The sequence below is a fragment of the Miniopterus schreibersii genome, assembly GCF_964146895.1.
Source record: "Miniopterus schreibersii genome assembly, chromosome: 1".
Lineage (NCBI taxonomy): Eukaryota > Metazoa > Chordata > Mammalia > Chiroptera > Miniopteridae > Miniopterus > Miniopterus schreibersii.
In genome coordinates, this window is record NC_138101.1 from 33,715,593 (window position 1) to 34,869,025 (window position 1,153,433).

At 37.2% G+C, this 1,153,433-nt stretch overlaps 1 protein-coding gene across 11 annotated transcripts; it reads left to right on the plus strand.

Moving 5' to 3' along the window:
• Positions 1 to 134,857: 134,857 nt before the first annotated feature.
• ADGRL3 (adhesion G protein-coupled receptor L3) lies at positions 134,858 to 832,993 on the plus strand. 11 transcript variants are annotated; one of them, XM_081145463.1, is made up of 25 exons: positions 134,858 to 135,345; positions 296,534 to 296,602; positions 384,793 to 385,025; positions 404,562 to 404,747; positions 466,829 to 467,042; positions 535,055 to 535,164; positions 583,042 to 583,842; positions 630,228 to 630,308; positions 702,234 to 702,536; positions 704,793 to 704,896; positions 711,471 to 711,656; positions 714,665 to 714,703; positions 737,428 to 737,611; positions 738,520 to 738,642; positions 740,948 to 741,156; positions 742,085 to 742,261; positions 759,386 to 759,595; positions 762,431 to 762,651; positions 776,153 to 776,219; positions 777,822 to 777,913; positions 796,577 to 796,745; positions 802,690 to 802,815; positions 804,767 to 804,863; positions 807,480 to 807,521; positions 830,710 to 832,993. In XM_081145463.1, exons 3-25 carry the CDS (start codon positions 384,971 to 384,973, stop codon positions 831,522 to 831,524), a joined length of 4,611 nt encoding a protein of 1,536 aa, XP_081001589.1. In that variant the 5' UTR covers positions 134,858 to 135,345; positions 296,534 to 296,602; positions 384,793 to 384,970; the 3' UTR covers positions 831,525 to 832,993. The 11 variants fall into 11 exon arrangements, with proteins under 11 accessions (XP_081001589.1, XP_081001592.1, XP_081001593.1 ...); XM_081145466.1 differs by lacking the exon at positions 807,480 to 807,521 and having other exon boundaries at positions 134,859 to 135,345; XM_081145467.1 differs by lacking the exon at positions 807,480 to 807,521 and having other exon boundaries at positions 134,859 to 135,345; positions 702,249 to 702,536.
• The last annotated feature ends 320,440 nt before the right edge of the window (positions 832,994 to 1,153,433 follow it).

Sequence of the window (1,153,433 nt, forward strand, 5' to 3'; positions counted from 1 at the left end):
TTTCAAATTTCATGTAAGCAGGAAGAAGGAAGAAGGAATTCAAATAGACATGAGGACTGGGCCCTTGATGGTGACAGGAAAGAGAAGGTGTCTGAAGCTCCTGGTCCAGACAAAGCCTCCCTGAGATTTACCCTGGGATATTGTTCCCTTGGACCCCCTCCTCACAACTTAGCATCGCTTGCTGCTCTCTGCTCTGAGGAAGAAGCCCAGGCAAAGTGTCACAAACGTGTCACGTGTGCAGACTCAGGAGACACATTCCTCTGCCTTTTATTAGACATGGAACTGGGAAAAGTAACTGAACTCTTTTATGGCTCACTTTCTATTCTAAAATGGGGATAATACTATTTTACCTACCCCAGGGGGATGCTGAGAAGGAAGAATGAATGAATTTAAGACACTTAAAACAGGGCTTGACACTTATTTTTAGACTTAGAAATAAAAACAGAGCTTGTGGTAGCTTGTTGCTAAAAAACCAAAAAGGTAGGTCAACATTAAATGATCACAAGTTAGGCACTAGTTACTAACTATAAAAATAATTATGCATGCATTATATGAAGCGTATAATTACATGCATTATAATATGTGATAATGATATGTGTTATAATACATGTAATTATAAATATGCATATGTCTAGATGGATGGGTAGATAAAATTTTTCAGGCACCTTTCTAGAAAACAGCAAAGAATAAAACAGAGAAAGCGTTACTATGAAAGAGATTGCATTCTAGCATTTTAGTAGGGTTACAGAAACAAATAAATGATATACAATATTAGGTATATATAAGCACTATGAAAAAAAATAAAACAGCCTGGCCAGAGGGTGGCTCAGCTGTTGAGCATCTACCTATGGTCCAGGAGATCAAGGTTCAATTCCCGGTCAGGGCACATGCCCGGGTTGTGGGCTCGATCCGCAGCAGGGGGCGTGCAGGAGGCAGCCAATCACTGACTTTCTCATTGACTTTTCTATCTCTCTCTCTCCCTCTCCCATCCTTTCTGAAATCAATAAAAACATTTAAAAAAAATAATAATAAAACAACATAAGAAATAGAGGGTGACATTTGAGAAGCAACTAGAAAGAAATTAAGGAAAGTCATGATCACAGCTGGAGACAGAAAGATAGAGCCAAGGAAACAGCAACACAAAAGCCCGGGAGCATCATGACCTTGAGGTGTTCTTTAATGAACTGCAGGCAAACCAGTGTGGGTGGGATGGGCGGAGCAAGGTAAAGCCCATCGGAGAATGAAGTTTCAGAGATGGTCTTGGCCCAGCCATATAGAGCCCTGCAAGGTATGGCCAAGATTTCTAATTTTGCTTTAAAATAATTAGAAGACAGGCTTGTTTGAACAGGGAAGTTTCCTTAATCTGATAGTAGATTTTAAACAAAATCTATGTTAGCTGCTATGCAGTAAAATTACAGTGCTAGGTCAGGAGCACGGGTAGGGGGCTAGTATGAAGCTTTTGCATATGAACCTTTGAGTCCAGGCAAGAGCTATACTAGCTTGAACCAGGATGAAGGCAGTGCAAAGCGGTTATAAATAGAGAATAAACTAGGGTTTATGGATATGATTTATGAGAGTGTTTAGCCTGAATCATAGAACCAGATACTAAGATGTAAAGACCCACAATTCTGGCCTCCTTAAATTTATTTTTTTTAATATATTTTTTATTGATTTTTAGAGAGAGAGGAAGGGAGAGGGGTAGAGAGACAGAAATAGTGATGACAGAGAAACATCATCTATTGGCTGCCTCCCACACACCACCTACTGGGGATCAAGCCTACAGCCCAGGCATATGCCCTGACCAGGAATCAACCAGTGACCTCTTGGTTCATAGGTCGATGCTCAACCACTAAACCATACTGCTGGGCCTCACTAAATTTAAACTTCCCATGTGGAGGTTCTAAGGAGTTTGAATGCAAGTCTGTTGCCCAGAGGAGAAGTGTATGCTAAAGATATTAATCAGGCTTCACAACTGTATTTAAATCCATGATATCACCTAGGAAGTGTAGATGGAGGGGAAAAAATGCAATTAATTGGCAACCAACCAGTTATCTTAGTAAAGTATTTGTGCCCAGGCCTGGCTATTGGAGCCTATGACGACTTAATCCCCAAAAGCAATTCATAGATTTCCCAAATTCACATGTAGGAAAATGATTTCCAAAGTGGTATTGTCCACAGACAGGAATCACCCCAGTGTCCCTTTGAGGAGTCCTCAAGGAGGACACTGGGTGAGGCAGCTCCAGCCATTCTCACTTCAGGAAATAAGGCTGCTCCCTTGGAGAACTCACTCTGCCAGGGGGAAATAATTGAGTCACCATTACCTACTAGAATAAAAAACCTGCAATCTGGAGCTCCCACCATCACATACTGGCTTTCCATTTTTCCTGTTTCTAAAGGGAGATCTTATTGTGCTTGTCTTCCTGTTTTTACTTTGAAATGAGTATGCTGGGGTGGTTTCACTTACCATTTCTCCCATAAACAGTCAGATCATGAAGTGGTGCGTCCAGACCAGATTAAGGAAATTTAGCAGCATCCAGAAATTCTAAATTCAGTAACGGAACAAGATTTCACATGGTGTTCTGAGAGAAGAGAGTAAATGTGCTTTCAATTACATATGAACTAATTGCCTTATCTTAGATAAGGGCGTTGTTGCATGTTTATGTATTGGTAAAAGGGGGAAATACATCTATTTTTATTTTTACCAGTGTAGGAACTCCTCCCCTGCCCTTTTTGTCCTACCCTGCTTTCCCTTTGGGAACTACCCCTGTAATTCAAAGGAATGCAATAGCCCACCTTCCAGGTTTAAAAGGTGGGCATATGATCCAGGTTCTGGATTTATTTTGGCAATTCTCCCGTCCAGAGTGATAGGTCCAGGCCTATTATATAATCTACACAGTCCAAACAGATTTCTTTGCTGAGGTTTGTTTGTTTTCAAAACAAGAAGAAAAGTCCCACCACTTGAGGCCATGGAGTTTGAAGAATGTGAATTGGGGGCCACTGGCATTCACTGCCTTTCACTCCATATGGGAAAAACTGTCTGACGTAAGGGAAGACAAAGCAACACAGTGGCAATGCCAGATGAGAGGCCACTGGACAGCCCCGGCAGCATCAAGCCTCGGGTCCTGGGGTCTGACGTGCCCCGATTTCGCCAGCTGACAAATAGCCTTGCACAGGCAAGTTTGAGCTGTGTTTTCCTGGAATTTACAACCAAAAATTTTAACTGACACAGGTTAGTTATCATAATTATATATACCAGTCAATGCAACTAACCTTAATTCTAAATCGCTAAATCTATATGGATATTTATAAGGACATATTAATTGTAAAATAAAAATAAAAATTCTTGAATAAAATTAGTACAGGAACCTGCAGTGATCATATCCATGTTGGGAGCCCTTATATGAGGATGCTATGTAATTCACATGCCCATGGATCACAGGGACTGAGAGGTGGAATACATTACAGAGATAGAACGTGACCTTGATTTGGAATATAAGTACCTGATTTTATACTAACCTAGTATTTCCCAACTAGTAGTCCCAATATCAGTGGCTTAGGTGAGATTATAAAATGTGCTATCAGAAATTATTTATTGGTCATTTAAGTCTGAAAAACAAAGTTAAACAAAGTTTGAACAAAGAAATAATTTTTCCCCCGTAACATTTTTTCAAAGCTTCTAATTGCACTATAATTCTTTACTGTGGTGTAGAATGAATGCAGTCCCATACATTCAAAGAAAACCATATCGTTTGTTAACATCTCCACAGAACACAGTTTGGAAAATACTGGACCAGTCTTAGGTTGTAGATGGAGAAAACTGTCCTTAGGAAACTTATTCTTATCACATTTATTCTGATTTAAAGTCTTAGAAAGAGGGATGGAGCCAGAAGGAAAATGCCACTTTTCCTGTGTGCAAAACACTCCCAGGTAAAGACGCAAGCAAATCCTGCCTCGACGCCCAACACCCAGGTTGTTAAACTGAATCACAGAGAAGCAAAGCCCTAAGCCAAATAAATCTCTAGCGATGGAGCCATAGTGACTTTGAGAGGCAAATCTGGAAGTATTTACGAATGAAAGAAATGTCCTAGTTCTAAAAATGACTGATATGCCTAGATTTGGCAGTCCAGGGGTCCTAACTGATAAACATCAACACTCTGATAAATAGAAATATATTCAAGCTGTTTTAGGTGTTAAGGGTCTCCTGACTGCTATATAGTTATGAAATGATAGTGATTTTGAGAGAATTGCAGTATCTTTATCTTTTAGATGAATCCTAAAATATAAAGTAATCATTTTTAGTTTAAAGATAAACTAAAAAGAGATTAAATCGTAGGCTCTCAACCATTAGGTTTAATACTAGCCTGAATGCATAAAGATAGACTAACAGCCTTGAAAATCCTTGTGATCAGCCTTCTAAGATGAAATGCACTGGCATTTTGCTAGTGATTGATATTTAGGTCATATCTCTTTTTCAGCTCTGCCCCGTTTTTTAAAGGGATGGGTGGTATTTGAGAACGGGGAAAAAAATGAGTTGTACACTTAGAACTTGTAATTGAAGGAATTAAATGTGCTCTAAGATTCCAACAGTAAAATCCATACACAACAAATGTCAGTAGCCTTGGTGGAAATAAACCTAGAAATTGTCTATATATGACTGATGTGCATAGGAACATACAGGAAAAGTTCTTGTTGCATCAAGTTGACCTATGTGATACCTCAGAGTTGAATTGTAATTTTCAAGTTTAAAAAGTGGGAATCGAATAAAATATTTAGAAAAAAAACTGATAAAGAAAAATGTAATAGCAGAATATAGGAAAAATATTCCAAAACAAGACTCAAGTTTGCAGTGTTTAAAAGTGTCACGCAGGTAAATCCCAAAATTGGCTAGATATCACTCATCAGAGTTAACCATTGCCCAGAAGAAATATCTTCAAAACAATTTACTGTTGGTTGGGTCTATGCAGAATAAGTCATGTTTGGATTACCACAATGACTTCCCACATATCACAAGAGGTGCAGTAATCTGAATAGAAAATGAAAAGCAATCCAGTCAGGAAATGCCTGTTTTATAGGGTAACATAACACATTTCCCAGGCCCTCAAGTCCTGGGTATAAAATGAAGATGTATGAGCAGTAAATTTTATTTATTCTTGCAGTTTCTCCAATTCTTGACAGAATCTTTTCCAGTTATATTGGGAATGCCCCAGCTGTCTTTGTGTGCTCACAGCAATTTCCCTCAGGAACCATGTGACAGCACCATTTGTATGTTATTTGGTTTGGTTGGCCTCCAATCATGACTAGAGTTAACAGCTCCTTCCCTCCTGAAAAGCAGGAAGGCACCTTACCGCTCTCCTAAGTTGCCCTCCAAAGAAGCAGATCCTGAGTTGAAGATCCTTTTGAGTGGTGTTTTGGGAGAGTGCTTTTACTAGAAGTGGAATAAGAAAAACAGCATAGAGCATGAGGGAAAACCAAGCAAGGATGTGTCTCCACTGGAGACTAGCTGCCTTCTGATCCCACAGTGAAGTTCTGAAGTTTGAGTTGCACCCAGGTGTAGTCCTACCATAAGGCAAGAAGCTGCCCTTTTGAACACCCATGTCGAACAGTCACTGGCCAAGGTCTACTTGCAAGAGGTTGGGGAAGGTGGCTTCTGTTTGGACACTAATGATCCCTGTGAGGAAGGGGGGGCTATGGGTTATTAGTCAGCATTCAGAGCAGCAGCAAGATGGGTCCATATGTGACAGCAAAGGGAACCAGGTGAGGCACCAGTAAGACCCATTCCTTTTGTGGCTCGGATCTACTTGTTTGTCACATTAAACGTACTCCATCTGGGCATAGCTTCTCTAGGATTCTGGTTAGTCTAAGTTCCTGGGAAACCTTATAAGAGAAGGGTCAGTGGGATGAAGTGCCTCCCCTGCTGCTGCAGCTGGTCCTGAACCCATAACTGAATCATCTCACTCTCCCATCACCCTTTCTAGGCTCTCCTGCTTGTCACCATCTCTGGTTAGCCCTGTGATGGCCCTGCCTACCATCCCTGAAGGCTCTGAGACCTTTGGTTATTATGCCTGTTTCAGACAATGGTTACTTTACTTGCCCATTTTCAGTTACAGCTATAGAGATGCCCACGTTTAGAAGTAACCAGGCCTCCTCATGTTCAGTATCAATGATGCCTGCCGGGAGGTTATTTCATTTCTTTGTTTACTGATGTATTGGCTTGAGGTGTGCAAAGAGACCTAGTAGTATCTGTAGGTTTAAATTTGGTGGTAATCTTACTGTATCCTCTAGTGGAAGGGAGTCCTTCTGCAAGTCAGAATCTCAAGATATATAGAGCCTAAAACTGAAGTGATGAAAATCCCAAATCCCTAAATAAATCACCAGTAAAAAAAAAAGGTAGGCACTATTGTTTCCTAGAACCATGTATTTTAACCATTAGATACACAGTTCCACACATTAGACCTTAGTTTAAGATGTCCTAGAGAACAGCACCCAATCATCTCAAGAATTCATCTCCAAACCAAGTCTGTTAGGAAGGTGTGCTATGTGGATTCCATGGTTATGGTCCATTGCTATGACTTGCTTCTATAACATAAGCCCCTAGGTCTGAGTCAGTGTTCTACACAATCCCACATTGTTAGATCAAACACCATTGTGGACTGAGGCACTACAGGAAAGAAAAGCAAATCCATATCTGGATCATGCCAGTCCCAGTCAGAAACATTTCCCTTTCCAGGGTATGGAAGGTCTAATAGAAACCACTTGACACCAGTTCACTAGTTGGTCTCCTCAAGGAATGGTGCCATAACGGGGGCTCGGTGTTACCCTTTGCTGTGAGACAGGTTAAATATTCAGCCATCATGAGAGGGAGCCCATGCTATTAGGCCCACACATAGCCTCCTTCACTTCACTGCCACCATAGTATATATACAAGCACTGGCCTGGCCAAGAGCAGAGGCTGGCTGGTATCTACTAGCTGAGGCATTTTGTCCACTTGGTTCCTTAGTGCCTCTTCTGCAACAGACACTTTTTGATGGGCATTAGTATGTGATAGCAAGATGCTCACCCTTGGTACCTACTCATATGATTTTGTCCACATGCCTCTTCCCCAGACCTTTCTGTCCCTAATCTTCCAATCTTGCTGCTCCAAGCCACTGATCACAAGCTAAGCAACTGGAGACTGCTCAGGCGTCTGCGTATACATTTGCCTCATCACAAAAAGGGAATGGAGTGCTATCTTCAGAATCCAGTATGTACTTTCAACCAATGGCAGTTATGTGGTGATGTGTCCCTAGGAATTAGAAAACACTAGTCTGGGAACCAAGGGGTAGAAGTTGCAGTGACCCAAATGGGGAATTTGCTTCCAGCAAACAAAAGAAAGGAGTTACCATATGGACAATAATTGGCTGTGATTATGAGCTACTGCTCATCTGCAGCTGCATATTAGGAGTAATGAGGAATATGTTTGGCTGAGGGCAATTCTACAAGTAAGGGAGCATCTGTGAGTTGAAATCAGATAGCACTTAGCAACTGGGAGATGAATGTCCTAACCAGTAAACAACAGCATCTACTACCGGCCGCTTCTCACAGTTGGAGAAAAACTGGCTTGCACCTGTTTATCCACATCTGCCTCCTACACACTCTGGAACTAGGCGTTGTTAACTCTTTAAGTGCATAACACTGCCATGCTTCTTCTAAGTAGTGCTCCTGCCTCTGATATATCACCGCTTCCACAGACCACTGCCCCATACGTGATCACCTCCACCTCTCCCTCTGGATCCTATATAATCACCTCACCAAACACTACTGCCTCCTCATTATATACCATCAGTTTTTCAGGAGAACTGATTCTTCTGGCATGTATTGCTGCTCCCCCCTGCCTCCCAATAATGTTGCATGGGGGTCCTTGAGAAGCCAAAGCACTATCACAATCTTTGGCTGCAAGGGATGAGTCTCTTCCCCTTTTGTTTCACACTCTCTTAGAGGAGAATTTAAACAGCAAAGCCATGGTCCCCAATGTTTCGCATTACTGAATCAGAGCTCTCTTGGCTTAGGATTCAGACATGAGTTCATGGAAGGTAGGATGGGGGCTCATTTACATGACAGGTAGCATGTTTTTCTCAGGATCATTTTTCCTTTTGAGAACTTCATTTCTTAGGAGGTGTTCTTTCCTAAAAAGCTACTCTCTGCCTCATACAAACAGGTTTCTGGAAGCCCTGTCTGCACAGTCTCTGACTGAAATTTCCAGATGTATCTGAATCCCAAGAGAGAATATTGCTTAGGCTTAAACCAAAATGGTATATGCAATGCTTTGGCAGACATTGTTCATACTCCAGTGTCTTCTCAACCTCACTGTTTCATCTATCTCTCCAAGTCTGGTCAGAGGCCCAGTAAAGATTGTTTACATCCTGAACCTTCATGAATTCACCAAGGTGATGCCATCTCATGAGGCCTTCCTAGAGGAGACAATCAAGGTTTCTCCTCAAGGCATCCCAACTTTATTATTGTCTCATTTTCTTCCTTAACCATGTACATTTTTCACTCATTTTTTAAAATTTTCATTCTATTCCTATGAACCACATTTTTATCATTATTTGATTTTATAATAGATACAGATTATAAAGAGCAGCAATGATTCAGAAGCTCCTAAAAACAAAGCCAAAGGTTGTAAAACACGCTGCCAATGCTTTGTAAATATTTTCACTTCATAATTGTTTCTATGAAGATATGAAATGTTTGAAAATGCTTGAAGTTGACAGAATTCAATAGGCTCAAAATTATTTTTTGTTCTGCCTTTCAAATGTTAGATTTAACATTGCCTTATCTTTTTATGTATATAAGCATTAATAAAAATTAAAGCAATAAAGTAAATCAAGTAATAAATACAAACACTCATTGGATAAAAGATATCCTTCACTTTTAGATGACTCTAGAATAAGACTTCCAGTAATTTGTTTTCAAATGCAAAATAGTATACTTTAGTAATCAACAATAGAAGTATATTTTCTCCTCTCAAATCTTTGGTTTATAACCTCATGACATATAGTATTCTTGTGACCAAAAAATTATTACATTTATAAAAAGGAAAGAAAAGATTAAATGATTTGGACTCACATTTCATCTCTCAACAGTTTATTTTTAAGGCTCAAAATGTGGTTTTCTATAGAAGAATGTCTTGAAGATTGCTGTCTGCAAATAGATGAGAGGGCTCATGCTATTTTAGCATTTGTTTGAAGTCAGGAAACCTGAGTTCTATTTACAGCTCTGATTGACATTATCAGCTAAGACCAAACATTTCACCTATTCTTCCTGAAGTTTCTATATTTGTACTATCAAATAATAATTACTGTTGCATAGGGACAAATGATTACTAGAGTTGTGGTGATCACATCCAAAGGTATATAAAAGTTGAATCACTATGTTATACACCTGATAATAATACAATATTGTATGTCAACTATACGTTAATAAAAATTTTTGCAAACAATTACTTGCTTAATTAGAAGAGTACCTGAATGTTCTTGAAATAAGTTTGGTACTTTAGAAATGAAGCATGTTTCTAGAGACTCTGTACCATAGTGATATCAAAGGTACATTCTGCAGTCAGACTGCCTAATTTCAAATAACAGTACCCCTTGTAGAACTTTGAGTGAGTTGTTTCTCCTTTCTCTGCCTCAGTTTGTTCATCTATAAAATGGGATAATATTAGTACTCATCATAAAGAGTGGTTGTAAGGATTCAAGCTGGCAATACCCATAAACCTCTTACAATAGTAGTTGACACAGAGTAAGTATGTTTGTTAATGAATAGTATTCAGGTAACTATCACAAAATTTAAGATAGTTTCATCTGAATACATGTTGGGAGAGGGAGTCTAAGACAATAAACAAGTCACCACCTATTAAAACAATACATAAAATGACATTCAGCAATAGCAGAAACAAAATAGAAAAAATGTTCTGTTGTCAACTTGTAAGCCATCAAGTACAGTGTTTCTCTGTGTAGCAGAGTTTGTGACTTGCCTTAGATTTTAAAAAGATGGTTGAAATGATGAAGAGAAGAGAGAGAAACACCTATGTCAGAGAACATCTATTGGTTCCCTTCCATACTTGCCCTGACTGGGAATCAAACCCAAAACCTTTCAGTATACTGGATGCTGCTCCAACCAACTGAGCCACAGTGGCCAAGGTGAGTCCAGGTGATTTTTAGAGGGTGTTTATTAAAGCTGAGGACAGTGAAACAAGAAAGGGCTGGGGAAATGAGCCTAGGCTGACCTGCTTTGGCTCACTAAGAAGTCAGAGAAAAGGGGACCTCGGGGACAGGTTCTGGGGTTTAGCCCTGTTTGCAAGCCTTGTGAGGTCCCTTAGGGTTTAGGAGATGCATGCCTGTGAGAGAAGAAAAGGGAAAGAGGGAGGGAAAGGCACAGGGGTGCTCTCCGGAGGGAGAGCTTGCACTAGGATCATTGTTTTGAGGGATTTTTAAGGGTGGGAGTTGAGGGGAGATTTTAGAGGAAGATCTCAACAGAACATTCATTAATTTTATGCTGCTACGCCAGAATGAGATTTATTCCCTTAACTTCATCTGTCCTTGGGTGTGGTCGGCAAATGGCACTAATCGTATTTCTGCTATCAGGATTACCTCTTTCTAAGGAGGGTGATTTAAGCTATTTACCCTCTGGCTGGGGAGGAGAAGTGCAAACCATTTACTCTTAAGTGTCCTTGGTTTGGGGAAGATAGGATTTACTAGATGGCTGCAAACTGCTGTTTATCTTTCTCAGTTTCCCTATTCCACTAGCCAAGAAATTTTCCCAGCTTCCTACTGCCTCAAAGTTAACCAAATTCCCTGCTTTGGAATTTAGGGTGAAATCCAATGAGAAAATTTGTTTTTGTTCTATTTCTTCCTAGGGATGGGCAGCAGGACTTGATGTTCTGGGCTCCATGCTCATAAGGTCGTTTAATAACCTAGATGCCTCCTTTCCCCTCTGTAGCCTCAGAGTCCCACCAGGACTCTTTTTTTTTTTTAATATATCTTTATTGATTTCAGAGAGAGGAAGGGAGAGGGAGAGAGATTGAAACATCAATGATGAGAGTCATTGATCAGCTGCCTCCTGCGCCCCCGACTGGGGATCGAGCCGGCAACCCGGGCATGTGCCCTGACCGGGAATCACACTGCAACCTCCTGGATCCTAGGCCACTGAGCCACACCCAGCCGGGCCCCACCAGGACTCTTTACCTGAAGCTAATTAGTGTCCTGGCACCTAGTGAGCAGGGAGCGACTGATAATACTCATACACTAAAGACATTGCAGCCCCCTTTAGTCATAATAAATGGTCAAAAAGATTCCTTGTGGATGTCAATCTGTTATTTTTTAAAAAGCTAGTTTTAAAATACATATTTAGAGTGAAGATTTAAATAGTTCATAAGCAAGAAAGTTGAGAGCACTGTCTAATTTTCTTTTCTTTTTACATATTGCATAATAATTTGCCACCTAAGGGACAGATCTCAAAGAGCCAGTGATGATAACAAGTAGTTGTTTCTTAAATAACCAGAACTTGGCTGATTTTCTCCACTGAACAAGTTTCACTTTGGGTATGTGTTCCAGATAAATAATTTCCAAGACTGGTGTGGGAATTATAGGTCTAATCAAAATGACAAACAGTATCAGGTGAGAATATATGGAACAGCTATAGTTTGCCCATCCTCTAAAAACATTCATTTTAAATACTTCCAATACTGAGGACTCATTTGTAGTACAATTGGTCCATTCCTTATCAGAAACAATATTTCTTATCATTTCAGTGAGCAATAAACTAACCTCATGGGCTTCAGAAAAATCCATCCATGTATGGATCTTCTGTCACAGAGAAGACTGTTTTTGTGTTTTTTGCTAGAGAAAAAAAGTGTTTGAAAGACATGACAAAGGTCCTGCCTACTAGACACTCCATATTCATAGAACGAGGCTGAGTTAGCCACTCATGTTCATAATTCAGCTGGTTATATAAGCACTCATTGGGCTTAAGGGCGTGCAGAAGTAACCCATCCTGAGAAATAATCTGTAAAAGCGTGGGTCACACACTGGGGGACACTCAAAGTCTAATAAAAGTGGCCAGAAGATATTCTCCAGGGAAGATAACTAACCTCATTTCCATGTCTAAAGCTGAGAGAAGAAAGGTGTAGCCCCAGGGAGATGGCAGTTAAGAAAGGCCAACCCAAAGCAAGGAAAGTTGGCATATTTATGCAGTGCATCCCAGGGAGAAGGGAAACTAGATCTGACCAGAGAAAGGGTTCATTCTAGTCAACAAAATGCACCCTATTTTATGTAAAAGTCAGTACTTAAAGAGCTAGCAAGTTAATATTACTAAAATAAAGAGATGGGTGAGAGAAATGTGGTGTTTAATTTTATCCAAAGGCCACACCACTGCTTTGAATCACTACAGCTGAGAGAGTCACCCACATTAAAAGAAACTAAGAGCAAAGAAATTACTAGAAACTAAAAATACATTTGGCAGCAGGAGAGTGAGAAGTGTCCAACTGCAAAAGGCAGGAACTGAGGTAGAAAGTAGTATATTTTCTTTTTTCTTTCTTTTTCTTTTTTAAAACAAGCTCATACATTAGAAGGAAAATTAGGGGTGATGCATTTAGAGACATGAGGTGTTTTATTATTTTTTTTAATTTTAGAGAGAGGAAGACAGAAAAAAACATGAATGGGTTGCCTCCTGTACATGCCCCTACAGGGAATTAAACCCACAACTCAGGTATGTGCTTGTGCCCTGTATCCTCCCGGGAATCAAACCGGCCACCTTCTGGTGTACCCGATGACGCTCCCACCAACTGAGCCACTCCCACGCCAGCCAGGGTTAAAGTACATTTTATCAGCATCTGTCTTCACCAAGTCCTATTTCTATTACCTGGATGGGGATAGAGATGTAACCCAAAGGATTATGAAGAGTGTGTTTCGTATATAAGGGTGTCTCCTCACCCTCAAACATATTGGGTTCAAATCCAAGTATTAGACTATCAGGATGAGAGAGAGGAGGAGGGAGGGGAGGGAAGAGAGGGAGAGAGGTGGGGGAGGGGGGAGAGCACCCAGGGTAGAATTTTCCTGAAGAATATCTACTCATGCCTATCACGGAAATATATTACTACTTTAGCAGTTTCTCAAGTATTCTGATAGTGAGGAAGTGTGTGAGTATGGTGCTGTTTGGATCTCATCATAAATTTCTTAAATATCACATCAATTGATTAATGTTTCTTATGAGATTAGGTAGCATGGGACCCACACTAACTGGAAGTCACTAGAGGGCAAAATCTGAGTCTCATTCAATTTTCTGTTCCCCGCTGTGGTAGGCAGAATAATGGTTGGAATCTATGAATAAGTTATTTTACACAGCACTTCACAGATGTGATTATTGTGGATTAAGTAGGTGGGCTCAATTTAATTACATAAATCCTTAAAAATGGATAACCATTCCTGACTCAGAAAGCTGTGATAGAAGGAGATATTCAAACACAGGAAGCAGCCAGGGGCTGTGGGAGGACTCCAGAAGCTGAGAGCAGTCCTCAGCTGACAGCCATCAAGAAAATGGCAATCTCAGTCCCACAAGTACAAGGACTGAATTCTTCCAAAAACTGGAAGGAACAAGGGAACATTTTCCCCAAGAGCTCCTAGCAAGTAAGGCAACACTGTCAGCACCTCAATTTTAGTGTAGTGAGACCCATGTCAGGCTTCTGGACTACAGAACTGTATGATAATAAATTTTTGTGGCTTTTAACCTCTAAGTTTGTCATAATTTGTTACAACAGCAATAGAAAACTAATGCACTAGCATTTAACATTTTGTCTGGCATATGAGAAGCATACAAAACAAACTTTAATTAAATGAGTCATTCATTAAAAACATAAGAAAATCCACTCAAGTCCCTTTATCTCCTGAACTTAACAAATATTTACTAAAGTTGTCTTGTTCAGGAAGCCAATACCAACAAATATTTTGTGATGATGGGGGAGAATTATAAAATATATTGAGAGAGAAAATCCCCATTTGATGATTCATAGTTTACACTAGGATAGTAAAAACTCAAAGAAATCCTGCAAAAATAAACTTTATAAACTCTATTTGATTTCATGTTTCTCAAAATTATTTGAGCCCAGAAGCTTTTTTCCCCATGAAAAGTTGTTTTTTTTAATAGGCTCTGGAATAAAATAATGTATTATCATCTTAAGCAAAACACTATCATTTGTCTAGCTTAAGTCTCTTTTCTTCATACTGTAGAGAATCAGTAAACCTTCTTCATAGAAAGGATCATAAAAATGATCAACATATTCAGCAATTATAAAGGCCATATGGTTACTAATAATGCCAAAAGGACAGTGTTCTAAAGGAGCAGGCTAACATGGCAGGTCCATTTGTTCTTTTAAGAATAACAAACCACAAAACTATTTATCTTTAACCTTTCCTTGGTGACAATTTTCTATTTCTTGTTATATGTGCAGAAATATTATTATAATACCAATAGGTTAAACACTTATAAATATCCATGTCCTGATCTCATGATAATATTTTGTCACTAAAGTGTCTAATTCTAAAGGCTGAGAATTTTACATCTCAAATGATGATAATACTTAACCAAAAGCAACAGACAATATTTTTACATTTCTCCTATTTTCATCTTTTCCAACATACATGACAATTTATTTTAGGAAAGAAGAGTTAAATGATATAAATTTAAAATCTTACACTATTCATAATAATTAAAACTTCAGTTTGTTTTTACCCAAACATTCATTCAACAAGTGAAGTTTAATTTGAACTAAGTAAAACAATAAATCAATCTGGTCTATCCATTAGACTATTAAATGTTATTTTTAATTTATAAACTAACTTGAAGCCCAATGAATTGAACTGAAAATCATAAAAATAAAAGTCTATTCTATGATGTGCTTCTTTATAGTAGCCTTGCCTTCTCCTAAAGGAGATTAATATAATGGGAAAACAAAACTTCCAACTATAATTTCTTTCTGCCACTAGACTCATTTGTATTGGTTTTACTATTCTAGATTGCAAAACAAAAGACATTTATTGTTCCAAAATTCAAAAGTTCACTTTGACAAGTTTATTGTAAATGTTCTATAAAATATTAAAGTTTTATTAAAGTCATTATTGCCAAAATCCAAGAATTCTAGCATTTTAACACTATGTTAATAGCATTGAAAATAGCACCCCAAAAAAAACCCAAAAATACAATTTCAAATTAAAGACTAAACACACTCACACACACACACACGCATATAATACATTGTATTATATTCCAACAGAAATGTAAAAATAGGACAGGAAAAAAGTATTCATTTCTAAGTTGAAACTTTTCATTATGATTGCTTTAATTTTACCTTAGCCTGGAATGTCAGCCCCTCTTCTGTTCACATCATTTAAAGTCTTGTCTTTACATATGAAATATATGAATCGTGGCACAATCAATCCATTATTTCAGTCAGCATAACAGCCGATACCAACCACTGTTAGGCTGACGTAACCCACATCAATCATGACAAGGGCTAAAATGGATGGTTTTGCCAGGACATGGTGTCATGATCAGCAGCGACTGCAAGACATGGCTGACTGTGGAAACAAGTGATCTAAGTACTGATGCCTCCAGCCAGGTAGAAGCTACAATTAATTAAACTGTGGCTAGGAGTAAATTTGGGCTATTTTGAAGGACAGTTGTTTTAAACACCTCAACACATTCTCTAGGAGATTGCAATGAACTCATATGGAAACAATCTTTTTTACAGATAAGAGAATTATTAGTCTAAGAATCACCTTTAATTCTTATTTCGTATAATCTTGATAAAGATGATTTAAGGATATGGAAATATTATCAAGATGACCTTCTAAAAAAGAAACTTCTCCTCTCTCTTAGAAACTTCATATACCAAGCACACAAGTAATCTGAATCGCATATTTGCCTAAGTCATGACGAGCACTGAAGTTGAGGATGGCCCTTAGACTTGTCCTCCCATCTCCAAACCTTCTGCTCTGCCTAAGCAAGGCTGTGCTTCCACGTGACCCGGCTCAGTAACCTCAGACATTCTTTTCTGTTTTTCTTACTTCACGGTAAGGATTAAAGGGCTTGTTCAGCTTCAGGCAGGCCCCAGAGCCCCACGGAAACGGCTCTAGCTGAGCGCTGAAACCAGTCAACCCCAGTAGAACGAGGAGGGGGCCTGCCAGGAAACCGGCGCCCTCCCCAGCCCAGCACAGCTGAGACAGGATGTTCGAGCACACCCACGCCGCGGGCATCCAGAGAGGGGCTGGCGCGCCCACTCCAATGGCAGAACAGGGCTGAAAACCAGGGTCTGCCACGCGCTGATCGTGCACGCTGTGGGAGGGCCTGGCGACCTCCCCTAATCACGGTGTTCAATAGATACAAGCCCTCAAGTCAGACTCTGGCAATGACAGATCTGCTTTGTCCTTGGAGGTCACAGCCAACAGGAGGCCTCCGTGGCTCTGGTCTCTGTGGGTTTCCTCACAAAAACAGTTTCAAAAGGCCTGTTTTCCGCACGCTACCTCACCATTCACCTTGTTTGCCTGACTCGCCCTGACACCTGAAGGACCCTGAGCCCGTCTTGGTTTCTTGCAAACTGAAAGTGCACAACTTAGACGCTATCTTACATAGTTCACACAGAATGAAATTTCCTGACATTCTGGATGAAAACGCAGCTCCTGCCAACAAACCAAATATTGGCAACAAAGAAGAAAGAGCTTAAGATTTTACTGACAAAGTTTAATGTTAAGAACCTGAAATTTCTCTGGAGAAATGTTTAATATTTCATGTCTTTCACCAGAAAATGGTCTCTACCCTCTGCTACAGAGTAGGCAGCAAACCGATGTCGTCAAAAGAGCTCCGGGTTAGAATCCAATAGACATGGACTGTAGACAGGCTCTGAAAACGAGTCATCTGGGTTACCCGGAGCAAGTCACTTGCTCCTTCTGGAACTGTGGGAAGAGGCTCTGTAAAGAAAGCGGCACCTGACGTGGCAAATGAGAAGCACCTAGTCATCTGTGTTCTATGGCTTGGAACGCTGAGCCAGTAGAGAGCATATCTTAAACAGTCCTACATGGTCAAAGAGGGGTGCCCAAATGTTTGCATTTTGAAACACCTACCAATTCATAAATATAATGAAAACATTTATTTTACCATCAATGGCTTACTATCTATATATCTAGTGAATGAGAAAGCAGATAAGGATTATGTGATAACCTTCCCCTGATATATAGAATATATCCAGAAACTGCGCACAACAAGATTACTTTGGAATAAATAAAATCAGAACATTTTGAAAAGCATAAAGGCAAAAACACCACCAATAGTCACCACCTCTTCAATTATTACCTAACATGCTTCGAGAAAATATTTAGATGCAAAGAACTTTTGAAATGTGTTCATACAAAATGTAGTTCCCTATTAAGCTCATGTGCCATTTTGTGTTTCTAAAGAATTCAAAGGTGCTTTGTAAGACTACATCCATTCATTTCAAAGCTTTTATTGTCAATGAAGGAAGAAAGATATCCAGATATAAAATAGCTATGTTCATAAAAGACCTATTAATAAGTACCACCCAGAGACAGGATTTTCAGAATAAAACTCTGGAATACCTATCTTCCTTTGAGAATTTGTGTTCAACTTTTGGTTTTCTTTTGTTTTTCCACCTGCTCTTTGTTGGATTTTTTTTTTTTTTTTTTGCTTTAGAGAAGAATTCCCATCTTATTTATTTTCCAACTGCGTTAGAGTCCTTAGAAGTTAATGTTTTTAAGTTTCTTAATTAATAATAGCAAGTACTAAGTTGCTTTTGTTTTGTTTTAAATTAGAAGGTTTGTTTAGTTTTTTTAAATTATTTATGGGACTAATATTCTCACTAAAAAGTAGATTAGGACAGCTTGTTTTATTGACATTCTGGATTTCTTCATATTCTTTGTCTTTTTTTTTTTTTAAATCAAGAAGCTGGAGGGCGGAATGCAGACAATGGACGTGAGGATAGCCACCATGGGGCGAGAAGGGGGACGGGGCTGCATGTGAATATATGTGTGTTCTTGCAAGACCTCTGTAGCTGCTAGTTGTCATTTCCTTTCTCAGCCTTCCTCTCTCCAAATTCCATCTCTCTGCCAGTCCTGGCATGGTCACAGGTGTTTCACAGGCTGAGAAACATTGGGAAACAGTGGTACAGAGAAACACTAGTGTGAAGAAAAACAAAAACACACCCTGAGGAGGAGGACAACTCTCTTGTCTTGACAGGACGGTGGCAGCACAGATGGGTTCTGTGTACCTTAAAGAACAGTCCTATCAGTGTTCCAGAATGTGCTCTGTCTCTGCATGGCATTAGCATGGTATTTTCTGACAACTTCCAAGTTGGTCTTCCCATTCCGTAACTAAATCCACTACTTGGAGTTGTTGGGAGTTAATGTTTTTAAAGTTTCATGATTAACATTAACAAGCACTGAGTTGTTTTTGTTTTGTTTTAAATTAGAAGTTCTCTATTGGCTTACCAAATTATACAGTATTCCAAAAACTTACAAAACAGTGTGAAATATATTTTCGTATGTATTACACTGAGTAGCATCTCTCCAGTGTCTTGTTTTAATTAACTTTATGCCTTAATACAAGAGTGATCATTTTATATTTTTTTATCTTAACAGGAACAATATTTTTATCCTAGGAAGACAACTAAGAAATGAATCACACAGTCTTTTATTTTGGAAGATATGAAAATCATCCTAAATAACTAATTATGTACAAATAAGAGGTAAAGTTCTCAAAAAAAATTATTTCTTTAGAAGCCTTAATTACTAGGTGATAGATAAACAAATCCAATGTTTTAAAAAACCCAGAGTGGTTTCAGAACACAGTAATTTATTTAAACTGAGAGCCTCTTCTCCCTATTTTGTCTGGTCAACTCATTGGTTCATTATGAAAGATACTGAGCATATTTGTCTGTATAAAGAACTGTATTGGATGTCAAAAGTAAGAAACTGACTTTAGCTTTCAAAACTTTACAGTCTCCTAGGTAGAAAGACAATAACATGGACTACTATAACATAAGAGAAAATACAAATGCAGATGCATGTTTTTAAGTGATAGAGAAATCTACTCATTTTTCATGATTCACCCAAAATACATTCATTTGGGTAGGAACATGAAAAACTAACTGGAAATATTGATATAACTATGGTATCTACAGATAAATTACAGAAAGTATTCCAAACAGAGGACTGAGTGAGCAAAAGCTTGGAATAGTAAAGGGTCAAGCACACATATTCTACTGTGGGCCAGACACTAGACTTTGCCCTGGCAATAAAATGAGAAATATTAAGGAGATTCTACATGATAGAGTTCACAGTCTGATAAAAATCTCAGAAGAAAAAGTAGAGAAGTTTTGCCAACAAGACCAGTACCACCCAATGAAAAGGAAGTTACTTAATGAAATGCGGGGAGGGGGGGGGGGTGCATGTGTGTGTAAGAGTAAGTGCTTGCTCATAAGGGCACTTTAAGCAAGCGAGAGACATAATTATAGTTATGATTTAGAAAGATTAATTTGGTAGAAATAAGTAATGTGAAGTTGGTAGAAGGGAATTAATGAGGCCGGTAAGGAGTTTACTTCTGCATCTCAAGTTCACTCTTTTTTAAAAGTAAGGCCTTACATATTAACTCTCTCCTCTTTAATCTTCATTTTTTTGTTTTTTTGTTTTGTTTTGTTTTCTGTTCTTTGTTTTTTAATGGGAGATGGATGAAAGTGAAGACCGGCTCCGGCCTTTTCTTCACTTGCCACCTGCTTGGGTCTCTCTTATCATCTACCTTACATGAGCTGCCTGCTATGTCTCTCTGTTTATTCCTGATGCTTTGTTTTTACTGTAATCTGCTTTGTCCCTGATACCAATCCCCAGCATTCAAAAACTGGTTGAATATATTACTGCCCACTTTCAGACTCTGATCTTTAAGTTCTTATATGGATGTATGTTTCATTCTGGTTGGCAGTTCCATTTATAATAAGCAGAACTTATACTGACAGAATCATATATTCAGGTCTTTTCATTAAAAAGTATATATTTAAAAGAAAAAGAAAAGAGAAACTCTGGTGCCTCAGATAAAAGGGCTGCCCAATTACAAGGTGAAATAGGACCAGATGTATGAGTGTGGAGAAAAGGGATTAGGAATCATAGTAGATAAGATGACAATGGGTCACCAGTGTGGGACTGTAGTCAAGAAAGGGGAAATGATAGTGGGATACATGAGTAGGATCATAAAATGTAAGAACCATAAGGCACTCAGCATTAATCAGTCCCTACAGATCTGGGCTTAGCATCAAAAGAAGTGTGATGACAAGGCCTGCCTACGGCACAATTGCAAGGTACATGAACTTGGCTTCAGCAGCTGCTGACCAATCTTTTCCACACCCGGCTTATCCCCACAGATCCTACCCCTGCAGGTAGTTAGCACTCAGGACTGCCACATGTGGCCCACCACCCTGGCACCGTCCCACACCGCAATAAATACCATTCGGCTCTCTGTTAACTTTCCTCAGAATTTGAAGTTGGGATACCAGAACTCGGATAAACTACTTCAGAAAGAGAAAGAAATTGTGTTTTCAATGGAGAGCTTAAAATAATAAAACTTAAAACCCAATGCGATAACATTGCAATGGGGCAATTTCAGACAGTATCATACACAGGATAGAGATACACTGGGATGAGGAGATGTCCTAAGTAAAGCTTTATAGTTTCTTATTCTATAAAACATATTTAAACCCAAACTACATTATGTATATAACTATCTACCATAATACATAAATCTGGCATACAATATTTTAGAATGCTTTAGGCTACTAAATGGGTAAAAAGATAACATAATCCATTTAATCCTAAAATATATTGCTCTGTACATTTTATTGCTGACTTTCAATCTGTTTCTGACCAGTTCTTCAAGATAATAAAGAAATTTTAATATATATACACACACATATATAAATCTATATATTTAAAGTATATATATATGTTTAAATATATACAGGGTGGGACAAAAGTAGGTACACAGTTGAGAGTATGCAAAACAGTTTGTTCTTATATTATTATTTATTAGTTACTGTATTATTTTCTGTATGAATAACTATAAACCTACTTTGCCCCACCCTGTATATAAAAGTAAATAAATATAACTTAAATATATATATATATGTGTGTATATATATATATATATATATATATATATATATATGCATTCATATATTCTTCACGTTTAAATCTGGGTCATTCACTAAAATATTTTAAAACATTAAACCAAATTAGAGAGCAGTGGTCTCATTCCTTTTTTTATAGACTGCAAAATAGGACTGTATACATGGAAGCTCAAAGCCAAATCTCCCAAAACTTTTCTATCTCTGTAAGAATACATGGAAGTCTTCAGAACTATATTTTGGGAGTTTTAATCAATAGGATGATGTCCAGCCCACCAAAGGAAAACAACTGAGAATTCCTTCTAAGTCCATGATCGTTACAGGGGGTTCCATTTAAAGCTGAGCACCACAGTGTGCTTTCTATAGGGTTTCTCACTAGTCAGTCAGATCTGCCCTCCAAAGAGGCACTTCTCCACGTCCCTGATTAACGTTTTGTACGCCCCTGTAAACAAGGTCAACAAAGTCTCCCCTCTCAGAGGATTTAAATTCTACTTGTAGGGGAAAGAAGATGAACAGATGCAATAATAAATATCATACGAGGATGGGTGCTCCGAAGAACGTGAAACAGTGATGGGCCCATGGGTGGAGGAGGGGATGGCACAGGTAGGAGGCCGCTTGGAGGAGGTGGCCTTGCAGTGGGGACCTGGGGGTCTAGCCCTGGGTGGACCTGAAGGGGGAGCACTGCAGGCACCAGGAGCAGCAAATTCTGAGTCCTTCAAGCAGGACTAAGCCTAGAAGATCTGAAGAATGAAATGAAGGCTGACGTGTCCGTGGCATAGCGGCCCAGGAGGCAAGAGAAAGGGTGATCGGGGAGAGATAGGAATGTGCCAAATGCCATAAGGCTTTTAGGTCTTGGTAAAGCCCTCAGATTTGATTCTGAGTTAAGGCCAAAGCTAGTGCAGAGGGTTAAACTGGATGGTGAAGCGACCTTTTTTTCTTTTCCTAAGATGCTACCTTCTGAGTAAGGGATGGGCTGCAGGAGGACCGAGCATAGTAAGAGGCGGCAGAGGGAAGGCTGTTGCAGTTCTCAGGGAGAATGTCAAGGGGGGCAGACCAGGGCAGCAGGAACTGAACTGCGATAGAGAAAAATGAGAGCAATCAGGCTGCATTTTGGCGGCAGAGCAAACAGAACTGGCTTTGTATGGGATGGCAGAGGGCAAAGAATCAAGTTTAACTCTAAATCCCAGTTAGATAACGGGATTTATATATCTTGTGAAAAAAGTAACAAAATGTAAAAAAAATAAAACTAGACGCATGTTAAAGTCACTTATTTAACTAAACTTATTGGAAACAAAAACTTTTAATTTTAACACAATAACATTCAATTCAAAATATGTGTTCTGAGCCTACTATGTGCAAAGTACTTTGATAAGCCTTACCGATGACACAAAGATGTCATCTGTGCTCTCGGCAACCACCAAAAATAGGAGATATGTAATTAACTAGAGAACTAATTTTCAGATAACGCTTTCATATCAAGTAAAACATTTATCGAATGCCTACCGTGAGCACAGCTCTGCTAAGAATAAAAGGTGGTTACACTCAGATGAACAAAATGTGCCACTGGCAGCAAGGAATTTAACATCTAAATGAAAAAAACATAATTTCTCTTAGAATTAGCTACCAGAGATTATAACATATACATCTACCCATTCTATCTTTAATAAGTTGGAAATTGTCATTACATCACTTTTCAAGCCCACCTCTATCCTTGCCCAATGGTACCTAACAGTCACATTCCTTCCCTCTTTTATGCGATGGCTCAGCTTAACACGCTGCAGGGACCACAGCGATCGGCACATTGTTTTTCTTAGAGTCGTAGTTTGCTAGGTTCATGCTGTTTTAGGTAGAGAAGCTGCACTGCTAAATTAAAAGGCTATGTACTCACAGCAAGTGGATTCTGATGACCTAAATGATCGGAAAGAGAGTAATTTGCTCTGCCACCTGAACTCTGAGCGTGCGGAGCAGAGGCGTGTGTGGAGTGCAGCTCTGTGCTTTTCCATGCGTTCATGCGCCAGGATTTCCCATTCCACATAATTAGTCACTTTATATTAAAATAATTAATAAGGGTTTTAGTATCTTGCCTGTTGTTAATGGTGTGTTGCCACTAGCATAAAAATGCTTAGAATGTATCTATGGAATGTGAAAGTGTCTCAGCTCAGCATCCGGCATGTTCAGGTCTGGGAAAGGGAAGAGTGACAGAGGGTTTGGGTTTTTCACGGCTGAAATGACCTCATCTGTTACTTACAATTGTAGGTGTTAAATGCCAATAGTCTGTTTTCATTTTGAAGGGAAGTTTTGTATTATGTCAAAGCCCAAAGTATGTTTATATTCATGAGATTTATGGCAAAGGTTGGTAGAAGTGCTTAAGGAGGGTAATTTTTGCAGATGGAAGCAATTGAAGGGCAAAACAGAATCATATAGGACAAATCTACTTCCAGGGATTCTGAGTGCAGCTGAATTTCCTCTGAGTTCAGATGAGCACCTAGAGGCTGGATCTGGCCCTCGTAGTGATAAAAATAACATGTTCTCACACTTATGATGATAGACACCTGTTATTTAGACAATTTCTACCAACAGCAAAAAAACCCCAAAAAACCCAAAAGCAAATTTCTCATTGCCAGCATTTCCCTGCTCACAGCTGCTTCTTCGTACTAATCACAGCAAAGCAGACACGCATCTCAAAATTGACCAGAGAATGCAAATGGAAATTAAAATCTTCAATTACACATCTGAATATGATAACTGTCTGGCGACAGTGTTTAGGAAAAAAGGAAACATTTAAAAGATGAAAGCAAACTGAAATGAATCAGAAAAAAAGATAAAGTTTAACATAGTACAGATTGGTAAGTCTATATTCAGATTTAAGAGTCCTATGTGTGTTTAAAGGTAAAGATATCTGAGCAGATATGTCTGTTTATCTTTTTCAAGGTGACATTAATTTATTCACTTAACATTTAGAGAGTGCCTGCCTATCATGACAAAAGAGAAACTGTTTCTTCTCGTTAGATCGGAATGTGGAAATAATGGCATTTGTCCTGGGTCTTAAAGAGAGACCAACATCTTTGTGTAAGAGAAAGCTGGAAGGTGATAATGTTAAACTGACAGCCCTTTCCATCCCGTGGACAAGTAAAATCTATCCTATTTTGGTGACTGCCTCAACCATGCTTAGGGAAACTACCTTCTAGACTCAAGATTGGTCCTTTCTCCCAATAGAGCTGATCCTGACTTGCATTGGCCCATTTTCCAGCTGCACTTGCTTCTGAGTTACCTAGAGCTGTGTCGTACGCACTAGGATTTTGCAACTCAGAATTCCATCAACATTTTCTCATGCCTTTTCTGAAATTGCCCAATTGAACCTAGGACAAAGCAGGTGCTCAGACAGTCTGCTGTGCTCCACTTTTCACACATGCCTCCTCCAGAATATGAGAGTTATAAACAAGGTGGCTTCAGTGATCACAGACTGCCTGTTCTAAGACCATGTTGTTGTTTGCATTGATCTTGTCTTATCACTTGATATTCACCAAAGTATAAAGAATGTGGTGTCATGAAAACACAGATGGTGAGAGAAAATAATTTTTGTAAATGTTTTGCTTAATATGGAACTTACTAAATATCTGTAAAGGTAACTTGCAAACTAAAAAATATTATACAAATGTAAAAAAAGTAGTTGCAATACGTTAGTATGCTGTTGGATTTCCAAAAGATACACTTACCTTGAGTCAATTTTCTCTCTACTTTTCAGTGATAGCATCATTAGACAAGACATATATCTCTACCTGGTGTTCATATGACTTATACCTAAACGCTGCCAGCCAAGGGTGGAGTTTGGTTGCTGCCACTTCAAAACACATTTGACTCACTGAGAACTAATTTATTAAGGTTGTAGTTGATAATATCAGCATAGGTGCTCTCTTAACTGGACCTCCCTCTAAGGTCAGTGAAGGGAGAAAGAGCTACGTATTGATTTCCCTCACAAGATCACAGAATGTTGAAGGGACTTGAGAGACCACCTGGCTGGCTGGCAGGCCCCAACAAGGGACTACACACATTTCCTAAACAATTTGAGAGAAATTGGACTTTTTCCATAAATTAATACTACATATAGACACAGAAATAAGTTTCTTTGATTTTAATTATAATTACATGACTATGTGAAAGAAGAAAATAAAAAATATTTTTTGTGAATTGTGACTAATGATTAACTAATTTAATAATTGCTTTTTAAACAAATCAAGTTACTAATTTTTTTTTTAAATCTCCTACTCATCTCTTACTTGGCCTTGTTCCTAATCCATTCTCTATGCTGCTAACATTATGACATTTCTAAAAAACCAAAGCTGATCAAGAGTTTCCTTATTTATATATCCCATTAAAGATTATCATTTGCCTGAGGGACAAAGCCTGATACAAGACATTCAGTGTCCAAGTGCCAGCCTACCTTTTCAGCTACATTTCTCATCTAGCTTCTCATTTCCTTCCACCCACTCATCCACCTACTCTTCTCAATCTCAAACCATTAAAAAACTGCATGACTTGCAGTTCTTCAAAAATGCCAGGATACTTCATGCTGCTTTGCCTTTTCATACGCTGCTTCTTCTGCCAGGAGTGCTCGTTCCATATTTGTTTGCCAGGCAAACAAACACCTACTCATCTTTCAGAACTCAGCGCATGCATTATCTTTTCTATGAAGAGTTTCCAGACCCCTCCTTCCTGAACATCTACCCCAGTGGAATTATCTCTCTCCCATTTATGATGTACATGTTACATTTAGCACATGGCACACATCCCCATTTACAAGTCTTCTCTTATGCTCTCACTCCACTCTAACCCCCTTCCCACCACTGTCTCCACTGTTCTAAGGTCAGGAAATGTACGATAATTATCTTAGGATCCCCAGGACTAGCGCCATCCACTCAGTGCTTGTGGAAGGAAAGAAGGTAGAGAGAGAAAGAAAAGGAAGCAAAGGCAGAAAATCCTATTTACTCTACTCAAAAATATATTTCACACTAGACACATCTGGGCATCTCAGCTGCTAGGGCCCTCACCAGAGCCACGCTTATCCAGATTTCTGAAATAGCCTCTTTCTCTGGTCTTTTTGCTTCCATTTTTTGCCTCGCTTGGTCCATCCTACATACAGCTACCAGAATAATCTTTCTAAAAAACAAGATCATATTACTCCCATGCCAAAATTTTCCAAGACTTCATATTAAAAAATAAACAAAACAGATCTTCACATGCCATCTTACCTTTTCAATCTTATCTTGAATGGTATGTACTTCTCCTAACTCAGTACCATCCAGCCACACTGTTCTTGTTTCTTTCTCACCAAGACATCAAAGTTTCCCTGTTTCAGAGAGTTTGCACTTAATGTTTTAAGAATATTATTTTCCAGATCTTGATATGGCTGCTTCTTCACATGATTCAGACAAAAGTTCAAATATAACTCCCTAAAAGAAGTCCTTCCTGACCACTCTGGTATAGCCCCCATCCCACTCCAAATGCTGTAATTGTCTAAATGGAACTTAACACTATTTAAGGTTATCATTTATTGTTCACTTGTTTATTGCCTATGTGCCCCGCTGGTAGAATAAAAGGGGCTTTGTGTTGTACAACCCTCGATTCAAGTCTTAATAGCTATGTTTTCCAAAGCAATCAAGGCCTAAGTTCCAGTTGAAGAAAAAATATATATATTTCTGATTTATCCTAGTTACCCTTAGATGTACTTGAAAGTTATGGTACCAATAGACTATGGTATGAAGAGTGTTTTTAATGTCTAAGAAGATAAAAGATAGATGATCTATTGAGGTGCTGAGCCTAACAATTATCCTGAAACTTGACGAATTTGCAACAGCCACTGTTCATGAAGCCTAGGGCTTTCACTACAGAATAGTTAAAAGCTGCCCTTGATTTCTGCTATTAAATAAATGCAATAGAAGAATAGAACACTCCGGCTGAAGAGCCAGGCCATCATCGGGGCCAGTTTCCTGCACAGCTATTCAGGAGTGGAGCTCGAGCTGAGGGCACTGTCTTCCAATCAAAGGCTAGCCCTGTTGTCCTGCACTGCCTCTGCTTACGCGATGTATATCTTGACATGTCCAAACAGGGATCACAAACATGCCCTGTTGTTAGCTGACAAGAGCTTGTGTTTGTGTACAATGCAGCTGAGAAGAAACTGCACATTTTCTCCTGGGAAAAATAATATTATGCCTCTAGGTAAGCAAGCCGGTATAAGTGTATTTTATATAGAACTCAGTCAAATACAATATTAATAGTATCACAGCACCTAATCACCATTCATACAAGTACCACTGTGCAAAACAGTTCACAAGATTTTAATTCATTTCATTGAAAACACCTCAGCAACAGCTCTGTAAACAAACAAACAAAAACAAACCCAAAAGTTTCTGCTGTTTCTCCACATTGAAGGTACATCACATACAACATAGTCCCCATTGTGGAAAGTGCAGCATTTCCTGATAGTCTGGCAAATATGCTTCAATGGGTTTGCTGACGAAACATTATCACTGACATAATAATTATTTTCATACTTAAGGTTTTATAGTATTGTTAAAATATATGCCAAGGTCTCCTTAATCAGTAGTAGTGAGCGAGTAATACACTCATTCACTACGACTTCAGCTTTTGTATATATGGTAGGCAGAATCTTGCCCCCCAACCCCCATATGCCCTAGTCTTAATCCCTGGAACTTATGAATATGTTGCCTTACATGGCAAAAAAGATTTTGAAGAGGTGACTAAGATTAAGGACTTTGAGAAGAGAGATCATCTTGGATTACCCAAGTGGGCCCATTATTATCACATGAGTTCTTAAAAACTATGACCTATTCTGAGCTCTAGTCCGAGAAGGAGGCAAGGCTATGGAAATAGGGTCAGAAAGTTGAGATAGAAAAAGGACTCTACACACTGATGCTGGCTTTGAAGATGCTGGAAGGGGCCACCAGTCAAGGCATGTAGATGGCCTCTAAAAGCTCAAGAGGGCAAAAAACAAACTGTTCCCTAGAGCCACCAGACTTCTGACCTACAGAACTGTAAGACAATAAATTGTATTGCTTTAAGCCACTAAATGTGTGCTAATTTGTTATGGTAATGAGAGAAAACAAATACAATATTCATAAAATAAAAATATTTTTCTCGCTAACTATACACCAGATATCAACTGGGAATTCCCTGCCTCTTAAAATCAAGATCACAAACTCATATCCCCAGTCCACTGACTGTAGGAGCCAGCCTTTCCTAAGGGAGCTTCTCATGGTCATCCCCATCTATGCCTACTAAAACAGTTCAGCATAGGAACTATTTCATCATTTTGCTTATATGTTCTCATTTTATACATCGTAGACCCAAGCAGAATTTACTTCTTGTTCTATATTTCCAATAAAATATTTTTTATAACTGAAGACAGAAATTTTATGTTACAGAAACACAAACTAAATAAAATCAAATGTTTTTCAAAAATATTCCTTTATCTTTTCTTCAACTGAAATTTCAGAGTCTGTTCAAATCCTGTTCCAGAGCAGTGTGCTGCTTTGGGTCCTATTGAACCTTACAGGCCTCAGATTGGGGCTTTCTTATCCCCACTGAGGGGCTTATCAAGAGTTTTCTCTATAAAGTTTTCACGCAGCAAAAGAAACCATCAACAAAATGAAAAGACAACCCACTGAATGGGAGAACATATTTGCCAATGATACATCTGATAAGGGGCTAATATCTAAAATTTATAAAGAACTCATACAACTCAACACCAAAAAACAAACAATCCAATTAAAAAATGAGCAGAGGGCCCTGGCTGGTATGCCTCAGTTGGTTGGAGCATTGGTCCATACACTGAAAGGTTGTGGGTTCGATCCCTGGTCTGGGCACATACAGGAAGGCAACCTATCAATATCTCTTTCTCACATCAATGCTTCTCTCTCTCTCCCTCACACTTCCCTTCTCTCTGAAATCAGTAAGCATGTCCTCAGGTAAGGATTAAGAAAATAATAATTAAATAAACAAATAAATAAATAAAAATAAAAAATGAGCAGAGAACCTGCATAGACACTTCTCCAAACAGAACATAAAGATGATCAATATGAAAAGACACTCAATGTCACTAATCATCAGAGAGATGCAAATTAAAACCACAATGAAATATGACCTCACACCTGTCAGAATGGCTCCATCAATAAAACAAACAAGTGCTGACGAGGGTGTGGAGAAAGGGGACCCCTCATGCACTGCTGGTGGGAATGCAGACTGGTGCAGCCACTGTGGAAAACAGTATGGAGGTTTCTAAAAAAATTAAAAATGGAAATGTCTTATAACCCAGGGATTCCACTTCTGGGTATATATGCAAAGAAACCCAAAACACTAATTTGAAAGAATACATGCACCCCTATGTCCCTTGCAGTATTTACAATAGCCAAGCTATGGAAGCAACCCAGTGCCCATAAATAGAAGAGTGGATAAGAAAGCCGTGGTGCACATATACAATGGAATATTATTTGGCCATAAAAATGAATAAAATCTTACCATTTGTGACAGCATGGATGGATCTAGAGGGTATAATGCTAAGTGAAATGAGTCAAAGAAAGACAGATACCATATTATTTCACTTATATGTGGACTCTAACTAAAGAATAAATAAAATTGAAATAGGCTCATAGACACAGAAAACAGACTGATGGTTGCCAGAGGGGAGGAGGGTTGGGGAACTGGCTGAAAAAGGTGAAGGGATTAAAAAGTACAGATTGGTAGTTACAGAGCAGTCATGTGGATGTAAAGTACAGCATAGGAAATATAGTCAATAATTATAATAACTATGTACAGTGCCAGCTGGGTCTGGGAAGTATCAGGGGGAACACTTTGTAAGTATATGATTGTCTAACTACTATCCTGTGCACCTAAAACTAATACAAAATAATATTGAATGTGAACTGCAATTGCAAAAAATATTTTTTCAAGAAAAAATTATTTTAAAAGGTTATGTAACCGAAAAATAAAAGTTTTCTCTAACAAAACACTTCTTCCCCTAAGAACTGCAACTAATATAATTTATTTGTCACACTTCTATATAAATTTTGACTATTTACAACACCCCTTCTATAGTCTATCTAAGAAATATACCTCCTTCCCCAGTGTTCCCCACCTATGTGTGATAAGGCAAATGTTTTATGGACACAGATTAAACTAGGTAACCATTAAATTCTAATGATATCATGACAATCTTTCTCATGAAACAATGAAGAAATATGAAATGTTTAACTCTAAGTTTTTTATTAAATTGATTTCCTGTTGTTTTAACTTCGCATATCAAAAAATGTTATCCATGTTAATCCCCAATATAAAATTATACACCATTTGATCTATTAAGCAATTCATTAATGATTTACAGGAAAAAGAGGGAATTTTATTATTATCTATGTGCCAAGTTCTTTTCAGGAATCACCTAATGTAATGAACACAATGAATAAAAATTACCACATAGTATTTGATATCACAAGCCAGCACAGCGTCTTGTATTTTCTTTTTTACTAATTCAATTCATAAGGTCAATACTAATATCCTCATAATACAAATAAAGAATGTAAGGCATAGAAAGGTCAAGTCATTTTTCCAGTGGCAAAAAGTGATGAAGCCAAGATTCATGTAGTGGGATGCTTGACCCCAAAATAATCCTTCTATCCTGTAGACTATAATATTGTGCAGTCGAGTTACAGAAAAGCCAACTGAAGCTCCAAGAATTCAAACAGCTTTCCTAGAGCCCCACAGCTAACGGGCCAAGGACCAGCCTTGGGACTCGGTCCCCGCAGAACACCAAAGCCCACGCACCACTGACTGTCCCCACAGTCTGCACAGGCTGAGCGCCTGCCACCCCGGGCAGGCCAGTTGGACTGAAAGACACATCTTTTCCGCCTCAGTTTTGATGCTATGACATCTAAAACAAGCACGATATGTAAAATAATATTTTGGAGAGGCATAGTTTTATAGAAAGAGTGCAAGTGCAGTGAAAAAGACCCAGTGTCATAGTTAGCAGGTACATAGAGCATTTCAAGAAGGTACAGAAGAAAATAAAGAAGTTTTGAGTCGAAGAAAACAGAAGTGTGGCTGGGCGATTAGGGTATAAAAGGACACGTTTCACTCATCAGCTTATAGTTTTAGAATTTTCTATAACAGAAGCAATGTACTAGTTCCTGAAAAGGCTGGTTTTAAAGATCCACTTAATGTAAAGCACCTGGCATTGCTAGTGGCAGGAATCAGCCTTTCCCCTTTCTGCTCTCTTCTGTGACGCTGCTCGTTCCCCGTCACTCCAGTATCAACAGGATACAAAACTCCCGAGAAAGAATCGTTCTAGAGCCAAATAATGCCCTCTCTCTGCAGATGCTGCTGCTCAATAAAAGTTTGGTCTCCAATTGTTTTCTTCCCATACTTTTAAAAAGAGGCAATTTTTTTAGGAATAGAGGTAAAAATGTAAAAGATGCACTGATCTTTATTTAAGAAGCCAAACTAAAGTAAACACTAAAATAATAAACGGACAAAGATACAGGTTTAGTATGTCCAATTATCACTAGATTTTCCACACACACGTAATGAAAAATTGCTGTTGATGTCAGGACATTTATGAGATGTTTCCTGAGTTGCTTAGTTCTTAAAACAGATTTTCTCCAATCTGGTAGGAAAAAAATGGTGAAGGTAGAAAAACAGGGCAATAGGGTATTATTTAGCTCATTAAAAAGAAAAAGCACTGCTCTACTTAAAGTTGAGTTAGAGGTACTTTCAGAAAGAAAACTGAAAAGATAAAATATGCCTCTTTGAAAAAAATTTCAAAGACACTGCATGCTTATAGAGTCCTTGAAAAACTATAAAGAGCAGTAAAGAGTTTAATATTATTTAGTAGTCAGATAGCATGTGGCCAATCCCCTAATTGTTAAATAACAGATCCACGTTGATTCCTAACGCAACAGTACTTTCAAAGACTAGGCAGCTTCTAGTGTTTTTGCTTAGTCAACAAACGTTTATTGAATATTTTCTGAGTATAAGGTATTGCAATAAGTGCTTCGAGTGATAGCATAACACACCGTACCTAGTCCCTGAGCACAGTCACCAACAAAATCAGAAGAATAGGACAGTATTTCTGCTGAAATGCAACTTAAAATCTAGTGGGGCAGATAAGAGATGTAGTATCATAAAGGCAGTATTTGAAGGGGCTAATGACTGCAACAAATAGTCTTCAATAGATGCTCAAAAGAAAGATGGAGGTGAACAGAGAAAACTTAATGGAGACCAAGATATGAGGCAGAGTCACTCCTGCCATGAGCTTCATCGGCGTCCCCTCTCGTGACAGGACAGAAAACACTGGATTTCGGAGTATGATCTGGCCAGGTTTGAATGCAGGTTCCGTTACTACTTGTGCAAGTGGGTAAATTTCTTATCCTCTGGGAATCCAATTCCTTATTTGCAAAGTGTAGTTAAACAATATTCACGTGCCTTTTTCAAGTTTCTTGTAGGAACACAACCTTCCTCTCTGGATCATTTCCTAGCCCTTAGCGGTCTGGTTTCACCCCACTTTTTTTTTTCTTTCTGATGCATAACTTGTCATACTCTTTGTGCTTGTTTGTTTGTTTTGTTTTTTAATTTATCTTTATTTTTGAAAGTATCACAGATGTCCCCCTTTTTCCCCATTGCCCCCCTCCACCCAGTTCCTCCCTCATCCCAGGCCTTCCCCACACTATTGTCTGTGTCTATGGGTTATGCATATAAGCATATAAGTTCCTTGGTTAATGTCTCCCCACTCACCCACCCACCACCTTTCATTTCACTTTAAAAAAATTTAAATTGATTTTAGGTAAGGAAGAAGAGAGAGAGGGGTGGGGAGAGAAACATCAGTGTGGAGAGATACATGGATTGGTTGCCTCCTGAACATGCCCCAACTGGGGATCAAACCCAAAACCCAGGCATGTGCCCTGACAGGGAATGGAATCGACGACCTTCCAGTGCACCGGGTGACACTCCAGCCAACCAAGCCGCACCCACCAGGGCTGGTTTCACCCCGCTTTTGATCACTGGAATCAGCACTGCAATAGGCACCCCTCGATTACTACTTTATGACTCTTACATGCCTCTGAGGTCTTTCTACCATTATCCCTGCCTCCTTGACTCCCTCGATTAATCACTCCTGGAAACTCATTCATCACAGGTCTTAATGACACTACCCTTGCAGCTACTTTCCTCTGTAGAAGTATTTTTCAAACTACAAGTCAAGACTTACTCGTGAGCTCAATTAGCAGATCATCAACACAAATTTGTGGGTTTTTTAAATAAAATAGAATTGACTGAAAAACATCAGATGTGTCACACTAATTATAATAAGAATTGTTTGGTGACATATTTACTTCAGGTGTGTGTGTGTGTGTGTGTGTGTGTGTGTGTGTGTGTGTGTGCACATACGTGTGTGTATAGATGAGTTACTGTGTGTTTGTACATACCTGGCCAAAATATAAAATGTATTTCTCATCCCAAGTCATTGATGAAAATTCTGCAAGCCAGAGTTCTAGAGCTATTTGTTTTTAATCAATTTAATTTGCCAGTTCCTATTCTTACACCCACCTCTTCAATATTGATTTTCTCTGTCTCCTCGAACTATCTATAAACCCTAATTATCTCTTTGGCAGCTCTCTCTCCTGAACTTCACAAGCAACTTTTCAATACTGCCGCCTGGTTTTTGATAGATACCTAAACTCATTATATATTATTGATCACTTTAATCGAGTGACATGAGGAAAGTGATATGTTAGCATTCATCTGACCACAGTATGAAAGATAATTTGAAGAAGAGAGACTGGAAGCAGTGAGATGGGTTAGGAAATTAACACTGTGGTCCAGGTTAAAGTGATTAGAGAAAAATCTAATGACAAATCGATACCAAGTCTAAAGAATAGGAAGGTTTGATTATTTTTCAAAGTTTTCAATCTCAGGATGAAACCAATTTCAATCACAATAATCACCAGTGATAATGTCACTTTTTTAATGAACTTGGGCCACTCGTAGGATACCACACCTAAGCAGTTAAAAGGCTAAGACCTATCCAGAACTAAGTCCAGTCCATAACTTAGTCCCATACAAATTTTCATTTAATAAACACTATATACCTCTAGTTAGATGTAACTTTGCACAGAGTTAATAAAAATAAATACATATTCAGCAGAACTCCTCTGAAATTCTAGTGCTAGCTGAACCCTTAGATATATATTTGTATCATAATCAAATATATAAATAAATGGGTTGTAAGTTTTAAATTTTTCCAATAGTTCTCGACTCTATAAAAATTTGAGTAAAAAAAATGGAAAATTTAAAATATTACTTGGATTTTTAAGCTCTACACTTATGTGTAAAAAAATTTTTCCCAGTGGGATCCCCTTTAAATCACACGAAAATGCCTCTTGCTTTTTTCCAGAAATGGTTTAACTTTCAAATTATGTGTCAACAAAGAAATCTGTGGCAGTGTTATGTCAGATAATTAATTCCTCATTTCCTCCTCCTCCTCAGCTGAACTTCATAAAACGCCCTCCAGCCACACTGTAACAGGGCGATGACAATTTAATTAGATCAAGGCCTCAGCAAAGAAAAATCACGGTGGGATTGAAGACAGTTATGGATTACAGTTTGAGGTTCTGCTGCCATCCTTTAGTGAGTCCAGCAGCTACATAAAATGACTACCTAAAAAGCCACTGAGTGCTTATATATTCATGTTTTTACTTTCCCACCAATAAAAGAATGAAAGGGTAAAAACCCATCTATTAATGCACAATATCATTAAAAGAGAATTGGACTTTAAAAATCTGAGTTTGTCTTTTGTTAGTGATTGGGCCTTGGGGAAGTCACAACTCTCTGAAGCCTACTTTTTCTTTTCATTTGTTAAAAAGTTAATGTATTTATCAACCTAAAAAGCACGGACACACAAAGTACATAAATAACAATATTTCTCCATGTTTTCTGCTAAAATACTCTCTAAAACAAGTCAAAGGAATAGGAGAAAGACCAGCAGCAAAACCAACAGTTATTAAGAAAGAAGGTAATGTTCAGAGACGTTTACTTAAAAATGATACCTTGTGAGAAAGGCAGGGGGAACATAGTTCACACAATAGCTCAGGGTACCCAAGATCAATAAATAAGACAGGTTTCAAAAAAAAAGGAAGGAAAAAGAGAAATGGAGTTCCCACAAATTCTTGCTTTATAATAACAGGAAGCTGCATGCAAACGGGCATAACAAGCACATGACAATAGAACTGGTTTCACAAATAAGGGGTGCTACCAGTGGCATTGTTTCAATGTGAGTGTGTGAAACTATGTACCTTATTTAGAATCACTTAGGAAAAGCATGAAATTGTCAGTCAAAAAGTAGGTAGCCCAGCCAGTGTGGCTCAGCAGTTAAGCATCGACCTACGATCCAGGAGATTGTGGTTCGAGTCCCACATGCCCGGGTTATGGGCTCGTTCCCCAGTAGGGGGTGTGCAGGAGGCAGTCGATCAGTGACTCTCATTACTGATGTTTTTATCTCTCTCTCTCCCTCTACCTTCCTCTCTCTGAAATCAATAAAGATATATTAAAAAAAAAAAAAAGTAGGTAGGTATAAAGCAGAAATGCTGTTGTTATGTTTGTAACCAAGAAGAATGGCACTACAACAATGCAATGGAATATTATGAAAGACTTACAAATTTATGACTTGTTTTCTTATACTCCAGGTGTGTATTGGGAAATGCAGAGTGGAGAATGAGCTGGAGCACAAAACACTCCATTCTTAAGAAATCTTATATAGCCTGGCTGGTGTGGCTCAGTTGGGTGGAGCATCATCCCATACACCAGAAGGTGGCAGGTTCCATTCCAGTCAGGGCATGTACCCAGGTTGTGAGTTCAATCCCCAGTCAGGGTGTGTGCAGGAGGCAATTGATCAATGTTTCTCTCTCATCTCTCTCTCCCCCCCTTCCTCTCTCTAAAATCAATTTTTTTAAAAAGTACCTTTAAAAAAGAGAGAAATCTTATATAGCACAAAATAGCAAACTCTCAGGAAGGGTGTAAATACAAGGCTGCATCAGGCTCTCAAAGGTAGAAGTAATTGCCAGTACCACGTCCATCATTCTCCTGAAACACTAGTCTAGAGGGACAGATACTTTCTGGTTGGGTGGGTTCCTCAAGGAAATCTTTCTTTCCTGAATCTATATCACTAAACATCTCATTCTACAAATGATGTTATTGTCATAATTAGCTAGTTAATATTAATAAAAGGAAAAGAGCAAAGGGAAGTCAGACATCATAGGCATGGTCACCTGGGAAGCTTCACCAGGAAGCTACAGCTTCACACAGCATTGTTCCTCCAAGGGGATTAACATCCCTCCCTTACCCCATCCAGTGCTGGATTGTTGGGGGGAGAAGGGAGAGATAGGAACATGCGCAGAAGTTGGGGTGATGTAGGGAAGGTGCTTGTCAGTCTAGCCTGGGGAGCAATGGATTAGCTAGGGGATGGAGCCCATCAGAAGGGTGCAAAATCTTGAAAAGTTATTTGGTTAAGCTCCTGTTTAAAACCCCAGACAAAGGAGTTTTCGCTCTCTTGTTTGCTCTCTTGCTCTCTCTTGCTCCATGACCTGAACTTGCCCATGTGCTCACCTGTTCTCTATAGCCATGTGGCCTTAAGCAGCCTCATGGCCCATGGACATGCAGACCCCACACACAGTGGACTGCAGCTGGGAACACATGCTGGACCAGACTGGACTTTAATATGCAGCAGACACTATGGTCAGTGGCCTTTATTCAGGCCCTGATGAATATCAGATTAAACTTTTTCTATGTTGAGATGGACAGAGATGGGACTTTGGAGGGGAACCTCTTTAATTTTACATCATCAATAAAGCTTTCCAATGAAACCCCATCCTCCTTTGGCGGCCTAAGGAAGTTATTTTCTTTGCGGCACCCCAAGAACTCCACTTCCACCAATAATAATGTGAGGTTGCTAAACCCTGGGGAATTCTTACTGGAGATACATATATCCTTCCTATGGAACATATATCAAGAACACATATCCTTCCTATGGAACCAGATATCTTTTATCATGCATGGCATCTCTTGGAAACATAACTCAAAATTTATTTTAACTGCATGTTGAATGAACTTGTCATTAGGGCAAGCATTATGAACAAGACACATGGCCAATGAACAATAGGAAACAAAGAGTGTAAAAGAGAGAGAACTGAAAAGCAAAGACCACACGCAAAAACAAAAAGAAAACCTGACATTTCCTTAGGGCAGGGTTCTGAAAAGAGACCCACTGTACAAAGAATTGTGTCCAAAGAGGCCATGCATGGCTTGTATCAATAACCACCAAAGACTGAGGGACTCCAACCAGGCAAATGGGAACACAGCAATGGTTCAAAGAAGCAGGCAAGACTTGAAATCAGCTCTATACCAGGTTTCTGGTAGCAGGCTATCTAGCCATTCAAAAGATAACAAATGGATAATAGCTATACAAGGAACAAGATATAGCCTCTTATACTACAGCAGTGCCAAAAGCTAATCAAAGTTTTAGGGTTATTTTTAGGTAGGCATTTTGGGGCAAAACTTAACTCCAGGAGAAAATTAGTATTCACCAGTACATGGAGGCAGAATTGAGCCAACTGATGAAACTCCTATGGAAGATATTGACTGAGTAGGCAGGTAGATCCAAGAAATTCATTGTAGACATATAAAATCCTGAATGGATAATATAAAAATATTTCTAGACCCTACCACATTGGTGGAGTCAAAATAACAGATGTGTTCCTGTTACTCATCAGCATGAGTTCAGGACCTAAGCAAACCTTCATCTTCATATAAATAGCCAGGGAGAACATACCTGAGCAAGAATGGGAGAGGCAGAACTTGCCACGAGCCCACATATATAACAAAGCCTTCCCTCATTCTAGGTCAGGAGATCCTTCTTATCACATAAACCTACATCCAGAGGAAGAGAGAAAGTGATAGAAAAAGTGAAAAATAGAAAATTCAAGGTGTCCATCTTCTCTGCATTTTTTCCACTATAGATATTTTTCCTAGATGAGCTAAGTTTAGCCATTTAGTTTATGTCCCTGAATATATCAAGATTATTCCAGACTTTTACTAGTGATGTTTCTAAGCTAGATTGTTTCTATTTCTCTTGTTAACATACTGGTTTTTATTCAGAAATGTTTATAATCAACAATTTGGACATTCAATGATAAATTCACAGCATTCATACTAATCTTTAAAATACAAATGAATTAAATATTATCTTTATTTTGTGATTTAGCATGATAAATCATGAAAAATGTTAATAAATTTGGGACCATCTCTGACTCTTGAGCCCTTAACAATAGAACTTTAAGTTAGCTGGACCCACTTGTTCTCTAAAGGGGCATATCTGTTGTCAGTTGTCATCATCTTTCTGGATACTTCTCATTTTAATCCTGTTCCTCCCAATTCTTCATCTCTGCTCTCTTTTACTTCTACTACTTCATGTCTGCCCCTTGAAGTTTGTCATTTGGTCTCTACGTTTTGACCCTTTAAGGATTTTAACAAAGAATCTCACCCCATTCCTCTCTTCCATGGCTCACTAAAATGCGTTAGTTCATTCAATGATCTTATGGACTGAATGTGTGCCCTCAGCCCCCATAACTCATATGTTGAAGCCCTATGTCCAAGAATGGCTATATTTGAAGTAAAAAAGTATTTGAAGTTACATTAGGTCATAAGGATGGGGCCCTGATCCAACAGGATCAGTGTCCTTAAGAAGAGACAGGGGTGAGCTCTCTCTCTGCACACACAAAGAAGAAAGGACATTTAAAGACGAAGTGCCTGTCTTCAAGCCAGAAAGGGAGTTCTCATCAGAAGCTGACCCTGCCAGACCTTGGACTGGGACTTCTATCCTTCAGAACTATGAGAAAATTAATTCCTGGCATTTATTCCACCCAGTCTGAGGTATTTTTTTATGGCAGCCTGAGGCAACTAAGGCAGTCCTGGATTTGAAACACCACAGCTAGATTTCTCACTACCACACCACAGTTTGCCCAATATGGTCCTCTTAAGCAAAAGATGGGGGAGGGGGTGCTCACAGACAAAGCACAACTCATAATACCAGAAACCATTAAATTACAGCATTTTCTTTTTTTAGTTTATCTGGTTGCATGTATTTTCTTTATTATTAAAGGGTGCCAGATCTTTGGGAGAAAGCAATGTGAATATCTACAATTAAAAAGTGAGAGATTGCCCTCCTTCAACATTGCAATCAGGAGTTAGTGCTGTCAATAGTGTGATGTTTATCTTTCTAGGCATATTTTTGAAAGTCAAGAATTAAGAAGTCAAGTGAATTTTAATAGTTTTCTAATTTTTATATTTATAAGAATTATCAAAAATGCTATACATAGATGGTTACAATTCACCTTCAGAAATTCTAATTCAGTAGATTTGGGGTGTGACCTAAGAATCAGTATTTCAAGTTTCCAGTAGTTTTGATGATTGGCTCCAGTACCACATTTGGTCAAGCATTAATTGAACTATTCTAGCTATAGGTTCTGTGTTTTTATGAATATTGCTGCATGTCTTAATGTTGATCAGTAACTGCATTTTCACCATTTCTCAAAAATGTATTCATTTTATGAGTTTCATAATATATTATTTGTGTAACAGTCTCTAAACATTTATGATCCCCTTCAGAAAAACAGAAAATCATATTTTAATTGAGCTGCGGACTTGGATGCAGGCCTACTAGAACTCATAGGAAAAGGTGTTTCTCTGTTTTATTTTCCTTTTTATTAGTTTACAGTCACCAATTACCCATTTATTCCCACAGTTTATGGTCGAACTAATTTGATCCCATAATCTCAAGGCATTCATAAAGACAGAGAGATTAGGCAAATAAAAAACAACCAAATGTGCTTTTTTTCCCTCTGATGAAATTTAAACTAGAGCAACTGAAGTTTATTGTAAACTGCCAGTGCTAAAGAAAAAAAAGGACTAGAAATTTATTTTATTAAGGAGGAATAGATAAATAAAAAACACTCTGCTCCCCTGTAGTCACCATTAATACCTTTAAAGCAATTTAAAAATAGTCCATTAATGACTACAGGTGATTTGTAATGTGAGTTGAACATTGTTGTCATTGGGGTCAGTCAAGATAGATTTTCATTCAATTACCTATGCATCTTACCTCCCCAAGGAGAGTTGAAGGAGTCATCTGTACCAAACTCTTCAGTGATTTTTTTTTTTTACTCGAAGTTCATTAGCTCAATGGCACACTGATGTATTGCACTTAAATTACACTCAAATGTCATCTCTTTAAAAATCTACTAACACATCCTCACACTATGGAGTTAAATCCAATCATTCAATTTAGCTTTTGATTCTTTGGAGAAATTACTTTCCTTTATCAAATTCAAGCTCCAAGGCTGCCAGAAAAGGTGTTCATCATGTCATTTGCTACCATTAATGTAAGTTTTGTTTTTATCCAGTTCTCTGCCCTACTTCATTTTGCATCAATTTTTTTTTAGTAAGTCTTCCACTGTATAATTACTTCCGAAGAGTAACTTATGTGCATTAGGAAGCATATTAAACAATCAATAAATAAATAGTTATTGAATATCTACCATGTTCCTAAAAGAAGAAGACTGGGCCCTTCACTCGAAAAATGTATCATCTTATTGGCAAAATATGATTTACATACATGAAATGATTAAAGAGCCATAAAATAAAGCGTTAAATTATGTGGTCCAAAGAAATATACGCTACACAAGTTCAATGATATGAAGGACGTCAGAGGATTTAAGCTGGGCTCTAAAACACACGCAAGGTTTGGGAGAAAGAGCGGGAAAATGCAAAGCGTTACAAAAAGACTGAAAGTGGTCTGAGGGCAGAGCGGGGCTCGGAAGCAGGGTGTGTGGTCAATGGGACGCCAGGGAACCGCCGGCCTGCCCAGGCTAGAAGCTTCATGTCAGGAACGGTAGGAAAGCTGGACTGGCTAAAACAAGAATAACTTTTATTAGATAGACTGCCCTGCTGTAAAACAAATGGAAGATGAAACACTGCCTCTGAGCCCTAAAAGGGCACATTCCTTAGAGAAAGATAACATTCTAAGAAGGATATTCCACCCTTGCTTCTTCAAGACATTCACCTATAGATTTTTTTTTTCTGCGCTTAAATTTGATTCATATTCCACCATCACTTGATTGGCAAAGCACCGGAGAAGAATTTAAACTCAACTTTGTTTAAGCTTATCTCTCCTTTTTCTTTTTGGGGTAAGAAGTGACAGATTCAACTCAGTATAATCAATCACTGACTGGGCATAGTAATAGCCAGGCATTTGTGAAGGTCCAAATTCTGCATTGTTTTGAATATAGAATAACTGCCTGTGAAAACAGAACTGGGAATTCTAACAACGAGAAATTTAATTGAGAACATCTCACGCATACTTTAAATGAATTTACAGTGCAAAAAGTTTATTTTGTAATGTGGGATATTACCATCAATTCCTCCTTACCTAGAAGTTGGAAAATCTCTTCCTTCCCATTCTTTTTTCACTGTCCTCTTTTTTGAAAGTAAGAGCTGGTTTATTGTTCTTAGCTTCTCCGTTCCTCTATTTTCTTTCTTGGTGCCACGAAGGAGGTCTGCAGAGACCCTTGACAGTGATGCGCAGTCTAGTTGATCCTGACATTTGCTCTGTGACCTCCCTCAGAACCCCAGTCTCCCCCGTTCTCACACTCCTTCACACGCTCTCCTATGCTGTTCTCATTACGTGTATGTGTTAGGGAAAAGTGTTGGTTGCCAATTTAAACTATTTATTGTCTTCACTGCTTCAGCTGCTGCTGGATTTCTGAACTTAATCTGCCAATAACTTCCACGCAACACATGCTCACTGCCGTTTTCTCTCCGGTTGCCAGTCGCTGAACTCTTTGTACACATTCGCAATTCATTGTGTTCCCCCCTTCGTGCTGTTTCTGGCATCTGCCCTAACTGCTGGATTTTCCTGCATGGAGAGGTTCAGCAACTCTCTTTACAAACTCTCTGCCCAGTGGGAGGTGCTATTATTTTACTTTATTTGGGGAAATTGGCTATTCCCCCAGGAAATCAAACAAAACTCTTGTCTTTTATACTTCCTCATTTTCTCATTCTGACCAAAGTCAAAAGGTATTTCACCCAGGGGCTATGAGCATAGCAGGAACATTTTTTTGTTTATTTTATTTAAACTCCAGTCTTTCCACTAAATGTGGGTATAAAATCCAACTTCACGGAGTTTGGAGCAAGCTGATAGCTAGCTAACGTTGCCTGAGTACCTAAGTGCCAAATAATATGCTAATGGTTCACATGACTTATTTCAATTAATTCCCACAACAAACCTATGAAATAGGTGCTACTAGTCCCCTTATTTGGATAAGTAAAATAAAGTTTGAAAGGTTAAATAAATTTTCCCAAGTTAATAAAGCCTGACATTTAAATATAGGTAGGTATAGGTCATAGAGAATCTAACTGATGCCGATTTCTTTACTTCTGTCTTACACTGTCTCTCAGACCATCAACGGCACTGAGAGAAGAATCAATTTAGAATGAGATCATGACACCCCGTCCAGCACCACTGTTATTTTTTTAAAAACAGGCAACATTATGAATGCCTAGGACAAGAAAAAAAGTAATGTACTTTATATTATGCATATGTATTAATTAAAATTGGCAAAACTAGAACCAAGTTATTGTTGCAAACAGAACCAAGCTTAGTTCAAATATAGCAGAAGTCCATTAGTCACTCTCTTAGCAGTCGAGGGGGAAGTGTTTCAGTCAGCAGGGGAGATCTCCTCAATGCTGTCACTCAAACCCGCTCTGATAGGGCTCAGTCATTTATAGCACAGGGTTTTCAATGTCCCTCAAGTCACCTTGGATTACCACCATTTCATGACAAAGAAAAACAAAAAAGAACATGAGGGGCGTGCCAGGAAGTTTTTATAGCCAACCTTGGAAATGGCACACATTGCTTCTACTCATATAGAACCGTGGAAACACTGGAAGAGCAACGTCTCATAACTAAGCCTAAATGTAAGGACAGTTAGGAAACACTGGAAGCTGGCTGGCCATATGTCCAACCCTTCAGTTACAATGGAAGAAGGGAGCAGGTTCTCAGGGACAAATAGCCATCTCCACACAGTCTACCTCTCCGACAATCACATAACTATATCTAGATAAAATAGACTCATTCCCTACCCAAGGAGGCAATTCAAAGTCTTATCCATTTGCTGCATCCAGTCCAAAGTCCCATTCATATCTCTGGAATGTGAACTTTCTCCGCCAGGGCTATTTCCTCCCCACAGTACAGAAACCAAAATGAAGGTATTCTGCTTGAGCCCCAGTCATTATATGTTGATGGAGCTGGATAACCACAGTAAAAATTCCTGTGAAAAAGGGGAAGAAAGTGTGGAGAAAGAGAAACACTCTTTCATTACTAGCAGTAATGCAGAGTGGAAAAGCCATTTGGAAGACAGTTTTTTCAAAAGTAAACAAAATCCTTACCATAAGATCCAGCAAATGAGTTGGAAACTTACGTCTACATAAAAACTCCCACATGAATAATTCATAATTGCCAAAACCTGGAAGCAACCAAGATGTCCTTCAATAGGTGGATGAGTAACAAACTGTGGCACATCTATACGATGAAACATTATCCAGTGATTGTGAAAAAAAGAACTACACAGCCATGCAAAGACTTCTAAGTGAAAGAAGCGCAGATTGCTGAGTGAGAGAAGCCAATCTGAAAAGGCTACATGCTGTATGACTACAATATAGGATATTCTGGAAAAGGCAAAACTATGGTTACAGTAAAAAAATAGTGGTTACCAGGGGCTAGGGGAGGGCAGGAGGTTGGTGGAGGTTTGAGGAGGAAGGGAGACATGAATAAGTGGAGCACGGGGAATTTTTATTGCAATGAAACTATTCTGTATTATATCATAATGATGGATATATGTCATTATAAATTTGTCAAAACCCATAGAATGTATAACACAAAGAGCAAGCCCTAATGTAAAGTATGGAATCTAGTTAATAATGTATCTATATTGGTTCATCAATTGTAAAAAATGTACGACACTTATGGAAGATATTAATAATAGGGGAAACTGGGTTTCGGAGTTGGAGTGAGGGGGTATATGGGAACTCTCTGTACTTTGCACTCAATTTCTCTGTAAACCTAAAACTGACACAAAAAAAAAGAGAAACTATTTTATGTTAAAAGAGAGGACTGGCAAAAACACAGCAATTAAATGCTTTGAAATGATGCACCCCTGCTGAGTGCGCATTGTGTAAGACCCTGTCCTGGTATTAGAGGGGATCCCAGGTTGGCGTGGTCCTGATTTCAGGGAGAAGCTTCATTGCCCACCATATCAGAGGCTCCTGGATTTGCCCTCTGAGAGGGTCCCCCTTCGCTGCCATCCTCTAAAGCGCGTCTGTAATGAACACTGAGTGTATGCCCTTCATACAGGTCAAAGAGTCAAAAGCTTTCCCAGGTGAGGCTTATGGTTTCTTTGACAGTACAATTCCCTCAAAAACTAAGTAAGCATTTGGACTATTTATTCTGTCCCTTCCAAGTACCAGTGGTCACACTCAAAATAATTTCTTAGATATAATTCTTCAGTCTGCTCTTTTTTTAAGTACCCTGAAGAGTGTGCGTATGTGTGAGTGTGCATGTGTGTGTCTGTGTGTGTGCATGTGCATACACACACACCTGTATATAAAGTTAGCAACAGCAGCTACCTTGAGGACATCTAAAACGGTTGGGTGAAGGAGGTCAGATTTTTGCTGCAAGCTTAAGTACCTTACTTTAACCTACACATCTTGTTGGGCCTTTGCATTTGAAGACTTTTGAAGTCTCATTTCCTGTTTGAGTTTCAGAAGCGGTTAGCTTTTCCAGCCCCGTGAAGCCTGTGGATTCTCTCTCTCCCCTTCGATCTCTGTGCACAGACCAGCCAATTCTTGTAACATAGTACCTTACTTGAAGCGATGAATGGCAGCCAAAACGTATAAACATTCCAGCTCTTTTCCAACCACCGCACCTAAAACTATATGAGCATGTGCTCTGTATTCCAAGTTGTAGTTGGAGATAGTTTTAATAAATGTCCATGTTTTGCCATGATATCATGTATTTCTCCAACTTTTCAGCCTGACACCACTACCCAAACATTAATTTCTGGATAACTTACAACAGGCAAATTGGTTGAAACAAACACCAAAAATTCAATTTAAGAATATATCTTTCTCACTTAAAAGAGGTTCTGGGCCAACTCTGGCTTTTCTCCATGCAGCCATTCGGGCATTAATCTGATGGTGACTCTGCCATTTAAATCACGTGCGAGTTCCAAGATCTCTCTGGTTATTTTCATGCTAGTTAGGCAGGAGCATGGAGCATGGCACATGCTCAGGAGGCTTATAGGCTAGGCCTGGGAGTGGGACACATCACTTCTATTCGCATTCCATCAGAGATAACTCAGGCGTATGGCAACGCCTAACTGCAAACAATGCTGGGGAATGTAGCGTAGCTGGCCAACCACTTGCCCAACACTTCAATTTCAATGGAAAAGGGGAGAATGTATTTTAACAGGCAACGATATTGGCCAAATCATAATAGGTCTTAGCCCCACCCCAGCCTAATTGCAAATGCTAGTGACTGATTTATACCCCATCACCACACAAAAGGGTGCCAACCCACCCCTGCATCTTTGGTCAGAGCCAAAAAACACACAATTCCCCTTCCATTTCACTTAAAAGCTTGCCTTCAAATTCTCTGTCCCAGAATCTTCTACTCAAGGTAGTTATGGGTGGGAAGGCCAATTCAGGAAACAGGCAAACACATCAGAGCATAATAGTGCATATTACCATATCCATCATGTATAGGATGATTATGTGTAGAATCAACAGCCAATTCCATGTTGCAATTGCAGCCCTATACTTTATACATGGTCCTCCTGCAAGCAGCAAGGATCAGACTTGGATTTCTTTCTGCCATCTTCTTTCCAAACTACCCACATCTCCAGGAAGAACAAAAATCTATTAACTGGCACAGTGCTGTCTCAATCCAGACACAGAAATAAAATATTTATTTTTCAAAGCAGTGATTTTCCAGTATATTATCATCACTAATATTAAGTCACTTACTAGATGTGAGACGATTCAAAGAGGTTTATTTGTACTAGATTACTATAATCTTCCCAAATATTATTGTCCCCATTCTACTGAAGAGGAAACTGAGGTTAAGAGAGGATCGCTAAGCACAAGCTGGGACAAAACCATATGCTGGCAAAGAGTGCACTTAGCTTCACAGTCCAAAATGTATTCATTTGGATGAACAATTATATCACATTTTTCCTCCAAGAACAATGTATAATTCATAAGTGATTCTTATTTTACATTTGTGCAATTAAAGACCCATTCAGGAGGTTTTCCCAGAGTGAAGGAGCAGTCAGCTTCAAAGTAGTATTCAAGTTTTTACCCATTACAGAAGCTGCCTGTAGCTTTTACATGACTGTGTTTATAGCTCCTACCTACCCAGATTGCAGAACACACTGTTAGGAAACCTTTAGAGTTGCTCAGAAGCAATCTGAGCCTCACTCTACTTAATATTTGAGTCATCTAAAGCTACTTGTCCTAATTCCACACTTACCAAGCAACCTTCTGATTATGAATTGGCTCCCCATGTGGTTCTGCAACAGGGAAAAAATGTGGTGATCAAAAAGATTTAGAGTATTTACCTTTTCAGTGACAGTAGTTCCTTATGGCAAAATTAATAAGTAGCTTAGGTTATAGAATGACTTCCCATGCCAATTGCCAAGAGAGAAAACTGCTACAATTATGCAAACTCAGGTGTTCTCACCAAGTAATAATTAAATTTATCATTGAAAATTAATAACTGGATATTCTGGGACCTAGGAAAGAGGACTGATAGCAGAAACCAGAAGCCCTCACAGGCCATAGTGTTTTGGCTTAAAGATACAAGGCTAAGAACAAGATATAAAAAGACAGGGAAAGAAAAACAATGAAAAGACTGGAAATTAAGTTGTGCAAAATTCAAATTTCATTCAGCTATTGATAAGGAGGAACTGTAAGAGTTTAAGGAAGATGAGGACTTGGTCAGAGCAAGAAAGTATATTTTATAATTTTACACCATAAAAAGAAAACTTTTAGAAGATAATCCATAAAACATTAATTTGAAGTTTCCTGCATGATGTTATTCAGACTCAGGCTCTAAGAAGAATGAAGAAATTGAATTTCATTGAAATCAATGCAGGGGGAAGAACCTGAGGAGCAAAGGCTAATATGAGATTTCATGTTTGAAAGCTATGGAAAATGGGTATGCTTCCAACAGTGATAAAAATGTCAAGTGGGGGGGAAAAAGTTTTGTTTTCTGAAAAGATGGGTCTCCCTCTGTTCAGGTATGGATAGAACGAATTCTGACAGATGACTGATGAGCACCCATATAAGTCCAGTGATATACTAGGTGCTGGATAAAATATAAGAGAAAAGTTTAAATGGCTCCAGTCTACATGAAACTTTAAATATTATTGAATAAATACATAAATAGGTTCTCAACAAGGCTGTACAAATGTGTGATAAAAATTGCAAGCTCAGCTGCGTCTGGCTCCTGCTCTCGAGCCATTGCAGTACATTGAGTTCCACAGAGACAGCTCTGGGGCAAGTGCAAGCCAGCGGGCACTGGGGCACTCTGTGCTCACTGAGGAAATGTAATTAAAATGGGCAAAGGCGATCCTAAGACGCCAAGAGGCAAAATGTCATCATATGGCTTATTTGTGCTAACTCGCTGGGAGGAGCACAAGCAGCACCCAGATGCTTCAGTCAACTTCTCAGGGTTGGGCAAAAGTAGGCTCACAGCTGTATGTGATGCGAAACAGAGTTTCTTCTTCTTTTTTTAATCCTCACCTTAGCCTATTTTTTCCACTGCTTTTCAGAGAGTGAAAGGGGGAGAGAGAGACACACAGAGAGAGAGAGAGAGAGAGAGAGAGAGAGAGAGAGAGAGAGAGAGAGAGAGAGAGAGAGAGGGAAACATCAATTTGAGAGACACATCAATTGGTTGCCTCCCGCACATGCCCCAACTGGGGCCAGGGATCGATCCTGCAACCGAGGTACTTGCCCTTGACCAGGACTGAACCTGAAACCCTTCAGTTTGTGGGCTGATGCTCTAACCACTGAACAAAACTGGCCAGGGCCAGAGTTTATTCTTGTATTATTATTTATTAATTATTTATACTTTCCATATGAACAACTGTAAACCTGCTTTTGCCCCACCCTGTATATACTCTTATTTATGTGTATAGAAACTCTTGTCAAAATCATGGTGAATCAAAAAGTTCTATATCTAAAAAGTGGGGTAAGTGACTGGAGACTCCAATAGATATTCTCTGGTGACCATCAATTTTTAAAAGTTTGAGGATGGTTATACTGGGTGCCAAATTTGCTAAAACACACATGCACACACACATACACACACACACATACACACACACATGCACACACACACACATGCACACACACATACACACACACCTTGAGAAAATCAAATTAAAACCTAAAGCACAGGTGATACAGTGACGGTCCTCCTGGGCATATTTCAGTTGTCTGCCAAGATGAGCCCAACAGAATCATTTAACATTTTTAATTGGCTTCCAACATCTAAAAATCACAATGCATTAGCTAAAAATTCAGATTCCCAGCTTGCGTATTTTAAAAGATTTGAAAATCTGAAAACACTGTATCTGCATTCCCACATATAACCAATTTCTGCTTTCATTTATCAAGTATTCACAGAGCTCTGACTGTGAGCCAGGCACTGTTCTAGTTACTGGGAATCTATCGGAGAACAACAGGGATAAAAGAGAAGAAAGAAAAGTAAAGATTCCCTAATTTCACGGAGGCTGTTTCAGGAGCGTATGTCTACTTGAGCTAAGGGGCAGCTGCCCATTTCAAACAGAGAGGCAACCGCCAGGGCCCTACAACTTCCACGGCTTCTAATTGGAGGCGGAGAGACAGAGATTATATACAAAAGCAAACTTTAAAAAATTAACTCATGCCTTTAATTAGAAATACAATGAAATACTGAGATCCCCCCAAATACTACTTACACACAAGGTTGTGTCTCATGTTCTTGTGTTTACTGTTTTTGTTTGCTTTTCTTTGTTTTGCTTTATTTTGTTGTTGGGGTGGGAGGTACAGAAACTAAGTGTCACAGGTAGAGGTTACATGCCAGGACCCATGACCGTGACCTTGCAGCATCTCACTGATTCCTCTTTCCTTCTTTTGCTCTTCCTGCTTTTTCTGGGGCATCAAACAAACCCTTTATCTTCTTATTTGGGGAATAGTCACCCTCATTTCCTGCATTTCTCAGACTCCTGTTCTACTTGTAAATATTTACCTGTTTTTTCCCCAATTAAATATAGATTCTTTCCTAAGGGAGATTTGGATGCCAACTGTTAATTACTTTCCTCATTTTATCACAAATAGTAATTGCATAAATACAGAAGCAAACAAAAAATATACACAGCTTGAAGCTGGCACTAATTGTGAAATTCAGAAAAGATAGATTTTTAAGCTAGAAAACCTGATGGATGATGCAAGGGGAGGCCACCAAGTTAGATTTCAAAAACCTTTTTGATTCAAATAGCTTCTAAATGAAAATGAGTGGTAGAGTCAGGAATCAAATGGGAAAAGTACTTATTTGAACACTGACCACAAAGTAGAAAATAACTTAGTTCAGCCTTTCACTAGATAGAAAGGAAGCATATGCAAATGGCTGCCTGGTTGGAATTAAAAAGCAAACCAGCATTTCTGAGAGAAAAAAATAAAGAAAAGCCTGAAAAATACTATGCTGAGCTCATTGAATAAAGTCAGGCAATATAGGCCTAACTTACCAATTTCTCTCTCTTCAGTAGTTGTGCATGAACCTCAAGATTCTTCATATTGGGTTAAAAATAATAATTTGGTCCAGCTGGGCATGGCTCAGCGGATGAGCGTCAACCTAGGCTCCAGGAGATCGTGGTTGGATTCCCGGTCAGAGGACATGCCCAGGTTGCAGCTTGATCCCCAGTCTGGGCCACGCAGCAGGCAGTCGATGAATGACTCTCATCAGTAATGTTTCTTCTATCTCTCTCTCTCCCTCTCCTTTCCTCTCTCTGAAATCAATAAAGACATATTTTTAAATTAAAGAAAGAAAGAAAGAAAGAAACATATTTAAAAAGAGAGAGAGATGGCTAAGGAATCTTTTTCCTGAGTGCTATGATGCAGCCTATTTTTATTGGGGAGGGGTGGATATGGAGAAAAAGAGCTAATTTTAAAGATAAGACTCACCCACAGATGACAAGATCATTAAAAGGAGTACTATCTAAAATGCCATCTATTTGCTCTGAAAACACTTTTAATAATTACTTGACAAACAATAATTATGTCTAGCAGCCGTCTGAATTTCATTATGTGCATTAAAAATACAATAAAAAATAATGACTAAGATTTGCTTTCCACTTCTACAAAGATTCCAAGGCTCAGTTCAGATAAACAGCAATTACTTGATGAAAAAAATTAAGTCCCTGTGTGCCTGTACTGAACCACTTAATACAGGTTAAGGGTAAATTTGGAAACTCCCTAAGTATATCCTGCCTATGAATTTCTCATATATTATGCTAGTAATATGAGTACATTTTGAAAATTTGTCAAAACAAAATAATGTTAAAGACCACTCTTATAGAGCCTCCCAGGTCTGTTCCCATGAAAAGTACAGACGCCCAGTCCGTTCCAGGAGCCACATCTCAATGGCTGATAGGACCAGTAAACCAGCTACACAAGACAAAAGCTTGAGCTTTTGTGGACCTTTCTTTCCTTATCAAATCCCCCTCCACACTGGGTCAATTTACTTCCCGAGCAATCTATTCACTTCTCTCCATTTCCACAGCCACCACCCTTGCCCAAGCTGTTGTCATCTTCTACTTGAAATAGTGCAACAATTTTCTGATTTCTAATTTCCTCACCCATTAACTGCATCTCCATACAACTCAGGTCAACTTGTAAAATATCAATCTGATCACTTTAGCCCCTAATCAAAAATACTTAATGGCTTCCCAAGGCTATCATACTGAAGAGAAAATTTCTCAGTGGAGCCTACAAGACCTTGTGAGGTCTGTGTCCCAACTGTGACCCTGGCCATGTCTGAAATCACATTCTCCTTTGCTCACTCTCTGCAGCTACACTGAAGGTAAATTTCAGTTAGAAGAATATGCCATACAAACTCCAACCAGAGTGAGACACTGCTGATTCTAAAAGATCTCCTTTTTATGATCATCTTAATCGTGCTATTTACGAGTGCAGAAAATCCTCAACTTATAATAGTTCTGATCCATGTTCAATGATGCTTCTGGAATTAATTAGGTTTAAAGCATTTGTTCAAGACAGATTTATCTAACATATTAGAACTATTCCACGTTTATCTAAGGATAAAGAAGCCTAAAGTGAGTGGTACAAATCAAAATCACAGTATCTTATAATTTATCCCTTTTTGTTGATAGATTTTTATATCTGTAATAAATAAACTTAAACATATAACTTCAAGGTGATAAGAAATAGTAAAAAAGTCGTAAAATAGAGTAATTTACAGTACATTTGAAACCACTTTAAACTTCCATTTTCTTCAATTAAAAAGAAATATCATCAATGAAACTATATTAAGGTGTATAAAAATCTGAAAAATCTAAACACCTTAAAATATGTTCTAAAAATGCTAATATTCTAACTAGAAATGAAACCAAGGTTAAAACACAAAGCAAAACACAACCTGAGTGTTCTTGGGGAAAAATAAAATGCCTTTTGAAATTTGAATTTGCACGCTAAGGCCAGCAATCATATACAATATTGGAAAATCAAAGCTATCAAGCAAGAAAATAAGCTTTCCATTTGAAATAATGCTTCAGAATGTAACAGACTTTAAAAGAACACTTTCAAGGTTAGTTAGGCCATTTTTGTGTCTTCTCTAAAGAGCTGTTATATTGTGAGACTCTTTCCCAAAGAAATACAGATATTTTATTCCCAATTTATTCTTCCTCTAGTAGCAGAAGAAGAGAGAGGGAAGAAAAGTAAGACTGTCCTGCAATTTTTTCCAGAAACATGCCATTATACCTGTCCTCTAGTTCCTCTTTACAAAAGAAAGATCTAGCAGGTAAATTGCTATTCTTTTTAAATCTAAAGGTATCTTGAATGGTGGATCCTCACAACAAAATTGAATTAGATGAAGGAATGATCAGTGTACTTACAAAACTTAAAGAAATGTATTTATCAATGTTTGGGGACATTTTTTGTTCTAGGTAAATAACAAGACTACACATTACTATGTGTTAATAATAGATCAGATACATGAAATAAAGTGCAACACGTTAGGAAATAGGACATGAACAATGTAAGTTGAAGAAATAATGTGCTAGTAAATAATGACACATCTTCAGGCTTGCTTAGCCTAAAAATTGTTTGTACGATAGGAATAAAGAAGTAACATTTCTAATGGAGGTGTGCAGACTCAATTCAGAGTCAGAAACCACATCAGTGCTAGTCCTGGATCAAACCCTTACACCCTGCATCTCAGATGTCTAACCCCAAATATCGCAGACTCTGATGAAAATTATATGATAATATAATAATAATATTGTGTTAAGACCATTTTTATGGCGGCAAAGTCTTTAGATGTCTTAAAAACTAATTTAGGAAAACTGGAAATTGTTAAATATTTATAACTAAAAAGAGAACCTATTATATGGGAAAACTGCATAAAGGAATGTTTGAAGTGGTGTTTCTGACTCATCTGGAATAAAATATATGTATTTGAGGATAAACAAAATTGCTCTCTTGAATATCATAAAGATTTACACACAACACATGGTTTTATTTGTTTCATTTGTGTCTGTTTTTATTTTACTATAAACTTATTCAGCTATTCTGACAACAAACTAACTAGTTACATCTTTCTGTTTTAAGCTTCACCAGTAAAAATAGAGCTTTGTGGCCCTTACCACCCAGTTAATCTTGTCACTTAAATTTTTTTATTAATACATATAAATCAAAAAGTAATGTGGGTTTTTTTTTCTTAAAAATAATGAAGATATACCAAACAGTAGATACTATGTCCTGTAGTTCCAACAATTTTATATAAAATATTTCTCAACCATATGAATGTTTGACAATATTACATGTTTTTCACAGAGAGACAAATAGTTATTTTACAATGTGAAGATATCAGAGCTATATGTCATTCATTTAGACAGAGCAGCACAATCAATTCTTTGTGTGACCTGGACTGGTTTGGGATTGATGATTCCTTCTCTTTTTTCAGCAAAACAGTTTGGTTCAGTACACCAGCATAGAGCATCTTAAGACTAGGTCAAAATGGACAACCCGCAGATGTGAAAGGATCTCCAGCTCCTTTTAAAACCTTTCTACTTAACTGTGACAGTCAGCCTTCAAGATGACCCCAAAGGATCCCCACTTTCTGGTATTCATGTCCCTAACTCCCACCACACTGGATAGAGCTGATATATGTGCACAATACATATTAAGATAACCAAAAAAAAAGAATGTCAATGTCAAGACTACTAGCTGATAAAAGACATAATGGCTTCTGTCTTACACTCTTTCTTGGGTAGCTGACTGTGGGAAGCAAGCTGCCACGTTGTGAGGATACACGTGCACCCTATAAAAAGATATATATTGAAAACAGTGACATAACCTGTCAGTGGCCAGTAAGGAACTAAGATCATCACGCAACAGTTGTATGGAATGAACCATCCTGGAGGTGGATGATCCGGCCTTCAGATGACTACAACCCCAGCTGACAACTTTCTTGATTTGCAGCCTCCTGAGAGACCCATTGCCAGAGCCACACAACTAAACTACCCTAGATTCCTGACCCTCTGAACTCTAAGAGATAATAAATGTTTATAATTTTAATTAGCTAGTTTAAGGGATAATTTTCTCAGGCAGCAATAGATATCTAATGCAATACTAATAACCTTTGATCTTTTATTTATAAAAAAAGTATCTTGTCATTACTACCTCACCACACACACACACACACACACACACTCTCTCTCTCTCGCATACATTTGTACACATACAAATGGAAAACATATTTGAAAAATTATTTTCCTACTCCAAATGCACTCAGAAAATATTCACCTTCTCTAAATAATGTCCTCTTAATTACTTTCAATACTCATTAAAAATTGCTAAATTTTTAAGATATTTTAAAACTACTGCATTTTTTTAAAGACAGGAATTTATTTTACTATTTAAATATTTGTATATTATACCAAAATAAATTTAGCCTAATAGTTGGCAACAACTTACCAAGAATAATAAGCCTGAACTCTTTTACATAAATATATCATTAAAAAATAAAACATTTTCACTCTTTCAGACATTAAGTGTTCCCATGACTCAGAGAGTTTATGCTCCCAACAGAGACTTTCTTATTTTGACATCTATAAAGGTAGTCTCAGGAACCACACAAAACTTTGTGCCTGACATTAAACATGTAAGTAAGTTTGCCATCAACACATAATGCTTCTTGGGTAAGGCCTTTACATGGTACAAAAATAAATTTATCAGAGTGGGTTGTTTTTCCTGCTTCGGATGGTTTGCCTTCTTACCACAAAGAACTCCAAAGTGCAACATCTTGAAGACATTCCTTATATTTAACACCATAGGAGACCACTTTTGCACCTCCAATTTGTTGTAATTTTTTTGAAGTGAGGGCACTGCAGATTGGAAAAGAATGCAAGGGTTGTTTGTTTCCCACAAACTGTCCATCTTGCTGTGAACAGAGAGAAGCTCCCATCTCGAGCTTGTGCAGAAACGTACTGATTAGCACTCTGCGGACTTGATCTTGAGCACAGCCAGCAGAAGCCTGATTGTAATTAGTCTTGTTCCTGCTCTCTGTGTATGCATCAGGTGCAGCAGGGCTCTAAGGGAGGTGCTGTTTAGTATCAAAACCCAACAGAGTTGGAGAATTCCCCTCACTCATTCACTGGTAGGCAAGAAACACATTTAACATGGCTAAGCTGTTTGCAAGCCAAGTCAAACACAGCAGCGCTCATGATCGGAGCCTAGCCAAGTGCTCATAGTGGGTGGTCAAGGCACATTTGTCTAATTTAATTGAATGATCACAGAGTGCTTTAAACTAAACTGGAGCTTTTAAAAGTTTCCATTATAAGCGCCAGCTTTTAACACTAAAATATGGTGGCAGATTGTGATCACATTCTCAGAATGTGGCTACCACGGTCTTTCTGGAAACTTCCTGTGGTGTAGGCTGTAATTAGTGCATGTGACCAGTGTGGTCACACTGGGGGCTTCCCACCTCAGTGTGCTAGTCCTCCTAGACAGTTAATGAACTGTCCACTATCCTTTCAATAAATCCACTCTCTTTTTTCAATTATCCAGAGCTATTTCTGCTTCTTAGCAATGAGAAGTTTGACTGATACAGAGGTCCTTTTAAAAATACATTCCAGAATTTTAAGCTTTCAAGCCACTAAAAAAGAGAAAATAAAAATTTATAGAATCAATGTAGAGCTAGCAAACACATCATGATATTTAAACATGACATTTCAATGTAATATTATTTTATATGACATTATAATACTAAAAAGATAAAAAACAAAATTCTGAATTAGAAATTTCTTTACATTTATGATATTTAGCTTCATGGAAAAGATAACAATTTTTATGGTGAAAATAGTGCTCCACAAGCATTTGGGAAAAACTGCTCTAGAACATTCAGTCAAAAGTATATTCCTAACTATCCCTTCACATGGCACTTGTAAGCTACCATTTAGTTCATATTTTCCACCCCTCCCCCAACTTGTCTCTTTTCATTCCTATGTAATGAAATTATAATACACATTAAAAGCTTATCAGTCCATGAGATAAACTAGAAAACTAGGTTAGGAAAAATGACTTTAAAAGAAATAGATCTCAAAAGTGATCTATAGGGGCAATACAACTTGTATCACAACTCCACTGGCTTTTTTTTTTTTTTTTTGTAGAAATTGACAAGCTGATCCTAAAATTCAAAAGGAAAGGCAAGGAACCCAGAATAACAACAAAACAAATCTTTTGAAAGAGCAAGGTTGAAGCATTTCCACTTCTCAATTCCAAAGCTTGCTATAAAGCTACAGTAAACAATACTGTGTGCTACTAACATAAGTATATCCATATAGATTAATGAAATAAAATTGACAGAAAAGAAACAGACTCATATATTTGCGGTCAATTGATTTCAACAAGGCAATTCAATGAGAAAAGAATCATTTTTTTGTTTTTTCAATAAATGATACTGTGACAACTGCATAGACACATTAAAAAGAATGAATTTGAACACGTATCTCACACCATCTGCAAAAATTAACTCAAAATAGATCAAAGACCTAAAAGTAAGAGCTAAAACTATGAAACTTTTAGAGGAAAACATAAGTATAAATCTTTGTGACTTTGGATTAGACAATAATATTCTTAGGTATGACACCAAAACCAAAGAAAAAATAGATAAACTAAAATTCATCAAAACTTTCATGTTTCAAAGGATACTATCAAGAAAGTTAAAAGACAACACATAGAATGGGGAGGGAAATACCCTTGCAAATTATATATATTTCAATGGTCAATTATCCAGAATAAGAACTGACCAATATTCCATGGGTTATGCTTGTATTATTGCTTCCATTTTGAAAGCCTTTACAGTGCTATTTGCATCTGTCCTGTGTGTGTTCCACTTATTGGTCAGCCTGGGACTTGAGTGGGAGTCTCTTAGTTCAGTTTTCAAAGTCACTGGTATGCTATTTAAGATCAGACCCATGCATACACAGATCAGGGGCAATTCCAAAAGTTCATAACAAATTAACGTGGGTTGATTTTTCAAGCTCCTTTTTCTTCATGATTTCCCTGGTAGTTTCCAGTTCCCTAGAGTTCCCCTTTTCAATTCTCTATCCAGAAAGCTGGGGCTCTATTTACCTCACTCTGCCACACTTCCTGCAAATGGAGTAGATTCAAAGTAAGATGGGGAGAGACCCAAGCAGGGAGGAATTTCCCCCCCTCTCTTGAGAGCACAGTTCCTTTGATCAAAGAAAAAGTTTCCCATCCCTCTCAGTGTTAGGCATCAGTGGGCCCCTACTATCACCACCATTGCTACCAAATCTCTTTCTTGTTTATCAGCTGTGAAATAGGGTGCTTCCACATGCAACAGAAGATGGTGAACATTTTATTCTTTGTATCAATAAAGAATTATTTCATTCAAGGCTCATTCATCTCGTCATCCACATCAGTGATGAGGGAATGTCTAAGAGGAAATCCATATGTAGGTAGGAGAATATAAGAAATAACTGGACAGTCTTCTTTATGATTATTTTCTACCAGTATTTAAATCTACTCATAACAATTGTTGAAAACATACCCATTACTTTCCTTTCTTCTTCTTTTTTTTAAGACCATTAGCCTATGTTTAAAAATCCCAAACATTTGACTTGGAGCTATCTAACTTGACGCAACATTGTAAAACACCTAAGTTTTTACTAATAGCTTCTTTTCTCTTCTATTCAAACTAAGTTGCTGGGGGAAATTACTTTTTGTAGTTTCAAAAATTATTGCAAATGTCAACAATTGGCTCAGTAACTACTGGAATGATTGTTTGATTTAAATCTTAACTGTTTAATGTGTTCTATATGAATCCAGGATAGTAACAGTTTTATAAGAACAGAGATTTAAAAGATGATACTTCCACACTCTCTTGGCCTAAAAACCGTCCGAAGAACCCTCCAACTAAGGCGTGCTTCATCCTATAGCTATATGCCTCTTGCTATAAAGGAAAAAGTGAGTCACTGTAATATAAACAAAAGAGAAACATGTAATAAAACTTGAGTAATGTTTTAAAAAGGAAACTGCCCTTTAGAGATAATGGATCTATTCTCTGCTCCATGCATGAATGCAACTCTCATTAACACTAATGGAAGCTACGCACATGCATCAAGAAAATATACCTGGTATAACGATTTTCAAAATGGGTAATGGCTTCTAATCTGTGCCTGGCATGGTTGTGTCTTTAGGCAGCCAAACAAAAGTACACCTGAAATTTGGGGAAAGAGATAAGCCTATAAGTAAAGTATTTTAAAGTACTAAGAAAAACTCTGAGAACATGGCAGTATCTTTGCATTTTTCTTCCCTCTTAAAATACTCCTGCCAATCACTTTGATTACTTCTCTCCTGCCATTGCACAGATTTTAAGAGACTGGTTTCAAAGCAATTATATAACATAATCAATTAAATACGATAACCTATTACCACAATTCCTGACAGCTAGTGCTCAGAAAACTTAAGTTGTTTTCCCAATCTTAGTTGGATATTCTTTATAGAAAATCGTTATGATAGTAGCTGTCAATAATCCAGAAATCTTTTTTCTTTGAATACAAATGTTCCTGATTAGAAATTATCAGTTGGTGGTTTAGTAGTTTAAGTTAGCTGCCCGAAGCCTTTTTACTGTAGAATTTTTAAAAATCAGATAGTCAGATGTTCAAGCAAATGAAAATTTTTAATTAGAAAATTAGAGATATAATTTGTTTAATTTATTGAAAATAGTCCAGTTAGATATTAACATAAATTTCCAATAAACAATAAAACCTCTGTTTAATGGCAGTTGTGTTGCCCCTTCGCCTAAATATCACCCATGATTTCTATCACAGATGCGATGTCAGAGTTAAACATCAGTCCTAATGCTCAGAAACACTCCCAACAGCCTCCCTAGAGAGCTGGTCTGTTTCCAGCCATGTGACAGAAAATAACTAATTGTTTTGAAATAATTTACTTCACAGTTAATGACCCTGGGTTTTGTTTAAGTAATTAATTACTCAGTTTATCTATATGAGTTTTTATGCATTTCATGTTTTGATATCCCTGCTGAAATTAAGTCTCAGAAGCTTCCCAGTCACACTGCTTACATCTTGTTCAATAATGGGCGATGCTTCTGGTCAACATGTAGATCTCTCTCCCCTCTCTCTCTCTCCACCTCTCCACCTCCATCTTCACCTCTATCATCTCCATAATCTCCATTGCCATCTCCATCTTGCTCTCCATCTCCATCTCCATCTTCATCTCCATCTCTCTCCCTCTTCATCTCTCTCTCCATCTCTATCTTCATCTCCATCTCCATCTCCATCTCCATCTCCATCTCCATCTCCACCTCCATCTCCATCTCCACCTCCACCTCCATCTCCATCTTCATCTCCATCTCTCTCCCTCTTCATCTCTCTCTCCATCTCTATCTTCATCCTCTCCATCTCTCTCTCCATCTCCATCTCCATCTCCATCTCCATCTCCATCTCCATCTCCATCTCCATCTCCATCTCCATCTCCACCTCCATCTCCATCTCCACCTCCACCTCCATCTCCATCTCCATCTCCATCTCCATCTCCATCTCCATCTCCCTTTTGCCTTTTGCTTTCCTCCCTGTCAACTCTACATGTGGATTGAGCATTTCTCCTCCCCTTCTCCCATCTAACACAGTGGAACAAGTTCATTCTACTGAAGTTTTCAAGAATAATACACAAGATAGAAACCAAACTGGCTTAATGCTGACATAAATATCTTTATGTTTTCCATGAATATAAATATACTATTGAAATGTTTTGAGAAAGATTGAAGCTATGCCTTTTGGGATCAAAAATTTGAGGAAAAATAGAGATTCTGACAGGAAATCTAAACAGCAGAGATAAAACACATAGTGAATGAAGCTCACAAGAATAGAGCTAGCATGACTGAAAATTTCTTATATGCCTAACACTTTAAATATTAAGATTGACTGCCATACATTTAGTATTATCCAAAGAGACTGAAGCTCAGAGAGATTTAGTACATTTCCCTGAAGAAACACATGCTACAAATAGTACATTTATATACCACATGATGGGTGCACTAGAAATCAACACATCCTAATTTTCAGAGGTCTGCAGTGGCCAAATCATTTCATATTGCTTATTGCATGTACTGTATAGTGCTAATTCCAAATGCAATATACTTTCAAGAGCATGTTTTCCATTTTGATTCATAAAAACACTACTTGTTTCCTAATTTCTTCATGTAAAATGAAGATAAGCTGCCCTCCACTTGTACACAATTGTTGAAGGATAACATTTATGCAAAATAATCTCATTTGTTAATGTGAGCTATCTTGCAATCTTTCTGTTCTATGACCTAAAATAATGCTCTGTGCAAAATAATTCTAAATAAATATTGAATGGATGATCTTTGACCTCTTAGTTCCAAATACAGCTCCAAAAATAAACACCATATAAACCATTACCTATTGGGGGGGATAAGAGGAACCCCCATATGAACAGTAAGTAATTAAATTTGGTTATTGCCTCCTGCTAATTTGTCTCATGTCAATTTAATTCTTAGGCCAGTTAGAAGAACTACTAGGGGAAAGAAGGGAAAAAATGTCCTCCCCCACATATTATTATATTACAATTAAAAGAACCCATTTTTAGTGTTCTAAAGATTACATGCTTTAGGACAAGTAACTAACATTCTCTCCACCATTTTCTTTATTTACATTTGCTAATTTTGCACTTAAACAGGCAATGTGGCATAAAGAAAAAGCACAGGAAATCCCAAATAATACTTGTTCAAATCCATAAATGTAGTTGTTACGATGTTTGTGATCTTCATGAAAGATCAAATGACTTGTTTTGTTACAGCCTCCACAGCTGAAAAACTGGAGCTTGAATGTTTACCTCACTGATTTGTTAAGACAAAAAGGCACTGTACCTGTTACACATGATGCAGAAAATAAATTGCTACCTAATTATCATCACCACCACCAGTATTCTAATCAATAAAATGAAGTTAAAAAGAGTAACTTCATAATCTAACATTTATATGCACAATTTACTGAAATGCGTTTTTTAGTTTGTGACCAATACCCACTAACTGATGGGCATTGAATTAATTAGGATACGCAAAGCAGTAGTCGTCAGTAACCAAAAAGATTCCCTAGCACGATGGCCTCACGCAACAGAGAAGGACTGTGATGCCGTCTGTCACGCTGTAGTTCTATCAGCATGACCCTACGCTTGGCTTTCGCGAAACCTAAACTGATATGCCCAAGTGATAACTTTGTGCCTTGGAAGATAAACTAACCAAAAACTTTTCCCTGTCCTCTTTGCTTATTTCTTTTTCTCTTTTTTCTTCCCCCTTCATTTTTAAAATTCAATATTCCAAGAAAATAAAACAATGTACTGACTTTCTCCCCTTATTTGATTGTTTTTTCCCTTTTCCCAGAGATCTTTTTTTTTCAAGTCCCTTTACTTCCAAGGAAGGCTCAAAAACTCATCCATTCTAGAACATAAAATACAAAGGCCACCTAAGAATTCCAGAATTGTTTGTGGGAAGGAGAAAGGTGTTATTTTACATTAGTTTAAATCAGAGTACAAAGTCATCAAACAAGCATTTCAAGGGTAAAAATTTGGCCCCCCCTAAAAATGACCAACTCATGGGTGGCCCCTTTGCTGAATTTTCATAGCTGCATCTCAATCAAGTCCCAGAATATTGGCTGGAAGCTCAGAGGGCCCGGCTGGAGCGGCTCAGCTGGTGGAGCGCTGTCCTGTGCCCCGAAGGGCTGCCTCTCCACTCCGGGTCGGGCACACACCCGGGGTGCAGGTCCAGTCCCTGGTTGGGGCTTGTATGGAAGGCAACCAATTGATGTCTGTCTGTCTGTCTGCCTGTCTGTCTGTCTCTCGCCCCCTTCCTCTCTCTAAGCACATCCTAGGGTAAGGATTAAAAAAGACAAATTTAGAGAAAAAATATAACTGTCAGAAGCAAAATAGAAGCGCCAAGCACACAGGAAATCAGCTACGTAGCTTATAAAGTACACCTTCTGAATTTACCCTGAGCCTCTCATCAAGGTAGAGAGCACTGGCCCGGCCGCGCGTGGCTCAGCGGTTGAGCGTCGACCTAGGATCCAGGCAATCGGGGTTCGATTCCCGGTCAGGGCACAGGCCCGGGTTGTGGGCTCAATCAGTGACTCTCTCATCATTGATGTTTCTCTCTCTCTCTCTCTGCCTCTCCTTTCCTCTCTCTGAAATCAATAAAGATATATTTAAAAAAAAAAAAAAAAGGTAGAGAGCACTGAACACTTCTACACCTATTGAGTAACAGTGTAAAGACCCTAAATTCTATCCTGTGGAAAGGGCTATCGCAACCGTACCCAAGCATATTTATGTCCCCTCCCAGCATTTTTCCTTCGTTCATGTTGTACCTGTGTCCTCAGCTTAGGAGTCAGAATGAAAAACACTCATCTTTTCATCTCAGTCCATCGCTGTTAATGTATTAAACTTTCATATTTACTGTATCGAACAATATTCCAGTCAACACCTTAGCCCACCTTGAACCAGTGCGCCACAAGAATTTTTTTTTTTTAAATATATCTTTAGTGATTCCAGAGAGAGGAAAGGAGAGGGAGAGAGAGAGACAGAAACATCAATGATGAGAGAGTCATTGATCGGCTGCAGCCCGGAACCCGGGCATGTGCCCCGACTGGGAATCGAACCCTGATCGCCTGGATCCTAGGTCAATGCTTAACGGCTGAGCCACGCCCAACCGGGCAAGAATTTTTAAAACATGGAAAACCTAACCATTTAGTCAGGGGCAAGGACGTCTTCCCTTAGATTGTCAAATTAAAAAAATGACAACAGCCAACACAACAATAGCCAGCCAGTGTGAATGTCCTGTCTTGAACCATAAATATACAGGTCATATAACAGAGATGCATCTTATTGGTCACAATGCATAATAAGGTTGTGTCTTATTGGTTAATTCTTGGTACTAGAAAGCCTTGTATACAAATACAGGCACCTGATTTTTTTTTTTTTTTAAGTCACTTTGGAGCAAAAAGGGTAGGTAATTACTATTATTGTTATTTTGTAAATCAATAAAAATTAAAATTTTGTCAGAGCAGCAAAAAATATAATGTATTTTGTAGTGTGCCACAGAATCTTAGTAATTAGTTGATGTGAACCATGAGATGAAAAAGGTGGAAAATCGCAGCCTTAGCCACATGTCCCCCCACCTTTGATCAGTGTAATGGAATTCTGAGTAAGCCTTACAGAACTGCCTCCTGGTCTATTCTGAACCCACCTTGTACTAAGCCATGCTTCTACTCAGGTCTGAATAGCTAAATCTTGAATTTGATGGATTAAAGCAATGCTTTTTTTAATTAAAAACACATACTGAGAAAAATAAACTTAAGAATAAAGACTGACTCTGAAAATTGAACACATAAAGGTCTAAACACAAAAGAGAGTAGAGTTACATTAAAATAAGTATAATTTAAAAGTCAAATTTAAATATATGCAGAAAGCATATTGAAATCATGTGTATTTTAGCCATCAAGAACAGACAATATTATTTGCCTCAAAATTCTTAAGTTCCGTTAATGAAATAATATACTGTTTAAAATAGGGGGAAAACCACTGTAAAAACTGAGTCGTGTCACTATGGCAACAGAAAACCATTTAACTAGTCTTAGGCTATGAAAAGTGAAAATGGATTCTTGCTCTATAAGAAATTATATTAAAGAGGGATATGCGACATAGTAGTTACACTTCCATCTTCATAAATATTCTAGTAATATTTAAAAGCACATTTCTTAGAGAAACACTATGTTCTGAGTCTTTAGAATTAATTTTTTTAAAAACTGAAGAAATCATAGCTCAAATGCTGAAGACAAAATTGATGTTTCTTGGGGAAAAATGGTACATCAAAATTTTTTTTCAGTTTTTGCCTCATTTAACATATATTTATTAGCTTTCTACTATGCTTCAGTACTGTGACAGGTACTGTGAATAAAAAGTGAAGAAAAAATGCAATTCCTATTATCTTGGGAGGAAAAGTGAAGTAGGAAAAAGACACTAATCATTTAATCATATATATAATTACATATCACCATGAGATCTTTACATATATTGTTCCTGCTGGTGGATAGAAAGGATAGAAAAATAAAAATCCTGACACAGGGAGAAAGTATGGCAAATTCTAGAAACTGTTAACAACAAAAATCCAATAGGGGACCAAATGTACAGGATGTTGTAGGCAAGTGAAGACTCTAGTCTTTAGTCTAAAGGCAATAGAAACTATAGAAGTGCTAATTAGAGAAATTAAATGCTCATGTTTTCATCTCAGAGAAAATTAAATTTCCAAATGCATTGCTCAATTTTGTTGTGAAAACAAACATTAAAAGCTTATAGAACAACAAAAGGTTTGTATGTGAATGGCTGCTGGTCAGTTGAAACTTCTGCTCCCCAAGAGCTATTTTTTTTATTTTTAGATCAGGCTGAAGGAGCAGCTTCTATTTGGGACATGCTCTTCTCAGGCACATCAAAAATAGCTCCCAGCAACCCATCATCTTCTTAAAGCATCTGCGTGAAAGGAAACAGGATCTTTTTGGATCCAATTCCATTGGCTCCCATGAGGTCACACAGCCAAGAGGGGTCAAGTTTCAGCAAGTGTACTTGACCCAATGAGAGGTATGGCACGGAGCTAGGAGGGGCGATATATAATCTCTTCATTAGAGAAGGAAGAGAGTAGTTAGGAACAGTGAAACAATATGCCACAGAGAATTCTCTAATTTACCCATGTTTAAATACACTTTTGGGACTCTAATAAATCAAAGCATCAGGTTATATAGCAAGGTTATATTATTCTACAAATCATTACTTAGGTATGAGGACATAGGTGGTAGCTTTATCAAGAATTAAGTGTTTAGAAAAAGTGTTCAAGGATGATCTCTTCAAGCAACAGTTTAAAGCATGCTTCATGAAGTATGCGTCCTCCAATAAAAAGGGAAACAAAATTTTAAAAGTCTCAGAGAATAGATTTCAAAGCTTGCATTTTGAGTCATATGTACTTAAAATTTTATTTTGCCTACATCAAACAATTTAGTTTCAAATGTTTCATGGCCAGACTATTAGGGATTATCTCTAATTTTTTTTCCCATACATAGAAAAAAATATACACAGCACTAACTCATGTAAATAAGCATTAAAACTTAGCCAACCACTTCTAATAAAATAAATGTTGTTAATTCCTGAACACAGTGAGAGTAATCGTTTGGCACTTAAAATATGACTCATATTTTATTTGAGAATGTATAGTTTAACTTCATCAGAGATAGATAATAAAAATCTGTGTGCTGACTAAAGTAATTAATAACTTCTTCATCTGTGTACTTTTTAATGACGAGGGTATTTCTAAACCCATATACAATTATCCCTTGCCATTGAAAAATTTGTCTAGAGATCTGTCCTCCTGGGAACTTTACCAATCTGTCTAGAAATTTGAAAACCTTCTCCTTGATCAAAGTGTCCCAAGCACAGGAATTTTAATATTTCTAAAAATATATATTAACCATACTAACATTCTAATTTTTACAAGTTTATTCCATGAAAGTTTGTTTTCATGAAGTATGCCCTTTTAAAAACAGCCCATTTGTACTGTAATCACTTTCTATTGCTATATACCATATTACTACAAATTTAGCTATTTACAACATTATGTATTTATTGTCTCGAATTTTCCTTGGGTCAGGAATCTAAGTACAGGTTAGTTGGCACCTCTGCCAACTAGGTCAAAATTAAGCCAGTATTGCAATCTCATTTTAGGCACAGGGTCATTCCAGCTGTTGTTGGCAGAATTCAATCCCCTGAGGCTGTGGGGCCATTTTCTTGCAAGCTGTAGGTCATATCACTCTCAAGGCCAGAGGCTACCCTCAGGACTTTGCCAAATTCCCCCACCTCTTAGGCAGTTCACTACATTCTAGTTTGCTTCCTCAGGGACAGCAGGATAATCTACTGCTTGACTCTGGGACTTCTAAGGGCTCAACTGATTGTATTGGGCTCACTCAGAAAAATCTCTTTGAATAGTTCAAAGTCAACTGATTAGAAAACTTATTTATATCTGCGGAATCTCTTTTGCTATATAAGGTCACATAATCACAACACTGATATCCTGACACGTTCACAGGTCCTTCCCACACTCAAGGGGAGGGGACAATGTTTCAGGGCCATCTTAGAACTCTGCTTACCACAAAAGGTTACATTTTATTGTTTTTTTACAACTGGCCCTGCTGACTCACTTAACATTCTAAAAGCATAAAAACACAAATTCAACTCAACGCAATTAATTATAAGTGAAATTTGACAAATGATAATCCTGGAAGATCCTTGAGGGGGAAAATTCACAAAATATACCATACTGAGAAGCCATCTACAATGAAAAATTCAGTTCATATAAACATATATTCAAAAGAATTTTACTAGTGACAGTGAGTGAGCCAAAGAGGTCCAAGAGGGAAATAATACTGGTTCTTTGATCATTCCACTCCCACAAAGTCCTGCAATTCAGTCCTGTTCTTTCACTTACTACCTGTCTTTTAGAGATGACCTGCATGAACACCAGCACGAAAACTGTGAGCTAGATTTTCAACAAACAAGTAAACAGATCAATAAACGAGAGAGAGAGAGAGAATATTGGTTGGCAATCCTAATCTTACTCCAACCAATGTGAATCCTGGAATTTGTGTTTTACTCTGAATATTCAGCAAATTCCAAAGTTATATTTATTTTCCTTTGTTTTAAATTCTTCAGATAGCCTTATATATTCAAAAATATGTATATAGCTGAACCAGTGTTTTTTTTCTTTCATTAGGAGTTTGCAAAAAACTGAATATCTGAGGGTGAAAATTGATAAATGTTAAATGATGAAGAAAAACACTACCTTTTAACATAAGCAGAAAAGGTCTAAGGCTAATAAGAAATAAAAATCTAGATGCAGTTGGAGTTGCTATTTATGACTAAACAATCACCCAATTTCAGCATGGTCTAAATTACAGTATAAATATTTAATTGTTTATCAAAAGTATTCAAGGGAGAGACGGGCTTTTAGGTGCATTCTGCAGGCAGGCATGGAGAAGTGCTGAATTATCCAATTCAATTTGAACTTGAAAGCTGCACACTTGGAGATTCACTCCCCATGAGAGTGGATGGGCATTTCCTTATTTTTCTGTGATACTTTTTAACGTTTATAAGCTTCCTTCATTTTTATATAATTTGTTTCTAATATGAAATATATGAATCAGATTTTAAAGTATGGAGATATAGGGTATGAACGATAGTTTTACGAAGCTGAGTAAGATGAACCTGGGTATACAAGAATAGAGAAATTAATCAAAACATAACCTAAAAAATATTGAACATGCTACCCTCCATGGTGACAATAATATGAAAAATGGATGACAAAATACACTGAAATCTCACTATAATGCTTTAATCCTGAGAACTCCAGAAAAAAGTTCATCTTGTGTGTTACCAGAGAAGTTTGGAAGGTAAGGATAGAAAAAGAATCTGAATTATAAGGCGGTCTTTTGCTCTGATCCCTCAAGGCCTGTGTTACAGGAAGATTTCACAATAACCTTTCAATCACCAATAAAATGAACAGATACTTAAAGATTCGTGAATTTTTTCATACTTCTGAAAATATTTTATCAACTCTTTCTACAAATCATTTACACATTATTTTACCACTTAAAATAAGCATACAAATTACTTACTGTTAAAAGTCAAATCATCTTCTTAATACTTTTTTTTTTTTACTTTGCAAATTTACTTTAGGAATGTTAACCCTTTTTCTGGTGTTTATTTCAAGAAATTGTAACACGCATACAAATTGTGGTAACCAGCACAGCCGCCAGGGTTGAGAGCAGTCCCATCCCCCTCAAAAGCCTCCTTGGAGCTACCCTTTGTAGCTCTGCCCGACCCCTGGCTAACGCCCATTTGTGCTCACCACAGCTCTGTCTCTTTCAGAGTGTCACCCAAATGAAGTGCATGGTATATGACTTTGACACGCGCAGTATTGTATGTCAGTACAAACAAGAGTAACCAAAAAAACCACACAAAATAAACCTTAATATAATCATGTAGCATTCATTAAAGTAACTTTTTGGAAACATAGCTTAAATGTCTGCCCACAGGCTTGGAACTGAAGATACAACTCGTTCTATGATACACGAGGTCAGAATGAAAGGAGTGGTGCATCTGTCACCAGACTAAGACAGGAAAATGTAAAGCTGTCCCCAGATTCACCTCTCAGTAGGACATATCTTTTAGATATGTCCTACAACTTTAGAATTTATTTTGAATTGGCCATACCCATTTCCCCCTTTGGCATATGGGGCTGCACTATATCCACATGTTAGGGTCAATTAATTTGTGAAAGAGCTCCAACAGCTCTGAGCAAAAGCTCCTTTCCATTTATTAAGGCATCAGAGAGCTGTCATGTGTTAATTGCTAATCCATTTCTCACTTAGAACAGTGAGACAACAAAAAGGCACCCTTTATACAGCATATCAAATTATTGTTCTTTTTAAATATAAATGAATATTTCTGTAACAATTAGGATAAGCTTTCCCCCAGAATTTATCCCCTATTTGCGAATTTGTTTTCTCTAGTCTAGCTTTTGAAGAAAAAAAAAATATATGACAGAGGAAAAAAGGGCTTTCAAATGGTTTTTCATTCATCTTTAAAAATGGATCGAGCCCAGCCAGCATGGCTCAGAGGTTGAGCATCGACCTACAATCCAAGAGATGGCGGTTCGATTCCTGCTCAGGGCACATGCCCGGGTTGCGGGCTCCATCCCCAGTGGGGGGCGTGCAGGAGGCAGCCCATCAATCACTCATCATTGATGTTTCTATCTCTCTCTCTCCCTCTCCCTTCCTCTCTCTAAAATCAATAAAGACATATTTTTAAAAATGGATTAAAAATCATGGGTATAATAGTTTATAATATAGGACAACTCCATAAAATTAGTTTATGTTGGAAAAGGCATAACTTTATAGTAATTAAGAGACTCTCTTGTTAGCTTGTCCTTTCAGATAGTAAAGTGATGGAGTAGACAAACTAAATAAAATTATTGCAACTTGCTGGGGCTGTCACATCTAGAAAGTGATAAATAAGGTTTCATAGTCTCACTTGAATTTACATTATTTTATTGTTTGGATGCTTTGAATGACCACTTTGAATCTCTAACCATAAGAAATGTTAATGAGAAAACCTCCAAAGTGCTCGATGGCGACAAGGACCCTTATCAATTATAGATGTATGCTTTAAAAAACCAGGGGTTGGAAAAGGAACCAAAATTTCAATGTATGCTTCCTATTGTCTGTTTCCCTTTCCTAGTATAATGATATAAAACTTTAAAACCTATCAGTTAGTCACCCTAGTATTGACAAATTGGTGAGAATATACTTATCCACATATACTTCAGTACCCAAGAAGGTTGTGAAGCATTAACAATGAAAGTTGCTTTCATATATAATAGCTAAGCCTTGTCCTGAAACATTGTGTTTTGATCCTTGCAGATTAGAGAGCTGTCACACAAAATTTCAAAGGCTAAAATCTGGCCCACAATATGCAAGGCCTTGGAAAACAGCTATTTCCCAACTAAATCTCAAAATAATATTTTTATTTTGCTCTTGTGTGCTACATACTCATGCTACAGCTGGTCCATTTCTCCACTAAGGACAATTAGACAATTCATGTATTTTCCTCTGTTGGGTCTTCTATTCCATAAGCTACTTAAGTAGTCATCGACCTTGATTAGCAACAATAAACATTTACTGAGCCTCCTCAACGTGTCAGGTGCTTAATTAGTAAGACTTAAAAGAAGAGGGTCACTCCAAAGCAAACATATCCAGTTAGGTTCCCTACTTCCAATCCCTCTGAGGACTATATCTACCCAACCACTTGGAACGGTCATTCACAAGGAACTGAATCTGTACCTGCTCAGCTGGCGAGTTTTGTGCTGCTGTAAATAGGATACGGAACGATCAGCATTGCATCTGCAGAGCAATCAATGCTTAGTGAACTGGGTGGGCAACCAAAAGGAGGTCAGGAGTAAGGGCTCTGGCTAGGCGCTTACAGGCCAGTGGCATGGGAACACAGCAAAGGAGGACTGGATTTGATCCGGGGAGGACAGGGTCAATCCCACGCGAAAGCATCAAGTGGTGCATATAGTGTCTGCTACTCCTCGTTGCATTCTCTTTGGCTCCATGGAAACAATAGTTCCTTTCCACTTACTTCATATAACTAGCGTTTTCCTATCCGCCCACAAAGAAAATTTGTTCCTGAAAAGTATATAGCTTCCACCACTTGAAGGTGTAAAATAAAAATCTTCAAATTCTACCTCATTTGTCAAGCAAACGCCGGAGAAGAATCAGATGGAATCAGTGTGCTTTGTAAACAGCACCCTCTGACTCTGCCACCTCAGGTCTGACTGCCCTTGTTTAACCCAACTCGGCGGAGCATCCTGTTCTCCCCCAGGGGATCTGGAACCCTGGGCAGAGGAAATAAACAAGAGCCAGGGGAAAATAGGAGGGAGCACAATTTCAAACCTTTAATTATTCTTCTCTGGTGATTTCAATTTTATCCCTGACTTATTTTTGGTTTTTGGCCGCCCTATTAAGCTAACTTTGCATCAAGTCACTGTAAGCTCATAAAAGCAAATCACAGATGACAGCTGAGCAGTGATGCAGGCCCCGCACCCTCTCCAAGCCCACCTTCTAGCCTGCCTAATCTCACAACAGGCTCCTGGTTCCAAATTCTCGATTCCTGATAGGAATTTCAATACACTCCTTCAAACTTCACCCCTCTTGCTTTGGTTTGCTGATAAACTCCAGCCTTTGGGACCCTGGTGATTCTCGGCTGTTTTTGGAGTTACCTGTGAGCAGAAAAGGGTTAGCTCAGCAAGCCTAACAAATCAGATCTATGCCTAGGTTTGGGTTGTCTCACACAAATCCTTGCTGCCAACCCAACTTTGTGTCTTTCTTTACCTATAGAAGTTTGCTGTTGCGCAGCACCTGGGGCCATGCCTGTGTGCCTCTGATCATGCTACCGCCTGCGTTGGAAGATCCTTCCTCCTCTTCTTTATCTTTTGAAATTCATTACCTTTTGAATTTTATTTTTCCTTCAAAACTCAGTTCAAGTACAACTTTTTTGATGACACCCGTCATAATTCACCAGTCAGAATTACTTGTTCACTTAGTGCTGATTCAGGCATTCAGTGTACACTTTAGTTATGAATTCACAATCTTAGAGTTTGCTGTATGGATCTGTGCTATCCATCAGCAGATTAAAGAACAGGGAAAAAAGTGTTTTAATTATTTTTATATTTACTAATTTGTGGTAGTGACCATGAGTAGCCAGAATTGCAGCCCCTACCATAATTTTTCACTGCTACCCATTTGTACCCTCCTCAATTTATAATCTAAGCAAAAAGCATAATTGTTGTGCAAAAACAGTATCAAGACAAGGCTTCTCACCTCCCCTTCCCACTTGACTGCAACGAGTAAGCATAGCCCATGTGGATATTCTGGAATATAAATGAGCATGCCTCCTACATCGTCCTAGCTAAACTTTTCTCTACTGTTGTACAGTAATTAGAATTTCTAACTCTAGTGTTTTTGGTCATAATAAACATTAAATATTTGAATTGAATTTGATTGAAGTAAAAAGTTACCCAGTTTCCCTTAAAATATTCTCATTGACCTGCAACTAATCATCTTACTAGTTAGATGACTAGTTGAAAATGAGGGTTTTAAGTAACAAGAGTTTACTCAAGATTGTAAAATGAGAGTAAATGTAAGCATAGAAGTAGATTTAACTTGGATACATTATACAAAACACAGAATTATTTTATATGCATGTCAAAATAGCAGAAAGAATTACTTCTCATGAATAAAAGAATTATATATTATACACAAAGATAGGACAAAGGTCACTTTTCAAAAAACAGCATATTCATAATCAGCATAATTAGCTCTGTGACCGGTACCTATTGCTGTTTTTTTACATAACTATGATGACTGGATCACAACCAAATTTGTAAGCTGAATTCCAGCTGTGGAATTCATGTTTCTCATAACTGTATGAGAGGGAGGAGCTCAGCCTCATTTCTAAGCCATTGGTTGAGACCACAGTGTCAGCTGGAAAATGATTAACTTTAACCTTTAAATGAGTCCCTTTTATGTGGAAGAAATAAAAATAAAACTAGAGGAGGGAAGATGGCGGCGCCGTGAGAAGCAGCAGAGGCCCCGCCCCCAGCCATGGACTCGATTTCCTCCTAAAATCCTATGTAACCAGCTTGGAAAAACCAGAGAAACACACCTGAGTGGACGGAGGGCGAGTGGGGAGCACTGAGGAGACATCACGGAGTCCGGTAAGAGGGGGCGTAGGAAGGGGGAGTCCCCCTGAAGCCCATGCTGGGCGCCGAGCCCCGAGGCCTGGACGCTGCAAAGCTCCCCCCCTCGGGAGTGCGGACCGGCGGCCAAAGGCGGGGACCCCACACCCTGAGCTACGAGAGGGAAGGAGCACCCCGCACAGGGCAGAGGGACCAGGGGAGCGGCGAGTCCCAGAGGGGTCGGCACCTTCCTAGGAAACAGCCTCTAATGGTGGAGGACGCCTTCCTAGGAAACAGAGCCTCTCATGGCGGCCTGCGCCTTCCTAGGAAACAGCCTCTGGTGGCAGCCGGCACCTTCCTAGGAAACAGAGCCTCTAGGGGCAGCTGCGACCGGCATCTGATGCTCTGGGTGCCAACCATAGGGAAGGCTGTCCCAAAGTGTGTGGCACCAGAGTAGTGAGGGACCAGAGGACTGCGCTGGCCAGCCGCACACGGGGACCCTCTGCCTCCCTGTGGGGCACTGTGCTGAGCCCCAGAAAGCGCGGAATCTACAGGGTGCAGGGGAGGGGAGGAGCCCTCCCACCCTGAGCTCCCGCTGGGAGAGGCTGGGATCTGTGACCGGCCCTGAGGGGCACCGTGGTGGCCTGTGGAGCCGCCCCAGCTTTGCTGAGACCAGCGGTGTGGGGAGCTGCATGGAGCTGACTTTGGGTCCCCTCCCCTGGGTGCCTTGGTGCTGGGGCGGCGGGACCCTGCAGGGCGGACTCTCTGCCTGTGTGTTGCTTTGTGCGTTTGCCAGTTTGATTGTGGAACTGGCTCCCACCTTCCCGGCGTGCACTGACTGGGGACAGACCAGCGGAGGCTGGGAGTGGGGTCTGCGCAGTAGACGGTCTGAGGGGCGGGCCTGGTGCGACCAGCCAACCAGAGCTGGGCAGGGAGGGGCGGAGCCCGCCGGCCTCTCCTGCAGCCGGGAGCACCGCCCCCAACAGGAAAGGGGCGGGTCCCGCTCACTGAGGCCCCAGACACCCCGCAGGGCACAGTCCTGAGGGGAAGGGAGAGCAGCTCACAGGAGGACTCTGCAAGAATAAGACTCTCAGGGGCTGTTGTTTGGGAGCTGGAGGAAACGCTGAAAACCCCTGCTGGGGGCTGGGCGGCAAAGAGCTCACCAGAATATGTTTTTAATCGAACCCACTGAGCCCAGGCTGCTGAAACGGCCCAGAGAGAAAAGTCAACAGGCTGAAATCAATCTGAAGCTGCAGCAGGCCAGAGCCTGGAGAACTGGAATCAGAGGACAGGGTAGGGACTGAGGAGCTGGTGGTGGAGCAGAGACTAACTCCCGCAGAGTGAGCACCTGACAGCGACACCTCTAAGGGGAGTGATACCCTGAGCTACAGTAGCCACCCTGCACCCTAAAGACTCTACAGGAGACTCTGGAGCAAGACCAGGCAACTACAAGGTTGGAAAATAGCTGACAAGAGGAGGTGACCCACGGAGAACCTCAGATCAACCATCTACCTAAGGGCACCAGAGCCAAACTGAGACGGCTCCTCACATTGGCTGATACACAAGCACCTCCCAGGAGAACTGAAATCAGCACACAAAACAGTGACCCTCAGACAACATAGGCTGCCCAGAAGAAATTCACCTGAGTGACTGTCTTTTTTTCTTCTGTTTTTTTTGTTTTAGTTTTGTTTTGTTTTGTTTGTTTGTTTGTTGTTTGTTTGCTTTTTTTCTTTTTTCCCTTAGGAAGAAGAGAAAATTTGTTTCTTCTTCTCTTCTAAATTTTATAATAATTTTTTAAAACATCTTTAACTAAATTTTTCCCTCTTTTTTATAAAAGAATTTTGTCTTGCTTACCTTGTTTTTAGTTTTGTTTTGGTTATTTGCTTTGTTTTGTTTTATCCGTGTTCTACTATCAAGACTTTCTTGATATCCCTGCTTAACAACTGGGACTTTATCGTTATAACCAAGTTTACTGCTTTCCTCTATAGTTTCCACCAAAACTCTTACCAGACTCCCTCCCTGCCTGGGCTTTATCTCTCTCTCTCCTCTCGATCCATTGGCATAACTTTTTTCTTCTTTTTCTTTTCTCTTTTTCTTTTTTTCTTTTTTCTTTTGTTACCCCCCCTTCTGTCTTCCTGTCTTTTTGTTCGATTTTTAGTTTCTCTTATTCTCTTTATTGTATTTTTGTTTTCTCATTTTCAACTATTATCCTATTCCTATTCTCTCCCTTAATTTTTTGCTGGCCCTTCTTTCAGAATCTTTTCTCTGCTTCTGTTATCTCCCAATGGCTTCTCTATTTTTTACATTTTAGTTTATTATTATTTTCTAAATTTTCACCACTGTTAACAACAATATACATCTCCCTCTCTAAGCATTACTTTTCTTTCTTTCTTTTTTTTTTAGCTTTTTTTTTTGTGTGTGTGTACTCTCCCAGTTCTATTTTCACTTGGGTTGTCAAGATCTTTTGTAAGATACCTCTTGTTTCCTGGAAGTTTAGTTGGGTATTGTCCTGCCTTGCCAGCACCCACACAACAGCTTACACAATGAGGTTGGGGCTGAGACACAGTTAGCCAACCTGAGAGGAGGGTCCTCCCAAGGACTGATCAACGACAATCTAGACCCAACCACAACAGGAGAACATAAAGAAGCCACAAAAGGAGCACCCACAAGAGGGACATGCCTAGAGCAAAGAGCTCAGAAGTATAAGGAAAACACACCTCTGGGCTCCACTGGACCCACAAGACAAAATCCCATTCCTCAAGACTGGGAGACAGCAAATATATCTAATATATAGATACAAACAATAAGACCTACCAAAATGGGGAGACAAAGAACCCCCAAATTAAAGAAAAGGGAACATTGCCAAAAGAAGTCTTTGATGAGATGGAGTTAAGCAAGTTATCAGAAACACAGTTCAGAGTATCGATGATGAAGATGTTCAAGGAACTTAAAGAGAAAAACAAGGCAATAGAGGATCAGATCGAGGACTTTAGGGAAAACATGAAAAAAGAGATATATAACATAAACAAAAATCAGACAGAAATAAAGAATGCTGTATCTGATATCAAGAATGCAGTGGAAGGAATTAAAAGCAGGCTCAATGAAGCAGAGGATAGAATAAGTGACTTAGAAGACAAGGTAGAAAAATCAATCAGAGCAGCAAAAAGAAAAACACTTCAAAAGCATGAGGACAGTCTAAGAGAGCTTTGTGACAACATGAAGCAAAACAACATTCACATTATAGGAGTGCCAGAAGGGGAGGAAAGAGAGCAAGGGATAGAGAACTTGGTGGGGGAAATAATGATAGAAAACTTCCTTAGGATGGTGAGGGAGAAAGCCACACAAGTTCAGGGAGCAAGAGGGTTCCAAACAAGAGGGACCCAAAGAGACCCACTCCAAGACACATCATAATTAAAATGGCAAATGTCAAGGACAAAGAGAAAATATTAAGGGCTGCAAGAGAGAGACAAGCGGTGACCTACAAGGGAACCCCCATAAGGCTGACAGCTGATTTCTCAACAGAAACTCTTCAGGCCAGAAGAGAGTGGCATGAAGTTCTGCAAGTAATGAAAAGCAAGAACATGCAACCAAGATTGCTTCATCCGGCAAGGCTATCATTTAAAATTGAAGGTGAAATAAAGAGCTTCCCAGACAAAAAAAAAGGCTAAAGGAAATCAGTACCACCAAACCAGCATTGCAAGAAATGCTAAAAGGACTGCTTTAAGAAAAAGAAGGAATAGTGAGAGAAAGGTACATCAGCATAAAGGGGAAAAATGGCATTAAATAAGTTTATATCATTAGTAACCTTAAAGGTAAATGGAATAAATGGGACTTCAAAATATAGACCATAACAAGAGACAAAGATGTCACTACATAATACTAAAGGGATCAATCCAACAGGAGGAAATAACCCTTATAAACATTTATGCACCCAATAGAGGAGTACCTAAATATATAAAAAATTTCTTGGGGGACTTTAAAGGGGAGATTGACAGCAACAAAATCATAGTGGGGGACTTTAACACCCCACTGTCAGCATTGGACAGATCATCAAGACAAAAACTCAACAGGGAAACAGAGACCTTAAATCACTCAATAGACCTAATGGGTTTAATTGACATTTACAGAACATTTCACCCCAAAGCAGCAGAATACACGTTCTTCTCAAGTGCACATGGAACATTCTCAAAAACAGATCACATGTTAGAGCACAAGGCAAGTCTCTACAAATATAAGAAGATTGAAATCATATCAAGCATCTTCTCAGATCACAATGCCATGAAAGTAGAAGTCAACCACTATAACAAAACTCAAAAATATTCAAACACATGGAGGCTAAATAGCATGTTATTAAACAATGAATGAGTTACCAATGAGATCGAGGAAGAAATCAAACATTTCATGGAAAGTAACAAAAATGAACAGAAAACAACCCAAAAACTATGGGACACGGCAAAAACAGTCCCGAGAGGAAAATTCATAGCATTACAGGCCTATCTCAAGAAACAAGAAAAAGATCTAATGAACCATCTAACACAACAACTAAAAGAACTAGCATGAGAACAGCAAGAAAAGCCCTGAGGAAGTAGAAGGAAGGAAATAATAAAAATCAAAGTAGAAATTAATGACATAGAGACTAAAAAAACTACAAAAAAATCAATGAAACCAAGAGCTGGTTCTTTGAAAAGGTAAATAAGATTGATGCACCTTTAGCCAGACCCACTAAGAAACAAAGAGAGAGGACCCAAATAAGTAAAATCAGAAATGAAAGAGGTGATATAACAACTGACCCAAGATAAATACAAAGGATTGTAAGAAAATACTATGAGCAACTATACGCCAACAAATTGGACAACATGAGGGAAATGGAAAAATTCCTAGAAGCATACAACCTTCCAAAGCTGAATCAAGAAGAGGCAGAAAACCTGAATAGGCCGATAACAACTAATGAAATTGAAGCAGTAATCAAAAACTCCCAGCAAACAAAAGTCCTGGACCAGATGGATTTATAGGAGAGTTTTACCAAACATTCAAAGAAGAATGAACCCCTATTCTATTCAAACTATTCCAGAAAATTCAAGAGGAGGGAAAACTCCCAAACTCTTTCTATGAGGCCAGCATCATCCTAATCGCAAAACTAGATAAAGACATTACAAAGGAAGACAATTAAAGGCCAATATCCCTAATGAACATTGATGCTAAAATCCTCACTAAAATACTAGTAAACTGGATCCAGCAATACATTAAAAAGATCATACATCATGACCAAGTGGGATTTATTCCAGAGATGCAAGGCTGGTACAACATCAGCAAATCAATAAATATTATATACCACATAAACAAAGTAAAGGACAAAAATCATATGATCATATCAATAGATGCAGAAAAAGCATTCGACAAAATCCAGCACCCATTTCTGATAAAAACTCTCAGTAAAGTGGGAATAGAGGGATCATACCTCAACATAATAAAGGCCATATATGACAGACCTACAGCCAATATCATACTCAATGGGCAAAAACTAAAACCATTTCCATTAAAAACCAGAACAAGACAGGGATGTCCACTTTCACCACTCTTATTCAACATAGTACTGGAAGTCCTTGCCATAACGATCAACAGGAAGAAAACATAAAAGGTATCCAAATTGGAAAGGAGGAAGTAATACTGTCATTATTTGCAGATGACATGATATTTTACATAGAAAACCCTAAAGGCTCCATCAAAGTACTACTAGATTTGATAAAAGAATTTGGCAAGGTAGCTGGATACAAAATCAACATCTGGAAATCAATGGCATTGTTATACACCAAAAATGAACTTTCAGAGAGAGAAACTAAAAAAGCAATACCATTTACCACTGCGACTAAAAAAATAAGATACCTAGGAATAAACTTAACCAAGGATGTAAAAGACCTGTACTCAGAAAACTACGTGACACTGAAAAAAGAAATAGAGGAAGATTTAAACAAGTGGAAGAATATACCATGTTCATGGATTAGAAGAATTAATATCATTAAAATGTCCATACTACCCAAAGCAATTTATAAATTCAATGCAATTCCTATTAAAATACCAACAGCATATTTCACAGACCTAGAACAAACATTTTGAAAATTTATATGGAACCAAAAAAGACCTCGAATAGCTGCAAGCATCTTGAGAAAAAAGAACAGAGTGGGAGGGATCACTTTACTGGATTTCAAACTGTATTACAAAGCCACTGTAATCAAAATGGCCTGGTATTGGTACAACAGGCATATAGATCAATGGAACAGAACAGAGACCCCAGAAATAGACCCACTCCATTATGGTCAGTTAATATTTGACAAAGGAGGCAAGAGCATACAATGGAGTAAAGACAGTCCCTTCAATAAGTGGTGCTGGGAAAATTGGACAGATACATGCAAAGAAATGAAACTAGACCACCAACTTTCACCATATACAGAAATAAACTCAAAATGGATAAAAGACTTAAATGTAAGTCACGAAACCATAAAAATCCTGAAAGAAAACATAGGCAGTAAAGTCACAGACATCCCACATAGTGGAATTTTCACTGATACATCTCCTAAGGCAAGAGAAACAAAAGAAAAAATAAACATATGGGACTACATCAAACTAAAAAGCTTCTGCACAGCAAAAGAAAACAGCCTCAAAATACAAAGGAACCCCACGGTCTGGGAAAACATATTTGCCAAGGATGTATCTGATAAGGGGCTAATTTCCAAAGTGTACAAAGAACTCATACTACTCAGCAAGAGGAAGACAAACAACCCAATTAAGAAATGGGCAAAGGACCTGAATAGACACTTCTCCAAAGAGCACATGCAGATGGCCAAGAGACACATGAGAAAATGCTCAACATTGCTAATCATCAGAGATGCAAATTAAAACCACAATGAGGTGTCACTTCACACCTGTCAGAATGGCTCCATCAGCAAATCAACAAATGTCATGTGCTGCCAAGGATGTGGGGAAAGGGGAACCTAGTACACTGCTGGTGGGAATGCAGACTGGTGCAGCCACTATGGAAAACAGTATGGAGGTTCCTCAAAAAATTAAAAATGGGGCTGCCTTTTGACCCAGTGATTCTCTTCTAGGAATGTATCCTAAGAATCCTGAAACACTAATCAGAAAAAATATATGCACCCCTATGTTCATAGCAGCACAGTTTACAATAGTTAAGATCTGGAAGCAGCCCAAGTGCCCATCAGTAGATGAGTGGATGAAAAGCTGTGGGACATTCACACCATGGAATACTACGCAGCTGTAAAGAAGAAGAATCTTGTACCCTTTGGGACAGTATGGAAGGACCTGGAGAATATTATGCTAAGTGAAATAAGTCAGGCAGAGAAAGACAAACATCACATGATCTCACTTATACATGGAATCTAAAGAACTTAACAAACTGGTGAACAGAATAGATTCAATAACATGGAAGCATAGATCAGGCTGAGGAATGTCAGAGGGAGGGAACAGAGTGGGTGGGTGGAGGGGGAGAGAGTAACCAAAGAACTTACATGCATATATGCACAACCCAAGGACACGGATAATGGTGGGGAGAGGGACTGGGGAGGGGGATGAAACAGGGTGGAAGAGGTCATTGGGGAGAAAAAGGGGCATCTATAATATTTTAAACAAAAGTAAAATTTAAAAATTATTTTAAAAAATAAAAAAATAAATATAAAACTTGTGATAGTGTATTTTGTGATACATTTCAGATTTCAACCAAAGTTAGAAAGGGAACCTGTAATATAACACGAAACTTTTTCCTGCCTACCAATATGCATATAGCTGTCTAAAATAATCTCATTAGCCTGGCTGGGCGTGGCTCAGAGGTTGAGCACAAGACCTAGGATCCAGGAGATTGTGGTTCGATTCCTGGTCGGGGCTGTGCAGGAGGGAGCCGATCAATGATGACTCTCTCATCATTGATGTTTCTATCTCTCTCTCTCCCTCTCCCTTCCTCTCTCTGAAATCAATAAAGGTATATATAATAATAATAATAATCTCACTAGACTAATACATATTATAGTTACAGATTTTCATAACATAAATATTCAGTATAAAGCAAACAATTATCACATCAAAATTTTAAATTTAATTATTTAAATCATTTATTTTGCCTTTACTTTTATATATATTTTTCCAAAAGCTGAAATTTATCCTATGACATAGAAAAAAAATATTTTTTAATAAATATACAATGGAGATTTAATTTTATTTTTACTTTTAGGTTCAGTCCTAGAGCTGAGGACCTTATTTTGTGTTTTATATATTTGTTTATCTTTTATAAACCCTGACTTAAAAAAAATTAAACAATAATAATGTTTATTTAAGCATGTAGATGCAAAATATGTCATTTATGGTCTTCAGTGAGCATGCCCACTGTACCTTCCTAGCTAAGCTTTTCTCTACTGTTGTACAACAGGACAATTCAGTTACACTGACCTTCTCAGATTACTGAAGAGTCCAGTGACAATGTCTTTTGTCTATGCTCTAATGAAAATCAGCATATTAGAATGGCTCAGACATGCAAATATCTGAGTTCAAATACCAGACCAATCACTTAGTAGTTATGTAACCATGGCAATCTATTCAAACCTCTTTGTGCCTACTTTTCCTCTTGTATGATTTGGTGATAATAACAGTACTTAACTCACAGAGTTTTTATGAACATGAAATTAGTTAATCTATGAAAAGTGCTAAACAACTTGCAAGTGCTCAATAACTGTTAATTGGTGTTTTAGTCCTAGCTTTGTCACGAAATAATGTGCAACATCAGGCGAGTCATTTACTCTCCTTTGTCAATGGAAGATAATAGCATTGTTCTTAACTAGTTACTAAGGTTGCCGTTGTAACAGTGGGGAATTGTAACCCACTCCACCATTCTTTTGACATTGTTTCTGTAAAGGCTGACTCTTATGTAGATGTAGATAAACATGTTTGTATAAGAATCCTAGGAACTAACTTCAGAAGATACAGACTCTGATCTTCAGTCAGTCACCCCAGTTCTAGGAGAATTGCTGACCTTCAAATGTAAAAGCAGGATTGTGAAAACCAGAATGACACACACTAGACCATCACTTGACCAGTTTCAAGGTCCTTATCAGAATGGACTGTGCTGGACTGCATGTAGAGAACTTTTCAAACCCCTCCCCCTGAACTCTTTGTTCTGCTTCCCCTCTCCCTCCTTATAAAAACCTCTGCCCTGCCCTAGCTAGTTTCACTCAGTGGTTGGAGAGTCAGCCTGCAGACTGAAGGGTCTCGAGTTTGATTCTGATCAAAGGCATGTATCTTGGTTGCAAACTTGATCCCCAGGCCCAGTTGGTGTGTGTGTTGGAGACAACCAATCGATGTGTTTCTCTCACATTTATGTCTCTCTTTCTCTCTCTCTCTCTCTCTCTCTCTCTCCCTCTCTCCTTCCACTCTCTATGAAAAGCAATGGAAAAAATATCCTCAGGTGAGGATTAAAAAAAACAACAAAAAAACACCTCTGCCTGCACTGAGATGTTGAGATAGGCTTTGAACATGAGTCCCCCATCTTCTTAGGCAGCCAACACTTTCCTTTCCTTTTTCATCAGCTCCTGTCTCATGATTTTGGCTTTTGTGGCATCAGGCAGCTGAAACCTGGTTTCAGTTACACAATCAGTGTAAAGTTTAAAAATTTTAGTAATTTACATATTAAATTAAAAGGATCTTTTTAATATAAGTGATCAATCTTAAAGGAGATGGAGTTTAAAATGCTGCCCAGCTGTTGTTGCTCTGGTTGACTGTCAACCCATGAACCAAGAGGTCACTGGTTCCATTCTGGGTCAGAGTTGCAGGCTCAATCCCCAGTAGGGGGCGTGCAGGAGGCACCGATGGATGATGTTTCCCTCTCATTGATGTTTTTATCTCTCTATCCCTCTCCCTTCCGCTCTCCCTAAAAATCAATAAAAACATATTTTAAAAAATATGTTAAAAGTGGGTATAATAAAAAATGGAAAGTATGAGAAGACAAAAAAAAAAAGAGAGAAAAGACAATAAACCAAAACACTGTCTATTTCTAAGCCTGGAATTTTATAAACACTGAACACAATGTGTGACATGTACAGACCAAAACCAGTGTTAATAAAACACTGAAGCCTGAAAAATATTATAAACTTATGATAGAGCAGTTGTTTTAGAAATGCAACATGGTAAGTACTCAATAAATAGGCATTATTATGAATATATCTCTTCAGATCTTACAATGTGTTTATTTTTATCTCCAATTTACTACTTGGAAAACAGAAGTTCAGAAAATTTAAGGAAATTACCCAAGTTCCACAGCAGAACTAAAACAATGTTGAGCTGGGCTTTACACGCAGGTCCTCTACCAATAAAGCCTGGTTTTTTTCTAAGATAATAAACTGCCTCTCAGTTGTGACTACAGGCAATCGTTCGGGGCGCTGGGAGTCTCCCCCACTGGCCAAGATGGAGGCAGGGGGAGGCTCTTACACTGAGCCCACCAAAAGCTAGAAATATGAATGGACAGGACCGGAGCACCAGAAAGCTGGGAAGATGAATGGATAGGGCCCTGAGCATGGCAAAAATAAACAAGATAATCAGACAGAAAAAAGGCCGCCCCTTCCTATCCCCATAAGAACGGTGGTCTTGAGCAGGGGAGAGGGGATTGGCCTTTGAAATGGGAGTGCTCCATTCTCCCAGGTTGTGTGGCTCCTGAATAAAACCACTTTTCTTGTGCATCAGCACCTGTCTCAGGAGTTTGGCCTTCATTGAGGCAGGCAGCTGAACCTCCAATTTTTGTTTGGTTACGTCAGTAACTGTGATGCTATTTTGGGATGAAATCATATCACAATAGTATGTCTGAGGCAATGCTAGAAACCTAGGCTGAACTAGCCAACACATCTTGCCAAACACTTTAGAAAGACTGTTTCTTTTCCATTGAAAAGAAAGGGAACATAGGGTTCAGGTGGCCAGACAAATTTACGTGGTAATGGCTTCATCAATATCCTAAAGGAAGAAATTGAATAATAAATTGTCACTCACTAGAAACATATTAACAATGTAGGAGTGAGGAGAATTGACAAAATCTATAGGTTTGCATAAGGTCAACTATGTACACTATATTTTTTATTGTTTTGTGTTGTATATATCAAATGGCATAAGGAATTTTAAGGATAGTTTTGCCAGGTACAATTTTATAATCTCTCATAGTGGCTTTAAAACCCAACATTATACTTCCCATCCACCAGTGAGAAGCACATTTAATCTGTTCTCCCTGTGACACTGCTTCTTATATTCCCTATGTTTGTGAAAGTAGGCTAACTGCATAGTCACAAATGTCAACATTTCAGTAGCTGACCACAGTGAACATTTATTTCTCATTCAAAATGCCCCAAAAGGGTTTTCCCAATTAGTGGGTGGTTCTCCTTCAAGCGGTGACCCAGGGACCTAAGCCTCTTCCTTACTGTGAATGTGATTTTTATCACTTGGCTTCTTAGATCTGCGGAGCAGCTGCAACAAGGTGAACAGCAGGAAAAAACATCATAAATGGGAGATCTGACACACCTGACCTGGAAGTCTGCAGACTTTATAGCATTTCTACTGCATACACTCTGTACATTACATACATTGCAGTGTATATACAGTATACATCCCTTTGGCTAGAACTCAGTCACATGGTTACACCTATCTTCAAAGGAAGGTGAGAAAAGCAGAAGATCTGGGAACACACTCTCCAGCCTGAGACAGTATCTCTCTACCTGAAGATAACGTCTCATTCTCAAGTTCAATAGGTCCATGATTTGAGGGCTGTCCCAAGTGCAACCTTCCTAAGAAGCTTTCTGGGCTTCCCCAACACAGAAGTTATTTCTGCCATCTGTGAACCATTAAACCAATTTGTGGGGATTTTGTTTTGTTTTTTACATTTACCCTAAAGGCAAAATAGAGAGGTTAAGGATGTGATTCAGGAACCAAATCATAATTTCAAACTCCAACAGGTTTACTTATTAACTTCATGACCTTGGAATTTTACCTTAATTCTCTGTGACTTAGTTTCTTTATCCATAAAACAAAACCCAAATCAAAGTTTGGATAAAAAGTTCAGTTGGTGAGATACATGGGTACATCTTAGAAGAGTGCCTGGCACATGGTGAACATTCAATAAATGTTATCAATTACCTTAAACCTGCCATTTACTATCCACTTATTTATCTCACTAACTCTACTAAACTCTAAACCTCCCGAGGCCCATGATCATGCCTTACTCACTTTGGCATTTGGTATTATTCTTCCTATAACATAGAAATATTAGGCAAATATTTGTTGAATCAAACAATTTTTTTCTTAGTTTTTTTAATAAAAAATTATATGCACTGTCATTTTTACATGATGAAAAAGATAACACATCAGAACAAAATATATAATAATGCTTCATTTTGAATTGCAAAATATTAAAATATATTTATAATTTTCCTTATTACTTCACACAGCTTAGTACATAAATGTCCACCTAAATGTTTAGGTTAGTATTTATGATTGCGTTTTACCCTATGTGCCCTTTATATTAATGTAAACTCTTGAACAGTGACCAAAAATCATTACAGTTTGATGTCTTTTCCGCAGCCAGGATGAAATGAATTGGTCTCAGTCCAATTCCTAGTGGACAAGTGTCTAAATCAAAAAACACCACCACAATTAGCATTACTTTAGTTAATAGTTCTAACCACTGAGGTCAAGGATAAATGAATAATAAAACTTGAACTAACCTTGCAATGCAAGCTGTAACTCCTTCCAAAATAGTCACTGGATAGGCTTAAAGGGATGTCTGCTAGCTAGTTAATTTGCAGAATGAAGAGAAGACAGGAACTCCAATTACGCTGACTAGGAAGTTACGTGGGCTTATGAAAACTAATTTTCTATAATAATCATTTCTTTTTACAAACAGTCTTTAAAATTATCTTCAAGAAAAATTACAGTTCTGTTTGGGTACTGAAAATATCAGGGGGAACACTTTGTGAAGTGTATGATTGCCTAACCACTATGCTCTACACCTGAAACTAATATAAAATAATATTCAATATAAACTGTAATTGAAAAAAAAATTTTAAATTACTTTTAAATCTTTAATTTAAAAATCTATATAAAAAATAATTAAAGCTCTACCCAATCTAACAAGAATTTTCAACTTACTAATAATCTTGTGAATAAAGTTAAGAACTTAAATAGAAGCATACTTATTTTATTCTGAAGTCACCTTGTAGTAGACTCGCTGATAAATTTCTAAAAACTAAGACATACACAATATACCCTAGAGTCTTTACAGAAAAACAGAAGAAACTAAATGTCTGGATCCAAAGAACTTTATCAAAGGACTTCAAAGGAAAAAGGTTAAAAGCTTTTCTAGTAGCAAAAAGGTAAAACCTGAATATTCACCCTTTCGAAGAATGATGGGATTCTCTATATTTTAAGGGACATTTTATTTTACATATGGCACGATTAAGGTTCTTATAAATTGAATTGATTTACCCAATGTTACACACTGATTTCCACTCTTCATGTGTTACTTAGTATCTACCCTAAAAGATTATGCATGAACAAAAATTCTTATTTATGCATACATGTATCTATGTATGTGTTTAACATTGTCCAAAGAGCTGAGAAAAGCAGTAATGAACAAAATAGGCAAAACTCCCTGGCTTCATGAAGTTTACATTGGATGGGAGTGATGGGAGAAAGAAAATAAATAAGAAATATATTTAATAATACAATACCACAAGGTCAGGGAAATCAGTTTAGGGGGTGGCGTACACCAGTCATACTGGGTTAGGTCCCACCCTAATGATCTCATTTTAAATTAGTTGCCCTTTTGATGATCCTATCTCCAAAGACAGTCATGTTCTGAGATGCGAGGGGTCAGAACTCCAACATATAAATTTTGATGGGCTCACAATTCAGCCTGTAAAGTACTAATGGGATTTTAAATGGAATTATCAAGTTGGGGTTGAATGAAAAAGCAATGTTTGGGTGAAGGGTTGAAGGAGATAATTTACAAAACAAAACTACCTAGGTTCCAACTTTGTAATAAAAAACAAATTTGAAAATCATGAGAGCCAATTATAGCTAACTAAGGTGAGAGCAAAGTGAAATCTCAAAAGCCCAGGAAGGGGCCTTAGCTCAGCTCCTGGAAGGCCCTAAACTCGCAGCCCAGAAAGCCGCCAAGAACAGGGGCAGTGCTGTGCTGCCCACCCCTCCCCTCCGCCCCTCCCCGCTCCTCCGCCTTTTCTCTTCCGCAGACCAGACCGCTCTCCACAGAGTTGGCAAAGGCTCTCCAAGACTCACAGCGCATACCTACCCTATTTTCAGCTGTCTGTAGAGATTTACTAGCTGTTCCTGAGTGCTAATTCCAAATTCCCAGGAGAAAGAGTCCAGTTGGTCCAGCTGACCGTGGACAAAGACCTAGGATCATGCAGAACAGAGAGGATCCTTCCCTGTGGAAGAAAGACGAGGGTGTGACTTGTGGGCTGAGTGAAAGCTTCCAACATATTCTGTGGCACACAGGAAAGGTTTCTTCTTTCGTTGTTAGGTGGCACTTTTATTTTTATTTCTATTTCTTTTAAGTAACTTCTTTGTTTCAGTCCTTTCTCCCTTTCCCACTCTCACACTTCCATCATCAAAATTTGCCAGTCCTCTGTGGAATTACTCTGAGCATTTCTTCTCCGCTGTGGAAAGGTAGAAAGTGCACAGAAAGGGGAGTCATAGAATTAGGTGAAATCCTAGATTTCACACTATGTAGCCCGACGATCATGAGCATGCTACTTTAAATCTCTCATCTGGAAAAGGCATATATTTTCTCTCGTTGCAGTATAATTGCTTGTTTACTTGAACCCCCCACTACTTATTCAAAATTTATTAAAAATATATTAACTTTTTTAAAATTAAAAATGTTTATTACATATAAAATATATCTCTATAATATTTATAAGTTATAAGAAATAAAAAATAATTTACTAATTTCTCACCATGGGCCAGACACTCTGATAAGACAGAGTATCCAAAGGTGGGGAGTTGAACCTGACATGTTATCAGCCCTTAGGAAGTACAATAGGTTGAATGTTTGTATCCCCCCAAAATCCATAACCCCCAAGTAATGGTATTGGTAGGTGGAGCCTTTGAAAGGTGATTAGATCATGAGGGAAGAGCCCTCATAAATGCGATCAGTGGCCTTATGAAAGAAGCCAAGGATGCTCACCCCCTTCCATCACGTTAGGTTACAGTGAGAAGAGGGTTGTGAGGGAGGAAGGTGGGCCTCATCACACAATGCATCTGCCAGCACGCCGACCTTGGACTTCCCAGCCTCCAGAACCGGGAGAAATAAATGTTGTTTATAAGGCACCCAATTATGCTATTTTGTTATATCAGCTTGAATGGACTAAGGTGGGAATAATTAGTATTTGCAATTTAAAATTCCCATCTGCTTTATGAGAACCCTTACTTATTTCAGTAAAGTTTGCAGCAAGATCTGCCCATGAAGGTGAAACAAAGGAGGAGACTGAAACTGTAAGTTTCTAGAGTACAAGAACCCAATCTTGCTGCCTTAAATGCTCAGGATTTCATACATTGTCAAAAGACTAAATAGTGATGTTTTGTAGACCATGCACCCCATTCTCGTATCCTGCATTTATAAGCAACACAAGGAGGGGAAGTCTTGCTGGATGGATAACAGTGTGAGTCCCTGACAGACTAGTGAGGGATAAACCAACATGAAGACAGGAGTAGGAGATAACTGACTAAAAGCATTTTGCTTGTCACATACTACTCATATCATAACATTAAAATCTCAAAAGATGATCAATCTCCTTTCACCTCTACATGGATTACCAAAACTTCCACATATGGCGATGGTTTCATTTTATTTTACCACTTACTTCAGCCTTTAACCTCAACATTCCTATCTCCCAAATGTAAGCAGCCCATGAATAGCTCCATAATGTAGAGTTATTAATTAGAATAAAGTTGGCGTTTTGACTGCAGAGTTCAGCCTGTTTTCTTGTGATTCTTTAATGCAGTTGACTGCCTGCAAACATTTAAACGATTCCCCTGCCACTTATCTATGTATTTAAGCAAAGAGACTATTACAAGAACAAAGACCTACTTGGTTTTTCTAATTTGAGGAAGGATGAAAGGCTTTCGCAGCTTTGTTTTATTTCTAAACTCATTTAGCACCAAGTGCATATCCACTTTGCCTTTTTTGGGACAGGTTCATTATGAAAATGGTCTAATAACAAGTAGTTGGACCTAGATGCTTTAGCCATCCCTAAATGAGCCCAAGCTTGTTCCTCATCATTTCTTTCTTTCATAATTATGTTCTCTTTCAGCCTATTCTGTGGTCTCCATCTGAACATACCCTCTTCTGTACTGTGTTTACTTTGATTGTGAACATCTCATTAGAAGTAATCATTTCTGCTGTAGGTCTGACTATAAATTCATCAACTGATCTTTACCTAGAGATCTCTACTTTTCTTAAATAACCCATTGACAATTTATAATATATGTGCTTGTTCAAAATCTATTACTCGGATTCAGGAAATATAAGTAAATAAACCATTAAATTAAAGCAGAAAAGAAAATATAAATGTTTTATAACTCTGAGGTTGAGCTTTGACCAAGCCAAAGGCTTGCTTGCAGGTAGATGGTTGGGAATGTGACTCCAGGAAGCAGGTCAAGGGACAGGGACAGGGAAGCATGGAAGGAGGGAAAGTAATGTAAGATTGCAGATATTTAAAAACATGTCCTCCTCTACTTCTGTGTAAGTGGGACTCTTTTGTGGTGTCCTACCATTATCCTGTATGGGCTCTCAAGTGATGACTGCTAATTTAAAGAAATTTTGCAAATTGGTTTGCACGTCACTGGTAGTTTGAAATCGGCCATGGCAATCAGCAAACACTTCCCATGGGGCATTTATTTTGTCCCCTAGGAATACCACTTGCATATTTTGGTCTGCTCTCTCTGGATCCACAGACTACAGTGACATTTTTGTCAGTGAAGTTTTATTGGGACACAGCCACATTCATTTATGAGTTAACTTTTACTGCTTTCACACCACAAAGCCAGATTTGAGTAGCTGGGACACAAATTTTAAGACTGACAAACCCTAAAATATTTACACTAAGGTGTTTTACAGAACAAGTTTGTCAATCCCTGTGTTAAAACAAGCTAAGTGAATTTTCTGCCTTGATAATGCAAAACCCTACAGATTTCATTTACATCTTTGCATTGTTTATCTGTATGATAATTGAAGCTACCCTTGCTTGACTCCCCATTTCTTGGTTCCCTACATTTACCTGGCAGTTATAGAAGGATTTTAAATAGCAGCAGATATTAAGCTCCCAGACCCTGGTATAATTATATCCCAGAAAAACAGCATAATGCAATTGTCCATTTTGTGCATTTCACCTCTTTCCTCCCTCAGCACTACATTATACACACACACACACACACACACACACACACACATATATGTGTATGTATGTATGTATATATTACTCCCTTGTGTAGATGCTAGCCTAACCTATGTCTTCATCTTGGCCTTGTGTTTCACATGATCCAAGGTCCCCACTACTCTACCCATTGCCTTCAGTATGTCTCTGACCCCAGAGAACCATGAGGCAATTCTGCTTCTTTACTTGTTTTCTAGGCCTTTGTTGAACTCCATTTCACTTCTGTTTCTTATCTTCATTATTCCACCATGCAAATAAAATAGGCATAGCTCATACATACCTAAAGCAACATATAAAGCTTTTCCTTTATTCTTTGGCTTTTTCTACATTTCATAATTCTCAAGATTTTTTTTGAAATGTCATTTAGTTTCATATTTGCATAACTATATTTCTTATTAAAGTATCACTGCCCTTTTCCATATTTAACTGTTTCACTTATTAACTGCTAATCCCAATACTAATCCTAACAGCTGACCAGAATTTAATAAAATTCAACCACATGGGAAAACCCTTAAAGAATTAGATGCTGTGATTGAAATCTACTATAGCTTTTCAAATGTATTTTGAAATTGCATTGATACAAAATGCAGCCTTAGAGACCAAAGCTAAAAACACACATTTTAAAATATTTTCTTTTCTAAGGTTCTAAATAGAAGAGTGTGTCTTCCTTAAAATTAGTATGAAAAAGAGGTGAGTTAGTTCTGCTTTCATCATCAAAGCAGGTTTCAGGTATTACTGCTGTCAATAATCTTGCAATAAATAAAATCCAGTTTAAACTAAGTTAAACAAAGTGAAAATTGGTACAACACTGAAAGCTGAATATATTTGCCTAGATCCAGGAGTTTTTCTCTGTCTTTCTGTATCTCTATTTCCCTCTCTGTTTCTATTTCTTGTCTATGTTCCCCCCTCTGTTGGCTTTAATCTTAAGCAGATTCTCTACATGTAACAAAAATGACAACTGATAACAGCTTTAAGCTTACATATTGCCTGTTAAGCACCAAAGAGCAAAAGATCCTTTTTACCAGTAGCTCAAGAAAATGTGTCTTAGAGGGGTTTTGTCCCAGCAAAAATACATATGTGTCTTTTCCTGATCCAATCAATGTGACCATGGAAAATGCTGCATCGTGACTGGCCAGGGCTGGATCACATGCTCTTCCCTGTGGTATTTGAAAGAACACCACATATAACCCTCAAATGATAATGGATTCAGTTAAAAAGACATAAACAACAGAGGAAGGGAAATAAAGGTCATTGTACCTACCAACTTCTTCTAAATAATCTATAAAAAGCTGCTTGTTTCTAATGTGAAAATTCCCACTATGATGAAGATGTGCGAAGACATGAAATGTAACTAAAATGTGAGCACTGTTGCTTGTCTCTAGAAGGGCTTGCTGCATTTCTGATGAAAGAATAATAAAAAGTGAATGAATGAGTGAGTGATGAAGCATGATTCACCTTCTCTGTCTAGGGTAATTCCTACACTCGAGAACTTCGAGGTCAAACTGACCATGTGTCAATTTTTAAAAGAGGTCTAATCCACTGGGGGTTGAAGTCACCAGATGTCCAGTTCTGTATCAACACCCTGGAACAGGCCCAGACCCAGAGAAGCCAACAGAGACAGCTTGAGCCTCGGGACGTGGCCAAGTTTGAGCTCAACAGTGAAGTTCTCAAGAACATGAACTTTAAAGCCTTTCTTCAAATATCCCTTTAAAGAACAAGAAAGCTATCATCTGATTCATCTGATGGCTTCCTTGAAACTTGTGAATTCCTGGACTTTTTAAATTGTCTCACTTTTCAATGACTTAAAATTCCAATCATAATAGACTTTTAACAATAAAATTTCTTATTAATTAATTTGATCAGCACAAAACATTCAATCACTGAATCATTCATCCTTTTTTTTTTTTTTTTTTGCCATGTTATTTTAAGCAAGTCACGAGTCACCTTTTCAGAAATATTGTCCATTCTTCCTCCCAACACCTCACCCTTCTTCTTTCCTTTCTCCCCACCCCCTCCAAATTCCTTATGAAACACTTTGGACTGAATGAATCTATTTATTTGGTAAGCATCACACTTGATTTTAGCATTTATTTTTATTAATTTGCAATTATGTGTGTATGTGCATGCATTTCCTCTATTAGATGGTAAATATGTTGAGAACATATTCTCATTTATAATTATACCCCTAGTTCCAAGGCCAGTAGAAGACAAGAAATTATTCAGTAAAATAATTCTATTTCCAAATCTTCAAATAAAAGTGGCTGTATGTGGTGCTTCGCATAAAATCACTTTTAACTTAAAAGGAATAGGATGGTTTCACTTCATACAAATTCTAAGTGAGATTTCTTGGCATTTTCAAGGGCCCTAGAGATTATTTGCTATGATTTCAAATTCAGAATAGTAAGACTTTATTTTTATTGATATGGGTAAAAAACCATTTTCCCTTTCTTTTTGGCTAAAACATAAAGAGAAATAGTATAGTGGATAAGGGAAGAGTAGAAAATGAGGCAGAGGTATTCTTCATTTAATGGGTGTTTACACATTATCATTTTATAGTTGATTTGATTCCATAGAAGCAAAAAGAACATATATTGTTATCTTTACTTAAGAAATCAGAAACTGGAAAATTAGAAAGTTATGAGACTTAGGGCAAGTTCATGAATCAAGTTAATACATGAGTTTGGCCTGTGATATGGAGCAGGATTACAGTTACAGTAAAGTTTCCCAGCCTCCTTCACTTACCATTATATTACATGTGACCAGAAACATCACCCCTTTAAGCATTTTTTTTTTTCATTTTGAAGTAAAGATTAAATAGCACCCACCTATTAAAGCCATAGTGAGAAAAATGAAAGAATTCATGGAAAGCACTGCTCAATGCAAAGTGTTTGTTTAGTAGCCACCTGGGCAGCTCTCTCTGACTTCACCATGCCAACCTGCCTAATCTAAGAAAAAAATATTTGCCTAACATAGTAAGTGCTCAGTGAACAGCAGTTGTTAATTTTCATTTGAGCCAAATTCACATTGCACCCCTCTCTTTATGCAGATGTATGAGAGCCCTAGTTTGACCTGAAGGTCAATCTCACCTTACCATAGAGCTTTAGAAGTGTTGACTTAAAATAAGAATTTAATTTGGTGTACTTTGACATATAGTTGGTGGATTGGTTTGAAAACAAAATACTACATTGACTTCCTTTTCCTAAATTATTATATGTTTCTAGCAGGTTCACATAAATAAGCTGGGTGTCATATTGGTAGGCTAAGAACGGACAAACCAGCTTCAGACAACAATGAAGATTTTTCTACCCTATTGAAATATAAAATCAAAACAAACAGATTTGTAAACATCCCCATATTGGTTTTTGTTATCAGAAGTGAATGTTCAAAGGGACCACAAAAGCTGCTTTTCCAGCCTCTACTGGACCAGAGGCTTCTTTTGGGAAACCATTAGTTTCACCTTCTAATAAAAAACATTTGATACATTAAAATACTCACTTGAATGGGTGTTCTCTTAAAAAAAATGAAGCCAACATAGTCCTGTGGCTTCTATGAGCCTTAATCTCATCTATTATTATTGTATAGTATGGTAGGCATTTTTCTTCCCTTTAGATATTGACTGAGTTTTCAGTAATGTTTTCTGAACTCAGCCTAACTGATAGTATAGAAGTCAGTAATAAATTAATCCTCCTTACGCTCAAATACAGACAGACATCTCCCTGTCTCCCAGCTGTCCACCCATAGCCAGATTCAGTATGATATCAGAGCTGAGCTTGTGGCCATCCAGAACCACAATGATAGAATCCGTTTTTGTGGGGGGTGGCTATGGGGGTGTGGATTTCAAACAGTTATGGGTAGGTGTGCAAAAAATGTTAGCGCGGCAGGCCTGAGACTGCCATCCTCAGAAAGGCCTGTGTGCAGGGTTGGCCCTTGGCTGTCATCTAGAAGCTTGTATTTGTGGGGAGTATTCCCACCATTCCCTAACTGATGAGAGCGGCTCCCTGTTCTAAGGGTTTGTGCTGAGTACTTGTTTTCCTTCTGAGAGTCTGGAAATTTGGTTTTTGGTACATGGTAGACAAAGGGTGTCCATGTGACCAATCGCCAATAAAAACCATAGGCTGAGTTGCTAATGAGCTTTCCTTGTAGACAGCACTTTGCATGTGTTGTCCCAATTTGATGCTGGAGAAATTAAGTGCATCCTGTGTGATTTACTGGGCAGAGGACTTGGAAATATGCTCAGAGTTTCTTGTGGACTTTGCCCCATGCTCCTTCTCCCTTTGCTGATTTTGTTTTGTGTCCTTCATGGTGATAAATCTTAACTGTGGGTATGATTAAAAAAGAAAAAAGAAAATGCTTGCCTAGAAAAGGCAGAGTAAAAGTGGAAAATAACCATATGTTGAAATTGCTGAGATAGAAGAAGAAAAGCACCAGAAAATGCTGTCTGACAATTCAGCCCTCAGACCAACAAGAAGTGTTACTGGTTGGGAATGGATTGATCGTCACTGGAGAAATGGACTGGCGGCTGAGGACCGCGAAGCAGCCTCAGGGTGATGGTCAGGACGAGTATGTATGAACACCGAATGCCATTTCCCCTGGGGACACTTGCAAAGGGGATCATTGAAAAAGGAGCTAGGGCAGTACTGGTCAATACAGGGACATTTTTTCAGCCTCCTAAAATGTTTCTATACTGAAATGCTAGTTTTAGGGACTGAAACACTAAAGCACAGATTTTACAAAATAAAACTCTGGTGATATTAGTGCACTTTTAACATTCAAGTTGCTTGATATTTACAGATCTTTAATATTTGAAACCAAAATGTCACTGCAGACACTTGTAGTAGGTGTGAAGAGAAACTATAAACTGAGTTTTGTAAGGTCTGGGATCGCAATTTAGACAATTTTCAGAGTCCTTCAAGCTTATAAGTGTTACAACTTTCTATTTCATTTAATATTCAATGAATATTAACTTTAGATTCATCCTAGTTCTCATGACTTAACAATTCTTCCATTTTTTAAAAGAAAATACAGAAATGTTAATTGTTTCTCAGAGTTTATTCACATGATGTTCTTGCTGTAACTAGAAAAAATTTAATATCGTAAATAAAACAACACTCTAATGTCTATATTTTGATAGCAAGCAAACAAGTTAGTTACCTAAATAAGAGTATGTGTCTCTGAAGTGAGAAGTAAGAAGTAGTTACTCATAATGTTCCCTAAAATAAAAGATAGTCTTTTGGAAGAAAATATAATTGAAGAACAGAAACAGATATTTATGATCTGATATAATTAATAGAAAGTGTTTGAATTTTAGATTTTGTAATAAATTCTAAAATTAATAATATCTAAATGGTCCCAGCATCTTGCACACATCCAGTTCCCATCCAACACAAATAATGTTGCATAATTCAGCTCCCTTGAGCTCCAGACTCTCACGCTGTGTAGATGGAAGAAGAAAAACTTACCACAAAAGACCAAGTAGATACATACAGGATGTGGCAAAAGTAGGTTTACAGTGAGTATGTGAAACCCAGAGTCTATTCCATTATTATTTATTAATTATTATATTATTTTTCCATATGAACAACTAAACTTACTTCTGACCCACCCTGTATAATGAATCTGAAAAAAAAAAAGAGGAGAGAGGAGGGAAAATGTGACATGGGCTGGAGTAGCACAAAGGCAGGGGCTGTTTTTTAATGTTTGGTGGCAAAGGCAAGTAAAACCCAGAGTGAGAAGTGATTATGGCTACACATTGAGTTTTAATTAGAGAAAGCTTTATCATCCCAACACTGGAATTCTCTGGATACATGGGTCCAGGAATCAAAAGAGAGACTTTTAGAGGGCTCGTCCAGGATTTTGAGGTAATCCTGAGACAAAAATCAGAACTACTAGGGATTTAGAATGATGATATAATCAAGCTTCTCTCAATTTGAAAGTCACAGAATGATTGTGAAGGTGACGATACAATGAAGTCAGGGTACTGAGTTGAAAAAATATCTATTTAGAAGTAAATATGCCATCCATAGATCTAAACAAATACAGCCTTACATTGTCCACTACATTGAGGAAACTAAAAATATCCCATTAGGAAATTTTGAAATAGAATATAGTCTTTGCCTACCCATTGACACTCAAATCCACACATTCACTTTCTTAAGAAATTGGAGTCATAATTAAAAGACGAGTTCCAAGTCCACCTTTCATAGATAAATGGGTGGCTTCTCCCCATCCCTCTGTGGTCAAAATGAAATCTTTTGGGGAGGAGGAGGCGTTGGTGCTAACAGGGGACTTAGAATTAAAATAACTTTTTAGTTTTCTGTGCTAGTTATTTGCCAAAAGAACTTGGAAAATAGGCAAGAAATCATATTTTCCAAAGTGAATCAGACGCCAAACCATACCTGGAATATATCACAGACATCGAACAGAAGGGTATAGGATTACAAGTGGAGAAAAAACACTGTTTTTCATTAGTTTTCAGGTCTTGCATTGGGACTTAATGCTGTAAAGAATCATATTTCTATAAAAGCATTAACTCATTGCCATAGAATAGGAATAGGCAAACTATGGCCCAGGAGCCAAATCTGGCCCCTACATGTTCTCTTACCCCTTATAAGAATGGTTCTCATTTTTTTAAGTGGTTGGAAAACATATATTTTCAAAAAAAGAATTATATTTGGTGACATGTGAAAATTATATGAAATTCAAATTTCAGGGTCTGATGTCACCTTAACTGTGACATCGTTACACTCCTTCATTGATGTGTTGTCTGTGGCTGCTTCCACACTACAGGTCAGAGTTGAGAAGCCGGAACAGAGACCATTTATGGCCTGTAAAGCCTACAGAGTTTACTCTCCGGCCCTTTACAGAAAGAGTGTGCCAACCACAGCACTGGAACAAGAATATAACGGAACAGAAGGCCCCCTGCCTCTGTCGATGTCGTGGGCGTGCATTGAAACCAGGGGAAATGTGTTTGGGCTTACGGAGAGGCTGTGGAACTGGTGGGCAGCTCCCCAAGGGAGGGTCAGAAGTAAGTTAAAGGGAAGCAATTTGGGGCCCAGGATACACATGCTCAGCTGGAAGCCAGGGCTCGTTCAAAACCTCCCCGGTTCTCACTGCAGGTAAAATTGGAGCAGAAGGGGGTGAGAGCAAGTTAGAAGCTCTCAGGAAACCGAATCAACCGAAGAAATTCCAACTGAGATGCGGCATGAAGCTCATAAACCAAAAAGGGGCACAATTTGTCGTTGCCTTTAAAGGGTGAAATGTCCCTGAGGGCTGACACGAGCAGGCTCTGGCCTCAGTCTGTGCGCTCCTCTGGCTACAGGTCAGGGGCAGGCCAGAGACGCCTGCTCACGGGGCTGTCCATCCGAGCTCGGCCACAGCAGAAGTGGTTGCCAATTTGCTCTTGCTTGGCAAAGAAGAGCGTCTTTCTATGGTAGATAACTGTTAATATTGTAAATATTGTTATAAAGTAAATAGAAATTTCTTTGTCAAACTACAGCTCAGTGACACCTGGAAGTGACACCTGGCAGTGAGGGAAATAAGTGGTTAGCCCCTTCCCAGCCTAAAGTTAGAGGGATGGACCTGTGAGGACCCCATAAGGCTCTGCTGGCAGTGTTCCTGGAGATTTTCCAGATGAACGGAGCAGCACTGGCCAAGCCCTCCTCCCTCCCAGGCCCCAGGAAAAGGAAGGAAAGAGGGCTAGTCAGTGTGTGATAGTTTGTCAATAAAAGGGCCATCGGAAAGTCCCATTTAAATATTGGATTTGCCTGTGGAGGCATCTGTGAGACTGGCCAGGGTAAATCTGTTAAAAGGGCACACTTTTAACCATTAATCTCCCAGTCTTTTTGACCTCATTCAATAAAGAGAACGTGCTCCTTCCCTGTTTAGTGTCCTCCCTGCCATTTACTGTGTTACGAAGTACGTCTTTCCCGGAATATCATGATGCAGAATCACACAATAGGCAGGAAGAAGAAAGAAGTAGATAAAATAGGGGGAAATCTTTTCTGAAACACTAAGATTAACTACAAAAGTGATTAGAGATTGGAAAATGAAGAAAAAAATCTGCATTGATTGGGAGATATTGAAAAAGGGGAGTTATTATAATTTATTTGCGTTCAAATATATTTCAAGGCATTCATTTGAGCAGAAGACAGACTAATAAGCAATCTAGGGTAGAAGAGAATTGGAGAGATGAGAAAATGAGAAGAGTTCCCAAACTTAAATACTAGACATAATCATCACATTTAGGTGTCTGCATACCTATTTGAATACACTCATGAATAGGAAGGGATCTGGAGCTCTAGGATTCACAACGTTTACCCTTTACTTGGGATAGCACTTCATTCGCGGGACTGAGACTGATTCACAGCCTAGGTGCCTGTTCACAGAATTTTCTGCAGAGACCATCTGTGGCTGACCTCCTCTTAGCATGCCATCTCGAGCATCCCATTGTTTTCTATATCAATGTTGACAAATCAAACTATTTTTCTATAACTTTTCCCTCTAATTTGTAGGCAGGTAGCCATAAATCTTCATTTTTCAGGTGCTACAATGACTATTCACTTTTCTGGGGAGACAATAGAGTCGATTTTCTCTACTCCTGAGAATATCTTGACAGCATATTTGCCTCTTAGGCTCTAAAGGGATGGTAAGCATAATCAATGCAGAGTGAAATATTTATGTGCACAATTCCACTTCTAATGCATTATCAAAATATCTGTTAGCTCCACCTAAATAAAAGTTTTAAACATTGTGTTTCCCTGATCAGACAAAGAGTATGTCACAAAATCTTTAAAATGCCAAGGACTAGCACATTTGGGTGGCATTTTAATCCGCTGGTGCAGCACTCTGATGAATCACCTCCAAGTAGACCTCCCAAAGTGAGGAGACAATTTACACTGAAAGATAAAACCATTTTTTCCCCTCCAACCTGAAAAATACTGTTTCAAAAAAGTGTCTTTCAGAGGTAAGGGTTAATATAAGTGAACAGCAAACATATAAAACAGAATAACTTTTGATGACTGGCAATTACTCCTTCACTGAAGTATTACATGAAAGTCATTAAGCCAGGCTCTACATGCAGGCACTCAACTCAACAATCATTTATTGAGTATCTTCTTTATGAAAAGCAATGTTGTAAGGTGTTGGGGTTCAAAGATGAGAAAACCACAAGCTGATGTGAAATTAGCATGCTAGTTTCTCCACCACAATGCCAAATGTGCTATAAAGCGTATAGTGTGCTACTGGAGAGGGGATAATTTATGCTGACTGTGTAATTGAGGACAACTTTATGGTACATGTGGGTTTAAGCTGGGACTTTAAGAAATGTAACTGGTTGTAACATGGAGGAAAAGTAGAAAAAAAAAATTGAGCATAAGTAGAAAAGCTCACAGGGTAAGTGGTAGGGAGTATAGGTATGAATAGACTAGAGGAACTAATTTCAAAGATTCTTCCGAGATTGAATTAATAGAGCATATGACATCGTGGCATAAGATTTGGGTAACAGAGTCACTAAATCTTCCTGCAAAGTTATGTCCTGAAGTGATACAGAAAATTCAGAATAAAAGGCAGGTTTTCAGGATAAGGAAATCAATTCTTTTTGGACATATATTTGGGGTGACTAGTACATCCAACTGGAAATAGTCAGCAAGCAGTTTAAAATCCTAGTCTCTGGAGCACTTCAATCAATTATTCATTCATGAGTAGATATTGAGCACCTATAACATATCAAGGACTATCATGGAAACAGAAAGTATAAAAATTAATCAGCATGACCCCACTCTTTAGAGACTTTCAATCTAATGGTGGAATTAGAGCTGTAAACATACAACTGCAAATCAATGTGAAATGTGGTCTCCTACCAAAAAAAAGTTATCTACAAAAGGCAATGGGAAGAAAATGGGCAGCTCCACCTGAGAAGGGAAGGCTGGTTTCAGGAATAAGGCAGGGCTAACTCTAAAAAGATGATCCAGTCATCTCATTCTTTTTGGCCAGCAGCCCTCTTTATGGACCTGGTTACATCTGCTAAGAATTTGAATGGTGGTACCACTCCAAAGTAATGCTCCTACACTGACGGCATTCCTAGGACCATCCTTATCTGAACAGCTGTCCCTACCACTCGCAATGGAATGTTTTCTCATAAGACGAAGGTAGGTAACAGTATATTAAAGATTAAGATTATATATTATTTCAAATATAGGGTTTTCTGCCCTATATTGAACTCCAAACTTATAATTTTCCATTTATTATCTTTCCTTGGTTTCAAGCTCATAATATTCAAAACAATTTTGCTGATAAACCCTCCCCCCTCTCACCTTGCATAACCACTTGCTTCTCGAGATTCCTTATCTTGTTTCTCAAGATTCCTTCATTCTTCTGGTTGCTCAGCCAAAAAAAAAAAAAAAAAAAAGTTAAAATCTGATTTTCTCACATCCTCACGTCCTAATGGTCTCTCTGATCCCTCTCTGACTACCACGGCAAAAGAGTGATTTTTTTAAAAAAATCCAGTGTACTAGGTATTGAGGTGCAAAGATGAGAAAACTCCAATTTATTCTTTAGTTTTAGCTTCCCAACCCTATTAGAGTCAAAGCCAAAATCTCCACAACAATCTTGTGGTCCTAAAGACCTTTCTGATCTCTCTGTTGAATCACTCCAGGCAGACACTCACACTTCCCTGCTATATCTCAAATGCATTAAGCATATTCCTACCTCAGGGCCTTTGTACTTGCTGTTTTCTCTGCACTGAATGATCTTTCCCCAGATATCCCTATAGTTGCTCTCTCACTTCATTCAAGCTTTTACCAAAGTTTCTTGTTTTCAGAGAGCCTACTGAAGTCTTGCTGCCTGAATGTTTAATCTCCTTCCTCACACATGAAATACACTTTCTCTGCTTTTCTTTGTTTCATTTAACATTTTAATGCTCTCCACCAGAATGTAACTTCCATTAGGTCAAGGTTTTTGTTTATTTTTTTCACAAATATATCCTCTATGCCAGAAACATTGGAGGTGAACAATAAATATATCAAATTAATACATTAAAGCTGAATAAATTATAACCCTTGAATAATTGCTAAATATATTCCTTTCATAGGAAAGGAGGAAGGGAAAGAAGAAGAAAAAAGGGAAAGAACCAAGAGAGGGAAATAGGCATTGCATTACCAAGGCAATGCACAGGGCAGCCATGCTCGCATTAGGAGGGTTTTACCCTCAGATCTTCCTGCAGCGCTTAAACTAGATGTAGGACTGAAATATCAGGAATGTTGAAATTAAAGAGGAAATGCATATATGATTATATGAAGAAATCCAAGAGGCAAATTTTTCTCAAGATCAATTACTTCCTCCGTAACACTGGACTTTTCCCAATTACCAAATTAGAAGTAATCACTCCCTTCTCTGTGTTCCTAACATTATTTTCTATATAAGCTCCTTATAGTAGTTCTGGAGCCAGAATAACTGATTATATATTTTCAATTGTTTCTACCTGACTATTAAATAAAGAGGGCAATGATAGTGTCCCAATTCTCTTTTCTTCCCAATCTAGCATACTACCCATCACACAGTAATCCTCAATAAAGGTTTACTGAATTTAATTTCATAGAGACATGTAAAAAGCAACCTTAGAAGTACAAACATACTCAAATTTAACTTTAGTAGAAGCCTCTATCCCTCGTTCCCTGCCCTCTACTTTTGGTATGGTCAGATTTAAGTGAGTGATAAAATAAAAATATACATATATATGGTCTTTGTAATCACATCCTCAATTTCTCAGTCTTCTAAAAACAAGAGAGAGAGTTGGCCACCAAAAATTTATAGCTTCTATCCTTAGAGGGATTGAGAGTTCAGAAATTTCAGCATTCAGTCTCAAAACAATGTATTAAATAAGTTAATATAAGCAGGGCAATTAAAATTCTGGTTGTGCTAAGCACAGTGGGACTATCTCTAAGCAACCTCAGATATTCAGAAACTCATTCTGGTTCCTGGGATTATTGCAGTGAGATACCTAAAACAATTTATAAAAATAAATAAATTTTCTGAATACTATAAGGATCTATATCTAATTGTCCAATGAATAAACGGTGGTACTTTTAAATTTGAACCAACATTATTTCCCCAAAATGTCCATTTACCAAAATGGTAAGTCAGGCCATAATTGCTTGGGGTTATCTTTTGAAAGTGTGTGCGTTTAGCTTCGGCCCCTGCTTTACTGAAATGTATTTGAATGTTCACAGCCCTTTAAGTGGGTCTTATGCTCCTATTTTTACAAACGAGCACAGATGAAAAACAGATTCCATGACTTTGCAGTTCCTGCTCGCAGTCCACTATACTACTCTGCTCCAAAGACAGCGAATGTAATGAGCCATTGACTCTCCTGATCCTTTCAGTATTGAACATTCCCATGGAGTTAAGAATAACACAAAGCTGAGCTGAGGACAATCACTGCACCGCACATATGACTGTGACTATGAGACGTCTGTATTATCCACCAATATTTTCCTTGTCTTTGACATTGTGCCTATATCTATATTTAATAGGCAAACAAAAGCTAAGGTTTCTCCAAACTAGAGTTTGTTATCTGAATGATTTCTTGCCTATTCTTTCAAAACACATTGACAAATATGTTTTTACATTTACAAAACACAATATCTATACTTTATTCTCAAATAAATATAAAATAGAATCTGTACACATAAGAATAGTTCTTATGACAGTGTTGCTAAAAGCAAAGCCCCCCCTTATTTCTGCAAAGGTTTTGTGGAGGGCGGGGAAAAGAGGTGAGATAATTTGAAGGTTTTAACAATGGTCACCTACAGAGCTAAGATTAAGAACCTCTGTAAAATGAAATCCAAAATGAGGTTTTTCCGGAGATCTGAAACTAAGAAAATATCATTTGTCTTAAGAAGATATTGTCTAAAATACTTACCAGACTAGTATGTGCAGGTGGAGCTTAATAAATACTATTTTAATACCATGATTTGCAATGAACTTAAGTGAGGCTTGTTATAAAATATGGAAAATTTTATTTTTATTTTTTAATTTTTTAAAGATATTTTCAAATCCTAACAGTTGCTATGTGTGAATATGGTCTTATTTATTTTTAATTTTTTTATTATTTATTTATTTATTTATTTATTTATTTATTTATTTATTATTTTAAATGTACCCTTATTGATTTTAGAGAGAGGAAGGGAGAGAGAGAGAGAGATAGAAACATCAATGGTGAGAGTGAGAGAGTCACTGATCAGCTGCCTCCCTGCTGGGGATGGAGCCCACAACCCCGGGCATGTGCCCTGACCGGGAATTGAAGGGCGATCTCCTGGATCCTAGGTTGATGCTCAACCGCTGAGCCACGCCTGGCCAGGCAAAATATGGGAAATTTTATATCTGCTTATGGCATTGTCACTTAAATACCTTACTTTACAATTTATAAAACATGTTCATTTTTTTAAATTCTGCATAACTGTGTTTCTATAGTCTGTTCTCATGCCAACAGGATTGAATAATATATGGATTTTTATAATTGCCTACCGCGCATGTAGGCACTTGGCATATATTCCTATAAATAGTTAAACGTGGTATAAAAATCAGATATTTATATATAATGCACTTAATTCAACTGAGCTAAAAAAGAAATTTAATTTGTTAAATTACTTTTTTTCAATTTCCTCTCAAATTAATTGTATACATTTGGGGTGAAGTAATGTGGCTACTTGCTTAGGACTAATGACTTTAAAATAAGGCCAAAGGATCCTAATTTTCTACCTAATAAACCTTACAGGCTGCAGTAAGAAGTATGAAAGCTTCCTTCTACAAAACCTGGGGAAATGCAAGAAAAAATTAATATTTTCTTACTGTATTATAACCTCAGGATTTTGCACATTTCCTAAACGTATATTAATTATCCCACTGACTGAGTTTGTTGAGAGAATTCATTTATCCCAGTGTGTACTCATCTTTTAAAAATATTTGTCTGCTTTCTGGATACAATTGGAGGTATTTTTATTATTAATAGAGGCTTCAATTAATTTGTTGAAACTGAAAATTATTTTAAATCCCAAAGTCTCAAAATCCCAACATCATTTTATACATATGTATTTGTGATTATAAATATTCATTTTTTAAATTTTATAAATCTATATAAAAATAAATGCACTAAAGCCCAATACAACCATATCTGACAAAACCAGCATTTTGATATGATGAGTTATACAGAGCAAATTACCAAGCCAAGTAATCAAGAGATATCTTTGCAAAATCACTTGTGTAGTGAACTGTGAGAGCATGCATCACTGTTTACTAGTATCATTGTAATTAGAAATGTGTAACTCAAGGATTTAAAAAACTGAGTAGGAATGTCTGCTTTGAAGTGGAATGGAGGCGCTTTCAACAGACCAGTGCTCCACCTAGAACAGCCAAAAAAACTGGATAACATGGAAAGCTCAGAGAGCCGTTCAGGCATGAGAATCAGAGGGGCTAAGACTGCAGAAAGAGAAGCTTGAAAGGTAAGTTGACTTCAACGGCCATTTTAACTCTGGGCACTTGCCAATCCTGAATGTGGGAGGGACCTTGAATATGAGAGATATCACTCCTGTGGCTGGTTATTTATACGGCACAGATGACTTTAAGAAGGGGGAGATCCTTGACGGCCCCTACCTAACCATGTGAGCCTTGGGAAGGACGGGCTGCTCCTGGTGAGGGAATCCAGATGTGAAGGTAATGGAGAGTCTCCTTGGCTGTGCTTGTTGAGTCTCAGAGGGAAGGCAGGGGTGGGGGGTGGGCAGAGATTAACCAAAGAACTTACATGCTTATATGCATAACCTATGCACACAGACAATCATATTGGGAAGGCCTGGGGCTGAGGGATGCCGGGTGGAGGGGATCAATGGGGGGGAAAAGGGGACATCTGTAATACTTTCAACAATAAAGATAAAATTTTTAAAGAGTGGAGGGGCCAGCAGGCAGTCTCTAAGAACTAAGAGTAACTCCTGACCAACATACAGGGCAAAAAACGTTAGAGATCTCAGATCCACAACTGCAAGGAACTAGATTCTTCCAACAGCCTGAATGAGCATGAAAGCGGATCCTTCCTTAGCCCTCCAGATGAGCACAGTCCAGAGGACTCCTTGAAGTCGGCCTGGTGACACTGAGCAGAGAACCGTCATGCCATGCCCAGGCAACTGACTACAGAAATACAACCTAATAAGTGGTGCTGTTTTAAGCTGTTAAATTTGTGGTAATTTCTTATGCAGAAATTCTAAGCAACAACAGAAGGCTGAGAATCTGGTTATTTATACTGACAAAGGGCCACTGCACAGAGAAACCAAAAGAGCTTTTGGTGGAGACTTCCTAGATCTTTAAATGTGTAGCCAGCTTCTGTGTGGGATAGGATACTAAAAATTTAGTGGTAAGCCTCTGAAAAGCAGATAAGATATTTCAGCAGGTAAGTAAAACAGAGGTAAGGGCCAAGAAAACTAATTGGCTCTCAGTTGAAAATCCTGGACAGACAGGGGTAAGCCAGAAACAGACTGAGCCTTACCAGGGCTGCAATCCACTCTACTCAGTAAAACCCCTGATGAATTAAGGAACCACTTTCTTCAACTAATGGAAAGGGTAAACCACCTCCAGAGAAAGATAATATCATCTGGAATCTGCACAGTATCCAGCAATCAATCGAACATAACTAGTCACACCAAAACTCAGGAACACTTAGTGAAAACAACAGGAAAACAGTAGGCAATAAAATAAGATCCACCAGTGATACCGGTGGTAGCTAACAAAAAACCTTTAAAGTAACTGTTTTTAATATGTTCTAGAAAATAAATGAAAAAGATAAAGTGAAGGATTTTATGCAAAATTGAACTATGAAAAATATAGAAGTTTTGAACTTAAAAAATACAATAACTTCAATAAAGCATTATAGATGGTCTTCTATTATCTATGAGAAAATTCATGACAGAGCTCTCTAAAATGAATGAAAATGACCAAATAGCCATTTCTTAGCTTGACTATGTCACTTTTAATTAAAAAGTATAACATGATTTTACAAAATGCCTCCTAAGAAGCAATTTCCAATTCCTCACGTCAGGAAGATCAATAGTGGTTGTTAGTTATTTAAATGTTTACGACCAACTATATACACTTGGGAAAAGTTTACATTTTTGTTCTTCAAATCTGAAAAATAAAACACCAATTAACCAAGAGGATACCCAGCCCTTACCCCTGAAGTTACTGGAATTCTGGAGGCTCAAGAATTCACATATTGGTAAAGTATAGGAAGTCCCATAAGTTTAAACTAAGCTTTTTTGAGGACTTCCTATAAAAAAAATTAAAGATTCAATAGTAACCTTGAAAGATACTCCTAATAACTGTTTTTCAAATTCTTAGAGCCTGTCACAAGTGTCCTATTATGAAATATCTTTAATTTCATTTTCCTCAGAAATGTGAGAAACTAGTCCAAAGATTAAGCCTGGTCTTAAAGGAATTAAGAAAATGCTTAACAGTAAATAAGCAGCTCCATGAAAATCATATCCTACTTGGTCCAAGAAAACACAGATATCCATTTACCTACAAGGTACTGAATCCACTTATATATTAATTGTTTATGTTTTATTCTTAAATATAACATTGAAGTTTTGCTTGAACATGCTTACTAGTCAAACATTTCAAATGGAAATCACAAGAACACACGCACACTAAATTTTTCTTTCATTTCTACTTCAGACATTTTTATAAACCTAAAATGGTGTCAACTTCCTTTTGAAGTACTGGTTTTTATGAGTAAAAATCTACTTCTTGCAGGATTCTTGAGATAGTGTGCTAATAATGAATATTAACTACTACTATTATTATTGCACATTTCAAATTATCAATGCCCAAATAAAAATAAATTTGGGCAGAAATTTATTGACATTTAGTAATCAAAGGACGATAATTTGTTTTTCTCAAAAAACAAAATATTTGTATGATTATAGTCAACTATATTCCACAAAGTTTTAAAACATATTTTAGATAAAATAAAGTTGTGAAAGATATCACAATAATCAAGTTGAAATCAAATATGAAATCATAACAAACGTAGATTTATAGTAAATTGTTATGAAATAATTAGATCACAGACTCGTTCATCTATATGAATTATAAGCCTTTACCCTTAAGACAAGCCAATATTTTCTCTTTACAGCTATTATTGAATAGGAAGATAATTCTCTTGAAATGTGCTAACGTGAACTCTTTCTGCCAATGCTTCCTTTTCCAGTAGTCGTCACTCACATGAAAGAAACCTGCAAAACATTTAAGATCTGAGCTTTCGACATCACCATGAATTACCTTCTCTGAATTTTGAAACCTTTCTATAATTCAACACTTTGTATTTATTTCAAGCTTGGTCAGTGTTAAGTTTCACATTGGCATGTGAATGGTTTTTATTTCTGAATGAGATCTTAAACTGTGTACCACAGGTGTATGCTAAAAATGACTTGGCAAAACAAACAATACTGAGGTTTTCAGCTTCCCAGATTCTAATTGCCAGGTTGAAGAATGACTAATAAACGCTAGATAAATGAGAGAATATCCAAGAAACATATTACCCATATTTATCATGATTAAATATGGTTTATGGTTTATGTAACGCTTATGTCTGACATGCCTGGGGCTCGCACTCTATTTTCCAGTAGGCAAGGCGAAGAAAAAACTAACACTTTGGTTCGCCTGAGCCCCTTTCAACACTTAGGAAAAAAATATTTCCTTGGATTCAGCTTAATGCATATGACAGAAAATGAGCTTTGGAACTGACAGATCTTTGTTCCATTCCTGCTCCTGCCTCTTGTTAGCTTCTGGAAATTAAATAAGTTAATTTGTTTTAACCCAAAGATCTTTACTGGTGAAATGATATACATGTATGTATTCCTACCTGTATAGAAATAGATATAATATGTTTAAAGCTCTTGGCCCTTAGCAGGCATTCAATCGATGGTAGATATTCCTGGATGTCATGGCCCTCCACTGCCAAGTATTCTATTCAGTGGTTCAAAAGAGTTAATAAGCAGAAAACAACATTAACCAATGATAAAGCTGAGGTATGTGTAAAATGACTACACCTAAAAGTCACGGTATGCTCTGCCGCTCAGAATCAATCCCACAATGAACATTTCTCATCTTGCTCATGAATTTCTCAACAATCACTTTCATTGTGAGCCCTGCCAGGTCTTATCCTGGAAAGGACTCTTGCTTTTAGGCAACTCAAGACACTTTGCCTGGAGTGCATGTCAGCCTTAGACTAGGGAAGCCTCTCTTTTTCTCTAATATCATTGCTGGATACCTTTGTTTTCTCCTCCTTGCTCATAAAAATTAGAAAATGTGAAGCACACCTAAGTGTGTTTCTCCTTTCCGGTCTCTTCCATTACAAATGCCAGTCTTTACCTTCCCTTTCAAGGAAAATCATTTTTCCTGGGCACTTTTTTGGCATACTTTGACCTGTATGTTTATTTCTGTCGTGGTTTCTATCTCCTATTGGGAGTTCATTTTCCAGTCTCTGAGGATCCATACAAAAGAAGCACAAAATTCCTAGGGAATGTAATGAAGTTTCGAAAGTATGTAAGATATGTGTTATTGCTAAACCTGACTCACTGAGATTCAGTTGAAAGGTCAGCTCAAGCATAGGTTTCCATAATCAGCCAGGCCCTTCTCTGAGCTCCAATAGCAATTTATAACTTTCAGTGCATATCACACTTGGCCTCATAATATAGTTTTTTTATATATATAGCTTCAGGTTTGTTGTTGTTGCTGTTTTAAGTATATGGGAACAGCATGAGGGAGAAGAAAGACAGTGGACTTTGGATGTCACACAAACTCAAGTTGAATTCCAGCCTCATAGTTACTATGTGGCCTTAAAATAGTTACCTTAATCTTAATCTTGGCTCAGCTGCTCAGTTACTGTATGACACCTAACCTCTGGCTCCTGGTTTCCTCATCTATAAAATGGAGATAACAATTGTTTTAGCTGTTGTTGTTTTTTTAATATATAAGTGTTATGATGAATAAATCAGATTGTGTTTTAGAACAGTTACTCATACATGGTGAGTGCATAAAAATATTAGCTTTTATAGTAATAATAATTATTGTATTATAAAGGTGTCATTTAGCTCTCTAAATTTTAATTTTTACCATATATATGATGATACTTCTTTTCAGGGTTATTGTATTTGTTAAGTGTAATATTTTATAAAAAGAATATCATCCAGACTAGTTTCTGAAACTTAATGTGTATTTTGTAAATACTGGTCTATCTCCTAACCGAAACCCCAATTAAAATCTAATTTTCTTCAGACCAGATAGAATATGCTACTTATTTTTCAAATTCCCAAATCACTCTTGTACATAATGGTCTTTTTTATTTTTTTATGTGCCCCATTTAAAATTATATATTTATTCTTTTTTATCATAATGCTATTTTAATAAGTGTTTGTTGAATCACATTAAATCAAATAGAATTGAATTGAACAGCATTCTACCAAAAAAATTTTGTTGGTGAAGTTGGTTTTTCCCAGCAATCTTCAGCAATTTAGCATTTCAGATATTGAGAACTTGAAGATTATGAAAAAAAGTCCTAACATTCACTATCCTCTTCACATGACGAGGTCATCAAAGAGTATGAAGACAAAGGAAGGAAAAAAAGTAATATAGAGGTATGTTATACAGTTAATTAATAAAGATATTTTATTTTTTCTGGATTTATGATCCTTGTGGTATTTGTTATGATCTCTTTTCTCACTCTTAACATACATATTTTTTTAAATTTTTTTTTCAATTGCAGTTGACATTCAGTATTATTTTATATTAGTTTCAGGTGTACAGCATGGTGGTTACACATTTATATAATTTACAAAGTGATCCCCCAGATAAGCCTACTGCCCACCCGGCACCATATATAGTTAGTGCAATATTACTGACTGTATTTCCATGCTGTGCTCTATATCCCCATGACTGTACTGTAGCTACCAATTTGTACTTCTTAATCCTTTCACCTTTTCACCCAGCCCCCCAACACCCCTCCCCTCTGGAAACCATCAGTCTGTTCTCTGTATGTGTGAGTCTGTTTCTGTTTTGTTTTTTACTTATTTTGTTCTTTAGATTCCTCATATAAGTGAAATCATATGGTATGTTCATACACATAATTTTATATTCATTTTCTTAAGGAGCAAACGAAATTTTATAAGCTTCAGGATCTATAAAACCTGGATCAACCTCTGCCTGGTTTATATTAATTTCTAACCATAGAGCCATTTAAAAATGTGTATGTAACTATACATAAAAATAACTATATATAAAAATATGTGTGAATGTTAAAAATATTCAATTTTTAAAGGTAAGCCTGAGTGAGAGTCCAAAGAAATTTATAGCTCCGAGGACGAGAGCAGGCTCTACCATGGCCACGTATAAAAGGTCTGCTGTTTCATTCACAGACCTTTATTGAGCTCCTACTAAGTGCTGGATGAGATACAAACTGAACACCTCCCTGTTTTCATTTTCAAGAAGCAGAACATCTGAAGAGAGAACTGCTTTAAGACAAATGAATAAAAATGATGAAAGAAAAAGAGAGAGAAGGAGAGAGGGAGGGAGGAAGGAAAAGGAAAAGGAAAAGGAAAAGGAAAAGGAAAAGGAAAAGGAAAAGGAAAAGGAAAAGGAAAAGGAAAAGGGAGGGGAGGGGAGGGGAGGGGAGGGGAGGGGAGGGGAGGGGAGGGGAGGGGAGGGGAGGGGAGGGGAGGGGAGGGGAGGGGAGGGGAGGGGAGGGGAGGGGAGGGGAGGGGAGGGGAGGGGAGGGGAGGGGAGGGGAGGAACACGTTTACCTCACTTGTATACTTGAGACCTTGGATTTTAAAATACCTCTGTTACTTTCTGGTCATCCTCACGTCATCCCAATAGAAATTCATTGAGAACAGCAAGCAAGAGGCACTCACTATATAGTCCCACTTAATTACAATGCAGAATGTTTCCAGATATTATTAAGTCAAAAGAATGTTTCAGCAATGATGTATGACAGACACGCAAAAGAACGGCTCAGGAGAAAGCAGTGAAATGACAAAAATGGACAAAGTTATTTTCTGTTTTATGTAAGTGATGTCATCCTGGAAATTCAAAATCCAATTTTTATGAAATCACTGTGAGCTATTCCTCAATGTAATATAGAAACTCCCTCTTTAAAATGATAGCCAAGTGACCACAGTGGGAAATCAGACTGAGCACCTGGAAGCAAAGGGAGTCAATGATATAGAGCAGTAGAAAAGCTTGGGCGAATTAATATAAAGAAGTGAGAAGAACAGCCCAGGAATTGATTTTAACTTCTTAACCAGGTCTGTCACCAGTTAATGAGTTAAATAAAATCTTTCACACATATTCATTTCTCCCTCCCTCCCTCCCTCCCTCCCTCCCTCCCTCCCTCCCTCCCTCTCTCTCTCTCTCCTCCTCACCGGAGGATATTTTTCCCATTGCTTCTAGAGAGAGTGGAGGGGGGAGAGAGAAACACCAGCGAGAGAGAGGTACAGCGACTGGCTGCCTCCCTCCTGCACCCAAGGGCCGGGGAAGGAGCCGGGGCCCTTCAGTCCTTGGCTGACGCTCTGACCCCTGAGCCCAGCCAGCCAGGGCTCATCTTGTATTTCCATGGGCGTGTTAATTTGATGCCCTTAAAAACCATCCACCAAGATGCCCAACGGCTTCACGAGAAAGAGACGGGCGAAAAAGCCCTGCCTGACAGTGCACGCCCCATGGGTAGCCCCGACCCAGGCACATCTTTTCTTAACGCCCAGAGGTGAATCAAAGCATCAGCACAACTTTTCTACCCTCTGGCTCTTCTCTGCTAACTTTGTGTTTTATTTAATTTTTGGTTTGTTCAGAGGATAACTTACTACCCATTGAGGGCAGCAATGATTGAGAATTTGGTTTTATGGCTTGATCATCTCTGAAAATGGATTAATAGATTACAGAGATTTATTCTCTGTTGAGTGAGAGCTGACAGAGAATTGGGTTCATTTGTCTTCTCTTATTTGTTTGTCTATGCTGAGCTCAAATAAGCATTTCATGTCCACCAGAAAGATGACTCTGTATATGGGTATCTTAGGTGCTGTGTTTTGTGTTTCCCGTGTGTCTTTACCTGAAGTTAAAATTGTAGGTTTTGTGCTATAAAATGTTCTCTGACTGATTATGTGTCTGCAATTCAGAAATAGCTTTGTTTCTCTGTGAAATATTTTTCTATTTCAAGAGAATATAAATAACTAGATTATAAGTTACTTAAAGGAGCTTTGCTCTGATTGTTTCATAGAGATAAAAAAGTAACTATAAAAATGAAATATTCCTAAAATTCCTAAAGAATAGGAAAGTTTAACTTTGATATTGTGTGTTAAGACTTTAAAAACAAACAAAAAAAGATCTTCTTACAGAAACTAACTCATATAAATGTTTTAAGAATCCAAGTTCCTATACTAAGGTTTACTTAAGCATATGAACTTGGTAAACATAAGGTAAATCTCTGGCAAGCAAGACCAGTTTAATAATTTTGGTTTAATAACAACTATATCTTTTCTCTAACATAGTTGTCAAGTTTTCTGTTTTAAGTATAATGCAAGGATACATTTTATTCTGCTTGGGCTAGCTTTTCCTAATCAAATTTTACCTTTTTAAAACCTGATCAAATAAGCTAACTTTACTCCTACAAAATATTTAAGATTATTAAAATGTAAATTTGTTTTCAACTAAATTGAATTGTTATTCTGACACTTCTGATTTCAGCAGTATTTACATTTTATAGTATGTCAACTTGAAGATAGTTTCCAAAATTGTTTAAAGTAACTTAAACCTTAGGTCAATGTTAAATTAATTAAGAATATCCATTGGATACCTAATTAATTTGTAAGGTAGAGTACTGAAACATTCAAACCACTGATTAACACTCATAACTTAAAGTTTATATGTTTTACTTATTTTTTCTATGCTATAGAGAGTCTATGTCTTTGGGTGATGCTAACAAATATTCATTTTTGCTACTTTAGGAAAGTGTAAAAGGGATGTGTAACTATCAAAATCGTTATTATGAATTTATTTTCTCAAACTTTGCTAATGTGTTAGAATGTTTGTGCAGGACAGATGGTTCTCTATTACCCTCTCTCTGCTCCACCTAGTTTTCTCTGTGAAATAGAAGTTAGTTTCTTTTGTTCAAAGTTATAATTAATATGAGTAGTTAAGACAACACTACGATTGAAACTGAGAATTCAACTTTTTTGTTTTTAAAGAAAGAGTAATTTGTCCCAAAGCAGGGCTTTCTCAAACTTTTTGATCTTCAGATCCCTACACATTCTTAGGAATTATTAAGGACCCCCAAGAACTTGTATTTATGTGAGTTATAGTTACCAATATTTACCATATTAGAAATTAAAACTGATTATATTTAAAATATTTATTTTTACTTATTTGAATACAGTAATGATAAATACACTGTATCTTGACAAATATAAAATATTAATAAAGTTATGAAATTTGTTTTTAACTGGTGGATTCCCTAAGAATGGTCCTAAAGTAATGTGTCAGTTCTAGAGTATGATAAACATAATAAAGAACAAAACTTGGAAGGCAAACTTTATTTATCTTGAATTATAATACCTGAGTCTGAAAAGAAACTATGAAATATGTTAAAGTTTGACAGTTTGTTCAGTCCTGATTGGTTTGCTTCCTTGGTTTAGTGATAAATACCTTCACCTCAGTATGAAAGGTAACTCTTGACCTTCTGTGTAATCTACCTAATTGTAATATTCTACATTTTACCAGAATAGTTTTCTGTACTTCATATTAACTTTATCATATCCCTGACTATTTAAGGGGGAAAGAGAAGAAAACCAAAATTTCTCACTTATCAAAAGCTGTTGTTTATAATCCTGTTATCCTCTAAGATTTTTTTGATGAATTATTATCACTTTAACTAAATGGTTAATCATTTCTTCAAGTACCCATGATCCTATCTCAATCACATGTCCAAATCTCTCCTGATTTCTTTTTTTTTAACTTTGAAAAATCTGGTTCTACATATAAAAAAATAATATAAAACTTTATGGATCTTTTTACGCCTAAAACCACCATATTGGGCTTTAATCAGAGATTCCCTGGAAAATTAGAAACATTTGTTGTTTTACTCCTTAAAAAGAGAAGCTAGAAATATCTAATTAGGTTTGTTTGATGAGTTTCATGGAAACAGTTGCCAAATCAGAAGAGACAATAAGTCTTCTTTAAGTTAAACTGATATTGGTAAAATGTTATTAATGTAAATATTTTAGGAATATCATGCTCTATGGGGAGTCTCTGGGTATTGTTAATGCCCTTGCTTTCAATAATGTTTTAACCTCAGGGAAAACATTGATCAAAACTTTTAAGAAAGTTTTTACACATTTTCCTATATTTGTCAGAGTCCCGGTAGTGCTTTATCTAATAATATTGGTCAACAACAATATGATGTTATCAGTCATAGTTTTAGTTATTACTTAAAAGGTCCATAGGCCATCAGCACACTTCTTTAACTTGAATCTAGTATCTTTTAGGCCAGTGTTTCTCAAGAGTGATACACATTATACTAATGTATGGTGTTTTATAAAAATACAGATGTGTAGGTCCTACTGCAGAGTTTACTTGATATTTTTGGAATACTCTTGATATGTATGTTATGTTTAATGATTATTATATGTTAAATATCAAGATTTCTTTCTTTTATAAAACATATTCATCCATTTTTTTAAAAATCAGATAAGACAGTCACTGACTTCTTTAAAAACAAAAAAGGTCAGTCTCCTTAAACAAAGGATAGTCTCAGTGCTTGTGGAAAAGGGAGACTTGTGAAACAATCTGAAAGGTACCACAAAAATTACTAGGTCTATTCAATGGAAACCTATGTATCGTCTAGAGCACGCCCTTCTGAGTATCTGGCTCTATGGGGTTTCCACTTTTCAGAGTCTTTGACCTGCAGCGTTTAGCCCTGACAGGCAGCGGATGTTGTCTTAGCCTGTCCAAGCCTCCCACTGGCGGCCTGAAGCCTCAGGCAGTATCAACACTATACATACTATGCTTTTTTTCTATACATACACACATACCTATGCTAAAGTTTAATTTAAAAATTAGGCACAGTAAGAGGTTCATGATAATAGCTAATAAGACACTAGAACAATTATTGCACTGTGATAAAAGTTACGTGGATGCGGCCTCTGTCTCCCTCCAAGTCTCCTATAGTACTGTGCTCAGCTTTTCACTTCAAAGAAGCAACTTCCATCTTCTCCTGGCCATACCTGAACTGTCGCCGTCACTCCTCTTGCACTTTGAGGCCATTTTTAAGTAAAAGAAGGGCTACTTAAGCACAAACACTGCGAGGAAGAGGCGGATCTGATAAGCCTCTGACGCCCAGTGGAGGTGAAGTGCGCGGGGACCCTGGACAAAGGGAGGGTCCCAGAGTGGCCCGTGAGGACTGCGGGGAGGCTTCACCACGCTGCCGAGAATGGCTCACAGTTAAAACTGATGAAACGTTTCTTTCTGAAATGTTCCACTTTATCTTTTTGGGCTGTGGCCGACCACGGGTAACAAACCGAGAAAGTGAAAGTGCGGATAAGGCAGGGCAACTGTATTTTATAATTTTGTAAGTTGTAGAAAATCAAAATAATGAGAATGATTCTTGACCATGGATGGGGGAAAATTAATTAAATTTAGTGGAATGAAACTAATTATTGCTAAAACCGATTTTGCCAATTTTGCATCTATTAAGCTAATTTATTTGAACTTTCATTATGGGTTGCTCTTTGAATTCTCCTGCTAACTGGTCGTAACATCCTACTGGATCTCTCATTATTTAAATTATATAGCATTTTTCACATGTTTTCATTTAAAATATAAGTAGGTTATGATAAGTGGGATACTTGAATGAGTAGAAGAATAAACATGCTTCAATAAGCAGGCGGAGAGTGACTATACCCCCATAGGTTCAAGGTAAAGCATTGCAAATAAATGTAAAGATCAAATGTATATTTGTCTTCATTTTTACCTCACAAATGCTATGAGAGAAGCCATAAAAAAAAAAAAAAAAAAGGAGCTTATATTTTAAAGTTTTATGTCAGCACATTTTTTATATTTTTATTTTCTATAACACTGGTTGGCCTATCTCTCAGAAACTACTTTTATGAGCCCTGTTCACTCACATAGTTTTATTGATTTAAATTGGGTATAAGGCACTAGCGTGGCATTTGTGAAGTACTGCAAAAGTTCTGTCACCTGAAAAAAATGATATCTCTGAAATGAGAAAAACCCAACTCCATATATTGCATAGTGTACTCTTGAATAGACTTCTAAAAACTGACCATTTCTTTCAGCCCATAAAATTTCATATTCCTGCTCTTGCTTATCAGTGTCATGACATTAAGCGCCCAATGTAGAGACAGGCTATGGTCTCAAGGAAAGTCATGCTAACACACCATTTATCAAAGTAGTATGAGAAATACCCATTTTAAGGAATGTTGATAAATACTTCATGCAAAAAGAATTCAGTGTCAATTAAAATTGGGAAAGAAGATTCTCACTTTTCTTAGTTTCACAAAAACATATTCTTCTATTTTTCCTCCTACCTTTCTGATTCCCTGATTTCTGAATTATTTCTGAATTCCCTGATTTCTGAATTTCTGATTCTCAGTCTCTCTCTCTCTACTTTTTGCTCTCTCTCCAGACACTGTGGGGGAAGCAAGCTGCCATGCTGAAAAGGCCCTATGCAGAAATACAAATGGGTAGGAACTGATACTCCCAGGCAACAGTCAGCGAGGACCTGAGGTCTGCCAACAGCCCCATGAGTTGGAGGTGGGTCCAACTCCACTCAAACCTTCAGATGATCTCAGCTCCAGTTAATAACATTATTGCACCCACATGGCATAGCCTGAGTCAGAGGACCTGGATTAACAGCTCAGATCCCCAACTCACAGGAATTGGGAGATAACATGTGTTGTTTTAAACCTCTGTGGTTCGGGGTAATTTGTTATGCAGCCATAGATAAATAATAAAATATCTGATTGGTAAACAGCAAATACACCATCCTTTCCAGAACTAGTATTCTGATGTAAAATAATTCCCTTCTGGAAAAAGCAGCAGCAGAAAAGTTTTACTTGGATTTCTTTTCGTATTTTCCCTTTGGCTAAACTCACTTCCTGCCCTCCGAAAAGCAATGGACTGCTAAACCAGGAATTTTCCTGGCTTCTATTTTCCCCTCTAAGTTCTTAGACTATTTAAATTGTGCCTGACTGTCCCTCCATGATAATATATTTAATCTTTCCTAATTATCTTTACCATTAATGTTTAAAGGGACTTTCAATAATATTCTTACCATATAAGTAAAATTCATATTGATCATGGATAATTTAGAAAATGCAGATAGGTAAGAAAGGAAAATAAAACCACATGTAATTACATAACCCAGAGATCTAGCATTAACATTTTGATGTATATCCTTCAGGCAGCTATTTTATAATTACTTAGGTATTCTGGTTTTCAACAATTTAGGAATAATACATTGCTTTTAATCTGCCAAGTATTTTTCTAAACACTTCATATATATTAACTTATTTTATCATCACAAAGGCCCTCTTTTATTGTCCTTGTGTTACAGATAAGTAAACAGGCTTAATATATCTTACTTCACAAACATTGTTTCTTTCACTGAGCAAACCAATCTAAGAGTTACTACAGTACTAGTTTGAAACTTCTTAGCATATCATTAAGCATATCTCACTTGTTTACATTTTAACAAAACTCTTGTAGTGACACTTCATCACACTCATAGGTTTGGGTAAATGATATGAGAGAATAGTAGAAAGCTAGACAAATCCCTAATCACTGCTTTTAAAACACACTCACATTTCTTTCATCTGTGCCTGAAGCCAGTCCAGAGGTCAGCATTTCTCAGAAGTTACCCTGGGGCCCAGCTGCTGGGGACGATCTACGTTAACATCCTACCTACGGGGTGTGACCAGGACAAAAGAGGCCATTCTGAGGTATCCACCGACTCCTTCCTCCAATACCTTGGGTTACATTTCCTTATGCTTTATGAGATCTGGGAAACACATGGTCACAGTGTCCTTATTAAGTTCAGAGACTAACAGAGGAGCCAGAAAGTGATTTAAAACCGAGGACAAAGCATATGAGGAACTCTGGTATTTGTCTTGACTGCCAGACTCAAGAATCAGTGGAATGACAAATCCAGCAGCACTGAACACTAACAGGGACATCTCTGCGCTGAGTGAAATTGCCAAATGCACTTACTATATTCTTTTCTGTTCCTTTAGACAAAGCATTAAATATATATGATATATGTAACACTTCGTAATTATATCTTTGCCACCTTGATTCCTGGATGATGCAAGAAAACGTTCACTTTTTGAGGAACAACAAGATGGCGGCGTAGGTAACAGTGGCACCCGCCGCCTCCCGCAACCACATCAAAATTACAACTAAAATACAGAACCACCGTCACTCAGAGCCTCCTGAGATCCACCTGAGCAGAAGCCCCACAGCCAGGGAGCTGAAGAAGCACCGAGACCGGGAGGAGGGGCACAGACACGGGGGGATCAGGGCTGAATCACGGAGACATGCCTCAGGCCCACACCCGGTGCCTCAGTTGAAGCCCAGGAAGGCATCTTGGCGGAGGAAATTTCCAGGAGGAGGGAGGGGTCCCAGCCCCACAGCAGGCCCCCAGCCCAGGGCTCCAGGGCCGGGAAGAGACGTCCCCACACCTTCGGGCTGTGAAACCAGCGGGGACTGTCCCTGAGGGTCGCGGAGGCCGCGGGAGCCCCAGCAGCTCCTCTAAAGGGCCCGGCACGGACTCACTCGGACGCTCCCTCTGAGCCCAGCGCCGGGCAGCAGCCTGAAAGGACCCGGGACACTCGGGGAGGAACTAACCTGCCTGAGATCCGGGCGAGAGGCGGAGGGCGGCTTCCTCCCAGGCAGAAGGGCCGGCGGAGGCCATGGCTCCCTTGGCGAGTCCTCCCCGCACACAGCCCGCAGGCAGGCGCCATGTTTGAATCGCCAGCGCCTGACTCACACCTTTGGCCCCGCCCCGTGATTCCCGCAGGCCCCGCCCCTCCCCACCTGCAGCTCATCCAGGCCATTTCCAGGGGCTTTTCTGTGCAAGTGGCCTCTCCAGCCTCATGCTCAGGACTTTCCTAAAATCTCTCAAACAAGCAGCAGCGGGCCCCATACGGCTTGATAAGCGGCCCCAGGCCTGGCACTAGCGGCAGCTGCATTGGCTCAGAGCTTGGCCTCTCCTGAGCACCTCCAAGCCCAGCACAAGGAGCAGCCAACTGTGGTTTGCTGTGTAGCTCATGCTGGGTGGCCCTGGGCAAGGCACTGGCACAGGCTGACTTTGCACCTCCCGGGAGGCCCCAGAGACAGTGCACCTGGTGGTCAGACTCAACCACGCTGGATTACAACCCTACCACAGCCACGAGTGACACTCAAGGGGTGCACTTGGTGAACACCAAAGCCCCACTGACGTAAATCCTGCTCCATAGGGGTGTCTCCAGCACAGCGGCTCTCTGGCTGTAGTTGCAGCTGGTCCTCACAGCTGATTGGACTGGGGGTCAATTCCTCCCAGTGATGCCAACAACAACCAAGGCTCAACTACAACAGGACAGTGCCCACAGCCCACACCAGGGAGCACCTAGAAGGCCCAGCTCAGGGGACTGGGGAGGCTGAGCCACTGGGCCCTACAGGACACCTACTACACAAAGCCACTCTGCAAATTCCAGGAGACATAGCAGCTCTACCTAATACATAGAAACAAACACCTGGAAGCAGCCAAAATGTGGAGGCAAAGAAACGTGTCACAAAGGAAAGAACAGAAGAAATCTCTAGAAGAGGAACTAAATGAAATAAAACCAAGCAAACTAACAGATACAGAGTTCAGAATTTTGGTTATAAGGATGTTTGAGCAGACTGTTAGGGAAATAACTGAGAAAATCGATAACATAATAAAGTACCAATTTGAAATGAAGGCTATAGGAACTGAAATGAAGAATAATTTACAGGGAATCAACAGTAGAGTAGAGGATGCTGAGAATCAAATCAGCAATTTGGAACATGAGGAAACAAAAAACACCCAACCAGAAGAGCAAAAAGAAAAAAGAATCCAGAAATATGAAAATAGTATAAGGAGCCTCTGGGACTTCAAGAGGCCCACCATTCATATTATTGGGATGCCAGAAGGGGAAGAAAGAGACTAAGGAATTGAAAACCTATTTGAAAAAATAATGAGAGAAAACTTCCCCTACCTGGGGAAAGAAATAGAATTACAAGTCCAGGAAGCACAGAGGCGTCCAAACAACAGGAACCCAAAGAGGCCCACAGCAAGACACAGCATAATTAAAATGCCAAAGATTAAAGACAAAGAGAGAATCTTAAAAGCAGCAAGAGAAAAGCAGTTAGTTACCTACAAGGGGGCACCCATACGACTGTCAGCTGATTTCTCAACAGAAACCTTGCAGGCCAGAAGGGAGTGGCAAGAAATATTCAAAGTGATGAAAAACATGGAACTACAACCAAGATTGCTCTACCCAGCAAAGCTATCATTTAGAATTGAAGGTCAGATAAAGAGCTTCTCAGCCAAGGAAAAGCTAAAGGAGTTCATCACCACCAGACCAGCACTACAGGAAATGTTGAAAGGTCTTCTTTAAGAAGAAGCTAATGAACAAAAGAATCTGACAGACTAAATAGATCCAGAGACATTGACACATGTAACAGACAATCATATTTCAGAGGAAAGAGGGAAGGGGGGTGGAGGGTGGGAAGAGATTAACCAAAGAAGTTATATGTATAACCCATGGACACAGTTAATAACGGGGTGAAGGCCTGGGAAGGGGGTGAGAGGGAAGTGGAGGGGATCAACTGGGGGGGGGAGAAATGGTATACCTGTAATACTCTCAACAATAAAGATAAATTTAAAAAGTAAAAAAAAAAAAAATTAAAAATAAATAAATAAAACATTCACTTTTTATTACCTATAAACATAAACAAATATATAGAATATATTGAATTGAATTAAATGATCTCTCAAATACGCTATAATACTTAAATAAAAAATCACTATAATATACTCTATATTGCGTATGTAACTATATGTTACTATAGTTCAACCACTATGGCCTTCCTTTCAAATCTAATCTTCATGAAACAGAAACTTTTCTGTTTTGTATACCACTGTATCACCTAGAATAGCTTTGTGACAGGCACATACATTATATGTATTCATTCATTTAATAAATACATATGACTACATACAAGGGAATGAGTTACAGACAGGCTAAGAAAGTTATTCAGGTTCATATAGCCAGTACACATCAGTTTGAATTCAAGAGGATTCCTAAAACAATCCGCCACCCTCACTAAGTAGGAAGGAAAAAGTCACAGTGACAGCTAGTATCCGGGAACTCACACTAATCCCTAGGTCTGCCCGAGGAATGTGCCACTAGCAAACATTTCCAGTCACAGAACTTTAATCCTTGTTAGGACCCATATCTCTATCTGTTCATATTATAGATATTTTTGTCTCCAGCATAGATGTGACTCCAGAAAGAACAGACCATGTAGAATTCATACTTGCACGATGGAGCTAATATAGTGCCTTAGGCTCAGTAGAGACCCACTAAAGGTCTGATGACTTGAATCAGAGAAGGATAATATATTAGTTTCTAGGAACAAATATCCTTTTTACTGGACCAGGCAGAATGTAAATATGTACATATAAACATGTGTATGCCTGTACACACAGGTTCGTGCAATCTACTGTCAATATAGCATCAAACTCCAAACCAAAGGGCTATAAAGCAGTGTTTCTTTCTCACTTTCATAGTAATAAAATAATTTAAAACCAAACCAGATTATTTAACAACCAGAAGAATACCTGTTGTGGGGTAAAGCTCTCAGTGAGAGGCATGTAAAAGTAAAAGGCACCTTGTATGGAAAATAGTAAATAAAAGTCGACACGCTAAAATATGGAACAGGCAACAGAAACAGAGCAGATACTTGGTGAGCATCGGTATAAATACACACCAGCACCGCCTAACGGGCTTTGTAGGTCCCATTAATATTCACGTTTGTGAAAAAAGTGTGCACATGCGGGTGTGTGTTCATACATACAGCAATAGACAGTTGAACAGAGAGGCTACACATTAGAACTGGGGGTCTCTGCTCAGTGGTGGTAGGATCCCATAGGTAGGTCTGGCATTCAGAAGGACGGCTTCCATCCGGGAGGAACAGCAGCCGTGGAAGAGCGTGCCCATCGGAATGGTAGTTACCAGCGGGGAGGGGGGGAGGGGGGGTGAATTAGATGAAGCAGGCCAAGCACATGGCAACAAAGGAAACTAGGATTTGGGTGGTGAGCACACAATAGTTTTCCTGATTTTTTTGTTGTTGTTGTTACTTAGAAGAGATTTAAGCATTATGGTTTGTCTTAAAGTACCAGCAATTCTTTTTTCTTTTAAGGAAGTTTTTTAAATTAAAAAAAAATGTTCCCTTGCCGGTGTGACTCAGTTGGTTGGGCATCGTCCTGTGCACCAAAAGGTTGCCAGTTGGATTCCCAGTCAGGGCACATGCCAGGGTTTCGGGCAGTCAAATGATATTTCACTCTCATATTGATGTTTCTCTCTCTCTCTTCCTCTCTCTCTAAAAATCAATTTTTAAAAAAATCTTAAAATTTTTTAAATTAAAAAATGTTTTTCATAATATTTATACAGATATCAAATTATAATGTTTCACACCAGGAATTTATATAGTGTTATTAATCAGTGTTGCCTCAATAGATATAAATTTTTAAAGAAGTTTGTCACAATAAAGAAGTGCTTCTTCCCAGAGGAAATGAGATATAAAGACATGTTGTCAAGCACGAAGGAGCAAAGCAGCTGTCCCAGCTGCTCCAAGCTAGATACAGAGCAAGAACCTGTTCAATGAATCAAGATGGAAATCCTAAGGGTCAACTGAAGGAAACAGGGCAGAGCCAGTCTTGGAAAAAAAACTAATGAAATGGTTAATTTCCCCACTTCTTTCTTTCTCTTCCAGCAGGCTCCTTCTCACCTTTTTCTCTTTTTCTTGCTTACCTTCACTAGGAAAGGGGGGTGTAACATAAATTAAGGTCACACATAACAAAACCCTAACATCATTTAAACAATGACAACAGACAAGTAATGATGAGAGCAATAATCACCCAGACAATGAAGTCTAGAAAAACTATTTCTACTGAGCACAAAACCAAATGCTTATCTTTAAGGCATTCAAAGGAAAAGGGGAACATAATAGGACACGTTGCTCTCAATAGCTAATAAAGTAGATCACCAAATTATCAGCAAAGAGATATTTCCCTAGCTCTGAAGTCTGAGAAGAAACGGTGGGTCTACAATGGGACTTTTTTGGATCACACGGATAGTATTGTAATAAGGGCTTTTAGGAGAATCAAAAAAGAAAAAGAGAGAAGATATTTAAAAACTTTGGAGAAATAAAGAACTCATAGAAATAAGATAGAAAAAAATCACCAATGCAAGTGAAGATGAGGCTTCTAAGACTAAAGGAGACAGGTGAAAATAATCACAAAAGGCACAGAAACACAGAGAAGATAAAAGTGGTAGAATTATTTTCACAATCGACCTGGACATGACAAAATACAGATGTAAAAATGATGTAAAATCCCATGGACCACTATCTGTCACTGTAAATGTCTACATTTTCCCTAAAAATGTATCCATCATTTTCATATAGGTCTCTCTGGCAGGAATCATTATGGCTCAGAATTCTTGTTTTAATGTAGTGGTAACTGAATTAAAAATTTAAGCTATTTTATAAAAATTCATTATGTTATCTTTCAATATCTTGCTCCATCCCTAAATGTCATATTACTTTTCAGGGTTGATCTTTTGCTCATGTGAAGATGTAGGAGAAAGCAGGTAACTTTTGGAATTAGACAGATCTAAGTTTGAATTTAGCTCTTCAGCTTATAGGCTGTTTGACTTTCAGCGAGTTAGTCAGTCCTTGCTTTTTTATACTTATAATGTGGAATAAATAACTCATCTCTCTGCATTCTTGTCATTAAATGAGATCATGTAGTTAACATCCCCAGCAAATTTTTAGGCAAGTAGGTTAATAATAGGTCTATCTTCTACTCTGCTCTGATGGGGTTAGGACTCCATATCTTAAATAGGTAAATGAAATATGTACATATCAGTAATAAAAAAACAAAAAACTTCAAAAAAAAAAGAAAAAAGAATTTCCTAAATAGTTATACAGTGAAAACAACCTTAAGAAAATAACCCTATGTCTACAGTTCTTTAACTGTTTCACATTCAATAGCTCATTCATTGAATATCTACTCAACATGAAAAGCATCATGCCGGGTAATATATGTATTAAAATGAAGTGTACATGCTTCCCCAGCAGTCTAATGAAGGACAGACACATGGAACTAAATATTGAGTGTTAGTCAGGTTCAGGAAAACATGAGACAGTTGAAGGTAACCAATGGCAAATTTCACAGCAGTTTCAGGAAGGGTAAAAAAATAACCATGCAGTTTCCTGATCAGCGGTACATTTAAATAGTCTGCATATTATTAAATGTGTGCAGAATTATAATGATGTTTGCCTCCCACAAAGTTACATTTCCTTTCCAAAGGGTTTCAGTGGTCACATTTTTATCCTAAGACATTCTTAAGTACCATGATTCTTCAGTACAAAATAAGCAATATTTATACCCCTGCAAGTTTCATTTCAGTTTTCCCAAATCAAATAGCAGGTCTGATCGCTCCTTTTCTAATAAATACAAATCATATTTAGTCATTCTCTCATGCTTGCTCTACCACCTGAGACCCACCGGCTTTCACAGAGTTTTAAATTTTTTTCATTGAAACAAATCTCTGTAATGTGGAAAACGAACTAGTTTAGTTCCATAATATTATTTTAGGGTTTTTTTTTCTGAATTTATTTTATTAATTAGAAGATATTTCAATATTATGGTTTATTTCAAAGCACCAGCAAATTTTTTTCTTATAATTTGTTTAAGGAAGTTATTTTTTTAAATTATAAAACAATGTTTCTCATAATATTTGTAATAACTTCCTGCCCGAGCATAGTGCTCTCCAGTGGACCAAGGTGGGCTACAGAGAAGTCATTTCTCTAGCTCACTTTCCACACGTTTATTATAAGCTTGGGAACCATGGTTCCCAAGAATTGTGTGTGGCTAAAGCCCCGTGGTTAGTTCTAAGGTTGGTTAACCTGTTACAGAATTATTCTTGAAATTTTAAGTGTTGAAGTAGAAATAACAGAGCATTGTAGATTAGGCCACATAAACCTGTTTTACTAAGAGATGAAAAATGAATTCTAATGAAAAATCACAGTGATGTTTTAGTCACTCATATGTTCAGCAAGTGTTTATTGAACATGACTATCTGCCAGGACCTGCTTACTTGCTGGAGGAATTTCAGTGAGGAAATACAGAGGTCTTCATCGTCCAAGAGCCTGCATTCTGATGGGGGTCAGTTAGGAACCAGGGCCAACTAATCTACTACGTGCAAGGCGAAGGCCCACCCACGGTACTTCTAGGGGCCTACAAAAATGTTGCATTTTTAAAAGACCAGAACAAAAAATATGATTATTATAATAATGAATCCATCCTGGATTATATTTTTCTTTATGCCAATGCAGCCATAAAATATCATTTAAAATATATTTTTTTTAATGGAGGAAGAGGCCCATTAAGGCAAAAGTGCCTTGAAACCACAGAAGTCATATTGTAGATCTGTAATAAACACAATGAATAAGGAAATTATGTGGTATATTAGAAGGTGAGAAGTTCTGTGGAGGTAAAAAAAAAGGAAGTGTGATAGCATGTGGGATAAAGTAGATTGTAATTTTAAACAGTGTTACAGAAAGCATCGCTGAGAAGCAAACTTTGTGCAAAAAATGGAAGGAAGTTAGGTGAAGAGCTGTACAGGTCTCTAGGTGGAGAGCCTTCTAGGTGCAAAGAAAAGCAGATGCAAAGCCCTGCGGTGGGGGATTGCCTGGCGCGTGGAAGGAGCAACAAGGAGGCTATGACGGCTGCGGCAAAGTGATCTGGGGGAGACGAGCTGAAGCTCAGGCCGCGGAGGTGCCAGGGCCAGACTATGTAGCGCTTTGCTCACCACTTCTGGTTTACTCCGAGTGACACAGGAGCAACTGGAGGATTTGGGCAGGGTCACCATCATGAGTTGACTTGTGTCCTGCAGAAGTTACGTTGCTGTCCTAACCCCAGGCATCTGTAAATATGATCTTGTTTATAAATGGGGTCCTTGTAAATATAATCAAGTTAAGATGGGGTCCTTGGGGTGGGCCCTAATCCAATATGACTAGTGTCCTCCTAAGAAAAGGCGAACGCCATGTGAAGACAGACACACAAGGAGAACACGACGCTGTGCCAGAGGCTGAGCGTGGAGTGATGCAGCTGCACACTGAGGACTGACAGCCACCATCAGACACTAGGACGAGCCGAGCCAGGACTCGACTCAGAGTCTCAGCAGTGGCGTAACTCTGCTGGCATCTTGGTTTCCAACTTCCAGCAGAACGGTGAGAATATAGATCTCTGTTGCTTCAAGCCACCCAGTTCTTTGTGCTGTTCCCGTAGCTCTGGAAAAGGAACACAGTTAGTTTGTTCTACCAACAGCCTTCTGGCGGAGGGTTGAAATACACTACAACAAGGGCGCGGTAGCAAGCAGGAGGCTGCCTTAAGTCAAGTGTCCTGGGAAGCAGATCCTAAGACAGAGAATTGCAAACAGGAGGTTTATCCCAGAGCGCCCTCAGGAACCACACAGCTGGGCCCGGGGCGGGGGAAAGGAGGGACCCAGACTCGGGCAGAGGGAGAGTGAAACTGAGGTGCAGCCCTCGGGCAAGCCAGTGGGGGCTCGTGAGCCTAGGAAGGTCCTTCAGAGTCACCTAGAGGGAGGAAATGGGCCTACTGTAGGTACCCCTCGAAGGACAGTTATCAAATACGGGCCGAGAGGAAACATAACCTTGAGCAGACGTCTCCCTTGGGCAGATGGAGGGAAATACTTGAGGAGCTCCTCTCTGAGCAGCTCACATTGCTCAAGAGGTGGAAACGCACACTTCAGTCCTGGGGAGAAGGAATGTGTGAGGTGCTTCAGAGCATCCCTGAGAGAAGATGCGGTGTTTACAGAGAGATTCAGACAGCGTGGGGAAGCATGGGAGTTAGACTACAGCACATGGAATTCTCTGTGTGTAAATGGTGTAGTTGTGTGTGTGTGTGCATGTGTATCTTAACAAGGATCTTTCATTTGAATAGCACTCTAAATTTATAACATACTTAATTTGGCAGCCACAATAAACTTGTTATGTGGGTAGGAGAGATATTTGAATATGCAATTTTACTGATAGGGAAAGTAAAGACTAGAAATATCAAGTGACTTGCCCAAAACACAATGATTTAGGGTTAATGGCAAGACTGAAAATATGGCCCTCTGAATCCATGTGCTAAGCTCTTTGTGCCATGTCATAGAGCCTAAATACTATTTCATTTATGTGGCTGTGATTGGCCTACGCAGTTCTGCATATTCTTTTATACTGCATTATTTCCAAACCACCAAGAGAGCATGTGGCAAGAACTGCATAGTTGTTTGTCAAACTCACATCAGTTTCTTCCTGGACCCAAAGCTATACTGCATTGGCCAGCCTCCTTTACAGTTTGGTGTAGCCATATGACTGAATTCTTATGCATGGAATCTGATTGGAAGTGAGAAGGATCCTGCAGGCCCATAAATAAAATGCTAAGAAATCATCTCTGCTCCCCAGTACAACCTTGAAAGCGTGTGTTTTATAAAGATGGGGGATCTTTATTAGCCTGAAAGGAACAAAGACATGGATATACCAGCCCTCCCAGCTCCGGTTTAAAGTTCTGATCCTGGATTATCTTAATCATTAGAGAATTAGAGACACAGTCTGAATGCCTTAGCGTAAGGTGTGTAGTATAAAGTTGGAATTTTATTTCATGACATTTCACATACGTAAAACTAATATATCTTATTTAATCTAACATTGAATAACTTAAAGTAAGACTATACCAAGCTGTTGGCTTGGATGTGTTTAATCTTTTCACCATTTTGTGAGATGAATTGGGAGAAAATTATTATTCTCTGTTTCTATTTGTTAAACCCCCAAGAGACAGTTTGGAAATACATACACACACACATACTTCAGATTTACACCATTTCCACTTGAAAACACACCAGAAAAAGAGAGGAAATATCTATATTCCAGTGTTGATATAAAACTGCAGGGAAGGAGTCTGGATAGCCTGGCGTAAGCTATCTGGCATCAATAACAAATCACTCGGGTAAAGCTGGTTACTTACCATACAGGGTGCTCCCCCCCCAAAATGTATACGCACTTTAACAGCTGATAGCACAATTTTCAAAGTGTTTATTTTAGTAAACACTGCTTTTATAATTATTCAAAGTGTATGTATACATTTTTGTGGATGCCCTATAATTAATTTGGCCTCATCATTTCCCTTCCCTATGTGGGTTGGATACTACAAAGGATAGATCATTACAAAAGTGAAGAGGAAACGGTGACCCAATGACTAGGCATGCCTTTTCTACAGAAGGAGGTAGAAATAAATGACCGGACAACTCCCACTGAAAACTACTACACAAGTTGTACTGCCTTCCTCAAGAAGGAGAGTGTCCTGTAACACCAGGGCTGTTTTCCCAGAAATGCACTTGGATCTCAGGAAGGAAGTAGAGCCAGGGTCCAGAAAGCCATGCAAAATCTCTCTCTGCATTACATCGAGGCTCTTGTCTGTGCATGTGCTTTATGCTTCTTTCTTCAGATTAACATTCTGCTCACTTCTGCTGGGCAGCTAAAAGCAAGTTCTACCGATGATAGAATAGTTCATGTCTCCCATCAAGAGTGAACTACCTCTGATTCTTGAATTAATATAGCAGAGAGAAGAGTGCTACACCACAGCTTATTTGGGAGTTTAGGTATAGATGCAAAAAAATAATAATTTTCTGATTAAGGCTAGCAGTGTTATTAAAATCTGATTGCATTTTTCAGGAAACTATTGCACCAAGTCAGGTTTAGATAGCTGCATATAGCAGAAACTGTGTCTATGAATAGCTACTGAGTCTCTTCCACCATCAAGGATGTATGGAGATCCTTTGCATAGTCTAGTCTGAAAAATCCTGGGGAAGGATTCTGATTAGCAAAGCTTGGGTCAGCAGCCCTTGCCTGGACCCACCAACCACAGCCAAGGGCAAAACAGTATGAAGAAAGCGATCTTATACATTCTAGAGAAGGGGAAGAAATTATGAGTCAGGTATCTATCTACTGTTGGTATCTGGTATAGTCCTAAAGGAGCAATAATATTCCAACTTCATACTGCACGTCTTACGCTAAGGCATTCCTACCATGTTTCTGATTCTCTAATAATTAAGATAGTCTGCTTCCTTTCTTTGTAGGCCATGACAGTCATTCGTGACTATCTCTGACTGACCATGATATTTTCATTTGTAAAGAACAAGCATGTTTGCCTTTACAAGAGGAAGACCCTAAGAAAAGTGTTGGGTTTTTAAAAATATTTTCATATTTCTAGAGTCTAGAGTCTAGGCTCTGTGATGTGATGCTTTTATGTCCACTATGTGTGTGTGAGTGCCGAGTACTTCTGCAAAAACCAGTGTTCTATCACTAACATTTACAGCAAGTGGCTGAAAGCACTTGGTGTTGACCTCATCTGGAGTAGTAAACGGTAATGTAATTGTGGATCTTAGGCAAAGCTGGAAAAGTTGCAGAAAGAAGATGAAGCTTGTTGTTCCCTTCACAATCATCCAGAACTGGCAGGCACGTATGCAAACACTGGAGAAATTAGGATAAAGAGCTTAACGGAGACTCTCTCACTGGGAAGAAAAAGGTCAGGGTGTGAAAAACATTAACCACTTATTTAGGAGAAGCTGTTTTAAAAAAATATCTAGATCTAGATTCACCTTATGTAGATCAATAGATAAGCTTCCAGGAATTTAAGAATCCAGAACGCACAGATCCTCTTTTGGATTGACAAAGAGTAAGGGTGAATTACTTGAATCAAGGAGACAACAGGCAATACCGAGTTGGCAAGGGCGACACCTGGGTAAGATTTTCCAGTCCTTATAAATGGTTCTTTGATGTATATTCATTCCAGGGAACAGAGAGCACCTCTGGGTAATTCTTAGAAGCTCTTCCATAGGGAGGTGAAATACGTTCTGATAGTCCATTTAATCTATACTCGAGCCTTTATTCTAGGGAACCCAAGGCCCTTTAGGATTCTAATTACGCCAGGCCGCACTGGAATCTGAGTACTCTGCCATGCTGCCTGCTTTGCAGATGTGATTTAACTCTTATTTCCTTGATTTGTCAGTGTATCTAGGCCCCAAAACATTTATGATAAATCCTGTCTGCTGATACTTCATCGGGTATTAGGGAGTATTTGTCTTGATGGAAAAAGTTCAGTAATTATAAATCTCGTGAACATTTACGTCCGGTTGAAGGTCCCTTCATGAGAAGATGGCATTGTCCCGTGTCTGCATGAGCCGTTCAGTTGGTGACTGAAACTCTAATGCATGCAGGCTGGCCCAGGGTGGGACTGATGTTAAGTCATAGGCTGAGGAAGAGCTAACTCATGAGAGAAGTCCTCATTTTCTTTTGGACACATGGCTTCCTGGAACAGTCAACCTTTCTCATTAGCTCTGTAGCTAGTTGTTCCCACCTCAGTGTTGCTGAGGATGAAATGAAAGGTGAAACGGGATGTGCGACCTCAGGAAAATGTCCTTGGGTGTGAGTGTGGCTTTCTCTTGCTCTTTTGCTGCTTTGCTCCTGCAGTGCAGACAAGATTGCAGAACTGTGGCTGAGCAAGAAGATAAAGGAGGTGTCCGTTTCACTTTGCGAGGCTTTGGAGGGCCCTACAGCCCCGGCTCACCAACTGCTAGGCTTTCGCTTGGAAAAGAAACTTCTACCTTCTGTAGCTTGTCATTTTGTGTTTCTTTTGCTTGCAGCCAAAATAAATCCTAGTTCATACCGAATGTATGCATCACTTTAGAGAACATTTTTTGCCTTAACCAACTGTTTTTCTCATTAACTGAGTAACTATCAATTCCAATCAGATAAGGCTTTTACTGAGTAGGAAAACAGAAGATCACTCTGAATATCTACATACCTTACATACTCACTCCACTTACATAACAATTACGACTGAGATGTGTATCATTCTACAGAATCCTTGCCATACCTCTGTGTGTTTGTTGCTTTTTTTCTGTAGAAGTGATATCTGTAAATAGAAATACTGGATTAATGACATATATATTCTATAAGGCAGTTGATAAATATTATCAAATTTCTTTCCAGAGAGAATATGTCAATGTACATCAATCGCATGGTGGCATACCTGACTCAACATACTTTTGTTAGAGTTTAGTCCTAGGGCACTGTTACTTTTCACCTAATTTCATGGGTGAAACACAAAACATGATGAATCTGGTGATTGTATATCTTTTTAAGTATTGGATTTGTATAGGCAGAGCATATTTTCTTACTTTTATTGGCCACTTGTATTTCTTTTGTGAACAGATTATCCATGTTCTTTTTTCTAACTTTAATTCTGCTGGAGATTTTAGTGTATTTCTTTTAATATGAAAAGAACTCTTTGGTTAGGGAATTGATAGTTATTAAAATATTTTAATTTTGATATTCTATTTGGGATAGCTTTTTAAAAAATATTTTGGGAAGTTCTTTTACATTTGGTAAATATTATTTTTTTTCCCAATTTCAATGGAGTTAAAGTCAATAGTGAGATCTTTTTCAAAAACCACTCTAGCAAACAAAGCTACCATGTATAATAGCATCTCTACTCAAACATCTGTGATGCTATCTTGTCCCTGAGAAGAAGGTGTTAAATGTAGCTGTGTAGCAAAGAAGGTGCAGGACTTACTTGATTTTATTTTTGTGGAAGGTTCACCTTAAAAAAAATATTGGCAAGAGTAAAGAATTTATTGACAATAAAGTGAGATACTTTATATCTTAAATATGAAAGACTATGCTCATCAGGTTAAAAAAGACTTGAGATAGCTGCTGTAAAAATTGCTATCTTAACATTTCATTAAATCATATAAACAATTAACTTATTTTTTTTCTTTCCCTTCTGTTCTTTAACCATCAGTTATCTTTACTCACTTTTTTTTCTTTCCATTTTTGGTTCTCCCTCTTTATTTAAAATTTTTTTTTATTGCTTATTTGTGGTAAACTCCTCTTTGGTGAATCCTTTCAATTACTTATTTAACTTAAATGCTTACTTTTCAGTTAACATTTCATATTTATTTAACTTAATATGATTAGTTTTCAGTTAATATGTTACATATTTTGATAAATATATTAATTCCATTTTGAACATTCCTTTTCTATATTCTTCCAGATCTGTAAAGTTGTGATAAGGCTGATGCTAAAAACTGGCCCACAGGTGCTGTTCATATTTCAGCATGTAACACATTTAGTACCTATACAGCACCTTTCATTCTACATTCTGTCATTTTATATTTTTCTACGTATATCCATTTGGGAGATGAATTGAGTAGTTTCAATCTTGCCTTCTTTACAAATAAGAGCCTCTTGTCACAACTGGCTTGAGTCTCCTCTTTCCAAAATTATTTAAGTAACAAGTGACTCCAGCTGTCAGTTTGTATTTTCTTTAAGTACTGAGGGGAGTTCATGGATGCCCTCTATTAGGCAAATTCAAGTAGCCTAACTTGAGCCTGTGAAAATCTAGTTGGTCAGAATTAAGCAATATCATAAAACCCCCTTCTCAGGGGCTGTGGCTATAGAGTAATATGATGTTACACAGATGATTAAAATTTGGAAATTACATTCAAGGAAGATCCTATCGTCTAGGGAGGCCCAGAGACCAGCCACTATTTTAAAAGATCAAGGAAAAGGCAGAATGAAATAGGTGTCATTGCAGAGATACCACCAAAGTGCTCTGGGAATATAATGGCAGGGTGACTATTTTAATTGGGGCTGGTGAGAAATCCTGCTTGGAGCACTTGGCACTGGAACTGAGCTCTGGAGAATGAATGGGATTCTGATGGTCACTTGTTTCGTGTATGGTCGGTTCATTCTAATGAGGTCTTAGGTTCTTCAGGCATGCTGAAGTTGAAGTTCCCTCCCTAACAGCCCTGGACGGGTATTAGATCATTCTGAATACATATGTTCCAATACAATTTGGATATAATGCGCTTGTTAGATGCATATAAAAAAATCTCAGTTTCTCTCACAGTCGTAACTAGGATTGACTGATTCATGGAGTAACAACACCGCAGCCATTTCAAAAGGAAAAAGACCTTAGGGATCAGCTACTTAACCCTTTCAGTGACAAAGCAGGGACAAAGGGCTCAGTAATGGACCAAGGTCACTCCGTTAGCTCGCGCGGACTTCCTCCTATGGGAGGGCATCGCTGTGGAGCCGGCACCTTTCTACATCTATTACGATCATCTTTTTCTGGTATTGTGAAAGAAAAATCATGGAATCCCGCCATTGGGTTACCAGGGAAGAACGCTCTAGAGTCTGCAGTGAACTTGCACGTTGGGATAAGTTTGAAGGCACGTAAGGTGGACCGAGGGCGGAGAGCGCCGGACCCGGTGCCCGCGCCGGGAACTGTGCGGGAGTCTGCGGCGCGGCCGGGGCGCGGGCGGGGCCGCCCATCCCGCGGCCTCTGCTCACCTGGGGGGGCGGGGGGAGCGCGGGGGGAGCGGGGCGGGGGCCTCGGGGCCGCCGGCGGGGGGGGCCCCTTTGTTTGACGAACCCTGCGGGGGAGCCCGTGGAGCAGCCCGCGCGGTGCCTCCTCCGAGCGCTCGCCGAGCTCTAGGCGGAGCCCGAGCGCGCTCCAGATCCGGGTTTTCCGGGCTCCCGTCCCCGCGCCCCCTCCCCGCTCCCCGCGCCCGCCCGCCGCCGCTCATTCCGGCCTCGGCTCGGCCCGGCTGCACCCGCCGCGCAGGCTGTGCGGCCCCGACCGGCTCTCGCAGCGCCGCCCGCTCGCCGGCCCCGCTCGCCCTGCCCCGGGAGCGGGGATGCGGATGCTGCCGCCGGCCCCGGTGGAAGCTGCCGCGGCCGCCGGCTGCCCCGGGACGGCCCGTCGCCTCCGCCCCGCCAGCGGCCGCCGCTGCCGCCCGTGACTCGCCCCCTCTGTCTCCTCGCCTCCCGCCCGGCGGTGCGCGCGGGCTGCGCGGTCGCTCGGCCGGCTCCGCGGGCGTGCGCGGGAGAGCGCGCGGGGAGAGTGCGCGTCCGGGGCGCGCGAGCCGCCGCCGCTCGGCGAGTCGAGGAGAGAAAGAGCCGCGGCGGCGGCGCGGAGCGCGGGGCCGCGCCATGAAGCCCCCCCGCGCGCGCAGCTGTCCAGACCGGCCGGCGAGCTAAGCGGCCAGCCCGGGGCTCGGGGCTCCGCGCCCCGCCACGCAGCCCTCGGAGGCCGGGCGCCGCCGCTGAGCCCCCGGGAAGGAGTTTGCGGGGCCCGCGCTCCGGCTCCTGGCGCAGGTTGCGGGAGCGAAAGGAGACCCTCGGCGGGGAGCGAACCCCGAGCGGAGGAGGGGGGCGGTAGGCGGAGAAGCCACCCCGGCCTCGCGGCTCCCCCGCCCGTTCCCTCGCCGCCGCCCCCAGACCGAAGGGGGAGACGAGGAGGAGCAGGAGCGGGGCGCGGTGGGGGCGCCGGGCGCAGGGACCGGCTGGGGGATGGTGCGGGGCTTTCCGTGCCTCCGGCGGCGTCTTTCCCTGGGCGGCGGGAGCGGCGGCCCCGCGCTGCCTGCCGCAGGTTAGCCGCTGCCGCTCGGGCCCCTCGGCCGCGCTGGGGACGCGGCTCGACTCCGAAGTTGTGCAACTGCGGGCGGCGAGGGACACCGAACCCCTCTGTCTGGACTCGGGCCCCCCCTTGGCGTGTGCGAGGCCAGGAGGCGAGAAGGAGGACCGGCGTGTGGGGCCCCCCGCGGCCGCGTAGCCGGAGGAAGGGGACGGGAGAGACTTTCTGCGTTTCCCGGCCGGGTCTCCGCCCTCCCGCCGCCGCCTCTGCGCGCCGGGGACGGCTGCGGGCCGCGTGTGCGGCGCCTTCGCCGGCGCGGGCGGCCTCTTGCCCCGCGCTCCATGGCTGGATTGTGGACACGGCGCCCGGCTGCAGGTTGTTGAGCCACTGATGGGACGATCCCAGGGACCCGCGGCCACGAGAGGTAATTTATTCTTCCTACTTCCCAACTGTGCTGACCGGCGTCCGCGGGGCGGGCGGCCGGGGAGGGTGCGGGATTCACGCGCATCACCCCCACTCACTCCCGCACGCACACTCCTCCGGTCGCGATGCGGGCGGGAAGGGGGCCTCTTGGCTGCCGGGCGCTGGGGCTGCGCGGGTCTGAGGCTCTCCCAGCTCCCGGGCGATGGGGCGGCCGAGCGGGATGAGGGGAGCGCAGAGCAGGCTCCTTCGCAGCCCAGACCGCTGGGGAGCAGGACCGCTGCGCGCCCCGGGGGTTCTCCCTCCTCTCTCGCTCCGGTGCCCCCCTCGGGAGGGGGCTGAAAGCAGACCCGGGGGCGCCTGCTCTCCGCCTGCCCGGAGCCGGTGCCGCTGGAGGCGGGAGGACCGACAGACACCGCGTGAGGAGCTGGGCTTGGGGGTTACGGGGACTGCAGGGTGGCCCGCCCGCCGCGACCCTCCCTGGACACCTGCCTGGAGCATCCTTGGCCGCGTTTGCCCGTGTCGCGCCCCCGAGTCGCGCAGCCGAGCTGCGTCCCCGCACCCCGCCTGCTGCGTCCCCTTCACGGCGGTGTGGCTCAGACGCGCTCGCCAGGCTTTGTTAGGCGGCTTGGTTGGAGAAAGGTGCCACTTTCTTGGGTGGCCCGAGGCGGCGCGGTGTTGGGAGAGGGCACGGGTTGGGGGGGTGCTGTTGCAGGAACCCGGGTGGCGGGGGCGCTGGGGCGGGATGGGCAGAGTCCTGATGGCCGCGGTCCGCTGGGTTACAGGTAGGAGGGCAGGCGCCCCGGCGCTTCCCGCGGGAGAAGGGGAGGCTCCAGGCTGCCTCGGAGCGGGGTGCCCCGGCGCCCTGGCCGCTGGAGCTCAGGAGCTAAGCGAGCCCCCCCCCCGTCTCCCGGCAGTGTAGGTGGGTGGGCGTGTGTGTCGGGGGCCACCTCCAGGCAGGGGGTAGTTGGCGGCGGTGCCGCGTGTGCGTGTCTGTGTGTGCGTGTGCGTGTGCGTGCGCTCAGGGGATGGCAGAGCTGATGCTACTTGAGCTGAGCTTGCTTATCAGAATCGCCTGGGATCCGCTTAACTGGAAAATCTGGTTTGAGGAGGCCGCGGGGGCCCAGAGGTTCGCGGGGAAGCCTCGCGTGTCCCCTTCCCCCCCGGCGAGGAGCACCTCCGCGGGGCGCGCGAGTCCCTGGCGCAGCTCCCGGCGCGCCCCAGCTTGGCCCTGGGGAGGGCAGGGGCTAGTGTAGCCATCCCTCCGGTAGATCGGAATGACCGAGTGAAGCCGGCGTCACCCCCTGCTCCCCGGGATTCTCTGGCCACTTCCCTCGCCCAGAGAGAAACATGCGCTGCTTTATTTATGGGCAGAGATGCCCTGGCCGCTGGGCGATCTCGAGGCGAGCGAGCCGCCGGTGTCTCCGCCCCGCGCCGGTGTGCGATCCGCCCGCGGTGGCTCGAGCCCGGTAAACAACGGCGAGGGCGCCGCCGCCGCCTCCCCCAGGTCCCCCGCCGCCTGCTGCGCCGCTTTCCTGGGTGGATTACTCATTAGGAAGTGGAAGGCTTCTTGCGCCTCTGACTTCACACCCTTCCAGCCAGCTGCTGGGGAAATGAGGCGACGCGCAGACCCTGGCAGGAAGGGAAAACTGCCTCCTGCGTTCGGCGGTCTGCTAATTCAGTGTCATGTGGGCCAGCAAAACTAGTTAAAGAATGCCGGTTTAGCATCCACAGGCTCTCCTTTAGTAATTTTTCATTTGGAGACTGTTCTTTATTTCCCTATGAGATTAAACAGAATTTAGCCAGATTTCCCTGGTACATTTTTCAGTCTGCGATGGTACTAAATGACCTGGAGCTCCTAGCGCCCAGTTTGTCTGCAGGTGGATTACACACGGAATTGCCAGCTCTTCTATAGTATCACCCACAGAGGTTTTCACATAATTTGTGTAGAAGTTAAAAGGAAATTTGCCTTGAAATATCTTTCAGCTTTGTTTCACACTTTTTTTTTTTTTGGTAACCAGAGCAAGGGTTAACAGTGTACAAAGATAAACAGTTTTTAAAAAGTTGAAACTGCTTTTTTAGTTTCAATAATTAAAAGATTAAATTCCTTAGTTGTAGATTAGCTCTGACTGCTTTGTTGTTTGTTGCAAGTGGCTCTGTTCTGTTTTAAAAATGTAGTACTGTAAATGTAAAAGGGTACTTTGTTTCCAGATACCAGAATTTCTGCATTTTTTTCTTTTTAAGATCTTCACTTCTTGAAAAAACTTAGGTTTCAAAAAAAAAATAAAATAAAAAAAGGAATACAGAATCACTGATGCCTGATTTTCATTGTTGTATTTTTATGAGGTATTGCTAGTGGTGGTCATCTTAAAATAAAACTTAGAGAACTGTGATTCAATTCACAGAAATCTAACTTCATATATTTGTTTCATTTCTAGAGGGCATGTGTTAAAGTCTTTACACTTGCAGATATTTCTGCACATTAAAGAATACTTGTTCTCTCATTTTAGAAGATCTAATCGCCATGATTCCAAGTCCTTACATTAGAAGATTTGATCAGATCTGTTCTTTGTTTCCTAGCAGCATGTTTCCTAGCAGTCGTACATTCCACAGGTCCTGATGTCATTAGGACTGTGTCTGTCAGTGTACTGTGCTGTCCTTAGCTGAAGGTGAATGTGTCCGAGTGCTTGAATGCCATCCCATAGCACTTCTTTATCTCTAAATACCCAGTAACCTGCTCCATTGGTGTATATGGTTAACTGGACTATTTCTGTGAACTCCGGGTAAAAGGAATGATTAATACCACGGTTTATGTGAACTATTTAAATCTTTTAGATAGACATGTTAGGTCGCATCAGGCATCCCTGGCCTGAAGAGTGATAAGCCAACATGTGATTTGTCCGATGGGTAAATGCTTCTAATGTCTCATTTTAAGTTGTTTGTTCTGATTATCCTTCAGATTTGAGAGCTCTGCTCAAAATATGAATGGAGGGTCTTTTAGAAATGATTTTCTTTATAATGATCTTACATTTTGGAGATTTAACTATTCCTTTTCACTGGGACTGATGGTACGAGATTTACTGGCTCCAGCTACTGTGCCTGGCATTGTTTCTGGTAATTAGGAAAGGCACAGTTCTGATTCCTTGGTTAACTATAGCCAAGGAAATCCTAAGTAGAAAATTCAAAAAGCTTATACAGTCAAAAGGATTGAAGTTAGTCAAGTAATGCACACAATGCTGAACTGAATTGTTTTTCAGATTTCATTTGTACCGCTTTAATTGCTGGTTTAAACTGTCTTTGAAAAGGGCTTCCAAGTAGGAGTGACAGTTACTGCTAGAAGTGGGGCATTTTTGCCCAGAATTAGGAAAGCTGGTTGTGATTTTTGTATGTAAGAACAAAGAGTGATCTTGAGAAATGCTCTACAGCCTTAATTTCGCATGGTATGGCTAGAGCAGTGGGACTTAGAGGGAGATGCTCTTTCCTTAAATTTTGCAAATGGCTATTTTCCCTTTGCTTTCTTAGATTTGTATTACATTCAAAATAGGCACTAGCTCACACAGACAGAAGCCGTATTGTAATTCAGCATTTGTTTGCCTTCAAGGACATATTTATGCTTAGATTACTATTGCATTGATGCCTTTTTCTTTTATGCAAATACATTTCTTTATGGAATACACTATTTTATAATAAAATGCAGAACATTCAAATATGAGTAAGGTTCTTCTGACATTTCCCCTTTGTTATCGTGTGTGTGTGTGTGTGTGTGTGTGTGTGTGTGTGGTTAGGGAGCTGTTCATCAGCGGGGAGAGAGAATTTGTTCATTGTGATTTTGATATTGATCTTTATTAGCCAGTTTGAGAAAGTAGGTAAGTATGCCTCTTGCTATCAATTATGAGTCCTAAGATGTATGTATTTTCCCCAATCATTTAATGTCATTACCCTGGTCTGAGTGTCTATGTGGCCCAATTAAAAGAACCCTACTACTGCATAGACAGCCAGGTGCAATTTTTTTTTTAGGATTGTGAAGTGTGTTCATGTATTCATAAATACAAAATACATTAAATATTAGCTGTCCTACTCTGAATTAACAGCGAACTAACTTCACTGTTTTTAGGGAGTGGGTGAAAGGGTGAGAGTTCCTCCTATATTTGATCATGACAGATTCTGTTGATGTTAATAACTTATGTCTTGTTCATGTCTCGTTAACACTGAAAATAATTTAATATTAACAAATTTCTTCATAAGAGTGACTGCATGTATTAGAAGTTAACATTTGGTCCATATCATTCAAGAATTTAAATTGAATATTGTTAGTGATAATGTTATTTATTATGAAAATTATCTTTGGGATGGAAAAATAAATCACCCAACTGAATATTTATGTCTGGTAAAACTTCTGTGTCAGTTATTTTGTAGGGCAGACTACCTCCTCTTTTCAGTTTGTGTTCTGGGGAAACCTGTGAGTCCCTAAAACCTTCTCAGCTCTGTCAAGAGAAAACATTGTCATAGTAATGCTAAGATGTCATTTGCCTTTCCCTCTCATACTTTAATAAGTGTGCCGTGGAGTTTTCCAGAAGGTACATGATCTCCGATGACATCATCACTCTGATGGTATATGGCCTGTGTGCTTGTGTTGAAGATTTCCTCAGTTTAGCCCTGGCCGGTTTGGCTTGGTGGTTAGAGCATCAGCCTGTGGACCAGAGAGTCTTGGGTTCGATTCCTGGTCAAGGGCACATACCTGAGTTGCGGGTTTGATTCCGTGGCCCCAGTTGGGGCGGAGGCAACCATTCTGTGTGTCTCTGTCATATTGATGTTTCTCTCTCTCTCTCTCCTTCCCTTCCACTCTATCTAAAATAAATAAATAAATGAATTCCCCAGTTTAACTATTATGGATACATAAATATTGATAGTTATAACCAACACAATTCAGAGTTGTTTTGGGTCATCAATTTTTAAGCATGTAAGAGGGTGTTGGGACCAGAGAGCCTAAGAACCGCTGCTAATGACTTTTCCAAGGTCTGCCTCCTTGCTCTTATCAGTCTTACCCCATTTAACCATGTAAGAAGCCATCCAGGATGAGAAAACAAGTGGGTTTTTCAAGTTTTAAAAAGACAAAGCGGGTTGGAAATTTTATTACTTATCTGACATTTTCATTATTTTCTACCCAACATAGAAAGCTTGCCTTTAACTGTTTTGCTCCCCAGTTAGTGAAACTGAAACATTAAATCTGCCAGGTCTCCAGCCTGGTGTCCCAACAGTAGCACAGGAGCTACTGGGAAAATTTAAAACCTAGGCCCGGGTCTTGATATCCTGCTATCTGGAGAGACAGAATGCTGTGGTGGTGAAGAGATGGGGCGCCATGGTGTGCCCAGGTTTGATAAATTATTTGACTTTGGGCAACATACCAGATCTCTCTACTCCTCAGGTTCCTGATACGCTTTCATGCGTATAACAGTTGTACCTAATTCATAGGTGGTCGTGAAGATTATTCATAGGTTGTTGTGAAGATTTCATGGGAAAATATATGCAAAGCGCTCCAAACAGTTCTGGGCACGCAATACTTAGGCAGCTCTTTGCTGCTGTCATTATTATTATTATCATTATTATTATTTACTAGGTCTCATGAGGGCCCCAGGAAACATTAATCAATGCCCCATGTGAGTCAGATATGTAGTTACGTTTCAACTCGTTGCCTTAGTGCATGTCTTAAAAATGCTATTAAATTTGAAATTTTCATACAAAGGTAGTAATCTTGCCTTTCTTTTTACCCTCCCACTTTAAAACTGATGAAGTGTTGTTGGGATTTTTTTTTTTTTATACTATGAGTTAATAAAATACCTTTCTTAACTTGGGCTAAGTTTGCAGTTGGATAGAGTATGAATGCCCAATTAAAACTAGATTTCAAAGAACCTAATTGAATATTTATGTGTCTTGGGAATTATTAGGGAGGAAATCACTTTTCTGAAGTGATATCAAGACGACTCACTACACTCTTAGTCTGCTAATCACTGTCTACGCATCGCAACAGGCCGTTTTCAGGGAAGATCCATGAGGTAATTACACACTGCCGGTCAGTGTGTTTGTGAGCGGTAAGATGCCTGATGAGTAACGAGCTCCCACACACAGATTAGCTTCACTGGATACTCAAGTTTCAGTGTGAGCTGTATACTTCTGAGTGGGACTTTGGCATCTATTGGAAAACTTTAGAGATATCATTATAAGTTTTATGTATATATGGTGTCCCCCCCAAAATGTATACATACTTTAACAGCTGGTAACTTCCTTAATTTTCACTCCTTTTCAGTGTTAACAAACACTGACCTGGTAATCATTCTAAGTGTGTATACGTGTTTTTGGGACACCTTGTGTATGTGTATCCATGGCTGGCTACATATTTCCCTTTTACCCGCCGCAGTGACATTAGTATCGCAGCGCTTGTCTTTCACTGCGCTTTGGTGAATCCCGATTTACAGTTGTAGAAACAGAAGTGCACTCCTCAGATGGGCGTAGCTGGGTGCTGTCCCTAGTTATGAAGTTGTCAGGAATGGCCTCTGGAATGACAGACACTGGAATACAGTCCCAATTCCGTACCCCCTGGCTCTGTCGGCTCTGTCTGCACAGTGGAGGCCGTGACATCTGCGTTGCTGGTTTGGGGTGAGGAACCGGAGGTGAACAGGAATGTATGTACCTGACGGATTGAGCGCTTGATGAATGGTCCCTGTCGTTATTAGTCATCATATTATTAGAAATGTCCTTAACCACCGTTTTTGAGAACATTTAGCTAAATCAAATATTATTTTCTTACTTGAAGAGTTCTTGGTTAGTATGAAAGTCCATAGCGTTTTCTTAAGCAGCCGAGAAAGGTTTCACGTCTTTTTGTCTTTCCCATTTTCCTTTCCTCTCTTCTTTTTTAACCTTTTGTACAGTACCTGTTTCTGAGCTCTTAATCTTAAAAAATTATGCTCGGCTACTAATTCCCCACACAAATTAATAATCCTGACAGGAAAATATTTTTGACAGCCACCAAGTGCTGTGTCTGAAGACTGACTTTAAATCAGGTATAAAATGAAACTAGCAATTTAACTCAAGACATTTTAAATTAGACTCCTGATCGTCTTTTCACATGGCCTCAGCAGCTCTTTAAGTTTAAATGCATCAGAATTATATACAGTGTTGTCACCAAATCAAGCCATCATAAACTTTTTTTTTAAGATTTAAGGATTCTAATACCTTTAAAAGATTTATAATTCCAAAATTCATGTCTTCGTAAGAGTGCTATAAATGCAGATGGCCCCTTAAAATTCAGATCCCAGAGTTGCCTTCAAGACTACAAGTATGGGAAAGCTCATAAATAAGTCTAAATTTCAGAATTAACATCTGTGTTTCAGTGACAATAGCCAATAAGAGAAGTCCCTAGAATGTGTGACTTCTACCTATTGTTGGCCAGCATTTATGTTAAAATGGAAAGAGTGTACAGCATGGTAGGTGGGGAAAATGAATGCAAGAATAAGCTGCACATTGGACAGCTGACTTGCTAAATTGTACGCGACTTAAGTGTCTTGAAGTGTGATTCAGGAAACTGAAAGTCAAGTAGAAAGGCCCCCCCTTTGGTCCGAGTGTGCTGCTCCCGCCGCCAGCAGCCCGAGCCGGTGGGGATGGGACAGGCTCCAGCCCAGTTTTTGATGTTCCGCGTGGGTGGGTAACCTGAATACTAAACTGCGTTCCATTGACAGCTGACCCTGTAAGAGGGTTTTCAGCAGTCTCTGGTTTTGTTTCGGTTTCTTTCCTCTTTTCCTCTCCTCAAAACTCTTCTAAACGCTTTTGGGTGAGAGGAATTGGTCCCGATGGTCACCTTTTGCATGAGATTTTTATATCTGGCAAGAATGGCAGGGCTCAACTGGTTTGCATTTATCTCTCTTTGTTTTTTTTTTTCAAATTTTCAGTGTTTTTGATTTGTCAATGGCTGATGGTGGTTGTCTGAACCTTGACTCAGAATACTGATCATGACTTCAAGGAGTGGACAAAGAGTCTATTGAGAAATAGCTTTGTGTTAACATGAGGCATGTGTATATCTAGACTTCCTTTTTTATATTGACTTTAATCTGTCAAGTTTTGATCATATTAACTGTAGTGGACTTTAGAAGAAGACCTCAGGCAACCATTTTCTTTTAAAACAATACACAATCTTGCTTTCTTTTTTTAATTTTTGGTATTTTCAGTTAAATTTTACTATAATTTTTAATAATTTTTATGTAAGACAGTTGAATATTATTTTACTGTCATTCCAGAATGTTGCGACATCTCAGATGTCATATGGACTTAAATTCAATTTACAAGATTTGGTAGATTTGAGGTAATTTATTATTTCTTTTAACTGCAACTAGCTTTAGACCAAATGATTAATTTATAGCGAGGTTATTGTTTTTCTCACTTAAAGACTCTTGGTGAAGGATGGAGGTTTACCTAGGCATCAAAAAATAAATAAATAAAATAAAAATAAAAATAGCACCTGAGTACCGCTAGGATTCTGCTCCAGTTTCATGTCCGTACCCACTTTTCCTTCCCTCTGCCTACTGGATTCTTTCCCTTTCACCACAGTCTGAATCGGGTCCCAGTTTTAGATCTGCCTGTTATCACCAGCTTAGTGGAGTTGGTGAGGGAGGGGGTTGCAGTCCCCTGTGGATGGACAAATAGCTTGAACGAGGAAAGGCTCAATTAGGAGGGCCATCGTGAACAGAGAAGTAGGAAGAGGGGCTGATAAAACCTGCTTGTCCACCACAGTAATCCTTTGTTAACCAAGACAGATCAGGCATCAGAAGAATCGGTTAGGAAAACCATTACACATGGGTCTACTCTTTTCCTGTAAGCTGCCGAAGTGATCTTGGAAAATGTCTTCTTCCTCACTTGACCCAGAAATCCTAACAAAAGCACGCAAATCAAGGGATTCAACTCTTCAGTTTGAAAAATACCGATGCGACTCCCCAACTTATCAAAGAGGCTGTGCATATGTAAAAAGCCACCAAATATCTGAAATATGTCATTTGCGTAAGCAGCATGTGCCATTCCATCCCATGATGGTGGAGGTGCCACTGTACAATGAAGTACCAGACGGGCACTGGACACCGGGTTGGTGGCACACAGTGCTGAATTTTTGCTGCTTGTGCTTAAAAAAGCAGAGAGTAATTCTGATTTTTCAGGTTTAAATGTGGATTATTTAGGCATTGAGTACCTCCAGGTGAACAAAGCCCCTAAGATATATCATTGGTCATAGAGCTCTTGTTTGAATTGAATTGTGTGAGCTCCACCAGCCACATTACGATGGTGCTTATTGAAAGGAGAAAATTGTGGCTAAACCAGAAATGGAGGTTGCACAGAAAAAAAAAGTTATCCCAGAAGAAACTAAAGAAACAGAAACTTACTGAATAAGAATAAATGCAGCATAAAGAAAATGCAGATAGAAGTAAAAGCACACAAAATCGGCTTGGAGAGATGACTCCATCTATCTGAGATATATAATTATTGTACTTGTTATTTCATGCTACTAATGGGCATATGTGTTTATTCAAGTTAATCTTATGTTTAGAGGCAGAATTCTCAAAAGTACATCAAGTAGAAAATTTCAAATAAGTGACTATGGATAACTTTGTTAGCTGCCTAAGGATTCCAGTGAAAATATACTTCAGTCTGTCCAGTGATAGTGCTGTTCAAGTGGCAGACGTCTAATATGGATCCATTATTACAAAAACTAGAGTCTGGGTAGTATTTCATGCTGATGCTTGACCAGCCACGGTAAAATGGTGCGTTAGAGGCATTATTTGTATATGTTGGGAAACCTGAATTTATTGTCTTTATATTTTTCTTTGTTCACAAAATTGTGTTGACTTTTCATTTTTATTTTTAAGTACCAACCCAATATAAATAGTGATACATAAGATACTTTGGCATAATTTTAAAGGTTAGTAGAAACTTTAATTAGCAGTCCCATGTTCCTCTCTTATGGTTGCAAGTCCTGGAGAAAGAAAGAGCACCAAGAATTAGTGGGCTGTCAACATTGTATTTTTATGATTTGACATTATTAAGCAAACTTTGCGAGTATTTCTTTTTTTAGGTGCATTTGATTAAATGTGTGATCTTATCTTGGCGAAATAGCCTGCTGGGCTTCCGGCAGTAGTGTTCAGAAATGAAATTTGCTTAGAGCCTCTGAGCAGACATTTATGCAATGAGACCTTTCCTGAATAATGGATGATAGTGAGATTGCAGTGGTATGCATGTGTGTTTCCTTCCTTGAATATAGGGGTGTTGAGATAGAACAACAACAGAAAAGTAATGGGGTATGAAAGAAAACATTAGGTTTATAAATGAGAACTTAACCTACTTTATTACAAATGAATGTTCCGTCTGTGTGAGGGGCTCATAGCATCAGTGTCAGAGGACGGTATGCTAGTCCACCTGCTTTGTGTTAATAACCTTTCTGCATTACTTCCTTCCCTGCTACTCTCTCTCAGTTCGGTAGATACTGTCCTGGAATTTCTGCAGCTGTCCCAGTGTACATCACTTATGCATGCTTTTCTGATCCTACTTTAGTGCTACTAATAGCTGAACTTCGATTCCCATTCATTCTTCCCAATGCCTCTTGTTTTACATTTGAACAATCATAATTTAATAGTTTTATTTCTGATTATAGCATGTGCTCATGTTGAATAATTGTGAAATATAGAGATACACAGAGCCAAAAGAGAAATCATCCAATATAACATTATATAGTGGTACCTCACATTGCTCACAGAGAATATCTCACACGTATTTTTACCTTGGTTAGCCATGGATTTTGTTCATGTAATATCTCTGCTTTATGTATGCGTGTTTTGTTTTTGTGGAATTGAGGTTAAACTATATCTGTACATTTTTATAATTCTCTCCAATTTCCCAGTGGCATTATTTTTTGAAAGCATCCTTTTTAATATTGTAAAATATTTCATCATGTGGATATGCTATGGTTTATTTAAAATTTCTTTAATTCATGTAGGTTGTCATAGTTTGCAAGGATAAGCAATGTAAAGCTTGGCCTATCCTCTGGTGATTTCTGTAGCACAGATTCCTTGAAGTACAATTACTGGGACAAGAGTAAATAATTACTTTGACTTTAAGTACCAGCTGACAGTGATTCCCGAGCATCATTGTCCTCTGTGTATAACTGGTCCTCCTAACTTTTTGGAAATTTTTAAGAATGCTAACTCTCAGTCATGTATAGTTTGTAAAGACTAGTAACTTCATAATGGTTTGATAATTCTTAAGAATTACTAACTCATATATATCAATGTATAAAAGCCAAGATCAGTAAAATAGTAGTAAAAAATAAAATTTACTGCCTATTAACATTTAAATGGGACAGTGCCTAATGTCTTTGAATTTAACATAATATTAAAATAAAACTATACAATGAAACTGATTTATGAAGAGTTAAGAAGTCTGCCATCCACTTTACGCCCCCATAAACTTTCAGAGCAGTTTAGTTCTCTGCTCTGAATGAGCCTCTTACCTCCTGAGTTCATCTAAAACGTGGACTTAAAGTTCTTTACCAATCTCTTGTGGAACAAGAAAATTGGTGGGCTTTGTTCAGGCAATTCTAAATGTCTTTTTTTAAAAAAAATATATCTTTATTGATTTCAGAGAGAGCAAAGGAGAGGGAGAGAGAGAAAGAGAAACATCAATGATGAGAGAGTCATTGATGGAGCCCGCAACCCGGGCATGTGCCCTGACCGGGAATCGAACCCCGATCGCCTGGATCCTAGGTCGATGTTCAACCTCTGAGCCATGCCTGGCCGGGCAGGCAATTCTAAAATTTAACTATAAAAGTAGTAAATTGCCAATAAACACATTTATCATAATTGAAGGTACTCTATAGAAGGAGAGAGAGGTCAGTAAAGAAAAGTAGACTAAACAGAACATTGTGGCTCATAATTAGTGAGCGTGCACTCTGCTTTTGCTAAGTGTGAGTTCAGTTAGAGATCTGTCCCTAGACAGCAGGAGCGAGGTACAAAATACGAGCTGTTCAGTAGCTTATAAGTCAAATGGAAAAGGGAAACAGCAGGTATGTAATGTGACTTTTTTTGTTTTGTTTTCTTTAATCCGCACCCAAGGATATTTTTTCCATTGCTTTTAGGAGAGAGTGGAAGGGGGGGAGAGAGAGAGAGAGAGAAACATCAATGTGAGAGAGACACGTCGGTGGGTTGCTTCCCGCACCCACCCCAACCAGGGCCAGGGATTGAGCCTGCAACTGAGGTATGTGCCCTTGGCCAGAATCGAACCCGGGACCCTTCAGTCCACAGGCTGACGCTCTCTCACATCGATGTTTCTCTCTCTGACTCCCTTCCACTCTCTGAAAAGCAATGGAAAAAGTATCCTCCAGTGAGGATTAAAGAAAACAACAAAATGAATAAATAAAAAAAAACACAAAACATTTTTACAGTAATGCAGTACCTACTGCATTTGATTTCATTAGTTCATTCTCTTGCCAAAGAGACTAACGGTTCCATTTTAAACATCTTTGCAATGTCTGCTTTAAGGTATGCTTCCAGCACTCGGACAGGAAGCCTATTCTTACTTCCCTTTTTATAGTTTCTTTACATCTGCATCAGAACATATTTATAGAACAGGTTTAATGCTCGATTAATAAATGAGTGTCCAGGAGCATGAACGTACTTTATGGACCTAGAAGAAACAACTGGACGTGAACGCAGCTTTTGCAGTTACTGTTGCAGGATCAATTCAAGTGCCCTTGAAAACTGCTCCGTACCTGCCTGTGGAATAGTACAGGCATTGAAGGCATCTGAAAAGGCACACACTGGCACACTCATTTCTTCAAAAAACAATTTAAAATATTTTTAAGAATTTAAAAATTTCCCCATTTGCTAATCAAGAGATACAAATTTTCATTTATGCAAGATGGGTAATTTCTAGAAATGCTGCAAAATACTGTTCCTGTAGTTAACAGTATTGTATTGTACACTCATAAATCTGTTAAGAGGGTAGTCCTCATGTTAAGTGTTTTTACCACAATAAAAATAAAATAAAAATAAAATTAAGTTGTCAAGAATCGTGGTAACTTACCCAAAGGGACGTGGTTGGCTTATAGCTTCTGCTGCCTTCTTTCCAGGCATTTCTGACTTGCCCTGGCGGGTCCCCGTTTCTGATTTTAGGCCTGGCATTGTCACTAAGTAGCTGCATCACAGCGATCATGCAACTTTAGTTTCTTTTGTACCTAGGGGATAGGACTGGGATCTCTTTATCTGTAAAACAGCCCTGAGATAAAATGAAATGGTAAAGCTCGTTACAGTACATTACCTCTTCTTGCAAGTTAGACATTTTTGTGTGTAAAGGTTTAAAAAAGAAATTTACATGAAGTTATTTTACATTCTTTAAAAACATTGAGTTTCTAATGAGTGTCTTTCACATTTCTCTACATTATACAGGATGTCCCCCAAAAATGTATAAACACTTTTACAGCTGAGAGCTTAGTTTTGAAAGTGAAATGTATTTTAATAAACACTGCCTTTATAATTAATTATTCAAAGGGCGTGTATACACTTTTGGGACACCCTATATTTCTCTACTATTAAGGGTACTAATACTTTTAAAAAACACACACACAATAAATGATTATAGGAGTTTATATAGTTTCTTATATCAGCTTTCTTTTTCTTATGCTTAGAGATCAAGTAAATTCTATGCCCAGGGTTTTGGGTCCAGGGTATGGTTATCTTAGATAAAGGCAATTACAATATCTTGTTTATAAAGCAGAAGTGTATACATTGAATATCAAACACTCACTGCTCCCCTTTATTTAGTTACATAAAATTATTACCTATTAAGGTTTAAGGACTAACTTGCATTTAGTTCTACATTAAATGATTTTTACTGAAAGTAATAAACACACATGTCAAGAAGTACAACATGCAGAATAAAATGTATATTGCTGAGAAGTAAAAAGTAGAAAGAGAGCCTAAGCTTGAGAGTCAGAAATGCATGATTTCCAGCCCTATCTCTCTTTGACCCAGAAAAAGTGACTCAGCCTCTCCATGCCTCAGTTTCCTCATGTGTAAAACGGGAATAATAATCCTTACCCTTCAGAGTTATAGTGAGGATTATATGAGATAATGTACTTAAAACATATAGCACACTGATAGCTCTTATTGTTTGCGTTAATTTTTTTATCTGTTGTTGAAATTGGTATCTTCTCCTAAATGGGCCTCTAAATTGCTTTTTCTGCAGTTCTCTAAAAACCAGCTTTGTTAAGTCATTAATTTTTTCATTCACTGTGTGTATGTTAGCACCAAAGGTCTGCAGGATGCTGGGGATATGGAACATAGCATGACAGAAAGAGCTTCTGATTTTATAGCACTTGCAAAATCATGGGAATAAAGAGATATTAAGCAATGTAGCTATCATTAATTATTTAGGTAAAATTGTGGCAAGAGCTACAAAGGTCAAGCCCAGGATGCTGTGAGAGTTACAGCAGCAGGATCAGACCTTGTCTGAGCTGGAGTGAGAGGGACATGGAAATACATCCCAGATCAAATAACACTTGCACCGAGAGCAGAAGGTTGAGTAGGCAGCCCCAGAGAATGTGCTGGTTCACTGCTCCCTTCAAATTCTGTCATCGGAAGAGCTGATGCCAGCTCCAAGCATGTTCTCGTCAGGGAGGTTAATAGAGCTGAGTAAAGGGAAGAAAATTGAGCATAGTTGCCTTGATTTGGTGGTAAGGACAACACACCTTAGGTTTTCATTTTACAGAGGAAGTGAATTAACATAGGGAATGTTTTCATATTAGTTTCTTGCCTGTAGTATTCCATTTCAGCATGTCATAAAATAAACAATTTGTTGACCATGAAGAATGATCAGACACTGTAGATCTGAGATGAGAATTCTTAAAATCTATATAGACATAGAAACCAAGATTTCTTAGTTTAGCTTTGGAGATACATATCTTTGTGTTTGTGACTGGGAGGGAGTTTGAGTCCAGAAGGTTGGCTTCTATTCATTCATTTTTCTCTTTTTATTGTTCAAAATATTACAGATGTCCCTTTTTCCCCCATTGACTTCTTCCAGCACACATTCAACTCCCTGCCCAAGGCCTTCACCACACTGTTGTCTGTGTCCATGGGTTATGCATATAAGCATATAGATTCACTGGTTAATCTCTCCCTGCCCACCCGCCTGCCCTCCTCCCTTGCCTCTGAGATTCCTTAGTCTGATCCATGCTTCTGTGTCACTGAATCTATTTTGTTCATCAGTTTATTATGTTCTTTTAGATTCCACTTATAAGTGAGATCATGTGATGTTTGTCTTTCTCTGCCTGGCTTATTTCACTCAGCATAATTTTCCCCAGGTCCCTCCATGCTGTCCCAAAGGACACAAGATCCTTCTTCTTCACAGCTGCGTAGTATTCCATGGTGTGGATGTCCCACAGCTTTTTTATCCACTCACCTACTGATGGGCACTTGGGCTGTTTCCAGATCTTAGCTATTGTAAACTGCGCTGCTATGAACATCGGGGTGCATAAATTCTTTCTGATTAATGTTTCAGGATTCTTAGGATATATTCCTAGGAGTGGGATCACTGGGACAAAAGGCAGTTCCATTTTTAATTTTTTGAGGAACCCCCATACTGCTTTCCATAGTGGCTGCCCCAGTCTGCATTCCCACCAGCAGTGTACCAGGGTTCCCCTTTCCCCACATCCTCGCCAGCACATGTCATTTGTTGATTTGTTGATGGAGCCATTCTGACAGGTGTGAAGTGATACCTAATTGTGGTTTTAATTTGCATCTCTGATAATTAGCAACATTGACCATTTTCTCATGTGTCTCTTGGCCATCCGTATGTCCTCTTTGGAGAAGTGTCTATTCAGGTCCTTTGCCCATTTCTTAATTGGGTTGTTTGTCTTCCTCTTGCTGAGTAGTATGAGTTCTTTGTACACTTTGGAAATTAGCCCCTTATCAGATACATCCTTAGCAAATATGATTTCCCAGACTGTGGGGTTCCTTTGTATTTTGAGGCTGTTTTCTTTTTAGTTTGATGTAGTCCCATATGTTTATTTTTTCTTTTGTTTCTCTTGCCCTAGGAGATGTATCAGTGAAAATTCCACTACGTGGGATGTCTGTGACTTTACTGCCTATGTTTTCTTCCAGGATTTTTATGGTTTCATGACTTACGTTTAAATCTTTTATCCATTTTGAGTTTATTTTTATGTATGAAGTTGGTGATCTATTCTCATTTTTTTTGCATATACCTGTCCAATTTTCCCGACACCACTTATTGAAGAGACTGTCTTTACTCCATTGTATGTTCTTGCCTCCTTTGTCAAATATTAACTAACCATAATGGTGTGGGTGGGTCTGTTTCTGGGGTCTCTGTTCTGTTCCATTGATCTATATGCCTGTTGTACCAATACCAGGCTTTTTTGATTACAGTGGCTTCGTAGTATAGTTTGATACCCGGTAAAGTGATCGCTCCAACTCTATTCTTCTTTCTCAAGATGGTTGTGGCTATTTGGGGTCTTTTTTGGTTCCATATAAATTTTTGAAATATTTGTTCTAGATCTGTGAAATATGCTGTTGGTATTTTAATAGAAATTGCATTGAATCTGTAGATTACTTTGGGTAGTATGGACATTTTAATGATATTCTTCCAATCCATGAGCATGGTATATTCTTCCAATTGTTTATATCTTCCTCTATTTCTTTTTTCAGTGACCTGTAGTTTTCTGAGTACAGGTCTTTTACATCTTTGGTTAAGTTTATTCCAAAGTATCTTATTTTTTTAGTTGCAATGGTTAATGGTATTATTTTTTTTAGTTTCTCTTTCTGAGAGTTCATTGCTGGTGTATAAAACTGTCGTCGATTTTTGGATGTTAATTCTGTATCCAGCTACTTTGCCAAATTCATTTATCAAATCTAGTAGTCTCTTCATTCTTGTTCTAACTTCTCCCCATCCCCATTGACTTATTCAGTGTCTGGTGTCTTTTGCGCCTGAGGAACTGTAGAGATGGAGGAACTCTTTAGAAATAAAGGTGCTAAAGTTTGATAGTGCTATCGTTATGACTCTTTACTTGTCAAAAAACAGTAGTAAAATATCAATCTGGGCCCTGGCCCATTAGCTCAGTTGATTAGAGTGTCATCCTGATATGCAGAGCTTGTAGGTTCTATCTCCGGTCAGGGTACTTTTAAGAATCAACCAACGAATGCATAAATAAATGGAACAACAAATTGATATTTCTCTCTCTCTCTTTTCTTCTCTTCCTCTCTCCCTTTTTCTCTCTCTCTCTAAAATCAATAAATTAAAAAATAGCCCAGCTGGGCGTGGCTCAGCAGTTGAGCATCGACCTAGGATCCAGGCGTCTGGGGTTCGATTCCCGGTTAGGGCACATTCCCGGGTTGCGGGCTCGATCAATGACCCTCTCATCATTGATGTTTCTCTCTCTCTCTCTCTCTCTCTCCCCCTCTCCTTTCCTCTCTCTGAGATCAATAAAAGATATATTTAAAAAAAATACATATATATATATATATATATATCAATGTGGAAAATAATTGTTAAGAGAAGTGTGCTATTTTCATTTAGTAGAGACAGTAGACTATCATCTCTCCTCTGCTAAAATCAAGCTTATTATTTAAATTTTTGGGAGACTTTCCACAACATGTCATGATAAAGCTGATTTCATTATTATTTTGAATCATTTAAATTTAATAAAATAATGGTAAATTGTGTTCTAGAAAAGGGATGATATTACTTTAAGAGTTTGAGTAAAATTATAAGTAAGTGTGGTTTAAGAAAATTATCTTACCGGAATAAAATTTTTAATACAGTACAGGAAATATACTATAGTAAGAAGTTAGTGAATTTGGAATCTTTTTCATCCATTTATCAACAAATATTCATTGCATGCTTCTAATGTAAAAAAATGTACAACAATTGTGATAGGTATTAGAAAAGGGAAGCACTGAGTTTTATGACACCCTCTGACTCGGGGATCTCTGGCATTCCAGATGAGAGGTTTTCTCAGCCTGCCACGCCTTGGAGGATATGTAGGAATCAGCCAAGCAGACAGAGAAGGGAACCTCCTATTTCAAGGCCCAGAGTAAGAATGAGCTTGGCTCATGTGAGAAACTCCGAGAAGGTCCTAGTTGTTAGAATGAAAGGATTGAGAGAGGCAGTGACATGAAATCTGGCTAGGGAAGTCGATGGGAGTCCAGAATTTGTAGTGTTATTTTATGGTTAATTACTTTGGACTTTATCTTAGAACCGATGGGAAGTCATTATAGGTTTTAAGCAGGGCAATAATACGATCAGATTTTCATTTTACAAAGATCATGTTAGCTGTCCTGTGTAGATGTAATTGGAGGAGGCATCCGATGGGGTGAGGAGAGGCTGGTTAGGTGAGCGCCCAAGCCCAGCCCTGCCCCTCCTCAGCGGGGAGATGTAGGGAAGAGCCTGCCTCTTCCTGGCCTCAGTGGATTCATGTGTAAAAAGGGGTTTGTGTTAAATCACATCCTTTTCGACTCTGATATACTGTACCCTAATTTCATTAGAAGGACATGGAGGAGCTAAGGCATAGTGATCATTGTTTAAATGATCTTATCTGAACTTGTTATTTTTACTGATCTTCTGTTGATACACTGTTGTAATGCTGTATCCAGTTGTTTAACCAGATTTATTTTTAACCTGAACGTTAAAATCCATTCTTCGGAGACCTGTAATACATGCAACTAGAGTTTATTGTATGTTTGTACTTTATTTTATTTTTTATTTTTTTAACCTTCACTCGAAGATATGCTTTTATTGATTTTAGAGAGAGAGGAAGGGAGAGGGAGAGGGAGAAAGAGATACATCAGTGTGAGAGAGAAACATCAATCGGTTGTATATATTTGTATTTTAAATGCTGCATACAAATCGATGGTCAGATGTTAAAACTACATTTAATTTAGTTAACAGGGTTCACACTACAAAGTTCTTTCCTTTTGGTCAGAGTGACTTATGAATCATTTAAAGCGATTTCTATTTTAACAATATCTGAAAAGACAGTAGCACATGTTTCTTGAAACATTACAGTGGTCTTATAGTTTGAGAGACAAATGCAAAAAAAGTTGATTGTATGTTATTTAAGAAATTCTAAGACATTTTACCTTTATGTCTTTAGTAATTTAAATATTTCATTTTCCCCTTGTGTTCTGTCCTCTAATTCCTCGTAGCCCTTTGTTATATATTTTTAATGGAATTATGACATTCTGCCATGGCTCTTGATTATTTCTCTTCTTGTTTTATACCTCCATGGAAATATATATTCATTGAAGGCTGAAAATGCTTTTAGTCTTTTCATAACCTGGAGTACTTGATTATGTAAATGAGGTTTGTGGTTTATGTTGATAGGTTGTTTTTTTTGTTTTGTTTTTAAAGATGGGGTATAACATGTTAGATAAAGCATTATACATGAAATGCATTTTGTATGATTTAAAAAATTAATAGCACAGACTCTAATAACTTGGCTGTGTCAATGAGACTTTGTAACTTAGAATGTGAACTTTAGCATCAGATGAACTTGAACCTAAACCTTGGAACTATCGTGTAACATATATGTGACTCTCGGTCATTTTCAGAGCCTCAGTTTTACTCTCTGTATCATTGGGCTAATGCTCTCTGTTACATAGTGGGATTATGACATTCGAATTAGTTCCTGTAATACAGGGCGCTGCTATAGGTTTGGTTTTTATTTATGAGACTCAGATGGGGGAAGTAGGCGCTTTCAGCCTTGCTTCCGGTCGCAAGGAGTGGAGAGCAATGATTCAAGCCACTTCCTTTTTTCCTTTGCTCCCCAACGTTTTGTTAGATTGATCCCACATTTTATATCTGTGGCCTTCAATCTCCATGGCCTTCCATTTGGAATCATTTTGTCATGTTTCTTCATGTACACTGTACTATCTTTTTCATCTGTGACATATTCTGAAAGGAATGATTATCTAGCAATTTATGAGATACAAATGGAAGCCTGAACACTTACAGGCTCTGTCAGATAAGGCGGCCGGAAGAAATGCCTTTATTACTTATTTCTCATACATTCGGTAGGCATATACATAGACTATGAAATACAATTTGTATACTTGGTATTTCAGGTCAGACCTAGTCTTCCCTTTTCCCCAAGGTGTGCATTACCCCTTAATCAACTATTTTTAGGATTTGAAGAAAATTGCTTATTTTAAAAGAAAATTTAAGAAAATACTGTCACTATCACAAAAAAAAAGTATGCTATGGAGGACAGGGTATGAACTCAGAGTGCTTTATCTTGAGTAAATTTCTCTCATGTTGAACTTTAGTTTTATAGACATATATATAACACAATGGGGAATAATAATTAGTTATATTTAGCAAATGCTTTGCAGTTTTGAGAAAAAACAACAACATACCATTAATATGCATAATAAAGATAGTATAGTTTTCAAAACGATTTTGAAGCCAGGTGTGGTGAAAGCAATTTCAGATGTGTGTGTACTAAGACTTGGTGTCCTTTGTACTTGGCCTGTGAGGACTTGCTCTCCAAACATACTCTTGTAAAATGATGTCAATATTTGTGTGCTCTTGAAGAACTGCCGCTTCAATGTAAGATATTCTCTGTTCTCTAATTATGGTATGTAGAAGAGATACAATTTTAAACCTCTCTTGACAGCTGAAAGGACTTTTTGAAAGAACATAAAAACCCTTAAGTTATTGTTCTGGCTAACCAAACTTTACTTATAATCCTAACTTCTCTAAAAGTGAGTTAGTAATTTTTCCATGAATTTTTGAGTCTGTTATTGGAATTATCACTTCCATAATTGTTTTATTTTTATTTTTTCTGAATGTTGGATTAAAAAGAACTGTTTAAACACAGTATGACATAGTTAAACGTATTTAAAAAAACTCATTTTGAATAATTTTGGGTAATTGTAGCAAACCAGATGTTGCTAAGTTCATATTTAATTAGAGATAAAAAATATTCGCCATATAGTTTTGTCTAGCTGTCAGCTTAGATAAGCGAATCCATTTCAATCAGCATGCTCCTAGTGAAAAAAAGGGGATAGAATAACATTTTTCTAGCTACATTTGTTGAAAATAAATATTAATCTTCTATGTGGTTAATATCATGCTGTGCCAATTCCATCATAACCATAATTGCAGAGAAGCCTTTTAGATTTTTTATTTTCATGAATTTTGCTGCCTTTTATCGTTCTGGAGGCATTGAATTAGATTCTACTTTTCATTTAGATTATAGGTCCATGTAGGTTTGCGCCAATCTTACAGTATCTTGAAGCTACTTGTGAAAACACTTGCATATTTGTTCCCCAAACATCATGCTGTGCGTGGCCAATATTCTTTCCCCCCCCAAACCTAAACCTCTGTCTTTACCTTTCTTTTAAATCTGTTGTCATTCATGGGAGAAATTTAAATATTAATATTTTATGTATCCCCTGTTGTGTTTTGTTCTATAGCATTAGCTAAGACACACAGTTTCCAGAGCTGTGCTTACTTGTCAGAAAATGGTGCATAACGTAAAACACTGAAGGAAAACAAAACCCAGACTAGCAAAGCAAAATAAAATAACATATAAGGCCAAAATAATGTTAATTTCAAGCTCCATTAGCAGTGCCAGTGAGAAGAATGGCAGAAAATCATGATAGGTACAGGGACCAAATTGGTCAGGAATGCGTTTGCGATTTCTAGTCTTCTTACTGTGCAGGCCAGAGAGGTGGGAAGGAAAACTCACACTACAAAGTGAGTCATTTCCTTTAATATAGCATCAGCAACTTCACTTTTTTATACTAATAAGACCTTTGAATTTAAATTTATATTCTGCCTTAGGGCCCTCCAGTATTGTTATGTACAAGGGGTTGTCCTAAGGTGTTTGATATTATGGGTGTAATTTTATGTTTTTGTCTAGTGTATGGAAAGCTTGCAGGGAAAACCACGGTGAACTGTAATAATTACCAGAGCTAATTGATTGTTCCAGTTCATGTGGATGTTTGTCTAGGTTTTTTATCGAGGAAATATAAGAAATAAAGTTTGAAGTCAAAGTTTTACTTCCACCTTTCAGGATAATTAAGGATGAATCTCAGATTTTTTTTTTTTTTAAGTCAGATTCTCTCTTTCATCTTGGGTTTTTTTCACATCCTGTTCAGAAAGCAAGTTTTGAAAATGTTCTTAATTGGCGATACAAAAAATGGTTGGGAGCATTTCACGGAACCCTTTTTGGAGAGAAATTAGAATAATAAAGAAAAGGGGGAAAGTCATAGGTATAGTTTTGTCTCTTGCTTTTACTGTGGCGTTTGAGGGAAGCAGAGAGCATATTTGGTTGGCTGTCCCTGCCCTTTCGGATTCCTTGTACAACATGAACCACGAGAAAAGAGTGATACAGAGCTGTCCTTTCATGGATTTCTCATTGGCCTTCTTGCTTCAGCGACTTGATGAATTCAAAATAAAACAATACTCCTAGGTTCTCCTGGAACACAGGGTTTTGAATGTAGGTGTAGAACCAGACTGGCGAGCAGTGATGTCAGTCAAATGCACACTTGTGTTTAAGGTTTGGAGTCAGCACCGTGGGTGTTTTGCCTACACACTATGGGGTAACATGTATTTGAGTTTTATTTTTTTCTTAGTGTTGAGGGTGTGTGTCCTAGTGTTCGTGACTTAGTGATTATCTGTGCAGAAGAGGTAGATTGTTTTTGAGTTGCCTTGTCATTCTTATGTTGTCTGGTTTCCGTCTGCCTCCCTGTGCCTGTGTGAAAAAAGGTCAATTTAGAAAGAAAGCAGTTAGCTTCCAAGGGCAAAATGCTAACAGATCCCGGACTTTAAATGAATGGTTTGTGGAAGTGGCTGAATATTACATTCAGAAATGTGAGTTTAAAGACACTAGGTAAGTGTCTTTAAATTTGTTACCCTTTCATTTTGATTTCTTGATACATTGCTTACTTGGTCAGTACTTTTTCTACTCATAAAATCTCTATATTGCTGAGAACTTATTTTTGGAATAATTTTTTAAAAATTATGCCTTTAATTTTTATTTCTAAAACTAATCTTCGTGTATACTTGAGTAGGTGTCAAAGTCAGATTTGATGAAAATTTTATATTTAATAAACTGCTTTCTTCTTCTAGCTTTCAGAAAACTTTAAATGAATTTTCGATAGCTGTAATTTTTTTGGGTAGACATAAATATCTAAACTGTGCTTGTAAACCTTTATTTGGGTCTTTATGGACATTAAGATGTATGGTACATGAATGTGGGAGCCACTCTTTTTTCTTTTAAAACTTATTACAATATTGATATTATGGTAGTGGCCAGCAACTTTAAATGCGTGGGTTTATTTTGGTCCACAAATTAAAAGTTTCCAGATTACATATTTGTTGCTTCTTACTCTAAAGCATTGTGTTTCGAGGGTTTTTTTAACTGCAGGGGGAAAAAAATGGACTTAGTCTTTCAGATTCTCTCTGGAGGAAATAAAAGTTGTGTTATAAACCTTACATTTTTTAAGGCCAGAAAAAACTGTACGCCTAGGGATCAGAGGTGTTTAAAATGCATGAGTAGAGGTTAAACACTCACAGTGGTCTCTTGGAGGTGTAGAAATGAACACACAACTGCTCACTTGAGGGCACCTGCTTGACCTCTGCAGACCTGGTCCACGACCAGCAGCCTGGCTGACTCCTGTGCCACCCACCCTAGGCTCACAGTCATTTAGGAATCCCGACGGGGCACTTGAGTGGGGAATGGTGACTCCCAAGGGTCTGTAAGCACTCTCACTAGACAGTGACACTTAACCAGTTCTGATGCCTCCTGTAAGGCCAGTGAGCTGGAAACAGTCTGTACACTAAAAGGGGACTGTCCTCCTGTTCATTAAACTCCACCTTCTAGCCCTGGCCGCTGTGGCCCAGTTGATTGGAGCGGCGTCCAGTACACCAAAAGGTGGCAGGTTCGACTCGCTGTCAGCGCACACACCCAGGTTGCAGGTTTGATCCTGGTCGGGGACCTTGCGGGAGGTGGCCCATAGATGTTTCTCTGGCACATAGATGTCTCTCTCACTCTCTTTCTTCTTTCCTCTCTTAAACAAACAAGCAAGCAAACAAATGAACAAACTCCACCCTCTAAATGTGATGCCAGACACCCCTGTCTGCGTGGACCCCGAACAGTGTGGGGAATGGAAGAGGTCAAGGGCCTGTCTTCCATGCCACTTTCACTCTTCTCCAGACCTCTCACTTCTAGCTGGGAATCGGCTTTGTATTTATCCCTTGGCAAAAGGAAGAAAAACGATCAGTTTTCTCATTTCACCCTCAGGCTGTAACTCATCCCTAGAACTGAGCAGTTTGCACTCTGGTGCTTCCGCCTGGCTGAGTGGAAGGGCAGCCAATGATCCCAGGAGTGGGAACAGCCACATTCTTTTGGTGCCAGATTGTGACCTGACATGCTCAGGACTGTCCCCTGGGCTCGTCCACCTTCCTGGATGTGATAGCAACTGGGCCATCACCCTTTCCCTTTCTCACCTTCTTATTTCGATACTGATAAAGTCATTATTTTTCTCACCTTCCCCTCTTCCACCTCAGAGCTACCTGGGGGCATCAACGCAATATCATTTCACTATCAAGTGATATGATTCCTTTTGCAAGGTGTGTGAAAGCTAGCGCCAGTACCATAGGCACGATTTATCTGTGCAGGTAATACAAATCCCACATTGTTATTCAAGTTAGCAAAGTATTGATGACTGTATTCCAAATCCTCACTGCAGGATATTTTTTCCATTGCTTTTTAGAGAGTGGGAGGGCCGGGGGAGAGAGTGAGAGAGAGAGAGAAACATCCCCCTCTCTCTCTGGCTGCCTCCTGCACGAGCCCCATCCGGGCCGGGGATCAAACCTGCAACCCAGGTAGGTGCCCTTGACCGGGAATTGAACCCTAGACCCTTTGGTGCATGGGCCGACGCTCTGACCGCTCAGTGACACCAGCCAGGGCATGTAGATGACTGTATTTTAACAGGCTTTGTTTAATAGGCATCTCTGTTCTTACTTCCTCCTGCTCTTTCAGCGATGCCCAGTTTAATTCCAGAGCTAAGCTTACTTCAGTCCTAGAGAGGCAAGGTCACCAGTCAAAACTGTTCTTTCAGTGACTACCCCAGCGCATTGAGCTCTTTGGATTTGGTTCTGTTTTCTTTCCTGGCTCATGGCCAGAATGGAAATCCCATGACTATTTCCCTAGTCTCCCTTAATATCTTTTCCATCACTGCTTTTTAAAATTCTTGTTCTCTGAATTCTTTTCCTAAAAGCTCTCAAGTTCTCATTTTTCCATAACAGCTTCTCAGAGCTCTCTTCACCCCCAGCCCTGTCTCTCTAAGAATTAGCATCTAGAATTTATGAAGACTCTTTTTGGGTTAGGGGTGAGTTACTTTTGCCAAGCTTAGACTTAGTTTTCTATTGTTTTCAGTTTAAATATCAGCATAAACATTAACATTTCTAAACCCAATTACCATGATCCTGGTTCTCCCATCAGACATTAGCATAGCTATTCCGCCTAGTTTGGAGAGGTCTGTCTCGGAATCTATAAGTTACCCACGTGGCTGAGATTAATGACCGCTTTACAAGAAAACACCAGCTTATTTTAGCTATATAACTAGACAAGCTTTCAAATTTGTAAGAGCAAATAAATAATTTCATTGTGAAATGGTGGAGACAATAATTTTTTTTCTTCCAGTTGTCACCTTGCTTCCCACCGTGTCAGAAATCTTGTTTCTGTGCAGTGTGATTATTTTAACTTTCGGGTCCTTAAGAGCAGTGCTGAGATTTAATGAGTGTGTAGCAGCACATTCATTTTATGAGACTCTTTTCAGATTCTTGGCCTTAGATGAAGTAGGTGTAACACTGCTGAGGTGAACAATCTCTTAACTCTAAAACAGTATATTCGACTTTGTTTTCTGGCCTTCCTTTGTGGGAGGGTGAAGAGGTGAAAGCCCCGGGAGCCTCTACTTTCTACTTCAGATCGCCTGGCAGACTCCTTGAGGGGCAGCCTGCGTGGCAATGTGGCGTGAAGTTGCAACTTCACCCCACTCTGGAGATAGTTAGGTGTTAGTTGGAGACAAAAAAAAGAAACTAATGGAAAAACCCCAAACTACAAAACCCAGTCCTCTGCTAGCCCCAGAGTAAATAAAAGTATCTGAAAGTGGGACCTCATTAGCCTCATAAATTGAGGTGCATAAACTCTCAATGAAGGAGAAATGGAAAAGATATCCTACTGAGAAATCATATTTGACCTCTTTTAGATATTTAGAACTAGATTATTTTACTAACCTGTGTTTTAGGAGTAAGTTATCTATCTTAGTGACCATAAAATATGTTTAAATTTTTTTTCTGGAGCTTAACATGAATTCCAGTGTCTAGCACATAATACATGTTTCACAAATGCATGTAGCATGAACAAAGTTTTGCTGTCACAAAGATGTCTGCGTAAGATGACTTGGGAAATTTTTGCCATTTCCTACTGGCAACACATTTTCCCAGAAAGTGTTTCTTATCTCTCAGAATTATATTACAGTCATAATGGAAAAGAATGATCCATTTTTAATTCTTTCCTTGAATGCGCTGTGCTTTGGAGTTTTATAACTAATGAAATAGTGTTTCTCTTCTCAAGTTCAAATGTAGATTTTAATTTTTTATTCATGGATCTATCTTTGTAAAACTACTCTTTTGTCAAAAATCAAAGGTTAATAAGTCCTAATTGTGAAACACAGTCAGTAGAAGCTGTGATATGCTGATAGCCTAAAACTCTGAATATTTGAAATGGTCATCATTTGATGTTCTGTGACATCTGGACTGCTTAGCGCTCTAAAATTGTATGTTACAAGGTCTGGGTTTAAAATAAAGTTATTTTGAATCAAGTTCCAACTTAGAGAAAAAGAAAAATAGTAAAAAAATTTCCATATACCCCTTTATCAGCTTTGCCTAATGTTATTTACATAAGTGCTATGGTCTGAATGTGTCTCCCCAAAATTCATATGTTGAAATCCTAAGGCCCCTCGTGATGGTGTTGGGAGGCAGGGCCTTTGGAATGTGTTCAGATCTTGAGGGTGGAGCCCTCATGAATGGGATTTGTGCTCTTTCCCTCTGCCTTGCAAAGACGCTGAAAAGATAGGCAGTCCAAGCCCTATCAAACACCACATCTATGTCACCATGATCTTGGACTTGCAGCCTCCACAACTGTGAGAAAGACATTTCTATCATTTACAAGCTACCAGTTTCTGGTATTTTGCTATAGCAGCCTGAACAGACTAATAATAACTTTAATTCAGTGATCAAAATCTGAAAATTAACATCGATGCAACACCATTCGCTAAATTCTGAATTGCAGCCCTTGTTCGTAATTTGTTTTTTCACTGATGTACTAGGGAAGTTTTTAAACTTGGGGTGACTTACAGTTGGAGCTGCGTAAGATAATTTTGGAACATTATGTACTTTGTTAGAATAGTAATGACTGAACTTCAACAAGCCTTTTTTACTAACATGATGCTATGAGAATGGCATTCCATTTTTTCTTATTCTGAAGTACACATTTGGATGCTAGCATAGGAGAAAAGGAATATAATTAATATTTTAGGAAATTTTTAAATATTGCTGATACTAACAGTTTACTTATATTCTCATGAAATGATTTTTTCATAGCATCGTACATTCAGTATTTCCAAGTGGTTGTGGATATAGAGTCCAGTTAAATATTCTAGTTTGTTGTTTAGATCTGTAAGACTATGAAAGTTACATACTTCATTAATTTTAGCAATCATAATAACCACTATTCTTACAGTAGAAGACAGTAAGTGGTAAAAATGTAAATTTTCCAGAAATAAACAGGACCAAAAGGAACTTTATGCATCGTAAACCCTGATTGATGAAAATTTGGATTATTTTTAAAAGGTCTTCCTTGGTCCTTAACATGTTTAACAACCTATTTTGTGGAGAAATTGGTCTCTCGGCCTAAATGTATGCTGCAGCATAAATTAAATCCCTCTTATTTTGTCAACAGCACTTAATAGATTGTCAGTTCATTGAGGGAAGGTCCATTTGCTATTTATCTTTATATGCTGTAGCCAAGCGTGGTATCTGGCACAGGGACAGACACAATAAATGTCTGTTTACTCGAGGGCGATGGTGATGTAGAGGCCTGCTCTATTATCTTCTAGCCTGTAGACCCAGCTCCTGACCATATTTAGGTGATTTCTACTACATCTCTCACTTCTATCCAGTGATATTATACTTCCAGCTATGTGCCCAGTATGCTAAGCATTTCATGTGCTCATCAAAAACTAGTATACCTGTTTACAAATAATGAGCAGTTATGAAATGGCCTATGCTAAGTGAGTTGTATAGATAGTGAATTTTTGTTGTCAGTCTTTCAAATAGCTCTTAATAAGACAGAAGAATTACTTTGGTAGCCCTTTCTAGACATTATTAGCTTAATAATGTTATTTTGAGAAACCATGAATTTTTAGCTAGCAAGAATTTTATAGATTTGAATTTTAAATAATATGCTTCTTGATATTCAGATTAACCCTGGAAATATTGCTCTTTTTTTTTTTAACTTAAATCCCCCCCCCCAACCATATATGGAGTAGTTTTAATTTTGTAAATGTGTGGGGATAGAACAGGCTAGCATCAAATGGCTTTATGAATAAAATTATAGAATGTACTTTTAAAAACTTATTTCAGTGTCTGATCTTTAAGTGCTTATAACCACAGGGGCTTTATAATGTCTGGAAGTCAGTATGGCCTGACTTTATGTTTTGGTTATAGCAAATATTACCCGTGTGACATTGGCATGTTCCTGATTCTTTTGAAAATTGAGGACACTAATTAGTACTTCCATTAATAGTGTTAAGACTAACGAGATAACATATCTAAAGCTAATATAGCTATTAGCCAAAGAACATATATGCATATATGTGTTCAGTCCACAATAAGGGCTAAATAAGTATTAATTATTACAGTTCTTTAAAGAACACCTCATTTTAAGATTTTCAATAGCCATATACCATATGATAATATTTTGAAAGAATATTAAGAATAAGAAGTATTATTGCTGGGTAATTAGAAGTTACAGTATTAAAACTCATATTACTTAATTTTGGTATATGTTAATTTTCATTTTAAATAAAGAAGAGATTTGTTTATTTGCTTTTTAATGAATTTGGAGATTATCATAACATGTAGATGCTCACCTCACGTCTTCCAGAATGGCGACCATCAGTAAGTGAGCAAACAACAAGTGTTGGCAAGGATGCGGAGAAAAGGGAACCTCCGTGCACCATTGGTGGGGGTGCACACGGGTGCAGCCACCGTGGAAAGCTGTATGGAGTTTACTCAAAAAATTAAAAATGGAACTACCTTTTGACCTAGTGATTCCACTTCTGGGAATATATCCTAAGAATTCAAAACACCAATTCAAAAGAATATATGTACCCCTGTTCATAGTAGCATTATTTACAATAGCCAAGATCTGGAAACAGCCCAAGTGCCTGTCAGTAAATGAGTGGATAAAAAAGCCGTGGTATGTTTACACAGTGGAATACTACAAGGCTGTAAAAAAGAAGGAAATCTTACCTTTTGGGACAGTGTGGATGGACCTGGAGATTATTATGCTAAGTGAAATAACACAGTCAAAGACAAATACCATATGGTCTCACTTATATGTGGGATCTAATGAACAAAATAAACTGATAAACAAAATCGAAACAGAGGCGTGTATACATGGAACAGACTGATAGCTGTCAGAGGGCGGGGGAGAGGGGACTGGATGGAAGAAGGGGAGGGGGTTAGCCATGGAACATATATGCACAGCCCAGGGGCACAGACCACAGCGTGGTGATGGCTGGAGGGAAGGGTGGGCAGGGGCTGGGTGGAGGTGGGCAAAGGGGGGGAAATGGGCATATCTGAAATAGTGTCAACAATAAAAATAAACATTTAAAAAAAATTAAGAAAAAGAATGGGTAGGTAATCAGGTGATCACACCATTATCCGGAAGTAATAGGATATGTAGAGAGATGGGAATAAATTAGGAGTGTGATATGACAATAAGAAAAGACAAAGTGATAAAATGAGGGTCCCCTTATTACTATAGAAGTAAAAATACTACCATAGAGGCATTTTTATCATATTGGGCTCCTATAGAATAAGAATATCGCTAAATCCAATAAAGTAAAAATCCAAATAAGGTAATGTTTGCAAACGTCCCTAATAGAGCTTTAACTTTTTTCCTGCAGTAATGAGCCCAGAGGTGAGTAGGCCAGACTAGCTTAGCGGGTTCCTGACGAAAGTAAGAGTGGAAGCTCCGTATGTTTCTGGACCGTTAGCCTTTTCATGTCGCTCTCATGTTGTGTGTCCTGGTTGCCATGTGACTCTTCACTGTTCTAGGTGTTCTCCTCAGCCATGTGAGGGAGGGGAGAAAGTTGCTGGGAAAATTTTCCGAGGGCCACTCCTAGCTGCAAAGATGTCTGGGGAAGAAAGTAATTTTTAAAGAAGCACATTTCTACCACTGATCATAGTTAAGATTCTGTTACTTAGGAAAAGGGGAATGAGTGGTGACCGACTAGTGCTGTCTCTGGAAACGCAGCTTTTGACACCTGGTAAAGCCTCCAAATCTGGTTGCCTTAATATGTTGCATTTGAGTCCTTTTATATCACTAAGCATAGTCCCTGTTTGATTACAATGAAACAGTCCTTAGAACTCTCAAATGTTGTAAATATTCTAAATATTGTCGCCTTTCTTTACTATTTCTGAATTTGTAATGTGGAATTAATAGCTTAAGTTATTAAGAAATTGTAATGAAAGAGGTTTTTTCCAGTCTGTTTAAACCTTTTTCATCTGTGTGTTTGTTTTATTTGTATGTTATTATAAAAATGTGCATATTATTGTTTATCCCAACCACCAGTGATATATGTTTTATTTTTTTTTAATGTTTTTATTGATTTTAGAGAGAGAGGAAGGGAGAGGGGTAGATAGAAACATTGATGAGAGTAAGACATGAACCAGCTGCCTCCTGCACATCCCCCACTGGGGATCGAGCCCGCAACCCGGGCATGTGCCCTGACTGGGAATCGAACCGGTGACCTTCTGGTTCATGGGTTGATGCTCAACCACTGAGCCACACCAGCCAGGGCTATTTGTTTTATAGTAGTCTAGCTTTACTTATCTGTTCAATCAAATATTTATGTGCACTAATTTGAAGTTTGTAACCCGATATGCCTAATAATCTCTTGTGGCTTATCAAATTTGCAAATCAGCCTCAAAGATTTTAGTGTGAGATAAAAGAGCACAGCCTCCTGGGGGAAAGTTGCTGATAGAACTAGGCAGGCAGCTTGGGCCCAGGAAGGCCAGACCTCTGTCCATGCAGGCACCCAGTCCACACAGGTGTTTACTGTGCAAAGAAAGAAACCGAAGTGTGTGGACCCACCAGCACAACGCGGGTTGGTAGAAAGATGTCAATGAGGAGATGGTCACAGCAGCCCCCACGCCGGACCCAGGGAAGCCAAATGTGGGACGATAAAACTTAAGTCCAGGGGGTGGAAGCTGCTGATCTACTTGCTTTCTTCACTGGCAGTTGGGCGGGGCAGGAGCTGAAGCTGGAAGACACCCTGCGATTCCCGGTGAGAGAGCGTGAAGGGTGCAGAGGCCGACAGCTCACTACTGATTCGCAGGGGGAAGTAATGTACGGAGATCGTTGGGAGCAGGAGACACCACATACACTCTCCGTTTGGGGCCTTTATTCTTTCCTTCCTTCGGGAAGGCTGTGATTTCCTCCCATCTCACTTGTGCCTGTTTGCCTGGCTGTTCGAAGCTTGTCCTTGAGGTCTGAGGTGAGGCATTGCCTCCCCAGATCTGAATGCTCTTGTCTTTCTGTGTGATTCCTCAGCAGCTGCACTTTTCTTGCCACAGCACTTGTCGGGGCTTTTGTAACCACCCAGCTACTTATTTTATTTCCCAGAAACAGTATCTGTGGTCTTTTTATCCCCTGGGTCTAGCCCACTGCCTGGCACATGACAAATATAAATTAATCAACGGTATCCATCGTGTCATATACTCTTGATTGTAATGTATAGTACTCGGGTGGGACTCTATTTGAGTGTGTGGTACTGAGAAGGTTGGGAATAACTGTGCCAGCTATTACAATGCCAGAATGAGACCAGCAGCTTGGAATAAGGGAGTGCAGGGAACACCGTTTGGGAGAAGCATCGCTAGACAGATGAGGAAAATTTCAGAGATATGACCATGTACAGGTATTTAAAATCCCAGAGCCCCAGTTTCCTAATGTGAAAAGAGTGGAGCGAATGGTGGTATCTCCTACCTGAGATTGGTGTCAAGGTCAAATGTGATGATGTGAATGAAGCTCCCAGAATTATGCTTGTTATAGAGTAAGTGATCAAGTATATTTATACAAATTATATCACACGATATTACTTATTGTTATCTGGATTTAAAGAGATAGAATATTGATCCTAGAGCCTGTTTGCTTAGGTTTGAATTCCAATTCTATCAGTTACTAGCAGTGTCACTTTGGAAAATAAGTTTATTTATCTTTACATTTGGGTAGCCCGGCCGGGCGTGGCTCATCGGTTGAGCGTCGACCTAGGATCCAGGCGATTGGGGTTTGATTCCCGGTCAGGGCACATGCCTGGGTTGCGGGCTCCAGCCGATCAAAGACTCTCTCATCATTGATGTTTCTGTCTCTCCCTCTCCTTTCCTCTCTCTGAAATCAATAAAGATATATTTAAATAAATAAATAAATAAAAAATAAATAAATAAATAAATAAATTTAGGTTAATGACAGCACCTGCCTCACAGGGCTATTATAAGTATTACATTGCTTAATACATGTAAAGTTTAGTACAGGGCCTGGCACTTAGAAAATGTGCTGTAATGCCCAGCTGGGCGTGGCTCATCGGTTGAGCCTCAACCTAGGATCCAGGCGATCGGGGTTCGATTCCTGGTCAGGGCACATGCCCGGGTTGTGGGCTCAATCAATGACTCTCTCATCATTGATGTTTCTCTCTCTCTCTCCCTCTCCCTTCCTCTCTCTGAAATCAATAAAGATATATTTAAAACAAAAGAAAATGTGCTATAGAACACTTCGTTACTCTTCCAGGTAAACAATCAAAAATTTGTTAGTGACAGGCCCTCAGCACTCACCAGAATAGAGCCAAAGAGGCCATACTGTGGAGTGGAACCGTCTTGAGCACCACGACTCACTCAGAGTTGCCGTCAATCAGGATGACTGTTCCCTCCGCGCCAGCTTGGGTGCGATACCCACGATGCCTCAGTAGTTCTATAATATGGCTCTATTGCTGAATCCTGTGCTCGAGTATTTATTATACACCTTAAAACAGATTTATTTCAAAACTTATTTAATTAAATGAAAACATTTATTTAAAACTTATTTTATAATTAGTACTAAAATTCATCATGAGAAAAGCCATTATCTGGGTTACTTGAACACATTGATGACCAGGTAAATATCCCCTAATACTAATCATGTCTTATATTTAATTTATTAAACTTAGGTCTTATTTAAGTGCTTCCACGCACACTTTTATTTGGAACTGTGTCAACTATTGAGGCAGTTGTGAGTGATGGAAGGCAAGTGGGTTACATTCTTACAGTTCTTTTTCAAGGTAACCTCTCTTTTCTTTCTTTTAGTTCCCTGGGCGTCAGACCTCTCTCTCTTTCAGGCCATTTGCCTCCCCCACTCTTTATATGTCTACTACGTTTGTATGTTTTTCCGTCATCTCCTTAGTTGCGAGATGTGTTAGCTTTTCTTCCCAGGCTATACTGCTCAAATGTTACATTTGCCACTCAGATCCTTCATTTTGCAGACCAAGAAACTGACGTCATTGAGAGATTAAAACGACCTCTCAGAATTCGCACCGAGCAAGGAGCAGCAATAACACAGTTAACGTGAAAGGCGCTGCACCCCTGGCCCCGAGGGGCCCCCGTGGCGGGCGGGAGGCTGTGTAGACTGGAGCCCATGGACCCCGCAGGAGAGTGAGGAGAGGTCCGGGGTGGCCCAGACACTGTAGGAGAGGCCACAGTGAGGTGGCTGCCCTGGTGCTGACCATGGGGATGTTCCAGTATTGTAAGTGTCACATTCATCGATTCCTGTAATGCTGCTTCACCAGTGAGTGAGAAACAGGCGAACTTAAATTATGTAACCAACATGTAACAAATGCTACCAGCATGCTTGTCCGAAGCCAGGCATTGGTCCGGTTACCTAGGATCACAAATGCATCACAGGCAAAGACACTGTCCTCCTGGAGTGTTTCTCTGGGAGGGACATGTGTCCTTAGTGCTATGGAAAAAGCAGAGTCGGATAGGGAATTGGCGCGCTAGGTTGGGGGGACGGAAGGCAGGTTGTCATGTTTATAGGAGGTCAGCGTTAGCTTCATTGTGAAGGTCATATTCAAACAAAAGACTTTAGGATTTCAGAAGATATGAAGAAGTTTAATTTAGTTTTCTATACAGCTTTTAGTTGCACAGAAATCAGAAAATGGAAAAGGAAATGAGAATGTATTCTCATTATCTCCATTTTGGGACATTGTGACCCATAATCCATAGTTATATATATGACCCCTGCTCTATGGGTAAATAGTAGAATTTCAGGGACATTTGTTTGGGAAAACTTGAGTTTACTAATAAGGAGCAAAGTAACTTTTGCTGATAGAAAGAGAATGATAGATATAAGTGACCTGCCTAGATTAAGAATTTTACAGTCCCTTTGGGAAGAAAATATTTTTGTAAAATTAAATTTCCATTAGTTTTATAGTATACTTATTGTATCTTTAAATAATAGTTACTTTGTATAATAGTTACTGAATATATTTTCAATTGTATTTGCATCCAGTTTCATAGGAAAGTGTTCTTTGAGTGAATGCCAGGGGTTCAGCACCACATATAAACTGTTTCTTGACACTGGTAGTTATAAAATGCCAGAATGCTTTGTTCACAACTCCGAGCTATAAAGCCACATATTCTGTATTCCCACTTAAGTAACATTAACACCATGTTGTTAGTGTAGGAGTTCATTATTATGGTGAGCTACAACTGCTCAGGAATTAATTCAGAAGTCCTGGTATGGTAAAGGGTGAGCTCTGTTAATAGCAGTGGATGTTGATAGAAAAGCTCTTAATTTGTGACAGACGAATGTTGTCATACTACACTTTGTTCAGAATTCTGGTTGTGGTGGATGATGTGCTTTGGGAGTTGTTTTGCCATCTTAAACTGCCAAAGTGGGAATTATCTGTTGACACCTAACTGGGAAGAGAATTCTGCAATTTTATTTATTTATTTATTTATTTATTTATTAAAAATTTATCTTTATTGTTGAGAGTATTACAGGTGTCCCATTTTCCCCCCAATTGACCCCCTCCACCTCGCTCCTACCCCTCCCCAGGCTTTCACCCCATCACTGTCTGTGTCCATGGGTTATGCATATATTCAAATAACTTCTTTGGTTAATCTCTTCCCACCCTCCACCCCCCTTCCCTCTTTCCTCTGAAATATGATCGTCTCTTGCATGCATCAATGTCTCTGGATCTATTTAGTCTGTCAGATTCTTTTGTTCATTAGCTTCTTCTTAAAGACCTTTCAACATTTCCTGTAGTGCTGGTCTGGTGGTGATGAACTCCTTTAGCTTTTCCTTGGCTGAGAAGCTGTTTATCTGACCTTCAGTTCTAAATGATAGCTTTGCTGGGTAGAGCAGTCTTGGTTGTAGTTCCATGTTTTTCATCACTTTGAATATTTCTTGCCACTCCCTTCTGGCCTGCAAGGTTTCTGTTGAGAAATCAGCTGACAGTCGTATGGGTGCTCCCTTGTAGGTAACTAACTGCTTTTCTCTTGCAGCTTTTAAGATTCTGCCTTTGTCTTTAATCTTTGGCATTTTAATTATGCTGTGTCTTGCTGTGAGCCTCTTTGGGTTTCTCTTGTTTGGGACCTTCTGTGCTTCCTGGACTTGTAATTCTATTTCTTTCCCCAGGTAGGGGAAGTTTTCTGTCATTATTTTTTCAAATAGGTTTTCAATTCCTTGGTCTCTTTCTTCCCCTTCTGGCACCCCAATAACACAAATGTTGGGCCTCTTGAAGTTGTCCCACAGGCTCCTTATGCTATCTTCATATTTCTGGATTCTTTTTTCTTTTTGCTCTTCTGGTTGGGTGTTTTTTGTTTCCTCATGTTCCAAATTGCTGATTTGATTCTCAGCATCCTCTACTTTACTGCTGATTCCATGTAAATTATTCTTCATTTCAGTTCCTATAGCCTTCATTTCAGATTGGTACTTTATTATGTTATCGATTTTCTCAGTTATTTCCCTAATAGTCTGCTTAAACATCCTTATAACCATTATTCTGAACTCTGTATCTGTTAGCTTGCTTGGTTCTATTTCATTTAATTCCTTTTCTGGAGATTTCTTCTGTTTCCTTTGTGACATGTTTCTTTGCCTCCACATTTTGGCTGCTTCCAGGTGTTTGTTTCTATGTATTAGGTAGAGCTGCTGTGTCTCCTGGAATTGGTAGAGTGGCTTTGTGTAGTAGGTGTCCTGTAGGGCCCAGTGGCTCAGCCTCCCCAGTCCCCTGAGCTGGGCCTTCCAGGTGCTTCCCTGTGTGGGCTGTGTGCACTGTCCTGTTGTAGTTGAGCCTTGGTTGTTGTTGGCGTCCCTGGGAGGAACTGACCCCCAGTCCAATCAGCTGTGAGGACCAGCTGCAACTACAGCCAGAGAGCCGCTGTGCTGGAGACACCCCTATGGAGCAGGATTTACTTCAGTGGGGCTTTGGCGTTCACCAAGTGCGCCCCTTGAGTGTCACTCGTGGCTGTGGTAGGGTTGTAATCCAGTGTGGTCGAGTCTGACCACCAGGTGCACTGTCTCTGGGGCCTCCTGGGAGGTGCAGAGTCAGCCTGTGCCAGTGCCTTGCCCAGGGCCCTCCAGCATGAGCTACACAGCAAACCGTAGTTGGCTGCTCCTTGTGCTGGGCTTGGAGGTGCCCAGGAGAGGCCAAGCTATGAGCCAATGCAGCTGCTGCTAGTGCCAGGCCTGGGGCCGCTTATCAAGCCGGATGGGGCCCGCTGCTGCTTGTTTGAGAGATTTTAGGAAAGTCCTAAGCATGAGGCTGGAGAGGCCGCTTGCACAGAAAAGCCCCTGGAAATGGCCCGGATGAGCTGCAGGTGGGGAGGGGTGGGGCCTCCGGGAATCACGGGGCGGGGCCAACGGTGCGAGCCAGGTGCTGGCGACTCAAACATGGCGCCTGCCTGCCGGCTGTGTGCGGGGAGGACTCGCCAAGGAGCCATGGCCTCCGCCAGCCCTTCTGCCTGGGAGGAAGCCGCCCTCCGCCTCTCGCCCGGATCTCAGGCAGGTTAGTTCCCCCCGAGTGTCCCGGGTCCTTTCAGGCTGCTGCCTGGAGCTGGGCTCAGAGGGAGCGTCCAAGTGATTCCGTGCCGGGCCCTTTAGGAGGAGCTGCTGGGGCTCCCGCAGCCTCCGCGACCCTCAGGGACAGTCCCCGCTGGTTTCACAGCCCAGAGTTGTGGGGACGTCTCTTCCCGGCCTGGAGCCCTGGGCTGGGGGCCTGCTGTGGGGCTGGGACCCCTCCCTCCTCCGGGAAACCCCTGCCGTGGAGATTCCCTCCGGGGTTTAACCCGCGGCACTGGGTGTGGGCCCGTGGCCGCGTCTCTGGGATCCAGCCCCGCCCGCCCGCATCTCCGCCCCTCCTCCCGGTCTCGGTGCTTCCTCAGCTCCCTGGCTGTGGGGCTTCTGTGCAGCCGGATCTCAGGAGGCTCTGGGTGACGGTGGTTCTGTATTTAGTTGTGATTTTGATGTGGTTGCCGGAGGCGGTGGGTGCCACTGTTACCTACGCCGCCATCTTGTTTCTCCCTGCAATTTTAATAATCATACTCTGGTTTTAAAACATATTGTGGTTGCCTGGCCGGTGTGGCTCAGTGGTTGAGGATTGAACTGCGATCCGGGAGATCGAGGTTCAGTTCTCCGTCAGGACACATGCCCGGGTTGCGGGCTGCAGCGGATGAATGACTCTCTCATCATTGATGTTTCTCTCTCTCTCTCTCTCTCTCTTCCTCTCTCTGAAATCAATAAAAACATATTTTAATAAAATCAACAAACATATTGTGGGTCATTCAGTCAACAGAGAAGTTGAAATTGGTTTCCTAAGACTGCATTAGGCGCTGGCTCAACGTGACACTGACCTGAATACTGTGCTGTATGGTGTGGCAGAAACAGCATGAACATGTGAGCAAATTTGGTGTGTTTGTGTGTGTGTGTTGGCGTGGTTCTTAGGAGCAGTCAGGAAGAATTCTGAAGATCAAAGCTAGAGAGGTAGGTGTGAGCCTGATCCTGGGCACTGACACTCTGAAAAGGAGTTTGCACTTCTTGCAGTTGGCAGGTGTAGGGTATGGATGGGGGCTGGATAGATGCCTCTTTGAAAGATGTCACGGACAGAGTCAGGCGGTATCCGTGGGAATGGTGAGAAGGTTATTAATGTATAAGATTCTAAGGAAGCAACATACTCAGGAGTTGATGATTAAATTATAGGGGGACCGTAAAGGAGAAGTGAAGGCTGATTTACATATTGCTTCACTGGGAGATAGAAAAGATGGTGGTGTCATTTGAAGGTCTTACAAGGCCATGAAAAAATTGGTGGGGAAGGTATGGCATTCAGTACAGGACTTCCTTTCCTTAAGATGTGGGGAGCTAAGGGGAGGATTTGGCTAGAGAAGTAGATTTTGGCATCTGTGAGTGGAGGTTGTGGATTGAATTACGAGCAGGAGGCATACAGTGTGTGCGTGGAATGTAACCAAGGATAAATCCATGGGGAACTCTAACACTGATGCATAGAAAATATTAAAGCAGAACATGAAGAAACGGTCAAAGACCTGGGAGGAGAAGCACTTCAATTTAATAATGGAAGCAGAGAGAGAGTTTCAGAAGTTCTCCTTGAAATGTAATTAGTGACCTTTTCCAGAGCAGTTTTAGTGAGAAGTGTTGCCCGGAGATGATTGCAGTGGTTTGGTGATTGAAGGGGGCGGGGGGGGGGGGCTCAGACAGCGAGTATAAATTATTTCTCCATTTGTTGGGAAGGAAAAGAGAAAATTCGCTCTGTTCAGAAGAGAATTATAGACCATTGTGAGGGTGGATTTTTATGTTTACTGCCTTGCTCACTGGTACTTTCAAGATGTATGAGGCTGGAGCATGATTCAGTTGTGGGGGTCGGAAGTGAAAGTGCAAGCAGAGGAAGGACTGACAGCAGAGCAAGGTCCTGGAAGAGATGGGAGGAGAGCCTTCGCCTGTCCTTCTGCATGTGGACATAATCAGTAACTATCTTGTGGCTGTAAGGAATTAATGAGGAAATATGTTCTTGTGTAGCTAGTTAAATGCTTAGTAGTAACAGACACTTGGTAAATGTTAGGTTCATTCAGCCCCCAAACCCTCACTCCAAAAAGGAGCCTTGCTAATCTCTAGTCTGCACTTAGCATTGAAAGTATTCAACTGCATTATATGTTTACTTACCCTACATTTAAGATAGTTTAAAAAGAATTGACCTGTAATTCTTAATTTTCAGTCCAAAGCTTTGATGTGGCTAATTTTTTTAACCAAATATTTTCTGGCTAGGTCACTGATTGTATAAAGCTTTACTAATATAATGCTTATGGTTCAGAATGACTGTATCATGTGTTAGAGCTTGTGGACCAACATACTGCTTAAAGAAGTCACACCGAAGGGAAATAAAAATTCTTTTTTAAAAAAAGTATGTTTTTATTTATATTTTAGAGAGAGAGGAAGGGAGAGGGATAGAGAGATAGAAACCTCGGTAGCTGCCTCCTGCACGCCCCCTACTGGGGATCCAGCCCACAGCCTGGGCATGTGCCCTGACTGGGAATCGAACCGGTGACCTCTTGGTTCCTGGGTCAGTGCTCAACCACTGAGTAACACTGCCCTGGCAAAATAGAAATTCTTGAAACAGACGAGCAGAGAATGAAAAAAATAATAGGTGTGTAAAGCCATCTCAAAATGACTGAACTGCTCCCTTGCCTGAGTTTTTTAGGACTGGGTTGAATTATTACTAGATCTGAGGAAATAATGTGTCACTCCAGAAGAGCTGGTTGACTGTAGATATATAGAAAATAAATTCAGATCATCACTTTTGTGAGATGGACCATTTGACTATTAAATATTGACTATAAAATACTTTATATACTTGAGCTAACTGTTGGCTCTTGTTCTGATTCCTTGTTTATTTGACTTCCCCTGAATTCTGCCTTTGGGGAGAGAGTGGACTGATGGGTGAGACCTCTAGTATTGTGGTCCCCATGGAAGTTATATCTCCTTGTAAATTAGTAAGTTGGCATTCTGTTTATGTGTACCATCTCTGTGGGCTTGGAAACAGTGAGTCTGCTCTTGAGAGATCTTTTTCCCCCTACATGTGTAGCCTTCCTCAGTGTTTTTAAGCATGTGAGAATTCTCTCTGGAATGTGGTCAATGAGCTTCCAGCTTCTTTGGTGAACACGTCCACCATTCTCTACTCTCTGCATCATGGAGATAAGAATTTATACCATTCAGAGCTCTTCTTGTTTATTCTTTGGTATTATATGAAAAAAATCTTTCCTACATATGAATGTTATTCTAATAAAGCCTTTTAGGGGTTATATATGAAATACATTTTATGAGCATGCATCAATATGCTATAAAAATAGCAAGCTGTTTTCAGTGATTTTTAGCCTCTATAACTGGAGGTCAGTGTGAGACATACGGGTTCATGTTGTCTGTCGTAAGTTGAAGAAAAACATGGCAAGTGCAAGTAATAATTCCTTTGACTTACAATTATCACATGAAGTTGTTTTGGAAAAAGTACTATTTATTTCATAACTCAGTAAAGTGAATTAGAGCTAAGTTTCCTCAGTGTGATATATATCAAAACTCTTTGTCTGTCCAGTGAAATCATTATTATGAATTTGTCCAAGCCTGCATTCTTCCTATCTTTTTAGCTAAACAGGCCTATGATTTGACTTTAAAAAGAAAATATATATATATCTATTGATTTCAGAGAGAGGAAAGGAGAGCGGGAGAGAGAGATAGAAACATCAATAATGAGAGAGTCATTGATCAGCTGCCTCCCCGCACGCCCCTGACTGGGGATCGAGCCGCAACCCGGGCATGTGCCCTGACCGGGAATCGAACCCTGATTGCCTGGATCCTAGGTTGACGCTCAGTTGCTGAGCCACGCCCGGCTGGGCTGATTTGACTTTTTATTTCAGATATTACTACATTAATATCTTTTATTCAACATATGAATTTACAAAATTCTTTAATCGTTTATTTTTCAAGATGAGGAGAAACTTTACTCATTTTAGTTTTGTATTTTAATTTATTATTGTTGCTGACTAGTAAAAAGTCACTAAAAATTATTTTCCCTAAAGTGTTTTCTTTTAATTCATGAGCAATAAGATTCTGAAAATGTTAGGAATCCTTACATTTCCCAAGTGTGTATATTCATTTGGGCTGCCAGAAATTTTATGTATACTAAATTTTTTAAATTTAAGAAATTGAAAGCATTACATAAAGTGGTTTGTCTGTCTTGCCACTGCTTATCTGTACATATACAATTTTTAGTTTTGCAGGATGAGTTTCTATTGGCTGTTTAAATTTCCTTCTAGCTAACAGAGCTAGGTTAGCTGCATGTAGGTCCCCCGAGAGGGAAGGTTCTTGTTAATCTCTGTTCTCTGACACAAGAGGAGTAACACATGAGATGGAGGAGGTCACCACTAACAAAATCCGTCTTTTGTCTGTGACAGCTTCAATGACTGAAGCTGAGAATCATGCTCTTGTGGGTTTTTTTCTTTGACCTGAATTATAACCCGAGTCTGCAGTTTAGGTGTTCTGAATATTGACAACGATCATTAAAAATAATAAACCTATTGGTTAACTTAAAAAAAGAAAAAAATTCCAGAAAACAAAAAAAACAAAACAAACCCAAAACAGCTATAATTTACACCACTGAGCTTTTCAGCAATTGTTACTATTCTGGAAATATCTCACTAAGTTGCATTTGCTTTTTGAAAACTCTGCAACATCTATTTTAAAAATCTAGTCAGTAATCACATCTGTAGTGCATTAAATATAAAATAAGGTCTCTTTCAGAGCCAGAAGATATTATGATATTGCATCTAAAAACATTATGTAGTGAGTGAAAGGTTAGGGTGAAATAGGGAAACACAGTTTGGGAGCAGCTGTAACAATGTGAGTCTGTGTTGCTGGGGCCTGTAGGTTGAGGAGCTCTCTTGCTCTCCTGAATTTGCCCTGAAGGCCAACAACTTTCTCCTTTCAGCTGATTGATTTTGAATTTTTCAAACTGATTAATGTTTTCGTTTGAATGGTAATGCTGACTTTGCAGAAGATGTGATCTTTTAATTAGCAGATGCTGAGATTAGCATTAGGGCTGAACAGTAATTAGCATTTGTTCCTATAGTACAAGAGCACAGACTAAGCGCAGCAGCAAACAGAACTATGGTGTCTTCTTTACATTACTTTTCAGGTCTTCTTTATAAGAGCAGTTACAAATTATCCAAATACTCCATCCCTGAGGTACTGAAAGCATTTTAACAAATTGAGGATTTACATAAGAGAGAAGTATTTTCAATTCCTTTATACTATTTCTATGTATGTAGGATTCTGTTTTCAAAGTTTACTAAATATTTCATATTGGAATTTAAACACTTTTGTGAAAAAGTAAATTCTTATTCATACATATATGTATACATATGTGGGTAGTTATCAGAAAAAATCCAAAGTCTTGGTTTCCATATTGTACTTATTTCAGTAACACTAATGCTCTTTCCAAAGGTATTATGAGAATCAGCTTAAATTCTATGAGCCCCAAGTAGAAACAGTAGCGTGAAGGGGTTAAGAATTGGGGTTTGGGTTCTGGCAAACCTAAATTCAAGTCCTTACGATACCACTTCCTAGGGCATATTATTTGTTGGTTCAGTTCTCAGTGTCCTCTGTAACATTAAAATTGTGATAGAATTATTGTTACGATTAAAACTGGTATTTTACATAAAGCACATAAGGTACATTAAATAACTAGTGACTGTTACTGTTTTTAAAAACCTGCTATGTATATAAAGTAATACCCATTATGATCTACATTTTAAAATAAATACAGAAAAATAATTTAGCTTAGTTAAGCTTCCCAAGGAAAATGATTATTAAACACCTATAGAGTAACTAAACCTCTTAATATAAATATATCCACAAGATTTCCTTATCTGCCCATCTCTAAGCAGGACCTCCTGTTCACAAATTCAATATAAAAAAAAAGTTCGGTTTTCTTTCAAATAAGTAGAGTTCACTGGACCATATACAAAACATGTAAAGGTCTTCATCTGAGATTTTTTTCTTGCTCTTTTAGTGCAGAAATAAAATTTAGTTGAATAGGTGACAGTTTTCTATGTTTGCTAACTTCATATTTTATTAGCAAATTTTAGGGAAGTTAGCGGGATGTACAGAGCTATGTACAAGGTATTTTGATAGGATATACTCATGAGCTGCCAGCAGGTTCTTCATAGATGCTCATTTCTTAATACTTGCCAAAAGAAGTAATTTTTTTGTTCATGAATTTACTTGTTTAATGTAAGTTTCATGAGATAAATTTAATCTGTCTTGTTCATTACAATGTTACCCATGGTACATGCTTGATACATATTTATTTAATGAATTAATGAAAGGTTTCTTTAAACTAATGATAGTTAGGATTTCTGGATATTATATCTATGCATAACATAATTCTTATGGAGCACTTACCATTATCCATTATTTCATTTAAATTACACCAATTATGTTCTGTAATTCTTATTTTTATATAAAAATTGTACCTTTAAACACACATCCATATAAAACAGTTACCAAGATATGGTGAGATATATAATGAGCATACATATTTGATAATTTCTAGGAATAATTTGATCAATCACCTAACTGAGCACATATAGCTTGTACTGGGCATTGAAGGATAGAAATAATTTAGAGATGAGATAAATAACAAGATAATATTATTTATGGTATTTATGGTAGCTTTTATCAATGCTTAAAAGTTTTGGAAGAGACTATGTAGGTCAAGATAGAGTCCAGAACATCTTGAAGGTCAGGTGTAGGATTTTTACTTTATCAGGAAATTGGATGCCATGTAGATTCTTGAATCAGACATCAATATATTGAAACTACTTTCATCAATACCCATTTTAGGGAAATTAATCTATAAGCGGCTTGGAAATACTTTTGAAGGAGATTACTTTTTTGGTGGATATTTTAACAATTTTTTTTTTAAATGTGCTTTCTATATTTGATTTTTAGAATATTTGTAAGTTATTTATAAACAGAATGTATAGCTTGAATTGGGATTGTCCTCCCTTCAATCCTTGTCCATTTTTAACCTGAACCGTTCTGAAATTTTAGTAAAATATTTTTTATATTTTATAATATATATAGATTTTAAGCATTATTAAATTTCCTGTGGTATGTGGCACATTTGGGTTGTCAGAATGTATCTGATCATGCAATGTCTTGCTCGCCTCTCCTACCTAACCCTCCTTTTTCTTGGTAACAGTTTTGATTTTCTTTGCTTGATTATCTGTGTAATATCTAACTCTCTGCACCAGTTGTAACCTCGCAGAAGATGGGGATTGTGTCTATTAGGTTGCCCTGCTGTACATCCAGTTCCTGTAGAGGACTGAGCATGTAGTTGGTGTTCAGTAAACATTTGTTAAATGAGGTGAATGAATGCCTTCCAGACCAATGCATTTGTGCTTCAGTGTTTTTTAAACACACAGGATTGTTAATTGCCACAAGGAAGTCTGTGAATAGCTATTAGGCTGTTTCTGCAGTTTTCCTTTAGTTTTTCTATCATCCCATAATTTGGTATTTGAATCAGGGGGCATTTGTATTATTTTAAATATTCAGTCTCTCATCTATGTGTAAGCTTAAAAGTAGGATTAATGTCTGAAATCCCAAGAAAAAGCAGGGCCTGGGTTTATCAATGAAGATCTTTCTAATGAAACAGTTTCATGCATTTTTCATGAACATTAGAACTAGCAGTGCAGCAAATACATGGAAACTCCCAGTGAACAAGTTATCATTGCCTGAAGGCTGTTGGCTAACAATTTCCCCTGAGCTGTTTAGAAATGTGCTCTTATTTGTTGGGTAAATAAAATGTATGAGATAATTTTATTTTTGCAGACTGTCATTCTCTCCATACTTCATAACGATGTTTCTTAATTTTAATATTTTTAACATTAAGGAATACATGAATTTTAAAGTTTAATTTAACAACTTATAATTGAACAGTCCTGTGCAAAGCCCTGTTTAGAGGGCATGCCAGTAAGTTGTCTCTGGCTTTAAGGAGTCTTTTTATAAGCTAGTAAGGAACTGGGTGGGCAAAGTGTTACAAGCAAACTACAAAGTGCCGTGGGGACATTGAGGAGAAACTATTTCAACAATTGTGTGAATATTCGTTGAAATAGATGATATTAGACATGAACATTTAGAGATGTGTAGAATTTCAGGAGGTGGGTTGGTAAGAACACCTTGACCCCATTGTGTGTTTGATGTAGGGAGTTGAATTTCAAACCAAATGGGAATTACACACCAGCATCAGGTAGACATTGAATTATCTACTTCATTTTTGGTAGATCTCAATAAGCAACCACTGTCTAGACCTGCAGCTGAATGGTTTTCAAAAACTTCGCCCCTGGAGAGAAAAGAGATCCAAGTCACGGGCAAACTGTGACTTCTTACACCTTTCTCTGGCTAAGTTGAATGTAGATGTCAATGTTAGACTCTCTCTGTCTTACCCACCATGTGGTCTTTGCCTCTCCCATGGGCAGCAGTGACTTAAGAAATCAAGAGATGGATAAATATGTTTCTCTTTTAGGAGAAGTTTCCCAAGGAGAGAGGGGATTAGGATTTCCCCTAACAGTATTTATCTTAATAGAAACTGGCTTAAGTTTTAAAAAATACATACTCATAATATTTAAATAAGGCCTTTTTAATTTCTAATATTGGCTTTTCTTTAAAGGTATTGTTTTGTTTTGAAGGAAAACTATTTAACATCCATTCTGGTTCCTCTTCCTTCAAAGACCTTTAAAGGGAAGTCAGGTTTGTATTAGTGGAAATCTTTGGCAAATAATATTAAAAGGCTATTATGTCTGATATGTGAATAAAGCCCTAGGTTGATTTTAATATCGTCATCATAAAATAAGTTAAAGGACATTATTTCATAGTGCAATCTAATAAAGCTAACCCCACTGTTAATATTGACTTAAATTCAATTTTACTATCCCACAAAAATATTTTAATGAAATACTATACTTGGAGTTATGGGTTGTTTTTTTCTATAGTGAAGGTAAGTTTATATTGGGCATTTGAAATACAAGTCATCGATGGAATGCTTAGATTAGGGTCATTTGTTGCTATCTGATCTACCTAACTTTCCCAACCTGTCATATTTTATAGAGCAAATATCTGTGGGTTGTGGACTTCAGTGTGAGACCTTTGGCTGCGAAAGTTTATTGGCTGACTCCAGTTACACTGATTTATGCAGTAGTAAATATGATGAAAGGGGAGGGATTGTGCTTTACTTATCAGAAAACAGATTGGGAAATAAACTTGTATTTCGGGTCATGTACTCTCTAGGGAATATTTTCCTTATAAAAATGTCTTAATGCTGCAACTGCCCATATGAAAGAATAGAAATAAAAGTCACTTCAGTGGCATTATAGAAGAGTTGCTGAACTTTCTTTTTTCCTTCATGAGGCCTAAAAACTACACAAGTAATAAACATAAAACTGATGTTTCTCTTCCTCTCAGATGTATGCATATGTTAAATATATAACAACAGTATGTTCTATTATGTGTTTAAATCTGTAAAACTGAGAAAATAAGACTAGCATTTAATCTTTTGTACAATAACAAAATAAACTCATAAAATAGAGTCAAATAAAACCCATTCTTGTATTTCTTGCTGTGGAGCAGATGTACCCTGAGTCAGTAATTGTGAACACACAGATGGAATGAGCCCCATTAAAACCAGTCTCAAAGTTATGGACTCTCAGATAGAGCAATAGCAGGGATGTTTTACAGTGGCTGGTGAAGGGGGCAGCCGGCAGTCTGCACCTGAATGTTTGCACTGAGCGTTGTGACGCGGCTTCGCAGGATGATCCGTTCCGTCTGTCTGCTTTTCTCCTCTTATTTGCACCACTCATCTTTGCTTATTATGCCATATTCTTTTTAAATATATAAAACAATTTGTTTAGAGAAGCGAAGGGTTTAATAAGAGGGTCCCTCTGCACACAGACCTCTCCTTGCTGCGCTTCTGCAGATTCTGGTGTGAAGAGCTGGGCTGCAAACAGGTGAGTGTTGGGCAGTGGTAAATGGAGAAGCAGCCTCCTGGGTAGTTTTTCTTTCTTTCTCGCCCTCTTCTCTCTGAAGCACATTCAATTTTGCTGTCCTTACTTCTGCTTTCTGTGCCAGACTGTCAAGGACAGCTGAGGAAACATCAAATAGACTCGTGAATCAGTGCTCTTACACATGTAAGGTTTTTAGCCCCAGCCGAACCTTGAGGACTGCTTAGCAAATCCCTTTTACTCGTCTCCCAGGCAGCTCCCTTCCCCATCTATCATGGCCTTCATATTTGCATGTACTATTCTTTTCCTGAAATACCTTTTTAAAAAGTTCCTCTTCAGATAAACCCTAGTCATTCTTCAAGACCAGCTGGAATATTACATTAATTTAGGAAGCTTTCGGCCTGCCCTTTCCTCCGCACGTTTTCTCTGGGTCTTGTCCCCAGCAGGATTACTGTCTTTCCTTTATGTGCTTTTATCATATCACAAGTAGCATTGTCACAAGTGTTCATGCCTTTCTATCCCACAGGCGATCCCTGGAGGCCACAGGCATGCCTCATTCATTTTTGTCCAGCCCCGAGCGTGGCACATGGTTGGCATCAGCATAGGTCTGCGGAGTAAATCAGTGCCGGTGATATGCTATTGTCAATCTGAAGTGCAGTCTGTTGGAGAAGCCAGGATCATCATCATCATCCTCTTAACAATTGCCACAAATATCTTCCTGTTTATAATTAGAATACTTTATTTTAAACACATCACTACATGTTAATACTATTAAGTGATAAGCAGATGGAAGGGTGAAGAAATTCTTCAAAAGATAATCCAGGCCCTGGCCAGGTAGCTCAGTTGGTCAGAGTGTCGTCCCAGTACATCAAAGTTAACAGGTTCTATCCCTGGTCAGGGCACATACAAGAAGCAACCAATGAATGCGTAAATAAGTGGAACAGAAAAATGATTTCTCTCTCCCCCTCCTTCCCTTTTCCCCTCTCTCTAAAGTCAATAAATAAAAATTAAGCCAGGCCAGCATGGCTCAGTGGGTTGACTGTCGGCCTATGATCCAGGAGATTGCGGTTTGATTCCAGGTCAGGGCACATGCTTGGGTTTCTGGCTCAATCCCCAGTAGGGGTCGTGCAGGAGGCAGCTGATGGATGTTGATATTTCTGTCCCATTGATGTTTCTATCTCTCTTCCTCTCCCTCTCTCTGAAATCAATAAAAATATATTTTTAAAAAATTTAAAAAAAAAGGTAATTCAGTTTTTCTAATTTCAGATAAGGCAATAACATACCTTCAGGAAGATACCTCTCTATACTTTTTCTTGTCTTTTTAACAAGGTTTCCCAGGTTGTAGGCTCCCATAGTGTCTCTGAGTAGTTCCTGCTGGTTTGTTAGCATCCGTGTGCTATCACTTATATTAGCTTTCTCTATATTTCATCTTCACCCTCATCACCTTTTCTTTTATCTACTCTCTCTTGCCTCCTAACTAAAGCTCTCTTCTACATAAAACCTACAAAACTATTTTCAGATCTCATTTTCACCAGCCACCTGCCAGCTGTTGAGGGGACAGCTGATTTTTGTTATCTAGTGAAAGGGTGGGGCCTTTGGTTCACAGCTGCCAAGCTTCTGGCTCTTTTCCTTCACCACCTTGAAAACCCAAGTTCCTTCTTCCATAAAATCGCCCAGCTGCTATTTGTCTTGTAGCAGTTCACCAGGGAAGAGCTTTCATAGGATGGTTACTAGTGCATCTAGTTCTGGGGAAGCTAGGTGGTGTGCAGCAGGACTTGTATCAACCATCAGTACCGGGAGTAAGTTGAGTTACTATAGTGCTGCAGTTTGGGACTCTTTAAGAGTATGATTTTATGAAAAAGTTCACAAACCTTTAAGACCTGATTATTTGCATGTGGCCAAAGTTGTTGAGTTCCTCTGTACAGTTAAGCTTAAATATGTAATTTAGGTTGGAATTTAGGAATATTAGCTTTGAAGATGTCCCAGTTTGATGCAAATTTTACTTGTTTTTATTTGTATTTGTCTTATCTTTGCCATGTTACTTATTTGAATTTTGTTTTGTGCAGAACAAATGAGGATTCACTATGCCCTAAGTAATAGATTTATGAAACCAAAATGAGGTTTCAGTTGTTTTTATAATGGATCAGAATTGGGATGAATGTTTTTTATTAGGATTGTACCCATTGTGTGTTATCAAATTTTACCATGTGATTACAGGAAAGATACTCAATTTACAAAATGTAAGACAACAAATTGAATGCTACTTCTAATTGTTTTTTAAGAAAACACTGTATGTAATAATATAGCAATGTGAGATTGAGATATTTTTTAAAGAAAAATAATACTTATGGTTACATTGGCTTTCAAATCATGATGAAAAGCAATCGCTCTTAGTTTTAGCTATATTCATTTAGCCATTAATTTAACATTTATTTATTGAGTTCTTATAATGTTCCAGACACTGAGCTATACATCCTCGGGATAGAAAGTTGAGTACAACACACACACAAAGAGCCTTCTTTATATTCTATTGCAATTCAAGGGTGCTTTTTATAAATAGAAATCTTGTCTGTATACTTTCTCCTATAGGCAGACTAAGATGCATATGGAAGTTTGTTCTGAATTCTATAAAATGTTTAGTTCTTTTCTGAAAGTTCACAGGACATTCACTTTTTGATAGTACCAGTCATAAAACTTAGGTAAGTTTCTAAATACCCTATAGTTTGTGATGGGAGTTATAACACTTCCAAGGGCTTCTTTTTTGCAGGCCTTCCCACCTATTAACTTAGTTATTTTTTTTCCGCGCCCCAGAATGGTGCTTAAGCAGACTCTCTTCTGTCATATTTCAGTCAGTTGCAGGGCTTTCTAGTTGAATAATAATAATAATTCTGACGTTTACATTCTATAGAGTTTTATATTTTAAATGTATTTTCACGTAAAAAAATCTGACTGTGTCTTCCTAACCTCCCTGTCATTTACATATACCAGAAATTATTATTCTCTTTCTTAGATAATAAAATGATATTCAAAGATGTCAATAATGATAATAATGGCTGTCATTTGTACATGAGGAACAAATGTTTGTCAGGAATGATACCGGGAACTATACATTATAGTGGCTATGGAATAACTTGTTAAACTTATTAACTTCTTTTAACAGTTGAGACAACTGCAGTTCAGGCATGGTAAATATCTTACCTGTTGCTTGGCTACATCAGGATTGAACCCAGATCTGCCTCGAAAACGTCCTCGGAGTGTCTGTCTGCCGTACATACTATTGTGTTCCTCGTGTATGAATTAACCAGAGTCATTCAGTTGGTTATTATCAGAGTGGAATCTACAGGTTGTGTGGGACGCTATCTGGTGCACCATCCCCTGACTCTGTTCATTCAAAACGTACACACTGCCTGCTGACTCTATTCCAGTGATCGTTTCCTTGCTGATGGAGTTTATAGCAAGGAAGCCCGTTTGAATTTTCAGTGTATTGGTAATGCTTTAAAAAAAATGAAACCATTCAAACACAATTAGTTTGCTTTATGTTTTAGAGTTGTCCTGTTTACTCTAGACGTCCCCCACAAGGAGAGTGTAGTCACTTAGTTTGAGCACCATCTAAAAGTTTGAAGGGCAGACTGCTGTATGTGTGAAATGCAGTGTTGACTCACTGAATTGAAACAGTCTCATTTACTTGCTTTTGCTTCTTGAGCAGTTAGATCAAGTGCTGCTGTAAATTTTTTTTGTCATTCTTATAGATTTTCAGATTATCTTCTGAAGCAGACCCATGGTGAGTTGTTGAAATGCTTCATTTCAGAAAGTTACATATGACTAGGCATGCTCTAAATTGAAAAGTGAAATTAAATTACTGCTTATGTAACATTTCTTTCCAAGTATTGAGTTTGATTTCCATTACTTACCAAGCAACTCATCAGTGATTTTATTCCTACTGCCTTAGTCCATTTATTGTTTGTTTAAAGTCCTTAAAAATTTTTCACTGCTATTTTATAATCAGTTGGCTAAATGGTAAACACTGAGTTAATAAAAAAATATTGATTGCTTTACCTTTTGGTAAACAATTTGATCTGTGATAAAACCGAATCTGACGCGATTTGTTTGTGGGTTGGTGACACATGGGCAGAAATGATTAATAGCTAAAGCATCTAAAATTGTCTATCTTCTATTTGTCTCAAATACTCTTCTTTGAGACACTAACCAATTCTTCTTTTAACAGCACGTCTAATCAATTTCAAAGTGAGGAAAAATAAAGCCTGAGCCAGTTTTGAAAATTATTCCTCCTTGAAATGTTCTGAGTGCTGGAATTTATTTCCCAGTAGCAGCTAAGCAGGCTTCTAGACTGAAAAGAAGGGGTGAACAGTGTCCAGATCTGCTTTCGGAGAGGGTTTGCTGGTCAAGCTATACCTCGTCTTCCTTTATCTGTCACTGTGTAAATAATAGGTGGAATTTCTCGGTTGGTTGTGTTCTACGTGCACAGCATACAGCTCAGAGTCAACTAACGGTAGCGTTTCTGATTCTTTCTTAAGCTCTCTTTTTCATGCCAGGCTCCCTTTCCCATCTAACCTTCTTGCCTGCAGTCTGATCCAAACAGAATTATGCAGTTCAGGCCATTATAGTCTTCACTGTCTATCTTTAAATATGTACATTCAGTCCTAAAATGAAGTATAGGTCCTTTGCAGGATGAAATAGAAATTATAGCAAAGTAGACTATTAGGAATAAATTGATTTATTTTTTTTTTAGGAGCTTTCAACATTTTGTTTGGCAACATTTTTCTGTAAAGGTAATACATGAGGAAGGATTAGCTGTGTCTAACAGCATTTATCAGAAAATTCAACATATTAGGGGCTTACACGGTATGGAAGTTTCTCAGTCTTGGAAAAGAGGTCTCTCGGTAGGCAGTGCATGCCTCTATGTTGTCTCCATGATCCTCAGAGGCCAAGGCTCCTGCCCCCTTCTCCAGTACCCTAACTCCCCAGGTTTCCGTCTCAGGATCACCTCGTGTTAGAAGATGGCTGTGGAGCTATCACTGTCTCATCTACATTTCTTATTGCAGAAACAATAAGGACAAAAGGAGTGCATTTTTTCAGTTGAAACAACAGCCTTCCAAGAAATTCCATACACCACTTTAATATATCCTTAGAGTGAGCATAATAACATGGACACACCTACCTGAACGGATGGTTGGGACAACTAGTCTTTAACTGGGTGCATCGTCCCCTTAAATAAAGAAAAGAGGGGACAATGGCTTTTATGTGCAACTAGTAGTTACTGTCATTATTTATATACGTGATTGGTTACGTCTCCAATTTTCGGTTTATCTGTAAAATACCCATGGTGTTTGTGTGGGGGTTAAGGGGGACACTGCATTAATGATACTTAGTCCTGGGACACAGTAAACGTGGCTGTGGTTGCTTTGCTAATTCTCATTTCCCTGATAATTATTGTAACATTAGAGCAGCTGGAGGTCTCAAGGCTTTATGGAATCAGTGATATGATGACCCACATTAACTTGTTAGTTATTTCACTTTGGGGACTGCTCTGTGCTTTGTTTGCGATTGGTCTCTCTTCTATTGTCTCTCTTCTATAATGCCTTATAGAGCATGGGTACAGCCCATCTTCATGCCCAGCATATAACTGAGAACTGGGGATTAGTCGCTCTTCAAAGTGGAAAAAGATTAGCCATAGCAGCGATTATTCTGAGATTTGGGGGACTACAGAGTTCAGGGAAACAGTCAGTCTACCTCAAGAAGCAGCCTGCTCAATAGTAAAGGGCATGAGTGGGAGTCAAAAAAGAAGGGCTTCCTTGGGCAAGTCCCAGGGCTATTCTCCTTGGCAAAGGAGGGATTGGATCGGCTGATCTCCTAGGTCCTTCTTACCTCTTAAATATGTAGGAATCTCATTCTCTTCAGATACTTTAAGACCATGTAAGTTTGCGTGGCGTTTGCCACCACTTATGTGAAGGTGGACCGGGAGGGGCTGATCTGATCTGGTGGGCTTTCAGGAGTCCTTACAATTATACACATGGGAGTTTTACTGCCTGAAATACTCTTTCCTCTCTTGAGGTCTAAGAGTTGCAGATTATTCAGACTTGAGCTACTCTAAATAAATATTTCTGAGAATGAAATAGTTTAGTGATACTTACATTAATACATTTTTTTGTTGTAAAATGGCTATAGGATTATGCATTATTTTTGTTTACATTAATACATTTTCAACATGCACTTTTATGAAGGGAACTGGAGTATTTTTCTCTCCAAATGAGCAGTGCCTTACAAATAACCGAGTTCCCCAGAATAATACAGGTAAATACGGGCTCTGGTATTTGTTAGTTCTCTGACTTTGGGAGATGCTTATCCTCTCAAAGACTAGTTTCCTCAGCTGTAAAAACAGAATATTTATTATACTTGCTTTATAGGCCTATGGGGGAGACTTAAAAAAAGTCATGAATGTGAAGCGTTAACAATATATCTGGAGCAAGAGAGTATGACAGTTACTATTTTATTGCAGGTACTCTTACTGTTCCTATTAAATGACTTAGATAACTAGCTAATTTAACTAGGGTGATGATCCATTTATCTGTCGCTACATAATGAGCTATCCCAAAACTGATGGCATAAAACAACAACCATTTTATTATGGTAACAAATTATGTGGACAGAATTCTGAACAGGACACAGAGGTGACAGCTTGACTCTGCTCCTCAAGTTATCTAGGGCCTCAGTGGGGAGGATTCCAAAGTCTGGGGTGCCTCGAGTCTGAGCCCTGGGTCATCTGGAGGCTCCTTCCACTCATGTGTCTGGTTTCTGGGCTGCGGTGACTTGAAGACTGTGTCCTGCTGGACTGTTGGCTAGAGAACCTACACATGGCCTCTCCATGTGGCTTGGCCTTGTCTCAGCATGACAGCTGTTTGGAGGGGGAAGATTCAGAGATTCCCCTTGGTCGCTACTGTGTGGCATTTTATAGCATCACTTCTGCCACTTTCTATTAGCTGGGGCATTCATAAGCCTTCCCATGTTCAAGGGGAAGACCTTGTATGCCATTGGAAAGAGTGTCAAAGAACTTGGGTTCATCTCCTGTGCCCTACTGCTCCCTGTGGAAGGGTGAGAGGTGAAAAGGAATAAACATGATTTGTGTGAAAATCATTTTTCTATAAACTATTCTCAGAAGTAATGTTGTTAACTCTAATCTGTCACCATCTAATATGGACACGCAGTTAAAGGTTTTCATGAAAAGCCTGAAATCTCTGAATGTAATCCTGGTTTTTAATCCTGCTAATCTAGAACATTTCACTCTCAACTCCAGGATAAATCTTTCTTTTAAAATGTTTAAAAGTAATTGTGATTCTCAGGCAGGCGTACTTTCTTTTTCTCATATATAAAGTTTTGTCTTCCTAAGGTTTTTATGAAGATGAAGTTGCCTATGTTTAAAATGCTTAGAACAGTACCAGGTACACCATAAGTCCAATGTAAGTGTTTATTTTATACACACACACACACACACACATATGTATATATGTATATATATATAATACCTGTAAATCCCTTCTAAAACTCCATAAGGAATAATAGGAAATAAATTATTCTTAAGTTAATGTAATATTTATCAATATTGTACCATTAAGATTATCACTAAATAGATTGTCAAAAGATTTGGAAAACAAAAATGACTTTCATAAATATTTTTAAAGGTCAAAATTCGTTGTCAACTAATTAGTGATTCCTTTTTTATTTAATGACAGTGAATGAATATTCTTTCTAAGGGCCATAGTTACAGTTATATTTCAGATGTGTCTCATTAATTTTGCCAATTGATCTCTGTTATTTATTTGGAAGGAAGAGCATATCACCAAACGTAGTTAACAGCTTGGTTGTTCAGATTGTTGTATTTTGGACCATTTCTCATTTCTGTTTCACTTGTCTCAAATTAAATGAACTGTTTTTTGAAGGGCCCTGATAGCTCGTTTCAAAATCTGAGATTATAGCACCCAGTGGTTAATGATCCTATTCTAAACTTATTAAAAGCAAAAAGGAAGTATATTTACATCTAAATGACCATATTGTCTTCTGCTCACCATCCAGCCAGCTATTTCATTTTTATTTATAGTGACCTCATGCTAGGAGCACCTTGTATAAGTAAGAGTCTAACAGTGGTTTGAATAGCCAGGGTAAATATGCTTGTTCTTGACACTCCTGCTGTCCGACTGAGGCGAGGACACTGAGGTTAAAGGGCGTCATGCTTCTCTTCTAGTTACACATTCTCAGTCTGAGCCAGTTATAAGAGCAGTTCTGACAGTTAACCTTGTAAAACATTCAGGAATCTGACTGCTTTCTCAAAACATACCTGGGCCTTTAGGCAGGACTCTACAGGTGATTGCCCCTGGATGTTTGCCTGAAGATGATTTAGAAAATTGGTTGGAAGCTTTGCTCTTCCCCAGCTATCAAAAATTAACCTGCCAGAAATTTGCAGACACAGCAATGTTATGTTAATGATTCTGACTCATGCACAAGACATTTTTTTTTTTTAAAGCTGGCTATTCCAATTTCCAAAGGTTCAGCATTTATTATTTGGTAACTTACTTTTGTATTTGCACTATGAATAGGACATTCATTATCAGCCTCCCTGACGGACTCAAACCTCTAGGGTATTGAGTAGGTGTAGCATTTACAGGAGGCAGATAACCAGTGTTCTTACTATAGAGGTGAATGTAGTAAGTAGTTCTCATTTGCTGGGGGGAAAAAGAGAGGAAAATCTTTGAGCCAAAGACAGCTCCAAGAAGGACTTGTCTGATTTCCAAACAGGCCAGGGAATACATTGTGCCGCAGGATCCCCTTGGGTATTCATTAAAACATCCCAGCTGGGTCACAGGTGAGAGCGAGAGCTGAGCCTAGTTTGTGACACGTATACAACTGTGTTTATATATTCAGTTTCACTCGTATTTGTGATTTAGTATATAGTCAGCCTTTTTATAAATTTATAAATTAGTAAGTTAATTTCTAGAATTATCAAGTACTTTATAATCAAAGTTGCAAATGCTTTGAAATTTTACATATAAGTTTCCTAGTTCTCACACTCGAAGGATGGAACCCGATGATCTCCGAAGGCTTTTGCAGCTCAATCCCTGTGATCCTGGTTATTTTTCCGAAATCAAACCTCTAATTTTATTTTTTACCCTTGCTTAATTCTAGGTGTACACATTATCCTGATCAAAGTGCTGTCTGACCAAGTGGCATTACCAATATTAACGCTTGAGAAAAGGAAAGCTTTCTACCTTTAGCTTTTCCTAGTCTAACCACTTCTCCACTTTATTGTGCCTTTTTTTCTTTCCAGTTCCAGGAGTGCATTTACATTCAGAACCTTTTGGTTTTAGTCAACGTGCATAAGAAATGTCCACTGTTCAGTCCCCCGCTCACTCCCATCATGTGAAGTGAGGTTCAGTCCACTGAAGTGAGGTCCAGTCCTTTGGAAGTTTGAAAACTGGGATCCTAAACTCAGAATTTTGCAGGGCCAGGCAGCTATCATTAATGAGTTAGGCATATATTGTTTAAGTGTTTCCAGATCCTCAGACTATTTTTCAAGAAACCAAAAACCCAGATTTGTATTGCTAAATTTTTCACCTCAGTACTCTTTGAAAGGATATTACAACTCTGAATAAAAAAAATTTAAGAAAGGAATGAAAGTGATCCAACTCTGCAAGACCATGTCTACTAGTTCTCTAAAGCCAAACATGCTCTTTGGTTTCTTGCTGATAGATAATCTGTTGTGAATCATTCCCTCAAATAGACCCTCCCCTTGGGAATCTCCGCTCCTCACTGCTCTGCTGTACCAGTGTGAACCTGCCTGGGCCTATAATTATCCCTGGGTTTTTACAGCAGTCCCTCAGTAGTGGTTACCATGCTTATTAAGTTCCTGACAGGTTTCTCTCTCTTGAACATCAGGTTCACAGGCATCCCGGATTCATGCTGATCCTTTGGTTATGCTCACATTCAAAACTCTCCTTTTTGGCAGTCACTTTCTGGCTTGTGGGTCAGCCCAGAACTATGCACACGTTCTCTGATTCATTCTTTGTCTTTCAGAGCCGTCCCTGCTCTCGACTCAGTGAACATCTCAGCACCAGTGGCTTCCTTCATACTCACTATATGTCATAAGATGCCCCTTCTTACCACGTTTAATACTCTAGCACTTTTTTTACATTAATGGAAAGACTGAGATAGATAATGCACCCAGAGTAATTCAAACTGTAGTGCAAATATGGTGACCACACATCAGATTAACGAACAAGGCTGTGGGCTGGTATCAGAATGGCATTACCTGACTGCTAAATCCATTTGTATTGGCAGCAGGGCTGATATCCCGTTGTTCGTCTATGCAGACTTGCTCATTTCTGTGAAATTTTAAAGTGGAAGGTTCTCACCCTGGCTGCTGTGGGTCAGATGATTACAGCTTTGTCCTTGCATCAAAGAGACATGGGTTCGATCCCCCGTCGAGGCTTGTATGGGAGGCAAGCGATCCATGTTTCCCTCACGTCGATATTTCTCTCTCTCTCTTTCCCCCTCCCTTCCTCTTTCTCTAGAATCAATGAAAAACATATCCTCCGGTGAGGATTTAAAAAAAAAGGGAAGTTCTCAAGAAAGGAGCGTCTGTTATGAAGTAGCTCCTATGACACAGAAGTTGCAGTTTACACAGGCCGGGGGAGCCCTGGAGCTCCCGAATGGCTCAGCCGGTCCTTCTGGGAAATGGTTTCTCTTGCTAAACATCAATGCGATTTCATTTCTGTATTTTCCATCAGATGGACAGTACTGTCGTGAGTGATCTTGCCGATTGCCTTGTTGAATCCAGTTGAACACTGTCTTCTGCGTTTCCCTGCTGTACATGCCCCATGTGTTCTGAGGATGATATTGTAGCTGGAGATGCCTTTTTGGATTTTTTTCTCAAGAGAGACTCGCATTTATGTGATGTTTTCCTGAGATCTACGAAATGTGTGCATTTTTCACAGCCGTGTTCTGAAGAGGGGCTGTAATTACTGTTCCTGCTGAAGGGAACCTTGGTGATAGGGGTGGAATGACGTGCTCCTGGCGCACAGGCGGGTGAGCCCGGCTTGGGAGGCTGAACGCAGAGCTGGCTGTGAACCTCCCATGGCGTGTCTCTCCTTTGGGATGACGCATGGTCCCTGTCGCCACGAGCCTCCAGTAATCAAGAAGGCCTCTAGCATCATGCACATCAATTCCTAAGATGTTGTTAGGGAAGGTTTTTAAAAATAATGTAAAACTCTTCTGTCGATATTTTGAAAAATTCCCCGCTCTCTTTTCTAAACTGAAAATGCATTTGTCTGTCTGCCTGCAGTCTTCTGGCCCCTCTCCAGGCTTAAGTTCCTTCAGAGATTCCTGCAGTCACTGGATCTATTTTACAAGTCCTCTAAAAAAATCAGGTTCTTAGTCAAAGGGTCCATGGGATTGGAATACTTTTCCAGCAACTGAGTGATTCTCAAAAACACATTTTCTCATCTGTAGCTTCACTTTCCTCCTGCCCAGCTTTGTGTCTGCTCTTTTCAGTCATTTTCTTTGACAGAGAATTCTGAGATAAAATGAACATCAGTTATTTGGCTGGATATTAATTATCCTTTACCTTTTATACCATTAATCTCAAAATACATGCCCTGTTTCCTTCCTTATTTGTGGGTATTTACGTATTGTTTTAAATTATTGCAGAATTATTATTATTAAGCTGGTAAAGAATTTAAAGGAAAACAGAAGTAATCTTTTCTGCAAATCTGAGTAGATTTTACAAAAATCCCAAGAGCTGGCACCAATCATTACCACCTTTTTTATTCCCTCAGCATGAACCAGTAAAAGGACTTGACATTTTCAGAAACATCATTTATATCTTTCAAGGTAAATCTCCAAAGTTTAGTTTCTTTTGTTTGTTTGTTTATTTGTTTTGTAGGGAGAAGTATTGTGAGTTAATGAACACCAAATTAAACACAGGAAGCACATTTTTGCTTTTGATTTTGCTTTGTCAATGATTCACTTTATGTTAATTTTTACCTTCCATTAAGTATAATCTAGAAATTAACTGAGTTTCTAACTCTAAGGATGACTGAGAACATTCAGGATAGAATCACGTTGTTAACATTCAGACCTGGTTAAATGTGTAGTGCATCTGACACTCTGACACTCAGATTCCGTCATTTGTATTTATGGAAAAATAATCTGTACCCTTGAAAACTGAATTTAATATTTCTCCTATTGAAAATCCTAATATTTTGTGATTTCATTTTTATTTCTTAAACTTGAGATCTTTTATATACACAAACACACAGACACACACAAAATTAAATTTTAGCATGAATGAAAATTATAAAGCAACATTTCCCAGCTGAATACAAAAGCGTACTGAAAAAGTCTTAATGAACATGACACAAAGCCAATGACACATCTTGGCCATAGTTCTTAGAATCAGTTTCATTGTAAAATATATTCAACACTTTTACTTCACCTTCTAATATCTTGAATTCCTTGGGATTGAAATGTGGTATTTCTATTAGATCTGTATTCCCAAATCTCTCCCTGACACATTTGCCCTCCTATGAATAATATCATTACAGTCTGTGATAGATCAAACTGTCAAGAAACTGATCTTGGTCCAATTTTTAACTCTGTTGGATGAAATAAAAAATTTCATTTGCTTCCAAATTTTGGAACATAGACTAAAGACAGTTATTTAAAATAATAATTTTAATAATTTTTCGTGCTGTTTGTTATTGTTATTTTAAAAATCATTATATTCCTTTGGTAGCAGGTTTGTATTGTGTAGGCCAGTGAACCTGTTTGTTTAAGTTCATAGACCAGATGTGTATTTAAGAAGATCAGTGTTTTTTGAATTTGATATTAGACTTACTAACAAGGGTAGCTCAGGGACACTTTAACTTTACACTCTGAGAGTAAGAAGAGGTTAGTAGGTACAAGTTAGAGTCTCCCAAGGTCTTCATTTTAGCTACCACCACCCTACTTTTCCAGGACTAATATTTTTTAGCCTAGGTGTTAGCATTTCTATCCTACCAAGACTAAATACTGGTAATCTCAAGGGATCTTGTTTGTTAGCACTGAATGGACTCCCAGACCAGGACCCTTGATAAGTTGTAGTCTGGCTTCCGTAAAGGTCTCCGTCGTACAGCAGCAGGGAATCCCCAAATGAGGACATTCTTACTACACTCCTCTTTACCTATTGCTCTTGAAGTATTTAAGACCCATCAGGAACCCCTGCCCTGCGTAAGCATGTGGCAGATATTACCTCATCCTAAGGTGGTTCATGGGGCCTGAAGGCAGAGATTTTGATCTACTCTGGGATGTGTGATGTTGAGGATTTTACTTTACTTCCCTGATCTCTTTCCTTGTACCTGTCTCCTGATTGTTCTGCTGTGTTCAATAACACAATCACACAAAGTGCTTAGTTCTGTGTCAGACACATAGTAAGTGCCCCAGTCAATGTTATTGAAATCAATTAATTGTCATCGACACTCCTGAGGTGTTGTCTAACCTTTGAACGCGTAAACCCACAGTACTATTTGTACTCATCCCTTGTAGCCCTTGTAGCTTCTAAAACTGTAACATCAAAGGTGTCTATAGATAATAAATTTAACTACCTCAGCAATAATAACATTAGTATATATCATAAAAATAAAGTAACTCAGTTTGGAAGTATAATTAGGTAATATGGTATATTGCAAGTGCAGGAAAAGCAGTCCTTACCTACTTTACTTCCTTAAATCCCATATGTAAGATACGGAGATGCTGATTTGGCCTTTCCCCTCTCTCCTTACACAATTTTATTTTATTTTATTTATTTTTTATTTATTTATTTATTTATAAATATATTGATTTCAGAGAGAGGAAGGGAGAGGGAGAGAGATAGAAACATCAATGATGAGAGAGTCATTGATCGACTGCAGCCCACAACCGGGGCATGTGCCCTGACCGGGAATCGAACCCTGATCGCCTGGATCCTAGGTCGACGCTTAACCGCTGAGCCACGCCTGGCCAGGCTTCTTCCACAATTTTAAAGCATTCCCATATTTGCCTCATTAGTTCTTAATATCACTTCATAAGTGCTTCTCCATCAACTGAGCTGATCTCAAAACTAATTGATGATGTATTCCAATAAAATCTTTCACCAGCATTTTTCTATTGTTGTCATATTTAATTACTTTTTTAAATCAAGGCAGATGGCATGACAATTTAATAGAAGACCATGGCTTACTCAGAATTGATCAGGCTTCTTCCTAAATCTAGGAACCAAGCAAAGAGATTTTCCCACAGCTGAGAGCCTTTGCAGTTTTGTCTTCGTGGTGGTTGCAGTGCCTGAAGTCTCAGAGCCACGGTGAGGGAAGGAGGGAAACCGCAGGGCTGGCGTTTGCATCTTTCTCTCTTACCTTTTTCCTTTGAACATGTTTATATTCTAAAGCACTCACTTTCATTGGAAATCTATGACGTTCTATTATAAAGTGATGTAAATCAATGCAGACTCAAATAGGTTACCAAGATATATGCCAGTAACAGATTTCTTTTTCTTCTACAATTTCAAAAAAAAATCATTATTTTTTTATTTGATTTAGGAAACCTTGAATAAGTTCTTGGTATCTCACACTGTGCCAGAGGCGTCAGGGATTCCTAAAGACATATAAAACAGTTTCTTACAATCACAGAACTTCAGATTTTATTGGTGTTGATGAGACGAGTATGATTAAATGTCAAAATATGTGATGAACATATGAGATATTAATACCATATGAAGTCAGAGTTGGGAGGGATCAGAATGATTCAGATATTTGAAGATGGTTTCATCGAATATTAACCTATAAAGACAAGAAACAGAAGATTATTTGAAATCTAATAATAGTTTGGTGGTTTTATGCATACGGTTGAGAGATAGATTCAAGTGAACAGTAGAAATTTCAATATCTCCTATCAAAGCAGTTAGCCAACAGCTTTCATAGAAGGACCCAAAGTGCACATTTCTGTCTCTTCTTTTCTCTGAGTGCTGCGTGATTTACAGATTAATAGACAATGACGTGACTAGAGACTGGGTTGTGCAGTGCAGTTTATCTCAGAAGTAGAGTGTAACAGTAAGAACAAAGACCCTGGTGTAGACAGTGTGGTTTTGAATTTTATTTTTGATATCTACTACCCTTCTGGTTTTGGAAAAGTAATGTCGCTGAGTCTCACTTTTTTTTCACCCATAAATATGTATTTCAGGGTGGTTGTGAGAAATAAGGTCAGTAAAAAGTGCTCAGCAGAGTGTCTGGCATAGAATACACCTCCACACATACACATTGAATTAAGAGGCTTGTTTAGGTCCTTTGTAATTGTATGCAGCCGAATCTAGTTTCCTCATCGGTATTCAGAGAAAGTAGCAATTTCCCAAGACCGTTTTAAGGATTTAAATGATGGTGTTTTGAAATCAGCCATGATGTGTGTGTAGCAGTGGTGGGGAGTATTTGCTGTTGAAAATGGACAAACGTTACTCATCAGGGACCCTTACTCTTCTTTCAAGAGCTGGTTTGTAAACACAGAGAGAAAAACAAGAGAGAAAAACGATGAAAGGATATCAGCAAAGTGTGATACAAAGCACAATACAGTGTTTCAGTGTAGTATTTACAAGGACATTGGAACCAGCCAGGGAAGTAAGGAGACCATCTCCTTTGAAAAGAAGTAACATCTAAATTGAATTCTGAGACTAGGATTTGCCAAACAAAGCGAGAGAACAAAAGTATTTGTGGCAGAAGGAAACATGTCCAAAGCTAAGACAGGATTGTTCTCTCAACTGAGTTAGTTCTGTAGGGCTAGATCCTCGACTTCTATGGGAGATCAAGATGTAAGGGAAAGATGGGATTGAGGAGGTAAAACAGAGATTAGGGAAGGCTAAGCCATGGTTAGAAGGTTTGACTCCCAACATTAATCCAAATTGAAGGAATCAAGACTTATCTATAGGAGTCATCTTAATATGCGACAATCATAAATTATTTTTATTGTTTGGCAGTGCTGTAGATTCTGGGAAATCTGTGGTTCTTCATAGCCATCTGTGTGTATGTAGTGTGGTCATTCAGCTATCTAGAACTACATAGAGATATACATTTTTCTTTCTGTGTACTGTGTGTATTATTTTTTAATAAAGGCCTGATAAGGGTATCTCTTTTAAAATTAGAAAGTAAAGTTAGTTTGGCATGACTTTCCTAGGAATTACCCTTTCTTCTATAAGTGCTAATTTTGTTTTATAGCTATTTCAGTTTTACCAGGAAGAAATATTAATCTCACAGTTGTGTTATTTCTAGATTCTACTCTCTTGAAAACATTTTTTGCAATGTTTGTTTTCACATTCTCTGAACTTATTAGTAATCACCACTGTCAGATCTCTGACTAACCTGGGATGCTTCTTGCCGGGGCCAGCACCCTGAACTTATTTAAAATACCTTCCTTGGTTTCTTTCCATCTTTATTTGGGGCCCTAGATTCCTATCATATTTGTAACATAGTCAATAGTAAGGACATTTGCCTTGATTGAGAAGAGAGAAGGAAAATAGGAGTTGAGGACCTTGTCTCTTCTAATTTTGTTCTAATTTATATAGTGCCACCTACTCACCAAGAATCATAGACTTCTTACCTTCTTTATTTTGAATAAAGAGGAAACAGTTCATTATTTTTGCCCTGTGATGCAATACCACCACTCTTAAAAACTGCTGTAGTTCAGCCACAAAAGCACACATATTAAAATATTTCTGGGCTAACTAGTAGCACTTCAGGCCTAAGGTAGTAAAAGGGAAGGTTTATAAATAGGGCACAGATGTATTAGGAACTGTGTATATGTAGATGAGTTTAGACTCCAGTGCAAAGGTGAAAGTTTCACAGTTGAGATTTCTGAAAATTGTTGAATGCAGTCTTGATAGATTTAGTCATTAGGAGGATAATGAATAGCTACATTAAAAAGTTAGACAAATGTAAAATCATTTCAGAAACATATCATCATTAATTTGCTCTATGCTGTATTATTTCCTAAATATAATGTATGCCATTTCATTAACATTATTAAATAAAAATAATTGGGATGATTTTTACAAGATGTAAAATATTATTTAGTAGGACTTGAGGTTTGTAGTAAAGATAGCTAGGCTTGATGTTCCCAGAAAGAAGGCATTTAAAATAAATAATGTATTAATTCACTGGCATTTTTTAAAAGAATGGGCTATTCCTAATAGGAGGAACCTGGTGATCGGGGTTTAATCCTTTTAATATTAAGTGCAACTGAATATAAATTATTAAGCAGTTTTCTTTATATATAGTACATTAAAAAAGACCCTGGAAATGTCTGATGTGTGTGAATTCTTATGTATAATTTTAGCTCTTCCTTTTGCAGGAAGAATAAATACTTCTAAATCTTTCCCATTTGGATGGAATGTCTGTCTACCGTGAGGTGCTAGAAAAAGACTTAAATGATATGTGCTGTGCTGCTAGTCATCTAATGAGACATTCAGTGCAGCGTGATTATGACTGTGATTGTGACATTTCAAGTTCTATCCATCAAAACTGTGGGCACTTGTTTCTCAGATAAATTTAAAAAGTTTCCAGGTCCAGGAAGACCTAAGTACCAAAATAGAAAGGAACAAACTTGCTATAAAGTTGAAGTAACCAGCCAACAGCAAGTGTAACGTGGAGCGTTTCATGATTGGATAAAATTGGCTTTGTGGGTTATCCATTTAGGGTAGATTTTTAAATTTGTTCCAGATTAATTTTAACTTTCTTTGAAATAAATGGAAATCATTTGGAGATAGACCTGTTAGTATCTTTGCTTATCTATGTGGTGTCTGTATAAGAAGAAACAAGTAGATTTCAGGAAGGTCCCATAATAGTCGCAGACACACACTGTCCAATATTGTGGATTACTGCTCCATAAGTAATTGTGGTTGGTTTCTAACTTTGATTTTATTCAGTCTAATAACAAGTATTGCTCTATAGATAATAGTTGATGGTTGCAGACACGGATTTCATTCAATTAAGCTGGTAACCTTTTTAAGAAACTGCCTGGGAGAAAGCCAAGAATTCCAGCAACTGATTTCTAGGGGAACTGAATTGAATTTGTCTTAGCCTAGAAAATCTTCCATGTAGGCCACAGCTGTGTTAATTAACCTTTTCCTTAAAGTACCCTCTCTACACACAACTCCAAGTGGGCAAACATAGCAAAAGACCATGCTATCTCGATTCAGATTTTGCTCAGAGTAATTATAAACTTGGAAAGACATTATAAAATATGTTTGAGACATATAGTAAGAGTATGATAGATGTTGTCTTTCTAAATCACATTAAAATTCAGATCTTCTCTCCCTTTGTTTCCTAAAATCACTATTGTGTGTATTCAACAAAGATAAAACCAATGGGCCTGGCTGGGCGTGGCTCAGCGGTTGAGCATCGACCTAGGATCCAGAAGGTGGCAGTTCCATTCCCAGTCAGGACACATGCCCGGGTTGTGGGCTTCATCCCCAGTGGGGGGCGTGCAGGAGGCAGCCGATCAATGACGACTTTCTCATCATTGATGTTTCTGTCTCTCTCTCTCTCTCCCCCCCCTTCCTCTCTCTGAAATCAATAAAGATATATTAAAAAAAAAAAAGGATAAAACCAATGGGTATTAAGCAGAGGTGTGCTTTTTTTTATGTCAAATTATAAATCCATAATGCTATAGATTGTGCTTGTAAGATACTTGGAAAGTTGGTGAAACATAGTGTTTCCTAATGACATGGTTTTCCTAATGAAATGAAGATTATCAGAGTAGAATGATTGATCTCTGACCAGTACTGCCAGTACTGAAGTTTAGTTTATCTTTTGTGTTCTCCAGAATGGGAGAGGGAAAAACACACACTGTGTTCAAAGTTATACATTATGTCTGGGGGGAAAATGTTTCCAATAAACAAAGCTTTCTGAGTAAGGAACCAATAGAAGCTAGGAAGGACAAGATCCTACTTCCCACTAAGGATGTGTGCGAATAAAGAGCATCTCTGTGTCATGGCTACAGCCAGTCATCTGTAAGTTGTACCTTTGATCTTGCTAGTAAGAAGCAAGAAAGGATTAGTAGAATTTCACAACCATCCGTCTCAACCTGGGAGAGGTACAAAGATAAAATGATAAACTCTTCAAAACATGCTCATTTGAATGAGAATTAGTAGATACTATCTTTACATACAGAATATTTGGGCTAATTTTTATTAATTGCATCAACTTGACTAATATTTCTGTATTTCTGGGCAATTAGAATCTACCAAAGAACAACTTGCTAAAAACCATTTGTCTGGCATTGCTACAGTCACTGGGTTTTAATAAGTGAAGCATCATTATCTGCGGATGATCTTAACTCACCATGTTCACAATTCAAAAGATAATTTCCAAGACGGTTTTGACAGACTGGCTTTTCCGCAGCTCCGTGGCAGGGTTGGCATATACCTGATGATTCGAGGCCGTGCCTTCTGGTTTTATGTTTACTTCATGATAGCAGAGGTTATTCCCTATTTCCCGGGCTAAACAATAGGAGAGTAGTTAATAAGGTGGCTCTGAACAGAGGCTAAAGAATGTGGCAGGTTGTAAATAACCTCAGCTCTGTGGGCAAAAGCTCTAACTCATGGAAGATGACAAAGTATAACAACAGGGTTTTGTTAGGGAGGGAAAAGTGAGATAATTGGCTAAAATGGAAAAGTTTTGAAATTTACTAGCCTTGAACCATGATGAAAAGTGCTGAGTCAAACTGGCTTTTGAATCAAAGCAGTATAACATACTGTGGAGGTCAGTTCCAGTAAGTGAAAGGTCCTGGCACACACAGTAAGATAATAGGAAAAATTAACTTCACTCTAAGATTTTTGACCTTCAGTGCAATGTCATTCCAAGTTAAGAGAGATTAACTTAAAAAAAAAAGAATGATCTTCGAAATGTGCATTTTGGAATTTATCTTTTCCTGAGTCCTTCCAAATATATATACATAGATGCACATGTATATTTTGGGAAAGTTATCCACAGTGGTGTCAACTTGATATTAACTTTTGAAATTGTCATCTTTTAGTCTTGATATATTTCCAGAAATTTTATTAAGGCAGGACAATTTGATAACAAACTCAGCAATGATTCCGTTTTCAGAAGGTTCTCAGGGCTTTCTCCTTCAGCGGGCCTTGGATAACTATACCCTAAGGGTCATTGTGACCCTGGATTGGGTTCTTCGTTTTATGATTTTTCTTGCTTGGGACTACTTTAGACAGAGCTTCGTTTTCTAGACCTTTTCTGTGCCTCACAACTATATTACCTTTTGAATGCATTTAGGGACACTTTAGAAAGATTACATTGTGCTCATATCCTTCATAAGGCAGAATATAGAGCTGGTCCTTTTATTGGGGATACTTTTTTAGAGAGTAGGGATTCTAGACTCTTGAGAATATGCCATTGAATTTTAACATTCTTTCTATTGGCAAAAGTCATTTGTCAACTATTGCTTTGATTCTCTAAATTCTTATTGGATATTTTTGGACAATTTGTGGACAGGATTTTCTGCAGTGTCTCCCATATTGAGATTTGTGAACCTAAATTTTTATAGGCCATTATAAAAAAAATAGAGATAAGAATTTCCAGGAAGTAACTTTTATGAATAGTCATTTGGAATTTAATGCTTATTTCTATAGAATGAAAATGGTTTTATACATAAGAAAAATCTCATCATTCCCAAAATATTTTATGCCTGACTCAAAAATCATTTTGGTTCAAATTAGAGTAGACCAGTAATTGAAGTGAGCCGTGGACTAATGTCAGTACCTTTGCTCTTTAAATTCACAGGAACATTACTGAAGTAAGGCCATGTAGAGTTACTGTTCAGCACTGTATCTGCAGTAAGGAGAATGTGTTGGGCTGTTGCTAGTAAGTGAATTTTAAGTTAGTTTTGAATAGTATTTTTGCAAATATTTTTAATTTTGCTGCATTATATTTTGTATTATAATACTGAGCCTAATAATAATTTTGATGTATTGAATACCACCTTTTAAAATATATTTAAGAGCCCTGGCTGGTTTTCTCAGTGGTTAGAGCATTGGCCCGCGGACTGAAGGGTCCTGGGCACATACCTCGGTTGCAGGACCCATAGCATGAGCAGGAGGCAACCATCAATGTGTCTCTCTCACATCAATGTTTCTCCGTCTCGCTCTCCCTCCCTCCCTCCCTTCCACTCTGAAAAAACAATGGAAAAATAAAATATATTTAAGAGATTTAAGCAGACTCCAACAAGTTGCATAAATGAATGCAGTTTCAGTTCTAGTTGGAAAATGACGCCTTTAACTCTGCTGGAATATATTTATAATAACTTTTCCTTAAAACGAAGTAAATTTCTAATAAATTACTGATGTGATATTTAGAAGGCATCAATCAGCATTTAAAAAAAACTTTGCAGCGAGAGTTACAGCTGCAACTTAGCATGAATAAAAGTCTCTGTCCTCTTGTCCCCCCTAAGATTTACATGTTTCAAGTAAGAGTTACACAGAGAGAGCGCTCAGAACGGCAATGTGCCGACACTCGTCTCAGACCGGCCACCTGCGGACACCTCCCGTCTCCGCCGCTCTGTCCGCCCGGAAGGCTGAGGGGCCCAGTTTTGGTTAATCTGCACCTAGGGTAGTTTTCTCCTTGTTTTGATTTGAGTTTACCGAAAAAGCTACCCTCGGTGCTCAGGCGCAGACCTGAAAGAACACTTAGCGTGAGTTGATATTGGAAGTTTGGTAAATAAAGATGCTATTCCGCTTCCAATATCATGGTTCAGGAAGAATTAAAACAGGTACCTTCTTTTCTCTCCCCCTCTCTCAGGTGCTGGCTCATAAAACCTTTACGCCGCTCAGTTAAAACGCAGGCCTTACCTGGACTGAATCTCTCATTGCAGAGAAAGCAACGTCTGCCTCGGGTTGGAATAGGGTGTGGAACCTTTTAGTTGTCTTCAGTTTTTTGTGTTAACATTTTGATTAAAGTATTGTAATTATACAGTGAGTAGTGCAAATAAATATCTACAAGGAGGTGTTGAAATGCTTTTAAAAGCACAAAATCCTAATTCTGTAAATTTTGTGGAAGTATGTGAACATGCTCTTAGTCTAAAATCTTGGTAAGGAAAAATGGATTCCTGACCTTAAAATTAATGAATATGTACAGTTATTAGATTGGTTAACATGCCATCTTTTTAGTATCTCATGTAAATATATGATTAATTTTCTAAAACATTTGGATTCACTTTTCAGAGAGTCCCTAAAATGTGTCTTGCTTTTCTTATGAGTTCAATTTATTAACTGATCAAAATGAAAAAAGTAGAGGTAGTTTAGGGGGGCGGGAAAATTGTGTCTCAGTAAGTTAATATTGCTTCAATTCTTTTGAAAGTTATTTGTACTTTGGGCAAAGTCAGGCTCTTAATGTAAAAGTCACAGGCTTATTGTTCCACTTTGAAATGATTGCTATTTTTCCTCTACTGAATTTATGTTTTCCCTCTGTGTGGATGCAGAATATGAAACTTCATCTCAAGAATAATTATCTCTTTTACTTGCTGTGATTAATCTGACCAGGTCTACAACTTCTTGCTATCAGCTAGCTGTGTTTTGGCCTAGAATCTAATAAAATATGTAAGGCTTTATTGGACTCAGCCTTCTTTTTTTGTTTTTCAGGTAACTTATATGGTGTAAGGAAGATACTCATGTATCTTAATTTCTTGTGGAAATGCTCTATGAAATATTTAACATCAATTTCTTGTGTGCCTTTTTAGTGCTAATAACCTACTCTAAAGAGAAAGAAATGGCCTTCCTTTTCATTTTATTTCAGTTATGTGTGTGATATATTAAAATATGACACATATTTGGAAAGTGAGATTATGTAAAATTAAAGTTAAACCTGTAATACATCACTTGTTAATTGGGCAAGATAATTTCTTGAGAAACACTGATACTATGCTATAGTAAATATATGATCAAGGTTTTCATGTGGCAAAACTATATTAATTCTTTAAAACTAAGGACATTTATTTGGCGAGCAATCTTGGGAAAATGAATACTTTGGTCAACTCATTCATTATTTGCCCTTTATACTTAGAACTTTAAGAAGTGAATGGTAAGTGATAGTATATCCACTGTTTCTTAGGCATTCACATAGTAACTTGTTCAATTAAAAATTCTTGTTAGGTCAGACATAATGGATTCTTGTTGTTACTTTAGTATTTATTCAATGAAAGGGATCAATATTTTTGGCCCCAAGGGAGCTACACTGATAAGAGACTGCAGTAAGTCTCTCTGTTCATTATAAACTTCTGGCTGGCGGGTGCAGTGTCTGGTGTATGACTAATTTTAATTATAACGTCAATGTGGAATGAGAGTCGAGACATTTTTCTCTCCCTTTTTAATATCACATATGCTACGTTAGTCTGTTTTACATTCTCCCTCTTCTCTAGTGTGTCTTCCTTTTAGAAGGGATTCTAAGAGAGCATTTGAGAACAATAGGTCTGATTTTGAGAAATTTAACTATCATGAACTTGAACTCTGTACAGAGCCCATTTGTTTCCAGTTTGAATAGATTACATCTTATCGTGGTAGTATACAGACTAGTGTACCAAATGGCTAGAGAAGTAATCCTTCCTTATCATAGTCACACTGGCCAGTTTTGAATGTGTCTGTGTTTAAATTTAATGAGACCGATTTGTGATTTTTCTGAAACATGGCATTAAATAAAGCCATAATAAAAGTCTATTTTGCTTTTCCACTTCAAGCACTTTCCAAATGTGGCCTGGTGCTGTATTCAAGTAATAATGTCATTTGCAGAACAAGCTGTCCGATTTGACTCCCTCTAAATTTGGCCAGAGCCGTTATTTAAAAAATTAACCCAAAATGTGTGTCCTTGTCATTCCCCAGCAAAAACTTACTCAGACCATCGCATTTAATCTAATAGATGATTTATTAACTTGCCATTTAATTCACCTAAGTAAGAGATTTAAGTGAGATCATTGATTTGAGAACTGGCAGGTACTTTTGCAAAGCATTTAGTTCTGCTCCCTTGTTTTACAGATGGAGAAACTGAGGCAAAGAGAAATTAAGTAGCAAGCACAAAGTTACAAAAATCAAAATGTAGCCATAAAAGCCAGTTCCCCTAACTTTCAGTTTTCTTTTCAAAATAGCATGTCAAAGAGATTTGTTACTGTTTATAAGAAACAGTAATCGTTTAAAATTTATGTAAACCAATTTGTTTGCAGACCCAAATTTACTTAGAATTGTCACAGTACATACAAATAATCTAGACCTGTGGAGCTTGCAAGAACAATCACATCTAAAAGTCTGAATATATAAAGGTTAAATGTTAGAAGCTCAGAAATAGTTGTTAATAGCCTCTAAGCCTACATGTAAAATTGCAGGCTTCTGATTGCACGGGCCCTGTGTACTTCTATATTTTCTTAAAAGAAACCTTAAAGGTTAAAGCCCTCACAGAATGTTTTTGCGTGACTGATTAAATCCCATGGGGGGTGGAACTTTGAGAGCATTTTACACATGACTAGCACCAATATTTTTCACTCTGGAATTACATATTGTTTGTATGACTTTTCAGTTAGTATTGTTAATGAGAAGAAAAAAAAAATCTGTTTACCTGAGATTAGACATTCCTGGAAGCACCTATCTGTCTAATCATGATGGTCCTAAGCATCATAGGAGAGTGGCAATTATAGAAGGTCACACTTTGTAGCACTGGCTCAGAGGAAAGAAGTTAAAATGCAAAGGCAGTTGGAGAGGCTGTCAGGAAATTAATGTTATCAGAAGCATATTTTTATTATGGCTTCAAATTGGCAGATGAAATGTAAGAATGGGCAAGAGATGCAGAATGTTCTAAACATCTGCTATTTATAAGAGCTAATACATACAGTAAGGAAGCATTTCTTTAAATATGGAGTCCAGTACTTGCTATGCCAGAAACACCTGATTTTATTTTTTATGACTTTTCTGATCAATTCCTTCACTGACCATAGTTCTGTCAAGACTTAATTTGGAAGATCTGATGCTGGTAGCTTCTAAATTCTTTTTATCTCATGTACATAGGAAATGGTAATATTTTTTTGGTACATTTCTTCCTAGAAAACTCTGTCTCATAATAAACCGAGGAAGCCTGTGGTTATAGGAAACAACAGAAAAGCAATGACAGTAACTGAGTATCTCTCACGTGAGAGGAATATCGGAGACGTTCTCTAAGAAAATGCTAAAGATAGTGATGAGTGTCCTTTTTCTATAAAATTAATGCTTGGGGAATACATCTAAGAATCAGTAGAACCAGAATTCAAACCCAGGTCCGAGGGTCCAAGTCAGGACTGTAAATTCATGTCTTTAGGCAACCAGAAGGTACAGTGAAATTGTGAAACTGATACGGGCTGTGAACATTTGCTCTCTGCTGTTGCATTGCAGTGAACGTCTAAGTCCATGCAGTGCAAGATTCGACAGAATCAGATGTTACCCAGTTTTTCAAATGAGGTTATGCTGAGGCATTGAAATATGCAGGGTGGGGCAAAAAAGTAGGTTTACAGTTGTGATTGTCATGATTATTTCATTATTTCCCATACAGACAACTGTAAACCTACTTTTGCCCCACCCTGTATAATGACCCTAGAGCGTTAGGGGTTCAGAAAAAGAATATTTAAGTTTTTTAGTATGTCAGATCTTAAAATAAATGGGAAAAATTTATAAAACAAAACCTGTCTTATGTGCAGTAGCATTTTTATGTACACACCAGTGCGAAGTAGGTCTTTTATAAGATTGACTTTGTGGCATTTAAAGAAAAAAAAAATGACTGAAGGCAGGAATGAGTAAGGGAACAAGAGACGCCGCCCCCGTCCTGAACTCTGTCCTGGAGGCAGCCGGCCGGGCCCCAGAGATCACTGCTTTGTGGGGTCATTTTCACTGCTTTTGAGTTTAAGGGTTTTCAGAAGCAGCGTTCATGGCCAGCCCAGGGTTCATGTGTGAGTGACCTTTCTCAGAACTGGGACAGGGGATAGCGCCACTGGCCGTTGGAAGAGGTAGACTTAGATGTCACTTCTGCTTCTACTGGAGCTAAATAGTAGAGGGGCTTCCTTTCCATCGATGTTCTCTAGAGGATGAGTGGGTGGCACGTGGTTCCATCTCATTCTAGATCCTTGCTGTTCATCTGTGTGATGTTTAATACGAAGCAAGAGGAGAGAAAATAATGTGTCCATTTAACAAAAAACCCTTCAGTATATAGTAAGTTGACCATTGGCAGTGAAAATACAGTGTCTCTTAAGTGCTTGATCTACATGAGCCAATTCCGTGTAATTTCAATATTTGGAAATTATTTAAAACATCTGATTTCTCTAAGTGATGGTGTCTTATGGACACTAAGACAGTGAACTTTTGCATGTAAATAAGTCATTATGCTGAAGCAGAGCCACATAGTTTTTTAAAAAGATACAGTTTATGATACTGAGTTTCTGAGTTTTGCATGTCCATTTTTTAAAAAATTTTAGTGACATTTAAAAAATGTTAATGAAAAAATCTATCGTCTGAAACAGCGTTTTCAGAAGTCATGTTTTAAAAAAAATAAGTAAAGAAAATGAATCTCAAAGAAGGGGAAGACAGGATAATACCTTACATTTTTTCAAATGAAATTAAAGTTCACTTATCGGTAAGGATAATATTGGTAGATTTTACTTTTTGAGCATTTTTTTAAAATTAAAGAACAACAACACACACAGTCATGATTTTTATTAAGTGGAAATGCCCTATTTTAATATTTACTCAGACAGCTTGGGCTAGACTGCTGGTGAGAACACTGCAGTGGCCTCACTGAAACCAACACCAGTCTCTGCTGTTTTATTGACACATGTAATATTTAGAATGAAAAGCAGATTTTGAATGGCTGTAATTGTCAACTATATTGAATTTATTTTGATAGTTTGTGAGGAGAGAATCTTCCCTGAAGGTAAAGTCTGGGAGATTCGGTATCATCAAATGCCCAGCGAAGAGCCTTCGGATTGCGGTGTAAAGCATGTTCCGCGTAGACAGCAGGCGTCAGCTTTAAGCTGCTGTGTGGCCTCGTGGAGCCTGATGTCCGCTGGCCTGGATTTGCTTCCTTCCGCTTACAGTTGTGCGATTGGAGTTAGCTAGTTACCCTCTGAGTCCCCATATCCTCATCGGTAAACGAGATAATGATAAAACCCACTTATTTTTATTTTCCGTTCTTTCGTTTGCTTGTTTGTATTGGGTGTGGGATGAGAAGGTGCCTGCAGACGCTTCATACAATTTTAGGCCTAAGTGTCTCCTAACTTATTTTTATTGTTGCTTTGTTTATAATGTTGACTCACTCGGGACCAGATTTTAGTTTACTGTGTTGAAGTTATTTGAGCTGGAAAGGAAAATAAATATTGAAATAGGAACACTGTTATTAGTCTGCAGCTCTCTTCCTAAGTAGGTGATTTGAAGGAGACGGTGCGGTGTGTTGCCTTCTGCGGCTGGCAGAGGCAGGTCGCCGCCCTGTCCTGGCTGTGGAGAGAGCTCGCCTCTCGCTGTCGCCACTCTGTCCCCAGATGTGCCCATCCACCCAGCAGTTTTTGCAGTTTTACAGAGGTGTCCTGCACTTGAAGAAAAATAGGCTCCTATGGAAAGGCCTGGGGCACGGTTTGTGGCATTGAAGTGCTACCATCTGTTTCTTAGCAGATGTTAAAAGACAAAGAAAAAAACCAGAGAAGTGGCATTAGAAAATGGAAGCATCGTTTTATACAAGCTGTGGCGAAAGTTTTGTTTATAACCCCCACCCCCACCCTCCAACATGTGGCCTGAGAGAGAATGGCTTCCACGCTCACTCTGTCAAATGTACCAATTCCCAGCTGCATATTATAAAAACATTTGGAGGTTTTAACGAATACTTTCTTTGTTAACTAATGTCTGTCCCCCCCAAATGGAATTTGTGGTACAAGTCTTAATGGCACTTTGATATTTACCTAATATATATTCTAACAAGTATTTAAAAAAATATTTCTTCCCACAATTATACCTGTTCCTAGGCCTATAGAATGGCGTTTCAGAAGAAGTTGATGTAATAGTAATGATTTGAAAAATTATGAAAATTCTGACTTTTCAGTAAGTATTGTTTTCAACAATCTTGGTTATCATCAAGGATGACCTTCGTCTTTTTATTAAAAGGTGTCTCTGGACACAACACCATAATAAATGAGCACAGAATTAGGAAACCTTCAAGTGCCTGTGTAGCAGTATTAGGGCAAGAAGCTGCTGCCATTGGAATAGCTTTGGCAAGAAAAAGTTAGCAAAAGTGTGGAAGTCTGACAGGTATTTGACGACAGAGTCCTGGCATAAGTAATTTTCTCCTGCCTTTCAAGATGAAGAATCCCTAAGAGTTTAATGAACAGTATAAAAATGATGAATGTTAACATTATTATATAAACCACGGGAATGACTGCTGTCTCCATATGAAATTGAGGAGTTGCGAATCGTATTGCGTTAGTGGAAGACAAGAAGAGAACGTGTTATGAGCTTTAAACTATGTCGGCCCTGAATTGCAAACATCGAATTCTCTGTGCCACTGAATTGCCATGAGGGCAGAACTGTTCATATGCTCTGTTTAGCAACGTATACCCTTCCATCTAACCTAGAGCACCTCAGTAAATGCCTTGAATGAAGACTGTATCAGAATGATGGATTTGAAGGTAACATGTATGCCTACGGTTCATAATGTATCTCCTCTGTAGGCGCTAGTTAGTAAAGAGGGCTACCTGGACACGTAGAAACCTGCTCCCAGCTTTGCCACTAACCAGTCTTGTGACCTTGGGCAAGTCACTTTCTTTTCCTGGGCTTCATTGTTTTTGGAAAACAGTGGACTAGAAGTGTAACCGAGGGCACTTTTAGGCTTAAACTTTATAGAGGGGATAGAGCCAACCTGCTACACTCTTCCCAGACGGTACATACTGTTCATAGAGCCGGGCCAAAGTAATTATTCCATGCTGTACTCTTTAGATCTGCACTTTACTTCCTCAGATTATCAGTAACCATCTCATTACACCTTACATTAATCTGAGGGTAGGATCTTGCTGTTACTAGCTTTGAATGGTATCTGTCATAGGGCTTTCGTATGTCTGACAAAAACGCTTTCTTTAGTAACAACAAAAAGAAGTACCTTTTATTAATAACCGAGTTTCTAAGGGCACTGACTACTGTGGTAACTGAAGGGTATTTGCTTCTGTTCTGATAGGATGTGCCTACCGGAGTTCATGTTGATAGAGTTTACTGCCCTGACACTGTTATCCCAGGGAAGCACTGGGCCTCTGGGTCTTCTGTTTTCTCCAGGTATCTCAGAATGTGCTGCACGATCTATCTATTCTGCAGAGCTTGCCTCTCAGGGTTCTCTACAAATTTGAATGAGATCACTTTAAAGAAGCATGCGTGTCGTAAGGTACCATGGCTCTCACCATTGCTTCTCCCCAGCCTCTTGACTCATCTACATAACCTGCCTTGTTCCTGCAGGCCCGTGAGGGTGAACCATGTCCAGACAGATCAGACTGGGCATTTGGTTACTTACATATCTGAAATAACAGTTGGCCTCAGGGGAGACCCTGTTGAATCTATTTATTCCCTTAAAAATAGAAGTAGAAAATGAAATAGGCAATTTTAAGCGTTTAGATCTGAGACTGTAACACAGGTCAAAGACAGGCGTTAGGGAAGAGACAGTAAGCTGATATCAGAGTTCAGGATACAAGAGTGTGGGTCAAAAGCAGCAAGATGGGAGATTTATTCTGGCAAAACGCGGAGTAGGTGCCTGAGTGCAAAGAGTCTTGGACAAAAGAAGTTGATTTTCCATTTTCGCCAACCTGTGCATTTAAATAAAGGTCATGCTGCTGGGCAGAAAAAAATATGTTTTCCTCAGCATCTTCAAAATGTTGCTTTCTACAGCAAAGAGGGCTCTTTCCTCATCATAAGTCCAGAGCTTTCCTGACTAACCTCATTAATCCATTTATGTTTTTGATTTTTACAATTTCTTGGGTTCATATATGTAATGATTGTAGTAAAGTGATGCTATTGCTCTATCTTGATGAATGCAGATAACATGTAAAGTACCCCGCATGGGGCACGATCCACCTGGACACACACAATGTTAGTTCCCTTTCTCCTTTCTCATTAAGTTATATATATTTATTTTACATACTGTGTCATTTGGGTGAGAGTTTCATTTGCTTAGGTAGAGTCAACATCCTGGCATTGAACTGACTAGAAGCCCAAGTCTAAAATCACAGGGATATAGTAGAAATAATGTTTGAAAAAGAGTCTCAAAAGTCTTAATTCCATTCCCAGAGCCACACCTTGCCAGCTGTGTTGTTCAGAACAATTAATTTAACCTTCCTGAAATCCACCTCTCTCGTTTATGAAAATGGGATAATGGTATCTATCCTCTGTACCAGCAAAGAGTGTTATGAGGATCAAATAAATGAATACATGTCAAAATGTATCATAAGCGCTATTGTGCTATAAAAATAAACAATGCTATTGTTCATGTTAGGCCGAGCAATGTAAATATTAGGAGGGAACCCTGGGAGAAGATAGATAGACCTTCAAATCTGTAGAAGAAGCAGTAATGGCCTAATCCCCGGAGGGAAGACATCCAAGAATTTATACCTGCTGGGTAAATTCTCAGTTGTAAGGCTTTGTGACTGTGAGCAGTCAACAATTTCCAAAGAGCTGGTCAGGAAATTAAGAGAACAGATTAAAGTAAAATTGGGTAATGTTTCCCCTGGATCTTTATACTTGAAATTTTTCCACTGAGACACAGCTGATCCTTTCATTTTTTTTAAACTATTGCAGCTGAGTTTGGCTGCCTGTAGTTATGGCATGAATCATGTTTATATTCTGAAAAGATGGTCTCTTTCATCTGCCCTTTCTCTCGCCTTTCCAACATGCAGCTAAGATCTAAAAGTTGTTTTTTTTCCCCCTCAAAGGTGTTTCCTCATTAGAGAAAACTGGAGTTCTGAGGGGATATATTAATGAGCAAGTAACAAGTTTAATTTTAGCTTTTCTAAGACTATTAAAATATTTCTTAGGATGTTTCTGGTAGTCTTTGGGTTGAAAATCAGAATCGTGACATCAAAACACAAATAGCTTTTGCAACATTGCAGTGGTATTTCAAAGGGAAAAGAAACTCTGTAGAGGTGGTTTTGGGCACATATATGGAAAGGAGAAGATATGAGCACAGTGTAGCATCAAAACCCAGTTTATACCACAGGTTTTGTGTTTTGCATACAGACAAGCCAACTGTAGTTCCCACTGAACAAAACTCCTTTAATAATAAAGTCCTTATGTGGCTACAGTTTAGTGCCTTAAATGTTGTTGCTCCATGTCTGTTCATGATCATAAAAGAAAAATAATTTCAGACTCCAGCAGATCGTGTCTGTCTAGACTGGCCTCAAAAAGGATATTGCATTATTTGATAATGGGAGTTGTAATATTTCAGCTTAGAGGCAGCTCCTTTTAAAATATAGATCTGTTTGTACTGGGTCTTGAAGCCAAAAGGTATCACTTCTGAAACTTAGTGTACTTGTATGTAACAAAACTGCTATATCAAAAACTGGATGTTCATTAAGGTTTTGGAGTGGTGTTTTGTTTTGTGATTCTTAGATAAAAAGTTTCGTTTCCCTGAACAAGATTCATTTTCTCCTGTGGGCTGGGTGGCTGTCCTCTCAGTCAGTCAACCACTCTGAATACATTTCCTGAGCACCTGGTGCAGCATCTAGCAGGAGACTGTGGAGAGTGCGGTGGAGGAAAGCGCCTTTCAGTAGATAGTACTTAAGCTCAGACCTAAAACGTGAGAGTGGTCTTTCATCTGTGTAAGGATGGACTTGATGATCTCTGCGGTCTCATCTAGGATTCCTTGTGTGCATGAGGAATATAATAATCTCCAGTGGCTGGCCTTACCTTCTTTGTTCACACTTTCTCTTCAGTGTGGGGGCTTTCCAGGTTTCTGCTGCTGCGTTTATCCCTTCCTATTCCATCTATTACATATTTCATTTTCTTTCCTCAGCACCTCCATTCTTGCTGCATTACAAAAACACTTGGATTTGGAAGATCAGTGTGTTGTTCTTATATTGATTCTGTTAATAAGCATGTGATCATGGCCAAGTCACTTAACCTCTTTGGGCCAAAGTTTCCTCATCTGTAAAATGAGGATAATTATGTGTTGTAACTGCTTCGTGGGTACTAGAAAGCAAATGCTATTTCAGTTTTGTTTTGTTTTAATATGTCTTTATTGATTTCAGAGAGAGGAAGGGAGAGGGAGAGAGAGAGAGAAACATCAATGATGGGAGAGTCATTGATCGGCTGCCTTCTGCACGCCCGCTGCTGGGGATCAAGCCCGAAACCTGGGCATGTGCCCTGACTGGGAGTTGACCCCTGATTGCATGGATTCTAGGTCGACGCTCAACCCCTGAGTCATGCTGGCCGGGCAGCTGTTTCAGTTTTAAATGTACTAATATGTATGAAGGGACTCTGAGAAAATATGTTGAGATACTATGTTGCCCTTAAATGCACCATGTGACTTTGGAAGACATTAATAGGGATTAAATATTGGATAATAAACTAAAATCCCCCTCCAAATTGTAGCTTTTTATTATCTGAGATTATTTTTCCTGAGAAAATTATTTCAGAGTAGATTGGCTTTCTAAATTACAAAGTTTTTATTGTTTAATGATGAAAAAGTATCCTTTACCTTTTAAAAAGGAAATAGACAAGTAACCATGTAACCTCAATGTATAGTTTAATAGCAAGGCATAAGAATCAATTTATATATCTAACAGAAAGAGATTAATTAAATATATTGTGATAGTTCCACTTAGTGGAACGCTTTGTAACAATTAAAAGTGTCATTGCAAAATTGGCACATATTGACTTGGAAAATAGCTGTAATATTTTACTGAATAAGTAAGAGGGGAAACATAATATGACCTACTTTTAAATAAAACATGTTAATAGATACGATCATATAAAAAATTTTGGAACACTGTATTTCAAAATGGTATTTTTTCATTAAGGCTTCTAGTAATTTCTGATATTTTTTATTTTTATATATGCTTTTAAATATGTCTAGACTCTTGAAAGTTAGCAAACACTACTTTATTGTCAGAGAAAGCAATCCAGCTATTTTCATTTTGGGGTTTTTTTTAAGGATAGGATTGTGTGGACTACATTGTCTAAACAAGGTGCTATTTCAAAGACCAGTAAGATCATGATATTCAAAACGAGATTTTATTTATATGAATTTTTGCTGTTATTTTTTTAAGGTTTTCACCTGTAAGCGTCTGTTTGTTATGAACCTGGTGATATTTTTCTGACTTAACCTTTTGGCATCTCGAGAGTGAAATCTCTTGCACATCTAGTGGTATTCTAATGAGGAACTAACTATTTTAAGAGGACTCATATACTCAGAGGTTTCTATACTTTTTTTGCAGTAGACGTTGTTGATCATTAAGAATAGTTATGGGGACTTGATTCCTGGATGAAGCATTAAGTTATGAACAGGTGTGGTATAGAAAGCACGATTTAGACTTCAGAAACTTAAGATTGAAGTACTCCTTCCCTTTGGTGATTTCTAAATGCCTTAAGGCCAAGGAAGCCAGGGCAGGAGAGAATGGGGCAGCTAATGGTGCAGAATTTATCTTTCGGATCTGGATATGTCGGTTGACCTCCACTGAGCATCAGTTGTTTGTCTGGTTGCGGCCTTGTACATAATTTCATTTCATATAGTGATTTGTGAAAAAAAGTTTTTGATGGGAAGTATTAGGTTTGAAAAGTAGGTGTTTTCCAAAGTTAGAGAATCTTTTCAGTTTATTGCTGTCAGTGTCATCTTTCGACAGTCACCAAAGTGAATACCACCTTGAAACAACCCATTTTGTTTCTCTGGGGTTGGCCCTTAGTCTGTAGGTCTTCCAACTCTGGGAACTACACCCAGCCTATTATTCACTCTCCTATCTAGACTCTGAATAAGGTGGTTGCTGTTTTTTCTTGGCTTCCTAAAATGGAACATTAAAATAAAATAAAGAGCGATAACTTCAGTCTCCTGTAATCATTCATTGAGATGAAGTGTGGGGATAATTTGCATATCTTGAAGTTCTAGGTAGAAGCCTTCATAAATAGTCTGTAAAGAATGCCACTTATATGCCTTCATTTGTTTTCTGAAATTCTGACAGCTGATGATAGAAATTTTGGATAAAGAGGATTTAAAAAGAGAAGTCTCGTAATTTAAATGATTATGTTTAATGCCCGCCTTCACAAGATCAAGTTTAGGCCTCTACAATGAGGTTTTATATTATATTTAAAGTCCACATTTTGTTATTAAGTTGATTTGGTAATCATTTTTTAAAAAATATATCTCTATTGATTTCAGAGAGAGGAAGGGAGGAGAGTGAGAGATAGAAACATCAATGATGAGAGTCATTGATCGGCTGCCTCCTGCACGTCCCCAACTGGGGACTGAGCCCGCAACCCGGGCATGTGCCCTGACCGGGAAGCGAACCCCGATCGCCTGGATCCTAGGTCGATGCTCAACCGCTGAGCCATGCCTGGCGGGTGACTGGTAATCGTTTTAATGTTCATATAAGATAATTTTGGGAAGGCATTTTGCACACGTGGTAGTGTAACCTAATGGAAGGTCCTTGATAAGTTCAATGTGTTATTAGTTTTTTGAGTAATTCTTTGGATAAGCTGTGGCTTCATTAAAAGAGATCCCAGTATTTTTTGTATTTAACATAGAAAATTATTTCTTAATTCCTATAATTATACATCTTCTAATATTATTTCACACTGCCTAAAACTGTTTATTGAAAGTGAATATTTGTCATAGATTTAAAATAAGTAACATTGATTCAAATAAAAATCTGAAGTTCCACAATAATTGAGATTTGATATTGATCTTTTGACTCACAATTTTGATTTAATTAATAGTTGAAAATTGTTGCCTAGAGTGTGACAACTAGTAGTTATTTTATTTACTCACTATTACTTGTTATACCCGGAGTTTCTGTTATCTATGGAAGACTTTAAAGTGCAAAGAACTTCCTCTGCACTATGAAACATAAATTTTCATACTGGAAACCAGTCTCTTTTGTTTAATCATGGTCCAGCTACTTTAAAAAAAAAAAAATTACGTAGTTCTTCCTTTGTAATACGTGTTCATGCCAAAGAGAACATTAAGAAGCTATAATAGAAGGTCATCGCTGAGTGGCCAGTCACACTTTGTAGGGTCTTCCATAAGGTCACCAGTGACCGCACCAAACACTGACACACTCGTCGGGAGGAACGAAAGCACCGCCCTGCTGACGTCGTGGTCGCGGTCTCTGCGCGAGGGACCAGCCCTGCGCTGCCCCCCCGCCCCCCCCCCCCCCCCCCGGCGCTGGAGCGGCTCCCAGGGAACTGCGGGAGCGCCGGGGGTACTAGGGCTGCCCCGCCGTGCTCACGCGCGGACCGCCCCGTCCTTAGCGGGCGCTGCCGCCTTCCCTGGTGCCCTTCCCTCTTCCTTCATCCTCGTCCCCGTCCCCTCCCTGTCCCCTCCTCGTCCCCATCCTTATCCTCGTCCTCATCCCCCATCCCCGTCCCCATCCCCATCCCTCATCCCCGTCCCCATCCCCGTCCCTATCCCTCATCCCCATCCCCGTCCCCTCCCCATCCTCGTCCTCGTTCCCCATCCCCCATCCCCGTCCCCATCCCTCATCCCCACCCCCATTCCCATCCCTGTCCCCGTCCCCATCCCTCATCCCCACCCCCATTCCCATCCCTGTCCCCGTCCCCATTCCCATCCCTCATCCCCGTCCCCATTCCCATCCCCATCCCTCATCCCCCTCCCCATTCCCGTCCCCATCCCGTCCCCATCCCTGTCCCCGTCCCCATCCCTCGTCCGCGTCCCCATCCCTCATCCCCGTCCCCTCCCCAGCCCCTCCTCCCCTCAGCAGCCAGCTCAGGGGCTGGTGACCCTGGTGAGACTGGCCCTCGCCTGTCCCCTCAGCCCTGCCGGGCACAGGTGGTGTCACTCCTGCAGCACAGAAAACGGGAGACTTGCTCTTCCTGTTTACAGGGAGTTTCAGAAGTGGCGCCGACGCCTCGGTCCTCCGGAGCCTGTAGGGAGCACGCTGCAGTGTCCTCAAGGCGACGGGACAGTCACCTGGTCGTCCCCGCACGGTGGAGGGAGCCTCAGCAGCTCGGAGGCACGGAGTGAAGACGCCAGCTCGTCAGGCAGCGGGGACAGACACCTGGCCTCCTTGCTCCTCGCTGGGACAGTGCCTCGTGGGAGACAGAGGGCGGGGCACACCGTTTACAACCCACCCTGTTCTTCACGGTGTGCTCGGCGCGGCCACCAGCGGCGCAGGCACTTCACCGGTGGCCAGTGCGTTTCCTAAAGCACGAGACGCGCCCAGTGCCGCCTTCGGCTTCCTTAGCTGCGCGCGCCTGGGCTGCGGCCAGTCCTGGACCGGGCCTCAGTGTGCCCGGGGCTCCCGGGCCACGGCCCGGTCACGCTGCACCCGGGTCGGTGTCGCCGTCAGCCCCGCCCTGGGCCGCGTTGCAAGCTGTGCCCGGGCTGGTGGAGCGGGACGGGCATTCCCTGCTGCGAACCGAGGGAAGGTGGGGGTGGCCCCAGCCCGGCCCGTTCTCGCTTCCCTTTGGGGCTGAGGGGAACCCGCGTGGGAGCCTGACCTGCGCTAGAAACCACACAGGTTGTGTGAAGGGCTGTCACCTTGGCGGTCTCCGCACGTCCCGGTGAAGAAACTCACAATATAGCACCACAGGCCTAGGGAGGAGCCTAGTTCCTGTTACGAAATTCTAAAAAATAATCACTTGCTTTTACTGGACGGCTTTGACTCAGGTTCCTGCTTTCCCGTCCCTTCTCCTGTTTCCTTTCTCTCCTACCAGTGAAGGGAGATCTACTGGAGACTATTCAGTCCTCTCAGAGGCCTTTAAAAGAATGAAACTAGACCTTAAAGATATTAAAATACTTCGATTTATTCTGCTGTAAAATTAATCCTCTTTGTGGTCAACTACTTCACAGTATCTTGGCATAGGGATATGTAATGTACTTTTTAAAATATACTTATTTGAAACATGATTTATTTTTTGGCTCAAATATTTGAGCCCATAGAATATCTCACGTGGATCCCAATGCCAAATTCATGTCATATTTGGAAAACAGTGAAATTCCTTTTTTGATTAGAGTATGGAGTCACTTGTTTAGTATTTTTTGTGTTTTGTTTTGTTTTTGTTTTTTTAAAGCTGAGATTTTCACTTAGTTATAAAAGCTGGCTGGCTGGCATTGACAATGAAATCTTAAAAGATTGTTTGATTTTTGATAGTCATTTATTTTTCTGGAAGTAAAATTTAATTTTCTCCTAGAATATTTTAGAACATTCGAGATGGGTGACTGAAGTCATTAAATAAGAGAAGGTAAATTCAGTGTGACACCTTAAGATGGCACAGTATCTATGTAACAAAGGCATATGGGCAAATTATACGTAATTACTCAGTGAATTGGGGAACTATGAAAGTATTTAAATGTAATAATTCAGTCTGACATGAAATTATTCACTCTTGTATATGTAGAGGAAAATAAAACCTTGTAGATGATTGTAAATTCTTATGTAAATTCCTTACATTTCTTGAATTTTTTTAAAAAAATATGTTTTTTCTAGATGTCCTTGTTTGCATAAGGTAAGAAAAGGGAGAAAAAAACCTAGAACTTCAAACACACACACACACACACACACACACGCACGCACGCACACATACAAATTTTATTTTATTTTTCAATTACAGTTTTCATTCCATAATATTTTGTATTCGTTTCAGATACACAACATAGCGATTTTACCTGTGATGGTTTGGCCTTGCAGCTGAATCATCAAGGACGCATTCTCTTTTCAGTATCTTTGGTGTGTATTTTTGTTAACTGTAGGTAGTAAGATGGTTTTCAGATAGCTTGGCATCCGGTCCTGGCAAAACAAAATTCAAAGACAGAAGTATGGTGGATTGAACAAATATTTTTTCCTGAAGTCACCCAGCAAACCCCCCTTATATCTCTTGAGGAGACATAGTAATTCCTAGCTGTAAGACAGACTGGTACATGCATGCCAGGGTTTCAAAATCTGTAGTAGGGACTGTGTAGTAGGTAGAATGTTAATTAGAATAGTTGTGTGGCCAGTGTCTTCCACACCTCCTTAAAGTAAACCAGAGAACGCTCCTGGTTTTTTGTAGAGACATGGAAGGAGGCGGCCAGTCCCATGGTGAACACTTTGCATTGAAGAGCTGCTTTCTCCATTTTAGTACTTGTACTTTTTTCAATGGTTTTTAATTTTTAGGATAGTGCCATTTTAATAAAATATGTCATATAACAGTAGTTATGCTAAAATTGTTATCCTCTCATGCTTCTTCACCTAGGGCACTAACAATAAAAACAGGATGGGTCAAAATAAATAAATAATGCAAAAATTAAAATTATATGTATATATATGCACATGCACACCCAGAACAGTATATGCACACTTAGATATGTGTGCATGCTATCATGCATTGTGAAGGAATACATTTTCACAATGAAGCACAACTGAGGAATTCTAGTAATTTAAAATAGCCTCGTTATGTTTTCCTGATTTTCAAGCTTTTCTCCTTTCATAGGTTCAAATAGGTACTTTCCATTTGAATTATGTGAACAGAAGATTGTAGTCTATTAGCAAGAAATGCTTTAGATATATTTTTACCCCTAGGAAATATTAGCATCTTCTCAGAGAAATGTTTGCTTAGTATATTTCATACCATCTTTCTCTTTTTCACACTTTATCTCTGACTAATGAGATCCTTATCATTGCACCAGAATTAAATAATGATGACATAAATAATTTGTTTCACTGGGCATTTCCAACATTAGAAGACTATTAGCATACTGCATAGTAAGTTATAGGGATATACATTATAGCAATAATTATCTTTATGGCACAGTCATAATTTGTATTATAGTAAGGCACCTACTTATAAGTTCTAACATAATAGTGTGTGTGTGTGGGGGGGGGGGTTTCCCTCATGCTATGAGAATAAAAACTTCTAAATCAACATTTTCAAACTTTTGAACTAGGCAAATATTTGGGTATTGTAATACCCAAGATATTCTCTTTATGGTTGTTATCTTTGTTCAGGTTGGATAAAATTTTTAAAATTGTATTTACTGGTTTTAGAGAGAGAGAGAAACATCAATTTACTGTTCCACTTGTTTAAGCATTGATTGATTGATTGTTGTATGGATGCCCAGACCTGGGGATTGAAGCCACAACTTTGGACTATTGGGATGATACTTCACCCATTGAGCTACCAGGCCAGGGCCAGGTTGGATAATCTTTTTAAAAAGAATAAAGGCATATTTAGTGATTTCAATAAAATATAAGGAGATAGCAATAGGAGACTGAAGACAGAATGTCTAGGCTGATAATACAGCTCACCACTTACGAGCTTTTGTGACCCTTGGGTCACTTACTTGAGCTTTTTGTTCCTTAGTCTTTTCTATAAAATGACTGTTATGAAGATTAAATGAAATTATCTCCATAAGTACTTAGCATAATGTTTAAAATATGGTAAACATTTAGTAGCTGTTAGTGCTTGTCATCATTTAATTTTTGCTAGTTGAAAATACACTGCTTTTCTTTGTGGATAGCATCAACTTTAACTTCATATGTAAAAATAAAATGGCAGTTTTGATCATGATTAATTTTTAAATCGTGCAGCTAAGAAGGAAGGAACAAACATGGCTCCCATTGGAGTAAATGTGATGGAAATGATTCTTCTTCAGTGTCCATTGTCTCATAAAGTGTGTAGTCAAAAGTACAAAGCCACAATTAATACTCAAGTCAGCATGAACCTCAGTAAGTAAACAGGTACAACTTATAGAGAGGCCAGAGTCTCTTTATAATTGAAATTGCCTTAATGCTTTTGACATATACTCATTTTTTATTATGACTGAAGTAGAACATATTATTCTGGGAAAGAAATTAAATTTAATCTAGTTTGTTTATTTCAATGATAAATCCTTCTAAATTTGATGGCAAAGAGTAATATAAACAACAAAACAGTCTCTGAGAGTTTTGTGGCTATAGTTAAAAGAACAATCACATTTACTACAGCTTATCTGGAAGGCCCTGATAGTGGTATGGCAATGAGATTATTGTTTACTAAATAGGGGGCTTGTACATTGTCATTACCTTTTGTCTCTATAGAAATGTGTGTGTGTGTTTGTGTAACCGTGTATCCGTAACTTGAACAATTTTTTCAAAAACTGGATTTTAAGATTGTCTACAACATAGCCGGTTCTTGACTATGCTGTATCCCCAATGTATGGTGGTGTTGGAGGAAATAATACAAATGGCAGAGGGTCTGCCTGGAAGCTTCTTTTTGTTGGAGACCTGGAGTTAAGTAGAGAAAATCCTGGTAGCCGGGAGGGAGCTGGCTGTAAGGCAGGAAATAATGGGGCTCTGGTGGAGAGTTTTACATGTTTTTTTCTATGCACAGAAAAGCCTATTCTCAAAATGCTCTCCTTCCTTCAGCTTACACCACAGGAAGGGCAAACAGAATCTCCTTGATCAACAAACTAAGAATCATTTTAACAAAATGTGTACCTGAGTGGCTTGACCGTATCTTCTGACCTGTAATTTCTTAAGATCACCTGTCCACTTGGAGGCCCCAAAGGAGCAATAAGGAGGGATTTCACAGACAACTCAGGTCAACCCTCTTCTTCGCTTCCTCTCTTCAGTCCCATCTACAGCTAGTTGTTAGACACAGAACACTTGCCCAGGAAGAGCAGGGGTGAGCAGAAAACAGCCGGTGAACTGCTGAGACACATTGTGTAGCAGATGGAGGCTCTGTGAAGTTGAGGACACCAAAGTCAAGCTCAAGTGCTGGTTACATTGAGGGGAAAAGAGCCACCGAACTGACTCACCAGAAGGAAGAGTGCAGATACCTGGAGCATTTTGAAAGGGATTGGCACAAAACCCGATTTCTGCTGCGTTTCTATTAAATTTGTTGAATAAAGTCTTCTTGATTTTAGCTACAAACCATATGATTTAAAGCAGTTGCTAAGACATTTCTAAATGGATTTATTTTCATTTCCTCACAATGATATTAAAACTCAACCTTTTCCTGTAAATGGAAGTGTATAAATAGCCGAGGTACTCAGAATTCAGACATACGACTTATTTTGCTAGTTATGATATATACATTTGTGTTGAATATAATCGTAACAAACGCCATACGTATGTGTTCCACATCACAACCTCATTTGTTCATCAGAAATTAATAGGCTCAGATAAGTGTTCCGATTAATGCTATATTGGTTGATAATACCTACAAGACAGTGACCAAATAGAGAAGCATATTCTGTTGGTTACAAATGTTTACTCACTTTTTAATAAGCAAATCTAATTTCAAGTCTGTTAATAAGAATTCAGCTCTAACAAGCAGTAACATTGAGGAAGGGTCAACCAATGTGGGATTACTTTTAAATCCTAGTTGTGTTACTAGAGCAAGTAACTAAATCTCTTTCCACCAGTTTCTGCACTTCATAGATATGAAAAACTCTCTTGTAGGTGTTAAGGATGAAATAGCTTAATGAACTTAAAAGTTTCACACAGTGTCTGGATACACAGTTACACAAACACACACACACATTTCTATAATTTATTCTTTCAGAGGTCTACATCATATACGTATTTTAACGTATCTGAAATTGGATGCCCCATAATAAACAGTAGTCTATCAATTTAAATGACAACATACTTTTTCCTTAATGGTATGTAAAATTATGTTTTGTCTTATAATAAGAGGCATCTTATATTTGTTGAAATATTTATAAGATGGCATATAAACTAATAGTCTGCCCTTTAATGAGAGGTGTTTTAATATTATATGAATATGAGAATCAGTGCTCCCTAACTGTTAGTTCCCTTTCCTTCTCCGTGGAGCTATTAGGTGATGTCGTCAGCCATTATTTACAAATGGCTATCTAAGTCTCAATCTAGGCTCCTTTTGTTTTCGAATTAAATAAACATGTATATGTACATATTTGTAAATTATTTTTGATGAATAAAATATAGACCTCACAAATATAAAGCAAATAATAGAAGTACTGAAATTTCTGTAACTGAACATCTGGTTAATAATTGCTATGATTTTGCTAAATCTATTTTCACACCTCACCAACTTTCCTATAAAACAGTTGATCTCATTATGATACATAGAGGTTTAAAAAAAAGAAAAGACTAGTACGGCATTTATAGTATATGCTATGTGTTTTTAAAGGACTATTTCTATAGTTTCCCATCTACGGTAAGCTGAGTTTTGTGGCTGAGTAGTGTGGATGTGTGTAGTTTGTACCTGCAGCACCTACAGGATATTGTGAAATAGTGCCTATTTAATTTTTCTGATAAGACACCAGAACAAAGCTAGCTTAAGAACAATGTTGTTTTCTGTTGCTTCGGCAAATTCTGTGATGAGGGAGACTGGTGTCTGAGGCAGCGATGACAATCAGAACCAGAACATGACGTGTTGAGAGTCACAGGAAATGAAACACAAGGTAAAGTGACTTTTTACACAGAACAAATCTCACAGGGTAACTGCAAGTCTGGGGCTGGGAACAAAGACAGACTCCTACCCCTTCCTTGTGAGTGTCTCCCACCTCGTGTGAGGGAGCTTTCGATGCCCTCCTGTGCCTTCCAGCAGGTTTGCAAATTCAGGAGATGCACGAAATAAATCCCGCAGGTGGGAGTCCGTCCCTTGCTTTATATTTTGATAGATAAATTGCTTAAGGATTTAAAATCTGTCCGCAGTAAGGATGATACATACCGAATTAGAATTAAGGGATTTATTTGGTCTTCTTTTCCCAGAAAACGAAGATTACTTCGTGTCAAAACAGTGTCTTGAGAAAGTGTAAATAGCAAAAGGCTTTACGTGAAACTTCATTTGGAATGAAGACTCTCATATTTCCAAAATATATTGTCATTATAAGATATGATTTTGTGTACCTTTGTTTCTGAAAGTAAGTAGCTTGCTTTTCACAAAGCAAACCTTGTTGAATGTTTATAAGATATTACTTTGTGAAAGTAGCAGTGCTCAAAGATATAATTTGACTTATTAAGTCAAATCATTGAGACTGTTTTTGAGTCTGATATTGTCTGTTGTACTTTTTATCTATAGAGGTAGCAGTTTATTTTAAAACTTTTATTTTCTGGATACGGTGGATGATTCTGATCTCTCAGTGGCAACACTGAAAACCATTCCTGAAGAGATCCCAGAGACATTTATGGAACAGGGAGTCCTTTTTCTGGTGTTCCTAGCCAGTGTATGATTTTCGCCCTATGCCTTATAGGTGCTACGTTATGTTTTCAAGCTTTTGTTAGTGGAATGGGGATGTTTATATGTACTTTGAAAAACTTGGAAAATAAAAAATATTGAAAGTTAATTTCTAATTTATTAATAGTGATGATATAATTTTGCCACATATTTAGTTTTTACCTTGAACTTTTGTAAAGCTTTAGGGTATAGTTCTTACTCCTAAGAAAAGATTGTTTTCCTTCTGTTTTTCACTTGAATCATATCCCATTAATTGAAAACACAGGGTATCCTGGGGGAAAGGAGGGCTTTGGAGTGAAACATCACTACATTTCCACCTTATTTTTTACCTCAGTCAGATTACCCTATTCTGTCATTACTGATGTGGAGGGTAAGAGTGGAAAAATAATTTTCCTTTTACCTTTATGAGTTCTTAGCTGAGACCCCTGTAATAAAAGACATCTAGATTAACGGGAGAAAAACAGAAGTTTATTAAGATGTACATATGATGTACTCAGGCAAAAATGAGTAACTTCCAGAGGTGGCTGAGAATTTAGTCGTAAGTGCCATCTTAATAGTGAAAGGGGAGGGACAAGTAGGCCTTTTAAGGGAGGGTGATTGGTTTTTAGGAAAGATGAGCAGCGCCTTGAGGAGAATGGAGGAGAGGCATGATAGTTTGTGACACAGTGCGTCTGGCTGTGGTGTCAGCTGTGGTCTCCTTGCCTGTGGTAAGTGTCGTGCTCCCCTGGTTGATGAGAATCCCAAGGAAAGGATTTGGACAGTTGAGCTCCCTTTGGAGGCGCTGTTGTTAGGTAGCTATAGGGAGTTTAGAGAAAGCCTCTCCCTGCATTTGCTGGTTTTGGGTGCCTTCAGCTCCAAATAACCAACATTCCAAAGCAGCATATTTTGGGGGGGGTTGTCCTGAACTACAGCCGTGTTTTGAGGTGGCACATCCTGCTACCCGAGGATGGTTTGTTTTAATTATCTTAAAAGATTCTTGTGAGGGTTAAATAAGATATAGTCTGGAATGGTACTTAGTACTGGTAGCACTGTTACCACCACCACCACTGTCCAGTGTTAGAACACTTACCTTTTGCCAAACTTTCTGTTATGTGTTTTACTTGCAGAATCTTGTATAATTTTCCAAATAGTCATTTTACATGTATGGAAACTGAGGGATAAAGAATCAGCCCCTCAAGGTTACATAGGTATTTTATATGTTAGCCAAGGATTCTAGCTAGTTTTTAAATCTTTTTAATGATTTATGCCACTTTTGTTATAAACTAATTTGAGTATATATTTTAATTATTGAACATTCTTGAATTAATTATTAACCTGTCCATACAAAAAATATTTAAATGAGTTCTATGTATTTCTGTGTGCTCTCCTTTGTTTTTGTTTTTTTTGTTGTTTTTTTCAAACACCATGAACATGTCAAGAAAGCTGTCATGAGAATTATCATACTAATGTTAAGGGGAATATTATCAGATTAATTCCATTTATACCATGTTAACCAGCCTACATTTGTGATCCATCTTCTTGGGCACACAAGCTGCTTGCTGAATGGTGCTGGTAGAGATAACTGTTAATTCATCTGTATCCTGTTTTTGAATAATTTCATTAAACAAAAGCCTTTGAGTCTTCTTTTGTTGCTTAGAACAAATGGTTAGATTTTAGGAAGTGTAGCTACTTTTGTTATTCACAAATTCCAGAGCCTTTCAAAATTTATCATTCACATTCTCAGCTCTACACACAATCAGTCATTATGTCAGCAGCTGCCCAGGGAGCCTCACTTCATTTCATTCAGCCAAATAATAACCATCGGGACAACCAGTGGTACATTAAAAATAATAATAAAATGAAATCCTTAAATAGCAGAGTTCTTTACTTCTGTAGTTAAACATTAATTACTTCCATTCAGTAGAAATCCCATTGTACATTTTGACAGGTAGGGAAAAGCAATATCTATGTTGAAAATTAAATTGATTAGATTGATATGTTTTAATAATAGAAAAGGTTATAAAGGGTTTCATTTCCAAATAAATGACTTCAAATGATTTATTACAGGCTACCGTAACCTAATCAGGTGTCGGCCTTTGTTTTTGTAGTTCAGTGACTGAGCAGTCAAAAACCTCTAACCATTTGAATAATTATAAATTTTGAAATAACTTTAATGCACACAGATATCACAAGTCCCCTTTCCTACATTAGAGATAATGAGCACTTTACAGGTTGAATATTTAGCTTGCTTTTAGATATGAGATATAATATATGTGTGATGAAATTAGAAAATAATTACTTTAAAATTACAGCCCGAGTGTTTCCTTCAGCCCCTCTCCTGCCCTGGGCACCCTCCCTGTCTTCTCCCCCGTTTTCTGTGATGTGTCAGTCCTGGCATTTCATGGCCATGTTCAGAACATTGAAATAACACTTCATAAATGACAATCCAAGTAACAATATAAATATTAATTTATACAGCATCATCGTGAGGCTGTGCCAGGGACGCTCATAGAACTCATTTGTGTGATGTCAGGTTCTCTTTTTTTAAATGTCCTTGGTCATGTTCTTCTCTACTAGGTGTCTAAAATGTAAGCCCGTGTTTTTGTCAGCGTTCTCAATCTCCTTCTTATCCTAAACATAAGGAAAAGAGAGGTAGATGCCGACTCAGATGATCAGTTTGCTGGCAACCCGCTTTTAAGTCACATATGGAATGAGAGGTGTCAATCTATGCACAATGTTGCCACCTTCTGCTGAACACTTTACATCTTAGAAAAGATGCGATTTACTTTTGGAGTCAGTATCAACTGGAACAAATGAGGGGCTTTATATGGATTTAAATTCAGTTTGAGTTATCTGAAAAAAAAAAACAAAAAAAGTTGCGTATATCATATGACCTGAAGACTTGTTTTCTTTTCCTGAGATGTATGTGAGGGCTATTGGTAAGAATCTGGGCAACTCTCCTTAAACACTGATGTTCTATATTTTCTCAGTTATTGGCAAGAGCTTAGTAATTAGCAGTTAACTGTTCATTAGCAAATCCAAAGCAATAGAGATGATTTCCAAAAAGGTTACCAATAAAATTTTGTTCTTTATAGTAAAAAAATGCATATGGCATCTTTTATTATTATTTTTTCCTTTCAAGTTTTCACCTGTTGTCTTATTTGTCATCAGATATTGGGAGAGATCCAGTTTTCTTTGTATAGACAAAAATAGCAGCATGCTTAAGAGTGGATTTATTTTAGGTTTCAGAATATGTTTCTTACACTTATTAATAATGGATAATTCTCACAATTTTATTTCTTATTTCTTATTTTTTATTTTAAAAAATACATTTTTATTGATTTCAGAGAGAGGAAAGGAGAGGGAAAGAGAGAGACAGAAACATCGATGATGAGAGTCATTAACTTGGCACGCCCCCTGCACGGCCCCGACTCGGGATCGAGCCCGCAACCCGGGCATGTGCCCCGACCGGGAATCGAACCTCGGTCTCCTGGATCCTAGGTAGATGCTCAACTGCTGAGCCACACCGGCTGGGCTTTCTTATTTATTTTAATGAAAGAAAGAATGCAGTTGAAATTTAGCAACTTTTTAGAAATCATGTTCACTGAGCACCTCATCCTCATGCATAATGCCAAGATTTTATCTCCATATAATTCCAGCTTATTGGTGTCATGGCCTTCATTCATTGTTTCAAGGCAACTGTTTCTAAAGGGTTACTATGATTTTGCAACTACTTTAAAATCTGCCAAACAACTATACATGCTCTAAATGCATAAATCTTCCAAACAAATATGATACAGGATTAATATGAAACTGGAACGGGCCAGCCTAATGAATGCCAAGCTTAATGTACAATCTATTTTTTGAATAAATCATACAAGAAAATTGCAGAGTGTGTAAATTACATAGCCATCATAAATCAATATCCTTTAGATTGCTCTGCCTTAGATAAAGGGTAGCACTGCAGAGGCCACGGCATGCTCGAAAGTAAATGAGGGGAAAGCAGTTAAAGTGAGGGAGGAACACCCATCAAGGAGAAGAAATGCTCAGAAAATTATTATAAAAGTTGAGTACACAAATTACACATCCCTGGGCTGTGGTTATGTGATTCGGAGCACGTGGGTGAATGGCATGGCTCATGCTGGTTTTCGCTGTGTGGCTGTTGCAGAACTGAGTTAAGATATTGGACCTGTTCCTGCAAATTTGCGCTAATGCTTAAGAAAGAGTTCTCTAAATCGCATTATTATTAAAGTAGTTTCTTAATAAAGATTTTGAACTCATTGATAAAGCTGCAGATCATAGTCTCCATTCTCATCTCAGTTTGGTGTAAGAAAATTAACTTCCAAGAAGGATGCTGGTAATCTCTTAAACATATTTCACTGTGGACCATGTACTCATTTTTTAAATAAAAACATAACTAGCCATCCACTTTACATTTATATTGGCTAAATGAAGAAAAATATTAGCAATAAAAAGATTGTGAGTTTTTAAAAAATATGGTCTATTCTGGCAAAACAAGTTTTGTGAAGAAATGTGAATACTTTTTTTTTTTTAAAGCCTTTTCTCAAGATCCTATTAACTGCCAGGAAGTTTTGCCAAACAGATTTTAAGGGGAGAGTAGGGCTCTCCTAACTGTCCAAATGTTTCCTCACGTTTCAAACAAGCAGCTGCTGGGAGTTCCTGCCAGTAGTAAACCTCTCAGGCAGAATGTGAGCAGCTGCCAATCTTGTGTCAATATTTTAAATTCGCTTGTAACCATCTCAACTGGTGTAAAATTTTCTCTTTCCCCCCAGAAGGCCAGCAGACAACACTTTTGAAGCTTTGTCTCTCTTTACTCCCCTAGTGGTGAAGTAGCCTGATAACCACTTTTGGTAGAGAAAGAGATTTCTTTGGACATTAGGAATAAGAGCAAATCTCAATTTGTTGGTGAGGACACACCTGAAGTAGCAGAAACATTAACAACCATAAGAGAAATGTAAAATAATAACTGAGGAATCGTGCAGCAAACACTTGTGTAATGAATTTATTTACTTAGTACTTATTGCTAGAGCTTTTAATTTTAAATTTTTTTTTAAAGAAGGGAAGTCTAGATTTTGACCTTCAAAAACTTACAAATGAAGATTGGCAAGGGCAAGAAATACAGGCCTAGAAATTAGTTTGAAGGTACTTGGTATCTATTAAACTTAAACACTGGAGCAGAATTACCTGCTTGATCCTCAGATTACCCTGTAAAGATTGGAGCCTAATCTGTGGTCTGAAGGAGTGTTCTTTATGGTAGATGAGAAAGTGCATGAACTTGTTACGGATGTAAATTGAGAGGGAAACCCAGGCAGATGATCGTGCTTGCGATGAGGTTGGATGTGTAGCAGTGTTTCCTAAACTGGGAGGGCTTCACTGAAACGGTGATGATGGCTAATATTGGGGTGAGGATGGTGAGGGGAAGAGGTGAAGGAACAATAAATGAGGGTGATGTGTAAGGTCAGAGGGCACTTGTCTGCTCGGAGCATGAGAATTTGCCCAGAGCTAAAGATGGCGAAGTAAAGGCTTCTCATGGACACCTCGAAGCAGATGGTTGGAAATCTGCCCTGTCTTGTATTTTTACCCAATGAATAGGCATTGAGAATTTTTTTCTTAAAAGTTGAACAATTTGTGGAACTCTGCATTGTTTCCTTGAACAATTTTCACTCTTTCATTTTTTCTTTCTCCTTGTAGCATAGCACTGAAGAAAATCCTTTCAAATCCTTTCAGTCATGGATAGTTTAATTTGAGATCACCTCTAAAGTTTTGTGAGCTTTTATTATTCAGGTTCAGAAATGGCCAACGTATCACTATGCATATTGATGGTGTTTAAATAATATTCACAAAATAAAATCCTCTCATTCATGTTAGATTATGAGGTATAAATAAATACAAGGTAATGTGATTTTTTTTTTTTTTTAAATCCAGAATTAGTAGGATTACTGCAAATTAGGTACTCTTCTAAAGTAGTCATTTTGGAAAGTTATATACACTTACTCTAGTGATGAAGATGGGATGTTGCTGAATCATTTGTAAAACTTCTAATTGAAATTGTCTTTATAAACCATAATGCAAAAAATGCTAAAGTAAGAGATGATTATTTTTTTAATATATTTTTATTGATTTCAGAAAGAGGAAGGCAGAGGGAGAGGGAGAGAGATAGAAACATCGATGATGAGAGAGTCACTGATTGGCTGCCTCCTGCATGCCCCCTACGGGGGATGGAGCCCACAACCCGGGCTTGCACCCTGACTGGGAATTGAACCTTAATCTCCTGGATCATTGGTTGATGCTCAGCTGCTGAGCCTCACTGGCTGGGCAAGAGGTGGTTTTTTTTTTAATATCAACTCAGGTGACTATCTAAATTTATAATTTTTCCTTTACACGGAAATCTTTAGTAAGAGGCAAAAGGTTTATAGACTCTGAAGAAAAACCAGAGTATATATAATTTTTCCTTATGGAGTTAACACACCAAACATTTGCTTCTTGGGATAGTAGCTTAGATACTAATTGTGCAGTGATTTGACTTTGAGAGCCGGGGAGACAGATGCCTATTTTGAAAGCCCAGCTTCAGCTTTTACTAGCTATGCGGTCTTAGTGGGAAAATCACTTCATCTTTTCTGTACCTCAGTTTCCTCATCTGTAAATTGGGAACAGTAAGAGTGTCTTCCTTCTAGGCTGTTTTAAAGATTAATAAATGCGTGTGTGTGAAGTGCTTAGGATGGGGCCTTGCACACAGAAAATGTTATCTCAATGTTGACAATTATTAAGGTGTTGCCAGCCTTTTTTCCCCTTACTAGCAAATTTAATATTAAATGGTCCTATTTGTGACTTTCACCTGAAAGTAGTTGTGACAGAAACTTTCTGGAAAAGGACTGCTTTGTGACTAAATCTGTCATTTTCTTTGATTAATTGTTTGGAGTTTTACACTTTTATGATAAAGACTAATCAGTTAGATGTTTATACATTTAACATATCAAGTGGCAGCATTAAGTGTCTGAAACATGGAATTTTTAAGATTTGCACAGCTTTCTTTTTCAGGGTTTTTAAGTTAATTTTGTGGGTTTTTAAAAATTTTTATTAAATTTCTTGGGGTGGTCACACAGGTTAACAACATCATATAGGTTTTGGGTGCACAATTTCACAACACATCATCTGTACACTGAATTTTGTGTTCTTAAACATAAGTGTTAAATATAGTTTGAGTCTCTCATTTAATGAATACTAAAGAATGCACACCAATTTTGCATGGTCACATAAAACATGGACTGACAGAAAAAGATATATTAAACCTTGAAAAAAATCACAGTTTAAAGAAGTGTAGTTAAACTGAACACAGGATCTCTGCTCTGTTCACAAGGCACCATGCTCAGTATTAGCAGATGATAATAGATAGCTTGTTTTTTCAAGGGTGTGAACACGTTCCCTCGCTGCCTTGGGTAGCAGCTGCGGCTGCTGTGCACAGATGTGGCAGACTCCAGGTAAACGAGAGCTACAATGTTGTTTGTGTAGCCTCTGCTGGTGACTGTTGACTGTGCGCGGCCGCCCCCCTGCCTTGCTCTTCTGCTGCATTCACGATGGTAAAGACTTCATTGTGTGGTTGGTTTTGCCTTCAGGTAATTGATTCAATCCTTGTTTCTCATTTTGTAGTGAAATGCGTTTGATTTTAATCCAATCGCAGTGCGACTCCCAGGGGAACACCACTGTACTAGGGTAGATGAAATTCTCTGTGTGCTGCAGGTCAGGAGGCTTCCAGCTTGTTTGTTTACGATACTGGGTAAAGTGATTACATGCCCGCTCCGCCTTAGTTATGCTACTGAGAAACAAACCCTCGAATGGCAGCAGGCACTGAAGAGGCCTGTGACCATTTTTAAAAAGCCCTACGCTTGGAGATTTTGACTTTGTAAATTCTCACACTTAATGTTGCACGACTGTATATTGGGTTTTGTAAGCTTACTTTTCCTCTTCTGTTCTTGTGTTGGTCGTTATAATTTTCAGATTTTTTATTTTAGAAATGAGTGAGTGCGTGTGTATTTGTTTGTAATAACATGTTTCCTTGGTTCTGATGATGTCTGTTTTAACAAGCTCCAAAGGGCCTTGGAGTAACTTCTCTTGGGTGTCTTCTCATTGATTTAAAACCTCATAAATGAGTATTACTAATATAGTGAGTGCTTACTGAAATCCCAGAGCATTACACACTATGGATAGGAAGGTTCTCCCCATCTTAAGATAGGAAGCACCTACCCCGCCGGCAGGGCTCAGCGGCTGAGCATCAACCTGGGATCCAGGCGGTCAGGGTTTGGTTCCCGGTCAGGGCGCATCCCCGGGTTGCGGGCTCCATCCCCAGTAGGGGCCGTGCAGGAGGCAGCCCATGGATGATTTTCATCATTGATGTTTCTCTCTCTCCTTCCTTCTCTCTGAAATTAATAAAAACATATTTAAAAAAAAAAACACCTGAAAGTGACCTGATTAGATTGTGCAACACTGATGTCTGCATGAGAACCCTTTGTCTTGGATACTACTTCTCAAGTTGTAGGCAAAGAAAGCAGAGTTCTGAGGCATATTTTATACTGTATCTCATTAAATTGTGAGATAAGATTGAATAATTAGATTATGAAGACAGGGTTGCATTATTCAAAATCAAACAACTAGTGTTTGCTATCAGTCATAAACCTTGTGCCTTCCATAAACCATTTGCAGGAATAATTTCAAACATTTAATTTCTTTGAATCAGCAGAGTTGCAAGTAATTTTTTTCATTGATTTTACTTTAAGTCTATAATAAAAAAGACATACAGCACTTAAACTGTGGATATCTTTCTTGGAAAATGAGTTTTAGTCCACATTTGGAATGTCTTCTTCATTATATCCTCACAGAACTTGCATGGTATCTTATTGCCCTTCTGAGGAGAGTTCAAGGTTAAAGAACCAAAACTACTACATTATATATGGCGTTGTAGAATGGATTGTAGTATCAGTAAGGCTTCTGTTTGCATAAGTATGTGTAGTTGGTGTAGGAAACACTAGAGTTGGTAATGTCTGGGCAGACTCTGAGAGTTTAGCTTTTAATCAGCTTTAGTGATCTGCCTTTGGGATAGGTAGGTTCACTTTTCTCAGATCTTCTGATTTTTAAAAAGAAGTAGGGCATCTAGATTTCCATGTGAACTTTCCTACTAAGTCAGACTTTTTCTATATTTATTTAATAATAAATGGTCCATAGAAATAAAAGATGTAGACTCAGGTCAGTCTGGGTTTTAAAAGATTGAGGCATAATTGACATATAATAATATGCACACCTCTTAAGTGTTGAATGATTTTTGACTCTTATATACAACTGTTGTAACTACCACCTAAAACAAGATTTAGAACATTCTCATCACCTCAGAAAGTTCCCTGCTGACTCTTCCCAGTCAATTATCCATCCTTCACTTGTGCAACCATTTTTGAGAACTTTATTTTAAAGGGCAAAGAAATTCTGTCTTTACATCAGATGAAGCAAAGGGCTGCAGTGACCATTGTTATCTCCTGCTATAAAGAAAACAAAATGAACTCATGCCTTTGTTCAAGAAAAAGAGAGAAGGGAAATAATGTTTAATGCTTCCTCTGAGCTGTTCTGTTTCCATTGTGGAATCCCTGTGTGTAAAAACTCTGCAGTTTTTAAAGCATCATTTTTTAGCAGCATGGTCTGAGGTTCATAATTGAGAGGTGACTTGCTCAATGTCAAACAATTAGTGACCAAGGTGAGAAAGAAAAACCAGAACCATAGTTTTAAAGATTTACTGTTGACCTAGAAATATATTTTTGAAGATCATATGATAATGAAAAATAATTACATATAAGATTAACCACCTGATGATGATAATATCTAAGATACCTTGATCATTTATGAATTGCCTGACACTTTTCTGAAATACCATTTCTAACCTTATATTCACATTTATGAGGTCATATTTTTATATTTATTTCACAGATTAGGAAAATAGGTATTAGAGGTATTCAGTACCTTGTCCAAATTCAAATATCAGATGAATCATGGAGCTGGAGTTTAAACAGTCTTTAAATTTAAAGACTGTGCTCGTTAAGAAAGTATTTTTTGGGTACATTTTAATATCACTGATTTTATTTTGAAAGAAAACTGTTCTTGATGAGTTATCCATCATGTGACAAGTGTTCATAAGTTATAGATATCAATGAATGAATATAAAGTATGAAAGTATGCAAACAATATAATGTATGGAAACAATATGGATGAAAAACAATATGTTTTGTATGTAACATAATATTGGGGATAAAAACAATTGAAAGGACCATTAAGGAATTCAGCAAGTTGTACTGAAGGGTGAGCTCTATAGTCCAGACATTGGATGGTTAGCAATTTAAGTTTTTATCCCATTGGTGGGGTTGAATAGTACAACTTAATCATGCCCTTTCTTCTGTCTCATTTGTGAAGCAGTTGGGAAATTAAGACCAAAGTGTTATATTTAGAATTGTCAAGGCTAACTTAGAGACTGCAGTTCGGTTGAAAAAGTGGGGTGTCTGATTATACCCCCCTGAAATAGTGTCACTTCCCAGTTTGTGGAGGGAGAAGCTGGAGAATCAAGATCTTGCTGAGAGCAAGCACAAGACTTCTCCTAGGGACTTCCGAGTGGGAAGCAAAAGATTCTGTGGTCATGCAGGTCTAGGAAAAAGGGAAGGGCCCAGAGGGTCCCTCTCAGGAATAGTGGCCTTGACACAGTAACTCTTCCTAGTTCCATATGACTCACTGAAAGCTGGCCTCTGAGAATTCTTCCACTCCTTTAGGGGGAGCAAATAGGGCATGGAGAGAGAGCAGAATCTCCCACTGGAACCCTGCTCCAGGAATAGGAAGGTGGGGGGAGAACCCCAGCACTTCCCTGGCTGGGTGGCAGTGAGCGGTGGGGGGAGGGGAGGGCCCTGTCTATATTGATTGGGTGCTCACTGTAGTCATACACCTTGAGATGTCACCAGTGGAAATGAGGGTCATGTTTGCTTACTCATATTTTGTCGTTTTTACGGCTTCCTTAGGGGACATTTAACTATGTTTAACCTGCTCATTCTTTTGAGCCTGCTGCTAGTGTGTTAATTCATCCTGGTTCCATAACTGCATTTGAAATTCTCAATAAAATCAAAACCACTAGTGAAAGCATCAGTTATTAAAAATAAGGTCTGCAAACCTTGTACTTTAATTAAAAATTGGGGGCTATGGAAAATGAAAGATTAATGGCGTTATAAAGTAAAAAAGATAAAATGCATATGTAAAACCGAATGGAATAATAGTTCTGAAGATTTACCTTGTCTTAAAGGATCTCTGAAACTTTCAACAATAGACTGCAATTCTGAAGGCCATGAGGCCAACAAAGGAGGAAATTGCACAATCAGCATAATACAGTGAAAAAAGTACTATTTTATCATTTTACTTGCCTTTTCTTTACGTAAAGTAAAAAATGTTTATTTTTGCTGCCCCTGTAGACAAGAAAACTCTTTCAAGTTGTGTGGCTTCAGAATAAATTTCAGGAGATCAAAATTCATTTTGAGTCATGAAAATGTAAAGCTTTAAATGTCGGTCATTTCTAATTGATTTTCCAGAGGGGAGAAATATGTGAAGGAAGAAGGGAAGTCACATCTGTCAGTTACTTTCCTGGAAATCTATTTGAATTCAGTAAGTTAAGAGATGGCTTGGTCTACTATGTGGTTCAATATCTGAAGTCAAGACTTCTGATAAATTGATAAAAAAAATAGAAGACATCTGGTAGCCTAGTTTGGCTCTGTCACAGTTGTACAGTGGGGATTCAGTCAAGTTTAAACCCCCCCCTCCTCCCTCTACCAGCCTCTACAGATTGAAATGCAGAAGCGTAACCACTGGGGTTTGTTACTTGCACCCAATCTACTCATTGCCGATGTGGAAAAATGAGTAAGACAGTCCCTCCACCGTAATACTTCTGTGTTGCTCTGTAGCAGTGATCATTTATCTGCTTAAACAGTCTCATCCTTAGGTGCACAGCTCTCCTAATACATCATGTCTGGCATAGCAATATCTTCAGGTAAGTGTAACAGCTCATGCTTTGAAGAGGTTCGAAGGGAAAGGAAGATAGAGTGCTGATAACTCATTGGTCCAGAGTATTAGTGTTTAGTTTTCGCCAGTGGACCTGCAGTAGATGGACATTCTCCACAAAAACCTCACACCACAGCCTTCCACCCAAATACAATGGAGGGTAGGATTTGGTTGTCACATAAATCATCTTTCCAAGAAAGCGAGCTGTTCTTGCAATAGGATGGCAGATGGAGCAGCTTTTTTACCAGTGGGGGGTTTTGTTCTCTGCTGCCAAGGATATTGAGGAAAGAAGGAATTATGCTAATTTATCTGTTTTTCTTCATTTCTAAGCAGTTTTACATACAAGGAACTCACTCATTTGGGGATCTAAGTTATTTTTTGGCACTTGGTGCACAGCACAAATTATGTGCTGAATGTATGTGCACCGTCTGATCTTCAAACATTAGATATAAATGTGGTATCTTTAAAGGGTCTTCTGCTTGCTGAATTTCAAAAAGTCACGGGATGGTTCAAGTCTAGAAAATATTGCAGGGAGGCTCTCTTGCTGCCTAGTTTCTAAGGTCATGTGCAGAATATGAGAGCTTTTAGGAGAGTAGAGATTTTTTTTTCCCTGGCTAAAACCCAATAAATAAAAGATATATCAGATGGACTGACTCTTACTCTGATTACCCATTCAATGATTATTTATTTATTAAATCACCAGGGTTGTAGAGAAATAGAGTGCTTACTCTATTGGTAAACTACACCCACTCTGTTGACTTCCGATGTATGTACAACCAGTTTTGCTGTCTCTCCTGACTTTATACAATGACTGCTTAAATGCAGAGTCTGGTTTTTTCTTTTTTTCATGTGAAGAACACTGCTGATTTTTCATTCATTGCCAAGGGCATGGGCTATTCCAGGATGTAGCCCAGTGATCTGTCCATCGGGACACACAATTATATCCTGCTCTTTGGTGCCTTCAAAGAGAATATTTTGAGAGAATAATTTGTTTTCTCAAGCAGTCACATGTGTATTGAAATTGCAAGATTAAATCCAAAATCCTTTGAGCTTTTTGGGAATAAAGATAGCATGTGAAAATGCTCAGCATCCTCATTACAATTACTACTTTCTAAGAAAGCCTTTCTCCATGCCCTCTAAGATCAGCTCTTTTTTTTAGAACTCCTTTGTTCCCTTTTCTTTCATCTGCTGCTTTTTACTTGTCCCACTTCAGGGGAAGATAATTGAATCACCTCAGGCCGCATGCTTGTGGACCCTACAAATTTAATGCCTTTAAATAAATTCTGCGTGTTATGCAGTAGAAAGAGTGCAATGGGTATATTCCAGTGTAGGTTGTGATTGCAGATGAGTAGTTAATATCTTTGGAATCCTGTATTATTTTGATATGAAAGGAATAAAAAAGGATCTCCAGATCCTAGGCAAGGACATTCTGCTTTGTGCCAAATTTCAACTTTAGGTAAAATAAGTCTGTTCTTTGAGCTTCTCATCTTGACTGTTGAATGATGCTGACAAAAACCAAAACCAAAACACAAAACTATTATTTTCAGTGTATTATCAGGATAGTATGGGCCATGTCGAAGTGACAGATAAAAGGTTTTAACACTAAAGATTGATTTCTTGATTGTATACAGTGCATATCAGGTGGCTTTCGTGGCGCTTCTCTAAATCATGACGTCTACACCCAGGTTGCTTCCCTTTTGTTGGCATTCCTCCTGGAATACAGTATATGGCTTCTAGCATTGCTGTAGTTTGCTCAAGCCCAGGGCTTCTCAACTGGGGACAGTTTTGCTCTCCGAGAATCATTTGGCAATGTCTGGAAACATTTTGTTGGTTGTCACAATTAAGGGTGTGTGTGTGTGTGTGTGTATAAATGGAGGTCAGAGATGCTGACAAATATTTTATAATGTGCAGTATAACCTCCCATAACTCACTTCCAAATGTCAGTAGTACTATGGATAAGAAATCCTGCTTAGCCTTATCGTATTTCATGCTTTGTTGAAAATGGAATCTATTATCTAATTATCTACACACTCATTAATTCAGCATTGAGTACTTATTGGTAACTACTATTATAAGAAATTGTAATTAATGTTTTTAATCAGGAATACATATATGAGGACCTGATACAACCTGGGGTATCAGGGAAGTCTACCTAAGGAAGGGATATTTAAACAGATTTGAAGGGTAAGAGATAAAGTTGTAAGAGTGGCCTGGGAAAGGGTGTGGAGAGGGAACAGTGTTGGAAGCAGAGCTAACCCTGCCTGAGGCTGATGAGAATCAGGTGCAGCTTCTCAGGAGGAGAACCTGCTCTTTCCTGACCGAAACCTAACTCACAGGCGCCCTTGTTCCTGAGTCCCCTACCTTATTTCTAATCTGATACCTAGTCCCGTGGTTGGCTATGGACAGTACGTGTTTGATTCTCTACCCAATTTCAGGACACAGAATTAAGGACTGTGCTTCATAGTGTCCCCTAAACTACTCAAGGGAGTGAGAGGGAGTTCTGATGCCCAGCCCAGATTAGCCACAAATGCCTTGGTGGTAACCCTCGGGATGTTAGGCAAGGGCTTTGCTATGTTACGGGGTCAGGACCTCAGCCTCCAATGACAATGTTAAAACGTGTAGTTGAAGTGATTTTGAAGGAGGGGCTCAGAGGCAAGGAAGCAGGTTGGGCTTGGTTTTAAGCCTTGGATATAAGGATTTAACAGGACTCTTTCTCTTAAGGGCAACTGCTAGAAACCATGAAAGGAAGTTAGGGACCTAGAGACATAGCAGGAGCCAGACTTGTTTGGTGCTTGTGGGGCTTTGACTGCTGCTTTCTAAACTGCCATAAAACCATTTTCAGCTCTATCTCAGTCTTAGGAAAGAATCCTCAAGGTGACAGTACTTCTTAGTAGCAAGTTAAGTGCCAAATGAACTTTTGGGATAACTTTGTCTCATTTTCTCCCTGTTTTCCAGATATGTATCATGTATATAAATACAGTTCCAGAGTATCATAATTTAACCTTACATACATAGATGTGTATTGAGCATTTATTATCTGCCAGGTATATTTGAGAAATCGGGATATAACAGTAAATGAAAGGTTATGACTGCTCTCATGAAATTTAATTCTACTTGACGGAGACAGACTATGAAAAAAATTATAAATCACTTACTGAATAAAATAACTCCAGATAGTGTTAAAGGTAAAGGTACGTAGAGTGATCTGGATATGAGGCTCACCTAAGCTCCATTAAGGAGTAAGGCTTGGTATGAGACCCAAATGAAGAGAGAGAAGGAAGGAAGCCTCTTGACGGTCTGGGGGAATAGCTAATGCAAGAGCCCTGAAACAATCACATTTGTCTTCTTTCAGGGGCAGAAAAGGCAAGGCCAGTGTGGACCAAGTGAGATAAAATATAATGTTAGAAAGACAGGCAGGGTCTAAATTAGGGAAGGTCCCACAATGCCACAGTAAGAAATTTGAATTGTCTTCTACATTTTTGAAAATTATTTTGGAGGGTTACAAAAAGGAAGAGTGACATCTGAATTATGTTCTGGTTACTGGATGGATAATGAACTGGGGTGAGCTGGGGTAAGAGTAGAGGGCAAGAGATCAGTTTTCTAGGCGAGAGATAATGATAAATTGCTAGAATTGAACTATGAAAAGAGCTAGTGTGATTAAGGAAGTGATTTGGACTCGCTCCATTCAGTTCTGTGTCATTTTCATGTTTTTAGGATTGTTTACCTTGGGCTACTTTTGAGTAAATTTCTTTTGGCCAAAATATGAAGTGTCTGATAAATATTGTGGACTCTCCTCTCTTTCAGTCTCTTCTGTTTTCATATTTCTGGAATCGACGTAAAGGGAAATAGAGAATTTTAAGCCATTTTCCTAATATCTCCTTCTCAAGATACATTTTGTTAAAGATAGTAGTATAATTTCTGATAATACAGAAATTGAACAGCATACATTGATTTAAAGTCCTTTTCTTATGTCTTTGAAACTTTTAAGCTTCTACCCAGGACTTAACCTTTTGTGGGTATTTACTTTTTATCTAGAAAGATATAAAAGAGAAGTAAATCCTGAAACTTGTAGATGAAAGCACTATTGATTTCTAAATTCCCGTACAGCTCTGAAAACTTTGGTCACTCTGATTGTGTGATTGTTTTGTTATATACCACAAGGCTGAATTACATGTCGTTTAAGTACATGAGTATGTTTGTTAGAGGCAAGTCTGGGAGAGGATCTGGCAGACTACTACCCTAGCCACTGGTTCTTGCTAAAATAGCAGCAATTATTTTAACTTTTTAAAGTATAAAGCAGATTTTTCGTGGAATCATATGCAAGTACCTTAGTATATTATAAGGCACTTTTGACCCAGAGATTAATAGAATCCTTACAAGGGCTCTGCACCATCTCATAATTCAAGGAGTGGTTAGAGTACATTCATTATGTGCTGCCAGGATGCTTAAGGGGTTTGCAGAGAGGCTGGGAATAGATCTCCCTACATCAGAAGCTATTAACTTGTTCTTTCTCCCCCCCTTCTTGCATTAGCAGGCTTTTCTTTATGTGTCGGGTTTGCTATTTTTTTGAAGGGCACAGTGAGAAGAAATTGTGTAATGTGAATGCAGATTAGTGGAGAGTGAAGTAGCTTGTTTTCCAGTCGTATTTTTTGATTGGGGAAGGAAAGGCAGAAGTGAAGACTGTCGCCTCTGTCTTTATGGAGTGACCAGGGACTCTATCAGCTTTCCAATCTGCCATACTCACAGTTGTCATAGCAAAATATTGTATCTTAAAATCTTTTTACTCGTCTCCACCTTGATGTAAAACCTCAAAGAGAAAGCTCTTATTTCTGTGCATTATCAAAGAAAATAGGATAGTACTGTAAATAAATGACCCCCCCCCCCCAAATTTAATCTGCTTAACTTTGGAAGAAGATTGTTAGAAGTAACACTGGACAAGGAGACTCAAGAAAGGGACTTTAGCTCTGATTTTGTTAATGGGCCAAACTTTTACCTTCTCAAGACTCCAGTTCCCTCAGCGGTAAAAGCTGCCATAGTATTTGCCTTGCCTTCATATCAAGATTGTTTTGAGGAGCCTGGCATCTCTCATCACCCATTGCAAACTCTAAGACTGGCAAACTCTGTAAGACTTTGAAAATATGAAAATGACCTGTTAAATTTTCAGTGTTACTGTGTTTTGTTTTTTTTTTTGGCAAATTTAATAATTCAGAGAATTTAAAGTATCATAAGTAGAATTATGTTGACAGTCACATTACTAATTAAATTTTATATTTATTTAGCAATTATTAGTTGTCAGGTATTTGTCAAGTTCTATAAATTAATTCTCTAATTCAGTCCTTATAGCAGTCTTGCATCAAACTGGGAAGTTTAGAGTTATTAAGTAACTTGTCCAGATGATGACTGATTAGTTTTTAAACCATGTACTTAAGTACTACCTTCCAGGGTAATTTTCTTGGTGAAATACCTAAGAAAAACTTAAAGTAGAAATGTGGCATTTTCATAAACTCAAAAAACAGCACTCAAGGAAAACACATGACAATCTTTCACTTGCATTGCATTCTGGGGAAAGAAAATTTCAGCCCTCTCTACCACCACTTGAAATAAATTACTAAGTAATTTGATAGAAATCTTCTCATCAGTATTATATTTCCATATGCTCAAGATATTTCAGCTTTTTAATCTTTTATTCTGCTAAAAACCCTGGGTATATTTTACATGTTTATATTGAGGGCTAAGCCCTGGCCAGGTAGCTCAGTTGGTTAGAGCCATGTCCCAATATACCAAGGTTGTGACTCTTTTATCTGTTATATTTTGATTACAGATTTCAACTGTGGTTGTTTTAGAGCATTCAAAGTAATATAATGGTTTAGGGAGAAGGAGATAGAAATAAAAATAATCAGTTTCTTATATATCTTTTATTTAAGTTTTATACAATACAGGATAACTCACTTTTTCTGTTTTAAGTTATCTTGCAATCTAGAGACACGGTGACATTTTCTCTGTATACATATGTAGCTGCTAAATAAAAGATACTTTATACTTGGAAATGAAAACAAAAGTTTAAAGAGCATATTAAAATAAGAGTGTTTGAAGGAGGGCTTGATTGTGTCCTGACTTTCTCTTGATTTAAAGAGGAGGTAGGAGTTTTAGAAAAAGATATAGTAAGGTAGAATTGATTATTTTTAAGAATATATAGCACTATAAATATTAAATCTTCTTGTAGAAAATCAAAAGCAAAACCAGATTAGAATACAAAATTGACTTCAGGCATAGATTTGTGTTTGCAATTTTGTCGTTGGAAATGAGAAGTAATCTGCCAAATATTTTACTTATTAAGATGTGGGAGCTCAACAGGAAAATATGGAAGCAGCAAAGATGCTATATCTTGTTTATATTCAATTTGAGAATATTTACAGAACAATTTGCTATGCATTTTTAATTTTAAGATTTTTGAGAGCAATACCCACATATTAGTTTTTTTTTTTTTTTTTTGCATTTTTCTGTCCTGGCTCTTATTATAATTCCTATGAAAAATATTGTGAATTTAGTATTTACATTGGTATGTATATGGAGAAGCTAAATTTTAACCGAGCATATGGGTAATATAATTCATTGTCATACATGAAATAAGAATATTTAATTCTAAATGCCTCAAATAATAACCTTATTAGCATAGTGATAATAGAGTTTTTATTGTGTGGAGTTCTGACTTTACAGATTACTTTACTGAATGCATTGCTTAAAAGTAGCGTATACAAATTTTATAACATACTTTGTATTGCTTTATTTATGCTGTAGCGCAGTATTTGGATTTTAATATGCTTATATACTAAGGCAGAACTACTACTGAAATGTGGGTAGAAATAACTTTTTTAGTAGCTCAGTAGAAAACTAGCACTTTGAAAGTTGTGTGTGAATTCTCATTTAATAGGCTTTTCATTTCCTAGATTTTCATTTAACAAATACTTTCTGAGCATGTTTCATTGCTAACTCTGAGTATGGAGCACAGGTTGACAAAATAGAAATGATTCTGCCCTATGCATTTGATACTAAAGCCCCACCCATCCCCCTTTTGTTTTCTAACATGACAATATTTTTACCTTTCCTGGCAATTTTAAGGTAGTATTCATTTATTGCTGGATATATGAAATAAATTAGAGGAGTAAAAGTATATTTAATACAACTCATTATTATATAAAAAGCTAATGCTAAACTAATAGGATTAAATACTTACTGTGAAATAGGGAGAGAAAGGGGTTCACTGAGTGAATAAAATGTTATTGATGACTTTATCGATTACTTGCATATTGCAGAGCATTATGTCCCTTTAGGAATATGGGAACCTATTACATTGAGAAGTATAATTTCTGTATAGGAAATTACAAAATGGGGCTAGAGGGAAACTGGGACCTAGAGAATTCAGTTGTTTGCTGTAGCTAAACAGGTGAGGAAGCAGAGCCCCCCAGTGAGACTCGAAACCTGGTGTTTCATTTCAACATAAGTAAGAACTCTTAACCCAAATGAAACCTGACGGCTCGGTTTGTAAGTTACTTGTTCTCGAGTGAGATGCTTCTAGTGTCTGTATGCTGTTAATATGCACTGTGTTCTGAGGAATTTGAACTACATTGGCTACATTATTTGTATGTATAACCACACAGAAGGAATCCTCTGACCTCAGAACCATTATAATCTATTGGAATCCACATGCAGGTAAGAAAACAAACTCATTGTGTGTGTCTCAATGGGAATTCTAGTAAATATGCATTTAAATATTTGAGAACAGTATAAGAAAACGTACTTATTACTTGTTTTTTAATCAAGAAATTTAATTTTGTATCTTTGTAAGCATGAAATAATTTTATGTAATTGAAATTTACTCATAACTTTTTCTCCTTAATTTTCAAATACATGAAAAAATTTTGTCAATGTAAAAAAAAAAAAAGGTTTGTTTTGTTAATCTAAAAATACTATGTATTAAACAAGATTTTCTAATAAGCACTTCTTGTGTAGTTATGTTACCAGTAGAGAGAGGTCTTCATCTGCACCTATTGCTAGTTAGGGTGAATTTCCTGAGATATCCCAAGAAAATGAATTTCCTGAGACTTGCACGGAAGGATGCAATATTGTAGAAAGCTTAATTTCTGTAGAATCAAACCCCCAAGTTTCCAAATTCCCATTTCTCTTCGTTTCACCATAGAAGAATTGTAGCTGGGGCTTCAATAGAGCTAAAATCAGAGCCAGTGTTCAAAGTTTGTGTTCCATATCTGCACAGTCTAGCTGCAGTCCATTAATTCATTGCCATTAATTCATTGCATGTGGGGTCTGCATGGCCAAGGGCCATACAGACAAATGCATGGGAATCAAGAGAGTAGGAGATTATGTGTTCCCAAAAGTTCACGTGCTTGCAGTGGCCAGGCCCATTCTGGCCAATGATCTCTGTTCCCAGGTGTGACTGACAGACAAGTACCTTCCCTATGTCACTCCAACTTTACTGGGTATGTGTCTGTCCTCCCTTTTGTTAGATCCCTTCCCCCAGTGTATTGCGGGGAATAGGTCACTTGTTCCCTGGGAAGTGCGAAGTTGCAGCTTCCTGGTGAAGCTGCCTGAATGACATGCCTATAATGTCTGGCTTCCCCTTTGCTCCTTACCTATTATTAATAACTAGCTAATTGCAACAGTATAATTTATTATTTGTTATGTGCTGAGTGTAAGTAAATGAATTTGCCAATCTTTTTTTTCAGGAGCTAAATATTTAATGATATATTCACTTTGCTTAAAAGTTGTCTGAGACACATAAGGAGATATATGGTCATTTGCTCTGTTTTGTTTTATTAGCTATTTTCAATAGAGATAGTACTTAATTATAACTATTTAATTTATTTAAAAACCATTATGAAATAAATCATAAAAATATAAAATATTTAGGCAGCAAACTAATAATATTACTCCTAATAGAAGCTACAATTAATGGCTTAATGTGGCAAAACCCATGAACTTTTATTAGACAGGTTTTATTTAGAACAATTTAATTTTAATTATGAATTGTTTTAACAGTGTTTCTGTTGCCAGAGGGGAGAGGTTCTTATCTTCCCATTTGCTCGTAGGGATTTCTTGAGCTATCCCGAGAAAAAGAATTTTCTGAGACTCACATGGAAGGATGACATATAGTAGAAAGCTTTATTTTCATGGAATCAAACCCCTGAGTTTCCAAGGTTTCATTTTCCTTTGTCCCACCATACAAGTGTAGCTGGGACTTTAGCAGAGCTAAAATCAGAAACAGTATCCACAGTTTCCATTCCATATTAGGGCATAGTCCAGTTCATCATCATGCTAGCTTAGCCTGTCTTCCCAGTTGCAGTTCATTAGTCCCTTGTATGTGGGGTCCACATGGCCATGGACAAGAGAAACAAGGGAGCCTGAAGTCACAAGAACAACCAGAAAGAGAATTCCTTTGTTTAGGGGATTTCCAAAGTTTCATGAGTCGGCAGTGGCTATGCCCAATCTGGCAGAGAAGTACCTTCCCTATGTTACCCCAGCTTTACTGGGCATGTGTCTATTTTCCCTTTGTTGTATCCCTTTCCCCAGTGCTTTGCAGGGAATAGGCTGGTGGTTCCCTGGGGAGTGCAAAGTTGCAGTTTCCTGGTGAAGCTCCCCAAAAGGCATACTTACAATGTCTGGCTTCCCTTTTGCTTCATTCCTATTTTTAATAACTAGCTAATTACAATGTTACCAGTACTGATACTCAGCTAACTAATTACCCAGTTTTAAAATGTAATTAAAAAAAGAATTCAAAGTTTGATATTAGAATATATCTAGCCAAGAATTGTCCAAGAGTGGGTATTGTCTGAGAATGTTTTTTTTGCTAACCTATTTTCGTATTTTATACAATAAGCTCTAACTTCAAATATGAATTTTTATTTATATGAGCCAGAACTTTGGAAAATGTGTAAGACAGATATGAAAATAAAAGGTACAAAACATATTTAGTACTCTTTTTGTACTGAAGATTATCAACAGTCAACAGAGAGGCACATAGTTAAAGGATATTGTGGTAAGCACAAGACTATTAAGCCACTTAACGGCACATTATTATCAGTGAAATCTCTAAAATGTATTTGGAAGATGTTCACTATGAGGTTAATATTAATGGGGAGCAGAGTCATCATAATTAAAAATTACCAGTAAACTATTTTGCTTTTGCTTTGAAGATAAAACAACTAGTGTTAGGGGGAAGGATACCATCTTATCTTAAAAGTTTAAGAATGGTGAAATGGGTAATTATACCAAAAAGGCTAGATTTGTGTTGTAAAATTTAAAATTTCCTTTCTTTTGGGGAGCTTTAGCTCAGCTGCTTTGGGGTAAATTTTCAACGCAGTGTGTGTTAAGATTGAACCATGAAACTCTCATTGAAGTTAATGGGAATCTCTGGGCTAAATCCGCTCATGCTGTGCTGAAAATGTACCCCCTAACGTTTGAGCAGTTTTTCGGCTATCATGGATGCTAAAATAGAGTTATTATGGGCCACAGTATAAGTGTATATTTAGATAGTTTTAAAATATTTATTTGATATAGGGTTACATGAATTGTTACATAGAGCTCAAATCTAATACACTACCTCTTAATATTGAAAATGGTGGTGTTCGCTGAACAGAACTATACATTTTACTTCAAACAAGACAGAGATGCTGTGCTTCATTTTGACTTTATTTTACTCTTTGCCATGATTCTGAAAAGAAGCCACTTCTGCACAAAGTGAGAGTGCCCGATGGGATTGCTAATGTAATGCCATATGTTAGGAGCATTCTTAGAGCTTCCCTCTTTTTCCCCATTACCCTTATTTTTAATTTAAGTACATCTTAAGGCTTCAAAAATATTCTATCTAGTGGAAGCTACACATTGAGTTTCACTCATTTTTTCCCCTTCATTTTGCTGGTTGAGGCAAGGTACTTATAAATAGATTCTGTGAAGGGTGTTCCTGGCTTATTTCTTTTTCTATTTTAGTATGAGTAGATTTTTTTATCATTAAAATGCTTTGCCATCACTTCTTTTTTAAATGCTTGATTTAGAGAGATTCAAACCTATTATAAACGTAATTTATGATATTTACATATTATGTGTTGTTTTTCAGTGGTATTGTTTAGTTGTAGAACCTTGTGACTTTATAACTAGTCAACAAAATAATATTTTGATCATTGATGATAGAACATTTCTTATTTAGTGCTTTATAGTTAACGGGGTTCAAGTAAGAATATCCTAAGCTTTGCTTTGTTCTAGTGTTTCGTATTTGTTTGAGAAACTTTGATATAGGAACTTTCAGAAGAAATATAAAATGGAAATGTAACCTGAAAATATATATTAAATGTGATAGAGTGACATAGTGATATAGCATATTTAAATTAAGGAAAAGGAAATAGATAGTTTTGAATGTATTATGCTGATTTTGGTTGAAGAATCATAGAATAATTCCAAAATAGGTTTAATTTACACAACTTAACTTTCCCCATGTCAGGAACACTTCATTCACAAATGATGCTATTGAGTATCACTGTCTACGGCTAACTCACCATTAGATACTTTTTTAGAAAGATTAATAAAATACTTGGAATTAGAGGTTACACATTTAAGACTGATGCAAACTAGTTTGCACTTCTTGAATTAAAAATGCCTTTATATGCCATAAAAATATCTTCTATTCAGACTAAAATTGGAACTCTATTGTTTTGGGAGAAGTCAGTTCAGGGGACAGATTTTGGAATCAGGGACATAGAAGTGGTAGTTGAAACTCTAGGATTGGACTAGATAACTGAAGAAAAATAAGTGGAATAAGAGGTGTAAGGTCTGGAGTAATAATGCAAATAAGAGAAAGGATACAAAGAGAATTTGTAGACTTAGGGATAAATTGGGAAAATGCTATACAAGAAAGAAATGATTTTAAGAAAGATGAAGTGATCAAATATTTAGTGTTCTAAGGTTACTGACATATCAACTGAGAACAGGCAATTTATTAATTTATGAATATGTTCAATAGTTTGAAAGAGATAGAACTTAGGCTCTAAAATACTGAGGTGTAAATGGAAAATGAAGAAATGGAAGCTGCTATTTAGACTCTCAAAAATTATGCCAAGCAGTTGGCCATGAGACTAAGAATTAAGTACGTGGGTACCATGATTTAGAGCAGGAGTTAAGGGAGACTATTTTGTTGATGTTTTTTGTATGGACAAGATTTGCATACATTTTTCAGTAGGAAAATGTGTTACTTTATAGTCCAAACTGGGTCACCTCTGACACTGAAAGGGGGCTATTCATATTTAGTCCAGAACAATAGGCATACACTGGAACTGTGCCCACCGAACTAGGTTATAAGAGACACCCCATTTATAGGTAGAGGGAATTAAGCCTAGTAATTTTTAATTGTGATTTTTTGGGTGGACAAGCTGAGGTATTATTAGAAAGCGTTTAGGGTTCTGGATGACATGGAGACCAGAAATATTGTGACATTTATTTCTGAGACAATTGGGTCCAGTGACACTTTCCCAATGATTGGTAATAATGTAGAGGTAAAACTTGTAAGGCCTATGCCAATTGTTTTATTAAATATTAAAGAGTATTTTCTTTGCAATGAAAGGGAAAGAAACACGGTATGTGATATTGTAAACAACTTTTACGTAGACATGCATTTACAGCCTATAAAGGGATATGAAAAAGAGAATTACATTACAAGGGAAAATAGCCAGAATTGCAGGTTGTTGCTTTTTTTGGTTATTGTTTTGTTTTATTCTGCCTTGTTTTGTTCTGTGTGTTGTTGGGTTTTCTTGAGGTACAGTTAATTTTTTTCAGATGTAATCTGGGCCATCTAAGATTTAGATAAAACTTTTTTGCATAGTTGAAGTCCCCTTTTTTTCCTAAAGGAGAACGTTGCCCTGATAAATACGGTCGGAATGTTAGGTGATAGGATTGGCCTCCCTTTATGCCGAGAGGGGCTCATTTGGTTCAGTTTGCTGCGCGATTGAATTCACCTGCCCTCCTGCCTCATTGTGTGCTGTTCCTCGTAGCCCCTGAAAATTGATCTCCAGTCAATAGTGTGCAGTTATTCGACCTGCTCCATAGTCAGGCTCACTCTGTGAATGAAATTCATCGTGGGAGAGTTGATTACTATCTCTGTTAGGACTGACCTGGTTGAAAGGGCTGTCAAGCTGCCTGAAATTTGGATGCTTTGGACATTTGCCATAAGGAATTCTTTGCTCACAGAAAGGAGCTAAATTGAGCAGAGATGAAGGACTGGTGTTTATTGATTTCTTTTCCTTCTTGCTTCTGAACAGCTAGAGGACAGGATACAAATTTAAAAGCTATCCTCTCAGTATTTAAGTAAAATACTCCTCTACTCTTACAAGTCTTCCTGATGTGATTTCATATCACTTTATGAAATAAATTAAATTTTATAACTGAAAAAAACACACATATTTACCTAGCTAATAGAAACCCAAAGAAATTTTAGACTGCATTTGTCATTGCTTGTACCTGCTTTTGAAAGCTGATCGTAATGTCAGAGTTTCCTTCCTATAGGAATCAAACTGATACTTTAGGTAGCCAGTTATTGATAAGTAGGGAGAGAGCAAGGGAAGTCAGACATTGTTGAGCATGGTCAGCTGGGGACACTGAGCCTGTCGGGTGCCCTTTTCTGTTGCCTGTGGATGTGGAGTTCTTGTGATGTTGCAATAAAAAGCATTTTCAGGAATTCACAGGGGAGGAGAGGTCTGGTAGTAATATTTATTTGTGATGCTAAATCAAAAGTATGCCCCCTGATGTCCCATCTCTGTCTGTCCTGCCATGGAAAATCAAGTCCAGAGATCCTGTGCTGTATTAAAGCTTAGTCCCAGGTGGCTGCTAAGTGGCCTCAGTTCCCATCCAGGTAGCTTAGCCTTTGTTTCTGGCTCCAATCCATTGCTATGCTGCAGTATCCAGGCCCACCAGAAGCCTGCGTTTGGAGTTTGCAGGACCAGTGGCCACAGAGCTCCTAGGGCCGCATGGCTATGTAGAGAGAAAAAGGCAAGCACATGGGCAAGCATGGGTCACGAGCAAATGAGGAAGAGGCAGAGAAAACACAACATGCTTTTTGTTCCCCTGGGGTTTTAACCAGGAGCTTTTTCAATCAACACCCCCAACTTGTGGGCCTTCTGATAGGGTCCACCCCCTGGCCAGTGATCTTTTTCCTAGGTTAGACTGACAGGCCTCTATGGTCAACACCTGACCCTGCACCACCGGGACTTTACTGTGGATGTGCTTACCTCCCCTGTCGTTCTGTCCCTTCCCCAGGGATCTGCCGTGGTTCCCTGGGTGGAGTGTGAAGCTGTAGCTTCCTGGTGAAGCAAACAGGCTCAGTGTCCCCGGCTGACCATGCTCAGCTAGGTCTGATTTCCCTTGCTCTCTTCCTGTTTATCAGTTACTAGCTACCTACCGTAAATACCATCCTTTGTTTGGAATGAAGTCAGTACTTTCATGTTTCACTGAGGCTTTTCTTCCTCTTGCTCTTTTCTTTTTTTGTGTGTCTAATTTGTTTTAAATGTAGAAATTAGGTTTTCTCCTGATTTATTAAAAAAAGAGATAGGTGCCCCATGAAAAGCCAGCAGTACAGAAAATTACAGAGGAGAATAAAAATCACCTGATATCTCCAAAAATACATTTGGTTAAATTTAGGTCGCTAACCTTTTAGATCTCTCTTCGTGCTCATATATTGAATTGATGGTGTTCTGTGGGCTGTTTTCTTTTCTCAATAGTATGTCATAATTGCTTTCTAATACAATAATTATAGGTCCGTGTTCTTTATTTTATGACTATACAGGATTTAGTTATTTAACTGATTTTTAATGGTGCGCATATGGGAGTGTTTCCAGTTTTCTAATATTATAAACAAGGCAGAGGAATAATTTTGTCTTACTCGTTGTTTGGTGTTAGGAGAGAGCTGTGCAAGTTGTCTGAGCACATTGGTCTGTGTTATTAGCAAAGGACAGGTCCCTCTCTGGCAACTTAAGGATGTTCAGTGGAGTTGGGTCTTTTTAGTACTTGGAATCAAGAAACAAATTGGGGTCACGTTTTTTATTTTATTTTATTGAGATTTTTAGAGAGGAAGGGGGGAGAGAGTAAGAGAGAGAGAGATTGATGTACAAGAGAAACCTCAATCAGTTGCCTCCCTCACATACCCTGACCAGGGATTGAACCTGCACCCTGGGTGTGTGCCCTGACTCAGAATTGAACCCGCCACCTTTTGGAACATGGGGTCACACTCCAAACAACCGAACTACACCTAATAGGGCAACTGGGGTTACTTTTGAGCACATTTTGTCCTCATAGCTTTTCTTTGGGCTCTGTTGGTAGACTTTGCATCTGGGTATGTAATGGAAAATGGCTGTTCCACTACTACATGTCCTCACAATTTAAGGTTGATTAAAGTTTTCATTTTTATTTTAAATTTCCAAAGAGAGAAACAGTATTTGGTGAATATGGGTCAAGTGGCTCTGGCTGTTTCTAATCATTTAGGTTCAAGGGACGCGGAACGAAGCCTAAACACTTAGCAGAGACAATGGGGATAGTATGTGTGCAGGTTTCCTAAAGACAAGGTGTGATGACAGAGAGAATACTTTTGCATGTATGTATTTTGTGCTCATCTGATTATAACCCTGGGATAAATACCTATAAGTAGAATTTCAAGATAAAAAGCACATATTGCCAATTTTAACATATCCAGCCTAATTGATGAGCAGAAAATATTTTCTAGTAGACACTCCTTCCGTATTAGTGTCTGAAATGCTTATATTAGTACATGAAATGCTTTTTTTTCTTGATGCTTACACCAATAATACTTAGTTGTCAGTCTTTTAACTCGGAACCTATAATAGCCAAAAAATTACTATGTTTTGATAAAATTTATTTAAAGGTGAAGTTAAAAATATTTTACATATATTTCCCAGTTTTTTTTCTTCTACTTAAATTTTTATGGATTAATTTTATGTTCTCTTTTGTTCACTTTATATGATCTTTTTGTTAATATTTAGATTATTAATACTTTGTATATCACTGAATATAAGTTATTTTCCCACTTAGATTTTTTGCCTTGTTTATGATGGTAGTACTGTACAGACATTACATTTTTTTATTTAATCAATTACTAAGCAGTAGGACATTTTGGGTTTGAGGAATGCACATTCTCAAGGCTAACTTTAGGTGTAAATAATAGTTTCTGATGTTGCTAAGTATAGGTTGCTAGTGCTGTACAGATGTAAAAATATTACTTCCAGAGTTATTTTTCTAACTTGAATGCATATTTTGAAATTTTTTTTAATAGATTGTTATTGATTTCAGAGAGAGGAAGGGAGAGAGAGAGACAAACAGAAACATCAATGATGAAAGTCATCGATCTGCTGCCTCCTGCACGCCCCTCACCGGGGATGGAGCCCACAACCCGGGCATGTGCCCTGACGGGGAATCGAACAGCGATCTCCTGAATCCTAGGTCGATGCTCAACTGCTGAGCCAATGCCCGGCTGGGCCATGTGTTGAAATTTCAAGTAAGTCTTTTCTGATTTGGGGAGTTAGGAGCACAAACTTTGAATCTGTCTCATGTTAACAAAAAGGTGGGCACCTTCATCTTTCTATTGGAGTAGAAAGTCTCTTAGATATTGTGGCTTCATTTCATCTGCTGTAAAACAAGACAGTTGGGACTGTAATCTTTATAAATGTGTATTGATCATCTATAATTTATCACACTATTTACATGTGCTTTTTATTTATTCATCATTTCAAACCTATAAGATGGGTATTGTTGTTTGCCTTTTTTTTAAAAATCCTCACTTGAGTATATGTTTTACTGATTTTAGAGAGAGGGGGAGAGAGAGAGAAACATTTATGTATCTGATACATTGATCAGTTGCCTCCAGTACGATCCCCCGCTGGAGGTGGAACCCACAACCCAGACATGTGCCCTGACGGGGAATTGAATGAGCAGCCTTTGGGTGGACAGGATGATGCTCCAACCCACTGAGCCACACGGGCCAGGGCAGGCTGCCTGCATTTAATGTGTGGCGAATCTGAGGCTCAGAGAAATGAGCTAAATTTTCTTATCATTATACAGTTAGTATGTGATCGAGTTGAAATGTGAATTTAGTTCTGTCAGAATTTTAAACTCATTTCTCTGATTATATCATATATATATTAACATGATACAGGCCCTGTGCTCTAATTGGGAAGAGAGTGTGTTTAATTGATATTTGCCATGAAGACCAATGATTCATAAGCCAAATGTCACCACCCCTGGAGTATGTGAAAATGCAAGAACGTTTTCATTTGTCACATTGACTAGACGTTGCCCCTGGCATTTAGTGACTGGGCTACAAGACGGTTAAACATTTTGCAATGCCCACTTCAGGCTCTTGGAACAAAGACTTTTCCCCACATTTTTCCAGTGGCACCCCCACTGAGAAACACTTTTCCCCTGTGATATACGCGAGGGACATCCTTCTTGTTGTAGTATTACTGCTAGTAGAACGTGCGAGCCTGTTAGCTTTAGTTTCTTGGTATATGTACTGAAAACTTCCTAGAGTCGTAGCCACACAGAGGAGCAGCCTTACAAACGGGACAATACCCATTACCACCATTTATCATCTAACCCAGCGTTTCAATATGAGGCACATTTATTTACTAAGAGAATATCCAAAGCCTTCATGGTGTTGTCAATTGCACATCATGATCTGCTCATATGATTTTTTTTTTTTTAATATGTCTTTATTGATCTCAGAGAGAGGAAGGGAGAGGGGGAGAGAGAGAGAGAGATAGGAACATCAATGATGAGAGTCATTGATCGGCTGCCTCCTGCACGCCCCCCACTGGGGATCGAGCCCGAAACCCAGGCATGTGCCCTGATCGGGAATCAAACTGTGATCTCCTGGATCCTAGGTGGATGCTTAACTGCTAAGCCATGTAGTCTGGGCTGATCTGACTTTTTCCTGTCATAATATGTCACTGATTACTTCCTTTCCTCACAATGATGTTCTGTTAATAGTTAAGTGACAGGGGAAACCTGTGCTCATGCTCTTTCACGTTACTCTTTCTTGGGTCATGGTCTTTTCTCTATTAGCAATGCCATTCATTTCTCTTCACTTCAGTAGATCTGACCCACTTTTTATTATTGAGTCCACTACATTCTCCTCTGGAAGTCTCCCTGAGCCTGAGGTGTAGGGGCAAGTGTTCCCCCTCTGCAGTTCCAGAACCTCCTGTCGTATTGCTGGAAGGCATTTACCACAGTTATTGTATGTCAGTTTTCTGGTCTTGTTTTCCTTCTTGGCTATAAGATCCTTAAAGAGAGGGGACAGTGTTTATTTCAATAGATAAAAGATTATAGTGCACTTTCCCTATAATTGGAGTTAAATGAGTGTTTGAACTCCTCTTGGTGATACCACCAAGGTAAAAGGATTTTGCAGCGAGCTGCCTGGTGCAGCCATTCAGACTGTCTGAGCAGTGGGTTGTGTCTGTCATTCTCTCACTGGGATGAACCTTGTGAAACCTCACCTGTGTGCTCTTCAAAAAAGACATTTATGTGGCTTTTAAATCAAGTTTGCCAGTAGACATTTTATGGGTTAATAAGGCACATTTTTTATTATAATTTCCTCTCTGCAAAGGCTTTGTTCTAAAATTATGTAATTTGCTCTAAATAAGCAATTTAATCAGAGTAGAAGATAATCACATATAGTTTGTAAGTAAAGTAAGAACAGGAATTAACACCTGTAAATAGGAGAGAACACTTGGAAATTGATTAGTGACTTCAGTTTCTATCTTGCACTATGATCATAAATTGACTCAAAGGTAATCTATATCTTGATTAAATCCCAAAAAGAAAACTTTAGTGGGCCTGTGCCACTATTATAAAGAATGTACATATTTGAAATTTAAAAGTACAAGAAGTCACTCACAAATGGCATTAGTTGATAATTAAGAATTCTGAAGTTCAACTTGATAGTGTGACCCAGTTACCTAAGTTTTTCAGTTGTATTACAAATATTTCTAAAAAGCTTCAGCACATTAATTTAGAAGTAGGGCATTATGAAAATCATATATCTCCTTTTAAAAATTTGTTATTAGTGAATTTGTTGCTGTCTTAATGTATTTTATTTTTAATTGAATTTATTGGGGTGACCTTGGTTAACAAAATTATATAGGTTTCAGGTGTACAATTCTACAGTATATCATCTGTATATTGTATTGTGTGTTCACCACCGCAAGTCAAGTCTCCTTCCATCATGTATCTTCTTTGATCTTTTAGTGCCTGAGGATCTTACAGTGCCTAAGGATCATTTTTTGAAATATGAAGTTTATAATTGTAACTGTGGGTTACGAATGAAATTATGTGGCATATCTCCTGAGTCCAGGACCTACTCTGGATATTAGTGTTTTAATAATTTATAATGTGTTTTCTTGTGATTTATCTCTTTCTCTTAAAAACTATGTCTACTAAAAAAAGAGTTTACTTTTTTAATTGGGGAAAATGCATATACAATTTAACAGCTGATAGCTCAATTATGAAAATGAAATGTATTTTAATAAATACTGCCTTTATAATTTTTCAGTGTTTATACACATTTTGGGGGATACCCTGTGTGTGTGTGTGTGTGAGGAAAATCATGCTATTACAGAATTCTAATAAAAATGGCATGCTATTATATTTTACTTTTTATATAATAGATTTTAGTTGAAAAAATACATGCACTAAATCTCAATGAAAATATAGCTGTCACCTCAAACATTGGATTTTGTCTTGAGAAAACATTCTATGTTAGATCAAGGTTAAAGAATTCATTGTCTTTGAAGGCTCTGACCATTGGGTTGCTGACATGGTGAAAGAATCTGTATTCCATTAATGAGTGAACTTCTCACCCATGTGATAAATAGTATACTGTACAAATAAGTGGAATATGAGATTTATTTCCTCTGCTGTGGGGAAATGAGGCAAGGTGCTTATGGGTATCTTGACTTAATAAGCTGTCTCCTTACACATGAAAATGGTTTGTTTGAATCCAGGTCCTAAGCACATGATGATATTTATTGAAACTTTATTTTCTTTGGACCTTTTTTGTAAATTAAATGAAAAAGAATAAATTGCAGACTTTTAACTCTGATATAGAGAATGCGAATAGAACTAATGTCTTTATGATAAACTGGCTCTATGCTATATAAAGTTTTACCATGCAGAGCTATAATGACGTAGGGGACATAATTTGAACTCTAGAATTATAAGAATTTGAATTCTTGTAATTATGAATTAATGGGATTCTACTTTATTTAGTGTTCTATTGTTCATGGTACAGATAAAACATCACTATATATATTACCCTGGAATGTACTAAATTAGAAGCTGCCTTAATTTTATTTGAGAGTGTCCCTTATATGTTGTTTCCTCTATTCTGGATACGTTCATTTTTTTTTTTTTTAATTCTCACCCAAGGATAGTTTTTCCATTGCTTTTCAGAGAGAGTGGGGGGGGGGGAAGAGAGAGAGAATGAGAGAGAGACATCGATTAGTTGCCTCCCGCACACAAGCCAAATGGGGCTGGGGATCGAGCCTTCAACTGAGCTCTGTGCCCTTCACTGGAATCAAACCAGAGACCCTTCAGTCTGAGGGCCAGTGCTCTAGCCACTGAGCCAAACCAGCTAGGGCTGGATATGTTCCATTCTTATTTAAACTCTCAATTTTATTGAACTTCCTGATCTTTGTATTACCAAGGCATCCTTTATTATAAAATTTCATTTGCAAAAATACTTTAAAAATATTTCTACTGTTTGCAGATAATTGAAATTTATTTCTTTATCTCAGGATTAGAATAGACTTTCTAAAACACTGGGAAAGAGGGAGAGAAGTTCTTGTTTTGGAACTTTTTGTAAGTTGTTTTCTTCTTTCTGATGTAATCAGAGAAGAAACTCTGAAAAGATTACTGTGTGGTGGAGAGACATTAATTACTTGTAAGAAAGTTTAAAATGATGTATTTGGCATGAAATAAAAATAAAAGAAAGCATTTTCACATTTAGATTAGATACCTAATGCTTCCAAAGGAAAAACCAGAGTGGTTACTATCAAGAGTGCCATCAGGAAATGCTGTCTGGGGCAGCCTTCCTTTCCTCATACAAACTGATCAGTTTCCACAAGTGTAGAAAGTGTGCCTTAGAGCCAGGTTTCTCTAGCCATATTTTAGGACCCTGGGAAGACTTCTGCAGATGTCTCCAATTGAGTTTACTCTGTTAATCTCATTTTTTTGCTTAGGGACAACAAACATGAATAGATTATTTTATAATATATATTTTTAAAAGGCTCCTGTACAAGACTATAAAATGTCTTTTTCTAATTCAGTTGAATTAAATTTGTGAGAGAGCTTTGGTAGGATTTTCCTATTCATCAAATAGTATTTAGAAAAAGAGCTGTCATCCTAGTAGGTAAAATGGGGAAAATATCTAGTGGTAAGTTGTATCATATGTAATATTGAATAAAGTTTTCCAAATGTGTAGAGTTGATACAATATCTGCTTCCTCATTAAACATAAAAGAATGACTTGGATTCATAACTTTCCCTTTAAAAACACATTGATAAACAATTTTTATAAAAAAATAGAGTGATTTCTGCTTTTCTTGGAAAAGCTTGTAAACTAGTTTATTAAAAACTAATAAAATGTTGAGTTAATAGCCAGTTTATTTTTTGTTTGAAAAAAAGACATTTAAACAAAACACACCCTCGTGGAGAATTTGCATTGGGTTGTGAGGATGGGCTTGTCCCTCATAAATGGGGGACACCTAGAAAAGCAGTACTGAATGCACAGATTCCGTTTCATCTGTTTTACTCTTTAAATTATTCATCTTTTAAAGAAATACCACTACTGTTTAAGATCATCCCTGTAATGGAAAATCACAGCATGCGTCATGAAAAATGGTTCCAGCTCATCCTTCTTAATCTCCTGGTGTAATTGTAAATGCAGGAGTGCAGCGTATGGCTATTCAGGTCAAATTCCCTTTCGGGATTGATGTTCCACCAGTGCAGATTATCCATCTATTAACGCCCCAAAATGCCAAAAGCTTCATTTTTTTAACAGTAGAATATTGTTGTTGTTTTTTACTTAGAGCAATTTACCCAGCAAAAAATCGAGAGGCTTGCCAGTTGTCACCATCAGAGCAAAGACCGGCAGGCAATTGTAGGAAATGGGAGTAAATATTCAAATATGTATCAGGGTGCCCTCAGTTTATGTTTTTAGGACAATGAGTGGTAAAATGGAAACACAGATCAGCATGATCGTATGTGTTTTTTTTAAAAAAAGATGCATCTGATTCCTAAATTTCAGGTTTTGAGAAATATTTCTTTAGTCCAGTTAACTGTTTATATCAAACTCTTAAGTGACTTTTGTGTATTACTGTGATTGCATGAAAGGAGTTTTTAGATGTATTGTTTACATGTAAATATTTACAACTGTGATTAAATGCTTTTCATTCAGAAGAGAAAAACCAAAGAACATATACTTATATGCATAGCCCATGGACACAGATAGTAGTGTGATGAAGGCCTAAGGGAGGTAGGGGCTGGGTAGAGGCAGGGAAATGGGGGACACCTGTAATACTTTCAACAATAAAAATGTATATTTAAAAAAGCATAATAAAAATTTTATTTATTGTAAGCATACTAACAATGAGGAAATGAAAGGTATCATATATATGTGGAAAAGATGTTGGCTAGAGAACAAAGATTACATATATTAGTAATTCAGATAAACGATATATTCTCTAAGCACTCCATTATAAAATGCATAGTATATCCACCCCATGAAAATTGCTTTAAAAATACTGTAACTGTGAATGTGCTAACTTAATTGTAATCATTTCACATTGTGTACATATATTAAGTCATCACATTGTACACCTTTAAAATAAAAAAAAAACCACGTTGCATATTATTCAAGGTGGCCGTCAAATCCAAATAAGCTCCCTGTCGAATCCCTCGGAAACGCTTCCTCTTCGTGAGAGAATGCCTTGGGGTGGCTTCTTCTTCCATTTCAAAAACGAGTTGACCTGAGGAACTCTTCGGTTGTTGGTCACACTGCCCGTGGGTTGAGAATGCCTTCCTGGAGCCCACGGGGTGGGCTTCCAAGGCGTCTGCGCTGTCCTGCAGGGTGGGTGAAGCGGGCCTCTGCTCCTGTCCCTGGTTTTCACTCTCTGGGTGGGACTGTGCGGCCCTGGGAAGGCCTGTCCGGTTCGCGTTTCCCAGTCTGCAAGCAGAGTAAAGAGCGCGGGGCAGCGGCTATTGTGGTGGCTTGTTTTCCTTGGGTGTAAGTGTGCGGGGAGGTGTGAGGGTGGAAATCAGGCCTCATTATGCCTTTCAGTTTATTCGCGTGTTGGTCCCCTGTCAACCTGCCAGCCCTCTCGGTGGGATAACTGCTCTTTGTGCAGTAATCTGCCAACATTCACGGTGGCCGCATTCACTGTACCCATTCTGCTGTGGCACTCTATTACAACTGGGGCTTGGATGCAAAGCTTCATGATATCTGGGTATAAACAGTGTGCCCAGCCACAGAGGCTTCCTTTGTATTTCTTAGTCTTCTTATAATCCCCCCTTCAAAAAAAAACAAAAAAAAAAACAACCCAAAGAAACTAGCTTTGAAGAGGGGATTTTCTGGAAATAGGAGGGAAAATACATGCAGTCACCACTCTGCCATACTTTCATATTGGGATTGGGGAGGGTAGAAGCTTCTAATTTTACAACCTGATTTGTTCTTTGGCTAAAGTGGGCCACTTAGAGGCAGATTTTCTACCTGTGGAGGGTGGGTGGATTGTCCTTTGTTTTCCTGCAGTTACCTTGCCTGGCAGGTGGCCACTGGGATTATTGTTGGCAGGTGCTGCAGAAGTGCCCCTCTGATCCTCTGATGCTCCGAACCGCCCGCTTTGTTCCCAGCACTCCTGTGGAATGCTTAACCCCGAGCTGTCTTCGCAGGGAGAGATGCCTCCTGACCCCTCCTAGCTGCCTCCTCCCTGTCTCTTGTTATTCTCTCTTGTCTGAGTGTGTGCGAGGGGATTTGGAGAATAAAAAAGGCAGAATCTTCAATCAGCCAACAAGTGACAATTACAAATCAAATGGGAGGTTTGTTTTCCTTCCCCCCACACCCCCAGCCATTTCTTTAGAGACAGAATTAAAGCCCTGAGTTAGAAAGAAAAGCAACCAGATTGTGACCCAGCAGCAAACCAAGGGCAAGGCCAGGCCTTTGCTTTCTGTCCATCCCCTCCCCTCCCAGGGAACTTGCAGAGGCTTGTGCAGGTTTGGGGACTCCTTCTTCTTTCCCCCTTTTCCTTTGTGTTAGAATAGTTGACCTAGAGGGAAATGATATGTGTGAAAAATCAGTATAAACTGTTATTTGGATAATCACAATAATAGTATTAAGCATTTGTGAAGTGGTCTGCTTCACACGTGTGTTCTCTTTTAACTGAACTTACATGAGCCCGTGAGAGTTGGTGTTTCTTTTGGAAATTCTTTGGCTTTTTAAGACATATATGTCTGTCTATATTACTGAGCCTTGGTTGTTTGGGCAGAGCATTGACCTACATAAATTTTTATATACTCTTACACACACACACACACACACTCTCTAAAGACAGCATTGTCTGCTAGTATCTTAATAAGTACAGATGGATATGTGGCACATCCTAGGTCTTTAGTTAGTAATTAAAAGAAAAAAAAAATCCTTGAAATATCATGGTCTCTTTTACACTGAATTTTAATACATCTTCAGAGTAGTACTTTAAGAACTTCCGTGACAATACAGAATGGAGGAATCCTGTCTTTCTGTTTTTTTATGTTTGTAGGAGGTTCTCAAAATTTAGTGTGACTATGTTTCATTGGCGTGTGTGTATGTGTGCATGTGAGAGAGAGCAAGAGAGAGAGAGGGATTAGATTTGATTTAGCTATTGTTGTGGCACAGAGATTTACATGTTAAATTAAACATTTTCATTTTCATACAAGCTACTCAAACCGTAGTTTGAGGCTCTCTGGGAAAAGTCATCAGGTATAGCATCTAACCTTATACATATGTCATTCTGTACTGAGGCTCTGCTCCTCAACTGAGCTGATTTCACCACGCATCTAAATTTGATCACTAGACACTTTCATCTATACATACTCTAATTTTTGTACCTATTTATTTAAATATTGTATACATAACAATATATTGGTTTCCATTCTCATTAAAAAAACTATTGAATGACTATTAAGTGAAAGTCAGTGTGTAAATCAAAATGAACATTTTATATGAATGAGCATTATTGTAGTCTTCTAATAAATTTTAGGTAAACTAAAAGAATGTAACAGTAACAACTTCATAGTTGCAAAATATTCACAGAGATGAAAAGTACAGCGTTAAGGATTATAGTCAGTAATATTGTAATAATTGTGTATAGTGCCAGGCGGGTCCTGGAAATATCAGGGGCAACACTTTGTAAAGTATATGATTGTCTATGCTGTACACCTGAAACTAATACAAAATAGTATTAAATGTAAACCATAATTGAAAAATAAAATTACAAAAAGAAATCTCCAAAAAAGGAATATAAGTTTTATGAATGTATATTTTACATTAGATAGAGCTTATCAACTAACACCATTTCTGTGTGTCACCAGGCTAGCCTCATAGTCATTCCATTTCACACATGTGCAGCAATTCCTAACCCCTGCCCCTGCTCTCAGTAATTAGTACTGAGGGTTATATTGGGAACATTTAAAAATGTTCTTCAAATGCCCACCAGGATAGTATTTAAGTGCTGTCCCGCAGACTGACTCCAGCACTGATTAATCCAAGCTCACTGTTTTTTGGGGTTTGCTCAGGATATTAACTTCTCAGTACTTCCTGTTAAACAATTAGAAGAATATTCCTAAACCAAAGCCATAGGGTGTTTGATGAGAATATATATGCACAAGCCCTTCGCACAATTCTTCACACATACGGAACCTTCCATAAATGACTAGTTAGGTGGTCAGGAACACATAAATCTACAGAGTTGTTGATTGTGGGCACCAGCACAGTGATGTTTTATTTAGATGTTTGCTAACCTCAACAATGCAGTTAAATTTAATTTACTTTTCACTAAAAGAGATCTGAGAGATTTCTAGTAAACACCCATGCTGCCATCTTTCATTACAGACACAGAGGAACATGCACACAGAATAATGAAGGAGTTGGCGCTGGATTTGGTTTGCCTGATCCAGATGTGGAATGCACACCTGCACACCTTCAAGCCTCACTGTGACTTGAATACTAAATTATGGTGCCTTGGCTCACAGAGGTTGAGGTCATTGTCATCAAAGCACACCCATGTCATAATCATCTGCATGGTGCAAGACTTAGTGCCTGTGTATCTTAAATATTGGTAGGATTATGAAATTTCTTTTCAAAATATAGTTTTTGAAATTGTTCTAATAGCAACATAAAGCTACACAGTTACTTAAACAGCCTTGCTACTAAAACTGTCTTGCCCTTTGTATATTAATATAAATTGGCAAAGATGGTTCTCTAGTTTGGCTGTGGTTCTGCGTGATGATGGTGCCCAGGGGGACACTCTTAGATCTCCTGGTCCTTGGGTTTGGGAGGCTCTGGGGTTTTGGAGCTAGTCCGCTGCCAGCTGGCTTATTCTCAGAGGAGGTACTCTGGCAGGGTCTCTTCAGGCAGAGAGGAGTCAGTTTGGTCAAAATAACTGAAACACAACATTATTGGAAACGCTGTTCAGGATGACTCCTTTTCAGCAGGCCCTGGATGCCTTGTAAAGCGGAGCGCAGAGGTGGGGAGGGTGCTAACTGTGCTCCTCTGCTCTTATAGAGGACTCCATCTGGGGACACGGTGCTTTATTTTGGCAGCTGTGATGTGGTGATTAGGCTTGTATTTTAGACAGGACATGCATCGGAGCCATCATCCCTCAGATTCAAACTAAATTGGACGTTCTGCTCTAGGGAGTAATTCTGCTTTACTCACACCTGACTGCTTGCTGTTTACCAGTGGGGGGCCTGATTAGGCCCGTTAATCTTCGTTTTAAGGTCCAGCCCAACCTACCACCTTCTCAGCAGATCCTTTCTCACCTTTCTCTCCCATGCTTCTCTTTATTATAGCAATTAGTAATTTTAGTTCTTTTGGTCTCACTTTTGGAGGGCAAGGAGAGTGAGATGGACATTTTCATACTGTCTGTTTCTGTACAGTTTTTTGTTTTTTTTCCCAAATCCCCAGTATAATGTCCATGGCACACACTAAGTGCTTAATAAAAGTGGAATGAATGAATGTATCACTTGGATCCCTGTCTGAAAGGCAGACTTTGATATGACATCACTGGCCTTGCATGAACAATGCTGCTTTGTCTACATTTTCTATATTAAGTAAGTGTAGTTTATATCAGACCCTGTCTCTTCAGCTATTTTTCTTGCTCTGGAATAGTGCTACTCACCTGGAGAATTCTGCTCAACTTTCTTCTTTAAAGACCCTTTTATAAACCTGTTTTGCACTATAGCAACAACAGAAATGATAAATAACAAATGGTCAAGAGCCAGAAGTCTTTCTCTAGGCATGTTACTTGGTTTTTATATGTAAGTTTTTCTCTCCCCTTTGAATTGTGTCTGTGTGCATGAGGCTTGGATGGTCTCTGCATCGGTGGCAGTTATATTAGTTTGAGAAACCTTGGTAACTTTGAAGTGAAAGGTGGATTTAATAACAATTCTTTTAAAATAGTTTGCTTTATGTGCACTCTCTTCAATGCAAAATAACATTGAGGTTTTAAAAATATATGTGTGTTATGCCTTATGTTCATTTAATGGGTTGTGTGTGGGTTTTCTTTTTTTTTATTCCAAAACTATTTTGTTAAAGGTGTAATCTATTGAAATCAATATAATTTTGAGGCATAACTATATTTCATATTTTTAAAGCTATTAACCTATGTAGATATTTGTTAACGTGGGAATATTAGTTAATATTTTTCTTTGGGTAAATTTTGTTTTAATATGTCATTATAAAGTAATTTATGAATACTGAGGAAGTAATTAAAGAGTACAGAGGCATATCAAGTTGAAAGTATAAACCTCTAACTTCTCCAATTGCGCATAAGTAAATATGGTTATGATATAACATGTATTTTTCTAGACTCTTCTCTGTATATATTGAGTCATATATAGGATAGTGTTTCTATATTTGTTGCATGTACATATGCATATCTATGGTATATATACTAATCATTGAAAAATAAAAAGATAGTAGTTATGTAGAATGTTCTTACAGATGGTTTTGTCACTTCAAGACTTACCTGAGACATGTTCCTGTTGGCATGTGTCGATTTCTTTATCAGTTCTATAGTCCTTTCTATGCAAGGTCCATAATCTACTTACTCAACTTCGCTCTTACACTTGGACTTTTGCATTGTTTCAAGCTTTTTCCTGCTTTGTATATAGCTGCAGGAGACATCATGGGCATACTTAGTGCACGTATTTTGGGAGACTATATTTGCAAAAGAGGAATTACAGGGAAAATTATGAAATATGTAATAAATATTTTGCCTAAAATGTGGCACCTCTTTCTTATACATGGCTATTTTTAAAACCAGGAAATTAATATTTTAGGGCAGGTACTTTTATCAGAATATAAAATAATGTGTATTTATTGTAGAAATTTGGAATTATAGAACTGTTAAGGAATTTTTTAAAAAAAGCTTTATAATCCTACCATCTGGAATCAAGCACGATTGCCATTTTGTTACATTTACTTCCAGTCCATATTTTACTGTGTTGCTATCTCATACTTTTATATTCTGATTTTCTTATTTGACATTATAGTATAGGAATTTATATCTGCATCATTAGAGACATTGAAATAACAACATACTGATGACCTAATAGTTGAATATATAGCACTAGCATGATACTTTAAGTATGTCTGTATTTTATTTTGATATTTAATGTCTTCATTTTTGGCAATCATAAATAATAAGGTAAGAAATATCTTTCATGTTAAGCTCTCTATATTACGTATTTTCTTAGGGCATATTAAACGTTAGAGAAATGTTAAGTTAAACAGTACTTATATTATCATGGATTATGATGCTATTTGTGGAATTATTTCCCACAAAGATGCCACCAGTTGCAGTCCCTCCTGTAGGACTAGAGTATGCCTGTTTCAGCATCTCCATGCTGTTGCTGAAGGGTTTTACGATGCTTGAAGGGCTCTAATTTATTTCACTTCTTTGAGTCCCAAAGTATTTTTTCTTATTTGCTACAGGCACTTTGTAGTTTTGGCCTAAGTTACAACTTGGGCTAAATCTTGAAGCCTGCCAGTGGGCCAAAATTATTAGACAGTTCAGGAGTACTTACTTATTGTGTGGTTTAGGTGCATTGTGGGGTGTGGGGGGAACTAATGGTAAACTATTAAATTATATAATTAATAGTGATAATGAAAACAGGCTCTCTCCAGAGAAATGCCATTTACATAAATTACTTTTTCTAATATGTGTATTTCTGGGGAATCCCTGAAAAGATCATATCTTCTGCATCCATCCCTCACACACCCCATGTACATTTGTTGGGTAAAGGGGGCCAATGTCTTTTTGGGTTGCCATTTTCTCTTTCATATTTATTATTATTATTTGTGACAGGCTATATTCTTTTGAGGTTTGCCACTGGTCATTACCTTCTTATTTTCTTATTGCTGACGTGACTCATCTTATTTTCTCATTCAGGGAACATTCTAGGGTTATTTTCATACCTTTCCACTCACCAAACTCTTATCTTTGTCTTCAGTCATTTCAAGCAGCCCTGGCTTTAACTCATCTTAGTTTTAAGGCCTAACTAACCATCTCATTACTTTACCCATCTGTCATGATTATCCTAAATCTTATGATCACCAGATATTTCAGCTTTCAAAAACCACAAAAATCAGACCTACCTCCCTGACTACAGTCTCCTGTCTTTCCAACGTAGTTTTTCAGATACCCTCGTGGCATCATTGCCACTCTTCCTTACCACTGTTAGACCCTGGTATCATCACTTTTCTTACAGCCTTGCAAATGCTCTCAAAAGACTCGCTTCTACTACCCATCCCATCAGACCAGCCTGGCAAGATGCCTCTGCCTGTGTCACAAGTGATGTGCCAGAAGGACCCTGCCCAGGTCTGGCTCTAGGCTAGTCCTTGCTCTCCTGCTGCCTGGAAATACGACCTCTGCAAGTTACTTCACTAATCTAGGCTGTATAAATTGTGGTGTTTGGTCTAGATCATTGTTTTCTTAAATATAATAGACCACTGACCCAGATGTTGCATGAAAAAGAGCTCCACCATCAAATGAATTTGGCAAACACAGCATCTCATCCCCTCGTGCAAGTTCACAGTCGTAATAACATCTTAAAGGCCCTAAGAATTCCTGTAGGGAGAAAAGCACCCACAACAGTTCAACATTATTAGACCCAGTGTTTCTCAACCTATTTGATTAGGGAGCCTCACATACTTAATTCATATCTGCAGAGCGTGGGTTCCATTGCACACACTTTGGGAAATGCTGGGCTGGATTATCCTTGGCATTATTTATTTTTGCTCTTTAATTTCATGATTCTGTGATTCACTTTATGTGCTTGTTCCGTCACTAAGAATATCCAGGATAGATATACTTCAGCATCTTCATAATTCAGTGAGGCAGATTTATGGTACATATCACCCAGAAATGAAATAGTGCATTGACAGTGGTCCTTCTTTAAGAAGCATTCTTTTGAGATCAGCAGTATTTTATATGCTGTATCAGAGAGAGAGAGAAAGAAACAATTTGTATGATTTATTAACTACAGCGTGGCAAGTAATCTCTTATTCCACAGTCATCACTCAGTGAGAATGAAGGTTTTTTTAAGACCTTACTTCAAAGTTACTTAAATGAAAAAGTAGATACTTTTTTGTAGGGAGGCTGGAAATATGTATATATAACAACTGCCAGTACTTGCTTTGCATAATTTAGTGATTCTGATTGGTCACTTGAGTATGTACAAGTTAAGCAGACACATGCAAGTACAGGATTGTACAGTTCAAAGGAAAAGCAAACTTGATTAACAAAAGTCACTGTCAGAGACTAATTGTAATTCTGCACCACATGAATCCTTGAATAATGTCCCCCAAAAGGTCAGCCAAAGTCCTGCTTCTGTCTACTGTTCCCTTGAAGAGAATTTTCAAATTTAGGTATTTCCTGGCATCGCAGAAGTCAAGAGAGCTATAAGGCATTTTTCTTTCTTTCACAAGTTAAAGCAACAAGAGAATGGTGAGAATAATAGTTGAGCCTTTCTGGTTGAGTAAAGAGATTTATCTTTTAATTAAGTTAGCTAAGTGTACTACATGTGAACCAGAGCTCTATAAATTGTATACATCCCCGTTTCCTTTCTTTGCTTGTTTCATTGTCTTAAATTTATTTCTTGAGAAAATATATCTAAATTTGAAATTTTTTATATATTAAGTTAGCATATTAAAGATGCATGCCGATGTCATTGGTTATGCATTTTGAAATAATTATGTTGGTTTTATTATAAATATGGGATATAATTTCCCAAGAGCATAACAGAAATAATGAATTAGTACTTACACATTTTTTTCTAGCTCTAATGATTAAATGATTGCTTCAATAGTGTAATTTTTCAACTCTACATAATTAATGACTCTGAATAAGCAATTAAATTATGTTTAATTTTGATAACTGTTATGATTAAATAATTACATATTTTGTTATTTCTAAAAATTAATTATTTTATTGGCTGTGATGTTGATTGAGTTCTCACTTAATTTATTGATTTTTGTTTTATAGGAAACATTTTCTAAGTCACACAAAAAGCCCATGGCAAATCTCTGTTTATTTCAGGGACAAGAATAAAAATTGCGGCCCAACTACAGGGCCAGTTACATATGTACATAACTGATTCAAGAACTTTCCCTGGAGGATAGTCATTATTGATACTTTCTGAAAGGAAGTGTTCTCTGGCATATTTCACTTTTTTGTCTCTCTTGTCCACTTATAATAAGAGCTTCAACATTCCATAAATGACCTGGGGAAAGTCATCAAAGGAAATTTCTCCATATTTGCAGAGTGCAGTTATTTGCTAGCCAAATATTAAATTTCAGAAGTAAATTCCAAAATTGGTGTCTGCAGGGTATGAAATGTTCAGGAGCTGCGGAAGAGGTCTGTGGTGCCCCCTCACTGGCATCAGGGACCTGCCTGAGGGAGGCCCTGCGCTGGCTCGGCCCTGCCCTCGGTGCCCAGAGCGGGCGGGTGGGGCGCAGTGGGCACAGGGGCAGCGGCTCTGCCCTGGAGGAAAGGGGGAGTCGTCTTCAGCCTGGGCATGGCTCTGGAAGCCTGAGGCTTCTGGACCTCACCACAGCCTGCCACCGCGGTTGCGGTGCATGCATGAACCCTGCCCAGAATCAGGCAGCCCTATGTATCGTATTTATATCAAAGGGAGAGGCACACGGACCACAGCCCTAATCGTGGGAAACGATGAGCGTGGGGACGGGCCGGACCAGATGATGCACAGAAGCCCTGGAGCCCGTGGCCTGGGGAGGGACCCTCGGGGATGGCGGGTGCGGGGCCCACTCCCCCTGTTCTGTGCCCTCCTCTATGTTTCTGCAGGGCCACTTAAGGCCATTTCCCAGCACCCCGACTTACACGCACTGAGTGCCTTAGGAGCAGCAAGCTTCTCCACTGGTAGGTAAAGTTTTCCTAATTCCTGATGAAGAAAATTGTTTTAAACTCTGTGTGTGCTTTTCCTTTCACCCAATTGAAAATGTCCAGCTTTGGGAAGGAAAAACAAAGGGAGATATTGTTTGTTTGCTTGCCTGTTTCTGCTACGAGGGGGAAGGTGTATTAAATCTGGTTCCTTCTGGTGACTAAGTCACTCTCTACAGCTATAGGAAGGTTCATTCGCTCTCCAAGGAGAGCGGTTATCTTTTATTGCATTATTGAAAGAATAGAGCCCATTGTGTTATTAATATGTCCTTCTGGTTTCACACAATTGCTTCGAATGGTGTGTCGGACTATAGTCATCTGGTGTGATGTGAATTCTCCAAAAGGAAGGAAGCCAGCGCAGTGTCTGCCTGTGTTCCACCCCTGATTCACAATTTAAAGTCCCAGGGAAAGGAATAACTTGATTCAGACGATAGGACCTATCATGGTGATTTGCTTTTTATTAAGTTAGATACTAGACAGTCTGGCATATTCTGTGAGAAAAAATTGAAATTTTGTTTTGTGTTCAAACCCAGAAAAGAAGAGAATTCATCACTTTGGTCCACTGTATCTGTTTTCATTAACCTACGTTTTGCATATCTTATGTATGGAGAATTTGCATTTATTTTATGTGAAACATCAGATTGAAATAATGGTTAAAAAATTATTAGAAATTCTATATCTTCAACCTTTCTGTATCTTTTTAACAGGCTATATTAGGATCTTTTTTCTCATTTCTTAAAACAGACTCAATTATTTTACCCCAATGAATCATTTCTAGTCTTTCATTCATTAGAAGCAGGCAAGCTGATTGGTTCATGTTTCCTTGTCATCTAAAACCACATGAGAGCACTCAGATAATTTTTTCACTTTTTATAAGCTTTTAATAAAAGCAAATATTATTGAAAATGTAGAAAGCATGGATTACCAACAAGAAGAAACCAAGTATAATCAAACCCCAAACCCAGAGACACCCATTTCCATATGCACATATGAATGTTTTTAACCAAAATGATCATATTGTGATGATTTCCTATGTAAGTGATTCTTTATTTTGAATATATTTATGTCATAATTTGACATTACTGGAGGGTAATTTAAAAATGTGTATTAAGGCATCTGTTAAACTTTTTTGTTTTAATTTAAAATAGTCCCAGCTTGCTTTTTTAACATTATGTAATTATTCCTTCTGGGTACTTTAGTGTGATCATGTAATAAATAATCCTTATTATTACAAAGCAGAGTTGTGAGAAAAGAAACATGGCATGTTCAAATGATATCCTAGTACTATTGCCAGAATAAATGTATGCTCTTAAAATACATTAACAAAACGTACATTTGTTGGAATGTGGAAGCGGGATTCTCAAATTAAACTTTTACAAGACAGAATTAAGGTTATTTAATGGGTGAAAATAAATTTGAATAATGCAGAAAGCTTAAATGTGAGAAGAAGACTAGTGAAAGGCATAAAATATGTTAGATATTATAATGAATGTAACAACCTTAGTCAATCATGACTGTGCCATTTTATTAGACATTGTTTCATAAACTGGAAGACCTGGCAATCTGATAAATCTGCCTTTTAATATTCAGCATTTAATTTTTAAATAAATTATTCCTTTGTCTTCTACTGCAGTAGTTAGCTAAATCTGTCTTAAGGAATGTGGGAATCTGAAGTCTTGGCAAAGTAATAATTCAAATGTAAGTACTTAAAAAGTCCAGAATTCTGGACTTGGCTATTATTTTAGCCAAACTTTGGTTTAATTTCAGAAGAAACATTTAAAGTGAAGGTGAAGGGGTTGGGTGGGTTGTTATTTAAGATATATACATTTAATTTAACTACCTTAAATAATTATCTTATTTCTATAAGAACTGACTATGGTTGGGTGATAAGTGAAGTTTTTATGCTATTTCTAGTTATCACCTGTAAAATGGCAGAACTATTTTAAAAATCAAGAAAACATTTTGAATCTTATGAAGTAGTGAAACTTGATAATAAACAGGCTTTTATTTTGGTATTTAGAGATGTGTTCCATCAATATATGAATTTCTTTCCTCCACAATTTTTAACATTTAAAAAATATTCTCTGAATAGCAGAACACAATAGCAATTTTTTAAAAAATTAATTCCACTGAGAACCATTTATATGTTTTTATGTTAAAAGTAATTATTTGGTTATTGTTTTTCTGTGAGTGGTTATAGAAAATATAACACAGCAATAACCCATGGTTATTTTAACCACAAATTTCTGCTTGCTAAATGTTGTACCAGAATAGTTTCTCTATATAAGGTTCACCATCCTATTTAACACAATGTCCCTTTCTTTATAAACTTTGATCAATTCCAAACTACTAGCTGCACCACACATAAGGTTATAACTGTTAACTTATTTTATTTAATACTCACTACAGGTTGTAGTGAGGGATCCCGAGAGAGGGATCTTTAGTCTAGTTTAGGGAGAAGGGCCTTTGAACTTCCCAGAAGGAGGAGTTTGCAGACAGAGTGATTCAAGTGGTCTAAGTTATCATTTATTTGTGTGCTGTTTTGAATAAATAAGTCTATATTTATATACAGGGTGGGGAAAAGTAGGTTTACAGTTGTGAGTATGCAAAGCACAGAGTTAATTCTTCTATTATTGTTTATTAATTATTGTATTATTTTCCACGTGAACAACTGTAAACCTACTTTTGACCCACCCTGTATATTTTGGATGTCCCAAAAATGTATACACACACTTTGATTAATTATAAAAGCAGTGTTCATTAAAATACGTTTCATATTCATAATTGAGCTATCAGCTCTTAAAGTGTGTATACATTTTTGGGGGATGCCCTGTATATTTATATATTGTTGACCCTTGAACAATGGGAGGATTAGGGGTGCTGACCCCTGCACAAAGATCTTCATAAAACGTTTGACTTATTAAAATCTTAACTATAATGGGCCCTTCACATTTGAGGATTCAACCAACCATGGGTCAAAAAGAGTATTTTTGATATGAGGTTGGTAATCCATGGCTGGGACTGTGAAAATACTGTTTTCTATCCATGGTTTATTGAATCTGTGAATGTGGAACTTAGATAGGAAGGGCCAACTGTATTTATTGAACAAAATCCACTGATAACTTAGACCCATGCAGTTCAAGCCTATGTTGTTCAGCTCTTTGTATATATTTACTTTCACATATTTATATGTATATATGTGTATATATGAGATGTGTGTATGGCTATATTCACATACATGTATATCTGTAAATATATTACACTGTGCAAGTTTACACAGTTTCTATTTTTAATGAATTTTAACTTGTTACATGTGTTTCCATGGAAATCAGGGTAAAAATCCCATTAAGTTATTTAGACATTTGTAGATATGAATAAAAATATCATGTAACATAACCATTATTAGTTCTCACTTTCATCCGAAGGAGGTATCTTAATTGGTACCTTTATCTTTCGAAAACATTTGTCTCTATTACTTGCCTATGCATTTTCTAATCAATTATGTAAACTTTTCTAAGTTAATCACTTACAACTTTGAGGACAAACACAGAGCAGCTAATTTTGTTTTCCCACATATCACCTTCATGTTTATATTCAGGTTTTGACATCAAATTTGTTAAAGGGCAACAGACAAAGAAGGAATTTAATATGTGACATTACTGCATATAATTAGAGTTGAAAAATTTAAATATAGGTAGAACTGTCAAACTTTGTGTTGTGGTGCTGATTTGAGAAGTTGTGGAGTTTTTTGGCAGGTGTATTGAAAAAAATATATAAAACTTGGATAAAATTGAAAATAATTTGATTAGAACAACAAAAAGCCTGAACAAAATATTGAATGGTTCAGAAATTCTAATTGGGGACTGTGGTACATTACTAAGCTAGTTGGAGCACAGAAAGAGATAAAGGGTAGGATGTGGTAAAATCTTGGTTAGAGAGAAAGTAGGTTACACAAGGCTCCCCTCCTTATATATGCCCCTTCTTTCCCTTTCAGACTTCTTAACATCAGTGCATTGAAAATTAAGAAGAATATTAAAATGAGGTAGAAAGAAAGACTAATTAACTGGTTAATGGCGCTTGAAGATTCCTTTAGGGAAAAAGGAAGGGCAGATACCTCTAGACTAGCCTCCTGTTTGTGACACTAAGCCTGTGCTCAATAAATACTTGTTACTGGAGTGGCTAGAGTGACCAAGGCTTCCTGTATGTCTTGTGGTTTTGTCATATAAACATAACAGATATTTCCCCCTACCTTGGAGAAAGCAATACTGTTTTTCATCTTTTGTTCACCTTGCACTAAAGAACCCATTTCTGAAAGTGCAAACAAAACCGCAATGAGAGAGCGCCTCACACCTGTTGGACTGGCTGTTCTCAAAAAGACAAGAGTAACAAGTGTTGGCGAGGATGTTGAGTGAAAGAAGCCCTGTTGGTGGGGTTGTAAACTGATGCAGCTGCTGTGGAAAACAGTGTGGAGTTTCCTCAAACATTAAAACTAAGGCGGTTCCTGATTTACAATGGTTTGACCTCTGATTTTTCGGCTTTGCAATGGTGGGAAAGCACTAAACATTCAGTGAAACCATACTTTGGATTCGGCCTTTCCCTGGCGGGCAGCATGCACTGTGATACTCCCGTGTGATGCTGGGCGGGGCAGTGAGATCATTTTCCTCAGCGAGGCTAAAGTAAGTGTTCTCAGTATGTTTTAAGCAAGGCTAAGCTAAGCGATAATGTTTGGTAGGGTAGGTGTATTTAATGCATTCAGGACTCACCATGTATTTTTTAGTAATAAAGTTTACTTGTATGGTTTTCCACCTGTCTTTCTAATACCACAAATGGATTTAATAGTTTCATTTTCACTTTTTTTTAGGTAGAACCCACACCTAGCCATGGTTTGTTTTTGCCTCTTTCCTTTTTTTCAGATACATTTAATATGTAAATAATAACTATGATACCAAATGGTTATTGGTTGTGTATGTACCATGTGTGGTCTAAGTGATGGACTTGTGTTAACTCTTAATCTTCCCAAGAACCCTATGATGTAGGCAATGGTACATTTTTTTTTTGTAGGAGAACAAACCGAGGTATAGAGAAACTCAGTGGCTTGTCTTAGTAATTGGAGGGTCAGGAATGGGATCCCAGGCAGTCTAGCTTTATTGCTCATCCTATTACCACTAAACTGTGCTGCTTCTGTACAATAGTTTGCTCCAAGTAGTGGAAGTTCTAAGTAAACTACATACAATATAAAATGACCTTCAAAAACAAAATCGTTTAAGAAAACTTTATGTTAAGGGCAATACAGATAATTACAGGAATGAGGGAAGGGTTAACTTGAGCAGAAATTTTAATGACTGAGGTTGTATATTTGGTAAATGGACATGAAGGCTTATATTATCTACTTCATGTAAACTCCCCTCTTACCCAGTGAGGATAAGACTTTTTCTTTTGGTGCTGTAGTCACCCAAATAGAATACAGACTTAGAACTCTGACTCAGTAAGCTATTATAAGATATATAAAATTTTTAAAATTATTAATCAGGAATGGTAATGATCTGGCTATTACCTTTGGGTTCAGAGAGGCCTGGGCAGTGGGTTCTGAAGAAATTAGCATGATTTATTAGTAGTTCCAAGTCGTATTCCTTTCCATTTATCAGCATGACCTTGCTAAGACTCTTTAAAAAGCCTCTAGCATTCACCTTGAGTTTCTGTTCTGCCTTGGTTTGAACAGTGGTATAGTTTTATGGCCTCTTTTTTCTTCTCAGTTTGTACTTGCTGGAGCGGTCAGTCTCTGGTTTCAACTTTTCCCACAGTCACAGTCTAAATTGATCGGAATATTTAAGGTCAATGGACCAGCATAATTTGTCCTTGGCCCTTTAGGTCCTTGAGGTTCTTAAAAGTCAAAATATAAAGACTAGATTTACTTTATGAAAATAGGAGTATAGAGACCTTTCTCTTCTAACACCAATGCCTTAACTGCCTGATGGGTAATAGCAAATGGGACAAGACTAAGGTTCAGCGTTCTCATGTAAAAATTTGGCAACATGAAATCTGATCTGTTTGCTGCTCAGAAATGTAATAAGGGTCAAGTAGATAAAATATTTTCATCAACTATAAACTCGCCCCACATCTGTGTGCATTATATTATAATTATTTTTGTTAATATTCTTGCATTAACTTTAAGCCTTTTCTAAAAAGGCTTCCTCTCAGAGACATGTACTTTACTCTCAGAATAATCCACAACCATCTCTTAGTAATGTCTCAATCCTTAAATAATAATAATGTATTATTCACTCCTCAAAAGTTGAGTTGGCTCCTGTTATGTATAAGCACAGCTGTTGAACTTGGTTTAGAAGCACTTCTTAAGTTCTCAGGTGAAGGTATATATCAAAGTAGGGAAACCTCCATTTAACCTATCTTTCTACAATTGGCAATTTGGAAATTAAATTGGGTATTTTTAATCAGTGGAGGGTATGTTACTTTGTCTCCACGTCTATTTAGACAAATACGCCTTGGCAGCCATAGCGGATATTGACCCGCCCTCTCTTCAATATGTATTTAGTATTTACTGCTGCTAAATACTAAATGTAGTATTTAGCTGCTGACCATTTCACCTCAGCACAGCTGTGTCACCTTCCTGTGGGAGTCAGGTATCTGGCAGATTTCACTGAATGCTGGTTAAACGAATGAAGAATAAATTTCTGTCTCAAGGATAGTGCTTTGGCTTCAGAGATAATGTTCATCGTAATAGTCAAGTTTTGGAGTTTAATTCTGAATATATTAGTTAATGTGTTAATTTGTTTCCTCTTGTTGGTTTAAAATTTAGTAATGATAAAAATTTAACAATTTATAACTTGACCCACACAAATGTATATGTGGGTGCCATTTCCATACGAAAACTCTGACACTAGATCCTTATATGTAGAATGTGATAGAGGACTTTATACAAATTTGACCACAAGTTTGTTTTCTTTTATCCGTGATAACCCCCCCGTCCCCCCAAGTGGAAGAGCATAAGAAGTTGTGCCACTGTGTGCACAGGCGCTCTCCCCGGGGTCCGGGTGAGGCTGTGATTCCTGCTTCCAGACAGTGATGCTGGGGACAATGCACTGACACCTCGAGGAACAAGCGGCGGGATTCCGCACAGTCCTTAGGGCTGCACCCAATGTGCCGCCTTTGGTACTTGGGTATTAGTGAAACGGAACGTTGTTTCTCTTAATGCAGTAAAAATGACTCCACATATGAAGATGAAGAATTCAATATTATATTTTCTCAAAGAGGAAGGAATTCAGTTATGTAACTAATGACCATATACAATAGCTTTTGTTCATTTCCATAATGCTAATCATAGTTTTTATTTCATTTTTGTAAGCATTTGTAATACTCTAGTGAAGCACACACAATTCATTCCATGGAATATTTGACAAGGTCATTGCATTAAATAGCTTCTTCAGTTTTTGCTTAATTTTCTTTGCTTGGTCTCATTTTAAATTAAAAACAAACATTAAAAATTTCCTTGCAGTTTCTTTTCATAAAGCCACGGCTTGCAAATACATTTTATTATTTATCAATAGGCAGGGAAAGATAAGTGTAAGAAATAACCAATTAAAATGCCATTATGGCAAAGTCTTGCCCTAAATTGGTTGTTTTTTTCTGTTTGACATGCGGGCACTTTTCCTCACTGAGCACTTTCAGGCTGTATCTCAGCTTAAACATTGGTATTTGGCAATTTTGTGATACAATTTAATGCCAAAATATGGTACTTTATATTTTTTTCAAATAAAATTTTGACCAGATTATTTGTGCAAAGATGATTGAATTAGTGAATTAAAGTGGCATTGATTTTATACTCTGTCAGTACAAATTCAGTTCTTTATCCATTGGCATTAGGGATGTCGAAAGTTTATTTTTATTCTGTTGATTGGGGAAAGTTATGACCCTAGCCTTTTTTCATCAAATAGTTATATGTTCTCATTTCACAATTAGAATATACTAAATTAATTGCTTATTAAAGTTAATATATATTTCAGTTTGTATATGATACTAATTAAAGTAATATAGAATAAGAAAACTGTTTAAGGGCATGGATTTCACTATACATAATTAGAATTATAGAATTTTTTGTTACATCGACTGATAATAGTAGAACATGTTGATATTTTTTATTATCATACTAGTGCATGTCTCTTAAGTAACAAATACAAAAAAACCCAATTAGTTGAGAACTTTTTACTTACAAAGTCACCAAATTTTTACAAGATTTAATATATTTTATTTTACTCTTTTTGTAGTTATTTTGAAAACATAATCATAATATTACATATATCTACCTTGGTTTCCTGCTTTCTTTAGTTCACATTGTATTATAAGTATTTTTAAGACTGTTTTACATTTTTCATATTGGGGATGGTTTTATTTAGGCATCAAAAGTCACAATTTTCTGCAGCAATTTGTCATTAATAACTGGTGAGTCTCTTGATTAAAATATACAGATATGACAATTTTAAGATACACGTGAAAGTTGTTTAAAACCAATAAATGCTTTGATCAGTTTGGAAGAAAGCAAAAATCAGTAAACAACCCTAGGAGCTAATATTGAATATATACATGATGGAGGATTTCATTTACATATGATATGTGAAGGGAACCACCGTACCGTGGAGAGGTTCTGGTGCAGACCTTGGAATCAGAATGATTAATTTTGGGCAGTTTCCTTCCCCTCTGTACTCTCCTAGAGAGTCGTGTGCAGTTAGGAGGGTGAAGGCCCTGATGCAACCTTCCTCCTCCCACCTTTTAAAACCGTAACTCTCAGGCTTCAATCTGACAGTTCTACCCAAGCTATTCTTTTCAGTGATCATGTTATGAAATTGAGATGAATTCTCACTTTCCCCGTCGTCTTGATCCTTCAGGGGCCTTTCATAGTCCGTCTCTCCTTGAAACACCTTTTTCAGCCGTCTCCCGGGTCGCCGTGTGTCGCTAGAATCCCTTGTGATTTTTTGCTGTGGTCCTTAGTGCTCTTCAGGAGTTTCTGTTCATCGCCCACAGCCTGTAAACCGTGGAGATGTTCAGAGCTCAGTCTTGGTTTCTTTTCTGTTTGCCTCCTGCGTTTACCTCCTTGGTGATCTCTTCCAGTTTAGTATTACATATTATGTAAATGATCATTACTCCCAAATTCTGTCTCCAGCCCAAACGTGTACACCCACTCTAGGCTCACCTGTGTGCTTTCTTTCTCAAACACGCCCACTGGGCTTGGTAATAGATGCCTCGTTTAATGTGCCCCAAATGAAACTTCTCCTTTCTCTCCGCACGCCTAAAATGACTTTTCCTGAAGCTTTCACAGTCTCAAAAATGGCAAGACCTTTCTTTCAGTTGCAAATGTAAAAAACGTGGGCTTCTCTTTCTCGCACACACAGCTCGCAAGCGGATCCCATTGGCTTTACCCTGTGCGCACCTAGACTTCCACTTACCACCGCGCCCGCTGCCACCCCCTTGCAACCAAACCGCCGTCCTCACTCACCTGGAGTATTGTCACATCTTTCTCACGAGTCCACCTGGTCCCCTATAATTTGTCCTCAACACAACAGCCAGAGTCATTATTCTACAACATGTCATATAGTTTTACTTTGCTCAAAAATTTCCGGTGGATTTCTGTCTCGAGGAGAACAAGACAAGTATGAATAGCGCAAAGTTGCACCACAATTAGGGTTTAAGCTCCCTGTTAGCTGTCTGATCCTCCTCCTACCATTCTTTCCCTCTCACTCTTCTGCAGCCTCTTAGCCTCCTTGCTGCTATTTAAACATCCTTTCACCTCTTGCCCCAGGGCCTCTGCCTGGGATGCTCTTGCTATAGGTACCCACATAGCTTGCTACCTCTGTTCCTTCAGGTTCTTACTCAAACGTCACCTTCTCAGTGAAAGATTCTTTTGTCATAATCTCTAAAAATTTAAAATCCATACTTTTGTTATCATGCACATGGTGAAACATACTGTGTATTTGAAACTCAATAAATTTCTTGAATTAATTACATATTTACTGAATGCATTTTAGATTACTTAGTACATATTTAGTGCACAACTTATACTATCATGTTAATGTTTTAATTACTATCCATAGTGTTATATATAGTACTATAGACTTTATCTGCAGTATGTTTCACATCTTGATGACGTTTTTATGAGAGAAGTATCCCCCAAATTTCCTACCCGGTACTCTCCTATTGGTGGAGAGAGGCTTAGAACTGAGAGTATTTTTTTTTCTTTCATTCAGCAAAATGTATGAGATGTAGGACCGCACAGAGATCCCTGAGAGGGTTGTCATAAGGAAATAGTCTTGGCTTCAGGTAGACTTGGGAGCTAGACAGTTCCATGTTATGACTTTAAAGATTATAACTATTTCTAAGATAACTTTGAATACAGTTTTATAATAACCCAATGTAAAAAAAGCTGTTTATTAGAGATAAGACTCTATAAATTCAACTCTAAGAGGAATTTGGATTTTAGATGCATAAGAATGGCTGCTGTATGCAACATATTTCAGTGGGACTTTTCTACTTGACAGTAACGTAGCGAAGGCTAAAATTCTTCAGACATTTTGAGCATCTTTTTGCTGCACAATAAATACTAGAGATACAACTTTAAAAAAACATCCTCATCAAAGGATATGTTTTTCACTGACTCGAGAGAGAGAGGAAGGTGGGAGGAGAGAGAGAGAGAGAGAGAGGAACATCGATTGGTTGCCGCCCGTATGAAACCTGATGTGATGGAAACTGTAACCTGGGTGTAGGCCCTGACTGGGAACTGCACCTGCCACCCATCTGTGCTCACAGGACAACGCTCTAACCAGCTGAGTCACATAAGCCAGGGTGAGATACGTTTTTGAGTATGTATATGATTACTTTCAAATAGCTCTTCCTTGAAGGATGAAAATGCCATATGATAGTAACAATACTAACAGCAGCTAAGTTTTGTGTGTGTGTTTGTTTGTTTTTGGTGAGCATGTGCCTGCATTCTCACATTTAGTTCTGCATGCAATATTCCAAGAGAGACACCCTTTTTATTTTCATATTACCAGTGAAGAAACTGAGGCTAGGAGGTACTGCAACCAACCAAAGGCCATGGATCTAATAAGGAGGAGACCCAGCTATGAGCCCAGTGCTCCTAACCCGTTGTGTTCTTTCTCATGGGGAATAGAATGCTGTGTGCTGAGCTTGATATGGGAGTGCAGCTGCTTGGTTTGAGCGCTTTACCAGCCCTGGGACTTCCTATGACTTTTTAAAATGTCCCTGGCTTTCATTTCTCATATTCATAAAGTGGGATAATTATATTACCTGTGTCATTTGTGAGCTGATTCATATATGGAAACAGTGCCTGGCATATGGGAATATTCAGTAAGGATCAGAGAAGAGTAGCTACATGTTATGAGAAGAGAGAGGGAAGCTTTGCTTTGACTGATTGCATGATTGCCAAAAGCTTTATTGAAATATCTGCTTTTGATTTTAACCTTGAAGTATAAATAGCATTAAACCAGCTAAAGAAAGTAGAAAGCAAAATGAAGTGGTTAAGAACATGGGATATGGGGTTAAATGGGCTTGATTTGTTGTCCGGGCCCTGCCAATTACTAATAAATGTCTAGGTCTCCATCGCTACATCTTAAAACCAGGACAGAAATGAGAGCTACTCTCATAATATGGTAAAGAGTAGATGAGTCACTGTATGCAAAGGGGCTTAGAACAGGGCCTAGCACATAGTAATGTTAGTTATTTTTACCGTGAATTTACCTGTATTTTAGGACAGATACTCTGGAAGCAGTAAACCATATGAGTTGGCAGAAAGAGAATAGGAAATATAGAAAACTATGATAGACTTTTGTAAATTAAAGTTAGCAAAAAAAAAAAAAAAAAAGATATAACATTACTGTTAGGTGGGCCAGGTACAGAAACCCAGGTACAGAGACTAGGGTACAGAAACAGGAAGCCCTGGATGTCTAGCAAGGGATGAAACTGGGAAAGCAAGAACCTTATCCCCAGGGTAATCTGTCTTCCCCTAGCATATCGCTAGTCATGCGCTTTAGACCCCTGAGCTTTCCTCCCCAAAGATAACATCTAGGCCCCAGTTGTATTTCAGCTCCAGGCCCAGATAAGCAGTGAAACCAGACAAGTGGCACCTTGGCTGCCTCAGGAGCAGCTACAATGACTAATGACCCCCTGTCCTGGCACCTACCCGTCAGTGGAGACCATGACCCTGCAAGAGCACAGCTGGGAAGCTGATGAATATTCTAGGGACACTCCTCTGAGAACTCCCCTCAGTTTTCCTCCTGCAAGAAAGAGATAAATAAGCTCAGGACAAAGGGCCCAGCATATGCTCCCCCCAGGAGAACACACCGGTGCCATCTCCATCCCTCCGAGAATTGCAAGCAAGGGAGCAATGGGCAGTGGCAGCTCATCCAGGGCTTGCCCCCTGAACCTGTCTCCAGGGCCCCCTTCTCACTCTCTGACTTCTCTGTGAGCCGGAGCAGCCCAGCCCAGGCTCTCCTGTTGCTTCTTCTAGGCTCTGTCTTGTTTTGCCATCCCATATTTAGTTTTCTGCCATCATGAACCCAATACTGTTTGACTCAGCCCTTCCCCTTGGATAATACCACCGACCGTTAATCTTTCAGTTCCTAAGAATACCAGACAGTTCAGTGTTATTTTTAGAAATAAGCATGCATTTTCAAACATATATTCAATCATAAAATTTGAGAAAAATATCTAAAACAATTAAAGGAATTATTAAATGTATGTGAGCTGAAGTAGAGAGAAAGGATAGTTTCTTTTATGATACAAGTATATATTTGAAAATGCTATTTTTATTGTATATAAAAAAATATATATGTAAGAACATAGGATTATTTCCTGGACACTTCTGCAGTACTGTACTTGATGTTTATGGTTAATGTCTATTTTTCGAAGCTTTGCATAACCATTTACCAGTGAAATATCCTCCTCCTGTGTTTTAATTCCCAGCATAACCTATTGACACCATTGTCCCATGACCAGCCAGCCCTTAACTGCCTTTGCCCTGAATTTAAATCGTGTATTGTTGATACAACTGTCTAGCTTAACTAATTGGAAATATCTCCTTTAGAACTCTGTTGAATACCTGATACTAGAATGACAGCTTCTCTGTTTACACAGTTTGTTGATATGAGTAGCATTTGTCCTAAATAATACTCATTTTAGAGGAGATACTGTGATAATCATTGTGTAAGCCCAGTGACGCTCTTAGAGATGTCCTAGCTTCCTACTCCTCTGAAGAGAATTTTTTGTTTCAATTGCTGAAATGATTATTATATTTCTAAAATTGTTGTATTGCTGGAAAAATCTTGTAATTATTTTTTCTAAGGCTATAGAAGGAAGTTATTAGCACAAATTTAACTAATGAACTAACAAAATTAATTAATTAAATGATTAATATAAACTGGATCAGAAACAAAAACAAGTACATAATTCATTTAAATTGCCATGCTTCTTTTATCTAAATTTTATATGATTATAGTCTTATTTCAAAAGACTTGAAGATGTAAATTTCATTAAGTATTTTACGATGGGCGTCATACAAAATATCAGAAGCGATTATACAATGTTCTGTTTTTTGTTCATTAATAAAGGGTACACCAATATCTCTACTTCGTCAGAGGTCCTGAGACAAAGACCTCAGTTTAAAAAAATCAACTGAATTGAAGCTAGTTATATTTAGCTATTTATGACTTTTTTAACATTTGAAAAAATTTTGCTTTTTTTTACTCTGCCAGATATTTTCCTGGTAGTGATACTCACTCATCCCTAGAAATGGTTGTAAGCATATAAATTATGACACCCAAAATAATATGCCTTTTATTTTTGTCATTTTTGAATATTGTAGATATATTTTGTCTTGTGACTCTGTCATTTAGTAACTCTCTCGTGTTCAGAATGTTTTACATTCTCTATGCTGCAGAACCACTATCTTTTGATGGTGATAATGTTACTTACTTTATAAGTTATGATTTTTAAAAGCATGAATATATAACAAAGTGTAACATTTATGGCTTAAAATTCTGTGCCTATTATGTGCTAGAGACAGTTCTATGTTTCTCACTTGGGCTACTTCTTGTAATCTTTCAATGACATTTCAAGATAGCTCAGAGTTCCGATTTTGTAGATAAGCAAGTTGAAGCAAAACCATTTACTTCATTTAAGTTCATGCAGCTAGTGTCAGAGTTAGAATTTGTAAATAAGTAGCCTGGCTCCAGGACCAGGCTTTATGGATTATTTACTATTATTGCATATATATTTCATAATTTATATGTATAATTAGTGATAAATAACTGAGGGAGTGGTCAAAGCACTCAATAAATAGTAGATCCTGTCTTCTAGGGGTTTATCATGTAGTGGATGATTACAAGACATGTGAAATATTGACTGTATAAAGCAACATTATGTTTGCCTGGCACAAAAACCTATTGGGCATCTCCAGTGCTTTCAGTTTTTGTTGTTTTTTCCTTGAAAATAAACAATGAAGCTTATATTTTTTGAATATTTATTTACACAACTGTTTCCTCCACAAGCTTCTTAGAAAGCAGGGATCTCGTGTTATTTTTGTATCACACATACAATAGTGCAGTGTCTAGATCCCAGCAGGTTTTGAATAAATGTTGTAGAATGAATGAACAAATAAATAGAGCCATTAACATAAATGAGGAATCGGAGGAGAACATTCAAGATGTGGGACACCATAAGTACGCAGGTTGGAGTTAGAGATGAGTACAGGGCATTTGAGAGATCACCAAAATTCAATAAGAGTAATAGTTACTGTAATGTGTGGTTTGCGGTGTTCTTTTCAACAGTAACCATATCTAAATATCATCACCAGATTTTGAACAGCTATGTTGCGCATGATATTGTAATAGATGTAATAAAGAAAAATTCTGCTCTGATGTTGTTAAAACTGTTGTAGCAATTATGACAAACATTACGTTAGCCTTAGATTGAATTTCTAAAGGGAACATTAAACAGTAGGATATTCTCTAAATGACCCCCACAAAAAATGCTTATCTGGTAAAGGGAATGGAAGATGCGATGGGTATTGTAGACTAATATCATTATGCCCAAGCCATAAACAATGGTAATGGCATTATTAGTATCATGCCGAGGCTTCTGCCGAGGCATCGCCCTAACCAGAGTTGTTTGCGCTAAACAGTCAAATGAAATAAAAGGGAAACTGTTACTATTGAGTTTACTTGACTTTGGATATCACAACATCGAAACAAAATCAAAAGGTTTAAGACAATCTGCCACTCACAAGTTTAACAGACTTCTTGAAAATGTAAAATGTATATATTTTTTAGCTCTACAGAGACTGCTGAAGGGACCAGTATTTTGGGAAAGGCATAGAGGAGACTCTCAGCAAACACAGACTGCTTGATGTTCAAGATCAGTAGAGCTTAACTATCTGGACAAGAGTGACATCACCCACGTTGGAGGCAAGGGGAGCGTCTCCCTGCTGTAGGCTGTCTGGTGGTTCAGGTGGAGTTCGCAGTGGTGCCCTCGCATGTCAGGAACTCTCAGCTTTAGGATCAGCAGAAGTTTGGAGGGGATGTTTTATGGCAGCGAATTTGAGGTTGCTTCTCCTGCAAAACTAAAGGCAATTCTTGGAAGTCCTCAAGCTCTGCAGCACCATAGTTTCCTGCCTAAAGTGCGTAGAATTTGTAGAACACCAGTTATATCCTTAGACGCTGCAAATATTAACCGAGTAACCAGTTTCCTTATCTCTTCTTTCTCTCTTATTCTCTCTCAAATAACTGGAAAAAAGGAGTGTTTCTATTTTGTGTAGTTAGAATTCTGTAGACTGCCTGCAAGGTTTTCAACATACTGATGAATGCATATTAATGAGAATAATGATGAAAGAGGAAAGATGATATTTATAGGGCTTAGAAAAGCTATTATCTTAATTCTGTTGTGAAGCTCATTCACTTTCTCAACAAATTGGACGACTTAATAGATAACGGATTTGAATTAAGGCTTACAATTTACAGTTTGATGATATGCTAGCTACTTTTCCTGAAAATAGGGCAGCTGTTTTAGGGGAAAAATAAAGACCTTTTTTTTTTTTTTTTAAGAAATAATGGTGCTTAGTTACTTTATTTTAAAACAACTCTTCTTCCAATATGTCACTAAAGATGCTGCAAAGGTTCTAGATTTCTATAAGGCCACACTTTCATGGGACATTTAAGAGGCAATCATTCGGCCTCTTTACCGTCAGCCACAGAAACGTCAATGTCTTTTGACACATTGTAAATGCACAAGTGGAATGCAGCCTGGCACTGAGTTTTCCTGGTGCATCTGCGTCACTTTTCCCAGGGAAAATAACAGGATGTCGCCTTGTAATTTTTTACTACTGTATCATAAAATATAGCCATAATAAATAGCATCTAAGCAAATCAAGCAGATTTGGACTGAATCCATTTAGCCTTCACCACTTGGTAGACTCAGGCTTTTAAGTAGTTGTGTATCCTAAATTGGCTTAATTTGATCAAGTTGCATTTGACTCAGCCTGCGGTGAAGCAGAGAAAGATTTTATTTTTATTAGCTATTTTATATTTAGGGCATATTTTTAGTGCATATACCTTCATATTCCATTGTGCTATTAACACAGTTTGTCCAGATTATAATCTAAATTGTGTTTTAATTAAATTAGCTTACCTCGTAAGCTATTATTGCTGTAGTTTAGTGTTACTATTGTAATTCTTATCCCCAGTGCTGTAAATTAGCTTCAGATGATGAGTACTGCACATTGTTAAGAATTTTCACAGTTGGCTGTGAGGGTCCTGGGAGCAGGGGGAATGTTTAATTCAGTTTTGTAGCTCTGTTACCTAGCCCAGCTTCCGTTTTCCTGTGGCCTTTTTTTTTTTTTTTTTTATTGGACTGTTTATTTTTTTTCTTACTTGAAATCTAAATATATAAATAGGTTTGCTTTTAAAATATATTTTAAAATTTTATTCATTTTAATAGAATGAAGGTTAAAGTTACAAGTTAAAATATAGAATTTAAAAGCTTTTGCCTATTAATAGTAATTCTGCCAAGCATTAGAAGAAAAACATTGATTTTGGGGGTGAAAAATATGATTTAAGCCAAGGTTGTCAAACTTCTTCTCTGCTGCTGCTCTCCCAGAATTACTTCGTCCGTCTTTGATCTTCATTTTTTACTGTAATAACATAGCATGCTGTTCTTACAGGTATATACGTACTAATCATTCAAGAAAAGAGAAATGTATCGCTATGTTTTCTAAAAGCAGGTCTTTTGATTTTAAATACTGCCTTGAAAGGATAGGACATGTAAAACCTTTCACCTAGAGTTACAGGTCAGGGGACATTTGCATATTTTATCCCATACGAATTTCAGAATTTAACTTTCCTTGTTAATGGAAAAAGTAAACAAAATGATTTTCTTATTTTAACTACAAGTATTTCCTCTATATCTCCTGAATGCATACTGTAAAATTAATTGGTTTATTCAACAACAGTGTAAATTAATTCTGTACCAACTAAATTTTAAAAACTCAGTATTTTAATATAGGTAAGTAATTTCCCTTGTGTTATGGTATTTCACTTGTTATTCTGAAAAATACTATTTCAGTTTGATAGGCCTTACTTAAGAGTTGTGTTGATAGCTTTTAGGCAACATTCATTATTTTTAAAAGGTCTTAGAATACATAGGCTTCCCCCTGCCAAAGAAACCAATTAATTAAGGGAAAAAATCTAGCGAACATTGTTTTGAGAGAGTGATAAGTATTTCCCCTTCACGGTTATATGATATGAAAATAACTTAAAATGATATATACGTGATATATAGAAATAGCACAGATGTACTTAAAATAATGTCCACAGAAGTGATTGGTAAAATGCACACATATACACCTATCTTTTACACTTCATCAAGGCTAACTCTTAATTGTCTATAATACCAGTTTAATTTGAGCTTATAGGTTTGTAGTTAGTCTCAATTGTACCTGAGTCAAACTTCAGTTATATAGAATCTTGTTTGGGTAGGGGTTCCCTCACATAGAGAAAGATTTCTAGAAAATTGAGACACACATCCACACTCTCACAGTGGCAACACCCCAGGTGTTTGGCATTTTGAATAAAACTGTTCCCAGAGCTCTTTCGAGGTAGGTTTCTGTTTTCCTCAGAACTTTAGGTATCTGAGGCAGTTGTTACCTGTCGCTATGCTTTCTCTGCATCTCCTGAACTCTGTTTGTTAGAACTCCATAGGAAAGTATGACTAAGTCTGGATTGAGGGCCTCTCCTTGAGTCAAGTTCATTGAGTTTTAGTACAGTGTTACTTTAAAAAACACCGTATTTCCAGATTTGGGACTGTATGTTAGATGGATCTGATTTCTGGATGCTGGAATCTCAGATAAGGGACTTAGTACTGTGGAGTATAAAACACACCATTTAAAAGATCTTGGTACTAAAGATTTTCTGCTTAAAATCACCTACCAATTGAGAAATAAAGCTTCATCCGATGAACTACAGGCAAACTAAGAATGGGACAGAAAAAAGGGGAGAAAGCAGAGTAGCAGTGCAATGAAAGTCTGATATTTGATATGTAAGCTAATCCCGTTTACTGCTCTAGCCAGATTTCTTTTTCACTGTGTAGAAGCTTTTATTTTCTTCTTTCTGCTTTTTGATCCCACTGTCGCCTGCACAGTTGGAACATCCCCAAAAGACTTTGCAGAGGTCACTCCTCAGAAGCTTTTTAAACTTTAGTTAGAATACATTTACTGGTTTTTAAATTTTTTTTTAATGACCAAAGAATGAGGATTTTTTGGAAAAAGCTCATCTGAGATCCAGTGTCCGACTTGGCAATCTGAACTCATTTCTACCGTGGAGAACACTTCACTAGACACCAGGTTTTCATCATCAGTACAACTTAGTTAGGATTCTGGTCTACTGGGTTTTCCTTGGGGTTGATATCACCTGACAATCCAGCCTCTTAGACATGAGAGATAAAAAATCACTTTTCTAGGACTGCAAGTCAGAAACTACCTAAGTATATAAAAATTCAGTAACTCCTTTTTTTAAAAAAAAAAAAAAATGTTTTTATTGATTTCAGAGAGAAGGAGGGAGAGGGAGAGAGAGAGAAACATCCATGATGAGAGAGTCGTTGATCAGCTGCCTCCTGTACGCCCCCTACTGGGGATTGAGCCCGAACCCAGGCATGTGCCCTGACCGGGAATCGAACCTCGATCTCTTGGTTCATAGGTTGATGCTCAACCACTGAGTCATGCCAGCCGGGCCAGGGGCCAGTAACTCTTTTTTAAAAAACTTCAATCATGAGTCTGTGAATAATATGTGGTAGTATGTATTGGCACAATAACTTAATTTTAGGCTATTTTCACTACATTTGATCATTTGAGATTAAGTTGTTTTATTTGTCTAAATTAGCCATGAAGGGAAAGTACGTATTTGTGAACAAAAAACCTGATAATTAAGGATAGGGCAATGTTTAAAGGAAAAGGCCTTTTGATTCTTCAGCATTCCTGCTTCAATGCATTTTTTAAGATGCATTTTTATTTATTTAAACATTAAATAAAACATCACAAGATTTCCTACATTCATAATTCTGAGATAATTCTCATGAGTCAGAAAGTGCACTGTCTAAGGTGTTCTGGTTGATACTGTTGATTAGCACCTATGTTTCATGTTATACTGTGGTGTCAAAGGGAAGGAGATATGGAGCAATGTTTAAAATTGAAGGGTAGTTTTTATGCATTATATTTCAAAATTATTTAGAGATCATTTAAATAGCAAATATCTCCAATACATTCAAATTGAATTAATTCTTATGCAATCTTTCAAGAACAAATCTATTATAAAGAACAAAGTAACTATTTTTTCTTTGTATGTCCACCTTAAACAAAAGCATGTATGAGTTTTACGATGCATATTCAAACAGGCAATAACAATCAGTTTCACTTAGTTGAGGTATAATTTGAAAATTCCATATAATTTGTGAATTGTAGTTTCATATTTTAACAGGAATTTTGAGACCACATTTTTTTCCATCAACTTCTCTGTATTTTGAAAAATATTTACTGTTAAAAATTCACTGTATTGCTACTGAAACTGAAACAGATGAATGTTGATCTGTATAATCCTCTTAATGAAACTCCTCAAATACTAAAATATTGTTACATTTTCATTACTTATAAAGACAGCTGTCCAAATCATTTTGAACTTCTGTCATAGAACATACAAATGTATGTATTTTTTAACAATTATTATTTTATAATATTAGAAATAAGGTAGATTTCAGAGTATCCTGCCAGAAAATGATTATTTAAAAGTATAGAGAGTAGATACATTTTATTATAAGTGAAAGAAACTCAATATTTCCTATTATTATGTTTGGAAGCCATGACTAATATGCAAATATATTATGTATAATTATAGTGATAACAGCGATTTTTTGAGGAGGAAAAAAGATTAAATTGAATATTGCTTTTTACATTGATAACTTGAAAGTTATTTTTCAAGCAGAGTCAAAAATAACATAACCAAAAGTAGGTTTACAGTTGTGAGTATGCGAAACAGTGAGTTTATATTTGTTTTATTATTCATTAATTATTGTATTATTTTCCATACAAACAATTATAAGCCTACTTTTGCACCACCCTGTACATTGCTGAGGAAATGATTTTCCTGGAAGCCAGCTAAGTCTTCTTGGGGTTAGAGCAGTGGGCTGTTTAAACCCTCCGGCCCAGCCGTTAAACCCATCTTGCTCACACAGAATCTCCACTATGCAACGAGTCCTTTTCTAGGTATTGGTTCTGGCCATTAATAGTCACCTCTGTTGTATATTTTACCATCTTTTCCCCCATCATAAGTAGCATCTCATTTTTCTGTGTAGGGCAGAATGCTCTAACTCCTTCTGATGGCAAATGATTCACAGCAGGTCACATTTCCTCCCTCATTATGTCATAGGGCAATAGCTGCGCAGATCCTTACCTAGGAATAAGCTACAGCATCTGTGAATCTGTCCTAGCCCAGACTCAAAGAAAGAGGTGTTTCTGTGTATGAGAGCTTTGGGTAGTTTTGGATACTTGGAAGAGAAGAATATCCTTGCCTTTTAGTATCTTTATCAAGATGGAAAGAATACAGCAGAAGCAGACCTATGGAAGAACTAACCAGTCAAGTACAGTGTCTTAGCCAAATACCTGCTGGGATGAGAGTTTTCATGTTGTATATATCATGGACTTCTGATTAGTCAAGGCCTTACTACTTCTATGGAGGCAAAAATATCTCTGTGTAACTGAATTGTAAACTAAAGGAAATAAGTAAAAGGCCTTGTCTTTGGTTTTGGTTTTAATTAATAAGTGCTTTTCTCTATGAGGGTAAGAACTTTATATATATTTCTCCAGTCCTCAATATCACACAGTGGCTGGGTATATAGTGGACACTAATTAAGGGTTCTTTCCTTCTCTTCATTTTCTCTGTCCCTCCCCTCCCCTCTCCTCCGCTCCCCTCCCCTCCCCTCCTCTCCCCTGTATTCAGGCTGGAAAACCAATTGTTAACATGATAAATTTCTTCTCTTATCTGTATTAGTTATAACATTTTGATTTTCATCTATACCAAAGGTAAAAAGTTCAGCCATTTTTAAGTAAAATGTTGGGTACTATATTGATTAAGGTTTGAGGATTATTATCTATAATTCTCTTCCCCTAATAATAAACTATGAGTTTTTCGTGTACTGTATATTATTTATGCCCTTTATAGATCTGTTGACTATTCCAAATAATGATATCTTTTCAGTGGGAGGAAGTTATGAATAATGTATTCTAATTGTTATATTAAATATGAAGATGCTAAAGGCTAGAAAAGGCAGGATTTTCATAATGTAAATGATTAGCAGGAGTGTTTTCATTTTCCTTTATTATTCCTATCCTTTTGTTTACTTTGCTATTCTTTTTTTTTTTTTTTTTTTACTCGCTTAAAGTGATGGCTTTGGTTACAGATTTGAGCACTTTCTTGTTTTCTAATATGGGCATTTTAAAGCTATAAATTTGCCTTTAAGCACTGCTTTAGTTGCATTCCACAAAGCTTGATATGTTGTTCTTTAGTTTTGATTGAGTTCAAAATATTTTCTAATTTCTCTTGTGACTTCTTTATACATGGGATATTTAGCAGTGTTTATTTAAATTTCCATATATTTAGGGATTTCCAAAAGTTATTATTTTTTATTTTAAATTTAATTACATATATTTTAGACAACTCATTTTGTTTAATTTCATTTCTTTTAAATTTATCAAGATTTGTTATTATATCTTAATAGCAAAACATTGATTTGCTTTATGACCTAAATGTCTAGCAGGGAGTGGGAGGGAAAGATGGGAGGGAGAATTCTCAGGAAGAAATTTACAGGATCTCTCAGGAAGAAATTCTACCACTGTTATTACCAAAAGTAGAGTAGTTTTTCTAGAATAAACACTTCTTAATTTATTGCATGACTAGTCAGTTTCCATGTCCTGAAACTGTAGGTTTTGGCAATTTTGTCCAGTTTTGTCATTGATTTAAAAGTGCTGCCCCAAGGCATTCTCCTTTTTATAATGGCTTACTTGTAAAACTTCACACATGGAAAATGTGGTGTATTTAGGACTGAACTGTGCACTCCCCATTTAAAATGCACCAGGAGTTTAGAGATTTGATTGTGTTCAGAGTATTGAGGCTACTTTCATGGGAGAATGAGACCTTATGTTGTGTTATTATGGTATTTGGTATATAAGTGTAGACAAGTGCAGAGTGCATTCTTGGCACGGGATTGCATTAACAAGCCACTGTGTCCATTATAACCTGTTTGAGGACACAATCAGCAGCCCAAGCTGGCTGATGTGGACATTCTTTTTGGTGCAGTAGTGTCCAAAAAAATGTTTCCATCAGAAGAGAACATTCATCCTGTAGTGGGTCTTGAAAACAAGACTCTGTGGATAGCAATAGGGTGCTTTTGTGGGTTACTGAGCAAAAAACCATTATGAGAAAAATGAGGTCTCAGATTACCCTGCAGACATTTACCAGAATAGATTTGAGAGGGGCTAGGTTGATGTGATAAGAATACCATTGCAATATGCTAGGTATGGGGGCCTGTGGTGAAAACATGGGGTGGCAGGAGGCCAAATGAAGATAAAAATACCTTGGAATCTCCTCTTGGCACTATCAGATGATAACCATGGTAATCTTTGAAAGTCACAGCTTTCTAATCTGTAAAATAGAAAATATTTCTTCTCTGCCCGCTTCACATGGCTGTAAGGATTATGGTATTGAAAATGAGATGAATTACAAATCTGAACACTCTCAGAGATAATGTTGTAGTACATGATGATGGCTGTCAATAAAGAATGAAAGTAGATGCTATTTGAAGATAACCGATAGACTAAATAGATAGACTGGGAAAAAATAGTTGGAAAAATGATTTGAATGGAATGAGTAAAAAGATTCATTTAATTTTTTTAAAATCTCCATCTTTACACATCTTTAAAGAAATATCACTGTAATCTTACACTAAAAACCATCTATTAAGTGACAACCAAATAATCTTTTAAAAGTATATTTGTACATGTCACTTCTGCATTTTTTTAATGAAATTTTACTGAATAGTTCAGTAGGAGATGTCACATAATTTTGTGATTAATGTCATACATAGACAATAAAATATCTTTTTATCTCAATTTCAGACTAATTTTTACTGGATTTTTTGGAATCTCATACCAGAATATGAAGGTGCATTTTTAGTAATATTCAATAGTGTTATGATATTCTGATGCTTATTTTTTGAAAAATTCTTTTAAGGAAGCTTATTTTTTGCTTTACTTATAAATATTCTCCTATCAAATATAGACAATAATAATCAGTATGCTGCTATTTGAGAATCTTGAGGGTATTCACTCCTGAACAGCTGCCTCCTGCACGCCCCCTACTGGGGATTGAGCCCACAACCCTGGCATGTGCCCTGACCAGGAAAGCAATGAGTGATTTTCCTTCCTTCCTCCCTTCCTTCCTCCCTTCCTTCCTCCCTTCCTTCCTCCCTCCCTCCCTCAATAATGAGAGTCATTGATTGGCTGCCTCCTGCATGCCCCCTGCTGGGGATTGATCCCGCAACCTGGGCATGTGTCCTGACCAGGAATGAAACTGTGATCCCCTGGATCCTAGGCCAAAGCTCAACTGCTGAGTCACACCTGACTGGGCACTAGTGACCTTTTGGTGCAGGGGACAATGTCCAACCAACTGAGCCACACCAGGGCCAGGGCAAATATAATACTTCTATTAGTGAATATTTTCCCTCTAATTTGTGTGTGTGTGTGTGTGTGTGTGTGTAGGTAATAATAGTGATTCTGTAAAGGATAACTTAATTATAATTTTATGCAAATCACTATGATCATATTGAATTTCTTATCCATTTGAGGTAAGACTTGAATGTATAATGAATTGTCATTGTTTTGGCACATATAAGGTTAATTAACCTCCTGCTAATAGCATAATACTAATAGCTAATAGCATAATACTACTAATACCATAACAAATACTAAGTATCATAACTAACGCAGCTGATGTTTGTACAAAGCATTTATAACTTGCTAGAAAGTTCAAAAATTGATGACTGGTTGCAAAAACATTAGAAAACATTGAAATTCCAAAGAAAATTCTTTGAAGGACATCAGAACTTTATTTGGTGAAATGTCTGACGTGTTGATTATTAGTTTAATAATGAAAGAAATATAAAAATATTGTGGCAGTTAAAAGAAAATGAAGACCACCCCTCTTATAAATCTACCTTTTAAGTAAACTCTTATGTATTTCTAATATGGATGAAATCTGAATTTGTTTAGATTATTACAATTACAGTCTCAGCATATGTATACATTACTATATGGAGAATTCGTATATATGTGTGTGTATGTATGATTAGGTAGTGAAATGTACTCAGGGGTTTTCCAGTTGTTGTTTCTTCCACAGCAGTCTGTCTAAGGCAAACGTGATTAGATGCATTCTAGGATCTTAGCTTGAAGAAGCTGTTACAAGAAACCAAAAAATTTATTGGAAATCTCGGAATATGTTTTAAAAATTCATGTGTTCTTTTAATTAGGAAAATATTTAAATTTCTTACATACCAAATTCATTACCTTTTCTCAGTGAGCATTATATAGTAAATTAGACTATGGAGGAAAATGTGTCGTAGGTAAATTGAATTTTGTTTTTAAACCATGATTTTTCTGCTATACCTTAAGCGTTGTGGGGAAAGCTACACTGGCAAACAATAAGAAATATAAAAATTTATTCAAATAGTTCTACAACTATGACCATAAAATAAGGTATTTTTTTCAGCAATAATTAAATGTCTGTTTTTTGATGTTTTTTTTTCCAGAAATGTTTAAATGTTCAGTAAATTGGAGGAAGAAAACATGGATATTTAACAACTGAAAACCACATTAAGGTAATTAGAAGATTATTGTTGCCAATCTATTCGATAGCAATTTCCAAGTGTATTTAACATATTTATATTCAAGTTAGTATATTCTTTTATGAGTATCATATTGAAAATTCATGATACTGTTTAATGAATTACTAAAATTAAATTTTATATGTTTTGGAAATCAAGTGACATTTCTTGTCAACAAATATGTAAATAATCTAGTTGGAAGTATTTTCTGCTGTGAGGAAGTATATTCCAGCTATATTAAATATAAATGAGCTACTAAAAGTAATAATCTTAATGGCTCTCTACCTCCTTGGAAAGGCAAATAGCTCTATTACCTTTTTAAAAGTCTAATATTGAATGTCTATTCATAGTTTTGTTTGTAACTGGTGCTTGTATACCAACACAGTCAACTAAAGTCATTTTTGTTTAATTATTTCTATTTGTTCTCAATTACATATCTATGACCGTAAATGGAATATTAGGAAATAAAGTATATTTATTTTATAGCACCAAGCTATTTAATATAAAGGAAATTATTTTTAGAAGTAATGTTTTTATTTATCACAAATATATTTATAGAGTTCAACATAAAAGACTTTGAAGAACGTAACCTTAGGCCAGCATTCATTTGTGCATTTTCTTCAAATCATTTGAAGACAAAGCAGGCCTATATGATAATCAATCAATAATAAAGTTGGAATTTCCTTTTTTTTTGACTTTACTGAAGTTAATTCCTATTGAGTGACTTTGTATTGTCTATAATATATTATATACAGCTTAAAATTAGAAATATCAACTTTATTATTTTTCTTAATATTAAAATAATTCATTCATTTTGAATTACTGATACATTCAGTATATATTATAAATTATTATCAATCTATTTTCAAAAGTTTTCTATTTTTCTTTTTACTTCAAGGGACTGAGTGGCTTAGACTGTAGAAATATTGCACTCGCCTTTGTAGAGACTAAATTTTCCAATCGTTATTCCTTCTTGTGATATTTCTACCTTAATTTCTTTGTCCACTGCCTTCTTGTCCACATTCATTCACTATGCAAACAACTAATAGTATTCCTATTTTCTGGAGTACATATGATTGAATGTACTTTATTTGTATTTATTAGCTTATTTATACATTAACATAAATTTTCAGTCATTGTTACTGACTTGAATATGAAATGGGCTTTTGGTACTTAGTAAAATACATACATTAAATCAACAAAAGCAGGTTGATTTAATAATTTTTAAAAATGAACCCAAGCAAGACTTAAATCTGATCTACTTGCTCTGAAGAAAATAAATGCTGGTGGGAAATGAAACTCTATGAAATAAATTATTTTATATATTTTTAAAATAGTCAATGACAAACTGGGAGGAGACAAAAAGTTGGGGTTGCACTTTAGGTGGAGGCTCTTAAAACTTTCTTGGAAGCTGTGAAATTCACTGAGAGGTTGTTAGGTTAGGGAAGGTGAGGTCGCGCATTCCAGGCCAATAGAGTAGCTTGGGGAAAGGCCTGAAGGAGCAAGGGATGGCCAGTGAAGAACTGCTCTTGGTAGGGTGGCTGAAGGCTTAGCCTCATGTGGGTGGACAATGTTAGGAGATGAGTCTGGAAAAGTAGGTTTGGAACAGTCATGAAATATCAGATTTGCCACAATAAAGCTTAATGCTCCATCTTAACCTCTGGAGTGCTTAATGATATGAGTAGAATGCTAGTGTTATGAGTAGAAACTTTTAGAGCTCTCCTGGTGTTTATTTTCATGAGGAAAATGAGAAAGAATTAAGACCTTATAACATATAATATAATGACTGCTATAGGCCGCCAAATATGAAGTTTCTGGAGGAATCATAGGGATTTTTAGTGTTGAATTGTGTTGAATCATTGACAGGTATTTGCCTCCTTGTTTTTGTGTTTTTTTTTAATTGAAATATAATTAATATACCATAAATTCACCCTTTTAAGGTATTATAATTCAGTGTTTTTTTGTATATTCACATAGTTATATGACTATCATCACTGTCTAATCAAAAACATTTTTTGTAAAAGAAAGCTTGTACCCAGGAGCCCTCCCTTCCCCCTGCCCTCCTCTGGCAACTGATATACTTTCTGCCCCTATGGATTTAAGACATAAATGGAATCATACAATGCATAGCCCTTTGTATCTGTTCTTTCACTTAACATAATATTTTCAAATTCCACCCTTGTTGTATGAAATAGTACTTAATTTTTTTTATATCTGAATAACATTCCATTATATGGATATATCACATTTTGCTTATCCATTCATTAGTTGATGTGCTTTGGGTTTTTTGGGTTTTTTTTTTTTTTTTTACATGTTTTGACCATTAGGAATAATGCTGCTATAAATATTTGTACACAAGTTTTTGTGTAGTTATATGTATTCATTTCTTTTGTATATATACCTGAGGTAGATTTGCTGGGTCATATGGTAACTATGTTTTACCTTTTGAGGAATTTCAAAACTATTTTACAAAGTGGCTGAACCATTTTACATTCCCAACAGAAATATGAGTGTTCCAGTTTCTCCATATCCTTGCCAAAAGTTACTATTGTCTGTCACTTTGATTATAGCTATCCAAATGGTTATCAAGTGGCATCTCATTGGATTTTGATGGTAATGTTTGTTTTTAAGAGTATTTTGGTGTGCTGATGTTGCATATTTGGATAAGTGCATTAATGGAGTTATTGTCAGTTTTTAACTAGACTAGTCCTCATATTTAGACAACTGATTTTATGAAGTGTTAAATAAGAATTACAAAATGAAGATTATTTTACATGCCCAAGTCTACAATTTTAAAAAAATGACAAAATTGACATTTTTCCTACTCCTATTACAGGATACTTTTCAGATTCTTTATATGACATAAACATTGATATCCTCAGATTCATTAATGAGCTAGCTATAAACTTTAAATTATCAAGAAGACCATAAAATAGGGCTTTGTCTCTTATAAGTGATTAAACTTGTTCTAAGAACATATTTTGTCTTGAGGTGTCAGTTAGTGATAGTATACAGCAGCAAAAATAGCAAGACTCTTAATAACATCTGAAACACAAATAAAATGCGTACCTCTCTGGCATTTTCAGCATGTTTAAAGTCATGTTTAATTGAATCATCTACAAGTTTCCATTGAAATTTACGATAAATGTTTGGAGGCCTTATTTGAGATTCCCTGCAGGGAAGATACAACATCATTGGGGAAACCCTAGTTGTCGCTGCTGTGGTAAACTTGGCTGAAGTCATGCAAGAACAATTATATGGCAACAAATAAAAATGTATTACTTTGTCAGCAAATACCATTGGAAGATGACATGAAGAGCATTGCTTTCATCAGAAAAAAATAAATGTTAGAACTAGTTTTGTAGTATGAGACATTCACTTTACATTTGGACAAAATATATGCATTTCCAGTATGTGTCAATTTATGATATTTGCTAGATTATTTTAAAAAAATCAGGTTTATTGGTGTACAATTTGTGTATAGTAAACTCTTTCTTATTAATGGACAATTGTGTTTTCATAAACACATCAGGTTATGCAAGTTACCACTAAAATCCAGATAAAAAACATATCCATCACTCCCAGAAGTTCTCTCATGCCCCTTTGTAGTCTAGTGAACGCCTCCCACCACTATTAGCCTTGAAAACTTCAAATTCTATTATAATAAGATATAAAAGGAAATCTGAGAGGAAGCAGAGTAAAGAGGTCAAGTTTTGATTAGGGGCGTGATTTATCCCCTGTGCTTCAACATCTTCATCTGCAATATGGGGTTCACAGAATTACCTACTACATAGCACCTGGGATTGAGTTTGGCATTTCTAAGCATTATGTGTTTCTATAATAATTTCTTGAACCTGGAAGGAAAGATGTACTGGAGAAATACTGTTCACAGTAAGTGACCTCTTGGAATGTACTTAACCACAGTGTCAAACTACTTTTCAAAATTATAAAGCCTGTTCAGAAGCATCACTCTCAAAGACTTGTGGTTAATGGTTCATTCTTCCAAATCCTTAGGCTTAAACCCTTGGAGTAGTAGTTGAAATATTTTTTCACACATATTGCACAAACATCTGTACTTTCTGCCTGACTACTTCTGAGTACCTCCTTGGCTAACCCCTTGGTCCATATGTCACAGCCCCTTCTTGCCTGGGGAATTGCAACCCTTTTGTGTGTTCTTCCCTTTGCTTGCACCACTGCTTCCGATGGACCTCACTTAGAGACCTGTTCTACCTTCAGCCTCCTGTCCCCTCCAGCCGCCCTGGCTGCACCGCCACTTGCTCAGCACACAAAGCCACTGTACCTTAGCCCATTGTTCCCGCTGCCGTCACATTCTCCCTCGCTGTTCCCATGGCTTATTCCCTAGGCTTCAGATATTCTCCTTTCATGGCGGCCTTCCCTGAGCATCCTATTTCAAACAAAAACCGCCTGGGGACACCCTCTGCCCTCTTCCTCTGCTGTATTATTCTCTAGATCACATATGACGACATTACACTTAATTTGTTTGTTGTCTCATCCCATTAACTAATGTATTCTAAATATTTTCCCTTATAATATTTTTTAATTTCTATTTTTGTGGGGGGTTTATTGCCTTTGCTCGTGGCTTTGGATATTAGAAATCTAACTCTGGAGGTATGTGGGTGACTGTGTGACTAGAGGCAGGAGGGTTACCTGGGAATATTTGCAGCAGCTCAGGTGAGGCATAATGAAGACCTGGTTTAAGGCAACAGCACTGGGGATTGAGGGGTAGTATCGCCTTTGAGACTATTGAGAAGGAGAAAGGGCAGGCCTTCGCGACGGACTGCATTGCAGTAGTGAGAGCCGAAGTCTCAGTGGAGTGAGTCTAAGGTTTGAAACTGGCACCTGGACGGCGAGTAACTCCGTGCACTGACCTTTAGGGAATAGGGTTCTTGTGTGTGTGCGTGCGTGTGTGTGTGTGTACAAAATAATAATGCTTTTACAGAAGTAATAATGCTTGTCTTTTTTACAGAAATAATATCCAGAGCTAGATGTTCATTTTTATATACGTTTGAGTGATCTCTACAAATCTAACACTGTAAACTGAAGGTGTCTCACTTTTTTATTCAGTGTTTGCAGAATTTAAAAGGAAAGTTTTGGTTTGCTATGAAATCACATTTTCTAATTAATTTTAAAAATACAGGCAGAAAGTGCAGGACGTAAAACCTGGCCATGGGCAGAGTAAAAGCACATTCATTATTCAGACAGTTATCCCTGCTTATTCCGTTCTCGGAGATACAGTGGCTGTCAGAATCCGTCAGCGGTAGAGTTAGTGCCCTTCAGAATTTACATGCAGAAATGGTGACCTTTTGGAACATTTGCATGAAGATAAGCCTGGCATTGGGATGATCGCTGCCAGTCAGCTGAGCAGAGCCAACGTCATCAGCCACTGCTTAAGCCATGGGATTGATTGTGAAGCAGTGAACAGCAAATAGAGCCCATACAAAACAACAGTAATATTTTTTTCACCAAAGCAAAAACAAAAAAAAAACCCTTTTTTGCATAGTTTTACAACAGCTAAAGGAGTATAACCAATTCCTGAATATCCTTTGATCAGTACTTTTGGTGCTTTTCTCACTAAATGTTTCTGGTAAAAAATTTTATGTTTTAAAATGACTCAATTCTATAGTCTAACGGTTTAACCATAAGTGTTTAATATATTTTATATTATAAAATTAATGTATACTCATTATAGAAAATTTAGAAAATGTTGCAAAGAGAGTTACTGTGATCCATTATCCCACCCCCAGAGAAAACCATGATTAATGGTTTAAGTGTAAATTCTTAGTTATCTTTTAAATACATAAATGAACATCAGCATGTATTGCTTTATAATATGGGCAAGTACCTTTTTGCTAGCATCATGCTACATTTTACTCTTCATAAATATTACTGAGATAGGCATATGTTTATATAAATCTTTGGTACATACGTGATTATTTCCAGGAGTAGCTTTTTATAGTAGTGGATTATTGGTTCCATGTGTATGATTTTTTAAAGCCTTTGATACATAAAGATAAAATTTCATTTCAGGTTTCACTTCTCCAAGCTTTACCTGTATCCTCACCTTCTTTTTAAAATCATTTTTAAATGTTATATTTTAAATGTCTGATAAAAGCTTGTCTTTTAGAAAATGTCTTAGTAAGATTAAGGCAGAAAAATAATTTTCAATTTAAAAAATCTATTTTTTTGTTTATTATTACAAATTTAAATTTCCTTCTATAGTAGCATGTTCCTTAACCCTTACCTTGGCCATTGACCTAAACCTAAAACCTTCATTCATATTTCATTCAGAACAGTGCTGACCAGGGAGATGTGTAGGAAGTAAAACCTCTAAGATGATTGCAGTGCTCACTGTCCATCATTTCTTATTTTTATGGGTAAACCCTGAACCAGCAGTGGCCAGGACAGAACATGTGTCCTCACCCTTGTACTGAACCAGATCTCCTTTACCTTCAACTGTCCGTTGCCTCTAATCCTTGCCATTGGAAATATTTTACTATGGTTCAGAAAAGGCTGTTCGTTTTCGCCTGAATCAGGGATGCTACATTGAATAGAGGGAGAGCTGCTCTATACTATAAATATTTATAGATTGGGAATTTAATAGATTTTATAGATTAGATTTGTGCCATAGCTAAAAGGTAAAAAGAGTTTATTATTAACAATTTTTTTGTAGGACAGAGATTTGTTCATGATTTAAAAAAAATTTTTTAATACGTCTTTATTGATTTTAGAGAGAGGAAGAGAGAGGGAGAGAGAGAGAAACATCAACGATGAAAGTCATTGATCAGCTGCCTCCTGCACGCCCCCTACTGGGGATGGAGCCCGCAACCCGGGCATGTGCCCTGACCGGGAATCGAACCCCGATCTCCTGGATTATAGGTTGACGCTCAACCGCTGAGCCACACTAGCTGGGTTGTTCATGATTTTTTAAATTGAGTGTCTACATTTAAAATTTTTTATTGAGTACATTTTTAAAATTACCCATTGTAAATGTTGGAGGAGTTTTAACATACTTAACATGTCCATGTAACGTGACTGCGATCTGTCTGTCTGTCTACCTGGCTGTCTACCTGTACTTATAGTTTTGTGTGTGTTTGTTTTCTATGTACAGTTCTGAGATGTAAGGCTCAAGAGGATTGTGTTTTCCTCACAAGTAGGGTACAAAGTATTTTGATCACCTAAAAATTCCCTCATGCTGCCCCTTTGTAGTTATTCCCTGCCTCTGTCCCTAACCCCTAGCAGCCACTTATCTGCTTTCATTCCTATATTTTTATCTTTTTCAGAACGTCCTATAAGTGAATCATATAGTAGGTAGCCTCTTGAGACTGGCTGCTTTCACGCATCATAATGCCTTAGAGATTCATCCTCGTTTTGGAGTGTATTTGTTCTTTATTGCTTAGCAGAATTCCATTTTGTGGATGTCTCACAGTTGTTGTCCACCTGTTGAAGAATATTTGGGTTGTTTCTAATTTTTGGTGATAATAAAGTTCCTATAAACATTCATATTGTGTGTGTGTGTGTGTGTGTGTATGTGTGTGTTTACAGATACATTTTTATTTCTCTAGGGTTGGATTGGGTCATATTGTAAGTGTATATATTGATTTTTAAATTATTTTTATGTTTTATTTCTCTTACCAGATTGTGTTCCCATTTCTATTTTATTTCTATTTTAATTGCCATTGTTATTATATAAATTGGAGTTGTGCAAAAATTTTAAACTTCAAGGGCTGTGTAAAAGTGTGAATTTCTTTAACACTGGGCCTGACTATGGAAAGACCTGCTTTTATTGGTCTCTGAATTTAGGTAGGAAAATTACATAATTCAAGTGCAAACTGCAGCTTTTATAATTTTTCCTTTCTTGATATTCACTCTTTTTTAATGAGTGTGTCTTAATTCCTTTAGCGAATGATCCCCAAGCAACTAACCACAGAAGCTACAGCTTAACTGTTTCTGCAGTGGATTTATTTTAGCTATTTTATTCTAACTAAAGCTCATTGGCTTTTTACATAGAAAAGGTCCTCTTTGAGAACATATTTTATTATATGTTCTAACAAATGTGGCCACTTAGCATCTAAGACCCAGCAGATTAAGTTCACCACATCATAAAAAAAATAGAAATACTGAAAACTAAATATGAATCTGATATAATATATTAAGGATAGGGACCACACAACCATTAAAAGTCATAAAAAATTTAGTAAATATAGCAGGCTGAATCTATTATATATCTAAGCAAAGTTGCCTGATGTATCTAAGAGGCTCTGAGTGATACATGTTTTGCAAATGTGTTTTTCATTAGTAAGAATCAAGTTACCTGCACTCTAGGCCTGGCCTTGCCGTTAACTTGCTGTGAGGCCCAGGGTGCATCCTATAATCTCTCTGGACTATAGAATTCTCATCTGTCCAATTAGTGAGGACAGCGCTAGATTATTCATAAAGGACATTCTTGCTCTTAAAAAAAAAGTAGGATGCTGCAATTCTGTGATGATCTTGGGTCATTGAGAAGAAAAAGTTAGTGTATGTGTTTAATATAATATGTTATAAAACAAGGGTATGTCTAATGTTTTTTAGAAACTTTAAAAAATATATATGATTTTTGAAAACTGGTTTTTGTGTTTGGAAAAAATCCACTAAGTATTCCAGAAAGTTTGACTATATTAGAATCATTGATTTACCTACTTTTTTTCAAAAGTCTAATAATTTAAAAAATTCTGAATGTTGTTTTATATTAAGTAAATACAAGGCTAAATATAGTTAGTATCATAGGGCTTTATTGAGAACTCTATTTAAAACATTTTTAGAGTTTTTAATGTCAATAAAAATTTAATTAATGACTTTCTTTAATTATGAAACAGACTTCATAATAAAATCTCCATTTTTTTAAAAGTAAATACACATTTTTCTAAACAATTTCAAGCTTGTATACTCACAATAAGAGGAAACTGATTAAAAACATCGCCTTTGGTTACATTAGCTTAATACAGAATAACTACTACTTCTTTTAAATATATCTTTATTGATCTCAGAGAGAGGAAAGAAGAGAGAGAAAGAGAGAGAGAAACATCAATGGTGAGAGTCACTGATCGGCTGCCTCCTGCACGCCCCCGACTGGGGATCGAGTCTGCAACCCGGGCATGAGCCCTGACCGGGAATCGAACCCTGATCTCCTGTATCCTAGGTCGACGCTCAATCACTGAGCCACGCCCGGCCGGGCAACATATTTCTTTTTCTAAAATACATTTTAATTGATTTTAGAAAGAGAGGAAGGAAGGGGGGGGGGAGAGAGAGAGAGAGAGAGAGAGAGATCAACATGAGAGAGAAACATGGATTGGCTGCCTCCCGCACACACCCGGGATCAGGGATTGAACCTGCAGCCTGGGTGTTGTGCCTTGACTAGGAATTGAACCTGCGGTCTTTTGGTGCACAGGATGACCCTCCACGAACTGAGCCACACTGGCCAGGGCAAGTAACATATTTCAAAGGCTGAGGAATGTCATCACAAATCTTCATGAAGATTAAAACACAATTTTAATTTTTAACAAAAATTATTTATTTAGTACATATTATTTTAGTGTCTAATGTACAAAGGCCTCTGCTATGTTCAGGATTGATGATTATGCTATTCTGACCTGGAGAAAACTCCAGCGTAGTTGGGGTGCAAAAACCTGTGTAACTGGCTGCATTATAGTATGTCGAGGACTCTAATAGAAGTATGAGATAAAGGGAGTAATTAATTCAGAATAAAGGCCTTGGGAAAGTTTCATGGAAGTGGTTGCATAGAAGGAGGGTTTTACTAGAGAACAGAGAACGGACATGCTAAGAGAAAGGTCTTGGCAAGGCCAGAGCATTAATTACAGAATATTGAGCAATCTGTTCTGGGGGAGTATGTTTTTTCCTGAGGGATAGAGTGTCAGGTAAAGATACGAAGAAATATGAAGACACACTAAGAGACCCTTTTTATGTTATTATATGTTATAATTACATAGATATAAATACTGTTATTTTAAAGAACAGCATCTCTTGGATGTGTGAGAGGTGCATTGCATTAAAGGTGGATAAGATGGTGAAATAAAAAGTATGAAATGGAGGCTGGAACTAAGAGCTGCCATATTCTGTGAACTGTTCAGAACGCTACTGCTCCCGGCAATGCACTTTTTATAAACCTTTGAAATATATATGTTTAGAACGTATTTGTCCTGGGAGGACTACAGTTTACTTATTTAAAACATTATAAACTTTACACTTAAATAATAGTTTTTTTTTTTTAATCTTTCCAATTTATCCAATATATGAAACATACATTTTTTTCCTTGGGTCCAAAAATGTGTTTGTGGGAGAGAATTTAATTGCTTAAGAAGAAAGAAAAAGAAAGAAATTGGATTTCTTGGTTTGGCTCAGTGCTGCCTTCAATGCTCTGAGAACAATAATGCAATTAACTAAAATGTTTATCCACAAAATTTAATTCCTGGGGAGTAGCTTCTCAAATTGCCTCTTACAAGTGTAATGGAAACAAGTAATTGTTTGCTGGTTTTGTTGCCAAAAATTGTGAATGGCTAGATTTTTGTGAAACTTGGTGGTAATGCATGTATAATCATGTAATCTCTCCATTATAAATTTCAATGAAGAGACTGAATTTTGTAGACAAACACTTTTTGTTATATTGCATCTCAGTGTTCACAGCCATAGTGAAGAAATCATTTTTATTATTAATGATTCCACAAATGAAGTATTTAATAGATTTTTGTTTTCTTTTAACTTGATTTTTGATTAAATATACTAGATTAGCAACATTTTTGGATTGTCATTTGATGGATAATCTAGTGATAAGTAGTTGAAATGAAAATTCAATGTTTAATTTCAGAGTATATAAATATCCAAAGACAATCAATGTTTCTCATCATTACACCTTTATCAGTAAACGTTGTTACAGTGATTCCCTCTGATACCACCTTTGAAAAGCATCGCTAGTAGGGAAAGAGAGCAGGAAGTTTATTAAAAACCTTTGCTATAGTTAGAGCTTCTGAAAAGCTATCCCTGGGCAAAAGGCTGTGTAGATGATTTCTGATAGCTTAGCTATGTTATTTCAGGTGCTTTTTATCTCAACTGGTGTATTTTCTTGATGCAGTTAGAACATGTTAGGTTTAATCCTATATAATGTATATAATAAAAATATGAGGGTTATTATATGTTATTAAATCCATTCAGCAAAATATCACAACTAAGTTTTCATTTAAAAATAGTCCATTGTAACCCCTTTGAAATAGATAAGAAAATGATTAGGTAGCTGAAAAGGTTTTAACCGGCAGGGCTGCAGTGAACGCCAGGGAGTATGTTGAACGTGAAGCAGTTTACAGAACAGTGACAGGGATGGGACCAGAGTTGTCCCATGTTCCGAGGGCGCTGTGCTGACCCTCAGAGGACTCTAGCCGCCTCCAGAGGCCGTCCCGGGAAGTGGAGACCGCGTCTGCTTTGCGATCAGGTCTGAGCTGCGCTTCCCAGCCCGCTTTTCCCTAAGAGGGGAAGGCCTTGTGAAGCGCTGCCTCCAGGTGCCTGGCCCCCGGGTGCTCTTCCCCTTGCCTGCGTCTGCGTGACAGCCGGTGACAAAATTCTCTCAGCTTAGCTTTCGCAGAGAGTGAACTGTTAGCGGAGTTAGTAATGAATGAAGAACGTTAGCTTCTTCCCCCCATTATGTATGTATTCGTGTTTGAAAATCTAGAATGCAAGCTCTTGTTAATCTCCAGAGAAAAGATTTTGACAGCCTTAACTGGTCTTTTCAGGCTCCTTGATGTGGTATGTTGAATTTCTTATCTTTAAGAATGATCTTTTTTCAAAGAAGAACTTTTAAAGTTTATACTAAGGATTCTACTTTTCTGTATTTTACTCCAAAAATGGCTTGAGTGTATAGTTCTAGAAATGGAATGGGTGGGTTATAAATTGGTCAGTGGAGAGCCATAACCCTCTGCAGACTGAACAGGCAAGGAAATCTGGACTTTATAAGTAGACGCTCCGTTGAAATTTCTGGAGTGAACCAATCTTCATATTATTTTAGAAGTATTTTTATCACACCCAGCAGGCTAGCTTTTGAATGATGAAATGATAAAGTGATGTTACTTTTGATGTATCTTATTTTGCCATGAGAAAAAACATCGCTAAACAATGTTTCACTAAAAACTTTTTTCCTAAAAATTTTTCAGCATCCTTTTTGATACATCCAAGAATTAAAATGAAGAAATAGTTGAATTTTTGATATTGATTTATTGAAAATATCCATGTTAGTAGACCCTTCCTTAGATATCATCGAGTGAGAATTATTAGCCACTGTAAATGTATTGACAGTAAATGTCACGACAGTCCCACCTGAAGGATTTTTTTTTTCACTGAAATAAGCTCTTACCTTTTGATTTATCTACTAACACTTAGAGCAGGGCAAAGAGTTTCATATTTAGAGTGTTCCTCCAGCCTTGGTTAGCAAGTTCATGATAATTCTGTCAACCTTAATCTGATTCAGTGGTGCTTCCTAAAACAGTGTCTTCTGCATCCTTCCTGGCTTTTATCCACTAACTCCATTTATGGAGCCTCTGTATGAGCACCATTCTTTTCTGATTTTGTTTTACTTTTTGACTTTCTTGGTATACTCCTGAAATATGAATTAACGTACTTAAAGGATCTTTCAAAGTCTAATATTTATTTTAAAACCAGATCAGACGTAGAAAACATGTAAATAAAGGAGTCTCCTTTTCTCTTTCCTTTCTTCTCTTTTGCGCGTGCTTTTCTCCTTCCACAAGTGTCTTCCTAACCCCTGGTTCCCCGACACACACACACACACACACACACACACACACACACGCGCGCGCGCACGCGTGCGCGCGCCAGTCCTTTCTTTATTCTTGCTTACTGTAAATGAAAGAATAACTTATACTAGGGTTACTTGAACTTATTCACACATTCTAATTACAAATAAAATTTCTGAATGGACCATTTATAGAAGACAATCCCTTACTGTAAGGAGAACCTACACAGGAATAGAAATTGTCCATAAAGTCAGACATTACTTAATTATTATTTATTCAAATGTCAAAATGGCATTTGAAGGAAAAATTGCTTACTTAAGTTAATAGCCAGATCTTTACTAATAGGTAAATAACATTAAATGAACTGTGTGAAACTCTCAGGAATAGAGATGATATTTTATATTTTTCATAGTAGGAATTAATATTAATTAGTAAAGGGTGCTGCTGACTAGTTTAGAAATGATTTGAAAGTGTGTTTTATGGCTAAAGATCTAATCTTAAACACAGATTACTTTCCATATGAACTCAACGTTTTAAATTACATAAATCATATATATGTATCTAACAAAATTATTAATTTATCCCCATTTCATCTTTTGGGTTAATCCCATTAATTTTGAAGGTTAATTTTACATATAGTCTATATTTTAAGGTATTTAGGTTGGTAAATAAAGGTAGAAAAAGGAGTGAACTATTAAGGGAAACGTCTCTCTTCTGTAGGGAATGAATAAAAATTCTAAATGAACACTTAAATCAACCAGTACTGGTTTTCATAGTTCTTGACCTATTAAGGGTATCATATAACTTCTGTGGGCCTCATTTCTACCTAAAATTTGAAAGCATTGGCCTTAATGACTAAAGTATCTTCCTGGCTCTAAGTGTTCAACATTAAAATATCCCCTTTTGCTCTATAAACTTAAACACTTTCCTTTGGGATTTTAGGAGTGGGGAGGAATGTCATTCATGCTTGTTCTTATATATGATAAGGTAGACAAGAAGCTCAATCGAAATGACAGAGTATAATTTCCAAATTTAAAATGTTGTTGTGACTAATGCAATAAATTCATACTTAGTTATAAGTAGAGACGATGAGTAGAGGGCACATGATCAGTGCAAGTGTGCCCCTGAGACAATATAATTTTCTGCAAATCAAAATAATCAGCAAGAGAGCATATATTTCCTTAATGGATTACTGAGAGCTTATCGGCTCCTATTAGAATGTTCATTTAAAAAAATGGAAGAAAAAAGATGAATTTTGAAACCCCAATTAAATAAAAAGATTTTGCATATGTTATATCTTAATGATGTGTCTAGAAGGGTTAACTCCCTGTTGAAGAGAAGTGTAATAATTATAGAAATGAATATATTTAATACAAGGGGATTTGAGGAACTAAAATGTCATATAGTTTCATTTATTTCCCTACTATATAGTAGACCATTATAAAAAGCTTTTGCTCCAGTCGAACAGGCAAATGAAATATTGAATTAAAAAAAACCTTGTACAGTATATCAAAAGAAGAAAAACAACATGCTTGATTTTCTAGAGGAGACTGGAAAGTCAACTAGAAATAATCCCTCTGTTTAAATCTGGCATTTTGTAAAAGAGCCATCACTATATATTGTCCATGAGCTTCCCTGTGAATAACTGGCAATGTGAGGTTACAGTAGTCACAGCCCTTTATTCCCTCCAAGCCAGCTATTGTGCTGCTAATTAGAATTGGATATTGGTGGTAGTGGAAATGAGGGAAACTATCAATGTTACTTTGTGTTAAATTTTAATCACACAAGTTAGGACATTCAGAATTATGGTTTCCATGGTAGCCGCAACACTGAGCCCTGTGTGAAGGCATTACAGTGGGGGTCTTTGATTAAAAGAAAGTAAACCAGAAGTGAAACAAAATGCTCCATATGTGCAGCTAAAGTTACCAAAAAAAAAAAAAAAAAAGTCCAGCTCCCTTGTCCTTAATTATATTTGCTTAACCGTGTGTCACGTGTTTGCGCAGTACACTGCAAGGCCTGTTGTAATTCTCATGTGGATGCTGTGTTTTCATTGGGTTTTAAATGATTATTTTATTGCACCTTTTGCATTTTTAAAATTTATTATTTTCATTTTTAAAATACCTATAGAATTCCACTTTAGGGAACTTAAGATAATCCATGTGGAGAGGATTTTTTTTTTTTTAATGTGTTGCTAAAATTGTAGTACTGGGTTTTTGCTTATAAGCTTTTGGTTTGAATATTTGGGCTAAGACAGCTATTTAAGGTTCCAATTTTATTAATTTTTATCACCAACATCAAAAGAATTCCAAGCAAGAAATTAAATTAACTAATGCATGGAGTGTAGATCATTAGATCTGTAAAAAGATAGTAACAGTAAAAAATAGTTGGAGACACTGATCACTAAAGATTAAATGTATTTGTACAGGATTTATTTTTCAAGAATACATTTTAGTCAAGAATGGGTATAATAAATATTAAAATGTTATATTCCTTTTGCATTTTTATAGAAATGTAATATTTAGCATATAAGGAAAAGCAAATGTGTGTCCTACAAATAAATATGTGTATTATACAATTTTGACGGAGAAACCTTGCTAGTGGTGTAGGACCAGAAGGCCTGCTCAGAAAGGAAATTTTTCATGTATTATAGTGATGCTTTTTGAGCATCTATTATGGGCTTAGTTGTGCTAAGTTTATTATTACTTGAGTTTATATGCTTTCAGGAGTATAGGGTCTAGTGACAGTTCTTCTGAGAATAAGTAAAAATAAGGACCAATATTTTTCTACATTTTCATCTCTAAATATAGAAAATGCTAATTAGACTGAAATTTCTCATGAAATTGTTCAAAAACTTGTAGCATATATTAAAATCAGTAATAGATTAAGTACTTCTGTGTTTAAATTTATTTTTCAAAATTCAACACAATTCCCATTGATGATTTGAATATTTGATGATCCAGTCTGTCTTGAAACAATGGTAATATCATCTACATGGATTTGATAGGGCGAATAAGTAGCATATTTTCTCCACATGTCAGTTTTAATCAAAGTAAGAGCTAACAAGATTTTGGGTAGCTGCAAATAAAAATGTTAATAAAGGGGTTGGAGAATGTAGCTCACACATATGGCTGCAATGGGCCCCTTGATATTACATCCCAGAAATAAAGTTTCAAGCTCAGAGGGTTCCCTAGGTCTCCCTGTGTAAGATGATGCCACTGTAAATTTATAGATGGAATGATACACCAGAATCCTTGATTCCTGTGTATGGGCCTGGCTGCCCACAGCTGGGAGAGGGAAAATAAACTAGCTGGATTTGTCAGGTCCCTTTCCTGAACTCATCAGTTAGTGAAGTCACTGTTTCAATTCAGCAGAGTGAGTCAGGACTGGCTAATGCCAGAAAGTTATGTTAAATGCTCTATCTCATGAAAAATGAATTTAGGGGAAAAGGTTTCCTTTCAATCATATTTTATTCATTCATTTATTAAATCAATCATTCAACACATCTTTTTAGTCACCTAATGTATTAGTCTGCTCAGACTGCCGTAACAAAATACCAGAATAAATTCATGGTCTAAAAAAATTATTCAATTGGAGTTGAAACAACTTACCTGAAAAAAGTTTAGAATCATATCATTTGACATTGCTTTAATTTGGCTTTAATACTTTTTAATATTGAGGATTCCTCAACTGGGTGTTACTTCTAAGAAGTACAAACATTCTTTCAGTCCATCAATTTTTTTATCACCACCCTGAATGAAAAAAAAAAATCTTGATACTGTATATAAATAGTTTAGTCCAAATTTATAGCATTCACTTTTGTGCGCTGTAAAAAAAAAAGTCTGGGCGCTGGCCGGTGGCGCCGTGGTCGCAGTGCCTGCCCGCGCGGGCTCCCTTCTGGCCAAGCGCACCCCTTGGTTGCAGGCTGGCCCGGGCCTGGTCAGGAGCGTGCGGAGGCAGCCAGTCCATGTGTCTCTCTCACATGGTGTTTGTCTCTCACTCCTTTCCACTCTCTCAAAAGCAATGAAAAAAAAATCCTCGGGTTAGGATTAAAAAAAAAAAGTCTGATTAGTATCAGTCAAAAGGGAAAATCACCATGTTTTCAATAATCAAGTGAAAAAGTATCAGAATCATGATTAGTGCCAGAAATAAAAAGCTTTTGTCCTTTTAGAACTCTCATAAATTTCAAGTACCCTAATATTGCAAAAGAAAATTAAAAATATTTGAAATATTGAAGAGACTAACATAGCAAATGATGAGATATTTATAGACAACTGAGATGTAAAGGAAGGTGTGATGAGTGTGCTTACAGTGCGCTCCACCTGACCAGAAGCTCTTTATTAAGCCCTTTCCCAGGCTTCCTCTTGGAAAGTCTTCATAGTAGCTACTTAATCTTTGAAAAGAGATGCAATTAATTGATGTGCATATAATTAATATATATACGCACATACATAACACACACCCACAATTAAGTGCAATAGATAAAACATTTTATTAAAATGTCTTTCTCTGGTGAACATACAGATTTTATTTGTAGATGCCAAGAGTCTTGGGAACCATTGCTACTTATTTATTATGGACAATACAAAATTATTGGCAGATTAAAAGGCGATTATCATTTTAAAGGAATAAAGGATTCCATTAGGAAAGGAAACATAAAATTTCATATTCTTTGACAATTTTTTTTCATATGTGTCAGCAGCTCACTCTTAATTGTAATTGGTGGTATTTATATATCTATTTACTGTATCTATTACTGTATGTAAAAGGCACAATTCAGTTATAAAAAGAGGTACTATTTATAAACTCCTAGTACTGAATCGTAATTATATTGGTTAGGATCTACCTAGTCTAGAGACATATCTGTAATAATGCCCAAAGGGATTATTTAATTTGAGATTTATGATGAAAATAAAACCTTTGGTTAAAACTGAAACATTCTTATGGCAAGAGCACTGTCCATTAAGCTGAGTGGAATTCTAAACTGTATTCTGGCATATATCATTTATTGTAGCCAATGCAAATCCCCCCTAATCTTGAAGTAAAAAATATAAAATGTAAAATGACGGATAAATATTGGTACTGACTGTGAGATAGAGGTATATATTTTTTTTAAATTTGGGGATGCAAAGTGGAATTTGAATCACAGATTTTGACCCTAAGTTTGCCAGATTCTGTTGAGAGACTTCTTTGTGTTAAATCAAAACATGTTTTTCACATTACCAAATGCTAAGCTTTCTAAATAATTAACATTACTCAGTAGAGTGGTCAGCCACAGCAGAAAAGAAATGCATTTTGATCTGTATAATTCAACATCTGGTTGTTACTATAATGCTAAGCCTACCACAAATACACTTTGCCAGATGTGACTTGGGGTTACATTATATTTTATTTTGTTCAGCAAATGTATTTGAAAAGAAGTCAGAGATATTACCATGAATAAACAAACTTCATCCATTTATATATTCATTTACTCAAGTGGTAAAATCATTCATAATGACAGTAGTTAACATTTATTGAGAAGGCCTTGGACACCTGTATATGCATATATATTACCTTGTTAATGTTCACATCAACTCTGTGAGAATATTGTATTTGTTCTTTGCGGTTTAGATGAGGAAACTGAGGATAAAAAATTGAGGATGGTCATACAACTAATAAGTGGGAAAGCCAAGCTTTGAGTGCAAGCTGAGACCAAAATATTGCACGATACACCTTCTGGCTATGTTGCTGTATTTTCTAGGATATTTTTACCCTGCCTATAAGAATGACTTGAGTGGCTAAATTTGGCAGGTGAAATTACTTAATTCTTAATAAGGGACTACATGCTGCTCCTATGAACTAGTACATTTTAAAGATATCTATCTATATATATATATGGTATATATGTATATCTATGTGTATAAATATATGTGTATATATATATATACACACGCACATATACAACACACACACAAGGCCAATAGATAAAACATTTTATTAAAATACCTTTGGTGAACATACAGATTTTATTTTACTGTGTTCAAAATTATTTTGAGTATATCTGTGCTGTTAGATAATGCACTTTCATAAAAATGTAAGTGAATATTAAGTCATTTCCAGATTTGTATTATTTTAAATTTGCACCTTCCTGTTCTTATTTATGAAAACACAACAGGTTAATGTGGCTGATAAGTCATAGGAATTATCAAACCTTTGCAATATTGCAAATATTTGGAAAGGCAAGGGTAGTTCAAATATTTTAACTATAATGTGTTTTTAGAAGAAAATATTCTGTGCAACTTATTTGACATGTCAGGTCAGTAAAAATATAAAACACTGTTAGTATTGTTTTTTAATAGGTGAGTTTATCTCCTCTAATGGCTAAATGATGTCATTGGTATTTCCTTTACCTAGTAACAGTGTGCTGTCTGCCACAAATCATTCAGTGGGACCAACTGTCGTAAAATAGAGCATAAGGTTTTATATTACAATAAGGTTAAAACTAACAAAATAGAATTATGGATATGATTACTTTAGACTGATTTCTATAGGTTTTATTTCATTTATATGGCATTTTAAGTTGGGCAAGTAATTGTTTAAGTAATTTGGCAATATTTCTGTTCTTTGGTTTCAGTGGTAAAATTTATATTCAATGCCTAAATCCGATACAGTAAAACCTTATAATACTTTATTATAATTTTTCAGAATTAATAATAAAAATTATTTGAGGTAAGTTTTTTCCAACAGGAAGCCAAGATTAGAGCCACATGGAAAAAGTGCATTAAAGAATTATACTAAAATAATACATTTAAAAAATAACGTGCTTTGATATTGCAGAAGTGGATATGTCATTAGTTTTTCACATATTAATTTGCTCTTTGCTCAAATCCATAGTGAGAGAATAGTCCCAGCCCTTTAAGATTTTGACGGACCCTGAAAATGCAATATAATAAATATAATAGTTAATAATTTAATTTCCTTTCTTTTTGTCTTGTGAAGCCTTTAAACTTCAAGGCTTCAAGGTCTGAGAGTCTTACAGTCTCACTTTACCCATAACACCTTGATTGTGTCTTAGAGCTGTCCACAAGAAACAGAAGAAAACGGCAGCTGTGTAAATGAATTTTTAGTGTACATTGCATCTTGTTTTACCTTCCAAACAAAGCTCTGTAACAACCGTTTCTCTGTTATTGTTATAGAACATCTTGAAGGTTGGAAAAAGGCAATAGAGATTCAAATCCCAAGAGATGAAGGAGGCTGGATTAGGTCATATGTACCATTAATTTCACAAATGCCAGTATTTAAGGCTATAAAAATTCTTTTGGATTTTGACTTGAATTCTCAAAGGTAAACTGTACATTCTGTAACAGAATGGATGAATTTACTAGAGAATGAGTAGCTTAATAAGCAAATGGAGGGATTCTTTTGTAAGTCATAGACCCAAAGTTATAAACTAGTTTTTCATAGCAAACATTTTGAAGACTGTATTTAAGAGGAATGCATGTAGAAAACTAACCATGTACATATAAATGATAGTGAGTCAATATTACATATTTTTTGAGAAAAGAAGGTGGTACAGAAGAAGGGAAGAAGGAAAGAAAAATAAGAGAGAAACATGTTAAAATGAAGGGTTCCAGTACTTTATATAAGATAGATCTATGGATCTCGGAGAAATGTCACAGAATTAAACATCCCCACAAGGCTATTTTAAAGATTGCATTAAATGACTGTTGTACTCTTCTGTTTGCTTTCTTTTTGTGGACGTTTTCCCTTCTCTTTGCCTCCAATGAATTCCAAATGTGCCCAACTTATTAGCTTGGCCCACACTTCTCTTGCTAGGCCCCAGTTGGCCAATGAGAAGGCTGTTTTAATCTGCTGACCCTGCACCTGGGTATTTGCAGCCCATGGGGGTATTAGCTCTTGTCCATTTTTTCCCTTGCTCTACTGCTTGTAAAAATTGCCTTGTTGCAGACTGTATAGAGATTAATTTGATCTTTCCCTGCTTATGAGAATAGGTTACCAAAAGTCCCACATCGATTTTCCAGCTGTTATTGATATGGAGGACTGACTTTGGAATGCCCCCTGGTTTTCTGTCTTAAGCCTTGTAAAAGGGTCCCGTACTTACCAGTGTTCATGTTGGAAATTGATTTTTGACTTAGACTATTCAATTTATTTATATAGAGTCAGTAGTGATGCATTTTAAAATTCTCAAAACTAACATGTATGGTTTTAGACTGAGATTTAAATCAAAGTTAAGTGATAGCTTGATATTTTTGGTAAGTTTAATAAGAAGACAGTTAGTATGGCACCAAAGTGTTTCTATTGCCTCTTGCTACACCTAACATGCCATTATTAATCTTATTCTAAGAGTTCTAAAATTATTTTTATGAATTAATTTTAAAAGAATCACTGGTAATGACAAAAGTTGTTGATTCATCAGCTAAAATATTGACATTTAAGTCTAAGTAATTCAATTTCCTTATTAATCTTGTTTTCTTGACTCTTAACATGTCATAAGAACAATGATTTTGGTGGTGGAATTCTTAAACTGGCCTTTTCTGCTCCAAGACTAGCTCTACCTGGTTTATTAATTTATTTTTCCAGTTACCTTTTAATAAAAGCAAATATATGCTTGAGAAAAAATATTCACTAAAAGTTTCCATTTTGTTGAAAAGTTTAATGGTATCTACATCTATCTCTTCCCAAGCTATTTCTTTTCATATTTATCAAGCAGGATGCATACCATTTATTTGATTCTCTATTATTTTTAAATATAAAGCATTATGATAACCTTAATTAATTCGCAGTCCCAAAATGCTAGTCCACATGAACCAAACAAAAGAATGATATCCTGAAACAAAACTGTTTAGAGATCTAAACGTTTGAGTTTTAAATGAAGTCACCACATTCACTTTTCACTCTTTTTTAGCAATATCTGAAAAAAGGGTATTACCATAAGCTCTTTTAAACCAAAACTTGAACTGTAAAATAAAATGTCATACTTTTAAAAAATTAATTTGTAAATATGGAATCATATACCTTTACTAGGACTCTAATAATAATTGCTCTATTTTTAGTTTGATTTTTATTATTAAAATTTGAATATTGACAATGATTTGCTCTATATAGTTAACCCCAAAGTAGAATGGGTTCTGCTGTGCCTTTCTTTTAACGAGGTGCTATATTTATATTTTAAATGCACTTTTTGAATTCAACTTTTTGTAGAACTAAAACCTAGTTTAGATCTTAATTAAGGGATCCCAGAATGGGAAGTTTAGGATAGAAATAACATATTATATAGTTGCACTTTTGTCTATGAGGACATATATACTAGATTTTTATAATAATCCATGTTTTTGTGTGTGCATGTATGTTTAATCTCTTTCATGAAAGAAACGACCCCTGCTTAAATCAGCATTTTGGCAAAAACTCTAAAAGTTGTTTCCAGTTATTACTGTAAAAGTATTGGCGTTGAACATTTTTAAATAACGGGTTTTTTCCATAATTTTATATTTGTAATTATATAAACATGGGTTATAAAATTAGTAATATTCAGAGGTGAGCTAGATAGGATTAGTTTTTCATTTTATTTGAGAAACTGCAAGAATTTTATTAAGAATTTCTGTATATCTTTCATTCACATTCCTCAAAATTTTAAAATGTTACCTGTTACCACAGTTGCTAAAAACCGACAACTTTTTTTGTGTGTGTTTTTAAGCACAGTGGCAACATGTGCTTTGCCATCCCATCAGGATTCCCTTACAAACAGATGCAGAGATAAAGTTATTAATTCTTCAAGATGATTACTGAAGGGCATTTAACTCCAAGTCTCGGTCCTTTTGAGTGTGGGGCTCATGTGACTGCACAGGTTGCAAGCCCATGAAGCCAGCCCTATTTATAAACTTTATTTCCGTAATGTCCATTCTAGCAAAAGGAAGTCCCCAATCATGCATTAATTGTGCATCTTTAATTATTTTTTTGAACGGTTTCTCAGCCTTTCTCTTGCGTCTTATGACATCGACACAAGTAATATAGGGCAGTTCTTTTGTGGAATGCGCCTCGATTTGAGGTTTTCTGAGGTTTTCTCATGATTAGATTCACGTTACACATTTTGGGGCAGGAATAACACAGAAGGCATGTGGGGTGCTTCTCCCTGCATCCTACCAGGAGGCCGGTGGCATCAGGAAGGATGATCTCCCGGCCCTCCTTCCTCTGCAGAGCCTGGTTACAGCAGAAGAAGCAGGGTTCTTTCTTAGACGGCTTGCCACAATTTTATTGGCCTCTTAAACAGATAACTGGCTATTTCAAATGTGATATGACCTGTGTTAATGCTTACGAACAGTATTTCACTTCTAGGTTTGAATCATTAGTGATATTTTCATACTTTTACATGCAATTTCAGCTAATCGCTCTTTCTGTCTTTATCTTTTGCTGGAAATATTATCACTTCTCTTTCACATGTCATTAAATCTTGTTTTCTCTACATTCATGACCTGTCAGAAATTTCAAGCACATCTTAAGTTTAGCTGCTGTAAGGACTGCTTATATTTTACTTACTGGGTATGAGGAAAAATACTTGGGATATTTGAGATTTTCCCCCTAAATATCGGGAAAATCACTTTAAACATTCAGCTAATGAAGTGATAATTCTATTTGAAGATGAGAACCAATTTTGAAAGGATTTAAGTATAATTAAGTCATTAATATTTTTCCCATTTTTAGATTAAATATTATGAATGTGTTCACCCTCATTTATTTAATTTATTTATTTTTATTATTATTTTTTAAGTATATCTTTATTGATTTCAGAGAGAGGAAGGGAGAGGGAGAGAGACATCAATGATGAGTCATTGACTGGCTGCCTCCTGCACGCCCCCCTCTGAGGATCAAGCCAGAATCCAGGCACGTGCCCTGACCAGGAATCGAACCTCGATCTCCTGGATCCTAGGTTGATTCTCAACTGCTGAGCCCTGCCGGCCGGGTTCATTCATTTATTTTAATAAATATGATTTGAGTTCTGGGTTCTGTGTCACCGCTCAAACCTCTTACCAGATACTGTGTTCTCTTGTCTCAAAAAACTCACTGTTTGGCCAGGGACATATTTAAGTTTATACTTATGGCCATGTATTATTAAAGAATTACACACAACATAATTATTTCAAACATTTTAATATTTATAAACTTTTTAAAAATTTTTCATAAGTCTCTTAGGGTTTCCAGCCTCCGTGTTCTGTACATATTTTATTGGACTTGCACATATTTGTTTCTTATTAAAAGTTATTATAAATTCTTATGTTTTGGTGTCTGTGTACTCAGTGCTATTTTATAGAAATACGGTTAATTTTCATGTTTATTTTATGTCCTGAAATCTTGCCGAAGTATTTTTTTAAGCCAGTAGATTTTTTGTAGATTGCCTGGGATATTTTTTTTTCTAATATGTTTTTATTGATTTCAGAGAGAGGAAGATAGAGGGAGAGAGATAGAAACATCATTGATGAGAGTCATTAATCAGCTGCCTCCTGCACGCCCCCTGCTGGGGATTGAGCCCCCAAACCTGGGCATGTGCCCTGACCTGGAATCGAACCTTGACCTCTTGGTTCATGAGTTGATGATCAACCACTGCGCCATACCAGGTGGGCTGGGATTTTTTTACATAAAATCATGTCATCTGCAAATAGGGACAATCTTATTTCTTCTTTCGAATGTAGGCCTTTTCCTTTTGCGCTGTACTACATTGGCTTAAACTTCCCGTATCCTGTTCAATAAGAGTGGTGAGGGTGAACACCTTTCCCTCATTCCTAATCTTAGGAGGAAGAAATCATTGTCTTTCACTCTCATGTATAACTTTAACTTCCATTTTTAATTTATTTTAATTAGTTAATTTATGTATTTTATTTTTTTCTGGGAGGTTGGGCTATTTATTAATTTATTTTTATTTTTAAATTAAATTTATTGTGATGACATAGATTAGTAAGATTATATAGGTATTAAGTGTATAATTCTGTAGCTTTCATTTTATGGATGCCTTTTATCAAATAGAGGAATACCTTGTATATTCCTAATTTTCCTCTGAGTGTTGTAATGAATAGGAGATGGATTTTGTATAAAAAAAATTTCCTTTTGATCAACATGATGTGTGTGTTTTTTCCTGTTTAGCTTCCCTTAATTGATTACAATGATTGATTTTAAATATTGAACCAAAGCTGCATTAGTGGAATAAATCCTTCTTTGTCATGGTATATAATATATATATTTTGTTAAGGATTTTTGTGTATATATTCATGAGTGGCATTCATCTCTAGATGGTTTTCTTATGAAGCTAATGTTGGCTTTGATAAAATGAATTAAGAAGTATTCCCTCTCCTTCTGTTCCATGAAAGAGATTGTATAGAATTGTTACTTCCTTAACTATTGGTAGAATTCTCAAGTGAAACCATCTAGAACTGGACATTCATTTTCTGGGAGCTTTTAACTTACAAATTAAATTTATTTAATAGTTACAGAGCTATTTAAATTATTTTATATTGGGCGAGTTGTGTTAATTTGTCTCTTTTGAGGGATCTACCTGCATCATCTAAATTGTCAAGTTTATGTTTTAAACTTGTTTGTATTTTTTTATTATCCCATTCATGTTTGTAGGGTCTTTAGTGATATGCTTTGTTTCATTCCTAATATTGGTAATTTGTGTCATTTTTTTGGTCTTTTGGTCAGTCTGCTAAAGTTTGTCAATTGTAATGATCATATCAAAGAAAGAATTTTTGTTTCATTGATTTTTCTATATATTTTTTCTAAACTTCATTGATTTCTGCTCTTATCTGTATTATGCCTTCCTTCTCCTTCAGTTTATTTTGCTCATATTTTTCTAGGTTCCTGAGGTGGTAGCTTAGCTTATCCTTTTGCCATTTTTTCTAATATATGCATTTATTACTATAGATTTTCCTCCAAGCACTGCTTTAGCTGTATTACACAAATTTTGGCATGTTTTATTTTTTATCTTGAATCTTCTTTGACTTTTTTGATTATTTAGATGTGTGTTGTTTAGTTTATAAGTGTTCAAAGATTTTCTTGTTATGTTTCTGTTATTGATTTCTAGTTTGATTCCATTTTGTCAGGGAGCACATTCTGCATGATTTCAATTGTTTTCAATTTGTTCATGTTTATTGTATATCTCAAGACATAGTCTGTCTTTGTGTGTGTACTATATATGGGTCCTTATAAAGAATATATATCCTGCTCTTTTGTGTGGCGTATTCTACAATGTCATTTAGAGTCTGTTGATTGAGTTTTCTATATCCCTGCTTATTTTTTTATCTAGTTCTTTTATTGATTATTGAAAATGGGACATTGAAGTCTTCAACTATAATTGTGGATTTTTCATTACTTCTTTTTAGATTTCGTACCAAATTTTCACATGCTTTGAGGCTTTGTTGTTTGGTACAGACAGATTTAGAATTGATACATCTTCTTGTTGGATTACTTTTTTGTTATTATAGTGTCCCTCTCTACCTATGATTACATTCTTTGTTCTGAAATCTTCTTTATGTGATATTGATATAGCCAATATTGCTTGTCCACTCTTTTACTTACAACCTACCTATATTGTTTTCAGTTTGTAAAAGGCAAGGAAAAGGGGAGAATAATTTTTGGAAACTTTTAGAGCAATTTGATATTTGTTGCAACATCTAAACATAAGCTCAGTGTACTTGTTTTGTTGAGAGGGGTATATTTAATAAAAGAATTGGCCTGTAACAGTACATTAAAAAAAAACCTTCTTCAAAGCAGATAGTCTGTTAAACACTCATTTATTTAGAAAACTAAAACAATTCCCTAGTTTGGTGTGATTGTTTTGTGTTAGGTTATTTTTGAGAAAATTTAGAAAAGTATTTCTTAATGTTAAGTAAAATGATAGGTATTTTAAAATACTTTAAGCCAAATTTCATTTTCTTTTCACTTTTAAAGCAGGTATATGTAAATGTAATGAAGATCTAATTTTGTGCATAAGATGAGCCCACTCCGAGAAGGAGGGCTATGCATTACCAACATGTGCGAGGTAGAGAGATTTGGGGGAAACCTTTGACTGCTAAGGTAATAAGTCCAAAGTGTTTAGATTAGTTGGTGGTAGAGCAGTGAAGGTTTTCATTAAACGTTTGTTGATTTTTTTTTTTTTTTAATCAGAGATAAATTTTAGGGAAGTTTATCAGCTAGGAGTTGAGTTTGGTCCAAAATTTTTAAAGGTAAGATTTAAAAAAATTTTCCTAACATGAGTCATCTAGACACAGGGGATGGAGGCTGGTGTGGCTTCAATAGGACTCAGCTTTTCTGTTGTCCTTATGTGTGACCTTCATTTTCATGTTTGCAAATGGTCACTAGAGTCCCAGTCACCTTGTTCTGGCTGGGAAAGGAGAAGAGCAGGAAACAAAGGCACATTTCATTTAAGACTGTCATTCATTTTGAACATTTTCTAGATGCTGTACTCAGCAACTTTTTCTAATATTTCATTCGACAACATGATGCTGGCATTCTCCTGTATCTGAGAGTGGAAGTGCAATTTTTTTTAAAGTGAGAATAGGGATTTTGCCAAGAGAAATGGAGTTCTCTTAGTGAAAAGAATAGAAAATTGATATTGAGTCATCCCCTAGCAGTCCCTGCCATATCAATTTTCTGATATTCCACAAATGGGCATATTCCAAGCTCTGAACTCCTGACCTCCTTTTGTCTTCAAAATGGCAGCAAATTTAGATAAAATTTTGTTTGGGGTCATCTGTGTCATTGCTTCTGTGTCTTGAGCATTGTCTGATCCTTTGTGTTCTTGTGGTGCTTTAGTCTTCCTATTGAAACTTTTGGTAGGGGGTGGTGGTCTTACTAATAAGAGCTTTATTCATTAATAAAATGACACAGATTGATAAATTTCACAAAATAAAATGACACTGGATTAAAACAGACCATTTGACTAGAGAAACAGTGTTCTGTTTAGAAAATTCTCAAAAAGGCCCAATATTTGTTTTGTTCATTTCATAGTAAAATGTTCTGTTCCTTCACATTAATAGGTATCAATGAAAGTATTACGGCTCAGCACTTAATTTTATTAATTGTGTTGCATATCCATGCTTCTGTGTGGGGAGTTTAAGAGGAGATACTCAATTGAACATACAGGCTGCACAGGGTAAAATTTAAAGGCTTTATAATATATAGGGAAACATATTAATTTAATTCAGATATTACATTTTATAGGCTATAAGTAGAAATCTTCTGTCATACATTTCAGTAGTTTACTTGATTTAGTGTGGTTCTATGGTTTTCATGGCTTTGTAGTTCTCAAAATTCTTAGCTTAGATGACAATTATTGTGTTAAGTATGTAGGTATAATTCATGTATGATACATGTAAGTAGATTTACAGTATAATTATCGCTACATTTATTTTGATATTATAAGAGAAGCAAAATATATTTAGGTATTTTAAATAATTTTTTTAACAATGTATGATCTGGATGGGTGTGACTTACATAATTAAAATTTTGAAAGGCATTCCTTTCTAATCTCTTTATTTTTTTCTTCCAAGATTATCTTTTACATTAGGGCGCATTGCTATGTGAATATGCATTAGATTTGCTAATTAGTAATTTTAAAATATTTTGGTTTCGGTACATACACATTGGTTAGTGCATCTTTACACATTGTTATCATGATAAATTTTAGAATGATAATGAAATTATTTATACTTGATAAAAATTTAGAGATCACTTTTGTTTCATTTTTACAGATGGAAAAACTAAAGCATAGAGTAGTTATGGGTCATAAAGGCCACTTATTTGGTGAGGAGAATTAGAACTTCATTTTCGAAATCTTTCTTGTTGTCACCCATCTCAAAGGAGAAATTTGCTCACCAGATGAGAAATCCCACTCTAGTTATTTTGAAATGCTATATGGAAGGACCTGTATTCAACGTTTAGCTCTGTCTCTTAAGAACTGTATAACCTTGAGCAAGATACTTGTCCGTTATCAGTTTTCTATAAAACTGGCAAATGCCAAATTACTAACAAACTCACACAGTTGCTGTGAAGATCGAAAGAGATGCATGTGAAGAGCACTAGAGGCCTAATAATAGCGTCAACACCAAGAATAACATATCTCGGTGGCACTTTCAGAAAGGACTGTTTATTATCGTTCCACTTCCTTTTTCATTTGACCTGCTGATTTTTCTTTCATTTTATGTAGATAAATTATGTAACATACTTCTACCTACTTTGATGCTACATACAAGCAGGGCCATTAACCTCATGATTTTAGCATGATTAAATTTAACTTACAAATGCATCAGTTTTGAAAATTAAACTCAATTTATATAAATATTGTGATCTATTCTATCAAATAACTAAATATTAGATACTTTATGATGCTAGATAATTGCATCATAAAGGTGATTGGAACCTATGAGCCAGAACACCTTGATGGTACTGATTTAAGTACAATAGTCCCCCCTCAACCGTGGGTCAAAAATATTAAATGGAAAATTCCAGAAATAAACAATTCATAATTTTAAAATCATGGGTTGTTCCGAGTAGCTATCCGAGCTGGATCCTTTATCCAGCGTGTCCACACTGTGGACCTGCCTGAGCCTCGGTCACTTAGTAGCCACGTGGGCTGTCTCGGTACTGTAACACCTGTGTTCAAGTCAGCCTTGTTTCACATGATAACGCCCCTTATTTTACTTGATAACGTCCCAAAAGTGCAAGAGCAGTGATGCCAGCAGTCTGGATATTCCAAATAGAAGCTGTAAAGTGCTTTCTTTAAGTAGAAAGGTGATAGTACTGGACCTGCTAAGGTAAAGGCGTAGCATGCTGAGGTAGCTAAGAGCTACGTGAAGAACCAATCTGCTCTTCATAAAATTCCAAAGAAGGAAAAAGAAATTTTTGTTAGTTTTTCTGTCGCACCGCAACTGCATAAGTTAAGGACACTGTGTGTGATGAGTTTTTAGCTCAGATGGAAAAGGCATTACATTTGGGGGTGGAAGACATTAACAGAAAACGGGTTCCTACTGAAGGCAGTGGATTGCGTTAGAAAGCTTGGAGCTTATGCAGAGACTTCAGCGACAGACCCTCTGAAACTAGTGATGCAGATTCAGGAATAGGTTTATAAAAAACCCTGGAGAGGCTGCATCTGCTGCTGAGGGAGCTGCTGCCGCATTTCCAGTAGAGCAGAAGAAATTGAGTTAAGGAGAAGGTGTGTATGTATAAGTTTGGTACTATTGGTCCCAACTGGGTCTTGGGACATATGTATCCCCCCCACATAAGGGGATAAGGAGTGGATTCCTGTATTTATTTTCAATAGATTGACAACTAGAATTTTGAGGTACAACTATATAGTTTTTCTGAGTTCGGTACATCTTGATTACTCCCCAAATTCATTAATTTTACCTATCAGGCTTACACAGTATTTCTGTGCAGTACTAGTTAAAGATTCTAAAGTTATCTTGAAGTTGTCAGCTACCCCGTAAAACAACTAGAAAAGCACTGATCATTTCAGTAAAGAAACAGATACAGAATTATTTAGATTCTGATAAACAGAGAAGGAATAGGTGAGAACAGGACTCACAAAACGGCACCGACAAGGAAGGGGCTGTGCACTCCCATGATGTCCAGGGAATGGGAATCCAGCGTGAGGACGGTTAGCAAGCGGCGAACTGGAGGACGGATTCGGGCTGTTTCAGGAGTTACTGAGTGCTGCCGCTGGGAGCCTGGCCTTACCCTACAGCCGCAGGAAGTCATCTGAGGCTGGGGGAAGCGTGGGGGAGAGCATTTCAAGTCGGCCTGCCTGGTGGCCGTGCGGAAGGTCGGTCAGGAGCCAAGCAGCAGTTCAGCAGACCCCGAGCTGGTGGAACGCTAGAAATGGAAGGAAGGAGATGGTGTTAGGAGGCATTTGGGAGGGGGTTTAAAGGAGTCCACATGATTAGATGGGGAGGGAAGCATGTGGAAGAGGGAGGGCTCTTCCTTCATAGCCGGATTTGGAACGTGGCTGACTGGAAGGCCAGCGATGCTATTTTGATATATTGAAATCACAGTGGATGTAACAGCGGAGATTGCTTGCAGAGCAGTCATGGTTGTGGGATGTTTCAGATCTGTAAGACCTGCTGAAAATCTTGTTGTGTTTGCTGGGGATTATACAGTTGGAAATGCATTGTTTTGGAAGCAAGGCCAGCGTTAACTTGAGATAAGAGTTGGACATACTACGTATAGAGTGGTCCTAAGCCAAAGAAGGATCGCACAGTATGAACATTTTCTGAACTGGGACTTTGATGAGTGCTCCCATTTAAAGGAGTAGCAGAGGGTGGGGAGTTAGTGAGGGAAGCTGGGAAGGGTCGATATTAATGAGAGATTTAGAAGGAAACACAGGCGGGGAGGACAGGGTCACAGGGGGTGTGGTATAGTATCTCAACAGCTTAGAAGGTTACAAAAGTTAGGTCTGAAAAGACTGTGGTGTCTGAAAAATACAGCTCAGACTGAGATACTGAGAGGCAGTGTATATAACATCCTGGGTAAGAGGTGACTAGGGAGCATGGGACATAAAGGGAATTGAAGCTTGACAACTTTAAACTGAGACTTTATCAAAGGAAATGGTGTTGCCCCAAGAAGTACTTCTAGGAAATGGCAAAATGAAGACTCATATCTGTATCCAAAGAAACACAGTCTTCAAGTTCTTTCCACTGCTCCATGTTGTCTCTTTAGAAAAGAGAGACAACGTAACTGAAGCATTTTATAAATTAATAGAAAAAGTTTGAGTAAAAGCAAGTGGGGAAAGGAAAGACAAGAATTGAGCAAACATTAAGTAACTAATAGGAGAGAGAAGACACCGTGGACTAGCATCTTAATAAATATGTGGGTTGCTGTATCATATTTATTTTAATTTCAAGGTACTGCACAGAGTAATTTTTACAATAAATGTAATCGAAATGGATTTTACCCTCACTGCTGCTGTTTAGAGTTGGAGAAAAGTATTATGGAGTTTTATCAGCTTATTTCTTTTTTCTTAGAACATAAGAGGTAGCTCTATAAATTCTCATGTACACATTTTTGAAAAGCCAATAAATGGTTTTTAAAATATTCTGTTTTGTAGGCAGTATGATTTAAGAAATCAGGGCAATAGCTTGCCTAAGTATTGGGTAGTCAGAGACTCTCAAGCTATTACAAATTACAGCTCAGAAATATGAATGGAAAATAGTCATTTTAATTAGAAATGACACTTGGAAATGAAGTAATTTTTAAGGTAATTTACTTGGTGAGTGTTCTACTGATTGCTTGAATTTATTTACCACACAGATATCACAATAAAATAGGTATTTATGGGGTAGTTTTTAATTAGAAATAATGGCCTGTGGAGTTGAAGTCATGAATCGTTTTATCTATAGATTGGCTTAAAAGATGATTCCATTGACAGCTTTGGAGTATCCTAGCTGTGTACTTTGTCCTTTAAAACACAACAAACCTCTTATATTTCCATTTATATTAAAAAGCTCCACATCCACAGCAAGGTAAAAAGGTAATCAAAATAGGAACCTGTGCTTTGGCAACAAACAGGTAATTTTACCTTTCATCATAACTGAAGCACTTTATAAATTAATAGAAAAATAAGTTATGTGGCTACATATTGCTAAATGTAAATGGGTTTGGAAGGGAATTAACCAACCTTGTCAAATTTATGAGCATGAGTATGATAGTCTGGCTGATGAGATGGCTTTGCAGGTATGAAGGATTTGTCATTCAGAAGGACACATTGATTCCAGTTAGTTCTTTCCTTTTTGTTTGCATTTAATTATGTCCTAAAAGGATTGGTATAGGGAATAAAATATACATGAACTATCCCTTCTGATTTACAAAAGTATATCAATAGCATTTCAATTTAGAGTATAACCTCTGTAGGCAGAATAAGACTGTGTACATGCAACTTGCATTTATAATATTGAATTCAAAGGAAAATTTATTCCTATTTTCCATTCTTCTTTTAGCCCAGGTATTTTATTCCTACTACAATGTACATGTTAACATTGCTTGTACTTAAAACCCACAATCAATAAAACTGAGGTACAAAAATAAATATATAAAATTTGAAAAAAGTAAGTACTGAATTTCATTCTCTGTTCATTCTTTATAAAGGTGGTGCTTCTCAATACCCTTCACTTAGACAGTTATAGTTTTATGAAATTGAATCCATCACTGACTATGTAGAATAAAATTTTTTCTTGTGAATGAATCAAGATATCTAATATGTTAATATCAGAATATATTCATTCCACTGAGTATTTTGATATTAAGCATAGCAGAAGTGACAACATTAAAACCTCGAGCCCAGGAAAGCCTCAAGGTGGTTATTAAAAGAGTAATGAGTCTTAAATAGTAGTTTCCTACTGATGTTCAAATAGTCATTGAGTGCCACTAATATCCATTCACCTTCCATAAGTCTTGGCCTTTTCCCAAAATTTTGAGCCACAGCCAGTGTAAGATAAACTGGCTCTCTCTTAATTATAAATGACTTGTCATTGTAATCATTATCGTCATCACTTGTAACCAAAGAAAAGAGGTGGATTGGGGAGGCAGTCTCTGTATAGTTTCTGTCATTTTAATTAAAACAGTCTGTCTTTGTGAGGAATCTGAGGTGAATTGCACTGGCCGTGAAATAGGATCTTTAGGGCCCTTTAAACAATCCCTCTATACAACAAGACCCGTGGATGTGAGGGCCATCTGGCGGCAGCAGCTGTCCCCCCTGCCTGCCCCGGGTGGCTCCGCTCAGTGGATACTCGGCGCCCCTTCCTTTCAGGGGAAGTTGTCTCTTTGGAGGCTGAACGCTCAATAGAAGATGTCCTACTGAGATAGAGGACAACTGTGTTTTGTAGGAGTGCTCACTCTCAGGTAACCGACTGTTTGCTGTCACTTCTAACAAATTCCATTGAAATTAAACTGTTCTAAGGTGTTTAGCGTTGCACAGAGAGCAAACCAAATATCAACAGAATTAATTGGGATAGAACATATCTCTGTGCTAAAGTCGCCATATCAGAAAATATTGGGATAGAATGAGAGCAAGAAAATCAGAAAAGACGGATTAACATTAAATCTCCCTCAGAAAGGAAGGTATTTTAAGTCATATTATTGATGTCAATAATATTATGATGTACTTGTTTAATTGAGTCTTATAACACAATATTTTAAAAATAACTTAAGCTTTTAATAAAATATAATAGCAATAATACTTCCTGTGTAAGTAACCATGGATAAGTTAATGAATTTTTATTTTTGCTTTCGTTTCTTCATAAGTAAAATGAGAGTAACAGTAGTTACTTCATAGTTTTGTTACGGCGATTGTGTCAATATATGTTGAGTTCAGAAGGGTTCTACCACAGAGTAAGTTAAATATTTGCTATTTTTAAAATCATTGATAATAGCAAACTGGACCAACTGGGCTTTCCTTTAGCCTTTTGCAGAATCATCTGCTTTGTTTGACAAACCAATTGATCTTTTCCCCTGAAGAATTAGTGTAAGACCAAGTTCTTGATACTGGCTTATTTCAAGATATAATTGAAATTGCACTGCCACTTTTATGATTCTGTGAATGTCATAAATTTGTGTTTTTAGTAATTGTAAAGATAAAAAAGCTGACTCTTTAAAATCAAGTTATTATATCATATTAGCCAGGTTATGGCTGTTCTGACATGACATATTTCTTCTCCCATGCTCGTCCATTTTTCACCCACTTCATATCTATAAATTACCCATCGTGCAATAAGGTTATAGTATCAGGCGGGCTTTAACTTTTAAAAGGCAAGCAAATTCTGATAAGTAACAAGTACATTGGACTTTCTTCTAATCCTTTGTGTTGCAAGTGTCTCATTAATTGTAATTCCTTTCTTTCTTCTGGTTGGTGTTTTCTGTATTTCTGCTACTTGATTTGGGCACAAAGTTATTCATTTCCTAAAGCTCAGGAGCAGGATATGCTATCAATCCAGTAGCCCTATAAGGGCTATTTTAACATTTAGAAGTGGCAGTACTAGAGCAAAAATGCGTAGAATAGAGAAATTACGTGATTATTTTTCTGTGTTCCAATGACCCCTATAATTTTCACAGTGCATTCCTTATATCTGGTATTTTCAGTGTTTCATATGTATATTTGTATTATTATGTTCTGGCTCATTATATATAAAGATTGCAGGTTGTGTATTTTTCCCATTTGAATGGCCCACAGTAGATTGTCACTTAGTAGGAGCTTAATAAAAGTTTGTTAAATATAATTCATCAATTTATACATAGTATATAAGATGTTCAGGTTTTGTATTAGATGGTGAAGTACTTCCAAAGGCATGGCTTTCGATAATTTGTAACATCAGGATTGTGAATAGACTTTCATTTAAATGAATCCGTCCAGTCACCTCTCTCCCCACTCACGCTGTAACTTCTCTGTTGCCAAATGTGATGGATAATTTCCAGCCTCATCTTACTTACGTGGCAGGAGCATTCAAAGAGTTTAGTGACTCACTTTTTTTCTGAAACCCTTTTTATTTTTTAGGGTGATGAACAAGTCATGTCCCTTGCAATTCCTTTCAGTCCTTGGCAATGCTATTTCATTTTCCTCCTTTCCCTGTTTGCTGAGCTCGGTCCTTTGCTTTTCTGTCCTACTTAAACTCCTTATATTCCTGTTCTGTAAATCCTGACTCTTATGTCACTGACTCAAACTTAGATCTATGTGGACGTTTGTTTTTGTTTTTTTTTAGCTCCAGACTCATATTTTCAGCTTGACACATCGACGTGGATGGCCCATAGGCTTCTCAAAGTTAACATTTTCAAATAAATTTTTAAACATCTCTCTGCCTTCCTAAGCTGTTCTGCCTTCAGTGTTCATAGTATCAATAAATAAGACTCCGGTCGCCCTGCCTAAAACTATTCAATCACTCTTGATAATGCTAGAAGCTATTCCTTCATTAGGTCTTATTAATTCAACCCTCCAAAATGTGTCTCAAATGGATCCGGTTTTTGTTTGTGTTTGTTGTAGTTGCTGTTTCTATTTCTAACTGCCATCTACTTAGTTCCCGAGGCCGCCGCCTCTCCTGTGTGAGCTTCCATATGGCTGGCATCCCATGTGTTTTGGTTCTCGTCATTTGCAAGTGATGAGCCTGTACCTGCTCACAGTAGGGCTTTGTGGAATGAGTAGATTGACTGGGGCTTCCTGGAGGAGTCTCTCCTGCAGTCCCTGGTAAGGGTAGCTTGATATTGAGGTCGCCACAGCCACGGTGAGAAGAGTGCTGGCCATTCCCGTACTCATTGACTCTGATGTTATTTGAGGTAAATTCAAATGACCTTTTTCATGAAATCTTTCTGGAACTGACCCTGTGAGAAGTTTTGACAGAATGACTCAGGATTTAGATCAAAGCAAGTGTTGCAAATTCCAAATATGTAGAAAATAACTGTGATATTCCATGTATTCAAATAATGAAATGAAATGATTCTGATTTTACTCTTTTGTTTCTGTAATCAGAATAGATAATGGACACACATTGAATAAGCTCCTTTTTAACATTAAATAAAGCTTAATGATTATTCTGAATCCTGCTGACTATCTTAACTGTTGTCAAATTTGAGATATAATAATTTTGAATCAAGAAGTGTACTTCATACTGATGAACTTAGTGAATATTTAGGTTTTTATTCCTTGAGTAATTTCAGAATTAACTAAAGTTCTTAAGATATGCCAGTTTTTTTGAGTTTTTGATTAAAGCTGATTTTAAAACACACCACAGGTTGGTTTAACTGATAAAACTTGTAAAAATTAAGATTTGTAAATTTAAAGATGTACAGGTTATCACTCTCAACTTTGAAACTAAATGGACTATGTAAATAATTTTTAGTATTAATTATAATTTACATTTATAAGACAAAACTGATTTGTAGTTCACATGGCCACTGAGACTTAAAAAAGATATGACTTTCAGTACTGTAAAAGAAAGTTTTCAAACATTACATTGCAGAACATATAATTCATAATTCCATTTATTTGTAGGTGATATTGAAATGAAAACAAAGTAACACACATTTTTAAATGCTAGAACAATTTTGCTTTCTATCTATGTTGAAAATATTTTAAGAGTAATACATATGGTTCTATGCAATTACAATATTTTGGTGAATTTTTATGTTTTGTTACTATTTCAAATTCATATCTTTTATGCAACTAGAACTTTTTTCTTTTTTTATGAAGGCTCTAGTTCCAACAATTCTGAATCATTGGCTTTGCCATTTATTTAACTTTTTTCATGATAGAAATATTTTTATTGTCTCAAAAAGAGTTCATATTTACTAGTAACATAGAAGAAAAAAACAGTAGCAAATATAGAGATAAAAAGTAGAGTTCCTCTCTAGTCTTCTGCTTAAATTTCAACTCCCACCAGACGGATTCAAAGTCAGCGTATATATGCCCATTCAGTGTGAAAGCAGAAAGGTTGATTTTGGTTTGTGTATAGACGCAGCAAGTTATTTTGTGTATATTTTTTGTTTATATATTGTCTCTTTCTAAAAACATATTAATCCAATTACTTCTCACTTTGATCATTACATAATCCAGATGTTTTATTCCTCATCTGGACAACTTTATCAACCTACTCTCTGCTCTTCCACTTCCTCTGTGGTCCGCTGACAGTCCATTTTCCATAAGACAGCCAGAGAAACGCATCCCAAAAGATAAATCTCATCACTCCCTTGTTTAAAACTTTCAAATTAGGTATGATTTTTGTTTATTTTAGGAGGTCCAAATTTAAGTTATCAATAGTAACTAATCTTCATTGTGTCAGTTTCATTCTTAAAAGTTATTATTTATTCTGGACATTTATTAGTAATCACTTTTGTAATAACCATTATGAAATGTTAAAGTTCTCAAGATAATCATTTTTAGTATTAGACTGTCAAATATTTTTTAGGAATATTTGAGGATTCAAATTAAAACCCTTTGGAACACTGGACCACTTAATGCCTGTGTATCACAGACTTCCCTTTTCAGGCTGTTCGTAAGTCTAAACTGTGCGTGTTAGTTTATGCATTGTGTAATGTTCTTTATTGGGGCTATTTATTTCTAAAGAGGTTGTTATTCTTGTTTATACAGAATTTAGAAAATATGTTTGCTAGAGCAGAAAAACTCAAAGGCAAAATTAGATGGGAGGAAGGTCAAGAATTATTTGGAAGTATTCTTATTTACATTTGTGACATTCTCATAGGAAAAAACATGCACTTTGTTTCAGCTCAGAGGTGAATGTGGATCTGTGCCAGCATGATAGTATTTATTCATTTCTTAACCAGTGCTTCAGTTTTAAAAGGGACAAGAAGACTGAGGGTTGTGTGTGTGTGTTCATTCTTGTGCACCTGTTCTTTTGGCAGTGTGTAAACTTACATTCTGAAATTTTTCATGTATAGTGATGAATTTACATACTGTTTTATTTATTGGATATTGGTGGTAAGCAAATTAAGGGGAAAAGTTACAATTATTTGTTTATTGGTCTTTTTATTTTACTTTTCAACTACAGTTAATACTCAGTACTATTTTGTACTAGTTTCAGGTGTACAGAATAGCGGTGAGACAATCATATACTTTACAAAGTGTTCCCCTGATATTTCCAGGACCCACCTGGCACGATACATAGTTATTACACTATCACTGACTATATTCCCTATGCTGTACTTTTCTGTCCCCAAGACTATTTTGTAAGTTAATTATTTTTAAGAGACATGTAAAAGATATAGTCTAACAGATTGAGACAAAATGAGAGAATACATCTCATTTTATGTGTTTCCAGCCTTCCTAGTTCTAGTGCGTTTTCCTGTTCCCACTTATCACCTTTCTTCTATCTTCACTCTGAAGTGATTTTTATTCTGTTTTTCCTTAAAATACAAAAACAAAAGCAACTTCTCAATTTTATATAATCTAGCATATTTAAAAATATGTATCACATTAAATTAAAACTAGTTCCTAATATGAAATATATATAAATTTTTACCTTACAGATACACATTTTTTTATAAAATGAGGATTTATTCTAAAATTAAATTAGTATATAAATGCTTGCATACCTTGTGTACTCCGAATAACTATTTGTATGAAAGGACCAAAAATAAATTTTATTTTATATGTAATCAAGGATATGAGATGATGGGCATTGAATAAAGTTTATGATTCTAACTATGAGAAAGTTTATGATTCTAACTGTATAATAATACTTGTTTTAGTACGGCTCGTACATTGTCTTTAGCATCTATATGTTACCTGCTTTGGAATATATTGTTTGTTTTTTGTTAAAATTAAAAATGGCACCTCTAATTTTTTGCTTCTATTCAAATTTTAAAATATTTCTAAATTTGGATTTTATTAATGAAATGGGTGATTGTGGATATGGAATTGGACCAGTGCCCCATCTTAAAAATGACCAGGGTCACTAGGTCGCTTCTTGTGTGGCTAGCTCATTGTCATTCACATGCAATGATTCGTTCGCATATGCTGTCCCTCAGCAGTTACTGACTGTCACTGTGTCATTTTAGTGCTTGTGATGCGCATCTGCCTGGACAGTTTCTACTCTCAAGTAGGTCATACTTTAATAGGCCATGATTGAATTGGGAAGACTGGCTAGTAAATAGTTACAAGGACATGTAATAAGTTCCCTCAGGGATGTCGATAGGAGCCTGATCAATTCGATGTGTGTACAGGAAGCATTGCTGAAATAAAGGAGAGCAACGATATCTGCAGAAGTTCACGGAGGAAAGAAGCACGTCCTGGGGGATATGAGCTATTCCAGGCCGAGAGTGTGCTCAGAGGCACAGTGGTGTGAAGCAGTGTGGTCCTCAAAGGTCAAGTATGGTCGTAGGGAGTCTTGTTGCAACTATCGAGGTCAGTTTTCTGAAAACCCTAATGGTGAGATTTATAGATGAGAAACATAACACCTAATATGAAATACAGGGTGGAATCCAAATCTGTTGTCCATATACAAAGACTGTTAGAAGAAGGTTTTTAATACGTAACACTTGGTGTTGAAGAGAGAGGTCTAGGCTGGAGACAGACATGGGGATTGATTAACAAATAGGTAACAGAGGAAACTTGTGATTGACATTTTTGACAACCTTGAACTTGTTAGACCTTTAACAATTACCAACATTTTTATTTGCAATGCATAAATATCTAAAGATCACAAGTAATTTTGGACTAAATAATGTTGATAGGAAAAGTAGAAAAAATAGAAAAGTAGAAAAAATAAGGTGAGTTTGTGAAAATATTGTTACTTATGAATATAGAAAAATCATATTCGAGGTGAAGAAAGTAATTACCACTCCTGATCCAAAACTAAAATGCTTTGTTACATTTAAATTTTATTCAAGTGTTTGAATATGTGAATATATTCTTATATAAAACATATGCATCATAATGAATCTTTTAAAAAATCTTTAGGATATACATCCATAATGGAGCCCTGGTCAGTGTGGCCCAGGTGGTTGGAGCGTCGCCCCTTACTCCACAGGTTGCGGGTTCCAGCCGTGGCTGGGGCACCTAGGGACGGCGGCCAGTTGATGTTCTCTCTCACATCAGTGCTTCCCTCCCCCCCCTTCCCCTCTCTCTAGAATAAGTGGCTCTAGAATCAATGGGCACATCCTTCGGTAAAGACTTTTTTGAAAAGTGAAGACATCCTAATGTGCACTGCATGTGTGCGATTGCCAGGTTATCCCGCGGTGGCCTCGCGTGCCCGGTGCCCGGCCCTGCAGACGCTTGCGGTGCCCTGCGGGCCAGGCGAGGCGCGGCCCGGCTGCCTTTCCCTGCTCTTGGAGGCCCTCTGGTCGGCGTGGCGCCTTGTCCGTGGGCCTGTGCAGCCTTGTTTGCCCGCTCTCTTCCCCACACGCTGAGTTTGCATGAAGACGTCGCTCTCCGGTTGTCCCCTCTCCCCCCACTTTCAAACCACACGCTGGCGGGCACCCGGTGAGATCCGCTTTCCTGGCGGGAAAGCTGCTCAGGCCTCTGCGCCTCCTCTCGCGGCCGCTGGGGGACCCGCAGGGCGGACAGTGCCCCGCGTTCTCCTCGGATTCCTCGTCGCTGCCCCCCTGTTCCCAGCATCGTCCCCGCCCCCCTGTTCCCAGTGCTGTTCCCAGTGCCGTCCCCGCCCCCCTGTTCCCAGTGCTGTTCCCAGTGCCGTCCCCGCGCGCCCGTTCCCAGTGCTGTTCCCAGTGCTGTTCCCAGTGCCGTCCCCGCGCGCCCGTTCCCAGTGCCGTCCCCGCCCCCCTGTTCCCAGTGCCGTCCCCGCCCGCCCGTTCCCAGTGCCGTCCCCGCCCGCCCGTTCCCAGTGCCGTCCCCGCCCCCCTGTTCCCAGTGCCGTCCCCGCCCCCCTGTTCCCAGTGCCGTCCCCGCCCCCCTGTTCCCAGTGCCGTCCCCGCCCCCCTGTTCCCAGTGCCGTCCCCGCCCCCCTGTTCCCAGTGCCGTCCCCGCCCCCCTGTTCCCAGTGCCGTCCCCGCCCCCCTGTTCCCAGTGCCGTCCCCGCCCCCCTGTTCCCAGTGCCGTCCCCGCCCCCCTGTTCCCAGTGCCGTCCCCGCCCGCCCGTTCCCAGTGCTGTCGTCCCGTGAGCTCTGTCGGTGCAGGGTAAGGCACCTGTGCCCTCGCTGAGGCCACGAGTGTTGTGATGACAGAGTGGAAGGAGGGCCTTGGCATGCTACAATGCATGCAAAAACATAACACTGTCTATAGGTATTTGAATCACTCTGTCACTTTCACATTTACCTACTTCATTTCCTTCGGAGCACTAAGTTTTATCAGAGGGGGAACTTATTTACTTATTATGTCGCACTTTTGTCTATTTGTCTTATAGCCTAGGCTCCGTGGGTTTGTTTGACTTCACTACTATGTCCCCAGCATCAGCATAGTATTAGAACTTGACAAATAATAGTTGCATTAATTAATTAATTAAGCAACAACAGATACTGTTAATACCCTAAGATATTGCCTACAGATAGGTTACCCTCATTTCCTGGATATTAAATCCAAGGAAAGAGGAACCCAGGAGAAAGATATTGAGCTAAACAAATTCACTGTAGCCCGGCCAGCGTGGCTCAGCAGTTGGGCATCGACCAATGATCCGGGAGATCCTGGTTCGATTCCCGGTCAGGGCACATGCCCGGGTTGCGGGCTCCATCCCCAGCAGGGGGCGTGCAGGAGGCAGCCGATCAATGACTCTCATCATTGATGTTTCTCTCTCTCCCTCTCTGAAATCAGTAAAGACATATTTTTTTAAAAAAAGTTACACTATATAACTAAATCAAGATACTAGTGAAAACATCAGTATGTTGTAGTATAGCGCTCGATTAAAACTTCTGGATTTGGACTGCATTTGATAAGGAAGCTTCTCTGTAAATCTATCTGTGATGTATTAACTCTGAGGTCACTATACTTAGAAATCATTGAAAGAGTAAAATAGACTTTAGGAAGTTGAAAGACAGTATTTGATAAGAACTTATTCTTAGCTTACACTTCTGTCCAGATCTGGTCTCAAGTACTGTTTGAGCGTGACCCCTTATAAATCACAGCTGACATTTTTCTTGCTAAGGAAATAGATACAGATGCCATATTTGTTGAATTTTTTAACAGCTTTCTTGCTTATCTTAAAAGTATATATTTCAGAAAAATCATCTAATTTTTTTCTTTTTTACTCGTACTTTCCCCTCTTTTTCTCTTCATTTCATCGCCTCTTAAACACATGCACACATACATGGATATACACACATTTACATCTAGTATGCATACGTGTGTCTTTGCAATGAAATTATTGCAGTTTTATCTATTCCCATCAATGATGTATCTGCCTTATACAGTATTTCTTTTAATATAAGTTTATGGTTCTTGCATTTAGAATATAGTTTTCACAGCTCATTTGGAAACTGATAAAGTTTAGATGAAAGACAGTAATTGGGCTGCTCAAGTCATGTAACAGGTGATTCAAAGACTATTTATAAAGCACCATCTGTTGTCCCAGGGGACTGCTCAGATTTCGCAGCCATGCCAGTAGATTCCTTACCGTTTGTGAGTGGCTTTTCTTAAGAGAGCGTGATGAGCGTGATTTCATAAGAGTCTAACATCTGCAGATGGTAGAAGTTGACTTACTATTTGAAAACTTTAAGGTTGAAATACATAGAATGTCTCCCAATGTGTTGTTTTTAACACAAGATGCTCTCACATCTCACTTCACGGTTGGCATTGTGCTGCATTATCCCAATCCTTCTCATTCCTTGGCCTTTCTTTTTCTCTTCCTAGTTAATAGTAGTGGAGGCGATGATGATGATGATGATGATGATGGTGATGATGATGGTGATGACAACAGCAATACTAGAATTACAGTTCCCTTCGGGAGGCCTGATGTGTAATAAGTCATGTGATATTTGATTTAAACACCTTTCCATTTGATTCCCTCACGACAGTTCAAGACTTAGATTAAGTTATTTGCCCAACAGTGTGTAATTGGTAAGGGGCAAAACAAATGTTTGAATTCAAGTCTGAGAGCCTGCAGAGTGACTACATAAAATTAATTTTCCTGCTTTTTATGCTTTATATTTCTTGTCAAACTGATACATTCCTGTTGCATCAATTTTCATTTCTTCATAGGTAATTCTTAAATTTATATTTATAATCCCATCCCCCTCTTTCTTCTGATTTCCAGTCTGTATCTACAAATATCTGATGAATGCCTCTGCCTGAAAATATTCTAGAAATAGAACTGTCTTCCTAACAATATTTACCCTATATCCTCTTGGTTAATATTTTCATTTTCATTTTCAATACCCGGACTCACAACATTTTCTTTGTTTCTGTTTTCTTCTTCATTTGCTGTCTATGAACGGGAGGTACAAATGTTGATTTTTATCTCATTTCCTAGTTTCCTTCCTTCTTTATCTACAGTATCCTACAGATGCATAAAACTCTATTAAATATCATTACTATTTAAAATGTTCTGCAAATAGCCCTACAAAGTACCCTATATATTACTGCTGAATAATATTTCCGAAATTATTATAAATATTCTCTTTATACTCTAACAGTCTTCATTGCCTGCATATCGTACAAAAAAGAATTATAGAGGGCACCCTTGCCGCCTTCGTAGTCACTATGTTTTATAATTGCGTGCCAACAAATATTGGTTACATCCAGAAATCTCCTTCACAAATTATGAACTTCAAATTAGACAACTGTTTTATTACTTATTAATGTGTCCACGCCCTTGTTCATGGCTTTTACCTCTTTTGAATATTCTGTTCTTCCTACACCCTTATTAACTGTCTTTCTGAATTCTGTCCTTTCTTCATTTTGTTTAGATAAGTTTTCCCAGTGGGGGAAAGCAATCTTTTTTATGACTGAATGGACCATGCATGATTCAACTTTCTCTTTTTTTATTGTAGACATTCAATAAATGTTTATTGAATTGAACAAGCCTGATTCAAATTCTGAGGTTGGCTATTAAGATATAGCTAATGTTATAGCTCACTGAAAGCACTGTTTTTGCTAAAATCATATTGATTTTGATATTGATTATATTAGGAGCTCATTAGTTTGATATGCATTCTTTCTAGTAACATCACTTTTGAATAGATAGTATGGTTCAAGGTGATATCCATAATATTCTTGTTTAAAAATTGAGAATATTTTTGTACTACCCAGTGAAAATTATGAATAGTTTCATCTAAAGAAATAATTTGAATTCCAGGGAGAAAATATCTTTCTTCATTAAAACTAAAAATATTTTATTTTATTCCTTATAAAGTATTACTTAAGTCAGTAGAACATGTTTATTCAATTAATTTGAGTTTGAGAAAATATTTAGAGCACTTAGGGTGTACATTTTACTGAGCATCTGGGAGATAAGACCCTCTATGCTTAAAATCAAACATCAATTAAAGTGTTAGGGGAATAGATGGGAGAGTTTGTTATTTCACAAGGCAGAGCTATTGAAGTTGAATCTTGGAGCATGAATCTGAATATATCAAAGAAGATACGAGGAAAGGGTAGGCCAGTTTTTGGAGCATGAGTGGAGCTGATGAGGTCAGAGTGTCAGATACATGAGAGAAATATGAAGGGAGGTTAGGCTTAAAACTAGGTTGGAGAAGGTCAAGAGCCATTGAATACTTTTAACCAGAGGCTTGGCAAGATCACGGTAAATGCTAGCTTGAAGAGGCAGAATAACTGGGCAGGGAGATCATTTAGGAACCACTTCCAGTAACCTAGGAGGGAATATCATGCTTGTACTGGGATAGCGAATGAAAGTGAAAGGAAGGCAGTGTGAGGGGTATTTGACTGAGCGGAGTGTAGATGGTGACTTAGGTGATCACTTGAACATTGGGTGGCTGATAGTGCTACCAATTTGATACAGAAAGCAGAAGAGTTTGGGAAAGGGAGCAAGCCTGATGAATTTGTCGCAAGCTTATTAAATACTTAGGCTTATATCTAGGTTCCTTGAAGGGGAAACATGATTATGCATCTTAACTTATACTTTAAAAAATGTGACTGTATATTTTTTATTATAGTTCTCCATCCCTAAGTTTCTTTGTTGTTGTTGTTTTTGCTTGTTTGTTTGTTTTCAATGGCCAGAAAGAGAGGAAATGTAAAACGTGGTTGATCAAGGCACTCACTGCTATGGGGGATTTTTCATTTTTGTACTAAATTATGTTTAATATAATGTGTGTTGGAAACATAATATGGACTGTATAACATTTTAAACAGAAGTACTAAGACCCAGATACAAAACCATTTTGTTCTAAATTTAGTGCACTATTTCTCACCCCTTTCTTGGCCAAATTCAGCCCCTTTTCTATCAGTGAAGTCTTATAGTTTTCAACTTTCTCAACTAAAGGCCACTCAGTCTTTGTTTTGTGCAACACAGTCTGTTTACCAGCAACTGAAATAATTTTCCAAATCCCATTGCAACATGCACAGCTATGCTCTTTACAAATACTCTTTCTTTTAAATGTTAAATGAGGACTTACAGGAACTAATGCTCTAAAGAATATTTCAGTACGTGTTATTTAATCTTACTTAACACTTGTCATTTTTTTTCCAAGCAGTTGGAGCCATGTCATTATATCATTAACAAGGATATTAATTATCACTGCCTGCTCAATTTTTTATAGTTATCTAAGGAAACCCTTTAAAAGGCCCACATGAAGTTAGCATATATAACAGCCAACATTTAATTCAGTTCTGTGATAGTTCTCTAAATTTGAAGACATTTCTGTTTATATGTTATGTGATCACACTTCATGTGATCATGTTTTTTTGTTTTGTTTTTCACTCTTGGTTGGCGGTGTAGGAGAGGTATACAAATTCGTAATACATTTTGCCTCTCTATACTCTCTCTGTTAATAACTAAGTTCTTCAAAGAAAAAACAGGCTGAATATAAGCCATAACTAAATTCAAATATCAAAACCTTTTCTTGTAATTCAGTGAAAGTGATGGCTGTTACAGGGTTAAATTCCACTATAAATTATGTGAGGTTTATATGAAAAACTCATTGATTCACTAATTTAGATTTAGATGGTTTCATTTTCAAGGTGTGTCATTTTCAATACATTGCAGATATATTTGATTCTGATGCCTGAATCAGTGTGTGCTATTAAATGAAGAACGATGACTAGAAATTATTTTCTATTTTGTAATATAGGCAAAAGAACTACATTTGCTGGAATAAAAAAAGCACTCTTTGTTCACAGTATCAGCTCAGTTTTATTCATTTAATATCATAAGATTCAGGGGTGTAATATCATTCCATTTATGAAGACATATCTGCATTCTTCCTCACTTGGTGTATTTGTTGGCTAGATGTGATTAATTCCTACAGACGAGCAGTTTTTAGGAGTATGAGTTAAAGCTTTGTCTTTTTTTGTCTGTGGTCCTTGGCCTTTGGTGCTGTTTACCCAGTCTGTCAATTCTTGAATTTCTTGCCTTGATCTCCTTTCAAACTCTTGGATTGGCTATGGGCCACCCTATCCTACCCAGCCATCACCAGATTTGATGAATGGCTTTTGTCTTGATATCAGGATCCAGCTTCTGACTTGAGTTTACTATGTCTCAACCTGCTTTTTGTTACTGAATTAGGCTTTTACTTTTCAGAGTTAGACCTTGGCCTACCTTTCTTAGTACACTCTCAAAGCTGACAAGTTTTGATGGTCTTAAACCATTTTGTGCTCAAGTTGGATCAGTTCTTATCTACTTTCTCCCTTTTTTAATTGCCCATTTTCTCCCAAATATGTTCATACACCCTCACTCACACATCGTGGTCTCTATCTCTGGATTTGTTTTTTGTGGGAATGAGGTGTTGGTAGGACAGTTTATTGCTGTAAGGTGTTTTTGTCATCGAAAGGGCTATTTCAAGTTAAATATAAAAATCTCTGTAATTAACTTCATACATTAAGAATGCTTAGACAAGAGAAGTCTACAGAAGTAGAGGATTGTTAATTTTACTGTTTATTGAATCCCTACAGTATTTCAAATACTGCTTCAGACATTCTACGAACATTATGTTATATAATTCTAAGAGAAGTCACGTGAGGCTGGCTTTCGTATCTTCATTTACAGAGGAGGAAACTGAGGACCAGAGGACAATGGTAGATCTGCAAAGAACTGTGCAAGTTAGAAACAGAGCCAGGATCTAGTCACAGGCCTATCTGGTGAAAAGAAAGCCCATCATTTTGCTGCTATATGAAGCTGAGATTGGTGATAAAGGTCAATGTAACATCCTGTTTATGAACTAAGAACCCGGGTTAATTCATGGAGTTAGACAAATTACAAAATAAGAAATAGCCTAGCCAGCGGGCTCGGTGATTGAGCATCAACCCATGAAGCAGGAGGTCACCATTCCATTCTCGGTCAGGGCCCGGGCCCGGGGTGCGGGCTCGATCCCCAGTTAGGGGCGTGCAGGAGGCAGCTGATCGATGACCCTCTTCATTGATGTTTCCCTCTCCCTTTCCCTCCCTGTCTCTGAAATCAATAAAAACATATTTTTTAAAAAGAAATAAAAAGGAAGTATAGGAAAGATTGTTCAGTATTTAATTTTGTTCACTAATTTGGGTCCAGTGTGCAGAAGAAAAATATGTAGTAGAGTGGAAGGTGTCATAGACCTTGAGAGAGAAAGTGTTGACCTAGGGATCAGTGGGTACTGTGAATGGAGTAATGAAAAGGTTATGTTAGGGAGACAACTGCCACTGTAGTAGGTATCACACATACGGTGGTCACATTTGTCTACAGCTCATCCTCACTACTTTGTTATAGATCTTTTGGATCTCAATCTTGCATTACTTCCTCAGAGAGACTTTCTTTTAGCTCTCCAACTAGGTCAGATTTCTTTTCCATAAATACTTTTAAACTAAGTATATGTACGATTTCTGCCCTGGAGATATGAGATGTATATGGATATATCTCTCTTTCTCTCTCTCTCTCCTTATATGTTGAAAGGAAACTAAATTTGTGTAGCTCTAAAGTGTATGATCAGAAGCAAAAATGTACATTCCCCCTCATACCTATTTCATACCTATCTGACTTGTTTTTAGTTTTTCCTATCAAATATATTTATTGTTGATTTTAGGTCAGTTGATCTGATTAATTACTTCCTTCTTATATGTTGATGCTATTAAGTTAATGTCGCATTGTGCAATGTCTTGTGTTTTAAGAATAGTTTACTATGTGGTCCCAGGCTCTTGAGGGAGATTAAATTGTAAGTGATAGAGGCCATTGTCCCTAAACATCTAACATACCCTCTACCACAGGTACACTGAACTGAAATACCACTCATCCTGGCATTTCTGGTGCTAACCTGCTTTGATTGTCCAGTTTTAATTATGTAAATTAAGACAATATGTGGGTTCACCCTCTTCAGAGAGAGGCTCTCCCAATTTAAGAATATGGATCACCACGTCCAGTTTCTCACCTGGGGACATATGATGTGGAAAAGGAGAGGTGGGCCTGCTAGATATTCATGGATATACAGAAATCAGCATCAGACTTGGTGGATGTTCAAAAAATGTTTGTTTTTGAGCCTTTACCCATTTTCATTGTATTTCCCACTTACAACAGAAGAGTAAGAATTAGATTACAATAAAAGGTATGTGGCCAAGTTTGTAGAGTTGTTTGCTTTGGCAGCTGCACTAGAGTCACCAATTACAGTAGCCGTCTAACCCCTACTGATGGCCGTATCCCTACTCCAAGTAAGAAATAATTATTAGAAATCAGATAGCATTTGCTCAGATAACGTGGGTCTTAAAGGAATTAATTCTCAATTCCCTCCTCTAGTTTGTGCAAGACTGGATCCCTCGATGTTTGCCTATTTCCTAATCTTCACATAAATTCCAGGAATCTCGTCTTGGCAATGGATCTTACTTTTTGGTGATTCTTGCATTCTGTATATTATTTACTTTTCTATTTTGCATTCCTTTGGGTCACTATTTCTCAATTCAGTCACCCTGTTCTTTGCTTTTTATGATCAATTATTGGCTTTCAACTAAGCCAGAGTGACCTATGTTGCCTAAGGCCATACCATGGTTGTAAGCTAACCATGAACCAGGTTTTATAGTTTCCTTTTCCTCAGTAATCTGTGGCTTCTTAGAACAAACATTTTGGATTAGGTTTCTTGAATCTGTGAGATAGGATTGACAAATGACAAATTATTAAAACATGACACTTTTATGTAAGATTTCCCTTAATATTTTAGGTTCTGGATCTTGAAAGGAAACCTAGTCCTTAACACAGGCTTGATGCTGGCAGCTCCACCTATAGGAAAAGATGAATTTTGCTTGTCTTGCCTGGGGTAGTTGGAGAAAATACAGATGAGCATACTGAAAGTCAGAGAAGATTTATATAAAGGCAAGGGCAATCTTGTTTTTGTTAAATCCACAGAATTTTGTGCAGTGGAGTTCACAGAGCAGTAATACATATTGGTTAAAATCACTAATGGTGTGCTGATAACATCTTCCCCTGCTTCCTTCTAAGCTGAGAAGAGCCAGGTGTGTATTTATTTAACTTCTTGTAAGCCTAGACCAGAACAAAAAATACGTTTGCTAGCAAAATATTTGCTGTTACAAAGCTGAGAAATAACTAAGAAAGATAAGTGGAAATTGGGAAAATAATAAGAGAGAAAAGGCTTGGGGAAATAAGTCTAAGAAGCCTAGTCGTTAAGAATGAGCCTGTCTTGACTTGAATCCTAGTCTATTAGAGTCTGGGGGACTTTGGGGCAAGTAACTTTAGTTCTCTATGCCTCCTTTTCTTTCCTTATTTATTGAACAAAGTACTTACTTTATAGATGCTTGCGAGGCTTAAATGACAAAATGTATATATGAAGTGCTTAGGACACTTCTGAGGATTATCAGCATTCCATGAGTGTTATACCTTATGTCCTGTGGACTTCAAATAATTAAGCTGAAATTTGATTTAAATGTATATCATTAGTAGCCTTAAAAGGAAAAAATGGCAGTGGTCGTTGTGTGTAGGAAACTTGAAATCGGCACTGCATCTCTTTTGCCTATTGCTAAGGGTATTTGGGGGTTTATGAGTTAACGCATCACTTAAATTGAAGTGTTCACTTAGTTTTTTTATTAGAACTAGATTCTTAGCTTTCTTGTTAAATACTTAGTAGGGAACCTTGATAAATCACTTTTAGAATTTGGAATGATATTGTTGAATGTGTCAGACCAGGTAAAAATGTACATATAGGGAAAATTATATACTATTTTCTAATCTTTGACCACTGGTAATGATAATCTGTGGAGTGTATAGTTTACTAAGAATAATGGAGTATGGATTGATAAGTTGTCTCTACTTTCCCTAAAATGAAACAAAAAGGAGGGTTTTAAAAGTCTACAGAATAATTTTTTTTTAACATATCTTTATTGATTTCAGAGAGAGGAAAGGAGAGGGGGAGAGAGAGAGAGAAACATCAATGATGAGAGAGAGAGAGTCCTGATCGGCCGCCTCCTGCAGGCCCCCAACTGGGGATAGAGCCCGCAACCCGGGCATGTGCCCTGACCGGGATTCGAACCCCGATCTCCTGGATCCTAGATCAATGCTCAATGGCTGAGCCACACCTGGCCGGGCCAGAATAATTTTTTTGAGTTTTTTTTCTCTCTGCTGCTGCTGTTCCATTTGATTTTTCTCACATCAGTATAATTTCAAAGCTTATAAAGAAAATATTTAACCACATGGTATTTTGGAAAACTTTTTCATGTGCGTTGCTTTCTCACTTACAGGATTGAAATGTACAGATGCGTTTGTTTACTGTACACATCAAGGAGGCAAATAAAGCCTGAAACCAAGACTCTGCTCTAAGTTCCCAAAGCACGTGCTCTAGTGGGGGCTGTGTTAGCACCGAGGGATGTCTTTTTCAAATGAATTTGCATAAAGTTATCCTATCTGCTAGCAGCAGCCCTGAATAATTGGGTCTGACATTTATCTAATGTACAGGAGACAATAGTATTAGATAGTGTAATTGAATTCTCTATCACAGATATGTTGTGTTTGAGTGTAATTCAATGGCAATTATAATTCCACAGAGATACTTTTATTAAAGAATATGACTTGACCTAACACTCATCTTTTAATTCTTTGGGAAAAAATATTCTAAGACATTTCATTGTTCCATTTACAATTTCCAAAAGGTATCACATACATACTCTACTGTGAATCTATGTAAATGATGTTCACTTGCAAATTTTTATCTTTAAACCTTGTTTTCTCTGTTCCCCACCTGGAAGGCAGAGCTTTTGCTAGACATAAGGAAAAGCTTATGATTGGAACATTGTTATCATTGCTTTGTTATCATTTCTTCTCTTAGTGATTTTTGGAGTTCAAGGCTAGATGAAGACAGTTTAAGGCTTCTTTCTCTGAATGATATTTTGTGATAATATAGAAAATATAGATGACATTTATGTATTTTAAAATTGAAAACCTAAAACATAAATACACTAACCTGTTTTGAGAATCCAGTGTAGGTGGTTCCGTTCCACCCAAGCCGTCCACATACACCCGGTTCCAGTTGTGAGTGTCAGCCCCATGAGCTAGTGCTGTGGGTGTCAGACTGGTTATGACTTTATAATGGCTTGCCAGTTTTCATAGCTTCACCTAAAAGCAAAACAACACATTTTGTACTATATTTATTATGAACTATCTTAAATATATATATACACATACATATATACACACAATGCTAGCTAATATTTTTATACAAAGTTATTAATACTCACAGTTTTTAATAGACTACGTTAATCAACAGTTATGTGATTTGACATTAATTGGGGTTCTTGGAATAGTTACTTTCAGGATTTAAAATTGCTCTTAAAAATAGTAATAGCTTTCCCCTTGCAAATTATAGATCATTTTAGAAGAATAGCAGCTGATGTGCCAACCTTAAATTTTTTTGAAGCTTGTGGTGTGAAAAATCCAATATTGCTACATTTTTCTGGGAAGAAGTACTTGGTCATGAAAAGACCTGAAAACCATGTCTAGACATAGCAATGTAAAATATCAGTGTACTGTGGAGAAACATTAAAATATAAGCTATTCTTGAAAAGGAGCTGAACATGCAGGACAATATGAGTTTAATATATAATTTGCAAGAAAAACTTATAATGGAGAAGTTAAATGTAGGGGTAAAGAGAATGTATGTGGAACAGTCAGGTTTCCAATTCTGGCATTGGCACCTACTTGCTGGTTGATTGGCCTTGGACAAGTCAGTATATTCCGCGTTCCTCAGCTTATTTGCATTCAGATTAGGGATACTAAGAGTTCTTACTTTTAAGGTTATCGTGAGTATTAAATGAGGTAACATATAAAGTGTTCAGCACAGTGCCTGGCAGAAAAGAAAACTTCAGCTCTCATGGTTGCCTGTCCCTGAATTGGTCTTCCTGCCCTCTGAATAGCATGCGGTTTTAACTATACAGCTCCCCTGATGAAGATGCACCCTAACTTAGTAGCCTTGGAAAATAAGTTCAGAAAATTCAGGTTTCACTGAGAGAGGGAGACGGGAAAAAAATAAAAGATATATTTAGGAAAAATAAGTGGGCTTTTTTATAATGCTTGAGTTGTTTTCTATCCCTACATTTTTAATGGAAATATTCACATAACTTTTAACAGGACTCAGATATTTTGCATTTTAAATTTACCTCAAAATAAAGATTTATTTTTAAAACAAAACAATGTGAATCTATGCAAATAGGATGTGTTCTCTTTTTTGTGGTGAAAAGTATGATGTATTATTACAGCGTACCAGAGTGTGAAGAGCTTGATTTATAACCCAGGGTAGTTATATGAATAAATCATGCATTACAACAATGAGCTGCTTTTGAGATTTAGACTACCTTATTTTGCATATAGTCAGAATGAATTTGGCTGAGCAAGCGGGCTTTTTGTTTGTGTGCTTTTATACACACACACACACACACACACAAATATACTCTAGTCATTTTTCTATGTAGACTCATATACGGATACTTTTTAAATCACAAACTAGACACTCATACAAATATGTGATTGGTCAGAATGGAAGATTTTCCCCCCCTTAATCTGCAAGTGGAGAACTATCTATCTTTGACATTTCTTTTGTTTAAAGGTCACTTACTCAGAGACATGACTTCCTTTCACATTGGAAATCCTCATTCAGTGACAATGGTATTACAGATTAAAGACATTTTAGTGTGTGGCTAGTAATATGTTTTACCTGTTACTTAAAGAAAAAGAACTCTTAACAAAACACTTTAAAATCTTGATCTAAGTTTTTAGTTATTTCACCTTTTGTATATCCAAATTTCACCACTTAAAAACAGTGGTGGTGGTGTGGGAGAAAATTTTTTTTTAGATTTGAAACACTTCAAAAAGATTACTTTCTAACTAATGATGACTCTTCAAGCGAAAAGATCAAGTGAAGACTGGAGGAGTGGACAGCATAGTGGGAAAAGCATCAAAGTGGTATTATTAAAAGTGAAAAAGGAGAATTAATCATAACATTGGAATCTTTTCAAAGCTGAAAATGTTCTCCTATGACAAGTGTTATAGACGAAGGCAATTGTAACTAGAACAAGTAAAAGTGTGGTGAGAGCTTATCTATATCTTAAGACTGGATGCTGAGACCACAGTATTCTAAATATGTGCTCATTTATCAGATTTACTGAGCATCAGCCATGTGCGAGGCCCTCAGGTTGTAGGTATGAACAAAACAAACAAAGCATTTTTTTGGAATATATATTTAATCAGGGGAAGTCGATGATTATGTACAAGGGGGGAAAAGTACATTTACAGTTATTCATATGGAAAAAGGCATGCAGGTTATGATTATTACAATAGCTTTATTAAGTGTGTTTTGCCTCCTCACAACTGTAACCCTCCTTTTGCCCACCCCTTATAACAAGTAGCATTATTATATTACTAGTCTACAACTAGTCAACAATGCCATCCCACCCTGTTTTATTTTACTCCTGTGCTGTGCTGTGCTAATCCCATCCTGCTATGTTCTATCTCATTTCACTCCATTTTATTCTTTACTTGATTTTGAACGAAGAAAAAAATATTTCCAGATCATAGCCCTATTTTACTTAAAGAAACATTATTTTACATCAAAATATTTGAAATGGAATAAACCTACTATTTCAGAACGAGACATAAAGCACATTTGATCAATATGTTTAGTTGTTTGTTCAACAAAAGAAAAACAATCTTCACCTAGGTATTAGGGGTTACATGTTTCATCACTTGATATTTACCAAATTATATATTAGTTCTACATATATTTAATAAGAAAACAAACTAGATATTTGAATGAAAAATTATAAAACAAATGTTCTCCCTGCCCGGTGGTCCTCAGTGGTTAGAGTGTCATCCTGTGCTCCAAGTTGTTGTGGGTCTGATTCTGGGACAGGGCACATACCCAAGTTGCGGGTTCGATCCCCAGTCTTCATGTTTCTCTCTCACATCTTTCTTTCTTTCTTTCTTTCTTTCTTTCTTTCTTTCTTTCTTTCTTTCTTTCTTTCTTTCTTTCTTTCTTTCTTTCTTTCTTTCTTTCTTTCTTTCTTTCTTTCTTTCTTCCTTCCTTTCTTCCTTCCTTCCTTCCTTCCTTCCTTCCTTCCTTCCTTCCTTCCTTCCTTCCTTCCTTCCTTCCTTCCTTCCTTTCTTCCTCCCCCCCCCCTCTCTCTTTCTCTCTCTCCCACTCTCTCTAGAATCAATGAAAAAACACATCCTTAGGTGAGGATTAAAAATAAATAAAATAAAGAAAAAGGCTAAAGATGCTTCATGACTTAGTAATTTCACCAGCCTTCATCCCATCAGCACTGCCTGTATTTGCTGTGTAAATTGGGCAAAACAAACGTAAAGTAAAACATAATCCCTAGAGTTTTGGGAACAAAGAAGGACAAACAAAATGATAAGTGGCTCAGATAAAACTATGTAGAAATGCTCTTGGGTTCAGAAGAGGTTATTTACAGTTTCGAAATGAGGTGTATTGAGGTGGGTCTAAAAGTATTCCTAAGAAATTATCAGAAGATGGGATATGACTTTCCATTTATTGTTTAAATTTAATCATATAAATTTTATTGTGGTAAAATTCAGGGACTTATATAACTTAATTTATCTTCTAAATATCTTTTTGATGGTTTTCTACCAATGAATATCATTTATTCATAATTCAATATACTTTTTAGTCTTTTGAAAAATATGCACTATAATTTTTTTTCAATACATAGTTTTTATGGACCAGAATACATTAAATTACAATAGGAGAACATATAATTGCCCAACTTAATAATAATTTTTCTAGATGTAAAATAGGGTTATTTAGTAGTTAAAAGAGCTATTTCACAAAGGTGTATGTAGTCATTTTCAAATATTTAAGTCTCCTGGCAGTCATGGTGCTTAATTTGGAAGCTTATGGAAAATTGATTATTAAACATAAAGTAGCCAAATATATGATTTTCATTAAATCACCATCTCATACATTAAGAAAATACTTGAAACAAATTTAAAATTCAAAATATTCTTTTCAGTAGCTCATTCTTTTCGGTGAGTATAGTCTTGATAGCAGAATTCTGAGTTTTAATCATGTAACAGTCTTGTTCTATAGTAGCTTAGTTTGAAAACCTTTGTTAAAATGCAAATTACATAATGTTGAATAATGGGAATTCAATCCAATTAATGGGCCTTAATTTACATTTTTAATCCCTTCTGACTTGTTTCATGTTCTTTATGACAGGTCAGATTTAGTATATTTTTCTAGATGAGACCTGAACTGGCAATTAAGATTCATGTGTTCCCTTTCAAGGTCTGCTACTGTATGTGTGGATTTTAGGAAAGTCATTTAACATTTCTTACTATACTGACTTATAAAATGATTAGACTGGACAGGTTGCAATTTTTTGGTTATTCCTGAAGGCCTTGAGTTTCTGTATAAAATCATGTATATGTATATGCAGATTTTTGGCCTGGGGTTCCCAATCTCCAAAAGTAAACAAACAACCGCTGTTTTTTAAGGCCTCTTGCAAATAAAGAATTAAATTTCAATCTTTTTGGAGTTCTTCAAATACCATAAAAAGCTTTTTTTCCCACAGATATGTGAGGTGTTTTGTTAATGAGTTAACATGTTTGTAGATAGTAACCATCTAAAAATAGAGTGCATAAGAGGGTTTGTTCTTTTTGTCATTACAGATAGGATTTGGGACCACTGCTATTTGATTTTTATCTTGGGAAGTAAAAGTAAATAATTGGATATGTCCATAGACACAAATATTGTTGTTTCATTACTAACGATATGATGAAACAATTGTTAAATATCTTGAGTTCACCTATAATTATTCATTTTTTTCTTACATTTTTAATCTGAGCTAAATGAATTACTTTGATATACAAGATCTATAAGTTAATAAATAAAACTTTTATTAGTAATTGTTTTGTCAAAAGGATTAATAATTTTAAGACCAGAAATATTGTTTATGTGCTATGAACTAGATATGTGATTTGTAAATTTTTTTTGAGATATGAGCATGATCTAATAATATTCTTGTTAGTGTACAAATAGTAATTTGTCTTAGAAGAAATGAATTTGGGAAAATAACAGGAATAGAAATTGATAAATTCCTGAAATTTAATCTTAGGTACCAATTTATTCTAACTTTTAAGTTATATATAGATATATATACATATAAAATGCTTTCTTGTCAAGAAACTTAATTTACCTCAAGTTATTCAAAACAAACTGTTTAGATTACCTAATATTAGTGACTAAATTTAATTTATTTTTTCCTTTTTATTGAATTTATTGGGGTGACACTGGTTAACAAAATTACACAGGTTTCAGGAGCACAATTCCACAGCACATCATCTGTGCACTGTATTGTGTGTTCACCACCCCAAGTCACGTCTTTCCATTACCATTTATACGCCCTGTACCCTACTCCACTAAAATTAATTTTAATTTATATAGGAACTTTATTTTAAAATATGAAGCATTTTTTTTCCATTTTTGAATCCTGTTATCTCTATATATCCTCTAGATATTTATTTTGAAATAGTAAAATTATAAAGTGACTACATGACATTAGGATCTCAAATTTCAACTCCATTTATTTTTCTAATTTTCTATTTTTCACATTTTCTTTTAAAGGAATTACTACACTTAAAATATCACCAATAAGGTATTTGTTCAAAAACACATTAATGTTTGTGACAACTGATGGTAATTTTTTTTAGTTCTATTGAATATTAAACACAACACCAAGATTTAGAGAGTAGATTATTTTTTTCATATTCTATTAAATATAGAGGGTAAAAAGAAAAAAAACATGTGTACTCAAGTTTCCTAAATGTGTATCAAAAAGAAAAATAATTTTGTAGAGAGATTGTCTTTAAACTATTTTTGTATTCAGTTCTTATTTAGTTAACAAATGCTTAATGATATCTGTTTAGATACATTTTCTGTGCTCTTCTAGAATGTATATTCCCATTGGTGGGAAAATAATAAGCAGTGCATTAGAAATAAAATGCCATTTATTGAAAAATGCTATGGGGGAAAATAAGATACAAAGCCTTATATGTAAGTTATTAATAAATGTGCATGTACTAAACTGAATGGATGAATTTTCATAAAAATGAACTTTAGTTTATCTTATTTAGCTCATGTTCTACTGTGTATGAATTACCTTTATAAATTTGTCACATTAAATATTAAGGACACAAATTTAATCTTAAATTTTAAGTCCATACTCATTCATTGACACTACAATTGCAGGCACTTAAAGAACCAATAATGATTTAAAAAATTATTAGGAACTCAATCGTTTCATTTTTCTAAGTCATCAACACAGATCTTAGTAGCCAGCATAGTGAATGGATCTGTATAAATACTGTAATGTAACAAATAAGACCCAGGTTGGATCAAGGATTTACCTCAAGATTATAGCAGTTTCAGTTAAATGCCTTTTAGCTCATGTGAGTCAGCTCACAAGTACATCTTTTATATTTCGTTATCTGCTCAGAGAGACTTCCTTTTTCTAATTAAAAAAAGTAAAAATCACACAAATAACATCATAAATGCCTAAGCATTTATAATTAACTGTATAAGACATAACATTTATATATGCAATTAAATAGCATCTTGTTATAACATTTATACTTGAGCTTTCATTTTAATAGCCATTTAATACATAAATGGAGATAGAAAGAAACATGATTTCATCAAGTGTTTCTAGTTTGGGCTTGACCTTAAAAGTAGATGTAGTTGTTATAGTAAATTGTTGTCTTTGTATTGTCATTTCAAGAGTGCCAGAAATCCCCTGGATCCACTAATTTCCTGATTTGCTGTGGGGTCACATCTCCAATAAGATCACTTCTTGGCTTTTATTAAAATACAGGTGTTCCTAGGAAGGGTAACAACTTGAACCCTAGTAGAACTTTATGCTTTCGGTAAAGGAGTTTATCACACTGTTTCCTAAGTAAGGCAGGTAAGAAGGAATAAGAGTTTGAGAAAAGGGGGCCTATTGCAGAGAAAAGAAAATACTGTGGAAACAGTAGCTCCAAAGTACGGGAGTCTGAGCAACTTTGGTCTTGGTTTGGTCCTGTTCACTACATCAGAGAAAAACCTGTTTGTGTACTAAATTATAATTAGCAAAGGATATGATGACTGATAGTGTTACTGTCCGTTGACAAACTATTTCTTAAATGTCACTTAACAGAAGGAAGTAATTGAGCTGAGTATTGTAGAGAAATAGAAAGAGAAAAAGCAGGTAGAAAGTTGAGGGTTCTGTTTCAGATCTGGCCGAGTATTTGGGCCAGTCGGCCAAGCCAGGTGTCTCAGAGTTACCCAGATAAACAGCCATTGTTCAGTGAGTACAACGGTTGTATAGTACCTGCATCTTGGCAAAAGACAGAGAGCCAAAGCTAAATAATACAATTCTTCTACCAAAGAGATTAAAAATTAGTCACATTTGGACCTATTCAGAGCTGTTTCATTTGCCCATTGCTTGCATCTTTGCTTTTTCCCACTTTCAGGGTATTTGGTAGAAAAATATAAGCCTCAGTTACAGAGCTAATATTCTCCCAAGGGTGAATTCAATTAAAGTAAAATGACTGTAGAAATGAAATGACAAAGGAGCAGACAGATATAGCCCCTCTTAACTTTCCTTTTCATAGGTATGACTAAAGCGGAGGGTGGGAGGGTGTGTATAATCACTTGCAGCATTCAGGACGTACTGATACCAAAAATGTGTATGTTGTTCATCTGAAATTTAATTATCACCTATCATCCTGCATTTCTTACTTGAATCTGGCAATCCTATTTTGGGGGCATGACACGCAAAAAATTTCATCAGTGACACATTGAAAAGAAAAAAATAGGACCACAAAAATGCAGTAAATGTAGTGCTTTATCGTAAAAGAAGACATCAGTTTTGTTATGGAAGTGGTTATCCGCGCGTGAGGTTTTGTGAGAAAGCAGTGAGTAGGAGGGTTATCAGAAATCGGATGAAAAGTTCCAACAGCAGACTTAAATGGGCACGATTCATGATACACAGTAAACCGAAGTAGGCCTTTCAGTGTGTGTTTGTACACTTTGTGTATTCCTCCGCAGCGTGGGTTTAGTTGAGTGCAGCTTAATCATTTTCCTAAAGGGCCAGAGACGCTCTGTTATGATTACTCAACTCTGCCTTTGGAAGCATGAAAGAAGTCATAGGTAGTACATTAAAAAATGGGTATGGCTGTCTTCCAATAAAGCTTTATTTACAAAAACAGGCTACCTGCTGGTTTTGCTTGGGTTTGCAAACCCATGACTTGGTTTCTTGACTACAAACTCTCACATAAGCAAATGCACAAGTTGCTTTATGCTCAAACAGCTTCTCAAGCACACCAATTTCATTGCAACAAATTGATGTTCTTAAAATAAGTCATTGCCTGGCCAGGCGTGGCTCAGTGGTTGAGCATCGACCTAGGATCCAGGAGACCTAGGTTGGATTCCTAGTCAGGGCACATCCCCAGTTGGGGGCGTGAAGGAGGCAGCCAATCAATGTCTCTCTCATCTTTGATGTTCTATCTCTCTCTCTCTCTCTCTCTCCTTTCCTCTCTCTGAAATCAATAAAGATATTTTTAAATAAATAAATAAATAAGTCATAGTTCACTTTTAAGTTTGGCATGTTTGGATAAGGGGTGCATGGACATATAGCAGGAGGGTGAAACTTAAGGTGTAATTAATACTTGTCCTGGGAATATAAATGTGTATGGTTATTAGCTGGGATATGCCAAGTCAGGTTCACTTTCTCAGCCAAGAGATGTTCGTATTTTTAGTTTTTAAATTTAATTTCTTAAACTTACCTTTGGTTTGCACTGTTTGTTCATGTATTTAAAAATACCCATCTACTCCAGACACCTCACTAGTACATTTTGCATTTAATTTGGACTTTTAAATGAATGAAGAAACACCTTGGTGAGAAGTTCGACTGCATTGCATGTGAGGACACCTATGTATGTGATATCAGTGATAATTGAGTTAGATGTAGTTGGAGAACTTTTGTGTTTAAAGTGTGCAATGAAGGGCACTCGTATTTAAAGTTGAAACATGCTGGAGTAGAAGTGATCTCTAGTTTCCTGTCACAGTTTGTGTGAATATAGCTGAGTCACCTCCTAATCATCTGACCTCTCGCTATCTCATTTGTACATTTTGCACATCTTGCTTTCCTTTAATTTCCCTTTTTCATTTAAAAAACATTTGATTGATTCTCATTCTCTCATATTTTGACTTTGAAACACTGGAAATATATATTAATACCTCTATATATTCTCGTCTCTGTTTATGAATCTGTCTATTTATCTCTGTCTTAAATCACTAAATCTATACATACACCAGGGGAAAATGTTGTTATTGCAAAAATGTATGGTATTGTCATTGAATGTGTTTTGCCGCACCTTTGGCCTCCGTCGAAGGAGGGATGACTAGACCCTGGCTGAGGCCCGTGCAGTGCACCGTGACCTCTGAGGTCACAGACTGCAAGGGGCATGGAGAGAACACAGGAGTTCCGAGAAGAGGGTGTGTGTTTTGAGTGTGTGAGGGGTGAATTGGAGAGGTGAGAGGTGGCACCTTGGATGTGATTTACCAGCCTTACTCAGTAACCGTGTGTGAGACGGATGCTCATATTTGAAACTTCAGAGGTATTTGGCTGGTCAGAGTGCCTCTTCTGTAGGAAGCAGGGAGAGCTGTAGAAACGAGGCGTCAGAAACCCTGTTACACTGCTGTGCAGAGCGCACACTGCATGCCGCCTTGCCCTCTGGGCTCGGTAATGATCACTTCCATACACTGCTAGAGGTATGTGAAAACTAAAAGGGGTGCCGCGTTGAGCGTCGGCCTAGGATCCAGGAGGTCACGGTTCGATTCCCGGTCGGGGCACAGGCCCAGGTTGCAGGCTCCATCCCCAGTCAGGGGCATGCAGGAGGCAGCCGATGATTGACTCTCATCATTGATGTTTCTCTCTCTCTCTCCCTCCCTTCCTCTCTCTGAAATCAATAAAGATATATTTTTAAAAAAACACTAAAAGGGCAACACGACTTCTTTGATAGAACAAATTGTAATTTTTGTAATAATACAGTAAGGAGTACAAATATTCCTCAAAATTAAAACATATGACACATTGTAGAATATCCAGTGTTAATCTGCATGCTCTTGTTTTCCTCAAATGTATGTACTCTGAGTATATTCAAGTTCATGGGAAAATTATACTAAACATTTATATTAGTGGGTCAGTTTCTTTATTAAAACTATAAACTACATTTTAAAAACCAATTCTCTCTTGTATTTCCAGAAATATATCTTTAATTTATTTCCCGTTTATATGGAAATTGGCAATTATATCTAAAGCAGAAATTTCATGCAATTCTTAACCAAGCATTTTGGGTTGGAGATGAAGGGATAGATCTTATCAGGGGACTGAGAGTACTCAAAGTTTAGGGATCTAGTAACATGCTTTAAAAACTTTAATAGCATTAGCTCCTTTTGATCTAATTACCTATCCTTTTAATTTTTGAAATGTCTAAAATCAACATCCGATTGGTGTTTCTCGTCTTTTAGGATATATTCCTAGAAGTGGGATCACTGGGTCAAATGGCAGGTCAATTTTTAATTTTTTGAAGAACCTCCATACTGTTTTCCGTAGTGGCTGCCCCAGTCTGCATTCCCACCAGCAGTGTACCAGGGTCCCCTTTTCCCCATACCCACTGCCAGCACATGCCATTTGTTGATTTGCTCATGGTAGTCATTCTGACAGGTGTGAAGTGATACCTCATTGTGGTTTTAATTTGCATCTCTGATGATTAGCAATTTTTTCACATAACTCTTGGCCTTCTGTGTTTCCTAATTGGAGAAGTGTCTATTTAAGTCCTTTGTCCATTTTTAAATTAGATTATTTGTCTTCCTTTTGTTAAGTTGTATGAGTTCCCCTGTATTTATAGCAGCATTATTTACAATAGCTAAGATCTGGAAACAGCCCAAGTGCCCATCAGTAGATGAGTGGATAAAAAAGCTGTGGTACATTTACACCATGGAGTACTATGCAGCTGTAAAAACAAAGGATTTCTTACCTTTTGGGACGACATGGAGGAAACTGGAGAGTATTATGCTAAGCAAAATAAGCCAGTCAGAGAAAGACAAGTACCACATGATCTCACTCATATGTGGAATATAATAAACAAAATAAACTGATGAACAAAATAGATCCAGAGACATAGAGGCATGGAGCAGACTGAGGGATCTCAGAGGGAAGGCGGGGGTTGGGGTTGGAGAGAGATTAATCAAAGAACTAATATGTTTATAAGCATAACCTATGGACACAGACATTGTTATGGGGAAGGCCTGGGGGTGGGGTGGATGCGGGGTGGAGGGGATCAATGGGGGGAAAAGGGAACATCTGTAGTACTTTCAACAATAAAGATAAATTAAAAATTAAAAATAAAATCAACATCCATTGAATATTTATTTCAAAGTGACATATGTTTAATTATATCAAGAATTATGACTCTATGAAGAATTTTTATAGAATGAAAAATATCCTCCAGTTATTTAAATACAATTATGTAATCTTGTGTGAAATTTTATTTGATTGAGAATGTTTGCTAATATTAAGAGCTACAGTAATATTGCTGAGGCTATTGCCTTTGTTTATTTTCCAGCTTTTTGTAATAATAAACGTTAGGGAACACTTGGTCTATAATTATTTTGAATATTTTAAATGCCTTGATTTGACTATCTGGACATGAGTAAATTTGTCTTTACTAGAGTTCCAAGGATCTGCTAAGATATCCTTTGGATAGATTATTTCTGAGACATTTGATTTCCTACTTCAGATATTTAGTATTTAAAAAACCAAAATAGGGAAAAAATGAACGTAAACCCATATTGCCAAAGAATAGTAACCACTTGAGTTTCAGTGCTCCTGTTAAATAGAAGGTGTGATGGAAACATTTCTATGTAATTCCTTAGTAGAGCTAATTGATTTGGTGGTTTTAGTGGAACTTAGTTTCTTTCTTGGCAAACGAATGATAATCACATTGATTTTTCTCCTCATTAATAGTATTTTTCATTAATATTGTTATTTTGTCTTCTTTTAAATATTTTGGCAGGTTCATTATAATTCTGTATGAGTTTCAAAATAGTGCCAGATTTTAATGATGATTTCTTTATATCTGAGGAAACTTTCAAATTGCATTGAATGTTGGTGCAAAAGTCCTAATTATATCAAATTATTTACCTTTTTAAAATATTTATTGTCATCCTCACAAAGTAATGCATTGTAAAATTCCACATATGCTATGTAGAATGTGCAATAATTTAGGATTAAGTCACTTAACATATATAAACTCATGTTCTGACACATTCATGCACATATTGCTTTTAATTGTGTGCTAGGGAAGCAATAAATAGCCAGGCACCAGCAGGCTTTCCTCTGTAGTCTTTATAGTTATAAAAATCACATTAGGCTATCAGCTCTCTAAATCATTGCATCATATTTTGCAACAGGTGCTGCAAAGGAATTAAACATAAAAGGAAATAAAACAGAGTCAAAACCCCATTGTTGCAAAACCATTACCACTGGAATAATTTCTTCCATCCTTTCACCCACACCCCTACCGTAGAGCTGCCACCATCTCTTAAGCAATAGTCTGGTAACTTTTTGTGAAACTGTGTCTGTGTTTTACTGCTACGCATATAAATCATATGGTACCTGGGCTTCAGCAGTTGTTTTCCTGACTTTGTGGCTTTGGTGAATCTTTATGAGGTCCAGCTGGAATACCAGTGCTGGATGGCTAGCGAGGGATCTCTCTTTTTTTCAACAGGTCTGCTTTTGTCAAATCACCCAGAAGGGGACCATTTTTCTCTTTTTTAGAATGTCCTAAATATTCTGTAGTATACAAAATGATTAGAGTTTAGCTAAAATTTCACTTTATCAAAACTTTAAACTCAACTGAGCTAAAAATTATTTTCCTTTGTCCAAAATAATAGTGTCTTATGAATCTGCATGCAAATAGTGGAGAGAAGGGAGATTCTTGCGATACAAATTGGAAATAAGAGTAGGGTAATTACTCACAATTGTGAGAAGTCATTGGTTCTTTTTTTAAAATTAAATTTATTGGGATGACATTGGTTAATAGAATCGTATAGGTTTCAAGTGTACATTTCTATAATACAAGATCTGCATATTACACTGTGTATGTACCACCCAAAGTCAAATCACCTTCCGTCACCATATATTAGGCCCCTTTCACCCCAACTCCCCTAACACCCCGTTCCTTCTGGTACCCACCACACTGCTATTTCTGTCCACGAGTTTCAGTTATAATTCCCACATATGAGTAAAATCATTTGGTTTTTAGCTTTTTCTGACTGACTTAATTCACTTAGCAGAATATTCTCAAGGTCCATCCATGTTGTTGCAAATGGCAGTGTTTCGTCTTTTCCATGGCCAAGTAGTGTTCCATTGAGTACATGCACCACATCTTCTCCATCCAGCCCTCTATTGAAGGACACCTTGGTTGTCTCTAGAGAAGTCATTGTTCCTTGTTTATTGAACTTGATGATAAAGGCTCTGTTACAGTGGCTGGCATAAAGAGAGTGAATGTTTGTTAGCAGAGTCTGCACTGCAGACTCAGTCACAGGAAAAGGGCACCTAACTTCTCTACTTCAGTCATTAACCATCAGCACAACTATCCATTTGTACTGACAGAGCTCCCCATTTCTCAGGTAATAGGTAAGATGACAGACTAAAGTAAACTAGCTTACTAACGTATATATAAGAAGTTTTTGTTAAACTCTTCCTACTTTGTGTCCCTTGCGCCAGCCTCAGAGTCCTGCCCTGCACACTCTCCTTGGCCAGGCTTGGCCATAGAATTCAGCCTTAACTCCAGGGAGCATCACAGCCTTGGAATTTTCTCGGTTCTTAATGGGAGGTCCAGCTACCAGGATACCTAACTGACTCCTGCTCAGCGCTCAGACCCTAGAAGGGCGGTATTGCCTTGTGTTTGGAGCTCTGGAGTCACCCTGCCTGGTTTGAATCTCTTTTTTCCCCCTCACCATGTGACTTTGTGAACAGTGATATATTCTTGGAAAATGATTTGTTTTGTGCCTCAGTTCCTGAATCTATAAACGAGATTATTATAATAGTGTATAACTTGAATTTTTTAAATGAATTAAACTTCCCCCAATGTTTTAAACAGAGCTGAGTACATAGTAAGTGTTCAGAACAGGGATGGCTAAAAGGACCTGTTTATAACATCACAGCCCCATAGATTTCTCTTTAGAAGCATTGGTCCAAGTTGTAGTTTTATCTCTGTGTGTGCGCGCATGTGCGATTCACTTTTGTCTCTTTATTTGAAGCCTATACTCTTGGGTATTTCAAATCTTATTTTATATGAAGATGTGTTTTTCTATCATCCTAATAACATTTATCTCTTGTAAAATATTCACTCTTTAGAGGGTGATTCCTATGGGGGGGGAAAAGTATATTTGGCCGTATGAATATTCTACATTCCAAGCATTACCCATTTTCAAGGCCATTTATAGTTTACATCATGAGAATATTGCACAAAATACAAGTGCCAAGGAAACATTTAATATGGGAACTCATTGAGGGATGAGTGTGGATGATTTGTTTGAGAAGTCAAATATAACTTCAACACCCCTAACTATGTATGCCTAGGAAGGCAATGAAAACACTATTTTTTATCATAATGTATACCCAAATAAGAATTAATTTTATTGTGTTTTATTTGATTGTTTAAAGAGCAATAATATAATGCAACTGATATGCTTTCTACAGGCTAGCTGCTTTGTTTTCTTCATTATTAATAATATACACTGAATAGGTAAGGCTAATTTAAATTGAACTTTTTTTCTTTGAATTACTCTATTTTTCACACTTGAAGAGAGTACATCATAGTAAGATTGTAGACAGCTGAGAGGAAAGTCTTTTTTTATTTAATCAGAAAAACTGACTTTTAAAGGTGCTGGGGAGGAAAATTCTGATTCCAAGTATTTTTCAAGGCAGATCCATTTTTTTTTTTTTTTACAAAAAGAATATGTTCAGTTCTAGGATCTGGAAGTTGATTATATGAAAATTATCTGGGATCCCATAGCTTTTATTTTTTTTTTTTTATTGTTTTTAATTAGACTTTATTTTTATTGTTGACATTATTACCCTTTTAGAGAGTCTTCCTGTATTCCCAGAGTAGGCATCCTGAGTTTAAAGAGCGCTGTATTAAATACTTAAATAGTAACTGTAACTAACAGTGGAACCAATAAAACAGGACAGGTATTTTTTTGTTTTTATTTCTAGTCCTCACCTGAGGATACGTTTTTATTGACTTGAGAGAGAGAGAGAGAGAGAGAGAGAGAGAGAGAGAGGAGAGAAAGAGAGAGAGAGAGAAACATCAATTGGTTGCCTCCCATCCTCAACCTGACTGGGGATTGAACCGGAAACCTTTTGGTGCATGAGATGACACTCCAAAGAACTGAGCCACCCAGCCAGGGCTAAAACAGGGCAGTTTTTGTCTAATTGACAAAAGCATTTAGAGAACAGTGATTTATTGGAATTGCAGAAATGGTCAATATAGTTATTATTAAACAAAATTTTTGCTATTTCTGAACATTCTTGTAAGATATCTGTTCGAAGGTCTCAAATGTCATGATCACAAATAGATGGAAACTGCTAGGTCTATTTGAGAAACAGTAAACCAGTTAGCACTCAGTAGATGGCTGTGTTTGGCTCTGAGGACTAAATTTAAGTATTTTTAACATATCATTGGTCTGCTATTATGCTTAATGAGACACTGATTAATAGAAAATCACGGTGCCTGTGATGGTGTTGGAAGGATGAAAGAGTAGAATATACATAATGCTTTGGGGTGGAGAGCTACTTGCACAATGACAGTGGTTTTGGCATAAGATATTGTATTAGTTACCATTGCTGCATGAAAAGATTACTCCACAACTAGCATCTTAAAACTGGCATTATCTTATAATTTATGTGGGTCACAGAACCGAGCCTCTGGCTCAGTGTCTCTTATGAGGTTACAGTCAAGCTTGCTGGCCAGAGCTGCAGTCTCCCCGGAGGCTTTCTTGGAGAAGAACCCGCTTCTAAGCTCACTCTGTGGGCCTCTCTACAGGGCTGCGTCATGGCCTGGCAGCTGGGTTCCTCCAGAGTGAGCCATGCAAAATAGAAACGGAAGCCACTGTCGTTTTATTATCTAATCTCTAAAGTGGCTTTCCACCACTTCTACCATGTTCTCTATGCTAGAAGTGAGTCATAAATCCAGTCCATACTCCAGGGGAATAGATTACACAGGGGTATAGATACCTGCAGGGGAAAAACAGTGGGGTCTATCTTAAAACTTCCTACCACAGATATTAAAGCCTGAGATACAAATTTGGTAGAAATAGAAATAACTATATTGACAAAAGTATTGATAACCTTTGGAGAGCGAGCCCTAAATATTAACCATGGCTCTGTGTCTAATTCAAGGTATGCCCTTCAGGGAACTAACCTTTAGGCCATAGGCTTTCCCTTTGCACAAGCAGGTGTTGGTTTCAATGATACCTAAGGTTTCTTTATTATTTGGTGTGATTTCCTTTTATCCTTTGTATCTGATTGAATTTGGGAGCCAGGAAATTTGATTGGATATCAGGGTCAGCAGTGATACAAATAAGTTTAGATTAAAAATTATGAAGAGGCCTTTGGATTTAACAGTTATAATAAGGCCATTGGGGAGTTTTCTGGAATGTTTTTAGTGTGAAAGAGACAGACCCTGCACTAAAAATAATTAGAGCTTGAAGTGCCTGTGAAGTAATGGAGCCAACATTTCTTGGCTGCTAAGGTGAAAATGTTGGTAGAGAAAGGAAAAAGACGCCTACTTGTATGTGTTTGAGTGTGTGTGTGTGTGTGTGTGTGTGTGTGTGTGTAAAGTATGTGAGACCTTAATATATTTCTGAGGAAGACAGAGACCAGCGATAAAAGGAGCCTCAGCTGTATTCACTTTGTACCCTTGTTACTTTGTACAGTGCCTGGAGCAAAGCAAACCCAGGGCAGGGGTCTGGTAAATGAATGAAAGCAGCTTTTCCTCCTCTGAACTTTGGGGGCAGAAGATACACCCCTAAGCAGCCTCTAGATTGAGTGCCTAGATTGAACACTGACTTTGGCACTTACTCATTTGGTGACATGTATTTCAGCAAGTTCATTGAAGTTATTGTGTCTCAGCTTTTCCACATGTAAAATGGGTATAATTCCAGACTCTGTAAGAATTATACCCAAAATATATATAGTGTTTATAATGGGGCACTAAAACGTGCTAAGAATTTAATGCATAGTTTTATTTAAAGGGAAAATATTTTTAAGGCATTTTCTTTGACCTAACCAACTCTAATTTCTCTGTTATGTGGAATCATAATCATTGGCTTGTTTTATTACAATCGAGTGAAGCAGAAATTTAATGACCTTCTTAGATGCTAAGCCTTTTGCTTGTTGATGGGAACATAAAAATGAATAAAACATGATCTTGCCCTTTTTGGTCTTACTGTCCAGGAGGAGATACACATGTGTGACAAAGAGAATAATAAAGGATGCCTTACAGAATCCTGATAGAATTGTGAATAAGAACTTTGAGGAATTGTCAGGAAAACCTTTGCAGGGGAAAAAAATCCATGAATATGATAGAAGTAGGGCTTATTCTGTGTTGGGAAGAGATTAACAAATGGATTAGCAATGTAAGTGATTGGGGAACCTCTACAATATTACATTTGTGATACAGCCAGCAGACAGAATACTTTACAAAAGTAAGTTTTGGTGTACAGTGGAATTTGAGACAACTTGTAAAATCCCTCCAAAATATTCAGATGTATTCTTGGCATGTAGGTGGGTACAGGTGTCTTATATGAATAATTTCTTAATAGGGAAAGAAAAGAATGCAAAGAAGATCCTATGACCTTTTGTGAATGACAATGAAAGGAAAATCAGCGTGCGCCTTCTCCGTGGGAGGCTCTGGCCTGCTTCTCTACCACGCGAGGCTCTGAAAGTCAAGTGCCTCTCAGACAAACGGGCCCACTGAGTGCTCTGATAGCTAGCGCTTTTAGGACTCTGAGATTATTTCTCTTTATTTACATTATTTGATGAATACAGAGGCTTTATAGAATAGTATTTGTTGGTAAATTTATAAAACCAAAGTGGCATCATCATTGCTCTAAAGTGTTGATTTTTTTTTTTTTTTGAAGACGAACAAGTTAAAAATATTCATTTGTCTCATAAGAAGAAACAGCTAGCACACTTCAAATGGCAAAATAAACAAAAAGCTAGAACTGTTCTCCTTGTGTTTCTTTTATAGTTTTTTAGCCTAAACAGGAATAAATTGGTTAACTTCATCAGCACCATGATAGATTTTATTAATGAAAAAAATTACATATCTCATAGCTTTAGCACTGAGGAGTTACCAGCTCTTTAGCAGCTAAAGCATAAATGGATTTCACTGGAGTGTTATTTTGTTGCACCTATTTACCCAAATGCATTGTAGCTTCTCCAAAGATAAATTATTTTCCCCCACAAGATTTTGTTGCTGGTTAAATTAATATAAATTACTGTCCAACTCTCATTAAATCACTATTGCCCAATCGCATAAAGTTACATTTTTAATTTAAAATGATTAATCTCTCACCAAAGAATGTGCGTGCACTCTGTAACAATCAATTCAACTATTTTAGACTCCATCTAACAAACCGCTTTGGACTGTGGAGGGAAATGTGAAATATCTTCCCACTGTGCTCTCATTAAGCATTCTGAACTGAGTTTTACAAGGTAGGACACTGTTAAAAGCGTTTTTATCATCGATGTGTTCTAGTAGGATTTATTGTATGTCGCATGTCATAGGGTCCCGTAATTCTCTGTGCAGAAAATGATGGTATTTGGCCCTGGCAGGTGTGGCTCAGCGGGCTGGGTGTCACCCCCTGCACCAGGAGGTTGCCTGCCTGTTCCTCTCCTGGTCAGGCACAGGACTGGGCTGCAGGCTCCGTCACCGGTTGTGGGCTTGCAGGAGGCAGCTGATTGGTGTTTCACTCTCATCTACCGATGTTTCTCTTTCTCTTTTCCTCTCCCTTCCTCTCTCTAAAAATCAATAAAAATATTTTGAAAAAATCGCTATGTGTTAGAATCATGACATTTTAAGCATATTTTATTAGAACCTGCAGAGAATGAAATAAACTGGGTTACCATTACCAAACTACTACGTAACCTCAGCCAAGAGAGAAAGAAAATACTTCATTCTGTGTGAACCCAGAGCTCATTCCTGAAAGTGACAAAGATTTATAGTTTCTTTTCTGTCAGTCTCGCTTAGTTCCCATGGTACTACATCTTTCTGGAAGTACATAAGAAACAGTTAGTGCTGATGGCAAGATCTTTTCTATAAAGGTGTATTTTAAAGGTGGATTTGGGAAATGTTAGCAAAGCTACTTTGATTTTTTGAAACAGTGATGAATTATGACTACCAATTGTACGTCTTGATTAATATTCATAAAATATATCTTACATTTTCTTTGTTTTGTCAAAATACCTGCCAAGATCTTATGTTAACTTCTACGACTATAAGATTCCTCAGGAGCCTTGATAATATTTCAAGGATTAAAACTTCAAGAATATTAAACCAAGGATAAATGAAAATTTTAAATTCTGTTACGTAAGTAGATTTATAGACTATGTGCATTTAGTGTTACAATCTATAGACATCGTCTTGTTCATTGAGAAGCAGATCTATAGATCATGTACTGATGAAAAAATGACAGCCTTTAATTTCCAAAAGTCCATGATGTTACACAAGCATTTTAGTTAAGGATTTAGACTTTCCTCTTAAAAGATAAAGTAGCTTTTCAGAAACTTTGTGTAGATTAGCAGCACTACAATCTGTCTGGCCCTGAGGCACTTCTGTGGCCTGTGCTCAGTTTGGGTCATAAAACTACTCATATTTATAACTGTATTTCTAGGTCAGACTTTCTGTTGCACAATAGCTATCCTATCCTATCTTTTGCTAATTCCTTTCTAAATTCAGTGTTTTCCTACCCTTTCTTACTGTAATAAATTATTCAAGAAATATCCTTACCTGTCAATAGTTTTTGTAATCCTCCTGAGCATATGTTTTTCATTGATTTGAGAGAGAGGAAGGGAGGGAGGGAGAGAAGCATCCATTCCTGGGCTGCTCCCGTGTGCGCCCGACCGGGGGTGGAACCCACAACCCAGGCGTGGCCGACTGGGCTGGAGCTGCAGCCCTGTGCACGGGAGGGGCTCCGGCCAGCTGAGCCCCCTGCCCCGGGTGTGCATCGGTGAGGCTTTAAGGAGAGCTATTATTGATCACTAGGACTCTTCTTTCTACCTCCGACTTCCTACTTTATTTATTTATGAAATAAAGGACTTGAACTCATTCATTTGAAAACACTGAAGAATACAGAGAAATAAGTAAAATACATTGTACCAGATCTTACTCTTTGTGGTTTGAAATTATGTGGAAATATGTCTGATATATATTTTTAAAAATCTGTATTTCACAGCTTTTCAGTAATTTGGGGGGTTCAGTACATCGAAACTAATTTCAACTACAGTTTGGGCTTTAATATAAGTAATATAAAATAAAAAAAGTCAAGTGCACCCGAGAAATTAATGTGATTCCGCATTATTCTGTTAGAATATTCATGGCCAGAATTTTCATCTGCCAGTCAGTCAAGTTTGGTGTCGTGGTCATTTCTTTTTCGTTATTATTAAGCTGTAATAGCAATTTTTAAAAATATTGATATTTTATTTAAAATAGCAATGATGAACATTAAAGATTATTAAAAATAGCTGATTTTTTAACTATTAAAAATTAATATTCAGTAAATTCTCTGGACAAAAGCGCTTGGTAAGAAATGTGTGGAATCGAGAATTGGAACTGCACCCTGCATCTTTGAGCTCCTTGTAAACAGAAAGTTATTCCCCAACGGTAGTCTCTAATTTCTTATTTTTCTCTTTGACTTTTGCCACATGTATCCCATAGCAGCAAGTGTGTATAGAAGGATGCAGAGAGGTAGGAAGTGTGTAACATCTCCTACTTGGCTTCAGGTATTAGGAGGTTGTGTATAATTGAGGTTGGAGTCAGTACATCCTGCCATAATAATATGATTTTTAATTATCTTTATTATTTTAAAACATTTAATTATTTTGGCTCAAAATATATTTGTACTAGAGAATTTGTGGAAAATCTAGTAATGTTTGATGCATTATATTTCTCCTTTGAAAAAAGGCACAAAGTATCTGGTTTTAAGAGTTTTCCTTAGTTCTGACATACCATAATTGCCCAGATATGGGCTTTGTACTTTTTATATATATTAAACTATTTCAGTTAATTTCTCCATAAAATGTCTTAAGAGTCACATGTTTCATTTTTATTTCCTTATAAATTTGCTTGAAGAATAGAACATAAAATAATAATCACTTCATTTGGAACAAAATCTCCCAAAGCCAATAAAAAGTTGATATATGTCAGAGTAATTTTTATGGGTATCTGGGAAGGGCTCTATGCTAAAAAGATTAATGCTACATTTTTCCCCCAGGTGATTTTGTCTTCTGTTTAATTTTAAGATACACAAGCTCACATTGAGATACGTATTTGTATAAAAGCCTGTGCATTGATATTGGTGTGATAACGTTATATTGGCAATAATGTTAGCGAACCTTTGCTTTCTTGGCTGAAACACCGAGCCAACTAAGTGAAAGAGAAAGGAAAGAGAAAAAAAAGCAGCGTAGTCGGGTCATGTCTGAGAGTAGCTAATGGATGTTTTTGGTTTAATGATGTCTGAAATGTGTTTTTTAATGCTCCTTAGAATTCAAAGAAACTTTTCCATTACATTAACTGTTTTAATCACTGGGAACTCTGATGTTCTCCAGATTGCCAATCACATGTCTTTTTGGCCTCTGCTATATGTTTTCATATCTGAACCTCTAAAAATTTTGGAGAATCCAGTATGGGGCTATTTAACTCTTTCTATTTGGGAGAAAGAGGATCATTGTTACGTCTCTTTTTTGGATCTGGATAATGAACATGTGTTACAGTTTGACACTTCCTGGCAGTATTCAGCAAATTTGCCCTTAACTATTGATTTGTAACACGCATCCTTTTCTATTTAAAATGTTTAAATGTGAATATGTGTGTGCTTCTTTCATTTATGTTCATGAAAAATTAAAAAAAACACAACTTCATTTTATTTTAGGTAATATGTTTCCATGGTGAAGAAAAAATATATAGATATGCTGTAAGAAAAACTTTTCTATCCATAGCATAGGTCATTTTGGGAAATGGTCATCATATTTCTGTGTTTTGATTTGGAGAAGTCTGAAGCTATACTTCAGCTTGACTGCCAGCTGAACTGGATTGCTGAACTGAAAAAGTTTGTCCTATTTTCTCTCCCTTTTTAAAAAATATTATTAGCAGATAAACTCTAGACAACATTGTCAAGGAGATGCCTCTTTAACATCTTGACTCCTAACCTTTCTTTTCTTTTTTTCTTGAAACCAGACTCCCAAATAGACCCAAGTTTACTTTCTATTAGAAGAAAATTGACATTACTGAGCAACTACTCCCTGAACATAAATCAACTACCTGTGCTAGGAAATTTACATATATAAAAAGGACCTATCAGAAGATATTTAGATATACGTAAACTTTACATATGTGGAACACCGCCTCCCCCCCCCCCCACACACACAGATGGGAGAGCAGATACTCAAAAAGTATTTGGTTATATTATCTACCTACTTACCTTCCTATGGCATTTCTTGGTGAAAATACCATTTGGCCAAAGGCATTCCTCAAATCTACAAAATTATATACTGTGTAGTATCACCCTCCCTGCTGATTGATCGGAATGCTTCTCATAGGGAGCTGTTCTTTGAAATCCTTTCATAAAATGTGTTTTACTATACGTAAATATGAGAAGTTTAGGAAATTGGAGAAAGTGTAAACGAGAAACTATTTATTGAGCTCAACATTACACTATGGTGCGTAAGACTTGATTAAGGAAGGTACTTAAGGAAATTTGAAGGGTAAAAATATAGTGTAAATTCTCTAGGAACATGTATGTCAAAGGTGATATGGCCATATAGTGTTTATATAATACAGTATTTGTGATCCTTTCTGTTTTTTTCAGTCTCTATTTCATTTACTCTGATCTTTCTTGTTTTTTCCCTTCTAACTTTGGGATTTGTTTGTGTTTCATTCTCTAGGCCTTGATGTGCACAGAATTCTTACTTTTAAATCATAGTGAATTAATCCAAAAGATATGGACTTACTTGATGAGCCATGTATCATGTTCAGTTTGCTATTTTATATATAATTATAAATTATATAGCTTATATAATTTACATTCTTCTAATAATATACTGGCTGCGGAAATGAACAGTTATTTCAGACAACTAGAGTCTGGAATTATGTAATTGTCAATGAGCTAATTAATATGTTATAATAAGCTCAGTAATGGGAATTAATCAAATTAAAGGATTTCATATATTTTTTAATTCTATCCAAAATGACCCAGTAATTGCAAAGCTTTTTTTTAATGAGCATGTGAAAGAATAACAGGAGAAGGGAGGGAGTAGCATGGTGCTCTGTACACAGCCCGTGTTGGTTAGTGACGCTACTCTGTAGGCTTTGCTGCTTTTTTTTTTTTTAGCTTCTTCAGGTGTAATGAGGGAGCTCAAGGAAGATGGACCTTGAGATTATCAAGTTTTAAAAGACCAATAAGACCCATCACAAATGTACATGTCCTTCCTGTGGGCAAAATTGATGCTGCGTGTTAGGATAAAAGTAACACTGATGACAAGCTATGAAAAGCCATTCAATACCATTCCTCCATGGAGACCTTTCTGCAAGGGATGTTTGGGATTTATATATTAAAGAAGGTCCATGATCAAGACCATGCAGAAGTTTGAGATAAAATATTTACCTGTGTTTTATTTTAAACCACATATTAGAATATGCATTTTCATTTAAGGTAAAAAAATATATATAAGGCTTATTATAGAGGAACAAGAAAGAAGGAACCCTTGTCAAAAGGCCACTATTTAGTTGACTAAATAATCATACTCTTTCACAAGAAAAGTAATTATCTTCCCTTTATTTTAGCTTTTCTAGAAAATGCAAAGTAAAGGATATAAACTTTGTGTTTAAATTGTGTCGTTTCATGCATAGCATATAAAACTATTCATTGGTATATTAAATCTTCATAAAAGCATGTCTGTATTTTCTTCCTGAATGCAATTGTCTTGAGATATTATAGGAAACACCTTACAGTTTAAAACCATTTAAAATAAATCAGTCCCTAAAATGCAAGGAGAAAATAATCTTTAGGTTGCTTTCAACTGTATCTTGTTCAGTAATTGCAGACTTGCTAGTAAAGCAAAGTCAGAAAACATAGGTAAGTGTTGATTCTAAAACAGGTAGAAGAAAGTTCTTAATTGTATTTCAAACGATTTCTTAACTCTCCAAAAATTGATACAAATACAGTTATTAAATTTAAAAAAATAACCTAAAGATGTTTCAACATTTTTCATAGTAGAGAATTACCTAAATTTGGCTCTTCATCTGCCATCACTGTGAAATAAATTATGATGTTAGTTTAAAAATATCCTGATAGCATATGTATGATAATCTGCCAGCTTGGCTTTTTCTGATGGATTTTTCATTACAGTCAATCTGTGTTTCCTTACTTTATTTCTAACCACTATATATCTTTTTGTACAGATAGCCAATTTTGGTAACTTTGAATGTATGTGCTCCTGAATTGTCCCTGTGAACCACCATTCTGCTGTGAAAGGACTGAACAAGGATTGATTTATGTACTGAAACATCTATGTGATTTTTAAACTCCGTAACTCAAAGATGTTTTAACCAAAGGTGGGGGAAGTGTTTTGAGGGAGGGTCAAAACAGTGGTCTCTTGAAACAAATAGGAGCAGCCCCTCCAGTGTGGCTCAGCGGTTGAGCATCAGCCTAGGATCCAGGAGATTGTGGTTCGATTCCCGTGCAGGGCACATGCCCGGGTTTCGGGCTCGATCCCCAGCAGGAGGCAGCCGATCAATGACTCTCATCACTGATGTTTCTCTCTCTCTCCCTCTTCCTTCCTTTCTCTGAATTTTTTTTAAAAAAAGGAGCAGTTAAGCAATTTTAGATTTCTTGATTATTAAGAAAATAAAATTTTATGAAAAAGTGTTTTATGGGCATTTATTTTAAATAATGTCTGTTAGAAGAATTTCAGACAGCCATTTTTATGCTTCTCTTTTTCAAGATTTCTTTCCTTATGCATTTCAGTTGCATGATCTCTATTTAGAATGGATTGCTGTTTGGCCTAAATTCATTTAAATATAACTTGGAGATAATTATATAACATATCCTTTTACCTATTGGGAAATAAAAAAGAGTTACCCTATAGAATACTATCTTGCTCAAATCCATGAGATGATTTCATTGAAGTTTCTGTTTTTTGAACACTGAAGAGATTGGACGCCCAGAGAATGCAGTGTAAGGACCTCTAGGTGAGATGTGTGTACTTGTTTTTTGGATAGCTATACACTTTCACATTTTCAATGAGGCTGGGATTTTTTCAAGTGTTATTATTCCCATTTACCCAGAATTTCTTTGTTTTTTAGCAATTGTCATAATTAGTCAGTATATTTGATTGGTTTAATTATCTGTCTACCTCAAAAAATAAAGCAAAAAAATACAGCCTTATTTGTATAGATATCTTTAGGAGTCATTCAGTGCATCTTTTTAAATGACAAGTGCTTAATATATTTTACTATTATAAAATATACCAAATATACGAAAGGTACACTGAGAAAAATCAATTGACTAATGATAGCTTTGAATTCTGTATTCTTAGATATTCTCTTGTTCTACTAGGTTATTAAAATCACAAAGATTTTGAGTTGCAATATTTATTGGATACAAATATGAATGAATTGCATAATAAAAGTTTATATGCTGTCATATGTGGTTATATAAAATACACATTATACACTATGACTGAATAAATTAATATATTAAGTATTACATATTCTGATATAGAATTCTTTAATTATGAGAATCTAAACAGAACTTGGCTTCTATGTGTCTTCTCTGAATACATCCTTTATTATTCTGCATTTAAATATTTTGGCCAAACCAGTTTAATGATTCCTTTTCTATTCCAAGTACTTCTACTTGGAAATGTCCCCTTCTTTTCTTTCTTTTTTTTTTATTGCTTTCTTTCCTCACAAATTTTTGCTTACATATCCTCAGACTTAATTGGTGTGTTTTTTGTTTTGTTTTTTGGGTTTCTTTATATGCTGCTCTAGGTCAGTTTCTCCAGTGATAGGACTAATAGAATCAGGATGAATGAAACAAAAGGATGGATTCTTTCTGATTTCCTTTTACTCCCTGTTTCCCATTTTGCCTACCTATTAAAATAGAAGTCAGAGATATTTTTGATGAGAAAATAGGCTTCTTTATTCTGAAAGCTGGAATGCATTTAATAGCTCCATCTTATACTGGTTTTATACTAATATAGAGTAAATTCAAGTAAGACATGTAAAATGAAAACGTTGTCAGTGTGTGAGCACCTACTAATAACCACTGAAAAATAGCTGTAATGATGATGATTATTCCTACAAAATTATATGCATTTTACTCTACAGATTAAATTGACTTTAGGTTTTTCTTTCTTTTTTTCTTTATGAAGAATATACTTTGGGCTCCAAGTAGCTTTCTTTAAAAAGGTAATTTTTGCAAAATGACCATTTTCATAATTTGGTAGCAACCTATAAATGCTCATATTCAAAGCATTAGTATAAAAATGTATTGACTCACTGATATTTTTAATAAGTTGTGGTTATTCTGAACCTTATTGTTGTAGCTATTGATTTTAAAACCTTAAATATGTGTTTAAATAAACTCCCAGTCAAGCTAAAGTTACAGCAGAAATATTGCATCATATGCTACAACCTTAGAAACTCTCCCTTGGCAGTAATAGTCCCCGACTCCCTTTGGGTATTTTAGGCACTGATACTCCATAATGGGCCATTAAGGAAGGTGTTTAATTTGAGACCTATCCAGGTGCACTCTACTGAGATGAGATAATTTGAAAACACGTGTATTATCTCTCCTGCATGGTTGCTACTGATACACTGAGTGCAAGGAATGAAATACAGGAAAGCTATCTGGCAACACTTTGTGTATCACAAAAGACAAAACATTTCTGTTATAATCTCATGAACAAGATATTTAAAGCATATGGATATCCTTTTTATGGGAGGAGATTAGGCCTTGTCTGCTATACACTTTTAAAATTTTCCACTATTTTATAATAATCTCTTTCTTATTAATACTTGTTTAAACTGTATTTAAAAAAGAAATCTATTGACATTGTTAAGAAATGTGAATATCAGGGGTTTAAAGTCAAATTGTTTATATGAAAGATGAATGGGGCTGACCAGTCATGGTAACTAACCACAGAGGAACTCGGGTGTAGTCATCTAGCTAATGATGAGGTATAGCTTCCCCTGCATTCCTCTTGATTTGGAAAGTCTTCAAAGAAAGTGTAAGTAGATGAATATTTCCCCCTTATCTGTCTGAACAAATTGAAATAGAATGAGTTTGACATTATTACCTCAATTCTTGTAGTTTCTCCCTTCTAGACTTTATTTTTAAGTGAGTTAATTTAGCAACTGTCATTGTTTTCAGAGAAATCATGTTAAGAAATGAGGTGATTCTGAGTTCAGTGTCCTAAACCCATACTGATGTTTAATACAGTTCTGGTCATCTAATTTGACATTTAGGTTATGGAAAAAAAACATTTTTCACCAATCTCAACTGTGGTGCTATTTACAATATAATAATAACTTTCAGAATTTTACAGGATAACATGTGATTACGTTGGTTTTAAATCAAACCCTAGAACTTCACTTATCAGACATACAGTAGATATAAAATATTGTCACGGTTGTCAATCATGAAGTACTCAGGTAATTTCAGTTATAAAATTGCCAAAAATAAATTTATTTCTCCCAGTTCTGGAGACTGGAAGTCCAAGATCAGATTGCCGGCAAGGTTGGGTTCTGGTGAGAGCCCACTTCCTGGGTTTTAGACAGATGTCTCCTTGATCTAACCTCCCGGGCGGGAAGGGGCTAGAAAGCTCTCTGGGGTCTCTTTTTTAAGGGCACTGATCCCATTCATGAGGGCTCAGCTCTCATGACCTAATTACCTCCCAAATGCACTACCTACAAGTACTTTCACATTGAGGATTAGTCTTCAACATATGAATTCCCGGGAGACACAAAATTTGTTTATAGTAGGTGTGCTTCAGAATCAGTAGTCAATAGAAATGATGAAAAGCAGTAGAGTCAAATGAATGAAAGGCCAAGCGATGAGTATAGACTGTTTAGGTACAAATCTGGGCTCCTTCATTTGTTGCTATGTGACCTCACTAAGTTCTTTAACTTCTTGGTCCCTCAGTTTCCTTATTTGTCAGTAACCCATTTATTTGGAGTTGTTATATGATTAATAAAAATGTTTATATATAGCATTAATTAAATCAGCTAATGTGTGAGAAGCTCTAATGAGAGTGCCTGATATAGTGAAGACTCAAGAGATGTTAACTGTTGTTATACAGAGGACAATTATTTGTCTGGTGCTCTCTAGATTTTGAATAGATTGATATGTTCCTGTTATAAATGGAATTATTTACTTTGAAGTAGAAATCTGTTATATTCAGAGTTTTTAAACTATAGCTTGTTTGCCTTGCTAATTTCTACTCCCCTAAGAATATAGAAATCAGGTCCTAATTATTGTCAGAAATGGCATATTGTAAAGCAGTTGTTGATTTTTTAATATCATTTTATATAATAGTTACCTGCATTCAGACTTATTTTTCACAGTTAATAATGATGATAAAAATTCAAGGTTTTATGAATATTTTAATTTTTGAAAAGCAAAGTAAGGGATCTATTTTTTCAAATTACATCTGTTTTACAAATTATATACATGAAAGGGTATGAGAGCCGTACCCTTTAGTTTTAGTTTTAATCATCTCATTTTAAACAATTGAATTGTTTTCCAAACAAGTTGCATTATTGTAATTATTTATCCTTAGCTTAACTTCAAACTCATTGATTTTATTTCTTATTGAACGTATCAGTGGTGGCAAATATTACCTTATTCAAAACTTTTGGGAAACAAACTCCAATCAAATGCTTTGTGGGATCTCCCTGAAGAGGTTAACTCAAGGGCACGTCACAAGAAAATGATCTGTAAAACATCAGTCTATTTCATGGTTACATGATATGCTGCCCTAGAGCCAAAAATAGAAATGTTCATTAAATCCAAATTTGTTCCTAAACATTAATAGACACGTATTAGATGATAACATTATCTGAAGACAGTTAGATGAGACTTTTACTGTCAAGAATTTTCTTATTAAAATTACCTTCCTAGATTACTTGTTTTCTAATGTAGCATCAAATTATGTTTGAAATATAATTATAAGGGGATATGTCTTTTACTTATGCAACAAAAATATTGTTTGTTAGTGTTTCTGGTAGTGTATAGAGACTGATCATTTCATTGCCTGAAAAGTGTTGTAAGTTAACTCTTTTAAAAATTAATTGTATACAGATAGGTCTTTGCTCTTACTCTCTGAAATTTTTGGAGGACATAGTAGGGAAGAAATGAAGGAAGAAAGGAGACTTGAGTGAAAGTTCTAGCAGAAATGTTGTTTTATTCTTGAACTATTATCTCTGTTTCCAATTTGATTTAACTTTTTCCTGTATCTTTTGTAACCTCTGTTCTTTTCCATCTGTTTTTTTTCCTGATTTATGTTCCTTCCATCTCGACAAAACATTAACTGTGATATTTCTACAACTTGAAAAATTGTTGTCTTGACTTCCTTCAAATAATCTATATTTTAAACCACCATCTGAACTTGTATGTGACTATGAACTCTGGCAAATATTGTTACTGACACCATCAGCCTAAGGTATTTTTCTTTCCTCTCCATTTTCTCCTATAGACCACGACCAATTTAATCTCCTAAAAGCATGGTGTTTATGATGTACCTTCTGATTCTATCCCCTTTTCACCCAACCACTCACAAATACCTATCAAATGTTCTTCTGTCCCATTCACTACCAAATGTAATGCATTTACTATTTATAACTCTACTGCTGAATGTAAAGCCCTTCATTAAATGAGAACAAGGATTTTTCTCACTTATTGAATACCTGTTCTTGCCAGGAACCTTTATAGGTGATATATCCGTTATTTAAGCCTTATAACTACTTTGTGGAATAAGTATTAATTCCAGATGTGAATGTAAGGGTATAGAAAATGTAATAATCTACCGGTGGTCATATGGAATACAGCTTGATGATAGAGGAATTAAACACCATGTCTCACTCAAAAATTCATGTCATGCTTTCTATTCATGGTGCTTCTGATGGTTCTGACTTGTTTGATGTTTAATACTAGATGACAGAAGCTTAGAATTTTTAAAAATCTGTGCAGCAATAAAGGACTTAAAAAAACATGGCCACATCTAGTTCTAGGTCAGGGCAAACACATACTTAGTATATATGAAATATCTTTCAGGTTCTATATGACTTGAAAGTGTTATAAAATATGCATCTGTTCAGATAAGTAGTCCAATTATAGTCTGTTCTTTGGTAGTAATACACTGCCAAATGGATAATAATACCATTGTATCTATAAGTGTTGTAATTCTCTGGAATCAATAATTGATCTCAAATAGCATAATAGCTGCTAAGCAGTGTTATGCAAATTTGGAACCCTGACAAAACTATCATATTATGAAAATAATGCAGCAAAGGCTGCATTATTTTTTTGTGATGCCATGTTAGGTACTAGCTAAACACCCCTTAGTTTATTAATTAAATGATTCACTTAATACCTCTATTTCATTTAATGCCTCTATTAACTCAGGCTCTTTATTTCAAGCCAAAGATAATTTACACAAATTAAATTGGAAACAAAATGTTCAAGTGTTTAGGAGCACTCTAGAGGGCTATAAAACTTTTTGGAATATACTCACTACAAATATTTATCCTTGATTTATTGATTGATTGATTGAAGTTCTCACCTGAGGATATTTTTTCCATTGTTTTTGAGAGAGAGGGAGGGAGAGAGAGGGAGAAACATCCATGTGAGAGAGACATATCAATGGGTTGCCTCCCCCGGGTGCTCGACCGGGGCGGGGGATGGAGCTGCCACCGAGGTCCATGCCCTTCTCCAGCGCGACCCCGGGCCCATGGGCCACAGGCTAGGCCGGCAGCCTCGGCCTTAGGAGACAGCACCTGGCCTGGGTGGCACCTGGGGATCTCAGGCTGGATTCCCAGGCGGGGCTACCTAGGCTGTGGGATCGCTCCGGCCCCCAGTCAGGGCGAGTCTGGGAGGCAGTCAGTGTGTCTTTCTCACATTGATGTTTCTCTCTCTCTCTCTCTCTCTCTCTCTCTCTCTCCCTCTCTCTCTCTCTCTCTCTTTCTCCCCCTCTCTCCCCCTCTCTCTCTCTCCGCCCCTGCCTTCCTCCCTTCTACTCTCTCTGAAAAGCAATGGAAAAAACATCCTCAGGTGAAGATATAAATAAATAACATTGCTTGCATTGATTTTTGTGTATTTATGTAATTTCTTTAAATATTATAAACTATTTAAATATCTCACACTGCAGGGTTTGGAACTAACCGAGTTGAATTCAGCTTTCTTTGCCTGGTCTTCAGGCTCTTTTCCGCTCTCCCTCAGCGGGCCGGGTGTAGTGTTCCCACTGCTGCTCCCTGACCCCGCAGCCCTGACGGCCCGCTGCAGCCTGACAGGCCCTGCTCACCGGTTCTTCACCTGCTTCCTAAAACCCTTCACCCAGAATGTCCCCCCACGCGCGTTAGTGACATCCCGTCCGTCGGTGAAATTCCAGCGCAGTTACCGTGCTTCTCTTATAGTCTTCCAGACCTTCCAAGCTGTGTTAGTTCATCTATTTTTTAAACCCTATTCTTTACCTTACTTGGATTTATATTATTTGTATGTCCTGCATTATCTCTTCTCCTTTCCCCCCTCTCTCTCTTTTAATACAAAGCATTATGGCATAAATATCTCATATATACTCCATGGCCAAACCCAGTTTACATTGTTTGTATGAAATAATGGCCTCGTGGGACACTATGCCACAGAAACACATGTGGGTTGATTGAGTTCAGTATTTCTTGAAAATATTAAATATGATGATTAAGAATTTGCCCTCTATGAATCTTCAGTGGTGTCTGCCACTATTTTAAAAAGTATTCATTGCTGAAACATTCAGCTCCTTACTGCGACTAGACTCAATAGTTAATATAATGTGCTTTAAATGAATAAATATTGAAAGGGAAGTTCCTTGAACTTTATTGTAATAGGAAAATGTAATAAACTTATTTAAACAATAAGCTTCGGTTTTCAAAGTCAAAACGTAAAGACAATGTGTTTAATTTTTTAAAACATGATATGATCATTAGTAATATTACCCAAAGTAATAGTGCTTTTTAGTTTCATGGTATACTCACATAGTATATTCAAATGTACTCATATGTAAAATAATTAATACAAATTTTAGCAAACAATAAGAAAACTTTAAAGAAAACGTATTTTTCTGAGTTTCAGACAATGTAAGTTATAGCTAACATTAAAAAATTATATGTTTTATGCAGTCTAAACTTTTCTGAAACTCATTTTCTTTACCTGGTGATCATCACACCAAACATTTTGAAGTATTATTATAGGATGGTGCTGGGAAGAAGGTGTATTATAGCCATCTGATTTTTCATCTTTTCCCTAAGAGATAACATTTCATAGATCTCCCCTCCACCTCAGAAGGAGTATTCCACATAGAACTGCTTTGGGAAGACATTTTTCTGAGAGAAGACATCATCCTTCATTTCCTAGGGCGTGGACAGTGAAGCATTGCAGTGTATGTGCTTATTACAGTGCAGTATTAGTAACTCATGGGAGGATAGCCATCTTAAATTTGAATAAGGAGCATTAAAACCCCTGATCTAAGCATCTATGCATAATTACTGTACATGAAATATAATTTCCAGCCTTATTAAATAAATATTTCTCAGAAATACTTGGCTCTTTTTGGTTACTCTGGATGAGTCTTATTTATAAATGTAGAGAGCTGTGTTCTCATAAATCTTCATTAACTAGATGCTCTGTTATGATAACAGATATTTGCTTTACTTGTTAAGGTAGTGATAAATGATAAAATGTAATAACTACATAAATCTGTTTGAAATTTATATCATACTTATGAGTTATATGTCAATTTTATATCACTAAAAAGGTAATTTATGGAGAAGGATTGTGATAAATACTTGAATTGTTAGTGAATGTAATTTTAAATTGTTCAAATTTCAGAATACACCAAAATCACTGGAAGCATACAGATAACACCCACCCAACTAATATGTATAAGCACTTCTAAAGTAATTTTTTGGGCTATATTTTGGCAGTAGCTATAAATTCCCTAAATAATACATGCTAAATTGGAAGCTCCTATATTATAATTAGCAATGGAGTTATAGAACTGTATACTTATAAGTAATTATTAAAATAGCACCACATGGCATTTTATACATTTGGCATGTTCCAAATATGTAAAAGAACATGCCCTCTAAGAAGATGTATGTGGCAGAAACAAATAAACATGCAAAATAAAATATGAAAAATCAAAATGTATAAAGCTGCTAAAGAGTAAAATTTGTAATTAGCAGAATCTGATTCTGAAAATATAAAAATATTATAAAGAAGATATAGTATCTTGTCAAGGTCATTATGAGGAGAAAGTATAATAATAACATACATTGTATTTGGGGAAAGATTGAGAGTAAGTTATTTTACAGAAATGTGATTAAGAATAGCTAAAATGAAGGTAACAGTTGCAAGGTGAGTGGCATGCAGATTCTGTCATTAATATCTATTTAGAGTGTAGAAAGGAAGTAAATATAAAGTAAAAAAAGCTTTCAAGCATGATTTGGGAAGAAGGATATATGAAAATGTTAAACAGGAAAACCAAATTATGACAATAGAATTTAAGGTGAGAGTTTCCCCAAATTAAAGTCAATGTCTTAAATTTAGAACTATTGTTTCAGAAACAACAGATGTAATTAAAGTGTTTTCAGTGTATAACAGTACTAAATGTGAATGAAATTCAGTCTAAGGGTAACAAATAGACTTTCCATCCATTTGTAGCATTTTTTTTTTCATTTTGTGATATAAAAGAATATTAAGGAACTTGACTCACATCACACAGCTTCATAATTATAATCTTGAATATTAATGATGTAAGTTCCCAATCAGGGACTATCCTGGAAATACATTCCTTCCAAGCTTTGCTCAGGTAACAGGCAAAACCATTTGCCATATTGTGATAATCTTTGATGAGAGATAGAAATGCCATCTTTTGAGAATAATTTTTAAAGCATTAACCTGTTTATTAATGGAAATTATTAGCATAAGTTATAGGTATATTTTAAATAAAGGTGACATATGGGAAATCCTTTATAAAATCTCACATTTAGTATGAATTGTTCATCTGTAGAGTTCTCAAGTGGAGCGAGGATGCCTAGATTCCTGTGTTAGTTTCCTAGACATGTAAGTGAGGGGGTGGGTGGGCACATGGTCTGTCCCTCGTTTTGAAGGAATAAAGGACACAAAGGTAGTTGGTGAGAGACAGACGTGTACTGACAGACCTGTACACTCGTGTGGCAATCTCTGCAGCAGGGAATTAAAGTGTGTTATCTCTAATCCTCAGAATCAACCTACAAGCTGAATATTGTTTTTTGGTCTTACAGTTGAAGAAACTGAGATTTAGAGAGGTATGCAAACTTGCCCAGCACCATAGGTCAGCATGATTTTAAATGCTGTTACACACCAAAGAAAAATCTGTTAGTTTTTTACTTTGTTTCTAGAACATCTCACATAAAACATGTCACATTTTGCACAGCAGTGTAATTTATTGGTGAGTGTACTTTTTGGCATATTTCATTGCAAGTTGTTTTAAAATGGGGATCACATTTTAGAACCGTAGACACACTCTCTGAATTTTGTCCCATAGTATTAGCACAGAGAAGGCTAAGACAAATTTTTTTGGAGATGGAAATTCTTTTTTTGCAATTGACTTGTTAAATGCTTTATATCTTTAGTAAGTTGTCTTTTTTATGAGTAATTATCTTGTCATATGTAACTAAATGAGTCTCTAATGCCTTTTGGTTTTTCTTTGTGTTTTTGAAGAGCTATATTTTAGAAATGAGTTAAGTGAAAATCCCTTTTATATGAACACTGATTGGTTTGGTAAAGTTAATGACAACACGTAAATTGGAAAAAAAATTACAGAAAAAAAATTTTTTAATGTTAGTATTCAAGGGGGGGGGGCGCGATACCTTTCTATAGGTTATGAGCAATCTTGTCTTTCATTTAGCTATTAAAATTTATATAGTTTAATTGGTGGGATTTTATTATATATGCTCCCAAATTAGCACATTGTTTTAGGGCTGTGCGTGAGAGGTAGGTGGGTGGTGAAGCTGGAGTGTGAGAATGTGTTACCTTCTCAAATAATAGCTGCTGTTCCTCCAAATTCCTTTCTCCGCCTCTGTTTACACAGTAATCATGAAAACAAATTCCTATGCCTAAATCAAATGTAAAATTTCATAGTAGAAGTGCCTTTATGCCCTGCTGCAATATCTTCAAATAACCATTATTATAAATAATAGATATGTAATTTTTACTTTTTTTATAAAATAACTTTCTCCCATTGCTTCATCAATGTGAAAATATATATCTTATAAAATAAACTATTCTGGTTTTCACTGAAGCCAGACATCACAATAGCAATACTCATGTTTCACTATGGAAATAATTTTCCCTGAACCTCCAAAGGGTATAATGTGTAATTAGGCTTCAGAAAACCATCATTTTTCTCTTTCCTTTTGTCCTTTGCTCTGATGCTGTTCCAGGTTCTCCATTAGTTATTTAGTTATTAATTATTATACAAATTAATATAGCACATTTATATTAATTTGTCCAGTGATACTGAATTATTTATTTCAGTTCGTTTGGAGTGTGGAATTACACACTGGTAATACATGCATAAATATTGTCCTTTAGGTTACTCACTCATTTTTATATATGAATCCTGTACTCATTAAGATGAAATGAGGAGGTATAACATGTTTTCATCAGGAAATAAACTTTCAAGGAGTTAAGAGAACCTGTATTTGATAACCCTTTTTTTTTTCTTGTTTGCAGGATTCGGATTTGGGATACTGGTGTTTCTGTTTTGAGGAATATTTCTTTTTGGGTTTTTCCTTTTTTTTTTTTTTAATCATCGGTCTTGGAATATACAAGAGCCAGAAACCAGAAACACTTGCTGTGATTCACGTTTGAAACACTCGCTCGGAGGCCCGCTCACGCCGACTTCCCAGCCATGTGGCCAGCACAGCTCCTCGTCCTCATGATGCTCTTAGCACCAGTAGTTCACGGTAAGACCTTTACTCAGTTTTTGTGTGATGCTTAACGGTGTCTCAGTTATTTAAACTAGCCCTGTTCTTTAAATCTTTGCTCTAAGATGTTGCAGCTTTTGCCTACCATATATTAATAGAAGTAAGTTAGAAGGAAGGGACACAGTGTGCACCCTAAGCTGCAATAAATATGAGTTTGAATTTTATTTCTTAAGGTACCTTTTGAAATATATATGTAACCAAAGTTTTTTTGTTTGTTTTTAAAATAAAACTTTTGCATGTTTTATTCTTTATTTTTACCACACTTAGGGAAAATCAGTTGAATCATTAACTTTATCAGTTATTGTGAGCTTTTCTTAAAAAATATTTTTGTAATTAAAATAATTTTAGTGTAGAAATATGCACATTTGAAAGAACCCCCCCCCTCAAAAAAAAATCTGATTTCCCAAACTAAGGAATCATTTGTGAATGTTTACTCCTCTGTTTAATCTTTATACAGAGAATAAAAACTAACCTCGCATTAAAGGAAAATTGTTTTTGTCAAATACCTTTTGATGCAATACAGGAAAAAAAACATTAAAATAATATGAAATATGCAGAAAGGTCATTTTACAGAAACATGCTAATATACTCATAAAAGACTATATTCATGTTCACTTAAATATATTGGTATTGATTACACAAATATATAAGAAATTATATACCTTTGGAAATTTTATAAAACATATAATTATTCAATAAGTAAGCAATACAATTTCTGTACAACTTAGTATATAATATTCATTGAATCTCAATAAAAACTGACAAGTTAAAGTGTGTATATATATATATATATATATATATATATATTCCTTTTTCACAATTTAAAGTTTTCTGCTCATTACACTGGTTTTGCACTAAGATGAAAATGGTACAATACAGTCTCTATCTCATATGTTAATGGTAATTAGAGCAAAGAGAAGGGGACACAGCTGTATTTGCCAGTACTTAGGAGGTCTGAGATATTATAATGTATCAAGCAACTTAAATGATTTTTTAGCCTTTCTCACTCACCCTTGGTTTTTAATTGATTACAGAAATCCATTGTAGTTCATCAGCGATGCAGTTCCCAGTTTGGCTCATGTTTCTAAGTTTCAACCGAATTGCATTCTGCTATCATTGTAAGAGCCGGATAAAATAACTTCTGTGTCTTTTGAAGTTATTCTCTAAAATTCCCCTGATTTAACAGTTATATCTAACAAATCACTATAAGGTAGTGCTTTAAAAAAATGAAAGTAAAATTATATATCCATAAACTATAAATTTTATCAAAAACGTGTCTCTAATTCATGTGCCGATGCAGCACGTAAACATTCACATACTTGGGCACATATAACATTTGTGGTAAGGGGCAATTCAAGAATCATGTCACTTTAAACAAGTGCTTTTCTCATCTATATATCTCAAGATGATTCTAGTTAGGTTTTTTGATGTTATAAAAATGCCTCACTCATAAGGTTCTTTTGAAGACTGAGTAAATAGCATATGTAAAGAATCTAGCACAGTGCACGACAAATATTAAGTGGTTGAGCATGTTCATTGCCTTCATCATACTCTCTGTCCCTCCAGTTTTGGTTCCAGTAAATTCGAACAACCAGGAATTAGCTCAGAAATTATCTTACAATAAGAACAGTTCCATTTGATGTTGATGTTCAAGGAAAGAAAAAAATATATATATATACACACACACACACACACATACATATATATATATAATTTTTTAAAAGTCAGTTTAAATTTACACTTGTTTGAAGAAGGTAGGTTAAAAATAGCAGAAATAGACATTGTAAAAAAGACTGTCTTTACTGAAATTTCTGTCTCCCAAAAATGACCTTCTATCATTGGGCCCCAAACATGGCTGAGCTAAATCTTGGTTCTTGGATTGGGACCTGTACTGAACACACACACACACACACACACACACACACACAGACACACACACAGACTATCTCTAGGTAACTCTGACAAATATCTTAAACCCCCTAGTAGGGCACATAGAAAATTGATCAGGTATATACAATATTTGAGGCTAACAGCTTAAGCAATCCTTTCCATCTTGTATGAACTCCTTTCTGTTTTATTTTTCTTAAGCCACATAAAGCTAACCAGTACAGAAGCTTTCAATTTATAAACTGTGTCCTCATTACCGTGCTTAGATATTCTAAAACTTGCACCAGGGAAAATTCAAGTCAGTGTCGTCGGCCTTCTAGAGAAGCTTCTCCATCGCCGTGTGGTACCACCTCTGACTTGTCAACAAAGGGCTTCCCATGAACAGCCCTTGAGATCGCAGCTCACCCATAAGCTAAGGACACACTAACCTTCCACCAGTGCTGAAATCTACTGGGATAGTGTTAGAGCTTCCACCAGTCCTGGCTTAAAGCAACACCGCATCACTTAAAACCGTGATGACTGAGTTAAATGGATGTTGCAATTACAGAAATCATCTTTTCCCCAGAACATCCCCCGGTACCCTCTCCTTGCCCGCCACTGTGATGCCCAGCATCATCTGCCCTCCTGTCCATGGAGAATTCACTTTCTTGGGTATGACCTGAGACGCTATCCTTTCTCTTGAGCAAATAATAATGATGACTACTGATTTTATAGCCATACACTTTATATGTATGGGTACAATTAATTCTCACCATATTCTCACGGGTTTAACAATATTTGTTATTATAATTCTTATCATTAACTCTTTACAGTAAAAATATTGAGGTATCGAGTGGTAAAGGAAGTTCACTAATGTTACACGACTATTATGAGATTCAGAGGTGATTTAGAATCAAGGAGCTGGTTTCATAAGCTCTGGTCTTACTGCCAGTAATGAGTTTCTATCAAGACCATTCTTCCCAGTAGAGAATCCCATCTCGACTCTCCTGGGCATTTGAGAGGTGAGGTGGAAATGCAGATCACCTGCCTCATCCATCTTCTGGGTGCAGACAGACTGAACTTTAAAGTCTGACAAACCTGAGATAAAATTCTAGCTCTACCACCAACTAGCTCTGTAACCCTATTACTTGGTAAACTAGTTAACAAATACCATTTATTACTCACTATGAATCATAAAACTGTGCTGTCTGCTAAAAATATGGCAATGATAAAAAAAGATTTTAATTCTTCCTTCAAGGAGCTTACAATAACTTAAATGTATGTCTACTTTTCATCTTTAAGAATAAACATTTACTCCATGCAGAGTTATTTTAAAAATGGATAGAATAATATACTATGCATAGCTTCTAACGTGGTGCTTGGCATTTGGTAAATCTTTGTAGATGACTTCTCCCCTTACTACCTTGAAACTGAGCTAAACCTCTGAGCATTTGATAAGGAAAATGCATAATTGCCCTTATTCTTGCCTGGAGAACTGAAAGAGATCTTTTTCTACTTAAACATCAGTATTCAAGTTTTGCCAGAAATTTCTTAATACTACTCTCTCAACAAAATTAGTATTAAACCTATACATAGCAAAGCTTAGTATATAATGTCAGCATATAAACTATAATTATTAGTATATAATTGTCAGTGGTAGTCATGTGTAAATGGTAGCATGTAATGCATTTTGCATGAATTTTACATGGATAAAATTAGAAGCCAAGCTCAAGAATTAATTCTGAATAACATTTACATTAGTTGAATGATCTCCCCATCTTTCTAGAAAGTCAGGCCAATATTTTATATAGGAAAACAGAATGAATCAGTGCATCCCCATTATGTGTATATATACACATGCTTTTAAATTAGGAAATGTCCAGTTGTATGTTCACCCGTCCATATCTGCGTCTCTATGTGCCTCTGTATTTCTGTTCCATGACTGTGCGCCCTTCCTGTGTGGCCATAAAACCCTCGTCTACTATGCAGTGAGGCCTGGCAGAAGTAAAGCGAAGCCGCAGAGGCAGACGGCCAGTTCTTTGCTGTTACCCATCTTAGTGTCACGTGAAGATAACGGATTTTTTTGTTCTATTGATGTGGTTGGAAACGAGGGAAAATAGTGGAATTGGAGAACACTATCCAATGATAACATGGGCCCGGGGGCTCCTGCTGAGTGGCAGTGAAGGGATTCCAAGGTTCAGTGTGGGGCCTGAGCTGGGAGATCTGGTCAGGGTGTGACGTCAGCCAAGCCACATGGAGTGGGAGTTGAGAAGGTGAATGGGGTGCTCAGATAGTTTAAATATATCTCATTTTAATTTAAGTATACTTAGAAATTGTGTCTTTATTGAAAACAGGAAACAGGATTGTTTGAGCTCAGTATGGGTAATGGGAAACAATATTTGTTATGTTACATTTGCATAGAATATAGGGTTTTAATATTTTTTGTATAACCACTATATGCTTACCTTTTTTCTGCAAGCCTATTTTTATTGTTGTTAAAGCTACATGTGTGTTTATATATTCATGGACTTTACAGGGTATCCTGCTTTTTATTATGTTCAAGGAGTTAATTACAATAAAAAGTTTTTAGCAGGGACAAAACAATTAATACATGCATTTATATTTAGTGCTATACATTTTTATGTAATTTGAATTTTACTGTTAATCTATTTTAATAGTTATAATACTGTTTAATGTGTCAGTGATTTAAAATAATACCCATATATTTTTTTAACTACTAATAAGATGTGAAGCTTGAGCAAGGAGATAATTACATTTTACTACATAACATCTCACTGTGTAATTCTTTTTATGAAGTTATGTTTTATAAGTGCAAAAAAGTCAGGTTGACTGCTAAGCTCTGCTTAACTTTGTTATATTTAGAAATCAACCATCTTCAATATGTTTATAATGTTTGCCAGCCTAGGTAATTTGTAATATTTGCAGTAATATCACTATTTTTCTGGTCAGATGTGTTCTACAGAAAAACCTTTGTCATGGCCATGATATGTAAGGTTGCTGCTAACACATCCAACACCATCTTCATTAGCCACATGGTACTGAATTTCAAAATATTGATGCTGTAAATTAACTCTGCAGTCTCTGATATTACGATGTAAAGTACAAATATGCATGGCTGATAGCTTTCCTTGTAAGAATGGGTTTAGAAACCTTCCCTACACACTTGGCATGCAGTTAGCAATTTGAAAAGAATTTTCTCACTTGCAAAATGAGTTATATGTGAATTTTATTGTAGTGATACTCATGAGTGAGTAAAATTGCATTTTCTTATTTTCAGATTTTATTTGTTGTGCTTATTTCGGGGGTTAAGGATCCTATCTTCGTTTTCATGTTTCTTGGACATGGGGCAGACTGAGGCTGCAAGAGAGTAGCTGTATCCTTGATGTTGAATTAATTTAAAAATACTTAGTTATACAATACATGAATACTTATCTGTTTTCCTCTTTATTGCATTGCTGTTTACTTTTATTCTCAATGTAAGAATGCTCTTACATTTATAATTTCATATAAGTAGCCATGGTACATTTTTTCATGCATTTGTTTCCTCCATTCTGAGTGGAAAACTACTCCTTAATGATCAGTCAAAAAATTGAAATGCAGTAAGAAAGAGTCTCATTGATTTCTTATGTAAATAGAGACTATGTACTGTAGTCTGATCTTTTTAAATTTGGCCGTTTAGAATAAGGCCCTGTTGAAAAATAAAGTTAGTTTATTCTCTGCTTTTTAATTGATAAATTGATTGGTTTGGTAAAGTTAATGACAACACATGAATTGGAAAAAAATCATTTCAGAAAGTTTTTCATTTTTTTAATGTTAGTATTTAAAGAATGGGGGTTTATCTACCTATAGATTATGAGTAATCTTGTCTTTAGATTTAAAAAAAAATAATGACATTTTTATTTTATTTAAATCTGTATTTCCCCTATATTGCCATCATAGCAGAATTAGATTTCATTAAATATAGAAAATTGTCTTTCAGGAAAAATCTATTATATATGAAAAATTAATCAAATAATCTAGGCTTGTTAATGGTTTGCAAGAGAAATATGCTAGTTGCACTTACAAAAGTAATAGATACAGGTTTTTGTACAAAAATAGGCTCTCCCAATGGCATTTGATAAGCTTTCTGTTTTTATTTCATCTACACACATCGTAGTTTGTGGTGGTTTGAATGTCTTAAAGTCAAGGTTGTAACTTACTAGTTAAGTACAAGAACAGAGTCTCATGTATTTCTTTGTCATTATCAGGGTCACCTACTTTATTGTCAAAGTAATTCTCCTCATAGAAATTTAAATTAAAAGCAAAAATCCAATAATCCCATGACCCAGTGATATACTGAATATTAATGTTTGTTAGAGTTTCCTGCTGTCATGCTATGTGTACACATATTTTTTTAAATTGGAATAATATAAGAAATAAAATTTACCTTTCATTTGACTTTACATCAAAATGTAGACATTTCCATGCTCTCATTAAAATTTTTTAAAATTATAATGTTGTTTCACACAAAGGAACCATAGTTTATTTAACCATATGGTAATGGCTCAACAGTGAAGGACATTGACATATTACCATTACAAATAGCACTATGAAGGAACATGCTTGTATATAAATTTGACTATATCTCTATACTCCTGGAAGAAAGTATCTTGAGTAAGTGGAAAGTAAAAGAATGATTCCTTCTTAGATTAATTATTTTAAATGAATGGTAATAAATGATCAATATGACCTTGCTTTTTTTTACTACAATCCGTTTAAAAGAATTCACAAGTTTTGGCTTCCATAATAAAGAAGAAAACAAAATATGAAGAATAAATATTCAACTATAAAATATAATTATTATTTGAAGGGGTATGGTGGTGTACTCAGTAGATTTGAGGAAAGTTTCTCAGAGTTGAGACCACTTTGAGTTCAGCTGTATGATTCACACATACATACTGTCCATAACTAAGTAACTCATGCATTTCATTGCTGATTTGAATGAAAACAGCAATGAAATGCATGACTGACTTAGAAAATATCATAGCAAGAAATGCATGGACTCTATGAGATGGCAACTCTGAAGCTTTACTGGGGCTATTAAAGAACACACAACGTTCCATGTTCCTGGATGAAAAGACTGAGGACAACAAAATTGACAAAAGTTTTCCAAATTAATTTCTTTACATTTTTACTCAAATGCACTCATAGTACCAATTTCTAGGTAGAAATTTAACAAGAATATTCTAAAATATATGTTGAATATTAAACAAGAGAAAAGTTAATAAAAATGAAAAGAGTAATAGGAAGGCACTTTGCCCAGTTGATCATAAAATATATACTGTAAAAATACAGTAATTAAAAAATCTTAAAATAAAGCAAATTGATCAGTTATAAAAATGAGTTCTCTGAAATAGCACTGCAGTTTATTTGTTTTGCAGTGTGATAGGAATGACTCCTAAGAAAATCAAGTGTCTAGAACACAAAGTAGTCAAGTTGGGGTCAAATCAATTTGTGTGTGTGTGTGTGTGTGTTTCAAATTATATGTTATGAAACTTCTGAAGGAAGACTTCTTTGAGTTACTTTCATTAATCTCCATTTTTGAGCAGTGTATTAGATGAGATAAACCAAGCTGTAGTCACAGTAGATTCCAAAATTAATAATGGCTTCCAGAGAATATTTTCTTGTTCACCAAACATTGCACAGTTGTACAACCATCACCACTATCAATTTTAGAACATTATTAGTCCTCCAAAAAGAAACCCCGTACCCATTATTAGTCACAGCTGGTACCTTTAACTCCCATCCCTGGCAACCACTAATCTACTTTATGTCTCCATGGATTTACCTATTCTGGATATCTTTCCTAAATGGAATTATACAATTTCTGATTTTTTGTGTGATTTGCTTCTTTCACATATCATAATTTAAGAATTTATGCATATCTTATAATGTATCAACACAATTCTTTTTATTGCCAAATATCCTGTCCTCATTTACAAGGTTCTGTGTGAACATGATTTTACTTTTCTGTGGTGCACACCTAGGAGTAGAATCACTGAATCACATGGGAACTCTGTTTAGCATTTTGAGGGACTGCAAAACTGTTTTCCAGAGGGGCTGTGCAGCAGTACATTCTCAGCAGTAATAAGAGAGTTCTCATTTTTCCACATCTGCACCCACATTTACTGCCTTTTCTATTTTAACCCTTCTAGTCTAGATGGAGTAGTATCTCATGGTTTTGATTTTCATTTCTCTAATGCATAATGATATCAAGCTTCTTTTCATGTGCTCACTGGCCAATTGTATGTATATCTTACTTAGAGAAATATTATTCAATCACTTCTCATTTTTTAATTTTTTATTATTCAGTTCTACCTGTTCTTTTTAGAAAAGACTAGAGGATATTATTGTTAGAATATATTTAGATGTAAGAGTTCTTTATTTTTTTAAGATTTTTTTAAATTGATTTATAGAGAGAGAGGAAGGGAGAGGAAAAGAGAGAGAAACACTGATGTGAGAGCAGCTGCCTCCTGCATGCCACCTACTGTGAATTGAGCCCTCAACCCGGGCATGTGTCCTAAGCAGGATCAAACTGGCAACCTTTTGGTGCAGAGAATGATGCCCAGCCAACTGAGCCAAACCAGCCAGGGCTAGATGTAAGAGTTCTTTAGGCTGTATATTCTAAGAGAGGCTTTTTGCCTGTATTTACTCATTTAAATCTTATCTACTTTACATTCACTTTGAAATCACATGCCATTTTTCTAGCCTCACTCAACCTCCCCTTTTACTAATATATTTGATTCCAAAAGTAGTTCATCAATTCAGGTTTTTGTTATGATGGTAAAAACTAGTAATTGACAATGATTGAAATTTCACTCTGATACGTGAATTGTATAGCAGTGACTTATCTACAAAACAAGGTAATTTCCTGGGTTCTTCTAGTAGCTTACAACTACTCCCCCTAAGAAAATGATAAAGAACATTAAGCTTTAATCATGGTGGCCAAAAGAGTTTCTACTTTTGTTCTCACCTGGATTCTTCCTTAAGATTTTGGAAGGCCTCTTTACATTTGTGTGTGTCTTTGCTCAAATTATAAATATTGAGTCTTTAATTTTATTTCCATAGACTCTTTTTCTCTAATATGTTCTGCAAACTATTGGATGCCTTTTACTTCATCTCAAGAAAGTTATTCATTTCATTATGTGTCTTTATCAAACCTATGTATTGTATATTAGCGACCACTCACATTGCACCCACAAAGATGAGCGTCAGAAGAAAAGACGAGATTTTATATGGCAAGAGTCCTAGCAAAACTGCACTATTCCAAGCAAGCAGGTTTATATGAAATATTAGCATTTGGAAAATAAGTTTAGGAGAAAGCTAAATACAGGTAATGAGTTACAAATATTGGTACTGAATAGCTCCTGCGGTTCTAAAGAACTATGAATGGAGGATGATGTCAATATATGTAGAAAGTAATATTTACATGAAGCCCTGAAGTTTACAATATTATCTAAGATGCTTTAGAATCCTAATTTACATGGCCCTGTTGAAAGAAAAGAAAGATCTTAAGCCTTAGAGTCTAGTTCCAGTTCTATGGCTTCCAAGATACATGACCTTAACCCATTTGATTCACAGTTTCCTTATTTGTTGAGGGGGTAATTAGGCCTACTTTGTTACAGTGTAAGGATTAAGTAAAATATTGTGTGGAAAGACCCTAACACAAAGCCTCACACATTTAATCCTGGGAGAATGTGGTCATTAAAACATACCTTTTGGAATTAGAACTAAGAAAACACAAATGACTTGGATAGTAAGCAAAATCTAAAATATAACACCATCTTGGGGTCACTTACTCTCCGCAGAGTTTTTCAAAGACTGCATTGTATATTCTTAATCCCCAATTGTGATGGTTTCTCTAATTATGAGCCTACACATTTGTACACACATCCCATCATTATATTCAGGACTCACCCACTGGACTGTAACTAAGTCTTTAATGAGTTACTAATGAACATCTTAAGCTTAGATCAGCATTAAAAAAATGTTAAAGAGTGTTGAAAAGCTATTCAGAGGGCAAGCCTGTTGCTTTTAATTAGACCATAGGCCCAATAAAATTCCTGTCTTCACTGTTCAGCCTGGTTTGAAGAACCTGAATAGTTAGTGAAATGTATCCCTCGCTTTGGTATTATTTGTTTAACGTGAAATTAAAGGGGGTAAATACATTGAGCAGAATTGACGAAATCATTGTTTTGATGAAATATAAAGATAAAAATAATACACAAAATCAGAATAGCATTTTACAATGACTAATTTTTTAGTGGACTCAGATGGTTTTAAAACAGATTAATTTTATTGTTGCATTATTGAATAATAAATGACATGAGTAAAAAATATTCAGATGTGATTATATCATATAAATAAAAAAACCCTCTATATTATAAAAAGAACGAATAGTCGGCTTTCACACATTACTGAAGCTGTTAGTTCCTATGAAAGTAGTAATTCTCGACACTGCCTGCATTAGACCAGGACTATTCTTTTCTGTAGCTCTTCTTACAAATCACCAATGGTGGTGACTATTGAGCAATGGTCCTTTGTTTTTTCCTTTTAATGTGAAGCTGGTGAAACCATGTAAACCGTACGGGCACATGATTTAATAATGAAGACAGAGAATACATAAAATTCAAAGCAGCAGGCTGGTATGATGCTCTCGCTCCAGGGAACACCACCACATTTGCTTAAAAGAAAGACTGAGATTAGTCACGATAGCTCAGGACAGTTGGAATAGCTGGGATAGTCCCGATGTTTTACAGGTTACAGGCTGTCCCTAGGAGGCAGGCTTGATGTCCCATCTCTGCAACAAATAAAATACCACTATGTCCATTTTTGAAAGTAGGTATCCAGTAGTAATCACACTTTGTGTATGTACCAACAACATAACATAATTGATTATTTTGGCATGTGAGCTTGTTAACATATCTGCTTTCTTGATAACCAGCACGTTGCTTTCATTTTGTGTGTGTGTTGAGGAGGGGATGAAGGGGTTAAAAATTTCTACTACTAGAAAAAAAGATAAAAAGTTTTCAGTCATCTCAACTATCTTCAAAGGTGCTAGTTATGATTAACTTAGGATAGGGGAAAAAGAACTCACTAACAAGACAGATCTCTGTCAAAATGTGTATTTTTTTTACTGGTTTTTCCAACACATCAAGTATAATTGGCAGTGCGATTAAGGGAAAGTGCCCCATTACTATAGTTATAAAGATTTTTAAAGAAATGGTTTACTTTACAACATTCTGAAAGCACTGCTTCCCATACCATTAAAAATTTATACTCTTAAAGAGGGAAGTAGAGCAAAGGAAATTAAAAGAAAAATCAGTATTCTTCAAATAATAAATTTCAGAATTTTATTTTTGTTACGCTGAATGTAAACCTATTTGCAATATATTTATAAATAGGGAGGCATTTTTAGTTAGAAAAGAAAAACTATTCATTGTTCCTCTTTGATGAATGATATGTAATGTGCGTTTTGTTTAATTAGAATGAAAATAATGTCTTTATCAGAAACTAATTATAGTTTTATAAATGTATATCCTGTAACAGAAACTTTACCCTCTGCTTACTCACTTTAACAAATGTTTGAGATATTTATATCACGATATTACAATCTAGGCAACTATTAAAATGAATAAGCCACAGCTTTCCGTCTATTTTTAGGACAAGGAAGATACAGACTTGAACTCCAGCTGAAATTACTGTTTCAATGCTGTTTCTCTTCTTTTTTAACACTAAGAATTAAGGTTCTCTTTAGCTTTTATTACTTTATTGTTCCATCTTCTGGCGGCTGAACGTTTAGCCAAAATACGTTTTATTTCACTGTAACAAGCTATGCTGTATAGAAGAAGAGTGGGGACCCTCGTTTGAAGGGAAGATTGTTAACCCATATAGGGTATACGAATACTTGATAAAAGAATTCAGTGTAGTGAGCGTGATGAGTTAAACGGACTCATACGCAGGTATCCTCTGCAAGCTGCTTCATCAGGCCCCGTGGACAGCTGAGCACTGCTGAGCCACTCATGGAAGGCCCAGAACTGCAACAGATTTTTCTCTGTGTTAGCACCGCCATGTTGTAATTTCTACCTGGTGGCATCCTTAGTCATGTGCTTAAATTGGAACTTTTATGACTTTTATTAAAGATTACTACCTAGCCTATAAAGAAATTTTGCAGCTGTCACATACGCCTTAGGGAGAGATCAGGAAAGATGTAATGTTTTCATATGGCCACAGTGAAGGTGCTGGGGGAAAGGAGGGCCTTTCAGGTTTGCGTAAGGAAGCTCGACTGGAAAAGTGCCTTCACTTACAAGAAAAGAATTGAAAACAACAGCCTCTCTCTCTCTCCTTCCCTCCCCTCACCCCATCCCACACCCATTTGTTATTTCAATGTAATTTCTAACATTTACTAGCACTTTTCAAGTTAGCCGAACACTTTCGCACACAAATAGCTCAAGGAGTACTTGTAACAATCCAGTGAGTTATAGATAGTAGTACCAGTAATTTTAGGACAAAAAATAGACTCAGAGCCATCAATGCAATGACATTTAAATGCAGTGACATTTAAAATAGTTGTTAGATAAGAAATTCAAAATCTCTTAACCAAAATCTCTGTGAAAACTTCTTCCAAAGGCATTTGAATAACCTACTGAACATTTGCCTCATTTTGTAGAACTATGACTTAAATTAGAAATAAACCAACCAAAACAATGTGTAGGAGAATGAGCTAGAATATTACAAAATAAAACAAGTATAATTTATAAAGTTTTATTTAAAAAAGAAAGCAATATTGTATTTGCTTAACCTTAGAAGTTAAGAAAAAAACCATAAGATTTTAAATTATTAGAAGATTTAAATTTTAATTTAAAGTCTTAGATTTTAGTACAGAAGTGAAGGGAAAGAGTGTGCAATTTGGAACTGATTTTACATATATATATATGTGTTTGTGTGTGTGTGTGTATATATATATATATATATATATATATATATATATATATGTATATATAGTGAGTAGCTTAGGAAAATTATTGGGAGGGTGATATTTGGAAAGCCTGAGCAGTTAGGAAAAAAGGGTTTCCTACCAAGAAGGATAATTTGAACAAATGATTAGGCAGATACTTATAGGAGGATAGGTATTGTATCTGAGAAAATAATAATGAAAAGTAAAATTGAATATGTAGGCTAAAGTCAGTTGTAATTATAGTACATTTAAAACTCCACAAGGCTCATAATTAGCTAATTAATAAAGAAGATGATAAAATGCCCTAAAACACTTGTGAGAAATATATATTTTTTTTAATTTTTTTTTTTTTTTAATATATCTTTATTGATTTCAGAGAGAGGAAGGGAGAGGGAGAGAGAGAGAGAAACATCAATGATGAGAGAGTCATTGATCTGCTGCAGCCCCAACCGGGGCATGTGCCCTGACTGGGAATCGAACCCTGATCGCCTGGATCCTAGGCCGATGCTCAACCGCTGAGCCACGCCCGACTGGGCGTGAGAAATATTCTTAATATATGAAAGTTAAATCACTGCAAACTGTGATAAATTAACTCAGGTGGTGTTTTGGTTTTAGCATTTCTCTCACCTTAGACATGTCTTAGTGCTGCATAGCATTGTTTTGTCTAGATTCCAAGCTCAGTATTATGATCACTGTATTTGTTTAAGGCATACAGAATGATAGTTTGATTATATGTATTGTGAAATGATCATCACAGTAGGTTCAGCTAACATCCATCTTCTCATATAGATAAAATAAAATGAAAAGAAAGAAATAAATGTTTGGAGGAAGAAGCTAAATGATTGACTGAATTACATAGCAACTCACCTAAGGAAGAAGAAAATGGAAACACTTGAAATTGATTAGATAGAAACAGTACTCATTTACTATTTTTTAAATTAGTATTTTAAATTAGCATTTTTAAATTAGTATTTTAATATTGATCTCTTAAAGTATATACCATTGAAATCTTATATTTTTTATGTTTATGTCAATTAGCTCCACTGATAAGATGAAGACTCTGGTCCTGCCATCACAAATGCTTCTCCACTCTCAGGATTCTTACTTTTCCTTTTCTTCTTGCCTCATATTTACCCATAACCCGTATTCAGGAACTGTGATGGTCTGATGTCCTTTGATGTTTGGAGACTATACATAAACATGGAGAAATATTTAGATTATTTCAGCAGATGATGAAATATTAATGTTCATCTTGCATGCTTGCCCATTAGTAAAGCAGAATCAGAGTGTTTAGTAAAACTATCTGAAGTAATTATGTAGATAGTTTGATTCTGACCATAACTCATATTACTTATGATTAATATTAAATATATATTATTAAAGCAATTCAGTTTTTTTAAGTAGTAAATCCTTTTTTTATAAAAATGAAGTCTTAATTAGATATGCAATTTTTTACAGCTTTGTTGAAGAATAATTGTCAGATCACTGTATTTGTTTAAGGCATACAGAATGATAGTTTGATTATATGTATTGTGAAATGATCATCACAGTAGGTTCAGCTAACATCCATCTTCTCATATAGATAAAATAAAATGAAAAGAAAGAAATAAAACCTTTCTTTTTGTGATGAGAACTTTAGGATTTACTCTTTTAACAAATTTTCTGTACATTGTACAGCAGCGTTACTTATAGTCACCATGTTATATGTTACATCCCTGGTAATCATGTATCTGATATTGGAATTTTGTACTTTTTGACCACCTTTTTTCATTCCTGCTCCCCGCACACTTCCATCTCTGGAAATGACAAGCGTGCTCTATCTATGTGGGGTTTTTTGTTTGTTTTTTCCCATATGTAAGTGAGGTCACACAGTATTTGTCTTTCTTGGTCTGACTTATTTCACTTAGCCTAGTGCCTTCAAGGTCAATCCGTGTAATTGCAAATGGTAGGATTTACTCAGTTTTCATGGTTGAACAGTACTGTACATATACAATGCAACTTCTTTATCCATTTATCCATTGGTGGACACTTAGGGTTTTTTTTCCTCTGTCTTGGCTATTGTAAATAATGCTGCTATGACCATGGGGTGCAGATATCTTTAAAAGTTAGTTTTTATTTTCTCTGGATATATTTCCAGAAGTGGAATTGCTGAATCATATGGTAGTCCTATTTTTAATAATTTGAGAATCACCCATAGTGGCCATACCAATTTGCATTCCCACCAACAGTGTACAAGGGTTCCCTTTTCTTTACTTCTAGGCTAGCATTTGTTATCTCTTGTCTTTTTTATGATAGCCATTGTTACAAGCAGGAGGGGATATCTCATTGTAGTTTTGTGTGTGTGTGTTTTGCTATTGAGTTGTATGAGTTCTTTCTATATTATAGATACAAGCCCCTTATCAGGTATATAGTTTACAAATAATTTGTTCCCATTCAGCAGGGCATCTTTTCACTTTGTTCATCATTTCTTATGCTGTGCAGAAGCTTTTTAGTTCAGTGTACCCCCACTTGTTTATTGTTGATTTTGTAGCTCATACTTTAGGTGTCATATCCAAAAAATTATTATGAAGACACAGGTCAAGGAGCTGATTTATTCCTGTGTTTTGTTCTAGGAGTTTCATGGATTCAAGTCTTACATTTGAGTCTTTAATATATTTTGAATTAATTTTTGTGATTGATGTAAGATATGGCGTAAGTTTCAATCTTTTAGAAGTGAATATCCAATTATCCCAGAACAATTTATTAAAGAAACTCTTTTCTCCATTGAGTATTCTTGGCTTTCTTGTCAAACATTAGTTGAGAATATCTTTCTGGCTCTTGATTCTGTTTCATTGGTCTATTTGTCAGGTTTGTTGTTGTTATTTTGGCCAGTACCATACTGTTTTGATAACTATAGCTTTATCATATAGCTGAAATCAAGGAGCGTGATGCTTCCTGCTTTGTTCTTTCTCAGAATTTCTTTAGTTAGAATAATAAAATTTTAGGAGTATTTTTTCTATTTCTCTAAAAATGCCATTGGAATCTTGATAGGGATTGCACTGAATCTATAGATGGCTCGAGGTAGTATTGACATTTTAACATTAAATCTTCCATTAACATGATATAATTGTATCTTCTTCGATTTCTCTCATCAGTGTCTTATAGTTTTTAGAGTGTACATCTTTGACCTCCTTAAATTTATTCCTAAGCATTTTATTGTTTGTATGCTATTGTAAATGGGATCAATTTATTTATTTTTCAGAAAATGTGTTTTTAGTGTTACAATTTTTAAAGGAGATAAGAATGAAGTTTTTCTGTCTCTGAAGATTAGAAAGAAGAATGAGATGTGTTGGCCTTATCATTACTTTCTGTCACAGCATCTGATACCTGAGACATCTTACAATTATACATGACAGAGTTTGAAAATATGGTCTCAAATTGAGATGGGAGAGGAGTATACGGGTGTGGGGTACCTCCAAATTATAGTTAATGCTACAACATTCTGAGGTATTTTCATAGTTAACTTAAAAGAAACCTTTGCCTTATGCATCTAGAGAAGAAAAAGGGCATTTATGATAAAGCTAGCTTCAACTATCTGAAGACAAGTAGCTTCTAGGAGTAGATTGATCTGTTTTGCATAGCTATTTGTATAGAATTTAGACAAGTGGATGGAGAATGCCAGGGTTTACACCACCTTTTTTGACATGAAGAAGAACTTGCTGCTTCAAATGGAATCAGGTGTTCCAAGGACAGAGTGATCACTTCCTTTTCATGTGAAATTTGGGAGATTTTTAGCAGGGGTGATCTAAGGGTCATTAGGTAGCATGTTAGTTGTGTGATTTCTTCCAGACTTGAGATTCCATGGTTTTAATGGAATACCAGGCTTATAACTGTGTATATCTTGAAGACATATTTTTATAATAGCTTCAGGAAGAAAAATTAGATTTATATTTATAACTCAAATATTTCACCCAAAGTTATACAGTACCTTAAGTTTAACAGATACAATATTTTTTATACTAAAGGTTAAGACTTTGGCTCTGTGCTGATAGCCCTTTTCTCTATGGACAGTGTAGCAGCCCCTCCACTTTTGCTTTCACTGACGGGTGACTCTGGATTCCTTTCATGGAGACGGTGGATTTAAAGAAGGGTCTGATCTATAGCACAAGCTATTCCAGCTTCATAGAACACATCAGTGTCTAATTTCCTTTAACTCAGAAGTCAAATTCTACTTAACTTCTTGTTATTTTGTATTCCTCAATCTTACTCCCCCAAATCATTCTGTTCTCTGATCCATACCTCCTCTTTCTAGGTCTGTAGACCTTGCTTTGTTCTAGTTTGAGCATGTTTTTCTTTCTTACTTAACTAAGATTATTTTATTTAAGACAGACACTATTATATTTTTCAGGGGATGGTGATTCTACTCCATATGCATTTTAAATCAGTTGTCATTCTCTGCCTACTCTAGAAATTGACCTTCCTGAAATAATGGATCTCTAGTTCCGTAGGGATCACTGTTCCCTATTCTGCCCTAGTCTTCCTACCCAGGATCTTTATTCAGTCTCCTAAACAGATGCTTGATTGCTTGGAAACTAAACTTTTTACCCTCTTTTACAAAGCTCATGATCTTGTTGCTAACCTCTCCGATCTCATTTCTTACCTTTATTCTCTCAGCCCACAACACTCAAAGGCTGCGTTGACCCATGTGCTATTTCTTGAACAGACCAAGGTGGTTCCAGCCTGAGGGCTTTGCAACAGCCAGGAATGCTCTTCACTCCCGTTTTTTGTGTGACTAGCAACTTGAGATCTCAGTTTAAATTTTACTCCCATAGAGAATCTTCCATAAAAACCTAAACAGAGTGGCTTTTACGAATTACCCCTTTTAAACTTTCTGTTAATTGCTCATCTCTACATGGTATTTAAAAAAATATATCCATTGTATATTCTGTCTCTCACAAAAGACCGGATGATTCATTAAAGTAGTGGTCTGTTTTATTTACCAAAACCTCCAGCACCTAGAAAGGAGTTGACTCGGCATGGGAACTCAGTAAACATTTGTTGAGTGAATGAATGAAGCACAGTGCTTCCTCACTCCACATGTCCTTGTGTGTTAACTTTGGCTGCCAGTGAAATATTGTAACTTTATTATAACTGAAGCTTGTAGGATAATACAGCGTTATAATCTTTTGCTAAACTTCTTTCATAGAGTAGTTATAAATATGTTAAGGAAAACATGCCTGTGTGTATTTATATAAAAAACAATTAAAAATTACTCGTATTGTCATTTGGGACAGTGAGGAGAGGGATACTTCAGAACATAAAAAATCAGAAGAGATGTCACTGGATTTAAACATTAAGGGAGGCACTCAGACATTTTGATTTTCACAACTGTTTTGGCCTTAAAACTTGTTTCCTTCTTTGACACCTTTTTCTTCACACAAACTATCAAAATAGCATTTAGATTATCTTTTGCCTGGTACTCATACATTATAATGAGTTTAAGTAAAAATGTTGTTTCTTTAGTTATCTAAACTTTTTCATTATTAATGGATTGTTTGACAGATTTCTTCATATTACTTTTTGTTGTTTTCAATAAGGTTGTATTATTTCTTGTGATTTGAAAGGAAACATGTTTTCATTCTTAACTTGCAAATATTTTATATATCAAGAAATTGTAGCCCCACTCTATAGACTTCCAGTGTTAGAAAGATGATTATAAAATTCTCTTGGATTTTTGAATTTCTTAGTGTTCCTCCTGACTATTGAATGGCAGCCATATAGCATTATTCACGTGCTTTTAAATATACATGCTGTAGTATGTTAAAAACAGAGTGTAAAGCAAAATAGTGTAAAGTCTCTCTTACTTTGGCAGGAACATTTTTATTATCATTCCTATTTATTACACTAGTTGCAATTAGTGCAGAGAAATGTGTGTTTTATGTAACAATTCACCAGAAAAAAATCCTGTACTTAAAATAGTTGTTTTTCATAGCATATAATGTATGACTGTTTTGTGAATTATTAAAAAAATATCACGTGTGAAATTTTATTTTTTCATTATTGTCTTGGTCTTTCATATTTACTCATTTATGTAGTATGTACATTTGTCAGTAAAATCACTGTGTATACAAATGGCAAAAATGTGTGTATATCCTTTCCACCTTAATGTCCTTCACAGATATTAATACAGTATCTTTCAAAAAAAAAAAAGTTAAATAACCTGAAACATAAATAAATATAAAACAATCCATGTAAGTGTAACAATACAACTAACAAAACAAAACTAATAAAAAAACCCCACCTCTCTGAAACTTTTTCACCCATCACCGTCAGAAGCTTTCTATGTGACAGTATTAGTTCAGTGTTTTCATGGACACTGGACGTCAGACGCTGCGAACCGGTGCCGCGGCCGGCGCCGCGCTTTCCCGCAGCGTCTGGGGCGCCCAGCGCCGCGCCTCGCTGTTCTAGCCGGGCCGGGGGGCGAGGCCTTCCTCTGCAGAGAGGGTCCAGCGGGACGCGGGGGGCCGGGCTCGGACGCCCCGCGGGGCGGGCTCGCTGGGCGGGGGCGGGGGCGCGGGGCGCTGACGGCCCGGGCACAGCCTCTCGCAGGGCCCGAGGCGCCCGAGCTGAGTGCCGTCTGATGGTGCCCGCAGGTGGCAAGCACAGCGCGCGACGCCCCGCCCTCACCGCCGCACCGCGACGCCCCGGAGGCGCCCCCGCGCCCGGACACCTCCTCCAGCAGCCCGCCGGGCGCGCGGCGCATCGAGGACCAGGGCCGCGCGGAGCCAGCCGAGGAGGCCGCGGTCCAGGCGCCCCAGGAGCCCAGAGCCCAGCCCAAGGTGCGGGTGCGGCCGCGGGGGGGCGGGGGCGGGGGCCCTGGGAGCTCGCGGGCGGTGCCCCATGGGGCCAGCCTGCCCGTGGCTGAGGTTCGCGGGGGCCCCGGGGAGCTCGCGGGCGGTGCCCCGTGGGCCTGGCCTGCCCGTGGCTGAGGTTCGCGGGGGCCCCGGGGAGCTCGCGGGCGGTGCCCCGTGGGCCTGGCCTGCCCGTGGCTGAGGTTCGCGGGGCCCCGGGGAGCTTGCGGGCGGTGCCCTGTGGGGCTGCCCTGCCCGTGGCTGCGGTTCGCGGGGCCCCGGGGAGCTCGCGGGCAGTGCCCGTGGGCCTGGCCTGCCCTTGGCTGAGGTTCGCGGGGGCCCCGGGGAGCTCGCGGGCGGTGCCCGTGGGGCTGGCCTGCGCGTGGCCGCGGTTCCCTGCGCGCCCTGGCCGCCGCGCGCAGTGCATGCCCGTCCCCCTAGAGCCTCGTCGCTGTTCAGCCGGCGGCCTTCAGCCTGGAGACACCTGTTACCACGGGAGTTAAATGGCTTGCAGGGACAGTGTCACCTCCTGCACAATCGGAATGCTTAGGAAACACAAGTTTGAACATTTCCGGTCATTGGCTCGTTTCAAAAACAAATCTCATCAATGGAAACTAGGAAAAGTTTGAGATGATGCTGACAACATGTTGGTGAGGAATTGCCTATGGATGTTTGAACACGTCAAACCTGGTAGAAAGGTGACGCTCTACAGGAGGAAGCTAATTTTATTCTGAAAACACTGGAGAGCCCTTTGTTTGTAAAGTCTCTGCAGCTGGCAAGTACAGTGGGTACCATGCAGCCCATGAAGCTCCTGTGGGGAAATCTTACATGATATTTGCACAAAATTCAATTCTATTCTTTTCCCCAATACTTTATATTTTATTTTATTTTTAAATAATATTTAGTCAATGTAACATTTTTTTTCTCATTAAATGCCATACAGGCACTCTTATCCCTCTGATTTCCCCCAGGGAATATAATATATTATTATATAAATATATGCTGGGCAAAAGTTGGTTCACGGTTCGTGTGGAAAATAATACAATAAATAATAAATAATAATACAAGAACAACTGTTTTGTGTACTTACAACTGTAGACCTATTTTCACAACCCCTGTATATAAATATATATAATATGATATATATCAGATATTGTCATACTATATTCGTAATTTTCTTTGTGTTCCACAACATGAAAAAGGCTAGGAAGCATTTGGCTTGGTGGACCATGAATATCAAGTACTGTCCCAAAACAACTGTCACCTCTTCTGATTTCCTCAAAGGAATATACATATAAGAAATACTGGCAAAATAATATGAACTACTACTTACTGTACTAGTTGGGCTTATCTTCTAAAGCCCATTACAGAATTCTCTGATAAAACAAGTTGGAATACTTTATTTCAGTTCAGGGCCTAAGGGAGATGCCTCGTAAATCAATTTGAGATTTAAGAGACCTGTGAGAGTTGAAGCTCTCTCTTCAATTACTGCAGCCACACAGAGAGAGTGAGTGTGTGAGAAGCTTGGCACTCACATGGCTCTGTCCACTGTCACATCATTCATTTGATAGCCAAGAATCTTTCTATTGAGGTTAGCATTTCTAACTTGGTGGAGATTATTGGGGCAGGGGACGGTGGTGGGTAAGCACATGAACTTCCCTAGAAGCTTGTAGAATTGACTCCAGCGTGTTGTGAAAATTCAAGGAAAAGGAATAGTAAGCATTCTTTCGGGACGTCATTGTTTCCCGTTTCTACTTTCTGTTGTTCACGACCATTTCAAACCTGAAATTCTCTAAACTGGGTGCTGTGATATTCTTCCCAGAAAGTGCTTCCACAGTCACAATGTTTCCACCATACTAGCTTTTGATTTATATGATAAAATAATATAAAACTAATATTAATTTACTCCAGTGCATATACATTCTCACAGTTTCTAGTACTAATGAAGTAGAAATCCAGAAATGAAGTTTAATTTTGAGTAGATGTTATAAGTATTTAAGTCAGCAACTAACATAATCACACACACACACACACAAACACCCCTACCCGCTGGTAATTCTCTCTTGAGGCAAAAACTTAGAATATTAGTTGTTTAGAATAATTTTTCCCTGTAGAACTTTTACTAAAGAGTCAGCTGAATTTGTTTTCCAACTTTTAAAGCTTAATAAGACTTTTCTGTATTATGAGCTTTTACTTTTTGCCGTGTATCTGGAAGGCTGCTGTGTAGCAATTGGTTATGAATTACGTTTTTCTATCAATTTACAAATGGGAAAATTATATTCTGCTTTAGAGAGAAATGGAAATGAAGGTCTAAGGCAACCTTCCTGTGATCTCATAAATGGAGACTGAGGTAAATGTAATTTAAAAGGAGCCAACAAAATTGTGTTAATCTGTTATGATGAGACAATACTTTTTGGAAGTTGCTTTTGTGCAAAACTAATTTCATCATTGAGACCCAGGGCAACTGAAGGTCATTGCTGAGTGCTTCATGGAAGGATAGGGAAGAATAAGCCCACACGACAGGGGCATGATCTCCCCTAGACAGCACTACGTAGAAGGTAGTGCCATCAGTGGGGTGCTCTCTGCATCCCCACCTGTTGCTGGTAGAAGTGGGCTTCTTGGGGTCCTGGGGGAATAAGAATTTCCTGAGGCCACCATGGGAGGCTGAGGTGTCGTGGAAAGTTTTGTTAATGATATAGCATTTAAGGAGCACCCCTCCCAGGTCCCGTCTCCCTCTGTCCCACCATGGAAAAAGCCCCATTTTGTCTTCAGCAGAGCTAGAATTAAAGCCGCTGCCCAGAGTCTTAGCTCCGTATTAAAGCACAGTGCAGTGCAGCATCTCGTTAGCTTCGCTTGTGTTCCCGGCTGCCGTCCATTGCATGTGGGGTCTGCGTGGCCCTGGGCCCTGCTGCGTCGAGGGCCACGTGGTGGGCTAGCACGGGTCACAGAGCAAGCGAGTGCAAGGAAGCTGCAGCAGAGCAAGAGAAACAGGAGGAACAAGAGGGAGAACGTTTCTTTGTTTGGGGATTTTTAACAAGGAGCTTCACCAATGAATCCTTCGGGAATCTGTTCACTGGCAGCAGCTCCAGCCCACTGGCCAATCCATGGTTCCCCAGGCTGGACTGACAGGCTAGTATCTTTCCTATATCACCCCAGCTTTACTGCCCATTGCCCATTTTTCCCCTTTGTTTGATCCCTTCCCCCAGTGATCTGCAGGGAATGGATCAGTGGTCCCCTGGGGAGGGTGAAGTTGCAGCTTCTTGGTGAAGCTGCCCAGCAGCCATGCTCATAATGCCTGGCCTTCCCTTTGCTTTCTTCCTATTATCAATATTAATAAACTAGCTAGTTACAATGGTAACAACAGTACATACAGCTAGAACATTCGGTTAGGTGTTAAAAGTAGAATTGAAATAAGAGATACACGTTACCTTGGGTTCTTCTAATTGAAGCACATGGAAGAATGCAAACAAGAAAGTGTCAGTCAATTCCACTTAGTAAACTCCACTTCCTTCCCTCCCTCCCCTCCACACCCTTCTCAAAAGAAAAACAAGTCTGTTATAAAAACAAGGTACTTTAAGTTACAGAAAACTCAGAAATAGATATAAATAATAAAGACTGAAATTAATGCCATCTGATTAAAAAATAAAATAGATATTACTTTAAATATTCTTCACCTCTGGTTGTTCTATAGACAGCCAAAGTAGCAAGTAGAAACCCAACACAAACAGCTATAACAACATAACAAAAACCCTTTTATTGGTTTGAAATTAAACTTTGCCCATTTTTCCTTTATATTCATTTGACTCCAGATAGCTAATAGTAGTTCTTGAGAGTTAATGAGTGTTTAGATTCAGAGGAATTAGGACTTCACCATGGAGCAGCAAAGCATAAGGAATTTAAGAAAAGCATTGTTCTCAGAAGACATGTTTTCTTTAGCATATTAAGGCAGAAGGAAGTCTGAGGGCAGATTGCCCAGTTAATGACTAGATATCAAGACTTCCTTGAAGCTTAAGGAATGTTAATGTGTTTTTTATCAGCACTTTACTTTAATTGTGATTTCCATGCAGATGCAGAAAATGTTCATTGAGATGCTCTACAAATAACCCTCCTGCAAGCCACACATAGAGCTCTCTCAGCCAGAATGCATCTAAAGCATTTCAGTCCTGACAAGTCATAAACTCTACTTTTTGCAAGAGCCAAAATGCTTTCCCAAGGGGCTCATGTATTCTGTCAGTCCTTTGGAGAATCACATCAAAATCTACATTCAATTTTCCCCCATTTTGGGTTTTTTATGTTTATAGATGGGAATGCTTTTATGATGATTATAAGCAAGGAGAAAAGTCCATTTGATCTTTTTATTACTTTACACAAACAGCCTTTGGAATATTAAATACTGGAGGTTCCTTCAATTATTTTTGCCTTCACTTAATATTTTTTTTAAGAATGTTGGATTAAGTGCAAATGCATGCTGCGTACTGCACTAATTACCAGGGAAACAAAGATGGGGAAGTCACAAATTTTGATCTCTCAATGAGTATTGGGAGACAAAAAGAGAATATAATGTGGCAAAGGCTTGCTAAAGGACACCTCTCCCCTACACCCAAAGAGGGAAAATCTTGTTTGTAAGATGGTAATTAACAGAAGTACGTGAGAGTGTGTGTGTGTGTGTGTGTGTGTGTGTGAGAGAGAGATAGAGAGAGAGACGGGAGTGCTAAATGCAGGAACTGTGTTTTAAGAATTCATTTCTTATGGGAATCTAAGGACTCCTGAGTACTGGATTTTGGATATCAGTAAGCAATATCAGGGAATCACCTCACCCCCCCCAAATAGACCTAATTCTTTGGTTCTCTAACTTTCCACCAGTTTTCTTTACTCATTAACATTGTAAGTAACTGTCACAACAAATTGTACACCACTCCTCTTAGTACCAGCCACCAACTGGCATTCTCTTCTTGCCTTTTAGTTTAAATTTCCAAGAAAAGGAATTGAATCCCCATTGGGTTAGGTCAGTATCCCTGATTTAATTATTCATGTCACTGGCCATTTCATGACCTATACCCACACGGTAGCAATTATATAGCAAAGAGCCAATACCAGGAATATCTATTTCAGAAATGAGTACAGAGTACTATGGAGAGAGTATCTATCAGTGTTGGAGGGCCAGAGAAAGTGCTCCTGAATATAAAATGGTATCTAAGCTGTAACCTGACGGAGGTGTAGTAGTTAGCCAAACCCAGAGGTAGAAGTAAGATACGTTATGGACAGGGGAAACAGCAGCACAAATGCCTAGTTCAGTATGACTGGAGCATAGAAGTCCAAAGGATAATGTCTAGACATTAGTCCAGAATGATCTGGGAAGTAATCAAGGATTTGATCAGGATGGCATGATACAACATTTTGAGGAGTTTGGAAATTTTGTGACGGCAACAAGGGAATAATTAAGTAAATCTTAGAGGAATTAAGCAAAGAGTGACCTACTGCCTGCATTTGAAGAATAAATTAGAGGTTTCAAGACTGGAGATGGGAAGGCTATTCTGTTGCCTTAGATAAGAAATGATGGTGGCCTTGACTCAAGTGACATTGGTGATAATTAAGACCAAATGACAAGAATTAGAGATTCATTGGATGTGTGAGTAAGACAGAGGAAAATTCCAAAGAGGACAACCAAGTTTCTGGCTTGAGAGATGGCATGGTGAATGAGACTACCACTTACTCAGATAGGAAAGACAAGAGGGGAAGGGAAACATAGGTAAGGATGGTGTTGTTATACAAACATTTACAAATAAATTCTTTAACACACTCCTTTGAACAGAAACTCAACTTTCTGGCCCCAAATTTAAGAACCCATAGCTTAAATACAATATACAAATCTGAAAATAAAATAATTAAAAATGTTATTAGTTGGGCATAAGTTATTCTCATCAAAGAAAAAAAAGCTATTAATATTCTTTGTTACGCATTCTATTTGGCTTAGGTGTAATAAGTGATTCTGCAACAAAAGAGCATCTGCTAGGATTTTCATTCAATCCTTTCTACTTACCGGTAATACCGAGAAGGACTATGGTGGTGCCAAGACGTTAGATCTGATTATGAGCTCTCCTGTGTTCCCATGAAACAGCTGAAAGGACTCTTACTATACAGTACATGCACTTGCAATATATACCTTTCAGTACTATAGCAAGGAGAGAAATTGAACTAAGTTAAGACAGTTGATCTGCTGGCCTACATATATTTGGCATTCATTTAGTTCTTAGTAGAATGTTCCATGTCAAAATTTGGAAAGAAGCTGGAGAGTAATCTGCTCATATTTGGACTCATTAACAATGTAACACTGCACAGAGTTTAATAAAATAATAACAAGAAATAATCTTTTTGAGAGTGCCTCAAAAAATGAATCATGCCTGGCCGGGCTTGGCTCAGCGGTTGAGCATCAACCTAGGATCCAGGTCATCGGGGTTCGATTCCCGGGCAGGGCACATGCCCGGGTTGCGGGCTCGATCCCCAGTCGGGGGCGTGCAGGAGGCAGCCAATCAATGACTCTCTCATCATTGATGTTTCTCTCTCTCTCTCCCTCTCCTTTCCTCTCTGAAATCAATAAAGATATATTTTTAAAAAAATGAATAATGACTTATATAACTCTTGCCTAATTAAAACTAATTATTAAAATAGCAATATCCCTTGAAGACATTGTAAAGCAATGCTTTATCTTAAGGAAATGGTTAATGTTCTCATTGGTTAAGAGTCTAGGAGGTGAAAGCTGCACTAAAAAAATAAGCGCTTTTAAAGTTGTAGATCCAAGACCACAGCTGTAGAGCTCACCTAATTGTACACATAAAAGTGTTAGAATAAACTGATAAGAGCTAGGGAAGGGGTGGTAAGAGCTCATTTGTTGGGTAACTGGTAACACAATGATTTAGGAATGGAGCCAATTCTTTTTTATCCTGTGAGGTCACCCACATGATTGGTTAGTTATGGACTCTGGAATAAATGAAGAACAGGGAGAGGTAAATGCAAGATGCTTTGGGACCCATGAGCCTTCACACATACATACAGTAAATAAGATTAGTAGGCAATACATCTTCTCTTCCTTCAAACCACATCCCTACACATGTTCTATCCTTCAGCCCGAAGGAAGTTCTGTTAATTTACTAGAAAGCCATGGCCTCTTCCTTCTAGATCGTTGGCAAATGGTATTATCTTTGCTGGTTGGAATGTTATATACCACCTGGGTCCTCTTCAGCTCAGCTAAAAATTCGATACCGGTTGAATTGGATTGATTTTCCTCCACTTTTACCCATCCCTAGACCTATTCTTGACAGAACAGTGTCTAATCTCCCTCTGATTCTGAATTACAGTGTCCTGAACGTGCGTGTACATGAAGTAAACAATTTATCTTGACTTCCTCTGGCTTTCATATTTTCATTTTCTATCACTGATGATTATTGGAAAATTCAAGACTTGTTACTCTTAATATGTTTTTACTAGTATTATTTATGTTGACTTTGATGGGTTAAACTTCTGGCATGTTCTCATGATCTTACTCCCCATACTCCCATATTTTTTGAAAAGCTGGTTCTAATTTTGTTGTTATATTACAGTCTGACCTGTGTAGGTAAAGTCTAGGAATTCACAGGGAGGTAAGGAGATGAAAGAACTTGTAACAGAAGAACAGAGATTAATGTTGCTACAGCGATGGAAAACCTTCTGTTTTACAAGCTCAGCTTTGGATGTAACTGTTACTGCAAGAGAATAATATAATGTGGCCTTCAAAGCGCTTGTTAGCCTCTTGGTTTATGTGACAATATAATATTATTTCAGATAAAAGCCCGTTCACATTTATTTCTGTCCTTCGGCGAGGCGTGCCAGTTCAGACAAAATGTCAGGTCTAATTGATATGCAAAATATATTCTTTGCGCCTCGCTCTTAAAACTGTGATGTACATCTAGGGCCTTATATTTTCATGTGAGAAGAAGGGTAATAGGCATCTAGGGAAGTAAGTATTGATGTTAAAAAAGAAAAAAAAGCTTTTAGCATTAAACATGATTTTAAAGCATTTATTTAGGATCTTGTTTCTTTTCCAAATGGTGTAAATACCAGGATGATGTATCCAATTGAAAATAATGTGTTAGTGAGTTTGGCCTTTAAGTATTTACAGGAAAATATGATAAACTCTTTTATTTCTATTGGCATAAATTACAAATTATTTTCTCTTTCCATCTGAAAAGTGTGAGTAGCTTATGGAAATTATATTTCTCATCATTACATTTTTCTTGTTACAAAGGATATGAATAATGGAAAATAAATGCTAAACTTTGACATTTAATCCAAAAAGTGTTTTATTTCCTTGATTTAATTAGGAATGTATTGCAGGTTGTTTCATTAATATCTGTCACATGCTGATAATTGTGTATATGTTCCAAAGGAGCAGATTTTCCACTCCCAGTGACAGATACTTTTCAGAATAAGTTAGTGAATTGTTAGGAAATCTTTCTTTTTCGTCTGTTTCCCTTCAACTTAAACAATGCGAGGTAGTAAAAGAAATCTGAAGTGTATCCAATACAGAGAGGAAACTTCCATTATAATCATAGCAGCCTTAACCCCAAATTAAGATGAGAGGGAAGGGAAGGACTTAAAACATCATACTTTCATAGATAGGCTTATATCTCTTTTTTTTTAGATTTTACATTATTCATATAGATCTGCAGTCCAGAAATACAGACGTTTTGGCAGACACTATCTTTCTTCCATATATATAGTTAATTAAATAGATCTTTTTTCCCCCAATGGTTACTTCGAAAGAAGCTTTTTTTTTTTTTTTTTTTTTTTTGGTTATTAGAGACATCTTTAATTCTTTCCCATTTTGCTTTTACTGCTACAGAGAGGGCATTAGCGTGGGATTGCAGTCACTACGGGGCGGAGGTGTTCGAGTTCATTCACAGTTTCACTCTTTATTAACTGTTTCAACCAAGGCCAAGGACTTACATTTGAAAAGTCTTTTTTATCTCATCTGTATAGTGGTATAATAGAAGTACTTACATTGTTGTTGTGATTATTAAGCATCATATGTAAATATATTAAATAGGATTAAGCATTTACCCCCCTTTTTTTGGCTTTCTGCTTTGTAATAATCATACCGGAGATACACAGTGGACGGTCCATACCAAATTTTCAATGAATTTATTCAGTTACTCATTAATATTTCTGAATAGTCTGGGGAAGAGACAAAGGAATGTTCTAAAATGCTGGCTTTATATTTTAAACACATTCATGGGTTCATAGCTTGGGTGAGTGAACACTGAGTGTAAACGTTTAGGAGAAAGAATAACTCAATTGAATTCATATATTTGTTGTACCTGTGATATACACAGAACTCTGTGAGGCTCTTTCCTCGCGGAATTCTAGTCTGCGGCCGGTGACCGAGAGGACAGCCACACCAGTATGCATTTGACACTGGTTCCGTGCGACGTGGTGTCATCCAAGTGCTGCGGTGCTTTGAGGAAGGGGGAGGTGGCGTTCTCGGTGTGGGCCGGGGACAGGGAGGAGGGGAGGGTAATGTGATATCTTAACTAACTCCAGAAAAAACCCAGGATCGTTTGCAAGCATAGATGGGAGGTGCTGGAGGAAGGAGGGTGTTCCATAATTGAATTATGTCTGAACCAAGTTCTAGTTGGAGCACATTATGACATTTTTCATCAGACAGGGAATAGTCTAGTTTCACCCACAATAAGAACGTGAGGAACGAAGTAGTGGGGCAGGAAGTTTGAAAGGGAGGTTGCAGCTATTTTGTAGGGGGTCTTAAATGTCAGGGTGAGACTTTCTACATAGTTTTGCTCCTGATCAGAGTTGCAGTTTAGAACCTGCGAAGATTATGTGGGAAATGTCGGGATAGAGAGAGACTTGAAAGGGGAGAGATCAGTTAGGTTGTTGCCGTAGGGCAGAAGGTAATGAGCGCCCGGCCTGGGGAGGTAGCAATGGGGATGGAAAGAAGAGGGGCCATGTGAGAAACGCGCAGAGGTGAATCTGCAGCACTTGGCTACTAATTGGATGCAAGAGGCGCGGCTGAGGGAAGAATCAAAGGTACCTAGTGGCTGGGTGGTGCCATCCACAGAATTAGAATCCAAGAGGAAGCTTTTAGGGGGAAAATGGTGAGTTTGGTCCACGAAGTATTGAGTTAGAGGTGCAAATGTGAAGCCGACTCTGACATGTGAGTCTAAATATCGAGAAAAAGTAACTGCGAGTCATAGAAGTTAGTGGTTTTCAGCGTAACGGTGATTGTTACAGCCACTGGGGGTTACGAGATTGCTAAGCAGAGACCACAACGGGCAAGCAGAGATCCTGGGGATCCACTTATGTTCAGAGAAGGCAAGATTATAGACCAGTGAGGGGGATCCAATCATGGGTCGGTACAATTGGTAAACGGAAAGAAGTCCCAGACTTTTCTGATGCATTGCCCCTCTAGCAGCCCCCGATAGTGCCAATCCACAGAATATCCGTACATGTGTAATAAGATTTGCACCTTGATGATAAATTAGTGATACGGTGATCTTTCTCATATGCTCCACATATAAGTAGAGCAAACAATAGGGGATTAGATTTATGAGAATATATGATGGTATTGAGAAAACATGACTAAGTTTAGTGGGTTTCTTCTATTTTTTTCTCTCTTTAATCCTCAGACTTGGAAATTAACAATTAAATTAAATATTATATATCATAATATGCTTTAGGTGGATGATCTAAATATCTTTATATAGACTATAACAAAAAAAGTGAATACTTGTTTAAATACTTAAATCATTTTAAGATTTAAGAATTATCCTCTGGTAAAAATATTTGTCATTGATGGATGTTTATCAAACTATCCTTGAAATATAAAAAAATAAATTTACATTATTTGCAACATAGGCTCTTAGCCCCCTAAATATTTATATCTACCTTAATTTCTGTGTTAAAAAGTAAACACATTAAAACTTTTATTCTTTAGCCTGGCCAGGCGTGGCTCAGTGGTTCAGCATCAACCCACGATCCAGGAGATCATGGTTCGATTTCCCCGGGGGAGCACGTGCCCGGTTGTGGGCTCGATCCTCAGCAGGGGGCGTGTGGGAGGCAGCCGATCAGTGACTCTCATCATTGATGTTTCTGTTTCTCTCTCCCTCTCTCTGAAATCAATAAAAACATATTTAAAAAAACAAAAACCCACTTTCATTCTTTAAATATCTTAGGAATTCAAAAACAGATTAACCTCTTCATTTTATCAGAAACTGTCTTGTAAAAGTAATTTATTTCTACAGTTTCGTTTCTGAAAGGAAAATTGTACCCTTTGTTTATCTAATATTTATAAATTTGGTTTCATCTATATTTAGTAATATTACTTATAGCAATAGAAAATAATGTGATTATTTATAATTGGAAGATATTTGAATGACCTATGAAGATATGTTTTGTTGGTTTGTTTCTTACCTAGATTTTATTTTTCCTGTTATGCAAGTTTGTTTACCACCTTAAAATAAACATCTATGACAACATAGTATTGTTGAAGGGTTATTTATATGAGATCTATTTTTGCATTTATCTCATTTTTAGCTGACCTACATATACACTGTCCATACCTGCGGGCTTACATATAACTCTGTGTGTGAGATTTAAACAGTAGAAATGGTCAGTGGTAACCCCCGGATAGTTTGGGTTCTCATTACCCCGTGCTCCTCACCTTCTTTGCCTTTCTAACTCCCAGTCATATTTTAGCTCTTGGCACTCGGGGTGTGAGGCAGTGTAATTTAGTAATTAAGAGGATGGTTTCGTGGGCCAGCGCCTGGTGTTCTGTCCTGACTCCTCCACTTGTTTGAGGTATGACCTCTCTGTGCCTCCCTTCTCTTATTTCTCAAATAGGACCAATAACAATAGTAACTCACAGCGTTGTTGTATTGAATGAGTTAATCCACGTCAATTAACTAGAAAATACTGCAGCATGCAGCTGGCAATAAGTGTTAGTGAGTCTTTTGCTGTTGTTTTGTTCTGTTTTATCTTCTATTTTCTCTGGCGCCACTTCCTCTGGGAAGCCTTCCTTGATCCCTGAAGGCTTGGAAAGGACAAGGCTACTATGCCCCTTGAATGTTTCATCTGTTTTCCTCCTCGGACTCTGTTTAAAATAAGCAAAGGCTGTGCCTTTTATCCTTAAATCCCAAGCACATACACCTGAGCCTGCCGTGTGGAGGGCACTCATATTTGTTGAACGAGCATGGTGATCACTGGGGTTTTGGAGATATGTGCTGTTGTGTGGTAGCTTTTATTAACGCAATAGTAGCCCCTACACAAATGACCAGGCAAGCTGTAACAGGTCCCGGACCAGAAAAGCTCCAAGACCAAGATGCTGAGATTCTGGAATCGTGGGGTTCATTTAGTTTGCGGTGGGCTTGAGGCCCAGGAAAAAATTATTAGATAGGTGCACACAGTGAGGGTTGGGTCCCTAGGATGGATGGAAGGATCGCACTTCCTTAACTCTGTTTCAGGTAATGTTGCACTCTCCTGATTCATTCTCTGTTCCATACTTTATTTCTGCCGATGGTGTGGTGACAGAGCAGCGAAGCAGGGCAGCCGAGTGGTAAAACGGGCCTGCATGTTGGAGAGAGGCAGAGACGCGCACCCTGACCGCAGCCGCGGCCTCCTGTGGCTTCTGTCTGTGTTTCTCAAGCGGAGAGCGTAGGGGTCAGGAAGGAGCCATAATGGGTGTCACCAAAGGAGGCACACTTAAGGATGAGTAACTGTCAGTCTAGGGGCGTCATGAATATTTAAGGGTTATGGTCATTACATCTCTTTCTAAGTAACATTCTAACTTGTTCCTTTTTGTAATTGATATTCAACAGAACTATGCCCCATTATTTCTCACGTGTCTGTGTGTTACTAACATACTTTCTATTCATTTTTTAAAATATGTCTTTATTGATTTCAGAGAAAGGAAGGGAGAGAGAGAGAAACACCAATGATGAGAGAGTCATTGATGGGTTGCCTCCCGACTGGGGATGGGGCCCGCACCCGGGACATGGGCCCTGACCAGGGATCAGACCCCAGTCTCCTGGATCCTAGGTCAATGCTCAGCCACTGAGCCACACCAGTCGGGCATATTCTCTATTCTTAATACATCTTATGAATTCAGCCTATGTCTCTTGGGTTTACTTGCCAGTACATTATGTATATTTAACACGTAAACTTTATCTATCCTATTTGTTTCTTGTCTCTAGAGCAGATTGAAAATTCTCAATTAAAACAGCAAATACACATCACATGTGGTGTACAGTCAGGCTACCCATCTGTCCCGGTGTCCCCAGAGAGACCTGCTTTACACCTGTTGTCCTGCCGTCCTCCTCAAGAGGACCCTCTTTCATTCTCAAAAGGGTCCTGATTTGGGTGATAATGTGTGTGGTCACCTTAGTATCATCCACCATCTGCTCCTTGTAGAACTATGTAAATTGAGGTAAATTATATAACATCCCATCTATAACATTAGTGGATTGGCTGTTATTTGTAAAGCCCTTGCCAAATCTAAGATTCTTTGACATTTATGGGAAAAAAATTTAAAGCTTTTTACTTTCTTGAGTCTATTCACATGACTCCTATCCTGAAGACAAGTGCATTTTCCCATTAAAAATAGATCTAAATAGAATTTGAATATACATGTATGCATTAACTACTTTGAAATGTGTGAAATTACAGTTTTAATTTATACTTGGAGCTCCATATCTGAGACATTGTGACCTTGCACTTTCAAGTTGAAAAACTAAAAGCACTTTTATTAATTTCTTTTAAAATAGAGTATATTAAATAAAAGGCTTTGAAATCATTATATGTGGTTTTAAAAATATTTTACTGCTCTGTGTTCAACCTATGCTAGTATTCCTATCTCTATATTGAATTAAGTAGTTGGCAGGGGATACTTGTTTCTGAGGAGGGAATGATTTTAGTTTTCATTATGACATATTTTCAGGTGTTCCTGAGCCAGTTCTGCAGGGATTTTGAGAATAATGGGAATTAAAGTAAATCAGACCTTTAGCGACAGATTTGGATATCACCTACAGAGAACAAAATTACATCAATGTATGAGTTGTCCTAGAAGGGTTAGTGTAGATGTGAAGGGAAGGAAAGAAAATCTGAATAGCATTTCTGTTTTTGCTGTTCAGTTGTTCCCTGCGTCTTTCAAGATTGATAACTAAATATCTTACCATATAGTAACTGGATTTGCTCTCCCCTCAAAAAAAACAAATCTTCCAAGAATATATGGATATCTGAATTGTTTTATTTTAGTGCAGCACTGCTTATTTCAGGTCAAAGTGTGTTTGTTTGTTTTTTAATGGCTGGAAAATTTCATGGTTCAGTGTTGAGTTTGGTAAACACAGACTGTGGGAAGACAGATTTTGTCTTTTGGAATTTTGAATTTATAATGTTACTCAGTTTGAAAGGGCTGGGATTAATACATTTATTCATTATTCAAGTCTCCTTGCACCCTGCCTAGGTGATCCCATAGTACTGAGGAAAAAAAAGAAAATAATACAACCACCCTGCTGTGGTACCACATTAACTTAAAAAATATCAAGAGATTTGACAGGTGAGTAAATAACTTGGGCTTCATGGAAACGCTCTCATTTTTGTAGGCTTATGGAAAAGCAAGAGTAATGAAAATGTATTGATCTGTGCATTATTGGCTGTTTCTAGGAATTATGATAAGTATAGATGGTGGCACTCGGCACTTAAATGTATTAGGGAACTGGCCACACTCTCATGTTATAGTTATGTATGTATGTGCCTTCTCCTCCTTACTTGATTATAAAATTCTTGAGCTAAGGGACTGTATTTGCCAGAGTTCTTAACATTATGGTTCATGGGACTTACTCAGTGATATTTCTCTAATTGTGTATTAATTATAATGCAGATAGCAAAGTATCTGTGATCTGTAGACTACCGTCCATGACAGTAGGCAGTAGCTGACAAAATATTGGCATGCTTGCGTCGCATATCCCTGATGAGGCTGTTAAGGAAATAAAAGAAAATGAGTGTGCATGTTTGCATACATGTTCCTTCACAGAACTGCATCTCTGTGAAATAATCAGGTGCTTTGCTCCCACCTCTACCCTGCAGGAGACAAGTTTTCTCCTAGTCTGACTTGCACCATACTAACAGCTGCTGTTTGACTTGTTTGGGCCTTTTGGAAGCTGCTCATTACTTCCCTTGGGGTGGTGGGGATGAGGAAAGGTGAGCGCCTTATATTATTCTTTGGCAGCCTCAGGGGTTCACTCAGGAACCTCAGTGGCTTGCTGTGGAGAGAGCACTGAACAGCCCTCCACTTGAAAACAGATCCTAATTAAAGCATCTCATTTCCCTCATTCAGCAAGCCTTTATTATGAACCTACTGTGTGTAAATAAATGACTGTTTAGCTAAATAGTAGAAATCTGAAGATTTCACTCCTATTTGGGAGGAAATTAGAAACCAATAGATAAAATGTAAAATGAAGCTGAGAGGAGAGCAACCCTGTTTTAAATCATTGTTGAGGAATCAATTTGGAATGTTTGTCGGGTAAAATTCCCATGTGCGATGTGCTCTCTAATTTTCTGACACTACGCCTAATATTTCTTTATGCCTGCACAAGTTTGCCCTTAATTTTTGAGAAAAGCAGACAGTGCTTTTTATGCTCCTGTATATTTCTGTTAGCCTGTGGAAGTATTATTTTCCCTCACCATAACCGAGCTTTAAAGTATGTAATATCCTGTCTGTGTTTCAAATGAAGGTGATATGTTTTCTACCACATGCATATAAAGTAAGGAAAGGATCATTTGGGCTCTCTGAGTATATCACCTATTTCTTTCAGTGTGTTTTATAATAGTGAGTAGTTAACAAGCTAAAACAAAATGCTTGGCAGAGTTGATGATCTCTCCCTTAGGAGAGATCTTGGAATTAGAAGGTATACGTTGATTTATACGAAGGTCACCGGTTTATACTGAGTGTCGGAGGAGGAGAGGCAGTCAGATATGCATGGCTGCATCGAGACAGGAAAAGTCTTGCATTTATAGCCACAGCAGCTCTTGTTTTATCTCCCAAGTTAAAACGAAAGCTTATATGACTTGGAGTGAGAAAAAAGTTTATCAGCAAGATCATTAATAACTTGGGACTCAGCTTTTCAAGTTACAATTAGCTGCTCAACAGCTGTGACCTTCAAGAGCTACCCATTATTGCCGTTCCCGATTGTTCACTCCCCACTCGGGAGCTCTTTTCAGAAAGAGTTTCGCTGACATCATTGACCCCAGGGGTCAGAATGAGAAATGACTCTTCAAGCACTCATTTGTAAGTCTTGTTTCTTCAGGATGCTGTTTGTGTGTGTGTGAGGAAATTAGTCCATGGTTAATGCCTCGTTGTAAATCCAGCTGTTTGGTCCGAACCCAGTTAGGATGCGATGCCAGTTCGATGAAGGGGCACACCTGGGAGGAGCAAGATTTAGTGGCCTCAAAAACAGAGTAAAACTGATGGTAACACAAGCTCCATTTTATTTAGATGTTTAAAAAAAAGGCTCTCAATCCACATGTTTGCCAACTCTGTCATGCACTGTGTAGCATCTCACGGGATCAGCAGGGATTTCCAGCATGCTGTGTGCTTGGCACACACCGCAGCCCAAGGAGAAAGTGGGGATTAGAGGAGCTGCAGTGAAGTATGAAATGAAGCTGGCTGGAGGAGGGCCTGCATTGGGCTCGGCTTCTTGGCCTCAGTTCCTTTACGTATTAAGAACACGGGACTCTCGGGGACAAGGTATTTGCTTTCTCATGATATAGTGCGTCGTGTCTGTACTCTGAAAGGAGACTTCTTTAGGAAAAAGCTGTCTGTCATGAGACGAAGAATAAACGAATTGACAGGAAGGGTGATAGAATTTGTTATCGATAAGGACTTTTCTGGCCAATTAGGCCTCGGAATTAAATCTTCTAGTCTTCGGGAAGTCTTGTCAGTGCAATATTTATATGACAAAGCTTTCAACGTGCAGTCTCGGCAGTTTCACTAACATTTCAGACATGTGAAGTCACCGCGACGTGGTAAATGGAATCTCTGGATGTAGGACAAGGCGGCCTGGCCTCTGCTTCTGGCTCATTTCCTTCCCGACCATGTGACCCGGGACAGAACCTCTGCCCTGTGTGCTCTGAGTTCTCATCTGTGAAAATGATGGGATTAGGTTGGACTCGGGTGATATGTCAGATTCTTGGGAAACTACACGTCTTGGAATTATAAGCTCTCTTAGAGCATTTGTACTTCTCTGTCACCTTCATTTCAACTGTCTTCACTAGTGTCACTGTTACTAGCCTCAGTGACTAAAAGAATCATTGAGTCTATATTCTACATAGGCTTCGGAGCTCTCCTTTCATTCTCCAACCCCAGCCTCTCAACCACAACACTATTATTTGCTTGCCCCGTCTAGTATCATATGGTTAGCTTATCTATTTTATTTTTTTAATGTCCCTATGCATGAATTTTCTAATACTATGATTTCTAAAGTATAGCTTTGCGTTCACATGTCCAATAAGGTTCTCCTAAAAAAATAACTTCATAATGATGAATTCGAAACTACTGTCGATACTTTCAGCAAATGTAGTTACAAATGAACAAGATCAGCGACAGCAAGAGCTTACTTCTTAAAATGTCCTATGTACCAGGTACACTTTTTAAGCGCTTCACATATATTAACTTATTTAATCTTCATAACCAGCCTATGAGGTAGGCACCATAATTGTTCCAAAAAGAAATTAAGGCACCACAAAATTCAATGACTTGTCCAAAGTCATGGCGGAATTAGGACCCAAACCCAGGCAATTTGCCCCAAAGTCTGAAGTGATTACCACTCTACCGTAATATTTTAAAATACAAACACCGAGTGAAATACACTGGCCTTTCTTCAAGGCATCTAAGATTCCCATATGCTTTAGACATTAGAATTATTAAACTCATTCCTAAAACTGGATTAAATATAGCAAAACTTGAGGGAGAAGATTTGAGCATACAGCACAATTGTCCCATTGAATTCACTGAAGATAAACCTGAATTTAATGCCTAAGCTGATATTTTAAAGGAGTTTTTTTTTATAAAAAAGATTTAATCTGTGTGTATTGGAAGTCTACCACTGATAACAATTGATTAGTGACAGAAAGGGGCATCCTTGGGTGTAGGAAAGAAGGTAAAATATGCAATATTAATATTACTAGACTTTCATCAAAGTTAAGTTTGGTATGACATATTCCCAAAAAGGAAAAAAAAAAATTAGCCAGGCACCTTTATTCAGGACGTGATTAGGATCAGCTGGGCTGGGAGGTCATGACCCAGAGGCTTGCCAAGCAGAGCCCACGAGGCCACTGTCACCGGAGGCAGAGGGAGAGGCGGCCCGGAGTTCACAGACGCTGCGCAGCCTGGCGAGGCCTCGGGGATGAAAGGGCCAGTGCGAGACGGCAGAAGGAGTTCATGGCCCCGCAGCAAGAAGAGCACTGCGGCGGCTTGGCTGCTCCTTTTGGCGGCTTTATTTGTTTCACCCCTGGTGAGAGTTCATCCTGAGAGAACCTGGCCAGCAGGTGAGGATAACTGGAAACAGCTGGCTGTTAGTGAGGGCAGGGCAGAGCAGATGCTAGCTTTCTGGGAGAGGTTTGTATTTTTATTTTTTCCTGACAGCTGGGCAGGTCACATGTAGTTTACTCTTTTAGCCGCACATTGTAACAGTCCTTCCTCTAACCCCATATCCACAGGCCATGTTTCTTGTCCTTCAGGGCTGTTGTGTCTAAGGAAATATAAATAAAGGATTGGAAATTAAGTATTGGTATTCTTCAGTAAGGTTGATTTGCTCCCGTCTCATAGCTAAACTCCAAAGGCATCTTGCCCTAGCTGCTTTTGCTCAGTGGTTAGAGTGTCAGCCCACAGACTGAAGCGTCCTGGGTTCGATTCCAGCCAAGGGCACGTACCTGGGTTGCAGGCTCCATCCCCGGCACTGGTCCGGGCGTGTGTGGGAGGCAACCAATGGATGTGTCGTCTCTCAATGCCTCTCTCTCCAAAAAGCAATGGAAGAAATATCCTCCAGTGAGGATTAAAAAAACACCACCTCTTCTTGATAGAAGAGCTGTCATTGGAAAGAAGAGAGCTCCCGAGAAAGCCAGAGGAGTAACTGTGAGCGCCATGCCCCTGGGTTACCTGGAGAGCAGTTCCTCTGTGCATTTCCAGAGGGAGCTCTCTGCCCAAAGAACCACAGGAGGTCATTCTCCAAAGTTCCCCTGAGCCTGTGAGTGTGGCCTTCCTTTTTATCCAAGCAAACAAGCCGACCAACCAGGCAAATGGTCCCATTGAGCCTTGGATATACATAAAATAGTGTTTCAGTAGCTGAGCTGGTTGAGTTTCTGAAACTGCTTTACACTGGTTCAGTCTGTTTGTGCCTATGAACATATTTGGTGAGAGGGTGCTGTGAGGTTGTAGGAAACTCCTCCAAACTTTGAAAAACTCTTTTGACCGGAAGTAGTCCAAGAGAGTTTGCTTTTTCCCTCATCATTTTTGATCTAAGTAAGTCATGTAGATTTTTATGTAACTAGAGATGACTCTATGATATTAAGAATGTAATTTGAAACTGGATGTTCTCATTATATGTTAAACTAGAAGGAACATTTGAGATCTCATGTACCATCCAGTTATGTACCAGTGAGGAAACTGGCCCAGAGTTTCAAGTAACTTCACCATACTTAATGCACTGACCACACTTACAGCCCAGCTTCATTTCCAATCACGTTTACAGCTTGACATGTACATTTTGAAGTGAAATATTTTGTGTTTTGTTTTTAGTTGTTTAAATGAAAGCAAACTTGAGGAATATTATGTGTAAAGATTTACATTATTTCTGGGAATTAAAAACATAATTTATGTTCATAATAGAATATTGAGAAAACAGGAAAATTTTAAAGAAAAAAAAATCATGTATCAGCCTGCTAAAGACAACTACTGTGAAGATTTTCAGGGATTTTTATCTTTTTATCTATGTGTCTGTTTTCTTTAATGCAGTTGTGATTATACTATAATTTTTATCTGTTTTTTCAAGTAAGATTTTGTAAACTTCAGCCTCTTTGAAAGTGTTTTACAACAGTTACATTCGCATGATATCCACTTAGAGAGAATCATTTACTTTCATGTGCTATTTTGTGGCATTTCATTTTTAGTATATTAAGAGATTTTTGCATAATACAAATACATATCACAGAAGTGACACTGTTTTTTCGCCATTTCCTCGTGTTCACTCCTCATTCCACTTGAATCCTGCACTCTTTGCTACAACTACACTAACACTGCTTTCTTTAACTTGTCCGAGTATACATTTTGCCAAATCTAGTGTTTGTTTCTTCTTTCTTTATCGTAATTGACTTCTCAGTATCATTTGAAAATCCCACACACCCGTTTTTCCTGTTTCTTCTATTTTAGAACCTCAGCTATATAGAATTAAGTCAATTTCATTTCTCATATTATCATTTCCCAGTTTGTTCAATCTTTGTTTTATTTATTTTCATTTTTCTCTGTGGTGGGCAGCATAATGCCCCCTGCCCCCAAACGATGCTCACATTCTGATCCCCGGAACCTGTGAATATGTTAGCTTAGATGCCAAAGGGGACTTCGCAGTTGCAGTTAGGTGAAGGGCCTTGCCAGGCGGGTCCAATGTAATCAGTCGCAAGGATGCTTAACAGTGGAACTGGCAGAGCCCTGGCCGATTTGGCTCAGTGGCTAGAGCGCTGGCCCCCGGACTGAAGGGCCCCGGGTTTGATGCCGCCTAAGGGTATGTACCTCGGTTGCAGGCTCAGTCCCTGACCCTGGTCAGGGCGCTTGGGGAGGCAACCAGTCTATGTGTCTCTATCACCTCGATGTTCCGATGTTCCTTTCTCTCCTTTCCATTCTCTCTGAAAAAGCAAAACAATGGAAAAAATATCCTCAGGTGAGGTTAAAAAAAAAAGTAGAAGTGGGAGGCAGGGAGATGAAGGAAGGCACGAAGAGATACAACATTCCTTGGTTTTGAACATGGAGAAACAGGGCCTCTAGAAGCTAGAATTCTCATACAGAGGCTCCAGGAAAAACCAGCCCTGCTTACCCTTCATTTTAGACCAGGGAGAACTACATTAGATTTCTGAGCTACAGAACGGTAAGGTAAAATTTGTGTGCTTGTACACCATAGTCTCTGGTGATTGTTACTGCAATGATAGAAAACTGATATCTTCCTTTCTCATACCCCTTCCCCATGCTAATGCATTTAAGGTATGTCCTTTTAATAATTTCAAAGTTTACTGAAATATGCCTGTATCCTTAAAAAATAGAAAATGTTTTGTGTTTCTTATATATACATAAAGGCATAGGTGGTATTGTGCCATTTATCTTGTTTATTACTTTTTCACTCAGTGCTGCTGCTGAACTCTAGTCACGTTGTTATGTTGTTTGCCCAGTGATTCTAACCGCGGTCGCGGGGTTCTAACCGCGGTCGCGTGGTTCTAACCGCGGTCGTGTGATTCTAACTGCGGTCGTGTGCTGCATAAGGACAGTCAGTCAGTGACGGTCACATAGAGCATGGTCATACCATATAACCTTGGCCTGTACTAGATATATGTAGGACACATCTAGTTTGTGTAAGTGTACTCTATGATGTTCACACAACCAAGAAACTGCCTAACAATACATTTCTCAGAATTTGTCCCCGGTCGTTAAGGGACACGTGACTGTACATGAAATCTATTACCTGAGTATTCCACATCTGCATTGTATTTCATCGTATGCATACACTACCTCTTACCAGTCTAATCTCCTAATGTTTCTGTCTGCTCATCTTAGTCCATCACACATATGTTTCACTCTTTATTTATCCAGTGATGGACGCTTAGGAGGCTTCAAATTCTTCATGATCAAAGACAATGTGCCAGACATTGTCCAAGATGCCTCTTTGAGGACCATTTTGAGAGTTTCCTTGGGAATATATTTTGGAATAGATGACACGCATAGGTAACTTCACTAAGTACTGACAAATTGCTTTTCAGAGTGGCTGCAATAGTTTTCACTTGACCAAACAGCTGAGGAGAGTTTCCCTTTCTTCATAGTTTCCCCAAAGCTTGATGCTAAAAGCTAGCTTTCTGATTCTGTCTGCCTGAGAGATGCTAAGTGGTATCTCATTGTTTTAATTAGCATTTCTCTGACTAACCAGTGAGATTGAACATCTCCTTCAATACTAATTAGCTGTTCGGATAGCTTCTGTAAATTGACTCCTTATAGTCTTTACCTATTTTTCTCTTAGGTTACGCTCTCTGCCCACACTGCTCTTTTTTTTTTTTCCCATGGGTAGTTCCTTTGCAGTCCTCAGCTTAATTGTCACCTTTGTAGAGACCTTCTCTAACAAAAAAGTAAACACATCGCTCTTTATCATATACCCCTATTTTAATTCTCTGCCAAAGGCTAGATGTTATTTTTCATGCTTCATCCCTGTAAAATATAAGACTACCATGAGACTCAGGATTCTATGTTTCTGGTTTAATTACTGGGCCTTGAACGAACAATATCTAGCATTTACTAAGCACTAAGAAGTAATTTTAACTAAGTTAATTAATATAATTAAAACTAGAAAGATCATGAATCTGATGATTATTAAATAATGTGACTGTTTAAGAAGTTGATAAAATTGTTTCTTCAAGCAATACACTGACTTAATTAGTCAGCAAGGGTGACGTCACAAATCACTGGAGGAATGACAGATTGCTTAATACATAGTGTTGGAGAAAAATAAAACTGGGTCCTCACCAACACAACACATTTAAAGGAGGATTCCCTATGGATAAATCTTAAATGTAAAATGTAGTTCCATAATTAACAGAAGAAAATGGGGACTATTTTTCTGATCAAGTAGCAAGGACAGTTAAAAAACAAAAAACTGCAATATGTTGATATAAATTCAAATCTTGCAATAAGTTCTTATATTTAAATACACATTTTTTACTTTTTTGTCTTTTTTATCTTAGAGGTTGTACATTTAAATATCAAATTTGATTTTAAAATTAGCTTTAAAATACTCAAATATGGCAACATCACATATCAAAATTAATGTTGACTTGAGTGTATTGTTTATAGAGTACTTTTATCAAATCACAATGGTGTGGGGAGATATACAATTATTTACTTTTGGCAAAATACAGAAGTGTCTTGAAATATGTCATGTGAAGGTTTATTGAGGCTTGATCTGCAGGAACTGTCTGGTGTATTTGTTGTGGAGTGAATCTGCTGCATTAGGGACTGATTCTTGGCTTTAAGTACATCAAATATGTTTGCTTGATTTCATTACATTTTAAATGCATACAGTATCTTCATCTTTGCAAAAATATTTTTTTCATGAGAATAGTTTTACTTTGGGATTCAGCTGAAGTGGTGTTGAGATTGAGAAGATACGTAGATTTATGGAACTAGATTGTTTTTTTCTTTTATGGCTTCAACGATGAAAAGACAAACTGGGAAGGGTGCTAAAAAAGACAATATTGTTAAAAATGACAGTGTCCTCAAGGTATTAAAATAACTCACTTTTCTTAGGAAAGAGAATTTTGAATTTGTTTACTTCCTCAGAAATAGGCGCGCTTACTCGTATAGTAATTCAGATATGCAGGCATGAATGTGTCCGTGTCTTAAATGGATATGACAGTAACATACAGGAATATAGATTACTTCAGTGTCCTATAATCTTTGCTGATTCATTTCATGGAGCAGCAGACAAGGTTGTTTAGATACTTTGCTGTGGTGCGTGGTGAATCAGCGAAACTGGCAGTAGTCAAGAGATAACCAGGGAAGTAATATAAATATGATTCCAGAACTGTTCTTGCTTGTGAGCCAAATTGATTTTGAGAGGATGGCTAAGGCATAGTTTTAAAGCCATGATATATTTATTAATTTATGGGTCATTAATCTAGGGAGCTGGCCAACTAAGTGGTTACTTTGTTAACGATGGCGCTATAAATCTAGGTAATTCCTGAATACCTCACTATTTATATTATTAGTTGAGCTAGTCACAGGGCCTCCAGTTCTCCACTGTCAGGTTGTGTGTGTTTGTGTGACTAGACGCTTGTAAGTTTTTATGCTGATGATATTAATCACTTTGTAGCTATATTGTCCTTTTTCATGTCAGCTAAACACTTGATCCAAGGTCACTCCACATATTCCTTTTAGATTAAACTGAGGATTTGGAGGATGTTTCTCCAGCACCAGTACTTGAGACCAGTGTAACTGTTTGTAATTATGTAGTAATTCCTCAGACTCCTAAACTTACTTCAAAACCTGCCTATCAATTGTTAGCAAATGCATAGTGATGTTTGTGTAATTAGAAAAAGTGACGTGAAAACAAAAAGACATACCTCAAAGGTCATAATTAGTCAGAATTATTCATTTTAGTTAAAAGTTGAAAAAATATATCTGCAAAAATCATGATACTGGATATTTTAATGATAAAAAAGTGGATCATTTGCCTCTTTGTTTTGCTTACATCGTAGATCAGAACTACGAGTTATAATTCTGGAGGAGACTGAAGGGACTGTGAGAATTTCAGGTACACTGAGGTTAACACAAAGGGTAACTGGGAACACTAAGAGGTTTCATTTATATGAGGTGCTTTCGACATTTATACCAGCTGTTACTGCATTTAGATATAACTCATAAAGAGTTGGATATGACTCCTCTTGCTAAAATAAGATCTTTGCTCACCCCTTGGGTTGGTAAATCTATAATTCTAGGGTAACATGTAGAGATTATATATTATATGACGTGTACCACATATTTGTCTGAAGCAAATATACTCCTGCCTGGATTACTGCAGGGAGTCACAGAGAGGAACAATGGTGAGGAATAAGGAAAGCCTTAGGACATGTTTTTATAAAACCTACACTGCCAGTCAGAGAAAGAAAATAATTTATAATGTTCTGAAAATGCTGAATTTATAGATATTAAATGGAACTATATATATTACAGATACACACACACATATGTATAGTTGTAAAATTATATATAATCTGTGTGTATAACTTGAAAATTAATTTAATTATGTAAATGCAACGGTAGGAAAAATACTTGTTCCACTACCCCCTGTAATAAAAAACACATTAACAAGTGATATACAAACAGAAGTTGATTAATGAGTAAAATTCATGTACACGTGGGAGATAGGGGAAAAGGAGCAGCTCTAGAGGTAGCCTGGCCCCACCAGAAATATTATACGTACTTAGCTAAAGACAAGAGAAAGGTGTATGTATGTCTGCGGGGGGCTAGGGGGTTTGTTATAGGAGGTTACCAGGAAAAGCAATATAAACAAGGGTAAAGTTTGTATGCAGATTTAAATCGTTACCTCTCCATTAATAAGATTCTCATGTTATTTAGTCTTCTCTTCCTGGTATAGAAAGGAAGACAGCCTTACAGAGGCTTCCTTTTAAAATGGAAATGTCCCTTACAAAAGAGTCACTTCCCTTTTTTTAGAACTTCTGCATCAGCTGTTTCTGAAAATAATCCTTATGCCATTTGGCTACCTTCACAATTTTGACCCGAAATGTAGAGGTTTCCAGTCTACTAAGGAGTGAAAATACCACTTTGTGTTAGATGGATTATACAGGGTGAGGCAAAGTAGGTTTGTTGCAGGAGAAAATGGGATTCTTCCATAGTATTGCGGGAAATGCATTTTAGGGTTACCTACAAAAGAGGATTTGAGGTACAGGGGCAAGATTTATTGGAGCGAAAACAAAGACATCTGGTTAAGCCAGATTAACTAGGAAAAGGCAGCTTCAGTCACTCTGGGCATCCAAGGGGGCAGGAAAGACCGGCTTTCCAATCTCCCAGGGAACAACCTGCTGGTCCCCCAGGTTAACAAGGGGAGGGATAAACACTTGAGGGGGAGATCCCGCTCATCAGGCGGGTGCAGAAGTCCCGTCCACCGTGTGGCTCGGCTCCCTCTTGCTGCAGAAGTCCAGCCTCTGGGGACACAGGCCCACCCTTGTCCCCCCCAAGCCCAGGAGGAGGGCCAGGACCCAGAGCTGCCATGCCATTAGCCTGGATTCCGAGGCCGCAGTGGCCCAGCACAGTCTCTGTTCCCATGGGGCCCCGATTGGCACAGCTGCTGGAGACGGAGAGTAAGACTCTGGCCTTTGTGAAGCTTTGATTATATTTCCTTGGGCTTAGGAGTAGGCTTTCTTTCAAACTATCCAACCTCTTTCTTGGGTCATCCCAGGCCAGTGCCCTTATCCCATCCCACCTTTTCCCCATGTTTGTTTCCTCCCCTGTATGGTTCTTAATATCCTCCAGATATTAAGAAGCCTTTCTCTGCCCAGACGGCAGCATGGTGGTGTATTCTGTGGTAGGTATGTTTAGAATCAGTGTATATATTGGTAGGAGTGTCGTGGGCCACTCCTAATGCTTGGTAAGGGCTATAAGTTCAGCCTTCTGGGAGGTTGTGTTGAGTGGGAGCCCCTTTGTTCCCATCGTAGCTGCAGGTAGGTCAACGGTGGCATATGCAGCAACTCGTTGGCCCTGTTGTATAAGCGAACTACAGTCTGTGAACCAACTCTGGGCTGGAGGAGAGGGCCGGGGTGTGTCAGAGATGTTGGGGTAGTAATCCTTGGCTATTTGGACGGCTTCCTCACAGTTATGAATGACAAGGCCTCGAAGAGGAAGCAGAGTCCCCTAGTAAAGGCGTGTGGGGGGCCCCAGAATGATTTCAGGGTTGGAGAGGAGTGTTAGGCGATATCTTGAGCTTTAGAGGAGGAGAGTAAATCTAGTATTTTAGCCACTGTCAGGTCCTTTAGGTTGTGGGGGGAGTGGACAGTTAGAGCCTGGCCTAGGGTCAGCTTTAAGCTCTCTTTGTTGAGGACTGCACCGAGGCAAGAGCCCACAGACAGGGGCTCTTAGTGACGGGTGGGAGTTGTTTTAACAAATAGGCTACGGGCTGGAAGGAGGGCCCCTGGGTCTGGCCTAGGGCGCCTAGAGATAGGTTTTGCCTCTCAGCTGTGTATAAGGTGAAAGGACGTGCTGGGTCTGGGAGTGTCAGGGCAGGCTTCTGTAAGAGCATTCTTCAGCTTTAGGAAAGGAGTTGTGATGACAGACAAGGGGTCAAGAGGCTTGTGAAGGTCCCCTTTGGCAGCCTGATAGAGGGGTGGGGCCAGGGAAGCGAAGTTGGGAATCCAAATGCAGAGGAATCCTGCTAACCCTAGAAAGGAAAGGATTTCCTGTTTGTTGTGGGGGACAGGCATTTGGGAGACTAGGGTTTTCCCTTGGGTCGTGATAGAGTGGGTGGTGGGTGTGAAGGTAGTGCCAAGGTAGGTTATGGTGGGCGAGACTGGCTGAGCCTTATTTTTAGAGACTGTAACCCTTGGCTGCCAGGAAGCTTAGCAGAGCTGTCGTTCCCTGGGCACAGCATCCCCGGAGGGGCCCAGAGGAGGAGGTCATCTGCGTATTGTAGAATGGTGGCGAGGGATGGGAGACAGTGTGGAGGTCGGAAGCCAGGGCTTGGCTAAAACGGTGGGGCGTGCCTCTGAACCCTTGCTGGAGGCCGGCCATGTGAGTTGGGCACTGGCGTGTGTCGAGTCCGTCCCTGTGAAAGCAGAGAGGCTCTGTGAGTCGGGACGGACAAGAATAGCGAAGAAAGTGTCCTTTAGGTCGAGGACTAAGGAAAAGGCAGTCTGAGGGGAACTGCTGACAGGAGAGTGTATGGATTTGGGACAACCGGATGGAGGGGGACAATGGCCTCATGGAGTGTGAAGATATTGAATTAAGCGGTAGGTACCATTTGCCTTTTTGACAGGGAGAATGGGGGTGTTACAGGGAGAATGGGTAATTTTGAGGGGTCCCTTTGAGAGGAGTTTTGTTATGATGGGGTTAAGTCCTACTAAATGTTTGAGGGGGTGGGGTATGGTGGTAGGGATGGGAACTTGTCAGGGTTTTTGAGCTTGATGAGCATCGGGGTGTGGTGGTGGGCAATGGAGGGGCTGTCTGAGTCCAAATTGAGGGATTGACAAGATGGAAAGGAAAAGTGGGGTCGGGCTCCTGGTCAGAGGTTGGGTTGAGGAGAGGACCGGGGTGGTGGCAGGTGCTGGTGTTGCGGGGTGAGGTGTGTGGAGAGTACTGGTAGCATGGAGCGTGGTTAGAATGTCTCCACCTAGTAATGGGACTGGACACTGGGGAGTAACTAGGAAAGAGGGAGACAAGACTTGGTCTTCAAAGTGACAACTTAAAGGAAGGTTCCATCTGGGTGTGAAAGAGGTGCCCTCAGCCCCCTGAACCGAGGACGTTATTGGCCCAGAGAAGCTGACCAGGGTGGAATAAGTGGCCCCCATACCTAAGAGAAATGAGATGGACTTACCTGCAGCGGTGAGATTTACCCCAGGCTCCTGTGAGGCGATGGCGATGGGAGCCATGAGACCCAGGTGGTTCTGAATAAACCTTGGCCTTGAACCTCTCCAGTTCAGGTCTCATCCTTGGCTTGCGCCCTCAAACCTTTCATCAGTGTCAATAGTCTTTGTTATATCAAGGCCAAAACTATACTAGACTTTACATGCTAAAAACATCAAACATTACTTCTTTGTCTATCTTCTTTTCCTGTTTTCTTGTCTGTTCTTTGTATTCTGTCCAACATTCAAGCACTTACCTATTTTCATAAATAATTATGAAGAGGCTGCGGTGTGGTGACACCATGCCAAATTCTGGGAAACAAAGATGTATACTATTGCCCGGCCGGCATGGCTCAGCGGTTGAGCGTCGACCTAGGATCCAGGCGATCGGGGTTCGATTCCCGGTCAGGGCACATGCCCGGGTTGTGGGCTCGATCAGTGACTCTCTCATCATTGATGTTTCTCTCTCTCTCTCCCTCTCCTTTCCTCTCTCTGAAATCAATAAAGATATATTGAAGAAAAAAAAAAGATACATACTATTAATTTTTGCCTAATAGGCGGAAGCAACACATGGTAACATTTAATGGTAACCTATGCTGTTTAATGTGTAAGCTGCCTCCAGTCACTTAGAAATGGGCATAGATGCATATTTCCCATTTGGATATGTTACTAAGTTTTCTCGTCACATTGCTCTTAATCAAATCTTATATAAATGAGCTATGACTAAGGTGTTACAACTGCTGTTTCTATATTTTCACTCCCCTTTAGTTTGAAATTCCAAAGGCAGAGAAAACATGTCTATGAATATAAGCATCTCTGTATCTAAAACCTATAACCCAGATAAAAAAATAACAATAAAAATAAGTATAATTAAGTTTCAGTGCAGTAGGCAAAATAGAAAAATAGATTTTTAGGCAGAGGAGAAAGGAAGAGAGTTTTTCTTTACTTTTTTTTTTTTTTAACTTGATAAAATACCACAACTATTATTTATGTTCCCACAAATATATAGTATTTCCCAGAATGTTAAATAAAGAAAGCTAAACAGTTTAAGTGATTTAGCATTAAATAGATTCAGCCTTTCCAATTGATTACACAGCTGGTTGGTTGTGTGATTTTAAATCATTATTTAACTTTTTTCCCCCCATATGAAGTTAATTGATTATTGGCTGACTTCATAATATAATAAAAGGAATGATTACTTAGGTATTAAGACATAAAAGGAAAGTGTAGACATAAAAGGAAATCATAGTCATTCTGTCACTGAGCATTTTTCTTTCAAGAGCTGACTTACCCTGTTGTTCTAAACATCTCGCCCCGGGGAAATATTTGGTTAATCAGTGACTAGGAAACTGGATGTTTTCTAGACTTGGTGGAAATTTTCCTAACTTCTCAATTAACTCCTACACCTGGCATCTTTAGGTTTTCAGATTCTCAAACACAATGCAGAGTTAACAGCCCATTTTTAAATTAGTTTATGCAAATGAGTATTTGAGGTGAAGCAATCAGAATTTACATATCAATGTTATGTGAAATTTTCTTTAAATTAGTACTTCCTCAATGCCTCTTCCTACTAGAGGACCAAGAAGAAAGTTTTTGAGTGAAAGCTTTTAAAAGGAAAAAAAAAAATCCTTGCCCATGTTGTCAGTCTTTGTTTTTCTCATTAATTCATAAGAGTATTAAGAAATGCATTTAGCCTTCCCCAATCTGGAATGATGGTTCTTTAATAAGTATCTCAAAGTCATATTGTTATCGAAGGGAAAGCACGGTGGTCTTTCTCCGTTGCTAGGGGGAGTGGGGTTCTCGGGGTCCTGCTGGAACAAGCATTTCTGAAGGCCCCACAGGAGGATGAGATGTGTTAGAAAGCTTTATTTGTTGTGGAATTACATCCTTGGGTTTCTGAAGTCCCATTTCCTTTAATCCAGCCCTGGAAGATGTGCAGCTGGGGATCCAGTAGAGAGCTAAAAGCAAAGCCAGCGTCCAAAGTTTCATTTCCACGGTGAAATTGGGTCTGGTTTAGCATTAGGCTAGTTGCAGTCCATTAGTCCATTGTGGGGGGCCCACGGGGCTGTGGGCCATGTGGGTGAATGCAGGGGAGCAGGAGCGTGAGAGCCCCACAGGCCGGGAGTCAAGCACAGCACACCAAGAGGCAAGAGAGGGAGCTGCTGTCTTTAGGGCATTACATACCTCAGATCTTCCCAGGCTTTCCGTGGCCAGGCCTACAATGGCCAGTGACCTGTTCCCAAGTGTGACTGACAAGTAAGTGCCTTCACTATTTCACCCAGACTTTACTGGGCGTTCTCCCCTTGTCCAGTCCCTTCCCCCAGGATCTGTGGGGAACCGACCTGGGGAGGGTTCAACTGCAGCCTCCTGGCAAAGCTGCGTAAGTTACATGCCTATACCATTTGGTATTCCCCCTGCTCCTTTCCTATTATTAACAACTAGGTTATTACAACAGTATCATTATTAGCTACAAACTTTTATGGAACTTTTTTTTACATTTGAAATGTTTGATCCTATTTACTTAGAAAATTTTTTTCTCCTAATCTTAGGTGCTTGATTCTCTTGTTCATATTTATATTTTCTACCACCTATTTTGTAATCACCATGTGTGAGCCTTTGTGTATGTCTGAAAGTGTGTGTGTGTGTGTGTGTGTGTGTGTGTGTGTGTGTGTGTGAGAGAGAGAGAGAGAGAGAGGGAGAGAGAGAGAGAGAGAGAGGAAGAAGTATCTGAATCTGTAGAGAATTTTCATGACTTCATTTGAACCAAGCTGCCGACATGTGCCGGGGAGCAAGATGTCAAATGCTCTGGTGAATAACAGTTTTGCAGTTTCTTTTATGCTTTTGAAATTAAGTAGAGCACTTAAGGAAGATTGGAAGATTGGAGAAAGCAAGGTGGGGATTGGATTACAGGATAGTTAACAAGATTATGTTTTCCCTTGTGGGTTAATACCCTCTTCAAAGGGTATTACTTCTAGTATTTTAAAGTTGTGTTAATGTAGATGCACATGAATAATAGACAGGGCTGTCTTAAAATCTTTCACTAAGGAAATTATATGCCTGAGGTGTGACTACCCACTATGACCCGCCCGGTTTGGAGTTTATGAACGGATCACCTTGTAAAGTCACTTTCCATAGAATCCCCCCTCCTTTTTTATCCACAGAGAACCTGAAAGAAGGAGAGAGAAAGAGGTTACACTCCATAGAATCCCACCCCGCCGTTTTTTCTTTTTTATCCACAGCGAATCTGAAAGAAGGAGGGAGAGAGACAGAGACAAAGAAAGGGAGAAAGGCAAAAAAAGGGATAGAGAAGAAAATTGATTTTGTATCTTAAGTGTTTTAAAAAACAACTACTGAATAAAACATATTTCTAAACTTAATGGCATTCCTGCACTTTAAATCTAGTGGCCAATGTAAATTAAAATGTATGTTAGTGTAGGAGAGGAAAGACTTTTCTCTGTTTTCTTAGATTCAGAGCCTCCCAATCAACTCACAAAAGACAAATTATCAGGAGAAAAGGTTTGTTTTTTATGCACATGGCAGGCATCACAGAAAAGAAGTGAAAACTCACAAAGGAGAATTTGGACCTGGGGACTTATATACCATTTAACCAAAGGTGATAAAGTGTGGAGAGGAGGCTACATAAAGGTCAAGGGTATTGGGGCTTCTTTGGTTGGGGTACCTGTGGGAAGGTGAACAAGAAATGTATGGAAATAGGGCTCCTTTAGGTGATAAGAGTATATCCTGTTTCTACATAGAAAGTAGTAGGGCAGAAAGCTCCTCCTGTGTTCACTATTTCCTAATTGCCTTCAGCTCAAAATTATCTTTATGCCAATGTGGCATATTTGGGGCTGATATATTCTGATCCCCCTCATTTGCTTTAAATTGCCATTAAATATCCAGTAAGAGAATTTTCTCCCAATTTTTTTAGGATGTCTTAACATATTATATATCTTAGCTCTTTATTTCCCTCCTAAGTTAGCAGAAATCTGTCTTAGTAAATGTAAATGACAAGTGAAGCCATTCAAAAAAAATAAAGCCATTGCTACATACATTCTACATTTCTTTTCAGTAAATATTGAGTACCACAATGTTCCATAAACTGTTCTAGATGCTGAGAATACAGCAGCAGGAGAGGAATGAGCAACAGACGCCACCCTGCCCTCCTGGGAAGGAAGTTTAGGGCCAACAGAGGAAAATAATGAATATATAGTTTAAAAATATGGTATGTCATATATTCAAAAGTGCTATGGTGATAAGTCAGAGGTATTGCTGGTTGCAAATATAAAGATTATAAAGAAGATCTCAGTGAAAAGGTGATTTCTGATCATTGACATATCTTGGAAAAAGCATTCTAAGTGGAAAGAACAAGCAATAAAAAATAAGGATGTGAGGCGAGGCGGGTGTATTTGAGGAACAACAAGGAGACTGCTGGGACTAAAGCAGAATTAGCAAGGGTATGGGGAATGGGGGAACTATGGAGGCCGGAGTTACTGTGTGATGGGGGGATTAGTTTGGGCAGAGTAAGGACTTTGGATCAGAGGAAAATGAGAGAGCTTTGAGCAGAGCAGTAATGTGATTGGACTGATGTGTTTGCAAGGATCATCCTGCCTGCTGTATAGAGAATAGATTGCAGTTGGGAAGGGTCTTCTTATTTTGAAGTGAAAGGTTTTGCTCTACCTGAAGCTCACAGATGCCTACAGGGCCAGTGTTACTGAACCTCAGTGTTGGAGTTCATCCATGTCCGTGCATCAGCCAAAAGGAAAGCACAAGCAGGAGTCTGCAGTGGAGAAAGGAAGTTTATTATATGACCAATTTGGACAAAAACTCGTTAGAGTAGGCAGTTAGTTAGATATTAACAAAAGATGCAGCAACAAATGGGCAGTCATCCCGGGGAATAACTGGATTGTTCCACCAAACAGAGCAAAACATCCTGTCTCATAGACTAGGCAGGAAAGATAGTTTTACAGTCATGGGGGGGGAGGTAACCTGGATTATTCTACCGGATTAAGGGATTAAGTGGCAGAGGAAGAAAATGGTGAGGGGGAATTCCTTTTCCTAAGTGCATACGCAGTAGAAGCCAATAGGAGCTAAGACGACGGCCACTGTAAAAGAGGAAGGGCACTAGCCTGGGGAAATCTGGAAAAAAGAGATTGGCTAGGGGGAGAGACCAAGGCCAAGCCTGGGAAAAGCCAGTACAGAGATTGGATAGTGTGAAAGTAAGCTTTCTTTTCCCTGAACCCAAGGAAATATATGGAAGCTAGAGCTAGACAAATAACCCAGTGTGTGCTCTCCTTGGACAATGCCCATGCTCTTCTTTCTCTTGGGCACGTACATTTTGCCTTCTTTTCTTCTAGACTCTTAAGTGTTCCCACAAGACTTGCAACCATGGGAGCAGCGAGCAGTGGAAGAGAACTATCTGCTTGCCTCTGTAACTTCTTTTCCTGAGTTAATGCAGCTGCTGCCCTATAGCCTGCCCACTTTCTGCCCCTCCAAGAGTGTACAGTACTGTCACTTTTTGTTCTAATAAATCTTGCCACTGTCGCTTACAACTCCTCCTATGTGAGGGTCCCTGAAATTCCCTTTCTGCAACACCACTGAAGGACCTATTTCCTCCAGTAACCACATGAGCTTGTTCCCTCAAAGAACCAAATCCCCAATGGCATATAGGTTACAGATTACGTAGGGCGAAACCACAGGACACCATGGATTAGGAGTTTGGGGTCATGTTAGGAGGTAATTTGTCATAAGTAGGGGTTATAGATCATTTCTGCAGGTCTCGAGGACAGCTCTAAGGTCAGCTCCAGCATCCTTCTCTCTGGTTTCATGGAAAAGTAGCCAAGGGGTCATTCCACCTTAGGGTTGAGGTGTTAAAACATAAGATGTTATCTGTAGTCATCCAGGGACTCAACCTTGTGACCGTTAGTCAGGACTGGACTACTGTCTTCTGTTGCCTGAAGGGTTAATGATTATCAAGGGAAAGACTATGTCTGTGAGATGTGCATGTGTGGGGAAATGATTTCTAAAACTATAGTCACAAATCAAAATTATGAGGGCCTTTGGTTTCAGCAGTAGATAATGTAAAAGAGAAGAGCTTAATGATTTATGCAGCTGGATGTTCAGATAATGAAAGGCAAGAAGGTGCTCAGCGACGAGGATTCCAGGGAGTGATGGAGGTTACAGCAAATTGCATGAGGGTGCCCATTTTACATGGCAGTCATTGCTTACCCCCGGGAGTTGCAATGTGGCGACATGAGCCTAAGTGTTGCCAGGTTTTCTAATTTTTTAAGGGAAGCCTAAAATGTGAACTTTGATGTTAAATTTTCAGTGGTACAGCCATGCACTGCCTGACAGTGTTTCAGCCAAAGATGAACTGCATATATGACAGTGGCCCTGTAGGTTATAATGGATCTGAAAAATTCCTATTGCCTATTGATATCATAGATGCCATGACATCATAGCACAATGCATTCCAAAAGTACTTACCATTGTGATATAATTGCCTACAGCATTTGGTACAGTAATGTCAACTTAAGAACATGCAAACCTGTTGAGAATTTTTATGAGTTTATCTGAGCCCCAGTGAGGACATGCCAGGAAGCAAAATCTCAAATGTTTCACACAATGAGAGTTGCAGCAGTTCTTTTTATACATTTGGAAGGGGTCTGGGTGGGTGTAAGGAAGATTCCATGGAGGTGGGAGGAAGCAAGGTGATGAAGTCTCAGTGATTGAATTAGAGTATAGTTAACAAACTATATGCTCCCTTGTGGGTGGTTTTGCCACCCAGGGGTCTGGAAAAGAGTATTACTGATGGCATTTCCAAAGTATGTTAACTTAGATGCACAAGAACAATGGACAAGGCTTGCTTCAGGCAAAGGAAAACCTTTTGTAGGCCTGGGGTGTGACTACTTACCATGACCTCCCCAGTTAGGAATTTATGATCAGATCACCATGTGAGGTTACTTTCTGAACTTGTCCATAGCTTCTTTTTTTGTTCCCAGTTACATGCTGTACAGGTTTATAGCCTAGGAGCTGTAGGGGAACAGAATTTGTCACCCCAAAATATGTCTCTTTGGCATAAGGATTATTTTAAGCTAGTTGATTTGAAGAAACTAGACATGGTAGAAGCTCTGAAATCTAAGTAGGAGTTACCCTTTGTAAATTACATTTGCATTTGTCAGGGACAGCCTCGTTTGTAGGTTGTCTCCCTGCTGTACCAGTAAGAGTGGGGTGATGCCATGTCTAGAAAAGCTTATCAGTGCAGCAGGCAATAACTTAAATCTTCAAAACAACCTTACTCTTGTTTGCCGTGCTTTTCTTGGTAACCTCTATAACTGATTCCCCACCTAGCCACCCCCAACATCTTCTTTTGCTTGTGGCTGAAGACGGTAATTAAGATGACGGCTTCAGCCATTTTGGCTTGTTACGCAGTTTTCCTGGGTCCTCCATGTCTACAGGAGGTGTACATGTTATTAAACCTTTCTTTTCCCCTGTTAATCGGTCTTTTTATTGTAGGGATATCTCAGCCAAGAACCCATTAGCATAGAGAGAAAATGATGTTCCCCGGCAGAGCAAAATGGCAATACCATCTGTAGGTGTGTGGTAGCTTTACCATCTAGGTTTGTGTAAGTATAATCTGGGATGTTTGCAAAACAAGGAAATTGCCTAAGGATGCATTTTTTAGAACATATTCATAAAAAGGCAAATGACTGTATAGATATTAACTCATATTTAAAACACTCTGAAGCCCAATACAACTTTCTTGGATGATTAAAGAATTTCTAGAAAGTCTATGGTTTGCATTCTCTAATCGCGGGATAGATAAAGCAGATATTCTTAACACTGGTAATTAAAAGGTGAGATGAAGATGGAGAGTGATCGCCTAACTTCAGATCTTTTCAGGTAAAAGTCATATCAAAATTTTTTTCTTAAAAATATTTAGACATAATTCAAAAGTGAGTATGATCTAAGTTAAAGCATTTTTGTCTTAATGATTTTGAATTAGCTACAGTATTAAATTTTTTCTTAGCACAGACACACACTAGAATACTTCATTCTTAATAGCAGGACCACTCATACATAAATTTAATCTAAAACAAATTCCATTATGGATCCTTAATGGATGCCTGGTACAATCGTTTGCATTACAGATATATCGATTCTCAAAAGTTAGGCACCAGGAATTGTTAGAGTCTGTAGACTCACTGTGTGGTTTTAATAAAAAATAAAGCAGTAAACATCAATAACCCATTTTCTATCAATATGCACCCTCTATAGAATTGGGCATTTTAATGATGACTTTGCCAGTTCCAGTATATAGGGAGAGCTACCATACAGTGACATTTATGTCATCAATGTAAATTATATAGCAGGCTGCCCGCCTGTCTTTCACTCTGCAATGCTAAAGTGCTTTAGGTCCCCTGAGTTGCAGTTAATAAGAACATTCAAAAACTAACCTTAGGAATCTCTTACAGGGTGTGGTTTCTTTAGTATGAAAGTATATACTTTGGCCACTTTGCCTTAAATCATTGATCAGCTTTTTAGTGCAAGTGCATTCCCTCACGTGCACGTGTGTGTTACCAGCAATATTAAAGAATTATAATTGTCTCCAGCAATTTTTCATGAGAAGGGAATAACAGGTCTCCTGCGTAAGAATATGTATAAAACATCTGAGGTAATATGGGTCTTTATCTGAAAACCCTATGCAGAACTTACGGGTAAAAGCAATAGCTTGATACAGTGGCTTGTTAAGTTTGATTTAGAAAGTGTTCCAAGTGTTTGGAATCTCAGAATATATATCTTGCATTTTAATACCTCTGTTGAGTTAGTTCAGAATATGAGATTATCAATATATATTATTTCCCATCACAATATCCTGAATTTTCTGAGTATAAAATATGATAATAGTCTAGTTGAATGGAGATTTTGATAGCATTGTAGTATTTTAAAGTCATATTTCTTTTGTGTCCCTGGCTTTTCTCAGGCAGTTTTCCAGTCTGCCTTGGTGGCCTGTTTTAGCGGCTGACTAAGAAAACATAGCACTTTGAAACTGATATTTAGCCCTTTGGTAACCCTCTAATCCACACCATTGCCTTTGGTTCCACTGCCTTTTGCCGGTTCCAGAGCTAAGACAGAGCTCTTCCTCTTTCTAGGCACCTACCCATCCACGTATCTGTATATCTAGGTTCACTGTGTTTTTCAGTTCCCTTTAAGGTTTGCATGGCCGCTGAGCATCTTCTATCACTTGCTCTTTCTTTACCAATATAAGTTGCTTTTGTTTATGACCTGGCTGGATAGTTAAGTCAAAATTAGAAAATTGAAATGCTTAAAAATAAAAGCTTGGATTGCACCCACCGCCGCGTTTGGTATGATTAGTCTGAATTTGGCTTTTGCTTGTACACTAATAGTCAGTGCGTCTGACACATTGGCAGTAGGTTTTTCCAGCACAAATGTTCCTGCTTTGTAATATTTTGTACTTAGCGTGTGGACATATTTGTTATGTGTTACTCTTTTTCTGGCAGCACTATAAGGGGGTGAAAGTGTGGCTGAAAATGCAGGAAACAAGAAAAGCGTGAGCAAAATATTTGTGTCTTTTCCCCCTGTTTGCTTATGTCCACATTAGGGTCCTAAAGAGAAAATGATAAAGCGATTCTGCAGAGTCTTAGCGGTGCTTTTACAAACTGAGTGTTCTACATGTCCTGTGGAAGAGAATGAGCCCTGAAGCAGAGAGTGCGGGAGCCAGCGGTGCCCGTGGGCGTTTCGCCCACCCCAACCCCCTCCCTGGCTTCTCTGCTCCCCACGGTTCAGGCGGCCAGCTCGGGGGCTCTCTGCAGACTCAGCTTCTGTCCCTCCCTGTGGCTGCGCAGTCCTCCTAAGCCTTAGCCTGTTACCTTGTTAGTGATCACTCGCCTGGCCTTGGCCTGTTACCTTGTTAGTGATCACTCGCCCGGCCTTAGACTCTTACCTTGTTAGTAATCACTCGCCCGCAAGCCAAGAAGCACAGCTGGGGCACTGTTGAATGTTCGTTGTTGTTGCTCTAACTCGCTGGTGCCCAGCATGGTAACGAGTTGTGATGTGGAATAAACAATAACTTGTTTTGGGAGACAATGCATGTTGACTATAATGGCTAAATAAGGCATATTTTATGGATTCAGAGATCACTGGAATGTAATAACCTTTTCCTACATTTCAAATTAGAAATTGTAAAAAACTAATGGTCATCTGATGATATTCGACCTTTAAGCTACTAGGAGAATCTAAATTTCCAAGTTTTTATGTCCTTAAATTGCTGTGATGATTGGTTTGTCTTTTGGAAAATGGTGAAATAATTTGAGAACCTAAAGTATCTATGGTGGATACTAAGTTGGAGGCCACTTAGCTGTGGAGAGAGAGAAACCCAGTCCCACCCAATCTGCTCAATATTCCAAATCCCATTGAATTTTCTTAAAATTTTACATTACTTTAAAAAATATGGGGGATAATATACTGCTTTATGACAACCTAAAGAAGCCTTTTGTGTCCGCCTGGCTGACTCCATGTGGCCTCCCACACTGCTGAAGGCAAACTGTACATGGGTCTCCATCACCGTGGCAGCAAGACAGTGGGTGGGGGGAGCCTCTTTTCTGGTTACATGTATGTTATTATCACAGTCACTAAAATACAGATTCTCTGATTTATTTAAGGTTGTAGTGTTGATTTTTTTCAGGTGAAACTTCATGGTAGCCTTGGTTGCAAATAATCTGAAAAAGGTATATTGTTTAGATAGGGCATTATGTGGATAAATAAACATGGTATCTTTTAACTTTCTCTCAAGGTGCTTAAGGAGTATGAGTGAGCTTTATTAATAACACTGATCAGTACTTATATGGCAAGCTCTCCTCTTAATTTATTTTTTGGCACTGAGGCAAATTAATTCTGCCATTCAAGACTCATTTCTATTAGGATGCATTGCTCCATGTTGAATACCTTATTTGGTAGTAGATAAAAGAGGTGATAATTCTGCTTATTTTCCTTTACCTAACAATGCTATTTTAAAATAATTCTGAATGAACATGTATTTTATTCCCAATCCTCTGGTTTAGGAAGATTGTTGAGAAAATAATGTATTTCTTGGCAAATGATAGATCCTTTATTTATTGAGATGTAGTTGTTTCAACCTATATCTTATTTATGATCTCATTTAACTCGAGATACATTAGAATGTTTCCTGGCACATCTTTTCTCCAGGAAGAAAAACAAGTAATTTAGGAAGAAGAAAGAGAGACAAAACTCTCTCCAGGATGTTTGACTATTTTAGAATGAATTTCTGAATACCCGAAATTTCCATAGCCTTATGCTAAGTAAACATTGGTCAAATCCTTATAGAGAAAGCAAAAGTGCTCTGTATATGTTTCTCTCCATTTTGAAACACACAGTTGTTCCATTTCTATTGCATAGAAATTTATAAATTACAACCTATAAATCTCATAAATGCCTACTATGTAAATATGAATTGCTGTTTTCATTCTTAGTGAGGTTGGCTTTAGAAATTAATTTTAGCTGGGAGATCCCATTTCACACCCCCCACACACATGCACAGTATTTATACTCTCATAACGTTTTTTCTTATCATCTTTCCTAATTCTAAAAAACTCAGGCTTTCTACCTTTTGAATTTATTTCTCATACGATGGCCCTAAAATTTCCTTTTATAGGGACACCAGTCATATTGGATTAAGTCCTATTCTAATAACCTCATTTTAATGATCTTTGCAAAGATCCCATCTCCAAATAAGGTCACATTCTGAAGTGCTGGGGGTTAGGATTTTAACAGGAATTTTTGGCAGTGAACACAATTCAAATAACAGGAAGGAAAAGTTGAATTTCAACTAGCAGGGTTGTACCTGCTATTTGAAGTTACTTTTAAAAATATAAACACTTTCTCTTGGTATCTGTTGTATATTAGAGGAGATTAACAAAATATGTTTTGGCATGCCCTCAGTGCTTTTAATGTGTCTGCTGAAGCTAAAATATGTACGATTAATAAATAAAATTGAGTTAAACATAACATGCAATTTTGAAAGTTTATGCATAGAAGTTTGGCCTTACTTAGAAAATATTTTTGAATAATAGACTGAGTATAAAATTTGTACCGTTTATACTGTCACTAGCAATATATATGTGCCAATTTCATTTTTCTCTTTGACTATTTTTATTTTTAAAAAAAGGTTTTTCCCTTCCCTTCCCTTCCCTTCCCTTCCCTTCCCTTCCCTTCCCTTCCCTTCCCTTCCCTTCCCTTCCCTTCCCTTCCCTTCCCTTCCCTTCCCTTCCCTTCCCTTCCCTTCCCTTCCCTTCCCTTCCCTTCCCTTCCCTTCCCTTCCCTTCCCTTCCCTTCCCTTCCCTTCCCTTCCCTCCCCTTCCCTTCCCTCCCCTCCCCTCCCCTCCCCTCCCCTCCCCTCCCCTCCCCTCCCCTCCCCTCCCCTCCCCTCCCCCCTCCCCTTTCTCCCCCTCCCCTTTCCTTTCCTTTTTTGAGGAAGGCTGATCTATTTGCTCAACAAAAAATTATAACATCCTAACTTATGTAACGTTGAATTGCCCATACCCTGTCATCAATCACCCATTCAACTTGGACTCCAAGTTTGAAGAACATTATTAATCATTTATTTCACTCACATGTTTGATGATAAGGAAATAGATTCCTGAAGTGCAGAAGAGACTTGCCAAATGCTATGCAGTTAGTAAAACCGTAGGGCAAGAACCAAAACTTACAAAATAAAAATTCAACAAATTTTATTATTTTTAAATCCTCACTTGAGGATATGTTTTTATTGATTTTTTTTTTTTTTTTTTAGAGAGAGAGGAAGAGGGAGAGACAGAGAAAGAGCGACAGACAGACAGCCACTGATTGGTTGCCTCCGCACTTGCCCAGCTGGAAATCAAACCCAGAACCTTTCGGTGCACTGGATAATGCTACAACCAACTGAGCCACCTGACCAGGGCCAAGCTTTACAATTTTAAATGACTTTTAAGTTCATCAGCTCTGCAGTTTTCCCAATGAGGGGACTAAGTCTCAGAGAAGTTAAATAATGTGTCAGTGTCATATAGCAGGTTCAGTAGTAAAGTAAATGTCAAAATGCAAGTTTAACTTGTGCACTGATTTCTAAATCAGTTCATGCAAGGTCAGTGCCAAAGATGGGTTAAGGGCCTTTAGGTAATCTTCACTGATCTTTATCACCTCCAAATAACCTTAGATACAATGACCAAAATATTTACAGGAGTAGGAAAAATAGGCAATGTATCTGCAATCTTCAGACTGTTGAAGTCGCACCTTGATTTGTACTACTATTGGAGTAAGTGGCCAGGCATTAGGAAGAAAAAAAGATATTAAAGTTTCAGGACAGGACCCTCTGTCTTCCCACCATCTAATCCAGCTAGATTGGTATTTCTTAGCCACTTTTGGAGCCATCACTGACTTCATTGATTTCCTTTGTGCACTGTTCTTGTTGGGGCAAGAAGTAGATTAAGTCTAATTATTAATTTGTTGTGTTTTTTCACTTATTATGGTTCCTTATATTTTCCTCATTCAATTTTCATTTATCCTTTAATATAACCAATTATATTATTACTGTATTATCTCTCTTTATCTGAAATCTTCCTTCTCTACCAGTAACTTATCTCCTTTCATCTTTAATCTATTTGCATGACCCCACAGTAAATATCTATAGACATTTCTAAAGCTTCCCCAGCAAGACATGCTCAAGCAAACAAAGTAAAATAATAGTGATGACAATTTCTAAAAGTATATTCACCATACTACCCTTCAACGTATTTTCTTCTGATACTTTTTCTTCAAGTCATAATTTGTAACTAAATTTATCATTAGTGGATCCAAATTCCGGTTTTCCTTCCTTTCCCACTATGCTATAGAACCAATCCTTCATCAGTGGAAACAGTAGAAGAAAGGTGTTGTGAAATGATTGCTTACATTCCTAGTTGAGGCTCTGAGGAACTGAAATTATACAATGCTTGTACATACTTATAAGTGATAAAGTCAGAATTCTGTAGCACAGGATTTCTGTGTAGTCTGTATTAGTCCCACTGTAATATATTAAAGCAAAGGCATGAAATAAATGTCTGAGTTTGTTTGGGCTGCTATGACAGACACACGATAGACTGGGTGATTTATAAACAACAGAAATTTATTTCTCCCAGTTCTGGAGGCTGGGAAGTCCAAGATCGAGGTGCTGGAAGATTCATTGTCTGATGAGGGCCAGCATCCCGGTTCCTAGATGGTTGTCATTTTGTGGTGGCCTCATGTGTGGTCTTTTTTATAAGGCCACTAATCCCATTCATCAAGGCTGTGCCCTCATGACCTAATCATCTCTCAAAGTGCCATCATATTGGAGATTAAATTTCAATATATGGAGTGGAGTTTGGGGGAGTGGAGACACAGACGTTCAGTCTATACCTCTAAAGTTAATGTTACTGTTAGTTTTTATTGTCATTGGAAACTCTACATTGTCTGATACTGATTGCCAGTTACTTCATGACCCCCTTACATCATTTGATTCTGTAAAACATTCATCTCTCTTTGCTTCTTTAACTCCCTTTCTTTTTTCTTCAGGATTCCTACTTCTATTTTTCCCCCTTTTCCCCAAATCACTCTCATCCTTGGGATAATCCCCACTTATTTTATTTCTCTAGAAAAGTGTTTTTATTGTGAAATGATATGAATTATGACTGATGGTAGAATTGTAAAATCAATTTAGTGGATTGAGACTAAAATTATTTTAATGAACCAGAAGCAAGCGTACCTTAAATACCGAGCATCGGTGTTGTTTGGGAAGACTTTTGTTTGCATTGTGTGTTTGAGTGTTTGCCATTTGTATTGTGTCAGAGAAAAAAATGTACTTCCCACTGTGGTGTCGTGGTCAAAAAGGTTCAGAAACATCTCTGTCTATATTGTCTTCCTTGGCGATTTTTAAAAACTAATATCTCTATATAGATATACTTCACATGCCATAAAATGAATCCTCCTAAAGTATACAATTCAGTGGTTCTGTTATATTCACAGAATTGTGCAGCCACCACCACCATCTAGAATTTAGAATCCCCCAAAGAAACACTGTACCTGGTAGTAGTCACTCACCTTTTCCCTTCAAGCCCACGAGTCCTGGGCAATCATTAACCTTCTGTCTGTCACTGCAGATGTGCCTGTCTGGATATTTCATATAAATAGAATAGTACATTATGTTGTATTTTGTGTTCGGTTTCTTTCACTTTGCACAATGTTTTCAAAGTTCATATAAGTAGAGCATGCATCACTATGTCAATGTTTTTAATTTCCATTTTTCTATTGAGGTGAAAGTTACATAGCATGAAATTAACCATTTTAAATCCTACACTTATATGGCATTTAATACATTCACAATGACGTGAAGGAATCACACGTATCAGTCCTAAACGTTTTTGTCACCTGCTTTATTTCTTTGTGTAGCCGAAAGATAGCCGGCCGTCTGAGAGCACGTTGTTCGTCCATTCGTCAGCTGGTAGACCTTTCTGTTGTTCGCACTTTGGGCCGTTACGGATATTACTAGGAACTTTTGTAAACCAGTTTTGTTGGCATTCTTTTTAATTCGCGGACCCTGTATATCATTTTTAATTCAGATGACCATCATTTGTATCTTCTCAAGACTGGTTTACATGTGTGCTTGAGATTTAAGGGCTATCTCATTATGGATCTGTTTTGTACATAAAGACTTACCTGAAAGTGAACTTACCTTTGTCTCCTCCGCCAACTTGAATGAGCCTGACATTCCTTTTTTCTGCTGCTGGGACAGCCATCTGTCAGCTTTGGCTCCCTCCTATCCCTTCTTCCCACCTCCCGCGAGTTAACCAGATTTGGACTAATTTGCACAAATCCCTTAGAGCTGCGCTCTATTGTCTTTACTAACGTTGCCATTTCCTCCTATTGGGGTGATCAAAACGATCACCTTGTTACCCTTTCTACCCCGCCCCCCATTCTCTCAGATCCATCTTGTTCATCTCAGGCAGATTGTTTTTTCCTAACGCACAGTTATAACCAAATCAAGACTCCGCTCAAAGATGCCGGAGCCTCATCTCTGGAGCACCTCTCGCCCCCCATGGCCTGTGCTCCCCGGGGCTCGTGCTCCGTGCTCCCCATGGCCCGTGCTCCCCGGGGCCCGTGCTCCCCATGGCCCGTGCTCCCCATGGCCCGTGCTCCCCGGGGCCCGTGCTCCCCATGGCCCGTGCTCCCCATGGCCCGTGCTCCCCATGGCCCGTGCTCCCCGGGGCCCGTGCTCCCCATGGCCTGTGCTCCCCGGGGCCCGTGCTCCCCATGGCCCGTGCTCCCCATGGCCCGTGCTCCCCGGGGCCCGTGCTCCCCGGGGCCTCACTGGGACCGCGTGAGGCACTCACCGGGCCTGTGTTGCGGGTAGTGGGTGCTGTGGTTGGACCTGCCCTTGTGGTTCTTTTATGGTCTTAGGATGCATGTCAGCAGCAGCCATCAGGGAACTCTGAGGAAGAATATTTATTACTCACAGGTTCTGGAGGGTACACAGCGCACCCGGGAGCCAAACCAGGAGGCTGCGTGTAGAGAGAAAGAGTGTGGGATAGGGCTCTGTCCTTTTTAGGGTCCGAGGGTGGATGCCTGGGGTTTAGTGAGTTCATTCTTTATTGGCTAATTTAAAGCATAATAGTGGGAATTAAGGCTGAGGAAGGGTGAAGCAGGATCACTCAGGTGGTGGGTTATCCAGGTTGCCCTGGGCTTTTTGGAAGAGGGACCTTCGTGGGTAGGAGGGGTCTAGCCCCTCGTCTGGTAGTTTCGCTGGTAGCCGTGTCATATAGCTGTGGCAGCATGCTTATTCAAGGTGATGTCTTTTGCAATGGATGCCTTGGCATTCAAAAGTTTAATGTCAGGCACTTACACTACAGTCTATTATATTTTCACCATAACATTCACCGCTAATGAATGCGCCATGAATTTGTGGTTCATTTTCTGTATCCCCTCAATCAGAAATTAAGCTTCATAAGGGTAGATTTTCTTTTTCTGTTAGCACTGCTCTGCACCAGATCTTTGGACTATGTGTAAGAACTCAATAATTATTTGTTGTATGAAGTAAAAACCAAACGCAGTGCTCTCTTTAACATAATTGAACATATATTTTCACTGGTGACATACATTGTCTCCTATCGTGCACCGGTAGCTGTAGCAAAACTAGACTTGTTGCCAGTTCCTGACTAAATCTATGGTTTTTTGCCGTTGCATTTATTTCAAATGGGTAAGCCTGGAAGTGACTGGGGCTGGAGCGCTGTGGCGCAGGATTATGAGAGAAGTTTGATCAGAGGGGTCTTGAAATCAAGGTTAACTCAAAAGACATCTTTAAGCAGTGGAGACATAGAAAAAGACACAAGATATGGTCTTAAAAAAAAACAAGTATAAATTCTAAATGACATTTATATTGAAGAAGAGACTGCAAACATAAGATAATCCATCTGCCAACAAGAAGCCCATTAAAGGGCTCAGAGCAGGAAAGTGTGGAGGTTTGGGGCAGCATGGAAGTAGGTAGTAATTTTATTAGAACCCTGTGTGTACTTAGGGCTCCCAGATGGCTCTCTATACTTCCATTCATAAAATTTCCTCCATTAGGAATTGTTTTCTGTACATTTCTTATGTTCACTTACAACCCTTGCAGTATCAAAACATAGCAGATATGTAACTTTGATTGACACTATTTATGCACTGAACAGGTGCTTTGATTCCTGTGAAGGAAGTTTAAATTATCCTCATTTAATACAGAGAAAAACTATTACTTTTAAAGTTTGAGAAACTTGCTCATGAATAAATAGCTTTTGGATAGGAACCATAATATTTATATTCAGTACTTTTATGTTCATCTTTCAGAGAATAAAGCTTATTTCTTGGAATATAATAAAACTCAGCGGCTGTTTGTTGAATGAATGGTTGGGTAGATAGATAAGTAAATTGTATTAACTTACAGATAATAAGAGGTTTGCATCAGATGATTTTTCCCAAATGAACTGTTTGAGTATTTTTGAAGATTTTTAACAGTATCTGTTAGACAGTTTCTAAAAATTATTTTGGCTTTTTTAAAAACCACTTTCTTGGCAAAACTTGCTTTAATAGATTTAGTGTTATGGTAAACAAGTCCATAAACTATACAAAACACTATAATCATGCAATTTGTCACTTTTTTTTTTAACTGTAAATATTATTCCAATGGGCTTACAGTTCCTCTACAGAAATTGATCTGGGAACCATAACTGCAGAAGAAACCTTAACTCTTAGTAAGTCCTATTTGTTCAGTTATTCTTACTTGTGTCATTTTTTTGTTTCAGTGAAAACCACAATTCATTCAGCTTTCCATAGTCTTCTGTTTTGTTCTGTGAGCCAATTTATAGCTCAGTCTGTTCTTAGACTTAGAAGTGAAAATTCTTAGTTTACCCAGATGTTGTAATGTGAGAAAAGAACCAGTGTTTTAAATGAACATAATTTAAAAGAGCAATTTGATGAGGCATTATAAATTATCTAAGAGACTATAGATGATCCTATTTTTTAATATGGTTTTATTGGGGGTTTTTTAGAGAAGGAGGAAGGGGAAGGGAAAGAGATAGAAACATCAGTGAGAGAGAATCATCAATCTACTGCCTCCTGCACACCCCCCCCACTGGGGATCGAGCCCGCAACCCGGGCATGTGCCCTGACCAGGAATTGAACCCATGGCCTCCTGGCTCCTGGGTCTTGCTCAACCACTGAACCACGCTGGCAAGGCAGATGATCCTATTTTTAATACCTATGTTGAAAAATACATTTCCCAATCCTTGGAAAATTTAAACCATGTGACTGGTAATATCTATGGCAATGTGGTATCTCAAAATACTATAAATTAAAAATATACCAGTGACTTGTGATTAACAAAACCTTACTTACGTCACAATTTGCCCCATAAATAGCATTGCATTAGTTTGTCATGTTAAATTAATACTGCAGACATTTGTAATTATTACAGACGTGACTGTTCCATGTATTTTTAAGGCCCATTCTGTGATCTGACCTCATCTTTAAGACCACCCAAATAAACAAATGCTTTTGGCACTTTGAATCCCAAAGCATCTTTATGTAAATGACCATCTTTTGCCAAAAGTTCAGACTTTTTTTATGTGCCAAATTCTTGGACCATTTCTCAAGTAAGATTTATAAGTCATCCAAGTGAAATCCCTTACATTCATAATATAATAGTCTTTTTTTTAAATTGATATGTATGTAATATGAAATTGTGTTTCTGTGAAATAGAAATTGAATGATTCATACTTTCTCATCAATTTATAAACTAGAGTCTGTTTTTTTTGTAGAGACTTTGGACAAAAGTGCTTTTCAATTAAAATTGATAAATACAAAAATCTTTAAAAAAATACTTCTAACTTACATTCAACAAATATCTATAGAAAGCCTACTAAATTGCATTCACTGTTCTATTTGTTTGGATAAATGTAAAACATAACTAGAGAAAGCATATGGACTGTGAAAAACTGGATATTATTTATGTTATTATAGAACAATAGTTGAGTTTTAAAAATAACCATTGATTTTTCTTTTTTATAAGTGTATGGGAGGGGAAAAACAATAATACAAAACGTTGGCCAAGTAAGTGTATAAACAAGAAAAATAAAGAACATTGAAAAGTGCATATGATTTTTTTTAACTGTTTTGTTAAAATGAAATACTTTCATTCTCAAATCAAATGGCCTCTGCTGTTCAGCTTAACTCTCTGGATGACTAGGGCATTTACTCATAGCCGGTCACCTTGACAGCATACTTCACATCAAACTGAGAGAAAGCGTATGGACTTACGGATTCTTCAGACCTAGAGCGTCAGCAGTACTAGAAAAATAACTTAAAATTCACATTTTTATAAAGTAACCATGTGTGTGTGAGAGAGAGAGAAAGAGAGAGAGAAAGAGGGGGGAGGGAGATTTGTGACACCAATATACATATTGAACAGGCAAGTATAAATAGGGGGACAATTGCAGTAAGGTATATAATCATCATTCATAAGTATTTATTAGTATCACTTTAGTACTTGAGTAATTAAGTTGACATTTTGGTTTTTAAATAAGGATAGTAAAATGCCTCTGAACTCGCTGTATAAATTCAGTGAATGAGGTAATTACAAAAAACAAAAAAACTTCCCCAAATATTAAGAAGAGAATCCTGTTTAGAGAATAGAGAAACATAGCAACAGTAGTAAAAATTAAAATCAGGGATCTTAGAAATACTAGCAGATTCTTAAGTGAAGATAAACATGAAAATGGATCATCATCAGGATTTAGTTAAAGTTCAATTCAGTGAATCCAATGTGGTTGACAGGAAGATGTGTCCAATTAGGAGATGATTTTGGATTTATGTATTTCTAGTGATGGGTTTGTTTCTTGGAACTGGGCAAACTTCTAGGCATTAAAAGAATTCTTTCATTAAAAACAACTTTCATTTTACTTTGTAATCCCAAGATGATAATTTGGGACCTATTAAAATCTGCAAGACATCTTTGCTCATGTATTTAGAAATAGATGAGCAAATTCATATTACAATAACTTAGTATATTATTAATTATTAGTATTAGAAGATTCCTCTTTTTTTTATTAAAAGTAGCATATATCTTTTTATGGCTGCTTCTTCAAGAAAATTTATTATATTCTGTGCTAATTAAATCAAAGATCTGAAAATCTTTTTACAAATGTCAGCATTTTCTTTTCATCGCATTTGTTTCAATATTTTTGCAAAGTCATGTGGTTTGATTGAAATGGGAGAAATAATGTAGTTTATCTCTTCATTTACTTCATTTATCCTATTTTGGTATGAGTGTAATTGTGCTTTCTGCGCTCCCCTTCAACACCTTATTGATTCATGTAAATGTCTCTTTATAATAATACATTTTCATCTTCCTCTACTAAGAGTTTGACCAAGACTTAATGAGATAATTCATTTTGAATAACAGAGAGCATTGTGAGATTGTACACTTGTGTTTTAGTAATTTAAAAAAATACTCTTGTTAAAATCATTTTGGACACTCCCAACTTCTGGGGTAAACCAGAGACAGACATGTTGTTCAAGCTGGCATTTGGTGAAACTGCTCTTTTCTGTCATAGTGTCATGTTTGGTTTGGTTTGTTTTTTCCATCAAGTTCTTATGAACATTTTGAGGTTATTGAATTATTTGTGCATTTAATTGTTTTTAATGTTTATTCCCTGTCCCCATTTTATTGTAAATTCCATAAGGTCATGAATCAATGTTTATGGACCATTGAATGCTGTGGGGGCTAAAAAAAATATTAATACTTTCCCTCCCACCTAGTTAGTATATAGATCAAGGAAGGGAGCAAAAAGAATCAGACACTGATCACAGTAAAGTAAGGAACTGGGTGTGACAATAAGCCTGCTTCTCCAGAAGGCGCAGCATCCACAGGCTTTTCAGGGACCGCTGCACCCTTTGACTTGGAACCTCGTGCCCCAAACGGGCAGGAAGGACCTGTTACCAGGATACCGAGGGGAGAGGGTGCAAGAGCAGGGCAGTGCCTCTGCCGGGCCCACGGGCAGCAGGAGCCAAGATGGGGACAAGGCGGAGGTCTCTAGCCTGGGAAAAGGGCTGGATTGGACAAAGGACACTGAACCCCACAAAGTCCAGGAACTAGATTGGTCAGGGGGAAGCCCCAGCACAAGCCCAAGAAGAATTAGGAAATTAATTGCTTAGTTTGTGAGAGTGCCTGGCCCTTCCCAACCCTGAGATAGCATCATCAGAGCCTCGCGAAGGCCTCGGGCTGGTAACACGTGCTCCTGTGCGGTTAGTTTCCATGTTGACTCTCCGTGGCAGCTGTGGGAGCCCCGCAGCCCCGCAGCCCCAAGCCCGGGCCCGGGGCAGGCTCCCAGGGGCGCCTGGCATCCGCATGAACACTGCAGGCTCCAGTGTGGCCTGGGTGCAGCAGTGCAGGCGGGCTGGAGGCAGGCAGAACGGGCTGAGCCGGCAGCCGGGCGGGCGCTGAGCTGTGTACTGAGGCCTGACATGGACCGAAGCAGTGGCACAGGCTTTCTGGACCCTGGTCCTCCGTCTGGGCGTGAGGAAGACAAGGCTGGACTTTTCTCCCAGCGGGACGAATCTGACCACTGGACAAGATGAGACATGAGGCACCTGGTGCAGTCTTTTATTTCTATCCCAATTCATTTCACCACTAATCTCCTCTCATAAGCGGGTCCCCGAAATGCTTTTCTTGCGACTCAGTGGAAGGACTCTGTTTCCACCTGTATTTTTCAACCACCACTTTGAAAATTAGTTTTTGTTTCACAATTTATTTTTTAATGATTGGAGGAGACATTGGGGTGGATATTTGGAACTTTGATTTTAATCTATTTCAAGAAACTTGCTGTGTGGCCCTGAAATTGTATTATATAAATACTTTCTATTAAATTTTATTTTAGGTGTGAAAATGTGTTTTACTAACCTCAGTAGTATATTTTGTTGTTGAACGTAACAAATATATTTCAGTACTGTATGTGCTCTATGTCACTTCATGACTGTCTTCCTACATATATGTATAATCCTTGGTATAGCCTTTATCACCTGTTTCCTGTGATTTTTTTAAAATATGATTTTGGAAGTCAGTTAATAAGGCTTTAGAAAATTAAGTGTGTGAGCTGCTTTTCTGCCTTTTGGAATATTTTTGTTGTTTCTGTTGTTGTTAGACAGGAGTTAAAAATCTATTCCCTCAAGCCCCGGTCGGGTAGAGCAGTTGGTTAGAGCATCATCCTGATACACCAAGGTTGCAGGTTCAACGCCGGGTTAGGCCACATACAGGAAAAAACCAATGAATGCAGAAATAAATGGAACAAGAAATCAATGTCTGTCTGTCTGTCTCTCCCTCTCTCTTTCTCTCTCTCTAAAGTTAGTACATTTTAAATTAATAATTTTTTAAAAAAATATTCATTTAGAATACTTCTGGAGGCTTCCTCTCAAAGCTGGGGAGAGGTGAGAGTTCATTTCTGCCTAGCCCAACAGATTTTACTTTCACTCAAAACATCTTCACCAGTGTCCAGAATTATCCAATGTGCACTGTTTTTCACTGTAGGATTTATAGTTTCATTTTGGCTAGATGTTTTGTCATTCTGATTTTTTTTTCTGCTTTGGAAAAAAAAATGTCATCAGTGTATATTTAAAAAAACGATCTGTCTACTCTTTTTGTTCCACGTTTTGAGTATTTGGCAAATATCTGGACTTCATAGGCTGAGAGGTTTGATTGGTTAATACATTCCTCATTTGCCAATATTACTGAATAGAGATTCACTGTCTTTAAAGCCAGGATTTACATTTAGTGTTAGTCAACTTCTTAATGAAAATTTGTTTGTTTGAAAATAATTCTAATGTTTTCCCTGGGCATAAAATAAAGAATAAACATTTCAACTTTTACGCAGCATATGCAATTTACAAACTTATTCTTAACAGATACATTTTGCTGGAATGAATGTTAACTTTTGGCTGCTATGAACAGGTGAGAGCAAACAGAGTTGGTCAGCCTCTTTATGGTTAGGCCTATTATTCTAACCGCAGGTGCATTATATAGACGCAGTTCAACACTGATTGGACATATAAAGCTGTTTTAATGCTTGTGGGTAAGGGATTCATAAACACTGTTGTGTTTGTTTTTCAATGTTGAAGGTATTACCAAAGAGGTTATTTTACAAGGTTTCTCTCTTCTGTAGAAGATGTATGCTGCTAAATTAGAAAAGAATTGTCTTAGCATCACTTTGCTTAAGGATAAAAGAAAACAAAAGAAAATATAGGCCACAGAAAGCTCTTTATCCAATTAATTGTGTGTGCGTGTGCACGTGTGTGTGTGTTTGTGTCTGTGAAAGAGAGAGGAAGAAAAGAAAGGAAATAAACGTGTGTCTTTCATTAAATTTCCTGTTTGTTTCTTCTGTTAAAGTCTGCATGACTACAGGTTTCTTTGGTTTCACAGTACAGATAACAAACTCTAAATTTGTTGATTTGCAATGAAGAAAATTATATATTTATATACTGCAACAAAAGTATACTGACTACATTTGAAGATTAATGCCACATTTTAAAATTAAAGTAGTGATTTCCCATCTTAATGCAGATTTTCACGTAAAGACAATCTTCATATTAATTTTTTTGGTATAATATCAAAGTGTTAAAAAGGAATTCTTAAAATTCTCACAGTAGTAATAATATGTTGTTATGTTTTGTGCTATTAAAAAATAGTCCTTGCCAGGCAAAATAAATGGAATGTTGACTTTAACATTTCATATTCAGGAATTTGACTTCATTTCACTGAACTTTAAGATCATTGATAATTAGTGTGATTTTTCTCATAATTTCTCATTTATTTCCTGGAACAAGACCCCCTCCTTCTCTGTTGTCTCTGTCTGTGTGACTCACAAGGAGAACCTCCCTCTTATCTCTCACCTGCATGATTTCTTGTTCAAGCTTTCCATCCTTACCATTTTTGGCTAAGCTGCAGTTTCCTGGTGTATGAAATGGGGATGAGAGTATTGCCAAGCTGTTATTGTTTAGAGTTTGAAATAAAATGAGACTTTTCAAGTACCAGCACATGGAAAGCACTTGGTAAATGTTAGCAATTATCTTGGTCACATCACCCTAAATAGCTTATCACAATGTCTTCCTGAATAGTTCCCAGGCTCTCTTATCTTTCATTCTAATCTGTTTGAGTAATACATTGGCTAATGCTCTTAAAGATTAATTTTATATATATTATTATTGTGTTATATTATGCCATCTTCCACTGTCCTATATAATTGAGACTATATTCTGAATCTGATTTTAAGGCTCTAATCTCACTACTGTTTAGTTCTGTTTCTCATCTGCTCCTGATTCTCTATTGAATATATCTCTTTTTTTAAGCTCTATTGAGATTTAATTATTTTGTATAAATTTCAGGTGTACAATGTGTTGATATGAAACACATATTGTGAAAGGATTACCACAGGATGGTTAGTTAATACTTCTATCACCTCACATAATTGCCAGTTTCATTGCTGAGAACATTTAAGATCTCTCATAGCAACTTTCAGCTATATAACACAGTATTGTTAACAATACTCACCATACTGTACATAAAATCCCCAGAACTTAGTCATCTTTTCACTGACTGTTTGCACCCTTTTACCAGCATCTCCCCATTTCCCTCAGACTCCTTTCCCGGCAGCCCCTTTTCTACTCTGTTTCTGTGAGTTTAGCTTTATTAAATTCTATATGTAAGTGATACCATACAGTATTTGTTTTTCTCTGTCTGACTTATTTCATTTATAATGCCTTCAAGATCCATTCATGTTGCCACAAATGACAGATTTTCTTTTTTCACATGACTGAATAATATTCCACTGCATACACAGGGTTGGGCAAAAGTAGGTTTACAGTTGTTAGTATGGAAAATAATACAATCATTATAAATAATAATACAAGACTGAATTCCGTGTTTTGCATACACATTTACTCTATTTACCCACTGACAGACACTTAGGTGTTTCCAGGTCTTGATTACTGAGAATAATGCTGCAGTGAACATGGGAGTGCAGATAGCTCTTCAGTCCTCACTCAGGAACTCTGAGTATAGCTTTCTTTGCTCAGAATTTCTGCCCGGATTATTCAGTCTCCTCTACTATATTCACATATTGTTGTATTTTTAAATGCCAGTTTAAATTTGCTTCCTTCAAGAAATCTCTCTTGAGTACCCAAACACATGTTTATCACTTCACTACTCTAATCTGGTCCACATAATTCATTGTGCTTAGTGAGGTTTCAAAGCTTACATAGGTGTGTCATTCTCTGTCCAACTACAAGCTTCCAGGGTCCCATGGAGACACCCAGGAGGGTCCGATGCCCGCCTGCCCTCCTCTGTTCCAGAGTTTCACCCATCTGACCTTGTCATTACCCTGTAACCTTTTGGTTTCAGGATTAAGAATATCATCTCTTGGCTTTGGGGACTTTGCCACAGATGTTTTTAGTCAGGATTCTCTAGATTGTTTTCCAGTTCTATTCATGAAGAATAAAATTCTTAAAACCCTGTCAAATTTCACATGCCACACTATATATAGATATATGCATGAAGGGACTTGTTACAGGAAAGCCAGTGATGTAATTCCAGCCCCAGCCTCATGGCCTGAGGACCGGGGGGCAGTGGTTTAAGTCCCAGTCTGAGCTCAAAGACCTGAGAAACAGAAGCACCAATGTGGGCAGGCAGGAGGAGATGGAAATCTCGGCTCGAGCAGAGAGGAGATTCACAGTTTCTCTGCCTTTTTGTTCTCTTTGGGCCCTCAACAGATTGGATAATGCCCACCCAGATTTATTAGTCTCCTGAAACAAATGCTAACCTTTTCCGAGATGCCGTCACAGGCATGGCCAGAAATAGTGTGTTATCAGCTACCTGGGCAACTCTTGGTCCAGTCACGTTGACATGCAGTATTAACCATAACACATTAGTTTTTACCATTTTCTTGATTTTATATGATAACTCTGAAGATCTTTCTGACAATTTTGGAATTGCATTCTGTATGGAACTACTCTGAGATAATCCCCACTGTGGAGCAAATATGTAAAGAATGTCCACTCCTTGTGTTTACTGTCTCCCAGGGGGACATTGTAGATGATAGGTATGCATAAAATTGGCATATCTATTCTATTTCTTTTGAACTATATAATTGTTTTTACTGGATTCTTGTTTATCTTGAAATTATAATTTTTATTCTTAAGAACATTTTGAACAAGTGTGGAGTTTTTGACATTTAGAAAACCATGGGGATAATTGTGTTATGTAAAATTTGAAACAGGTTTAGAAGTTTTATCCCTCATGAATATAATTGGAAGACAATGTGGAATATAATTTTATTAAATGTTGAGAAGTTATAACAGGTAGATATGAATTCATTTATTCAAATATGTGCAACTTTTTTTTTAAGGCAAAATTGTCTATGTGGACAATTTCACCTGAAGGCCACCACTTTGTATATGTATCCTCCAAAAGGGTAACTAATGTCAGTCTCATGCTGAGGCTCCATAAGTCAAAAGGACACCTGAGCAATAATTATTCTTATGCTATTCCATTCATTAGGACTTTTTTAACCTCTGTACTTTCAGAAATTCTAAATTTCATGTTTTTTTAACCTCAGAACATAATTGCTTTTTCAGTTTTAATTGTCACTGTTACATTTGATTAAATCCTAAAATATAATTTTAATTATATGTGTTCTTTGTGAATTAAACTTGTTGAAATTGAGTTTATTAGAAGCTTACTCGTAGCAGATAAACTTTTAAAGAAAGTACATGATAGGTTGATATTTCATTGGGTTTCCAATGTTATTTTTACTGCCAAATATTTTGGACTAGATTTTCAGAGCACATTTTAAAAGACTTGTATATATGTATTGGCATGTAAAATGGCATGGAGAAATACATGTATTTAAGAAAATTATGTTATAGGCTCTGTTCAGTCTTAAAACTGGGAATATTTACTTTCTGGCAGCATTTAAGTGATGAAGTATTTTTAAAAGGCATTGACAACAATTGCAGAGTAGCCCACTTCTAGATATGTAAGTGTCCCTCTCCATAATTAAGAAACTCCTTTAAAATATTAGTCTTAACTTACAAGTAGTTTAAATGTCTTTCTCTTACAAGAGACTAGATTTGTTTCATTTTTATTATAAAGTTTTCAATTGTACCTTTCTTATGATCAGTGGAGAAAATGTTTTTAACACCCTCTTAGTAATCAGCTTTCAGTGCTGAAACTGATTTCATAAATATATATATATATACACACACAGACATATATAATTAAATAAAAAAGATATTTTATATAATTAAAAATTTTTAAATTATGTATATATTCATAGTTATACTTAAACTAGTGGCCTAAATGATACTTAAGCAAACAGATGGTCATATTAGACTATCTGTATGGGAAATTCATAAAATTTTTCTTTTATTGATTTGTTACTTTTCAATATCTGTACAACAAATTCAAAGTTCACTTTTAAACATTTCTTCAGGCTTGGTTCAGGGCTATCTATATTAGTAATTTATTACCCCAAACTCAGTAGCTTAAAACAATAAACATTTATTATCCCCCGAGGTTTCTTTAGATTAGGAATCTGGGCACAGTTTAGTCACTCTGGCTCAGTTACCCAAAGGAAGGCTCTGTGGTCAGTGGAGGCTCAGCTCCCAAGGCACTTCACTGGCCTGACTTGCAGATTCATGGCGGCTTTCGGGAGAGGGCGCGGGGCCTTGCTTGCATCTTGCTGGGGAGGTTTGAGTGTTTCCAAGACATGAGGACTGGCCTTGCACAAAGCGTGTGATCCAAGAGAGAGACTGAAGCTGCAACATCTTGTTAATGAACTGCTCTTAGACTTCACACACTCCCATCTCTACAACACTGTGTCCATGACAAGTGAGCCACTAAGTAAAGGTCACATTCAAGGGGAAAGGGAATAAAAATGGAAGACTATCCAAGAGCTGTGAACGTGTTTTAAAACTGCCTAATGGACCTTCTTAATAAAATCCACACTCCCTCTCTAGTTTATCTTATCTATTGCTCTGTTTTAAGTACTACCTTGCAATTCTCAAATTTATAAAATCTCTCTTCTGAGTCATTGATCTGTATTCAACTTCTGTCCCAGTTGTGTTCATGGCTCTACCATCTAACCACATGCTTGCTTATGCAAGATACCTGGGAGTCATCCTCATCACGCTCTCTTTTACCCTCACGTTCAACCAATCATCAAATCATGTAATTTTTTTGTTTCTAAACAGATCAAATATGTTCTCTGTTATTACCCATATAAAGCAACTATCTTGTTTATACTGCACAAAATAGCCTTCTTATAAGCATATTTTAAAAATCCATGCCTTCAGTTTTTTTTTTTCTCTAGTAGATTTAATTTTATTTAAATATACACAATTTGGTGTAAACAAAGTGTAAAGGTAAAGAAATGGAAAATAAATACAAATGCAGGCTGTTTTGCTAATGTTGTTATAATCACAACAAACAACCATAAGGCAGGTTAGAGGTTTCATTCTCTGCTAAATGGAGATTAAGCTGCAGCTTTTATTTTTTGAGTGAATCCTTGAGTATGTAGAACAATCCATGGATAAACCAGATTTGAACAGGGTATTGACAGCTTGATAGGTATAAGTGTTTGTAATAGCCCTTGACTATTTAAGTACCCTCCCCTCAAAGCACTGGCTGGCGGGTTAGTCTGTTTAGTCAAAATCTTCCTTGAATAGATACACAGTACCCTTCTCTGTGTTGTATATATGTACACACACACACACACACACACACACACACACACACACGACCTATGACTCCAACATTCCTTCCATAGCACTGATATTCCAGCTTCTGCATTCATGGTCCCCTTGATAGGCCTTCCCTAAAAGACTTCACATTATTACCATGGTTTTAGCCTATATTCTACTCCTGAGTTCTAGAATCATGAATCCAACCGAGGATTGAACATTTCTGAGTTTGAGTCTGACACCTTAAATTCAACGTGTTTAAAACTTAATTAATTATGCTGGGCTATGCCCTCATCCAGCTAACTGGCTGCTTGCCTCTTAGTTTGTGTTTAGTCTTTTATTTATTCTTACTGATACACTTTTTTCTAAAATCCCGTGTCTCAAGGAACAGTCCCTTCTTCAAAAGCTCCCCTCTAGTACCCTAGTGCTATCCTGGTTTCTGACTTCTGTCCTTGGGATACACGAAGAATCATTTGACTCCTATTTTGTCACCAGTTTTTAGCTTCTTGTCCCACCTCCACCCAATCACTAGACTGGTATCTTTAGTTATACCCAAATTTACCAGGATTTACCGTTATGAGTGAAGCAATACCAGCTGGCTTAACAGTAGAGAGAGCCCAAGGAGAGAGAAACAAAAACAAGAGGTTTCAGCAACAGAGAAGCTGAGGTCTCAGAAAAAGCAGAAAGAATAAAAGTGATTAGTGCTGAAACAAGTGAGGAAGAACAGGGAGCTGTTTCTCTTGTCTGAGCCCTGGTATCACTTTCTTTAGGCACATGTTTGACATGGAGCTTGGGCACTTGCTGAGGCTCTGGTCGTCTTTAGCAGGGAAGCTCAGTTTTATTCCTGTTCCCTTTGGCCCATGGTCACGGGTAGTTCCAAAATGCAGCATTCTACCAGAAGGCTAGCAGAGCTCACATCTAAAGTTTCTTCAGCTAACATGTATTACACACTGAATCGGTGACACTGTTACTTGTTATTAACTCATGGGGTAAAAATAGGAAAGAGCTCAAGAATATGCCTTCGTTGCCTCAAATTACTTTTTCGTTGCCATTTCCCATTGCCCAGTGCAATGTGACCCTGGTACAACATACAATAGACTGTTGCACTGACTGTCCTGCATTTGAATGGTTGACATTTTCATTTAGTCTTTTTCTTTAGAAACAAGTTTCTCCATTGTTAGCAATGATAACTAAATGGTAAAACAAAACAAAACTTACTCATTTTGCCTTCATTGTAATTTGCTTGCTGATTAAAGCATTTAGTAATATAATTAAAAGTAATTTAAATAGGTAATGAGATAATGTTATAGTTTCCAGTAATGCATTCCTTTAAACAAAGCATCCATCATTTAGCAGTGCAATTTATCACTGGGTCAGTGATACAAATACAATTATATGTTAAATGGTAGAAAGCACAGACAAATCAACTCCAGTTCTTTGTAAAAGTTCACCATACCCAAAACTTTAGAAAACTTCTTTTAGGGCCAAAAGAAATATATGGAAAATTTGGATTTCCACATTCTAGTTGACTTTGTAACTGTCTAGTGTCTGATTCTAAGTTATATTTTTTACAGTTAAGACCCAAATTAAATATATGTTTAAGCACACGTTTTGATAAAAAATGACGTTTTAATTAACTGAATTGTCCATTTATAGTCAAACAAATGCTTTGCCTATTATATATGATTTGCTTATTTTCTTTGTTAAATTATCTTTTTTTTTTTCACTTAAGTAAACAAAAGATAGCCAGATCATTTCAATGTTTGGGAGCAGTTTCAATGTGATTTTTTTTTTAATGTTTATACCATAGTTGTAAGAAGCAAATTGTCTTTTAGCAAATCCTCAAATCTTTCCTGTAAACATTCTGGAAAATTCTGATTTCAAACACTTTTTATAAAAAATAAACTAACCACTATGATTCCATTTAAACTGATGGAAATCATGAAACTGGATTCCCAAATTAGAACATTTTTATTATTCAATGATGCCATTAATTAAAATACTAAATACATTAATGAAAATGACTTTATCCTTGAAAATAGACTCTTAATATTAAAAAGGATTTTATGTTTAAACAGTCATTTAATTTCTGAATGATAGGTAAACAAGGACATTTTATTTGAGGCATGATAGAAATGTAGAAATGCACATTTCAGAAATTCAGTGTCTCTTTATTGTGAGAATACCTGTCAAAATGTTGTCTCAAGATCAAAATTTAAAAATAATGTTACCATCACTTCTAATTATGTTAACTCTCTTTGATGAATGCTCTGAATGTGGCAGATGACATAGAGCAGGAGAGGGGGAGAGGGAGAGAGAGAGAGAGAGAGAGAGGAGAGAACAAACAAGATGTGAATGGCATCCAGAATGGAAATGAGTGTGCAGTGCTGCTTGAGAACTTTGAGTGGCCTGCTCAGAAGTTATACTGATGTCATTCTGTCACTCTGAATTTTGAAGTGATAGGTATGGTTTCACATATCAAATCAATATTCTCTTTCAAGTGAAAACACTTATAGTAGTAAAATTTCTCTTTCCCTACTCCAACTTTTTTTTACTGCTTTGTTTCACTTCTTCCTTCTTTTCCTAGCACATTTTATGCTAAATCAAAGAGCAACAAGACATGTTTTAATGGGTGTGCACATTAATGGGTTAAACTGTCAGTGCAGATTTATAGCTACCACATAAGTATCCCTAAAATTAATTCTCTTATGTGAAATCAACTCATTAGATTGTTGGTAAACAACTTAGAATTTCACTTACATACATTTTTAAATAAGACTTGTTGAGTTTTTATAATTAAACGTTTGATTTTCTTCCAGTAGTATACTGATTATGTTCACAGTCTTAGAGTAGGAAACTATAAAACTTGACATGAAAAGATGGATAGTTGGCTGTATAAAACAGAAATATATATGTTCAGGAAATGTAAAATCAAACAGCAAACTGGAAAAATATTTGCCACAAACATGAAGAATAAATTTTCAATTTTTTTGCTATAGAAAGAACTTTTACAATGCTAACTATGGATAAATGTGAACAATCAATTCATAAATAAAGGAAATATGAAGAGTCAATAAACATATAAAAATATATTTTATTATATAAATAAAACAGTAAAAGTAAAAATAAGTATATTGTATCATTCTTTGCCTATCACACTGGCAAAATTTAAAGGAATTGGGACTATGCTCTTTTGAAAAGTACTGCTGGTGGTAGTGTATGTTTTTATTAAATACTTTAGACATCTAGTTGTTGATATTTACCAAACTTGAAATATATTTCCCATTTGATCCGAAAAGTTTTATTTATAGAAATATACCATTAAATATATTTGCATAATTATACTTTTTACAAAATGTTATAGCTATGGTACACAATAAGTTAATACTTCTTTGTAGGATTATAACACAGAAACACTAGGATATTCCTATATGTCCATCAGAGTAAGACCGATGAAGTAATCTTTTCCATTTATATATAATGCAGCCATTAAATATGAGTGATATAATATAGAAATGAAAACATTTCCATCATATGTTGTTAAATTAATTAATAGAATAAATTAAAGTATGAAGTAATATGTGTTGTGTGATACAATCTTACTAAAATTTACTTGAGTAAAATAAAAAGGGGTGGGAGGAAACATGTAATGTCTGTTTGTTTTTCTGGGGAATAGTCTAATAGGAAGGTTACCTCATTGTTAACTGGCTGCGTCTTGACATTTGGGAAAAGTGGGGAGGGAGCTAAAGAAAAAAAATTTTTTTAAATTTACATTTCATTTTCTTAAAGAACATTATTTCTTTAATTCAAAATATATAGATTATATTATTACTTAAAACTATATAATTTTACTTTAAAATTGAAATGAACTATTTTATTTAAGTATATATATGTCTGTCTATATGTATATGAAAACTCCAGAACAGTGCAATTCTTTGGTAATGGTTTCCATAAATGAACAAAATGCACACACAATACCCCTGAAGTTTATCTGAGAATCTTACTCAGTAAATAGGATACTTCTATATCGTCTTTATTTCACATACCAACCAAAGTTTTAGAAAATTCAGAGTACTTTTTTCCATGTATAAGAAAAAAAAATTGTTAGAAAGGTTTTTAAGAAATAATTGCTATTGTTAGGATAAAAAATACCTGTGAAGTTACTGAAATGATAGATATTCTATTTGGATTAAAATTGTGAGTTGCACCAGCTTTATTCCTTGGCATTATTTTAACCCAAACACTGGAAAGTGACCACATTTACCTTCCCTTTGTCTGTATCGAAGGGGACTTACTGTGCTTCCTCCTGCCCGCAGCCTTCAGCCGCGCCCCCATCCCGATGGCGGTGGTCCGCAGGGAGCTGTCCTGCGAGAGCTACCCCATAGAGCTCCGCTGCCCGGGAACAGATGTCATCATGATCGAGAGTGCCAACTACGGGAGGACCGACGACAAAATATGCGACTCTGACCCCGCTCAGATGGAGAACATACGATGCTATCTGCCAGATGCCTATAAGATTATGTCTCAAAGGTATGATCCTTCTAATATTCTTTTTTCTGTGCACTTAATATAAACTCTCCACATGCATCTGTGTGGCATATTCAGCCTAGGTAAGAACATAAAAAGTATTGTGTTATTTTAGGATAATTTTAACTACTACTTCAGTATCAAACTATCACTCATATCACTGAAATGATAGTATTAGAATTGCAAATGGCATTTGGAAATCATTAGAATTTTTTAATGTTATTTATCATTTCATGGTCTACTGTATATTCTCTAGAAATGGGTTCATTAGGTGAGAAACTAAATATATTTTTTACAATTACTAAGATGTTCAGGGATTACCAAAAAAATTACTTTACTACCAACAGTTATTTTCTATCAGTATAGAAAGAAGAGAATAATAATTAAATTAACAGGCAATTTTTATAACCATTAATCAAAATACAGTATAATGAAAGACTATTGATAAAGATTATTTGGCCTTGGAAACAAGGAAAGAAAATTATTTTAAAGTTAATAACTAGTATATAAGTTCATTCAATACATTCAAGCTTTCTAAAATGTTACTATATTCAAATAATATAAATTAAGGTACCATATAATATCACTGGATAAGAAAAGATCTTTAACTCAAAAGAGACTGGTCAATAGAGAGCCATACCTTAGAAAGTTTAAGTTAATTTTTGATAAATTAGCTAAATATTAAATATATTTTAAGTGTTTGTTTACTATTAATGTGATCTTTCAGAAATCAAAGAGGAAGCCATTCATTAAATATAAGCCTTCATGCTATATGAGTACTTGGTCACAAAGTGATTTTTAAAAAATCAATCAATCATTTTATTTAGTGAATTTGTTCAGTGAATTTGTTGTTTTCTTTTTCTTTTAATTTATCTTTATTGTTGAAAGTATTACAAATGTCCCCTTTTTCCCCCATTGATCCCCTTTACCCTGTACCCCTGCCTGCAGGCCTTCACCCTACTATTGTCTGTGTCCATGGGTTATGCATATATGCATATAAATTCTTATGTTAATCTCTCCCCACCCACCTACCCACCTCTGCCTTTCCTCTGAGATTCATCAGTCTGTTCCATGCTTCCATGTCTCTGGATCTATTTTGTTCAATGGTTTATTTTGTTCATTAGATTCCAAATATGAGTCAGATCATGTGACACTCGTCTTTCTCTGCCTGGCTTATTTCACTTAGCATAATACTCTCCAGGTCCCACCATGCTGTCTCAAAGGGTAAGGGATCCTTCTTTTTTAAAGCTGCATAGTTTCCATTGGGTAAATGTCTGAGAAGGTGCTTGATATGATTTTAATCTTCTTGAACTTATAGAGACTTGTTTTGTGTCCTAACATGTGATCTATCTTTGAGAATGCCCCATGTGCACTTGAGAATGTATATTCTGCAACTTTGTTCTATAAATGTCAATTAAATCTATCTGATCTAGTGTGTCGTTTAGAGTCACTGTTTCCTTGTTGATTTTTTTGTCTGGAAGATTTATCTGGTAAAGTCAGTGTAGTGTTACAGTCCCCTACTGTGATTGTATTGCTGTGGATCTCTCCTTAAAAGTCCTCCAAAAGTTGCTTTGTTCCCCCCCCCCCCCGCCAGCCTATGTGAGTCTTTTGTTCTGAGGTGGGTCTGTTGTAGATAGCATATATTTGGGTCTTGTTTTCTTATCCATTCAGCTACCCTATGTCTTTTGATTGGGACATTTGATCCATTTATATTTAAAGGTATTATTGATAGGTACTTATCTATTGCCATTTTATTTCTTTATGCCTATGTTTCTCATTCTCTCTATTTCAACTTCTTATTACAGCAGTCCCTTTAACATTTCTTGCAATGCTTGTTTGGTGGTGATAAATTCCTTTAGTCTTTTTTTGTCTGGGAAGCTCTGTATTTCACCATCTATTTTGAATGATAGCCTTGCTGGATAGAGTAGTCTTGGTTTCAGATCCTTGCTTTTCATTACCTTTAATACTTAATGCCAGTCCCTTCTGGCCTAAAGAGTTTCTTATGAGAAGTCAGCTGACAACCTTATGGGAGCTCCTTTGTAGGTAACAGGTTGCTTTTTTCTTGCTGCCTTTAAGATTCTCTCTTTGTCTTGAATTCTTGGCATTTTAATTATGATGTATCTGGGCCTGGACCTCTTTGGATTCTTCTTGCTTGGGGCTCTCTCGAATCTGTTTTTTTTCATTAGAATTTTTATTTTTAAGCATTTCTTTTTTCCTAATATTTAAGGATTTCTTAAAATATATGGGAAATCATAGCATATGTAAAAATACACAAACTGAAGTATAAAAAAAAAAGGTTTCACAGATTACTTTTCTTGTGCTTACGAAAGTGTGTCTTATTTTTAACCTTTTGTCTTCTTGATATACTGAAAATTCTATGTCTGTTTGTATATGATTAATAAATCAGTAGAGTCAATATCTTATTTTTATAAGTTTCTGTTGTATCAATTAATAATAGAATTGTAACCTGCCACGATTTTGATAATCAAAATGTGAGATATACTTGAAGGATAGTGGTCTCTCTGGGCAAGCCTGAAGGCTTTTGTTAGTCTATTTCTAAAATGCTTACTCATGCTAAGGTGAGTGTTTATAAGAAATAATATTTTAAAATTAGGGATGCTATGTGATATTAGTTTGGTTGCATTAATTCTTCTTGTATATCTGTCTCATTGTTATATATTTGACATATACCAACTATGTTTAAATTCTCAAATGTTATGTCTTAAAAGAAGTATAATCATTTCATTGCATGTAGATGTTGTAATGGTTTTTCAGGGGTAGTTTTCCATGAGTAATAAGGAATGCATCCTTTATTTGTTTCTGTCTTACCCCCAAACTTTGGGATCCACTTTGGGTGTGGGTTGAAAGGAGATTGTGCTTTTCTGTAATTAGGTTTGCCTTTAAAATGTAGCAGAAGCATTAACTTCACTAGCTCTTTGATCTCTATATGATTTTCATTGAAATTGTTTTAATCCTTTCATTGATATTATTAATGGCTCCCCAAGTAAGCCCTTAATCTTATAATTATTGAAAAATATCCTCTGGAGCTACTGAATTATATGGGATGCATCTATAAAGTGACAAATCTGCAGAGTAAAATTGCTTTAAGCCCCCTAAGTAAATCATTTGTGGAAGCCCTCCTGGTGTTTTCTCAAGTAACAATTGTCACTTAGCTGAAATAACTGTGGTTAATTCTCCATGGAGGCAAGTTCCTTGCTTGTGTTTCAACTATTAAATATACTCTATTTACAGTTGTCCAAAATAAATGCTTTTGACTCTTGGAGAGAAGAAACCGGGTTCCATCTTGTAAGCTCCCAAGAGACAGAATCACCATGTCCACTTAAGCTGGTTTATAATGAACTTTCACAGTCATGCCAATGTCAGAATGTTAAATAATGCTAATAATTACTAATTATTATATGGATATGGACAGTTTAATGCATTTGAACTAATAATGGAAAATCAGGTTATTGTTGTCTTTCATTTAAACTTCTAGAAATATACTTTATCAGAATCTAAACATTTTTTAAGCATGTCTCCAAATGGGAGGATTATTAATAAAAGATTATTTGTGTGTCCTTGTATAACCTTCATAACTTGTTTCAGCCTCATAAATTAGACAGGTATCACAGGCAAGGTCAGGCATGAAACATTTTTACAGTATGCAGATGTTTGCATACACATTGAACAAATGCATAAATAAAACTGTATACTGCCGTGGCCAGTGTGTTTCAGTGGTTAGAGTGTCAGACCGAGCACCAAAGGGTCACAGATTCGATTCCCAGACAAGAACATGTGCCTTGGTTGCGGGTTCACTCCTCACCCCCTGTCAGGGCAAGTGAGGGAGGCAACCGGTTGATGAGTCTCTCTCACATCGATGTTTCTCTCTCTCTCTTTCTCTCTCTCCCCCTACCTCCCTCTATTCCACTATCTCTGAAAAAATATCCTCAGGTGAGAATTAACAAAACCAAACAAAAAACTATACTAACATGTTAGTTAAATGTGAAAAATTGGGGATTTGAATTGAAATGTATGTGACACTTTATTTGCACACTTTCTCCCAGTAGAACTATGCAATCTGATAGCTGCTCCAGGAGAAGCCAGTTTTCTCACTGACTTTCACATTGCCCCTCCTGTTCTCAAACCCAAGTGTGTTTTCCTGCCATGCTGTCCCCACCTCCTAACATTTATAAACCTTTATTGTCACATTTTAGATAGTTGCCTTGTCTAAAGTAAATTGTAGGCCTCTAGAGGCCAGACTTTCTGTTCATCTTGCCTTAAACTACCGTTTGACATATGATGACATATAAATGAATGGGGGGAAAATGCTCTCTAATTTTGTCATGTCATTTGAAAGTTTTCTTAACTCTATTAACTGATTTTTATTTCTTTTTATGTTTACACAACCCAGAGAATTTAAAAAATAGTGCATATAACTTTGGAATCTAAATGTGAAAATAACTGTTGACAACTGGTAACTGCAGAAGTTTTACATTTTGAATTCAGCTGAGGTTTCATGTTATCTTCAGTTTTGAATGGAAATATTTCCATGTTGAACTCCACCAGCTCTTGAAAGTCCATGATATGTGGTTCAGCATGACAGTTACTCTGGAGTTCAGTGGATAAGTCAGTCAGACATGGTTCCTACCTCCAAAACTATAGGTTTTTGTGTGTGTGTTTTGGCAAAGAAAAAGCAAACAATCATATCGTTTGCTCAGTATTTCATTTTTATCTCATTTATTGAAGAGTTAGAAAAATAAAAAGGAGGAATGTGCTTTCAGCTAGTTATTTGGAAGTGTTCATGGAGAGGAAGTGCTAATCTGGCACTTAAAGAATGACAGCATTATTGGAACCAGAGAGACTGAAGTGATATTAGATACGCAAGTGGATTAACGCAAATAAACACACGGGAACTGCTTCCCTTCAATTACCCTTCACCCATCTTTTTCCATCACGGCTTCACAAGCTTATTGGTGTTCCGCTGTCCACTATTGAACCCTAAGGTGTCTTCCAAATGTGCCACGGCTAGAGGCCAGCCCCCACCCCTACCTAGACCCCCAATTCTCCCCAAGAAACCTTGATAATTTGATGATACTCGCTTGATGCTATCATTCCCTTGCCAATAACAACTCTTTTGAAGTCCTTATAAATGGAACAAAGTTGTGGGAAGTTTGAATATCATATGTTATGGCATCCTTATGCCAGCTTTTGATGACTCATATTTTAAATATATGATGTAATAACCTTACTTTACATAGAATTGCATATATCTTTCAAATTAAAAAGGCATTTGTAAATGCATATATAAATACGTATACGAGTAGAACGGGAAAATTATGCATATCATAAGTGTACGACTCAATGACTTTTCACCAAGCTCATCCAACTAACAGATAGATGAAGACACCCCACCTTGTGCCCTGTACCAAGGATATACCTTCCTCCAAGAATTGCCCCTATTCTGACTTCTAACACTCTAAATTAGTTTGCCCATTTTGTAATTTAAATAAATGGATTCATGTAGTATTTGCTTTTTTGTGTTAGGCTTCTCTCATTCAATGCATTCATTTTTATATAACTTTGTTGGAGCATTTATTAATATAACACATAATTTATTCACTTCAAGTAGATAATTATATTTTTAGTAATCATTACCATGAATCAGTTTTAGAGCATTTTCATCACCACCATAAGATTCTGCATATCCATGGTGCTTAAACTCCATCTCCTTTCCCACCCCATGCAAAGACTAATCTGTTTCCTATCCTCAGTGTGTTCTTTTTTAGGCTAAAAAAATGAATATTTGAAATCAAGTTAAAGGTAGTGAGCTTTTCAGGGGGGGACAATATCAAAGAAATATTAGCAGTTATTTCTGAAGGCATGGAGATAAATACAGGGTGGGGCAAAAGTAGGTTTACAGTTGTTTGTATGGAAAGTAATACAATAATTAATAAATAATAATATAAGAATAAACTGTGTTTTCGTGGACTCACAACTGTAAGCCTACGTTTATCCCCCCCTATATGTTACTTGCATTTTGAATTCTCTTAGAATCTAAGATCATGAATCTAGAGAATTAAAAAATACCATATTTAAAGTTTTCTAACAAATAGAAATGTTAAATGTATAAAGTTGGAGTATTATTTTTTCTGTTTAAGTGAGTGATCTGACTTCTTTTAGCAGTATTTTAACAATATTCCATTTTCATGTGCCATCGTCACATCAGGAACATGCAAAAAAACAAGAGGGAGAGAGAGAATTATTTCTCACATTTCTGAGAAAGTTATATTTCAGTTTATACCAGCACCACTGCAGGGGGTTTTACAGCTTACAAAAGATCCTTGTTTCTGTCGTATTTGTTCCTGGTGAAGTTAAGAAATCTTTCAATAGCAGCAGAAGAAATGCCAGTGGCAAGTTTTGTGTGTGCAGAGCTGAGTAAATGTGCTAGGATAGTTGTGGGCATATACATGACTTTTTCAAGGGGAGTAGCCTCCTTTGCTCCTTTGGCAGACTCATTACATTATGTCTTATGTATTTCTCTTACGAATTATAACAGATCAAAAATAGTTCCTCATTTCACGGACTTTTCCATTGAACCCATGTTCTTTGCATTGAAAAGAACAAACAGGCATAGAGACTATAATCTGTAACTCGGTGCTTTAGGATGACTGTTGTGTGCATGTTTATTTTAAAAGGAGGGTGGGGGAGGAAATGAGTAAAGGAGGGATGCTACTCCCATCCCCAAAGCCTGAGTGTAGAGAATATGGGAAAAACAGGAGAGTTCCTATCTGGGAGGCATCCATTTCTTCTCTTCTAATATTTTGGCTCATTGCAATTCTGAGAATATATTTTGATAACATCCTGCTAAAATGCTTCCTAGACCCCCTTCCTATTAATTTCATTTTGAATGAAATGATGTTATATATGTGCAATTCTAAGTTTAAAATTTTAGTAATTGATTCAGATATTTCAGAACAGCTTTGGGTAAATGCTGAAGGAAATTGTGTTAGCTGCCTCTTACGGGCCGTGGGAAGAACTAACCCTTTGTGCAGCTATTCTTTAGTCTTCATTTATGGAAATTTGGAATCCCTGAGTCGTCTTTGGGAATTGCAGAAGGTCAAAATTATTTTCATAACAACACTGACGTACTCTTTGCCGTTTTCATTGTATTAGCTATAGGCACTGGTGGTGTAAAAGCAATGGTGGGTAAAACTGCTGGCAGCTTAGCTGGGATCAAGGCAGCAGCAACAATGTACTTTAAAGTTTTTCCTCTGTTTTAATTTCTAATATGGTAAATATCAAAAGATATAACTCTCATAAACAGATATTTGTAAGGGATCTTAATTTTTTTAATCCTCTCCCCAGGATATGTTTTTATAGATTTTAGAGAGGAAGGGGGAGAGAGAGATGTGAGAGAGAAATGTCCATCGGTTGCTTCCTGTGCACACCCCAAGTGGGGATTGAACCCGAAACCTAGGTATGTCCCTGACCAGGAACTGAACCCTTACGACACTCCAACCAACTGAGCCACCTGGCCGGGGCAAGGGAATCTCGATTTTAAGAGTTAAAGAGGTCATGAGACAAAGTAGAAGAATTGATGTTTTTGCAAATATATATATATTTTTCATTTCTACTTATTGATTGAAAATTAGTCCATTATGTTTTGTCCTTATTATTTTTACATTGTATAATAATCATTCTATTTGTTTTAAATTCATCTGCTCTTTACTACAAATGAATTATTTTTAAAATTTATTATTATTATTTTAATTTTAGAGAGGGAGGAAGGGAGAGAGATAAACATTGATATGAGAGAGATAAATCGATCAGTTGCCTCCCATACCTGCCTTGACTGGGGACCAAACCCACAACCTAGGTACGTGCTCTGACCGGAATTGAACTCGAGGACTTGTAGTGCGCACGAGAACACTCCAACCAACTGAGCCACCCTTGCCAGGGCTGAATGAATTATTTTAAGGAGAAGGCTATCTGTATGTTTTATAGCAGTCCCTGTTGATACAGAGCCTAATGAGAGTTAGATCATTGGAAACTGAAAATTTGTGTCATTTTCTGTTCAAACATTCATGTGATTAAATCTTTCATAAAATTATAAAAACTTAAAAAATAAAATGACTAAAACAACAGAAATTTAGATAATCTTTTAAAAAAAGTTATCTTTAATGTTGAGAGTATTATAGATGTTCCGCATTTTTCCCCCATTGCCACTCTCCACCCAGCTCACACTTCACTGTAGGCCTTCACCACATTATTGTCTTTGTCCATGGGTTATACATATATACATATAAGTTCTTTGGTTAATCTCTTCCTGCCCCCCCTTCCCTCTGAGATTTGTCAGACTGTTCCATGCTTTCATGTCTCTAGACCTATTTTGTTTTTCAGTTTATTTTGTTCATTAGAGTCCACAGGTGAGATCATGTGATATTTGTCTTTCTCTGATTGGCTTTTTTCACTTAGCATAATATTCTTCAGGTCACTCCATGCTGTCTCAAAGGAAAAGAAATCATTCTTTTTTACAGGAGCATGGTATTCCATTGTGTAGATGTCCCATAGCTTTTTTTATCCAGTCATCTACTAATGGGCACTTGGGGCTGTTTCCACATCTTAGCTATTGTAAATAAGACTGCTGTGAACATAGGGGTGCATATATTCTTTCTGATTGGTGTTTTGGTACTCTTAGGATATATTCCTAGAAGTGGGATTACTGGGTCAAAAGGTAGCTATGTACTGCATAGATTAATAGTATTGGGGTGGGGCAGAGCCCCGCCATGATATTATTCTAAACACAAAAATGTTGGAGGAACTTAATTTATAAGTATATATACTAGAAGAAATGTTTTTCATTTTAAAAGATCATTGATTTTAATTTTCGTTTTTTAAACAAGTCAGTATTACAAAGATTGAGTTTGAGAAGTTTAGGGCAGCTGTTTCCTGTTATTAAATTTTCTGAGTTGTTATTAACTTATCAGTGTTAGTGGTAACTCCAGTGAATTTAGCCTTTAGTAAATGCACTCCCAAACAAACTACACAAAATACACCTAAAAGAGATTTAAATACCAATAGATTGTCTGATAAATTTACCTGGAAGTTGTGTTGATTCACATTTGATTGAAAAAACATAAGACAATCTGCAGAACTTGACATCTTGTGGAAAATATAAGATATTATTGAGAAAGGAAAGATAGTTTGTGAAAATTAGAGGATATTGGATGGAAATACTTGAGGTAATTATCTGGAGTATAGTTTAAATCCAAATGGTAAAGAAGTAAGTAGATGATGAACGTAAATTCTGTCCCTGATTAGTTGGATATCACCAGACTCTGGAGAAAAATAAGGTATAATAATATTTAGCAGACATTCAGAATAAATACCTCCGTTTCTCTATCACGACAGTGATTTTAAGATTTCTGGGGCTATTAGATGAGTGGGTCTCAGAGTATTTTGACTGCCTTTCATTTTTCCTTGTACTGATGAGGAGACAGACTGAGTTACACAAAGTTTAAGAAATTTACCTGAAATCACTCACGATGTGATAGCACAGCCATGCCTGCTTTCTTTAGGTACAAAGTCTAAGGATTTATTTTTTTACTATTTTTTTCTTCTTTTAAGACACTAGGAATACTTTTTGTTATAGGAAGCATCTTTATTTACTTTTATTAGTACATCAGAAAAGCGAGTGAAATATTCAAATACATCCACATATTATATAATTCAATCTATTGGTTAAACAAGAATAAGTTTATTTATTTTTTTCTTTTTGATTGACGTATTTATAGATCTAATACCACCTTACACAACAAGGCTTGAGTTGTTTGGAAGTAAGAAGACATTGAAACTGGGGTCTAGAGATGGACAAAGGCAAGTGATGCAAGCTCTTAGACCTGCGGACTAGAGAGGTGACAAAGGGAGTTGAACCAGGTTGGCCTGGAGAGGCCACACCCACCAAAAGGCACCAGGGCTCCTGCTTCAGCAGGCTGCTACTTGGAAACAAATGCCCAGGGTTGCCAGATCTAATTCCTCAAAGGAGGCCAGAAATGAAGATTTCCTGATTTATAAATATTAGAAACTCAGTTTTTTGGAAAGCTCAGGTTTGAATCTCTGACATTAAAATTCAGGTGGTGGTTTTCCTTGGAGGAGTGGGGAGAGCCAGGGCTGGGGGTGGGGATGGTGCAAGACAGGAATTGTCAGATGTTTTGTGCCCTGATCATGTGAAGTTTTACATGGGTGTGTGCAGCTCATGAACATTTCATGGAGCCATGAAACAAAGCTTACCAAATCGATCAATATAGCCACTGAGCTTCACTGTCAGGAAACTGTTCTTTCCTTGCCTTCAGATTACTTAGGTAATTTTCCATAAGCTGGAATTTTAATATCCAGGATATAATGTGTTTGAATAAATAGGGAACATACTCAGTTGTTGTCAGTGATACTTGTTAGCATTTACTGTGTGCTTTTTATTCGCCATACATTCATGAAGAATTTATCTTTCATCCCTTTATGTCATCCTCCCCATAACACTAAGAAACCACATTTTCTTGTTACTTACTTTGTGCCAATGAGGTCATTAAAGTGCTTAGAAACTTACCTGTTGATTATTTTAACCCAACGTTATGGCTTATTAGAGAGATTTGGGGCCTTGTTTCCTATAGCAAGGGTGATTAAATGATGAAGTTTTAGGAATAGTTAAAACTGATTCTGATCATGATCATGATAGTGAGAAAAGAAACTCATTTCCTTTCATGCACACAGCCCAATATGGGATTGATTTGGCTCAGGTTTTATCAATATTCAATTACAGCCATATAAATTTTATTATTGAATTTTTTGATAGAAACACTTTAATATTATTGTGAATCTGAAACTCTCTAGCCTCTAAACCCCTTTTTTATTTGAATCAATTTTGTTTATAAAGTGTTTGGGATAATGTAATGATTCTTAGAAAAACAAGCATTGATAGAACAGAACTGATTGTATTGCTAAATATTTCTAGCCATAACCATGTATTAGCAGTATTTATTGAGAACTTCCTGTGAGCCAGACAGTGTTCTGAGCACTTTATAAGAATTAACTCCTCTAATCCTTCCCTCACTCCTGTGAAGTGGGTGCCGCTGTCGTCCTTACTTCACTGACGGGTGCCTAACGAAGGTTAAGTAACACAGTGATTGGCAACCTGCGATTTTAGCCCAAAATTCAGCTCCGAAATCCACGATGACTACTCCAATCTGCTGCCTTGTGAGCTGTGTCTAAAATGTGTACTGTGTTTAATAAGTGAGAGTGACGCAGGAAACAAGCATGAGCCAGTCGCTGTTACTGAAGGGACTATACGTGGGTGTGTCATCCTCATGCCCATGTATTGGTGGTTGGTTATCATTTTCACATGCAAATATGAGAACATAGCGTGAAGCTTATTAAATTACCTGGCATTTATTTTCTGCCTTAGAGTAAGTTTTCTGGTAATAACACTCAAATACTTATGATGAAATGTTTTCGTAAAAAAATCTATGAAATCAGATTTTGTGTTCTTTTTAACATTTTAGAGCGCACGGGGACACAGTTATCTATACAAATCCTTCAGTAAAGGTGAACTTTCCAGGAATGATGGGGAATACATTGAAATTTGCATGTTATGTGGAATAAAAGAAAATTGATGTCACAATGTGCAGACTTTGGAACAGAGAGAACTCATGAGTTGGGAACTAAATATATCAGTGAAAACTTTGAAATACTTGTAAATGAGAAAATGTATCATTCCAGCCTTTCTTAAGTCAAACTTGAATATAAGTAATAGAATGCTTTAAAATTGCTAATGCTTTATTTTATGTAATGAGATTTTAGAAAGTGCAGATCTTTACAATCACAGCTTTTACCTTAAATTATAAAATGAAAGTGGATCTGTATTTGTACCACTCTATAGTAACTTTGTTTTACTATACAGATCAGTTTATACTTGTTTTTATTCTGATTTTATTGTTTTGTTTCCTGCAAGAATTCAATTATGCTGAAAACATGTGGCTAAATTTGCCTCTATAAATACTCTACTGTACACAAGTTTAGTTGATTCATTGTTTCATTATTGAGATTACCAAAAAAAGTATAGTAAATAAATCACTGTGTAATACATTTTGAACCTCCCCATGATGTGTTGATATGAGGTTTAAGTCTAAGAGAAACGTTATTTGTCAAATTCTCAGGGAATAACTATTACCCTAATATTTTTTAACATGAAAAAATGCATTAATTGGCAGTGGTTTTGGTGAAATTAGATATTTACTTTATCACATGTTCAGCAGGGCTATGTGAAAATCGTATTTATTTGTAACCAGGTTTACCAAGTGATAAAAGCACCACGATGTATTCTTTCATGTCTATTAGCTTATTTCAATACATATGTCCGAGCGTTCTGACTTGAAAGACCGAAGGTCTTTCCAAAAATGGTAGCATCCATAGTTATTAGTTCCATCAACCGTATGAAAATAAACATTTGGAGCTGTTTCTTGGGCGTGTTAGTGTACTGAGGAAATGATACTTGGTGGAGAATGTAAGTCCACAGGAGTGTGGCCCATATCAAACATAGAAACCATTCTTCAAAAGTGAAAAAAAAGGCAAAGAGGAGAGACAGTTGTTACAGCAAGAGGGAACTCGGTGATTATGGTTGACGGTGAGCAGATGGTTGAACTGAGCAGAACCTTTTCAGTTAAAATTCTTGATATTGTTGAATCATTTAGAGACACTGATGTTTCCAAACCATCACCACTGTTCATCTAAACAACTCTGTGTATTTTACATTGAACTAATGGACTCCTGGGCATTCAGATTTACTTATCAAATGTAGTATACTAACTTTATGGGAAAGGTTTATGATAGTTCTCTACCGATGTGAACATCTTATTAAAGGAGGAAATCTATTATTAACTCCTGATTTAGTAACATTGATTTTTTTGTTTCATGCTAATAGTTTTAGTTTCAGAATTATACCCCTGAAGCCCACCAAACCCTGGTCACATGCTACACTGCTTGAGGGCTTCTGTTATATGTGAGATATGTCATATTAGCGTTTCTGATAAAGGTAATACCTGCACAATTCTAACTTTACCTAGATATTAATTTTATCTTATTTCTCTCTCCAAACCACAAATATTTGTCTTTTCATTATAATATAGTATAAAAATACCTATGATCAATTTCACCACTTACAGCCTTCTAAACACTGAGATTATTTCTCTGTAGATGTTTTAGAAATTAGGGTCACAAAAATATACTTCTCCATAAATTAGTCTCTGCAAAATAATAAAAGGCCTTTCACCTTTCCAAGGAATTCAAGTAGCTCATCCTTGCCCAAGGAGAGAGAAGGATTGTGAATCACTTTCCAAGTTCAGGTGTAAAAATAGAGCAGAGTCCTTCAAATGACCTTTCGTTCAGTTATTTCCTCCAATAACAGTTCTCTGCTGTAACATTAAAAAATACCTCAACTGTAACAAACATTATGTGTAGTATAATCTTTCACTAAAAGTCATAGAAGTGGAAAAGCATAAATTAAGGAAAGCAGCACAAGCCCACATGGATGTTAGAATGGAATATCAACCTCCTGCAAAATCACAGAAAAATGTGTCTCAGTTAAGGCAGGTAATATATACCTAAAATGTTGTAAAGAAAAAAAATAATTCTGTATGTCATTAGGAGATAAAAGTATATCTTTCATTTATTGGGATGATTTTTAAAAACTTAGTTTAAAATGTTGGACTTTGTAAATGAAAAATAAAATTTCATTAAGAGGAAACAAATTGAAAATGGGATAGTCAACAGTTTTGTAAAGGTCTTTTAAAGAAAAAGATCACTCTTGGAGCTCCAAAATGGAGTTAGTTTTAGGAAGATGCTTAGATACCATCCCCTGCTCTTCAGATACCTCTGCCTCATCTTGTAGGTTCAGAGAATGTGCTTTGAAATCTTCGCAAAAGACTAGGTTTGAAATGCAACCGTGTTCCCTGGGCACACGGGCGGTCGGAGCCACTCGGGAGGCTCTGGGAGGACAGGAAAGTCTGTTTCCCACGTGCGCAGCGCCACCGTGCTAAAGCACTGATTATTATAATGAGATAGATTTTTATATTATCCCTATTGTTGAATAAGACGCATGTTTCTGGATTTTGACATTGTTTGTTTTCGTATTAAGTCAAAAGAGAAATGTTTAACAAATTCCAGTCTTAGAAAGAATCTCTCTCCATTATGTCTTTAGCAATATATCAGCTTCATATCAGATTAGGGTTTTTTCTTCTTCTTCTTTTTTTGCTCCACTTACGTTTATTTTATGACCTTTGAGTAAATAGTTTTGGTTCTGAGAAAAAAATCCTTATTTCACATGCAGTTTACCTTTAAAATAAGGAAGTTTTAAATTTTATTTTATTTATTTTTTTATTTGGGGGCTTTCACTTCATGCCCCTGGACTTCAGTCCTGTTTAAGTAAGATATTTCAGACAATAATCTTTGTAGATTTTTTAGAGAGGGAGGGTTTAGAAATTTTTTGAGAAGGAGGTTAGCAGTGTCATATAATTCTGCCAATATTGTTGAAAACATCTTGATAGATCACCCAAGAAACAATTACCCACACACTGTTTACATTAGTAATTAACAGAGAGAATTTTAGGAGAGATTATAGGCCATGTCATCACTCCAACATTTCCTCCTAATGAAATAACCAACACAGTGGGGAACCAGCTGCATTTTTAAACCCAGCAGGCTAAATTGTGGAATAGAAACTATTTAGTACCAGAGGGAAGGGTTTGAATACAAAGTTTGCTGCTAGAGAAAATGTAAGAAGCAGTCTTGTAAGGAAATGCCTCATGGACAATCCAGTCTAGGAGTTTAGAAAACTTCACGACTCTTTTCAAATATATATTGCTATGCATTTTCTAGTACAGCTAGACACTTTGTGGGCTTAGAAACTACGCCTAACAGGATCAGAATTTCCCTTTACTAGTGAAGAACCTCCTCCATAAGACTAGAACCAGAATTATTTAGGTTGGCTCTCTTAACATATACCCACAGATTTGGGAATAAAGCACTCATCTCCCAGCAGCACTCAGAATATTTTCAGAAAGAAACATTGAACAGGGAACAACAGCAGTTCTTTGGAAAACTAATCTTACTAACTCCCATCCATCTTAGTATTCCCCCCTCCCCTTTTTTTCTGACATCTGGCATTCAATTTAATGTCACCAACGGCTAAGAATGGTTCCAATATCAAGCAAAGCCCATACCTAAAAGTGAAGGAAGACTGTTCACCAAAGGTAAATCTGTATGTTCTTGGCAGAAAACAAGATAAATAGATAATGGGGAAATAAGAAAAACTATCCATCCCCTGCTCCAAGGCAATTAAGTATTTTATGTGGAATTCATAAAATGATTTGCCGTTTACTAGAAATAATAATGCCAATTACAAAGGATCTGAGAAACTTAGAAGTCTCTGCAGCACCACCTCCCTCCACAAAAATCAGAAATGGCCAGAAGAAGACAAATGTTCCCACACAGTGATGTTTCGGTTTTGAAATAAAGGAAACCAGTGTGTTTCTCTGTTTCAGTCTTGCAGCTCTTAGAGCACTGGATGCCCTGTGGTCTGATTGGAGATCCTGCATAAAAGAAGAAAGATTTGGTAGTGACTAAATTTGAATTCAAATTTTAGTTTTGTTACAAGTTTTGTAACTAAGGCCTTTGTGAATCCTTCCCCTCTCTTCCTCGCTGGGCTGATCCTCTTCTCTGAGTGTGCTTTGCTGTCTCTGCTCTGAGACCTTACTGTGAGCATCTGCCCTGCACTCCTGGTTGTTGAGGTCAAGCTAATGCAAGAAACTGGACGTGGGAGCACAGGCCAAGCTTCATACTAACCCCCACTATTATAATTAGCTTTAAACTTTTTACTCAATGATATTTTTGTTCTGAAATAAAATGTCCATAAAAGGTAAAAAGAGAAAGTGCCATCACATTTTGCTCTTGGATTGAAATAACTCATGAATCTCATGCTGAGATTTTTTAAATGTTTAAAACTTGTAATATGAGTTAGCAGAAAAAAGGCTTAAAACAATCTCAAATCTCAAATGATCCTTTCTTCCCTTTCCTCTAGTTGCACTTTTAAAACTCATTAAAACAATTCCATATGCTCTACTATAAAAGTAATTGCTGCAGCTTTTACAGAGTCCTAACATCTCTTGTTTGTTAACACATACGCTAAATGAACCGTTGTTAGATATTGCGTAGTAAATGGTATGAATCATTTTAACTGAAAAAATATATATATTGCTTTCAGCAGTAACCAAACACTTCAAAATTATCTTCCACTTCACTCTGAATAAAAGTAACAAATAAAAAGTATATTATAAACACATGAAGTCTATTAATCTGCAGAAACTTAGAAAATGTTCATTATAGGAAGAATCTACCTTGCAATGATATGGAAATCAAAAGGTGAGTGTTCTGGTTCTTGCAAACTTTAAAGTTGTGCTACGATGACTTTCACTTCCACAGAAAATAGGGAAGTAGTTTTCACAGAATTTGGATTCTCCAAAAGTAAATAATCTTTTTCATTTTTTAGATAAAGATTGTTAATTTTATGAGAGTTTGATATTTCATAAGAATTGTCAATAGCAAATGCGTGTCTGCAACAAAACTGAATAATGGGATGCCGTTTCCTAGAAGCATCTCCACTTGAGTCCGTCGTAAGTACAAGGATATGCACTCTCAATCATTACTATTCTCTATAAACACTGTGCAATGCAAGTAGTTCTGCTTACAGACTAGGGATATGATTAAATTATGGATAGTTCAAGGTTTGTGATTTCAAACTGAATGTATGAGAAAAACCAAAGGCTCTTTGTTTTGTTTTGCCAATAAAATTACTTTGATACAAAGCATGCAAGTTTTACTTTTCATAGAGCCAACAAATATCCAGGATTTCTCTACTGCAGTAGACCGTTCTTAAAAGCTTATGTATGTGAATTGAGTATTGAAAGCTGATGCTGAGCAAGTCCAGGCTTGAGAGCATGAGCCGAGTCAGATTAACTGTAGAGATAAGCTCTTGCTAAAGATGCTTCCGCATATACCGCTGTGCCAGGAATCATAAATCCCACGCTTCTGGCTTAGGAAAATAGAGGCTGATACTGCCCTAGAACAGCCTGCGTGATAAGGGAGTGATATCTGTAAGGCCTGTAAAGCTGGACCGGCCCCCCTGCATTGCTCGCCCCCAGCCTGTCTCCCACGCGGGCACACACAGCTTTGCCGTTTTCATCTTGTCTCTTTGTACTTGCAGTCTGGCTCCTTCACATCCAGCCCTCATGGTGTCCTTGAACATGACAGACGCAAACCACCTAACAATGCTACTAATTCTTCCATTGATCAAGTTAACAGCATAAGCATTGTTCTCATTAACTTGTGAAATGCTGTAGACGATTTCAAAAGTATATGCAAAAAAACCCAGAAAACTTCTAAGTGTACTTGGAATGATAACTGGATGAAAAAAATTCAAAGCTATTAAATGAAAACTGAGGCAAATATTAGAAATGCAAAAGGAAACAGCATTTTGCAAACGCATGCAATTGGTGCCTGTTTGTTTCTCTATTTATCGAGATAGAGATAAGCTCTGGTGGCTCTGGGGTGATGGATGGATCTCTGTGAAGCTGAAGTTCTGTGCACTGTCCAGAAGGTTTTCCCTGTTGGAGTGCTGGCTATATGCAGTTAGGTCTTTTTATTATAAAAGACAAGACAGAAATTTGATTTTTATGAAAATCTCCTAAGTTCTTAGGTTTGGATCACTTGAAAAATACACTGTGTGGGTCAAATTACACCTGAAGAAGAGATTTCACTTGTATTTTATTGATATCTTCTAGAATCCCAAGGGATTCAAGTATGAATTATCGTGGATGGTGATGACCTCAAGGCAATGAGCGGGACTCTGCTTCATCTTTTACTAAAATCTCTTTTAATCATTCAGGAATCTTAATTAGAATAAACAGTCTCAAGCTCACAGAACAGACAATTTCAGAGCGTGCTTCAGTTTCAGTTTACCCTCGGATCGTAGCGTGTGCTGTGTTCCCAGGCTGCTTGGGTGGAGGCCCCGAAAGGAGAAGTTAAAGACCATCAGGGTATAGCTCTGTAACACATGCTGAAATCATGGCGATGCTAGGTTTTTATAATTAAATTTGGTCAGAGCCAGATAGTAAAATAATAAATTATTATAGGCTTATTAGAAATTGTTTTTCCTCAGACATGATGTCATTAGAAATGGTACACCTTCACTTATTAGGAATTTGAGATGTTGCTTAATTAAATCAAATGAGGCAGGGGACACATTATCATTGATTTTCATAGTTGAAAAATATAGAAATATAACTGTTTCTAAATTTCTAAATATAACTTAGCTATTCGGGACCAAACACCTCGGATTTGTTACTTAGGTATGCTTTTGTTTATTGGGCTATTTTTGCTGGCCTTTTTGCATATTTAACCATATGTGTACAGGAGATAATTAGAGTCAGGAGGAGGTGAAATTTCATCCATTAATTTTATCTTTAAACGTGTCTGTTTTCCTTTTAGGGGTTAACTCTTTTATGGGAAGCGCCACAAGGCCATAGGTGTATGGAAGTTATTGTACCCTTTACTTATATTATCATTTGAGAATAGTCTAATTCATTGATAGATGCATCAGCATGAAGATCTGACAGAAATATAACTATCGGTATTGTTAGTGGCATCTTGTCAGCTCAATTATGTGGCAATTGTTCTTGAAACAAGATTATTATCTTTTTTGGAAAATTATTCTTTCACTGACTGTCAACCTATTTGGAATTTCTTGCTTAGGACTAAGGTGAAAACACTAATAGTGGTGTGTGTGTGTGTGTGTGTGTGTGTGTGTGTGTGTGTGTGTGTGTGTGTGTGTTACAATAGTCTCTGTTTTTTACAGTTTAACATTCTGTTAGGATGTGCGCTAATGCTTATTTGTTGGTGTTTATGTAGATAAGCCTTATCAACTGTGAAACTATTAACTGTGTAGAGGAGTCACAGCAGGAATGAGGCAGGAAAATCTTTTGCAGCCGCTTTCTTACTGGTAGGTCTGTTTGCCAATTCTGCTTGGACAAAGACGTGAGTTCTAGTTTGTTTAATGTTGAGACTAAGGAAAATTTGTCCATCGGTATTCCCGGATAAACCCGCACTTGTGTTATTTCTTACCTTCTGAAATAATAAATTCTAACTCTGCAGACATGTGCAAATGCATAATTAATAAGCCGGGTATGATATGCTGTATATACTATTTTGGACTGCACTCTAAAGACTATTTTAAAACCTTTATTAGGTTTCATAACGTCACTTATGAGTAAGAATGTACCTGATTAATTTTCATGGCTATTAATATTTAATAGTCTGACTCTTAAAATTAAAGAAGTAAACATGGTTATTTTTAAAGTTAAAGAAGGAAATGCCCAAAATATCTGGGATTCATTTTTAAGGATTGTTTCGTATTTTCACTGATGTTTAGTTCGGTTTCTCTGTGTTTGGTATCTTGGAATTCTTCTCCCAACTGCCCTTTTCTGTATTTGTGCACAGTCCCGATTATTCAACCCAGCTTCACCTAATACCGTTACGTCTTAATCCCCCTTTCCCTTGAGCTGGCCTCCTGCTGTTTTCAAATGTGTAGCATTGTGATAACAAATATATCGAATCAGGACCCTCCAGCCTCTGATCTGAATTCTAAAAATGGTCTGTGAGTAGTTGGCTTTAATATACAGAATAAAATGGGCATAAATTATTCCTGGTTACTTCTAAAACTTTATAATAATATATAATTTTAAAATTATATAATATACAACATTTAAGAAACTTTCTCCCCAAAAGAAATTAAAATGATACAAATATACAGGGTGGGGCAAAAGTAGATTAACAGTTGTGAGTATGCAAAACACAAAGTTTATTCTTGTATTGTTATTTATTAATTATTGTATTATTTTACACAGGAATAGCTGTAAACCTACTTTTGCTCCACCCTGTGTAGTAGGCACCAAAGATGTGTCATATGTAGGCTGGTCTGTGTTTTTGTCTAAACAGAGACACTTTTGAAAATGAGAGTAGGTAGTGGTAGGAATTACGTTAAGGTCATAGGGGTATACCAAGAAGTCCTGGACTAACAGGCGCATCTGGATGAAAGCTAGCTACCAGAATTAATTATATTTTTATGAGCATTTCATGTTAAAATAAGAAAGGTAATACCTGTGCCTCTTATAAAAGGACCTGATTTTACTTTTAATGCCAGGGAATCTATGATGAAAAAATCCAATATTTAGTTTTATTGACTCTCTAACCTAGTTCTTTTCTTTGAGACGAGTGTCACATTTCCAAAATCCATTCTTAAATTTTAAACTTAGATGGGTAATGCATTGTTTCTTCATCTATAATGGTTCCTATTACCAAAGATTGTCCAGAGATAGGTCAGCAAACTACAGCTTAGAAAATATGTAATTTCAAATTTAGACATGGTAGGTCACTTTCTTATATCTGCACTGATCTTTAAAGGATGTGATAAAGAGGAAAACATTTTTTCAACCTTTGGGAAATAAAGCTTAATGTTTCAGTGGTGTATATGATCTGGCAGATCAAAGGAATAACCTTAGTCTAAGTACTTGTTAGAGAGATGTCCTCTAGAAATAATATCACAGAGATTATATTGCGATATTCAAGCGACTAGAGCATATTTTTTCTTGATTTTTTGCGAGATTATAGGTAAACAGTCAGATGTTCAGTTTATTTTCAGCTTCACCTCTGAAAAGTCTCCAGGTGATATGGTCTGCTAAAAGACTCATGAACATGTTATCTGCTTGTCAATGGAAAGAAAATATGTTTTAACCATGGGAAACAGAACATTATATTATTGTTATATTGAAAGAGAAAGTCTTTTGTATTAGAAATTCATTTCCTACAGGTCAAAAATTACTGAATAATTCACTATTCAATAAATATTGAAGAGATAGTGAAATGAAGAATACTTGCATATTATCAGCATTAGCAATTTGACTACAAAGTGACAAAATCTTACTTATAAAAGTCTTTTAATAGAGGGTAAGTATTCTTTTTTTTCCCCTTTTGGTTCTTCTCAAATCCATTGTGTCCAAATGTCTCTAGATGCAGGACTATTCTGTATTAGGGAGATGCTAGATGCTCTCATAAATAAAGCCCAGTGTTTTAGTGGCTTAACAGAGAGTTGTGTACTTCTTGTCCATATAAGATTTCAGAGTTGATACTTTAGCAGGTGATGTTCTTTCATATGTTTTATCAGAAAAAATTAGGATCCATCCAACTTGTGATTCTCATTTTCCCTAAGGCCTATAAGTCTGCTGTATTGAGCTGGCAGACCAGGCAGGGGACATGGACCAGATGCAAAGGGACCCTAAGAGCTCCTAAAAACCCTGGCCTGGAATGGTCATTCATTGCCTCCAGTCACGATCCATTGGCAAGAACTAATCATGTAGCCATGCCTGATAAGGGTTTCTGCTGGTCTGTAGTTTCTATACTTGGCCACTTCCCACATTCTGAAATAAAGACCATTTTTTTGTTGAATAGCTGCCTGTGCTATAGCAACTATTGTAAATTTTATTTGGTGGTGAAAAGGCATTCAAAAGATAACAAGCCATTAGAGTGGCAGGTACTTCCAGGGAGGTGAGCAGAGTCCCTGAGGGGGGGAAAATATCTTCAGTAAAAATCTTTTTCACATTTTGAATTAATATCATGTGCATGAATTAGTTGATTAAATATTAATTATATTCTTAAAAAATTTTATGCATAATTTAATGCAAAGGAATTTTAGTAATCAGTAACTCATCCAGCATACTAGTGTTTTAGCATAAACCATATGCACATTTCTTATTTACTCAGTACATTACAAAATGGAAATTTGATCATTTAAGGAGAATACAAATTGAAAATATGGACTAGCATTTGCTTTATTTTCCTGTTGGAAAATGTTCCCTCTAAATTACATGAAGAAAGAAAAAGAGTCCCTTTATTCTGGTCAAATTGAAATGTGGCCAACTTAAGCATACAATGATTATCTTAGAAATGAAAGCAGATATAGCTCAAAACTTGGCAGGATTTTGATATCATTCTATCTTTCAGCCATGAGGTTATTGTGAATTTTATCAAATGAAGCATTTTCTGGTGGAAAGCCTACTCGCTTCACCTCTGAAAAGTCTCCAGGTGATATAGTCTGCTAAAAGGCTCATTACAAACCAGAAACAAGTCAGAGACTCACCAGAGGCTAGATGTGAAAGGAATGGTGGCAATTCCTGTTTTGTCCTGAAAATATACACCTTCATTAATTTATTGGATCAACCAAAAATATGAAAAGATATTTCACCAGTTTTTAAAGCATTCACCTTAAGATAATGACCTTTTCCTTACCTTTAGAGGATGGTTGTTACCTTTGGTAGATACAGTAACACAGCTTGAGAGAGAATTAAAAAATAAAAGTATTTTTAAAAAACACCTTAAATACAAAAATCATTCTTTTTTATTATGGGGAAAATGGATTATGTTGCTATTACAAAAAGGTGATGGATTTAGGCTTTTGCGACCCAGTATGCAGAATAAAGGGCCATTTATAGATTTCACTCTTCCAAGCACTACTTAATTATTTATAGTTATTTCTGCGATGTCTGAAGTGGGGTGCCCGCCAGTGTAGTCGAGCCAGGCTGAACATAGGATTGGCAGCCCTGTCTTAGGTGCTGGTAGCTGTAACCCCCGGGACACTAATGGGAGCTGCTGTCTACTTCAGAGAGAAAGGGGAGAGGAAGAAATCCTAAACCTTTACATTTCAACAGAGGAATTGAGCTGTTTTGCTTTTTCCCCATCATCTTAAATAGCTATGTAGGAGATATATATGTAATTGAGACAAAGTCCCTACCCTCATAGAATTGAATTCATTTAACAGAAATGTTAAAGGAACAGTTAGCTGTTAAAATTAAATGATCATATCTTGTGCCTTACTGTGGCCTTCAAGGCTCAATACGATGTGAACCCCCCAACTCCTGTGTGGCCTCATCTCTGCCATGTTCCCCTGCTCACCAGGTTCCACCTGCATGGTACTTAGGGCTCTGAATATGTTGCTTGTCACTGCTCTTTATATTGGTGTGGGAAAGCTGTGAAGGAGACTTAAATGAGAGCATCATTTCTCCTTCTCTGCTCTATATTCCCTGTTTTGAATATTTACTACAAAGAATGATATATTTAAGGCCTAGGAATAAAATTCTGTGTTCTTCTGAAAATTTTCACAATTGCTTTGTAAAGTTGTTATATGTTTAAAAAATTGGTCAACGGTGGGCCCTGCTTCCCTGTTGTAGTAGTAGATTCAACTGTAATAATATTAGAACATTGCTAAATGAAACATATAAACTGAGATGCAAATAGGGGAATGTGTAGGAAGGAGCAGTGCCATAGCAACACTGCAACTGGATACTATCGATGCAAGATTCCAACTGCAAAGAAAGAGGCATCTGTTAAATTCCCAGACGGTATGCACCAAAATTATCCTGTGAATTGTTCAAAACTTACTGGCAGAAATAATTTATGGGTAATGGATTTATTCCCCAAATCTTTAATTTTTAACAAAGTTGAAAAAAAAGTAGTTTTTACAAAGGAAATAAAATATCTAGAGCTCAAGAAAATATTACAAAGTAAAAAGGTACTACTGCTAACCATATTTGCAATATCACAGACACCAGCCAGCACAGAATTGAAAGTTGTCACTGGAAGTCTCAAAGGCCGCCAGCATACCGCTCAGTAAAGTGCTCTCAGTAATAGCATTATGCATGCTTATGTTGAGAATAATCTCGAAAAACTGAATTTATCCCAAGTGGCAAACTTCAGAGGCTCTCTTTCCAAACTTTGTAGCAGGCCATTTAGAAAGTGATTGATCTTACTAAGCAACTGCTTGTCTGCCACTAGGCAGCTGGTGCTTAAGGTCACCACTTATTTTGTGCTCCATTCATTTCTGTTGCACATAATTTCTCTGCAGTATGTGAGCAATCAGTTGGGATCCTGATGACTAAAATATAAAGGCGAGTTTCTGATAGTCTCAACAAGCCACACTAGACTTAAAGCGCCCTTTAGCATGGTAATCACCTATTGCTAAGAGAATGAGCTAAATTTGTCAAGTCTGATAGAAAAAGAAAATACGGGTTCCAAGAAGGGACATGCTGCACCTGGAATGGTGCTCACTTTGTTTAGTCTCTGCTTGAAACTCACCTTGTGCAATAATTCTTCCTTGACCTCTCCGTCTAAAAGAGCAGTCACATCTTATTCTCTCTCCATCTGATTTATATTTTCAGACATGATTATTAGTCATTATAATATATTTAAAATTCTTATTTATTTTAGTCTCACTCAACTAGAATATCAGCTCTGTGAGGGTAGAGGCTTTGTCTCTTTAGCTCATTGTGATACGTCAGTGTTTAAAACAGTGCCTGCAACATAAAAGGCAGAAGCAGTGTGTGAACATGTGGAACAAGGAGGAATGCACTGCCCTCCCTTCTCATTGGGACAGAAGGAAGGAATTTTCCAGAAGCAATCTCAGAACATACAAGGACTTTTACAAATAATCTTTTTAAATGAAAAGAAGCAATTCAGTTGTAAGAGTGATAAAATACAATTTGAAAGGAAACAAAAATGGATATTAAATTGAGATATAACTAAGGATGAAGATTTTTGGAAATCTATTGTTATCTTGCGTTATGATTGCTCTTTGCGTTTATAATAATTATTAAATTGTCTTTAATGTGCTTGATAAAACAATAGGCATAAAAAGATTAATAGAGTATAAGTCCTGCCCTGCAGGGGTTCACAGTCTAGAGGAAGTCGAGAGCAACTAAAAAATATTTAACCAATAATGTTTGTCTTAAACTACAAGGCACAACAAGGCTCTGTGAGAACAAAGAGGGGAAAGGCCTTGCGATGCTCAGGTAGAGCTTTGAGAAAGTCAGACTCTTTAAGTTGAATTTTGAAACATGATAGGGCTTTGTCAGTTGGGTACACAAGGAGACAAAAAGGAACAAAAATGTGAGAAAGAATTTGTGTATGCTGTTTGCAGTTACAGGTGAGAGGGAGAGAGAGAGAGAGAGAGAGAGAGAGAGAGTGTGTGTGTGTTGTGACACAATGACCTGAGACTCATAGAGAAAGAGGGAACAGATCGTGGTTTTGAATACCAGATTAGAGAATACATTTTAACTTATTCTCTAGGTCATAGGAAGCTGCCAAAGAATTTTAAGCAGGAAAATACAACTTGAACAGGCTTGTGTGTGTTTTATTTTATACTCTCCTGAGCATGTGTCTCTCATTGATTTGGGAGAAAGAGAGAGAGAGAAACTTCGCTGTGGGAGAGAAGCGTTGATCAGTTGCCTCCCTTACACGCCCCAACCAGTCTAGGGGATGAAGCTCCAACCAACTGAGCCACCCGGCCAGGGCCAGGCTTGTGTTTTTAAAAAAAATATTTCTGTGGCCAGGTATGGCTAATAGATTGGAGGGAGACAATGTGACAAGGTAAGAGATTGATATCTTAGCTGTTCAGTTATTTTCCAAAATTTGTTCAGTGGAACACTGCTTTAGGGGATGTCCACTGAGTGTGGGAAGAAGAATTGCTCGATGAGATATGTTTAGGAAATAAGTTAAATAAACCTAAACAGGTTTATTATTTGTGTTATTATTATTATTATTATCATTATTATTATTATTACAGAACTTCTTAACAAATTCAATATCATGAATTATGTATCATGAATCTCTCAGATGGGGGCATGTCACATAGAATTTTCTGAATTGACCATGGGACCATCTACTTTTTCTCCTGTCAGTTGCCACCCTCCCAATCTTTCATTACACTCCTGAATTTTCACTAAGTCCAGTGTTTTGTCAGAATTTCTCAACTGGTCTTCTGTGAGAAAATTAAACCCTGGAGAGAATTGAGTGATTTCTTTTGGCAATTTTCCCAACCATGATTCATAGGTAGTATGATTCTGAATCTGTAGGAGAAAAGCTAACTCTGTACATACAGTGAATGCCTTTGGTCATTAGACATTGGCTCTTTTATGGGACCCTGATTGAGAGGAACACACGTTGGGACATGTGGGGGGAGATAATAAATTATGAGGGCTTGAGCTAGGACAGTGGCGGTGTTAATAAAAAAGAGACTGTTTCATACACTTTTGTTAGTTATTGTGTGTGTGTATGTAAATTTGTGGCTTACATTGAAAAATGTTATCATGAGTTTTCTTTTTTTACTTTCAATGTTTTTATAATAATAAAAATAAAATATATTTCCTGGGTTTAAAAAAAAAAAGAGACACACCTCCTTGCTATGACAGAGTCAGTGGGAGAGAGGCTGGGTTGCTGCTGCTCCAAGTGGACACCTTAAGGAGATGGCCGTGGCTCAAGGCATTGTCTTAGTTTGACCCTCAGCTTTGAATCGTCAGGAACCCGATTCTGTGTTACCCGGAAAGCTGAGGGATGAGAAGTTTGGAGCTGTGGGAGTAGAGGGGTGAATCCACTACAGTGAATCAGTTCCTAAAAGTGTAAATAATTAATTATTTTACACAAGAGAAATCTAATTTTGAAACTTACCACAGCACTTGTGTTAATCAACTCATCATAGGTTTTTAATTGAAGATATATATTAGAATTTATCAGTCTGATTTTTTTTCTTCTCATAATTATATGCAATCAAGGTAGAGTTCTGTTCAAAATATTTTAGAAGCATCCTGATAGAAAGGACACACTTGTTCTATAGGAAATAAAGAGGAAGAGACACTTGTAACTCATAGAATCCAGGAACATACACTTCAGTAAAACTGGCTGCTCTGCTGAATCGCAGGAGAGACATCAGAAACACAGCCAAGATCACATGAAAAATTAGGAGGACATTAAACATTGAGAAAAAGCGTCCAAAAGGTATTTATTTTTAAAGGCTGACGGTATCAGTGGTAGGAAAAGACGACATGGACTTAAGTTATTTGGACAGAATGATTAGTAGTTACCGTATAACTGTGACTTATGCATATGTAGAAAGATAAAAGTTTTAGAAATAAGTTTTTTTAAAAGCAGTGTTTTACTGAAAATATGAAAATACGCAGAGTAGATGCCTAAAATTCATACAATTAACATTTTAAAGTATTATTGAAAGCCATTTATATTTTTATTTCGAGAGTGGAAACTATTGAATAGTTTAGTGGGTAAAACAGTTTCATCACTACTGGAAATTGATTTTCACTTCAGTAATCAAGAGAAAGGAATTTAAATTTTCCTCTCAAAAGATGTGTAGAATTTTAAGCAACACAAAGGCTGAAAGAAAAGGCTTGCTTTTCAGGGCAGCTTTGATTGGTGGAAGATTCTTTTTTTTTTAAACAGTGCTATTTTGCCAGGTGGATAGATAGTCTCTATCCAACTATTGACTACAGCCTCCTACATTGACAAAGATTTTCTTCATAATTTTAATCGATACCTGGAATAGGAAGCCCTGGATTTCTAATACTGATTTATGACTTTCAATTTTCTTCTTAACATGAATTTTAAAAGTTGTATATTAACTATTCCCAATATAACCAACATTTCTTTTTTTTGCTCAGTAGTGCTTAGTTAATTCTTCCAAACAGCCAATTTTCCTTTTATTTACTGTCACCAGGACAGCAGAACTAATTAATTTGACTACAACAAGGCAGTTTCTGTGTGTGTGTGTGTGTGTGTGTGTGTTTGGTGTAGTTTTATATTTTGCTGTGAAATGTGAAATTAAAGGGGAAAAAACAGTTGTACCTCTCCTTTTCCGCTTTAAAGGGGGAAAAGCCAATTAATCTTACCTGCAGAATTTATTTAAATGAAAATTAAGGTTAGAAGAAATTGCTGTTTGCATCTGTGTCTGTACTTGTAAGCAAAATTTTAGTCAGATAATTAGACCACAGCAATTATTCATGAAGAGGCTGCCTTCATGTCTGTGGCTGCTGTTAAGATATTTATATCAAAACAGTGTTGCTTTCAGCGTTTTCTGAGAGTTTACAGAACCAAGATTGAAGCATGTGTACAGAACAAAGAGAACTTTGGGACTGTATCTCTCTTAAATATTGCCCAAAAAAGTAGTTCTTTAAACGAAAATAATGTTCTCACTAGGTGTTAATAGGTCTCATATCTTAGCATTCTCATCATTAGCATTCTCCCATTTTCCCTCAGCTTTTCTTTACAAATTCAGTCCAACCAATTAGGACTTTTAAAAATATATGTGGCAGGATAATAATAATGAAAATAACTTTAATTATAGTAAGATGATGATGGAAAAGAAAAAGAATAGTTAGCTTTTATTAAATATTTGCTCAGCGCCAGGCATTCTGGTGTTTGCTTTATTTGGATAAGTAAATTTTTCTTCTGCCCTGGCCACTGTCTCTCAGCGGTTAGAGCACTGGCCTGTGCACCGAAGGGTCATGAGTTTGATTCCCAGTGAAGGGCACTTACCTGGTTTGCAGGTTCAATCCCTCCCCTGAAGGGGCAGGTGCAGGAGGCAACCAACTGATGTGTGTCTCTCACATAGATGTTTCTCTCTCTCCCTCTCTCCCTCTCCCTCTCTCTCTCTCTGTTTTTCCTTCCCCCTTCCCTCTCTCCCCGCCCCTTCCTTTTCACTCTCTCTAAAAATCAATGGAAAAAATATCCTTGTGTGAGTTTTAAAAATATAAATATTGCTTCCATTTAAAAACTGGATCAGAGAGAATTTCCAAATATTTCCCAGAGTCACATAACTCATAAACAAAGGCGCTCCAACTGAAATCAAAGCTGTCCTTTTCAAGAATTCTCCCTAACAGTGACAGTCTCCTTCCCTCCCCTCAATGGCGAGTTCAGGCACATCATAAAGTAGCGAGGATGATGTCATTCGTCTCAGGAAGAACTAAGAAAAAATTGAGAAATCTAGCTGTTCAGTCTAAAAGTAGCACTTCAGTCTCCAGTCTTTTCATCACAGAATGAAAAAAATATTTTTTTAAAAAGGTTAGTATCTTATCAAGGTCATGTTAATAGTCTGCTAAATAGGTAAGGGTTTTAAAAGCTAACTTTAAATTATCTGTTTGTTTGTTTTTTACCAAGTTCTGTATTACTCTCTCCCACTGTTGCTTAGAGCAGCGATTTTCAACTAGTGTACCACAAGAATTTTTAAAACATGCAATACCTGACTATTTAGTCAGGGGCACTGACCTCTTTGCCCTTCGATTGTCAAATAAAAGAATGGCAACAGCCAACACAATAGCCATCTGTTGTGAATGAAACAAAATTATATCTATATGCTTGTCAGATCTGCAAAAAACATAGTATAGTTTTTGGTGTGATGCAGAATTTTAGTAATTAGTTTATGCGTGCCAGGAGATGAATAAGGTTGAAAATCACTGGCTTAAAGTAACATTTCTGCAATTTGAGGAAGTGACCCAGTCTCATCTCCTTCAAACCTCGTTCAGCTGTTCTACTTTGCTTTGCCTAATGACTTTTTTCCTAACTTAAGGTCCTAAATTGTTCTTCTCTAACTCATTTTATCGCATTCAAACCTTCCTGATAAAACCTGTCCTTACTCACCAATGACTTAATTTTCCAAAAGGCCATCCCATTCAGCATGCTTTGGACCTTTCAAAAGTGGGCAAAGCAAAAGGTAACTTTAAAAAATATATAAAAGGAGGGATTGTGTTCAAACAGTGCTGTGTGGTTACAACCATATAATTTAAAAATATTTTATATGAATGAATTGGTAACCCAAATTACTGTATCATCTTTCATTAAATTTGAATTTTACCATCTAATCATTCTGGAAATACTTCTTTGTAGATTTCTCCAAAGATAAAATACATTCATCTCCTGGGAACTAAATTAGTCTCTTCTACTATTACCTGTATTTGCCACCAATAACTTGTATTCAATTTGTCTTGGATCTTGATAATTTCAGCAGATATTTACTGTGTCCCTGATAAGTGATAGGTACTATGTTAGGCAATAAGGAGAACATATGCTCTACTGAGAGAGACAAATATTCAAATAATAACCCGAACAAGTATATTTATCAGTCTGATAGAAGTTCTCGGAAAGACAGAAGCACTTTTCTGTTAAGTGTTTAACAAAGGAATCTGAGCTAGTGTAGGGCGTGGGGCGTCATGGGAAACCACCCTAAAAGAGGAATGAGCTAAAGCACAGAAAGGGTATGGAGGCTGGAAAGAGCCATACTGGAAAGAGCTACCAGTATGGCGAAAGGCTCTTTCAAAGAGCTTAAAAATCCCATATGCCACATGTGACTGGCACTCAAGGTGCAGGATGTGAGTGAGTGCACGGTGAGGCTAGCGATAGAGGAAGCCTCGGGTAGTGCAAGGTCCTACTGGCCACATTACAGTATTTTGGTTTAAACCCCAAAACAGTAACGACCTGTTGAATGGATCTAAGCAACAGTGCATAATAATCTGTTAGCTTTTCATTTTGAAAAGATCTGGCTGCAGAGTGGAGTTGGTGGGAGGATATTGAGGCCGGACTTGGAAACAGCTCCTGTGGGTTATTAGAGTCGAAGGGTGGGCGATAGCAGTAGGACAGGTGGTGACGGGTGGCATGTAGAACATGAAGGACTCTGTTCAGAATAATCTTGGCGTACATGACTCAATAGGTAATAGTAAAGAAGGAAAAATTGGAAGAAGATCGGGTTTGGGTAGGGACTCAGCAAATATTTATTGCGTGCCTACTCAAGTCCTTCCCAGCCTGGGTTTCTTGAAAGAATCAGCCCTAAATGTCCCTTAAGGTAGTCGTTGTATGTAATGAATTACATCTTCCTATTCATCCAGAACGATACCAGTCTTGTAACAATCCTCAGAAGAATTGAGAAAATAGTCAAGTCATTTTATGTAGCGTTTACCTATCTTGCAGGACAGTGGTTGAGAAATACTGGTTTGTTTTGTGCCAGATGCTGTTCTGCATATGTCTTGAATATAATGATGTCTTGAATATGAGATGGTTTTAAGCATTTGATGTGAAGAAAAAAAATCATTGTCATGATGAGATTAATTATAACGATTTTATTTAATAGTTAAGGTACCACCCCCAACAGCTTACATATTTTGTTGTATATAGCCAAGAAGTATATTTTAAATCTTATAAAATGTCTCTTTAAAAGTTACACTATAATAGTAGATATGCATCATTAATATACGCTTTCTCATGATTTAGAGATCATGTTTTGGCTTATATTAAAACAATTATTCATATTCTGCCCTGTCTGGAGTGGCTCAGTTCATTGGAGCATGGGCCTGTGCACCAAAAGGTTGCGGGTTCTATTCCTGGTCAGGGCACATGCCTGGGTTGCAGGTTTGATCCCCAGTCAGGGCACATAGGTCCGTGTTTCTCTCTCACGTCGATGTTTCTCCTTCCCTCTCCCTTCCCATCTCTCTAAAATCAATAAACATATCCTCGAGTGAGGATTAAAGGAAATGTATTCAGGTTCTACATATCCGCAGCTCTTTTTGAAGTATGCACACCTTATTATCTCTGAAGCAGAACACTAGAAATTATTTTGAAAAATGGCCTGGGTGGTGATAGAGACCCAAAGAACCTTATATGTTGAAAATGAAATATAAAAAATGAAATGATGCCATCTGAACACTGAGCCCGAGATGTAATTATGTTAAGGTATTGTTTTTCATAGTTAGTTATTCAGTAATTATTTGGTGCTTGGTATATGCCAAGCAGTGACTAAAGCAGTGAATGAACCAGATAAAGTATATGTTTGTGGGTGGGATAGGCCAGGTTGCTATTTCTGTAGGGTATTTGGAAAAGTCTGTGTTAATAATTTATAAACAAGATCAACAGTATTTGTGACATAAAGTACATGGACTTAGTTTATAAACTTTAGATACTATGCTATTTTTTGCTTAGATGTTTTCCAGTTTTTAATTTGAATATTTTTAAACTTGAATATAGATCATACGCCCTTTCACAGACCGTATAGTCCTAAGGGAGGTCAGGCAGATATATAAAGATGGATAATACAAAGCTAAGAACTTGGGCGAGGTCAACCCAGGGTGCTAGGAGAGCGCACTGTGCCGCGGCAGTTCACTCGGCCTGGGTGCGGTGAGCAAGAGTGCTCAGAGCAGACAGAAGGTACTTGACAGGGCACTCAGCTCAATAGAGCTGTGGGTGCGGACACTACAGTCATGTCTTTAAAACTAATTTTTAACAGTAAATACATAAAGGGAAAATATGGCATTAATTGACCATTTTCTTTTGCTCTATTTTATATATTTCCATATACCATAGAACAAAGATTAAGTGGTTCTGCAAATGTATAACTATTAAGCAGAACTCCAAGTATTTGTAGAGTAAATTAAATGCCTTTAAATTTTATATACTTTTAGTGTTTTACAGTTAGAATATATGTTTACATGGCATTTTATTTTATCTTCATATAAAGGGAGAGAACTATGTGTAGACATATTAAATAATTTCTCAGTTTAAAATCTAAAAATTCAAAGAATGGATTTATTACATGATTTAATGACTCCTTTTATTCAGAAATATTACTGTGATAGTAATTAAATGAATGTTTTATGCAGAGTACCTTTTGTCTATGTGTGTATTTAAATCCATTTCCTTTTCTCTAAATATCTATTGATTTGGATTAAACCACTTACTATCAAGTATTCATGCTTTCATAATTTAGAATTCAGCATATTTCTTAAATCACAAAGCTAGGTAAAAACCAAGTTGGGGGTTACTGACTATATGCTATTTATGTTCTCCACAAACTTTTTCAAAAGTAATTTTTATTTTCCTTTTTGATCTCTGCTGTATTTTCCTGTTAGTCCTGTCTACCCTGTGGCAAGGTTGAAGTAGTAAAATTTCTTCTTTCTCAAGAGGGATCAAGAACAAGAACAAAATAATTAATCATCAACTAAAATTTGTCTTTCAGAGCCAAGGATATGTTTTCTAATTTATGCTTATAAATTGCTCACATGCGAATTCCTCTTTCTCTTACACCTTTATGAAAGCAAACTTGGGAAGCAGTCTGGGGGCTCATGAAAGACTACAGGCTTTAAAGTGATACGGACCTTATTTAAATAATAGTTAAACAACCATTTTTGTTTATCAGTGAAATGACCTTTATTTAATCTCCCTGATTTTTACTGTCGTAATCTCTAAAATGGGAATAATAATACAAATATATAGTTGTAATGAAAACAAATGAAATTTCAAATACTTGTCACCCTTAATGTATCGACATAAAATAGTACACAGTTGTGTTTCTTATTTGCTTGTGCTCCCCATTTATTAAAGTAACACGAACCACTCTATTTGACCCTCTACAGTGATGATGCACTGCACCAGTTTACCATTTTCATCTGGATATGCTCTTTGTTGTTTCTGATTAATATTTTTAATTTTCCTTTCCCTCATATATCAAGGGACATTATAATTCTACTACTCTCAACATTTTGTGTCTTTACTTGACCTTATTTTGTGATTGGCTGGGATAGAGGATTACAAGGAAGAAAGGAGGAGATATAGAAGCAAGGGTGTATACCTGGGGAGCAAGCCTGGCTCACAGCGACTCTTGGACCAAATTGGGGCATATTATGTGGTAGCTCACCCCGTAGTGAACTTGATAGGAAGAGGCACACAGCATAATAATAGCGATAATAATAATAGCAACTAATACATAATATGGTTGTGTGCTAGGCTTGCTGTTAATTTATTTAATTTTATAACAACCATTATATAAGTACTGTTACTGTCTCACACTGCAGTGTGAGAAATCTGACACAGAGGTTAAATAACTTGGCCAATACTCTCGTACCTATGAAGTAGAGAAGCCAGGATACAAATTAGCCCCCTGATCCCAGAGTCTTTCTGCTCTTAGCTATTACCCTGCACGGCCAATCTAATGAGCCTTACTCTCCCAACCTGCCCTACTGCCACAGGGACTTTGTGACTGTTAGGACAAAAATAATGCATACTTTGAATTCTTTGATAAAGAATTTGTTTTAAAATGCAGGTGTTCTTGAGGAATCATGAGTATTTATAATATAGTTTACCCATGGCTGAGTTCATTAAGTAATTTCATTGAACAGTATGCATCTCACTGGTGATAACTTGAATTTAACTATAAATAAAGGATAAGAATTTGAATTATGTAGTGTTCACTTCTCAAAGAGATAGATGTAAAGAGGTTGGGAGCTGCTTTGCCAAAACTCAACTCTTCCTACTTCAAAATGTAGCTTAAGGACAGTCCTGATTGAGAACCTCAGTGTTAAACAAAACAGAATTGGATATTGCTCTTTTGTTGGTATGTAAACCCCCGAGAATCAGTGCTGCCAAGGCATGTTAGTGGTACTCTGTTTACATGCACCTCTTCCTACAAAGCAAGTACAGCCATGCTGGCCTGAGCGACTCTGAGTCAGGAATGTGAGACCTTGCTACCTTACTTGACTAACAAATTCATGCTGAAAAGACGAGTGAGACTTTAGTGAGAATGGTATGATTTGCAGATTAGCAAGGTGAGAATGGGTGAAACCTACCATATGCAGATGGAGACTCTTTAGAAAACTCTTCGCCTTAAAAGTGTTATGGAGATAGAAAAGATTCATTTTCATTTTCTGCAAGGACAACTTGTAGCGTTCATCAACAATTGATGATGACACTATTAGAAATTAGTGGGGACAGTGTATATCTGCATGGCTATGTAGTGAGATTAGTTATTTCTGCCCCTTTTATTACATAGTGGACTTGTATTTTTAGTTTAATAACATACATCTTTCATTGTTATTCAGGGCCATCAATTATTAATATCTGAAGTACTACTTGTTTTTCCTCCATTTTTATAAAAATCCCAAGTAATTGGATTCATCCAAAAATCATAATGCAGGCTGCCAGAATCAGAGTCATTTGCATTGAACATGCATCCTAATTGTATCCATGTGTTGGCATGATATTCTGCAGAGGCTAATTCTAATCAATTCTGTCTAAACATTCTGGATTTCCCATCAATTACTATGCTAAGTCGTTGACAGAATTCATGCCAATCTTTGAGAGAATGCCTCCCAGTCCTGCCATTTTAACACCCCAGAGTGAGAGCGACATGACAGATCTCTTTATCTGTGTATTTTGCATACCCACCTTGTTTAAATGTGAAAGCTAACTCCTGAGAAATTGGTACTTCAAGAATATTATACTTTTTATGGATCTTAGTGTACTATAGAGATTGGAAGAGTATTTCATCTCAGTTTTCTGAACTAAATTGAGCATTAAAGTATTAATATATTTATACACATCTAATATTTCAGGCATACTTTAACCTTTCAACCTAATATAATGTTACTATAAAGGTGAAGTAATTTATTATTGACATTATTAGAACTGCATATATGTAATGATAGGTATGACATTTCTCTATTAGCCATATGTCTTTTTACTGCAAGTAATAGGATCTTAGTAAAGAACAGCTTGATTGAAATGTCTTTTTTTCTTTTTTTTTTAAAAAACATTGTTTTGTCAACTGACTTCATATTTCCTGGAATAAGAACAGTACAGACATCAGGGACCCAGAAAACTACATGTCTTTTCCATCCTCTCACTCTCTCTGTTTCTCTTAATCTCTTTATAATCCTCTCTTTGTCACTCTAATTTTGTCAGCGTTAAATATTTCATATACAAATGTGTGCAAATGGCCAAAAAAAGTCCCACAGAAATCATGTTTGCCTGTCTGCAGTTTAAAAAACTACCAAGCATGGAACAGACTGACGAATCTCAGAGAGAAGGCGTGGATGGGGAGAGATTAACCAAAGAATGTATGTGCTTATATGCATAACCCATGGACACAGACAATAGTGTGGTGAAGGCCTAGAGGGGGGTAGATGCAGAGTATTAGGGGTCAATGGGGGAAAAAGGGGACATCTGTAATTCTTTCAAAAATAAAGATAAATTTTTAAAAAATCAACAGAAAAACCTACCAAGGCTGGCTGGCCAAATACTCAGGCAAGAATGCTTGGGTTTGGTTGCAAATCTTGGTCATGAAGTAGATATATGAATGGGTGCAAAATGCACGTATAAAAATGGTGCCTTTTATGGACAGGCACGTAGATCATAGTTCTCAAAGAAGACATGGACAGGTACTCTGAAAAAATGCCCGCTTACATTATCTTTTAGAGCAGATCATAGTTCAATCCTTAAGCTATTATGGTTGAAACAGGTTAGTAGTTTCTCCTTCAGTAGCCACCTTTATGGCCTAAATAATTCTGAATGTTAAAGAAATATTTATTGCATGATGAAATGAATGAGGTAATGGATGACAGGCATATCTGTCAGTATCTCAGGCTATGCTGATAGTTCCATTATTGTTCCACATTCCAAGCTAAAAAATAGTGTGACAGTTACCCTTGACTAGTACTTCTTTATGGTGCTCTATTCCACCACACTTGGAGGTTTGTCTTCTTGTTGTTTCTTTGCTATGCTTAATGAATTTGCACATGCCTCAATATTTCCTTTTCTCTCTGAAATAAAATATATATATATATAAAAGAAACAGGTTTAATGTTGATTATGACAGCTTTTTAAAAGCACTTGACCTTGAATCCATTTTCATGGAATATCTGTTAGTATCTCATGAGACTGGTGTTCTATAGATCAGTGCCTGGAAGCTGCTGAGGTGGACATTTAGATGGGATTCTTAACTGCTTTCTCTTGTTTATTGTCTTTCTTAGTCTCTGCATCCTGTACATCGCTAAAGTAGAAAATATAAAATAACGCCTGGCTGGACGTGGCTCAGCGGTTGAGCATCGACCTAGGATCCAGGCGATCGGGGTTCGATTCCCAGTCAAGGCACAGGCCCGGGTTGTGGGCTCGATCAATGACTCTCTCATCATTGATGTTTCTCTCTCTCTCTCTCCCTCTCCTTTCCTCTCTCTGGAATCAATAGAGATATATTTTTTAAAAAAAGAAGAAAATATAAAATATTATCATGTAATGGGCATATAGAAAGTTGTTACTATACCTAAAGGAAGGAGAAAATGAGTTTAATTAAAATCAGAAATTAATTGCTAAAATGTAACATTTGTTACCTGAAAAAAGCTTAAGTTAATTTAAAAGAGTATTGTTTGTTTTTAATATATCTTTATTGATTTCAGAGAGAGGAAGGGAGAGGGAGAGAGAGAAACATCAGTGATGAGAGAGTCATTGATCGGCTGCCTCCTGCATGCCCCGCACTGGGGATCCAGCCCGAAACCGGGGCATGTGCCCTGACCGGGAATCAAACCACAATCTCATTGATCCTAGGTTGATGCTCAACCACTGAGCCACGCCTGGCCAGGCAAAAGAGTATTGTTTTTACTTAAAAAAAATTATATATGTGTATATATATGATTTATGTAGCTATAGCAGTGAGGTGTCCATAAGGGAACTATGAAACAAAATATCTAGACAGCTTCTTACAACACACACAGCAACTGAATGATTGCAAATAGGACACATCAAACTATTGATTTTGACCATTGCTTCTGTCATTTTTATTTGCCTAAATCCATATGCATTATTAAAATGATGATACTAGGAAATGTTTTCTATTTTTCAATTATTATCTAGAAAAATATTTTTGTGTACTAGAAATTTTAGTGCTGTAATCATTTTTCCCATGTTAAATAAAATGTCTGTATATATTGTGAAAGTCACATTAAGAATGAGAACATGTTACTGAGTCTTTAAATCTCCCTCAGTATTAGCTGGTTCTTTTAAGTTAATAAAAGGAAGTAATAGTCATCATCAAAGCATATATTGTTGAAAAATCAATGAGAGAACTGCCTTCTGTGTTGCTCTTTCCCTTTAATTTTTTCTTCCTCTGCCTGGAAGCTTAGGGAGAGTCTTTGTTTAGACTTTAGATGTACAGTCTGGTGTCATGCTGGTTAAGTCCATGATAAAAATGAACTCGTGTCCTAGTCTAACCTAGATACTAGTCCTTGATGTTTTATACCAGGAAGCTAATTATGGTCTCCCATTGCAGAGCCTCATTACCCCCAAACAACTTTTTGTTCTTGTATTTATTTTATTTCTCTTGCTAAGGATAATTGCACATAGTTCCTACTGCTTTTCTTAAAGGTGTAAATATAAATTATCAATACAATGTAATTATTGGCCGAGGCAAATGACCTTCCTGGGTTTCCAGAATGTTTTCACCTTAGTCGATCTCCCATATGTGCTTGGTATTGATGCACTAAATATGAGTTCGTGCTATTGACAGTTTAATAGGCTCATTGTTTTTTTTAGGGTATAACTTTGAGAGCTTTTAAAATTTGGAGCTTCCCAGTAATAACACTGATGTTCATATCTTACATTTTAAAAGTCATTTACAGGTTTTCACATGTGTCTTCACATATATTATCTTATTTGTTCCTTGCAGCAACCCTGTGGAGATTATAGATATTAGTCTATATAACAAAAGGGTGACCTGCATTTGGGCGGGTCAAATACACTGTGTTCCCATACACATACTAAGTTTTGGAACTGGAACTCCAAATGGTAGTTTTTCTTATTCCTTTATTCCTGAAGCAATAACTTGGTAAAACCGGACCCCTGTTGTAGTTTTGGGTTTTAAGTGTGGGTATTTTGGGGGCACTCACACTTAGGCTCAACCATTATTTCCTGTACACTCCTAAGTTTATCCTATCTTTTGTGTGCCCCTTTTCATAATGCAAAAATAAAATGGGCAGAATCCCAATATTATTGCTAACTGCAAATCACTTCCAAGTTGCAGTACTCTGTAAGCATATGACTTCACGTATTCTAATGGCACGGAAAAGAAACGGGTATCGGTGCACTGGGAAGTCAAATCAATGTACCAGTCAAGAGCTCCATACAAGGTCAAGCCACCTGGGTTTAAATGTATCCCTTCCAAGCTCTGTGCAATTGCTCGACTTACTTAAGGCCCATTTTACCTGCAAAGGGGGCACCATTAAAGTATTTTCCTTGTAGAGTTCTAAAAATTAAAGGCATAATATGCGTGATGCCCTTAACACAGTGCGTCTGCTTAGGAAACACTTGGTCATTTTCAGCTATGAACAAATGATGAAATGGAAACTTCAGTCTATGTAGAGGCTGCTGGAACATTAAAACACAGAGGCATGAAGGAAAGAGGGAAAGGAAGAGGCAAAAACACAGGAACCCGAGGGGCAAAGAGAAAGAAACGTGATGGGGCTGCTGTTTCTCGCCCGAATGTAGATGTTGCAGGAGAACGTCCTCCCTACCTAACATTCAAACAAACAGGATGCTACACGGCCAGTTATTTTAGCTCATCAAAGAGTCTGGCCCAAAGCAACTGCATACATTAAAATTCAAACTTTGACAAAAGTCTCCTAGGATATACAGGACCAACAGCTGCTTTCATTTTTGAAACGTGGCAAGAGGAAGTCACTATAGGCGCAGTAAAAATAAAGCAGCTGAACTGTTAAATTTCTAAATGCCGAGTGTAGGCTGGTGTAGGTGTTTAAGATTCCTGGGAGTGCTAGGGGCATTTCAGGGGCAGGCTCTGCTTAGCCCCCATCTTTTTTCTGTGGGCCTTCACAGGGAGCTCACGAGGAAGATTGGGGTGAGACCGAGACCCGGGGGGTGCATCCAGCGGGGAGCAGGCACCCGGATTCTGCTGTGGTCAGTGCCGAGGATGAGAGCCAGGAGAAGTGCTTTTCCACCCTGGGCCTCACATGGGACAGGTGGCGGGGACAGCCTGCCAGCGGGGAGGGGCGGGAGAGAACCCCACAGCCCCTGAGGGGCGCTGGCTCTGCGGTGAGGGTGTGAGGGGGAGGAATGAGAGAGCTGGGACTTGCCACCAGCCTGCTCCCCTTCGAGGCAGTGGGAGAGCTGGGGGGAGCCCTGCAGGTGCCCCCCCCACTGCGGGGGGAGAAGAGCTGAGAGAAGCCTGCTCAGGCCAAGGCCAAGAGCCTGTTGACAAGTCTCAAGATGTGGCGGAGGAGGCGCCAGCAGTGCCCTGAAGGCCGAGATCAGGACCGAGCAACCCGGCGGGCCCCCTGGGCCCTGGCATGGCTGGCAGCCGTGTGATTGAACTCAAGGCCTTTGCCGCTCGGGGGGCTGTCTTCAGGACCCCGACGTGGTTGTCCCGAGGCAGTCTTATGTCCTTGCAGCAAGGAGAGGAGACGGGTTCCCAGCCAGAGCCCTGCCTGGAGGAGGGGCGCTTGGCGTTGCTGTGCGCACTGGCTGGGCGGCTGCATCGGCTGGCTTCCTGTCAGGCTCGCCCTGTTGACAGCTGCTCTGCAAGGTCCTGAGCAGCGTTTCAACATTTAGCAGAAGGAGCGTTCAGATGCGCTAACAGTACCCCAGACCTTGAGACCCCTGTCCTGTCTAACACTAGGAAACACCCGGCGTCACAGGCAGGAAATGGATTGCTGAGCTACGCCTCTGAGGAATGAGGACAGAGGATGGCACTCAGACAAAACCTTCAGGCACACGTTAAAATGGAGGTTCCGGTTTCACCTCACAAGGTCACCCTCGGTGAACTGAATTTAACTGAACCAGCAACAAAGCCCGTATCCATTGTATTAGTTTGCTAGATATCCCATAACAAACAACTACAGACTGAATGGCTTAAACAACAAAAATGTATTTTCTCCTGATTTCAGAGGCTTTAGAAATCTGAGATTCAGGTGTCATCAGAGTCGATTTCCTCGCAGGCCTTTCTCTCTGGCTTGTAGTTGGCCACCTTTACTCTGTCTTCACGTAGTCTTCCTTCTGTGTGTTTCTGTGTACAGACTTTCTCTTCTTATAATGATGCCAGTCATGCTGTATTAGGACCCACACTAATGAAGTCATATAACCTTAATTAACTAATTAAAGACCCTATCTTCAACCACAATCATGTGCTGAAGTACTGGGAGTTCGGGCTTCAACGTAAGAATTTAGAGGTGACATGGTTTAGCTTTCATACCATCTCCCTAAACTAGATTGACTCAAACATCTATACTAACAACCAGTTTTAACAAGGGATGTGTCCTTTTCTGTGTGTAAATATTATTCACCTCAGGCCTTATTGTTATTTTAAACACAATGATCACATTCAATCAAAAAATGACAATATACAAAAAAGGCAAGAAAATGTGATTGTTTCCCAAGAGAGGAAAGAGCAATAGACCCAGATCCAAGATGCTGCAATTATCAGACAGAATTTTTAAATACCTCTAATAAATATATTAAGGCATTTATTTGAAAAAGTGGACAACATGTATGAATAGATGGGTAATTTCAGCAGGGAGGTAGAAATTATGAGAAAGAATAAAATGTAAATGCTAAAAATGAAAACACTACATTGAGATAAATAATTTTTCCCATGAGCTTATTGGTAATCTAACATATGAAAGGAAATATCAGTGAACCTGGCTAAAGACAGGACAATAGTAATTTTCTAACTTAAAACCCAAGGAGAAATATAACAGAGTAACTGATTTTTATGAGACTCTGTTTAATTGGAGTTCTGGGAGGAAAAGAGAAAGAAGGAGAGAAGAAATAGTTGAATCATAATTAACAATTTTACAAAATTCATGAAAAACATTGACCCATAGATCAAAAAGCCAGAGAACTTCAAGCAGCATAAATATAAAGAAAAATGTGTCTGGGCACATTATAATCAAACACTGAAAATTAAAGCTAGAGAAACTCAGGGAAGCAGCTGGGGAAAACTCAGGAAAGCAACCAAGGAAAAAAGACATGACTATAGTGCAAGTGATATAAATGATGGTCAGTTTCTGATCAGATGCAAGGAAACCATGATATAACAACATCTTTAAAGTCCTGAAAGAAGATCTTTCAACCTAGAATTAATACGCCAAACAATAGTTTTCAAAAAAGAAGGTGAAACAAAGACATTTTGCTTCATTAAAAAAAGCCAAGTTAGCTCTGCCAGGTGGCTCGGTTGGAGCACCATCCAACACCAAAAGGTTGTGAGTTCGGTTCTGGTCAAGGCACGTACCTAGGATGCGGGTTCAGTCCGCAGTCGGGGCACGTGTAGGAGGCAATCGATCGGTGTTTCTCACATTGATGTTTCTCTCTCTCTCTCTCTCTCTCTCTCACTCTCCCCCCTTCCTCTCTCAAATCAATTAAAACACATCCTCGGGTGAGGATTTAAAAAAAAGCCAAGTTATTCTCTAAAATTTCTTCACTACAGATATGCTATAAAAAGATTATTCAGGCTTCAGGGAAGTTATACCAGTATTTATATCTGAGATCTGTTGATCTCAAAAGCTCATGTCAATAAATATAAAGGAACTTATTTTTATATATGGAATATATATGTGAATATGTGTTGACTTATCTAGAAATATTTATGTAAAATGTACAACGTCCATAAATATTTTATAGAATAAATACATACAGGTTATATATTATTAACCTTGTTAAAGACATTTCTCTGATTAAGGAAACATAATAGCAATATAATGTGTTTGCAGCATACATAGAAGTAAAACATGATAAGAGCACAAAGGGTGTGAAAGTGATCATTGGAAATATACTGTTAGAAGGCTCTTATCTTTCTTATGAACTCATACACTATTTTTTGAAAGTAGACTATGATAAGTTAAAGATGCATAAAGTAATGTTTGAGCAATAACTGAAGTAAACACAGAGAGGCATTATTATGAGTGAATTCTGTCTTCTTCGGCCAAATTCCTATGTTTAAGTCCTAACCCTCTGTACTTCAGAATGTGACCTTGTTTGGAAATAGCATCATTACAGGTGTAATGAGTTAAGATGAAGTCACACTGGTGTGGTGTGGACCTCTAATCCAATATGACTGGTGTCCTAAAAAGAGGAAATCTGTATATAGATATGCACACAGGGAGAATTCCATGTCAAGATGAAGGCAGAGATCAAGGGACACCAGAGATTGTCAGTGAAACATTAGAATCCCGAAGAAAGGCTTAGAACAGGTCTCCTGCATAACCCTCAGAATAGACATCTTTGTGTGTGTGTATGTCTCTCTCTCTCTCTCTCTCTATATATATATATATATATATATATGTATATATATATATACACATCTTTATATATATATGTCTTTATTGATTTCAGAGTGAGGAAGGGAGAGGAAGAGAGAGAGATAGAAACATCAATGATGAGAGTCATTGATCGGCTTCCTCCTGCAGGGCCCCTTCTGGGGATCAAGCCCACAACCTTGGCGTGTACCCTGACCAGGAATCAAACCATGATCTTCTGGATCCTAGGTCAATGCTCAACTGCTGAGCCATGCCAGCCGGGCAAGAACTGACATCTTGATCTTGACACTTCTACTAGCATCTAAAACTGTGAGACAATTAATTTCTGTTGTTAAGCCACCCAGTTATGGAACTTTGTTACAGCAGCCCTAGCCAGCTACACAGGCACAAATAAAAAGTCTGTAGAGAAGATAAAATGGAATAATAAAAATACTAGATTAACCCATGTCCAAAACAAGGCAGAAAGAGGGAAAAAGAGAAACAGAATACAGATTGGATGAAACAAAATTAAGCACCTGAAACATCTGGATAGTAGGGTTAAATCCAAACTTTGCAGTAATTGCACTGAATATAAGTGGACCAAATACTCCAATTTAATGGAAGAAATTGTCAGACTGGATGGCTGTTTGTCAGTTTCTCATAAAAATTAACGTATATCAACTTTATGTTAATGTTCCAATAATTGCAAACCTAAATATTCATTTATGAGAAATGAAAACACATAGCCACAGAAATACTTACACAAGGATGTCAAGGATGTTCAGACAAGCTTTATTGATAACAGCCAGAAACAGAGTAGCTTAGGTGTTCATCTATAGGAGAATGGATGAAGAAACTAGTATATTCCTACAGTATGAGATTACTCACCAATAAAAAAGAACAAACTGCTGATATATGCCACAAAGTGGACAACTCCTGAGTGAAAGAAACCAGACCTCACAAAGGATATAGTGATGATTTCTTGGCAATAGTAATCAGATGAGTTGTTTTTCTGCGCTAGCGAAGTGGGAGTTGAGTAGGAAGCCCTATGAGGGAACTGGGCTAATGATGGGAATATCCCATGCCTCATAGTGGTGTGGCATGCAAACTTCTTTTTTTTTTTTTTTAATTGAGTTTATCTTTTTTAGTGACCAATGTGCACCATGTTTTAATCTACTAGTACTACTACTATAAATATTTAATATTAATGTTTATACTCTGAGTTTCAGTTTACAAAGTATTCTATATACATGGCGTTTTATTCAGGCTTATAAATTACTCTAAGTTAAACAGGAAGGGCTCAATGTGGTTATCCCTACTTTATAGAGGGATGCTGCTGCTCGTGTGTTTATTTATCCAGAATCAGTGAGGTGATCAGTGGCCAAGACAAATCTTAAATGATAATATTTTGGCTTTGACTCGCTTCAGTGAATTTATTCTAAAAGCTCTAGTATGTAAATTTAGTTACTCCCCTCACCCCCTCACTTAACCTGCTCTTATATCTCTCATGTAAAGTAGGTCTCTGAGCATCAGGTGGCTTAAGGCTTAGTGCCCTGTGGAACTGACCATATGTCCTAAGCTAGTCATATGGGAATTTCGTGTCCCACAATGAAACCTGGTTACTGAAAGCAGACAAGAAATTGATGACAAGAGTGAGACTGTTTTCTATGTCCATACAATAGTTTTAGAAGTGGACGAAGGCCAACCTAAAATGTCTTTGTCTTCTAACTTCACAACTCCTTTATTTTCACCATTTTTTTCTGCTACCCACCTTCTCCCACCTCCTCAGGGCTGATGGATGTGTTGTGATGATTTTTAAAAGGTCTTAGTTTGTTGAGGTCTTAGGTCTCCACAACTTTTTTAAGAAGAAAATAAGACTTTGGAATGATGTTCAATGTATTGTGTGCGTAATTTAATGTCTTAATAAAATGACCATGCACAATTTTTTAAAAATTATAAAACCCGTCTCCAAAAATAGGAGTAAGATGACTGCTGTGTTCTGAGATTGGTTGTGAAAACTTACATCCTTGTGAGATCTCAGAAAGGACATTTCAAAAGCTACATTTACAACTCAATAGAGTAAAGGGTGAATATAAATTAAAATCTCCCTGGAAAGTAGGTTTATTATCCAGGAGGACTGATTCATTAGGGGAATTTATTTTACTCAATTAATACAATATATTATAATATTTTGCTTAAGTCTCTACTGAAGCAAGTAAAGTATAAACTGAAGTAGCAGAAAGGTCATAAAATCTCATTAAAAAGGATTTTAAAATTGTAGCCTCAATAGTGGGTTAAATTAAAGCGAATGAGTCTACATATTTCTCATTCAGAATTATGTGTTCATAACCGTAATTTTTAAACTACGGACATATAGCCTATATTAAGTTCTAATTAATATTGACCATCTTTTCAGATAATTTTTTATCTATCTAGATTGCTGCATAGTCCTCATGGCGCAGGTTACATGAAAAAACAGTTGAGACCGCCTGTATTTCGCAGAGGCTGACCGACAACGCTCATTAAAGCGGAATGGAACTGTCTGAATAAATTACTTCTGATTTTCCTGCCGATGGCTCCAGTCTAGGGAGTGGTTCAGTACAGTATCCTCACCTGCCTAGGCAGGAAGCGGTCAGGATAGTTAACAGCTTTTCGCGTTCAGCAAACCGACCACTTCCAATCATTTAAACTGCTGTGACCAAGTAATCAGATTAGATCTTTCTGCTGCCACCAACTAAGGCTGCTCAAGAAGCAGAAGACGGTAGGGGAAGTAATTGGATATGTCTCAGTTTTGAATAGAAAAAAGCAAGAAAAAATAAATAGTAGTTCCATGTCTTTAACAGATGTCATCTTTCATACATTACTTAACAGATGACTCTGCCACTGGCAGAATCCATCGGAGGCTACTTTGTCCCCCGTGGGCGGAGCCTAGGAAGGTTAATGGTGCCCGCAGAAGACCCCGTATACAGAGTCACCCTAATTGCCTTTGAAGGGCAGACAGCCTCATTGTGTGGGATTCTGTGGGCCAACCCTTGTTCCCTCTGCTCCATGTGACCTTACGCTTGTGACACATTTCCATCACTCTTTTTGACTTATTTCTTCACACCTAACTTTTCTCCATGTAATAGCTCTAAGAGTGAAAGCTGCTTCTTATTAGTTTATCTGTCAGTGAGTGATCCCTGGCTCGGGCCTTGACATATATTAGGTACTCAGTATTTATTTTTTATTTATATGAAAGATTTTTCTATTTAGAAAATTTTTTTTAATAAATATATCTTTATTGATTTCAGAGAGAGGAAAGGAGAGGGAGAGAGAGATGGAAACATCAATGATGAGTCATTGATTGGCTGCATCTTGCACGCCCCTGCTGGGGATGGAGCCCACAACCCGGGCCTGTGCCCTGACCGGGAATCGAACCCCGATCGCCTGGATCCTAGGTCTATGCTCAACTGCTGAGCCACGCCCGGCTGGGCAAGAAATTTTATTTTTTTATTTTTTTTTTACTTCCACCAGTCAGTACTTAAAAAAAGGGACTATTTAAAATGATTTTTTATACAATTTGGCCAACAGGTCTCATTGTCATTCTTGAGTTATACTTGGAAGGGCTCTATTTTATTCTTTTAAGCAAACATGCTTTGTTTTTCTAGGATAAATTTATTTATTTATTTATTTCTGATTTAACTAGAGTTTAAGAAAACAGGGTTCCATTTAATTTTCTTGAGATACTCAGTGTTTTGTATTAATCGATACATCTTTCAAAAAAAATATTTAAGACTTTATTTTTTAAGGCAGTTTTTAAGTTTACAATAAAATTTAGGGGTACAAAGGTTTCTTTTATACCCCGTGCCCCACCTGTATAATCTGTCCCATTATCATCATTTACCAGAAGGATACATTTTTTTACCAAGGAACCTAAACTGACACATCATAAAACCGAAGCTCCATAGTGTACTTGAGGGTTCACTTTTGGTGTACATATTTGGACAAAAATATAATGAAATATATCCATCATTAAGTATCATCCAGAATATTTTCACTGCCCTAAAAATCCTGTGTGCTCAGTCTGTTCACCATTTTCCCCTTAGCAACCACTGATCTTTTTATTGTCTTCATATTTTAGCTTTTTCAAAATGTCATATAGTTGGAATCATGTAGTACATACAGTCTGTACAGATTCTCTTCTTTCACTTAGTAATATGCACTTACTGTTCCTCCTTGTCTTCTTGTGGCTTGATAACTCATTTCTTTTTTATCACTGAATAATATTCCATTATCCGGGTGCATACTGTTTATTTATCTATTTACTTACTGAAGGCCATCTTGGTTGCTTCTAAGTGTCAGTAATTATGAATAAAGCTGCTATAAACATCTTTGTGCAGGTTTTGATGTAAACATACGTTTTTAGCTACTTTGTTTAAATACCAAGGAGTGCACTTGCTGGGTTCCATGGTAAGAGTGTGTTTAGTTTGTAAGAAACCACCAAATTGTCTTCCAAAACGTCTGCACCATTTTATATTTTCATTACTAATGTATGAAGAGTTCCTGGTGCTCTACATCTTTGCCCACATCGAGTGTCAGTGGTCCAGATTTCGGCCATTCAGATAGTTGTGTAGTGGTATATGGTTATATTAACTTGAATTTCCCTGACAATATATGATGTGGAGCATCTTTTCATGTGCTTATTTGCATCATATACATTCTTCTCTGAGGTATCTGTTAAGGTCTTCAGCTTATTTTTAATACTGTTTTTGTTTTCTTATTGTTGAGTTTTCAGAGTTCTTTGTATACAGGGTAGGGCACAAATAGGTTTACAGTTGTGAGAACAAACAGAGCTTATTCTTGTGTTATTATTTAATTATTGTACTATTTTCCATGCAAACAACGGTAAACCTACTTTTGCCTCACCTGTATTTCGGATAACAGTTCCTTATCAGATGTGCCTTTTGCAAATTTTCTTTCACTCTATGAACAGTCTTTTTATTCTCTTGATATTATTTTTTAAACTTAACCTAGTATTCTAGTGAGTAACTTTTAAGCATTTGGTTGAGAAATAAAATCTGCATGTATTTTTCAGTTGAAGACAGCCTTAATGAGTGATTTTCTGTGCAACTATGTGGGAATGAGGCACATTCCTTTCTAGGTCACTGAGTTAGTTAAGTATTTGTCTCATTTCCATTCTTGTCCATCACAGAGGTCATTGGTATTAGGTATTCTGTTTTGTTTTGTTTTTTTAGCTTTTTAAAAAAAAATATTTTGCTGTGCTGAATAGTCTCCTTTCAAGTCTGTGAAGCCAAATGTCTAATAAGTTATGTTTTTATTTCCTAATTAGGGGAGAACGGGCAGTCTAGAATATGAAACGTCATTACTTTTCACTAATGAACAAGGGGGGGAAATGAGCACACTGGCATCCGTTTTGTAGCCACCATGTGCCAGACACTGTTAAGCACCTTACATACATCATTTCAACTACTCATTTAATGTAGTCATTTAGATATTGTTCCAATTTTATTGATGAGGAAATTGAGGCTAATGGATGGTGATTTTTTTTTATAGTTTTACACTTTATAGTACTAGGAACAAAATAAGAATACCGTTTCCTATGACTTCTGTTATCCCTTTCCAGCATTCTGTTTATGATCTTTCTCTCTTTTAAGTTTTTCTTTAATTTTAATATTCTCCAACATCAAATCTGATTCCTTTGAATTAAATATTTTTAAAAGTAGTATTTTAATACTGCATGGATTTACTACATATAAGAAAATGGGATATTACTGTTATATTGCTCTGCAAAAAGGTATTTGCAGTTAAAATACATTTTGGAAACGCATACTAGGAATACAGTGCTATTTCATTCTTTGTAATAGTTATAAGTGGATCTACCATCACTTATTTATTAATGAAAAAAATCAAGTTAGGAAGCATTTATCTCAGTCTGTTGAGATCTTGCTTCCAGGCATATCCTCTGTTTAGCTTAAATAATTTTTATAAAATTTCTCAAAGAAAAATCAAGTTCATAAATTTTTATGATGTAACAAGATATGTATTCCTCTAGTATTCAGTATTTTACTAATAAGATGTAGGTCTGTAATTATTTCATCCTTAATAGTAGCAATATCTAAATTTGTGAAATAAAAATGTAAGGCTTAGGTCTCTCTCTATTCTCAAAATGTGTTTCTCTTTTACTTGTATACATTCAGTCCTCAGCCAATGTATAGGTGGACCTTTGCTTTGCCTTTTTATATTATTCTTTGTCTTCTAGAGGTACTTTCTTTTGCTAGATTTATAGTTTATGTACTTTGTGGAAAGGTTTAGCCTTTTGTCACATCTCTTATTTTAATGACCTATCCTTTATTTCAGCAGTTAGAAAAACACAAAAGCTCTGCTGGGCTAATCCTGAAGATGGGTTATCTTATCCTTTTACAGCCTTTGTTGTTTAAGATGAAAGTTTAAGAGAGAGTTCAATTCCTTTTTTATAGATGAGAATATTAATGTATCAATCCCAAGATTCCTCAACCTGTCAGGGGCAAAGTCAGGAAAAGAACAAGCACCCCTGGCACAGCTCCTGTGTCAGTTATAACCTCTGCAAGATGCTGATCGGGGGTGTGTGTGTGTGTGTGTGTGTGTGGACTTGAGTCTACATCTCAGTTTTCTTTTCTGTTATGCTGTGCCTTCATGTTTTAGGAGGTAATTGTGATTCTTGTTTCAGTAGAACTGACACTGATTTACTGAACCAACCTCTCCTACAGGCTTCCTCGTGACCTTTGTCAGGATGGGCAGCGGAAGGTGGATCTGTTGTCTGGTTAGAAGAGCACTGTTCTCAGGAAACAATAATACGTATTGTAAACAGCTAACTGTGAAAGTAGAGGAACGATTTACGGCAATTAAATCTACCAAGAGAAAGAAAGACTTTGCATTTTTGTCTTGAAAAACAGTAAATGTTTTCATATATCTTATGTCATCAAGATGTACAATAAAAATTTATTAAGCAAGATAATCAATAAAATAAAATACTATTTTTGAAACTATAATAAAAATTAGACTTTGATTCTCTCTCAAAAGTAAATTGTAATTATTGCTATTACATACTCAGAAAGAGTAGAAAAAAACAATGTATTGAATGAAAGCATAGTATAAGGCTTCCAAAGATTTTACCAGGTTCATTATGCTAGCATATTACTAGCAATGTTACCTTGGCTGAAGATTTTCAATTGTATATTTTTTTATAAAGATATATTCAACAATAAAGTTAAATTTAAAAAACTCCAAAAGGAAAGTAACACTGATACCATTAAAAAATAAAGATATATTGCTAAAATTTAAACAGTAAATTCAAATGATAATGTTTCTTTACTACAATATTTATTTAAATAGACTGTTATACTAGCCCTCATGTTTTTGTAATTTTTTATATTTCATTTTTAATTCCATGATTTTGTTATTTTGGAATTTTTTTCTTTCTTCTTTTTTTTTTTTTTTTTTTGCCATAAGTGAGTAAATGGTAATAATTTGACCTGAGTCATTATGAATTGAAGAAGATAATGACTTTCTGGCTACAGGGTCATGATGGAGATCTTCCTTCACCTTAACCATAGTATATAAGATAATTTAAATTAAATAAAATACAAATAATGGAAGTTATATGGTTCCTAAACTTGTATATGAAGTGGGAGTGAGTTGGCAAAATCCATGCTTATTTTGGGCAATGCATGAGAAGTAATTTAGGAAGAGCATAGCTTGAATATGTTTTTGATTACCTGCTTAAGAAAGACAAAAGGTAGTAATAGGAAAATACAGCCTGGGATCAATGAAAGGACAAGGCGGTTTAAGTAATATAATTAACATCAGTCATTGTGATTCTTGGACAAAATGAATTATTTTTTTTCTAATTTGATAGTTTTAAAATATTGGGAGGAAAAGTTTTAGGCTATGGAGGCACTTTTCATATACAAAAGAGTTTAGAAATCTTAGCAAATCATCAATGAGTCATTAGAAAGCAAAAATGACTCTTTTGGATTTTATTGCAAGGGTAATTGCAGTCCCCAGACAACACAAATAAGGTGATGAAAACTGATAAACATGCTCAATGAATATAAACCCTTTGTATTTATATGGTTTCCTAAATCACTAAAATTATAACCAAATATATTATAAAAATAAATATCACTACATATGTAATTATATATCACTTATAGATGCTATATAATTATGACATTTAAATATCACTAAATGCATTATAAAGACATACTGCTGTTTCTTAAATCAGTAAAAAACAAAACAAAACACTAACTTACTAACATTTCTGTGCCATTAATTGCTGTATGAGAGCATTTCTAATATACGATTACCTATACATAGCTGCAAGTCTGAAAATACATTTCACATGGTAGTGCTTCTGAAATTTGGAAAGAAAACTCTTCATAGGGAGATTAGTATTCCTTTTAGGGAGGGCTTAAAATATTTATTGAGTAATATTTAGAAAGTAAAATTACTTTTACTTTTTAAGATAATTCTTAAAATATTTTAAAAAATACAAATTTTATTTAAAATAGATTTTAAAATATTTATTAAGCCAAAGAAGTGGTAATTGGATTAACTATTTTTTAACTAATGTTTCTGACAAAGTTTGCATAAGCATGATAAAAAAGAATTTCTTTAATACCCTCTAACAGAACTGGGAACATGTATAAGATAAAACAATTCATAGTCTCTGTTTTGGCAAGTATGTAAGGGATGGCCCAAAATACAGATAACTTTATCAGAATATTAAAGAATATTGGAAAATATTTTTTGTGTTTTTTCTTTTTTTAATAGCAACATATGTATGGATGTAAAGCTAAATAATTAAATTAGGGGGAATGTTTGTATTACTTGATAGAATTCACAGGACTTTAATATTCTTCATTTTATTTTTTGCCCAGTCTGAAAGCTAAAGATAACTATTATTATTGAAATCAAAATAGAGGGTTCTGCTTGGCTGCCATGGCTCAGTGGTTGAGTGTCAACCTATGAACTAGGAGGTCCCGGTTCAATTCTCAGTCAGGGCACATGCCCCGGTTGCCAGCTTGATCCCCAGCAGGGGGCGTGCAGGAGGCAGCCGATCAATGACTCTCATCACTGATGTTTCAGTCTCTCTCTGTCTCCCTTCCTCCCTTGGAAATCAATAAAAACATATTTTAACAAAAAGTATTCTATGGGTAAAGATTATACTAACTGTAACTTTTTACTAAAGTTTTGATTTCTCATATTATTTACATCCCAGTAATTAGTTATTTTAAGAAATTTGAAACTTCCAGCAAAGCTTCTGGTTTTTTATATCCCTGGTAATGAAGATTTTTGTAATGAATATGACTTTTATACTAAGAAAAAATATATATTTTAAATTTGTTTTAGTACCAACAATTGCCAAAAAATTGAGGTTATGGTTAGGAGCAGCCAAGGCCTTCGTTTTTCTGTAGGTTGATGGATTCATTCAAAAAAGTTTTAATCAGTGATTTCTATATGCTAGCCACTATGTTATGCTATAAAATGGCAAATTAGACGTCTGCATGAGTTAAGTTCCTAAATAAGGTTTATTTTAGTTTTCTTATGGAACTTTTAAGTGTATAGTTGACTTTAATTAAAACAAATATAATGTCATTATAGCTTTAGGTTTTTGAGTTAAAACATGTATTTTCTTTGGATTGCTGACATTTTATAAACATTTGAAATATATTTTACTCACTCAGAAAAGAAAAATACCTGCTAGCTAGTCAATGTTGAAACCAAGATTGATGCTTGACTTAGTCCCATCTGTTTGGTTTTCTCCAGAGGCTTCTGATGCACTTTCTTTATCACATGTTTTTGATGTTAAAATAAAGCATTAGATGTTCACTTTATTGCCAAAAGGGCATTCATTGTTTTGGGGAGGCCTCCTTTTCAGTACTGAGCAGACAGTGATACAATGTTTACAAATGTTCTTCCATGTTCTCTTTTGGTGCCATCACTTACATGTAGAATTGTAAGTAGCATCTTATATTGTCTTTTAAGGATTAATATGAAAGACAAATACCATATGATTTCACTTCTATGTGTAATCTAGAAAACAAAATAAACAAGAACAGCAACACACTCATAGATACAGAGAACATGTTGACTGTTGCTAGACGGGAGGAGGGTTGTCCGGATAGATGAAAAGGTGAAGGGACTAAGAAGTACAAATCAGTGGTTACAACACAGTCACGGGTGTAAAGTACAGCACAGGGAATATAGTCAGTAATATTGTAATAACTGTGCATGGTGTCAGATGGACACAAGATTTAGAGTGGTGATCACTTTGTAAATTATATAAATGTTTAATCATGGGGTTGTACACCTGAAACTAATATAATATAGTATGTCAACTATAATTGAAAAATAAAAATTATTTTTTATGTTTATAAGGATTAATATGAATCATTAGTTTAGCTTTTCTATATGAGGTTAAACTTACATGTGACCATTGCTGAGTGAAAAAAAAATTACAGTAAAGTTACATGAATTGCTTGAAACGTACAAAAAAAGTATTCTGTTAAGCACTTGTTTTTCATTGCTGCATGCAGTGAACTCAAGAAGTCCTTGAAGGTTAGGATAAATATGTGTTGGTACCCACACTCCTTGATTTTAGAATCTAAATTTAAAAACTGATGTTACAGATGACCATATAAATGAATTGTTTGGTTCCTATGTAAAATGCAAGCCAAGAACACATTTTAAAAATATACTTTTTACATTTATATTGAATTTATTAGGGTAGCGTTGGTTAATAAAATTAGATAGGTCTCGAGTGTACAGTTCTCTTTTCGTCTCACCGTTTGTAAATTTTGTCAAGTTGAGATACCGTAGTTGTCAGCTGCAGGCCTAGGGTGGGCCTCCACCGATGGAAGGAGAGCCAGTGTGAGAGTGAGAGTTGAAACAGTGAATTTCCTCGCTTTCTCTGCCTCTTCCCTCAGCATACAGCATCATGCTTGCTAGTTAACTACTTGTTCATGTTCATTTCTGCGTTTTCGATTCAGTTAGCCATTGAAAACTTCATTTTGGTCTCCCGCCGTTCCTTCTGTGTCACCGCCCATTGCCTCCCTAAGCAGGCGTGCTGTGCTCGTGGCAGCCTCCCAGAGTCTCTGCTCCTCGCCGAGGCGGCAAGCGCGTCCTTCAGTTTGCATACACTTGCCAAATGTCTACTGTGATGATACTTTTTATTTCTAAAGTGTGTTTCCTTATCAAGTGGATTGAAATGCTTGAAAGACGATAACCAGAGAAAAGCATATGTGTCTTTTCCCCTTTGCTCTTGTGCATTCTGGGCTTTCCTTTTCTTCCCATCGTTTTAATGAAACTTGCTTCCTTCTGAAGAGCCGTGAGAGCGGCTTTCCCCCAAGCTGACGCAAGTCTCTCTCTAATTAGACCACAGGGACGCTGCCGAAGGAAGCAGCCACCTTCTCCCCTCCTTCAGGGACTAGCATCTCTGCAGCGTCACCCTCCGCAGCTAAAGTCGCTGATGTACATGTACGCCTTAGGTAAATAATTGCGCATGTTCCAAAATACATCGCCAACTGATGGTAACTCAGATCAATATCTGACAGTATGGGAATTTTATTCACATAAGTATTTTTCTCTCTGGAGACTCAAGTCTTTAAAATATGGTGCAAAAATTCCCGTTTGACAGTAAGAGCCAGGAAACAAGGTTGTCTTTTTAATTCTGTAGCTGATTGCCTAAACCATTTCTTATATTTGCTCTTCTGTGAAATTTGAGTTTTCTGACTAATTGCGAATATGTCTCTTTCTCTGGAGAAACAACAAACAATAACAGCAACAAAAATCTGATTATATAAATTCTTCGGTTAATCTCCCCCCCAACCCCCGCCTTCCCTCTGAGATTCGTCAGTCTGTGCCATCTTCTGTTTTTCTGGATCTGTTTTGTTCATCAGTTTATTTTATGCATTAGATTCCACATATGAGGGAGATCATGTGATACAGGGGGCATCTATAATACTTTCAACAATAAAGATAAATTTTTAAAAATCTGATTATATAAATCTGTATTCTATAGGAAATGGCTAAATGTTTCAGACTATATATTAGAATCAAAGAACGAATGCAAGGTTATTTAAATTGACATCTGAGATTTAGGTTTATATCTTGATCTTTTGGGGGACTACAGTAAACATTGGAGAGCAGGAGACAGGAGGATGTTGCTGTGAGCTGATGTGCCCCACGGTGGACAGTGCTGGGCAGGATAGCGGTGCTTGTTGAAGGAAGCTGGACTGTTACTAGCAGCTACTAAGAGCTCCTACTGTGGACACATGGACTCACAGCCAGTTCTTTCTTGGTCATTTCCCTAATTAGGTCCCCTGCGACTTCTCTCCCCTCTTGTAGTCTCTGTCTTTGTGGGTTGCACCTCCAGCCATTTAATTTCCAAAGCTCGAGTCTGCCTTTCTTTTAATTCCTGACATTCTAATTATCAAGACCTTCCAATTTTACCACCTTAAATATTTCTTGAATTCACCCATTTTCTCCATCTCTATTATGAGATCCCTATGCCTGTAGGCCTGTACTCCACAGATTTATTTTCTATAAAAGTGGCGCATTAACCTATAAAAGCAATGAGAGCTTATTACGTCCATGCTTATAACACATTCCATGATTCCACTTAACCAAATAGATCAAGTCCAGACTCGTTTAATAACTAGCTGGATAACCTTTACGTAAATCACATAACTGCTCAAAGCCTTAATTTCCTCACTTATACACATACACAACCCCATTAGGATCATTGTGAGTATTGCACAAGGTAATGTACATAAAGCACCTAGCACAGTGCGGGACACAGGGAAGCAATCAATATGTGTTAGCCACTATCATTTATCACCATGCTGTGCAAAATAGAGATTATATTCTATATTAGAGCCTCTGTTCACTTCTCTACCTCCTCTCTTGTTAGCCTGCACCTTCTACTCCAAAAACACCCAAGGTCTGGTAGATCTGTTGTGGTTCTTTCTTTCTTTTATTCTTTCACTGAAATGCCTTTCCTGTTCTCATTAGTTTCACCAAGGTGACTGGTGCTCATCTCTTACACTCAATTCCCGTGTCACCTTGTCCTGGAAACCTGTCCTGATACCCTGTTTTGTCCAGGCTCGGTGTCTGTGTTAGATTCCTAGGACAAATTACCACACGCTGGCTACCTTAAAACAACAGATATATTCTTTCAAAGCTCTGAAAGCCAGAAATGCTAAGATCTCAGCAGGGATGCGCCGCCTCTGAGACTGAACAAATCCTTCCTTGCCCCTTCCTGGCTTCTGGTGGGGCCTCAGTTCGTGGTGCTGCTTGGCTTTCAGGTCCATCACCCTAATCTCTGCCTCCATCATAATATGGTGTTCTCCCTGCGTGTCTCTGTACCTGTGCTCAAATTTCCCTCTTCTTATAAGGACCCCCATCATATTGGATTAAGGGCCCACCCTCCTACAGTCTGACCTCATTTTATTTCATTACATTTGCAACAAGACTAATTCCAAATAAGGTCACATTCTGAGGTACTAGGTTCAGCGCTTAAACCTATCATTGGAGAGACACAATTCAGCTTATAACATTGACCCTTACATGTGCTTTCATATTACTGCTGCATGCATACATATATCAGTTGCATTTGATTCATTGTATGTTAATAATCTATTCGTGTGTCTGTCTCCTCTAATAGATTTCAAGCTCTTTAGAGCATGTGCCATGCCTGATGTATCTAATCTCTCTTTGTCTTCCTAGCACAGGGCACGTGGTAGACTTTTAATACATGTCAATTAAATGAACAAATCATTGTTCACTCTTTAAAAAACAGGCCTTGTGATACAAAAGATTACAAGGATTAATAATGTCCCATAATACCTAATAATCTCATTTTTATTTTTCAATTACTACAAAGAGAACAGAGGAAGAAATACGTCGAATCAGGAACAGTGAGCACTGAGTTCTTTTCCCAGGGTCCTCATTGTTAGTGCAGCCTTAGGGAAATTACTTAATTTCTTCATGCTTGTCTATAAAATATAAATGAAAGGAGTTATGGCTTACAGACTCCCTTTCAGATATTTATATTTTGTACTTCCCATTCTAGGCCCACCAGAGACTTAATTTAATCAGAAAGTAGAGGCTACTTATGAAGAGCCTGGTATGTCATGTTTAGCTTTTACCCTGGAGGAAATGAAAGGTCATGAAAATCAAGTGAGGATTATGAGAAAAGCTGAGCTAAAGCAGCAGTAGTGAAGCTAGTTGGGAAAATACTAGAGATGGCGGGCGGGGGAGCACACACAGATAATGGGGTGATTGGATGTTGGGAGGGAGGGGAGATTCAGGGAACACTGTTGAATGAATATTGAATTACTCATCAAATGCCAAATATGATGCTACAGATGCTGGAATCTAAAATTTCACACCTTGATGGAATGATATTTTTGATAAATATAGGAGGCTTTACATGCCTGGATATGTTTGCTTCAGTGAGACCTCTATTGAAGTTACTAAACCTTGCAATTATAAAATATTTACATATCCCCGAGTGCTCCCCTTCAAGTTACCTTTGATGTAGGGAGGTGAAGCCTGTTATAGTTGTTTTACACGTGAGTAGAGTAAAACTCGGAATCGTAAATGGTTGCTTGCACAGGTATTACTTTGAAAACCGTCTTTTGATTCAGAACTTTTTTCTTAAGGTATATATGTCATTTCCATCTTACTTTCTATGACTGCACCCACATATATTCCATTCTTTTAGCTACAAAATACCAATAGATGTTTCTTAATCATTATCTGACTTCAGGGAGGTTTTCTATAAAGCCAAAAATATTATTTGTTTTTCGAGATGGACATGGTTTTACTGTGCAGCACAATTGTCCCCAAAGAAATGGTTTTCTGTTTTTGTCTCCATTAATCAAGAGTATGTTAGTTAAGCTGTTCACGAATAAAATCTAATGGCATAGTGACATAAAGATCACCATGTACTAATAATTTTAGTTGACAGAAGGAAGAAAAGTGAAATGTAGAGTGCTCAGTGCTTCCTTCTGCTCAGTTACATTCCTTCATTGAATCTGATTGATGAAAAGTGAAACGGTGTGGTTTAGATGTAGAATGCTTTAGTTGGTTGCCTATAAACTTGTTTTATTTTACTTGGAATTCCAAATTAAAGACTTAAAAAAATACCCGTTTTTTTGTTTTTTAAGAAAACTTGTTTTATTTTTATCCTTATTACTACTTAGGTCTTACTATTTTTAGTGGTAATTATGACATTTATAATTCAGTAACAACATTTGTTGAGTACTTATACCCTCCTGGGTTATATGTGGTGGTGTCCTATATGTTATTACTTTAAAGCCACAAAATAATCACAGATTATAATTGATAAACAGAAATTGAGGCCCCGAGAAGTTACGCATCTTGTCTTATTTCTCACAATAGTATGGCTCAGAGGTAGGCTTCTGAGTTTAATTCTAGGACACTTTTCTCTGTCACTCATGATCTCTAATCTCTTGGCTGTGGATTGCTTCAGTGCCTCAAATTTTTTCACATTTCAAGCATTGTCAGTAATCTCAGTACTTTCTTTGCAGATTATGCATGTTTTCCTAATGTGTGTAAAATCCATTGTGACTAATACAATATAAATCCACTTAAAATAGTAAGGGTAAAATGATCACTTTTCATTATAGAAATTTTTAATAAAAAAATGAGACAACTATTACTCTAAAGTACAGCCATTAAAAATGACGAAGCAATTCTTTATCAACCTGAAAAAACACACCCCTGTCCATATTGGATTTTAAAATAAAAACATTAAAAGAACTTATATGCATATATGCATAGCCTATGGTCACATACAATAGCCTGGTAAAGGGCGGGTACAGGATAGAAGGGGTCAATGGGGAAAAAGGGGACGTCTGTAACACTTTCAACAATAAAGATGAATTTAAAAAAACATTAAAAAATAGTTATGTAGCTGTATGTATGAATGCATATAGAGAATAGCTATGAAAGATTTGTAGCAAAAGTGGTAATCACTGAAATGTAAAATAATTGTAATTTTTCAGTTCCTTACTACTTCTCTTTTTTAAACAAAGTGAACATTTATTATGTCATGATCATTCCAAAGCATATTTAAAATTTAAATAGACTGATAATTTTTTCAGGACTATCCATATTAATTACTTCATATTCTGATAACCTTTTAACTCTTAAACTTTCACGTAACAACATCTATACTATGAAGCTTTCATATAAATAACGTTTCTGTAAATTTCCCCCAGAGTTTCTCCTATATTTATTGCCCATCACTCTGCCTCTAAGACATTGCGTTATTTTCAGTGCTGAGATGAGGAATAGCCTCCTTCTAGAGATAGTCACAAGTGTAGGTTACCCAGGAACTGGCACAAGGGGAGCCTAGCCCGCCATGTGCCATGTCTGTGGTGACTGTGCTATGTTCTTTAGTATGTTACACATGGGGTGTTTTTCACTGCAGGAGACCTGAGGGGACTGTGCTCGGATCCCCAGGCCCCTGCCCTGGCTGCCCGCTCTCCTTTCGCACCAGCAGAGCCTGCGTTATGCGGGCCCCGGGCGCGGCCGGGTGCTTCGGGGGGCGGCGCCTCCCCGGCCCCGCCCTGAGGGACCTTCGGGTAACACCCGTCATGTGCGGGCCATTCCCCGCGTGACTGCTCTAGGCATAGCATAGGCATTGGCTCCTTCTGGCCAAAGTTTCTTAAGCGTGTTACGTTCTACCCAGTGGCATATGTGTAGAATACCCTTATTCTTAAAATGAGGCACAAAGGTAGGAAGTTTACGTTTTCTGGGGTTTGTCTTATTCGTGTAACACCTGCAAATGCAGTGGCCGCTGTAGGACCACACGACAAAGTCCAAGAGAACTTCAGAGACTCGGGACCATCGCGTGGCTTTGTTAACTAACTGACTTTACCATCTTGAGTCAGCCCATCTTCCAGCTTCTACTATGTAAGATGATGTAACCCTTGTTTTTAGCCACTTTAAACTGTTTGTGCTGTTTTTTGCAGCTAAATCATTCTGATACCAGTAGAAATCTCTTTGCAGTTTCTCCTATACTTATTGCTTTCTGGTGATGCCATAAATCAAAGCAGATAGGATGTGACTGAGATGAGTGTCGGCCTGAGGTTCTGGATGGACTGGATTCAACAGGCCTGCCCAACAAGCCCGGTGTGAGAGTGAGAGAAGCCCCTAAGCGGAGAGGGACCCTGGGATGACCCATCTGCAGTCACTGGCACATGCCGCCTTTCTTCCAGTTTGTTATGAGCACCTTGTCTGTTACACTCTACTTACAAAGCATGGAAACAACTAAAGTCATTTTTATGTAACGTGAAAACACTGCTTCTTTCAAAACCTATGTATAAGGACACAGGCACAAAAGTTTATTTCTCTCTGCCATGTATCCCCGCTTTTGAAGTCTTTTAAAATATATATAAAAGTTTGTATACGCTTGTGTATGCATGTGGGCTCATGTACACGCACACACACAGACGGTTTGATGGGTGTTCTTTCATTTAGAACTGTATTAGAAGCAAATATGAGGAAGCCAGAGGCATTTTTTCCCAGCTCTTCTCATGTTGTTTTCTTTATGGACTTTGATGTTAACTTACTTCAGCAGCCAACATTAGTAAAATTCCTTTTTCTTTCCAGTTCTCTTTCTCATGGTCTGATTTTCCTTCTTTTTACTCTTCTCATACATAAATAGCTTGATTTGTAAATATCGCATATTAACAAGTGGAAAAAAACAAACGAAGTGACTCAGTCTGATGTCCTTCATCTTGGCCCTGTCATGCAGACAGGACATTTCGGTAGCTCACGGAAGAAAAGACTTCCTTGCAGCATTCTTAGGAAGCATGAAGAGTTGAGTGTGTCTCTGATTTAAATAAACAAGTAGTCCTGGAAAATAGATCCCTAGATTAATATCCTAACTAGCTCACAGAAAAGTGGACTTTAATCTTCACTTTAGAAAAATACATACATATAAAATATATGCATACAAAATATTGCTCCTTTTTCTTTAGGAGAAAGCAAGCCAGACCTCTATTTGCTACACTTTCAGATAATGACTACAGACACACTCTGATTTCTTTGGTTAACCATACATGCAAGTAAAGAATTTCTAGCTCTGAAATGCCGCCACAAGTAGATGGTAAAAAACGAATACAGTTGCAATTCCAGTTATTTTTAAATGAAAAGTTTTCCATAATTCTAGATAGCCTGTGTTATGGCATTGGACTATGACGAGAAGATTACAGCTTAGAAATCACTGACACAGAACTCGGGACTGAAATGCTTTGTCAAGCAACGCTTGTGACCATGTTAATTTTAAGAGCACATTTCCATTTCTTCTGGACGCATGCTTCTGTGAGTTGTACTCATGTATCTGACACAGCTAATCATTGTATTTTTGGAATGGGCTTCATGAATGTTCTGTGGATGTTGACTGATGGTTATGATAATTTGTTTTATGAAATATTACCCAGAGAATGTGTGGAATATTTGGAAATTAGACTTCCTTGCAAGATTACCACATGTTAGATGCTATGCACTATTTGGAGATACTAAGTATATGTGTGTGTTTTTCATCACACATGCTTTTGTATAAATCTCGTTTGATGAGTGCTAATGTAAACTCATATAACTAATTTTGCCAACAAAAAGACACAAAGCACCTTTGTCTTCTACACTATTATATCTTGTCATTCCAGTGATTTTCAGTGAAGTTTTATGTATTTATATCACTGAAGCATCAATTGAGAAGTTTCTAAACATTCCTGGGAATGGCTTGTTGTACACACTGTTTTTAGATTGCAATAAAAGTATGTGACGGAAGGGCTTTTATTTATGGTGAACCCCTGTGAATTACACTCCCATTGAACTTATCTGAATAGTTCGTAAACCAGCAGCATCACTTTTACTGTATGCTGCAGTATGTTGTGGCAGACAGAGGAACTTTTTGCCCAAAGATGACTTTTTCATTATCATATTTAACTAATTTTGTTCTTATGCTGCTATGAGCCATATTGGAAGGAATGAGTTAGCAGCAAATTATTCTGAATCTATTACTAATCCTGTGATTATGTATATCTTCCTGGGCAGTCATCATAAGACATCTATTTAAGTTAAACAATGTAGCTTTAAAGTTACTGCTAATAATAGCATTCAGCACATTAAATAACATTTATTAAATAAACTTGATCAATGGATGGCAGTATACTTAAGTGGGAGGTTTATATGTGGGTTGAATTAAAACAGCATGTTTTCTTTTTTTTCTTTTGAAACAGCCTATGTATAAATAAACACTCATTCATCCTATTACTCCCTCCACCTTATGTTCAGAGGTTGATCTTTCCGATTGCTGCATGCCAATTTGGATGGAGGGGCCTGGCTATGTAATGTTAATTTAAATTCAGAACCTCCTTGGAATGCCAGATCCACACCAGGACTGAATGAATCCCAGGCCACTTAGGTATTTTACAGCTGGGCTTTACCTCATCAGATCATCACAGTACTCCTGAGAATCTATGCGTGAATTAAATCAGTTTCCCAGAGTGACCATAAAATGTATGACTCACGCTGTCACAAGGCAACGGTGTTGTGGTTTTCAGGTCATTGTTCTGGGTCCAGTGACTGTCATTTCATTACTGATATTCTGAAAAGTTATTTAATATCTCCATGTCTATTCCCTTCTCTGTGAAATTGGGAGTAGCAATATCCACCTCAAAAAGGAAGTAACAAGTAGTATACTATTTGTGAACATGCTCTCTGAGTTTAAGGGGTTACACAGATATAGGGCATTGTTACTACAAATCTTGGACTTACCTTAGGGTATCCCAGGTAAAGTAGGAGGAAAAGAGAACTGGGGTTGGAAAAGGTGATGTGATGTGGGGACAGCCACTTACATCCAGCTAACTACTTGGCTTACAGTTTGTTTTTAATGTGAATCTGTTTTTCCTGTTTCTACTCGCAAAAGAATGCATGTGCTGTTCTGTCTGTCACTTCTTCTGTATTATAAGTTTCTCTCAAAAGACTCAGTCTATGTGGAATGAAGTGTTCTTGACCCATCATGAAACGGATGACTAATGTTAATAATGATAAAATGATGATAACTGCAAGATACACACACACACACACACACACACATATCTATGTTAGGTATTTATTGATACTTTATAATTTTTTCTAATGCATTTTTATAAGCAAATCAACTTGGGAAGGTAGTAAAATAAGTGGCCTGCATGTAATGTATGTGAAAACTGAAGCTCCAAGAGATTTCTTTCAGAATTCTATCTTGCATTTGTTAGTGTCTCCTGCTCATACTTTATTCTCAAATTGTCAGTTTTGGGGATAGAAAAATTTTTATTGCATAATATTTCTGATGAAAAAATGTTGAAACTTTTATCAATGTAAATAAGCCTTAATACTTCTATAAGATGATGACCTTTACCTTGGCCGGGGTGCTCAGTTGGTTGGAGTGTTGTCCTATACACCAGAAAGGTGGAGGGTTTGATTCCCAGTCAGTGTCCTTGCCTAGCTTGTGAGTTCAGATACCTGGTTGGGGCGCATACAGGAGGCAACCGATTGATGTTTCTCTCATCCAGATTCATTCTCTCTCTCTCTCTCTCTCTCTCTCTCTCTCTCTCTCTCTCTCTCTCCGGTCCTCCCTTTCTCTCAAAATCAATAAACATATCCTCAGATGAAAATGAAAAAAATATTATAAGATTTCTTTTTCTGTGACTATTAGTAGATTAGGATGCATTTGACCATATCACTGCAGTCTTTTCTCATCCTATATTGTGGGTTGATAAAATATCTTTAATATCAAAGGTATTGATAATCACCTTTAATTTATATTTATATTAAAAGTAAATAATGAAAATATGAGTTTAAAACACATGAGAACATATTTTTTTTTTACTTTTTCATCTATATTATTTTGTAATGAATTTACTTTTGACAATTTTGATATCACTGTGAAAGTATGCTTACTGGTGCAAATTGTTCAATAATCTTTGATATTACAGATAATTTTATTCTTACAATAACTGAAACCACAAAGAAAGAACAAACCTTCAAACTCCTGTTTTAAAAATGTAGCTAGCCTTTAAATAGTCAACTTATAATGTATCTTATACAAAAATGATATTCCAGAGACTGTCTTTCTCCTTTGGTTTTCCAGAATCCTAATTTATAAAAAAAGTATTTGATACAGAAATAAGAGAGTACTAAATTACTTTGAAAAGTGAATGTTCTAAAGCATTTTTGTTTTCTATGAAACCGCAGTGGCAGTGACTGCAATATATCATCGGTATGGCATGTTTTGGTTTATGTGCCTCTTCCTGTACACCAGCTCATCAATTAGTCTCTCTTGACTCATTGGTTAACATAAAAATATTTGGGACTCAAACAGTGTCTCATTTATAACAAATGGTTGCTTGTTTCATTTTTCTTACATATACATAAATCATTAGTATTTTAAAAACTTATAATAATATGTAAATTGGTAGAAACACATATTTAGATAATTTGATAGATGGATGAATGGATGCATATATCGCCTATATTACATATATATATTTTAAATTATGTCTTTATTGATTTCAGAAAGAGGGAGAGAGAGAGAGAAATATCATTAATGAGAGAGAGTCATTGATCTGCTGCCTCCTGCATGCCCCCAACTGGAGATCAAGCCCACAACCCAGGCCCGTGCCCTGACCCGGAATCAAACGGAGATGTCCTAGATCATAGGTTGATGCTCAACTGCTGAGCCACACCGGCCCAGGCCCTATATATTTTTTAATCCAGCCTATACAAATATAATCACTTGAAATTCTTCTTGTTTCAAGACATCTTTCTGTGAAATAAACACTTTCATAATTGTAAATTTTAACCTTTTTGTCCTACTCATAAATGAATAGTAATCTGGTTTGTTGATATTAAACATTGATTGTTTGAATAATAAAAGATTTGTAATTAAACGTCTATATCTGAAAATTACAAGAATGAACACAGCTTCTAAATGAATTTTATTATTAGATCTGTTGTAATTAGAAAAAAAAGGTTGATAATAAGAAGTAAAACAGTAGTAAGCCAAAAACTGGAGATCAGCAATGATATTATATTTACAGAATATTCACACATCATCAAATTTTATTGTGTATAGTTCTTTTTTTGTTGTTATTTCTACTTCAAATGTATTCCTGATAATAGCTAATTTTCTATAATAATTATAGAAATAACTGAGTTTATATAGCTACTCAATGTAGAAAATCCTCAGATAGATTTACGCATTTCTATTTTAAGGTGTGATATGAAAATTATATTGCTTTAACTGCAAAAAAACATGTCTTTTAGCTTCAAACAGCTTCTTCAAACGTGTTTTCTATGTAATAGGGATGTGCTGCTATTTCTTAAAACATTTGAATACACCAAAATGTCAGGCTACCTCTTTGCGGCACATGTGTGAAGACAGCCACATGTACATTCACGTTATTTATTATACAGTTGTCTGATAGTCATCCTCAGACATTAGACCTACACAAGAGAGCTTTAGAACACGTTGGCCATAAGGATTAACTGTAATGCAAAATTGCCTGATAAGTATGGAATATTAGCTTTTATTAATCTTTCACTGATAACACAGAATATATTTTTAAGTTTAAGACATTCACTAAAGAATCAATTTTAATTTAGAGACTAAATAAAATCCTCATTAAGCCTGACAAATAGTAGCCTCAAGTAAACACAAAGCATTTTACTCTAAATCAAAATGAGTTCTGCCCGAAATGCTCCCTACTCTGGCAGTATGCTAGCGAGGAATCGGATATAGGTTACTTCAGAGAATGAAGCATCTCTTTAAGAAAGTAACACAAAAATCTAGCCCTGAGGTATAATATTTCTAAGATCAGTAAACAAAAACATAAATGGAAGCTAACTAGAGTGTCTCACGCTGTACTCTTAGTGCCAATATTTTGGGAGAGAAGAATCATTATTTATCCACAGAAATGTCTACTAATCGATAAGTTTTTGAATATAGAAAGTATAGTAAAATTTACCTTAATAAGGGCACTCTGAAATGTCTTTTTCAGAGTAGGAGTCAAGTTTATGACATGTATTTACCCAGGATTAAGTCAGGTTTGCCCAGTTCTGTTTAGCTCTATTGCCAGAAAAGATGTCCAGCTTGTATTTGTTTCAATAGTAATGTTTCATCATTTTCTCTGGAGATATAAAGTTATTTTAAGTTATAGGATACTGGCATTTGTGAACAGCGACCTGTAAGGTAAGCGTCGTTATCCATCTGAACACAGGAAAATAAGAATGGATTCTTTTTTTCCTATTTTTGCTAAATTTATCGAGGTGGCATTGGTTAATAAATCGCATAGGTTTCCAGTGTGCCCTTCTCTGACGCATCGCCCGTGCCCTGCATTATGTGCTCACGCGCGCAGTCAGCTCTTTCCTGCCCCGTGTACCTGCCGCCTTCACCCTTTGCTTCCCCCCCCCCCCCCCCCGGTAACCACCATGCTGTTGTCTGGGTCTGAGTTTTTGTGTGTTTTTCTTGTGTGTTTTGAATTCGTTGCTTTCAGTTTCATGTCCAACATAGGAGTGAAATTGTATGGTTCTTGTCTTTTCCTTACTAATTTGACTTTTCATAATATTCTCAGGGCCCATCCATGTTGTCGCAAATGGCAGTGTTTCATCTTTTCTCGTGGCTGAGCAGTGTCCACTGAGTACATGTCCCACATCCTCTCTGTCCAGTCCTCTATCGCAGGGCACTTCGGTTGTCTCCGTGTCTTGGCCACTGAATAATGCTGCAGTGAACATAGGGGTGCATGTATCTTTGTGAATAAATGTTTTCACATTTTTCAGGTAGATTCCCAGAAGAAGGGTTACTGGGTCATATGGTGACTCTATTTTTAATCTTTTGAGGAACCTCCATACTGTTTTCCATAGTGGCTGCACCAGTCCGCATTCCCACCAGCAGTGAGTGAGGGTTCCCTTTTCTCCGCTTCTGTAATTATTAGGGAAATGTAAATCAAAACTCAAAGAGAAACCACTTCACACCTGTTAGAGTGGCTGTTGTCAACAAGACAGGTAATAACAATGTTGGAGAGGTTGTGGAGAATAAATTCTTAAAAATGGTTTTACTTATGGGATTATTATATTATTTTTATAAATTAATTTTTAGATATATTTTAATATTCAAATATTAACTTTTTACTAATGTTTTAAAGGTTTGGTTAAAAGCTTTTCAACACCATGTTTTCATTGCCTTTAAAATAATTGTCATGATGCCCAGCTGGTGTAGCTCAGCGGTTGAGCATTGATCTAGGATCCAGGAGATCACGGTTTGATTCCCTGTTAGGTCACATGCCCAGGGTGCGGGCTCGATCCCCAGTGGGGGGCCTGCAGGAGGCTGCCGATCAATGACTCTTTCATCATTGATGCTTCAACTCTCTCTCCCTCTCCCTTCTTGTCTCTGAAATCAATAAAGATGTATTTTAAAAGATAATAAGTATCATGATAATCAGTAAATTTATTTTACAACTGTCTAATAGAAGCCTATGGTAACATTTTCTAAATTTGGTTTTATAATGGAAGTGAATCTTTCCTACAGAATAATTCTCCTTACCTGTCTTCACATTGGCAATATCCTATGGACCAGTGAGTTTTGCTTAAGCAGTATTTAACTTCTAACTCAAAATCATGCTATGTTCAATCAAATATTAAACGAGTTAATATGAGTAAACTGATTTAATTGATTTTTATGTCTAGTTTATTTTAAAGTATATGAAAGAATTTCCTTAATGAGTCTAAAATCTTAAATTGCTAAAAACAACTCATTTAAATATGTGTAACAGGAACCAAAATAAAGTTAGTATTGATGTTAATAATGATTTAGCATTATATATTATTTCTTCTCTTCTTTTCTTTTAACTTCAGGTGCAATAACAGAACCCAGTGCGCAGTCGTGGCAGGTCCTGATGTCTTTCCAGACCCATGTCCGGGGACCTATAAGTACCTTGAAGTGCAGTACGAATGTGTTCCTTACAGTATGTATATTTCTATCATTTTCTTCTAAAAAGAAAAGATAAAAGTTTTGTTTTGCATGCATTAACAAATTATTCTGTATAAAAACAAAAATAATTACATAAATTATATATTTTTATAACTAGGGAATTTTAATTTTTCAGGATCATAAACCCTTTCCACCATTGGAAGAATTAGATGTTGGTTACATGATCCTTTAGCTTTTAATTTTGACTCTACATTTCTGTGCATCAATATCTGTTCTAAAACTCTTTATGTAAGACTATGAAACATTTAGAAAAAGATTGAAAAGTATTCTGCCAATACTGCCTTCCTCCAGGTCCAAGTAAAAGGCAGTGAAAGTGAATAATACCCTCCTCTGTGTATGTAGTGGCATAAAAATTGATAAATTTCGAATCTGATAGAAGCAATGATATCTCAGCGTCCCATGCTGTCAGTATTTCAGGAATAAAAATATGTTCATCAAGAGGGAGCAGACTGAAAGGAAAATACAAGGATTACATGAACCAAAGCTCTCTTCAGAATGTATCTTTTACAGCCACAAGAAGTAGGTCTTTGCAGCTCGATGTCAGACGTGCTTTATACCAACAACTTAGTTCCTCTTCAGGAGCAATGAAGAATCAGACAATCAAAAGTGAAGCATGTTCTGACTTTTTTACCCAAGGGAAGTATCTCCATCTCAAACAGAAATATTTTTGAGCTCTCCGGTTCATTATGCATGAGGTTCCTCGGCGAGGCTCGCTCCGGGGACCGTGTGCTCCCCCGTTAGGCAGTCAGCTACCCAGAGGCGCAGAGCACCTGAGATCACAAGCGGCCCGGTGCCAGCTGCCTTTGACGTGTCGGCGCCTGCGGATCGCACATGCCTGTGCCCAGAGAGAGCTGGGGGCTCCCTCATTGCTGCTTATTTAGGAAGCTGTACGGGAGCCATTTGACATGCAAGAAATGAACCGAAATTTTGAAATAATAATGAAAGCAATCACGGGAAAGTTTTATTTTTGCTTATTTATGGTGCATTGGATCAGGGAGAGTACAGTGAAATTTTCTGAAGCTAATTTGTGTTTGTTTTAAAAGAGCGTAAGTGTGTAGGTTTGATTGAAATACCAGTTGAGATTATGCTTCTTCCATTGTTCTAGGGACCCTTCTATAGAATGTGAAGGGTCCTGGCCGTTTGGTTTTCATTAGGAATCGTTTAAAGAAAATGGAACTGTGCCAGTTATATTTGGATTGCATGACGAGATCTTTGTGAAAAATGCAGAATAGCTGTTTCCAAAGGCATTTTGTAAAAATATACACCTCATTTCTAAAGTGTACATATAGGTATACCTCATTTTTAAAGACAGTCTTAGGAAACTTACAATTATATTTTGAAACAAGCTGAAGTAGGAATGTCAAATTACAGTTTTTTTCCTCACAATTTTTTAAAGTTAAAGAATTTTACAGCTGTCTCTTCAATTTTCTGTGTTTCTTCAGAATTTCTTTGTGGATAGCTACTCCAAAGTCTTCTGCCAGACTTATTCCAAATAAACATCTACCTAAGTTATTTCAGTAGAATTAAGAACTGCTCATATTTGCATAAAAAGATTATGATTTACCACAGATTTCCTTTCTTTCTTATAAACTTCCAGAGATGGGCAATTTGATACCTGAATATCTTACAGTTGCAGGTTTCTGGTAATCCTGAATATTTATTGATTGCCTTAGAAGTCTGTTCCTATTATATTAAAATATTTATCTAATTTTTTTTTAAACCACTTGGAAGTTTACACACCAGTTTAACTTATATGGTGTAGCATGATTGCATTTGTTTAAATTATCTTTAGTATGTTTTAGTTAAAAGTATAACTGGTAATTCCTTTAGTAAATTTAACTTGATTAAATAAATAATCCAAAATAAAGTATAAACCGTTCAAATAAACTATAGGGACTCATTTAAAATGTAGGTTGGTTTAGTAGAAAGATTGCCAGAGATCAGGAAGCCTGGGTTTAGAACATGGCCTGGTTGCATAACACACAGCTGGGTCCTTTAGTCTAGGTCAGCTGTCAAAATGTCCTGGATCTCACCTCCCGATTGGTATGATTTCAGGCAATACTAAGTTCTTCTTCTCGCCTTCAGCATAAAGCAAATAGACTTTTCCATTGCTGAAAAGATTCACTTATTTATAATAGCTATCATTTATTGACACTTACTACATGTGATTTACAACATTGTTAAATGTTTACATACAGTATTCTATTTAATTCTTACAATATCCTCACTGTGTTAGGTATGAGTATCACCATTTGACCAGAGAGGAAACTGAGGCTCCATTGGATAAGTAGGTATCTCCTGGAAAATGTAGAACAGCTAGAAAAGGGCAGAGCCAAGATTTGAGTCGTCCTTAACATCTGTTCTTAAGGACCTAGCTCGAGCCCTCCTCATAGATTTTTGTACTTTATATTTTCATGAGTTATTAAATCTCCTTCAATATTTAACTCACAATTTTCGTCAGCACAGTAATGGCACATGGTGAAAGCAAGTGCTTCAAAGGTCCAGACCCTTTTTCTTAGTTCTTTTGCTCTTTGCTTTTAAGAGGTTTGTATGTCTTTCTGAAAGCAGGCGAATCACTTCAAACTTCTGTTTTACCCAAACACTGAATGAAGCTTTACGACATAAACTAGTTTGTTCTGTAAAAATGCTACCCACTGTTTAGAATAAGGCTCTTAGCAAAGTAGTAAGTTGAGAACTTGTTTAAATTACCTGTATTATAAGAGAAATAGCCTTGTACTTAATATGCTTGTTAAAATATCCTTATTGTATTATTTAGAATATAAACTTCAGAATTAAAGTTTATTAATATTTGAAAAATTTCTAATTAAACAACTGAATAAACAATGTTAAATTCTATTTCTTATGCAATTCAGTAATATCCAGTTTCATTTTGAGTTTAAGACAACAAACTTCAGTGTATATAGTGATATATTTAGTATTTATGAATGTTTTCTTAATAATTATGTGTGGGAAAATATTGATATTTTCCTTATACATATTCTTTGCGTGTGTTTCTATGGTAACACCGATTTTTAAGGTGATACTTTTTTCATAGAAAAATGGAAGTAAACAAAAAATATGTAGGAAAACATCGATATTAGTGATATTTAAGTATATCAGAGGTAGTAAAGACACAAATTCAACAATTTCTTTTTATTACACAAAAGAAATAAAGTTGAAAATACCGAAAGTAAACTTGCGATAATTTTTGCACAGATTTTTAAGTCAGTGAATAGGTACATAGTTTAACAAAGACAGTTTCAGAAGAACCTTAGACTGTATCAAACAAATGGTATGACTTTTGTTTTTTTTGAAATCATTTTTTATTTTTCCATTACAGTTCACAATACAATATTATGTTAGTTTCAGATGCACACCCCAGTGATTCAACATTATGTAACTTACTAATTTTTTAGTATGACTCTTTTAAAAGATACTGATAGAGAATAAGAAAAATTAGTGATTGTAAACAATCTTGTGAGGTTGCCTTCTCTGTCTCCTACTCAGTCTTTTCTATCTTAACGTTTTCCTTCTGTCTGTGCTTGCTTGTTTGGGTTCACAGATACCCTGTTTGTGACCAAATTTGGGACAGACGAATCAATGCTCTTCTCTGTTCCTGTCACACCTTACTTCCAGTGTGACTCTCTTAGCCTTTGCGTTTTCTTTGAGGTTTGACTTTTGTCCTTAGCGGTACTTTCTGCCCAGGAGCTGACCCAGATATTCCCGAGGTTAAAGCTCCGCTTACCAACGTCACCTCTTTGTTCCCATCCTCCTGCTCACCCACCCCAGCCCTCCTGGCCTGACCCGGGAGTGAAATTGTGACGTCTTCAATCAGAGCCTCCTTCATTAGCCAGTTTGCAGGGATGACTCGTGTTAGGGAGAAAACAATGAAGCAGCTAACCACCTACATAGAGTATTTCCAAGCAAGGCATCTTCACTTTGTAGCCAGCTGACAATTTGTCTGTCTTCCCAGGCATACAATTTCACGCACATTAAACTCAAAAAGTGCTTGTCTTCTCTCACAGTCTCCCTTTCTCTTCGGTTCTTTGTCTCTTCCTTTCGGAAACACAAAGCACACATTACTTATTCTAACACCTTCTGTCATGGTGGGTTTTCTGGAGAAAGGGAGGGAGGAAGCACACGATTTGAGAGCTTACTAGAAATGAGTGTTCGATTAAACCGATCTTATGTAACAGCGCTTACACGCTTTCTCACCAGTTCCGTTAACCACCTGAAGAGGGAAAAGAAGTATTATTAGAAAATTAACATTTACAAATAATTATTTAATCTTTTAGTTTTGTTTTTAACTGAAAGAAAAATCTATTACACTTTTAGCATTTAAAACAGACAAAAGTCTTTATTTAATTATAAATAACTACATTATTGCAAATAATGTTGAAATGAGTGCATATTTTAATATATGCATATTTGGTTCCTAGTCTATGAATAAGTAATTGCATATTTTAAAACTCATTGTGCTGAAATGAACCCATATGTTTAATTTTTAAAATATTACAGAAATGTCAAGGTTTAATCTGATTCCCAATATACCTCAATACCTTTTTCAGTTTCTGACATATAGAAAACAATAAATAACACATATATTGACTGATTAAAAGAAAAAAGGAAATTTAGTTAAAATAGCTCCAGAAGTAATATATTCATTGCTGAAATGATAAATATAAGAAATTCTTGCCCAGCCGGCATGTCTCAGCTGTTGAGCACTGACCTATGTTCCAGGAGATCTCAGTTCAATCCTCAGTCAGGGCACATGCCCAGGTTGGGGGCTTGGTCCCCAGCATGGGAAATGCAAGAGGCAGATCATCAGTGACTCTCTCATCATCGATGTTTCTATCTCTCTCTCCCTCTCCCTTCCACTCTCTAAAAAAATCAATAAAAATATATTTTTAAAAAAAGAAATTATTGTTTACAAACAAGACCTTATTAATTCAAAGGGAAGGTCTATGGTAAAAAAATAGAGTTTATATGAGTTTTACTTTCTCCAAATGGCTTGGTGATTGTGATTATATTCCTCAATGCTACTAGCAACCAAATTGTTTTTCATAGTCTTCTGCATGACTCCATATAATATAGCAAGTATTGGACCTGAAATATTACTCCTTATAAAAGGAGTGCCTTTTGAATTCTCTCTTGTAGAATGATATTTATAACAAGAGCAACAATATTTTTCCTTATATTTCCCCCTTTTTCTCTCCCACCAGTTTCTTTCTTTCTCTGTCAAATAGTTTCTCCCTATTTCACAGTGTCTTACACTGAACAGGTAATCCATATAGCTTTTGCAAGTGGATCAGTGATTGCTTAGTATTTAATTTAAACATTTGTGTATATACCCCAAATATTATATATTCATAAAAATTCCTGTCATCACTTTAGAAACCAGGAACGGTAGGTGGGCTATATTTTCTTGGAGGGTCCCATCCTAAACTCTCTTATACCTTTGGCTGGCTGTTTCTTATGTTCATGGAAATTATTCTCAACTACATTATGTCACATGCTTTTGAGATCTCTCCCTTTTATCTGCCTTCCATCACTCAACATCTATTGCAGACCAAGAACTAGGCTAAACATTAGGGTAGAAAGCTAGGATAAAGACTCTGCTCTGGAGGAATTTAGTCAAATGGGTCCCCAGGTTCCAAAGTTACAGTGTTAGTAGTTGAGCAGAGCAATTGAGCATTTCATAGTAGCAGTTCAGAGAGAAGGCGTGCCCATCCCATAGTGGATGTTGCTGTGGAGGAGAGAGTGGCTGTGTTCAGGGAAGCTTTTCTAGAGATGACGCTTGAGCTGAATATTAAACAATGAATAGTCTTTAGTGAGTAGGGCGATCATTTTTAGCAGACAGGACAATGTAAGATCAGAAACAGTTTGGTGTCTATATAAAACACAAAACACAAAGTAGAAATCATGGACTTCCTGTATACTATGATCCCTCTGCGACCTAATACTCATCACAGTGTGGAGCATGGAGACGACAAACTATTTCTGAATGTAGTTAACTGATATATTAATAAGACATGTTTGTTTGGAAATCTGCAAAAACCAATGTTGACCAATTTAAATTACAAAAAGAAGCATTTGGGTGGGGGACGAAAGGGGGTATACAAGGTAGTAGTTCCAGAATCAAAGGAAAGAAAGGTGAAAAACAGGTCCAAAAAAATATGATCCATGATCTAGAAAGCAAAAATGTTGCCTAGTCTCTAAGGACTCCATGTTCCAAAGAATCAGTTCCAAAGATGATCCATCTAATTCCTGTAATGGTCTGTGTGGGGTCATCAAGACTACATTAGATCCAGGGAGGATCAAGGTGTTGTTTCCAGGGAAGGAGAATGGGGCTGGCAAAGAGCCTACCTGTGAGTAGGAAGCCTCGGACCCCTCAGTGAACTTGAGAGCAAGGACTGCAGGTTGGTGGCTCTGGGCCAGATTCAGCTGCAGAGGCATTCCTTAGACTCCCTGACAACTGAAAGTCAGATTTCACAGAAAGTCTGGAGCAACACTGAGCCTGCTTTCTCTTGGGCAACGCTAGACTAGAGCTGAGTAGATGCTGCCCCTTTGAAATAGGGTCTGTTCTTTCCTATTTGCTGTATTTTCCAGCACTTATTGTATTATTCCTGGTGTACTATAATCGTTTAAAATGTCTCTTGGCATCTGAAGAGACTTAAATTTGCAACTCTTGCTCTAGAGTTTGGATCTAATCAATGCTAAGAGATGTAAAAGCACTCTAAATCGTTACTGTATTTTTTTAATTTTCAAAAGATAGCACTAACTTCTTACACCAACAATAATTCTACCAGTAGAAGATTATCGGTCCCTACTATGGGTCAATCACTATGTTAATGCACTTGGGTCCTGTGGAGCTGATGGTCTTGTGGCTAAGGCAAATAATAAACACATGAACCGATGCATGTATGCATCAGTGGTAAAATGCAAGAAGAAAGTAAACCTCATTGTATGATACCAAGAGCAATGAAAGGGCCAGCTTATGTAAGGTGATGAAAGACTGCTCATGAGGGGATATTTGAGACAAACAATGAGAATGAGACAGTCAGGCAAAGAGCCTGGGAAAGAACTTTAAAGCAGAGAGATTGTCAGCACCAAAGACCCTGTTCTAATACCTGACGGCAAACCAGTGTGACTGCAGCCCAGTTAAGATGGGGGTGAGTGAGTTGGAGAAATACGAACTAACATTTAGCACTACTGATACCATGGATGATTAAGCAGCAACTTCCTAAGATTTATTAAGAATCAAACTAGCAGAATGAAATTGAATAAATTGACATTCCCTTTTAAATACATGCTGTAGAAAATATTACATGATTCTACAGAAACATAAATGTAAACTCATATCAAATAAACCAGGTATCAAATGGTATCAACACCTAGATAGGATTTATATATTTATAGTAAATTAATGATATGTAAATGTACACTTAGCTGCTAATTGTAAGGGAAAAAAGGAATTGAGGGTGTTTTAAAAATTAATTGGATTGCAAGAGTTAGGAAAGCATTTGGTTTAGGAAGTAAAATGTTATTATAGACATAAAGTTTGAGGAATTAGCTTACCCATGCTCATTTGCTTTATTTGAAATAAGATTATGGAGTTTATGCACTTAAACTTAGTAAATATTTATAAGGTGCTCAAATTGAATAGCCTAAACAAGTGAAATTTAAAAAGATAAAGAATATAATGTTTTATATTTAAAGTAAACTGCATATGGGAAGAGAAGTGAAAACATGTGAAGGTGAGTGTCCCCCTTCAAGTGTTTGTTGCTAAAAAGATGTTATAGCAAACATCATGGTATATTAGATCTAAGCACTTAATTGTCCACATAAAATTTTACTAAATATCTGTAAAATCAATTAAAATGCTTTGAAAGAGCACTGTAAATTTTCTGCTATTTCAATCATTAATCTTATGAAACTAGAAAAAAAATAATCAATTTGCTTAGAAAGTACTTCATTCACATATTTAAATTTAACATAATAGTACCTCATTAAAATGAGTAGTTAGTGAGGGGGAAAAATCTATATGAATTTTAATGCTTTTGTTTTATTTTTCAAATGGTAGGAGATCACAATTCCTATGACTGTTGTAAAAAATTATAATGGCTTAAAGTTTTTTTCAAAGTTCTATACAACCCCAAATCTTTTAAACAAACACTTATATGGCAAACTCAATAATGATCCCCCAAAGAAATCCACACCCCCATCCCCAGAACCTGTGATTGTGTTACTTTAAATGGCAAAGGGATTCTGCAGATTTGACTAAATTAAGGATTTTGAGATGGGGAGTTACCCTGCATTACCCAGATGCACCCAGTTAATCACAGATGTCTTTGTGACAGTGAGGCAAGGGGGTTGAGGGGAAGAGGAGGTAAGATGACAGAAGCAGAGATGGAGCGATGCACTTGGGTGGTGGAGGCAGGCGCAGTAGCTGAGGGACACAGACGGCCTCTGAGGAGCTGGGAAGAGCAAGGACCCAATTACACCCAGAGACTCAGAATGAGCACAGATCTGCTGACCCCTTCAAACTTATTTTGGACTTTTGACAATTTGTGTTGTTTGAAACCACTAAGTTTGTGGTATTTTGTAAGAGAAGCATAGAATACTAATCCAATCTATTATAATAATACTTTTTATCTAAAATTATTAATACAGTTTAATGACATTTATTGCTTACTTAGGACATGGACTAATAAAGATATAGTTTTGTTTTCTAAATAAAGATTATGTAATTCTATTATGATATTTTAAAAATGCAAACACAAACCTCCTCTGTCATAGACTAGCTGGATGTGGGATGTACAGTATGTCATTATAGGCAAAAGTCATTTTAATTCTCTTTGTGAATATGTTCAACCCAAATCAAACCCAAGGCAAACGGGTGCTTAGTGAAATCAATTTTACTATATTACACTTATCCACTATTTGTATGAGGCTGCTAAAGTAGTGAATGGGCAAATAAGAAGTGGATTGTGAATTTGTGAGCTATATAATAGGATGAACATATGTAGCAAGTTTCCATTCTTTTAATCTTTAAACATGAAGGAATTTCTCACAATGACTGACCTGTAATGCTTGAATTAAATCCATATTTATGGGCTTCCAAGTCTGCTCTGTATGTATTAATTTAACTTAGTTTACCAACACTTAATGAAAACCTAGTTATCTTTAGAACATTGTAAATGTACACAATGACACAAATACAGCTGGTTCCTAACTTCCAAGAACCAATAATCTCATCATTCTGACACCCTTCAAGTAATCAGATGAGCATAGAATCAAAGACTGAGAAGGGATCTCAATACCATTTCGTTTTTATTAATCTGTATTATAAGTATATTTTCTTCTCTCTATGCCAATTGTTTGTCTACTTCATTTACAACATAAACCAGTGCAGACCAGAATAGTAAGTGATACGTAAAAAAAGTGGCTGTTTGTAAGTTTGTCTTTATAGCAAATCTGTATTTTTTATGATTACTTAGGCTCTCTGTCAGGTCCTACCACATTTTTCCTTTCTTTGCTTTTGAGAAATGGTAACATAGTGGTTAAGAGTGAAAGCCTTGGACTTTCAGCTCTGACTTTACCAGTTCCTAGATAGTAAAGTTGTTTTCCAGCTCTGTGAATGAGTCTCTTCACTTAGAAAAATGGGGATGATAATAAATTCAGAGTTTTCATGAAAATTAAAATTAAATATATGTAACAAGCTTTGTACAGTGACGTTCACATTAGCAACACTCAGTATGTAATAGCCATTCAAGTTAATATGCTTGTTGAATTTCACCAATTTTTGAAGTATTTTGACAATCAGTGCTATTGTTCATGGAGGCTTGGAATTATATAATGCTGTTAAGTTATCCCAGGATTTGGGGAGCCCCAACCATCATAGAGTTATAGCATTCTCTAGTGCCCTTGATTATTGGGGTAATTTTGCAGATAAGACTTCTGTCTTAATTCTTTCTTTTTTTCTTTTTCTTTTAATTTCAGATCACCCCTAGATTTTGAGTTCTTTTCAGAGCTAGTTACAAGGGTATCTTCCATATGATTTAGTACTTAAACCTGATCTCTCTTAAGGTGTTGCTCTTTCTAATACTGAGTGATACTAAGACACATCAGGCAAATTTTCTGAATCCACACCCAGCCCACTGTGTTTATCACTTACATTTCCTGATCTGCATCCCCTTTGGACTTGACCTGCTGGTACTGGTAATTGCATGAATCGCACCCAAATTTGCCGTGGAGACTGGGCACTGAGTCTTTTAAGTTCCTACTGGTGTTAGCTTTTAGTACTAGTTTATTTACTTTCAGCCCCATTTATCCCCATAGAAACAATAGATAAGTAGGTGCCAATCTCCTCAAATGTCTCCAGGTGGACCCTAGTCATGTCATTGATTTCACTCAACAAATAATGGCAGAGTCCCTGCTTTATGAGTCTTCATAGTGAAGCTAACTGTAAAGCAATCTAAACCCATCTTCTAATTTTTTTTAGGTGTAGAACCCGAGACTCAGAATAAATGAAATAGCCAATGATTATATAGTTAAAACTCATTGACTCTTAATTGCTGGTTGAGTTGTCTTTCTTTCATGCTACTCTGTTTCTTTAAATCTCAAAGTAGTAGTTTTTCTGTTGTCTAGATGTGAAAGGAGTAATTAAGACTTACTCTCAAAAATATAAGAGATTCTAATATATCCTCTTTAATTAAAGTTTGGCATTCAAACTCTGTTTCTCATTTTAATTCAAATTCTTCCAGAAAAATTTCAGGATTCAGAATGATCCTTGTGTGAGGTCTTTGTTTGCTTTCAATATGGCCTATAATTAAGCAATTAATGATGGTATATTGAGATATCAAAAAAAACCCCACAACTTTCTCAATATTTTGAAAGAGCAATCTTTTTGTGTATGTGCCTAGATTTTAAGCCTCATGGCCTTTCTCATAAATTGAGTTCAAAATTTCCAGTAAGCGAACAGTTTTAGAGAAGGTGGGATATGCAGTTTGCTTTTATGGTCTCTACACGTTGACTATTTGTGTTTAAAAGCCTTCATATATGCATTCAAATTTCTGTGGAAAAATTTTTTCTGGTCTCATTTTTTGGAGCAGCTTGAAATAAGTACAGTAATACTGATATTTCAGATTCCAAAACTGTTTGCAGTTAAAAAAGTTATGGAATTATGGAAAGAAGAATGCATCTCTCCAGGAAGGCAGAACATACCATTTGCTTTTACTGTGATTTTCCTTGACTCACTCTCTCTCCTTTCCCCCTCACCTCTTAGAGAAAGCATCCAAGTTAAGTTTATCAAGACAACAGGAAAGACTCAGAAGGAAGGTGGTACTCACATTTGTCAGAAACAGAATGCATACATTTTTACAAAAAGGCTTTCTTTTTTCTCTCCTGGATTCTTTACAATTGCTCAAGCACCGGGAGAACTCGTAGCCAGGTGCCTGTGTGTATCAGAGTCTAACAGAAAGTGTTGTTATGACAGTACTTTGGCCTTATGCTTACTCACCAAGAACTGTTCATCCAGACTCATCAGGCTTAACTTCAAAAACAAAAAAATAAGAACGCCTGCCTAGTAAAAGAATATTACTGGGGATATTATTGAGGCAAAGCTTTAAGAATTCCTCATTTCACTTTATCATGCATTTGCTATTGCTCATAAGAAATGGGTTCAAATACAAGCTCAGGTCTCATAAATTATTAATGACTGCTCTGCAACAGGTATCATGTGTTCTCTTTTTAAGAATGAGTGATAAGTGTAAAGCAAGAAACATAATACTATTCCGTGTCTTTAGGACTTGGCAATCCTTGTCATGCCTCAATATTGGCCTACACTTGTGATTAGCACTGATTCCAATACAAAATTCAAGAGTTTATGATGAGTTATATTACTTGATTGAATTTACTAGCCGCTGCTGCTTGGAAGTATCAGATGATATTTTCTACAAAGTTAAAATACACTATTTATCCTCAGACAGTAGCTTGAACACAGTAGGAGCTGTTCCTTAAAAATCCTGTTATCATAGGTTCTAAAAGTATTGAAGATCCAGAGCTGATAGGGACCAGCCTATAATGGTAATTTTATTTTACCTAAGTAGTGGAAAGCCAGGACCTTGTTTTCTTCTTTCCTAGATAATAGTTTGAAAAGTCTCACTATTTACTAGAAATACCCAAATGAATCTAATGCTTTTGAAATATGATTAGTTTATTTCTTCAAGGTACGCACTTGAAAATTTTTTGACTATTCAAATAACTAATGCCCACAACAGGATTAAAATAGTTTCTAGCATACATTAGTGCTTGATAAAAGTTTTCTATTATTATTTTAGTGTTTTCTGTATGTTATGGATAGAGTGTTTAGCTTATTGTTGAAAACACTAACTCATAAAATGCTAAATACCAGGCTACACATAATATTATATATTCCTTATTTAAGCTCTGGATATATTCTGGGTGTGTCTTTAAGAGTTAAAATTCTGACATTGATCAGTATTCTTTTAGTAGATTATAGACTTTTTACAGAAACTCATCTAATTTTATATCAGTGATAGTTGCTAGGTAATGATTTGATGCAAATTAATCATTAAAAATTTAGAAGCTCATTCTGTGATTGGAGTGGAAACTGGAGTGACTTAGAAGCTGATGTCCCAGGAAATAACTGATTGAGAAAGGATATCTTGGGGTGTTTAATAAAAATAGACTGTAAGTCCTCTACTTGATTTTCTTCCTCCTTGTCAGAATCCAAAAAGAAAGAGAAATTGCTAGAGAAAAATTTGAGCTTTTTTCTAATAATAGATACTGTCCTCTGAGCAAGTTCCTAGTGCTAAGACTGTGCTAAATACTTTGTAAACAATATCATTTTGTTCTCACAGCAAAATAGGAACACAAAGATATCAATTAAGTCTTTAGCTTGTCAAAATTTCCATTCTTAGTTAGATGAGTGGGGAGGGGGAGTAGGGAGATGGGACTACAGGCCCCTTTATGGGGTTTGGATCTTTTTCATTCTGCTAAAGTAAGCGGGTGAAAGTATCTCTTGTCTGCGATTTGACAAGGCTGACCACCTATCTTTTGCTGCCCTCTGGCCTGGTAACTAAAAAGTGGAGTCTTGTGTGTCAGAGTTAGCTTGACTTCAGAAGAACTTTCATCAAGAGGTAGGGATCAGTCCTGGCCAGTGTGGCTCAGTTGGTTGGGAGTCATCCATGCACCAAAAAAGATTGCTGGTTTGATTCCAGGTCAGGGCACATGCCCCGGTTGCGGCTCCATCCCAGCTAGGGAGTGTGCGGTAGATCAGTGTTTTGCTCTCACATTGATGTTTCTCTCCCTCCCTCCCTCCCTCCCTCCCTCCCTCCCTCCCTCCCTCCCTCCCTCCCTCCCTCCCTCCCTCCCTCCCTCCTTTCCCCCATTCCCTTTCTCTCTCTCTAAAAACCAATAGAAAAATCTTAAAAAAAAAAAAAAAGAGGTAGATATCATTGTTAGGAACCTGGTGTTGGAACAAGGATTGAGAAAAACTCCAATCAATGGGTGGGGTCATCGCTACCACTTAATCTGTAACTCTAGCCCCAAATGGTATCTTATTCATAATGTTTTGTTGCCCTTAATAATGGTGACGCTTTTGCATTAGTTTCCTATTGTTACTATAGCAACAACAAACACGGTGGCTTAAATCAACAGAGGTCTATACTCTTACAGGTGTAGAGGCTCAAAGTCTAAAACTGGGGTTTTGACAGGGGCTGTTAGAGGGGAGAATCTGTGTCCATGTCTTTTCCATCTTCCAAAACCCCTTTCCATCTTCCATGGCTCGTGGCCCCTGCCTCGGTCTTCAGATCACATCAGTCCAACCTCTGCTTCTCTCCTCACATGGCCTCTCTGACACTGACCCTCTCGCTTCCCTTTCATAAGAACCTCGGGATTAGGTTGGGCCCACCTGGATGATTCAGGATCATCTCAAAATTCTTAATTTATTCACCTCTGTAAAAGTGTATTTTTCCGTGAAAGGTGCAACATTCACAGGTTCTGGAGATTAAGGCTTGAACAATTGGGAGGGCATTATTCAGCCTACCTCAGTTTGCTTTAATTAAGTAAAATGTGTATTTTAAAAAGTAAAGTTCAGTACGGAACACATGTAAAGCTCTGTTTTTCAATGGGAAATATACCTGCTAACCAGGTGTCAGTGATTGCAGAATGCTCCTGTAAGCCTCTAGGAGAAAATGGGCAGTCCCTGGCTGACCTCAGACTGATGGATTGAAGTGAAATCAAGCCACTTGCCTTGTTCTTATACAATATAATATTTTTTTCTAAGTACATAAATAATTAATAATCAAATAAAAATACTACCAAAATATGGATAAAGATGAAAGTAAAGTTTACTACTGCAGATAACTTTGTAATGACCATTATTTTAGGCCTTGCTTTATGCGTATATACACAAAGTGTGATTTTACAGTGATTGGGTTTATACAGACACACACATACAATTTAGTGTATGTTATTCACAGTTCTGTCTGTATTCAGGTGTTCTTTGGAGACTTGTACATGAATACAGATTTATGTCTGTGTATTTCCAAAAACAGGATTGATCATATTTTACACATCTTGCTTTTCTCTCATTGTATGACATTGTGTGAATTTCACACAAGTCAGCTGGTATAACTTTATTTTCTTCCTTTCAAGGGCGTTATAATAGCTTATGGGTTGATGTAGACATAGATGGTGTATTAAGTCTTTCTCCTATTAATGGAAATTAATTTTTAATTTTGCTTTGTGTGTGATAAGGTGAATGATGTTTCATTCTTTCCCAGCAAGATTATCTCGGGCGATCTGCTAAGAATCCTTTGCTCCATCTTTTCACGAAGCAGTGAGACTCTTGTCACTTGACACTGGAGAACCCGTCTGCTGACTGGGGTTAATGGTTCAAGCTAGAGAGTAAAGCTGAATGGGATTGAACCTGCGCCCTTTAATTCTTCACCAGGGTGACTGGCCCAACGCCATTGACAATTCTTAGCCTTTGCCAGCATTTGAGGCATGAGTTTTTGATATCTGTACAGTCACTTGATTTGGGGAACTTTTATTTAATAAACTTTGGAGGTATCGTAGCATCAGGCACAGATAGCACAGCTCACTCACTCAAGGTAACTTTGAACTACTCAGAAAAGGGGGGACTGTTACTCATGTGAATTAATTTCCCGAGAGGCAGCAGGGCGGGGAGTTTGTTCTTGTTTTTATTTTTTATCTTAATTATATACTGTAAGCATTCAGTAGCTACCTCCGTGCAGTCTTTTTCCTCCACAAATTTGCTGATAATATTTTATCAAGAATCATCTGAAACCTCTGTTGAGTGAAGCTTTATTTTCACAGAGCTCATTCTCTGGCCTCTCTGCAGTAGATGCAACCACTTACCCTCTGGCCCTTCACTAAGCACTTCCTCTGCGTTCTGTGAAAATACTCTCTTCTGCATTATTGCACTGTATCTCTCTAACTGCACCTCTCGGTGTTCTTACTTCATTTTGACAGCCCTTTTCTACCCTCTTCCCTGCACTTCCTTTAGTTCCCCTCTTTTCTTCATACCCATATAAAGAACTATGCAATCAAGATACAGTTTGTTGACTTTTACTTGCCTTTAACTGATCATTAGTCATTCAGTTGTGCTCTCTCTTGCTCTCCCCCCCCCCATTAATAGTGTCAACACTTTATTTTTTTAATTTTGAGGAACCCCCTTCCCAATTGAGTCTCATATTACAATTATCATTTTACTGTTAAATTTCTTATACTTAGAAGAATTCAGTGATTCTAATCTTTCAGCAAACGTGTAGTGAGTAGCTTCAGTGTGTTTCTGACTAATCATGTTCTTGACTAGTCACATGGAAAATGGGAGTTCTTATCTTGAAAATTATTATGCTCCAATTCTTTTTATCCTTAGAATCCCTGCATATCCCCAAACTATTGTATAATTTTATGTTTCATGATGCTTCCCTATTTGAAAGTAATTTAAAACTCAGGGGAAAATGGCAAATTCCATGAGTTAAAGTACTTAAAGTTAAGGACAGTTTTTGTGTGTGTGTGTGTTTTGTTTTGTTTTAATTTCTTCATTCTTAGCTTTGTAAGGCTTAGTGATCTCCTCTTTTGTGAAAGGAAAAGCAATAATTGGAATAATAATAGAAAAGCTATTCTTTTGTTTAATGATATTCTGTTATCTTGCTTTAACTCACTATTACCCACTGTTTGTTTAGTTTCCTACATTAAGTAACCAGATTAACCTTTAAACTATCATGTTCACTTTTCTAAAGCTTCAAAGGAAATGAATAACTTTAGCTCTAACCAAATTCTTGTTGTTGTTAATCTTCACCGGAGGATATGTTTTTCTATTGATTTTTAGAGAAAGTGTAAGGGAGGGAGGAAGGGAGAGAGAAAGAGACAGAGAGAGACAGAGAAACATCGGTGGGAGGGAGAGAGACATCTGTTGGTTGCCTCTTCTGAGCTTGACCAAGACCAGGGCTAGAGCTCGAACCTGCAACCCAGGTACATGCCCTTGACCAGTAATCAAACCTGCAACCTTTTGGTGCACAGGTCGACACTATGACTGCTGAGCCACAACAGCCAGGCTTCTAATCAAAATATATTCTATCTTTTTATGCGTGTTTTAGACAAACCAAAGATATAACATGTTAGAATTCCAACTGGCATGCCTCTAAGGGTTATAACGTTAGAGCCTTAAAATCAGTATTATTAAATCACCAAGAAGTTTCAAAGTGGTAAAGTAAAGATTATGTTCACTCTGAGATTAAGCTGTCACATCAGAGTAATTTGATTTTAAGTCTGGCTCCACCACCTCCATTAGTAATCATATCCTTGACAGAGACAAAGTTCATCCAATATGAGTCCTCAACGTGAATGAGGTATTGATGTTTTCGTGTTACTTTGGTCAGTCAATAAGGTTAAAAGGATGAAGTTTATTTAGTTTTCAGCATTGCCTTCTTGAAGTCAAATGTCTATTTAATTAGATTTTCCAGTGTTTGGCAAGGAAAGACTGGTAGTGTCAGCTTTCTTCAAGTTGATATTAAATAGCATCTTGTGAAATTTGGTAAAGACTATCTGCAGTAATATGAAACAGATATACTGCACGTCTGCTTAGGAGAGCATTAGGAAGTCCCATTTTTTGTCAAGATAGTTAATACTTTCTAAGACTCTCCTAATGCTAAAGATTGAATCATGTCTGCAGGCCTTAAGTATAGTATTTATTTTCTAACTGGCTTATGATAATTTCTAGTATTCTTCTTCAAATACTGAGTAAAAAAATGTATATCATATATAATTCTCAAAATTATCTCTGAACCAAGCAGGTGACAGTGACTTCAAAACAGTATGTCTTCTTTGTACATTTTATTTGTAATCCAGGTGCCCATTATATAATCATCTCACTTTTCTGACCTTACAGTGTTTTCTTTCTCGTGTAGCAAAAAGTCATCAAATATACACAGGCATTAATTATGTTTATGATAAATACTATTACAAAGGAAACCTCTAATAAAACATATGCGTTGGGTGGTCAATATTTTAGGGAGGCTTTTTTTAACATTTTTTTAAAATTTTTCAATTACAGTTGACATACAGTATTACATTACTGTCAGGTGTACAAACCAGTGATTAAACACACATAATTTACGAAGAGATCACCCCGATCAATCTACCCATCTGACACCATACATAGTTATTACAATGTTATTGACTGTATTTCCTATGTCATACTTTATGTCCCCATGACTAACCTGTAACTACTAATCTGAACTTCTTAATCTCTTCACCTTTTTTACTCATCCCTCCACCCTTCTTCCCATCTGGCTACTGTCAAAATGTTCTCTGTATCTATGAGTCTGTTTCTTTTCTGCTTGTTTGTTTATTTTGTTTTTTTAGATTCCACATATAAGTGAAATCATATGACATTTATCTTTCTCTGTCTTTCTTAATATTACTCAGCACAGTACTCTCTAGGTCCATCCATTTTCTTGCAGATGGCAAGATTTCATTCTTTTTATATCTGAGTCATATTCCATTGTATATGTGCATAAGGGAGAACTTCTAGATTAAATTTATCATTTCAAAATCTATATCTGATTTCAATCCACAAAGTCAGGGGGCATATCTTGTTCCAGAAAGTAGTATGATTTCTAGGACAGGGCTTGACTGCGTAGGAGTTGACAGTTACCTGCAAGTGATACTTAATCTTCATGCTAATTTTCTTCTTTAATTAAATAGTAAAATGTCATTTTAATTATCTACTTTATTTTTTACCACTGTTATTTTGGATTTAAGCGATATTTTAGTAATTTAATTGTTTAGTAGACTTAAAGTCCAACTAGCTTATATTTTAATTATAATTGCAGCAGATGCTATATTTTAAAATCCCCACTACCACAGGAAAAAAGTTTTCTTGTGTACATTTTATAAATATTCATTAAACTCCTTCAGTGTGAACAATATGTGATATGTTTCTCAAATTCTATGTGGTCAGGGACAATATATTTCTTGTCTTTGTTCCTATGCCATTATGTGTTACATTGTCCAAAATATAGTAGATACTTAGTAGTATTGATTAAGTGATTGAAGACTAAATACAAAAATAACCTCAATATTTTAAAAAGCTGGTCATCAAATAGGTGAGATAATACAAATGCACAAGTAACTATTATAGTGCTAGATGTGTAAAATAAAAAAATGCCATGCCACATACCAGAGTATATACAAGTATAGAAATATTCAAAAATGAATATAAGTGAAAATTTTAAAGTACAAATAATGGTGGTGATGTGGATTTAAATAAAAGACCTCAATAATGTTTTTAAATCATACATATTTGATATTATTTTAAAACTGATAAAAGTAAGCAGAAACACCAAAGAGTTCAGTAAAACATCAGAGAGCCTCCTATAAGGAGTGTAAGTGGTAGAGGTTTTTGCATGAAAACACTGGATTTCTTGTGCATTTCCAAATTTTCTGGGAGCAGGCCTTTGGTTAAGCTTAGGGGACTTTGCTGTGTCTTTGAACTTTAGCCAATGCCCTCTTTTGGAAACCGGCGAAGTAGACAGAAAACTTCTGCACCAGCTCATTCTCAGAGGACCTATGCTGTTAGTATGGAACCTAGCCTACTAATTTGAATTTTACCTGTTTTATTTACCACTGAGCCGCAAAGATATTTCTGCCACATAAAGCCCAGGAGAGATCATTAGACTTTAGCAGATTATTCTGACCTATATCATTATTTCTCAAATATGAAGTAATATTTATAATGAGTAAATACTTTTCAGGGGGCCTCCCTCCATTAGGAATTAGAAGCCATAAAAAAGAATGTTACTCATCTTAGTTTGTTCTGTTGGGTTTCTGGCTCTTCCTTTGAGACATTAGTACCAAAACTTGCTTGACTATATAAAGTTATACAGTATTAATGCTCATAAACTTTATGATTCATTCAAAACATATTTTCTAAAGTCCAGTGCTATATGCCAGGCATTGGGTAAAAAGGTGAGGCTAAAGTGAAAAAATAGTTGGCTACTGACCTTACAGAGTGGAAAAGAGTTCTTGTGAGATTCTCATTTAAGTTCTTAGGACAGTCATTCATGTTTTTGTGACATTCTCAAAGTCCACCAATTATTCATTAAATAAATTATTTACAGAATTTGTAGTGGTATGTGAGTTTATCTTAAGATAAAATATGTGTGATTAAGTAACAGAGAAAATCATTTTGGTGTTTAACTCGCCACTAAGTTACTGAGTGTCACCATCTTTGATTCCAGCCCTTGCTTATAAACTGAGATAACCGCCCATCACTTACACTTCCAGAAACTCACTTTACAATTTTATCTTATGTAAATGGCAGGCAGTTCTTACGCAATGGGTGGCGTTATTTAATCCAGTTAAAATTACTTTTTTTTTTTTTACTCTGGGACGTTGACTTAAATTAGTTTATCTTGAGGCGTCAGCATCTCACTTAAACCATTAGTGTGCTTCTCCTCCAGGGACTCCCACTTACGGTTTCCCCAGTCAGAGTGTAATCCTATCAGGAATGGTAATAATACTTTATACGCCGTAACATCTTCCATCTAAAGAAGTCTTGAGCACTTTCAAGTATGACCTTTTTAATGTTTGTCAAGCATCTCTGAGCTGTAGCCACAAGCTATTTTACAAATGGAAAGAATGGGTGAAGGAGAAAGGCTGAGTTCTCTCTAAAAGCGAGTTTAAGAGGGCATCTGGTTTCCTGTAATGAGCATTTGAAAATGATGGGAAAACAAGGAGAGGAGTAAACCAAAGGTATCCAAAGGGATGTAAGATGTTTGTTGAAAGGCTTAAAGCAGGTTTGGGTTTTTTAAGAAATTCCTCTTTGTAGAATATAAAATGGGGGATTTAAGAGAGTGAACAGAGAAAACCCATTAGAATTTTTATTTCGAACATTGTATATTGGTTGTTTTTGCTCCTATCTCTTAACCACATGCTCAGTGGTTCCTAGACATACAACAATCACTTATAGAAATACATGCAATTATATAGATACAAGTAATATTGATTGTATTGAATTTTAGAATAAAATACGCTACTTCATTCATTCAGGAACTATTTGAAAATTGCTTAACTGAAAGTATTGTGAAAAAGTCATGTTTTCATAAAGTTATACTCTGATTGGAAAGTTCAGATCTCTGTTCAGATAATAAGACTATATATATATATATATATATATATATATATATATATATATATTCATGCGGGCTAGAATAATAGAAGTTCTGAAAAGAAGACTATCATGTGAGGAGAAAATGACCAACAATGGAGAAAGGGGCTAATATGAGACAATCCATAGAAATGTATACAAATACATTAACAAATATTGTGTCAATCATATATTCATGAATATATATAATCATATATTCATAAACATTATGGAAAGTGATAAAGAGCATATAGATGTGACTGAGACATGCTTTCTGTCTTCAGAGTTGTCATGGTCTGTTGGAAGAAATAATTACATAAAAACTTTTGTTCTAGGCATAGTCCCATCAGTACCACAAAATGGAAATATGAAAGAAGAAATTTAATTCAACTACAGAACCTAAATAGGTTTTACATTAGAGAACAGTGGGAAATAAAACAAGTTTTGATTGAAGAACAAACAGATCTTCCTTTAAATGTCAGTTTAGAAGAAGACAAAAGTATTACCAGAACAATTTTAGAGAGAGAATACTGTGGCTGGTGCATCTAGGGTGCCTTAGATTCTGAAAAGAATCAGTAGGTAAGTGAATTAGCAAATGAATGCTGCAGTCTAGATGCCAAGCAATTCTAACTGAACAGAGGTGCTGATGATGGCGATGGGACGAAATGAGAGTTGGGCAAGGTGGTGAAGAGAATTTGACAGAAACTAGCAAAAACTTGACTGCAGTAAAAAGTCCGTAACTGAGTTTTGAGTCATGGTGATTGTGTAAGTGCTGATACCATTGTTTAAAACAGAAGAACACTGGTCTGGGGAAGGCCTGTGGGTGGGGTCGATGCATGGTGGGGGAAATCAGTGGGGGTAAAAAGGGGATATCTGTAATATTTTCAACAATAAAGATAAAGAAACTTAAAAAAATAATTAAATAGTAAAAATTAAGTAAAACAAAATAGAAAAAAATCAAGAAAAGAGATTGGGTTAGGGAGCAAGAACAATGGCTATGAAGTATTTGAGCCATTTTATCTGAAACCTAATTTAATTCTCAAAACTTGTTGAGCAAATACTAATTAAACCCAATATCATATAGCTAGTAACTGGAGACATGGGTTTGAATGTCTTCAGAGTTATTACAGCACACCATATGCTGCCACAAAGGAAGGAGCTAAACATTTGAGAATTATTTGCATAGAGATGCAGTTAAAATTTTAAGAATGGTGGCAATATCTGAAAGTAACTGAGCAAAAGGTATAGAACAAAATTAAGTTGGAGGGCTAGAGAAGGAAAACTAGCTACAGATGTATTCAGAAAAGGGGAGTCCAAGTTGAAAGCAGCTAATGCAAAACACAGGAAAGAACTTGAGGTCACAAAAACTAGGGGGAAAAAACACCTTTAAAGAAAATGAAGCACACTTTTGCTTAGAGAATTTTGTAGAATGGCATTTCTCAAAGTATATTCTATGGACCATCAAGCACACGATATATTTGATGGGGGAGAAGATTCCATTATCAAGTATGTTTGTAAGATACAAAATAATAAGCTGTCACTGCTGCTTCCCTTCATATTCTAGAATCACAACATACCGTCACACATTAAAGCTACAGGGAATTAATTAAAGGAGGGCATTGACTCCATGGTAGCTTACTCATCACCTTCTTTCATTTTTTTAACCTAGAAAATAGAGATTTGAACATATATATATATATATATATATATATATATATATATTTTTTTTTTTTTTAATTTATCTTTATTACTGAAAGCACTACAGGTGTCCCATTTTCCCCCCCAATTGACCTCCTCCACCTCGCTTCCACCCCCTCCCCAGGCCTTTACCTGTCATTGTCCATGTCCATGGGTAATGCACATATCCATATAACTTCTTTGGTTAATCTCTTCCCACCCTCACCCACCCTTCCTTCTTCCCTCTGAAATATAATCGTCTGTTGCATGCGTTAATGTCTCTGACCCACTTAGTTTGTCAGATTCTTTTGTTCATTAGCTTCTTCTTAAATAACACTCTTCAACATTTCCTATAGTGCTGGTCTGGTGGTGATGAACTCCTTTAGCTTTTCCTTATCTGAGAAGCTCTTTATCTGACCTTCAGTTCTAAGTGATAGCTTTGCTGGGTAGAGCAATCTTGGTTGTAGTTCCATGTTTTTCATCACTTTGAATATTTCTTGCCACTCCCTTCTGGCCTGCAAGGTTTCTGTTGAAAATCAGCTGACAGTCGTGTGGGTGCTCCCTTGTAGGTAACGAATTGCTTTTCTCTTGCTGCTTTTAAGATTCTCTTTGTCTTTAACCTTTGGCATTTTAAATATGATGTGTCTTGCTGTGGGCCTTTTTGGGTTCCTCTTGTTTGGGACCCTCTGTGCTTCCTGGACTTGAAAGTCTATTTCTTTCCCCAGGTAGGGGGAAGTTTTCTGTCATTATTTTTTCAAATAGGTTTTCAATGTCTTGGTCTCTTTTTTTCTCCTTCTGGCACCCCAATAATACAAATGTTGGGCCTCTTGAAGTTGTCCCAGAGACTCCTTACACTATCTTCATATTTCTGGATTCTTTTTTCTTTTTGCTCTTCTGGTTGGGTGTTTTTTGTTTCCTCATGTTCCAAATTGCTGATTTGATTCTCAGGGTCCTCTACTGTTGATTCCCTGTCAATTATTCTTCATTTTAGTTTGTGTAGCCTTCATTTCCAATAGGTATCTTATTAGGTCATTGATGGTCTCACTTGTTTTCGTAATAGTCTTACTAAGACCCTTGAGCATCTTTATAACCATTATTCTGAACTCTGTATCTGTTAGCTTGCTTGGCTCTATTTCATTTAGTTCCTTTTCTAGAGATTTCTTCTGTTCTTTCCTTTGTGACATGTTTCTTTGCCTCCACATTTTGGCTGCTTCCAGGTGTTTGTTTCTATGTATTAGGAAGAGCTGCTATGTCTCCTGGAATTTGTCGAGTGGCTTTGTGTGGTAGGTGTCCTGTAGGGTCCAGTGGCTCAGCCTCCCCAGTCCCCTGAGCTGGGCCTTCCAGGTGCTCCCCTGTGTGGGCTGTGTGCACTGTCCTGTTGTAGTTGAGCCTTGGTTGCTGTTGGTGTCACTGGGAGGAATTGACCCCCTGATCAATCGGCTGTGAGGACCAGCTGCAACTACAGCCAGAGAGCTGCTGTGCTGGAGACACCCCTATGGAGCAGGATTTACTTCAGTGGGGCTTTGGTGTTCACCAAGTGCGCCCCTTGAGTGTGTCACTCGTGGATGTGGTAGGGTTGTGATCCAGCGTGGTTGAGTGTGACCACCAGGTGCACTGTCTCTGAGGCCTCCCGGGAGGTGCAAAGTCAGCCTGTGCCAGTGCCTTGCCCAGGGCCACCCAGCATGAGCTACACAGCAAACCGTAGTTGGCTGCTCCTTGTGCTGGGCTTGGAGGTGCCCAGGAGAGGCCCAGCTATGAGCCAGTGCAGCTGCCGCTAGTGCCAGGCCTGGGGCCGCTTATCGAGCCGCATGGGGCAGCTGCTGCTTGTTTGAGAGATTTTAGGAAAGTCTTAAGCATGAGGCTCGAGGGGCCACTCACATAGAAAAGCCCCTGGAAATGGCCTGGATGAGCTGCAGGTGGGGGGGCGGGGCCTCCGGGAATCACGGGGCGGGGCCAAAGGTGTGAGTCAGGTGCTGGCGACTCAAACATGGCGCCTGCCTGCGGGCTGTGTGCGGGGAGGACTCGCCAAGGAGCCATGGCCTCCGCCAGCCCTTCTGCCTGGGAGGAAGCCGCCCCTCCGCCTCTCGCCCGGATCTCAGGCAGGTTAGTTCCCCCCCGAGTGTCCCGGGTCCTTTCAGGCTGCTGCCCGGCGCTGGGCTCAGAGGGAGCGTCCGAGTGAGTCCGTGCGTGGGCCCTTTAGAGGAGCTGCTGGGGCTCCCGCGGCCTCCGCGACCCTCAGGGACAGTCCCCGCTGGTTTCACAGCCTGGAGTTGTGGGGGCGTCTCTTCCCGGCCCCGGAGCCCTGGGCTGGGGGCTGCTGTGGGGCTGGGACCCCTCCCTCCTTTGGGAAACCCCCACCACCGAGATTTCCCCCGAGTTTAACCCGGGGCACCGGGTGTGGGCCCTCGGGGAGTCTCTGCGATCCAGCCCCAGTCCGCCCGCGTCTCTCCCTCCTCCCGGTCTCGGTGCTTCCTCAGCTCCCTGGCTGTGGGGCTTCTGTGCAGCCGGCTCTCAGGAGGCTCTGATGATGGTGGTTCTGTATTTAGTTGTCATTGTGATATGGTTGCGGGAGGAGGCGGGTGCAGCTGTTACCCTTGCTGCCAGCTTGTTTCTCTCTCTGAACATATTTTTAATAAAATACTTATACTTAGGGGTAGCGTGAACATCTAAAAGAGGCCACTCAAGCTACTAGGATCTGAGGAGTGTTAAAGGGAATGGTGTGGAGATAAAAGAAAAGTTTAAACCTGGGCGTAAAAATGGAGGGGGGAAAATGAAGAAAAGTCATGAAACACTGCGAACTGAGGTTTTGTAGAATCAGCATAAAAGGGTCAGGCCACTAGTTTAGTGACTGTGTGGTAGTTACCCTAGAGCCAGGTTGGGTACAGGGCTGAGCACAGACTCACTATGGGGACCGATAGGAATACCAGGCCCTGAATCATTTCTTCCTGCAAATTGCTCCAGTTTGGGGGTATTTAGGTCCCCCTCCGGTCTTCTTTCAGCGTCTGCACTGGTCCACCTTGGGGATGACGTGCTCAGAACATGCCGCCCAGCACTGAAACAGTGCCTGGTGTTCTTTCCCAGGCGCTGTGCATTTTATCTCTTTTGACAGCATAACCAGGGCTTGTTCCCTTTGAATTTTGGTCAATATATCCAATTTAGGTGAATTTCAATAATTCTTCTGGTAACTATACAACTTTTGTACATGAATCAAACACCCTTCTAAGGTTATTCTGTGACTTTACTTTAGAATTTGCATTTATGCCTCATTACTTCTAGCCCTTTATCCCTGCCCGGCCTTTAAAGATTTTGTCTGCTAGTCATTCAGACTTCTTTTTCATTAGAGCCCCTAGCTCTGTGTGAGTTGTTTTACTTTCATGCCTTTCATAAGGACAGAGGTTAGTGAAAGCCACTAGGAAGCATTGTCCAACTTTAACTTACCTGGGAATCTCTTTGGGGACAATTAATAGTCATGTCCAGCTTGTTGGATACAGCTTTGAGTCCTTGTAAATGAATCATCACTGTTGTTTTTATTTCTACAACCTGTCCACTTATATATCAGCATAAGTTTGTTAAAAACATTTGGCGTCCAGTAAAATCTTCATTCCTGCATTTCTTGATTTTCCATCTATAAAGGAAATGGTATTCATTTGATATCATTTGCAAATGATTCCATTTCCTAGGAGCCATCTCTTCATTCATTCTAGAATCTTGCTGGTGTCCTAAGTATCACCAGTATGTTTCTCCAAACATTCCTTCCTTTTTACGAAAGGCATTTGTCTGTCCTCTTGTCTCTCCACAACTTTCCTTTGTGTTCTGTTATTTTATTTGTGATGGAGTTTTTTTCATAGTGGCTTTGGATTCTTGAGTAATTTCCTCAAATTCTTTGCCCCTCAGTTTCTGCATCAGTAACATGGGAATCACTGTAGTATGTACCATATAAAATTGTTGTGGGAATTAAATGAATTTAAATCCTAGAATATGCCTTACACAAAGTAAATGCTCAACAAATCTTGGTGGTTATTTTTTCATTATCCTAGTCTTGACTAAGAAGCCAGATCCATCTAAAACCTTAGTGAGAAAATACTTTTGGAACTATAAATTGTGAAATAAATACAAAAGTTTCTTTCCATTACTAAGCTTGAGAAGTGAAAGGGTTATGCTGGGAACTTAGTATTTAATTATTTCTACATAAACATCTTCTGAGAGACATCTATCCAGTTAAAAATATTCATAAATAAAGGGTTCCTGTTTATCCATCCGACATCTGAAAATAACTTTCTGAATTTGAAGTTAAAATGCCCAGTATCAGAAAGATAGAGTATGATTTTGGGAAAAGTGGACCAATTTATAAAAGAGATAGACATCCAGACTGTTATATCTATTGTAAGGGAGAGTGAATTAGGACGGTCTTGCTGGGCCGTGACTCAGAGGCAGATGACAGAGAAAACGGGTGCTAAAAAGAGACCAAACCCTGTCACCGCTACATTCCCTTCCTCCACCAGGCTAAATGTGGCTCCTTTATGATATACTTCTTCTGTTGTTTGCTTTGATGCTTATTTTAACCATTTCCCTTTTTACATAAAAAGGTTGGTTTAGAGGCCAGAAGGGAGAAACTATGAAGAATAGTGTCTGTGCTGTAGGAGCTGGTCAGTTATTGTGGGCTCACAATCACTTGCTTCGAAAGTGCTGAGCAGGGTGCTCTTCCTCTGGGGTAGTACGTATGCTCTCTAGGAGACCTGCTATGTAACGGTCTTTAAAATCTAATGAACGGTGCTTCATGGGGCAACGCTATTACTGGCTGAAGGATTTTAATGGGAACATAAAAATTATAATTGTTAAAAAAGGTCAAGTTTGCCCAGGCTTTGTTATTTAATATCACAGCAAATATAACATTGATTGAAAAAATGTATCATAATCTCTCCACTTATCAATAAGTAAACATATCCGCGGAACATGCCCTTTTGTGAGTATTAATACTTGCAAAGAAAGGTAAAATATGGAATGAGAGTTTTGATTTTAAAAGGCTAATGACAGTTTGTTGATATCTTTTTAATGTGTAACTATGACTATCTATTCAACTAATTTTAAAGGTGTTTGCTTGACCCTGATTTCCTTAAGGCTGTTTTAGTCTAACTTTTTCAAGTGTGTGAATAATTTTAGTTGTCTGATAGGATCTCAGTAGTACTATTCAGCATGTGTAATTGTACGGAGATTATTTTTTTTAAACAAATGAAGAGTCATGATGGAAAAGAAATGACAACCCCAGAGTTTCATGTCCTTTCTCTGTTCCTATGTACCCCAGCATGTGTTCTGTGGTGTGTAAGATCATCCACTGTTCTGAGACCCCCTGACGACAGGCCCATATGTGCGAGCATACCTGCTGCAAGCCTAAGGGGACCCCATTACAAGCACTGGCGAGGGCTAAACTCACCATGTCACCACTTGTATTAATTTACTTCAAAGGCAGTGTGGGTCATCCTGCCTCACTTTTATTCTTTCCCTTCTTTTGTGGCTATAATGTGTAATTTAACTAAATTTTCTTCAGAATGCTGCCTTGAACTTACCCAAATTTCAGGCGTTGCCTTCTGAAATTCAGGTTTTGTGGGTCATTTGGCACCGAGTTACTGGCCTATTGCCCAACTTGCCATCTCCCTTTTGTTTAGCATTGCTGACATTTTCATGTTTATTCATGAAAAATATCATGTGAATTTACACTGGCACTGGGAGAAAGTGGTCACTGTGCCAACAATAAGTGTCATTTGGGATGTAGAGGGATTTAGAGCCATAATAAATTGTCTCATTCTAAGAAAAGTAATGTATCAAAGTCATAAATCTTACCTTTCAAACCCCTTTCCTTAATTGCAGTTGCTGGGTGTTTCGTGTTTTTCTTTCTATATCATCAGCAAGAAAGCTTTGATTATTCTTAATGTTTCTCAAGGTACTATTTTTTCATTAAGTCATTGGTTGTTTAATGAACAGTTTCTAAGTTGAAAATTCAGGATTTCTTAGATGTATTTTTTAAAAGTAGGAATAGGAAAACTATAAAAATTCAAAGAAGCACATGATGTTTTCTACTTATATTTTTATTTTATAAATAAAAATTGATCACAGTTTTTTAAAAAATGACCTATTTCTTTCTTAACAATTCTTAAACTTTCAGTTGAAGCCCCACCTTTCCCATAGAATATTTCATAAAGCATCATTGATCTTGATACTGTGCCCTCTGACCATTTGTAGAACACTGCATCGGCATCTTAAGTTCAGCCCATTATTTTTGCCCAGTTCATATTTACTATGGCATTTTATTTTGCATTTATAGGTTATTTAATTGGCCCATGGATTTACTTTTTAATGAGTACAAGTTATGTCTTTAGCAAAATTATAAAAACTGTGTAAACAAGCAAACCTTATGTTTCCTTGTTTTGTGTTTACAATTGACCCTTGTGAAGAATAGCAACAGCAGCAATACCTACGAGTTGCTGAGCATTTACTCTGTACCAGACCCTGTTTAAGATTCAGACTTAAAAAGAAAAGGAAAGGAAAGGATTCACAATCAACCAGAGAGATGAATATTTTTATTGTACTTATTTTTAACAGCAAGAAAACGGAAGCACAGGAAGATTATATAACTCACCCAAGGTAACATAGCTGCACAGTAATAGAGCCAGAATGTGAACCAGTTTGAAGCAGTGTGACTCAAAAGCCTGTTCTCTCGACCACTACAATACTCTGCCCAATAAAAAAGTACCACTCCATGAAATTTTTATTGAATAGATTATTTTTAAATGGATACACCTGAATTCTGCCAATAACAGATAGTTTAAACTTGGTTAATGATTGAAATCAAATTCCTCGTGTATTCTGGGGAGTGAATACTTGGGCATAGAGGATTAAACAACATGATAGTATAGAGTTTAAGTAGCAAATGCACCTGACTCCCTGGGTGACTGGTGAGTCCCATTGACCTTTATGAGGGTGTGGGCATGCTGTCACATTGATAGCAGTTATTTACATATGCTTTTATTATAGCCAACTTAGTTTGCTAGGGCTAAAGCTGTGAAATGATTACGATATAAAACATGCATATTATTTTTTTAAACTGGAATTGTTTAACGGAAGCTACTCTTACGGGTGTTTAAAAATGTGATGGTTTCTTCGTCTTATCCAAATACCTAGACTCTGTCCTTAAAGTCAATTCTGAAGGCAGTGCCTGGGTATTAGGTTTGTCCCAGGCTTTGGAGTCAAAACTTTCATGAAGTTTATATTTCTGTATTTGTAAAAGAAAGCTTATTAATGACTTTCTTTTTGAGAAACAGTAAGTGAAATTTACAGACAAGAAAAGCCAATGAGTCAGTCTTGGGGCATGGACATTGATCCAATCTTGACCTTTAAACTATTCTTAAACTTACACTTGGGAGGCCCTGGCTCTCTGGGGCCTCTCTTCATGAAGCCCCTTTATTCTCCCGGAGATCCTTCCCTGCAGGTTCCAGGTGCCTGCCCACTGGAGCCATTGCCTTGGCTGTGGATGGTGGATGGCGGATCCACTAGTTTTTCTGTTCAGGTGGCAGGCCAACAGGACCGCAGTGTGCTGAATTTCTGAATGCATAAATAGGAATGCAAAAGAATGACAGTTGGATCCTTGAACAATGGTGTAGGTGTTAAGGACCCCCTTCCTGCACAGTTGAAGCCCCCTATATAATTTTGACGCCCCCAAAAAAACTTAATTATCAGTAGCCTACTGTTGAGTAGAAACCTTACCAATAATATAAACTTTCTATTAATACATACTTTGTGGTCTTTATGTATTATATACTGTACTCTTATAAGAAAGTAATATAGAGAAAAGAAAATGTTATTAAAAGTATAAGAAAGAGAAAATGCATTTATAGTATTTACTGAAAAAAAAAGCATATAAATGGACCTAAGCAGTTCAAATATGTGTTGTTCAAGGGTCATCTATATACTGAGTAAAGGCATTTTAAGTATGTTTAGAAGCTATATCAGTGGTCCTGAATTTGTATCTTTATATGTGTAAATTTAAAACATGTCTAAACACCAGGTTCTTGGTGATTCTGTTGAATGAATTAAATTTTATTCACAAATGTAGCACTATATATTCACTTAATTTGTTGCCCTCTCAACATAACTATTTGCTGACCTACTATACTTATATACTTATCAAGCAAAGTTCATACATTTTAAGTAACTATAACTGATTTGGAGTTTTTTGTTTGTATGTTTGGGATTTTTTGGCATTGTCAGTAATTTGAGTAATCATACTCTACATGTTACTTCATGACTCCACACAACTTACCATTCTATCCAGCGGATGCTTCTGAGTTGTATTAACAATAAACTTTGCACATTGATCAAAATTTGACAGCACATCTGTGAAGAATTTGTAGTATATCATGAATTATATAGACTCTTGTGGACTGTCCAGGAAAATTACCAACAGGTGGACATTATGTCTACGGGAAGACCAATCTCCAATTTCAATGACCTCACTAGACATAGTTTTTGATGTGTTTTTTTTTTTTAATACAGCTTCTTCTTACATCAGGGGTTGCTTTTCTCACAAAACACACATTATAGCACCACTGTCCACATTTACAGAAAATGTGACCAAATATTATTTGCCTCTGACAGTTTTAGCAGAATATATTTTACTATACTCCATACAGATGATATTTAGTTTGCAATGTTGAGCTTTCCTGTGTAAAGCATATACAATGATTGTTGGTGCTTCTTGCTGTCCTTTCTGCCCATTACTGAAGTTAGGATCCAACGGGCAACAGAGAATGTCATGAATCTTGCAGTGCTACCGTGAAACATATGTTTTAGAATTTTGCTCTAATAGTACAGTCGTTGAACTAATAGATGCCACTGTTTCAGTAAGTCAGTCAGAATACCATTGACTGAATAGTATTCATATTTTAGGATATTATATTCAGATCCTCTCTGTGGTCCACACAATTATATAGCTGCCATCACTATGTGAGCATACTTCTCACTGTTTAAATTCAAGATCTAGCTGCCATCTGCACGGAGGTAATTGATGCCTGATTCTTCACTGCGGTTTTGTATCCTTTTGTCTCTTGATGTAGCTCTCTCCATGTACACTTATGTTCTGTGTTTCTGCACTGAAATGTGTCATTTTAAAATTAAAATTGCCCTTTTAGAGAAAAGTGATTGTTATATGCTTTCAAGATTATCTGTCTGTTAAACCTGGTTATGGATCTGAGCTGCACAACACCCAGATATGTGAGAAATGATGAGGACTGATGTTGCAGCTACTGCCAAGTGCCCTGCTCGTTAAAAAGTAATTATAAATACATGTAATGATGAGACTTTATCAATATTTAAGTATGTAAATGTGAGTGCATATTACTATATCACTGGCTTGATTATGGAGCCTACTTTTGCTTTAATAAACATACTGTCTTTTTATATTAATTAGACCAGTCATTAATGGTCATTTGTGCTCATTTCCTTCAATGAAAAAGTATTTTTTGCCAATTATGCTTGCATGACAAGCACTGAGTAAACTCAGTTATTTTTTCTGTATATTCTTCCTCTATCTAGAAATTAGTTTTTATTAATTATCTTGATGTTCATTAGGTCAGTCAGTCATCAAGTATATATTTTTAGCTAGTGTTTATCAAGGCATGCATTCTTGACCCTTTACATTGCTTATAAATATTTCAGGTGGCTTGCCAATTTACTGTGTTAGATTAATTGACTCTGATTTAGTTCTAGGTTTAAATTTAAATGTTGCAAAGGTTTACTTTTCAATAAGTTAGTAAATGAAAACATATGAGTTGAAATTTCAAGCCTTCTTCAGCTCTTTCATACTCCTATTCAAGAATCTCAGACTGTACTGAACAACAGGCAGTTTGTTAAAGTAACTTCCTATGATGTATTTTAAAAGGCCAAGAAATAACATAGAAAACAAGCAATGGTTTTTATGTAGGAAGTATTTTAATAGTTTCCTATGATGCAGATTTATCTAAACACATTTTCTTATCAAAATAGGAAGGGCTATCAAGATAGGGATGAATTTTAATGAAAGGAGTTACTACCTCTGCTGAAGCTTAACTGGTCTACTGGGTCTTAGCTGCTAGTGAACTAGGATACTTGATGTAAGTAATTTATCTTTCTCTGTCTCCATTCCCGAGATTGACATGAGAATAGACGGGTCAGCCACAAGTTCTATTTTCCCCGTTTTATGTCTTCAGCAGAAGTTCTGTGGGATGTGTAAGTTTTAGACTTCTAGCTCCAATGTAACTGGAAAGGGTGTAAGAAAAATAAGGTAGTAATATTGCAGTAATAAAAAAAATGTTGGAGAGAGTGGAGAGAACTGCCACGTGGAAAACTATGAGATTAACAATATCTTTGGCAGTATCTAAAACTGAAGTGACTGCTAAATAAACATAAAAGTCATTTTTATGAGAAAATAGAAGTTAAAGATTAAGGTCTAGGTAATGTTTTGTTTACGTGTGCATGTGCACACGCACGCATGCACATGCACACACACACACCCCCTCCCTCTTAGAGGATGCCTCTGGCTCACACATCATAGGCTCAGCTCCAGTTTTACCCAGACTCAATGTAAACTATTGTGGGCAGTCAGGCTTCCCTCTTATACCCAGTTCTCACCCCAAACTCAGCTGGCTTGTGTTTGGGGGAGTTTGTGTCAGTGAAGGCAGGAGGGGCTGTGCACCATCCCCTCGGTTGTATATTCTCTAAGATATGGGCAGAATTTGGTGCTGTTCTCCTTGCCAACAGTGGCAGCTTCAGTAACAACACATATTGTGACTTTTTGTCTTTTTCTGTACCCTTGTCCCTGTCCCTTCCTACTTCTTTCCTGGGATTATCTCCCAAATAAACCCCACCCACATCAACATTCTTGTCTCAGCCTCTACTTTGTAGGGATACTGGATTAAGACACTCTATCCATAGGAACATTTGGCTTATGTTTGAGTAACTGAAAACATTTGTAGGCATCATCAATCGATAAGCATTTCCAACTATTGTTTAATTAATCTGTGTTGTAAAAATATTACATAGCCTTTTGTAAACCTGGTTTGACAAAATGTTAATCATCTTACGACCTCTTTTAACATTTCACATATTATCTACCTTCTTGGAGAGCAGCTGTAATCTTGTTGGGGAAGTAAGATTTACATGTTTGAAGCAGTTGGCTGATATTATAGAGAATCTGCTCCTTTCTGGCATTGTGCTGATTACTGAGTTTCTTCTTAACATACTAATTGGAGTGGTGTCTTACTCCAGATCTTCCAAGGCAATCTCCCAGTTGCAGCTAAACTTCCTTCCTAAGGCTTATCTTTCAAAAGCAGGCTTTCCAGAAAGCTGTGGCTCACACAGGAACTGGTTGAAACTTCACAGAAGAGCTGGATTTCACCCAGTCTTAGATAAATGTATTAGAGATTGTGAAAGTCACTATTAAATAACCAGTGGTGGGTGCAGGGGCATAGGGATAGGAGAATCGTTATGTTTTATTCCAGAAAAGATGGTTAGGGAGAGAGTGGCCCTAGAACCAATTTGCTTGTTCAGGTGCAAAAGGGGAATTTTATGTGTAAGAAAATAATACATAAAAAATGAAAGCAAGGCATTCATTTGTACACAGCTTTTCTGAAGTAAAATCAAATGTGTCCTAGTAAAAATTCTGGCATATACCTACTGAGATATTTTGTATTTGTGGTAGGTACCTATAGGATATAGTAGAGCATTTTATAGCTGTGGGCATGACCTGGTTTAATAAACATCAACACTTTTCTTCCATTGTTTTGTCATAACCAAGGATAAAGTGAGTCACATAGAACTGGGAGAGAGCAGGTTGTCTTTTCTAGGAGCATCCATTCTATATACCGCATGCTTGACCAATTGGCCACAATGGCTCTAGGGGATCAATTACATAAGCCAACCCACAACCATTTTCTGTGGGACATAAGGGACTGGAAAAAGGAGGAGTCTGTGTATCTTCAGAGTATAAATTTATTTTTCTTTACTGTCAAGAGAAGTACTGACAATTTTCAAACATTTTATTTCTCAGTTATCAGCTTAAGAATAATGTATAGGGATAAATTTGCTTCTATTTTTTTTTTTCCAACTGGAAATAAACGAGGTTTGTTAATGGCCTGTTTTTCTGGTAGTAAATTTAAGAAAGGCACCAAACTAACATCATAAAATCCAAATAACTAACTTAAGCTACCTTCCCTTTCTCTAGTGAAGTGTGTAGCTCAAGAAACGAGAGATAGAATCTTTTAAAGTCTTAACATACCCCACATTGACCCTTTTCTAAATATTTCCAAGTACATATCAGAAGTATAGATCTGGTCCTATTAAACTGCCAGTTACTGAGGTTAACAATGGAGCATTGCTGCCTTGAAAAATAGCCTATCTCCCTGCCTTCTTGAAGTTTGCAAGATAAACATGTACTGATTTTAAATGAAAGTGAACATCAGTGAACTAGACAGATTTATTGAGTTCGCTTGTAGCAAAATGAGCTTGTTCCATTTTCACATACTTTTTCTGGTAGTAAATGTTTTAATCTATTGATGCAATGGAGAGATGCTACATTAGCTATAAAAGAGAAAGAGGGCACTGTTCAGTGACAGGACCTATAATATGTATAGTGCAATAAAGAATTTGCAGGAATTTAATGGCCCTGAATTTAAATAGACACCGTATAGTTTACTAACCTGAAGATTCATAAAAGACTGTTGATTCTTCCGAAGGCTTAAACTTAACTTAGACATATGAGGGCATTGGTTTTACTTGGTAGAAGAAAATGTGTTTGATTTCAAAAGAAGGAAACCCCATTTTCATAGTACTGCCACACACCAGAATTTTATACTCTGTTCTTCCTTTCCTAGTATACACATTTGATTTTGATTTTTGTTGCTAAGCAGTTATAATGTTCCATCACAAATCCCTCTTCTTCTCTAAAATTGGTGGGCACAGCAGAGCCTGAAACCTCATGGTCTGATGAGTCCATGCTGTGACTATCATGAGAGAATGATGCTGAGAAGATTTGTGAGTTAAGATGCCATTGAGAAATCTGAGAAATCTGAAACATCCCTTCACACTGAACAGTCAAAATTTACAACTTAAGATTTCATTCAGAACATCATACATTTGGATCTACTTTTCCTATTAGTGGACATTTGAAGTAAGGCATCAAACTGTTCCTTCATTTTCTGGCTGAGAAAAGTTGTAAGTTGTAAGCACCTAATTCATATTAGTTACTCTCATAATTTTGTCGTCATCATCATCTTGTTTGCTAGAGAGCGTCACACAGGTTAAGAGTGTAGGCTCAGAAGTTCCCATACCAGCTCTCCTGATTGCTAATTATAGGACCTCTGCACTCAGTCTCCTGATCTGTGTAATAATGACAATAATATCAACAAGGTTGTGAGGATTAAATAAAATAACAGAGATAAAGTATTCAGCAAATAGACTGACATAGCATAAATGCTAAATAAGCGGGACCAAAAACAACTTGTTTCAATATCGTTAAGTAGAAATGCCACAGAGATTGCAAAATCTTTCTTTGCACTAGATTGTAGAATAAATCTTTTGCAGTGTAGGTATATCAGTAGATAGTGAGAGAAATAATGGACTCCGTGGAGAGATAAGAAGTAGTGCCTCAGGAGGATTTTATGTGCCTACTCAGCAGAAGTAAAAACCATCCTTTACCATCTGTAAGATTTGTCTCTTTCTCCTTTGTTCACATCATTGAACAAACCAAGTTCATATTTGGAGCCATTTGTCTGTGATTTTAAAAGCATGTCCGTGCCAACATTTATTGGCCAATAGTTACAATAAGGCGTTGAGTTAGAACCTGACGATGCTTGGGTGAATGATACAGGTGCTTTGCATTCAAAATCCTCCAAGTACGCCCAGAAGAAGGACCGAGAGAAGGTAAAAATAAACACCAAGGGCCAAGAGAATAGTAAATGAGACAGTATGAGTGAAATGAAGAATAGATATTGGCAAACTATGGCCATGGGATAAACGGCCACTGGTTTGTTTTTGTACTGGCTCACAAGCTAGGAATATCTTTTACATTTTTAAGAGCTGTAAAAACAAGCAAACAAAAGAAACCACCACTGTGCCACACAGCCTGTATGTGGCTGCCAAAGCCTCAATTATTCACTATCCAGCCCTTTGCAGAAAAAGTTTGCAGATCCCTGAACTAGAACATTATCAAAAATTCCCCCATAAACTATGTTGAAATTACAGTTATTCAATATGGCTAGTAAGTAAAGTAGTATTCATGAAAGAATAACTTAGAACCAAAAGATAAAGTTTGGCTTAACTAGGAAATAAGAGGTGTGAGGGGTTCTGAACAGGGGCAACCATGTGAGCGAGAATTGAGAACTAATTGTAGGTGTGGGGTAAATGCCGTTGTGAAGGATGTGGTTAGCATATAGGATTAGTAAGGCATACAATTACAAAAATATTGTAAGAAACACACTTTTGGAAAGTTATAATAATTAACCTAAAGATCTGGAATTTATTCAGATGAATTGGTACGAGCATCTCAGTTTTACCAATGGCCAAAAAACTTAAAAGCCTTAAGTAAGGCTTTTAAATAGACTTTTCAAGAGATTCTGTTGTGTATTTTCTACTAATGAATTCTGAAAGTAATTTTGTTTTTGTTTACAGTTGTGGAAATCATATTTGTATTAGTAATCTTGTTATTATTAACCAGATTTTTATGAAATACAAAATATATTCTGCTAGTGTGAATCTGGTCCCAAGTGGGTTGAGGTATTTGGAAGACTTCTACCTAGTCCCGGATCATGTAGTAGCTCCTCAGATTCCTAATCTGAAATTCCTCAGAATGTTAGGGGTTTTATCCCTCACTTAATGTCTCTGTAGGTTGTGTTGTCTCATTTTTTTGTACCAAGTGATAATAAAACGTTTCAATTCCAAGATTAATTTCACAAGATCCAGAGAGCTCTGGCAAAGACTGAAAGAACAATGTTTAGCCAGAAGTAATGTAACTTTTCTTCTTTCAGCTTCTAGTTCATCTCATCAGTAAGATTAGGATAGCCATTCCTGCCCCAGAATACATACAATTAAGTGAATCAAAAAATATCCATAGTTAATAATTTTTAAAAATTCTGTTGAGTTAAAAAACTGAAGCTTGTGGTTAATATCTTAATTCTCTGGTTTCATTTTTCTTATTTGTAAATATCAGGGACTGAATGACACCTAAAAAATATTTCAGCACCCAAACCCTGGGATGATCAATTATGAAGGCTTTACTTAATATCTAGAATTAGATCTAGGTTCATTCTGAATATCTACTTTGTTGCATATCCAGAGCTGGATGCATAGAACTTACTTATAGGAACAGTCTGATAACATTTCTCAGGAATAAATGGATAACATTTTCCACAAGAAGTTTGATTTTAGTCAAACTGTTTTGTATTTCTAACTTCAGCTTCTCTAATAACAATTTCCCTCTCTCTGCCATTCACTTCTGTACTGGTCTGTGTTTAATCTCGTTACACAGGTCCCTTTGAAAGTATTTAAAAATAGCTTATCATTGGGAAAAAAGTTAACTGAAAATCACCAATTATAGACTGTAAGCATCCCTAAGGTGGGGCTCAGTTCTTCCTCTGTAACCTATTCATAATAGTACCACCAAATTCACACAGTTTCTTTGAGGATTAAATAAATAATCCACAGGTAGACTATTCCCATAGTGCATGTTCAGTAACTGTTAGGTGCTATTATCTATTATTGTCTCTGTACTCTCAGCTCTGAGGGCCTTGCACATAACAAATTTACTCAGCAGATCTAATCTGTAAACATACATATATCGTCTTATCCACTCTGAGGGGACTTTCTCTTTGTGTTTTACGTAGCAGTTCTAAATGCTGTGTGGTTGTTGCACAACGGTGACTAAGCAGTGTTAAAAAGTACATCCTTGAACGAGATGTAATGTTGAGTTTAATTCTTACCAATAATAACTTTAAAAAATTACTATTTTTATGAGAGCTACCACCAATGGATTCTCAGAAGACTCTCCTAATAGAACCATTTTCTTCTAAAAGGCTGGATTAACAGTTTGAAAGATTTTACAGATCCATCAATGAAATGAAAGTTTTAATACAAAATGAAAGGCAATCTCAGTTCCTGCGGCATCTATAGATACTGTATTTAAGCGTTTAAATTAGAATGAGGCTGGTGAAAGCATTTTATGAATTATTGACATTTTCAATCTACACACTCCAGGATGAAATTCATTAGGAGGTGTTAATTTTGGAGACACATTATATAAAGTCATTATAATGCAAGGTGCTTGAGCAGCACTTTTATTCACTAATGCACAGGTATTATTTGAAAAACATAATTTAGAAGCTGAGCTGCAGTGATTATCCCTGTCTTTCATTAAATAAAGGATTAGCCCTTCATTTACAGAAAGAGACAGATGTCTGTCAGAGTTTTTGATATGCAGTATACAAAAAAAATAATGAACGTCACAGATTTTTTTTCATTTCTGTATACTGAAGTGCTTCTGTGATTTTTTTTTTTTTTTTGGGCAGGTGTAAAATGGAATTAAGAGAGAATTTCCTCTGTTTCAGAGCAATAAGAATTGATAGGACATGAGGTATTCACCACAAGTTTGTTTCTGGTGATAAGAAAATCCTGTTTCCTTGGCAAAAAAATGAGTAACCCATTTTTCCCCGTTATTTTATCTTCTCTGGAGGGATGTGTTGCATCACTGGTCTCAAGCTTGATAACACTGAAAAGTATGACATTCTGTTTCTTTCTTTGAAAATACCACGCTGCAATTCATCACTGCTAGGAGGCACGAGAAATATTTCTTGAACTCTTTCTATGTGCAGGCACTGGAGATGCAATAACAAGATCAAAACATGAATTTGAATTCCAGCACTATGGATCTTTATTTTTATTGCCACTGTTACAGATGTCCCCATTCCCCCTCCATTTGCCCGCCTCTGCCCAGCCCCCGTCCCCCTTCCCTCAGGCCATCACCACGCTGTGGTCTGTGTCTATGGGTTATGTGTAATATGTTCTTTGGCAAATCCCTTCACCTTCTTTCTTCCAGCCCCTGCGCCCCCCTGCCCTCTGACAGCTGTCAGCCTGTTGCATGTGTCCATGCCTCTGTTTCTATTTTCTGTGTCAATTTACTTGTTCATTGGACTCTACATATGAATGAGATCATATGATATTTGTCTTTCTCTGGCTGGCTTATTTCACTTAGCATAATAACCTCCAGGTCTATTCATGCTGTTGAAAAAGGAAATTTCTTCTTTTTTTACAGCTGCATAGTATTCCATGGTGTGAATGTACCACAGCTTTTTTATCCACTCAGCTACTGATGGGCACCGGGGCAATTTCCAGGTGGTGGCTATTGTAAATAATGCTGCTGTGAACTTAGGGGTGCATATATTATTTCAAATTTGGCATTTAGGATATATTCCCAGAGGTGGGAACTGCTGGGTCAAAATGCATGTCCCTTTTTACTTTTTTGAGGTAACTCCCTACTGCTTTCCACAGTGGCCGCACCAGTCTGCATTCCCACCAGCAGTGCAGGAGGGCTCCCCTTTCCCCACATCCTTTCTAGCATTTGTTGTTTGTTGATTTATTGATGGCAGCCATTCTGACAGGTGTGAGGTGATATCTCATTGTGATTTTAGTTTGCATTTCTCTGATGATTAGTGACTTTGAGCATTTTTTGACATCTATTGCCATCTGTATGTTTTTGGAGAAGTGTCTCTTCAGGGGTCCTTTGCCCATTTTTAACTGGATTGCTTGTCTTCCTGGTGTTGAGTTGTATAAAGTTCTCTTTTAAAAAATTATTTTATTTTTTATTATTGTTGAAACTATTACAGATGTCTTCTTTTTCCCTCCATAAGTTCTTTACATATTTTGGAAATTAACTCCTTTATCAGATATATCATTGGCAAATATATTCTCCCATATAGTGGGCTCCCTTTTCATTTTGTTGATTTTTTTTTTTTTTTTTTTTTTGCTGTACAGAAGTTTTTAGTTTTATGTAGTCCCATTTATTTATTTTTTTCTGTTTCCCTTGCCATAAGGAGATATATTGGCAAAAATATTGCCATGATAAATGTCTGAGATTTCACTGCCTACGTTTTCTTCTAGGATTTTTATGGTTTCATGACTTACATTTAAGACTTTTATCCATTTTGAGTTTATTCTTGTATATGGTGTAAGTTGGTGGTCTAGTTTCTTTTTTTTGCATCTATCTGTCCAATTTTTCCATTACCGTTTATTGAAGAGGCTGTCTTTATTCCATTGTATGCTCTTGCCTCCTTTATCAAATATTAATTGACCATAAAGGCATGAGTTTATTTCTGCACACTCTGTTCTGTTCCATTGATCTATACACCTGCTTTTATAAAAACAGTACCAGGCTGTTTTTATTACAATGGGCTTGTAGTGTAATTTTATATCAGGTATACCTACAACTTTGTTCTTCTTTCTCAAGATTGTTGAGGCTATTAGGGGTCTTTTTTGGTTTCATATAAATTTTTGGAATATTTGTTCTAGATCTGTGAAATATTCCATTGGTATTTTAATAGGAATTCCATTGAATCTATAGATTGTGTTAGGTGGTATGAACATTTTAATGAGGTTAATTCTTCCAATCCATGAACACAGTATATGCTTCCACTTACTTGTATCTTCCTCAATTTCTTCAATGTCCTGTCATTTTCTGAGTACAGGTCTTTTACCTCCTTGATTGAATTTATTCCTAGGTACCTTATTTATTTATTTTTTGTTGCAATAGTAAATGGGATTGTTTTCTAAGTTTCTCTTTCTGATAGTTCATTATAAAAATATTATGAATTCTGAATATTAACTTTGTATCCTGCCACTTTGCTGAATTCATTTATTAGATCTTGAAGTTTTCTGAAGTCTTTAGGGTTTTTTACGTAATATATCATTTGTGAATAATGACAATTCTACTTCCTCGTATTTCATTTGGCTGCCTTTTATTTCTTCTTCTTGTGTGATTGCTGTGGCTAGGACTTAAAGAGCCATGCATCTTTGTATCTATTACCTCATTTGAAAAATAAAAATAATGAGAGTATCTACCTCATAAAGTTGTTGTAAGATAATTAAATAGTATTGAATGCAAAAGTTTAGACCAATATGTGGCATGTGGTACATGCTTAATGAATGTTCTTATAACAGACATAGTGCCTGCCCTTAGGGAGATTCTATTTATGTTAGTTATCTCCTCTATAGTGTGCTTCTATGTGAGTTTGGTTAAATCCTTTAACCATTTGAGTTTTGGTAGACTCGTCTCTGATAAAGAAATAATAAATACAACATCACAGTGTTGTTTGAACATTTAAATCAAGTGAAAACATTTCTAAAATTATAAACTGTTATACAAGTATAACGTACCATTGTAAACTTTTGATTACCCACATTTAGATGATTTTGTTTCTGGATGATGCACCAGCAAATTTTCATCCAAGACTGATTTATTTAATACTTAACTAGTTTGCCTTTCTGCTGTTTTCCTAACTGCCCAGCTGCCTAGTGATAAGGGTACCCCAAGGTCTTTTAATAGCCTAAGCCAGTGAAACCAAGAAAATAATTGTTTAAAATATGCTACATTTCAGTGAAAAAAAATAGTTGTTTATAAATTATTTAATACATTATAGCCATCTTATGTTCTCTGTAAGTGGCTTTATATTTATTACAGAAATATAGAACTATCATTGGATTATAACACTCTCCTCATTTCAGACACTTAAATTGTAGATAGAAAATGTATTGTGTAACTTCAGTTTAAAAGAAAATATAAGCTACATTAGAATTAGATACAATTTCATACTTCTCAGTTATGGCACTAACAATTTTTGGCACATAACCGTTTTATTTGCCTCTAATTCTCAGTGCAATTTGAAAAAGCTTGGCAACGCATGCATGTGCTCTCTCATCCATACCTTTTCTAATTAAAGAATGCAGTTGGAAAGTATTGCATATGGTGCAGATATGGATAGAACTCATAACATCTTATTTTCTAAACAGTGACATGACTATATATTATATCTATTTTATGAACTATTGGAAAATGAAAGGAAATTGCACTAATCTTTTTTCCCCCATTTCTTCCTTTTATACAGAGTAAAATTACCCTTAGTTTGGATTTGTCATTTACTCTTAACCACAGGATATAGCTTATGACGTTAAGTTTGACAAAGGACAGCAATGAAATCGCTTCAAGGAAATGTATAAATATATTTGCAGAGGCCGAATGAACAATAAAAATAGTTGGGGGATTAAAAGTGAAGAGAGAAAAGAAGAGAAACTAGTTCCAAAGAGGTTTCGAAATGAATAACGACAGTTATAATGTCAGAATTCAGGATATTGGACCTGACAGAATGACAGGAGGTCCTGAAGGCCTAACACGATTGTCATCGTACAATTCATTTATTTATGATCTTTTTACAGAGAGAAGAGAAGGGAGTATTTTCAACCTGCATATTTAGATCACTGCAGGCTATTTTATAGCAACACATTTTTCTTGCCAAACTAACCCTCAAGAGCATCCATACATTTTTTTCCTCATTTCCTTTTTTCCCTCCAGTTTTACGTGTAATGAGTTGTAGATACAAACTGCTTATATGTTTTACTTCCCTGCTTGTCCATTGAAATATTTAAAGATATTATGCAGATTATGCTTTGCACATATGATTTGATATAGTAAATCCAGATTTTGTCTTATTACTTCTTTTCTCTTGACTACCTGCTTGAAATATCAAGAAGCAGAATTAATAACCTTTATTTGAATTATGTATTAATTCAGTAGCTATTTACTGAGAATTTATTATGTGCCAGGCACTGTGAGGTTGTAAAGGATACAGTGGTAAACGTGTTTCATGCAATTTGTTTGTTTGCTTATTTCAGGGAAGGGAAACTTCTAGAATCCGAATTAGAAGATGAAAAAATGACTGGCTAATTCTAAATGTTACTAGCTTTTCAATGACAAATTATGTTTGCTTTGCCATTTTTTGCTATGGGAATATGATTTGTGTGTGCTTGTTTCAACTTAAATTATGGGATTGTCTTACTTCCGTCTTGAAAATAGCAAATAAATGATAAACGAGCTACAGCCAGTCATGACATAGGCAAGACCATAATAATTTTCTCCAAAGTAGAACTGCCTAATACATCTTAATTTTAAGTAACCAGCAAGTAACAGAGGCAAGCTTCACTTATGCTACAGTTTATGCCAGTATTTCTGAAATTAGACCAGGACCAGAGAATTAAAAGCAAAATTTTACCTAATGAAAGAAAATAGAGGTGAAAGTTCTTTGGGGGGAAAAAAAGGCCATTAAAGTATAATACTTTAAAGAATATAAAACCTTATCAATACCTCCTATCACATATTCCATTTTCCTCAAGAAGTATTTGTTGAAGAGAGAAATACCAGCCACCAAGAAGTTAGGATATTTGCCCTTAATTATAACACTGCATAAGAATTTTATGTGAAATAAGACTAAAGTTGTGTGAGTATACATTTTATATTTTAGAATATAAATGCCTTCCTTTATCACTCTCAAAAGGATATCTATGTAGAGCTGTTTCAAGGAATGAAATTAGTTCTAGAAATTCCTTTGTAAGGTGGTCTTTGAAAATGTCAACGTCAGCATGACTTCCCACTCCCAGCCTCCACCTCATTATAATGGGCCTCAAGTCCAAGCTTTTGAGACTATTGATTAAATAATTGTGTAAGGTACTTAGTTGTACTTCTAGTGGTCAGCCTGAACTCAGGTTTGTTAGTATTCTAGTCATAGCGTGAAGTGCATCTCTTAGGTAAAGCTTTTCACTTAGAGTCCAGAGAGCACTGCAGTTACTCAGTAAAGATTGAGGGGGATGATAAATTATAACAGTATAATAGTTTTTAAGAGTCCTAGAAATACTGTTAAAAATAATATGTGAATATTAGTGAAATAAGGAGCCTAAAAAATATAATCCCATTTTTAACTTCTTAAGCATAACTTTATATACATAAATATGATATTAAAGTTTTTAAAAAGTCAAGAGATATGAGTGTAATTTTGACAATAATTGAAGACATGAGCTTAGGTCAAAGCATAAAAATCTCACCCAAATATAATTTCTCCCTTGTTTTGAAACCTTCCTAGAGTTTTAAATTTATTTATTGTGCACAGTGTCTCAGTTTATTCCTTCCTCTGAGGTTATCTTTGATTCACATCACTTGCAACTTGTGCTTTTTAAGTTTGTGATATGACCCCATTCTTTCCTGACTCTCCTCTATTTTCCATTGGTCCCCATTTTCTCTTGTTGTGATCTCGGCAAATTGTTTCTGATGAGTCAAATATTTATAGGATGATGAAGATGCTACTCAATGAGTTTCATGAATATGTTACAGTTTCCCAGAATTTTCCCTGACTTGTATTGATGAGTACTTAAAAAATAATAATGGAATCTAATTTGAGAGCTATGTAGCCATATCATGTTTGAGGATCTCAATTTATTCTTACAAGAGTATATTGAAAACTCAGTTCAGAATTTCAGAAAAGGCCAGAGCAGGTGACTTATTATTTATATCAACCTTCTAATGCAGATTTTTCTGAAAGGCATTATTTTTTCCACAATAATGTAAAATATTGATGAGTGGGAGGAAGAGAGTTTCTTCAGAAAGGATCCTAAATCCATGTCTCAGGGTGAGAGCGTCCCCTGTTAATGGGCAGCCTCATGAAGTGCATTGCTCATCAGACAGATAGGCTGTGGGAAACCTTAGGCCTTAGGAAATGAGTTAGAGGGTCCTTTCTTCTGAAGAGCGCATTCTGGAGATGGATAAAAAGCAGGACTATTATGGTAAATACTGGCATACAGTTTAGTATTTCAAAAATGAGACTAGCCAAACAATTTGAAAGCTTTCTGTGTATATTACCGACCTGCCTTTCAGATGAAAATTTGGGTGTTCTTACTATGAATATTGTATTTCTTTTACCTGTAATCGAAAAGGATGTTTATTCAATTTTAGCCTGATTAACTTTTGCCTTGTTTTTAACAAGTTTGTACTGTAATTTTAAGCTGATAATATGATTGTATTTTTTAAAAATAATTTTGCTACAGGAATGGGTTTGTAAAAAAGCATATAATGTTCAATAAATCAGGTCTGAGTGAAATTAATTATTTACTTTCAGTTTGGAAGAGGTGAATAAAAAGTGCTTGGCCAATACCATTAATCTATTCTTTTTCTTCTTTCTCTCTCTTTTCTTCTCTCTCTCCAATAGAAGTGGAACAAAAAGGTAATTAAATACCTTTCATAAATTATATACTATTTATAGGCTAAGTTATTTAACAGTTTAACATTTAGTTAAAATAATTTTGTTATTAATTCTTATCTATTTTATGAAAATTTATTTACTACTTCTGCTGCTCAACTTCACTTTAATTTGTTAGACTGACCAGTGCTGGTTTCATTCTTTTATCCTAAAACAGTTTAATAATGTAAAATTTTTAATTGTGTATTTTATTCCTCTTTATTTTTAAATAAGTAGTTACAAATCCAGTAGATGGTGATGGATAGTGATTGCTTTAGATTTGTTTTTATTTTTATACTAATTTTCCATAGCTTTGGTGTGGTTTCCCCTGTTTCTTTATTGTCTTTTAACTACTGGGGGAAAGGGGAGATGGTTTTCATGAAATACCTTTAGATAAATTATTTCAGTAACCAAGGGCTGATTAGTAACTAACATAAAATTTATATGCAATTTTCACAACAATGCCTACCCATCCTTTATAATTATAGTTACCATATTAGAATCCTGAGAAATTCTTTTAGTCATCAGTTTTATATTGAGTATGAACTGAATTGGCCCTCTCTTCTTGCTGTGGAAGACTGTAATAGTCAACTTTTCCCTCAATTTTTTATTTCTCCAAAAGTAAAACTTTGGGCACTTTAATAATGTACTTTCCTTTTTAATAACCTCTAAAGCCTCTAAGCTGAGTTTCATCTTAGACTGTTTCTATTGGAGCTAGGCTTAAAATTTCTGTTAAAGAGCTCATTACTAATATCAAGAAAATAATACTTTTTTCATTAAGTATTAAAATATGGGTAAACATCCAAGTTCCTTATGAATTTCTAATTCCTCCACCCAATACACTTGTCATCATTTCAAGCATAACAGTAGACTGCATGGTTATTTTTCAGTGTGTTTGCTTTGCAAAAATATGAGAGCAGTGTTTCCCATAGCAGGTTCGAAGGACACGCCACTACAAAGAGGCTCTGCAGACAGGGTTCCATGATCAAATCGGTTGGCAGAATTTGCTCGCCCTCCCACTTGTGCTTTGGAGGTTCACTAATGTTCCTGAGCTATTGGAGTCTCTGCCGCAATTCTGTGTAACAGGGTATGGGTTTATACGTGGCTAAGGATCCCTTTTTTTCCCGTGAAACTTCTAGCTACACCGCACAGAAACAGGTGCTTCGAGGACCACCCTTTGGGAAACATTGCTTTATAGCCCCTTCATTACAGATCAATCAGCCAGGCTTTCTTACACCACTGACATGATGCGCTACTGAATCATACTAAAAACCACCTGAATCAGATAACTTGCCCATTTTCAGTCTGAAGTATGAGCAGCAAAATATTACAGCAAGTAATCTTGTTTTTTAATGCTCTTCTCATGTAACAGTAGAAGGTACATGTTTTTAAGTTCCAGTACTACTGTATTTAACAGGACATTTTTAACTGATTAAAATCTAGATCTTGGGTTCTGCTCTGTAACCTTTTGCCTTTTCTGCTTCCCTTTCCTCCTGTCCTTCCTTCTTCCTTCTTCTTCTTCGGTGTTCATCCATCACTCATTCTCAGTTGCGTGGGTTGCATGCTCTGTGTGCGCTATAGCGGCTTGAAGAGCTTTGTTTGCTAGAAGATTCAGTGGCCTATATTGCAGGGCTTTACTTTTCCTTTGTTATTGTATTGAATTACTATTGGATTTCTACATATTTCCTAATGATAAGTACTGAGTAGCTAATACCATCGGAGTGAAAACAATGTTTTTCGAAATTTATAAGTAAGATACACAAAAGCATCTTGTGTGAACATTTGCATTTGTTATGTCTATGGAATACATAGGCATACAGCACATTTGTATACGTATATCCAAAAATATTGTAATACATGTGTACAAAGGTGAAAACCAAAGGAAAGCACAGCTACTCATAAAAGGCCAAATGTTTTCAGCAAATGAAATCGAAAATGATTTTAAACAAAAATCAAAATTAACTTGTCTGACTTCATTGTGTTCTCAGAAGAATGCGGCAAAATAATTAAGCGGTGGTGGGTATCTCTTGTTAGAGTTGCATTCCACTTGGTGAAAAATAAGACAAAATGGCAAAATATAAAACGAATATATTTATTATCTGAACTCTTTTCCTTCCCACAGTTTTTCTCTGTCCTGGACTACTAAAAGGAGTGTACCAGAGTGAACATTTGTTTGAGTCCGACCACCAGTCTGGGGCATGGTGCAAAGACCCTCTGCAGGCTTCTGACAAGATTTATTATATGCCCTGGACCCCTTACAGAACTGATACCCTGACCGAGTACTCATCCAAGGATGACTTCATTGCTGGAAGGCCAACTACAACCTATAAGCTCCCTCACCGGGTGGATGGCACCGGATTTGTAGTTTACGACGGAGCTTTGTTCTTCAACAAAGAGCGCACCAGGAACATAGTCAAGTTTGATTTGCGGACTAGGATAAAGAGTGGAGAGGCTATCATAGCAAACGCCAACTACCACGATACCTCCCCCTACCGATGGGGGGGCAAATCGGACATAGACCTGGCCGTGGATGAGAACGGGCTGTGGGTCATCTATGCAACAGAACAGAACAATGGTAAAATTGTCATTAGTCAGTTGAACCCTTACACCCTCCGGATTGAAGGGACGTGGGACACGGCATATGATAAACGGTCGGCTTCCAACGCATTTATGATCTGTGGGATTCTGTATGTGGTGAGGTCTGTATATGAGGATGACGACAACGAGGCCACAGGGAACAAGATTGACTACATTTACAACACCGACCAAAGTAAGGACAGCATGGTGGACGTACCCTTTCCCAACTCATACCAGTACATAGCGGCCGTGGATTACAACCCCAGGGACAACCTGCTTTACGTGTGGAATAACTATCACGTCGTGAAATATTCTTTGGATTTTGGACCTCTGGATAGTAGATCAGGTAAGTTTGACTTTTGATGGTTCTCAGGAGGGAAAGTGTTTACAGTTTATTCTCAATACGTTTATCGTAGGTTTTGATTAGACTGCCTTTGTGGTCTTTTTTCTGGCCTTTGTACCTGAAAATGGTTCCTTGTCTTTCCATCTAAACAAATGCTACTGTTAACCATGTTCAACTATAAAAAAGTATAAGAAATGGCTATTTCTCCTCTGTGCAGCTAGTCTCTAATCTTTAGCCCTTCTTTGAAGGGCATTGTGATTCTCAGCTGATTAATTCTTTGTGTAGCGTAGCACACAGAATCTTTGCTGAGGTAGAATGCTGTCTCATCTGATTGTGGCTTGCCTTCAGAAGTGTTCTACACTTGGAACACATCAAAGGCTTGGCTTGTAGTAATGCTTCAGGAGTCCTATGCCAATATATTCACCTCACGGAGAGCATCGTATGTGACCACTTCTATTGGGAATATTGTCAGTTTGAGTATACATATTTTTGAGTATAACTAACTGATATATAGAAAAATGTTCCTAGCTTATAAACACAGAAAAAATAGATCTTAATTTTATTTAAAAAATGCAAAACAGCTCTGAGTAAACTTGAGATACTTTAATTCCCTTTCTTTACGAGTGTCTTTTTAATCTCTAGGACATACAGTTTCCTTTTCAGAAATTGCTTTTCAAAAATATTTTTATCTACATAGCTGAGCAGAATTATCTTAATTTAGAAGCTAAATTATTTTAAATTAGCAATAATATTATTCCTCATGGTAACACATAATGGAAAACAAGATACAGGTATCTGAATTTTAATAGAATATAACAATTCAAAGTTTAATTTTTTTATTTCAATGCTTACATGTTAATATATTTTTTTATTTTCTCTATTTCTTTGACCGTGATTCTACTATGAAACTATTCTGCTTTCTAACTTAGTTCATTTTATGCATGTCTTCTTATACAACCAGATTCTAAATTTCATATGGCCAGTAACCTTGTCTTACCCACCCTTTCCTTCTGTCTTACTTTGAGCATTATTTCCTGCCTTCTCACACGCTAGTATAATGCGTGACATCTATAAAATAAAGACGCAGTAACTCTGATGCGGGCGGAAGGAAGGAAGGAAGGAAGGAAGGAAGGAAGGAAGGAAGGAAGGAAGGAAGGAAGGAAGGAAGGAAGGAAGGAAGGAAGGAAGGGGGGAGGGAGGGAGGGAGGGAGGGAGGGAGGGAGGGAGGGAGGGAGGGAGGGAGGGAATTGCTTTTCACTTCTTACTTTGATAGAATGCCAGATTAGGTGGAATGTTCTGTAATGCCTGAGAGGCTGCAACCCGAGTGACAGTGGTTCTTTCCCTGCCAGCAATGCAGATAATACATTGAATCACTTTTTGTGGAAGGAGAAGCCTGACTATGCAAGAGCAGCAAACGCAGCTGCTCTCTACTCAGTCCTCAGCATCTCCTAGCTCAGGCACAGTATCTGACCCACCTCTCCACAGGTTAGGTTACTTGACCCAATATACCCTTCCATTGAAACTTTAAGCAAGAATCATCCAGAGTAATGATGGGAAGACAGTTCTTTGAGAGCTGTGACATTCTTAACCACAATTTATATTTTGACAGCAGAAACTCTGTTGGTGAGTAGTTCTTGGCATTTTTTGACTTCTGATTGGAACAAGAAGGAATGTCTGCTTACCTCCAGAGAAATAAATACAGTCATCATTTTTTGAGGTTAATCGATAAGGGGCAGTAACATATTTCAATTTTTATTTATTGGAAAGATCATGCATTATTTCTATTTAGAACAATATGTAGGTTAAAATTAATTAGGATTCCAAGGTTTTTATTTGATGGACTGAGGCAAATTCCTAACTTAGTTTTTATAAATTATCCTTAAAAAGTTCTTAGGGACTTGCCAAAAAACTATCTCCAACATATATGAATAAACTTACATGTGTATGTAATCCAGATATATAACAAATCATTGTAATTGTGGACATAGGAAAATTATACTATTCATTTCATTTTCTTCAATTTTTTACACATGAGAGTTAAAATGTGGACCCTCTTGCCCACATGCACTAGTGCCCATATTTGTTAAAAAGGATGTTATTAAAGTGGAAAACATTGGGGAATGATAAAGTTCAGCTTTTGAAACAGAGTCCTAACTTTAGCCAGGACATTGGGTTTTTACCCTTTTTAAACAATGAAAGCTCTGTTTTGCAAAGCGTGAGTTTTCACTTTATTAAATTTGGAAACATAATCATAAGAAAAATATCATTATCATGCACAAATGCTCAAATTAAAAAGCGAGTACTTTGGTGTGAACTATGCGGCAGTTTTGAGGTGGAAAGAATAAGTGTGGGAAGTACATTTTATGCATGACATGTGTGGATATGAGAATTTCAATTAGCATTAATAGAGGGCGTTCATCTTTTTTCACACAAACAGTTTCAGCTGCATGTTTTTCTTTGGTAAATTACATTGGCATTTTTTAAAGAAATTGCCTTTAGTGAATTCTTATTATGGATCTTCTGTGTCTATGTGTGGAAACCAACTTACAATAAATATGTTCAGGTCAAAAAGACTAATTCTAAGTATGTAGATATAAAATATATGTGCCGTTGCCACAGAAGCAGGCTGAGTGTTTTTGCTCTGATTTTAAGTAAGTTCTAATCAATGAAAATTTACATTTTTGAAGTTTTTTGTAATTGAGTATCTATGTTTTCCTTCTACTAAGTATGACTATTCTGTACATTAAATTATCTAGATGTTGGAAGTTAAGCAGCAAATATGCTTCTCTTGGACATATAAAAATCCTGTGGTGAAAAGGGCATAGGAAGCATTCTGCTTCTGAACATGAGCTTGCGAGTCTGAAAGACTTGGGTTCGAATTCTACCTCTAGTGTTTGTGAACTGGTTGCTCAGCCCCTTAGTCTTGATTTCCTCAGCTACAAAATGGAAAAAATAACACCCAGCTCAGAAGATTCCTGTTAGATTTTACTGAGATGATACATGTAATAAGAAATAACATAACCTAATAGCTACACATCAGGCGTAAAAAAACATTTTCTTTTATTTAATTTTTATTTATTGATTTTAGAGAGAGAGGAAGCGGGGGAGAGAGAGAACATGGATTTGTTGTTCCACATATTAATGCATTCATTGGTTGATTCTTGTGTGTGCCCTGACTGGGGATTGAACATGCAACCTTGATGTGTCAGGACGATGCTCTGAACATCTGTGGTACTGGCCAGGGTATCCATATTTTCTAGATAATGGGTTAAGGTTATAACTTACTCAAAAATCGCCCATCTATTAAAGTGCAGCCTGACTTTCGATCCCTGCTCCCTTCTGCGACATAGCGCTGGAGAAGCGTGCTTACTGATGCTGTGCGTGTCTAGATTCCTGCATTGGGTAGATCCCAGCATCCTCACGTGCCAGGCATTCTTGATGCAAATCTAATTTGTAGTTCTCTCAATTAAATGATTACCATAGAGGTGCATTCCAAAATATTTTATTTATTCCTTAACCACAAAATCAGATGTATATTTATAACAAGAGTCCATTTTAAATTCTGAAATGGTAAACTTTAAGGGAGAGAGAATATAATGAGAAACTGAGCTTCTCAGAAATACTCTACAAAGTAGTTTCAGAAGTCGTTTAACCGGCATCCTTATGTTTCCCAGCGCCCATTCTCAAGCTGCTTGTTGCCCTGTCCTTTGTTAGGTCGGCTAGTTAAATGACTTTTATGTTTTTGTATTCTTTTCAAGGGAAAATATCAGAAGTGGTAAATATGTGGAAATGGTTATTTTCAACAATAGCTATATAAGGAAATTCATTTGAATTTGATTTTTTTTAACTTGTATTTCAGATGTTCGTTGTTGACGATAAGTGAAGTTTCTCCTAAGAAGTTATTTAATGGGCCTGTTCTTCTGGGCATAGTTTTTTTAAATATAAAATTTGTTCCCCATTTTCTCTAAAAACATTTTCAGAACATTATACTCTCTTTACCTACTCTGCGTTCTCTTAACAGCATGTTTGGCAGCTTATTTTGAAGTTTTCCAGCTTGAAATTAGCGGGAATTTGAATCAGAGCTTGTTTGATATTGCTACTCAAAATAGTTTCTGTTTTCAAATTTTGTAGAAACAATTTCTAATTATATAGTTAGAAATCACATGTTCAAGAATATATAAATGCAAAGGAATTTTCAATTTCTAAAAAGCTTTGTTCAGGAACTAGTGAGACTTTGATCACATTAAACTAATCACATTGATATTGTTTTAGTTGTTATTGTTTACAATTCCTTAGTGATCTGTCAGGATTTGTTGAGTATTTTAAGAAACAGATGAATTATACACACACACACACACATATATATATATATAATTGTGTAGATACAGATAGATAGATAGATGATAGATAGATAGATAGATAGATAGATAGATAGATAGATATAGATATGGATAGATATATGTTTAAAAACCTTCTTATTCAGAATATTATGGGAATGGGAGTAATAGTCTGGAATTTTGTTTTGTTACAATTAGATGTATCTTTACTTTGCTCACACTTACATATAATCAAGAGGACGTATGAAGCACCCCAGTTATTCGCACCCCACCACCCACACATAATTCACTCGGATTGTGCTGAGCCTTGCTAACCTAAAGGAAGCCTAGCAGGTGATGAAGAGAAGAGCTGAAGCACATTAAGACCTGATGCACTTTTTTTTCAAGAAGTAATTAGAAGAAATTAGTCAGTAGTATTACAATAGGAAAGAAAGTGAGCAACTGTTCAGTGAATTTTATATTCAGAGCATTGTCTCAGGTTTTTCAGTTGATGAACTGCAGGCATTTCTTCCACTTGGAGAAAATGGAAAGTGGATTGTATTCAGAAAGGAGTAGATGTTGTGTCCTGTTGATAACATTTTGTGTGCGGAACAGGTGATTCCCTTTTGGACACCTACATCGTACATGCTTGTAAGCATTAGCACCTGAGCATGAAACAAATGCAAAAGTGCTTTCTCTACTTTTTCTGAGCAGAGTACCCAATCTAGAAATATCAGATCTAGAGTTTTCTTCAAAAGTACTTTTAAGTGCTTTTCTCCTATCGTATAGGATGTGATGTACACTGCACATCCATTACTGCCTTTAACTGGCTATCTTTTGTAAGAAATACATTAAAAACCTCCAAATAATACTTGGCCATTTCACAGGTTATTTTAGTGATTCTCGGGTTGGCGTCATGACTCTAAAACAATTTTTATGTCTCTGTCTACACAGTGTGAGAGAATCAAGTAATTCCATCACTTGCCTTCAGCTATTATTAGTGACTGGTGTTGACTGACTGACTTTCACTGTGTGGTTCTTTCTCCCAAACCACCTTGTGCCAAGTTCATTATTCATTAATAAATAGGGGTGAGACGAGGCACTTTCTTTGACTTTCCCAGTTTGTTTCTAAACTCTCCATAGAACAATCTATACTTTACCTGTGAAATGTACAAATGTTTTCCAATGTTTCCTACTTACAGGGGAGGGAGTAGGCTCAAGTTGATAACAGGAATAGGCAGAGAAGTCCAGCTCCAACATTTTCCTAAAATGAGTGACTCTAAGAGATCAAAAAATCTGTTGGTTGAGATTTACCAAAATATATCTAGCAATGAGTACAAACAACCCAATGATGGAGACGCGTGGCTGCTGGCTTGTACCTGCTCTTCTCCTTCCCAAACACAGTCCACACTTTCGTGAAAGCCATTTGAGATGATGTAAATGTGACCGCTCATCTATGTGCTGAAGATAGTCGACTCTAAAACAACAAAAAGCCTACACAAAACACTTTAGCGATGCAGATAAGGTGAACCTTCTGTCCTTATAATATGCTAATTAAGTGAATTTGTGTCTCCAGTAAAAGCTGTGGCTATGTAGTGATGAATAAGAACTTTAAACACACATGACACCTCGTTAAAATGTAATTTTCACATCATATATCTGAGCCCTATACTTTGACAGCTGAGTAATGTGAGTGCTAGGCAGAGAATCTTGAACATTTTGAAACTGTCACGTGTTTAATAGGTAGCTGAATTTGCTTCCTGAGCGGTTTAGTTAAATATGGTGCACCCTAGACGCAAAATAGAGCCAGAGAGCAGTGGGACCCTAAATCAAACTCACCCTCAGCCTCTGGGTTATGATCGCTTCACGGTTCCACATGAGATGCCACACTGTCTCTGAAGTTTCATTTACGAATGAACTTTACAAAAGAGAAGAAAAAAAAATCAGCTACTTGTTGCTAATTTCTTCCTGGTCTGTATTTTTATGCATCAGCTGTTTCCCTGTCTGCAGAGGAGCCCCCTCTCTTTCTCTCCAATTCTTGCTTCTCCGTCACCTATAGTGACAGCTGCTGCCTGAAGGGCACTGCTGCTGGTGATTTTTCAGGGAGCAGAGCCAAAACTTGCAAAGTTTGCAGTAGCCATTCCATTGCCTCATCCCACCAGCTATGTTCTCTTATGTTTGTTGGGCCTTTCTTGTATTTTTCTTTCTTTATAATTGAAGGTTAAGCCTCTCTAGAATGCCACCTTCTACTTCTGGGGCTCTGAATGTACAAAACCGCGGTCTTGTGTGTACAAAGCAAAGCTGGACCTGGCTTCTTACGGCTGAGCCCAGCGTTAGCCATCAACCTCACATCTAGGTGACCTTCCTAATAAACGAGACAGGATGCAAGGGATAAAAAGATTTGCAAATGTTGCTAACTTATTCATTGTTTTCCCCACAGCATGGTGTCCCTGATAAATGTATCATTATTAGAAAAGTAATCAAAATCATTTTTTGCATGGGAGGCACAGTCATAAGAAGACGAGTTGCCTGTGAATAAGCTTCCCGCTCACGCCAGCTGTTCTTCTGTGGCCTTGTCACTGCTCATTAGCACATCCACCAGAGGGCAGGCAGGTGGAACCGGAGCAGCTCTGCTGCTCCTTATTGGCAGCATCTTGTAAGGGGGCTACAGTGAGACGTCTGGTTATCCAGGTGCTTCACTTTAGCATGCTCTGCTTCTGCCTTCATTAGCACAGAGAAGTGAGAATTGACTTTATTATGCAGCGAAGTCTAACATTTGCTTTATCTCTGTATTTTAACGTTTTAGAGAGTGTTCAAGTACCTTAGGATAGGGTTGGCAAGCAAAAGTATGAATTTAAGCACAAAGGTATTTCCTCTTAATAACTACTTTCCCACCAGAAAGCTAAATTCTCGGATAAGAATGAGTAATGAGTAAATAATTTCAGATACACAAAAGACAGGGAAAATCTGTGCTGGATAGTTTTATGGGATGAGGCATGTTGTCAGATTTCCCTGAAAGCAAATGGGGAAAAAACTTTTTTTGCTTAATAAGAATTCTGACTCTTTTTCTTTATGTTCTCAATGGTAAAAATTCATGACCAAACTCTTTGCATCCAGTTACCCCAATGAAAATATAAATTAAAATTATTCAGTGCTTTCTCTCTGAAGCATCTTGTGACTGAAATATTTTGACTTGAAAATTTGGATTGTTAAAAATAATGTTAGAAAAACAATTTTAACAAAAATATACAAATGTAAGTGAAGTGTTAGGTATTGTCGATTTCATGACTTAGAATTATCGCATGCTATTTTTTAAAATGGAATTGCCTTTGGAGAAACTTTTACCTTTGAGGGGGGAAAAAATAAAAAAGGGCTTTCTTTAGAAACACTCTACTAATAAATATAGAAAATAGGATGTGATTTTTTAACATATTAAACTTTTCAAAATCTATGGTAATTTTGCTATACAGCATATATACTTACATATTAAACAAAAGTAATTTAGGCTTTGATGGTTTGAAGAGAAGCCCACTGAGAGACATAAGTGGTAATGGTTTCTAGAGAAGGAACTTGGAAGTGGAATTGGACAAACTAAGAAAAAGCCAAAGGTGAAAAGTGAAATTCAGAGCTTCCGTAGAAAGCAGAAGCGGGAAGTCGAAATTGGGCTTAAGTCACAAGCCACTGATGGATTGATGGATTGATGATTCTTTCTCTCTTTTTAATTTTTTTTCCCATAACCGCTATGCTGTACACATGATTTTTTCTCTCTTTCTCTCCCCTCCCTCCCTCCTTTCCACACTTTCTTCCTTTCTTTACTCAGAAAACATGTCTTTAAGTACAAAGGCCAAGCACTGAGTTATGGTCTGTGGTTACAACTGTGATCGGGGCAGGCACTGGTCCTGCCCTCACGGAGCTTACAGAACAGTGACAGCAAATAAGAAGAAACAGAAAGGGGGTATCAAAAATAGTAATAGTGCCTACCATTAATTAAGTGTTGTCTTTTCTGGCCATTTATATAGAGAATCAATTTCACCATTCAAAGAAAACATTATCCTCATTTCCAGATGAAGAAATTGAGGATCAGAGGAGGTAAATAAATCAGATGTCCTATACATAGTCCAGAGCTGCAGTTATAGTCCTAGAATGACTTTCTGCTATGTCACGTCAGCTCCAGCAGCGATTAAAAGGAATAGAAGTGGCACAGCCGAGGAGCAGTGCACATGGACTAGAACGAGAGTAAGGCAGGCAGGCTGAGGTAGCAACTGCCAGGCAGCGAGGACCCACTGCCTTCAGTCAGAGGAAGGGCAAGAGCATGGGAGCTGGTGTTGCAGAGCTCTGCCGTCCCCTCCACTTGTGCCAGTCATGGGAACACACACCCCTTAACTGTTAGGAAATGCTGTGAAGTACAGGTAAAGAAACTGCGACTCAAAAAGTAAAGTCACCTGGCCAGAAAAACCCAGTTTGTAAATATAGGCAGAAGCCCAGGTTTATTTGACTCTGAATCATGAATCAGAAACTCTTTATATTCACAATGGAAAAAATTATGCTCTTGGAAATGCTTAAAGAAACAGATTGAATGAGAAGGCTTAGAATTTTTTCAGAAATTCTGAGCAATTTGAAAAACTTGAGATTTGGGGGCTGGCTCTTTATTAGATTGTGTTCTACTTGACGCATATTATTTCCATTTTCTTAATTCAGATATATTGCTAGCAATACTTTCATGGTTCCTTCCTGTGAGCAAGATTGGCAGAATGGTGAGAAAGTAAGATGAAGAAAGAAAAGAAAGTAGTAAGGGAAGAGAGAACTAAAAGGGGAACAGATACAGTTTTCCCTAAATGAATAAGAAATTGAATGAGCTCCCCCTTTTTTCCAAAGGGAAGTTGATGAAAGAACACACATTTTAAAATTCTAAAAAGTTATTTTCCAAGATTTATTTCATTACCTCAGTTGGTTAAAGATAAAATTAAGGACAAAGCATGCTTATAGCATGCCAGTTGCAATGTAAATTGTTATAACCCCCTTGGAGAGCAGTTTGGCTGTATCTGGTAAAACCTATGTCTAGACGATCAGCATACATTATATACTAGCCAGCCCACTTCTGTGTTTCCTCCCTAGAGGAACCGTCATAGTTGAAGAGAGACTTGGACAAGGGTGTTCATTTGAGCAATGGCTAAACTCATGTAAAAGTGGAGCACACCGAGCTGCCCCTCAGTGGGTGGAAGGGCACAGGGTGTGGCAGGGAAGGAAGGCAGAGCACAGTCTGTGAAAAATAAGCAGAGGTATGAGCGGACAACTCTCTGCTCTGGCGCCAGAGGTTTTAAAATCCTGGTAGTGTGGGGGATGGAGGGAAGTATTATATGATCAGTTATCCCATAGAAAGAAATACACCACGTATTGGTACCTAGGAAATAGTAAGTAAGGAAAGATCTTCCGCTGGAATTGCCCTTTTCAAGGAATATAGGTAGTATAGGCCCATTGGCCTCACGCTGGCTTTAATAACTCAAAGAAGCCAGGATGGAACTTCCCAAAGCACCAATGGCCTCTACCTCCTAGAACTCCTTCTGTGAAATCATGCAATTGTCCATAAAAGCCCTTTCTTGTCAGTAAAGGAAAATTTTGCTCTGAAATGTTAATTGATTGTGACCTATAATAGTAACTATCATGTGTTTCAGCTACTGTGCATACTAAACAAGCCTTAAGAATTATGTCTTTACATCAGCTTCACTGAATTTTCCCTTGAGTGTGAGTATATTGACTTGTCGTACATTCCAGATTCTGTGACAGCTTGTAGAGTCACTGTAATTTTTAAGCTTTCGGGAAAGTGGCAGAGTACTTCAGTGGATGAACAGGTCTTGGCTGATCATGTTCTAGGGCTAAGACTTTGAAATACCATGACAGGTTCAAGCATGGAAGAGCTAAAATCTTAAACCCTAATAGCGAACAGGAATCTTGTGAATGAAGGTGGGGGTTTTAGTTCTCTGATTTACTCCTACAAGAGATAAGCCAAACTGAATAGGTGTGTGTCAGAAAATATTGAATTTCAGGACAGAATTCACATAAGGAATGTCAAAAATAATCATCTAGTGGAGTAAGTTGTATATTGGAGTCAGAGTCTAAAGTCATGTATTAAAGTAAAAAGTTAATCAAAATTATTTTTCAAACTCCTGGAATAGTTTATAAAAAATAATGAGTTTTAAAGAATGTATTCTTATAAAGTACAGAGGGAGCATTATTTATTATTGTTCAATGTGTATCATAAGTAGTAATAAGTACCTTTTACAAAGTATAATTTTACAGTATTTTGATTACATAACAGAACTATTTGAATTCATGTAAATTAAATGTATCTGTGATGAAACTTCTCTGTATTAACAAAGAGAGTTCTCTAGGTATTCTGTGTTGATAAATCCTTATTGTGAGAACTTTTTCCCCAAACACTGCATATATTCTTCTTAAATATACTGCTTTCTACTATCCCATTAAACTTGTATATAGTTATTAGATCACTTATTAATGTCTCAGTGGTGCAACCAAAACAGTTATGTGGTATAAAAAATATTTAATATTTAATGATATGAGAATGTTCTTTGTGTATTGCTGTTTTTATTTTTAAATTTTTTATTCTTTTTCAAAAATTTATTTTATTGTTGAGAGTATTACAGATGTCTCCCATTTTCCCTCCTTTGCCCCCCTCCACCCGTCTCCCACTTACCCCTCAGACTTCACCTGTCTGTTGTCTGTATCTATGGGCTATGTATATAGGGCTTATAAGTTCTTTGCTGATTTTTTTTAAAGCAGGTTTAAGTGATTTGCAATTTAGATCATTATCCATTTTTTTCTACTTTTGTTTTAAGTTTCTATGAAATGCTTTTTAAAATGATTTATATGGGATAGGCCTATTTTTATTTCATGGAGTACATATTTTGACAAGTATACAATCCAAAGTTTTAATGGCAATTCATTTCTAAATGGTTCAAGTGTGAGTTTTTCTGGGTTTTACCAAATTTCTGTAGTGAATATTTTCAGTCTTTGAAATAACAAAATAAATAAAATAAATAGCAAAATAAAATTCTGAAAATTAGCCTAATATTTCTCATGAATAGAGTACTGATAATCTATTTAGAATTCTATGCTGGAATATAAAAATATCTTCTAATTGTGTTCAAGAGAATTACCCAACTAACTGATTAGTACCCTCTTGTGACTAGGACAAACAAATAAGAAAGTGCCAAAGTCTTATTGAGAGAATGAGACTGTAAAAGAGGAGCTTTACTCTATTTCTAGGGTAGTTTTCTGTTAAGGAAGAAATATTTGTATTTCTTAAAAGTATTGGGTATTCCTAGAGACTCTGCGTCTGCCCGTTGATTACAGTGCCCTACGTTGTGTAACACAAGATGGGAATATAAAATAACAGAGTGGGCTCATCTCTCACTCTTGAGACTTAATAAATAGTCCTAATGTCCCATTACATTATTTGGTTTAGTGGTATTATCTATTGATTTTCACTTTTCACTGTTCAAACCATCAATTTCCACTAGTTGTTTGTAAGGAGAAAAATTGAAAAGGGAAAAAAAAACATAAGAAAACGATAAGTTTAAATATACCAAGACTGAATTTGAATGAAAGGAGAGCCAACCATTCTAACCAAAGATGAAAGTTATTTTTTTTTAGTTTTACTTTGACAGTAAAATAGGTAAATTCGCCCATCTGAAATATTCAATTTTATTTTTTTATTTAGATAACTATACCCTTTTTATATTCATGCTAATATTTCCTAGGAAAGAGTAGGTAAGTATGTTTATTGAACATTGACTATTAACCATTAAAACCAGGTATTCAATGAGTGCTTTTGATGAGAAAGAAGGGTCATTTTCATGGTGTAATGAATATTGGAAAACATTTGTAGAGAAATATTAGAATGTTTTACCACAATTCTTTCATAATTATTTTGGGAGGCACATAATTTTGTTCTGGGGATAAGTGGGTTTAAATACTTTGGTGAATTAGAAGCCTCTTTTATATTTATTTGCATAATAAAACTTAAGCGTGTGCAAATAGATCATAGGTAACTGATTCCTAAGTTATATAGGATAATGGATCTCAAAGTGTGGCCCAACAGGAACTTATTAAGAATGCAAATTCTCAGGTCTGATCCCAGATTGAATCAGAAACTCAGGATGGATCCCAGTTATCTATTTTTTTAAAAGCTGCTAAATTTGTGAATTACTCTATCGGCCATAATTCTAATTCCTACTAGTTTAGTATACACTGCAGAGTGCAATAAAATCATTAAACTGCTTTTTCTTTTTTTTTAATTTCTGTGACTAGTTTTGTTGATTGTCTTTAAGTGTTTCCCAATCCCCTGTCTAATGATTACTGCAAAGGGGATGCATAAATCACCTAGGGAACATGGTAAAATGCAGATTTTCTTTCTCTTTCTCCACCCCATCAAATCACAGCCCTAAGATGCTGATTCTGGATGTGAAGTGAGGCCCCGGGATAGTATATTTTAGAGGTGGTTCTGAGTTTAGAAAATAATCACTACTCTAGGTTCCCTAATGTTTAAATAGAATTTATTTCTTAGCGTGAATATTGTCTTAATGCATTAAGAATCTGGGGAGCGATATATACTCACTACCTGCTCTCTGGGCTAAGGCTGCTCTGGCAGTGAAATGCATCACTTTGTTTTATTCAATGACTCTGTTTTGTGTCCTCATAGAATTACTACCTGTGTGGTTGACAGAAAAGAACAGCAGCCTGATGCAGGATGGACACGTCCCCTCTCAGGCTTGTCCTGGCAAAGCAAGGTGCCATTCATCTTCACCTTCAATAGCTGGAATAAATTAACACAGTGAGAGGAGCAGTGAGACTAGGCAATCACGCAGGGCTCGTGATCTGTTCATGTGTTGGGAAAATAAACAACCAAAAATGTGAAAAATGGGCAAGAAAATAAATTAGACCTGTTAATATAGTTAAAGGAATGTAGTAGGCAATAGAATCTCTTCCTCACAATGAGCAAGCACTTCCTCAGACTTCCATATTTTAATTTAAGGGAAATGTATGTTTCATATGCAAAAGTGGGAGTAGGTAGAATTCTGGAATTTTCATTTATTCATTATTTTCCAATTTTACTAAGACATAAGCAGTAACACATTGTGACTCCTTCGTCTATCCATTCCCACTGACTTTCCTAAACGTGGGCAGATGAAGAGATGTTTTGAAATGCTGTGCTGCTGCCTGAGTTCAATCACTCTTTCTGACTGTGTTAATTTATTCTGGCTATTCAAGTCCAGCATGAATGGCACTCAGCTTTGCCAGCTGAGATCCAAGTGAATGCAGAGAGTGTGCCCATCCTGATTCAGGCTGATGTGTAATCTTTGTTTGGCCCAGCCCCCTGCTGCTCTTACTTTTCTCTCCTAAGACAGAAACATCTGGTGGCTTTGACCCAATAAGACTGTAAAATTTAAAAGCACATTTTCAAATGTGAATCTGTTGAATTAAATACTCTGGTATGTTTAAAAGGGGCTCAAAAATTTGTATCATTTTAATTTCTAAATTAAAATTGTGCATGGAAGTCCTATCTCACTTAATGAAATAAACATTTTATGAGAAACTTCGTTAAATTTTCCCTTCACCTCTCTTTTTATACGTATTATTAGAGTTATCCCTAGAAATATTTGTCTTAGTGACTAGGATGAGTAGTAGTTTTGTTCCAAAGAGCTTTTGTTCAATGTCCTATAATTTTTAAAAAATTTATACCCACTCTTTCTCCAATTTAGAGCTGAAAATACAGTCATTCATTCTGGTTGCATGAAATTTGGTTTATTTATTTAGATTGTGCTCTATTGCAATTATCATATAAAGCAATTCTTCTCCTTTTCCTATTTAATGTAATATAAAATAGTGAAAGCAATGTAATATTGTAATGCCTCACACATCTTGGAGGGTTTTGCATTTCTAAACTATAGGAAAAAGGAAAACTAAAAGATGGATCCATTTCTTATTTCACTAATAGCCATCATGATTATCTATTTTTAGATTCTAAGTATATTTTCTGTGAGAACATTCGGAGGCCTTTTAGGTTTTCTGAATTATTTTATGTATAAGGCTAAAAATTTTACACAATTCACTATGTTAACAAATACTTACTAAATTCTTAATTTTGTGCCCATCTCTGTACTCAAGTTCTAAAGTGAATTAGAATGGATATGTGATGGAATTGATTTTTTTTTTTATTGGAAAGCCATTCTTTTTACTATTAATGTGGAATGATTATACTGCTTGAAAAGGGATGAGTAGGACATAGTTATCATTTGGCAGAGTATTGATGGGTACTATAGGCAGAGGCACAACGCTGCCTGCATCCTAAATATGTGAGCTCCCTGTTATTTTGATATGCACAGCTTATACTAGATTTCTTTCTTTTTCAATTAATGAGAAGGAATAATATTCACTTGTTCAGTCTGTAGCAGTTGGCCATTATTTGTCAAGCTATATAAACAATGAGCAGCAGTATCATTGTTTATATTACACTATTTTGTTTAATCATTTAAAATATTTTACGACAGTTGTGTAGCTTAGCAGCATGCTTATGATAATGAAGAAATGAATTAGCAATATTGAGCAAGACTTCAAGTGATGGGTTTTAATAAATAGTGCTAAAAGTATTACAGTAGTCATCTATAGATAAACCTAATGCTCCTCAGACGAATGGGGAAAATAGTCAGATTACCAAAAAAAATCACATTAGAATCCTTTGGCTTTCGATTTTAAAAGAATAATATCAACACTGATTCACATATAAAGAACAGTCTATGTAATTTCCTGTTTTGGTTGTTTTCCCCCCTAACATAAACTATCACATGGGTAGAAAATGGAAGATTACTCTAATAAAAGGTAAGCAGTCATTTTTTAATAATAAATTCAGTCTGATAGAAAAAGAGCACTGCCAGTAAAGGAGTCACACAGCCTACCAAGTATCCTGGAATTACATGAGCTTTCCAGCCCAGAAATATTGACAGACATAGTCTGGGTGTGTTAGTCTGCTTCATCTTAGAGCCAAAGAAGTCTCAATTCAAGCACTAGGAAATCCATAATTGGAAAGCATCCCATAATCACTGCTGATATTTTCCTCTAATTGTAAGTGACTCTGTTGTCTCATAAGCCCACTTAAGAACTCTGGATTTTGATTTTTTAAAAAAATGTATTCCCAGGCTTCATCGGCTAGACCTGGTGTTATCAGAAAATTCACTTCTGTTGGCTGCACATTACCAAGTCATATAGTATTTGATACAGGGATATAAAGTGCTAACCAGAGTATTTTAACATGGCATCAATTTTGCCTGAGGGTCAAACAGGTTCAAATTTATTTCTTAAAATTAGTAACCTAAGGCATATTATTATAACTCATTTTTGGGTTTCGTTATGACTGTGGCAGGTGATGTTACTTTATTCTTTTGTCATCCCCCGTCAGCAGTGTCTTCATATCTGGGCCAAGCCAACGAGGCGATTAAGTATCTATTCAGTTCCCATAGGCCTGAAGAGGTTACTTTTAATGAGGAAAGGGGATTTTTTTTCTGGTTTATAAATGTCAGGTATGAGTTTCATATGAGTGGGAAATGCCAAGAGAAGATAGATTAGTTATAGGAGATATTTTGAAAAGAGATAGTTCCAGTAAACTGTATATAAAGCCTCTCAGTAGAGATTCTTTGTTGGATGAGTTATGACCACGCTCAAAATATTTGATTTGACTTATTTGACATTTACTGAGTGTTTATCATGTGCAAAATACTTTACTGAATGTTGTGGGAGAAAAAATAAGAGCCTTGTTCCATACCTGAAAAACTTATAATTTAGTTAGAGAGACAATACACTTGAGCAAAGTCATGCTTTTGGCTGTGATAGGGCACCAGGTATTAGACCTTAGATCAGCAACCTCAGTATCTAAGTTCTGGCTAAGAAAGAATTCAGAGCCAAGACTCAAACTAAAAGAGAAAGTTTATTTAGAAAGTCACAGAGATAGAAGTTAGCCATAGAAGAAATGTGCTCAGGAAACAAGTTACAGAGACAAAAGAATGGCCTTTGAAGCTTAGGAGAAAGAGAGAGGCAAGGAAAACGCCCAGAGGAGGAGGGTGGGGAAAGGCATGAGTGCTCCATAGAGAGGGCCTCTCTGGGTCCCCATCCTAAGGGCTTTTAAGGGCAGGGATTTTAGGGAAGATCCCAGGAGAGGATCTCAACAGAATATCAGCTTCCCAAGTGTGTCCTTTTAGGGTCATGGTCTCCACTACTTAGTCAGTGCCAGAGCAGGGGATCCTTTGCCAATGTAGCTGGTGCTGATGTCAGTTGTGAGTCCCTTAGTCTGGTTTTGCTGCTTTTCTGGACCTGGAGCTGAAACACAACCAGGGCCTAGATGTTATCTCTAGGGCTTAATGCTTAAGGGAGTTTTTGTCTGAGAGCTTGTGTGGGTGTCCTATGAGGCCATTCTCTGGCCCCCTTGTTCCTCTGCTTCAACTGTGTTGATCACAAGGAAGAGAGGGGATACGATAAGACACATTGAATAAAGGGGAAAAGTTCAGGCTATTCCCATGTGGTCAAACCATTTCCTAAGAGTTTGGTTCAGAACCTCTTGGCACCAGCTCTTCTGAGCAATGTCGATATGTGAGAGTTCATCCAGTGAAGGATGCCTAGGTTACTGTATATTCAGGAAACTATGATTCATTTAGTGAAAGGTTGAAGGCTCAGGATATTTAGCTAAAAGATGTGAAATCTAATTGACTTGGTTTGAAAATGGCTCCTTCACTTACTAGTTGTGTGACTTTGGGCAAGTTACTTTGCTTCTCTTTGCCTCAGTACCCTCATCTATCAAATGGGAATTGTAGTATTACCTGCATCTCAGGTTTGTTAAGAAAAGCTAGTGAACTAATATTTGTAAAGCACTTAAAACAATGAGTGGAACATGATAAGTGACATACAAGTGCAAAAAATGCATAAGTGGCTAGGTAGATGATAGATGACAGATAGATGATAGATATTATGGATAGATAAAGATATTATTGATTGATAAATAAGAGGGTTTAGGAGCTAAATCAAGAGTTGTCTTCGAATGTCTGAAGAAGAAGCTGTAAATGAGTATTCATACTTCATTATTCCTACAGGGAACATGAGCAAGGGGTCAGAAACCAGAGAGTGAAGACAAATCAAATTTTAAAATATAATTTTAAAACATTTTAATTCAGTCATTTGTATTTTAGCAATGCTCTCTTTCTTCCTTAATTTTGGTCATTTCCAAAATGATGCAAAATTTGCAACATTTGCATTAACATTTCTGTGATTTGACACCTTTCCTATGAAGTAGGTAGCAGTGTTATTAAGGTCTAAACATATTTCAGAATTATCATCAACTCCTAACATGGAAACAAAACAGTGGTTTAGAACCTAACTCAGCACATGTCGAGTTAAGGCTTGGCTGCCTATTGAGTGTAGCTGACTGGGAATGGAAACCAGGAGTCAAAGTCTGTTCCAGGAGCTCTATTGCCTGGCATTATCTGAGTAAACTCAAATAATTTTCTTAGTGTCTTTTTCCCTCTTTTTCTCTAAGCAAATAAAATTTCATCGATGCAGTGTTATTACTAGCATCATCAGAGACTTCTTACAGCAGCCGGCTGTAATGCAGTGACTTTATCCTTTGCATAGTTGGTTATTCTTAACGGATTTAGTGGAACCTCTTTTGCTAACATTAATTTAGTGTAACATTTTCGGAGTAAAACCTTGATTATAAAGGAAACAGTGGGACTTTTGGAATGGCATTTTTTAAAAATCTATTCCTTAAAAGGGAATTGCTTTTTCCTTCTGGCATGCTAATCCTACAATATTTTGGGACCTTCCAAAAATAATCCAGAATAATAAGAGTGACACTGTGACTCAGTGTGTAATGTTATATAATTTGAGAACAGAGGTTTTTCCTTATAAATTGGAAAGCTACCTCGCTAAGATAGTTGTGTATACTAGCTGGATAATATTTACAGCTTTGTCTGTAGAATGCTAGTTTGTGTCCCCACTGATACATATCTACATTCTTGCTAATAGAAAGCCACTCAGTGTTGTTTTGGCTGTTTCCAGAAAGGCCAATATCTCCTTATTAGAAATGTGTAAGGTTTGGGATGTGATTGGTAAGCAGTTATTTATTTTGCATTTGGTGAATAGTTCTCTTATTCTTCTTCCTAAAGTTGAAACATTAACCCATTCATTCTTTCATTCTGTTTTGAGTGAGGTTATTTGGTGGGATCTGTGTGTGGATTTAACATATATAAAATATGACTCGTGCCCCAAATGAATGCAGTCTTGTGGGGGACACAGACTTTAAATGAACTAACCAAATAGAGAAAGGATAGAGAAAACTTTCATGAAATGATGAAATAATACTTAAATATTTTAAAGGCATGAGGGTCCCGGGGAAAGAAAGGAGATGTAAAGTATTTGGTAAGGTACCCTTACCTCATTTACATTGCTGTTGCCAGCAAAGTATTCCATTCCCCATAGCTTTTGTTTGTTTTTACTTTTTTAACAAATAACCTATCTGAAAAGGATATTGTATTGGAAACTATAAACATTGAATTCAAAAAATGTTAGCTCTTTCCTGCAGATGAATTTATGAACTAATAGGAGTTTTTACCCTAAATGAGTTTGGGGTCAGAAAAATGTTCTGTTTGCTTGCTGTGCTTTCACATATTTATTGTTACATAATTTCTCAGTTCATAGTTAGATTTGACTTTGAGAGCCATTCAGCTTTCTGAAAAATAGAATGGAATTTATCATGTGGTGCCTAAAATAATCATTATATTACAATTATAATAATCCATACATTCAAGATAGGCTTTTTAATTTATTGATAAAAGCAATTATTTCATATTCGAGAACTCTCATTTTACAGTAATAACAAAAAATAGATCTTTTTGAAGTCTTATTCTGATTACATGAGTTTCTTCAGTATTAAAAGGAGAAAAGTTTTCTCACAAAAAGTGGTGTGCTAATACTGATAGCATTCATCAGCATACAAAAGACAAAAAGGAATCTGGCACAGAAATTAATTAAAATAAATGTATTAACATTTCAAATTTCCTTCACTGTGCTTGCCCTGGGAGGTGGTTAGAGGCAATGGGAAAGGCAAGAGGTTGCTGTTTTATCCTGTAAATGACAAACTTTGTGAATAACTCATTAACATCACAATGGAAGGTATCATTTCTCTTTAATTGAAATGTCACATAAGATGAATTATTGTTTTCCACTAATTGCATATGCCATGCAGGTATTTTTGGACATACTACAATTCAGTAACACTGTCCAATTATTCTCACATTATTTTTCAAACATTCCAGCACTGAGTAAATATAAAAGTCATGGGTAAAAGAAGCATAGGCAACGATAGTGAATTTGGATTAATATTTTGCCAGATCATTTCTAGTACTGTATTCTTCGAAATGTTATTGTATATTCTTTACAACATAATGGAGTAACAATGCAAAGAGTGTTTTGGGGGATTTCAGTATTAGTTTATGTTGTGAAGGGAAAAAACAAATCTAGTGGATTTTAATATGTACAAAACAAAACCATTCCAAACAAGTCTATTTTTCTTTCAGTTTACCATTAATTGAAGCTTGCCGGAACTTCTTAAGACATATTTTCTTAATTTTTTTATTAAGATCTTACCTTATTTCTAAAAGAATTTTTCCATATTTTAAAATTAAAGTATAAATTATATACAGTAAAATTCACTCATTTTAGTGTAGGTTTCTGTAAATTTTGACAAACACAGTCATAAATTCACCACCACAATCAAGATATAGAATAGTTCCCCCAAAATCCAGAAAAGGGGTAAGACTTAGATTGGTACATAAAGCTGATTAAGAGCACTGAGAAAACTAAGAAAAACAATAGATGAAGTAAACTGGCAGAAGTAATGAGGCTAAAAATGCATACTACATCGCCTGATATCTGGCCACAATTTTGACAGGATCTGTTTCTATAAATGAGAATATGACAAAAGTGATATACCTGAGTTATCAGCTATTCCAGCTGAGAAAATGACAGGTGTCATCCTCTCCAGCGTCCCACCCTATCCGGAAACACCTGCTGTAACTTCTGGGCAGGTGGCTGCCCTCTTTCTGCCTTGCGTGATAGGGGTTCCATTTTTGGAGAATGGATTGTACTGTACTGTTGAGAATTGAGTCTATTGTTCTAGGGTAATAAGTTCTTCCTTACACTGAATCAATATTTTTCTCTGTACATTTTACCCAGTTAATTTTTCCCCCACTTCCCTTTGGAGCAGGATGCAATAAATCAACTTTCCTTTAAATATAATAGCTCACCACAAGTTTAATAACTGCCCCCTTTTCAGTCTTCTACAACCTGAGCATCCTTAGTTCTCAACTACGTATCTTTTATGACCTGGTTTTTAGACTCCGTATCTCCTTGTCTCCTTTCATTCTCAAAGTGAGGCGCAACATTCAGAACAGTGGGATCCGTGGAGAGGTGATTTGATTATCAACAATAAGCACTAAAATTCAATGAGCTTTCCCAGGGAAGCATGTGGCTTTATTTTTCCCATTTCACAGATAAAGAAACTGGCAGTTACAAAGCTTAAACTACTCATAAGCTTAAGAGCCAGGATTTCAGTCTACATCTGACTTTGTTCAGAATACTAAGCCGTTTTAATATAGACTGAGTGTAGTTGAAGCTAAGCACCCACATCCTTCTGTTGACTCATGATGAGTTTATGCTTAAGAAAACCAACTAGAGCTTTCCAAAGTATGACTTCTTTATATGAAATATCGAACTATGCCTCCCCTACCCTATATGACTGTACAATCTATGTTTTAGAACTTCAGTTACGGGATTTTAAATTAAGTCAGTCCTCACTTTTAAAATTAAAGTAGAGAATGGAAAACATTTTAATAAATTTTAATTTTTTTATTGATTGCTTTGGGGGGGGGGAAGAGAGAGGAAGAGAGAGATTGATGTGTTGCTCCCCTCATTTATGCATTCATTGGTTGATTCTTGTATGTGCCCTGACCAGGGATCGAACCCACAACCTTAGTGTATCAGGACAACACTAACCACCTGAGCTACCTGGCCAGGGCTTTAATAAATTTTAATAGGAGCCATGATATTAGAAATTTATACATTTATGACATAAATGCATGCATTAAAGTTTGCTACTTATCTAGGCTTTATTTTTTCATTTAATTTTCAAAATGTTTTTATTAAGATAACTATACCTTAAATTTTAGGTTATATCTATTATTGGAATGGAAAGTATGTATTTATTTGCTTGAATTTATGTTTTTTTGGAATACTTTTCATTAAGTGATAGAAGGAAAAATATGAATATTAGTTGGTCTTTACTCACAGAAGGAAAAACTCTCAGAGAAGTGACATCATATAAGGGCTTTAATAAAACACCTAAAATCAGACCACTTATTCCTAATTATTCCTTTGTGACCTGCCAAAGGAAGATCTCAGATTCCACAATCTCTTTGTCTAAGGATTATCAAATATATAGAAAATCATATACATAATCTTACTCATTTTACGCTTTATTTTTCTCTTTAGAAGTTAAAATGTACTACTGTTGTTTAGACTTTCTAATTATGCTTGGGGTGTTATTGCCAAGTAAGTATGCTAAGCTTTCTTTTAACTGACAAGTTTGAACTTTAAGTATTTAATCAGTACTTCATATTAAAAATGACTGATAATCTGCTTTCAGAGAATTCTCTAAGGAATGAAATGTTTTCATTACCAGTCAGGTGTAATTACAGTAATTTTTAATTATGTTCACGTTTGCCAAAATATATTTATACACTAGAACATACATTATATGACTCAATGCTAAAGGTTCCAAAAAGACACTGAAAAGGTGTTGCGTAATCGGTACTGGCATGTACGACGTACAGTACAAATGCATAGGTGAGCCATGCCCTTTTTCCAGCACCTGTTATTAAAAGTAGAATGAAAGCTTTCCTATTTGAATTCCTCAGAAAATGATTCGTTCTGAATAACTAAAATTTTCATCCAAATGAGAATGCTTAAGCCCGAAAACATTTAAAACACATTTTAATCATTTTGGAGAGGTCATTTCTGTAATTTCTATAGCAAAGCTAAGTCACTTTAACATTTTACGTTTCCTTGGTCACTCCAGGTTATCATTATGTTTGTCAGTTGCAACCTGCCCTAAATATTTCATATTTAAATTCCTGCTTTCAAAATAAGTAGGTTATTTTTACTATGACATTATGGGAAATCAAGTGCCCATAATTTAAAACATGTATTTGTTATAAAATTTTATAGTTCTAAATTAAAATTTGGGAGTATTACACAATTCCTCTGACACTTTGGCTGAACATTTATTTATGCGATCATAAATTACTCAGATAGCTCTGTGTTAATGAATTGTCATATTATTTAAAATAAGCAAAAACAGAAGCTAGAACTGTGTTGACAAATACACAACGTTCATTCATTCTCTTAAAATTCTGGTATACTGGATATTTTTGAAATCATACCCTGGAATCCCCCCCCCCCCCCTTGTACCTCACTGTCCTTGTCTTGGTTCAGCCCTTTGATTCGCTGCTGGAGTGGGGCGGGGAGGGGAACAGCCACCTGAGCACCTGTCAGATTCTGAGCGCTTCCCGGCTGCTGTGTGAGTCGCTGTTTCTGATAGATGTGTGTTTTTCCTTTAAGGGTTTGGAGTCTGAAAAGCAGGAGACTATTGGGCCAACATCACTTGCCTGTTCTCTTGCAAGAGCTAATTGAACTCCCAGCCTCCAGCCTCAGCATACTCCTCAGCATTCTCGCTCTCACACTGTTCACACAGCTACCTGATATTTCCAAAGCTCGAAACTATCATTGAAACCCTATGGTTTATTTTCTTAACTCCCTATTGCTTTTATGATGAACACTATGGTACTTATCATGAGAAATATGACAACATATAGTCTGCAGCATAAACAATGTATAGCAATAACATCGCCTAAATTTATGCTATCGATGGGAATGCATTTTATATACAGGGTGGAGCAAAAGTAGATTTATAGTTGTTCCTGTGGGAAATAATACAATAATTAATAAATAATAATTCAAGAATAAACTCTGTTTCACACACAACTGTAAACCTACTTTTGCCACACCCTGTAATTCCTAAAAAGAAACATACGTTGAAGAGCTGGAGGAGGTAGAATAGGTCCTTAATGTATAATGATCAGCACATTGAATCATGGCAAATCTATTTTACAAAAAAGGATGCTAGGTGCCATCTCCATGATGTTATAACCTATTTTGCAGACATGGTGATAGCTGATAAGGTTATATTGCCTTGAAAGAACCAGGTAAATCATATTTATTTTTGTAGTTATAGGTGTCTTAAACATGTGACCTAGGATTGTTGACAATACACAAAATGTCATTTAGCTGTTTCATCTACTTATAAACTCATTTACCAGTGGTGGTGGAAGTGTCATTGTGACCTGGACATTTGCCACTGGGTCACTGTGTCTTCACAAGGTAAGGACATGAGGGATGCCGTATCATAGCATGCTGTCTAGTATATTTTTCCACTGTAGGAGTTTATACCTCTGTGTGTCCTTTACTGACATATTCAAAACTGGAAGGAAATTTCTGCTTGTCATGCTTTCGGAAAAGACCAAATTGGTTGGTTTTTAAACCAATTAATCTGTAAAGAGGACACCTGTCTCTTCCTAAATAATGAGTGTGATGTTTTCCCATGAATTCCATTTCAGATAATGCTAATTGAATAGCCATGATTCGTGCCTAGTTGTCTGTTTCTTCCAGTGTGAAATAAATAAAAGCTTCCTGTCACTGATGTTCCTGGAGAGGAAAGACATGTGGTTGTTTGCTTGCCTGTGGAGATACTCACAGTGAAAAGGAACTCAGATGTACTTGGGGTGAACGACTGACTTAAAGATGGGGTAGCAGAGTTGTAAGAGGCATTTGCTCATTTGAAAGTCCTAGAGCTAAATGAGGTAAACCGGTAGGTGATGGCTCCTTCAGCTTTCTGTCATGTTTGCTTGTGAACTAATGACCATTTTGAGCATGTATCTTAAGTGCAGATTTTCTAGAGAAAGTCACTTATTGCCATTAAAATTACTTCCACATGAATAACTTCTTATCTCCTAACCTCTTTTCATGCCTAAGCAGCTCAAAAAATTCCTATGCAAAAAATGCATTTTACATGAATAGTTTTATGTCAGACCACTGAGGAGAAATTGAAGAGCTATTCATTGGATCTTTCTGTATGTCTTACAGAAACAGTAATAGCTATTTTCTAAAACAAAATGAAAAAAATCTTTTTGAGCTTATCCTAGAACATATCAAGAATGATTAGAGAGCAAGTGCTGATTAGAATTCTTTTCTAGTTTCATTCCTTTCAGTTTATGTGACCTTGACGAAATCATTCGAACTCGTCTCCATTTAACTATGGCTAGAGAGTAGATATATTATTCAAATTGGGAAAATAAAAAATACATATACATAAAGAAAATGATCACTTTTTCAGCTTATCAACTACCATCTGCAAATGAATACTTTTCAGCTGTTCACGTTAACTATATGTATACATAAAGAAAAAGTCACTTTTCCAGCTTTTCAGCTACCCATTTCAAAGGAGTGATTTTCAGACATGCATGGGCTCTCACTGTTTCTTAGAAGTGTGCCAATTTCAGAGAGAAGCCCAAAGGAACTACTACTTTTTGTAAAGGATCATTTTTTCTTTTCACTCCCTAAACAGATTGTTCTGCAACTGCTTTGGAAAATGCGACCGTAATCTGATCCTCCTTACTTTCTTATCTCATACCCCACTTCTTACTCCCTGCAGCGTGTTCTCTCACACAATGAACTGCTGCAGTCCCCGTGCTCTTTCCCACAAACGAAACTCTGCACCTGCTGCCACCTTAATTCTGCCTCTCTCTCCTCACTCAGGAGGCAAACTCCAATGTACCTTTAAGATTGGGATATTCACGTAATTTATCATTCAAATGGAGACACTTGAGAAGAAAAGGTGAGCTAACCAAACTGAAAGTCTGAAAATAGGTGTCAACGGGGTCCAATGGTCACATTACTTAAGACCCAGCTGGAGTTTCTCTCCTCTGTGATGGTTTCCCCCAAAACAGAGAAGTTTGTTTCCTATTTTTGTTGCTCTGTACCTTTGCTATAACACTGAACACACTGTAAACTTATATTTTTGATGCATGCCTGTTTCTCCTGTTAGAATGGAATCTTTTAGAGGGTTTCTATGACATACTCATTTTAAATTCTTATCATAATTTTTAATGGGGAGACTCAGTTTTTTCCACCCCAACATACCTGAGGGACTTCTTCCTCTCATCAGTATCTGTGCCCCATTACTAGAGTAATTCTTAGAGATAGCAAGGCTGTCTCTCTGGATTAAAAATAAAGGGATTTGCCTGGCCAATGTGGCCCAGTGGGTTCAGTGTAGTCCCATGCTCCAGGAGGTCACAGTTGGATTCCCCGGGTAGGGCATACACCCGGGTTGCGGGCTCGAACCCCAGTAGGAGGAATGCAGGAAGCAGCCGATGGATGTTTCTCTCTCATCGCTGTTTCTCTCTCTCTCTCCCCCCCCTTCCTCTCTCTGAATTCAACAAAAACTTTTTTTAAAAGGAAAATAAAGGGATCAAATCAAAAACTGAAGTCAGAGCTCTTATGATATTTGCAAATACTTTGAAGGTGATTCTGAGGGAGATGGGGCTAGAGAATCACTGGCTTAACACCTTATGAGGGTTTAATAAGTATTTGTTGATTAATTAATAAAAGAGGTGTCTAGTCTAATAATACTTGATTAAATTTATTATGACTTTGAAAATAGCCTTACTGATTTCTCTTTTACCTCAATTTCTCATGCTAAATCTAAATGCCTCTCCTTTTTTTAATATTTGATGTAGTGTTATATTTTACACAGTATTGTTAGCTATTTACCAGATGTAATTTAAATTTTTCTTTAGAGTAGTTTAAACATTAATGAATCTCATTTGAACAAAGTAGAAACCAGTTTCAAAAGCCAAAACAAAAAAGCAGTTTGCATTTTGGGTTTTATAACTGAACGATATAACTTTGTGATATAGTTGTTTTGCCTTTTTCTTTAGAATTTTTGAAGTTCATCATTTACAGCCTTCACTTTCTCTCAAGATGGCTCTACCTTTGCTTCTCAAGCACAACACTTCTTTCCTAAGGCAAAAGGAAATTAAAGAAATTTCTTAGTAGCCTTTGCCTTTTTTTCTTTACATGACCAATTCAAAAAAAATTTGGTAGTATTTTTCTTCTTTTAGTTCTTTGATAGCTTTGCGTTCTCAGAGAAGTTAAGCATGGTAACTTTATAACAAGAAAATCATAGTTTTGGTTAGAACTCTGGTGTTTCAGAAGAATATTTAGACTTTATGATGCACGATGACTAATATTTCAAAATATCAGTTGTTAATTTTAGACCAATCTGGAAATTAAGTCCCCTACAAAATCATATTTCTAAATCAAAGTATTTTTTTAATTTATCTTTATTGTTGAAAGTATGGCAGCTGTCCCCTTTTTTCCCCACATTGATCCCCTCCACCCTACATCCACCCCACCCCCGGGCCTTCCCCATTAAATCAAAGTCTTTAGTATTCGTTTGGGTGCCATATTTTCTCTGGAAGGCTACTACAGATTTGAGGCAGAGTATGTGGGGTAAAAAACATAATTTAAATGGTGAGTTCATTTCCTCATTTGTTAAATAGTGATAACTATAGTAACTGCCTCATTGATTTGTTGTAAGGACAAAAACAGAGCATTTAGCACAGAGTTAACTGTAGTCAACAAATAACATCATTAGCATTTTTATATTTTTATGAGTTTATTTTTACATAAACCAACTGATAAAACAAGTAAGTCTATGTGGTTAACCAAATATTCACGCTACTGGGGAAAAAACCCAAAACACGTATTCCTATTTAGATTAAATTTAACTATCACGTGTATGAATTCTCAATTTTTAATGGGTGGATTATTTTTCTCTTTCATGTTCAACTTGCATATCAGGAGCCATGTCATTATTAACATTAAATAATTAATGTGTTGTCATTTTGGTTAGCTACTTTATTTTAATATCTACCTCTGTAGACTTGTTTTGTGACTAGAAAAGTCACTGGAGCACCCATCTGTTAATATTGGAAAGCATAGCCTTCTATCATATTTGGCAAGTGGAAGGGTTAAGATGAACAAACAATGCTTAGAAAGCCTATCTCAGTCTTTATTATTTACACTGTTTCATTTTTACCTTTGTACCTATACACAAAATCAGGAGCATGCATTTTCTGAAGCAACTGACTCCCACTCTCTTGTCTTGTATTGTACATACCAATTACTGATAAATAGCAAGAGAGACAATCAACCATTAACTAGGTTCAAAAAACTGATCTCAGAGCTAAAATCATACCAAATCACATTGGAAACTTTTATTATTTTCGAGACCTATAGTATGTGACTGCCATTTATGGTAAAATTGAGCAAACAGTAGGTACACACAAAGCAGTACCCATGATAATTTCTGTGTGTGTGTGTGTGTGTGTGTGTGTGTGTGTGTGTGTGTGTTCCTGAATGGTGATCTTTGATATAGGGCTAATTCCCCATAAATGCAGCTACATGAAACAAAATGATCTAAACTATTTTTGCCAAAAAATTCCTGGCAAAGATAATATCATACATCCACCCCTGCCTTATTTAGCATATTCCTTTAACCAGGAAAAGAAGCCCGTTGGAAGGTTCTTTCTAATGAGTTTAGAACACCATATATTTCCACATCAGCAGTTAAATTTGGCACAAGAAGAATTACTGCTTCCTTTACTGTGACATTTAGATGAAGGCTTAGAAGGTTAGTAGCAAGAATAATAACTATAATTATGCCAAGTCCTCTGCTTAGCATATTTCAAATATTGGCTCCCTTAATATTCACCATACTTCAAAGGCAGGGATCAGCAAACTTTTTCTGTAAAGGACCAGATAGTAAGTGTTTTAGGTTTTGCCGGCTACGAATGGTGCTGCAGGTGGTGCCCCTGGTCCTTGGACTCCCCTTTTTCCCTCCTCCTCCTACTTCCTTTTCTTCTTCTAACCTTTTAATAACAGAGTAACAATTCTTAAATTACAGGCCGGCCGTGCAAAATTCGGGCATGGTCTGGATTTGGCCTGCAGGGCGTCATTGGCTGAGCCCCGTCTGTGAAATCTGTCACTATCCCTGTGTTACGGGGGGGAAATGGAACCTCCAAGAGGCCAGTCAGCTTGCCTAGTGTTCCTGTTAAAGACAGGGCTTTGATCCTCAGCGACCATTATCATCTGTCAACACTGTCTCCTCATCACCAGGTTAAAACACCCTGTGGCCCAGAAGGGACTGGACTGACTGCTGGTATTATCTCATCCGCCTCAGAAGAAACAAGCGTGAGGCAGTGACGATGCAAACAATGATGATACAGTAGTTCAACATCAGGTGCTCATTATGTGGCAGGCACTTTTTAAAAATATATCTTTATTGATTTCAGAGAGAGGAAAGGAGAGGGAGAGAGAGAGAGAGAAACATCAGTGATGAGAGAGTCATTGATCAGCTGCCTCCTGCACGCCCCCGACTAAGGATGGAGCCCACAACCCAGGCATGTGCCCTGACCGGGAATCGAACCTCGATCTCCTGGATCCTAGGTTGATGCTAAACTGTTGAGCCACGCCCACTGGACGTCGCAGGCACTTTGCTTCATATATATATATATATATATATATATATATATATATATATATGATTTTTTAAAACCCTTACCATAATCCCATGTTTATTTTTTACAGATGAAGAAACTGACACTAAGTCAGCCAAGGCCACAGAGTCCATCAGTGATGTAACTGCAGTTAGTACACACAGACCTGTGTCCCTACAACCTGTGTTCTTAACCATAGCACTACATTGCCTCACCACTGAAGCTCATATGCTTGGGGATATATAACTTTGATTAAAGTTAGTGAAACCTATCTCAGCCTTGTCAGGTATAACAAAGACTAACCTTAATCATCTAGTAACAGTGAACAAGAGTGAAACATAAACAGGGAAAAAATGTATGTATCCAAGGACATATCTATGTATGTGTACAGTTGAGGCAGGACCTGAGCTATCAGCATGAGATTCAGCAGGAATGACTGTTGCTTTGGAATATTGAATGATACTCTGAACACGGAGAAGACTTGACAGGACCTGTTAGCTAATCATTTTGATGGGTCTGCTTTCAGAGGTTCATTCTTGTCTGCACCATTTTTGGCTATTTCTTAATAAGAAGCACAGTGGCATTTAGATAAGGCTAAGCTTAAAGTTTCCAGCCTGAACTGAGATAGGTAGATGCAGTTGTGGTCAGAAGAAGTTACTATCTGGCCATCCATGTACTGAAAATAATTGGCTCAGAGCTAGGTTTATGGTAGCAGAGGTTCAAGGTAGAATTAGTAACCCTGCATGTTGATTTAATTAACCTACGAAAATCAAGAAGTTCTCCTGGAATTATCCTAAAATATAACCAAAGATACTTGTTCGGACATGTTAGATGATTTTTCTAATAATGTAATTTCTTGTAAAGGGTTATTATGAACAGCTAGGTTTGGACTAAATTCCTCTAGAGCCCTCTCAATATCAGATCCAATTGTAGGCCATCAAACACAATTCTAAGGAGGATTTCATGAAAATGATCCTTCCATGTGTATAATATTTTCAAGATAATGTGATGACAATATACTGGAATAACAATTTAATTACTTCCTTTACAGCAAATAAGTCTGATTGGAATTTTTTGTGACCAGCTTTACTTCCTCAGCCAGTTGCAGTACTGATCTCCTCCTTTGTACCTGGTTTATGTAGATGAGTCTGCTTTTATACACAGTTAACGCTGCAATTTAATCAGGTTGAAAAAATAGTTAAGAGGGTCCATTAGCCTCAAACCTTCCATGAAGTTAGCACAGTGTCACCTCAGGAAAAAATATATGCATGCATGATGTTCAGTGGCAGATGATTGAACTCATTAGTATTTGACATTGCTTTTCGGGTTTTGCACCTGTTGGTAAGACCTTATGCTCTTCTGCACAATAATCTACTTGAAAATATGTTTATTTATAGAAATGAAGTTAATGGTAAAGCCATTATTAAATTGGAGGCTATAAATTGTGACATCTGATTGGTTTGTGTGATATTTTTAAACTTGATATAGCATTTGTATTAGTATCAAGCATTTAGAACCTCAAGGCTATTGAAACTATCAGCACCTGATGTGAAATATTAATAAGAAACAATGCTTAATGGACATTATAACATGGAACTGATTTTTAATTAAGAGTATATTTAAATTGTATTCATTGTCTAGCCTTTTTTATTTAATAGAATCTCACATTTATCTCATCAAAGTAAGGTGTTGGGTAGTAGAATAAAGTGAGAAAAACAGCATCCCTTCATTGAAACCATTGCTTCTTGTTCCAATAGAACTTTGAACTGCCACATTCTAAATCCTGTGGCAGTGACATACAGAAAGGAAAGGAAAAATATGCCTCATGATATAAGGCATCAGTTGCTCCTTCTATGTGAAAGGAGCGCACAATAACAAGTCTAGCTCTCCCGTATAATATAAGCAACAAATCCTCATAGTAGGGTGTGTTCAGGTTCTTGAGTGATGCCTAGTGTCCCTCAAAAGCATTATCAAGATATAACAGAACTTCAGACATTTTGGACTTTGACATAATCCATTTCCAGAAGTGAACATGCTCCTTAATGATTGAATGATTTCATGATCTTGAATAGATTATATGTAAAATAATATACATGAGTGTTTCTCCCTCACTAACATACAAATTGATTTAGCAAGTCTTTTCTATTTTTTATTTGTAACATTGCTGTCTACGTTTTCTAAGGTGCGTCCCTTTATTGCTACTTCATCAGCACTTGAGTAATTGATAATGAGAAATTTTAAAAGAATGGTACATTTGCCTTCCAAGTATTCCCGTTCAAAAAAGCAATATATTAAGATGCATTGGCTGAGCTATATGTGGCTGAATTAATTGAATTGAAACCATTATTAGTAAATTTTTGAATAGTCAAGGGAAAAAATAATTGAAGTGATCGGCTTTCTTTTATAATGTGCACTTATTAAACGAAGAAAATATTTCTGCTTCCCAGACAACATGCACATGCCTGCACACACAATATTAGTCAAGATGCTTTTGTCTTAAAGTAAGAAAAGCCTAACTCAAATTAGCTAAAGCCAAGAGAAGGAACTGAATGTCTCAGTTAACTGGACATCCAAAGAGTGAGGTTTGCTTCAGACCTAAAAAAGGAGGTGTTCTATTCTGTTATCAAGGCTCTTATCTCACTTAGTCCCTAAACTCTGCTTCCTCTGATTGGTCCCCTTTTCAGATACACTTCTTTCCACGTGGCAACAGATAAACACCAGCATCTTGGAGCCTATATTTTTCATGGGGCTCAGGTTCTCACAGAAGGAGTGTCCCTTCTCCCTGTTAGCACTAGCAAATTCCAGGGAAGAATCTGATTATGTCTTCTGATATACTTAGTAAAACCTCTGAGTGGGCAAACCTGAGTGATGAGCTCTAGTCTCAGATTTTAAAGGATACTAGAGAGGGTCAGCCCTACCAATATATTTAAGCTGAGCAAGATAGATATTGAGTTTTGTATGTATCCTAAAACAAAGGGATACTGGAAAAGAAAACAGACATATTATTCTACACAACAAAAATCGTCTAAGTTTACACTAGTAGAGGTATTTTGTTTTGTTTTTTTATAAACATAGAATCAGGTTTATTGCTTCTTTGCTGTTTCCCCAAATATAAATCTTAAAATGAAGTTCTGTATGAATAATAACAGTTTAATCTCACTTGAGACAAGCTGAAATATCTATCAGATGCTGTTTTCTTGAAGTCTGAAGGAAAGAAAAAAAGTAACCAAAATTGAGACATAACAGGAATCAAGAGATTCATTTAATCCTACGTTAAGTTTCAATAAAGAAATAGGATGACTTTTTTAGAAATATGAAAACAATATTGCTGTCTCTCTTTTTTTTTAAAGTATATCTTTATTGATTTCAAAGAGAGGAAAGGAGAAGGAGAGGGAGAGAGAGACAGAAACATCAATGATGAGAGAGTCATCATTGACCGGCTGCCTCCTGCACGCCCTCGACTGGGGATCGAGCCCGCAACCCGGGCATGTGCGCTGACCAGGAATCGAACCCCAATCACCTGGATCCTGGGTTGATGCTCAACCACTGAGCCACGCCAGCTGGGCGATATTTTTGTCTCTTAAAGGGGAGACATAAAACTACCAAATAATATGGGAAAACTCTGAAAAACACATTACTGTTAAAATCTAATACACAGTATCCTAAAATCAGTCGAATCCTGTAGTGTTACTTGATAAATATTTTCACTTCTAGGACAATTCTCACTCTTTGTAGATAACTACAGTATAAATGCATATATCCTTCAAATTCTGCTAATAGTGCTTCCTGTTCTTTGAGTGTAAAGATGAATTCTCACTTTTTCAAACTCCTTTGATTCAGATTGCAAATATAAAAGTTGGATGAATCTGTCAGAAATGAACAATCTGCACAAAGGGTTCAGATTTTTCAGCGCTCAGCCTTTTAGCACACAGAGGGGAGATGTCAGAATTTCACTATAGGCAGTTTCATTCTATACAATGATATATTTTAGAGTTTATTGAAAAGAGTTAGGTGGTAAAATTTGCTGTCATCATCTGGACGAATATCCATATCCTTTCATTTCTCTATGTGCCGACCTGGGCTTGTTATGCTTGGGCCATTCTGATTCCGCTTTTGTAAGCCTATGCACGTGATACCATTGCATGGAATTTTCCAATTTCAGGTCTTTCGGGGCATATATTGATCTGTGTGAAGTAAATGAACATGCTGAGGCTCCTGCTGGGCTGTCTTCTTGAGAGATCCTCTCACAGATCAGAGAGAAAAATGTAAAGGAAGTGGAAATTCTGCCCTAATTGTGGGGAAAATTGGTGTCTCCCTGTCTTTAAAAGAACAGTTACTATCACAAACAAACCATATATGTGTGTGTGTGTATAAATATATATATATATATATGCATACATATACATGTATATATACACACAAATACATATTCTTATAAAAACCTCCTCTGATTCTTTATTATCCTGCCTAACTATATCATTATACATATAAAAAACTTCTTTGCACACCACACCTATGAGGATTGTATTTGAACTTTTTTATTGTTTTCTGAAGTAAGTTGAGTTATGTTTAGTTTTACTATGATTTTTCTCTAAGATTTACTGACTCAGGAGCTGAGAGAGAAAATGCCCAATGAGCACCATTTGAGAGTAACACACAATGAGTAGCTTTTACTTTGGGATCTATATTGTCACACTGCTCCATTGATGAGATTTTGTTGGGTCAAGTCCAGGCTGCTGCTATTCACATCCTAGATCCTTCCTTGGGAGTGGGGCCTTAGGGAGACAAGACGTGTTAGCAATTTCTTGCTATCCACCTATGAACCTTGTTTCAGGTGCCTTTCATATGCTTTACCATTCCTGTTTTGAGTTAGTGTTACTGGATGTTTTTTGACCTATCAGCAGGTAGAAGAATGAAATTTAACATGTTTTTCTTAGCATGCTAGCATAGTCTTTGAAGCAGAACTTGAAAAACATAAGCACAACAGGCCAGCTTCCTGGCTCTGAACTCTAGGGAATAAACTTCTTTGTTGTAAATACCCTGGTCTGTACTTTTCCTCTTGGTGCTCGCTCCTGTGGTTCAGGCAAATTTTCACCTGCTAGTTCGCCTTTGAAGTAATTCTAATATCACTTTTCAGGCAGCATAACCCATTCTCCTAAACACATAATTTCAATCTTTCTTTTATGTCATCAACTATTTTCACTTGTTAAATACACATAAATAATAGAAATAGAATGCCAGTTTATCCAAGTTTTTCAGTTTATCATAATGATGTAATTGTCACCTACTTAATTATATTATTGGGGGGTGTAAAAGTGATAAAACTACATTAGAAGAGTATTTTTTTAAAGAGCTACTTTACATAAATGCATTTGGTTAAAGTATATTTGGGGGAATTGGTATGTGTCTCCTTTGGTAGAGACAATCAAGAAGCCCATGAATGTAGACTGCTAGAAATGAAGAGGCTGAGACAGTTAATGTAGTAATTGAAAATTTGTAACATTTCTCAATTAAACAAAATTAGTTGCACTATGAATATGTTTCTATTTTTGAAAGAAATTTCCCAGAGTTCTAGTATTTGCCTTGTTTAGGATTTGAAGTGGAGCAATTTTAACATTCATCTTAATTTCTTTTATATCATTAGTATGAATTTTCACCAAAAAGTCATTGAGTTCGTACAGTGTCTAAGACATCTTAGTGAGTCCTAGGATGGCAGAGAAGACAGAAACTAGTTGTTATGCTTCCAGTCCTCATGGAGTCTTATATCTGAACTGTCCTATGTAAGGCCTTCACTGAATCTAAATGTTCATTTAGATTACTCTTCCAGTAAAGGCAGGTTAGAGAAGAGAAAGGATGTTTTGGGTTTGTTATTTATAAAATTATAACAAATATTGAAGCAAGTTTAAGAAATTCTAGGATAATTTGAGAGTAGCCATGGTTTGTATGTGTGTATGTAACTCTAAATACAAATACAAATATGAAATGCGCACACATACTTGCTATTCATGTTTTTCCATGTAGTACACAAATGTTTAAATATTATACAAATTTTCATAACAAAAAATGAGTATAAAGTCTGTTTCACCTGTTTGCTTTCTTGGAATTTGATATTTAGGCTGCATGTTGAAAAGGGTTAAATAATTGGTATCTTTTAAAATACTAATTTACCTTTATTGATAGGTAAATTGAATTATAAGTAAAAAGATGGGTTCAGGAAATCCATACACTGTGCCCTTTATGTAATTTCTGCCATAAATCAAATACCTCATCTTTTTCTCTCACTTCAAAAGTACTTTATAATCTGGTGAGTCATGTTTCCAAATATCACAAGTGAATTAGCCGAGTGAACATAACAGATAACTTTAGCCTAACGGAGTCACAGCATCTGCCTTAGGCTCGTTCCTCTGCCAACCTTTCCTGAGTCACCCCAAAAATTTTACTTCTCAGTTATCAAGGTTATTTTTGTCTTTTTATAGAAAAGAATAATAAGTATTTATCGAACACCTACTGTGAGTCACACACATATTTATTAGACTCTTTTTACCGTAGCAAATTGACCTTTCAATTGAAGCCCACAATTTTATATCTGACTGCAAATTTGAAAGGTTGACAGTTTATTGGTTTATTCCTGGTCTTACCTGGTCGGCACTCATTAAATATTGTCCTAATGAATATAACGGTATTAAGGGGGATTAATGAAGGCTCAGTCACAGTTCCTTTCTTACTCTTTTGTCATTATTTGGGTTGAGGAGTTATCTCCTCTGTCTCTGCAAGCTCCAGAATCAATAACTGGTATAAAACTAACATCAAACAATTTGTTTTAAAAATTTACATTTTAGAATGACTCATTTTTGAACAAGGTATATCATCAAAGTGTACTTCATTATCACAGTTCTGCACAGAATAACTGTTACGTTGTTTAAACACCATGAAATATCTGAATATTTACAACAAATTCAGCTGATATATAACAAGGTTTGAATCAACAGCCAATTACATGTACCACTGCACAATCAGATTCTGTCAGAAATCATGACAAAGATTGATCTCAAGTTGATCCAAAATTATTGTCTTAACTGCCTCTCTCCAAAAATTAGGTAATAAAAACCTTTCAAAAAAGTTATTTTTATTACTTATGTTTATCATTTTTGTTTACTAAGGAGTAAGATGTCAGAAATGCACATCAGAGCAATGAAATAACCCAAAAGGAAATAAATGTTTAGTAAAGGGGTAGGAAGGGTAACGAAACTCAAATATAACTTGATTCTGTACTAGACACTCATAATCATTATTTCACTATTAATTTCATTCTCACGGTAAATCTGTGACCTATATAATTTCATTGTGGAGGGGGACATTGATAATAGCTATACCTATTACAGGGGCAGGGAATACATGGGAAATTTCTGTACCTTCCCTCTTAATTTTGCTGTGAATTTTAAACCACTCTAAAAAAATAATGTCTTAATAATGATGTTTTTAAAAGATAAAGAGACAGAGTAGTATGGAGGAAAAGACACATTAACTAGGATCCATATAACTATTATTCTATGTCTGCCTCTGCCCTGAACTAGGTTGACCTTAGGTGTGTCCTATATCTTGGCTGGGCCTGTTTACTCTTCCTAACTTATAAAAGTTGAGCTAGATGATTTTTTTTAAAAAAAAATTCCATCTCTGATCTTTTGTTTTGTCTAATTAACCATCTCACTACATATAGTTGTGTTTTATGCTTATCATTTAGTTGCATTCATCAGGTTATTACATTGCCTTGTGACATGTTTTCCTGTTTCTGATTAGAAGAATGTTGTGTTATCTGTGCTACTGGTGACATTTTAGGATGTGGTACATTCTTAATATTGCAATACAGGGATCCAAATGTATTAGAAAGGTATGGTTAAGCAGTTGAAGGTCTAAATTACCTGTAAGAGCATGCTTGAAAAAATGCAGAATATCCATGTGATTAAATATGGCAATAATTCAAACAAATATATGTGTGTGCAAGAGAGAGAGGGACAGAGAGGGAGAGAGAGAATAAGTTAGTTAGTTAGTTAGTTAGTTAGTTAGTTAGAAGAGCATAGAATAATTCCAGAAAGATATATGCAGGATACTGGAAAGAAAGATTGCCTGTGGGTGGTCATCAGGTTGGTTAGATGCTATCATTTTGTCCCAGTTGAATATGTACAGTTAATACGAACAGGATTTTTTGGAATTAAACGAATGCCGTTATTAAGATGTGTATTAGTTTTCTATCCCTGCTGGAACAAATTGACACAAATTTAAAGCCTTATGCAAATTTCTTACCTTACTCTTCTCTAGACTAGAACTTCAACCTAGCTCTCACCAGGCTAAAATCAGTTCTTCCTCAAGACTCTGGGAAGGATCCCTTACTTTTTCAGCTCCCAGAAGCAGCCCCCATTCCTTGGTTCTTCCCCTCCTCTGCATTCAAAACCAACAGTGGTTATCTGGTTTTTCCCACCTTGCATCACTCTGAAGGACTCTTCTTCTTTGATTTCTAAGAAGTTCCTTGATTAGATAGCATCATCTCCCCATCTCAATCTTAATCACATCTGCAAAGTCCCTTCTGCCATGTGAGATAACATATTCACAGAACCTGGGGATTAGGAGGTGGGCATCTTTGGGGGACCATTAATCTACCTACCATAAATTGTAAGCAAAATATTTGAGGTAACTTTTATTCCTAAATCAGACTTGCTCTTGCAGAGAAAAAAGGCTTAGGAACAGCCTCTTATTTGTCCTGTGCTAATTGAACAACTGGAATCATTGATCCCCTGTGTTCATCCTAACATCACAGTTCTGCTGATTAGGTTTGCCCTTGTTACCCAAATTTTGACATTTCTAATTAACTTTTTACAGCTCCTCACCCTGAATGCTCACACCCTCAATGGAATAGGCCTTAATATTAACTGATTCAATAGTAAAGTATTTTCTTCTTACACTACAGTGTGCCAAACTTGGCCTCCGTACAGTGGCGATAAAGAATAGAAAGATGTTTGTTGATTAGTGTTGGCCAGAATGTGGAGAAAAGGGAACCCTTGTGGACTGTTGGTGGAAATGCAGACTGGTGGAAGGGAGTATAGAGTTACCTCAAAATACTAAAAAGGACCCAGCAACTCCACATTCTGGGAATATATCTGAAGAAACCCGAAACACTAATTCAAAAGAATATATGCACCCTTGTGTTCATTGAACCATTATTTACAATAGCCAAGATCTGGAAGCAGCCCAAGTGCCCATCAGTACATGAGTATTCCATTTACACAATGGAATACTACTCAGCCATAAAAAAGAAGGAAATCTTACCATTTGCTACAACATAGATGGACCTGGAGCGTATCGTGCTAAGTGAAATAAGCTACTCAGAGGAAGACAAGTACCATGTGATTTCACTCATGTGGAATCTAATGAACAAAATAAACTAACAAGTAGAAACAGACTCATAGATACAGAGAACAGACTGACAGCTATCAGAGTGGAGAGGGATTGGGGGCTGGGTGAAAAAGGTGAAGGGATTAAGCAAAGAAAAACTCATAGACACTGACAACAGTTTGGTGGTTACCATAGGGAAAGAATGTGGGGGGTGTATAAGAGGGCAAAGGGGGTTAAATGGTGATGGAAGGAGACTTGACTTGGGGTGATGAACACGCAATACCATGTATGGGTGATGTATTATGGAATTAGACACCTGAAACCTACATAGTTTATTAAACAATGTCACCCCAATAAATTCAATAAATTTTTTTAAAAAGAATAGGAAAGATGTGAGTGTATGTGTGGGGATTCACTTCAAAGGTATTTTTTCCAGCTTTTGGAAATCAAAATGATTCAAGGAGATATGTATTACTGAACCCTAATGCCTTTTAAGTACTTATTTTTTTAAAAACAAATGCCATATATTTAACTTCTTATAGAATGTAACATTTTGCCATTGTCTGAGAAAAGTAATTTTGGAATCCCAATTGTTCTGTGATTTAGTCATTTAGTAATTTTAGGTAGCCTGGAAAAAGAGAACGAAAATTTTCTTAAGTTTCAGAAATTATAGTATATTTGCCTGCTCTCCCGACCCCCCGCGCGTATATTTGTAGGATGTGTGGGCAGTGAGCTACATAGTAAGAACATTTTCTCTGGACTTGAAACTTGATTCCCACACACCCTATTGTGTAACCTTGAAAATACACTTAACCTTACGGAGCTTTAGTTACTTCAGTTTGTAAATGGAAAATAATACTTACCTCACGTGGTATTTCCTAGTATTAGGCTCCCAGAAAATAACCATTTTTATTAATGTGATCTTCTGCTTTCTCATGTGTTCATTCCTGTTTATTTTTGAAGGATTATGAAAAACTAGAAATTCAGGGAAGCTAAGTGCTCTGATTTCTTTTTGTATTTGTTTTCCCTAGTTTATTGTTGTAATGCTTGCTACAATCAGTTTTTGAAACTTCATGGAATAATTTTGAAGTGATGCGTCCAAAATTCAGTGTTTGTCGTTTAACAACCAAGTCTATTTTTCTTGCTTGGGAAAGAAAGAAAAGCATTTGTATGGTTTTATAAAATATATTTCCCTCTATATTTGTGAGCACCTGAAATTCACCATAAACATAAAGAATCCCTCAGTCCAGCAAAATTTCAACCCCAGGACCAATGTGATATTTTGCAGGCTGAGAGGTTTCATTTCCTGTTGATTTTGTCCAGACAATTGCTTTATTGAAATTTACATTAAATTCATTTTTTGTAATGTATCTTTTTAATTTTAAAGTATTATGATAGTAGATTTTTTAAAAAAAACTCTTATATTTTATAGATACATACTCAAATAACTTACAGTTGCTATTACACAGTGCCTGGGATGGGAAAGGAGGCAAGGGGGAAGGGAAGTGAAATGATGTGCATCCCTCAGTTGACCATTGATGAAACTGATGATAGGCATGTATTGGGGTGGAAAACTTTCCCTTCTTCCTTTCTTGGTTCTTTGGCTGGTCTAATAATTAAGTTGGCATTCAACAGATTAGCAAGATAAAAGAAAATTTGATTTCTAATGTACAGGAGCTACATAAACATATGAAACTTGAAGTGAACATAGCAGGAAGCTTTTATACCTTTTAGACAAAGAATCTATAGACTTGTGAAGAACTGACAAGACAAAGGAGTTTGGGCTTGGGGAAGTAAATTAGTCAAGTAACAGGGTTCGTTTATACAGCTTTCTTGGGGCTGGATTCCCTATCTTTGTTGATAAGGATGCTTTCTACCCTCCTGGTCCAGGGTGGGTACCTTTCACATGGGAGATTTATTTCTCACTTTCAGGGGGACAAACCAGGGGGCGGGGTTCAAAGGGTCCTTCTTATACTTGCTCTTTCTCAAGTAACTTTAATTCAAAATTATCAGTAGGCCAAAGTGGCATATTTTCAAAGTGGCATATTCTGCTCCCCTTCACATGTATTCTTTCTTCTTTCCTTTCTTGTACATTTATGAAAATTATTACATTTTTAATCATCTTTTTGCCCACACTCAACCTGTGGTTTCCTGTCCTCTGTTCCTCATACCCATCTGCTCTGTAGGAGTCTACTTACAGTGTTCCTTCTGCTGCCCAGGCCAGCCAGGCTCTTTCACTAGAGTAGCGCTTGCCACTCCCTCAACCTGAGCGTCCTCGGGTACTGTGCCTCATGTCACTTATCTCAGTTGATGCTGTTGGGCCCTCTCTGTGATCTCTGTAAAGATACATACCATACTTCACTGTAATCACTTAACCCTGCGTCTAGACCGAACTCTCTCATGGGAAGGATTATATTATCTTGCTCATATGGCATCACTACTACTGACCACAGAGTGGGCGTGGGTACTGAAGAAATATTTGCTGATTGAAACACACACACAGGTGCTACAAGGAAGTTACTTTAGTTTCACATTCCGTCTGTTTTCTGTGTCGCAAGTAATATCCACTAGGGAGAAGCCCACCAGTGACCTTCGCTCTCCCATCAATGACTTTACATCCTCAATAAGTCAATCATGTAGTTTCTCTTCTACCTCATATTTTACTAAATTCACTGAAAATACGTATGAGTAATAAGACGAAGGGGGGAAAGGAAACCAGAGTGAAACAATAGACATCAACGTGGCACCTTTATAAATCTTTTCTTGATTGGTGTTTACATCTTCACCTGACAGCCGACTTTATAAACACCAGATGGTTATAGTCAGGCTGGGATTGGAAGACAAAAGAAGCAAGCTGGTGTAATGCTCGGCACGCCCAGTATTCCATCAGCACAAACAAAACGTTGGCCTCTGGTATTTTTTATCAGTAGCTGAGATTATAGTCAACAAGGGAATAAACTTTTCTTTTTTGAGGAGGCTTAGCTGCTTTAAGAGTATCAGAAAAACTCTGAAAAATCCCATATGCCACTCTTAAATGTGGTTTAGTAGAGGCTCCCACATTCTACATGGAATTATTATTGTAGCAGGGCAGAGAGACGCAGAGATGTAACTTGCTACCATATTAAAGGTTGTAAAAGGGAAAGGATAATATTATTAAAAAGCCCAGGAGCAAAAATCTCGATCTATTTACTTTCCTTAGGGAGGGGGAATGTCATATCTCTAGATTATAATCAAGATCAGAACTTGAAATTCTAAAGCAAACAAAACAAAGGCATAAAATCTGCCAGGAGGGACATAAACTTGTTTACAACACTGTATAGAAAATGAGGAAAATTTGAGTTGAAAAATGGTATAACTGGAGAAACCCATGGGGGCTTTGTGGTAGTAAAATTTGTTTTTACTTTATGAAAAAGCTACTGTTCATTTTCCCAGTTACACATCTTATTTTATTTATGTCTTATTCATTGGTCACATGAATGCCTATGAATAGGTGTAAAATTTGAAGTAAATGTGTTAGGGAAAAGCATCTGATACCAGCACATTTTGTTCTTTTACTGTTAGTTATTAAATGTAGGTTTGCACCCTTATCTGTACTTTTATCTTTTTAGTTTCCTATAAAAGTCAGATATTATCTCTTGTCTTCTCTTGGACTCTTCCAACGCTGTGATCACCTTTGAAAACTGCAGCCTGCCCTTCCCAATCCAAATCCCTTTTGGCCCCTTGCAGTTTGTTTCCATTGCCCTTGGTTGGCATCCTGTACATATAATATTATTGATGCATTAATTGTGTAAATTGCTTACTCACTGTCTCTCCCTACATAAGGATATGGATCATCATTCATTTTGTTGTGTGATGTGTATTAACCAACTAAAAATGCACCTCTCAGGTATTGGCACTCAAGTAATATTGATTAATGAATTAATGAATGAAAAGAATTCATTTATAATAATAATAGAATATCTAAAAATTCTAAGTTTTTTACTATATACCAGGCACTGTTATGATCACTACATATGTGTAAATTCACTTAGTCTTCAAGACATCCCTAAGAGGTCAATGTTATTATAATCCTCATTATACAAATGAGGAAACTAAGGTACATAGACGTTAAACAGCCTGATAGTTGATGGCGTTAGCAACTAACTTACATGGCTAATAGTTATGTAGCTTAAACATAGTAGAGCCCAGATACCAACACAGTTATATTTCCCCGGCATGATCTTACCTATTATGCTAACCTGCCTTTAGTTTGTAGACAAAGCCTAATGGGGGGAAGAAAGTACCTATTTTCATAAATAGCTCTAAACCTGTCTCGGCACAACTGAAAGATCATGCCCCCACACCTTGAAAATTACAGCTTCCTAAGGAGGGCTTCAGAGGTAAGAGCGATGAGGGTTGTGGGCAGTTTTCTGCAGGCTAACCGTGGGCATTCCCTCTCTTCCTGTCCTCTGGCATCGCTGTTGACAACCACCACCTGATTTGACTTTTGAATATCGCCAATTTCTCAAGATAGTTTCCTCATTCTAATGTGGATTTGGGACTGTAAGCTATCAAATGTCTTTCTTCCTCCAAATCCTGTGGTTCTAAAAATGCATTTCTATGTTCTGATGCGCAAGTAAATTATTGACAGTAGAAAAAGAGGGGGAAAATGAGCTTTTTCTTGTACTTGGTGCTGGTCAAGTCTTTTCTATATTTGAACATTAGTAGACACACATGATTCCTCAATGAAACAGAAATTGAATGAAAGTCGAAAAAGAGATTGAAGATAGAAAAATAATGGTTTTTCCAAAATCCATAATGGCCTTTGGGTTTTTGCTATAGTGCTGATTCTATTGACTGGCACCCTTACAGCCTCTACGTCTTCGGCATATGTGACACTGTATAGTTCATGCGTTTTCATTTCAGGATGTGAGCTGTTCCTATTTTAGTGGGGGCTAGATCATTTCATTTTTTTTCTCCTCTCTCTCAGTGTGGATCAACTATACATCTTCTGACCCAGACCCTTTGTTTTACTTTTCTATAGTCACTTGGGGAGATTGTTGCCTTCACAGATTTCACAGTTGTCTTAATATTGTGACAAAATTGGATCAACTCTGATTTAACTGCAGTACTACCTTAAAAAAAACACCTGAAAAACAACTCCATGACCCTGGAACCCTCATTCACTCCTAATGAAAAGTAAAATGGTATGGCTTCTTTGGAAATCAGACTGACAGTCCCTTAAGAGTTTACACTATATAACTCAGTAATTTCACTCCTAGGTACAGTCAAGAAAAATGCAAACATATGTCCACACAATAACTTGTACAACATGAAGGTTCAGGAAAACATTAGAATATTTGACTATTTAGAATAGTCCAAAAGTGGAAACGATCCCAAATATCCATCAACTGATGAATAGATAAATAAATTGTGGGATGTCTGTGCAACCATGTATTTGTGGTTGTTTGACAAACATTTGGCCACAGAAGGGGAGGAAGTACTGATTTGTGCTTCCAAAAGGTTTTATTACCTTTAAGGGTTTTTGTGGAGATAAATGTGTGAGTGCCACTGATCTAAAGTGAAGTGGAAATCTTTTTAAGAATTTGATTGATGCAGGCAGTCAACAGCAAGCTCCATATTTTTTAGTTTTTATTCTGTAGAGCAGAAATCTCGATCACCAGGTTGAAATCCATTACCGAATGTCTGACCTTCCTCTAAGTCTTAGAGTTTCAGTCATTTTCCACCAGGGTGGCTTTCCCTGCCACACCTCATCTCCTGCAGTTTGCTAGATTTCTCCTTGGAGAGAGAATTAAAATTATGGCAGTCTGAGTTCAAGACTTGATTATCAATAATCCCCATCCCATTCTACGGGCCCTTTGATGTTCCCATTCCCTTTATGGACATACTCGGTGCAATCGCGTGCTGCCTAAACTATCCCTGTTGAGCACTCTTGAAGTTACATGCTTATCTGGAGACCAGAGGCTGATGTGGCATTTAAAGGGACTCTTTACTTCAACCTGAATGTAGGGCTGACAATTTTCAAAAGTTGTGCTTGTCAGAGTTTAATCACTGAAATCCATACATATTTCTTTAGGTTTAGCATACTGAGATATTCTTTAGAAAAATATTATGATAGAGATGAAAACACTTTAGATTTAGAGTCAAAATGCCACTGGCCTTACTATTCTCTAGAGCATGTGCTTGAGCAAGTTGCTTAATCTCCTCCACTTGTTTCTTATATATGAAAATATTAACTTGAGACCTACTTCAAATCCTCATAGTGATATTTGTTGCATAAAAGGAGATGATGCGTGTGTATGAGTACATAGCAGTTATTATTTGTGGTGAAAGCCATGTTCCTTGATTAGACATGAAATCAATATTATTTTATATGATGAGGTTATGTTGAACCCAGATGAAGTGAAAGATTCTTATTTTCATTTATATGATCAATGAAGTTTCAGACCAATTCATTTGTAATGACGCAGGAGCTTAAAAACAAAACTGTTTTTGCAAGTAACTATGCAACATAGGTAAACATCAGATGTTTTTATAATTAAGATAACCTGAAGTTTTTAATAAGCTATATTGCATGTGGACTGCTAACAGTGCACAATCACTGTCTTATTTTCTTTACAACAGTGCGTTTAGTGTTCCACTGAAACATGGCCAGTGAATGCACAATATTCTTACTTACAATTATGAGAGGCTCTGTATATTACAGCAGCTCCACTGTGTCTGCTCTTAGCTGGGAAAATGCTGGGAGCAACAGCAGCTACTATCAACAGGGAGCCATATTAATTATTTGAAATGTGCCTCCTAAGAGGAATCAGCAGAGTTTATTACAAGTCGAATATTACTTGAAATGGGAAGGTTACTCTAACTGTTATCATAGTCTATGTATCATTAACTTTCCTTGTTTAGGAAAAGAGATTAACAACCCTGGAAATTGCTATAGTAAAATGTGTAAAATATAACTGCATATCCCCATTGTAGAAAGAAAGTGGTGGGTCCTCCCCACTTCTGCCCAAACCTTTATCTAAAGTTGCTTTAGAAATGGGACTAACTCTGTAATGATGCTTTCTGGCCTTAAAATGTGCATTGCATATTGGATCATCACTATACAAACTAAGCTGCTTTGAGCACTAGAAACTCTTTTGTTTTTAAGCTAGCAATTTTTTTCAATCAGCATCTCAGCCTTCAAATCCACTTTCATTCTTTAACTCATAAGACAGAAAGTATATTACAAATATGTGTGTGAGCTAGAATGCTTTGTAAGGAGAAAAGAATGAGTTCATCTCCCTGCCTTTTGCATTGTGGTTGTTTATTGTTTTTCCATCAAATACAATAAGCAGGTAGGAGTGGTATTCTATTAAGTAATGCAAGTAAATCATAAAAATAAAAATTAATTAGAGTTTTAAACTTATCTAAATAAGTGCTACTCAGAGTGTTATGTGACATCAATGCCAGTCTGCACTCCCTTACTGATCTGTGATGAATGGGTGAAGAAATTGAGAGTGTTTAGAAACATTTATAACAGATTGTGATAGAGTTCTTAATGTCTGTTTAATCTAACAATTAAAATTAGGACTTGTATCTTATATGTCTTTGTTTTTAGTTTTTCCGTTTCATTTCTGTTAAATCACTTTAATTATATTTTTAAGTGTCACCCCACAATAAAATTGTAATTTAACCACAGCAACAACAACAACAAAAACTGAATTATATAAGAAAGACTAATTTAATTGGTTGATGTTTAGGTGGCACATGATGTTTCTGTGGTTGGATAGATCTGTCTGCACTCTATAATGGCTATTAATTCAGTGTGGAGAGAGAGAAAATGACATCATAAAACAAAAAATGTACCAAGTCCTAACTATAACATCTCTAATGTTTATTTTTGGGTCTACAGGGCAGGCACATCACGGCCAGGTCTCCTACATCTCTCCACCAATTCACCTTGACTCTGAGCTAGAAAGGCCTCCTGTTAGAGGTAAGTTTTGTTTTTTCTTAATTTAAAGGAAAGGGAACTCATTATTCTTTGATGAAGGCAGTTAAGTAAAAGATGATAGTTAATATGTATTTTGCAATGCAGCATCTGTTAAAAAGCAGGAGGAAATGGTGTGTAAGAAATCTGATGACAGAATAAGTCTTATTTATAAACTAAAAATGTGAAATATTGTTCTGAGAAATGTTTATAAAGCAAAATAAGAAATAGGGATGCATAGTGATTCAACTAGTGCCAGTCTGGGTGAAAACCAACCTAGATTTAGAGATTATCAGATAATCATTACTTTTTTTATTGGAACTTTCTTCTTCTATTATCCTAATTTTTTATAAATTAAGATGGCTTAGTCTAAGTCATTGATAATTTATTTCCTTACAAATTGATATTTTATATTTTATTATTATTCTTTTAAAAAGTCTTTTTAGTATTAATATCATTTAGTTTTATAATGTATAAATTAAAATTATTATTTTAAGTGGATACCACTTGTTTAAAGATTTTTAAAGAAACTAGTCATACAAAGTAAAAGTTAAAATAACCTTTATAAGTATGTAATCTAAGTACAGAATTTGTCTTTCTGTTTTTAAGAAATGCTTAATTATTTTCAAACGTTTTATAATATATAAAGCTCATGTTATATAGACATGTCTTTTTATTTTATTAATATCAAATACCCTAAGGTTAATTTTTCAGTTTGAAATAGTGCAGTATATTTTCTTAAACCTTCAAAAGTATTAATTACTTGATTCAATAAAAGTCATTATGTCTGACTTTAATGACCATATTTTTTATACATGCTACTTCTCCTGCCAGGAGTCTCTTACCTTTTCTTTTCTCCCATTAAGTTTCTACCAGTGTTTCAAGGCTCCTTTTTATCTTCAGTTCCTCTGTTAAGCTTCTCGGAACTGGGTACTAGGGAGGAGCTAAGGTAATGTGTCTGTTCTCCAAGTTTGCCCAGTGCTTGCCTCAGATTTTACTCCTAAGACATCGTATTTTATTTTTCGGCGCGCGTTTCCCTTTCTCTTCTGTAAGGTTCTTGAGGACAGAGAATGTCAGAATTATTATTTCTCCTCCAGCCACTGATCTGTGCTTGGCACATAGTAGGCACGCCTACAACGATTTCTAAGTGGCTAAAATTAAAAATGAACAAACCTAGATTCTGAATGCGCATCCTCGGTGTTCAAGGAGAAAAGGGAATAGGGTCAATAAGGGAATCCCAGGGAGAGGGAAGCAGAATGAACCCAAGCATGGAGATGGGAAATTGTGTTATTTTTAAGGATACATGCTGGGCACACAGCAAAATGGGAACAGTTCTAGAGGAAGACACTGGAAAGATGTAACAGGGCAGATGGTAGAGGATTCTATATCACACATGCCAAGGAGTTTGTATTTTATCCTGGGGAAAAAATGATGAAATATTTTTAATTAAAAAAATTTTTTTTCTATGTCAGTGGGATGTTATGTTATAACATTATTGGTTCTTGATATGAGAAAAGTATCTGTGAAGTCAGTGTAGATGAGAGATTGGCAGAGGGAGGCTGTCTCAGTAGCACAGGTGAAAGATGACTGGAAAATTAGTTAGGAATGTGTCTGCGGCAATGGCAGGGCCTGAGACATATCTTGAAGAGACGTGTCAGTTAGCTGAACAGAGCAGGGAAAGGAGCAGAAATGCCTCTAAGGTTTCTATATTGATTAACAGCTTGGATGCTTATGACATAATCCCTTACCATGAGGGATAGATGAGTTTTAAATGAATGCAATGCTTTAGATATGTTAATTCTTAGCAGAATGTTGTTGCTATGAAAGATGTAAGCCTACTTATGCAAGTTGGTTACCTCAATATAATTCAATTTCTCAGACATGTTCTCAGTATAATTTGGGAAGGGTGCTGTAAGCTCTTGGATAGGATGTGTAATAATCCACTCTAAAAGTTAGTGGCTTTAAACAAGAAACATGTGTTATAGTTCCCAGAGTTGGTTGAGTCACGTGTGTGCTGACTTGGATGTTTAGCAGTTGGCAGTCTGGTTGGTTTTGTGGGGGAGGGAACTTGCATGTGTGGTAGTCAACTCGGTGTCATCTGGGGTGATGGCCATATGGCTCTCATTATGCAGCAGCCTAGCACAGGCACATTCCCATGCTTGTAGGATTTCCAGCAACATATAGGCAAGGCCCAGAGTTCAAATGTTTTTCAGGACTCTGCCTGTGTCGTGTTTGCTGTGTCCCATTGGCCAAAGCAAGTCAGCCAACCCTAGACTCCAGACAGCTGAAATAGACTCCAACTTAAAATCTAAAAGACCACGAATACAGGAAAGAGAGGGCTTTCGGCAGATAAAGGGTAAAGTAGATTTAGAATGAAATAAGACAAAAACTGGCTGATAAAATGAAAGGATTTAAGCTAATAAACTTGAACGTGGGAGTTCTAGAACTTTCTTGTTTTAGTTTACTCAACTACTGCACAGATCAGAATGAGAACATCATAGTGTCTTTGTGAAGATTAGGGGTAATACAGAATAAAATCTGGCATCTGGTAGGCCCTAGATTAAAATGTGGCTATTACTATGTACTTTGGGGTTCATTGCTGTGGCAAATGGGAAGAAATCAGGCTTTGGAGCCAAGCAGACCTGGATGACCTTAGAATGATTATCTTGATAACTTCTAGTTCTCATATTATTTACTTACATTGACCCAGAGACCCTCCTAAATTGCTCTGTGATCAATACACTTGCAGCTATAGTCATGTGCCATAGTTCTACAGTTTAAAAAATATTTTTAATTAGATAAAGAGGTTTATATAAGTCACCAAAATAACATTGCAGACAATCCTGTGCTTTTTTCTTAAATCTAATATTTTATTTCTAAAAAATATTGAAAATGGGTTAGAGTCAGCATAATACCATTACTCTGGAACCATAAAGTAGTTCCTTTCAACTTTCAACTATCATTTACTTTTTTAAATTATACTGTAAACTCTTGTTAATATCTATGCAGTCAAATTATACAAATGAACTATACTATATCTATATTTATTTATATTGTATCTATTTATATTATATATGTTGCTATATATAATATGTCTATTTTATATATATATATATATTTATGTATAAATATAGGGAAAGAGAGAGAGCCTCTCATGTATATTATAGGTTTTTATTTGAATTAATGCAATAAGATAAATTAGTTTCTTTAAATAATTTGGAATTTCATCTTCAATAATTGCTTTTTTGTAAGATTATATAGCAGTATCCTCTGAATTGCTAGAAAACTAACATTAGCTAACCATTTTTGCTTTCACTTTCTTTTTTTTGTTGTTATAATTTTATCCATGTTGCAAGTATGCAAGATATGTCTTGCTATTTTCCGTCCCGGATTGACCTGTAGCACCCTATATTTTCTTTCTTGTCTACATATATGTTAAAGTCTTAGGGATTATTGCTTTATAGATTAATTCCTTGTATATTTTACAGATTTTACTATATTTTTATAGGAAAAATTATACTTAATTTTTGATATCTATCATGATACAAAACAATAACATTTAAGAATATATTAATTTAATTATCAGTACTAGCACAGGGAACTTTTCAGTAGTGAATCTGAACTATCTAACATACAATAACACATCATATTGCTTCAGATATTTTGCTAATTTATTCTGTTATTTGAAATATTTTGGATTACTTGGTAATTTTTTTTAAAATAGTGATTTTTCTTTGAGTATTTGAGGCAGTGATCTAATTATTAGTAACACTGAATTGTGTTTTAAAACACTATTTTGAAAAATAATTATATAATTGTTCAAAATATATAAATAGATATAGATGATATAACTATTTCATTCCCTTTTTTTTTTTTTTTTTTGCCCCCTCAAGTTCTGTATCACATATGAAACATCTTGGTTTTTAAGTATATCTTTATTGATTTCAGAGAGAGGAAGGAAGAGGGAGAGAGAGAGATAGAAACATCAATGATGAGAGCGTCATTGATTGAGCCCACAACCCGGGCATGTGCCCTGACCGGGAATCGAACCCCGATCACCTGGATCCTAGGTCGACGCTCAACCGCTGAGCCCGGCCGGGCTGAAACATCTTGGTTTTAAATCACATGTCACCATCCTACCTCCTTTCAATTCTCTTCGTTTCTTTCAGTTTTGCTCACTTTTTAGGAAAAAATATTTTGTGAAATGTATGCGTTTGTTTGTCAAATATATTTTTTCTTTAGTATCGTGCATTTTAATTGTGGCCAACATGCTTTTAGTAACCATGTGGACAATGTAGTAGCAAGTTACCAAATAGCCTTGAATAAAATGTTGTGATCTGCATTTCAGAGTAGCCAAAATACATCATTTCAGTGGCACTGACTCACTGCTGAGTACATTTGAGAGAGTCTGTTCTTTACGTCTAATGTGATTGTGCACGGCATTTGGTCATATAATTTATGCCTGTGGTGACTTTATATGCATTCTTCAATTTACAGATTTTATTACTGAATAGGGGTGTAAATTCCGATAGTTTACTAGTGCATTAATGTCACAATACATTACACGGTAATTAACCAGAGCTGCCACTATAAATAGAAAAATAGTCACAGCCCTCACTATAAACTACTTAATAAAAGTAAGGTCCTGAATCAGCATTCACCATTATAGTAATTTTTCTTGCCATACGTCTCATTAATCAGGACTTTTAAAAAAAAAGCTTCATCTAGAAGCAGTATTATTTTTAAACCTTTCATTATGAAAATAACTTTGTTGTAATTTTGCAGTTAATTTAATGGGCTTATTATATATTTTTGTACGCAAATAAGCCCTGTATGCTTTTCAGACATATTTCCAAATTTTATATATTATAATGAAATGAAAGACTACTTTGGTACTTTTGTAACAGATTTGTAAAAAAGCACAAGGGAGTTCTGGGAAGGGCTCATTAAGAGTTGCAGTTCTGAAGGTCATGTTTCCTCGCCTCCTAACTACTCACATGAAAACTATTCTTCCTCAGAATTAGGTCTATATTACAGTCAGAATCACTCAATGAAGGGAGTTGGGTGAGACTTTGTGTTGGAAACTGAATCATAATCCTAAACAGAGGCTTCTGTTATTTGACAATCAAGCATCACAGTTAAGGCATCCCCTTCAGTTGTAACTATTATTTTGTTTTTAGCTTTGTTTTGTTTCATTGTTTTCCTGTACAATTTGGTGACAGCCTTAGCAGTCAGTTATAGAACCCAACCTAGTAATTCTTGACATCACTAGCAATTCAAGTTGGATAAATTCCTGTTAATAGCCAACAAAATATTAACTTCTGAAAAATATTCTCCACTTATATTACTAAGGATGATATTTTATGTTCTACATAAATATTTTCTACATAAAAAATTTGACAGTAACCAGATACACTTCACGTTCCAATATGCTAAACCACTAGTAATAAAGCTGGTGAATACAGCATTGTATTTCATTTGTATAATATTTTGTATAATCTTTCTTAAGTAGAGTCTTATATTTAATCAGAAGTCTAATACTAAATATAAGTTGTACATTTGCTATTTGTTGACAATTACAGTTTATATTCAGAGAAAAATCTAAAATATTTTGGGACATTTAAAAAACTGCATCTATTACTTTACTTTTGTTCTATAATAAATGGAGTAATATAAACATGGTTCAATTGGCACATAATCAATGAACTAGAAAAATGCCAGGCATTATGTTTCATATGCAAATTGATTACATTCAGGAAATCTGCACACTGAAAATATTTTTTAAAGTTTGAAATAAACAGATGGCCCTGCCTGGTGCATCTATATTAAAAATAGGCTATAGCCAAAGATTTAGTATCACAAATTAGAGATATTAACACGCAATATTATCTAGCAAAATGTAAAACATTTGGAATTGATTAAAATAAAATGGGAACAAGACATCTGGCATTCTTACTGAGGAGTTTCCAGGCCTGTTTTTTAATATTCATGTGGTGTTTTTATAACTTATCTGGTTAGCAGACGTTATATGGTAGAACATAATTCCCTAGCTTTAGCCACTCTTAACCCAAAGGAATCAAAAGGAAACTTGCATATAACAGAGTGCTCTGACCATGTTAAATAAACACCCTTTTCCTACACTTGCAAATGCCGAGCATTTTTGCTGTGTTTAAAGTACACTGTGAGTAACTACGAGATAGAGGAAGGGAGTATAGCTTGTTAATATAAATTGTAAGCACCACTCCCATTTATTAAGTATGTATCTTGTGCCCAGACTGTGTGGCTCAGCAGTTGAGCTTTGAACTATGAACTAGGAGGTCACAGTTCGATTCCTGGTCAGGGCACATGCCTGGGTTTCAGGCTCGATCCCCAGTAGGGGGCGTGCAGGAGGCAGCCGATCAATAGATTGATGACTGTCTCTCATCATTGATGTTTCTATCTCTCTCTCCCTTTCCCTTCCTCTGTCTGAAATCAACAAAAACATATTTTTTTTAAAAAGCAATAAAACATTTTTTTAAAAAGACAATAACTCAAGTTAAAAAAAAAGTATGCATCTAGTGTCAGATCCAGGAAAAAATATTTTGTATATATTGTCTGGTTTAGTCTTACCAAGGATGCTCTCTATCACTTTTTCACTCAGACTTACTGTTCATCGTTCTGTTTCTAGCATCAAACATACTGTTGTAACACTATATAGTAATAATTGAGTTGGGTTGAATTTAATTGAAGTTAAATTGTAAACTTAATGCTAAAAAGAGCACTTTATTCAATATTGTAAGGTTTTGTAAGTTATAGCATACTTTCCAAATATGTACAATATTGTTCAAAAGCCAACATTTATCTTTTGAAATAACTTAGCACACTCCTCCAGGTTCCTGTGGTAAATCGTTCAGATGTTGAAACCATTCTGGCGAGTAGTGTGATCTGGCACTTTTTCACGTTAGGTTCTTAGCGTACCTTGGCGGCCTCCCAGTGAGCCTGAATGAGTAGGGAGACAGAGTTTGAATCCGACTTCCTCTTCGGCTGATGGACTGATATTCTTAGTGTTCGAAGGGCATTAAATACAGGCTTAATGCTGCTGTGGTTTGAATACTCTCCTTCAGAATCAGTGTGGCTGGTGACAGATCCAAGGAGAGTGATCCTTGACTTGAATAGGATGATTTCTCCCTGGAACTGTTGCTCAAGACAAAGGAAAGGCCCCCGAATTAGGATGTCTCTAAGCAGCTATGTCCAGGGTTCTGTTCTCTCAAATTCACAATCCCCCCTCCCCCAGCTCCCTGTGCCCACTCCTAATGTTGCTACTCTAGGTGCCAGGACATACTTCTTTTCATCTTATTTAGTTTTTAGTCTCATTCAGAAAAATGGTAGCATAGCTACTTTGTCTTGTTCAAAGAGAAAATATTTTGTATTTTCTAAATGTCACAACTTTTTACAGTGAGATATTGCTAGTCAGTAATAATAACAGCTAACATATATTAGGCAAATTAACTTTAAATCATATGTTCAAACTAAAAATTATCTATATATGACCCCTTCTCTCCCAATTCCCTAAGAGAGCCTATCATAATATTCTTCAGGATATTTCAGTAGGTACCACCTTTTTGAGTGGACTTGGTATGAACACTGAGCATTCACACTTAACATCGGCCCAGCTCCATTCTAAACACCTGACATGGATTATTATTTCATTTATTTACCAAATTCCATGAAGCAAGTAGTAGTATTATTGTAATTTTGGGGGGAGGTAACAAAACTGAGAATAGAGAGGTTTTCTTAACTTCATAAAGATCAGACAAATTTTAAATATTAGAGCCAGGATTCAAACACAGGCATCTGTAAAAATCTGCTATGGTATTTTTTCATCTATACAAAAGGAACTGTGACTTAACTCCAAAACTACATACTAAAGCCAGTAATTAGTAATGACATATATTATCTGCAAGGGATTGGGGGACCTGGCTTCCAAAGTATAGTATAAGAAAATTCCTTGCCACCTTCCTTATTCATCTTAGGAATACAATATGACACAAGGAATTACAACACTTAATGCAATTAATTCCCAGTGACAAGTAAAATTTTGGTGTGTCTCTTGTCTTTTATAAAATAGAATGTCTTTGTTCTACTGCTACCCTGTTACTTTTAACTATTTTCATAAAATATCTTATTGTTTGTCTCAAAAGAGGTGTCTAAAATCATACCTTAGAAAAAGTCAGGCATTCTGATAATATTTTACAAATTAATTGTACTAAATTGTATGTTTTATTTGTGATAAAATATTCTATTTTTGTTTTTATTTTTTAGTTTTCTTCCCAAAGTTGTATTTTTTATGTAATCGCCAGGAAATATCATTCCTGTGTACTAAAAATTAATTATCTTACTGCCTAGAGCAGACAGCTGGCTAATAGCTGTGTTGACTGCCACCACCTTGTGTGCCCATCACCAAAGCCTGGGACGGGGTGAAGAAGGAATCAGCCTTGACTTCCAAATAACAGTCACCCTCATATCCCCCTGCTGAATACCCACAGCTGCAAGGTTCCAATTCCTTAGCGTACCCATGTGCGCTAGGGCAAACATGCGCGCACATCACTTAGGAGTGTCTTCTCTATATAAGAATTCTTACTGGACAATCGATTTAGAAGATAGGCTATTATAAAAATTATATCTGGTAAATTTAATTTTTAAAGGATATATTTTACTCTTAGAGTCAATTGCCAGAGATTAGATAAAGATCACTTTTCTCTGGATTCATTTTTATACCTGGGCACAGGGGTTGGGGCTGTCACAGATGCAGCATCCACCTTCTCATCACTTGAAGGACGAGGGGCCCTGTTTCCTTAGCTGCACAAAGGCATATGCTTTTGTGTGGGAAGTGCTGGCTTTGGTTATTATTCATCCTATAACACCCCAAACAGCATTGGATTCACACTAAAAGCTGTCTCACTCTCTCAGTACTGAGCACTGTTCTCTTTGTTAGTTATAGATCTGAGTCCAGCAATTATTTTCAATTCTTAAGGGCCCAACAAAACACAGTCCCTCTCACTGGAGCAGGTACTCATTCAGTCTGGTATCAAATTCTTCTGGGAGGAGTTAAGTAGGAGTTTGCAGCTTGGATACTAATACATTTAATCCTGATAACCCCAGTTTGCTAACTATATGATCATGGACAAATCCCATAGCCACAGCAACAACTTCTTTCCTAGGATTGTTTAAGTATCAAACATCAAATATAATATTATATGTGAAAGTGCTCCATACCCTATAGAATGCTCTGCAGTATTATTTAATATAATTTAGCAGTAATACTTTATTGCTCTAAAACTCAGTATAGCTCATACATGGGAAGGTCAAGAAAATGAGTCTTGAAGAAAGATTGCCTTGTTCTTATCATCATTAAATCCTGTTTAATTGTTACAGTTTTATATGAAAACATAACCATATTCCCTGTGCATGTCTATACATTTAAGATCTCAAACATGTATCAAACAAGAAAAATATACATCAGCTTTTCTCTGTGCTCTCCTGAAAGACTAATTTCATTTAGTGTTCAACTAGTATTTTCTGTGCATTTGCATCTTAGGAATGGTTTAGATTCTGAAGGTAGTGGGAAAGGCTAAAAAAATGCAAAAAAAAAATCCCATCTTGAAAAAAAATCCTCTGAATTATCCATAAAATATGGTATTTCCAACAGTGAATTATTCCTTAATATCATAAATGTGAAAACAAAAATACCCCAAATCTCTCGAGTGTGGAGATATTTACATGATGAGTGGTGTAGGGAGATATAAAACTGAGAGAACATTATCCCTACTCCTCCAGCCATGAGCTCATTGAGTAAAATGGTAAGTGGAATCTTCCCCCCAAATCCTTTTGAATGTATATAGTTGAATATAAGTCAAATTAATTTTAATGTGACTATACCGTAGTGAGTTACTATTATGTGCCTTGCATAAGAGAGAAAAGATGTTTGCCCTCATGGACTTTACCTTGTCTTGCGGGAGGTAAACAATAAATCAGTTATGGATTAAACATCCAAGATTATGAATAGGCTATGACTAGAGGTATAAAGAAGATACATGAGGTGGGTGATTAAGGAAAACCACTCCAGGGAGGTGACTATTGAGCTGAACTGTGAAAAATAAGAGAGAGTTGGCCATGATTAAATTTGAAGGATAGTGTAATCAAAGGCCCTAAAGTAGAAGAGTCCTGGTGTGTCAGTTCATTTGTTCACTAATCAAATAATGATTAGGGCCTCTTAGGTGCCAGGCCTTGATGGAATTGTGCAGTTTGCAAGTCTGTCAAGACTTCTGTTCACATGAAGCAGCACTCTAGACAAGGGAAAGAAACTAAATTAACAAGAAAATTAACAAACAAGTGAGCATGATAATTTCTGGAACATAGTGGGGGTGGATGGGTACTGGGGATGTAGTCGGAGTATTTAGGCAGGACTCATTATGCAGGGCGCTTTCAAAGGAAAACAGCTGGACAGTAGACAAAGTGTTAAGGAAATAAAAACAGGTATTTTTTCAAAGAGACTGTATTATAGAACGTACATCAACTCTGAATACAGCATTGGCAAATGGGAATTTGTAGCCAAGAACAGAGTGTGTGTTGGGTGGAGGTGAGAGGGGCAGGGTCACTGGATAGAAAATTATTAAATTAGGAGTGAAGGGGTTTCTGGAACCACTTGATAGGATTCTAGTTGAAGTCAGGGCAGGGTGATCAGACATCACCAAGGGGTGGTGAAGAAGAAAAAGAAGAAAAAGACACCAGATCAGATAGGGAGGACTGTCAGATACCGGGGCGGGGGGGGGGGGGGTTCTGGTTAAACTGCCTTAGTAGGATTCTCGCTAACACTGGATTTTACAAGGAACAGCACAGATGGGCCTAGGAGAAGGTTCAGGAGCCTAATTGAAGTTTGGTCAAGCGAAGACTCTTCATGAGCTTTGTGGGCCATGAAAGCAGTTGGGGTTTTAAGAGCTGTGAGGATCCCTGAAGGGTTTTTACATAGAGTAATACATAATCTGATTTCGATTTTTAAAAGATGACTCTTGCTATGGGGAGAATGGAGAGTGGCTTGGAGAGCAGTAAATCCCATCATATTGGTGTGGTCTTTCTTTAAAATAGCATTTACAAGAGGGAATTCTTTCCCTCTTACCACTTAAATTCTGTAAAGATTCTCTTTCCTTCTTTCCCCTCCATTTTCCACATTACTGACCTCTTGGTAACATGTGACTTCTCATCTTTGATCCTGAAGTAGAAGAATTTGGAAACAGGTGAATTCAGATTACTGTGGGACTAAGTGCTGAGCCATTTAGAAGCAAGACCTGAGGGAGCTAGTGCCTGGATTCCAGTGAATGCCCTGGAGGTACAATCCCCACGGGGAGGAGGAGCATTGGCTCCTCACAGATAACCAAAGAAAACACTGTGATTGCTGAGTCATGAGGGCCAAATTCTCACGCTAGGCACTGATTGAATATTCATCATGTTAAAACAAGAAGTCTTCGACTTGGCTGGTAGTCGTAAGGAGGTTAATCCATTGGTCGGGTTAGTCTACGTTGCCTCTGGAACTGGGCAAGACTTCAGTGCCCATAGTTGGTATGGTGTGAACTAGGAATAACAGGTCCTCGTGTGCTAAGCTTAGCAATTCTGAGCATCCTATAGATATTGGGAATCCACAAAGGACTTCAGGCACAGAAGGCATTCATAAAACTCCTGCATAGAAATGTTGACTTACTACAGTGTTTAGGATGGATTGAGAGTTGGAGAACTAGTAGGTTATTTCCAGAAAGATTTCTTTTTTCTTTTTTAATTTTTATTGGTTTCAGAGAGAGGAAGGGAGAGGGAGAGGGAAAGATAGAAACATCAATGATGAGAGACATCTGTCTGCTGCCTTCCACATGCCTCCTGCTGGGGATGGAGCCCTAAGCCTGGGCATGTGCCCTAACCAGGGATCAACTGTGACTGCCTGGTTCATAGGTTGATGCCCAACCTCTAAACCACACTGGCCAGGCTCAAGAAAGGGTTTCTTGGGAGTGCGATCCAAAAGACAGTAGCAATGGAAATAAAGAAGACTTGGTGTCTTAGACACTGCAGGTAAAGCATAAAAAGTCTTGGTAATTGGTTGGATATGTTGAGAGGGAAATAAAAGATAATTCCTTAATTTCTAACTTGCATAATTTGGGTAGATATTGATACTATTCTAGAAGACAAGAGTAATTCATGTTCAAACTAAAAATTACCCATTATTAATTCTTTGAAAATAATGTAACTTAAACTGTGACTGGAAATTATTTCCTTTCAGTCTGTAGGAGAAACAGAAAATAATTTCAGGGATACCTGAGACCTTTAGCCTTTTACAGGTCATTGAATGAGCTCTTTTGTTACCAGGTGGTTAGTTATTTCAAGAGGTAATTTATATAGAAAAGTATGACTAGTGGATTTATGTGATACTGAGTTTGATGAAGTTCTTTTCTGGAACCTGAAAGGCATGCCTGCCAGACTTTATTTAGGTATTAATGAATGAATAAGGGAAGCCAAGGCATCGAGTAAAAACTACCTCAGGTTATCCAAAGGCCCGTGCCTTTCCTTTGCTCCACTATTTTGAACAGTTGTACTTCATTGCAAATGTGTGTGTTCATTTGAGAGGGACACCTCAGGGCATACTTGTTTATTAGATAAAACCATTCTTGAAGACTGAACACAGAGTACTGACTGCCCTGCAAGTACATAAAACCTGGAATACCAGCTGGAAAATGTGTTAGTTTTGTGTTTCTGATTTCTTAAAGAAAAAAAGGAAGAACAATAGCAAGCATGTAGGCTCTGCTTTTATTGTTACCCCCGTTACATAAAAATATGATGTTGGCATACATTTGTAGAAGCAAATCCTCAGTTTTAAAATCTCTCCTCCCAAAAAGTCTGTGGTATTATTTTTCTTTATAAAATCTACCCTGCTAAAATATTTTTTGATGAGTTTAAATGCATATGAACTATTGCTCTGGAGAATTTCTTAATTGAGTACTTCATTTTGCACTTTATTGAAATGTGTGCTTTGAAAACATTGGTGAAATTTGCCATTTTCCACCTGGCACCAGCAACAGCTGGAGCCTGGACCATTTCCGAAGGCCTGCACCCTTGCGGCGCTAATCTAAAGCAAATGCCACCTTGGAAGCTACCTCCCTGCCTCGTCCTCTTTAAACATATCTAAGGTAAAAGGAGCAGCATAATATTTTACTTAAGCTCTAGTTATTTGCCTTTTCTCCCTTCCCTTGCCTTTCCTATCACTCTAAAACTATTACTAGTGGCCATGCTCTTAACTTTAAAATATTTATAGGAAAAAGATTGCTTTAAATGAGCAGATGGGCCAGTTCGAAGGCAAGCTGCTATATTAATAAACATGTGTGGCGCTCTATCAGCGAAGGAGCCTATTTTGACATTTCTTCTGGATGATTTGTATAGCCTATCACTATCACACCTGGTGCAGGGACAATAAGTGGGCACTTAATAGTCAAGCAGTGTGTGACTGCCTTCCATTATAGCTTCATTATGTCAGATATAATCATCTATTACTGAATGTCAGGCACTTAATTTATGATCAGTTGCCCTATGGAATTAGTGGCCATACAAATGAATGGTCCATTCATGTCACTTTGACTGTAAACTTCCTTCTCCTAACACTGGCCCCTTTTGTAAACACATGGAATTAACTCGATATCCCTTTGGGGGATTTCAGAATACAAGGTGTTTTGTTTATATTTATAAAATTTGAAAGAGGGCAAATGTGAATTACATATGATATAAAATTTCATATGTTGATGGACATGTCTATTTAAAATAATAATGCAATTCTTTCATTTCCTTTACTATAGAGCTTAAATTTGATTTTGGTAAAGTGACAGTGCTCTTGAGGAAAAAACAAAACTCCCTAGAGATGTGCTGCACAACAGTGTGCACATAGTTAACAATGCTGTAGTGGGCATTTAAAAATTTAAGAAAGTAAGTTTTATCTTATGTGTTTTTTGCCACAATAAAAAATAACAACTTCTCCACTGAACAGTATAAGCAAATATATATCCAACCATGACATGATCAACAAGATATGTACAGGAGAGACAGTGAAAAGAAAGAGAAGCTGAGATTTGGGAGGGAGGAGCTGAGGGGAATACAGAAAGAGCCAGGGTACTAGTACTTTGTAGGCTCTCAGAATTAATGTTCCCAAATGGCATCTTCAGAACCTCTGGGCCCTTTTCTTTGGACTTAAGAACATACAGTCAGAACATTACCATGTCTGTTTCCAAGGTCACTATTAGAGAGAGCTTCAGTTATTGTGAAGATTCCTGATTAAAATTACTATCTGAAAAAGTTCCTTTCAGAGATGTCTCCACTGCTATCTAATGAGGGCCCTGGGACTGGAGCGATGGTAAGGCCCACTCTTTGGAAAAGGAAATTTCAAAGACGGTTTTGCAGTCAATAAAACTATTGGACCTTCCAGATTAGGAAAAAAACAAAAAACAAAAAAAATTGTGTTGCAGATAGGAAAATATTAACAGACTGATTAATAGAGTTGGATGGTATGAAAATGAATCCACATTAGTACCAACACCATGTTATGATCATCTTATCATTTGAAAGGCTGGAGGTGCCAAGAAAAAAAGGTTCTGCCTGTATCATAATGCTATCGCCCAGCAGGCTTCCACCAGTTTTAGTTTTCAGTGTGATGAATGGCACCACCTACACCGGAAGCAAGGTGGCAGATTATTAACTTATTTGCTGGAGTTATAAACTTAAAGAAGCCATGGCATTTTGGAAGGGATGTCTTACACAACTGGAAAATGTCATCAAAGAGAAATAAGGGGCAGGTGATAGATGGGGACAACAGGGAGTTTATTCCTAATATCCTAAAGAATTAAAAAGCTCTGATACTGTGAAAGAATGAAGTCGCAACGTCTCACTACACTGATACGTTTGTTATTGGCGTAGACATAGCTGCCTCTGATTTCTTCTCTCTATAGACACCCTTACTCAATAGACACACTACTGCATACAATATGCCATTGACTTGAATGTTGTAGAACATGATCTTTTAACGACGCATCCAAATAATATTAAGGTTTCTTTGGTGAAAACTCATGCTAAGGTGGCTTAGAATGACTCTGGCTGAGACGCTTCAGGGATGCAAGCTCCCAAATGAACTGATGAAGACTGCTGCCTTTTACAGATCTGAACCTTTGGGCAAGTGTAACCAGAATCCAAGGGGAGCTGGCAGCAAGGTTCAGTTGGCTGGCAACAAATTCCACAGCCTGCAGAGTAAGCTTCGCATAGGAGAGCCGTGAGCCAGTTCAAGCACTAGACAGCTGACTAGTTCTTGGTGCCTGTTCTATGCACCAGTCTGGTACTTGGCAGGGGCTTCTGGTAATTTACTCTCCTTTCCCTATTGTCTTGCCTGTATTTTTCTCACAGCTTCATTGGATTTGCCACATGAAAAATCTAGCTTGATCATTTGGAACCTTATTGGGAAATCTGATTTTATAACGGCTTGACTAATCCAGAGTCATTGTTTTTCTCACCTTTCTGACTACCAGGTTTATGTAGAGCCACATATTTTTTCTGTAGTCTTTACAGGCAAGATCTTGGTAGTTTTGTTGAAAAATAAAAATCATTAAGGACCATCACCATCTGAAAATGAGAAGAAAAAATGTGCATTAATCTGTATCCTGATCGTCACATCATTTTATTTTTGCTGGTTGTGCCAAGACTAAGTTGAGAACAGAAGCAGATATCATCTTGTATAAGTGGGAGGAAAAAGTTGAGCCACACTAAATTTATGCACAATAACCAACATAATTCTTGTAAGGGCATTGAGATCATACCACATTAAAAATGTTCAAAGTTGAACACTTTGCCTTTTAAATATTTCCTGCTATATTTATGGTCTTTAAAGACTGTATTAGTAAGTAGCTGCAGTCATTATACTCTGAAATTTGGCTTACCCCTTGTTAAGGAACAACGCAAATTCAAGAAAATAAACTTCAAAATATCTTAAATGCCTAAAAAGAAAACATGTTAATAAGATAAAAATATTTTCAAAAACATTTTAATGAAATAGCACATGGTAGAAAATAGTATAATGGTAATTTATAAATTTATAAAAGCAACATGGAGGAAGCCTATGGTCTAATTATAATTTATTCAGGATATGTGTCATCACAATGAAAAGACTGTAAATAATTATATTTACACATCTTACCTTGAACACTAATCATTTAATAAATATTTGTCGAATTTAATAGAGAACTTTGAGATATAGCACCTATTTTAAGCTATAGGGCAACAAAATATAAATTGCCTTTAGTTCAGTAGAAATAGAATAATTCCAAAATGTAAGCAGCTCTCTTCCCTCTTGGGTATAATTAGAACCGTTATTAAATCAGATCCATTAAACAGCTGGGAATTTGGGAACAATAATTAGATTCATTTGCAGAAATTGATTGAAGAATATCTAATCTAAAGAAAAATGACATACAGTAGTCCCTCCCCCCTTGTCCTCGGGAGATACTTTCCAAGACCCCCAGTGGACGCCTGAAACTGCAGACAGTACCGAATTCTATATGTACTTTGTTTTTTCTTATGTGTACATACCTATGATAAAGTTTAATTTACAAATTAGGCTGTTTCACAGATAGAAGATTTGTTCTTACCATAGATGTTAGCAACCTCAGCATTAACGTCGTTTTTCTTTCCCTTTTGAGAACTTCCACCTTTTCACTTAAACCAGACACTTTATAGCTTCCCTTTGGCATGTCTACTGCTACCCCTGTGCTTTGGAGCCATTGTTCAGTAAACTAAGGGTTATTTGAGCACAAGTACTGTGATACTGGGAGAGTTGATCTGATGACCTAGAGGGCCATTAAGTGACTCAGAGGTGGGTAGTACATACACCATGGATACACTCAACAAAGGGATGATTTACTTCCTGGGTGGGACTTGGTGAGGTGGCACAAGATTTCATAATGGCACACAACTTAAAACTTATGAATAGCTTATTTCTGGAATTTTTCATTAATTTTGGGGGACTGTAGTTGATTGCAGGTAATTAAAACCATGGAAAGCAAAACCGTGGAACTGGGGTGGGGGGACTGCTTTCAAATTTTCAGAATTCACACTTTTACTGAGTTTATGCCTTTTATATGTTTCACATATGCTAAGTGACTTAATCCCTTAATTTTCTAAACTAGAAAAACTATTAATTACATTAAAGCTCCAGAATTCTATAACTGAGAAAAATATTCTATAACTAGGTTCCTATAAAACTGGGTAAAGTCATCACTGTGTGTACTGTTGAGTAACATTTGTAATGCAAACGATTGAAACCTTGGAGTCATTAAAGTCTTAAAAGCCAAGAGGAAACAATTTAAGTGCATTTGTTTCCTTTATAAAATCCACTGGAGTTTTGGTTTTGGGCTTTTTCCCTATGATGTAGAGTACATACTGTTAAATGATTACCATGAAACTTTATAGCCTCTTGTTCATTTTACCAATCAAATTTGAAAGTGTGATATTCAGAACATTGTGCATTGCTAAAACTATGTGAATGTGAAGTGCCCATAATTTCAAATCAAGAGATACGTAAAACCCAAATGTCTTCCTTATGCTAATATTTCCCCTTGAATAACAATATTATTCATGAACGCTTATTATAGCACTTATTAACATTTCATTTTTAAGTGACTGTATTTATCATGAAACAAATTTACTACCGTTGAACTTTTTAATATGTTCTAGATTAGAAAAGAAATTGGTGGGTGATTTCCACTTGTTCTGTCATGTGGAATCTTTGCCTTTATAAATATGTAATTTAAAAGATGACTTTTATTCAGCTTCTCTATAACTGTAACCGTAGGAGTAATACTGAAAAATGGGACAAAAAAATTGAAATCCAAGATTTAGGAAATATAGTTAGAAATGTCCTTAACAAATAAAATAAGAACAAGAGAGGTCACTGCTGACTGAATGGCAATCTTAAGCCTGATACACTGTTTGATGTTTCATACAGTTTATTTCTAATTCTAATGAAAACTTGGGAAGGTAGGTGTCTTTGACCTCATGATAAATGTAAGAAGCTAAGGCTTACAGAAGATGAGGTAGCTCCTCCAGAGTTATGCAGACTCTAAAAAAGATTCTAAACAGTAACCATGTTTTTATAGTCAGTAAATGATATGATAGCAGTAGAAAAAAGGCTAGTATCTCTTAGGAAACAACTTAAAAAATAACAATTACCATAGCCTTCTAGGAAGAAAAGATCACACATTGTTATCAGTAAATGAGCCTTGTTTCCCAGAGGCATAGCTTGGGAGAAGGCATTGCATTATTATTTTAAAGTTAAATGAAGTGAATTGAATTTGTCATGATATCTATATGCAATTAGGAATAAGTTTTAGAACTGTTGTTTGTTGTTACTGACAATTTTGTTTTTTCTTAAACTCTCATTACTATGGATCACATTACCCAGACCCCAATCTGTGGTTAATTGTAAACCACACTGTGAAATATTTAGTAATAATTACACTTGCTAGATTCTGTCACAGAGGGAAAGAAGAAGACATGTTCATGAACTACTTTGACCATATTATTATACATAAAGATAAATACAAAATTTATGCCCAGCTGGTGTGGCTCAGTGGTTCAGCATTGACCTAGGATCCTGGAGATTGCGGTTCAATTCCCAGTCAGGGCACATGCCTGGGTTGCCGGCTCAGTCCCCAGTAGGGGGCGTGCAAGAGGCAGCTGATCAATGACTCTCTCATCATTGATTTTTCTCTCTCTCCTCCGATTCTCTCTCTGAAATCAATAGAAACATATTTTAAAAACAAACAAACATAAATATTGAATTTAAAATCAAGAAACCTCGTGTTTTATGCAGAGCTGTTTTAAGGATGTGTTTATAGTGGTTTGAAATTACTTGCTAGGATGAACCTAGCTCTATCAAAAGGAAACAGAAATAAACAGGAAATTTTTTATAGAATTTCACATGGTAGTTAATCATTTGTCGTATTTAGGGTTCTATTTAATGTAGGATTGTCAAGTAGGTAAATTCAAGACTGTTCTTCTATTTGTTGAAACTTCAAATTTGTTTATATGAAGTAAATTAGAACTATATATGAACATTACAATTGAGTTACTTTTGTGGGTGAGGAAAATTTTTTTCTATCTTTCTAAGTTCTTTCAGCTGTTCTAACAGTTAAATCAACATGAAACAGATCGACAGAGAACATAACCAAATTTAATTACATACGTACGTACATACAGGAATCCCACATATAGGAGAAAGTCAGCGACTATAGATGAGATGTTCAGAGAGAGAGAGGTAAAATAAGGTATATACGGCACTCTGAGCCAAGGGATAAGAGCCCTGAAGCTTCAGAGGGGAAGAGGGTAATTTGTAGGGTGATAAGAAGAACAGGTGTTCAGTAATTAGATGTTTACCCTGCCATTTAGATAGGTCCTAAAACATTTATTCTGGTAATGAATCATATTGTGGGCAAGACCTCCAATTTAGCGTCTTCTAGGTAGTTAGGGGAGGGGTAGAAATTTCTCCTGCGCCCCAAGGTCTTGATTACCTTCACCTCACAATAATCCACATGCCAGCGTGGTACACTAGGGGAAAGCCTGTTCTGAACCCAGTCAGTTTGGTTAGATATAGATAGATACAGATACAGATACAGATACAGATACAGATACAGATACAGATACAGATACAGATACAGATATAGATATCTGTGTGTCTAACATCTTACAGTAGAAAAACTGAAGAATCACCCAGTTTGTTGTATTAACGAATGATGTTTTATCACATGAAAATAACTTCTCTAGTTGAAAGTAAAAAAAAAAGTCTGTGCCTTTTATCTTTAAGAAAAGGTCTGAAGATGCTGATTTAATTTTTTCTCCCTTTGTTATATTTTAGTGTGGAGGAGATAAGGGGGTTGGTTCAGCTTAATGAAAAGTAAAAGGCTCTTTGTCTAACTTCCCTCTCATTCATTTGTGTGTCTCAGTGCCTAGAGCAGATGGAATTGATCTTTTGAGAAAGCTGAGTTGAATGCTAGTGAAACTAACACAAGTGATCTTCAGAATCACATAAAGAGCTGCGTTGATAGAATGGTTTTCTGTTAAAGGACTTGGCAGGTGGGGTGGAGGGGTGGAGTGAGAAAGCAAGAGGGTGTGTGCTAGATATTGAACTGTCATACTTTATGTGGTAGTTTTAAAATGTGTGCTGCTACCCAAGTTATTCTTTGCTTTTATATAACTACAAGGTTTATAGTTATATTGTGATTCTTAAATTAATTAACAGGAAAATAATAAATTCCCATGGTAATTTTTTTCTTCTTGTCATGATTTGTGAGGTACTTTTCTCCTTCTTAATTGGTTGGTTGTTTTTTATTTAGTTTTAGGTTTTAGAGATAAGACATATGAAAAATTAATCTGGAAAAAAAAAGACAAATCCAGAGTTTCAACTAATGGCATAGAAGAACGATGTTACCTTTGTTATTTAAGGAATTAACCATTAACAAGTTTGTGTCATTTAATTTTACAAATACACATTAAGTGATTTAAAATCCCATATGCATGCAAGAAAAGAGAAGCTTGGGTTGTTTCCAGATTTTAGCTATTGTAAATCAGTAGATGAGTGGATAAAAAAGCTGTGGGACATTTACACCGTGGAATACTATGCAGCTGTAGAAAAGAAGGATCTTTTACCCTTTGGGACAGTATGGGTGGAACTGGAGAGTATTATGCTAAGTGAAATAAGCCAGGCAGAGAAAGACAAGCACCACATGATCTCACTCATATATGGAATCTAGTGAACAAAATAAACTGATGAACAAGACAGATACAGAGAGATAGAACCCTGGGGCAGTCGGATGAATCTCAGAGGAAGGTGGGGGTGCGGAGTGGGGGGAGAGATTAATCAAAGAACTTAGATGCATATGCACATGGCCTATGGACTCAGACAATAGTGTGGAGAAGACCTGAGAGGGAGCGGGGGCTGGATGCCTGGTGGAGGGGTTCAATGGGAGGGAAAAGAGGAACATCTGTAATACTTTCAACAATACGGGGGGGGAAGAGAAGCTGTAACAGTTTACGACTGGCAATAACACATTTGGCGCGTACCCTTTTGCGAATCTAAGCCTGACCTCACTCCCCTGAATCCATGAGCATCTCCATGCACTGTCTTGAACTCGTCAAACACTAGTAAACTTCTCTGTTTTTGCTTTTCTGTTTTTCAGTGTTCATTTTACTAGTTACTGCGCCAGGGGCTTTGAGAAGTTATAATAAAGGTGTTTCTTGTTTGTTTGTTTGTTTGCTTAGTTTTCTTACTGCTTCCTCTTAAAATGAGATTTTTTTTTTTTCCCTTAAGTGAATAATGAGCCAGATAATTTTGGAAACAGCCAATGTTGATGTTTGCACCTGGATTCGGAAGGAAAGGGTTAAAAGAATTGCTGCTTTTTTCTGGATGATCTCGCCATAGATGCTGCTTAGGGGAAAGTTTCCCTCTTCAGCAAAGGGAGAGGAGATTGGTTTTGGGTTTTGTTTTAGATTTTGTCTTTTAGAATAGCTTCCCTTTCTCCTCTCTTCTCCTTTTCTATTCAGACTCTAATAAACATTTCCTTCCTGAACTTCGTCTAATCTCAGGGGACAGTGATGACTAAATCCCAGGTGTCCTTTATCAGCGGGCACTAAGAATCCATTGGATTGGCTTTAAAGTCAGATACTCCACATTCCCATAAAGGACAGGCGCCAGGTGGCCTCCTCTCCCTCTTCCTCCGTCATCTCTTGCCTTCCCTACACCAGGCCCTCTCTGTTTTTTCTCCTGTTTTGCCTAAACACAAGCAACCCTGACAACAATGAAAATCCCAGTTTGCACTGTAAACATTGGAAAGCATAGGTAATCCTCAGGGATAGCTAGAAATTGTTGATCTCCACCCTGCCTTTTCAACTAGCTGGAGGCTCACTTATGTATTTGCATATAAATTATTTAGTTTCTTACATTTCCATACACAGCCTTAGGCCTTACAAATATCCTCAAGTGATTTTCAAGTCAAAAATCACAATATCCTGTATTTTTCAGGAAGCTCATTTCTAGTGTTCTACTCTGCGCACTTCTCCATGCACCCACTCCTTGTGATTGGCCCCAGACTTCACCGTAGCCCCAAGTGGTTGGTAGAGATTTTGGGAACGAAAGATGAGAAAAAGAGGTTCAAGGACACAAAACAGGTTTGTTTCGAAGAATATTTAACACAAGAGGGACAAACTCTCTCTGAGGAGAAAAAGGAACACTCCCATGAGATAATTTCAAAATTGCAGAAGAGAATTTTTTTTTTAATTGGACAGAGTAACAAGTTATTTATCATGAGGAAAAGTAATTTCCGTTGCTGAGTAACCATATGAATAGTGAACTAGTTTGTACCTGCCTGGTATTTTCTAGAAAGTTTTGGGTTCCTTGCTACCTAAACTTTACTCTTACCCATGCACACATTGCTACTACGGGACATTCTTGCAGTGGGGAGGACATGGGAAGGGGCCAGCACGCACACAGGTAGATGGCTGAAGTCTGGCGTTAGTTGTCCATAGTAAGAGCCAGCGAAGTTGACACTGTGGATGTTTTGCAGTCATTTGCTTAATTAGCTGAAACTCCTAAGGGAATATTTTATGAAATGGCAAACTCCCAAAGCCTCACTTAAATTTGTTTGTCTGTGCATGACAGAATTTCATGATACAGAGACATTAAAAAGGCACTAGTGAATACTCTGTACAATCTGAACCTTTTAATACCGAGAGCAGTATCTCAGAGAGCAAAGTGAAAATAAACTATATAGGTTGACATATTATTTGCATGAGGGAATGAGGTAAATGTTTAAGGTGACTAAGAAAATCATATTTTGGCTATGAGGATTTTTTTTACAGCCTCTGTTTTGCCCCTTTCTGGTTTCCTGTGGATTTTTCTACATAGCTAAGTGTATAATCAAGTTTATATTCTGTTCTCATCTAATGCATTTTATTTCTTTCTGTCTTTCTTTTTTAATTGTTCAAAATATTACAGATGTCCCCTTTTTTCCCCATTGACCCATTCCCCACCGCACCCACTCCCCTCCCCACACTATTGTCTGTGTCCATGGGTTGTGCATAGATGCTTATAGATTCTTTGGTTAATCCCTCCCCATCCATCCATCCATCCATCCATCCATCCATCCATCCATCCATCCATCCCCACCTCCCCTCTGAGATTCGTCAGTCTGTTCCATGCTTCCACGTCACTGAATCTGTTTTGTTCATCAGTTTATTATGTTCTTTAGATTCCACATATGAGTGAGATCATGTGATATTTGTCTTTCTCTGCCTGGCTTATTTTACTTAGCATAATACTCTCCAGGTCCCTCCATGCTGTCCCAGAGGGTACAATACCTTTCTTCTTTACAGCTGCATAGTATTCCACGGTGTGAATGTCCCACAGCTTTTTTATCCACTCATCTACTGATGGGCACTTGGGCTGTTTCTAGATCTTAGATATTGTAAACTGTGCTGCTATGATCATAGGGGTGCATATATTCATTCTGATCAATGTTTCAGGATTCTTAGGATATATTCCTAGAAGTGGAATCACTGGGTCAAAAGGCCAGCTCCATTTTTAATTTTTTGAGGAAACTCTATACTGTTTTCCATAGTGGCTGCACCAGTCTGCATTGCCACCAGCAGTGCACTAGGGTCCCCTTTCTCACACCCTCACTGGCACTTGTTTGTTGACTTGTTGATGGAGCCATTCTGACAGGTGTGAGGCGATACCTCATTGTGGTTTTAATTTGCATCTCTGATGATTAGTGACATTGAGCATTTTCTCATGTGTCTCTTGGCCTTCTGTATGTCCTCTTTGGAGAAGTGTCTATTCAGGTCCTTTGCTCATTTTTAATCTAAGATACTTGCTTTTGGAACAACTAAAGGGATATCTCTAAAGGCTGTGAGATCTTCTTCACTGTGCTTTGATGCTTTCAGAGTTTAGCTTTAGGGAACTGGTTTATTGAAAAGGCCAGTGAGCTAGGTTTTCTTTCGAGTTTGGTTACACAGGCACAAAAACAGCTGTGGACTGTGAGTCATCTTCCCACGGGAGGAGAAAAAACTAGAAAAAAAGCATCTGGCCAAAGAACCATCTTCTCAGGTGTTCTTGGTTAAAAAAAAAAAAAAAAAAAAAGGTAATAATTCACTGTATCATTCAGAAAATAAAAATGTTATTAATGTATTGATTCCAGATGAATGAAATCCATCCGTTTTGTCCTAATCTTTAAGCTAGAAGATGAATCTGTATACACCGCCCTTGAAAGCAGTTTGTGTTTTGTACGAAGCTGTATCATCTGCTGTTTTCAATAGCTGATGACTTCAGTATAATTTCCTTGAAAAGATCCACTAAATGGAGGCTTCTCGTCATGAATGCTTCAGTCTACAGGGCGGATGTAGTTTACACATGGAGATTGGAAACAGGTGTCCCAGCATTGGTTCTAGAAGGGCTGTTACAAATTGCCTTCAGTAGGAGGTTATGAGGAAACACAGGTAAGAAAAGAAAAGGGGCAGCTCAGAATTCTTATGATTATTACCTCATCTCTACAAGTGGAAGAGAGAATCAAGAGCAACAGGGAGTTAAATATTTCAAAATGTGGGTCTAGGTGGGAAGGATGTGACAGAGACAGAGAAATGGAGACAGATGTATTTTTTTATGCGATGAAATTATTGAATTTCCTTCACTCTTAGAAACTGGGTCAAGTTGATGTCATTCCTAAATTTATAGACATAAGCTTATAGATATGCAAAATCCACGTAGCAGAGACAAGCAGATGTCCTCCAGTATCTGGGAGCCTTTTCTTCTGCAGTAATAGAGCCCTTGGATTTGGCTGGACTCTTGGCTACAGGGAATAAGGAGAATTTCTGTTGCAGCTAAGGTTTGTCCTAGCCAATAACACATCAGAGAGGTGGTGTGTGCAGCCTCCAGGAGCTGTTCTTGATTGAAGGTGGTGTGCTCCTTGCCTATACCTTCTGACTGGCTGGTTGTTATATGAGCCATTCTATAAGATCACAAAGTAAACATTTATGTATTGAAAGAAAGAACATGATAGGAGATACCTGCTTCCATACTAGATTTCAGGAAAAATAATAATAATTAAAGTCTGTATATTTACTTTTTTTCCGTCTACAAATTGGAAAAAAGCCTGGCTGGAAGCGATCAATGGCAATAACCACAGTTTCATAGTTTGAACACTGTGCCATTGATGGAGGCTTCATATCTGTTCTAACTGCCCTGGCTTTTTGGAAAATCCCCCTCATCTCTTGTTTGTGTGATTCCAGCAGACTCAGGCTACATGCTTTGGGGCTGTGTTCTCTCCCTTCTCTCACCAGCTCCCTCATTCTCTTGTGCTGTTATGTATTTATATTTCTTTAACACTTAACCACACCTTGTGCAGTTGTTCTCTGCATGTCAGTGAAAGCAACTGAGCTGTTCCTCCCTGCAGGGCATCTGTGTATCTAGACTAAAAGGCATATAGTAGCTACTCATTAAACATTAGGAAAGAAAAAGGAATGAGGGAGGGTAGGAAAGAAGGAAGGGATTTTTCTTAAAACAAGGCAGCTGTCCTGGTTATATTTATTATTTTAAATATATTTTATTTATTTTTAGAGAGTTAAAGGAAGAGGGAAAGAGAAAGGTAAACATTGATATGAGGGGAACACCAATCAGGCTGCCTCCTGCATGCCTCCTACTGGGGATCGAGCCCACAATCGGTCATGTGCCCTGACCGGGAAGTGAACTAGCAACCTTTTGGTGCAAGGATGACACCCAGCCAACTGAGCCACACTGGCCAGGGCATGGTTATATTCATTTTTAAAATTTTATGTGGATAGTTGTAGTCCTCAAATACATTTCTAGCATGTACAATAAACTTTTTATTACTACTGTGTGTTTGATAGCTTATTGCTTTGCATTTTAATTTTCTGTGAGGCATAAAATATCTCAGAATGCCCCCTTATCTATTCTCTTTTGGACCATCTCTTACATTGAGAAATAGGAAGAAACTACTCATGACTGCTGATCAGGTCTCCCATTATATTTTTCCTCTTCTCTTTTATTAATAATTATCACTCTCTACTTTGCTGTGTACTGTCCACATCAATAAATATTTTTCTACAATATTATTAATGTTGGTGTAGTATTTCATTTGTATGCATGTAAGGTAATGTATTAAACCAATCTCATTATGGGATACTTAGGATAATTCCGATTAGTTCACATTACAAATAGCACTGCAGTGAATATTCTTACAAGTTGTTTGATTATATTTTTGTGCATATTTGTGATTGTGTTCTTACACAAAATTCCTATATAATAGAATTTCTAAATTAAAGAGTAAGCAAAATGCTGTAACATTGTTATAGAATGTGAGACAGACCTGAGCAGAGCAAGGGAAGATGGGCCAGGTACAGAAACTCACCAGGGAAAAAGCCCCAGATGCCTAGCAAGGGACAAAACTGGGAAAACAAGAACCTCACCCCAGCATAACCTTTTCTCCCCAATCATATAGCTGGCTATGCAGTATGGACCCCCTGACTTTTCATATCACTAGGCATGCAGTTTAGACCCCCTGACCTTTTCCTCCCTAAAGATAAGATCTAGGCCTCAGTTGTATTTCAGTTCCAGGCCCAGAAAAGCAGCAAAACCAGACAAGTGGCACCAAGGCTGCCTCAGGACCAGCTGCATTGACTAATGACCCCCTGCCCTGTCATCAACCAATCAGTGGAGACCATGACCCTGCAAGAGCACAGCTGGAAAGCTGATGAATATGCTATTGAAACCCTTCCCTGAGACCTCCCCTAAGATTTCTACCTCCCCTAAGATAAATACTCTCAGGATGAAGAACCCAGGGTGGGGTCTCTCCGAAGAGAGCATGCTCAGGCCATTCCCTTCCCCCTTCTTCCCTCTAAGGGACCCCACGAGCCTTGCAGTCAGGGGAGCAATGGGCAACGGAAGCCCATCCCAGGCTAACTCCCTGAACCTGTCTCCAGGGCCCCCTTTTCTCTGACTTCCCAGGGAGCCAAAGCAGCCCAGCCCAGGCTCTCCTGTTACTTCTGCTAGGCCCTTCCTTAGGGTTTCACTGTCCTAAGTATATTTTTGCTGCAGCCAATAAATTCTTACTTACCTACACTTTGTCTCTCGATTGAAATATTTCCTTCAAGAAGACAAGAACTGAGGTCTTCTCTCCCTGGTAACAACATCCTTTTAAATATTCATTGACAATTGTCCTACAGATACATTATACCAACTTACAATCTAAGGAGCAGTAAATGCGGGAGCAGTGCTTGCCCCAAAATCTCATCGACTATGTAGAGTCATTTAAAAAATGTTTGCCAAATTAAAGGGAGGGAGGGAGGGAGGGTGTGTGTGTGTGTGTGTGTGTGTGTGTGTGTGTGTGTGATATGAAAGTCAGTAAATTTTTGTGTGAAGAATCAGTACATTTTTGTCATAGAATTTTTGTCGCTTTTAAAAGTCCCAAATGAGAATTTATGTTAAATGAAAAGAATAGATAATGTTTAAATAGTGATAGAAGGGAAGACTGCTTCTAAATCATGTATCTAAAATGTTACCTTATAAACCATAATCTTATTTTTAGTAATGAGATACAGTCTTATTTTTAGCAAACATTTTTTAACTGACTCTACATAATCGCTGAGATTTTGAGGCAAGCACTGCTCCCCCATTTACTGCTCCTCCATTTACTGTTCTTACTTCTAATTATGAAACCATGTATACTAGTTTCTTAGGGCTGCTGCAACAAATCACTACATATTTTAATGGCTGCAAACAACAGAAATTTACTCTGTCCAGAGCTTTGGAGGCTAAAGACCAAAATCAAAATGTCAGCTGAACAATGATGCCTCCAGAGCCTGGAGAAGACGACCCTTCCTTGCCCCTTCAGGCTTCTGGTAGCCCCGGAGTTCTTGGCTTGAGGCAGTGTAATTTCCATCTCTGCCACCATCCTCCCCATGGCTGTGCCTTCAGTGTGTTTCCATCTCTGGACATCAGTCATCTTGGGTTTAGTGTCCACCTTACTCTTGATTATATCTGCAAAGATCTGATTCTTAAGGAATGCCACCTTCACAGGTACCAGGAATGGAATTCAGCCAAGCTCTTTCAGGAGCACAGGTTTCCACCCATAACCCCATGTATCTTACATTTTATCCAATAAATTATAATGTACCTTTAGTAATGAGACACTAGTAGTTCCTACTTGTAGGTTAATAATTTTAATACTATTACCTTATGCAAGGAGAAATTAATTCAATGACCAAACGTTTTAAAAGGCTTAATTTAGCATTCTGTGACTACTGTCTGATAGAATAGCAAAACTGAAATAAACTGAGCATTTTCTGAGACATGCTACTGATGTGACAAGGGTCTAGTTCATGACAGAAGGCAGTGAGGAAGGCTCCAGCTCATTCAGATCTTGGTCCATAGTACTATTTAGAGAAGTGCTTTTTGAAGCTGTCTAAGTAGTTCATAAAAACTGAACCAACTCACGTAAATAAGAAGTATATGCAATTTAACAAATTCAGCGTTTAGCGATACATAGTGAAGATAAGATGAGGTAATTAGTTTTCTTCTAGTGAATGTCTTACTACTGTTGTAATATAATTATTTATTTTAAAGTGGTCCAGTTTCTTTTTCCTTTGCTTTAAATTCTATTGACCCTTTTCTATTTATGAATATCACTTTCTTTTATTTAAGGCCCTTACTACTATTTGTAAAAGTTACAGTCTGCTTATAGAGATGCTCAAATTTCACTTTAAATACAATGGTTTTAGTTTATTTTTTAGCACTGCCTCAGCAAAATGAAGTGTTTGCTTCCTGAGGGCACACACTTCTAGATGTTGTGCGCCGTCTTCATCACCCAGTGTCACTTAGTGCTGATGTTCTCTGTATCCTTACGATGGATCCCACGCGTTTTCTGCTTTTCTGTGAAAATAGGAATACTTTTGTATAGTTTTTGTGGGATGTGGTTCAAAACCTAATTCCCCCTTCTTTCATTGGGCACAGGCTGGCCTGTCCTAGCTCTTCCTGTGAAACCCCATTAAACATCCTCTCTGCAGCACTTTGGGGGGACGTGTTTCTTTTTATCCATTTTATGTGGAAGTTATATGTAGGCTTTGTAAGCAGTTCTGTATCTGCTGTTCCTTGTCTCTGATTTTAATTGTCTTTAGTTTAAATTTCTAATTCTTTCTTACAAATATTATACTCATTTAATATCTAAATGCCAGCTGCAACTTCATTTCTTACAAACAAAAAGAAAATGCAATCAACATAACCAAACACATTTAGTTTGTTCCTAATTCGAGGACCGCTTAAAATATTTTCATATTTCAGTAAACATTGCCATGGGTATTTTAGGTATAAACACATTACATGTAAACAGAATGCTTTTGCAAAAACAGATTGACTTGAAAAATACTCGGTTGAATTCTATGGCATAATGTCTAGCATATCCAGGCAGGTTTTCGATGTCATTTTATTTCCCTCATTTCTCCTCTTGTGGACATCAGAATCTCCACTCCTAACAAGTATGCAGTGTCCTCTGATATAGCTCTTGATAAAAACAGTAACTAGAGGAGTTCTTTAACTCAGAGCATGGTGGCGGCCAGTCCACAATCTCTTCGTATTTACTGAGCCCACGCCATGGGCCACATGCACTCTGCTAAGCACCTGAGGTTTGCTGTCTCCTTTACTCCTCACAACAGTTTTGAGTTACTATCAGCTTTTGTTTATGCTCACCCGAAGACATGTTTTTATTGATTTTTTTAGAGAGAGAAGGGAAGAGAGAGAAAGAGAAAGAAACATGTATACAAGAGAAGTAGCGATCGGTTGCCTCCCGTATGTGCTCTGACCAAGGATCAAACCCACGGCCCAGGTGTGTGCCCTGCCAGGACCTGGACCCACAGCCTATTGGTGCGTGGGGTGAGGCTCCGACCAACTGAGCCACCTGGCCAGGGCATTATTAATTTATTTTAAAAGTAAAAACACTAAATCTTAGAGAAATTAAGTAATCCATTTACTTGTCCTACTTTTAAATGCCATTTTCCAATTTACTGCACACCTACCGTCAGTGAAATATAGACAATAGAATGGGCTCTGATATCAGACTTAAGTTTCCATTACCATTCTTAGTAAGATGATAAAGTTAACTTTAGTAACTAAAGGAATAGTACTGATCCATTTTAGATCCCTTTGTCTAATTTTGTTCTAGGCCAGAGTTTCAGACTATGCAGGTGGCAGATGAAATGTAAACCTAAAAATACTAGTTATCTGGGATCTCTCTAGACAGCATTTTCTTTGCAGCATTTTACACTTAAAATAGAAACTCTATTTGGACAGGGCTTTTCTTGGTAACAGCATTAAATATCTTCTATGTTATATAGGATTGTATTTAAGTGGAAATTTAAATATAAAAGGAAATTCTTAAAAATTTTGTCAATATACTATTTAGATAATATCACCTATGAAACAAAAGGCAAAATTCAAAAAATAACCTTAGATAGAGCACATTTCCTAATAATGAAAGTAAATTAAAAAATGAGCCAAATGGCATTTTTAATCATTCAATGATAGAAATTTGAATCAAATGCTTCATATCTGTTCTTCTAGAACATATCTTTTTATCTGCTATTTTTATCACATATATTACTTTAATATCCAAGTTTTTTATGTTTCTTTTTAAGTATAGTGATTTAACTAAAAATCATATTATGCAGAGAAATTATGAAAGTCTTCAGTAGTAACTTAACTGAGCAAAGATGTAAAGCTCAGGAAGAGGTATATATTTCAGGAGCATTTATTAGGTACCTATAATGTGAATAAAAAATTGAGGTTCTTGCCCAGCCAGTGTGCCTCAGTGGTTGGGCATTGACCCATGAACCAAGAGGTCTCTGGTTTGATTCTCCGTCAGGGCACATGCCTGGGTTGTGGGCTCATTCCCCAGTAGGGGGCATGCAGGAGGCAGCTGATCCATCGATTGATGATTCTCTCCCATCATTGGCATTTCTATCTCTCCTTCTCCCTTTCTCTCTCTCTAATATCAATAAAAACATTTTTAAAAATTGAGGTTCTTGATTCAGTGAATTTCAGTGTTGTTTTTAGAGTACAGTTACTACAGAGTAACTTTGGTAGAGATTTTTTGAAGAATTTTACTCTAGATTAGTATTTGCAGAAATTATAAAGTTCTTTTTTTTCTTTTTGAGTTATTATATAGAATAAACCTGTCCAATGGCATGCCAAACTGTTTATGTGTTATTGGCATAACATCATCGATGTAGTGGATTTACTATTAAATCTGGAAAGACATTGTCAACATACAAGAGGAAAGACTAGCTTTCCATGCAAGTAGAAAAAAGCACAGCATAGCTTTGCGTTTGTCCGGAACTGATTATGTAGTTATGCATATGTTTATGGAGGGAAAAGTCTAAGCTAGAGTAGATATTGTTAGTGTCTAACTTTTTCCAAAGCAATTTAAAATTTAGATGTGAACGTTTACATGTTGGGAGGCCTCCGGGATGGAAAATAACGAAGTTGAGGGTGGTCGTATTCCTGTGTTTATCTTGGTTTCTCTAAACGCCGCTTAGCTAACATTGATGTTACATTGATGCAGTATATAGTATAATAAAAATACTGGTTTTGGAGCACAGATGCCATAGTTAGTTTATTTAGTCTGTTTATTGCATTCAGTTAGAATGTATAAAATTAAATACTGTAAAATCTTTGTGAGTCAAGTCTCAAAATATGTGGAATTACCAGGTAGATAGTTTTGCTCAAAGAAGAGTCCTGTTTAGAACTCAGCTTCTTTTTAAAACACATTTAACTCCCCTCTTTTTTACATCATCATTTTCTGGTTGTAGAAGAAAGAAACTTGCTTTGTGCCCTGCATGAGGGTCCCTATCAGTACCCATCCTTTTTTGGTCTCCTCTCCTATTGTTATTTAGCACTATGCCTACAGTCTGAACTCTCCAGGGCAATATATATATATTTTACATATACATGTATCTTTATTTTTTTTAATTTTATTTTTGTTTAAAATATTACAGATGTCCCTTTTTCTCCCCAATGACCCGTTCCACCCCGTCCCACCCCCTCCCCAGTCCCTCTCCCCACCATTGTCCGTGTCCTTGGGTTGTACATAGATGCATATAAATTCTCTGGTTACTCTCTCCCCCTCCACCCACTCGCCCTCTTCCCTCCCTCTGGCATCCCTCAGTCTGATCTATGCTTCCATGTCATTGAATCATCAGTTTATTAAGTTCTCTAGATTCCACATATAAGCGAGATCATGTGATGTTTGTCTTTCTCTGCCTGGCTTATTTCACTTAGCATAATATTCTCCAGGTCCATCCATACTGTCCCAAAGGGTACAAGATCATTCTTCTTTACAGCTGCATAGTATTCCACAATGTAAATGTCCCACAGCTTTTTTATCCATTCATCTACCAATGGGCACTTGGGCTGTTTCCAGATCTTAGCAATATTTAATAACCTACTATTCACTGATTTCCTTAAGCAGTTAATATTTCTTAAAGAAATGTAACTATATAAAATAAATGTAAACCAGTAATCTATTTAAGAACCTGGTGGTCTTCACATTGTCATATGCATAAGAATTGCCTTGGGATGCATTTCCCAGGGCCCATCTCTGAGATTCTGATTAGTTAGGCTTGTGGTGGTGAAAGAGAATTTGCATTGTTAAGCAAATTTAGGGAACTTTGATAATTATAGTCCTTAATCCCTCTAATCTTGACTCTCATGTTACTTCTGACAGTTTGCGTTCCTGCTATGTATTAAATGTGTCCTGTATGAGACAGCACTGTGAGCACTTTTAAAAGTACTGTTTTTATATCCTTACAGCAACTTTATGTGTTAGGCACTATTTCTCCCTATTTTACAGCCAAGGTAACAGAAACCCAGAAATTGTGGTAACTTGCCCAAAGTTACAAAACTAATAAGTGAATTTTTAGAACTCCCTCGCCTTAAAATAAAGCTCTTAATATTTATTTAACAAATAATTATGGTCCCAAGGGTTTTTCACAAGGTGGGTGAAGCAAAAAAAAACCCAAAAAACAGACTGCTCTGACATATACATTTTACACATGCAGTGTAATATCGACTAAACGATGAATTCATTTTTCTCATTAGAATGGCAATGATTTTTAATGCAAAAATCAAATAGACGTCCTCGCAATCACCCTCACAGGTTTTCTGTTAGGTCCCCACCCTCATTGGTCTAAATCATGATGGATCCTTCTTGTGGTAGTCACCACTTCACAGTCAAGCACGAGTGCAGCCATCTTCAGCCCTCACTGATTTACCTATTATTAACTACCTTCAAGAACGGGATACATGCATTGCTGTTCAGTGATAATGACTGATGTTTTTATCTAGCACTATGTTCCACCCTTTTTACATAACCTATTATCCTTGGCACACCTCACCCAAACTACCCTAACAATTCAGATTGTGTGCCCTGAAGGGGGCTCCATGTACTAGTAAAACTTAACCAAATAAGTACATATATCCATAAGTAAGGGATGAGAAACACAAGGTTGACACCTTTTTAAATTCTGCCAGGTAAGGATATCAATTTTATATATACACACACACATATATATAGCATATATATATATATAATAATATATATAAACTGTTATTGGCTTCATTTCATAAGAGGAAATGATATTTTAAATCCCTCTCCAGTGAGGAAGGGGAGAATAAAGGTTATAATCTCAGAATAAAGGATATTGTTTGGAGTTCTGGTAGAAAGTGAAGTGGATCATTACATGTTCCTGGGCTGGCATTGGGAACCACTGTTTTAGGCAGTTACCTATGTTACCTTGTCAAGAGCTTCCTAAATACTTATTCCCTGCTTTTATACTTATAAAATGTTTTCCTTCAAATTTTCAACAAGCTTGAAATAATGCAATGTTTTAACATCCCATTTAGAGTTCAGAATTTTGTAGCATCATAGCAGCACCATTTCCTCTCTAAGTAGTTAGCCATTTGTATCCCCCCTAACAACGTTTTTAATTTCTGTAAAAATGTATTCCTAGTGTTTCTCAATCTGCTACTTTCTTTTCTTACTAGAAACATATTTAGAATGCTATTGGTGCTTCTTATTATCTTCAAAGAAAGAAACAGAAGCTCTCAGTTGTAATTTCAAATTAATGACAATACTTATTTTATTTGCTTTTATTTTTTTCTTACTACTGCTTTGAAGGCACTAAAAAAAGAAATCTGGAATTAAAGAATATTTAGGGACTAAATGTTATATCTTTAATAAATATTGTCATTCTTAAAGGTTTGTTTTCATCTTGTTTGTGTTTTCTGACCACTAAATGCCCAATAATTCAATTCAATTTTGACACTCCCAGAACAAGTTCAGCCCCACAGTTTAGAAACTCAGCCCAAGCTTGGCCGGCGAGGCTCAGTGGTTGAGCGTCAGCCTATGAACCAGGAGGTCAAGGTTCGATTCCTGGTCAGGCTCCATCCCCAACAGGGGGCCTGTAGGAGGCAGCCGATCAATGCCTCTCTCATCACTGATGTTTCTATCTCTCTCTACCTCTCCCTTCCTCTCTTTGAAATCAATAAAAACATTTTTTTTAAATGCTCAGTCCAAGAAGACTGTCCCCAGTTCAGACACCAGATACAAATAAGTGCCTACTTGACCACACTTCTGCCCAGCTGACTACAAATTCAGGAGGTTCCCATGACTCCCCCTACCTCAGGTTCAGTAATTCAGTAGAAGAATTTATAGAACTTGAACTCAGGAAAGTGCGCTACTTTGGATCACAGCTTTATTATAAAGGATTCCAGTCTGGAACAGCCAAATGGAAAGGATTCATAAGGTACTATATAGGGTTGAGGGGTTTGACAGCATATCAGTGTGTTCACTAACCTAGACACTCTCTGAATGTCCCTGTTTAAAACTTTCATAACCTAATTCTCAGACGCCCACTCCTCTCTTAGGAGGTTGAGGGGCGAGTTTGAAAGTTCACAGTCTCTAATCATATGTTTGGTCTTTCTCTTAACTAGGGCTGTCTGGGGTCCCCACCCAGAGTCACCTCTTTGGTGTAAGCTTCTATGTGGTAGAAAGAGACTTGTTATGAATAACAAAAGATACCCGTATCCAAGAGTTTTGGGAGCTCTATGCCAGGAATTGAGACAAAGACCAAACATATTTTTCATTATACCACAGTTTGATTTCTGAGGAGAGTAGAATATTATTACCAGATTTTTCTCAACCAAACCATCAGCAAGCTTTCACAGTGTGTTTACTGTTCCATCTTTGGCTAATTTTCTTATGTTCTGCTATATAATTTCTTTTGGCTACAGCATAATGGCTATGAAAATACTGGGAAAAATTAAAAAGTACATTCAGTCTATAAAGTATTATTATTACTTTAGTTTCTCTCCTTCAGCATTAGGAGAACATGTCTCTCCTAGAGACAATGAAAAAGCATGTTGGTGTCCTTTGTCTCCCACCCACCAAATCTCAAAGTCACCTGCTGAAGCAGTTTCTCTTTACATGATTTGCATTCCTTAAATTGATGTTTACGTATACTCCTAATATTTGAAATTTATTCATACTTTCCAGGATCCCCAGTTGCTGCCCCAGGGGATGGGTTTATTTGTAAAATTCAACAAGGGAGAGCCAGATATGGGAAGTATGAGCTATAATGGTTCCTGAACATAATTGTTTTTCTCTAAAGCCTCTTTTCTATAGCCTGTATTTAAGAGATCTATGACTTGGCATTGAAAGCATATTTATCTTTTGGATAGTTATGGATATTCTTACAGTACAGTTATCATTTGCAGATGTGGTTTGTTTCATTTTCTAAGAAAGCTTCTCTCTTTGCATACTTATAAGCTAGAGTATCTGGGAATGGATTGCCTCTTTATTGGTAGAAATACATATGTATGTGGATATGCTGGTATTCGTAGTCATTAGGAGTGATGGAATCTTAATGGAGGTCATCCAGAAAGTTGACTGGTTAATACCTTTTTCACAAATTTGAAGCTAAAATAAAATAAAATAAAATAAATTCAGCACCCAAGTCCCAGTTTCTAATATAATTATCCAATAAAATGAACCAGGCTCCTTGGAGGTATGTCTGATTCTGGGGCTGGGGAAGAAAATATACATAATAATCCTAGAGAACCTTATAGTGCAAGAAAGTAAGAAAATGCTTTAAAAATAAAATGATAGGGATATGTCAAAGAAAGACCAGAGCAACCAACTCCAAAGAGCTCCCATGGCGAAAGCTAAAATAATTTGTGCAACAGATTCAATAATGTAACATGGAATTACAACCTACAGTTTGAAATAAATATTCAGTGAGTCCATACTGATACAAATAAATGATTGAATAAATAAATAAATTGTGAAGGAGAGACAAATCTCCTGTAGGAAAGAATTCCAAATAATTTGTGTAGACCCTCCCTTCTCAAAGAGATGGAGCTCAGTTCAGTGTGAGTTACGCTTAGTAACCTGCTACCACAGAATATACAGAAGATGAAAAAAATGTAAGTTTACAGTGGAGAAACTTGGGAAACACCACCTCTGTCAGATGATCAATGCAAACGTCATCACCAATGAGAATGAGACATATTAGTAGCACACACAACTGATGATGTCGTCAAAACGGCTCTTCACCTCTGTGGCCATCCTTCCAAACAACCACATTCCCAGTCTATCCCTGAGAAGAGGCCATGAGACACGCACAAATTAGGGATATTCCATGCAGTATCTGGTCAACATGCCTCAGAATTGTCAAGATCTTCAAAAACAAGGAATGTGCAAGAAATCGTCACAGTCCATCCAGAGAAAGCTGAGGAGACTGACAGCTAAAGGTAATGACATATTCTTGATGGGATCCTGGAACAGAAGAAAAATATAGGGAAAAGTAAATGAAATCCCAATAAACTGTGGAGTTTAGTTAATAATAATGGATTAATATTGTTTATTAGTTTCGACAAGTGTGCCACGGTAATGTAGGGTGTCACAAATACGAGAGACTGACTGCTGGATATGTAGGAAACTAGGTGCAATGTTATCTGCACCTAGTAATAAGTTAGAAACCACTTTTTTTATTGTAAAGTAAAAAGTTAATGAAAATAAAAAATAAAATTACAGGACCAAAAGTCTCACATTTTTTAAGAGTTAGTGACTAAGTTTTGTTTTGAAGAATATTTTCTAGAAGCAGTCAAGTCCAGTGACTTTGAAAAGCACTTTGTATTTGCTTTCCTTTCAAATGAGGAGTTCTGATATAAAAGATATCATTTAATGAGTGAATTGACTATTGGTAAAGAATCTTGAGATCAAGAGGGAATATCAATGAAGATTATTCTTCACTTTTAAATTTGGAGGGTCTGTTGAAAATATCATGACAGACTGAATTATGTTCCTTTAAATATCAACAACTTGTACCCAATAAAATGCACAGCTGGTTCACACTGGGACTTTAAGAACCCACCTTAAATCATTGAAAGTAGTTCTATGAGGGTTGTGAGCTATCAATGAAGAAAATACTTACCTAATAGTCACTGAAAGGTGATGGATGTAATTCCTTTAGTTTTTTTCAGTCAACATTTATTGAATGTCTACCAAATACTAGGCTCTGGGGATACAAATTCAGTCCCTAAATTTGAGGAGGTTTCCGTCTAGTAAAGGACTATGAGTGTAGAATCAATCAGAGTAATTAACTGAACTGTTTGTCTGGATCCATTGAGAGCATTGAAGGAGTCATCAATTGCACAGAATAGGGACAGGTGGAAGAAGCTTTACAGAGCAGGTGACTCCAGAGCTTAAACATATTTCACCTCACCAAAGGAGTTGGGAGACCAAAGGCATGGTCAGAGGCCTGAAGCAGTGTTAAATGTAGGCAATTGCTGCTGTTTGAGAATTTCCCTGTCATGCTGGGCATACAAATTCTACAATAGAAAAGTTTCCATAAGAGAAATTCCTGGACATGTAGGCATATGCCGGGTTATAGGGGGATTTATAAACCTGGCTAGAGATTTAAATAACGGAATAAGATGATTAAGTCTTTCTAGTAGCTTTTTATCAAAGACAATGAGGGTGACTTGCCAATCAGAATGTCTTGGGGTATATTTTAACTGCCTATCACCCTCGCACTGCTGATTTCATCCACTATGATGAAATAATATACCTAAGAGTGGTGGTACAAGAGCTCTTAAGTGTGATGGGGCAGAGAGTTGAGGAAGGCTTTGGAGGAGGAAAGTTTGTAGACAGCTGAGAAGGGTGTTAAGGTTTTAATAGTCTGTGTGAGGGGTCTAAGGTTTAGAAATAACGACAGAGAAAAACAAATGTGAGAAACATTGATGAGGCAGGATCATTTGGAACCTGATCACTGAGAAGTGGTAAAAGTAAAGATGTCACAAAGGACTTTTCATTATTGAAAGGAAAAGAAGCTGTTTTGTGAAGAAAGATAAATTAATTTTTGACACATTGATTTTGAGACACCTATGGGCTGCAGAGGGGGCAAGCCCAAATAGTAGTAAATGGAAGGATCTAGAGCAGGAGTTGGCAGGCTTTTACTGGAAAGGACCAGAGAGTGAATGGTTTAGTCTTTGAATGCATGTGAGGCCTCTGTCACAGCTACTCAGTGGTGTTGTGGCTGGGTAGCCGCTATACGCAATATGCAAAAGAATGAGTGTGGCTGTGCTCAGTAAACTTTATGAACACTGAAATTTGCATTTCATATTATTTTCACATCCTGAGGTACTCTTCTTTTCAACTCAACTATTAAGAATGGAAAAAATATCTGCACTAATAACTGTACAAAATCAAGTCATGATGGTGTTAAATGTTTGTTTGTCCTAGTTACTTGATGTTGAAAGTGATTAACTAAAAACATTTATGAATAGAGACCCTAACCATTGAGTAGATTTTAGTGAACCTCCTTCCCCATTTCCTCAAAACCCTTTTTCCCTTCCCAGCGTGTAAGGTGTTGAAAGCATGACCTAGAAACAACAATAACCTCTCGCGGTTCTGTAAGAAGTAGAAACTCAAATGTCAAACACATTAAACACACTAGTAGAAGTTGTTCATACTTCAGCTCTGATTAAACAGTGGGACATAACTGTGATAATGGAGCTGCAATAATGATCTGTTCTGCAGTTTGTAGCATTAAAGGGGCAATATTCTCACTAAGGAGGCAGCCTCTGCACAGGGTCAGTTATCTCCTCAGCGAAACCAATTTTAAGGAAAGCAAGTTAATGCCTGATCATTCATGTTAAAGAAATATAATGACATTATATTTTTCTGAGGCTTGTCTGAGTTAGAGAAATATGGTCATGTTGCTCTTAGATTAATAACCCTAAACTAAAAGCTAATGGATGTTGTTCAAGGTAGAAATCCCCATCCTTACCTTAAAAATAGACATAAAGGTGCATCTCTATTTTCATTATTTTGGAACAAAGCTCCTAACTACAGGGTGTACTTCAGAATTACGTGTGGAGAGTTTGATTCACTAGGTCCAGGGTGGCTAGGCATTTGATTTTTTTTTTAATATATATTTTTTATTGATTTCAGAGAGAGGAAAGAAGAGGGAAAGAGAGAGAGAAACATCAATGATGAGAGAGTCATTGATCGGCTGCCTCCTGCGCACTTCCCACTGGGGATCGAGCCCGCAACCAGGGGAATGGGCCCTGACCGGGAATTGAACTGTCACCTCCTGGTTCATAGCTCCACGCTCAACAGCTCAGTCATGCTGGCCGGGCTAAAGTCCACTTTTTTACTTCTTTTTATTTACTTTTTTCCTGATTCCTTAACAATATGGCGATAAACATATGTCCTTTTATTCATTGGCATTGTCCAAAAATCACATTATCAAAGTTGGAGTGAAATGTGGGATTATTTGCTTTGCTGATCAGAAAATAAACCAATTTTCCCACAAGCAGAGATGGATATTAGCAGCTGCCCAACTAATTTTTTTATCTCCCTGAGTCTGGGTGGAGCAGAAAACCTTTATAAGGCTGGCAATCAGTACCATGCACTGATACAGACATAGTCAACCACACCACTCCGTCTGTGGTACTTACTCCGTGTGCCACTGAAGTGTCCCGTTCGAGCACAGGCTCTCTCAGAGCTTCTTCACATTAGTAACAGCTGCTGTGACAGTGCATGTCATGTGGCAGCTGCTCTTCTGGGTACTTTTGATTTTCTCGTATAATGATTGCAATCTCATGAGGTAGTTGTTATCATCAGCATTATCATTCTTTCATTACAAATAAGAAAACTGAGTCTCAGCAAGTGTAAAATAACATAGTCAGCAATAGAAAGGGATAGAGCCTGGATACGAACCAGGGTCAGACTAATCCGTAAGTCTTTGCTTTTCTCCCTAAGCTATGCTGCCAAATTTTACTGTGTTAAATCACTTACACTTCTATGTCAAATTGGCAAATATTCCCATATATGAAATATTGAAATTTGTTTTCTAGTATAGTGAGTATATAGGGAGCTGCTTTGAGCAGGAGAGAGCTTTGAAATAGGATAGGCATACAAGGGCAATTATGTCCTCTTGTTGTTGATGTTTGCTTGTTTTTAAAGCATAGTTTCCATTAAGAAAACCTGCTTCAGGATTACCAGGGAAGGATGAGGGAAAGATGGGAGCAGAAGAATATAACATGATGTTGAAAGCAAGGATTTGGAATGAAGCATGAATTTGAATTAGAATCCAGTGCTTATAAAATATCACTTGGGCATCTGTGAAATGGGGATAACAGCATCACAGGGTGTTGTGAAGATTACATAGAATAATATAGGCTATTAATTTAAGGTAATACCTGATGAATAGTTAGTGCATATACATGTTTGTTTTGAAAAGAAAAAAAATTTATTGATTGATTTTTGGAGAGAAACATTGATTTGTTCCATTTATTTATACATTCATTGGCTGATTCTTTTATGTGCCTTGACTGGGGATCTCTGAAAGACTAAATTACTGGGTTGGATTAAATCAAAGAATCAAAGGGATGAAAGATTAAATTCAACTGAGAAGCAGCGTGCTTGAACAGCAATCTTCACAGAGCCATGTCTAAATCGAAACACAGATGATACCTTCCCAATTAGATGGGGTTATGACTACCTATTGGTGCATGATAAACCACCCCAAATTTAGTAACATAAACTGTCATTTTATTCTGCTTATGAATTCTGGGATCAGCCATTTATCCAAGGCATAATGGAATTGGTTTATTTTTGCTTCATGATGTCTATGCCCCCCCCCCCCAAGAAGACTAGAACACTGAAGGTCATTTGAATTACTGGGAATGGAATCATCTGGAAGTTTCATTAAATGTCAACTGCTGGGGCTTGATTACTTGAAGTCCAAGCATACCTGGAGCTGACAACCGCAACACCTATGTGTGGCTTCCCACGTGGGATTGACTTCTCTCCGCATGGCATCTGCTTTCTGAGAGAGAGTTCCCCAAGTCTCCTAGAGCAGCAGATGTTCCAGGAGAACAGAGGTAGCCACATAGCCTTTCCCACCTAGTCCTGCAAGTGGTGTAGCATCACTTCGGGAACATTCTACTGGTACAGGCAGTCACTAAGGACAGCCAAGATTCAAGAGAGATGAATTAGACTCTCTCCTTTGAGTGGGAAATGGCAAGGAAGAGTGGCCAGCCTTCTTGGTTTCCCCAGGATTTAGGAGCTTACCATGACATGAACCTTTCAGTTTTAAAACTAGGGGTGGCTCAGCGGTCAAGCTTCAACCTAGGATCCAAGAGACTGTGGTTCAATTCCTGGTCAGGGCGCATGCCCGGGTTGCGGGCTCGATCCCCAGTCAAGCCTGCAGGAGGCAGCCAATCAATGACGACTCTCTCATCATTGATGTTTCTATCTCTCTCCCTCTCCCTTCTCCTCTCTGAAATCAGTAAAATATATTTTTTTAAAAAACTAGAAAACTAGGAGTGTCCCAGGAAAACCAGGATACACTGGTTTCCTTTTTTCCTTAAATTTTTTTTTTTTTTAATTTTAAAATATTTTTATTAATTTCAGAGAGAGGAAGGAAAAGGGAGAGAGAGATAGAAACATCAATGGTGAGAGAGAGTCATTGATCAGCTGCCTCCTGCATTCGCTCTACTGGGGGTCGAGTCCAGAACCCTGGCATGTGCCCTGACCAGGAATTGAACTGTGATCTCTTGGTTCATAGGTCAACGCTCAACCACTGAGCCATGCCAGCTGGGCCACATTGGTTTCTTTATGTCAAGGTCACATTCAAAAGAAAATACAGTCTGCACCAAAGATGGAAACTGTGGGGCGGGGCTGTAATTATGACAAGCCAGAGTCTATATCAGCCAGAGCACAAGCATTTGCATGTTTCAGCTGGCCTGACCCACTTTTAACTAGAGTTGTTTATTGACTTTGTCAAATGTGGGTTAAGAGAGAAGGAGACTGGCCTATGATAGGATATTGAGTAATCTGGCCCTGGGTGAGAGAAAGCCTACTATTGTCCCCTCACACATGGTCCTCAGTGTTATGTTGTAGGCACCTCCGCCAACACTACCCATAGAGAAACCTCTGTTCCAAGTCTCTGTCTACACTAGTGGCCTCGGCCCCATAGCAGCTCAGTTCACAGTGTGATCCCTGAACTGTGAATAGCCTCCCTTAGGAGCTTCTTAGCACTACAAATTCATGTACTCTGTCCCAGACTAACTCGGAGTCACTGGGAGGCAACCCAGGAATCTGTGTTTCAACGGCTCTGCAGGTGATTCTGATGTTTGCTAATAGGTGAGTGGTTCTCATCCTGGGAGTGCATCCAAAATGGTTTCTTTTAGGGGGAGGAGAAGTGTAAATTGTAAATCAGAAGAAATTCACCTTCCTTGGTTCCATCACCAAAATGATTCCGATGTAGTACATTGGGGAAACAGAGGCATGGGCAAAGGAACACAGGACTTGGATTTCAGAGGCCAGTGTTTGCAGTCCAGCTTTGCTGCTTAGATATTGCGTGGCTCTGCTCTGAGAAGGGCAGGGTGAGACGGATGAACAGCATGACCCCTTTCTGCCCTGACATTTGTAATATGCATGATATCCTGAACTCGCTGACAAAAACCAATGCATTATTGACAAGGAAACATTCCTCTGCACAAAGTGTCTGGGTGTCATTTATTCCCAGGAATTCCTGTCCCTCATCTTTAGAGACATGTTATAGAGTATTGATGATAGCAGTATACACACACACACACAGGTACATATGACATTATTTTCAAAAATTACATAGCGTGTTTTATAAATATATCACATTAGTTGTGAGAGATATTTAGATATTTTGTAATAACAGGGCAGTAAGTTATTATTGGGGGGGGGCGGAATACAAAACCTCATTGCCAGCAGGAGGTCACAGTTTGAAGCGATTGAAATCATATAAGCATCACTTCATAAACATGGATTTTTGTGTGGCATAGTTTTAGAAAAGACTGATTTTTAAAGGATATTTTAATTATACTCAAACAGATATTTGGATTGAAATGCTGTATTACAGTCATCCCTGTGAAGGTTTGGTCTGCATCGATTATTCTGTCTAGCTTTGCAAGAGAGCAAAAGGAAAGTGGTTTTAAATAGACAAACCTTTATAGAGTATATGTTCTATGGCTAGCAGTTAGGTTATCATCAAAATCTTGAAAATAATCTCAATATATTTAAGAGAAAGATGGTGCACACTGAGCTGTTACAGGAACAAACCGTATCTCTGTAGTTTATCCTTGGAAATTGAATTCCTGAGTTAAAGTCCTCAGTTTTAAAAACTTATAATAATCCACTTAGATTTCTTTTCAAATCACTTAACTCATAAATGATTGCCAGGTGTTAATTCTAATTTATCAGTAAGTTGGCAGGAAATAGTGGAAATTGATCTATAAAGATAACTTCTCTAAGCCAGTAACGATTTCCCCACTGAATGCAAGCTCCCAATCAGAACCAGAAGGCAAAGTAACTCTTTTTCTTCTCAGGGCAAAAGGCCTTTCATAGGCCTCAGGAAACATGGGCAGTAAATGTCTAACATAAAATCCTCATTCCTCCCTATCTTACTTTTGATTTGAACATTTCAGAGCCCCAGAGCCATCAGATACGTTAAACTGAGCTCACCAGCAAGCCAAGCTTTTAGATGTTACTGTCACAGTCACCTACTACCTAAAACACATGCGGAAACCGTAGTAATGCTGGCTGTAGAAGGTTGGGTTTTTGATCTAGCACTTTCTTTCTTTTGTGGTTAGAATCACGTTATATTGCGGAGGCAACAGATATGGCTAAGGTCACTGAACGGGGAAAATAATGGAATTTTCAAGCAAGGTTCTTTTGAATCTGGTGTCGAACCGACTGAGAAAAAACATATTGTGCATTTATTTGAACTGCGAGAGTTCTGTGAACAGTGGCCCGAAGATAGATAAAAGGAACAGGTTGGAAAAACTGGTAAAACTGTGAAACCACTGAAATAAAATGCAGTAATCAGAAGCATAATTTGTAATGTTTGATTTAATTGTATTTTGTCGTGGTTTACTTTGGGGGACATACACTGTCACATGTTTGGTACTTTGAGCCAGGATGACCCAAATATCTAACGATGCAGAATCTAGTGATTTTTAGGATAAAATTTAGAAGCAATTATTTATGTATGAATGTTGGTAATTTGATAAGTATTTTACTTATATCTCACCGAACCAGGATGCTGTAAACTAAGCATAAATTTGAAATCAAATTTTGGTCTTAAGAATAAAGTGGATATTTTAGATGAGAAACTTGAAACCATCCAAGAAACAAACAACAACTGGAGGCATCATTTTCTTCAGGGCCTAGTGTAACTGTCTTGTATCTCGTATCATTGCACCCAAGATGCAGCATCCCAGAAAGTCTGGGTGACCTGGCTTGGCCCACCTCTGGACCAGGGAGGGACAGGGCACCCTGAGTGGCATTTCACAAGTTTGTATGCAAGGAGGCTGGATAGTTTCAACACAGAAAGCGAAGTGGAAATTGGATTTCACTAGTCCTACTAATGGAGAATAATTTTTTATGAATCTCACATTTTTTCCACTTCAATTAACAAGTAGGTTGTCAAATATACTCTCTCGCTCTCTCGCTCTCTCGCCCACCCTCTGTCTCTCATAGCAAAAAAATAATAACCCACTCTAGCCTACCTTGCTCAGTGGTTAGAGCATCATCCTGTGAACTAAAGGGTCCCGGGTTTGATTCCAGCCAAGGGCACGTGCCTTGGTTGCAGGCTCGATCCCAAGTCCCAGGCGGGGTGCATGCAGAAGGCAACCAATCGATGTGTCTCTCTCACAGGGATGTTTCTCTCTCTCTCTCTCTCTCTCTCTCTCCCACTCTCTCTGTAAAGCAATAGAAAAGATATACTCCATTGAGGGTAAAAAAATAATAATCCTAAAAAGCATATGCCATTTCTTCTCTGCCTTGCCTGCTTTAGGGTTTCTCAAACTCGACACTTTGGGCAGGTGCCCATTTGGCATTTTGACATTTGGGGCAGGATAATTCCTAGTTACCTTAGAGCTGTCTTATGCATTTTGGGATGTTGATCAGCATTCCTGGCCTCTATCCACTCGAAACCAGTAGCATCTCTCCAAGTTGTTAAAACCAAAACTGTCTCCAGATATTGCCAAATGCCCCCTAGGGGAAACTATTTTCCCCATTCAAATCCACTGAACTCCTAAACTATATTTGAAGAAAATTTTCTTTTCTTTTCCCCTACTGTGAAAATAAATAATAAATCTGGTAATACATTTTCACTATTTAAAAGTAATTCCACATAGAGGAAGATGGGTCAGTATGCTGATATTAACTTTTCTTTTCGTAATGATTGTTTCTGGATGTGATTTTTGTTGTTGTTGACACATCATCAGTATTATAGACCATTAATTTCAGTCAGTTTTCTCTGGACCAAAGAGGTGCCTGAGATATGTTTGGTTGACTAATAATTGCAAATGTTAGCAGTTAGCAATTCCCTATCCCCCCTTTCACCCCCACCCTCCTGACAAAGCTACTTAAAAAAACATGCTCTAAATCTCAGATCTCACTCAGTAGCTTCAAAAACTTTATTAGGAATTTTCCTTCCACCAACTTGGAGCCTGTAGGGCTGTCCTTGAGACAGCATTTTGAAAACAGCATGTATGTCTGGAAGGCTGTAATTCAACATTTCAACCTACCGATATAACCAACTAGACTGTAATCAGCATGTGAAACAAGGATTCCGGATCCAATCATAAAACAACTTTATTTTAATCCTACCACAAGGCCTTCCTGTCCTTATAGTCCCCTCTGCCTCTCAATAATCCCCTATTTAAAATTCAATATACAGTTCCCTATGGTACCAAAATTTCTGAACTTTATTTAGAGTAAAATTTCTTCAAAACTTGGCCCTCTCCTCAGTACAGGAGGTGGGAAGTTTGCAATGCAAAATGAGTGTTTAGCAGCTTCCTCTCCATTTCCCCAGGTTGTGGCCCCTCAGTAGTTCCTTGTGGAGCAGAAGAAGGGAGGACAGGTGAGGCACACAGGAGAGTTCTTATGTGATAGGCTTTGATGGCACAAAAAAAGAGTTTGTTTTTAGGAAGAATAAAGATGAATCTCTCTTGGGCAGATTTTTGAAAGCTGAATGCCCCCATTAAGGAGTATTTGACTGTGCTTTGTGTGAAAGTGAACGATGCATGTTCTTCCAGCTGGATGACCACTTGCATTCCTCCTTCAGCCCCTGGGAAGCCAACTGTACAAGTCTTCTGTTGGTACACTTTTTACCTCCAAAAGGCCCCCTTTGGCCTCCAGGCCAGGTCCTCCCCAGTCCTTGAGAAACTCACGCAGCCTTGCTTTCAGCTCTGGAGTAGAATTATAGCCAGTTCCTAAGGCATCTTGGTCTTTCTTTCTCTGCTCTGTCCCCAAACTCAGGAAAACATATTAAGCTCCCATGAAGTCTTTCTCATTAGGCTTGAGTGATGGAAAAGCAAACACCATAGCCCTTCAATAACTTCATTAGTTTTGATGGTGGCGTATCTCCCCGTTCTCCCCGAGGTGTGTTCTTCAGGGTCACAGCACTCGTACCAGCCGCCAGCAGTGCGACGAGCTTCCTCGGGACTGTCCACATCTTCAGTGACATCACCTTTGCTCTGGAGCTGGTCAGCCTGTCCTCAGCAGATATTTCTCTGTGTCAAGAGAAATTTAGATACTATTGCACTGGCCCAGAACTATTTCATTCTCCCCCTTCCTGTCAACAGCGAGGCTGGGAAACACTCGTATTTCAAATGCCTCCAAGCCTTCCAGCGTGCTTCCTGAGACCTCATCATCGAGGGGCTCCCTGTACAGTCCGTCTTTGGACCAGACACTCCTTTCGCTTCCTGGCAGGAACTAAAATGAGTCTCTCCCCTGAGCAGGCCCTCCGGCCTCTTTGAGGGAATATTATTTTCTCATGTCTGTTGTAATTCTGCTTTAGGGATTAAAGGTAGTGTCACATTGATCAATGCTCCACATGCTGGTTGAATAGCAAAATTAAACAAGACAAAAGAAAAACTCCCCTGCTCGCTCTCTCTCTTTTTTTTTTTTTGCAAAGTATATTTTAATGTTTTCCATCCTCTGGTCGTTTGAAGCTCCTGACATTCAGCTGTACTCTGAGAGTCAGCTATAGGCACAGGAGAGATTACGTACAGATTCTATGTGGGTCTCACTGACTTTGTCTCAAGCTGCTTTTGATTACAACATGGAAAATTCTTGGGCACTTAGCCTTCGGATTCTATTTCTTAGGTTAAAAATAACAGAAAGGGGATTACGGTATCAGCTCGTATCTTTTTTAAAACAAATATGCTAAGTATTGTTTGCTAAGGAATAATTATGCTAATTATTACTGGTTAGATTAAACCAACAGAAATTTACATGGAAATGTAAATGACTATTTGAGATAACCATACCAACACCAAATAGTTAGTTGAATAAATGTGAAAGTTAATGGGGAGGGAGACCATCTTGAGAGAAAGGGAGGCAGGAGGCCAGGAAGGTACACCTGAGAGAGGGTATCCCGCAGGTGGCATAGGACCAAGTTTCACCCAGTTAAGTAGAGAAGATTCACCTTCAGTCAGAAAGACTTTATTTTGATTCCCTGAAATACTTCTAAGTGGGTGTTTTTTGATACTTCCTAGAATTGCCTTTCCAAAGGTATATTTTCCCAAAACATTACCAAATAGATTTAAATGAAGTTTATTTTAAGGAGGATCTAGTGGAGGCTAAGATCAGATAGTGTGTGTCCTTTAAAGTAGGAGCTGTAAAATGCAACTTGATTAGGCCATTAATGCTACAGAATCTTTTAAAGAGCACATTAAACTGGTTAATTTGTCTAATGTTTATGGTAAAATGTGAGCAAAGATTTTTGCTGTTTTTAAGTCGTTTCAGTAAGGAGGAACATTATTATTATTTGTTCTTTGAATAACCCTTATCTTAGCATTTTACCAAATGCATTTGGAGTACTTGTAAGAAGTAATGGAGATTTGCTTTTTTAATAAAGGTAAATTTATAACTTTTCTTCTTTATGGGAAATATCACTTAATCAAAATAATTGCTGTTACATGTTTTTGACAGTCGTATATTTTTACAAACATGGGCTATATTCCAAAAAAGGAAAATGATTGAACTTATTTTATAAAAAGTACAGCAGAGAACCTTTTGAAGTGACTTTAACATCCTAAGTGTCTTTCATAATATACGGGTTGACAAGAAATGTCAATTCTTTATTTAGATCAGTGTAATACGTAAGAATAAGGTTGATTTTTTTTTTAAAGGTCTTCTGATTCAATATATAGGATAATTAGTGATATTATACATGATATAAGTAAATTACCATAATGGTGTGACAAATGTAATGTTATTCTTGATAGCATTACTATATAAGTTGTATCTATAAATATACTCAAAAATTATATCCTAGTGAAGTAAGGAGTTTGAAATAAAATCAAGGAACATAAAGTAGTCCATATAGAAAAATATGAACAATAGTATAACTACTTAACAAATCTATACAACCCAATCCAGAAATATAAAATATAACTTATAGCATATATTAGTATTTATGTTTTATTCCAGTTCTATACCAGTTACTTGATTTTTACATGGTAATAATAATTAGGCATATGTTGGGTCCTGTACTTTAAATTTTTTTAATATTTTATGTAAACTCTTAAATATCTATCTGTATAGTTTATATATTTATCACTTTCAGTGGTAATAATCTATAGGCTACTTAATCCATTCTCAAACTGTGCATATTTGTGTTATTTACATCTCCTGCCTAATATACAGCACAAATATAAATGTATGGATTTCTTTTATAGAACTTTCTTATGATATGTTCCTTAAGGGGAAATATAAAGAGACAGGATTTCATTCTCTGTATGTTTTTATTTATTTTATATCCCAGATTTCTGTTTACTTGAAACATTATATTCTGTTTACACTGTAGTTAGTTATGGAAAATCCAGTTTAGCTAGTGATTTAGTTTTGCACAAGTAAGGAAAGTAAGAATTGAAACATATATGTTGCCAGGGATATGTGTATGTGTGTTTTCCTTTGTTTGCAAATAAATAAAATATGTCTTTGATGTTTAAATGTCCTAGAAATATGAAACTAATTCAGCAATTAAGTCCTTCAGCAAGATTCTCTACTTTTCTTATTTTTAAAAATTTTTCTTTCCCACTGGGTTTCAGGAAATCTTAAATTCCTATTCTGATTCCTTTAAATACCAAGAAATCTCCCTCCCTTCCTCCCACTCTCTCTGTCTCTTTCTTTCTCTCTGTCTCTCTCTCCTTTTTTCTTTCTTCACTAGCTTCATCTATGCCCCCATTTACCATTAGTATCTTTGAATAGATAATTACCAGATCTACATATCTAACCCAAACTTTTTCTGAGCCTCAATAATGAATTTCTGATTCCCTGTTTGATACCTCTGTCTGGATAAGAAACTAAAACTAAGAATGCCTTCTAAAAGGCAAGCTACCTTTTTCCTACCAGTGCCATTAGGACTCTTTTATGCTTTAACCCTGCTGTTTATTATAATAGGCTCCAAACTGCTCTTTCTACTTTCTTTTTCTCTTATATTCTATATTCTGTAGCCAAATTAATCTTCCTAAAACAGAACTTCATTCTCTGTTTCTAAACCTCAATAGAAGCTTTGATTTCTAACTAATTTAGTATGTAACTAAAGTCCTTAGCAAGGCATTCAAAATACTGAAAAGTATCACTTCAGCTTACTTTTGTAGCTTTGCAACCCAGATTTAAATGCCTTACGTTCATACTGTTAGTCATCAGAGTACTGCCAGTCATCCAGGATCAATCTGAAAGATCTATCTTTCATTTACCAAACATTTACCAAGTGCTTATTATGTAGCAGGCACTGAGAGTTTCAAAACTGAAAGAAAAACAAAACATAATTTCTGCTCTTGAGGTACTCATGGCACTGATTTGAGATTTAAAACAACACAGTTCTGTAATTGTTGATTGTGAATCATGAGTAGAACTTGAGTTTCTTTGAATGATGAGTAGGTGTACACTAGACTCAAGAAAGTAAGGATAAGACAGTTCAGTGGGGAAAGAATAGTAGTCTTTTCCACAAAAAGATGCTAGAATACTTGGATATCTTCATGCCAATGAATGGTGTTGGACCCATACTATAACATACACAAAATTTACTCATAAAACTAAATATAAGAGCTAAAACTGTGAAACTGTTAGGAGAAAGCATAGGAATAAATTTTCATGACCTTGGGTTAGGCAATGGTTTCTTCAATATGACACCAAAAGTACAAGTAAAACATGAAATATAGATGTATTGGACTATATCGAAATGAAATCAATTACACTTCGAAGCACACTGTTGAGAAAGTTAAAAGATACCCAAAGAATTGGAGAGATTATTTGCAAATCATATATCTGAAAAGAGACATGTATTGAGAATATGTAAAGAATACTTACAACTCTATAAGAAAAAATAAAATAACCCAATTAAAAATTGGTCAAAGGATCTGAATAGACATTTTTTCCAAAGAAGATGTAAAAATATCCAATAGCACATGCAAAAAAGGTCAACATTATTAGCCATCAGGGACTTGCAAATCAAAACTACAATGAGATACCACTTCATAACCACTAGACAGGCTGTAATGAAGAAGACACACAGCTTTAAGTGTTATCAAGGATATGGAGAAATTGGAACTCATACACCGCTGGTGGGATCACAAAATAGTGTGGCCACTTTGGAAAAGTCTGACAGTTCCTCACGTGGTTAAACAAAGAGCTGCGATATCCAGCAATTTCCCTTCCTGGTGTATTTCCAAGAAAAATTAAAACATACATCCTCATAAAAAGTGTACACAGATGTTCATAGCCGCGTTTATTCATAGCAGACAAAAGTAGAAACAACCCAAATGCCCATCAACAGATGAATAGATAAATACAATGTGGTACATTCTGAAATAGAATATTATCCAGCAGTTCAAAAACATGAAGTACTGATTCGTGCTGCACTGTCACATAAAGAAGTGACAGACACACCCAGATCTCAGGCAGCCTGGTGTGTTTAGACACTACGAAAGACGGGGCCAGAGGAAAGCTAATGGGGTGTGGGGTGTCACAATAAATAAGGCTGCTGAGGAAAAGAGAAGCCCTGTCGTTAAGGCTCTGTTATAGACACACTAAGGAGTTTAATGGGTTATTCTATAGAGAGGAGAGAACCATGGAACGGAGGTTAGCTGTGTTGCCTTCTTAGAGGCAGGGGATCTTTCTCTCTCTCTCTCTCTCTCTATGTAAGAACGGGTTCTCTAAAACTCTTTAATTTTCCCATCCTTTCCATACTAGTCTATGTTATCAGTACTTAGAAGTACTGGTGATACTAAGGATATAAAATTTGTAAGATAATTTACATTTGTTTATTATTTACTTTAGACTTTTCTCATGGTTTAGATCAGATTTTTATTTAATCTATCTCAAGCCAGTTTCTAGTCTCAATGTTTACCTTATTAAAAAGATGAGTAGACATTCAAACAAGGTAAAACATTTGTCTTCCAGAAAAAAACAAACCACCAACAATTTAAAAAAACAGTATTTTTTCAGTTTACCTTGGTTTAGAGCAGTATTTAGATGTTCACACTAAAATCAGGGTAACTTAAACAATGTCCATGGGCATGGTGAGAAAAGTACTAATTTTCTTTGTTCGGTTTTTAAATTATTACTTAACCTAAAAATGTAAACATAAAGTGATCCGAGTTTACTTTATGCTATTAAGGCAAAACCCTCTTGTTAACCCCTATAGAAATTACAAGGCCTGCTTTCAGTCCTTTGTTCAAAATGCACTTTAGTGCAGTATGATTTGCATGTTAATGATGTGAATCCAACTGTACAATAAATGGGAAGGGGAAGACACAAACTAGTTTCCGGGAGCAGATTTGTTTGTTTTTCATGATTCCTTCCTTAAATGTTTAACTTGAGGACACATCTGTGTGGCGTTCTTAAGTGAAAGCTGTAAATTCATGATCATTGAATGGAGTGGCAATGAAACAAGAAGTTTTGTTCTCAAATTTCTCACTCAGAAAGCAACTGGACACTAGAGACATTGGAACATCTTTTGAAGGCAGATATAATGTAGTAAACAAGACACTGGCAGAATTAATTCCATGCAGTGCAATCTCTGAAATCAGAAAGCATGAAGCCACTACAATTTTTCTTTTTCTTACCAACTCATTCCCACCTTACCCTTGACCCAATTCAGGCATGCAATTGGGATGCATGTTCTTCTGACGTAAAATAACAAAATAAAACCTATTTTTAAATATTAATGTGTGATATGTGGAAGTGTGTCTTAGAAGTATTTGCATCGCTAGAAACTGAAAAGGCATAATCTGTGTTTTTTGAAAGCCATTCAGTTTCCTTTTATTTATAGGCTTGAGACATTTCACAAATTTAAAAACAACCATCCAGCTGTTTTATGTTTAGATTAATATATATTTAGAAGATCCTAAAACCTTTATCAGCATGCAGTAGCCCTGTCTGAACAAATACAGATTATAGGTAAATAAAGAAATTCCTGCAAATCTGATTCTCAAACAGAGGTGACTTGCCCCTAAAGAGCATTTGGTAATTTTTAGAGGTATTTTTGATTATCACAACTGGAGGTAGTGCCATCTAGTATATAAAGTACAAAGATATTATAGATATCCTGTAATACACAGGACAACCCCCTCTACCCACACCCACACAAAAAAGAATTGTGTGTCCTGCCCGGCCGGGCGTGGCTCAGTGGTTGAGCGTCGACCTAGGATCCAGGCGATCGGGGTTCAGTTCCCAGTTAGGGCACATGCCTGGGTTGTGGGCTGCAGCCGATCAATGACTCTCTCATCACTGATATTTCTATCTCTCTCTCCCTCTCCTTTCCTCTCTCTGAAATCAATAAAGATATATTTAAAAAAAAAAAAAAAAAAAAGAATTGTGTGTCCTAAAATGTCAATAGTTCCAAGGTTGGGAATTCTCTAAATAAAGATAGGAAGACAAATCACATCCTGAATTTTACATTCTAATTCACAAACTGGAAAAAGAGTTAGGGCTTGGATTATCTACTGGTATATGTATAACAGTGCTACCCCAAACTTAGTGGCTTAAAATGTGCACATGTCATCTCAGATATTATTTGGTTCAGAAGCCCAGGCCAGCTTAGGTCTTCTATAAGGCCGCAGTCATAGCATGATGAGTTCACATTTGAATGCTCAGCTGGGGAGGATCTGTTTCCAGGCTCAGTGGCAGCGTTCAGTGCTTTGTGGATTGTCAAACTGAGCCTTCCGTTTCTTGCTGGCTGTTGTCCTCAGCCCCTTGTCCCATGGCTGTCTCTATAGGCAACTCACAAAATGGCAACTTTGCTTTTTCAAAGCCAGAAGGGAACGTCTTCTCACAAGACAGACGTCGTTACAGGAAGCATCAATTTTGCATATGGTCACATACATCCCACCACCTTTGCCATATTTTGTAGGATAGAAGCAAGGACAGATCGCACCCACATTGAACAGTAAAGAAGCACACAAAGTGTGAATACCAGCAGGTAGGGGCTGTCAGGGACACTTCAAAATCTGGGTGCCAGAGTGTGGTTCTCATCTATTTGTTTTTGCATTTTATTTAGTTTTTCAAAATATGTTTTTATTAATTTTAGAGAAAGGAATGGTGAGGGAAAAGGAGAGAGAGAAACATTAGTGATGAGAAAGAGTCATTGATCGGCTGCCTCCTGTGCACCCCAAACTGGAGATCAAGCCTGCAACCCGGGCATGCGCCCTGACAGGGAATTGAACCATGACCTCCAGGCTCCTGGGTCAATGCTCAACCACTCGAGCCACACAGGCCAGGCTGTTTTTGCATTTTAAAATGTTGCTATTTATTAAAAGTTAATAGTCTAAGCGTTAAAACCTTGCTGGTAAAATATGCATATTATCATTCAGGAACCTAGAAGGGAGACTACAGACGACTGTCACATAGTCACTGTCACCACCACTTTTGTATTTGTGTACAGTTTTGCCCTAACATCACAGTGCCCTTTTTCTATAGACCTCAACTTGGTCATTGTTTGTTTGCCTACTCCTCTGTCTGTCTCACTTTCTGGCTCTGTATTAAGAATTTTCACATCACTTGGAGGTTGGATATTGGGGACTTGGAGAGTGGAAAAGCCATCCTGGGTTCTTCTTCATTGCTACTGATAGGGGAAAATTCTTCAGCATTTAAAATATATAATTGTAAATAGGTTAAATGGAATAACAATAGCTGAAAGTCATTGAGTTACATAACAGAAAAATAGGTATTGAATCTCCCTCTACCATAAATTAAATTTAACTTGTTATAATAAATTTTGTTTACTAAATCTTTGCTGGGAAACTTCCTCTGTTTACTTTTACATGAAGTGTTTACTGAATCTTTCTTTTGCCTTTAATACAAACCAGATTAATTTCCACACAGTGTTGGAAATTAATTTCAGTGGTGAAAATGGGATACTACAAAGGTTATAATATTAAAGTGATTCATTGTTAAGCAAGGAGGCAGAAATATTAATGAACAAGAGTTGTGTGATTACATTGAATTTTTTATCCATTTGTGCTTTTTAAGATGTACAAATACCTAGTTTCTTTCAGATACTATTCGAGCTGTTAGATATATACTGTATGACATATTCTGTGGCATTTAATACATTTATGATGACTGTAAAGTTGCATTATGGTGGACACCAAGAGGACATTTTACTTTTATAGGAACATTCAGAATTTCCATTTGATATGAGTTGAACTCATTATGCAGAATTTTTAGGGACATGGAAATTATATAGTCAAACAGATTTTTTATTTCCTTCAAATAACTTCCTTGTACGTTTGCACCATTTGTGTATCTTATATACTCACAAGTACACACAGTATTTATTAAGCACCTACTGTGTGGCAGAAACTGTACTGGATATGCAGTATTGCATTATTACTCATAAGTCTATTTTACCCAATTTTGTATAGGGACCCAACACTCATCCTGGTTGAGAGACCTGGTAAAGTTTCACAGCTAGAACGTGGAGGAGCTGGTACTCATTTGCAGACATCCCTTCATGTGGCTCTGCTTAACTCGTGGTGTAAAAAATTATCACTCCCAGGAATAACAAAATCTTGAAATTTTATTCTAAATCATACTCTAAAAATAATAAACATTTTAATGCAAGTATGAGTACTCCGGAATAACAGTTCGACTCATTCGTTCCCATTTTCTGTTTGCAATCACTTTAAATCACATGTATCGAAAGGATTCCTGATTTAACCAGGTAAAGGGGAGTGAGATGGGGAAGGAAAAATAGTTAAGATTGAGAAGAGAGTGTTTCAGAAAGAAACATTTGCATCACTGACGATGAGAAAGGGCCTTTTGGGGTCACAGGAAATAAATCCAGTGGTTGGCAGGGAGAGAGCAGAGCCTGGGAGGCTTATGTGGAGGCCTAAGGGGTAGCAGGGTGAGGATTAGAGGGCTTTTTAAGCCATCTTTAAGGATTTCAAATTTATAATAAGATCAGTTGGGAGCTTTTAAAGAGCCATAAGATCAGATTTGCATTTTTCAAAGGTCGCTCCAGGTACAAGGTGAAAGATTAGAGGTATTCATGGGATGATGCAGGGAGATGACTTCACTCTTGGCAGCTGCAACTACCTAGGTGGACCATAGGAGCATTATGCTTAGTGAAAAAATGTCAATCTCTAAAGGTTTCATGCTTATGATTTTATTTACATTACATTCTTGAAAGGAGGAAACTATAGAAATGGAGAATAGATAAGTATTTGCCAGGAGACAGGAAGCTAAATACTGAATTTTTTTTTTAAAACAAAGATGTGTTATATCCCATATGACTCCAAATTCTATCTCAAATTTTGAAATACCACATAATAGGCAAATGATTTTGAAGAAATATTTTCCCGTTACTTACCTTATTCTTTTTAAGATATTGCTCCCCATTGGAGTGCAAATAACAGTTTGACATCTCTTCCTAAAGCTGGTTTGGATAAAGTAGGTGGTAGATTACTACTGGGGTTTAGATGTTCTTCAGAGATTGAGGTAAAGATAAACTTTATAACTTTACTTCAGGCTGGCCTATCTTCTGTTCTTATTATATAAATGCAGGAAATAGTTCACCTTCCTAATTGAGATTCCTGTGTATAGCTCTCCTGAAAGAGTTGGTGGCATCTTGGGATAATTAAATTTGATTATAATAATGTTATGACTAAAGATCTATTGTATGCCAGTGTTATCAAAGTAAATACAGGAATCTACATTTTTAAAGATAAGGAAATTTTGACTTTCTGGAAGATTAATTTGCCTAGAGGCACACTTTGGCTAGTAGATAATTAACTGATGTTTGAACCTAAAATCAATGCTCTTTCTAGAACACCTCACTGCGTTTTATTTTATTATTAATACAGTAAGTGCATTGTTTTATGAAGGTTTCAAGGTGACCTCACAGGTCTCTCAAAAATGAACAAAGTTCTTTTGGATTATAAGAGTCTAGTATAATCGGTACCTATTTTATTTACGTTTCCCTAGCAATGTGAAATATATGTGTGATGGGCATGTATTTGTGTGTATATGTGTATATATCTGGATGGTTTATTGTTGTTGTTGGGCTTTTTGTTTTGGTTTCATTTTGTAGAGAAACCTGAAAATCATTATCCTATGGATAGATTTTCCCACAGAAACAATTGGCTTCTTAGACCCATTTTTGACTATTTGTGGAATGCACAACTCCATTCTCTTAAAAAAATAATCAGGAGAAAGCAAAATGGGGAGGTCTTTATTACTCTGTCAATTTGGAAGGTGATAGGTAGGCATGGTTGGCATGAATGTTAAAGGAAAATCAATTATTTGGTGCATATGTGAGTAAAGAGAAGTTGCTAAATTCTCAGCTTAAGGATTAGTCGAAAACATTTAACTTAGAGATAAATGTCATAAATTCTATTCCTGAACCTATAACAGAAAGTGCCTTGGCCAAATCACTCAACCCTTTAATCCTAAGCTCAACATAGACAATTCATACCCTCTCCTTTATTTTAGGTGAAAGTAATTATAAAGTAGTAGTATTTATATCAGTATTTAAGTTTCTTGAGAGCCTAGGTCTATAATTTCTGATACTCATGGCTATTAATATTGTGTAAGTAAAAATTTGAAACTCTAGTATATTAAATCTTCTTACAAAATTTAATCTGGGTGGGTGATCAAGCTATTTAATCCAACTTTATCAAAATGTCAATGTAATTGAGTTATAGTAGTATAGATAGTTATCCTGAAAATACTCTTCAAATTACAGCATAGATATTTATTGTCACTCATCCATCATGTATTATTGCATGCTTAATGTACGTCAGGTAGCATATGTGTATAGAAAAAGTTGGAATTACAAATTGGTCTGCACTCAGAAAGAGTTGTGGAGCAGTGATTTTCGACCTGCATGCCGCAAGAATTTTTAAAACATGTATTGCTTGACTATTTAGTCAGGGGCATTGGCCTCTTTTCCCTTAGGTTGTCAAAGAAAAAAATGACCAGAGTCAACACAACAGTAGCCATCTGGTGTGAATGCCCTGTCTTGAACTATAAATATATAGGTCATATAATAGAGTCGCATCTTATTGGTCATGTCGCATAATAAGGTTGTGTGGTTAACTCTTGGTAACAGAAATCCTTATATACAGGTATAGGCACCTGATTTTTTAAAAAGGCACTTTGGAACAAAAAGGTTAGGTAATTACTATTATTATTGTTATTGTTATTGTTGTAAATCAAAATCTAACTGTTTTTTGTCAGATCAGGAGAAAAATATATTTTTTGGTGTGCCACAGAATTTTAGTAATTAGTTTATGCATGCCATGAGATGAAAAAGGTTGAAAGTTGCTGTTGTAGAGTATAAATGTGTTGTTGGCAGAATGACTTATCAATCAGATTTATAATCTATATGCTGATGATTAAGTTATCTTGAAGAAATTACAATATTTTTGTGGTTTTTCTTGAAGTTAAGAATTATTTACAAGCCAAATATGCAGCTCTTTCCTTTTGTATTATTTAGATCACCTGATAAAGTGAATTGCTTTAGTGGCCTCAGCAGTGTTAGACGGTAGACACAGTAAAGAGCCAGACTTCGGCTTCCTACAACCCATAATCAAATGAGCCTGCCCGCCCTGTAAGCTCTTTGAGGAGAGGGACCATGTTTTATGCAACTTTGTATTTCCATTCTAGCAGCCAGTTGGATCTCCTGTTCATGTCACTTTTAGATTTATTTGATGAAACATCAGTGCTTGAGTTGTTTTTATTTTTTTGAATATTTGAGGTTCTTGAAAAGAACTACAATATCCTCTCTTTTTCTCTAGACTCTAACTATAAACAACAAAACCAGTAACAGTAGCTGCCCTGAAATAGGCCCTTATATTTTATCAGTTTCTTAGAAGCCTGTGCATTTGTAAAAAGGATGGGCAAATATATATTTTAAGCATCTGTAATGGATCAAAGTTACTAAAATTGCATTCTTCAAAAAAACCACAGGAGCTTAAGTTATGAGCTCTTCTTTACTGTTCACTTCAAGTATTTCATTTCAAAACAGAGGATAATTTTGTAAAATTTATTTTAACTTTATACTTGTAAATAAATCAGGCATAACCCCTATATTTCGGTATTACTTTATCTTCATAGGTAAACTACAATTCACAAATTAATAATAAAACATATGTTACTGAAAATACCAGGCAATAACTCTACTAACTAGATACCGTTAATGTCAAAACTGGGGGAATAAATTACAGTATCAAAGCTAGGAGAAAGGAACTATTCTAAATCCTAAATCAATTCAACTATTTACCCTCCTTGAATGTTTTACTGGTTGTGAAGAAGTCAGTAAACTCAAATTCAGTTGAATTTATTTCCCCAGTTTGTTTGTATGTTTTTCCACCACTAAGGTTTACTTGATATTCCCATAAATTAAAACTTAATAGACATTTTACAGTAATGAGAACACCAACATAACTTTGCCGGTTATAACTCAAGAATCTTCAGGAACATTCTCATAGAATAGATATAAACTTCCTGTTTGAAGTCAGCGTATTTTTGTGGTTGTTTCCATTTTAAATAAATAACAGTAATTGACAGGGGGCTAGAGAAGAGTTTTCATGAGAAGGTCTAACTCTTATTAAAATTAAAATTAAAATATCAGTTCAACCGACCATTATTGAGCACCTACAATATGCCAGTGCAGATCATAGTATTCATATCCAAAAGCCATCACCTCCTGTCTCTAGTATTTATTACACTTCTCTCAGCATCTCCATGCTCTTTTATATAGGTATGTGTCCCATAGCATTCTGACCACCATTGGCACCACCACTGCATCCTCAGCTGTGCAGCCAAATAGATCATTGTCCCCCCTGCCTCTCCTCCCATTCAGTCACTCTGAAACATAACAAGCCAAGTCATCCTGTTCAACCTAAGTCAGATCATTTCACTCCTCTGCTCAGAGCCTTCCAGTGGCTATCCACACCAGATAGAATAAATGCCCAAGTTCTCACCTTTTCCTGTAAAGTCCTGTGTGCTGCGGGCCCCCACCACCTTTCTGACCTCATTTCATTGTGCTTTTCCCTCACACTCTCTGCTCCGACACTTCACTGTGTCTGAGCCTTTGCAGATGCTGTTCCCTCTGCCTGGAAAGCTCCCCGGTTATTAACATAGCTCACTGTGCCACTTCCAGCAGGTCTTCCTTGTCATCTTAACAGCTAGACCATGCCCAGCACCCTATAAAAATCGAAGTTCCCCTGCCCCAACATTTCTTATTACTTTTCCCTGCATGATGCATGATTTTTTCTTCTTCTTATCCTTAGCACTTTTAAAAATCTAATAGACTGTATTTTAATTTTTTGTCATATATACATTGTTCATCTCTCCTACTAAAATGCAAGCTTGATGAGGGTAGGAATTGGTTGTTGTCACCACCATTATTTTCATTTCTGTGTCCCCGTCATTTACAATAGCAGCCAACGCACATAGTAAGCAATCAATAATTCTTGGTTGAATTAAGGAATAGATAACAATATTATTACTTATAGTAAACATTTATTAATCTGTTATTCTCTGTCATTTATTTTGCCAAGTACATTAAATCCATATTGCTATTTTTTTTCAAATGATTATGTGTACTATTATAGGCATACCTCATTTTATTGCACTTCTCTTTATTGTGCTTTGCAGATTTTGTATTTTTTACAAATTGAAGGTTTCTGGCAACCCTACGTTGAGCAAGTCTGTTGATAGCATTTTTCCAACAGTATTTGCTCTCTTTGTGTCTCTGTGTCACATTTTGGTAATTCTCACAATATTTCAAACTTTTCCATTGTTATTATATTTGTTATGGTGATCATTGATCTTCATTGCTCCTATTGTAATTGTCTTGGGGCACCACAAACTGCACACATATAAGACAGCAAACTTAATCTATAAATGTTGTGCGTGTTCTGACTGCTTCACCAACCAGCCATTCCCCTGCCTATCCCCCCTCCTTGGTCTTCCCTGTTACCTGAAACACAATAATATTGAAATCAAGCCAATTAATAACCCTACAATGGCCCGTAAGTGTTCAAATGAAAGGAAGTGTTACACCTCTCACTTTAAAACAAAAGCTAGAAATGATTAAGCTGAATGAGGAAGGCAGATCAGAAGCCTAAATACCAAAATTTAGGCCTCTCGTCCCACTTAGCCAAGTTGTGAATGGAAAGGAAAAGCTCTACTCTACTGAATGCACCAAATGATAAGAAAACAAAACAGCCGTATTGCTGATATGGAGAGAATTTTAGCTGTCTGTATAGAAGATCAAACCAGCCACATTTCCTTAGCCAAAAGCTATTCCAGAGCAAGGCTCTGACTCTCTTCAGTTTTATGAAGCCTGAGAGAGGTGAAAAAGCTGCCAAAGAAAAGTCTGAAGCAAGCAGAGGTTGGTTCATGAGGTTTAAGGAAAGAAGTTGTCTTCATAACATAAAGGTATAAGGGGAAGTGGTGATGTAGAGCTGCAACAAGTTATCCAGAAGGTCTAGCTGAGGTAATTCATGAAGGTGGCTACAGTACACAACAGGTTTTTACTGTAGATGAGACAGCCTCATATTAAATTAAAATGCCATCCAGCACTCTTCATAGCTAGAGAGGAGAAGTCAATGTCTGGCTTCAGAGCTTCAAAAGGCAGGCAGACACGACTCTCTTGTTAGGTACTAATGCAGCCCATGACTTTAAGTTGAACCCAATACTCATTTACCATTCGAAAAACAGTAGGGCCCTTAAAAATTATGCTAAATCCACTCTGCATGTGCTCTACAAATGGCACAACAAAACCTGGATGACAGCGCAGCTGTTTACAACATGGGTTACTGAATATTTTAAACCCATTGCTGAGACCTTTGCTCAGAAAAAGATTCCTTTCAAAATACTACTTCTCATTGACAATTCATCTGGTCACCCAAGAGCACCGAGGGAGATGTACAATGAGATTCATGTTGTGTTAATGCCTGCTAACACAACATCCATTCTGCAGGCCATGGATCAAGGAGTAATTTTTACTTTCAAGTCTCATTATTTAAGGAATGCATTTTGTAAGGCTATAGTTGCCATAGATAGTGATTCCTCTGATGGATCTTAGCAAAATAAATTGAAAACCTTTTGGAAATAATTCACCATTCTAGATGCCATTAAGAACATTTGTGATTCATGGGAAGACGTCAAAATATCAACAATAACGGAAGATTGGAGGAAGTTGGTTCAACCCTCATGGATGACTTTTAGGGGGCTCAAATTCAATGTAGGAAGTAACTGCAGATGTGGCGGAAACATCAAGAGAACTAGAATTAGAAGTAGAGCCTGAAGATGTGACTGAATTGCTACAATCTCATGATAAAACTTTAACAAATGAAGTTACTTCTTATAGATGAGCAAAGAAAATGGTTTCTTGAGATGCATTCTACTTCTGGTGAAGATGCTGTGCAGACTGTTGAAATGACAAGAGACTTAAAATATTATGTAAACTTAGGTGATAAAGTAGTTGCAGGTTTTGAGAGAATTGACTCCAATTTTGAAAGTTCTACTGTAAGAAGCTACCCAACAACAGTGCATGCTACAGAGAACTCATTCATAAAAGGGAGTCAATTGATGCAGCAAACTTCATTATTGTCTTATTTTAAGAAGTTTCCAGTCACCCCAACTTTCAGCAACCACCACCCTGATCAGTCAGCAGCCATCAACACAAAGGCAAGCTCCTCCCCCAGCAAAACATTACAACTTGCTGAAGGCTCTCAGATGATGGTGAGCCTTGTTTAGCAATAAAGTATTTTTAATACAGTCATGTACATTGTTCTTCTAGACATAATGCTTGTACACTTAACAGGCTACAGTATAATGCAAACAAAATTTTTTTCATGTACTAGAAAACCAAAAAGTTATGTGACTCGCTTTATTGTGATCGTCACTTTATTCTGGTGGTCTTGAACCAAACCTACAGTATCTCTGAGGTATGCCTGAATGTCCACTTAATGAAAAATAAAAATAGAAATAGAAGGGGCAGAGAAGTATTATTTGTCAAAGTCATCACATCTCTTTTAAATGATTATTTATCTCATTGTGTTATAAGGAAACATTTCTGTTATTACAGTATTTTATCAACTCTAAGATTCTCATGATTTCACCTTTGAACATTTCATAAGTTGGAATGTGCCTAACAATTGAAGGCATGCCAACATTTATTTTGGAAGAGATTATTTTTTCTTTCTAAGTGGTACATAGAATAGTTAATGCTGTACCTTCCATAAAATACAGTATATTAAAATCTCCTTCAGGCAGTGATCTTTGCTTCATTTCTGCATCCTTGATGCCCAGCACCAAGTGTAATATAAAAACACCAGTAAATACACATTGAATGAATAAATATGGTTATCACGTTTCTCACTTTCTATTTCCTATCTTCTTCATTAGCTTTTCAAAAGCTCTTAGAGAAGGCTTCTCTAAGGCAAGGAACATGATACCTACACTCAGCATTTTATTCCCAATATAATGCCTGTCACACAGTAGTTGATTAATAAATGTGCATGGAATGAAACAATCTTGTAATTTTCAGAGCTGAGCTCTCATAGGCAAATAATATGTGCCACACTTGACACATTTTAAAAAATAACTTCAAACCTATATGAAGTTAGGAAATTCACTTATCCATTTTGTCCCTCAATTATGTATGTAAAGCATTAGCATACTTCCTGATATATAATACAGTGGAACCTCACTTCTGAAACTTAATTCTTTCCGGAAGGCTCTGAGAGGTGATCTGTTTGAAAACTGAATCATTTTTTTCCCACTAGAAATAATGTAAATTGAATAATCTGTCCCAGACCCCCAAATGATTCCGTTTTCTTTCATGTATACAGTACATGTCTAATGTGCTGTTTAATCTATAAATAAACACTTCTTTTCTTAAATTTTTTTAACCTCCCCCTCCTAGCCTGAAAGGAATCACTTTCAGCACTCTGTCCAGGGGTGTCTTTCAGGAGGTTCATATGCAGCATCTTCACTTTTTCCCATATCATTGCCTCTGAAATGCTGTCACTGGCTAACTGCTTTTTATTTATCCAAATCAACAGTTTTTCTACCTCTTCAATTGCCTGTGATTGTTGTTTCCTGAGCACTTTCACACCCTGATGTGAGCAACATCAGCACTCTTGATGGTCTCTTTATGTTTTAAAATTGTGCTAATCATCCATTTGCCAGCAACTAAAGCAAAAAAAACCAAAAAACAAAAAACAAACTAAAATATTCACAGCACAATTTCCTGAGATGTTAACAACACTAGTATTAGCCTTGTGCATGAATTCCTTTGTTTGTTGCCTGAGAAAAGCTGTTTGTCATGCTGAGGTATTAGCATGAAAGGGTTGTTGGGTCAACTTGGTCAAGAACCAAGTTGTTCCAGATGAGAGGTGCTGGGGAGAACCAAGGTTTGGCTGTATAGGCATGAGAAAAGCAAGCTATTATTTTATATTATTGTTTCCTGATTGTTTATTAGCTACTTATATTCTGAACAATGTATTAAGTGTTCGGGATTCTACAGTGTTTTCTAAACTGGTCCTGAATCCTTACTTCTGGAGAATTAAAAATGCCATAAAAAAAATGAGCTCAAAGAGGATTCCATTCCTCTCCTTCCATTCCCAGTGGGCAGGCTGTTTTCTTGCGGATCAAGTTCAGTTTCTCAGTATTCCATGCTAGTTAATGTGGTTAATAGTGGGGGCCCCTGGAGCAGTACCTAGGTGATTTCTTTGTTATAAACTTTTAACCTTTGCAAAATCACTTAATCTCTCGGTGCTTCAGTTTCACCATCTCTAAAATGATGGTAATTAATAGTACCTTCTCACAGATTTGTTGTTAGAATTAAATGGGCCAGTTCCTGTAAAGTATTCAGAATAGTCCCTTGTTCATAATAAATTGTCAATAAGTACCCGAAAGGTCTAGGCTGTGATAGTACCAATAAAAGTATATGTGAGCAGCCCTGGCCGGTGTGGCCTAACTGGTTGGGCGTTGGCCCATGCACCAGGAGGCTGCTGGTTCAATTCCTGATTGGGGCACATGCCCAGGTTGCGGGCTCAATCCCCAGGTGAGAGTGTGCAGGAGGCAGCTGATTGATGTTTCTCTCTCATCAATGTCTCTCTCTATCCCCATCCCCCTTCCTGTCTCTCTCAATTTAATAAAAACATCTCTCTTTTTCTAAAAAAGAGTTTGGGACACATTAATTTCCAAATTCATTGAGATGTGTTACGGGTGTTTCTGTCATTAAGTTTTGCATAAATTTTTAAGTACAGCACACAGTCCTAATAGAAAGGGAGTTTTATCACTTGCGACCTATGTAAGCTTGGGGAAATTCCTCAATTTGATTTAATTACTCTCCAGAATGAAGACTACCTGCCCAAAGGTTATTAGGATACTAAATTAAGGCACATATATAACACATACAACACAATTCCTGGCATGATAGGGGCCCAATATGTCGCAGATAATTTTAATAAGATGCCCCTAAATTCTGTATTTTCGCTTATGAACTTAGATGATGAGGTCATTGCAAGTTTATTAGAACAGATAATTTCCTCTATTTATAGTAAGGATAATATCCCATGAGAGAATCAGAAAATATAAATGGCTCAAATTAAAGAAATAAAGATACTTTCACATGGCTGATAACATGTGGAATTTTCACTATCTCAAGGGGCCACAGAGCCAAGTACTATAAATGTTTTCTGAAAAGAATTATATAATTTCATGAATGATAATATTAATGTTTCTTCTTAAAAACTAAATGTAATCAAATCTGCTGCCACCAACCGATATCCATGGGGTTCAGGCAGAATTTGTTTCTTCTACCCAGAGCCCTGGTACAAGTAGCCAAAGCCACTTGCAACATTGTTACGGTTTTAGTTTTCTTATTTCCACTATCAGGCACTTGGAAAGATTTATTTAAAATTGACTTTGAATGTAAATAAATACTTGGAGGATGGGGAGAAGGAAGTGCTTCTGTAATCAGCCAAAATATTATATGTTGGAACAAAGTTAACACAAAAGAAATCTTTCTAAAGGGAAAACCATGAGTGAGGTACATGGTTTAGGGAGGAAAGAAAAAAAATGAAGGACAGTCAAGAAGCAAGTCTGTGTTCTATTTGAGTAGAAGGTAGACATTCATTGTGAAGTTTATACTGTTTTTGATTCCAAAATCTTATAGTCTTCTTTAAATATTACATTTTATAGATGATGCCTGTCTTAGCCTGCCAGGGCTGCCATAACAAAATAGCATCAGTTAGGTAGCTTAAACAATGGAAATTCATTTCGCACAATGTGGCAGCTAAAGGTCCAAGGTCAAGGTGCTGGCAGGGCTGGTTTCCCCTGAGGCCCCCTCCTTGACTCGTAGGTAGTCGCCTTCTCACTGTACCATCCCATGGCCTTTACTCTGTGTTCTAGGGTCCCTGGTAACTCTTACTGTTCTTATAAGGACACACATCATATTGGATTAGGTCACCATCCTTAGAACCTCCTTGAAATCTTAATTACCTCTTTAAAGGTCCTATCTCCTAATACAGTCACGGGTAGGTCAGGGCTTCAACATATGGATTTTGGGTGGAAACAAGTAAGTAACAAGGTCCATCCCAAATAATAACTCTATTTTGTGCTCAAGGATAGTAATGTTTCATTAGAATTACTTTCTCCCTTCAGTCTCTTTTTAAAGCACTCTGGAAGCCTCGTAGAATGCATAATTCACAATATCATTTTTTCCCTTTGTGTTGATATCATTTCTTTAATTGTAAAGTTATAAAGTTTTCTTTGTAATAGCAGCTTTGTCTAACCCAGTTTAAAATGTTTCTGAGAATTTAGCAGGCGGCTCTGTGAGGCCGAAGGAGCTGGTTCCAATGCATCATTGAAGTCTCCGTTACCATTTTCAAAGAGTTCAAAAGTGGAACAGACAACCCAGGATCCAAAGACATCACAACTGTAGTCAAAGTTTCAAAAGAGATTAAGGGCACCTTCAGGAATTGCAGTTTAAAATTCCAAGGTCTTAGGCAAGTCCTTTTTGAAATGGTAATGTCTTGTACTCAATGGCACTGTGACCTTGGGTGAAATTACTTAATCTCTTTTTGGGTCACTTCCTCACCCTCCCATCTTCTCCCTCTGACCTGGACCTGGGCCTTTCAATCTAACAATGTTCCCTAGAGTCTAGCCTGGTGTCTGGCTTGGCCTTAAGGAGCTCCCCATCCAGATGAGATAAAACATAGAAATGAAAATGTTGGAGAAACTGCAGGATCACTGCAGCATGTTCCCAGATACATCACCTGAGCCTCTGTCTCCCAACAGAGGGAGTGAACAGAAGACCAGGTCATCACCACACTCACCTGCTTGCCCTGCAGAGACCTGCTCTAAGCAGCAGGCTAGTGCTCCCCCCCCCCAATATCATTTTTATGGCATATTGTAAAAAACACCCAATATGGAATCTGGGACACTGGTTGATGTCCTACATGTATGATTATGATGCATTGGAACCTATGTTTTCTCATTTGTAAAATTAGGAATTTATAGTTACTTTTGCTTTGAATATATTTTAGATTGAATGAGATAATAAAGGGAAAGAAAAACATTGCAGGATGGAATGCACTATAGGAATGTTGGTTATTTTTACTGCTTTTCATTAGTATACTCCACAAACTGTAACCTGTAGTAGTATTCAAACTGATATTTATTCTTTTCAAGACAGACTGAAGAAAAAAATTAAAAATAAATCAAAATAAAGAATGATGTAAGCCATGGGCAATAAATGTCAGGTGACAGGAGAATTAAAAATTTCTTTTGGAAACAGGTTAACTATGAGGGGAAAAATGCTAATTGATGTCTCGTTTAGTTACTTCTTTGGAATTATTCATCTGTATAAGCATACTGACAAACCGGTGAGGAAAATCGCATAATTCTGATAAGGTTTTCTATGTAAGCCGTCTCTCAAACATTCTTTTACACAGTCACTTTCTTTGATATACAAGCCCATGAGGAACTTAGTACCATGTCGTTTCATTACTAGCTCCATCATCGGGTAAGATCCAATAACAGTGTGCCCTGGAAAAGTGTCCTATCACTTCTCCTTTCCTGGAAACAGAAGGACAAACCCTCCTGGCCGAGGAGCTGGCTGGCACCTGGCCAAAGTGCGCTGCTGTGACCCCTCAGTGAAGCGAGGGCTTTTCTCATAGCATCTAGGGGAAGACCAGCTCTTTCTGGGGCACTGGTGACAACTTGTATATCACTCGTACCTACTCTGCCAAAAGCTGGCACTGAGCAGAGCCCTTGGGAGTCTTACACAGCAGTGAATGGACAGGAAGAGATGGGTATCAGGGACAACTTTTAAAATTGACTTTTATTCCTGCTTAAACTCAAAAGGAGTGATATGACCCTGCTTGTAGACATCTCTCTGTGGCACAGTTCCAAGGAAATACGTTCTGTACTGAGCCTTCATATTGGTATGTCTGTACTAAATGAAGTCCTTGCGATGTATTTCAGAACAAATTGAACTTTTTAAAAACCTTTTTTGGCAGTCTTAGTGATTCATAAGAGTACAGTCAATTTAAACATGGTTTTCTAAGATGGAGTAATTCTGGGAAAGAGGGTCTTGGTGTCCTCCCTGCTTGTTTCTGTCCGCGTTGTCTGGTGGTTTTCTCAACGTGGAATAAGTGCATTTACAGAACAACCTCTCCAGCCTGCCATCGGTGGGGACTCGTAGCTACCCCATGTGCTCTTTCCCTCTGTTTAGCCTTTCCTTCCTTTCCTGACATTTGGCAACTAGACCCGTTCTTTTTTCTTTACCTATCCCTGATGTTCACCTAAGAGCTTATTTACTCTTGATCAGACTGTTAGGAAATAATCTTAAACAAAACACATGTGAGTATAATCCCACCTTGGTAAATTTGATGGAAATGGCATCCAAGCTAAGCCCCAAAGGCTAAACAGGTGGAAACGTGGGCAGGAACACTACAGCATATGCAAAGGCCCTGAGACAGAAAGAACAGGGCGCAGTTAGGAAACTACTGGTAATTTTATGTGGTTTAAGTGTGGAGTTAAAAGATGAAAAAGCATTATAAATGAGCTGGGGAAACTCATGAAGGGCCTTAGGCACAAAGAAAAGGAACCCAGCCTATTTTGGAGGTGAGATAGAAACTATTTAAGCTTTTTAATCTGGGGAGTAACATATTCCAATTTATACCTCATGAGATGCCTCTGGCAACAGATAATCGTTTGATTGGGGTAACTTTAGAGAAAAATAAAGAGCGTTAATTTTTATGATGCAGTGCTATAGTTAAATACAGTTTCTAGATCACTTACATATTGCATAATGATATATATATATAACCCTGTGCTAAAAGACAGATCTCTTCAAAATTGGCAAGTATGGAGTCATAGCAAACAAAAATATTGTGGTCGTAGGCCATTGCTCCTGGTCTATAATTTGTGCAATTGAGACAATAGGCTGACAGATCTCACTGAATGTGGGATTATGCAGTTTTATCAGAGCAAAAATGATTGCAAAACAGATCTTTTTTTCCCTCCCAAAGGATTATATGGTAATTAAAATTTTGAACTAAAGAAGTGCATTATTTAGAAAGCATTCTTCAGCACCTATATAACTCAGGAAGAGGGAGGCGATAATTGGAAAACAGAGCTTCTATTTTGAAATTCAGTTTTTCTCTAATTCAGAAACTTCCTAAATTTTGAGCATGAGATTTTTTTTAAACTAATATAGTTAACTGCTATGAATCTCTATCCATGATCAAACAAAACACAAAGAAGAACTAGAAATGCTTTGTTTGAATCAAAAACTGTAGCTCATGATCAATGAAAAGTTTAGAGTCCCTGTCAAAAATTATGTTACTCAAAATGGTCTCTTCAAAAGTACAAATGGGAGAGGTCATTATTTAAATTAAAGGAGACAGAAAAAAATACTTGGAGTTAACTTTTTTTAAATCCTTACCTGAGGATGCGTTTTCATTGTTTTTAGAGGGAGGGTGCCCGCCGCAGCATGGGCCTGAGCCCGGGGGCACTGCTCTGGTGGCACTCCACCAGCTGAAAGGCTGGCCGATGACAGGCTGACCGGGGTGACGGGAGCGAGAAGCGCCACGGAGTGAGGCCGAGCCAGGGAGACTTGGCAGTCTGGGGGTACGGGTGGTGTGTATGGAAGAAGAAAGGGAGGAAAGGACTCTGCTTTCGAGTATGAACTTTGAGAAGTGTGTTTATGAACCGTATCATTCGCCTCGAGCAGGAAAGCCGAGAGTGGGGGGACAGAAGGACAAGCAAGAAGACACATGACAAATTGCATCACTTCAGAAAATGCTGCAGTTTCACTGACTTACTGTTCGGAAGATTCAGACCCGCTTCCCCCGCCATGGACTGCTTTAGGAAGCTTTAGATACACCACGGCCGGGCGATGGGCTTGGCACCTCCCCTTGGAGAGCAGTGCTGGGCTCAAGCCCTGTTGAGGGGCAGACAGCGAATGGCAGGCGGCGGGAGGTCGCTGCAGGGTCCCTCTCAGGTCCTTAAACAGGAGCTACTTTGAATCGGCCCAAGTGGGTGCGTCTGAGGCTCTTTGCCAGTAAGTGAGGGTAGGAGGAGACGTTTCCGATCTCACAGGTAGGAACGCAGCGGATGTGTGTGTCCTCCTGCGTGCCTGTGAGGGGACTGTGATGAAGATGCTTCTCCCAGGGCAGTGGTTCTACAGCGATGACTTCCACAGTATGGGCAGGCCATTCCTTTGGATACATTACCTGTTTAATGTTCTTTTTTTTTTAATATGTCTTTATTGATTTCAGGGAGAGGAAAGGAGGAGAGAGAGATAGACTCATCAATGATGAGAGGGTCATTGATCGGCTGCCTCCTGCACGTCCCCTACTAGGGATCGAGCCCGCAACCCGGGCATGTGCCCTGACCGGGAATCGAACCACGATCTCCTGGATCCTAGGCCGACGCTCAACCACTGAGCCACGCCCGGCTGGGCAATAACCTGTGATATTCTGATCAAGAAACCTAACCACTTTTATGCAAACGTGAAACACATGTTCCTATTTAAAAATAATCTTCCTAGAAAATAATTTGTGGACACAACTAATTGGAAACTAGTTATACTTTATATTAGTAAACATCGAGTTTGAAAGTTTTGATAAGATGGGTCAGTTTTAAGGGCATCAGGGAAGATCGTCAAGCTACTCTAATTTGTGTGAAGGAGACTATAATTGCATTTTACTTTTTAGTCCATAAGCACTTTAATTTCTGATTTTTTTTTTTTTTGGCCTCTCCTGTTTGCTGCGTCTTTAAAAATGCATGTTATACTTAATGTGAAAAGAAGATTGTATGTGCTCACTCCCTTTCTGCACCAAGTTTGAAAATTCTAAGGAAAGGGCTTTCAGTGTTAATCCTGTAATCGTACAAAAGACAGTAAGGATCACGAAGCTTACGGAAGAGTTGAGCAGGGTTGTAATTTGTTTTCTGTGGTTTGAGTTGAGAAGAACCACAAACAAGCCTCCGTTTGCCTCTGGTCACATGGCTGTCTTGGTCCTTAAGCACCCCTCGGATCCCTTGGTATCGGCTTAGTTTTCCCACGTGTAAGACTCTGAACTATCATACAAAAACGGTGTCCAAGGTATTAGGACATTTCGAGGTCCTGCTATGAACAAGCGATGCAGGAATTTTCTTTTGAATTTTATTCCAGAAATTTCTACCACAGGACCTTTTGGCATGGGGAGCACCACCACCAGTACCACCCTGCGCACTACCACGTGGAGCGCAGGCAGGAGCACCACCCCGTCGGTGGCGGGGAGGAGAAACCGGAGCACCAGCACCCCGTCTCCAGCTGTTGAGGTGCTTGATGACAGTACCACGCACCTGCCGTCAGCGTCATCCCAAATCCCAGCTCAGGAGGAGAGCTGCGAGGCCGTGGAGGCCCGGGAGATCATGTGGTTTAAGACCCGCCAGGGACAGGTGGCCAAGCAGCCATGCCCCGCGGGAACTATCGGTAAGCCAGGCCCACCGACCGAAGCTGGAGGTGTGCCCCCACTTTGGCTTGTTTTTCTAGCATGGTTTCCCCCCCCTTTTTTTGGTTACTTCACATTTAATTAAATTCTGAACTCAGCTAAATGACAACTTAATGCAGTGTATGTTCACAGTTTGAAAATGCATCCTGAAGAAGCGACAGGTGAGAATTTGACGGGAATCCGTTGCATCCGCACTTTTCACCCACGGTGTGCGGTCTCTGTGGAGGTACACTTGGGCTGTGGACGTCCCCGCGGCTCCAGAGAGGCAGCCCCTCCGTGCAGCAGCCCAGAGGGGAACCACCGGGACGCCGGGGGCAGTGCTCACATGCGTCACCGGCCTCAAATGCTGGTGGCAGAAAGGGAGGCTGAGCACTTGTATGTTAGAAGGCAATCACTGAAACTACCTAAATTTTAACGAAAGAGAAGTTTGACTATTCTTTTTACCGGTCATTATAGCTGTCTTTTTGTAGTGAAAGGCTTTTAACATTGTCAGGGATCATGCAGGCAGGAGGCAAAGCCCCACTCACTCTCCATGCGCTAAACAGAGCAATCCTGCATCTCCTCTAAGGGACAGTTAGAACTAAGTAGCTCTTCACCCCTTCTTTTCTACTGATATGATTCATAATATCCTCAAGTGGTAACCATACATTACATACCATTTTTAAGCCAGAAATAGGTGGATTTTCTCATTTTTACATACATTGATCTTCAAAAAACTTTTCTTAATACAGTGACTAAAATTTTCATTATTCCGTAAGAAATTAAAATGAAGCACACGCACAGTGGCTGTCACTGCCGTGGCCTTCTCAGGGACTGTATCTCTGAGTGTCATTGACTTGGTTCTTTAAGGGAGCAGGTTTCTCTTAGAAAAGTTCCAGTGTGGACGTGCCCTTCTGCATTCTGTGGTCTATGGACTGATGGGAAGGCCAGAGGCATATTGGTTTTTACAAAAGTGCATGTGTAATTTTTCTTTTTAGCAAAGTGTTTAAAACTATTCCTCAACCTTCCTTTTCCATTATGGAGGGGCAGCGTTTAGCTCTCAAGTGTTTGAGGTAATGGGGTCAGAAAACAGTTCGAAACCTTCCCTCTTAGCACTCTTAGTCCCCTCATTCTGGGGACTCATTCATATTATTACAACCCCCCTATTTCTGACATTTGTTGTAAAAAAGTTAGCGAAATACTTCACTTGAAACCACTCTGCAAACTCAGAAATAAGTCGTAATTATTCTGCAAAAATTGGGAAAGAGATTTAAAGGAAGCCTTCTGAAGCCCTCCCATGTCACTGTGCATAAATGGGGTTCATTTTTAAAAAAATAAATATGTTTTTATTGATTTCAGAGTGAGGAAGGGAGAGGGAGAGAGAGAGAGAAACATCAGTGATGAGAGTCATTGATCAGCTGCCTCTCACACGCTCCCTACTGGGGATCAAGCCCGCAGCCCGGGCTTGTGCCCTGACCGGGAATCGAACCGCGATCTCCTGGTTCATAGGTGGATACTCAATAGCTGAGTCATGATGGCCAGGCATGGGGGTCTTATTTTTGCCTTCCTTCTGTCCCCTGTGCTGGTCAGGCCCTCACGGTCTCCCACTGGAATTATTGTAATAGCCTCCTCACACCCTCCACGCCGCTCCCTCTAATTCATCTTCCATGAGGCTGCCACAGTTACAGTTCTGAAACCTTAATCAGCTCATTTCTCTCATCCGCTTAATAATCTTCATTGATTTTCCAGCACCCCCATAAGACAGACAAGGAAGATTATGATCTGGCTTTGCCTATCTTTCCAACCCCATTAAACAACTCCCCTGTCTCACAGACCTCAGTTCAAAACACTTGAAGTTGCCCAAACAGCGTGTTTTTCCTCCACTGTGAATGCCCTTTCCCACATTGTTTTCCTGAAACCCTGAAAACTGACTGCCGTAAGACTCAGTTGCTCCCTTGCCTCTGAAAATCAAGCACTGAGCCCCATGGAGACAGGTACCACATCCATCTAATTCATGAAATTACTCCCCATGCCTGGCAGAGTTGCCAGCGAGTGCTTTAAAAATATTGAATGTTTTTGTTTGTTGCATTACGTTTCTCCATAGCCAGTTGCCTGCCAGGTACCATGCATAGTGTTATAATCAACATTATCTCAGGTTAATGATCTCATTTTCACATTTGCTCATATTAAAGCATAAGTCCTTGTAAGGAAAATGGCTTGAATTTCTAAAACACACCTATTTCTCTCATTTTCTTTAGGAGTGTCAACTTATCTGTGCCTGGCTCCTGATGGAATCTGGGATCCCCAAGGACCAGATCTTAGCAACTGTTCTTCTCCTTGGGTTAACCACATAACACAGAAGGTAAATCATGTGACTGACAATGAAGGTTTGCCAAACCTAGATCCTGTGTTATTATCACCGCTGCAAACAAAAGAATCGAGATTTTAAAAATAATCATAATGTGGAAAAATTCTCCCATTTTAATTTAAGATTTAATGATAGCCTCTAATGTTCTATGAGCTAATTCTGGAATTTTGTTGTTCTTAAGGAGCAATTTCAAGAACTTCTAAGCCAGGCAGCATTATTCATAACAATTTTATTATTAATAAAACGTCTGTGGTGTTGTGAACTACAGATATAAAAGTCCAAGAGGTATTATAAATCAAGCAAGCAAAAGCTTCTAGCATGCATACACATAGATTTTCCTTTGGAAATAACAATTACAATAAAAAAGTCTACCTTTGGAATCTTAAGCCATTTGAAAAATGCTCTGAAACCTAATCATTTATCAGTTAAAAGTATACACACATGTGACAGAATTTTGCAGACTCAAATTGCAGGGCTTATGTGGTTGCAATATGTCGAACATTTTTATTATTAATGCACTGTGGGGCTCTGAACTGATTTCATTACAAACAGAGACCAGATGTGCATTTATGCCAAAAGGGCTATGGGATGAATCCTTATTATAGCAATTTGTGTGGATTTATGCACTCCCAAAATGGAGAGACCTTCTATGGCACATTAGCTATGCTAAGGAATTTCTAAAAGAGGTTTTTCCTGAGAAATATTACAAATGATGGCCTTACTAAAAGCCTGTCTGTGCCATTTGCTCTTTTCTCTATTTGTTTTTAACTAGGCTGATCCTCAATCATATACTGTATAATAATCCATAAATATCTACCCAGTAGATCATTTAGCAGATGAGCCGTAACTATCTATTTACCCTAAATCATGGAAGAACAGTGGTTACATTGACTCTAGTTACCCTCTTACATATGCATCTCCATACTTGTTGCTATTCATAATGATGCTTCTCCAATTTCAGCACTGTTCCTGCCACAGTTTTTATGTCCTTTGATTTTATTACAGTGTAGCTCAGACCCCAGGGCAAATAACTCTCGCCCGGATGTGATCAGATTAAGAGATCAGTAGCCTATCTCCTTACATTAGCTCTTTTAAAAAATATTCCCTACATACTTAGCCCAGGGGTTCATATTAATTCGGTAATAATTCACCTAGAAAGCTGAGTGGTTTTCATGACAATTCCTGAATATGGTTGGGCTATTTCATTGCAGAAATTACTGGGCGGCTTTAATGATGCTCCATTCTTTTCTTTCCTCTGCAGACCTGCTAATCTTATGACCAAAGGGATAATTCCTTGCAAAGACCCCATAGCTGTTGTTGCCCACTTGATTTATGGATGGGGTGCTTTTGTTTTATAATAAATGTGTCCCAGTCTTCCAGAGCCTTTCTGTTTAATCCTATAGAGCTACAAAATTACGCTATACTATAATTTTATTAAGATTATGGCATTTAGGCAACTGGAATTTATATTAATACCTTAGCTTGATTATAAATTTTAAAATCTTCAAATGTATAACAGGAGGCTTTGGAGCACAGCACATCGGCTTACGTAACTAACCCAAGGTCAGTGTTGGAGCTGGAGCTTCAGCTGGGCCTGCCTTTGTCAAGACACCATGCTCACCCACCACTGCCCTGAATCGATTATGATTGCCTTTACGTCACGTACTCACTGACCTAGTTTCTCTTCACCTCTTTCCACCCTTTTACTGGGTGTGTCTCTCACACCTCCAAATGCTTATGCTACTCATTGAATATAAATGGCATTTGCACAGGTTTCTTTATCACAAAACTCCAACCCTTTTAAATGTTAACACTGGAGACCTCCAAGAGAATTAGCCTGCAGCGTTCACAGAGTTCTTGTCTGTATTTTCTCTCCCTCTTCCCCAAAGCATCTTCCCCAAATTCACACCTTTGCTCATTTCCTTCCTCAGGACCAGGGTCCCCACAACGAACAGATGGAAAAGGGCTGTTGACAGTGGTATTGGGGGAGCAGGAGCGAAGTCGAGCTGCAGGGGACTGATTGGGAACCCGGAGCTAGTTACAAGAGTGGAGCTGTTCCCATCCCAGCTCTGTGGCTGCTGGACCCAAGGAATGACTAAAAGGTGGAAGCAGAGTGTCCCTGAGAGGAAAGGTGACCTATAGACGAGAGACACAGCCTCGCCTCAAGCAGCTTCGCAGAAGGAGATCTAAGGGAACAAACCCCCCACCTCACTCCCCTTCTTGCATACTTGCCTTCCCGGCCTCTCCACTGGCCACCCCCAGAGGGAAGCTGGAGGAGAGGGGCACCTTAACGAAGTAGGGGTGCCACCTCCGGAGGCACAGAATAGGCGGGGGACAGAGCGTGGCCTGAAACTAGCAAAGGGAGAGCACCCAGAATGTCTCAGCTTTTATCTTTTATTTTCTTCATATGTTTTTGTTGATTTCAGAGAGAGGAAGGGAGAGGGAGAGAGATAGAAACATCAGTGATGAGAGTCATTGATGGGCTGCCTCCTGCATGCCCCCAACTGGGGATTGAGTCCGCAACCCGGGCATGCACCCTGACCGGGTGTTGAACCGGTGACCTCTTAGTTCATGGGTTGGCGCACAACCACTGAGCCACACTGGCCAGGCCATGTCTCAGCCTTTAGCTCCTGTCTCACATCCTGCGTCTTTCCCATCCCCTTCTCTTGGTTTCTCCCTTCACCTCCCCCCTCTTCCCTCCTTCCTTTCTCTTGCCCCGTCCCCCGTCCTCTGCTCTGGCCTCCCCCCTTTTCTCTAATGGATTTTTTTTTTATGGCATGTTGAAAAGTTAAAGTGGAACAGGTATCTTTAACGATTCACTTCTCCCCTCTTTCCCCCATTGTAGTTCTGTGAACCTCACTTTCAAAGTGAAGGGGTACTTTCACCCACAGTGAAAGCATAGATGAAAAAGGAAAGGAGGGGGTCTTTCTCTTCTTTAAACGGTGCATTAGTTTCCCCGGCCCAAGGGATTGTGGGCTAACGTGCCCTGGAGTGCGAGGCACCTCCTTCATGGCTGCATAGTGCTCCTGAGGAGTCCTGAGGACATCCAGGGAAAGAACAGCTCTGGGTCACGGCCTGGTCTCTGCCACGGGCAGGTCATACTGTTACTCACGCAGACACCCGGTGTGCACAGATAGGTGGATCGGGGTGCTGCTTTACTTGGAAAGAGCAAGCTTTATGTTTCAGTTTTATTAAGAAATGAGCTGTGCTTTTCCTTCTGCAGTCAGGCCTGGAGAGAGAAGGCAGGCAAAGAATCTTGATGGTTTCTGACTCACAAATGAATTCTGGCCACTTATATACTGGTGACATTGTAGATTAAATTATGCGTGGTAATAGAGAGCAGATCACATTTCACTAGAGAAAAACGTAAGCCTTTATAGGTCAGAATTATCATGAAGAAATTGACTACAAACACACTGGCCAGAATGCTTTCATAATGATGAGATGAAATAAAAAGCATAATTTATACAGGAAGGGAAAGGCAAAAGTTATACTCCAAGGGACCTTTACCCCAGCACCAACAGAGGGGTAGAGGGAGGGAGAAAGGCTGGTAGGTGGGGAGACAGGGATGGTAGGGTGGATAAAAGGAAAGGTAGGAAAAAGTAAATGGATGGATAGAAAGGTAAATTGATGCGTCTTTATAATAATGTTTTTAAAGTATTTTTCAGGTTTTATTGAAAGCCAATAAATTAATTCAGAGCTCTGTCTTCTCAAACATGTGTCAGAATACCTTATTTTCTTTCCATGTTTAATGACTGCTTACCAAAATCACAGTCTCTGGCTTCAGCTTGATCTCTTGATTAGACTCAAATTTTCAAAAAGGCGTTTCTATTTTCTGGCCTGGATACCTTTAAAGAGTTCGTTGCATTGCATAATGCAATTTCAGTGTAAAATTCTTGCAATGACAGTTTTGAATAGCTTCCATATTTATTTACATGTAAAGTGAGGTGTGCTTCCTACTCCATTACCTAGTCCAACTATTAAACGGAAAAGAAATGCCTGGATTGTCACTGGGAAATAGTCTTTCTATTTCCAGCAAAGCGAAGTGTCTCGTTTGTTTATACCCAAGCTACTGACAGATTTTGAGAGAAGTAGGGTTCTTCCTGCAATTTTAAAAGAAGGATTTGCAGGTCTAGAAAATGTTGCTATTTTACAATCTAAAGCCAGTGATTTGCCCTGGAAGACTAGATTGAACCCTGTCACCTAGATTTTAATTTCCCCATTCTTCTAATCTCTGTAGGTCTAATATGAAATGAAAATAAATTGCTTCTTGATTTTATCAGAGCTTGGTGGGGTTTTCAAGACTTGACACTTATGTAACCTACTTTCACTCGTAAGATAGAAGCATTTAATTGTTCACATACCTACTTGACTCAAATTTGTAGCAAAATAGGTAGATCTTTCAGTGAAATAGTAGCCATACACCTGAACACTAGGATTAACACTTTTGTGAATTGTTTTGGCACCGATTAATGTTTGATGTAATAAATCTCATGAAGTGTCAAGCTTATTTCAAAGAAAATTGTTTTTACTTGTGTCAAACTTTGAAATGTAAGTAACATCCATCTCTGTCATAATTATTATACTTAACTAAAGCTGCAGGGTTTCCCCTTACCTGTTTAAGTCCTAGCTATAATCCCACCATTTCAGTATAAGCATTAATTTCCTAATCCTCAGAAAACTCATACGATTTCTCAGTGTGCATGTGGTTATTTCTGAGAAATAATTTTAGTGGAATTTAGTAAAAGAAATGTTAGAGATAGACATTTTAACAAGGTCTGTAAGCTAGGATATGTAGAATAACTTTATTTCAATCCTCCTCTTTGCATAGGCTTGAGGCAGATTAAAGACAAGTGTGTATTTTTGTCTGGAAATAAGGTAATGGTAGTTCAGGATAACAGTGGCGAGAGCAGTAAACAGGAATATCAGAAAGACAGCAGAGCAGCTTCCGATGCCAGTGGAAAGAACATGATCAGTGAAGGCCTGGTCTGGAAAGGCAGCCTGGAACTGAGTCAAGGCTGAGGTCACAGTGACTGTGGGAGAATCCAGTGAGAGCACCTCCACTGAGTCAGGGACACAAGAAGCCAGGGCATGGCTCTCAGTGCCTTCCTTTCCTTCCCATTCCACATCTAGCCAGACAGCAGGCCTATCCATGGACTTGTAAATCTCTGCTCCTACCCTACCCTGGGGCCTCACAGCAGGCCTCCTTTCGTTTACTCCCAGAACCCTCTAAGGCATTCTCCAGAGTCTGATTTTAAATGCACATCTGATTAGGCCACTCCTTAACTACTTAGACACTTGAGCACCTTACCTTGCTCTTAGCACAATTCTCAAAATCTTCATTCCTCTTGACTTCCAAAGGGGGACTTCTTAATCTGCTCCTGGCTCAGCTCCTGGGGTAGTTAAACCCCAGTTACGGTGCCCTTTGTCTCTTCCCCTAACACTCAAGTCCCTCCCTCCTAAAAGCCGTTCTCCCTGCCTGGAGGCTCCTGCCCTCATCTCAACCAATTTCTTCTTTTCTGTTCCACCTCAGACTAAATGTTCTTCCTTAGAGAAGCATTTCCTAAATTAATACCTAACTTCATACACCAGGTTGCCCTGACCAGGAATAAACCAGTGACCTTTTGGTGTCCAGGACGAAGCTCCAACCCACTGAGCCACACCGGCCAGGGCATGACTAAGGGTTTCAGTTGTGCTCTTTATAGCTTTCCGAATACCCATTAGGGAGATTGCCTTAAAAAGAAGGGCCTTTCTGTTAGTGATCCTAAGTTCTGCACTGGACTTTACTTAAAAGAAGAAAAAAAATATTTTCTAAATAATGACAATAATAATATATTTAAGTTATACTAGGACAGAATATGTCTATCTTATTTCCCAAAGCCATCTGATTTGTTCACATGATTATGGGATTAGCCTTTATCCCTTTCAACATCTTTGGAGCTTTGGCCATTTGGTATATTCTTATAGAATGTACTTGAGAAATTAGCATGCAGTTTCGGAAAAGGAAGATTCTCGAAACAGCAATAATTTGCTACCTAGTGCATTGGGAGCAAAATCTCTTATTAAATAGGTAAGAAGATGAAGACCACTTTGAAAAGCAGAGATTTTATTTAGAATTCGATTTTCACAGAGTTGAGCAGCCTGTGAGTGTTCATTGTATACTAAGCGCTAAATTAGGCACAATGGAAAACTTACTTGCCTCCGAGAATTTAGAGTATGGTTGGGGATTCGTAATGCAAACTCATCAACATCCAATTTAGAAACTCACAGAGAAAAATCTAACGGCAACTAGACTTAGCCACCCAAATGGCTAATTAAGGTGAAAACAAGTTTTTGAAGTAAGATTCCTCAGGAGGGGCTTCGTAAAGACATGAATTTCAAGTCGGTTACTGTAGGAAAAAATGGATTAGCAGGAAGACTCGAGGAATGTATTCCAGATGAAGATGGAGTTTAATAACTTTCTTGGCTTAGTGATTATAACTTCTATGCAAGACAGTTATCCACAGAGACCAATAAAATTACTTATTTAAGATGGTTTTTCCTTCTTACTCTGTTTTCAAAATTGCAGTTGAAATCTGGAGAGACAGCTGCCAACATTGCTAGAGAGCTGGCTGAACAGACAAGGAGTCATTTGAATGCTGGGGACATCACCTACTCTGTCCGCGCCATGGATCAGCTGGTAGGCCTCCTAGACGTACAGCTCCGGAACTTGACCCCAGGGGGAAAAGATAGCGCCGCACGCAGCTTGAACAAGGTAAACATCTTCCTTACCTCTGTCTTTAAAGTTGTAGTAAACCAGTGAGACTTCCTTGGCTAATTTCTCTTTTGAATAAAATCAGATCATTCTAAAGTGCACTGCTAGTTACATAGTCAGTTTGCTTCACTGTTTTATTATAATTATGGCCCTATTTAGCTTTTAATCCCTCCCAAATAAATGATAATATATCCATATATATTTTGAATTTACAATTCCATTTTCCATAATGTTTACTGTGTTTTGTGTGCTAAATTCTGACAGGATCAATAAATGCAGTTTATTTGTTTATATTTTTCCCTTTCAAAGTTTTATGTTTAAATAATTAACAATAAATGCCAAATCAATAAATAGATATTTAAAAAATAGTGACAATGAGAAAGGATATTAGCAATTCATGATAGATATTTTTTAAATGAAATAATTTAATCTAATTAATATTACATTTAAAACCCCGGGGGGGGCAGATAACTATTTTTTAATTTTTATTTTATTTTTATATTTTCATTGCTAAGATTTTATATCACTACGTTAAGGCTTAAAAAGTTTAATGTGTTTCAACAAACTTGAATTGTAAATAATGAAGATAATTCATTTTTTAAATTTCAGAAAATGTATTTTACATATTTTATTTATATTTATAAATATAAATGTATACATTATATATACATGTAAACATTTTATATGTATATTGTATGTAACCTATATACTATATAAACTAAATATTTTATTTACCTAAATATATTAAATGTATATTACATATTTATAAGGAATATAATTGATGTAACAAAATATCACATGGTAATTAACCTCATGGTAAAATGTAATTAGAATTGCTGCCATTGAGTGACCTGTGTTCCCTGAAATGTATTTGTGTAGTAGAGATGATCAGTTATTGAAACTGGATTTTATAGCCTTGAATATCACTATAATCTTACTACTTAAAAGGCAAGAATTTTGCACTGACAGGTTCCTTTATGGAATTCACTAAATGAAAACTCCCCTTTAGAATGAAAAATGACTTTGCAGCATGGTCGTTTAAAATAAATAGATTTATTTCTTTTGTGTCTTATTAAACTTAGGGTCTCACTCATTAAGATGGAACAATGTTTTTAAACATTTATGATATGGCATAGGAACGCCTGATTTTTATCTGGCAAATAAAGTTTTTGTGCAATTTCACCATCAGAAAACATATGCAGTTTTATCTATTAGATACAAATTATTATTAATTTTTTTTCATGCTGAGCATAAAGGAATTATTTTTGTCACTTAAATCCATGATAAAATCAAACCAAGCCCCTGGTAGAATATAAGCCGCAGTTGCCTGTGTAATCTGGGCATGCTGTGATTTTAATATGTTATTGCCCAGGCTGACTGGATGCTATTAATGAATATTGCTGCCAGCTATTGTTATCATAATATACTGCAAGTGGTGGTTTCCGTTAATGTTACATATCCATAACATTACTTATTATAGCGATACTTTGTATCTTTATTTAAAAATGGTGCTGATGTCTGACAGTATCAGGTAAAGCTGGCAATTAATGTCACCTTCTAACTGGCTACAGCTAATCAGCTTGCCTACTCTGAATATCAAATAACGACATAATGGGCAAATTTCCATTTGTGAAGCTTTTTAATGCTCTCTTTCTCCCCCCCACTTGGCTCTGTACAACCGTTTATATAATGTGGTCTGTCCTATGTTAATGTGCATGGGCAAAGGAGACGGGAGGGCAAAGGTTATTCACGTGCTTGCTGGCTTATTCTCATTTCCCGTGGCTCCCACTGTTCCTCGAAGCAGTTATAACCCATCATATTTGCAAAGTCAACTCCTTACCAATCAGTTGTGCTCCACGCTGACGTTCCAGGGGGGGTTAGAGTCCTGCAAAACCGAGATGCGAGTCAATGATCCGAATGACAGCACTAGCAATTACGGTGCGTGCGCCCTTCCTCGCCGCTTAATTCCTTAGAGGAGTAACTGCTCTATGCTCGCTGAAGGATGCACGCATTAAAAAGTTCCAAGTGTTGGCCACACAAAAGGCATCACAGTAACTGCTTCTGAAAACTGAGTAATTTTCTCCTTCAACAATCAAGGCTACTGAAGGGAAAAAAAAAAATAACAAAGAGCAGGGAAACCACAATCTAATTTATACATTTTTGAGTCATTTATTGAAACAGGGCAAATAAGCTTATTAGTTATTCTTTTTATTACCAGGGGAAAAAAGTGTTTGGGACTGAACATGACTTGCTGTTAACCTTTTGGTCAGTAAAACATCCTCATGTATGCAAATAAATGAACAAACAAAACAGGCTGCTGCTTATCCCACAGAAGTTTCTAAAATGTATAAAGTTTTATTTGGTCAAAACCATCAAACAAAATTTTTTAAGAAATAAAAACAGTGATAAACCAGGATATGGTTTACTTTCTTTTAATCAGAAGTTACTTATCTCTTGGTATCTGTCCCTTAGAATCCAATAGTCATCATGAATGGGCATTTCTATTTTTCAGATAAACAGAATTTTTTGTATGTTTGAGCACCTTGTTTGTGGTTGCATTTTAACCACCTATATAGTCTGTAAACCACAAACAACATCCTATCTTTGAAAAATGGGTTCCACATTTGTGTCATAAGTTACTTAACTTCATATGTCTTCATTTGTGGCCCACGAATTAATCACTAACCTGATGTGAAATGAACCATTTCAAGTGAATGAAGTATACTGATTTTTACTAATTTCTACTAAATGTGTTCCTAGACTTCTTTCCATCATTACCAGCTTCACACCACCCACTTTTCACGTGAGTGGTTCCAAAGGGTGTTGGCCACTGTTTGTCAAGCCACGGCTTCCATTGTGCTGCTGCTTAGCTTCCATTCTCCTCCGGAAAGGAGTGCACAGCAAAATAAGGTGTTTTGTGTAGATGTGTTCTTTTATTTTTCTTGTTCCTCCTGTCACTAACTTGTTTTTTCTATTCTGTGTTTAATCTGCTGTCTTATTGGATTCAGCTTCAGAAAAGGGAGCGCTCTTGCAGAGCCTATGTCCAGGTACTTTCTGCGTTTTTATAAATGTGTTAAGTTGTTGAATTGTCTCTGTTGGTGGTAGCATGTGTGGGCCCCGGAAAGAAAAAATTATAATGAACACTGTTGAACTAAAGGAATTTCTGGGAGGGCCCTCCCTGGGTGGGGAGGGAAACATCATGCGAAAGGGTGTGTGCTCAGAAATGGGCAGTGCCGATGCTCCTTCACAGGAGGGACACGCAGACTGGGAGGCGCTGCGTGGGGGGTGAGAAAGTGATCGTCACTAAAGGTGAGTTGGGTGTAGCTTATGACTCTCATTTCTTCATAGAAGTGTGTATGAGGACATTTCATTAATACATTGGGCCAGCTAATGTTTGAGCAGCGAGTCAATCAGAAATGACAAAGGCGATGGGTGTTCAGCATCCTTGGAATATCGTGCTTCCACACCAGGATGTTCGGTGTGCGCTGCGATTGTCTTACTTTCCCGCTCGTTGTCAGTGTTACTAGCAATGTAAACGTAATTTTTCGCCAGTTGAATATGTTGCATTTTGTTTCTAAGGAAGGTAAGATCCATTCCAATTTTTATGAGTTCTGTATGAAAAGAAAAAAAAAAAAATCCCAGAAACAAGCTTTATAGTTCCTTTTACAAGAAAGGATTTAGGCAGGCAGTGTAGGGACGGAAAACATTTTCCTTCTTCCTTTCTAAGTTCTTTGGCTGGTCTAATAGTTAAATTGACATAAGACAGATTAACAGGAGAAAAAGAATGTTAATTGTATAGGTATGGGAGCCCCGTGAAGACATGGACTCAAAGGCAGTCCTGCAGTTGAGGTTGATACGCCATCCTGGGCTAAGGAAAGGGATAGGGCTTCAAAGGGGAGGAGGGACATCCGCAGGAGCGTGAGAAGCACAGATGTTTGGTAAACAGATGTTTGCCCTGCCATGCAGACAAGTCTTTCAGATTAAAAAAAAAAAAAAAAAAGTTATTTCTGTTAATAGCTCTCTTTCTGGTATAGGCTTCCTATCCAAATTCTTTTCAGTAGTTAAAGGAGAGGTCAAATCTTTCCTGAGTCCTGGATCTTGATTGCCTTCAGCTCAAAATAATCCACATGCCAAAGTGAACAACTTGGGGTGGTGTATTCTGTTCCCCTTCATCAGGAAGGAAGGAAAAATACCAAACCGTGTGCCTAGGAACTTTATTCTTCATGTGTACGTATCATAGCATTTTTTAAGGGGAAGGTCAATTGCCTTTATAAGGAGACATGCCCTCCGAACCAGAGTTGCTGTTTCTCACGTTGGCAGTCCAGAAACCAAACCACATCACAGTTTATTCACAATGAGGGTATTTTGTCAGAGAGTCATTTAAAAGGAGAAAAATAATAACAATTTGAATGTTAAACAGATATTCGGAAGGTAAGCCTTTACTTTATATTTTACTTTGCAAAATAGTGAATCTTTGTGTATAAGAAACTGTTCAGGTTTCTTTTTCTAAGCTTATGGAAAGGAAAATTGCCTTGGGAGGTTAACACATTATGTATCCGTGACCTATCCTGTTTGTGTGCAACAGAGAAATGAAAGTGTTCTTCAGCAGTGAACGCTGAAGATCATTTTTGAGCAATTTTCGGATTGTTTTTTATTGCAATCTATGCTATCCCTCAATGGGACCTTGGAGATAATTAGCCTTTCACTATTTAAATCTATGAACTGCATGGCCATTCAAATACAAATCTCTGATGGAAAATTAATGGCACGGTTTATTCAGTGGCTGGTTTCCTGGTGTTATAATTGACTGGCTGTGGGTAAATGTTCCAGCTATTGACTAAACACCTTTATAACACCAAGAACACACAGAATACTGGTGAAGCAGAAATGCTCTGCTCACTAATACATGGCATTACTTCTCTTCATTTTAATGTAGATCATGATTCTATGAAATTCTAGAGTGAATAATACTTTAAACTTTAGTCTATTTGAATTTTTAAAGACTTGTTTATGTTCCCTATTGTTTCTATGTTCAGAGCATGTCCCGAGCTCTCTATGGAATAGGTACGAAATACACTCGAAGCACTTTATGTATTAGATTTAAAAACATAATTGTTTAGTCATGGAGATTCATAAAAATCTGACCTTTTCACTTGTACAAACAATACTCTTCTAGGTTGATTTTGACCATCTGAACCTGTTTGCTTCACTTTTTTAGCGGCAGTGTCCATTTTATGAATGAGCTAGATCTATTATTGGTGGGGAGAGGTCCTTGTTCCCACCCATTGCTAGTGGGAGAAGGCTGCTTGCAATATCCTGAGGAAATGAACTTTCTGAGACTCACACAGGAGGATGAGGTGTTGTAGAAAACTTTATTTCTGTGGAATCAAACCCCTGAGCTTCCAAGGTCCTGTTTCCCTTTGTCCCCTGACGGAAGAAGTGTAGTTGTTGCTTCAACAGAGCTAGAATCAGAGCCAGTGTCCAGAGTTTTCCCTTCATGGTGGAGCAGTGTCCAGTCCAGCATCAGGCTAGCTTAGTTTGTGTTCCCGACTGCAGTCCATCAGTCCATTGCATGTGGGGTCCACAGGGCCACATGGTTATGGAGGGAACACAGGCAAATGCAAGGAAGCAGGAACAAGAGAGCCCCATGAGCAAAGAGAAAGAACTCCTTTGTTTAGGGGATTACGTATTCCCAAATTTTTGCGGACTTACAGTGGGCCTGCCTACTCTGCCCAATCCATGGTTCCCCAGGCTTGACTGACAGGCACTCTCCCTGTGTCACCCTGACTCACTGCACATGTGCCCATCTTCCCCTTTGCCCAGTCCCTTCCCCCAGTGATCTGCAGGCAATGGACGAGTGACTCCCTAGGGAGCATGAAATTGCAGCTTCCTGGTGAAGCTGCCCAGATGGCCATGCTTATAATGTCTAGCCCCCCTTTTGCTCCTTTCCTGTTGTTAATAACTAACTAATCGCAATGGTATCAGTATTACCAGAAGGAAACTAAGAACTTATATGCATATATGCATAACCCATGGATACAGATAATAGTGTGGTGAAGGCCTGGGGAGGGGGCAGAAGAAGAGTGGAGGGTGTCAATGGAAGGGGGGAGGGGACATCAACAATAAAGATAAAATAATAATAATAATTTAGGGGGTCCTCAAAGCTAGGTCTTCCTTATTCTGAAGCTCATGCTCTCAATCCCTAAGATACTGTTATTACAGAACTAATTTATTATTTGGTGTTAGGAGTCAGGATATATCTTTTGGTTTATATTTATTGATTTATTGTTCTAGATTTCAGAGATGGCATAGAGCCAAAAATTTTTTTCCCATTTCTTTTTTGTTTTGTTTTTTTTGAGACAGTTCAAATTTACTATATGTTGATTATTTGTACTGCTATATTAAGGTAAAAACCAAATATAATTTGCGCTTAGGTACTTTTTTTCAGAGACTGAGAATAAAAAACTATTATATCGGGAGAAGAAAAAGCAAGTAGAAAACATGGTAACTCTATTTTAAAGGAAGAAATGTCAAACTGATTTTCAAAGTAGCTGCACATTTTAATTTCCACCAGCAATATATGAGGGTTTCAGTTTCTTCACATCTTTGGCAATACTTGTTATTTTCTGTCTTTTATATTATAGCCATCCTGGAACAAGTGAATTGAGGAAGTCTGTAACTCTAGTCATGGAATGGGGTCAGGGCAAGTTTGGAAGTGTAATCCATGAACCAGTAAAAATGATATGGCTCCAGAGAAAGGTCTGTGGTTTTCATGAGAATCCGGGAGAGCACTATGACCTCAGTCAGCTAAAGAATAGCTACCTTCAGGTCCTGTAACCAGAATGAGATTTACATTTTTTTCTCATTTTTCAACCCCAAGTTCCCATCTTTTAAACAGTAGTGTTAACATTATTCTGTTGTTTGTTGTCAGTGGTAGGAATGGCACCAGGTGTTAGACTAGTGTGTTCAGACCAGACCTGGGTTCAGCAACCTCGGTACTTGAGTTCTGGCTAGGAAAGAATTCAGAGCCAAGACTCAAACTATAAGAGAACATTTATTTAGAAAATCACAGAGGTAGGAAAAGTAATTCATAGAAGAAATGGGCTGAGGAAACAAGTTATAGAGGCAAAGAAGGAGGGCCCTTGGAGCTTGGGAGTAAGGAAAGTAAAGGTGACACACCTGGGGAGGGAGGAGGGGAAGGAAGAGAGAAAAGGCTCAGGTGTGCTCCCAGGAGGGAGGGTGCAGAGAGAGAGCATGCTGAGTCCTCTGTCCTAAGAGTTTTAAGGGTAGAATTTTTAGGGGAGGTCCCAGACGAAGATCTCAGTAGAATATTCAGCAGTTTTTCAGGTGTGTCATTTCAGAATCAGTGTCTCCACTGATTGTTTGGTCAGCACCAGGGCACGGGTTAATTATCCAATGCACCTGTTCCTGAGGTCAGCCTTGGTGTTGGTTGTCGGGTTTGCTGTTTTTCTGGGCCTGGAGCTGACATACAACTGAGGCCTAGATGTTACCTCTAGGGAGGAAAGGTCAGGGGGTCTAAACCATATGACCAGCAATATCTAGAGGAAGAAAGGTCACCCTGGGGACAAGGTCCCACCCTACAGTTGTCTGTTTCTAGGCATTCAGGGCTTTCTACCCTGGTGACCTTCTGTACCTGGCCCATTATCCTTGCTCTGCTCACGTCTGTCTTGCCTATCACATGTTCAACAGGAACTATTAAGAATTACTGGCATTGGTTTTTACTGCTTTAAAAGCAGGACATTTTCTTAGTTAAAAAATATATATTTTAGTTTTATCAGCATTTGTCCTCCAAACCTCAGAGGCAGCATGTTCTCCCTAGAGAGTCAACAGTTAGCCTGGTTTAATGAGAAATGTAAGTACATATATTTATCAGTGTGAATATTTGAAGTCATTCTTTGGAATCTGCTATTACATGCATAATCAGATTGAGAATTAATCAGAAAAAAAATTGGTAAATGCAAGTTAACACACACACACACATGCACACACATGCATGTACACACACATGCCCTTGTGTGTACACACTTGGTTTCCTTCCTTCCTAACTTCCTTTCTCCTTACTTTCATTCCTACTTTTTAAAATGCAGATGGCCTATCTGTTCTTTAAAGCCCTTTTTAATAGTTCAATTTGGAACAATAATTTGTTCATTTTATTTTTATTTATTTTGTTTTACCTTAATTATGCACTAGAAATCTCTCTCCTAGGTACCAGCAGGGTCAAAACAATCTCTGTCTTCAACTAGAAAAATATTGCATAATAGTTAAAGTAACAACAAAAATATTCAAGAATTAATAGTTGAGCGCATGTGCCCAGTAACCTTATCCGTACTGGGAATACAGCAGTGCATGTAACAGACAAAACCCCTGCTCTCCTTCTAGGGTGAAATTTCTAGTGGCAGGGCATAAACAGTACACTAAGTATAAGAAATATATGGCACGTGACGTGATGATAAATGCCAAGGAGAAAAAACAAAGTGTAGGGTTGGAAAAAATTTTATTCTACCCTTCTAGGTTCTTTGTTGGTCTAATAATCAAGTAAGACAGATTAGCAGAAGGAAAACGAAAGTTTAATAACATGTATACCTCCTTTATTTATGGGAGAGACCCAGGAAAACGGAGTAATGCACCAAATGGCTGAAACTATCCCCTTAAATACCATTCTCAGCTAAAAACAATAGGAGATAGATGTTGGGGGATGGAAAGTCTGTTATAGGAAGTAACCAAGAGAAGCACAGGAAACAAGGGTAAAGTTGTTACGTAGACTTAAATCATTGTCTTCTTCGCTGATAAGAGTTTTTAGAGATTGAGTCATCCTTGTCTTGGTACAGAGAGGGAGACACCCTCACAAATGGAGAGTTCCCGTATAAATGTAAATGTCTCTTCTGCTTAGTCTTCAGATCTTCTCCTCTGTCTGCTGTTTCTTGAAAATAACCAGCTTAAAATAGTTATGCTATAGGGACATATTTTGGAGAGGCAAATTCTTCTCTCCTGCAAACACAGGAAATACATCATTGAGGTGTGATCTTTGAGGAAATCTCTAAAGGAGGCAATGGAGTGAACTATGCAGACATGCAGAAAAATACATTCTAGCAGAAAGGCAGTTTCAGAGGTGAGAACACGCCTGTGGTGTTCCATGCGGCCAGTGCACCTGGAGCAGAGTGAAGAGGGGCTAGTGCGGCATGAATCTCGGGGGTCTGATAGACCATTGTGATTACTTTGGCATTTATTCAGAAGGACAGTGTAAACCACTGTAGGTTTCTGACCAGAGAGATGACATGACCTGATACGTTTAAAAACTGGAGAGTAGGTTATAGAAGGAAAACTAAGGGCTGAAAGAGGGTAACCAGTTTAGAAATAATGGTCACTTAGAACAGAATATGAGTGTGGGATGCTGAGGTAATTATTCACATTCAGCATTTTTTAAAAATATATCTTTATTGATTTCAGAGAGAGGAAAGGAGGGGGAGGGAGAGAGACAGAAACATCAATGATGAGAGTCATTGATCGGCTGCCTCCTGCACGCCCCCTGCTGGGGATCAAGCCCGAAACCCTGGGCATGTGCCCTGACCTGGAATCAAACTGCGATCTCCTGGTTATAGGTCGATGCTCAACCGCTCAGGCAGCATTTTTTTTTAAGAGGGACAAACAGGGTTTGCTAAGAGATTGTATGTGATGTGTCAGAAAGAGAGAAAGTAAAATGACAGGAAGTGTTTTGCCTGAACAACTTGAAGGATGAAGCCACCGTTTATTGAGATGCTCTAATTTGTTACCTATTGGGCAGGGCACAAAACTAATTTCATAGGGGCCATGTTATCTTTGAGATTCCTATCAGATATGCATTATAGATGTTAAATATGCAGTAAAATACACAAGCTTGAAGTTCAGCTGAGATGTCAGGCCTGAATAGCCATTCGATAAAGGTTCACCTTAAATAGCATTTACTACCAGTGTTCTAGATGAATTCATCCAGGAAGTGAGTGTAGAGAGAGAAGAGGAAAGAATGTAGGATTGAGTCCCAGGACACTTTCCCATTAAGAGGTCAGGGAGAAGAAGAGAAACCAGCAATAGAGACCCAAGAACAGCCTTGAGGAGGGAGGAGGACCTGGAGAAGATGGCATCCAGCAGCCCCCTCAACTCAGGTTTCACAGAGAAGGAAATGATGTCAGGTGCTGCTCATCCTGCTCAGAAATGCTGATACAGCTTTCCAAGGAGAAAAGTCATGTCAACTTTCAAATAATTTTTTAAAATTCCAAGGCCCAGATATCTATTATTTTTATGTACTATCTAAACATTTTTACCTATTCCTTTCATTTTTTTTGTCTTTAACCCAGACTTTCTGTGAACCAAAGTTGCCACTTGCACCTTTGACAGTGTGCAAATTGAATTATGCCAGTTTTCCTCATGTGCCTTTGGTGTATTAGACAAGAAGGATTCTAACCTCCATTTATACTGCTACGAAGAAATTAATGAGTATTTTCGAGTTCCTTGTTTGGTCACTTAATTGGCTGTGTGACAAAGAGCTCCGTGGTGCATGTCAAACAACTTTCGGAGTCCTCTAATGATTTCTGCTTTGCTTGACTTGTGATACTCTTCTGTGTGGCCTGTCAGGCTGTATATCCTTGTTAAAGTGGCTAGAATAAATTGGCTAGCAGTGTGCATACAATGTAGTATATTAACTACAGCAACAGGGAGTACTTTTAGCAGCTCTTTCAAGAGATTTCAATGTTTGCCCATAAGCATCAAAGCCAACCCAAACTTTCATTTAATATAATTAAAAGGACATCTGAAAGTAGTTTGAATCACAGCAGGTTCTTGAGGTTTGGTAACCCTTTGTTAAAACCATATGAACTTAATATATTTCACAGCTTGATAAATCTGCACTTGATTTGTGTCAGTAAGAGAGAAAATATAAATCTGCACCCTGCATGTTTCTTCTGCCCTGAACCCGTTGCTAAAAGATATTGAGATCAAAGAAAGTGACTTCTGTCTACAAATCCAGAGTAGTATTCTTTATATTGAGAAGTTATAATTCTCTCTTATAAGTTATAGTCATTAAATGCTGTTAAACTAGGCAATCGTTGACTCAAAATCATATGTAAGCAGAGTAAATTATACAGGTATTATTTAAGAGTTTGGACAGGTCAGTTTATAAATGTAATGATTCAGATACCTCCAAAGGACAATGACTGATGTTGCTGATGGAAATTCTGCTCTGACATACAAGGAAGATCGTTCTGGAAATCTCTCAAAATTTCCGTCGTTAGTGTGTCAGGTCAGACAGAGGTGCCTGCTTCACAAAGTCATTTATGACTGACTCCTCTATTTTGCACATTTCCTACAAAGAAACAAAATGTCCTGGCTGCTGTTTGTATATACATGGTTTTCAAAGCTTCAGGAAGTAATTTAATGAGGATGGGAAAAAAAATCTCTTCTGTTTTAAAACAAAACGTTTTCATCTAAAGCAAAAGTATTTTTTCACTTCTTTTTGTCAGGTGGTATTCTCTTCGCACTTAAAATTTCATGATCAGCCCGGCCGGGCGTGGCTCAGCGGTTGAGCATCGACCTAGGATCCAGGCAATAATTGTTCGATTCCCGGTCAGGGCACATGCCTGGTTGAGGGCTTGATCAATGACTCTCTCATCATTGATGTTTCTATCTCTCTCTCTCCCTCTCCTTTCCTCTCTCTGAAATCAATAAAGATATATTTAAAAAAAAAAATTTCACATCTTTAAAAAAAAAAAAATTTCATGATCAAAGGCTGGACCATTACTTAGTTGAAAAATTGTTTATTTAAAGTATATTAGGATGATCCTTGCTTTCTGAACATGAGGTTGCCTTCAGAAAAGTGTTAAGTACATAGAATATAAATAAACATTTCTATGCAAACAAGAGAATACACATCAGTTTACTTTGCTATTACCGTAACAGCTTTATGATCACATAGCTAACCAGAAGAAAAAAGATATTAAAAATAGTATTACAGAGTTAAAATCCTACTTCCTGGAAGTATCATTAACTTTTCTGGTACAGGTCAGAAAAGAAATGGAAATTTTAAGGGGTAATTTGCAGCAAAGTAGTTGCCTGATGGCTTGGAACCAAACAAATGATATTTTAGTACTGCTCCCAACAGAGTTATCATTTTGATATTTTCCCTTATCAGATGTAAGAATTTTGTACAGCTGGTAGTAACAGAAATGTAACTATGGGAACTTAAACAAACCAGGGCTTTGTTCTCACACATAAAAAAGAAGTGCAGACATGACCGTCCAGGATTAGCCTGAAAACTCCACATTAAAACAAACAACACAAAGTTTCCTATGTTTTCCTGCTCTATTACCTTTAGCACATGGGCTTCCATCCTCAGTATGACAAGACAGCTACTTAGGTTCCAGTCGTCACTTCATGCAAATGTCTGAACAGAAAGAAGGAGAAAGATAAGTAACCAAACGATTCATCTCTTTTAGAACTTTCCAGAAGTCTTACCAACTACTTCTGACTGTATCCCATGGGCTAGTCATTCTGCATAACTGAACACTACATTAATAGGTATAGTTTTTCATCTGGGCATAGTGTCCAGTGATTCTGTGTCTAAGGTAAGAGAGTTATTGTGCAACTAGCATTCTTAGATGCAACCAGAAATACTTTTTTTCCTGCTTAGTGATACAGATATCTTTATCCCGTTTTGACGTAATAACCAACCATAGATTTATGTCAAGAGTAGGGTTACAGTTGAACCCTAATAACAGATTAATATGTTGTTTTGATTGTTCTGTTATAGTCTGAGGGGGATCATTTTGTGCAAAGAATTTTTAAAAAATATTTCAAATCATTCTCACATAGAATTTTTTTCTTTTTTTTCTTTTTTAAAAAAAATATCTTTATTGATTTTAGAGGGAGGGAGGGAGGGAGGGAGGGAGGGAGAGGGAGGGAGAGAGCTGAAACATCAGTGATGAGAGAGTCATTGATCGGCTGCCCCCTGCATGCTCCCGACTGGGGTTGGAGCCCGCAACCTGGGCATGCGCCCTGACCGGGAATCAAACCCTGATCACCTGGATCCTAGGTCGATGCTCAGCCACTGAGCCATGTCAGCTGGACCGGTTTTCTTTTTTTTAAGGTAATTTTGAATTGCTAATATAAACACACGTTTTAAAATCCGGAAAGTAGGGAAGCTGCATTATGAACTTGGGGCAGGCCTCTGACACTGTGATGTGTTTCCGTGGTGTCCCCTGGAGTTCCATAGGGCAACTTTACATCTTGCCCCTCTCCCAGTCAGTCAGCTCTCCTTCAAAGCAGTCATCAGCCTCTTAAATATCCTACCCGAGAAAATGTTTTTAGTTAATTCCATGATTTTATAATGTATCTTTAGAAGTCTTCTCATAAAAGCACGAAACAGTGTTGTTCTTCTTGCCTAGAAAAAAGACTTTGGGATTAGCTTGTGGCAAATAAGGTACCATCGTACTACTAAAAAGAACCAAATGTAGAGCTGATCACAAAGTGGACTTGTATCGTGGCTTATGTCAACAAAACATCAGTAGGAAACCAGTTGAATAAAATGCTACAACAAATAATAGAATTCTCTTGAGCCACTGGAAGAATGGGTAGGTCTTTTACTGACTTAGAAAAGATGGGTGTGATATATTATGACGTAAAAACAAGCAGGCAAGCAAAACTCAACAGGTACCAGCTGTATTATAGTATCACATTTGTTTGTGTGTATGTGTAAATATTTATAAATCTGGAGGGAACTACAACAAACTCTCCAAGCATTTCTTTTTGGGTGATGTGGGAGTTGTTCCACAAATAGACTTTCAGGTTTTAATTTATATACTTCTGTATTTTTTTAACTCTTTGTAAGCATTTACTTTTATTTTAATTTTTTTATTAAAGATTCTTTTTTGGAACAGTTTTAGATTTACAGAAAAATTAAAAGTAGAAAAAATTCCCATATAGCCCCTCTTCACATATAATTCCCTTCATTATTAATATCTTACATTAGTATTTACATTTATTACAATTTATTTTATTTTTTCCGATTACTATTACAGCATACATTTATTACAATTAATCAATATTGATATATTATTATTAACTAAAGTGCATAGTTTATTCAGATTTCCTTAGCTTTTATCTAAGTCCTTTTTCTGTTTTAGGATCATAACCAGGATGTCACATTACATAACATACATGCATACATACATGCAAAATATTACAATTATCATGTCTCATTAGGCTCCTCCAGGTGTGATAGTTTTTCAAACTTTCCTACAAGCTTATCTTTCTTAATGTCAGGAAAATATATTTTCCATTAAAAAAAATAATTAAGCTCTATGCTTTGAGAAGAGCATAGAACTATTCTTTGATTCACTCACATGTTTCAAGCACTGTTCCAGGTGCAGCAATTCAAGGTGAAGATAGAAAGGATTTCTACTCTTGTAGAGCTCACATCTTAGTTCAGCAAACTGGAGTTTGGGAAGGAAATAGACAGTAAATCAATCAAAATAATAAAATAAATAAAATAATGGCAGAAATACTATGCCAAGAATGAAAATATCAGGTGACTACTTGGTTACTTTATATTGTGTTTACCAGGGAAGATGTTCTAAGGAAATGACAATAAAGCTGAGTCCTGGCAGTAAGGGATCAGCCATGTGCCTATCTGCAGAAAAAGCATTCTAGGATCAGAGGTCACCCAGGCCAAAGATGGTCAGCTGAGGAGTGGTTGGAGAGTTCTGAAAATAGAAGAAGGCCAATGTCCTGAAGCAGTCAGTTGAAGGAGAATACTAGGGCAGGAAAACTATGGAAGGAGTTAAGATTCTGAATGCCATTAAAGAGCTTTAACTAGGGACATGACATTATATTTTTCCAAGATTATTTTGGTTGCAAACTTAGTTTTCCTCTGACATCCATTGTTACAGCTTCAGCTATCGCCTTTATGTAAGTGATTTTCAAAAAACATTAACCAACTGCTTTACACATTTAGAAATTCTTCTGTTAATAATCCATTTTCCCTACTGCTGAATAGTGTTTTAAAAATGCAAATCTGATCATGACTTGACCTTACTCAAAGACTCTCCATTACTCTCTTTTTCCCTTAAGAAAAATTTTCTTTTTGGACTATAGTGTTTGAGAATTTGACTCTTTTTTGCTGATTTCCCACACTTTTAACCATTCCGTCCCACATCCTTGGATTCTACATTCCCAAAGCATGTAAGTACTTGCAGTTCATGTCTCTATGCCTTTGTGGTCATAATAACTTCTGCTTAAATTAATTCTAGATTTGTTCTCCTTTCTGATCCTTTCATCTCCATAATTTTGACTTAATCTGTCAACACCCACTTTATATGTCAGTTACTCTAAGGGCGCATTCTTTATCCCACTTAGTCTGGATAAATGCCCTCTTCTGTGAACTTGTAACACCCTCCATTTTCCTCTTATAGCAATTATCAAGCTGTATTTTAGTATCTCTTCACTGTTCTATCTCTGAGCTCCTTGGGAAGGAACAGTGCCACTTTTATTTCTATATCCTCAAGACCTTTTAAATTGTACTTAGCACATACAAAGTGACCTCTAAATATTTACCGTGTAAGCAAAGCTCCAGGCTTGTATTCCCATTGCCTACTGGTATATCCACTGCAGTAGAAATCCTCAAAACACTTGCCCACACTCAATATTGCCAAGCCCTCTCCTGTTTTCCCTTAATTCAGCTTATCAGTATTTTGCCCCCACCACTTTACGACGACTGCACTTGTTGAGGTCATTAATGACATCAAGCTGCTAAACTCCATAGCCAGTCGCCAGTCCATCTTATCTGACCAATCAGAAGCATCTGGCGCAGCTGGTCAGTCCCTCTTCCTTGATATACTCTGAATTGGGACAACTTCTTCTCTTGATTTTCCTCCTATTTTGATGCTTTTTTTTTTTCAGTCTCCTCTGCTGGTTCCTTCTCTTCTTCTCCCAAACCCTTAACATGGGAGTGCCCCCTAGATCAATACTTAATCCTCTTGTTTCTCTCTGAGCAGCCACACCCTTGGAGGTCTCACTGGTTTAACACTGCCAGAGTGCCTGTGACCCACGGATATCGTCTCCAGCACAAACCACTCTTCTGAACTCTTAAATATTTCCTAGCTACCTTCTCAACATCTTCCTTTTGTCGTCTGACAGACGCCTCAAAGTTCCATGTCCACAGGTGAATTCCTAATCTTCACCTGCCAACTAGTCTTACATGCAGTCTCCACCCACGCGATCGATGTGCTTCAGCCACACTGCACTGTTTTCTTTCTTTCAGTTTGATGCAAAGGTGGCCTCCTTCAGGTTTTACAACATGCAAAGCATGTGCTCACTTGGCAACTTTTATTCGGTTGTTCCCTCTGATTAGAATATCTCCTCCGCATATTTGCATGGCTAACTCCCTCAACAACTTTGTCTTTTCTGAATTGTCATCTTTTCAACGAGACCCACCTGGCCTATCCTACATGAAATCACAAGCCATCCTCTCCCCAACCCTACCCCTGTCCCATCACTCCAGATCTCTCTATAATGCCTGTTTCCTTTTATTTTAATGATACCTATCTATCATCTATCTATCCATCTATCTGTCTATCTATGACCTATCTATCATCTGTGGATCTATCTGTCATCTATCTGTCTATTTTTTTAATTACCTTGCCAGAAAGTTCAGTTCTAGGATTTATTTTTCTCAGCTTTGTTTAAATTGTATCCCAAGTGTTTAAAACAATGTTGGTACATATTAAATACTAAAGAAATGTTTATTGAATGAAAAAAATACCCTACTTGAAAGTAAAGATGCACAATAGTGAACAGATTATCCTTCAAAAACAGCTTTTCTGTGTTTTTTCTCTTTATTTTACAACCATTCTACCAATTACCCAGTAAAAAAACACACCTAGCATTATTATTTAAAGAAGAAGGGCTTTCTGGATGCTTTTATGTTTGAGTTCACTTGGAAACTGATGGAAACTTTCTTTCCTTGACTTCTGTAATACTACACTGTTCCAGCTACTCTCTCCTCATCTCAGTTGTCAACTTTTCTTTTTGCATTTTCTCCCCTGCTGTTAGTGTTTTGGAGCCATCAATTCTCCCCCCTCTACTCAGTTTATCTGTGAAATGTTAGACATATCAATGACTTCAATGAGCTTACGTAAATTTATGATGCCTAAACTTCAATGCCAGATTTTTGAGTAACCTGCGGGCAGAAGGGGTTAAGAACATGCCACCACAAATATACCACATATTAATTATTTTGAGATGAAGGCAATTGAGAAACAGTTGATGTTCTCCCTCTTTCTGCCTAAAAACAGATCATAAAATTTTCCCATGTAAGGGAAGACCATTCTTATCACCAGAGACCTGCCGTCAATGCCAAAATGGACCTTTGAAAACAGACACACTAAAATAACTCTTGTCTTCGTTTGTTTCCCCTATGACTTCCTAGTCACTTTCCCACAATTTACTGCTGCTAGAAGCTTAAACCTTTTCCTTTATCTTGTCACTTCACAAATGTGTCATTTTTGTTTAAAAAAGTATATAAGAGCCCTGGCCAGTTTGGCTCAGCGGTTAGAGCGTCAGCCCTCGCACTGAAGGGCCCAGGGTCCGATCCTGGCCGAGGGTATGTCTGTTGGCTGCAGGCTCGGTCCAGGCCCCTGTCGGGTATGTGCGGGAGGCAACCAATGGGTGTGTCTCTCACAATCAGGTCTCTCTCTCTCTCTTTTTCTCTCTCCCTCCCTCCCTTCCACTCTCTCTGAAAAGCAATGGAAAAAATATCCTCAAGTGAGGATTAAAAGAAAAAAGCACATAAGCTCTCAATCCAAACTGCCTCTTCAGGTCATCATTTTTCCCGTGAAGTTTCCTATGTGTACATAAAAATATTAAATAAAATTTTTGTGCTTTTCTTCCGTTAATGTATCTCTGTCAGCTTAATCCTCAGGCCCAACCACAGTACCTAACAAGGCAGAGGAAAGGTTTTTTCCTCCCCTACAAGGCTTACCTAGACCTTTCTAATCGGCAGCATTCAAGCACTTTGCATTAAAAATAGACAACTCTCAAGTCGTCGTGTTCAAACACTCTTTCCCCACATGCACTTACACTGTCTCACTTTAATGGACAGAAATGTGCTCCTCTTCTTTTATTCCCATTTTAAGTGTCACCTCATTGCCTGTTTCCAAATTCTGTGCACTACACTTTTTTATTTCTCTCACCAACTGACTTTAATACATCAACAAATCCTTATAAATATCTGGAATCTCTCTCTTTCTCCATCCCCAGAGCCAGAATACATGGGTTTGAACCCTGGTTCTGCCTTATGTTGGCTAATTATCCCTTAGCAAATTTCTTCTCTGAGTCTCAAATATCTCAGTCTTTATCAAGATGAGGGTAATGATCATATCTGCCTCATGGGGTTATTGTCAAAATTAAAGGAATTGATGCATAGAAAGCTTTCAGGTGAGAGTCTGAAGCACACTCAATAAATATTAACCCTTATCACTTATATCACTCCCCTACTTTTAATTTTTCAGGGACGTGTTGTTACCTTTAGTAAGAACTGCAGATATCTTACCTAACATGGTTTGAAAACCAGCTTCCGCTCACTCGCTCATCTAGCCATTGAACCCTTTGCACTCGTTGCTCTACCATAAGGAATTGTTTTCAGCTCCTCTGAGGTGTCTGTTCTCTTTCGCCTCTGTACCTATAAGCACATGCTCTACCCCTTGCTTGCCTAGCCAGTGTGGAGTTTAAGCTTGGAATTATACTTCATGGACTCTTTCCAATACAGAGCTTGTACCCTGTGTTTACACTGTTAAAATGCCTGTCCTGTTGTATCTTAATTACTTGTTTAATTTGTCTGGCCTCACTATACTGTCATCCTTTTGAGTGAGAAAGAATGTATCAGTCTTTCTTTTAACATTCCCGTTGAAGGTACTTCATTAATGTTTGTTGAATGAATGTTGAGTTAGCAAGAAGTTTGATTCAAGTTTTTAGCTCCATTTAATTCCTATAACACCATATAGATTTATTTGGCAGCATTCAATCATTTGACTCTAAATGAGATTTATAAAACATGTCAATTATAGCTTGCTAAAAACAGTACATTTTTAAACAACAAGAGGTCTCTTGGGAGGGCAGAGTGTTTTCTATGAAATTTTAGTTTTATCTTATTGCACTATTAAAGGTTCTTATTGCTATATTAAGGTCAGTTGTGTTATATAATCTAATTTTAATTAAGATTTGAAAATGCCAACACTTCACTGTAATATAGGAGGGAGTTCAGAGATTAGTAGTTTTTATATGCTTAATAATATTAAATGACAGTGATTATAAAAAGAACCTTAGGTTTATTGATCAGATGTGTAAATATCAGTCACTCAACTTGACTTCTAATAAAAAACCTGCAAGTTCAAAACCCTTTTGAAAACTCTTCTAACACTTGACCTTTAAAATTTTGATCTGGATCGATATCTAAACATAAGTACAATGTGCCCTATTCAATAATGATTTTAAACTTGTGCTCTATTTTATTTTATTCTCAACTGATAAACTTCATATCAATAAGTCAAAAATGAAGAATTAAAGAAAAGTTTTTATTTTTTTCAAATTATAACTAAATATAAACTATGATCAGAAAACAGGAGATGAGAGCAGAGGACACCTGAAAAATTATTTTTTCTCTCTCTACATATATTAAGATTTAATCATGAAGAAAAATATTTAAACATAAATGTATATAAAATATAGTAAGATTAAAAACATCAATGTTTAACAAAATTATTTCAGTATATATTGATAAAGAAATACTGTGTTCAGGCAAACACATCAAAATATAAAAATGTTGAAGTAAAGAGTAAAATAAAATTTCTGAGCAGTTTTCAAAAGGATGTCAGCAGTTTATTAATTTAAATTTATCTACTCATAGGAAATCATTGCTCTTAACTTTCTAACAGACTGCTAACGACAATTTGCATATTTATAAATTTTTGTTTTGTGTTAACACAAAAATACTTTTTAAAAAATATTGAACTTACATAGAATTTATTTGCCATGTTGTTATTTTTCTTGGCTTCATAAGTCTGCTCTCCATTCATCCTTTGATACATTTTCAGAGGAAATTTTGTTTAAAAAGAGATCTAAACATAGTAAATCCCAAAATTCTCTTATTGAAGATCTTCGAAGATCTGACTTCTACCTACCATTTTCCCACCATATTCATGTCTTAACACTTTCTATGAACTGTACGTTCCCCTTCAAACCCCACTCATTTTCTAATTTTTTTATCATCAACTTGCGTATTATGTCCGTTAGCCTCCAGTGTGCTCATCATAATCAAGGAAAGTTTATTCATCTTTTAGGGTCTAACTCAAAATCTAACACCTCTGGGATCTTCTCTGATCCTCTCCAGCAAGAATTTCTTTTTTGTTCCATTTGCTGTGAGTTTATAGCTCTATTTTGCGCTGGCCTTTCTGCCTTGTACCTTCGGCAAATTGAGGGCAGACTGCGCGCTTTCCTTCTCTTTTCATCAGACAGTGAGTTCCCGAGCTCTTTGCATATCGTACATATTTAATAAAACCTCACTGAGTTACACTGAAGGATCTGTTGTCATGCAGAGTGGTCTGCACTCACTGCAGTCACTTGTGGTTCTGCTTTTCTGCTTGGACGCTGATTGTCTTCTCAATGCCCTCTCATTCGGCCTGCCTTCCTCCACATGTTGGTGGCATATCTGAGCTCTCTATTCTCTCAGAAGACTTCTTGGGCAAAAGGTTCTAGAACTAGAGGAGGATGTGTCCAGTTTTGCTGTTGTATACAAGGTCATTAATGATTTGATAGTAAAAGTAGGTTATCTGTTGAATGGGCATTTATTGAATAACCAAAATATCTCATGTTACTAAAATTTCCCCGGGGAAAACACAAATGAACAGGGTCTCTTCCCTGCGGACAACATGGTCTAGTAGAAAGCCAGACTTTTCTTGAGGGACAGATCTAAAATAGTCATTTGGGTAAATAAAGATATGAGATACTTTAGATAATGATACATGCATGATACAGAGAAAACAAACCAAATAATAGATTTAATAGTGGGGGGATTCTTCCTAGATACACTGATAATGGAAGACCTCATTGAACAGAAAATAACTTGAGCTAAGACCTGGATGAGCTCATGATTACAAAGCTTGTCCTTAGAAAAATCCAACAGTGATAAAGTTATGTATCTTTTCATGAGGCATGCATTCAATTTGGATCTTTATTTTGTTGGTTTTCAGTTGAAGGACAAGGGATAGGTAAGTTCCCAGGTAATTCTGCTTGCCTAGTTTGAGATTTACTGCTATCCTGGATAAGAAGTGACGCTGACACGTTTCTCACCATTGATCCTTTTATGTATTCTTGCTAAGGCATCCTAGGCTATTTCACGAGCACATGCTCTTGGAATAATGACAGAGGATGTTATTGGAGCCCCAGCTAGTGTGACTCAGTTGGTTGAGCGCTGTCCCTTGCACCAGGACATCATAGGCTCAATTCCTGGTCAGAGCACATGCCTAGGTTTTGGCCAGATCCCCAGTAGGGGACATGCTGATCAATGTTTTTTTCTCCCTCTCCCGTCTTCTCTCTCTAAAATAAATAAAAACATATATATTTAAAAATTTTAATTTAAATAAAGTTGTTATTGGAAAGATATATAGCTGATTTTCCCCCAAATTTTTCACATTAGTTATAACAAATAATGAAATCCTCCCTTTTGAAATATGTAAAGAGTGATTATACAGTTTATAACATCATTTAACAAACATACTACTAGTCAAATGAATTTGCTTAAGATATGAATAATTATAAGAGGTCCAATAACATTGTGTAAAGCAAAAATATGTCCAGAAGGATATGGTGTGTCCACGATCTTGGTAGGAATCCAAGTGACTTTGACACTTTCTAATTTATATTTGATTTTGAGACACAGTTAAAAGTCATGTTAGAGTCTAGTCAGTAAACTAAATAATAAGAATAGTATAATCTAATAGTAGGATATTTGTATCTAGCCTCATATTGAAACATAATGACACTAATTTTCTTTGTAGTTGACACTTCATTGACTGGTTAGAAAACAAATTTGTCCCAAGGCATGCTGAAATTTGGTGGTGGAAGTAGAATGCAAATTTTCAGTGCCCATCTCCTATTTAGTTTCTAGTAATTTAAAAATAATAATGAGCCCTGACCAGGTAGTTCAGTTGGTTAGAGCATTGTCCTAATTTGCCCAGGTTGCAGGTTCGATCCCCAGTCAGGGTACATACAGGAGTCAATCAATGAATGCATAAATAAGTGGAACAACAAATCCCTCTCTCATTCTCTCTCTCTCTCTCTCCCTTCCTCTGTCTCTCTCTAAAAGCAATAAATAAATAAAAATTTTAAAAGATAATGAAGTGACTTAGCATTTAGACTCTGGCAAGGACATTGTTAATTAAATTTACTTCTCAAAATTTTAGATTATTTCAGTCTGTACATGTCAAAACCATTAGGTCACTTTTTTCCTCCTGGAGCAACATGTTGATGATATACATTTCTTTAAGATAATTCAGGACCAATCTTATTTCCTTCCAAATTTAGAATATAAATTTTAGGTCAGAAAAACATTTATAGTAGAAAAGAGAAATCAGTGAGAGCTGTTGAATATTAAAATGATGTCCCAGTATCTCACTTTAATCAAATTCCTTACACATTTCCCATTCAACTTGGTTCTACGTATAGTTAAGCTCAGTTCTTTGTAACCAAATATAATGAAAATCAACCTTTTTTTAAAGAGATGGTGTTGACATTATGAAAGCAATGTAAATAAGTAGTTTGACAAAAATATTTTATGATCAGAGGTCATCATTTGTGGGTAAAAATGTACAAATGCATAAATGTATAAGGAAAACAAAATACAGATATCCTTTTATCACTGAGGAGTTGTGACTATTTAATTGCCCGTCATTAAATTGGTATCAGGGACATCTGGGCAATCTTTGGAAAGATTAAACAAATTGTATTCATTGTAATATTATTATTAAGACTGACTTAATTGTAGGGCCTCACTAGCAGGAAACAACTTAGTTTGTTCAAGTCTTCTGAGCACACATTATAAACTATTTAATATACATGTCATTCCTCAAAGCTTCCTGTAGTATATAGTCTTTAGTAGTAAAGTTGTGTACCAGGTCTATTTATGAAGATTTCATTGTAGAAGAGTTATTCCTTCCAGATCTCACTTCCCTGTGAATATTTTGCAATTACCAGGTATGACTTGTGCTTTATTCCGTGAAGACCTCTCTTGTTCCCACACTGGACTTTGATATCACGTGAAAGTAAACATTACCCTTTAAGCACTTATTATGAGCCAGGCAACCTCATGGAATGGTTATGTTATCATTGCAAATTTACAGATGAAGTACAGAGAAGTTAAATAACTTACCCCACATCACACAACTAGCAAGTGGCAGAGCCCAGAGACGAACTCAGAAGATACGGTTCCGTATCCCACATTCTGATTTTAGCACCACAGAGTGTTGTCTCTCAAGCCTTGTATTGACGGTTCCTTACCACTATACGTAAGCAATCATAAGTGCTTTCATAGGGAGAATAAATGTTAGATCGGTGTCTTTACCCACTCAGGTTTTAGGGCCGTGTTTTAAATCTGTTGTTTCTATGATATACTTGGAAATTTGGGGGGCTTTAATAGAAGGCTTCTCTAAAGATGGTCTCTTTTGGGAAGATGCAAGTGTTGAAACTGTACTCAAAACTTATAACTGTGAAGAAATATTGCCCCTTACACATTTTCAGTTGCAAAACTAAGATAAATGAATAAGGGGTGCCTTTGATTCATTTGCTGTCAATTCAAAGACTTGGCGTTCTAACTAAAGCAGCCTCTTATAAAAAGGTTTCTATTTAGAACGTTCTTGGAATTAATCATCGTTGTTTATTTTCCTTATTTTTTTCTCCTTTTGCATTTTTTAATCAAAAAAAAAATTAAACATAGTAAAGGCCAGAACAGAAATAATTTCTTACCCTTAATTTTTTCCGTGGGATGGGGTTAGAATGATCACTGTAAGGTCAGGGACTGATGTGAAAGCGGCTGCTCCGTAAAGAACAGGCATAGCCCCTGCGCGTGTGGGGTTTCCTGAGCATTTCTAATGAATTCAGAGGACCACCTAATCCCAGCAAAAATACTTCCTCGCACTCAAGAGATTGGCGCTCCCCATTTGGCTTTGGAACATACCTAAACCTCTTTCTGTTGGTTTGTTTTCTATCTGGCACCACTTTTGTTGGCATCTCCTGTTGGCATTAGAGAGCTTCCTGGAAAGCAATCGTTTTGTTGTGATCCGGAGATGCCTTTGTCCGGCTTCTAGGTCATGTTTTGAACTCAGAACAAATGACAGGGCTAAGCACACTAGGTGAAAATGCCCATTTGTTACACTCATGGCAGATTTTTTTTTTTAATGATGCAAAGTGCTCAAGTTCCAAGTAGAACTATTTTACATAAAAATCCAGTGAAATTGATTTTTGGCTATAACTTGGAATAGCTGGGAAAAATATCAAGAAAAGCAACTTTTTTCAAAAGGCAAATGAGTTTTTGAAGCTGGTGTTAATTGGCAGCCAAGGTGTTTCATTATGAAGCTGCATTTTTAACAGTTGTTACTTGGTTACTATGAAAACACCGGCCAGAAAGAACACACCACGGTGCAGTGTCTGTTTCTCGGGTCTCTCCCAATCCCTCCACCGACTTGTCAATAATGGGAGTCCTGTTTCGAAACTCTATATGCTGCCTAGAAAGCCCTTGTGTTGGCTCTTTATTCAACTTTATTCCTGGGTAAGATGGGTATTTCATCATCAAAGGGTTCAGGGAGGATCACTTTCAAACTTCACATTGTATTTTTCTGTTTTGCAATTCTCTCTGTTTGAATGAAACCTTAAGAAGACCTTATTGGGAGAACTGTTTTTCCTTTATAACCTAGAGCATAAAGCTAACCACAGGAAACGATTCGTTTGGATAAAGCAATGTGAAATGCGGTGCTTTATCTCTATGTGTGAGTGTAGCTACTGCTGATTTTTTTAGGGAAAAACACCTGAGGGCCATAAGTAGCAGGTTCCCACTGTTGACTCCCTCCCTAACAGTAAACAGTGTGAAGGGTTTCTCTCCACACATAACATATCCAGAGCCCCTGGGAGTATGTATGCTTTGATATTTTCCCCATCCTGACATTTTACTAGCTGGCTAAGAAAAAAAATTGGTTTGCTCAGTGAGGCCTCAACCGGTAGGCAACAAATTCCTGCATTGTCCTAGCGATAGGCCTCCTTTTAATTTCCCTTGTGTTCTGCATCTAGTTTTATGGTGATGTAGAGAAAAAAAAATTATTTTCAGTGGGTGATGCGATAAAAGTGTTGGTTTAAATTCCTTGCCAACAGCTCACCAGCCAAATAATGTAAAGCTGTGACTAGAGTCTTATGGAAGCCTCTTTGTTGGTTCTAAGGAACAAGCATGGCTATATGTGTTGTCCTTTCGAAACAAAAGCAGGTTTTCCTCTGGCCTTGCCCAGCCTCACTCACTCGGGTCTTACAGAAGGGCCGGTGCTCTGCCCGGGCGTGTCACGGGGAGGCCGGGGCAGGGCTGAGCTCGTGCACGCCTCGCTCCTCGCGTGCTGGGCAGCGTGTGCACTGGACTCCTGGCAGCTCCGCGGGTTCACTGGACACCTCTGTCCTTGTGTTCATCCCCTCGCAGGCCATGGTCGAGACAGTGAACAACCTCCTTCAGCCCCAAGCCTTGAACGCGTGGAGAGACCTGACTACGAGCGATCAGCTCCGCGCAGCCACCATGCTGCTGGACACGGTGGAGGAAAGCGCTTTCGTGCTGGCCGATAACCTTTTGAAGACTGACATTGTCCGGGAGAACACAGACAATATTCGTAAGTGGCCTTTGTCGGACAGGGGAGCCAGAGACGCTAGTACAGCAGAAGAGGGAATAGAAAAAAGTATCTCTAGTGTCTGTGGTGGCCTAGATCTTATGAGGGATACGCTATTATTTTTCTGCCATTAAGAGACTTAAAAGGGCCCTCACACTCGCATGTGCTACCCTCCTTAGGGCACCCCAGTATTGGGTGCCTTAGCCTGGGGTCACTTTCAGTGAGGTCCCTTTAATTTTGTTTTGTTTTTAATGGATATTTGTTTCTACACCCATATTGTACTATTTAAGATTTTACACCCCTAAGGCGGGGCTGCTGGGTCACTTCAGTTATGGTAGGAGTGTCTCTGACCTACGTTCTACAAAGAAGGCGGTCGTTAAGTTAGGGGTTAAGACAATTCCTGATAATTGTGTTATTGGCTCATGAAGGGCATAAATCTGTTTTTATTGTGTGTAGGGATGTAGCTGACAGTTTTATTTCAGGAGATTTGATAAAGCTGTTTCAAACTTATTAGATTTAAAGATAAATCAATATTGATGTAATAGCGCAGCGCTAGATTATAAAAGTATTTTATATCTGATTCGTAAGATAAAGATAACATTTTGGAAATAAACTTTAAGTCAACAACAGAGTATATGGCTCTGAGCTTGAATTTTAAATTTTTGACTTCACAGCTGCTACATTTGAATGCTCATTTACCTGATTTTCATAGTTTTATTTGCTTTATTTTGAGAGAAAACTTACCATTGTAAATGAATACTTTCTAAGTAAAAGACTGAACTACTATAAAGCATGACAAATACAGCGTTGATTCTGGTACTTTGATTTTGGAACTAGTTCAGTGATTTAGGAAGTCGCCTTGGCTTTACCGTATTTCCCCGCAAGCGCTGGTCTCTCCTTGCCATTTACAGAGTTGGAAGTTGCAAGGCTGAGCACAGAAGGAAACTTGGAAGACTTAAAATTTCCGGAGACTGTGGGTCATGGAAGCACCATCCAGCTTTCTGCAAATACTTTAAAGCAGAATGGCCGAAATGGTAGGTTAGAGTCTATTTGTTAAGCTTGGTAGAATCGCACTTGTCATCAATGCATTGCTTTCTTGGCTTGGAATTTTATGTTTTTTATTGTTGCCAATCCTCACCTGAGGATATTTTTCCCACTGATTTTTTAGAGAGAGTGGAAGGGAGGGGAGGAGAGAGAGAGAGACAGAGACAGAGACACTGACGGGGCCGGGGAACAAACCTGCAGCCCAGGCACATGCCCTTGACTGGGAATTGAGCCCATGACCCTTCGGTGGGAGGGCCGATGCTCTACCACTGAGCCACACTGGCCAGGGCTTGGCTTGGATTCAGGCTCAAAAAACATATATCAGCAAGGAGGCTGATGGCAGCCTGTACTATTGCACAGAGTCACTGCTGCCACAAGTGAAGGCTGCTGCTGCACCTCCTGCCTCCTTGTGTCATAAGCCCTCATCCAGAGTCTGAGGCGGGTGCACCTGATGGGACGCATCTCGCTGAGGAGCCCAGAGCAGGCTCTCGGCAAGGCAGACTGGGAAACCGAGCACATGCCAGTTTTGTGTCTCTAAATCCCGAAGAGTAAGGAATTTCCCAAACATGGGAGAACAGTTTAGATGTTGGACAGTCCTCTCCCTCCTCAAAAAACAGATTAAAATGTCTTTGTTTTCATTGCCACTTGACTCTAAGATTCAAGGGACAGAGACCGTGACTTGCTTATCTTAATAACCTTAGTAGTCAGGGAAGCACCTATCCCTTGTTGGACCAATATGAGTTCATAATGGAAGACTTGACTTCTTTTAGGAAAGGAAATATTAAAAAAACAAACACACAAACATGTTAAAAGAGGATTATCTGTAAGAGATTGACAAGATGGGAAAAATAAGGGGGGGGGGATGTATGGAGGTAGTGGTCATAAAAGAACATAACTGATTTTTAAGACAGGTAAAATTTTTGAATCTTTGTATGTATTTTTTATTGCGATGGAGATATAATTTACATATAATATAATTCACATAACCTTAAGAGTTTAGCTTGATGAATTTGGCAGTTGTACTTATCCTCTGGAATATCTTACAAGATATGAATCTCTTCTATTACCCGGAGAATTCCCTGGGGCCTCTTTCCATTCTGCTCACCCCCTGCCCCACCTGGTGAAACTACTTTCTTTTCCTTACTATTTGCATCAACACCTTCTTCCTGTTCTTAGATTTTAAATAACTGGAATCATACGGAGTAGACTCTTTTCTGTCTGTATTCTCTAACTCAGTAATCTTGGGGTTCAGTCATGAAGCTTCATTTGGCAGTAGTTTGTTCTTTATTGATTCACAGTATATTCCACTATATTAATATGCCATCATTTGTTCTTCTGTTGGTAGGTTTTGGAGTTGCTTCCAGTCTGGTGCTATTATGAATAAGGGTGCTATAAAAATTCTCCAAGTTTTTTTTCTTTTTGAATTTATGTTTTCGCTTATCTAGGAAGGGTAGACGTATATTAACTTCATAAGAAACTGCCAAACCTTTTTCTAAATAGTTGAACCATTTTATACTCCTTCCAGCAGCATGCAGGGCACAGGAGTTCCAATTGTTCCCCATCCCTGTCACCGTTAGTGTGGACAGTCTTTGGTTTTAGAGATTCTAGTGGATATGAAATGGTATCTCAATGTGATTTTAGTTATTTCCTTCACTAATAATGATGTTGATGATTTTCCATATCTCTTAGCCTATCATATATCATTTTTTTCTAAAGTGTCCGTTTATGTACTTTGTCATTTCAGTGTGGCATTTATTGTTTTGCTGTTGATTAACAGATATACTTTATGTATTCATGAGTCATATATATGTATATTTTTTCTAGTCTGTCGCTTGCCAATTCATTTTCTTAATGCTGTGTTTGACAGGCATAAATTTTCAATTTTGATAAAAATAAGTTTACCATTTTTTTTCTTCTATAATTAGTGTTTTTGGGGTCCTAACTAAGTCATCTTTGCCTTTCTCAAGATCACAAAAATATTCTATACTTTGTTCTGGAAGCTTTATGGTTCCATTTTTTATGCCTATGTCCATGATCCATCTTGAATTATGAAGTGAGATAGGGATTGAGGTTCATTTCTTTTAATACTTATTTGTAATTGTTTCAGCATCTTTTGATTTTCCTTTCCTAATGAATGACTTGGCACTTTGGTTAAAATGAATGCTTAACTTTTGTTGTGTGTATATAGTATACAGATTTGATTATAATCTAATTAGAACTATCTAATTTAAGTAGAATGTACAAAGTAATCATCATTTCTCCCCAATTTATAATTCACATTTGCATTTATTTTAGGAGAGATCAGAGTGGCTTTTGTTTTATATAATAACCTGGGTCCTTATTTGTCCACGGAGAATGCCAGCATGAAGTTGGGAACAGAAGCTATGTCCACCAATCATTCTGTCATTGTCAATTCCCCTGTTATTACTGCAGCAATAAACAAAGAATTCAGTAATAAGGTTTATTTGGCTGATCCTGTGGTATTCACTGTTAAACATATTAAGGTAAGAAAATGGCATCTTAAGTTTAGTTGTCCACATTATCTATATTTGTTATAGCATGAACACAAAGTGTATTAATTTTGTTTGAATTTTTTATTATTTGATATATAGCAATTCAAAATCTATTATGTAATAGTCGAATTTTTTTCTGAAATGAGGAAGGAGAATATTTCTTTTTTTTCCCCATATACTTTTATTGATTTCAGAGAGAAGAAGGGAGAGGGAGAGAGAGATAGAAACATCAATGATAAGAGAGTCATTGATCGGCTGCCTCCTGCACGCCCCCGACTGGGGATCGAACCTGCAACCCAGGCATGTGCCTTGACCGGGAATCGAACCCTGATCGCCTAGATCCTAGGTCGATGCTCAATTGCTGAGCCATGCCAGCTGGGCAGGAGAATATTTTTTGAATATGTACATTGCTTATGATAAAAACATTCGTAGATCAGTTTATAAATGCTTCTCCATATTAAAAAGACCTAGCAATATGTTCATTAAAATTGGACATGGCTTCCCATAGGATATTACAAGTAATTATGTCTTTGTCTGTAGATATATTTTTGTTATGCTAAGATTATATTGTAAATTGAACAAAGATTTCTGAAGACCATCCTTTCAGAAGTTCATTAGAACAATTTCCTTTACTTTGTAATATACTTTACTTTGAAATTAATTGATGTGATTCTGAAACATTGGTATTAGTATTCCTTAAATATTAATTTTTGGAAAATTAAACTCAGCCCTAATCGGGGGACTAGACCACAACAAATTTGCTTAGACTTGATGAGTCCCACTTCATAGGAAAACACTGGTAGACATCTCCACAAGAATTGTAACAGAGTATGAAGTTGTGTTGATGTAAAGAAAATGCCCACCTAATTTATGTGATCATAAAGTAGTTATTGGTTTTATTGATTTTTCCCCCCTCTAGCAGTCTGAGGAAAATTTCAACCCCAACTGTTCATTTTGGAGCTATTCCAAGCGCACAATGACAGGTTATTGGTCAACACAAGGCTGTCGGCTCCTGACAACAAATAAGACACATACTACATGCTCTTGTAACCACCTAACCAATTTTGCAGTACTGATGGCACATGTGGAAGTTAAGGTAAGATATATAGCATAAAATGAAAATGCATACAGTCAGGACGCAAACGGTAAAAGTCCTCACCTATAGGCCAGTCTCATTGCTCACTTCAGAGGTTTTCTGCTTCCACAGTAATTCTATTCAGGAACTCTCTGGTGTTTAACCCATACCCTGCTATGATTCGAAGAACCCTTTTTTTCTATTATCAACATAGTTCATAAAATCAGAGTTTGCCTATAAAATTTATCTTAGTCTCCCCTGCTTTTATATTGTATGAATACATGTCAGACCTCATGAACAGGGCAAGATAGGACCCCAGAACCAAAAGCCGGTGTGGTGAGATTTAGAAACTGGGATCCGGTATATTGAAGACTAAGGAGCTCTGCATGGGTTTAAATTCTGTCAAAATGACTCTTGGGAAAGCAGCCATGAAGCACAATGCACAATGCATGGTAATGCAAAGGGCTTAGCAATTCTAACATAATGTGGTGGGTTTTGTCCATTCAAGAAGACACCATCCTACAGAAAAATCCATGTGATACGTAGTTCCCAAAGTCAGAAGCATCACTGACTTGGCTGTTTCGGTGTTTTCCCTGCACGGCTCTGGCTGTCACGTGGGTGTAAAAAGAAGATTTTGATTTCAGGTATACTTAGGACATAAAAATACAAAGTGCTGATTAACCTGGTTATAGAGACTGATAGATGAGTTGCTAACAAGAAATTATATACTTGTGAATTCTCTTCTCATATTCCTTGTGCCAATAAATAGAGAGGAAGTATTACTGTCTAACATATTTTAAAAAGGGAAAACTGTAGCTAAGGTTTATCTACCTGTTGTCATTGATCCAAATAGTTTCATCCAAAATTTTCTTTGACACTGTTGAATTTAAAGATGGTACAAGTATCCCAGAGGGAGACCAAATGCAAGCCCAGTTACACCTTAAGAGTAAATTGCCTTCGCTGTGTCAGCACAGTTCAAATGTTGGTCTTTAAAGGACTGCAAACACATTTTGTCAGGGCATCACAAATTGATGTAGCTTAACAATTTGGCTGCGCTAACAAATGTTAGATTTAAACTTGGAATGTGTTAGTATGGCTCTGGGATTCTATTTTTCAGTTTAGGGAATACATTCAAATTCAGAATAAATGGATTCCATTTGAAGCAACAACAAACTATCATTTTGCTCAGTTCATTGCGTGGCAACATCTACCCAATCTATTATACAAGAATCCTGACTGTGACTGTTATTGTGTGTCAACAAGAGATAAAATAAATGGAAATCAATATTTTCCTTTAGCAGTCCGTCACACAGTGTGTATGTCCTGTATTTCTTATATAACATACTCTTGTGATTACCTAAGTCAGTCCAATTTTGATTTCACAACATGATTTTGACACTTGAAAAACAGAAAGCAAGCAGTCCATACGTAGAAGTCCAATAAGTTACACACTAACCCAACCTTCATTAGAGTAATGTCTAAAACAGACCGCTAACTTACTCACGCAGAGTGAGAAATACAGCAGCCAAACGGAACAGTTACTAATGTTTGCAGGTGTCACTTTCTAACTCTGCAGGTCAATCTATAACAGAAACAAAATTATATTGGAGAATTTAGTTGACAATCTTGAAAAAGGAGCGAGAGTAGCTGAGTAATCCTGAATTATGGTTATTAAGCTGCGGTTCCCTGATGCATGGGTCTTCACTGCAGGGCTCTCTGCCTGGGTGCCAAACTGCCCTTATCTATCATCTGCGTGATCTCTACTGGTCATTCAGCACTTCCTTCGTTCTTCTATTAAGATTGTGTGAATACCTGAGTAGAGGTGTTGACAAGTTGCCTGCTACACCGTAGGTTCTCAATAAACATAACTTCCCCCTCTCATCTGCCAGAGATATTTCTAGAGTCCTCATATCAGGGGAGCTTCTGGCCCTCAAGGAACTCATGCAGGGATGTGAAGCTGCAGCCCTAACTGTAATAAGTATTATAATTGAGGTCAACATTGCGATGTAGGGACACAGAGGAGGATCATCTGTATAAGGTAGACTTCTAAGTAAGCTTCACAATTCCAGAACTACACTTTTGGTATTCTCTCATGCGACCTTTCCTTGTTAGTAATGTTCTTCCAGGTGTCTTGGCCCAAAACCAAATCTTTGATTTTTTTTTCCCCCCTTCGTAGTCATACCCAGTCCTCTGAGCATATCCTGCCAGATCCAGCATCTGACAACTTCTCTGCATCTTCATCACTACCACCTAGATTTAAGAAACTACCATCTCTCCTCTATGTTTTAGTTACAGCCCTTAGTTGGTCTCCTTTCTTTCCTCCTGTCCCCTTAAGTTTATTCTCAGCATAAAGACCAGAAGGATTCTCTTAAATGTGAGTCAGACTATATCACTCCTCTGATTCATTCTCAAAAGCAATTCTATGATCCTTTACAATGCAAATCAGGTAGTTCATACCTTTGATCCAATCTGAAGGACTTCTTATCACAATGAGAGCAGAATCCAAAATCCTGGCTGCATTACCATCTCTTGACCTCCTTTCCTACTACTCTTCCCCTTGCTCACTTGGCTTCAGCCACATTGTCTTTCCACAAACACATTAGGTGTGTTGTAGTTAGACTTGAAAGTCTCCCTCCTCCTACTGGGCAAAGAACCCAGAACCAACTGTCTCATCTCCTTCAAGTGTTTGCTCCAAGCCCCTGGCCTCAGTGAATTTATAGTTTATCAAGGTAGAAAAGTGTTGAGACTGATTTTTTTAATGTGGCGCTGAGGGAGATTTTATAGCTGGGTCAATTTAGGAAATTAAAGGAAGGAGGCGGGTGCTTCTGCCCCAGGTGGCAACACAGCTGGTTAATGACTTCTGAACTCTCTCTACTTCTGTTGTCTAATGAAACACATGATTGTCTCTCTTTTAGACAGAAAAGTAATCATTACAAATGTTTAGGTAATGTGATTTTGCACTAAACTGAGATAGGATTGATGGTATTTTAAAACCTTTCCATTATTGGAATCATCTACAGGTTTGTTTGTCTGTTGTTCAGCAAATTGTTAAATACACTAAATTGAAATGTATATCTCTTCTCTTTCCAGTAATTCTTTTTGTGAACGCCATTGGTAGGAGGAGCATTTTAGTTTATAGGAGCATAAGTTTCAAACTAATTGACTAACATTTCTACTACGGTTTTGTAGAGTACTATAAATAAATGCTTTAGAAAAGGCTCTGACGATTTATATCACCTATAGCTCTTTCCTCTGCTCAAATTATAATTCTTTGGGAGATAATAAAATTAAAAGTCTCCCTGCTCTGCCCTGTCAGTTTAACTTAACAGTGATCTTTAAAAGGCCTCACTTTCCTTAGTTTGATGGTTACACTTCTCTCCTCCTCTCTCTTTTTTTTAGCTTAGTATATCTTATTGCCCCCACCCCAAATTCATGTCTGTCCAAGTGTAAGCATTGATTTTGCTATTAAAATCATTGTATTTCTTCCTTAATTTAGTATTGATTTAAAGCGGTGACAATTTGGAAATTTTTAAATCCATACCACAGATTTGGTATGTCAAAAATTATATAGCAAGACCTTTTTCTAGGCTAGAGGAAAACACGAGGTAGTTTTATATTGCAAGGTTTTGAAGTTGCACATGAAAGAAAGAACTTATTTTTCAAAAGAAAATATTTTTATTCTTGAAAATCCAAAAAGAAATGTTACTTTGAGCTTAAGAAATTATTTTACTAGAGAAAAATAAAATGTTTAGTGTATGATGCTAAAGGTTATACACTTCCATTCACAAATATTTATGCTGATTTTATATTTTGCTATTTATAGTGTGATGGAATTGAGGCAGAGGTACAGATTAAACATTGTAACTGGTATATAGTGCTTTAAATAGTGTATTTATTTAGGGAAAAAATTAGATAACTGGCAAGTTGAATATCCTCCAAATATGGAATATTCAATAAAAATAAAATGGTTTCCAAAAAATTGTCAGAAATGTCAGATTTTGTTATATTAATTATCTTGAATTAACTTTATATTTAAAAAAATGACGAACTTTTAAGAACCAAGAATTATTCTTGGATTTTCTCATTGAATAGTTTTATAACGATATAGTTCCTTCATAGATTTATTAAAACTTGAAATTATTTATTTGCTAGTGTGAAGTTTTATTGTGTACCTCTTCTACTGGACTCTAAGCTCAGTATTAAGAGCAGAGAGAAGGGAGAGAATCAGCCTTGCAGATCATCTGGGGAAAGACTCTTCCAGGAAAATGGAACAAAACCAAGACCCTGAACCAGGGGCGCTCCTGATGTGATTGAGGAACTCTAAGGAGAACAGTGTTGCTAGAATGGAAATAGTAAGAGAGAAAGTACATTAGCAGGAAAAGTCAGAGGGTCTAGAACAGAAGGCTTGGCACAGCATCAGAAGACATTGTGTGGTGTCGGAAGGACTGTGTGTGGCATCGGAAGGACTTTACTTCCGTGCAATAGCAGCTCCACAGCAGCGTTTTGAGCAGAGGAGCAGCATTATTAGTCATGTACACATGTAACATGTTTAATGTTTTACATCTACTGATTTGATGTACAGGTATTAAGAAGGAAATCTACCAATTTCATATATATTTATTAAAAAAGAAATCCAGCCATGCCCAGACTTTAAATGACAGATATATACTTCCTAAGAGTGTGAATTAGTTTTTACGCTGAGAAATATGTCTTTTGCTAGATAGTTTATCTTTATGTATTTTAGTCCCTCTGAATTTTAAGCTCTCTGAGACATTTCGCATATTTATTCTGGAGTCCTCCATACCTAGAACTAAGTCTGTGACAATTTAAGATTTTCTAATGTGTGTAAATTTTTGCCCAGACTAACAAGAAGTAATCCATCCCCTTACCTTAATAAATGAATGACAGCTACGACCTTCCTCATCAGCCCACACCCCTCCCCCTTGACCAGACACCTGTAAAATACATCTTTTAATTTCCAGAGAGAGTTTTTAGAATTTTATACCATTTGTGAGCAATGGGCATAGGACAGGTATTTCAAAATATGGGTGGGTTTAATAGGAGAACTTTCTTCCCACCACCCTGGCTCCTGGAGAGCCACAAGACCTCAACGCTAGTGCGCTTCGAACAGATACCAAGAAATAAGAATACTGCCGCCATGTTACTTCCCCACCCTGCAGTGGATCACCAATGCCCACAACCTCTTGTTTCATTTCCAGTGAGTTGCTAGAGTAGCAGAAATTATTAAAGAAAGAAGAGGAATGTTCTGTGGATTCTCCCCTCTCCTTATCTCTGTCCAGGTCAGGAAGAGCGGAAAGGCTACCTACCTAGCGATAGAGAAAACGGTATTTTTTGCATCTGTGTTTGAGAAGAATTGGCACCTAGACTGTATTATGTCTTAAGTTTATGAAAGGAAGAGATATATCCAAAATTAGCTAGAGAGAGAGCAGCTGAAATTATGGATTTGGAGAAAAACAAACCAATAAAATTTATTTTATTACTTTTTTCCTTCACTCTTTTTCCAGAGCTTTTATAGAGAAGTTGAAAAGGTGATACAATAAACACTCAATATAACCCATTTTCTGAATTTACATTTAAACTTTTAACCCATTTGACTGCCACTTTTCTGTATCTGTACAAAAATATGCTGCTATATTGTTTGACTTTTTGAAAGTAATTGCTGACTTTATAATACTTCATTTCTAAATCCTTCAGCAAATGTTTTATGACCAAAGACATAGCATTCTCTTTCTACCATTAACACACAAGAAATTTAACATTAAGTAAATGCTATGTATTATATACTCTATACGAAAACGTTTCCCAGTTGTCCCAATAATGCCCTTTAGAGCCTTTGTTTTTTGTTGTTGTTTTTTTAATTTTTTTAAATATCTTTATTGACTTCAGAGAGAGGAAAGGAGAGGGAGAGAGAGAGAAACAGCAATGATGAGAGAGTCATTGGGAATCGAGCCCGCAACCGGGGCATGTGCCCTGATGGGAATCGAACCTCGATCTCCTGGATCTATGTTGATAGATGCTCAACCGCTGAGCCACGCCTGGCCGGGCAGCCTTTGTTTTTAATGCAGGACCCACAGCTTCTAGTTGCCAGGTCTCTTTTGTCTTCTTTAACGGAGAAGTCTTCCTACGTGTATTTTTTCATGAAAATGCCATTTTGTAGAATCCAGGTCATTGGTTCGGTAGAATGTTCCACAGTCGCGCTCTTTCTGACTGTTTTCTCATAATTAGGTTCATGTTCCACATATCTGGCATATGATGTAGGAGAAGTTGTACACCTGCCATTGCATCAGGAGGCCCCTTATCGGAATTGATGAGTTGGTTAAAGTTACCTTCTACAGGAACATTGAACTTTTTTGTAATTAAGAGACACTTGTGGAAACATATTTGAAAACTTCGTTTTATTAATCTCAATTTTTTTAATGCAATGTTTCATCCATCCTTTATTTGTTCCTTAAATAATTGAGTACCATCTTTATAACAAAGCTCAAGTCTAATTAGTAATATAGACAAGTTATCAGCAAAATATTATCATAATGACATATAACTTACCAACTCTTCAAAATGTTGGTTACATGAACATTGTGAGTTCCCACAGTGTCAGCAATCACCAAATTCAATTTTAAGTACAATTGTAAGTCAGTTCGAAGTATACATAATCTTTTTCATTGATTGGGTTGCTTCTTCATTAATGAGATGATTTTTAGCGTTGACTAACAACTGAAATAATATTTTTATTATTTTTAACTCTAATAGCTCTACTCATGCAATTTACCCATGCTTAAGGAAGTGTAATCAACCAATCGAGCAAATGAAGCAAGTACTAAAACTTTTTCCATCCTAATGTTCTAAAAATACCCTCAAATGCTTATACTACTCTTAGTAAGAACTAAATTGTTACTAAGTTGATGTGTTTACTAGCTTTACTATATTTGTTCCAGGTCACAAATTTTTGGCCTTTCTTTTTGTAACATTGATAGTATTCAGTGATTATTTTTTTGTTTTTTCCTGGCCTGTTTCATTCCACTGTTTCTAGTAAATAAAGTGATAAAACTAGAGAACTACTGGACCTTAGAGGAATTAGGCTAGATTTTCCAAAAGTTATTTATATAACTTTCTAAGACAGGCAGTAACATCAACTTATATAAATAATATTTTAAAAGCATTTGAACAAAAATATGGTTGAACTAAACCACTTTTCCTATGTTGTTTTAAACAATTCAAGGAACTGCCAGTTTATGTATCCTTACAGGGTAAGCAGTGTTATTTAAAGATCTTCTGTGGTGGGTTACTTGATAATTTAAAAGTCCAGTGGAACTGTGGAAATGTCAAGGTGTTAATTTTGTAAAATTTAATGTTGCGTCCTACTCATTGTCTTTAGCCTGTGAGATAATAGTTCCCAGGGTTTTTAGCTGAAAGACTTCTACTCTGTTTAAAATGTAATAAATTTATTCAAGAGGATAGAAAATGAAAACTTAATAACTACTTCCCTTTTCTTTTGCCTGAAATTGCTTTACTAAGGAAAGCTGCTGAATGACAGTGGAATAATGAAGTAAAGATAGGATGGGTGTGTGCACGTGTTTGTGTACATGTGTGTATGTATATTTATATTTACATTCTATTTTATTTAATACCTGACACATATTAGGTATCAAATGAATATTCTTAAAATCAATATACAAACTTTTATTTGGAGAAGTTACCCATTTTGTCTGAGAATCAGCAAGTTTGCTGAATGATCCCTAGCAAAGTATGCTTTAGCAAAACCATTGAGTTTAATTATTGTATTCAAAGGATAGTGAAGAATTTTTTATGCATGAAAGCCTAGCTCTGTCCAATTCTAAGAACCTTTGTGTAATTGGGTCACAAAAGGTAATATAGAAGAGAATCTATATCACCACTGTTAGTGAAGTTGTTTAGAGCATGGAGTATTTGGGGTGATCAACTTTTTAGAGAGCCAACTGGGAAATAGCACTACCAGATCAAAAGTGTGCTTAATATGTAATTACGCGCATGTGTTATTACTACTTAACAGTGACAATTCATAGTATTAGGCTTGTGGGAATGAGTTCCCAGCTGTTCAAAAATGGCCATCCACTTTGAGTCTATAGGCTTGTTCTGGTAGACCAGTTGTTTGTCAATCAATCCTTTTGTATTTGTGAATTCATCATATAGGCTGTCAATGTCCAAAATCTTCATCATTTTTAAACATTTCCAAGCATATTGGATGTCGACATAAGGTAAAATACTATCAAGGATAATGATTTTAAAGCACTGAGGTAATTTTGCATTATGAAGTCTATATTGAATTTCAAGTAAGTTACAGTTTTAATAAAGAAATGAGGAAGTCCTACTTAACTTGACTGTTCTTTTCTGATGATATATTTTGGATATAAATCCCCAAAATAAATTATGTTTTTCTCTTTATGAGTTTTTGTCCTGAACCTACATATAGAACGTCATGCATCTCAAGTAGAGTCAGTTCATATTTTTCCAGGTTCCTTATAGCCTGTTTGGAGCTCATCACACAGTTTTAGAGAAACATCATATAAATTTCTTTTACTGTAATCTGTTTCTTCATTCTCACCTGTCATATATTTCAATATTAGAGAAAGAAATTCTTGTCTCATACTTTGAAAATATGATTTTATAGAAGGCCGATATTTTAACATTTTTCTATGGCCAGACAATGATAGCAATCTTGTAGGCACATGTCTCAGGAGACTGTCTCCTTCCATTTCTAGAAAGTTAAAAAGCCTGTTAAGTACTTCTGCACATTTTGTGGAAACTGAAAAATGACCCAAACATTTCATTATTAAACCTCATTATCATAGGTAAGCAAATCACATCCATTTTTAGCAGCCTTGTGTATAAGATGTAAAGGACATTGAGTAGGTATGAACTGTTCATTTTCTTATGTAAGAAGTTTATAGGCTGAATGGAATTTCCTAGTATTCACATTTGCACCATCTGTTTAATATGCAGATAGGTGAGCAAAGTCTACTTTATAGCTGACCAAGGTATCAACAAAATTTTGCTTTATGTCTTCTGAAGTTTCATTAAAATCTTTATAGAAATCAAGAAGGTGATTTGAAATTGCATTTTTCAAATTAAAATATGTAAGAGCTAAAGAAAACACCATTTCATTGCTATGATTCAGCATATCACTTGATATACTTTAGGAAGCGTGATCTTTAGTAAGATCAGACAGAATCAACTCTACACTATAAGGAGTGAAAATATTGGTTACCAAAATTTCCCCTTTTGTTTACTCACAGAACATTTTAGTTGCATCCTTTGAATCAGGAAAAGTAACTTTACTGAGATGCATAGAGAAATCAAGGGAACTAAACAATAATGCATGTTTACTCTTGTGATCTACTCAAGCTTATTCCATAACTGTTAATTTCAACCGAGCATTGGTGTCTTTTGGGGGAAGATTTTTAAAAACCCCAACTTTTGATTTTACAAACCCTTGGCTGTCCCTGTGAGATTCAGGCTCTGTGTGCACCTTCACACAACCGACTCTGTCATGCCGGGTCCCAAAGTCATTTCTGCATGTTGTGCAGTGTGCTCTGTTTTGGTTCTCTAACCTAGTTTTGTTTGTCCTTCCATGAATCTTTAAAATAAAACATGTTTCAACTTCTTTTTCAGTATTTTCATGTTATTATATTGTAGTCATTCTCAGTTTCACTAAGCTATTAGAACAATGATTATAGTATCCACAGTGTTAGAAATTAAACTAGTACAATCTTGATACAAAACACAACAGTTAATCCAAAGTCCAAGAGGAACTCAGGATCACAACAGAGTGGTGCCGCAGTGAATGATCCTATAGCAGGGGGGAAACAGCAGCAGTCACTACCGAAGGTGGATAATTGATACTACTTCTGTTTGACACTAAAAATTGTGTTGCTTCCAGCCTCTATTTTCTAGGCTGTCATATGGATTTTATACTTTTCTTTTAAACATCTGTACCCATCTCTGGTCTCAGACTTTTTCATGTCTTGGAGAGGGCTTTCCCAGGATACAGAATTTACTGCTAAAACTAAGACATTCTGTGCAAACCTGGACAGTTGGTCACCCTACCACTAATTTTATCTCTACTGCATACTAGTTGAATGATCTTGGGTAAATTACTTATTCTCTGGGCTTTTGTTTTTTCATCTGTAAATTGGAGATAATAATAGTATCGCATCATAGTGCTTTGTAGGATTAAATGAGTACCCTAATAAAATAAATAAGTACTCCTAATAGAATCTGGCATTTTGAAAGTCACCACCACCATCATCATCATCATCATCACCATCACTGTACATACCTCAGAAATGCTAAGAATGGAATTTTTTATCTGCATAGTTTCATTTCTTGCCCTCACCCCAGGTACTTTAAAAATAAGACTCCAGGTACTCCTATAATCTGTTTCTTATTTACTGCTTGATCAGTTCATTTCCTTTAGAAATTTTGACCGATCATTTTTCGGTTTATCAACTTTAATCTACCTTTGCCTCCCACCTATATCCATGATAAATTCTCAGCTACAATTTCTACTATTTTCTGTTTTTATGGATATTGCAGATCTGGTTCACTAAATTTGGTAAGAGTTTAATTTTTTAAAAATTCAAAGCAAGAATAAACTGACAAACAAAATAGAACCAGAGGCATGGAGCACTGGAACAGACTGAGGAATATCAGAGGGGAGGTGAGTGGGAGGGACTGGATAAAAGAAGGTAAAGAGATTAGCCAGAAAAGATAGATGCATAGCCCATGGTCACAGAGGACAGTGTGGTGAAGGCAGGGCGGATGGGGGACTGGGAGGAGGTAGGCAAAGACGGCAGAAAATGGGGGACATCTGTAATAGTGTCAACAATAAAAAATAAATTAAAAAAAATTCAAAACAAGAAAAATCTCAATAACTTAGAGTGTGCTATGCTATGCTTCTGATATCAAAGAGATTTGCTTTTATTAAATCCAGAGGTCAACTGGCTATGAATGCTTTCATATGGTCTTGTTTTGCCAGTGTTTCTCTTTGCAATTAAAGCCTGAAAATACTTAGATTGCTTTTTTTTCCTTCCAATTTGACACAAATTTGAAAATTGTTACTGAGTTCTTTTGGTTAATTTACTATAAAATTATAAGAAATGCAGTCATATTGTTCTTCTTACTGTTACTCAACTTTGACCTTCATCCTGTTCTGACAAGTAAATCCAAATTTCCTCAGACCATTGAGCCCTTTATTTTCCCAAGCATTTGCAGGGTGACCTTTGTGTTTGATAACATGGTTCCAAGACTTAGAGCAATGCTAGGAACTTACTTCACAGAGTTCATGCCACATTTATCAGAAAACAGGCCTTTCTAATCTTACTGGAGTCAGTGAAATTCACGATTCAAACCAATGCCTTAATGCTTATATGATACATTAGTAACCAAGTGAGTGTTCATAGGTTTGCAAAACAGAAAAAAAGAACTTATTTTAGCTATATTACAAATATTTCAGAACAAGATATGTTTAAGAGGCAATTTAAAATCCCTGTGATTGAGCTTTAACAAATTTGACTCAACATTAAAATACTTTATTATTATGCAGAAAGTAAAACAGGTTCTTAATAATTACTGGCCCAGAGTTAATAATTATTATAGGGTGATTGTTCAAGCAGTGTCTGGAAAATGCAACTTTCTAAAATTATTTTAAAGAAAGAAAACACCATCCAGAAGGATTCAAAATTAATTCATATAGTTTGTGTCCCATCTGGAAACACTTATGCAATGAAAATGAAAACCATTTCAAGATTTCATTCACCATACTGTTTGCTGGCTTGATTTTTGGACAATAAAGTTAGAACTATCAAGATTTCCACAAAAAGTTTTGGTATACTCTGATTGAATTATTTTTAAATCGTGAGGCAAAAATCACATTTTTCTATTCCATGAATTTGGACTTAGTTTCATTAAGTGTACTTACAGGTTTATTTGAGAGTCTTACAGTGACAGGGTGACTTTCACAACATGTCATTGTTTTAGCCATATTGTTTCCCCCAGTGTGGCACTCACCCTTTTGTGGCATTTCAGTTACTCAGTCACCCCGTAATAATAGGACAAAGCAGATTCCTTGAGGTAAAGTAAAAGGAAAATCAGAAACTTTCTGTAGCTTTACAAAATATATGGCATTTTATATGTGAATAGAAACTTCATTGGGAGCCTTAAAAAACAAGTGTTTTTTAAATAAAAAATCATTTCTAGAGAGGATCGACTCATTGAATTTCCTGAAAGTATCTTAATTTTCTCCCATACTTCCCCATCTCCTCTTAAATTATTTTTTTGAAGTTTTGGGGTTATTTTTATAGTTATTTTGTTGTGAGTTTTCCAAGCTTCTTTGCAACAAATTGTACTAGTCTATTATAGAGATTATGGACAAAATGTTTAAAGATATATCCTTTTTATTTAAAGGTCTTTTTGTTATAATTTAAGGAAGAATATATAGGTGAAATTGAGTCCTCTGTTAATTAGAAGTCATAAACACAATTATACAGTAATTACAGTGAAATTCAGATTTTAGAAGTTAAAATCTGCCTTCTTCATATGCTTTGGGCATTTGGGGGCCTTAATTTATCAGTAGCACAAATAGTAATATTAACTAACAGGCATGTTATAAAGTGAAATTAGGTAATTCATTAGTTGGTTGGAATAATGTTTTGTGTCCTTAAAATAATATTAACATTTATTCTGTTGCAGTTATTATTTTTCTGATTCATGTTGTATCATTCATACAGACTGTTAATTATTTATATGACGGTTACTTTCAAACATGAAGAATTCCAGAATGTTTTTAGATTACAAAGGAGAGAAATATGGATTTTTTTTTACCTTCACATATCTTATTCTAATTACTTATCACAGTAACGTGTGAAGCCTCGCTTATTTTATCTCTATGTGTATGAGGCTTCTGATAGTCAAAACTATAAGTAGTTTGTTCAAGGTAACAATTGCAAAATTGGAGTGACAAGGTTAAATTCATGTCTGTAAATGCTAAGACTTACTCTAAAGTTCTCTTGCTTCCATGAATAGTTTTACCTTTATTGTCATAACTGTTTGACACCTTGACGTTTCAGCATGTCTTTAGATAGTATGATGTAACAACCTTCTCATTCTCCAGCTCAAATTTTCTTTTTTTTATTCAAGATTTTAGAGCAAGTAGTTGAAGAACCAAAGAGTCCCCAAAACTGTGCAGTGGGCAGCGTGTTGCAACTTTTAGTTTATAATCTAAATCCATTGTAGAAGAGAAGGACAATTAAAGAGATTCATTTATTCAGTCAACACATTCTTTATCCACTCTGTGGTAGACACTTTTGTAGGAGCTAGGGATACATCAGTAATCAGAGGCGATAAAACAACTTGTTCTCTTGGAGTGTATCTCTAGTGGAGGGCACAGACAATAACAAGGAATATCAATAAGTCAATAAGTATATACGTATATATTTTAGGTAAGTGCTAGGGAGAAAAAATAGTTCAGGAAAAGTAATAGAATCAGAATGGGAGAAGTCTGTTTGCAATTTTAGATAGAGTGAATCAGGAAAACCCTCTGTGAGAGGTGACCTTTGAATGAAGGACTGAAGGAAGGTAGCAGGTAAGCCTTGCAGATATCTTTTGGAAGAGCATTTTAGGCCAAGAGCACAGCATCCGCAAAAGCTCTGAGGCTGGAATGGCGGTTGATATATTCAAAGAATAGAGCAGGCCCACTGGGGTGGAATGAACCAAGTAGAGGGGAAGTAGGAAATTATGCGCAGGGGTACAGATCTTCTAGTGCGTTGCAGAACTTGGTGACGACTTTGGTTTTTACTTTTATTGAGATGGATGGGAGACATTGGATGCTTTCAGCAATGAGTCATCTGATTTATGTATTTTTCAAAGTCTTTCTCTTCTGGTGAATATAGAAGGGGGAGAATATGAAGGTCAAAGTAGGGAGGTCAATTAAGAGGCTATTTTTAAAAATTAGGTGGCTCAAACTAATTTGGTGCAGTTGAGGTGGTAAAAGGCTATCAGAATCAGACGGCAGACCTACAAGATTTCCTGATGGACTGAGCGTATGTGTGAAAGAGAGAAATCATGACTCCTAAGTGTTTGGCCACAACACCTCAGAGAATGAAGTTGCTGTTTATTGAAATGGGGAAAGCAGAGGGAAGAGCAGATTTGAGAGGGTGGGGAGTGGAGAAACAGGATAAGATTAGGGGCTCAGTTGTGGACATACAATCTTTCATACCTTTTCAAACATTGAAGATTAAATGGATGGTAAAGCTATACTGACATAAGAGGTTTCAGCTCTAAGACAACTTGGTCTGAGTGGAATTATTCTAATCACTCAAAAACAAGTATTTATTAAGCATTTTTTAATGTGTCAGGCCGAGTACTAGAGGTAGGGCATATTAACAAGGTATAAGATTAATAGATCTCAAGGCACATATTGGTATATAGTTCACGTAACAGACAATTGAGTCACATAGTGCTCACAAGCGTGGAACCTCAGAAAGAGGAATACTTGATCCAAGATCACACAATCACCCTGTTAAATCATACCTAGGAGTTGTATTCAACTGGCCATCATCTTGAAGCTGGTTTGGTTCTTTTCATGGCTTGGCCCCCTGGAAGTTCTAGTATTTTAGACTATTATGAAGAAGGCTATGCTAACAGCTCTTACTGGAACTTCACCTCCATTGTTCTTTTTGTGTTACTGATAAAATTCTAGTTGAGTGCTGTGTGCAGAGCACTGCTATCACAGTGTGGTGTGCACAAGATGTTGGTAGTGATGTTTTCTGAGCTAGACAGTCATATCTGAAAGGTGAATTAATCACTAGACTTTTTTTGTTTTCTTTGAGTGCTATGTACTTTTTGTACTAATGTTTTGACATCTGGCATTCTTCTCTTAATAACGCTCCATGGGGTTTCTGAAGGACCTATGAAGGCCCTGAGTAAAGTAAATACATTTCTAGTAATGCAGCTACCCAGAGAGAGGCAGGAGTTTTTTGGTTCCTATTTTTCTTTTTTCCTTTAAGTATTTGAGGTCTTTAGGATACATTTGAGAATGTATTATACCTGCCATTTTTCCCATTATGGGAGACTGCTGTGCTGAAGGTTGGTGCTTGATACTCAATCACAGCATCTTTCCTTTGAGTCAAAGTAGAGAGCAAATAGCCCTCTGTTCAGGGAACCAGGTGGCACTAACCACTCTCTGCTCTCAAATAGTAAAAGTAATTTGAGCTATCAGAGACCCAACACTACTTTAGTTGTATCCCCTGGAACAATGCAGTTAAAGCAAAATTTCATGTGGTTTTCTTTCATGATTGAGCTCCTTCTGAGAAATATATCTAGAGTTATGCAGGAATATTTTGAAGCTGTTTCATTGACAGTGTTCTAGCAGAGTTTTTTATCAAATAACAACTGTGAAGTCATGTCTGGCAATATGAGAAGTGCTCTGATTCAGGTTACAGCATGGTACCTCAGTTGTAAGAATTTTCACATTCAAAATAACCTTATATGAAGTTTGTATAAAACATAAAAAGTGTGAAGTTTGAGTAAAAACAAATAAAAATGGAAAACCTGGATATTTACCTATATTTTAGGGAAAGCTGACATTGTGGAAGACAATAGAATGTACCAATTCCCATTCTAAATAAAAAATCTATTTTTTATGATTACACAGTTGAAAAGGGTGTCAATTAGAAACACATATTTTTGTTTTCTATTAAAATATTTCCCACCCATGTGTTACACTTTTAGTAGTTAGGCATATAGCCATAAAAACTAAATGCCATTGATTTGTGTATTTTAATATTTTATATAAAGAGTATGCCGTACAGATCCTTTCACAGTTTTAAAAAATATAGTATTAGATTTTTGAGAAGTATTCATGTTTGTGACTGTTTGTATCCAGAACACTGATCTCCTACCACTCTTTAGAATATCATGCTACAAATTAACCCTTATTTGTTTATTCATTGCCCTGCTGATGGAAGTTAGGTCTTTAGGGCATTTTGAGAAACCTAGAAAGAAGAACTGATAGTCCTAGAGCATTTCTCACCTGTGCTCCAGCATCTTGGCACACTGATGTGCTAGCCTGCTATAAAGCCTAAAGCTTCATGGACGTGGTTTTGAGCGGAGGCAAACTACCATAGGGTAGAAATAGACTTTTGAACCTTAGAACAAGGATAGAAATGAGATAGTGGATAGACCAAGGAACATGACAGGTATGGATACACCAAGGAACATGGCAGGTATGGAGCTCACAGACTGTTTTAACAGAGGAAAAACAAAAACAAGAAAACAAAACAAAAAACACAGTTTTATACAAAAGTTTTCGTGAGCTTTTACGTTTTCTTAGCTCTACTGTCTGCCTTTTGCTGTTATCAGGTATAAAATTCTTAGCGCTTATATTCCATCTGCGTCTATAATACGCTCCGTTCCTGCAAAACCCTTCAAGTCAAACTTCCTGATCTCCTTAAGCCACTCAATATGAATTTAAATCCAGGAATATTCTCATTCTTTTAGATTTTCCACTAAATAAATGGTACACGTATGTGGCAATTTATCGGAATTAACTGAAAGTCTTTATAAAAGTACATACTTTTTTGAACTCAACCTTGGAAACTCTGACCAGTATTTATAGGACAGAAGAATTATATTTTTTTATAAAAATCCCCCAGTGATTCAAAAAGCATTTCAGTTGAGATACCACTATGCTAAGTGTACAGCTTAATTTTGAAATAGAGTATTTCTGTAGTGAGAGTCGTCAAAAAATTAGCCTAAGAAGTGATATGAGTTAAAAAAACAAAGTTATTTTGAAGCCTTTGGCCATAATTAAGTTGATTTGCGTCAACTATTTATATTCTGAAAATGTCCGTCACTAAGAAAGGTGCAAACACTATTGACATCCTTGAATATCAAACTGATGTACACCTCAGAAAAAAGATAAAATATTTTACCTATGGACTAGAAAACCCAAATAATTCTCTTTTCCATTGTGTATGTGGAGAATATTTAGTACGTGATTAAAATGACACCTCGTTCATCCAGGCCTTAGAACTCTTTATAACTGGTTATGCATAAATGCAACTTGCGGCTTCTCTGTTGTGTTTCCAGCACAGTGATGCGGTCCACGACCTTCTTCTGGATGTGATCACGTGGGTTGGAATTTTGCTGTCCCTTGTTTGTCTCCTGATCTGCATCTTCACATTTTGCTTTTTCCGCGGGCTCCAGAGTGACCGCAACACCATCCACAAGAACCTCTGCATCAGTCTCTTTGTAGCAGAGCTGCTCTTCCTGATTGGGATCAACCGCACTGACCAGCCGGTAAGCAACTTACATTGATGTGAGCAAAGAATTGCTCCACTTGCAGCTGCCCAATAGTGGAAATACTCATGTTTGAAAATACCCCCTCTTCCAAGTATCTAAGATTGATGGTACATTCAGATGTTCCTCGGTTTTCACCTTTTCATGTCCCATCATCATGAAGAAGCAGTGAATGTTATGGATGTATCAGTGTACATTTCTTCAGAAATTTTGTTTGTAAACTTATCTTTCTCAAGAATTATGTCTCTTTATTAGTCCCCCCCCCCGTTTTTTAAAAAAAAAAAAAATGACAGAGCTGAATATTAAGAAAGTTAGGTAAAATGTTTTGGGGAGTGGAGGATTATCTTTTCTAAGAGATATAATTGTTAGTTTTTGAAGTTTATAATATACCTTGTTTTAAAAAGATGGATATTATATTAAAAACTGCATGCCTAAATGAGTTTTTCTAATTGACATATTTTGGAAAATAGTTCAAATTCTAGGATATTTTTAGAATATCTATCTCTTCTCAAATTTTGTTTGACACTTTGTATTTGCTCAAGTTCTGTTCACATCTTTAAGTGTCAACTTCGTATTTTACTACTACCTATATTTGATCATATTAAGGAAAAAAGGAAGTGAGGGAGGAAAAGAGGGAGTGAGAAGCAAAGGGAGAAAAGGAACAGTACTAGCCAACTGTTCTTGGTAAAACCCAACAGAAAATATGAGTAACAGATAATAGCTAATATATTACACAGACTTTGTGCCCAGTTTTGTGAGGCCCTTGCTATTTACTTAAGATTCAAGCACATAGTGAAAATTTGTTCTTAAGACTAAAATTTCAAATGAAAAGAAAACTTTGTTTTTTAGAAGACTCAGAATAGGCATAATAAATAATTCATTCACTTAAGGCTGTTTTCTGGTATGTGTCCATATGTATGGAGTACTTTACAATAAAAATGCAGTTGGGTTTGTGTTTGTGATTACACATTCATGATTAATGGCCATAAAGGGTACAATTATGCCGATTATACTTTTAATTGGTTATCCTATACTAATGTGACAGCTTTTCCCGTAAACACATACATCTGAATAAGCAAAGTACACATTTCTTTTGCCCCGAAAGTAAAGCCTTCTGATAACAAAAATTAATAGTTGAAGGTCTAACTCTTAAAAGCAAGAAATGGAAAACTGTTTCATGTTCCTAAAAGAAATCATTTTATTTTCTTCTTAACCTGTACTTCAAACACTGTTATTTCTTTTCATTTAGAAACCTTATTTTTGTTTCCTGATGTTACTTACATAAGATATGGTAAATTGCACCAAATGTTGCATACTGCACAAAAAACTACTTTCTGGCAAAGAGCATAAAGAACGATTGATATGAAAACCTTGGGTAGAGTGCAGCTCAGCTCAACCTGTTTTATTACTGTTGCTGGACAGGTGTCCTCTTCTGTGCCCCATAGGGGGCGGGCTCTGCTTTCTCTCACGCCCTCTGAAAATGGGCTTCCTCAGCTGCCCTCACTGTCCTCTCTCTCACCCAAACAGATCGACTTCGTCTCATTTCACCATTAACCTGATAATTTCTATAAATGTGTTGCCCCTTTGTAGTAGGGGCTGTAGATTTGAGTTAGGACTTTTTATAAGAAACGAAGACACCCTCCCCCCAAAGGAAAACTTCAGGAACTGACATAAGAAAATTAATACATGGTCAGCTGAAACTTATAGTATCTTATGCAATATGCCAAAGAGCCCTGGCCAGGTGGCTCAGCTGGTTGGAGCCACACCCCATACATCAAAAGGTGACGGTTCAATTTCCAGTCAGGGCACGTACCGAGGCTGCAGGTTCTATCCCCGGTTAGGGCACGTACGGTAGGCAACCCACTGGTGTTTCTCTCTCCCTCTTCCTCTCTCTAAAAAATCAATAAACATAACCTTCGCTGAGGATTAAAAACAGATAAATATATTGTCTTAACAATAAATAAATAAAAATAAAATATGCCAAAGAAAATAGTTCAAACTGTCTAGAACTATTGGCTGCCTTTTTTTACCAACCTTGTCTAGACCAGCATTTAGCACAATAACAAAAAACCGAGAGAAAGCCCTTCTTTGGAACACTGTTCTAACCAGAATAATGTTACAGCTGTGCAGCATGACCTTCTCCTTGCTACCGTAGGCCCTTTCTGAAGCAAGGCAGGGAGGAAATAAATTAGAATTAATAATGATGAATTAACAATCAATTATACGATGCTGCAATTAATTATGCTGTTTAATTTTAAGAACTTTTATTCTCCTTTTCATATTTCTCTTAGCAATTAACACATTAGTAGCATACACACAGTTACAGCCCAGAGAAGAAGTGCCTGCATCCCTTTTGAAGTGTTTAGACTCATCTCAGCAGTGACTGTCAGTGAGGCGCTTAGGACTTTCTCCTGCATATTACAGCCCTGTTTAGCCCAATGCCACGCTGTCGCCCACCCGCCATTATTAGTAAACTGTTAAATGCAGTTTTCAGAGGCAGGGTATAGTCGCTCGGGTTTTCATCGCTGACTTTTAAGAGTCTCCTGCGGGGTCTTCTGTGGCAGACCCGTGTGTTTGTGCAGGTAGAAAAGCCTGCCCTGGGCGTGGCGGGCGTGGGGGCCTGGCTGTGTGGCTGCGGGGCGGGCGTGGCTGGCATGGTGGCCGTGGCGGGAGGGGGTGGGCGTGATGTGGGGACGTGGCAGGGGGGCGTGGCTGGCGTGGTGGACGTGGCGGAAGGGGGCGTGGCTGCCGGGGGCGTGGCGGATGGTGTGGTGCGTGTGGGCGTGGCCGCGTGGCCGCGTGGCCGCGCCGCCGCAGCTGAGCTCTGTCCCGCAGGTGGCGTGCGCCGCCTTCGCCGCGCTGCTGCACTTCTTTTTCCTGGCGGCCTTCACCTGGATGCTGCTGGAGGGCGTGCAGCTCTACGTCATGCTGGTGGAGGTGTTCGAGGGCGAGCGCTCGCGCCGGCGGCGCTTCTACCTGGCGGGCTACGGGCTGCCGGCGCTCGTGGTGGCCGTGTCGGCGGCCGTGGACTACCGGAGCTACGGCACCGAGAAAGCGTGAGTGCCCCCCACCCCCCCGGCTCCGCTCTGGGTCGGCGGGAACGCGCGGCGGTTCCCCAGACCAGCTCGGAGCCGGAGCCAACGGGAGCAGGTGCCGCTCCAGGCTGTCGGGCGGCGCGGCGACGCCGGTCCCGCCGAGGGCTCGCGTGCGAAGGCCGTCCCCCGGGGCAGCGGCCGCGCGGCCTCTCCTCTCCAGACGGGCAGCCCTGGTCCCGAGAGGCGTGGGGGGGGGGGGCAGACGGCGCCCGTCGGGGCGCAGGGCCCGCGCGCCCCTTTCCCTGGGCGGTATTTTCAGCACAGCGTTGGGCTGCCCGGACCTGGGGAGGGGCGTCCGTCCCGCGCTCGGCACCATGTGACGGGGCGCCCGAGAGTGACCGCGCGGTCCAGCGGGGAACGGCGGGATCAGGATGGACGCCCGCCGCTGGGGCCCAAAGTAAAACTAGACGAGAGACCAGGTGGCCGGACCGTAGAGGGGAACCGCAGGGTCGGGTCGGGGGAAGGAGAGGGAGCCTCTAGGGGGCGCTCCAGAGCCGTGGCGTCTGTGTCGGAGACGCCCGGGGCGAGCGAGGGGCCGCTGGGCCTTGGCTGTGCGGGGAGAGCTAGAAGCAGAAGCCAAGCAGGAAGGGGTGAAGAGGTAAGTCGGGAAGAGCCGCCTTCAGGTGTTAGCTGCACCCCGAAGAAGTTCGGTTGAGAAATAGTGAAAATGTTAACTCAAGTGATAACAGTAATAAGAAGGAGTTTTTTAAAAAATGAAGTCTCAGACTTGTCTAGGGTGAGAAGCATCAAGCCGATAGGAGATTCCCAGACAGAACATTTAATATCTTATGCCCCGTTTGTATTATATATATATATATTTCTATATATAGGAAGGTTCTAGAGGGACAGAAAGGCCTAAGATTGGATGGAAGTGGAAACCTTGGTTTAGTACTCAGCCATCCTTAGTATTCACCAAGGGCAAGACACTAATTTTACAGGTGAAAAAAAATTAAGGACCAGATAAATTAACTGCCTTGCCCATAATTATAGAGCTAGTATAACACAAGTCAAGTTTGTTTCCACCGAACTAGTACATTTTTGAAATGATGAAATGATGCCTCCCTTCTGAGGTGACTGTGAAGGAAAGAACACACAAAAGGACGTTTACAGTTGTTCCTATGGAAAAAATCATGCAATAATTAACCCTTTGCGGTCGTATTAAATTTGGACATGGGTGTCGTACTGGTTGGAATTAAGAGCTTTCAGAGAAATTATGACCTGATACATGAATGAATAGAGTTAAGATTCGTACGGTTCCTTGCTGTGGTGGCTGAGAGCAGACATATGACCGGAACGGTAAAAAAAGCTTTGGTGGCTGAGAGTAGACAAACGACCGCAAAGGGTTAATAAATAATAATACAAGAATAAACTCTGTCTCGTGGACTCACAACCGTAAACCTCCTTTTGCCCCACCCTGTAATGCAAATTTCAAAGGGGAAGCACTTTTCCATGCGGAGGGAGATGCTGACTTCTGCTGAGGGATCAGGTGAGGTCATGTTGACAGGCAGAAGATTTGAGAGCTTGGAAATGATCACTATGGAAAATGTGTTAAGGAGCCAGTTAGGCATTAAGGAAAAGATTTGCAGGCAGTAGTGAAGGCTCGGGTGAGGTTAGATGACATCAATTTGTCCAGAAGTTAATAAGCCAAATGTCATGACTTTCCACCATCAATCAGCAGCCTGAACATCCTGGTGGTGAAGCAGGTCGCTTCTCAGAAGAGAAGATTCTTAAGGAGGGGACAAGGAGGACTTCTGAGTTATTGTGAGCATAGTTTAAACAGAATATATGTTGGTGCAGACACACCAGTACGATGAAAACAAGACCATTTCACTTCTCTTGAATTTTCTTCCTGAGTGCAGTGACAGGTTATAGAAAGCTATTTGTCTAAATGTAGCTGATAGTAACTTTGTGAATTATGGTTCATTTTGTGGATTCCAGTGACAACTGTGGAAGAGATTAGGAATACATAAAAACATCTGCTGTTGCTGCTAAAGACATTTTAAGGAAGGGGTATTAGATAGATCATAGGATTTAAAAAAATAATTCACATACTATAAAATTTATTCTTCAGTCGTTTTTAGTACGTTCACTGTATTATACACCCATCACTGCTACCTCATTTTAGAACATTTTCATCACCCCAAAAATAAACCCATTAGCAGTAACTCCCTTTAGATCATAGTATTTTACATTTTAATGAACACATTTCCTCTTTAAGATATTAAATTGAATGATATTATTTGTAACCTTATACTACTTCAAACATTGCGCTTAAGTAGTTCAGTTTTGCTCTTTTGTAGTTCCTGATTTGCTATTATTTATACTTTATGTTGACTTTTTTTCTCTTTGGTATTTGCAAATTTTCCTGTTAGGGAACTGACTCAACTTGTTTGCTTTGTGTGGTAGTCATTTATTTGGAGACAGATGCCATTTTCTGGATAGTAGGAATCTATCTTTTCTTAGAATCAATAATGTGCAGTCCCTTGTGACTTTGTTAAAGCTTTGGCCATCATTGCTTTAATTTCCTGCACCATAACTGGAAGCTCTCATTTACTGACATTATTACTGTGTGGGAATAGAGGCTAATTTATTTCCCAGGCACTGATTTAAAACAAGCTTTAATAATAGTTCAGTTTCGCAATTATGATTTTTCCCAACCCAAAGAGAAGCAAAACAGATAAAGAGAAAAGGGAGGGTAGAGGAAAGAGAAGGGTAGGGGAAATTGCATTAAAATTGTATCACAGGCAGGCATAGAACAGTCAAGGTCCCGCTTACATGTTTTAAATAAAGTGTCCACAGAGGGGCCTTTAGAATACATGGAAAAAAGTGTTTAACTTCTACCCTATGGGAATTCATCCAGTGAAGTATCCATGCAGTGCTGTCTTCGCCCATTGAGGAAGCAGGTATTGAAAAAAGAAGCATTACTCTGTCATTTTTATTTACTTGAGAAGCTGAAATGAGCAGATCATGTTCTATCAGGAGTTTAATCAAGAATCTTCCCAAAGAAAAATGTAAGCAAGGAACTTTTACACAGCGTGAAGGATGTCTGCATATGTATCTGTTCCTTATTATTAAATCTTTGTTGATATAGCTTCTGTTTATTTCAAATTGCATTTTGCAATCCCTGCTTATATATCTTCACATGATTTTTTTTTTGTAACTCTACTATCTCAAGTTTTTGGGGGGTTTTGCCAGCTTTATGTGCTACATTGAACTTTTGATATGAACATGTATATTTCACAGTCTTAAATAAACTGGAATTAGCCAGAATTCAGACACATATTATCAGCCATTTTCTGTAACTTCTTCTGAAGGTTAATGATTTTTATGCCTTGGAATTCTATTTCATTTATTTTTAGAATGTCATTGTTACTAAATTTTTACTCCTCAGTTTCAACCACTTACAATGCATATAGAATAAAACTATTCAATATGCATTACAGTAATACAAATAATAGATATATCTCCCCCTTTCTCCTCTTAATGTACAAAATTGTATTTTATTATACTGACAAGGTATCTTTGAAACCTTTAATAATAATAATAGCTTACATTTCTAAAGAGTAGAAAATCATATCAGTGGTAGGAGATAGAATTGTTTTTGTAGATTAAATATTTTTTGATACAGATAGTGGTAACTCTCATATTCCATCAGGATGATGGATTAGGAAGTGTCTTACTATGAAATGTTATTAGGGCTGTTGAATTGATTATTATGTACAAAATAGGTATTCACACACAAAGCATACCTAATGTGATTTTTGAGAAGTTGCTTAGTTTTCCATCAGTTTGCATTGCTTGTAAGAGTCTTACTATTATTTTCTGATGTTGCTTAATGAAATCCTTTCATCTGTAGTGACATTATTATTGCAAATGTACTCAGAATAACATTTAGTCACAATAATCAGACAACTACAAAATTTGATTAAAAGACCAGTACAATCATTAAAAAAAAAAAAGACTCCCAATGAGTGGGCCACGGGTCTAAATTGCACTGTTGATAATTGGCATTTAGTCTATTGTATCTGTTTGTGTATCTTTCTTTCACTTACACCGTTATATATGGCCATTTAGTGAAGCCACCTAATATGATACCGTCAGAAGATAAAGGCTGGTATTGACTTTTCAATAATTCAAACAGGACAGATTTGTAAATTCAGTGCTAAATAACTTGATTTTTGACCTGAAACTAATCAGTTCATTTAAACTTTAATTACCTCAGTATTACCACAAAATGCAAACAGTTTGAACAGCTAATTTTTCTTTAAAGAAAAAAATTACATTTATAGTTTATAGCACTTATCTTATAATCTAAATATATAAGTGAAAGAACAGTGGTTAATGTGATGGGTAGATTGGAAAGGATTGGAAGTAGGCAGCAGGAGGAGGGAGCATGCCAGGAAGGAGTAAAGCCCAGGGAGCAGCCGAAGAGTTAAAAGTATGGGCCTGAAAATTGGTAAGGGGTTTCTGAAAGATATTGATTAGGTCATGAACATTTATAATGGATCAGAACATCCTTGAGTACTAAAAGCATAGCCAAGCTCTTAAAAATAATTGAAATCAAATTTTATGATCTGAAAATTATTATAAATCATCTATTAAGTCAGATTTGTCTCCCCAGCTCACTAGCTTAAGAATAGCTCTAAAAGGGGTAGCCTCTCCTCTGCTGATTAAAAGCCCCAAGATTTCCTTATTTTCACTTCATTATCTAAGCAGAATAGTCATTTGGGTAGAAAAGTGATTATTGATTTTTAAAAATACTAGATTAGAGTATTATTTAAGAAAGATCCGAGCCAAGGAACATTCAACTTGATAGTTATCTGCAAGTTGTATTCATAGGTTTATTTAAGACATTTCACAATTTTTAAGCACTGTACCACACTCACAGAAAATTATACAAGGTGCCCCAAAAATATATGTACACACATTTTAACAGCTAATAGCTCAATTTTGAAAATGAAATGTATTTTAGTAAACACTGCCTTTATAATTATTAAAAGTGTGTATATACTTTTTTGGGGACACCCTATATAATCATTTGGAGTATTTATCGAAGAATGTTATTATGTGATGTAAAATATTCTTACTTATAACATTTCATTCATCTACCTTATTGGTATATAATCACCAGATATCTTCAACTCTAGCTTGGCCAGTGGGAAATAGTACAGATAATGAAGTATTTTTCATTGGCATGTATCAAGATAATTGTTCAATATATGTGTGGGGAGTGCAAGTGCATGTCTATATGTTACTTTATTAAAGGTCAAGAGCATGTTTTATGTGTAGTAGAGATTGAGGGCTTATTGTAACATCATTTCAGCACCTAGGAGCCCTATGAATGGATATAAAATTACCATCATATATATAAATTGTTGGTTAAGCATAATTTTCTGTATTAAGATATTACCCATATGAGAACTCTATCAGAGAACATCAGGACTGCTGCCTTGTTATTTACAAAATATGTTTAGGTATTGACCTTAAAGTTGAATTTTGGACTTGAGTTCTTACTGGAACCAAAGAAATATGACAACTTCAACATCTAGAGAGCTTTTGATGTCAGAACTTCACCCACTAGATGTTTACAATAAAAAGATAATGACACGTGTTGGTGAAGATGTGAAAAAATCAGAATCCTCATGTATTGCTGGTGGCAGTGTAAAATGGTGGAGCTAGTTAGATCTTCAAAAAGTTATAGTTATCACATGACCCAGCAATTCCACTCCTAAGAAAAACGAAAACATAGATTCATTCAAAAACTTGTACTGTGCCCACAGCAGCATTATTTATATTAGCCAAAAAGTGGAAACACCCAGTGTCCATCAATTGATAAAAAGATAGACATAATGCGGTCTATCTGTATAATAGAATAGTATTTGGAAATGAAAGTAAATAAAGAATTGATACATACTTGAATAAGCCTTCAATATATTGTGTTAATGAAAAAAAATTCAGTCACCAAAGGCTACACATTGTATTATCTCATTTGTATGAAATGGTTGCAAGGGAGAGTGGCTGAAGATGGGTACAGGTTTCATTGTGGTGCTATGAAAATATTCTAGAATTAGACTATAATGATGATTTCACAGCTTTTAAATATATTGAAAACCTTTGAGTTATACACTTTAAAAATTGAACCTTGAACAACATGGGTTTCAACTGTGCAGGTCCACTTATAAGCAGGATTGTTTCAATAAATGTTGTAAATGTATTTTCATTATGATTTTCTTAGTAACATTTTTTAAATCTTTATTGTTGAGACCATTACAGATGTCCCCCTTTTAACCCCACTGTTCCCCTCCACCCCACATCCCCCCACCCCCAGGCCCTCCCCACACCAATGTCCATGCCCATGGGCCATGCCCATAAACATACAAGTTCCCTGATTAATTTCTCCCCTCCCCGCCTTCCTTCTGAGATCCCTCAGTTTATTCCAAGCTTCTATGTTACTGGATCCACTTTGTTCATCAGTTTATTTTGTTCATTATATTCCACATAAAAGCGAGATCATTTGGTATTGGTCTTTCTCTTACTGGCTCATTTCACTTAGCATAATACTCTCTAGTTCCCTCCATGCTGTGCCAAAGGCCAAAAGGTCCTTCCTCTTCACAGCTGCATAGTATTCCATGGTGTAAATGTGCCACAGCTTTTTCATCCACTCATCTACTGATGGGCACTTGGGCTGTTTTCAGATCTTAGCTATTGTGAATTGTGCTGCTATGAACATAGGGTTGCATAAATTCTTTGCGATTGGTGTTTGGGGTTCCTTAGGATATATTCCTAGAAGTGGGATCACTGGGTCAAATGGCAGTTCCATTTTTAATCTTTTGAGGAACCTCCATACTGTTTTCCATAGTGGCTGCCCCAGTCTGCATTCCCACTAGCAGTGTACCAGGGTGCCCTTTTCTCCACACCCTCACCAGCACTTGTAGTTCCTTGACTTGTTGATGGTAGACATTCTGACAGGTATGAAGTGATATCTCATTGTGGGTTTAATTTGCCTCTCTCTGATGATTAGCAACGTTGAGCATTTTTTCATATGTCTCTTAGCCATTTGTATGTTCTCTTTGGAGAAGTGGCTATTTAGGTCCATTGCCCATTTTTTAATTGGATTCTTTGTCTTCCTTTTGTTAAGTTGTATAAGTTCCTTATATATTTTGGATATTAACCCTTTATCCAATGTGTCATTGGCAAATATGTTCTCCCATACAGTGGGCTCCCTTTTTGTTTTCTTGATGGTTTCCTTTGCTGTGCAGAAGCTCTTTATTTTGATGCAGTCCCATTTGTTTATTTTCTCCTTAGTTTCTCTTGCCCTAGGAGATGTATCAGCAAACATATTGCTACGAGAGATGTCTGAGATTTTGCTGCCTATGTTTTCCTCTAGGATTTTTATGGTTTCATGCCTTACATTTAAGTATTTTATCCATTTTGAATTTACTTTTGTGTATGGTGTAAGTTGGTGGTCTAGTTTCATTTTTTTGCATGTATCTGTCCAATTTTTCCAACACCACTTATTGAAGAGACTGTCTTTACTCCATTGCATGTTCTTGCCTCCTTTGTCAAATATTAATTGACCGTAATGGGTCAATTTCTGGGTTCTCTGTTCTGTTCCACTGATTTATATGTCTGTTCTTGTACCAGTACCAGGCTGTTTTGATTACAGTGGCTTTGTAGTATAACTTGATATCTGGCATTGTGATCCCTCCAACTGTGTTCTTCTTTCTCAAGATCGCCACGGCTATGCGGGGTGTTTTTTGGTTCCAGATAAATTTTCTAAGTGTTTTTTCTAGATCTGTGAAATATGCTGTTGGTATTTTAATAGGGATTACTCTTAGTAACATTTTTTTCTCTTACTTTATTGTAGGAATACAGCATATAATACATGTAACATAAAAAATATGTGTCAATCCACTGTTCGTGTTGTCAGTAAGGCTTCTGATGAAGAATAGGCTATTAGTAGCTAAGTCTTGGGGGAATCAAAAGTTACAGGTGGAATTTTGACTGTACAGGAGTCAATACCCCAACCCCCACATTGTTCAAGTCAACTGTATATGGCAATAAAACTGTTTAAAAATACTATTAATATAAAATAAAAATACTATTTTTTTTACTAAATTATCGAGAGATGACCTTCTATTTAGAATGATCTAATATTTTTACATGAGATATGTTTTAACAACCTGTGCTTTATGTACAGCAAATGCATTTCTCATCTACTCACTGAAAATTTGTAATTGTCAACAAAACTAGTTTTTATTTATTTTATAACTTGTATCTCTCTTCTTTTTGAGAAACATATAGTAGCCCCAAGGACTTTTGAATCCAAGTAGACTAGCATAAAATTCAGGCTCAACTAATTATTAGCCATGTGGCTATGGGCAAGTCCACTAGTTTCCCTGAGATACAACTTTCTTATTTGTAATGTGGGGGTTACTATATAAGTACTTTGCAAGACTATTGCAAAATGTAAAACTGTGTGTCTATATACATATGTATATGTGTGTGCATATATATGTATATATAGTGTCTGGCATACATAAGTATTTATTAAATTGGAACTCTTATTATTGGTACTATTATTTGGCTGATACTAATGCAAAAATACAAATTTTATGTTTAGTAAAAAATTTTTTAATTAAATTTAAAATACATTGTACTTAAAGCATCTATTTATAAGAGTAGTGATTGCAATTCTTAAACTACTGCCTCCTATTAATTTAAGCAACATGGGACTATGGGAATGATTCCAGCATTTAGTCTTAATAAATTATAACAGTGCTATTCTCACCTCTGTAGTACACCATAAAACTGTAGGATGTATTTTGCTGGAGAAATAATGAAACCCTTATTTTTTTTTAAAATAACACATTGAGGACATGAAGATAATGTAATCTACATTTGGTGTATGGGAGCTAGTTTTTAATTCTAAGATCCAAAACTGTAGCTGGACCCAAATGCTCATCTTAACTACCACTGATCACACTCTGTTCCTGATCACTCTGCCAATGTTTTTTCCAGTTCATGCACTTGTTCACAAAGTATTTCAAGATTATATGCTTGAGTATTCTGTGATGAAAATGTCATTTTAAAAATTCTTAACAGACGTATTATGCTAATAAGCTTAGAACTAAAGTAATTATGCTTGAAATATGTATCTGTCCCATTTCCTCTCCTCTTCCTTCTTTCTTGCCCCAACTATCTTTATTCCCTCTTTTTTTCTCTGTCAATCTTGCCAGATATATGTAGTACAAATATAGAGATCTGCATCAATTACATGAAAAAGGTTATATAGTTTACAAAGTCTCATAAGCAAACTAATATAATTAAGCCTTATAAATTTCATTGTCTAGTAGTAGCTAAAAATTGTTTACTGGCTACATTTGATACTCACCAAGGATAGTTCAGTCTGTGAGCAAACACCAGTGTTAATTTACATTACTTCAGAAAAACTGGGCATAGTCAAATGCCTTCTTTGGTAAGAGTGTTTTAAACAGGAAAGAAAATATAATGTCCCTACATTAAACATGCTAGCTTCGAGTAGTACTGCATTCTGGTACTGTTACTGATATCTGAAAGCACGGTAAAAAATATGTTTTGAGTGAGATATATATATGGTAATTGACCTAGCCATTTTTCTAAATACAGAGTCTTAAATAACTGATAATAATAATAAATGGTGAGGAGTAGTTTGCTAGTAGACAAGAATAAAACTTTACAAGTATGGTCTTCTTTTCTGTTTTGAGAAATTAATTTGGTTCACTATTGAATTTTTCTCCATTTTGAGTAAATGAAGGTGATATTTACAGGATTAGTAATTGACATTTTTATGGGACATTTATCCAGATATGGACATTTTTACCATTTAATTCGTAATGATGTTTCTTATATTTTGGAAGGGAATAATTCTGAAAAAGAATAATAATTTGTCCTTGCGGATTAGCTCTATTTCTTCAGTATGTTAAACAAACACAATTGTATTAATTCAGTAAGAATGCATCATATATATATATAACAATATATGCTTTTATAATTTGAAAAATGCTGCAAAAAATTTTTAATGATGTTTTTTAATGAGACAAATTTTTTTAAAAACTCAAGGTTTATGTATATGACAAGTGCTCCTTTGAATTCCGAAATATATCTGGTCTTACAAGATTTTTTTTAGTATTGCTTCAAATAAACAGGGCCTGTGGTCAGAATTCACTTGCTCTTTCAACTTCAAGTCATCTCATTTGGCATGTACTACTGTAAACCTAAATTATAGATTATACACATGACTGAATTTCATTTAAAAAAGAAACAGAGCTGTCTTAAAAATTAAACAAGAATGGCCTATTGAAATTGATTATTTAACAAATTAAATTTTGCTTAGTGGATAAAGGCAGTTTTCAGATAAATCCTATTCTTCAATAGCAGGTATGTCTGACCATTCGCAAGCTGGACTTTATTGTGCTTTAGTGCAGTAACTTGTTCCTTTGGTATTTGTCTTACTACTTTGACCTGGTCTCGCCTTAACCAGTGGTTTTTGCATTGCATGCAAGTGACATTGAATGGCCTGGGCTTATGGAATACTATAAAGTGGGATATATGTGTCCAGGCATGTAATATACACCCTAGTCTAATGTGACATACATGTAATATACACCTCCTTCACCTTCAAGTCAGAGTGAATTGTTTTACCATCCACACAGGGAACTCAGGGAGGGAATCATACAAACTTTTAAGGTAGTTAATGGGAAAGAGAGGAAATACAGAAAGCTTTGAGAAAGCCAGCATGTGGCCAAAAACAACAGCAGGTGTGGCCATATGGCAATCAAATTAGAAAAGGGATCCTTGCCACACTGCCTTTCAGGAGACAGTCAAGCCCAGGCAGCTCTGGGAAGGATGATTTACTCAGTGCATTTTAAGTGTTTCTCATTGCCTCTCAGTGCTCAATTACGAAGGGAATTTAAATCTATAGTAGCAAATAGATGTTGAAGAATTTTCTTAGTAAAAATAATAAATTCTAAAGTGATTTCACTTCCACAATTAGAGATCACTATGCCAAAAGCACATTAGTTTCCCAATAAAGCATTTGCTTGCTAAGCTAAGGCTGTTTACAAAAAAGTAAAGCATTATAATGCTAAATTTTAATTATTTTATTGATTTACATTATTTTATTTTAAAAACAATTAGTGAGATTATTTATAATTTGAAATTCCCTACTTAGGCCAAGACACTGTTACAATGTAATTAAAATTATTTTTTTAAGAAGTCCTTAAACTGCAGAATAACATTTTCAGAAGTTCTTGAAGCATTTTCCTTTAAAAATAATTTGCTGAATATGTGTTTTAGTTCTCAGATTAGGTCTCAAAAACTTGTTTGACCTACAAAACAACAGGGGCTATACAACTGACATTCATTCTTAAATAAAGCATTAGTATTGTATCATGTTATAATTTCATCAGCTTTCTTGGTGTGTGTATACAGTGTGTTTTCTAATCTGGGAAAATGTCCGTGCTTTATGCTTTGTCCTTAACTGTTTTTACCTTGAGGAAAAATATGGCCTTTGTGGAGAACTTAGAGAGACCCGTAGACGTCCCCCCTGCTCTGGCTTCCCCCTGCCCATACCCACTGTTATTAGGGTGGTAACAAACTAGCCTCTGGTCAAAATGAAGACAGTGTTCGTATTTCAACCTTAAATTCTCTGGTTTGCGTCTGCTTAAATAAGCATCACGCTTATTTTCCATGACCCAATTTTTTTTAACAACAGCACAAAAAAAGATAACCAATTACTCAAAGAAACTAATGGCTAATAGTTTAAGAATTGATTGTTTCCCTAATAGTATTTTTCCAATAGGATTATTAAATCTATTTTGAATAAAGAGAAATTACCCATCTTTGTAAAAAACCATGAACTTGTAGTCAGTTTCTTAATGGAGTGTAAATGTTTTACTTCTATTAAAATTAGTTTGCATATAGAAGGAGGCCATATTTTGTTTTGAAATTGATTATTTTAGGGATTTTGGGTATTTTGCTTAAAAATCTAGCTTTGAAACTTTTATAAATTTAAAAGTTACAGAAAAGACTTTAAAAAGACATGAACATAACTGCCTCTATCACTCAGATGTTAAAACTATTAGTATGTTGGCACATTGCTTTCAGGAGTTATTAAAATAAAACATATGGCTAAAGTCCCTTTGGTCCACTTCTATCTAATCTACTCTCACATGAGAGGCAACTACTAAACAAGTTTGGTGTTTTTCTCCCTTTCAATTAAAAATAATATTACATACATATATGTATCTGTCAAAAATGTGAGTATTACTTTAAGTATGTACATATACATTTCAAAGGTTTTTGGTATAAATTAGTCATGTTACTTTTTCACTTAAATTTTTAATTGTGATCTTTCCTGTTGATACAAAGATCTACTTCCTCCCTTTTAACTATTTTGTAACATTACATCATATAAATTGAAAGCATATTATATACCTATTTCTCTGTTGATGGACATTTATGAATTCCTTTCTTCATAGTTTTTCTAGTATTCCATTTATTCCTGAGATTTAAATAACTTTTATAAATGACGCAGTATATTTATATACTTCGGATTTGCAGCTTTAGACCACTTAGTGAATCACTCTGGAGTAGTTTCGACTGGAGATGTTTTACTTTTAAATTTTGCGTCAAATATAGCAAAATGGCAAATAATTCAAGATATGATTTTTAACATCAAATGTAATTTATTCAAAATTTACATTAATCTTTCTCATAACTAGTCACTTCCATTTTGTCTTCCTGTCATCCCAAAGAATGAAAATGTAATTTCCCAGAGGCTTTAAGAATTGGGGGAGTATTAAATGTAGCTGAAATTAAGTGATTAATAATTTACTTTTGGGTCATGAATCAACTTCATGGGATGCTAAGGATCATTTGCAACCCCAGAAGCACTGGCAGTAACAATGCACTTTTTAAGACTCAAGAACTCTCAAAGGTTGGCTGCCCAACCTAATTAAACTTCAGTCTTCTGATACCAAATTTATTTCTTCTTTGTACAGAATTTCCTGAGATCTTCTTGACAGGAAAGTGTCACTTTGCCTGACAGCTGATGGACAGGTTATGTAGCACCATGATTGGAGAGACAAGGAAAGCTGAAAGCTACTCGGTTTAAAGGCTCTGTGTATGGCTCGCTTTCTTTTTCGTTTTTTTAAGGTTTCTGTGACAGACAAAAGGCCTTAGCAAATAGGCCTAGTTCCATTTTTTTCCCCCGCTTCCTCCAGGGGTAATTATCTTACTCCATCAATAGTGCTGTCAGAAATTGGGCAAGTAATTCAGCATTTAAATGAACAAGCAATGTAATATTTCCTGTCTCCCAGTGGAATGCTTTGCAGCTCACATTCTCTGTCACTCGCTCACTCTTGATGTATGTCCCATACCCGGTCCTTGAATGCCTTCTCTCCCCTGTGTTTCATTGCAGATGTTGGCTCCGACTTGACACCTACTTCATTTGGAGTTTTATAGGACCAGCGACCTTGATAATTATGGTAAGAGCTCCTAATTAACTATGTGTTTTCCAGGTCAAGAAATAAAACTTGCACTATCCCTGCACTGACTCTCTTTAATTTACATAGATTAATCTGGGGAAAGCCTGTACTTATTTGACCCTTTATAACTCAAGCAATTAGACACTCATTAGGGTCTACTTTTATATTTGTAAAATAATCAAAGCCAGTGGGAGAAGAAAACGTGCATTTGCAAGTTTGTGCACTGCTATGGCTCCTGAGGAGCCTGATCTAACATAATCCATTTGGTTTCATAGATTTTTGAATGGTGATGACTTTAACTTTGACCAACATTACATTTCCATTCTTTTCTTTCAGATAATTTGAATTATGAATGGAACCGGAAATTAGAAAAGTGGCAAAATATTTTACTGTTTCTTACGGTTTTGTTTTTTATATAAATCTTGAAAACTTTAAAATTTAAAACAATTTCATGTAAAAATGCCACATACAAGCTTTCTGGAGTCGTACTTTATTTGTTTTTAGATGCGTAATATCTTGATTTCAAATATGAATCATTTATCCTCGTTTAGATATAATTGTTAGTATCATTTGCAAACTTAATAATTTTAAATACAAAGTTGTATCCATTTTGGGGGGGGGGGAATAGCTCTTGATTTTGCATAAAGTATAGGTCCACAACTCATTTTCTGAAATCTTTTGGGCAAGATATATTTTAAAATTTAGACATTTTTCAAACTTTATAAAGGTAATATGGTACTTGTACTGCATATTTCATACCATCTCTAGTGGGGATAAGTAGTTGCCCCAAATCAAATACATCAGTCTATACTCAGTAGAGACTGGGCAGGACTCTGAAACCAAACAGTAATAATTCAGCAGAAAAAAATATCATAGGAAAAGTAAGATTGAATAAAGACATGAAGAGCCTTATGTCCATTCAAATCAGGTTCTCCCACCAAATGGGTTCTGTTCAGGTTAGGCTTTTTGGCTACCCAATTAATTTTTTTTTAACTTTCACTGTTCAGACTTTTTGAATTTGATAAAGGGTCGTAACCCTTTATTACCCAGAAGAGAACTTCTTAGAATTGGGGCTTAGATTGGATTTTCCTAGTCCCACCAATCCCAAATTCTGGAATATATAAACAGATTAGGTGATCAAGGGAAGGGCAATTTGACACATGGTTTTCCATACAATTTACATATATATGATATATGGAATTTAGACTGGAGCTTTTTGTTTTGTATTGTTTTAAAACATATGCCCTCTCTGGCTCCAATAATATATACCTTCATTGGAGGTTCCCTCTACCTTAATCCTAGTTTGTTTCAACATCAGAATTTAACCAGAATTTTATAATCCTTTTGATCTGGTGGTTCAAAAATAGATTGAATTTAGTATTTGTGTGTACTTGGCATAGCAGTGCTTTGTACCTCACTGGTATTCTAGTTCCCCTAACTGGCTTCTTGCCTTTGCTAAAAGACTAGGTAATCAGCTATGATCCAATTCCTTTAAAAGTGGAGTGAGAGCTAATTTCCCAGAACAACTCATCTGTTATTTTGAATAGACTTTCTTTTTTTCTACCCCAGTTATGCTACATAACAGTACCTTTTACATTCCAGCTTAATGTAATCTTCCTTGGGATTGCTTTATATAAAATGTTTCATCATACGGCCATTCTGAAACCTGAATCGGGCTGTCTTGATAATATCAAGTAAGTGATTTTTCTTTTTGTTTTTTCAGGCTGCCTTACTTTGGTACACTAAACTATCCTTACTTTTAATTGCATTGAAATCTTATGACAAAATGATAAAAATCGGCGCATTGTCTTTGCTGAATAAGGTCATTTATTGACTATTAAGGTCATTTGATCTGCCTGAAAATGAGCCTAATGAAGCTCTGTCTTCAGAGAAACTAACCCCCCAACTCTGATTTACAGCATGATAAGATTTTAATATATACATTTATTTATTTTATTCTGAAAGCAAATATGAAGTTTCTGGATCCAGGCAGATTATTAATTCTTAGAGCAATAAGCAGATCAGTTCTTAACATTCCATGTCCCCCTTCAGAGCAATGTGAAGAGAGGCAGATGGTGGCATCTGCAAGTACCAGAAGGGAGATTCTACACCACAGAGAAGAGCCCCCTAATTATTAATCTGTGCATTTATATAGGAGCTGTTATGCAGATGACCTCCTCTTCTCCTGAGAGAGGAAGAGAAACCTCAACTTCCTAATGTAAAATCCTTTGTAATATAAATATATGGCTTTAGGCTTAACCACCAACCCCTCTTTGAAATGTTAATTTTTTTACCTAAATCCCTCCAGATGTCTCTCACTATTCATTCAGTCACTCAGTCATTTTTTAACTTCTCAGGTTTGTCCTTTAACCCAAATTCCACTTGTCTATGTTCAGAAAAACCCTAGCAATAAGAAAATATTCACAGTACTTCCTTTATATACACAGAAAAGCCAATTTACATTTTCTGAAAAGATATTTCAGAAAATATCTGTATAACCAAAAATCTTACCTTGTTCCTTTAGAGTCTATGATAGTTGAGAGACTAACGTTGTGATGGACTTTAGTCATTAATATATAAGATATATTAAATTGCATTTGTAAATAATTTCCTATGTGTTAACTTGGTTAAATGTTTGTATTTAAATGAATGCACTTCCAGAAGTTTCCTGAGGTCACCTTTAATTTTCATGTGCTACTGACACTCCTTGAACTACCTCAGAGAGCATCAGTGTCACCCATTTTCCATCTCTCTGCATTGAGCACCTGACCATAGGTCCTTGCCCATAGCAGATCCTCACTGAATGTTTATGGAATAAATGATCCCATTAAAGACTTTAGTGACAAAAGTGTATTGCCATTAAGTGGTTAATTTTGTTCAAGCAATAATCTGTCTAAATTAATTGAAAAGGATAGCTAAGTAATTAGAAAATAATAATATAAGAGAGTAAACTAGGAATTATCTACTGCAAGTAATAGTTTTTTGTAGGTTTTAATATTACTTAGTTGAGATAATAGTCATTATATTGTTGATTTATGTACAAGTAGACTATGCTTCTAAAATGTAGTGTTAGTTCCTTGGACTATTTGATTCTGATAAAACTGAATGTGGGTAAATAAAATAAAATATGTTTTCTTTATCGTATCGTACTTTTACTCTTTAGTATAAATTACATCTTTGTATCTTTTATTCTGTAGTATAAAACAGTACGCAAGTACTACTTTACTTACCATTTGTTATGTTTTTAAAGTATTACCATAAAAAGTGAATAATACATTGATATTTATGTAATAGCTTTTAACAGATTAAAAATCAGAAAAAAGGTCATGTACTTAGCGCAGCCACATATTTTTAAAGATCAGTTTGTTCTCTCATCGTTCATATATATTTCTTTAGGTGGATCAAATCTTCATGATATTACTGTTTAGAAAAATAAACATACAAAAGGAAATAATTACATTTAGTGACCCTGATGCCATCAAGCTTTATGTTGCAGAGTAAAGCCTTAAATAAGAATACTTTGATTAGAATTCTGTCTAGCCCAGCCGGGTGTGGCTCAGCAATTGAGTGTTGACCTAGGCTTCAGGAGATCGGGGTTCGATTCCCGGTCAGGGCACATGCCCGGGTTGCGGGCTGCAGCTGACCAAGGACTCTCTCGTCATTGATGTTTCTATCTCTCTCCCTCTCCCTTCCTCTCTCCGAAACCAATAAAGATATATTTAAAAAAGAATTCTATCTAAACTGCTTCAAACTTTGTAGCTTTTGGAAAGTTTATTTAACCTTACTGAGCCTTCGTGCCCTATTTTAAATGGGCATAATAATGAAACATATGCAAACATCAAATGAGCCAGACGGGTGTAAACACCCTTTGATGATGAGGTTTAAAAAGTTAATAAAGCAAAGAGAGAAATTGGTAGTTTGTTAGAAAGGGAATAGAAGGTGGTTCTAAGGTGGAAGAAACATGAACATGGGTGTGCTAATAGGAAAGAACCAAGAATGGAGTGGTCAGAAGTTGAAGAAAGGGAATCGTGCCAGTTGTGACCAGAGGAATTGTAGGGAGTGTGGACCAGAGCAGTGGTGGAGCAATTCCACATCATTGGATTTCATGAAGGACACGGTTGGTCCCAGAGTTACCAGAAGCAGGAAGGAGGACTCTTTTCCACTGAGACTGGATGAAATAAATAACAAGCGTGATGTAGTCATGTTGGTGGAACCAGGGGAGGGCAGTAAATTGAGGGGTTTCTGCCTATTCTCCTCTATGAAGTAGGAAAGATGGTCATCTGCAGGATATAGGAGACTATGGAAGAGAGAGAAAAAGAAAGAAAATATTTCCTAGAACTTTCCAGAATCTGAAGGACGTTTCCTTTTATTTAAAATATATTAACTATATAAGAAGTGCCTGTAAAGAAATTAGTGGGGCATAATTGATAAGGAAAGAAGAATTTAAGAAAAGTAATCATGATTTTGAATGTTAAGCAAAACAAAATCTGGCAAGTAAAGTGTTTTTTAAAACAATAAGCATTTGTGGGTTTTTTGTTAATCCTCACTGGAGGATACTTTTTCCACTGATTTTTTTTTTAAAGCAAGTGGAAGGAAGGGAAGGGCGGGGGGGGAGAGAGAGAGAGAGAGAGAAATATTGATGTGAGAGAGACACATCTATTGGTTGCATGACACGTACCCTTGACCGGGAATCAAATCTGCAACCCTTCTCTGTGTGGGCTGGTGCTCTAACCACTGAGCAACTCTGGCCAGAGCAGATTTGTAAATGGTATGGGTGATGTGAGAGTATTTATTTTAAAGGTATAAACATCATTTATTTGGAAAGATTTTGTTTTTGTTTTTTTGAGTACATGGGAAAGGGCATAAAAGTTAATATTGTTTACTAGGTTTTGTTTTTTGTAATTTTATAGAATGGTGAATAAGACAGACCGCTTTGTTTAGTTTATTAAGAGGAAAGAGTACCACCTAAGGTCTTCTACAAGTTGTTGTCTTTCTAAAATAATTACTTCAGTTACCAAATCTTTGTTGCTTTTATTATACATGTTCTTTCACACCTAGATATGTCCTTTACTTAAAATGTGTTTGCTTCTCACAGATTCACTGCCACTGTTTCCATTTGGGCACCATCAACTTCTACAGAGCCAGTGCAGTGGTCTCTTGACTTCTTTCCCCATATCGATCCTTGCCCCTGCCTTGATCAACTAGAGTGATCTCTTGAATAGTTTAAGTCTGACCATGCAACTCTCTTGGGCAAAACTCTTCAGTGGCTTCCTGTTACTCTTACGGGAAAGTCCAGACCCCCTACCATGGCCCATTAAGCATCGCTGATCTGGTGGCTTGCTTTCTTCAGCTGCTTTTTCAGCCATGTGTCCCTCTGGCCATTCTAGATGTGCCCTCTTTTGCTTCAGGTTATATCCCTGCTGTTTCTACTGATGCTCTCTTCCCTAACACTATGCCTGGCTGACTTCAATTTACCTTAATTTAATTATTATTTTAAAAAATAATTGAATTATGTTTTAATTCCAAATTTACTTCACTGTCATCGTAATAAACACATTTGATGTTAAGTATAGAACATTCATTTGGCTTGCTCATTACTATACTAATGCTATACTCTGGAAAAAATAATAAACAAATTGAGTGAATTACGTAATATGATTAAAGAGGAAATGAGGTATACCAGTTTTCAAATTTCACTAAAAAAGTAATTAAAATTGCACAATACATTTCTATTTGCTCTTTGTTTACTTGCCCTTTGTCTCTTTTTCATTGAAATAGGTAATTATATTTGGAGGGATAAAGTAATTCTAGTCATAAGAATTTTTTGGTTGAATTTATCACGTTAAAATTGAAGATTATAGTAATTATAGCAAAAATCTAACTTAATTTTTAAAATATGTATGTAAATGTGACTAAAACAATGACTGACTTGTTACCAGCACAAAATTAACTTATGGTATCACTAAAGTGTTATGATATATAAAATTTTAATTCTTGAGCATTTAGGGCACTCTTGAAATTTACCTTCAAAATAAAAACTGACATTTCTGTAGTTATCAATTACACCTACTTTTTGGAAAATGTATCTAATAATATCACAAATACTTTGAAGAATAAAAAGTAATAATAAAGGCTTTTAGGGGTAAGAAAGAAAATTGGTGCTTCTATGGAGGGACAAAGAAGACTTTCCTTTTCTATGTCTCTCCCTGTGCTTCATCCCATGGACTAACTTCTATATCAAGACTTCTGATTTTGGCCTAGTCATTTTTTAAAAAATACGTTTTTATTGATTTCAGAGGGAGGACAGGAGAGGGAGAGAGAGATAGAAACATCAGTGATGAGTGAGAATCATGCCCCCTACTTGAGATCCAGCCCACAACCTGCGTATGTGCCTTGACTGGGAATCAAACTATGACCTCCTGGTTCAGGGGTCAGTGTTCAACCACTGAGCCACTCCAGCCAGGCCTAGTCATGTTTTTTGATTTCTGGTCTCTCCCCTTAACTTAGGTTTTACTTGAGTGATGGGTCAACAAACACGTTGTCAGATAGCTTAAAGAAACACCTTCCACTTCTTTTCTTCCCTCGGCTTTAATTGGTAAAGGAAGACATTAGAGAGGAGGAACAACTTTAGTTACTGGGTTTGAACTTCTGTTCAGTCTTATAATGACTATATGACCTTGCAAATTACATCATAGCTCTCAGTCTCAGTATCTCTGTCAGTTGGGAGTAATTGTATTTATGTTAGAGTTCTGTGGTAATTAAATATGATCATATAGGTAAAGCATACAACTTGGAATTAAGTACCCATACAGGGTGGTTTTATTATTTTTAACCACTCTATGTGGAAATATATTGCTGCCTTTATTTCTCTGTGCTTTTCATTATGAAATTTGCTCAACTTATCAAAATCCCATTAAAATTTGACTGGCTATGTTTACTCTATGGTATTAAGAATTTGCATCACATGATTCTTTTTTTTTACTAAAATGTCCATGAGTTCTCTCTCTTTTTTTTTCTTCTCAATCCCCCCGGCCCAACCCCCGAAGCTGAGCCTATAATCATTTCTGCTGTCCAAATTCATTACTTACTATTTTCTCACCATCAATTACCATCTTGGTCAATAGAGTCCTACCCAGGTCCCCTAGATGAGCAACAAAACTTTTTACACTCTGCTTTAGATGCATATGAGTTATCCCCAAATTCTAAAAAAATATCAGGATACATAGATCTTAATAAGAATCATAGCTCTGGCTATATCCCAATTCATTAAATGAACTAAAGCACTGTATAACTAAAAGTAATAAATGATGAGCACATTGGCAAATTAAGGACAAAAGCTACTCAAGTGGACTAAAAAACTTTACTTTCTCTGGGTGTATATCGGTTTCCCCTGATTCCAAGGGAATATCTCATTTAAGTGAAAACAACAAAAAGGTCACGTTTCAGACTTTAATTTTTCTCATTCTCCTATATTCTAGGAGTGATTTCTAACAGAAGCGTTATTTTGTTGTAAAATATTTTTTCTTTACCTCATATTAAAATTGGTGAAAGCATGTAAGTTATAGTTACTTTACATAAAAGACTAGGTATTAAATCATTGGATTAATAATTAAAAAGTGCAGACAGTATAGGGGAAGGTTAGGTGTCTTGAGCTGCTCAATCGACACTTGAAAGTTTTCTAATCTAATTTCTCTTGGCTGAGTCCCAGTTGTTGGTGTTTTTTTTTTTACCACATATAATTATGTATTTTTAAAAGGTCTGTCATCAAAGGCCCTGGCACTTTTATAAATGTGCTATTTGAGTATGCATTCTAGAATAATGTGGAAAGTTGATATTCTAAATCAGATACTTTAATGTGCTAACACAAAACCCCACTCAATTCTGGAATTGAGAATGACAGTCTAAGGTTATAATTTTAAACTTTTTAATTATGCCATTAAGTAAACAAGCTATGAGTGTAAAAAGCAAAAATTTATCAGCACAAGACTTGACATTAATGGATATTAATACAGTACGTGTACCAAGATGTAAGTAAAATAATGGCACATTTCCTCTGTAATAGTCATTGTCAGTACAGTTCTCTGATTTTTCTGCCATCTTTGAATTTATCGTACCTTGTTCAATTAGCTGTAGAAAAGTGTCTAAAATTGTCAGATCTCTCATTCAGTAACTTTCATAATGCAATATAATGAAACAGCAAATATGCAACAACTCTGTTAATACTCTCAGGACCTCTTCTAGTAAAATTATTATGCCCACTTGTTTCTACTAGATTTTCTTTTCTTTTTTAAAATTTATTTTTATTGTTGAAAGTATTACAGATGTCCCCCCATTTTTCCCCCCATTGATCCCCTCCAGCCCTCGTTCACCCCACCCCCTGGCCTTCCCCATACTATTGTCTGTGTCCATGGGTTATGCATTTAAGCATATAAATTCTTCGATTAATCTCTCCCCACCCACTCCCCCACCCCCACTTTCCCTCTGAGATCCCTCAGCCTGTTCCATGCTTCTGTTTCTCTGGATCTATTTTGTTCATCAGTTTATTTTGTTCATTATATGCCATATATGAGTGAGATCATGTGATATTTGTCTTTCTCTGCCTGGCTTATTTCGCTTAGCATAATACTCTCCAGTTCTATCCATGCTGTGCCAAAGGATAAAAGATCCTTCTTTTTTACAGCTGTATAGTATTCCATGGTGTAAATGTGCCACAGCTTTTTTATCCACTCACCTACTGATGGGCACTTGGGCTGTTTCCAGATCTTAGCTATTGTAAACTGTGCTGCTATGAACATAGGGGTGCGTAAGTTCTTTCTGATTAGTGTTTCAGGATTCTTAGGATACATTCCTAAAGTGGGATTACTGGGTCAAATGGCAGTTCCATATTTAATTTTTTTAATTTTCTCTGTTTTACATGTTTTCATTTTTTCTGCTAGCTTTCCTGTACTTTTTTTCTTTTATTTGCTGTTAAATTATTTGAATGCTTTGCCATTGCATATGTCTTCTCCAAGAGTGTCATGTTTCTGTCATTTTTTTCTTTGTTAAAGGAAAATATATGAATTTAAATCATCAACATTTCCTTCTATGGTATATGTTTTGAGGTCTTTTAACAGAAACCCTTTTAAAACAGGAGTAGAGAGTATATATTTTCCTTTCTTTCTCACACTTTCTTTTATTTGTCTTAGCGTTTTACAATTCACATTAAGATCTTAATCTCTTTCGAAGGTATTTTGTTTTCTTTATATAATGAGCCCAATTTACAACATCATTTGCTAAATAATCCACCTTTTTCCTCCAGAATTGTGCTGCCATACTATCCTCTATCAAATCTGTTTCTGCACACTCTCTTCTATTCCAAAGGACATACACTTTATTCCCCTACTATTACAACATTTTTTACCAGAACATGTTTAATATCTGGTATAATCAGTCCTTCCACTTTGATTGTCTCTTTCAAAATTGCATTATACTCATGGACTTTTACTATTCTTTCACATATACTTCAGAATTAGTTGTTAAAGTTCTTCCAATATATTTCTTACCATTCTGGGATAAATCTTAATTAATCTTGATGTGTATGCACCATTATATTTTGCTACTTAGCAGCTTATATAGGATTTTTATTAAGTTCTTAAATATTCTTATATTTTTGTTTTCAATTTCTTAAGCTGTACTTACTGGTAAGTTATAATAGTCCCCTAAATTGTTTTTCTTCTTTTCTGTTTAGTCGTAACCTATATGAGAAAAGGATTATTGGTTACTTGAATATTAGAAAGCATACTGCGAAATGTTTTGAGGCTGGAGACTTTTTTGGGGATGTAGCAGCAGATGGATATGTATGTATATTTTAGTATTGATTTCTAATTTAATTTCATTCATCAGACAATACATTCTGATTGATGATGATTCTTAGTACTTTATTGAGGCTACCCTTTGGCCTAAATTGTGATTGAGTTAAGATTTGTTATTTTGCTATTTAAAGCTTTTTATATATCAACAAAATTGAATTTATTTATTATATTGATTAAATTTTCTATAACATTTCTTAATTTTTCTCATTGACATCATTTTAAGATATTATATTTAAATTCATAGTAACAAATTTAATTAGGAACAACAATATCTCACAGGGCTTCTGTTTTAAAAAGCAGGCTTGAAATAGAGATCTTGGGTCATTAATGAGGTTAGTTACTGTCCAAGTAACTAGCTTTTGTGCATTATGCAGGGTGACTTCTTTACAGTGGACTTTCACTCTTCATCAGAAAGATAGAGTCAAGAATTCAAAGTTCTCTTCAATAGCCGATACTAATTGATAACCTAGGGGCTATAGACTAATTTTTCCTTGGTTCCATTCAACTCTAAAAAGATGCTAGTGAGATTACTTTATTCATTGTGGAGGTGAGTAAACTAAGACTTGTGAAGAATAAGCTATTATCCAAAATTAAATAAAACCTGGCTGCTTCCGATTGTGTTTCAAGGTCTCCCTTGGTTCTATTTATTGGAATCTTTACTAAGTACAGACGTGTTTTAAATACTGTCATGCTCTTTTATGTTTTAGTTATTCTTACAAGCAGTTTATAATAAGGTGTTTATTCACAGATGGGGTATGATGAATGTTTCTGTTGCAAGTTGTTGAAACTAGAGGTGGTGATACCATATGGTATGGGAAAGAGTGTAACAGGAATGCAACCTGTTGAAACACGTTTGGTAAAAATATGAAAAAGTTTTTAATTTCCTGACTTATTTTTCTTAACGTAAAAGTTTGTGCATCTTCTAAGTTAAAAAAGGAATGTAATATATTATTTAATGTACATCAACTCCCTGCATTCAAATGACCCCGTTTTATCAGCCTGGTAGTCATATGTTCTGAAGAGTCAGGGAATTCTAAGACTCGATGTAAGTCTAAAAAGTATTAGCCTGCTGATAGTGAGCTAGGAATCATTGTGGTTCTAATTATAAGTACCAATAAATAAAAAATGTCAACTTGTTGCTAATATTTTATGGATGTTTAAATGTTACTGACTAAAGCCACAGTTTTCTTTGATCATAAGATAAAATTTTTTAAAAGAAATACAACTTCCTCTTTTTATAGATATATTGTCAATTACTTCATCTTTTTTTAAAATATGTTTTTATTGATTTCAGAAAGAGGAAGGGAGAGGGAGAGAGAGAGAGAAACATCAAAGATGAGAGTCACTGATCAGCTGCCTCCTGAATGCCCCCTACTGGGGATGGAGCCCACAACTGGGGCATGTGCCCTAACCAGGAATTGAACAGGGATCTCCTGGATCCTAGGTCAGTGCTCAACCACTGAACCATGCCGGCCAGGCTATTATTTCACCTTTTTATAAAAGGTTTTAAACTTTTAAAAAATCATAAGAAAAAGTATGAATGAAGTTCAACTTTAGAACATACGTCTCTTAATGAATTTTAATCAACATTTACTATATGATTTTATGTCTCCCCCTCCCCTTATTTTATAGTCAAATGATTACATTTAGAGAAACCTTGCAGTGACTTAGTGGGCTTCTTGGCACTGAGCATACAATGCATTTATGAATTAAATTTAGGTTTCTCATGTAATCCAGAGGGACCTGAATTTCTAGTGTAATGTTCATTTAGGAATATGGATACAACTCATTTCAACTGAGAATGTAAAAATTCATAGCATTTTCTAAGCTTAAAGAAATCTTTAAATGAAACATTGTATAATCTGAGGCTTTTAAAATGTAAATAGTAAATCATTTCAGAAAGAGGCAGTGACTCCCTCTTCCCCATTGGACTTCTACTTTATATATGAATTTCTAACATACTTAAAAGGAAACCTAATATAGGTTTGTACTTTTCCCTGTAATCCCTTTTTTGAGGTCTCAAAAGGTCAATATACAACATTAATTGTAATAGAAAATATTTGTATAGTGTTTTTGTGTAGTAAACTTGTTTGTATTTGCTTAGTTTTGTGTATAGTCAATTGAAGTGCCAAGCCCTTTTGTTGAATACACACAACAGCTCTATAAAGAATGTTCTGTATGTATCCCCATTTCACAGATGAGTAATCTGAGGCTCAGAGAGGTTAAATAATTATCCCAAGTTTGCAGAATTAGTAAAACTCTCAGCTGGCCCTCAAGCTCAGGCAGGCTAATTCAGAAGTCCATACATCCAGTCACTATGATAAACTACCTTTCATATGTTAATATTGATAATCATCCAGTGATACTATTTGCTTGCAACATAAGAGTCTAAAATTTTATATCTTATTTTTATGAAACCTACCTATTCATTTTTATAATAGATGAAGATACTTAAAGTTTAAGAAGTTTGTAGCTGTCCATGCACAATATAATCTCTCATTATTCACTTATAATTGATACCTTGTTCATATATAAATTAGTTCTTTGACCGTATTATATTGAATTATAAAAATTTACATAACATTGAGTTGTGGAGATAATAAAATTAAAGTTTTATTGGTCATTGATTTAATATTTATTGATCCTGATTTATTATACTCAATTTTGCCTAGTTTCAGACATCCCATTCATCAGCAGTGTGAAATCCATGATTAAAAATTTAATATTGGTGTGAGCTTTCAAATCTGCAATATTATTATTGGGACATTGAAGCATGGGAGTGAGAATGTTTATGATATATTTTAAGTCATTTATTTATTTGCTTCATTTTATTATCTTAATAAATTTTATATGAGCAAAACATAGCAATATATAGTTTTTAGGAGTAATATATAATATCAATAAAATCCAGACTTGAAATATAATCATTTCTCTGTTGTTTATAGTTTTTACATTCACGTTAAGACTTTCATATTTTTCTAAGAATTTTTAACATCTTTAATATATAGTGATTTAAACATATGACCATAGTGAAACATAATTCATATTTTCCTTGGAAATGCTGAATTATATTCTAAGTGACTTTTCCTTTTAATTGTCTTATAGTGGTTAAAAAAGAGAGAGAGAAGGGAAATTAATAATGTAATTTTGGGGTGGTATGGTCCCGGTATTATAAAATGCATTTGAAAGAAATATGAAGCAGTCAGGATTTCTTCTGTGTTACTAATTGACTGAGAGTTTCCTCTGATCACTACCCTTGTAGCTGTGCTATCTTATATTTATCTTAACCACTGGATAGCAAATTTCTTAATGCTACCTTAGATGTTGCTATTTTGCCAGCCTGTTCTGGTTAGTAAATGCCTGACCAATTCAAAACTTGAATAACATCCATTTAAAACATCCTTTCTTCATTGCCTGCTAAAATTTGTGGCTGGAGGATTAGTCTAAGTAGAGGTGTCTCTTTCCTTCCTCTTTCCACTGTATCACATATCCTGTGAACACTGCAATACTAAAGGGCCTTGTCTTCACTCTTCCAGACCCCTGGGTTGGCAGTAAGGCAAAGCAAGGTCTCAGAGATCGCTTCTAAGTGAAGTCTACTAACTTGAGTTGCTGCTGACTCCTTTTAGAATATGGGTAACTGAATCCTTTTAGTCCTCAGGTTGGGAGCCTCGTTATTGATTGAGGGGCAATAGGGAAAGCCACTCAACATGCAGATACATAAGTATGTATTACCTTTTTCCCTTCTTTGAAGAATAAAGAATAATTTTATCTTGAGAAACTCACCCATATTATCTTTATCATTCCTACCAATACCAAATTAAAGGGAAAAGTCTTTATCCCTTTGACATAATTAGTCTTATACTAAGAAAAGTAAACTGAGCTGCATAGTGAACCTGGAAATATTCGTATACTAATCGGGGTATATCTATCATGATAGCTTGCTTTCTTGCTACTAAACATACAGTTCACTCAACAAACCAGTTAGCTAATTCTTCAACAATTCCAGAGGACCCCAGTGTGTATTAATCTTGAAGTTGATGGGATCAACAATTCTGCTGAAGCCAGAAGCCATTCATTTTCCTTTAGCTGTTGTGACTTATCAATGACCAGATCTTTTGGCTTGGGAGTTAAATATGCTAATATGTCTCTCATCACCTCATCTTTCTTCACACCAAACCTTACCCATCTCACTACATTGTTTTTTGCCTACCTCACTATTTTAAAAAATTCTATACTATCTAAATATAATAGAAGGGAAATATAATAAGGTAAAGTTTTAAACCATTTAAAAGAATTTATCTCCTTTATATTAAATTCTAGATAAAAAACAATATTTTATTTTGAACTCTTGAAGTCAAAGAAGACATATTCTATAACTAACTTGATTCTGTCCATTTATTATCTGTCTATATTGATATAATATACTATGAGTCTTTACATCATAGCATTAATTTATAAATTAATACTTTGGTCAAGAAATTTTAATAGCCCTTTTTGTGCTTTTGAATTGTTATAGAATATATAAATATATGCATAATTATTATCTATGCAGAGAGCCATAAAATTTTAATTTTAATTACTTTTCAAGATATTACATGACATTAATATTGAAATAAAATTATTAATTTTAGATGTTAGTAAGAATAAAAGAATAAAATAAAATGTTTCACCAAAGAAAAATGCATTTGCTAAAGGAGGATCTGTTTTTATTTGTTCCTTCAAAATTTATGTACAAGTTATTTTCAACAAATCACCTATTATAAATTATAAGATATGATGTAAGTTCCTATTAACATCTGCCAAGAACGTCTTAGGCCTTTGTGTCCATATTTTTATAAAATCTTTAAAAAGCTGCAATAAAATTGGTTTGGTCATACATCCTGGAATGAGAATTTGTTTTGATTGACCTGCATTGGTAAATCAGAATGAAAATTACCTAGCTTTAGAAACTAGTTTCGTAGATAGGTTTCTTTAGGAATTAAAATAATGAATAAAGAATGTATAACTTTTAGCTACGTTAATTTAATTTGGATTTGGTGGAGAGACATTATAAAGGTAGATTCTCTAAGCCAATAAAATATCTGACAAAATGATGGAAGGCACTGACATATTATGGATAATCTTTAGTGATCTCTAGATTTTGAACCATTGTATATTATTTATGTCATTCTGGAAGCAAAAGTAATGAATGGTTCTTTTCCATTACCATCAATTTTTATATTGACTATAACTGGGAATTCTTATAGTTAAAAGATAAGATTAAATGCTTTATTATTACACAGGCTAGGTCACTATAAAAAAATACTCTAAAATATAGCAGCTTAAACTTATTATATAAGAATCTAGAAGGAGGTTGTCTAAATCTAATATGGTGGCTTCACGTCAATAAACAGCTTCAATTTATAGGTCTGAGGCTCTACTGTCACTTTCTTCTAGAAAGAGGGAAGTGAAAAAATGACAGGGGAAGCCCAATTCCAATCCTTTAATTGGCAAGACCCAGAAATGTCACAATTCACTTCTCTTCACATCCCAGTGGACTCTACTTATACACATGGCTATAGCTCACTGTAAGTGGAGGTGGAATTACAGTCTTTGTTATTGACTGACACAACTGACTGATCCCCACAATTGCCAACAAAAACTGTTGAATTGCACCCTGATATTTCACATTAAAGGTAAAGCATCTCACTGTAACAGTTATAGTGCAAATGTTGTATTTTATTTTTTGAAACATTTAGATAGCTTAGTACAATTTTGTAGAGCATTTTGGTATGTATTCCTATATCCTAACTTATGTAACTTTCTTTACTTGATATTGTACTGTACAAATTAAGGTAGAAAGATTTATTCCAATCATGAACTTGGCATCACAGATGAGATACACTGATGCAATGAGAATGCATATAATGGAATAAATATCATGTTATGTCCTATAACTTTTCAGTGTTAATAGAGGCACAGTTCACAAATGTTAAATGTGATCAATTCTTAGAAACACTTCTCTGTTTATCTTTCACACATCCATGGCATTATTTAAATATCTCTTGGGATTTCTTTTCCTTGCTTAATTTTTTTAAATTTTTCTTCTTATTATTTAGTGTCCTAGTCCAGCACTGTCCAATAGACCTTTCTGTGAGGACAGAAATGTTCTAGAACTGCACTGCCCAATATGGAAGCTGTGGAAGCTTTTGAGTTCTTGTAATGTGATAGTGTAACTTAGGAACAGCCATTTCATTTTAATGAATTTAACTGTAAGTGAAACCATGCTGCCAGTAAATCACTGTGTTAGCACAGTCACTGCCTCCTCCATCTACAAACGTATCTCTACCACATCTTTCACTGCATGACTTTACTGCTGAAGTGTCCTCACATGAGTTTAGATACTCAACACTTCTTATTTGGTGCTTTACTCTTTGGGGGAGAAATTCTGTACTTTCAGTACAACTGTGCTCTAGGTTTAAAAACAAAGTCACTATGTTGCCCTGGCTGGCGTTGCTCGGTTGGTTGCGCGTCATCGCACGCACCAAAAGGTTGCCTGTTCCATTCCAGCCAGGGCACATGCCCGGTATTTTAAGTTCTATCTCCAGGAGGGGGTGTTTAGGAGGCAGCCAATTGATATTTCACTCTCACATTGCTGTTTCTCTGTTTCCCTCTCCGTTCTTCTCAAATAAATAAATAATATAAATCTTTAAAAAGCACATAATCACTTTAATATTTACTGAACACAATATGTGTCAGGCACTGTTCTTAGCACTTTGTATGTAATATATCTTCATGATCACAAGACACTCACATTTTAATTATCATCATTTTGTAAATGCGTAACCTGACAAAAAACAATAGTTAACATTTTGCCTAGATCACATAGCTAGTAAGTGGCTGAGTTAGGATATAAACCCCAGGCAAACTGCTTCAAATCGCAGGCTCTCGCTCCATTTTCTACCCTTTCATCATTCTGGAGAGGGAAGTTTTCATCAGTAGTTCTCTTTATTCAAAATGCATCACAGTTGGGGCCTTTCTAAAAGCTTATTTGTATACGCATGATATCAGAAACTATTGCCTCTGGCAAGAGGTAGGAGAAAAGAGCTGGCAGACAATCTCTTCCTTTTCTCTTGCAATTCACTGAGCAACATCTGTGTTTGTAAGAAGATTATCCAAAATGTGTCTTATCTTTACTAATAATCTAGCACTGGGATCTTATTTTATCAGAATGATACTAAATAAATTAGTAAATATATGTGATAATGAACAGGTGCTGCATGTTTGCTCCTATTACTACAAAAGATTATTCAAAAATTTTTCTCAGTAAACTAACAGGAAGAATTCTGAAGCAATAGGGATCAGTTATTTTCAAAGAGCTATAATGTTCGGCTATATCTCAGGTCAATTATCTGCAAGTTAAAATTACTTAGAAGCATACTGTCCATAATTAAGTAGTCTCACCTACTAATATTGCAGAATAAGGATGCCTTCAGGTGACATGAAATCTGTCATTTTAAGTATGCCCCTAAGCCTTTTTCAGATTGCTCATAAGATTTCTCATTCTCTAGAGAAATGCTATCTCCAAGAAATAAATGTCTCTGTCAAGTCGCAAGTAATATGGGCACATGATGGAAAAAAATGGAATTTTTTAGTCTCATAAGGCATATTAGAGTTCTGTAAAACTGACTTTATTCCTTGTTATTTAAGTTCTCATGGTCATTTTAGGATTTACCTTTTGGACATAAAGGGAAAGTTATGATGCCTCTTAGGGAGGTGGGGGACAGAGGCCTTTGGGGACCAGGAGAATATTTTTCATATGAAATTCTTTGTCATAAAATGCTAATGTTGGTGTTCTTGTCTTTATGTCTATGCATTCTTTAGCTATGAGGATAACAGACCCTTCATCAAGTAAGAATGACCTGAATGGCTGATAAATCCCATTTATCAGTGTGGTCCCATGAACTGGCTGTCAGATCCGTACTGAAAAATCATTAGAGCTTCTGTCATTCACATTGAGGCAGAAGAGCAAACTGTGCAGGAAAAAAATCAGGCATACAACTTCTTTGCAGAATTAATATGCTGCAGGTGTACTGCCAAAAAAATTCTGCTTCACCTCTTTTAATTGGACATCATCTGAATTCAGTGTCACAGTAATAGCAACGCATGTGGTACAGACTTGTTTCACTCTTGATAGCTTCCTCCTGTCATTGCGGCGTGTTCCTCTGTACTGCGTGTCCTCATTTCTGTTGTTTGGTTGGACATCATTCATCTAAAACTATTCTGTGATTTGGTAGCCTGTCTTCAAAATGATCTATGGGTATGAAAATACCTAATTGCAATTGATATTAATGACTTTCTATATTAAATATCCAAAAAGGGGGAAAAATGCCCCCTTGAAAAATTAAATTTTACATTGCAACATTCTTTCAATTTGACACGTCACTTGATTAATGATCTAATTGTTTATAAATATATTTTTAAATTCTTGAAGCAAAGCTACAAGTCTGTACTAATCAAATAAAAATAAACGTAAATGTTAACATTTGGGCTTTTTTTCATTTGAATATTTTAAAATTACATGTCCTGCAACATTAAACTTACGTTTGGTGACTTCTGGGTGACCTTGTTCTAGACTTTCAGTTTGTTCTTCTGGTGGAGAGTCCTGTGTTTTCATTTCCTCCAATGTCATTTCACTTATTTCTTCATGCTCTTGCTTATTTTTTCTTCAGAAATTGGGCTCATTGCAGCTTTATATTATTAACTCTTGGTCCCATAATGTGTTTTCTAGTGGATAATAGCTGACTTGAGTATTTTATCATTTCATTTTATTTCTAAATCTAAACAGCAAATTGCCTGATTTAATGGTGATTCTTCCCATTTTTTCCTTTTTCCAATGTCTGTAAGAAGCTGAGAGCTTTACCTTGAACGCTCCTGTATCTGGATTGAAATTGTAGAATAAAATATAAACATCTAAGATGTTTTCTAAATCATAAATAAACAAGCCCCATACAGTTGCAAGCTTCCTTTAGATGTCCTTTATTTAAGAATGTCAATGTTTTAAATTACACACGTTAAATGTAGTGGATATTTAAACCTGGACTATAGTGGCTCATGTTGTAGAAGAAAAATGGTAAATATTTGAGATCGATTTGTATAAGGCTTTAATAATATTTGACTACTTTGGGACCACACCTTTCTTAAGATGTAGTTCTCTCTGAAAACTTTATTAAACCTAGCTTCAGCTTATGGCAAACATACGTGATTTTTTTACCCCTTCATTTTGCAAAGTTTTAGTCCCCATAAATAGTTCTCTCTTAGTGTAAGTGGAAGATAATAGCCTGGTGAAAAGAAATATTAGTGTACCCTCTTCGAGGAAGGCGTGCTGCTGGGAAAGGAGAGTGCGTCAGTTCATGAGTGTACAGAGGCGTAGACTGTTTCGGTCCTATTCTCCTGTGTACTTAGAGAGGAGTTGAGAGGGGTTACATTTTCAGTTACTGGATTCCTACCTATTAGAAGGACTAATTTTATGTCGATAGCAGATACATAACACATAACCTCAAATATATGGACTTTTGCTACCTGTTGATGACTATTGTGAGTGGCAGCTTAGGGGAAAGTAGGGGAGTGGAGTGAGACTGAGAATTTGTCTTTCGCTCTAGACTACTTTGTTCACACCACTCCATCCCCATTCTCAGCTTCATTCTCTCCCTTGAGCTCACAGACACCTCCAAGAGACGCAGGGGCCTGAGCCTTTGAGCTTGTTCAACAAAGCTGCCAGTTGCCTGATTTCTGAAATCTAGTCCAACGTAATGAGAAGTATATATTAAATATATATTTATATGCAATATATAAGCAAAAACATACAGAGAGAGCAATTCAAAGGCTGAAAGAAAGTAGGTCGCAATCTAGAATGGAGCTATTTTTTCCCATCCACAATATCTCACACATGTTCTACGTAGATATGATACCAGACAGAACTTTTAAAATTCATACATGTATTCCATATACTGGTTCCTTATAATAAGAGTTCTCCTTTTGTCAGTAAACACTAAAAATTTTATGGAAAAGAGGAAACATGGGAAAACGGGGTAAAAATTTTATCAGATGAAGCACTAATGGAAAGAAAGAGTCCAATCAAACAAATGTTATTAGACGAATGAGACCAGCGGAGACTATCATAGCTTCACAGACTTTTTGCTCCCTTGCCATCACCATAATTACATCTCCATATCATTTACATATGTGCTGCAAATACGTGAACAACTTAACAGTACAAGCCTGCTTTTGCTCAAATGAATTTCTGTGTTCGTAACATTTTCATGTATGGCTCCTCAAACTTGAAAACTTGTATCTCCATAAAAATCTTAAAGTACTTATACCACCTGTCTTACATTTTCTGTCAATAGAACTTACTGTAACATTTTTTCAGTGTCAGTTTTCCTGATATATGATATGATATGATATGACTGTGCTAATTAAAAAAACAATTACTTGATAACCCTTAATTTTCTCTTTTCTCTACAGGTCATGGGTTATAGGTGCGATAGCTCTTCTCTGCCTCTTAGGATTGACCTGGGCCTTTGGACTCATGTACATTAATGAAAGCACAGTCATCATGGCATATCTCTTCACCATTTTCAATTCTCTGCAAGGAATGTTTATATTCATTTTCCATTGTGTCCTACAAAAGAAGGTAAGCGAAAACTCTCTACTCAAGAATAAATGGCCTACATCTCATGATAGCAAAGCAACCATGACGAAAATCACTCTCGATATGTTTTCCTCTAAAAAGTATATTACTTCATTGATTTAATTTTTAAAATACTAAAGACAACAGACAAAATATAAGAATTATAGATGGTGAGTGTGTTTAAAAAATACAAAAAACAAAATCAAAGTATATTTTAATTTGGACACTGCACAAAAATTATATTCTTGTAGACTTGATCTCATAGTGTTTAATATTTTATTGGCAGATAAATGGAATTTGTATGATAGGAAGTAGCTTTGCTAAGATGTTATGGAGGCATGGTATGTGTGTATATATACATATACACTTATATACATATACACATTATATATATATGTATATGGCATGGCATAGGGCATATAGAAAATAAAGAGTAAAGCTATCTCTTCCTTTAAATTTTTCATTTGAGAGACTGAGGGGATGTAGAACAAAAGTTGAGAAGGGTGTCTACAAATACACATCACTGGTAAAACTAGAAATTATGTTTGATATCCTGGTAGAGATATTATACCTTACGATCCAAAACCAAGTCTAGAGGTTTTAGTATATTTAACTTATTTAACATAATTTAAATTTTTAAAAATATGTCATCGAGCTCAATTTTGTGATTCATTAGAACAGAGCTCAGCAAACCATAGCTCTTTAGCCAGATTTATTCAGCTGCCTTTAGTTTTTTACAGCCCATCAGCCAAAAATGACTTTTATATTTTAAATGGTTACATTTAAAATTTAAAATAAGTATGTAATAGCATCCTTAGTTTTGCCTCTTGGGTTGAAAAGCTTAAAATACTAATTGCCTGGCCCTTCATGAGTAAAATTGCCAAGCCCTTATATACAAGCTTACTTTTATGATTTATAATAACATGCAATAGCCTATTGTTCTTTCATCCATTCTGAGTTTGGAATTTTTTAATTTTTGTGGCATTTTTGTTGGCATCAAGCATGTGGCCCAAATCAGAGGACATACAGAACCTAGAATTATTGTCCTCCCTTTTTTCCCTAAACAAATAAACAAAAACAGAAAGGGGAGGGAGGGAGGGAGGGAGGGAGGGAGGGAGGGAGGGAGGGAGGGAGGGAGGGAGGGAGGGAGGGAGGGAGGGAGGGAGGGAGGGAGGGCCAACCAGGTACTTTTCTCTGAAATTGCAGAGATGGTCTTAGGAGATTTTTCTTTGATTCTTTCTTTTTTTAATTGAGATATAACATCCTGTAAATTTAAGGTTTACATTGTGTTCATTTGATACATATATGTGGTGTGCAATATGTTAGCTACTGCCTCCATCACCTCATATAATTACTATTTCATTATTGTGGTGAGAACACTTAAGATCTTTCTTGGCAACCCTCAAGTATATAATACAATATTGTTAACTATAATCATCATCTTCTCCATTAGATCCACAAAACTTATTTGTCTTCTTGCTAGAATTTTATAGCCTTTAACCCACATCTCCACGTTTCTTCACCCCCCAAACCTCCAGCAACCACCATTCTACTGTTTCTATGAGTTCAGCTTTTTTAGATTCCACACTTAAGTGAGATCATACAGTATTTGTCTTTCTCTTTCTGTCTTAATTTGCTTATTTAGCACAATGCCCTCTGGGTCCATCCATGTTGTTGCAAATGGCAGGATTTCCTTCTTTCTCATGGCTGAAAAATATTTCATTTTTTACACACACACACACACACACACACACACACACACACACACACACACACACACACACACCCGTGTTGCCTTGTCCATTCATTCATTTATGGGCTCTTTGGTTGTTTCCATATCTTAGCTATTATAAATGATGCTGCAGGGAACAGGAGAGTGCAGATATCTCTTCAAGATCCTGATTTCATTTTCTTTGGATATATACCCAGAAGTGGGATTGCTAGATCATATGGTAGTTCTATTTTTAATGTGTGGGACACTTCTATACAGTTTTTTATGGCTGTGACAATATATGTTCCAACCAGTAGTGCACAAGGGGCTCCATTTCTCCATAGCCTCACCAACACTTATCTTTGTGAAGATTACTATTCAACAAGTGTGAGGCGATATCTCATTGTGGTTTTACCTTGCATTTCCCTAACTAGTGATGTTGAACCTCTTTCATATTGGCTATTTGTATGTTTTCTTAGGATAAATGACTATTCATTTCTTCTGTCCATTTTTTAACTGCATCGTTCGGGAGTTTTTGCTATTGATTTGTAGTTCTTTCTATACTTTGGACATTAACCCATTATCAGATATACAATTTGCAAATATTTTCTTCCATTTTCTAGGTTGCCTTTTCATTTTGTTGATTGTTTCTTTTTTTATTTATTCGTCTGAGAGAAAGAGAAACATCAACTTGTTTTCCCACTTATTCATGCATTCATTGGTTAATTCTTGTACATGCCCTTATGGGGGATCTAACCCGCCACCTTGGTGTTTCGGGATGATGCTCTAACCAACTGCTCTACCTGGTCAGGGCTGTTGATTGTTTCTTTTGCTGTGTAGAAGCAATGTAGTTTGATGCACTTCCATTTTTAAATTTTTGTTTTCATTGCTTATACTTTTGATGTCATATCCATAAAATCATTACTAAGACCAGTGTCCAGGGGCTTTTCCCCTGGGTTTTTTTCCTAGGAGTTTGATGGTTTCAGGTCTTATGTTTTAAGTATTTAATCAATTTTTAGTTAAATTTTGTGAGTTGTGTGAGATAGGGGTTCAATTTCATTTGTTTGCATGTGGTTATCCAGTTTTCCCAACACCATTTAAGTGAAGAAATTGTCCTTTCCCCACTGAGTATTCTTGGGTTCCTTGTCAATTACTAGTTGACCACATAAGCAAGGTTTTACTTCTGGGCCCTCTATTCTGTTGGTCTGTGTGTCTGTTTTTATGACAGTACCATACTGTATTAATACAGCTTCATAGTATAGTCTCAAATCAGGAAGTGTGATGCTTCTTTGTTCTCATTTCTCAGAATTGTTTTCACTATTGAGGGTCTTTTGTGGATCTGTACAAATTTTAGGATTTTTTTTTTCTATGTCTGTGAAAAGTACTACTGGAATTTTGATATTTTATTGAATCTGCAGATAGCTTTGGGTGGTACGAATATTTTAAAAAGCATAATTCTTTTAGGAGGTTTTTCTTAAGCCATCAGATTGAATTTGAACAATATACCTCTGCTAATGTAGTTGCTCATGTGTTTTCATGAGAGAAACATGGAATATTCCATTTTTGAAATACTTTGGCTTTATGGGGTCAACTCATTAACAAAAATTAAACTTGGAGTTGTCATTCTTTTTATGAGTGTCGATTGCGTGATTATGTTACTAGTATTTCCACTGGTGACATTAAAGTTGTCACTTTTCTTATGCATTAAATTATGTGTTACATCTCAGAGGGTTTCATAATTATTTTATTTCCGATCTGAGTGTATAAAAGAAATGTTCCATTATTAAGGCATATTTTCTTTCCCATCTTCTTGTTCTTAAACAACCTCACATTGAAAGAATAACGTATTATATCTGATTGGGGTAAGATGGAATATCATGTGAAATAGTGGATTAGAATATGCAAATGATTGAACAGTCAAATAACTTTTATTGTAATTTAAAGAAAAATATCTCATGGGCAGGGTCCAGTAAGTAACAAAGCTGGATGCGGGCCTTGGCGTCACTGGGTATCTTGATATGCTGGTTATCTGTATAATCAGTTCAGAACATTTAACCTTTGTTGGAAAATGTATATAGTCCATGATGCGTTCCTATGGCTTATACAATATTGCTGTCTTTGTAACAGGAAGGGCTTTTTTCACATAAGGCACTTTGCTTAACCTATTCAGTCTTTCAGTTTACTTTTATTACTTAACATTTTCAGTCTATTTATCTGTAAAATGTACATAATAATTATTTTCCAGAGTCATTATGAGGGAGGGGCCTAACACAATCCCTGTCAATTAGTGATTAAAAATTAGAAGCATCTTTATTCCTCCCTCCCAAACACACACATATCCTTGACACACATTCATGTGTGTGAAGGCTTTATTTCTTTAAAAAAGAAACAAAATATGAATTGGCTTATAATCACGGAATAAAAATAACTTCTTACTATTGATAAATGTAGCATGGAAGAGTTTGATTAGAAAACAGATCCATATAGTTTTAAATATATTAAAGATATGTAATTTGGCATTTCATATGAGAGATAGGCCTCTAAGATTAGCCCATCTGCTCCTCTGTTTTGCTCACATGGTCGTGAACACTTAGAATGCCTTTTTCTCTCTTGTCTGTCCTTTCTTTCAACTTCATCCACTAAACTGGCTGATTGAAACCTATCTTTTGAAGTGTCTCTCAGAAGTCCTCTGCTCTGAGAAGCCTTTCTTGGCCCCCTGCCTGTTTTCAGCGGGCACTCCATGCTTTGGTTCACCCAACTCCATATCATGATTCCTATCACAGAATATTCACTCAATATGTGTAAGTTCTTCAAGCAAATCTGAATATTCTATCTCTGATCTTTGCTGTATCTTTGATAGAATAAACTTTAGAATGTTAAGATATGTTTTAGTTTTGGTTACTAATTTTAACCTATCATTCACATTTTATTTTTGTTTTTGATTAAAAATAACGTTCTTCAAAAAGTATATAACTTTTTTCGAAATAAAGTTACATTGGAATATTACATTGACACAAGTTGTAGAAAGTATGAACTCCTGTGAAATCAGTATATAAAGAGCTAAGAATAACATACGTACAGTGTTACTTCACGATGGATGTAAATTTGAGGATGTATAACCAACCGACAACATGTCCCAGAATGTGTTCTTAGTTAATGAACACGTAGTTGGGATTATTTTTGTTGATCTTGATAGCAGAGGTATTATTTAGGGCAGTATTATTTAGTTCATTTTTGTATGTCACATTTGATTAAATAGGCAATTATAAAAATTTTAAACATGATAAAACTTTCCCCTTAATTGTTCATATAATAGTTTCCTGCTTAAAAACATCCACTAAAAAATGTTTATCTCCCTTTTTCCTGTATTTTATACTATAACCAAGATTAAGAATTTAATCAGCAATTCTATAAAGAAAAGCATTCACATTTCTCTGTGATTATTGAATAGAAAGAACTATTTCAAGAATATACATTTAAATATTTTGAATCTTGCCCGGCAGGTGTGGCTCAGTGGATGAGCATCACCCTATGAACCAGGAGGTCAGGGTTCAGTTCCTGGTCAGGGCACATGCCAGGGTTTCAGGCTCAGTCCCCAATAGGGGATGTGCAGGAGGCAGCCGATCAATGACTTTCTCCTCATTGATGTTTCTATCTCTCTTTCCCTTTCCCTTCCTCTCTCTGAAATCAGTAATCACATATTAAAAAAATATTTTGAATCTTATATTCTGAAGTTTCAAATTTGATCTCTTTTAAGAGAAACTAACTTCAAAGAATTATACATTTAGAAGAAATGCTTAAGCCTAACAAATTCCTTTTTTTCTGCTCCCTCTTTCTTCTGTCTTTCTCTCCTTCTCTCCCTCCCTTTCTCCATCCCCGCTTCCTCACTGGACTTCTGTTTAAAGCCATTGCACCAGTAGGGTATTTCATATCAAGTGTATGAACCTAAACACAGTGTCTCAGGGAGTTTTACATTTTGGTTCTTTGAACTAAGAGGTAGTATTGTTATGGTGTGATTGGAAGTATGTGTGTGTTTTAAAAGTCTCTCTGCAAAATTTCAAACTTGACGGTATGAATATCATTATTTTATATTGTAAAAATATGCTGAATAGACTTTTTTGTATCTTTAGGGCAAGGAAATAATTATATTGTCTAAAAATAAAACTCATATTTTATACCATGGTTCCTAGCTGAAATGAATGACTTGCTAACAGAAGTTAATATTTAATTGGCTAGGTACGAAAAGAGTACGGGAAATGCCTGCGGACACATTGTTGTAGTGGCAAAAGTACAGAGAGTTCCATTGGCTCAGGGAAAACATCTGGTTCTCGAACTCCTGGACGCTACTCCACAGGCTCACAGGTAAACCATATTTGTTAATTAAAATGAAATACCTTTCACCTGTATTTTGTCATGGATTGCTGTCCTTTCTTGATCAGCTCTATTTTCTATCCCAAGTGTTTAACACAACAACTTGGTGGTTGTTTTAGTGTGTCTCAAACAGGGATAATTATAACAGAAATTTAAGAAACCAAATTGCAGTAAAATCATGAAATGTAGGGTCTAAGTTTGTGTGATACTTAATGATTTCCAGTTGGTTCTGTTGAATGAGTATAGAGGTGATGAAGGGAATTTGGCACTTCAACCAAAATTCTAAAAAACTGATATTTTACATATAACCTATAAATCTAATTTTTTTTGGTAAATTTGGTAATTTTCTGTAACATAACCTCATACCTTTCTCAATCTTTCTCTTCCAAACATTACCACTATCTTTACATTTAATGTTGCATTTTGTTTTGCATGTGTTTGATATTTATTCCCATGAAATCATACAGAACATATTCTTTATTTTTCCTTCTTTTCTTTTCTTGGACTTCTATGTTGCTACAGTAGTCTGTGTTCTTTTTTTATTTCATTGCTGTGCATCATTCTATAATGTATTCATCCATTCTATCATCGATAGTCATCTGGGTTGTTTATAGTTTTGAGCTTTAATAATTAATGCTTCTATGGAGATTTGTGGGCACATTATTAGACATTTTGCATTCGCTTTCCCTCTTTGTATTTCCTAGGCTAGTATTTGACATATAGTAGACAGTAATTGATATTTTTAACTAATTAACAATAAAACAAATGTTCTCAATATTTATTCCCAATATTTCAGTCTGAAACTTTGAAATATTTTTTGATAGAAACATTCTAAACCTCTCAGGGTCTATAATCCTGCACCAGTTTTCTTATTATGCTATTGTTTATTAGTTTTGCTGTGTGTGTGTGTGTCTGTGTGTCTGCTAACCTATATAACAATATACACAATGTTGCTGAAGGATAAACATGTCCCAAGGTTCATAAAACCAATTTTAAGATTAGATACTCCTATTATTCAAGGAGTGCAAATATATTTGGAACATAACCCATTTGTGAGGTTGGGTTCACCATTGGCAGGAGTAATAAATAACTCTTATAACTATTTAATCTTTGAAAAAGCTTCTGTTTTCCCCTCACAAGACTGTTAATATTCTTTTGATCTCCAACTCAATAAAAAAGAAAAGTAAAATAAACCAGAAAAAAATTAATTCCCCCAAAATGGAAAAAATATTTCACTGCTTTCTTGAATTGTCCAACACTTAGAATATTGAATTTGAGAATATAAATAACAATGTAAGAATTTTCAGTTCTCTGTAACTTTCTACTGTGAGGCAATGAACAAAGGTAAATCAACTTCCTTTATCTCCTTCATAAAAAAGGAAAGTCAAGATAGTATGTAACCTATACAATTACACTGGTCTTCTTACAAATTAATGGAAACAGTAATTAAGTTCAGTAGCATTTTAACAATATTCTATGTTGTTTTCTTCCCAAATTCTTTCTTGCAAGATTTTTAATTCTTGAACTAAATATTTTGTTAATAAAACTGATAATTTAATGGATATTTAAATATCCCATTCCCATTAAAGTCACAGTGAAAATAATTTGTTTTACCATAGAAACTAAAATTATTAAATTCTAAGTATGTAGAGTACATTTCTATATATTGTCAACATCTTTAAATTGGTATAGTAAGTTACATTTATTCTTTTTCATAATTATAATTGTTTTGGGTATAGGCATTGAATTATACTTAATAAGAACAAATTTTTACCCTTAATCTATTTTCTGATGTTCTCATGCCACACTGTACTGCAAGCTTGTAGCAGTTGTGTATCTGCCAGATGCCAGGAACAAAGGCCTCATATAATTAAGAAAAAATGATTTTTGTAAAAATTCACTACTTGACGAGTTCCTTTCCTTTTCCTTCTCCTCCATCCAGAGCCGAATTCGTAGAATGTGGAATGACACAGTCCGAAAGCAGTCCGAGTCGTCCTTCATTACTGGAGATATAAACAGCTCAGCGTCACTCAACAGAGGTAATTAGAAATGCCTTTTCATAGTCATTACCTTTATGATTACCTTAAGGTATTCTTAAGTGCATTGCTTTATTTGCAACTACTGGGCCTTTTTCCTTGTGATAGGAACATTGCAGGGATATAAAACCTGGCTGAGTGTAGCAGTGTGCTCCATTATGCATAAGCCTTTCGTTTTCAGTCCTGAATTTTCAGGAAATCTTTTCTGAAAGGAAGTTAGAAACAAGAATTTTCTTTTTCTAGTCATCCGCCACTGCTATAAACTGGTGAGCTGTCAGGCCTCGTTGGAAGCAGTGAAAATGAGCAATTATGTGGCTAGATAGTCTGCTAAGCATCATAGAGTTCCACATTGTCCCAGGTATAGAGCAATTTCATAGTCTTTGTGGAAGTAAAAGTATACTGTACTGTCTAATACATACTTAATGCAACCTGTGTATTTGGTGGAAAAAAATCACATCCAATCTTAATATCTAAAAGATTTATTCAGGTAATATTGGATATTTAAAGATCTAGAAGAAAAAATAATTTATATATACATAAATGTATATGTTATAATTGTTGTGTGTGCCTGTGCTTTGGTTAAAGTGTCCCTAGGTCAGAATTCAGGTTTTTTTATGAAGTTCACTTAATCCACTCTTTTGATTATGGTTGATTTATTTTTTAATTCTCTCTCTCTGACTCTCTTACAGTGCATGTGTGTGTGTGACTAGAATTAAATTGACTGCAATAAAAATGCATAGATTCATTATTTGTGGGGAGCTAGAGCACACTACAGCCAGGGCAGGAAAATATTTAGAATATAGTATAGTTGTACCCATAAGGTGGCCTTTGTATGAGTTTATTCCAGTCGCACTGTCCTAAGAGAGACATTTTTTTCTTTTAAATATATCTTTATTGATTTCAGAGAAAGGAAAGGAGAGGGAGAGAGAGAGAGAAACATCAATGATGAGAGTCATTGACCGGCTGCCTCCTGCACGCCCCCGACTGGGGATCAAGCCCGCAACCTGGCCATGTGCCCTGACTGGGAATCGAACCGTGATCGCCTGGATCCTGGGTCGACGCTCAACCGCTAAGCCGGGCAAGAGGGACATTTTTGATGCATATATTCAGAAGTTATTTTTTATGATCAACATTATTATTTTTTTCTTACCAAACTAGGATTATTAGTTTGTTCTAAACCTGTTTCTGTCAGCTTTTTGTTACATTAAATGCTACTTAGAATCAAATAATTTAACACAGTTACGGCTTAGGATTAAGAAAGATTCAGATGCTCCTGCTCTTACATTACTTTTACTCAAGTAAGTTACATCTTATTTATACAAAAGAAGTTAGAACATGTAGTGTCCAAGGTGAATTTGATATATGGATCCATGTCATATATAACCTTAATTGACTTTCATATGTTACTTGGGCAGTGATATAGTAACTATCACCTAGTGATAAGTATTCAATGTCACTTTGGCTTAAATAAGAACAGTTAGTACAAATATACCTCCAAATATGAAGAAAATACATTAAAGTAAAACAATTTCCTTCTTGTATTTTGTTTCATTATTAGTCTACTCTTATTTGCTGAAGTATATTGATTTACATATCACTCAAGTATCCTTTTAACATCTAATTTTTAATTTTAATGGTTAGTTTGTGAAAATTTATTTAAATCTGAATACTCTAACTTTCTGACAAATTTTCGAATTATAGAAAACAAATTACTTAAAAATGCCTCAAAAGTTTAAGAACTAATTTGCTTCCATAGTGACAGATTTTTTTTATTCTGAAAATAATCCCATAGAAAATTTACAGTATGTACAAAGAAAACTATCCTTATTAATATGATTTATTAGTAGAAGAATCTTGCATCTAATGATTATAGAAACCATAAAATAATTGTTGTTTAAACAAAACATGAGATAATATGATTTAATGATGCACTGTGTATTTTCCTGCTGTAAAGATGGATAAAATATGTAAAATTATTTTGTCTAGCAAAGTGATCTAAATTTATGTAAAAATAGTAAAGTATGTAACTTAAGCGAAACTTTTTTAAGTAGATAATTTTTATGACCTTGATTTTAAGGTCAGTCACATTATATAATATTGCTGTGCCCATTTTAGTTCTTTCTCAAGAATTTCAGCAACTGGGAATATGTAACATGTAGATGACTGGGTCAATTTGAAATATATTTACAGAAAATAATATTTTATATTGACTGATCATATATTTAAATCTATTTTTTAAATCTTTAGTTTTAAAGATATTTCTTAAAGTTATTGAAAAGAACGTATGAAATTCCTCGTGACATCCGATAAGTTACTTTAATGACGACTTTGGGAGAGAGTTAGATTGAATTTATGATTTGAAGTGTGGCCAGGCAGTGATCTTTTCTTTCAAGATATATATTCTTCCTTTCCCTCGGGGACTTTAATGTTGGACATCACAGTGGTCTTCTTGATTTCCTGTATTAATTTTCTAGCCCCCAAGTCAGAAACTCCTCGTTGTATTCTCATCTCATTATTTTTTACCTTAGATCAGTGGAGTACTTTACAATTTTATTTCTTCATATTATATCTCTGAAGATAGCCTTTAACCGCCTTCTTTAATCTTGTCTTATTTCCCAGGGCCCTATCTTCCCTGCATTCAGGCGTGTGTATCATGTTTAGGTAGGTGGCACCCAAGATTCACCTTTCTGGATAAACACTTTGGTCACCTCAGCAACATAACTGTTCACCTCTGCTTATTCAAAAGATTACATTCCGTATTATTAAACAAAAATAGTCCTGCATCTTTACATCTTCATATATTCTAACTTTCCATTCATTCTTAGTTTCTTATAAGTAGCAAATTTTTAAAAATTTTCTTCTCTAAGTTAGACATATTAAATCTCTGATTTTTGCCTTTAGAACAGATCCAGTCCTTGAAAACACAAGACATTGTCTAAAAATTAGTCCTATTTTCACTGTAGGTTTTCTTTCCTATTCATACCATGCCTGATTCATTAAAAGAATATATATTTTTTAAAATTCTGTATGTCTTATCACCTATTCTCCTAAACAAGAAACCATCATTATCATCTCTGGGATCCATTAAGAGTAAAGTATCTACCATGCAGTGCAGGATCCCTTCTCAATAGTTTTTATTTTTAAAAACCATTTCTAATATTCTGTTCTTGAACCAACTTGTTACATCCTACATATCAGATTAGCTGTCTAAATTTCCCCGTGTGATAGACTTGATTACTATTGGAATTTTATCCTTGGAATCATAGGACATCTTGGAAGAGTTATTGATCATTTTCAATTCATGTAATCATTCTTATATATTCTCTTTGGGATTTTGTTATTTGGTCACCTCATCTCTTTAAAACCTTCCACTACATTGGTCCTTAGAATATCTGTATTTATGAAGATGTTTTCCTAATGTTCCCTGTACATTTTCAAATATTTTTCCCCTGCCAACTTGTTTTCTGCAATGCTACAGGTTCACACAAATCCAGAACTCCTTGAGGCCAATGCCCCAGGGCTACTGTCTGGTTAACTTCACTCGTGCCACTGAACACACAGGTAGAAAGGCTTTGCAAGAACCCTAAGATGATGGTTAATTACAGAGTCTCAAGTAAGGCTGACTCTGATCCAAACCCAAGTTTTCACAAACCCCACTACAGGGTTTATTCATTTGTTCATTTAAATATTTACTATTTTCAACCACCTTAAAGTCAGTCCTCAGTCCCCAAGCTCCTTCCACATCTGTTGGAAATCTAATCCAAATTTCTAGTTAGCTCCAACTTCCTCGCAGTAATAGAAACAATTTGTAGGTAGAGTAATCTTTCACACCTGTACCTCCTACCCACACTGTCTGCTGGCCAAATGTCATCTTGAACAATTTAGATTAACATTGCCTCTAAAACTTGAGTATGATCCGCCAGTGAATCATCTGCTAAAAAATTTCTCTGGTGGTTCAATTAATTGTTTCCACTCTTTTTGTAGATCTATGGAGAAATTGGGGTACTCTCTAAAATTCTATTTTATTAGGCTTTATTTCATCATGAATAATGTAATACCCGTTTTTTATTTAATTAGTCAAATAGATGTCAGAAACTTCAGTTTAAAATCAAGTTTTGCTGGATAGCTGCTACCAATATGCTATGGTTGCATATTACAAAAAGGTGCCCCACCCTTACCCCAGCTGTTGATTTATTGAAAAGATATGCCCCATCTGAGGGGCAGATTTAGCAAAAAGGCCTTTCTTCTTTTGGAACACTGGCTTGGCTAGCATCAAGGGTTTTTATTTCCCCCTCCCTCCCACCCTCCATCTCATCAACCTCCCACACAATGCAATTTAGATTTTTATACATGGTGAACTGACCACTAATGCTGACTTTGAGCTAAATTTGTCGTATGACAGAAGACTGATCTGTAGATGTGTAGCACTTATTTATTAAGTCTAATACATTCTCCTTTGGAGGTTCAGAGGCGTATTAATCTGTACATGCATTCTCAGTAAATTTATGTAATAGTAAAATGATGTTGGCCTATGGCAATCTTCTCATAAATTTTAAGGGTAAATTTTGACTCTCAGTGGCACACTACCTACTGAAAGGTGACCTCACTTGTTGGAAGCATTGTCAATACAAAGGGGAAAGGTGCCATCAAAGAGACATTTGCAAGTAGTTGACTTACTCACTGCAGTTATGTACAATGGTTTTGAGAATGGAATTTAAACCCAGTGATTTTGGTAAATTATTTAACTTCTTAATCTCTATACAATTGGGATACAACCAATGCCCCCTTCAGGGGGACCTAGAGAGCACTAAGTCACTTAATATATTTTAATTGGTTACAGCAGTGACTAAAACATGAATATTATTGTTATTATTATTTTATTCAGAAGTTTACTTATATCTTCTGCAACTGAAAACTGGTTCTTGCCAGTGCTCTCAAGCAGTAGGATGTTTAAATTTATCATTCACTACTGCAGGTTTTCTTTCTTTTTTTTATTTTCTAGTATTAGGTGGGAGGAATGAGGTTGTTATCTGAATGCCAAGTAAAAGAAATAATAATTTACCTAAGATGGTGCTACCCTTGAGGCTAACAAAAAGAAATCAACTAATAAAACTGAATTGTCTCTTCTAAATCAAAAATTAAATGCAAATTACATATGCCTTAGTTGTACTTTTCACTTCTGATTTGTAACCATATTTTAGCATTTAGGAAATAAAGGTAAGATATTTCTTCTCCCTACCTTAGATCATGATATAAGCAAATACAGTCTTCTCTTTCCTTCAAACCCTATCCTGCCCTCCAGAACACCAGTTCAATTCAGGCAGCCCTGCTAAATAACCAGTTCTGTAGCTCAGCAGGGATGTGACTCTTTCCTATTTTAAACTCATGTCTTCTCAGAGCCTGTATTGTCTTTCTCAGGAGGCTGGTTACTGAGACAGAAGAAACTCCACAATAAATCACCTGGCGCCTCATTAATATTCAAGCTACTAAGCATATTTTGTTTTTAAAGAAAAATGCAAATAAAAAGTGCAAGTGGTGTTTCACTGTGATTAATGATTTCTATAAATTAAAGCTACTAGGGCGAAACACTCATAGTCATTCACTGCACTTTATTAATGTCAGTAAATATAGTTTGGCTTATATGCATAAAATATGTCATATTGCCCCAAAGCCTGGCTGTTTTGAAGGATTATAAAATCATTGTTTGTAAATATTAACCAGATTCTAATATAATCTGACACCTATTTGTGAAAATTTTAACAGCAGTTAATGAGGTGCCTAAGAGTACTTGCATAGCTAACAAATCAGAATGGCATATATAATAAATTACTTTTTGTTATGAGCAAGCATTATGATGATATGAGTACAAATATAGTAAGTAGCCTATGGCAAGTATAAAATTTTTATTTGAGATTTTTCATTATATTTATAGCTAGTATTTTTTTACCTTTATATTCTTGATTTATAAATGAAGCAACAGTGCTCTCTCTGTTAATTGCTTTCCTTTGTACATGTCATTAATAAAGACAATCAGAAAATGTACCATAAGGAAATCTGTTAGAAAAAGCAGTTTAATAGCACAAAAGCAAAATAGGTACAGATTTTAAGTGAGATGCTGTGTCAAAAATATAGTTAAACAATGCTATGAATATCCTGATTTCTAACTCAAGAAGACCAAATAATTTTCAAAATGAACTCTCCATTGAAAAATGAAATATATTAACTATTGATTATTAGTCAATCAGGAGCAAATGTTCTTGCTATCAATTGTTAGCAGGAACTGAAAAAGAAAAAAAGCTTTTAAATGCTCGCCCAGTGAGTCCTTCTTGAGCTTAGCTTTTAATTTTCTCTTTGATACAAATCCTTCAAATCGTCCGACCTCTCACGGCCAATTACACAATAGTAAAAATTATTATTATTATCATTATTTTATTATATCTTTCACAGACTCCTTCACAAAGAGATTTCTTATTTTAGGGTTTATTATCTTATTGCCTTATTTATAATTGGCAGTATTTCTTACCTCTTTTATCATCAAACAAGCTACAGTGAGATTCCCTGTTAACTTCTAACTATGGTGCTACCTACAGATCATTTCCACCTTAGTTTTGAAGTGGTATTGTTTGCCACGTATAAGTTGCTGAGCATTTATAATTTTTCAAAAATATCAACTTTTTTAGAACTTAATGTGAATACTCCAACTTACCTTCAGAAATCATTGGTATTATTTTCTCTAATAGAATACAGTATGTCCCTGTATAGTTCTCAATAAATTTGTGATTTCTTCTTTGATGTGCGTAGCAATCGCTTTATTGTACACTTCATTATCTGTTATCCTTATATGAAGAAGCTGGGGTATTTTGGTAACTTGTCCAAGGTCATGTGGCTAGTAAAGGGCAAAGTCTAGATTCCAAACACAGTTTCCTGACCACAAAGCCCTATACATGGTACCTATACATGTTAACAAAATTTTTTTTTAAATATATCTTTATTGATTTTAGAGAGAGGAAGGGAGAGGGAGATAGAACATCAATGATGAGCGAGTCATTGATCAGCTGCCTCCTTCAGGCTCCCGACTGGAGATCGAACCCGCAACCCGGGCATGTGCTCTGACCGGGAATCGAACCGCCATCTCCTGGATCCTACGGCACCACTCAACCGCTGAGCCATGCCTGGCCGGGCCAAAAATTTTTATTCTCTTCTTATGATAACAGTTTTTCATGCAGGTTGCTGAAGCTTAGAATAAAGAAATTTTCCAGGAATTATTTCAAAATGATTTTTATCACCTCACATGGAAATAAGATAGTAACAGTACAGTTCTTCACATCTTTACTCCTTATTTTCCGTTCACTTAGTTGTTTCCTAAGTAGGCCTTTAGTGTGGTTTCACCCTGTTCATTTAGGGAAAGAGTAGAGAGATAGATTGGCCAACACATGTTGCTTTTCCAAAACTGGTTGATATGGAGGAGCTGCATTGCTGCACAGAATTGTTCAATTGTAACACTTAGGTTGCAAGAAGAATTTTACAATCATTCTTCTTCCCTGGAAGAATGTATTTTATTGGTAGGATCCTTATATCTTAATTTTCAGTTTCTCATATTTCACTAAAAGGATGAATATTTTAGTTAAGAAACAATTCTGTTAATAAATTGGGTAAATAACTTCTGCCTATAATCAGTAATAGAACCAAAGATACAACTTTCATGAGATCTTTGAACTCATGAACTTGGTATTCCTTGAAACTGTGTTCTCTGTCAGGACAGCGTAGCAATGCCTAGGACAAGTAGAAAAAATCTATTTGCCTGACTTCAAATAGATAGTGATAATGTTATACATTAAACTTATTACTTTTATGTACTGATTTGGTTTTAACAAAAACTGAAATGTCTTATAATTCAAAATTTTAAAACAGACAACCTAACCATACCTCTCATCTGAAAAAAAATGTACCTACTGAATTATAAAGGTTGTGATGATATAAATGCAGTATAGAATATCCAAAGTTAACAAAGTGATCAGCCTTTCAAATTATTTTTCTAAGAAGCACATATTGTTATATCTGATATTTTGAAAGTGCATAGAAATTAACTCAATTACATGAAAAAGTAAAATGTGAAAGATGTATCTATATTTAGCCAAAAACATCTACATTTAGAAAAAAGATAAGTTATTACCAATAATTATGTAATATCCAATTAAAATATTACCTGTGGAATTGCATACAAAGGCTTCTAATTTATGGAGCTCAACCTTATATACTGCATGCTATTTAAAAGTGTTTATGTGATAGGTTCCTACGATTTTCATAATAGGCTTTCTTCATCATTTATCGTTATAAGGAATGAGGGTGCTTTAAAAACCAAGACAAGTTACCCATCACATTTATGGAAAGTAATTTATAGCCTCAGAACACCACTAGTGAATTAAGAAAGATTTAAGAGGATATATAGATTGAAGGAAGATAGTTAATCTTAATATGGAAAAATAGAAACAATATAAATTTCCTGAAATGGCCTCAGTCTAAACAGAACAGATTTGATTATGATTATAGGATATAAGTCTTCTATGAACAACATTGTTGAGAATATCTTTATTCACAAATAATCTTGTTTTAATTCATATCTACTTTGCTCAAACATACTTTTTTCAAATGTAGATGCCAAATTTAAAATTCAGGTTATAGCCAAGATAGACCTTTTTCATGTAAGTTAAAATAATTGCACAATATAAGACAGTATGCCAGTATAGGGCAGAGAATTATATGAAGTCATATTTTCGTCACACTGGTAAATTATGTTATGTTGTTAAATAGTTATTATACTTTTCTTTGTCCTGAGTTTTGTTTTATTTAGCAAAAATGCATAAGCAATGTGTGATTTACAAATAAATACAGTTGTGGGGTTGACTGCATACCACATACTACATGCTGCATTCTTACTAAAAATAACTGTGATTTACTGTTGGATTGCTTGTGGTTAAGCAAACTTGGCTTGTTATCTTTAGGTTCAGTATTCTTTGTTTTGAGTACTATGACGATGTATTCAACATATCCGAGTTAATAGCACACAGAAATGCATGCCTTTGACTACAGAAGACGAGCTTTAGAGATGAATGAGTGTGGAAGATAGGTTCATCATTTCTTCTGCAGACCAGCAACTTCCTCTATTGTGAAGCAAAGATTTACCAACAATTCTGAGCTCCAATTCTACCAGTGTTGGCTTGAGAGGTCAGAAAATTTCACATCTCTGAGCAGCTTTGCTTTCAGCTAATTATGTGCAAAACAACAGTGAATATCTAATGGCATCAGTTCATCTGCAACACAGTTGTGTTGCATTTCGTGGCAATAAATGTATAATTTATAATATAATATAACATAATATAGCATAATATAATTATAATATAAAAATAATAAAACTTTAGGGAGAAAGTATACTTTAGATTTAGTTAAAGAAGGAGTTCTTAAAAACAAAATAAAAATCATAACTAAAAGAAAAAGTTCTTAACTCAAAATTTAAAAATAGTACTCATAACTGGTGAGATATTGGGAGAAAGCATAAACAACACATAATTAACAAACAAGATGTTAGAGCCCACACTGTATAAAGAATGTTTAAAAATAAATAAGCAAAATTCAACAACTCAGTATATATGTGAACAAAAGAACAGGAAATTCACAGAATAGAAAACCCTTAAGGCCAATAAAGATGTGAAAAATTAGCCCATCTCTCTGGTAATCAGGGAAATACAATGTATAACACTATCAAATTGCCAAAAATGTCAGCCTGACAATACCAAGTCCTAGCTAGAATTTGAGAAATATATACTGTTCACCGAAGTGTGAATTGGTACAAACACATTTGGCAGCATTTTGAAAATATGTTGTAAATTGAAAATGTGGACAACATATTACCCAGTGATTTGTCTTTTAAGTATTTATTATAGAAAATGTATGTGTCTGGACAAGAAGACATTTATAAAGAAAGTTAGTGCAAAACAAAGGGGAAACAGACTAGGTAATTTCTAGGGTTCACAGCTTTAAAGCTCTGAATTTATGTATTAAAATAGAGGCAACACCTCTGTATTCAGAATATTTCTTTCTTATTGAACTAACAGCAACCCAATCTGTAATCTGGAGAATACATGTCATTGGAATCCATATTAATAGATTCCCAGTGACTGAATTAGCTATTAAAAGAAGCTAAAGTATCTCGGAACCATTTGAAAAAATTTAATAGGCTGGTTGATTAAATTTTAATAGCAAACTTGTTGGCTATTAAAAGTACACAGTGTGATAAATCAAGATGTCAGCTCTTCAATTTATGACTTTAGAAAAAAAATGATGAAAGAGTTCTTAGCTTTCAAGAAAATATTTCTTCCCTGACACTGTAATTTCATTCATTGTTTGAATACAAAGAGTAAAAAAATATAAAATTATGGTTTCTGTGGATTTTAAAGTTACCTTATTTAACTTTCAAGAATAGCATGTAGATTCTGTTAGTTTTATATTATAAACGACTCAGTCTTCATTTACATGGCTGTCTCTATTTTATAAAACAGACCTTTAAAATTGAGCTAACCATTGCTTGCACTGTCTTCCCGTAGATCATGAGTTGATACTGTTTTGTAACGTAGAAAAGCAAAACATAGTAAACAACATACTTAAAATAGACAGTGCCTGCCGAATCAGTTCTTCATAGTTCTAGAAGCCTTTTGTATATATTTACATTTATTTTTATTTGTGTCATGTAAATTAATACATGAATAGAAAAATTAAATAATCAAACATTACAGAAAAGCAAATGAAAAAGTAATGCGTTCCTCAAAGGTTCCTTATAAAATTTTGTTGAAGCATATTTTGGGGAGAGAATGCTAAAGATCATTGACTTGTTTAGACTGCCAGAAGCATGAGACATTGGAAACGGTAGATATCTCTAGACCTGTGTTTCTTCATATGTGACATGGTTGTGGTAGACAGATTATGTTACAACCTCACTCAGCTCTAAGCTCTAAGTTCTAGCCTTTCTCTATAATGATTTTTTGCAATTGGTTAGAAGATACTGAACTCTGTGAAAAGGAAATAAAAGCCACAGCACCATTTCACCAGGAAGAAGCGCAGGCGTTTGTGCCTGCCCAACTGAGCACACCAACACAGACCTAAAGCATTTTACATACAATTGTAATGGTTTCACGATGTCATAGACACCATTTCCTAGTAAAGTATCCCTCGCCTTTCACTGAAGTTAGCATTCTAGTTCTACAGAAAATACTAGAGTATCATTAGTGAAACTATACAAGGTGGGGCAAAAGTAAGTTTACTGTTGTTCGTATGAAAAGTAATACAATAAATAATACAGGAATAAACTCTGTGTTTCGTGTGTTCACAACTGTTAACCTACTTTTGCCCCACCCAGTATTTACTTGCACAAAATGAAGTCTCCGTTATAGGCCAAAATTAAGATGTGAAGACAAAGGCAGGGGCATTATTCAATAGTAACTCTGCTTTATCTATAACTGATTTATGTATATCAGTTTATGTACATAATGGAGATGACTTCATAAGAGAAAAATGTCAAATCAAGGGAAAGAACCATGAGGGAATGGGATGGAGGTTGATGTATATTAAGGAAGAAAGAACCGTCTGGTTTAAAGTGTCTTGTTGAGAAAAAACACAACATATACCATCCTATATATTTATAAATCACAAGAATTTTAAAATTGGAGCATATTGATATGTGACTGCTAAAGAATGGATGTATTGATTTGGCTCATTAGATCACCACGGTCTGGAAATATGAAATTTTTCCCATTCAATATAATCAAATAAGAATGTAAGTACTTTTTTTTTTTTTAATGAAGTGTGAGGGACAGAGCACAATGACAGTTCAAGTTATTTTAAGAGCTTTTCATACACCTTTGTTAGCCTGTGTTCAGGAAGAAGCGTTGTTTGAATTATGTTTCTGAGTGATAGAGTACAGATTCAAGTGGGATCCCACTGTCATCTTTTTCAGATCTGTTCTTTATGTCATAATCTCGAAGCACAGGGATCTGACTTGGGTTCTTTGTCAGTCTTCAATTTTATGTACCACACTGAACTGGCCTAGACAGTCAGAGCCTCCCAGTGTCAAAACACCTCTTTTTATTTTCATGCGAAAAGACATATCACAGTTTTGTGGTAAAAATACACACTCAAAAATAGTATAGTCATTTCATTCAAATTTCACTAATTCAGAAACATTTACATCAGCCTCTATCTTCAGGTACAAATAAAAGAAAAAAGAAAAAGACTCCCCCTGGCCAGGTGGCTCTGTTGGTCGGAGCATCGACCTCTACACCAAAAAGTTGCGGGTTCCATCCCCAGTCAGGGCAGATACCTAGGTTTTGGGTTTGATCCAGTTCCGGCATGTAAGGGAGTCAACGGATTGATGTTTCTGCCTCACATCAAGCTTTCTCTCTCCCTCTCTCTCCCCCTCTCTCTCTGTTTCTCTCTCTCTCTCTCTCTGATGTTTCTCTCTCTGTTTCTATCTCTGTTTTGCTCGCTCTCTGTTTCTCTCTCTCTGTTTCTCTCTCTGTTTCTCTCTCTGTTTCTCTCTGTTTCTCTCTCTCTCTCTGTTTCTCTCTCTCTCTCTGTTTCTCTCTGATGTTTCTTTCTCTCCCTTCCCTTTCTCAAAAAAAAAAAAACCAATAAAGAGATCCTTGGGTGCGGATTAAAAGAGAATAAAAAAGTCTCTTCTTAAAATGACTATGATTTTACACTTCATCTTTTTCCGTAGCTCTAGCGGTCCGACTTCCAGGTAATTGTCAGAAAAAACGTTCTTAAGTTTTTCGTATGGACTAGGAAAATCCCACTTGCTTTGTATTACACTTTCACCAGGAAGAAAAGGCTTTGTGGTCGGCCTTTTGTTGACAGTTTTGTTGGTGCTTCACATATAATGAAATTCCGTGTTAATTCCTTTCCCATGGCTTTATTAGAGAGCTGACTCTGTTTCTGACAGCACATAAGCAGGTATGAGTGGACTGTAGCCAGGATTTAGTGAGTCGGATAATTAAGGACGCCTATTTTTACATAGCCACTTTGAGCTTTCAGCTTTTTGCCCAATTTGAGCTTTTTGAGTCCTGTGTTTTTTTCCCACCTATTTATTATCTACAATTAGTATTGAGTGTTTATTTCTGCTTTAAAAGTTTCGGTGTTATACTATGTGGCATAATTAAAGCTACAAGGAAATAAATCACATTAGGAATTGCATAATTGACACTCCTAAAAAATTTACTCAAATTATAAAACCACTCATAGTTGATAAAATGACTTTGTTTTAGTTTTATATTTTCTCGATGCCAGAGATTTCACATAGGTTTTTTCATCAATTAAGAAAATATTTATTGAGCTCTAGGAACTATTCTAGACACTTAGAATAGAACAATGAAAAAACCCTGTTTTCCTGGGACTCCCTGTTTTCCTGGGGCTTCCATTTCCAGTGAAATTAGCACATAAACCTTCTTTTCATATATGTAGTGCTGTAACTTTCTCCCTCCCCACCCCCAGCAGCAACTTAGGTATTTGTGTCTTCAAACTGTCTAACCAGTAAGCTTAACTTTGCAGCTGAAAAACAGTGACAGATGGTCTGTAAACACTGATCTTCTTGGAAGTCTTCAGCAATTTCACAGCTATTAGAAGGGAAGTTTACAAATCAGAAGTTGGTTGGAGGGAAGGGGAATAGACAGCATCGACAGAACCTTGGAACACTGCCTCAGAATTCAGAGAGACCTGAGTAAGTGGGGGAAACAACCAGAAACAAACAGAATAGACTTCAGCAGACAAGCGAATTGCAGTGCGGCTCTAGAGAAAAGAACAAAGTAACTGCACGTAAAAGGCAGAGGAAGACAGGTTCTGTTCAAGTTTGGGGTAAAAGATCTGGGCGTTGGCAACAAGCTATTGTTTTTTTGTTTTGTTTTTGTTTTTGCAACACAGTGCGTGCCACCTTTCAAGGTATAATTGAAATACCTAAATATGAGTGGGGAGTGTAGGAATCATGTGGTAGTAACTCCTAGGAAAACTGTACATGTTTTGGATGTTGACAGGAAGAGTGACATCTTTAGGTCACTGCAAGCCCTGAGTGTCCATGAAAAGCATGAAAGTGCATTGACTTCATTCACCTTCGCCAGGCGAATCAAATGAGGGATAATTAATTGGTTGGTTACTCCAACATGTCCCTCTTTCTTTTGTACTAGCAAACCCATAGAGCTCATGGGTAACTTAATACTCCTTGTAAAACATTAATCATCAAATTTCATATTCCACTTTGGATTTCCTGTTACTGAGCCCTCACTTGAAATATAACTCTCCATTTTCAGGACTGAAGTTAGTTTCAGTGACATTAATTGCATTGGTTTCAAATGGTGCATGAGGTATAAAAGTGAGTGATAATAAAAAAGCAATTTAAAGTATGATTCTTTTCCTATCTGAAAAAGGTCCTCAATACCAAGGATAAAATGGAAAATGTTTCTAAAGTTTTTAATTATTTTTTGTAAGTTTATATGTGGTTTTAGATTTAACAGAACAGCAAGTGGCTCTCCAATTATGATTGTATGTCACTCATTATGGCTGTAGATAATTAACTGATTCTGGATTGCACCCAATTTGTGGAAGCACCCTACCAAAGCCAGCAAGTTGACATTGAATATCATCCCATTTAGCCAACATTGTGTCATAGCACAGTTGTATGCCAGTAGCATTTCTACTACGGTTGTTGGCCTTCCCACATTACCAGGAATTGATCATAAATAAAATGAACTTTAAAACTCAGTCTTTGTCCTGGTCGGGTGGCTCAGTTGTTTGGAGTGTCTTCCCATACACCAAAAGGTCACAGGTTCGATTTCTAGTCAGGGCACATAGCCAGGTTGTGGGTTCAATCCCAGGTCAGGGCACCGAGAGAGGCAACTGATTGATGTTTATTTCTCACATGGATGTTTCTCTCTCTCCCTTCCTCTCTCTAAAATCATATCCTCTGGTAAGGATTAAAAAAAAACTAAAAAAAAAATCTCAATCTTCCTACAATTCTACAAAATAGGAAGATCACTTGAATAAAACATCTTCACATAATTTGTGGAGAAAATAACAGTCCTTCTACATTAATAGTTTTACAGATAAAAGTACTTTATATCCAAAAAAAATTTTTTTTAAATTGGAAAAATCTGAAAATGAACTGTATGCTACGAAAGATACAACCAGATGAATTATCTATAAAGATTTTGATAGCTTCACTATAATTTTATTATGGAACTCTATTTTGGTATGATTACAGTTTTTTTGTTGTTCTTATATTCTTAGATTTTTATAAACTGCACAGATAAACAAAAACCAAAATACTGAGTCACCAACTTCTTGCTTATGTTTGATTCATCCCAACTCAATGGTTTCCTTATTCTAAAGCACAGATTATCTTCTCTTTTAGAGTGTTTATTCTTTTATTTATTTTTATTCTCTTTATTTTTATTGAGGTATAATTGACATACAACATTATATTAGTTTCAGGAGTGCAAAATAATGATTCGATATTTGTCTATTTTCAAAATGATTACCCCGATGAGTCATACATAGTTACAAAACTTTTTTTCTTGTAATGAGAACACTTAAGCAGAGCACCTTGCTATACATTAGTATAGAAAATATATATATAACAAATATATATATAAAACAAATGAATATTTTATTTTATACGCTGTGTGAAGCAAGAGAAATAGTAGCATGCAATTTTTGTAGCCTACTGTTTGTTTTCCAATTAGTTCAGTTTAAATACTGTGTGGCAATGAAGGGACATGTGTAGCAATGGAGATATGAATCACAGCCATAAAGATTTTACCCCTTATTTGATTTGTGATGGAGTGTAAAGAGTATGGACAATTTTATATTTTTAAGGTTTTTACCCTAGTTCAATATATTAAGTTGCTTACATCTTTCATTTTCTATTTAAGTGCTTATTTGGAGTAATTTTAGAAAGTAATTATTTCTATTAGAAGACTAACTTTCCTTTTCACTTGAAAAATAGGCTAGAATAATAAATATGTAATAGCAGGTATAACCTACATGTAATTTGCTTTTTAAAAATATTTTGCAGACCAAATCCTATCTCTTAACAATCTGAAATTTGTGTCACATCAACAATATACATGTTTAAGGTTTACAATATTCCATTCCATATCTGAAAAGCACTATAGCCAACTCTTTAATATTTTCTTATTAATTTTTCATGTATTTAATTTATTAATGGAAATACTATCCTGATATACATATTATATGATAAATTGACATTCTGCCTTTACACTGTGTAAAAACATATATATATATATATATACACACACACACACACATATATATGTTGTACAACTTCAGCAAATAGTCATCAAGTACTTAGTGAAAGATTCAATGCTAGTTCTATGCTCATTCTTGGCAGTATGTGTAAGATGCAAACACATGCTTATTTCTTGAAAGAACTGAAACTTTCCATCTCTAGAGATCTGACAAGCTATACTGCCCTTTAAATCAAGAGATATTCACTACCCAATGTTGACATTAAAATATTTGTTATATGACTGAGACTTTACCATATGGCAAAGAGCTATAATTTTTAAAAAGTTAAAATTCCCGGGACAAATTTTTCCTTCTCATTTTTTAACATTTTCTACAAGTGACTAAATGTTGTTTATTCATTCAACATCAATTACTTTTTATTTTCAGATCATTGTGGAGTCACTTGCAGTTATATGAAATACAGAAGTCATCTACCTTTTACCAGGTTTCCCTCGATAAATATCTTGTAAAACTATACTACAGTATCACAGCCAGGGTATTGACATTAATATAATCCACCAAGCTGACTCAGATTTCTTCAATAGTTCTTAATTTAATTGTATTTGTGTGTGTGTTCTATGCAATTCTATCACAAGAGTAGGTTCTTGTCTACGCCACCACAATCAATGTCCAGAGTAGTTCCACCTGGATCTACGTGAAGACGCCTCAGGTTGCTCTCTTATGACCTTATGCACTTACCGTCCCTTCCATCTCTAACCCTGTGCAATCAGTCAGTTCCCTAATTCTTGAATTTTGTCATTTCAAGAATGTTAGTATATAACTGAATCACACAGTATATAATAACCTTTAGAAGTATCTTTTTTACTCAGTACCTTTCTCTACAGATTCATCCAGGTTATTATGTGCATCGTTTGTTCCTTCCTATTGCTAAGTAGTACTTCAGGGTTTGCATGCATCACAGATTGTTTAACCCTTCGCCAGTTGAAGGACATCTTGGCTGTTTCCCATTAGGGCCTATGACAAATAAATCTGCCATGAGCATCCATATGCAGGTTCTGTGTAACCATGAATTTCCGTTTCTCTGGGATAAAAGTCCCAGGGTACAACTGGGGAGCTATTACGGTAATGGTACTTTCAGTTTTATAAGAATCTGCCAAACTGTTTTCCAGAGTAGCTGTACTGTTTTACATTCGCACCAGCAAAATGAGTGATCATTTTTCTTCATCCTTTCCAGCGTTCGATATTGTCTCCATTTTTATTTTCAGTATGTGGTGACACCTCATTGTGATTTTAATCCGTTTTTCCATAATGGCTAATAGCAGTACTTCCCTTAGCTCCTTTGCCATCTTGATACCCTCGACCATGAAATGTGTTGATGCCTTTGGCCCATTTCTAACTGAAATGATTCTGTGTGTGTGTGTGTGTGTGTGTGTGTGTGTTTTGTTTGTTGGTTTTTTTATTGTTGACTTTTGAAAGTTTTTTCTGTGTTCCAGATACTAGCTCTTTGTTGGATTGCAAACATTTGTAAATTTGTTTGCAGATATTTTCTCATCTATGGATTATATTTTCATTCTTTAATATGTGTGTATATTTAAAGTAGCATATACTAGAGTGCTGAGCCTATCCTATACAGCTTGTGCTTTCCTTTCCTCGGTCGTTTTTTCTTTCTTCATCATCTCCCATGCATACACGTTCTGCCTATCATTTCCATACATCCCTAATTATATTTAATAAAACTGCTCCTCTGATTTTTTGATTTTTTTGTTAAATGGCTTTGGAGGGTGGGAGGTTGCAACTCATACTGATGGTATATTAGAAACTAAGTACATCTGTTCACAAGAGATGAAAAAATCTAACTTTGTTACTTCACTCTGCCAGAGTCCAAACAACCAGTTGGAAAATGGAAAATAGAATATGTATATTGCTTGATACCATGGAGTTAATATTTTATTTAAAATAATACCCATATTACCATTTTATCAGATTTGTCAGTTCACCTAATTAGTATGCTTACAATGGTGTACTAATAAGAGTGAATATATTTTATTTTATTTCAACTTAAATAATGGCTCCTCCTAAAACTTTAAGAAATGTAAAATTCTTCTGTTGTGTCAACAGCTGCTCTCCAAATGAGTGTTTTAAATGTTGCCTTTTATTCTCTTTTACTTTCATTGAAAACAACCCAATGGTTTCTGTGAATGAGGGGTATTTTTTTAAGTTTAGCTTCTCTTTCTTTGTTTTCAACTCTTGTTTTGTGTTTTGTTTGTATAAAAGACTGTATTTTGCTTTTTTTTTAGTTTTTATTTTTAGCAAGCATGGGAATATACTCTTGCTTATTCTTTGGAAAAGAGAACACCCTAAATGTGGCTTAATCAACATTGTAAATCATTTTATTTCTTTTCCATTGACTTGGATATGTGCATTGTTGGAAACATGTGTGCTTTATTGGCATATATTTTTTAGTCTAATTAGCTGCCTGCCTGTAATCAGGACTATATCAACTGTTGTCATTCTAAATGTTTCCTTTCTTTTTTTCAAACACATTTGCCTGATTGACCTGTTTTTTTCTCTGTCTTTCTATGGGGCTGCTCCAGGAGCCATGGCTAATCATCTTATAAGCAATGCTCTGCTTCGTCCGCATGGTACTAACAATCCCTATAATACATTGCTTGGGGAACCGGCGGTCTGTAACAACCCTTCTGTCAGCATGTACAACGCACAAGGTGTGCTGGAGTTTATCTTAATTTTCTCAAGTGAGAGTCCCATTTTCTGTAGCTTTTATGGCCACGTTCTATTTTTCTTTCCTTCCTCCTGCCTTTTCTTTCTTTTGGAAGCAGACACACAGATTCCTTTCACCTTCTACCGCTCTTGGTGCTTTTATTTTCCATTTTCCTTAGGTTTTCCATAATGAGAAATGGATTCCTTCCTTCTGATAAACAAATGCTTGATTCATCAATATGTGTTTGTTTCTTTGTAATGTTATAAAATGTATTGTGGCTTGTCAGTACTTTTCTTGTTGTTGATTTCTATAATGAATATCCATGTATTTATTTTGAGAAACAAGATATTTACCTAAGGTAAGTAAGATAAAGGAATGCTTGACCCACTAGTCTTAATGTTATAAGATTAAGTAATCGTACACTGTTATACCATGGAGCACACTCTAAGCACAAAGCGTCAGGACTGATGAAAGCATTTGTATCAGCTCCAGGGAAAATTACACTGAACTAAAACATGGAGGAAAGAGCAGTGAACTGAACAGCAGCAGATCAGGTCCTACCCTAGCTTTCTAGTGCCCATGTGAGCTGGTTCAGGACGGTTACAAAATCCTTTTTCTACTATGTCTACATGTTAAAAACAAGGCTTTTGAATATGGTTCCTCTCCATCCTCTGGTTTTAAATGACATAAAATTTAATTGTGCCCTGGCCGGCATCATCCTGTGCAACAAAAGGTTGGCAGTTCAGCTCTCACATCGATGCTGCTTTAGCTCTCTCCCTCTCCCTTCCACTCTCTTTAAAAATTAATTTTAAAATATTTTTTAAAAATTTGTTTATCAAACAAATAAGCATAAATCTCTTTAAACCACTTATAATATTGAAGATAAGACATTAAAAATATCCATATCATATGTAAAGAGACCACGGGGAGAAAAAATTCAAATAAAAGTTTTATTTAAAAAAATTCTAGTCAGTGATCTACTTATTTAAATTATATTTGAAAGAAAATTCACTGTAACACAGACTTTTAAAATTCCTTCAAGTTGGATGTGACAGATTTACAGTGTTTTTATTTTTTCAGGCAATTTTGAATAAAATTAGTCTTATCCTCTGTGAGAACCATTGTGGGAGTTTTTTGTTTGTTTTCCTTCTCAGTCAGAGGTAGAACATTCGGAGCATGAGTGCCTAAAATTTAGTGTGAATGCCCATTGGAGAAAAGTATGTTTCAGCATGGCCACTGCATGTCTAAAGCCATCTGAGCTTCCCAGGTGACACCTTGCCAACTAAAAAGGATGATTTTAAGTTATTTCTAAATACCGAAGTCATTAATTCAGAAGTGACTTCAGGAATACAGTCAAATTGTTTGTCAATAGGATAAAGTAATTAAGCAAACTTTACATTGTATTAGCTTTCTTAAGGCCCACACATCTAAGAATAGAGTTTTAGAATCAAAGGAAGGAACAGAGCTCATTGGGTCCTCTTTGTGACACTGCTGACATTCTGTCCATCTGTGCTAATGTATTTTCTCTAACATGACCCTTCCCAGCTCAGGATTTCATATATAATTGACCCTTGTACGTCAGGGGTTGGGAGTGCCCAACCCCCATGCAGTAAAAAATGTGCATGTAACTTTTGATTTCCCGAAAACTAATAGCCTACTGTTGACTAGAAACATTAGCAATTACATAAACAGCTTAACTTTTAATTCATATGTTATATGTATTATATGCTGTCATCTTACAATAAAGTTAGAGAAAAGAAAATGTTATTAAGAAAATCATAAGGAGCCCTAGCCAGTTTGGCTCAGTGGTTAGAGCATTGGCCTGTGGACTGAAGGGTCCCTGGTTCAATTCTGGCCAAGGGCACATACCTCCGTTGCTGCCAGGCCTTGGTTGGGGCACAAGCAGGAGGCAGCCACTTGATGTGTCTCTCTCACATTGATGTTTCTCTCTCTCTCCCTTCTACTGTCTTTGAAAAAAGCAATGAAAAAATATCCTCGGGTGAAGATTTTAAAATATAAAATTAAATTTAAAAACTAATAAAAGAAAATCCTAAGGAAGAGAAAATACATTTACAATACTTATTGGGAAAAAATCCACATATAAGTAGACCCATGCAATTCAAACCCATGTCGTTCAAGGGTCAACTGCATTCAACTGTTGAAACACTCCATTTGTTGTATCTATTTTTTCCTTCCACTGAGCTGAAATTTGCCTCTGGCCGTGACACTTAGATTCGCCCTCTAGAGCAAAGAGCAAAGCATTCTGCTCTCTGTGGCAGTCCTTTAAATACCTGAAAGCAGCTAGCCTGTCTTCTTTTAGTCTTCTATTTCCCTGGTACAGAAAGTAACCTCAGTGCCATCAACATGAGAGAGTGTCTAGGTCCTTCTTCTTGGTCATCCCCCCCTCCCGATTTTCTCTCATTTGTCAATTCCCTATTTCATTGTAGCGCGCTCAATCAAGTATACTTTGCCCAGTGCACCAGAGGTGGTTTGGCAGAACAGTTTAGCAGACCTTAAAAGGCCTTTTCCTAATTCAATATCTGCCTTCTTGTCTTATTTTATTTTTATTGGTATCCTAAATTAGGATATTTTTCTAAGGATGAAACACTTCTATAAACACTATCAAATTGAAATTCTCATGATGCAAAAGGTAAAATAATGACATAAATTTAAAACTTATTTCTATGGAATCTATTACTGGATATTGCTAGTAAGATTATCAATAAATACACAAAGGATTCTTCTGAATGGATTAATCGTTTATGCCAGGAAATTAAATAAATTCTACTGAATTTTCTTAATAAGATAGCAAATAATTTTATTAATGTTTTTCAGAGTCAAAAGTGGAACTGTTCAGCTATTTGATGTTTAAATATTTTTAAGATGTTAATAAACTATGGTAGTGCTTAAAATAACTTTTTACCACTGACCCAAAATAAATCTTGGTGATTGTCATATTGCTACTAATCTTATGCTTTCAGATGAATGCACTTATATTCTTACTGGCAAGGTGAAATCTTACATGAAATATAGGTGTCTCGGTATGTACTGGAGTGGTTTATGTTGCATTACCACTTAGCTCTGTTCTATGGGTCCTGGATTCAGTTGCACCAATGCTATCCAAGCAAAGAAGCATTCAGATTTAAAGTATCCATTTTTGTTTATAATGCCTTCATTTAAAATATGTGAAGATGTGTTTATACTGTTACTGAAGCCTACTGAGCTAAGAATAAAGATGAATAATATCTTTTTATTTATTGGATTTAGATTGTCTGTGTAAATATTTAAAATTTCATGGGTAGTATTTCTAGACCACTATCTTGTCAATATTGGACAATTCAATTTTTGTAAGACCAATTGCATTACAGATAAACCTATCAACAAAACCTAATATAGAGAGGAAATTGTGATTTTATAAAATAATTTACGTTTTCAAATTATTTAATTCAATTCTAAAACTTTAAAGAAAGACATCCGTAGGATGGGATATAGTGAAGAGTACATTCACCATTATAGTTGGTGAGAATACAAGGTTACATTACAAAATATATCAGTAAATATTCAAAGCCCAGGGCAGTGTGAAGAGAACGAGATACTATACCCAGAGCAAATCCAAAAGATGCCCTTTCTGACCCCAGTTCTGGCACTGTTTGCAGGGTAGTCAGATAAGGCTCAGCCTCTCTTGGATATAGTTTCCTCATCTCTGAAAAGCAGGGATTGAGCTTGTAATCTTCCATTCAATTTCTACTTCTAAAATTCTGTCATATAAGGAGGGAACCATAAGGAACCTACAAACCATTTCCCTCTCAGCTTTAGTGGTTCCAGTTCTCTTTCTAAAGCCATTTTGAAAATTTTAAAGAAATTTCTCTGTATTTTGAAATGTTGTTGATCTTTTGTTGAGAAGCAAATATACATTTAAAGTACACACACCTTATTTCTAAAGCAGGGGTTAAATTGTAACAAGTCAGAATCTCTTGAAATGATCTAGCCCAGTGAATTTGCTGGAGTATTTTCGTGTGTGTATGATGATTTAACCTTCCTATAAACAAAATCAGCAAGAACATTTCTTTTGAGCTGATTAAAATATGGGTTTTTTTTTAAAAAAAATTTTTCTAGGATCGTTTTTAATGGATCAGCTCAAAAATGTTTGATTGCATATGATTGTGCAACAACCCAGAAGAAAACGATATTGATGGTGGTATTTTCTCCCCCTCACATTTTCTTGATAAAGAATAATGATTGGATTTAACCTTTTTCTTTCTCCATAGTTATATAACTTTTGAATATGAGCTCCAGAAATGACATGATTGATCAGTATCACAAATGATAAGCAGTTGTATTAGGGACAGTAGGGGGAAAATAATCTTTGTACATGGAAAGAGAAGATACATAAGGAAAAAACAATTATGAAAACGTTCAACTACAGTTTTCTCTCTGTATACAAGCTAAAAACTTCATAATTTTACTGAAAAACTTTAAAGTTAAATAACACTTTTTAGAGGCAGGCATTTTCTAACATACACACACACGTGTAATATTAAAATGTAGTTGTGGAAATAGTCATGACTTGCCCTCAAATTTTTACTCTCCTTGGTTGGTGTGATAATTTTAACTAAAAAAAAAAAAGTGTATTTGTTTGAAAATTTACAAATAGTAGAAACGCTTATTAAAGACTCATTTTATTAGCATGTGTTAAGGGGGGGATTCTTATTTTCTGACTAACATTTCAATATTTTAATTATGATAAACCATGTAACACAGACTCATGAATTTTGGGGCAGTGGGAATAATTTCCTTTGACCTTTTTCTGCATATCATCAATTTGCTTTTTACTCATGTTCTCCTACTGTCGCTGTAAGCTTACTTGTTGTTTTTTCTTTCCTTTTCTTCATGCTGTCGTTTAGAGCCCTACAGAGAGACAAGTATGGGAGTAAAGCTAAACATTGCATATCAAATGTAATTTTTTTTAGTTCACTTTTATTGCATCACATATAGATGATGTAGTTATTAAAAACAGTTCATCTCACAATTTAAAAACTAAGAACTTATAAATCAACTTATATAAATATGTGAATAGAGATTAGACGCTTCTGTTGTCTGATTCTTTTACTGTGTCACGTAATCAACGTAGTTGTTAAGTCTCATGTAATGTTCGTGTGAGTTAAATTGTTTTTAAATTAAGCATTTATTTTTTGCTAATTCATGAACTTTTAATTTTTATTATTGCATTCCATCATACAAATATATGTCATGTGCAATATGCCCACTTTATTTTTACTATGGCTGTCTCAACCCGTACCTAATGCATTGACAACAGAAATAAAAAACGTGTTTCAATGCATCGGTCACGAGCCCGTAACCATCAAGCATAACATAGCAGCCTCTGCAGCAGCAATCACCCATCACATGTGGCCCTTTAAAAAGCATTTACTTTTTTTTCCTTAACATTGTGGATTTGTCTACAAGATATCTTATAACATGAAAATAAATCGCTTCACCCTATGTCTGTGATGCTTGCTTTTTGATGTATTTTATGCCTTGCTGTTTTTGAAAACTGTGTTACCTGAATACAGAGTATTCATCAGAAGTCTATATAAAAAATTGACATATTTGGGATACTTTATTTAAACCAACAGTGAACCAGTTCAGTTTTGATAAACATAATTGCATCACAGATATAGAATGAATGCTATATTTTCACAAGTTAGCAGTGTATTGAGAAGTTTAATAGAATTCTTCAGTTAATTGTTCTGCAAAGAAATACCCTTATTTACCACTATTAGTCGAATGTTTGATTTTCTTTTGTGGTTTACATTTGAAGTAAATTATGGAATGATTATAGATTCTTGGGTTTCTGTTCATTCAAGAGAATGCAAAAAATCTTGAATAAACATGTGGTCAAATTTATTTCACTACAGCTATTTCTTCCCAGAATATAATGTTTAATCTCTTTTTAAATCCAAAGTTTAATATGTACACAAAGTCATCACTCATTATGAAATGGAAACTTTCATACAGTATGTTTTGTAGGAATCAGATCTTGTGTCTTTATACATTCTTTTGTAGTATTATCTAATCCTAAATAATTACTAATGGGTTAATATATAATAGCAACCAAAGTGCCTATAGCAGAAAAAAAAATGTAGAAAGTAAAGACAAATACTTTTGTTTTGAAAGTACCTATGTGCAAATTATTTTGATGTGCCATTTATTTGACTAAGCATTATTTTATGACTACATCTCTCGGACAAATTTAATGTAATCCTTTTGTGGTTTTGTATGTAGGGATTATTTTCAATACTACAGAATTATGTATGAAATTTTTAGAAACTGCTTCACTCTTTTACTTTGACCAATATATTCAAAGTACCACACACGAATTGTTACTATTATGCCTATTTCAATGTTAAGACAACATGTAAAATTAAAGGTAACAAATTACTGAATTGGCTTTGATGTGTATAAATTGAAAGCTATGAATGATTATACCAAAATTTTGCCTTATTTTTCTAATTTCTCTTGAAATAGGCTTCAAGTAGTTTTAGGCAGCGTTTTTGGGTAAATTGCAAATTCATAGGGTTGGGTTTTTTTCTTTTTTAAGATTTATTTTAAATACTGATTTTCCATTTATAGGATTTCTATCAATTGTCCATACATGTAGATATGTACATTAAATTTAATAGTGTATTTTTATTTACAAATACCTGGTACTTAACATGGCTAGCGACTTATACATGCCTCACAGCCGTACGCTTCTGCTTGTGTGTCCGTGTGTGTTCCGTGCCAACCGGGCATGAATGTCATGGTGTCCGTGATGTTTTTCAGAGGGGCTTCTGAACAATGCCAGGGATACAAGTGTCATGGATACTCTACCACTGAATGGTAACCATGGCAACAGCTACGGCCTGGCGGGCGGCGAGTACCTGAGCAACTGCGTGCAGATCATCGACCGCGGCTACGGGCCCGCCGAGAGCGCGCTGGAGCAGAAGATCCTGAAGGAGCTGGCGGCCGGCTACATCCCCTCCTACCTGGGCGGCCCCGAGCGCGCGCGCGAGCAGGGCCGCAACCTCCTGAACAAGCTGGGCGGCCGGGGCGCGCGCGAGGACGGCGCCATGGTCCTGGACGACGCCGCCGCCTTCGCGCACGAGGACGGCCTGGGCCTGGAGCTCCTCCACGAGGAGTCCGACGCCCCCCTCCTGCCCCCCCGGATTTACTCCGCGGGGAGCCGCCCGCCGCTGCACTACGCCCGGCGGCGGCTGCCCCAGGACCACAGCGACAGCTTCTTCCCCCTGCTGCCCGACGAGCGCGCGGAGGACGCGCAGGCCCCGCGCCGGGACTCGCGCTACACCAGCATGCCCGCGCTGCCCCCCGCGTCCCCGGGGCCCGGCGCCCCCAGCGCGCACGCCGAGCCCGCGGCCGGTCCCGCGCCTGCCCCCGCGCCGCCCAGGGCCGCGGACGCCGACGACCTCTACTGCAAGAGCATGCCCAACCTGGGCGCCAGGGACCGCGGGCACCAGCTGCACACCTACTACCAGCTGGGGCGCGGGAGCAGCGACGGGCTCATCGCGCCCCCGACGCGGGAGGCCTCCCCGCCGGGGGGCGCCGGCGCGGGCCCCGCGCACCTGGTCACCAGCCTATAGAGGGCGCGCGGGGCCGGGCGCGCTCCTGACCGCCGCGGCGCTGGCTCCCAGACTCCTCTTTCGTTCTTTCCTGTTTATTTTTTTATAAACTGGGATTTTTAGATCAGCCCAGGGGAGAAAGATAACTGCTGAAATTCCCCGGCCCCCTTCCCCGTCCCCCCAGGTGGAGACTTCATTATGTTAATGAACGAGCTATGGAGAAAACGGCGCTCTTTGTGGCCTTGTCCATCCCGTTGTGTTTGTCCCAACATCCGAGGCTCTGTCACTAGAATTGCAAGGACCTGCTTTTTCGAAGGCCAGGAGAGCAGTTGGGACTGAGGAACAGCGCTGCGTCTGGAGCGGAGTGCTGCACACCACGAGCAGAACTCACCCCGAGGCCTCGAGTCTCAGCCCGGCTCCCGCGGCGGGCGTGGCTGTGGCGCGGAGTCCAACAGCGAAATCAACGCGGAAATGAAGGGGAATTCTAGAATGATATGCTAAATGCATATTTTATGATTTGCTGGATTAACTGATGATAAAACTAATGGCAGAAAAAAATTGAACAGTTTCTATGTAATGTACAGATACTAGCATTGCACATATAGTCTGCTTTCTGTTCCTCCAGAATTTGAGTCCTGTTAATGTAGTGCAAAAAAAAAAAAGAAATTTTCTTTTTCTTTCGTGCTGGTCTTGCAAGTTTGTCTCCCAGTAAGAGAGCAGTTTCCTTCCTTTCATCTTTGTTTTCTTTCTACATTTTTTTTTTCTTTCCTTTCTTTCTTTTGCTTTTTTTTTTTTTAATTTCACCTGGCAAAAAATAAATGAATGAATAAATAAATAAATGAAACTATCACTTTATAAGAATCATTTTCTAGTAATGCAAACAAATTATTTTTTACAAAAAAATAAAATAAATAAAATTAGACTTCCTTCCTCACTATATATCTTTATTCAGTCAGAATATTTCCAAGAGCATTTTTGCAAATTAGAGCAGGACAAACTTTTATGTTTACAGTGCATATCTGTTGTAATGCAAGCATATTTGGCAAGCAGTTCATCACCAAGACAGTAGCTATGGTTCTAGAAGTCAAGAGGTGTCAATAGAACTAGTGGGGCTTCTGCATGTGAAAAAAAAAATGGTATCCCATAGGCATTAAAGTGCTGAACGCTCAGTCTGATCCCAAATGGGCACCTGCACTACCAATTCTTAAAGGAAATTCACTCCCTTGTAGTAAGAATCAAAAGGTCAAGTTATTTTGAAGTGATTTTTTTTTTTTTTAAACTCTTCTGTTTGCTAACAGGAAAATTTATTTATTTGACAGGATTTTAAGTAATGTAGGAATACAAAAGTTAAATTAGCAGCACATATAATTTTTTTTAAATTTATGATCCATTTTGTATGGTCTCAAAGTTGGATGACCGCATTACTAATATTTGTTGTAAAAGTGAAACTTGTTTGCCAACCAATAAACAACTGATTGAGATTTAGTAGATATTGTATTGATGTATGTACTATATGATTAATTATTCTTTTTATTCGCCTTTCTTTCCTCCTGTTTTCAGTATGTAAACTTTCCTAACCCTCTACGGCCCAAATGAGCCACGCAAAAGAAGTCAATCTGCCTAAATGAGTAAGCTAAGCACAAAATTACACAGTTTTTGCAGACAGAGTAAACCAGAAAAATGGGGCGGGCATGTTTATGTTGGCTGAAAAAAGGTGCATAACTTACTTTTGAGCAGATTAATATATAGGTTACTATGTGCTTATTTATAAACCAGCTGCAGTCTACATGTGCTTTATTATAATAGCCAATTTCAATCAGAGATTTAAGTATTAAATTGGAGCAGAGGTGGATCATATTATTTCCTCCCTTATAAATTACATTTTGATGTTAGAAATTTAAATTCACTCAATTGGCAAAATGTAAGAATGACAGCCAAGAGGATATCCATTTTATAAAGATAGTACAAGATGTTTTAATGCTAATTTTTTCTTGTTTTATATACGGAGAAAATGGAAGGAAAAATGTCCTTTCAAATAAACTTATTAGATCTCCAATTACTGAAGAACATTTACCAAGAGTGCCCAAACATGGAGCCTTGCCTAGGGAAAAGCTGGAATGAATTTGCCAAATTATAATTTCTCTTGTAATATCTTGGTGATTTCTTTTTATTTTTCCTTTTCATTTCCCCCAAATCTAAACATCATCCACCTATAAATTGATTTCTTAAATTAAGATGGAAAGGAGTAGTTTACAGAATAGCCAGTAATATATATAATATATAGTAATAAACTATATATGTGTGTGTATGTGTGTATATATATATATATATAGTTTAAAAATACGTGACAAAAGGAAAGATTTTTGTGCTGGGTCAGAGTACATCATAACCTTAATATCACCTCAAAATATCTTATGCATCATTCCTTTTTAGTCACTCGACATGATTATTTAAGTCTACATATTTTCTTTAAATTGTAGGAGAACCACAAGCTTTAATAGAAATTCAGTTTTCTCATGCCACCCTGTGGCGCTCTTAGCACCCGAAAGGTGGTCAGCCTGTCTGGGACACAGGACACATTTGGTGATGAAAGAACCCTTTTTAGACGTGGGTGAGGTGACTGCAGAAACCCGCGTGTGGTCTGGGGGTGACGGGTACCTCCGCCTGGTGGCCAGCCCCGCAGTAATGTATGAGGGCAACTGTCCGTGAGAAGCCGGTGCCACAGGTCAGTGGGAAACGACCTCAGCCCCGGGTGGCCGCCTCCCTGCCAGCTCCTGGTTTCCCTGTGTGGAAGCGGGACGCAGGCGGCCCCTCGCCAGGCCGAGGGCAAGCACTGGGCCCGTAAGCGGGCACAAGGCGCTGGGCGCTGCCAGCCTCCGCCCAGCTCCTAGGAAGGCTGAGCTTCCCGGGCCCTCGGGCCTCCTAGCTGGGGTGCTTTCAGAGTCTTAGGATCCCGAAGACTCTCACAAGAAGAGGTTGTTCCCCCAGTTGTATGTGTTACGACGAAAACACAGTGGGTCAAGGAGTCGCATCCGTGTCAGTAGAAACCTGTGCGCGTCCAGCATTTCACTCAGCCCGCTTTCCGCCGGCAAGAGCTCAGTTCCTGAACTTGAATCTTTTTTTACCTGGATTTTCATATGTACCTGTTGGTAAATTAATAAGTTTAAAAAATGCCTTGTTTTTTTTAACCACCTTTGGTTTACTCTGTGTTTTTAATGCCATTTGTGACATTATGTGCATATTTCTGGTGTGTGTATCTGATTTTCCATGAAGACGTACATTTGCATCAAACAGATGCACATTATCTGATAGAAGTAAAAGTTACGCCAGTGAAACAAACCAGTCGTTATTTCCTAGTGAAATAATGTTTTAATAACAGTCTACACTTGATTTTTTTTTTTCTCTCTCTCTGAGGTCTATTTCACATGATGATTTATCAGGGCACTAACTGGCTGCACGTTTAGTTGATTCAAAAACTGTTGGAATATTGCACAGCTCGTGTTCCTAATTGATAATATTTATGGAGAAACCTAAATTGTGTGGAGGAGAAATATGTTGGAATTCCAATTAAATTTCTGATCATCCCTCCTTGTTTCCATGTTATTAAAATGAAAAACATTATAGTTGAATAATTAATTGGTATGCTAAAATAATCATAATGACAAAAACTGGTATGAGAAAATTATGTTGAAGTAAAAACCAGGAAAGTTAACCAAATTGCAGGTAATAGAAATACCCTTAGCTTCTTGTAAAAAAATTCACAATGACTCTAAATTAAAATGTAGTTCATGAACTGCATTTTTTAAATTCCCATTAATCTAAAAATGTTAACATGTTGATGAAAATTTTTAAAATTTAGTGTTTTTATTTTTAATATTAACTTAGTTGGTGTGATGAGACTTCATGATGATGGAGATGAGCATATAAGTAAATTACTGATTTTGCAAAGAACCCCTAGACTTAATTTTGGGCAACACGTCTAGGCTCTTACACACACACATTTGAATCCATTGACTGGTTTGCTCACTTTAAAAAATGACATTAAAACTTTAAAGACTGACTTTCTTATTATTGTAGAGACCAAAAGGAAGAGGAAAAGTATTTTCTGGGTCGTCTAAAGATCAGCTTCAAATAATCATCTCCGATTAGTGAAAGAATGATTAGTTTTTAGAAGTTGTCCATCAGTACTATACCAAAGTGCCATTGTTTGGGAGAAAAACAAAACAGCACAGACCTACTATGCATGTCAATTCAAATTCAGAGAGAGAGAAAAAAATCCCAAACCGTAATTTGATTTTGAACAATTCTGAAAATATTGACAAGAATGTCCTTGATTCTCTAACAAAAATATTTGAGATAAAATAACAATATAAATGATCTTCCCAGAATGCTGTAGTTGTACCAAGGTGTTAAGATTTAATTAGCTCATATGTAGTAATTCATAACTATAATTTACCACATAAATAATTACTGTGCATTCCTAATACGTTACATGTGTTTTAGACTTCTACACATCCATAAGTTAGGAACATGGAAACACAAGAGTGAGGCAGCAACATTGCAGAATAGCTTATGGAAGCATTTTAATTAATTTGTGCAAATTCTACATGAGAAACTTCTTTGAGCTCATAAAATAGATTTGATGGATTGCAACTATAAATTTAATTTTGTAATCAACAATTATGTCCTTTCTAAGCCATCTGAAAAATAGTTAAATATCTAAATTTTTACTTAGGCTAGTAGAAATTAAAAAGTGTTGGTAGCTGCTGCTTTCCTGCTTCGGCCATAAGAGGAATACTTTCTATTTACTAATTAACTGATTACGTCCTCTTTGCTTTATAAGGGAAATCAATCTTTAACTTTCAACTGTATTACATACCTACCTACTCTGATTCCTTTTATTTACAGCTTGCAGAGGGAATAGCTTATTTACAATGTCACAAACTTTATGGTTTTTCCCAATAAAACAAGTAGTTGTTATGGTTTTACATATTGTCATTTGAAATAAAATTATTGCTATTTCCTCTTTTTTTAAAAAACAATTAAAAGTCTGCACTTCTTTAGCATCTAAGACCTTTAAGTTATTATTCAATGTCTTCATTTCAACTATGTTTTGATGTTTCTTTCTCTCTGTTAATATTATGTCACACAAATTTTTCTCATTTAATTTGTGTCCTATTAGAGTATTTCAAAGGTAAATGCAAACCATGATTTTTAAGTAGTCATGTGAAAAGAGAACTTTGATTGATATGCAGAGGTCAAGGAAGATTATACCAGAAAGAACCTCTGTTGTGATGACCAAGTGTTTTCCGTCACAATATGAACACGAGAGGAGCAGAAGCAAATTGGTGAATTAGCGGTGAGGTAGCAGGTCCTACATTAGAGTTACAAGTAAAGAACTTCCAGGAAAAAATAACGAAGTAATTTAGAGTGATAAAAATCCAAACACTGTACCAAATGCTATTGATGTGTTGAAAAAATAAAATTGGAGTTTATCGTATTATAATTTTATCTTGCTGATTCCACAGGAAACCCTAAACACTTTTAACACTCTAGATATTTCTTGTCTAGCTACACCCTCTCTCAAGGAAACATGAATATTTTATCAATGTTTCTTAAATATAAGTATTTTTGCCTCAATTCACGTTACCCTCTAATCTGCTTACTCTATTGTATGCCAACACAGTTAATGCGATGTGTAGCTTTGTACCTCTTAGAGCTTTATTATGAATCTTTCTAATAAACATTAAATTAATATTAACTTGAAATTATGTACATTGTGCAAAATAATTCATAACCAATCAATATTCATATTACCAGATAATTCATTATATAGATGAATATTACCTTGAGGCTGAACAAATAATTATACTGCTGAAAATATTATTCTCAAGTTCTTTCTATTCAATTAATATAGTCACTTTATAAAGTTCTACAGACAGTCGCACACGTGATGTGATAGCAGAGTACTCCATAACCCAGTGTTTCTAAAAGCAGTCCCAGTGCTGCTTCATTCTCGAATGCTGAGGGAAGGCGCCTGAAAGAAGAGGTGCGTGAAGTTGACATTCTGAGGATCTAATTTAGATAAACATTGTCGTTCAGAATGAGTCATCTTAAAATGAAAATATTTTACTCTGCGATCAAAGGGAGAGGTTATTAAAGATTTACAGTTAGTCCAATATGAGAGGGTTTAAAATTTTAAAGGTGTTACAAGACTACAGAATTTCACACTGCATTTGCAAGGAAATATGTTTAAAATTCATACCTAAGGTAGTTTTAAAGTTAAGAATTCCTCTGATTTTTCTCAAGGTAAAAATGGCAATATGACCCTGGCTTCCAAACAAAATGTATGATCTCTAAAAATGTTTGGCAGAATTCATGAATGTCATCAACTCTTTAACAGTGGGCAGAGGTCTTTGGGGAGGGAACTCGGATACAGTGGGGAGAACAGTGTCCTCACGCTGACCACTGCTAGTCTCCAGAGCACATTTCTCATGCTTTGAATCTCAGGTTGTCACGGTGTCTTATGTTTTGAATGACATGAGTTAGAAAGATGAGGGAAAAACATTTGAAATCCGTTTTCAAGCCTCATTTGAGAGTAAAGATTTCCTTTACCGTCCTAATAAAGGATGGTATGTCTTGAAACAGAGCTCTGGACAATCAGAAAGCGTTCATTTGTAAACAAGTCCTCTTTGTATATTCTAACACTGATCTTTGCCTGTGAACTACAAAATCCAGGAGGACTGTAGAAAGGGCTCGATTTCCCCTCATTTGGCTTCTGTGCGTGTGTTGGGAGGTGGCATAATTTGGAAAAGTTGTTCATACTGTTTCCCCCCTCACCAGCATTAAATCTAATTCAAGATATTTCTCTTTTTTTAACAGAAAGGTAGTTTATTTTAAAAACTAACAACTAATTAAGGTATTTCTCACTGATAAGAAAAATCACCTTCTAGAAACAAGAATACAGCAGGCTTTGTCTCTTCCATTCTCATATACTTACACATGGCATTAATCTTATGCACCTACAGATTTCAATCTACTGGATTTTTTCCCCTTGTACAACCTTTCCAACCATTTCCCCCCCTTAAATGCTCTGTACAATCACATGTAAAATCATGAGCTACAAATTTCAATAAAAAATGTCAGTAAACAGTAAGTGATGTAGTCACTGTTGTTATATGGTATACCACCATTCTGCTTGTGGGAGAGTCTCAGACTGCCCGATGATGATGGGAACGCGGGCTCCTGGCATGGGCCCTCCCTCTCCTCACCCTGCGCCCCTCCTCTTCACACTGAAGGTAAAATGCGAGGCCTTTTTTATTCTTCATGTTTTCAGAGGTCTGCGCGATCCAAGGGATGGCAGGCTAATGTTCCTTTCAGGACGATAGGAAGTTAAGTTCAGAACTTACCGTTTGCCCTTCAAGTTTGCCAATAATGAGGTATAATCAAGTGTCATCTTGTTTCTCACCTCAAACTGGGGAGGAGAGTCGGTGTCCAAGGAGCCTCGCAGACCCCGCCCTGATGCCACTGTCTGGAACAGAGGCCACAGTAAGTACGGCGGACGTCGTGGGCCACAGGCAGGCGCTGCTGCTGTGCCCGGGGCTTAGGGATCCGCAGGCCGAGCGGCGCCGATGTGCCCGGCACGTGGCACTGTTGCATTTAACCTGCCCAGTGACACGGTGACGTGAATTTCTTCACGCTCGCTTCGCAGAGCACATTTCAATTCAGGTTCACAGTCATGGAGCTAGGGAGTTTTGAACCCCAAATCTCTCAGTCTAAAGTTCATTTTATTCTTTTTAAGCATGTCATGCTGCACCAACTAAATGATTAGTTAAGAAATTAACCCATCCCTTTTCATTTAATTAGGGGGAGTGGGAGACAGGCATTCAAGGAAATGCAAAAACATGGAGCCTGCTTTTAAGGGACTCAAAGTTTAAAGTCCATTTTACTAGGCAGTTGAGAAACAGAGAGAGGTGCTTGATTCTGTATCTTTGAACAAATTACTTCTCTTAGAAGAGGGTTTCTCAGATTTAAAGTAAATATAATGCCTATTTTGTGTGTGATATAGACTGTACTTGGCATATATGAAATTCTCACCCAGAAAACTCTTAAACAGATTCTGCTTTAGTACTAAATGGACCGTGTGTGTATCTTCTGGTTTCTATTATCTCCCTCCTCCCGGTCCTCATACACATAGTGGTTAAAGAGTAACTACACCTGTCAGTCAAATGCTCGTTGAAGTTACGCTGTTATGACTGATTCACTTCATTAGGGGGCATGTATAATAACCGCAAGTTCCTTAGTCTTTGTATGTAATTTCTCAATATCCTTACACAACAGTTTTACCAGCTCAACTTCTGGTGCTCAAAGGCAGCATTTTATAATCTCTATTCAGCGGGTCTCGTTTGTTGCGAAAAAAAAAATGGTCTGAGTTAAATATACTTAGGAGATGCTGGATTAAGCAAAATAAGAAATTATTGTAGGATTTCAGAGATTGCATTGAAAAACTGTAAGAGGAGTGTGTATTTGTGTGTGTGTGTGTGTGTGTGTCTGTTTCCTAAAATTATTTGGCCCTAAAATCCTGAAGGAGCCTGAAGTGCAATAGATTGAGAAGTATTAGTTCATGGGATTCACCATTGAAAATGTTTTTGTTACAACTGAGTTTTGTTGTTTGTTTTTTTCTGAGTATTTTACATCAATGAAATGCTGGAGTTGTGACTTTGTCAATGTTAATTGACTTTATGATTCATGATAAAATAATGTTCTAAAAGTATATCCACTAAATGTCTGGTTCCAATCTTTAGGTGGAGAAAAAACAATGAGATGAATGCTGCCTGAAGAATTGTGTCTTAACCATAGAATTCCTTACTTTAGTATAGCTTCTTGTCTTTTAATATCAAATACCCACTTGGATTCAGCAACTGGAACAAAAATAGTCTATACTCAACAACTGTGTTTCTTATTAGTGCACTTTACAGTGCATGTGAATTACAGGTGAATGGTGTCAGAGGGCAAATTTTTATTTGTGTTCGTCTGGGGGTCTCTGAGGTTCTGGATTTCCAACAAGCTCTCAGGGATGCCTGTGTGGCTACTCCACCTAGGACCAAGGTCCTTAGACTGTCTCTCTCTTTCCCAGAAACACATATGCCTTGCTATCAGAATATTTTCCCCTGAGTGGTTATCTTTAGATACTAGGGCATATATTACAAGAAAAGAGAAACAGAATTTCTAGATTGTGTTCAATCTAATCAAAGATAAACCTGTTAATATTTTTGGAAGTATATAGAGAGTAAAATGGCAAAGCTGGTAATGGAAACATTGCTACTGGACCATCTTAGCTTAGGCATGACATGGAGAAGAATATATATATATAGATATATATAACATATATATATACACAAAAACACACACATGGATATACAGGTGTCCCTCAAAAATGTATACTCACTTTGAATAATTATTAATTCCGGTGAGTTAAATCTGAAAAGAAAGAAACATCAAAATTGAGCTATCAAAAAAAAAGTGAGTATACATTTTTTTGGACACCCTGTATATATATACATATGTATGTACACATATATAAACTGTATATAAAACATATATGTGTGTGTCTATATATATATGTGTAAAATAACACACATATGTAGTAATTGCTTATTATGAAAGATTATTTTGGTAAAGTATTTTCCATATAAACACATCTAAAACACATTAGAAATAGTTACTAGAGAAGTTTAATTTTTTAGTATGTAAAAGATATTGCTGTTGCATTTGGAGATACTTGCTGGTCTTCCATTTATATGTAAAGCGGAAATAATCACATAGGTAGGTATAGCAAAAAGTGAGAAATTAAAGAACGCCTAGATAGTAGCATCATTTTGAAATTTATTGATAAATCCATTCCTAAAAATATCAGCTGTAGGTCACTAGAGTAAGTCCTCTCTTAACATCATCAATAGGTTCTGCAACATTAAGCCAACGGACACAGGGCAAAACCAATAGCCTAGGCTAATTAGGAGTTAAGCTCCTATGGCATCTCACCAACATTAAATGAAATGACTCCCAACTAAACAATGTTACTCAAGTGCCTGCTGTATTTGTTTCATCATAATACTAAATATTTATTGCCAGTGAAAAATCTTCTCTGGTTAACACAAAAATCGACTCACTTTTCTCTACTGTCCTGAAGTCACAGGATTTACTCCCAGTCAAAGCATCAGAAAAAATAGATGTCATATTTTAAAGTATCAAGAATGTTAATGTTCTGAAGATTTTATGTATACACTGAAATACAAGATTTTGTCCATATTGGTGATTATGTGTTAAATGTGTTAAAGTCAAAACATACCTTGCTTGATATTTTAAAAAGTGAGTAATTATGAATTAGATAATCCTTGTAATGAACATGATCTTTCATATAATTACAATTCTCTAAAAACAAGACTCATGTCTGAATCTCCAAAATATTAATTCTTTGTATATTTGTAATTGGAGGAAAAATCTCATTAAACCCTTTTATTTTGGGAAATTTATGCTTTGCTTACATAATATATAAGAACATGTATTTTATATTTAGTGTATAGCCTTAATTTTATCGGTTAATCCACATTCCAGAAATTAACAGTGCTTTTTAAATGTTGGGGGAAAAGGATCAGGTATATTAAAATATAAGCCCTTTGTCTTTCACGTTATACGTCTTAAAGTTAATCATTTCTCACAGTCTTGAAAAATCTTTAGTGTTAATTTTCACCATTCCATTGTAACTGATAAAAATAGAATTCCATTAATTCGGGTAATGCAGAAAAGTAAACTAAGAAGAAATAGATCCAAACTGAAGAAAAATCCACAAACTTTCTTTGTAAGCTTAGTCTTTCCTTTAAAATTTTTATTTTGAAGTATATCATGCTATTTTTCTATAATCTAAAATATTTAAATGGATGATAGTTTTATGGTTGTAACCTATGTATGTATAAATTGTCTAAAAGGTTAAGTATAATTAATAATATTTTTTGGTATTAAAAATTCAAGGTAGAATAATATCTAAGATTGAGGAGACAAGACTAATTTGAATCCCTGTGAAAAACACAATAATTTGTTGTATTTTATTAATTTATTTTGAAGACAGGATGATTAAACTTCTCTTACTATTTTCATGTGTTCATTGTGAAGGTCAATAAAATAATTAGCTCAGTATTTCTCATCCCTGGCTTTGCTGAGAATTCTCTAAAGCATTTTTTTTAAAGGGAGTATCTGAGACCTTGCTTTCCGGAGCGCGCCGTCCGTTTGGCTCAGATAAACTCACAGAGACGCTCCACAGGCGGGGACAGTTACCTGGGCACTCGGTGGCCAGCGGGGCTCCGAGGAGGGCCGCTGGGGACCCTGCCGCCCGCCGGGCCGGGGGAGTTTCTGGGGGGCTCCGGGCGCCCTCCCCCGAAGGGACAGGCCATTGCTTCGAGCTGTTAGAAACCACCAGGGGTGAGGGTGGGGAGGAGCCAGAGGGCCAGAAAAGAAACCAAAGGCGGCCGCTGTGCGGTTAACCTTCCAGCTGGGTGCATCCTGAGAGGCTGCGCAAACCTTCCTGGGAGCCCTGGCGGGAGAGGGCACGTGCTTTCCCACGCGGGACAGCCGGGGCTGGTGACAGCTGCTCCAGACCCCCAGGCCTGGCGACGATGGGTGACGGCCCATCCCGCGCACAGTGAGAAAGAGCTGGCTATAAAATGAGGCAGAGTTGGGGGGAGAAAAACTATTAGAAAATGACTCAGAGCTTAAAAAGGCCTTCTCTCCTAAGTTAAAATGGAATTATGTAAAGAGATGTATGATTTTAAAAGAGGGAGATAAAGGATTTAGATAAATGAATCTATGATGTTGTTTAGGTGTCAACCCAGTTCTTAGAGGTGTTAAAAATAGCTGTCCTCATTTTAAAACAGGGAAGGTCATTCGGAATTTGACTTGTTAAGGATGGATATAAATTGTAAAACGCCTCAAAAACAGAATTCGGCTACAACTCTTCTCTGTGTCTCTCTGTGTATGTCTATATATGTATGTTGTGACATAATTGTCTACCTCCAGATGGTATTGTTAAAATTAATTTAAAGGCAATCGCTTGTAAGGACTGGGTATATTAAAATTCTCAAAAATATGGAAACTGATTCAGCCCTGGCCTGGTAGCTCAGTTGGTTAGAGTGTCCTCCCGATACGCCAAGGATGTGGGTTTGATCTCTGGTCAGGGCACATACAAGAAGCAACCAATTAATTCATAAATAAGTGGAACAACAAATTGATATTTCTCTTACTCTCTTTCTCCCTCTACCTTCCTCTATCTCTCTAAAAATCAATGAAAAAAATGGCATTAGAAACTAATTAAATGCTTTTCAAGTTCATGTGATCTAAGATTAAACTTAAGTAAATAAAAGCTAGCTTAAGTTTATTGGTTTAAGTAAAGCAGACATGCCTTTATTTTGCTTGGGTTTTACAAAAATCAGCCCATGTTAATAATTGACTTTGATGTCTGTGAAATATGTTTCTAGAGGTGGTAAAATTTCTTCATAAGTCTGCCAAGAATGCTAATTAATTACTTCTTAGTTTTAATTAGACCTTGAGGTTTTAAGAGTTAAAAATCTCAATACATGTAGGAATAACGTTTTGGTCTTTCAGAAGAACCCCTGGAGCACCTCAAAAGATTTGAAATTGCATGGGAAAATTGTAAAATAAGTGATGAAAATTTATAGGGAATATTGTATGAGCAAAAAAAATGGTTGTAAATTAAACAAATTGTCAGTCTATCAGAAACCCAAGATGGCCACTTGGTTCATCTCTGCTCCCTGACATCCCTCATTTCTTGGATTTTTTATTCTTTTATGCATCACCGTGCATTTAAGCTGAAATTAGGTGAAGGAATTTATGAGCTGACATTATTGAAAAGGGACATCTTACACAATTGCAGGTTTGTTTGATAGAGTCACTTCAAGAAAAGGCCAAGTTGCTAACTGTTTCCTTTCACAGTGAGCTCCCAGGAGACAAATACTTTAAAGAACATTGACCGCCACCTGGAGATTTTGCTTATTGGAAAGGACGTCAAATAAAAGACATTTTCCAACCTCATTGGAAGGGCCCTTATCAGGCGCCTAACTGCAAATGGACATCTACCCCTCCCTGCCTATGGACATCAAAGACTCACTGAGAAGCCACTGACCTCAGAGGTAGACGGCTGTCCCAGCACCTCAACAAGGCCTGTGTACCTACAGATTGGTGTTGACCCCAGACACTGATTGTTTGATTATCTTTACCTGTATGCTAATGATATTAGTCGTAATAATCATTATATTTGTTCTTTGGGCTTTTCTATATAGTCTAACTCTATGATTACTGACGATACATAAAATAACTGTTGATATTCTTTTCATTTCTTATGTAAATGTTATACTAGATGCCAAATACAGAAAAATGAGACAGAAGGCAAAACTCAGTTCATGATAGTTCAAAGGATAGAAATTATCCAGAATGTTTTTTCACAATGAAGGCCATAAGACTTGACTGCCTTCCATTTACATATCCTTCCCTTTTTTGAAAAATTAGGCCTTGCTTAGATCCCAGGGTTACGTTATTGCCCCATCCCCAGTGGTTAAAAAGGTAATGTTGATATTGAGAGTTCCTAGGAATAACCCTCACTAGCACTGTGAGACCACACTATACGACCAAGTGGTTGGTCATCAGTGCATGCTTCGAATTCATTTATGGCCAAAAAGGAGAAAACTGTGGATGAAAAATAGGGATTCTATGGAAAGTAACCTCACAGGGTGATCTGATCATAAATTCCTAACTGTTCGGGTCATAGTGGGTAGCGACGCCCCAGACATATCATTTTTTTTAGTAAAAGCCTTATCTTTGCCTTAAGCAAGCCCTGGCCATTGTTTCTGTGCGTCTAGGTTAACACAACCTTTGAAATAAACCTAACCGCCCTCTAGAGAGCACATAATCTTGTTAACAATCCTGTATTCCAATCTCTGCCTTGCTTTCTCCCACATCCATGTAATCTTTCCTATATTCCCTCCTTAATTTCAAATGCACAAAAGGAGATGCAAACCTGTTATTCTCAGGAGCACTTGAAATCTTGCTTACCAGCATGTGTTGTCAGTTTGGCTCAAATAAACTCTTATGAAAATTAAAAATAAAAATAAAAATAGCCCATGCCTCACTCCATACCAATTAAATCAGAATCTCTGGGCATGATACCCAGGTATAAGTAATTTTAATTAATAATTTTAAAAGGCCACAGGTAATTTAATGTGCAGTTTGGGCTGAGAATCACAGTTAACTGTTTAATAAATATTGGATAAATATTTGCATTAATCATGTTTAAATACTGTCAAAATATTATAAAACTTTTTTTAAAGTATGAAAGATATATAGGAAAGCCCAATATGGGAAATTTCTTATTCTCTGATGAGTCTAGCTAATCACCTAAATTTTCACGATACACAGAATTAATACATCTGTATTACCTAATTACTTAACACGTAACTTTAATGGATAGAGTGATGGGTGTCAAATTGCTTTTAATCTAGTGACAACTAATCAAGTGGTAATGTGTGTTTGGAGCACTGTCTCCAGTAGGTTTTCATGATTTAATTCATAGAACAAAAATTCTTATTCAGAACATCTGGTTTCCATCACTATTTTCAAGGGTCCGTGAATATTATCATAATAGTAAGAACCCAGTTATTCGTTTTACATCAGGCAGAATTCACAAACAGATATCAGGAATTATTTACATGGAACAAAAATCTTTTCATGTTTTCCTTGGATATTTGGCTCTTATCAGACCATATAGCTACTTGGTGTTTAACACAGGGTCACAGCAGTCCGAAACTCTGCTCTCTGTAAAATGAATTGCCTGTAATTCCATGGAGTGCAGCTGTAAGTTGATGAAGGATAATCTTTTTTTATTATTCAAAATGCGTCATAAATAATAAATGGAGTTTCTTTCATATGACTCCAAGCTTAGCTTTGTAGGCCATCTAATTCACATTCTTTAAGTTTTAGTAAATAATTAAGGATGATTTTTTTAAAGTTGCTCTAAGTAGAAGCTTGGAAGACTCCATGGAAGGTAAGAGAGAAACTAGTAACAACTCATTAGATAGAAAACCCACTTCTCTTGGATTCTCACACCTTTGAGCCTTTTTCAATGGTCAGCAATAATGCATGGAATTAATACATGTATGTCACCTAATTACTTCACACATAACTTTCATAGATAGAGTGTTGGGTGTCAAATTGCTTTTACTCTAGTGACAACTAATCAAACCGTAATGTCAGTTTGTAGCACGGTCTCCAGTAGGCTTCATCCAAGATTAATAAGAAAGAATTTTATGATGGATTATTTATTTCTGCTGTGGTCAGCAGACATAGGGGAAATGACCAACTCGTGCAATTTATGTGTCATCTCTGACATACAAGTTGTAAATACTAATACCTGACACTCATGTTTTAGCTGAATCCAGAACTTTAATTTTTTTACATAGCTTCTAAAGTTAAGCAATAATAAAAAATATTTTCCATGGGAAATAGAAAAATTATATCATTCATACCATTTCTTTCACATGCTTGCTATATATTACTTACTGGGCTAAGCATGAATAATTTTCTTTCCTATTATTTTTCACAGAGTTATACTTAATCTTCCCTCTCCACTAGCCAATGGTCACCTCCATCTAACCACATCTGTGGCCAGTGTTCCTCAGATTCAGGCTAAATTCATTCCAACCTCACAGAAATATGAGGTCTCGTTTCTCTTTTTAAATCTCTCCTACCTATCAGTCTCTTCTGTCTTTCTCTTATGTTTAATCCTAGCCTTACACTCCCCCCCTTTGTTTCTGTGTTCCACAGATGTTCATTATATCTTATCTTTCTTTGCTCCACAAATCAGCAGCATCTTCTCTCAGTCTTCTTTTTTTAAATTGAATTTAATGGTAGACATTGGTTAATAAAATTACATAAGGTTCAGGTGTAAAATTCTATGACACATCATCTGTATATTGTATTGTGTGTTCACCACCCAAGTTCTCACTCAGCTTTGAGACTTACTCCCCACCCAATCTTTTCCCATATATATATGTATATATATATATATGCACATATATGTATACACACACACACATATGTATATATATTCCTGGCTAAGCCTTCCTACTGCAGTATGTCTGCCTCATGTGTGATGCAATTTCCCCCCTTACTATTTTTTAGGATTATTTGGTTTTAAATACTAGAACCATAACTCAAACAAGCTGAGCAAATACCTGTAACGGGACTTCTCAGCTCAGCCAGGGGCTGGAGGAAGAGGCCTGACTAGCTGGCAGCCGGGCAGTGGGCAGGTGGAGCGCCTCCGAGCCTGTTCTGCTCCCCCGCCCAGCCTGATGCTCCCGGACGGGCCGTGCTTTGTGGCGGGCGAGCACCCGCACCGAGCCCCGACCGCGGGGCTAAGAGCTTGCTTCCCCCGTTTCCTAGGCCTGTGGTTCTGAGCAAGTTCCTCTCTGCATCTCAGTTGCCTCTTCTGTAAAATGAGGATACTAATAAAATCTACCGAGTGGAGTTATTGAGATAATACAGTTAAAATTATGAATCAGTAGCCCGGCCAGGGGTTGAGCGGCAGCCGATGCACCAGGAGGCTGCTGGTCCGGGTCCCGGCCGGGCACAGGCCGGGCTGCGGGCTCGGTCCCGGCAGGCGGCGTGCAGGAGGCGGCTCACAGATGCTTCTCCCTTACCCAAGTTTCTCTCTCCCTTCTCCCTCTCCCTCCCTCATGCTCTCGCTCTCTATATATATATCATGAGTTACTAAAGTGTTTAGAACAGTGCCTGATACATAATAAATGCTCAAGAACTGTTTCCTGTTCTTATTGCTGCAGCAGGACAGTCTCTTTTTGTCAGAGTCAGAGTCACGTTTGGCAGCAACTTTGGACTTTTAATCAAATAGTTCCATGAAAGTATGAAAGAGCTCTTTGGTTAGAAAAATCACAAGAAAGAATTCAGATTCATCTTGCTTGGTTCTTATACCTTACCCTAGACCAGTTTTGCCCAGGAAATTGAGTACCAGGATTGCATAGCCTAGTTTACTCTTCATATCTCCAACGAGACCAATAAAGTCTTAACAGAAGCTGGCTTGAGGGCGGAGCTGGATGAACATGCCTGTGTTAGTATCAGTGCTTACATTTCTTACAATACTACATTTTGCCCAGTTTATCTGAGACCTGAGCCCTTCAAAATGCACCCTTTATGTCTAAACCAGGTTTCACATCCAAATGACCCTAACTTTTTGTTTCTCTTTACTCAGTTCCATTTCCATCTCACCAGTGTAATGCTAATCAAAAGTAAGCATTAACCTCACTATTCAATCAATATTACAAAGCTGCCCATTTCCATTGGTTGGTTGCAATTACTTTCTGTCATCTCCTTAATAAGCCTTAGTTGTAAATATTAGAAAATCAGAATTGAATGTTTAGTTCTACTCACTTTTCTCTCCTACCAAGGTCCTGAATTTCACTCTGTAAACTAAAATTGCAAGTAGAGAAACACCACTTTTTCTAAACACTTATGTGTCCTTGAAAAGATAATTAAATTGGTTTTGATGAAAACTTTCTGAAAAAAGGGTAGAAATGAAAATGCTATTAGGTTTAATCCAGGATTAGCAAGAGATAGCCAGAAAAGCTGCTACTCTCACCAAGCCTGAAGGCTTAGAACTGAAGGATACACCCCAATGCTATACATATATCTAAATAAAAGAAAACATTTCAAAGAAAGAATCCTGCCACCAGTTAGAAACAGTCTTCAGATAAAATTGTGGGGACTTTTTTCAAGGTATACTTTTGCACTCAAGCCTTTTATTTGAATATGGATGGCTGGTCTTATCTTCCAGCACAGTCTCATGCATGCACACGTCTACACACACACATAATCGTTGGAAGGAAAGAAAGTGAACTAAATATATACAATCCTAGCAATGAAACAAAACAAACAAACAAACAAACAAATCTTAGCATTTCTCCCCAAGTTCACAAAGATTTGAGAAGGAAAATTTCTGCAATATACTCTGGGGTCCTCCACATTCTTTGAATCAAGAAGACCCAACCCTTCATATAATAATGCCATAGGGTCTCCAATTCTACCAAAAGAATGTCAGAAGCAAAACACAGTTACATTTCTGCCTCTTCTGCTCCAGGATCCCTATGCATATAGAGTTCTGTTTCATTTATTAGTATCTTCAGATTTATTCTAAGCGGAAGTAGTTATTGAGATTTTTGTGAAAAAATAAACTAGAAGTGCCACTATTGTTTTTTTCTTTTTCTTTTGAAGTATTTCCAGAAATATTAAAAGCCAGGCAAAAAAAAAAAAAAAAAAAAACTATTTGAGTAATCTCATTAAAAAAACATAGTTTGAAGTGTTCCAAATCTGAGATACAGAGACTTGGACACACATCAGAAGAAATTACTTATTATTTCCAGTAGATTTAATTTAAAACAAGCTACAGGGGAGACCATCATAAGGAAATGATACAAATCTTTCATTATGATAATTAGAGCCTAATTGTGATTTAACTACAGATAAGATTAAATTTTGCCAAGTTTAAATTCTAGTTGAGTAACAATACTCTGTAGAAGGTTTGCTAGATGTAAAAGCCTAGGTGTCAGACTTGTGGAACTTGTTTATTAAAGAAGATATAGGTTTATGTGAAAGCAGTAAATTAGAGCATGACTTCAGGACCCTGACGTTTCCAAGGTGGTAGAATGGTCAACTAGTTCTCATCATCTTACGTAAATGCTAACACACAAAAGCAACATATGCAGCGCTTTCACTGTTCTCGTAGGAACAGCAACTTAAAGAACAAGCCAGGGTATTGGGGATTAAGTCACCCCCGGGGCTTATATAGTCCGCACGCCCACAATGTGTTTGAAAACGGTTTCAAGAGACCGGAGCGCTTCAAAGGATTATAACTCTCAAGACTATTGTAACCAAGCACATTGTACTAACCAATAAATCCTGATGCGACTATTACAGAAAGTAGGTGCCGCAAAGACCGTCCTTCACAGGGAAAATACAGGCTGCCGTCTATGCAAATAATAAAACCCTTTTGATTAAATGAGCTGAGGCTCTGATGTCTCCAGAGCTTTAGAATGCCATTCGGCAATTATGTCCCTATTGAGATGTAATTATCCCATTAGATATTTATTTACTACCACATATTAAGTTGCAGTAATAGCCAAATAATTATTTCCAAAGATTTCACAATCACTTACTTAACACTATGCCCAGAACTATGTGTTACCCATCGTAGGCATTTGATAAATATTTTTTTGAAATGAGAAGATGAATGACCTGATCTGCATTTTACTAGACTGCTCTTCCCTGGTCTCCTTTGTAATAAACCTTATAGCGATCCGCTTAGAACTTTAACTTGATCCCCAAACTACATTGAGTCGGCCTGGGGAAGGAAAGTAACAGAGAAATGGAAGAATGTACGGGGTCACTTACAAGTAATGGTCTTTTGTTTTTCTCACACATCCTGCCAAAGTTGTTTCCTCTGCCAAAAGCTAGGCAAGAGAATGTTGACTCTGTTAAAAACTGAGACACATAGTAGAGGAAAAGCCTTTTCATAACTATTTCCATTTTGTAGTTCTTCAAAAGAAAAGAAGAAAAAAAAGACCTGACCTCAAAGTAAGTTTAGAGGTTCCCCAATAAATTGATGTTTACATTACACCTTTTGTTCAAAAAGTTTAGAAAAAGTTATAAGGGCTTCAAAATAATGTCTAGCATGATGACATTTCCGCAGCAATGAGACTTAAGTCGGTGTTTCCCAAACTATTCTGATAAACTTCTGTTCATTGAGATACTGTATGTGTGGGGGAGTGCAGAGCGGGGATTTCTGTGTAAAGTAATTTAGGGGAGACTAGATTAAACAAATTTAAACACATAACTAAACCACAAGATTCACAGAAGCCTTAATATACTAACCTTCGTTGGTAGTCTCCTCGAAGAAAGAATAAACTGAATTATTAAGAGGATAAATGATGGGATTTAAAAGAAAGAAACCAGATTAGAAGAACATTAGAGATTCGTCACTATGTCCATGATCCATTGATTTCTAAACCTAGTTCCCTATCAGCAGTATCTTAATCATGCCCAATTTTAAAAGTAAGGTGTTGGAGAGGAGGGACTAGATCTTTGGAGAGTAAACAAGGGCGTGTCACCCCTAGGGAGGCGGGTAGCTATCTGCGGGACGAGTGACGCCTGGCCCGCAGCTGTTCCTCGGACCAGCCACGCCCATTCGCTGAGTGCCATCTAAGGCTGCTTTTGAGTTACGAGGATAGAGTTGGATAACTGTACAGAAAATTTTGTCTGACAAGTCTAAAATATTTAGTAACTTGTCCTTTTTAAGAAAAGGTTGACGACCTCTGCGTTGGTGATTAGGGGTACACACTCCAGAACCAGAAACCAAGTTTCAAATCTTATCTAATTCCTGACTTTAGGCAAGTTACTTAACCTTCAGTGCCTCAGTTTCCTTATCTTCAAAATATGAATAACACTTTTATCTACCTCATATGGAAACAAATGAGTGAATCTATGAAAATCACCCAAAACTTGTGATATACATATGTGCCTGACACACATACAATCTGTAAGCACTAATAAAGCCCTGGTATTGCAGTCAGGTGGCAATTTGCCCAGCTAAAATCTGTATGACTAATCCTTTCTCGTAGCCAGCGGTGATCAATGAAATACAGGTTGCAATCATTGATAATGTTCTTTCCGGGAAGTCTTCTTAAAGGGGGCTGTCTCGGCCAGCCCGGGCCCCCTTACCCTTCTTCCCCTCCTGTTCATTCTCCTTGGAATATAACCGTGATGGTTAGAACTCCAGCATCCATGTGGGGTCAGCGGGCAACCTTGGGAAAGAAATCTCCGTGCTGAAGATGGCAAAGCCCAGAGCCGGGCTGAGCATAGGTTTCTGCTGAGTGCAGCTTCTGGATGACCCTGAGTTGTCCACATTCAGACCACATTTCCCGGGGCAAAAATAAATCGTGGTCTTGTTTTAGTGGATGTTATTTTGACTTTTTGTCACATGCGGCTAAACATAATTCCTAATGGAAAGAGCAGTGCGTCAATTAAAATTATAATTTTTATTTTTTGACCAAGGTGGGAAGAGGTAATAATAATGCCTTTTAAAAAAAAAAATGGAAGAGTGACAGGGCTTTCCATTTTACCATTAAACTGCAGCAAGGACACATTTTAGACGACTTAAAACAGGACATGCATTATTGTGGGGGAAATCTCAGCAATCATTTCGTTCCAACACTGCGTGATTCCTCATTACTAGCCTGCAGTTTCAGAAGGGTTTCCTCTCAAGGTTGTAATCATTATGAAAATGGCAATGAAGTACTTAGTCAAAAGATAGCAAAGTGTACTTCAATTAAAACCTGATAGCAACACAAATCTTTCTTCTCTTTCTTGACTCACGCGTAAAAGCTGTCCATACCAACACTTAACGACTCAGTTAGAAATCGCACTAGACAAGGCTCAGCCGGGGCCAGCACGGCAAACACACCACCGAGCGGCAGCGATGTAACCGAGGCTGTGATGCGGCGCTAAGGCCGCAAGGGCCGCCTGGGTGACTTAACTTTCCTCCTGATGAGGCCACGCCATTTCCTTGTGACTTCAGTAGGATGTAACTCTCTCTTCGAGTAACACGTGACACACGGACTGAGCTGCAGAGCACTTACCGATGCTGAATAATTATCTTATGGGTAAAATCACGTGGCAGAATGTGACTGAGATGACATTTCTGTGTGTGGCTACAGTCCCCATCTTTGGCCCACATATAGGTACCTCTACTACTTGGAACTCAGGGGAGCAAACAGGAAGAGTATAATTAGACGTAGTGGCAGGTGAAGCAACTAGTTTTAGCAAATGGTTACAGGAAAAAACAATGAAGATTATTAGAGCTAAATACGTAACTGCTTAAAAATGACTCACGGCTTGATTTGATAGGTTCTAAACAGATTACCGTCAATTGCAGCCAAGCTACTGCTTTCCTTTTCTGGAAATGGCCAGACTTCCAAATTAAATGAAGACAACTGCAGATGTCTTTTAATAAGTGTTTTCATATGAAAACAATTCCAACTTATAAATCACAACAAAACAGCTGCATAAGGGCCATTCCCAAAGCTAGCATTGCAAAATCAACAGAAAACTCCCGATGCCCTCTTCCGTCTCACTCAGTGTGAAAAAATAAGTCCCTAATAAGACATGATCAGGCAGGCACCCTGTTCCCTCTGAATTCGTTCCTGACACTCTTCCCGTCATTCTCTCCTCTAAGCCACACTGTTCTCCCTGCCAGTCCTCGAAAATGGAGTGTGTGCTGCTGCTGGAGGACTTTGCAAATGCTGTTCCCTCTGCTGCACAGCCCCTTCCCAAGAAAATACCCGGTTGCCTCCCACGCTTCCTCAGTGAGTCTTCTGCAGGCTGACCTATCTAAAGATCCAGGAAACTCTTCCTCTTTGTTCAGTTTTTCTCATGACACACCATAATTTTTATTTATTTCTCTAGCACATTACTTGTCTCTCCAGGTTATGTATTCATGAGGGTAGCGATTTATGCCTGTGTCATTCATTCGTATATTCCCAGCACCTGAACTTTCACATGACTTACAGTAGGTGCTAAATAAATTGCCTTTCTTGATTGCAACTAGGAAAGGAAGAGGTAACTTGAGCTTTTATCGTGGATGTACTGGGCAGTTTTACGTATATGTTTTCTTATGAATTAATAGTTTATATCTGTGGAGCACATTTCTAACAGGTTGGTGGTCTTATGTGTGTTGGTTTATTATTTTAATGTATTAACAAATTGGTTAGGTTATTTAGAGTATTTTAATGTAGAAATTCATATGTGTCATAAGTATTCCATGCCTTCTGTTTTTCATAAATAACCTGTAATTGAAACATTCTACTATCAAAATGAACTCTGTTTTCTTCCATGATTTGAAATCCCATATTTATCACTCTTAAATTACAAAAATGTACTTGGATTTACTAATGGACATTTAGTTCTGATTCACTGAACTGTCTGCCTCCTCTTTTTCTAATATCCATTTTAAATTACTATCTTTATAATAAGTTTTAATATCTATAAAACTATGTTCCTCTCAACACATTTTAAAAACATTTTTCTATCAGAAACTTAGCTATAATTTTTTCTTTCTAAGGAAAATTGTGGCTTGCTGAAGTCACATAGCTAGGGCTGGGCAGAAGCATCATTTGAAATAAAATCTGTCTGGCTCCAAAATTTATGCTCTATTTACATAGTTCTTGTTTTATAAAAATCCAGGTATTTTCATTCATCAGGAAAGTAAATCTGTGGTGTGTTCTATGCGTTAGATTCCCTGCTAACTGCTCAGGCTACAAAGACAAATTCTTTTGTTTCTAGACTTGAGAGCTTATTGTTTAATATCCTATTGTTATCCTTTTCATTCCCAACTTCCCTCCAGAAAAGTCAGGTATAAATCTTTATAAAGCCTTTTAAATCCATAAAAGTAGCCATTTTTAATATCATAAATATATCAGTTGGGCACAGAGACAATATCTAAAATAATTGTTAGCTGCATTTATTTCACGGGAGATGGCTGCTTAAAAAGAAATAGAAGCAAGGTTTATATTTTCAAAAATAACAATCAGTATAATGTCTCCTACGAAACAGTTGCATTTGGAGTTTTTACATAAAAGTCCTAACCCGTATTTCCTAATTCCCCTCTCAAGATTATGGGATGTGTTGGAAAACATCTCGGGTCTAATGTGACCCTGAAACTTAGTGGCTGAAACCAACAGTATTTATTATCTCACGGCTTCGGTGGGCCGGGAGCCCGGGTGAGGCCGGCCGGGCGCTGTGCTTCAGGCTGCAGTGGCTCAAGGCGCCAGCCGGGCCGGGCGCTGGAAGGCTGGGGCCTTGCGCTCCCCGCGCTGCTGGGCAGAGGCGCCGGCTCCGGCCTCGGGCTCTCCCCTGGGCGCCCTCCAAGGCCAAGGCGCGCGGGGGGCAGGCGAGGGGCCAGAAGGCCAGACGAGGGTGCGCCGGCAGCTGGGGGCCAGCTTCTGATCTAGTCTCGGCGGCACCGTCCATCGCCTTTGCTGGATTAGGTTCCTTAGGAATCACCCTTCAGGCAAGTGGAGGGCACCAGAAACGGGGCAGAAATACGCGGAGGCAGGAGGTAGCCTTCCTCTCAGCAGCCTGCCTGCCACTGTCCCCTGCGCTGGCTCTGCCACCCTGGCTTAGCTGCATGACAGTCACAGAAGAAAAGAAACGTATTTATAACTATTATCACTAAAATCAAATCTATATGCGCGAAATAAAACCGTCAATATTTTCTTTCTTTTTACTGCTACGGGCCATAGCTAACATTTATTAAACACTTACTATGTGACCGGTGCTGAGCTAAATGCTGGACAAGCCTCATGTCGTTTAGTGTTCACACAGGTTACAGGCGCAGCCTCATACTCTTTCCCCTGGTTACGCTGGAGGAAGCCAGGGCGCAGAGAGTCTAAGTCACTTGCTCCAGGCCATACACACAGTGAAAACCTGACAGCCTGTCTCCAGTTCCGTCATTGTCACTACTGCCTTGTAAACAAAGTGATGTTTTTAAGTGTCTCTGAATAGTGTGGCTTGGACACTGCCTGCTTCATTGCTGCTAACTAATTTTGAAACCCAAATCATCTTTGAGGTAGGAATTTTGGGGCCCAGTTTGGGGGAAAAAATACCAGCTGTGAGTTAAAGTCCACACAAGCATTGTGCAGCTGCACAGATTTTATTAGCCTGTCTCAGTTATTACCCTGAACTGTGAAAAAGCCTGAACAGACACAAAGTGTTTGAAGATAATTGTACTGACATTCCTACTTCATTACTTCTAATGGAATTGAATTTGCGGTGCTCAGGCCAGGGTACATGAGCACTGCCTCCAGGAGGAAGACACGTCGCATGTCCTTATTCTGAGTTGAATGGAGGCCTTTGGCAGGAGGTGACTTTGCAGCACAAAGGATACATTCACTTAACTAAGAGACCAGTCTTCATGAAAATAAAATAATTTCGCCCTGGCCGGTTTGCTCAGTGGTTAGAGCGTCAGCCTGCGGACTGAAAGGTCTCAGGTTCGATTCCGGCCAAGGGCAGGTACCTCAGTTGCAGGCTCCATCCCGGCCCTGGGTCAGTGTGTGTGCGGGAGGCAACCAATTGATGTGTCTCTTGCACATCAATGCTTCTCTCTCTCTCTCTCCCTCTTCCTCCTTCTCTCCCTCCCTCCCTTTAACTCTCTCTAAAAAGCAATGGAAAAAACATTCTCTAGTGAGGATTAAATAAATAAATAAAATAAAATAATTTTAAAAATGGTTTCAGATGATCCCATGCATATCTAGCCTAGCTATAGATAAACGAGATTAGATGACAGAAAATAGTTAGATAGCAGAGGTCTCTGTGCAAACGCGGTATTCATTCCCACTTACACCCCGCATACTCGGTAACCCACTTTTATAGTCTGAGAAGGAACATAGATAGGTTATGAAGGATTACTTTTGCATTCAATGAGTACTGAGATTAAGAACTTTGTAACACTTTATGGGAAACAAATTTAATTAATAAAACTAAACAGTTAAACATAATACTCAAGTTCTTTCTCCTACCAAATGAACTTCTTCACGGCCCTAAAACCAGTCCATTTTCTATACCATGACTCTAATTAGTCCTTCAAGTCACTTCATTAAATGTGTATCTGGTGAAAACAGGTCCTGTATCACCGCTATTCCCTCACTCACTCAACCAGGCATTGCACATGCCCTCCCTTTTAAGAGACTTTTCCTGGCTAATGCAATCCCACACATTATTTTTTATTCTAACACATTTAAAAATACATCACAGTTGCAGAAATATTCCTAAAATGTGTAGTTTAAAGGATAATTATAAAGCAAATGCACGTTTAACCAATACTCAAGTTAAGAATTCGAAACTTGATAGTAACTCGTTTGCTCTCGCTATGTTCTTTCTTGCTTTATCTCTTTCTTTCAACTCTTGTCTTTGCTTTACAGCTTCATCACTCGTTTGTGCATCCCTAAAAAGCACAATGTTATTTTGCCTATTTGTGAATGGTATTTAAATGGAATCACATTGAATCCTTCTGTGACATTATCTGTTTTGCTAAATTCCGTGTTTGTGAAAGCAGTCTTTGTTGACGTGAATACCTATATAGTTAATTTATATTGCTGAGGAGCCTTCTGTTTTATCCGTATGCTACAATTTATTTATCCAGTCTCTTGTTGTACATTTGAATTCTTTCTGTTCTTCCTGTTGGGCTATTACATCACTGCTGCTATGAGCATCCTATTGTGTGACTTTTTGTGCATGTTTGCAGAAATCTCAGGTTTTCCTCATTTTTAATAGATAACGCCAAATTCTTATCACTGTTGCTAGGTAATTCCAAACTGTTTTCAAAAGTGAATATACCTCCAGTGTATGAGAGCTTCTGTTGCTCCACATTTTCACAAACACAGGTATTTTCTCCCCAGCCTCTCCTCTGCCCGCGCTTCCTCCGTCTCACTTTTAGTTCTAGTTAGGCTGGTGGCCATGGACTACGTCCTCATGTTATTTTTAATTTGTGCTCTTTAAATTATTAATGAAGTTTAGCATATTTTCATGTAGCTATTGATCATATGGTTATACATTTACTTAAAAAACTTATTTTGTTCTTGGTACCATTTTGGGGGGCACTCATTTTGTTTTCCTAATTTTTTTTAAGAGTTAGCATATATTCAGGATCTAAATTCTTAGTGATGCATGTACTAAAAATATCTTCTCTCATTTTATAACTGTGTTTTCATTTAATTAATGGTGACTTTTGATTAACAGATCTTCTATATTTTTACATATATACCATTACATATGCATATATAGGGTGTCCCCCTCAAATGTACACACTTTGAATAATTATAAAGGCAGTGTTCATTAAAATACATTTCATTTTCAAAATTGAGCTATCAGCTGTTAATATGTGTATACATTTTTTGGGACACCCTGTATATATGCAGCACTCTCAAAATTGATCTAAAGATTTAATTCAATTTCTATCAAAATCACAGTGAAATGTTTTGCAGAATTTGACAAGTTGTTTTTAATAGGTCTTCAAATAACAAGATAGACTTTAAAAAGAATAAAGTCAAAGTGTAGTAGGTAAGATAAGCGTAGTGTAGTTAGGTAAGCGTGAGCAGAGTAAGAATGTGGGGCAGGGGCAGGGAGTCATCAGGGCAAAGAGCCCTGGGTACCTAGCAATGGGCAAAACTACAAGCCCTTGCAGGACCACTCCCTTAAGCATTAATCCCGGGAGATGACACCCAGGCCTCAGCTGTGTTTCAGTGGCCCAGAGAAGCAGCAAAATCAGATGGAGCCACAACCTGGCTGACATCAGGACCAGCTGCATTGACTAATGACCCCCTGCCTGCCCTGGTGCTTACCAATCAGTGGAGACCACCACCCTGAAGAGGCACATCTGGAAAGCTGATGAATATTCTATTGAGATCCTTCCTTGAGACCTCCAGATAAAAGCTCTTAAGACAGGGACACCGAGCATGCTCTCTCTCTCTTTTTTCAGAGCACACCCATGCCTTTATTTCCTTTTACATCTCTCAAGGCAAGTATCTCTCTCTCTCCCCCTATGTTCCAAAGGGCCTTTCTTTTGCCTCTGTAACTCATTTCCTGAGCCCACTTCTTCTATGGCTCACTTCTTCTACCTCTGTAACCTTTTAAATAAAGTTTCTCTTGTAGTTTGAGCCTTGGCTCTGAATTCTTTCTTAGCCAGAACTCAAGTACTGAGGTTGCTGAACCCAAGTCTAACACCTGGTGCCGTTTCACTGCCAACAGAAGGACTCATACTTCCTGATTTTAACACTTACTACAAAGCTAGTTGTCAAGACAACAGGATACTCACATAAGGGTTAACATACATACCAATGGAATACACTTGAAATCCCATAAATAAGCCTGTACATTTATGGTCAATTGATTTTGACGGGGGTACCGAGCCAACTCAGTGGGGTGGGGGAGGTGGGGGAACAGAAGCCTTTCTGTAAATAGCCCTGGGACAACTGGACATCCACATGAAGTAGAAAGAATTTGCTTCTCATTTCACATCATATACAAAACCGAAAACCAGTCAAGATCTAAAGTTAAGAGCGAAATATATGAAATTCTTAGAAGAAAGCCTGAGACCAAATTGTCATGACCTTTCATTAGTAAATGGCTTCTGGTTATGATGCCCAAAGCACACACACACACAAAATATATAGACTCTTTAAAAAAAAAAAGTTTGTGTTTAATGTACACCATTAAGAAAGTAAAAAGACAACCCATATAATGGTAGAAAATATTTGCAAGTCATAGGAATTTGTGTCTAGAATATATATATATATATATATATATATATATATATATATATATATATATACCTCTTATAACTCAACCAGAAAAAGGTAAATTACACAATCAAATAATGGGTAAAAGAACTGAATAGACATTTCTCCAAAACAATATACAAGTGGCAAGTTAGCCCATGAAAAGAAATGGTCAATATTACTCACCATGAAGGAAATGCAAATCAAAACCACAGTGAGATACCACTTCACACTCACTAGAACAGCTGAAACAAAAAAGACAGACAATAACAAGTTGTGGCAAAGATGTGGAGAAATTGGGCCCATCGGACAGTGCATGTGCTACTTACTGTAAAAGGTGCAGCACTGCCCACAACAATCGGACATACAGCTACCGTAGGATGTCGCAATTCCTCTCCTAGGGATATACCCACGAGAGCAGAAAACATATGTCCACACAAAAACTTTCACACTAATGTTCACAGCAGATCTATTCATAATAGTCAAAAATGGAAACAAACCAAATGTCCAGTAACTGATAAATGGATAAATGTGGTATATTCATACAATGGAATATTATTCAGCCATAAAAAAAAAATGAAGTACTGGTACATGCAACAACATGGATGAATCTCAAAAATACTGTGCTATGTAAAAGAAGCCAGTCACGAACGACTATATATATCATTCATTTATATGGAATGTCCAGAATAGGTAAATTCATAAAAATAGAAAGTAGATTAATGGTTGCCAAGGGCGGGGGGAAGGGGAAAATTTGGAGTGACTGCTCATGTGTATGGAGTTTCTTGGAGGGATTTGATAAAAATATTTTGAAATTAGATAGTGGCTATGTTTGCACAATTTTATGAACATTAGAGAACAATAGGCTTCCCAGGCCAGTTTGCTCAGTGGTTAGAGCATTAGCCCTTGGACTGAAGGGTCCTGGGTTTGATTCCAGCTAAGGGCACAGTTGCAGGCTCTGCCCCAGTCAGGTGCATGCAGGAGGCAGCTAATCAATGTCTCACTCTCACATCGATGTTTCTCTCTCTCTCTCTTTCCCTTCTACTCTTTCTGAAAAGCAATGGAAAAAATATCCTCAGGTCAGGATTAAAAAAAAACCCAAAAAACGAAAAACAAAAAAATCACTAGACTATATACTTTAGACAGGTGGTTTTTATGTTATATGAGAATTATATCACAGAAATTTATTTGTCTATATTTTCCTATTACATTTTAAGCTTTTATTAACCAAATATAAAAATTCATTAAAATTAAAACAATTATACCTTTTTGGGGAGTTGTGCCTTTTATCACCAATCACTATCTTTACCTGTACTTTTTTACTTGAAGTCTGCTTTTCTAGTATTTATACAGCTATGCCAGCTTCATTTGATAAAAATTTGGCTGGTTATAAATCTCTCAGAATTGTTTTACTTTCACCTTCTCTATGTTCCAATTCTACATCATTTCTTTTACTAGTAGTAAGGCCCTTGGAAAGGCTCTAGAGGTGTATTCATTGGTCATAGGTTTGGTTAAATTTGCAGTATAAGCTATTTTGACTGTAATTGTTTGAGATTCCTACTTCCCCACTCAGTTTTTCCTCTAATGCATGGCAATACAGTGGCCATGGGAATATTTTGGGCTCAGCTTATGTGATAAGTACTTTAGGTGTTGAAGGATATGTTATTGTAACTTATAGACTCAATTTTCCGGATACTTACTTCTTGTTTGCCATGTAGGAATCCCTTCCAGGGGTCCTGGGACTGTGCATCCTGCTGACTCACCTTGGTCATGGCACAGAATTTATGGCCCGGAAGCTGAACTGCCATATGAACTTGTGGTACAGTACCTGGCGCCAGACGTGTGTGTGAAGTGGAGAAAAATAAGTCTTGGGAACTAGGAATGCAGGAACTTATCTGGGGAAAATTCTTCCAAGCAAAGAGGTTTAAAATTGTATACAGAAGGTTTGGTTCTTCTCGATGCTCAGTCAAAACAGAAGCTCTCTCCCATCAGGTAATTCACGGACTCAGTCATTCACATGTGACTCAGTCATTCACATGTGACTCAGTCATTCACATGTACAATTACAAATACACAAGCTTTTTAAAGTATCTTACACAATAAAAATCTGTTAGACCTCCTGTGTTTTCTAGGACACTCACCTATAGACATGATATAAATAATTACATCAGTGTGTTCAGTTTCATGTTCTTTGCATCTCAATATACGGGAAAACATGTTAGTATATTTGATGCATCCTTTCCTGTAAGTCCCAGATGACATAACTCATATAAAACATTTGTTTTCTGCTGATGGGACCCAAAATACTAACATTGATGATAATAACATAAAATATACCACACAGTAAAGGCTATCAGCAATAATTTGGTTAGTGAGTACATAATTCTTTAATATTATTTTCCTGCACAAGAATATTTTAAATGCCCTGAAATCTCGCAGCTCATATATAAAACAGATTTAGAGAGGTTTTTCTAATTTTGACAAAAATCATTTTAAAATCTGCATGTTAATAATAATAAAACCTAAAGCTGAATCTTTCTACACTACCAATATTAAAAACAAATTTCAGTCATGTTTAAAAAATAGGAACTATTTTTCTATTCTGTTTACTAAAAAAATTTCAAAATTTTTATTATATGAAGAGCAATAAAAAAGTATGCAGCCAAAAATGCAGGAAAATACTGTGATATAGGTGCGTCCAAAAGAAGATTTTAAAAAGTTTTGTTTGTTTACTTATTTTGGCTTTTGGTGTTTACCAGCTTTTTAAAAACTTGCAATTTGTTATGATTTCTCATTCTAATAAATGTTAAAATTGTATACCTAATTTATTATTATTTATTTTTTATGTGTTTTTCCAGAGAGAGAACCCCAAGTTAAATAAGCTTCTGGCCCCTTACACAGCCTGGATTTGTGTCTATCCCTGCCTCTTGGAATGATCATTCATTTCAGCTTTTTTCATTAAGTGCATACAAACCGTGTTACTGGTTGTTTTCTCAGGATTAACAGCCATGCTTTGAGTTTGCGTTGCAGTTGTCTCAGTGCTTGAGGAAGGGGGTGCCTGACGCCTCCTTTAGACCCTAGTTTCTGTGATAGCTTCCTAACACCTGTGTTGCTGAAATGGTCTGATTGCTACAAATGTGTGGATTCAGTTGAAGACTTAAGGTTAGATGGGTTTATTAGCTATTCACTTATAGAATTCATCATTGTATGTTTACAGGAAGTTGATTTGGCCAGAGCCCAAAAGCTGGAGATGTTTTTATGGCATTGCTTATTTGTAAACATTTTGCTTAATCAGGCTAAACCTTTAAGCAGTTAAATATGAATAGATAACTGTACATAATACTGTAAGCACCAGAGTAATTTAAAATACCTTTATCTAAAGGAAAATGCCATTCTGGTTCCTTTGTTAGCAATCAACATATGCCTTTAATATAAGATTTTTCATCATTGTAATTAACTACTGAGCTTCTGAAAGGAGAAATGAATAAATTTTTAAGAGGCAGTTTGCTCAGATTATGGAAATATAATATTCACTCATATGTCACTTAATAGATTTTTCTATCATTGCACATCTGTAAGTCTAATGATTGCTATCTTTATTTATTTAGAACCAAATTCTAAAGTAACAGATGTACTGAAATAATATAGTTGATGCAAAATTTCATTAGAATAATGTGCATGTGTGTGATATATATTATTATATATACACTTGTGCCCACTTAGCACAGATTTTTAGCATTTCTCATAAATGAGGCTGTGATTATGATTCCCAAACTCACGTGCTTTTAGATGTGCAGAGATAAAATACCTTATGCTTTAAAGTATAAAGTTAGCACTCCTTTGGTTGTATGCAATAGAAACCCACTCAGCTTGAGCAAAGAGGTAATTTATTAGAGCAGCAATGTCCCTGGGCCATGGGAATAGAATTAGAATGGGAACTCACTGAAGGACCCATTAAGCTGTGCTCTCGGTGCCTTACATGTCTGCTTCTCTCTGAACATGGTGCTTTGTTTTGCTTCTTTATTTACAGAACAGTTTCTCTCTCCCCTGCCCCTAGGTAGAAAATGGCCACCAACACTTGCTCTGGAATTTATGGACAGTCACCAGGTCACTGAGAAATGCTAAACTGACTCCTCTGGGTCGCAGTTCTCAATGTCTGAGTGGAACTGGCTGGTTGAATGGAGGGCTCCCCCAGGGTGTGAAGGATGACCCAGTGAGATCCTGAGGGCTGCCACCGCAGCAGTGTTGATGGGGGGAGGGACATTTCCAGAAAAGAGGTCCTGGAGGACAGTTTAGCATGTGTCTCCTGTGCATGCTCAGAGCCTGCGGTCTCTAAACCTTTGTCATTCAGTGTTTGGTCAATGGAACAACACTGGTACTACCACGGTGCTGGTTAGAAATTTAGACTCTCAGCCCCACCCTGCCCTGTAAGAGTCAGTATTTACCTTTAACAAGATCCTCAGGTGATTTGTGTACATGTTAAAAATTAAAACCTGGTTCTAGTCTGTCAGAAAGTCAGGACCAGGTGCATTAAAAATAGGTTTGATTTCAAGGTACATTTTATTCCTAAATAGATACAATCCTTTAATTTCCTGTGTTAACCCTTTAATCCTTGGCAGAATCCCTATTAACTGTGTGTGTGTGTGTGTGTGTGTGTGTATATATATATATATCTGATATTTTATTACATATATTATGTGATTCTATAAAGGGAACCTGAGAGTGTGTAGATCCCTGCAAATTTATTCCCACTAATGAAAAAAATCAAACTATTTAAGTTTCAGATCCTAATAATTTCAGCCAATAGTTCCAATTTTTCATATGAAGGATAGCGTAATATATCCATTGACAATGTATTTATAATATTTCTAATTTTACTGCTATGACATATTATAGTAACTACCAAAAGAAAAAAGAAGCTCATTGGACAACTCATGGAAACAAGTAATCCAGGTAACCTTGAAGAAGATGTTTAAATTAACAAAAATCCTCAACTCTCAGGTATCATATACTTTAATTTTATGTAAGCATATCTTATTGGAGTAAAATATTATTAGTTAAGTGTTATTAATGTTTATTACATGCCCAAAACTGCTAAATAATTTACTTAGATTTTTCTGGTTTCCATTTGATTGTATTCAGATTGTGATCTACCATAACTAAATTTTTACAAATATAATTTTTCTTAGCTAGGTTTTCTTTTTTGTTTTTGACGAGCTTGAGATAAGGAGTTGGACTGACTTAGATTTGAATTCGGGTTCAGCCTCTTACTAGTTGCAAATACTTGGGCTACTTGCATCAACTCCCTAAGTCTCAAACTTCCCTGTCTGAAAAGTGGAAACAATAATTACAATTCCTTTATAGAGTTATAAATATTAAAAAAGAAAGTTCGTGTGTCTTGACATAGAATTAGCATCAGTAAGGATTAATTATTATTATTATAATTATTTACCTGATTTTATGTCCATCCTTACTTAATTTCATTTAGTTCATAACAGCAAGTTTTCTCATGCTGCTTTTGGAAACAATTTTATTCTATGTGTTGCACTGGGGAAAAAAATTTTTCTTTTTTGTCAGCCTGTGACTGGCTCAGATTACAGAGTTATTGCTATTAGGTCTCCTTCTTGAAAATAGTATGTGTTGCCTGTATTTGCTTATAAACTCCATTTGTAGTTCTCAACGTGATCCTTTGTTTAGGTTGACTTCATGTAATCTTATCCTACTGAATATATGCTATGTCAGAAACAGATAAGCAGAGACAAGTGAATGTGGAAGACACTGTTTGATGGTGTTTATATATATCTTTGCAGAGCTCCCTTTCATAAATAGAACTTTAGCTTCCTGATTTCCTAATCCAATATTACATTGGCCACAGATAATTCATGCAGAATTTTAGAAGTCAGAACCTCCAGGTTAGAAGTTTTTTGGTAAATTTATGCCTTCCTATAAACATAAAGGCAATCCTGGATCTCAGAAAAATTGATTTTAAAACACTTTGCAAATACCTTTAATATCTCTGTATGAAATAGAGTTAGGGAGAATATTATTCTGATTTAATATATATATTTATTTCTCATACATTTTATAAGATGAAAAAATCAGGTAGAATATATCTCACATAAAAACATTAAATATTCTTTTGTCAAGTTTTATTCTTTCTTGACTGAGTGATAGAGGAAACAAAGTAAAATGTCACATTCATGTACCTCGTGACTAACTGGGAAAGGTGAGTCGATGCCAGGGTAAGCTGGCTTGTCAATAGTCCAGCTCTGTATTAGACTAACTCACCCCAGCAGTGGGAGGCTCAGGGTCTCAGAGTGGACAGAGCAGGCCTGTTCCTGCACCTCCTTGAAGAGACAGCAAACAGATGGAATGCACTCCTCTCACATGACAGACGGAAGCACAAAAGTTGCCAAAAAATGTACGTTCAGTTCCTTCTGCCAGAATTATCATCAGAACGGTCATTCTTCTTTCTATGATGAAGGTAATTTGAACTTTCTTCTGTTTTTTTTCTTCTCAAAGTGAGATGCCACAAATGTTAGTATTGCTATGAAACTGAACACAGCCTAACACTCTGGGTAGTTTTCAGAACCTAAGAATAAGTGGTTCACCTGAAATATTTTAATTATTATTTTATATTTTATGTCAGATTAACTAGGAATTTGCAATGCCCTCAGGAAAGCAAAATTTAGCCCAATGTTTGGAACTAGAAATTCAAAACTTATTCTAACTTCGAATGTGTAATTAAAATGTCATTAATTACCTTTAATGATTGACAATTAAAGGATGCACTTCCTTTCCTAAACCTCTTCTAAATTCATGTATTTTCCTCTGCTTAACTTTCGAATGTTTCAATGGTTTCAGGGTGGGAGGACGCTCACTGGGCAGGGTCCAAAGCAAACCATTAATTATAATGCAATTGCATCAATAAAAATGTCAAGTATCAAACTTAGCATTTATTTTTACTTTTATTCGTCACTGTACCAATTCAACTTACTTTGAACCCTCCATCGCCAATCTCAGTTAGACTTACTGCAGCGTCATAAGCTGATCTCTCCCCATGACACTGTCTGTGTGAGACACATAAGAAAGCCAGAGGCAAGACCGGCTTGTCGGAGTCCAGGGCGCTAACAACTGCACCGGACAGCCTGCTCAAGGTTAATTTTCAAATCTCTAGGCTCTAGGTTTTCATGAGTGGACAAAGAAGCCTGAGGCCTGCCTCTCCTTTTCTATTTTACCCCCATGGTCTCCTTTTCTGTTCCTTTCACCTACAAACCTCTTTAGCTTTTCTTTTCTTCTTTGACATAAAAATATAGCTATTTGCAGCATTTGTTATATGGTACTAGTTTTAATGCTATTGATTGTGCAGCATGGTAACAAAATCATTTTCTAGTATGTAAAAATCTTATATCTTAATTGTAATTTTCAAGACTCGGTTTCTTAACTGCAGCTTTTATCATTTAGTTGAATTGAGAATTGTCTGACACCAATTTTGGGACATCAGTTTTTTTCATTTTAAATACCCATTTAAAAATGCACACATTGGGTATTGGAGACATTCTTAACCGTGATGAAGCCATTCCCTCTGGACAGGTTGACAGCATTCTTGCCACACACACGTCCAGCCATCTGGTTTACCTAAGGAGAATTTTAAGGGTGATGTCACCAGAGCACCTCATCTCATTGAAAACACTGCACCACAGACACAAGTGTGTTATTAGAAACATCTGTTTGGTTTAAAATTGCCTGCCATTTCATTCACTGTGAGCCAGATTCTATCGGTGACAGCGTTTCTGAGGAAGTCAGCCGGCACTCGAGTTCATTAGATTACCACTAAAAGGCACAACATCTTCAAACTAGTCTCGAATATCTGTTGCAGCAATCAAAACACTTGACTTACCCTAAGGAGAATATTCTCCTCTTTAAAAAAAATGCTTATGGCCCGGCCGGACGTGGCTCAGCAGTTGAGCGTCGACCTAGGATCCAGGCGGTTGGGGTTCGATTCCCGGTCAGGGCACATGCCTGGGTTGCGGGCTCGATCAGTGACTCTCTCATCATTGATGTTTCTATCTCTCTCTCTCTCTGTGCTCCCTCCCTCTCTCTGAAATCAATAAAGATATATTTTAAAATAGTAAATAAAAAATTTTAAAATGCCTATGTATTATAATTGAGAAGGCATAGCAAAGATTTAGAGAGTCTGTACACCATCACTAATATTCTTTCACATTTAAAACAAGGAAGATCAGCATTTAATCTCAAGTAAAATCATTGACCTATTTCCAGAGGTTTAAATTTTTAAAAAACTGCCAGGCTTCAGTGAGGAAATGCAAACGGCATATTATGAAGGACTGTTTAAAAGAAATAATCAGTAAAAAAGGATTGTGTTTGAGTCACTTCATTTTTAAAAGGAAGAGCTGTTTATAATAAATTCCCCATAAAGTACGAGAAAATGATAACAGTGTTGCAATTAAAACAAAAGATTAAGAACTTTAAAAAAATGATTGTGGTTAGAATACAGTAAATTACCAGGTATATATTTAATCTTTATGTTGAATTTTAAGTTTTGCTTCGAAATGTTATTTGAGCGGATCCTCCTCCCAGTTATCATATAATTTCTTGTAAAGATTTTTTTTTCCTGGAAAACAAAACCCTTCAAATTAGCAAAATTCATTTTACTTTTAAAAATAATTTATCCTCGGCAGGGAGGTGGGTTGTTAACTATCAAACAGAATTGGGTTTCCAAGAGTCTTCCGAACCGCACAGGTTTGACAGGTTCTGATATCAATTTTGATGTAGTCAGATTATTCGCTGTACTTAAATTACAATGTTATTGCATTGCTACATTGATGTATTAATTGCTATATTTCTTGTGAAAGCTAAAATCCTCAAAAAATTTTTTTAAAAGCAGTATTTTCAATGTAAAATAACAAAATGAAAATATACCTTAAAGTCAATGAAACTAATAAAATATGTACAAGATATCAATGCCCTAGAAATAATGTGGTCTCCTAAAAGCACATTTATGCTTCTGTTTGCTGATATACCAGATTGCATATATAGAATGGTTTTGATCTTAGCAATATCATAAATATAATATCATATTAAAATATGGTTTATTTCATAGGCTGGTGAGTATATCCATAAAGTACAACAAATTCCAAATTGCGATATTTTTATGAGATAGGATAGTAGAGTGAATGGAGGATGGGTTTTGAAAAACAAAACTAAACAAAAACAGCCTGAGTTTTAATCCCAGTATACTAATCCCAATATACTAATTTAATCCCAATATACTAATTGTGTCACTCAGGTGAGTAATATAATCTCTTTGAGCCTGTTTTCACTTCTGTAAAATGGGAAAATTTTAAGGTGCTATGTCTATGACACATACTTATTTCAGTTACTAGAACTTCCTAACAAGTCTCCCCAAACCGAATGGTGTAAGACACACGCATGTGTCCTGGGGGCTCAGGATTTAGTCAGGGCACAGCGGGGTGGTTTGAATCTGCTCCGAGGTCCTTGGCCTGAGCTGGGAGGCTTGAAGAGGGAGGCTGGGTCATCTGAAGAGACCAGCTGGTCCCTCTAGAGTTGATGCAACTGCCACCTGGAGGCTCACCAGCCACGTGAGGCTAGTTCGGGCTTCCTCCCACATGGCGGCTTCCAAGCATGTGTCCCTACTGTGCCAGGTGGAAGCTGCATCCACTCGGGAATCTGGTCTCAGAAGACATAAAATCACTCTGCCATACTCTTTGGGTTAAAGCACCCACAGCTGCCGCCCAGGTAAATGGAGCCCCACCTTTGATGGGAAGGTTTTCAGTTACATTACAAGGACATGTAGAATGGGGTCTATATTTTGTATGACTACAGGGAGAAAATAAAATCTACTGTAGTTCTCAACATATAGAAGCCATTATTACTTTTATATGATATGGTTTGGAATTGTGGGAAGAGCAAGGATTTGGGATCAGGACATTTTGCCACTTAACTTAAAAATCTTTGCTAAATTATGGAGCGTCTCTGACAAGTTGTTCATCTATTCAATTAGTAAGATACACTTGCTTTGAAAGGTTATTTTAAGGATTAAAAAGATAATATGCAGAAGTACTGAACAGATACTACATACTCAATAAATGCTCCCCGACTGCCTCCATGAAATTTTGGCTCTATAGGAAAATGGCCCTAAAATTCCTCAGCTGCTACTAAATAACAGCTCCCAACAGGTCAGAGCAGTTGTTAATGGAGCACAGGGATGGGTTTCTGTTTAGAAACACACTTTGAGTAGTGTGATAAGGGCAGGGTGAAATAGAACATTTTATATGGAAAAATCCAGTGTCACCAACAGGCTTGAGGAACGAACTGAATCACAGACTCAAAGAATCTTAGAAAAGGAAGGTGGCTGCTGATAGGGCAAACTCCACATGTGATGCAGATAAAGGAATCAAAGGAGGTTACATTGCTTAAGGTTGTACTCGAAGGAACAAGCCTGCCGCTGAAGCTCGCGTCTGCTAACCTGTAAGTTCAAGTCTCTAAGACTCAACTCTGCACATTTTCAACTTTCTTTATACCATTTCCCCCCAGGAGCGGAATTGTGTTAATGACAAGAGAGCATATTATTTGTGTGACTATGATGATGTGATTACAACAGCTAATGAATTGCTGCTATGTCATGATGGTTTCTCAAAATCTTTAATACAATAGGAGTAATTATTGCATTATAGGAAGCGAGCTGGAAACTGAAGCTTAAAAATAGCTCAAACCATTTCCAAACAAAGTTTCCCAAATGCACATTTCTGGTTTTGAATTCTTATGACATTGTTTAATCAAAAACCCCCATGTGGTTGGATGAACCATAGATATATACTGGGCAAGTCAGTGTTCCCACCAGGCAACACAGTGTAGCGGTGAAGGACAGGAGGCTGGAATCAGACTGTGTGGCTTGGGTCCTGCTGTCAGCTTATTTCACTTTCCTGTGCTCCCAGTCATGGTTTGTGATCGTGAGAACTAAGGGGTGGATCAGTTTCCTGTTGCTGCTATAACTAGTTACCACAAACTTAGTGGCATAAAACAACACAGAGGTCCTCCTTATGGTTCCAGACTCAAAAATCCGTAATCAGTTCACTAGGTTAAAGTCAGGGTGTCAGCAGGGTTGGTTCTTTCTGGAGGCTCTGAGGGGAAGACCTGTTTGTTGTTTGTTTTTGGCTTTTAGGTGTTTGTGTTTTTTTCTAGTGGTCACCAGCATTCCTTATGACTATATTTAGGACTCACACAGATAATTCATAATTTAATTTAATTTAATTTAAAAGTTCTTTTTATTTTTATTTTTTTGGTCAGATCAGGAAATAGTCACAGGTTCTGAGGATTAGGATGTAAATTTAGGAGCCATTCTTATTCAGCCTAATGCAAATGAGTTGATGCATACAAAGTACTTTATATCTTGCCTGGCTCTAAGTAAATGCTCAATAAAATGCTAAGTTTTATTATTGTGAAATATAGCCAAGTTATAGTTATGCACAAAGACATCACTCCTCCCCCCTCAAAGTCACACCATTGTGCGATACGTCATTCAAAGGCTGTGGCTGACAAAGGCAGCAAAGGTAAAAGTCGCCTTGTCTCCGAGCCTCACCTAGCAGCATCACTGTTTCCAGGCTCATTCCAAATTTCTTTTTTTCCCTCCCATGAGCCTAAGAAGGCGCCTCTGTATTCCATGACACTTCTAAATCGTTCACCCCTCCCCTGACTTTCGCTCTTGCTTCCTTGACCTGCAAAGGTGTCCACCTTGCACTTTCCTGTGTCACCGACGTGTTGGCCCTGGGCGTCTCAGCTCTGTCCCGAGGGCTGGGCTTCTCCCACTCACGCCGAGCCCTCCGCTGGAGGCTGGAGATGAGGTGCCCAAGGCTCTTGTCTTCACCCTGATGACTCCATCCCAGGTTGAGCTTTCCCCCCCCTTAGATGTCTATTTTTCCTTGGTGCTTTTTCTCTAATATTGTACACCCTTTGATGAATTGCCATCTGAACGTCTCTTACAGCCTTCCCTCCCTCACAAGCCACTCCAAGCAGATTTCCCTGGGCTAAATTGAAGGTCCTTACCATCAGCTGCCTCGTTAACATGTTTGAGATGAAGGCTTTCCTTTTGCCAAACACGTGGTGATTTCTTTGTTGAGCCAGGACATGCGTAATTAACTGAAGATCTAGTAGACGTCAGGCCTGGGTTGGTGAACACGAAAGTCATAATCTCTGCCCCCCAATTTTTTAATTGTGACAGATTATAAATTATAATTTAAAAAAGTAATTATAATCCCAAAAGTATAACATTCACGGTGCTATGGGCGGGAACACAGGAGAGGCGACTAACCCTGATTTGGAGGGTCTGAGGAGGGATCTAGAGGAAATGTTCTGTAGGATGAGACTTAAAGTATCAATTCTCCTGAGACTAATGAAGTGCAAGAGAGGACAGGATGGGTGGCTGCCAGGGAATGCAGTGTTTAAAGAAGAAAGAAGAGCCCATAGCAAAGACGTGGAGAGTTAAGGACAGTGTGGCCTATGCAAAGGGCCGAGTGAACTTCAGAATGGCTGACGCATTGGCTATGGCAGGAGAATGGGAAGAGGGGAGACTGGACAGGTCAGTGGGATCTGGAGAACCTTGAGAGTCATTTTAAGAATTGGATTTTATATTAAGAGCATCCCTTAAAGTGGAGTGCTATTTTAAGATTAGTGTTCAGCAAAATTATTCTTTTGCACATATTGCAGTGGAAAAAGGGCAAATGGCAAGATTGGAGATGGACTGAGTTAGGCAGTGTAGAGCCTATTATAGAAATACAATTGAGACAGGACGGTGGCTTCATTCTAAAATGGCAATTTTGAAAAAGTAAAGTGGACACGTTTAAGAATTATTTAAGAGGTAAATCCCACAGTATGTGATGCTTGCTGGAATGTGGATGTTGAGGTGAATTAAAGAAAGAGAGGAGTTCCTGGTGCCTCTTGTATAGATTCTTGGCTGTTTCTAAGCTTAACTGTCAGACGTTAGGGTCCATTTACAGTTTCTCTAAGGAGACTCTTCATTCTTGTATTAAAAGAATTGACAAACTAAAGTTTATTGTGTACTCACAGATATGGCTCTTCAATCAGGCCCTTGTTGCACGTTTACATTTTTAATCATAATCATCGTTTAACTATTTTATTGGACTTGTTTCTCCAGCCCTCCCATAGAATGAGATGGTACTGGCTCTCACAGGCCCCACAAATCTAGAAAAAGAAACATTTGGCTACAAATTAGGCAGAAAGTCTAGCTGCGCAGGAGACGAAGGCGTTTTGGTGAAGGCCCTGGGAATCTTTCAGCTGAGGGTCTCCTGACAGTCCGTTTCCTTCTGCTGCTTAAGAGGTGTTGGAGGCAGTGATCTTGTTAGAGACAATGAGGCAGCATTTTCCTACTCGGCTTCTTTCTTCAGCTCTTTTCATGGTTGTTTCTTGGTGTGATTCCAGAATGCTGAAAGGTGCTGAATTATGAGTAAATCCAAACAAGAAAAAGGCAGAGTAAAAGCTTTCATGACTAGGAGATGAGAGAAAATCTTTATCCAATGGATTATTTTCTCTCGTTCTGAGGCATGACCTTAGACTGTCAAATTATATCAAACATGACCACAACACAGTCCTTAGGAATTCATCCCCTTATAATGGAAATTGGTAAACTCTGTATGTACACTGCTCGTCTTTGCAAATAATGTGAGAAGCATAATTCTTGGGTTTCTAGAGTGTGATGGAATTCTTTAATTTTTTATTAACGTATATAAACAGTTTACACAGTTTTCTGCATTTTGAAACAGAGAAAACCAGGCAGCCCAGTTTGAGAGAGATGTAAAGTATTCTTTCAGCATGCCAGTGTGTTTTTCTTTGTATGTTATACAGAGGACCATGAAATTACTATTCAAAAATAATACCAAACAAATCAAAATGAAAAAACAAAACAATAAACAATATGTGAGAAGATGAATCTTTTATTGCATTATAGGGAGGACTTTTAAAAGCACAGAACAAATGAAAGAAATCACAAAAGATGGGCACTTATGTCCCTTAGAAAATTTCTATACACAAGATTAATCAAATTAAATGTATATGAAAAACTTGGAATACATTATATGATTAAGAATTATGACAAGTGATTTATAATCTTAAAATCTTAAAAAAAATTCCACAAAGAAATCCTAATACTTTATTTTATTTTCATTTTATTTTTTTAACCTCACCCGAGGATACTGTTTTTATTGCTTTTTAGAGAGAGAGAGAGTAAGGGATGGGGGGGAGAGAGAGAAACACTGATGTGAGAAAGACACATTGACTGGTTGCCTCCTGCATGAGCCCGGACCAGGGCCAGGGATGGACCTGCAACCCAGGTACAAACCATGCTCCTGACTGGGAATCGAACCCTTGACCCTCTGGTGTGCAGACCAAAGCTCTAACCACTAAGAAACACTTCCAGGTCAAGAAATCCTAATACTTTAAGGCAAAGTTTGGAAATAGCTCAGCAATAAATAGCAATAGCCTATAAATATATTCTGATGAACATTTTTTTTTTTTTTTGCTTGAATTCTCCAGCAGTCATTTCTCCTTCTTCTAACAACAGGCCTTGAAATTTATTTGTGGACTTCACCCCAAACCCCAGTGGTGAAGCTTGTGATCTAGGCTCCGGCCAATTTGTAGTTCAGGGCTGGTCATGCATCCTAAGAAGATCCCTTCAGATTTTGGGATCTTTCTGGGGGCTACTAGTAAAAAAGGCTCTCCCACTGAACTTGAACCTAAGAATATACAAAGTTGGAGTGACTGCAGCCATTTTGTCACAATGTGGAAAATAAAGAATACACATAGATAAAGAAAGGGCACAGCAAGTAAGCAAGTAAAGAGACTAGGAGATGATGACATTGTTTGATCCAAAAATCCAGCTATGCCTGGAAAGCAGTTGCAACCTTTCTGCTGAACAGTAAGTTAATAATAATAACTCAGGTGACCCAGAATATATGAGTTAATACACTAACATGTTAACATAGTCATATTGCATATATCTGGGCAATGGAATTACTGATGATTTTAATTTTCTTAATTATATTCTGTTTTACTATCTAAATTTCCCCCAAATGAATGTATTACTTTTGTTTTTAAATTTTTATCTCTTTGTATTACTTTTATAAATCAAAAAATATACTTTTAAAGATGTTAATTTGATAAATTGTATAGACATCTTAATTTATGAGTCTAAATGAATTCAATTAGACTTAACAAACATTCATTCTCAGGTGCCACCAGAGTTAACCAAACTGTAGGTTTGAGGACATAGTCCCCTAGACTGCTAAGTCTGCCCAAAACTACCGACATCAACTGAAAGGTTGGGGGGTAATCAAAACAACACTCAATTTCAATAATTTGCTAGAAAAACTCCCAGAACTCACTGAAAGCTAGTGAACTTATAGTTACAGATTATTACAGGGAAAGAAGACAGATAGACAATTAGCCGAGGGAAGCTACGCATGACTCGGAGTCTGTGAGGGTTCCAAACAGGAAGCTTCTGTTGACTTCCAATCGAGTTCTCTCTTGGCAATGTCCACAGTTTTTGTTTAGGCTCCACTGATTGGTTTCTTGTGTAGCTTAACTCCGTTGCCAGGTATATTCACTCCATGGACAGCCATAACAAAATACCAAGATCAGGTTATTACCCAGATGACCTCCCAAAAACCTCATCTCCAAATGTCATCATGTTAAGAATTAACATCAACAGATACATTTTGCAGGGGACACAAACATTTAACCCATAAAAGCAGGTCAATTGATATCCTGTGACTGAAAACCCCTATTCCAAACCATAGCCGTGGGCTTTCCAGCGTGGTCAGTCCCACACTAAGCCCCAGTGGGCCAGCCCTCAACCCTAAACAAAACAGATTCCTGCAGAGGAGCTGAAGGCAAAGGCCAGGCCTCTTTTTGGGAAAGGCCAAAGTCTCTGCCACACAGGTGGTACTGATTCATAAACCATCCATCCATCCATCCATCCATCCATCCATCCATCCATCCATCCATCCATCCATATGCCTCCTTGCTTTTGAAAATGGGGTTTAACTTAGTAAAGCGCAATAAATTAATGGCCCTCTTCATTGTCCTCCACCCTTTCCCGCCTTCTGATCTAGACTCCCCTTTCTCCCTGACGGCAGTAGATCTGGCAGACCCTGTAGCTGGACACAGTTACTGCCAACCATAAAAACAGTCTATCTGATCGTAAATACATTTTAAAGCTCTTCCTCCTCTCCTCACAGCAAATCTGAGCCCTGGTGCCTGCCGTGGGGACGGGTCTTGTCTTTTTCTCTCCCCTTCCACCTCCTTCCCGGTCCTGATGTATTTCCAAGGCAGCACTGGGACGCAGCAGGGAGTCGAGCGAGGCCCTGCCCAGCCGGGCCGTGGTTCCTGCGGCTCACGCAGCAGGCCGCACTCTGGGCTGGCCTCCTTCTAGCCTTTCCTTGGCTGTTCCCCAGCCCCGCAGCCTGCTGACCACAGTGGCACCCTCTGGCCCACGGGCTCCTGCCTCCTGGCTCCTCACGATGCTGTGGGGCGTCTCCTCCCTTCCCCTGTCCTTCAGCTGACCAAGGCTGGCACCCTCCTCTCTGACCCTCCCGGCAGAAGCGCGTACCCCTCCTTCTCTTCACACATACCCCCAAGTCCTGGGGACTCGTGTCAGCTGTTCCCGAGGATTCCCTCACGCCCTATGTCCTTGGGAGATCTGGAGCTCAGACCCAGATGGTGACGAAGACGTGGACCTTCCCTCTTAGAGACAACTCTGACCTCTGGGAAGATCCTCGTGGGCACCGCTCTTCACTGGACAGTGACAGGAACAAGGAAGGAGAGAGCGCACCGCTTTCTCTGCTCTTCTATTTCCTTTAAGTAATTTTCTCAATGAATCTTTCAGTCGTTTTTAACAGAATGAAAGTGGTAATGGCAGCTGATAGCTAAAGGAGCAGTTTAATCATGTCGGTAAGCTCTGTTCACTGGGTAGCTTCCTTTGATCGTGGGGGTAATATATCACCGACTGTCTGCAGCTCTGGGGATTTGGCTACATTTTTCAAGTTGATAGGAAATGTCCCATTCAACATCCTGTAACATGTGACATATTTTACTAAGCTCATTACTGCCCACAAAAACGAAGGTATATTGAACTTAGATAAACTTAGGAAAAATATTATTTTGGATCGATAGATCTTATTTTAATCTAGCATTTCCCAATTCTGGTTTAGAGAAGCGGTCCTCCAAAGGAGGGATCCTCAGACCCCCCAGCACATGAAAAAGTCTGAGAAATCCTGACGATGCTCTGTACCAAACCACAACAAATTCAGTGGATTAAAATAACACTCATTTAGTCTTGAGCATGTTTGTCGTCTGGGGCTTGGCTCTTCTCAGTGGAACCTGACTAGATGGCGCTCCGCAGGCAGCGGGGACTGGAGTCCTTCTAAGTTAGGGACTGAGGCAGAGTGGGGGGACCTGGTCCGCTGTCTTTCGTGCGCCTGTGCCAGAGAGGTAGCCAGAGTGTCCCTTCCTCTCCTAGCCCTGGCAGATGTGCGAGTTCATAGGCATAAAAGTGTGTCCCCCTGAGGCCCAGGCTTGGCCCTGGCTCACTGCTACTCCTGCTCATTCGCCCCTGGTCAAAGGAAGATATTTGGCCGGGCCTGAAATCAAGGGGCGACGAAACATGCTCACGACGAAACGAATGGCACATGGTGGGTGTGATGAGAAAAGAATCGGGGCAATAATTCAACCTCAAAGAGTGGCCAGAAAACTACCTCTCGGGTCAGAGGCAAGTTCTGATGGTTTACCTCAGTCACCAGCGAAGTTACGTCAGACAAGCGATGGCGAAGCCACTGAACAGGTGTACACACACGCACATTTCATTCTTCTTTAAAAGGCCAAAATAATTCACAAGGGGTGTAAGATACCAAGTCTTGCATATTATTATCATTATTATTATTATTATTATTATTATTATTATTTTGAGAGACAACAAGCATTTATTTGAGGTTAAAAAAAGTTATTTGGGACCAACTGATTCAGGCAGAAGCCCAAATAGTGTTAGATTGGGAAACAGGCAAGGGGTGGGAGTGGTGGCATTCATAGAAGCAAGGCGTTGCTGTTGGCGCAGATAAGCTAACACAGGGATGCGAATTCTAAACAATGTTTTTAATTTTCAGTTCCGTAGTCATCAGGCCAGTAGCCACAGTATCTGCTTTCTTTTTATCTTGGCAAATGGTTGTTTGGGATGCAATGTGGCTTTAGGCCCAGTCCAGAGGTTATTGTTCCCTGTTTTGACATTCCGAAGGTTTGAAGCTTAGGATGTGAAAGGCAGTTAGTTCCTCTAGGATGGTAGCTCCAGTTCCTCTTTTTTTTAATTTTAATCCTCACTGGAAGACATTTTAAAAAATATTTTATTTTTTAAAATTCATCTTTATTGTTGAAAGTATTACAGGTGTCCCCCTTCCCCCCCCCCCCATTGACCCCCTCCGCCCTCTCCCACCCCCTCCCCAGGCCTTCACCACACTGTGTCCATGGGATATGCAGTAGGCATTTTTATTAAGGTGTGTCAGTGGGTACAACACCTTCTTCACTGATAAGAGCCGGTGAGTCCTCTTTCTGGTATAAGAGAGGGAGACACAGTTTACAAATGGAAATTTCTCTTATAAATGGAAATTTTCTTTACCAAAAGGGAAACTTGTACCTTGTTTTTAGAGCTTTTCCTCTATCTGTTAGTCCTCAGTGGCTTTTAGTTCAAAATAATCCATATGCTAAAAAGGCGTATTTTGGAGTGGCATATTCTGGTACCCTTCATATTACTTATTATAGTAGCAATATCATATTTTTTGTGTGATCATTTGATTAATATCTTTCTTACTAACTCGATTATTGGCTCCAAGAAGATAGGAAATATGCTGTATTTAGCCACTGTGATATCGGTACATCTTGCAAAGCACCTCTTCCAAATTCCAGAAATATGTTTGTTGGAATATTCTGACTTATTTCCTATAGTGTAGGATAAAAATAGTTTATAATATCTGGGATTATGTTATGGTAGCACAAAAAAAACATAAAAGGAAACATCTTGTGTGGATATGCATTTCTGGTCAGGATGATTCTAATCTTTTTTCTTAGAATCTGATTTCTTTTTAAAATGAAGTTTTCTCTCAAAAAGAGAATATACCTTTGTTGATAACCTCCCTTTTATCATTCTTTCACATAACTCTGTTCTTTCATCTTTAAAATACCTATTTTAATACTGAGCCCTGAACTAACCTGATTGGATACTCAGAAAGGCCGTAATTTAGTAAAACCCAAGGCCCAAACAAGCTAAAAGAAACACCAATTTACATGAATGGATGAAGTCTTTACCATCTCAAATCCCTGTTATAATTAGTTTCAGAAGGACAGATCCATGTTATGTCTATTTCTATTCCTTTCCTCATCTGTGACAGGCGAATGAGCCATTAGAATTTTAATGTCTGTGTTACATGCCAGCAGTGGTCTGTTGTTAGGCTTTAGCTGCTTAAATATTCTGAATTCTGACTGGCTAAATCCATTCTACCTTTTATTGTCAGAGAACAGGAGTAGGCTGCTAATCAAACAAGAGAGCATGGAGAAGGTCAAATGAGTGCACAATTATCTGTCTATCATTAAATGGCGACAGAATTAGAAGGCTTACTTTTGTGACTAAGATTGAAATTGGAACATAGAATGTCACCACATGAATCCTTTAGATTGACAGTGAATGTGTTTGGAGTAGGAATGATAAAGAAGTAACTATTTTTAATTTTTTTTTTCTCATATTAAAATTCTAAAAGGATGTTGTTTTTAGCCACAGGATAGGATTCTAATAATGAAACAGTGGTTTAAATAATAATAGGGTGGTGATAAAGGGTTATTTTGAACCCATCTGAATGCAAAATTTTTTGGCTAAATATTTAAAAAGAACCCAAGTTCTCTTCTTGAAGTAATTCATGTTTTACTAAGATATTATAACTTTCAATTTGATCTTATGCTTGTACTTTTTTAAATTAAAAAATAATTGTTTTGAGTTTGAAAATGGCTATTCTTAGAAATGAATTTGTCTCTATTTCATACTACTCAGTTCTTTTTCTTTTTCCAGAAAGTCTGCCAGGTAATACTCCTTCAGATTTCTAATTTATCATGTATTTAAATAGACTCAAATAAATCATTCTACAAAATGTGTTTCCTCTGCTATGAATTGGCTCAAATTTGCTTTTAACATCTTTCTCATTATTAAAAAAAAGAAATCACAACAATAGGTCTCTGCCACATTTCAGGACCGAAATCTATGCGCCAGCCACCAATTTAGGTTTTTTTTTACAAGACACTCATCTTATCTGTGCACTATTCAGAATGATTGCTTTTGCTTCCACTGCCTCTAGCAGATTCCCTTTGCCTGTAGTCTGAACTACATTTTAGAAGCCTCATTGTGGAAAACAGGAGAGGGGATAACTTCAGGAGTGAGGTTCAAGCTAATGACTAAACAAAGTTGTGGTGTCACGTGTGTGGTTCAGTCCCCTCTGCCCCCTTTATCTTCCAAAGTGTAAATCTTTGGCAATTAATTTTATTTCTTCCTGTGCTGGCGTTGAGGCCTCCACAAGGTCATCTGAAGAGTTCTATGTTTTATATGGAGAACAACCCTAAAGCAGTTGCCCATTTATCATAAGTTGGATTATTTGGCCTCACAATTGCTTTGTTAGCCAGCAGGCTTAGAGAAAAGTTTTTTGATCATTGGTATTGTAGACATATAGTCTGTAATAGAAAAAGAAATTTTGCAAGTTCACAAGCAATGGTAAAGAGAAGTGCAAGATAAATTATTGTTACTCTCATGACAAAAGTAAAGAGCTAAACTAGCTGATCCAGAAGAAAATCAGAACGCGGCGCTTAGGGACAGAATTTTATATTTCATGGAAGTTGAGAGGTAGACAACAAAATCTTATGTGCAAACTAATAGAAAAATAGAGAAAGCCCAGAAAATAGAAGTCACTATTAAAGTATGTGATTTATAGGCCTGCCAGAGGGGACTCTAAGAGTTCTGATTTCAGTAAAATTATTTGAAAAATCTATTCAGAGGTGTGCAATGTAGAAGGCAAGGGAAGAGGGGAATAAAATTGATAGAATCCTTCACCTTCATATGCTCAACACATGACTTAAAGGCTCAGTGAAAGTGCAGCTGGAAGTATTTTAAGTCTGTGATATATAAAGTAGCTGTGTCATTGTCATGAGTCCCCATTAAAACTGACTAAAATTCACAGTCAGATTAGACAAGTTCTGTTTGTCCAATGTCTATGCATATTGATTATAACACTTTGTCATTGTGTGTGTGTGGGGGGGATCAAACTCAGAGAATGCCCTGCACCTGGGATTTTATGTTTATATATCCAATTTTCTTCTTCTTATGCCTCTTCTCCATTGTTTTAATCTTGAACTAGAAAATAAAAGGGTCAAATAAAGGAATGCTTTGTGGGTATGTGGCCTACCAAAAAAGTGTAAGAGGCTGACAAACACAGGTGGCCATGGGCTACACAGGTGATGAGGCGATAGAATGTGGCTTAAACGTGACCGCACGTGCCGAGCTCTCCGATGAGTGCAGAGCCTGCTGTGGTGGCCTGTTTCAGCCTCGCTACGTCTGAGACACGGGGAAGGGCTTCATACATGGCTGCTCACGGGCGGAGGAGGGAATCGAAGGTCATTTTTGTCAGCTGCATCACCTTAACAATATTAAATTCACGAGCTCAGTAGAAGCGATGTAAGAATAAGAAGTAATCATGAAAATATATTATTTCTATGACATTTGAGCTCTTAAAGGGCTTGTAGGGGTAGCTGAGGAAGCAATCTGTATAAAGCATCGAGTACCTACTATGCTCGAAGCACTGTGGCGGGGGGGGGGGGGGGCTACAAATAAGTAAGAAGAACCAGTTAAGACTCTTAAGTAATAGACTGTCTTGATTGAGAAAGAAAATCTAAAACAATACAAAGGAAAAATTTAGTACCGAGGGAATCCAGCCTAAGTGCCTAGAATATATTGACCATTATTAAATGTTAAATGGATTCATTCATTCATTCATTCGTTCATTGGAAGAGTGGAGACACCATGGGAATGAAGACGTAGGTGCATGCCTCCTTTTTGAGCCTCTCTTGACTCTGTTATAACCTCCTAAATATTGGAATGTGGGAAGTAAGAACGGGAGGAGGGAGATGTTGCATAGGAGCTGGCAAGAGTGACCTCTGATAATTTCTTTGTAACTCAGTTGCACTTGGATATATTATTGTAGAAAAATGAAGAATACAGATGTAGGGGAAGAAAAATAATTTTTCTTATACCCTTCTGAGTTCTTGGCTGAAACAGACTATAATAAAAAACAGATTAACAACAGAAAAACAAACAAGTTTGTTTATATGCATACCTTATGTATACATGAAAAATACCCATGAAAAAGTGAATAACTCTCTGAGGCGGCTTTGAACTCAGGCTTAAGTACTATCTTCAGCTAAAGATAAAAGAAAGACAGGTGTGTTTGGAGTGTGGGGGGTGAGGTGTGGGGGCGAAGGCCAGTTTCGTGGAGGTGAGCAGGAAAAGCTCAGTGAACAAGGATAAGGTTTGTTAAGCAGATTTAAGAGAGTGCCTTCCCTATTGATAAGATTCTTTTGTGATTTAAAGTCATCCTCCTCTTCTTGGTACAGAGATGGAGACACCCTTACAAATAGAGATTTCCTTTATAAATGTAAATTTCACTTTCAAAAAAATAACATTTCTTTGCTTATTATAGAGCTTTTTCTGTGTCTGCTGGTTCTCAAAACAATCAGCTCAAAATAATGCTTATGCCAAAGAGGCATAATTTGGGGTGGCACATTCTGTCATCATTCAAACAATATAAGAATAACTTGATTACACAGCTATATAGGTCTATATATCCTAGAAGGAAATTTATATATTAATTCCATTAAATTTTTATAATTTTCAGAAAATGCAAGAATGGTGTACAAAAGTATCTGGAAGTTGACTAATACAAATATGTTTGCTCCTCAATTTTATGTTTGTGCTATAATTAGCTTTTTGAAAGATCTAAGTTTATTTTCTTAAGTTCCCCAATTATATGAGTTACTGGCTTCATAAAATGTTTATCTAAGCCTGATAAATATTTAGCAATAATAAAAAATATATTTGGTTAAATAAACATGAACTCTTAGTCACTTAACCAGAAATAAATTTCGATTGTATTTTTGGCATAGTTTTCTATCAAGTTCATAATAATGAGCCTGTACATATTAAGTGGCTCACACATGACAAACAGGCCACTGAAGGTGACAGGGAAGTTAGTTACTAGGATCAGTAGATAGATAGAGGGAGAAAATTCATAAAAAGTGGAAAACAATGTTATGAATATTACATGGCTAATAAAAATGTATATAAAACTTGGCACATTTTGGCCCTGAATCGGTTGGGCATCATCCCATACACCAAAATGTTCCATTCCAGGTCAGGGCACATGTCTGGGTTTCGGACTAGATCCCCAGTAGGGGGCGTGCAGGAAGCGGCTGATCAATGTTCTACTCTCACATAGTTGTTTTTCTCTCTCTCCCTGTCTTCCTCTCTCTCTCAAAATCAACTTTTTAAAAAATCTAAAAAAAACCCATACTGTAACATTTTGTATAAAAAATCTTAGTATCAGAAAAATAAATTAATATCTATAAAATATAATTATTTGAATTCTTTTACATATCATCCTAATTGAAAAATTGACTTCTTCATTTTTTCTTCCTAAGGGCTCATTAATACTCAGAATTCAGTGCCTTTGAAATATCTCAGGAGATTTGTTAATGGGGATTCTCCCACACTCGTAATACTTTTCCAATGTAATATTTTAAAAACAAAAATTCTGGAAGAATTGTTCAATAATTATTTTTCCCTAGATAGAGCCTGGTGGCATTGCATACATTTTAATATATTGGTAAACATTCCAGACTCTAAAATGAGACTAATATAATGCCAAGGTACTGATCTTTTTCTTTGCATTTTCAAATACTGAGTTCTTGATTAATGTGATATTTAGGGAAATAAATCGATATTTCAGATGTGACTCTGTCACCTGGCAATTCTTCAGTTCCACTTCTTCAAAGAAGACTTCCTCGATCACCCTCTTTAACCCTCTGTCTTCTGAAATCTTATATCACATTTTGTTTTATAAGTACTCTTTATAAAATATTCCACACTGGTATCTAAATTCTTCATTATTTCAAGTCTAATCTCCCCAGTTAGCTTTTAATCTTTATGAAGACAGGATCTTAGTCTTTTGACTTCTTGGTATTGCTCACACTAATATGTAAGTAATTAAGACTTAATGTAGTTGAGTTTAATTTAATTTGATTTAGATTCCAATGGATTTTTTTCCAATTAGATGATGTGAGACTTTTATCCAGTAAAAAATATGTAATTATTACTAATTTCAGCCTTTTTCACTTATCCAAAGATGAGCTAAGACTTAAGTTATGTTTTGCAATCTTGAGATACATTTCATATGCTCTTTAATCACTTTTCTAGTCATCTTCTACCAATTCTAGCCAATAAAATATAGCATGCAACTCTCAGCTTAGATTTACTACAAATCCCTGTTCTAAGACACCACATATTTATATATTATTGAAAAACATATCAATAGATATAGAAGAAAGAACACATTGATAAATTTTAAAATACATCATTCAAGAAAGAGATGATAATCTATCAGGCCAGATTTCAGTCCTGAATAGAGGGGATAACTTGTGGATAGAGCAGATCTGACTACTGGTGTCCTGCCCCATCCACCCACAATATGACTACTCTTTTCAAACCTTTAAAATATATACACAGTTTACCCCTGTACAATCCTGGGAGGTAAAGGCACTGATCCCCATGCAGTCGAAAACCCACATATAACTTTTAAGTCCTCTCAAACTTAAGTTGGGATCCGAGGGGACCTGAGGGGGATTGGTTCCAGGAGAATCCGGCAGATACCAAAATCTACAGATGCTCCAGCCCCCTATATAAAATGGTATCTATCGATTCCCAAACCCAGATGGAAACATTACAGGTATTTATTGAACAAAACAAAACAAAACACAAAAAAACACCACATATAAGTGGACCCACACAATTCAAAACTGTGTTGTTTAAGGTTCAAATGTTTATTTAAAACTTTTCAAGGTTTATGTAATCAGTTTGTTGAGCTGTCTAAATTCAATTTCCTAAATACATAAAGCAATTTAAGTTTTTTCCAACCAATGCTACAACAAACCTCAATTTCTGGTCCTTTGAACAGTATCTGAAATTCCTTATTCCCAGTCTCACTCACTCATTAAAACCAGTCCAGTTAGAAAACTGAACCTCAAACTCTATGTAAATTTCACCTCCTCACCTCTACCTAGAGCAGACCAGATTCAGGCTCTAGAACATGAAGGGATCACCAGTTGGGACAGTTTGGCTCTGGGATACATTCTCCATCTCTCTCTTCCAGGTCCAAAATTTTCTCTGTCAGGAATTGGGGGTAAAGCTTAAAGGACAAGACCAGTCATTATTTAAGTGGGAAGTGATGAAATTCCCTCTTGTTGGCTAGAGCTTCTCAGGACAAATCTTGGTTGATTAGTGGCCCACCAAAATATTAAGTCCTAAGCTCCTGGTACCTTCAAATGTGACCATATTTAGAAACAAGGTTTTCAAAGATGTAATTAATTTAAGCATCTCCAGATGAGATCATCCTGCATTTACAGTGGTCTCTCCATCCAAACAAGTATCCCCATAAAAGAAAGAAAACACAGACATACAGGGGGAAAGGCCATGTGAAGATGGAAAGAGAGGTTGGAGTTTTGTATTTACAGGTCAAGGAAAATCAAGAATTCTGGAAGCCACTAGAAAGTAGAAATAAATTCTCCATTGACGAATCCACACTTCACCCACCTTGGTTTTGGACTTCTGGACTCTTGAATTGTGTGGTAATTAATTTCTGTTGATTTAAGCTATGTTGTTTGTGGTGATTTGTAATGAAAGCCTTAAGAAAAGAATACAGACTCATCCTGTTGTCCTGTGTGGCAAACATCCCAATATTCTGTTGGGTAGTATACCTGAGTTTATGAGATTCTTAGAGAGTCTCCCCGCTGTAACTTCCCTGAAAAGGAAGGTCAGACTTAATCTCAGCTGTCTCTCTTCCTCTTAACCCCTGTAGTAGTGAGTATATCCAAAAATTTGTTCTGCTTTCATTCTCTTGCCTTGAGGTCAGTCTTCATATGTGGTGTACTGGCAAGATAGCTCAGACATTCTATTTTATTCCCCCTAAATGCCAAGAGCTTACAGTTTCTACAAGAAAAACAACCTAATGTTTGTCTCTCTCTTGCTCCACACTGTAGAAGCAGACAGGTATACCTTCAACTGTTGACCAGCTCTATTTAAAATGTTGGGAAGTTAGTATGTTTTTGTCTTCAACTTTGGACTCTCATCACTGATTCTTGGTTATTGAAAGACACTTTACTCAATCCAGATACGTGTGCTTAACATGATATCCCTCCACTAGTTATTGTCAAGTTTGTGGATTGGGATCTTTAATATAAAAAAGCAGTTAGCAAGATTTGTTCTCACTATTTATTTAATGTCCAACTCAACTCTTCAATTTACTTTCTTGTAAAATGAGAGATTGTACTAAAATCAAGGATTTTTATTTTGTTTTAATTTATTTTTATTGCTGAAAGTATTACAGATGTCCCATTTCTCCCCCCTGCCTCCCCATTGATTCCCTCCACCCTGCATTCCCTCCACTCCAGGCCTTCGCCACACTATTGTCTGTGTCTATGGGTTACGGATATATGCATATAAATTCTTAGGTTAATTTCTCTCCACCCACCACCCACCCCCACCTTCCCTCTGAGATTCGTCAGTCTGTTCCATGCTTCTATGTCTCTGGATCTATTTTGTTCATTGGTATATTTTGTTCATTGGATTCCACATATGAGTAAGATCATGTGATGCCTGTCTTTCTCTGACTGGCTTATTTCACTTAGCATAATACTGTCCAGGTCCCATCATGCTGTCTCAAAGAGTAAGATAGTCTTCTTTTTTACAGCTGCATAGTATTCCATGGTGTAAATGTCCAAGAAGATGCTTGATATGATTTCTTGTCTTCTTGAACTTGTAGAGACTTGTTTTGTATCCTAATGTGGTCTATGTTGAGATACACCACAGGGTGGGGTGAGAGGTTTTAAATGGGCGGGGCAGCCTGGCTGGGCATGGCTCAGCAGTTGAGCGTTGACCTAGGATCCAGGCGATCAGGGTTCGATTCCCGGTCAGGGCACATGCCCGGGTTGCAGGCTTGATCCCCAGTTGGGGGGGTGCAGGAGGCAGCTGATCAGTGACTCTCTCATCACTGATGTTTCTATTTCTCTCTCTCCTCCTTTCCTCCCTCTGAAATCAATAAAGATATATTTAAAAATCAATCAATCAATCAATCAATAAAAATAATAAATGGGCGGGGCAATTACTTCCCCCTCAGGCCAAAGCTGCCTGGATAGTAAAGATTTGCCTGAGAAAGATGTCCTCTGCAATATGAGGGAAGACTCAGCACAGGATACAGCCCTCTGAGCTCTATCCCCAGAGCCCCCCACTCTGTATTCTCCTCACACAGCTCTATCCACTCTGCCCTTCCTCCACCAGAGCCCAAGGTGAGTGGCTGCACACAAATTTTTGTGCATTGGCCCTTTAAGAGGGTGCCTGCATTGCCCGGCCGGGTGTGGCTCAGCAGCTGAGCATTGACCTAGGATCCGGGCGATCAGGGTTCAATTCCTGGTCAGGGCACATGCCTGGGTTGTGGGCTGCAGCCGATCAATGACTCTCTTGTCCTTGATGTTTCTATCGCTCTCTCTCTCCCTCTCCTCTCTCTGAAATCAATAAAGATATATTCAAAAAAAAAAAGAAAAAGAAAAGAAAAGAAAAAGAGGGTGCCTGCATTTCCAGCTCTTTCTCACTCTCCTTGGAGAGTGTCAATGTAGCTTCCACTTAATCTGTTGCCATCCTGGAATCAAAATCATGGATTTCCTACTCAAATAATTTTAGGAGCTAGAAGGGAAAGTAAATGGAGGAAATAGTCATTGTGAATGGGGGGCTGAGGCCAACTTAAGAGTGCAAGACCTACCTGAGATATTGACACCATTTGCCAAACCAATCTTGGCAGGTCTTCTTGAAGCCAGTTACTAACATAGATACTAAATGGCCTCTAATGTCCGTTCTATATTTAATTGTCCATGCATCTGTTCTCTGTGCCATTTAGACAACATATTAGAACATTTTTTCCTTTTCATAATGATTGGGGGGCGGGGGGGGGCTTGACATTTTAGTAAAAAGGGACCAGAAATTTTATACATGCAATTTTCCTTTGTCCCACAAGATTTTCAAATGATACATAGGACATTCATGAAAAAAATAAAAGTAAAAAAATCTGTCCAGCCCAGGTATTCTTCCCGTCTTAACCACTGCACTACGGGCGTGGGGCCTGCCCCTTCCCTCTCTCCACCCCCTGCCAATTTCAACTTTGCTTCTTCTTTATATTTTTAGTTGTAAGAGCTTTGTTCAGCTAGTCTTCCGGTGACTCTCAGTGATGGTTGTTCAGTGATGTAGTCGTAATTTTAATGTGGTTGTGGGAGAAGGGAAGCACAGCATCTACCTACTCCACTATCTTGACTGGAAAACTATGTATTTTTTGAGTCACTCATGCCCTAAAATAATCTGGTCTTACTTGTAGCATGGTGAAAACATCAACCTGAGACCAGCTGCCAGAGAAACTGTTCATTTGATGCTTTGCTGAATAGATATAGTTTCAATTCTAAATTTAATATGACAAAAGGTCCCTAAATATTATCTATAGTTATTTTAAAATATTCACAAAATCATTTTTTGTTATGATTAAAATGTTTATGGGACTGAGGAGATTTTAAAATTTAAACTAATAAATTGGATAAACTCATTGAAAAATGGCAAAACATTTTTAAGATTATAAAGAGAATGCATTGTTTAATTTTCAAATGTTTTATCTTTCTAATTGAAATGCTAATTAGTGAGCACTTGCTGAAAAAGGTGAAAATATTAATGAGATATTCATGGATGCTTCATAGAATGTCAAATATCATATATATATGTGTGCATATATTATAGGGAACATTCTCATTATGTAAGATAATCATCTCACTTGTCATAAAATTTGCCCAAAGAGATTATAGGTGGCATATAATCGCAGGAAGCCAATTATCTGATCTTTCCCCTTTCAGTTATTTTCTCCTTTTTATCTATAAATGATTCTTCCTATTTGTTCATTTCTTTAAATCCCTTTAATTACAGCTGAAAAATAAGAGATAAGACTGAAAAAAAATTAAACTAAGTTTTCTCACTTGGCAAGCATGTGGCGAGTACTTGATACATTCATGAGGTGGTATAGCTTTGTGAGGGATAGAGAGTGTAGGTCAGAATTTATACCTGTCATTTCTCTTCATTTTTCTGCAATTATTGAATCAGTTAGTTTACATTTTTATTTTCAAAATTGACATTTTTAATTTAACTACATTTATTGAGTTGGGTAACATACATTGCCTTTCAGTTTAAGCACTTCTGTATCTTCTTTTTCCTATTTTGTATTTTCATGTTATTTTTACTTCCCTCATAAAGTTTTATATTCCTGTGGCATAATGTCTAAATTTAGAAATAGAAATAAAACCCAGGTCGACACTGTATATGAACAGGAGTACAATCCAGAAGGAATGCCTTCATATTGTTGTTCATAAATGTTTCTATTTTGGGATATAAATATTAAGGGGATCCACTAACAAAGGCTGGCTTGGCAGGTGATTTAACCACAGTGTTATATAACACGCAAATGGCTCCACAAGGCAGCAACCTGGCTTGAAGAAGCCTAAAACTGTTGTGTCCCTCAGGGGTGCTTAATCTAGAGTTCAAGGCTGAAGTTGTGTGCAATATTTTATGGATCTGTTTGTGTGTGTAAATGTCTATGTTTGTGATTTTGGGTGTGTGTGTCGCCCATTAGGTATTATCAGATTCTAAAATCTGATGGTCTATGACTCCCCAAACTTTAAGATCCCCTGAAACCTCAGCTTTCTGCTTCTGTATAATTCTACAGGGAAAAAATTTAATTTCCAATCCATTTTATTTATTTATTTTTAATTTTTTTTTAAGAAACAACATTTCTTCTTCTTTTTATATATATATCTTTATTGATCTCAGAGAAAGGAAAGGATAGGGAGAGAGAGAGAGAGAAACATCAATGCTGAGAGTCATCGATTGAACCCACACCCAGGCATGTGCCCTGACCGGGAATCGAACCCCAATTGCCTGGATCCTAGGTCGACGCTCAACCGCTGAGCCACGCCCAGCTGGGCTCCCCTCCACTTTAAATATTTCACTAAATAGCCCGGCCGGGCGTGGCTCAGCAGTTGAGCATCAACCTAGGATCCAGGCGATCGGGGTTTGATTCCCGGTCAGGGCGCATGCCCGGGTTGCGGGCTCGATCAATGACTTTCTCATCATTGATGTTTCTCTCTCTCTCCCTATCCTTTCCCTTCTCTGAAATCAATAAAGATATACTTAAAAAATAAAATAAAATAAATGTTTCACTAAATAAATGAGTTACACTGCCCTTTAATTGATTGAGGTAATACATTATTTTGGCTATTAAAATGCACTATCACTATTGTCTTTGACAGACTCTGCTCAGATAAAGACTAGTTTCACTTCATTTCCAAGCCATTCAACACCATCTGAGTGACAGTCCTGAAAGTTGTACATTTCATTTGTGCATTCTAATGACTTAATTTAGTAAGCTTAATAAGCTTATCTTTAGTCAAATTTGGTAGGCTTAATAGTCTTATCTCTAGTCAAAGATAATTTGACATTTATATGACTCCAGGGTATGTGATAGGACTGGACTCTTCCTGCTTCAGTGTCAACCTAGACTCTATTTTGATATCAGATACCAACAAGAGTGTGAGACAAACCTACCCATGGATATTTTAAAAGAAACTGATTAGAAACCTATTCTTTATTTCTTGAACAATTTCATATACTTAGAGAATATACAAGAGGATCATGGTATCAAGAGAGACTTTTATAAAAGAGATTAGTAAAGACATTTCTTTGGCCCTGGTAGGGTAGCTCAGTTGGTTAGAGAGCTGTCCCAATACTCTAAGGTTGTGGGTTCAGTCTTGGTCAGGGTACATACAAGTGTCAACCAGTGAATGCATAAATGAATGGAACAGCAGGTTGATGTTTCTCTCTCTCCCTTCCTCTCTCTAAAAAAAATTAATAAATAAAAATTAAAAAAATAAAAGGAAAGAGCTAGAACATCCTTTACTTACCTGGTTCTATCAGTGAAATGAATGGAAAGAGAAGTAATTTTCTCCAGTCCCCAGATAAAATGTAATGAACCCCTGCTACATAATTATATTAAAACAAAAAAAATATTTCTTTGGAGGAAACTGTTGCCCTGTTGCCTGTTCCATCTTCTTTTGAGGGAGAGGCATTAGGAGGGAGTTACTTTCCAATCTCAAGACTGAAGAGGGTGGACTACTAGACTCTTGGTTGAAGCCCTTTGAAACAGTCACAAAACTTTGATTACTTACGCCTGGCCACAAGAAAGGAAGGTAAAGCAGAGTGTGTTCTGAGGAAATCCAGAGAAAGAGAGAAGGTCTGAGTGGCAGGTTTGGGGACTACACTGGGATTGTCGCACCTCTCCAGGCTTCTCAAGGCAAGGGACATGTAATTATCCTTGGTAGACCAGATGTCATCATGCTCAGTTTTGTCTTTTGGCTTTTGCTGGGGGAGGGTGGCAGAAAGGATGAAGGCTGGAAATATATTCTGGGATTAGGGAAGGGTCTCTGGAGTCCACATGTAGTAGGGACACATCAACCCAGAAGAAGGGAATTTCAGACGAGACGAGGGACAGGAAACCATCCCCAAAATCATCAAATAAAGATCATGAAATTCAGCTTTAACCATTTGCTAGGGACACCAAGGGCACCCAGGTCACCCATTTACTTTGCCTAGAGAGCACAAAGCCACCTGTCAAATCTTCTAAAGAGCCAAACAGCAACTTATAAGCAGAGGAAGAGAGGAGCCAGTGGTAGAGAGCAGGAGTACCAGGCACCTCCCTGACCCACCATCCTTGAGCTTTTATTTGGGGGGAAGGAAGAGATTTAAAGCTACATCAAGACTGGAATGTTTTGAGCTTCTTACAGTGGATAGTCTAATTACCTAACTGAAATAGTATTTGCAAGTTAAAGTAATATTGTGATACATTCCCTAAAAAATGTGCAAAAAAGCCTCAGGACTTAACTGAGCTTCCATCCAGGGCTACAAGAAGATGGTCTCTATTGAGGAAAGCTTCAAGGGATGGTGGGAGAGCAAAAGAAACTTGGTCTAGTCATGTCTCAATTCCTGCTAGTTCATCAAAATGCATGTGCTGTTAAAATGGAATCTAGGCACTTAGTACTCATGTTGATAACTGATTGATTTTTATATGCAACATACTATTTTATTTTATACCATGCCATTGATGAAGAGATGATGGGGTCCAATAGCTCTTAATTTACAACTAAAATATTTTAGTCTCCATCATTTCCACTATTAAAAACATTACAACAAGCATGCTTAAAGCTTCACATCTGTGCAGTACTATTTCAGATTATAATAGAGTTCATTTTGAAATGTAGTGATTCTCAGAAGAATTTGGGTCCCACTTATATTACTGAGACTTTGTCATCCAGGAACAAAACTCCTGACTCCACACTGCTATGCCCCCCATATCTCCCACTGGAGATGAGAAAACTGATTTTGAGAGACAGACTGTTTGCATGTCACAATGTGAAATTGCCTTCTAAATGAATTCAGCTATATCCCATTTAATATCAGATTTTAGTGACGTTATCATCACTGTTTATAGGCTCTCTCAGCTCCCAAATGACTCTTTAATTTTTTTTCCTTTAAAGGCTCATTTTTCGGTCAGGTCCCTTTCCATAGAGTACTGCTTTACTCAGTATGGCAAAAAGGCTGCCTGAGATTCTGCTGTTATTAAGTGTAGCCTGGTATCACTTAAGTGTGCTACCTTAATGACAATGACGTCACTCTGGTACTTGGCCTACAAGGAACTGGCACAATTTCACTTATTTCATTTTAACGGTTCCCCTTGGTTTTGAGGCTATAAACTAAAATACCATTGCAGCCTCCTTCGGCAATCGCAAACTTAATTATTCCACTCCGGGAATCCGTCTGATGGCCCTGCGGAGGCCTGCCTTTGCACCCAAATGCAATCCCTTATTGTTTGACAAAATTACCTTTGTTTCATGTTCTTTTTAAAAATTTATTTACAAACAGCATGGAAAGGCACTTCTCGGTGCAACTTAATAGGTGATTACCAGAAATCTGAGTGCAGATTCTTGCTTGGCTAAGTGTTAGGGGTTCTTCTTTTCCGCCCCGTGTAGTCGCGGCGGCTTCTTACATACTAGCCCTGGCACCGGGCACCGTGGGTGATGCGCTGTAAATTGCCAGGAAAGCTGACTCGAATCTTTCCCTCGATATTATTTATTAAGTTTCACGGCTTCGATGACACATCTTATATGCCCATCTCTCCCAATATCTTTTTTGCTGCTTTGAGCAAATTCAATTTTTCAAACGAAAATTTCTAAGTGATTCTGCAGAAACAGAATAAAGAGACAGAGACACACATTGCAAGAGAGAGCCGGGGAGATGGGAGATACAAATGCCATTGAAAATACACAGTCCTCTGTGAGAATGAGGGTGGGCAGCAGCGTATTTGGTGAGCAGGCAAGGTTTTCCTTTTTTAATTTCAGAATATTTTCACAATTTGAGTGATAAACAAGGAAAGTCCAGGCTGTTCACAGTACAAAAGAAGGTCGAGCCGAGAGCCAGAGACTCTGCTGTTACACAGGGAACGCGCTTGGGCCCCATTCATCACTCTGGCCCACGGGGGCTAATAGGAAACTTACTTCTTGCTTCCCTCTCAGATTCTTTAAAGACAAAGGAGCAGCCCACGCATGTGTGCTGTTTCCTAATAATAACATTTTCTTTCTGTTGCTAGTTTCTTAGCCTTTGAAAAAAAATGGTAGGGCGAGAGAGAAAGAAGTGAGAGACTAGCATTCTCAGGCTTTATGTGTGAGAGTAGTTTTAAATTTCATTCTTTTCAGCCTAATGGTCTCATCTGTGCGAGAAATTAAATGTGTGATTATTTAATATGCTCAAGTCAGTGGGTAAAGCAATAAAACATGACTGAATAGAAAGGGCTGCCATCATGCACACGCTTTAGAGACATTTATTTAATTCCCCATGTGGACGGGATGTTTACCTATCTGGACCAGAGCTTTGCACAGAGCAAGAGTTAGATTTTCTTCATTTTGAACTTGCAATCCTACTTTATTTAACAAGTGTGGAATTGGGAAAGGAAAACAGATGCAGGGACAGACAATGTTTGGAAAAAGAGCCAGAACAAAGCTGAATTCTGCTTGTTTATTTTGGGTTTGGGAGAATGTAGAGAAAAAGAGATTGGATTTACACACACACCACCATGAACATTTTTTCTAAAACTCATTTTAGTTTATCCTCAGTGAACAAACTGAACAATATTTAGTGAAGCTCTTCTTGGCCCTGTTACCACTTTTTAAATTACGGGCTGGTCAGGGGAGGATTGGTGAGCACATCAAAGACTGTCAATTCACTGCAGACAGAGCAGGAGAATTCAGGTTTCACTAATATTTTGTCTCAGAATGAAAGGTTCCCCATAAAATGAGTTACTCTGCTTTGCAGGCACAATGGCAAATATGTAGGTATTCAGAGATATTATTTGATTAGTCTTAGAGATAAACAAAAACTAATATAAGAGCACATAAAGAAATGCCAGTTTAAAGTCTTCTTAAGAGCTAATATCAAAGACTTATTATTGAAGGCTAATCTACCAAAATATATAACCTATACATTGTTACCACATACTGGGAGCATATTGTTTTCTACTTAAAGGGAACCAGGAGGTTAAAATGACAGAATAGCCCTGAAAAAGCTTTAGAATGTTATATAAACTTATAACTGTTTCTCACTAGGATTATAATAAATTTCATTCTTTTACTTCCCCTCCAAAGTTATTTTCTTCTCTATTCAAAAAAGTAAAGATTATATTTTTTTAAAAGTATCTTTCTTTTATGAGAGCTGATTTATTCAACAAATACTAATTAAGGGTGTGTAGTGCTGTGTAGGTTTGTTTATATTTTTATCATTCTGTGTCCATCAGATAGAAGACTTTTAGGAAGGATGGTAGATATAAATTTTGTGGTGCCTGAAGCTTATAAAATTTTGGGAGTCCTTTTTAAGAAGTAAAGTACAAAATTACTAGCATAAAATTACTGGGATGTCCTTGGAAGGGATATGTTCTAGTGAAGGGCCTGTTGTTGAAGCTACATTAGCTTCATAGTCAATCTTACCTTGGTCTTTTATAATTTTATGGAAAGCAGAATTTTTTTATGCTTTGAATTGGAAACAAATGGCATTAACCTGAAAAAAACAAAGAGAAAAATGTGCACTCTCCTTTGCTTTTCTTGTACAGTCCTGAGCAAGATTTTTCTCAACTTCCCAGCATCACATGGTGATAAGTGGCATAGCATACCTCATTAGTGGCATTATTGTAAGGACACAGTGTTTGGCCAGTTGAGCTAAATGCCAGGTCACAGGAGAGCGTAGATAACAGGATGAAGAAGAGCCTTGTCAGTTTGGATGGTCACTGTGTTTCTTGGTACATTTCTTTTTTAACTTTAACAGGTTTTGTTTGAAGGCTTACATGTTTCTGTAATGGCCTGGTGTGCTCGTGGGTTTACAAATACCCAGGAATGTTATGTGTAGAAGCTGCCAAGACATTCAGCACCCCAGAGGCTCTTTTCGGTCTATGTCAGCTGTGCTGCTCAGGTGGGGTTGGTGACTGTTCTTTCCAGGACTTGACAGTTGTATTTCCAATATGTGAGGAGTGTTCCTTATTGTTTTCAGTGATGGGCTTAATCTAGGAGTAGTAAAGCTCTTATTTCTTCCCCCTGGGGCCTTCAACACTTCCACATGTGGGACCAGGAACTTTCTTTTTTAAGAAGTGAGAGAAATTGCAAGTATATCTAAACAATTTTGGGGTAATATAATCTGTGAAAACAGTTTTATTATTCAACACTTCTGAAATGTGGAAATGAAATAAACAAACCCCAAAGCACCATGGGACCGAGTAGTTTGTAAAATAGATGAATTAAGTAAAGCCTGCATATTTTTGGTGGCTTCAGATGCTTAACCTGCAGCCAAAAGGGAAGAGATTGTGAGGAGAAGGCTTCACGCCTTGTAACAGTATGTAGAGTACATCAACTTACTTAAACTTGTATCTGTAAAAACATCCATAGGACAGTGCTTGGCTTTATCTACCTTTAATTCCTAATTAGACATATTTTTACACATTTTGATGGAGTTGGAAGGCAATTAAATTACTTTTTATAATTACAAGATATTTATGCAGAAGAAAATGTCAAACCCTAAAGTTCAGAGCATTATAGATGGGTGAAAAATCTTGAAAGATCTTTCTAAGGAGGTGAACATTAAGATCAATTTATTAGTGAAATGATTTAAAATCTAGATACTAACTTTAGGTAACTATGCCTTTAATATATTTTTAATAGTTTTATTGAGTACATATTAATCTTTGAAAATATCTAAAACACCTTTTTTGCCTGGTCAGCATGGCTCAGTGGTTGAGCATCAACCCATGAACCAGGAGAAAATGGTTCCATCCCCTGTCAGGGCACATGCCCGGGTTGGGGACTTGGTTCTCAATGGGGGGTGGGGTGGAGCATGCAGGAGGCAGCTGATCAATGATTCTCTCTCATCATTGATGTTTCTATCTCTCTCTCTCCATCTCCCTTCCTCTCTCTGAAATCAATAGACATATTAAAAAAAATAAAAATAAAATAAATTATTTAAAACACCTTTTAAAAATTCTGGTTGTCTCCACTGTAATTTAGATTAAATAGTAGATAAAGGGTAGACATAAGACAATAAGCACTCTGGGAGAAACATATTTACTTCAAGTGTTTTCCATTTTCTAAAATAGTCCCAGATTCATATAGATTTTCAATATAATTTGGCAGTACTGGCATAACACTGGGCATATGATAGTTATATCAGTTTGGGTTCTGGTTTGTAAGCCACAAAAACAAGGCCTGGCTAACTTATCAGGAAAGGAATTTATTGGAAGAGTATTAGCCCATCACTCACAGGCTCGATGGGAAGACAGGAGCACAGGGCTCAGGAAACGAGCGGGAAACAAGCAGCAGCATCAGGATTCCCGGTTCTGGTTACACTGCAGAGTCGTTCGGTCCTCTGAGCGAACACTGGGCTGCTATCTCCCTGAGAAGACATTAAAAACCATGCCTTTGTCTTCGCATCCAAAGCTGAATTAAATATTCAGGGTGCTAGTTCAATGGCCGGAACCTTACTGCCAAGGCTCTGGAGAGCTAGCACCTGACTCCCTTCAGCTCGCCCATCTCCCCTCCAACCGAGACTTAAACAGCGCCGGAGGGGGAGTCCCTCCACCCAGTCCGAAGAAACTTGGGATAATGGGAAACTAAATAAAAACAGATGTCCTCTGAACTTGGCGTTCCATAACATGCAGACAGTTGATGCTTGTTACTTGTGGTAGTTATGTTCTAAAAATTATCCTTAAACGCCGGATTAGTAAACTACTAAGGATGGTAACTAGGGAAAAATACAAGGTTAAGTTCCTGCGAGCCCCTGGTCACATTTTCATCAGCCGATCAACATCTAACCTGGTTTGACTTGTGTTTCTGTTTAAAGACATCCCATTTAACGTATATTGTTACTCATTAACGCCGCACTCACAGCCAGCAGCGCCGCGAGTCATGCTGAATGAAGGTTATGTAACACATGCGTCTTCTCAGTGAGGCACATCGCAGCCTTCTCACCCTAGGAACCTTAGACAGCATTTTGGCACTATGCTTGGGAGACTTTTCAAGAGCAAAACCACCAACAAAAAGCACAAAAATGCAGAAAATGTGGTGTGAAATAAACTGTGAAAAAGTCACTCATTTACAGTAGGAGAGCTGAAACAAAGCGGAGCGTGGGCTCGTTCGATCCCTGCTGGCGAAGGGGGCGTCCCGCAGCTGGACTCTGCCGCTGATCGGTGCGTGAGCGCGTCTGCCGGCGCCAGGGAAGGTGCCGAGTGCAGACTGGGCGGCAACAAACACATTGTAGCAAGTCTGTGAACGCAAATATAAAACCCGAGGTAATGAGGACAGGCTTTATACACAGGCAAGTGTGTATCCAAGGTGGCAAAATAGGTTTACAATTGTTTGTACGGAAAATAATACAGTAATTAGTAAATAATAATACAAGAAAAAACTCCGTTTTACATAATCACAACTGTAAACCTACTTTTGCCCCAACCTGTGTATTTAAGATTAACTATGATTTTGAAAACTGCCAAGCCCATGCAAGTATATAAAAGCTGAAATCACAGTAATGTAAGTCAAGGATCTAATATATATAAAAATTTATGTTGGTATTGACACCTTCCCCCTTTTAAAACCCTTAGTATATTTCAATTATTAGATAAATGTGATCATGTGGAAATTATATATTTGTCTTCTCATTGATTGCCCAGGTTAATTGCTCATACATTGAAAAGCTTTGTATGTCTATGAGTTTGCTTATTACTTGTGGGTTTTAGTTTTGCTTGGGTATGTCAGTGTCTCTTAGCAATTATTCAAATGTCCATTAAAAAAGCTAGTGCACAAGTCCTGTATAATATTTTCAGTTTTTAACCACATTTAAAGGTAATTATCTCTTTTTAAATTAAATTAAATTTTTTTATTTTATTATTTTAATAAATTTTTATTTAAAAAAAAATAAAGGTAATTATCTAACTAATTAATTGCTCTCCTTTGTTCAAGCATACTTCAGATTGAAATAAAATTTTCCTTTTATTTACACATCTGATGAATTGGATAGATGTCATCAGTCAAATGACTTTCCTAAACATTTGGCAAATTAAAAATATTAAAACGCAAATAAGCCTAACTCCTGTCAACATTCCCACATGTGGTTTCTTTCTGGACACTAGCAGGAAGTTGGTATGGCTGTGTGCTCTGAGTACTTTAATAGCTTTAGTCTTTTTCAGCTTTGTCTTGGCATACTGACTTCTATTTTATTATTTTATTTTATTTTATTTTATTTTATTTTATTTTAATTTTATTTTTTTATTTAATTTTATTTTTTTATTTTATTATTTATTTTATTTTATTTTTTTGTTTTATTTTATTTTATTTATTTTATAATTTATTTTGTTTTTTATTTATCTTAGAGAGGAAGGGTGAGGGAGAGAGAGAGAAACATTGACATGAGAGAGAAACATGGGTAGGTTGCCTGCTATGTATCCCCCTGCAGGGGATCAAACGCACAACCTAGGTAAGTGTCCTGGCCGGAAATTGAACCCACAACCTTTTGGTGTATAGGATGATGCTCCAACCAACTGAGCCACCCGGCCAGGAAAGTACACTGACTTTTGACCTTTGGTTTACGTCAATAGAGATAATAATCTGAAATACATCTTGTGAGCGAATGAGAGGAAACCCTATCAGATCCAAAACCTTGTTTCGGATGGAAGTCCTTCAGCCCCACAGTGAGTGAGTGAGTGAGTTGCTGAGGCCTCTGGCAAAGGCGGATCAGAAGCGTAGAGATAGGACTGGACTGAGGCAGATCTTTGATCGAGGAAAGAGTAGGCTTTACATTAACATAAGGTTGGAGAAGGGAGACAGAACCAAAAAATCCTATTAGGTAGAAGTGGTCTGGCCGACAGCTCAGTTCTAAACTGCACAGAAACTCAGTGGAAGGATGCCAGGAGGTGGGGTTCAACACCTACGAAACCAGAGACTAAATATGATTGATTTTAGAAATCGCAGGCTGCATGCCTCTGCTCCGTTTTTACTACCTGCCGGAGTGGGTGGACTCGGGTCCTTAGATAGCATTTTAAGCAAGAAGAAGGTTGGAAGCTTGCAGGATAAGGTCAGACATGTTAAAGCAATATTTTGGAAGTAATAGGTCTACAATAAATTTAGCTACAAGTGTATGAATTTCTGAAGGAAAGTGAATTCAGTTCTTAGAAAATAATAGAGAAAAATGGCAAAGACTCCAAGACCTAATATTTCACATATTCATTTACCTGAAGGAAAAGCAATTTCTCATGTCTAAAATAAAAAAGAAATACTACAATTCAGTGATTCTAAGATGCACTTTCTCACATTTTTAACATTTCTGAATCCCAGGGCATCTTACAATCAGTGGCATCCAATAATGAAAAAATTTGACAATTTTTTCTGCATGAAACATAAAGTACAATTGGAGGTAACTTAGATTTGATTAAATATGGTATTCTGTCTTAAATTTAGAGAACTAGTTTCATTAATAAAAATAAGATTAATGTACAAAATATACATTTAAAATAATTTTAATATAACCCCGTATAATTTAAACCCAGAGGTCAGTGGATCCCCTTCAGGGAACAGCTTCCTGTTATTTTGTACAAAATCATTTTATAGATGTGTATGCCTGTTTTCTCCATAAAGAGTCTGCAATTTTCATCCAATTCTAAAAGTAAGTAATCAAAAAGGGAAAAAACATTTTATATAGTCATATGTATTTAATTTTCAATAGCCCAAATGATGATTACATAGTAGATAATCATAAATGTTTTCCAATGATTACATTAAAATAATTAACATAGGTAGAAAAATTTTTTTTGATTCTCCACCTAATAGCCCACAGCTCAAGAGACATGAGTCACCTAGATTTACAGTAGCGTCCTTCCCTTATATCCAGGAGGATAAATAGAAAGGACCTTCTTAAATGCATCTCTGTACTACAATTTTGTCTAGAAAGCAGTTTCAATTTTCATACTGACACTTTTAAAAATTAAGTATAATTAAAATTTTATAACTTTAGTGTAATTTCTTCTAATCTCAAAAACAATAGTGTTTTTGTTTGTTTGTTTATTGTAAAATGCATGCAATGGAAAGAGAGAAATGTCAAGCAACATTGAACTATACCCACATCCTCATTTTAGGGTGAAAAGTAAAATTGATCAGGAATAGATAAATTTTTTAAAAGGGAAACTCAGAATGATAGTTCTTTTGGTGATGAAGGTCAGGCTACTGTGGAGATGTGACCAAAAAATTATTTTATTATTCTATTTTTAAATTGTTTAAACTTTATTTTTTTAAATATCTCTATAATGATTTCAGAGAGAGGAAAGAAGAGAGAGAAGGAGATAGAAACATCAATGATGAGAGAGTCATTGATCGAGCCCGCAACCCGGGCCTGTGCCCTGACCAGGAATCGAACCCCGATCGCCTGGATCCTAGGTCGACGCTCAACCGCTGAGCCACGCCCGGCCAGGCTTAACTTTATTTTCATTGTTGACAGTATTACAGATTTTCCCATTTCCACCCCCTTTGCCTGCCTCCCCCCAGCCCTGCCCACACCCCTGCCCTGTGGCCACCCTCTTGTCTGTGCCCATGGGTTCTGCATATATGTTCTTTGGCTAATCCCTGCCCATTCTTTCTTTGAAACACTAACAAAGAATTTGACTTGTCCTTTGTCTATTAAGACTCAGGATGGAGGACTTTGGTTTGCCCAAAAGATTGAAAAACAAGGGAAAATCGGAGAGGGTGGCCCTAGAAGAAGGAACGACAGTGTGAGAAATCAGGGAACAAAGAAGGGAAAGGAAGAGATTCTTTGTGGCGGAGGTGGCTAGGAACTTAGGAACAATGTGGCTGGTGGACACACAACACAATAGACAGATGATGTGCTACAGAACTGTACAGCTGAAACCTGTCTAATTTTATTAACCAATGGCACCCCAATCAATTCAATTAAAAAGTAAAAAAAAAATTAATAATGGCTACATTCGATTTTTAATGTTTATATTTTTGCCCTGCAGCCTTCATCCTTCTGTACAACACGGATTTTGTAGAACACCCCACATGAGCATCCTGTCACCTTGGGGGACGGGATGGAGTGAAGCGGAGCAGTAGAGACATGCTTGAAAGTGCACCCTCTGCAGCCGGCGTGCCTGGCTTCGGTCCTGGGTCTAACACGTAACTCCCAGCCTCCTCGTGTTCATTCACCTTAGCTCCAAAGTGGGGAGTCATTGTTAGGATTAGATCAGTTAATGCATGTGAAGTTCTTATAGCACTGCTGGAAATATAGTAAAAATTAAATAAAATGTTCGGGGTAAAATGACACAGAGAGAACCTGAGCAACCTGCAGCAGCACCGGCTTCACTAAGTACCTGGAAGTTGAGCAAGGGGCAGGGATTTAGTGTCACGCATCCTGGCAAGTCGAAGTGTCTTCTCTCATGCCCCCTTCTTTTGTGGCGTATCAGGAAGGCTCAGAAAGATTGAGGGGAGGGATGAACCTACTCCGGTATCATACAGTGGAGGCTTGAGTTGATTTTAAGAGGATATTAATAAAGGGTAACTCTGGAAGGCTGCATAACTGGAATAATCTGGTTGTACACGCAACATAGTATGTAAGTGAAATTTCCATCATCTCACTCCTCAGAAATATCCTCTGTTAACAATATGAATACATTTTCCCCTCACAGTCTTAGTAAAATTATTTTACTTTTGAATGAAGAAAAATGTGTCTGGTAATCATTTTCATTTCTCTGAATTGAACAATATGAAAAAAAGCCTTTCATTTTCTTTTTATAATTATTGAATTTATTAGGGTGATGTTGGTTCACAAAACCATACAGGTTTCAAATGTACAACTCAATAAAACATCATCTGCACACTGCATTGTACGTCCATCGCCCCAAGAAAAGTCTCTGTCTGTCCCCATCTCCCCCGCCACCTACTCTCACCCCCTTTCCCTCTGGCTAACACCACACTGTGGTCTGTGTCTTTGTATTTATATGTTTTTTGCTTAATCCCTTCACCTTCTTCAGGCAGCTCCCCCACCTCTCTTCCCCTCTGACAGCTGTCAGTCTGTTCCATGTATCCACGCCTCTGTTTCTATTTTGTTCATCCGTTTATTTTGTTCATTAGATTCCACATGTTAGTGAGATCATATGGTATTCGTCTTTCTCTGACTGGCTTATTTCACTTAGAATAATAATTTCCAGGCAGTTCCATATTTAATTTTTTGAGGAGCCTCCATACTGTTCTCCATAGTGGCTGCCCCAGTCTGCATTCCCACCAGCAGGGCACCAGGGTCCCCTTTCCAACACGTGTAGTTAGTTCCTTGCCTTGTTGATGGAGCCATTCTGACGGGTGTGAGGTGATACCTGATTGTGGTTTTAATTTGCATCTCTGATGATTAGCGACATTCAGCATCTTCTCATATGTCTCTTGGCCATCTGTATGTCCTCTTTGGAGAAGTGTCTATTGAGGTCCTGTGCCCAGTTTTAAATTGGGCTCTTTGTATTCTCGGTGTGGAGCAGTATAAGTTTGTTATGTATTTTAGAAATTAACCCCTTATCAGATGTGTCCTTGGCAAATATGTTCTCCTGCTCAGTGGGTTCCCTTTTCATTTTGTTGGTGGTTTCTTTTGCTGTGCAGAAGCTTTTTAGCTTGATGTAGCCCCATTTGTTTATTTTTTCCTTTGTTTCCCTTGCCCGAGGAGATATATAGGCAAAAATATTGCTACAAGAAATGTCTGAAACTTACTGCCTATCTTTTCTTCAAGGATTTTTATGGTTTCATGACATACACTTAAGTCTTTAATCTTTTTTGAGTTTATTCGTGTGTTTGGTATAAGAAGGTGGTCTAATTTCATTCTTTAGCCTGTATCTGTTTACTTTTCCCACCACCATTTATTGAAGAAACTGTTTTTAACCCATTGTATGTTCTTCCCTCCTTTGTCAAATATTAATTGACCATAAAGGTGTGGGCTTATTTACTTATTTCTGTGCTCTCTGTTCTGTTTTATTGATCTATAAGCCTGTTCTTTGCCAATACCATAGTGTTTTGATAACTATGGCCTTCTAGTACAGTTTGATATCAGGTAGTGTGATACCTCCAACTTTGTTTTTCTTTTTCAAGATTACTGAGGCCATTTGGGGTCTTTTGTGGTTCCATATACTTTTTTGGAATATTTTTTCTGTATCTGTGAGATATGACATTGGTATTCTAATAGAAATTACCTTTTATCTGTAGATTGCTTTAGGTAGAATGCACATTTTATTGATGCTCATTTTTCCTATCCATGAACACAGTATATTCTTCCACTTATTTGTATTTTCCTCAGTTTCTTTCTTCAATATCTTATAATTTTCCAAGTACAGGTCTTTTACCTCATTGGTTACATTTATTCCTAGGTACTTTATTTTATTTTTGTTGCAATAGTAAATGGAATTGTTTTCTTAATTTCTCTTTTTGTTAGTTCATTACTGGTGTATAAAAACGCTACTAATTTCTGAGTATTAAATTTGTATCCTGTTACTTTGCCAAATTACTTTATTTGATCTAGTAGTTTTTTGATGGAGTCTTTAGGGTTTTTTATGTACAATATCATGTCACCTGCAAATAATGACAGTCTTACTTCCTCCTTTCCAATTCGGATGCCTTTTACTTCCTCTTCTCGTCTGATTGCTGTGGTTAGTACTTTTAATACTATGTTGAAGAAAAGTAAGACCTTCCATTTTCATTGCTGTCAAGGAAAGATGCTGTTGTGAGAACTGGGAGACATAGTCTTCTGGCTTTGACTTGTTCTGTTACCCTATGCAAGTTGCTTTATAGCTCAAGGACTCGAGTTCATATTTTAAAGGAAAGCATTTAGTTAAGTCATCCCTGAAGTGCCTTCCAAATCTAAAATTATATAATTTTAAGTGTTCAGTAGCAACTTGGTTGATGGAATTCTAACAGAAGTGTATTCATTTTCTAAAATAAGTATTTTTCTTTTTTCTTTTTTGTCAGTGGTTGTTCGCTAGTCCATAATCAACTGCCTCTAGGTTTAACCAAACAATCACACATCTAAACACTTCAGAGTAACTGAGGTGACTCTTAATGATTTTAACTTTATGTTGGATAGTATTACATCTCACTTGGTATGTATTTGCAAACCTCTTCACACTTTTGACTGTGAAAAATTTAATGAGAAGCTAAATGAGTATTTAATCCAATAGCTGTATTTGGCTGCAGGTACTCATGACAATCTCAGTAAACAGGAGACCACTTGATGGCAATAGACTGACTTGCTCTATCTGTTTTTAAAGAGTCTTGAGTCAGAATGACCAATCCATAGCAGTTGGTGTTAGAATTGGCAGTGGAAAAGGAAGCAGATAAATCTATAATATCATCTGGGGGAAGAAAGAAAGAAATTATACAAGAAGGCACTGATTTCTAGAAATTTTTCTCTGTCTCCTTTACTATCCTTTACTATCCAATCTGCAGATGTAATACCACTTGCCATAAGTAGATGTTCTTTAGAACGAGTAGCACATAAAGACATTATTTATTTAACTTTTGAAATTTAAGTTGTCGGATTTGTTTCTGGCATTAAGACTAGTAAACTGGAGCCACTTTGGGGAATATTGTGGGATCCAGAGTTGGGAGAGCTCATGGTAAGCAGAAAACTGAATGAGAGTTGAGATACGTTGGCTGGTGGAAGGGTTGATATGAGGAGGGCAGTGCATAAAGGGAAAAGGGAGCAAATAGAAAAGTTCTCTGAAAACTTCCTTTGACATTTCCCCTGAAAGCTGGTCTCAATCAAAGTTTCTAGGAAAACTGGGTTACTTCAAATTGTAGATGCTCTAGCTTGAGATGCCTTGAATTTATTTATTCAGCTCAAGGTATTTGCTCTCTCTGTATGTTATTTTAGGATTATGATGCCAGATGTTTCTTGTGCAGGATGCTGGCAATGAAATTCTTCACATATTTACCTTTTGATTCCTATCTGGGAGGCTTTGACAGAATGCCTCATGACTGGAATTAAAACAAATACACAATCTAACTTTTTAACTTAAAATTTAATAACTCTTCTCACACAGACATTCTTATCAAACTTAATATCATTGATAGTAGGCAGTTTTCTCAATTTTTGTGGATTCTATCTTGCCTGCAATCATAGCCTATGAAATAAAATTAAAAATATATAATTACAGTTCTCTTGGTAGGCTGTTGACTATTTTGAGTTAAAAAGCATTCTGTGCTGGCAGCAGAAACACAGCAGCAGCGGTCTCATTTCCTCTAATCCACTAGGTGCCTGCTTAATTACAACCTCCCATTTACCAGCTCTTTGGCTGTATTCCATATTTGCTTGTATATTTTTTTCATTCACTTTATCGTCCATTTCTATTTCATCGAGTAACACATAATACAGACTGTGCCTGTTTTTCTCTCTGGCTTGCACAGGTTCAGTTGAGCCATTTCTATATTTTGTTGTAGAATTGATTTTAACTTTTTTTTTTTTAAAGTCAGAGAAGAAAGACATTTATTAAAAAGTTTAGTCTTTAAAAGTTATTTAAAATGTCAGAACATTATGAGAAATAACAGAAGAGCTTAGAAATCATTTCAACTGTCAAACTGATGAGTAAAGCAGTAGATACTGAAAAGAAAATCAAGAGAGGTTGTTGGAAGAGTTTTGCTGCCATATATTGAATTTTGTTAATTATTTTTAATGAAAGAAAAGATTCTTAGGACTAGTTATCAAAATTGTTCTCTTGTGTATGTGTACAGATTATATAATTCTTCAAAGCATCCAAATATTGAATGAAGTCAGTAAATAAAATATGAAAAATTTATTTATTCAATATACAATTATGATTTGTATAAGTACTTACTGATTATATATATTTAATTGTATACATGTAAAATACTTAGAGTTTCTATAGAGCTGAAACAGTTTTGTCATTTTGAAGTGTTAAAATTGTGCATGATGTGTTAGATTCAGTAGAATTAATGAGATGGGGTCTGGTTTAGAGTGAACTGATTCAACTTTGATTGTAATCTACATGAAGACAAAGAATTTTTTAGCCCCATATTCTAAGACTGGGGCTAACTGTAATGTGTGGCACAACGTAAATTCTCAATAATTCTTGATGTATGTGAAAATGAGGATTGCGCTGAATTATTCCTATGGCAGGCATAAAGAGATACACTCACAGATTTAACAACAGTTCACAGCCAGCTATACATAATGAAGTTTGGCCAAATGCAGAATGGGTTTAACCTTGTAAGCTGTTGTAAAATTTTATGAGAGGGTTAGAGAGAAGCAAAGACAAAGAAATTTCTATTTAGAAGCTGAGAATACAAATGTTAGCATTTTTAAGTTAAAAAAAAATAAAAAAGATGACTAAGAGTCCAGGGAGAGATTAAGTTGAAAAAAGGAGAAAGGATTACTTTAAGGTGATGAACATGTTCTATATCTTGATTGTGGTGTTTACATGCATGTGTACATTTGCAAGAACTCATAGAACTGTGCACCTAAGATGGGTGATTTTTACTGTTTGTACATTACATCCCTCAATATAGTTGATTCAAAAAATGTTCACGAGCAAACACATACATACATGCATGCATGCATACACACATATACACATACATACAAACAAATACACATGTACATACATACATACAAAAGTGATACCTGATATTGTGCTTTTAAAAATAACTTCAGCTAGAAAAGCTTTGTACAACACGACTGGAAGCCTGATCTGGAAATAATTTGTCAACTTGGAACTCGTTGACTAGAAATCAATGACTCTGTCATTTTCATTTTATTTTTCACCTTTTCTGACTTTTAGCCACTGCAGAAGCAACGCATAGAAAACATCAGAGGACAGAAAGGACCAAGAAATCTCCTTAAGCTCTTTAATTACTATTTGAGAATGGATTAGAAATTAGGGTCACTCGGCAGAACTCATTTCTGAACAAACATTTTTATAATGACATAAAAGTTCTATTATTTTAAGTGATGTTCTATTATTTATCATTTTTATCTCTAATTGTGTTGGCATTGCTCACTTTTATTCAGTCAGCAACCGGGCTGCCTCTTTTTCTGGGACTAGCTTATATTGGGCTGTGCTGAAGGCCTGTGTCCTAAAGCCCGTCTGACTTCGAATTCTGCGCTTCTTTAGGCTTTGCTGTCGGAACGCGAGCCCGCTGTTCCAGCTTCAGTGCTTGGCAGTGAAGCATCGCGTCATGTGCTGTAAATAAACAAGAGGGATAAATCATTTCTCCCCCAGGTGGATTTTCAGAACTTCCTTTGAGAGAATAGTTCACATCAGACAATTTGAGGTTCTGTTTTGTTTACTACTATCTTCAAAATATGTAATGTGTTTCTATTTCATATTTTTCCTCCATTATCTTCAATTAAATCCCATTTCCATTTGCATCCAGGATCTATGGTTATGTCACAGTAACTATTTTTCATACCGAGTCCACTACATTTTGAACACTCTTCATGTCTGGGGAAATTGTCTTTCTTTTAAGTCCTGTTTTCTTATCTAAGATCCCATGAATTTATTTCCCCAGCCTCCCTGCAACTAGTTCATGGAATTAGAAGGTTCTGCCAATAGAAGCATCCATTTAAGAGTTTTATTTAGAAGAGGAGCTACCATCATGTATTGGGTGTTACCTGATGTACTAAGCAATAAACTTAGGCATGTCTACTAACCCTCCACCACCAAGTGAGTTCATCCATTCGTTAATTCATACCTGTGAACTCATAAGTTTTCAATGACTAATTAGCAGAGAAGGAAACAAATTGAGCTTGGTTTGGTTCAGAGATCATCCTGCATGGCATATCAGAAACATGGACCTCTGCACTGTTAGAGTAGGACTCAGGGGACTTCCTCAAAGACAGTGGGGAAGAATGAATATCCCCATGAGAAGGATTCTGAGGAATACCTCTCATTTTCCATGCAAAATGATCTGTAAACCATACGTCTGCTAATCACATGTAAATAAACATATGGCATGTGTGTGTGTTCTGCACATATGCCTGCATGTGTGCTCATACTTCTAGACACATACATAATCCAATTGTTCCATATGTGTCTATTTACATATAATATGCTTCCTAAATATAATGGAACTCAAAGAACAAACAATCTTGAAGAAAAATTATATACATATATACAGGTGTGTATATGTAAAACATTGAATTAGTTCAATAGGAATATTTATTTATTTTTAGAATATCTAGTATGTAAGTTTTCATACTGTTTTTTATTTTTATACTTATTTGGTGAAATAAATTATTTATTTTCCAAGTATCTTTATGATAGAAAAAAAAGATTCTCAACATGACTCAGCTGAACTTTTGGAAATAGTGTCACAGTTTTTTTTAATTTCATGGTATTTCTACTTAATAATCCAATAATAACAAGAGAAAATTCTCAATTTTCACTTAAAATAATATGGAAGAGTATATATAACATGTATGACTTTCAGAACGTTATTTTTATTTAAAATAATTTTTAATAGTTTGAGACTACTGTTTTTATTCTTTGTTTAGTGATCTGATAAGTCCCAGTACTTATTTTTGCTTTTCTGTATTTTAGTGATGCATATTATTTTATAAAAATAAACTTATATTTTTAAAACTTATACCTGTAAATGTTTGCTATGATTTCATGTCATTGCTAATCAAGTCCAAGCTTCTCAGTAACTGAATTAAACCTATTTTGAATGAATTGGGAAGCACCTGAAACAATTAGTTTTTAACTACTTAAGCAACTGGATCATGTCAAAGGCAATCTTTTCATTAGTTCAGATGGCCCACCTAATAAACTGGCCATTTCCAGTCTGGTGCTTGTCTCTGAATGGCCCAGTTCCCATGCAGAATGCTATTTTATTAGGCTCTCATACCTGAGTGAGGAATCTGAGAGGCACAAAGTTTGTGCGGGTTTGTAATCTTAAGTCACTATTGTATTTATCTTGATGTTTAGGATGGAATCTCCTCACCATTAAAGAGAAAAAACAACAAAACGAACACAAACAATAGAGAAGACTTCTAAAATATCTATTCTTCAGGCCTCTTGACATTCAAATATTTTTTCTGGGCTTTCTGCCTTTGTTTCCTCTGGTGTCTAGTGCTTTCTTTTATTCAAGTGTTTGAAGTGGGAATACTTAAAATAAATAGACCAAAGGAATGGAGTCCTCGGTGTATAGATCCAAGAGCTCAGTTCTGATGTCTTCAGAGCACACAGAGCAAAACAGAAACTGGGCCTCCAAGGGTTTTGGACAGGTGTACGGAGCCTAGAAACGATACAGCTATTCTCACCAGAGTTTGTGTACACGCATGTCATCAGCAGGGATTATATCTGAAAGAAAAGAAATTCTCTACTCTGCTCACTGGCTTCTCAACAGGCAAAGCACTAAATCTCCTGCTCCATTCTGTGTGTGGATTTTAATCGATGGGGCTGGTACACAGTATAAAGCCATTTTGGCACAAACGACGTGTTGGTATTTAAATGAGAATGGCAATTTAAATTTTATCTTCATTCCAAATTAGCAAAGGGGAGGAAGGAAGGAAGGAAGGAAGGAAGGAAGGAAGGAAGGAAGGAAGGAAGGAAGGAAGGAAGGAAGGAAGGCCCTGTTTTGTTTTTTTAAACAAAAAGTTCTGTTTTAAAATTTGGTTTCCAGGAATAAAGAAAAAAATAATTAAAACAAAACTTGCCTATGTCCTTTTAAAGTGGTTGGTTAATAAGCTTTGGCTTACAGTTTTAATCTGGAATTTCCCTAGACCGCCCTATTTATGATAGAGGGTAGATTTTACAGTAGCGTTTTATGTGCCTGGTCTACATTTTAAAGCCCAACCCTGTTGTTTAGGACCCAAAATGGACAAAATTTAATTCTGTTTATTACAGAAATCAAGTGCTTTTGGAGAGAGACTTGTGAGCAGCTGTTTAATATTGTCTTTCTGCTAATATAGAGGTTCATTTCTCTTGCCCTCTGAGGAAAAAGCAATTCATGAGATTTCTGGAGGCTCTTTTCTACAGAAATACAGGTCTGCTGCCAGGATTTAGCAGCGATAAGATTTGTTGTTAATTGGTGGGGCTGTCTGTCTGTGACAGGTGTCAATTTAAGACCTGTACTGCAAGAGGATTTCTAGGGAGTCTTCGAGAAGACATCAATTATCAAAAAAGAAAAAGAGAACATCACTTCTGTTATATAATTTCCAGATATTTTTTTCATCTATTATAGCTAAATTCAACATAAAGGAAGTTTTCGAAATGACAATGGGCAAGAATTATCTGCCTGCCTCAGAGACTGTGTTCAATAGTTAGGGAAATTTAAAATTTTCTTTCGAAAACAATGTAGTTAAAATAATTGAGGAAGATTTAAGGTGAGATGACAGTTTTAATAGTTGAATTGACAATGGCAAATAGCTGAAGCTCACTGTCTCTTGAATCAGCTCCTTGAATATTGTATTTGATGTGTCCCATGTGATATAAGGAGACTATTAGATTTGCTGGAACATCAAAATGACATTTAGCCATTAGGCCATTTCTTTATTTTTGGTATTGATAATGAGTAAAATTGCACCCCCAAGAGGAGACATTCTCATAGTTTCTTAAGGGCCAGTTCTGGCTCTGTATCTACTATTTCTAATCTTAAGGTCTTTTTGCTAGTGCTAAGAGATTGACAGCCAGCTGCATCTAAAGCTTGCAATGACGCTATGAGCCAAAGAATAACAATATCCAGATAATTTCCTTATTCTTAAGACATTTATAAATCTAAACTAAATGTGAATGACTTTGACAGTTGGAATAGAATCGAGAAATTATTAAATGGAGTAGGATTTGTACTACACATAAATTTCAGTCCAAATATCCATTTACAAAATGCCTTGAGGCCTTAGCCAGTTTTGCTCAGTGGTTAGAGCATCGGCCGGTGGACTGAAGTGTCCCAGGTTCGATTCCAGCCAATGGCACGTACCTTGGTTGCAGGCTCAATCCCCTGCCCCAGCCGAGGTAGGTGCAGGAGACAACCAATCCATCAATGTTTCTCTCTCTCTCTCTCTCTCTCTCTATTCATCTGAATGGAAAAAATATCCTCAGGTGAGGAAAAAAATAAAAATAAAAATGAAATGCTTTGAGGAGCATACCCTGGTAGCTTTCTAAAAGCACACAGGTTGTTCTTTAGGCAGAGTGAGCTTCTGCATTAAGACTACATGAGTGAGGTTATTTCTGTTATCTGATTATTTTGTTTCTTATTTTACATGATTTTGGAAAAACTAGTTTGGATTTTTTTATTCATTGATTTTTTTCCTTCTATATAAAAAAGGCATTACTTTTTAATTCACTGCAGAAATACCACATTTCGACGGAGCTGTGTAAAACGATTCAGAAGCAAATCGTTTGAGAGCCAGAGAGTTTGCCGCCTGCCCCCTAAAGAGCTGGCGCACAGAGCTCAGGGTTTCTTTCTTCCTGTGGCTAGCTCCTCGGGAGTCCGCCCTCCAAGGCGACTTGGTTTGAGTTTCCACTTATTGAATTAGGTGGTAATCAAAATATACGAGATGGCATCTTGAAAACTTGACTTGTGAGGAAAGCTCTTTAAATTACAAGATAATGGTTGGATACGTGATTATATTTTTTTATTGAAAAGAACACTTTTTAAAAAAATATATATCTTTATTGATTCCAGAGAGAGGAAAGGAGAGGGAGAGAGAGAGAGAGAAACATCAATGATGAGAGAGTCATTGATTGAGCCCGCAACCCGGGCATGTGCCCTGACCGGGAATCGAACCCGGATCGCCTGATTCCTAGGTTGATGCCCAACCGCTGAGCCACGCCCGGCCAGGCGAAAAGAACATTTTTAACAAGAAACTTTAGTCCCTGAGACTTTTCGGATCCTGAGGAACAAGGCCACCTCAAGGCCAGAGGCCAGGGTGTTGGAGCAAAAGGGAAACGGAACTTGGAGGCTGCTGACTCTGGTGCTGCCATCTCCTCCTTGGACTATCTGTTAGGAAGAATTTCGGCTTTTTGTGTAACCCTGTAAGACCTATTCGTTTATACGAACTGATACATTTATCCAAGCACGCTGGAGAGGAAAAACAGCAGGAATTAATCTCTCTCTCCCTCCGTCTCTCTCTCTCTCTCTCTCTCTCCCCCCAGCCCCTCTCCTTTTGGGTTGGGAAGATATATACGCATATATTTCTATGCCATGGGTATACATGTGCCAAAATACACTTTGAATAAAAGGAAATAAAGCTTGACTTGAAGTTGTAGGTTCTGTCTGTACTCAACAGTTGTTTTCTCTACCGCACATTTGAACAGTATCTATCACTTATGTGCATGATCCACAGTCCTTTTTATCGAAAGGTAGATTGATGACGGATGAAATAATATGAGAAAACTAAACCTGACATAGAGCAGCAGAAATGCTCCTTCCTCTTTTTCTTTCTCTAGGAAATGAGGCAGTGGCCGAGCTCAGAGTTTGCACAGGGCTTGGGAGCACTCCTTAGGCTTGTCGAAGGTCATGTTCTTGTTGGTGTTGTGAAATGGCATCGCTGATAGTGGCAGGCAGTTCTGCTGTAGAATATGGTTTGAGAAGAGGGGCTTTAAATTTATAGCCTACATTTGCAAGCCTATGGTTCTGAGCTGGATGAAGGTAATCAAATCAGCTGATGTCTTTTTAAAAGACAGTACGGTTTCTGTTCTTAAGAATTCGTAACCTTTGACCAAGCAGATCTTTATCAGCCTGCAAGAGGACTGCTAGTCTATATGTATATATGTATATACACGGTTGGACAAAAGAAGGTTTACAGCTGTACAAATGGAAAATAATACAATTAATAAATAGTAGTACAAAAATAAACTGTGTTTCATGTGCTCACAACTGTAAACCTACTTTTGCTCCACCCTATATTCTTCAGTATTTTACACGGAGAATGACAATTCTTGTTTTATTATATGTGAAAGAGTTGGTGGCTTTCTTTACTTGGCTTCTTTAATCTGCCTTCACAATTCAGTTTAGGAGAAAGCTATCACCTGGACCATTCACTTTTCGCCCTCTTGAACTGCCACATGGGAATACATTTAAAACAACTTGAACTTTATACATGTGCATGATCCAACTTGAGTCTTGTCCTGTATTTCCAAAAAATGTGGGTAATTTTCATCAATTACTTTTACATATGTTTCTAGTCCTCTGTTATGTCTATATCAAGAGGCAAAATTCATGGAAATAGTACCAGACAGTGATTCTGTTTTAACGAGATTTTCAGCCTAATTATATGTGCTCTAAAGGTTCAAATAACATGTGGATCAACTGCCAAATTTTGGGGTTGCTTAGCTGAACTGAACTTCTGAACTTCTGAACAAGTTCACTTTTCAGCAGTTGAAAGACTGTTCTAGAGAAAGCAAATCTCTTGGTCTGGTCAGGAGTTATTTATAATTTTTTTTTAGCCTGTTATATCTGACTGGCATATACCTTTTTTGCTTAGCTTACTAGTGAGGAAGTGGAGCCATCAATTTCAGAGAACAACAGATTGTTTTTGTTCCTAAGGTGGTGAGTGTATATCTTGAATTGTGTTGTGTTATGTTCAAATTGGAAAGGAAAAAAAAGTCCTTTTTTTCATGTTTGTAATTTACATCAAATTAAGTTTTTGGCTGGACAATGTCATCTATGACTATAAAATATAATGTTTTCCAATTAGTAATATGAACCAAGCTTTATATAGATTTTATAATGCCCTCCCCATCTGTTCTAATACACATGTGATCCTAACCTCTCCCTGTGAAATTTCTTATTAATCTCATTTTACAGGAAAAGAAAGAGTCTTGCAGGTTTAATGAGCGGCTGAACATCTGAGTTAGAGCTTGAACTGAGATTGTCTGATTTTTGGTCCATTATTGACTCCACTGTGCCTCTAACCTCAGGTTATTAGCCTTTTTCAGGTCACAGGAAAACACAATAAATAATATGAAAACAGCTAGATTTTATCTCTGAGATACCAACTGGCAAGTTTAAGTAGAGGTGGAGCTGGAGGTAGCAAAGCCACATGCAAACTGATGTTATGGGGGAGCAAAAACGTCATGTTTGAGAGGAAGTACATTCAGAAGAGAGAGAAGGTGGCCCTGGTTTCCCATTTTTCTATCTCCAGTCCATGGCTACTGAGTCATGAGGTTCTTCTCTTCCATTTTTATTTATTTTTTTTAAATGAAAGCAGTTAAAAGAGTCTGATGTTCTCAAGTAAGTGATAAATTCAAAAAACACTTTTCATTTTGCTTTAATTCTTAGAAAATGGGAAGATAGTTCTACTTCTTTCCACCAATATCGCTGCACAAAGAATAGTTTAAAATTCTAAAATATTTGAATGATTTCAGCTGAATGTAGAAAATAGCCATTCAAATTCTTTTGTAAACCCAGTTATTATATTTTTGTGAATTACTGCAATCATTTGGAAAAAAAAAAATATCCCACTGGCTGAATTCAACCATTTAAAAGAATCTCTGAATACTAAGTGCAGGCAATTATTTTCTCTTCTGTGAGGATTCTACCGAAATTCTGAAAAACCTTAACAACTTCACCCACCCCCAACAGAGAATATTGTCAATAGAAGTCAAGAAAAGTTTCTAGGTTAAAGGGATTCCTAGAGAAGAGAAATCAAGTAATAATACTGAAGGAGAAAGAAAAAAACAAAAAAAATGTGTGGCCCCTGGGCACTAGACATAAGCATAGATCTTCTTTAGAAACTCCAAGGTCAGACTCAACCAGTACAAAGGACAGTGGGCCAGGGAGCAATCAGCACAGTGATTCATTAAAGAGCTGCCTCTTTCTCTTCCTTGCAAATAAATAGGCTGGCAGCAGTGACTTTTACCCTTAGGCTCAAGCCAGGGAACTGCTCTAGAAACAGTTTGCAATTATCCTCAGGGGTGAGTTCATTGTGTCCTAAGAAGCACAGTGAGATTTGAGGTAAAACATAGACTTGAACAATGGCTGCAGGAATAAAGACCCCTCGCCCCTCAGAAAAATCTTTATATACCCTTTTTTAACTTGTAAAATGCTGTTGGGGAAGAGGGGTTTCCATTTGGGGTTTTTAGAAAAAAGTCAGGAGAAATATTTTTTCTTTAAAAAAAATCCCTTACAACGGTTTGTTTACTAAATTGTTTAGAGGGGCAGTTGTCAAGTCATGCCACAGCAACAACGAAATAAAGGTGTGCGCAGACGGTGCCTTCCCCGCTGCTGGAGATTCATAACACTTACTCCAAGACACAGCCAGGTTTCAGAAGGGTTACCATGTGGCAATGTGACGTCTTGAAACTGTGAAATAGGATACCCGCATACGTGTATGCGTGTGTGTGCGCGTGATCAGTATCTGGCAAATATTAAGCCCGCTCTATGTATTAGCTATAATTACTATGATTATTATTATAACTTCAGTGATACTTTAGAAGGATGGTTTTGTGTGCTCTGGGGCTGACAAGGGTTTAAAATTTTTCAATTGCAGGAAATTTTGTAGGCATTTGGAAGACTCCTTACTTGGAAAACTTCGACTATGCATATATAACATGGTTGATGCATTTTTCTACAGCTGCCAACTGTCTCGTCTTTGGTCAGTCTATTCCACATATATTCTTTCCTGTGGCTAACAGCACACTCCAAGGTGGTCCCCTTGGGTTCTATTTAAGACACCTCTGTCTTATATATAGCACACATCTGGTCCATGAGAACCACTCAGGAATTCTGTATCCAGCCTAGTCTGGAACCTGATCTTAAGGCAATGTCTACTCCCCCCCCCCAAAGCAGCTAATTGGTATGGCACTTTACATCTATATTTTTAAATTATGAGTCATACCTAGTCCACTGTCCCCTAAACCCACCTCTCTTCTCCTCTTCCCCACCTTAGAAACATCCTATAAGCAAAACTCAAAAGGGTTAATTAGGATTAGAGTAAGGTAATAAAATTTAACAGCCAGACTGCTAACAATGGTAATGTTCCTGGACTGGGGCTCCACGGATCTGAGGCACGCGTAGGGAAGCCTTTGTGTTTCACGTTACACTCTCCTTTGCAATGTGGAAAATAATGGCAAATGGAATGAATGCCTTGAAAGAAGTAGAATGGTGTCTCCCCACTGATTTATGGGGTAGATCTTCCAGACAAAAAAATCAACAAGGAGCCCGGCCGGGCGTGGCTCAGCGGTTGAGCATCCATCTATGATCCAGGAGATCATGGGTTCGATTCCCTGTCAGGGTACATGTCTATGTTATGGGCTTGATCCCCAGTGTAGGATGTGCAGGAGGCAGCTGATCAATGACTTTCTCATTATTGATGTTTCTGTCTCTCTCTTCCTCTCCCTTCCTCTCTCTGAAATCAATAAAAAAATATTTTAAAAAAATCAACAAGGGAGCAGTGACTCTAAACAACACACCGAGTCATATGGATTTAATTGATATTTACAGAACATTTCACCCCAAATTCACAGAATATACATTCTCCTCAAGTGCACATGAGACATTCTCAAAGATAGATCACATGTTAGGGCACAAAACAAGTCTCTACAAGTTCAAGAAGATTAAAATCCTATCAAGCATCTTCTTGGACATTTACACCATGGAATACTATGCAGTTGTAAAAAAAAGATCCCTTACCCTTTGGGACGGCATGGTGGGACCTGGGGAGTATTATGCTAAGTGAAAAAAGCCAGTCAGAGAAAGACAAACATCACATGATCCCACTCATCTGTGGAACCTAATGAACAAAATAAACCAATGAACAAAATAGATGCAGTGACATAGAAGCATGGAACAGACTGAGGGATCTCAGAGGGAAGGGGGGTTGGGGGGTACAGGGTAGAGGGGATCAATGGGGGAAAAAGGGGACATTTGTAATACTTTCAACAATAAAGATGAATTAAAACATTTTTAAAAAGTAGAATAGTGTCTAAAGACATATCTCTGTGATTTATTTCTTGTCAACATCTTGGTAAAAGATATAATTGCCTGGTTTCATTCCGATCTTAGTTACATAGATTCAGTCTCCCTTAGCTGATTCTTATCATAACGTTCCATGTTTTCTACCCACCTCTGTGGCTTCACGCATGCTCTTCTTTCTGCATAAATCACGTAATCTCTATGTAGGCTCTGGACACAAGTCTAATCCTTCTTCATGGCTAAATGATTGTACCAGTTCTTCTACAAGGTTCTCCTCTCTTTGCCTCTGTGCTTTTCTTTATAGTAGCTTTCAACAATCTACATTAATCACATATAGAAGAACTATAATAATAACTACACCGATAAAAACATGAAGGTGGTTGAAGAAGCTTTTGAGTTTTTAGATAGTTCAGCTCTCTCCTCTTAATAGAAAGTAGTACTGGTTATTATTCATTTTTCCAATTCTAATTCAAAGCATAAGGCATGGCAGATAATAGGCATACACTATATATAGAAAAAATCTGAATGGATATAAACTTCTTAAGAATACAGAATCATTTATAACACAGACTTTTTCAACATGTGGAAAAGTAAACAAAGATATTCTCTCTATTACTCATGTGATCAGGTCTGTCTTATAAATTAAGCCCTACAATTATATATGTGCATGCTCTGTGGCTTGTTTCTGTAGTTTTTCTGAAAGCAGCTGATAATTCTCAACATCAGTCTTATAAAAGAAAGCCATCCTAAGTTCATTTATGTTAACTACGATTTCCCAAATAGAATTAGAGTCTCTGTACTTAAATAGTTCTCTACAGAGTGTCATATTTGGTTAGCTATCCCATGGTGAGTAGAAGCTATATTTATGTTTGTTTTTAGTTTTTGTTTTAATCAAAATCAGATTTCATAAGGAATTATTTGAAGAAACATTTTGAGAGTTTGAAGACCCTTGAGAGTTGTTCAAGCAGCAGAAATCTTAACTGGGCAAGTCTCACCTTTATGTTAATTACAAATTTGAATATATGACTTTCTCCGAAAGGACAAGAACTTTATCGTGCAAACTTTATAACTTTTCTTCCATTGGCCTTAACCCGTCGAGCTTGTCTCCTGTTCCTGGAATGTGCTTTCCTCACCCCTTCAGTTGGATAACGATATGCTTCATTTGGTTCCTTGTTAAATGTCACTTTTTCCAGGAAGCCTTTCTCGCCTGAGATGATATAGTTTCCCTATTATTCCTTTTATAGACGTCTATTTTTTTTTTTTACCTTTTTCTTTTTTTAAACTTTCTTAATGGTTTTATTAAGATTTGATTTTCCTTCATGGTTTTATCAATTTGGTAAAATTGACATGTATTCATTAATTCACTCACTCACTCACTCACTCACTCACTCACTCACTCACTCACATGCCATTGCAGTTTTATGTTTGATATCTCTCCCCTCCTCCTCTATATCACAAATTCTACTAAGGCAGGTAACTCTATAGGTCTTATTCTTCACCATATCCAGTAATTAGCTGAACACCTCACACATTATAGGTTCTTCGCAAAATCTAGTAAATGAATGAATTAAAATAGTCATGGGCATTAGGAAAGAGGTTTGCAAGTAATTGGACAAAGTGGGGGGGATGGGTATGCTTTGCCTGTATGGGTAAATGCAAATTCTCTCAGTAGGAAGACCTACTTCCATTCTTAAAAAAAAAACCACACTTATTAACTTTTCATTTTTACTTTTAAAAATATGCAAGAACTTCTTTGCCACATCAGCATGTCTCAAATAAGTGAGCAATTAAAAAGTGCAGCGTATGGCAAAAGACTGTCTCCAGTGCACATCTAATTACTTAGGACCTTTCCACCATTAAAATACATACTGACCGTGCCAGGTAAGTTATGCCCCAAATGTAGAATTCCTTTCTCTGGCTGAATAGTATTTGTTTCTTTCCATTCTTATGGCCAAACTTTTTTTCTGTTGATACTTTTAAATTTTCTTATTTAAACACATGTGAATGATTAGCTAAAGGGAAGAAATTTTCAGAAATGAAAACGTGGTAAATAATTTATAATTTTGGAAAATGTTTTTCTCTCTTCCTCCTTTTTCATTAGTATAAAAAATAAGCATCCTCAAGCACTAAGCATGCCGCGTCCGTAGCAGGTCAGCTAGAGTGCTGCATTCAGAAACAAGAAAAAACCCAACATTGAAAAATACTTGGGTTTGTCCTGAAAATGAGTAATAAATCTCCCAGCTTCCCAATTCCAAACAGGCTCTTTTAAGGCATTGTTCATCTAGACAGGGGATAAAGCATTGGACAAAACAGACAAGCCCTTGCTCTCGCGGACCTTATCGTCAGGGATTGAGCGCAAGTGGTATTTGTTATGCGCCTTCCTGTGTGACTCGGGAGAGTGATTTTTCCTTGGAGTTGGCCTAGGTTCTGAGTGAGACCAAGGTGTGGAAAGTGATCTAATCCTGTTCTTCAGGCAACAGATACTTTATTAATAAGTTGTTTTTTAAATTGGGGTCACCTCAGTTCACACGCGGGGAGCAGACGTGAGTGAGCTCAGCACCTGGTAGCTGCTACTGGACCACATGTGGGAGATTTTGCTGTGGCAGCTGAATCAACAGCTGGGGTTCTAAAATCCTTAATTTGCACACAGGATTTAGCTTTCTCACCCACAAAATTATGGTCCTATATTTACCATCTGTGTGTCACTTTATATTTATGAAATTATATACATAAAAAAAAGAATTCACTGAGAAAGTAAAAAAAAAAGTATTTTTGAAAATAATTTAAAACCATGAATCCTTGGCTTAGAAATGCGGTTATTGATAAGACACTGTCCATGACATGAAACAATAGCTCATTAACAAAGAATAGCTGCCAGCTAGAAACCTTGGAAAGGAACCCTTATTAATTTAAAGTAATCATGAGCTATAGAAAAGGCCGTCTGCCCCCTTTACCTACAATGGCAAGAGGCCTTCGAAATTGCTCGAGTTCACCCAACGCCTTCTTCTCTTTCACTATAGCAACTTCAATATACTACAACAGAAGGGGAAATGAAAGCTAACTTCGGGGCACCTTCTAATGCCTTTTGTTTTTTGCCTTGTATTTGAAGGGCATTTGCCTTTTGCTGGAGGGTTTAAAGGGAAGGACCGGCTCCCAAGATGCAGGCCACTGTGCCAGGCGGAGGGCGTTTGGGAAGCTGGGAAACCTGCCCCCACCAGCCTCGGGCGCAGGGGAGACACGGATGTCCCCCACCCGCTCCCTCAGGGCAGCTAGCCTCCTCTCCACAAATAAATAGCCTCTCTGAACAAGAGCCCCTGGGTCCTGTGCGGCCACTTCTGAGTGGGCGAGCCTGAGAGAGTAATGAAGAGAAAGTGTCCCCCCAACAGGCTATCACTGCAGATCGGGGTACGCGCTGGTCTGGGGACCAAAGGGCTTGACTTCTGCGCCTCTGTAGAGTAGCAGCTGAGTCCTCACACAGGCTGTTCCAGCCTCTGCCCTGTAGCCGTCTTAAGGTCACTGTTTACAGTGATCCATCGAGGGAGGGGACCTTAGAGACAAGCCTCTACCAGAGGGGAAACATTTTCACATTTGCGATTTTCCAGAACTGTAAAGTCACACACATTTGTTATTATTATTTTTTTGCAAGTAACCGAGTTCAAGTAGGAGTGGAGTATTGTTGCGTGTGTTTTTTTTTTTTTGGTTTTTTTTGAGCTTAGTAAATGATCAATTCTAATATGCTGCTTAGTTTGGGGAAGAGAAAAACCCGGTAGAATTCTGCTCTAAATGTTTAGTTACCCTTTTCTCCAGAGTTTGGATACAATTAACATTAACTTTTACAAAGACACATTGTTCTTTCTTTCAAGACAGCTTTCCGTTATTAATCTGATGTTAAAGTTTATCATCAGAGATGATTTTGTTTGTTTTTTGTAAGAAATTTCCAGTGTCTGTAATGCCGTCAATGTGTAGTCCTAATTTAAAATAATTGGTCTGAAGTAAAAATAAGCAACTCTGTCACCGCAGGGCCTTAAAGGAAAGGGCAGTCTTCCAAGCAAGTTATAAACAAATTGACCCTCTTAAGATTTTCATTCTTATCTAAAAACCCGTTCTTTGCCAGTAAACCTCGTGGTATTTTGTGGCTAGGAAAGCACAGTTCTTAATGGCCCGTTACCCTCAGCCTCCTTGATCCAGGCAAGTAAATGCAAGCCTGTGCCTGTGAGGGATGGTTGATTTCCTACGTGGGCATAACGGGTGTAGGAAGAACCGGCTTCTCACAGCGCAGGGGGCCGGGTGAGCGGGACGTGGGCCTGGCCACGTACCTCGGCGTGGACACAAGTGAGTAGAAATCAACGGCCATCAGTTTAATACCCTGTGATGCGTGAAAACTGTTTCCAGAAATTAAGTTGATTTTTCTGCTTTTTTCCTCCCAAAAGGGAGAAATCAGTACTTTTAGTAAAAATGTACACTTCATTTATAAATAAAGGCAAAATGTGATTTCAGGGTATATGAAGCTTCTTCTGAAACTGAACTTCATTTTGATGCATATTTTATAAATACTGCCCAAATGGGCTCTTTATAGATAAGGCTGTTTTTCTGGTTTACCAAAGGACAATCTTACAGAAAGAAGTTAAGATTGTAGGAGTAAGTAAAATGATATATACATACCTGTGAATGTATATGTGTTACCCAATATGCATATATATAATTTATGTTATTCTGTGGGTAGTACGATATACTACTGATGGGACCATAGGGTTACAGTACTGTAATAATAATAATGATAATAATAACGCATTGAATTTATTTGCCTTTTTGCAATTTTTGCAGCGATTTGATTTTTCATGCGTCTAATTGATTGCTTGTTTCCGTTTTGTTTAGGTCTTTTTCTGGGGTTCTGTCCTGTGGTCTCATTTTGGCGGCCTCTCTTTGGTTTCCATGCCTTAGGCTGAGCTGCTACACCCCTCAGGGAGGTGGCCTTGTAGTAGGAGCTCTGCAGGGTCCAGCGGCACAGGCTCCTCCTTCACACAAGCTGGGCCTTGAGGTGCCCCCCCCCCTCCCGTGGGCTGAGCGCACCCTCCTCTTGTAGTTGGGCCCTGATTGCTGCTGGCATGTCAGGGGGAGGAATTTACTCCCAGTCTGATCAGCTGCAAACTTTCCTGCACGGGTTCTGATGCTTCTTCAGTCTCTTCAAAGGGTTTTTGTCTTTTAGTATGCTTTGTAATTTTTTCTTGATAACTGGGCGTAATGTACCAGTTAAAAAGAAACAAAACCTGCTGTAAAGAGGCCTCTAATTTTGTGGTAGTGCGTTGGTGGCAGGAGTGTTCTGTATTCCTGTCATTAGGTTTCAGTCTTTTACTGAGCCTGTCACACCGAACTGTGCGCTTTATAAGGGTTTTTAGTTTCTTTTACTCCCTCCTTTGGTGGGACAGGATGGCTAGAGTGGGCTGGGGTTGGGTATTTTCTCTCTCTCACACAGAAGGCTAGAGCTACAGTTAGGAATTTACTTTCTTGTGGTTAGTTAGGCTCTGATAACACCCCAGCAGGTTAGGCCCTGGTTAACTAGTGTCCCCAGAGCGCAGCCCTGTTAAGCAGAACAGAATGTTCCACTGTAATTAAAACGGCTCCTTTTCCCTTCCCCCTGCTGCAAGTCCAGGGGCATTTTTCCTTGATGTGTACTGTGGGAACCTGGGCAAGCTCTGTGAGGTACGAGGTAAAGCTGGTGAGCCCCCCGCCCCCCTTTCACTGGGTCCCCTCGGGAGTCTTTTCTGTCCGAGTTGTCCACAGCGAGTCCCAGCAGCTCCTCAATTACAGCCCAGGTTTTCCCACCCCCACTGGGTCCTCCAGGAAGCTGCCCTTTCTGGTCTTTCCCTGTCTGGCTCTCCAATCGGGGGGGCTTCAGATGGCCCTGTGTCCTTCCCTCTCTTAAGGATCCTAGAAGAGTTATTGACTTTTCAAGCTATCAACTTTACTTGTTAGGATGGGGTGACAACTTCCAAGCTGACGGTGTGTTTTCTTCTACATCTGGTTTGTGTTGTTTATAGGAAAACTATTGATTTCTACTGTGTGCTTAGTATTGACTATCTTAATAATTAGTAGATCTAATAGTGCCTCAGTTTCAATATTTATTTTCTCAGTTGAAAGTAGGTAATCTCGTATACTGATCATTTTTCATTTTCTTTTATGTATTCAAACTCATTTTTATTAGTTATTATATTGACTAGAATTTCATTATCTCATTCTTGCATCTGGTACAAACTGATAGTAATTGTTCTTCCTGTATTTTTTAATAAAAAGTAATTGTTTGATTTTATGAATAAGGAATTCTATCATTTCATTTTTATCTTCAAGTGCCTTGGTGGTATAATGGTGTATAATAGTTACTTATAGTTTTTAGATTTCCATTATATTCATAGTTATCTTTGTATACAGGCCTAACAACATTTTTTATTTTGATAAAAATTGAAAATATTTATAATTTTATGTTGTAATTTTATGAGAGCCAACTTGGTATTATTAATGTCTTCTGTTGTGTTTCTCTCTCTCTTTATTTGCATACCTCTTTGTTTTCTAGTTTAAGAATTTGTGCTTTAAGATTTATTTAATTTTTTTGCATCTTTGAGTTTCTTTTCTTTAGTAGGAAAACATCTCAACTTGGGGGCTTGTTTTGATTGAATTCATAGTTCAAAATAAAATAATGTTCCTTTTGTGGTATTATTTTCAGGATTGAATGTTATTGATGAAAAGGTATTGATATGATTTTCATTCTTTTAACTATCCCCCCCAAAAAGGGCAAGTTATAAAATGCAAATGAGGAAAACCCAAGGGACAAATAGTTACATGAAGAGATACTCAGACTTATTTGTAATCACACAAATGAAAATAAAATTTGATATTTTTATTCATCAGATAGTTTTATAACTCCAGGTACTGGAAGATACTTAGGTAGAAAGGAATCTTGTATATTGATGATGAAAGTGTCCTTGTCAAGGCATCTTATACCACTTCATGAAATTAAATATGTCCATCCTACAACCCAAATAAATTCTACACAGGATGTAAGGAGACATGGATGATGATTTGTAGTAGGAAACAAAGGCAATCTACCCTCACTAGAATGGACATGTGTAACACGGTGGTATGCTCTACAACATACCTGCAGCAGCTGAAAACTGACTAGAATATGCACACAGAACTGGATAGTTCTTAGGAATACAGTGTTGTGTAAGAAAACCCCAAGAATCATAACACAGTTTCCAGCACACTACCACTTACATATATTAAATACATAAATTCAGAAAGTAGAACTTCCGATGTCTCTACTTACATGGAAGAGTAAAGAGCCAAGAGTAACCAAGATGTTCCTTCAGAATGAAATTAAGAATAGAAGACTAGCCCTGGCTGGGTGACCGACGCAGTGGGTTGGAGTGTCGTCCCGAGCACCAAAAGCTGCGGGTTTGATCCCTGGTTGGGGCTCATTCAAGTGGCAACCTATCCATGTTTCTCTCACACATCGATGTTTCTCTCTCTGTCCCCCCTCCTCCCTTCCTCTCTTTCTAAAATCAATAAAAACATATCCTCAGGTGAGAATTAAAAAAAAGAATAGAAGACTAGCCCTTCTAGATACCAGGAGTTACGAATCTATAATCATTAAGACAGGTATTCCCATAGGGAATGGAATGGAGTGGAATGGAATAGGATAGAATAGAGGGTTTGGAAATAGACACACGTGTTTATTGCCCTAATTTATGTCAGAAGTGGCATGGTTATTGAAGAGTGGAAAGACACTGTTTCAGTGAAATTGTAAAAATACTTATTGACATGGATATATCAAGGTAGAAAGGGTAGGGGAATATACCATATGCCCACCAGAAAAGGAGAAATAGGTTCATGAAGAATCCTAATTACTACTGTAATTATTTCCTGAATAATCAGACATTTAGCTTCCTAAGTACTTTTTAAACCAAGTAGTTTAAGATGTTTTAAGAATTCCAGTTGCTAAGTATTTTTGTTTCTAAGTTCTAAAACTTCAGAATAATTACATAGTTATCTAAGGCTCTGTAGTTTAAAAAATATTTTACAAATTATTGAGGATTTCATATAATTAATTTGAAAATAGCCTGGCCAGGCGTGGCTCAGTGGTTGAGTGTCGACCTAAGATCCAGGCGATCGGGGTTTGATTCCCGGTCAGGGCACATGCCCGGGTTGTGGGCTCGATCAATGACTCTCTCATCATTGATGTTTCTATCTCTCTCTCCCTCTCCTTTCCTCTCTCTGAAATCAATAAAGATATATTAAAAAAAAAAAAAAAATATATATATATATATATATATATATATATATATATATATATATTGATTTTTTTGAAGAGAGAAAAAGGGAGAGAGAGAGAGAAAAAAAAGAAACATAGATGTGAGGGTGGAACATTGATCAGCTATCTCCTGCATGTCCCCTGTCGGAAATCAAACCAGCAACCTTTCGGTGCATGGGACGAAGCCCAACAAACTGAGTCACACCGGACAGGACTCATACAATTAATTTCTATGAATGTCCCATAATCTGTTGAAAAAAATGTATAATTTCTACTTTCATAGTAGTATACTCTACATGTATCTGAATCATGCTTCTGTCATTTGTGCTTTCTGCTTTAGAGTTTGGTTTATTTTTGTAGACTCTGTGACGAGTCCTGGCTTTTATAGCTAGAGCATGCCTGCCTGGTTTTACACCGCTCTTGATCTTATCCACCGTTTCGTCTCTTTTCTTTCCTAAACGCATTGTCCTCGTCCAAATCTGCTCTTCTCACTCCCTGAATCAGTGCATGAAAGACCATCTAACTTACCTCCCAAGAAAGAAGGAAGAGTCATCCTTAACGTTTGCGTCGCCCCTTCACTTTTTTAATCATTCATGGAGTCTTGTCAATATTCTTCCTGATATAACTTCCAAATTTGCCCTCTCTGGTCACACCCTCATTGACAGTGCTTATGTCAGAAACGCAGTGTCTGTATTCTGAACTATTAAAATACCTTCCTGCTTCTTGTGCCTATCTCCAGAATTTGTGTCTCTAAACTATTCTCTTCTCTTCCACTAATTTTTGTTACAAAACACAGATATAATACCATCAAATTTAAGATAGATAGCCTTAAATGACACTGAATTACCAGCTGTTAGGTGTCCAGATACCTCAGGGAGCATGCCAAGTTCATCACCTTGACCCACTGGATGGCACTGCTAATCCAAGGCACTTCCTTAACTGTAAAGAGAATCCACTGCTGAGTTCATTTGGCAGGCTTTGGTTGGTCCAGGCATGGGCAATAGACGATAACAAGGCAATCCCAGGCCTTTTTTGGGGGGTTCGGGGGGATGGCGAATAAGAGGAATTTGGAGTTGAGCTAGAGAAATGGAAAGAGAGAAAAAAATAGACATTGAAATTTTGTCTCTCTCCATGTGACAGCACCTTTTTCGTGTGAATTTAAGGGACTGTTGGCAGTCATCTTCTTCCTTTCACGTAGCCTGAGTTGCAGAGATAGCAGGAATGTTGGAAAAAAATCATTTAAACACATTATCAGAAAGAAGCAGATATGAGAGATGGAAAGAGCATACCCTGGTCCCTCGAAACCTTCTGATTTGCTGACTTCCTGAGACTTAGGTTTCTGCTTCTCTAAAGAAAAATAAAACAAAACATAAACAACAACAAAAACCCTAAGCCAATGAATTTAATTGTATTGGGGGAGAAAAGAAAGATACATGTAATTCTACTAATTACTAGTGAGAAGGATAATTTTATTAAAGTTTGTTTAACTTTAACATACTTAAGAAATTAACAGAACTTCCAAAATTTGTTATATCTGCATAAAAAATATATATTTTTACAATATTGAACATTAAATTTAGATAAGTAAACTATAACAGGATACTAACACAATTTTTCATTTGTCTTTGGCTTTAGTTTATCTGAGGTTTGAATTGCTGCCATTAGTTCACAGATTTTTTCCCCTGTAAACAGAAATTAATATTATATAACTGGAATCTCAGTGAGGCGTGCAGTGAGGAAAGCTGTGCCCCGTGCCCCACCTCTAGCTCACCTGGCCATGGTTGCAGATTAGTTTCTGTTAAATAGCAATGAAAATGTAAGCTACGTGGAACTTCTCTGGCGCCCCAAAATTGAATATAAGGCTGAACGCTGAAGATAAATGGGGCCTAAGCATCTCTAAAAAAAAGGCCCCAGGCAATGAAGTCTAGAATCTTCTCACTCTTCCCACTCTAACCCCGCAAATTAATCTTGAGGCATGTTGTCTGTATTGACCGGACTGTATTGGGGACAGACACAACTATGTAACTAGGAATTTAAGGAAGCTGATTTCTGAGAGCAGTAAGTTCTCCGAAGGACCGAAACACCGTCATGTGATAGAATGCTACTGGGGCAGGAACTTTGACTAGTGTGGTCAGCAAGGACCCTGAAAAGGTGGCGTTTTGACTGAAATCTGAATAATGAAAATGTTGTTACCTGAACGTGTGCGGGGGAGCATACCATCCAAAGCAACAACAAGCGCAAAGCTTAGGGAGTGGAAACTCGTCTAAGGTTGCTGCAGATCAGAAAGAAGTCCCAGGAGCATCTAAAAGGCATAAAGCATAATTGTTAGTATTATGACTTTTCATGTATTTGCTAGAATAATCCTGGCTATACTAATACAAACAATTTGGGCTATTCAGGTTTTCAACATTTAATAACAATGAAATATAGCTTAATTTTATATTAAGCTCTTTCTTTGTTTGAATTATTATAATTAGAAACATTGTATTTCTTAGATACTTGTTGCAAAATCAAGTCATATGTTCTAAGTGTAGAATGAGTCTTGTTTTCCTAAGAAATATCTTTCATTATAGATATATCCAGAAATGTTATATAAAGTTCTATCAGTACCATGGAGCAAGAAATTTCAGCCAATGCCATTCAAATATTTTTGTTTAAATATAAAAATAAACACAAACCACTCCTTATATTAACTTTTTTCAGACAGTTTGAACTTGTTCAGCTAGTGTAACTATCATGTAGGATTCTTTTTTTTTTTTGTCAAATCATGGATTTCCGTTCCTTTACCTGGAAGAATTGGCAAGTATATACCTTTTAACTTACTGTAAAACTTTCAATGTCATGACTTTGAGCAGATCTTTACTTTGAGATCTTAAGAGACTATCAGTAGCTAATGGAGTACCATGGCAATTTTAATCCATTGATGACTTGCAGGAAGTTGTTGTAAGTCAATAGACAAGGTTCATCAGTGCAGCGTCTAATGCAGCAGAGATTGACTCGCAGGCCTAGGTATACGTTAGGACTGTAGTTATTAGCTCCATTTGTCAATAGGGAGCCATGAAGGCTAAGAAAGATTAATTGGGTTTGCCAAGATTACAAAACATTGGAGTGACAGAGCCAGAAAAAGAGCCTATGCTGTCTGACACCCGAATCTTAGTTGAGTCCTACATAATATTGCCTCCAGCTACATGCTACCAGCCTGGTGGATAACAGGCTTGATGCAACGCTTTTTATTGTGACATTTCTATAATTAATGACTACGGATGCCTCCTCTGTTCTCTCTAAGATGTTAAACTGTTTCTCAGTAGGTTCTCAGTCATGAATCTTTGTACTTGCCTGTGTTTCTCACCCCATTGACTTCACAGCGAGATAGAATACAGGAAAGATGTAAAGCCGCTGCCCTTTTTTCCATTAGTGACAATATTTTTCCAGTTCAGTTGTGGGTTTAAGCATAGGCTCTTTGTTAGCCAATTCATCTAGCACCTCTCTTGCCCAGAGCCCCAAACATACAAATGCTTCCTAAATCTTTATGTTCCTATTCTATTAATTTCAGACAAAGTAATATGATATTTTCCCGTTTTTACTTTGTATCTTTTTATCATGAAATATGAGTTCCGCAAGAACTTACCAATAGAATGGGTTAGCAAGGATTATTGATAAAATCCTACTCATTTTTGAGCAACTACTTTTTAACTTCATTTCTCATGGGCTAAGATTTGTTTCATAAATCAGACTTGCCTTTGTGAAATGTAGCAATATTTTGAGAAATGTAAATAATGACATTGAAGTCTTACAGTCAATAATATGATATGATACATTTAATTAATTTTCTTTCCACATCCTAAAGGCAATTGAAAAGTGAAGACTTTTCTTCTTCAAAATGTGCTGAGCACACTCGCAATAGTATATCTTGATAAAAAAAGACTATGGCAAGGTGCAAAGGAAAGAAAATGCAATAAAATATCTTGTTGCTCTGGCAGCAAAGGTACCTGGATAATCAGTTGCCAGTCAATTGAGATTTCACCCCAGATAACATAAGACATCAGTAACACTGAATGTGGAGAGACTATCCCAAAGCTGTATTCCAAGGGTGTGATCTTTAAATTACTTGGCTGATTTATTTATCACATGCATTTGATTTACATACATCCATTATAAATTGTGATTACATTTAAAAATTAAAACAGTCAAGGTTTATTTATTCTCATATTTATTCACATGTTTTTCCATGGTGTTTAACCAACATGGTTTAAAGTTATAGTTACCACACATGTTTCCATATAGTTTCATTTTATTACATGTGATTTAATTAACAGCATTTCAACAAAATAAGTGAAACTTGTTAAGTTTTTCAAAATATATCCTTCTGATTGCTACAATTCCTGGGCTTTTTTTGCATGCAGAATACTTGGCATAACCATATGAATCTATTGAAAGAGTTAACATTTAATCTAAAGAATTGTTTTCCTCTTTTGATTGATGGACAATTTTTAAAAATGTAGTTTGTCAAGAAGCCTTTCCTTTTCCTTCCTAAAATCCCTATTTCAAACTAGTGCTAAGCAATTTCCTGTCGGCAATGGCATTCAAGACAGGAGATATCCTTGTCTTTGACAGCAGAGGACATTTGTTTTGTTTGAGCTGCACTCTTGTCACTGACAACAATAAAATTGTCAAGTGTGTTATTTGAAACATCAGATTCAATAAGAACCTTTGTTTAAGTAAGGGACATTGGAAATAGTGTTTTCTTTCTTAACCAATGGAGCACACAGCTAGAATCTGGAATATTTGTGGATTATATGATAAAACAGGATATAACTACAAAAGAATATAGTTTGAAAAAACACCAATGAGGATATTTTTTGTAAATGGTAGAGTGGTATGTAAACTATCTGAGAAATTATACATTAAGAATCAAGGGGACTGTAACACAAATAGTTTTAAAATATAAATTTTAGTTCTCAACAAAGGTTTGAAGTTAAATACTGAGTTGTTATTGAAAAACAATGAACACAATAAGATTAAAAATTAGACTTTTAAATCTGTTTATTTAGAATAACTCAGTGTCAATTGGAAATAATACTCTTCATTCATTGTCCACATTTGTTGAATCCATGTCCTTCTGACCTGAGTTTCCTATTTCTGAACAGTTACAATCTTTGAAAGTGAAAGGAAATTTACCTAACTACCTTGTGACTTGCTAAGGCAAATTAGGTGAAAATATTTATAAAGATTTAATTTAAGATTCACAACTTTTATAGTCTTAAAATTTATAGTACTGCTGGCAAAAATTACAGTTATACTGAATCCTAGAAAGAATTTAAGTTAGAATAAAATTTATGGTCTTATGAACATATAACTTTATTCTATTAAGTTAAAATAGTGGTAAATCTGTCACCTTATCAGATCCTGCACACATGGTAGGTAATAACTATGAAATTATTAAACATTCACCAGTAATTTTTATTTTTAGCATCTGTGAAGCAACTCTAATTTACACTAATAATTATAATTAGCTCATATTTTTATTTTACAAGCATAGAAATATCTGTCTTTAATTGTTTTATTAATTTGCAAGATTCCTAAAATATGAATTTAGAAAATGTATCTTAAACCACAAAATTAGTAAACGTATGTGATAAGGATAAGGCGATGTTACAGTATTTTATTTTAAAATGTATTGCATTTTCTTGGAATACTGCATAGCCAAAGGGGGAGGGGTGGGTAGGAAATGCATGGCATTACAGTCTTTACCAACAAAAGCTTAGGTAAGAATTCTATCATTTTTTTCTTAAGAATAACTATGAAATATCCTCTGAAATTTCTATTCCTTCTGGAATAATGTGTGAGCTACATAGGTCCAAAAGATATAACTTTTTTTTTTAAAAAAGGTGGGAATATAGTATGTTAACGCATTTCCTCTGTGCATATACATCTGACAGAGTGTCCAGGGTAGAGCCCCTTCATACCTGGAATGTGCTGAGGCTGGCACTGGTGTCCGAGGTGGAGGAAGCCCTTCTCTATTTGATTTTCTGTTTTCTCGTTTGTTTGTTTTTCTAGTCTCCTTGTCTCACTTGCTCACCTATGCACAGCCCAGGTTCACATACAGTCCAAGAATAATGGTCAGATTTATTTCTAGATTTGCTACTAAGGTGAATCGGTTCCCCTCCACTGAATGGCGGGAGACCATTTGGGCATTTGGGAAATAATGATTATATTTTTAAGTATTTTCCTGAGAAAATGCATTAGCTCTGAATTAAAGAGCTTTAGAAGTTGAAATGAATAGGTGAATATATAACTAACGTTACTTAGTTTGACATCAATATATCCTTTAACTTTTTTTCAGCCATGGGATATAAAATTGTAAAATGCACCAAAGTGAAAATAAGTCTTAAACCCATTTACTCTTTAAAAAATATTAACATATTCAAAGTATATGTAATTATTGTGCACTCAGGTATTAATGTTTACAGCATACAGTTATCTGAGCAGTTATTGTAACCTACCGGTGATGCTCGCCAGCTGGCCACCTGTCACATGGCCGTTCCCTCCAGTGCAGCCTACAGTTGGGCTTCCACTGAGCTACACTACGCCCAAGCTTGTACCAGATGACCCTAGTTTAGAACTTCTGGCCGTCTCCAAGGACTGTTTACTCAGGCACACCTCATTTTATTGCACTTCGTTTTACTTCACTTGGCAGATATTGTGTATTTTTAAAAATGGAAGGTTGTGGCAACCCTGCATTGATTAAACAAGTCGATCTATGCCACATTTCCAAAAGCATTTACTCACTTTGCGTCTTTGTGTTACATTTTCATAATTCATACAATGTTTCAGATATTTCTATTATTATATTTATGTATATCATATTGTTATATTTGATGTCATACATATTTTTATGTTCTATATTACATTGTTATGTTTGATGTTACAACTGTAACTGTTTTGAGGCATCGCAAACAGCATCTGTATAAGATGGTGACCTTAACTGATAGACCTGTGTTCTGGCTGCTTCACCAGATGGCTATTCCCTGCTCTCTCTCCTTCTCCTTGGGCCTCCCTATTCCCTTAAACATGACAGTATTGAAATCAGACCAATTAATAATCGTACAATGTCTTCTAAGGGCTCAAGTGAAAGAAAGAGTTGCACATCTCTCACTTTAAATCAAAAGCTGGAGATGATTAAGCTGAGTGAGGAAGGCACCTTGAAAGCCCAGAGAGGCTGAAAGCTGAGCCTTTTGTGCCCAACTGTGAGCCAAGTTGTGAATGCAAAGAAAAGGTTCTGGAAGGAAATTAAAAGTGCTACTCCAGTGAACACACAAATGATAAGGAAGCAGAAGAGCTTTGTTGCTCATACGGAGAAAGCTACAGTGGCCTGGATAGACTATCAAACCAGCCACAACGTTCCCTTGAGCCAAAGCCTCTTCCAGAGCAAGGCCATAACTGTTCAATTCTATGGAGGCTGAGAGAGGAGAGGAAGCTGCAGAAGAAAAGTTTGAAGCTGGCAGAGGCTGGTTCATGACGCTTAAGGAAAGAAGCTGTTTCCACAGCATAAAAGTGCAAGGTGAAGCAGTAAGTGCTGATGGAGAGGCTGCAATAAGTTATCCAGAAGACCTAACTGAGAATTAATGAAGGTGCCTACACTACACAGATTTGCAATAGAGATGAAACAGCCTTGTATTGGAAGAAGATGTCATCTAGGACTTTCATAGCTTGGAGAAGTCAATGCCTGGCTTCATAACTTCAAAAGACATGGTGACTCTCGTATTAGGCACTAATGCAGCTGGTGAATTTAAGTTGAAACCAATGCTCATTTACCATTAGAAAATCTAAAGCCCTTAAGAATTATGTTAAGTCTACTCTGCCCATAATCTATAAACAATACAACGAAGCCTAGATGACAGCATACCTGTTTATAACGTAGTTAACTGAATATTTTAAGCCCACTGTTGTGAACTACTGTACAGAAAAAATAGATGTCTTTCAAAATAATACTGCTCATTGACAATGAACCTGGTCACCCAAGGCTCTGATGGAGATGTGCAACAAGATTCGTGTTGTTTCATGCCTGCTAGCACAACACCCATCTGTAGCCCACAGATCAAGGAGTAATTTTTACTTTCAAGTCTCATTATTTAAGGAATGCATTTTGTAAGGCTGTAGCTGCCATAGATAGTGATTCCTCTGATGGATCTGGGCAAAGTAAATTGAAAACCTTCTGCAAAGGATTCTCCATTCTAGATCCATTAAGAACATTTGTGATTCACAGGAAGATGTCAAAATAAATATCAATAATAACAGAAGTTTGGAAGAAGTTGGTTCAACCCTCATGGATGACTTTTAGGGGGTTCAAGAATTCAGGGAGAAGTAACGGTAGATGTGGTGGGAATAGCAAGAGAACTAGAATTGGAATTGGAGCCCAAAGATATGATTGAATTGCTACAGTCTCATGATAAAACTTTAACAAATGAGGAGTTGCTTTTTATGGATGAGCAAAGAAAGCACTATTTTGAGATGGAATCTACTTCTGGTGAAGATGCTGTGAAGATTGTTTAAATGATAACAAAGGATTTAGAATATTACATACGCTCGGTTGATAAAGCAGTGGCAGGGTTTGAAAGGATTTATTCCAATTTTGAAAGACGTTCTACTGTGGATAAAATGCTATCAAACAGTATCACATGCTACAGAGAAATCATTCATGAAAGGAAGAGTCAATTGAGGCAGCAAACTTCATTGCTGTCTTATTTTAAAAAATATTCACAGCCACCCCACCCTTCAGCAGCCACCACCCTGATCAGTCAGCAGCCATCAACATAGAGGCAAGACCCACCACCAGCAAAAAAATTACAATTTGCTAAAGATGATGGTTAATATTTTTTAGTAACAAAGCATTTTAAAAATTAAGGTATGTACTTTTTTTTTTTTTTAAAGACATAATGCTACAATAAAGTGCAAATGGAGCTTTTATATGCACCAGGAAACCAAAAATTTTGTGTGACTCACTATATTTGCTTTATTGTGTGGCCTGGAACCAAACCCACAATGTCTCTGGAGTACGCCTGTACATCTTTCTGGTCAATGTTTGTCACATTAAGCAGCCACCTGGCCCTAGGATCCTGATCTCCACTCCACTCACAGTTTACTATGTGCTCTGTATCCTGTCATCTCATCCTTTGTCTTAAGACTAACTTCTCTCAGGTGACTGTTGCTGGTCCAAACTGCTTTAAGTTTGGGCGGAAAGCTAGATTTTCAGTTCCCCACAGGAATCACTGAGAACAGGTTGTAATGTTTAACAAGATTTTACTGAAGGCTTGGGAACAATAGAAGAGAAATATAATACAAAGAACTTTAAAGAAAGGATGCTCAGGAAAGCCACTCTCACCGGGAGCCCACCTCAACCCCGTTCCTCCTGCACCCAGGAGAGTTGGCCACATAAAGCTGTGTTGAATTAATTAATGCACTTAAATGTTTGTAGAATCCACACATTCAAACGTATTCACAGAGTTTTTGAATTAGAAGTCTCTTCGCCTCAACCCATCAACGTGCATGGGGATTCGGTTCACCTCCCCTCAAAAGAGAGATTTTGAAAAGGACTCTGACCCAGCTCCCATCTCCTCAAAGTTAGCAGAGACTAAGCCATTTCCTTATGGCTTACAAGTATTAAGGTTTATTTCCGAAGTAATGGTTGTTATAACACTTTCATGATTCTAGACCTGCTGTACCGTGCTACTTTTAACTACAAAACTAGCATTGTTTTAGTTGGTGTGTTATCAGTCAGCAACTCCATCCTCTTTCTGAATTTCTTCCCCCACCTATTGCTTTTCTGACCCTGTCAACCTTGAAACTAGGTCCTCCGACTGCAAGGCCCTTCCCCGCTCATTTCCACCCAGTCCCTGCAAGCTCCTTCGCACCTCGTCCGTCTCTCTCTGACCCCCGGTGTGGCAACCCCACCAACTCTCCAAGTTCATCTTTCATCTGGAGGAAGCGGAGAAGTTAGATCAAAAGAAAAGACATTCTTTAATCAAATGCTCTGCAAAACTGTCCTTAGGAAATTTTCTGAGAACTTCTCTCAGGGTGAACATACATGCCAAGAAATTCTGAAGCCTAATGAGCTCAGCTCTCCCAGAGTTGGGAGCGCTCATTCCGAGGCTGCCTTGGGTGGACTGGACTAGCAACAGGGCCTGGAGCAGCTATCAATTTAAATTAGCCTTACAATAACACAGGCACATATATGCATTTACATTTTACCCAGTGCTTTTCTTTAAAGCTAAATTACTTGTGTTTTCACACTTTCTGACATATATTAGTATATAGTAAATACATGCTAGCAATTTTCTTTGCTGAGGTATTTCTTTAAGAGGCTTTGAACCTACACAAGATTTTATTTAAAGTTTTAATTTTTCTATAGCCATGGAATATAAAAATAGATTCAATAGTTAGAACATTTATCATTAGTAATATTTCCGATTTGTTTAATCACTTATTAAAATGGCATATCATTTACACACGTGGATTGTCGAAAGAGTGATGTTTGGGTCCCTAGAGAGAGTAGTTAGGAGAGTCCCAAAGTGAGGGGATACTGGCCAAGGCCAGAGGTAGACGAGACCTTATTTTAATGACAAGAAGGTAAAATTACCTGCCCAGAGCAGTAGTGGGCCTTGCAGAGTAATAGGAAGTATGCTTGAATTGATGAAGATAATTTCTATTTTAATGTCAGTAAAGATATTTTCCATTGAGGTAAACAGGATATAGTGAATTAAAATAACTTTAGCTTGTTAAATATACCATAGAAATTTTGCAGCTTTTGGATTTAGCATGTTAATCCTATAGCTGGCCATATTACCTAATAAGGTGTCAACACTGTTGTATGTTATTTTAACATAACAAAAGGGATATAAATATATGCTTTCTGTCCCCTCTTGAGTTGACATTGTAGTGGTACATCCTATTACTCACATAAAATTCAATGGTTCTCCTGACTTAAAAATAATAATTTTGGAAAAAATATCCACATATCTGAAGTAAAACTCAAGTAACAATTATTTAGTGAGCAAATCTCAAGTGAAGAATTTTCTTGCGAAGGAAAATGCTCTGAGTCATTTTCAAACTTTTGATAGAAGCTGTAAATCTCCTTTGTGAAGCTTTGAGGGGGAAAATCTAATTAAATAGTGAAAGCAGCTGAAACTTGGCATCTACTTAGGAAAATAAAAATATTCCTTCTTATGTAGTGTGTGTGTGTGCACCTGTGTGTACACACTAGATCTTGTATTGATTTTGTTACTAATGTAACAAATGAGGCTCCAACATTACATGCAAGCCCGAGAGATACAAACCGGGAGCATATTGTTATTTAAACTTTATGACAAATATTTTTGCAGGTGCCAAGACAGGTGCAAAATTTTCAAATTATCACCTGGTTTATTTGCAAGAAGGAAAAGCTCATGCTGCTTTGCAGAAATGTTACGGCGCTGTGATTCTAACACCTACTCTCTGTGCAAGACAAGCCCTTAAACTCTTCCATCTGTGATGGTGACACATTTCATTGAGAAAAATCTACGCCAATTGTACAGCTGTGTAATGGTAGCCAAACATAAAGGGTTTTGTAGTTCAAAGATTGCAATCTATTTTATAATCAATTTTAGAAATTAGAGATGCATTTTGGTTTCTTTAAGGCATGTTTTTGTTGGATTTCTAAACGGAACCAACAATTGAATTAGTAAAAACTCAATCCTCATACTGATATTGGAGGATTGCACAGGTGAGATTCCTCCGTTGCTAGTGGATGTGGGCTATCACCCCATTCCCCACTGGGAGCTGAGGGTTGGGTTCTTGTGATATCTTGAGAAAAAGAATTTTCTAAGACTCACACGGGAGAATGAGATGTGTTAGGAAGCTTTACTTGCATGCAATTATATCCCTCAGGTTGCAGGGTCCCATTTTCCTTAAACGAGGCCTGGAAAATGGGCAGCTGGGGCTTCTGCAGAGCTAGAAGCAGAGCCAGTGCCCAGAGTTTTCGTTCCGTGGTGGAGTTGAGTCTGGTATAGCGTCAGGCTAATCACTGTCTATTGTGCGGGTCCACATGGCTCTGAGCCATGTGGGTGAAAGCAGGGGAGTGAGCCCCCCGCAATAGGAAAGCCAGGAGCGTAGAGGGCCCAGAGAAGTTAAGGATCTCAGGTTTCATGCCCTTGCAGCGGCCACGCCTATTCTGGCCAGTGGCCTGCTCCCGGGTGTGACCAACAGATAAACACTTGCCCACATCACCCAGACCTTACTGGGCATGTGGCTATCGTCCAGCCTCTTCCGCCATCGATCCGTGGGGAGCAGGCCTGAGCTTCCTGGCACAAGTGGCATGTCTACATTATCTGGCCTTTCCTCTACTCCTTTTCTGTTAATTAATAACCAGGTTATTACAATGGTATCAATACCTCCAGTCTTAAATTGCACACATATGCAAGAGTAAAAGGAGAATGCCATCGCCAGGTTAGTTTTTATACATGAATGTATTCCACTGACTTATCCGAAATACTTGATTGGTTCATTAGCTCTCTCTAATACTCCTATTTTAGAGCACTAACTGCTCACATTGAATGTGTTATCTGTTCTCATTTGCTTGGATGGCACTGTTCTTTTGAGCTACTAGTGCTTATAAAAGTCAGAGAAATAAATATCTTACATTTAGATGTTAGAAAATTTTATGTATGATGTAATAAGATTCTATGAATAAGTGAATGGTGACAAGAGGTCTATGTGCACTGGTTGTTCCAAAAGCACGAGGTGTTAGAAACTAAATTGCAAATTCATTTCACATCAACATTAAACTTCTGTGAATTGCTACGAGAAAATAGTCCGCAAGTTAAAATGATATTAGGCAATGTCCCGAATTCTGGAGCTGGAGGAATGTGCTGTTTGAAATCCCACGTGATCCGTGCAGTGGCCGGCGCCCAGAGCCGTCTCCTGAAGTCCGTGACCCCGATGCTGCTTTCCATCTCCGGACCCCTAGTCGCAGGGGGTCGCGAGGGCGCCTCCTCTCCGTGGGAACCCCAGGCTCTGGCTCGGGCCTGGGAGTTGTCCTCATCTTTCTCATTTTTATCCCCCAGGCCTTCATGTCATGCAGTCTCCCCCTTGCTATGCTTTATGCTTTCTTCTCTCTTCAACTGTCTGTGCAGGACCAAATAAACGAGATCTCTGAATGTCTAGGGGCCAATATTTGAGAGCCCAACATGTGTCTTAGGATCAAAACTCCATTAGCCCAAGCACTCATAAATCCCTGTTCTGATTGACATGCTGTTTATGTCATTGTTTGCATATCAAAGGCCTATCAATTCTGTATTTTGAAGATGTTGTCATATAACTGTCGCATTAACAGTCAAGTAATTTTTGCATCTTTATCATGTTTGTCTTGTGACCCCCTTTTATTTCCACCACCATTATGTACACCCCCCCACCCCAAGTCTCCCAGTGGATCAGACATGGGGAAGTGCCCCTGTGATGCCGTATAGAACAGAAATCCTTCCTCCCCTAAACGGTGCTTTGGAGCCCTGAAGTTATTTTCTATGAGCCTTCTGAGCCACTAATTTGGAAAAAGGCTGGATTATTTATGCAAGCAGTTTTCAACTATTTTTGTTTCAGACTTGTTGAATATTATCACATTTTCAGTTGCACTGGTTTTATAAAAGGATTCCCTGCGGAACTATCTTTTTCTAAGGTAGCATGCCTTCTTTCAAGCCTGGATTAGTGCCGTGGAACTTGCCCTTTGATGCTCATAATTAAAAAGGGTAAACACTCACTATGGATTTTTCTCTTCAACATGGTTTAAGCTTAGTTTATTTCTCAGTAAGAGCTGCCTGACAAGAGCTACGTCGATGATGAAGACTAGTTGGCCTGTGTGGTTCAGTTTTGAACTGATGTGAATAATATTAAGTATGTTTCTGTAGACTCAGAAATCCTCAGTCTCTCTCTAGAAAGTCTTTTGATTTTTCAGATCTATGAGTATATTTGGTTTCATTTAATCTAGGGGTATATATTGTACATGAGCTATTTTGAATGACATAGTGTAGGAATCAAAACAAACAATATAAGGTAATTTTCTCAAGTTACTCTAATACCTTAGGGAATATTAGAAAATTGCAAGCAAACATATTAAAATTAAAGCATAGACAATATTCTAAAAATGGTAAAATGTATTGTGAGAGTTCAGAGAAGGGAGTGTTTTTCATTGTTATTCTATTTCCACATAATAATACATGAGTACCCTTAAGATATCTGAAGTTTTGGTGTGGCAAATTATTTTAAAGACACCTTCTGCAAATTTTACTGTCACCACATTTTTATTTTCAAAATATTCTTGAAGAAAGACTCTTTACAAATTCAGTGCTTCTGATCTAAAAGGGTACAATTGTTAGCTTTACTTGATTTTAGCTAGTAGGGCAAGCATTGTAGAAAATCCTGGATACAGTATATAACTCTTTGAAAGATAATGTTCTGATATGTGAGCTTTAATCCCACATAACTATTTATGAAATTGTGAAGGTAGAAATTATGGGCGTAAATTATTCTAGCTTATTGAAGAAAAGTATGACTATTGTGAATGCGATGCTGAGCCATTTGTTTATAATCTCAGAAACCAAATAGTAGTTAAACTACCACAGCTCCCAGGAGACATGGAAAACTTTAAAAGCTTGCAGGAGACTCATGGCGGGACAGAAGGTTTTTATTAATTAGTCTTAGGGCCAGGAATCTGGTTGGAAGATGGATCAGTGGACTTGAACTTGTGTTTATTTAGGATGCTCCTCAGTTTTTCTTAGCGTATAGGTGTATTGGGGTGTCTAGGGGCTGGTGAAGATGGAGAGGGATTCTACCCTTAAGCCAACTATGTCGTGATCACTGCGTTAGATCATCAACTGAATGGTTTTACTGTTTTAAATAACCTAATTTCTTGTGGGTACTTTCTTGGAATATTATCCATTGGCTCGAACAAATTCTGAAATTACTTGTAATGGCACTAACTAAGAAAGAATAGATGTATAACAGTATTTGCATAGTACTAGGACTTTAGCCTGATCTCTGATAAATGTGATGCATTTCCCATATACTGGTAGTGAATTTGCTCTTTAGATAAATTCTGCTTTAGGGTGTGTATTTGTTTGCTAGGATTGCTATAACAAAATACCATAGATTGGGTTGCTTAAGCATCAAAAATTAATTTTCTCATAGTTCTGAGAAACTATGGGGTTGAAGTGCAAGATCATGATGTCAGCAGATTTGGTTTCTCCTGAGGCCTCTCTTCTTCCCTTGCAGATGGCACCTTCTCTGCAGGATGTCTCTCTCTAGGTCCTAATCTCCTTTTTTCCCCTTCTTTTTAAAAAATGTATCTTTATTGTTGAAAGTATTACAGATATCCCTTTCTTCCCCATTGACCCCTCTACTTTCTTATAAGGAAAGCAATTGTATCAGATTAGGGCACACCCTATGACTTCGTTTAACTGTAATTACCTCTTTAAAAAGCCTGTCTGGAAAGGGTTTCAGCATACTGAAGGGGACACAATTCAGTCGATAACGGAGAGTTACAAGGGTTTAGATTTGTCAAACAATGAGAAACTCTAAAAAGTACCCTAAGTAACCAGCGAAGTAGTACATTCTCTGAAAAGTGGGTTTGTCTTATACTGACTGGTAATTTGTGTGGACCCATCAAGAATGGAAAGTCTCTGGGAACCATTCATAACTCTTCACTCAGCTGGTAGTTAATGAATTTATCTGAGAAAATAAAACTTGGTCTCTCTCCTAAATATCCATCCAATCTATCATCTTTTCTCCAGTCGCATTATGAATATGTTAATTTATATCTTGGCTAGATTAGTATGGAAATTTTAATATTGGTATTTCTGCCATTCCTCCCAATTTTAATTCCTTCTAATTCCTTCTCAGTTCAACAATCAGAATGATCTTTGCATAAACTCTTCAGCATTTCCCGTTGACCAAGGGACTGAGTGAAATTCTCTTCATGATTTAAAATAACTTCTGTACCTCTGTCCTCTGTCTACCTCTCCATCCCTTCTTTTTCTTGCTCACCCCTTATACCTTATGCTTCAGCCAGACCAACGTTATATTTCTCGAGAAATATCATATTCTCTCTTACCTCTGGTACTTTGTACATGGTGAAATTTTAGTCCATTTTAGTGACATCGGTTTAGATATTACTTCCTACAGGAAGCCTTGATTGACCTTTGAGTCTGGAAGAGGTGCTCTTGAAGGTACCACCGAAAACTCCCTTTTTGTGTGTTTTATTAATTCATACTTCTCTTGTGATATCGTTTCTCTCATAATATTGAAATTACATTTGTTTTTACCAGTAAATATAGTACTAAAATACAAGCTTCTTAAGAAGTGAACAAGGAAGCCTGCCTTGCTCACTGCTCGAAATGTAGCACTCGTTTTGAACGTGGCACATAGTAGGCATTCAGGAGGGCTGAAATTACTGAATAAATTATTCAATTATGGAATCCCTCCTTCTAATATATATCAGTTTTTAATAGGCCAGGGAATTAGTGACAGAGTAATTATCCCCAAGTTTTCTTTAATTATATTTCTCTTGCTATTTTCAACATTTTCTTCTCTGTTTCTATCATTTTCTACACTGTATAGTTTTTCTGTATTTTTGGATCCCAAGAATCAGGTCATCAGTTGTATTTTTTTCAGCTTACATGATACAAAGAGACACTTGAAAGATGCTGATCTATTGTATAAACTGACACCTGGGATAAATTGAAAAACTGAAGCACAGCGACCAAATTAACCAAAAGGAAGAGGGAAAAAGGACAGTCCCTGTGACACAGAGAGGCTTTCGGGAGCTGAGGCGCTGTGGCCGTGCATCCGGCTGCTAACAGGGACGGCAGCTATCATTATGAGGTTGCTCTCAAAGACAGCAGGCCCCGCCGCGGTGTGTGCGTGCACCTTTCAAGAGAAAAACTGTCCACCCAAACATCAACGTTGTAAACTCCCTGTGGTGATGAATTAGAGCTTTATTCTCCAAACAATGAAACTGAAAAGTGATTGAAAGTGAGTGAAGCATGGAAAACGAAACTCACATTCAAAACACTCCCAGAAGAAAGAACGCCTGTGTAATGACTGTGCTAAAAACCTATCATTTCTGAATATATGCTATCAGCTTCATCAGAAGCCGGGTCCAAGTTTATAAACATTTAGTCAGATAATAAATTTCAGAATAAAATTACCCTTTATTTTAGATAGAGGCTTTGACTCTGCGATTGCTACAAAAAAATTATGGTACTTTTTGTTCCTTTGTCTCAAGGGTGCTCAGTCCTTTAGAAACCTTTGTATTACTATTGTATTCCTTTAAATAAAGTACATATTGAGCATATCAAGTCCTCTGTGGACTCTGAGTGAAAGTGTTAGAAAATCATTCTTACGAATCATGCTGCTTCTGTGAGTATAAAAAACTGCCTTGCTGCCCTGAGAGGAAAGCTTACCTTTTGGACTGTGTGGGTCAAGGTAACACCCTGTTACTGCAACTTCACTCCTCAAACTGGAAATCTTTGGCAAACAAAATACAGTTGACTAGAGACTATATTTGCCCAGTTAGAAGTAACAGACCAGCAGGTTTTTGTTTTTGTCTTTAACCCTTACCCGAGGATATTTTTTCCATTACTTTTCAGAGAGGGTGGGAGGAGAGAGAGGGAGAGAGACATCTATGTGAGAGACAAATCTGTTGGTTGCCTCCCGGAGGCTGGGCATTGAACCTACAGCTGAGGTACATGCCCTTGGCTGGAATCGAACCTGGGATCCTTCAGTCCACAGTCCAAAGCTCAAACAACTGAACCAAACCGGCTAGGGCCAGACCAACAGTTTAAAACTTTCCTCAAAAACTGGAGGAAACCACCAAAAGTGGGCTTAAGGTTTGCCTTCTGGGGATTGTTTTCATAACCACTTTGACATCATTAATTAAACATCCAGCTATTGAGTAATCGCCATGACATTTAGGACTGTGCTGGACAACGGAGATGCAAAACCAAAGATTCTACCTATTATTCTTCCCGCCGACTTGCTCAGTCCCTTGGAATGCTCCGTTTTTTCCACTTATGTGATTTTTTAAAATTTCATTTTAAATCTTATCATATATTTCCTTTCTTAAACCGTTCAAGAAAATGTTTTTCCTTTGCACCTAGAGTAAACTAAGAGTAGAAGCCATGGTTCAGGGATTCCAACTGACATGAAGTGAGTTCCCTCTCTCCCACACGTCCGTTCGTCCTGCTGCTTTCCTGGCCTGCAGCAGGGCTCTTCCCCTCTCTGTTCATCTGCCTCCCTCAGCAAGGCTCTCCTGACCATTGCATTTAACATTCACTTCCTACTCCACAACCCTGTCAGTCTCTGTCCCCTCCATCACTTAATATTCTTTTTTTAAAATTGAGGATTTCATTTATGTATTTATTTATTTATTGAATTTATTCTTGATAGCACTTATCTGAAATATTTGTTTGCATTAAGGGGAAAAATAGATGAAAATGGAAAAGAAAAATTCCCCTAGAATGAAGTTCCATGGGGACAAGAGTATTTTGTTAACTGCTGTATTCAGATCACATAAAAGTATAGCCAATGGGAGGTGCGTGATGGGTTTGTGTTGTGTAAATGAATGAAGTTCTGGAGAGGCCTTGGCAGGTCAGCACATGGGGCCACAGTCCTGCGTGAGGCTGTAGTTTCTGCACAACTGGAATGGTGAGGAAGGCTCAGGAAGGCCATCAAAGCCTCTGCAAAGTGTTTTGTCCAGTCTCCCATTGAATGCGTGTTTACGAAATATAATTTGGCACTTAGACACAAGAAGAGATGCAGAAATTTCCCTCAACTGAGCCTTCCACACTGAAAAACGCATTTTAAATGCTAATCATGAACGTACGGATTAGACACAGTCTTTAACATTCTTTTCTTAAAAATGCATATATTCATGCCCTGGACGGGAGCATGGTCAGTTGGCTGGAGCATCATCTCATACACTAAAATGTTGTGGGTTTAATTCCTGGTCAGGGCACATACCTAGGTTACAGTTTGATCTCCAACAAGGTGCATGCTAGAGGCAGAGATCTCTGTCTCTGTCTCTGTCTCTGTCTCTGTCTCTGTCTCTGTCTCTGTCTCCGTCTCCGTCTCCGTCTCCGTCTCTGTCTCTCAACATATCCTCATGTGAGGATTAAAAAAAAAAGAATTTACTGAAAAAAATGCGTATATTCCTAAAAACTTGCTGATAAAGTCAATTTTTATTAAAATAGATTTTAAAAAAATAGAACATTTTGGTAAAAACATCTCATATTTACCATTTAAATATTACTTTTATAAAAACATACAAACATTTAGAAAGCTGGATTTCTTAAAACAGAATGTATCTGTAATAAGTACATGTGTTATAAAATAAGAGTAGCACTTCTGGTTATCTTAAAGCATGGCCAAGTTTTAACCTTTACAAATGCTTTATTATAGTGTGCCAATGAAATCAGCCAGTTCCAAAAAATAGTTTGGACTAAACGTACACACCTGTTAGGCACCGCATCCCACGTTGTTTAAACTGCTTAAACCTTATCCCTCTTATTTTAAAGACTGCACTTGCAAATACTAAGGGTGTTTTCAGAATGTTTATGTACCAATTTCCTTTTTAGTTTGAGAGACAGTAGTCAATATGATAAATTATGTTTCTGGTAGAAAACCCATTCCGGGAAAGCCCTCTGAAGTGAACACCTATTAAACTAGAAGATCTTTAAAATGAATACATTTTTATAATGATTAAAAGAAATTGAAAAGCAAGGCACTAAAATAAAATGCCTGATCCTTGAAGAAAAAAATGAAACCTGGTAACCTGTAAAATTTACTTTTTTATTCATGTCTCATTAAAATAAAAAAAAACTGTAATGGTAGAACTAACATGAAGTAGCAAGTGTCATGCTCAAGAAGTGTTTTTGCTCTATGTCATTATGTTATTTTAATTCATATGATCAAACTGTAGCATTATAGATTGCTTTGCGTTAACTTTAAAAAATCTGATATTAAAAACTGAGTTTATGGGGCGATATGATTCATAGATGAGAAGTTTTGAATTGTACCACTGGGCAATGTTCAGATTGAATTCTTCCATTTCCCATCTACCCTTCAGGTTCCTCGGAGCAAATGCTGCTGAAAAACATGTCTCAGTAATATTTCCTTAGATACACAGATGCTTCTGGGCGAAAAAATAAATTCTACCTGTAACACAGAAACAAGTTGCTTCTGTGTAAACCTCTCTCAGGCCCTTCCTCCCTCTTTCTCTGTCCTCTCAGGGAAACTTCCTTCCTGACAAGTTAACTTCAAAGCAACTCAGTGACTGTTTTCTCATTCAAGTCCCAAGCCATATGCAATGGAGTCTGTCGGAAGGAAGACACTCCTGAACAGCTGTAATAAGAGATGCTCTTCTGACTTGAAGTTTGCAACATAAAAGCACTCTGGGAAGAATGAAACGGCAGCTGGGAACAGCACTTTAGGCACTGGAAGCAATAGAGCAGCTGCTAGTGGGCAGCATTCCTCTTACAGACGTCTGTGTGATTTTCTTAGCCAGGCACATATCTGCAAGGCATATGAATGTGCCAGAAGATTAAAAAATTCATTTACACTTATCAAAATGTCTGAGGGAACTATTTGAAGTGTGAGAGTCCTTTGTAGCTTTTACAAGGAGGCCTTTTCTGAAGCAAGGAAAATCATGTATTGGAAAGGCCAGTTTTAAATTTCCACTAAAAAAGGTTCTTATTTTAGGAACAGAACAGTAAATTTTAAAAAGTGGAAAAAAAGTAGCATTGTTCTATGAGCTAACAAAATGGTTATTAGTAGAAAATTATCAATAGACCAAATTCTTTTCATGTTCTAACTCATGTCAACATTTATGTATTAATTTCTCTCTCTCTGTATACATGTACGTACATATGTGTACATAAACATATATTCTAAAATAGAAGGCACCTGAGACGTCTGCTCAACTGAAGGTAATTATGTAAATGTATGTACATAGGACTTTTATGTTTTTCAAAAGGTATATTTAATTTGAACTTCAAAAGAGAGAAGTAATAATATAGGGCAAGTATTTTGTTTTCATAGTGAAGACTGGAAAACAGACTGAGAGAATTTGTCCTTGGTCCTCCAAAATTGCCAAGAAATCAAATGCAACTCTTCTAGTTCCAAATCAACACTATGCCTAGCACAGTGCCTAACACAGGGTAGATGTTCATTTTTTATATATAAAAGATAATTATTTTCTACTTTAAAAATATTAAGTGGTATGTTGAAGTAAAATGATCACATGAACATCATTTAGTAACATTAATTATGTAGCAATGGTGGAAGATAAAATTATTGAAAATAAATTCTGATGGCATGTGGCTTTTGATTAGCTGTGAAGGAATCTATCTTGTTCTTGGAACAAGATCAATAAGCAGCTAACAGGTTACTACTTAATACATAATTAGAAGACCATGAGTGGGCAAGCAGAAGCGGAGGTCACCTGCCCCAATGGAAAGTTATGATAGTTTGCTTAGTACTTAGACACGAGCCGACTCTAAGACCCAGAAATCATGGATTGAACAGTAGTAATCTACTTGTTCCCTCCCTCAGAGGGCTTATGGTAAATTATTTGGGTAACTATACATTAAGGAAAGGGGAATAATAGACCTTTAGGGGACTCTTGGATGCAGGATCTCAATTGATACGAAAATTTGGGATCCAAAGTGTCCTGGCCCCCCTGTTAGAAGAAGCATGTATGTGATTAGGTAATAAATAGAGCTCAGGTCCATCTTACAGGGGGTCCACTGGATCTACTTGGACCCAGCATATGCTCATTCCTAGGGCACCTAAATGATATATTTGGCTATTGGCACAACCCTCATATTTCTTCCTTGATCTGTAGAGTAAGAGCCAGAAGGAGAGTCCAGGAGGAAGCTCTGGAAATTTACCCTCTCCTCAAGATAGTAAATAAGAAAACACTAGCCCTGCCGGCGTGGTTCAGTGGTTGAGCGTCGACCTATGAACCAGGAGGTCACGGTTCGATTCCCAGTCAAGGCACATGCTCAGGTTTCGGGCTTGATCCCCGGGGGGGGGCGTGCAGGAGGCAGGCAGCTGATCAATGACTCTCATCATTGATGTTTCTCTCTTTCTCCCTCTCCCTTTCTCTCTCTGAAATCAATAAAAACATTAAAAAAAAAAAAAAGCACCAGCCATTCACTGACTGGCAGGAAGAGGAATGGCCATGTGTGTGGGTGAGTTGCTGTCCTTCACGCTCCCCATGGGATCAGCTGAAACTGGTCTTTAGCAGAGACCACGTGGTCATGGCACTTTCTACTTCTGCTTTACCAATGCTGAGTGCTTCCCTCCTCCTGAGCTTCCCCAATAAGTCTTCTGAACATTAATCCCCAACTTAAGTTCTTCTTTAGGGAACCAGCCCTATCACATCTGAAACAGCTCCCCACTCTCCCTACCACCTTTCATACTCTGTCCTCTCACCCATTTTATTTTATTTTTTACATATTTCAAACCCACTTTACATTATATTTTTAAATAAATTTTTAAATATTTATTTAAACAATGCCCTTATTAGATTCTAAGCTATTCTGTGTTCAGATACTTTGTACTGTTTACTACTTTATCCCCGATAAAATAGGACCTAAGCAATAGTAGATTCTAAAACAAATATTTGTCAAATAAATGAACATATGAATAAGTAAATGAATTTGAAATAGTTAACTTTTATTTACCTTTTAATTGTATTGTTCTTAAGTAGGTAGTTAGCAAAGTTATTCATAAAAGAGAAATTCAGTTGCTCAATTTAACGTATTTTTTTCTATTCTTGTTGTATATGTAAATTCAAAAAGGGTTAAGAAAACATTTTGAATAAAATTAAATATACTTGTAAATAATAATTTAGGAGTTTATATGAATGCAAGTTTAATTTGGTGTTATCCTTTACACTATTATCCATCTATATTTTGAAACAAAGCATGTTCCTAATTGCTCTCTACTGGCTGACAGTCATTTTATAAATGGAACAGTATAATCTTTAATTATCCCAACATGGCATCAATCTAAAAAATGTCAATGTTTTGCACATTTAAGCTTCTGAAACTCAGTGTAAGGTGGTGGATATATTTTACTATACCCTGTAAATTATATAACTCCTATAATTTTTGGAATTGAATAGATTTCTGAAAGTATTGTGGTTATAGCAATATTAACTTATATAAAGATTTCCTTTTTCACTGAAGCTAATTGATTGAATTATTTCATGACATATTTTATAGTAGCCTTTAAAACTTAGTGAGATAAGTTAAAATACAGTTTCTTAAATCAAGAAGTTGACATATACAGGGTGCAGGTAGACAGTTTGAGTTTATCTCAAGCTGTCGTTCATATTACAAAGCCTAGGGATTTAAATCCTTCAACCAATATTATTTGGTGGAACTTTGGAGGCAACAACCACAAGAAAAGCAAGATCTGCTTTGATTTACTATTTTGAAGAGAAGGTAAGTTTCAAATTCAGTGCTTTTAAAGGTATCATCAAAGAATTAAGTTCAATAGAAGAGGCATTAGGAAAACTGATTTGTTGCCCCAACTTTGCTATTTACTGGCTATGTGATCTGGGATATAAGTAAGGTCATCTATAAAATGATTGTGTTTGATCAACTTTGAGTGAATGGTAGTATACATTTCTACTGTGTTTTAACTCCACCACGCTCTCCCTTTTAATACCATACATGAGCCCATTTGAGTCATAAGGTCACATTTGCTCACATGGTACAGTTGCCAAACCAGTGAATAGAGTACATGCTTAACTTTTCAGTGACAGTGCACAGGTAAAATTAAGAGATCTGAGAGACTGCTTCCTGGATGCTACAGACTGAGTGTTTGGGTTCCCCCCAATTCATATTTAAATCCTCTCAATGTGATAGTATTTGGAGGTGTCCTAATTACTTCAAAGGTACGAGGGTCATAGGGGTGGAGCCCTCGTGAATGGGATTAGTGCCCTTATGATAAAGACCCCAGCAAGCTCCCGTGTCCCTTCTGCTGTGTGATGTTACAGTTAGAAGGGACCGTCTATGAACCAACAAGTGGGCTCTCACCAGACACTGAATCTGCTTTGACCTTGGACTTCCCAGCCTCCGGAATTGTTAGAAATAAATATCTATTGTTTATAGCCACCAGTGTATGGTATTTGTTTTATAGCAGCCCCCAAAATCGTAGGCACTGGGTGAATTGTGCCCGTACTGGAAGAGATTAAAGTTCTGGCAATGATGGGAAGCGAGTGAAGGAAGAGAGTCTGTGCTCTAAGCCCTCAACTCCTGGGTGTTAGCATTCACATTTGGTATAATAAAACTGCCAGATAAGTTTGATATCTGAGAATGTAAAGAAACCATGCTCATTAAATTTGTCTGGAAAACTGCAGTCTTGCAGACATTCACTGGGCCATTATGGCACTAGAACAAAGAAAGGTAGATGATTATCAGAGTTGGAGGAAGGGTAATTACATAGTCTAGTTTGCCCAAGACAGTCCTGCTTTACATCTTTTTTTCCAATAGCATTTGTCTCAGACCACCTGTCCCAATTTTGGATGATTAATTGGATAATCACTCCAGCTGTAATTGGCAAAGAGGCTCTGAAGTAGGCCTACCACGTTCCCCAGGCGCTAGATTGGAATAAGAAGGCAGTGGCATTTTACTGTGTCCCATTCAATTTAAAAGGACACAGCAGTTGAAGGAGACATACCTAAGGAGACTGTATTTAACTTGGGGCATTTGGATAAGTGAAGAGACTGTTTAACAATATACATTGCAATAGATACGAATGGTGGCATAGTAACAATACCAAATGTTATCACCCTCCCTACGGTCACGATGGCTCTTTCAAATCCCTGAGTAAAAGGAGCTGTAGAAGGTTCTAATCTGACTGATCATAACCTAAAATGGCTGTTCCTAAGTTGAATAATATTATAGTATATTTTTGGCAATCACTTGGAATGAAAGTTTGAAACTAAGTATAAAAAATACATATTAGTGCCCAGCCGGGCGTGGCTCAGTGGTTGAGCTTTGACCTAAGATCCAGGCGATCGGAGTTCGATTCCAGGTCGGGGCACATGCCTGGTTGCGGGCTGCAGCCGATCAATGACTCTCATCATTGATGTTTCTGTCTCTCTTTCCCTCTCCTTTCCTCTCTCTGAAATCAATAAAGACATATAAAAAATAAAAAATAAAAATAAAAAATACATATTAGATTCAAAAATGTGTACCGACTACAGGTGCTTTTCAAACTCAGAAGTTCTACAGGTCCTAGGAGTGACATCAGGGCAAAAAGGTGTCTTGAGTGAGGGATCTGAGTACAACGGACCTGCTTCAATCACTTTGTTCCTACTTGTTAAAAGTGTTTTAATTGAAAAGATTTTGCTACTAAAATAATGGTATTAGAATCACCTTTATTCCTCTATTTTTCTCACAGCCCATATCTGACACAAGTCTTCCTGCTTCTAGTTTCAAAAGTCTGACATTTCCTACTATCCTCACAGTTAATCACCACGTTCAAAAACGTTATTATTTTTCACCTATGTTATTGCAATAACCTCCCAACTGGTTCTTTGTTATCCTACAGTCCGTTCTCAACAGAACAGCTGGAATAATTCTTTTAAAAAGATAAGTAAAATCAGGTCACTTCTGTGCCCATGACTCCTCAGTGGTATTCCATATCGCTTACACCCCATCCGACCTGCCCCATATGGTACCTCAAACCACCCTGTGTGAGCTGCTCCTCTCTCCTCACTCTCTCTCTCATCTCACCCCTTTCCAACCTCTTCTTGCTTGCTTTGTTCTAGCTGGCTTCTGGGCATCTTTGCTACATGCACAAACTTTAATTATGCTTCTCCTTCAGGATTTTTAAATTTCCTATTCACTATGACTAGCTTACCGTTTCTCCAGAGCAGGCACTAAAAAATAAATTTAATAGCCACTAGACCAAATAATTTCTAAGAACATTTTTATGTCTTTGGTTCTGCAATTACAAGAAATTCTTACATTGGGATACCTGGAATTGAACCAGATGCTCTCTCAGAATACTGAAAAGGTGATGAAATCAGTTTCTGTTGCAGTGTTATAGTGTCTATTTCCAAAATGTTTATTCAACTCCTTATGGGGGAATTTTGAACCATTGATGTGAGTACCAAAGAAATTACAAATAGCATACATTCAATTACCACTATTTATAGGATATGGAAACTACTGCTATCTTATGCCATGTTGCAAAGAATTTTAAAATTACATTTGTTGTTAAATTTATAACACATCAGTTATAAACCTTTTAATTTTCACTGTAGTAAATTCAGAGAATAATGTTTTGTGTTCATTATACCAAATATGTTCAATATTCTTCACTTATTAGATATTACTTATAACAATTAGCTTTAAGATCATGCCTCAAAATCATTGTCCAAAAATGTAAAGCAGTCATACATTATTCTTAGAAATTGACACTTGAATGCACACTTGTCAAGAGATCTGAGTTCTAATGATCAAGTCAGTTATCTTTTTGAGGACCCACTTAATTCCTTTTTCCTATGTAGTGGGCAGCCACTAAGATGGCCCCAATGGTCCTTACCTGGTATCACATCCTTGTGTAGTTCTATCCCTTTGACTGTGAGATGCACTTAAATTGACTCATTTCTGATGAATAGACTATAAGGACAAATGATGGATAGTCATTTCTGAGATTGGGTTATATGAAGTCTATGGTTTCTGTCTTGGGTGTTCTCTCTCACTTCCTATTGTATTGCTTGTTCTGGGAGAAATGAGTCAGCTTTCATGCCTTAAAGCAACCTTTTGGAAGATCTCATATGAGCAAGCTTGAAATCAGATCTTCTGAGCCCTGCAAACAGCCATGTGAGAGAGTTTGGGCATAGACCTCCTGAGGACTATGAGCCATATGTGAGCTCAGGAGCAATCTGGCCTTGTGAGAGATGCTGAGGCAAAAACATCCAGCTAAGTTACTTTTGAATCTCTAACCCTTAAAGACTATGAGATATTAAATGTTTCTTATTATATCATACCATAAGATATCATAGGAATATCATATCTAGAGATAGGTTATGTAAGGGCAATATTATTAATTTATATAGAGTTCTTTCCTCTGTCTCTTAAATCTCTCCCCGCTTTTCTAAATATAATCAAACTAGACTATAAGAATTGTCATTCTCACAAGCCAGAGAGTGAACTTGAGAAGAAATGTGATTTTGCATTATGACAAATCTATTAAATGGCCAATTGGGCACAAAAAATATGTTTAATGTACATTAATTTTGTCCTAAAACTCTGGTCTCTTAAAAAGTAAATATCCTAAATATTTGCACAACTTTAGTCTAAAGTGATAAAATTAAGTCAGAGTGGCTGCTCTAGCTCTCTTGCTAGGTCACCTAGAGGAGACTTAGTTCTGTACAGATCTGGGCTGCCTCAAAAAGACAGCAGTAGACAGGCTGGTCAGAAGAAGCAGCCTTGATCTTCATGACTCCTGTCCTTGCTTTCCGAGCTTACACCAATGCCCTTGGAATAACAGAGTTTGATCTTTCTCATTCATCCACATTGCTATGGTTTTAATTGGTCAAAGGGCACTGATTTCAATCCATCAGCCTTGGCCTTGCTATATTATGGCTCTGGTACCAGGAACCTCTAGTATCACTGATCCTTTTATTTGTACAAAAGGAGAATTCTTTCAACATTATTTATATAACTAGCACCTCCACAGCTCAAAGCAGCAGCCTGCAGCCTCAGCTTTCTTCCAATCTTTTACAGCGTTTATGTGTATATAGAAGCTTCAGCATTTTCATCTTTACCACTTTATAGGTAAATGTCAATGTGCATTTATATATATATACATACAGACTAATGTATATGAACATACACACATACATACATGCAAAAATACAATTTTTTCCAGAGAAAATCAGTGTATAATTATGTAACAGTTAATAAAATAGGCAAGGTAATAATTGCAATAATTTTTACTATGTAACAGATGACATCTTATATTAAAATGTGCATAAGAAGTACCTTAATTGTTTTTGCGTCTCCATTAAAATAAGTAATAGGAAGCTATCTAATCACACATGCACACACACACACACACACACACACACACACACACACACACTTCTCCTTACAAAACATCTAGCTACAACATGCTGCTATTTGTTCAGGCATTTTCATAAGCAAATTATCTTTATAATTCTCTGATCATAGTCCCCAAGTGCATTTTTTGGATTATTTTTAGTTAGATGTTGACATTATATACTAACAATTCTCTGTTTGGAAAATGCTGGGTTAAATAAAGTGAGATAAATTTTGTCACCACAGGAATATTAAAGTTTAATATGATTATATGCATTATGGATATGCAATAGGGGACTATAGGATGCAGCAGTCTTCAAAAGAACTGATAATTTCTTTTAGATAATTAAACATATTTTTGGAAAGAAAAAGAAGAAAAGAAAGAAAGGAAGACTAGGAAGAAAGAAAGAAAAGAAAGAAAGAAAGAAAGAAAGAAAGAAAGAAAGAAAGAAAGAAGAAAGAAAGAAAGAAAAAGAAAGAAAGAAAGAAAGAAAGAAAGAAAGAAAGAAAGAAAGAAAGAAAGAAAGAAAGGGAAAAAAAGGGTAAGAAGGAAGGAAGAAGGGAGGAGATAAACAGAGGGACATACATTACTTTCTAATAGGTTAAAATACAGAAAAGAAAATAAGATAATTCACTGGCTAGAGCCTAGCTAGCATGTTATTGTGCTTTTACATGTATTATAACTGTCACATTGTAAGTGGTCCCAGAGACACCTATTAATGAGGGGAGAGAGAGAAACAGAGAGAGAGAGAGAGAGAGAATCTGCAACCCAGATACATGGCCTTGATCAGGAATTGAACCCGAGAACCTTTAGTGGGCAGGCCAACGCTCTAACCACTGAACCACACCGGCCAGGGTGCGTTTAACCTTACTTAACAGGCTTGTTTATAACATGAACTCTAATTAACATTCTTAAGGGCATTTTCTTTCTTTCTGTTTTTCTTTTGGACACATCTTTAAATCATCTCAATAAATAAATTATAAATAGTCCTAATGCTTCTAGGAAAGAAAGTGAAAATAGTATTAGCTAATTCTCCCACCTCAGAGACATGAGGGAGTTAGAAGAGAGCAAGGACTACAAGTGTTTAATGAAGATATAAAATGTGAAAAACCAAGTTAAGTAATTTTTAATAATAATTATGACTAACACAGTATGGTACCAATTGATATTTTATTGTGCTATAAATATTGCAGCCACTTTCCCACATAAATATTAAAGTGTGCACTTAAACATTTGCTGAAAGAGACTTCCAGATCTGAAGCTATACAAAGCTGTTACCCTCATCAATCAGAAAAAACAACAACCAACCAATAATGACTTTGATAGCCAGGGGAACTCCTCTTGATACCTCACTTTCCTATTTACTTAACAACTATATATTCACTTTTTTCCTGAGCTAATTAAAATATATATGCGCATAGTATTCTTGAATGAATTAATCAAGAGGAGGGTTGTGGCAAATAAAGAGAGATTATTTGGTATTGTAAGAATGTCATCTTGAGGCACTACAAAGAAAATACCTCGGTTTTTTAATGTAATCCATTCCGGAAGACCGTTCAAGTTCTGAAACATTTGAAAACCAAGAGATCAACAGCTGACAGCTAGGCCTCAGGATCATGCCCTCAGTGGAAACTGTGTGGCATGTTCGACTTCTGAGGTGTGTTCAAAAGCCAAAGCATTTTCTTCTGGGTTCACTGCATTCGTAAACTGAAATGTTTGTCAACAGATACATTCTAAAACCACTGTATAATATGAAGTAGATAATAACCCTCAATTACATCAGGCAACCATATAGTCAAATCTATAGGCAATAGCCACCTTTAATTTTCATATGCAAATAGGAGCATTAGTTTTCATTTTGACATTTTTGCTTGGCTTACCTTCCCTAAAATGGTGCATCTCTATGACTACATTTCCATGTGGTTCCCCTCAAAATTACAGTGAAACAATAGGTGTCATTTTCACACATATTAAAAAATTTGAACTCCTTTCAATAAGAACCACCATTTTCCAGTAATTCACCTGAATGACTAACAAAAAAAGGAAGAGGAGAGGCTTCTGCTTATGTTCTCTAGGCCTTTTAAACAGCATGGAGTTGTTCCTTTGGCCACACACATGAGAGTCTATAAGAAAGGTGATATTGTAGACATCAAGGGAATGGGTACCTATCAAAAAGTTGTGCCCCACAAATTTTACCATAGCAAAACTAAAGGAGTCTAGAGCGTTACCCAGCATGCTGTTGGCATTGTTGTAAACAAATAAGTTAAGGCAAGATTCTTCTTGCCAAGAGAATTAATGTATCTATTGAGTTTATACACCGTATGAGCTGTCTTAGTTTCCTGAAACTTGTGAAGGAAAATAATCAGAAAAGAAGGAAGCCAAAGAGAAAGAAACTGTTCCTAGGTTTGACTGAATCCTTGGCCTGCTCCATCCAGAGAAGCACACTTTGTGAGAACCAATGGAATTAGCCCAAGCTGCTGGGACCCATTTTTTATGAATTCATGGCATAATGGGTATTCAAACAAATAAACAAACTTCCCTCTGAGTTATAAAAGTTAGGCCTCTGTTTTTTCTTTTAATTGAATAGAAAGCTGTTGTCCCCATCCCTAAAACATATTTCAAGCAAACCTTAGTTGTGTCCTAACTCATTGGGTGATATCTTTACTGTTAAAATTTAGTGTTTTTCTTTCTTAAAAAAAAGTTTGAGCTAATTTTTGGTCTGCATAGAACAGTATTATTCAAACATTCTTCTATATTTCTGCTAAAAAAAAGCCACCCTGAACAGACTGCGTTGATTTGGGCAGACATACTTTCCTTCAAATCATTTTGCTCTTCCATGGTCATAGAAAACACCCCTTGCTTGTCAGACCTGTTTGTTTATATGTTTTTATCATTTTTCATTGATTTTTATTAATATCTGTTTCCTCCGCTAATCTCTTTCCTTCTGATTTTTCTTTAGATTAGATCAATCACTTACCAACTCTGGAAAGTGAGGAAAAGATAAGCAAACATAATTGGAGAGATTAAAAAGATAAGCTCAACAGCTAGGGTGAAGGCTAAGGAGGCACAAAGTATAATGGGAATGGAATTGTAGACACACAGCTAAATGTTTTTCTCTCTGAAGGGAACAAAATTTAATTCACTAATTAATAACTTGTTCTTCTGCTTTGTACACTCTTCTAGATTGATTACTGGTTGCTATTTCTCATGTTAAGACTCAGCTTATATATCACTTCCCTTGAGAGGCTTTTCTTAAACTCGCAATATAAAATACTGCCCCTTCATCACTTCTATCATAGCAACATATTTTAAGTTCCATATGTTATCTATGACTATCTAAATATATTATATTTTATCACATGTTAACTCCTTCCAATAAAAAGGAACCTAAATGTGGACAAGGTTCCTGTTTTTCTTGAACTGTGTATCCTTAGTATATGAAGGAAAAAGTTATTTTAAAACATTTCTATAAAGGTAGATCTTTCTCTTCATAGAAAGTTATAATTTAATTATAGAGTGAAATAACTAGAATAAACTGAATAGCAAAATGCCCACTGTGGACCATAATTCAAGGTTCAAGGATGAGAGAAACTGATATAGTTAAAAACATGGCAAATAGAAAAAAGAATAAAAAAATGAGGACAACTTCAAGCATACCAACATTTGCATTATGATGAATGAAACCTGAAGGAGAAGAGAAGGCACAAGAAATTGAAAAACCCAAAAAGGCCCACACCAAGACACATCATAATCAAAATACCAAAGGTTAAAGATAGACTTTTAAAAGCAGCAAGAGAAAGCAATTAGTTACCTATAAAGAAGTTCCCATAAGACTGATAGCTGACTTCTTAACAGAAACTTTGCACACCAGAAGGGAGTGGCAAGAAATATTCAAAGTGATGAAAAGCAAGGACCCACAGTCAATATTACTATACCCAGCAAAGCTATCATTTAGAATTGAAGGACATATAAAGAACTTCCCAGAAAAGAAAAAGCTAAAGAAGTTCATAACCACTAAATCAGTATTACATAAAATATTAAAAGGTCTTTTTTAAGATAAAGAAAAAAGAAGATAAAAAAATATGAACAATAAAATGGCAATAAATACATATCTATCAACAATTGGATCAAAAAATCAAAATAAATGATCAGGTAGAACACAAAAGACTCATAGATACAGAGAACATTTTGGTGTTTCCAGATGGGAGGGGGTTGGAGGGATGGGTGAAAAAAGTGAAGGGATTAAGTACAAATTGATTGTTACAGAATAGTCGTGGGGATCTAAATTACAACATAGGGAATGTATTTAATAGTATTCTAATAACTATGTATGGTGTCAGAAGGGTGTGAGATTTATCAGGAAGATCACTTAGTAAGTTATATCATATCTAATCCCTGGAGTGTACACCTGAAACTAATATAATATTATATTTCAACTGTAATTGAAAAATTGAAAAATGATTAAAAAAAAAGCGTGCAGGGAAGGCTTCCTAGAGGGTGTGAGCTTTAAAATAACCTCTGAAGAACACACAAAGTGAAGAAAGGGCATTTCCTGGGAGGGTACACCATGCACAGAGATATTGGGTAAGAATTAGTCTTTTTTTCCTCTCTATTTTTTAAAAAATTGATTGAGAGAGAGAGAGAGATGGATTTGTTGTTCCGCTTATTTATGCATTCATTGGTTGACTCTTGTATGTATCCTGACCTGGGATGGAATCTGCCACTTTGGCACATGGGGACAATGTGCTAACCAACTGAACTACCCAGCCAGAGCCAGAATTACATTTAAGAACTATTAAATGCTTTCTTTCACACCACCTACTTCTAATTTCTTTCATGCATAGTTCCATTTAAAATTACCTTCCCGCATTTTTTACGAACATGAAGCCAGATATTTAACACCTCGGCTTCCTGAAGGAAGTGGTGTAAAGGCATCACTTGTCTTTGTGCTCAAGTGCAGAGCTCAGTATGCCTGTGTTCAATGAAGTGCTGTCTTTCTGACAAGACAGATGAGGCAGCACCATTGTGAGCAGAACTGTAGACTGTGCCGGCTGTGGCTCTCACAACGGGGATTTATCAGTCTAGCCTGGATTTCACTTGGGAAACCCTAAGCACATTTTCATGAGGATGTCTACAAGGGCTGGCATACAGTTTCTCACTATTGCCGTAGGCCAGCATACACACATTGCCTTCTCTCGCCCTTTGATTTAGAAGCTGTCAATTCATCACCCTCTCCATCTGAAAAACACTCTGCCCGAGGATCATTTTATTCCTTGGGGTATTTAGTTAGTGGAGAGGAGGCAACTAAGTATGACATTTTTAATATTGGGGTGGGAGGATGTAGCACAACCAATTTTTTCCCGTGGCTACCTTTGATATTGTCTTGTGTGCTTGTGATTTTGTGCGGACGCCTCTGTGTTTCATGTGGGTGGGTGTTTTCCTGCTCCTTTATTCCTTTCCTTTTATTGCCATATTGACAGAAACCTGTGCCTTTCTGGGCTGCATGATATTGAAATAGAAAGAAATCCATTTTGAATGGCTGTGTGAAAGAATAATTGACAGACAGAGATGGAAAACGCTAGTAGGAAAGAATAAAGGATACAAAGAGTAAATGACTGGAGATCTGAGCTGTGTCTTCCTAGAATATGAAGCAAAAACAAGGAAATATGAAGATTAAAAATGTTGAAATACTCAGATGACAAGGTGTTGATTTACAAAATAATAAGGAAACCTTAATTGGTGACATGATTTTCTTATTTTCTACTAAAGCCGTAACTATAACCAAAGACTATAGGTGACATACAGAAGCTGAGGGTGCCATTTATATTAAGAATAAATAATCTTACGTTTGAAAGTTTCTATAGTTATGAATGATATTTTTTATGGCTATTAGTGACTTCCTTTAAATTCTGTAAAACATTGCTATAAAGTATAATGATACACTAAAGATTGGGTTAGTTATTTAAAATCTTTTCCCAATGTGTTTATAATATTATACATAAATAGAGACATGTTATTGTGACATATTTCTATAAATGTACTATTGAGATTCTAAATGCTGCTGTCACCCAATCATAAAAGGTTACCCTCTGTAATGCAGAGTAGATAATTCATTAGAAAAAATGGAATAAATGACATTTAGCAATATTTCAAACTTATTAGAAATATTTCTTTTAAAAGAGTATTGTAAAAAAGGTGACTTAAGCAACACTATTTTGGGTTTGTGCTAGATGCGCATGATAAAGGGGGACAAACAAAAAACCCACCTTATGCTCTCAGTTTAATAAGCTCATAGCTGGGAAATATGTCAATATTGCTTTCAAAATATAATCAATTTGGGTGAACATTTTAAAAATTATGAAACAACTATTTAATTTTAAAATTTAAACTTCAACAAGAAATGATCCATACCTCTTTGAAATGTTATCTAATTATTTCAAAACTACTGGCCTTGATAAAACATAGAAAATAGAAATACTAAAAAGATATCGAGCATTCAGACACAAACACAACCTATCTTTCCAAGTGTGATAATGGGTTTATAGGCTACAGTACAAACTGAACTTAATTGTTTATATTCATTTATTCAATCTTTCATTCATTTATGATTTTATTGTGCTTGTAAACAAGCCATTTGGTTAGTTTAAGGACATTGAATTAATGCCTTTATTTAGTCTAAGTTAGGAATTGCCAAATTGTTCTTGGTTAAACTTGGGCAAAAATTTTCCATGTCTTACTTATAAGAGGTCAGACAGAGGAAAATGTATTGCCTAGACAGGGTTATGTGGGTGGTTAGTAGTTTGGGCTCCTCTAAATGCTAAATTGAAAAATAAACTACATTTGTCTTTTCTGACTCTAGCTTCATTTTCTGAAATATTTTTCCCTATTTTGTCCATGTTTCCTTCATTCACTGATTCACTTGTATTCTCAAACCCACCTCTTCTTTCTTTCATCACTTTACACAGGCCAAGTATTTATTAACAATATCCGTAATTTTGGAGTGTGACAACTTTCCTTGTTAAGAGAAAGCCAAATTTTAAGCAGACAGTGGGCATGGAATGTGGGGAGCTAGGGTGTGGCATTTGGAGAATGTCTGTTTCACAGGGGAAAATATATATAAAAAAAGAAAACTCACATTTATTAAATGCTATCATTATATCCCAGTTACCCTGTATATACATTTATATATTTTATTTTATTTTATTTAAGGATCAAAATAGTCTGGTGAGCTGGGGATTATTGTCACCATATTACAGTATAAATAATATATAGTTTTGATAATGACACCTAAAATTACCTATCTGATATGGCTGCCAATATGTGATTACCCCATTATAAAAGGTTTAGGTTCCATTAACACAAAGTTGCTCAGGGTGAGGGATAACTATGAAAGGCCCAGACACTCCTGCCTTATATGTTATTTACTTATAGACAAGCAACATGGGAAGACAAATCATCATTATAGGATTTGGTGGTAGGCACAGAATTACAGTAAATATTATTACTGTCATTCCATTGTTTACTAGAATCTGATTGAAAAAACAAAACAAAACAAAACACTGATATCCCTGCCCTAGACCTGGCCCAGTGTATCATTTGCCCTGTTGGTTTAACCCTATCTCGGTGATTTCATTCTTCAGGATAATTGTGTTGGTGTTGGACATAAGAACAAATTCTGGACATAAGAAAAAAATACTAGCTGTGGGCATAAGAAACAATTATCATATTGAGATATGAGAAGAAGTAGACCGAGGATTTTTGAAAAAGAGAGACAGTTCCTCTGGGCATTATGTTGAATGGGCATTTGAAGATGCCTGGTAACGTGGATGCTGGCTTCTACTATATGCAGAACTAGACTGCAGGCAAGGCCAGAATACTGAGAGATAGCTGGGTGGAAAGATTAAATCTCCCAAATCACCAGACTCCAATTCTGTCTCTCTGTACTCAGCAGATAACTTTCCCGGGCTCACGGTTTATGTCTTTTTTTGCCTTCCTTCCCTGGCAGGAATTGAGGGCAGTAGTGCGGTGGAGTAGATTTGAGCGGAAGACAGCACTAGATGGGCTCTTACCTGTTTTTTATCACAACTCTTCTCACTAATTTTCAGCCTAGTTTAATTTTTCCCTAGCTGAGAGGGAAAATATCAATTTTCTTAATTCATGTTTAACCATTGGTCTTTTGTTCCTCCCCTTTCTTTTTGAAACCAGGTATAGAATTCTTTTAATATTGGAGATTATAATGCAGCCTTCCTTTTTCTTCGATGTCCTTATGAGGGACAAGAAAATATTCAATGGAAATTAAATCAGTTTTCAATACAAAATTTTAACTGCCGCAAAAAAATACTCCATGTATCATATTTCTATATATGTAATTAGTTATTATAATTTCTTAATACTTATAGCCTTTTAATCACTATTTGTCCAAACAAACTATGGCTTCATGCATTACGTAATCTGTTTTACGTAGTTTTGGTTAGTTCTTAAAATTTTATCATACTTCTTTACTTTTAATAAAATTATTATTACATTGATTTTATGGCAGTTGACTGAGAATTTCACTACATCAGATATTGAATTGAAACTCATATTTTTCAGACCATAGTTCTTAATGGATTTATTATCTGATTGAGGGTTTTTTCTGTTATACACTTTAATATTTGCTCTTATTGATAATTATAGAAGCACTTATGTATAAAAAAATGACTTTCCCATTTCAGCCATGCTGGGCGCATTGTTCTATAGAGGGAATACTTCTCTTTTATAGTCACAAAAGTGCCCCCAGAGCCAGTTTTGTACTATTCTTTTGAAAGGGACTTTTGAAACATAATATTTTCGTGACCACATATAATTTCCTGAAGCCTTTTCATAAAGGGCTAAATGCTAGCTTTTATCTCGCTTACTTGATACAGTTTTTCACATTATGATCACAGGTTTTAATTCTCTTTCAGCAACTTATTTTTGAACTTCAAGTAGTAGTAGAATTCTGTGTAGCTTCCGAACCACCCACGGGGCTATTGTAAGGAACACCTCACTCCAGCCCGGTCCCTGCGTTACGCTGGCTGCAGCTACAAGTGGAGGAAGGGCCACAGCGAGGTCATTGCCATCACTTTCAGTACGAATAAACAGTGACCCCCTCAAGGCAGGCCAATGCTTTGGGACTGGGTGTGGCAACAAATACAGGGAACTGTTCATTCTAAGAATGCCCACCATAATATGAGCCAAAATATGTCCAATATTGGGAGTTAGTATATAGGCTGGTGAGACTCTAATAGCATTGGAAATATGTTTGAACTGAGTTCTAGATCCAAAAAGCTGTCACCATTATTATATAACATGGACTGTGAAGTCCTGTGAATGTAGGAAGATTGTACGTAGTAAGAGATAAAACAAAAAAAGATTGCCATCATTTAGAAAAGATATAGCTATTGTATTTGTTTGAAATTGCATCCCAGCTGCGAGTCCTGAAAAACAGCGGCTTACACAAAATGAGAGTTTATTATTATTACTATTCCTGCATATAAAATAATATGGAAGTGATGGGTGCTGGTATGAGTTTCCTGATATCATGAGACAATGACGCTTCTTCTGGTTTTTGCTCCATCTTTGTCAGGCAAGATTATTGTTCTTGTTTTCAAAGGAGCTGCTGGACCCCAACCACCGTTGTCTACCCTGGGCAAGAAGGGTCAGCACAAAGGTGAACACACCAAAAAGATCGTGGCCAGGCGAGTCTGTCCTGCTACTCAACTATTTTTCCTGTAAAGTCACCTAAGAATTTTCACTTACACGGACTATGCCCCACGATCATTTCTACTCTCCAAGTGAGGCTGGGAGACAGTTTTTAAAAGTTGCATGGATACATCAAATAAAATCAGGAATCTCTTAGTAAATGGGGAGGATCACTGGGTAGGACAAAGGCAGTCTCTGCTATGATTTAATGTTAGGAAACCAAAGAGAAGCAACTGAGAATTCTTGGATAAAATGAAAACATTTAGTATGCTGATTATATTTAAGGCAGATATACAAAATCCAAATTAATTTTTATATGCCAGCTACACTCAGAAGTTGATACGTGCAAACAATTAGAAACACTAAGAAAAATAAACCATAAATACTTAGAAATTACTCTATGCCCGGCCGGGCGTGGCTCAGCGGTTGAGCATCGACCTAGGATCCAGACGATCGGGGTTCGATTCCCGGTCAGGGCCCAGGCCCAGGTTGTGGGCTCAATGATGTTTCTATTTCCCTCTCTCCCTCTCCTTTCCTCTCTCTGAAATCAATAAAGATATATTTTTAAAAAAAGAAAAAAAAAAAAAAGAAATTACTCTAAAAAGAAATGCATAATACCTAATTGAAGTTCTTTATACAACTCTATTGTAAGATGTAAGGAAAGTTTTTGATAATTAGTGACCATACCATATTTTGGGTGAAAATTAGAATGGCTTTTAAAAATCAATTATTCCTAAATTAATTTATTGATTTAGCTTAAAACCAATGAAATGCCAGTGTGTTTTTTTCTCTTCAACTTGATTCTCAAAAGTATAAGGACAAAGTATTAAGATTTTAAAAATTGTAACAAGGATAGATTTGCCCTACCAGAGATAAAAACATGTTATCATGTTATTAAAAATAAAAAGCAATGCAATTATGAAAATAACAAGGATTAGAAGCCAGATAAATAGAAAATAACAAATCGTCACAAAACAAAATAAAATATACACATATATTACATTTATCACATACGTGGTACATAATAAAGACATCATTAAAAACGATTAGGAATAAAGTAAAATTTTCAACAAATACATGGGAAAGTGGTCTTAAAAACAATATCAAGTTAGACCATTGTTATATCCAAAACACCCAAATTCCAGATGAATTAAAGTATTAAAAGTAAATACATAAACAAAAAAACAAGAACACAAGTGAATTTAAAAATCTAGTAAACACTGGTAATTATTTGATTTCAAATCAAAAAGGGTTTTTTTTTTTTAGCCTTGCTGAAAATTATATCACAAAGAAAGGACTGATAAATTTGCTAGATTAACATTTTATAAAAACACTTGAATATTCCGAAACATATTTAAAAATAAAAGTGGTGAAGAAAGCGAACATAAAGACACAACTGAAACCCAGGCAAAGGGCAGGGAAGTGCAGGTTACAGAACCCTTAACTGGGAAGTATTTTGCTGATAGTCTGGTATGATCATGGGGCCTGATAATTAAGCACTAGCATTTGCAAAAAAAGCCTTAATTTCAATTCATAGAGGACTTAGAATTGGCAGGATTTTTACACTATACTGATAGGTTTTCTTGAGATGGACAAATCTGTATCATGCATAATTTCATCATCTAATGCATAATATGAAACCATGGCTTTACCCATAAGTTCTGGTAGATCAATCCAGTACATTGTCCTGAGGTACGCATAAAGCATAAGATATATAAACCTGTTAGTCTGCTTTATAGCCTCTCAAGTTTTGTTACTGTGTACTTCCCAATAGTGTGTTTCAGCTTAATATACTTTATTGCTTTGCTGCCATCCAAGAGGTCTCTGCAGTTCTCAGGTTTCTATTTATTCTTAGAGCATCGAGTTGAGCATATTTTATTTCAACAACTATGAAATGTCTGCTAGCTACTTAGAAATCATTACATTTTGGAAAAGAAAACCACCTTTAAATCAAATTGAATATTCATAGATCTTTAAAAGGTCTGACCTTACTTAAACAAATGTTACCTTAACAGAGCAATTGATCTCAAGAAGGATCAATTACGATAAAGTCACTAACTCCAGAAGAAAAGTCTTATCTGAAAATGAACATGAAATGATTTTTTTTAAAATTCTAATATGTTTGCCATTAGAAAACTGAAAAGTTTTTAACACAGAGAAGATACAGAAATTTATGAGAAAATTGGTAATGTAATAATTAGTTTCTTGTCCTTAACTTCATTATTATTATTATTATTATTATTATTATTATTATTATTCATGAAATAAATAGACCTTATGTGCCAGAACTAAGTCTTTATCTGAAGTCTATGAGTGTTTTAAAAGAATAACTGCCTTGGTTCTTAGGGAGAAAGTTTAATAAAACTTTTCTTGACTCAAGTAAATAATTGCTTTTATTTCAGTTAATGTTAATTCAAGACCTAAATTGATCACTTTGCTGGATATATATCTTTGAACATATGAGGAAATGAACTGCTTCTTTCAGATAAGAGAATTACTTGTGGACATGAATTATTTATTTATGATTTATCTTTATTCTTATCAAAAAAGTGGCAAAAACCAATTTACCCTATTATCTTACTTGTTGGAAGTAGCACTGAGCCATATCCACACAAACCAATATATTTAAATAAAAATTAAAAGCTTATTTCAATCTGTGTATACATTTGTAATTAGTCAAATATGGGGAATTAAGAAAACAGGTGCTCATTAAACGTATTATTTACATTATACACAATTTAAACAGCAATCGGATGGTTAAAGCTTCATTGTCTTCTTCCACATTTCTAGATTAAACTCATTTTTTACACAAATATTTTAATTTAATTGATATTTTAATAAGAATTAATTTTTGGGGGTCTTTTAAAAAATGCACCTTGTTCACAATGTCTTCCTTTTCCTTGAAGGGAAGATGTTGGTGTACATAAGTACTCACTGTTGTGATGCATGGACTGTCAGAACTCTATGGTAATGAGCTTGAAATGATTAAATAAAAGTCCTTCCTGAGTTTCTGTAGTGTGAAGGCTAAGAGAGAAGGCTATTATTTTAATGGGCTTGCACAAAACAATGTCATGATGTCCCTGTTTCTGGCCAATGTAGATGTGTTTTCTGCTTGGACCTTGTATTGGTTTGCTAGTGTTGCCCTAACAAAGTACCACAGACTGCATGGCTTCAACAGAAATGATTATCTCATAGTTTTGGAGGCTAGAAGTTCAAGATCAAGGTGTCAGCAGGGTTGATTTATTCTGAGACCTTCCTCCTTGGCTTGTAAGGTACCTATCTTCTCTCTGTGTTTTCACATGGTCTATCCTCTGTGCCTGTCTGTGTCCAAGTCTTTTTTTTTTTTTTTTTTAATATATCTTTATTGATTTCAGAGAGAGGAAGGAGGAAAGAGAGAGAGAGTTGAAACATCAATGATGAGAGAGTTGTCATTGATTGGCTGCCTCCTGCACACCCCTGACCAGGGATCAAGCCCACAACCCGGGCATGTGCCCTGAACATCCGCCCTGAATGGGAATCGAACCGAGATCTCCTGGATCCTAGGTTAATGCTCAACTGCTGAGCCATGCCTGGCTGGGTCAAGTCTTCTCTTCTTAAAAGGACACCGTTATGGTAGATTAGAGCCCACCTGAATGACCTCATTTAACTTTAATTACCTTTTTAAAAGCTCTTTCTACAAATATAGTCACATTCTGAGGTACTGGTGGTTAGAATTTCAACACATAATTTTTGGGGAAAGTAGTTCAGCCTATATGGGACCTCAAGCAAGAAATTAATCTGTTTGCCAAAGGAATTTAAATATCTCTATTATCATCACAGTAGGCAAAACTGTGATGATAATAAGAATACTGACTAGGGAAGAAAGAATATAGCTTCTAATCAAACAAAACAAGAAAGCTGAGGTTAAAGAGTACAAAAATACCCAGTCATTCTTTTCAGTTAAGTAAGCTGGCAGCCACCATTTTGGATAACATATTGGAAAGAAAAAAACTGGTATGAATAGTTCTACTAATTTAATGTGTGAGTGCTCTTATATTTAGTTATTTGTCTGTGTACCAGAATCCCCAAGTGATCCCAGAAGGCCAAAAATAAAATGTCAGGTAGCAAGGGCTCTGGCATTCCAAAGTGAGGTGTTAGACACTTATGCTATACATGCAACTGAAGAGGCCAAAACTCAATTCTGTAATCCTTAGTTCAAGGTCTACCTCAACCTCAAAGATTATACTTGGGAATTAGAGGGAAATTTTCTTAGGAGAGGCTTCTATTTGTTCAAAACGTAGTAAGGGAGACTATGCTTTGCCTCACTTCAAGTCAAGTGTGTGGGTCTTGATTTATAGTAGATGCAGTTTGGGAGCACAGGGGACTCCTATGATATCAGATGCATGCCTGAACATCTCCCCTCTCATGTTCTCCTCTTCAAAAAAATTGGAGTCAAAAGACTGGCTAAAATGGCCTGTAGCAGCTAATAGAGTGCTGCATTAGGAAAGTAACTGCATTGCCATTCCCAACATAATAGGTCAAGGCTATATGTTTCTTGTAGACCAAATCTAGGCCATATGCAAAGAGAAAGCCAGTCTTGGCTTGTCTTAGACACTATCTAAGATCATAATACATCTTGAATAGTGGGGGAGAATCCAGAGAACCATAATACTGCTTCATGAAAGAAAGAGTGCTTTAAATACCTACCCAGCTCATAGTGTACCATGACCCTCATGACAGCACGTCATATAAGACCCTCCAACTAACATCTTGTTCAAGTCCTGGAAGGCAAGAAACTTATACTGTAATTCAGAGTTCTGACTATTACATATAATGGACATTTTAATTGCATAAATGAGATTAGGCTGGTAACTAACAGTAAATAGAGAAGTTTTATTGTCTGAAATCAAGGAGATAGGTTTTTAGGTCTATTCAAGGTTTCACTCAGAGATAGGAAAGAACCAGATCAAAGGATGGATTTAGATGAGCACCAAGGAGGGAAGAATAATATTGGTTTCTGAATTACATGAGAGTCTTATTTGTTTAATTAATGCTTAAGTGGAATCAAATCCCATTCAAGTCTTGGAATTATGGTAGTATTCTTATAGGACTTTCTTCTTGTCTGATTGACCAAGAAACCTTAGGGGCTGACATATTTCAAAAAGGTGATAAGTAAGTTTACCTTTCATATTCCTGTGAATTTACCTTGTCATGTTTCTCTGAATTCTGTTACATCTTTATTATGACTTCCACATGTGGCCACAATTGAGCCTTTATCATCTGCAATGCATGAAGTCTGACTAGGCTCTAATTCCCAGAAGAAACCAACATGATCCTTTGAAGGTAAAGGATTGCACCCTGTCCATGCTGGGTATCCCTAAAGAACTCTTCAGTTATATTGCAACCTGTAGTCTTCAGCAATTTTTAACATACATCTACATCAGCTTCATACACTCTGCCATCTTTTATGTGCTATACCATAGAGTTCATCAGGATGTCTATATTGCTGCCACATCCCAGGAAATCAGGATGGTTCACTTGGCTATCATTCAAGCATGGCAGTCAGTACCTCTGACTTCTTTCTTCAGAGGTGCAGTCATGTGAGCCCTGCCCTACCTTTCCCTTCTCCATCTATTGCTAGTAGATATTCCTGGAGAAAGGTGCAGAAGGAATAGCATGCTCTCTCAGTCCTCAGTGAGTCACTTTACTACATCAACTTTTTAAGAAATGGCATGCGATTTCTGTCATTTCAACAAAGAGGTTTTCAAACAGTAGTAAGTTTCCTAAAGTAATAAATACATATCCTAATGCAAAGAGCTTGGGACAAACTATACCTGTTTGAAACTGTAACCTGCCTTGAAACATTCATAGAGAAGTCCATACAAGGTCAGAATAGAGAGAATGATCTTAACACAGCCAGTCAAGGATCAATACACTTCCTTACTGAGAAACTGAAAATGGATTTGAGAATTTTCTAAATCTCTCTCTCTCTCTCTCTCTCTCTCTCTCTCTCTCTCTCTCTCTCTCACACACACACCTTGCTATATGTATATTATTTTAAATAGTTATAATCCATTTACTTTCAGTAAATCTTTGTCTTCATAAAGTGATGTTTAAAAAATATCCTTGATTTAGGTGGAGTTTCACTATTACAACCAAACATTTGTATTTAAAGTGGGCAAAACTAGAAAACAATATGTATTACAGAACAATATCCCCAAGAGGTTAATTTCACCTAGTGTCAATATAATATATGCCTACATTCCATGGTAATAAGAGCATATTTTAAAGTAGAGAACTTAATTATGACTGGCAGATGAGCTTTGCCTCTGAAGCAAGTGTATTTGTAAAATTATTAAAAATGCTAGGGAAGAGAGATAGCTATCTAAATGTGCACCTCATCTGATGAATATTAAATACTTTGGAAGGATGAGATGTATCTGCACTAAGGCCTAATTGATCCGCGTTGAACGCATGAAAGTCTTCACCATTGAGATAATTGATTTGAGGAGATAGGATCAGTATCAGTACATAAAATGCTCTAGTAAGTAATATTCTCTAAGCAACAACTGCCTCCTTTCCAGCCCCTTTGGTATTTGCTATATTTTAAACTCAGCATGAGAACTACAAGTAAAGAAAACAGGAACTAATTAAGCAAAAATAACTGTAAACAATTTATAAAGTAATGTTTGGGGTTAGAGTAACTGAACTGCATCCTGAATACTATGTATACAACCGGATATTCTTTATTTATTAGAGTTTGCATGGCTTCTAAATAAGAAAACAAAATGTTGAAGTTAAGAGAGGGAAAAACCTAGGAAAGAATTGTATAATGTTCTGTTCTCCACATTATTAGCTATTTCCCAGAAACAAAATAGCAACCAAAACAGTAAAACACATTTACCAAACCTTCACATTCCTCAGGTTGTAGACATGGAGGTGGGGAGAATGATCAACAGCAAAGTAGAAGCGTATTAGAAGACAACAGCTAAAAAAGCAAGTAGGCAAAAACCCCACAAAACAGCATTCGTGAAATATTGCATGCCACTGTCACAGTTGTTTTCCTTTATTGAACATGTCCGTGTCCTGAGAAACTCATATAAAATGTATGACATTCCTTTTGGGGGATGGCCGCAGAGCGGCACTGGAGCGGTGGCCTTTGGACAGACCTCAGTGCACACAGGGCAGCAAGGCAGGGCCCCTGCCCAGGCGGTCAGCCGCCGTGCGCCGGGCACACTCATCAACCGGCATCCGGCTCCCGCTCCTCCGGCAAGGCCTCCTGTGATCGGCCACCCAACGTGGTTCCCACTGATAGTCCCGCTGCTCTGCTTGTTAATGGAACAGGTACATACCTCCCCCGTCGTTCCTTTATTGAAAAACTGACAAAGCCTTGCAGACCGCGGCTGCCTTAGCTTTGCGGCTGACTCCAAACCATCAAGGTGTGTGGTGATAAACGCATCAGTGATAATGGGCTGCGAAAGAAATACGCATAAAACTGGCCGAAGGCGAAAACCAGCTGAGGAGTAGGGTTGAAGTTCAAACAATCATCGTGAAGAAGGCGAGGCATTTCGTGGGAAGAAGTCTGGGCTGGGTAAGCCGGAGCCCTGACTTTCAGTCCTTCCTGGGGTAGCAGGCAAGCTGCTGAGTCCCTCCTGGCTTTGCTCTATAGGCTTAGAGAGTAAGAGGCAGGCCGGTGATTTCCAAGCTTCCTTCCAAAGCCATACTGGTTATTTACAGTTGTAAGAAGGAAGGCAAGGAAGTTCAAATTCTTGTGTAACAGGCTTTAGATGACAAGAAAATTATCTTCTCTTTTCACATGTACACATTGTAATTGGCCACAATTTGTTTGCATGTTGTAGAAACCAATTAAGCCATGCCAGTCATTTTTATGGTGTGTGGCATATCAATTTAAACTCCAGAAGGGAATCTGAAATTCCTGTATTGGAGTGGTTTTAGATCTTGGGCTTTTGAGAAGGAACCACAGAATATACTTCCTTAGGCTTTGTAAATCTCAATATATATATGTCTTGTAAGAGGTATCCCATCCCATGTTTTTGGTCTTTTCTGAAATCCGAGTACTACCTAGATAATATTAAACACTACTATGCTCAAATTGTTTACAGATTAAGCATGCTCCCTCCCGTCAAGTATACAAAAGATGCAAGTTATCATAAGATCGATAGAGGTAAAAATTCTGAAGTGAAATTATGCAACAGTGGGTACACTAAGTACAAAATCTCAAAATAAGTGAGACGGATTATAATAAACAGAATAATGGGTTTCAATTTCACCCTCCTTTAAGTCTTTAACTGTTCTGTTAACTCCTACCCTATGTATTCTTAAAAAGCAAAAACAAAATAAAAATAAAAAATAAAAAACAGACTTCAGAGAATATCTCACTTTGGTGAAAACTGTGCTTTCTTAATTTTACCCTCTCAGAGAATCGTTCTTTCCCCCCATTTCTTCCCTTGATTTGCACTGAAAATTCATAGCATAAAAAAACAAAAAATATTTTGCAAATACTACTAGTAGACAACAGAATCTGTCGGAAGCTTTGAAATATCAACATAAAATTTTGTTTGTACTATCTAGCCAATTATAAAGCAAAAAGACACCAAAAAACCAAAACCACATAAGCAAAAAAACTGGTCATCAATATGACCTAGTCTCTTGTTTCCCGAGTCTGTGCCTCCTCCTAGAAGTAGCTTGCTAGGCTTGATTTCCTCCACTAATGAGCTCGTTCAAGAAGAGTTTCATTTCCCCAATAACACTCTTGGAGAGCTGTTTGACTCAACAACCGAATGCTTCAGAATCTCAAGTGCTGCCGTCCATGTGAACAAACACGTACCCCTGAGAGATCTTTTTTCCAACAGCTCTTCTACTAGCAGTATTTGCAATCGCTGCTAAGGTACCATTCAGAACAAAATAACGGTGCAACGGAAGTGAACGAACTTTCCCTTTTGTCTACATTTGGAAGACCCCTCTTTCTGTGCAAAATGCACGAGAAATCATGATTGTTTGGCGGCTACTTGCATTTAATTATCTAACTGAGGTTTTGTTGTCTTTTTGCTTGCTTTATCTCTCCTTATCATTATGGAAGCTTCTCCAAGGGTCTCTGAGTTACTGTGCTTTGCTAGTTAAATCAATAAAACCCTTTATGGGGAAAAAGAATTGCATTACTGGTGCTGTCAATAATGAATGGTTATTGCAAGAAGGAGCTCAGAGAAAATAATTAAGAGGTGGAAATCTCTTAAGAAACTTACGAAAACCAATTGGAGATGCAATCTATTTATGTAAACGATGGGCTTACATTGTACAGCAACTTTCATCCAAACATTACTAGGCACTTAACAGTTGTGACTACTATACTCATGAATGCATAGTATATATACTTTCCTTTCTCTGAAGTCATTTTCATGACAAAACGTTGGGTTTGCTCAATAAAATTTGGTGTGGATTATCTAGGCGAGAAACGTGAAAGAACGATCCATTTGAGTCAATTAGATCACATCAGAGTGGCTCCATGTGCACAAAAACAAACTGTTGGGATCTGCAAAGGCCATTACAAGGTCTAGAACAAAAATGACTGCTTTCTGCTCCCTCCCTTCTATTTCTCGCCTTACGGCCATTACTTCTCACTCTCTCCTACTACCACTGCCTCTCCTTTTCTTTGCCTCACACGAAATTCTTTTCATTCAACCTTTCTCAATCAGAAATATGAGAATTTCCATTCGGTGTGGTTTGGGGTAACTTTTACCTCATCAAACTGCAGTTGTGAGTTATTTCGGGGGCCTCTGTTCCTATATAAGATCCCACCGCCGTCCTCCATGTTTCCTATTAGTAGCTCCCTATCCCTTTCACTCATTTCCTTGTGAAAAAATAAATTTCTCTACATGTGTTGAATATAGAAACTTACTAGACACTATTCTGTGTATTCAGACCAAGATGAATTTGAAATTAAAAATAATTTCAAGGTGTGCTTTGCTGTGTGGACATGGGTTAGTTGCAAATGAGACTGAGAGAATAAACTGATAATGTATTTATTTATTGTTTTATTTTTTTTAATCCTCTCCCGAGAATGTTTATTGATTTTTAGAGAGAGAGAGAAACATCAATGTGAGAGAGAAGCATCCAGCAGTTGCTTCCCACACTCGCCCCAACTAGGGATCGAACCCGCAACCTAGGCATTTGCTTGACAGGAATCGAACCCGCAACCTTTTTGGTGTATGGGATGATGCTCCAACCAACTGAGCTGCCCGGCTGGGCTAAACTGAAAGTTTATGAAAGATGTGTGTTATTTAGCGATAATTTCTTTAGGATAATGGAAGAAGCCATTAAGAAATAAGTGCTACCTATTTTAAAAGAACATTAAAACAAGAGAAATTATTAAAATGTGCTCTGAAATAACCAGTAAATGAAGTGTGGAAGCTATTAAGACTCTCAAAAATTGACCCAGCAGTGCTCTTGTGTGAGTGTTGTCGGGGTGAGAGTGTAGAGTTTGTGGAGGCCCAGTCGCTGGGGACTGACCCTGTTCCGGGCACTATGGAACAGGGCAGTGTCTTTGCTTCTGATTAATTGGTGCATTTGAGTTTATACGGCTAATTGTAATGGTCGAGAAAAAGAAGAAAGGTTCTTTATGGTGTGCAGTCACACAGAATTAAAGCCTATTACCGAGGATTAGACAAGGAGAGGTATATAGTATCATTTATCTTGGCTAATTTACAGTTTGTGACTTTAAATATATTTTAATAATATGGCAGACATACCTTTAATTCTAAACTTAGAACCTTCTATAAGGCAGAGTAATAAACAAAATTCTCTCGGGGCAGGCACATACTTATTTTATATCTTTCTGACTTTAAAAATTAATTGTCTTTTAAAGCATGACATTGGATATATCTCCTTACTAGAGTGGTTGAAAGGGATGATTTAAGAATAACCTGAAATCACAAAGGGCTTCACAAATTAGGTTAATTCTCCTTGCAATAGCCTTTCTCAGTTAAAAAAAATAGTGTCCTCCTATCAATGGCAGTTAAAATTGAGATGTAGTTAAGAGAATATAGAAAAAAATAAGAATTAATATTATATTGGTCTGTGGCCTGATGTTAAAATCTCTTCTATCCTGTTAAAGGTTGTGACCTTCGTGGGGAGGGACCTTTGGCATCCTCCTCATCATTGTTAACAACATTACTTTCACCAACATTGTCATTGTCATGACACTAGTCACGTCAGCACTTCATGCTGAAATATGCTTAATAACACTCTCCAGATGCTGACAGCACATGATAGGTGCTTCTGAGTATTGCGGTTCAGGCTTTCCCTGCTCAGGTCTATGTTTGAAAACACAGGAAAAAGAGATGATGGAAGGTAAAAAAACATCCATTCCTTGTCTTTCAGAATTTCAGCTAGAGAAGCAGTAAGTAAAGTAGCTCCTTGTTAAACTCCACACGTTATCTTTGTCTCTTTTTTATTTTTCTTAGCTCTAATTACAAATTTATTTTCTTATATTGTTTTGTATAAGCGATGTTAGGATTTGTCCTTGGTTGTAAGCACCATGCAATACTTTAGCTTCCAGTCCTTTTAATAAAAGTCTGGTACAAAAGGATTTTTTTAAAAAAAACAAAATGTTTTTATTGATTTTTAGAGAGAGAGGAAGAAAGAGGGATAGAGAGATAGAAACATCGATAAGAGAAATATCTATTGTCTGCCTCCTGAATGCCCTGCCCTGACCCGAAATTGAACCAGATCCCCTGGATCATAGGTCGATGCTCAGGTGCTGGGTCACGTCAGCTGGGCCAAAAGGGTGCTTTTATAGGAAAGCCTTACTGTATAATTTTGTTGTTCTAGCTTTTTCTTTTCTCTTATGTTTTTTGAATTATCAGTAGTGACAACGTTAAACTTTAACTGAGCCCCGTGATCCTGGGACAGTGACGGTTAAAGGAACCCCAGCCCCTCTGTGCATTTGAAAAGGCCTTACTCTGAGGAACATCCCTCCCCACGTGAGTTAGATCGACTCGTGGATCTTCCTGGTTTACCTGTGACAAGGCCAGACACAGACCTTCCAAATTCTCATTTATTTTTGTATTCTAAATTCTTAGCTAAACTGCTTGTCCAGCTGATTATTCTGAACAAAATGCTTGTTAATCAAACTTTGGTTAAGTTTCTCTCCTTCCCTCAGGCCCCAAACACTGATGTACCTCAGCCTAAACCAGCACACCACCTTCCTTAACAGCCTCTCCCATTATTGTTGAGGCCTTAGGCTAAAACATTTTTTATCTACAATCTACTATATTTTTGTCCCCCCACACCCCCACCCATTTTAGCTTTATTTACTCCTTATAAAAGAAAAAAACCACACTTTCCTGCCTGACTTTTGAGACCCTTGAAGATCTCATGGGCAGAGCTGTCTATATTTATAGTAAATTATTATCAAAAGAATTAACATGTTATCACTGTACCAATAATCAATTCATTGACTTTCAGCTCCAAATTTACTCTTGTTTACCTTGCTTTGTGATGATGGAGCTGGGATACGCAAACTCTTTGCCGGCTGGCAGCAGGTTATGATTCATCAGTAGAGGGCACTGGGGTGACTCTGCAAGGTGACAGCCGTAGGAAAGGGCTTTCTTTCCAGGTTCAAGGTCTCCATTCCTGTTACTGAGCCTGGGACTCCAGAGGCCTGCGCAGACAAGCTCCGGCTGCACGCTCAGGCCTGTCCTCCCCACCAGCAGCCTTTCTGAGGCCGCAGGCTGCCCCGCTCTGAGAGCTGACCCCTTCTACAGAGCTGCCAGCCCCCGCACCCGCTTCCTCCCCGCAGGCTGGGCGTCCTGGGGCAGCCCTGTGCTCTCTGCGAGAGCCCGCGTCTCAGCGCCGGCCGGGCTGCGGGTCTCGGGGTTCTTAGCTCCTTTCTCCCTGGTCATCTTCATGCTCAGCGCAGGGGTCGTGGCTGCCTTTCTCACCTCCTGCTTCTAGGTCCCCTTCAAGTCCCCTTACGGCTTTTAGTTTCACTGGTTAGCAGTTCTTGATATTGAAATTCCGTATCTTTTTTCAAATAAGCAGTGTAGCTTCTGTCTCCTGACTGCCCTGGCTGACATGAGCGAGAAGTAAATTTTCCCACAGGTATCCTTGTCCTCAGTTTTCAAGGGGCTCTAGTCTGAACCAGTCCTCCAGCCTTATCCACAGTATAAAATATACCCTCTTAATAAGGCTTATGCCCAAACATTCAACCTAGAAATCTGGGAGTCACCCTGACACTTCTCTTTTTCTCGCCTCCTAAATGCAGTTCACTATCAAATCCTATAGATTCTACCTTCAGATGTATTCCAGACTGTACACTTTTCCAGTCTCCACGCTACTCTGCCAGCCTACATTGTTAGAAAGTTCTTAAGTGGTCCCCCTTCTGGTATTGTTTCCCTTAGCTTACACCATGCAGGCAGACTGATCTTTTAGAACACAAATTGGATCATGCTATTTACCTGATTAAAAATATTGCAATGGTTTACCACGACATTTAGGAGAAAATTAAAATTCACTAATACAGCCTATAGGTTACTATCATGACCTGACTACTAACTACATTTCCCCTCATACTATACTTACACAACCTTGCCCTGTTTCTCTCTCTTTTTTTGTTGTTGCTCTTTTTGTAGACAAATAACATTTTTTAATTCCAGGGAAAAATAATTATATTATCTTTTGTAGGCATTTAAAATGTCACCGAAATTCACCACTTAATTCGGACTAAGTGTCAACAGCAGACAGCTCAGTTGTATGCTGACAATGACAATTGCTTGATGACTGCTACCTGGCATTCAGAGATTGTAAAATACCATTGATTGTGAAGACACAATAGAATGGTGAAGTACAGTAAAATGTGAACAAAATGTGTTTTAAAACTGATAAAATACTATATATAACTGTTTGTGTTATTATTTATTTAACACCTGCCCTGTGGCTAGACGGAACCATGTGGCTTTTGTGAACCATTTCATTTCTAGCATCTAGAGCACTTTCAGTCATTTAGGCTGTGTTCATCAATACCATTTAGAAAAAGAAATATGTTCAACCTTTCTAAGTATTTAGTGATAAGATTCAAGGTAGATTTTTTTCAAAAGGAGAGAAAATGATGGCTGTTTTTAGCAACGTGATTATCCACACCTCTGTGGCTGACCTTAAATAACAGAGGTAACCTAAGTAGGTGCCTCCAAGCCAGGGATGAGAGAACCAGAAGAAGAGAGTCTTTTGGCCTCATTGAAGCTTTCCTCAAGGGGAGCAGTATACAGGCTTTGTATACACTGGTTGTTCGGGGACCTTTTCCTCCCTGCATTTTCTCAATAAAGCACACAAGCTGTGACTTTAAACCTCAAAGACAAGCTATGTGTACCGTGGCTACAGAGCATTAGAGCATGAGGGCTTGGCTAGAGAGGAGGGCTTTGCCTTATCACTTTAGTGCTGAACATTAGTTGGTATATTAAATCAGTTGCCAAGATCATAAAATCATTGTTCCACTTACTCTTGCTATTAGTTGTATTCAGGACCAAAGTAAAAACACTGTAAAGTAGATAACTTCCTGAATCTATGTGGTTTGCCATCAGTTGGAGAGCCACCTCCACCTCTCCTCTAACACGTGGTTGCAAATCATGTCTGATTTATTAATTATATAAGCCTTCAGGAGCCAGGCAGCATATTCAACCACAGAGGAGTTGTAAATACTTATTAATGAATAGATAAATAGAAAGGGGGTCTCTATTTCTATAGAAATATTGCTTTCATTTTCAAGGGATAGAAGAAACTTTGAATGAGATTACCCCACATCCCAAGGTCAATCTCAGTAAAGAAACCTTATACATAGGGTGCTTTGTTGTGAAGAGTCTGTTGTCACCAAAAGAGTATAAGAACCTGGAGCACCAGAGAAAATTCAAGATGTTAGAGGAATAAAGCTTGGGCAATTATTTTAAATCTGGAAATAGCAGCATGCACACTGGGGAAGTATCAATGAGTATAGGAGAAACATACTTAAAAGAAGGCACGGTTATTGAAGCCAAACTGGATCTATGTGACAGGCTAAAAATATAGATTTATTTATTCGTTTTAAAAAATGCTTTCTTAAACACTTTCAATACCTCAAGGAGAAAAAAAAGACAAAAATCCCTGCCATTTATAGAGCTCATGTCCTAGCAGATTTACTGAGAACTCACTCCTATTAAAATGGTATTATAAGGGCAGCAATATCTGAGTTATTACTAGTTTGACTTGAGTCAGAGAAACCTAACAGAAAAGAAGAGGCCAGTCCTGGACGGTTTAGCTCAGTGGTTAGAGCGTCAGCCCGTGGACTGAAGGGTCCCAGGTTCGATTCCGGCCAAGGGCATGTACCTCGGTTGCAGGCTCAATCCCGGGCCCCTGTTGGGGTGCAAGCAGGAGGCAACCAATCAATACGTCTCTCTCACACGAATGTTTCTCTCTCTCTCTCTCTTCCCCTTCCACTCTCTGAGAAGCAATGGGAAATATATCCTCGGGTGAAGATTAAAGAAAAAGAAGAGGCCTGACCCCATGGAATAATGTGGAGTGATGCCCTGGAGAAGGCCTGGATCCAAAAAGTATTGAAAGATACCCAGTTAAACTTCAGACATAAAGCCAATAATTAAAGCACTTAGGCTAATCATTAATTGAAGAATGGGACACATTAACATGATAAGAAAAAAATTAGGATAGATTTAAAGGAGCCAGAGAAGATAATATTGACATATCTTATTTTTAGATTAGTTTCAATAGGACAAGATCCTTAAGTAGCACACCAGGGAAATATATGTAATTAGGACACAAAGGAAAGACATAAGGAACATAAAATATACTAAAGGGAAATTGGGCAGCATATTAACAGATGAAGTTTAATCTGGGGTTAGTTAAGCATTTAATACTAACAATAATTTAAAAAATAATATCTTGATCCAAAAGCAAAGAGCAAGAATTAAAAAAAAAAGCACACTTAGGAGAGAAGTAAAGGGACAACTTAAGAAGATTAAAATCTGCTGAGCCTGCCTACAACAGAAGAAAACAGAACACTAGGGGGATATTCCATTAAAGCAGAAAAAAAATGGCAAAACAAAATGTGTCTGCTACTGTTAAAGTACTAGAAGTTATTCAAGGTATGGAAAATGGAGAATTTGTCAAAAGGACAATTTTCGAGGTAGGTTTATGGTCCTCTTCAGAATTTCAAGGCACATGCTTCAGAAGGATCGGATGTACTTTTGATTAAAGATTCTGCTGAGGGTAATTTTCCAGCTGGGGAAAAATATAGTGAGGAGAAACTTCTCTTTAGTAGGCAGGTTTTACAGGGCTAAGCAGTTTGCAGAGAAAGAAGCTGTGGTAAGTGGGTTAAAATGCCAGGTAGGAGAGCAGGGAGCTTACCACGGAAGACCCGGGACTATGGGCATCACCACTGCAGACGCCCAATTTTACATGAAGACGGGTCATCACAAATGTTAATTGCCAGAAAAGAAGTCAGAAAGGATTGTTTCATCTATCCCACCGTCCTCACCTCCTGATACAGGGTAAACACGGTGACATAGTTAACCGCTTGCTCTGTCCATTGATATTAAATTTACAGGTTGTATGCTCCACCAGTCTGCACAGAGGCTAATTGGCACCCTGCTGAAGTGAAACCAAAAAGATTTTTCCTCTATTCATAATATCTTGGTGATCTGAAGCTTCCTTCAATAACAGGAACCTTTGGCAGCTTTCATACAGAGTATGGATAACACTAAGAATATAATATCACTTATAAACACTCGGGAATTTCTTGTATCCTCTAAATTTTGTGAATATAGGGCTGGTATAATAATGCCATGCCTTTGTAGTTATTAAAGATTCTTTAGATACAATGATATATACATACAATAATAATAATTTTATTGATCATTCTTAGTATGTGCCAGGCATTGTTGTTTTAAGGTGTTTGTTTATAATCTAAAATATAAATAGATTAGGGTTCAATTAATTCAACTTTAAAGCCTGAAAGAGCTTTTTCATTCCTGGGAAAACCGATTAAGAGAAAAATTACCTGGGATTCCATGAGACCCCTCTGGTAGAGAGGGAGTAGAGGAAGAAATTGAGGATGGTAATTGTGAAATTTATTTCTTGAAATTTTAGTAATTTTGATGTGGAATTAAATTTTGGACTTTAATTTCTTCCTGAATTTAGATAAAGGAGAGAGGAATGAATAGTATTTCTTTGTGCTATTTGAGGTGTATTTCTGCCATCATTGAGCTGGTTACCAAATTTCAAGTAAGTTATATCAGTCTTTGGGACAGGGTAACATATTTAGGTATAAATTATTCTAGGAAGCAATTTTATTTCATTTTACTGTATTTGCCTGTGGGGGTAATGTGGACCTGAAATTAATTTTGCATAATATTTTGACTTAATATAATATTTTATTGAGGCAAAAGCTAACCCCACATCAAGCAGTCCCAGGATGATATTAAGAAATGCATGTGTTTGGTTTAGGGCAATTACATTAGGAAGTGACAGCAGGACTAACCTGAGAGAATAGTGGTCTCCTCCACCCAGGGGCACGGCCACATCTCAGCTTTTAATTATTAAGGGTTAATTGTTAAGACCTTTAGGTTAAAAGAATAAAATCTGGTGACTGATAGAGTGTAACTTATTTCCTTATAAATCTATTTCCTGGAGAAATCATTTATTCCAGTCCCTGGGAGGATTGTGAAGTTAACTTTTGCTTTTTGTCCAGCTTCCTAACTCTTTCCCTTGCTAATTGCCTAAAGCAATTTAAGAGAAAACAAATTCATCACCATGATAATTTTTGTTGAGAATCGAGTTTCATTTACTAGTGCTTTGAGCATGGGCAATTTTGATGTATTATGTTGTGGTTTTTGTAAATTTTTATGGATCTCTATTTCTTACAGTTTATTTTAGAATTTACCTCAATTTTGTACTTTTCTAATCAATTTTAAGTAAATTATACATACACTATTTGTAACATAAAAAACTTGGGCCAATATTAATACCAAATAGTAAGGCTTCTTTTGGAAAACTGAAGTATCCTGGGTAGAACAACATTAACAAATAGTGTCTTGGGTGGAACACTTTATTTACTTATTTATTTGTTTGTTTGTTTGTTTATTTATTATTTTTATTTATTTTTTATTATTTGTTAGTTTGGGTGGAACACTTTAAATGTTCCACAATTGATGGAATGCTTAAAATATGACAGTGTACCCAAAGTAAATAAAACTTACTTAAACATAGGGTAGGATTTGGAAATTTAAACATCAAGGTTTTGCAAGTGGTGGTGTTTGGATACATGACAGTACTCTGTCTGGGTGCATGTGATTTTTTTTTATGCCTTTTTTCACTTATGTCGTAATTATTCTGAACTAAGTATTGCATTTGTGATCAGGAAAACTGAGCGTTAATCTAAAAATAAAATGTACTGCAATAAGTGAGTTTGGAGGAATCTTGGTGATTTATACTTCAAAATTATAATTCATTATAAACCGATTATTTCCCTTCTGCTTGTTTGACTGTTTCCATTTCATGCTTAGGTGTGAAAAACATTTAGTATGTTCCAATTAATTCCCTCTTGTTGGACATTTAATTTTATACCCTAATTAAATCCACATTATAGGGTATTGAATTTGTGCCAAATTATTTTCAGTTAACTCACTGGGTAATTGCAATGTATAGCTCTTTAATTGAAACTAAATTTTTAATTGAATTAGAATGTAATTAAATATAGCAAAATCTATCTATGCTTATATCTTAAATCTGTGGAATGCCATTTTATTTTTCTAGCATTTTTATTATATTTTAAGAACTTATGTCTTAGGGTCACTGATAATAAATATTGATCATAATAATAATCATTATAATATTTGTCACCAAATCAGTTGGTGTTTCCTAAGAACACTTGAGATTTCTCTAGCTTTTAATACTGCTGAAATCTCTTCATTGCTTTCTATTAGTTCTATAATGTTATGCTTATTTCTCAGTATCTCTGGTGTATCTTGCACACGTGTTATTTTCTTCTGCTATATCCAGCACTTCTTTTCGTTCCTTCTCCTTATTTCCCCCTTTCTCTCTTTTTCCCCCTGATGTTTCCTTCTTTACTTTTTCTCCTTACCGTCTACTCTTCTATTTTTACTTCTCCTTTTTCTGATGGTCTGTTTTGATTTCCCCTTCTAAATGAAGGCAATACTGTAATTCCTAATCTTAATTCTGTGTGCATTTCCTCCACACCAGTGGATTTCTAAGTGTGGCCCAAACACGTCTGGGGGCAGGAGGTGGTCTCCCTTCCTTAACTACACATTCGTGTGAGGTCAGATTTTCTGCCCATACATCAACCAAACCAACATGCGACCACAATAGATTTCACGTCTGTTAGATATCCATACTAATCCTTGAAGTCTGTGAATGTTTTCCCTCCGGTGGGTTAATTTAAGGGCTTGGAGATGGGGAGATTATTCAGGTGGCTCTAATGTATTCGCAAGTATCCTTGTAAGAGGGAGGCAGGAGGGTCAGAGTCAAAGAGGAAGATGTGAGGATGGAATCATAGGCCAAAGTGGTTTGGCCAAGATTTGAGGACTTCTACCACCAGGCCTCTGACCACACACACATTTCAGATTTCTGACCGCCAGAACAGTAAGTTAATACATTTTTATTGTTTTAAGCCACTGGATTTGCAGTGATTTGTTACAACAGCAATCGGAAATGAACGTAGGATCTGTGTCAGGCTGGTGATTGAAAGCTGTAAAGATTATAGGTTCCCACCCCACCCCCCAGAGAATAATAGTTTTAGATATGGAGGGAGAATAGGAAATTATGACTTTTATTATTTTAATTGCTTTATTTTTTGCCCCAATAATTTGAGATGTCACCTTTATCACATATCTAAATGTCATATGTGCTTGGGTCTATTTCTGGGATTCCCGTTTAATTACACTAGTCTACTTTCTGTTTGTACTTGAGTATCACACTGTTTTAATTGCCAAGGTCTTATGGTATGCTTTAATTTCTGGCAGGGCTAATCACCTCTTCTAGTTTTTTTAATTTTTAATTTTTAAAAATTTATTTTCCTGGATATTTTTCCATGCTTTTCTTTCCATGTGAACTTTAGGACAAACTTTTTAACTCTATAAATTATTTTTAAGAGTTCCCCAGTTTGAAAATCAGAAAATTCTAAGAACTACTGACCAAGAACACAAGTGGGACTTTAAAGGGTGGGTATACTCTAACAGTTCAGAGAAACATCACCTGAATCTGTGGCAGTTGCAAATGCAAACAATCAGTAAAAATTACCTGTAATCCACATGATGGTAATTGTTTTTAAAATCCACTTTAGGACAGTTGTTTAGGAAGTTTTTATTTTAATAATTTATGCTGAAATTGAACAACCGTAGCTGTAGCAATTGCACTGCTTGATATGTAAGAAAAATACAGAAGTTAATCCCTTTCAGTAAACTATTCAGGGTAATCTTCTATAACTACAATCCTTTTCTTTTTTTTTCTTTCATCACTTCAATTTTTAAAGGACTATTGATTTATAATGATAAGTTGAAAATGTTAGTTTATTTAACTTTTGTAGGTGAGGAAACCGCAGCAGATGTAAAATGATTTTTAAAAGCATGGTCTTTGGGGTTAAAAGGAATGTCATTTAAAGTAAATCCCATGTCAAAATTCTCCAGTGGTTTCCCATCACATTCAGAAATATTCCATATTTCTCAATATGGCCTGCATCTGGACCCCGGCTACCGCTCTGATCTCATCTCCCATAGCTTTTTTAAAATTTTTTAAATTTATCTTTATTGTTGAAAGTGTTACAGGTGTCCCATTTCCCCCCCAACTGACCCCCTCCACCTCGCTCCCACCCCCTCCCCAGTCCTTCACCCCATTATTGACTGTTTCCATGGGTTATGCATATGTGCATATAGCTTCTTTGGTTAATCTCTTCCCACCCTCCACCCCCCTTCCTTCTTCCCTCTGAAATATGATCATCTGTTACATGCGTCAATGTCTCTGGATCTATTTAGTTCATCAGATTCTTTTGTTCATTAGCTTCTTGTTAAAGAAGACCCTTCAACTTTTCCTGTAATGCTGGTCTGGTGGTGATGAACTCCTTTAGCATTTTTCTTATTTGTGAAGCTCTTTATCTGACCTTCAGTTCTAAATGATAGCATTGCTGGGTAGAGCAATCTTGGTTGTAGTTCCATGTTTTTCATCACTTTGAATATTTCTTGCCACCTCCTTCTGGCCTGCAAGGTTTCTGTTGAGAAATCAGCTGACAGCCATATGGGTGCTCCCATAGCTTTTCTGCTGTACCCCCTTCCCACCAACCTCAAAGTCCTCTTGCTTTCCTCAACTTTGTCAGTCATGAGATTATCTCAGGTTTCTCACATTTGTTTTTCCTTCTACCCAAGATTCACACAGTTTACTTTTCTTTTCATTTATATCACTGCTCAAATATTAATTCCTCAGATAGACTGTCATTTTTCTGAGTGTTGTGTAGCAAAATGGATGGTAGAAAGCCCGGTGTTGAGGAAGAGAGACCAGTTACAATACCATCACAGCTAGTTCAGGCAGGTTATTCTGGCAGGTTCATAGAGACATGTGCATACACTGATGGTGACCAGTTTGGAAAACTCTTGGCAATATTGCTAAAGCTGAATATATGTGTGTCATAAGATCCAGCCATTCTACTTCTAATTACCTACTCAAGAGAAATGAATGTGTGTCTTGTTTTTGTTTCGTTTTTGTTTTTTAATTCTCACCAGAGGATATATTTTTCCATTTGCTCTTCGGAGAGTGGAAAGGAGAAAGAGAGAGAGAGAGACAGACAGAGACAGAGACAGAGACAAAGACAGAGATATCAATGTGAGAGAGACACAATGATAGGTTGCCTTCTGCACTTGCCCCAGTAGGGGCCAGGGATGGAACCTGCAACCAAGGTATGTGCCCTTGACTGGAATCAAACCTGGGACCCTTCAGTTCGTGATCCTAGGCTCTAAACACTGAGCCAAACTGGCCAGGGCAGAAATGAATGTATTTGAACATCAAAAGATATGTACAAGAATGTTAGTAGCAGCTTTATTCATAAGTGTTTTCAAACTGGAAACAATCCAACGGTCCACCAATGGAATGAATAAATAAATTGAGGTATGTTTACAAAATAAATGTTTAGAATATAATTGTATTTTTTTTTCCGTTTTGGAATGAAATGAAAAAAATAAAGTATCATTACACATCAACATGGATAATTCTTATAGGTATAAGTTTGAGTGGAAGGAGCTAGATACCAGTGTCTATGTTGTATGACTCCAGTTATATTAAGTTCAAGAACAAACAAAACATTATCTGTAATTATAAGAATGGGCTTTTCCTTTGGAGGTATATTGATTGAGTGGGTCATGAGGAAGCCTACTGAGGTGCTGAAAATGTTCTGTATCTTGATTTGAATGTATTTCTGTATACTTATATAAAATGTATATAAATTTATATTTTATATAAAATTTATATTTATATAGATTTCTATATAATTTATACACATGTAGAAATTATTGATGTTGTAAATTTAAAATTTATGTACTTTACCATATATAAATGACAATTCATTTTTAAAAGTAAAGTAAGAAAATATTTGGGCTTGATTCACTGTGATTTTGGTGACAGTTGGTGCAATTCAGGATATCTTTTGGAGATAGGGCTAACAATATTTGCTGAAGGGGGGACTGTAAGGGAATAAAAAGCCACTGAAGATGATTCCATTGATTTTAGGATTTCATGAGCTGAGTTGGGGAATATTTAGTGTGGTAAAGGACATTCAAGGACTTCATCATCTTTGCTTGTAATAAATATATATATCTGTTAAACACACACCCATACATATGAAAGCACAATATATAAACTGTTATAATTATAAATAAAATAAATATAAATAAAAATGAAATGCAATATGTGTTAGCATGCCACCAGCATTGCTTAGTGCTATTTAATCCACTCTAGTTATTCTAATATTCTTATGTGCCTTATATAAGAGAATATAAAAACAAAATCTGGGTCTCACATATGGTATTTCTTAGGTTCTTGAAGACTCTCAATTCCCAAAGGGTTGTTTCTGACTTACTTCCCATTACACAAGTCCTCTTACAAATACTTGATAAAGGCTAAATGCTTTGCTACTTGTCTGTTCCTCACAGGGTATTTCTGAGTCATTCCATAGATGTGGTAGTTTTGATGCCAAATTAAAAACTGAAAAACAAATAAACCAAAGAATTCAGACATTTTGAAATATGGGAATACTCTCTCTTAATAAAATAAAATAACAGGGTACGATAAAACTTTTTGAAGTTTCATATATATTCAAAGGTAGAATAAAATGTTACTTTTTATTATATAACATTCAAAACATTCAACGTGGAAGAGAACAGTGAAGAGAGTGTGAAACGCCCGGCATTCAGTTTCAACAACTGTCAAGACACATCCAATCCTGTTTCATTCATAGCCTCATCCATGGTCTCCACACGGTTCTTTCATTTTATTTTTTATTTTTCAATTACAGTTGACATTCAATATTACTTTACATTACTCTTAGGTGTGCAGCATGGTGGTTTGACATTTATATAATTTTCTAAGTGATCCCCTTGATAAGTGTAGTACCCATCTTGCATCATTCATAGTTATTACAACTTGACTCTTCCCTATGTTACATCCCTATGACTATTGTGTAACTTCCAATTAGTACTTCTTAATTCCTTCACCTTTTTCACCCAGCCTCCCTAACCTCCCTCCCATCTGGCAACTGTTCTTTGTATCGGTGAGTCTGTTTGGTGTGTGTGTGTTTATATAGTTCTTTAGATTCCACATATGAGTGAAATCATATGGCATTCGCCTTTGTCTGACTTATTTCACTTAACATAATACACACTAGTCCATTCATGTTTTTCATGGCTGAGTAATATTCCATTATATGTATGTACCACATCTTCTTTATCCACTCTTCTACTGGTGGACACCAGGTTGCTTCCATATCTTGGTTATTGTAAATATTGCTGCAGGGAACATGGGAGTGCAAATAATTTTTGAATTAGTGTTTTGGATTTCTTCAGATATATGCCCAGAAGTAAAATTCCTGGGTCATAAAATAGATATTATATCAGCTTACCTGTAAATATTTCACTATGATTTTTAGAATATAAAGTCTCTTTAAAATCACAATGACACATCAACTATCATATCTAAATAATTAATAATTTTTAATGTAATCAAATATCCAGTTAGTATTTACATTCCCTAATTATTTGTCTGCCTAAATTAAGATTAGCCCAACTGGCCCAGCTGGCATGGCTTAGCAGTTGAGCATTGACCTAGGATCCAGCAGATCGAGGCTTGATTCCCAGTCAGGGCACATGCCTGGGTTGTGGGCTTGACCCCTAGTGGGGGGCATGCTGAAGGTGGCCAGTCAATGACTCTCTCATCATTGATGTTTCTATTTCTATTTCTCCCTCTCCCTCTCCCTTCCTCTCTCTGAAATCATCATTGATGTTTCTATTTATTCTCTCTCTCCCTCTTCCTTCCTCTCTCTGAAATCAATAAAGACATATTAAAAATAAAAATAAAAATCAGCCCAACCAACATGGCTGAGTGGTTGAGGGTCAACCTATGAACCAGTTCACTGTTTGATTTCTGGTCAGGGCACATGCTTGGGTTGCAGGCTTGATCCTCAGTAGGGGTTATGCAGGAGGCAGCCAATAGATGATTCTCTCTCATCACTGATGTTTCTATCTCTCTCTCCCTCTCTCTTCCTCTCTGAAATCAATAAAAACATATTTTAAAAAATTACACTCAAAATAATCTCCATGCACACATAAAGAATTGATATTTCTTGAGTCTCTGACCAATACATTTCCATTTAATTCTTTTCCTTAGAATTTTTCTATTAAAGAGACCTAGTGTTTGTCATGTAGAATTACCTGCAGCCTAGGTTTTGCTGACTTCGGAGCGTGACTTATACTTGTGTAAAACTGCTATGACTTACTAAACAAATCTGCTATAGATAGACATTTGAGTGGTTTGCAGTCTTTAGTGTTTGATAAAGCTGTAGTGAATAGCTTTGTGGGTACTTGGTTTCTATTTTTGCCAGTGTATATTTTGGATAGATACCTATGAAATTATGCTAGACATTTCAAATTCTCTAGCATTAGGGATGTTCTATTTTGCATTTCCACCAGCAATATTTTAGGATGCTTGCTTCCCCACAACTTTGCCAACAGAGTAGACTGTAAAACTTTTGGATTTTTGCCTAACACTTGAGAAATACCATCTCAATGTAGTTTTTCTTTGCATTTATCTTTTTATGTGTTAAGTTAAATATACAGATAACTTCATGTCATTAGGGTAATAAACAATAATTTTTGGTTAAAAGACTTTATGGATATAAAATAAGCGATGGATAGCCTGTAAAGTTACTTTTATCACTGCTGGTTTATTGGGATATTAAATGTTAAACTTATTATGATGAGCAAAATATTATGGAAATACTATTAATTTAAGGTAAACATTTCAATTTAACAAATTGGGGTATATCTGAAAATATATAGTAAATAATTTTCATCTGATAGCCATAAACAGAAATGTTAGTAAAGGTGCTCTTATAGAACTTGTCAAATATTTTCATGTTTTAAAAAGTAAAATTTAGAAAAAAATTTTTAATACTTTAATATGTCCTATGGCCTCTTCAATTCAGCGAACTTGTTAATTATCTTGTAATGGTGAATGACTTAAAAAATTTAGGATGTGAGAAAACAAAAGAAGTTTTTCTCTTTTCTTCCATATCAGGGATGAAAGGGTAGATAGCCAAAATGGAATATTTAATATACACAACGGGCCTGAGACTTAAGAGGGCAGAGGGAGAGGGGAAGCTGGGAAGTTAAAAACTCTCTCTTCCAAAAAGATGGTCTTTTTGGCATTTGTTTGTATGGTATTTGTTTATTTGGTAATGTTATTCTGTTTGGGGAGAGCCTTTCCTCTTCTTCCATTTTTCATGCGCGTCGAGGGTAAACTGGATAGTCCCTCCATTTAGGAAGTCCTGTGAGAGCCTGGAGGGGCCAGGGTGAGCTCTAGTGGAAGTAAGGTACAGAACTGGCCACTTAGGAAAATTTTGTTCAAGCATGTTGTAAGAACTACTCAGTCTTTTAGAGCATTTAGGACAGGAGATCACAGAGGCTGGGTTTTGCTGAGGAGAAAGGAGTCAAGGCTCTACTCACTTTGGACAACTCAGTGAGTCAAAGAGAAGCCTTGAAGCTCATGAGGCTAAGATATTACGAGCCACTCTGAGGGCGAAAGACTGTTTGGTCTGTTCCCTAAAGACTTAAAAATGTGTCAGGCTGCTGCCTTAGACTTTGGGCTTCCCAGCTATTGTTTTTCAATAGAAGCACAATTAATGTTTTCCATATGCCGATCACATGCTAGGTTATGAACCAGCTTCTAAGGACATAAAATGACAGTACCTCTGTGCTCAAAAAGGCTGCAGCCTACTCAGAGCAGCACTAGAGCACAGCGGTTAAATGTGTGAATTCCAGAGTGAGACCCTTACCTGTGGGTGACTTTCAGGCAAGTTATTTTAACTTCACTGTAACTTAGTTACTTCGTCTGAAAATTGTTAATGTTAACTGACAATATTTGTAATTGCTTAAAATAGCATCTCACACATCATATATAATTAATATTAGTCACAATTATTTAAAATAGACCCTACCTTTGATTGGCCCTGTAATAATATACATCTTCTTTTCATTTTTCTAAAATTCCCAGTTCAATTCCTAAGGCCAGGTGTAGAAAATCCTCCCTGATCATCTTGCTAAGGGTCTAAGGACATATACATTCCTTTTTTTCTTGGTAGATGAAGATTGTGTTTCGTGGAATAAGCACTTTTCTAGCTATTCAATCATTTCTGTGTCATTAATTTGCTGTGCATCCAGAATAAATGATTTAGTATCTGGAGATTTTAGTTTATTTATTTACATAATGTGGAAGTTTATATTTAAAGCCCATCATACCTGTAAAACATCAACATTAATTTATAGTCTTGACACAAAAACATGCTTTATTGTTAAGCAGCTACATGAAAAATTAGAAAAAAATTCAAATATAGCCAAGTACACTCTACCTACTGAAAATGTTGTATTTAGTTACTGTTAATTCTTGGTCTTAGAGGAAATTTTAGGTCTCAAGTTTATAGTCCACTGAGCTTGAAGTTAATCAGAGTATTTAAGATTTAAGTGCTATATTTACAGAACTAGCTCTTCTCTTTAGAAAATGTACCCAATTGGGTTTGCCACACATGCTAATCAGATAATTTTGTCTAAAATGGGGGAAGGAAAACTGTTCAAATCTACTGAATTTCTCTAATATATATACTGAGACAAAATTATTTAGACATCAATATTAAAAGGAAAAAGGAGCCCTTATACATTTTATATTTATCAACACATAAGAAATTATGGCATCATTGTTACCACTTCTCCATATATGTAAATATATATGTGTATGTGTTTATATATATATATATATAACATGCACATACATATACATATATGTATATGCATACATACACACATAAATACACAGCATACCTGGAGGAACAGATACAATGATGGCAATGGTGTGTGTGTGTTTATACAAACAGTTCCCAACCTACGATGGTTTAATTTATGATTCTTTAACTTTACAATGGTGTAAAATCGATATGCATTCATCAGGGACCATACTTCAAATGTTGATCTTTTCTAGGGCTAGTGATATGTGGCAGTATACTCTCTTTTGGTACTGGAGCAGCGTCAGTGAGCCACAGCCAGCTATCCAACATGAAGGTGAACACCAGGTACTCTACAGTGTGTACTGTGTTGCCAGCATTTTTAGATATTGTGTTTTGTGTTTTTTACCCCATCATGTCTACAGAATACCCATATGCGTGCCAGTGTGCTTTCGGTTGTGTATATTAATTGTGATTATGTCCCACAGTAGGCTAAAGTAAGTGTTCTGAATATATTTCAGGTAGGCTAGGCTAAGCCATGATGTTTGGTAGGTTAGGTGTGTTAAATGCATTTTCAACTTATAATGAGTTTATCTGGATGAAACCACACTGTATGTCAAAGACTATCAATCTGTTCATCCATCTATCCATCCTCATATATGATATATATAAATATATATACATCCTTAGAGCATTGAAATCATTTCAAATTATTGCAGATTTCTGATTTATAGTAACTTTTAGACTATAAGTTATCCTGACATTAAGTGATATTTAACTTATAAATAATACAAATATCAAACTCTAACATTGTAATTGAAATTATTTATAAAACAAACAACTCAAATTATATTAAATAGTTCCCAGCATGCTATACTGAGGTAAAACACAAACATTATTTGACATTGATACTAGCAAATTCTGTTATAAAAGATTAAAAATGCAAAGTGTCTATAGGAATTGGTTCATATCTGTAAAAGGATAATTTCCCACTAGGGGTTCATGATTTGAGGCATGCATGGCATATGCGTTGAGAGTATGAACTCTTGAGATGGGCTGCCTGAGTTTAACTGGCTTTGCCATTTATTAAGAGTGTGATCTCGGGCGCTCCATTTCCTCATCTGTCAAGTATATGTAAGGGGTGTAGGATATGCTTAACACAGTTATTATGACCATAATTGCAATAAGATAACTGAGATCCTTCCAGTTCTATAATTCTATGAAATAGTAATCATCTCTGTTTAAGAGAAGAAAATGAGGGCTTCTTTAGCCTTATGATACTGAACAATATGAGTTCTCAAGGAAATAAACACATTATTTTGTTATCACATATATTTATAATATAGTTTACAGCACTACTTTCAACTTGCAACACTTAGAGGTGATTTAAGAGCAATGTATTTGTCAGGGTCGTCAAGAGAACCAAGTTGAGAGAGGAGACGGAGAGATTGTGAGGAATTGGCTCATGTGATTATGCATGTTGAGAATGCCCATGATCTGCCATCTGTATGCTAGAGACCCAGGAAGGTCAGTGATATAATTCAGCCTGCGTCTGAAGGCCTGAAAACCAGGGGAGTTTGTAAATCCCTGTCTAAGGGCAGAAAAGGATGAGATAAGATGTTCTAGCTCAACGGTGATCAGAAGAAAGGGCAATTCCTCTTCCCTCCAGCATTTGTTCCATTCAGCTCTCAGTGGATTGGGTGGTGCCTGCCTACACTGAGGAAGGCAACCTACTTTATTGAGTTCACACATCAAATTCAAATCCTGGTCTCATTCAGAAATAGTCTCCACCTTCCCCCCAAGAAATTATGTTTAATCCAGGTACCCCATAGCCAGTCAAGTTAACACAAAAAATTAACCATTGCAGGTGAATATGGCAATAATTGGAGAAATTGCACCATTTTATATTGGAAATCTGAACATAAAAAATGAAGGAATCATGTAAAAGTGTCTTATGATTTATATACCGTGGGTTTAGCTTTGTTTTTACTCTAGCTCAAAGGACAGTGAGCAGCTCTCCATATGCTGAGTTGCACAGGTATTGTTGAATCTGAACTATTTACAACAAGAATGAAATGAAGAATATTGAAAAGGACCAGTCCTAAACATGGGCATCAGTTAAACTGTATTCAGGTAGTGTACTTGATGGAAAAGAGAAGGTCAGCACTTGACTCATCTGGCTTCTGTCTCTCCTCTCCTCTGCAGACAGTTAGACAGCACACTGTGCAGATTGCCGGGGAATGAAGATAACACTTGATGATTTTAATGGAACCAGTGGCTGTTTCTCTAGAGTAGTTCAGTTAAAGTTGCCCTGTGTTGATCATCAATGAAACAACTTCTCTTTCCTCTTATCTGTATAGAGAATTAAATGGGAAGACATTAGATTTCAGATCATTTTTATAAGGACACAGTTTTCTGACCAATGTTTAAACATTGTGAAGATCGTGTAAGTCAAGATTATTCCTTTAGGCAGTGTTCTCATGTCAACAACAGCTCATTTCTAGTACTTAATTACAGTGTTCCTGATGATATCGAGTACAGCAGGAAAGCTGTCCCCATCACTGTGCTGAATGTTTCATCTACTTAGAGAACACAGCTTTTACACTGTGAAAACAATCTAATGTTGTAGGACATACTTTCTATTTCATTATTTGGATGAAGGTGGCAGAATGATCAAGAAAGAAATGTTTAAATAAACATTTAAAATAAATTTAAATGCTCAAATGTTCTTTATATTAATGTGTAACGGGTTATATTAGAAAATGATAGCAAATTTTGCAGTTTTACAAGTCTTCAAGGATTATATGAATAAAGTTCAGAAACTAAAAACTTATATCAGAGTAACAAAACTAATGGGAATATTAATATGACCAATTTCAGTAATTTATTTAAATGCACTTTAGACCCAGAAATAGACCCACACAAATGAACATTTAAATTTTTGATAAAAGTGCAACAGCAATTCAAGGGAAAACGGGCAGTCTTTTCACCAAATTGTGCTGGAGCAATTAAACATCCACAGAAAGAAAGAAAGAAAGAAAGTAAAGAGAAAAGAAAAGAAAAGAAAAGAAGGAAGGAAGGAAGGAAGGAAGGAAGGAAGGAAGGAAGGAAGGAAGGAAGGAAGGAAGGAAGGAAGGAAGGAAGGAAGGAAGGAAGAAGGGAAGAGAGGAAGAAGGGAAGGTAGGGAGGAAGGGAGGGAGGGAGAGAGAGAGAGAGAGAGAGAGAGAGAGAGAGAGAGAGAGAGGGATCGTGCCCCACATCCCACGCCCTACTTGAAGGCTAAGTCAAAGCAGAGAACTCAAAACTGTACAATCCGAGAAGATAACACAGGGGAAAAACTAGGGCTTGGTGAAAGGTTCTTAGACATGAAGCTGAAAGCATGCTCCCTGAAAAGAAAATAATCAATAATTTGGACTTTGTAAAAATTAAAACCATTTGCTCTGAGGTTCTCTTAAGATGGTTAAAAGAGAAGCTACAGACAGAGAAAATGTTTGCAAAATACATGTGACAAAGATTCATATCTAGAATGTGCAAAGACCTCTTAAAACTCACCAGTAAACAAAAAACGTCTGCAAAATAACCATTCCAATTAGGCAATGGGCAAAGGACATGAGGAAACAAGTAAATGTTCCACTCAGAAAACGAGAGGGATGGCTAATAAGTAGCTGAAAAAATACTCAGCATCACTAGCCATTAGGCGAATTTTAACCAAAATGACATGTCCCTATATACACATTGGAAGAGCTAAAATTAAAAATAGTGACAATACCAAATGCTGATGAAGATGCCGAGGAACTGGATCTCTCAAACGTTGCTTGTGAGACTATAAAATCCTGAGCTCGTATGATATTCCAGACAAGAGAGAAAATTAAGATTATTTTAATTTTAGCTTAAAAAACTTTATATCACCTCCTTGATTTTACCACGATAGTTTAACACAATAATTTAGTTAGTCTATGCCTTGAGTTTAATTTCTTATGAGTTAAACTTTCAAAAATTTTATTTTATATATTACATTTTAAATTATACATATTACATATAAAATATGGCTTGAGTCATCAGTGTTTCCACAAATTGTTTTAATATTATAAAATATACAATTTTAACTAAAACTACTTTTAATAATAAAAATAACAGTTAATTGTTTAAGTCTAAGATTACTAACAATCCTACCAATTACATAGACTTAATGAATTCACTTAATTTTAATATCTAGATCATTCCTTTTAAGTCTTAGAGTAATATTTTACTGAGCTAATAATTTAATCTTTGCATACCTGGACAATTTCTAAGAGGAAAAACATGTAAAACATTAGTCATTAATTATTGTTTATATCTTTTATTTTTATGAATTATAGAATGTCTGTGTAGTAAAAGTATATACAATTACCTTTAAATTACCTACCTTAAAATTTATTAACCTAATAGATTTCTGCTTATTAAAAAATATTTTTTGGCCTGGCTGGCATGGCTCAGTGGTTGAGCATTGACCTAGGATCCAGAAAATCATGGTTTGATTCCCGGTCAGGGCACACGCCTGGGTTTCGGGCTCGATCCCTAGTGAGGGGCGTGCAGGAGGCAGCCAGTCAGTGACTCTCTCTCATCATTGATGTTTCTCTCTCTCCCTCTCCCTTCCTCTATCTGAAATCAATTAAAAAAAAAAGATATATTTATAAAAACAATTTTTTTTTTTTTTGGATTTCTATCTTTTTTCTTAAGTTTGGAAAAACAAACCTTGGATACTTTAGATAAAATTAGTAATTAACATAGCTATTAGGTAATACTTCGTTAAAGAGTTATAGAAAACTATTATATTAGTGAGCTTGACATAGCAAAATACCAGAGACTAAGTGGTTTAAGTAACACAAATGTATTTTCTCACTATTCTGGAGGCTAGGCTAGAAGTCCAAGATCAAGGTGCCAACAGGGCTGATGTCTTCTGAGGGCTCTCTCCTTGGTTTTGACCAGTGTCACAACTTCTCCCTGTGTTTTGACATGCTCTTCTCTCTGTGTCTGTGTTTGAATCTCCTCATCCTGTAAGGACATCAGTCATGCTTGATTAAGGTTCATTCTAAGGATCTCATTTTAGTTTAGTACCACTTTAAAGGCCCTATTTCCAAATACAGTCACATTTTGAGGTAATATGGGTTAGAATTTCAACATATGGATTTTAGGGAGACACAATTCAGCCCACAACATACATAGATATATATTTATTTATACACACATGATACACACACAAGATGATACATGTGGTTTGGTTAATCCTCAATTTTTAATTCTATGGATTTTTTAAATTGATGAAAGGATCTGTTATCTTGGTTTAATTTGGGCACTCTTAGCTCCTGGCCTAGAAAAATACTAAAAACTTGGATAATCTTTTCTTAGTATTTGCTTTGTTGCAGTGCTCAAATGTGTGATCTCCAGAGTCTTAAATGCTATTATACAGTCACTGTCCCCAAGCAATCATACAACAAAAACAATACGAAACCTAAAGTTTATAGAGAGTGAAATGACCACAACCAGTAACTTACTGATCGGGCTCCACAAAGAGTTAATCCAACTTGGATCAATCATGTCCCCCGATGATATTGATTTGTTGTCTAGCCCAGGTATGACACTAATTAGAAGAGGGGATACAGAACTGTGGCTACCTATGACAATGTGACACAATTTTTTTGTCCCAGGAAGTTCTTTACTTGGAAGATTAGAGTGTTAACAAAAAAGAAAAAAAAGAAATAACTTCACTGTTTACTTCAGGAAATTGCTGTTAACCAATTTATCTGGGCAAACAGTTTGTTCCTCTGGGCAGACAGCTCTCCTATCAGGAAAACAGAATGATCACTGGTGCAAAGAGCTCACATGTCACATAACATTTTACTTATCAAAATCCTCACCTCGCCATGCCCACCGATTCTAAACCATTGTGTCACAAACTATGCTCAATACGAATCAATTTCTTGTCTTGAACCTTGCACCTGGTCTCCCAAACTTTGTAAGCATCTTTCCTTGATCCCTCTCTTTTGAGATACAGTTAAGACTCTGACAAAGTGGTGTTCTCCCTTATGGCCAACACTCTAATAAAAATAACTTTGCTTGAATAACATATTTTTTATGGTCTTTTGGGGGATATGACACTTAATATATTTTACATGTAAACTATAAATAACATGTTAAGATTATTGAGAATAATCCTTTTGATATATTTACATATGATTTGGAGAATTTTGTTTTCATTTTCCCAAATTAAATGTTGTCTTCCAAATAATAAGTTAAAAACCCACAGTATCTATATTTTGATAATTCGATACTCAATCCACTCAATTATTTGTTATATTAACATTAAAAATTGGTTCAGTGCAGAACTTTGATGCAGTAATGAAGTGCAGACACTGTGCCTTGATAATCTAACCACTTCCTTTCCCCTTTTTACTTCCTACCAATGTTCTTACATTATTAAGGCTGAATGTTAAGTTATCAGTCTCCAGCCTCTCTTATAGCAAGGCTAGGCCATAGCTCTGGCCAAAATGATAGAGCAAAACTGTGTGTGTGTGTATGTGTGTAAAACCTGTACAGACAACCATACAAGGCATGGAATATTGGGATATCCCATGGGATATTCTCTTTGATAAAAAAGATAGTGCTGCGAGGGTAGAATCTTAACTTCCTTTCTTCCTTGGTGCTATTGTATGAGGATGTTATACACAGAGATGCAATATTAATCTGGCAACCATGAAGTCACAGCCTAAAAACACAAGCCAGTTTTCTCAGAATGATGGAGTGGTAAGTCTCTGGATCTTGACTAAATTTAGACCTGTAACTCACCTTGGAAGTAGCTACCTTTAGACTTCTTGTTATTTCTAACAAATACTTATTTAGTTATTTGTGAATAGATTATGCCATAATTTGCAGCCAATAACATTTCTGGTTCAAATATTGGCCCCATTAATTTTTTTTGAATAACAAGTTATTTGCTAAAAATAATGTTTATTGAATATGAGATAGTATTACCTAAAAGAAATGAACATCATATGCCCTCAAAGAGATATTAAAAATTAATACATTCTAAAATCAACTTGTCAAATCATTTAAAAGAAGAGACTTTTTACAATTAGCTGAATTTAAACCTCATATACTATATTAAGTTTTCAAGTGGAAATTTTGTCACTCACCTGTATGCACATTTAAGGCTTCAATAAATTTCAGCGATAGTGACAAATAGTAAATAATGCCATTTTCTTGCTGCATACATGTCACATTTTTCTTATGAAAACTCAAGAGCAAATATAAAATTTTAAATAAAAATGCTGTCTTTTTTTTTTTTTAAGTTTTATTATTGTTTAAAATATTACAGATGTCCTTTTTTCTCCCCAATGACCCGTTCCACCCCGTTCCTTCCCCCTCCCCAATCCCTCTCCCCACCATTGTCCCTGTCCTTGGGTTGTGCATATATGCACATAAATTCTTTGGTTACTCTCTCCGCCTCTACCCACCCGCCCTCCTCCATCCCTCTGACATTCATCAGTCTCATCTATGCTTCCATGTCATTGAATCTATTCTGTTCATCAATTTATTAAGTTCTTTAGATTCCACGTATAAGCGAAATCATGTGATATTTGTCTTTCGCAGCCTGGTTTATTTCACTTAGCATAATATTCTCCAGGTCCATCCATACTGTCCCAAAGGGTACGAGATTCTTCTTCTTTACAGCTGCGTAGTATTCCATGGTGTGAATGTCCCACAGCTTTTTTATCCACTCATCTACTGATGGGCACTTGGGCTGTTTCCAGATCTTAGCTATTATAAACTGCGCTGCTATGAACATCGGGGTACATATATCCTTTCTGATGAATGTTTCAGGATTCTTAGGATACATTCCTAGGAGTGGAATCACTGGGTCAAACGGCAGCTCCATTTTTAATTTTTTGAGGACCCTCCATACTGTTTTCCATAGTGGTTGCACCAGTCTACATTCCCACCAGCAGTGTACTAGGGTTCCCCTTTCCCCACACCCTCGCCAGCACATGTTGTTTGTTGATTTGTTGATGGAGCCATTCTGACAGGTGTGAAGTGATACCTCATTGTGGTTTTAATTTGCATCTCTCTGATGATTAGCGACGTCGAGCATTTTCTCATGTGTCTCTTGGCCATCCATATGTCCTCTTTGGAGAAGTGTCTATTTAAGTCCTTTGCCCATTTCTTAGTTGGGTTGTTTGTCTTCCTCTTGCTGAGTGCTGTGAGTTCTTTGTACACTTTGGAAATTAGCCCCTTATCAGATTCATCCTTGGCAAATACATTTTCCCAGACTGTGGGGTTCCTTTGTATTTTGAGGCTGTTTTCTTTTGCTGTGCAGAAGCTTTTTAGTTTGATGTAGTCCCATATGTTTATTTTTTCCTTTGTTTCTCTTGCCCTAGGAGATGTATCAGTGAAAAGTCCACTACGTGGGATGTCTGTGACTTTACTGCCTATGTTTTCTTCCAGGATTTTTATGGTTTCGTGACTTACATTTAAGTCTTTTATCCATTTTGAGTTTATTTTTGTGTATGGTGAAAGTTGGTGGTCTAGTTTCATTCTTTTGCATGTATCTGTCCAATTTTCCTAGCACCACTTATTGAAGAGACTGTCTTTACTCCATTGGATACCCTTGCCTCCTTTGTCAAATATTAACTGACTATAATGGAGTGGGTCTATTTCTGGGGTCTCTGTTCTGTTCCATTGATCTATATGCCTGTTGTTGTACCAATACCAGGCCGTTTTGATTACAGTGGCTTTGTAATATAGTTTTAAGTCTGGTAATGTGATCCCTCCCACTCCGTCCTTTTTTCTCAAGATGGCTGCAGCTATTCGGGGTCTTTTTTGGTTCCATATAAATTTTTGAAATGTTTGTTCTAGGTCTCTGAAATATGCTGTTGGTATTTTCATAGGAATTGCATTAAATTTATAAATTGCTTTGGGTAGTATGGACATTTTAATGATATTAATTCTCCCGATCCATGAGCATGGTATCTTCTTCCATCTGTTTAAATCTTCCTCTATTTCTTTTTTCAGTGTCACATAGTTTTCTGAGTACAGGTCTTTTACATCCTTGGTTAAGTTTATTCCTAGGTATCTTATTTTTTTAGTTGCAATGGTAAATGGTATTGCTTTTTTAGTTTCTCTCTCTGAAAGTTCATTGTTGGTGTATAAGAATGCCATTGATTTCCGGATGTTGATTCTATATCCAGCTACATTGCCAAATTCTTTTATCAAATCTAGTTGTACTTTGATGGAGTCTTTAGGGTTTTCTATGTACAGTATCATGTCATCTGCAAATAATGACAGTTTTACTTCCTCCTTTCCAATTTGGATACCTTTTATGTTTTCCTCCTGTGTGATGGCTATAGCGAGGACTTCCAGAACTATGTTGAATAAGAGTGGTGAAAGTGGACATCCCTGTCTTGTTCTGGTTTTTAATGGAAATGGTTTTAGTTTTTGCCCATTGAGTATGATATTGGCTGTAGGTCTGTCATATATGGCCTTTATTATGTTGAGGTATGATCCCTCTATTCCCACTTTGCTGAGTTTTTATCAGAAATGGGTGCTGGATTTTGTCAAATGCTTTTTCTGCATCTATTGATATGATCATATGATTTTTGTCCTTCATTTTGTTTATGTGATGTATCACATTTATTGATTTGCGGATGTTGTACCAGCCTTGCATCCCCGGAATAAATCCCACTTGGTCATGATGTATGATCTTTTTAATGTATTGCTGGATCCGGTTTGCTAGTATTTTAGTGAGGATTTTAGCATCTACGTTCATCAGGGATATTGACCTGTAATTTTCTTTCTTTGTAGTATCTTTATCTGGTTTTGGGATTAGAGTGATGCTGGCCTCATAAAAAGAATTTGGGAGTTTTCCCTCCTCTTGAATTTTCTGGAATAGTTTGAATAGAATAGGTGTTCATTTTTCTTTGACTGTTTGGTAAAACTCGCCTGTAAATCCATCTGGTCCAGGACTTTTGTTTGCTGGGAGTTTTTTGATTACTGCTTCAATTTCATTAGTTGTTATTGGCCTATTCAGGTTTTCTGCCTCCTCTTGATTCAGCTTTGGAAGGTTGTATGCTTCTAGGAATTTGTCCATTTCCCCCATGTTGTCCAATTTGTTGGCATACAGTTGCTCATAATATTTTCTTACAATCCTTTGTATTTCTGTTGGATCAGTTGTTATATCGCCTCTTTCATTTCTGATTTTATTTATTTGAGTCCTCTCTCTGTGTTTCTTAGTGAGTCTGGCTAAAGGTGCATCAATCTTATTTACCTTTTCAAAGAACCAGCTCTTGGTTTCATTGATTTTTTGTATTGTTTCTTTAGTCTCTATGTCGTTAATCTCTGCTCTGATTTTTATTATTTCCTTCCTTCTACTTCCTTGGGGCTTTTCTTGCTGTTCTCGTTCTAGTTCTTTTAGTTGTTGTGTTAGATGGTTCATTAGATCTTTTTCTTGTTTCTTGAGATAGGCCTGTAACGATATGAATTTTCCTCCCAAGACTGCTTTCACCGTGTCCCATAGGTTTTGAGTTGTTGTCTGTTCATTTTCGTTACTTTCCATGAAGTGTTTGATTTCTTCCTTGATCTCCTTGGTAACCCATTCATTGTTTAATAACATGCTATTTAGCCTCCATGTGTTTGAATATTTTTGAGTTTTTTTATGGTGGTTGATTTCTAGTTTCATGGCATTGTGATCCGAGAAGATGCTTGATATGATTTCAATCTTCTTATATTTGTAGAGGCTTGCCTTGTGCTCTAACATGTGGTCTATTTTTGAGAATGTTCCATGTGCACTTGAGAAGAATGTGTATTCTGCTGCTTTGGGGTGAAATGTTCTATAAATGTCAATTAAATCCATTAGGTCTAGTGATTCATTTAAGGTCTGCGTTTTCCTGTTGATTTTTTGTTTTGATGATCTGTCCAATGCTGACAATGGGGTGTTAAAGTCCCCCACTATGATTGTGTTGCTGTCAATCTCCCCTTTGAAGTCCCCCAAGAGATTTTTTTATATATTTAGGTGCTCCTGTATTGGGTGCATAAATGTTCATAAGGGTTATTTCCTCCTGTTGGATTGATCCCTTTAGTAATATGTAGTGACCATCTTTGTCTCTCATTGTGGTCTTTATTTTGACGTCTGTTTTGTCAGAAATAAGAATTGCTACTCCAGCTTTCTTTTCCTTTCCATTTGCATGGACTATTTTACTCCACCCCTTCACTTTTAGCCTGTGTGAGTCTTTTGCTCTCAGGCGGGTCTCTTGTAGACAGCATATATTTGGGTCCTGTTTTCTTATCCATTCAGCTACCCTTTGTCTTTTGATTGGCCCATTTATTCCATTTACATTTAAAGTTACTATTGATATCAACTTATTTAATGCCATTTTTCCCCTTTATGCTGATGTACCTTTCTCTCACTATTCCTTCTTTTTCTTAAAGCAGTCCTTTTAGCATTTCTTGCAATGCTGGTTTGGTGGTACTAAACTCTCTTAGTCTTTTTTTTGTCTGGGAAGCTCTTTATTCCACCTTCAAATTTAAATGATAGCCTTGCTATATAAAGCAATCTTGGTTGCATGTTCTTGCTCTTCATTACTTGCAGAACTTCATGCCACTCCCTTCTGGCCTGAAGAGTCTCTGTTGAGAAATCCGCTGTCAGCCTTATGGGGGTTCCCTTATAGGTCACTGCTTGTCTCTCTCTTGCAGCCCTTAATATTTTCTCTTTGTCCTTGACATTTGCCATTTTAATTATGATGTGTCTCGAAGTGGGTCTCTTTGGGTCCCTCTTGTTTGGAACCCTCTGTGCTTCCTGAACTTGTGTGGCTTTCTCCTTTGCCAGCCTAGGTAAGTTTTCTATAATTATTCCTTCCACCAAGTTCTCTATCCCTTGCTCTCTTTCCTCCCCCTCTGGTACTCCTATAATGTGAATGTTGTTTCGCTTCATGTTGTCCCAAAGTTCCCTTAGACTGCCCTCATGCTTTTTAAGTGTTTTTCGTTTTGCTGTTCTGATTGTGTGATTTTCTCTATTTTGTCTTCTAAGTCACTTATTCTATCCTCTGCTTCATTGAGCCTGCTTTTAATTCCTTCCAGTGCATTCTTGATATCAGATACAGCATTCTTTATCTCTGAGTTGTATTTATGGTATGTATCTCTTTTTTCATGTTTTCACTAAGGTTCTCGATCTTATCATCTATAGTCTTCTTAAGTTCCTTGAACATCTTCATCATCAATACTCTGAACTCCGTTTCTGATAACTTGCTCAACTCCATCTCATCAACATCTTTTTCTGGCGATGTTTCCTTTTCTTTAATTTGGGGCTTGTTTCTTTGTCTCCCCATTTTGGTAGGTCTTAGTGCTTATATCTATATATTAGATATATTTGCTGTGTCCCAGTCTTGTGGTGTGGGATTTTGTCTTGTGGGTCCAGTGGAGCCCAGAGGTGTATGTTGTTGTTAATACTGGGGAAAATTTAGAAAATAATAATAAACTAAAATATAAAAAATAGAGAAGCTACTGGGAGATAACAGAAGCAGAGAAAAGATTCTGAAAGAAGGGCCAGCAAAAAATTAAGGGAGAGAATAGGAATAGGATAATAGTTGAAAATGAGAAAACAAAAATACAATAAAGAGAATTAGAGAAACTGACAATCGGACAGGAAAACTGAAGGGGGCAAATTGAAAGAATGAAAGAAAAGTAGAAAAAGAAAGAAGAAAAAGAAGAAAAAAGTTATGCCAATGGATTGAGAGGAGAGAGAGATAAAGCCCAGGCAGGCAGGGAATCTGGTAAGAGATTTGGGGGAAACTATAGAGGAAAGCAGTAAACTTGGTTATAATGATAAAGTCCCAGTCGTTAAGCTGGGATATCAAGAAAGTCTTGATAGTAGAAGCAAGGATAAAACAAAACAAAGCAAATAATGAAAACAAAACCAAAAACAAGCTAAGCAAGACAAAATTATTTTATAAAAAAAAAAGTAGTTAAAAAAATATTAAAAAAAAAATTAAAAAAGAAAAAGAAAAAGAAAAAGATTTTTATAAAATTTAAAAAAGAAGAAAAAACAAATTTTCTCCCGTTTCTCTTCTTCCTAAGGAAAAAAGAGAAAAAATAAACCCATAAACAAAAAACAAACAAACAAAAAACCCAAAACCAAAAAAAAACCCAAAACCAAACAAAACAAAAATACAGCAGAGAAAAAGGTAGTCAATCAGGTGCGTTTCTTCTGGGCAACTTATGTTGTCTGAGGGTCACTGTTTTGTGTGCTGGTTTCAGTTCTCCTGGGCGGTGCTTGTGTATCACCCAATGTGAGGAGCTGTCTAGGTTTGGCTCTGGTGTCCTTAGGTAGATGGTTGACCTGAGGCTCTCCATGGGCCACCTCCTCTTGTCAGCTATTTTGCTACCTTGCAGTTGCCTGGTCTTGCTCCAGAGTCTTCTGTAGAGTCTTTAGGGTACAGGGTGGCTAGTGTAGCCCAGGGTATCACCCCCTTAGAGGTGTTGCTGTCAGGCGCTCACTCTGTGGGAGTTAGTCTCTGCTCCACCACCAGCTCCTCGGTCCCTACCCTGTCCTCTGATTCTAGTTCCCCAGGCTCTGGCCTGCTGCAGCTTCAGATTGATTTCAGCCTGTTGCTTCTTCTGTCTGGGCCGTTTCAGCAGCCTGGGCTCAGTGGATTCGATTAAGAACACATTCTTGTGGGCCCTTTGCCTGCCCAGCCCCCAGCAGGGTTTTCAGCGTTTCCTCCAGCTCCCAAACAACAGTCCCTGAGAGTCTTATTCTTGCAGAGTCCTCCTATAAGCTGCTCTCCTTCCCCCTCAGGACTGTGCCCTGCGGGGTGTCTGGGGCCTCAGTGAGCGGGACCCTCCCCTTTCCCTTTGGGGGCGGTGCTCCCGGCTGCAGGAGAGGCCGGCGGGCTCCGCCCCTCCCTGCTCAGCTCTGGTTGGCTGGTCGCACCAGGCCCGCCCCTCAGACCGTCTACTGCGCAGACCCCAACCCCAGCCTCCACTGGTCTGTCCCCCAGTGCACGCGGGGAAGGTGGGATTCAGTTCCGAGATCAAACTCGAAAATGAACAAGCAACACACAGGTAGAGAGTCCGCCCTGCAGGGTCCCGCCGCCCCAGCACCAAGGCACCCAGGGGAGGGGACCCAAAGTCAGCTCCCCACAGCTCCCCACACCGCTGGTCTCAGCAAAGCTGGGGCGGCCTCACAGGCCACCACGGTGCCCCTCAGGGCCGGTCACAGATCCCAGCCTCTCCCAGCGGGAGCTCAGGGTGGGAGGGCTCCTCCCCTCCCCCGCACCACGCAGATTCAGCGCTTTCTGGGGCTCAGCGCAGTGCCCCACAGGGAGGCAGAGGGTCCCCGTGTGCGGCAGGCCAGCGCAGTCCTCTGGTCCCTCACCACTTGGGTGCCACAGGCCTTGCACAGCCTTCCCTGTGGTCGGCACCCTGAGCACCAGAGGCCCGGTCGCAGCTGCCCCCAGAGGCTTTGTTTCCTAGGAAGGCGCCATCCCCTCCCGGACTCACCGCTCCTCTGGTTCCTCTGCCCTGTGCGCGGGGCGCTCCTTCCCCTCTCTGTTCCGGGTGTGGGGTCCCCGCTTTTGGATGCTGTCCGCGGGGCTTTGCAGCCTCCAAGCCTTCAGGCTCGGCGCCCAGCATGGGCTTCAGGGGGACTCCCCCTTCCAAGGGCCCCCTCTCACCGGACTCCGTGATGTCTCCTCAGTGCTCCCCACTCACACTCCGTCCACTCAGGTGTGTTTCTCTGTTTTTTTTTCAAGCTGGTTACGTAGGATTTTAGGAGGAAATCAAATCCGTGGCTGGGGCGGGGGCGCTGCTGCTTCTCACAGGGCCGCCATCTTCCCTCTCTCCCTAAATGCTGTCTTTTTATTTAAGAAATAAAAATAAATAAATAAACAAATTCCCTGTAAGAAGCAGAAATGAGAACACATGTGTAATTTCATGCCTGAGTTTCCTATGGCAATGATCACTAGGACACAAATAAAGAATGACCTATAATAACACCGAGAGCTAGCTAATGAATACATCCACATGTTTAGCACCTCTAGATATTTTCACATGCTGTGCTTATGGGTCAAAGAGCTTTATTTATAGAGTAGTGTACTATGGGTAGACCCTGAACTCTCCACCAGAAGCAGCGTGAGAGGCACTGAAATCTTACCGCAGCTGTCTGGGTCCTCTGCACACTTTTTCTTTCGCTTTTTGCCCTTTTCTGTGTATCTGAGCAGACCTGGGCTGTCGCCTTTATGGAGGCAAACGGAATGGATTTTGCTTACAGTTATGTCCTTCAAAGAGAGGAGGCCTGATCTGTTCCCTAGCGTTCGATCCTAACTCCATGGCTCCACTTAGGACAGCTTGAAGGGGCAGGTCTATCTCTGTTTGTTATCTGCAACATTATGCATGGAGCCACACTGTATAATTTTCATTAATTTATAAGGAAATATTACTTGGACAGAACTTCACTACAGACTTTGTAAGCTTGGCAATTTATTTTTGCAAGAATGTGAAATTTAAGGGTGTATGTGGATGTAAGTGGAACTACTTAAAAACTTATTTATGGTCAAAATTTGTATTTTTAATTTTTTTCATTAAACAGAGGAACATTTTTAAATGTATGTAATTTTTGAGGGTACTTCAGGCTTAATAAGGGACATTATCTTAAGAATGGCCAGAGATTCTATCTTTTGATTCTTCTTAACAATTATTCAATATATTTTATATATAAATTATCTCTTTTATTTGGCCTATAGATGCATAAAACATATAGGACTGCAGCTCACTTTTTGTGACAATGTATTTAGTTTAGAGACTTTGACTTCTTGGCACATATAGCTCTAGAAGGCAAATTAGCAGACCACAAAGATCTAGGGGGTAAATCTAGCAGCAAAACGTTCTGTGATAAGTTCTCACCTAGTCAAATACAGCACTCATATAATCTTCTTAAAAGAAATCAGTGAGAGATAGTGATAATTGTACAAAAAGACTTGCATTGAGTTCTGAACAGTTAAGTAGACTTAAATCAACACATTTTTGTAAACATATTATTAAAACAGTGACTGTTAAATTTTTGATGTTGTATTTTTTGCTCCTGGCATTTACCTTCCCATGTGATACTTGTACCACACTTTCTGGAAACGTGAATACCTAGGCCTCGGGGACAGAAAAGCTGATGGAACGAGCAGACCGTCAAAAATTTTGACACTTTGCATTTTAAAATGGACTTTTGAAATTTCTGGCATAGATAATAGTTTAACTTTAGAGTATCCAGAGTCAAATGTTGTAATAATACATTTGGAAAAATGTGCTGTGCTATCACAAGATTTTTCTGCTGTATAGGAAATAAAGGAAACAGATTGGAGAGGACATACATTAGAAGCTTTCACCCTCAGCCAGGCCAGCCTGGGGTCTGCAAGAGAAGCTTTGAGGTGATGGGGATTTGAGAACTCAAGGGCGGTATCTCCTCAGTTCTCAGGTGGTGCCCCGAAGTGACCAGTTTTCTGGAGTTGCATTATACTGCTCTAGCATGGTGTCCCGGGAGAACAGAAATGGTAGCACTGGGTTTCTAGACAGAAAAGTCCTGATAGCGCCTGGCTGGCACGGCTCAGTGGCTGAGCCTGGACCTATGAACCAGAAGGTCACAGTTCAATTCCCAGTCAGGGCACATGCCTGGTTTGGGGCTCAATCCCCAGTAGGGGGCATGGGAAGGCAGCTGATCAATGAATGTCATTAATGTTTCTATCTTTCTTTCCCTTCCTCTCTCTGAAATGATTAAAAACATTAAAAAAAAAGTTCTGATATCAACAAATAACAGATTTCAATGACTTCTAAAGACAGCTTGTTCCTGATGTAGGGGTACCATGTAAACCTGCTGCTCTCCTTAAATCCTTCCCCTAGGTGCCATCACAGGGAAAAGGAAGAATAAAGGACAATTCTCTAATAACAGATTTTAAAGTTGAAATTATTAGTAAACTTCAGAAATTACTGAGTTTACTTGAAAATGTCTAGGTTCAGTTTTTTTTTCAGTCACATGAAATGGGAGTTTGAAGTAGAGACTAATTTCAATTATAAAGATATTTTTAAAATAATCATTTTTGTATACATTATTGTGTTGAGAAAAATTACATCAGCTAAAAACAAATTTCAAAAACAAATTTTTGAGAGGAAAAAAAATACACAAAATGTAAAAATGTTAATAAAATTCCAGATAACACACACAAAAATGAGAAAGTGACTATTAGTTTCTTTATAATTCCCAGAGAATCAGGATACTCTTTCCCCTTGGTGATAATTTGAGAATTATAAGTCTAAACATAAATTTAATACTTAGACATAAGTCCTCATAAAAGTAAAACTAGTATGTACATCAGATAAATTCCAAGAACAAAAAAATCCAAGAAAACATTGTACACAGAGAAAATCATATGCAATGAACAAATAGCAAAGAAGCCAAAATATAGTGAGTAAATAAAATGCAAAAGAAGAAGGAATGTGTTAGCTTTGACAATAAATGTAAACAGTTAATCTTCTCTATACAACAAATAGTTCCTTGGAATGGGTTCCAAAGCAAAATTCACCTATATAATGAGGACAGGGCTACATTTAAAATAACACTGAAAGCTAAAATGCAGAGAACATAAAGCAAATTCAAAATGAAAAATAAAATAACTTTAAAAGCAGGTATCAATACATTCTTGTGAGACAAAGTACAATTCAAAGTAGAAAACATAAAATTGAAAAAAGATGGCCATTTATATTTATAAACAGCACAGTACACAAGCAAGCTATAGCTCTTATGAAACTATGAACTACAGTGCAAAATATAAGAGATTATCAGAGTACATAAAGGAAAAGAGAAATGCTAGAGAACAGAGGCTGCAAAAACTTTATTCTACTAAGAAATGTTACCTAGGTTTTTTGGCTCGTGGAAGTGAAATTAAAATAATAAGTAGCAGGTTTTTACATAAACGCACTATTTTAAGTACTTTGCACTCATATATTTAATTCGCACAACATCCCTGTCAGTTAGGCCAGATTATTATCCTAACTTTTTTATGTAAGATAGAGATAGTTTAAATAACTTGTTAAATAACTTGTTAAGCCACACTGTTAGCAGTCATGGAGCTTGAATTTGAACTTAGGCTATTAAACTCCAGAATTCACATTCTGATCCACTACATTATAATAATTGTGGGTAGCATAATTATGATTCATTTCATAATTGTCTCAAATATGAATTTCATATATTTAAATGTACCTTTCTAAATATCAGTGGAAATGTTGAAAGAATAATTTCATTAATGAGCTAAATAAATTAAAAACAAAACAGAAATTGCCACCATTTTCTGACAGAGATGAGAAATTCTTAATAAAAGTTAAAAGAATTCAACATAATATGATAAATATTTGTGTTGTGGTGCGCACAGAGAGCAAATAGGATGGCAGGTCTATACCTAGGGTAGAGTTGAAGGGAGTGAAATTTAAGTTGCGTCCAGCCAAGGGGGCAGGATTCAAAGGAGAAAGCATAGGACAGAGGGAATGAAATGGCCTGGGAAAAGCCACGGAGACACAGAGGACAGGTTTTGGGAAACTGTATAATTTTTTACTGTTGAGACATTGGTGTAAGATGTAAAGTCCGAAGAGATTAAGTCTAAAAACATTATCAAAGCCAATCTTTTTTATAATGGTTTTAATTCTGAAGGATCTTTTAAAAAACTTAAGTATTACTTCTATCAAAATAATACATATATCAAGTTTTAAAAGTAATTTTATACTATAAGGGTTGTAAAGCACAACAGCAGACCTCAATTCCTCCTGGATGCTCCCACTTTATGGTGTTTCTTTTGGTATTTCCTTCTGTATTTCTAAGTAACATGCATATACAAATAGTTCTTTTTCAAAAAATTTATACAATTGATTTTTTTTGTCATGTTTTAAAAATATTGCACCAAGTTCGAGATGCATATTCTCCCACCTTATTTTAGAGAAATTACAAACGTTTTAAGTAAAGTCAGGCAGTCTTCCCACACAACGCAAGTGAAAGCCAGTGTGATAAACTAGAAGAACTATGTCAATATTGTTTTGTTTGGTTGGTTATTTTTGCTGCAAAACAATGCAATAGGGATTTCATGGTAAAATCCTATATAAATATGTAAATAAAGTATACTACATCTAATAAATTCTTGAGTGAAAAAAAAATATCTAAAATATTTATCCTGTGTTGGGATTTATTTATTTGAAATTCACTTTGCTTTTGTGAACTTGCATAGAATGTAAAGTCTTTGGGATTAGATGGTGCAATGAATTTCAGAAATTTTTGAATGATTTGTTTACATGCTTCACAATATTTGCTAAAAGTTTATTTAAGATTTAAAAATAGGTTTAAAATTAATGTGCTATACCGCAAAATAAAAATTAATCTTTCACTCTCCCTCCTTCATATATATAATTTTACCTTCTATTGTTCCAATATACTTACACCACAATTTTTGGTTAAATATAGGGTGTTCAAAAAAATGCATACACACTTTGAATGATTATAAAGTCAGTGTTTATTCACATACAGTTAATTTTCAAAATTTAAAAGGATCTACAGAAATGGGTAATTTTTTTGTGAACACCAGTTTTTAAACTGATGACTGTTCTGGTCCAGGCACTGTTGATAACTTGAAGCACTAGAATCACAAACATCAAAAATCATTTCATTAGGTATTTGTGTGCCCTCAATTTGTCAACTGGTGACAGTTTTGTGCCATAAACTTTATCTTTTAAGTATCTCCATTAAAAAGTCTAGGAGATAAATTTTCTTTGTTCAAAGCTTGGTCTGGCTTCACCCATTGTTTCAAGTCAGTTATACCTAAAAAGAATTGAAAATTAAGTGAGTTATCAGCTGGTAAAGTGTGTCCCCCAAATATGTAGAGACTTTGAATACTATGAAGGCAGTGTTTTACTTCAACTGCATTTTCAAACTTCCAGTAGCGTTTTAGGATGAATTTCCTTTGTTCAAAGCTTAGTCTCGCTGAAAAGAAAAAAGCATCAATTGAGCTGTCAGGTGTTAAAGTGTGTATACATGTTTTTGGGACACCCTGTAGTCATTTAAAAAAAAAAGTGCATATTTTTTTACAGCTGAGATATACCATGTACTATGATTATTTTCTTTTTATTTTACACTTCAGTTTTTTAATATAGTCAGTAACACTTTGTTTTTCATTTGCTTAGCTTTCTATCCATTCTATCAATAATTTATCACTAATTCTTTGATAGAATTGAAAATGTCTTAGAAATGTTCACCAGATATTCTATGCATTTAATTTTCTTTTAGCAGAAAATAGTCAGAACACTTTGTTTTACTGCTGTACTTTGTACTATTTGTTCTTTAGCTCATTTCACGCACTATCATCTTGTAAATCTCTTTTCATAAAAAGAGGTTTTCAGTATTGCCTCTGCTGTTTTTGAATTCCTGTACTCTTAAATGATTTCTCCCTCATTTCGGTGCAGTACATTCACCATTAGCTCTCTAAAGAAAATTTCTGAGTTATGAATGGGTTAACCTCTGCTTGGCTTTCTCTCTTAAGGGTTTAGGTTTTTAGCTTCTTTTGAGCCATTAAAGAATACGCTCTTAGTCCATTTACTTTCTTGATTTCTTGTCTGCTGTTGTTTTTTCCATTTACTTTGTCCTGATGGCTTAATTCCTGTTCTGTTCTTTTAAAGGACAGTAGGAGGCCCAAGATCCCTGCCTCCTGCCAGTCGTGCCTTTGTGTAACCGCTTCCCCTGGAAAGTAGGCCCAGCCTAGTCACTCACTCACTCACAGTGAATCGTATGTGACAAACTGCACAGGGCTTCAACTCTGAGATGGGTTAAGAAAGATCCTGACTTTGGTCTTACTTTCTCTCTCCTGCCGTGACTCTCATTCTTGCTCTCTCAGAAGCTTTGAGAGAGTAAATTTCCATATCGAGAGTTGCCCTTCACAGGAGCTCGCCTGGCGAAGAGCGAGGGGAGGCCTCTGGCCAACAGTCATCGAGGAACATAGGCCCTCAGTCTAGTAGCTTAGAGACCCTCCCCATTCCATTCTTCAGGTAAGAGGGCAACAGGGCTGACATCTTAGTTGTCCCCTTGCAGAAACCTGTTTGATACACTCTGCGTGGATTATTTTGTTTCATCCCCATGACATTATCTAATAGCTGCTCTCATTACTTCCATTTAACAATAAGTAATCTGAGCCTGGCTTGTGTGGCTCAGTTGGTTGAGCGTCATTCTATGCTCCAGGAGCTCGCCAGTGCCAACCCCAGTCAGGGCACATGCCCAGGTGGTGGGTTGAGTTGATCAGTGTGATTGATGTTTCTCTCTCGTCAGTGGTTCTATCTCTCTCTCCCTTCTCTCTCTCTAAAATAAATAAAAACATATATATATATATATATATATATATATATATATATATATATATATTTAATCATCTGAGGATATTTTTTCCATTGATTTTTAGACAGAGTGGAAAGGAGGAAGGAGGGCAGAGGGGGGGAGAGAGCGAAAGGGAGAGAGAGAAAAACGTCAACTTGAGAGAGACACATGGATTGGTTGCCTCCTGCATGTGCCCCAATCGGGGCCAGGGATCGAACCTGCAACAGAGATACGTGCTCTTGACCGGGAATCGAACCCATTACCCTTTGGTCTACTGGACAACACTCTAACCACTGGGCAAAACCAGCCAGGGCCATAAAAACATATTTTTAAAAAATCCATTTAACAGTAAGTAATCTGAGAATTACAGAATTTAAAGAACTTGATCAAAGGGCACAGGGCAATTTTGAGATAATTAAACATAAGCAGTCTGTTTCCAAAGCTCAAATTTCTTATCTCTACTCCATATTTTTCTTCTAGGGCCAGTTCTCAAAAGGAAATCATTGGGCATTGTCTTCAGAAATTCTGAATTTCTTCTGGTTGCCCTAAATATTTTTGTAAACAGGCTCTTCTGGTTCTAATTACATGACTGGGCCTACAGCCTAGAGAATAATTAGAGGCATTTTAAAATTTTCTGGTAAATTATTATCTTTTGTGAACCAATTACATGTAAGATATGTTGTTGATAGATATAGAAAAAGACAGGCCTAGGTTTTAGTGTTAAATTTAATCATTATAGTACAAGCCTCCTGGGTGATGTACCTCATATTCATTTAAATAGATTATAATGTTGACTTGTTTAAATCCAGGATCTTTGGTAACAAGAGGTTGCACAGCACAGGTATCACTTTAACTTACTTATGCTATTGAAAAATTATGACCCAAATAGTGCTATGTAAATATTGAATTTGCTTTATTTTGACTTAAAAAATAATATTCTGCATATTTCTGCTTAGATTGAATGGAAATGTTCATTATGTATTTTGAAATAATCACCAATTTAGTAGGACACATAAGTTGCAATGCTAAGTCTAAAAGAAAAAGAGATTGATGTATCTCTCTCTGGGAGTTCTCTTTGGACCACTTGAAAAATTTTATTATTGAAATGAGTAAGTAAACTTTCATTATGACTGTAAATGCTTAGAGTGTCGGAAATGTTTAGACAAAAAAAGCCATCGAGGAAGCTAATGGTCAAGTCCAAGGAAATGAAGGGAAAGCTTTTACACAGAGAATTTTAATTCATTTGGCGACCTCTTCTCTCAACTGTTTGCATTATGTCTTTTGTTCTCTTTATATCCACATCCTGCACTCATCTCAGTGCTATCACCTTACAAAGTTTGATGAATGCCTCTTTTTCTTCCAACGTTTTATCATGAAAATATTAAAATATACAGCAGAAAATAGTACAACAAACACCTGATCCTCCTCATCAGGGCTCAGCAATGATTAAAGTATACCATATTTGTGCATGTGCCTGTGTGTGTGTATTCTAATCCATCCTTGAATATTTCACCATGCATCTTTAAGTATAAGGGATTCTTTAGGGTCTTTTTTTCCCCCCAATTCCAATAAGAAGAGAGAGTTTGGTGTAATGATTAAGACCAAAAGCATTACAGAGCTAAGTCTGAATGCTGACCTGGCTATTTACTAGGTATGCAAACTGGCTTCACCTCTTACAGCCTCGGTTTCATCATATATAAAATGGTGATGAAATACATTTCTGCCTGACAGGATTATGGTAAGATCAAATGAGAGAATATATGCAAAATGCTTCAGCATAGCACCTCGTATAAAGTGAGCGCTGAGCAAAAGAGTGGCATTGTAAATAGGGACTCTCATCTATTCCTCTCCTAGCCCCCCTGCACCCAATTCCTATTGTTCAAGTGTTATATGTCTATAGCCAATATGAACTCAAAATAAAACTGAATATGGAACTTTAGAGATCTGAGGCAGAGTTTGGAGAAGGTATAATTCTGTTGGTTAACATAATTTTACTTAATTCAATTTAAAACTACTCTCAAAAGGAAGAAAATGAAAACACTAACAGAAAGACACTTACTTGCCTACCTTACCCTTTGCCGAGGATTAACCGGTTGAATTTTCTTCTGCTCAAGCTAAATTTGCATTATTTAGGAAGGCTTTCGAACACAGGCAGGGTTTGGGAACTTTTAAACAACCCACCTCCAAGTGAGTTTTTAATCAGTGATCAGTGTTATTAGAAAGATACCTTTGTCATTTGGCTGTTTTCACAGAGAAGTTAATAAGAGTAATTGGGGAGCAGCTGGAGCTCTTTGACAGCTCTTAGAAAAACTGGCAGGATTTCTTTGGGGAAGGATTACTAATACTATATTTAAGAGAAAGAGAACCTATCTTGGGATTTGAGTCAGTGATACTTGCTTTGCTGTAGCTCAGAGTAGTGAGGGAGCTCTTTGTGGAGAGACCAGCTGAGCTGGCTTCAAGATGAATCCTTCTGTACCCAGAGAAAAAAGGAAGAAAGAGAACATTTATAGGATATTCCTTTTAGTCATATAATGGGCTGGTGTGTGTGTGTGTGTGTGTGTTTCTAAATGTAATTGAATCCCCAATATGACCCTAGTAGTGTTGATTGCCATCTTTAATGTACTATACAGGTTGCTGAGGATTTGAGACACTGTCTTTTGCTCAGTGTTACACAGCTAGGAAATAATTCACTTGCAATTCAAACACAAGCCCCTGCTTCTAAAATTGGTATTCTTTCTGTAGTAGGCAGTTAGATAGGCATGTGCAGAATATGATAGGCCAGCTGCAGAGGATCACCAGGGTGAAGAGCCCTAGGTGCTTAGCAATGGACATAACTACAAGCCCTTGCATGACCACTACCTTAATTATTAACCCCTGGAGATGACATCTAGGCCTTAGCTGTGTTTCAGCAACAGGTCCAGAAAAGCAGCAAAACCAGAAGGAGCGATGCCATGACCAAAGTCATGACCAGCTGCATTGACTAATGATCCCTTGTCCTTACCCTGATCAATCAGTAGAGACCAGAATCCTGAGAAGACCCACCTGGAAAGCTGATGAATATTCCATGAAGTCCTCCCCTGAGACCTCCAGTTAAAATCCCTCAGGACAGAGAGCCCATCTCAGCGCTCTCAATGGAGCATGCCTGGCTTTTCCCCACCCCCTTCCCCCTAGGAATTTTCCTTGCCTCTCTTATTCTCCTAAGCTCCAAGGTCCCTTCTGTTGCCTCTATAAATTGTTTCCTAAGCCCATTTCTCCTAAGGCTCACTTCCACCTCTGTGACTTTCTAACTAAACTTTCTCTTATAGATTGAGTCTTACCTCTGAATTCTTTCTTAGCCAGAACTCAAGTACTGAGGTTGCTGACCCAAGGTCCATTCTGACTCCACCAGTCTAACACCTGTGCTCTATTGCTGCCAGAACTGACACTACAACATTGGTTTTCAGAGTGTGGTCCTCTGCCCAGAAGCATCAATATCACATGTAAAAAATGCAATTTATCAGGCCCCAATCCAGATCTATTGAATCAAAATCTCTGGGGATGAGGCCCAGCAATCTGTGTATTAAGTTCTCCAAGTGACTTTGATGCACACAAAAAAGTGAGACCCCCCCTTGCACTATATTATATGTCTATCCTTATTAAATTATATTAGCATTTGAAATTTAGAGAAGAAAATGGGTGCTAAAGTTAGGCAGCTTCAACTTGGGCACTTACTGTTCTAATGACACGTCCCTGAAGGCATTGTAATCAGTGGCTAGATGCAGAAGAAAACTAGGGGACCTCCCTTGCTAATATTTATGTGTGGATATGAAAAAGCCTGCCTACGTAAAGTAACCTCACAGGGTGATCTGATCATAACTTCTTAACTGGGCAGGTCATGGTGGGTAGTCATGCTCCAGGCATACTACTGTAACTTCTTTAGCAAAAGGTTTATCTTTGCCTTAAGTAAGCCCTGTCCATAATTTCTGTGCATCGAAGTTAACAAACCTTTGAAGTAAGCCATAACCACCCTCAGGAGAGCACAGAATCTTGTTAACTAGTCTGTTATCCAAACCCCACTGCTTTTCTCCCACTTCCATGTAATCTTTCTTAATTTCAAATGCATAAAAGCAGCTGCAAAGCTGTTATTCTCTGGAGCATTTGAGATCTTGTTGCCTGGCATGTGTCATCAGTTTGGCTCAAATAAACTCTTATAAAAATTATCTACAGGTTTGGATGTTTCTTTTTATTTTATTTTATTATTTTATTTTATTGATTTTAGAGAGAGAAAAAGAGAGAGAGAGAGAAACATCAATGTGAAAGAAATATTGATCAGCTGCCTCCTGTATGTGCCCCAACTAGGGATCAAACCTGCAACCTGGGTATGTGCCCTGATTGGGAATCATACCTGCCACCTTTTGGTGTACGGGACAATGCTCCCACCAACTGAGCCACACCAGCCAGGGCTGAACGTTTCTTATATTGGCATATGAAACCACCAGATATCTTAGGTTGAGAGAATCCATTGAGTTAGGGCTCCCAGCAGAGGAGCACATTTGTGGTGGGAAAAGGTGGATAATATCATTCGGGAGATCATGATATGGTTTTGTGAGAAGACCACTCAGCAGAGGGTATTTTAGATGACCTTCTGGCAATTGTTAATTCTAATGCTCATTAGAAAAGGATTCTTTAGGGACAACTTTGGAAAATATTTGGTATAAGGGGGATTGTGGTAGCTGTGATTTGCCTGATGCAAAATACACATTTCTTTTTTTTATTAACTTTTAACAGAATTTTCTTCTAATCCTCTGTAGCCAGCTTCTTGAGAGTTGGGCTATAGAGGCCAGCATGCTACACTATCAATACTACTTGTCACATAAACATTGAAGGTCTATACTAGGGTAGGCAGTGGATAAACAGCATACATTTCTTAGTTGATGATCTAGTCCAAGCAAAGAAAGACATATGTGAAAAAAAATCTACTTTTTGTGACCCTAGAATCTTAGACAAAGGCAGGAGGGTAAAATTTTGTTTTTTGTTTATGCATACTAACTCTAAACTGAAAGCTATAGAGTTAGGCATGAAATTGTCATGTATCACAAACCAATTAAAAATTAAGATGGTAAGCAGATGTGACATTATAACTAGAGGAAACAGAAGCAAAAATTAGATGATTTTACTTAAATGAACAGATGCATAAAAGAAAACAAAACCAATAAAACAAACAAACATTTGGAATAAAAAATTTTAAATTAGAAAATGAAATAAAAAGGAACCATGGTCCTACATTGGGATATCTGGTGTGGCAGAGTGTTGTCCATTCATTTTCTTGGCAAATACAATTTTTTAGCCATCTGTGATCAGCATAAAGACTTCTAGGTTTCCAGCTCTGAATTTCTCCCCAATTTAGATCTCACTCATGCCTGACTGTGGAAGAGTATGGCCACCCATTCAAGGTTTCTGGACATTTAACATTCAAGATGTGAAGTGAATGTAGTGAAGCCTGGAATGTGGCCCCTCTGGCCATGTTTGTGGCTTCCACACTTAAAGACTTAGGAGTGCCAGAATTACTAATTACTTAGGCAATAGTGTGGTGGGTTCTTACCAGTACTAGATTTGAACCTTGTTTGAACTAGTTTTCTGAGTATCTGGTTGATTTAAAATTTCCTTCTTACCACTAATGTACTGTACAAGGAAAATACAGAAATAAATTTTAAAATTTTAAAAAGATTTAGGGAAAAGCTCTTTTATATGTTTTCCATAAGTAGAGTTATAGTGACAAAGCTCAATCAGATCCCCTTTAAATGCCTTTCCCATCTTGGCAATGGATAAAGTAAAATACAGAGATTTGAGGGTTTAAAGATATAGCCTGAATGGCATTTGGAAATCCGTGTGTTAACGCGTCTTTCAGGTAATTTTGATGTACAATAAAGTGTGAGAAGCATGTGGACAGACATACCCTATTCAAATATGTACTCTTTCTCCTGTAATAGCAAAATTGAATTTTCACCTCTGGATTATAGCCCTCTAGCAAAATGACATTTTTTGTAGAGAAATGCTATAGTATATGAAACCTGAATACTATCAGGCAGTGCAATATAGCAGAGAAAGTCCTGGGTTTGTAGTCAAAAGATCCAATTTTGAATCCTGCCTGGGTCATTGACTATCTTTGCTATATTAGAAAAGTCATTTAATGTTTTTTATACTCTGCTGTCCTGGTTTCAAAGTGGGATAGTAATTGCTTCTAACTCACAGAGTGGTTGTGTTGCTAACAAAACACATTATTAATGCATTCAACTGATAATTTTTGAGCATCTACTATGTATTTGGCATGGTGCTAAAAGTCAGAGCTATAACAGTGAACAAGACAGTCTCTTTCCTTAAGAAATTATAGCAATTCCAATAGTGTATAAATACTGCTGTGGGGTAAGCTAAGCACATAACCCATTTTGTGTACATAGTTGTGGGCAATAATGAGGGATGACTTCCCAGAGAGGTGTTGTATTGAGAGAAAGATGAAACTAAAGTAGGAAAAAAAATTCTATAATGGAAGTGGGTTGTGGGTGGGACATTCTGAGTAGGTTGAACAACATGGAAAAACTTGGAGGCCAGAGAGGGCATTAAGCATTGATGTGCTCACTGAGGCGAGGTGGAATGTTGGGAGATTACTGTGGATATGTAAACACCAACCAAAACACTAAAGGCTTCATACACCAGGCCCTGTGGGATGTGGAGCCTACAGTGAGGAGTTTTAAAGGGACATCGGCACAATTAGTTTCACATTTTCTAAAGGTCATTGGACTGCATTATATAAAAGGGGCAGGGATTCTATTTAGGTAGTTATGATAATCTAGGCAAGAGATAACAATGGCCAAACTAAGACAATGGCGATGGATAAAGTAAAATACAGAGATTTGAGGGTTTAAAGATATAGCCTGAATGGCATTTGGAAACTAATTGGACACGACTAAAAATATATATTAATTTCTTCAGACTTTGCCAGCCTATAGTTACAAAATTATTTTTAATGCCCATATTATCATAGGTTGAGGTCTCACTGGCCTAATTGTTAGCAATCCATCCCGCTCAAAAGGTCTTTTACCCACAGGGGTATTTCCAGGGTGCTGCCTCCTGTGTGCTCAAGGTCAAGTCCCTGAAGTTCTTCTGCTCTGCCCCTCTCTCATGCCACCCTATGACTGCCTATTTTGTAGGTCATTCTCCAGTCTCCAGTCTTTGGAAACACAGGTCCTCTGCTGGATTGGTTGTTGACATCCCCTTCCTGGCTGTAAGGATAACCCTTTCTTCTATTATTCACGTATCTACTGCTGTAACAGAAGCTTGGGAGAGCATATGATTTGAGGATCCTTTCTCCAAAGCATATCTGAGACCAGGCCCTAACTTCTAAGGATATTTTTCAGAAGTTCCAGGGGACCAGGTTCCAGAGAAATATAACACAGAAATAAATTTACACCAATATATGGATTCCATCTCATTCTAGAGCTCCTTATCCTGCCTCATTCCCCACTGTTCTTTGTGTGGTCAGGAGTATCTGAACTCCCACATTGAGAATTTCCAGGATCTTCACACCTTAGATTCTGACTAAATTTCCCTTCTGCTCTGGAGAGAAAAGGAAGCTTTTCTCTCGCTCCAAATTAAGGCTTGTACCTTGAGTCCTAACTTTTTTCTGGAGCCTGAGCGATAAAGACATGTCCACTTTCCTGCAGGAGAAAGCTCATCTCCATTCATAACTTTATGATCTGTTTCCATGGCCTTAGCAAAGGAACATCACATAATACTATGGCATCATTATAAACAGGTCCACATACAGAACATGAGCAGTCTTATCCTGTGGGCTGAAAATACATAGTTTAATTTCCTTTCTGTCTCATTTCACCAATGATATTATTGGAGTTAAAATTCACTCATCATAACCTTGTAGCTTACATGTATAAGTGCTTCTGTTGGCTGTAATACATTATACAAATATAAATGCGATTATTTTTTATGCAAAAAAACAAAGCCTAAATTATTTGGTCCAATTCAGCGACTATGCACAATCTGTTTACGACAGCTTGCCTCGCTAGGCCACTAAAATCCTAAGCAGACATGATTTTCACTGGAACTTACCTGATGATAAATTTTTAGTAAGGTGGAATGAAAAGGAAATTATATTTTATAATACCTTTATCAGACGCATTCTTATTTCTTTTATCCTGCTTTTAAAGAATGATCATCACTCTTTCTCTGAAGTTATAAAGGATTTTTACCTTGTACATCAATCGTTATAAAAATTAGCATCAAGAGCACCTACATATATCATGACCTCAGAATCTGTTCAATACAAGTCATATGGCAAACACTTCTAGCTTCTAGAAGCTGAGAATTTGAGCTAAATAGAACTAATCCAGGTAGATAAGATGATTTATTAAAAACACCCAGCAGAAAGAATAACAATTGTTATGTAAGGATAGAAAACAATTGAAAATAAATTTTAAGGGAGGATCTGGAGTGGGAAAGAAAAAAAAATTATTTTATGTTCAAAGGAAAAATATTCCTAGAGTTCACCGAATGTTGGAAATATGAGAGTGCTCATCACGGTCATAAAACAGTCCCACCCCCACCAGGCCCATTTCCTCCGGAAAACTTAGGTCATTAACTCTCCGCCTTCTAGACCTAACATACCTTCCCAGGTAGCACAAACCCTTCTTTCTAGGGCTTCTTCCCCTATTAATTCTCAGCCCACTTAAATTATTTTCCATCTTATTGAGAGTCTTATTTCTTCTGGTAGTCTGCATTTTGTATCTATATTTAGCCACTCTGATCCCTCTACTTCCGTTGCTGGTTGGAGATGACAGGTGGGGGTTGGGATGGGGTTGAAAATGGTTCTCTGACCAAAGACTGGGTTCAGAGTGGAGTAAATAAAAGATCAAAGTTTTCTGATTGTCCAGAAAATTGCTGCTATCAATTTATCTCTCTGATGTGAAAATGATGTCTTTCTCCTCCTGTTGCTCAAGAAGAAGAGGTTAGGGGGAGATCGACTAAAAGCTGCTCCCCCACCTTCTGCCCTGGTAGAACCCCTCAGGCTTTACCACTCCCTCTCTTCATAGCAGGTAAAAATGAACTCCCTTGAACCACAGGTAACCACACAGCAGGGAGTTTAGAGTCCCCTGCACACTTAGCTCCACTGAGTTTAGGTCCACCGTCTGTGGGAAGCTGTCATTTATTGCTTTGCTTTATAAATTGGCTATTTTAAAAAATATATGTTTTTATTTATTTTAGAGAGAGAGAAAGGGAGAAAGAGAGAGAGAAACATCTATGTGAGAGAGGAACATCAATCAGCTACCCCCACATTCCCCCTACTTGGGATTGAGCCTGAAACCTGGGCATGTGACCTGACCAGAATCGTAGGGTAACCCTTTGGTGCATGGGCTAATGCTCAACTAACTGAGCCACACCAGCCAGGGCTAAATTGGCTATTTTATACATCATCCTTTGAATATGTTCATTCTTTTGCAGTGGTCCTAGATTTTCAATTTTTCTTCCTTAAGATGCATTGATTTAATTCAAACCCCCAACTTCCTTCCTTTAATATGTTCTACCAAAGAGGGTTTGTGCCTGGCACATGTTGAAAAGAAAATGTTCCATCTCAGTCTGTGCTTGAGAGGACCTAGGCCCTATCCCTGGTTCCTAGCCCATCACCCTCTTCCTTCTTACTGCCCACCTTCACTGTCTGTTGCATGTGCCGTAGTTATTGCCAAATTGTGAGGTGGCATAAATCCTCCTGTGGGCCAGGTTGAAAATACATAGAGATATTTCTGTACATGACCTTAGCCTTCCTGTTTATGGCTTTAGACTTTACATTACATATTAGCAATAATTTTAACTTTTCTAATATGAAACACGGATCTTATTGCATTTGTCTGCTGAGATTGTGCTGTGAGACTTACCCTTCTTGCAGCTTCTCTTTCTGCATCTGTGTCTTAGCAGTCTTTTCTGTTGCACATACAACCAAGAACAGATGTATTTTCTGGCACATCTCCTGTACATCTTTCAGTTAAAGGAGTATCTTTCTCTGTATTAGTCAAGACTCGGTGTTGTAAATAACAGAATCCTAATAAAAACTGGCTTAAGCAAAATTAAATTTATTGGGTCCCCTTACTAGAAAGTCCAATGGCTTCACTGTTCAAACAATGTCATTAGAGCTTATTTTGTCTTGCGTCATTTCTTGGCTTGCTTGCACATGCTTGGTTCCAAATGGTCACAAGATGATTTTAGGATCTCTAGTTCTTACATAATCTCAGGTCTCACAGGAAAGGGCAGGAGTATCTTTTCCAGAAATTAGAGTAAAATCGCCTTCTATATCGCAAGCTCAGTTTGGGTTATGTGTTCATTCCTTAACCATTACTGCGGACAGGCAAATGCAATACTCCAAATTTCCAAGCCAGGTCCCACAGTATTGAGAGATGGATTTGGCTCTAACAGAAGCAAATGGAGTGAGAAGAAAATTGGGATGTGTTCATCAGAAAGTGCTGGGCAGCACAAACAACAGATATCCACTGCAGTCTCCCTAACCTTTGTATGTGGCAGAATCCAGAAAAGAAATGGGTTGAAAAATATAGTGAACCAAATATCAAAGATGGCACCACAGAGACTATTTAGTTTAGCAAGTATTTGGAAAGAAGATAACTTGTCATAGTATGATATTCTGGACATTAAGATTTTGAGAAAGACAAAAATGTTGTAGGAAGTTATTGAGTATGCAATATATGATATAATACATATTTTTCCAAAGCTCAGCTATTATCCTGAGCAAACGATTTCCAACATCAGGAAGTAATTTTTGAATGTGATATAGCAATTACAATTATTCCAATGGTTATCTATCTTTAAATTGTAGCAATGTTCACATTTGTATTGACATAGGTAACATTTTAAAATGCCATTGCCTATTAAATACAGCCTATGTATTCATTAAAAAATACTTTTGACATAAACTGTAGGGTATTACTACAAATGATAGCTGAAAAGAACATATTGTCTACATTTTATTAAAATAATATTAAAATAATTCCAAAGGGAGCAAGTAAAATATCAATAATAAAAATCAATTTTATCCACTAATAAAAACTCTAGTATATGAATTAATTTTGGTAAATAAAAACCTTCCAAAGCTTTGGGTCTCAGACAAAAAAGATCGCATTTTACCTCTACATACACAGTTTTTTACACTTTATTTTCTAACAGGCAGGCACTTTTTTTAGCCAATGTCTGTATTTTTAACTGTAAGTATATAAACTGAAGGGAAAATTATGCCACATGGAAATTAGTGAAATCCTAGATTAGGGTTACCTTTATTGATGGAAGAAAACCAAATCTTCAAAATCAAGAATTCAAAACTTTGAATTTTGAAAAACATTCTGAGCAGGTTTATTATGAGTTAAATCATGTCCCTCCCAAATTTATATTTGCAAGTATTAACCCCAGTACCTCAGAAAGTAACCATATTTGGAGATAAAGTGTTTGAGGATAAGATTAAGTTAAAATGAGATCTTTAGGGTGGGCCCCAATTCAATTTGACTGGTGTCCTTATAAGAAGAGGAATTTTGAACACATAGACACCAGAATAAGACCGTGTGAAAACATGGGAAGAAATCACCATCTATAAACCAAGGAAAGAGTCCTCAGGAGAAGTAACCTGCTGAAGTTTTGATCTTCTAACCTCTAGAACTGTTAAAAAATAAATTTCTTTTTTCAACAATGTGTAATTAATAGCTAACTATTGCCCTGGTCTAGATAGTTCATCACCATTCATTGAACAAAATGTGACTGGAGTATAAAAAAACAAAAGAAAAACTGTGTAACATGAAAGAAAATGACATGCAGGGAATGTAGGGCCTTGTTGGCTATTGAACTTGATCCAAAAGATAATTTACTGGAGTGACAAAATCAGAAATGCTTTTAAGAATTTTGCTCTAAAGGTAGTAAAGATGAATTAGACAGGATCAAAAGTGGATTCATAAAAACCAGAAAGGATTACATACTAGGTAAGAAATAGAGCCTCTTTCCTCAAGAAGTAATGGGAATGGAAAAAAATGGATGAATTTAAGTAGTATGTTTAACAGTTGCATTATGAAGACTTGGTTAGAGAAAATGAATGATAAGGGACATTGGAGAGGGAGGAGTCAAGGACAATAACCAGGTTCTAAATTAAAGAACTTGGTAGACAGCATGAACACTTAGCAATATAGGAAAAACTGGAATAAAAAGTTTCAGGGAAATAATTCTGCATTTGGTTGAAGAACAGTAATTACTAATTAAAGATAATTACTAATTAATGTTAATTACTGGTGGAGTTGTCAAATATTTCTCAGAAGGAACAGCCAGATAGATAGGAGAAAATTAAGAAAATATTTTGTTATTAAAGCTAAAGAAAGGATGTGTTAGAATTGCAGAGGAATTAGCTAGAGATGAACCACATCAAGTGACACTGGAGTGTGAAGAGTGAAATAAGGTATGGTCTGAAAGATGACAATTAGATGGGCTGACATGGAGATCTCAGGAGACATTAAAAAGTTTCTGTTGGTCAAAAATCAGATTTTTTCTTGATATTGGCAAGAATTGAGGAGTGGTAGAAGTAGAAATGTAGACAAAAAAAAAATGTTAGCTTAGTCAATTGCACCTCTCTTCCCTTGTTCTGCCTCTACCCACCTCTTTACTATTTTCTCTCTCTCCACCACCAAGAGAAGGGGGGCCATTAGGATGATTGGTTACAGCCCAGGGAGTTAGTTGAGTGACATTTTATTTGAAACATGGTTTACCGTATTCTAAATTTAGCATCTCTGTACAATATCTTATATTTCTATTCACAGTCCTTCGTAGGAACGACATACTTGGGCAAATAGTGCTCAATCTCTATTTGTTCTCTATAATCTGACCACCTGAAAATGGGGGTGAGTTAAGAACAGTGCCTGTTCTCCAGACCTGCTTTTTCTTACTCAGCAGATAAAAAAGGATGTGGCCCCACATAGGTCTTAAGAAGCAATTGATTCTCCAAACTAGTTTGGAGTATGTGAGTTAGCTAGGTGATCAGGTTCTTGTCTCCTCTTTTTTGTTGTTGTTGTTAATCTTCACCCACCCAAGGATATTTTTTCACATTGACTTTTAGAGAGAGTGAAAGGGAGAGAGGGCGGGAGAGAGAGAGAGAAACATTGATGTGAGAGAAACACATCAATTGGTTGCCTCTCGCATGAGCCCCGACCAAGGCTGGGGATCAAACCTGCAACCCAGGTATGTGCCCTTGACTGGGAATAGAACCTATGACCCTTCTGTGTGTGGGCTGATGCTCTAACCACTGAGCAACACCAGCCAGGGCTTGTGTACTCTTAATGAAGTAACATGCTGGTTCTTTTTGCCACAGTTCTTTATATTCAGGTCTCTGTTGAGACCCTACTGTGGAATGTTATTAGATTAGAACTTAAACAATCCTAGATCCCTGTTCTGAAAACCATGTAATTCCAAACAAATCTTACACCTCAACTTCTAACAAAGTATAGAGGAAGAGAAAGGAGGGTATTTAAATTCAAATATAAAGGAGACAGTAGACAAGGAAAGGTTAATAATATAAAAGGGAAAAGATAACTGAACATATTATTTTCCTTAAAGGAGTAAGATTAGACACAGCTGGAGAGACTGCAGATCTACTCCACTGTAACATGGCAAAAGTAACAAAGAACAGCTGCAACACAGTTATAAGGTTAAGAATTGTTTGGCTCTGGTAACTTCTAGTTCCCATGTGAAATAGTAGGTAGGGTTATTTACCTAGGGTGAAAAGCGAAGGAGGTTTGTCAGAGGGTTGGAGAGAGCAGAGAAGCCTTGAAGTCATTGTTGCAGAGAATGGGAGAACACAAAGGCTAGAATAGGGGGATTGTATTGCCGAGCTTATTGGGTGTCCAGCTGAGTTTGGGAAGGGAGTACCAATTTTCCTGGTTATGCATTATTTTAACAATGATGCCCAAAGACCTGGGAGGTGGATAGTTAGATAAGTAAAATAGGAATGGTATTTTGAAGGTAGAGTGGGAAAAAGTGACAAAGGGTAAGTGAAGACAAGAAGGTAGATGATGTATAGAAAACAGAGGCCAATGGAGTAGATTCCAAATCAGTTGTGGAATGAAAAGAAATTAAGCATGCGAAAATGATGAGTTTGTGGTCAGAAACTGGAATGTGTGAATTAATGATGGAACCATTGAAGTTATCTGAACTGGAGGTAAAAGAGTTCTGGACCCCCCCATTTTTTAATTTAATTTAATTTAATTTTATTTTTTTAGATGAAGAGGAGTTGTCTAAATAATCTAACTCTTCTAAACCCAGAGCCTCTTGTTTTTATATTTTAATTGGAGTGTCAAGTAATTTATTTTTAAAAGTGGTGGTTTCATTATATGACAGTATGCAAGTCCCAGGATTTTTAAAAGAATTAAATATTTGGAATAGTCCTTTAATTCATAGATGGCCTTAAATCATATATAACCTCTTTTTTATTTTTGACCCAAACTTTCCCAAAATGATGTCAGGACTTCTGAAAAATATGCTGCTAATGTTTTCTAGTGTCTTGATTTAATCAACAAACATCACTATGCTAGATATGAATAAGATGAGTCTTCCTTTGCCATTTTATTTAAAAACGTTTTTCTACTAAATTCGGCTTTATGGTATGGTTTAGTATTATTAGCATTATTTTTAATCTTTACCCGAGGATATTTTTCCATTGCTTTTCAGAGAGAGTGAAAGGGAGAAAGAGAGACAGACAGACATACAGGCAGAGAAACAATATGAGAGAGACACATTGATTGATTGCCTCCCCCACGAGCCCTGGCCTCAGCCAGGGATCAAGCCAGGAACTGAGGTACATGCCCTTGGCTGGAGTTGAACCTGGGACCCTTCAGTCCAAGGGCTGGCTCTCTAACCACTGAGCAAAACCGGCTAGGGCACTTTAGTATGATAACACATAGATATGGCAGAACATGTATTCAATGACTTAAATTTTTGTGCAACCCATAGGTTATAAAAAAATTAATATAGGAGGATCTTAAGTATGTATTGCATTATTATTTTCTGCTGTAGAAAAATTATATATCATTAGTTGTTGGGAAAATGTCTATTTCATTCCTTTTGTAGCAACTATGACTGATATTATATGTATATATTTGTATAAGTAGGTGTATATATGTAATAATATCTGATATATATATACACACACATATATAATTTAAATTATAATTCTGAGTTCCATTGCTAACAAGTTGATAAAAAAACTTAAATTCTGTACTTCCTGAAGTTTGCTCAGCTTTCCCTGGAATGGTGTCTCAGTTTCAGGCCTGGGGTTACGTAGGGATTAAGTCGTGCATCGTCATATATCACACATCTTGAAATTCCAATACAGTATTTTGTTCATCTCTTCATGGCCCTTTCCCCTTTTTCTGTGCTGGGATTGAGGTGTCTCTGTTCTTGGCAGGACTGCCCCTGATCCCTGGTGACTTGATGAAGCATGTACATATTTCTATTTGAGGTCTTGCTGCATCACTCTTAAAGGGCTGATGAATGAATAAATGAAAAAGTGGCTACATAACTTTTGAGTCCTGGAGAAGAGATCAACTATACTCGAGTTTCTAATTATTCATTAAGTAAAAGAAATTCCTCAAGATGGAGAAGGCTGTGGAGTGCTAAGAAGAATGGTGCCCCAAGCACAACGCCTATAAAAATCAACTTTTGAACAACTTGGAAGGAGAGGACTGGAAAGGAGTATTTTTCTTACTGCAACTAGTTCCCTCTGAATATGTCATGTGGACAGTAAATAGCATCAATGGCAACTAGGATGGATTAATAAGTGAAGGCCACATCTGATACTTATTTTCCAGACTGAAAACTAAAGTATTCTGAATCACTTGAAAGGGAAAATCTTATAATGACTTTAATAAGTGGAGGGCTGGTATATAGATCTTGCTTATTTTGGCAAAAGAAAATTTCGAAGTACATGCACATTGAGTGCTATGAAGCAGCTCACAATCATTAACACACATTTATTAAGTGCTCACTTCATTCTAGGCCGTGTGCTAAGTGTTGTGTATTGAATGTCGAACAAGAAAAATTTCTTCTCTCGTGGAATTTACATTCTGATAGGGCAACCAGGCTGTAAACAAGTGGATAGTTAACATTATGCCAAGTAACAATAAGTTGTTAAGAAGTGAAAAAGAAAACTATATAGTGTGTTGGGATAAGTGACTATTTGATATAGGTTGTCAGAAAAAGTATATATATAAATATATATACTTTATAAATATATATACCTTATCTGACAATATATATAACTATATATATTCTTTTATCTGAATATGTATGTGTGTGTGTATATGTATATATTTATTTATATTGAGGTTTCACATAGAGTGAAGTTTGTGTTTTGAGTTTTGGCAAATGTATACAGCTATGTAACTAATACCCCAATAACAATATTGAGCATTTCAATTAACTCAAAACATTCCCACCTGTGCCTGTGCAGTCAATCTTTACTCCCAAAACCAAAGACGATCTGCAATCCATCACCATAGATTAGTTTTGCCTCCACTTGAATTTCATGTAAATAAAGTCATATTTCATGTCTGCTTCTTTTAATCAACATATTGTCATTGAGAGTTATGCAATTTGCATTTATTAATATTACTTTCTTTTTATTGTTGAATAGTAATCCATGTTTGAATATTTTAAAATTTGTTTATCCATTCTCATTTTGATGGGTGTTTAGGTTGTTTCCATTTTGGGGCTCTTATGACTTAAACGTCTACGGACACTCTTAGTAATTTTTTTGGTGGACATGTTGTTGTTTTGTTTGCTTGTTTGTTTTAAAGCTTAGAATTTGAATTACTGGGTTATAGAGTGCATGTTTAAGTTTAGAAGAAACTAAAAAACAATTTTCCAAAATAGTTTTGTATCATTTTGTACTCCCACTAGCAATAGCAATGTATGAGAGTTCTGGTTTATCCAAATCCACCCCAAAATTCATTATTATCATTCTTTTCATTTTAGCCATTTGTGTGGGTGTAAAGTGATACAACATCATGGTTTCAATTTGCATTTCTCTGAAGACCAATGATTTGAGGATTTTTCATATGCTTAGCATCATATATATATATATATATACACACACACACACACACACACACACATATATATATTTCAGCTACTTACATTGTGTATATATATATACAGATATCAGGTGTATATGTTATCAATGATTTTCCCATTTCTGTGGCTTTCCTTTCATTCTGTTTTATATTCTTGTTTTGCTGTGTCATTGACGTCTGCTCTTTTCTTTATTATTTTATTATTCTACTTAGCTTGGGATTTAGTTTTCCCAAAATCTATTTGTCTAGATTTTTAAGTTGGAAGCTTGGAATATAGATTCTATGCCTCAAGATATTTTCCTAATAGAAGCGTTTAAAGCTGCAAATCTACACTTAATACTTCTTTAAGTTGAACTTTGATATATCATGTTTTTATTATCATTCAGTTTGAAAACTTTTGCTTGTGTCTTTTGGATCATTTTAGAGTGTTTTGTTTATTTTCAAAATATGGGGATTTAAAAAAATAGCTGATTGTTATTGATTTTGAATATATTTTAGGTTGGTATTTATTTTCTATTTGTTTCTTTTTTAATAATTTAATTTAGTTGTTATTTCTCCATTCCCTAATTTCTGTGTTCATAATCCTGAGAGAACCAAAAATTTTGTTTATTCCATTTTAACTATTCTAAAGCCTTTATAACTATAACTCTTCAATTTTTTTTTTCTAGTAGAAACTAGTTTCTAGTTTCTGAATACAATGTGCATTTTTAACATACTGCAGTCTACTTAAAGTTAGTATTGTATCACTTTACATGAAATTTAAGAATCTTATAAAAGTATAATTTCATTTGTACCTTTTAACCCTTTTGTTATCTTATCATAAATCTTACTTTTATGTGCAGTATAACCATATATTAATGTTTTTGCTTTAAATATGCTTCTAAACAAATTAAAAGAAAAAAACATTTTATATTTACCTACATATTTATATTTCCTCTATTTTTTTTTAGTTTAATTTAATAACCTTTCTTTAGCATTTATATTCATTTCATTGTGATCTGTAGGCACTATATTTATTTCCGTTTTTATCTGAAAATGTTTTAATTCATGCATCATATTTATTGGGTATAGAATTTTGTGTTGCCACACTTTAAAAAAAGACTCCATTATTTTTGATAAGGAGTCAGTCATATTTTATATATAATGTGTCTTTCTTCCCTGGCTGCTTTTATTCTCCAGCTACATTATCATAGGAAGTTGAATCACTTAGAAAGCTTTATTTTCCACATATAATCTTAGTGGGTATCAACAACTAGAGATATTTTTGTGTGTATAGACTGCCAGAAACCAAATACTCTTCTTTTTGTTATCTGCATGCACTCCCAAGGTAATTTATCCAGTTCTATGGCTCAGACATTATCTCATGATCGAATACAGATCATATTAAAATGTATTTCTTTAGCCTCAATTTCCCCCCAGACTTTTAGGCTAATATACCTGCTTTTCTATTTACTATGCTATCTTGCCTGACTAAGATGCAAATCAAAATTAATAGGTCCAAAATAAAACTGCCTATAATCTTCCCCACCCACCCAACGAAAGAGTTTATCTTCCCCAAGTCTTCCCTATTCTAGTAAAGGACAATCTGTTCTTTTTGTTGCTCAAGCTAAAAACAGAGAAATCCTTCGCTTCTTTACTTCATAAAGACATGACACTGATAAGCAAAGCCTACTACCTTTGCTTTCAAACTTGAATTCCATCAAGCAACAAGATTTACCACTTCTAGTCACCTCCAGACCTACCATGCTCGAGCAAAATCACCCAAGTCTCTCACCTTGATCTTTGCAATGGACTTCAAACAAGTTTACTGTTTATATTGTAGGCTCCAGCCCCAACAATCTCCTCTCACAACAGCCAAATGATCCCTTAGAAATATAAATTATAACATCCCTGCTCAAAACATTTTTATTTTCCTACCACACCTAGAAAAATTCTTGCAAACCCTTAGTAAGATGGAAACAGTACATGTGATCAGCTCCTAGCTGCTGTCCACATAAGAAATGTCCACATCTACAGAGCAGTTTATTTGAGCTAAACCAATGACATATGCTAAAAAGTAAGATCTTGAATGCTCAGCAGAATAATGTTTTTGCAGCTTATTTTATGCATTTGAAATTAAGGAGGCGATGTAATGAAGTTTGGAGAAAGCAAAGTAGGAATTGGATTACAAGATACCTTACAATATTATAAGATTATGTGCTCTCTTGAAGGTTAACACCCCCTTCAAGGGGTATTACTTCTGGTATTTCAAAGGAGTGTTAACCTAGATGCAGAACAATAGACAGATCTGGCTTAAAATATTTCACTAAAGAGGTTCTAGGCCTGAGGCATGGCTACCCACCAAGACCTGCCCACTTAGGACTTTATGATCAGATTACTTTTCATACAACCCCTGTTTTTCATTCACACTACTTTTTTAACTGTATGATCTACCACTCTTCCTCTGCCTTGCCATTATAGGCTCAATGATTTCCTTAGTGTGCCCTTGACAAATCAAATGTGATATTGTTATCTGGGAAATGTATGTTACTGGGGAGACAAGGTGACCTCAGTTCTTGTCCTCTTGAAGGAAAGATTTCAGTCAAGAGACCAAGTGTAGCAAAGTAAGTAAAAATTTATTGGTCATGGCAAAAATATACTTAGGACAGAGAAACAAGGAAGGTCATAGCAGAAGTAACAGGAGAGCCTAAGCTGGGCTGCTTTGGCTCTCTGGGAATGCAGAGAAAAAGGGGCCTTGGAGGCAGGTTCAGGGGGTTAGCCTAAGATGAGCTGCCACTGCCCATTGCTCCCCTGGTGCAAGTCTCTTGGGGTCCCTTCACAGGGAAGAAGGGAATGGAGCTGGCTTGCTCCCCTGAGGGGAGGTAGCATATCCTGGGTCCTTTGCTTTGAGGATAGTTATTTCTCTCTTGCAGGTGAAAATCTTAGGGGAGGCCTCAGGGGAGTGTCTCAATAGAATATCCTCAGCTTTCCAGCTGTGCTCTTGCAAGGTCATGGTCTCCACTGACTGGTTGGTGACAGGGCAGGGGCGGGGGAGAGATCATTAGTCAATGCAGCTGGTCCTAGGGAAGCCATGGCGTCACTTGTCTGGCTTTGATGCTTTTCTGGGCCTGGAGCTGAAATACAGCTGAGGCCTAGATGTTATCTTTAGGGAGGAAAAGGTCAGGGGGTCTAAACTGCATGCCTAGTGATATGATAGGGAAGATACGTTGCCCTGGGGACAAGGTTCTTGTTTTCCCAGTTTTGCTCCCTGCTGGGCATCCCGGGCTTTCTGCCCTGATGAATTTTTGTACCTGGCCCATCGTCCTTGCTCTGCTCATGTCTATCGAACAGTATCACCATAGGACCCTTATATTTTATCATCTATCTATCATCTATCTATCTATCTATCTATCTATCTATCTATCTATCTATCTATCTATCTATCTATCTATATCATCTATCTATCTCTATCTATCTATCTATCATCTATCTATCTATATCTATCTATCTATCTATCTATCTATCTATCTATCTATCTATCTATCTATTATCTATCTATCTATCTATCTATCTATCATCTATCTATCTATCTACCTATCTATCTATCTATCTATCTATCTATCTATCTATCTATCTATCATCTATCTATCTATATCTATCTCTCTCTCTATATCTATCTATCTATCTATCTATCTATCTATCTATCTATCTATCTATCTATCATCATCATCATCTATCATCTATCTATCTATCTATCTATCTATCTATCATCTATCATCTATCTATCTATCTATCTATCTATCTATCTATCTATCTATCTATCTATCTATCTATCTATCATCTATTATTTTATTTTAGTTAATCCTCACCTGAGGATATTTTTTCAATTGATTTTTAGAGGGGGTGGAAGGGAGGGAGGGAAGGAGAAAGAGAGAGAAACATCAATATGAGAGAGACATGGGTTGGTTGCCTCTCAAATGCTCCCGGAGTAGGGGTGGGGATCAAACCTGCAACCCAGGTCCGTGCCCTTGACTGGGGATGGAATCCGGGACCCCTGGGCTGCGGGCTCTGTCTAAGCCCTGAGCAACACGGCTCAGGGAGCCTTTCCACTTTACATTCACTCTCTTAGAGAGCCCTTCCCAGAAATTCACATGGTTCTCTCCCTCATGTCACTAAGGCTTCTGCTCCATAAAAAGGTTTAGCATGACAATCCTATCTGAAGCGGCAATGCTTTCACTATTTTCTTTTCCTCCGAGTATTTGTCCCCTTTTGACGTTAGACTACACCTCAATTGTTAGTGTTTATTGTGTCCCTTCCCCACTGCCACGCAAGGTCACAGAAGGCGGGGACCTTGTCTGTTTGCTTGGCCTTGCATCCCCAGCAGCTTCCCGACTTGTTGATAGTAGGCAGTTAATAAATAAGTGCATGGATGACTACATGCTTTTGTGCTGTGGATACTTTATCTTCTCAATTCTGTGAGCATTGAGACTCAGATAATTTACTTTCTTGTAAATTGGGGTTACTTTCTAGATCAAAGAGCAAGTAATCAAGCTTGATTTATTTTTATCTTATTTATTTATTTATTTTTGACAGTATTATAAATGTCCCTCATTTCCCCCATTTTACCCCCCTCCAACCTTCCCCCTGCCCCCTCAGGCCATCAACACACTATTGTCTGTGTCCGTGGGCTATGAATATATGCATATATGTTCTTTGGTTTATCTCTTCCTGGCTCCTCCAACCACCGCCCCCCCTCCCCCCCCCCTTCTAGATCCCTCAGTCTGTTCCATGCATCCATGCCTCTGGACCTATTTTGCTTGTCAGTTTATTTTGTTCATTAGATTCCACCTATAAGTGAGATCATGTGATACTTGTCTTCCTCTGACTGGCTTATTTCACTTAGCATAAATAAAGGGCTTTTAACAAGAAATTTGTAGACACTGCATTTTTTCCCCCCTTCACTGCAGAGTTGCAACGTATCTCTTGGAAAGAGCACACATAAGCTGATATATTTTAACGTCATAGATACAAACTATAAATGCCATATGTTTTAAGCGAATGGTGGTGCCAGAACATTAATTATATTAAGAATTTTCTCGAGGGTTTTCTGTCACCAGTTCCCTATTGAGGAATGGCTGTTCTCCAGTATGTTCTCTCATTTTTTTCTTTTTACTAACAAACTTTCAAAATCGTTATTGCTATCAAACACAGATATGTACATCTGGTATGTTCTTGAAATAACAAAATTCTGATGCCATGGTAGTTGATGAAATACAAGACAGATTTGGAATCACGTAGGTTAAATGATCTCTTAGGAGATTTCTATTTATAACTTTGAGTCTTAAGTGGTGAAGTAGACACAATTTAAGTTCTTTATTAGTCTTTCTTTTCATTGGCATTATTGCATTTTTCTCTTTTCCCAGATGAAACACTTCACTAAGTTTATTGCATTTGCTAATTAGATAGTAATTACCAATTAAGTTAAATTTCAAGAAACCAATCAAATTTTATATCTTGATTTGTTACATTATCACTAATTAGAATAGCAGTTTTTATTTAATAGATTAACGTGCAAATTAAGACAATTTAGTCATTCTTTAAAGCCCACATATATTTTACTAATTGGAATAGAAATCATTAACTCATATTTAAATTTAATATGTCAATTTAATAAAGAATCATGTGACAGTTCAATTTAAGTCTGTGTGAAATATAAGAAAACTATTAAGATAAACAAGAGTTAATTCACTTCAAAAAATTGTCCCATTTCATCCAGGTTTTAATTAAGTGGCATGCATTATGTAACCATGCTTTTGAAAACAGATCGATTAAGGCTTCTAATAAGAATAAGAAGAAGCTGAGCATAAAATCCAATATATTAAAAATATGTAAAGAGCACATTGTAGGGACATGGGCCCTCCATCTGGCATGTACTGATGGACACACCTTTTGGTCAGATAGTAGCTGAAGATGAGTTGGCTCTGCCAGAGGCATGTAAATGATATTTCAATTTTTAAAAATCTCATTTGGTTTTGACATCTGGACTTTGAAAGCTGTTCAAAGTCTATTTCTTTTTACTGACTTCTAACAAATATTTTGCGAACAATTCTACTGCCAGATGTTTTCTTACTATTGTATTTGAGATACATCAAAGAGGATATGTAAAATCATAGCAGCATGATAAAACAGATATGTATCTGTAGTGTAAACAATATCCTATAAAATGAGAATAACATTCTTCAATTACATTAACACCTTACTACATTTACCACATTAACTACATTAACTAACAATAATATGCTGTGGTCTGTCTACATTTACTTATTTAATGATTATTTTAATCAAGCACAAGAATTTATACTATTGTTCAGCATGGTTCTGCAGCCCTAGGCGAAACAGAAATACTAGTAGAAAAATATATTGTCTTAATCAGTTACATACTTGCATAAATCCTGAAATTGCACTGTCTCACAAGGCTATTATTCCTTAACACACTTGAGCTCTTTGCTCTTGGTTATGGTAAAAGATGATGAAAATTTACAAGTTAACAAATGCATGTATATAAGATACTGATAATTAAAAAGGACCTCTGTCAACCAATTTGAGAAACAAATATATAACACTGTTCTCTATATCTCAAATTAGTTATTTGTGTATACTTCTTTACCTATTCCTGAGTGATTTGTATTTGCATATTAGTCTTTTTTACAAAGGGGACTTCTATGGAATCCATTTAAGGATCAGGCAACCAATAAACGGTTAAGCAGTAGGGCTGCAATTTATTCTCCCATTAGAAGAAACTTACTCTGGGAAAGAATTTGACCCAGTCTAGTCTTCTTGTAAATATGTTAATGACTGAACTTTTGGAAAACAAACCAGTAGTTTGTGGGAGAGTCCATATCTATGGGATGATTTTAACAGGTTGGATGGACCAGGTTGTCTGTAATAGCTCCTGGTAAACAAAACAGAACAAAACAAAATAAAGCTTTGTATTTTCAGGGCAACTTTCTGGAAAATGTCTTGTGAGCTATGTGACTACTTGTACAAAAAATATAGATGTTTTATGACTCAGACAATTTTCTGCAACATAGAGAGGCAGTTGCTTACATTATGCTGGGTTTTTCTTTGTTAGCCTGTGCCTTGAGATGATTTGTATCATCAAAGCTATTGGTAAAGCTGTAATACAGGGTTAGATGTCTGATTCGTGCTAGTGACATTTAATGATCTGATCTTTTGTGTCATTATAGTTTACATCTAATATTTTAGGTGAACTATATGGCAGACTAAGTATAAAAAAATATATGACTGGATGAAAAATACAAAGTCACAACCACTTAAAGTGACTATTATTTAAGCATATGGGAAAGTGATAAGATTCTGGTATTAGGCATACATATTCCTAAAAATTCACCTTTAATTTAAGAATCCAATAGTTAATGCAATATAAGATCCTTTGTCTATTAAACCTAAGTATAAATCAATTCAATTTTTATTAGGACTTGTGGAAGATGGACTGTAGTATAAAAGCCTTTAACTTTTTAAATTCATTTTTATTTTATTCTGAACACAGGGTAAAAAAATAAGAAAGGAAAAACTGATTTTAAAATATGAATTTTCAGTTATCTATTTCAATACTATTATAACATATCCCCATTTATTTTAGGTTTTGATGTTCTCTTTAATGTAACTTTTATTTTATTTCCTCCTACCTTTTTTACTCTCATTTAGCCGTAGACTCTGTTTTCTCTTAATCATATTTATCTCCTGCATAATTCTCCTCCCACGCATGACCTGTTACATTTTTACATATGTCTTTTGGGATATATTTATGTGTATACAAATATAAATGCACTCATGCATAAATGTTTACATTTGTTTCTCTATTTCTTTTTTAAGTCTAAAATGTGCCATTCTATTAAATAAATTCTTGTTTTGTTTTAATCAGTTATATTTAGTATCATTAAATAAAAGCTTTTAACACACACACACACACACACACACACACACACACACCAACAACAACAACAACAAACCTTAATATGCAGGGAGATACCTCTTCCACAATTTTGACTTTGATGAGAGATTGTCCCTAAAACAACCTGACTGCACTCTAATCTTTCTCCACCTCCTTTCCTCCCACTCCTGACCACTTTTCCCCAAGAGAAGAACTACCTATGTGACAGGGAAAACTGGGAAAAGCTCAGCAGGCTTCCCGGGAACATGAGTCAGCTTCTACTTTAAGCTCGGTCTTCCCAGGTCATCTGCTACACCCGCATGTGGAAGTTCACCTGAGGCCTGTTATCCAGTAGTCGGCTAATTACGTCTGTCTGACACTTGGGGTCACTGATGGGCTGAATATTCCCTCTGCACTGGGCTACCACCCTACCTCACTCTTTACTGGTACTAATGATAACTTTATCGCACTCAGATATCAGTCTGCTTAGATATAAGGTGGGGAAAGGATTGGGAACCGAACTAATTATTAGGTTCCTTTAAAGACTTAAATAAATCAATGAACAATTGTTTTTTTCTAGATTTCTGACTTTACGATAAGTTTTTAATGGGCATGTAGCTATATTTTTACGTTTGTGTTATTTTTATCTCTAGGGTAATTTTATAAAATTGAAATTGCTAAGCTAAATATATTTGCACTTTAAAATTTTTTGTAGATAGTTCTGAGGTACTGTCCAGAATTTTTATTCATTTAAACTCACAACAATAGTATATAAAATTATTTTTTCTACTATGACATCTGAATAGTTGTTTGTTATATTTCTATTCATTTTATTAGCATGGGATTGAGCAAAATTTCATATATTTACCATTATCTATTTTTCTGTAAGTTTTATATTTATGCCTTATAACATTTTTTATTTTTTCCTTTAAATATTTATTTGTAAAGGCTTTTTTATATTAAAGAAATTTATCCTTTCTCATTATATGTATTGCAAAGGGTATTTTTTGTTTGTCATTTATTTTTCACTTATTCTCTATATATGTGTCTTAAGTATGCACATGTTTTTAATTTTTATGCAATTAAATATCTTCCTGTTTTCCTTTATGGCTTGAGGATATCAGGTTCAGGTTCAGATTTAGAAAATCCTTTTGTTTCTTTTTTTTCCACTTCAGAATTTTACAATAGCTGTCATTTTCTTAACTTCCACAATTTTCTCTGCCTTGAACAGAAGACTGGGGGGAATATAATTAGCTAGGTGTTTCCTTTCTATAAAGTAGACTAATGTTGGAGGTTGGGTCAGGGATAGCAGAGAGCAAAGTAAGGTGAGCCAGCCCAAGCTCCTAAAATGGCCAAAAACAAAGGCAGAAAAAGAGTTCATAAATAAGAAATAAGAAAAACGCAGGGGTCAGAAGTATCTGTCACAGGGAGGAGGTGATAAACCTCTTTTAAAAAGGATGATTCGAAGGTTGTGCGTTTCCGGCTATGCGATATAGCTATAGAAGAAGAAGGCCGATTATAGGCGGAATTTGGCCTAACACTGAATGATGGGCAGACCGCATGTAGTTTCATTTCAATTTACTCTAATTTCCAAAACAACTTTAAACATAAATCTCTCCTGTATTTGTCGCTCACTCACCCATAATTCAGATTCACACAAGTATAAGGAAATCCTTAACATCTTAAGTGTATTTACTTACATCTATAAATCATACAATAAATGCTTTTTTTATATATTAAATATTGAAGTCTAATATGTAATATATCATTGTGACTTTAAGCTGGAATTAGCTCTAGAATCAAAATAGATATATTTTACAATTTTTAAATCAATTTAATACTTTGCCTGTGCTTAATGTTGATAATACAACAACATATTAAAAATGTATACTTTTGAAATAAAAATTTTAAATTAATTAGATTAAAATTTTAAGTGTAAAATATTAAGCACTAAATTATTAGAGGAAAATTTGTATGATTTTGTTGAGTGATAGGAAATAATATGGAAAAAAACAAAAACAGTTTTAGAAAAGTAGACATAGTTAGCTATATAATAATTATATAATTATATTATTTTACTTTCTTCTTTCTCTCTTTCTCTCTCCCTCTCTCTCTCCCTCTCTCCCTCTCTCTCTCTCTCTCTCCCTCCCTCCCTCCCTCCCTCCCTCCCTCCCTCCCTCCCTCCCTCTTTCTTTCTTTCTTTCTTTCTTTCTTTCTTTCTTTCTTTCTTTCTTTCTTTCTTTCTTTCTTCCTTCCTTCCTTCCTTCCTTCCTTCCTTCCTTCCTTCCTTCCTTCCTTCCTTCCTTCCTTCCTTCCTTCCTTCCTTCTTTCTTTCTTTCTTTCTTTCTTTCTTTCTTTCTTTCTTTCTTTCTTTCTTTTTCTTCTTCTTTTACACAGCCTTGTGCCAAGGGCTGACTTTCAATAGATCGCAGAGAGGGAGATGCTTCGCTACATACAAACATTGTATTATATGTGATATGGAAAACAACTCCTATAAACTGTTATATGGCAAGTAATAGGATACATATTTAGAATGTACACAACAGAGCATTAATATCCCTAGTACAAAGAATACCGCAAAGTGATAAGAAAAAGATCAGTCCCTTCCCAAATTGGCAAAATATCGCAGTGATCAATTTAAATCAGAGGGAAACCTAATACTCAAAATATTTATGACAGGAATCTAAACGTTTTTTGAATAATGTCTCTATCAATAAGATATATTTTATTTTACCCATTATTTTGGGGAAAAAAAAGAGAAGACTTATAGCTTCTAATTCTAGTGAAATGTGAGGAAATAAACACTCATAGATTGTTAACAGAAATGGTAATTGCTACAGCCTTTATGAAATGTAAATTACCTCTACCTTTAATACTATAAAAATAGACCTACCACCTACCATTTTTCCCCAGAAATCCTACTTTTGGAAACCTATCCCATGGAAGTAAATGAGAACACATATGGATACAGATTGGATAGACTGAGAGAGAGAGAGAAATGGAGGAGGGATGAGAGAGAGGTATATGTGTATATATAGAGAGAGAATGATACAGATCTAGAAATACAATTGCAGCCTTGGTTTACTGAAAATATATTGGCAAAAAATTGAATGTCTGTTAATATTTACCAAGAAAGAAATCATTAGTGTGGTGTAAAGAGATTATATGTTATGAAACTCTTACCAAAAAGGTAGCTCTGTAGTTATTGACCTGATATACTGTAAGTCCATATGTAATGTGTATGCTGTCTATATCATATATAAAGAGTAGACAACCAACAACAATTTTAGAATAATTTGAAAAATATTGGTTACATTTTAATAAAACAGTAACAAATTCTGAGAGAGAGAGAGAGAGAGAGAGAGAGAGAGAGAGAAAACTAGTATTATAGAAAGAAACATATCAGCCTGTTAATATTTATTACTGAGAAGGTAGTGGGAGGATTTATGAGTAGGAATTCTAGAACAGCTACTTACTTCATGCAGTGTTTAAATCCTTACATTGTAATGTCGAAGATAAATTTAATGTAAGATATGTGGAAATAAAAGGCAATTGAAATACGAGTAAATAATTAAGAAAGTTAAAGCAAAAAGGTTTTAAAAATATTATTCTTATAAACAAATAGTTTTGGGTCCCTACACTTGCACCTTTTATTAAAAAAATTGACTCTATAAATAATAAGTTAACAAAAACATGTATTATAAATTGGCCATTTCCACTCAATGATTTGAGAAAAATTTAACCATGTATGCTCTTATTATAAAACACATGACAAAAACATGTTTTACCTCTATAAGATTTTTCTTCTAATCTATGCTGGAATGCATTCATCCTTTCATTAACTTTTTAATCCTTTCTTCCCAGGGTTATCATTAGTCAGTCTCAACTTAGGTGAGTATGAAGCTGGTTCACCTAGAGATATCGGGCCTTCTGCCGTTTCCACCTTCTGGAGCTCACATACCCTCACTAGGTGCTAAGATACTAATAGACAGGGGGAAAGGAAAAGGGAAAATATAGAAAAGCAGATTAATACAACAAAAGTTTATACCAGTCACAGCCAGGGTGAATGGCAGATAAAAGCAGAACTGACTTGCTATTCTCCTGAGCACCTTTCCCAGAAGTGCCACCTATCAACACTCTTAAAGGTAATATGCTGACAGCATAGTTATTAAAACTATAAAAGTAGAGGAAGTGTGTAAAAGTGAAACCTGGAGGCTGTCAGAGGAGTGTGCTATTTGTACCTGCTGACACCTGTCCCTTGGCTCAGTTCTTCTAGTGTTGAGACCCGACTCATCCACCTCCTCTCCCCACCCAAACACCACAAAGAAATTTGGGGTCCCATGAAAAAAAAAAAAATCACAGTTAAAAACAAAGCACAAAAATCACTGTTTAAGTTTTAGACCCAGTAAATAATAGTTTTCTTTAATTTTTGGTGTTTGGAGAGTTCTGAAATTGCAAATGTTTGCATAGAGTATTTTTTATTAATTGTTCTTTAATTCATAGTCTCACTATCTTGTTAGATTAATGTTTGACTTACTGATTTATTCATTCATTTGTGTATTTGCTAATTAGTTCAAAATTTACTTAGTGTATTAAACAGAGTTCTCCAGAGAAACAAAACCAATAGGACACACACACAGAGAAAAAGAGACAGAGAGAGAGAGAAGAAAATGAATTTTAAGGAATTATGCAACCATGGGAGCTAGCAAGTCTGAAGTTTTTGCAGCATCCTGGCAGGCTGGAGACCCCAGGAAGAGTAGATACTGCAGCTCAAGTGTGAAGATAGTCTGGAGGCAGAATTCTTTCTTCCTCAGGGGAACCTCAGTTTTTTTCTCTTAAAACCTTCAACTGATTGGATGAGGCTCACCAACATTATGGAAAGTAATCTTCTTTACTCAAAGTCTATTGTTTTAAATGTTAATCACATCTAGAAAATTACCTTCACAGCAACACCAAGTCTGGCATTTAACCAAACACCTGGGCCCCGTAGTCTAGTCAAGTGGACACATACATTTAATCATCACACTGAATTTCAAATACAAGAAGCCGAAAAATCTGTTGTGTGTATAACCTTGAGGTAAAGATCAAAAAGGAAGGGAATGGAGATGAGGGACAGACATAAGTTCAACTAACTAGATTGCAGTCGGAGAAGAAAAGTCACAGATACTTACAGAATGTCAAGGGAGCTGAGAGTAGGAAGTGAATAATTTCACCTGAATTCAGAGGAGGTGCATTGATGCTCAAGATGCCTACTTCTTGTCCAGAAATTTGGCCCAGAAGAGCAATTGCTCCAGTTAGAGAGAAATTTAAAGAGATGTGTGAAGCTCCACCTTGGGGCTCATGTGGAACTTGTTCTAGGCTCAGTTCCAACATATTTGCAAACTTAAGCTGGGATTCAATTTTATAGTGAAGCCTTATATGCACTGGGATCTTTCTTAGTCTGAGGCATTGTCTTAAAAAATCTTTTTCCCCCCGATAGATTTTATTATCATGATATATGACTATTTGTTTGATTAAATGCGCAGTTTTTGGAAGACTCTTCTGAACAGCTTTAAACTGTGAGCTATGCAGTTTTTCCATTGGAAATTTTCATAGTAGAATCTTTGCTTCAGCAAATCACAAAGCATTTTTTGTTGCAGAGCTTTGGCAGCTAAATTCACTCTGAGCACAGTGGGCTGTCTTTCTTCAGCGCACTGCATTAAAGAAGCAGGCCTGTACCCTGCGGGGTTTTGGAGTCTCTTTGTTCAGTAAAGAATTGAATCATAGTCCTGAAAGTGGATCTACTTCTTTCAAGGTTTAGTTTAAATGATCGTTGACAAATCAAGCTAGACACTAATTAGCTCTCCTATTGAAATTAACATATTTTATATGTATTAATGTGCATATCAGAGGAGACACACTGTCAATCTAGATTTTATTAAGGAGTGGTATATACCTTCCAAGTAATCTGTGCTGGCAAAAGATTCTAGAATCCTATCCTATCCTGAACAAGTCTCCTGCTTGCTGTTAGTGGTTTGCTCACACTAGCCTCCTTAGCTCCTTCATCTCTTCAAGACCTTTTCCATCTTAAGGCCTTGGTACCTCCCATTCCATTGGGCCTAGAAAACTATTTCCCTGTTTCTCCTATGACTTGTATCTCCTCACCCTTCAATTCTTAACTTCTACTTTAACTCTTAAGAGAAGCTGTCTTTGGTCATCCCACGTATAATAGGTTTCCTCACCACCCATTTTTCATCTGTGGTCCGCTGCTCTTTATCACAGCATACTCTTTGTTTCCATCAGTGTCCATATCATAATATTAAGTTATTTTGCTTGTTTATTTATTTACTCAAATAGAGTTTGTTGTCTCCACAAGGAAGTTCTTCATTAGAACAAAGAATCCCATTCTGTCTTTTTCACACAGCTGCATCTTAAACACAAAATATGAACAAATTTGTGTTTCCTGATGAAACAGTAGAAACACAACAATGTGTTCATGAGGGTCAAACAAAATGTTATAAAAAGTAAAGTTCTTAGAAAACATCAGGTATGTAATAATATTACAGTTTCTGCTTTATTTTAAATGAGATGTAAATAATGATAAATATCAAACTCCAAAGTAAATATGAGATAAACAACATACACAGAATTTATAATAAGGAATTGTTCACATCTTTAGACCCTTTGGCTATATTAAAGATACAAAAAAAGGAGGGTATCAGATTGCAGGAAAGACGAAAAGACTTTGTGAAGTTATTTCTTTAAGGAAAGTTATTGGTCTACTGGTCTTTTGGGTTCCTACTCATTTACCTCTTTGAAGCTTAGAGATGGATACATATAAGATTAGTCTGAGCATGGAAGATACATGGGCAGCTGCGAGTCACTTACGTTCTCAAAAATGTTCATTCTAGAAGGGAACTCATAGTCCTAGGAGCTTAGAAAGGAGTCACACACAATCATTCAGAATTAGAGTAGAGATACTTGCACCAAGGTCAAGCAATTGACAGAAGAGTGCCTAAACCTGGGACTCTCTGAAGGACCTAAGAAACCCCAAAGAGATGGTGTCCACTTTAAAAATCCAACAAATCCACAGAGCATAAAGCCACTCATCCAAGTGAAATGATGGGGATGAAGAATTGCCTTTCCATCCTATACCTTTTCTTAGAATCCCCGCCCACCTCCTACACCTTCCCCACGACCTTCCCTTCCATGCTCCTTTTAGCTCTAGCCAAGGTGCATAGCATTGGCTAGGCAGATGTGGCGCAGTAGGTCAGGAGAGAGGGCAAATGCTGACCTTACCCCTTCTCCCAAAGCAGGCAACATATATTGTAAATTTTAGTTTGAACGGTGTTGAAAATTCTGAGTAGAGATTGAAGCATTTAGGAATACCGGAGTTGTTTTGCAAGTGGAAAAAATGTCTATTGAATAATAAACATTGAATGAACCAGAGAAGTCATGGGATATGACTAAATATGCATCTATAGTGGGGAAGGTTACCCCCACTGAGTGAAGTTTTAAAGAGGGTCAAAGAGAGAAATACTATGGAGAACAAAATTTGAATTTCACATTAAAAAAAGAGAGAAATAAATCTGTGTGTTGATATCATCTCATGAACCCAGTTACAGGAAATTCTGTTATCTGAAAATGTTTTTCAGAATTTATAGCTGAAATTTGTCTCTCTTTTAATCCATTCTCCATACAGCATCCATATTTTAAAAGCTCAAATTAGATTATAACAGTCCTCTGCTTAAAACCCTCCGATTGCCCTTTAATGCCCTTTGAGTAAAATTTAATCTCTTGACCGTCGCTTATAGGATCTATATGTTTGGCTGCTGCCCAATTTGCTGGCATATTTCCCTGCATTCACCACTCCAACCCCCATTCATTCTTTAAACACATCATCTTACTTTTTATTCTTAGAACATTTCAGGCTCATTTCTGTCAGAGAGCACTGTTTCTCCAACCTGAAATGATTGGCTGAGTCCCAGGTTCCGTGGCTCTTTCCTTGAACATTCAGGTCTCAGCACAAATCATCCCTCTGAAGTTAGGCCTTCTCTGGCCTCATAATTTAAATTTGACTCTTTATTCCCTGTGGGCCCACTCCCCCCTTCTCTACTTCATCAACTAGTTTTGTTGTCTTCAGATGATTTATCACTGTGTGAGATTATTTATTTGTCTGCTTATTGTAGTCTGTGGCTTGCATCAGATTATAAACATCATGAGAGTAGTGAATTAATTTGTTTGCTACTGAAACCCTGGTACATAGTATGTGCTAAATACATTTATTGAATGAATTGAAACGAAAATATTACTTTGATTAAATGTGTAATGATCATATAGTTGAATTTATTTCTCTTTTAAAACAATTTGATTGTGATCTTAAAATATCCATGTATATGTAACTCATTACTTTTTTGGATACCATAGTAGCTTTAAATTTGTGAGTTGTGAGTTGTTGTTTTTTTAATTTTTGAGGTAGTTAAATGACTCATATATAAGCCATGTTCAACATATTAATAAAATTTAAAAAAATCAAACCACTATTTTTTTTGCAGTGTCAAAAACTTAAGTGTTTTTAAATAGCATAGACTTATGTTTATCTAAAATGGTTGGCCAATAAAGATAGGCCAGTTCATAGAATATTTTGATAAACTGTTATCATATAGAACAGGCATTGGCGAATAACTTCTCTGGAATCAGATTAAAAAAATCAATTTAAAACTAAATGTAGGTTAGTCTGTGGTTTTGATGACCTAAATGCACTCTGGAATTTTGCTGAACATCGTTAGGAATACTGCAGAACCACGGGTACTGGTGCTGGATAGGGTACTGGGATTCTCCGCCTCCCTAAGGGATCACTTGCTCCCACTTCTCAACTTCCATTGAGTAAAACCACATGGGTGGAGTTGGGGTAACACTAAGTTCCACCTTTGCTGCCTTAACCTAGGAAGTGCTGCATAATCTTAACAAAACAGTCTGGGAATATAAAGGCAAACCTTATCTATGTAGACAAATCTTATCTCCTCTTGATATCTTGATAGAAATGATTTAATTTTAGTGTCCCCCCCCAAGTCTGCAAACATACAGAGTTGGGCTAGTCTGTGTGTAACTGGCAGGATGAGATATGAGGGTGCCTAGCAGCCATCTAAGTGGAAATGCTACTAGAGTTCTAACTTGCTCTTATCATTTATTAGATGTTAATCTCATAAATTGCTGTATATTTATAAATATCTTCTTAATATCACTCAAATAATGTGGCAAAAAACATGCAACCCATCATAAAATGGTACAGTGGCCATCTACCACTTTATGGTTTTTATTATTTAAGTAAAACTTGCTTTTACCTCATCATCTGTAAAAAAGGGGGAAAGAAAGCTCCAGTTCCCAAGGTGATTTTGTGTGAGGATCATATGAGATAACATGTGTAAGAGCATTTTGTTCCTATATGATGTGTTTTCATTTAACATGCCTGTATTACATTGCACTCCAATTAATTTTTTACCACAGTGTTGAGTGTTAGGTTATTAGGTGAGGCAAAAGGTTTGATTAATTAATAACAGGTTTTATTAATTTTGTGTACCAACCTTAATATTTAACAATGGTCTTTGCCTGATATTTGAGAGAAGAGAAAGAGAGAGCTGGTAAGGGAATGACAACAGATCCAACGTAGTGTTTAAAGAAAAGAAAAAGAAAACCCCAATTTATGTATGGGTGATAAAATATGAGTTGTTCAATATCATAAAATATTTTTAAAAGTGTATTTTTCTTTCTTTTCTTAGAAAGTTGGATAGTGGAAATCAGTTCTGCTTGTATTGGGCTATAATGTCCTCAGTAGAAGTGTAGGTCAAGTGTGGGGAATGGCTGGCCAGCAGCCGTATACAGCCCCTGAAATCATTTGGTCTGGCCCTGCCAAAGCAACCACAAGCAGAACTCAAAATTCAATAAATATAGGAAATTTTTTCATAGGTAATTTTTTTTAATCTTCACCAGATGATATTTTTTCCACTGAGAGAGTAGAAGGGAGAGAGAGAGAGAGAGAGAGAGAGAGAGAGAAACATCGATGTGAAAGAGATACATCCATTGGTTGCCTCTCAACCAGGCCAGAGACTGAGCCTGCAACCTGGGTACCTGCCCTTGGCTAGAATCGAACCTGGGGCCCTTTATTCAGCAGGCCAGTGCTCTAACCACTGAGCCAAACCAGCTAGGGCTCATTGCTAATTTTTAAGTTGCTAATTTTGTGTGGCCTGTGAATGATGTTATAAATATCCAAATGGCCCTTGGCAGCAAAAATGTTCCCCACCCCTGGTGTAGGTATGTGCCACCAGTGGAAGGAAGAAATCTGGGCTAAAGGGGGAGACTAGAGCAGAAAACCTTTACCCTTTGAGCCTCAGATAATTGTGGGAAGAACTGGGTAGAGGGCAGGGAAGTACCTGGTGAGAAGTTTTTGTCATGATCCTTTTGTTCCGAATCAAATATCACTTCCCACGCGGGGCGCTGTGAAGAGACCACAGCTCTCCCGTTCCCTGGCCGAGCCTGGGGCACTGTGTGTCTGTCTGCTAGATGCAGATCCAGCAGATTAGTGTGGCAGGATGCTCTTGGATTCCAGGCAGTGTGAAGGGACTCAGAAATCCTCCAAGCCCTGAGGAAGGATGAGGCAATTGTTGAGTCTGAGTGGGTAGATAGCCCAATGGAACCACTGAGAGGAGAAATCCTGCTGTTGAGGCCTTTTGGGATGACCAGTTTTGCTTGGGTGAAAATGAAAATTACAGCCAGCACTCAAGATGTCTGTGCCAGCAAGTACTGAATCAAGGGGCGATTTGGAGGGGTGATGAGAACTTGTCCTGATCCATCTAAGATTTTTTTTAATCCTAACCAGAGGATATTTTTCCATTGCTTTTCAGAGAAAGTAGAAGGGGTGGGGGGGGGGAGAGAAACATCATTGTGAAAGAGACACCTCATTGGTTGCCACCCACACAAGCCCTGACCTGGGCTGGGGATGGAGCCTGCAACTGAGGTACAGTGCCCTTGGCGGGAATCGAACCTGGGACTGTTCAGTCCTTGGGCCGATGCTCTGACCACTGAGAAAACTGGCTAGGGCTGATCCATCTAAGACTTATCCCACTTGTTAACCAGTCTCAGAATTCAGTATTGGATGCCAGCGTCACACTCAGTGTCCGGGTGACAAGTGGCATCATCATAGAAATTAGAGGAGTCAGAGGATGGTAGAAGGTCTCTTTCATGTAGATTTAACACATATGTGCTCCCCACATAGGAAGTTACTACAAGTGCCATCTGCTAAGAATACAAAGAGGGAAAGGAGACCTCAAAGATTAAACATTTATCAGGAGAAACAAAAAGACTGAGTTGTCCACAGCGGCTATATTGTTGGATGAGACTAAGCGTACCAGATTGGGATATCTATCTCCTCTCTCTCTTTCTCTTTTTCCCACGCTATCCCTTGCCACTGCCCAGTATGGTACATTAATATTAGCAAGAAAGATCAATGAAGAAAGTTTATCTTCGATCATTTAAACGCTTCCATGATAAATGCATTATGGTAGATTCATATGAGCGTAGTCTTCCAAACACCCCCACAAAAAATACTTCTGTTTGTATTTAGACAATTTATTATCAACATTAAAGTTAAAATTAGGATTGATTTGAAGGAAAATAGCATTTTAGAAGAGATGACTTTTAAAGAGAACACTCAAAACTGAACATAATCTGACCTTTCTAAACTCTCTATCACCTCTTAAACATATTTGTTTAATTTTTTAATGTTTACTTTTTCCAAAATGCGCTGCAGAACAGGAAGTTATATTTGCTGTATACTTTTCTCATTTTTCAGTTATGATTACAAGTGGATATTATTTAGTTTTCCTATTCCTCAGCCCACTTGCCTCTATTATCAAGAAACATGGAGTTATTTGTTATAAAAGATGCTTCCAAGAAAGGTACTCTGTGTGGATGTTTGAATGCACTTGTGTAAGCTGTGGCTATATTGGTAAATTTAGCAATTTTGTAGCTTGGCACTTGGATTTTTCTATCCTTTCGTTGCTTGGGCAATTCTTTTCTGCATAGCGTGCTGCAATATTTGTGATTCTTTTCTGGACACTTGAGCAAAATCCTGCAATCCTGTTAATTTGAGTATCCCCTCACCTCGCATCTCAGGTCACCCATCTGATATTCTCAATTCAACTTGCTATGGAAACTGCGATGGTGTTATGCGTATTTGAAATCCACAGACAAATAAATTAATATATTTGTTCAATAATTCAGTTTCCTCCTTGATTAAGTCAATTGCTAGAGGAACGAATAGAGTATCTTTGAATTTTGTCCCTAAGCACCTGGTGTAGGCGCTAATACGTAAATAAGCAAAAGCGCCGTTCTCAAAGGAGAGCAGCAGGGACAGCCGACAGGGAGACGCATCCGTGCATGATGAAGACGGGATGCTTCCCATTTTAGCTGGAGGACAGAAAAGCACAACACAGGTCTGTGAGGCTGAGGTAAAGGAAAGGTGAATTCTCATAAGGTCATCTTTCTCTACACTAACTGATTAATAACAGTGTCATTAGAATTATTTAGCTTTTGGATACATGAAATTTCCATTTTGTATTTCTCCGATATTATAATTTGAGAAAAATCCTATAGATGTCACGGGGAGACCTACAAAACGATACTTAATTTAAATTAAGATGTTTAATTTAAATCATCTGTACTTAATGGCTTCTGAAATGTAGACCTGTATTTTTAAATGCTCGAGAGTAGAAAACAATAGAGAAAAAGAAGATCCAGGGGAAAAGATAAGAGACTACAGAAAACAATACTTATATGTTTGATGTAGTAAGTTCTTAATAGTATTATGAAGCCAGAGCACTAATATAAATTAAACACAGCCCAGAGATGACCTTGGTAGGACTTTTACTTTTCTTGGAGATATTCGATTCATTGATGATGTGAACATTTTTAGCATCCGCTGTGGACAGAGACCTCAAGTTCAAGGAACTGCAGTAGGGTAGGGGAGAAAGACCCATAATAATGCTTACTCAGCATCGGGTACTGTTCTTAGAGGTTTATGTGAGTTAACTCATTTGATTCTCCCACTCACTCTATAATTTAGGTACTTGACTATGGTTTTATGAATGAAGAAAAGTGTGACACAGATCACTGAGGTTACCTTGTCCAGGGCTCTGTGCTTACTCTGTTAGCCAGGAGAGTTGAGGCCATGATTTTGTATCAAAGAAATACCAGAATTTTAAGAGCTTAACAGAATAAAGACCCATTGGGTCTATTTCTTGCTTGTGTTCTAGTCTCATATGGATCAGGAAGCCTCCTCAGTGTGGTGGCTCAGGGGTCCAGCTTGCTACTATACTATAGCCACAACATCAGGAATTCCCATCTCTTAGGGTCGTTATGAAAGGGTTAGGGAGAGAAGAAATTGCCCAGGAGGACTGTGACCAGCCCTGGAAATGCCAAGCATCTCTTCCCTCATATCCATTGTTCAAATCAATCACGTGGTTCAAACTCAATATAAAGGAACCTGGGAAATGTTGTCCTGTATACTCACAGTTCATGAATAGCATAGTTGAGATTTCAACCTCGACAGATGTACAGAGCCGACTCTCGTAACCACTAAGTGTTTCGTATGAATAAATATTGACTATGTAGTGTGGTAAATAACACTAAGCAGAGGAATGAACGTGCCAGAGTAAAACAAGGGTGGTTTGTAGTCAGCATGTCATCAAACTCATACCAAAATCACATGCAACACAGCAAAGTTTGGCATTTGTCTTTCTGAATGAATAAGATGACATGTCAACACTGCATTATAATAAAGTGTTTCTTCGTAAAGAAAAATATTCTTATGGCTTGCCATTTTTTACTTTTTTAAATTACATTTATTGGGGTGACATTGGTTAATAATGGTTTGCCACTCTCATTGCATAATTTTATTTATACTGTTGTTTATATGTCTATACAAAATAAGAGAGTAAACCCTTTATGCTTTTACTTATTCAACTTAAAAAAAAAATTTACACATGAAATACAAACATCTGCAAAACCAATAAAATTCAAATTAATGTTAATTTAATGTGACAGATAAGATTGTTTGCTGAGACTAAATTGCATTTCCCATTGTGACTATGAATTTGATTGCTATATTGCTGTTCCTTTGATTTTGACAGGACTCAACTGCTCTTGGCCTCTGTGACTTGAAATTTCCTATTTAAATAAGTGGGAAACATTTGTTCATGTAGCACTTTCTAGTATCATTTTGCCTTCAGTTAGCTTTGTTACAAAATACAGTATTTACATGTTAAGTTGGGCTCTGTCTTGTGTTTGCCTGTGACATCTAAAGTTGAATTGCCTGGAGGCAGCTTAATTATACATATAAATGCAAATATGGGCACTAAAATTGTCTAACAGAACTAAAAAGTGTAGTGGGTAGTGTTTTAGTATGGAACTTGAAGGTGTCTAAGAATACTTGGGGATGTACAGGGACCTGTGCACAAACTGGTAAGGAATGCCTTAGGGGTGAGTTCTTTATTTTTTATTTTATTTTTTTAATCCTCACCTGAGGATATTTTTTCCATTGCTTTTCAGAGAAAGTGGAAGGGAAGAAGGGATGGAGAGAGAAAGAGAGAGAGAAACATCGATGTGAGAGAGACGCCAGCAGGAGCTGGCGATCGAGCCTGCAACTGAGGTATGTGCCCTTGCCCAGAATCGAACCCAGAACCCTCTAACCATTGAACCAAACCAGCTGGGTGGGGGTGGCTCTTTGAAAGCAAAGAAATAGCTTCAATCTTTTTTTTTTTTTTTTTTAGAGAAATGATGGGTAAGTTTCTCCAGAGAAGACAGGGAACAGGGCTGTTATTTGGTCCATAGATACTATGTGTAATCTCAGCCAACCTGGAATTCAATTCTTCATTTCCACTTTTTGGCACTTTATTGCACCTGATTTGTAATCCTTATACTTATTTGATATAAAATGTTTTCTGGAATAGATATGAAAATGTGAGAAACGGGCTTGTTGGGCAGGCATTGTTAACTTTATGCCACAGACAGTGCTATAGCCTGCTATTTTGATGGACACCTGGAGTGGTAGGAATTTCTAGCCTAGTAAAAGTTCAGGGCCTTTTATTTTTTGAGATCTCAATTTCCCGAAAGCAAAATAACATATTATTCAATGAAACAAGAGCTGAAACCTGGGTGAGCATTTAAAGGAGACGCGTCCGTTCTGTTCTTCTCTTCCCTCTGTCTGTTTTCTACCTTTTTGATGCCCCCCCCAGCTTGCTCTCCTTTCTTTCCTCCTCATTATTTTTTCTTTCTTCATTTGCTGCATCAGCAAAAGAGGGCTGTGGGTGACGCTCCCCCAGCACCCCGCCAAGCTCAGGGCCTTCAGACGCGGGGAGGCTGCCTTGGGCTGCAGGAGGGTTTCAGCCTAGTGAGCGAGGTCGGTGCAGAACAGCCACTGACGGACACATTGAGGTGATGGGCTAAGCGCCCTACCAACAACACTGAAGCGGGGAGGGTTCCGTGCAGGGCCAGGAGGCCTTGAGGCGGGGGAGGGGGAGGGGGCTACCGAGGGCCCCCTGTAGGCTGAGTGCTTAAGGCCGGTAGGCTGCCCAGGTGGTCCTGAGACCTCGGGGACAGTGCAGACTGTGCTCGGTAATGTCTTAAGATTAAGAACAATGCGTACAAATGGCCTATCTCTTAAATAGCCTGCTGGGCCTCTTGGGCCTGCTTTGATGGCATTACCCCCAAAGCACCAGGAGGCTTTAGTATCTGCATCTCCTCCCCAAACATTCTAACTAGAGCTGTGTCAGGACTGAGGAGTCACATTTTAAACAACCCTGGTCGATTCTTAGGCAGATGGTTCAAGGACTGTGGTTTTATAAACTCTGCCATGCTTGGTTTGCAAATATAACGATAGGCTTGCAGTTGTGTTTGGGTATGAATTCAGTTAAATAGTTCTTCATAAGCGAGTGAGAGGAATTGTTGGGGTACAGTGGATCGGGGCTGTGGGAACTCATTTATGGAGATATAACTGGGAGAAGAGAGAAGTTTCTGAGGATATGAAAAGCAGGAGTGCTCAACTGCAAAAAATCGTGAAAGTTACCATACTGCAGGGAGTAAAGAACAGTAGTAGGCAATGGTTGACACAGTTCTTGTGATGTTTTAATTAAAACAAACAAACAAAAAACACCCCTTTGCTCCACCAAATTTTTAGTGGAAGCCACTGGACAGGGGAGTCTGGTTTGTGTGTGTGACTTTTTTGAAGAAGTTTAATAAGGGGCCCTGCCGGTGATATGCTGGAGCCAGACTGTACTAGCACGAAAGAGACAATTAGTAAAATTTCAAGGGTTTTCTGAGATGGTTGTTAAACACAATGATTATTAAAAATTAACTTATATAAACTTATAAGCAAGTAAGTAAATCATATTAAAAACAAAGTTAATAAATACTGAAAGCATATCACTTTCTAATTTTTTCTATTATTGCCAATTTTATCTCCATGAACAAATAGATATGGTTTCAATTTTGCATTCAGTGTCCTGGCAGCTTGAAATCATCACAGTGGGAGAACTTGCAGCATGAAAAAAATTGTCAAACACTACAGAAAAATACCTTTTTTATGGTCTTTCTTTCTTTCTTTCTTTCTTTCTTTCTTTCTTTCTTTCTTTCTTTCTTTCTTTCTCTTTCTTTCTTTCTTTCTTTCTTTCTTTCTTTCTTTCTTTCTTTCTTTCTTTCTTTCTTTCTTCCCTCCCTCCCTCCCTCCCTCCCTCCCTCCCTCCCTCCCTCCCTCCCTCCCTCCCTCCCTCCCTCCCTCCCTCTCTCCTTTCTTTCTTTCTTTCTTTCTTTCTTTCTTTCTTTCTTTCTTTCTTTCTTTCTTTCTTTCTTTCTTTCTTTCTTTCTTTCTTTCTTTTTCTTCTTCTTTCTTCTTTCTTTCTTTTAGAACTGCTTGTCAAATATTTATCTACACACAACTGTCCTACTGGACTAGTTTCTATTTCTTCGCTCCCTCCTTCCTTCTTTCTCAGTCTGCCTTTCTCTTCCCACTCTTCCTTCCTCCGTTTCTCTCACTGACCTTCCCTTCCTCCTTTCCTTCCTTTTTGCCTGTCCAACATTCAGCTTCTTCTATTGCTATAAAATGCCCATTTTGCTTTTCAGAACCGCCTCCATGTACTAACAGCCTCTCTACTTTGGATGAGGCGATTCAGGGGAGCACAGGCTTAGGGTAAACCAATCCACGTATTTTATCTTCAGCCACAGCTATTTCAGGGAAATGTACTTGATGCAAGTCAGGCCAGTCACAGTTGAAACTTCTGAATTTCAGAATTTCAGTTTTGAAGGCCCAGAAAACAATTTCTTTTCTTCTGTATGTGATCCTCCAGGGTAATAGCTTGGGGTTGCTGAAAGTAATTTAGTGGCTAGAAGGAAAGATGGGTTGAGATGGAAGCCAACCCTGGAAAAGGAGCTAAGAACACAAGAAAGTGAAGTGGATCCTGATCGTATCGTTTGAGCCCTAGATTAAGCCGCATCTGGACTATTCACCTCCTTGAGCCAATAAATTGCTTTTTTTCAGTAAGTGCATTTGGGAGGGCTTTTCTGCCTTAGTTATATAAAACCTTCTAACTGAAACAGATTGAGTCTGTGTCTTGGTCAAAATAGCACAAAACAGATCATTCCTATGGGCTGGTGGGTAAGTCGACAATCTGAGGAAACAAGAGTCCAGGCAGAGCCCGTGATGAAAGCAAGGACACACATGTGGAAAAAAGAGCCCGAGCTCTCAGAATTGGCACTGCTGATGATCACATTACTTACCATGCTTAACTTTACTATCCCTTAGTACTTGGCTTTAAAAAGTGATTACTTTTCATTCTATTCTTACCCAGTTATAGAACCTGTATTTCTTGTTGTTTTTCCATGTATTTTCTTAGTGAAAACAGAAATTTATGTATTTAATTAATTAAAATAGAAATTTCTTGAGGTCAAAGACTATATATATATATATATATATATATATATATATATATGTTTTTTTGTTTTTAAACTTCACACCAACTGATGTTGCTTTAAAATACTGTGTTCAATAAATGCTGTTGACTGGCTAACCATGTCTTATTGCATCTCAAACAGAGATATTATAATTTCATAATTTTCCTATATTTTCATTATTTATTATAGGACTCTTTCGGAAATTATATATTACTCTAAAGTGCTTCAGCAAAAAAATGGATAATAAATTGGGCAAATTAGATCAATAGCCTCTATCTGTAATAAATTATAAAGCAGGAGATTAAAGGAAATGATAGAAAATAAATTTTCCTCTTAAGAAGTTCGTGCATTAAGTGGGTCTTAAAGCAGTTTATTCCTAGGGTGACTATCCATTCTAGTTAGCCTTTCATGCTGGTGAAATTATTAATAGCACTCCCTTTAATTCTCAAAGATGTCCCAGTTTGGATGATAAATTGCTCTGCCCAGCCATTATTCCAATAGTTCCCAAACCTGGATGGTGATCTGAATTACCTGGTATGGTATTTTTAAATATTATAACATATTTTAAATATATAAAAATAATATAAACTATAACAGTAAACTCTATATCCATAATCAAAATTTGACATACGCTAACATAGTTTCCTTAACTCTTTCTTTTTAAGAAAAAAAAAGGGAAAGAAAAACAATATCGCAGTTAGAATTAAAGAATTCCCTATTATAATCCCATTGTATTTTCATCCATTAAACTGTTGGCATATGTCCTGCCTATGCATGCATTTATTTCTGTTTTCATTGTGTGTGTCAAAGAGTTAGACTGTAGTAATTTGCATATAGTTTAGTACATTTATATATGTAAAAGTTACTAAAACAAACAAATATATGTATTTATAAATTTACATATATTCCTATGAAAACATTAAAAAATATGGCTTCTTCTAGTGTTAATCCAGAACAATTTGGAGTTGTGGCCAGAAATATATATTGTGCTGTAAAGACTCCAACATTCCAACAGACTTAGGAGATTTGATTAGTGTCAGATCCCAAACTAATTTACAATGTTTATTTAGATTTAAAATATCTGGTTTCACAAACTAGAGATTCAATATTGAATATGAACTGTAAACATCTCAAGATGAAATCTGATAATGTTGAACAGCTCCATTTTTTCAGTGATCTTTTAAAATATAGCCTGGTATATTTCTCTTTATAATATTAGTATACTCGTTTTCAAGGGTGAGAGAATTATGGAATTTGCACCTATTATTTCAATTCTGAAATGATAGTGGGCCAATTAAGTTGTGCAGTTGTCAGCAAAGACAATATATTAAAAGTTAAATGGAAGTAATACATGAATAAAAGACAATGCTGACACATAACCGGATTTCAGGAAGGGCCAAAAACATTTTGGAAACCATTAATGGCTTCAGAGACTAAATTTAGAGAAAATGCTCTTAATACACTGAACAAAGAAAGAATGGTATGGAAAGCACCAAACGTGGGCTTTCAGAATAAAAATAAAGTAGAATATAAAGGTATAGACCTAAGTAAATCACTGATTCCTGGTACACACGGGAAGGTATCTAATTTCAAAGAATTCACTAAACTTACTGAAATCCTTACTCTACCATATATTTGACTTCCTTAATCATCGAATGTTTGGTCTTTCTCTAACCCAAACCAAGTGATCCGCTGTGCTCTGATTATACGAGTGTTTATGCTTTTGTCCTTCAGTCCTAAAGCAAATTGTAGGTTCATTTCATACCATGGTCCTAATGATAGGAAACAATTTAGAAGATAAACTTTGAGACTCTGCCAGACAATTTCAAGTGACATACATTAAGTACTTACATGTGTATTTACATGAGACTTCATTGACAGAGTCTCACTATCACCCTTCATCAGTCAGGCATCAATCAGATTGGAAAGACAGGAACACACATTCCCAAAATTTCATCCAAAGATTCCACGATGTCACTCTCTGTTTCTAAAACTTACAGTGAACTTGGCACCTCATCTTCTCACTTAGTCTTTTGGAGTCTCAAGATAATAGAAGGGGAATGATGGAATGGATAGGATAATTTGGGAAGAAATTGTGTTTGCAACCAAGCTATCAAATAAATCACCCTCCAAGGGAGACAACAATAGAAAAGGTTTTGGCTCTAGCAATCGGATAAAGGTAAGCATTCAAAATGAGACTACCAGGGCTCGGTAGATAATAGCTTGTCCATCAGGGGCAATTGTTGCCAATTAATGCTAATAGAAGTGTATAGAATTTCACAGTGTTGCTGCTAGCCATGCCTACAATGTGGTTAACGTTAGTATGTGTGTCCTTTATTAAACACCGAGAATGAGAAAGTGGGGAAAAATTAAATCAAAGCTTTTTTATTGACGGGAAGGGAGATTTTAATTGAGAATCACTTTTTAAAGAAGTGCTTTAGAAGAAAATTAAGGTGGTTTCACATTTCCCTTTATTATCCAGATGGTTCTCCATCCTGGTCTCACAAAAGTTTTGACCTCATTAATCTACTAATTAAATATTACAAGTGCCTGGACCCGTATGAAGCACTGGAGATCGGGGAGGGATTAAGAGTTGAGTCCGCTGTGGATTCTGATTCTAGGGCTCCCTGCGAAGCGCACGGCGGGGGGACTACAGGGTGCCATGGGGGCACCTGGGGAGGTTATAACCCAGGCTTCAGGGTCAGGAGATGCTTGCTGGGGAGAGATAACTAAAGGACAACTGCAAGAAAGGTGGGAGTTAAGCTGAGAGTGGGGCAGATGAGGTGTGTGTGTGAAAATTCCTCGGAAAATTGAAAGCCCACGCAAAGGCCTGAAATAGGATAGTACTCTTAAATAACTAAAAGAAGTTTTCTTTGATAGAATCTTAAGCGGGGCAGGCAGTGAGCGTGGTTAGAAATATAGCTGATAAATCATGCAGTGATAGATGGTTGAATTTTATTATAGAGCCTGTCGGTAGTTATTGCCGACCAGGCGTGCTCAGGCCTGGGTCTGAGAGAGGTGGAGGCCCGAGTGGAGGCAGGGGGAGCTGTTGGCATCCCAGTCCATCTAGATAAGGGTGGTGACAGATGAGGGAAGCAGGCGGATTTGACAGATTTCAGGGACAGTACTGACAACTTTCGGGGATAGTTTTGACAATTAATCAATGTGGTGATTAACTGGGTGAGGTTGATGGTGAGGGAGCAAAAGGAATTAAGAGTAACATGCAAGTTGAATGTTGCTGTGGGAAAGTGGGAACAAAGCATCGTGGTGCCCTTGAGTGACGTAGAGTCACCGGAGCAGAAGATTAGGGGAGAAGGTACAAATGGAGAAAGAACCAAATGTTTGACTAAGTAGGATCTTTAATTGATGAGAGTTTCTTGGGCCGAGATTGTGTTGGAGTGGATGCCGTAGAGACCAAGTAGATCAAGACTTTTGTTCTGCTAACCCCGTGACCCTGTACCATTTGCAACCCGATCTCCCAATCTCATTTTCTGGAAAGGAAATGACTTCAGAGCAAAAGCAGCACTGAGTGTAGGGCTCACTTCACTTATTTGGATTCCAAAGAACACAGTTTAAGTCAGTCTGCTAATTCTCATGAAGGTGAACATAGTCTTTTCTGGTACAACTAAGAATTTTTGTGTTTAATTTGTCCAGCCTGTGAAGTGGGATGTTGGTCAAAATTACCAAGATAATCATCACTAGAAGTGGAATTATTCTGGAAATTTTATTTTTGTCTTTTGCAGAGTGATGAGATGTTACAGGGCCCCAGTTAGATGCAGGGATTTTAGCTACAATTTCTATCCTTACAAAGACCCAAGTGCTTAACTTCTGCCTCCTTGGACCAATGAAATCTATCCCCAGGCAGACTATTGAGTTAAGATCAGACTCTGGGACCCCTAAGGCTATAATGGTTTTGTTTACTGAAGGTACATCTCTTGCCTATATTCCTTTCCTATTGATTTACAAAAAAAATTGTTTACCTCCCCCTGTTTCTCCTTCCCTCCTTCCCTCCTTCCCTCCTTCCCTCCTTCCCTCCTTCCCTCCTTCCCTCCTTCCCTCCTTCCCTCCCTCCCTCCCTTTCTTCTTTCCAAATAATTCAAACCCTGGGCAAGTATGTCCTTACAGGTGAAAATAACCAGACACCTGAGGGGCAGAGTGCCCTCAGAAGGATAGCAAACCGTTGGATTCTTATACCATCTAAAGGTGCATTTTTGGAATAAATGTAGTATGTATGATACCATTTGGTTAGAAGATTAAACTTTTTTTGTTTTGCAGTGTAACTGCAGTGCTCAGTGCATCTGCTGTAGGTTGGAGTGCTAGAGAGCAGGGCATGTAGGAAGGAAGTCTTAGCTTGATTGCAATGAGTGATCACTAAAGATACGTCTTGATATCATTAGTGCCATTATTTTCATAAAAGTGTGTGTATGTGGTGGGGTGATAAAAACAGTTATCTTACATGGATTGCTTATGTACCAGGCACAGTGCTAGGCTGCTGACACACTTATTTTAATCTTTAGGTAAGGATGATCTGTTCAAATGAGAAGCCTGAGGTTCAGAAGATTAACTGACTTGTCCAGGTCCAAATTAAGAAGGAGGTTTCTCACTTTTCAACCTTGCCAAAGCAATTCTTGGGGAAACGTGACTGTTATCTCAGGCTAAAAAATCGGTTTTTGGATGATGAAGAAAGTACTATTTTACTGTTGTCTGGTAGTGATGGAAAAATGGAAGGGGGAAAAGAGGCTCGGCCTATTGGTGCTAATAAAACAAAAGACGTGAAGTACATGCACTTCGACTGGTTCATAAATGTATTCTCTATTGCCAAGCTAAGTCTTCCATCTCGTCTTTCTCTATACATTCCATTTTTGTGCATTTTCTGACTCTTCCAAACTTGCCTTTAATACTCTTTTAACCTGAATCTACCAAAGAGTCAACTTTTTCTGGGACCTGCATCCACCTAGAGAGAACTAATCATATATAGTTTGCTCATAGTAGGTTTGGGACTGTTGTTACTCAGCCTAATGCTTAGGGTTCAACAGTGGCAATGGGTGTGAGGGGATACTACCAACAAAAAATATAAGAATTAGAGTATTTCTGGGCAATAACTATATTTTAACCGTCTGGCTACTATAAATGATGAAGGTGGACTTTAGGATCCAGCATGAGTTCCCATTTATCTTAGTCTTCTTTGACAGCATAATATGTGTTTCTCAAGGCTCTATACTACTTATATTACCAAAAGTTGATTTTATGCCAGGAGATAGGTATAGTAAACAAAAGCAGTGTTGCAATTTTCATCTTTTTGGCTTAATGAAATGCAATTATAGTTTTGGTGCCACCAAAATAAGTTATCAAAGTTTGAACTTGCCTTTGTAGACTTAGATTAAAAAAATATATTCTAGATGCAATTGCAATGGTCTCAAGGTGGAAAAGTGTAATAATAATGCACTGTAGCCCACTCCTAGCTGTTTGTTATTATTTTGAGTTAAGTCATGATTTTCATGATTTAGCCTCTGAAAGTAAACATTTATTTTAAAGGTAACATGTCAATCACTCTATCATCTATAACAAAGTTTATGGGGAAAGAAAAACAACGTAAGGTAAGAAACATTGGAATCTTTATCTTAGACATTCAAAACTTTTGCAAAGAAACCTCTGAAGACTGCATCCTTATAGGACTGCATCCCTGAAACAACCCTGTGCTATCATCCGGGGGGTTTATTTGTTCTACAACTTCAGGATTCGAGGAAGGACAACTTTTGAGGTAAACATCCTTTGGCAGTTGATGTTTTGGAGAACAAATAAACCTAATCTTTATATATTGCTTTATTTTAGCCCTGGGGAGATATTAAATATTTCTGTAACAATCTGCTTTTCTTTGGCATCAAGTCTTTGCTTATATGATACAATAACAGTTGTATTAATAATCGCTAAAAACGTGATCACATTAAACTGTTTGTATCAAACTGTGGGTTGCCCTACAGTGTTACTATTGTTCCTTTTCTTTCTTTTCTTTTCTTTTTATTTTTATGCATACAAGGTAGACTTGTCTCAAGCAAACCATTGACAAATGTTCTTAATTTTGTTGCTGGAATTGTTTTATTAAACCTTGCAAGGCAAATGCACATCATTTAATCATGAGTTGTTCATCTTAGGAGCCCAAGCTATGAAGTCAACTGATTAATTTCTGTTAGCTCTAAGATGCTTTGGTATCAAAAATCTTACATGGCAGAAGAGTTAAAATATATAAGTAAGAACTTACATTTCCACTATGGGTGGAAATTCTCCCTCCACTCATACCCCTAAGACTTTCCTAGAACCAGTTGTGAAAGAGAAACGACTAACTAAGGCCTGCCTTCATCTTGTAGCTGGTCTGGCACAGAGAGTTAATCTACCTATCCAGGGTATCCAGAACTCTAAGGAATTACTTTGAATTTAAGACTTCTAATTTAAGTGGGGGGTAACCAGAGGGGGAAAGAATTGTGGATTCCATCCCCATAATCCGGTAACCTTTGAACTAAACTGTAACATTTACTACCACTAACAAGAAAAGAAGGGAGAGAGAAAATATGTGTATATTCCATATGGTACTGTAATTTGTGCTGGTTGTTATTATATAAATGTAACTAAAATACATGTAAAATACATGGGTACCTGTGTGAGTGTGTGTGTCTTAATTGAACCAAAGGATGTGTAACTTTGTTTTTGCAAAGAGACTGAAATTTCAAACAACTGTAAGACCCCTCTCTCCTAAGGAAAGGTCAAAGAGGCAAGTTAAATGAGGTAATAGGTATTTTTACTTATGCATCTTTCAACTCTTTGATACTGTTCTTAATCTTTGCAGCTCTCCCAGAAATGGGGCATTGTTTTTGTGGTGTTACGTTGGCATAGAAGTGTGTTTTCAGAAGCTCTCACTTGTCCTTTCTTTTGAAAATAACCTTTACTTCATGGATTAAGGAACCCATGTGCTGATATTGCCTGCCTGCTAAGATCGCCATGAGAACATATCAGACCAAACTCCATTTATCATTCGACCCTCACCAATTCCTACTTTCGCTGCTGGTCCACCATAATATCCTATGGGGCTGGAAATTAATTGTTAGTTAGAGCCTGGCGGTAGACAGAATAAGGGCACTCCCAAACGTGCCCACACCCTACTCTCTAGAACCTGCGAATATGTCACAGAATTAAGTATGTAGATGGAATAAATGTTGCTAATTAACTGACCTTGGGATGGGAAAAGTGTCCAGGTGGGCCCCATATATCAGAAGGTTCCTTATAAAGTTGAAGAGGGAGGCAGATGATTGGGTCAGAGGGATGTGATGTGAGAGACTCGACCACACATTGTTGGCTTTCAGACAGAAGTGGGCCAGGAACCAAGAGATGTGGGCAGCTGCTGGGAGCTAGAAAATCAAGAAACCGGATCCTCCCCTAGCGCCTTCAGAAATGAAGTTTCACTCACATACTTGTATTTTATTTTATTTTGCTGTTGTATATACATATAAATTGATTTTTTGAAAATGTATTTTAATTGATTTCTAGGAGGATCAGGAACCAAGTTTTCTTGGTGTGGAGCACTGTAGGCAGGAGAGAGCTTCCAACTGCCGTGTGACGGGCCGTCCAGGCAAAATCTTGTTATTACTTACTGCCTTTAGGGACTCATAAAGTAGAGGGAAAATTATATATATTTATATGTATATGTACATATACACACACACACATATATATACATTTGTATTTGACATTTAATAGTATATTAGTTTCAGGTGTACAACATAGTGATCAGATATGTATGCATTTACTAAGTGATCACCACAATAAGTCTAGTAACTGTCTGATGCCATACACAGTTATTGCAATATTATTGATGTCCCTTACGCTGTACGTGACATCCCCATGAGTTATTCTATAGCTGGCAATTTGTACGTTTTAGTCTCCTTCAACTTTTTTGTCCATTCCCTCAGCCCCCCTCCGTTCTGGCAACCATCAATTTGTTCTCCGTATTTATGAGTCTGTTTCTGTTTTGTTTTATTTTTTAGATTCCACATATAAATGACATCATATGGTATTTTGATTTTTAGCCCAGAAAGATCCATTTCAGACTTATGATGTTCAGAACTGTAAGTTTGTGTAATTTGTTACAGTAGCCATCGAAAACTAATACAGAGCCTGTGCCAAATAAATCCCGAAAAGTCTGGACATTTCTCTTTTCCCAAAGTGCAGTTAGCTTGGTTAATATCAGTGAGTTCTTTTATGAAAGAAAATTTATAGCAAGAACTTATGATGTTTTTTATTTCTTTCTCACGGGTACCCATTCTCCTCTTCATTCAAGGAACTCTGGGTCTTCAAACTGATGTAGAGGCTCTAGATCTTGAATTCTCTTGCTCACTTCAAGCCTTGTTCATCGTAGCTAGAGGTGTTTCATATACGCTGAAATAGTGGGGCATTGTTGGGCTTCTAATCTAGGTTGATTTTAGGAACCAACAAATATGCCTGCGCACCAAACAATTCTGCTCAGTGCTCTGCCCTGCTGCCTATTATGGTACCAGCATTCTCCTTGCCTTGACAGGTAAGCGTTGCTGTTTGGCATCATCCCTGATCCTCATGAAATTTATTTCAATGACGTTATCTCCCATCTTCATCTACCCTGAAAAGCTACCATGGTCCTTTTAAAGAATGACACCAATGTAATTCTTAATGACTTCATGAAGTAAGGTCTTACGCAGCCTTAGTCAGATGAGGGTGCTATAATAAAATACTGAAGATTGGGTGGCATAAACAACAAATATTTATTTCTCACAGTTCTGGAGAATGGGAAGTCCAAGATCAAGATGCTGGCAGGTATACAGATTGGCATGGCTCAGTGGTTGAGTGGTGACCCATGAACCAGGAGATCAGGGTTTGATTCCCGGTCAGGGCACATGCCCGGGTTGCACACTCGATCCCCAGTAAGGGGCGTGCAGGAGGCAGCCGATCAATGGCTCTCTCATCATTGATGTTTCTCTCTCTCTCTCTCTCTCTCTCTCCCTCTCCCTTCTTCTCTCTGGAATCAATAAAAACATATTTTAAAAATAAAAATAAAATAAAAAAGATGCTGGCAGATTCAATGTCTGGGGAGAGTTCTTTTCCTGGCTTGCAGGTAGCTGTCCTCTTGCTGTGTGCTCTCATGGCACATGTGTGCACATGCATGCACATGGACAGAGGGAGGGGGAGGGACAGAGTGTGGTATCACACTCTGGTCTCTTCCTTTATTTATTTATTTTTAATTTTCATTGATTTTAGAGAGAGGGGGAGGGAGAGGGAGAGAGAGAGAGAAACATCAATGATGAGAGAGTCATTGATCAGCTGCCCCCTGTGTGCCCCCTGCTGGGGATGGAGCCTGCAACCCAGGCCTGTGCCCTCACCAGGAACATCAGTCTCCTGAATCCTAGGTTGATGCTCAACTGTGGAGCCACACAGCCTGGCTGGTCTCTTCTTGTAAGGAAGTTAATGCCATCGTGAGACTCCCACTCCCATGACCTCATCTCAACCTAATTCTCTCCCAAAGGCCCCACTTCTTCACACCAGTGCAGCGGGGGTTAGGGCTTTAACATAGGAATTTTGGGAAACACAAACATTCAGCCCATAACACAGTCTCTCTGGGGACAAGATTAAGGGCTGTTTGCATGTATTCATAGTAAATCTACTCCAACAATTCTGCGTCACTAAGTCTATGGACCTTTAAAAACTTAGGCACTTCAGTTCTGTTTATAACAATTTCCTCAAGAACTGCCTCTTCCAGTTTTTTGAGTTTCCCTTCCTCTTACTCATTTGTTGTGATGCCCTTGGTCGGCCAAAACTCATCTTTAAGTCATTGTTCCTATGTGCCCACAGCTTTCATGAAATTAAGTAACTATTCCTTGCATTCCATTAGTTAATAGTCCCATCTTCTAATATCAGCTGGATCCTAGCTATCTTCAAGCCCACTCGGCTTAGGAAAATAATCCAGGTTTTCTCAATCTGTTGTTGGCAATCACTTTTGTTCCTTGTTGTCTTCTTGGTCTGCATTTTTACTCTCAGGCACTGTAGTGACTGCAGCTCATTTTGCAGGTAGGGACTTATCAGAAAGCCTGAGTTACCAGAAAAATTTCTAGGAGAATGAAGGAGCCAAGTTTTCATGGTGTGGATCACTAGGTATGAGAAAGCATTCAACTGCCGCGTGATGGATTATCCAGGCAATTTCTTGTTATGACTGCCCTCCTTCAGGGACTCGTAAAAAGAGGGGAAATGAAAAGGTCAGAAGGACAAAAGGACCTCTGTTACAACTGTTGCAAAGTAATTAATTGCCTCTCCACAGTACTCATCAGAAGAGCCACTTATGATTGACTTATGTTACCCTTTCTGCCTTTTAATTCCCACGTAGGTACATTTGCTTAATAGAACTCAAATCACCTATGGATCTTTGAGTTATAAAAAAAAATTCTAGGGAATTTAATCTTATTTTTTTTTTTTTTAGAAACAACATGTTTTATGTATTAGCAACATAATCTATTCTTTCTTAACTACATTAGAGTAGTATATATGTGTGGACATGCATTTAAACACATACACACACAAATGCAGACACACACACAAATTTATATATATATTTATATATAAGGATTTTTATATGTATAGTTATATATAGAAATACCATATATTTATTTATATTTTATATATGGTATATCTTCTTTTGTAGCCTTTTTTTTTTGGCTAAGAAATGTTTGTTGCTCAAAAGTTGTTTATTGAGTACCTACTACACCTTTTCACTTTTCTAAGTATTGATGCTGCATTTTCTAAATGCTGAGAAAAGCCCAAACAGGGAAAAATATAAAGAAAACCATATATACATACATCAAGTCAAGCAACTAAAGAAAAATTAAAAAAATAATCTTGAACAATTACATGAAGATAATCTAATAAAAATGGCATTACTAACAAAGGAACAGCCATTCAAACTTCAAATGAGCACCAATTTCTCTTCAGAAACAGTGGTGACTTATGGCATGAAATAACATATTTAAACTAAAACAAAACAAAACAAAACCCCCAACTTGTCAAACTAGACTTTTACAACCAATGAAAATATACTTTATAAATGAAGGCCAAATAAAGACTTGCAACAGTCAGCATAAAAATGCTGGGATGACTATATTAATATGAGAGAAAATGCATTTTAAGATAGAGTCTTACCAGATGGAGAGGGGCACTTCATAATAATAAAAGGGTCAATTAATAGGACAGCATTATTATAAAAATTGTGGGTACAGCTTCAAAGTGTATCAGGCAAAAATGAACAGAATTAAAGAGATAAATAAAATGTCATCTATGATAACAATCATTAATTGCTAAAACAGACAAAAATATAACGTGATCTGAATAACCTTTAATCACCTTGACCTCATTAATGTTTATAAAAAATTACACATGATAATTTATAAATACACATTTTTAAAGTACACAAGACGTTTTACCAGATAGAGTATATGCTGGACTATAAAACTAGTCTCACTAAATAAAAGATTTAAAATTATGTAGAGTATGTTTTCTGATCACAGAGAAATTAAATAGAAATCAATAACTAAGATGCCTAAGGAAACCTAAAAGATTTTGAAATTAAATAACATAATTCTCAATAATCCATAGGTCAAGAAAGGAATCACACTGGCATTTTTAAAATCTTTCTTTAATTTTTAATCTTTACCCGAGGACATGGTTAGAGAAGGGAAGGCGAGGGGGGACCGGCTGCCTTCGGTACACGAGCTACTGCTGGGGCAAAGCCCACACCCAGGCGTGTGCCCTGCCCGGACAGCCAGCTGCCGGCCTTTCAGTTCAGGACAACACTCAACCAGTGAGCCACACTGGCCAGAGCAAATCACACAGCAGTTTAAAAATACTTCCAACTGCATGGAAATGAAAATGGAATATAAGAAAATCTGGCCCGTGCCTAGGTTTTGGAACACAGCCACACCTATTGGTTTAAGCATTTACGGGCTGGTTTCATCCTAATGGCAGAATAGAGTAGTTGAGACAGAGAGTGTATGGACATGGAGCAGCCAGAGTCCAAGATATTAATTACCTGGCTCGCTACAAAAATAGTTTGTGGACGGACTCCTAAGCCACCCTTCAGGACATGTGCCCCTTTGGGCGGGGTGGCGATTTTAGCATACCATCTTGTTTCCACGCTTGTGCTGATTAAAGTCGCAGTGCCGTGTCAGCTGGGTAAGAGCTGCGGGTCTGGCGCAGGCGGTCGGGAGGCTCATGGACACGAACCCAGCCGGGACTGGCGCTGCGCACAGGCCACAGCGGGTGGGGGGACGGCCGTTCCCTAGCCCCGTTCCTCTTAATACAGATATGATTCGAACGTAGTTTTGAAAAATGTAAACATAGAATTAAAGTCTCTCTGTTGAATATGGCTAAAAGGAGGAGGAAAGAGAACTCGGAAAGAAAACTCTAAACTGTGTTGGAAAATAGAATTCCGAAAGTTATTATGCGTTAGAAATTTGCTTTTCTTTTTTGTTTGAATTTAATTTCCTGCTAATTGATTAGACAATTGAGAATGAAGTCACACAGCCAAAGCAAAAATTGGCTTTAAATTTTACATAACCAGCGTGAAGGAACCGGCTAACAGTGCACAGACGAGCCCAACCCGGACAAACTGAGACAGCAGCCACCTTCGCACGATCCTTGTAAGGCTCCGAGGCGACAGCATGCCTGTGGAATACCGATGCCTGGCACATGACAGGCATTCCGTGACGATAGTAGTGTTGGTATTGCAATTATTTTTATTTTCCTCCAACACATGAAGCCATTGTTACCATTCCCACTACTGGTACGACGGGATGGTCTCACCTGTGGGGCAGACTTTGTCAGAGAGTCTAGACCAGCAGGACTTGGCCTATGTTAAGAATGCTTTATAGCTCTTTGGGCTTCCTCCTCCTTGTGTTCATTCCCAGAAGCAATAAGATACTTGTGAAGCCCTAATATATTTCTCAGTTGGCTTTATATTGACCCAACAATGGACTGTCACCGAGAGAATCACACACGTGCACATGTGTGTGCGATAGACTCCTGGCTCTTCAATATTAGAAGTGCTCTTAGGGGAAAGATGGTAAACACCAAATCTCTGTGAGTCACACAGCTTTTAGAAGACAGACAGATTTTTTTTTTTCATTATAGGGCTAATGCAGTGTCACATTTTTCAAACAAATGAATAAATGCTTCTTCTGGGGCTGCTAAATTTGAAATCAGAAAAGAGATGATAGGTAGCACCCATCATGAAGTCAAATTATGCTTACAAGCCAGTGGATGATAAACTGTAGTTTAGGCAATCAATCCATTTCGAAGCATATTTTTAATTTCTCTAGATATTTGTGGGGATTGATTGCTATTGTTCCATTAAGTATCATCATTGCATTATTTTAAGAGTGATTTCATTAGCCGCAGGCACAGGCAAAATATAAGAACTAAATGTTAAAGAAAAGGTGACCTTCCATCTTAGAGCAGATATAAATGGTAAATGAGCTCCACACCCTCCAACACTGATGCTTCAAGGTAACTTAATAACAAGACCCTTAACTAAAATACTGAAGTGTGATACTATACATCACACTTAGAGGCAGTCACTGCTTGTAAGGGCAATTATTTACAGTGACTTTTCCAATCCCACCGTATTAAATTCAATTAATCTATCATCGGTCGAAAGATACCTCGGTTTTATTAGACATTTTCTAGACATTTGCAGTCATTAATAACACTCGTATATTCATACTTGTAGCCTGGAGAGACAGGTGTTTATTCATTTCCAAGACAACAGTTCAGACATTATATTTAGTTTCTATAGTGGCTGTCTGTTCAAGGTCAAGTGTGTGTGTGTGTGTGTGTGTGTGTGTGTGTGTGTGTGAGAGAGAGAGAGAGAGAGAGAGAGAGAGAGAGAGAGAGAGAGATAGAAGGGGGGTTAATTTTATTGCAAAGATCCTTTTGACTTTGAAAATAATCCCATCCCCCTTCCCCTTACTCCATGTTAGATTTTCATGCTAGTCTGTTGTCTCCAAGAAAGCAGAAAATAGATTTTGGTGTTTATAATACATGTGATACTTTTAACAGCATTATGTTCTGATAGATATTAATTCTGATTCCAAAGAAACAGCAGTTGATATTAAAACGATTACAAAGTAAAGAAGGGAAATATATAGAACAAGAATTCATCTCAATTATTCTAAATGGCAGTCCTCGGTGACATTTAGGTAGTGTATGTTAGTCATTAAAAACTCCAGCTTTGGAGTTAGAGAAACACGAGCTTGAGTCCCAGCCATACTCAGGTCCTTTGCTGAGATGGCTGAGATTTGCTGATATTGGGCAAGGTAATTATGTTCTCTAAATCTTATTTTCCTCTCTGATGAATGGGAAAACCAAGAGTACCTATTGCATTGGCTTGTGTGAATTATTATTTCCATCATCATGCATTTGTTTCATGATGTCTGAACAAGCAATTACATTACTGACAGTGTGTTGCATCTAAGATGTTTGAAGAATGTATAGCAATCTGCCTGGTATGTGAGGGAGAGGGAGTACTAAGGAAATAGCACCTGCTGTTGCTAGTTGCCACCAAATAGTCATTTCCTCTTGCATTTTTGCAAACAGAATTCTGATTTTATTCACATTTGAGGTAAGCAATATGCTCCACACAGGACATAGCTAGTGGTCGGTTGGTCAATTATATTAACCACACACCTTTTTACCTGGTTTAGGATTACGTGCCTTGTTCTGGCTAAAATGACAAGACCCTCTGTTGAGGGACTTTGGAGGAGAAAGCTTCCTGTCTAATTAAAAGAGAGAGCCAGCCCTTTACTCGTTTGCCTTTGAACACAGTTATATGTGACTGTGGAGTTTGTAGCAGCCTCCAGCGATCATAAGGGAAGAGTCCAGAGAATCATAAATGACAGAACGGCCTCACATGGCTGAGCTGCTGAACTAACCTCTGAACTTCTTGTCATTCAAGATTTATTAATATAACCACATGTTTAAGCCACTGGACAGTAGGTATGCTATTCCTTGAAGCTAAAAGCATTTTAAGGCCACAGCTATAGTTAAAATGCATGATTGTATTAAGTTCTTTCTTTAGGAGGTCCCAAATGAAGAAAGTCAGGAAAAATACTCAAAATGCTTAAATTTAATAATATATTTCATCTATACATTTATTCAACAAGTTTTTTAAGATCTAAAAGTGAAACAAAACTTATTAGGTACTGGATGGGGGCAGATACTAAGCAAATTAAGCTAGTTAACGAGCGACAGCACCTTGTCCTAAAATCTCATGGGGCTTGGAGGTGCACAGAACACAGTGATAATCTGGTTTTGGTGAAGCACTTTTTTCTCAGAGTCTCTGGAGAGTGCCAATAAAGTGATCCCTACCTCCAGCATTGCTTCAAAGATTGTAGATTAATGTTATCATTTATTATTTAGGCATTATCTCTAACCTCAATAAATAATAGTTGAATGAATGAGCAAGGGGTATGCTTTCTCATTGGTACTAATAATGATATATTTGGTCTAAAGTTTAGTTCTCTAAAGAGGATGGATAATTCATTTTCAAAGACTTCACTTAAAAACTGGTTACTAGGAATTTCAATGAAGTTGTTGAAATGTTCGTGAACCTGAGGTCCTTGGAAGGATGGCATCCAGGCTTCATTTATTTTCTTGTGGCTTTTCTAGCTGGCATTATATTGCAGCTCTAATTGTGTACCTTTTGCTTCAGTAATTTAAGCCCAAATGAAATTTATGTTTATTCACATATTTTGTTTGAAAATAGCTATCTAAGATGATCAAATAAAGTCTCCTCACTTTGAAAGAGTCAGGTAACCCAGCTGGCGTGGCTCAGTGGTTGAGCATCGACCTAGGATCCAGGAGATTGAGGTTCGATTCCCGGTCAGGGCACATGCCCGAGACCTAGGATCTAGGAGATTGAGGTTCGATTCCCGGTCAGGGCACATGCCCGAGTTGGGGGCTCGATCCCCAGTGGGGGGCGTATAGGAGGCTGCTGATCAATGACTCTCTCTCATCATGGATGTTTCTGTCTCTTTCTCCCTCTCCCTTTCTCTCTCTGAAATCAATGAAAAGATATTTTAAAAAAAATAAATAATAAATAAAAAAATAAAAGAGTCAGGTAAGTATAGCTTCTCATACAAACTAAAATTAATGCACATAGAAGAGTTCATTGACAAAAAATTCAGTGTATGTAATAATGACTCTTAGAACATCAATATATGTGTGGCCTTTATTAATTTTACCTACTTTTACTGACATATACATAAAATCATATAGGGAAAATTTAGATACAGCTAAAGAATTTGGAGCCATATTGAATTTAACCTAAAAATAAGATATATTCTTAAATCCCTTTAACAGTTATTAACAATAACAATAAAAGTTGCCATTTATTGAGCATCTACCATGTGCTGGGCCCTGGTCTGACCACTATGTGTGTATTGTCACTAAACACACGATATTGCAATTATTATTTTTATTTTATAGAGAAGGAAACTGAGGCACAGGGAGGTTTATTAATTTGCTTAAAAATACACAGCTAGTAAGAGGGAGACCTGGGATGCAATCTGGGATAAATCTAGGCACTGCTATAGATTCCATGCTCTTAATCACATAAATTACTTGGAGGAGGTGAGATTTATGTGAGTATGTAAATCATTAGTAAGTGCTAATGGTTCGGTTCTTAAATGCTGAGGGATTCTGAGAAATAAAAAGATCAATAAAGCTTTGAGTAAATATTGGTGGTTACTTGTAGGAAGAGGGCTTCCTAGAAACCTGAGAACATTATGCCTTCAATAAAGAAGGGTGTGCGCTCAGCAGTGCAGGAATGAGCTTGTCATACTACACACGGGACGGCAGGACTTGGGTGAAAATGGTCTCAGAAAAAGTGTTTGCATCGCCTGTTGTCTCCTGCTCTTTGCTGTCCGTGCTTCTCCGTGTCCCCGGAGCCTCCTGCAGTGAAACGATGTGACGGGCTGTAGAATGCCCCCTGAGGATGTCCGCGTCCCAGTGCCTGCAGCCTTTGAAGAGGTCATGTGATAGGGCAAAAGCGACCTTGCAGATGTAATGTGGCTGATGAACTTCCAATAGGGGGCTACCCTGGGTTCCTCGCGTGGGCCCAGCTCACCCCGAGCCCTCCCTGGGCTGGAAGCAGGAAGGTGCCGGCCGCAGGAGGCCCGCGAGGCGCGGCAGGAGGGAGGTCGGGCGGGTGCCGCCTGGGACTGCGCAGCCTGCCGCTGCTGGTCTCAGACGGATCCTGTGAGCACTGGGCAGAGGCTTCCAGAAGTTGAGGTGGCCCTTAGCCAAGGCAGGGGGCTAAGGCTGCAGTTTTAGGGAGCTGAAGCCTGCCTGCACCTACGGAGCTTGGACTGGCTCCTTCCCAGGGCCCCCGCGGCAGGAGCACAGCTCCAGCCTTTATCTTGGCGTCTGTCCCCTGGAACCCCCCTCAGGTTTCGGACCTAAAGCAACTGTGCGATGATAATTGTGTGTTAAGTTACCAAATTTGTGGCAATCTGTTATAACTAATAGAAAACAAACGCGACTGTTGTATACAAGATTATATTTGGACTATGAGGGTGGCAAGGAAGAGCAAGTAACGGTAAAATTTCTACCATTTTTCTTTACTTTCCACTTCAAGTCCTGACAATAACGGGGACACATATAAATACTCCTATGTTTTTCCTAAGATTACTCCAGAGACTGGTATTAAAAACTGTTCTTTCCATATTTTTTTGGGTCTAGGTTTTTAACTAAAAATGTCATTATTCCTCAAAGTGCTTTTAAAAAATGGTAAATCAAGTAGATTTTCTTCCTCAGTCTTTCCTTTATGCATAGCAGGAGTTTGCCTTTAACTGGGATACTTTTTATCTTAGTCAAATACTTACAGAAATTCAATGGAACTTCCATTGTTTAATGGAACTAGGGATGTGCTTGCTCAGAGTTCTATGTGATTAGGTCTTTTATGGATTTGTTATATGGGGGGACGAGAGAAAACAGTTTTGCCTACTTGAATGTTGAAATATAAAAAGAAAAATTTATTTGTCATGAGAAAGCCACTGGTAACAGGTTAGTTGAAGTTTCTAAAATAATAATGTTTATGCCTCTTCAAGGGAAAGGATTCCAGAATTAAAAAGGCTTTTCTCTTGGTGCATCTCTGTATTACGTATCCTCTTTCAGGCTTTACCATAGTCTACTGCCCTCATGTGGATCTGTTTGTGAGGATTAAAAACAACTGCTTAATTAAAGATAATACTTGAGTTCATAACTACTTTTTCTCCTTTTACCAGTAATCTGTTTAGTTTTAAGTTATGAAGATAAAAAACACTTAATTTTTGGATAATTTCTTTTCAACATCAAAGATGCAAAATTTACCTGAAGGGAGCACTCTGTCCTAGACAAATTTTCATCAGAAATTTAGGAAAATAACCAGCAATCCTACTGAGTTTAGGGAAGAGGCAGTATTTTCTTTCACTGATTGAATTTAAATTAAATACAATTTGTTGATTAGCTATTCTTGTTGTTGTTGCATTCAAATAACTGAAGCTATGTTGACTAGAAGTGTCTTTTTTTGATCAAACTTTAAAATTACTTGGCACTAAGAGGACCATAGAATTGAAAATGCGACATGATTAACCTTAAGTAAAAACAGAATTATAGAGATTGTTAGAGTGAGATGAATTCTAATTATTTAGGTTATGCTTATCTAATTTCTTTTGAGAATAGCACTCATGTTTTTTTAATAGCTGTGTTTTATTTCATGTTGATTCTAGAACCTATAGTTTTGATTACCTCAGTGTTTAAAAAAAATGGTTTAAATAAATAGTTTATTATTTTATTTAATTGTTCTATCATCAGAACAGATTGTTTAGAAATCCCCCATGTTAACTGCAGCTAGTGCTTTTTATTGTGACTCCATGGTTTAGGGTCATAGAACCCAAACCTACACAGATATACTAAATAGTTATGATTCAAATTTATAGATTTTATATAGTTATTTTTATTATTTTTAATCTGGCTATAAGTATTATGCATTATCATTCTAAAAAGTTTGGGAAAACTTGTATACAGAAGATAATAATAATCACCTATGACTACACGATCCATATAATGTCAATATTTTGGGGATGTTTATTTTAAGACTTTTTTATTATGCATATGTAATGGGATACATTTTGAAAGAAAATTAATATATTTTCATGCCCTTCTTATTATAAGATCTTCCTCTTAGTTGGCCCAAGGCCTTCTTTACCTGGGGGAAATATATGATTATTACAGATGTAAAGAAAAAAGAAGAATGATAATAAACTTTTGATATTCAAAATAAGATTTTCAGAAAGTCTTCAAAGCCAGTCTTTGAAGAGAGTAATTTTTCTAAATTTATAACTCATATTTAACCTATCATGGGGCAGATCAAAGTTTTTTTAATTTGGAGAAGATACTTTGCCTTCCATTAAAACAAGATTCTAGAATTGGAATTTGGGAGTGTGACCAAGGAAATGTGGGAACATAAGAAGGATGTGAGAGAAAATAAAAGAGGAAAAGGAGAGTGAGGCCATCAGGGTCCAGGCTAATTATGTCCCCTCATTTCCCTGTCTCCAACCCAAGCCAAGGGCTAACTTCAAAATGGGCAGGGGCTGGAAGTTGGGGTGGTGAGGGCATTGATTTAAAAATAATACAAAGTTGAGGAACACACTGAGGGCAGTTGGAATTGGACTAAAATGGGGTGGTCATTTAGGGGACAGAACTGAGCTGAGACAGAGCTGTGCTCAGGTGGAGAGAGAGGGAGTAAGCATCGCCCACATGTAGGATCCCATCAGTCCCTCTACGGTGTGGTGCTGAAATGAGTGCCTGTGTGCCCACAAGGGCACCTCACTGTTGGGATGAGCTGGACTCACAGCAGAAGCTACAGATGGGCCAGGAGGCGGATGGGATATACGGTAAAGCTTCCATGTCGTTTTAGTCAGTGATGGTTACGTGGAGCCATGTCAAGAGGAAAGGCTGCTGAGAAAAGACTGAAGAGGTAAAAAGTCGTGAGTTACATCTGTGATAAGAGTTATGTCGTCTGTTGACATCAACGTTAAATGCTAACGTGAGAGCCAGGCAAACAAGGGGTGTTACTGTTGAGCCCATAGTAGCCACTGACCCCCTTGCGGATGTAATAACTGCTTCTATTGAACAAGGTCACTTGAGCTTTTTGCCCGCATTCATCTGGACATCATTTTTAAGAGGAGCAAGAATTTGATGAAGTACATTATAATATGTATAAAACATTTACGCATCCGATGAAATATAATTATTATATGTGTATGTGAATATACACACAGAGACATGCACATGCATACAAAGGAAGTCCTGCTGTTCTATCTATTATTATATAAGTTATTTTGTCCTTTCAAAAATTAAATTTGGTGTTATACATTAATTTATTTTTATTGGGGTGACAATGGTTAATATGAACATATAGGTTTCAGGTGTGGGTTTCTATGTTACCATATCTGTATATTGCTCTGTGTGACCACCACCCAAAGTCATATCTTCTCCCATCACCATATATTAAGACCCCCTTCACCTCCAACCCCCCACTCCCTTCCCTCTGACAACCACCACACTGCTGTTAGTGTCCACGAGTTTCAGTTTTATATCCCGCATATGAGTGAAATCATATGGTTCTTAGCTTTTGCTGACTGACTTATTTCGCTCAGCATAATATTCTCAAGGTCCATCCATGTTGTCACAAATGGCAGTGTTTCATCTTTTCTCGTGGCTGAGTAGTATCCACTGTGTACATGCACCACATCTTCTCTATCCAGTCCTCTATTGCAGGGCACTTTGATGGTTTCCATGTCTTGGCCACTGTGAATAATGCTGCAAAGATCACAGGGGTGCATATATCATTGCAAATACATGTTTTTGAGTTTTTTCAGGTGTGTACACAGGAGAGGGATTGCTGGGTCATATGGTAGCTCTATTCTTAATTTTTTGAGGAATCGCCAGTCTGCTTTCCATAGTGGCTGTACCATCTACATTCCCACCAGTAGTGAATGAGGGTTCTCTTTCCTCCACAGCCTCTCCAACACTTGTTATTACCTGTCTTGTTGACAGTAGCCACTCTAACAGGTGTGAGGTGGTCTCTCATTGTAGTTTTGATTTGCATTTCTCTAATTGCTCGTGAGGTTGAGCATCTTTTCATGTATCAATTGACTGTTTGTAGGTCTTCTTGGGAGAGGTGTCTGTTCACTTTTTGATTGAGTTTTTTGTTTGGTGTTGAGTTTTATGAGTTCTTTATATATTTTGGAAATTAAACCTTTGTCAGAGCTACTGTTTATAAATACCATCTCCCATCTGGTTGGCTGCCTCTTTGTTTTACTGTCAGTTTCTTTTGCTGTGCAGAAGCTTTTTAGTTTGATATAGTCCCGTTCATCTATTTTTGCCTTTACTTCCCTTGTCTTTGGGGTCAAGTTTATAAAGTGTTCTCTTTGGCCAAAGCCCATAAGTTTGGTACCTATGTTTTCTTCTATATAACTTATTGTTTTGTGTCTCACATTTAGGTTTTTGATCCATTTTGAGTTAATTTTTGTACATGGGGACAAACTATAATCCATTTTCATTCTTTTGCATGTGGCTTTCCAGTTTTCCCAGCACCATTTATTGAAGAGATTATCTTTAGTCCATTGTCTGTTTCTGGCTCCTTTGTCAAAAATTATCTGCCCAAATACGTGTGGTTTTATATCTGAGCTCTCTCTTCTGTTCCACTGATCTATGTGTCTGTTTCTGTGCCAATACCATGCTGTTTTGATTATTGTAGCTCTGTAGTATAATTTGAAGTCAGGTAGCATGTTACCTCCAGCTTCATTCTTTTTTCTCAGGATCGCTCTGGCTATTCGGGGTCTTTTGTGGTTCCATACAAATCTGATGACTTCTCTTTCTATTTCTTTAAAAAATGACATTGGTATTTTGATGGGGATGGCATTAAATATTGCTTTGGGTAATATAGCCATTTTAATTATGTTGATTTTTCCAATTCATATGGTTTTCTGTATCTATGAATTTTGTGGGTTTTTTTCCTTATCCATTCACCTTTCTCACCTAGTCCCCCAAACCCCCTCCCCTCTGACAGCTGTCAGGTTGGCTATTCTTAAACATATTTTAAAAGTCTTTTTTTATAGGCACATATTTTCTATGAAATTCCCTGAGATTTTATTTCAAAATATCTTTCTTTTTGGATGTAGTTATTTTCAAAGGGCTAACCATGCAGAAAAGTAACCTGTGACTCAAGAATAACCATGCTGGGAATTAACTTCCAAGGGAAAGGTAAATCTACTGAGGCTGTACAGGACGGAGCTGCACTAATGCCAGTCCATTTTATTTGGATTGAATTGCCTACAATGAGAGCTGAGTTAACCAGAGCCCTCAATTTCTTTTCTTCTTTTTTAGTAGTGGCCTGACTGATTTGATTTCAAGTCCCTTGGGGTTTTAAGAAACAAAATCCTCCCCCATTAAAACTGCATGGTGTTTATGACCAGCACTGGATGGTTTAAAAAACAATGATAAAAGTCGACTTATGAAAAATAAAGCTGGCTAATTACAGCAAATGGGCTTAATTTAAAAACCACAGGTGCCTCTTTTTATAAGCTTTTGTTGAGCTCTTGCCCATAGCATGTTTATATGACAAGGTTCGAGCTGAAATTTTTGCTGTGGCCAGCTTTAAATGGGAAACATTTGGTTCACCTCTATTTACAGTTCAGGCCACATATGATGTCATAGAAATGATAAAACCTGGGAAAGCTTGTTCCTGCCTTGAGGAATACTGCATCTGATTCATTATTTATGGAATTTAAGTAAAATGATATCAATTAATGCCCTAGCAAAGAACCTATTTTGCTGTATATTTTGTTCGAAGTAGAACTATAACGGGACTTACTCTATAGTTCATAGTATTTTACATTTAGAAATCTGTGATATGAGAAGCATTAAGATATATTGAGTGAAAATATTTTTTGCTAAAATAGCTTTGGGTACTGTCGACATCCATAAGCTTATAAATAAGATGTGTGTAATTTTATATTATAAGGACCTAAAATATTTCCTCAAGTATATGTATACATATTTTTGCACTGACATTTCATTTGCAAGTTTCTTTAATTTGGTTATCTTAGTGATGTTCAAGTGTAATATATTTTATTCAGAAGACCCCATAATCTCCAGAAATGAAAATATCTGTTTTACTCTTTGCCTAATTCCCGACACATGTATCTCCTTCATAGACTTTTCATGGGTGTGATAAGCTTTTAAATCTTCTACTCTAGGTGCTTAGAGTTTAGGTTGGTTCTTGAGGTGCTTATGTTTCTACATCAAGCAGGTATCTAATCTTGTCCTTGACTAGTTAGAACTTCTGGGCATAATCAAAGATTTAGACTAGAATTACTTAGAGAGGACCAAGGGAGAAGCCAATGAACCCAAAGATTACGCTCTTGAAATTAACCTAAAGCAGTAAAGAGAACAGCAAAAACAGATAGTAAATGTTGCCAATTACTTTTCAATACAAACATTATGTCATTAAACAAATCACCTAAAAACCACTAAATGACACCATTTCAGGTACCTTTGAATCTGTGCATGTAGGTCAGAATGAGCTATGAAATCCCGCATGTAATTATAGGTGTGCATCTATTTGCTTCTTATATTTATCAGGGAAAAATTAATGTAAATCATTATGGTTTGATTATATTTCGTATTAGTTTTATGGTTGTGTTTGAAAAGCATGTGTTACATTCCAGAAAAAGACCCTTAGTTCTTCATCTATTAAATCAAGCTGACAAGCCTCTCTTGTATAGCTCTTGGTGGAATTGCAGGGACTCTGTAAATGGTATAATTAGGCTGTTTTTGCATTCCTATGTACGTTGATAGCATTTCTTACTTGAAAATATCACTCTGCTTTGCAAAAGTATGTTCTTTATCAACAGTTGCTAATTACACAAGCTTTGGAACTCACTCAAACATGAGCATGTATCAATAGCAACTAGTATGACCCAGATTTGACTATATTTTAAAGAAAATTTTATGTAATTTTATATCCATCAAAAGATATTTCCATTTTTATCATTATATTTTTTACTTTTATTTATTTATTATTTTTTTATTTAATCTTCACCTGAGGATATTTTTTTCCATTGTTTTTCAGAGAGAGTGGTAGAGAGAAAGAGAGAGAGGAGAGAAACATCAATGTGAGAGAGACACATGGATTGGTTGCCTCCTGCACACGCCCCAACCAGGGACATACCCTTGGCCGGAATCAAACCCGAGACCCTTCATTCAGTCGGCAGCCAACACTCTAACCACTGAACCAAACCGGCTGGGGCTACCATTATATTTTTAAAAAGACAATCCTGACTATTGAGAAAGATAAATAGAAAATTTTCCCATTATCACAATTAATCATTCTCTCAACAACAGCAGTTTATTTAGCACCTATTCTATGAAAATGGTTTTACATAATAAATATTATTGCTAACCCTTACAACATGTACATTACTCTCATGATGAAAGTGAGAGTTGAGGAGGTTATGTAATTTGTCCAAAGCGACCAAAACATGAACCTAAGGCAGGCTTCTCTGACTCCTGCTTTTCCAGTTTTTCTAGAAATGCAGTCATCATCTTTCCTCGAGGCCAGCTCAACTAGCCAACTGATGTGGGTAGACTTTTAAGCCTAGAGCTAGGTTACCAGCATTAAGTTTAAGAATAACTTAACATTGCTTAATATTTTCTGTACTACTATTGCTACAAAAATGTTCAGTTGATTCAGTTTTTTACATGGCATCTGAACACAAATTAGAAGGCAATAATGGAGTTAACAAGGTCAATATATATCATCAGAAGGACATTCCAGGCAGAGAACCACCACGGGTACAAATGCAGTGAGGTGGGGGTACTTTTTATATTTATATATTTTTTCTTTAATTTTTCATAAAATGAAAAATAAGAGAATTTCAGCTTTATATTCCTGGCATATCTGTTGATTAAATGTATTTATATATTATAATATATATTTATAATTTAAATTAAAAGTATATTGCAAAATCTTTAGTCACCGTATATTACAAGGTCTAGTGGACTTTGGAAAAGACACGACTATTCAGAATGTGGAAGAATTACAGTAGTAATTCCCAGATTCTCCTGGGAAAATATCAATAGTGCCTCCGCGCTGGCGATAGGAAGTGTTCCTGGGTTAGCACACATTCTGCATCTGCTCTAGCTCTCCAACCCATTGTTTCCCATGGCTCTTGGCTCCTCCTTCTAGAAACTCTCTCCGTGTCCATTATCCCCTTTGGCCCCATCCAAGGAGTTTATTGAAGAATATCCCTTCTTTAGATGCTGAAAAATATCCTGCCCATAAATGTCTGGGGTCTCAAAATTCTTCCTCAAAGATCAAATGTTTGTCAGTAACAACTCAGTTTTACCACACTGGATAATAAATAACATTTTGGTTTTTATTATTCATGCATCAATCTATGATTGACTTGATATTTGTATCTGTTTTTATTATAAGTGTTTTTCTCTCCATAAATATTTAAGATTAATTAAAGTTACGTGACATAATGGACACAAAGAAAAAGAAAGATTCAATATCTCAGAAATATTCCATGAAGGAGATTGCTAAGAATATCAGAAGTTATCACACTGCGTTGTGTTAGTTAAGCGCTGGAGCAGGGAGGAGTTCCAATCTAGCACTGTAGGTCACAGATAGGTTCTTATCCATGGTAATTTTTTCCTGAGGCCAAATAATAAAGAGTAATTAGGGAGAGAAAGAGGAACGTTCCACAGAGAGCGTGTAAAAGCAGAGCAGCGTGGGAAACTGGCATTTTCTGGGAAAAGACAAATGACCTTCCGCGGCTGGTGGGCAGCCCATCCAGCGGGACAAGAGCAGAGGGGCGTCTGGTTGACATAAGTATGTTAAGCAACTTGACATAAAGCAGGGGTCAAGTTTAGGTCTGAATGAAAGACTTGCAGGCACTCAATAAAGGAAGGAATGGTGATAGTGGTCTGACGGTAAAGATGGAAATCTCGAAATTGTCGTGAGCTGCACTTGGGTGGAGACACAGGGCAATGGAGAGAGACTGAGAATGCAGAGTTGGGAGAGCTTTTTGACAAAGAGAGGGCAGGGGAAGAAGGCCTGGACAACAAACCTCAGCTCTCTTATTTCACAAAGGGTACTTGAAAAGGAGGAGACGATTTTGTGCATGTGATGGGATTGTCCCTGCTGAGACTGCAGGGTCCATGTTTTATCTAAATGGATAGTTGAGTATAAATTTGGATATATACATGTTTAAGGTTCAAAAGAAAGCAAGCCATTTATATGTGGTGCTGTGAGTCCAGGGAAGCGTTAGAGGAAAAGGGTGGTGAGGAAAGCTTTTTTGTGGACGTGAAGAGGGGAGGTATTAACGGAGAAGGTCGTGAATGGTACTGAAGGCAGAGATGTCAATCAGGGCAAAGCCCAATGAACTGGGCACTGGGAATAACTGATGACCTCAGAGGGAGCAGGGCCAGGACACTGCACCCGCATAGATGTCAGATGGTGAGGTAGAAATGTGAGGCACGGAAATGGAGGTGTTAATGCGAATAAGTTGATTGGAATATTATAAAACTTGATAATGAAAGAAAGAAGAACATTGGGGCAGCACTAAGATTGTTTATTTTCTTAATATCTCTTAATGTTCGGAGAGACTCTAGCATTCTCTCGGGAGGGGTAGGTTTGTAGGGAGGAAGGTAGTGAGCTGAGAAGTGATGCTTCTTTGAGCAAGGTGCTAAGGACATGGCGTGGATTGAACGTGAGAGAAATTAGAATCAAGTAAAAAAATGAAAGAGGATTCTTTTTTTGTAAAGGAAGTAGACAAAGTATTTATGAGAATATACTTAGAGATTACCACTAAGTTTTTAAGTGATAAAATTAAAATTTTTTAGCTTTTGACTTATCTATTTATCTAAACATTTTGGTTTTCCTTTGATATGCAAAGATTTTCACTGCTGAGCTAAACAGCAATCTGGATTCTCTGAAAAAAAGCTACCATCAGAAATAGCAGAAACAAATAAATCTATTATCTTGTCTCAGAATAGGACTGGAAAATAATTACTTTGGGGAATTACACTCTGACCTCATAGAGCTCAATGTGATTGCCACATTTAGCCCATATTCCTACATTCATGTACTGTTAAAACGATCTCTTTGAGGTTATAACTTTTCGGTTATGATTTATGCAGAGTAACAACTTGATCTGTTCTCGATAACTCACTTCTAAGTATGAAGTACAAAGTGTCACTTCAGCACAAAATAGTATTTTACTTTTGCCAGATATTAAAATATGCACCCAGCAAATAAATTGTAATTTGATTTTTGAAATGGTTATTCTTAGAATCAGCATTTCTTAGTGGATAAGACAGTGATAACAGCACCATTAACAAAGACGGACTGTGCTGCTACTATCCTTATTCGCCGTAACCTTCATAACCAATGGTGAATTGAAAACGCAGAGGCAATCCTAAGGTATCACACACTGTCAGAACATTTAAAGAATATTATCAGATAAACCAAAGAATATAATCTATAGATCTTGGATTTTTGATACCCAAAGAGACATGGCTGGGTTGAGAGAAGGAATTAGAGGGGAAGGCTGGAGGGAAGGGGCAGGTACGGGACTGTGCAACCGAAACTCTGGTTGGAGGAGTGAAATGCTCCTTTCCCCCCAAACTCCTAAGATTGGGAATCTAGATAATGGGCCTGGGCCGTTCCTCGGGCTGGTGTCCTGTGTGACCGTGCTCACCAGTCTTATTCCACAGTGACTTCCTGCATGAGTCACCCGGCTTAGTCTCCTCTCTGAAATATGTCCCATTTCTCTGTGTGTGTATATATCAAAGTCTTTTGTTATAAATGAGAGTTAACAGACTTCAAATGCAAATGTGCCCAGGAAAGACAGCACTTTTACATAACATGGTTTATATTTATTAGAGATAATAACCACACATACTGGTATGAGATTTGTTTTTGTTTTAAAGTTTATGTTACAAGGGGGGTTATATACATTGGGTTCCTGAAATGAGGGATAATTGTATTAAGGAAGAGTAAACTTACAAAAGGCGAGATTCACACTCTATTGCACCTGGGTTCATGTAGAAATTCAACAGGTCGATAGGAAGTCAAATATGAAAGTATTTTGCCTTGTAGAAGCAAAACAGACAGGTCTTTATTAGATATAATTTTCTTGCTTACTTTGACCTAGTCTTACATCATATGAAGACATTTTGATACCAGGGATTTGTCAATGTGTAAAAAAATGTGTTATACAAGTTTCGTCCTAAAACCATATTTTGTTTTGCATATCTAATGAAGTGAAAGTAAGCCTTAAGTACATTGACAGTTTTGTCTCTGTCAGTCAGCATAACAGGCTATTGAATATTTTCTAATCCCTCACACATGGGCTATAAATTAGCTATTTACAAGTAACATACTATCCCAAATGACCACAATTTGAAAAGCAAGTATGATTCCCTAATGTACAAGAGCAGATACTTTAGAGTTAGAATTTCATTTAGTGTCTCTGAATTTCATTTCCATCTCTTATGAGTTATGAGACCTTGGATAACTTACGGTGGATAGCCTCAGTTTCCATACACTATATATACTTAGTAGCCACTTCCTGCAGTTTTAATGAATATTAATGATAAGATGCACTGTAGCACATAGCAAATGCTTCCTAAATGTTAGCTAAGAAGAAGAATCCTGCCAACAACAAAGAAGTCAGTTGCTTGTCTTTTAATAGTAGAATAGTATGTTACCTATTAGTTCCAATTGGAAAATGACCCTTTTCTTGGATTTAAAATCAGTTTAAAAGAATAACTGCAAAACAACAATTTTTACTATGTATGGGCATAATATGTATGTATATATATATATGAAACAGATTTATTGGCAATGGAAAATTCTGAGATTTTACTAGTTTCAAGATCTTAGTTTTTACCATAAAATTCTATTTTCTTCATGCTATTTTATTTATTTATTTTATTTTTTTAGAGAGAGTGGAAGGGAAGGAGGGAAGCGGGGAGAGAGAGAGATGCTCCCTGACCAGGCTGGGGATCAAACCTGCAATTCAGGTAGATGCCCTTGACTGGGAATCAAACCCACAACCCTTTGGTACATGGGTTAACACTCTAACCACTGTGCCTACTGGCCGGGGCTGCTATTTTATTTTTTAATAATGCTAGATAATTGGAAAGAGGCCACACACCTGGACTTCTGGAAATGGGTGAGGTTAGAGACAAGGGTCCTTGAGAGTTTTGGGTAGTTAATATTTGGATCAGGAGAACTGGCATGTAAGAGCCAAGGGTTAACAGCCTGATGTCCTTGTGTCGAAGGTCAGCTCTAGGCCCTGATTTATGTCTAGTAAACTAATAATATCACTTTCCATTCCATTCCATGTCTTCTATTCTATTCTATTCTATTCTATTCTATTCTATTCTATTCTATTCTATTCTATTCTATTCTATTCTATTCTATTCTATTCTATTCTATTCTATTCTATTCTATTCTATTCTATTCTATTCCATTCCATTCCATTCCATTCCATTCCATTCCATTCCATTCCATTCCATTCCATTCCATTCTATTCTATTCATTTCAAGCAAAACTAACATAATAAATATGCTCACTAAAATGACTTCATGATCTACTAATGAATTAAAAACTACAGTTTAGAGAATGCTAGCACAGGGATCTGGAAACTCAGGGGAAGGACCTGCTAGTGGATTCCTATCCCACTCATCTCTCATAATGTCTAAATAATACCACCTGTCATAAAATGAGAAATTAACTCAGATCAAAACCATTCACTAAAAAGAAAAAAGAAAAAGCATGCATCTGAAAGAAATGTAAAAAAATAATAAAATTTTATTATGAAGTCCATCTCTTCTCTCCTCCACCCACTCTCATTTCCAACTTCTCCTTTACGGAGACAATCACTTGGAACAATTTTTGTTTGTGGTTGGAACTTCTGTATCCCTAAGATTTCTTGATGTGCTGATTTTGAAAGTAATTTAGTTGCTTCCTGCCTTGAAAATCACCATTATCGTCTTTCCTTACTTCTTCCCTGTATCTTATGTCACAATGGATTTGGGGAAAGGTGAGGGTGGATATTGGGAGACAGACGGGGTCTCTCCCACAGAGAACTTGTGTCTTATTCTGAGATTTCTGTCTTTCCTCGTGTAATACTGTTTTCTCATGATCTTTGCTTTGTGTGTGCTTGTGTGTCTGCATGTGCGTGTGTCTCAAATATGCACATCAAGTGATGAGTTCTAGCTGTGTTTTCCCGAGGCCCTCCTTCCTCGAGCCTCCTCCTCTAGGTCCCCTTTGGGCGGCCTGCTCTGCGGCTCCTCATGATCCCCCCGCTCTCTCCTGCGGAGCAAATGTGGGGGCTGGGTCTCCTGCCTCCCTCTTTTAAACTTGCTCATGCTGCAGCTCGGTATGGGTGGGAGAGGGGTTCCTGCTTACCTGAAAATGTTCCACCCCATCATTACTGCTTTATTAAAACTTTAAAAACATTTTTTGAAACGACGACAAACTTACAGGGAGTTTCAAGTACAGCGCAGATCACTTTCTTCCTCCCTCCCCTCCCTTCCTCTCTCCCCTCCTCTCTCTTTCTCTCTTTCTTCCTCCAAATAACTCTCCTGAAAACTCAAGTGTCACCTGCTGGCATCACTGCATTGCTCCTAAGTGCTTTATTACGCGTCTCTTACAGACCAGCGCACTCACACATAGCCATATGCAGTAATTATCGAAATCAGAAAAGCACTCCCGCTTGGCCCTCAGGCCTGTTTCTCAGACAGGTTTCAGCAGCTGTCGCAATAATGTCCTTTGTAGAGAAAGGATCCAGTGCAGAATTCCCCACTGGTTTAGGCAGCAGGTCTCTATTCGTCTGTAGTCTGAAGGATTCCTCATTTCTTCTTGACACTTTTGAAGTAGATAGGCCAGGTCTACAGGTCGGTTATTTTATAGAGTGGCCTATAATTCGGGTGTGTCTGATGTTACTCATGCTTAGATTCAGTTTTGCATCTTTGGCAGGAAAATCACACGTGTTGCTGTGTTCTCAGTGCATATTATTGGGTGACAAACAATTTTGATTTTCCCACTAGTGGTGTTAACTTTGATAATTGGATTGAGGTGGCGTCTGCTAAGCTCCCATTGTAATTTAGACTTTTCCCCTTGAAATTAATAAGTAGTGTGTTGGAAGTATTTTAATACCTACTTTATTCAATGGTTTATAATTTATTACTACTAATTATCTCAGTTGTCAGAGTTAAAAAACTAAGGAATATATGAATGAACCTACATATACATTGATAAATACTGCATCACCATGGTTTACTTGTTACAGAAATAACATTTTCTCTAGGAGAGGTAATTCTATAAACCATTAAATGACTTTGGAGAAATTCCTTTGTTTGTTTTGGGAAATTCCTTAAAATTTATCTGAGATTATACCTGAGTAAAGAGCTAACTAATGAACTGATAGTTTAGTTAATGTATTGTTTAAGACCCTTGCCTTATTTGCCTTAATCCTAAACTATTTAAGCTAAACTAGTAAATCCTAAACTTTCCTCAGTCCAATCAGATCCCTACCTTAAAAAATATTCTTTAAATCACTTGAGTCCAGATCACAAATTTTATAAGTAGCTCACTTCCTTTAAATATCTGTGAAAGTAGTGTTTTCCATGTTGTAAAATTCAAATAAACTTAATTTTGATCTATTAACAAATTGTCTGCTGACATTTCAGGGTGTGTTCCCCTCTGTATGCACATATATGCCCACATTTGCAAATTTCTCTATCATCTATCTATATCTACACATCTATAACTATGTCTGCACGTGTGTCTAAATCCATATGCGTATGAACATAGATATATATGTACATAGAATGTGTGTGTACATATAAAATCATAATGGAACATGAGAGTTCCTCAGGAGTTTGTAGTCTAACCAAATCGCTGGGTTTGAAATAACTCCTATGTCAAACTTCTAGATCCAGCACCAAGTGAGGCCCAGATGACCTATTTTCGTAGGTTCATTTGGTACTAACACACCAGAAACCCTTCGTCAAGCAAAGGAGATCTAAGTAATAACACAGATTACACTGTTTTTATTTCACATTAAACTATTAAATGGGTATTTCAAAGAACATTAAATGTTTAAAAATGAGAATACATTAAATGTTTATGACTGCACATTTAAAAACGATACATACACTGTATAAAATACATAAAATTACATAATTATGCATTCATTTGTTTAATGTGTGCTAGTATATTCACTTATTATTTCTACTTTGCTTTTCTTAGGACAAATAATATCTCTGTTTTTCAGATAAGGAAACTAGGCCATCGGTTGCTGACTCATATCTAGGAAGTGATATAATTAGGAAAATTAGATCAATTGCACTCTCTTTAATCTTGCTATAATTTTCTATAATATTGGGCTGCATATGTTAGTCCCCCCTTTTTTTGTGATTAGACATCCAAAATTTATTTTGTTTTGTTTTTTTGGATTCTAAGAATTGTAAATGCCTAATCAAAGTTTAAGAGAATTTAAATGTTAATAAATTTTGCTGATGTGTTTATACAATAATTATTTTAATGATTTTTCTCAGAATCTAAATTACAAATATACAGAAAATGATGACACCTGCAAGTGCTTCAAAACTGTGTTCACTGGCCCAGCCCGAGTGGCTCAATGGCTGAGCACTGACCCATGAACCAGCACGTTACAAGTTCAGGTCCGGGTCAGGGCACAGGCCCAGGCTGCAGGTTCGATCCCCAGTAGGGGACATGCAGGAGGCAGCCGATTGTTGATGTTTCTCTCTCACAGATATTTCTGTCTCTCTAAAATCAATAAAAACCTATTTAAAAAAACCCTGTGTTCATTGCTTATTTTACATTTGTAAGTTTATGGGGTATAAAAATAATAAAATCCAAGAATTCAGTTCTCTAGAAACCTGCATGTGGAATAAAGATTAAATATTATTGCCAATATACATTGAGCTTAATTCATATTATGACTCTACAAATAGTGAGTTAAAATATAGAATAAAAGTGAATTTCAAGAGGATCACTTGGCCAAGACTTTTTGAAGGAGATGAGTTTTCAGCTGCTTTTTAGCAGGAGAGGAGAAAGTACTGTTAGGAATCGGTAGTGTGAAGATATTGTTATCTGCCAACTGAGCCTGGGTGTAACATCCCACTAACTATTAAAAGTACCTTCTTTGTATATATTTTCTCAATACGTATAATACATTTAATTTTCAAAAGTTATTATTTATTACCATGGAATCATTTCCTGCAATCTTTTTGATCAAAGCTTCCATGAATAAATTTAATCATAGTTTTTTGGTCCTTTCTCCTATACTGTAGTTGGAGCTTCCACTCATTTGAAACATATAATTTTTTATAAAATATTGCAGGTATGTAATAACCTCCTATTATAAGCAAATCATCATGATGAAAAATACCACCTTTGTTTTGGTACCTGTATGAAGTTATCAGTGGTATTTTATGTAGAGCACAAGTATACATCGACAGTTAGATCTATTCTATATTTTACCCTTTCTTATGCTTTAATTTAGGAATCTAAATCTTCATACAAGTTTGTTTTTTACTTGACATAATTATTAGCAATAAAAACTAGGGGAGCTCAATTTATTACTGGAAACATCTTCTTCTGGGGGAGAATGAAAATTACCTAGTCTTATAACCATATAGATTTCAAGTTTTTAATTGCTCCCAATCTCTTTATAGATGAACCTCTCAAAAAAATAAATCATAATATTTAGCCCTGTTACAGCTAATGTTACACTCTCAGATGCTGTGTTTATTTATTTAAAATATGTTTTTATTGATTTCAGAGAGAGGAAAGGAGAGGGAGAGATAGAGAAACATCAATGATGAGAGAGTCATTGATCGGCTGCCTCCTGCAAGCCCCCAATTGGGGATCGAGCCTGAAGCCCAGGCATGTGCCCCGACTGGGAATCGAACCCTGACCTCCAGGTTCATGGTCTATGCTCAACCCCTGAGCCACAGCGGTAGGGCTCAGATGCTGTATTGAAATTCAAGCTTTGAGTATCATCTGTAGTTTTGGCCCCAACAAGTTCTGCACTGTTGTTTGTAAGTGTCCAATGAAAGAAATGTTTGGTTCTCCACAGTTTTCCTCCTGATAGAGAGATCAGCTTCATCCTTAGATCTAACCTTCTGTTCGGCAATACTTTTTATGTGGCCTTTGGGAGCCAGTTTGTTTCCCTGAAGAATGCTTGGGATCTGCCACTGAATAAAAGAAACAAACATTATAATCAATAGAAGTGCTTGTGTGTAAAATAAGAGAGGAGCTGACCTTGTTTTTTTATTCAAGCCTTTTTTTTAAAACAGACTTGTTTCTGTGTTTTGAAGTAGCTCTGTGAAAGTTTAATCAGCAGTGTGAGGAATCCTTAAAGAGCGCCGGCCTTCATGAGTTTTGCTGTTGAAGTATAGAATGGATTCTCACTTGATGTCAGAACTACTACCTCTATTAATAATTTGACAACTGTTCCAAAACGTGTCTTTTGGGAGACCATTTTTGACTTGGAGAAATAGACCAGAATAGAAGTATAAATAAAACAAAAAGCAAAACATTAACCATTTTTGATTTTTCTACTTTTTGCCTAGTGGCAAAATAACACTAAGTGGCAAGTTTGTTTCTTTTAACCAACCTTCTCCAAAATTCTTTTTAAAATTCATAAAGTTTATTTCTTAGAGCAGTTTCAGGCTTACAGAAAAACTGGACACTAAATACAGACGTTTCTCATCTATCCCCTCCTCCCTCCCATCTGTTTTCTCCCCTTAACAGTTTTCTCTGTTATTAACATCTTACATTGGTGTGGTACATTTTTTACAGTTGATGAACCAATATGATACATTATAATTAACTAAAGTCAGTAGTTTGCATTTGGGTTCACCCTTTGTGTTTTACAGTTCAGTAGGTTTTGACAAAGCATAATGTCACATATTCTTCAGTAAGATACACAGAATAGTTTCATTGTTCTAAAAATGCCACATGCGCCACCAATACATTTTTTATTCTCTTTCCAACTCCTGGCAACTACTGATCTTTTTACCGTCTCTATAGTTTTGCTTTTTCCAATATGTCATATAATTAGAATGATATAGTATGTACCATTTCCAGACTGGATTTTTTTCACTGAGCAATATGCATTTAAGTTTTCTTCCTGTCTTTATGTAGCTTGATAGGTCATTTACATACTTTTATGGCAGGATAATATTCCACTGTATGGATGTACCTCAGTTTACTTTTTCCATTCACCTATTGAAAGACATCTTGGTTGCATCTAGTTTTTGGCACTTCTGACTAAAGCTGCTATAAATACCTGTGTGTAGGATTTTGTGTGGATGCAAGTGTTTTACTTATTTGGGTTAATACCTATGAGCATGATTGCTAGGTCATATGTTAAAATTATGTTTTGTTTCCTAATACAAGACAAAACAAAACAACAAAAAAAACACAAAGCAAAACCTGACAAACTGTCTGCTAAGTTGGCAATATCATTTTTACATTCCTACCAGCGATGAATGAGAGTTGTTGTTGGCCGACATCCTTGACAGCATTTGGTGTTGTCAGTGTTCTGGATTTTAGCCATTCTAGTAGGTGTGTAGTGCCATCTCATTGTTTTAATTTGCAATTTCTTAATGACCAATGATATTTCTTAATGACCAATGATGTGTATTTGCCATCAGTATATCTTCTTTCATAAGTGACTGCCAAATTTTCTGACTTTTTAATTGGGTAGTTTGTTTTCTTATTATTGTGTTTCAAGGGTTCTTGCATACTTTGGGGATACAAATATCTATTTATTTTATTTTTTTTAAATTTTTGTTTTTTAAATATATCTTTATTGATTTCAGAGAGAGGAAAGGACAGGGAGAAATAGAAACATCAATGATGAGAGAGTCATTGATCAGCTGCAACCCACAACTCGGGCATGTGCCCTGACCGGGAATCGAACCCTGATCTCCTGGATCCTAGGTCGACGCTCAACTGCTGAGCCACACCCTGCCGGGCCAAATATCTATTTTTAATCAAATATGTATTTTGCAAATATTTTCTCCTAGAGCGTGACTTGTCTTTTCATTTTCTTAGCAGTTTTTTGCAGAACAGAACTTTTAAATTTTAATGTACAACTTATTAATTTCTTCCTTCATGGATTTTGTGTTTTAATGTTATATCATTGCCAAACCCAGTCACCTAGGTTTTCCCCTGTTTTCTTCTAGAAGTTTTGTCTTTTCTACATAGACAATTATGTCATCTGCAAACAAAGACAGTTTTATTTCTTCCTTTCCATTATTGATGGCTTTTATTTCCTTTTCTTATCTTATTGCATTAGCTGAGACTTCCAGAATGATGTTCGATAGGATATACGAGAAGAAACATTCTTCTCTTCTTCCTGATCTTAAGGTGAAAGCATCTAATTTCTCAGCATAAAGACAGTTAGTTGTAGGTTTTTTGGTAGATGTTCTTTACCAAGTTGATGAAGTACCTTTCTATTCTTTCTGGAGTTTTCAGGGAGAGAATACATTTTCTTGCATTTTCCAGCTTCTAAAACCTCCGAATTTCCAGATCTTCCTCCATCTTCACAGTGTTTCACTCCAGTATCTACTTCTTTTTGTTGCATCTCCTTCTTATGAACTTGACCTTCTTACTTCCCTCTGAAAAGGTCCCTTATAATTATACTGGACCTCCTCAGAAAACCCAGGTTAATCTACCCATTTTAATATTCTTAACTTAATCACATCTGCAAAGTTCATTTGCCATATAAGGTAACAAACATAGCTACCACTTCTGAGGATTAGGACCTAACATCTTTATTAAAACTTCCACATTCTTATGAATTCAAGTGAACCATCCCTTCCATGGTGAAATTTTCTCTGAACCATTTAATGGGATTTGTGTTCCCCTTCCTGTGTAACATTTCCCCCTCTGGATTTATATTTGTTTGGACTCACAAAAAAAGTCCTTTAATGTTTCTTATTCCCTTCAATATTATTTTTTTTAGTAATCTTTCTTCTTTTTCATTACTATACAATCTTAAAAATACTTATTCATTTAACAAATATTTATTATGCCCTTATCATATGTCCAGTCCTGTAATAAGCACTAGAAAAAATATTGTAAGCAAGAGACACACATTTTTTGTCTTAATAAAGCTGACAAGTCACAAAAATATATAATTATGATATGGGATAGATATAATGGAAATAAGATAATATGAAATTATATAGTGGAACTGAGCTCATCTGGTGGGGGCAGGAGTGACGGTAGTGATGATGATGGTGTAGTTTAGGAAAGCATAGACTTTTACAAGGATATTAAAGTGATACTTGAAGTTTGGGAGATGTCCCAGGTAGAAAATAGCATATAAAGAGGCTTTGGGGGAGAAAAAATATTCAAGGAATTAGAAGAAAGTCAAAGTGACTAAGTACAGAGAAAAGGGAAAAGTCGTGGAACTGGGACTTTGCAGGGAGCAAGGGCTTGACCTCAAAGGGCTTTTTAAGCTATGATACTAGTTCTCACTGGCAAATGGGTTTTAAGCCGTGAATTATCATGATTATATCCAAGTTTTAAAAGGGATCACTATGATAAATGCATTTCTTTATAAAATATTTGATAGTTTCTTATAGTCCAGATTATATTCTATGATAATTTTTCATACTCCCTTCTAGGTAGCCTACTGGTTAAGAAGATTTAGTCACTATTTTCTGATGGGGGTCTGTTTTTAGTTTAAGAACGTGTGAGATGCTTTGCTTCCTGTGCAACTTCTTCCTGTGCAACCACTTGTTGCTTTGAGGTTATCAGTTTAACAGTTTCCCCAAATAGGCTTAAAGAGGTCAGAAAAGGTGTTCTAGTGATGTCTGTATACTGAATTACCAGGAACGTAAGTGTTCAATACATGTAAATTAAATAGAAGTATTTAATTTAACTGGAAATGTTACATGAAAAATATTTGTTTGTACTTATCGCAGGGAATTGCAAATTTCACACAGAGAAATGAAATTTCACCAAAAAGAATTTGGACATTTGTTCTCTTTTTTATTGCCATAGTAACAATGCACTTTTCGGTGTGTTCTTATAATATTCACCAATCTTCTACTTTGCGTTCTTTAAAAATAGGAAGAAACACTATCCATCTGGAAAGAAAAATAATAAAGATAATATTAAATATTATTAAAATTACATATGCTGTCATTTTTTTAAAAATCCTTACCCAAAGATACATTTATTGATTTTTAGAGAGAGAGGAAGGGAGAGAGAGTGGGCAAAATGTTGATGTGAGAGAAAAACATCAATTGGTTGCCTCCCGTACACTCCCTGACTGGGAATCGAACCCTCAACCCTTTGGTGTAGAAGACAATTCTCCAACCAGCTGAACAACCCAACCAGGGCAACATATGCAGTCATTTTTACTGGGTGTCACTATGTTCAAAAAGAGTAAAAGATGTATTTTATAATATAGTATTAGTTTAAAAACTCATGGGGAAATTCATATCTCACATCTATTAACCACTCAACATGATGATTCTGAGGTTTCATGACTCTGTTTTTGTAAGAAACCATGGTAACTTAGGTACTGGACTTCTTTTCTGATGATTTCACAAAACTCAGGTTATCTGTAGATCTCAGGTGTTCTTTCTATAATGTCCTGCTTCACTCAATGAGCCAGATCAATACACTGTTATTCTCTTAAGAAGAATGCTTTCCTCCAAAATTTCATTAATTAATGTGAACTAACATGTTTAGTGCTATGTGTCTGATTTGAAAGACTACTTCTCATTTTATATACATGAGATCAGGAACAAGTAAATTTAGTGTATGTGAGAGCTTGATTGGGCACTATATTTCACAAAGAGAAAAATGCAAGTGTTCATTTGCATTTTTGGGTAGTGAATGAATGTTAAGTGTGTAAGTATGTATACATGTGTACATGCATGCATACATGTGTATATGTGCATGCATGTATGTGTTTGGCTATACATGTACATATGTACACAAAAAATAATAAACATTAATATGAGTGTTTATATAGTCATCAGAGAATGCTATTTGAAATCAAATTTGAACTCAAGGAAAGAAGATTAAGAGTTATTTGGGGATAAATAATAATCTCCAGTATCCATGGTTTTAGTTTAATGTTACTTTTAATATAGATGGAAAAAGAAGTTGACTACGTGATGTGATTTGAAAGTTGCCAAAAATGTTTATCTATGTTTTACAAAATGTAATCCCACAACAATAGTGATAATGCATGAAATTTTTATACATATTATTTAATTTCTTGGTTTTATGACCTTGTAGGCAGTAATAAATTGGTAATTTCTTACATTCGTGTCATGTCTTAGAATTTACAAGACTTTTCATATTTATTTGAACCTGCAATTTATGCATTTTAAAGGTAATTATCTCAAAGTTTTAGGCCTGGTGCGTGTCAGACCTAAGAAATGAACTCAATGCCTTTAACTCCATGAGTATGAACAATGGTCTTTTCACAATGCCATGGATGACCAAAAATATCTGGAAAAGTTTTCTCCCATGATGAATTTAAGGCATTTTAAATGATCTCCTATGAACAAAAATATATTCCAAGGTAAATGGACATAGGGAGATTATGAAGGGAAATTACATCAAGAAAATTCCATGCTGTGAGGACAAGGTCTAGGAGGCCAGTATAAATAGGAGTGTTGATTATTGAGAAGGAACCACTATGTTATCTATCACTAGATACCCCAGAGCAGGAAGGGCCTAAATGAGAAAAAACAGTACAAAAGGGTCACTAAGGAACATTTCAGAGTACTTTGTGGTCCGGTTCTATTCCAAACTCATGTCTCTCTGTTTCTTGACTTGCATTTTATACATTAATCATTAATTCAATTATTTATTGAATTAGAGTTACAATGAATCAGACACTTCTAGATATTGGGGATGCATCTGTGACCAAATAGATAAAAAGGCCTGCCTCTATGCATATTAAATGAAGGTTGGAAATACTAAAATGCTTCTGGATCTTTCATAAACCATTATCTTTTTCACCCTTGGCCCCACTCCCTGCAATAGTCTTCCCTTCCTCACCCAGGTAATAACCACTCATCTTTAATAGTCATCTTGGTTGGCACATCTTTCAGAAAGTCTTCCTGAATCAATTTGCAATCTGGGTGATATTCAAATGTTTTATGTGCCTCTGATATTATAATTAACATTTTTTTAGTGTTATCTTTTTTCCCCCCTTGTTTAAAGTCAGGGTCTAGGTCTTCTTTGTATGTGTATCACCCATGCCAAACCCAGTGTCCTATACATATGCACAGCACAGGTTTTTTGGACAAAATGTTTAACTTTGCAAAGAAGACCAAGAGCTTCTTTGCTTTAGTATATTGTGTACATATATATGTATTGTTGATCGAATTTTGGTAAATGTTTAGCTAAATTTTTCAGTATATTGTTCTTCATTGATCAAATGACTAGATATGTGTAAAATTTCTACATCGACTTGGAACTATGTAGACATGTTTTCCCCCTGTTTTGAAAACTGTGAAATAAACGAAGAAATATATAAAATAATTATGTTGCTAGAAACCTAGCATGATATTCACAGCATGATATTCACAGTTTATGAAACTAGCACTAAATAACCATTCTGTCTATACCTTTAAATTCTTTAAATTCCCTGTGTGGTAATAATAAGGTAAGAGTTTATGAATTAAATACAACCCCACCCTCACCTCCCACACACACATAATGACTGACATTCTTCCTGTCATTTTCAATGATTTTGAGCAGCACATTAGCCCAAAGATAATAGAAAAAGAACAAATCCCAAACCCATTAGGGAGAAGAATTACCTAGGGAGCTGGCGTTGATCTGATGTATCCAGCAAAATTGGGGATAGCAACTTGAATAACGACCCTGAAGACTGACAGAGTGATTGAGAGGCTCCTGTAGACCCGCGGGGCCCTCCGAGGATTTCTTCGCTCCCTGTCTGCAGTCGTGGCGAGTGGCATGGTCCTTCTACTCGGCCGCCGAGGTGTGCTAGACTGTATGATGAATTAACAGGGGCTTATCTTCCTTTCTCAGTTTTATAAAAATAGGAAAAACACACTATTAGTCACATACATTGAACAGTCACGCTGCTGTCAATCATCTTTTCCCTCTGATTTGTTTCCTATCTGTTATTCCTTCTCGTCTGCTTAGGATTTTGTCCTGCTGGATGAGCAGCTGCTCACAGCATCTCTTAGCCCCTTCTTTACCCTTCCTCTGACAATCCCTCAAGCAGCCCTCTGCCCTCGCTGGTGCCCGTCATCCTTCAGAGGCCCTGGGTGGGGTGCGGCCGCGGGCCCCCCTGGGCTGGCTGTGGCGCTGGGTGGCTGAGCGGCTGGGCGGCCTGGCTAGGTTACTCACCCTCTCTGTGTCTTCTTGTGAAGCCACACCTCACAGTATGGCAACCAGGACTGAATGAAACTGCGTGAAAATCCAGAACTCTGGAAACACCCACCAGTGTTCATTCCTAGCTCTTTTTGTGACTGTGTTTCCACATTTGTGTTTTTAATTATAAGAACAAGCATAGAGGAAGCAAAGCATATATTTGAACCCCAATTTTACCCATAAAGAAACAGTTACTAGTCTGAGTTCACTTAGCTAAAAAGGCCTAGAGACAGTAATTTTTCGAATATAACCTATGTATTCTAGCTCCTACTAGTCATAGGATTTTAGATTAATAAAGAGGAATAGGTGGAAAGAAACTATTATGTTTTGGAGCCTACTACATGCCAGATTCTGTACTAAGCACTTAATTTTCATTATTTTATTAATCTCTACCACAGTCCTGAAACGTGGATACTTATTTTATGAGTAAATTTAGACTCCTGGTGGTTAATTTTCCATTGCTCACCCAGCAATATGTGGTGAATTTTAGATTAAAATCCAGGCAATAAAGACCTTAAAATCTGTGTTCTTTTTATCTTATTATGCTACCTTTCATGCTTGGAGGGATCTTAGGGATAATTAACAGCAGTCTGCTTTTATCAGAGGAAGTTTAATCTAAGGAAATCAACTTATTCAAGACAACTCCAAAACTAGTGTTCTCAAACTTTCTCTCATATATGTTTGTTAGAATTTTTTTAGCCTTTATTTGACCTTTATTTAGCCTTTATTGCTTTCTTATTACTTATTTTATTTTTCCCCCTGTTGCTTTTTAGAGAGAGTGGAAGGGAGGGAGGAAAACATCGCTGTGAGAGAAACACATTGATTGGCTGCCTCCTGCACGCATCCCAACCAGGGCCAACAAGGCCCAGGGGCAAACCCGCAACCCTGGTACCTGCCCTTGACTGGGAATCAAACCCATGACCCCTCAGTGTGTGGGCCGGTGCTCTAACCACTGGGCCTCACGGGCCAGGGCATCTCCCATTATTTTTGAGTCTACATGTCCTCAAACAGTTTACCAAGAAAAGGCCCCTGGGTTCTTGCCCTCAGCTGAGAATGTGATATTTGATAACAGGTAATTCAGTGTCTTTCCCTCCTTCTTCTATTGGCTTATACGGTTAAAAAAAATGGTGAATAGTTTTAAAGTCCTCTGCCACGTATTAAGTGACAAAAGTGATCATAGCTGCATATATCTAATAATAGACTTGATAGAACCTCTTAAAGCTATTTCAAGTATGTACACAAAGAAACATGATTATCTAAAAATATGTATATATATATATTCTTTTTATCAGAGAGTCTATACCTATCAAAGTATATTTTCTAGTTGACTCTATTTAAAAAGCTTCCCCCTTTTATTCTTTCTATGCTGTTTATTCTTTTTTTTTTTTTTGAATTTCCCCAAATTTTCTACCTTTTTCAGATCATCTAAGTTTTGTCTTGACTGCCTTAGGAATCCTCTAGATCTTCAAAACAGCCACTAAGTTTTCAATATGGCCCTTTTCTTAGATATGTGAAATACAGTTGTCATAATGGCTGACTTTTAACACAGATGACATCATTTTAAGATCATAATAAAGATGAGAATTCTTAGTTGTGTCAAAATAAAAGAGGCACTAGAAAGTTCATTTTTTAATAGCAGGCAAAGAATGGATAAAACCAAATACTCTAAAAAGCTCATAACTGATCTTAGGATGTCTTGAAACAATAACATCTTTGGCAATTTCTTTATGATAATACCTTGTAGAAATACACCTGGCCATGAGGAGAAAGCAGGCTTTCTTAGGAATGGTCTGCCACTTAAGGTTGAAATCTATGAACATTGATAAATATTTATTTATTTGAATAGAAATCTGTTTATGTCAAAACTTTATATTTATGAAGCAAGTTTCTGGTTTCAAGTTAATTTTACCTTTTCCCATTTGATCTTTATAATACAGGGTGGGGCAAAAGTAGGCTTACAGTTGTTCATATGGAAAATAATACAGTAATAAATAACACAAGAATAAACTTACAGCTGTGTACCCATAACTGTAAATCTACTTTGCCTCACCCTATATATCTTCAGAAAGGAAGGTAGGTATTAGTTGTCCTGTTTCACAAGTAAGGAGAATCTTGAAGTTAATTTAAACCAATCAGTTTATTGGTGCTAAAGTAGTTATTTTTGCGATTAAATTAATATGCCAAATATTTATGTCTACAAAATTCATCAAAGCATTTTCTTAAATGTATGCATATATACTTATTCACCATGAAATCGAGCGTGTCAAGGAGGTGAATTTTGAATCTTTCCAGAACGCTATTTTCTAAATGGATATTCAATATCATTATTGGTGTGATCAGCAATATATATATATATATATATTTGTAGTAACAGTCTCCCTCCTTCAGATTCTTTGTGCTCTTGAGATAACGCAATATGCTTCTTGAGTAAGGGTGCAGTAATTGCATATTCTGTGGAGATAATGTAAGCTGGGGACAAAGGAAAGCCACTGCTGTTCTATTTGGCTTCTTTATTTTTATTTTTTACTTTGAGAGGATGTTTATTTAAGCTTGGGACAGTGAAACAAGGACAAACTTAGGATATAGGAAGCAATGAGAGAGCCTAGGCAGGGCTGCCCTGGTTCTCCAGGAACGTCACAGGAAAGAAACGAGCCTGGGTGGGGCTGCTGCCTGCGGCTCCCTGGCGAGTGAGAGGCAAGGGGGCCTTTGGAGACAGGATCAGGGCTGGCCTGGGACTAGCTGCTGCCCATTGTCCCCCCGGTTGCAATTCTCCTGGGGACCTTTAGAGTTTGGGAGATGCAGGCCTGTGGGGGAAGAGAGGGGGAAGAAAAGTCGTGGGCTTGCTTATCTGGATTCTTGTAGATAAACACTCTAAGGTCAAGATAAGTTTTTATGTTCCCGAGCTGTTTATTAATTGCTTTAAATTAGGATAAGAAGCCAAAACACAGGGGTCCTTCTAATATATTTCCTAATTATTATACGTGTGTGAAAGAAGACTTGATGCTTTGACAGCCGGGGTGGTATTAAAGTGTAGTTCATGGCCATGTTGGAGGCAGTTTGTCAGCTTGAAGAAAAAAATCTAAAATTCATAAAACTGTTTTGTTTACAGCCTTAAACAAACCTGAAATATAAGTTTAATTTTGATGTGCATACAAATCCCATTATTCATACAATTATGATAATTATGGCCTTCAAAGTTATACATGTCCTTGCAAGGACCGCATTGGTTGATTTGCCTGTAAATATTTTGCTAATAGGATACAGTTTGTCTCACCTAATATATTTTCCTGCCATTTCCATGCTGCTGTTAACATTATTAAATTTGTAATTCTGTTTTTCTGCTTGTGTGGCATTATAGCCCCAATTCTCAAAAATGGACCCATGACTAAAATGTGGTTCACTGAAGCATAAAAAGTGATGAAAAGAGTAACATAAATAGTACAACCCAAAATAACAGCATAAACAAAGAGAGAACTGGTCTCCGGTGGTGCAAATCTGGATATGCTGGGACCCATCAACCTGCAAGTGTCACGATTTCACATATGCAGCAGGGAAAGAAAAGTGCAGATAGGAAGCACACTTATGAATATCTTAAAAAAACTGAATTTATATGACCGACGTTTAATTTACCACTATTCCCCAGTTCATTCTCCGTTAGAAAGCCACGTCAAATGGGGCTTACACACACGTCTGGCAGGATTATTTCTTGAAGGATTATGGATGTGTTCTCTCTGCTTCCGAGTGAAGCCTCCTGCTGCACCCCGAGGAATGTTTCCCTCTCCCGGACCACAGGAGTAAGAAACTCACCCACCTTCGCGTCCTCAACCAAAGGACTAAGAGGATGCAGAAAGGGAAGAGAGAGAGAAGGGGGAAGGGGAGAGATGGAGAAGGGAGATGAGAAACGGAGGAGGGTGGGGAAGGGAAAAGAAAAGGGGCAGGAAAGAGCTAAGAGGCCCTGATCTTACCTGAGAGGCAGGCAGAAAATACGTTATATTTATTTATTTTATTTAATTAATTTATTTTTATTTTTATTTATTTTTAATTTATCTTTATTGTTGAGAGTATTACAGGTGTCCCATTTCCCCCCCCAAATGACCCCCTCCACCTCGCTCCCACCCCCTCTCCAGGCCTTCACCCCGTTATTAACTGTGTCCATGGGTTATGCATACATGCAAATAACTTCTTTGGTCAATCTCTTCCCACCCTCCACCCCCCTTCCCTCTTTCCTCTGAAATATGATCGTCTGTTACATGCGTCAGTGTCTCTGGATCTATTCAGTTCGTCAGATTCTTTTGTTCATTAGCTTCTTAAAGAAGACCCTTCCGCATTTCACATAGCACTGGTTTGGTGGTGGTGAACTTTAGCTTTTTCTTATCTGTGAAGGTCTTTACTTGTAGACAGCGGAAACCTGCATGGGTCCTGGCTAACTGCCGAGCTATTGTTTTTGTCCCCCACTGAGAGGTTCACCAACGGATGAACTGCGGCCTTTGATTTGAACACCAAGCCGCAGTGAAACTGGCCTGTAACATAGCGATGTTGCCTTAGTTTCGCCCACTCCCAAATATCTCAGCATCTGTGACTCACCCACCGTGCTATAGTCTGGAGCATATTCTGCACTCCCCCAACCGTCTGAGACACCAGGTTGTGTGGTGGGCTCGTGGTGACAGTGGTGGTGGTGGTGTTCTTTCCTTGCAGGGGTGGGGCTGGGGGAGCCGGAAACAATAAATTGGAAATTGTCATTTGACCTAGGGCATCTGTGAACATAGGATTCCTATTTTAAAGCCATTGATTATTTTATTCTTTCTTTTTTTAATCCTCACCTGAGGATATTTTTTCCATTGCTTTTGAGAAAGAAAGAGAAAGGAAGATCGATAGGATGTGAGAGAGATAGATCGACTGGTTGCCCCCTGCATGTGCCCCAACCGGCCAGGGACGAGCCTGCAAACCAGGTACATGCCCTTGGCCAGAATCAATCCTGGGACCCTTCAGTCCACAGGCTGACACTCTAACCACTGAGCAAACCTGCTGGGGAGATTATTTTATTCTTGATCCAGTAAGTTAAGGGAGATGTTTTTTATAACATGCATAAAATAATTTCCATGCAGTAAAATTGATTGATACTGTTGACAAAGGTACAGAAGAAACCAAAAGTAGGAGAGGCATTTAATGTTTCACTCCTTATAGCAAGAGGCAGCTTAGGAAACTGTATAGCCAACTACAATATTAATGACAAATGTTACTCTCTAAGAGAAAGCAGAAGAAGCTATTGCCAAAAATCTTTTATTGAATGATATTTTAGGATGATGCATAATATTAATTATGTATTAAAGGAAGAACAATTACTATGTTGTAGGTGCCTGCAGATACTTTGCTGAACATTGGAATGAAACCAACTATACACACTATGAATAAATTCTTGGCTATGCACGGTGCAGATATGAGAGAATCATAGTTGGTGATTTTTAATTCTGTTTATCAGTGAGAAACTAGTGACACTGGATAGGAGGTTGTTTTATTTGCTTACTACTCATTTTGTGGCCTTGGCTTTTATGGCTGTGGTCTTGCAAGGAGGGTTGAGAAGAAAAGGGGTTACTCTGTGAAACAGTTTGAGTGTCCTTTAACACAATCTACAGACAACTTCATTCACAGTGAATATTTTGTGAACACTGAAATGTTTCCTAACTTTGATTTAGTATAGCAAGGAATAGTAAAAATGTTAATTAAGTCCCATGATGGCCACTAAATCTGTTGGTTAGTGAAAAAGTGGGCAGTGAGTTCAACAATCTGCTTTTCCATGTTAACGTACCCTCTCTGTGCTGGGTAATGTGCCTACATGACTTTTTGAAATTCTTGTTGATCTTAATACACTCTGTCCACACACTAAATAATGTTCACATATTTCAAGTAATTTCTTCCATAGTGTATCTACCATATATATCGAGTATGTTAAATTACTTGAGCCTATCTTTCAGAGCTGAAATAATAAAATGTTTAATATTGAGGATAAGATATTAAAATTTCCTAAATTGATTGTGTAGCAAATTCTTTATCTTTGATACTTTGGTTAATTTCCTATCAGTTGATTATATTTTTCACTTGTTGAAGAAATACATCAATGAGATAATATAAAGTGACCGTAAAGATCACATTAAAACACAGTAAGAGAAAGTTCAAAAAAGCACTTTAGAAACAAACCTAAGGTAGAGTGAATTAGGAATTCACCCACTGATCTTCAAAGATACAAGGCACATATCCATTTTTATCTTTAAAATAATTTTAAAAATGAATAATTTAAACTGGTTAGTTATAAGTCTGTAGCTAATTTCATTTAGCCGTTATTGAACTAAGACTTTTTAAAAATATGTCTTTATTGATTTCAGAGAGAGGAAAGGAGAGGGAAAGAGATAAAAGCATCAGTGATGAGAGTCATTGATCAGCTGCCTCCTGCACGCCCCCTGCTGGGGATGGAACTTGAAACCCAAGCATGTGCCCTGCCTGGGAATTGAACTGAGACCTCCTGGATCATATGATGATGCTCAACCGCTGAGCCGCACTGGCAGGTTGAAACTGGGAGGACTTTTAATGTCCCACTTTATGTTGACGTCTTATTTACCAACTGCTTGTCTTGTTGAGGACTGCACACTTCATAGAGGGGAACAGGAGAACAGTCTCAGATGAACAACAGGGAACCCTTAGTCCAAAATCCAGCCATTATTGCGACAATGGCAAAATAATCAGGTGCTGCCTTAAAAGCAAACCCTAAGGCCTATAAAGTTATAGTGGGTACTGTTCAATCCACGAGCTACAGGGCTGGCCTGCAAAGTATTTGTTACTGGGACACGAAAAGACAAATGCAGAAGCCGAGGAGAAGAGCTGGAATCTTTTAGAGCAGTTTGACAGCCTACTGTGTACAAGCATGTGATCTGTGGATTCACTTCATTGAGTAAGTGTAGACCAGTTTTGGTGAAGTTTATCTTGCAGGGTAAGTTGATGTGGAGTGAGATGCTTATGTGTAGTAAATCACAACTCCATATGTGGTATGTTATTTTATTATTCAACACGTGGTATTTTAAAGTTAATTTGTAAAGTATAACTAAAAAGATTATATAAATTAGAGAGAAAGGTATCATTTTTTAATGCTTTATTATTTCTACGTCATTTTGTGATTTAATTAAGCCTAGTTTTTAATTTATAGTTTAATAGTATTACATAAAATTAGAAAGGGACATTTCTATCATTTACTTTTACTCCTGACTTCCAGATAGGAAACAATCTTCACTGACCTACTTTATCAAGAAGAGAGAAAACTTTTCTAAATGTTGCAGAAGGATACTGTAAAAAAAGAGAGAGAGAGATCTAAAGAGAAACTTTATAAAATGAACAATTGAAATAGAAGGAAGACACTATTGCAATAGGGAGAGGGAGGCTCTTGCAATAGAGAGAACCCTTTGATCATATGATCTGCAAGTCTCCAATGTCAAGCAGAAATATATATATATATTTAATTTAAACAAGGATGAGTAAAAAGACTAAAAAGAATTGAGTAGGGGGCGGGATGAGTGGTGATGTGATCAGACTGTTAGTCAAAAGCATCTTTCCTTGAGGTCATCTGATTCTTGATTCCTCGAAGCGCTGTTGAAAAGTTAGTTTACATTCCAATGCTAGCTCAGGGTGGGCATGGGTAAAGTTCAGTGCAGTGTGTTCTGAATGGAGGAGAGAAACTGCACTAAAGTTATTCAAGTAAAGTTAGCAGATATGTTGTCCAGATTGGTCAGTGAGTACACATATTTCAGCTAATCATGGATGAGACAAAGACTAGGGATTTGGTCTGTTTAGCTTTGTTATAGCTAAACAGGTGGGGGGCATCCTGGGCTCTTACCTAAGTCATATGAGGAAGAGCCGTTGTTTGCAGTAAGTTGTTTTACAGAACACAAAATGATCAGGGGGAATTACTTAAGTGTCATGGGTTTCCAGGAACACAGGGCTCGGGTAGTGTTTAACATGGTCAGTTCTCCCATTTGCTCAGGCCAAATGAATGTTACCACTCAACAGCTTAGAGGTGATTATAAACCAGCATGGGCAAAGCAGGTTCTAAGAAATAGGCCCCTGAAGACTCGTGTTGGCATTGTTCCTAAATAATCAGTTAAACCGTCTGTTGAGAGGTTGTGGCAAGAGTCAGTTTTGTTAGGTTTAGGCATCTTAGAAGAGGAATGTCTAAAATGAAAAAGGGATGTATTAATATAAAATGTTGTATTAAAGTGATGAGTCAGAAGCTAAACCCTGGAAAGTATCCAGAACAATGAATTCCAAGCGGCTGATGGGTAAAAACCTTTTAGTTACACAGCACAAACTATTAAGTTTCTTGAAGCTGATAAGATGTTGATGTTCCTGGTGATATTGTCCAGTTATCTCTCCTCTAAGAGCATGCATGACCTGGGCATTTTATCAGACTTTCTGATGATCCAGACAGCAGATTGTCCAGGGAGAAGTCTGGCCCATGCATAGTCTCTTCAAATCTCCAGAATTTAGCTCACAGCACTTTTTCAGATATTGCAGGAAATAGCCTGCTACAAGGCAACTTACAGTCCAGATAAGAATTTAGTTAGTCAGGTTTTAGCTCTTGATAATACCAAGTAAGGAAGGAAAAAGAAAAATTGGAAACATTAGTTGAGTTGTAACCAGGTATTGAAGGAAACTAGAAGAGTTGAAATGTTATAAGGATTGACAGTGCATACCATATGAAAAGATCTAGTTCAATTTACATGTAGATAACAAAACTGATTTTTTTTATATATCTCAGTTTCTTATAATTTTCAAAGTAATACAAGATAGTTCAAAAACAATAGGCTCAGAATAGCCCTTCTGGCAGTGATGACCTCCCCAGGACAACATGCCTCTCACTAAGGATCTCCTTCCTCCCTCTGCGGAGAGGAGAAGAAACACAGGACGAAGTGCCTGGTGCAGAGCCCCAGTTCCTACTTCATGGATGTGAAATGCCCAGGATGCTATAAAATCACCATGTCGTTAGCCCTGCACAAACAGTAGTTTTGTGTGTTGGCTGCTCCGCTGTCCTCTGTTAGCCTACAGGAGGAAAATCAAGGCTTACAGAAGATGCTCCTTTAGAAAGAAGCAGCACTACAAGCACCTGAATCAAGGTCCCAATAAACACATTTTGTATTTTAAAAAAATCAGAATATGGTTGCCTGCATTGCTGAGCTATAGCTTTCCATTGAAATTCAAAATTTCTCCCAGTAGTCACTTCTTATTTGATCAAAAATATTATCTTGAAGCTTGGAAGCCAAGCCAAGAACTTACCATCAGATTTCACTTGCAGTACCTATAGAATTGGATGAACTTCTCTCTTCTAAAGGTCCCTAAAAATCCTATGTTTCCTGTGCATGCAAGGAAATGCTCTTCTTTATTCAACTGCAAGTCTGGGAGCTCTGTAAGCTAGGTGCCAGTATCTCACTAGTTTTCCCAACAGGACTTTGTGAGCATTGGCTCTTCAAAGGCAGTTGTAACTCTTTAAAAGTGTCTGGTCATATCTGATGGAAAGCATCATTTTCAAAGATAACAGTCCAGTTAAAACCAGTGTTTCCAATTATGTCTTTTTAAGAAAGGAAGCCATGGTGGGGCAGGGGGAGGCAGAAGAAGGCATAGAGGAGATACATTATAATATAATATATTATAATATAAACTTTAATGTGAGGTTTAAAGAACTCCACTAACATTTGTGCAGAACACCCTTAAGATTTTTTTGCTCTGATATATGATCTTACTTAGTCTGTAGACTAAATTTTGGACAAGGGGCCAAAGATAGTGCAAATGGTCATCTGAATGTCTCTAAAGCTCATATAAGTAGATAAAATGTCTAAACTGTTTCTGATTAGCTTTTTAAGTTTCAAGTTGTTTTGGGAGTTACTGAGACACTGGAAAGCTGCCAATGAGGGAGAGGGGCACCTAAAGCTGGAGTAAGGAGTTGGGGCACCAGAGTGGGAAAGAAGAAGCCTGTCAGACAAGGACAAGGAATGTGGAGGGGTTGGGAATGTTAAAGAGGGACAGATCAAAGGGTTCACGGGAGCTGAAGGGAAGACCAAAGTGGTAAAAGGGAAGAAAGAAAACGGGTGCGTGATGGCACTGGGAGGTTTTAAATGGTCCAGTTAGGGGCAGCCCCAAGTTTTCCAAAAAGTCTAGAACATTGAAGTTTTAAGGGGTTCTGTATTTAAAATCTTGCCATTTCTCGAGATATAGAACAGAATCAGTAACTGTTATAGACCAAACGTTTGTCCCAATTACTATATTGAAGCCCTCCTCTGAATGCGATGGTGTTTGAAAACAGAGCCTTTAAAAGGAAAGGAGGGTTAGATGAAGTCATAAGGCCAGGGACTTCATGATGGGAAAAGTACTTTTGTGAGAAGAGACACCAGAGAGCTTGATCATCCATTGTCTCTTCATGCTCAAAGACTGAGAAATGCCATGTGAGTACACAGCAAGAAGGCAACCTTCTGACGCCAAAGAAGAGGGTTCTCTCCAGAACCTAACCATGCTGGTACCAAAATCCCAGGCTTCTGGCCTCCAGAATGGTGAGAAAATAAATTTATATCGTTGATGCTCCCCATCGACAGTATTTTGTTGTGGCAGCCCAAGCAGACTGAGATGAAGACAGTGCCATAAGGGCGAAGCATGCAGCCAAGGGGAGAAGAGGAGGCAGTGCCTAACAGAGTCAAAGTCGCCCGTGAGCCTAGGTAATTAAATTAGAGATAAAACCTTAAGGTTGCTGGGAAAGAGGACCGTTTGTTTAACTCCCTCCCACAATCACCAAAGAACCAAGGATGTTTTTTCATGCAATACCCAGTCGAGAAACTAAGGAAATTTCTTTACAAAATCCCCATCTAGAAGAACCAGGAAAAAAAAAAAAGGCTGCACAGAGGGCCAAAAAATTCTCAGTGCATGAAAGAATCAAAGTAGCTCCTTACATGTTCCAACAGACAAATGGCCAGAACAATGGATGAAGAGTTGAGACTCATCTCTGTGATGAACTCCCCAGCCAGGAAAGGACACGAAGGGTCAGGGCAGCTGGAATGAGTATGAATGAAGAGAGCAGGGTCCGAGGATGGTCAGCACTCTATCTGAGTCACAGCACCTAAAAGCTTTCAAATAAAAACAAATTGGGACTAAGGTAAGGAGCTGTTTTATTTGAAAGGACTATTGCAATAAGGAGAGGGAAACTGTTGTATTAGGGAAATCTGTCCAAGTACATCTACAGGTGTCTCAAAGGTCAGGCAGAAAGGATTTTTCTTTTATGTAGAGAGATACATATGCCTAGAATGAATTGGTCTATGGGGCAGTGGGTTGAGCAGGTTGTGTGATCAGACCTTTGATCACAGAACTTTTTTCCCTGTGGTCATCTGATTCTCAAAAGGGGTCTCTATGGAGGGTGGTTCCACAGTGATAATGGCCCAATCTGAGGGTCTTGGAATTAGGAGAGAAGCTTAACTAAATATTGACCAAATATTTTGCCAGATTGGTCATCGGTTACAAACAATTAAGCAAATCAATTATAAGACAAAGAATGGGAATTTAGAAGATCTGTGTCTGGCCTTGAGATAGGTAAACAAGGGGCATCTTTATTTAAGTCCTATGATGAGGAAGGGTTATTCTTTTTTTTTTTGATTTTTCTCTTTTTATTTTTTTAATTTAATTTAATTTTTTAAAATTTTATTATAGTTTAAAATATTACAGATGTCCCTTTTTCTCCCCAATGACCCGTTCCACCCCATTCCTTCCCCCTCCTCAGTCCCTCTCCCCACCATTGTCCGTGTCCTTGGGTTGTGCATAGATGCATATAAATTCTTTGGCTACTCTCTCCCCCTCCACCCACCCGCCCTCCTCCATCCCTCTGTCATTCATCAGTCTCATCTATGCTGAGGAAGGGTGATTCTTTGCAGTAAACAAGGAACACCATTGGGTGGGAGGATTTCTTAACAGTTGCTGTTTCTAGGATCACAGAGTCCAGGTAATGATGAACTTCGTCAGTCATAAGCCAAATGATAGCAGTAGCTCTGAAGAAGTCCCAAAGAGCTACCATTAACTTTACTTAGAAGCATGATCTCTTGTGTACCTACTTCAGTTGTGAAGCTAGAATTAATTCATGGAGGGATGTTAGAGCTGGTGTCTTATGTGTGGGCTCATAATGTGGCTAATGAAGCAACAAAACCGTCAAAACCGTAGCAGAAATTATTACTAAATCATAAAAATTTCATTTCAAAGCAAAACAAAACAAAACAAAAATTGAAGGAAAGAGTATTGAATTAAAGGCTGATAGAAGTAGATGTTTCATAATTTACCTATGAACATTAGTGCTTTGCAGGATTCTGATAAAATAACAGTTAAGCCTACAAATGTACAATTGCTATGATATTAAGTTTGCTTGGAAATAAATATCTGATGAATTTGTAGTAAAGAAAATAGTGAAAATACCACTTTCCACACCATAATGACCTATTCCAGGATAGCTAATGATAAGGTGGACCATCTCAGAGAACAAAGCTATCAAACTATTTTTCATTGCACCTTGGCGAATGCCCAGATATGGCTAACATGACAATTTTAAAAACATATGTATGATTTGAACATAGTAGTGATGGGAAGGAGGAACAATTTTTTCTAGGTTGGAAACACAACTGACTCTTTTTATATTTTATAAAAATATAAAAGATTACATTGTTTTAAAATTTTAGCTTGGAGTTAAGTTTAAGGAGTGTGTTCTGAGGAAACAACTGTGGCATCAGAAAAAGACTTCTGAAGTAGTATGTAGATTAAAGAGCGAGCTTGTGCCAGATGTAAATTGACACACCGCTTCTTTCATGAGGGAAGACTTGCTGTGAAAAAAAGTTCCTAGTGATATAGTAACATTTATTGATTATGAAAGGCTAAAACATTAAAGCTGAAGTTATTTGATAATGTGGAAGCTGATTCTAAATAACTGTTAATGCTAGGGAATCAAACACTCTGTCCAAAATGTGTGAGTGACTGAATAAACACTTAGTATTTCTACAAAATAAAAATCAGTTTGGTCTTAACTTTTTAAACCTATACATTGGACAGCTAGTCTTCATACTGTCTATATACAGCATTTCTAATGTTTCTAATTTTTGTATGAAAAGGAGGAATGCAACATGGCTTTCAAAGGCAAATAAGATCAAAGAGAAAAAACAGAAGTTATAAGTCTAGAGGAACCATTTCCACAGATTCATTAACATATTTATTAAGTTAAAGTATCAGTTAAGTAGAGAATATTGGTATTGCCTATCTGTGAAAAGTTATCATTGAAAAACTTAAGAATTTTATAGAAATTGATTTGATTTGACCTTTCCAACAGAATCTGATTCACATATGGGTAACTTATAAACCTGGAATTTTTTCTTTAATTATAAAATAATTTAAATTTAATTATAATTTTTTTCCAAATAAATTATTGTAATTGCTACCAATGAAAAATTGAAGATGAATTTTGAAAAGCAGCATAACTTGCTTCATTTTGGATAAAAGTTAAACATGAACATTCTGAGACTGAAATCACTTTAAATTTCATCTTGCTTTTAATTCCACAAACCTCTCTGAGATTGGCTTTTCTACCCATATTATTAAAACAAACTATAAACACCATGTAGATATACATTATCCCATGCAAATCACCAATCTCACCCAGTTTAGATAACTAACAAGCAAGAAGCAAGCTCATTTGTCACATTAAATACTTTAAGTATTATTGATATGCATGATATTCATCAAAGTGTGTGTAAAGTGATTTAACATGGAAAATAGCCATTTCACTCACGACTTTTTGTTACTGTAGTTTGAAATGACAGACAGGTGAGAGTGTCATAGTGATTCTCTACATTACCATTTTTGAACAGTCAATGAACATGTATGATTTTTTGTAATTCTTTTACTCTATGTAGATGGAATTTGGTCTTTTCCTTCATGCATGTATTTTTGTTTCTTCTGTAATTTGTTATATTTTATAAAGTTCTCTAGCTATGACAGATTATTAATTTAAAAGGGGTAAAACTAGTCCTTCCTTGAGAATAGTTTAAAAAACATGAATCTAGAGCATTCTTTGATTTTCTGTTCTATTTCTGGGCTCTTGCTCAAATAAACTTCTATGAATTAAAAGCTAATGTCTAATGCTGCAACCCAGACAACGTTAGCCTTCCTTAGTAAGCTGAAAATCACCCCAATTTAAAATCATCTCTGATAAGTTGCACATCCTCTTGGTTATGTTTAGATATGACATGGCTCCACCCACTTGTGTTCTCTGAGACTAGCTTTAAAAGGTAATCACAAATCTGCAAATTTAAAAGAGGCCAGGGTCATCTAGGATCACAGGTTTTAGAAAATATATTAAAAATTATTTTTGCCATTTGAAAAGTATTTTCAGGACTTCAAAATATAGAAAAGTCATAGTTGTCAAAAAATACCCACTCTGTTATATACCGGATATATATATATATTCAATGTAGTCATAAAGACTACAGCTAAGAAGGAAAAGTAAGTATTATACAAGTTATTACAAATAAATAATTTTGATTATGCAAAGACTTAGATGTTTTTGATTGTGAAAATACTTACAGGAAATGTATTGGAGCATATAATGGGGGCTCAGGTGGGATGAATAATGGTCCCCAAAGTTGACCACATCCTAATCCTCAGAACCTATGATGTTACCTTTTATGGCAGAGTGGACTTTGAATATATGATTAAATTAAGAATCTTGACATGGGGAGATTGTTCTGGATTATCCCAGTAGGTATGACACAGTCATAAGCGCCCTTATAAGTAGAGATCAGAGTTGCTCGTACAAGATGTGACTGTGGAGTAACAAGTCGAAATGAAGAAGAGAGGAAGAAGCCATGAGTCTCTTGAAATAGGTCAACTTCTGAGATACTGGGGGCTATGTTTTCAATATATAAATTTTGGGGTGGGGGACACCCAAATCAACCCATACCAGTGAATATGAGAGTGCTGGATGGTTTATCTCAGTGCTCCAGCCACTGCTTTCACCAGATCCTGCACCTGTGGCACAAAGGGATTACTCACTCATGGCCCTTCAACTGTGGTAGATTGCTGACACTTGCTATTTAGTGCCAGACTTGTTTTGGGGGCAGAGGTGCTTCCCTGTCAGTCTTAAGCAGGTACCATGTTCCTGAGACTAGGAGTGAAGCTTTCTCTGATTTTCTGGTCCCCCAGTTATGCAGACAAATTCTCCTTTGTATATGGTACAGAGTTTATTGGGCCGGTGTGTGTCCTGGGCCTCCACTCATGCCATCTGAACTCTTCCTTGTGTTGGTAAAGAGTCTTGGCTCTGCATGAATTTCCTGCTCTTACTCCCAGCAACATGTTTTTTTTATTTTATTTTGTATCAGTGTAGGTTCTAGGACTGAGCAGATTCCTGCTTTTGCCCCAGTGGCAGATGGCTTTGGCTTGTTATTTCAGAGTGGATCTGGGAGGAGGAGGAGGCAGGTTTTCCCTACCCTCCTTCAATGGCATTTAATCTTTGCCTGCGATCAGGGAGTGGAAGTATCTGTCCCACCCCCCATCAATCGGTAGCTTTAGCATTTATTCCTCACATCAGTAGCAGAAAATCTTTGCCTTGGATCTGGTGAAGAGAGGATTTCCTTTCCTACCCGCAGTGGCAGTCACCTTTTCCTGTCAAAGCAGGGTAGGTCACAGGCAAGAGTGGACTTTTTGCCTCTCCCACAGAAGCAGCTTGCTTTTGTTTTGTCTCAGAAAAACGCCTGGCAGGTTTCTGTCCTACCCCCCAGCAGCAGCTGACCAGCATCTTGCATTCACGCAGAGCCTGATTCATAGCTGTGCTTCTCAGAACAAATACTCCCCTCTCAATGCTCCCTCCAACCCTGTGCCACAAGGGCAGCTCATTCCATTCTCTTGCCCTGGCCCCAGTGTTTCTTATGGTGAAAGCCTATAGAAAAGAGCTGCAGAAAGGGGCAAAAGCTCCTTATATTAATAACATGAGGCTTCCATTATCTACACAGTCACTCTAGCCCATGAAAGACTTTGACACCCTTTAAAATTAGCTTTACCTCATTACCTGGTAACTTCAGCTCCCTAACGAGTTCTGACATACCCAGGCTTCTCTCATCGTTAGGGCTGGAGTGACATTCTGTTGTACACATCTTAAGCATCAGTAGAACTTTTTCTAATTATATCCTGAATTATCTTCCTTCCGATGTTTCTGGTACATTTCTCAGAAGTACCTATATTTTTCACATCAGAGTTCCACTCTCTGCCTTTTCCTAGGTTTTATATTTTCTTTTATAAGTCTTCCTCCCTGTCCATTTCCTCTGTGCTCTCCACCCTCGACCTCTGCTGTTGATTTGCTGCAAATGCTTTTCTCACTTCCTTAATGGGCACTTTAAGATTTAATTTTCATCTTTCTCCAAGACAAACAGCTAACTTTTTAGTCCAGAGAATCGCAATTTGCTTCCCTTTGTGTGTCCCTCTTCCTGCTTCTTGCTGCTTTTTCATAGCTGTCAGGCCCCCTTGCACCCTACTGGGGACAACAAAGAAGGTTTTCCAGCAGTTTGTAAGGTTACACTATAGAATCTTTCCCCGATATAAATACTTTGCATTCGAGTTGCAGGATGATCTTGTTTTTATTCCCTGACGTAGGACATTTGTTTTTCCATGTTTATTTTCACACCTGTTCTTTGTTTAGCACTGACATTTGCACCCGGGAGGCAGATGTGTGTGATTTACAGTCCTGCTAAGGGTTCTACTAAGCAAATACCTTGTCATTGCTATGACCAGGAGGCAAATTGCATTAGACAAATTGTGGCATAATTTCTAACAATACCCTGATAATAGTCAGGAAACGGGTGTGAAGTCATCTGGCCGATACCGAGTGGCATCCACACCGTGGCGTGCAGGTCCGCTGCTTCCTGATGAAGAAACGGATCGTGCATTGGAGCCACTTTCTACCCGCTTCCGAGACCCGAGCAACAGGTTTGCTTTGTGTCAAAATATGGTTTAATTAATTAGGCCTGTCAGTGTAGCTCTATGGTTTTGTTACTTAAAGTTTCTCTTTATTTTCGGCAGTAAGTTTAGTGACTTGGTTTTAACACTGTTTTACAAAAGACTATTATATTCTTGCCCTTTGTGGGCATTTAGGGGAAAGTAAAAATGCTTGGGTCAGGGACTGCTAGTCAGGCTCCATTTTTAAACTGCAAACCTGGCATGAAGTTTTCAGACAATGACATACTCTATCCTATGGCCATCATATTGATGCTGAAGTTGATGGTTTTTGATAAAGTAAATAAACAGCTGTTTGTTACTGATACAGCATAAGTGGTGTGTGGAACTTAATCATTGAACTGCATCTGTGGTTTAATCAATTGTTGTCAGATATTTATTGAGTGCCTAGCAAGGGTCTGAGCCATCAAACCTCCACTGTGGCGTAATTCTATGAATTTCAGAGCTTTGAAATTTGACAGAGCATTCTTAAAGCAGCCTTACTTAAATTCAGCTTTCAGTCTGTTACCTAGTTAGATAAAATATAACTTTTGTCAATTTTAATCTGTGCTAGGAAAGAACATCTAAATTAAAATCAAACAAAAATGGTATGCTCATTTCCCATGCAATTTTTCTCCCAGTTTAACAGATACTTTACCCTCTGGAAGCCTGGAATATAATAGCAGAGCTCTGTGCTGTGATGCCTAGGTTATTTGTTCTGCATTTCTAGGGACAGTCAAATTGGGCCTGAGCTCTTTGTTTTCTGATTGAGGTTTGCTGCAGATAGCAATGGGATATTGAAATTTTGGTGAAAGCAGTCATGGAAAATGAGAAACATTCTAAATTTTAATCATAAATTGAAACACTGTGGTAGATGTGGGGACTCCCAGAATGGACCAGACCTTTCATGTGAAAACCTTCATATGTTTTAGAGTTTTTGGTCAGTGAAGTGAGATCTATAACGAAGAGCTATTAAGCAAATACCTTGTCCCAAATGTATTAGGTATTAGTACCTACACACCCACTTCTCCCGTTTTCTACCCTTTTAATATGATTACTCTAAGATGTAGAGAGTTATATTAACTTGTATACCATAGCTATCAATTGGTGGAGTCACCTTTGGCACTTAGGTCTCCATGGCTGCAAACCCTGTGCTCTTTCCCTTCAAATATTCTGCCTATAACCTGTAAGATACCATTTAGGTTTTGGAGTTACAGAGGCCTAGTTCAGCTTATCAGGTTTTAATGTCTAGCTAAGGGATTTCAATAAAGATAGCATATGAACGGAGTCATTCCAATAAGGGGAAAATATTAAAGCAGAGAATATTCATGACTGGAGCTGTTGGGTATATCTCTGATTCGAGGGAAAGCAATTAAGATATGTAGTAATATCAGGCTGGCCTGAGAGTCTCAAGAGTGGATTCAAACTCTAAGAAACAACAACAAAAATATTTAGAATTATAGTTATAAGTCAAAACAAGAGCAAGTAATATCATACTAATTATCATTAGGACTAAGGAAAATTGAACAGCCTTCATATTCTGTCTAATTTCTGTTTTCACATGAGATGTATAGCCATGAACTTACTTTTTAAACATATAGGTAACATGGTAACCACAGTTAAGATAATTGTGTCTATCTGGAGCAGCCTGAAGCCACCGTGTGAGTGGAAACTATTTTGGCGGTGTTCAAAGTTCACTCAGCATTTGTGGCTTATAGGATTTCAGGAGTGAAGGGCAAGGAATGCCATCTTCACTCGGTCCCTATACAGACATCAACAGCTTAACCCTTCCCCAAGGTTACAAAATGCCTTTTATGTTCTGCACAGGAAGCAACTATTACTTATAAATATTTGAAAACTTTCAAATATTTATCACTCAAGAGAGAGACTAAGAAAGGTACTTTAAGAAAATGGTGAGTAATGAGCTACAGGGCAATCTAGGAAATAAATGATAAATGCTTTTGGGTCAATGAATCCATTAATGTACTGAAATGGTTTGTTTTTAGCTGTATTTGAAGATAAATCAGGAAAGGTATGTATTATCCAGGTTGTGAACAATCAGGTTAAAACATTTGGATTTTTCATTAGGTGATTGGGAACAATAAAACATTTGAGGTAAAAGGAAAAGTTCCAGTAGTATTACAGGAGGTTACAAATGGCAGAGGTGCATTCTGTCAAACAGGAAAGAGAGCCTAAAGGCAGAGTATTAGTCAGTTATTGTTATACAACAAAGAGCCTCAAAATATCAGTGGTTCAAAGCAATAAACATTTATAGCTTTTCTTTCATAGCTTTGGGGGTCTACTGAATCACTTTGGCTTCAGGTTTCAAACTGTCTAGGCTTGCTAAGTACCACAGGCTGTGTTGAAGTCTGCCCCACAGTGTCTCATCCTGGGACCAGGGGCATTTCTTTTCTCTTGGCAATAACACAGACACAAGCAGAAACACCTGCTGACTCTCACAACCTCATCTTAGAACTAGTTATTGTCACTTCCCTCCACATTCCATTGGCCAAAGCAAGCCAATGGCCATGCTCAACATTGGTGGGGTGCGAAAGTATAGGTTGCCCCTTCTAGTGGTACCACAACATCACATGACGAAGAGTGCTCCAGTATAATTGTGGTTCAGGGAGGGAGTAAAGAACTGAGACCAAGGACCAAATCTACCACACAGAGAGAGACTGGTTGGGGACTTCCTGAAGTAATCTAGACTTATGATGACAAGAACCTTGACTAGTGTAGTAACACCTCTGACTCTAGCGTAAGTTCCAACAGATCCCTGTCCCTACAGCACACACTCTAAAATTAGTCAATGTATCACCTTCATGTATGATGTGCTTTTCAAACTTCTCTCTCTGTGCCAGGACTCAGAAAGACCAGAAGCTGGCTTTTCTATAGCCCTTTGTTTCTCCAAAGCCAGATGTTATGGCGGATCCTCTGCTTGGTGCAGGTCCCCCAAGCTAGGGTTCAAGTCCCTCACTCTTTAGGGATGACCTCTGTGGTTGTGATATCCCTCCAACTTGTGAGCCACCACTTTGGTAGTGGAGGGTAGGGTAGAGCCTGACTAGACTTACTCTCTACCCCTACCACCCATTTCAATGTGGCTTTTTCTTTCTATCCATAGTTGTAGAAAACCCATTCTTCTAGTCTTCAGATCATTCTCAGAGATAGCTGCTCTATATGTAGTTGTAGTTTCGGTGTCAATGAGAGGAGGTGAGCTCAGGATCTTCCTACTCCACCATCTTGAACTCAAAACCAGGAGCCTTGCTCTCGGATGCCAATTTTGCTTGTCCATGAAATGTTGTTCCTTGTGGTTGGTGCACTGCCCCCACAATAAACATGTCTCCAGGTAAGATCGCTGTACCACTCTATACCAATTCTTTATAACATAGAAGCTATTATGCTTATGAAGCAGAAAGCAGATAATTTAGTGAAAACAAAGTCATAAATATTATCATTTGAAATCATGTGGAGAAATCAATAGGTATTTTTAATGTGTTTGTCAATACAGTCATGCACAGCTTAATGATAGGGATATGTTCTGAGAAATGCGTCATTAGGCAATTTTGTCATTGTGTGCACATTATAGAGTGCACTTACAGAAACCTAGATGGCATAGCCTACTACACACCTGGGCTGTATGGTATAGCCTGATGCTCCTAGGCCACAAGCCTGTATGGCATGTAGCTGTGAAAAACAACATGAGATTAAATCAAGCATAAGAGAAGAAAGATGCAAACCAGAGACACAGTACACATGAGATCTCTAAGTCTGTTGCTGGCATAACACAGCATGCTGTTTTACTGCAAACTTTTTCTTTAATAACAGAAAGAGTACATTCTAATATAATGATAAAAATTATAGTATAGTATAGTACACAAACCAGTAACATGCTCACCTATTATCATTATCAAGTATTATGTACTGTACATAATTGTGCTATGCTTTTGTGTGCCTGGCAGTGCAGTAGCTTTCCTTTCTTTATACCGACATCACCACAGACATGAGGATAGTGTGTTACACTATGAGATCATGAAGGCTACCACATCCTAGGCCGTGGGAACTTTTCAGCTTTGTAATCTTATGGGACCATTGCTGTCCAGGCTGCTCGTCACTGACAGAAACGTTACGTGGCTCATGACTGTGCTCATTTTGGTCTAACAGTATAGCAAAACCTTTTCTATCTATTTTTTTTGTCTCTCTTTCAAGCCATAAAACATCCATTGCTCTGTTTCCCAATTATTAAAGTATAGTAAAAGAAAAAGAAGACTATCATGTGATATTCCAGAAAATCACACCTATGACCTTTTTTATTTACCTTTTCTCTCATAAGGGAAGACTTATACCACGTAAAGGAAAACTGCGTGTGTGGTAAGCATAAATAAACCATAAAAAGAAAAAAGAAAACAGAAAAAAAATATTACAATAAAAGAATAGTTATAAAAATAATTTCCTTGGAAAATATAATTAAGTTAAATATATTTGCCATATTTGCATTATTGCCATTGAGCCAAGATTTGGAAGACTGAAACACACAACTCCATGAAATTATAACTGGAAATCTAAATATTTTACAGGCATAGAGACCTTAAATTATGCAAAAGTAAAAACTTTATCCCTTCAGAGTTGTTGAAGAGGAATAAAAGTTGAGTGGCTTGAATGTAAATTCTAAAGTCAAACTCAGGAGGTGTGAACCGTTTCCACTGAGCTGAATTTATAGCTTAACCTTTATATTACCTTATAAGAAGGGGTGAAAGGCTGAAAGTGTTGAAGGAAAGCAATTGATTGTCATCAAAATGTTAGTGTGTTATGTTTAAACAGCATGAATAGGGCCTATAAATTCTTTAAACTCACTATGGGTCAAAATATGAAGTTGAAGTTTACAAATAAATGTAAAAATAAATTCTGTCTTTCAAAAAGAGTTATATATTTCCTTGAGTTGATGGCAACTGCAGTGGTGAGTAATGGAAAGTGATAGAAACACTCTCGTAATCTTCAAAGCTGACAAACTTCTAAAGTCATCAGATATTGAGTTATTTAAAAGGATGTGAAAAGTGTAGATGGTTTTTTTCCATTTGTTTAAAATCTCCTCATTAATGTAAACTAACAGAGCAGAGACTACTGCAGCTGATGTAGTAGCCAAATGAATATCAAATTTGTCACCTTTGAGTTAGACCATAAATTTCTTGTCATATTTCAGAGTATTATATTTCTCCTAATATTTTATAATTTCTCAGGTTAAACTCTCAGATTTACAAGGTATAAGATTATATTTTGTTGTTTTTTTCCCAACAATTAAAGAAAAATGCAATATAATATCAAGGAAGAAGTAATAATGTTTTTACTATTTACAGTATGAAAAGGCTTATATATTTTTTCCAAAATTCCCTAACGTATTGTTTCAAAATTAAAGAAAACTGTCAGTTATTAAGGAGATTCAAGTTCCAGAATGATGAATCCGCTGAGAGAAAATGAAAATTTAGCAGTCTCCGAGCAAGCTGTATGATATAAAGTATTTATTCTAAAATTACTTTTTATTTTTAACTTTTTGTTATATTAACATCCAGAATATGAAAATTATGGTGTGAAAATATGTACATATATAAGCAATAAAAAAAAAACATTTTAGATATGAACATATCAAAACTTTTAGAAGGAAAGACCAGCAAGATTTAGCTGTAGCCACACAGAATTAAGCTAGAACTAAGGTTTTACCAGACACTGTTTACATGACTATGATTTGGTTACGATCTTCTCTTACACTTAATTCCCCTTTCTTTAATGAGGGAAATTAGAAAAAAACTTATAGGTTTAAGCTGATAATGAAATTAGATCATATGTATGTACAGCTTCACTCTATAGCACAATATTTGGCATGTAGCAAATTAAATAAGTGACCTCTCTTACGGTTATTATTATTAGATTATCTCATTACAGAAATGTATTGAGTGCCAATATCTAACACCTGAGGCCTGACAATTTGAAGACCATAACATTTATTTTAATGATTTAGCACAATTATTCTATGTAACATTTTTTTAGAACTTTAAAAAAATTAACTTATTCACACTATAAAGCTAGGTGTTGTCATTATCTATAATTAATGCTAATACTTTTATATTTATTTTATCATTTCTGGGCTAAAGTTTTTCTTTCAATTCCAAACTCATATCCAATCGCATATTTGACATATTAGCTTCCATACCCCTCACATACATGATCAGCATTAAACTCTTGATCAGGCACATGAACTGTCTTCCCTCTAAAAGCACATGCACACACATTAACACAAATAACAAAAGCACTAACCAAGCAACAGTTCCAGTTACTACGGCTACACAACAAATAACCCAAAACATGGAGGCTTAAAGCACGATGACATTCATTGTACTCACAAGTCTACCTTTCTGACAGGGCTTGGCAGTGACGGCTTGTGTCTGCTGCACTTGGTGTCAGTTGGGATCACTCCAAAGGCTGGGATTTGGGGTCATCTGAAGGCCCCTTCACTATCGTGTCAGGTGGCTGATGCCGGCTTTCAGCTGAGACCTCTTCAGAGGCCATTGTTTGAGCACCTGCACAGTCCTTTCCTTCCTTCCTTAGAACCTGATGGCTGCCTTCCAAAGGTGAGCCTTTGGGAGTGAGGTTGACTTTTACAACCTCGCCTCGAAAATCATGTGACCTCTTTTCATTGGGTTCAATTTGTCAGTGCAGACGTAACAATCCAACTGGGTCCCAAGGGGAATAAATAGTCTCTACCTCTAGCTGGAGATTTGCAAGTTTCTGAAGTGCACATGGGGCCAGAAATATTGCTATAGCCACTTTTGGAAAATACAATCTGCCATACCAAGCAACAAGCAAAATGCAACTATTTTACCAGCCACTCCAGTCTCAGTAACTGTCACTGTCATCCCCTGCTTGCTCAAACCCGAACCGAGGGATCAGCCAGCGTTACCCTTTTCTTTCACTCCCCATGTCCAGTAAGTCCAGCTGCTGTTACCTCGAGTATTTGTCTTGAATCCCTCCTTCTATCCTCGGTTTTTTCCTACTAATCCCAACGTATTTTTCTTTCTCCTAAACCTCACCAGTAAACTCCTTACACACGAACTGGTTCTTTATTGTCCCTGCCCATGAAATTCTCCACATAAATACAACAAAAATTAGCTAATGTCACTTTCTTGCTTAAAATAGCCACACGTAAGCATGGAACATCTTTCTTAATCGTCTTATAAGGAAGAATAATGTGGGTGTATTAAACATTTCAGTGGTAACAGTCCTGTACAATGGAAAAGAGGAACAAAAACATCTCAAGTATTTTTGATCGTTTAAAGATCAGCAGAGTTTGTATTCAGTTGTTTCCTGCCTTGAAATGTTATAAAAATTAGATGTTTTTTAAAACACTCAGAACATCATATGTTTTATTGTTATTTCTAAAAAAACATTATTATTTTCTCCTATACATAAGTACACAGGTCATATACCTTCCCCCCCCCCAACCATAATTTTGTATTGGGTCCTAGAGCTCGAATTTTCTATTAAGTGTTTCCAGTAGATAATTACATAAGGCAAACAGCTACCTTGTAAAGACACAGATTGTTTATATATTATTTACCATTTCTATTGTGCTGCTTTCTGTTTATATAAAATGCATTTATTTTTATATCAACCGAGGATAAAAAGTAGTAAGATTTAAAATAAGTTATAACTATCTCTCAGTATCCTCTGTATTTTATCTGCTTTTCATGCTTGCTTTTCCATATGCTCAACAGTACATTCACACAATAAAAATGATCTCTTCAAATATAATCTATAATCTATAATACAAAATGTGTATTTATAAATAAATATTTATTTATCCACACATTTCTTCAGCAAGAATTTTAAATTATTGCATTTTCTTTTCTTTAGCTACTGAACATTTTATGTAATAAAATTCACACAAGGAGCTTGAAAAGAGTGTAATTTATAACTTATGAAGGCTTATTTTTCTTTCCTTTTTTCTTTCCTTGTGGCAGTCTTCCTTGTGACAGTTTTTATTTTTCTTCCAAACTGTGAAATTGCATGTATTGTGTATGCCAGAGGCATACACATATGCCCTTAAGTAGTATGTGGACTGCTCTTGCTTGATCAAAAACTGAACAGATATACTAAATTAACTGGTAAGATTTTACTTATTTTCAATTCATAGTCTTCTAATAATTCTTTAGCAACTTCATGAACTTGTGTATTATTTTAGTTTAATAGAAGGCATTTTACATTTCAGTTATTAATGCAATAGACAATCTTTGGTGAAATGTTCTTACCTCAACCAATTTGGACTTTGTTAAAAAATAGTGTTTTTTAAAAATATCAGTTGTGTTTCATTCAGTGTTTTTTAGTTGTTTTTCCTAATTACTTTAACTCTGAAACATTATTTTTCAAGTTAGTTTCTATTTACAAATGATCTTAGCAAAACCTTACATTTCATAGAAACTTTTTTAAAAGTGGGAAATAAATATCCTCCCAGGAGATAATTTCCTTAATTTATCAGAAAAAATGGTAATCTACAATACACAATTCACATTGTATAATAATATATGTGAGAAAACTTTCACTAATGAAATAATTTAATTATGTTCTCTAGATTTTTGTTTTTTGTAATTGAGATGATTGACATATAGGATTATATTAGTTTCAGATATACAACATACTGCTTTGCTACATGTGTATATTGTGAATAACCTTATGTCTAGTTAACATTGATTGCCACCCATATTTATATATTTTTTTCTTTTCTGATGAGAACTTCTAAGATCACTCTCTTAGCAAGTTTCAAGTATATAATATAATATTATTAGCTTGTACTCTAGATTTTTGAAGCCATTGCATTAGTTATCTATTGCTTACTAGATACCACAGACTTAATTGTTTAAAACAACACATATTGATCATCTTACTGTTTCTGTGTGTCAGGAATCTAGTTTTGGCTCCCTCTCACAAGGATGGAGTCTCATCTAAAGGTTTGAGCTAAGGTCTGCTGCTGCTGCTTTTTTTTCAGTCTTCACCCAAGGATATTTTTTCCATTGCTTTACAGAGAGAGTGGAAGGGAGAGAGAGAGGGAGAAACATTGATGTCTGAGAGACACATCGATTGGTTGCCTCCCACATGCACCCAGGAGGCTGGGGATTGAGCCTGTAACCGAGGTATGTGCCCTGGGCCAGAATCGAACCAGGCACCCCTCAGTCTGCCAGCCCACGCTCTAACCACTGAGCAAAACTGGCAAGGGCTAAGGTCTGCTTCTTAACTCATGTAAGTTTTTGTCCAATCCTCACCTGGAGGATATTTCTTCCATTTTTAAAAATTTTTTTATTTAGAGAGAGTGGAAGGGAGGGAGGGCAGGGGAGAGAGAGAGAGTGAGAAAAGCATTGATGTGAGAGAGAGACATTGATTGGTTGTCTCCCACACTGGGGCACTGGGGGTTGAGCCCGCAACCCAGGTACATGCCCTTGACAGGGATTGTTCCAACCACTGAGCCATGCTGGCCAGGGCTTAACTCATGTAATTTTGATAAGATTCAAATTTTTTGTAGCCTATTGTGCCTCAGTTCCTCATTGGCTTTTGCTTAGACACTTCCTTTGTTGCTTGTTTCATCTTAGTATGCCAATAGGGAATGCCAGCATCTCAGTATGCTACTGAGAAAGCAGTAGAGAATACTTGCAAGATGGAAGTACAATCTTATGTAACTTGGGTTTTTAATATCCCCTTTATTGATTTTATCCTAAATGTACATATAAGGTATTCTGAATAAAAAATAAAAATTTTAATTAAATATTTAGTTTTAAATAAGTGTCAACGCCCACAGGTTCTAGTACTTTTCCTTAAGACTACAAAATGAAAACATATCAATTGTTCTAATGGAAGAAGAACCTGCCCCCCATCGAGTGGGGTGGGGGTGCAGAATGATTGTTCTTTGTTTACCTCAGCCCTTCATTATGTAAATGAAAGTCTCCCCTGGGTCTAGTCTGCAGCCTAAGAGAAGTCTCCAAGTTTTGGGGCCTCATTCCTCCTTGAAATGTAAATCCTTAGGAAGATAACCATTGCAGTATTCCTGCACCTTGGGGGCTTAACCCAGAGACCTGCTTTTGGTTGTAACCATTTAGGTCTCTAAGGGAATAGGAGACATTTCATTATTCACTTGAATTAGAGCAATTAGCTGGACTAGCGGCCTCAGATATGATTCTCATGGTCTGTGAACAAGTTTTCAGGAGGCTAGGGCTTTTGTATGAATGTTGAGAAATCCAGGAAAGCTTATTTTTCCACAGTAATGTAATGATGGAATTTATTTGTCACACTTTTGTCATATCCTGATACATAGTTAGAAGTAAGTTGCAGGTGACACTCACACTCAAGGGGAGGAAATACACAGGGCATGAATACCGGGAAGTCCTAGGAGGTGGAAATGATTGGGAGCTATCTTAAAGTCTACCCACTACACCACTTGAAGACATCAAATATTTTGAAAATTAATATAGCTAAAAGTAATCATATCAGTTTATATTTGTAACAATAACTTTCAAAAATCTAGTTTTACATTAACATAGCCTGAAACAAAAATTTTAGCTTAATCTATACAAAAAATTCTTAGATTGCTTAATCTACATTAAAACAGTAATAAATCCACATAACAATATTCTATATTTGGGTTATTTCAAATTCAGTTTTAATTGGTTTTCTTTAGAAAGCCTTGTTACCATCTTTCTAAAATCAATAGAGATTTTTTTAAATTAATGGTAAATTTAGCTTACATGAAAGTAACATTTTACAGTTTATGAGGTGCTTATTTTCTGTATAACAATGTGAGGAATATAAGAGTTTTTAACTATACTTTGCCTTCAAAGAAACTGAATTTAAGATAGTTTTTCTAACTTAAGTTTATCCAGCTAGCAAGAGAGAGACAGTTCTTTTAATCCAAGTTTCCCAATTATTTGATCAAGTTTATTTTGTATGTATCTCATAGTGGGAGTGGATTTCTTGCGATATCCTGAGAAAAAGAATTTTTTGAGACTTGCATGGGAGGATGTGATATTTTAGAAAGATTTACTTCCATGGAATTACATCCCTGACTTTCCAAAATCCCACTTCCCTTTTCCCAGTCATACAAGAAGTGTAGCTGGGGCTTCAGTAGAGCTAAAATCAGAGCCAGTGTCCAGAGTTTCCTTTCCTTGTTGGAGTAGTTTCCACTCCAGCATCATGCTAGCTTAGCTTGTGTTTCCCACTGCTGTCTATCAGGCCATTGCATGTGGGGTCTGCAGGGCCACATGGCTATGGAGGAAAGATGGGCAAATGCTAGGAAGCAGGCGCAAAAGTGCCAACTGCCAACAAGAACCACAAGAGCCACAAGAGAGCAATAACAGAGAGCATCCTTTGTTTTGGAGATTATATATTCCCAAATTTTTGCACTTGCCATGGCCACTCCCATTGTGGCCAATGATCTTTGTTCCCAGGTGTGACTAACAGAAAAATGCCTTCCCTATGTCACCCAGACTTTACTGGGCATGCGCCTATTTTCCCTTTGTTGGATCCCTTCCCCCAGTGTTTTGCAGGGAATAGGCTGGTGGTTCCCTGGGGAGTACAAAATTGCAGCTTCCTGTAAAGCTGCCCAAAAGACATGCCTATAATGTCTGGCTTCCCCCTTTGTTCCTTTCCTATTATTAATAATTGGCTAATTACAATGGTATCAATGTGTTCTTGAGAATCCACCTAAGAATTCTTCAAAATGTAGAAACAAATCTGATTTACAACAGCGAGAACAGACAAATAAAATACAGAGCCAGGTCTTCTTTAAAACCAAAGCACAGTTCATTGAAAAGCTGCAGTCCATAGAATGTCATCAGGTTTCACAACAAGCATTCCTGTAGTCAGTGAATGAAAGTGAGAGAAGAAAATTCTTGCCTAATGAACTAGCAAAGGCCAGGTCATCAGAGCTGGCCATGACGCTTCCCTGAAATGTGAAAACTATCTATTTTTTACTTTGTAGTCTAAAAAACAAATGAATAATTAGTCCCTATGGTAGTCAATTTTGAAATCAGCATTCTAAGAATTGTTCTAGATGGAATGTTGTTATTTTTTAAGTTTATAGAAAAGCAGAACTCTAATTTCTGGGTAACATTGTTATTAATGTGTATTGAATCAGAAGATGTTATTTCATGAGAATAGCACAGATAATTTTATATTTTGCGATGTCGTGAAATAAATGGCTGTTCTTTTAGTGGTTTAATTATTTATTGTTAAATTAGGAGTAGACTTCAAAATATCTAAAATCCATTCAGTTCAACTATGTATCGACTTTCACTCTGTTTACTTTTGAAATCGGTATTGTCAGGTTCATTTTACCCTCTTTAGTTTCCTCAAAGGTTCCTGGAATACAGATAGTTGTGTTTTCAAAGACAATTACATGGTGATGCAAATGAAAAGTAGATTGTGTTACAAAATTGATAGTAGGCATTGAAGTTTAGAAAAAGTGAACCAGGCAGATTCTAATCTTAATTGATTTATTAAGCAAGAAATTAAATACATTGAACTTCTTTATAGACAGAAAACTATACAATTCATTTCTTCCTATAAGATAATTCAGAGATGTTATGTTGATTTATCTGGACAGTGCTCTCTCTCTTCATAGAGGGTAGTTTTATTGGCTCCAACTCCATTTGTTTGATGAGTTTGACCATTTTTGTGTGTGTTAAAAATAGTCTTTAAATTTCATGATATCATGTTATTTGGCTTTGAGTCTTCCTTTCTTCATTATATTTTCTTCTGTTTCCTTTGCTGGCTATTTCGTTTACACAATCTCAGGCTTTTGTATTTTACTTTTGTTTTTTCACTCATTCTATATACATTTACCTTGTCTAGCTCATATAAGCTCCATGTTTTTAGAAACCATTTATATGCTGATCTCTCTCAAAATATATATCAGTTCTGATTTCACATTTGAGTACCAGGACCCGTAAGCAACAATCTACAATTCATGTTCATTTGGCTATCTCTCAGTTATATCAGTCTTAATATGGCCAAAATTAATTCTGTCTTAACCCTGTAAACAAACCTGTTCCTCTTCTAGTGTCACTGTTCTAATAAATGGCACCACCATCCACTAATTGCTCAAGGAAGAAAATAGAACAAATCACATATAATTGAACACCACATCCAATTTGTCTCAAAAATAGTGTTGCAAGTTTGACCATTTATCTCTATTTTAATCCCATGCCATTTCTTAGTTATGTTGCCTTATAGTCTATAACAATTGCTCTTCTACTCTTGCTCCCAACCAATCTGCTAACAGAAGCCAAAATAATCCCAAAATATAAGTCATGTTGTCACTTCTCTGATTATTTTTTTAATTGAATTTATTGGGGTGACATTGGTTTGTAAAACCATACAGGTTTCAAGTGTACAACTCAATAAAACATCTGCACACTGCATAGTGCACCCATCACCCCAAGCAAAATCTCTTTCCATTCCTATCTTCATGGCTTCAGATTGTATTCAGGATAAAATTAAAAATATTTGACCTTACTTTCATGATGTCTTTCTAGCTTTATCTCCAGTCACTCTATTATGACACTTTCTGCTTTGGCTTTCAGTCATGGTCTGGACAATGCCCTTGTAATTCCATCTATCTTTGCTTGAAGCATACCTCTACATTGTCTCCTTCTAGGGCATGCTCAAAATTCTTTTGCCTAACATTCATTTTCATTAATGAGTTTTGGCTTAAAATTTTTTTTCTCAGCCCTGCCCAGTGTTGCAGAATGGTTAGAGCATCGGCCTGTGCACCGGAGGGCCATGGTGTTGGATTCCCACGTCCCTGGGTTGCAGGTTCAGCCCCCGGGCCCCACCCGCTCCTCAGTCAGGGCCAGTGCAAGAGGCGACCATTCCACGGGCCTCTCTCATGCGATGTTTCTCTCTCTCCTCCCTCTCTCCCCCCAGGCCCTCCCTTCCACTCGCCAAACAACAAAAATCAATGGGGGGAAAAAAATCCTCACTCCTTGACTGAGGATTAAAAAAAAAGAAAAAGTTTTCCTCAAAAAACCTTCCATGATCCAAAACATGCTTCTTTTAAATAAATCTCAGTGCTCCGGCTTCCTTTAATTCATAAGCAGGATCAGCCTGTAAGCGGGACTGTTGATTTCTGGGATTAGTATTTGCTCCCTCCTCTCGCTAGACAGTAAATACTGAACTTTGTTTCTCTTTTCCCACATCTCAGTGCTGAGGTTTAGTGCCGTAAATAGTGTATAATGAATGATAACTTTGACATAATATCCTCCCCCAAGTTCATATTTTTCTAAAACCCCAAATAGTATTGTGCAGACTTATTTCCATCTCCCTGTTCTCTTCGGAATCGTCTCTCGCCTCTGCCCCTCTCAGGCCCATCTGATCTTACTGGGATGTGCTCCTCAGTCCTTCTTCAAAGTACTTCAGCATTTGGCGATCTTTTGTTGTGGGGACATGCAATGCCTGTGAAATATCATTGTCAAACATCACTACTTCATAATTTAGGTTCCTACCTTAATTGTCCCTACTCTTATGTACAATTAAATCCAAACATGTATCCTCAAACATCTTCTAGGATTTCTCCCTAGGTTTTTTACAAACTTGAATTCTCATGGTTTTCTAATTTATCCAGTAATTATTCTTTACTTTCTAAATAATTTCCATTTGATAAATTCAATAATAGTTATAATAGCACAATAGTATCTGTTAAAAATTACATGATACTTTTCTATTTCAATAACCATTTAATTATACATAAAAAGAGGCCTTCTCTTTCCTAAAACTGCAGATCTGAACTCAGCTTTTGTGTGTCTTTTTGTTGAGAAAGGAGAGCAAAATTGGTTAAAGGATCTTAACCTCACCTTGCCTAAGTGAGAGCTCACTGCAGTGACAATTTATGTAGGAAGTTGACTACCAGAGCTGAACATTAGCCTTGAATTCCTTCCCTACAATGAGAAAAAAAATGTATTTAGGGGGAGGGGGGATATCTTTTAACTGAGCCCATTAAATGCTAGATGTGCATCAGGTCTTTTTCTTGATATTATTTCCTCTGAGGAAGGTATCAGAAATTCTGGTTACCAAGCCATTAAGTTTTATGGGCAAAAATGACAAGACAGGCAATTAAGACTGTAAGTCAATAACTTGCTTCATATCACATAACAATTCATTTGGCCAGTTTGTATTTGGTGACTTTGTCAGTAGTAATTTGAAAAGAGCTGATTCACAACCATAGAAAACAAATTCCATAAACTTTTTCTTCTTTTCACACATAGTTTTGTGTAATGTGTTCTCACTAACAAGATCAATTTAGAGGAGCTACATAGGGAGAAGGGAAAAAATGCAAATTTTTGGGGGGGTCACACAAAGTAATAATTAAACTTGAGTATATACATTATTGTTATCAGTGTCTATACAAATATTTTTCTTTTATTATTTGTACAGTGCTTCTTTTACCCAAATTAATCATGTTCTTTAAATAAGTGTTGTAAGGAACTCAAACAGATGCATCTAGTAGTGACAAGATTTGTTGTTGCTCACTTCATTTTAAAACTCATAATAAATTTGCTCCAATTGTCTGCATATTAAATACTTATAAGTATTTTTTAATTAGTTGTCAAATACACAACAGATTTATGGACAATAATCAGTCATACTCTTTCACAGGAAAATAAATATTTTAACATACATTAATGTAAGTATAAATATACAAAATAAATAAAATCTACTACTGTATTCTGATAGTCAATTTACAATTCCTAATAAATGAAGGAAATACATTTTATTCTGATTCAGTAAGATTTTCCATGTTTTTTAATATCTGTCAATTATGAACAGTTGTTCTGCATTGATAGAGTTCATTGCTTGCTGTAGGCAATTATCTCACTCTCTGCACTTCTGCGTAGTTTCCTGTAGGAGAGCCTCTTGTGTCTTCTCTGTCTGATATGCTCGGAACAGCTTTATGCTTGATTCATCCTCTGGAGTGTCAATATTGTCAAGTATGTTAATCTTTGTGAGGGTCCATACCATCCAACACTTCAGCCCTTGGTTTCTATACCCAGCGTTCTCTTAGTTTTTCTATGCTGGGCTCTTCTTTCTGGTTATAGTAACAGCCTTCCCTTTGCAACCGAGAGCAGAACACTGAAAATCAACTTGAATATAAAGCAATAACCTGCTACTTGGATTTCAGGCCGAAAACAAATCACTCATCCTACTTACTATTTTTTTGTTTATATCTTCCTCCTGGAAGCAAAGCCTAGGCTTTAACTGTTCTATCAGAACTTACCAAGGCAAGAGATATATGTTTTGTCTAAGTTTTCCTTTTTTTCTTTAATTCTCACCTGGGGGATATTTTTTTCATGGATTTTCAGAGAGAGTAGAAGAGAGGGAGGAGGGAGGGGGAGAGAGAGACACACAGAGAGAGAAACATCAATGTGAGAGAGACACATCAATTGGTTGCCTCTCCCATGAGCCCAACTGGGTCTGGGGATTGAACCTGAAACCAAGGTACATGTCCTTGACTGGGAATTGAACCTGCACTCCAACCACTGAGCCAAACTGTCCAGGGCTAAGTTTTCTTTTAATTTATAAAAATGTGTCCTGCAGAAATATGACAAAGCTTTTAACCATTTCTTAATTGGTTAAGAAATAGCAGAGAAATAGCAGAGAAATAAAATCTCAGTTCTAGTAATTTGCTTATATTTTCTGTAAAAATGACAGATACTTATAAGATGCATATGTGTATATGATATATAGTTTATCAGCTTCACAGAAAATTAAACAATTTAATATCATAGATCAAATATTGAAACTATTTTAAAAATAAAGTCACAATGGTTACATTTGCATTAAATATTTCTAAATAAATACTGATTATTAGAAGTTAATTCTAATAGATAACTGTTGTCTTATCAGAGTAACTTTTAATATTCCATGTTAAAAAATACACAGTGTGGTGGTTTATCTTTAAACAGCAAAAGATATAAAAATGGAGAAATAGGCCAAAATCTACTTGTATCTATTTATTCTTTTTCCTTAGTAAATCAGGGAGAACATGAATTGGGGTAGAAATTCACTGTTGCCATCGAAAGGTCCATGCTGTCACAGTGGCCACATCCAAGAAAATGGACTGAGAAGTGTAGATCATATGGCTCATGGTGAGGTAGAAACTGTGAGAAGGAATCATGAGCATTCTTAACTTGATCTAATTTGATAGATAATTATTTTAGAAGGCTAAACTGGAAAATGAAAACATATATTACATGTGTCATTTATTTATCTCTAAAACGGGAAAGAAAGAGAAAGGATTCATAATATGTTAAAGGTAAATTAAGTGACAGAAGGAGAAAAGTATCTATAGTGAATATCTAATTTCCAGACATGTCACTATCCCAGGGAAAAAAATTCAACATAGAATAAATTTCATATGTAAGCTTTGAACTACTGGGAAGTTCTATATAATGGAAATAGTTATTAAAAAGTATATATTTTTTCAGGCCAAAATATAATTTTAACAACTTAAAAAAAAGCCACTGGTATTTGCTTAAATGTCAGGAAGCCAACTAGATCAACATTATTTAAATATTTTCTATCATTTTTGTTTCAGTGAAGAGTGAAGCTTGCAGCATCAATATTTACTTGAGTTCATCTATCCACAAAATAATTTAATATTGATTGTAGGTAGTATTTTTTTTAGTAATCTGTTGTTACATTTATAGCACCAATTAGGACCATTTAGTTATAATCCTAGTTTAATATGTTCCTGTTTCGGCCTATTGAATTTTTAAAAAATATACAATTTATTAGAATTGACTTATAATGAATATTTTGGTCATTTTGTTGCAAGATATAACGATGTTTTTTCAACTGTGCATTAAATAAATTTAAGGAAAAATTAAATCTATAAAACATGAGCTTGCTCTGATTCTCTCAATGATTTCAATATCATTTAATACCCTAAAAGACTAGTCACGATACTGCTTTACATCTTCCGTTAGTGCAGTGTCCTTGAAAAGAGAGAGCTAGTCTATGTATGCTTTTAATAATAAAAGATTATTACTTTCATATTGAAAATGACTTTTCTGAGCATTATAGAATGATAATTATTCCCTGTGTCATCACTAGACCTGAAAGTATTAACACAACCATTGTATAGAAATCTGTTAATAAATTTATTAATAAATCTGTTAATAAATCTGAGACTAAAATCTGCGGGTAATCTTGCACGGCTCTCTCCCTCGAGTAGGCTTCACAATATGCTGTGGGGTGAGTATAGGGCGGGCCTGAAATACCGAGCACTGCTGCAGCGATGCAGAGAAGGCCGCTGCTGTGCTTGATAGGCCTTGCTGTTTTTCCATGTCCATAGAATTATTAATTCTGTAAAGGTGCTTAGTATTAGATTTTACAGATGCCAGCTTCATAATCAGGATATTACCCTTTTATGGAAGCACAGGTGAGAGACGCAAGATAAAGGTACAAATAAGTTACGTATCCAAGATTCTTGGAGAAAGAAATAATACCCCTCTCTCTTCATTGGAAAGTTAAAAGCCATCCTTAGACAGCATCTTGTCCTTTTATTTCTCTATGCATCTTATAATCATATCGTGTTTGTATTTTCTCCATAATCAGTGGTTTGTATAGTATCACTCTGACCCTTAACATTATTACTATCCTGAAGACAGAGATTTTTGAAGATTCCCTTCTATTTCCCTTAGGAACAAGGTTACTGAAAGCAAAGGAGAAAAGAGCCATAGATACTTTCTGCTGTCTTGGGCAAAGGGCCCAGGAAGGCTTTTATGAATTAAGAGCTGACTCAGCTGCCAGTGTGTCTGGTTCCTTTCTTGTGGTTCCGAGGCCAAGACATGAGTCCTTGTTTTTAGAGCGAGAGGATCTTCATGAGGCATAAGTAAGGGCTGATGACTCTTCAAGGGGATACTGTTTGCTAATGGTTAAGTTGGGCAAAGTTATTGCATTTTTATAAGAATGTGAAATCAGTGATCAAATAACTGTAGTTAACAGCTATTTCTCAAAGTTTTTGCAGAAGTGCCTCTAATGACATAGGATAATAAACCAGGGACATTTAGTGGGCTGCTGGGTGTCCCACTGACCCCTTCTAAAAATTTCATGAAAAGTTTCTATTCAACGCTATAAAGCACCAGTGTTTTATTATAAAAATAATGTTTTATAGTACTTACTATATGAGATTCTTTAACTTCTCTTTTGCTCAATGGCTAAAATAATTCTCCATTTATTGAAAATCTAGGTTGAATGGAGAAACATCGCTGAATACCAGCCTCCTTATCTAAGCAATTTCCTTTTGTGAAAAAATATTTACACATATAAATAGATATAAATGTGAAACAATATTCCCAGCTTAATGAAGTATGTCAAAAGAATCTTTGCACAGAAGTGCTGGGATGGTGTTTCCAAAAGGGTGGCGCCGTCCAACGTTGAAATTTTCAATAAATGAGCCTTATTACTGGGAAATTATTTAATTGTGTCGTGCCAGTGAACAGCTCATTGACTTGACTCCCAGCCTTTTTCACTAGACTACGCGTGTTCACTGAAGAAGGATAACTCATACATTTTTAAAAACCATTAACAATACAATTTTTGTCACATGTAATAAAAGGTAAGAAACTGCTTATTTTGCCAAATGATCAAGTCTGTTTTTCCAGCTCTTAATTACTATTGTAAGGATTTCGTCAAGTACACAGTAACGGTTCACAGCTTACAGTTTCGAATGAAAAGGCTCAGCTTTGAGAGATATCTGCAAAGTAATTCTAATTGTTGAGCAATTTGTTAGGTAAACAATGAATGCTTTCAACTTATCCTCATGTTTACCCTTGGTCAGGTCATCATTAGTTTCCTCTTTGAAGAAAAGCAGCAAATAAATTTTGACTAATATATTATACGTGCCAAATAAAGATTGATTTCTGTGTATGAAGAAAGCTTATAAGTCACCACAAATTCCATTATATATATGAAAATGTGTTTAAGTTATTATTTTAATATATCATTTTACCACCCAATGAAAGGTACTCAGAAAACCAGCATGCAAATAATTTTAAGCTCAGGAATCTCAGTGAAAGATGTCTGCTGTTGCTGAGTTCAGGATACAGAATGGGCACAGTGTGAACCCCCACTCTTGTGTTTTATCTGCTATAGTTTTAGTCCCATATAAGTATGTATCTCTACTTTTCCCAGCTGAAAAACATACATATAAATATTTGAGAACTGCTTTACAAGTAATTTTACAATTAAATCTGTCTTCATAGATATATATTATTACATGTGGGGAAATAAAAACAACAGAATCACCCAAAGTATTCACTGTTCATTTATACAAATTGTATTAGAAAATTCAACTGAGTGAATTTGAATATATAATTGGTTTTATTAAAAAATTCATAATATAGTCAGCATTCCCTTTAGCAACTAGAAGGACTCTTACAGGTGTTGTACAAAACGGAAGCTTTTTATAGGAAGAAGGGTGAGGCAGTGCGCTATAAACAAAAGAAAAGAAAGGATTATTTTTAGACCATAACATCTTTCTTTTGGGAGGAAGGTAAAGGCAAGGGCTTTTATCATGCAGGTGCCTCTTCTTTCTGTTGGGGATGGAGAGGGCCTACTTGACCAATTACTGGTGCTTGATCAGAAACTTCCAGACTGCTTGATTAAGATTCTATTTCTGGGATAATTAGGTGAGGTATAAAATCTAGGTTTGTTATCATGAGCTTTAGCACAGTGATGCCATTTTGGGGCTGTGGTCCTCTTAAAAATTTCTTAATTCCCAGTTCTCCTTGGATTTATTTCTCCGTCTATCTCAGCTCTTTCACAATCAAACTTGATGAAATATTTGTAAATTAGCTACATCTAATTTCTACATTTTTACTTACTCTATCTCTTGCAGTATCTTCATAATTCTCCCATTCCATTGAAAGAGTTCTTGAAGAGGACCTAAAATGAAATGATCTTTTACCATGACATACAGTGAATATATCTTACCTGTCTCATTTCTCTTTGTCTTAAAAACATTTCTGCCTGTTAGCATAAAAGGCACAGCAAATTATTTTTTTATTTTTAAGCAGTAAGTTGGAGAAAATAGAAGAGAAAGCCACTTCCATACCTCCTAATAAACTTTATGAAGATAGCATGCATTTCTTTTCATATATTCTTGGCTAGAAGTAAGTCATAGGGCCATACTTAGCTTAAAGAAAGACTGGGAAGTAAAATATAAAAGGACGGAAATACACTTTTCTAAGTTCTGTTATTTAAAAAAGACTTAAATGGATATTATGAGATTCCTCACATTCTCTATCGAAGAGGCTATGTCTGATATCTTCAATTGTCTCAATAAAATATTAAGTAGATCATGAAGACTTAACACAGTGGAGTTGAATATGTGGAGAGAAGACATAATAAATTATCTTAGAAATTTGGGAAACCAATACACTAAGACAACTTCATAGGAGCTTTAGAGTTACTTATTTTGTGCTCATTTGAGGAATTTGATTGACTTTAATGTAAAATATGCTCAGTTGATATTTTTCTTTCCCATGTAAATATTTAGTTGTTCAATTACAGGTAGCTAAATGGTATAGTAGAATTCAACAAGGAGTTTTTGGATGTGAAAGGGGGTAAAAGAGTTTAGAGTGTATGCAAGTGAGTAATTATTGTGACTAATTGTGTTATCTAGCTGAACAAAAAAGGAAAAAATACCCAGGAAAGGGCTATTAAAAAGACAGTTATAGCAAGAGAGCTGGAGAAGGGTGAGGAATTGTAATGTCTGAAGTTCACATTTTAGATCTGGTTGGATTTCTAATGAAATCAAAGCTAAATGTTGAAATGGATTTCTAATGTAGGGTAGAGATGAAAGTTTGGGAACCAAAGAGGTTGGACATGGCTAATTCATCAGTGCTGATGTTGAAGAAGCTGAGAATGATAATGAGAAGTGAGGAATTATTTGCTTTGAGAGATGTTTATAATAAATGGTAAGAAATAGTTCAGAAGGTGGTACGAAGACACAGCAGAGGGTAGACTGAGAGAATGACATAAGCTTTAGATATCATTCATTCCTCCAGAAGTGTGTGTGTAGTGGGGAAATTAATGACCTGAGTGTAAGTATTAAAGGGGAAGAACGCCTCACTCACCTCCTGGTCCTGTGGTTTGTGGACTGAGAAAGAAAAAAGTAAAAAAGGCTTTTTGTTAAGATCCATTTAGTGCAAGAATTTCCAAAAAGGGGAACCAGGTTTTAATGAAGGCCAGCCAGTCATGAGAACATTTAGGGAAGAGATAGCAGTCCTAGGGGAGTTTGGGGATCACAAACTAGAAAGTTGAAATGCATGGAGGAGAGTGGAAGGCAGTGGGGGAGATGTGAGTGTGCAGACAGCTCCATGGGGACTGGTGACCACTGACATGCATCAGCACGTGATGTATGGCCTCAGGACCCACGGTCTGAAATGAGGGTGAGCCAAAACACCTGTTTCCCTGGCCTTCCTGCTTTTCTAGCGATTTACTGAAAGGCGGCTCCTTGAAATTTCCATTTTTCTTATGGTTAAGGAGGGAACTCTATTGTGATTGCTTGTTTAAATTTCTTAGAATTTTTTATAGCTCTCTCTGCTAGTTTGTAAACTCTTGAAGTCAAGGATACATTCAATATTATTAACAAGTATATTCCCAGGAAATTGAAAATAGTACCTGGCATTGTATACCTGTGGCTTCTCATGCAAAAGTTTGTAGGGGCCAAGATGATAATAAAAACAACTGAAGTGGAGTGAGTTTTGTCTTTGTTTGTTAGAGATGGTTTGCATATTTAATTGTGGAAATAGTTTTATTTCTACAGGTAAATATATATTTCACATTTTCTTAAAATGTGATGCTTTATTGGTCTAGGGTTCAACATCCTGTGCGTGTGGGGAGGCAACCAGTTGATGTTTCTTTCTCTCTCTCTCTCTCTCTCCCTCCCCCCACCTTCTGAAAAACAATGGAAAAAATATCCTCTGGTGAGAATTAAAAAAAGAAAGAAAAAAACTCTCCTTTTCATGGTTCAACAAAGCATTCACATTTGAATACTCACCCAGGTAATATTTAAATATATGTAACACTATTAAGAGATTAAGCTACAGCCCTGCCGGCTGTGGCTCAGAGGTTGAGCATCGACCTAGGATCCAGGAGATCTGAACTTGATTCCCGGTCAGGGCACAGGCCCGGGTTGCGGGCTCAATCCCCAGTCGGGGGCGTGCAGGAGGCAGCCGATCAGTGACTCTCTCATCCTTGATGTTTCTCTCTCTCTCCCTCTCCTTTCCTCTCTCTGAAATCACTAAAGATATATAAAAAAAAAAAAAAAGAGAGAGATCAAGCTACAAAGTTTGTTTTACATCAATAAATGGAGTTAGGAGTATGCATCTGAAAATATAAATAGTAAAGAATCCAGAGGTATCAGTAATATCCCAAATAGTGGAGCACAGCCAAAACAAATACAAATTTTCCCATGACAAGTAATTTTATCCATGTGTTTGAAAACAAAATCACTTTGATGAACTTGAACACACATAGTATTTGGACTCAAATTCATTAGATTTCATTACTTGTCTCACTTCACACTTTTATGTTTGTGTTTTCTGAATGGACAGAGAGCTCTTAATAACCTGCAAAGAATATGTTGATCATGGAAGAAACTATTTTAAACTGCTATCATTGTAGGGGCAGCAGAAAATTTTGTCAAAGGACAGAAACTCAATTGTTCTTCAGTCTTCCTTTGTTCCAAATGACCAGAAAACCTTGCAGTGAATTTTATATTGTTTCAACAAGTTTTATTTATGCATACAACTATTGAAAAATGTTAAAAGATCTGGTATTAGAACATTAGAACACTGCCTTTGTTAGAGAATGCAGTGTAAGAGGGAAGGGCATAGGAGCTAATGGTTAAGTGATGTTTATTTATGTAGAAAGGCAACTGAGAGGCACTAGATAGAAAATTATTTCACAAATTACTCTGAGTCAGTCACTGTGATTTTATAAAGGCATGGCTACTTTTTAAATGGGAATGAAATAAACTAAAAATCACAAATCTATTGTATTGAATAATGTTTTTGTGATACTAGTCTACAGTTATTATATTAATATTCTTAAAATTATTAATTTTGTTTTCAGGTATATTTTATAAATGATACAAACAAACTCTAAGAATTAAAACAAAACAAAACAGATGCTCTTTCTTGTCTGTGTTTTTACTTGTGTAAAAACCATAAAACTTCAGTATGATTCTAATTATTAATGATATCAATGTCTGACAAGAGAGGCAAACTATCATCATCTTTAATAGGTCCAAATCATTGACCACAATTTATCATACAAACCAATTTATCATCCTTGAAATATCTTTCCATAACCAAATTATTGTATTCTAAACTGCCATGTCATCTCTTCTCTGCTTGTCCTTGACCTTACCCTCCCTTCCTACTCCAACGAGAGAAAACCCTATTCTGCTCATTTTGGAACTGGCTCTATAATAACGGTATGTCAGCATATCTGGTTCCATCTGCACCACTGAGAGTTTATGTAAAGTCGCACTGCCTTTGAAACAAAGATTTTTCTGATAACCCTAGATAGACATCTTTAGACTGACTTTCAAACACAAAGCAAAATGAGCATTTTGTTTTCCTTATTGGAAAAGTTCTGTTAATATATAATACATCTTTTAGTTGTCCTATATTACCATTTTCATTCTATATTTGTGTATCAAGCAATGCACAGATACTCACTTTTTGTTTTTGTTTTGTTAGTTTACAGTTGATGTAAATACATATAACATTAGCTGAACATGTTTATTTTCTTGGTATTTCCAGTGTAGCTTAAAAAGCCAAATTAATATTAATGATGAGACATTGCCAGGCTGGAGCTGTGTGTAACAATTAGTGGTAAAATCTCAAAGAGAATTTTTTTCTCATGTTGCCTGTGCAGGAAAGACTTATTATTATTATTCTTTTTTCTTTCAGGCTTTCCTAAACCTTGATAATTTTGTAATAGCTTCCATTCACCAAGGAAAATTAATCATGACATACAAAAGGAATTTCTTCCAAATAAGTACTCTCTAGTTTACTCAATCAAGGAAAAAGATGAATTTGAAGAGGTAAAAGTAAATGTAAAATTAGAAAAAAACAAATATAAAGTAGGGAAAAATCATTGGAAGGCAATGCAAATATGGAAATGACCCAAATGTCACCCAGTTGATGCATTTTGAGCCATGCCATACACAAAATATACACTTTTGTACTATGAACCTACAAGTGCTCTAGATCCTAGACCTAAATTACAGATTATGTTGTTGATATCAGAGGAACAAACTGCCACATCACCATCTGTTAGGAACCACTGTATAATGATTCAGTAAAACAATGACTACACTGGTTGCTAGTCACTAATTTGACCCTATCTGCTTTATTTATTTGGTAATTTTATTTTTATTGGCTTGATTATAATGAAAGATCTCAGGTGAAGTGATTTTGCTGCATATCAACTGCCAGATCTTTTTATGTGAGCTTGGAAGAAGAAATAATCATGTGATAAGCATTATGAGATATTGTCAGCCAGAGGCAAGTTATATCAAGACATTTATTGGCAAAAAAGAAGTGTGTGTTTTCTGCATCTCACTGAATTTGTCAATAGATTAACATTTCTTAATCAGTGTTAACATCTTGCATTCTTGAGTTAAGGTGCACTTACCTATGCTTTATTAAATTGCAAAGGTAAATTGCAAAGTGTAATCAATACTTTTACCTAAAATTAAAGTAAAAAATAAAAAATAGAATCCTGATTTTTAAAAGGATTGACGCCATGATAATAAAAATATTGTAAAGTTATGAAAATGAATACTTAAATATAGCTATTATATTTTGACCTGTGGTATATTTTGACTTTTTATCTAGAGCTCTAGGCCAACACACCCCTTTTGGCTGATTGGGTAGCATAGGGAAATCAATCCAAGAAACAAACTGCTACAATGTCTATAATAACCAGCCAAAATATACAGAAAGGTGACTTCTGTTCTTTAATCCAAAATCCCATTCTATAGGTAATGTCAACAGTTTGAACAGGTCATGAAAAGTTGTTGTGCAACTATTTTATTTATTCAAACTGTTTGCAGCTAAAACAGTAGGAGAGCCACAGATATGGTCCAGGACTAGAGAGCACACAGGCCTAATTTCAGCCCTTTATTCAAAACACAAACTCTTTCCTTACTGGTATCAACCTTACTGGGATCGTCTGAAGATGAGCCATAGTGTAGTGGTCTTCAGGGGAGAGGTTAGAGGTGCTTCAGGAGATGCTGACCTTTTCAGCCCACAAAGAACCTGGGCAAGGCTTGGGGAGCCAGTGCACCTGGGCCCATTGTCCAGCCTTGTCCATTCATCCCAGTGTGCCCTGTGAAAATTATTTTCTAAGTATGCCATGACGTAAAAAGAAAAAGTCTCAAAGCCTTTTTTTCCTCCTGGAGTGACTTTCTTTTAAGGTGGGACTAGCTAAGTACGTCTTTCACATGAGTAATAATTACTTAATTTGCATGTAATATTTCTCAGTATATAATTTCCATAAGATGGTGAGGGGGGTGACGTGGAAGAGGTTTGTTACCAATTCACAAAGGGGTCATGAATGTGCTGTTTCCCATTATGAAAACCTTAATTCTTTTTATTTTTTAAAACCTTTATTGTTGAGAGTATTACAGATGTCCCCCATTTTCCCTCCACGGGCCCGACTGCATCACAGGCCTTCACCTGTTATCATCTTAATTATTTTTTATATCAGAATTGTGTTCTTGGTTCCCCTTGCTTCCGCATTTTAACAAATGTAAAATGTGATACTATTCTCTTTATTTTTCTCGTTTCTACACAAAGGCTACACTGATGTGAACACTCTTTTAAATTTGGTAACCGAACCCATTGTTACCTACTCACTGACTTGATGGTTTTCTCTTCTCCAACCCCCCAGGTTATCTGCTCACCAGTACTGCTCACTCAATATTATACTATTTGTTTTTATCCATAGGTAAATAGAAATAGCTTTTTTTCTTCATACCTCTGGTTAATGTGAGAGGCTTTTAAATAACAGGATGACATTTTGGATTTGCAACCCTGATATTTAGGGGAAAATACATGCTGTCAGTTGGTGGGTGCTTGTCAGATAGTAGGTATTTTCAGAATCATCTCTATTAGCTGTGAAAATTGGCTACTTTTTGTTGTTTCTAAAAAAAACTCAACAATAAAATCCAGCTAATGGACAAAACTGTAAGGCTGGCTGTTTTGTTTTATTTTTATTTTTTAAATATCTTTATTGATTTCAGAGAGAGGAAGGGAGAGGGGGAAGAGAGAGATAGAAACATCAATGATGAGAGAGTCATTGATCGCTGCTTCCTGCACACCCCCCACTGTGATTCGAGCCCAGAACTGGGGCATGTGCCCTGACTGGGAATCAAACCAAGATCTCCTGGATCCTAGGTCGACACTCAACAAGGCTGGCTGTGTTTTAATTTGAATCTTCTCTATCCAAATAGCTCTTCATGCCTGGAGGCATAAGTATAGTTTTCATAAAAATGAAAAATGGTCCTGTATTGACTGATTGCTTATAGTCACATTCCCTGCCTGTTTTATGTAAGCTTCCATCCTAAGAGCCTTGAAATTTTTCTTACCCAGCCATAAACTCTTGGAATATCTCTTCTTTGAAACACAAGAACCACCCAGCAAAGTTTCTATCAGAATTATTATTAAAACATTATTTTTGGCAGAACAATTTGAACTTTTTTAAACAGTGGTGGGATAGTTTTAAACATTGGCTGAACATGATAAAGAGAGTGAAAGACTTGTTCAGTATAATCAAAAACATGTCAGGGATTCTGAACCATCCCTGGAAAATTTCAGATCTTCAGGGTGGCCAAATCCAGGTGAGAGTAGGAAGAAAATTAATGATATGTGTGGTATACATACTTGCTGAGGTGCTAATCCTTTGCAGTTAGACCTAACAGAACCATAGAGGTCAGAAAACAGCACACCTACAAACCATGACAGTCTTAATATAAATACGTCTGTAACATATATTTTTTTCAAGGCAATTTGGTTCCATATTGCTATAAGAAGTGTTATATTTTACCCAAAGGAATGACCATAAAGAAGCAGGATTGATGAAACATATATTGTGCTAAATACTCTCCATATGTAATTTAAGAGTTTTGAATTCGTTAGGGCCTTTATTATTCCAACTATTCCACCTATGAAACTTGGTCTTTGATCAACACTTTTAGGTTATTATAGAAAAGTAAAAAGACACCGCAGGTAAAAATGTTCACACAAAGGTAAATAAATACACAGCACAAGCCTTGTGATCTTGAGAAAACCATGTGGAATCTAAAGTAAATCATAAATAGCCATGATATATTGGATCTTGAGAATTACCAGCAGAAATAGAAGCTTCTATCAAGGAGACTGTGATTGTGTTGTGTCGTATTTGTTGTTGTTTTATAGTTTGTGCTTTTATGCTCTGCCTTTAATAAGCAGCGACTGTGAACCTACTGTGCTATGGTCCTAGGTGGAGACCATAATGATCGGATGATTGTGACTCAGTTCTGCTCCTATGGCAGCTAATTCTAGTGAGGAAGGATAACAGTATAGGTAAAAAAAAAAAATCAGAAAAGCATGGCTATTTTTGTTGAGGGTCAAATGGCACCTACAGACTATTGAGCCTTATGAATTCGGAGATGTGAGCAAAAGCAGTTATAGTTGTGGAAATCTTCTAGGAAATGACAAGACTTGATTGGATCATTAAAGATGAAGAAAATATTCCTGAACTGAGAGGAGGGGAGAGAGCATTGCAGGAGGTGGGCAACCATCCAGGAACAACGAGGAGCTCAGGATTTATGATGAATAGCCGAGTTTGGCTTAAACAACTGATTTCCAATGGCAAACAGCTGTGAGAAGATGGGGACGGCAGGCTGGAGCCAGAAGGGAAAGTGCGGCCTCCCAGCAGGTGGCCTGAAAGGGCTGCTTTCAGGGCCTCTCTCCTCAGCACTGCAGTCTGGGGGAGAAAGAAGGTGACACCAGGTAGGACCGTGTGAAAATTTATCATTGTTAATGTTTTGTTTTTTCTTTCATTTGGTGGGACTTAAGGCCTATCGCAAAAGCTTATCTGTAATTTTTCTTTTATAAAAACTCCACTAAAACTGCCTGAAGCCTTATTTCCACAAAAATCTTCCTGATCTCTCCAAAGCACAGGTTCCTCTTCCTCCAACATAGACCCAGCAAAATTGAAGCCCCATCCTATTTTTATTGCCCTTCTGTGTATAGGAAAGCAGCTCTTAAGCCTCCTTCAAAAGAGGAAATAGCTCTTTCTATTCCTGAGGACCTAAAGTGTTTCTATGACAACCAACTTTTCACTCTCCAAGAACCTTCTCAATGGCCCTGGAAGTCTCAAAGGCACCGCCACGTGTTGGCATGTAGTTTCTAAAGACAAATCACTTTGGTCTGTGGCCAATAGGATTAAATTATAACAAAGTTTATTGATGAATGCTCTGAGATTGACTAGGATCTTCAGCTTCAGAACAATTGATTATTTGCCAAACATCATGTACACCCTCTGGCTAGATCAAATATAGTCTGGAAACACCCTCATGGAGTTCTCTGGTTTGCCCTGTAGGCTATGTGCAATCAGATAATATGATACTCCGTTATCAGGCCCTCGTTGTTAGATACAGGCAGAACATCTGGATGCCTTGGTTTAAGGGATTAAGCAAGTCACATTTATCATGTAACTTGTCCTAGTATTGGAGGTGACACAAGAAACAGAGAGGAAAATTAGAGCAGCAGAAGGAGGAGAAGGTAGTATCATGGAAATGTAGGAAAAAGATTTCAAGAGGAAGGAAATGGTCAATGCCACATTCAGAAAATAAGACAAACACACAGATTTTCTGTTGCATTCATAATAAGGGTATCATCAGTGACCTTTTTGCAAAGCAAATTTAATGAATTGTTAGAGGTCAAGAAATGAATGTGTTACAAGAAAAAGAAGACCACCTGGCCTGGCCGGCATTGCTCAGAGATTGTGCTTTGACCTATGAAACATGAAGAAGGTGAAAGTTCCATTCCTGGTCAGGGCACATGCCTGGGTTGCAGCTACCCATTGCCCAGTCGAGGGCATGCAGGAGGCAGCCAATCAATGACTCTCATCATTGATGTTTCTCTCTCTCTCTCCCTTCCTCTGTCTGAAATCAATAAAAACATATTTTTTTAAAAAAGAAAAAGAAGACCTAATATTCTTTCAAGGGCTTTGCTAGTGAAAAAACACACAGAGAAAGATGTTATTAAAGCAATAGGGTAAATAGAGTCAATAGGTTTGTCTGTCAATGTGAAAATCGTGGTTTTGATTAAAAACTGAAAACAATAGCAAATACAGTAGTCCCTCCTTACCTGCAGGGGGTATGTTCTAAGACCTCCAGTGGATGCCTGAAACCATGAATAGTACTAAACCCTACATATACTGTGTTTTTTCCTATGCACACACACCTATAATAAAGTTTAACTTAAAAATTAGGCACAGGAAGAGATTAACCACAATAACTACTAATAAAATACAATGGCTATAACCATATACTGTAATAAAAGTTATGTGAGTGTGGCCTAATAAATATTTTATCATACCGTATTCACCCTTCTATTTCCTGTGCTGATGTGACACACTGCCTACGTGATCAGGTGAAGTTAGTTGAATGACATAAGCAATGCAATGGAGCATTAGGCTACTGTAAGGGTTACTTGAACATAAGCACTGTGATACTGTGACAGCACATCTGAACACCAAGAAGGCCACTAAGTGACTAATGGGCTGGTCGTACCTATAGTGTGGATACACTGGAGAAGGGATGATTAATGTCCAGGTGGGACAGAAGGACTTGGAAAGATTTCATCACTTTACTCAGAATGGGGCACAACTTACACCTTGTGAATTGTTTATTTCTGGAATTTTCTATTTAATATTTTCAGATATCGAAAATATTGACTGCAGGCAATTGAAACCATGGAAAGAGAAATTGTGCATACAAGGACTGCTGTAGAGTGAGAGAAACTGAACACGCAGTGTGAAAAGGGGCTAATTGATAGAGCAACGCTTCGAAGAAATAAGAAGAGTGGAGGAGTTGTTATTGAGCAGAAACAGTGTCCTAAAAGGCATCTTATCTTTTCCCAAGAGTGGAGAAAAAGCTAGGTTCAGGAAAAAGGAAGGCAGATAGAGAAAGTAAAGAAGTATGTTGGTAGCTGAAAGGGGATTTGAGGTCAAAATTACTTTAAAGTTAATTTTGATATGAAAAATGACAGCGCACACTTTGGTCTGATGATCACGTTCCAGGTTAGAGTGTTTGGTGTGTCAGCAGCATCGTACCGTAGACCACCCTAGTGCTGTTCCTCCCAATGCTGTAGATTAAATCTCCCACCGGCAGTAAGAGAAATGCTTCTTTTGGGTGTGTAAATTCAGACTCAACATCCCTACTGCACCCAGTACTGCCAGCAAGAACCAGGTCAAGGCCTTTAAACAAAACAAAATTCCTTACACTACTGGATATCGCCAAGGTCAGTGAGATGGCAGGGGGCTCAACTATATAGGGCCTTGTAATTCACTGTGAGGACTTTGGCCCTTACTTTGATTAAGATGAAAAACCATTGAAGGGTCTTTAGAACTTGTTGACCTTAAAAAACAAAAGAGCCATTTATTTTACCTGCAAAATGAGTTTATTTGGGAATAGTGGAGGAACTGCAATTCAGGACAAGCAAGCTATGCAAACCACAGGCATGTTTGAAGAACAGAGGAAAAGGGCTTACTTTTATAGGAGAAAAAGATAAAGTTGGGTGGGGCTGTGAAGAAGAGAGGGTGGTAAAGTCTTATCATTGGCTGAGTGTGGCAGTTTCTCATTGACTGATCTATAGCCAGGACCCCAAGCCTGAAAACAGACCTGCTAAAGATGACTGATACAAGTGGAGGTGTTTTGCTGAGCAAAGAGAAATTCTTTCTCCCTCCTATTATTTTTAACAAAATGTACAATATAACATATATTTTTTTAATTTTTAATTTTTTTAAATATATCTTTATTGATTTCAGAGAGAGGAAAGGAGAGGGAGAGAGAGAGAGAGAAACATCAACGATGAGAGAGTCATTGATCGGCTGCCTCCTGCATGCTCTGGACTGGGGATCGAGCCTGCAACCTGGGCCTGTGCCCTGACTGGGAATGGAATGCTGATCGCCTGGATCCTAGGTCGATGCTCAACTGCTGAGCCACACCCAGCCAGGCTATAACATATTTTTTGGAATCATCACTGTGTGTGTGGTAGAGAACAGACTCTGTGGAGTTAAGGATGGAAGTAGTGAAAACAGAAGTCTACTGTGATAATTCAGGGCAATGAAGGTAGACTGGACTAGGGTTGTAGTAGTGCAAGAGATGTAAGATGTGATTTGATAAGTTGCGTGATTCAAAGGTAGGACAGGTGATATACTGATGCAAATGGCATGTGGAGAAACCGAGGCATCAAGGCTGACCAAGATTTTTTTATTTCAGTTTCTATAAATCAGTCACAAAATGGTTTGGGGTAGAAAATTAGGAGTTTGGTTTGGGGTGTGGTAACTTAAACTCTCTAATTGGCATCTAAATGGAGATGCCAAGTAGCAAGTATGAGACCTGTGTTTCTGAGAAAAATCAGGTTTAGAGATATGGGTGTAGATTTAGTCAGCAGGTGGGTGTAATTTAAGGTTCGGCAGTTAGATGAGATGACAAGATAGTGAGTGTAGATGAAAAAGAGATGGAGTCTGAGACCATGTTTCATGGTGTGCCAATGTCTAGAAGCCAGGGAGATAAAGAGAACCCAGCAAGGGGACTAGGGAAAAGTAAACTGTAAAGAAGTAAGAACTAAAATAGACATGTATCTTAAAAGTGAAGGAAAGAAAAAATTTCAGTTATGAATGAGTGAGCAAATGAGGCAAGCATTACAGCTAGTAGATTAGGAAAATGATTGAGAATTCCCATTGTTTTTTGCAATCTGGAGGTTATTGCTTATGTTGAAGATAATAGTTAATGTGGAGTAGCCAGGATAAAAATGTGATTGGAATGGGTTCAAGGGGAGAGGAAACAAATTGGAAATGATAAATATAGATGTTGTCTTTAAAGAGCTGTATTTGAAAAGGAAAGCAGAGAAAAGTGTTAGTAGGTGGAAGGGAGTGTGTGGTCATAGTTTTAAAAATAATTTTTTGATATGAAAAATAATTGCTATGATTTTGGCTGAGGATTATGTTCCAGGTCACACAAAAGAATTAACCATGCAAGAAAGACAGAAAAGGCAACAAGGCACTGATGGGGCCCAGTGCAAAATAGCAGACTTGGTCTTGGGTGGGACTTTGAACGGTATATCCCTGGCAACAGGAGGGAATTCATCGGGTGTATGTATGGAGCCAGGTCAGGTGGTAGATGTGGTGGGAGGGAAAGAGTTTGTGAAGTTTCTCTTCCGATTGACTCCCCCCACCCAAAAAAATATACATAAGAGTCATCACTAGAATCGTGGAAGAGGTATTGGATGCTCACAGGGAGAGCAAGATCTGTTGCATGTAATAGTACAATTTTTTTCAATCTCAACATGACCTCTGTCATTTTTTCACTATCCATCAGCCCTCTGCTCGCTTCAGTCCTCTCTCGTCCCACAGCATGATATTCTCATCACTTGCTGGAAAAATTCTCAATTGCCTACGTCCCCTATGCTTTGCTCACACGTTCCTGGTTGGAAACAAACATTGGTTCAATGCAAGGATAGCCTTTATTTGTGATTGCACTCATGCTGCTGAATGCTACACGAGAACACCACGGGGCAAGGTTACACGATTTCACTTTAAATCCAGAACATAAATTCAATTGGTAACTTAATACTTACTGGACACACAACCATTTTTACCCAGGAAACTTGCCTGTTCATCTACGACTGTAATTTTCCCTCTTCGTAAAGTACTCATGTCTCCCCGTCTCCTCTTCCTTCCAAAAGAATAACTTCACCTCACACTTTGCTAAGAAAATGGAAGCATCAAATGGGACTCATCTATCTCCATCACCAAATTTATAAATCAACCTGCAGCTGCCACCATGTTTTCTTTCTTCCTTTTTCACTAGAATGGTGAAATCAGTGTCTGACTTCAACGCCCAGTTCCTCCACATGTGTAATCAATCCCATTCTCCCTTGTTTTTGTAAACAGTCTGCTTTGTATCTCATCTATTTTCCATTGATCTGCTATGTTATAACTTTATCTCTTTATTCCCATCCACATACTGCCTTTTTTGTTTTGTAAAGTGAAACTAATAGTACTTCTTGTATTTAAATATATACTCAATTTATTAAGTAAAAAATGCAACATGCTTGATTCTCCTTAAAGTTTCAAAGATATTGAAAAATAAGCGTAGCACTTGTAATGTATCTCAATAATTTCAAACTGCTCATTATGTCTACACATAGCTCTAACATAAATTATCAATATCGCACGTTTTACTCAATTCTCTTTTATTTGCATGCATTATTACAATTGCACTTAGTAATCAAGGAAAGCGTCATCTACCTAACCAAGGAAAGTGGGGTAGCCGCTCTCTCTGTGAACCATTGATTCTAGTCCAGAAACTGGTCGTGTCCCCAGGGTGATTGAAACTCCACCTGGCATTAGTTGGGTTATGTCTCTTCTTATTTTAAGTTTTTGCAGCAATTTCAATGGCACCTTCCAGATTCTGCCTATCAGCAATGGCTTCCTGAGTCAATAAAACCTAAATCTCATTTTGAAACTCAGGATATCTGAGTCAGCAGCATTTAAGTCTCCTTTCTTTCAAATTGCCACCATTCTCTCTACCATTCTTTTAAAAAATCCTTCTGACCCTTGCTCAGTCCTCCTAAACAAATTTGACTTAAGATGGGACAACCAAATCTTTAGGTTTTTACACTTTTTATCCCCTGCTGTATGGTATATTTTTTATATGAATTCCAACCATAACAATACCTGCCAATATGCTGTAGCCTTCTAGCCTATTCTCTTTCAAAAGCGCCTTCTCAGATTTCCAAAGATGCTTCATTTCTTCACTCTTTTCAATGTCACACGTTCTTGATAACACTGTTGTACAACCATTGTCTACTTCTTACTTGCATTAAGGAGAAACAATACTCCCACTTCACACCTAAAGCAAAACTATATTGCGAGGATCATTTTTACTGTACTTCCAGTTCTCCTCACTCAGCCTTCTACTTAGGATGTCTGATGCGTGACTGCTGGTGCTGGGAGAGAAAAGGGCATGCGTGAATAGCTTATTGAACCAGTTATGGTGTAAGTTACACTTTGGTAAAGAAAAGAGGCAAAGATTCATTGGATCTAACAGAATTTTATTTCTCTCTCAGTTTTTGGCCCAGAGGTTGGCAGAAGATTAGAGACATGCTCGCTGAGGGTACATCTATCACCTTCAACACCTGGCTTCCATTTCTTCATATAAAGTGGCTTGCTTGCCCAGTCGTCGCTATTTCCCAGTAAGCAGGAAGGAGGAAAGGTAAAAGGAAAGGCGATAAGCTTTCTAAAATTTTCCCCAAGATGTTACCTGTGTGTTGCACATATCTCTCCTTTTCTCAACCCAGTTGAGACTGTGGCCACTGAGCTGCAAGGGAAGCTGCAAGGTGCTTTATATTAGGGTTCACGTGGCTCAAGATTAAAAGGAGCGGTGGGTTGTCAGCAAATGGGCGAATGGAGAGTAGGGCATGATGGGCACTGGGTATTAGTGCCTCTGGGCACTGGGTATTAGTGCCTATCTTTTCTTTTCACTTCTCTCCAAAAAGGCAACACAAAGCTGCGTTCTGTACAAAGTCTACCATCCCTGGTAATATGCAGTTCTCTTCACTGAGTTTGGATGTTAGTCTTCAAGATCTGGTGACACATTTTTTAATAGATGAATTGCTTCCCTCTCTTCCTACTCCTGACACACACACACACACACACACACACACACACACACACACACACACACACACCACACCCCCCAATACATAGTATAATAGCAGGGAATATTGGCAATAACAGCCCTCTTTTGGCCGTTTGGAATTGGAAGAACAGGAGACACACAGCATCACTGGTGAATACTAATGATTATGCTGGGCTCCTGCTGGATGGTAACTATAAAGACTTCCTTAATTGGTGGGGGAAAAGTTGCTTTTTAGATCTTGGTTCTTGTCTGGTTTGTCCATTGTTCTTGGCTTTTGATTTGCCTTTTGGAAGATTCTTTCATGTCCATTATGTAGTTATTGTTTTTAATCATTCCCACTTTAATTTATATTGTTAGGTCCTTTTTGCTTCCTCTGATGAACTGGGATTACATGAAGCTATATAGCAGAAGAAATGATCTTTGCTGGGAAAGAAACACCCTATCTTTGCTACCATATCTACCTCTCAAATCTTAGGCATGTTAGAAATAGGCTCTGGAAAACAATTTTATGTCCTTTGAGAATTACAGAAAAGAAACTAGCATTTCCAATACAATTAGGCATGCAGACACTAAATTTATAGTCCATTCAAATTACAAACCACAGGACAGGAAAACCTTGGGGAGCAGTGTGATCCGTTTTATCGCTGCTGCAACCTGGCTAACTCTTGCCTGTCTTCATCAGTTTCTTTCAGGATCTTGCTGAAAGTAACAAGGGGAAGTCACACAGAGGGCAGCACACTTTTGGAAACACCTGTGGGTTCGGAAAGCACGGGGTTTGCCTTCCACACTGCTGCCGCTGATTGGCCAATATTTTCTCATGACATAATGAGGGTAATCATCTTTTAAAGCTAAAATGTGTGTGTCCTTGATGCTCACGGCCCACCTAAGAAGCCAATGCGTCATTTGAGATTGTCTTATAGATTACTCGTAGACATTGCTAATGTCCAAATTACATATTTTTTAAAAATATTTTGTATTGATTTTTAAAGAGAGGGAGAGAGAGAGGAACATCAATGTGAGAGCAAAACACCGATCAGCTGCCTCCTGCAAACCTTTATCAGGGATCAGGCCTAAACCAGGCATGTGCTCTGACTGGGTTCCGGAAACCTTTTTGTGCACAGGATGACACCCAACCAACTGAGCCACACAGACCAAGGACAAATTACATATTAATTATGGTGTTGTATATGTTACTATAACAATCCCCCCCCCGCCCCAAATACAGTTAGTCAAACAAGAGGGGATTTAATTTGTCTTTCATATAAGAATCCAGAGAAATATGAAGGCTCCAAGGTGGTTAGGTGACAGATTCAAACTGTGATTGGCTGGGCTATCCTAAGCATGTAGTTTCTGTCTTTGATGTGCTACTTGTTGCTATTTCTCAGAACCCAGACAGAAAGAAAGAGAAAGTAGGTGATAGTATATTTTCTTTTTAAGGACATACCCTGGAATTTATTCATATCACTTTATCGCCTAATTGGACCATACCAGAAGCAAGAAAGCTGGGCAATTGGCCTCCAGTTAGGCATTCAGAGGGGAGGAGGTGCAGCTGTAAAAGTTATGAAGGGAAATGTGAGTGGCAGATAATAAACCGTTTCTGCCACATCTCCCTAGAAGATAGGTGCATCTCTTACTGTCTATCATACCTACGTAGAAAATATGCTGAGGTTGAGGAGCAGGATCTATTTTCTTAAGGACTCATGAAAGCCATTTTTTTCTGTGTGCTTAGTGGAAAGGATTGACGTGGCTGAGGCAGCCATTCATTTTTCCTGGCACATGGATGAATAAGTACGTCTCTTCTGTAGATCCAGTCGGCATTGGGGATGTATCCCATGCTTTGTAAGAGAAGGAAAATATAAGGAATGTTTATTGAGCAGGTCTAGCTGCAGTCTCCACTGTGCTTTACTACTTATAGACGTGTCATTTTGGTCTCCGCAGTTTGATTCCTGTGCCTCTCTATCCCTGGATTCTGAATGTGGCAGGAAGAGCGGGGTGTAATTTATCGGCTCTCTCATACTTCAAAATCTCCCATTCACTCTTTACTGTAGATTCCTGACCTGGTGGTCACTCCCCTGCTCTCCTGAAATTTTTCATATCTAGTTCACCAGTGGTGGTCATGTTGCCTCTGTCCATGGACATCTTTCAGGTCTGACTTTGCTCAACCTCTCAGTGGTTCTTTCTTCTCACTGGTTAATGCTTTTCTCTCTCTTTTTTTAAAAAAATTCAAGCTCTAATTGTTATAGTCCCTGAGGGCTTGGTTGTGAGACTTGTTTTCACATTCCCTTTGTGATAAGTTGTGTCACTGTTCACACATAGCTGTTCTTCCTTTGTCCTTCGCTGCTAACCTCCCCATGGATAATTACAATTTTTCATCCCACTGGCCAAGAAACTTACATTGTTCAACTTAATGTGAGTAGATCTGCCACATGCCACCTCTGGACAGGAGCTGTTTAAATACAATGACATGATTTGTCTTAGCTTCTCTTGCTCTTCCTCTCTGCTGTGAGAAAGGTCGTGTTCTAGGTTGGAACTGTCTCTTTACCCTGCCCATAGAATTAAAGGACAAATGTAGAAAACACAAATCTGCCCTGCAGACAACAGGAGAGGCACAG

Coding starts and splice junctions, on each gene's coding strand:
- ADGRL3 (XM_081145463.1), top strand. CDS start 384,971: ATGTGGCCAGCACAGCTCCTCGTCCTCATGATGCTCTTAGCACCAGTA. Junction 535,165..583,041: donor GTACGAATGTGTTCCTTACA/GTATGTATATTT, acceptor TCCTTCCCACAG/TTTTTCTCTGTCCTGGACTA. Junction 714,704..737,427: donor CTTGCAGAGCCTATGTCCAG/GTACTTTCTGCG, acceptor ATCCCCTCGCAG/GCCATGGTCGAGACAGTGAA.